This window comes from Mesoplodon mirus (assembly GCF_964341445.2).
Source record: "Mesoplodon mirus genome assembly, chromosome: 7".
In the NCBI taxonomy this organism is placed as follows: domain Eukaryota; kingdom Metazoa; phylum Chordata; class Mammalia; order Artiodactyla; family Ziphiidae; genus Mesoplodon; species Mesoplodon mirus.
The window spans coordinates 107,746,120-108,899,552 of record NC_138983.1 but is presented as its reverse complement, the minus strand read 5'-3'; the positions used below and the strand labels follow the sequence as shown (position 1 = coordinate 108,899,552).

The 1,153,433-nt window shown below is 35.7% G+C and overlaps 1 protein-coding gene across 3 annotated transcripts; it reads right to left on the bottom strand.

Annotated features, from left to right (window-relative positions):
* Window positions 1-249,289: 249,289 nt before the first annotated feature.
* Window positions 249,290-1,100,983, bottom strand: CNTN5 (contactin 5; the record flags this gene model as incomplete). 3 transcript variants are annotated; one of them, XM_082627404.1, is made up of 23 exons in its annotated part: window positions 249,290-249,393; window positions 253,605-253,773; window positions 261,859-261,971; window positions 262,444-262,630; window positions 281,751-281,860; window positions 304,237-304,471; window positions 306,551-306,621; window positions 326,909-327,058; window positions 361,564-361,722; window positions 409,245-409,365; window positions 454,031-454,206; window positions 456,443-456,570; window positions 565,305-565,455; window positions 567,533-567,662; window positions 569,809-569,945; window positions 575,269-575,450; window positions 651,819-651,921; window positions 685,679-685,882; window positions 724,449-724,544; window positions 792,283-792,458; window positions 792,587-792,710; window positions 814,200-814,421; window positions 1,100,929-1,100,983. In XM_082627404.1, the coding sequence occupies 23 exons, from the start codon at window positions 1,100,981-1,100,983 to the stop codon at window positions 249,290-249,292; spliced, it is 3,303 nt and encodes a 1,100-aa protein (XP_082483530.1). The 3 variants fall into 3 exon arrangements, with proteins under 3 accessions (XP_082483530.1, XP_082483531.1, XP_082483532.1); XM_082627405.1 differs by lacking the exon at window positions 814,200-814,421; XM_082627406.1 differs by lacking the exons at window positions 724,449-724,544; window positions 792,283-792,458; window positions 792,587-792,710; window positions 814,200-814,421.
* Window positions 1,100,984-1,153,433: the final 52,450 nt, after the last annotated feature.

The following is a 1,153,433-nucleotide window of genomic DNA, read 5'->3' as shown; positions in this document are numbered from 1 at the left end:
AAAAAGACTTTGATTTTGGATAATAGTAGATAGACATTAAGTCTTATCTCTCATTTAAATGTATTTTAGCAGTTTGATATCAAAAATACTCAAATTTTAAGTAAACTTTATTCCTAAAAGAATATTCTTTAAAACTCCACTGCCAGGGGGCTTCCCTGGTGGTGCAGTGGTTGAGAGTCCGCCTGCCGATGCAGGGGACACGGGTTCGTGACCCGGTCCGGGAAGATCCCACATGCCACGGAGCAACTAAGCCCGTGAGCCACAACTACTGAGCCTGCGCGTCTGGAGCCTGTGCTCCGCAACGGGAGAGGCCGCGACAGTGAGAGGCCCGCGCACAGCTATGAAGAGTGGCCCCCGCTCACCGCAACTGGAGAAAGCCCTCGCACAGAAACAAAGACCCAACACAGCCATAAATAAATAAAACAAAACAAAACAAAACAAAAAACCCTCCACTGCCAGGATAGCTAAATACACCTCTATCATACTGAGTCTCCTGAAGATACCAACTATAAACTCAGTGCAAAAGCAAAACAAAATAAAACAAATAAACAGACAAAATGTACCTGAAATTACTGGAGAGTGACCATAAGGAAGAGGGAAATCAGCACTTGGACAAAGGGAAAGGAATCTACCATGGTGAGTTTCCTGTTTTTATGACTTTTAACCTGAGAGTGCAGGTAGTCAGTGCCTAGTGGTGTTACTAAAAGTATTTATTAAAACCCATAGATAGTCCTTGTAGACTGAAGAACTAGAAGAAATAATTTAAGATACTACGGCAACTGGATAGTGAAGGGGGAATTCTAGAACAGACAGATAATCAGAAGACAACCCAATAGCCAAAGCAATCTTGAGAAAGATGAACAAGCTGGAAGCATCACATTTCTTGATTTCATACATATTACAAGGCTACAGTTATCAAAACAGTATAGTACTGGCATAAAAACAGACAGATCAGTGGAACAACAGAGAGCCCAGAAATAAATCAGTAGTCATGCATGACTTTGAGCGGTTCAAGAATTCAGTTAAGGAAGTATCTGCAAATGTTGTGGAAATAAGAAGAGAACTAGAATTAGAATTGTATTCTAAAAGTGTGACTGTATTCCTGCATTCTCATGTTACAATTTTAACGAATGTGGAGTTGCTTGTTATAGATGCACAAAGAAAGTGGTTTCTTGACACAGAATCTAATCCTGGTGGGATGCTGAAGATGGCTGAAATAATAACAAAACATGTAGAATATAACATAAACTTAAGTTGATAAAGCAGTGGTTGAGAAAATTTACTCAATTTTTGAAAGAAATTCTACTTTGGGAAAAATCCTATCAAGCAGCACTGTATGCTCCAGAGACATTGATCGTGAAAGGAAGAGTCAATCAATGCAGCAAACTTCACTGCTGTCTTAGTTTTAGAAACTGCCACAGCCACTCTAGCCTTCAGCAAACACCACCGTGATTAGTCAGCAGCCCTCAACGTCAAGGAAAGACCCACCACCAGCAGAAATATTACAACTTGCTGAAGGCTCAGCTGATAGCATTTTTTAGCAATAAAGTTTGTTGTTAAATTAAGGTATGTACACTGTTTAGACAATGTTATTGCACACTTAATAGACTACAGTATAGTATAAATATAACTTTTATATTCACTGGGCAAAAAATTTGTGTGACTCACTTTATTGTAATATTTACTTTGTTGCTGTGGTCTGGAAACTGAACCCATAATATCTCCAAGGTATTCCTGTATTTTGCATATAATATCCAGAGTTTTTAGCTGTACTTAATGAAAGGAATAGCAAAATGTACATTTGCTCCATTTTTGTGGAAGGTGAAGTCTAAGAATTTTCTAATCCACTTTTTCTGAATAGGTAGTTTATTAACATGACACAAACTCCAACAAAGTATAACAAATTATATCATAAAATGTCTCTTTTTTTCTTGTTCTTCTGCCATATTTCTACTCTACCTCTGCTCATAGTTTCCTTTTTATCCCTTCAGAGTTCTTTATGCTTATATGAGGAAATGATAAATACAGATTATTTTTATTCAACATTTTTTTTTTTTTTTTTTGTGGTACGTGGGCCTCTCACTGTTGTGGCCTCTCCCGTTGCAGAGCACAGGCTCCAGATGCGTGGGCTCAGCGGCCATGGCTCACGGGCCCAGCCGCTCCGTGGCATGTGGGATCTTCCCGGACCGGGGCACGAACACGTGTCCCCTGCATCAGCAGGCGGACTCTCAACCACTGCGCCATCACATAAAAGGTGGTCTAATATATACACTGTACTGATCCTTTTACTCCCCTCTCCATTTACCTATATATTTCAGAGACCATTTTATATCAAGGACATAAAGAGCTTTCTTGTTCTTTTTTTTAAAAAAAATAATTAATTAATGTATTTTTGTCTGCGTTGGGTCTTCATTGCTGCATGTGGGCTTTCTCTAGTTGCGGCGAGCAGGGGCTACTCTTCACTGTGGTGCATAGGCTTCTCATTGCAGTGGCTTCTCTTGTTGTGGAGCACGAGCTCTAGGTGCCTGGGCTTCAGTAGTTGCAACGTGCGGGCTCAGTTCTTGTGGCTCGCAGGCTCTAGAGTGCAGGATCAGTAGTTGTGGCGCACAGGCTTAGTTGCTCCACAGCTTGTGGGATCTTCCCGGACCAGGGCTACTCAAACCCATCTGGGAAGCAGATTCTTAACCACTGTGCCATCAGGGAAGTCCTCTTGTTCTTTTTTATAGTTCCAGAGATTTCTACTGTATTAGTAGAAGACAGAGTTTTAATGGTATTTTCTAAATTATGTTGGTAAATTGTGAATTTCCTCAGAAGTATTAATATCTTTTTATAATGCATTACCTACCAGTGTTTATTCTGAGTTAAACTGTCAGATGTTTGGGAAAGTTGGAGCCAGCTTGTGTGTTTTTCCTTCTAGAATTGCTTACATGTAATATGTTTATTTTGAAGATTAAAACATTTGTCATATATATATATATATATATATATATATATATATATATATATATTGTATACTGTGTTTTCCAGATGATCTCAGGGATTCCATGATTCTGACATCTTAGGAGAAAAAGAAAAACGCCAAGTCTAATTATGGGAGTTAGAGAAGCGTTTAGTGTTTCTAATTGCAAGAAAGTGCTATGCAAGATTTGGATGTTTTCTTTCTACTTTCAGAAGAATGCCAGTAGATGTAGGCTTTCCCTAGGCTCTCTTCCCTGTTCCAAAGTCATGACTCATGGATCCTACAGTTAAGTGCTGTCCATCTAAACCAATGTTGTGATTTGTATGAGGTCTTTGGCGAAAACAGTTTTACAAGATTTGCCAGCTCACATGAATTAGTCCAACCTAACCACCTGGTAAGAAATTAGAAGCTTCTGATTGAAACATAAAAAAAGCAGTTCACTTGCCACAGATAGGGAAACTGCAAAGAAGGAAATTAAAAGAGGTTTTGAGAATTTTTCTTCAGAGAAGAGTTCTCTTTTTAGGTTTCTTGCCATCATTTTCACAGGTTTTACTGTGATTGCTGCCTGTGAGACTTACTTACCCTTCCCACCCGATGGGAGAAAGGAAAGAATCAAGATTGTAACTTTCCCTCCTATTTCTACAATTACCATAAGGAGTTAATGGTATAACTGGAGGTAGCTGAATCAGAGTATAAGGATTTGTTTTATTTTAATGCAGTCATATTGGTAAGTCAAATGGTTAGTAGAGAGTATGGTACAAGGTAGCCATCAATAAACATTACTAAATAAATAATGTCAAGGAAATTAAGCAAGCTGCTTTGAAAGTATCAACTTCGATCTTAACTGGCTCAAGACACTTGTAGCTGACATACAATTTTTTTCACTTTTTGTTTTTATTAATGAAATTAAGGCTTTTGCTGAGGGAAGGTGATCCTTGGGCGTGACCCCAACTCAGGGATAAATCCTAATTAGCCCAAGCCAGTCACTTGCCCGTGTTTGTCCTAGCAATAGGCATGTGATATAATTTTGACAAGTGAAATATAAAAGGGAGTGTTATTGGTTTTATTTTGTTGTTGTTTTTTTGTTGTTGTAGTTTGTTTTTTTGAAAAAGGTTTCTTTACATAAAAAGAAATCCTTAGGAAAAAACAGGCTTTCCTATTCCTGGAAATGTGTCAGCTATTTTGTCTGATCTTGACTGAAGACAAAGCCAGTTCTCTGAGGATGGCAGAGTGGCAAATGGGAAGAATTCAAGACCTTGATAATGTTATCAAGCCTAGAAGTTACCAAATCTGGAGCCTTGTTATATTCCATTTATGTGACATAATGAATTCTCTATATTTTAAAAATTATTGTAATTTGCATTTTCTTTTATTTACAAACAAAAGCATACTAACTGATAAAATATCTTAATGTGCTACATTTGAACGAAAGAGCAGTGATAATTCATTTGTGAAAGTGCATGCACTCAAACACACATTGGTCATGCAGATTTGTGAAAATCTCAGTTGACTAAATTTCCATTTGATAATTCCATTTCTCCCCTGAAGAAACGTGGATTTTGAACTAATGTACAATTATTTGATAAATATAATGCTACAAGTTCAGAAGTTACTTACAAATTTGAAGAATGAAAGACATACTATTACATTATTTTACAATCCTCTGGATATTTCTGAATTACCAAACAGTATAACTTACTTTCAAGAAAATCTGAAAGAGTTGAAGGAGATCTCTTTTCAGACTTTTCAGACCAAGTTTATGAATGCTTGGGTTACACTGGAGTTTCTGACTATGTGATAAAATCCTGAGATTTGTTTGAACCAATTTGCTCTCTGAAAGTATATTTTCTTATGAATTTACAGAACTCAAAATTGAGTGCTACTGATGTAAATCTGAAACCAGAATTGAGTTCTGACCCATGAACATTTCTGTAGTTCCCCAGAAGAGTTCAGTTCAGTCTGTTAAATATCACCATTCTTAATGATTAACCATGGCTGATCAATGACTTTTGAGGGTGGCAACAGTCTTTTCTAAGAAGTCTTCCTTGTTGAAATTACAGCATATTACTTTTAAGTCAGTATATCTTTTCAGCAGCCTTGGAAATTTCACAGCCATTAAATCAAGGTATGATTTAATTCTATAGGGGATTATATTGAAAAGTTGAAATTGAGGAAGCAGCAATCAAGGTGGCCATGATATTAGATAGACAATAAACATTTTCATAGAGAACCAGAGATAGGAAAAATGCCTTTAGTCATATTATTCATTACAAAAAGCAAAGAAATGACAAGCATCTTATTGACATTGTAGAGGAGAAGTTTATAAAATTTCCTGGTGAGGAGGAGGGTCAAGATGGCAGAGTAGAAGGACGTGCTCTCACTCCCTCTTGCAAGAACACTGGAATCACAACTAACTGCTGAACAATCATTGACAGGAAGACACTGGAACTCACCAAAAAAAGATACCCCACATCCAAAGACAAAGGAGAAGCCACAGTGAGATGGTAGAAGGGGTGCAATCACAATAAAATCAAATCCCATAACTGCTGGGTGGGTGACTCACAAGCTGAAGAACACTTATACCACAGAAGCCCACCCACTGGAGTGAAGGTTCTGAGCCCCATGTCAGGCTTCCCAACCTGGGGGTCTGGAAATGGGAGGAGGAATTCCTAGAGAATCAGACTTAGCTAGTGGGAAGTGGGATTTGATTGCAGGACTCTGACAGAACTGGGGAAAACAGAGATTCCACTCTTGGAGGACACACACAAAGTAGTGTGAGCATTGGGACCCAGGGGAAAGAGCAGTGACCCCATAGGAGACTGAACCAGACCTACCTGCTAGTGTTGGAGGGTTTTCTGCAGAGGCAGAGGATGGCTGCATCTCACCATGTGGACAAGGACACTGGGGGTAGAGATTCTGGGAAGTACACCTTGACGTGAGCCCTCCCAGAGTCCTCCATTAGCCCCACCAAAGAACCCCAGTAGGCTCCAGTGTTGGGTTGCCTCAGGCCAAAAACCAACAGGGATGGAACCCATCCCCACCCATCAGCAGATAAGTGGATTAAAGTTTTACTGAGCTCTGCCCACCAGATCAACAGCCAGCTCTACCCACCACCAGGTCCTCCCATCAGGGAACTTGCACAAGCCTCTTAGATAGCCTCATCCACCAGAGGGCAGACAGCAGAAACAAGAAGTACTACAGTCCTGAAGCCTGTGGAACAAAAATCACATACACAGAAAGATAGACAAGATGAAAAGACAGAGGGCTATGTACCAGATGAAGGAACAAGATAAAACTCCAGAAAAACAATTAAATGAAGTGGAGATAGGCAACCTTCCAGAAAAATAATTTAGAATAATGATAGTGAAAATGATCCAGGACGATGGAAAAAGAAAGGAGGCAAAGGGGGAAGATTCAAGAAATGTTTAACAAAGATCTAGATGAATTAAAGAACAAAGAGAGATGAACAATACAATAACTGAAATGAAAACTACACTAGAAGGAATCAATAGCAGAAGAACTAAGGCAGAAGAATGGATAAGTGATCTGGAAGACAGAATGGTGGAATTCACTGCTGTGTAAAAGAATAAAGAAAAAAGAATGAAAAGAAATGAAGACAGCCTAAGAGACCTCTGGCACAACATTAAACGCAACAACGTTCACATTTTAGGGGTCCCATAAGGAGAAGAGAGAGAGAAAGGACCCGAGAAAATATTTGAAGAGATTGTAGTCGAAAACTTCCCTAACATGGGAAAGGAAATAGGAACCCAAGTCCAGGAAGCTCAGAGAGTCCCATACAGGATAAACCCAAGGAGAACCACACGGAGACGCATAGTAATCAAATTGGCAAAAATTAAAGGCAAAGAAAAATTATTGAAAGCAGCAAGAGAAGAATGACAAGTAACATAAAAGGGAACTCCCATAAGGTTAACAGCTGATTTCTCAGCAGAAACTCTACAAGCCAGAAGGGAGTGGCATGACATACTTAAAGTGATGAAAGGGAAAAACCTACAGCCAAGATTACTCTACCCAGAAAGGATCTCATTCAGATTCAATGGAAAAATCAAAAGCTTTACAGACAAGCAAAAGCTAAGAGAATTCAGCACCACCAAACTAGCTCTACAACAAATGCTAAAGGAACTTCTCTAAGTGGGAAACACAAGAGAAGAAAAAGACCTACAAAACAAACCCAAAACAATTAAGAAAATGGTAATAGGAATATACACATCGATAATTACCTTAAACGTGAATGGATTAAAAGTTCCAACCAAAAGACACAGGTTTGCTGAAAGGATACAAAAACAAGACCCGTATATATGCTGTCTACAAGAGACCCACTTCAGACCTAGGGACACATACAGACTGAAAGTGAGGGAATGGAAAAACATATTCCATGCAAATGGAAATCAAAAGAAAGCTGGAGTAGCAATACTCATATCAGACAAAATAGTCAATTCAGATGTTATCTCCTCTACAACATCTAACTTGATCCCCACTCTGCTCTGTCCCAGAGCCTCAAACAGAAGCTGCCAGTCTTATGTGATCCCATGAATCTCACCGGTTGTCTCTATCCTGGTAATCATCACCCTGAATTCTGATCACCTGTAAAGGCTGCAGTTAATGGCATGAGTATTGTAATTGGTAAGAATACTACAAATTCATTTGAAAAGAGATTTGGTGAGTGATAGTTTTGAAATAATGGTCCAAAATATTATTTAATAATAAGCCCCTTTTAACCATACCTGAATTTATGCTAATGAGGTGATAAAAGATGGAGCTTGGTTGCCAGAGGAACCAGCCTTGTGCCTGGAAGATTAGAACTTTCAGTTCCATCCCCTGAGTTAGTCACCAACAGCCAGTGATTTAATCAATCATGCCTACATAATAGAAACTCCATAAATACCCTAAACAGAGGAGTTTGGAGAGCTCCCACGTTCCAGGAGAGTGGTGCACCCCAAAGTCCATGGGGACAGAAACTCCTGTACTCAGGACCCTTCTGGACCTTACCCTATATACCTTTTCATATGACTGTTCATTTGAATCCTTTATTATAAACCAGTAATAGTAAATAAACTGAATTGACTCTTATGAAACAAGTGTGAATCCTACTCAGTTGAAAGAGATTAGAAAGAGCAATTTAGGCAGAGAGTGTAGAACCTGTAAAAGCTTGAAGATATGAGCGAGCATGACACTTTCATACAACTGTAAATTATGATATGGAGTATGGTATACAAAGTGGGGGAGGGGAGTATAAATGAGGCTGGACTGAACTGGGTGTCACAGGCCAGAGCATGATATGCCATGTTTAAGAGTTCATGAAGGCCATAGGTAATCTGTAAGTGATTTAATGAAGGGATGCGACACCATTATATCTATATCTATCTTATACATATCTATCTATATTTATATTTTCAGTAGACTTTAAAATAATGGATTGTTAGAGGCCAAGACAAGAAACAGAGAGTGCAAGAGTGCAATTAGGAGGCAGCTGCAATAATCCAAGTGAAGTAATGAGTATTAAATAACTGCAGTGTCATTGAAAATGGAGAGAATGGAGGATTCAAGAGGATGGTGGTTCAAGGAGCACAGGAAATGAGAGATTTTGGTTCCTGACTTAGGCAATGAGAAAACAGTGCTGTAACTTAGGGTATAAATAGCTGATGGAAGGGCCCTGCCCAATTTAGCATGACCAGATTTTCAGAGGGGCAGTTAAGGAAATTGATGAGGTAAGGCTCCTGGATTTGATGGCCACTAGAGAATTTCAAGAGAGCGACCTAAGTGAAGTGAGGGGAGAATGTAAGCCAAATTATAAGAGCTTCAAAGAGTGAGGAAGTGGAAAATCTCGTTTGACCAGTTTTATTTTTAGACTTTTGGCAGAGAGAGGACAGTGAAAAATGATGGCTGATAGAAGGAATAACAAGGTGAAGGGAAGTTTTGTAATTAATTAAAAAATTATAAGTGAGATCTAAGCATGTTTTTAGACTGAGAGGAAGTAGGGAGAGATTGGAGACCAAAGAAGAATTAGAACAATTAAAGAAAGAAGGATCCAGAAGAGCTAGAAAAAAAAATGGAGACAATAATAAAAATGGTGGGTTTGGTTTTGGGAACAATGACTGTGAATGAATCCTTTTCTCTAAGACAAGAGAGAAGGAAAAGTTGATGTGAGAAAGATAAAAGGAGTTTTATATGGAAAGGAGAGTGTAAGTACGGAAGAATTTAGAGGGGGAGTGACAAGAAGTCCCAGCAGCTCATGTGAACAGTGGCCAACTCCTGGGGCTGAAGTTCATGCTCATGGAAATGGTTTGGTATAGCAGTTGAGGGGATAAGACTCGGAGCCAGTGAGTGATGACTGACAGCAATGCAAGCATGAGCAAGCGCTCATTTGGTATCAGTTAACATGAATTCATAGAAAACCTCTTAGTTTGATTTCAAAAACCCTTTTCAGGGTTCAGCTGGCTGTTAGGGAAAGAAATACAAGGGGAAGACCAAGAGAGCAATTTGACAGTAGCCTCCTTCCTTCTCATTTCTCATGTCCTGCATCCACTCTACATAATGTGTTTCTCAACTCATTCATGTTTTCCAAGTTTATCAGCAGATTTGTCTCGACAGTTGGTCACAGTGCTCACCAGTAGAATGCATTTGTGATGGGCATGGAGAAGCACAGGGTGGTAGGTAAGCCAGAGAGTGCTGGACAAGGAATCTTCTACATCCCAGCCACATCAATGGGCTTACTCTTTCCTGGGTGGAAAACATTTGCTTTTTCCTGCCTGTACACCTTTGCTCTGCCTCTCTCCCAGAATTTCCTTCTTTTTACCATCTGAACATAGTTAAGATCCACCTCAAATGCTCCCTTTGGAAGTATTCTCTGGTCACTTCACTGAGAATAGATCTCTCATTTCTGAATGTACTATGCACAACTTTCATGGACTTCATCAGGTTTTATATCAATTCATTTATTGTTTGCATGTGTACCACCCTCATTCAGTTTGTGTGATCCTCAGACAGAGCAGCCATGTTTAAAATTCTTTTGTATCTTAGACCAGAGACTATCACAGAATAATTGCTCAATAATATTTATTTAAAAAAATACAAAATAAACAAAGGAGAACTACCAAATGATATCTTTGAGTTGTAATGGAATAGTGAAAAGACCATGAGTTTAAAGCTAGGCAGCCTTAAATTTAAAAACTGTTTGTAATCAGATTACTAGCTCTGTGATCTCAGACTAGCTACTTAACCTCTCTGAATTAAACTATAAAGTGGGGATAATAACTGTTTTTACCAACTTGTTAGGAAAATTAGAAAAGATGTAATCATCGGGCAAAAACTTGATAGTAAAGTAAAGCTACCTCAGTAAAGAGGTAGCTAATATTGCTATTATTTGCTTTATGCTTTGTTCTTTTATTCTTAAAACTTAAGTAACAGAGTTGCAAAGACCCACATATACTCTCTATAGCTTAAATAGTAACAAGAGGAAGCCAGAAACAAACTATTGACATGCTTTAAACTGAACTGGAAGAAACCCAGGACATTCTGTTTATACTCTGGTCTTGGATCTAGTTAGCAACTGACCACAGTTGCTGGATGGATGCACTATAAGAACACCAGGTGCTCCCAACCTCACTGCTCGGTGCAAGTGCTTATCCAGGGGTCCATACTAACAACTCAAAAATGGCTTCATGCACAGATGGTCTGGGCTTCACTTCATTTAGTTTGTATAGTTGACCACAGCCAATCTGTCACAGGGAATAATCCTACCCTAACCAGATGGAGGGATCAATTCACCAAGTATTGTCTCTTTCTCATCTCTAACAACTATAATAAGATGAAGTAATCTTTCTATTCGGCAAACATCTTTTACACTAACAATAAATATCATGGTTACTCTGGAGGAATTCTTTGCTCAGGAGCTCTGGAATTAGTACATGTGTTGTTGGATGAGCAGCAGGGAACTGAAGTCTGCCACCCAAAGTGAAAACAGGCCACAGTGCAAGAGCAACCGCTGGGGTAAATGGATGCGTGCATTCAGGGAACCACAAGGTTGCCAAGGAGAAATGCACTGTGAGGGGCTATTTAGAATAGAGCAAGTATCTTAGGAAGAGTAAAAAGTATCCAATTCTATTTTGCCAGACATCTTTTGTAAATATCTTTCCATCCAGGGATGAAAGATTATATGCAAACAAGTATGCCAATAACTCTTTTCAACAAACACTTCTCTAAACTTGGCTAAGAAACTTAACATTGTCAAGGCATTTGTTGCAAATGGTGTGCTTCTCTTTGCTAATATCAAACAGTCCTGAGCTGGCTAAACCATGCTCTTCTCAGTCACATTCTGGGAAGGTGTGTGGGTAGTGCCGTGGGTGCAGCAAGCTTTGTAACTAGACTACTGGAGCTAGTAGTAATAATCTGGGTGGCAGGTTCTGATGGTGCTTTAGGCATTTCCAAAAGGTCATCCTCTGGGCTCCCTCCTCCCAGGCTCATGTCCTGACCCTCTTTTGCATATTCTCTGCTTCAGTTATTCTCAGCTCCTTGCAGTACCTACAGTAGGCTATGCTCCTACTTGCCCCTCCAGCTCCTCTCTGTATGCTGTTTCCTGTGCCTGGACACACCTGCTGTATTTTTCCTCCTGGGTCATTCTTAGTTTTCCTTCAGGTCTCAGAAATGCACTGTCATGGGATGTCAAATCCCTCCCTTTAGAAAGTTTTCCCAGAATACATCCTAAGATACCTGTCCTCTGTTCTCCTCTACCACCTGGTATTTCCCCAAACATAGCACAAGTCACATTACATATGATGGTTATCTGCTTATTTGTCTGTCTCCCCATCAGTCTAAAACTCCTTAGAGGCAGATGCTGGATCTCATTCATAGTTAAATTCTCAGTGCCCAGCAAGTTACTTGGGACATCATGGGTGACCAGTAATTGTTTGTTTAACAAATGAATGAATAAATAAATAATTGTACTCCCCAACAGCCTAAGAATACCAAAAGTTGAAATAATGTGTCGGCATAATGGTAAAGAAATCAGCCATGAAGGAGGTGAAACAAAAATTTTGGTGGAAATATTTTACTTTTAAAAAATAGTTCACTTTAAGAGAAGCTTAATTTACAGAAATAATTCAAGAACAATACAAAGAACTTTTATGTACTGACCCATTTGAGAGTAAATTGTTGATTGGATGCCTCATCTCCAAATATTGTATTGTGTATTTTTTTTAAAAAAGGGCATTTTCCAACTCAAAACACAATACAGAGAATTAAAAAATTAACTTGATAAATAAGCTACCAGGATATATTGCCCAGCACAGGGAATGTAGCCAGTATTTTATAATAACTTTAAATGGGGTATAATCTATAAAAACTTTGAATCACTATATTGTACACCTGAAACTAATATAATACTGAAAACCAACTGTACTTCAATAAAAAAATAAAATAGAAAGCTAAGTTGGATTACCATCTAATCCTCAGGTCCCCTTCTAGTGCCACAAATTACCCAAAAGCCCAGTCTAGTCCAGAATCACAGGTTACATTTAGTCATTACATCTCCTTAGTCTCCTTCAGTCTGGAGCAGCCCTTCAGTCTTTTCTTGACTTCCATGACCTTGACATTTCCAAAGATTTGCAGGTCACTTTTTTAAATCAAATTAAATTTATTTAAAAAATAATATCTTCCATTCTGGATGTGGCAGACATTTTTCATGATTAGGTTAAGATTAGATTGGCAGGAATATCAGAGAAATGATGCTGAATTATTATCTTTGCATTTTATCAGATGGCACATGATTTTGACTTGTCCCATTATTGGTGACGCTCATTACTTGAGCAAGGTGATGTCTGCTAGGCTTCTTTACTGTAAATTTACTCCCCCCTGCCCCCGCTCCCAGCATGCCCTCCCACCCCCCCTCCTTGAAATTAATAAGAACTTCTTGGAGAGTTACTTTGAAACAATGTAATATCTTGTTTCTCAACAAACTTTCCATGTCTGCCTATCTGTCTGTCAGTATAGTTTTCTATCTTCTTTTGTAGACTAAAATTCATTGCTATAATTTATTTGGATGCAAAAAGAGACCATATTTGGCCAATGGGAGCACTTTAAAGCTGACTTTTGTGTACTTTTGACATATCCACATCACTCTTGGAGCATTTCTGTACTTTCTGGCATAGGAAGATATCCAGGCTCATCTTACAATTTCCTTGCTGCAGTCCTGGAATCAGTCATTTCTCCATGGAGCCCTGTTTCATTTTAAAGGTTTATGGTGTTTATGATATGATAGCCTTTATTCTAGGGGTATTATTTATGCTAGGTGTGCTCATTGCCATTGGGTCCTGCTGCTCCTATACTCTCTTAGTGGACAGATCTAAGGAATTTATAAAAATTCCAGTTATATTACATCTACATTTATTTACATATCTATATTATTGAAAACAATGAGTTCACAGTGATATCTCCAATTTCAATCTAACACCATAGCATTCTGTCTCATTATCTTCTTTTCCATATTTGTAACTCACTTTTACAACACTGAGAATCCTGGCTCCCATTATCCTAAATATGCTTACTTAATTGATCCTTATCCCCTGTATGTAACCAACCTCCCATCTCTAATGCCACATTCCTCTCATACAGACACCTTCTTTATACTTCTTGAGCTCTGACGGCCCTTGGGTCACTACTGTTGCTATCTCCTCCCATGTTGTAGCAGGATTGGTCAGTATAACGAATAGAATATGTGACAAGTGATGGTATGTCAACTCCAAGGCTAGATCATTAAAAAAACAATTCCTTGGCTTCTGTCTCTCTCTTTTGGATCATTTGCTCTGGGGAGAGGCCCACATAGTCAGGAACTGTGGTCTCCAGCCAACAGTCATAGTAGTGAGCCATCTTCAGAGTAAATCCTTCTGCTCCAGTTGAGCCTTCAGGTGGCTGCAGTACTGGTCCTCAACTTGACAATAATATCACGAGAAACTCGGAGCCAGAACCACCTAGGTAAGCTGCTCCTAAATTCCTAACCCTCAGAAACTGAGAGATAAATAAATATCCATTGTTTTAAGCCACTAAGTTTTGGTTAATTTGTTATGCAGCAGTTGGTAACAAATACAACATGTTAATAGGGTGACTAAATCTCCTGCTTTGCCTTTAATGTTCCTGACTTTAGCACTGAAAGTCCCGTGTCTTGGGAAATCTCTCAGTTCTGGGCAAATCAAGACAGTTGATCATTTTACAGGTTAGCCACAATACAAAGTACATTCACACTGTAATAATTCATCATGACACAGAGTCATGAGTTAATGTGCATGACAGATAGCAATAGCTTAATCACCAGTGTAGTTAATATCATCTTTAAAATGAAATAAGTAAAGCAGATGTATCCTAAATCCCTTCCCAGCCCAAAATTAATCCTGTGACTTAAGTTTTTGAGTGGTGGTTGTAAAAATGATTCCAAAAAATTGGTAAGCTGAGGGTAGTCAGTAAATTTTAATACTAAAGCTTCATCACTGAAATAAGGGGAATGTCTTGCATCAATTCATGGCCCACAGAAGAGTCTCTGAAACCATGGGACTTTTAATCTAACTCTTGCCTGACTCAAAAAGATTTAGGTCCCTTTTTTTCTCTGTAGTCTATGTGGGATTTTCCAAAAACACAAATTAACAGTCCTAATCACCTGTCACTTAAACAAAAGAAGATTTATTATTTTTATCCAAAGAACAAATTATTACCTAGCCCAGCAGAAGTTTTGTGTGAAACTGCCCTTTTGTATGTGTGTGTGTATGTGTGTGTGTGTGTGTGTGAGAGACTCCTTACACACTTTAATATTGAAAAGGACTCTTATTTTCCCCTAGAAATCCTAGGAACTTCAAAAATAGATAGTGGCTGAGGGTTCCATGGGGGAGCAGAGGGCACTTGTACAATCTGAGGAATCTGAGCACGGGCACAGTGGGCCTTCCTGGAGGAGAAATACTGGATGAGGGACAAAGAGGATGAGGAAGCTTAAAAGAAGCCCAATGGGTCATAATTAACACAGAGAGTGGGGATATAGCTATCACTTTCTCTGAGGACGGCTGTGTGGAGACCTGGGGCAATGAGATGATGCTGTTCATGGCTGAGTAGTTCCAGTCTAACATTCAACAGAGGTTCTGCAAAGCCTTGGAGAGCAGAGATAACCATCATAGTAGCCAAGGAGATGCCCGAATTCTTCCCAGTTTGCACTAGATCTTTCCTGAATTTCATGTTTATATTGTGTCCTTTTGGGGTACTATGTGGTACAGAGGACAAGGGCAAGCACAAGAGGATAAAAATGGATCTTCTGATATGGTTGTTTTAAAATATGTTAATAAATTCTCCAAGCTTATGGGCCTCTCATAAGCTTCCTCATCCTCTTTGTCCCTCATCCAATATTTCTGCTCCAGAAAGGTCCACTCCATGCAAAAGGTGGAACCCAATCCCAAGAGGATTTGCTTCTCATGAATAGACTGGTGGAAGTGAAGATGCATGACTATTGAGACTATATTGTAATAGTCATTGTGGCCTTCTCCGTGCTCTCTCTTGGATCACTAGTTCTTTGAGTCATAAGGACACTCAAGCAACCTTACAGAGAAGTCCATATGGTGAGGAATTGAGCCTACCTGCCAACAATCAGCAAGGAACTAGACTGAGCGTCCTGCTAACAGCCATGTGAATGAGCCACCTTGAAGCAGATCCTCTAGCTCCAGTCAAGCCGTTAGATGACCGCAGCTCTGACCAGCATCTCAACCACAACCTCATGAGAGGCCCTGAGGCAGAATCATACAGCTAGGCAACTCTCAGATTCCTGGTCCAGAGAAGCTGTGAAACAATACATGTTCATAATTCTTAAAAATCACTAAATTTTAGAGGAATTTGTTATGCGGCAATAGGTAACTAGTGTATCTGCCAATCTAGAGGTTGAAACTTAGGCTTGTTTTAATAAAGTTTGGTGCAATAAAGGAATATGACTCTACTTACCCTCTGAGTAGAATATCATGTGGACCCAGTACAACAGGGATTTTAAACATAATGGGAAATGGTAATATACACCCCAGCTTGTGGCCTGTGTAGGCTACCAGGGCCTTTCTAAACATTTCCTCTTCTGCCCTGCTCCCTGGTTTCTAGGAGTCTGGTCTCTGGGGACTGGTATTCTGAAGGTGGTAAACCCTGGAATCATCATGTTGTTTCAGGACCTATGACTATATTCAGTTATGACAAGCCAATATAAAAAAGCTGGTCTGTGGAGACAAGAAGAAAAAATGGAGCTGAGATTATTTGCCTCCTCAGAGAGGGGAGAAATATCTACATGAGGACCTGAGTTTTCAGGAGGACCGAGTATATTTTCTGCATTTGAGTTCTATGAGATTCTACTCTATCCTTTCAATTGCTCTATTTATAAATATTTGAGCTAGTTTGAATAGTTTCATCTTCCTAGCAACCAAATGATCTGTGTAAGAGAACATTCCAGGGCCTTGTTGTTGATCCCTTGTTTTTACTCTATAACAGCATCTGGGTAACAGAAGCAATTGCCCTTGGGGTCATATTTTCCGCAAGGCTAGTTCTTATAACACAAGATTGGACAACATATATGGAACTATTCTTATAGAAATAACTATTTTTATAGCAAGCTAACACCTAACAAGCAAGACATTCTTGGAGGGCTTCAGGGTATAAGTCCAAGGTAAAGAACAGTCATTTCATAGCTGAGTTTAAAGACAATAGAAATATGCTCCTATCTTGAGTGAAATGTGTTCTAAGCAATCAAATTCTGGTGAAAATGAATTATTTCAACCAAAAATGATTTAAAAACCATATAAGATATTTCCAAATAATCAAAATGTCTCCGGATTTTCTCATCTAAACTTCAACAAATATTTGAGACATGATAATATGAAGTACCTATAACAATTTCAGGGATTATTACAATTAAAAATAAATAAGATTCAAGAAAACAAAAAAGAATATCAACTGTTTTAGCCCCAGAATAAAAAGCCTGTGAATAGTTTCACCAGGAACTGAAAGTTCTCTGAGCTGTGCCACATTTATTCTTCGTTGTTAGGTGAGCAAATGTCATTTTGCAAAGGCAGAGTGCATTAGATAGACATTTACTGGCAATCGTCCAGAAAAAAAAATACCCCTTATGGGTGGAAATTCAACATAGCTAAGGTTGCTGTTCAAAAACAGAGTAATTTGCAGGGTGAAAGACTTGCCTTTACCACCCACATTCCAAATACAAGCTGGTGATTTCTCAAAGGTTTTGTTTACTGGTTCAATCATGACCTGATTCAGGCCCCTGGGAATTCCCCATTGGCAGCTTCAATTGCAAAATTTAATTTTAGTTCAGAGATGATTTAAATAAAAACTGAATGTTCAGGTTGTCAACATATGAACATATAGAAAGAGAAGCACACACACACACAATTTTAATAGGAAGATATTGCTATACTTCTGGTAAAATTTAGTTAAAAATAATTCTTCTGCTCAAAAATTCCCTTTGCTAAAGACAAAAAATAATTTCACAGTACACTTATTGGACAATTTTGAAAAAATCTTAGGTGGAGATTTTAGAGGTCAGAGCATGGATGGGAAGCAAAAGATCGTTCAATCAAATGATTTCTTTCTAAAAATGTTAAGGAATCTCATCGGAGGCTCTAAATGAAGCAGTCTGGTTTCTTACCAAAATGCCCGCGCCCATTTAGAATGCTGAGTAGATATATTAGCTTTACACTTTTGGAGATCTGGGTGGGATGGAAGAACACAGTGGCATTTGGGGTTTGGCAAAACCTCTGAAATTATTTTTCAAACACTTTAGGTTTGGCAAAGGCAGATTGGATTTTGCCAAATGCCTTTTTCCTTACTTTGGAACTCAAGTGTACTTCAAGGAAAATTTAATCCATATGCTTCTGATTTACTTATTCTTAAGTCATCAAATTATTGTCTTGAAACAATGGATTAATGCTCAAGAAAGTCTTTTGAACAATTTCATGAAATTGTTGTAAATCTCCCTGCACTCCATTCCAATTACTTTGCCCTGAATGTCAGTGCATGTGATGTCAGGATTAAATCAAGCAACAATTTTGGAAACTTTACATTTGTTTCCTAGTTAGAACCCTGCTAGTATGAGGTGTGTTGACCTAAAATTAAAAGATTACCTGTTATTTCTCCAGCCAAAAATGGGTTTCTTTGGGATCAGCAAAGAATTGCAATTTGGGGTCTGCAAACATGGCAAGCCATGTGCAAGCCCCCATATGGCAAGGGAAGGAGAATGCTTTTATAGAGGGGAAAAGGAAGCTGGGGAGGGCTGTAGTAAGCAGAGAGTCCATGGCTTTTCATTGGTTGAGTCCTTGTCAGCAAAGAGGAATCTTTCTTCTTCCTGTTGGGCTCTGGGAGAGCTCCCCCTTCTAGTCTCCCAACTGTTTTTAATTGAGGCTTCTGTTTATTTTTTACAGGTGGTTCTAAGATAAGCCAAAAATACAGCTTATTGTCACTGGATAATATGATTACAGAATTATACAATTTTTGAGGTCAATCTTTACCTCTGCAAGATTACTTTTTGCATTCTTCTGAGCCAACAATCACCCAACCTCCGTAGCAACGCACAGCAGGAAATGGTCCCTTCTAGCATTGGATAACTCTAAATGCAGGCTTTTTTTTTTTTTCTTAATTCATGATTAAAGTTCACAGTAGGTGAAGTGGTTATTATCCAGGGAGATTATGCCATGGTGACCTGGGAAATGTCAGCTGTCCTTGGCATCATTTCTCGAGGCTTAGGCTAGACTCTTTGCTTGTGTTCTACAGGCACTGCAAATCCCAAATGTTGGGAACTGATCTAATTTCTATATCCAAACCTACTTTTTATTCCTATCTTTTCTGGCTCAAAGAATGGTTCCAGACTCTCTCCTCTGAGCATTCTTCAGGCAAAGCCTACCCTTCACCTCGTCTAGCAAGGGAACTCAATCAACAAGCATTTATTGAGTGCTACTTTGGTTAGCAAATGAAAAGGGCTGAAGCCAAAAAGAGAAAGGTCAAATGGATATTGAATGCATACGCCAAGTTCTGTTCTGTTCTGAGTTTAAATGGCAAAGTGAGACTGGTCAGAGCTCTGAGGTAGAAGTGCTTTCTGGTAATGTCTGGCCAAACAGAGGCAGGGGACGGCCATAGTTCTAAACCATTTGATAAGATCATTATCGAGATTATGATAACGGCATGTCCTCAACAGACCCAGAGGCATTCAGAGGTTTTTTTCATTAAACATTTTTTTCAGTGAGCCTCAAATTCTGTGATAGATTTTTGGTCATGTTGTTGTCATTAAAAAGTACTGATTTTAAAAACTAATAGCTTAAAACTGTCACACACAAAACAAATGGTTCACAAAGCATTCTCCTTTCCTTCTAAAGGTTTTACATGCATTGTTATCACTAACCAGTTTTCACTATTAAACTTAAATGGCCAATTCAGACAAACTGAGACTGTTCTTCCACCACTGATCAAGACTGGGGTGGCAGGTATTGGGGCTAATATTCATTTAGTTTTCTGAGCTTTCTGGGCAGACTTGGTGACCTTGCCTGCTCCAGCTGCCTTCTTGTCCACTGACTTGATGACACCCACAGTAACTGTCTGTCTCGTCACGAATAGCATAAATTTCTTGGGCTATATGACTATTACCTTATTCATTGGAAAGTGACTTTTGTGTAGGAGAACAAAAAATTGTAGGGGGATTGACTTGGATAGGGACAATGGTCTAATTTAGGGGATGGCACAAGGTGGGGATGAATGGACTACCTGGGTTAAGAGCATCGGCCATGAGGTTGGTTCATCTCCTGGCTGTGAGGGGTCTTGTGATGAGCACACAGCATGCAGTTCTCAAATAAACCTGTCCTCATGCTTGTAGTCAAGAGAGTCCTATCATTCTCTGTAGTACACAGATGTCTGACCAAACACTATGCTATGAGTTCTTGGTGCTAAGAAGTATGTGTCAGGTATGCATAATTTTATAATTTTCTTTAGAACATTCAAGAAAGCAAATGATATAATAATAAGTATGTGACAGGACAGAGTATAATGGGTGCTTCTAGCAGAGGCAACTGTGATTAGAATGATGAGGAAAGGTTTACCAGAGGAGATGGCAGATGATTTGAGTCTGGAAAGACAGCTAGGAGTAATTCCAGTAAGAAAATGAAGGGGGACACATAGAAGGATATTCCTGGCACAGGTACTGTTCAGAAGACAGACATGCAGGTCCGGAATTGTTACCATATGGGTGGCTTTTGCAGTCAGAGAAGAAAATGTCCTCTTTCTGGAAGAATATATATGGTGGAAAGAGAGCTAAAGACAGTCCAGTGTCAGAGTTTTCTGCCTGGTGTAATATGGCACTGATTTTCCATGAGATACTGATCCCCTCACATTAGGGAAGCTGAGTGGGATTAACAGTATTCAGAGTCCCTGGGCAGGTTGCCTCTAGATGTGGCAGACATTTTTGGGGATCCTCAGTGGGATGCTTGAACATAGCATTCTTGTAACATGTTGCAGTCTTGAAGTTTTCTAGCATGATGAGCGTTTTCTGTAACTTTCATTGTTGCAAAAATCAGAATATTGTCAAGGATGTAATCTACCACCTCAATGTCTATTTTAGAGTGGAGGTACCCAACTATGGCATTTCTGGAGCAATTGATGGTCTAGGTACCCAAGAAGCCCTAAATGTAGACAACTGAGTGAGATGGAAGGTAGGAGGGTGGTAGGAAGGCTAGACAGGGTGGTAGGTGCAGCTCCAGGTGGTCGCCCCAAGTCTCTGACTTCATGTACAATGGATAGGTCTGTTAGTCTGTGGCCAGGGTGGTAACCAAAGTATCTGGAATACTGCAAGTACTTCAGATAAGGATTGTCACCATTTTGAAATCCTTGATATGAAAAAGTTCAGTCAATCAGATTAGAAATTCGTTCATATTTTCACAAGAAATTTTAACATTACATTTGTCAAGGAAAGAAATGGAAGAACTATTAGATTCTGGAAATATGATGTCAACTGCTGTAAACATTTGAATAGTTATCAAAATTAAGAAAATATTTTTATCACCTACTTGAGTGAACAAAGTTTCTTGTTGATGGTAACTTATCAAAAGTATGAAGAAATTACCACTATAAAGCCTTGACAAGAAATTGTGAGTAGCCATTTCAAGAATAAAAAATTAAAAAAAAATGGAACTTCAAAAAATTCAGTATTTAATATCTTTTCTAATTCTTTTTTTTCTTATTACAAATTATACAATATAAAGAGAAGACAATTACTTTTTTCATCAATACCATTTAGATACTTCCATATAGTGTCCAATTTATCCCAGAATATTGTAGAAATAGTTTCATTATCCATGTACATTATGAGGTAGCAAAGGTTGGAAGGTACTGACTTGGGGATACCAACATCTAAGGCATGAGTAAAAAAATAGTCCATGACGGAAGTCGAGAAAGACTGGCCAAAGAATGGGTATCAAATAAAGAGAGAGTGATATCAGGGAAGCCAAGGAAGTAAGTGAGTGTGGTTCACAGTGTCATAATGCATAGAGAAGTTAGATGAGATGAGAAAACCCCTCTCTACTTAGCAATGAAGAGATAATTGATGATCTCAATGAAAACAGTGTCAGTGTGGTTCCCGGGCCCGATGTGGTTTGTAACAGGTTAAGGAGTGAAGGGAAGTTAGGATGTAGAGGTGATAAAATATTCATCACTCTTTCAGGAAGCTCTACTTGGAAAACATGGAAGGATGGCAGCTAGAGGGAGAACCTTCAGAACCAATAAGAACCATAGAACCAATAAGAATTGTGAGGTTTTCCCTCACAGAACTGGAAAAGAGAATATAGTCATGAGTTGACATAAAAGCCAATTGAAAGAGAGTGGTTATAGCTATAGGCAAGGGGCTGGGTGGTGGGGATAAGTAATGGAACAGTCTCTGAGGAGTAAGAGATCAGAGTACAGGGAAGAGGGTTAGTCTCCAGCACAAGGGGCACACTTTTCTTGGAACTTGTAGGGGTAGAGATTAATGAGTTGTTCTCACGATGTGGCTACAAATAGTTGAGGGCATACAAAACACATAGTTTTGATTTTTCTTACTGTATTAGGAGGTTAATTTAACCTAGGAGAAGAAAACTTGAGAAGAGTGGTTAAGTTTGAAGAAACTATGGCTGGAGACTTGTTTTCATAATGGTGCTAACCTGAACAATTGGGTGATTTTCTCCAGCCATATTCAGCAGATCTAATAGTAGAGAAGACAGATGGTAGGGCTGATCCAAGATTGAGAGTTTGCAGAACTGCCACAGTGGATAAGCTAGGTGGCTGGAACGACGAATGTGCTGGGAGGATGGTTGAAAAGACAAACCACAGCGTTTGGGCAACAAAGGGAGGAAGTGAAGCAACTTGAAATGTCCAGGGTAGTAGTGGGACGAGGCATAAACCAGACTTCACAGTATTCAAAGAATGAAGGGGGAGAAGAGGTCTTTTGCACTGTTTGAGGGGGCTTAGAGGCTTTTATTTCCAATGAAATGAAGATTCTGCAGACACAGGGGAAAGCCTTGGGGATGGCTAAAGAGCAATGGAAAGAAAAACAAGAGTGAGGAAGCACAAGGCAGGCAGTAAGAGGAAAGAAGAGAGGATGCCGGAGGTTTGCTTTTGAGGTGTTGTAGGAGGTCTAGGATCGTAGGCACGGGAGGGATCAGTCTAGATGTCCAGGAGGGAAAGAAGGATAAGCTGCAGACCAAGGGGCCCCAGGAGGCTGCTGTGGCCTTCCCTCGGGTCCTAAACAGAATATGGTAAGGAAACATTTGGTCCCTCAAGAGGTGGAACTGGAGAGGGCGACAGTGATGAGAGTTCAGCCTGAGGGGCCACCTGCTCAGGGGGTCACTCATCCTTTAAACCTTATCTCAAAGCTCGACTCCTCGAGGGTGCTCTCTCTCCCCCTCAGGTAGTGAGTAAACATGTGGCCAGGAAGGACACTGGGCGAAGAAATAGGATGCAGCAATGCGCTGGAGTAGGAAGCAGTTCTACCTTTGTGTTGTCTCAGTTTCACCTTCCAGGAAGTGTTCTGGACAAAAGGATCTTGAATCACAGTCAGCAGGTCCAGCTAGAGCACCCCATGACACTGGGAACACTGCCACGTGCAAACCCAGTGAAACTCCCAGAGTCTAGCCTCTCGCCTGCAGGCCAGTCCAACTAAAACACTGCTTTGGCTCAAAAGAAAAAGGCATGTTACCATCCAACTTTGCCACTTGAAATGAAACTAGAAAAACATCCTCAGAATAGAAGTAAGTCTTGACTCACCCTTTTTTTTCCTGAAGGAGTTAAGGTTTTAATTACTATATTATTTCTGTCCTAAATCTGATCCAATAATGGAATTATATGATTTTTGATTATTTACAGGTTTGATGCTGTAGGTAGCATTCATTTTGCCATAATTGTGTGAATTGATTTGATGAAGAGGAAGTGCTCATTTTGGGGGAAATGCTATTTGGAACATCTTTTTCAGAAATAGGATAACCCATAATAGCATTACGAACCTTATTTTTAAAAGCTGTGAGACATAGTATAACACATGTTTTTAATTATAGGCCTTTAAAATATTTTTTATATAAAAATGGAATTTTGTTTTCATCAGATGCTTTACTTAATTTTGTTTAAAACAGTTGACAGCACTGAGAAAATGATGGGGAGAGGAAGGGGAAAGAAGTAGATTGACTATTTGTAGTTTGATATTATGTATTTAAATAATAACTCTGCCATACATTTCATTCCATCTCTTGACCCTGCCCAGTCTCCTGCTCATCACTATTCTGGTTCCCTTCCTTTTACTCCAGAGGGCAAGGAACATATCTGGTATGTTGTGGTAACGTTTTCCTACACACTATGAAAGATATAGGCCTCCTGCCCAGAAAAATGCTTATAGGCGCTCATGGGCGTGCACACACACACACACACACACACACACACACACAAATTTCAGGAGACGCAGGCATTCTGCATCCACTCTACCCCCTCAAAGCCCATCCTTAGGCTCCCAAATTAAGTCCCCCTACTCTATAAAGGGACATTCAGTACAGAACACCAGTCAATGCCAGGGGCTGCCTCTATTATCTCTGTATCCCTGAGGTGCCTAATGCCTTCCCTGGCATGGAGAAGGCATTCAATCATGTTTGATGAGCTACACTACAAGAAAGTCATGTTATTTCAACTAAGAGTGTGTAGGGAAGAAGGTGGGAGTCTTGAGCCTTGGGTTGTTAGGTGAGAACTGGGGTACAGGGAAGGCTGTCGGAACAAAGGTAGGATGACTATTGAAGTTTAGCACTTGTTTTCTCTTAAATCTCAGCCAGCCAATTAAGTAGACTGGTAAAGAAGCATTCTTTGGTTAAAGAAAGAAATCCTAAATTTCTGAAGCTGCACTGTGTTGATCGTAGGAAAAAGTTGGATAATCTCAGAAACCAGACTAACTTCTAAAGAATGATGGGGGTAAAAGAAATATTTAAAGGAGTGTTGAGACACAGAGTAAACCACAGAGGTGCCAGCTTGATGACTACTACTGTCAACATTTTCTAGGTGAAGCTTTCCCCCCTTGCTTTTATAGAGCAAAGCAAATCTCCCAAAGCAGTGGGTTTAGGACACAGTCGCTGCCTGTATTGTTCCCTCCTAGACAGTGGCACGAGGTCACTTATTCCACGGTACTCTCCTATATCTCCTGGAGGACCAGAAATCATGCTGCATTTGTGTGGCACTTCCACCCAGAGAGTTTCAATCACTGTCACAGTCAGAGAGAGCTCTGGACTGCTTTCTCTGCAGCCTGTTTCAGCTGGAGCTGGTGTGCTCAACTCTTGCCAGAAACGAATTCCTGATGTAGAGGACTAAAATAAAACTGCCTGTGAAAAGCTAGTTTATGCATTGAGACAGAGACATAGCTCTAGCTGCAATTATATTTACAGGGAAAAAAAATAAACAACAGAATAGATCATCAAATAACACTCTCTCCTTCTTTCTTCCCAGCCCAGCTTTCATTCTCTTTTGTGCTCAACCAGGATCTCTTTGTGGGTAGTTTATTTTGTCAAAGAAGCTGTTTGGTCAACTTGGAATATATCAGCTGAAAACAAATCTATTTGATCTGGAGAAGAGTGTCAAGAACACTTTGTCTTTAATCTGAAAAAATGGCCGCTGAGATGATAGTTACCATGGGGACAGAGGAAAGACATCATAATTTCGGTGTCTTCTATCACTTTTCACTTGGATTCCACTTAAAACAAGGTCAGCTTCTCATCCACACACCAGTTGAAGGTCAAAAATCACTCCAGATTTTTTTTTTTTTTTTTTTTACTGCTTCCCAAATATAGCCCTGATGTGTCAGTTTAGGACAAAAGAAGGTGAAACCTTCTTGTAGGTTCTTTCCCTCTAGGAGATTCTGAGGGAGGAATCTGTTTTGTGACTCTCTTGGTAGGCAGGGTACACATGATACTGATCTACTAAAGCAGACCATTTTACAGCTGAGAGGAAAATAGCTATAAACTCTCCACCTCAGTTTGCTGGATTATTTCATCCTCTGTCATGATACAAATATCGATGATGTTAGAGAGAGAAGCTTGGTCCGAGATATTATACCCTTATCAAAATATGTACTCATTATTGTTAAATCACAGATTGATAAAATATGATCTAAATCGTTGTCAGTAATCAGGATTTGGTTTTCCTTTGGCTTAGTTTTTCCCATCTGTTTTAGGTTTTGTGGTTGCCTTTCCAGTTCTGAGTAAATGTAATAAAAAAAGATTAAGAAAATAAAAACACAATATGATTTGTGAATCTCATCCAGTTCAACCCTCTAAATAAATAGATTTTTTAGGAAATCAAAACTGAGTATGATATTGTGCTTGAGACTCATGTATTAAATACCCAAACCAGTATGCAGACAAAATGAACATATTTCATTCTTTTTTTTAAACATCCTTTTTTTTTTTAAAAAAAAATTATTTCTTTATTTATTTTTGGCTGTGTTGGGTCTTCGTTTCTGTGCATGGGCTTTCTCTAGTTGCGGCGAGCAGAGGCCACTCTTCATCATGGTGCGCAGGCCTCTCACTGTTGCGGCCTCCCTTGTTGCGGAGCACAAGCTCCAGACGAGCAGGCTCAGTAGTTGTGGCTCATGGGCCTAGTTGCTCTGTGGCATATGGGATCTTCCCAGACCAGGGCTCGAACCCGTGTCCCCTGCATTGGCAGGCAGATTCTCAACCACTGCACCACCAGGGAAGCCCCATATTTTATTCTTGAATGCCATGTTCAACAGAAAAAAGTGATTATTCCACCCCACCCTGATACTCTGTAACAATGACAATAACAGAAAAAGAGAAGGAAAGAAAGAAAGAAAAGAGAAAGAAAGGAAGAAAGGAAGGGAGAGAGGGAGGGAGGGAGGGAAGAAGGAAAGAAAGAAGGAAGGAAGGAAGGAAGGAAGGAAAGGAGGAAGGAAGAAAGCAAGCAAGAAACTCAGCCATGAGGGGAAAAGAACAAAAATATATTGGTTAGGGTGGCCAAGAGCTTGGAGCCTAGTTCTTGTGTGTAACCATCAACCCTCCTCTTGATCCAGAGGATCCTAATATTCTCCTCCACCAGATTTCATTTATCATGACACAGTGAAAGCATGTGCTCTCTGTGTCATATTGGTCACCCCCAACTTGGGACTATGGAGTCTGTTCTAATGATAGTTCAGAAAAATTGTGTGCCAACTGTGGTATCAAGTACATTATAGGCATTATCTTTGGTCCTCCCAGCAGACCTCTATGGTAGGCTGTGTCAGTAATATTACTGCATTATTGAGGGAAAAATCAGAGCTTGGAGAGCTTGGGTCATAGAGTTAGTAAGAGTATGGAACAGGATTTGAAACCACACTTGCATGTCAGCCCTTATCCTTTAGCCTAGATCTCTGTAGTGTGAGCTAGGCAACAACCAGGAAAAGAAAACTACCTGGAAGGGCTGGAGCTGTCCCTCCTTGGTTTGTTTGTGCTGTATATGCCCTATCAGCACACTGATTATTATAGTCCATCTCCTCATCTGTCTACTTGTCTATCTCTTCTACTAGACAAGCTCCTTGACAGTGAATCCAGAACACTGACAATGCCTGACCCACAGGAGGTACTTAAAACATTGGGTGAACTATGCTAAAAATGATTACATGCTGGGGATTTATAATAATAATTGAGACCAGTCTTGCATAGCTAATTCTGCATTCTTTTCCAGATATTCAATAGTTTGTTTATAACTGGGTACCAACTTTTAAAATGTAGGCAGGTGTAGTTGAAAATACAATTTGATGCATTATTGCCATTATTATACTTGGTATTTGCAAATTTAATTCTAATTACAGAATTAACTTGCATTGTATTGAAAAGAAAAGGAAGTGTTTTAATTTAACATTTTAGTAAGAAGTGTATGCATATTTATAACTTTATTATAAAACTATCATCAAGCAATTTTTGAATATCTAGGCCAAGAAAAAACATTTAGTTTTTTTGATGGAAGATGTAGTCTTATTTTAATAGAGGCTTGTTTTACTCACAGCAATGTATTGTACTTAGCTTGGTTCTCAGATGCCCTCTAGTGGTGATAAATAGTAAGTAAATAATAAAGTAGTTGAAAATAAAATGAATTTATCTGGTAATGACTACTTTACAATCAGTAACCACATCTGTTTTGACATATTATATAGATCAAACATAACAAAAAAGATAGAATATTTGCTTTGTTTTACCAGGTTAATGTAACAGCTTTAAAAAATATCTCATAGTATTAAAAAATACTAGTAAAAGAATACACACACAATGAATAAATAAGGTATAGAGAATAATGAAACAAATATGTGTGTACCTAGGACCTGGCTTAAGAAATAGAAAAGAAGAACACTCAGTATTTGTTTGATTTAAAAGGCCATTGTCATTCCATGATGTCATACTACACTCAGCCCTCTGTGTCTGCAAGTTCCCCATCCATGGATTTTGAGCTGCGGTTGGTTGAACTTGCAGATATGGAGGGTCAACTGTCCTATGTCATTTTATATAAGGGACTTGATTTTGGTATCCGTGGAGGAAGGGTGTGTGTGTGTGTGTGTGTGTGTGTGTGTGTGTGTGTGTGCACGCCCTGGAATTAATCCTTCTCACCAAGGGTCGACTGTATATCCCAAGAAGCAAAACAAGAAAACCCATCCTCATGTGAATAATATCATCCCTCAGCCTCATTAACAAACATGCTGTAGCCAGCTGATCAAAGTAGTAGGTTTTAGGAGGAAAAAGAAAGCAAGCATCCATAATGCCTTGTACCTAGTTAGCACTCAAGAAATAATTATTTATTTGTTTTGTACTTAGTAGACCATCTTCTGCTAATAAGCCTTGATTTTTGGAATCTTTTAAAAGATATCCGGGGGGTGGGGACAAGGATTTTATCATGGAGAAAATTTAATACTATCTATCTGCTTTTAAATTATTTTAAATCATTCCCAGAAGAAACTTTCATTTACATTCTAAAAACAGAAACAAGATAACTGTTTTAAATGTCTACTGGTATAAAACTCATACAGTATTACTATCAGGATCACACCTCATGACTCTATCAATTTAGACTACTTATGATTCAGAAATAATTTATTATTTTTCAACATATTGGAAATGGATATGAAACTCTGTTATCTTAAATTTGTATAGCACCAAAGTATATTTCAATGGTCAACATCTCAAATGGAGTCTGATGACAATGTCTACTTCATAAAGAGAAAAAGTAGTTTTGAAACATTCCGAAACATACAGATGCAACTCAGCATGCTTTTCCCACAAGATGTCACTATGGTACCAAGAAATATAATCATAGATGTATATATCTGTCTGTTACTTTGTTTTTAAAAAACAAACAGTTAGAAAAGATCTGTCCATAAGTATTTGATACTCAAATTGAGCACACACAGGAAATAAGTGAATTCATAGATATCCAATATCTACTATATATATATATATATACACACACATATACATGTATACATGTATACACATATACATGTACACATATGTATATATATGTGTATGTGAAAGCAAACATATTTGTTTGGATACATACTGAAACATTAACTATATGCATCCAAAGAATAGTATAAAACTGATAATACAAAACAAGGGCTGTATTCAAGATTATTCATTCTTTTACAAATACTCTAAAAGTACCTAGCGTGTCACTCATAACATGACTCTTCTCACCAAGTATGCGATACACTCATGGCTACTTACAGATTGAGTTTACATCTTCATGTGCATGTGTGATGGTTAAAAGATGAGGGAGGGTGGGAGGGAGACGCAAGGGGGAGGAGATTTGGGGATATATGTATATGTATAGCTGATTCACTTTGTTATAAAGCAGAAACTAACACACCATTGTACAGCAATTATACTCCAATAAAGATGTTAAAAAAAAAAAGAATACTGAGTGATTTCTGAAGATGGACAACTGGCAAATTTACACCTGTCCTTTGTTTCTGCTTTATGTGAGCTAGAGTTTAAGAGCCAAGAAGTCAGATAGAGCAGAGTTCAAAACCTAGCTCAGTCAACCGTATATCCTCTGCCCAGTTAATTCACCTCCTGAGTCTGCTTTCTTATTTATAAAATGGGTATAGTTATATCTATCTCATTAAGGTTGCTATGACAGTAAATTGAGACAATGCATGTAATACACCTAGCACAGAAGGGGTTACTTAATAAATAATAGCAGTGATTATTTATTTCAAAAGGGAAATAATCAGAATCACATTTTATTTTTTTGATCACAGGCCATAGCATATGAAAGGCCTGAGCTTTAGTCACAGATGTGAAATGCTTATGTAATAAAATTCAAGCAGATCTATAAAAATTTAAACACTTGTAATAACTGACATTCCATAATAGCCTCTAATAACAGTTTTGTTTGCTAAACCCAACTATATGTTTGAAGAGTAAATAGAGGTCGGGCCTTGCTTTTTGGAATGACTCCCTTCTGCTGGTGACAGTAATTGAAATTTGCCTTAACTTTGGCAGCTGCACATAGTTAAACATCATTTGGCCAATTGTTAGGCAACCTGTAGGGTTTCTTATCCTCTTGTGTTAGTCCCCCTGTGTAGCATTGTATTATTCTCCTATTTTTAAGCCTTCCATAGCTCCCCAAGGCTCTGAGGACAAAGTACAAACATGACAGTCATCTGCAGCTTGCCCAGTTGGTTGAATCAGCCTCAGATGTCCTAGGCTAGATATTCTCACAAGCAGCTCATCAGCCGCACTTTATAAATGAGGAGTCTGGATGCTGGAGACTGAAATGACTTGCCCAAAGGAATACTGCTCCTAAATGGATGAGCTAAGACTAGAAACCAAATGTCTCATTGGCCCCATCTCTGGCTGAGGAGGACTCCTAATCCCAGAAGAGCAAGGATTATCTTCTTCAACTAAGTGCTGTTAAACACCTAGGCCAGGCTGGGATGGTGGAGGACAGCAGGGTACTTACTTTTCCAAAGCAGTCAACTTTTACCAAATGGTGAGAAGGTGTTTCAAGGGCCATAAGAAAGACATCTTTTTGTTTGATATCTCTTATTTATTTCTAACTTTATTTTTCTCTAAAATTTAAAATTTAACTAGGCAAAATAAATAATACTATATTGCTAATCATTTCTGCCAGGCTAACTGGCCTGTGGGCCACTCTGAGGTCCAGTCTTACCCTGCCAAGTGAGGACTCTGGGCTTCATTAGAAGTATTTATAGTAGTTATAACAGTATTGACAGTAGACCTTTGCTACTCAAAAGCATGGTCTGCTGGTCAGCCGCACCCATATCACCTGAAAGCTTGTTGGAAATGCAGAATCCCAGGCCCCACCCAGATCTTTTGAATTGAAATCTGCATTTTCACCAGGTTGCCAAACGACTGGTGTATATATCCAAGTTTGAGGAACACCATCTTTAGCACTATATGAAACAGTATTCCTCATGGAAACTATTCTCTTTAGAGTCCTTCCTGATGATCTGGCTTGGTTGCCCAAGGGAAAAACTGGTTAAGTCCTTGGCATAGTTATTGATACTTCTTTGAAATTCCACAAATGATACTTTCTTTCTCCTTTCTTAGAATTTTATTGACTCTAGTTTGTCTGACAAGAAGTTAGTTTTTAAAAAATGGACAAATAGTTTGGCTTCCTCTTTTAATTGTAAAAGAGACATTTTTTTCTTTAGAGGAAATTTGGATGACACATTTTGAAAGAAGAGAATAAACCATCGATTCAACCATCTCTGTATATTGCCTTCCATATGTATATATACATATATATATTTAATATTTTGAATAAGTAATGCAGTCATACGGTTCAAAATTATGAAAATATATATAATAAAATCTTTTGCCCATTTAGGTATTGGGTTGGCCAAAAAGTTCCTTCAGTTTTTAAGTAAAAATAAAAGACACATTTTTCATTTTCACCAAGAACTTTGTTGAAAAATATATCCATCGTTTTGTTCCACTACCTTCTGCCATTTTTCAGGCAACTTCATAATTCGACCTTCCCAAAACATTTTATCATTTTGAGCAAAGAACTGTTCCAGGTGCCTTTTATAATCTTCCAAGGAATTGAAATTTTTTTCCATTAAGAGAATTTTGTAAAGACCTAAATAAATGGAAATCCGAAGGTGCAATGTCTGGTGAATATGATGGATGAATCAGAATTTCCCAGCCAAGCTGTAAAATTTTTTGCTTAGTCATCAAAGAAACATGCAGTCTTGTGTTATCCTGATGGAAGATTTATGCGTTTTCTGTTGACTAATTCCGGATGCTTTTCATCGAGTGCTGCTTTCAGTTGGTCTAATTGGGAGCAGTACTTATTGGAATTAATCATTTGGTTTTCCGGAAGGAGCTCATAATAGAGGACTCCCTTCCAATCCCACCATATATACAACATCACCTTCTCTGGATGAAGACCGGCCTTTGGTGTGGTTGGTGGTGGTTCATTTTGCTTACACCACGATCTCTTCCATTTTGCATTATGGTACAGTATCCACTTTTCATTGCCCATCACAGTTTGTTTAAAAATCAGAATGTTGGGCTTCCCTGGTGGCGCAGTGGTTGAGAGTCCGCCTGCCGATGCAGGGGACATGGGTTCGTGCCCTGGTCCGGGAAGATCCCACATGCCGTGGAGCGGCTAGGCCCGTGAGCCATGCCCGCTGAGCCTGCGCGTCCGGAGCCTGTGCCCCACAATTGGAGAGGCCACAATAGTGAGAGGCCCGCGTACTGCAAAAAAATAATAATAATTAATTAAAGATAAATAAATAAACAGAATGTTTTTGTTACACTTAAGTAGAGAATCACATGGGGATATACGGTCAAGAAGGATTTTTTCGCTTAACTTATGTGGAACCCAAACATCAAAGTGATGAACATAACCAAGCTGGTGCAAATGATTTTCAGTGCTTGATTTGGATATTTTGAGTATGTCGGCTATGGCTATCTCTCACATGGTATAACGCTGATTGTTCTCAATGTCTCGATTTCATTGCTATCAACTTCAACTGCTCTACCCGACTGTGGAGCATTGTCCAGCGAGAAATCTCTAGCATGAAACTTTGCAAACCACTTTTGACACGTTCGATCAGTCACAGCACCTTCTCTATGCACTGCACAAATCTTTTTTTTTTTTTTACATTTCTGTTGCATTTCTACCTTTCTTGAAATAATAAAGCATAATATATGGGAAATGTTGCTTTTTTTCTTCCATCTTAAATATTAAAATGACTACACAAAAATTCACCAATTTTGATAAGTTTTTTTTAAAATGCACGCTGTTATGACAGCTGTCACAAAGTTGTTTCGAATGAAGTTAATGACAACTAAACGCCACTAGAGCCATCTTATGGGAAAACTGAACGAAGCTTTTGGCCAAACATTTACTATATTTGCTCAGTTCCACCCCTAACTCCAATAGATAACTACTCATTAATTTTTTGTGTATCCTTCAACAGATATTTTTAAATATAGTCACAAAAATATTATGTGCATACTTTCTCCATTTTATCACAAATGATAGCTTTATTACACAGTTCTGCACCTTAGGCTTATGTTTTTACATTTTGTAAATTGCATTTCACTTCATAGTTTACAATCAGCATTTCCCATGTTTTTACAGAGTTTTTATAAATGTCATTGAAAATGGTCACACAGAAGTTCGCTGTTGTGTATTTACAATAATTTACTTAAACAGTAGGGGTTACCGTTGCACAGTTTGGTCCTTTCCTCTCCCCCCTCTTCTATTGAAGATAACTTTATGATAAAAATCTCTGTGCATAGAGTTATTACCACCCAATGAGTACTGGGGGAGCTTGGGTAGATACACCCAACGACTGCTGCTGAGAGCCCAGAGCAGCCCATATTCTTTCCCTTCCTCAGTCTTGTAGTTAAATTCCTTTTCAATTTTAGGGATTACTCTGTAGCCTACTAATATAATCTCTCTTTTCTCTTAATATATAAAGAGGCATTTACAGCTTGCAGCAAATAAAGCTTAACTAATACATAAAAAAATGGGAAAGAGAGAGAAGATTATTCTTCCATCTGTCAGAGTGTTAATCCCATATTTGATAGTAAAGGAATGGGATTACCTAATGAGGCAAGTAGAAATGAAAAACAGACAAAAAGAACCCAAACTCAACTAACACTGAGGAAATGGCAAAGGAACATCCATGGGAAATGAACATCATAGAGGAGTTAGTTCTTGCTACAGGAGGGAAAACGATTGTAAACAGGGAAGTCTTTCATTGAAAAGGTTTCTTGAAAGTCTGGGGAACTCAAACAGCTGAGGAAACACAGATTGTCAGGGAGGAGTGCATGGTCTACCTTCCATCTCTGAAGCAACAGGCTAAGAAAGTATCAAACAGAAGAAAGTCCTTGTCAGAAATTTTTTGAGACTGATTCACTAACCAGAGCAAACTCCTAGTGCTGTAGTTTATCTCCAGGCAAATTCTAGAGCAGGAGGCAGCCAACCACTACAGTGTAAAGAGACAAGAAAGGTTTGGGAAATACATAGAGAAAAACACGATTCTGGGACTGTTGGGGAATGTCCGTTCTTATGGTGGGGTAGGTGAGGATAGCAAGAGCGAGTTAATTCTGTCTGGGGTGGTGGAGGGGTGAGGGGTGGAGTTATTCTCTTCCAATCCAACCCAATTCCATCCAATCCAATCCAATCCAATCCAATCCAATCCAATCCTATCCAATATTAATTTCAGCCTCAGAGAGTCAGTCGACCAGGGGTTAGAGGAAATTTGAAGCCTCAATTATTTGTGATGGATCCCAAAAGGAAAGAGGTCTTAGAAAAGACCTGAGGACTGGAGGGGTATATATATATATATATATATATATATATTAACTAGAATACTGAAATAGCAGAACTTGTATTATGCAATCTTTTTTTTTTAAACATCCTTATTGGAGTATAATTGCTTTACAATGTTGTGTTATTTTCTGCTGTATAACAAAGTGAATCAGCTATACGTATACATATATCCCCATATCCCCTCCCTCTTGCGTCCCTTGCCTCCCACCCTCCCTATCCCACCCCTCTAGGTGGTCACAAAGCACAGAACTGATCTCCCTGTGCTATGCCGCTGCTTCCCACTAGCTATCTATTTTACATTTGGTAGTGTATATATGTCCATGCCACTCTCTCACTTCATCCCAGCTTACCCTTCCCCCTCCCCGTGTCCTCAAGTCCATTCACTACATCTGTGTCTTTATTCCTGTCCTGCCTCTAGGTTCTTCAGAACCATTTTTTCTTTTTTTAAGCTATCACTGTGCTCTCTCATTCTCTTACATGGTCCATAGGAAATCTGCAACTTTGATGCTTCATAAATGGGGTTCACTTACTCTCAAAATATTTCCAGAGAATGAACTGCTATAGGTCAACCCAACTAGCATCTCACTCTTTGGATTCCTCAGTCATGAGTAGGATACCAATACCATGTTTACCAAACTCATAGCAGATATATTTAATTCCAGAAGTCTTCACTGGGCTCCAGGGAAAGGAAACTCCATTCTTTCCATGGGTAGGGAAAGTTCTCAGAAAATATTTTCTTACCTCTTATTCCAACTCTTGATAGGCTGAAGGTGTGTAGTTAGCTAAGGGTTATAAAGCTGACCACTTGTTTTGTAATTCATAGTTTGGTGGTCTTGCACCAACACTTTTATATATGGTGTGATTAAAATAGTTAACTTTTAGTCATTTTTCATAATTGATAGGCACACACATATGTAACTAGTTCATGTTCAAATTCACATCAGTTTTAGAGTTGCTTTGTAATATTGAAGATACTGAGAAACTTGTGTGATATGCTATTCTAGGAACAACACAGCCTAGAAGGGTCTTGAATTTTCTTGAATTTCATTTTTATGCCAAAGGGATTGCATAGTCTTGAAGATTTAAGCTTTCAGGTTGGAAGTATATTTTATTTTCCTAGGAAAGTTCAATACTATTTTCTAGAGGAATAAGGAAATGAAATGTCACAAGTGAGGAAACAATTTAGGTTGGGAATTGTGTATGTATGTGTAAGTTGCTGGATGTCTATGAAACAAATCTGTGTGGGAAAATGTCATTTTGGGATTATATTTTTATGTTGTGGGAAGGAGAGAGATGAATAATTGACCCTTGCCATTTTAGTTTCCACTGGTTTCTCCTGCAAGTAGAGAAAATGCATAAATACTAAATGGACACATAAAACTGCTCCTTGGCAGATGTGGATTATATTCTAAAGGGACACATTTAAAGAACATCCCCCAAGTCTCTTATTTATTCTGCAGCCCCTAAGCATGTCTCAGGGCAGGTCTACAGTATTATCAGGTACAGTTTTACACAGCTCTCTGTAATTGCTCTTTTGCTGTTTTAACCCTGAGTGAACCTCGCTTTGAGCAAACCTCCTATACAATTCAGCTTGAGCAAGTTTTTAAATTGTGGTTGGAATATTATTTTTTTAATACTAAACAACTTTTCAGTTTACAAAAGTGTCACTGTAAATTTTTTCTAATATTAAATCTTCAGTGTAGTTTTAAAAATTAAATTTATACCAGTTGGTCTAAACAACATATTTTTAGTAGCCTGGAGTTTTCTCAGAGGACACTAAGGGTATACACAGTATAGACGAGCCCCCAGCGTCTGATGGACAGTGGAAGACACTAGACAGGGAGAATGGATGCAGACATATTCCTGAATACACCTGAGGCCAGCCCTGCCTTTGAGGGCTGTAGAAGTAGCTGGGGGGATGTTAGGGATCCTGTGTCAACAGGTAGGGGATGTGAGTCAAAAATATTTGCTTATTAATGTTAATATCCTCTCACTTTTTCTCACGGACAAAGGGTGAGTGTGGAGGAGGAACTGGGGATATTTAGGACATGTGTCTTCAGGAGTTTCTTTTCCTCTGAGCCTTGTTTGTCTAACAGGATCACTTACCTTTAAAAACAGGTCCAGATTTGGCAGCTTGGTCAGGATCTAATGGCAGCACATAAATGAATAGCAAGATGAGTCTGGCACAGGGAGCCCCAGAAGAAGAAGCCATGTCTTGTTCTAGCATAAAAAGTGGGCAAAAAAGTAAATGTTCATGTGGACTTCTTGAAGGTGGGGATAACGTCCTCACGAGTGGCCATTCAATAAATGTTGCTTAATAAAAGAAGGACTGAATCAAAGGACAGGCAGCAGGGAGTCTGCTAAGATGTCAGCCCTAACTCTGATGTAGAGCATCAATTTCTCAGAACATGAGCTCTTGGAGGGCAGAGCCCACCTGTGTGGCTTTTAGCCTCTCCCTCCCCTCCCTGCCTCCCTCCTACCTGAAAGTACCGAGGAAGGATTGTATATCCACTCCCAGCCTAGTAAATGATTGTCTGGGATGATCAAATTAGAGTCATTATAAATGTCTGAGAAATATGGCTGGTACCATTTTATTTTGAATATTAAGAATTACATGATACATATATGTGCAATTTATAAAGAGTGGAAAATAAATGTTAAAAAGAAGAAAATAATTCACTATGGCACTAATCAGAAATAGCAAGATAGATAACTGTACAAAAATGGGATCACACTGTACATATTTTTTGTGTCTTGTTTTTTTCCCTATGTGACAAACTATGAAGATCTTTTTTTTGTGGTGTGATTTTAAAAGTGCTCTATTAATGTAATGCCTATCTCTTATGCTCTACTTTAACCAAGATTAATCAGCTACAGATTTTTTAAACTAAACTTGGTAGTTTCCTCCCTGCTTCTAATGAATCACTACCATTCATTAGAAGATCCAGCAAACTGTGTCAGTTCTGCATGTGATACAGTAAAGAAATGGGCTCATCTAAAGAGGGAAGTTAAGTTTAAAAATCCAGCTAACAGTACACAAAAGTGTGGCAAAAACTCAAGGAAAAGCTGAGTTTCAGCGGCAAGAGAGTGAGGCATAGTGGAGAACATGGCACAGCCACAAACCTCCCCTCCCTTCCAAGCACTGGTTCAGGTGCAGGGAGATACCAGGAGTGGGGAAGAAGCAGCTCCTTGGAACAGAGACACTCATTCATAGAGATTATTTGGGTTTCAATAAATTTGTGACAGCGGTCCTAATCCTAAACTCAAATTCAGAACCACCCTGGTGTAAAGTCTACGAGATCAGAGCGGGGTGCCTGGGAGAGAGCTGGACCCTGTCTGGCGCTATAGAGCTGGAGATGGGGACACGCCTCAGAAACTCTAAGCCATGGACTTTGCTTTCTCCCTTCAACCCCAGTGAGGATATGACCTCACTTGTTGGGCTCTAATTCAATAAACAGAGAATCTAATTTTTTTTTTATTTTTTTCCGTACGCGGGCCTCTCACTGTTGTGGCCTCTCCTGTTGTGGAGCACAGGCTCTGGACGCGCAGGCTCAGCAGCCATGTCTCACGGGCCTAGCTGCTCCACAGCATGTGGGATCTTCCTGGACCGGGGCACGAACCCATGTCCCCTGCATCGGCAGGCAGACAGAAAACCTAATTTTTTTAATGTGTACATTTCAGTGGGGTTTAATGTGTTCACAAGGTTGTGCAGGCACCTCCATGATCTAATTTCAGAACATTTTCATCACTTCAGAAAGGAGCCCTGTACCTAATAGCAGTCACAGTCCATTCCCCTCTCCCCCAAACCTGGCAACCTAATCTCCTTTCCATCTCTATGGATTTGCCTCTTCTGGATCTTTCATATAAATGGAATCATATAAAATGTGGTCTTCTGTGTCTGGTTTCTTTCACTTAGCATGATGTTTCCAACACTTATACATGTGATAGCATGTATCAAAACTTTATCCTTTTATGGCTGAATAATGTTCCATTTTATGGATATACCATCTTTTGTTCTTCCATTCATCAATTGACAGATGTTTGTGTTGTTTCTACTTTTTGGCTTTAATGAATCATGCTGTTATGCACCTTTTTATGTGAACATATAGTTTCAATTATCTTGCAGAAGCCGATGTGCTTGAATATTTCTTTAAACAAAAATTCAAGGACTGGGGAACAATTTGTTTTCAATTTTTCTGTAAACCTAAGACTGTTTTATAAACAAAGTCTGCTAATTAATTTTTAAAATGCATGGGTCATTATTTTTTAGTGTGAATGGTGATTTATGCCTGTATGTGAAAGTGGCACACCAAGAATTTAGCTGTTTTCTCCCCCCTGCCCCCAGGTTTATTGAGGTATGGTTGAGAAATAAACGTGTATATGGTTGACTCTTGAACAACAAGGGTTTGAACTGAACACAGGTCTATTGATACGTGGAGTTTTTTCAATAAATACATAGTTTGGCACACAGTTCTGCATCCTTGAATATGGAGGCCCACTGTGGGACTCGAGCATACCCAGGTTTTGGTATCACTGGCAGGTCTTGAAACCAGTTCCCCTGGGGATACTGAGGAACAATTGTATATTTAAAGTGTGCAAAGTGATGATCTGATATATGTATGCATTGTGAAATGATCATGGCAATCAAGGTAATTAAGACATCCATTGCCTCACATAGTTACCCTCTCCCCCCACTTTTTTTTTTTTTTCTGGTGAGAATGCTTACAATCTGGTCTCCTAGCATATTTCAAGTATACAGTATTATTAACTATAACCGCATGTGGTACGTTAAATCTCCAAAATTTATTCATCATATAACTGAAAGTTTATACCCTTCAATCAACATCTCCCCATTCCATCCACCTCTCCAGACCTTGGCAATCACCATTCTACTCTCTGTTTTCATGGGTTCTACAATTTTTTTTTCTTCCAGATTCCACTTATAAATGGTACTATACAGTATAAGCTTGACTTATTTCGCTTAACATAATGCTCTTCAATTTTATCCAAAATGTGTTGTCACAAATGGCAGAATTTCTTTCCTTTTTAATGGTTGAAGTCTTTATCTGTTTATATCTTTAACCATTCATGCATCAACAGACACTTAGGTTTTTTTTCATATCTTGGCTATTGTGAATAATACTGCAATGAATATGGGAGTGCTTTTGTTTTCTTTGAATATGTACCCAGAAGTGAGATTTCTGGACCATATGGTAGTTCTATTTTTAGTCTTCTGAGGACCATCCATATTGTTTTCCATAGTACCTACATCAGTTTAAACTCCTATCAACAGTGTACAAGGGTTTCCTTTTCTTCACATCCTCGCCAACATTTGTTATCTCTTCTCTTCTTGATAATAAAACTTGGCTATTTCTTAATGCTGATCAGAGTGAACAACAGTCACACAGAGAAGCCAGGCCTGAGGAAAAAGCCAGGGCAGGAATTACTGCATTTTTGCCAGCTCTGTGCAGCTGCCTGTTTTCCGTTAAATTCATTTGTTGCCTAAATAAAATGGAGCACACAGTAAGAATAGGAGAATATGTGGTCTCCTCCCCATATGGTAATCTGGAATGCTGCAGGTAATATTATTTCCTTTAATATATTAAAAATTGTAAAATAATTCAATTTGAAGAAGTTAGGAAACAAAGATGAGCATAAAGAAGAACTTAATTCACTTCCACATAAATTAGATAGTATTGTTAATACTTCCTTTTATAAAACATGAAATCACTTTTTTGATGACTATAGTTTGTGTTCTGCTTTTTTCCTCTAATCAATGAACTATGAATGAATTTCAAGGCATCTGTTTAGCATTATCTACTAATGTGGTACTCTTTTTCCTTTATGTTCTGCTGTAAACAAATTTAATCATATTAAGACTTTTTTCCTTGAAGAAAACATAGGGTGAGCAATTCTGTTTCTACTCCAAAGCAGGCACTTCCATTTATTTTATCCTAGGATCAAACAGTGCTGACCTTACATGAGGCAGACAGCACTGGATCTCAGGTAAAGGGACACACAGACATTTAAAAATTATAGTGGATCTGTCTGGAAATGGTAGAAGAAACCCAGGAGAAAATGGGAAACCAAGAAGAGAGAGTTTGGTTATGTTATAGGATGATGAGATATAGAAAAAGGAAGTCTGGGAAGATGGCGGAAGAGGAAGACGCGGAGATCACCTTCCTCCCCACAGACACGTCAGAAATTCATCTACACGTGGAACAGCTCCTACAGAACACCTACTGAACACTGACAGAAGACCTCAGACCTCCCAAAAGGCAAGAAACTCCCCACATACCTGGGTACGGCAAAAGAAAAAAGAATAAACAGAGACAAAAGGATAGGGACGGGACCTGCACCAGGGAGGTGCAGGGAGGGAGCCGTGAAGGAGGAAAGGTTTCCACGCACTAGAAGCCCCTTCGCGGGCGGAGACTGCGGGTGGCGGAGGGGGAAAGCTTCGGAGTAGCGGAGGAGAGCACAGCAACAGGGGTGTGGAGGGCAAAGCGGAGAGATTCCCGCACAGAGGATCGGTGCCCTCAGGCACACACCAGCCCGAGAGGCTTGTCTGCTCAGCCGCCGGGGCAGGCGGGGCTGGGAGCTGAGGCTCGGGTATCGGGTTTCAGTCGGAGCGCAGGGAGAGGACTGGGGCTGGCGGCAGGAAGAGAGCCTGAAGGGGTTAGTGCACCATGGCTAGCCCGGAGGGAGTCCGGGGAAAAAGTCTGGAGCTGTCGAAGAGGCAAGAGACTTTTTCTTCCCTTTTGTTTCCTGGTGCGCGAGGAGAGGGCATTAAGAGAGCTGCTTAAAGAAGCTCCAGAGACGGGCGCGAGCCGCGGCTAAAGGCGCGGACCCCGGAGACGGGCGTGGGACACTGGGGTTACTGTTGCCGCCGCCACAAGGCCTGTGTGCAAGCGCAGGTCACTGTCCACCCCCCCTTCCGGGGAGCCTGTGCAGCCCGCCACTGCTGGGGTCCCGGGACCCAGGGACGGCTTCCCCGGGAAAGCGCACGGAGCGCCTCGGGCTGGTGCAACGTCACGCTGGCCTCTGCCGCAGCAGGCCCGCCCCACACTGCGCGCCCCTCCCTCCCCTCGGCCTGAGTGAGCCAGAGCCCCCGCATCAGTGGCTCCCTTAAACCCGTCCTGTCTGAGCGAAGAACGGACGCCCTCCGGCGACCAACGCGCAGAGGCGGGGCCAGGGCCAAGGTTGAGACCTGGGAGCTGTGAAAGCAGAGAAGAGACAGGGAAAAATCTCTCTGTGCAGCCTCGGAGGCAGTGGATTAAAGCTCCACGGTCCGCTTGATGTGACCTGCGTCTGTGGAGTGCATGAATGGACAGCGAATCATCCCAAATTGAGGAGGTGGACTTTGAGGATAAGATTTAAGATTTTTTCCCCTTTTCCTCTTTTTACAACGAATTATCCCAAATTGAGGAGGTGGACTTGGAGAGCAAGATTTTCGATTTTTTCCCCTGTTCTCTTTTTGTGAATGTGTATGTGTATGCTTCTGTGTGAGATTTTCTCGGTATAGCTTTGCTTCCACCATATGTCCCAGGGTCCTATCTGTCCGTTTTTTTTCAATAATTACTTTTTTATTTTAATAACGCTACTATATTTTATACTTTATTCTATTTTACTTTATCTTCTCTCTTCTTTTTTTCCTACCTTCCCTTCCTCCCTGCCTCCCTCCGCCCCTCCTTTCTTTCTTTCTCTCTTTCTTTCCTTCCTTCCTCCCTCCCTTCTTCCTTTCACTCTTTCTTTTTCTTTCCTTCCTCCCTCCCTCCCTCCCTCCTTTCTTTCTTTCTTTCTTTCCGTCCTTCCTCCCTACCTCCCTCCCTCCTTTCTTTCTTCCTTCCTTCCTTCCTTCCTTTCTTTCCTTCTTCCTTTCTTTATCTCTCTCTTTCTTCTACTAATTCTTTCTTTCAACATTTTCTCCCTTTTATTCTGAGCCGGGTAGATGAAAGGCTCTTGATGCTGCAGCCAGGAGTCAGTGCTGTGCCTCTGAAGTGGGAGAGCCAACTTCAGGACACGGGCCCACGAGAGAACTCCCAGCTCCACATAATATCAAGTGGCGAAAATCTCCCAGAGATCTCCATGTCAACACCAGCACCCAGCTTCAGTCAACGACCAACAAGCTACAGTGCTGGTCACCCTATGCCAAGCAACTAGCAAGACAGAAACACAACCGCACCCATTAGCAGAGAGGCTGTCTAAAAACATAATAAGGCCACAGGCACCCCAAAACACACCACCAGATGTGGACCTGTCCACCAGAAAGACAAGATTGAGCCTCAACCACCAGAACACAAGCACTCGTCCCCCCCACCAGGAAGCCTACACAACCTACTGAAACAACCTTAGCCACTGGGGACAGACACCAAAAACAACGGGAACTACGAATCTGCAGCCTGCAAAAAGGACACCCCAAACACAGTAACATAAGCAAAATGAGAAGACAGAAAAACACACAGCAGGTGAAGGAGCAAGATAAAAACCTACCAGACCTAACAAATGAAGAGGTTATAGGCAGTCTACCAGAAAAATAATTCAGAATAATGATAGTAAAGATGATCCAAGATTCTATTTCCAAGATCCAAAATCTTGGAAATAGAATAGACAGAATGCAAGACACAGTTAACAAGGACCTAGAAGAACTAAAGATGAATCAAGCATCGATTAAAAACACAATAAATGAAATGAAAAATACTCTAGATGGGATCAATAGCAGAATAACTGAGGCAGAAGAACGGATAAGTGAGGTGGAAGATAAAATAGTGGAAATAACTGCTGCAGAGCAAAATAAAGAAAAAAGAATGAAAAGAACAGAGGACAGTCTCAGAGACCTCTGGGACAACATTAAACACATCAACATTCAAATTATAGGGGTTCCAGAAGAAGAAGAGAAAAAGAAAGGGACTGAGAAAATATTTGAAGAGATTATAGTTGAAAACTTCCCTAATATGGGAAAGAAAATAGTTAATCAAGTCCAGGAGGCACAGAGAGTCCCATACAGAATAAATCCAAGGAGAAATATGCCAAGACACATATTAATCAAACTGTCAAAAATTAAACACAAAGAAATCATATTAAAAGCAGCAAGGCAAAAACAACAAATAACACACAAGGGAAACCCCATCAGGTTAACAGCTGATCTCTCAACAGAAACTCTACAAGCCAGAAGGGAGTGGCAGGACATAATTAAAGTGATGAAGGAGAAAAACCTGGAACCAAGATTACTCTACCCAGCAAGGATCTCATTCAGATTTGATGGAGAAATTAAAACGTTTACAGACAAGCAAAAGCTGAGAGAGTTCAGCACCACCAAACCAGCTTTACAACAAATGCTAAAGGAACTTCTCTAGGCAAGAAACACAACAGAAGGAAAATACCTACACTAACGAACTCAAAACAATTAAGGAAATGGGAATAGGAATATACATATCAATAATTACCTTAAATGTAAATGGACTAAATGCTCCCACCAAAAGACACAGAGTGGCTGAATGGATACAAAAACAAGACCCATATATATGCTGTCTACAAGAGACGCACTTCAGACCTAGAGACACATACAGACTGAAAGTAAGGGGATGGAAAAAGATATTCCATGCAAATGGAAACCAAAAGAAAGCTGGAGTAGCAATTCTTATATCAGACAAAATAGACTTTAAAATAAAGACTATTAGAAGAGACAAAGAAGGACACTACATAATGATCAAGGGATTGATCCAAGAAGAAGATATAACAATTTTTTTTTTTTTTTTGCATTACGAGAGCCTCTCACTGTTGTGGACACTCCCGTTGCGGAGCACAGGCTGCGGACACGCAGGCTCAGCGGCCACGGCTCATGGGCCCAGCCGCTCTGTGGCATGAGAGACCCCCATGGACCGGGGCATGAACCCATGCCCCCTGCATCGGCAGGTGGACTCCCAACCACTGCGCCACCAGAGAAGCCCAAGATATAACAATTGTAAATATTTATGCACCCAACATAGGAGCACCTCAATACATAAGGCGGATACTAACAGCCATAAAAGGGGAAATTGACAGTAACACACTCATAGTAGGGGACTTTAACACCCCACTTTCACCAATGGATAGATCATCCAAAATGAAAATAAATAAGGAAACAAAAGCTTTAAATGATACATTAAACAAGATGGACTTAATTGATATTTATAGGACATTCCATCCAAAAACAACAGAATACACATTTTTTCTCAAGTGCTCATGGAACATTCTCCAGGATAGATCATATCTTGGGTCACAAATCAAGCCTTGGTAAATTTAAGAAAATTGAAATTGTATCAAGTATCTTTTCTGACCACAAAGCTATGAGACTAGACATCAATTACAGGAAAAGATCTGTAAAAAATAAAAACACATGGAGGCTAAACAATACACTACTCAATAATGAAGTGATCACTGAAGAAATCAAAGAGGAAATTAAAAAATACCTAGAAACAAATGACAATGGAGACACGACGACCCAAAACCTATGGGACGCAGCAAAAGCAGTTCGAAGGGGGAAGTTTATAGCAATATAATCCCACCTTAAGAAACAGGAAACATCTCGAGTAAACAACCTGACCCTGCACCTAAAGCAATTAGAGAAAGAAGAACAAAAAAAACCCAAAGTGAGCAGAAGGAAAGAAATCATAAAGATCAGATCAGAAATAAATGAAAAAGAAATGAAGGAAATGTTAACAAAGATCAATAAAACTAAAAGCTGGTTCTTTGAGAAGATAAACAAAATTGATAAACCATTAGCCAGACTCATCAAGAAAAAAAGGGAGAAGACTCAAATCAATAGAATTAGAAATGAAAAAGAAGAAGTAACAACTTACACTGCAGAAATACAAAAGATCATGAGAGATTACTACAAGCACCTCTATCCCAATAAAATGGACAACCTGGAAGAAATGGACAAATTCTTAGAAATGCACAACCTGCCAAGACTGACTCAGGAAGAAATAGAAAATATGAATAGACCAATCACAAGCACTGAAATTGAAACTGTGATAAAAAATCTTCCAACAAACAAAAGCCCAGGACCAGATGGCTTCACAGGCGAATTCTATCAAGCATTTAGAGAAGAGCTAACACCTATCCTTCTCAAACTCTTCCAAAATATAGCAGAGGGAGGAACACTCCCAAACTCATTCTACAAGGCCACCATCACCTTGATACCAAAACCAGGCAAGCATGTCACAAAGAAAGTAAACTACAGGCCAATATCACTGATGAACATAGATGCAAAAATCCTCAGCAAAATACTAGCAAACAGAATCCAACAGCACATTAAAAGGATCATACACCATGATCGAGTGGGGTTTATTCCAGGAATGCAAGGATTCTTCAATATACGCAAATCAATCAATGTGATACATCATATTAACAAACTGAAGAAGAAAAAACATTATCATCTCAATAGATGCAGAGAAAGCTTTTGACAAAATTCAAAACCCATTTATGATAAAAACCCTGCAGAAAGTAGGCATAGAGGGAACTTTCCTCAAAATAATAAAGGCCATATATGACAAACCCACAGCCAACATCGTCCTCAATGATGAAAAACTGAAACCATTTCCACTAAGATCAGGAACAAGACAAGGTTGCCCACTCTCACCACTCTTATTCAACCTAGTTTTGGAAGTTTTAGCCACAGCAATCAGAGAAGAAAAGGAGATAAAAGGAATCCAAATTGGAAAAGAAGAAGTAAAACTGTCACTGTTTGCAGATGACATGATACTATACATAGAGAATCCTAAAGATACTACCAGAAAACTACTAGAGCTAATCAATGAATTTGGTAAAGTAGCAGGACACAAAATTAATGCACAGAAATCTCTGGCATTCCTGTACACTAATGATGAAAAATCTGAAAATGAAATCAAGAAAACACTCCCATTTACCATTGCAACAAAAAGAATAAAATATCTAGGAATAAACCTACCTAAGGAGACAAAAGACCTGTATGCAGAAAATTATAAGACACTGATGAAAGAAATTAAAGATGATACAAATAGATGGAGAGATATACCATGATCCTGGATTGGAAGAATCAATATTGTGAAAATGACTCTACTACCCAAAGCAATCTACAGGTTCAATGCAATCCCTAGCAAACTACCACTGGCATTTTTCACAGAACTAGAACAAAAAATTTCAAAATTTGTTTGGAAAAACAAAAGACCCTGAATAGCCAAAGCAATCTTGAGAACGAAAAACGGAGCTGGAGGAATCAGGCTCCCTACTTCAGACTATACTACAAAGCTACAGTAATCAAGACAGTGTGGTACTGGCACAAAAACAGAAAGATAGATCAATGGAATAGGATAGAAAGCCCAGAGATAAACCCACGCACATATGGTCAACTTATCTTTGATAAAGGAGGCAGGAATGTACAGTGGAGAAAGGACAGCCTCTTCAATAAGTGGTGCTGGGAAAACTGGACAAGGACATGGAAAAGTATGAGATTAGATCATTCCCTAACACCATACAGAAAAATAAGCTCAAAATGGATTAAAGACCTAAATGTAAGGCCAGGAACTATCAAACTCTTAGAGGAAAACATAGGCAGAACACTCTATGACATAAATCACAGCAAGATCCTTTTGGACCCACCTCCTAGAGAAATGGAAATAAAAACAAAGATAAACAAATGGGACCTAATGAAACTTCAAAGCTTTTGCACAGCAAAGAAACCATAAACAAGACCCAAAGACAACCCTCAGAATGGGAGAAAATATTTGCAAATGAAGCAACTGACAAAGGATTAATCCCCAAAATTTATAAGCAGCTCATGCAGCTCAGTAGCAAAAAAAACAAACAACCCAATCCAAAAATGGGCAGAAGACTTAAATAGGCATTTCTCCAAAGAAGATATACAGACTGCCAACAAACACATGAAAGAATGCTCAATATCATTAATCATTAGAGAAATGCAAATCAAAACTACAATGAGATATCATCTCACACCAGTCAGAATGGCCATCATCAAGAAATCTAGAAACAATAAATGCTGGAGAGGGTGTGGAGAAAAGGGAACACTCTTGCATTGCTGGTGGGAATGTGAATTGGTACAGCCACTATGGAGAACAGTATGGAGGTTCCTTAAAAAACTACAAATAGAACTACCATATGACCCAGCAATCCCACTACCAGGCATATACCCTGAGAAAACCATAATTCCAAAAGAGACATGTACCAAAATGTTCATTGCAGCTCTATTCACAATAGCCCGGAGCTGGAAACAACCTAAGTGTCCATCAGCGGATGAATGGATAAAGAAAATGTGGCACATATATACAATGGAATATTACTCAGCCATAAAAAGAAATGAAACGGAGCTATTTGTAATGAGGTGGATAGACTAGAGTCTGTCATACAGAGTGAAGTAAGTCAGAAAGAGAAAGACAAATATCGTATGTTAACACATATATATGGAATTTAAGAAAAAAAAATGTCATGAAGAACCTAGGGGTAAAACAGGAATAAAGACACAGACCTATTTGAGAATGGACTTGAGGATATGGGGAGGGGGAAGGGTAAGCTGTGACAAAGCGAAAGAGAGGCATGGACATATATACAGTACCAAACGTAAGCTAGATAGATAGTGGGAAGCAGCCGCATAGCACAGGGAGATCGGCTCGGTGCTTTGTGACTGCCTGGAGGGGTGGGATAGGGAGGGTGGGAGCGAGGGAGATGCAAGAGGGAAAGGATGTGGGAACAGATGTATATGTATGACTGATTCACTTTGTTATAAAGCAGAAACCAATAAAAAAAAAAGAAAATATGTGTTATAAAAAAAAAAAAAAAGGAAGTCTGTAGTTTCACTGTGGTGGCAGGGTTTACTTGACCTGGAAAATTTGAAAGCCAAGGAAAGGGATGTCTAGAAGAGCTTAGGACATGGAATTCCCAGACCCCACTGCCAGACACCCAGTCCGTACCAGCAATCGGAGGTTAACAAATGCTAGCCGGTGTTGATCTATTCAACAGACAGTTTATTTGTGATTGCTATCATAAGCAGATGTGATGTGTTCTGTTTCAGAGGTAATATTTCACCATTAAAGTGTTAAAATCATCTGTAATATATGTTTATTTGAGGATAACTAGCAAATATGGGTAATAAAAATGAAATAAGTTTATTCATTATGTGTCTTCACTTAAGGAGGTATGAAAGTATCTCTTTTTCTAAATGGCATGTTACATTTTTTTTGAACAACATCTTTATTTTCTTAATACAGCAGGTTCTTATTAGTTATCTATTTCATACATATTAGTGTATATACATCAATCCCAATATCCCAATTCACCCTACCACCACAACCCATCCCCGTTTTCACCCCTTGGTGTCCATACTTTTGGCATGATACATTCTTGCTATTGGTGTCCTGGCTTTTCCCATATGAATCATCTATAAAAATATTTTCAGTGTCATAGCTTTTGGGAAATATATTGTTGATTTGGTGATTTCTCTCCTTACCTTAAATTCTAACATCAGTTAATGAAAGTAAGACATTTTCTGTATAGAGGAAGCAGGCATGCTTCCCCTTCACACTTCTGGTCAGTCACTGCCATGCGATGCGCCTTCAGAATCCAATAAGGAACATTTGTTCCGCATAGTTAGAGAAAGAATGGGACCACATAAAGGGGCATGTGGAAGCTAGAAAAAGAAAGAAAGAAAGAAAGAAAGAAAGAAAGAAAGAAAGAAAGAAAGAAAGAAAGAAAGAAAGAAAGAGAGAGAGAGAACTTCTACTGCTAGTGTCCTTGTCCCTGTGGTGAACCACAGCCACCCGCTGCCTCTGCAGGAGACCCTCCAACACTAGCAGCAAATCTACAAGGAAGCTATGATTCTCCATTTACCGATAAGATAACTGAGGCTTAGAATACTCTTCCAAGGTCACCCAGTTTGAATGTGTCGGAGCTGGTGTTTGTGTCCTAAAGATCACCCTACATGCCTTGGATGATAAGAGAACTCTGAAATGGGACCGTGAGAAGGCAGCAAATTAAAGAAAGAGTGGATTTAAAAACTCAGACAGAGAAGCCCAAGCTGTGTGGCTGATAGAGTCTTGGTGCTCCAGCCAGGTGTCACGCCTGAGCCTCTGAGGTGGAAGAGCCAAGTTCAGGACATTGGACAACCAGAGACCTCCTGGCTCCACATAATGTTAATTGGCGAGAGGTCTCCAAGAGATCTCTGTCTCAATGCTAAGACCCAGCTCCACTCATTGACCAGCAAGCTCCAGTGCTGGGCACCCCAAGCCAAACAACTAGCAAGACAGGAACACAACCCCACCCATTGGTAGAGAGGCTGACACCCCAAGTTGTCACAGACACCCCAAAACATACCACTGGACATGGTCCTGCCCAATGGAAAGACAAGATCCAACCTCATCCATCAGAACACAGGCACCAGTCTCCTCCACCAGGAAGCCTACACAACACATTGAACCAAAGTTAACCACTGAGGGCAGACACCGAAAACAACAGGAACTGCGAACCTGCAGCCTGTGAAAAGGAGACCCCAAAACACAGTAAGTTGAACAAACTGAGAAGACAGAGAAATGTACAGCATATGAAGGAGCAAGGTAAAACCTCCCCCAGAACCAAACAAATGAAGAGGAAAGAGGCAGTCTACCTGAAAAAGAATTCAGAGTAATGATAGTAAAGATGATCCAAAACCTTGGAAATAGAATGGAGAAAATACAAGAAACGTCTAAGAAGGACCTAGAAGAACTAAAGAGCAAACAAACAATGATGAACTACACAATAAATGAAATTAAAAATTCTCTAGAAGGAATCAATAGAAGAATAACCAAAGTAGAAGAACAGATAAGTGACCTGGAAGATAAAATAGTAGAAATAACTACCACAGAGCAGAATAAAGAAAAAATAATGAAAAGAATTGAGGACAGTCTCAGAGACCTCTGGGACATTAAATGCACCAAAATTCGAATTATAAGTGTTCCAGAAGAAGAAGACAAAAACAAAGGGAATGAGAAAATATTTGAAGAGATCATAGCTGAAAACTTCCCTAATATGGAAGAGGAAATAGTCAATCAAGTCCAGGAAGTGCAGAGAGTCCAATACAGGATAAATCCAAGGAGAAAAATGCCAAGACAAATAATCAAACCATCAAAAATTAAATACAAAGAAAAAATATTAAAAACAGCAAGAGAAAAGCAACAAATGTCATACAAGGGAATCTCCATAAGGTTAACAGCTGACCTATCAGCTGAAACTCTGCAATCCAGAAGGGAGTGGCAGGACATATTTAAAATGATGAAAGGGAAGAACCTAGAACCAAGATTACTCTACCTAGCATGGATCTCATTCAGATTTGATGGAGAACTGAAAACCTTTACAGACAAGCAAAAGTCAAGAGAATTCAGCACCACCAAACCAGCTTTACAACAAATGCTAAAGGAAATTCTCTAGGCAGGAAATACAAGAGAAAGAAAAGACCTACAATAACAAACCCAAAACAATTAAGAAAATGGTAATAGGAACATACATATTGATAATTACCTTAAATGTTAATGGATTAAGTGCTCCAACCAGAAGACATAGACTGGCTGAATGGAAAAAAAAATGATAACTCTATATATGCTGTCTACAAGAGACTGACTTCAGACCTAGGGACACATACAGATTGAAAGTGAGGGGATGGAAAAATATATTCCATGCAAATGGAAATCAAAAGAAAGCTAGAGTAGCATTTCTCATATCAGAAAAAATAGACTTTAAAATAAAGACTCTTACAAGAGACAGAGAAGAACACTACATAATGATCAAGGGATCAACCCAAGAAGAAGAGATAACAATTGTAAATATTTATGCACCCAACATAGGAGCACCTCCATACATAAGGCAAATGCTAACAGCCATAAAAGAGGAAATCGATAGTAACACAATCATAGTAGGGGACTTTAACACCCCACTTTCACTAATGGAGAGACCAACCAAATGAAAATAAATAAGGAAACACAAGCTTTAAATGACACATTAAACAAAATGGACTTATAATTGATATTTATAGGACATTCCATCGAAAAACAACAGAATACACTTTCTTCTCAAGTACTCATGGAACATTCTCCAAGATAGATCATATCTTGGGTCACAAATCAAGCCTTGATAAATTTAAGAAAATTGAAATTGTAACAATTATCTTTTCTGACCACAATGCTATGAGACTAGACATCAATTACAGGAAAAAAACTGCAAAATACACAAACACATGGAGGCTAAACATAACACTACTAAATAACCAGGAGATCACTGAAGAAATCAAAGAGGAAATAAAAAAATACCTAGAAACAAATGACAATGAAAACGCAACTGCCCAAAACCTATGGGATTCAGCAAAAGCAGTTCTAAAAGGCAAATTTAGAGCATTACAATCCTACCTCAAGAAACAGGAAAAATCTCAAATAAGCAACCTAACCTTACACCTAAAGCAATTAGGGAAAGTAGAACAAAAAACACCAATTAGCAGAAGGAAAGAAATCATAAATGTCAGATCAGAAATAAGTGAAAAATAAATGAAGGAAAGGATAACAAAGATCAATAAAACTAAAAGCTGGTTCTTTGAGAAGATAAACAAAATTGATAAATCATTAGACAGACTCATAAAGAAAAAAGGGAGAAGACTCAGATCAATAGAATTAGAAATGAAAAAGAAGTAACAACTGACACTGCAGAAATACAAAGGATCATGAGAGATTACTACAAGCAACTATATGGCAATAAAATGGACAACCTGGAAGAAATGGACAAATTCTTAGAAAAGTACAAACTTCCAATACTGACTCAGGAAGAAATAGAAAATATGAACAGACCAATCACAAGCACTGAAATTGAAACTATGATTAAAAATCTTCCAACAAACAAAAGCCCAGGACCAGATGGCTTCACAGGTGAATTCTAGCAAACATTTGGAGAAGAGCTAACACCTATCCTTCTCAAACTCTCTCAAAATTCAGCAGAAGGAAGAATACTCTGAAACACATTCTATGAGGCCACCATCACCCTAATACAAAAATCAGAAAAAGATGTCACACACAAAAAAAGAAAGCTACAGGCAAGTATCACTGATGAACATAGATGCAAAAATCCTCAACATAATACTAGCAAACGGAATCCAACAGTACATTAAAAGTATCATACACCATGATCAAGTGGGGTTTATCCCAGGAATGCAATAATTTTTCAATATATGCAAATCAATCAATGTGATACACCATATTTCAAACTGAAGGATAAAAATCATATGATCATCTCAATAGATGCAGAAAAAGCTTTCAACAAATTTCAATACCCATTTATGATAAAAACTCTCCAGAAAGTAGGCATAGAGGGAAGTTACCTCAACGTAGTAAAGGCCATATATGACAAACCCACAGCCAACATTGTCCTCAATGGTGAAAATCTGAAACCATTTCCACTAAGATCAGGAACAAGACAAGGTTGCCCACTCTCACCACTATTATTGAACATAGTTTGGGATGTTTTAACCACAGCAGTCAGAGAAGAAAAAGAAATAAAAAGAATTCAAATTGGAAAAGAAGAAGTAAAGCTGTCACTGTTTGCAGATGACATGATACCATACATAGAGAATCCTAAAGGTGCTACCAGAAAACTACCAGAGCTAATCAATGAATTTGGTAAAGTAGCAGGATAGAAAAGTAATACACAGAAGTCTCTTGTATTCCTATACAGTAATGATGAAAAACCTGAAAGAGAAATTAAGGAAACACTTCAATTTACCATTGTAACAAAAAGAATAAAATACCTAGGAATAAACCTACCTAAGGGGACAAAAGACCTGTATGCAGAAAACTATAAGACAGTGATGAAGAAAATTAAAGATGATACAAACAGATGGAGAGATATACTATGTTCTTGGATTGGAAGAATCAACATTGTGAAAATGACTATACTACCCAAAGCAATCTACAGAATCAATGCAATCCCTATCAAACTACCAATGACACTTTTCACAGAAGTAGAACAATATTTTTACAATTCCATACATTTGTATGGAAACATAAAAGACCCAGAATAGCCAAAACAATCTTGAGAAAGAAAAATGGAGTGGGAGGAATCAGGCTCCCTGACTTCAGACTATACTACAAAGCTACAGTAATCAAGACAGTATGGTACTGGCACAAAAACAGAAATATAGATCAATGGAACAGGATAGAAAGCCCAGAGATAAACCCATGCACATATGGTCACTTTATTTTTGATAAAGGAGGCAAGGATATACAATGGAGAAAAGACAGCCTCTTCAATAAGTGGTGCTGGGAAAACTGGACAGCTAAATGTAAAAGAATGATATTAGAACACTCCTTAACACCATACACAAAAATAAACTCAAAATGGATTAAAGACCTAAATGTAAGGCCACACACTATAAAACTCTTGGAGGAAAACATAGGCAGAACACTTCATGACATAAATCACAGCAAGATCCTTTTTGACCCACATCCCAGATAAATGGAAATAAAAACAAAAATAAACAAATGGGACCTAATGAAACTTAAAAGCTTTTGCACAGCAAAGTAAACCATACACAAAGCAAAAAGACAACCCTCGTAATAGGAGAAAATATTTGCAAATGGAGCAATTGACAAAGGGTTAATGTCCAAAATATACAAGCAGCTCATTCAGCTTAATATCGAAAGAACAAACAACCCAATCCAAAAATGGGCAGAAGACCTAAATAGACATTTCTCCAGAGAAAATATACAGATTGCCAACAAACATATGAAAGGATGCGCAACATCACTAATCATTATAGAAATGCAAATCAAAACTACAATGAGGTATCACCTCACACTGGTCAGAATGGCCATCGTCAAAAAATCTGCAAACAATAAATGCTGGAGAGGGTGTGGAGAAAAGGGAACCCTCTTGTACTCTTGGTGGGAATGTAAATTGATACAGCCACTATGGAGAATAGTATGGAGATTCCTTAAAAAAACTAAAAATAGAACTACCATAGGACCCAACAATCTTACTGCTGGACATATACCCTGAGAAAACCATAATTCATAAAGAGTCATGTACCACAGTGTGCATTGCAGCACTATTTACAATAGCCAGGACATGGAAGCTATCTAAGTGTCCCTCAACAGATGAATGGATAAAGATGTGGCATATATATGCAATGGAATATTACTCAGCCATGAAAAGAAAGGAAATTGTGTTATTTGTAGTGAGGTTGATGGACCTAGAGTCTGTCATACAGAGTGAAGTAAGTCAGGAAGAGCAAAAGAAATACCATATGCTAATGCATATATATGGAATCTAAAAAAAAAAATGTTTCTGAAGATCCTGGGGGCAGGTCAGGAATAAACATGAAGACGTAGAGAATGGACTTGAGGACATGGGAAGGGCGAAGTGTAAGCTAGGATGAAGTGAGAGAGTGGCATGTACATATATACACTACCAAATGTAAAATAGATAGCTAGTGGGAAGCAGCTGCATAGCACAGGGAGATCAGCTCGGTGCTTTGTGACCACCTAGAGTGGTGGGATAGGCAGAGTGGGAGGGAGATGCAAGAGGGAGGGTTATGGGGATATATGTATACATATAGATGATTCACTTTGTTATACAGCAGAAACTAACACAACAGTGCAAAGCAATTATACTCCAATAATGATGTTAAAAAATTATATGAAAGAAAAGCCAAAAAAAAAAAAAAAACCCAGAAAAACAGCTGTAACTGAAGGGAACTACTGAAGAATATCAGAAAGAATTGAATACTTGAAAAGGGGATAGGGTGTAGATCTTGCTGCTTTAGGAAAGAGAAATAAAAAAGAAGGAGGGGCTTTCTGTTTAGTAGTAAAGTTTACTGAAGCCATGGGAATTTTTTAAAATGAGGAAAAGCAAGATATTTTATATGAGCACATGGCAGAGTCATGGCTTCATTCTTTGCTACAGTCTCCACAGAGTCTAGTATGGATGGTGTTGTGCATTTGTTGATAGAGGGTGTACCCTCCAAATACTGTGAAGATATCCATATATTTAATAAGATTATTTAGAAATAACTAGTGTTAATTAATGATGGGGTTAATATCAAGTTCATTTTTGAAGGTATGATTTTACCTTTTAGATTTTCAAAATGGTGGAAGAAATAGGGGTTTATTTAAGGAAAAATAGAAAGCACAGATGGACAAAATGGTAATAATTATTCACTATTTTACATTAGGGGGATCATATTGTTCACTTCAAAAAATTTTCCAAAATAAGAAGTTGTAACACACTTTAGGTGGCATCATTTCTGAGGCCCACAACAACTTTCATGGTGTTTCTTTAACCACTATGGATTATTTCAGGACTTTTATTCTGTATTGGACAGGCAGACATATTTTCATCTCCTGTCCCTAGCCAATCACTACCATCCACTTATCCTCATTGTCAGCTGACTGTGCAGTAAGGCAACGACTGCTCTATCTTCCAGGGACATGCCGAAGTTTTAAAAATCCAGCTGAAGCCTCTTGAAAGTTTAGAAGAACACAGAGGGAATGAAACGCTGGAAAAAATAGTTAGATCAGGAAACATGCTAGGTAAAGGGAATCCTGGGCTTTTACTGTGGGTAGTGAAGATTACCCAGAGTTTAAAACCCCTAAAAGCTGAGGCAAGAGCAGGTTTTATGGAGGGGTGCATGGCAAAGTCACTGGCCCCCACCCTCTTTTATCTAGGACTGTACTGTGCACTTACTCTGAGGTTAATGGAACACTTAGATTGGCGGGGATAATGGCAGGTTTAAAGATATTATATATATTTATAAACGGCCACAATGAACTTAAGGGAGCTGCTGGACTCAGTTTCAGTGCTACTGGGGGAAATGGATTTCTGAACCATGTCCTAGGATCAAACTAATGATCAGAGTCACATCAAGTGTGGCGGTGGCCCAGCAAAAATTTAACTCTTTTTATTTTTTTCCCAGCTCTGTCAGGATTCTATCTGGCCAACAAATGCCTCAGGCCAGCTGCATACCCTGTAGGGAACTCAGGGGTGAGGGAAAAGCCAGGCCAAGGTCAGTTGCCTTTGTTCTTGCTCTATGCAGTTACTTCACTTCCATGATTTCTGAAATCTTGGCTGCTAAATTGGGAAAATACAGCAGAGTATTTGTGTGTTTGTGGTCTCTTCCTGTCAATAGTCAATATGTAACCCACCTGCAGTTATCTTTTTACATTTCTAATGTTTCAAATACCACAAGTTTATTTAAGGAAAAGAAAAAAAAAAAACACAAAACCCAACAAACCAGGAAACACTGAACTTCAAAAAATAAAAAAAGAATTTATAGTTACCCAAATCAAAAATAGTAATATAAATATATTTTCACAAATGGAATCATCTTGTATATACTGTCTACATCCTGCTTTTTCTCTTAGTACAGACTGAGAATGTCTTATCCCTAGCATCATATTTGAATTGCATTCAAAACCACGTGTTGTTTCTTCTTTAGGCTATTCTCTAACCATATTACCTACCTTAAAATTTTATTTTCCTGTTGAGACAGTCATAATTCCCTTTCCTGTCCCATAAAAGGGAATAACACCCCCTGTCCTCATGATCCAACAAAACACTGTTAGAGAAATAATGATGTCTTCTAGAACTGAGTTCCTGTGGGAACTGCATGGAAAGGGTAGCAGAATAATAGAGGGAAACAGAACATTAAAGGAGTCACTTCTTTCTGCAGCAGGAGAACAGAGCAGATAAAAGAGACTGGGCCTTTACTGGGCACTGAAGTTTATTCCAATTTCAGGTGATGCAAAAGCTGCTGAGTCAACACCCTGCAGAGGTGCGAGTGGAAGAAGCTTTCCTCTCTGTTCAAGGAGAACATTGGGTCATCACCAGCCACTGTTAAGAAACACAGTGGATGGTTATGATGAACAAGGAGTTCAAAGAGGTCATTTTTTTCATAATCCTATGACAGAGAGATGTTTTACTTTCAAACTTCTAAAATTATAAAAGTAATACATATTTATTTAAGAATAGATAAATGGGGGCTTCCCTGGTGGCGCAGTCATTGAGAATCTGCTTGCTAATGCAGGGGACATTGGCTTGAGCCCTGGTCTGGGAAGATCCCACATGCCGCAGAGCAACTAAGCTCGTGAGCCACAACTACTGAGCCTGCACGTCTGGAGCCTGTGCTCCGCAACAAGAGAGACCATGATAGTGAGAGGCCCACGCACCGTGATGAAGAGTGGTCCCTGCTTGACACAACTAGAGAAAGCCCTCGCACAGAAACGAAGACCCAACACAGCAAAAATAAATTTAAAAAAAGAAAAGAAAAGATAAATGTAATGAAGGAAATCATTATTCTATATACCATCCACTTATGATAACACTATACCTTATTTCTTTTTCAAAACTGGGATCATATTGTAAATTCCATGTTTTAGCCTGTTTTCTCCCAATATACTTTTCAGTTACACAGTGACTCATTTTTCTATTTGACCTGAAACATGATAATTGAAAGAAAGTTCATAAACTCCAGCTGCTGTGATACCTTCAGCTGCCCTGGTTCCTTAACTTACTGAGTCCTGAGTGTTAAATTCTTCCTTCAATTCTGTGAGATACTCCAGGGTCCTTTCAATACAATATTCCTTCTACTTGAGCTGAGGAATCACCAAAAAGTGATTACACAAGAATTATGGGAAAGATAAAGAAAAATGGAGGAAGACACTCAGAGCTAGTAAAGGTGTTGCTCTCTATGGGTTAAGTTGAAGTTAAAAATAAAACAACATGAAAAAAACCCTCATCTGAGACTGCATGAAAAAGAGAGAGAAACTTACAGAGAAATGGGACATTATTAAAAACAGAATTAGCTTTTGCTGTAGCAAGAAATGATATTAGAAATTGAGGAGTCTGAAACTTCATAAACTTAATAAATGATATCCAGAGCTTTAAAAAAAACTCAAGCAATAAAAAAGGCAAGATTTTAGGGAGGAATATGTGGTCTAGGACTCTCTAAGGATGTTGGTGTGAGAAGAACCAAACAGTAGTAATCCTAGCTTAGAGGCTCTCTGAGGATTCTCCAGGTGGAAGATCCTCCATTGTGTGACAACAGTGACTGGATGAAATGCCAGGGAAAAAGCGGGGCATTGGCCAGTATAGCAAGAAAGAAGACGAGAACAAGAATTCATTGTTTCCCCCCCCAAATTTTTTTTAATCTTTCTATATATTGCAAATATTCTAAATTAATCATGAACACGGCAGGCTCTGTTTCCTTTAAGATAAATTGCACATTTTTTTTTTTTTTTTTTTTTTTTTTTTTTTTTTTTTTTTTTTTTTGCGGTACACGGGCCTTTCACTGCTGTGGACTCTCCCGTTGCGGAGCACAGGCTCCGGACGCGCAGGCTCAGCGGCCATGGCTCACGGGCCCAGCCGTTCCGCGGCATGTAGGATCTTCCCAGACCGGGGCACAAACCCGCGTCCCCTGCATCGGAAGGCGGACTCTCAACCACTGCGCCACCAGGGAAGCCCTAATTGCACATTTTTAATTAAAATTTTTAATTAGTTTACAATTGTCCCATTCAGAAGAAAGATCATGTAAACATATCAGCTCTTCTTAAATAATTTATCATATTTCTCTGTTAATTATTTCCTCAATTTTGTTAAAGAAATAAGGAGACCAGTTTGAATTAAACTAATATATGCAGAACAAATTGGATACATTAAATCTCTAGGGTAAGTTCATCTTTTCCTAAGGGAAAAAACAAAAAATTCCAGGAGGAAAAGAGACTACATGTGGATTTTTTAAAAATTGAGTGTATGAGCTGGGAACATAACTTTGTCCCTTAAATTATTCTGCATTATACTGCTCTCAAATTCAGGTCTTGTATGACTACCTGTGGTTGGTCTGTGTCCTATTCTATCAAGTTTCAAGCTTGCTACTGTATTTACTGCCAATCAATGTTCAGAGTCTACTAGGACACTAATGGATCTTGATCAGTGAGTGATCTCAGTTCTTCAAAATCCTTAGCCATTATTTTGTATACTTTTAGAAATAGATATTCATCTTTCTTAGTTGACAGAGAGAATGGCACACTCATAGACAATAAGCAGTCATTGAGAAGCTTAAATAGATTTCTGACTCTCTGTCTGCATTTCAGAAGCAATTACTATTATTGGGCTCAATTCCACTGGTAGTATAGAGAGTTACGTTAGTTTTGGATAGCAGTTGAATAGACAGTTACATGTCTGTGGAGTTGGCACTTACTTTTGTTTTCCCTCTAAGATGCAGTATGGACAATAATGAGAGTAATAAATCTGATGACTTCCTTTGAACACACTAACTTTGAAATGGAGGGAAGAAAGGTAAATGGTCACTGAGACCCCTTTGAAACCCCATGCTAAGGGAGGAATAGGAGGTAGAAAAGGAAGTGGTGAAGGGAGAAATACTATAAGTATGGAGAAAAGGTGATTTGTTTTATTTTTCCAGACAGGGTTCCCCAGATAAACATAAGAAAAAGGACAAAGAATTTTAACTCCTATGTACAATATTATTTGTAGCTTATTTAAAGCTACATCAGAAATTGACTACACTTATAAATATTCTTTGGTATGGTTTTACTTTACAGTTTATGTTGCATTCGAAAAGTTCTAACCTTGTCTCAGCTGAAGTAAAGGAAAAATATTGCTTTTCATTCCTTCAAGCTTTATGGTTTTAAACCTTGTAAGTCAAATCTGCCAGCAAATTCAAAGGTCCCATTTAGGAATCAGAGTCAAAGTCAAAAGCTCAGAGGCTGTTAAGTATAAGAACAGATTTTGAGGCAAGAAGCAAGATGGAAACTAAAAGAGCCATTTGCCCTCAGAACAGGATTAAGATGCCCAGACCTCCTTTTTACCAGGTGCTAATGTCCAATGACTATTCCACTGTTCACAAAATTACTTTTAGAGTAGACTTATGGATGTGCATGAGGTTGGTTCTGGGGATCATCTCTGGGAAGAGGTAGCATAGTCTTCTCTAAATTTAGGTCCACATTCTTGTTTAGCTCCCAGCTTTTATGAGGAGGTCAACTCCATCCCCGATATGGTTCATTATTAGTATACTTTGCTATATACCTAAATGGCGTCAAAAAGGAACTCTCTCTCAAGTGCTGATCAAGCAGTACAACCTTAAACCCATAGTTGCCAGGTAGCTATACTCTGAGGAGTACTGGAAGGGTATGCTATATACATGTATATATGTAGAAACCTAACATTTTCCCATGGATTGTATTTCCATCAAAAAAGAGATTCCCAGGGCTTCCCTGGTGGCGCAGTGGTTGAGAGTCCGCCTGCCGATGCAGGGGACACGGGTTCGTGCCCCGGTCTGGGAAGATCCCACATGCTGCAGAGCAGCTGGGCCCTTGAGCCATGGCCTCTGAGCCTGTGCGTCCGGAGCCTGTGCTCCGCAACGGGAGAGGCCACAACAGTGAGAGGTCCGTGTACCACAAAAAAAAAAAAAAAAAAAAAAAAAAAAAAGATTCCTAGAACTATTGTCAGTTTTCTGTAGAACTGCTTTTACTGAATTATGCCTTCCAGAGGGGGCTGGCTGGGTAGTGTGTAGGTTGACATAATTGGATCAGATGGGCTGTTTCTGAGTAAAAGCTAGCAAATGGTTAGCTTGATTGGTTCAGGCTTTTGGCCTCAATTTTTTTGCCACGTGCAGAAAGGAAAACTGAACCAAGCTATTTCTTACCCAAGAACACTGAGTTGGCATACTTTGAAACTCTGATGAGCCGTTGCACTTTCTCCAAGCAGTTACACTTTTCTCTGGGTTTGCGGAATAGACTGTTCTTTCTGGTCCATAGATATTCTGTATTCCTCTCTTCAGGAATCTCTCATCTCTGGGCAAAGAAGACTGCTGTGAAAAGGTATCAAAACTTGGAAATAAGGCAAAAGGATGACAGCATGTCATTTCAATGTCATTTCAATGTCATTTTGGAGTGTTCTCTAATAGGTTTACCAAAGGATTACCTAATTCTTTAGAGAAAAAAAAAAAACAACAACTTTGATTTACTATTTAGTATTGACTAGGGCCTGAACTCTATATAGTTAGATGACTAATAAGTTATAAATGATTTTTACCAGTAGAAACTAATTGTATTCTTTAGTAAAAAAATTAAACCTAGAGATTCTGGTTTTATTGTGTTACAAACATCAACCAGTATTTAAAAATCTAATTTTATCTAATTTGTTTCATCACTACTTTCCTGACTGACTGTATAAACCCCTGTTCTGCAAATGCTCTTTGAACCAGTTTTACCATCCTGCTGGTTCCATCATTAATGAGTTAAACAACTCTTCGACACGTGGTCACCATATATTTGAATGAAATTGTATTTTTAACATTTTGAAAATTGCACTTTGACAAAGCCTTTCCCTATCTGCTCTGTGAAGGCCCATCTTATATTATTTCAGGGTTTCTTTTATCTCTTCTAAAGAGCTCTCTGTTCTTGCATCCCTGTGAGTCAGATTCTTGCTTTTGATGATTGTTATGAAAGGCAGAATAGCATCATGAGCAGACTATTAGTTTTAGAATCAGCTAGATTTGAGTAGGAATTGTAGGTTCCTGACATACAAGCTTTGAAATCTTTTTTTTAAAATTAATTTTTATTGGAGTATAGTTGCTTTACAATATTGTGTTAGTTTCTGCTGTACAGCAAAGTGAATCAGCTATAGTATACATATATCTCCTCATATTTGGATTTCCTTCCTATTTAGGTCACCTCGAAGCATTGAGTAGAGTTCCCTGTGCTACACAGTAGGTTCTCATTAGTTATATATTTTATACATAGTAGTGTATACATGTCAACCCCAATCCCCCAATTTGTCCTATCCCCCTTCCCCCCTGTTTGTTCACTACATCTGTCTCTATTTCTGCTTTGCAAATAAGTTCATCTGTATCATTTTTCTAGATTCTACATATAAGCAATATTTTATAATATTTGTTTTTCTCTTTCTGACTTACTTCACTCTGTACGACAGTCTCTAGGTCCATCCACATCTCTGCAAATGGCACAATTTCATTCCTTTTTATGGCTGAGTACTATTCCATTGCATATATGTACCACATCTTCTCTATCCATTCCTCTGTTGTTGGACATTTAGGTTGACAAGCTTTGCAACCTTGAACAGAGAACGTTAACTTCTCTGGTCATATTTTTCACTTAGAATGAATCACATGTGTTGAAATCATTAAATTTCTCAGTTTATTCATTTGTAAAGTGAGGAAGTCAAACTGGTTGATTTCCAAAGTCCTCTTCAGTTCCGTTATTCTCTGACTCCAACATTTAAGAGCTTCTTATTCCCATTTAACTTTTACGAGTCAGCGGTTTAAACGTGCAAAGTTCGTCTCCCAGTTTAATACTCAGTTATAGAACAGCAATGGTAGGTTGAGCAGGGAAAACTCAAATATCCTCCACAAAGGAGGCTCATAAATTCCCAGGATACCAGGTCACCATGTAATCTCCAGGTCACTTCCAGTTCCACTAATAAAAGTATCAGTTGCTTCATTATTGTGTAAATATAAGTATCTAACAATTCAGGGATCTGACATCTAACTTTAAAATAAAGATAGCTTATAGATGAAAAAAATTATTGCAACTTGTGCCAAAGTCCACTGGGAAAAAAATACCAGATGAAGCTAGTTTATTCCCGAGGCTATGATATTATCTTCAGGGACAGATCTTGGCAGATGGTGTTCTTTCAGGGAATTATACAAAAATGAGACTCTAACAAAAAATGATGTTTCTTTGGACTCATAAAACTAATTTTAATATTTCCTTATATAAAATCCTAAAAACAGGGGATACTTCACCATGTGTGTGAGCTTAACAGTCTGTTCCTATTTTAATTTTTTACATTAACACCAAAATACATTTTAATAATGTTCTTTTATAGATGTTGGCATGGTGTTATCCTGATAACATTTTTGACCTCAGTTAACCTGTTTTCACTTTCTAAAGTTATTGAAAAATTATTTTTCAAGGCAGAATAATAATTATAATAATAACCTAAATATTTCCAAAGACAATTATTTTACCACAGAGCTGATAATTTCCTGTGTGTGAAGCATATATGAATTTTCACATCTTCTAGTTTGCTTTAACTAGTCTGAAGTTTGAATCTTATGTAACAAAGGGATGTTTGTGAAACAAGTCCCTGGCCCCATTCACAGTTAAGGGGAGAGGATTACACAAAGGCATGAATCCCAGAGGCAGGGATTACGGGGAGCAATTTTAGAGTCAGCTCACCACAATTCACAAACAAAAAGAGTCACAAAGCTTTACCTATGATTTACTTACATAGCTGTAATATTTTCAATGAAATCATTCTGTGTCTAAAATTTAAGAGTATCTTCTCTGGTATTTCGACCTAACTGAACATGCAACTCAGCAACTGTATTAACTTAGACTCTATTCTCTTTGCCACATTAATTATTTGTTTAGCTATAAATATCTTGGGGAAATAATAAATTTTATATTCCGAAATTCTAGCTGGAGACTTAAAAATTAGCCCCCCTTTTCAAGTGGCAGTAGCTATAAATAGCTATATTAACTCTCATTTATTAGACTCAACTCATATGTCCCCAGTTTGTGCTAAAGAAATACTCCTCTCAGATTTGTTCTGCCATACATTTCTACCCTCCCAAAGATAAGAAAAATTCTATTTTACTGTTTTTACTTTTTAAAGCTGTGTTGGGGATTTTACATTTCGTGAAGTTCTCATGCATATCATTGAGTTGGCTCATTTATGATGGTATTTGAATTGACTGTTGCATGAAACATGCTTGTTTTATAACTACTGTTATCAAGAAAATGATTTCCATGGAGAGAAGTCTGGAATATTCCTACAATAGGATAATCTCCAAACTTTATCCCTCTATTTAAGCACATAACACACCTAAGTGTTTTAGGATATTAGTAGGATATACTATGGACTGGGGACTGGTAGCCATGGTAACTTGGGAGCTGGGAGTTGTGCATGCCAAAAATACAGGATCACCAATGGGGAACCATGATCTACATCATGAAAACATCACAGTAAAGACAAAATTGTGGAATCAAGAAAGCACAAAATGTCACAGCTGGAAATTTTAGGTCTTCTAGCCCAACCCTGGGTTTATTATTCAAAGTTTTATGTGAACAATTTGATGTCTTATAGCTCACTGCAGAAGATTCACTGAAATGTGTTTGATGTAATAGTGAAGGAGTCAAACTGGTTAATCTCCAATCAAGAGAAGTGTGTATTTTTCTTCTCCCTGAGGAATGGTAAGATTTCAGTCACTTTGCAGTCAGATCTTGCTTTGTTGCTAGATGACTTACACTGGGTCAAGCCAACAACATGTAACTTTTAAATAATAGCTTTATGTGTTATACTTAAGCAGAAAACATATAAACACACCTTATTTAAAACAGCTATTACAAACCATATATTTCAATTATTTCTCAATTTCCAAACATTTTCTTAAAAAAATTATTTTAATTTAATATGGTACACAAATGTAAAAACTAAAAAAAAGCTTGTAACATTTTTTCATGTTTACATCTCCTACCACACAGTATATAGTTCCTTCTCACTTCTTTCCAAGAGTTCCATCCAAAGTAGGGAGAAAACAGGCTATTATTTCAGATTCTATCATTTGGAAAGAACTGAAAGGAAGCAACCCAGAAGAAGACAAAGCATTGTGTTTTTAAAATTTAGTTTTTACTTATTTTAAAAAATTACATCAGCAAGGTAGCAGGATACAAGATTTACATACAGAAAACTGTTGTATTTTTTTACACTAACAATGAAATAGCAGAAAGAGAAAGTAAAAAAAAAAATCTCTTTTAAAATCTCGTAAAAAAAGTACCTAGGAATAAGCTGGACCAAGGAGGCAAAAGACTTATATGCTGAGAACTATAAAACATAGATAAAGGAAATTAAAGATGATTCAAAGAAATGGAAAGATATCCCATGCTCTTGGATTGAAAGAATTAATATAGTTAAAATGGCCATACTACACAAAGCAATCTATAGATTTAATGTGATACCTATCAAATTACCCATGACATTTTCCACAGAAATAGAATAATTCTAAAACTCATATAGAACCACAAAAGATGTAGAATTGCCAAAGCAATCCTGAGGAAAAAGAACTAAGCTGGAGGCATAACCCTCCCAGACTTCAGACAATACAACAAAGCTACAGTAGTCAAAACGGCATGGTGCCAGTACCATGAAGAAGAGCCCAGAAATAAACCCACACACCTATGGTAAATTAATCTTTGACAAAGGAGGCAAGAATATACAATGGTGGGCCTCCCTGGTGGCGCAGTGGTTGAGAGTCCGCCTGCCGATGCAGGGGATACGGGTTCGTGCCCCGGTCTGGGAGGATCCCATATGCCGCGGAGCGGCTGGGCCCGTGAGCCATGGCCGCTGGGCCTGCGCATCCGGAGCCTGTGCTCCGCAACGGGAGAGACCACAACATTGAGAGGTCCACATACCGCAAAAAGAAAAAAAAAAAAAAAAAGAATATACAATGGAGAAAAGACATTCTCTTCAGTAAGTGGTGCTGGAAAAACTGGACAGCTACATGTAAAAGAATGATATTAGAACATTATCTAACACCATATATAAAATAAACTCAAAATGGATTAAACACCTAAATGTAAGACCAGATAATATAATACTCCTAAAGGAAAATATAGACAAAACACTCTTTGACATAAATTGGAGCAGAATTTTTTTGATCCATCTTCCAGAGTAATGGAAATAAAAACAAAAATAAACAAATGGAACCTAATTAAACTTAAAAGCTTTTGCAAGGCAAAGGAAACCATAAACAAAATGAAAAGACAACCTACAGATTGGGATAAACTATTTGCAAATGATGCAACCAACAAAGAATTAATTTCCAAAATATACCAACACCCTCCAGGTCCATTCATGTTGTTGCAAATTTCATTCTTTTTTATGGCTGAGTAGTATTCAATTGTATATGTATATATACACCACATCTTCTTTATCAATACATCTGTTGATGAACAATTACATTGCTTCCATATCTTGGCTATTGTAAATGATAGTAAAATTAATGTTTCTGGTTTCATTAGTTATGTACCAGGAATTGAACTGCTGGATTGTATGGTAGTTCTAGTTTTAAGTTTTTGAGGAAACTCCATAATAGTTTCCATAGTGGCTGTACCAATTTGCATGTTCACCAATAGTGTACTAGGGTTCCTTTTTCACTATATACTTAGCAACACTTGTTATTTCTTGTCTTTTTGGTGATAGCCATTCTGACAGATTTGAAGTGATATTTTCTTGTGGTTTTGTTTTGCATTTTCCTGGTGATTAGTGATGTAGAGCATATTTTCATGTGCCTGTTGGCCATTTGTATGCCTTCTTTGCCTATTCAATTTTCTGCCCATTTATTAAGTGGATTGCTTGGTTTGTTTTGATATTGAGTTGTAAGGAGATCTTTATATATTTTGGATATTAACTCCTTAACATTTGCAAATATCCTCTCCTATTCAGTAGGTTGCCTTTTCATTTTGTTGATGATTTCTTTCACTGTGCAAAAGCTTCTAAGTTTGATTAGGTCCCACTTCTTTATTTCTGCTTTTGTTTCCCTTGCCTGAGGAGACATATCCAAAAAATATTGCTAAGACTGATCGCAAAGCATATACTGCCTATGTGTTTTTCTAGGAGTTTTATGGTTTCAGGTCTTCCATTTAGGTCTTTAATCTATTTTGAGTTTATTTTTGTATGTGGTGTGAGAAAATGTTCTAATTACATTTTTTTCTCACGTAGCTGACCAGTTTTCCCAACACCACTTATTGAGGAGACTGTCTTCTCATTACATATTCTTGCCTCCTTTGTTATAGATTAATTGACCATGTGTGTGGGTTCATTTCTGGGCTATCTCTTTTGTCCCATTGGTCTATGTTTCTGTTTTATTGTGCCAGTACCATGCTGTTTTGATTAGTGTAGCTTTGTAGTATAGCCTGAAGTCAGTGATGTGATACATCCAGCTTTGTTCTTTTTGTTTCCATGATTGCATTGGTTATTCTGGGTCTTTATCCAAACAAATTTTAGGATTATTTGTTCTAGTTCTGTGGAAAATGTTATGAGTATTTTGATAGGGATTGCATTAAGCCCATAGATTACTTTGGATAATATACAATTTTTAATACTATTAATTCCTCCAACCCAAGAACACGAGCTTTTCATCATTGAGTATGATATTTGCTGCGGGTTTGTCATAAATGACCTTTATTATATTGAGATATATTCCTTCTATACTTTGTTGAGAGTTTTTATCATGAATGGATGTTCAATTTTGTCAAATTATTTTTTGCATCTATTGAGATGATCATGTGATTTTTATCCTTTGCTTAGTTAATATGGTGTGTCACACTGATTGATTTGCAGATATGGAATCATTCTTGCATCCCTGGGATGCAACAATACTATTTATGTATTGTTATGTTTGCTAATATTTTGCCAAGGATTTTTACATCTATGTTCTTCAGGTACTTTGGCCTGTAATTTTCTTTTTTTGTAGTGTCTTTGTCTGGTTTTAGTATCAGTGTAATGGTAGTAACTCTTAGACTGAGTTTGGGGGTGTTCTCTCCTCTTCAATTTTTTGGAATAGTTTAAGAAGGATAGGTAATAATTCTTCTTTAAATGTTTGGTGGAATTCCCCTGTGAAGTTGTCTGGTCTTGGACCTTTTTTAGGAGCGCAGTTTTTTGAATACTGATTCAATTTCAACACTTGTAATCAATATGTTCAGATTATCTATTTCTTCCTGATTCAGCCATGGAAAACTGTATGTTTCTAGGAATTTATCCATTTCTTCTAGGTTGTCCAATTTGTTGGAGTATATCTGTTAGTAGTATTCTCTTATGATTTTATTTCTATTATATCCATTACAACTTCTCTTTCATTTCTGATTTTGTTTATTTGGATCCTCTTTCTTGTTTTAAAAAATCTTTATTTATTTTTTTAAAGAAGCAGCTCTTAGTTTCATTGATCTTTCAGGTTGTTTTTTAGTCTCTATTTTATTTATTTCTGCTCTGACCTTTATAATTTCTTTCCTTCTACTAACCTTAGGTTTTGTTTGTTCTTCTTTTTCTAGTTCCTTTAGATGTAAGGTTAGGGTGTTTATTTGATATTTTCTTTTCCCATGAGATAGGCTTTTATCATTATATACTTCCCTCTTAGTACTGCTTTTGCTGTATCCCATAGATTTTGGATTGTTGTGTTTTCATTTGTTCCTAAGTATATTTTAATTTCTTCTTTGATTTCTTCAGTGATTCATTGGTTATTTGGTAGCATATTGTTTAGCTTCTGCATGTTTATTTTTGCAGTGTTTTTTCCCCTTGTAGTTGATTTCTAGTCTCATAGTGCTGTCAGAAAAGAAGCTTGATATAATTTCAATCTTTTAAAATTTATTGGTATTTGTTTTGTAGCCTAGCATGTGATGTATCCTGGAGAAAGTTCCATGTGAACTTGAGAAGAATACATATTCTGCGGCTTTTGGATGGAATTTCCTGTAGATATTTATTAAGTCCATCTGGTGTAATGTGTCATTTAAGGCCACTGTTTCCTTATTGATTTTGTCTGGATTACGTATCCATTGATGTTAGTTGGATATTAAAGTCCTGTACTATTGGGTTGGCCAAAAAGTCCATTCGGATGTTACGGAAAAACCCAAACAAACTTTTTGGTCAACTCAATATTATTGTATTACTGTCAATTTCTCTCTTTATGTCTGTTAATATTTGCTTTATATATTTAGGTGATCCCATATTATGTGCATATATGTTTAAGAATGTTATATCCTCTTCTTGGATTATATCATTATTTCATACCCCTCTTTGTCTTTTATTATAGACTTGGTTTTAAAGTCCACTTTGTCTGATATGAGTATTGCTACCCCAGCTTTCTTTTTGTTTTTATTTGTATGAAAGATCTTTTTCTTTCCCTCACTTTTATTCTCTGTATGTCTTTAGTTCTGAGGTGAATCTTTTGTAGGCAGCATATAGATGGGCCTTGTTTTTTTTTTTAGTTGTTTGTTTGTTTAATCCAATCAGCCATCCTATGTCTTTTGATTGGAATATTTAGTCTATTGAGATTTAAAGTGATTTTTCATAGGTATGTACTTATTGCCATTTTGTTACTTGTTTTCTGGTGGATTTTGTAGCTCTTTTCTGTTCTTTTCTTCTTCTTTTAGTCTCTTCTATTGTGATTTGATGATTTTAATGTTATGTTTGTGTTCCTTTCTCTTTAATTTTTGTGTATCTATTGCAGGCTTTTGATTTTGGGTTATTATAAATTTCATATATGTCAATGTATAACTATATCTACTTGTGTTAAACTGATAGTTGTGTAAGTTCAAACACATTCTAAAACTCTGCGTTATTTTTACCCCCTCTCCTCCATGTTTTGTGTTCTTTATGTTATAGTTTACATCTTCATGCCTATCCCTTAACTGTTTATTTTGGTTACAGATGACTTTATAATTTTTGTCTTTAACCTTAGTACTATCTTATTTAAATTGTTGATCCACTGCTAACTTACTATATATTTACCTTTAACAGTGAGAATTTTTGCTTCCTTTATTTTCTTGTTTCTTGATATAGCCTTTTATTTTTCACTTAAAGAAGACCCTTTAACATTTCTTATAATGTCAGTTTAATGATGATGAACTCTTTTAGTTTTTGCCTAATGGGAAACTCTTTATCTCTTCTTCAATTTTGAATGATAACTTGCTGGGTAGAGCATCCTAGGTGGTATGCTTTTCTCTTTCATCACTTTAAATGTCTTATGCCATTCCCTTCTGGCCTGCAATGTTTCTGCTGAAAGGTAGGCTTATAGCCTTATGGGAATTCCCTTGTGTATGACTCTTTGTTTTTCTCTTACTGCCATTAAAATTATCTTTTTATTTTAAAATTTGCCATTTTAATTATAATATGTATTGGTGTGAGTCTCTTTGGGTCCATCTTGTTTGGGACTCTCTGTAATTCCTGGACCTGGGTATCTGTTTCTTTCCTCAGGTTAAGGCAGCCATAATTTTATCAAATACACTTTATGCCCCTTTCTCTCTCTCTTCTCCTTCTGGGGCCCATATAATGCAAATATTGGTATTTCTTGATGTTATCCCAGAGTTCCCTTAGACTATGTTCATTTTTTAAAATTTGTTTTCCTTTTTGCTGTTCTGACTGGGTGATTTCCACTATTCTATCTTCCACATCACTTATGCATTCTTCTGTATCACCTAATCTGCTGTTAATTCTTTGTAGTGTATTTTTCTTTTTGTTATTGTAATCTTCAGCTCTGATTGGTTCTTTTGAAAAGCACTTTCTAGATCTTTGTTGCAGTTCTCACTGTGTTCCTCTATTCTTCTCCCAAGTTCAGTTAACATTTTTATTACTGTGACTTTGAACTCTTTAGGTGGTAAGTTATCTCTGTTCAATAGTTTTTTTCTTAATTTGTTCTTTTGTTTGAAACATATTCTTCTGTCTTCTTATTTATTTGTTTATTTTTTGACTTTCTCTGTTCATTCTATGAAATTAATTGTGGTCTTGAAGGCATGTGCTTGTATAGGTGTATCTCTATGCAGTGTATGTGTGCTTGGTGGCTTTGGTGCAAGAGCTGGATCTGAATTGAGCATGGTCTTCATGTTTTCCTGGAGTGTGCTTGTGGCCACTGCCTTGGTGGGAGGTAGGTCTGAAGTCTGAGGCCTAGAGACATAGGCTGATGTGAGCCAGGGCTTCTCCTAGGCTCAATGACAGTCAATGCCTTATTGGAGGGGACAGGGCTTGAGGGGCTGGAGCAGGAGCCTGTAGGAAGTTGGGTTTCTTCCAGGCATGATGGCAGTCTTTGCCTTGGTTGGCAGCATGGCTGTGGGCCATGGGATTGGAGCTGCACCTCTGAGCTGCTCTGGGTCTCATCTTTGGCTATAGGTAGAGTTAGGTCCTGAGTTGGCTCAGCAATATCCCTGGTACTTGAGGCTCACAATGGCAATGTTGTTTCTGCACTGGCTAGAGGCAGAATCAGGCCCAAGGTGGCTCTGTTCCTTCCTTGGTGTACGCACACACATTGGCAATGGTGGTCTCCACGTTAGTGAGGGAAGTGCTGGAGCAGGAGGTGATAGATTAGAAGCCTGGTGCAGGCTGGAGTGTGCAGTGGGGTGGTCCTGGAAGGCCAGTCAGAGCTATAGGTAGTTTTCAATCTTCTGTCCCTACATTGGGACAAGGAGCAAGCAAGTCTATGCTCATGCTCTTTAAGACCTTGGTTTCTTACAACCCTCTGGTAAGCCCCATTGATTTTCAAACCTGCTAAGGGGGTGCTTATCTTCCTAGTGTCAGACACCAGGGTTGGGGTGCCTAATATAGGGCTCAAACCCCAAGCTCCTTAAGGAGGATCCCTGAGGCTGTGTATTCCTTTTCTCTCCTGGGTCACCCACTAGGGGTACAGGTCTCAATTAGATTGCTTCTCCTCCCTTCCTACCAGAGTCTGTTGGTTCTTTCTTTACGGTCTTGGTTTAGGAAGAGCCATTATGCTAGTCTTCATGTAGTTCTCAGTGAGAGTTTCTCTATATGTAGTTGTAGTTTTGATGTGTTCTTTGGAGGAAGTGAGATGAGGGTTTTCCTATTATGTCATCTCGATCCCTCCTCTAGATGTGCAATAATTTAACTAACTTTTTTTCCAGTTCATTGACAGAGATGCAAGATATCTCCAGTTTTTTGCTACTATATTAATGTGAGTTCCCTTTATTTAATGTAATCTGCTTTACAAGTAATCCAAGCATATTCAGTGGGTAACTTCACATTACTCTAGTTGAAAATAAAATGAATTTGTCAAAAAAAAATTCTTTAGTAGCTGCCATGTACTGAGAAAGCACAGTGCTAAATACTTAGGAATCAAAGTAGTATAATATAGAGGTTTACCCTTAAGGATCTTGTAATAGATTGCTTTAAAGAGTGATGTGTCAAAGGTCTTGAGCTTAATTATTCTAATCTAATGTTTTGATTTAGAATTACTATACAGTGCTGTTTTTCTGAACAAATTATTTAAGTGGATAAAAAATAATAGTCATAAATTAGTTATTTATTGTTATCTATCAAATTACCACAGATTCAGCAGCTTAAAATAACAGCACATTTAGTATTTACAGCCTGTGGGTCAGGAATCTGTACATGGCTTACCTGTCTCCTAAGGTTTAAGGTCTCTCATGAGGCCACAATCAAGATCTCAACCAGGGGTCTCATCTGAGGCTCAGGTGAGGAAGGATCTGGTACTAAACTCATGTGTTTGTTAGCAGGACCCAGTTCCTTGTGAACTGTCATACTGAGGGACTTATCTCCTTTTTGGATGTTGGTCAAAGGTTTCCCCGCTAGTCCTTGCCATGTAGACTCCTCCATATGGTGGCTGATGAAGGGAGAAGAATTGTCTCCCCAGAAATGTCACTTTGGCATAAGGATTCTTTTGAGTTGAAGGCAATTGAGAAGAAGCATATACCCACTGCCCATATGCTCACTGCCCTCTCCCTATTTGCCTAAAAGCAGGACATCAATTTGTAACAGTGTCTCCCCTCCCTTTTTTACCAGGAAGGACAGAAGTTAATCATGGGAGACAGCACAGACCCTTATCAGTCCAGAGACTGCACCAAAGGAATCTACATGATGAACTGCACTAACTAGCCCTTATCTTCCATTACTTCCTCCATATATTTACTTTCCCACACTTTTCTTCCCTAGGAACTCAAATTCTTTCTTCTTTGTCTTGTCACTTCTCTAAAAATTCATTATTCTTTTGTTAAGATGCTATATAAGCCCCAGTTCTAACCACTCCTTTGAGTTACTCATCACAGTGCTCCCATGTATATGCATGAGGCATGCACATGTTAATAAACTTCTGTTTGTCTGTCTGTTGTTAATCTGTCTTCTATCAGTCTAATTTATAGAGCCCCAGCTGGAAAACCTAGGATGGTAGAAGGAAAACATTTTTTTCCCTCCTCTACACTTGTTTCATCAAAGCTGGCATGACAGAATCAATAAAGAATGTCTGCCAGCAAGACAATTATGTAACAAAATCACAAAATGATATTCCTTTATCTTTGCTGCATTCTGTTGGCTAGAAACAAGTCACAGGTCATGATCTCACTCAATAAGAGGGGATTACACAGAGGTGTGAATACCAAAAGATGGGGGCCATGAGGTGGGGAAGCATTTTAGAGTCTGCTCACCACAATTCACAAACAAAAAGTGTCACAAAACAATAGTTGTTCAGAAACCAGAGAAGGCACTGTACCAAAACAGATGAAAAGCTATTTGTGTGACTTAGCCCAAATTGCTTTACCTCTCTGGACTTATTTTCATATCTGTAAAAATGACTAGAAGACAGATAAGGTCTTAAACCTCTATGGTTGCAAAATTACTTAACTACTGAGCCTCAGTTTTCATATCCATAACATTTTATTTGTTATTATTATCTTTCAGGGTGAATTCAAAGTCAGAGAATCTGCAAATAGAAGGAACTCATAAGTTTTGAGATAGTCTTATTCACGAAAGCCATTAAAATATTCATGATGTGGCTAAAAATATTTTTGTTTGTTTGTTTGTTTATGATATGTAGGATACTGATTTAAGGTCCTGTTTCAAAAAGTGCCTCCTGCTCTTTGTAAAACACAAATACAGATCTCCAGGCAATGGAAAGTCATCTTAATTCCAGCTGTTGGCCTGAGCCCATGAACACTGTTTGAGAGTTCTGTGTCATCTGAGAATGGAGAGAAAAAATTAAGTAATTGTTTTCTATCTGTTTTACCCACAAAGCAGAACCACTCTCTGGATACAGGTACCCAGATACTTTCAAACTAAGGGTACACAAAATGGGCCCCAGTGAAATTTAAAAGGTTATACATTAGTAGAATCATAATCAGGAGATTCACTAGAAACTAGTATAAAACCACAATATTTGAATTAGAAAGACAGCAAAGAAAAAACCATGCTTTGCATTGGCAAGTCCTGAAGAGTGAGGAACATTGGATTATATCAAAACAACAGAAGAAACTGCTCACACAACATCTGAATAAGCAAGTGGAACAAATTCTGCCTAAAAAAGGATAAAAAACAAGTTGAAATTATCCTACTAGGGCATTTCAACACATTCTTTTTGGATGAATTCTTAAACTTGGAGCTGATGAGAAAGAAAGTATAAAAATAATTTCTAGGAAACAAATTCCACTTCCAAATCATTATTCTTTTACAAATTGCCTGTTTTTCTACCTGTCACTCTCCGGAAAGTTCTGTTGACCTTCTCATCATATCAATCAAAATAATTCCATCTTGAATTTGAGATTTGATTGCATTCTCCCTGTTATGTTTCCTTAATCATACCTCTGGATAATAAATCTGCAATCTCTTTCTGTGTGTGAGTTTCTGAACTTCCTTTCTCTTTTTTCTCTTGAGTTCTGTCATCCTGATTTATTGAAAGATATTTGAAATGACATCTTGAACTTTTGCAGTTGAAGAATCATTCTACCTGAGTCTTCTCAGGGTATCAGGAGAAGCCTGTTCTCCTTGTGGGACTGCATAAGGGGTAAGGAAAGCAGAAGGGAGCTTCCTGTGTCTGGTCTCAGAGTCCTACCTGGACAGGCCAGCATATCCCTTAAGTCAGCAGCTGGTGCAGACAGTGACTCTTATGCTGTCTTCATGTCTCCAAATCTAAGGCATCTCTGTTGGATGGGAAGCTGTAAGGAAGTAGTGTTCCCATGAGAAGTTGCACAAATCTGAACAGCCCCAAACAAGCATCTCTCAAAGAGCAGGTGGCTTTTAACATGCCTAGGTACACACAGGCTCATTAAAGTCAGATTTCAGCATTTCATGGGTATGCTTTCAAATGTACAAGCTATTGGTTTTGGAAAGGTCAACAAAGATGGTTAAGGTCTTGATTTAAATTGAGACAAACACCAGAATTTTAGACTTAGAACAGAGCTTTGTAGTTCAGACTTTGTATGCATGTGAATCATCCATGGATCTTGATAATATGCAGATTCAGATACAGTGGTCCTGGGTGAGGCCTGAAGTTTGAGGTTTGACATTTCTGGCAGGATCAAGGTTGACCATACTTGGATAGGAAGGGTCTGTCTTACTCCTTCATTTTCCAAGTCGCTAAGCAAGTTTCTGAGAGTCAGTTTGATAGCAACAGAGCCAGTGAAACTGAGCAAGACCCTGTGGGGCTTCCAGGTACAAATCCTTTCTGTGTCCTCTGTTCCTTGTTTGTAGGAAATAGGCTTCATTCAGTCTCCTTGACCTTTCCTGAGTTCCAAAGGGAAGGTTCAAACAGTTGCTAATCAGGGAAAGGAGGGGATGCAGAAACAAGGGAGGAACAGTCAAGAAACAATACTGCAGCCTTGGGGCAGAGTCCTGATTGCTCCTCAAGGAATATACATAACAATATTGTAGAGCTCTTTCACAGAACCAAGACCCCCACCCAGGTGGAGGATGGTAACTTCAGGCTGAGCACAAGATTCCTGGAACACCACCCTGTCACCTCACCACCAACCAATCAGAAGAAAGTCACACACCCTTCAGCCCTTACCCCAAATTTTGCCTATAAAAACTTTTCCCCCAAAACCATGGGGGAGTTCAGAGTTTTTGAGCATTAGTCACCTGTTCTCCTTGCTTGGCCCTGCAATAAATCTTTCTCTGCTCCAAACTCCAACATTTCAGTTTATTTGGCCTCACTGTGTATAGGGCACACAGCTTTGTTTGGTAACACCAGGACTATAAGCTAGATTTACTGATTTTCAGTTAGACACACTTTGTCAAATATTTATAACACTCTCTCTTTCCTCATAACATCCCCAATATTAGCATCATTAAATTTTAATATATGTAGATTTCAAAGGTATCCAATTTACTAACCAAAGCTAGAGGGTGTGAATTTTTATCTTTGTAGAATTTTATTTCAGTCATATCTCTTTTTCTTTTTTTTCTTGGAAGGTAGAACTGGGTTTTTGTATTTTCCTTAACCAAAATGTTCTTGATTCTTTTGGAGTCCCTTAGTTAATATGAAGCATAGGAAAAAAAGTTTAAGAAAACAAACTATATACCACTTTCATGAAACAGATCTTCAGTAAACCACAAAGCTGAAAACCGATATATTTTATATCTAGGCTTTCTTCTCCTATATGACAATTAGTACATAAGCAAGAGAAAGGACAGTGAATGAGAGCAATGAGAAAGAGAGGACTGGAAAGACACAGGCAAGGTTGTAACTAGGATACTCCTCTGTCCATCTCAGGAGCAAAAGAACTCACAGAGGTGAAAAGCTTTGAAAAGTGTATATTCAAATGCCAGATCTAAAGCGGAAGTAAAACCACACAACTCAGATTGGAACTCAAACCCATGGGCTGGGACCTGAACCCAGCCAAGACTAAGATAGGACTTGAACCAAATGTCTTTTAATTGAAATCGTGCACCTGGTCTCAGGACTTAATGAAGCTCAGGTTCTTTATGTCTCAGCCCAGAAGGAATTCAGCAAGAGGTAAAGTGATAGGTAAGAAGTAGATTTATTGAGAGAGATGCACACTCCACAGATAAAGTGTGGGCCATCTCAGAAGTCAAGAGGCCCTGGGAGATATACATTCCATAGACAGAATGCATTCCATCCCAAAAGACAAAAGTGGCCCCGAAATATGGTGTCGTTAGTTTCTTTTTAATTAATTTATTTTTCTCTGTGTTGGGTGTCCGTTGCTGCGTGCGGGTTTTCTCTAGCTGCTGCAAGTGGGGGCTGCTCTTCATTGCTCTGTGCGGGCTTCTCCTTGAGGTGGCTTCTCTTGTTGTGGAGCATGGGCTGTAGAGAGCAGACTTCAGTAGTTGTGGCTTGCAGGCTCTAGAGCACAGGCTCAGTAGTTGTGGCACACGGGCTCAGCTGCTCCACAGCATGTGGGACCTTCCCAGACCAGGGCTTGAACCCATGCCCCCTGCATTGGCAGGTGGATTCTTAACCACTGTGCCACAAGGGAAGTCCTGGTGTGGTTAGTTTTTATGGGCTCAATAATTTCTTAGATTAATAAGTGGGAGGATTATTCTACTTGTTTTGGAGAAGGGGCAGGGATTTCCAGGATTTGGGCCACCATGCACGTTTTGACCTTTTATGGTTAGCCTCGGAATAGTGCCTGTGGGTGAGTCAGTCAGCATGCTAATGTATTACAATACGCGTATAATGAGGCTCAAGGTTTACTGGAAGTTGAATCTTCTGTCATCTTGGGCCTAATCGGTTCTAACCAGTTTATGTCATATCCTCAACAGCTATGTCATTCTTTTAAAGGTTGTGCCCTGCCCCCTTCCCTTCTGTCTCAGAAGCAGGGAAAGATAAATTAGAGCTCCATACCCTGGTGTGGAGTGCATAACAGCTCTCAGAAACAACAAAGTTGATTTGAACTATTTGGCTTGAGTGCACTGGTTGTCTACAAATCCAACAATTTAAACATTTGCATATTGAGCATCGCCCTGAAGCAGGGCTGGATGTTCTTTTCAGCAGGAAAAGTCTCCCCTTTTTCCAAGGGCCCCAGTATAACTCCTACAAAGGAGCATACATTGATAAAGTGTTGAAATTGATTTTCTGGGTCAAGCTCTGCATTATAACAAATATGTATTCAACCAGAAAAGTAAGCCTTAAATTGCTTACTCTTTTTTGTAAAAAAAGAGTTCCCTTTGCTGCTGCCTAGATTGTTACACAAGCATACAAATCCTTTTAATTGGCCCACCCCTGGGGCAAACAGCTCACCCCAGTAAGTAATCATGTGGAAGAGTGGAGGCTGCCGAGGTGGGGTGCCTCCTGTTGAACAATCTCTGCTTTTATTTTACCAACTGATTTTAAAAGGCAGCGTTCTAACTTGGCATTAAATATTTAAGAATGACATTAAAGTAAGATTGATTCATTTAACAGGCATAATGGAGTAGGGAAGCTGCATGGAGTGACTAAAGGGCTTCACAGTGGGAAATCTCTGCTAGCAGGCATCAATCCACACCTGATAATGGTCATGAAAAGGCTCACAGTCTTGCTATTTAAATAAATTGATGTGAAATTCATCTACTGTTTAGAGATATTGGAAATGCAAGGCACTAGCTCTGTTTCTTGGCAAGCAGCCCAATTAAGTCCTGGGACATTTATCAGAGTGCCAAGTGGAGTTCAAGTTGCTACCAAGATTTTACCATTTACCAAATGGCAATTTGTTCTAAAAGGGGATACAGGGGATGGGGGGAGCTTAAGGGTGTGGTAGAAAAAGATACTGGACTCAGACAATTGCAGTTTAGTCCTGACTTCTCTACTAATCAGCATATGTCATTGAATCTCCCTAAAGTTGTCTCTTTATAATGGGAAGAATAATATGCCTGCTTTATTTACTTGTGAGGCACAAAACAAGATAATAAAAGCAAAAACACATTTCAGTTTAAAAACTGCTAATCAGGGCTTCCCTGGTGGAGCAGTGGTTGGGGGTCCGCCTGCCGATGCAGGGGACACGGGTTCGTGCCCCTGTCCGGGAAGATCCCACATGCCCTGGAGCGTCTGGGCCCGTGAGCCATGGCCGCTGAGCCTGCGCGTCCGGAGCCTGTGCTCCGCAACGGGAGAGGCCACAAGAGCGAGAGGCCCGCTTACCGCAAAAAAAAAAAAAAAAAGTGCTAATCAAATTATGAGTTATTACTAATAACATAATTCTTGCGGGGGCACCGTAAGTGCCTGCCGTTTATTTCCCTTAGTGTTCTACACTGTTCCCTCTCCTCCCTTTTCTTGTTTTGATCAGACAATCTCAGATCTGGGAGGAGACTAAAAGTGTCAACCTTTTAAAAGGCTCACACCTTATGAGATACATAGGTTTGTATTTCTTGGTGCTAAAATGTTCAGAGTAGTCTTGTAGTTTTATTAGCCACATCTTGGTGAAATATAAATCAGTAAAAGACACTTTAAAAGCACTCAAAATGATCGTAAAGAGAAGCTGGCTAATTTGAGAATATTATTTATTTGATGGTAAGACTTTTAACAGATTTTTGTTGATTCCAGTTATTTTGAAACATGCCATTCTTTCTTTCATCTTGCCCAGGTGGACGTGTTTGGCAGATTCGTTGTGGAATATAGAAATCTGATTTATGCCTTTTAATTTTAGAGAAATATAACTCAGAACAAATTAAGTCCATGCTTTGCATTGAAATGGGAGTTCTGAAAAACAGTATGCTTACTTTTCAATGATGAATTTTCTCTCATTAAAAGTTTGAAACAGGGCTTCCCTGGTGGTGCAGTGGTTGAGAGTCCGCCTGCTGATGCAGGGGACACGGGTTCGTGCCCCGGTCCGGGAAGATCCCACATGTCGTGGAGCGGCTGGGCCCATGAGCCATGGCTGCTGAGCCTGCGCGTCCAGAGCCTGTGCTCTGCAACGGGAGAGGCCATAGCAGTGAGAGGCCCGTGTACCGCAAAAAAAAAAAAAAAAAAAAAAAAAAAGTTTGAAACAAGCAGTAAGATGGGTTATAATCACTGTGGTCCATGTTTCTCTGTTGAGTCAATTAAACAAAGTGCACAGTAGCCCACTAAATGTCCACTGATACAGTATGTATATTAGAAATTGTGTTAAGTCATTTACCATTCTGATTCCTTTGTTGTTTGCTTTTTAAATTATTTTGTATACATTATTAAATACAATACTTAATAAAATGATTGACTATAGTTTGCTGAATATTATTTAATCATTAACATCTAATATACTTCAATATCCTCCATGATTGAACCTGATAGCTTACTTAGTCAAATGAAGATATTTCCATTAAGGACAAGCAGTGCAATGATAATTCAACTATACCCAGTGTGACCCTATTCAGTGTCTCCTTTTATGTGGCAAGGTGATATTTTCCAACCCTTCTCACTATGCTCTGGCAATTGCCATTATATGGGCTATAACTCATCTGTCTTATTCAGCCTTCCTTTATTGATTTTTATCTTTCCTGGCTAACTGTCACCAGAATAATGGTTTCAACAAGCATTTAGTTGGTATTAGCTTATTTTTGTTTAGGAACAAGCATGTGCAAAGAAGCATTGGCTATATTGATAAAATTTAGTGGAAAAACAGCTGGCCACTCTCTTCCCAGATTAGCTTGGAAGAGAATGTCTAGTATTTTTCAACTGAACATTCTTCACAAGATATTAAGAAAGAAATAGTGTTAGTAGTTGATTAGGGAGGTAGTGGGACACTGCTAAAATAGACTGCTGCCTATTGGATTTTTGATCTGAATAGATGCTCAATTCTCTGATGTTTTATGTAATAAAAGTCCAATAGAACTCACAATTCTCTTCTTTTTTTCCTTCCTGTTTTATTGATATATAATTGACATACAGCACTGTATAAGTTTAGGGTGTACAGCGAAATGATTAGATTCACATATATCATGAAGTGATCACAATAAGTTTAGTGAACATCCATCATCTCATACAGATACAAAATTAAACTGGAAGTGTGTATTTTGTGATTGCCTTCATCCAATTCCCCCTTCCCCCCCTTCCCCTACATCCTATTTCTAGTAACCACAAATCTGATCTCTTTTCCTATGAGTTTGTTTGTTTTTGAAGTATAGTTGACCTACAACACTATGTTGGTTCCTGGTATACGACATAGTGATTCGATATTTCTTTGCATTTCAAACTGATCACCATGATGAGTCTAGTTATGATATGTCACAAATGGCAAAATTTCATTCTTTCTTTGGCTGAGTAGTAGTCCATATATATATGTGTGTGTGTGTGCGTGTGTGTGTGTGTGTGTGTGTGTGTGTATATATATATATATATATATATATATATATATATATATATATATGGCACATCTTCTTTATCCATTTACCTATTGATAGTCAGTTAGGTTCCTTCCATACCCTGGCTGTTGTAAGTAATGCTGCAATGAACATAGGGGTACATATATCTTTTCTGATGAGCGTTTTTTGTTTCTTAGATAAATGCCCAGGAGTGAAATTGCTGGTTCATATGATAGTTCTATATTTAAGTTTTTGAGGAATCTCCATACTGTTTTCCATAATGGCTGCACCAATTTACATTCCCCAAAACAGAGCTTAAGGGGTCCCTTTTCCCCACCTCACAATTCTCTTCTTTAACTCAACTCCTCCCCTTCTCCATACAGTATTGTGACTTTGTAGTCATATTTTTGTTAAACTATAGCTTCAAAATATACAAAATCATGCCTCTTATACAAATATAAAATAAACATTCCAAGATTTTTTTAACATATTAATTAATAAGCAAACCATTAAAATGCTATAACTCATTTAAAGCAGAATTTGAAGAACAGACTATGCAATCAGGAATGATGAAATAAATGTAACCCTTTTTTGAGCTAGAAGTCCATGGGGTGGTAGACAGTAAGGAGGGGTCAACAGCTTATAAGGGATATTGTCTCTGAGGTAAACTATAGTTTCTATAACTTGAAAACTCCCAAGGAGACATATGACATTTGGAAGTATGAGTATTTGCCCCTGAGGCTTCAATACAGCTTGGAGCCTACTGTGAAGTTCTGTCCTCAGATAGGGAACTTATGATTCCAGGTGATTAGTGAACCCACTGCCAAATATCTGTGCCTCTCCAGAAGCTCTTATAGATCCATAAATCACAGAAAACCTTTTATCTTAAATTTTATAGCCCTCTTAGAGCAATAAAGTCAATAAAAGTGAGGTTCATTTATCTTTACATAATTAAAATCTTGATTTTCAATATCTATTAGATGTCCAGGTAGTCAACTGAATCCATTTTAAAAGTGCATTAAAACCTCTATTTTCATGAAATTGAAGGGTGTTTTAGCCACTTGAAGGCAAAAATTCTGGGTCAGATGCTGCACACCAAGTCTACCCTACTATTTATGATCATTTGATCCTTGAATTAGCATTGCAACATATTTCTGTATACTTTTAAGTAGATATATACAGCAAGTTTGTCTAAATTATTATAATTTTGTAGAAGCAGTAATATACTATGAGCACCTTAACTTAAGCTCCATTCTTAGGTATATGTGTGCTGTCTCTAAAACTGGGTTTTGTGAGAGAAATACTTCCAAAGTGAGAAGTTTTCTAAGTAAACAGAGGTATAGGGAAGAGGAAGGCTTGAATTTGAGGAGTGTCTGTAAGAATCAACATTGTAATCTTATAAAATAACTGGTACCACTACAGTGGCTTTAAGAGAGCACTGCCCTGTTCAGTGCAGAAATACTTTAACGATTGCATTGCCTTGCTTTGCTTTCTAAATTTAAAAATAGATTAAAAAGGGCTTAAAATTTATCGAAATCTTTCTTAGTCCACTAAACAAAATGAGACTTAACTTTGTACTGAGTCATCTACATTAATGAAATCATCCAGTTTTTGGTGTAGGACTATTACAAAAAGTTTATAATTGGGGTAGTCTGCAACTTATTCAATATTGAGATTAAAAAAAAAACCACCTGTTTCACAATGTTCAAATAAATTCATATAATATATCAAGGAAATGATTTTTGGTGAAAATGGATTAATTTGAAATGTGCCTCCTAAAATTGTCATTAATGGAAATTAATTTATAGTCTGCTTATATAAGCTTGTTGAAATATTTTTATCTTACTTTCCCAATATGATGAATACTGATTAAAAATATAATATATAAAAATTACAAATAATTTATGCTGTCTCCATTACTCATTTCTTACAAACAGATTGACTGAGCAGACCTTGATAAGTAGTCCTTTTTATTAATAATTGCATATACAGGTTACACAGCAGTTGAAGTCAGTGATACTTTCCATAGGGTCCCAGGTACTTAAGCTCTCTGTGGGCCTTGGTTTTCTCTTTCATAATAACTGATGTTTTTCTCATTGAGCTGCTTTAAGGGTTAAATAAAGCAGTACATGGAAAGTTTAGGCTCTGGCACACACTAAATACTCAATAAATAATGTTCATTATTATCTTCATTATTTGTACTATTGCTTGCTCCGTTCAAGTTCACCTCTGCACTGACCTCATGTAGATTGTGCTTATGCTTCCACACCTTGCATCTTCCTCTCTTGTCTTTGGAACAGTATCTTCGTTTCAAGGTTCTTCCCTGAGTTCTGAAACCTTCCCTGAGCCAAGGTCCCCCTCTTATGGTTCTGCAGGTTTCACTTTGCACAATTCTAGGTGGCTCCCTTTACATTGTGTTCATCATATTTGGAGAATTACTATGACAGTATTCAAGCAAATATCACAAAGTGTCTTGAGGAAAGCTGTTTATGCCAATTTGTACAAAGTCAACATTTGGGCTAATGGAGTTACAATTTATTATTCATCATTAAGTTTTATTAGTTTCCAAATATAGTGCAGCAGCTGGAAAGTTAGACTTGGCATGTATGCTCCTTGAGAACGGGGAATGTAGGTGGCCAAGAAATGTTTGTTGAGTGGTTAAGATTAACTGAGCCTTAATATAAGATCCAAGTTGCATCAATTTTAGTATGAATTTTAGGATAGAAGACTGTAAATCTTATTGGTTGTCTTGCTCAAAGCTATGCCTGAGCACTTGGTCTGCAGTCACAGGAATTAAATGGCTCCCACAAAACATTGAAAACTATGCCACTTCTGAGTGTCAGCTTTCTTATTTTAAAATTAGGCTAAGAGCACTTGTCTCACCTGCCTAATTCTGAAAATCAAAAAATATCTTGTTTGGGAAAGTGATGCATAAACGTAAAAATATTATATTTTGTTCCACATGTCTTGGCAGAAAATTTTCCAATTTCTTTTTCTTATCATGACCTGCTTTGCCTCTGCCCTCCTTCCACTTTTCTTGAACTCCTACATGGAGCACAAGTTGGGCAGGTAACAGCTCTTGCTTGCTGTTCACAGTGATAAAGAGGCTGTTACTAAAAAGCTGCATCTTGGGAAGGGCTTGATCAAATTTTCAGTCTATTGGAAACCCCCACTGAGAGGGCGTTTGGGGTAGGTGAGGCCTCCAAACAAATAGAACAGAGAAGCCCAATGTGAAAGCAGGTTTTATCTATGAAAAGAAACAGACTAACAGACATAGAGAACAGACCTGTGGTTGACAAGGGGGAAGGGTCATGGGGGAGGGATGGATTGGGAGTTTGGGGTTAGCAGATGTAAACTATTGTATATAGAATTGGTAAACAACAAGGTCTTACTGCATAGCACAGGGAACAATATTCAATATCCTATGATGAATCATAATGGGAAAGAATATAAAAATAATGTATATATATGTATAACTGAATCACTTTGCTGTACAGCAGAAATTAACATAACATTGTAAATCAGCTATACTTCAATTTAAAAAAAGTAAAGCAGGTTTGAAGAGGTCAGTGGGAAGTGGGCCCTGGAGTTATCAGAAGAAGCCACCCTTGTTGGGGCCATTTTTCTGGTTATCTGGCCTTTCTCATGACCATAGACTTGTACTGGGAGTTCCTGGAGGCATAGCCCTGAGCAGAGACAATCCATGCAATTTAAAATCATGAACACTACAATTCAAACTGACACTTGAGGAATCTTAACACTTGGCTCTTGGATTAAAAGAGACAGCTTGTTCCTTTTCACAAACACATGGTTTCCTAGACTGAAGACTGAGCAGCTCTGGATTTGGTAGGCAAGGCCAAAGTGGAACATAAGCTGATGCTTTAATAGAATGAGAACGGATGCTCCCAGTTCCCAGAAACATTCAGTTTTTTCCAGCTCATGTGCACCTTTTCTCGGGGATGAAATCAATCTTTTTGAAATGAGGAAATGAACTGTGTTACTAGCCCTCAGAGTTATGAGTGAAAAATATGGTAGATGTTCAGCCTTTCACAGGGACAGAGAATAATTCAGCACACTGAAGATGTCATGTCTATTCCTCAGATGATTTTAGCCAACATTTACCAAAAATCTAGTAAATTTGAATTCTTTAAAAGTTTTTAGATTATCCTGCCCGTTTTTTCTTTTTAAAAATGTGGGAATAGTTAGTGATTACTATGCTTTTTCTTTTTTAAATAAAAACAAAATCATAGATCTTTATAGCCAGAAGGATCCTTAGACACCCTGTAGTTAAATCCTTTCAACTTAAAGATGAGATACTGAGGCTCAGAGTGGTGAAATGATTGCCCAAGGTCACAGAGCAGAAAGTTGTAGAGCTGGGACTCAACTCAAGCTTTCCTCCTTCTCCTTCCTCTACACTGTGAAAAGAAAAAGAATAAATAGGCATTTTCTTCTCATCAATGACAACCTAAAGGTTGGGTTAAAAACCTTTTGGTTGGAACTCAGCTACAAATAACAATAGTTAAGAGGGTGGGTTGATATCTGACTTATCTCCATTGTGGCTCTTTCATCTCTGGGACTTTGGGGAAATTAGTTAATCTTTCTAAGTTTTAGTTTCCTCCTTCCTAAAAAGTGGAAAATGACAGTACATAATCACTTAATCCCCACAATTATATGATGAAGTAATTCATGTAAAGTGTGCAACATCGAGCCAGACACAGAGTGAATGCTTAATAAATATTAGCTATTATTTTTTTGGTTACATCTGACAAAATTTTTTGAGGATGCTTTTTGTGGTTAGATCCTTCTGCAATGGAAAAATGTTACAGTCAATGTTCCTTGGACTCTAAGTAATATTGGAATCCTGATGAGCAAATTGAAGTATTTAAAAGTCCAACACTCCATTTGCATATTCAGTAGCCTTCAGAAAGATCTGCCCTCCCAGGATTTTTGACATCAGACAATCAATTTCAGTTATTTTCCAAGTGAATAGCAAGTGTAAGAGCTTTACCAAAGAGGAGAAAATAGTTAAGTCAGCTTCCTTGCCTTTGTCTGTGGTGTTCCCTCAGCTTGGATTGCTGTTCTCTTTTCCGCCTTTCCAAATTCTACTAATCCTTCATAGTCTTGCCTCATATGTAGCAGAAATCGTGCACTAGCTTCACGTGCTTGCTTCTTGAAAAGAATTTATCACTGTTATTTACAAGTTTCAAAATAGATGTTGCTTTTTCCATGTAGCTTTTGGCATGCCTTCCACCCCTCGGTTAGATCTCATCTTTGCACCACAGCACCCTGCATTTTCCCATCCCAGAACTTGGAGAGGTGATGTGACACCTTAGAGCACCAGTTCTGCTGCCAGATCACCTGGGTTCAAATTCTGGCTCTGCCATTTCCTTAAATTTGATTTTGAATAGGCTACACACCTTCTCTGTACTTGTTCTCCCCTTTCTAAGATGAGGCTTAAACAGTGCCTATCTCAGGAGTTCAGAATGAGGATTAAATGGGCTAATTCATTTAAGCACATAGTCAAAGTTAGTTAGCCATTATTATTATCTCATATTATCACCATCGTCCACTTACTTGTCAATATGTCCTTCCAGATTATAAATTCCATGAAATCTGTACTACTGTTGGTCTCATCATTATATTCTCTAAGGCCAAGGAAAAATATTCATTGATGATGGAAATGAAGCTGTGTGATCTTGAAAGGCAGGGATTATATTTTATTCACCTGTATATAGTCAGTGTCTAATACTGGCCTAATATATTGATAGTCAACAAATGTTTGATGAACGAATGAATAAATGAATGAGTGCATATTAGCCTCTCCAACATCTCTCTGCCAAGCTTGGAATTAATTGCTAATTCCTTTGTGCCCCTGGATTCTCACAGCACTTAGCTGGTTCCTTTCCTATACCACTTGTGCATGACCTCCCTGCATTATACTGTTTGTACTTCCGTTTCCCTGACTCAGTTTTGAACTCTTTCAAGATGAGGCCCTGTGTTCATATGAATTCTTTCAGCACTTATCATGGTGTAGGTGCCCAAGGCATGTTTGCTTCAAAATGAAACTAAACAACAGTGACTTTGGTCAAAGGTGATTTGAAACATGTTGAGAATCTTATTCATTGATGAGTCCCTGGTTCCATCATGATTTCCCTCCAAAAAGTTTTTTAAGATGAATTTCCTAAAAAAAAAAAAAAAAGAACTTATTTTTAAAAAGTGCCAAGTAGTCATTCGCAGAAAACATTCCAGGAGAAGTTGTTTTTTATTTACTCCTAACTCTGAATTCAATTATTCAGAACTACATATTGTATCTGTTTTTTCAAAAATTGTCTTCTTTACACTGTGTTATGCTTTGGATCTTATTTAAAAGACAACATGTACTTCATCTTAATTTAAACTACTGAAATCTCATAGTATTCTCTGGAGGCAAGAGGCCAGCTCTTTATAATATGGACATTGAGATCAAGTTGAATCAGCAACATCTCAGAAATGCATGTTGTAGCTGAACACAGCATCCGGTGTTGTCTGTGTTTTTATTTCAATAGCACTCACGTCAGGATTAGAGCACACATTCTTTCCCTGGTTTGTTAATTCTGCCAAAATGTCATTCTTGTCAAAGTGCCTACAGAGGCCCACAACAGATGTTAAAAATGTAACCTTGTGGAAAATTGCTGTTAATATGATTTAGCTTTTGAAGTCAAGATGCTTTTCTATATAAATATTTTGGTTTTTGTCGTACCTCAGCATGAATACGTCTATGTTTGTTTGACTTTCATAAAGGAACCAATTTGTTGAAGTATAGTCACATAACTGGTAATTAGGTATTAGGATTATCCCCAAATTCTGCCAGGGCACTGAGGGTCATATAGGCTTGTAGATGTCTAGCTGATGAGTTGGACCCATTTAAAAAAAAATCATTTGTCATGCTTATTAGAATTAACTTATATTCCTTTATTACCCAGTACAAATTCTTTCCATATCAAGCCCAGAGCATAAAATTAAAATTGCATGAAACATTGATCTCTTTCTTCATTAATCACACTAGTTAATTATATACAGGTGTCAGTCTCTATCTAATGGCAGATGCTTTCTGACCACCAATATAATGCTGAATATTTGCTGTGTACATTTTAAAGGGAACTGAGATGTGTATAATACAAACCATTCTCCTTTCATTATACCATGAGTTGAGAATTTTACCCGCGTTTTACTTAGGGATAACTTTAATTAGGAATATCTGACAGCTAATCCAAGGATAATGAATTTGAGGGCTTAAATGAAGAAAAGGATAAAATAGTGTAAAAGTAGGTCAAATTAATTTTTACAAAATTAAATATTCATTTCGATAGCATTTTGAGAACATTTTTTGAATTTCTTTGTTTAGCTTACTTAATATGTTACCTGAAATAAGTAACCAAATGATCACTCCATAATTCTATAATCACATGGTACTGCATCTAGAAAAACATGCAGCATGCAGTGCCCTTTGAAAAGTGTTATACAGTGACCATTAACAAAGTCTTGTGCAATTGAGGATAGTGTGATAGAATAAGTCTTCAATCTATTGACTTCCTTTCGTTATAACTTTAAATGTCTATTCTCATTTAACTTTCAATCAGCTGCCCCTCAAAGGGTAAGATTATATTAAGTTACAGAGTAACATATAAATTATATCTATACGCATTTCTTACTCTGTTTTTTTTTTTTCTAGGAACACCAAAAAATAGAACCTTGTTACTTATATCAGAGATGAATCAAGAACTCCAGGTATTAGGCTAATATGAGAGCATTTTTCTTAGGGAAAAAAAAAATCAAATGTTAACCTAGTCAGTGAGTTTAGAATTGGTCAGCAAAGCTTATTATTATTATTTTAATTTACTTGACACAGCTATCCAGTGTGCTAGATATTTAATGTTGAAATGAGCCTTATCTTATTAGCATAAATTGTATGATTACACAGTAGTTCAAGAATTGTTTTCTGAACATTAACTATCTGTACATCACTGTGCTAGGTCCTGGGGATACAGAGGTGAAAGAATTCCTGATTTCATGGAGCTCACAGACTATTGGGAAAGAGAGATTAGCAAACCAACGATTATAATAATGTGGTTTATATGGAGTGTTATAGGTACTCAGGGAAGAGGTTCCTAATCACAGAGAGGGAGGTCAAAAAACTCCCTGGGAGAGTGATCCCAGAGGACAGTCTGAAAGGAAAGTTAGTTCCACATGAGAAGACTGGAGGGAATGGAGTCCAGAAAAAGAGAACAGCATGGACAACAGCAGGAAGACTTGGAAGAGAACAGCATATTCTAGCCTGGTTATGGCTCTGGGGTTCAGTATGTACTGAAGAACAGCAAGAGATGAGGCTGGAGAAGCAAGGACCACATCATGAAGTCTCCCATGACATGCTCAGGCATTTGGATTAATTCTTGAAAGCAACCCAGAGACTCTGAACCATTTCCAAAATGCTTAGTGACATGCTAAGATTTGATGTTTATATTACCAAACCCACGCTGGTAACAGTGAGGAAGTTAGACCAGGGAGGCTGGGCTAGGTGGTTTTTACAGTATTTCAAATGAGAAATGATAATGTCCTGGGCCAACATAGTGACAAGGGAATGAAAAGGAGGGAAGAGATGAGACACAGGAAGACTCAACAGAACTTGGTTATATGTACACATATTATTAGGAAATTTGACCAAAGTCAGTTTGGGTCAATATGTGAGATGTTTTCTCCCTGTTTCTCATTATCCTTTTCCCTTGTTTCTTATCAAGCAGGTTTTGTTATGTCCTAGTTGCCTCAGGGAGGTATGAGGCAAAGAGAGTAGAAGTAGCCAACATATTTTTGGTTATTGTTTTTCAAAAGCCTAAGGTTTAGGAGAGTGAAGGGGAGTTTGCAGAGTCTATAGAAAGAAGTAGAATGCATGGGAGCAATGATTTGTTATTTGCAAAATATAAAGAAATCCTCTGGATTAAAAAGAGATTCCCTTGTCACCAGAAGGGAGAGATCAGAAGAGATCAGTGGCTCTGGCTCTGGATCCTTTGTGATGTGGCATCAGTCATATGATGGCTTGACTGAAGTGGAGGATCGGCTTCTCATGGCAGTGGCGAGACCAGAGACAGAAGTGGTTACAGGATTCATTCTGGCATGTGGAACTGAGAACAGTTTTGAGACAAGAAGTTTGTGCCTCGGGGTGGCCCAGAAGCAGCAGAGATCCATAGGCTCTGAGGGGATCACGTGACAGGAACAGCAAATGCTCTAGCAGAAACGGTTAAACAGGTGCCCCAATAATTAGAGAGTATCCACCACCATGTTGTTTAACAATGCTTAAGCCCTTAGGAACCTTGAGAGGATCTTGAGGGAAACCTCCAAAATGAATAAGGTTAAGTTTAACACTTGCTCTGAGAAGCAGGTATGGAAGCTCCAATTACAGACTGGATTGCTTTCTAGAAAATAAAGGGAAGTTTTGTTTCTTCCACATCTGAGTTTGTAAACTGGGCTTTATATTTACTACACATATTCTGGGGCTTTGAAAAATTATACCCCTCACATTCTTTTTTGGATTTCTCTGGAAAAGAAAGTAGCAAGAAACTTGAGTAAATGGAGAAAAGAGTAGACAATATTAGTAAAATATAAGAACAATGAGAAGGAAATAAGATTATTAAAAAGATTCTTTAGCAAGGACCAAGGGTATTATAAGAAAGTTTTCTCATCTGGCAATTTTTTTGGGTCTTTCTCTGAAGAATCCACCAGATCTGTAAAATGCTTTGTGTTTTATCTGCTCCAGAGGTTTTTGAAATAATAGCACTTTTTGTGTGTGTATGTCTCTGTCTGGAACTTTTTCTTTGAAAGTGAACACTTTATGATAAAAAGAAAAGCTTATTGTCTATCTGTCTTCTTTCTTAAATATGCTCTCTGCTCTGGGTGGGGCCATCTGTCACTAAGTGGGCACAGGGAAGGAGGTAGCACTCCCATTACCTAGCAGTGACTAGAGCTTCCTGGGATAGCTGAAACTGTGGGGTCACAAGCAGTGCTTTGGGGGATCCTATTACATGTTTTTTGGTGTTATCATTGCCTTCTCACAGTCTGACTTTGCTGCAAATGATAACCCCAGATTTGCATAAACCCTTTAAAACAGAACTCTTGTCTGCTTCTGTCATCTCTTTCTCCCCAGTTTTTCTTTAAAGGTAGGTTCTTTACCATCAAAATCACTTATGAAGATTTCATTTTGTCTGTGATACTCCCAAAGGCACTGTGGAAGGCACTATCACAGTTCTGGAATGCCTATAAGCTTGTGGCTTTGGTTGTATTCTTCATAGAGAAGGTCTGGGAGACAGCCAGGTTGGTTGACATCCACATATACTGAGCATCTTATTTGCAAGAACTGGGGGCATAGGGGGTGCTTCTTCAATCAATTTCCAGAAAGCTTTTCATACTGAAATGCAGTTCTTCTGTCCATTGTTGTTACATGACCCTGGTTTCTCATTACATACTTGATTATCTTTGTTTAAGAACTCTCCTTTTACCCACATAGGAGCATATGATAAACAACAATAAAACATTTTTCAGTTAGTTTGAAGTGTAAATTCACTATTGATTCAGATCTTACAGTTGATGAAAAACTTTTACAGCTTTACAGACTTTAAAAAATATATAATTTAAAACCTATTTGTGTCTTCAGCATCTTCAATGGTTATACATATTTCTCTCTAGAATCCTGAAGTTCCTTCTGGAGACCCCAAGTACCAAGTTCAAAGAAGGAGATGGTCGTTCATTCATTCATTCTGAGAATGAATATTTATTGAGCACCTTCTGTGTGCCAGGTGCTGTGGTAGGAACCTAGGATACATGTTGGTGCTGAACAGACCCTCCCTCTGAGAACTCCCCCCCTGGAACTTGTGAGGGAGTTAGATAATGTGCAGTGGGATTAAGTGATATAACATGCAAAAAGCACCTACCACAGGGCCTAGTGTGTAGTTAAGTACTACTCAATAAACATTATTACTATTTATTATTACTTCTATTATCATCTGATGGGTGCCGTTGGACTAACTCTTTAAGCTTCACTGTCTGGGGTTGGGCTTCCGATAGTTGTTGCACTAAGGTCACTAAGTTCATCAACTGCAGAAACTATCTTTGTGTCTGGCATTAGGAGAGAATCTGTTTTGAAGGAAGTGCTGGCCTGCTTGTGTGCCTTGAGTCTAAATTGAAGGAGATATAGCCAGTAACCACTTCCCATTGCCCTGAAGCTACATTTCCAACTTCTAGAATGTATGATTAAAACTTTTTCCTTCACTCTTTCCCTCCATCATTAGTGTGATATGTCAAAACAAGATGCAGCATATCAATCATTTCTTGGAGGAATTCAATAGCAGTTTTTGTGAGTAATGAAAATGATTACCAGGTTGTTAGGGAATTTACTATTGACAATCTGTTATAATAGTTGTCTCACATAGTAAAAAGTGTCAAACAAAGCGGAAAAGAAAACCAAGATACCAGTAGAAGTAACAAAGATGAGATAGAGTTTACTCAGAAAACTATAACTTATGATTAAACATTTCTCACCATGGTTAAGGATCTAGATGGGAAATTATCGACTAAGAATTTCTAGAACACAGACTAGAACCCATAGCCTAATCTCTAGTCATGGATATTCACATTAAGGTAAGATAAATTGTAGACTTTATCTGATATCTCAACTTTCATCTCTATTTTGTATTTAATTTGATTTAGTTGTTTGTTCAATGAATAAGATCTTTAAATTTAAAAACAAGTGTGGACTTCCTAACACCATATACAAAAATAAACTCAAAATGGATTAAAAACCTAAATATAAAGCCAGATACTATAAAACTCTTAGAGGAAAACATAGGCAGGATACTCTATGACATAAATCACAGCAAGATCCTTTTTGACCCACATCCTAGAGTAATGGAAATAAAAACATAAATAAACAAATGGGACCTAATGAAACTTAAAAGCTTTTGCACAGCAAAGGAAACCATAAACAAGATGGAAAGACGACCCTCAGAATGGGAGAAAATACTTGCAAATGAAGCAACTGACAAAAGATTAATGTCCAAAATATACAAGAAGCTCATGCAGCTCAATATCAAAAAGACAAAAAAACCCAGTCCAAAAATGAGTGGAAGACCTAAATAGACATTTCTCTAAAGAAGACATACAAATTGCCAATAAACACATGAAAAAATGCTCAACATCATTAATCATTAGAGAAATACACATCAAAACCACAATGAGGTATCACCTCACACCAGTCAGAATGGCCATCATCAAAAAATCTGGAAACAATAAATGCTGGAGAGGGTGTGGAGTAAAGGGAACCCTCCTGCACTCTTGGTGGGAATGTAAATTGATACAGCAACTATGGAGAACAGTATGGAGATTCCTTAAAAATAGAACTACCATATGACCCAGCAATACCACTACTGGGCATATACCCCGAGGAAAACATAATTCAAAAAGAGATATGTACCACAATGTCCATTGCAGCACTATTTACAATAGCCAGGACGTGGAAGCAACCTAAATGTCCATCAAAAGATGAATGGATAAAGAAGATGTGGCACATATATACGATGGAATATTACTCAGCATAAAAAGGAACAAAATTGAGTTATTTGTAGTGAGGTAGATGGACCTAGAGTCTGTCATACAGAGTGAAGTAAGTCAGAAAGAGAAAAACAAATACCGTATGCTAACACATATATATGGAATCTAAAAAAATGGTACAGTTGAACCAAGTGGTAGGGCAGGAATAAAGACACAGACGTACAGAACAGACTTGAGGACATGGAGAAGGGGTAGGGGAAGGTGGGATGAAATGAGAGAGTAGCAATGACATATATACACTACCAAATGTAAAATAGATGGCTAGTGAGAACCTGCTGCATAGCACAGGGAGATCATCTCCATGCTTTATGATGACCTAGAAGGGTGGGAGAGAGGTTCCAGAGGGAGGGGATATGGGGATCTATGTATACATATAGCTGATTCATTTTGTTGTACAGCAGAAACTAACACAACATTGTAAATCAATTATACTCCAATAAAGCTGTAAATAAAATAAAATAAAATGCCATGTGAAGAATGGGAAAAAATAAAAAATAAAAATAATGAAAACAAGTGTGGAGATCATTGTAAGTTTGCTACTTTTATATAGTCAAGAAGGAACATTTAAAAATATTTTTATCTATTATCACTTAATAAAAGAAAAGGTATTTTAAATACCAAAAGTGTAAGAAGGGCATAATCTCAGAATAAAGAATAGTTCTACAAATGAATAAAATTAATTTAATAAAAAAATCTGTACACTGTCTTTAATTTTCTCATTTTCTAAAGCACAGTAGGACAAGGTGTCACAGACTGATACTATTCAACTATTATTCTTTAGTGATTTTGTTTGAACCTGTTGTGCTTTCCTAGCATGTTTCATTAGGGCCAATACTACAGCAAACTCTTCTCATTCTCCCTGAGAGCACCCACCTGCACTGGACTCAGAATAAAGTCTCAGTGAGATTGTAATAGATTAGCTCACTGTAAGAATATTCTACTAATGAGGGCTATGTGAAACTGGAAAGGATTATTTGTGTGTCAATAAGTTGTATGTCATTTGAGGTCATCAAGCAGAGGCTGAAAGACTTGTCTGGGAGAGTTATAAAGGGCATTTTTTCTTAATCTGAATTTTCTAGAAAAAGATCCTGAGGCAAGATATAAAGTGCTAATGATTTATTTGGGAGATGCCAAACCTAGGGCAGAGAGTGAGTAAAAAGGCAAGTGAAGAAGGCAGGCTGTGAAACAATGAGAAATCAGGTACTATTTCACAACAGACTACGAAAAGACATAGGAGGGCGCTTAGTAAGTGACTCTTTTTTGCATAAGGACATTTTCAGGATGGGCTTTAAAGAGAAATTTTGCCTAGATTCATTTGTGGAAGCAAAAAATAGGGGAATTATAGTCAACATTTGCTTTGTGGATTAACTCCTCTGCACTTCCGAGTTTTATCATCTGACACCTTCAAAAGCTGCTCTCTGTCACATCCCATGCCTTGTATGTGTAGTGTTTTGTCTAATCTGGAAGTGATGGGAAGAGCCAGAAACTCCATGTGAGGGATTTGTCAGCCACATTGCTTTGAGGTGGCCAAAGGTGAGAAGGAGCTGGACCTAGTGCAGGTAGCTTATTGGTCTCAGGGGGAGGAACACTGTGGGCAAAGTGTTGATAGCTGAGGTGGACAGAGCAGTTGAGGGTCCAGGGAACAGCTGCCTCTAAGGAAACCTGAGAAGTATATAAAATTTGTTTCCAAGATAGTATTCATATATAGAAATTTGAACTAGACCACTGTTCCCAATGTCTATTACAAGTACCACTTGTGATACACAAGATGATTTTAGGTGGACTGTGAGTAAATAAATTTTAAATATGTGTCTGTTTTAATGTGTATCAGGATAAAATAACTAGTACTTTAACATATACTGTTATATACTATAACATATTCAAAACAACAGTATAAGTTTTCTCTTGAGCATAAATGTTTTAAAACAAAAATTAGAGTTAATTTAAAGAATAGTAAGTAAATCTGAATATAGATTATATGCATATGTGACAGAAGTTGCTGTATAATAACTGAAGTTTAGAAATACCAGACCAGATGATTCTTCCAACTCAAGTGTCCATGATGTGATGAATGAACAACTACATAAACTTTGTCCTCATGATAATAAAAGCTGCTAAGATGTTGAAAAGTCAGGGGCCCTCTTCTCCAGTGTGTGAATTGCTTTGGCTTGGATTTGATTTTAGGATCCTATACTTTTTCTCAATAAAGTTCTGCTAAGCCTCCCAGTTTGGTTTTATAGAGTCCTATTTTTTCTTTCATTAAATATTTATTTATTCCAGTGCCTTAAAGTGGGAAAAAAAGTAAACCTAATAGTCATTTGTAGGGGTACTTATTCTCTCTCATCACGCTGAAGCATTAGCACTAACCAAGATGATTCATCTTCATCCTTCATTAGAGTGTGTTATTCCCTGAAGTGGTTTATGGTCAAATAGAGTTGCTGGCCTTGCAGATTCTCTTTGGGGTGGTACTGAATCAAATGTGTTCTTCATGTATAGATAACTCATTCCTTAGTTTTTCTTGGTTGAATTTGTGTTAATTTTCAAAACTAACTGGCAAAACTGATAAAACCTTACTAAAAAGCATTCTAGTGTGTGGAAACTCTAATTCAAATGGTTTCTCATGCAATGCACCTTATCTTAAATACATACTTAAATGAATAATTAAGATATTTTGTATTTTCCAATGAAACTAAAATCTAAAATATATGAAAAGATGAGGGCACATTTTTGATGACAGCACATATAAAACTTTTTATAGGAGAGCAAAATAAAGGCAGAGCAGCACTGCCAGGATAGACCTGTTAAAAATCAACAGGAACTGGATCTGGGACCTTTTTTGTCAAGATGAACACTTCCCTACAGACTATAGCAAGTGCTTCTCTTTTTTTTTTTTTTTTTTTTTTGCGGTATGCGGGCCTCTCACTGTTGTGGCCTCTCCCGTTGCGGAGCACAGGCTCCGGACGCGCAGACCCAGCGGCCATGGCTCACGGGCCCAGCTGCTCCGCAGCATGTGGGATCCTCCCGGACCGGGGCACAAACCCGCATCCCCTGCATCGGCAGGCGGATTCTCAACCACTGCACCACCAGGGAAGCCCAGCAAGTGCTTCCTGATGGAACTTAAAAAATGATTACAGGGATCCTGTCCCTGTAACTTCTTTACAGGTGATTCTCACTTATTCCTTATTGAAATTTTGACAAAAAGTTCTTTTGATGACAATGCTGTAAGGCTATCAATAATAGCTGCTATATTAAAACACCATATAATAATCGCCAATACATTATATTCATTATTTCATTTAGTTCTCATCATGACCCCATGAAATGGAAATTAGTATTTCCATTTTACCATTAGTATTAATATTAGTACTTCCATTTTAAGTGGGAAAAAAAAGTAATTAACTTGTCCAAGATGGCACAATTGGGATTTGAATTTGGTTTGTCTGTTTGTAAAGTCTGCATTTTTAACCATTAGTCTGTTCCTACAAAGGCTACAGCCAGAGAAAAGCAAAAGCAGAATAGATCAACTTGAGATGTATCACCCCGGTTATTGCCAAATTAAGAGATTGGAATAGTGAATAATGAATAAATAAAATTATAAGAAATGGATGTCCAGGGTGAACTTCTCTTTGAAAAATGACCTGGACAAGGGTTCTGTGGTCTGAACTCTTGTAATAACCTTTCTCTTTCTGCTCATCTTGAATTGGAAAAAGTATTTAAGAAATCACTAATAATGCACCCATAGATACTTTCTATTTATAAATAGCCAAATCTGTCATGCTGGATAAAATGTTAGGAAGATACAGCCCTGAAAAAAACATGGATCTGGAAATTAATGATGAAGCTCATTTTTCTCCACCTCTTTGCTCAGGAATGTATGAATAACTTGAAGTACTAAGATTTCTTGAGAATGAATGGAGATTATTTCAATTTGATGAAAGATATAGGATGAGAGTCTTAAGGAGGAGAGATGGAAGAAACAGTTACTCTGATAATGAATCCTGAGAAAAGATAGTGACATTAATAGACTCAAATTAAGATCAGGAGACCCTGATTTTTCAGCACTTTAGTTGTAATAATGGGAAAGGTAAATGGAAGTAATTACTGCTCAGGATGAAACTGGAAAAACTGAGGTATTTTGGTAAAAGTGAATTAGAAAGATGAAATGCAGGAATATATAATCATCACTTTGTTTCTATACCTTGGGTTAGTTGGCTTATCTGAAGCTCTGAGCACACTAGCTTATGAATGGATATAGAGGAGACCAACAATAAGTAATAATGTGCAAATTTTGATGCTGGAATTCTTCCATGTGAGAAGGTGGCTCTGTTATTGGACCAGAAGAAACATGGTTATAGAAGGCAGAGGAAATATGGAATTAGTCTGATGCTCAAGCAGACCACATTCTTCTGGGAAAGTGATGGGCTGAATCAGCACCACAGCTAGGACTTCACCGCACTTTTCTCCTGGAGGTTGAATGCAAAGGTATGGAGGAAGCTCCATGGATTCTGGTGACAGAATTCCAGATACTTTCCTTTTGCAATACTAGGTTATAGCTCATCCATGTCTTGGCTTACTGAATGCACTGTTTCTCAAAGTATGGTCCTTGACTCTACTGTATCAGAATCTCCTTTGGTGTTTATTAAAATTATAGATTTCTTGGTCTCACCTTTGGAGGTTTGGCCAGAAATTTGCAGTTGTAGGAGTGTCTTAGGTCAGATTCCTCAGCAAACAGACTCTGAAGCAGAGTTTTGTATTAGAACATTTACTGGGAGATTGCTCTCAGGTACAACACTTGTAAGGGAGTGAGAGAAGCAGAATTGGCTATTGTAACAGAAACCTCAGCCAATCCTACAGGGGATTTTGTAGCTAGGGCCTTCAGATTTGTCATGAACTGAGGCAAATCGACCAGGCCTTTGTGTTTTTGCATTGAACAATTATTTATTATAGGCATGAAGGGAGTGTAACTTTGGGTGATGCAGTTGCCCTTAGCTAAGCACAGCTGTAATCATCCATATCAGTAGCCAACACTCTGGGTTTCTGGAGGAATGAGTGCCTCCATCTACAGAAGCCACTATCGTCCATTCATTCCACCACTTGGGTATATTTGTAGCATTTAGTAAGTTCATCCCGTTTGGTAAAACTTGCCCCAGGATTCCAGTTGGTCTATTTTCTGGGGAAACATAAGAAGAAAGTTAGTGAGGTGAAGTATAGCTTCAGCTACTGAAACTAATCTTGAGACTGCAATGAGCACTCATTGTCTCCATTCTCAACATCCATTCTAGATTCCTCTCACCTTGACTAACATCTCTGTTGCTCTAGGAGAATAACTTGGTGGAGTGACTTAGACTCTCATCTCAGAGAGGTCTGAGTCTCTGATCACTGTGCTCTTCTAGGGCTGTGATTGCTGCACTTGTCCATTTACCATCAACATTAAGAAGGAAAGTGCCACAAGATGCACTGATGGATCATCTGGGTATCAAATAATTCTTCCCTGCCAGCACTGTGTATGAGCAGTCCTACTTTTTCCTGAGGATCAGGGTCAATTATACCTGCAGATATGGTGACTCATTTCTATGTCACTCATTTCTATGCCCAATTCATGTATATTCTTAACTTGGTCATTTTTATTCCAACAAAGTGGTTGACTAGGTACATCCTCAGATCCTCAAAGCTTTACCCATTGAGAGGATTCCCCTTACTGCTATCTTTCAGACCACTCCTGAGTGGGGCTGTAATGAAGCATCCATCTTCATCTTGTACACACATACTGACAGACCCATGTGTAAAACAAACTCAGGCTTTCCTTCTCCATCAGCTGGTCATAAAGTCACCTCTTCCACATTCCCTCCATAGCGATGGGTGTGAGCTGATGGAGAGGTACAAATAAAATATTGATAAATGACACGGAAGTCTGGACCACCTGCCTATGCCATTTACTTTCACCCTGTGGCCTTACTCATGATCAGTATGCTCCCTAAATGTATTGTTCCCTCTTATAATATATTACTGTTTCTTCCACCTGTGACTTGGTGGAAGTGATGGGTAGTGATGGGTAGCTCTAGCTACATGTTCTCTTGAACTTTCAAGGTCAGATACTACATTTCTACTAAAGTTTAGTAACATGCCAGAGTTTTTGAAAACTGTGTAGTTCCTTGCTGAAAATGGTATGGCCTTGCACCAGATCTCTAGAGGATGTACGCTATTATTCTTCTATCTGAACTTGCCATAAGCTTTACAAAGCATCTTCTCCCACTATAGATACTTTTAGTGCCATAGGATCTGCCATGAATTGTGCACCACATCCTGAACCTGACACAGAGCTATGTGTCACTTGGAAAATAGGTCAGAACAGTATTCCCAAGTGTGAAATATGTTGTCTCTGGAACATGCAGAGACCTGCCAGATGGTTGTGTTTCCCGCCTGGTGATGGGAGTTCTGAGGTATAATGATTTTTTCTTTATTCTTGAGGCAATGTCTCAGCATCCCCCAGACTACTGGATCTCTGAAAATTTCACAGATGTATGCCCGTAGATCTTCACAGAGTTTATTTTCCATACCTTACTTTATGATTCTTACCAAGGCCTCTATCGTATTTGCTGCTTCTTGTTCATCTGGTCTGATTATCATGATATCATCAACAGAATGCACTATTTAAATATTCTATGGAATGTTCAAATGATCCAGATCCCTTTGAACTGTACTATGACAGAAGGTGGGAGAGTTACCATAGCTTAGGCACCACCATAAAGATATTTTGTTGTTCATCTCATAAGAATATGAAGTGCCTCTGATCCTTCTTCTTGATGAGAATGGAGAAAATGGCATTGGCCAAATTAAGGGCAACATACAATGTCACAGGGGCTATGCTGATCTTCCAAAGCAGAAATACCACAGTTGGCAGAGCAGCTGCAATTGAGACTAAAGTTTTTGAGTTTATATTAGTTTACTGCCATTTGCTAGCATTGAAGGATATAACCTTGGGTCAGGCAACTCCCTTTGGCTTAGGGAAATGCCTGGAGAGGAACTCGTCTGTGAGTCATCAGCAGCCAATAATCCTAGCAGCTGGAAGAGAGAGTGCATCAGTCCAGAAGGTGGGGTCTGGGCAGCACACGACAACATGCAAAACAGACTCTTTTAGTGAATCTTATACACAATGACATTTGAGTACACTCTTCAGGAAAAGCACCCTATATTCCTCAGCTATGAATTTTAAATGTTTCCTTTGGACCATTGGAAAATACCCAATTTTGATTTATATTCCCCTTTCAGTTTATTTTAGCCATTAGTTTATGTCTTTGTGTTTTTTGAAAAAGTATTAAATTGTCACTTTAGAATTACTTTCTATTTTTCAAACTTCAATCATAAAATTCACTAAAATTATCCAGGCATTAAGAGTACAATTGAAATAGACAAATTGGTATTTCCTATTTTCAGAAGAGATATAGTGATTCTCACCCTTAAAACACACACAGGCCACACTTACACACTTACCAGATACACACATACACACACATACCAGTTTTGGGTGATTATGAGTAAACTTGCTATAAACATTTGTGTATGGCATTTTGTGTGAACATAAGTTTTTATTTACTTAGGTGTATACTAAGGGATGGGCTTGTAGGATCATACGGTAAGTGAAGACTTAACTTTATAAAAAACTGCCCAACTATTTTGCAAAGTGACTATATCATTTTGCACTCTGTCCCTGGCTCCAGCAGTGTATGAGAATTATAGCTGTTTTGTGTCCTTGCCATCATTTGGTAGATTTTTTATTTTACAATTTTTTAATTCTAATAGGTGTGTAGAGGTGTCTAACTTTGGTTTTCATTTGCATTTTTTCTAACAGCTAATAATGTTTGAGAATCTGACTCAGAAACCCTGTTCTGCCACTTATCTGGTTGAGTCACCATCCATATGTTACACAAACTCTCTAAGCTTCAGTTTCCTCAGATAGGCAAAAATGCTCTTATCTCATAGGACTGAAATACAGTTAAATGTGAGAATGTATGTAAAGGACAATAAACTGTGAGGTTTATAATAGATGTTCAATAAATGCGAATACTCACGAGTCTTCTCAACTTGTTTCATTGTTCTCAAAATTCCATGCTTAAAAAAAACCCTTCAGATATTGAAAAATACACTTGGACCTAGGTAGACCCAGCCAGCCATGTGTAATCATGCCCTGATGAGTTTTCCAGGCCACTAGTTACACAGGTACATGTTGCCTAATAGACTTCCAAAATTTCAAGCTTAAAAGAAGGCACTTGTAGCCAGTATGAGTGCATTTATGTTTTACCTGAAGCATTGCGTGTTCTCTGTTCTTGCCTTGCTAGATAATGAAAGGTGCATTAATGGTCCCGATTACAAAGTATGAATTTGATTTATAGCTCTTTGCTACTTTCTCTGGCAATAAGCATGCAGTAGGAAAATCCACACACGGCAATCTAAAGACTGAAATTGTTCTTTGCAATTTAGGCATTTAATTAGGGGTTTTAAAGCTTAATTAAAAAGTTAAATCATTTGTCTTTATTTCTGAAACAATGCTATTGTGGATGGTTCAATTATGTAAGATAAAACATAACAAGATAGGTATGTCCATGTCTGAAGTTATAGCATCATTCACACATACAGCACAGTCCCATAAAATGTATTTGAGAAGATAGAACAAAATTGAAATACAGAGTCATTAAATAGGTATTAAAAGTAACTTCTGGTCTATGAAGTTGTTTTTCTCTCTTTTGTTTCATGGTCTTAGCAAAATATGACTTCTTTTTCTAAAAATGTAAATGATGAGAAAAAAGATTTTATGTGTATTACCTATAATTCCATCCAAAATGTGCACACACAGAAAAAACTAGAATGAAACTTCTCATCAATCTTCAGTTATTTAGCATTAGGAAAGAAACTGCATGGTTTGTTTCTGAGTAATCAGAAATATTCCTTAGGTGTATAAATGTACTTTCTAATTTTTAAGGAACTATACCTAGGCCTCCACTAACCTAGCTCCTGAACCTCTCCATTTTTGGAAGATTCTTGGTGCCTCCCTACATTTCCACATGTTCTAGGAATTCAGTCTCTTGTTCTTTCTTCTATAACTGCCTTGATTTTGTGGAGTGATGTCTTTTGCTTCAAGATAGGTTGTGAAGTATGTGAAAATGCACATGAGATTATATACCTGGGTTATAAGACTCTTGCTATTGTATAAAATTAGGATATATTAGATTTGTGGTAGTTAAATGTTCTTGAATTTGGTGGCTCATATGATAAGGAATGATTATATCATGTTATTCCTGGATAAGACCAAGATAGCAGATAACAGCTGACAGTCTACTGGAGAAGGGCTGGATGCAGCCAGTAGTGAGGAGAGTGTTCTGAGGTGACTTAGATTTTATATGTGTGGTCTGCACCTATGCTCCTAGGATATTCACCCTCAACCTTGTCTGTACATGTTGGGGGCTAATGGAGCAAGAATATAAAGAAAATGCTTTGTAAATCTTTCTTATTGGGTTACTTTGATATTAGGATTTCAGGAATGATATAGAAAATATCTGTGAATTGTGGAAGTCGATTTTTATGGCAATAAACAGGGATACTGCAACTTGATAAGACTAGCCCCACCTTATGGCTGTGGAAGAGGTTGGTTCCTACAGTGATGTGAATGTCCTCAGGTAAATTAAAGTGATCGCAATCTAAGATTGTGTTGACTGGCTTACAATAGATGTCACCTGGGCCTTGGTGTCTGCACTATAGAGCGGGAGTGCCTGGGGGAGGGCTAATGGTAAAGCATAGTTTCTTTACCTTACCATTTCTAAGGAACCCTGAAAACAGGCACTGTGTGTTTGTAGTGGATCCTACGGTGAGCCACGCAGAGTCCTTCAGGACCGAGCCACTCATCCTCCCAGCTTTTGAGATTGTAAGTGGCTGATGTGTCTCAGCTGACTCCAAACTGGGTCTTGCTGTCAGTGGAATAGATTCCCCTCACTCAAGGTCACAGCCCTCCCGGGGGACAATCTGCATCCAAAGACTGGTCAACACAGGGTATACAGTCCTGTTCTCCCGTCTTCATTCATGACAACCATGAAGGATCATCCCAACTTTAGAGTGCCCATGGTACCGGCTGAGGTTACACAATTTGGGGTTTGGTAAATTTTGCTAAAGAATGGAGTCTTAAGTAAGAATAAGAATATGACACTTACTAGCTCTAATAAGGCCTTGAGCTAGTGTCCACCTTTTGGACATAGAGAACTATTTCAGAATAATAATACACACCTTTTTTTTTGAGTACTTATGATTGCTTGTCATGTATTAATTCATGTAATCTCATAATATCACTATAAAATAGGTACTAGTATTTAAGTATGAAGTGATTTCTGCTCTACTGTGTTTATCTTCTTATCTTTGGTGATACCTATTATCAAAACTGTTTTAAAAAAAATCTTAGAATGTGAAAGTAGAATTATAAGAATTATATCAAAATAAGTGTTAATCTACATTTTTGGTTTGGTAATCATTCATAATTACACAGCTAGAAAGTAACAGAATCACAATAAAATATTATCTGGTTGTTTTAGGGAAAATCCCCATGACCTGGTTATTCTTAGTCATAGTCTGAAATGGATAATGCTTCTCCAAGGCTGGTCTGGCCAAATATCCCACCAGTGCTATATCCCATCAGTGCTATTATGCTAGACACCCTGCAGGTATCCTCCTTTTGGTGCAGACATTCTTAAAGTTTTTCTTGAGACATTCCTTCAAATGGAATTCATAAATTTATTGTTGTGGATGTTTGCTGAACAATGATTTCTCTCTTGCTTTTAATATTGTGCTCCTTTCTACTTTCTCTTTCCTCCTTTCCTTCTTCATCATCCTCACTTTCTGTTCTCACCTCCTTCCCGTCTTACATGCAATGGTACTATCTTCATCTTGGCCTCCTTCAGCTTACCTTTTCTGATTTTTCATGTTTTTCTACAAATTTTCTTTTTTTACTTGCTTTGATCATTTCATCATGCATTCATTTTAATTTTTAAAATTAAAAATATTTTAATTTTCAGTATCACTGTCCTCCAAGTCAACCTGGAAAGAAAACGCAGAACTGTTGCTGATCCCTTTCTTTCCTTTGTACTGAGAGATAAGACTTTGTAATCAGTTCTGGATTCAAATGTCAATTCTGATCCTTCTACTGATTCTTATAGCAAGTGCTTTATTAAGAGATCAAGTTAGAGAGACAGAGCTAATATCAATGGCCTCAAATGCCCAAACGAAGACTAAAAACTTTAGTTTGCAAGTATAATTAATTTGGTCATCAAAGCACTAATTTCCTTACCAATACAAATTCTTTGAGGATATAGTCAGTATCTATTCCCTTTGTGTAATTGTACCTCCAGTGCCCTGCACTCTGCCTAATAAATATTTGCTGAATGAAAGTAGTAGGAATCCATTGGGAATTTTTAAATAAAGGGGTGACATGATCAGATGTATACTTGGAAAGTTAATCTGTGGGTTGTATTTAGGTTGGAGTGGGGTAGGAAGAGTCTGAAGTTTAGGTTAGAGAAGCCACAAAGTGGAGAAAATGGGCACAAATTATTTTATTAGAGAACTTATTAATTCTGAATAATGGATGACAAAAATGTAATGTTGCTGTTGTTGACTTCTTGATGGTAGCAGAAATTTTATAAAATAGAAGAGACATATATATTTGAAAGCAGTGGGGAGATTGTTTAAACATGCACAACAGTGTAATTGAAGATATGAAAGAGTGTGGAAAAAGGTATCAAGTTCTTAGAGGAGGTAGGATGCAGTGGAGTCAAGGTTAGTCTTGAAAATGAATAGGCATATTTCTTCTGTGAAAGAAGAAAGTTTAAATTAGGTTAGAAAAAAATGTTAGCATATGTGTGTGTGTTTGTGTGTGTGTGTAGAGGATGGGGTGGTCCTGTTGGAAGTTGAGATTATTGGTGTCAAATGACCAGATCAGTGGTTTTTACCATTGGCTGCAGGTTAGAATCACTTGGGGAGTTTTTTAAAGAAAAATAATACTGCTGTGTAGATTTCATGCCAGTCCAATTAAATCATAGTCTCTAGGGGTGGACCCCAGACCCCAGAATTTTTAAACACTCCCTAGGTGAGTCTATTGTGCAGCCACAGTTGAAAGCTGCTGGCCTATATCTTCTTAGTAACATGGCGACAATGCTTCCTCCTGGGAGAAAATTGGAGTGAGAATAAGACAAAGTTTAGACAAGAGATAATAATAATGACTGGGGAAACTCAATGAAAAGTCAATAAACTATACTAAAAATGTTCTGAGCACTTGGGGGGGCTCAAATGATATTAAGTCATTTGAAATTTAGAGCAAACAACCAGTGTGGCATTGTGATGTTATCTAGCAATGTATGACAACAAAGGAGTGGGGAAAACAAACATTAAGGTCATTCACAGTAGAGAACTGGCATTGTTAATTGTTTCCAAATCATGCTGAGCATCAGAATAATCCAAAAACATTTAGAAAAAAAAGCAAACTCCAGGACCTCACCTCCAATGATCTTCTTTCAATAGATCACTGCATCTGGATTGGGGCTGGCAATCTGTGTGTGTGGTTTTTTTTTTTTTTTTTTTTTTTTTTTTTTTTTTTTTTTCAGTACGCAGGCCTCTCACTGTTGTGGCCTCTTCCGTTGTGGAGCACAGGCTCTGGACATGCAAGCTCAGCGGCCATGGCTCATGGGCCCAGCTGCTCTGTGGCATGTGGGATCCTCCTGGGCCAGTGCACGAACCCATGTCCCCTGCATCGGCAGGCGTACTCTCAACCACTGCGCCACCAGGAAAGCCCCACTCTGTGTTTTTAAGCAGCACCCTTAGTAAGTGGGGCAACCAGTGCAGACTGGAATGTGGTAACCACTGAAATAAAGGGTAGAAAGAATGTCAAGGAAGAGGCAGGGGTGATTCTCTGATTACAGTGAAAGCATGACTAAAATATTAGACCCTGAGATTTAGCTGGGTAGGAAGGCAAATAGAATCATAAAGTCATGGAAGAATAAAAAGCTGAGGAGGAAGTAAAATGGTAAGTTACAATGGGGCACTGCCATGGACTGAATGTTTTGTTTCCTCCCAAAATTTGTATGTTGAAACCTTAACCCCAATGTAATGGTATTAGGAGGTCGAGAATTTGCGAGGCTATTAGGTCATGAAGATGGATCTCCCATGAATGGGATTAGCGCCCATATAAAAGGGACCCCAGAGAGCTCTCTCATCCTCTCTGTCATGAGCATACCATGAGAAGTGAGCAGTCTGCAATCTGGATGATGGTCCTTATCAGAACCTGGCCATGCTGGCACCCTGTTCTCAGACTTCCAGCCTCCAGAATTGTGAGAAATACATTTCTGTGCTTTGTAAGCCACTCAGTCTATAGTATTTTGTTGTAGCAGCCAGAACTGACTGAGAAAGGCATAGAACAGGATTTCTGGCAGAGGGGAAGGGAAGATTTAGAAGTAATGAGGTATTCTGGCAAAAATAGTGTATTGAAATTATAGTCAGAGAGGAAAATCTCAAAGTGTCTCATCTTGGATTTTATCTTGTATCTCCTTATTTCAAAACTTCCCCCTCCTGCCTGAGACAGAAAAGGGAACTGAAGAAAACAGAGGAGGGCACTGTGTTAGTTTTCTAGAGCTGTTGTAACACATACCACAGACTGGATACCACAGAAATTTATTTCTGCACAATTGTGGAGGGTGGATGTCCAAGATCAAGGCGTCAGCAGGGTTGGTTTCTTATAAGGTCTCTCTCCTTGGTTTGTAGATGCCTATCTTCTCTCTATGTTTTTGCACAGTCTTCTATCTGTGTGTGTTTGTGTCCTAATTTCCTCTTCTTATAAGGACACAGTCTTATTGGATTGGAGCCCACACATATGACCTCATTCTCAATTACCTGTTCAAAGGCCTTATATCCAAATATAGTCACATTTTGAAGTACTGGCGGTTAGTACTTCAACATATGGATTTTGTGATTTATTAGTCTGCTGGGGATGCTATAACAAAATACCACATATTTGGAGGCTTAAACAATAGAAATTTTATTTCTCACAGTCCTGGAGGCTGGGAAGTTCAAGATCAAGGTGTCTAATTTTGTTTCTGGTGAGAACTCTCCTCCTGGCTTGTAGACAGCTACCTTCCTGCTGTGTCCTCACATGGTTGGTGGGAGGGGAGACAGAGAGTGCTCCTTGGTGTCTTTTCTTATAAGGACACCAATCCTATCAAATTAGGGCCCCATGCTTATGATCTCATTAACCTTAGTTACTTCCTTAGAAGCTCCAAATATGGTCATCTGGGGATTAGGACTTCAACATGTAAATTCAGTCCATGACATGGGTTGTGTGGGGGGACACAATTCAGCCCATAGTAGGCATGAAAGCTAGTCATATGGTGCTAAAATTCTGCTGAAAGAAAAGAAAAACACAAATATATTTTTCTGTTGGTTGTTTAGAAACCAAGACAACTCTTCGAAGAATAGTCTCATGGCTCAATCCTAGGTTAAAGATGTTGTGAGTGTGTACTAAATAAGATTTCCCAAATAGTTCTGTCATCATTGCTGGTTCTTGGTCTAAGGTACTAGGTCCTTCTCAAGCATGGGCTGCTGTCTGTGCACACTGCCTCTTAACTGCATTAGGAATGATGGGCCTGGCTTGATAATACAAAACAATTTCCATTTTGAACCTGTATGGGGAAATAAATTTGGGTCATTAACATCATGTTTAGAATCAAAATGGGAATTTTTATAGAGAAATTCTAACGTGTTACCTATTGATTATATATTCATATCAAAACTGCTTAACAATCAATGTAAGAGATTTCAGGGGTCTGAGCTGTTGATGGTATTTTAGTGATTTGGGTTTGGTGTTAGTTATTCTCTTGTTTCCTGAATACCACAGGAAAGGAACATTCTTATTATCACCTTGCAGAGTTTATCTCAGAAACATCCTGGAACCACAGTGTGTGGAAATTTGATGTAGGCCCAGAGGTGCCATGGTTTTATCTTAAAAGTTTTCTTTAAACAAACAAAAAAACCCCCAAAAAACTCTGTTGAGGTTTAATCTGCTTGCCATAAACTTCACTCATTTTAATTGTAAAATTTAGTGATTATTAGTAATTTTACTGAGTTGTGCAACCATCACCACGATGCAGTTTTAGAACATATCCATCAACCCAATAAGATCCCTCCTGCCCTTTTATAGTTAATCCCCATTCCGGTCCCCAGCCCTAGGCAACCACTAATCTATTTTGTGTCTCTACAGATTTACCTAAAGGCTTTTGTTGTTGTTCCTCTCCAGGTCCTTAGTTGCAGCTCTAATGACTGAAGGCTAAATTTTCCTAGAATTGCTTTTCAGCCTGAGACATTTGTCTCTTAATCTCTCTATGTGTCTTCTATTCCAAGCAAGGTGCCATGGAGGATACATGTGGTACAGAGATCCCTCTCGGTTGGAATCTAAACTGTTTTCCACTGGGATTCAGACAAATCTGATGGGTACAGGCCTGCCAGTCATCTTCTATAAGAAATGCATATTTATCCTCAGAAAAAAGAGATTCTGTGACCATCACAATGTCTGCCTCTCACATTTGTCTCTTGTCTCAGTTTTCCCATGCACCCTCCTGAAAATAGTTTACCTCAATTATTTGAATAACATAAGAGGAGTATTAAAATATAAAATTATGAACATTCTACATATTCCATCTAACCCCCCAGTCCCCTTATCTTGCCACGTGCCGTGCAATCCAAAAGTTCTTTTTCCGAGATATACTACAGTAAAATAAAAGCTATGGTGATTTTTCTTCAAATCTCATAAGTTAGGTTTCTAGGTTAATTCTAATTGTAGTAGTATTTAAAGTGACTTCAGTCATCAGGCCAATATAATAATATTGGAAGAAAGTCTAATAGTCAACTTTGTTCTGATATACTCCTCCTTTTGCTAAAGGTTGTCATGCTTTTACTTAACTTTCTGGTTTGTCCATTGTTTTATAGATAATTATTACTTTATAGATCCTCAATGCAGTCAAGACCATCAAATGTAAAGAAAGTGTGGCAAGTCTATTTGTTAAAAGTGAATTATCACTTCTTATTTCTAAGGATTGACAACCATTTATTATTTCTAACATTTACAACGGGACAAATGTGTTTTCTAAGAAAATTGATGTTATTACTTTGGAAATGGAAGCCTATTATTTTCATTTCAGTAATTTCACCAAACGGCCATCACATTTATATATTTCTTTCTAAGTGAGACTTTTCTGTCTATCCCTTTATGTTATTCACTGAAAGAGAAAGGTGTAGTTTATTGCAAATATGATATGTGAGAAGGCAGAGATAATGCTGTGGTTCAAAAGGACATGAGTTTTTCCTTACTGTATAATTAAAACATGAAATAGTAAACATGAATCATATGTTGAATTGTGTACTGTCAAAATGAGACTGAAAATGTTATTTAAAATATTCCTTCATCTATGCTCCAAGTACTTCTAAGGGACTGAGGCAAACACAGTTTATAATATGTCCTTTTTCTTTTGCTACTTTACATACAGGTTAATTACATTCATGTACCTTTTCTACATTATTTATTAGACTGTTTCTGATTATACCATCCACATAGCATTCATAGCTCACAAGGTCAAGATAAGTACAATACTTACAGGTGGGAGAAAGAAGAAACCTCATGGGACGATGAATGCGGATATTGGGGTAATGCATCTACAAGCCAAGGAATGCCAAAGATTGCCAGAAAATGATCAGAAGCTAGGAGAGAGGTGTCGAACAATCCTCCCTTGTAGCTCTCAGAAAGAGCCAGTCCTGCTGACACCTTGATCTCAAACTTTTAGCCTCCAGAACTGTGAGACACTAAAATTCTGTTAAGCCACTCAGTCGCGGTACTTTGTTATGGCAGCCCTAAAAAAATAATAATACACAATACTTTTATTTATCTCTCTGTGCCACAGTTTTCTCATATACAAAGTGATAGTGATAATAATATTTACCTTCTAGGGTTTTGTGAAGATTAAGTGAGTTAATGAATATAAAGTACTTAGAATTGTGTCTGCCACATAGAGGCATAGGGCCGACATTTCTTGGTTGAATCGACAACGATTCTTGTTTCCTTCTCTTTTGCTAAATGCTAAATGGCATCCTATTGGTAAGAGGGATTTTCTACTTACTTGAGGATCAATAATCTCCTACTGATACAAGGGAACAGAAAACAGATTTTTGTTTTGTTTCATTTTGTTTTGTTTAGCATGGTGGAAGTCACAGGTTATAAGAAAGAAGATAGAGCAAATCAAAGTGGCTAGTTTCAGAGGGTTAAAGTTTTTGTTTTTTCCCCAGGAAGTTAAGAGTTTTAAAATAAATAATAATGATTCAAATGGTGTAAGAAGCCAAATGTCAATATTTTTAGAAAAAGTGAGCAGAATTGTTAGTCTGTTAGACACATAGATGTGAGCCAAAGGATGGAATAATTTAGATACCTTCCTTCATCCGCTATGATCACGGTGCCGTTGATCAAGGCATTTGTCTTAATAAAGCTGTTTTAAAATGAAAATGTTACATTAATGTGCTTTAACTCTTTTTGAATTATCATAGAAGTTTGTCTTATTGACAGAAAGTTGAGCAAGCCTTGGGGAATAAAATGTTCATTTTTAAAAAATATTTTATTTGTTTATTTTTTATTGGGATATAGTTGTTTTACAATGCTGTGTTAGTTTCTACTGTACAGTGAAGTGGAGTTCCCTGTGCTATACAGCAGGTTCTCACTAGTTATCTGTTTTATACATATTAGTGTATATATGTCAATCCCAATCTTCCAATTTATCCCACCCCCCTTACCCCCCTTGGTGTCCATACATCTGTTCTCTACATCTGTGTCTCTATTTCTGCCTTGCAAACCAGTTTATGTGTACCATTTTTCTAGATTCCACAAATATGTATTAATATATGATATTTGTTTTTCTCTTTCTGATTTACTTCACTCTGTATGACAGTTTCTAGGTCCATCCACATCTCTACGAATGACCCAATTTCATTTCTTTTTATGGCTGAGTGATATTCCATTGTATATATGTACCACATCTTCTTTATCCACTGCAACGTCATTTGGGACTTGTTCCTCCTGTAATCTTGACTGCTAACCTCCCTCTTGTCAAAATGAACATTTTAGGTCATGGCAGCAACTAGGAGGGAGATTAGCAGTCAAGATTATGGGAGGAACAAGTCCCAAATGATGTTTCAGTTGGTAGAAATAGGGGAAGGGTTAGGCAACCTGGGGAAAAACTAGAAGGTTAGGGATTGGAGGTAGAGTGAAGGTTCCAACCATGAAGGTTGGAAGAAAACGAAAGGAGAGAAAACATTATGTAATATAGTATATGCTTCTTAGAGTTCTGTTATCTAGGCTAACTTAATATCTCTGAGCCTTGGTGTATTAGGTTCTATAGGGCTGCTGTAGCAAATTAACACACACTAGGTGGCTTAAAACAACAGAAATTTATGCTCTCACAATTCTGGAGGCCAGAAGTCCAAAATCAAGGTGTTAGCAGCGCCATGCTCTCTGTAAAGACTCTAGGGAGGATTCCTTCTTGCCTCTACCTAGCTTCTGGTGGTTGCTGGCAATCCTTGGCATTCCTTGGCTTGTAGACACATTACTCCAATCTTGACCCTCATTGTCACATGGCATTCTCCCTCTCAGTGTGTCTGAATTCAAATTTCCTTCTCTTTGTAAGCACACCAATCATTGGGTTATAGTTCCCTTTAATCCAGTAAGATGTCATCTTAACATGATTATATCTGTGAAGACCTTATTTCCAAATAAGGTCACATTCACATATTCTGGATACATATGAGTTTTGGGGGAAGACAACATTCAACAGAGTACAGTCATCTTCTTTACTATAAAAGTAAGGATTATATCATGCCTCAGTTTCCTCATCTGTAAAATGGGGAAGTTAATATTATCTACTTTGAAGGTTGTTGTGAGATGTTTGTTGTTCTTTGACTTCCCATTTTATCTTCCTTGCAATACCCTGATTTCCTTTGGAGAAATTGTTGTTTCCTCTGTGAATTGAGTTTAGTGGCCTGGTAATCATGGGTTCACTTTTCCCTAGCTGATGGGCATATATATGACCCAACAAATACCAAATGGATGGATTCTTTGGAGGTCTAATCTTGACCACTAGAATGAAAGGACTAAAAATGGATGAAATCTGTATGTTGGTTAAGGGCACAGTTTCTAGAGACAGGCCATATGTATTTGAATCCTAACCCCATCACTCACCAACTGTATGACTTTGAGGTATATTTAGCTTCCCTGTGGCTCAGTTTCCTCATGTATAAAATGAGAATAATAGTACTTATTTCATCCAGTGCCAACTACTGTCCTTGGCATTAGATATGTATCCGTGAATAAAACACACATGGTTTCTGCTTACACAAGGCTTGCAAACTTTGAGAGAGATAGGTACCAAACCAAGAAAATAAATATTTATTACAAATTTTGATATGCATATATATTAAGTAAAATGCTTAAAATAGCACCTAGCACAGAGCCAGTAACATGTAAGTGTGAGCATTTACTCAGTCATTTTAGTAGCAGTGTTCTGACCACACATTATCCATGTAGTTTCTGATTCTTAGCTCTGTGGAGATAGCTTAGATCCTGCTCATTTCTGAGCTTGGTTTTCTTCCTTTCCCAATGATGCTGAGAACTCCAAGATACTTCCACTAAATTTCCTTTCACTTAATTTAGTGGGAGTTGGTTTCCATTGCTTGCAACCTGAGAACTCTGATACAGTACTTCACAGGGTAGTTGTAAGGATTAAATAAGATTGTGTATATTAAGTGTGTACAGGCTCAATCAACATTAATTCTGGGAGGGGCAACCTAGGTATATTGAAAGTGGAAAGGACAGAGTCAGAAAAAAACATTAACAAATGAATTTAGTAGAAGGGAGACACAGAAGACTGTCATGGTGATAAAGGAGGGCTAGCTTTCATTTCTAGGGCCAAAAGTCTGAGAGTGGTTGACAGGTCAATCAGAGAAACTCACAGAATTGAGGAATTGAATGGATTACACTAAAGGTATTGTTTTACTGTTGATAATATTGTTCCAGAAGATTTCACCTAGTTTATGCTGTCCTATACGGAAACAAAACCTTTCTTCTTTTTTAGTATCATCTGAGAAAGCATTCTATAAAAACAACCTTTGAAGAAAGTGGTCTTTGTTTTTGGCATAAAGGACTACAAAAGGAAAACTAGTAAAGAATGGTAGAGTCATTTGTTTGACACCAACACATGCAGACGCATTATTCTAAGGTGCAGAGTTATACATTCTAAATCCAGGAGGAAGGGTAATATTGTGCTGATGGATGCAATATCATAAATATGCACATGCATATTCATATGATGCCAATTATTCTTTTGAAACTGTATAAGTAAAACTCTTGAAAACTCAGAACTGAAAATATGATACATATGGAAAACTCATCAGCATTCTAATATAAAAACTGAATGAAAGAGGATTACTGTAAAAGCTCTTTTCCTGTCAAGTTCCTTCTATTCCATTTGTAATCACCAAATCCTACTCAGTCTTTTTAACTACACACATAACACAATTATCCTTTAGGCATCAGGATACAGGAAGTGTTCCAACCTTTATTTGTTCCCAGTACCAAGCTCAAACTTAGCTTTTGAAGATAAGCTCCTATCTTGAATCAAAGGACCAAGCCAAAACAATGGTCAGCTCCAACCCTTTCCAGCATGTCATTAGCTAAAATATTCATTCATTCACTCCACAAGTCTTTATGAAGTCTACAGAACTTGATACTGGGTAAATATGGTAAATAAATACTGTTATTGTCCATACAGAGCTTTTAAGCTCATGAGGAAGATAGACAGTAAAAAGAGAAAAAAGGGAATATATATTTTCAAGTAGTGGTGTGTGCTATGAAGAAAATGAACAGGAGGTGAGGAGAGATGTTGAACAAAGGGTGGGATCATGCTGGAGAGGGTGGACCTGTTTAGAGGTAAGACCTTGTTTATAAAGTGAAGAATGCAACTATGAGTGAGACCTGGTCCCAGGCCTCAGGAAGATTATTCTCTGGTGTTGAAAAGGCAACTAGGGTGATGTGGCAGGGGTGCTGAGGTTGAAGTGTCTGCATGTGTGGGGGCTGCTTTTGTGGCACCTGCTGCTAGAGCTGGAGCATTTCCCAGCTTGTTGGCTCCTGTATTTTTTTTTTTTTTTTTTTTTTACAATTATCAGTCCTCCTATTTCAATGAGGAGATGACTTGAGGCTAGCAGAGTCAGGAGAGGGTTGGTGCTTAGTTTCTCTCGTCCTTGAATGACCATGTTTCTTGGGGTAGCCCCCATCCTGAGTGGAGTCCCTGTGGCCAATTTTTCAGATTCTCTAAGGGCTTTGACACCTTGCTCATCTTCCTTTTTTAGTGTCATTAGTCTTCTGGCTTCTTCTCACCCCGTCCTGGGCTCCAGAGATTAAAAAAAAAAATTCCTGTGGATTTTTCTTACCTGTGCCAGGCACCATCTTATTCCCTGTGCTCTCACATCCAATTAATCTCTTTCCCATGCCAGGGCACTGTTGGCCTTATTTTTTCCTGTTAGGAAAAAAAAAAAGGCAATTATCATTAGATAGAAAGTGCCAACTTAGTTATTAATGAAAAATTATGGCAGAGAACACAGAAAGCACCTCCAGTAATGGAGTCAAGGCTATAATGTACAATTCTTGCACCTGGGGGCAAAAGCATCAATAAGCATTCTCTTCAGTGCACTCCCACCATCTGCATCTTGAATGAGGGATCCTACTTGATAGGCCCCTTATGCTTGATCTTGTGCCTCTGATTTGATTCCACAGGCTAGCAGTGAACTTATTTAGGGTAAACAACAAGACTACAGGTGATGCTGATGGGTGGCAGGAAGAGGAGTGGGGACATGGTTATGAACTATCTTTGGTTGCATGCCATAGAAGCAGAGGTTCAGGTGTGGGACTTATTGTTGGGGAGCTCTTCAAGAAGGACCTGTTGGCTGTGGAGTGCATGAATGGACAGCGAATCATCCCAAATTGAGGAAGTGGACTTTGAGGACAAGATTTAAGACTTTCCCCCCTTTACCTCTTTTTACAACGAATTATCCCAAATTAAGGAGGTGGACTTAGAGAGCAAGATTTCAGACGTCTCGACCTTTTCCTTTTTTTACAACAAATTATCCCAAATTGAGGAGGTGGACTTGGAGAGCAAGATTTTTGATTTTTCCCCCTGCTCTCTTTTTGTGAATGTGTATGTGTAATCTTCTGTGTAAGATTCTCTCTGTATAGCTTTGCTTCCACCATATGTCCCAGGGTTCTATCGGTCCATTTTTTTTTTCAATAATTACTTTTTAATTTTAATAACGCTACTATATTTCATACTTTATTCTATTTTACTTTACCTGCTCTTTCTTTTTTTCCTACCTTCCCTCCATCCCTCCCTCCGCTCCTCCTTTCCTTCTTTCTTTTTCTTTCCTCCCTCCCTCCCTCCTACCCTTCTTCTTTCCACGTTCTTTTTCTTTCCTTCCTCCCTCCCTCCCTCCTGTCTTTCTTTCTTTCTTTCCGTCCTCCCTCCCTCCTACCCTTCTTCTTTCCACGTTCTTTTTCTTTCCTTCCTCCCTCCCTCCCTCCTGTCTTTCTTTCTTTCTTTCCTTCCTCCCTCCCTCCCTCCCTTCTTCCATTCACTCTTCCTTTTGCTTTCATTCCTCCCTCCCTCCCTCCTTTCTTTCCTTCTTTCTTTCCATCCTTCCTCCTCCCTCCCTCCTTTCTTTCTTCCTTCCTTGCTTCCTTCCTTTCTTTCTTCCCTTCTTCCTTTCTTTCCCTCTCTCTTTCTTTCTTCCACTAATTCTTTCTTTCTGCTTTTTCAAACTGTTATTCTGAGCCGGGTGGATGAAAGGCTCTTGGTGCTGCAGCCAGGAGTCAGTGCTGTGCCTCTGAAGTGGGAGAGCCAACTTCAGGACACGGGTCCACAAGAGACCTCCCAGCTCCACATAATATCAAGCAGCGAAAATCTCCCAGAGATCTCCATCTCAACACCAGCACCCAGTTTCAGTCAACGACCAGAAAGCTACAGTGCAGGTCACCCTATGCCAAGCAACTAGCAAGGCAGGAACACAACCCCACCCATTAGCAGAGAGGCTACCTAAAAACATAATAAGGCCATAGGCACCCCAAAACACACCACCAGACGTGGACATGTCCACCATAAAAACAAGATCGAGCCTCAACCACCAGAATAAACGCATTAGTCCCCCCCACCAGGAAGCCTACACAACCTACTGAAACAACATTAGCCACTGGGATCAGACACCAAAAACAACGGGAACTACAAATCTGCAGCCTGCAAAAAGGAGACCCCAATCACAGTAACATAAGCAAAATGAGAAGACAGAAAAACACACAGCAGGTGAAGGAGCAAGATAAAAACCTACCAGACCTAACAAATGAAGAGATAATAGGCAGTCTACCTGAAAAAGAATTCAGAATAATGATGGTAAAGATGATCCAAGATTCTATTTCCAAGATCCAAAATCTTGGAAATAGAATAGACAAAATGCAAGAAACAGTTAACAAGGACCTAGAAGAACTAAAGATGAATCAAGCATCGATTAAAAACACAATAAAAAATGAAAAATACTCTAGATGGGATCAATAGCAGAATAACTGAGGCAGAAGAACGGATAAGTGAGGTGGAAGATAAAATAGTGGAAATAACTGCTGCAGAGCAAAATAAAGAAAAAAGAATGAAAAGAACAGAGGACAGTCTCAGAGACTTCTGGGACAACATTAAACACACCAACATTCGAATTATAGGGGTTCCAGAAGAAGAAGAGAAAAAGAAAGGGACTGAGAAAATATTTGAAGAGATTATAGTTGAAAACTTCCCCAATATGGGAAAGGAAATAGTTAATCAAGTCCAGGAGGCACAGAGAGACCCATACAGAATAAATCCAAGGAGAAATACACCAAGACACATATTAATCAAACTGTCAAAAATTAAACACAAAGAAATCATATTAAAAGCAGCAAGGGAAAAACAACAAATAACACACAAGGGAATCCACATCAGGATAACAGCTGATCTCTCAGCAGAAACTCTACAAGCCAGAAGGGAGTGGCAGGACATTTTTAAAGTGATGAAGGAGAAAAACCTGGAACCAAGATTACTCTACCCAGCAAGGATCTCATTCAGATTTGATGGAGAAATTAAAACGTTTACAGACAAGCAAAAGCTGAGAGAGATCAGCACCACCAAACCAGCTTTACAACAAATGCTAAAGGAACTTCTCTAGGCAAGAAACACAACAGAAGGAAAAGACCGACAATAACGAACCCAAAGCAATTAAGGAAATGGGAATGGGAACATACATATCAATAATTACCTTAAATGTAAATAGACTAAATGCTCCCACCAAAAGACACAGATTGGCTGAATGGATACAAAAACAAGACCCATATATATGCTGTCTACAAGAGACCCACTTCAGACCTAGAGACACATACAGATTGAAAGTAAGGGGATGGAAAAAGATATTCCATGCAAATGGAAATCAAAAGAAAGCTGGAGTAGCAATTCTTATATCACACAAAATAGACTTTAAAATAAAGACTATTACAAGAGACAAAGAAGGACACTACATAACGATAAAGGGATCGATCCAAGAAGAAGATATAACAATTGTAAATATTTATGCACCCAACATAGGAGCACCTCAATACATAAGGCAAATACTAACAGCCATAAAAGGGGAAATCAACAGTAACACAATCATAGTAGGGGACTTTAACACCCCACTTTCACCAATGGACAGATCATCCAAAATGAAAATAAATAAGGAAACACAAGCTTTAAATGATACATTAAACAAGATGGACTTAGTTGATATTTATAGGACATTCCATCCAAAAACAACAGAATACACATTTTTCTCAAGTGCTCATGGAACATTCTCCAGGATAGATCATATCTTGGGTCACAAATCAAGCCTTGGTAAATTTAAGAAAATTGAAATTGTATCAAGTATCTTTTCTGACCACAATGCTATGAGACTAGACATCAATTACAGGAAAAGATCTGTAAAAAATACAAACACATGGAGGCTAAACAATACACTACTCAATAACGAAGTGATCACTGAAGAAATCAAAGAGGAAATTAAAAAATACCTAGAAACAAATGACAATGGAGACACGACGACCCAAAACCTATGGGACACAGCAAAAGCAGTTCGAAGGGGGAAGTTTATAGCAATACAATCCCACCTTAAGAAACAGGAAACATCTCGAGTAAACAACCTGACCCTGCACCTAAAGCAATTAGAGAAAGAAGAACAAAAAAACCCCAAAGTGAGCAGAAGGAAAGAAATCATAAAGATCAGATCAGAAATAAATGAAAAAGAAATGAAGGAAATGTTAACAAAGGTTAATAAAACTAAAAGCTGGTTCTTTGAGAAGATAAACAAAATTGGCAAACCATTAGCCAGACTCATCAAGAAAAGAAGGGAGAAGACTCAAATCAATAGAATTAGAAATGAAAAAGGAGAAGTAACAACTGACACTGCAGAAATACAAAAGATCATGAGAGATTATTATAAGCAACTCTATGCCAATAAAATGGACAACCTGGAAGAAATGGACAAATTCTTAGAAATGCACAACCTGCCAAGACTGACTCAGGAAGAAATAGAAAATATGAATAGACCAATCACAAGCACTGAAATTGAAACTGTGATTAAAAATCTTCCAACAAACAAAAGCCCAGGACCAGATGGCTTCACAGGTGAATTCTATCAAACATTTAGAGAAAGATCTAACACGCATCCTTCTCAAATTCTTCCAAACAATATCAGAGGAAGGAACATTCTCAAACTCATTCTACGAGGCCACCATCACCTTGATACCAAAACCAGGCAAGGATGTCACAAAGAAAGAAAACTACAGGCCAATATCACTGATGAACATAGATGCAAAAATCCTCAACAAAATACTACCAAACAGAATCCAACAGCACATTAAAAGGATCATACACCATGATCAAGTGGGGTTTATTCCAGGAATGCAAGGATTCTTCAATATATGCAAATCAATCAATGTGATACACCATATTAACAAGTTGAAGGAGAAAAACCATATGATCATCGCAATAGATGCAGAGAAAGCTTTCAACAAAATTCAACACCGAGTTATGATAAAAACCCTTCAGAAAGTAGGCATAGAGGGAACTTTCCTCAACATAATAAAGGCCATATATGACAAACCCACAGCCAACATTGTCCTCAATGGTGAAAAACTGAAACCATTTCCATTAAGATCAGGAACAAGACAAGGCTGCCCACTCTCACCACTCTTATTCAACTTAGTTTTGGAAGTTTTAGCCACAGCAATCAGAGAAGAAAAGGAAATAAAAGGAATCCAAAATGGAAAAGAAGAAGTAAAGCTGTCACTGTTTGCAGATGACATGATACTATACATAGAGAATCCTAAAGATGCTACCAGAAAACTACTAGAGCTAATCAATAAATTTGGTAAAGTAGCAGGATACAAAGTTAATGCACAGAAATCTCTGGCATTCCTGTACACTAATGATGAAAAATCTGAAAATGAAATCAAGAAAACACTCCCATTTACCATTGCAACAAAAAGAATAAAATATCTAGGAATAAACCTACCTAAGGAGACAAAAGACCTGTATGCAGAAAATTATAAGACACTGATGAAAGAAATTAAAGATGATACAAATAGATGGAGAGATATACCATGCTCCTGGATTGGAAGAATCAATATTGTGAAAATGACTCTACTACCCAAAGCAATCTACAGATTCAATGCAATCCCTATCAAACTACCACTGGCATTTTTCACAGAACTAGAACAAAAAATTTCAATATTTGTTTGGAAAAACAAAAGACCCCGAATAGCCAAAGCAATCTTGAGAACGAAAAACAGAGCTGGAGGAATCAGGCTCCCTGACTTCAGACTATACTAAAAAGCTACAGTAATCAAGACAGTGTGGTACTGGCATAAAAACAGAAAGATAGATCAGTGGATCAGGATAGAAAGCCCAGAGATAAACCCACGCACATATGGCCAACTTATCTTTGATAAAGGAGGCAGGAATGTACAGTGGAGAAAGGACAGCCTCTTCAATAAGTGGTGCTGGGAAAACTGGACAGGGACATGTAAAAGTTTGAGATTAGATCATTCTCTAACACCATACACAAAAATAAGCTCAAAATGGATAAAGACTTAAATGTAAGGCCAGAAACTATCAAACTCTTAGAGGAAAACATAGGTAGAACACTCTATGACATAAATCACAGCAATATCCTTTTGGACCCACCACCTAGAGAAATGGAAATAAAAACAAAGATAAACAAATGGGACCTAATGAAACTTTAAAGCTTTTGCACAGCAAAGGAAACCATAAAGAAGACTAAAAGACAACCCTCACAATGGGAGAAAATATTTGCAAATGAAGTAACTGACAAAGGATTAATCTCCAAAATTTATAAGCAGCTCATGCAGCTCAATAACAAAAAAAAAACAACCCAATCCAAAAATGGGCAGAAGACTTAAATAGGCATTTCTCCAAAGAAGATATACAGACTGCCAACAAACACATGAAAGAATACTCAACATCATTAATCATTAGAGAAATGCAAATCAAAACTACAATGAGATATCATCTCACACCAGTCAGAATGGCCATCATCAAGAAATCTAGAAACAATAAATGCTGGAGAGGGTGTGGAGAAAAGGGAACACTCTTGCACTGCTGGTGGGAATGTGAATTGGTACAGCCACTATGGAGAACAGTATGGAGGTTCCTTAAAAAGCTAAAAATAGAACTACCATATGACCCAGCAATCCCACTACTAGGCATATACCCTGAGAAAACCATAATTCCAAAAGAGACATGTACCAAAATGTTCATTGCAGCTCTATTCACAATAGCCCAGAGATGGAAACAACCTAAGTGTCCATCATCGGATGAATGGATAAAGAAGATGTGGCACATATATACAATGGAATATTACTCAGCCATAAAAAGAAACGAAACTGAGCTATTTGTAATGAGGTGGATAGACCTAGAGTCTGTCATACAGAGTGAAGTAAGTCAGAAAGAGAAAGACAAATACCGTATGCTAACACATATATACGGAATTAAAAAAAAAAATGTCATGAAGAACCTAGGGGTAAAACGGGAATAAAGACACAGACCTACTTGAGAATGGACTTGAGGATATGGGGGGTGGAAGGGTAAGCTGTGACAAAGCGAAAGAGAGGCATGGACATATATACACTACTAAATGTAAGGTAGATAGTGGGAAGAAGCCGCAGAGCACAGGGAGATTAGCTCGGTGCTTTGTGACCGCCTGGAGGGGTGGGATGGGGAGGGTGGGAAGGAGGGAGATGCATGAGGGAAGGGATGTGGGAACCGATGTATATGTATGACTGATTCACTTTGTTATAAAGCAGAAACTAATAAAAAAATAATAAATAAATAAATAAATAAATAAAGTGAGGAATTTAAAAAAAAAAAAAAAAAAAGAAGGACCTGTTGGGGGAGAGCAGAGGAGAAAATGTGAGGGTAAAGAGTGGAGTAAGGATGAGGTCTCAAGTCAAGTCTAGATTTGAACCAGGGGTTGGGGATGGGGCCTGTGGTACATAAACATCACTGAAGTACTGACCTTTTTGAGGCATAGAGCTGGCTTTTGTCCTCCCTACATAAGTCAATCATTGGCTGGTTGATAACCCCATATACTGTGGGTTAGGAATGTTAAATTCTTAGTGTGGCAGTTCCATCAGCTGGGGGTGATTACTCAATAATTATATCAGCTAGGGATGGAAATACAGGTCTGGTAAAGGGCTCTGAGGGGAATGGGTCACCCAACATTGACCTCATGGAGGTTAAAAAGTTGGTACAGGTAGAATCTTTAAAAATAATTGTAGGGCCACAACTTATTTTTCCATTCATCTGTCGATGGACACTTATGTTGCTTCCATGTCCTGGCTACTGTAAACCGAGCTGCAATGAACATTGTGGAACATGATTCTTTTTGAATTATGGTTTTCTCAGGGTATATACCCAGTAGTGGTATTGCTGGGTCATATGGTAGCTCTATTTTTAGATTTTTAAGGAACCTCCATACTGATCTCAAGAGTGGCTGTATCAATTTACATTTTGACCAACAGTGCAGGAGGGTTCCCTTTTATCCACACCCTCTCCAGCATTTATTGTTTGTAGACTTTTTGATGATGGCCATTCTGACTGGTGTGAGGTAATACCTCATTGTAGTTTGATTAGCATTTCTCTAATGATTAATGACATTGAGCTTCCTTTCATGTGTTTGTTGGCAATCTGTATATCTTCTCTGGAGAAATGTCTATTTAGGTCTTCTGCCAATTTTTGGATTGGGTTTTTTGTTTTTTTGATATTGAGCTGCATGAGCTGCTTGTAAATTTTGAAGATTAAACCTTTGTCAGTTGCTTCATTTGCAAATATTTTCTCCCAATCTGAGGGTTGTTTTTTCATCTTGTTTATGGTTTCCTTTGCTGTGCAAAAGCTTTGAAGTTTCATTAGGTCCCATTTCTTAATTTTTGTTTTTATTTCCCTTTCTCTAGGAGATGGGTCAAAAAGGATCTTGCTGTGATTTATGTCATAGAGTGTTCTGCCTATAATTTCCTCTAAGAGTTTTATAGTGTCCATTCTTACATTTAGGTCTCTAATCCATTTTGAGTTTATTTTTTGTGTATGGTGTTAGGGAGTGTTCTAATTTCATTCTTTTACATCGAGCTGTCCAGTTTTCCCAGCACCCCTTATTGAAGAGGCTGTCTTTGCTTCACTGTATATTCTTGCCTCCTTTGTCAAAGATAAGTTGACCATGTGTGCATGGGTTTACCTCTGGGCTTTTTATCCTGTTCCATTAATCTATATTTCTGTTTTTGTGCCAGTACCATACTGTCTTGATTGCTGTAGCTTTGAACTATAGTCCAAAGTCAAGGAGCCTGATTTCTGCAACTCCGTTTTTCTTTCTCCAGATTGCTTTTGCTATTCGGGGTCTTTTGTGTTTCCACAGAAATTGTGAAATTTTTTGTTCTAGTTCTGTGAAAAATGCCATTGGTACTTTGATAGGGATTGCATTGAATCTGTAGACTGCTTTTCAGTAGTACAGTCGTTTTCACAATGTTGATTCGTCCAATCCAAGAACATGGTATATCTATCCATCTGTTTGTATCATCCTTAATTTCTTTCATCAGTGTCGTTCATCAGTATAGTTTTTAATCTCTTTCATCAGTACAGTTTTCTGCATACAGGTCTTTTGTCTCCTTAGGTAGGTTTATTCCTAGGTATTTTATTCTTTTTTTGCAATGGTAAATGGCAGTGTTTCCTTAATTTCTCTTTCAGATTTTTCATCATTAGTGTATAGGAAAGCAAGAGATTTCTGTGCATTAATTTTGTATCCTGATACTTTACCAAATTCATTGATTAGCTCTAGTAGTTTTCTGATAGCATCTTAAGGATTCTCTGTGTGTAGTATAATGTCATCTGCAAGCAGTGACAGTTTTACTTCTTCTTTTTCAATTTGGATTCCTTTTATTTCCTTTTCTCCTCTGCTTGCTGTGGCTAAAAATTCCAAAACTATTTTGAAAAACAGTGGTGAGAGTGGGCAAGTTGTCTTGTTCCTGATCTTAGTGGAAATGGTTCCAGTTTTTCATCATTGAGAATGATGTTGATTGTGGCTTCAACATAGTTTTGGAATAAACTGTTAGGTTAGGTTTTTCATTTGAGATTTTTCTTGTTTCTTGAGGGAATATTGTATTGCTCTAAATTTCCCTTTTAGAACTGCTTTTGCTGCATCCTATAGGTTTTGGGTCATCATGTTTTCATTGTCATTTGTTTCTAGGTATTTTTTGATTTCTTATTTGATTTCTTCAGTGATCTTGGTTATTTAGTAGTGTATTGTTTAGCTTCCATGTGTTTGTGTATTTTGCAGTTTTTTTCCTGTAATTGATATCTAGTCTTATAGCATTGTGGTCAGAAAAGATACTTGATACAATTTCAATTTTCTTAAATTTACCAAGGCTTGATTTGTGACCCAAGATATGATCTATCCTGGAGAATGTTCCATGAGCACTTGAGAAAAAATGTGTATTCTGTTGTTTTTGGATGGAATGTCCTATAAATATCAATTAAGTCCATCTTGTTTAATGTGTCATTTAAAGCTTGTGTTTCCTTATTTATCTTCATTTTTGTTGATCTGTCCATTGGTGAAAGTAGGGTATTAAAGTCTCCTACTATTATTGTGTTACTGTCAATTTCCCCTTTTATGGCTGTTAGCATTTGTGTTATGTATGGAGGTGCTCCTATGTTAGATGCATAAATATTTACAATTGTTATATCTTCTTCTTGAATTATCCCTTGATCATTATGTAGTGTCCTTCTTTGTCTCTCATAATAGTCTTTATTTTAAAGTCTATTTTGTCTGATATGAGAATTGCTACTCCAGCTTTCTTTTGATTTCCATCTGCATCAATATCTTTTTCCATCCCCTCACTTTCAGTCTGTATGTGTCCCCAGGTCTGAAGTAGACAGGATATATATGGATCTTATTTTTGTATCCATTCAACCAGTCTATGTCTTTTGGTTTGAGCATTTAATTCATTTACATTTAAGGTAATTATCGATATGTATGCTCCTATTACCATTTTCTTAGTTGATTTTGGTTTCCCCTTGTAGGTCTTTTCCTTCTCTTATGTTTCCTGCGTAGAGAAGTTCCTTAAGCATTTGTTTTAAATCTGGTTTAGTTGTGCTGAATTCTGTTAGCTTTTGCTTGTCTGTAAAGGTTTTAATTTCTTTATCGAATCTGAATGCGATCCTTGCTGGGTAGAGTAATCTTGGCTGTAGCTGTTTCCCTTTCATCCCTTTAAACATGTCCTGGAACACCCTTCTGGCTTGCAGAGTTTCTGCTGAAAGATCGGCTCTTAACCTTATGGGGATTCCCTTGTATGTCATTTGTTGATTTTCCATTGCTGCTTTCCATAATTTTTCTTTGTATTTAATTTTTGTTAGTTTGATTAATATGTGTCTTGACATGTTTCTCCTTGGATTTATCCTGTATGGGACTCTCTGCCCTTTGGACTTGATTGACTATTTCCTTTCCCATACTAGGGAAGTTTTCATCTATAATCTCTTCAAATATTTTCTGAGACCATTTGTTTTTCTCTTCTTCTTCTGGGACCCCTATAATTCTAATGTTGGTGCATTTAATGTTGTCCCAGAGGTCTCTGAGACTGTCCTAAATTCTTTTCATTCTTTTTTCTTTATTCTGCTCTGTGGTAGTTATTTCTATTATTTTATCTTCCTGGTCACTTATCCGTTCTGCCTCTGCTATTTGTTCCTTCTAGAGAATTTTTAATTTAATTTATTGTATTGTTCGTCATTTTTTTTTTTTCTCTTTAGTTCTTCTAGGTCCTTTTTAATTGTTTTTTTTTTTTTTTTTTTGTATTTTCTCCATTCTATTTTCAAGATTTTGGATCATCTTTACTATCATTACTCTAAATTTTTTTCAGGTAGACTGCCTATTTCCTCTTCATTTGTTTTGTCTGGGCGGTTTTACTTTGCTCCTTCATCTGCTGTGTATTTCTCTGTCTTCTCATTTTACTTAAGTTACTGTGTTTGGTGTCTGCTTTTCACAGGCTGCATGTCTGTAGTTTCCATTTTTTTTGGTGTCTGCCTTCAGTGGGGAAGGTTGGTTTAGTCGTCTGTGTAGGCTTCCTGGTGGAAGGGAGTGGTGCCTATGTTCTGATCAATGAGGCTGGATCTTGCCTTTCTGGTGGGCAGGACCATGTCTGGTGGTGTGTTTTGAGGTGTCTGTGAACTTATTATGATTTTATGCAGCCTCTCTGCTAATGGGTGTGTTTGTGTTCCTGTCTTGCTAGTTGTTTGGCATGGGGTGTCCAGGACTGGTGCTTGTTGGTCATTGAGTGGAGCTGGGTCTTAGCGTTGAGATGGAGAACTCTTAGAGAGCTCTCACCAATTGATATTATGAGTGGCCATGATGTGTCTGGTGGACCAATGTCCTGAACTTGGCTCTCCCAACTCCAAGGCTCAGGCCTGACACCTGGCCGGAGCACCAAGACCCTGTCTGCCACACAGCTTCTGTTGATTCATAAGGAGTGCTTAATTTTTTTCCATTCACAAACATGCTGTGCTAGGACCTATGGAAGCCTGAGCTCTGGAATCCTGAGTTTCCACCACTGTCCACCATTACAAACTCTGAGACCTGACATGTTTCGTATCATTCTAAGCTTTGGATTCCTTTTTGACCAATGGTGAATTGCCACCCCTCCACCCATTTTTTGACTGGGTTGTTTGTTTTTATGGTATTGAGCTGCATGAGCTGTTTGTACATTTTGGAGACTAATTCTTTGTCAGTTGCATCATTTGCAAATATTTTCTCCTATTTTTGTGTTGTCTTTTCATTTTTTTATGGTTTCTTTTGCTGTGCAAAAGGTTTTGAATTTAATTAGGTCTCATTTGTTTATTTTTGTTTTTATTTCCATTACTCTGGGAGATAGATTGAAAAAGATATTGCTGTGATTTATGTCAGAGAATGTTCTTCTTATGTTTTCCTCTAAGACTTTTATAATATCTCTTCTTACATTAAGGTCTTTAACCGATTTTGAGTTTATTTTTGAAGGTGGTGTTCAAGTCGGTTCCAATTTCATTTTTTTACATGTAGATGTCCAGTTTTCCCAGCACCATTTATTGAAGAGACTGTCTTTCCTCCATTGTATAGTCTTGCCTTCTTTGTTGTAGATTAATTGACCATAGGTGCATGGGTTCATTTCTGGGCTTTCTATCCTGTTTCATTGATCTATATTTCTGTTTTTGTGTCACTGCCATACTGTTTTGGTGACTGTAGCTTTGCAGTATAGTTTGAAGTCAGGGAGCCTGATTCCTCCAGCTCTGTTTTTCTTTCTCAATGTTGCTTTAGCTATTCAGGGTCTTTTTTGTCTCCATACAAATTTTAAGACCTTTTGTTCTAGTTCTGTGAAAAATGTCATTGGTAATTTAGTAGGGATTGCATTCAATCTGTAGATATCCTTTGGTAGTATAATCATTTCGACAATATGAATTCTACATCTAAGAACATGGTATATCTTTCCATCTGTTTGTGTCATCTTTGATTTCTTTCATCAGCATCTTATAGTTTTTGGAGTACAGATATTTTGTCTACTTAGGTATGTTTATCCCTAGGTATTCTGTTATTTTTTGATGCAATGATAAATGAGATTGTTTCTTTAATTTTTCTTTCTGAAAAATCTTTTGTTGTTAGTATAGAGAATTGCAACAGTTTTCTGCGTATAAATTTTGAATCCTGCCACTTTACCAAATTCATTGATGTGATTTAGTAGTTTTCTGGTAGCATCTTTAGGATTTTCTATGTATAGTATCATGTAATTTGCAAACAGTGACAGTTTTACTCCTTTTTTTCCAATTTGGATTCCCTTTCTTTCTTTTTCTTCTCTGATTACTGTGGCTAGGACTTCTAAAATTATGTTGAATAAAAGTGGTGAGAGCGGACATCCTTGCCTGTTCCTCATCTTAGAGCAAATACTTTCAGGTTTTCACCATTGAGTATGATCTTTGCTGTAGGTTTGTCATATATAGCATTTATTATATTGAGATATGTTTCTTCTATGACCACTTTCTGTAGAGTTATTTTCATAAATGAGTGCTGAATATTGTCAGAAGTTTTTTTCTACATCTGTTGAGATCATCATATTGATTTTATTCTTCAATTTGTTGATCTGGTGTTTCACACTGATTGATTTGTGTATATTGAAAAATCCTTGCATCCCTGGGATAATTCTTACTTGATCAGGGTGTGTAATACTTTTAATGTATTGTTGGATTTGCATTGCTAGTAATCTGTTGAGGATTTTTTTGCATCTATGTTCATCAGTGATATTGGCTTGTAATTTTCTTTTTCTCTGGTATCTTTGTTTGGTTCTGGTATCAGGGTGATTGTGGCCCCATAGAATGACTTCAGGTCTATTCCTTCCTCTGCAATTTTTGGGAATATTTTCATAAGGATAGGTGTTAACTCTTTTCTAAATGTTTGATAGAATTCACCTGTGAAGCCATGTGGTCCTGTATTATTTTTTTGTTAGGAGTTTTAAAATTACTGATTCCATTTCAGTGCTTGTGATTGGTCTGTTCATATTTGATTTGAGCCATCTCCCTTTTCTTGTTGATGAGTCTGGATAAAGCTTTATCAATTTTTTTTTATCTTTTCAAAAAAACCAGTCTTAAGTTTCATTGATCTTTTCTATTGTTTTCCTTGTTTTTATTTCATTTATTTCTGCTCTCATCTTTATGATTTCTTTCCTTCTGCTAACTTTGGGTTTGTAGTTCTTTCTCTAGTTGCATTAGGTATAAGGTTAGGTTGTTTCTTTGTGATGTTTCTTGTTTCTTGAGGTAAGATTTTATTGGAATAAACTTCCCTCTTAGGACTGCTTTTGCTAAATACAATAGGTTTTGGATCATTGTGCTCTCATTTTCATTTGTCTCTAGCTATTTTTTTTTGTTGTTGCTTCCTCTTTGATTTCTTCATTACCCATTTGTTCTTTAGTAGCATATTGCTAAGCCTCCATGAGTTTGTGTTTTTTAGAATTTTTTCTTGTAGTTGATTTCTACTCTCATAGTGTTGTGGTCAGAAAAGATGCTTGGTATGATTTCAATTTTCTTAAATTTACTGAAGCTTGCTGTGTGGCCCAGCATGTGGTCAATCCTGGAGAATGTTCCAGGGGCACAAGAGAAGAATGTGTTTTCTGCTGCTTTTGGATGGGATGTTCTATAAATATCAGTTAAGTTCATCTGATCTAATGTGTAATTTAAGGCCTGTGTTTCCTTATTGATTTTCTGTCTGGATGATCTGTTCATTGACAAAAGTGGGATGTTAAAGTCCCCACTATTATTGCGTTACTGTCAGTTTCTTCCTTTATGGCTGTTAGTATTTGCCTTATATATTGAGGTGCTCCTATGTTGGGTGCATATATATTTATAATTGTTTTATCTTCTTCTTGGATTGATTCCTTGATGATTATTCAGTGTCCTTCTTTGTCTCTGTAACAGTCTTTATTTTAAAGTCTATTTTGCCTGATATGAGTATTTGTTACTACAGTTTTCTTTTGATTTCCATTTGCATGGAATTCCTTTCTCTATCCCCTCACTTTCAGTCTATATGTGTCCTTACATCTGAAATGGGTCTCTTGTAGACAGCATATGGGTCTTGTTTTTGTACCCATTCAGCCAGTCTTTGTCTTTTGGTTAGAGCATTTAATTCATTTATGTTTATGGTAATTATCAATATGTATGTTCCTATTGTCATTTTGTCAATGGTTTTGGATTTGTTTTTGTAGGTCTTTTTTCTTCCCTTCCTCTTTTTTTCTCTTCTCTTGTGATTTGATGACTAATTTTAGTGTTGTGTTTGGATTCTTTTTCTTTGTGTGTGTGTGTATCTATTGTAGAATTTCCATTTGTTGTTACCCTGAGGTTTTGATATAGCAGTCTATATATAAGTAAGATTGTTTTAAATTGCTGATCTTTTAATTTCAGATGCATTTCTGATATCCAGCATTGTGTTCTCACAGTTGATGGTTTTGATATCATATTTGTGTGTGGATGACTTCCTACCATTACTGTGTGTTTGCCTTTACCAGTGAGCTTTTTCATTCATAATTTTCTTGTTTCTAGTTGTGACCTTTTCTTTTCCACTTAGAGAAGTTCCTTTAGGATTTGTTTCAAATCTGGTTTGTGGTGCTGAATTCTCTTAGCTTTTGCTTGCCTGTAAATCTTTTGATTTCTCCATCAAATCTGAATGAGAACCTTGCTGGGTAGAGTATTCTTTTTTGTAGGTTCTTCCCTTTCATCACTTTAAATATAGTTCACCACTCCCTTCTGACCTTCAGAGTTTCTGCTGAGAAATCAGTTGATAATTTTATGGGAGTTTCCTTTTATGTTATTTGTTGCTTTTTGCTTGTTGTTTTTAATATTTTTTCTTTGTCTTTAATTTTTGTCATTTTGATGACCATGTGTCTTGGCATGTTCCTCCTTGGGTTTATCCTATCTAAGACTCTTTGTGCTTCCTGGAATTGGGTGACTGTTTCCTTTCCCATGTTAGGGAAATTTTCAGCTATTATCTCTTCAAATATTTTCTCAGGTCCTTTCTCTCTCCTATCCTTCTGGGACCCCTATAATGCAAATGTTTGTGCATTTAATGTTGTAACAGAGGTCTGTTAGACTGTCTTCATTTCTTTTCATTCTTTATTCTGTTCTGTGGCAGTGATTTCCACCATTCTATCTTCCATACACAGTTCACTTACCTGTTCTTCTGCATCAGTTATTCTGCTATTGATTCCTTCCATTGTATTTTTTATTTCAGATATTTGATTGTTCATCTCTGTTTGTTCTTTAGTTCTTCTAGGTCTTTGTTAAACACTTCTTGCATCTTCTCAATCCTTGCCTCCATTCTTTTTCCAATAACCTGGATCATCTTCACTATCATTACTCAATTCTTTTTCCATAATGTTGCCTATCTCCACTTCACTTAGTTGCTCTTCTCAGGTTTTATTTGTGTTCCTTCATCTGGGACATATTCCTGTGCTGTTTCATTTTGTCTAACTTTCTGTGATTGTGGTTCCTGTTGTGCAGGCTGCAGGACTGTAATTCTTCTTGCTTCTGGTGGCTGTCCTCTGACAGATAAGGCTATCAAAGAGGCTTGTGCAGGTTTCCTGATTTGAGAGACTGGTGGTGGGTGGAGCTGTGTCTTATCCCATTGGTGGGCACGGCCGTGCTCAGTAAGACTTTAAGTCACTTGTCTGCTGCTTGGTGGGGTTGCATTCCTGCCCTATTGGTTGTTTGGCCTGAGGCTTCCCAGCACTGGAGCCTATAGGCTGTTGGCTGGAGCTAATGACAGCCTCTAGGAGGGCTCACACCAATGAGTACACACCAGAACTGTTTCTGCCAGTGACTTTGTCCCCATAGTGAACCACAGACCTCCCTGCCTCTGCAGGAGATCCTCCAATAATAGCGGCTAGGTCTGGCCCAGTCTTTTTTTTTTTTTTTTGTGGTATGTGGCCTCTCACTGTTGTGGCCTCTCCTGTTATGGAGCACAGGCTCCGGACACATAGGCTTAGCAGCCATGGCCCACGGGCCCAGCTGCTCCATGGCACGTGGGATCTTCCCGGACTGAGGCACGAACCCATGTCCCCTGCATTGGCAGGCGGACTCTCAACCACTGTGCCACCAGGGAAGCTCTGGCCCAGTCTTTTATGGGATCACTACATTTTCCCTCTGTGTCCTGGTGCACACAAGACTTTGTGCATGCCCTCCAAGCATGGAATTTCTGTTTTCCCAAGTCCTGTGTAATTCCTGTGCTGACCTTCAAAACCAGATTCTCTGGGGGGTCCTCCTTGCATCGCTGGATCCCCAGGCTGGGAAGCCTGACATGGGGCTCAGAACTTTCACTCCAGTGGGAAAACTTCTATGGTATAATTGTTTTCCAGTTTGTGGTTCCAGGTATGGGATTTGATTTTATCGTGATTGAGCCCCTCTTGCTGTCTTGTTGTGGTTTCTTCTTTGTCTTTGGATGTAGAGTATCTTCTTTGTCTTTGGATGTAGAGTATCTTGTCTTTGGATGTAGAGTATTTTTTGGTAGGTTCCAGCATTTTTATTGTTGTTGTTGACAGTTGTTAAGCAGTTAATTTTGATTTTGGTGTTTCATAAGAAGGACTGAGCACACATCCTTCTACTCTGCCATCTTGAGGTAATCTCTAGCTTGTTATATTTTTATCAAGAAACTCATTTTAGATCTAAAGACACACACAGATTGAAACTGAATTGTTGGCAAAAGGTATTCCATGCAACTGGAAATTAAAGGAAAACCAGGATAACAATACTTATATGAGACAAAATAGACTTTAAAACAAAGACTGTAACAAGAGACAGAGAAGGACATTACATAATGATCGAGGTATCAAACCAAGAAGAAGATATAACTTTTATAAATACAGATGCATCCAACATAGAAGCACCTAAATACATAAACCAAATATTAACAGACATGAAATTAAAAAAATTGACAGCAACACAATAATAGTATGAGACTTTATCAGACCACTTAGATTAATGGGCAGATCATCCAGACAGAAAAGCAATAGAAATGCTTGCTTTAAGTGACACATTAGACCAAATGAACTTAATCAATATGTATAAAACATTCCATCAAAAAGCTACTGAATATTCTTTTCCAGTGCACATGGAGCATTCTCCAGGATAGATCATATGCTAGTATACAAAAGAAGTCTCAGTAAAGAAAATTGAAATCATATCTAGCATCTTTTTCAACCACAACACTACGAGATTAGAAAACATCTACAAGAAAAAGCTGCAAAAAAAGGCAAACACATGGAGGCTAAATGATATGCTACTCTTTAGTAGCCAGTGGATCACTGGAGAAATCAAGGAAGAAATTAAAAAAAAAACCTTCAGACAAATGAAAAAGAAAACACAACATTCCAAAATCTATGGGACACAACAAAAGCAGTTCTAAGACAGATGTTTATTGTGATAAAACCTACCTCAGGAAATAAGAAAAATATCAAAAAAAAAATAACCCAAACTTACTCCTAAAAGAAGTAGAAAAAGAAAAATAAAGAAAATCCATAGCAGAAGGAAGTAAATCATAAAAATTAGAGCAGAAATAAATGAAATAGAGACTAAAAGAAAAAATCAATGAAATTGGTTCTTTGAAAAGATAAACAAAATTGGTAAACCTTTAGCCAGACTCATCATGAAAAAGGAGAGAGGCTCAAATCAACCAAATCAGAAATGAAAAAGGAGAACTTAAAACCAACACCATAGAAATAGAAAGGATCATAAGAAATTATATGAACAATTATATGCCAATAAAATGGAAAACCTGAAAGAAATGGACATATTTCTAGAAATTTAAAATCTCCCAAGACTGAACCAGGAAGAAATGGAAAATAAAAACAGAAATATTTCCAGTCATGAAATTGAATCAGTAATTAAAAACTCCAAACAAACAAAAGTACAGGACCAGATGGCTTCATAGGTGAATTCTATGAAACATTTAGAGAAGAGTTAAAAACTCTCCTTCTCAAACTATTCCAAAAAAATTCTGAGGAAATAACACTTCTGAACTCATTTATGAGGTCCTGATACCAAAATCAGACAAAGATACCACAAAAAAGAAAATTACAGGCCTATATCAGTGATGAACATCAATGCAAAAATCCTCAAGAAAATACTAGGAAACTGTACTTAACAATACATTGGAATCATCATACATCATGATCAAGTGGTATTTATCCCAAGGATGCAAGGATGGTTCAGTATCTGCAAATCAATCAATGTAATATGCTACATTAACAAAATGAAGGATAAAAATCACATGATCATCTTAATATGGGCAGAGAAAACATGTGGCAAAATTCAAGATCCGTTTGGGATAAAAACTCTTAACAGGTGTGTATAAAAGAATAATAGCTCAACATAATAAAGGACATATATGATGAGCATACATCTATGTATGCTAAAATCTAAATCTAAAGTCATTTTCTCCGAGATCAGGAGCCAGAGAAGGATGTTCACTATTAACACTTTTATTCAACACAGTATTGGATGGCTTAGCCACAACAATCAGAAAATAAAATATAAATAAATAAATAATTAGTATCCAAATTGGAAAAGAAGAAGTATAACTCACTCTTTTCAGATGACAAGTTACTATACATTGAAAAATCCTAAAGATGCCACCAAAAAACTCTAGAGCTATCAGTGAATTTGGAAAAGTGCAGGATACAAAATAAATCTGTTGCATTTCTACATACTAATAATGAACTATCATAAAGATAAATTAATAAATCAATCTCATTTACTATCACATAAAAAAGAATAAAATACCTAAGAATAAGTCTAAGGAGGTAAAAGATCTGTACATGAAAAAATATAAGACTGATGAAAGAAATTGAAGATTACACAAACAGATGGAATAATATGTCATGTTCATGGATTTTTATAATTAATATTGTTAAAATGATCATACTACCCAAGGCAATCTATAGTTTCAATGCAGTCTCTATCAAAATACCAATAGCATTCTTCACAGAACTAGAACAAATAATTCTAAACAATGTATAAAACACAAAAGACTCCCAACTAGCCAAAACAATTATGAGAAGAACAAGTTGAAATTATCTAGCTCCCTGTTTTCAAACTATACCACGAATCTACAGTAATCACAACAGTACAGTACTGGTATAAAAGCAGACACATAGATCACCAAAAGAGGACAGAGAGCCCAGAACTAAACCCACACTTATATGGGCAACATAGTCTATGACAAAGGAGACAAGAATATACAATGGGGAAAAGACAGCTTCTTCAATAAACGGTGTTGAGAAAACTTGACAGCTTTATGTAAAAGAATCAAAGTGAACCACTCTCTCATGCCATGCACAAAAACATTAAAAATAGATGAAAGAGTTAAATATAATACCCCAAACCATAAAAATTCATAAAACATAGACAGTATACTCTTTGACATCAGTGTTAGTAATATTTGTTTGGATGTGTCTCTTCAGGTAAGGCAAATGAGCAAAAGATAAACAAATGTGACTATGTCACCCAAAAGGTTTTCCACAGTGAGAGAAACTATCAACAAAGCAAAAAATCAACCTCCTTAATGGGAGAAGATATTTGTAAACAGTATATCCAATAAGGGGTTAATACCTAAAATATACAAAGAACTCATATAACTCAATAACAAAGAAACAAGCAACCTAAGTAAAAAATGGGCAGAGGACCCAAATAGACATATTTCCAAGGAAGACATACAAATGGCCAACAGGCACATGAAAAGATGCTCAACGTTCACAATCATCAGGGAAATACAAATCAAAACTACAAGGAGATATCACCTCATACCTGTGAGAATGGCTATTATCAAAAAGACAACATATAATAAGTGTTGGTAAGGATATGGAGAAAAGGGAAGACTTGTGCACTGTTGGTGGGAGTGTGAATTGGTGCAGCCACTGTGGAAAACAGAATGAAGGTTCCTCAAAAGTCTAAAAATACAACTGCCATATAACCCAGCAATTCCAGTCTTGTGTATTTATCCAAAGAAAAGAAACACACTAAATAGAAAAGATATATGCTCCCTTATGTTCATTGCAGCATTGTTTATAATAGCCAAGGTATGGAAACAACCTAAATGCCCATAAATAGATGAATGAAAGAAGATGTGGGGTGTATACATACATACTTGAATATCAGCCATAAAAAAGAGTGAAATCTTGCCATTTGTGACAATGTGGATGGACCTAGGGAGTATTATACTTCATGAAATAAGTCAGACAGAGAAAGACTGATCCTGTATGATTTCACTTATATGTGGATTCTAAAAAACAAAACAAATGAACAAATAAAACAAAACAGAAACAGAGTTATAGATACAGAGAATCAACATGTAGTTGCCAGAGTGGAGGGATAGGAGGAGAAAAGAAATAGGTGAGGGTGATTAAGAGATATAAACTTAAAAAAAAAGAGATATAAACTTTCAGTTGCAAAATAAGTGAGCCATGGGTATGAAATATATAGTGTGGGGTACATAGTCAATAACTACACAATATCTCTGTATGGTATAACATAAATAGATTATTGTGATCATTTTAAAATGTCTAGAAATGTTGAATCACTATGATTTGTAACAGGAACTAACAGAGTGTTGTAGGGCAATTATACTTCAAAAACAAGCAATCTCATAGAAAAAGAGATCAGATTTGTGGATACCAGAGGCAGAAGGGTGGGGCTGGGGAGAAGGGGAATTGGATGGAGGCAGTGAAAATGTAGTTATAAATAGGTATTAAGGATGTAATGTACAGGACCAATCAAATTACACTATGTGTTTTGTATATGAAAGTTGTTAAGAAAGTAAATCCTAAGAGTTCTCATCAAAAGGAAAAATGTTTTTCTATTTCTTCAATTTTGTACCTATATTGGATGATGGATGTTCACTAAACTTCTTGCGATAATCACTTCATGCTGTATATAAGTCAAATCATCATGCTGTACATCCTAAGTTATACAGTGCTGTATGTCAATTATGTCTCAATAAAAATGGAAGAAAAATATAATTGTAATTTCTTAAATTGCAGTATATTGAAGGCGAGCCTTTGCAAATCTTCCATACTCTCTCTCTCCTTTTATGGCTCTGATGAGAATTAAACATTAGATAGAGATAAATTAGATAGATACAAAAGGAACTTTAAGTCTAAAACATTGTTGGAAGAGGTCATGAGGATGTGACTGCAAAGTGATCTGCAGGCTGGAGCCAGACAGAGACTCCTCACCCCCTCACCAGTCCTTGCATGTATGTTGTGTTCACAGTGCCCACAGCCAGAGTCATTTTCAAGGATGCAGCCTTGAGAGAACAATGTTTTGTTGAGATCGTCTGGACTGAACGCGTGACTGAGCCCCATTAAGACCTCTGTATAAACTTTTAAGATTACGGCAGGCCGGTGCAGATTTCTACTCATCTTGTGGTTGCTCAAGACAAACCTGGTATGTGAATTCCTTTGCTTATTAAACCTACCAACTACCAATCTTGAGTGGCTTGCCTCTTTCTTTGGTTTCTCCTTGCCCTTGTGTATGGGGGCCAATTTCACATTTCAGCCAGGAATTTCTGAAGTTTTGGACCAACACATATGAAGTCTGTCCCTCTACTGAATTTAAGTTCAAGGTCTAATATCTGAAGTGCAGTGAGGAGGAAGGTCCCATGAGAAAGTAGATAGATGGGCAACAATAGAGCATAAGCAAGCAAAAGTATTCTCTGGGGAATGTTGCCCTACACCAAGAATTTGATTTGTCTCCTGTGGTGGGTAAATTCATAAAGTGAGAAGGATCCATAAGCTCTCCTACTCTGATTCCACCCATAAATATTGGCCTCACTTAACCAACTCCATTAGCTCCAATTCCATGCTCACCAAGAAATCTTGGGTCTGTAATTTTGTTTCTCAAATAGATCTGCTTGTGGCAAAAGGATGTATTGTCATACTGACAAACACATTTCAGATGAACATAAGAGTTATCTTTCTCACTGAAAATGAACAAATTGGTTCCCTGTTTGTACTTCAGTCAATTGTGAGTTTGGTTTGCTGGAGTCATTTTCCCTGCACCTAATCAGCCCTGCAACAAGGTTGTAATAAATGTACTGCACTTTCAAAGCGGAGGATTAAAACTGGAGCCATGGTAACCTCTCTGTTTCCTTGGTTTCCTTGTAGTCAAATTTTTTTTTTTTTTTTTTTTAGCTTTAACACATAGATACTCAGAGGATGATGGTGAAGTCTTTAGATTTTGGGGTGTTTGTGACATAGAATTTTACTTTGGTCTTTATGAATGTACATGTCAGGGAAGATCTTCAACCTCACAGGGGATGGTAAGGAATGAACCTGTCACCACTCCATAAATTATGAGAGCAAGACAGCTTAAATCTCACAGCATGGGAAAGAATTATCCTGTTCCCCTGTCTCCAAGTCCCATATGGAGAGGCAATGAGCCCAGATAGATGCTATGCATGTGGTAGGTTGCATTGTCCTTGAAGTTTGGTACACTCATAAATAGTGCACATGGACTCTCAGGGCCTGTGGAGGACTGCCTTTCACAACAGTGCATACTCCAGAAGAATGGAAGGCAGGAAAGAATTCCAAGAAGGGAAATAGGTGTGCAAATCCTGTGAAGTAGAGTTAGCATCTGCCAGTGTAGTTGCAGTAGAGGGTTACTCAGTAGAGTTAGAAAGATACAGCCAGAGAAGAAATTTGGGATCAGTTTTTATAGAATTATAACCAGCTAAAGTGTTTGACTTTTCCAAAGAATGCTAAAGGATCACTCTATGGAATCTTAAAAGCAGATTCTAGAGGTCTTCTACTTCAGTCTCTTTATATATAGAGGAAACTTATGGGGAGATGCATGATATTGTTTTGATAATACAGTCAATTGATTAGTGGCAGAATAGGAAGCAAATCTAATTGCTGAAACATAACTATTGTTTAATTCATAGTAACTATGATTTTCAATCACATGACTTTTCCACAATGCATGTTCAAAGTCCACTTTGTTAAAGATTTATAATTTAGAATCTACAGAGATTCTGGGAAATGGAGATGTTTATTCCCCTTCAACTCGACTGTAATTATAATTTCTGTGACTGGCTACATGTCTCTCCTGAGGCAGGCAGAACTCAGACTTGCAGTGACCTTATGTGGTTGAAGCTTCAGGCTATGTTGAAGTCTGCGCAAAGAGAATTGGGTAGGCTTCCCAAACTCTAATCTTCTGTGGGCCGAAGACCAGGTGGAAAGCAATGATGGACCTTAAGGATGAGGACTGGGAAAGCAGAGGATGAATATGCTGGGTCTCCTGACCCCAAGAGGCAGTTGGCCTCTTTACACTCTTGGTTCACTCGATGAAAAGCCACTTTGCCAAGTCTCACCACCTATAAGATTCTAAGACCTGAGTCCTAATGAGAATAATGCTTGCCCATCTGAGTGGCATCCCAACTGGACAGGGCAGAATTAGAGTCAATGATCAGAACATGACAGAGAAAAAGGAGCTCAGAGACACAATCTTCTAGTATTTTCTTCATGTCCACTGGGATGTGAGCAATCTGATCACAAGAAATGTCTAACCAGCAGTAGAATTACTTTCTTTCCTGTCTGCCCCAATGGAATGTAATCTCCATTAGGTCAGGAACCTGTCTATATGGTGACCACTATATCCTCCAAGCAGCAAATGTAATGCCTGGCACATAATAGACAATCAATAAAAGTTGTTGAGTAAATAAACAAAGAGTCACTACTTTCCCTTTTTTTCCCCAGTTTTATAGAGATATAATTGACATATACCACTGTATAAATTTAAGGTATAAAGAATGGTTTGACTTACATATACTGTTAAATTACTGTAGTAGTAAGTTTAGTTAGCATCCATCCTCTCATACAGATAAAATAAAAAGAAAAATTAAAAGAAATTTTTCTCATGATGAGAAATCTCAGAATTTACTATCATATGGCAGTGTTAACTATAATTGTCATGTTGTTCATTACATCCCTAGTACTTATTTATCTGATAACTGGTAGTTTGTACTTTTTGACTGCCTTCCTCCAATTCCCCCACTTCTCATCTCCACCTCTGGTAACCACAAATCTGATCTCTTTTTCTATGTTTTCTTTTTAAGATTTCACATATAAGTGAGATCATACAGTATTTATCCTTCTTTGTCTGACTTACTTCACTTAGCATAATGCTCTCAAGGTCCATCCATATTGTTGTAAATGGCAGGATTTTCTCATTTTATGTGACTGAATAATATACCTTGTGTGTGTGTGTGTGTGTGTGTGTGTGAGAGAGAGAGAGAGAGAGACAGAGAGAGAGAGAAAGAGTGTATCTCAAAATTTCTGTATCTATTTATCCATCAGTGGACATTTAGGTTATTTCTATGTCTTGGCTATAAAAATGTGGATGCAGATATCTTTTTTTTTTTAAAACCCTTAAACTTTTTTTTTTTAAATTAAACTTATTTATTTATTTATGGCTTTGTTGGGTCTTCGTTTCTGTGCGAGGGCTTTCTCTAGTTGCGGCAACTGGGGGCCACTCCTCATCGCGGTGCGCGGGCCTCTCACTATCGCGGCCTCTCTTGTTGCGGAGCACAGGCTCCAGACGCGCAGGCTCAGCAATTGTGGCTCACGGGGCTAGTTGCTCCGCGGCATGTGGGATCCTCCCAGACCAGGGCTCGAACCCGTGTCCCCTGCATCGGCAGACAGACTCTCAACCACTGCACCACCAAGGAAGCCCCAGATATCTTTTTGACTTAGTGTTTTCATTCCCTTTGGATATATTCCCAGATGTGGAATTGCCAAATCATATGGTAGTTTTATTTTTAATTTTTTGAGCATCCTCCATACTATTTTCCGTCATGACTGTACTGGTTTACAATCACACAAAGAGTGCACAAGTGTTCCCCTTTCTCCACATCCTTGTCTGCATTTGTTATTGATAATTTTTGATAATGGGCATTCTAACAGGCATGAGGTATTATCTCACTGTAGATTTGATTTGCATTTCCCTAATGACTAGTGATGTTGAACACATTTTCATATACCTGTTGGCCATTTGTATATCTTCTTTGGAAAATTCCTATCCAGGTATTTTGACTATTTTTAAATTGGATTGTTTACTTTTATGTTATTGAGTTGTATGAGTTCTTTATATATTTTGGATATTAACCCCTTATCAGATATAGTTTGTAAATGTTTTCTCTCATTTCATAGATTGCCTGTTCATTTTGCTGATTGTTTCTTTTGCTGTGCAGGAGCTTTTTAGCTTGATATAATCCCTCTTGTTTATTTTTGGTTTTGTCACTTGTGCTTTAGGTGTCATATCCAGAAAATCCTTGCCAAGACTCATGTCAGGGAGGATTTTTCCTATGTTTTCTTCTAGGAGTTTCATGGTTTCAGATCTTACATTTAAGTCTCTAATCCATTTTGAGTTAATCTTCACGTATCTACCACTTTCTCTTGGCAACACTCTCTGTTGTCTTTTGTGTCTCCTTGTATTTCATTTAAAACATCCACACCCTATCCTCTGAGAGCTTGCTCTTCTCCAGAAAGTTTTCCTAGAAAAATAATTCTAACACTTTAGAATTCACTGCTACTATTCATGGTTTCTTAAATAAATTCTAAGAAACATTGAAATTCCACTCGTCAACCTGAATGCCCCAAGGTTGTCCTTTTGTGGAAGAGATTAGTAAAGTTTGTGAAATCTGTGCAAAATCTCCATTACAAATGATCCAGGTCTGGCCAAAGGGACCAAAAAAGCCCAGGAGGAACCCACAGGAATTTTTTAAAAGTTTAACTGTCATATCTGTTTTCTAAGCAGACAAGACAAATAGACATTGAGTTATTTTCACAACATGCCTTAGAAAGAGCAGAATATATCCTAGTTTGACCAAATCAATAATCACATTTGAAATTATATAGAAAGTTAACATTTTGTTTCAAGGAAAAACTTTAAGAAGGTACTAAATGTTAGCTTTTGAGAAAGAAATGAGAAACAAATAAAGCTACAGGCCTTGGCAGTCAGAGCCCTTGGATATTTAAATAAAAGCATTTATCTGTGTCAACTTTACTACCCTTCAGATATTTCTATCTTTTTACCAGGAGTTCAATCTTTTCGGGGGTCTGGTTCTCCATTATTATTTTTTGATTCGGCAACAGTCTCTATTAAAAGTCTTTATGACCTATAATTTAAAGTCAGGGTGAATTAAACTTAAATCCAGGATTTGTTTTTTGAGTAATTTCAGAACACGAGACTTAGATCCATCTAACATTTATTGAGTTTCTACTAAGTGCCAGCCATCTGCTTAGAACTGGGAATAAAAAGGTAAATAAGACAGACATGATTCTTGCCCTCCCAGAATTTATAATTTAGCATTACAATTTGTAATGAATTTTACAAACTCATAACTGTAAGCAGATAAAGTGGTGTCCCCAGAGAATGAGAACCAGGCATGGTTTTCTTGACATAAGAGAAGCCATTTTTGGCCTAAGCCATTTTGGGATCTAAGCATGGCCATAATGCTTTCTCTTGAATAAGTCTCAGTAATAATGACCTTAAGGGAACAAAAGAAGAAGAACTGTTATCAGGCAAGAGAAGTAACAATAGTAAAGATAATAAATCAGTTGTAAAGACTCCCAGTTCTGTTTCAATGGTAAAGATTAGCCTGAAGCACTTTCTTGAGCTGTTTTGCAGAATTTAAATCCATCTCTCAGCACTCAACCACCAGATCAACTGGAACCTAAGGAATGATGATGTTGACCTTTTCTGACCCTTGTGACTTCAATCAACTAAAGCTTGGACAGAATCTGTCACCCTTTGCCCCAATTCTATGCTGAATTCTCCTGCTCAGGCACCCTCATGAATATGCATGTACCCTTAGCTTAAAAATTCCCCAATTTTGCTGTTCAGGGAAACACTGCTTTGGGAATGATCCAGTGTTCTCCTTACTTGCTGCAAGTAGTAAATCTTTCCTTCTCCTGATCTTTGACTTACTTGTGTCTTCTAGCTCAACAACATCCACCAAGAGGTGAACCAAGTTTTTAGGTGACATAGTGACACAACTCTGATTCAGCTGGTAGTGGTGAAAGTGCAGGGTTCCATGAGAACATACTAAAGGGAAGGGATGACTGCCTAGAGAAAATGGATTATGAATTGAGGTGAAGAGGATTTACCTGGAGGAGGTAGGACATTAAAGAGGGGTGCTATGCACAAAAATGAAGAAGAAAAAGTGGCACATCTGGAGAATGAGTCCAGGAGATTAGGCAACTAGGCCATCACGTGCTATGGAGGCTGACTCTGTACAAAAACACCGGGTGGACATGAATTTATAAATCCAACCTACACTTCCCTCACCAAGCCTTGCACCCTGGCAAGAGGCTGCCTCTACTCTGATAAAGGAATGTCTTTTCTAATTTGTACTAATGTGTCATTCTTTGGGTTACCTATGAACCTGTGAAGTGCTAGGTTGGGGTCAGATTATGAAGGACTTTGTAAATTTTGGACCTGAGTCCTGAGAGCAGGGAAGGGGGGACAGATCCACTATTGTAAGCAGGAAAGTGACAAATCAGATATGGATCTTAGAAAAATGGCTAATTAGAACATGGAAGGCAATTTCAATAGGAGGCAGGGAGATGGGTAGGGAAACTATAGTAATAATCCTGAGGGGGCCTAAACTAGGGTGGTGTGGTATGGAGAAAAGTGACTGGTGTTTGCTTGAAATCTGGAGGACCGGGAGAGGTGAAGGGCTAAGTACTATGTCCAGGATAGAGCCTCGAGCAACTGAGTTGGCAGTGCTGTATCTAGAGGTAGGAGGCTGGTGAAGCAATATTGACTTCAATTTTGGACAACATTGAATTTTAGGTGTCCATGGTGCAGCCAAGTGGAGATGCTTACAGGTAGTCAGATAGGTGAGTCTGTAGCTCAGGAAAAGATTGAGCTGCAGATATGTACTAGGGCGTTATCAAAATATGGGAATAGATAAGATTACCCAGGGGAAGTGTGTAGAGTTAAAAAGACAAGTGGAAACAGAATGAAATTCTTGAGACTCTAATACCTAAAAGATGGAAAGAGAAAGAATTGCCTGTAGGGCTTCCCTGGTGGCACAGTGGTTGAGAGTCCGCCTGCCGATGCAGGGGACACGGGTTAGTGCCCCGGTCTGGGAGGATCCCACATGCTGCGGAGTTGCTAGGCCTGTGAGCCATGGCCGCTGAGCCTGTGCGTCTGGAGCCTGTGCTCCGCAACGGGAGAGGCCACAACAGTGAGAGGCCCGTGTACCGAAAAAAAAAAAAAAAGAATTGCCTGTAAAGGAAACTTAAAAATAGCCACCAGAGATGCCAGTAGATTTCCAGGAGAGTGTGTTGTTACTGAAGTCAAGAAACCACAAGGTTTAAGGAGGAGGAAATTTAATGAGATAAAGACCAAAGCAGGTTTATAAGAGTTATTAGTCAGTGGAATTTTGGAAACAGTGGTAAGTGGGGAGGATTGGAATGGGAAAATGTGAAGCAAGAAAAGTCAGGAGGGCATGGCAAATGCAGTGTAATGGGAAGTCAGTAGTTAGACTATTTTACTGTGGAAACTTAACTATTGGATTTTTTTTCCTTTTTCTTCTACATTAGAATGAAAGAAGGCTTCCAAAACACTAAAAGGAAGAGGACATAGCTCCTTCCAAAAAAAAAAAAAAAAAGAATGAAAATATTTTCTCTCTTCCAAGGAATTTTTGAAGATTAAGTCATCCAGGCCCTCAATGAAAAGGTAAGAGAGTTTTTGGTTTCCAGTAAGTTTTGCTTTGATTTTCATGGGTTACTAGTTGAAGAAAAAGAAAGGACTAAGGCTTTTCTTTGGGATGAGGATAGAAGAGAATGTAGGCAAGAGAAGGAGGAAGTAGAAAGGTGATGGGCAGATGAATCCAGGAAACCAGTTTTAAGGGGTCTCTTTTCCTTTGGTGAATCAGGTGAATGACCCTAGAGGATCCTGCCAGGGACATTGTTCTGGTGTCTTAGAGTCTCAGGTTGCTGACTCATCACCAGCAGTATCACCCAAGAGCCTGTGACTGCTGCTCCTCAGTTTCCTTGCAGAGGAAACACCATCCTCATAGGTTGCAGCAGCACTGCAGCCTGCCCAGGTGGGGGAAATTTTTCCCAGCCTCATACGACAATGTCCACCATTCATATCCCAAGAAACCTGTAAACCCAAAAGGGGTACCTGCTTATCTGGCACGCATGTGATGGGGATACATTCCTGAACTTATATTAGGAAAAGGTGGAGGGCAGCTGCTGTAGATAAATTGGAGACACCTGAGCTGGGACATAGTTCAGTGACACCCCCATCACCACAGTGTGAAGTAAACATGAGGTAGGGAAGGGCCACCTAGAGACGTTGTGAGAGAACTAAAAAGGTCAGGATAGATTAGAGATAAATTATGAAGGAAGGACAGGGCATGATGACTGTTAGGACATGTGGGCTGAGGGAGAGAGCTTCCTAGATTTCAATCTTATGTGATTAGAAAGATATTTTAGAAAATCCAAAGCTGAACATTTCTCTTTGTGCATCCTTCTGGGAACTAGCTTGTCAGGGCCAAAGAGGAAATGTGTGCTCCCTTGGAACCCAGCTATTTGGAGCATCTTTCTTATTATTTAGACAGAACACTCTGGGCAGCACATTGTTGTAAGCCTTTATATTTAACATTTGCCCTAGCTTCCCTCCACTTTACCAGTTGCAGCTTAAAAGAGATGAGGATGGGCTTCCTGCACCCACTTGCACACTTGTATACTTCCTTGTCAATAAAGTGACTGGGTACCTGCTTGTACAAGGAGAATCAGACTTGAAACCCCAATGGGGATGCAACAACTTACATTTACAGAGGCAGAATAAAGTAGTAATTAGTAGTGGTGAAGAGTGGAGCTTCCTTGATGGAATTAAAGTCAGACTCCACTCTGCAGCTGAACTGGCCTGAGGCATCAACAAAGCATTTAATGTCTCTGTTCCCTTCTTTGTAAATAAAGCTGTTGGGAGGATTAAATATGATAGTGTATGTAAGGTGCTTAAAACTCTGCCTGGCTAATAGCAAAGGCTTAGTAAATATTAGTTGTTATCGATTGTGGAGCTGTTTTAATATAATACTTATTAATAGTCTGGGGCCCCCATCCCGTTAAAATCTCCAAGCCCATTATACCAGTATTTGGCTTTGGATTTCCCCACCATCTTTCCTCTTTTCTGAGATTTAAGGTATTTTTTTAAATGACCTATTCAATAATATTTGTTGAGTACTTATCCTATATTATAACTAGATAATGTACTGAGGAGTATTCTAGAATGTTATATTTACTTTATCTGATTCAAACTTCAAACTACCCCCTGTAGTTGGCACTATCATGGGCATCTTACACCTGATAATCATAAACACTTAGAGAAGTTAAATGGCTTGCCCAAGGTTATGCAGATGATAACTGGCAGAGCTGGGATTCGATACAGTTTGTCTGATATCAAGTCCCCTATATGAAGCTGACTTTTCTGTTGTCACTGTAGGAGATCAGTGAGGAGAAACTTAAGTTTCTCCTTAAGTTTGACTAAATGGTGATGTGAATACTTTAAAAAATTCCAGGTTATTTTGACATTGTGTGGTGATAGTCTAAGTCACAAAGAGTGTGTTTGAAAACCAGCCTCACATTTTGACTTTGGTTCTTTAGATTCAATTACTATAGTGAGAATAGTTTCTTTGTCCACATCTCATGGATACTCAACTTTGTCCATGTGTCTATCCTGGTTCCATAAAACCATATGCTTTGAGGAAAGCTGACTCTGCCCCAACTCCACAGTTGGCTTGGTTGGTCTATAAAGAGAAACAGTGAATGCTAGTGAGTGGTTCAGGAGTCAGGGGATATGACTCCATTCATGCTGAGACGTGAGGAGAGATTTGGCTGCCCAAGAACCAGAAAATAAATTTTTTAAAAATATGTAAATAAAAAGAAAAAAATTCATTATGAAGAAATAGGGTTTAAAGAAAAACTTGGCAAAAATTATAAATGGCAATGTATGAAAATTTTACAGGTTGCTTGTAGTGGATCACAATTTTTTATTAGATAAAAATCACCACAGGTATCATCTGTAAATTAAAATACAATTGACATGTTGAACATGAATCTATTATAGACAATAATTCCAAACTTTGCCATCAGTTTGGAATTTGTTCTCTATTTTTCTCCTTTTAATGGGAATTTGTTGAAAGGTTAAAGTAAGTGCTCACCCCTCATCTCATCTGTACTGTGTTCTCCGCTTTTAGGTCAAGCATGGCTGTTGCTCGGGCTCATAATTAGAGATGACAACCCTTTTGTCAGATGTAAACTGTTTTTCTGGTCCAGGGAATCATAATTGTGAGGGCTCTGTTAATAAAACTCTCCAGTTTAGCCTGTTATTGCACAATGATTTTTTTCATGGAGTACTTATTCTCAACATTCAAGAAATCAGTAACATTGTCATTTTAATAGCTTCTTTTTATGGCAGATGCCATAAGCATTATTTCCTTCCTCTTCTAACACACTGCCAGTTATTCAGATATAACTTTAACCAAGAAAAAGTTGTAAGAGACATAAATAAATAATTTTGCATTTTCTTCATAGGACAAATGACTAAATGTTAATTTACTATCTGGCAAACTTGGCTTGCTTGTTAGAAAATTTTAGAATAATGTGCCCCTTGCTGCAATTCATGCCATATATTCTATTTTATGTGGCAAATTCCCAAATGAATAAATGAATTGTTCTTCTCCTAATGCTGTTTTCTAGAAGACAGGAAACTTATGCATGACAGAGGCAGAAATTTAGTGTTGCTTTCACTGACTGAATCCTATTTTTCATTTATATATTCCTACCATCCTAGGTTGAAATGATGTTATTTCTACAAGTTTGTCTCTATGAAGACCAAGATATCACCTGTGATGTTTCATGAACTACTTTATTCCATAAGATTTAAAGTGCCTCATTTTTAGCAAACACAGATAGACATGGGTATTGGTGGATGCTGAGAATTTTGTGTATACTAGAATACCCAAATTAAATTCATTCCTTTCCAAAGTAAGAGGAACTATGTTATTCACTGATTCATTTACAATTATTTCAAATATTGAAGGACTAATTCACATTCAGAAGCTAAATAGTACAAAGTGGAAATCTGGTAATTTCATTTCTAAAACTCCTACTTTTGGTCCAACATTATTTTTCAACAAGATTTTCTGAGCACCAATTATGTATCAGCCACAGATCTAGGCACTGGATAGCAGGGGAAAAAAACAAAGCCCATGTTCTCATGTAGATTTTATTCTAGTAAGAAGAGAAAGATAATATACCAGTAAACTCATAAATGTATTATATGTCAGGTGTGCTTTAGAAAAAGGTAAACAATTAGAGAGTGGCCATTATGGGAGGTGTTGTTAATTTATATGGACTAGTCAGAGAAGGCCTGTCTGATAAAGGGATATATAAGAGGAGTGACAAGAAGTGGATTTGGCAACTGAGAGGCCAGGTGACTGCAAGAACTGTCTATGTGCAGAACTGATAGTCAGCTAGTATACACAGGTGTTGGGCTGCCCCCCACAGGCCTGCAAGCCCTGTCCTTGCCCAGCCTCAAGACTGAAGAAACAGCCCAGATTCGGCGACAGAGACATCGATGGTTTAATGGACAGGGGGATCTTATATGTCTGAAGCAACGTCCTGGAGCAACACTCCTCAGTGTGTGGCAGATGGTGGGCAGTACATGGCAGCAGTCTTTGCTCTAGCATTGGGGCAGGGTGAGGTGTTACCAGTTATAGAGAGGATTGACAATTGATGTCAGGTTGGCTGTTGGTTACCAGGGAAACCAGCAGAGGAGCATGCAGAAGCTGAGCACACCCCTCACCACTCCCTTTGATAAACTCTCATGGTGGAGAAGTTCTGATCTAAAGTTTAGAACAATCATTAGCTGGGGCCGGGGGCAAGTAAGTAGACATTTACTGATTAAGCTCTATGATTAAGAGGGAAGATCAGTCAGGTGAGTAGGGTGTGGGTGAAGCAGGAACTGGTCAAACAGGAGATGTATCAAGAGCAAGAGAACAGCCATCTTGTGGGGGGCCTGACCATACAACAGGTGTACCAGTCTTTTACTGCTGATTGGTCCATTTCCATACTAGTTAAATATTTTGAAAATTCTCCTTGTTCATGATAATATTAAAAAAGGAGCAAAAGGTATTAAAAAGGTATTAAATACTTTTGATAAGAATATTTCTGTAGAAGGACACAGTAAGACAGGTGCTAAATCCTTCAGTGAGCAAGGAGATGAGCTGGAATTGTGGATGTGAATGCAACAAGGAAGGAAAAGTGGTGCCATAGTTTAATGGATTGAGCTTCAAATAGCTGAAGTGTGTTAGGGAGGGGCAGAGATAATGATTCTTGAGTGGCAACAGGGGATAAAGTGGACGGTCTCACCACCTCCAGACCCAGTAAGATAAGTAGTGTAGGGGAGGAAAGATGCCACTTGAATTGGCTACATGCAAAGCAGCATCCTTAGAGGATGGCAGATTTTATTTAGATGGGTGTGTAGAGGAGGGAATATTCAGAGAAATAGTTAAGGGTAAAGTATGTTTTGTCAATGACAGGTGAAGAGCCTCAGAGGATATAGTAGAAGGTCAGAGAGGTCAGCAAGTGGTGAAACCTTCTTTCAGGTTAAAGGGATATACAGACTAAGATGGGAAGAAGAGCTCAGGTGTTGGGAGACCAACTAAGGAGTGGTCAGTGATGTCAGTCAAGATGTGATGTTTCCTGAAGGCTCATCATGGTGGGTGTGGGAAGATGGAAAGTGGTATCTTTCTGGGCTAGGCATAACCCCCTGGCTTCCTGGTTCAGTCGTGGTAATGGTGAAGTGAAGGCAGTGGACACACTGTGGCATTTATAGGCTGTGTGACTCTATGGGCACTTTCTGTGAGCAGTACCTAATGCCATAAGTGGGCACTTCATAAGCAATTAATCAGGTAAGTACCATAGCTCTGCTTCAACTATATGCATACTATCAAAACATCTGAGTCAAAATGGGAAACCTCAACTAATTATCCAAATGGTTTTGAAATATTCAGTTGGTTTCATTATGTTGGACAAAACATTTGTATGGCTATCTGAAAATTTAAATTTTGATATTATATGCCTGATATTTTAAAGACATGCCTTTGCCTGTTTTGGCTAAAATTACATATGCCTGCTATTCTGTAGATGTTAGATTACTACTTTACAAAGGAGAGGAGGCAGACCCTATATGAACTTAATTCCTGGATATGAGTAAAACTCTTCAGTGTATTTAAATTGTTTTCAAATTGATCAACATAGAAATTCTAAGAGTTTATTGTCAGGAACGACCCTTTCTGGACAAGTGAAGTTGATCATTTAGCACCTTTGCTTTATACATCAGGTTCAAGAGCATTTGGGCAAAACAAGAAAGAGCATCAAATAGTAGAAGAGTCACTGGATTGGATTTTAACCCCAGTGGTGCAGGGTGATGGCTTCTCAGGCTAGCCAATCATTTCACAGATGAGGAAATGTGTGACTAAGGCCACAAGTCATACTAACAGCACGTGTGGGTCCAGATATTGGAGTCTTGGACAATTGAATTTTGCGTTTCCTTGACATTTGGAGCAGTAATCTCTTCGGAGCCTGGTAATCTCTTCAGAGCCTGGTATCTTCCATTTGCCTGTTGGTTCAAAACCTCAAGAATTTGCCTTATGAAATCTGAAACTGACCCCCTACACAGAAGGCAAGGAGAGACTGAAGAAAGAGGCAAATCACTCCAGATTGGTGAGTGGCAGGTTTAATAAGCAAGGGAACTTACATTATAAGCTTGTGTTAGGTGGCTGCAAGATGAGTAGATATCTGCACCCACCTACCAGAATCTTAAAAGTTTATATAGAGGCCTTAATGGGGTTCAGACACATATTCAGTCCAGACGGTCTCAACAACACATTGGTCTCTCAAGGCTTCATTTATGAAAAAAGGCTCCCACTGTGGGAACAGAGAGAAGAATGTATATTTCAAGGACAAGGGAGGGAGTGAGGGATTGTCTGGGTCCAGTTTGAGGGTCAACCTGTGGTCACGTCCTCTTAAAGATCTCCTACAGCATTGCCTTCAAGCTATTTCTATTACCACACAAGGGTGCAACCACAGGGGTTGAGAAGGGCAAGCCTCGGGCACTCTATGAAGAGCCTGTAAACAGATCTGAGTCCCTTGCCTCCTAACAAAACTGTGCTCTGAGCACTGAAATAAGAGTCAGCAAATTGAGGAATAAATTGGCATTTGCTTAGTAGAGATTATATTTGTTTCCTCCTTAGCTTCCTCAAGTGTCAAATGAATGGATAGTAGCAGATAATCTCCAAGGGTTCTTTTAACCCAAACTGTAGATAAACCTATAAAAATCTTGTGAGTCCAGAAAAGATCTTCACTGTTACAGATGGTGGACCAATAAGCATCTCTGAAATATTTTAGTGAAAATGGGTCTTTAGTTGCAGCCTGTGGAGAAAATAATTGTCAAACTCTTACACGCATTTATTGGAATTTTATTGATACATAAGTATCAACACAAGTTCAGATGCACTTTAAGAATAAGAAATGACACATCCCTCTAGCTTTATTCCGTGAAGGAGACAATGGCAGTTTACTTATTTAGCAGTTATCGTAGGTGGAAAGCTATCAATAAAATCCTATTCTTTCCCCAGTGGTTATGCAATCCTAATAATTAAATCTACACTCTGCTAAATAACAGCAGATTCAAAGTCTAGCAATTTACATGGAAGGGAACAGATGTCACTCTGGTATAATCTCTTCCCTTTCACCATGAGTGCTGTGAACGCTGCACACCCCACAGTGATTAATCTATCAAAATACTCTACTCCATTTACATCATTTTATTACATCCTGTGTCACAGGAGATAGAGCAGCTGTTTCTGGATAGAAAGCAAACAACTGGTACAAAATAAAGCATTATCTGAATAGGTGCAGCAGACCAATGTTCCTGAATTATTAGAAAAGGGAGATCAAGTGCCTACAATGGGGTGATTTTTCAGAAGTTCCAGTGGAACTACTGTCTCAATCAACAGCATAAGTCGTGAGTGATGTGAAACATACAATGCATAGTTCATTTTCCCTTCACAGAAAAATACTGAAGTTCAAAACTCAAGTTCATATCCTTTGTTAAACACAGCAATTTGATATAAAGAGTAGGTTCTTTCCAGATTAAGTTGCCATGAAAAAAAACCCTTACCTTAAGGGGAAAAAATACAACATGTGAGATTATCCCAAATTCTGGAAAATGTCATTGAGAGGTTTAAATAGAAAAAAAGTAGGGTTTATTATTCAAGTGAAATTTATTTAGTTATGGAAAGTTACAAAAGAGAATATTATTTAGAATATTTATTTAGTTACAAAAGAGAATATTACAAATTTGTTGGGCTGAGTTGTCAAGTGGATTTTCATCCATTGCAATGAGATATATGAAGGACAAAAGGTGGAGAAGTTTTAAGAATTATATGTATTTTAATTGCATTTTAGGAGGAAAAACCATATTTCACTAGATGAGTAACTCAGATTTTGGTGGGCATAAGAATCACCCCCACAGAGTGATTCAGTGAGTCTAGGATAAATTTCAGGAATCTGAAATTTTAAGATGCCTACTGGTTAATTCTGATGCAGGTTGTCCTAGGATTATTCTGAGAAACACCGTCTAGATAACTGTGCAGATAGATATTTATCTGTACTATGTATCATATACATAGTAGGCACTCATGTATGAATACATGGACCAAGTAAGAACTATATCCTTGGAATTAGACATCTGTGTTTAGATCTCAGTTTTTCCTTTCTAGCTTTTTCATTTGGGGCTGAATCTTTATATTCTCTCAACTTTGGTTTCCAAATCTGTAAGATGAATACACACTATTACCTTCCAGGGTTGTTTGGAGGGTTTATGATTAATAAACTCCTGGAAATATTTGTCTACACTTGCTGCCTTCAACTCCTTACTTCTCATTCTCTCTTAACTCACCCGTATCAGACTCTGTCCCCACGACGCCATCAAAACTGCTCTTGTTGGGGTCACACATGACCTCCACATTGCTGAATCCAATGGTCAGGTCACAGTCTTCATCTTACTTGACCTACTAACAGAATTTATACAATTGCTTGTGCCTTCCTCTTCAATAGAATTTCTTCACATATGTTCTAAGAATCACATTTTCATGGCATTTCTAGTACTTCACTTTTTGTTCCTTCTTAGTGAAGGGACACTTTTTGCTTTGATCTGTCCTTCTCTTGTTCCTGATCTATCAGTGTTGGAGGGCTTTAGGGCTCAGTCCTTGGTCATCTTCTTTGTCTATATTCACTCTCTGGCAGTAGATACCACATCTGATGACTACCAAATTTGTATCTGTTAAACATACCAGGATTATATCAGACTGTCGAATCTCCACTCTGATATATACTAGCCATTTTGAATTTAGCATGCATGACTAAAACTGAATAGCTGATCTCTCCTGCATTCCCCCAAACCTGCTCCACCTATGACCTCTGTCAATGAAAATAATCAATATCCAATCTATAATAACAATAGAAGAGAGTTTTATTTGAGCCAAACTGAGGATGATAGCCTGGGACACACAGATTCAAGAAGTACTTGAGTTGTGTTCTACAAGACTACAAAATGAGCAGGCTTATAAAGGCAGAAACTGCAAAATTACACAAGTTCGTTTGTCAAGAATTAAGATTGGGACTGGCAAGAAGTAAGGATGCTTGTTAAGCAAGGATTGGTTGGGGTCTGAAATGGTTGCATAGTTATAATGGGAGACCTTGAGACCATAAGGTTGCAGCTGGTAGCTGCTAGCAGATATTGTTTTGAGAATGGATGGTGGTGTATAGAGTTCAGAAAATTCAGGTTTTCAGTGATGCAGGAACATGTCTGAAACCATATCCTCAGTGGCCGTCTGGCTCCATTTTGAATGCCTGAACCATAGTTACTCCGTTTTGGTTTTTTTTCAAATGCATTTTTTCTTCAAAGGTTAAAGCAGATGTACAATGTATGTTTAATATGTCACTAAACAGGCTGTTCTAGTTAGCACAAAGTTTAAGTTAAATCATGTTTAAGCCAGAATGACTTCACCATACCTCAATATGTGAAAATTTCTTTCATCATCTTCTTAATTTCAGCTAATGACAAATTTACCTTTCAAACTGCTAAGGACAGAAAACCTGTCTTGCTTGATGCCTCTCTTTATCTCATACTCCAAATTCAATCCATCAGAAAATACTTATGGCTCTTAAATTTCTCACTACCTCCACTGTTATAATTGTGACGTGAGCTACCATGATCTTTTGCCTGAAATACTACAAAAAGCTGACTAATTTCCCTGCTTCCACCTTTGCTTCCCTACAGTCTATTCTTATAATTTATTTATTTATTTTTGGCTGTGTTGGGTCTTCGTTTCTGTGCGAGGGCCTTCTCCAGCTGCAGCGAGCGGAGGCCACTTTTCATCGCGGTGCACGGGCCTCTCACCGTCACGGCCTCTCCCGTTGTGGAGCACAGGCTCCAGATGTGCAGGCTCAGTAGTTGTGGCTCACGGGCCTAGTCGCTCCGCGGCACGTGGGATCCTCCCAAACCAGGGCCCGAACCCGTGTCCCCTGCATTGGCAGGCAGATTCTTAACCACTGTGCCACCAGGGAAGCCCCCTACAGTCTATTCTTTACAAAGCGACCAGAATCCTTTTAAAATGTGAGTCTGATTATATTATTCCTCTGCTTGAAACCATTTAGTGGCTTCCCATCTCACTTAGGGAAAAAAACAAGTTCTCACCATGATCTCCCAGGCTGTATGACATGGTCCCTTTTTCCCCCTCTAACCTTATCGCCCCTTCTCTAGCCCCCTCCATCTAAACTGGCCTCTTTGCTGTTCCTGGAACTAATATGACAGCACTGACTATTCCATCTATCTGGAACACTCTTTCTCCGGGTATTTTTATGGCTTTCTCCGTAACCTTCTTCAAGTCTTTGCTCAAAAGTGAAACCTCCCCTGACCACCCTACTTAAAACTATGACCTCTACCTTCTCCCTGACTTGCCTTATCTCCTTCCCTATTTTATTTTTATATATAGCATGTATCACTTCCTATACTATATACTTTACTCTTTATTTCTACTATTGGTTGATTGTAGAAACTGAGATGATCTTTGTAAAATAAAGACAATTTGAAAATAATTCCATCGATGTATAACCAATGTATTTCTTTCTTCAAATTGATCATAATAGTTGGCATGTAGAAAGGGCTTACAATGTGCTAAGCATTGTGCTTTATATATACTACCTTGTTTAGTACTTATAAATGATCATGAAGAAATTATTGTAATTATTATTATCTGTATTTTGTAGGTGAGGAACATAATGAATAGAGAGGTAGAGTGACTTGTTCAAGGTCACACAGCTATTAAGCTTTGACACTGGGGCTCAAGAGCAGGGAGCCTTCTCCAGCCTCTGCTTTGACAATGCCCTGGGTAAATAACCACTTGGAGTCACACAATCAATCAGTGAATGGTTGTGTTCAAAATATTGGTGGCTTGATGGCTTAAAATTACTTTTAAACAGATGCAGTCAGTCCTTTTCACTTTTCAGATAATCTTTACCACCCCTCCTATTTCCTCTGTTTCTAAGACTTATCTCTTGGACTGTTAAGTATTTATCGCTATTCCTTACATTTTTGACTGCTAGAGATAATCAAGTGCATGCCCTATATGAGAAAAATTTTATAATTGTGTGTTATAGGCCTTTGGGTGCTTCCAGCTTAGTCCATTTTCTTTTCTTCTATAGAAATAATAGCTTGGTCTCAAACAAGTTTCAAGGAGACCCAGATGGTGAATAGTAATTTTAATAGATCCCTTGTTTAATTTTTAAAAGATTTCAGTCTGGTCATTAATGAAAGCCAGGAAATTGCTTTACTATAGTGAAATACTGTCAAAAGACCATTTATAAATTGTAAGGATATTACTTTTTCAATTAAATTTAAGTATGATAATGAATGAAGAAAAAGGTGCACCAGCTCATAATTATAGGAACTTGTATAAACACAAAGATGAGAAAAAAGCATGAAGATTATCAAAGTACTTATAATTTCAGTGAGCTGGAGCCTCAAGAGCTCAATGTAAAGGGTCAGTGTAAATGATGGCCATTATATTTTAACCTAGTTTACTTGGGTTATTTATTTATTTATTTATTTAAACATCTTTATTGTAGTATAATTGCTTTACAATGATGTGTTAGTTTCGGCTTTATAACAAAGTGAATCAGTTATACATATACATATGTCCCCATATTCCCTCCCTCTTGTGTCTCCCTCCCACCCTCCCTATCCCACCCCTCTAGGTGGACACAAAGCACCGAGCTGATCTCCCTGTGCTATGCGGCTGCTTCTCACTAGCTATCTATTTTACGTTTGGTAGTATATATATATCCATGTCACTCTCTCACTTTGTCACTTGGGTTATTTTTAATCTTTTGACTTATCCTGTGAAGGTGTATTATCTACTCGAGACCAAATCTTTTATTGAGTTCAAATTCCGATTGAGGTCATCAGTGATTACAGGTGAGCTCATAAATAATATCCCCTATATTCTGGGTTGAGATTAGGATTTTGAGAGTCCATTAATAATGGTTATATTTTATATTCACTATAGTTGGATAAAAGCAAGGTTAGACTGTCCTGAGGAAGACAGAAAAAAAAAAAAAGTACATACACTGACTTTGGGATAACCTGGAGAAATTTAACTGAAAAACTATGATCAGAGGTGCCGAAAACAGCAAATAATTTACTATAAACACCATAGACTTCTTCTGATATTCAACTTAACACTTATATGTGTAACAATGTTTTAATTTCTAGAAATTATTTTGGAACTTGAAGTCACTTATGTGAACATGTAATTATATTCTGTGGTGTAACGATATTTTGATGGCTCTTTTTATTGATATATTAATATCTGTAAACTTTTTAGGCAGTTATTTTCTTTTGGCAAATTATTCAATATTGCCTGCAAAATGGAAGCCCTAGTGAACTCCAGAACATGAATTCATAGATAAGACTGGGCTCTAATAAGAGTTGCATATACTACTGTGCAGTAGATAATGTTATTGCCCACCAGGCATTTATTCACCCATTTCCCACTTCTAATAGAACCTTAGTTTGGGTATCCACCTCAGTCTTCTAGTTCAGGGAAAGCCGACTCCATTCTAGGGAAGGTGAGTTCTCATTACTCTAAGCTATTTAACATATAGACTTCCTTTGAAGACTACCAGTGACTCAAGGGTTGATACATGACTTATTTTGACCAATCAGATTGTAGGAAAGAACATTTATTCTGCAAGTGTAGGAGAGGTCCTTCCCTTTCTTGTTCAGTATGAACAAAGAAAGCATGGGGGCATCCCTGTTGGTGCAGCGGTTGAGAGTCTGCCTGCTGATGCAGGGGACACGGGTTCATGCCCCAGTCCGGGAGGATCCCGCATGCCGTGGTGTGGCTGGGCCTGTGAGCCATGGCCGCTGAGCCTGTGCGTCTGGAGCCTGTGCTCCGCAACGGGAGAGGCCACAACAGTGAGAGGGCCGCGTACCGCAAAAAAAAAAAAAAAAAAGAAAGCATGAAGTACTAATGGCCAAAGATGGCCAACTTGAACTCATGAGAGACAGCTTTTAGGATGAAGCTGATGTTGAGGATGGTTGAGTAGAGGGACAGAAAGAACCTGGATCCTTGATAACAGAATTGAGCTGATTGAACTGAACAAATATTACCCATACCTCTGGGTTTCCATTAATGGGAGATAATCAATATCCTAATTGTTTCAACCAGTTTGAGGTTATACTTCATGCTATATGCAACTTGTCTTAGCTTGGGCTACTATAACAGAACACCACAGACTGGGAGGTTTAAACAACAAATATTTATTTCTAACAGTTCTGGAGGCTGGGAAATCCAAGATTAAGATGCTGGCAGATTTGGTTCTTTAGGAGTAGGGCCCTCTTTTTGGCTTGTGGATGGCTGTCTTCTTACTGTAACCTCACATGGTGGAAGAGGAAGCTCGGCTGTCTCTTTCTCATCCCATCATAGGGGATCCACTCTTCATTATTTCATCTAAACCTAATTACCTCCCAGAGGCCACCTACTAACAGCGTCACACTGTGGGTTAAGGTTTTAGTATATGAATTTTGGAGGCACGCATTCAGTCTGTCACATTTTGACCTGACCCCCCAAAATTCATGTCCTTCTCACATACAAAGTATATTTATTCCACCTCAACAGTTCTAAAATTCTAAATTTGTTCCATCATCAACTCTAAAGTCCAAAGTCCAAAGTGTCACACAAACAGTCATCCATCCATATCCAAGTATATTGGTTCCAGGACCCCCCTCAAATAGCAAAATCCAAGTACCTTATATAAAATGGTGTAGTGTTGGTATATAACCTACACATATATACTTTAAATCATCTCTAGATTACTTATAATACCTAATACAATGTAAATGCTATGTAAAAAGTTGTAAATACTGTGTAAATGGTATGTACATAATTGCTGGCACACAGTAAATTGAAGTTTTACATTTTGAAGATTTCTGCAAAATGTTCTTTGAATATTTTTGATCTTCAGTTTGTTAAATCTGTGGACACAGAACCCATAGATGCAGAGGGCTGATTGTATATGTAAATCAGATATGAGTGAGACTCCAGGGTTAATTCATCCTGAGGGAAAATTCCTCTCCAGCCTATGAAAGCGGGTAAGTTATGCACTTCAAAAACACAATGCATCCAAAATACAATGATGGGACAGGAATAGAATAGACTTTATTATTCCAAAAAGGAGAAATCAGAAGGAGGAAAGGGGTGACAGATCCCAAGAGAGGCTAAAACCTAGCAATGCCAATACCACTAGATCTTTTTTTTATTTTTTAATTTTTTTATAATAACTTTTTAAAAACATCTTTATTGGAGTATAATTGCTTTACAAAGGTGTGTTAATTTCTGCTGTATAACAAAGTGAATCAGCTATACACATACATATATCCCCATATCTCCTCTCTCTTGCATCTCCCTCCTACCCTCCTTATCCCACCCCTCTAGGTGGCCACAAAGCACAGAGCTGATCTCCCTGTGCTATGCGGCTACTTCCCACTAGCTATCTATTTTACATTTGGTAGTGTATATATGTCCATGTCACTCTCTCACTTCGTCCCAGCTTACCCTTCCCCCTCCCCATGTCCTCAAGTCCATTCTCTACATCTGTGTCTTTATTTCTGTCCTGCCCATGGGTTCTTCTAAAAAATATATATGGAACCATTAGATCTTAAGGCTGGAGAACAATCATTTTGGGTTCAATGCTCTGCCTTAGGGACCTGCTGAAGTGGCCTGGTGGGGGTGCCTCCAGGACTCTGCTGGGTTGGGGTCAAGCCTACAAAGCTTCAGGCAGCCCAACCTCTACAGCTCCAGGGTGGCTGCTTTCTGACCTGTTGAAATTGTGGTGATGTCTCTACCCTTAGAAACACAGGAGAGAGTCCTGATAACCTTTGGGTTGCTTTTGGTGTTTCTTCTAGTGTTTTGAAGAATAGTGCATGTTTGCAGTTGAACTGCTCTCTGATCTTGTCCTTTAGGACCTAATAAGTCTGACAGCTTTCCTTTATGCTCTACACTGAATATTTGTATCTCCCCAAAATTCATATATTGAAACTTAATCCCCAATGTGATCATATATTTGGAGGTGAAGCCTTTGGGGGGTAATTAGGTCATGATGGTGGAGCCCTCATGATGAGATTAGTGTCCTTATAAAAGAGACCCCACAGAGGGCTCCCTCACCCCTTCTGCCATATGAGGTTACAGTGAAAAGACAGCTGTCTGTGAATCAGGAAGTGGGTCTTCACCAGACACTGAATGTGCCAGTGACTTGATCTTAAGCTTCCTAGCCTCTAGAACCATGAGAAATAAATTTGTGTTGTTTATAAGACATCCAGTCTATGGTATTCTGTTCTAGCAGCCCAAACTGATTAGGACACATTATTTTGTCCTATTTACATTCCCTGCAGTTCAAATTGGCAGGGTTTCCACTGGATTGGCTGATTAGGTCTGTGGTTCATACCCATACTAAACTTTATATCAAATGGTTGTTCAGCCACATTCTTTTTTTTTTTTTTTTTTTTGCAGTACGCAGGCCTCTCACTGCTGTGGCCTCTCCCATTGCGGAGCACAGGCTCCGGATGCACAGGCTCAGCAGCCATGGCTCACGGGCCCAGCCGCTCCACCGCATGTGGGATCTTCCCGGACCGGGGCATGAACCCGTGTCCCCTGCATCGGCAGGCAGACTCTTAACCACTGCGCCACCAGGGAAGCCCCCACATTCTTGATATTCTCTGCAATATGGATAGTCTGAGAATTTTCCAAATCTTTATGTACTGGTCCTTTTCACTTAACATTTCCTTATTAAATTCATTTCTCCATTCTCACGTTTTACTGTGAGCAGTCAGGAGGAAATAAACTACTCATTTAAGACTTTGCTTGAAATCTCCTCAGATAAATTATATTTTTCATCACTCAAAAGTTCTGCCTCTTCTATCTGACTTACTTCATTCAGAGTGACAATCTCTAGGTCCCCCCATGTTGCTTCAAATGGCTTATTTTATTCTTTTTTATGGCTGAGTAATATTCCATTGTGTATATGTACCACATATTCTTTTTGCTTATATGTGGAATCTAAAAAAATGGTACAAATGAACTTATTTACAAAATAGAAATAGGGTCACAGATATAAAAAACAAACTTATAGTTCCAGGGTGGGGGATGGGAGGGAAAAATTGGGAGCTTGGGATTGACATATACACAGTACTATAAATAAAATAGATAACTAATAAGAACCTACTGTATAGAACAGAGAACTCTTCCCAGTACTCTGTAATGACCTATATGGGAGAAGAATCTAAAAAAGAGTAGATATGTATATTTGTGTAACTGATTCACTTTGTTGTACAACAGAAACTAACACAACATTGTAAAGCAAGTATACTCCAATAAAAATTAATTTTAAAAAGTTCTGCCTTCAGTAAAACACTGGGACATGAATACAATTCAGCCAAGTTGTTTGCCACTTTGTAACAATGATTGCCTTCCCTTCATTGTCAAATAACATGTTCCTCATTTCCATCTGAGAGTTTACCAGAATGGCTTTTTACCATATTTCTCCCAACATTTTATTCATGATTATTTATGTATTCCCTAAGAAGATGGAAGTCTTCTCTACAGATCTGCTCTTTTCTTAGCTCTCACCAGAATCACCTTTAGCAGTCCCTTGACAGCAATCTCTACATTTTCTAGTATGTCTCTCAAAACTCTTTCAGCCTCTACCCACCACAAGTTCTAAAGCCACATCTACATTTATAGATATTTGTTACAGCACCACCCCACTTCTTAGTTCCAGTTTCTATCTTATTCTGCTTGGGCTGTGAGAACAAAATACTATAGACTGGAGACCTTAACCAACAGGCATTTTTTTCTCACAATTCTGGAGATTGGAAGCCTGAGATCAGGGTGCCAGCAAAGTTGGGTTGTGCTGAAGGCTTTCTTTTTATCTTTCAGATACCACCTTCAGCCTGTGTGCTCACATGGCCTTTCCTCTGTGTGTTCACATGGGGAGGGGAGAGAAAGAGAGAGAGAAAGAGAGAGCAATCTTTTTATAAGGGTATTAATCTTATCAGGGAAGCTCCATCCTCATGACCTCATCTAAACCTAATTACCTCCCAAAGGCCCTATCTCCCAATATCATTACTTTGGGGGGTAGGCCTTCCAACATATGAATTTTGGAAGGACACAAACATTCAATCTATAACACAGCTAAAACATACTGTTACATAATAAAACTTATTTGTGAAAGTTGTAATTAATATTCCCCTGGCCAACAGAGATACATTTATAGTTGGTTTAGATTCTTATTCTGCAGTTTATGGTAGCTCAAAGCCTTCCCTCTAGCTATCTGCAAATATCCAGAGGCCTAATATTGTTGCCTTTTTTGGCTAAAAAGACTTCTGGTTAAGTAAATGCATAATGTTTATCACACCATATTGATCCACATGTGGAAAGTTATGCCTCTTTGAGCTTTCCCCAAAAGAATTCTTTTATCCCAAGTATTCATGAGCAATATAGATTTTAATAAAGCTTTAATAACAGGGATGGAGAAGGAGGTTACATTCCAACAATGGAAACTAGTTTAATACATACTTTACAGTTTTTGACAAGTAGTATTTTTTCTTGGGAGATTTATGGTAAATAAGTGCAGGTATATGGTTTGAGTACATGTGAGTGTGTGAGTGTGTATGTGTTTGTGTGTGAGCATATGTAAATATGTAATGCTTGGTCCAGTAGTTACGCACTAGAAAAAATCTGGCAGATTAAACAAGTTCATATGCAGTTCAGTAGTAGAGAGCTTGAGAATGTGACCTGATTTGGAAGGTGTCTTAGCTTGGGCTGTCATACAAAATACCACAAACTGGGTGGCTTAAACAACAGACATTTCTTACAGTTCTGAAAGCTGAGAAGTCTAAGATCAGGGTGCAAGCTGATTCAATAGTTGACAAGAGCTCTTTTCGTGGCTTGTAGACAGCCACCTTCTCACTTTGTCTTCACATGGTGGAGAGAGAGAGCTCTGGTCTCTCTTTCTCTTCTTACAAGGACACTAATCCCATTCTGGTAGCCCCTCTGCATGACCTCAGCCAAATCCAATCACCTCCCAAAGGCCTAGCCTCCAAATACCATCACAGTGAGGATTAGGGCTTTAACATAATGAGTTTGGGGTGGACACAAATGTTCAGTCCATAACAGAGGTCTTATGATTTGCTTTGAGACTTGGAGTTCCAAAGCTACCCATCTTTCTACATGAACTGAGATGTCATGGCTATCATCAGTGATCTTGTTAGAATGCCCTTCACACCCCCACATTGGTACAGACTGCATTAAAAAGGCTTAGAGAAGTGTTCTGTACAGGTGTAAAGGAAGGGGACAGGGAATGCATCCTGGAGCAAGACAAATCCTTGTTTTCAAGGAATGAAGTTTCCTAGAAGGTGGAGGGATCTCTGCATGGGAGGGTTTAGATGAAGGAAAAACTTGGGAGAGAAGCAAAAAGCTAGGAGTAGGAAATACTTTATATCTTTATAGGATTGCCTAGTGGTTTTGTGGAGAATAAAAGGGCAGAGTGCTACACACTGACCTCTAGCCAGCACTTGCAGAGAAGAAGTTGTGTCCAAATAGGAGTCAGCATCCAAGAGTTCCAAATAAAGAGCAGCAGTAGATGAGTGGTGGTCCATAGCCAAGCCACGAGAAATTCTGCCCCAGAGGAGCTTCTGAGTGGACACTTTGGGAGACCCTTAAGAGAAGCTTCACTTTTCAGAGTATTTTAGAGGAGGTTGACCCTGGGAAGTGAGGGTGGAGATGGACATCAATGCTTGTGTTACATTTATATGTCACCTAGGTATGACAGGGTTCCCTTGTATTTTTATTCCTGAAGGAAAGAATCTTTGCTACCACATATAGGGTAATTTTTACTGGGATAAACATTCAGAGTCTTTGTACCCGTCAAAGGAGGGTGTACTTCAAGTCACTGCAACCTTTCCTTGGAAAATTTCACATGCAAATCCTTTCCTTGGAAAATTTCACATGTCTTCACAGGAGAGATTTCAAACTTGAGTGCCACCTGGGCTGTGCTGAGAAGCATACTGAAGATCTCTCCACTAGATCAGAGTTTGCAAACCTTTTTAGAAAAGGGCCAAATAGTAAATATTTTAGGCACTGCTAGCTATACAGTCTTCACTGCAACTCTACTCAACTCTGCCAATGTAGCAGGAAGCAGCCATAGATAATACCTAACTAAAAGACTATTTCTGCATTCCAACAAAACTCTATTTATGGACACTGACATCTGAATTGCATGTAATTTTCATGTCACATAACATTTTCCTTAAATTTTTTTCAACTATTTAAAAATGTAAAAACTATTTTTAGCTTGTGAGCCACACAAAAATAGATGGTGGGCTGGATTTGGCCTGCAGACCATAGTTTGCTGACTCCTGCACTAGACCTAGCAGGGAACAGAGGACATCTACCTCTCTCCTGTGAACAAAGGTGAGTGCTAGTCTCTTAATACTCGTTCAGCCTCTTCACCTTTGAGAGCAGGTTCTCTTAATTAAATCACCTGTAGGGTACATCCATCTCACAAAGAGAAGGATTAATTTTCTTCTGAGAAAATGCAGGCTGGTTTGGGTGTGAGGAAAGGACATTTTTCCTATCAGCTTGGGTTTTTGTGTTTTGTCCCTTGTCAAAAACAGACTGCCCCATTATTATGCTGAGAAGCATTTTGCTCTTCCTCGCCAGACCTGAATCTTGGCTGAATCACAAGAACAACCACGCTGGTTGTCAATGACTATTCTTTTTGGTGCCAGGAAGAATGGTGCCAACTATGATTAAATAATTTTGATTCTAGGCCTCCCAAATGATGGGGACAATAATGGGTGGTTTTTGCCAATTCATCTCACCACATATATAAAATTGTTTTTAACAAAATAGCCTTATTTTGAACATGTTGCTTTGTAGTCTAAGGAAAAAAAATTTTTGACAGCGTAACTGACATGTTCCCATATTATCAATAACATTATTTTAAATGGCCATGCACTGTTTTATCATAAGTTGCAAAGAATTTGACCAAATTCTTCATTGTTGCCTTTTAAGTAGTTGCCAGTCTTAATATTATAAAAATTTGTGTAATGAAACTCCTTTTAGATAAATTTTTGTGTAGCTTCATGATTATTTTTTTTTAGGATGAATTCCCAGGAATGGAATTACTTGAGTAAGCATTGAAGGCTTTTGATAAGAATCACAAAAATACTCTCTAAAAAAATTTATCTCTGTCAATTTGTATTCTCATCAGCAATCCATGAAAATTTCAATTTCTGTGTACACTTGCCAATAAAAATTTAATTTCTTAGGAAAGCACAAAGATTTAAATAAAACTTTCTATATATATATATATATATATATATATATATATATATATCTTTCCCAATATTGTGAATATTAATGGGACAGGAACACTGTCTTCTTTGTTGCTTATTCTCATTTCCTAGCACAGTGCCTAGCATATAGTAGATATTCAATAAATACAGGTTGAATTAAAAAACAAGAAAAAATAGACAATATTGACAATACCTAGATATATACTTTATATATTTTCCTCAATTTTTCAGAGTGGTTAATTTGTTACAAAATATGATCTGATTAATTTTATGAAATCTGCTTTTCCAAAGCTATGCTTTCTAGAGCCCTCTTTTCTAAATATGGCTTAAAAGGTAGGAGAAAAACAAAATGATTAGTGTATAATATAGTTTTGAATCTCTGATTTTGATATTTAGAGAAAACCTTTTGTTTCTATGAACTTTATACTGATGATAACCTCTCTTTCTCTTTCTCTCTCTCTGTTTAAAATCCAATTATTGTTCATTGGATCAGGGATATACATCTTTAATTTGGAGTGTGTTTATATCCAAAGACTTTAAAACAATTTCATTTTTTGGATACTTACACAGGTTGGATAGCAGCAAAAATAAATGAACTTGGACAAGCAATAATGGAAATACCCTTGTTGTTGATAGAGTGCAATTAGGATTTTGCTTTCATGATAGTAGTTGCAGCTGTGCATTCAATTGAAGAAATGCCTGCAAGGGCAAGATTCTCTCTTTAGATTGATACCCTACTGCTACTTGATTGTCTTAGTTGACTTATAGACCCTGTAGTGTTGAGTGAAATAATTGTCTATTTACACAGACAAAGCAATTTCTGACTCCAAGGTCACTTGCAGTTTACAAGAAAATTTTTGAACTTTTATAGAAACAGCATTCAGATGAGAGCCGTGGGAAAGAATTACAGATTCTCTAGGCAGAATAATTTCAGGTGGCCCTCCTCCTCCATTATGAGTTTTGTAGACTTGAAAAGTTTGCTAAGGAAGGCATTATTGTCTTATTCACTGATATATTGTCAGCATAAAAAAAAATACCTGGTCTCTTCTGGTCACAATGGTATAAAATTAGAATCAATCAAAAAAAAAAAGCTTAAAAATTCACAAACATATTGAAATTAAACCACACACTCCTGAACAACCAATGGGTCAAAGAAGAAATCAAAAGAGAAATAAAAAAATATCTTTAAACAAACAGCAATGGCAACACAACATACCAAACCTATGGTATGCTGTAGAAGCAGTTTAAAGAGGGAAGTTTATAGCTATGAAAGCTTACATTAAGGAAAAAGAAAGATCTGAAACAACCTAACTATACACCTTGAGGAAATAGAAAAAATGAACACACTAGCCCAAAGTTAGGAGAAGGAAGGAAATAACAGAGATCAGATCTGAAATAAATGAAATAGAGAGCAAAAAAAAAAAAAATGAAACTCAGAGCACTTTTTAAAAATATATAAACCAAATTGATAAATATGTAGGTAGACTAAGAAAAAAAGAGAGAAGACTCTAAATATAATCATAAATAAGTGAGGAACCATTAGAGCTGATACCACAGAAATACAAAGGATCATAAGAAACTACTATAAACAGTTATATGCCAACAAATTGGTTAACCTAGAGGAAGTGGATAAATTCTCAGAAACATCCAACCTACCAAGTCTGAATCAAGACAGAGAAAATCTAGATACCCAATAAACAATAATCAAACACTGCCAAACAAAGAAAGGTTCAGGACCAGATGGTTTCACTGGTGAATTATAACCAACATTTAAGAAGAATTAAAGTCAATTCTTCTCAAACTCTTCCCAAAAGCTGAAGAGAAGGGAAGACTTGGAAACTCATTTTATGAGGTCAGCATCACCCTGATGCCGAAGCCAAAAAAGGACATTATAAGAAAAGAAAATTGCAGGCCAATATCCCTGATGAATATAGATGCAAAAATTCTTAATACTAACAAACTGAATTCAGTAGCACATTAAAAGGATCATACACCATGATCAAATAGGATTTATCCTTGGGATGCAAGGATGGTTCAATATATGTAAATCATTAATAGAATAAAAGATAAAAATCATATAATCATCTCAATAGATGCATAAAAAGCATTTGACAAAATACAACCTTCTTTCAGGGTGAAAAATTCTCAATAAATTGGGTAAAGAAGGAATGTACTTAAACATAATAAAGACTATATAAAACAAGTCCACAGCTAACATCATATTCAACAGTAAAATGTTGAATGCTTTTCCTCTAAGAACAGGAACAAGACAAGAAAAGATGCCCATCCTCACCACTCCTATTCAACATAGTACTGGAAGTTCTAGCCAGAGCAATTTGGCAAAAAAGACATCCAGGGCTTCCCTGATGGTGCAGTGGTTGAGCGTCTGCCTGCTGACGCAGGGGACATGGGTTTGTACCCCGGTCCAGGAAGATCCCACATGCCGCGGAAAGGCTGGGCCTGTGAGCCATGGCCACTGAGCCTGCGCGTCCAGAGCCTGTGCTCCGCAATGGGAGAGGCCACAGCAGTGAGAGACCCGCATATCACACACTTACAAAAAAAGACATCCAAATTGGAAAAGAAGAAGTAAAATTGTCTGTGTTGGCAGATGCTACAATTTTATATATAGAAAACCCTAGAGTCCACCAAAAACTGTTAGAACTAATCAACAAATTCAGGAAAGTTGCAAGGTACAAAATCAACATATATAAATTAGTATCATTTCTATACACTAGCAGTGAAATATCTGAAAAAGAAATAAAACAATCCCATTCCCAATAGCACAAAAAACAATAAATTTAACCAAGAAGGTGAAAGAACTATACACTGACAACTATAGGACATTGTTGGAAGAAGACACAAATAAATGGAAAGATATCTGTGTTCATGAATTGGAAGAATGTATATTGTTAAAATATCCATATTACTCAAAGTCATCTGTAAATGTAATGCAATCCCTGTCAAAATTACAATGACATTTTCCACAGAAATAGAAAAAACAATCCTAAATTTGCATGACACCGCAAAAGACCCCAAATAGCCAGAGCAATTTTCAGAAAGAAGAGCAAAGTGAGATGCATCACACTTCCTGCTTTCAAACTGAACTACAAGACAGTAGTGTTCAAAACAGTAGGGTAGGGCTTCCCTGGTGGCACAGTGGCTAAGAATCTGCCTGCCAATGCAGGGGACATGGGTTCGATCCCTGGTCCGGGAAGATCCCACATGCCGCAGAGCAGCTAAGCCCGTGTGCCACAACTTCTGAGCTTGTGCTCTAGAGCCCACAAGCCACAACTACTGAATCCTGCACGCCTAAAGCCCATGCTCCACAACAAGAGAACCGATGACAATGAGAAGCCCGCGCACAGCAACAAAGACCGAACACAGCCATAAAATAAATAAAATAAATAAATAAATTTATACAACAAACAAACAAACAAACAAACAAAAACAGTAAGGTACTGGCATGAAAATAGATACAGATGAATAGAATAAAATTGAGAGCACAGAAATAAATCCTGGAATATATGGTCAACTAATATTTGACAGGGGTCAAGAATACTCAATGGGGAATGGATAGTATTTTTAGTAAATCATTCTGGGAAAATTTGATATCCACATAGGAAGATGTTGTTCAAAGGGTACAAGCCTCCAATTATAAGATTAGTAAGTTTTGGGGATTCTATGTATAACATGGTGATTATAGTAAAAAATACCATATTATATCCTTGAAAGTTGCTAAAAGAGTTGATATTAAATGTTCTCATCAACAAAGAAATGATAATTATGTGAAGCGATGGAGGTGTTAGCTAATAGTATGGTCGTAATCATTTTGCAATATATATCAAATCAAGGTATCATATACCTTAAACCTATACAATGTTATATCTCATTATATCTCAATAATAATAATAATAATAAAAAGAATAGGCCTGGCACATATCAAAACTCAAATATTTGTTGACTGAAGAGGAGTCCGATGTGATTTGCCTTCTTTAATCTGCCAATCAGTAAATATTTCCTGGACATTTACAAAATACTTGCTGCTATAGAGTTACACAATTTCTGTTTCAAGGAGCTTCTAGTCTAATTGGAGAGACAAAAACCTAACACACATGAAAGTTTATTATTTGAAATTATATCAGTATTTTAGAAGCCACAAATAATCATCTTTACAATCAAAACAATGGAGTGGGTTTTAACCCCCCCGGCCCCCTTTCCCCAAGAAATCACTTAAAAATACAAAGTAAAAATTCTGTGGTAATGAGTGTCTGGGATTCCTTCCTTCAATTTTCTTCCCCTTCATTTCCTATTTCATACTGCCGCAACTGATTCTAATATGTCTTTCCCTAGATTACAGTCTTTCAGTAGCTGTCAGGCACTACAGGACACAATTCAAATTCCATAGCATGGCTGTGATTGATCAATGATGGTCACAAAAGCTCTGGCATCTCTCTCTTAGAGAGGTGGGGGTCTATGTCTCTTCCCCTTGAATCTGGGCAGGATTCATAACTGCTTTGACAAATAGAGATGGCAGAAGTGATGTTTGCCAGTTTATAAGCCGAGGCCCTAAGAGATTGCCAGTTTCTGCTTCTTGTCTTTTGGAGCACCCACTCTTGGCACCTGAGCTGCAGGAGTTTAAACTATCCTGTTTTAGACAGTATGTAGAAAAACTATAAAACAACCAAGAGAGGGAAAGTGGCCCAACAGAGCCTTGATTTCCATCCTTCCCCACCAAGGCAACAGATATATAAAAGAAGCTGCCTTGGATTCTCTATTCCAGCCCAGCTACCAGCTGAATGTTACCAAGTGACCTCATTCAACACCACATGGAACAGGAGAATCAACCAGCTGAGGCTGGCCCATTTTGTAACTTACAGATTGTGAACATTATGAAATGACTTTGTTTTTAAGCCATCAAGTTTGGAGTGGCTGGTTACACAGAAATAGATGGCCATAACAATAGTTTATCAAGTTTCTTATAAATTAACACCAGTCTCTTTCTTCATCAAATTTTCCTCTACTTTAAAAAAAGTAATAGGCTTTATTAATCTTTTGAGCAGTTTTTGGTTAACAAAAAAAAAATTGAGCTAAAAATACAGGAACCTCCCATACACCCCTTACCCCCTACCAATTTCCACATTTTTAATATGTTGCATTTATGTGGTATATTTGTTACAACTGATGAGCCAATATTGTTACATTATTATTAAGTAAATTCCATAGTTTACATTAGTGTTCACTCTTTGTGTTGTACAGTCTATGGGTTTTAACTAATGTATAATAACATGTATCCACCATTACAGTGTTATACCAAATAATAGTTTCATTTCTCTAAAAACCCCTGTGAACATGCTTCCCAGAACCCTGTCAATCACTGACATTTTTATTGTCTCTATAGTTTTGCCTTTTCTAGAATGTCATACCGTTGGAATAATACAGTATGTAATATTTTTAGATTGGCTTCTTTCACTTAGAAATATGTATTTAAAGTTCTTCCATGTCTTTTGGTGGCTTATTCATTCCTTTTTATCATACATATAATATTCCAGTGTATGGTTATACAACCATTTGTTTATCCATTTCCTTATAGAAGGACTTCTTCATTGGTTCTAAGTTTTGGCAATTATGAATAAAGTTGCTATAAACATTCACACATAGGCTTTTGTGTGAATGTAAGTTTTCAACTCATTTGGATAAATACCAAGGAGAATGATTGCTGGATCATATGGTAAGATTATGTTTAGATTTGTAAGAAACTGCTCTAGTGTCTCCCAAAATGGCTGTATCGTTTTACCTTTCCACCAGCAATTAATGAGAGTTCCTTTTGCTTTTCATCCTCACCAACACTTGGTGTTGTCAGCGTTCTGGATTTTGGCTATTCTAATAGGTGTGTAGTGGTATCTCATTGTTGTTTCAATTTGAATTTTTTAATGATGTTGAGTATCTTTTTCATTAGATGAAAAAGATATTACTTTATTTGCTCTCTGTATATCTTCTTTGGTGAGGTGTCTTTTCAGATATTTTGTCCATTTTTTAATTTGGGTTGCTTGTTTACTTAATGTTGAATTTTGAGCATTCTTTGTATATTTTAAATACCAATTCTTTAGTTGAAATTTATGTGTTTTGCAAAGATTTTATCCTATTTCCCTCCATTTTTAACCTTCATATTCCTTCAAACACACATCTGGTATGCTCAAATCACACACACAAAAAATGACTTGCTTCCTCTGCATACCATGCTCTCTCTTATTTTCATATCTTTGCACAGGCTATTCTGCTATCTGCATTCAAGTCAATGGAAACTTATACTTGAAGTATAAAGAGTATTAGAGAAGTATATCATATCCTGTGTGAAACCATCATGTGTCCCAGACAGATTTAGTGTCTCCGTTCTCTGTGCTCACAAATCACTTTGTGTACACTGTAATTAAAACACTTAGCACAGAGACTTCTCTGGTGGTTCAGTGGTTAAGAATCTACCTGCCAATTCAGGGGGCACGGGTTCGATTCTGGTCTGGGAAGATCCCACATGCGGCGGAGCAACTAAGCCTGTGTGCCACAACTACTGAGCCTGCGCTCTAGAGTCCATGAGTCACAACTACCGAGCCCTCGTGCCACAACTACTGAAGCCCGTGTGCTTAGAGCCCATGCTCTGCAACAAGAGAAGCCACCCCAATGAGAAGCCCACGTGCTGCAATGAAGAGTAGCACCTGCTCACCACAATTAGAGAAAGCCTGCACGCAGCAATGAAGACCCAACGCAGCCAAAAATAAAATAAATAAAATAAATTTATTTAAAAAAGACAAAAGAAAATACTTAGCACATTATATTTTAACTCTGGTTTATGATCCTGCCAACAACACTGATCATGAGCCTCTCAAGGACAGGGACCATATCTTTTACATCTTTATACGATTCTCCAGTCCTCCATGTAAGAAAAAAATGCATAATAGATACAAATTATATGAAGGAATCCCAGAATAAATCTAGGTGTTGAGGTGTGGGAGGAGAGATCATGAGTTACTTCACTGAGCATTTCATGATAAAAGTCATAGGCTTTGGGATGGAAGAATTAATAATAACATTTGACTAGAAATGAATGATAAAGTTTTGAAAGACAGTAGAAGCAAATCTATTTGTGGCTTTTATCTCAGATACATTCTCTCTCACATTCTTGGGTCCCTAGCTCTGAGGGAAGCCATCTGCTATGTTGTGAGGCAACTGTGTGAGAGGTCCAGGTGGTGAGCGATCAAAGCCTGCCAATAACTATGTGAGTGAGCTTGGAAGTAGCTTGATGTGATCATGCTTTCCATACTGTTTACCAACATGTTATTTTCTTTTAACCTTACATTATTGTTCGAGTGAGCTCTTGGTGTCATGGTAGTAATTAAATGCTCTGACTAAAGAGAAGTGAAAAGTGATCTGGTTAGAAGTGTTAGGTGGTATAGGTCACCTCCTGAGAGAGTACATCTAACCAACTCACCAGAGGCCACTCTTTCAGGTAGCTAGTCCCATTTAGGAATTCTTATATTTTAATATTGGTCTCCTGGAGGTCCTAACTTTCCACTAGATCACTTGCTTTGGTTTAGGCTCAAGGAATAATGGAAAGAGTTCACAATTCAAATACAAAACTAAAAGTTCTAAGTGTGTGGCAAATTTGTTTTATGTTAGAACTGTTCCATTCTGATATGGAACTATTTATAGTATTTATTATTCTACTTTGCTTGAATATTTATATACTTTACTGCAAAAATATTAATGTGCTTGATTATGAAACTCCCAAACCCTGTTGGGATGTTACATAATTACAGTAAAAGCATCACATTATATTCCTAATAGCTGAGAAAATATGTAAATTCTGAAAAACATCTACTCATAAGTTCTTGGACATGGATTGTGGACCTCTATTGGCTTCCTTGGGATATCATCTCTCAGAAGACAATGCAACACTGAGAACTAGAATCATAAGAAGATAGAAGGATCCAACTTTCAGGAATAGAAAATGCTTATTTGCTCTCCCACTCCAATTTATCACTCCTATGCTCCAAATGTAGACATACTGATTGCTCATAATAATAATAGGATTTTTAGAACATATGGTGTTGATATTGGCTTCTTCTGAACTGAAGCTGTGCTTAACATCTGGGGGATCTGGGGGAAGTGAGGTTAAGATTAGGGCATCATCCAGAGCAAATTTTGTCATTGGAACAAAACACTGCATGCCTGGAGTCTGTCCCAGACTGTTTTTATGTAGTATTTTTTTTCTCTTTCTACTTCCAGAAGCAGGAATATGCTACTTGCTAGTTGATCATCCCCAAAGTTAATTCATTATAATTCAAGGAAAATTCCTCGCTTTCATGTACTCATGTGGCCCAGGCATTAGAAATGTAATATCACTGCTAATTGGCTGAATGATTAATTCAATTCTTGAAACATTACATCTGAAATAATATCTGGGCACTCTCTAATTTAATGACTCAGAATCATGGATGGGAAACATTATCAGCTTAATACCTAGTATTTCAAAGAGATACTGACAAAGAGATGATGAGAGAAATTTTTTAAAAGTTATTTCATTTTCTGAACATCAGTTTTCCCATCTATACAATGGTGCAAATATAATTACAATCTTCCTTCAAGTTATTGCAAAGATTAAATTAATTATTATATGTAAGATACTTGGAATAATGTCTTGCACATGTAAATGATGATGAATCTCCTTTCTTACACCTTCCAAACTTGTTAGATTTGTCTTTAGTCTGAATTTCCTTCTACCTTCTCCTTACACCATGGAATGACTCTCCATCATTGCTATTATGGTTACAATAAATAACTTCTTCCCTTTGTCCAACTGAATATTCTCTTGTTAATTTTTTCTTGCTTTAGTTCTGTGTTTCTTATATTTAAATACACTTACCTTGTCTTTTCCAGGGTGTCCTGGATTCAACATAATTACCCCCAAAAAAAAATCCATTTTGATTCTTAGCTCTAATGGTAGAATAAAGGCTTTTTTGTTCCTATTTTTTTAAAATAAAGGGCTTTCATAAAAAGGAATGATATTGAGTTTTTTGTAGTGAGGTGGATGGACTTAGAAACTGTCATACAGAGTGAAGTTGGTCAGAAAGAGAAAAACAAATACCATATACTAACACATATATATGGAATCTAAAAAAAAAAAAAAGGTTCTGATGACCTAGGGGCAGGACAGGAATAAAGACACAGACGTAGAGAATGGACTTGAGGACAAGGGGAGGGGGAAGGGTAAGCTGGGACGAAGGACAGAGTAACATTGACATATATACATTACCAAATGTAAAATAGATAGCTAGTGGGAAGCAACCGCATAGCACAGGGAGATCAGCTCGGTGCTTTGTGACCACCTAGAAGGGTGGGATAAGGAGGGTGGGAGGGAGACACAAGAGGGAGGGCATATGGGGATATATGTATACAAATAGCTGATTCACTTTGTTATACAGCAGAAACTAACACAACATTGTAAAGCAATTTTACTCCAATAAAGATGTTTAAAAAATAAAGGGCTTTATATCATTAGTAAGCAGAAATTTGTCAATAATATTTTTTCAGTAAAAAGACTTTTTTTTTTTTTTTTTTTTTTTTTTTTCGTACGCGGGCCTCTCACTGTTGTGGCCTCTCCCGTTGCGGAGCACAGGCTCCGGATGCGCAGGCTCAGCGGCCATGGCTCACGGGCCCAGCCGCTCCGCGGCATATGGGATCCTCCCAGACCGGGGCACGAACCCGTATCCCCTGCATCGGCAGGCGGACTCTCAACCACTGCGCCACCAGGGAGGCCCCAAAAAGACTTTTTGAGGTCCCTGAAATTATATCTTATTTTGCCTATGGGTAAGGTAATCTCTGACTAGGGAATTACACTGGGTTTTTGACCATTTACCTCAGATGACTGCTCCTGATATTTGTATACTAATGTTCTTTCTATAGGGTCGCATACATGTAATCACATGTGATCCTTATGACATGGTAAAGTGGCTGTTGTCATCATCTCTGCTTTTTGGATGAAGGAACTGAGGAGTGGACAAGCTGAGTAATTTGTTTAAACTAAGCTGCTAATACATAGAATGTGGAGCCTCCCAGCCTTACGACTCCAAGTCCAGGGTCATGCATCTCTTTCTCAATTTACTCTTTCTAATAAAGGATGAGTGTTGATAAATGCCGATTACTTAAAGCATAAGGAGGTTGTGGTGTACTATGTACCTTGGAATAGATTTCTAAATACTTTCCTAATAATCATCTTAAGCAAATTCTTATATTAGAAAGATATAGTAATTCCCACCCCATTAAAGCCATCATGGGAGGCAGGAATTTTTTTGGTTTTGAAAAATGAAACCTTCAAGACAACATAAAACAAGCTGATAAAACACATATCTGATAGCTCTATTCATCAACCTCAGTTGGTGTTTTCTGGAAAACATTTTTTTTTAATCTGAGGGGAAGAAGAATTTTATTTTTCTTAAAGAATCATTTTTGGAATTTATATTATTGACTTTTTTTCTAGTCACAAAACAAGTCTAAGAAACATATCATATAACAGAATTTATGTACGTAGATATACTATGGAGAGGCAGAGGTGGTCAGAGGCAAAGCTATCTTAAAACTGTTAACAAAAATTTACAGAACTCCTGTCCTGGGCAACGCCATCTAGTGGTCCAGCCCAACAGTGCGTCATCTGGTGAAATAAGGTAGCTGGCCAATGGAGCACTTTACACCCAGCTAGTGTTTTCCTGAGAATGGTTCAAATAAACTACTTTTCCTGTTACCATGTTATAAGATCTTTACTGAAGGACACTCAAAATTCCATTTAGGATGGAACTTTGGAAACAGGGAATGAAGGTTTTACCCAATGTAGGGAGACTTGATGTTGTGGATATAACCTCAAAATGAACTAATTGAAATGTATAAAACTCACGTGTTTTTTGGTGTCACACTGCTGCAATTTTTGCTTACTAAGCTCGCTCCCCAATTCAATTATTAATTCTTTGAGGACAGGTACTGGGTCTCATTGATCTCTGTATTCACAGGGCCTGGCACAGAGTGAATACTTAGGAAACACTTATTGAATAGATATAGCTAAAAAAAAAAAAAAAAAAAAAAAAAAAACCCAAAAAACTACAGGAGTTGATAAACCTTCTTCTTTTTATTCCTTTTATTTTATTATTAAAAGTGATTGTAGGGGCTTCCCTGGTGGTGCAGTGGTTGAGAATCCGCCTGCCGATGCAGGGGACACGGGTTCGTGCCCCAGTCTGGGAAGATCCCACATGCCGTGGAGTGGCTAGGCCCGTGAGCCATGGTCACTGAGCCTGTGTGTCCGGAGCCTGTGCTCCACAACGGGAGAGGCCACAACAGTGAGAGGCCCGCATATTGCAAAAAAAAAAAAAAAAAAAAGTGATTGTAATATTACTTCTATGTATAGCAAAGAATTCAAAATCAGGGTCAGAGGAGAGCAAGGCAAGAGACAGAAATATTGATCTGAGGTATACACAGGATTCTGTTGGGTCATAGAGAAATATTTAACCCAACTTGGGTGGAAAGGTGTGTGTGTGTGTGTGTGTGTGTGTGTGTGTATGTGTGTGTGTTTTGCCTCCTGAAGAAAGTGATTCCTGAGATGAGTTTGAAAGGATATAAAGTCATAGCCAAGTACAGAACATAAAAAAGTATTTCTCATGGCACACAAAGAAGTGTGATATAGCACAATAAATGGGAGGGGTCCTCTGTCTCATTGCATGCTTGCCTGTGGTTTATCTCCTTCCCCTCCCCTTTATATTATTTTCTAATCTATTTATATATCTTCAAGCCTTTTGTACGTACTTTATCTCAAACATTTTCCCAATCTTCATTAATCTTATAGTTTTATTATCATAATTTATGTTTCTAATCTTTAATTCCCTCTGTTACACTTTACTTTTCATTTTATGGATTTTAGCTTTTAACAATAACCTTTTATGTTCTTTACTTTTACAGCTTTTGATCTACTAATTCTGTTGACCTTTATCTTTAATTTCACTTATTTTATTTTATTATTTAAAAATTCTTAATCTCATCTTTATTTTCAATCATGTGCTCATTCTTAATTTTTAGCTTCTATTTTTCTCCTAGCCCACTCTCTCAATTTCAGTTTTACTCTTTCCTAAGTTTTTAATCTACTACTACTAATATTTTTAAAAATAGTGTTTCTCCTTATCTCTTATTATCCTCCTTTTGTTTTGTTTGCTTTCATAATGGCAGCAGGAAACATGGCCACAAAGGTGGCTGAAAGGATGGACCCATTACTGGGAAGGCTGACAGCTTTCTTGCCAGCTGTGGTGACCCCATCCCAAACCCTCCTGCACTTTCTCTCACCTCCACTTTCCTCTGTCCTGTGCATCTTCCTGTTAAATTCAGACACCTCACTTTTTTTGCAAGTTATCAGAATGAAGTCCTAAACCTGCTGATGTTCATTCACTAATAACTTCATTTGAAGTGGTTCTTTTTCCGTGAACTCAAATGTCTGTGAACACTATCAGTTTAGTATCTCTAAGTGCAAACTTCTTTTTCACCTGGCCAGCAGTAAAACTCTCATGTACTGTAGGCTGTAGACCTGTGCTAAAATGTGAAGCCGTCCTTTGAGTAGGAGAATGGAGTATATATTCTAGGGGTGTGCTCTTTGGGCTTCAGAGAAGGATATCCAGGGTAGAACACAGCTGTGTCAACTGATAGTTATAGAAGGAAGTCTTATATCCTACTGCTTCTGTGCCCTGCATTTGCTCACACTCTAATGCCTTCATGTGTTGGGGGTTGGAACAGGGAGAGAAATAAAATAAAAGAGAAAACAAATGAACTTCTTTCTACCTACAGGAATCTTAACTTCTTATGCCTCTACCAGATTTTTTTTTTAATAAAAGGCCTTTTCTTTGTAAAGTCAATTTTCTTTGAATTACTTGAGTCTTAAGATGTTCTAGGTTGAAACTAAACAAAGCCCAAACTGTTATTGGTATTGTGCATCCAAAGTTCAGTAAGTCTAGTCTAAAAAAGTGGTCTATACCTCTTTCCTCGTACAAATTCATATTAATAATATCATCTTTATACTTGTTTACATATTCATGTTAATGATAAAATGCTGTTTATACTAATGCTGACATAAATAATAAACTCATTAAACATAAATAAAGGACAGATATCCAATCACCAGTGGCTTATCTAAAATACTGTCTGTATTAATTTCCTAGGTCTATGGTAACAAATCGTCACAAACTGGGGGACTTTATTCATTGTCCCAGAGCTCATGAGGGCAGAAGTTGAAATTGAGTGGTGGCAAGGTGATTCCTTCTGGAAGCTCTAGGAGAGAATCCATTCCATGCCTCTCTTCTAGCTTCTGGTAGCCTCTGATATTCCTTGGCTCATACAACACAACTCCAGTCTGCTGTGTCCTTACGTGGCCTTCTCGTCTGTGTGCCTCTGTGTCTCAAATCTCCCTCTCCTTTCTCTTATAAGGACACCGGTCATTGTGTTTAGGGCCCCCCTAAATCCAGGATGACCTCATCTCAGGATCCTTAATTATAGTGGCAAAGACCCTTTTACCAAATAAGGCACCTTCATATTTTCTGGGGCTTAACATCTTTTTGAGGGGCCAGTGTTCAACTCACTACACTGTCAGTCATAACTTTCTTCACTTTTTCTTTTCTGATGTTCTAAGTAGGGGTGAATAAATGGTGCACAGGATACGCTCTCAAATAATATTTCTTAATATTGGTCTAGACAAGGATTTTTATTATAAGGAAGTAAAACCCAAGCAAGTTGGCTTAAATGAAAAAGATTTATTGTAGTGAAATGAGAGGCTATTTGATGGACAACTAAGGATAGAAAAGAACCACTAGCCTCAAACGTACTAGAAATAGAAAGTAAGCAACTGAGGTGCCACCTTCCTTGTCTCTGGGGCTGAATGGTCACTCACTCTTATACAGTTTCTATCTGCTTTTCTCATGTGTGTCTTAGTTGGCTCAGGCTGCCATACCGAAATACCACACACTTGGTGGCTTAAACAACAAACATCTATTTCTCACAGTTCTGAACTTTAGAAAGTGCAAGATCAAGGTACTGGAAGATTCAATTCTTCAGAAAGAGGACTTTCTTTCTGGCTTGCAGATGGTCACCTTCTCACTGTATCCTCATACATGGAGATGGGGGGTCTCTACTCTCTTTTCCATCTTAAAATAACACTAATCCCATTATGTAAGGCTGGATAGTATAAAACTCCTAGAGGAAAACATAGATGGAATAATCTTTGATGTAAATTGTAGCATTTTTTGGATGCCTCTCCTAAAGTAAAAGAAATAAAAGTGAAAAGTTTTTAAAAAAGGGACCTGATTAAAGTTAAAAGATTTTGCACAGCATAGGAAACGACTGACAAAATGAAAAGACAACATATGGAATGGGAGAAAATATTTGCAAATGGTTTGACTGATAAGGGATTAATATCCAACATATACCAACAACTCATATAACTCAACATCAAAAAACCAAACAATTCAATTAAAAACTGGCAGAAGAACTGAAGAGACATTTTTTCAAAGGGGAAATGAAGATGGCCAACATGTTAATGAAAAGTTATCAAATCAAAAGCAAATCAAAACTACAATGAGATATCACCTCACACCTGTCAGAATGGCTGTCACCAAAAAGGACACAAATAGCAAATGTTGGCAAGTCTGTTGAGAAAAGGGAACCCTCTTATGCTGTTGGTAGAAGAGTAATTGGTGCAGTCACTGTGAAAAACAGTATGGAGGTTTCTCAAAAAAATGAAAATAGAACTACCATATGACCCAGCAATTCCAGTCTTGTGTATTTATCCAAAGAAAATAAAAACACAAATTAGAAAAGATATATGTACCTCAATGTTCACAGCAGCAATATTTACAATTGTCAATATATGGAAGAAACCTAAGTGTCCTCGACAGATGAATAGATAAGGAAGATGTGGTATATATACAGAATGGAATACTACTCAGCCATAAAGAAGAATGAAGTTTTGCATTTGCAGCAACATGAATGGACATGGAGGGCAATATGCTCAGTGAAACAAGTCAGACAGAGAAAGACAAATACTGTATTATATCACTTATATGTGGAATCTAAAAAATACAGCAAATTAGTGAACATAATGAAAAAGAAACAGACTTACAGATACAGAGAAAAAACTAGTGGTTCCCAGTGGGGAGATGGGGGTGTCCGGGGAGAGGTAATATAGAAGTAGGGAAATGGGAGGTACAAACTACTGGGTGTGAGATAGGCTACAAGAATGTATTGCATACACAGGGAATATAGGCAATATTTTGTAATAACTGTAAATAGAGTATAACCTTTAAACATTGTATTAGAAAAAGATAAACAAAATTAATAAACCTTTACCCAACTCATCAAGAAACAAAAAGAGAGAGGGCCCAAATCAATAAAATTAGAGATTAGAAAGAAGTTACAATGGACACCACAGAAATACATAGCATCAGAAGAGACTACTATGAACAACTATATGCCAATAAAATGGACAACCTAGAAGAGGTGGACAAATTCCTAGAAGTGTGCTATGTCCAAGGCTGAACCAGAAAGAAATAGAAAATATGAATAGATCAATTACCAGTATTGAAATTGAATCAGTAATTTAAAAGCTCCCCAAAATTGTCCAGGACCTTCTAGTTCTTCTTACCCCCATTAGTTACAATGGTTTCTTCTGTGTCTCAATATTCTTTAAGGGAAATATGATTGTCCCTATGAATTTTTCAAAATTATACAAACTAAGGATGCTGCCCAACTTTTATATGGGCACCCTTCAGATTAGATGTTCAATTATGGCATCATAAGCAATGGCTGGGGATATAGGGAGAGAGCAGCATCATGTGTCATGTGGTCAGCTAGACAGCGCAGACAATTTGTGTAGGCTTAGCTTTCCTGAGAAAGTGACCAAAGACAGGGTATATCCAATATAGTTAGTTTCCAGTTTAAAAAGGATATCAAGCTCAGATAAGAAAACTTGGAAAATGTAACAAATGCAAAGAAAAATTAAAATTGCCACAGCTCCACCTTTTAGTGATAGCTACTACTAACAATTTAATCACGTACTTTCCATTTTTTTCTATTTGTGCATATTTATATATACTTTAAATATTTTATTGTGAAATATCATACAGAACAGTATATAAGATATGCACAATTAAAGAATAATAATTTAAAGACTACCTGCTACCTTAGTTAAAAAAATAGAATGCTTGCAATATCTTTGAAGTTTCCTATTCACTTTCTCCATCCCTCAGAAATAATCATTATCCTGAATTTCATGACAAATAGTCCCTTTTTTTGGTTTTGTTTTTAGTTTAATTGAGATATTATTGACATATGACATGTAAGTTTAAGGTGTACAATGTGATGATTTGATACACACATCTGATACATATATATATTCCCTTAATTTCTTTAGTCTCACCATATTTGTGTGATTACTCAAGGAAAATTTTATTTTGTCTGTCTTTGAACTTTCTATCATGGAATATACTATATGTAATTTTCTGTAACCTGTTTTTCTCAGTCATCAGAATAATTTTTCATTTTTTATTTTGAAATTCACCAGTACATTAAAAAAATCATTAATGTTCATAGGTATAGCTGTAGTTTATTTCTGTTTGCTACTATAGAGTATTCCATTTCCTTATTTATTTACTCAATCTCCTGTCCATGGTCATTCAAGTATTCCTACTATTTTGCTATTAAAAACAATACTGCTAGAAACATCCTAGTACATGTTTCCTGCTTCACATGTTTAAAAGTCTACCAGTATTTCTCAAACACTGTTGGCTATGATCCATAGTAGGAAATACATACTGCAGATTGACTCAGTACAAACACACACATACACACACACACACACACTTATGCACACCCATACCTAAGTACATGTATACGTAAAACAATACTTTAATGAAACAGTTATTACCCTTCTTCCTTGCAATAAAAAATCTAATATTTTCTTTTCTAATTTGTCCTCTTCTAGTGAAAACTAGTATACTTTATTTTTTTTAAAAAAGCTGGTTTTAACTCACTAGATCTGTGTTGTTTTCAATACTTTAGCACTTATCAGAATCACCTGAAGGTCTTATTAAAACACAAATTTCAGGGAGTTTCTCCAAAGTTTCTATTCCAGCAGCTGAAGAATTTGTATTTCTAACAAGGATCCAGGTGATGCTAATGCTGCTGATCTGGAGACCACAGAGAAGGAAACACTGAACGAGACTGATTTCACAGTTTATTAAGTAACCCATGATCTTCAAGGGTACATATTTTAAAGTGAAATTGCTGGGTCATAGTGTAGATACATCTTGACACTTGGTACAGTTAATTTTCAAAGTAGTTGTACCAATAAACTCTCCCATCAGTGCAATATAGGAATTTTCATTGATCCATATCCTTTCCAACATTTGATATTGTCAGATATTGTAATTTTGCTAATTTGATGAGTGTGAAATTCTATTACATTATGATTTTATTTTTGCATTTCCTTGATTATTACTGACATTGAGCGTCTTTTAAATGTTTACTGGCCATTCATGTTTCCAGTTATGTTAAATGCTTGTTCATAGTTTCACTCATTTTTCTATTGTCTTATTGATTGGTACATATATTCTAAATATTAATCCTTTTGGGGTATATATATTGCAAATACCTTAAGCCAGTTTGTAATTTGATTTTAAATTATCATATTGTGTTTTCAAGAACAAAAGATCTTAAATTTAAATTAGTTATTCCATGGTTATTTATTTGTGTCATTTTAAGAAATCTATACCTAATCATAGAGGAAATCTATATTTTCTTCTAGAAGTTGTAGATTTGTAAGATGGCAGAACTTCAGAGAAGGCTTTTTATACCAAAATCAGATAAACTTGATAAAACCTGATAGGGAAAAAGTGGGACTTGACAATTAGAATATTGGAATAGGTGCATTTGAAGATATTGAATCCCTAAATTCTCCTGAATCCTTTGACCTGCAAAAGTGGCCCACCCATCCCTGTGGAAGAAACAGCCCCCTTCCTTGCTTGAAGACTATGCAAGTGCCTCAAAGGAGGCCAATACCTTGTATGACAGTCCCGCTTCTCCTCAGGAACTGACCACTTCTCATGACCACCAGACCACCAGTAATGCCAAATCTTAGCACAAACTAATTAGATAGGTGCTGGAACTGCTAAGGGAGAGAGATTATACACCAAAAGAACTACAGTACCTGGTTAATATAAACTGGTGTGAATAGGGGTTAACCCTGAGGGTGCTGGATCATTGGGGCAGAATGTAAAGCTGGCTAAGGGGAAAATGTCAACATAGAGGCACTCTGCTGTAAAATAGGATTTAACATCCTGGCTTGGGCCTTGGGTGATTGCTTTAGCATGTTTCTGATATGGCTGTTGAATGCTTAAACACAGTAATAATTCTCATAAATGAAATAGAGATGCCATAACTGCCATGGATAACTGAGGAGGAATCAATCAAAAGGCTCAGAGCAATGGGTCTGCTCAATTGGGCTTATTAGTTGACAGTTTTCCTTGAGAGGGACCAAAGTCAACTCCATTTTCCAAGGTGACAAGGAATGTGCTAGTGAGAGGGCTAGCGCATTGTTGAAAGGCTCAGGAATGGATCATTTCATAGGAGATGCTATTACAGTAGTGGGCTCCTTAGTAAAAAGGGGGTTGATAGGACCTTAGAATAGTAGAGGACAGGTGGCAACAATTTATTTTCATAACAAAGGTGGACCTAATTACCAAAATGGGAAACAAGTTTAGAATGAGAGTTAGGGGGTCCTGACATGAGGGATATATGATGACTCAGAGAACATGGTTTTCCTAGAGGCAAGGTAGATGCACAGCCAACAAAGGTACTGCTTAATGTATATAATCATGACTCCTTGAACACTTTCCAGACATGAGCCAGTTTTCACTCTCAGAACCATAGAGTGAGTGATCACATCCCATGAAGAAAGACTGTAGGACATCACGGCAAGTGTATATGGTTGTGATTCTCCCAGTCTCTACTAAAGAGATCTAGTTATCTTCTTAGGTAACTCTACACTGGGGAAAAGGAAATTGTTTTAAGACCTGTTGTATTTAGGGTCTTAGTTGATATTAAAAGACCCAAGGATTCAAATCAGTCCCATGACACTCTTGTTAGAATAGAGGCACCGTGTTTTGTTTCTCATAGATGGATTTTAGCTAGACTTTAAACATATCTCATAATTTTGTGTTTTAACTCTTGAGTCTAGTACATTTATATTTATTATGATTCAATATATTTATATTAATTTTTACCATTTTGTTTTGTACTTTAGTTATGCTTTTTTTCTTCTGATTTTCTACTTTTTTTCTTCTTTTTCTTGACTTTTAAAAAAATCAAGTAGTTGTTCCTTCCTTATCCCATTTTCTTCCTAAACTATTTTGGAAGCTATAAATTTTGTATATTGTTCCATTGATTAGCTTAGACATTTTAGTATGCATGTATTAAAATCTCTAATATTTTTACCTTCTTCCCCAAAGGACTTAGAACATTGTAACTCATCTTTTTTTTCCAAATTGTACATTTTTTTCCATGAGGATTTTAATTCTATTGTTTTCAGGCCCACTATCAATGTTCATGTGGATATATCCACATACTTAAAATTTTACTTTCTTTACCATTGCTTTTCTAAATTAGACTTCCTTTTTAGAATTATAGAAGTATAGATTTTAAAGTTTTTAAACTCTTAAAAAAGTTTTAAAGTTTTACTCTCTTTTAGAAGTACATGTTTAAAAAGTTTCTTAGAGACGGTCTGTTGGTAGTAAATTCTCAGTTTTGCACAGAAATGTTGGTTCTTGTTCTTGAACCATATATTTTCTGGGTGTCCAATTCTGGGCATATGTGCATGCACACACATGTGCACACACAGACTTTTTTAATCCTGTATTTTCCCTTAGAATAATAATGTGATATGAATATTACATAAGCTCCCAAATAATCTCAAATATGATTTAGTGGCTGTTTAATACTTTATTTTATGGACAAACTATAATTTATTTAAATCATCTCCAAATATTTATCATGTAGGTAGTTTCCAACCTTTTACTATTGTAATTAATACTGCAGCAAACGTTCTTGAACATAAATCTTTGTCCTCATTTCTGAATATTCCTTTAGAAGATATTACTAGAAGTAGAATTTCTGGGTCAGAACATCTTAGCCTTATAAATTTAATTTAATTTTATTCACCCCCAATCACACATCTGCCACTGAGTCTCTGGAATCACTATTTAGATTAAATTTTTAACTTACATCAAAGTAAAACCTGCACATGACTAAAAAATCGAATAGTATGGAAGGATTAAAAATGAGAAGGAACAGTTCCCTATACCTATCCCTTCTATGTCCACTTGAAGTGTTTAAATTTTTTTTTAGTTACAGTTCTGCTAGTTACATCAACATTTCAAAATAGTTTGCCTGTTTTGTTTCAGCACTATTTCATTTCTTTCCACTTTGTAAGTGAAGATATTAGCACTCTCACACTTTTCTCTCTCTTCTTTTCCTGACCATTTTCTGCTTGCTATAATTCTACATTTATAATACTTTCAAGATTAATAAGCTATACATTTTATTTTGTAACCATAGCCAAAATATTCTAGAAGCTGATTCTAAATGTGGACAACAACAAGATTTACATGATCAGGAGTGTGTAAAAGTTGCTTGCTGTAGTGCTAACCAGTGTGCTATGATTACACTGCTTCCTCTTGGTTTTCTGCCTCTTTCACTGTCCCTTTCTTCTCTCTCTCTCTCTGTCTTTTTTTTTTTTTGTCATTGTTGCCTTTATCCTATGTCTAAATATGGGAGGACTCTAGAGTTCATTGCTGAGCCTTCCATCCATTCTCCTCTTCATCTGACTTTCTCTCTAGGAAATTCTATCTAGAACTATAAATTTAATCCAGTCCAAATGCTAATGAATCCCAAGTGTATCTCTTTAGCCATAATCTCATCCTGAACTGTAGACCTGGATTTTTACTAGTCATTTTCAACTTAATGTGTATAAATGCAGTTTTTTATTTTATTCTGAAACTATTCCTCACCCTTTCTTTCCCTCTTTAGTAAATGGTATCTGTCTTCACTTAATTGAGCAAGAAAAAAACCTGTGAGTAATGATATTTGATGTCTCCTTTTTCATCATCTACATATCTATTACAGCAACAAAATATACAGTTTGTCTATATCTCCTTCTTTCCACTGTGACCACTATCATTTATTGCCTGGACTATTGCAATAGCCTTCTAACTGTCAAAGGCTTTTAAAAATCCAAATTTCCATATAGCAGAGTTCTTTTTTAAAAATATAAATCAGATCATGTAACACTCTTGAATTAAAACCTTCACTGGTTTCTTAGGCTAATTCCCAAAACCCTTATGAGGGTGGACAGGATCTTCCCTCCCTGTCTGCCTCTCTGGCCACATCTTTTGCCACCTACCCTAAGCTGTATTTCCTATCTGAATATTCTTCTAAACAAATGTCAATTGAAAATTCTAAGAAAAAATATTTGAGATATTTCTTCCAGAAAGGCAAAGCGATGGTAGGAAATGGTTAACAGGAAACTGGTCAACCATTTACTTTAATATACTTACTCATTAGTACTTAATATATTGTGTTTCTCTAAAGATGAACTGGGCAGAACCTTAGGAAGTTTTCATCATCTGGTATGGAAGACAGAAAATTAAAACATTTATAGAATATTGTGAAAATTGCTAAAACTGGGCATGAACTTCTAAAAAGGTGAAGAAAATATAATATTTTTTTTTGCATATTGGTTTTAAAGATAATTAGAAAAAAGGGAAAAAGGGGGGAAATCAGCAGGTATATTTTAAGCAATTGATTGCTTATGATATCCATGGGATCCCTATGTTAGAGAGGAGGAAAATTTGAGGTAGACCTGGAAGTATAGGTAGGAGCTCACTGGCAAGACAAGGAAGGGAATCCCATTTCATGGAGGAGAACTAGCAGGTATCAATGTGAAGAAATTTGAATATTTTTAAGTACTGGAAATTGTTGGTAATGCTGAGTTAGTTTAGAAAGACTCAGAGTTCTGGTCCTTGGAGTAACTGGCTAGATAGCAAAGTCATCAAATGGGAAAAGGAAGGCAAGGGAAAGGGTAAGTTTGGTGGGAAAAATAATTTTTGATGTATAGAATTGGAAGTAGTTGAGTGCCAGATCTACATGTTTGGCGAGGGAAATATGAGTCTGGAGCTCAAGAGTTTTCAATTGAAGAAACAGATTTGTGAAACTTCAACATATTTTAATGCTTTATTGTTATTCAAAATTGGAATATAATCACCGTACATGGAATGATTTTCTAATATATAAGTATTCTGGAAAAGTTACTATTTTATTTTATTTTTTCATTTCATTTTCATTAGATTTTTGGAGAGAGAGAGAGAACTGTTGAGACACATCATAGATTTTTCTTTCTTAGGCATGGTATTTCATACCTTTGGCTAAGGGATGTTCTGTGTTATTGAAAAATAGCTTCCAATTTATGCTTAGAAGTTACCCATCTCAGAGTTTTATTCCAGTGACAGATAATTGTAGGACACTTTTCAGTTTAACTGTAAATGCTGTAGCTAACTAAAATTGCTAAATCACTATAAAAGTGATTTAAAAATGTAGTGAAACAGTTTGACTTCCATTGGACCTGGACTCCTTAAAAAAAAAATCACAGAAATTATAGAACTACAGAACACTAGAACATTCAAGTATCTTAGGAATAAATCTTACTAAAGGCTTCCAATTACACCTAGAATCAAATTCAAAATTTCTCACTACAGTTTATATGACCCTACATGATCTAAATCCTACTTAACTTTTTGATTTCATTTCCTGCCAAGGTTATCATAAGTCACAATGTTATTTTTTCCCCTTGAATATACCAAGCTTGTTCCCGACTTAGAGCTTTTGTACTTGAAGTTCCCCTTGTTTGGAATGCTTTCCCTTGACTCTTTACCATGACCTAGATCCTTAGTCTCAGATCAAATGTCACCTCCTCACAGCAGGTTTCTTTCACCTTGTATCTAAACAATATCTTCCTTATCTTGCTCTCACACAGTGCTCTAGTTTATTACACTTGTCACTCTCCAAAAAAATTATTTATTGAATTATGCACTTGTTTACTTTTGTGTTGTCTAAGCACAAAGATCTTTTCCTGGTTAATGCTTAATTAATATTTGTAAATTTATTAAATGGATAGATGAATGAGTGAATCCTGGGGATGCTGGTTCACCTGAAAAAATTCTAGGTAGATCCTGAGCCTGTCTTATGATCAGGAGAATGGGGCTAGCTAGACAGTGTTTGGAAGAACTCTTACAATGACAGGAAACTTAGAAACACAACCCTCTCTCTTCATCCATGCACAGTGGGATCACAAGAGTTGATCAAGGAACTGAATGAAAACTTATACAACCAAAGGAAAAACTGATACAACTTACAGGCAACCTCTGAGTGCTCACCACATACCTGGCTCTGTACCAAGTGCTTCACATGCAGTGTATTATCTCTTTTCAACCTCACACCATGAGGTAAGATAAGGACTTTAAGAATGCAAAACTAGCTTAGGAGGTTCAGTAATTTGCCAAACGCTACCCGTTTCTAATTGAGGTAGATCTAGGAATTCAACTCAGTTGGGTTATAATCCACAGCTTTAATTCATAACACTAGACTATTCTGCATTAAATTTACTGAGAAAGCCTAAGGCAGAAATTGGACTACTAGGCTTACAAAGATCTAATGCCCTTGAATTATACCTTTTAGAAAATAATTTTTGCATCAGTTTATTGTCTGAGTCTTTGGCTCCTAAGCTCTAAAATGAGTATGAGTTTTTTTGAAGAACAATAAAAGTTGCTTCTTAGGTAGCTAATTAGTAAAAATTTAGACCCATCCTTATATTATGGTGCACCAAATTTAATCTTAAGTTTAAATCTCTTAAATTTATTCTGAATATCCTTACAAACCAGGTTTCAGGTATTGCAGTGGGGGAGACCTGGGTTCCGGTCTCTGCTCACCCGGTAACTGCATCTGACTCCATCCTCTGGGCAGTGTTTATACGTTGCCCTTTGCTGCTGGCCTAGAAGACTCTTCAGATAGTGTTGTAGTGAGTTTCTACAGCTTTATTTCACTTTTAGACTGTAAGCTCCATGAAAGTAGGGACTTCAAGACTAGATATATCTCTGACATTTCAGATATAGAAAAGATAACAAAAAGCGATAGATGGGCTTTTGACCATGAGGCCTGCTGGAGATATCTCTATTGTAAAGGGAGAAAATAAGATTAGATTTTTAGATTAGTCTCAGAGTTCTTTCAACTTAACATTTTTATATAATTCTGCTGGGTAAGAAAATATAGATTTTAAAAATTTGGGAGTTGAATTTTTGTGATATTTAGCTTGAGTGTCATTAATTTCCCTCATTTTACATTTGACATGTGAGCCCACCATTGAGACATGCAATGTGGAAGTACTGCTGCTGTGTACTGTGGGTTAAAGAAGAAAGTCAGATTCATACACTTGGATTTAAAACCAGGCTTTACTTTTACAGCTTTATGTCTCTGGGCGAGACATTTAATGTCTTTAACCCTTAGTTTCCTTATCTATAAAGTGGGGATAATAATAATTGTTATGGTAGTTAGGTATAAGCACCCAGCATGTAAATATTGTCATATCTCACTTTATTGTGCTTCGCTTTATTGTGCTTCTCAGATATTGCATTTTTTGCAAATTGAAGGTGTGTGGCACCCTTCATCAAGTAAGTCTATTGGTGCTATTTTTCCAAAAGTATTTGCCACTTCGTGTTTCTGTGCCACTTTTTGGTAATTCTCATAATACTTCAAAACTTTTCATTATTATTATATTTTTTACGGTGATCTTAGATCTTTGATGTTACTGTTGTAATTGTTTTGGACACCATGACCTGCCAATTAATAACCCTACAATGACCTCTAAGTGTTCAAGTGAAAGGGAGAGTCATATGACTCTCACTTTGAATCAAAAGCTGGAAATGATTAAGCTTAGTGAGGAAGGCACGTTGAAAGCTAAGATGGGCTGAAAGCTATATCTCTTGCACAAAACTGCCACATTGTGAAAGCAAAGGAAAAGTTCTTGAAGGAAATTAAAAGTGTTATACTCCAGTGAACACATGAATGATAAGAAAGTGAAAGTCTTATTGATGAAATGGAGGAAGTTTTAGCAGTCTGGATAGATTAATTTTCAGCCAGAAAATTCCCTTAAGCCAAAGCCTATTCCAGAGCAAGTCCCTAACTCCCTTCAATTTTACGAAGGTTGAGAGAGGTGAGGAAGCTGTAGAAGAAAAGTTTGAAGCTAGCAGATGTTGGCTTATGTGGTTTAAGGAAAGAAGCCATCTCCATAACATCAAAGTGCAAGGTGAAGCAGCAAGTGCTGATGTAGAAGCTGCAGCAAGTTATCCAGAAGATCTAGCTGAGATAATTAGTGAAGGTGGTTTTATGAAACAGCAGATTTTCAATGTAGACAAAACAGTCTTATAGTGAAAGAAGATGCCATCTAGGACTTTCATAGCTAGAGAGGAGAAGTAAATGTCTGGCTTCAAATCTTCAACAGGCAGACTGACTGACTCTCTTGTTAGGGGCTAAGGCAGCTGGTGACTTTCAGTTGAAACCAATGCTCATTTACCATTCTGAAAATCCTAGGACCCTTAAGAATTATGCTAAATCTACACGTCTTGTGCTCCATAAATGGAACAACAACGCCTGGATGACAACACATCTGTTTACAACATGGTTCACTGAATATTTATAACCCACTGTTGAAATCTACTGCTCAGAGAAAAAGGTTCCTTTCAAAATATTACTGCTCATTGACAATGTACATGGTCAACCAAGAGCTCTCATGGAGACATACAATGAGATTCATGTTGTTTTCATGCCAGCTAACACATTCATTCTGAAGCCCATGGATCAAGTAGTAATTTTGACTTTCAAGTCATTATTTCAGGAACATATTTAAAAATTTTTTAATTGATATTGGAGTTGAGTTGATTAACAATGTTGTGTTAGTTTCAGGTGTACAACAAAGTGATTCAGTTACCCATATCCATGTATCAATTCTTTTTCAAATTCTTTTCCCATTTAGGTTATTACAGAATGCTGAGCAGAGTTTCCTGTGCTATATCGTGGATCCTTGTTGTTGGTTATCTATGTTATTCTTTTTAAAAATTTATTTATTTATTTATTTATTTATTTATTTATTTATTTTTGGCTGCATTGGGTCTTCGTTGTTGCCCACGGGCTTCCTCTAGTTGTGGAGAGCGGGGTTACTCTTCATTGCAGTGCGCAGTCTTCTCATTGTGGTGGCTTCTCTTGTTGCACAACACAGGCTCTAGGTGCACAGGCTTCAGTAGTTGTGGCTCGGTGGGCTCTAGAGCACAGGCTCACTAGTTGTGGTGCACGGGCTGTGTTGCTCTGCAGCATGTGGGATCTTCCCGGACCAGGCTCGAACATGTGTCCCCTGCATTGGCAGGCAGATTCTTAACCACTGAGCCACCAAGGAATTCCCTGGTTATCTATTTTAAATATAGCAGTGTGTATATGTCAATCCCAAACTCCCCTTGTAAGGCTATAGTTGCCAGAGATAGTGATTCCTCTGCTAGATCTGGGTAAAGTAAAGTGAAAACCTTCTGGAAAGGATGCACCATTCTAGATGCCATTAAGCACATTTGTGATTCATGGGAAAAAGTCAAAATATCAATATTAATAGGTGTTTAGAAGAAGTTGATTCAAACCCTCATGGCTGACTTTGAGGGATTCAGGAACTTACTATTACTAACTTATTAGAAGTGTAAGTTGTAGGTTTGACTGAATTCCTGCAATCTCATGATAAAACTTTAGCTAATGGGAAGTTGCTTCTTATGGATGAGCAAAAAATGTGGTTTCTTGAGATGGAATCTACTTCAGTTGAAAATACTGTGAAGATTGTTGAAATGATAACAAAAGATTGAGAATATTACATAACTTTCATTGATAAAGCAGCAAGAGGTTTTGAAAAGATTGAGTCCAATTTTGAAAGAAGTTCTATGGGTAATTTGCTATCAACCAGCAGTGCATGCTACAGAGAAATAATTCGTGAAAGGAAGAGTCAATCAGTGTGACAAACTTCACTGTCTTATTTTAAGTAATTGCCATAGCCACTCCAGGCTTCAGCAACCACCATCTCGATCAGTAGGCAGACATCAAGATTGAGGCAAGACTCTCCACCAGCGAAAAGATTATGACTCACTGAAGGCACAGAAAATTGTTAGCATTTTTCAGCAGTAAAGCATATTTTAACTAAGGTATGTACATTGTTTAGACAGAATGTTACTGCACACTTAATAGACTACAGTACAGTGTAAACATAAACATTGTATATGCACCGGGAAACTAAAAAATACCTGTGACTTGCTTATTGTGATATTTGTTTGTTGTGGTGGTCTGGAACTAAACCCACAATATCTCTGAAGTGTGCCTGTATGCTTTTAATGTATTTTGTTTCCCTTTTATTTCTTCTGAGTTTTAAATTGACTCCACTGGTACCCTCAGTTGCAGTTTTTCTAGTACCAGGGCACAATAGAAGCTATTAATTGTCCTCCACTATCCATTTTCCCTTCTTCCTTTTACTAGTAGAACCCTTGTTTCCAACATTGCTTACAACCAGGTGTTTCATGTGACTTCTCAGAGTCAGCAGTATGAGAGTGGAACTGATGTGAAAAACTTCTGGGTCATGCCCTCAAAATAAACCTCCACTTCCTCTTTCCCCTTCCCACAGGCTAGAATGCAGGCGTGGTGACAGCTTTGACCTGTGGAGATGGGAATGGCATAGAAACAAGATAGTCGGAACCTGGGTTTCTGGGTGACTGCATGAAGCAGGGCCTCTCTATCCCTTTGACTGTCTATCAGCTTAGAGTTTTGTGTGGGGAAAAGGTATATTTTGTTCTTAATTAATCAACATATTTTTTTCTTTGCTGAAGCAGTCAAACCAATATCTTAATTTGCATTAGTATTAACCATATGAAATTGCTGGTGTAATAGGTTAAAGGCATGTTAAGTAGATGACCATCCCAGGCCCCAAATACTATAGACACTGGAATTTGAGGTAAAAGTCAAACTTCTAAGAAGAAAGTTAAGTACAACTAGTAGAAGAGAAACTCTTTCACATTAATTGATAGAAGTTGCTATGGAAATTAGGATAAAGTATCATTAAGGATAGAAAATATGTGTATAATCTTTGAACTATTATAGAATCTTGAGTCCCTGTCTTCTGTTCATGTCTACAAACATTATATATATAAAATATTTAAAATAATAATAAAAATTTTTGAGATAAACACAAGATTATAAGCATCAGGCCTAGCACTATTATTAGACTATTTGAAATGAAGCCTTTCTCTTTACATAGGAATTGCTAAATCAGTAGATGTACTATAGATTAAGTGGTGCCTGAGGTCACCACTTGAAAAAAGAGGCGATTTTGCCCTGCAGGGGACATTTGGCAGTGTCTGGAGACATTTTTGTTGTCACAGTTTGGGAGCAGGTGTCACTGGTATCTAGTGGGTAGAGGTAAGGGATGCTGCTAAACATCCTGAACAAGACAACTCCCACAATAAAGAATTATCCACACCAAACTGTCAGTAGCGCTGAGGTTGAGACCTTGGAATAAAGCCATCACAGAAAATTGTAGGGAAAAGAGATGGAGGAGAGTCCTAACAGCGGCTGCTCAACTCCCCTATCTAGCTGTTCTCAATTCTGGATGTTTTAATTACACAAACCATTTAATATCATCACTCCCCTCCCATTTCCCCACATAAGTCAGTGTAAATTTGGTTTCTGTTGCTTGAAATCAGAAGAGTTCTGCCTAATTTTTTTCCCATAATCCTTTGTAAGTGTTTTTCTCATCTCTAACTTTGTTTGCTCTAAGGGCTTTCTTCTCAAGTAGAAAATTTTGCTGGTGGGATAGTCAAGTGCGTTCCTCTGGAGAATTTCTAATAAGTGGGTTTTTACTATGATTTGTGGATGAGTCTCTGTTGATTGTCTTAAACATGAGTCTATTCACTAACTATTAATTGTTACTGGTGGGTCAATCAAATATGAACCCTATGAGAGAACATAGCTTGAGAGGCTTAATTTCTGTGGAAATTGCTGGCTTTAAGGTATAAGGAGAATGTTGTGGATTGAATTGTGTAACCCCATAAAGATGTTGAAATCCTAACCCCCAGTACCTGAGAATGTGACCATATTTGGAAATAGAGCCTTTGCAGATGATCAAGTTACAGTGAGGGCATTAGGATGGATTCTAATCCAGTGGTGACTGTATTCTTGTGGAAAGGGGCAATTTAGACACAGAGATAGATACACACCCAGGGGGAATGCCATGTGAAGATGAGGGCAGGATGGAGTTATGTGTGTACCAGTCAAGAAATGTCAAAAGTTGTCAGTAAAACACCAGAAGCTAGGAGAGAGGCATGGAACAGATTGTTCCTCACAGTACTCAAAAGAAACCAACTCTACTGATACCTTGATCTTGAATTTGTAGCCTTCAGGACGGTGAGACAACAAATTTTGTTGTACAAGCCACCCAGTTTGTGGTACTTTGTTACAGCAGCGCTAGCAAACTAATACAGAGAAAGTTTAGGGAGAAATCCTATTTTCTCACTGCCATGAAGATACTAGCATTTATCTCCTCTGAGAATATGGAGTTCAGTTATGCTGAATACTAAGTGAATTAATGTTCTGGAGAACATTACATTTATAGTTCTAAGGAAGGTTTATTACAACCATACATTAGAAATAGATATTTTAATTAATTCTTTGAATATTTAGATATATTTATTAAGTTTCAACACACAAAAGTCATTACATATTTTTCATCTCTGTTATAATTCTATGCTGTACTTTATTGATTGAAAATTTTATCTACTAGATGAGAATCATTCCACAAGAAATTGTTAATTTAATTCAGATTATGTTTGTATTTGGAAATACCATAAACTATCCAGAAAGAAATTATCATGTTTATTAGATTTGTAGATTTCCTTTGCAGGTTAAAAAAAATCTGAAATGAGATTAAAAACTACAGTTATTATTGAAATAATTTTTTTATTTGGGAAGTGTTGAATCCTCCTTCACAGTGAGTGTTTAAGCTTTGGTTGGTACGCCAGTTATCAATTTTTGTCTCTCATCTCCACATTCAACTTTCTTGCTCTGAAACTTGCTCTGAGATAATGAATGGAATTCCTTAAACCAGCTCTTCTTTACAGTGAATATGATGTTAGCTTCCTCAATAGAGGGTGCTACAGGGATATTGCAGGAAGATGGGGCATCTCTCACTGGATCCAGAGGCTGCATGGCATGGATGCCCGGCCATGTGAGTGTGAAGATATCTGGTGGTACCCTGCCCCAGCCATGAAGTAGGAAGACATGGTTCCTCTGACACTGTAGACCTGATGCTGCCTGGCAATCAATCACCTTTCTGTGGCTTTCCCAACATGTTACCATGGGTTCTGGACCACCTGCTCAGAGTGGCACCTTGACTCTCTGTGTCCTGGAAAGTTACTTCCTATTTGACCAGTTACTGTGGACCAGATCTGGTTTAAGTACCACAATATACTTTTCTGCCATCCAGTGGACAACCACACCTTCTGTAACAAAGTCTGAATCCTCTCCTTGGGGAGGTAACTCCATTCAGGTTTGTCCTTTCTAGGGTGTTTTCTATCAGTCCTAGGGTGTCCTATGGGGTTTCTTTGCATCTCAGAGTATCTCTCTTAGCATTGCTTAATGATTTTTACAATAAAATTCTCTATATCATGTTATGGTTTCTATCTCCTGTGGACTAAGATTGAAACAGTTGAAAAACAAAAATTTGAGCATACTGTGGAGGATTCAAGCATTACATTCTTTGGGGAAAGAGTTGTTTTGAATAATCATTTCTAATTTCTTCTCAAACCAAGCCTGTGTGTTTTTCTGAGCCCTCCTTTTTAAACAGTGGAAACAAAATCTTGCTTTGAGAGAAGTACGGCTGGCAGTTGATAATAGCTTTATTTACTGTGACCACAGCAATCATCTATACTAATGATAATTAATTTGAAAGAATTAGAGGATTGATTTATTTAATGAACCTACAGGTAATTGTGAATTTCTTTACTAATGACATAAGGGAAATGAGGCCTGTTAACATTTAAAATAATTTGTAATGGACATGTACATCCTTTAAAAGAATAAAAGCTTATATTCTCATCAATTCCCATACATTTGAAATGAATGGTTTAGTTGATCACTTTCTTCTAATTACTAGAGCTGTATCTACACATGTGATGTGAGTACATTGGCATAGGGTTTATTTGTTCACTTCAGCCTCCTTTAAAACATAGTCATGTTCAAAGTGAGAGAGTGGCATGGACATATATACATTACCAAATGTAAAATAGATAGCTAGTGGGAAGAAGCTGCATAGCACAGGGAGATCAGCTCAGTGCTTTGTGACCACATAGAGGGGTGGGATAGGGAGGGTGGGAGGGAGGGAGATGCAAGAGGGAAGAGATATGGGAACATATGTATATGTATAACTGATTCACTTTGTTATAAAGCAGAAACCAACACATCATTGTAAAGCAATTATACTCCAATAAAGATGTTAAAAAAAAAGTCATGTAAAAGCCTAATTTAAATTAAATGAGTTGCTACTGCGTACCATGTGACTGTCTACCATATTTGATGCTTGTATCAGTTATCTATTGCTGTAATGATACTGTATAACATGTTCGCCCCAAAGCAGTAGTTTAAAACAATAATCAAATATTTAGGTCATAGGTTTATAGGTGTTTTTGGCTGGATTCAGCATGGTGTGGTATTGACTTATCTTGGTCATCCATCTGGGAGTTAACTAGTTATTGGATGATTATCTATGGTCACTCAGCTCTGTTTCATTTGTTTTTCATTCTAGAAGCTACCGAGCATGTCCTTAGGATGATGGTAAAGAATGGGAATGAGGGTAAATAGAAAGACGCGTGTTTTTTCCAGTTTCTGTTTGTGTTACATGTACTAATATCCTTTTTGTCAAAGCAAGTAACATGGCATACTTGTCATTTGCTAGGGCTTCCATCACAAAATACCATTACTGGGTACCTTAAAAAACAGAAACTAATTTTCTCACAATGCTGGAGACCAAAAGTCCAAGGTCAAGGTGTCGGCAGCTTTAGCTTCTCCTGAGGTCTCTCTCATTAACTTGCAGACAGCTGCCTTCTCGCCGTGTCCTCACATGGTCTTGCCTCTCTGCACTTGCATCTCTAAGTGTCTCTCTGTGTGTCCAAATTTCCTCTTCACACAAGGATACCAGTCCGATTGGATAAGGCCTACTCTAACAACCTCATTTAATTTAATTACCTTTAAGAGGGCCCTATCTCCAGATACAGTCACATTCTGAGTTTTGTTTAAAATATGAAGGTCTTCAGGAAGGACACAATTCCACCCATAACACATGAACCAGACCAGAATCAACAAGAGAAGTCATGGTATAATAAGGTGTATAAAGAACTGGGGCTATGATTTCCCTCTATCTACCATAATGCTAACAAAAGCCCCTCAGGGACATGGTTATTATTTTTGTCATTTTACAGATGAGGGAAAAAAAGGCTCAACTGGATGTGAGTCCTCACATGCTTATGTTTTTTCTTATAGGAAAACATTGATTAACTGAAATAAGAAGCCAAGAGAAATCTTTTTACCTTTAATTTTCCTTTATTTGAATAAGAGGCAATCTAGTAGAGTGGCTAGGAGTGTGAGCTCTTGGCAATAGCCTTCTTGAATCCAAATCTCACCTTTAACACTTACTGGCTACTGTACTTTGGGCAAGTTAGTTAACTTTTGTGTATCTTACCTTCCTGAAACGTGAGAATAATAGTAGTACCTACATAGTGTTATTAAAGGGTTAATCTCTTTATGTAAAAAACTGAGAACAATAACCACAACAACAATTATTACAACCTTTTCTTATATAAGATGTGAGATCTAACAAATAGAATTCTTCTTTGAACAAGGTGATATTACCTGACGGTCAGGGAGATGAGCAAGCTAAACTGTTCAGTTAACACCATATCACTTCCTAACTGGTACTCTGTTGCAGTATATCAAATACTCCACTAAGAAATTCTCCACTCTTGATTAATTTGTATTTTTTATAAAGTTGTAATATTTCAAATCTCAGTTTTCTGTAACTATATGTTCATGAGTGGACAGGCCTGTATTGTCAATCAAATACTTTTACTAGTTCCATAGCTTCAAACTGATTTTTCAGCTTTTAGTTTCTCTCCTTCCCAAACCAGTTAACATACTGAGGTCAGATTCAGATTCTGAAAAACATCAGTTTCATCAAGTTACTCCTCTACTCAAGCCTTCAGTGGTTCTCTAGGGCCTAAAGGGAAATATTTCCAACTCCTTATTCTGGCATGCAAGACCATCCACAGAATGATTGCCTCATTTACCACAATTCCCTCTCATGACTTGCACTTCCCACCACCATTACTTTGTCCACATTTATCTCACAATATGCATTCCTCCTTTCATTTTTTTCACTTAATAATTCTTTCCCTCATGTTAGCATATGGATCTGGTTTCTGTGGGTATTTTGATTCGTCCGTTTTCCACATTATCTACTGATTTTCTGTTAAGGAGGATGAAAATGTATTTTCCTATATAGTTTTGTTACAATTATTGGTTAAATTAGTAATCAGTTTTTAAGTCTTTATACTATGCTTATACAAATGCAACTCTCAGCTGAGTGTTATGATGCACTATGGTTATGTTTCCTTTCCCTGAAGGTAATAATAATTTTCTTCCTTATTCATTTGAAGTTTTCTTTATACCCATCACTAATTCTTCTCACACCTTTCAAGAGCTTCTTGGTATAGTTTTCCACAAAGTCAATCACTTTCAATCCTTGATTGGTTCCAGTTTCTTTTTCCCTCTGAAACAAGCCCTCAGTTTTCTAGTCTAGGTGCATTGTTTCCCTATGCCTGCTGAATAGTTTTCATCTTAGGACCTCTCTTTGTTGAATTCTTTTTTTTTTAAACTTTTTATATGAGGCTTATTGACTACAAGTAATTTCTAAATATATTTCCCTTAATTTTACAGTAATTGGTGGATGGGCCCCAAAATTTCTAGTTTTTTTTTTTTTTTTGGCTGTACGCGGGCCTCTCACTGCTGTGGCCTCCCCCGTTGCGGAGCACAGGCTCCGGACGCGCAGGCCCAGTGGCCATGGCTCACGGGCCCAGCCGCTTCGCGGCATGTGGGATCTTCCCAGACCAGGGCACGAACCCGTGTCCCCTGCATCGGTAGGTGGACTCTCAACCACTGCGCCACCAGGGAAGCCCCAAAATCTCTAGTTTTGACCAATAAATATTGACCATTTTAAGCCATCTTCTTTTTTAATTTTAAATTGAAGTATAGTTGATTTACAATGTTGTGTTTGTTTCAGGTGTACAACACAGTGATTCAGATACATATATAAGTATATATTTTTATATGTATATATATTCTCTTTCAGATTCTTTTCCCTTATAGGTTATTACAAAATTTGGGTATAGTTCCTTATGCTATACAGTAGGACCTTTTTTGCTTATCTATTTTATATATAGCAATACGTATATGTTAATACCATTCTCCTAATTTATTCCTCCTTCCTTCCCCTTTGGTAACCATAGATTTGTTTTTTTGTGTCTGTGGGTCTATTTCTGTTTGGTAAATAAGTTCAATTGTACCTTTTTTTCTTTTTCAGATTCCACATATAAATGATATCATATAACATTTGTCTTTCTCTGTCTGGCTTACTTCACTTAGTGTGATAATCTCTAGGTCCATGCATGTGGCTGCAAATGGTCACAGACATATTATAGATCAATGGAACAGAGTAGAGAGCCCAGAAATAAACCAATGCACCTATGGTCAATTAATCTATGACAAAGGAGGCAAGAATATACAATGGAGAAAAGACAGTATCTTCAATAAGCAGTGCTGGCAAAACTGGAAAACTACATATAAAATAATGAAACTGAACATTCTCTAACACCATATATAGAAATAAACTCTCTTTGGTGCATTCTTGAAATTCCCTTTGCTATTCTCCTAGGTTGAGCCCTGGTCACCAAGATTTGGAGTAACTTTTTTGTTTCTCTATGCTTTTTAGCATGAGGCTTGGAGATGAACACAATTTCCTGTAATACTGAGGATCCTCGGTTGCTAAATTCTGGTAAAAAAAAAAAGATTTTACTGCAAATTTTAGTATTTTTAGTATTTTTAAAAAGTTGTGAACATACCTGCACTTAACAAAAGGATATTAACTGAAACTGTTTTAAACGTTTCATTAAAAAATGGCAGCACACATATACAATGGAATACTACTCAGCCATAAAAAGAAATGAAATTGAGCTTTTTGTAATGAGGTTGATAGACCTAGAGTCTGTCATACAGAGTGAAGTAAGTCAGAAAGAGAAAGACAAATACCATATGCTAACACATATATATGGAATTTAAGAAAAAAAATGTCATGAAGAACCTAGGGGTAAGACAGGAATAAAGACACAGACCTACTAGAGAATGGACTTGAGGATATGGGGAGAGGGAAGAGTAAGCTGTGACAAAGCAAGACAGTGACATGGACATATATACACTACCAAATGTAAAATAGTTAGCTAGTGGGAAGCAGCGTCATAGCATAGGGAGATCAGCTCGGTGCTTTGTGACCACCTAGAGGGGTGGGATAGGGAGGGTGGGAGGGAGGGAGATGCAAGAGGAAAGAGATATGGGAACATATGTATATGTATAACTGATTCACTTTGTTATAAAGCAGAAACTAACACACCATTGTAAAGCAATTATACTCCAATAAAGATGTAAAAAAAAGGCATTTGGAACTTGAATTTTTCAGAGTTTTTAGATGAAAGTAGAATTTCTGTTTTCTATAACCCTTTGTCCTCACATTGCGTAACTTTCCTCATGGTAGAAGGTGAGGTAGGTTCTGTATTTACCTTAATGACTAGTGGCTGAAAGAAGCAATCATAAAATCCAATGAACAAAGGAAAGATTATTGTAGGACAATTTCCTTTCCAAATCATTTAAGCAGATTAATAAAAAGAATATTTACTACCTACAGTTGTATCACCTTAGTCAAGGATGGGCTGACTTTAACTTTTTATGATAGTATAAAATTCATTTTTCACCTTTAAGTCCCCTCAAGTTGTCCCCATTGTATGATGAAATAGCTGAGGGGTGAAATGTGTTCAGAATTAGTGTTGGTGTGTGTATATGAGGAAAGAGGAAATAAGTGAGGTGCTTCTAAATGGTTTACGTGCCTGACATTATTTCTCACCTTGTCAGTTCTCAGCAACTGGCCTCTGGTGGTGATGTGGGTCTGGAAAGAAAGCATGGAAAACAAATTAGTTTCTGATTCTGAATCAATCAGTGTTATTTTTTGTTTTGTGTGATGTTGCCAGAGATACTTTTATCTTATAAAGAGATCTTTAAACCAGAACTTTGAAGAAGCATTTTCTGTTTTTCCTGTCTCATAGTCTGCTGCAAATCTGTAGCATTTTGCAGATTTTTCTCTCCATTCTTGTCTCCCACCCTCCCTCCCTGCCTTCCATCCCTCCCCATTTTGCCTTTTCTTTGTACTTAACAAATATTTGTTGAGGTTCTGCTATATAGCAGGTGTTATTCTATGTGTTAGGGATATAATGGAGAAGAAAACAAAGTCATTGACTGCAGGATGTTTATATTCAGTTAGAAGTAAGGTGGAGGATTAGGGTGGTCAAGTTTGACAGAGTCCACCAGTTTCCTTTATAACAAAAATACTAATGCCATCAACTGGGCACCTCAAAAATGTATGGACCTGAAAGTATTCATCTGACAATTGAGAAATTCTTTGTAGTTTCTCTTCCCTTGTCTTAGATTACATTATAATATCCCCATTCTCTTGTGGACTCTTAAAGGAAAATGCTGGGCCTTCTGATCTCTTGCTCTGTATGATTTTGGATGGATCATCTCATACTCAATATAATTATATATGGGCTTATCATAATTCCCCTTAACTAGCATTTATTTCTAGAGTTCCCTACTTTTGCCAAGTCTTCCTATCGCAAAGATTTGAAATTCCTGGCATTCCACTGGGATCATCCTTTATTTTCTATTTGCCTTTTACTGTTCATTTCCTTTCAGTCACTAAATCCTGATTTTTTTTCTTCTTTCACTTGTCTATTCCTTATGAATCTCATCACATCTACAGTTATCTCTGTAGTAACCTTTTAGTTGGTATGTCTCTGCATCCACTTGGCCTCCTCCTACCAATGAGTGCTGGCACAAATCCTCCTGTCTAAAGAAATTATTCAAGTTGACTCATGTTTAATCTCACGATCTCATCACTGGGTTGTATTCCTTCAGTTTTGACTTCAAACAGTCCCAGAGATTTTGTCTCTTTAATATTTGTCAACTCAAATATTGGCATGTGTTACCTATATTCCCAGCAACCAAACTCAGGCCATGTGCCCAAGATCAGCCTAATCTCCCAACTTCCTGAATTTCTGGCATGCCTAAGGATTTCCCCTTGGTACCTGCTTTATTGGCTTAGCATTAAGTACATATCAACTCTAACCTTATCCTATGAAGTACAAGCTGCATGCAGGTAGCTATGCTTTTTGATCCTGTAGAGCATAGAGCATACACTCGAAGGGCTTGCCATTCTGGTAGGCTGAGGAGTAATTTTGTATGGCTCAGTCCTTGATGAATTGAAGAGCTGAAAAAATAAGTATGAGTGTTGTAGTGGTAGCTGCAACTTGAACAGTCTTCTCCTAGGTATAGTGTAGAAGGCACTGATGGTTGTGACCTGATCTTTACAATGTGCCTGCACCACAGAGAAAAACGATTTACTCACAAATTTATTTCCTTACCCAACATAGACTGTGCCAAACAGTATGGTAGAGGCTTGAGTTACAAGATAAATAAGATCTAATCCCTTATTTTAAGCAGGCTAACATCTAGGAGAAGAAAGAAGAGATATGTATATTAAATTATATACATAATTAAAATATATACTTTATAAGATTATTTTGAGGAGTAAATGAATCTATGTATTTAAAGGGCTTAAAACAGTGCCTGGCAAATAGAACACACTATATAAATGTTTGCTTTTAATTTTACAATGAGCTTCAATTATGTTCAAATGCTAGGGGACCATAGAGTTTCCTTTGCATATAAATGGTGTTTGTCCATTCACAGACTCCTACGAGACACCAACTAGGACTTTACACTACAGATTCCATGTTCATTCATTCAAAAAATACTTATTTAGCCTCTTTTACATTCTAAGACTGTGCTAGACACAAGGGGAAAAAGAGAAATAAGACAAGGTCCTCAGCTTCAGGTGCTCACGTTTCTATTTGTCTAGCATTTGAGTAATGAAAGCATTTCAATAATTTGACTCACTAAACTCCCTGAATTTTACTGCCAATGATAAATAAATGTGGGCATTTGGATTTTGTTTGAAATTTAAAAAATGTAATTAAATTATTAGGGAATATCCTGGGCCTGTACACATTTGATTAAGTATTCTGCACTGTCTACATCAACAGGATTGCAGCAGTAAAACCCAAGCATAATCCAAACATAACACTAAGCTTCAAAAGAGCCAGATCATCACAGAGGGTATATTTTCTATGATCACATGTTTCATTATTAAGTATATTTTTCTAAATCCTTGGAAAATTGGTGACCCATAAATGGCTAATTTTAATTAAGTAGAATATCCTAACTTAATTTATAAGATAAAGGGGAAAGAGTACAAGATCTGAAATCAGAAGATAAAGGGCCGATCCTTGTTTTATCACTTTCTAGCCGTGTGGTTTTGAGTAAATCATTTAACCTCTCTCTCTCTTTTTTTTTTTAATGCATGCTCTTATGTCATTTTTTTTTTTCTTTTTTTCTTTTGGCTGCAGTGGGTCTTCATTGCTGCACTTGGGCTTTCTCTAGTTGCGGCAAGCGGGGGCTACTCTTTGCTGTGGTGCACGGGCTTCTCACTACAGTGGCTTCTCTTGTTATGGAACATGGGATCTAGGCGTGTGGGCTTCAGTAGCTGTGGCTCACAGGTTTTAGAGTGCAGGCTCAGTAGTTGTGGCACACGGGCTTAGTTGCTCTGCGGCATGTGGGATCTTCCCGGACCAGGGCTCAAACCAGTGTCCCCTGCATTCGCAGGTGGATTCTTAACCACTGTGCCACCAGGGAAGCCCTCATTTAACCTCTTCATTTGTGAAATAATGTGAATAAATATCATGCAGATTACCAGAGATATTATATCCAAGAGCTCTTACTAAATTTCTGGGACATAGTAAATGTTAGTAATATTTTCAGTGCAGATAGCTATATATGTACACATGTAGGTATAGCCAGGCTGCCTGTATGTATGTATAAATGACACTTTTTTTTGTTCACATTACTTTACCTGACTCCACAGAGGACTTGAGAGAATCATTTCCTTTGATATGTCACAAACGTTTTTTTTCTTTTCTTTTCTTTTTTTTTTTTTTTTTTTGCGGTACGCAGGCCTTTCATTGTTGTGACCTCTCCCGTTGTGGTACACAGGCTCCGGACGCGCAGGCTCAGCGGCCATGGCTCACAGTCCCAGCCGCTCTGCGGCATGTGGGATCTTCCCAGACCAGGGCACGAACCCACGTCCCCTGCATCGGCAGGCGGACTCTCAACCACTGCACCACCAGAGAAGCCCTCACAAACGTTTTAACACATTTTTCTTAATGTTGGCTACCTGTGGGGCTTATGTTTACTTTGTCATTTATGACTTAAGTTACAGAGAAAGCCATGTTCGCACGTATTCTGTGGATACACAAATTCTCAATGACAGGCATTCTTGGATACAGTAAGGTGTCCAGCATACTGGGAAATTCTAGTGGTTTCTAAATAACTCATATGGGCTAAGTATTAATATGCTTCAGCTTCTTGCAGGTCAGTCAGCTATGACAACAATGGTCACCGGGTATTCCTTCATCTTTATTTTGTGCAAGCTTACTTAATACTCTTGCAATGGCAAATTGTCTTGTGACTTGCTTTAGGAGAGCAGTGTGATATCAGTTTGTCAAGCATGATTCAGGAATGATAAAATCCATTTTCCCAAGATGTGGTGGGGATGGTGAGCGATAGATGAGCTAGAGGTTCCTTCTAACTCCACTTACTTTTTGATTTACTAAACAAGGGCATTTCCTCTGTGAATTATATTGAAGGCTGGCTCTTTCCTTAGTGGCTATAGGACTCCCATCAAAATAATTTAATGATGAAAATGAAGCTGGTCTAATTGAATTCAGTATGAACTAAGAGTCATCACCTTAGGGTGGGTTTAGCCCTTAGCACTTAATATTCTGTTCTGCAGTTCAGATTTGTGGCAAAGCCAGGGCTGTTGTCATTGCAGGTTTTAAGCTCAGGAAGATTTTTTTCTCTTTAATACAGAGAATGGGAAGTGGAGCATATGCCTGGAATAGAGATAAATGTAGGCATCCATCTTGTCCACTTAGGAGCTTTTAAAGCCTGACACCTCATCAGCAAGTAAAAATCAACTCAGCAGATCTTAATAAAGCTGATTTTGAAAACTAAAAGTCAATTTTTGGCTCTCCCTTCAAAGGTTTATGTTCTTTCCTTAAAGAACACCCTATTCTTCTTAGGAAGTAGTTTTAATGAGTATCAGTAGGTTTCCCAAGTCTGTGACATGGAATTTACTTCAAATTGATATTTAAAAATTGGGTTGGAATCACTAAGGACAGAATTCCCTAACTCACCCTGCTGTGAAATACTATGTTCACCTCCCCATTGGCTGATCCTGTTTCATTTAACCAATGATGTTTTAAGGGCTAAGATTCAGCCTTGTATTTCATTTCACTGGGTCTCTGAAAGATAGTCTAATGTTAAAATTGGCCCATTATCTATACTGGTTTAATTTGTGCTCTAAAATGACTTTGGAAATAAGTTTTGATTAAAAAGTTACACCAGTGATGCATTTTCAGTATCACAAAGCAAAACCTATTTGAAGAAGTTATTTCTGCATGCCAGATTGAGCAGAAACCTTAATTCCCCTTGGTACTGTGTAGGCGAGAAGGAATTAGGAGCCTGATGAATAAACAGGAAACCATAAAACTCACAGACATCTTTCCTATCTTGTTCTTCCATGGAATGGATTGTGCAGTCAAAAATTACAACCACAATCGAATGTAAAGTATTTTAAGAATGAATAAACACATCCTATTTTTTCTCAGAAATAACTATTAACAGCCAAGAAACATATGCTTCAGTGAATACTTTTAGATGAATCATAAACTACATTTCAAACAACTGTCTTTTTGAAGCCAGTTGAGACAACTACACAAGAGTATGTTAAAGCAAATCAAGCTCTCACAGAGCCCATCTGTGACTTCCCAGTGACTCTCCAGCTACTTCTTTTCTCCAAAATTGCTGTAAGCTGTACAGTTGCGGCCTGGTTAAGGGATGCCCTGTTCCATCTTCCAAATGTGTGACTTAGTCCTCTAAGAATTAAGAAGAAAATTAAGACCCTCTTTTTAAACAAGGTATAGAGGATATAGTTCATCATGGAGAAGTTGATGAATTTTGAAAAAAACTTAATTTCTCTTATGACTAGATGTTTGCTATTTGCAATGTTTGATCTGTCATATTAGGAGGCCTAGGGAGGTGAGGCACCTCCAGCTGCCACTGACAACAGGGAAATAATAAAGCTGAAGAAGGGGATAGAGTTGTTGTTGGATGCTGGGCATGGATGGAAAGGAAATAAAAATAAGCCTCTGCAGCATGCCAAAATCTAATATCTATAGTTAGAGCTGAGTCTGGAGGTAGCTGTGCAAAGTATCAATTCAGCACAGCAGAGCCAAGGTCAAGAATTTGAGTTCCATAAAGGAGTTGCTGTGGAAATCACATTGGGGGACTCAACATTCCTAATTTGATGCTGGAGAAAGAGGTGACCTTCCCATTTTTGCATTCCTGTGCCCAACACCAAGGAACAGAGCTTGACAGAGAGAACCAGAAGCAAGCCTCTAAAAGAAACACTTCTGTAGAAGCTTCAAGAACTGTGGTTGAGGGTTTCTCATCTATTGGAGCAGAGGAGTGAAAAGGCAGCAAGGGAAAGAACACCAGCCTCAGAACCCTAAGTTTCTTCCATAGCATTGACATCTCTCAAAGTGCCCAGAGTAGACAAATGTTCATAGCAGAATTAGTCATAACAGCCAATATTGGAAACAACCCAAATGCCCATCACCTGATGAATAGATCAAATGTAGTATATCCATAAAATAGTGTAATACTTGGCCTTTAAAAGGAATGAAGTACTGATACCCAATACCACATGTATGAACCTTGATAACATTATGCTAAGTGAAAAAAAACAGTCACAAAAGGACAAATATTATATGATTCCATTTATATAAAATGCCCAGAGTAGGCACATCTATAGAGATAGAAAGTAGAATAGTGGTTGCCTAGGTCTGGGGGTCTTGGGGGGAAATAGAGTGACTGCTAATGTGTATGAGGTTTCTTTTTGGGGTGGTGAAAATGTTCTAAAATTGTTTGTGGTAATGGCTGCACAACTCTAGGGATATACTAAAAACCATTGAATTACACATATTAAGTGGGTGAATTGTGTGGTATATGAATTACATTTCAATAAAGCTGTTTTTAAGAAGAAAAAAACAATATAAAAAACAAACAAACAAAAAAACAATTTGAGTTCTAGAAGAAAGTCAAGATTGAAATCTGTCAAGGAGTAGGAAAATACTTGTTCACTATAAATTCATTCACTGTTATGATGAGGTGTCTCCTGAGGACCTAAGCTTCTGCCTTTGCAAGACGAGTGGATTTCCTGTCATAATGGATAGCTAGTGTTCTTACTTACAAAATTTTAAAAGACAGAAGGACCACTTTCTTGAAAGTACAGGTGAAGCAATTAATCTAATTCAGCATGGGAACTATTAAAAAATATTTGTAGTTCACTAAAATATTTTTAAATTCACTAGTTCACTAAAATTTAATTTTAGTGAAAATATCTATGTTAATTCATTTATAGGAATCAAGTAATCCTTATAGCTTAAAAAATTATGAGAAATGGTTAAAATTTAGGCCCTCCCTACAAGCCTGCCCCTAACATTTGCATAGGTAAAGGTACAGATAGAAGCCATGCCTGTGACTTGTGACTCTCTTACCTTCTTCCTGCTTTCTCTTTGAACCCCAGCTCTGCTTCACATTTGGATGTCTAGTCTTTACCCACAACCCTACTGTCAGCCAGCAGCAGCCCCCCGGTTCTCCCCATGCCCAGAGATGCATACACCAGTACTATGGTCTGTGCTTGGGAAGATGGAGCTGGGGAAGAAATTTGCAGGCCCTGGAAGTGGATTTGAGGGCATCTGGGCAAGTAAGACCAGGGTTAGGAAATACCTAGAGTATATTTTCGAGTGGAAGTATGGAAGGGGGCTGTAAAGATTGAGAGTGTGAGGGGGCAGGAAAAAGGCTGGGAGTTGGGGTCCAGGTGGGCATGTTCATTTGTCCCAGCAGACACCTTGTCCCATGGGGAGGGGGTCAGCTGGACAAAAGCCAAAGAGAGGGCTTTCTGAAGCCTGGAGTCTAGAGTAGGGAATGCAATTGCCTGGGTCTGGGTGTGAAGCTGCCTCATGAATTTCTCATTGTTAACAGATAACTTGGGAAAGGAAATCTTTCACCATCTGGGTTCTTCTTCCATATCACTTTCTTAATGTCCATCTCATTTCAATTGCCAATGACCTTAAAAAATTCTTGTTTTTCCACCAAAACATATGGCCTCTTATTTTCTATATTATTTCCTGTGGTGTTCCCTCTTTGGGAAAAATCTTTTTTGTGTTTCTGACAATTCCTACCCCTTTGCTTAATAGCTATGAAAGCTAAAGTGCTACGATGACAGTAGTAGATAGTAACTGAGCCACCGTTAAGATCCAGGTCAATTGATTTCCAATTAGTTACCTTCAATTATTCAGTGCTATCTAAGTTCAATGTATTTGTACCCTATCTGATTTAGCACACTGATTTGAGCATTTTTTGACCAAGCTTGAAACTACATGCACAGTTTACTCATTCATTTTATTAATCTTAATAACCATGAGGCTCATGACAGGCATTGTCCCAAGCCTTGAGGATACAAGGTAAATAAGAATTTACTTGCCCTAATGAAACTCATAGTCTAGTGGGGGAGATAATCACAGTGCTGGGAGGGATGGTGCTAACTTAGCTTGGGAGATAGACAACAAGGTAGGTTTCCATGAGAATATGACATCAGACCTGGGTCATAAAGGATGTTTACACTTTTGGTACAAAAGGAAATGGGCAAGGTGAAGTAGCTGACAGGGCAAAGATTTAAATCCCTGCTCTGAGCAATTGACTTAGGTTATCTGAGTCACAGTATCATCACCTGTTAAATGACAATAATAATACTAGACAGGGATCCTATGAGGATTAAATGGGATAAAGTGTGGGAATCCTCTTGCAGATGCCTTTCCTTTACAGAGAAAAGCATTCTCTGATCAGAAGGCACTGTGAATGAGACTGTTACACAGAGGTCGGGCCCCAGGCTATCAGTCAACCTCCTCTTCCTCCTACTTTCTGGTCCATATGAGAAATAGGAAATAGACATGGAAGTTAGGAACAAATTAAAATATCAGCTTTATTACTGGTAAACTGAATTGGAACACTCTGTTGAAGAACAGCAGGAAAACTGCAAATTTCTCTTCAGATTCAGAGCTCAGACTGAAGACTTTTCAGAAAGTAGCATATTTAAATTTTAATGGAAATCAGCTAAGATAATATGATGACATGGAAACAATCAGGCAGTGCAGCAAAACATGTGTTTGACATTTTGGAATGAATTGACCTTGGGAGTTAGGGTAGTTTGTGGTACTCTAAGCAAATATTTTGCTTCCTCTGCCTGTTGTGCCCCTCCTTGAGGTAGTTTTATACATCTCTGTTTTACTAAATTTAGGAGTGAGCACAAGACTGGTGTTGACAATAAGGTGTGGTGGAAGTGGCATGTGTTACTTGCTGGGGAAACTCTAAAAGCCTGTGTGTGGTTTTCCATGTCTTTCTTCTCTCTGCCACCAGGACAAGCAATATTCCAGACAAAGGCTGCTCCACAAGCTTGGGTCCTGGAGTGAGGATGTTGTAGAGCAAAGCAGTTGCTGATGCCTGATAGAAATGAATCCTGACCAGAAATAAAACTGTGTTATAAGCCACTAAGATTATTGGGTTATTTATTACTGCAGCAAAACCTAGCTTGGCCTGATGGATCAGTAGTTGTTAAATCACACCATGCAGGGAATTATTATTTAACCCAACAGGTCAAGTTTCTTTGTTAAATCTATACTGGCCTACATTTTGTGGGTTTGGAGGGAGTTCCATATAAATTTGTTCAATTCTTGTTTTTTTTTTTCTTTGAGATTTTGCACATCAGAGATTTCTTATGTTTAATCCCTACCCATCAAAACAAGAAACCATGATGAGAATGAACATTTAATCTGTTTTTATTTCATCTAATTTTTTGCAATATATTTTTTATATTTTTCTGTATTTGAATTTTTGAACTTAATATGAAACATATAAATTTGGGATAGTTATCCTATAGGTTAGTATCTACCTGTGACCTCTCACTGACCAAAGGCAAGGATCACATCTACTATGTGCTGTGGCCCTGCATAAGTTACAACAAAATAACTGCGGAAATGAAAAATATAGTCAAATGACCAATTTAGCATCCAGTAATTTTTAGAAAAAAGTTCTGATTTTGGAATTTTGAATATAATTGTCCTACTAATAGTACAGTAGAGTTGTTTAATATAAGTTTGTGCAATTAATAAATAATGATTATACAGAACAGCTCTTAAAACCAGATTGGATTAGAGAAAAGAATAGAGACAGGATTAGCCTTATCATTTTCAAACAGAAAAAGAAGCAAAATCTTGTATTACTTCTGTAGTTTATAATATTGCCAACCACAGAGCCTATCTGTTGTTAAATAATTCTATCCTTCAACTAGTAATGGCAGTTGCACATCAACTGTTCAAGATAATGTGAATAAATGCCAAAGAAGTAGGAAAGGCAGATGTTATTCTTTTTTTTTTTTTTTTTTTTTTTTTTCTTTTTGCGGTATGCGGGCCTCTCACTGTTGTGGCCTCTCCCGTTGCGGAGCACAGGCTCCGGACGCGCAGGCCCAGCGGCCATGGCTCACGGGCCCAGCCGCTCCGCGGCATATGGGATCCTCCCAGACCGGGGCACGAACCCGTATCCCCTGCATCGGCAGGCGGACTCTCAACCACTGCGCCACCAGGGAGGCCCAAGATGTTATTCTTGATGAAATTAAATTTGAGATATGATCACTTACATTGAAAGAATGTGATCATTTGTAAATGGCATAAGGACTGCAAAGTATATATAGGTATTTGCTGGCAGAATTTAAAATTAATGGTAGGAAGTATTAAATGGGAAAAGGATTAATATTGTATTACGAAACAAATGAAAAAAGATCAAGTTGGCCTCTGCATTGTCACTATATTCAAATTATAGCTGAAGAACTGTATTATTATAATTAGGGAAAATCCCAATGAAAATTAGCAGACAGTATAATGTAAATGATTTTTAATGACTATAGAGATCTTATAAGTGATATTCTCATTAATGACACTGTGTAGGCTAACACTTCTTGTCACACTAAACAAGATCAAAGTTCTGCAAGGATTGTTTCATTTAAATTTCAGTCTGTGAGGACTAAAAAGGCAATACAATTAAGGTCCATACACCCCGACTAGGCATAAGTGCTGTTAGCTACTATACATATAAATCACTCTCAGAGAAGAACCTTCTTTTACCTTGTGAAATTTGCATGATTTGGAGCAGTGCTCCGTGATGATGGAAACATCCTCTATCTGCACTTTCCATCAGAGTAGCTGCATGTGACTACGTGTGGCTATTGAGCAAAGTAATTGAAATGTACCTAGTGCAGTTGAGCAACTGATTTTAAAATTTTATTGAATTTTAATTGACTATAATTCATTTATAACCAGATGTGGTTCCAGTCTACTGTATTGGTCAGTGTAATCTAGAGCTATCTCATTTAAAAGTTTTAGATTAAGATAATTGCCAATACATCCCGTGTCATCTTTCCAAATTAGTTCTGCCCAAAAGAAAAATTTAAAAGAAGACCAGACCTTATTTGTCTAAGTGAAAAATACTACCAGCCATGTTTTCAAGTTCATCCCATGTCCCAAACATAGTTAAATAATTTCCATGGATTCTGACATTGAATTATCAAAGAAACCCTATTCTGGTTCTATTAGTTAGGTAGCATGATTTTCATCTATCCAGACATCCCCATCTCAAGTTTCAGGATCCTATTTCTTCCCTATAAAGGCTCTTGCTACAGCATGGAAGATTCGCCAGGGCTGAGAACTCAGCTTTCTCTGAAGCTCTGCTTCTCTTCTACTTATGTCCTGTGACTGATTTTCTATGTCTATCCTCTGGCTGCAGGAGGTGAGCATCGCTTTAAATGCTGCCCTCTGACTCTCACACTTTGCTTTAAATTGTTGATTAATAGGTTTGAACTTGTCATTTTCTCTCTTCAATGAATCAGTGGCATTTTAGAACAGCCACCAAATTTCATAGTCCTTAGAGTTGCTGTTCCTCCTGATCTTGCAAATTCAAGACATTGTACAAGCTAGTGCTTGCTTCCCTTTTGCCTGTGTCCCTTCTGGGTCCAGAAAAGATGAAGTTTTTAGCAGTTACACCTTAGAGCATGCCATGACCTATAAATAGAACACCCACCACCACTGATAGGCCCTCCTTGCCATCCAGCCAGCGAGTGAACCACTACATAATTCCAGCCACAAAGTCTGCTTCTAAGAACAACTTTCAGTACCAGCTATGTTGGGTCAAATTACCCTGAAGTATTGTAGAACCTGAGATGGAGATTCTTCTTCAAGTGATTCACTAAAGCAGGAGGGAAGTGAGCAAAACAGGATTGGAGAGGAAGAAATGAAGCAAAAATTCAGTCTCATCTGGAGATTAGCTTCAGTCTTATCCCTTAGGGAAGCTCTGGAACACATATGGTACCACAGAGCCTATCCCACCTTGAGTTCAGAGGACTAGCCCTTTGAATTCCCTTGCTTTCCCTTTGTTTCTGGCTATAAGTCAGGTCTGCAGTGTTGCAGGGGGATGTGTTCCTTCTTTGGTGAAGATAACAGCTGTGAGTTATTCTCAGCCAACATTCACAGCAAATGAGGTTGGGGTTAGTGTGTGTGTGTGTGTGTGTGTGTGTGTGTACAACACATAGTAAATAGTAAAAGTGTTCAGGGAAAGATACCAACAGTATCCACTACAGTAGGACAGCACAAGGTTATATACTTCCTTGGTGGTTATCAGCAAAATAAGTTGAAGACTTAACCAGGGGCTGTGAGCTAAATGCTGCCTGCACAGCATGATTCTTTACACCTTGTCACATGGCTATATTTATTCAGTTATTCATTCTAGAGATGATTAGAGATACCCATTATGTTGTAGGACTAACCTGTGCTCTGGGAATAGAGTAGTGATTAAGTTTATAGATTGTGAGCAATAGACTTGTAAGTGGATGATTGTAGGAAAATGTGAATAGGTGCCATCAAAGTGATGTGAATCTGTGCAAACAGAGAAGGGAGAGGCGAGTAGTGGAGAATTTTAAAAAGTTCATGGATAAGTTGAAATATGAACTAGGGATTGAGAGGTGATGAGGAGTTTGTCAGGCAAATTTCCCTAGTTATATAGCAATCATGTACCTCAATACCTATACATAAACAATAGGTTTTTGATTCTAGTAGGATTTAGGGGAATGCTGGGATTAAGATCTTACAAAGGCTATATGATATGATCCAATGTCCCATTCCAGTGATCTGTGTTTGACCCTCTGATTCTATAATGCAGTGTATTACTTTGTTGACTTGAACATAGAGAAGATTATTCAGCTTCTATTCACTCAGCATTAGTATTCAAAGGCACCTCAAACAAACCATTTCACACAAGAAATTCATGCTTATATAGGTGGGTGATGCCTCAGCTTTCCATCAAATGGAGGTAATTTGAACAACAGCCACTTATTTTCTCATGAATCTGATTCCATAGATTCAGTTGAAAGATAATAGTATTCCAGTGTGGTGGATTGTCTTCTGACAGTCTGAACTGGAAGTTTGTCATAGGACAAAGAAAACCTGGTATCAATCCACTAAAAAAATCCAGTGGTGAGATTGAATATAAAACAACTTCTATAGTGGTATGTTTTACAAGCCCCCTCTACAATTAGTTATTTATCATTCTCAAGGACACCTGTTTTCCATTTTCTCTACAGGATATCTGATTGGATTTGTTCATTAAATGGGCAAAGTCAAAGTCCATCTTATGAAAGCACTGTTAGAGTCAATTGGGGAGTATGTCAGGACTGGATCTGAACAACTTTGTCCATCAGATGCTGTCCTTTGTAGAGCAAATAGATGAATGCAGATGGTGAAGCAAAATTATATATTTTCTTCTTTCTGTTTCTGAAGTAACTGAAACTCTTTACCTCTTTTTCTTTTCATTTAATTTATTTTTTAAATGAGAATTATCCCCTAGTACTGACTCAGGGACACATTGTTAGTCTTTCAATAATAGGATAACATGGATATATACTAACTGACAAAGTAGTAAGGAATTTTCTTCTAGCTTTATAAAATGCTATATTGAACCTTTATAGTCTTAGCTAAAGCATCACTGATAAGAAAACACATTGAGAGTACCAGATGCTGTCTTGCAGGGCATGAAATATTGTGCTCTATTCTTATTTATTTATTTTTTTAACCATTTTCTTTTTAAAATTTATTTATTTTTGGCTGCATTGGGTCTTTGTTGCTGTACGTGGGCCTTCTCTAGCTGTGGTGAGAGGGGGCTACTCTTCTTTGCGGTGTGCGGGCTTCTCACTCTGGTGGCCTCTCTCGTTTCGGAGAATGAGCTCTAGGTGTACAGTCTTCAGTAGTTGGGGCAAACAGGCCCAGTTGCCCCATGGCATGTGAGATCTTCCCGGACCAGGGCTCAAACCCGTGTCCCCTGCATTGGCAGGCAGATTCCCAGCCACTGCACCACCAGGGAGGCCCTAACCATTTTCTTTTTGAAGTATAGTTAATTTACAATGTTGTGTTAGTTTCCAGTGTACAGCAAAGTGATTCAGTTTTATGTATCGATATATACATATATGTAACTGAATATATATATATATATATATATATATATATATATATATATATATATTCTTTTTCAGATTCTTTTCCATTGTAGGTTATTACAAGATATTGAATACAGTTCCCTGTGCTATACAGTAGGTCCTTGTTTTGTATCTATTTTATATATAGTAGTGTGTATATGTTGATTCCAAACTCCAAATTTATTTCTTCCCCACCCCCTTCTATTCCCTTTGGTAACCATAAGTTTGTTTTCTATTTCTGTGAGTCTATTTCTGTTTTGTAAATAAGTTCTTCGGTATATATATATATTTTTTTTTTTTAGATTTCATATATAAGTGATATCATGTGATATTTGCCTTTCTCTGTCTGACTTAACTTCACTTAGTATGGTAATCTCTAGGTCCATCCATGTTGCTGCAAATAGCATTATTTCATTCTTTTCTATGGCTGAGTAATATTCCATTGTGTATATATACCACATCCTCTTTATCCATTCCTCTGTTGATGGACATTTACGTTACTTCCATGTCTTGGCTGTACAAATAGTGTTTCAATGAACATAGGGGCGCTTGTATTATCTTTTTGAATTAGTGTTTTCTCCGGATATATGCCCAGGATTGGGATTGCAGGATCATATGGTAACTATTTTTAGTTTCTTAAGGAACTTCCATACTGTTTCCCAAAGTGGCTGCAGCAATTTACACTCCCTCCAACAGTGTAGGAATGTACTTTTTTTTCCACACCCTCTCCAGACTTTTTAGTGATGGCCATTCTGACCAGTGTGAGGTGATATCTCATTGTAATTTTGATTTGCATTTCTCTAATAATTAGCAATATTGAATATTTTTCCTGTGCCTGTTGCCCATCCGTATGTATTCTTTGGAGAAATGTCTATTTAGGTCTTCTGCTCATTTTTTGACAGAATTGTTTTTCTGATGTTAAGCTGTATGACCTGTTTATTATTTTGGAAATTAATTCCTTGTTGGCAGCATCATTTGCAAATATGTTCTCCCAGACTGTAGGTTTTCTTTTCATTTTGTTTATGATTTCCTTTACTGTGTAAAAACTTTTAGGTTTAATTAGGTTCCATCTGTTTATTTTTGCTTTTGTTTCCATTACTCTAGGAAGTGAATCTAAAAAAAATATTGCTGTGATTTATGTCATAGTGTTCTGCCTGTGCTTTCCTCTAGAATTTTTACAGTATATGATCTTATACTTTGGTCTTTATTCTATTTTGAGTTTATTTGTGTATGTGCTATTAGAGAATATTCTAATTTCATTCTCTTACATGTCCAGTTTTCATTCTCCTCTCTGTCCTGTTTTCCCATCACTACTTATTGAAGAGACTCTCTTTTCTCCATTGTATATTCTTGTCTTCTTGGTCAGAGATTGATTGACCATAAGTCTATGGATTTATTTCTGGGCTTTCTATCCTGTTCCATTGATTTATATGTCTGTTTTTGTGCCAGTACCATACTGTTTTGATTACTGTAGCTTTGTAGTGTAGTCTGAAGTGAGGGAGCATGATTCCTCCAGCTCCATTTTTTCTTTCTCAAGATTCTTTTGGCTATTCAGGGTCTTTTGTATTTCCATACAAATTTAAAATATTTTTGTTCTAGTTCTGTGAAAAATGCCATTGGTATTTTGATAAGGATTACATTGAATCTATAGATTGCCTTGGGTAGTATGATCATTTGAACAATATTTATTCTTCTAATCCAAGAACACGGTATATCTTTCCATCTGTTTGTGTCATCTTCAATTTCTTTCATCAGTGTCTTATAGTTTTCAGACTACAGGTCTTTGATCTCCTTAGGTAGGTTTATTCCTAGGTGTTTTATTCTTTTTGATGTGATGGTAAATGGGATTGTTCCCTTAATTTCTCTTTCTGATATTTTGTTGTTAGTATATAGAAATGCAACAGATTTCTATATGTTAATTTTGTATCCACAATTTTACTGAATTCATTGATGAGCTCCAGTAATTGTCTGGTAGCATCTTTAGGATTTTCTATGTATAGCATCATGTCATCTACAAACAGTGACAGTTTTACTTCTTTTCCAATTTGGATTATTTTTATTTCTTTTACTTTTCTGAACACTGTGGCTAGGACTTCCAAAACTATGTTGAATAAAAGTGGCGAGAGTGGCCATCCTTGTCTTTTTCCTGATCTTAGAGGAAATGCTTTCTGCTTTTCACTGTTGAGTATAATGGTAAATGGGTTTGTCATATATGGCCTTTATTATGTTGAGATATGCTCCCTCTATGCCCACATTCTGGAGAGTTTTTATCATAAATCATTGTTGAATTTTATCAATATCATTTTCTGCATCTATTGAGATGACAATATGGTTTTTACTCTTCGATTTGTTAATGTGGTATATCACATTGATTGATTTGTGGATATTGAAAAATTCTTGCATCCCTGGGATAAATCCCACTTGAACATGGTGCATATCCTTTTAATGTATTGTTGGAGTTTGTTTGCTAGTATTTGGTTGAGGACTTATGTGTTTATGTTCATCAGTGATATTGGCCTGTAATTATTCTTTTTTGTGACATTTTTTCCTGGTTATGGTATCAGGGTGATAGTGACCCCCTAGAACAATGTCATAAATGTTCCTTCCTCTGCAATTTTTTTGGAAAAATTTGAGAAGGATAGGTGTTATCTCTTCTCTAAATGGTAGAATTCACATTTGAATCCATCTGGTCCTGGATTTTTGTTTGCTGGGAGTTTTAAAATTAGTGATTCAATTTCAGTACTGGTAATTGATCTGTTTATATTTTCTATTTCTTCTTGGTTCAGTCTTAGGAGATTGTACCTATCTAAGAATTTGTTAATTTCTTCTAAACTGTCCATTCTATTGGCGTATAGTTGTTTGCAGTAATCTCTTATGGTCCTTTGTGTTTCTGTGGTGTTCGTTGTAACTTCTCCTTTTTCATTTCTGATTTTATTGATTTGGTCGCTCTTCTTTTTCTTGATGAGTTTGGCTAAAAATTTTGATATTTTGTTTATCTTTTCAAAGAACTAGCTTTTAGTTTCATTTATTTTTTTCTCCTTTTTTTTGAAATATTGTGCATTAAACCAACAACTATATGGGCTGCCTCCTTCAAGTTGAAATTCTTTTATTTTTAAACTTATATAAAATAAGATTTAGGCACTTCCCTGGTGATGCAGTGGTTAAGAATCCACCTGCTAATGCAGGGAACATGAGTTCGAGCACTGGTCCAGGAAGATCCCACATGCCACGGAGCAATTAAGCCTGTGTGCCACAACTACTGAAGCCTGCGTGCCTAGAGCCTATGCTCTGAAACAAGAGAAGCCACCACAATGAGAAGCCCATGCACCACAATGAAGAGTAGCCCCCACTCACCACAACTAGAGAGAGCCTGCATGCAGCAATGAAGTCCCAACACAGCCAAAGATAAATAAATTAAATTAAATTAAAAAAAAGATTTAAAATCTATATATGTAATAATTAAATACATAGTACTATCCCTATTTACAAATGACATAATTGTCTATACTGGTAAAACCCAATGCAAAGTTCTTAGGAGTAATAAGTGAATTGAGAAAGATTTCAGGATACAAGATACATGTAGTACAGAAATCAATTGTATTTTTAGATACTGCAGTGGAACATGTGGAAGTTGAAATAAAAAATGCATTACCACTCAAATAAATAAAAACTTAGGTGTTAATCCAACATGTATGTGACTTGTATACTACAAACTGCAAAACACTGATTAAATAAATCAAAGAAGATCTAAATAAATAAAAAGACATTTTGTGCTCATATATTGGGATACTCAACATTATAAATATTTGTATACTCTTCAAAAATTTATATAGGAAAACCTATAGCTCAATTCCTAAGTCAAATTTCTATCAACCCCCAGCCATATACTTTATACATGTAGACAAGATTATTCTAAAATTTACATGGAAATGTAAAGGTATTAAAATAGCTAAAATAATTTTGAAAAGAAGACTAAAGTAGGAAGAATTAATCTGATCATAAGACTGATTATAGAACTGCAACAGTCAAGACTGTGGTGTTGACATAGGGATAGACACATATATCAATAGAACACTGTGAAAAACCCCAAAAGAGATTCGCATAGGTATGCCCTACTAAAATTTTACCCATATCAAAATAAATTAATGATGGAAGGGTAGCATTTTTAACAAATGATTCTGTAGCTTTTAACAACTATAGGCCAAAAAATAAACATCAGCTAAACTCATATTTATATAAAAAATAAGTCAGTATAACTCAATGTTTAAGTTTTAAATATCTGGAAATGGGATATTATGCATTTCACCATTTCACCTAATGACCCTCCCTTAATTGCTTCCCTTTTTAGAGACCTTGGGATCTGCCTAAGTGGTCATTCCTTCTAAGTCTTATTTGCTAGTTCCTCCTCATTTTCGTTACTTGAATTTTGAAGTGCCTGAAGACTACTAAATTCTTTACTCTCTTTTCTCCTCTAGCTGCACTCAGTTCCAAGGTAATACTACTTGATCCCACAGTTTTCAATATCTCCTAAATGTTGATTATGTACAAATACATATTTTTAGCCCTGATGTCTAGACCTCTCTTGAGGACTAGACTTTTACATCCAATTAGCCCTTTGACATTCCTACCTGGATATTTAATAGTCATTTCAAACTTAACATGTCTAAAATGAACTCTTAATACTTTATCTCTCTAAACACTCTGTTTCCCCAGTCTTTAGTTAATGACATTCCCCTCACCTAATTACTCAGGATAAAAATCTAGAAGTTACCCTTCACTCCTCTCTTTTCCTCACACTTTTCGTATCATTTATGAGATGCCTGATTCTACCTTGAAAATATATCTGGCACATAACTTCTTTTTACAGCTCTAGTCTTCTCACTTGGACTACTCTAAAAGCTTTTTGTGCTTCCACATTTTCTTCTGCCACTACAATCTATTTTATAGCAGAACAACCAGAGTAATTCCTTGTCAACATAACTCTGATTATTTCACTCCTTTTCTCAAACCCTTAATAACAGGATGTTAAAAGGCATGTTTTGGCTGAGACTTTAAGGCAATAGCCATCAGATAGCAAAGGGAGTTGGAAGACAGAACACCTTTAGGTGTTTCAAAATGGATAGTCAAAAGTAGTTACATGGTTCTAAAATATGTTATCCACATCAAGAGTGTAAAAAGTTGACTGAGACAAGAGGAAGATTTCTGAAGAAAATTTGGCTTGAATGTCCCACCTCCAATTATCTAATGAGGATATTACAAGGAGACTATTCAGAGATCTTAATATACCATGCATGTAGAATGAGTGAAATGATAAAGTGTTTTTTTTAACTTCCTCCTGAGAAATTTAAAGGGTTGGAGTTGGGCAACCTAGCTGCTAATCCTAGGGTTAAGCTCATTGCATTGGGTTGGGTCTATGCAGGCAGAGTTCAATAAGACAAAGGATTTGTGTGTTTCACAAGGCCCAGATATAGATCATGTGAGAGAGAGTAGTCCCTAGTCTGCTTTAAATCCTGCCCAAAAGCACTGCTGAGTAATAAAGAGACTCAGGGGGAAATGACTAGCCAGAGGAAAATGCATCTCCCACAACACAGAAAGAGAAATCAAATATACTTAGTGTTTGTTTTTTCTTTCAATTTTGAAATCCGGTTTAGTTGTTTGAGAATATGATGTTAAAATGTCACTGGTGTTTATTGACCCTGGTTCTGAGTGAGTGTATATATAAAAAATAATTTTTGAGTGGGAAGAGAGAGAGAGGAGGAGAAGAAGAAGAAGAAGAAGAAGAAGAAGAAGAAGAAGAAGAAGAAGTAGAAGAAGAAGAAGAAGAAGAAGGAGGAGGAGGAGGAGGAGGAGGAGGAAGAGGAGGAGGAGGAGAAGGAGAAGAAGAAGAAGGCGGAGGAGGGAGAAGGGGAGGAGGAGGAGAAAGAGAAGAAGAAAGGGAAGGGAGGGGGGAAAGGAGGAAAGCGGTGGAGGGGTGGGGGTGGGGCGAGGAGGGAGAGGAACAGTATCTAAGGGTATCCAAGGAAAAGCAAGTCTCCCTCCAGCCTCCAGCTACAGGTCTCTCAGATTCAGATCTACTTTAACATCTCAATGACTATCCCACTTAATGAATTAGGAAGCTCTTTACAGAGAGGCCCCCTTTCTGAAAACATTGGAAAGTCAGTTATATTAAATCCTCAAGTCTGGCTTTTAAAGATTTCTGATGTTATGTAGGTTGGAAGCAGACTTTTATCAGATAACTTCTGTTCCGAGAGAGTCAGGACAAGAAACAGAATCACAGCCGAATGCGGTGTGCCTGATATTCTCCCTTGAGTTCTTCTTAAGCACGAGGAACTAAGTGTTTCCCTCCTATGTAGAATTCTCATGGAAATTTGCCTTCTCAAAGCCCTTATCTTGACATTCAAGGCAAGAACCCATGGAAGAATTCATTAGTGAGATAAAGAATGCTTTAAACACCTGCTTAGCTCAGAGAGCAGGAAGTCATATTACATTAGTTCTACTTAAATAAATAGTTTTCTTGATTTCCTATTTTTTCCTTCCTGATCCCACCTCTTTGAACCTGTTAGGGTTACAAGCTTAGATTATAATAAATAGGAAGTGAGGGGACTGAAACCTTAGGTCAGACTAAGGGAGAAGAAGGAATGTGATAAACTTCTTGGACTATAGATTTTTCATTTACAGTAGGCCCCGAATGAGGATGAAGAAGAATTTTAAATGCATTATTTATTATTATTATTCTAGCTTTATTGAGATTAATTGACACATAACATTGTGTAAGTTTAAGGTATACTAAGTGATGATTCTGTATAAGCATATAGTAAAAAATGATTACCACAATAGGGTTAGTTAACAACTTCATCAACTCACATAATTACCCTTTTGTGTGGTGAGAACATTTAAGATATATTCTCTCAGCAACTTTCAAGTATACAGTACACATTATTAAGTATAATCATCATGCTGTACATTAGATCCCCCAAACTTATTTATCTTATAACAGAAAGTTTGTTCCTTTTGATCAATATCTCTCCTGGTAACCACCATTCTACTCTCTGTTCCTGAGTTCAGATTTTTGTAGATTTCACATAAAAAGTGATATCATACATTTGTCTTTCTATGTCTGAATTATTTCACTTAGTATAATGCCCTTAAGTTTCACCGATGTTGTCACAAAAAAACAGGATTTCCTTCTTTCTCATGATTCATATTCTGTGTTGTGTGAGATATATATATATATATATATATATATATATATATATATATATATATATATATATATATATATCGCATATCTGTTTTATCCATTCCTCCACCAGTGGGCACTTCATATCTTGACTACTGTGAATAATACTGCAATGAACATAAGAGTGTAGATATCTCTTTGAGACACTGATTTCATTTCTTTTTGATATATACCCAGAAGTGGGGTTGCTGGATCATACAGTAATTCTATTTTTACTTTTTTGAGTACCCTCCATACTTTTTTCATAGTGGCTGTATCAATTTATATTTGTACCAACAATGTACAAGGATTCTCTTTTCTCCACATCCTCACCAACCTTGTTATCACTTGTCTTTTTAAATATAGCCATTCAACACGTTTGAGGAATATTTCTCATTGTGGTTTTGATTTACATTTACCTGATTATCATTGATGTTGAGCATCTTCTCATGTACCTGTTGGCCATTTGTATATCCTTTTTGGAAAATGTCTATTCAGGTCCTCTGACATTTTTAATTGGATTATTTGTTGTTTTGCTGTTGAATTGTATGAATTCTTTATATATTTTAATATTAACTCCTTAGCAGATAGTTGGTTTGCAAATGTTTTTTTCTTGTTCTGTAGATTACCTTTTTATTTTGTCAGTCATTTCTTTTGTTGTGAAGATTTTTAGTTTGACATAGTCCTGCTTGTTTACTTTTGCTTCTGTTGCTTGTGCTTTTGTCATATCCAAAATATTGTTGTAAAGACCAATGTCAAGGAGCTTCTTTTTTCTAGGAGTTTTATGGTTACATATCTTATGTTTAAGTCTTTAATCCTTTTCAAATTAATTTTTGTAAGTGGTATAAAATAGGAGTCCAATTTTATTCTTCTGCATGTGATTATCTGGTGTCTTATACACAATTTTTTGAAGGAACTATTTATATCCCATCGAGTATTCTTATCTCCCTTGTCAAATATTAGTTTACTGTATATGCAAGGGTTTATTTCTGGCCTCTTGGTTCTGTTCCATTTGTCATCTATGTGTCTATTTTTATGCCAGTACCCTACTGTTTTAAATATAATATAACTTTGAAGTATAGTCTGAAATCAGGAAGTGTGATGTCTCTACCTTTGTTCTTCTTTCTGAAAATTGCTTAGCTCTTCAGGGTGTTTTTTGGTTCCATACAAATTTTAGGATTAACTTTTCTATTTCTGTGAAAACTGCCATTGTAATTTTGATAGGGATTACATTGAATCTGTAGATGGCTTTGGATAGTATGCATATTTTTAAAATATTCATTACTCCAACCTATGAACACAAGATATCTTTTCATTTATTTTTGTCTTCTTCAATATCTTTCATCAAAGTCATAGTTTCCAGTGCACAGATCTTAAACCTCCTTGGTTAAATTTATTCTTAAGTTTTGTTTGTTTGTTTGTTTTGTTGCTATTGTAAATGAAGTATTTCATATATTGATTTTGTTTCAGATATGATTTTATTTCATATATTGATTTTGTATTTTGCAACTTTATTGAATTCATTGATTAGTTCTAACTGTTTTGTGTGTGTGTGTGTGCGTGTGTGGAATCTTTAGGATTTTCTATATATGAGATCATATTGTCTGTCAACAAAGTCAATTTTACTTTTTACTTTCCAATTTGGGTGCTATTTCTTTCTTTCTTTCTTTTTTTCTTCCCTGATTACTCTTGCTAAGACTTCCAGTACTATGTTAAATAAGAGTGAGGAGAATGAGCGCCCTGTGTTATTTCTCCCCTTATGATTTTCATACATGTCCTTTTATATACTGAGGTGTGGTTCTTCTATACCCAATTTGTTGAGAGTTTTTATCCTGAAAGGAGATTGTATTTTGTCAAATTATTTTTATGAATCTATTGAGATGATTATATGGTTTTTAACATTTATTATATTAATGTGGTACATCATATTTACTGATTTGCATATGTTGAAACATTCTTGCATCCCAGAGGTAAATCCCACTTGATCATTATGATGCCCTTAATGTTCTGTTGAATTTGGTTTGCCAACTGCATTTTGCCTTTGGAAAAATGTCTATTCAGTTCTTCTGCCCATTTTTTAATCAGATTTTTTTTTGATGTTGAATTGTATCAGCTACTTATATGCATTGGATATTAATGCCTCATCAGTCATATAATTTGCAAATATTTTCTTCCATTCAGTAGTTTGTCTTTTCATTTTGTCGATGGTTTCCTATGCTGTGCAAAAGCTTTTAACTTTAATTAGGTTCCATTTTTTAAATTTTGGTTTTTATTTTCTTTAGGAGATGGATCCAAAAAATCTATTGCTGTAATTTATATCAAAGTTGTTCAGCCTATGTTTCCTCTAGGAGTTTTATAGTATCTGGTCTTACATTCATGTCTTTAATCCATTTTGAGTTTACTTTTGCATATGGTGTGAGAAATATTCTAATCTCATTCTTTTACATGTAGTTGTCCAGTTTTCCCAGCACCACTTATTGAAGAGACTGTCTTTTCTCCATTGTATATTCTTGCCTTCTTTGTAGTACATTAATTGACCATAAGTGTGTGGGTTTATTTCTGGACTCTCATTTCCCATTCTATTTTGATTACTGCAGCTTTGTAGCACAGTTTTAAATCAAGGAGCATGGTACCTTCATCTTTTTCTTTCTTTCTCAATTGTTTTGGCTATTTGGGGTGTTTTGTGTTTCCATACAAATTTTAGAATTATTTTTTTCTAGTTCTGTGAAAAATTCCATCGGTATTTTAATAGAGCTTGCATTGAATCTGTAGATTGCCTTAGGTAGTATGGTCATTTTAGCGATATTAATTCTTCCAATTCATGAGCATGATATATCTTTCAATTTGTATGTGTCTGTTTTTGTGACAATACGATAGTTTTTTGATGACTGTAGCTTTGTAGTATAGTCTAAAGTCAGGGAGCATGATTCCTCCAGCTCCATTTTTCTTTCTCAAGATTGCTTTGGCTATTCAGGGTCCTTTGTGTTTCCACATAAACTTTAAAATGATTTGTTCTAGTTCTCTGAAAAATGCCATTGGTAATTTGATAGGAATTGCATTGAATCAGTAGGTGGGTAGTATTATCATTTTAACAATACTGATTCTTCCAATCCAAGAACACATTATATTTTTCATCAGGGATATTAGCCTGTAGTTTTCTTTTCTTATAGTGGCTTTGGTATCAGAATAATGTTGCCTAATAAAATGAGTTTGGGAGTGTTTCTTTCTCTTTATTTTGAAGGAAGGTTTGGTGTTAATTCTTTTTTAAATGTTTGCTAAAATTTACCAGTGAAACTATCTAGTCTTGGGCTTTTCTTTGTTGTAAGTTTTCTGATTACTATTCAGTCACCTTATTCATCATTGATCTATTCAGATTTTTTATTTCTTCATGATTCAGTCTTGATTGTTTGAATGTTTCTGAGAATTTATCCATTTTTTCTTAGTTATATAATTTATTGGTGTGTAATTATTCATAGTATTCTCCCACATAATTCTTTATATTTCTGTTGTATCAGTTATAATGTCTCTTCTTTCATTTCTGATTTTATTTATTTTGGTTCTCTCTCTTTTTTTCTTAGTATATGTAAATATTCATCAATTTTATCTTTTTTTAAAAAAACTAGCTCTTAGTTTCATTGATCTTTTCCCTTATTTTTCTGGTCTCTATTTTTTATTTATTTTAATTTTTAATTGAAGTATTTTTGATTTACTATGCTATGTTACTTTCATGTATACAGAATAGTGATTCAGTATTTTTAGATTATAATCCATTAAAAGTTATGACATAATAATGACTATAATTCCCTGTTCTATACAATATATGCTTATTGCTTCTCTATTTTACACATAATAGTTTGTATCTCTTAATCCCATACATCTATCTTGCCCCTCTGATCTTCCCTTTCCTCATTGGTAATCACTCGTTTCTTTTCTATATCTGTGAGTCTGTTTCTGTCTTATTATAGACATTTGTTTACTTTATCTTTTAGACTCCACATAAAGTGTTGTCATAAATTATTTGTATTTCTCTATCTTATTTCACTAAGCATAATCTTCTCTAGGTCTATCCACATTGATGAAAATGGCAAAATTTCATTTATTTCTTTTTTTTATGGCTGAGTAATATCTTATTTTATAAATAAGGTATATATATATATATATATATATATATATATATATATATATATATATATAATCTCACATCTTCTTTATCCAGTTGTCAGTTGATGGACACTTGGGTTGCATTCATATCTTAGCTATTGTAAATAGTGCTGCTATGAACATTGGTAGGCATGCATCTTTTTAAATTACTGCTTTCATTTTTTCCTGATGTATACCCAGGAGTAGAATTGCTGGATCATATGGTAGTTCTATTTTTAGCTTTTTGAGGAACCTCTATACTGTTTTTCATAGTGGTCGTACCAAGTTACATTCCTGTCAACATTGTACAAATGTTCCCTTTTATTTACATCCTTGTCAATGTTTGTTATTTGTAGTATTTTTGATGATAACCATTCTGACAGGTGTGAGGTGATATCTCATTGTGGTTTGATTTGCATTTCTCTAATAATTAGTAATGTTGTACATCTTTTCATCTGCCCATTGGACATCTGTATGTCTTCTCTGGAAAAATGTCTATTCAGGACTTCTGCCCATTTTTGATTGGGTTGTTTGTTCCTTTTGATATTGCATTGTATGAGATGTTTATATATTTTGTATATTAATCCGTGGTTGGTGAAATCATTTGCAAGTATTTTCTCCCATTCAGTAGGTTTCCTTTCCATTTTGTCAATGGTTTCCTTTGCTCTTCAAAAGCTTTTAAGATTAGTCAGGTTGCATTTTTTAATTTTTTCTTTTATTACTTTTGCCTTAGGAGACAGACTTAAAAATTATTGCTACAATTTATGTCAAAGTGTGTTCTGCCATGTTCTGTTCTAAGAGTTTTATGGTTTCAGGTCTTACATTTAGGCCTTTAATCCATTTTGTTTTATTTTTGTATATGGTGTGAGAAGGTGTTCTAATCTCATTATTTTACATGTAGATGTCCTGTTTTCCCAACACTGCTATTGAAATGGCTGTCTTTCCTTCATTGAATACTCTTGGCTCCTTTGTTGTATATTAATTGACTATAGCTGTGTGGGTATATTTACAGTTCTCTATTCTGTTCCATTGATTTATGTGTCTGTTTTTGTGCCAGTACCATACTCTTTTGATTACACTAGCTTTGTAGTTTAGTTTGAAGTCTGAGAGGTTGATAATTCCAGCTTTGTTCTTTTTTCTCAAGATTGGTTTAGTTTGGCAATTCTATATCTTTGTGGTTATATATGAATTTTAGTTTTATTTGTTCTAGATCTGTGAAAAATGTCATTGGTATTTTGACAGGGATTGCATTAAATCTGTAGATTGATTTGGATAGTATGGCGATTTTAACAATATTAATTCTTCCAAGCCAAGAACACAGGATATCTTTCCATTTCTTTGTATCATCTTCCATTTCCTTTATCAACGCTTTATAGTTTTCAGGCTATAGGCTTTTAACCTCCTTGATTAAGTTTATTCCTAAGTATCTTTTTTTAATATATGTTTTTAGACAAGATAGTTTTTTTTAACTTTCTCTTTTTGATAGTTCATTATTAGCATATAGAGAAGCAACAGATTTCTATATAATAATCTTTGATCCTGCAAATTTGCTGAATTCATTTATTAGTTCTAAAAGTTTTTGGGTGGAGACTTTAGGGTTCTCTATATACAGTACCATGTCATTTTCAAAAAGTGACAATTTAAATTCTTACCATCCAATTTGGATTGATTTTATTTCTTTTTCTTCTCTGATTGCTGTGGATAGAACTTCCAATACTATGTTGAATAGAAGTGGCAAGAGTGGGCATCCTTGTCTTGAGATACTAAGAATGATGTTTGCTGTGGGTTTGTCATAAAAAGCCTTTATGATTTGGAGATATGTTCCCTCTATATCCACTTTGATGAGAGTTTTTTTTATCAGGAATCGATGTTGAATTGTGTCAAATGCTTGTTCTATGTCTACTGAAATGATCAAGTAATATTTATCTCTTTTTTTGTTGTTGTTGTTAATGTGGTGTATCACATTGACTGATTTGTGAATGTTGAACCATCCTTGTGTCCCTGGAGTAAATTCAACTTGAAAATTGTGTATGATCTTTTTTATATATTGTTGGATTTCATTTACTATTTTGTTGAGGATTTTTGAACCTATATTCATTAAAGACCTTGGCCTGTAATTTTCTTTTCTTTTCTTTTTTTTTTTTTGGTAGTGTCTTTGTCTGATTTTGATATCAGGGTTATAATGGCCTTGTAGAATGAAATTGGGAGTGTTCCCTCCTCTTCAACATTTTGGAATAGTTTGAGAAGGATAGGTATTATCTTTTCTTTATATATTTGGTAGAATAACCCTGTGAAGCTGTTCAGCTCTGGACTTTTGTTTGTTGGGAATATTTTTCTTTTTTACTACAAACTCAATTTCCCTAATAGTGAGCAGTCTGTTCAAATGTCTTTTTCTTCTTGATTCAGTCTTGACAAGTTGTATGTTTCTAGTTTCAAGTTTCTATGTTTCTAGTTCAAGTTTCTATGTTTCAATTTGTATGTTCATAGTATCCTCTAATGATTTTTGCATCTGTGGTATTGGGTGTTATTTCTCCTCTTTAATTTCTTATTTTGTTTATTTGGGTTCTCTCTCTTTTCTTCTTGGTGATCCTGATTAAAGGTTTGTCATTTTTGTTTATCTGTTAGAAAAAAACAGCTCTTGGTTTCATTGTTCTTTCTATAGTTTTTTAATGTCTATTTTATTTATTTCTTCTTTAATCATTATTATTTTCTTCCCTCTGCTGACTTTGGACTTTGTTCTTCTTTTTCTAATTCTGTTAGGTGGTAGGTTAAGTTGCTTATTTGAGATATTCCTTGTTTCTTGAGGAAGGCATGTATTGCTATAAGCTTCTCTCTTAGAAGTGCTTTTGTTTCACTTCATAGATTTTACAGTATTGGGTTTCCATTTTCATTTGTCTTGAGGTATTTTCTGATTCCTCTTTGATTTCTTCATTGACCCACTTTTTTTTTTATTAACACGTTGTTTCATCTCCACATGTTTGTTCTTTTCTCATTTTTCTTTCTGCAATTAATTTATAGTTTCATATCATTGTCAGAGAAAAATGCTTGATACAATTTCTGTCCTCTAACTTTGTTGAGACTTGTTTTGTGGCCTAGCATGTGATTTAGTCTGGAGAATTTTTCATGTGCACTTGAAAATAATGTGTATTATTCTGTTTTTCAATGTAATGTCCTATAGATATGTATTAAGTTGAACTGGTCTGTTTTGTCATTAAAGATTACTATTGCTTTTCTGATTATCTGTCTGGATGATCTGTTTATTGATGTCAGTGGAGTGTTAAAGTCCCCTACTATTATTGTATTATTGTCAGTTTCTCCCTTTATGTCTTTTACTCTTTGCTTTACACATTTAAGTGTACCCGTGTTGGGTGCACATATGTTAGCAAGTATAGTATCCTCTCATGCATTGATCCCTTTATCATTAGATAATGATCTTCTTTATCTTTTGTTATAGCCTAGGTTTTAAAGTCTATTTTGTCTGATAAGAGTATTGTTACTCCTGCTTTCTTTTCATTTTCGTTTGCATGATATATTTTTCCATTGTCTTCTTTTCAGTCTTTCAGTGTATCTTTATCTCTGAAGTGACTCTCTTATATGCAGCATATAGAAAGATCCTGCTTTTTTAGTCTAATCAACCATCCTATGTCTTTTTATTGGAGCATATAATCTATTGACATTTAAAGTGATTATTAAAGTGTATGTACTTATTGCCATTTTGTTACTTGTCTTCTTGTTGTTTTTGTAGCTCTTCTATGTTCTTTTACTCTTCTTTTAGTTTCTTCCTTTGTGGTTTGATAATTTCTTTAGTGGTATGATTGCATTCCTTTCTCTCTAGTTTTTGCATGTCTATTGTATGTTTTTGATATGTGGTTACTATGGAGATCATATATATTGACCTATAAGTATATCTACTTGTTTTAAAATTATAGTCATTTAAGTTTAAACATACTCTAAAAGATATACATTTTTTACACCTCCCCCTACATTTTGTGTTTTTGATGTTACATTTTACATCTCATGCCTCTCCCTTAACTATTTATTATAATTATAGTGAATTTAACAATTTTGGTCTTTTAACCTTTGTACTAGCTTCTTTAAGTGGCTGAGTCAGTGCCTTTACTATATATTGATATTTACCCTTACCTGTGGGATTTTTCCATTTAATATAGATTCTTACTTCTTTTCCACTTAGATAAGACTTTTTAACATTTCATTTAGGGTAGGTTTGGTATTGATGAATTCTTTTAGTTTTTGCTTGTCTGAGAAGTTCTTTATTTCTCCTTCTGTTCTAAACGATAATCTTGGTGGGTAGAGTATTCTAGGTTGCAGGTTTTTCCTCTCTCATCACTTTGAATATATTATGCCACTCCCTTTGGCCTGCAAAGTTTCTGCAGAGAAACCAGCTAAAGCCTTATGGTAATTCTCTTGTGTTTGACTCCATGTTTCTCCCTTGCAGCATTAAGAATTCTCTCTTTATCTATACCTTTAGCCATTTTAATTATAATATGTCTTGGTGTGTGTCTGTTTGCGTTCATCTTGTTTGGGATTCTCTGTTCTTCCTGTACCTAGATATCTGATTCCTTATTCATGTTTGGGAAGTTTCAGTCATAATTCCATCAAATACATTTTCAATCCCTTTCTCTCTCTCTTCTCCTTCTGGGACCCATAAATTGTGAATTTTGGTATGCATAATGTTATCCCAGAAAACTCTTAACTTTTTTAAATCATATTTTTTAATTAATTAATCTTTATTGGAGTATAGTTGCTTTACAAAGTAGCTTCTACTGCACAGCAAAATGAATCAACCATACATATACATATATCCCCTCCCTTTTGGATTTCCCTCTCACTTAGGACACCACAGTGCATTAAGTAGAGTTCCCTGTGCTATATAGTATGTTCCCATCAGTTGTCTATTTTATACATAGTATCAATAGTGTATATGTATCAATTCCAATGTTTTCATATTTTTAAATCTGTTCTTTTTTCAGTTCTGATTGGATGATTTCTGTTATTCTATTTTTCTAATCACTTATGTGTTCTTCTGTATTACTTAGTTTACTACTCTTTCCTTCTAGTGTGTTTTTAATTTCAGCTATTTAATTCTTAATTTATGATTAGATTTTTTTATATTTTCAAGTTCCTTATTAAAATTTACACTGTGTACATATATTCTTTTCTCTAATTCAGTTAATTTTTATTACCAATGCTTTGTTTTTTTATATAGTAAATTGTTTATTTCCCTTTCATTATTTTTTCAAGAGTATTCTCTTGCTCTTTCAATGGAGAGAACTTCCTCTGCCCTTTCATTTTGCTTAACTTTCTCTGTCTCTTTAAATTTAGATGAAACAGTTACCTACCGGTGTCTTGAAGGGGTGTTCTTATGTGGGAACATTCCTATACAGACTGTGTGTACCCAGTGCCTTTGATGAAAGAGCTGGACTTGATGTGAAGGCAAATCACATCTTTCTTCAGTGTGAGTGGGCAACTATCACCTTGGTAGGGGTGGGGCTGGAGATGGAGGGGTTAGAACTGGAGCCAGGTGTGAAATGGGATTTCCCTTCTTCTCAGTGACCATCACTGCCCTATCTGGAGGGGGTTCTGATCCTAAGTTGCTGGAGCAGAAGCCCTTGGGGTTCTGTGAAAGCTGGCTCTGTTCCTTTTAAGTATGTGTTTTCCCCTCTTCTTGCACTGGGATACTTGCTTCAGAGGGCAGGAGTGCTGAAACAAGTGGATCCTATATGGGCTCTTGGCTCATGAGGCTTCAGACAGAAGTCTGAGCTGTCTCCAATGTGTTGCCTGTACAGGTGCCCACAGTTTTCCCCCTCAACCTGCTCAGATGCAGCTTCATGTGCAAGTCTCCTTTCTCCCTTACAGTCAGTGTCCCCAGCTTCTTCTGTCCCTGCTCTATTGTGGAGCCACACTACAGGGAAGTCGGGGGCTGCATGGACTCTCAACACGTACTGGGGAGTGAGCTATGGTGGAGAGGCCACCCTCAGAGATCTGGGCAGCTTCTGATGCACTGCTTGGGTAAGCACCAAAAATGGCCACTGCCACCCCACCCAGGCTCTGCCTCAGGACTGAGTCACCTCTGCTTCCCATGGTCAAGTCTTCTCCCTGGTTGTGGCTTCCCCAGATCCAGTGCCAAGCTGTGTTGTGGAGTGAGCAGGGCTGGATAATTTACTTGGCTTGGGCTGAGGTGTGCATCAAAGCAGTTGTAAGAAACCCTGCAACTACTTTTCAGAACTCTCCACCCTGCCTCACAGGCAAGGCCATATGCACACTCCTCACAAGTGGAGTTTGGCTTTCCACAACCCACCTGTCAGTTCCAGCACTCTTCCAGCCAGCCAAAGGGGTTTGTCTCCCTCATGTAGGCCCCTAGGACTAGGGCATCCAGTCTGTGGCTCTCACCACTCACTCCCCAAGAAGGGTGTCTGCCTGTGAATTCTAACTTTTACTCTGAGTTCCTTCCCATGAGCACAAGTCTTGAACCAGTCACTGTTCTTTCCTTCCTACCCAATTATATGCATATCTTTGTTACAACCTTGGTTGCACAGGAGTTCTTCTTCTAATTTTTAGTTAGTTTTCAGTGAGAATTGTTCCACATATAGATATGTTTTTGATGTGTTTGCTGAGGGAGAGGAGCTGCAGCTTATCAATTATTTCTTTTATGTATCATGCCTTTAGTGTTATATCAAAGTTATTATCATATCCAAGGTCATCTAGGTTTTCTCCTATGCTATCTTCTATGAGTTTTATAAGTTTGTATTTTTACATTTAGGTCTATAATTCATTTTGTGAAGAGGGTAATGTCTATGTCTAGATTTATTTATTTATTTATTTTGTATATGGATGGATATCCAATTGTACCAGCAGCATTTGTTGAAAAGACAATTTTTGCTCCATTATATTGCCGTTGTTTCTTTGTTCAATATCAGTAGACTACATTTATGTGAGTTTATTTCTGGGTTCTCAATTCTGTTTCATTGATCTATTTTTAAATAAATGCCACACTGTCTTGATTATTGTAGCTTTACAGTAAGTCTTGTAGTCAGGTAGTGTCAGTCCTCCAATTTGGTTCTTTCTCATCAATATTGTATTGGCTATTCTTGGTCTTTTGCCTCTCCATATAAACTTTATAATCATTTTGTCAATATCAACAAAATAATTTGCTGGGATTTTGATTGAGATTGTATTGAATCTATAGGTCAAGTTGGGATGAACCGACATCTTGAAAATATTGAGCCTTTCTATTCATGAACATGGAATAAGTCTCTATTTATTTAGTTCTTTTTGATTTTATTCATTAGAGTTTTGTAGTTTTCATCATATAGATCTTGTACATATTCTGTTAGATTTATGGCTAAATATTTCATTTTCAGGGGTGTTAATTTAAATGGCATTGTGTTTTTAATTTCAAATCTCACTTGCTTATTTCTGGTGTATAGGAAAACAATTGAATTTATATATTGACCTGTGTCATGAAATATTGCTATAATTGCTTATTAGTTCCAAAAGATTTTTGGTTGATTATTTTAGATTTTCTGTGTAAATGATCATGTCATGCTCGAACAAGGAAAATTTCATTTCTTCTTTCCCAATATGTATACATTTTATTTCCTTTTCTTGTCTTATTACATTAGCTAGGACTTCCAGTATGATATTGAAAAGGGGTAGTGGAAAGGGTCTTTTTGCCTGGCTCCAAATCATAAGGGAAATCTAGTTTCTCATCATTAATGATGATGTCAACTGTAGATATTTTTTGTACATATTATGCATCAAGTTGAAGAAGTTACTCTCTAATCCTATTTTACTGAGTTTTTATAATGAATGGGTATTGGATTTTTGTCAAATGTTATCTCTGCATCTATTAATATGATCATATGATTTTTATTTTTTAGCTTGTTGATGTAATGAATTACATTAACTGATTTTGAAGGTTGACTCAACCTTGTATACCAGGGATAAATCATAGTTGATGATGGAGTAAATTCTTTTTATATATTGTTGGAGTCTATTTGCTAATATTTTGTTGAAGATTTTGTATCTATGTTCATGAGACATATTGGTTTCCAGTTTTTTTTTTCTTGTAATATCTTTGTCTGGTTTTGGTATCAGGGTAATGTTGGCCTCATAGAATAAATTTAGGAATATTCCCTTGGCTTCTATTCTCTGAAAAGAAATTGTAGAGCATTGGTAAAATGTTTTCCTTAAACGTTTAGTAGAATTTACCAGTGAACCCATCTGAGCTTGATGCTTTTTTGGGGTAAGGTTATTAATTATTGATCAAATATCTTTAATAGATATTGGTCTATTTAGATAGTCTATTTCTTCCTTTATAAGTTTTGAAAAATTGTGTATTTCAAGGAGTTGATCCATTTCATCTAGGTTACCAAATTTGTAGGCATAGAGTTGTTCATAGCATTCCTTTATTATTCTTTTAATATATGCTAGAAGAAATCAATAGCAGATTAGATCATACTGAAAAATGGATCAGCAAACTGGAAGACAGAGTAGTGGGAATCACCTTAGCTGAATAGAAAAAAGAAAAAAAAATATTAAATGAGGAGAGTTTGAGAGATCTCTGAGACAATGTCAAACATACCAACATTTATATTCTAACGTTTACAGAAGGAGAAAAGAGAGGGAAAGGACTAGATAATTTACTTGAAGAGATAGTAGCTGAAAACTTCTCTAATATGGGAAAGGAAACAGACATCCAGGTCCCAGAAAGACAGAAAGTCCTAAATGAGATGAACCCAAAGTAGTTAATATCAAGACACATTATAATTAAAATATCAAAAATTAAAGATAAAGAGGGAATCTTAAAAGCTGCAGCAGAAAAGAAACTAGTTATGTGCAAAGAAATTCCTTTAAGCATATCAGCTGACTTTTCAGCACTAACATTTGCAAACCAAAAGGGAGTGGCATAATATATTTAAAGTAATGAAAGAAAAAAACCTACAACAAAGAATACTCTAACCAGCAAGGCTATCATTTGTATTTGAAGGAGAGATAATGAGATTTACAGACAAGCAGAAGAAATAGTTCAGAACCACTAAACCAGCTTTACAAGAGATGTTAAAAGGACTTCTCTAAGTGAGAAAGAACAGACCACAGCTAGAAATATCAAAATTATGAAAGGAAAAATCTCATTCATTAAGGCAAATATACAGTAAGGTATAGATCAAAGGTTTAGATCTACTTATAGATTATAAGTAGATCAACCACTTATAATTCTAGTAAGAAGGTTAAGAGACAAAAGTAGCTAAAGGATATGAACAACAAAAAGAGGTAAAATGTGATGTCAAAAATATTCAATGTTGGGGCTTCCCTGGTGGTGCAGTGGTTGAAAGTCCGCCTGCTGATGCAGGAGAAACGGGTTCGTGCCCCGGTCTGGGAAGATCCCACATGCCGTGGAGCGGCCGGGCCCATGAGCCATGGCTGCTGGACCTGTGCGTCCGGAGCCTGTGCTCCACAACGGGAGAGGCCACAACAGTGAGAGGCCCTCATACTGCAAAAAAAATAAAAAAATTAAAAAAAATTAAAAAAAAATTAAATGTTGAGGAGTTGTTAAGAATACAGGGATTTTGTTTGTTTGTTTGTTTTTTTATGTGGTACGTGGGCCTCTCACTGTTTTTGGCCTCTTCAGTTGAGGAGCACAGGCTCCAGACATGCAGGTTCAGTGGCCATGGCTCACAGGCCCAGCAACTCCACAGCATGTGGGATCTTCCTGGACCAGGACACGAACCCATGTCCCCTGCATCAGCAGGAGTACTCTCAAACACTGCACCACCAGGGAAGCCCTACAGGGTTGTTTGAAGTCAAGTGATTGTCCTCTTAATATAACCACATATAGATATAAGTTGTTATATGTGAACCTCATAGTAACCACATAACAAATACTTATGGGACCTCCCTGGTGGCACAGTTGTTAAACAACTGTTTGACAATGCGGGGGACACATGTTTGAGCCTTTACCTGGGAAGTTCCCACATGTCATGGAGCAACTAAGCCTGTGCATCATAGCTACTGAGCCTGTGCTCTAGAGCCCATGAGCCACAACTATGGAGCCCGTGTGCCACAACTACTGAAGCCAGCATGCCTAGATCCCATGCTCCACAACAAGAGAATCCACTGCAATGAGAAACTCATGCACCAAAGTGAAGAGTAGCCCCTGCTCGCCACAAATAGAGAAAAGCTGGGTGCAGCAATGAAGATCCAACACAACTAAATATAAATAAATAAATAAATTTATTAAAAAAAACTTTATGATAGATATACGCACAAAGAAGAGAAAGGAATACAAACATAACACTAAAGACAGCTATCAAATCACAAGGAAAGAGAGCAAAAGAAGAAAAAAAGAACAAAAATGAACACAAAAAGACTGAAAACACTTAACAAAATGTCAATAAATACATACCTGTGAATAATTGCTTTAAATGTAAATGGACTAAATTCTCCCATCAAAAAACAGAGAGTGGCTGAATGGATTTAAATAAAGAACTGATCTATATGCTGCTTACAAGAGACTCACTTCAGATCTAAAGACACTCACAAACTTAAAGTGAGAGGATGGAAAAAGTTGTTCCATGCAAATGGAAATGAAAGAAAACTGGGTAGTGATACTTATATCAGACAACATAGACTTTAAAACAAAGACTGTAACAAGAGACAAAGAAGGGCATTATGTAATGATAAAGGGATCAATCCAAAAAGAGGATGTAACACTTGTAAATATCTATGCATACAATATATAAACAGTTAAATACATAAAACAATATTGACAGACATAAAGGGAGATAATTGACAATAATACAATGGTAGTAAGGGCCTTTCATACCCCACTTACATCAGTGGATAGATCATATACAGAGAAAATCAACAAGGAAACACTGGCTTTTAATGGCACATTAGATCAGATGAATTTAATAGATAAATATAGAACATTTTATCCCAAAACAGCAGAATACACATTTTTCTCAGTGCCCATGGAAGATTCTCTAGGATAGATAACAGGCTAAGCCACAAAATAAGTCTCAGTAAATTTAAGACATTTGAAATCATATCAAGTATCTTTTCTGACTACAACTTTATGAGACTAGAAATCAACAACAAGAAAAATCCTGCAAAACAAGTGGAGACTGCACAATATACATGTTTACTACTACCACAAAAATCAGTGAGGAAATAAGAAAATACCTGGAGACAAATGAAAATGAAAACACGATTCAAAACCTATGGGAGTCAGCAAAAGCAGTTCTAAGAGGGAATTTTGTAGCAATTCAAGCTTACCTCAGGAAATAAGAAAAATCTCAAATAAACAACCTAACCTTACATCTAAAGGAACTAGATAAAGGAGAACAAAAACCCCAAATGTAGTAGAAGAAAAAAACTCATAAATATTAGAGCAGAAAAAATGAAATAAAGACTAAAAGAAATAGAAAAGATCATGAAAGTAGGAGCTGATTTTTTGAAAGATAAATAAAATTAAACCTTTAGCCAGACTTGTCAAGAAAAAATAGAGAGGGCCCAAATATATAACTTCAGAATAAAAGAGGATAAGTTACAATCAACAGCACAGAAATATGAAGGATCATAAAAGATTACTATCAGTAATTATATGCTTTTAAAATGGACAACATAGGGCTTCCCTGGTGGCGCAGTGGTTGAGAGTCCGCCTGCCGATGCAGGGGACACGGGTTCGTGCCCCGATCCCGGAAGATCCCACATGCCGTGGAGCGGCTGGGCCCGCGAGCCATGGCCGCGGAGCCTGTGTGTCCGGAGCCTGTGCTCCGCAACGGGAGAGGCCACAGCAGTGAGAGGCCCGCGTACAGCAAAAAAAAAAAAAAAAAAAAAAAAAAAAAAAAAAAAAAAAAAAAAAATGGACAACATAGAAGAAATGGATACATTTCTGGAAACATACACTTTCCCAAGAGTGAATCAGGAAGAAATAGAAAATATTTAAACAGATCAAGTATCAGTGATTAAATTCAATCAATAATAATAATGTAAAAATCTCTCAAAAAACAAAAGTGGAGAACCAGACATGTTCACAGTTGAATTCTACAAACATTTAAAGAAGAGTTAACACTCTTCTTTAAAGTATTCCAAAATTGAAGAAGAAAAATGCCTTTGAATTCATTCTAACAGTCCAGCATCACTCTGATGCAAAAACCAGAGAAAGACACTACAAAACAAGAAAATTACAGGCCAATATCAGTGATAAAATAGATGCAGAAATTCTCAACAAAATATTAGTGAACAGATTCAACAATACATTAAAAACATCATACACCATGATTAAGTTGGATTTATCCTAGTGATTTAAGGGTGGTTCAATGTCCACAAATCATTCAGTGTGATACGCCAAACTAACAAACTGAAGAATAAAAATCATGTGATCAACTCAATAGATGCAAAAATGTCTTGTGGCAAAATTCAACATATATTTATGATAAAAGCTCTCAACAGAGTGGGTATAAGGGAATATACTTCAACATAACAAATGCCATATATGAAAGACGTATAACCAACATCTTCATCAATGGTGAAAAGCTAAAAGTATTTCCTCTAAGGTCAGGAACAAGACAAGGATGCCCACTTTCACCTCTTTTATTCAACATAGTTTTGGAAGGCACAACAATCAGACAAGAAAAAGAAATAAAAGGAATTCAAATTGGAAAGGAAGTAAAACTATCACTGTTTGCAGATGACATGATACTATATGTAGAAAATTCTAAAGATACCACCAAAAAACTATTAGAACTAATAAATGAATTTAGTAAAATTACAAGATGCAATATTAATTTACCAAAATCTGTTGAGTTTCTATACACTAACAAAGAACTATCAGGAAAAGAAATTAAGAAAACAATCCCATTTACATTGCATCAGTGAGAATAAAATGCCTAGGAATAAATCTAACCAAGGAGGTAAAAGACTGATACTTGGAAGACTATGAGATATTGATAGAAGAAATTGAAAATGATATAAACAAATAGAAAGATATACCATGCTCATGACTGATATAATTAATAATTTTAAAAGGACTATAAAACTCAAGGCAATCTACAGATTCAATGTAATCTGTATCAAAATATCAGTGACATTTTTCACAGAAGTAGAACAAATAATTCTAAAATTTGTATGGAAACACAAAATACCCTGATAGCCAAAGCAATCTTGAGAAAGAAGAAAAAGCTAGGGGTATTATGCTCTCTGATTTCAAAGTATACTATAAATCTACAGTAACAAAAGGAGTATTTTATTGGCACAAAAATAGACAAATAGGTCAATGGAATAAAATAGGGACTGCAGAAATAAACTGATGCACATATGGGCAATTAATCTATGACAAAGGAGTCAAGAATATACAATGGGAAAAGAGAGCATCTTCAATAAATGGTGTTGTGAAAACTGGACAGCTACATGGAAAAGAATCAAACTGTACTGCTTTCCCAGGACATATACAATAATAAACTCAAAATGGATTAAAGACAAGTGTAAGAGCTGAAACCACAAATATTCTTGAAATGTCTTTGACATCAGTCTTAGCAACAGTTTTTTTGGATATGTCTTCTCTGGCAAAGAAAACAAAAGCAAAATTAACAAAGGACTGCATCAATCTAAAAAGTTTTTACACAGTGAACAAAGCTATCAACCAAACAAAAATGCCACCTACTGAATGGAAGAATGTATTTGAAAACAGTGTATCTGATAAGGTGTTAATATAAAAAAATATACAAATAACTCATACAACTCAACATCAAAAGAACAAAGAGCATGATTAAAAAAATGGAGTATCTGAATAGACATTTTTCTAAAGAAAATATACAGATGGCCAATAGACACATAAAAAGATTCTAAACATTAATCACGAGGGAAACACAAGTCAAATCCATGATGAGGTACCACCTTACACCTTTCAGAATAGACATCATCTAAAAGATGACAAGTAATAAGTATTGGTGAGGTTGTGGAGAAAAGGGAATACTTGTGTGCTGTTGGTGAGATTATAAGTTGGTGCAGCCATAATGGAAGACAGTATGGAGGTTCCTAAAATATTTAAAAATAGAACTGCCATATGATTCATTAACTTTACTTCTGGACATTTACCCAAAATAACAAAACCACTAATTTTAAAAGGTGTATGCTCTCTAATGTGGATTGCAGCATTGTTTACAATAGCCAAGGTATGGAAACTACCTAAATGTCCATCAATATACAAATGAAAAAAGAATATGTAGTATATTTACACAATGGAATATTACTCAGTCATAAAAAATGAAATGTTGCCATTTGTGACAATGTGGATAAATCTAGAGGATGTTATGCTAAGTGAAATAAGTCAGACCAAGAAAGACAAATACGACACAATCTCATATATGCAATTATAAAAACAAAACAAACCAACAAAAAAAATGAAACAAAAATAGACTCATAGATGTAGAGAACAAATTTGTGGTAGCCAGAAGGGTGAGTTTGTGGGGGGGTGAAATAGGTGAAGGGGATGAAGTGGTACAAACCTCAACTATATAATAAATAAGTCATGGGGTTGTAATATATAGCATAAGGTGTATGGTCAGCAATATTATAATAACTTTGTATGGGGACAGATGGGACAGACTTATTGTGGTGATAATTTTATAATGTACACAAATGTCATGAAACTAACATAATATATATCAACTATATCTCAATTTAAATAAGTAAATAATTTAAATCCTTGCCATCATGTTATGTCATATCTTTTTCCAAAAATTTTTCTAAAATAACTACAATACATTGTCATATCTAAAGAAATTATCAATAGTATATCATATTCTATGTAAACCACATTACATTTTTTCTACTTTTTAAACAAATATCACTTATTATGAATGATTTATTTGGATCATAATTTAAACAATGTCTTTGCATTTTATTCCATTTCTTAAGTTTTATTTAACAAGGAATGTCCATTTCTTCCCTTCTTTCCCATCATGTTATTGATCTCTCAAATAAACATGACTATTATCCTCAAGAGTGTTCAACATTCCAGATTTAACCAATTACTTTTTCATGGTCTTATGTAAGAGATTTTTTCTATTCCTTATGTGTTTTTCAACCTACTTAGATATGGAAGCTGATTGCATGCAGAAATCAGCAGTCTTTTTTTTTTAATCAAGAAAGCTTCATTGAAGCATTATATATTTCATATTACATCACATCAAATGGCCAACAATGAAAGACTGTCCCAATTTAATGATACTAAAATAAATTGGTAGGTTCATGTGTTGGTTATCCGATGTCAGATTTCTCGTCAACAGTTCTTGCAAGAGTTTGTTTTTGCATCCATTGATAAATGTTGCCTGGATCAATATTTCACTAGGGGTTGCAAAATGGTGTTTCCAAATCTTATTTGTTTAACATGTTTCACTGGAAACATTTTCAAGATGGATCCTGTGTCCATTTATCATGACCCCATTGCTTTCTGGAACTACTAGACAATGCAGGCTTATTTTGTAAAATTTTTGCCCCAAACCTCAAATCAACTATTTCTTCAAGCAACCATGGTTCCCTTTAATGGATAATAGAAACTGTCTCAGCCCAGGTTCCTTAGTAAATAGATTTTGGTGCAATCTCAGGGCAGCACGAGTAAGGGAAATAGAAAGCGAAGCAGGGAAGAGTGGGAAGCAATGTAAGATAATATTTACTCAGGTTTTTGTTTTACGCTAAGCTTTGTTGGAGACATATCCTTGCCAAACACATCTGTGTGGCCATGTGGGAGTCTGCAGAAAGGCTTTATAAAAAAATCGTGCTTTGGAGCATCCATAAGAGAGAAAAGAAGGGAGTAAGTACATCTGTCTAACTCCATCTTCTTTTATTTACCATTGGTCAATGTTCATCCCTAGGAATTAGTGTTTTGCACTTCTTTTCTTCATCATCTGAAACTTTTAGGAGCTAGTTAGGAAGCCAGATTCTATGTCCTGCACTGTGATATTTTATCTGCATACAGGAGTTGTGAGAGGGACCAGAATCTTAGAGGTGTGCTTTGTTGGCCTGGCTCTGAGAGTGGCAAACAAATAGTAGTACTTTGTGCCTTAGGTCAAGGTGTTTGTTGGGCCCAAGCAGTGGAACTGAGTGGACACGAAGGGAGTTAGTCAGTTGGGTGGCAGCTCAGGTGGAACAAGCATCCTAGGGCTGGGAGGTACGTGAGGCCAAGGGAGTCAGAAGAGATACATATTGTACGTTTGACATAGAAACTCATGATATTTTTAAAATATATTTTTAAGCAATATTTATTTTTTTACATTATGAAACTATCTATGCTTCAGCAAAATGATGTTATTCCTAGAAAGCAAAACCTAAGCTGTATGAGTTAGGATACTGCTAGAGAGCACACATAACTTCCAGTACTTTCCATTAGCTGAAACTCAGTTGTTTGACCATACTTAAGTTAAAGAGAGGTTGGGAAATAAGGTTTAGCTGTATTCCTGGGGAGAGAAGTAAATGGGTTTTGGAGACCCAGTTTCTGTCGCATAGATAATGTTTAGCATTGGAATATTTCTAAAGTATTGCAGTGATGGTCTTTTTAGCAGTTATTCGTGCTTTTTAGAGGTTAATATGTAATATGCCACAGAGATCACTGATGTAATATGCCACAGAAATCACAGATGTTTGGCCACAGGTAGAATTTTTCTGGTGACTGTCATGGCTTTAATTCAAAATTAGAAAATAGATGAAGCAATAAAAATAGGAAATTGACCATCACAGAATACTTGTGTTATGCTTCAGCTGAATCACATGCTGATAAAACTTCGATTGCTAACTTCTTTTACTATACTCTAACATTCAGGTCAAGAAGATATTGTTACTCCTCTATTATATACTGTTAAAATGGCAACATAAGGAAAAATTAATTTGCTTATTGAAACTGAAGTTCAATTTTATGGTGCGAACAGCCAGCTATTCAGTGAATTTTATTTTGATCCATTTAATGTACTTGAATATAAAAATTTATTCTTGCATATTTATGAATCACTATGTATTTTATAAAGATATAACTTAGTATTATTACTGTTACATAAATATTGGAAAACAAATTAGATCACAACAATGTGGCATGATATATATTTTTCTAAGAACAAAAGTTTCTTTTATTGAAAGAAATAAGATGTAGTGCTGTGTACATTTCATTCTATCATATCAGGATGTACTAAATATCTGTGTGTCTTCCTTTCAATGATGTAAAAATCAGTGGGTTCAGATGACGGCAGACTGATATTTCTACTGAAATGTTCTTCATCAGCACTTTACCTAATGGTTTTAACATCTACTAATAATCATTGCCTGAGTAAAGTATTTGTTATTTTTTAATTCTATGAGTACTTTTGCATTTATTAACTGTGATTATTTTTAAAGTAGAGCTATCCTTCATGAATTATTTGATTGTCCTGAAACACAGTCCCTACAGGAAAGGCAAAATAGATACTTAAATTCTTTCCCTTTTTTATTTTGTAGCAATTCCCAGAATGATGAATCTTGTATCCAGCAAGGAAAATTAATGATTTTGCATTTATTAGTGTGAAATAATAACTTTTTAGATATTATACATGTTTCAACTAATTGCTCTTATTGTTCTTTATGAGCTCAAGTTATCCTGTCTTTTCTAATGGGATGTGATTAAGTCTCCACTTAAATGATAGCCTTATAACCATGATAAGGAGTCACAATCTCATCCTGTACATTCCTACTGAGAACTTAAATCAGCTATTTCCCCAAGAACGTTTCTTTTAGTGGTGAATGGAATTTGGAAACCACAAGTTGTGCACTGTTTATTCATTATTTGTATTATTTGTCAATTACAGGTGTTCATTATTCTTATAAACCTTTACAGTGAACAAAGCTAATAAACAGGCATTTTTAAGAAAAATGTTAAATAAACCATGAATTCATACTGATATTTCTAAGTCAAAGATTACAGATTTTATTTTATATATGTATGTATCTCTGTTCTTCTATTCTGAAAGTATACCCTTTTAATAATTTTAACATTTAAATGTACATACTGGTTATTTCAAAAACAATTATACTAATTATATTACTCACAAGAAGACCAATGAATATAGATTAAGACGTGTGTGTGTGTGTGTGTGTGTGTGTGTGTGTGGTTTGTCCTTGGTATGTACGTCTCATTAGAGGCATGACATGGGACATGACAGTTCCATACTGTCAAAATACTGAATTAAAATACTTATCTTTGGGCTTCCCTGGTGGCTCAGTGGTTGAGAGTCCGCCTGCCGATGCAGGGGACATGGGTTCGTGCCCCGGTCCGGGAAGATCCCACATGCCACGGAGCAGCTAGGCCCGTGAGCCATGGCCACTGAGCCTGTGCGTCCGGAACCTGTGCTCCTCAATGGGAGAGGCCACAACAGTGAGAGGCCTGTGTACCGCAAAAACACAACAAAACAAAAAACAAACAAACAAAAACAAAAAACTTATCTTTGTGGTTATAATTCTTCTATAAAGAAAAAATTTAACTTCTCAGTCATCTAACTGATATATAGTTAATTTTTCATTTATTCTTATTTTTTGGAGGTTGCTTTTTTTCCCCTTTTTGTTTGATTTTTAAATTAATGAAAAACATTTATATAGTTCCAAACTCAAAACTATGAAACAAGTACGTTGGGAAACAGCTTGCTTGCATATTTTTTCCCACATCCAATTCTCCACTTCCTTAGTAACTAAAAATTTTTATTAGTTTTTAGTTTATTCTTCCATTATTTCTTTTAGAGAATATTAGCAAATATGTGTTTGTATTTTTCCCACTTCTTCCACAAAAGGGAGCATATACCCACTGTTCTGTACCTTATTTATTCACCTAAAATTGCATATTTTTTGTAGTCTACCTTAGGAATATATCCCTTGACATGGGATTGCTAGGTCAAAGTGTAAATCCATATAAAATTTTATTAGTTATTGCCAAGTTCCCTTCAATAGAATTGTATCATTTTGTGTTTGAGAAGATTTTGAAAATAAGAGTTCCATTGTCTCTGATCTACTGAATCAGACTCTGAGCTTTAGGTTCCCAGGTGATTTGGATGATAGCCCTAGCTTTTGGAAGCTTGTTCTGAAGGAAATTTTAAAGTCCAGCATGAAATTAAATCCAGTCAATTGCTCACTTGATATGTGCTTGGTATTATGCTCGACACTAGTGAGAGAAATTCTAAGATGAACATAATATAGTCTCCCTTGGAGGATCTCATGACCTAGATAGTGGCAAAGAAACATTTATATACAAATCATTGTAACATCATGTGATTGCTGGTATAATAGAGATGTATACATGGTACTAAGGAAACACAAAAGTGCTGGCACAAAATCTCTGTCTATGAGAATTGTACCCGGTATAGATTGGGATATACTGCTCTTAGAAAAAGCAGAAGTATGTATTTAATAAACTGTTTACAAAACTCATTTAATGGATTCTTCTTGAGAATAAATAAACATGAGTTTAACTCTGAATTTATCTCATTTGTACTTGCTTCTTTGCTGGTTTATTCTTTGACATAGCTTTCAGTTTTCAAGTTGAAACTACCATGGACTTCTACAAAGATTTTTGAACCTAACGTGATAACAACATGCAGAGTCCTAACATAGTGATATTTTCAGTGTGAAAACACTACCATAATTATGAGCATATTGTGGTCTGCATAAAATAATGTTATGCATGTAGTTGACAGGAGAGAAGATAAAAGACAATAAAAAGAGAATTATTTATTAAAAAGATCTAATGTTACAAGAACAGTACACAGAACTATTATCTGACTGTGCCTTCCACATGGTATATACCATTATATATAGTATATATACAGACTGCATACAATATATTTAACGGTTTGATATGGGGTCCACAGTACCTTCATTTGGGTATGCAAAGCATTCAATTTCATGATATTTTTAATTAGGAGGAGTCTTTTTTTCTTCAGAGTTCAACTGATGTTATATAAAAATACAGTCTGTTTAGTGATTTAAGACTCTGGTTACTATTCAATCCAAGAAGAAGCTGACTCAGTATAATGTACCTTGATAAGGAGTGCTGTTCTGCTTTCTACAAAGTAACAAGTATGTAATACATAAGTACATAAACATTTTAAAACCTGTTTTTAATAGGTTTATGATGCAAAATACATACTCTGTGCATGTTGAATAAAAACATCCCGTATCGCTGATTCCTGTAAGAATACATCAGACATTCTGTATTTAAATATTCTGCCAGATATACACCATCCATCAGCTAGTCAGAAATATTGGTTAATTTGAATTTGCCGTGTATTGACATTATATTTCATTGGACTTTGTTTTATAAGAGTTTTAGTAATAATTCAATTCTTAAAGTCTGCTAAGTCTAGTATGAAACACCATGGAAAATGAAGAAAATGATTTGATTCATCAAATATGAAGTAAAAATTATTGCCCATTCTTTAATATTCTTGCTGCAGTTTTTTTCAGATGCACAATCTGCTCCTGCAAGCTATACCATACTTGGGGGGAACTCATATTTTGCCTGCAAAACAGTTACCATCCCTCTATATGCAAAGTCCAGCCTCTCCCACTCCAAAGGAGGTACTCAAGGAAGGCCACTTGGTTGTCATTATTCACAGGCTTTGATATTCACCATCCGTGGTAATTTACTACAATAATCTATTAACCAAAATAGTCTTCTAAATCACTTCTTGTTTGTTTAGGGTTGTCTTGGGCATAATCCCCCCCAAAGAGGATGAGTAACCAAAACAAGCAGAGGTTCTGTGTCTCTGAACACAATTTCTGAGGATGTTCAGAACAGAAACTCCAATCTCTCTTCTGGTTCTACAAGGATTAACCTCTAGAGCTGGCAGTTTGAGCTCAATACTGCTTCATTTTGCTTGCTGTTAAAGATGTGAATAGAATTAACAGGTTTAGATTTTATAAAGGAAAAGAAAATAATCTACCTTTTGTTCTCATATTAACAACACCTGTAAAACGGTAGTTTCTCCAGGCTATTTTTTGGCATATGGCTTTGCAATAACTATCCCTTCAGGCATCTTCTTGGGTCTAACGTGAACTCTGGCATGTTCTCATACTGGTTAGAATATCTGTAAAATATCATCACATAGAAAACCTTCACCTCACTTTCTGACATGTATCTAGGATCACTTAGATTCAAGTTGAGTCCTCAAAGAACAAATGGGTATTACCTCCTAAGCAGTGTATGGCTAGATGGACTAGCTGAGCCCCTGTACTGAGGTCATGTTTCCACACTGCTTAATTAAAAAAAATCAATTTATCCAAGAGGTCCTCTTTATTTTAATAGTTGGTAAGATTTTATTAACGGCATGTGATACATGTAGCTCTTTAAAAAAATCAACATTTTTAATGCTTGAACCATTTTAATCCATAGACTATCTCTATGCAAAATTACTTGCAGAACAGATTTTCATTGTCCTTAAAATTATTTGCAGTTAGAAGAAAACCTTGGGCCTAATTCAACACTTTTTTGGGCAGTGGGTGGGGAAATGGGGAAGCTCTGTCCCATATTCATTTCATTTTCAAGTTAGCACCCTTGGCAGCATGTCAGTATCTGCAGCTTTTAGTGATCATATATATATTTTTGTGACTTTATATTTTGTTATTAAAAATAAACATTTACTATATTTGCAGCTAGCTAACATAGTACTTGATGAAAAACAATAGCACTTCAGTTCATTTGGACTTACTTTCTATTTACCTTGCACTAATGTAAATGGCTTATTCCCTATCCTAATAACTTGCTCTAGGGATGCATATAGAAGAGCATATTGACAAATTCTGCTATTTCATGATGCAATCATACAATATTTTTTGAGAAAATTTTTGTGTACTTATCCTATAATGGACCACGCAGTTGAAGTATTTTTTTTTTTAATATCTCCTGCTGCTTTGTCAATCGGAATAGTCAGCCAAATGAAAAATGAAAAACAGTAGACTTGGAGTCTTAAGCAAATTTTTCATTCTCAGTTTTGTATTTGTGTTTGAAACAGATCTGCTAGAGACTACTTGCTTAACAAATGGATGGCACACACTCAGGGTCATCAGATATAAAATCAAATTCCAACATACTAAAAAAGTAAATAATACATTTGACAGAAATTACCTTTGCTTACAAAATTTATTACGTACAATCTGCATATTTTTATTGGACCAATAACTGTCCTCTCCATTTACAAAAACCAAAGAGAAACCTGACGGATAAGTAATATTCCCCCTAACCTCCTGTAAGTGCAACATGTGTAGTTCCAAGTTTTTAATGCTTATCTCAAGGTCCTGGGTCTCCACTTACATTACACTCTATTCACTGTTGTTATTAAGCTAAAGCAAAGAAAAGCAAATTAAGTCTGTAGTTTTCACCAAGAGGTTGAAGGAATCATCAATGCCAAAAGCAACGTTACTGATGATGAAGACGTGGAAAGAGTGTGGAGGGTTGACTGAGCACTAGTGATTTTCCCACCTGTGGAAAAGAGAAGCATTATATGGACAAAATTATTTTGGTTTTGCCTGAGCTAGAAAAGAGTTGTTTTAGGTATGTTAAGATAAATGAATGCAACATCAGTCCTCTTTCTTATGAGAGCGTTCCTTGTGCTTATGAAACAAGATGTTGTCTGGGGTTCTCAAAAGGTATATGGAGGGCAGAAGTGTATATGGAATATTGTGTTAAAAAGGCTGTGTCATGTTGAACAAATACACCTAATCAGGAGATTCAGTATAATTGTCAACATGATGCACTGATGGAAAATATCCCAAATTCCAGGTATGAAAATAAAATAATTTCTATAGTGCACAGTTCAGGAAATGGAGTAAAAATAATTAGCAAAAGTTTGTGGCAACAAGAATTTATAATTTATTTTTTAAGTAAATTTTTAAATTTAATAATAAAATATTAATTTATTTAATTTACTTCTGGGTCCTTGATTGATTTGACTGTTTCAATTGAGCAGGCTTAAATTACAGATTATCATGCCAAACTTGTTAAAGAAGAGGCATCTTTCATTAATCTTACCTCTACCCAGGAGAAGTTCTTCCTTCTTGAGACAAAAACATTGTATGCAGTTAATGTATTAGGGTGGTTGCTTGATTAAACTCACTGATTTTAATGTATTAGTCTGAAGTAGTTTTGATAGCTCCATAAATTCACAAACTAAGTACGGCCCTTAGACCTAACTTCAGGAATGGTTCTTCAAGCCAGAGGTCTTTGGAAGTATCATCATCACGATTGATATTTAATGAATGCTTATTATATGCCAAGTACTGTACAAAGCCCTTCATACATGTTATTTAATTTGATCCTCACAACATTCCTATGCAGTAAGTGCTATTATTTATCCTGGTGTTGCTGATGGTACCAGGGCTTAAAAAGATTATAGAAACTTGTTTAAAGTCATTGAGCTAGGAATTAGTGGAAAGAGATGTTCTTATATGTTGTCTCTATTAAAACAATGATTGGCCTTGATTAAAACCATGATAGACTAATAATAAAATGTATGAACTGATTTTTGGAATTATCCTTCTGTCACGTTATCCTCTCTGACCAGACTAAGTGTAACAGGATTCTGGGTGTGATTTTTGTTACAAGATAGAGTCTAAATTTATTTTTCAGATGCTTCTTTAAGAGCTGAAGAAACTTTTGTTTGGTAAACTAAACACATACACACTCTAAAAGCAGCAAATCTTCTTTCCTTTGAAAACTGTTATAGCTAATGCACTAATAAAAGCTATTATTCAACATATTGGGGAGTGTTACATATATTTCAACTTGTACAAAATGGGGTTATTGTGAAGTGCATGGCCACATGTGAGCTATAAGAAAGGCATGATGACAAAGCCTCACTGGAGTGGTATGTGCATGCTTAATAAATGACTGTGAAAACATTCTTTCTGTTTATTTGAGAATGGCTGCAACCTTGTTAAGTCAACTAACATGACATTTTTACAAAAAAAACACTTCACTTTCATAAGCTAAGTAGGATCTATATCTCAAATTCCACATAGAATCCACAAAGCAAAAATACGCTATTTCAGCATAGCAAAACAAAACAAAACAATACACAAACAACAACAAACATTGGACTAAGTTCTAGTCCCAGATATAAAACTAACTAACTATTTCACTTGAGCAGGTCACTCAACTTCCTAGGCTTTTGGTTTTTAGAAAAAGATAAGAATGAAATCAATCTTTGCTCATGTTTTATCAGTCTAAGAAAATACCATGAGATTTCACTTCATTAAAACTCAGGAAATGGGTTGTACTGACCAAAGTGTTTTATTAACTAAAACAAAAAAGTTGATAATTTTTTTTATGGAATAGAAGTTATAAGTTAATTAAAATATAAATGGGAGAATCAAGGTGTTTGTAAGTACTTTTAATCTTGGGGCTGATATTATTTGGATGATAGTTTAGAATCTGATTGTGTTACAGTTGAAAGGAACCTTGGAGAGCCAGAGAATAATAAAGTACTTAACTCATAAGTTTGCTAGGAAAATAAAATAAAATAACATATAGAAAACACCTAGCACAATGTAAAGAACACGACCAGAGCTCAGTAAATGCTCTTTGCATTGTTGTTATTAGAAATTTAAGACTTATCAAGCAAGCAGAGAGTTGTCATCTTTTTCACTTTTCAGAAATAATATTTAGTTCTTCAATGTGCTCTTGAAAATCTGAACATTTCAATTGTGAATGAATCAGTGTACAGACATTATTACCTTTCTTGCTCTTGAAACTATAATTTTATAAATAAATCATAAAGTGTATTAAATTTTTGTGTGGCCAAAATGTATTTAAGATCTCAGGTATTTTCACCTGAATTTCTGAAAAAAAGTCAGATTTTCTGTATCATGTGATTTTTATTTTTAAATGTTCATTTTGAAATAATTTTAGATGCACAAAATGTAGTGAGAATAAAATAGAGAATTCATCCAGATTCCTTAAATGTTTATGTTTTATCTTCTTGCTCTATTATTCTCTCTATAAATACATACATTTATTTCCTGAACCATTTGAAAACAAGTTGAAGACATGATGTACTTTTACCCCTAAATACTTTAATGTGCAGATCATAAAAATAAGACATTTTCATGTATACAGTACAATTTTTAAAAACAAGAAATTAATGTTGATATAATATTATCTAAGTTACAGACATTATTCAAATTTATCAATTGTCCCAATAATGTCCTTTATCTCATATTATATTTTTATGTAAGAATTTACTTACCAAGTATTATGGCAACAGCTTTTCCTCAAAGTTTCAGTCTATCTTATTATTTTCTCCACTATGTTTTCCTTCTATCTCACTTTGTGGCATCAAAAAAAAAATCATAAGAAATGCCTCTGGTCTTAACCTAAGTTGAGCAATACATTGGATATAATAAAGCCGCATTCAGAGTTCTACAGAATATCATTGGATACTTCCCTTTAGGTTGATACTTCTGCTTGAGAATGACTGCTCAATAAATAATATTCATAATTACCTATTAATTAAATGTACATTAAACATTTTAATACAAGGCCTTAATAAAAATTGCCCAATATTTTCTCAATGAGACATTTGTCTAATGAAATCTTTCCTTTCTTTTTTGACTACCTCAATGAAATGACTACTTTCTTCTGAATTTGTTAAAATCTCCCTTCCTTTAATCAGTTTTCTCTTGCTGGTGCAATAATGATGGCAGTGGGATTGAATCCTGGTTCTTCCACTTAGAATTAGTGTGATCTTAGGCAAGTTACTTAAATTTTCTCTGTAAAACAAGAATAGTGCAACCTATCTCATAGATTGTTAAGAGGATTAAATAAGGTGATGTATGTAAAGCACTTATGACCGTGCCTGACATATAGCAAGGGCTCACTCAAAGCTAGAAATTATTAATATTGCTAATAATAACAATGATGTTCAAATAAGTTCTAGAGATCTAATATATAGCATAATGATTGTAATTAATAAAACTGTAATATATACTTGAGAGTTGTTAAGAATGTAGATTTTAAATGTTCTCACTACAAAAAAGAAATAGCAGTTATATGATGTGATGGAGGTATTAGCTATATTTTTGCAATAAATCTGTGTACATATTTGCAATATACAAGAGTATCAAATCAACAGTTGTACACCTTAAACTTATACAATGCTATATCTCAATTATATTTCAATAAAGCTGGAAAAACAAAACAAAACAAAACAAAGATATTCAATGAAATTTATAATTTATTTTGAAATCCATAAACACAATCAAATTTTAATTTAAAAAGCATTCCCTTTAAAGTTTCCTGTCCCTCACTTTACATTATCTAATGATAAAGGCAATAATGACAATAGAGAAATGGGTATAATATATTAAATTAGTGCAATACTAGTTAAAAGCAATAATGAAAAGCACAAGTGACCAGCAAGACACTACTTGAGATCAGGATAGACAGGGGAATTTCACAAATAAAGATATTTTAATGAAAATGTTGTCTCTTTTCTAGATTTGTAGAAATTCCACAGTTGTGAGTGGGCTACCATGGTTTGTATTAATTGGAGGATCATATAGCAAATCCGAGTAAAATAAGAGAAACGTCAAAGTCTCTGAACCATGCAATCCATCGTGTTAATTTTGATGAGTTTTACACCATCTTAATATTGTTAGTGGTTATCAAATTAAGCCTATTGTGTCGAAACTTACCTGAATATGAAGAGACCCTGATTTGGGAGCTAGCGGTTCCATCCCCTCCTTCACTGCATGCTCGAACTTCAATAATATAGACTCCAGCATCAGGGAGTGGGACTACTGCTTGAGGTTTCTCTGTTTCAATAATTTGACTGTTGCTGTGACCCTCTTGTCTATAAAATACCTGGGAATAATATCAGATGTTTACACATTTGATATTCAATCAAGGATTTCAAATGTTTATTGACTGCCTTCTGTATGTCACATTCTGAGCTAGGTACAAGGAGCTTACAGCTTAGAGAGATATGTAAGCAAATGCAATGTATGTGTTATATGCAGCAATAGATGTATACATAAGGGGCTATGGGAATACAAAAGAGAGAGTTTAATTCCGTCTGGTGGTTTAAGGAAGGTTTTTAGGAGAAGGTGATGCTGAGCTAAGTATTTAAAGATAAGTAGAGTTCACCAGTTGGAAAAGGCAGGAAAAAAGTCTACAAAGAGATAAGAGAAGATTAAAAATACATCTAAGCAATAAGAAAGCAATAGCATTAGAAGATGTTTGAGAATAGTGAGAAATTGAGGCTAGAGAAGTAGGTAGTGAGGAGGCAGATCATTGAAAGTCTGTTATTCCTGGTTCTTGAAATGAATAGTATTCTGAGGGAGTACTCAAAGCTGTCATCTTCAAATCATTTGAAAGGAGTAATCAGAAAATTTGTTAAATACATCAATAATAAATCCTTAACAATGTAGAAGATAGCTGAAAGCTTAAAATTTTATTGAGTATTTTTATTTTTACCTTTGTGTTTGCCTTTTGGTAAATTGGCATTTGGATACATTGGGTAGCCAAGTTAAATGTTTTTTGACATCTGTTCATGGTACTAGAATTGAACATGTATTCATGGCAAACAGAGTTTTATAACTACAGATTAGGACACAGAATTATCCTGTGTTTACAGGTCAGAAAACTAATGTCATAGAGATTATACGATTTATACAAGATCATATGGCTAGCTGTAGAAGAAATTGCATTGGAAGATTAGTATTCAGATGATCAGTTCAGAGGTGTTTCACTGTGTTATACTGTTTCTACTCATTTGCCCCCAATAAACTTTCGTGTGTGTGTGTGTGTGTGTGTGTGTGTGTGTGTGTGTATAATGGTCAAGTAGCAGCAGTTAAGATTTTAAATGCATTTGCATTGTTTCATTGTTTTTGTGCTTTTATCATAATTGTTAGTATTATGATTGCTTTGCATAATGGAGGGAACAATGGCTTTGCAGTCTCACAGATCTGGATTCAAAACAATCTCTTACAACAAAACGAAAAATAATCTCCTACACATTCCTGTCTGAGAAAATTTGAGCAAGTTACTAACCTTTCTAAATCTGAAGTGCCTGTACTGTATAGTAGAGATAATAACACCTATTTCATGGTTTTGTTAGGAAAATGCATGTAAAATGCCTAGCACAGGACCTGGTAAGCTTAATAAGAGAAAGCGACTTTTTCTGTTGCTATTATTGTTCATTGTCAATGGTCAGTATTTCATTTGCATCGTAAAAGATGAACTTCCTTGGGAGACTAGACAAAAATTAATAATACTTTGTGTTTATTGAAAATGTGTTTTGAACTTGAACTAACCTACATACAAGAAAAAATACTTTAGAAAAGTAATATTTTCATATATTGAAGTGTGCCCATACTCGATCCTCCTTTCTGCATTCTGGTAAAGTATGCTGCCTCCATTTACTTTCTCTATCTTTCATGGATTTAAATTTACTTTGGAGTCTTGGGAGAGAAGTAAATTCTCTGTAAAAGTATAAAATATGTGCAATAATTCTATCTACTGAAATTCTTATAGGGAAGGATGCCATAGGTTTAACATAGTTGGGAAGTGGCAAGAGCAACATCAAATATTTTACTGGGTATCTCATGTGAGTTATATATACTGGAGATTCATCAGAGAATAAGACTATATGGTCCCCTCATGGCACTTACGGTCTAACAGTGGAGACAGATAAACAGTGCAATCGAGTGTGCTATGTGCTGCAGTAGGAAACATATTTGATGCTATAGCCATGTACACAGTGGTACAGATTTGGGAATCAGAAACATTTCTAGGAGGATGCCTATAACACGTTCTTTTGGCTTTAAAAAATGAAAATTGTATCAGAATTTATGCTTCTCATTTTGACTGTAGCAGCATACTGAATTAGAATTCTGTTCATCCACATGAGGTAATTAGAAAGCAAATTTATGGCAACGAAAAAGTATGTAAATTGGTGAGGATTGGCAGGGGAGTGACTATTTTAGAGGATGTTGTTATTATGGTCCAATAAATTACAATTCTTATGACAAAGAAAAATGCAGTTAGTAATGCATATCTAATGTGGCTGTAAAATCCAGAGTTGAAGAAAAATTTGTGGATCAGTTGAGATTTAGGAACAAAGGTAAAGGCAGGAAAATATCAGTTAATGGTAGCTAAAGAAGTTTGAGATTAAATGTGGTTTTTAACAATACATCCAGGGATATGTAGTGCTATGAGTCAATAAGTAGGTATACTAAGTGAAAAGATACATTAAATTAATGGTTAGTCTTGCGTGATTTAGAGAATCTTTGCTCATTTTAAAGTACTGATTTAGAAGACATGACTATGAATGAGAAATATGAGAAGGTTAAGGAGTTATCAAGACATGTCAGAAATCATTACTGACAGTAAGAAGACAAGGGAGTACTTTGAGAATCTGGACATTTATAGATTGGAAGTTGCAATGATGGCTATCTCTAGGCATAAAGAAAATTGTCTATTGTCAAGACTATTCTCAAATTCTACTTAAAAAACTTAGCCAAAGAGAAGATCCTAAACAAAAAATTAGTGCAGTCCTGTTATTCTCAAAGGCATGATCTAGAAATGGCTAGTTTATATGTCTGATAGTAACAATAATGGTGTGAGTGTGCCTAAAAATATAGCAGAATAAATTTTTGCTGGTCTCACCCACAAGTGTCATTGGAAGGATGGATCCTATTAAATGGAAGGGCTATTCACTTGCTGAGCATCTTGGGTACAATTGTTCTTCACAAAAGTGGGTGAGGAATCCAAAACCCCAGTGACAATGTGTGGGTAAGGAGGAATCAGCAAGATAGTAGAATCTAGGTGCAAAGAAGGTGGCAGGCTCAAGTACCAGTGAGAAGCCACAAGCTGTAGGGTGACTTACAAGGACTTTTAAGAACAGGACTTCCTATGTCAATTTTCAGATGTTTGTTTGTATGTTGTGCCTTTCACTCTATCTCCCACTGACATTTCCATAAAGTCTTCTTTGTATATGTATATACTTGACATTACACAAGCCATTTCTGTTTTAATCTTTAAAAAATATTTTATGATGAAAAAATATAAGCATAATCAAATATAGAAATGATGGTATAAACCATTATATATGATCCCTAAATTAACTTGTAGGGATCACAGGAAAGAGGCTGAGTCCCATATTTGGAGTAAATATAAGATAAAGGAACAGCTGTAAGATACAAGAAATCAAGGAGACCAGAATGGCCACAGACCTTAGGCTCCCTGAGAAGCTGGAGAAATATAGAGATGGACTTCAAAGATCCACAGGCTGTGGAATACAATTTCAGTTCAAGTGTACCTATATCTCAGGAGTCTGGCAGGCCCTAACTGATATCTAAATGGAATAAACAAACAAAAATTTCTGTCTCTATTGATGGATCATATAATAACTAGTAAGCTTTGAGCCTGATTTTCCCCATACTCTCCCTAGCTCTATAGATATCAGAAAGTAGAGGTGAGGGAGAAGATGTATGGTGAAGAGGTCGTATATCTGGGAAAGGATATTTCTAGATATAGACAGAAAAATGAGACCCTGTTTTCTTGATATGTAGGCTGAAGCTCTTATCCTGAATTTCCTCTGAGTGCTTTTGTCTTCCAAATGGACAGAAGTCTGTCTTGGTGGGGAAGGGGATATTTGAACAAGGGAAAGCATAGCCCCTGGGTATTTAGCATTTATTCTCTCTTTCACTTAAGTTTAAGTCTGTATAAGGAGAATAAGGTGGGGATAAGATGGCTGTTTTACTTTATAATCTTGGTAAGTTTCTTTCACAGTACAAAGAAAAAATTCTCCATTCTCAAGATCATTAAGGAGAATTATGGCTAAATATACTTTAGTTTTGTTATTTGCATTTCTTTGGAAGTGGTAGTAACAGACATAACATGTGCCAAAATTAGTAAGGATTCTAGATTCAGACCCCAAGCTAGTGGAGTCATAAAAACAAAGTTTCCTTCATTTAAAAATACTTATTTAGGAAAAATAATTTAAATTAGGGAATTTCTTTGAAGTTTTTGTTCCACTTTCCTGATTTTATATATATATATATATATATATAAAGAAAATATGCAGCTAATCTGAATTGGGAAATGTAAAAAAAAAGTCAAATATTAAAATGACCTGAAGAAGTTATGAATATGCTAAATAAACTCCCCAATTTGACTCATATTTTTAGGTGGGAAGCTATTTTGTTTGAGTGGAAATAAGTTGTAGCCATGTCTACAAACGACAATTATTTTCCAGCATTTTTCTTGTTCTTCATGCTTCTATTCTTCTTGCTTGTTAATAGAAGCTGTGATATCTTTAAAAGTATTACTATTAAATCTGGACTTCTTAAACAAAATCCCAAGAAGTCCAAGTTCTCTTGGACAGTCTCAAAGAGCAGTGAGAAATTTCAGTACTAGATAATTCTATTTATCTGAATAGATACAATTCTGATGTGTTTCCTGTGACACTGTCATATATGGTTCAATTCCATCGTTCTTTCACTATAATCTTGGTCACTTTTGAAGTCCCTGATAAGATTTTGTGGTGAGGAGACCTTCTTTTTCTCTTAACAACTTTGAACCAATTTCCCTTGTTATTGCATCTTTCTCTGGTAATATCTTGTCCTTATGTATGTTGCTGACACCTCAATCTGTGGAATCAAGTAAAGGAGTAAGATTCATGCTTCCTTAGAAAATGGATTGGTCTAATTCCAAGCTCTGCTGTTTTATCTTATTATCTTATGTTTTTTATGTGTGTGTGGTTTATTTTTTTGAGAATAAATTGTATCCAGTATATGATATCTTAACTATAAAAAAGAAGAGATTAATGAATTATTTATGGATCAAGTCTATGGAACAAATCAATTTTTCTCCATATTTATCACATTTCAATCATTTTCACAATCTGGAAATTTTCTAGATGAGGATTTTTTCTTAATTCATCCATCTTAAACTGGACTTGATATAAAATATGGAATATACAATCCCTGCACTTTAAACCTCAGGCATTAACTCCTAGTTTCCACCTTCAAATTTACATACCATGTTTATTTCTAGTGATCTCTTTTGCTTTTACAAGCAAAGTAACTTGTCCAGGCCAAAAAGTAAAAATAAATTTACTTTCCTTTTGATATTGCAATTAATTGTGGAAGTTCTCTCTTGCCCTGATTAGCAGGAAATCCTCTGCTGCAAATTTTCCAAGAACCTCAAGAGGCAAACTTAGTCTTAATACAGCAAGCTTACCTCAAATTACCTCATGGAAAGAGAAAAGATTAGTGTGTTGACATGTCCCTAATTCTGTTAATTTTTTTTGTGACAGCCACACACAATTATGTTTAAGAAGATGGGGCTCACTAATACAGTGGTGCCACTCTTGGTCTGGCAGTAGTTTTTTTGAGATGTAGTAGGAATCAAAGTCTTCTCCCTCTGAGTACCATACTAGCCACTCCATATTTGTGTGAACCTCCCTCTAGATGGTACAGCTCTTTCACTGCATGCAGATCCTTGCCTAAGGCTGTAGTAGCTCTCCTCCAACTCATGCTCAGAAAAGTGGGCTCCAATCTTGTGTCCTCTGGGTTCCATCTCTTTAGCAAATATTCACAGCTACTGTTTCTAATCCTATTCCTGTTCCATTATGCCTGTGTCAATAGGAGTTTTCGTGCTTAGTCACCTGCCCTGTGAAAACAAGACCTTCCCAGGAGAATCCAGGCTCTATGTTAAGCCTCAATCATCAATCTGAAGTCCCCTTTCCCTCGCAGGGCACTTTGTGTCATTCCTGCCAGTAGGTCTCTAACTGGGGATTAGCCCATACATCAGAAGTTCTAATAAGGTTTAGTTGCAAAAGAACAGGCTTTGAGGTCTCACTTCATTTGTTATCAGCAGAGTCCTTTCTTAGGAACTAGATTTTCCTTCTCGGGACATAAGGAGGTGAGACCATTTCAAGGAAATAAAAGAAAAAAATCCTGTGTCAACATGTACCAACTTGTCATTATTTATACAACTAAAATGGACCATGTTAGTGATTACCCCCTCCACAACAATGTATTCCAGGTGACTTGTGCTGTCTTCATTGAGACAGAACTGGCAGGCAACTTTTAAAGATAAGTTTCTTCTGTTAAAATATTTAAAAATTCCACATTACTAAGTGGAATTCTTCCAATAACAATAAGAAAGACAGTAGCTATTTTTCAATGAGCACTTCCTATATGGTAAGCATTTTACACAAATTATCTTACTTAATCCTTAAAATAATCTGTATAATACGTTATCATTATTTTTGATTTTTTTGAAGTTAAAATGAAACTCAAGCAACTAGCTCAAAGTTACAAAACTTGGATTTGAACTCAAGTCTGTCTGACTCAGAAGCCAGTGCTCTTTTCCCATTCCACCACAACACATGGGAAGGTCATTATAGGAAAAACACACAGCTGATAATACACACTTGTGAGTAATTGCATAAAATACCTCAAGTTGTGTCAAAAATTAATTTATTCATCCACTCTAGAAATGTTAGGGATAAAGAGATGAGTAAGTCAGAGGCCTTGCTTTCAATCATATATAAACAGGTTGGGGAGACAGTCACATGTAAAGAGGGGAGGAATGGCAGAGGTAGAAGTGGCAAATGTGAGCAACAATGAGGGTCATCACACCTGGGAGCCTTATGCTGAGGCTCATGTATTCTCCAGGTTCTATGGTATTTCTTTTCTCACCTGAAAGATGCCTGAAGCCAAATGGCTCCTCTAGGCAGTCATATGCTTTTATCTAGCTCTTTCTTGCATCTATTTGCCTTTCCAGTTAGGGAGATTGCTTGTCAGAGTTCTAATGATATTCGATTGGTTCTTGGATGGTCCATCACCATTTCTGGCCAAACTGCTACCCTTAATCATTGAAGGATATCTTTGCCTTAGAATACAAGTTGTGAGGGTGAGGGGAAGGATGTGGAAAGAAGAGGACTAAGAGAAGGATAGAGAAGATGACACATCTGCCCTCCCCCCAAAGATCAAATTCAATACCCACGAGGATTAGGACAGAATTGAGTGTGAGTGTTTAATTGTGAGGATGTCTATGATCCATACCAGTCATAGCCTGAAAGAATTGCTACAGTTTGTGCCTTAAGATATTCTTAATGGGAATTATCTAACTTAAAAAAAATATATTCCATTTATAACTTTTTCAGTTTTTAGCTTCAGAATTTTAGCACTTTATATACATAGTGCTGTGTTACCATCTCTGATAGTTGAACAGCCACCCAAATGATGCTTGTCAGTCAAATATTATCATTGAAATTAAAAAAATCTGCTATAAATAATATTCCAATAATGAATCAGTATGAGTTTAAGACAATAAATAGAATCTGATGTTATGGAAAAAGAATTTGAAATTCAGCCAATTCAATATATTGATCACATATTTTAAAATCAGAGACAAAGCTGTTTTTCAAAAACAAACTGTCTAAACATTTTTATATTTGCAGATCTCTTGCTGGCACATAGCAGGATGACCATATGTGAAATGTTGTATCTATTTTGGAGCTTGCTGTCTCTCTCCATGGTCTCTTTCCTATTCCCCGTGCTGAAGCTAACATTTTTTCTTCTTGTGTTTCTTTGCTAATGGAAAGTCTTTCTACTCAAACTATGTGGTCCAGTCTTTTCCATCTGCCAGGACAGTTTGTCTTTGGGAAGAGAATGCCAAAACTCTTTAAGTTCTGCTTGTCCTGACACTGTTTCATGGAGCCATTTTTACCCTGTATTCAAATTGTTGTTGTCTTTCCTACCCATTCCCTTCTTGTGCCTTGTGTAGCTGAAACTGATTTTGATTGCCTCGGATTCCCCACTGCAGGAAGGCTCTTTCTAAGATACAGGTAGAAAAATGATTGAGAAAAAGATAGGTATGTTAATAGCATTTTTTTAGATGAGAGTCTATCCAAGAGAGTGAAAAAACACTGACCTTGTAGCCCATGACTTCAGACTCGTTGGCTAATGGTCTGACAGGTTCCCAGTCCAGAGAAAGCTGAGAGCCTTGCTGCTCCCACCTGAGGTTGTTAGGTGCTTGACTGGGGGCTACAAAATAAAAAGTGAAAGTGAGTGGATGAAGAGTCTTACATACATTTATTCACTTAAATCCTTGTGAGTATTTCAGTCTTTTCTTGTGTTCAGTCTTTTCTTGTGAGTATATCAGTCTTTTCTAGTTGACTGGCACCATAAGCTTCTTTCCAACTAGAGTCAGATAAGGAAGGTTTTGCTCCAGGAGTGTCATTTTAATACCTACTCTGCTGAGCTTTTGAACCTGAATCCTTTTATCTCCCTTCTGTGTCAAAATCGCTTAGCCTTGTTTCACAGGAAGATAACCCTTATCTACTATGAATACAAAATTTTCTGAGCTAGGTTTGGAATTCAGATCTAAGCATTGAAGCAAGACTATAAATCAAAGCTCCTCTTCAACTCTGCTTTTTATGTACCTCATATTGCTTTCAGAAATGTTAAAAGATGTTTCCCTTTTGTCTGAAACAAACAAAAAGTCCAGGTCACTTACGGGATTTCTTTGTGGTTGCACTCACTTCACTGCTAGGTGGCCCATATCCAGCTCCATTATAAGCTCTCACTGTGAAGTGATATAATGTATTTCCTTCTAATCCTGTCAGGATGACAGATGACTCATTCCCCCTAGTTTTGATGGTTTCTGCTGCATCTTCTTGTTCCATGTCTTTCCGATAGCCAATCTGTCAACATGAAAGATTAATTTTAAAGTTTCCCCTGTGCTTATGATTTTTTTTTTCCTTTGGATGTTTCTCAAACCCATCCCTGGGAAATCACTCCTGTATCATCCAATTAACAGGTTCTACTAATGAGGCTAAAATCACTGTCTTTGCCACTGCGTGATTTGCATATGTGTAAACCGCAGCAACTTAGCAGTACTCAGCAAAGCAACGAAAGGTGCTACCTGGTACTATGAAGAATCATTCAAAGAAATTGAAGAAATTCTTTTCTCATAGGTCATCAGAACCATTTCCCATTCAAAGCCATGGGGCTTTTAATGAATTATTTGAGGAAGAGGCATGAGAAATATTTCCTCCTGGGCCCCACACAAAGGTGAATCACACAGCTGGATGGATTTAACAGAGGAGAGGTGACAGAACACTCATGATAATTTAGAATGGTTTAAATGTAGAGAAATGGCTTTGCTAGGATATGGGAGGGTGGCAGAAGGGAACAGCTCTTTGTCAAAGCACAATTTGTGCATTGAGGTGATCTTCCCTGGTTATGAGCTCTTGGTGGCTGGTCTCATACAGATCTTGATCCCTTTATGAGATTCAATAATTATCTCTGCGTACCTAAAGCTTAACCTTATTTGGACACTGGAATTTAATCATGCATAAAGGCACAAGAGAGTAGTTTATTTTCCCCCTACTTATTTATTGCAGTAAAAATAATGGAAGAGTAATTCTTCTTTCTCCAATTAATTACTGTGGTGAAAGAAGTGGACTGTTGCAAACATTTCATCCTCCTTTAAGTGCTTTTTCTACTCTGCAGGCTAGAAAACCAAACATCACATTTTCCAGATTCTGGTTTACCTAAGGTTGATGCTACAAAATTTGGGCAGTGAGGAGTTTGTTTGGAACTTGAGATATTCTGGAGCATGCCTAGGACTACCAGTTCTTTGGGGCCATAAGAAGTCACTGTAGGCTCCTACCTCTCAGGAAAAAAAAAAAAAAACATTTGAGTCACTGTACCATATTAAAATGTGTCTACGAGCCTAGATGATGGCTAAAGACAAAGGGAGTAAGAAATGGGTAGAGGAGGAAGAAAGTTACAAATTATAACTGCAGCCTTACAAAATGAAGACTGTAAGAACCACATTTTCTTCCTTGTACTGTTTTATAACTAAATATTAAATAACCTGGGACCCTTCCTTTCTTGTGATAGAGTGTTGTGGGTAGGTAAATTTCTAATGCAGTTCATTACAGGAGATGGACAGATTGACTAATGGAAATTCCCTTGGCTCTCCCTTTTAGGGAGATAGTGGGTACATTTTCATTTGTTTAAGAGATATTTTCACAATGGAGCATTGTCATTGCCAGTTGTTGCTTTTGGGGAGTTGTTGAATGGGGAGAAGGATGTGTATGGATGTTGAGTAACCAAAGGGATATGGTACTTTAGCTTTCAGCATCCATTTCACCCTCATTCTAGTGTCTTCCTGGACTGAAGAGATGCAAAGATAAAAATCATACTTCCAAGGCTCCCTTGCAGTTAGGGCTCTGAATATGTTTTAGGCTTAATCAGTCAGTTGCCATGCCTGGTATTTGAAAGTAAAAATGAGATGGAGAGTGAATTTTTACAAATTCTGTTTCTTTTGCCTATGAGTTTAGTAATGGAGACATTATTTTTCCTTTCCCCTTCACCCTCTGACTGTAGCAGCAAAAATGAATGGCTTACTGTCTAATCATTAGCTTTATGGGAGTCAAGGAGCCAGGCACAAGTCATCCATCTTATTGGTGCAAATTATAGCAAACATGGTGGGATTCTGGAACAGGCAGTAATAGCAGAGGATTCCAGATCACAGAGGCTTCCTGAATGTGGTGCCATCTTGTTCATGGTGGCTTCCAAACCATGGCAGCGGAGTGTGGGACTAGGGATGGAGACTTCTGGTTTTTAGAAGACATCAGTGTCTTCCTGGTGGCTTAGTCTTATTGACTAGCTTTAACAGTTAGTCTTGAAAGATCACCCTGGAGTCTGGTAATTTAACTCATTAATTTTGTAAACCATTTAATACTTATAATAAAACACTTCTTACTTAAACTAGATAGAGTAATTTAGTTCTTTGTAATTAAACACTGCCTGACACACCTACACAGATCTTGAATATGAATATATATATATATAGTTAATAAGATAATCATAATCAAATTTCTATTTCTCATCCCTGTTTCTTCATAGATTTGAACTGGCATACAGTTGAGTGACTGAACTTCAGAAGTTTGTTTGATTAAGCTGAAATGCTCTAACACTGCCTTCTGTACTATGTTTACCCCATTAGTCCCAATTCCAATAACTAACTTATCTTGCTTGGTCTCGAACATACTTTTAAATGAAGAAATCTAAGTTATTTTCAAATTACAAAATTTGATGAGAGAGGTTGTTGGATGAACAAATGTGTATCTTTCTCCTTCTTACTGATATATCTGATTTCTAGGTCTCTGCTTCAATTTTCTTTAATTGGCTATATTATTTTAAGTTAGTTAAATATATATATATATTTGAGGGAGTGGAGTGTGATTAAATTCAGCAAATTACAGATTCTGATACAAACACAGATTTCAATATAAATTCTGGACTTCTAAATATTGATTTTTTTGACATCTTTATTGGAGAATAATTGCTTTACAATGGTGTGTTAGTTTCTGCTGTATAACAAAATGATCAGCTATACATATACATATATCCCTATAACCTCTCCCTTTTGTGTCTCCCTCCCACCCTCCCTATCCCACTCCTCTAGGTGGTCACAAAGCACCAAGCTGATCTTGCTGTGCTATGCAGCTTCTTCCCACTAGCTATCTATTTTACATTTGGTACTGTATATACGTCCATGCTACTCTCTCACTTTGTCCCCGCTTACCCTTCCCCTCCCCGTGTCCTCAAGTCCAGTCTCTACATCTGCGTCTTTATTCCTGTCCTGCCCCTAGGTTCTTCAGGACTTTTTTTTTTTTTTTTTTTTTTTAGATTCCATTTATATGTGTTAGCATACAGGGTGTTTTTCTCTTTCTGCCTTACTTCACTCTGTATGACAGTCTCTAGGTCCATCCACCTCACTAAAAATAACTCATTTTTGTTTCTTTTTATGGCTAACATTCCATTGTATATATGTGCCACATCTTCTTTATCCACTCATCTGTCAGTGGGCATTTAAGTTAAATATTGAATGTTTAATTTTCTGATGAATCACCACAAAATTAAACAACCCAAGTAAAAGATAAAATGCTCGGAAGTAACTGATTGTGAGAAAACACAAATACTAGCTGCACCAGGTAAAACCTGCGATAAATCTAAAAAATCCACACATTATTTCTCTTTCTGGCATACTGAAAAAAAGAGCTGGAGAAGCTATGACCTTCACAGTAAAATAATAATTTTATTTACTACATTTTTTTTTTGATGGAGGATAGGGTAAATCAGAAAAACAGAAAAATATTTGGAGTATAACATCATGCTTAGTTAGTGATTCTTAACTTGGAATTGAGGTAATATAGTATTCATAAGTCACACTGCACCTTTGAAAGTTGAAACTTCCTCTTCATTCAATTTATTTCTTCATGATTCAATTCTATCCTGATGATAGATTTTATCAACCTATAAACTTTGAACTCTGTATGAGATCACTTGAAATGAGGTTAAAAACATTTAAAAATATATAAATATCTGAAACTGGAAAAATAGATAACCTGCTATTTTATCGCCCTCACACAATTGGGGATTTTTTTTTGTGTGTTTATCCCTTCCTGTATTTTTTTATTACATATAGTTAATATAATTATGTACTTACATTTCTTCTCTAACATTACAGTCACATAGAAATATTTCCCCATTTTTTATATCAATACTAAAAGTCTGTCATATGCGTTGTGTACCAAATATCATTTAACCACTTTTCTATTGTGGAACATTTGGGTAGCTTCCAACTTTTGCTCTCTTAATTAAAATGTTGCCACGAATATGTTCATGTACATTTTTTTCCACATATTGGAATAATTCCCAAGAATAGAATTCCAGACAGGTGATTATGGGGTCTAAAATTATTGAAATTTTTATGCTTTTGATACAAAAATGCCACACTGGTTTTCAAATAGTTTTTACTAATTTTCATTTCCAAGGAAAGTGTATGAATCTGAGAGATACGCCATAATGTTACAAGCTCTAGGCACATCATGGTTTTGGAGTCAGAAGGCCTACATTTTAATCTTATTTTTGATATCTATAAGCTTCATATAATGGGACAAGTTACTTAACCACTGAATCTCTATAACCTTGTTTATAAAATCCTCAGTTTTATGAATAGTTTTAGACAGCTCCCTTATTGTCACCCAACTACTTGAACTATTTTGTTTCTTAATGGTTTAAAATTTCTGATTTTTGTAATTTGTAAGTCTGTTTCCCTTTCTGCTGTCCTTCATATTGTTTTGTTTTTTGACTTTGTTCCTCCAAATTATGTAATATTAATAGTGGCAGGAAGGAAGCAGGAAGGAAGCATGAATTCTGAGTCAGCTGATACCTTTAAGATTGTAGATTTGAACCTAAATCTAGATGGCTTTTTTAGTAGATAACCCATTTTTTTTTCCAAAGTTGATTCTCCATAATGATGATTTTAACTAAGCAGATAACATATTAAAATTATCTGATGTGATGATTCTAAGATATCCATGTTGTACACAGTCTGGTTCCCTTACATGAAATTACAGGATCTAAAATCCATGAATGCTGCTATGTGGAGTCAGTGGTTACTGGATGAGCTATGAACATTCCCCTACTTCCCAGTCTTCATTCAGTCATATATATAATCATTGAAGAATTCTTCCTAGTATTTTATATTCTCCTGTCTGATTTTTGTTACCTGTTAGATTTTAAAAACACAATTCTTAGCTGCTGTATTCACTTGTTTTTTATAATTTAAATTGCACTCAATGATCACTGCTCATTCAATAGTGTACTCCCTGAATTTAATAAAGACAGCTCTACTTCCTGCTGTTATTAAATGTTGCAAAACAAAAATCCGATTTTTGCACCATTGAAAGTAATTTATTCTCTAGACTAATAAGGCTAGTTTTTATTTTTTTAAGTTTTTTAAAAAATTTATTTATTTTGGCTGTGTTGGGTATTTGTTGCTCTGTGTGGGCTTTCTCTAGTTGTGGTGAACAGGGGCTATTCTTCATTGTGATGCATGGGTTTCTTATTGCAGTGGCTTCTCTTTGTTGTAGAACACAGGGTCTAGGTGTGTGGGCTTCAATAGTGTGGTGTGCAGGCTCAGTGATTGTGGCTCATGGGCTCTAGAGCTCAGGCTCAGTAGTTGTGGGGCACAGGCTTATTTGCTCTGTGGCACATGGGATCTTTCCAGACCAGGGCTCGAACCTATGTCCCCTGCATTGGCAGGTGGATTCTTAACCACTACACCACCAGGGAAGCCAAAGGTTAGAGTTTTAAAAAATAATCAAAATGCACATTGAAATGTAAATATTTTATCATACTTTGAGATCTTCAAAACTATTAATTTAATTACTTTTTTAAAAAAACTGTTTTGAATACATATTATTTACCAATCACTGTGCCTGCAGGCAACTGGGGTAATGGTGAGCCCAAAAAGACATTGCATAAGACTCATCAGGGAAAAAAAAGGAGAAGACTCAAATCAACAGAATTAGAAATGAAAAAGGAGAATTAACAACTGTCACTGCAGAAATACAAAGGATCATGAGAGACTACTACAAGCAACTATACACCAAAAAAATGGACAACCTGGAAGAAATGGACAAATTCTTAGAAAAGTACAACCTTCCAAGACTGAAGCAGGAAGAAGTAGAAAATATGGACAGGACAATCACAAGCACTGAAATTGAAACTGTGATTAAAAATCTTCCAACAAACAAAAGTGTAGGGGCAGATGGCTTCACGGTCGAATTCTAAAAAAACAGTTAGAGAAGAGCTAAAACCTATCCTTCTCAAACTCTTCCAAAATATATCAGAGGGAGGAACACTCCTAAATTCATTCTATGAGGCCACAATCAGCTGATACCAAAACCAGACAAAGATGTCACAAAAAAAGAAAATTACAGGCCAATGTCACTGATGAACATAGATGCAAAAATCCTCAACAAAATACTAGCAAACAGAATCCAACAGCACATGAAAAGGATCATACACCACGATCAAGTGGGGTTTATCCCAGAAATGCAAGGATTCTTCAACATACACAAATCAATCAATGTGATGCACCATATTAACAAACTGAAGGATAAAAACCACATGATAATCTCAATAGAAGCAGAGAAAGCTTTTGACAAAATTCAAGACCTACTTATGATAAAAACTCTCCAGAAAGTGGGTATAGAGAGAACGTACCTCAACATAATAAAAGCCATATATGACAAACACACAGCTAACATCATTCTAAATCAATTATCTCAAAAGATGAAAGCATTTCCTCTAAGATCAGGAACAAGACAAGGGTGCCCACTCTCATCACTATTATTCAACTTAGTTTTGGAAGATTTAGCCATGGCAATCAGAGAAGAGAAAGAAAAAAAAAAAGAAATCCAAATTGGAAAAGAAGTAAACTGTCACTCTTTGCAGATGACATGATACTATACATAGAAAGTCCTAAAGATGCCACAAGAAAACTACTAGAGCTAATCAATGAATTTGGTAAAGTAGCAGGATACAAAATTAATGCACAGAAAACTCTTGCATTCTTATACATCAATAATGAAAAATCAGAAAGATAAATTAAAGAAACACTCAAAATTTCCTTTACAACAAAATGAGTAAAATACCTAGGAATAAACCTACCTAAGGAGGCAAAAGACCTGTATGCAGAAAACTATAAGACACTGATAAAAGAAATTAAAGATGATACAAAAAGATGGAGAGGTATACCATGTTTTTGGATTGGAAGACTCAACATTGTGAAAATGACTATAGTACCCAAAGCAATCTGCAGATTCAATGTAATCCCTATCAAATTACCAAAGGCATTTTTCACAGAACTAGAAAAAGATATTGTACAATTTGTGTGGAAACACAAAAGAACCTGAATAGCCAGAGCAATCTTGAGAAAGAAAAATGGAGCTTGAGGAATCAGGCTGCTTGACTTCAGAATATACTACAAAGCTACAGTAATCAAGACAATATGGTACTGGCAAAAAAACTGAAATATTGATCAATGGAACAGGATAGAAAGTCCAGAGATAAACTCACGGACATATGCTCACCTTATCTTTGATAAAGGAGGCAAGAATATATAATGGAGAAAAGACAGCCTCTTCATTAAGTGGTGCTGGGAAAACTGGACAGCTACATGTAAAAGAAAGAAACTAGAACACTTCCTGACACCATACACAAAAATAAACTCAAAATGGATTAAAGACCTAAATGTAAGGCTAGACACTCTAAAACTTTTAGTGGAAAACATAGGTAGAACATTCTATGACATAAATCACAGCAAGATCATTTTTGACCCACCTCCTAGAATAATGGACATAAAAACAAAAAGAAACAAATGAGACTTAATGAAACTTAAAAGCTTTTGCACAGTAAAGGAAACCATAAACGACAAAAAGACAACCTTCAGAGTGGGAGAAAATATTTGCAAATGAAGCAACTGACAGAAGATTAATCTTCAAAATATACAAGCAGCTCATGCAGCTCAATATCAAAATAACAAACAACCCAATCTATAAATGGGTGGAAGACCTAAACAGACATTTCTCCAAAGAAGATATACAGGTTGCCAACAAACACATGAAAAGTTGCTGAACATCACTAATTATTAGAGAAATTCAAATCAAAACCACAGTAAGGCATAACCTCACACCAGTCAGAATGGCCATCATCAAAAAATATAGAAACAGTAAATGCTGGAGAGGGTGTGGAGAAAAAGGAACCCTCCTGTACTGTTAGTGGGAATGTAAATTGATACAGCCACTATGGAGAACAGTATGGACATTCCTTAAAAAACTAAAAATAGAACTACCATATGACTCAGCAATCCCACTACTGGGCATATACCCTGAGAAAACCATAATTCAAAAAGAGATATGTACCCCAATATTCATTGCAGCACTATTTACAATAGCCAGGGCATGGAAGTTACCTAAGTGTCCATTGACAGATGAATGGATAAAGAAGATGTGGCACATATATACAATGGAATATTACTCGGCCATAGAAAGAAATGAAATTGAGTTATTTGTAGTGAGGCAGATGGACCTAGAGCCTGTCATACAGAGTGAAGTAAGTCAGAAAGAGAAAAAAAAATACCATATGGTAACGCATATATATGGAATCAAAAAAAAAACATCGTTCTAATGAACCTAAGGGCAGGACAGGAACAAAGATGTAGACATGTAGAATGGACTTGAGGACACAACAGGGCAAGGGAAAGCTGGGACTAAGTGAGAGAGTAGCATTGACATATAAACATTACCAAATGTAAAATGGATGGCTAGTGGGAAGCTGCTGCATAGTGCAAGGAGATCAGCTTGATGCTTTGTGACAACCTAGAGGGGTGGGAGGGAGGCTCCAGAGGGAGGGGATATGGATATATATTTATACATATAGCTGATTCAGTTTGTTGTACAACAGAAACTAACACAACATTGTAAAACAGTTGTACTCCAATAAAGATTAAAAATTAAAAAAGAATAATATAAAATGTAAAAAACCCCATAAATGTTAGTTACATTAGAATAAAAATATTAAATAGGGATAAATCTAAGGAAAGATTTGCAAGGTCAGTATAGAGAAAGATCAAAGAAGGCTTAAAAAAAGAGGGATATAATAATCACTTATCATATATTCTACCAAAATTTTTCTCTATACTCAGCTCTATTCAAAACAGACCCAGACTGCAAACAGGCCTAATATCCATCAATGGAAGAATGATAAATAAATTGTGGGATACTCACATATGAAATATAGGAGAAAACCCATAACAATATGGATGAATATTACCGATATAATTTTGAGTGAAAAATACAAGACATAAAAAGCTCCATACGATTTCCAAAACTAGTAAAACCAATCAGAAGTCAGGATACTGGGTTTTTGTTTTTGTTTTTGGTGGGGGTGTGGGGCTCAGAATAAGGATAATGACTATAAGAGACACACGGTGATTCTCTAGTTCTTAGTAATGTTTTGTTTCCTGACCTGGATTGTGGTTACACAGGTATGTTCACTTCGTGATAATTCGCTGAGCTGTACATTTATGATTTGTGCATTTTTCTATATGTAGCTTAAAAAAAGTCTTGCCCTTTGAAAATAAAGTCTCAGCTATTTTGTAATTAGCAAATAGTCAATTAGTAATTGGCATTTTTATAATGCTAAGCATGTGTTTTGCAAACCTTCCTTTTTGTGCGTGTTCAAACACCTTATAATATTTCTATATTTCTTAGTATAGTAAGCAAGACCATGTCTGTATCTATCTCTTCAACACCCATTGAATTAGGACCTCTATGCCACAAGTATGTTGTCAGGTGCTTAAGATAAAAACCCAACCCTCCAAAGGAAGATTATGTTGCAATTTGGTATTTCTCATATGGGTCATTCTAAGAGAATGTCAACAAAAATATTCCAAATATTTGTAAAATTAAATGGGTTGATGTCTACATTTGTTATTTTATTTTTTGCAGGGATGCTTTCTGTGTACAAATGTGTATTATGTAACAGAGAGTGATATTGTGGATGGATATGATGAGCTCAGGATGACTGCGCTTAGGAGTAAAGAAAAAAAAACCTGTTTAGAGGTCACACAGTACATTACCATTTGTGTCAAAGAGTGAAAAAGTAGGAAATACTTCTGAATATGATAAAAGATATCATCCATACATACCCTTTTGGTTCTTCATGTGGGTAAAAAAATATATTCAGGCAAATATTTTAATCTTTTTGAAAATAAAATGGTTTATAAAAGTTTTAGTAAGAGAAAATATGAAATGTGGTTTGGGTTAGAGAATTTTCTCCATGAAGCAATGTATTTAGAAGTAAATGAAACAGAAACATTGTATACACTGAATTATTCATTACTTTCTAAAAGAATTCTACAGGGTTGCCTTTCAATAGGACAGGGGAAGGAACAAGTTAAACAACTGTTACATCATCAAGTTACTTCTATAATTTCCTTTTGATCTGCTGATTTTTTTAAATCATAAATAGTTTTAGTTAGCCTCCCAGTCTCTGAAAATAACCTAAGAAGTAAATCTAATGACAGAGACATGAAAGCTATTTGATTTTTCCAGAGTCTGCAGAATTTCAGAAAAGGGAGTGTAGAAGTATTTTCTTCTCACTGTTTAGTTTTTTATATTCTTATTTTTATATATTCATAACAAAAAGCCAAAGGAGAATCTGTACAACAGCTGCTACCCACACACCATATGGAAAATAAAACAGCATTTGTTTTAGCCTTTTGGTAACTGGTTTCATTTCAGCTTCTTTTCCCCCTTTAATTTATGTCTGAAATTCCATTTTACACACACACACACACACACACTCACCCTTGCACCCTCTGCTATACCAATTAAGTGCAATCTGCCTAGTATGAGTTATTGTCAAACAGCAGTGAGGACCATTTTTTTTTTTTTTTGGTATCCTGCTTTGACGATTAGAGTCAGCTCATAAAATAAAAACAACAATCTCATCCCTTTTCCCCTTAAGAAATCCCCACTACAACTTACTTTATAGAGCAAAACACAATTAGTGTCTTTTCAGTGCAATCAATAAGTGGAAATGGCTTTAGTGACATGTCTAAAATGAACTTCTGAGTTACATACCCTCTGGAAGTTCTAAAATAAATACATGCAAGTGTTGAATATAGCCTGGGAAAAGGAGTCGCTAGGGGTGTGTGTGTCTTTTAGTGAGAATTGTAAAATGGGACAAGTTGTTTTGTCTTTTGTTCTTCTTCATAATAAGCATGAAAAAGTTAAGAATTAGGACTACTCACTGTGTAATTTTGCCCCTGCTATAAAAATACACTGTCGCTTATTAATGAAATGAACACAGCCATTAAAAAATATACTTAATAATACTCTTCCAAAAAGGTCACAATGAATACAAACACCATTAACTTGATAATCATGAGGAATTTTGTTTCACTGGCAGAATATACAATATAATATTTTAAAATATGTCTAAAAATGTCCTTTTTATTTTATTCAGTAAAACTTTTTATCGATTGATTTATTGTTTTATTTAGGAAAATTGAGGACATTTAGGGACAGAAGCATATGCTCAAGCAAACAGAAACTTATGCTCATGGAGGACATTGGCATGGGTTTATGCTACTAGTGTTTCTTCAGAGGATCAGGATGCTAAGGAATCCCAGTGTAATTATGGACATAAGAATTGTATTGTTCCAATGTCTTCCTCTCTGCCTTTTGCTTATTTAAATTTCCCACAAACATCTCTCACTATTAAACTGTGATTTTTTTTTTAAGAGCAGGGACTAGATCTTAATAGTTTTTGCATTTCCACTGCCTAGAACAGTGACTGATAATAAATGCTTGATAAGTGAAGGAATAACAAATATTAATCATCCAACATTGCATTATAACCCAATTTCCTTTGTCATTCTTCCCAATTTGGGAAAATCAGAGAAAAGATGATGAAATTGGGTCCTATTTTTCTTTAGTCTTTTTTCTTGCTAGACTGGCATCTGCTCTGATTTTGTATGCACATAAAAATCCTGGTGTTCTAGGAAAAGCTTTAGAGGCTCTGCTCTAAGATTCAGGAATTACCATTCACAGGACACTTTATGCTGGTGGGTTCATAAATTCAAAACTGAAACTAATAATTTATTTGCATGGGCCAATGACAGGGATGGCAATCGAGATGGGACAGTCATGATAATTCAAAAATCAGTCATTCAATAAATATAGCTCACTTCTGATTTTCAATCGTGCTGCATGTCATAAGCTAGAAATTTCACATATCTCAATGTCAACGCTTTCTACATTTAGTCTCTGTAGCCATGAAATCTCAAGCTACTTCTATGTAAGTAAACAAAATTCTCAAATGGGTTGTTTTAAGAGAATGTCAACAAAATTGTTCAATTGTATTTGTGAAATACAGTTAGATGGAGTGGTGTCTATATTTGTGATTTCATATTCTTTCTTATTTCCTCAGATGGTCATTTTTGTGAGGTAGTATAAGACTTGTATAATAAAAGGCAGCCTTGCAAACTTGCTGAAAAGACCACTTTTTTTCTTTTCATAGCAGAATTCGGATCTTGCCTAATTGTGACATTTAGAAATGTCCATGGGTGGACCCACTTTGAAATTAAAGGGGATGATATTACTAAAATTTCCTGAAGCCTCTTACTATAATGTCATTTTATTTTCTGGTAGGCTAGGGGCGGTCATCATTCTGACACTATCTTTATGCATAGCTATTTCTACCATATCAATTGCTTTGACCATTCTATTAGATAGAGCAATTAGTCATTTTAATAACAAAAACAGTTTGATTTGAATTAATTGGTTAATGTATTTGAAAGTGTAAGTTAGTTGCAGATGAACATAGTTTAAGTCAAAATGCTTGATTCATTATTTGGTAAACAAATTAGAGTGTAATAGAGGCTTCCTTGTAAAGGACAAAAATGCTAAATGTAGGTAAGTAATTGACAGATGGTATCAGGGAAAGCCTCCTACTGAGATCCTTACAGCTGCCCTATAGGTCTGGCCACACCAGGGAAAAGAATGTCAAAACCAAGACATCAAACAAAAGGAGCTACAAGGCCTTACCAAAAAAACCAAAAAACAAAAATGAAAGAAAGAAACTGAAATAAAGTCTCCCTTGCTAGACTGTGAACTTCATAAGGGCAGGGACTCTGTCTATTTTACTTATTGTTTTACCCCACACACTGCACCAAGACTTAGCAAGCATTCAATAAATAGCACGTGGATAAGTAAGTGAATGAATAATAAATGATAACTGAGATTCAGACGAAATACACAGAAAGCCAGATCAGGGACAAACGAGGTCCAAATCTGACTGACAATCCAGGTCACAATTAGAATCAGGCTGTGAGTCAACTGAGGAGCTTACAGGGGAAGGAGAGCACAGTGATGGGAGCTTAGGAAGGGGATCAGGTGATGTTATAAGAGCCTTAAGGACTTTATTTCTCTTAATGATGTCCATCTTCCCTTTAAATGACGCTTGCTTGAGGGTAGCCTCCCAAGATTAGTGGAAGAGAAAATACAAATATTTCAGAATCAAATGAACAACATAGGTTCAAGTTTGATTACTTATTAAGAAGAGTTCACTGAGGGGTTATCATTAGTTAATACTGTACTATGTATTCTAGAGATAAAGCTTGTCTATATCAAAATGGCAGTTGAGTATGTGTTTGACAGGAGCCATATCCTAGAAAGAATTAAATGTGTGCACATGATTTCAGAAATGATTTTTTTTCTCATTTACCTCCACTATTATGCCTGGTGTATCAAGGGAAGTTTCCCATATAAAAGTCTCATCTTGACTTCTTTTAACTGCTTTTATCTGAGGCTAAAATAGTTGTCTGCAGTGATTAATTCGATTCTTTTATAGTCATTTACTGGTGCAAAAACATATTGAGAGGTTGAGTCTGACTCTTATCCATTTCTGATAATACTGGAGAGTTATGATTCTAATGTATATCAAGACACCTTGATATCCTGACAAGAGACTTAAATGATTCCACAACAAGCAAATGTGTTGCTGGTCTGGAGTTCTGAATTGAGGTTCTCTCCAAATTGCTTCCACTAGCCATTATTTAGAGAGAAGAATATTCTTAAGGGTATTTGATGTCTACAACCTGAAGTAACTAAACTGATAACACAAGGGATATTGATCACTTATCTAATTGTGAAAATTTCCTGAAGATCACCAGTAACTGCTAAACTCAATAGAAACTTTTCTGCTTTCAACTCGATCTCTTAGCAGGTGTAAACACAGTTGATCATTTCCTTCTTTTTGATTAGCTCTTTTAGTTTCTTTGATACCTCACACTGTTGATTTTCTCTCCATCAAAATGATCTCTCCTTGTCACTCTCCGTGCTGATTCCTTTCCTTCAGTTAAATTTCTACATGCTGATTGCACCAGGACACAGCTTATCTCCCCCTTCATTCCTCCTCTTATCCTCTCCTTTCCTCTACTCCCTTCTGGGAATTTGTCCTTAGGTGATTTAATGTAATAGAATGACTTTAAATACCACCTTTATGATTGCCCCCTTTATGTCTTCAGCCCTGATCTCTTAATTAGACTCCAAACTCACATATCCTGTTGCTTATCTGACTCTTAAATTTCCAATAAGCATCTCAAATTTAATTTAGCCAAAACAGGCTTCTTTATTTCTCATTTTCAAATCTCTTCTTTGTCCAGGTTTTCCCTTTAAATTTTTAAAACTTTATTATTATTATTTGGTAAATTGTACCACTATTCATCCATTTGACCAAGGCCATGATGTAGGAATCATCATTTTCCTTCCCTCCACATCTGATCATTCATAAAATCCTGCCAGGCCTGCCTCTCAAGTATGTCTACCTTTCTCCTGCTCCACTGTTATGACCTTAGTCTAAGTTATCGTCATTTCTTGCATGGATTATTGCAATAACCTCCTAACTTCTACTCTTGACCTTTCTCTCCTCACCCTTTCATTCTGCATGGAATAGCTGCCAGAGTAATATTTAAAAAAATGTAAATCAGACATTGTCACTCTCCTCCTAAAATTGTCCCAATGGCTTTTCATTGTATTTGGAATAAAATACAAACTCTTCTCATAATCTATATATCCCTACATAATATTATGTCTGCCCACCTAAACTCTCTGACTACTTCAAATTTCACTCACATCAATGTTCACCAAGGTGTAGTTGCTCCACTTCCTTCTGTTCCTTAAGCGAATCAGGGTCAGGTATGTTCTACCTTTGCACTTCTACATGTATTGTTATCTAAGTTTATTTTTCTCACATTTATTTATTTATTTATTTTCTCCCATTAGGATGCAGTATTCATAAGAGCAAGACCTTTTCTACCTTATTTACCCATTCAATTCAGGAAGAACAGGAGATGTGACCAAAAACACTGTCTCCACTATTTTCAGAATGGCACAGGACTGGTAGCAGTTATAGTAACTAACTACTTTAGACATTGCAGGTAAAGCTGCAATTATGGCTAGAAAAACGACTCACAGGATTGATATTATAAGTACATAAAACTTGAAACTAGTCTCATTGGCTTTTGTGACAAAAACAATACTTGTTTCATCATCATCATGCTCAGAATTCTACTATTAGTAAATACAACTAGGATTGTGGCCGGGATAGAATAGAGGAGGGAGATAGTGATGAGATAAAATATTAAGCTTTAGGGGTTACTACATTTTAGAAATATTTAGTTCAGGAGATATTTTTACTGAAAAGAAAGATGAGGAGACAATGAGAAGAGTAAATTCTAGGATGCGTAAGGTGAAGAACAGAGGTAGAGCTTTTCTTAAAGGGATAGAGAGTAGAAAAAAGAGGGGCTGGGAGTGATGCTGGTAAGTTTTACTTATATTACATTTATTTATTTTTGAATTATCAGAATTTTTAATTTTGAATTTTATTTATTTTTGAATTTTATTTTATTTTTTATACAACATGTTCTTATTAGTTATCTATTTTATACACATCAGAGTATACATGTCAATCCCAATCTCCCAGTTCATCCCACCACCACTACCACACCACCCACCCCACTTTTCCCTCTTGGTGTCCATACATTTGTTGTCTAGATCTGTGTCTCTATTTCTGCCTTGCTTGTTCACCTGTACCATTTTTCTAGGTTCCACATATATGTATTAATATATGATATATGTTTTTCTCTTTCTGACTTACTTCACTCTGTATGACAGTCTCTAGGTCTATCCACATCTCTACAAATGACCCAATTTCACATTTATTTTTTAAATCTACATACAACTATACACTTATGCAACAGTATATCTTATAAAGAGTCTTTGCTGACTATATTTTACTTAAAATAACTGTTATGTCATATTTGGTCATTGAATTATATAAAGTTTTAATTATTTTCTGATAATGAAAAGCATACATTTGATTTTCCCATTAACGAGATATTTTCTTTTTTTTTTTTTTGGTAACAAGATGCCATCTTTTAAAAAATACAACTTATAATGAACTATAAAATACTACAAATGTTATTGTGCCCATGGAAGCTGTGTTGCTTCTTTGTGTAAAAATAGTTGTCAGAATTTGTGTTGATTTACTTTAAATAAAATTCAGTCAATGTAATGATTGCCCCAGAATTTGATTAAATGCTATTAACATATCCTCAAAGATATTCCATTTTTGCTTGTGATAAGTTGTTGTTTTGAATACAATAGATTTAGAGAAAACTTTGTGCTCTGACACTCTTGAATGCCATGCTTGAGTGATCTTGATCTTTATCTCTAGTAGAACCTTGATCACCAGCATTTTGTAAAACCCTTCTTACCATGGTCAGTAAGGTCTCTGTGTGGCCATACCCATTGAACAATCTCAGGCCTCATCTTTCTGAATTTCTTAGCAGCATTTGATTCAGTAGAACACTCCATTTTAAAATTCTTCTCTTGGCTTCTGAACTTCTTCAATGTCTTCTATAATTTCTTTGGCCATATCCACTTTCTTTCTTGAGTTCCAAATGAAGAGGTGCCATAGGGCTCAATTCTCAGACATCTTTATCAACATTTGGTGATCTCAGCCAGCACATGTATAAAAACCATTTATATACTGAAGATTCCTCAGAGTTATAGCTCTGTCTCTAACCTTTCTCTTAAAATAAGACTTACTTGATAGCTCTTTTTGTAAAAAAAAAATTAAATAAAAAAAGGCTTATAAAATTTAACACATTAAACCAGAATCTTTGATCTTTTTCTCTAAAATATGCTCTTCTCCATCCGTTCCTTATGTATGTGAATGATTTGTCATTCTCCCAGCTTCTTGGGTCAAAAAGCTCTGGAATTAAATTTGGCATAGTCCACATCTAATTTAAAATCAAATCCTGCCACACTTCCACTCAAAATATATTTTACAAGGTCCACTTCTCATCAATTCCACATCTACTGTTCTAGTCGAAAGCAACTTCATTGTCTGCTAGGTTGGAAGGACCACTTCTCCACTGCTCTACCTGAGGTCCTCTCTACAGTCTGTTCTTCACCCTCTAGACCAAGAGATGCTTTTAAAATATGAGTCAGAGACTGACTGGACTCTCTGTTCATAATCGTTAATGGTTTTTCCTTATACTGAAGATAAAATCTAAACTCCTTTTCCTGGTTCACAAGACTGCATATAACCTGGTTCTTGTCCCAGCGATTTTTCCTGCTACCACTCTTCCTGTTGTTCACTGTTATCTAGCCAAAATAGCTCCTGTTCTGTTCTTTGAACAAGGCCAGCATGCTCTTAAGACAGGGCCTTTGAGTTTGCTGTTCTCTCTGCCTCACTCTCTCTCTCTTTCTTTCTCTCATTTGATCATGTCAAATGTCACAACCTCAGAAAGGTTAATTCCTCAAACCTCTATAAACAGCAGACTCTCACTCTCTACCTTCTTGTGCAGTATTATTTTTCTGCACAACATTCATCATCAACTGAAATTATATCACACATTTATTTGTTAGCTTCTTTATTGTTTGCCTTCCCTACTACAACATAAGCTTCATGAGGACAGGGACTTTAATTTGCTCATTGTTTTATCCCTAGCATCTAGCTCAGTGTCTGCTAATCAGTAGGCCTACAATAAATATTTGTTGAAAGAATGGATGAATGATGATTTATATTTGAAAGAGAACCATTGTTCACAAGCTTAAATCTTATGTGATCTCTGTAGGACCTCATAGAAAGCTGTTATTACAGGTGAATCACGGTGGGAATATGAATGTCATGCTATTAGGCCAGGCAGAAAAATAGTTGAGGGTGACTGGCTGTGTGACAGGAGCACCACTTTGAGATGTAGAAGCCTGAATCCTCACTTTTCTGAACAGCAGAATACACTTTATGGGTTGCTACAAGTATGCACAACAACACATGTTCTGATTCAGAGGTCTAGGTGGACCTATACTCATTTAATTGTTTTAGGTTTAGTTCAATAGAAGCAGAGCTTGAGACAGGGATTTGAATGATGTAATTTACTGTGAGATTGCTTGCAGGTGAATCTATAAGGAAGGGTGGAAAAGAGGATGGAAAGTAGAAGGAACTGAGCAAGAGTGTGGTCCCAGGTGATCTAACATTGGCCTGATGTACACGACAAAGGCTCTGGACCATAAACTGCACCATAAAGTTGTTTCCTCCTTGAAGCAAGGGACCAGTATCAGTCAGTATCAGCCAGTCATTGACCTTGGGTTGCTTGACTGTGGGGTTGGTACCTTTTCTGGTAAGGCATCACCCCTTAGTGGAGGGCAGTTCTCCAGAGGGGAAGCTGAAAACCATTCATAGCCAACACTCACAGCAGCTAGGGGATGGTTCTTGTTTCTGTGGAATACTCAAGTTCACAGACTGCCCACAATCCTTTAGTCCATGTGGAGGATAAAATTTTATTGAAGTCAATGAATTGTTATAAAATGTTCACCACTATAAGTCTGGCATAACTATGTTTAAAAACAGTAAAATTTGAAGGACAAAAAGTCATTTGAATTAATAGGTACAGATCTCTAATTTCCAAGCAAATCTGAGAAGTTTGTATAGGAGGTAAGATCTGCCATGAACAATATAATAGGAAAACTTGTTTTATACATTAAATTATTAGAGGTAAATACACAGAAAGTATTTTTAACCACCAATAAATTGGATACCAGTAAATATCAACCTGTAGCTCCTGTTTTTTAATCTAAAAGTCTATTTTCTTTTTTTTTAAATCTTTGCTCAGTGCTATGGAAACTACCATATTGAAAAATAAGCTAGCTAATGAGCAACATAATACATGTCAGTAGAATAGTATATTTCTCATTTCTTTTCCATAGAGCAAAATTTAAAAGGAATGTAATTCTGTTGAAGTGTCACCAAACAATTTCTTCAAGACAGTACAGTGCCAGCAAAAATAACAAGGCTTATTTTCAGTAATTCTGTTCATACCTCAAATCCCTGTGGTCTTCCTAGACTCTCTTTAATATGTTTCCATGCAACAAGAATCTCTGACACAGACACACTTGTAGCCTTAACATCTGTGGGAGCAGCAGTGGGTTCTGTATGAAAGAAAATGGAAATAATAAACCACGATAGTAACAAGTTGTGCATACCAAAGCATTGCACCTGAATCTGTCCGGTGTTACTTCCTGCTATCTGATTTTTGAAGTGAAGTGCTGTGATGATTATGAAAAGCACAACAAGAAAAAATGATGCTCTTTTTGGATTTTTACACTGTGTCCAGTCTCATCAGTACCTTACCAATGACAAATAACAAATCTAGCAAGACAAGTAAAGAAGGTCTTTATCCTTGGATTAACTAGGACATTTCTGGAGAAGTTAAATTGTCTGACTTAAATTGTCTGCCAGTCTAGCATAATGATCAAAATAATGGACTAGGAGTCAGGCTTGGATTTTTTTGTTGCTGTTGTTGATTTTTGTCTTCCAAAAAATTACTTACCTTCAGACAAGTTGCTTTACCTCTTCCTGAGCGCCAGTTCCATCTTCTGTTATTTGGGCATATTGAGAGTACTTAGCTCATAAACTTTTAAGGTTAATTTAAATTGAAATAATACATATAAATTATTTATCACAGTGCTTGGCACTTAAAACATTCATTCACAAAATATCACTTTTTATTTTATTTTTTTACCCTGTGAAGGCACAAACAGAATCTAAATTTCATTAGATTTCTTTTGTTGTTCCAACCACAAAGCTACATTTCCATGATTGTGTAAGGAACGTGTTATGAATCATGATATTTAAAAGGCATGCATTGACTTTTAAGACAGATATAGACCAAAAAGGAAAGCCCCCAAAGGTCTCAGTGCTATTGCTCAAAACTACCTTTTCATTCATTCCTATGCTCAGTGACCTTTTTCACTACTTTTTTTTTAAATACACCATGTCTGACTGTTATCTATCAAGAGGAGCACTTTATTTGAGGTTGTACTCTATGTGAGGAACAAAATATTTTCAGCTTTGACATTGCTGAAGCATAAATACTGGGTCACAAACACACGTTAAATGAAATGGTAGAATAAAGGCCATAAGTTAGTTCAACTAGTCTATACAAAGTCGATTTCAAAAACCCCTACCCCATAAAAATTGTAGAGGCTTTTTATTCCAACCACATATCACTGATAAGACTTCAGATGAAACTGTTGATGAAAAAAAAAATATATATATATATACACACACACACATTTTTTTTTGTTTTGTTTTTGTTTTTAGATTCAGGGAACCATATTGCAAAGACAGAGTTCTAAATACAATTTTTAAGTCTTAGTCATATAAAGGGAATTATTGAGTTGGCCAAAAATTTTGTTTGGGTTTCCCATAAGATGTTATGGAAAAACCCAAATGAACTTTTTGGAGAACCAAATGTAACCATTTGCTGAGATTTTTCCTTTTCTAATGGAAGGAAAGTGGCCACATATCTACCTGGAGAGCCTTTATATATTGAAAATTGAAAATTTTAAAATCTTGAAAAATATAAGTCAAAAACTTCTACCCTTGTTACTGTAAAAAAGTACACAGAAGACTTTTTCAAAGGTGCATGTTTGCACTGAGCACTGATTTTTCTTTTGGTAAAGCTTTCATTAAAATTATATACTGAGGTATTTAAAAGTTGTTTGTTTGGGAAAGGGGGAAGATGGCGGAAGAGTAAGACATGGAGATCGCCTTCCTTCCCACAGATACATCAGAAATACATCTACACGTGGAACAACTCCAACAGAACACCCACTGAATGATGGCAGAAGACCTCAGACCTCCCAAAAGGCAAGAAAGTCCCCACATACCTGGGTAGGGCAAAAGAAAAAAGAATAAAGAGAGACAAAAGAATGGGGATGGGACCTCCACCAGTGGGAGGGAGCTGTGAAGGAGGAAAGGTTTCCACACACTAGGAAGCCCCTTCGCGGGTGGAGACTACAGGTGGTGGAGGGGGGAGTTTTGAAGCCATGGAGGAAAGCACAGCAACAGGGGTGCAGAGGGCAAAGCGGAGAGATTCCCACACAGAAGAGTGGTGCCAAACAGCACTCACCAGCCCCAGAGGCTTATCTGCTCACCCGCTGGGGAAGGCGGGAGATGGGAGCTGAGGCTCGGGCATCAGTAGGATCGCAGGGAGAGGACTGGGGTTGTCTGCGTGAACACAGCCTGAAGGGGTTAGTGCACCATGGCGAGCTGGGTGGGAGTCTGGGAAAATGTCTGGACCTGCCGAAGGCAAGAGACTATTTCTTCCCTCTTTGTTTCCTGGTGTGCGAGGAGAGGGGATTAAGAGCACTGATTAAAGGAGCTCCAGAGATGGGCGTGAGATGTTAAGTCCACTGCTGCCACCACCAAGAAGCCTGTGTGTGTGCACAGGTCACTCTCCACACCTACCTTCTGGGGAGCCTCTGCAGCCTGCCACTGCCAGGGTCCCGGGACCCAGGGACAACTTCCCCAGGAGAATGCACTGAGCTCCTCAGGCTGGTGCAATGTCACACCAACCTCTGCCACAGCAGGCTTGCTGCCCACTCCATGCCCCTCCCTCCCCCCGGCCTGAGTGAGCCAGAGCCCCCAAATGAGCTGCAACTTTAACCGCCGTCCTGTCTGAGTGAAGAACAGACGCCCTCTGGTGACCTACAGGCAGAGGCGGGGCCAAATGCAAAGCTGAACCCCAGGAACTGTGCGAACAAAGAACAGAAAGGGAAATCTCTCCCAGCAGCCTCAGGAGCAGCAGATTAAATCTCCACAATCAACTGGACGTACCTTGGATCGGTGGAATACCTGAATAGACAATGAATCATCCCAAATTGAGGAGATGGACTTTGAGAGCAAGATATATTATTTTTCCCCTTTTCCTCTTTTTGTGAGTGTGTATGTGTATGCTTCTGTGTGACATGTTGTCTGTAGAGCTTTGCTTTTACCATTTGTCCTAGGGTTCTCTCTGCCTGACTTGTTTGTTTGTTTGTTTTGTTTTTTTATTAAAACATTTTTTCTTCTTAATAATTATTTTTATATTAATAACTTTATTTTATTTTACTTTATTTTATTTTATCCCTTCTTTCTTTCTTTCTATCTATCTTTCTTTCTTTCTTTCTTTTTCTTTATTACTTTCTTTCTACTTTTTCTCCCTTTTATTCTGAGCCATGTGGATGAAAGGATCTTGGTGCCACAGCCAGGAGTCAGTGCTGTGCCTCTGACATGGGAGAGCCTACTTCAGGACACTGGTCCACAGGAGAACTGCCAGATCCACATAATGTCAAATGGCGAAAATCTCCCACAGATCTCCATCTCAACACGAACACCCAGCTTTACTCAACGACCAGCAAGCTACAGTGCCAGACACCTTATGCCAAACAATTAGCAAGACAGGAACACAACCCCACCCATTAGCAGAGAGGCTGCCTCAAATAATAATAAGGCCACAGTCACACCAAAACACACCACCAGACGTGGACCTGCCCACCAGAAAGACAAGATCCAGCCTCATTCACCAGAGCACAGACACTAGTTCCCTCCATCAGTAAGCCTACACAAGCCACTGAAACAACTTTAGCCACTGGAGACAGACACCAAAAACAATGGGAACTATGAACCTGCAGCCTGCAAAAAGAAGACCACAAACACAGTAAAATAAAAGAGAAGACAGAAAAACACACAGAAGATGAAGGAGCAAGATAAAAACCCACCAGACCTAACAAGTGAAGAGGAAATAGGCCATCTACTTGAAAAAGAATTCAGAATAATGATAGTAAAGATTATCCAAAATCTTGGAAATAGAAGAGAGAAAATGAAAGAAACATTTAATAAGGACCTAGAAGGAGTAAAGAGGAAACAAGCAATGATGAACAACACAATAAATGAAATTAAAAATACTCTAGAAGAGATCAATAGCAGAATAACTGAGGCAGAAGAATGGATAAGTGACCTGGAAGATAAAATAGTGGAAATAACTACCACAGAGCAGAATAAAAAAAAAAAAAAGAATGAAAAGAACTGAGGACAGTCTCAGAGACGTCTGGGACAACATTAAACACACCAACATTCAAATTATAGGGGTCCCAGAAGAAGAAGACAAAAAGGAAGGGACTGAGAAAATATTTGAAGAGATTATAGTTGAAAACTTCCCTAATATGGGAAAGGAAATAGTTAATCAAGTCCAGGAAGCACAGAGAGTCCCATACAGGATAAATCCAAGGAGAAACATGCAAAGACACATATTAATTAACCTGACAAAAATTAAATACAAAGAAAACATATTAAAAACAGCAAGGGAAAACCAACAAATAACACACAAGGGAATCCCCATAAGGTTAACAGCTGATCTTTCAGCAGAAACTCTGCAAGCCAGAAGGGAGTGGCAAGGCATATTTAAAGTGATGAAGGAGAAAAATCTACAACCAAGATTACTCTACCCAGCAAGGATCTCATTCAGATTTGATGAAGAAATTAAAAGCTTTACAGACAACCAAAGTCTGAGAGAGTTCAGCACCACCAAACCAAGCTTACAACAAATGCTAAAGGGACTTCCCTAGGCAAGAAACACAAGAGAAGGAAAAGACCTATAATAACAAACCCAAAACAATTAAGAAAATGGAAATAGGAACATACATATCGATAATTATGTGAAATGTAAATGGATTAAATTCTCCCACCAAAAGACACAGACTGGCTGAATGGATACAAAAACAAGACCCATATATATGCTGTCTACAAGAGACCCACTTCAGACATAGGGACACATACAGACTGAAAGTGAGGGGATGGAAAAATATATTCCACCCAAATGGAAATCAAAAGAAAGCTGGAGGAGCAATTCTCATATCAGAAAAAATAGACTCTAAATTAAAGACTATTACAAGAGACAAAGAAAGACATTCAATGGTGAAAAACTAAAAACCTTTCCACTAAGATCAGGAACAAGACAAGGTTTCCCACTCTCACAACTCTTATTCAACATAGTTTTGGAAGTTTTAGCCACAACAATCAGAGAAGAAAAGGAAATAAAAGGAATCCAAATCAGAAAAGAACAAGTAAAGTTGTCACTGTTTGCAGATGACATGATACTATACATAGAGAATCCTAAGATGCTACCAGAAAACTACTAGAGCTAATCAATGAATTTGGTAAAGTAGCAGGATACAAAATTAATGCACAGAAATCTCTGGCATTCCTAATCACTAATGATGAAAACTCTAGAAGTGAAATAAGAAAACACTCCCATTTACCATTGCAACAAAAAGAATAAAATATCTAGGAATAAACCTACCTAAGGAGACAAAAGATCTGTATGCAGAAAATTATAAGACACTGATGAAAGAAGTTAAAGATGATACAAATAGATGGAGAGATATACCATGTTCTTGGATTGGAAGAATCAACATTGTGAAAATGACTCTACTACCCAAAGCAATCTACAGATTCAATTCAATCCCTAGCAAACTACCACTGGCATTTTTCACAGAACTAAAACAAAAAAATTCACAATTTCTATGGAAACACAAAAGACCCCGAATAGAAAAAGCAATCTTGAGAATGCAAAATGGAGCTGGAGCAATCAGGCTCCCTGACTTCAGACTATACTACAAAGCTACAGTAAGCAAGACCGTATGGTACTGGCACAAAAGCAGAAATATAGATCAATGGAACAGGATAGAAAGCCCAGAGATAAACCCATGCACATATGGTCATCTTATCTTCAATAAAGGAGGCAACAATGTACAGTGGAGAAAAGACAGTCTCGTCAATAAATGGTGCTGGGAAAACTGGACAGGTACATGTAAAAGTATGAGATTAGAACACTCCCTAACACCATACACAAAAATAAGCTCAAAATGGATTAAAGACCTAAATGTAAGGCCAGAATCTATCAAACTCTTAGGGGAAATCATAGAGAGAACACTCTATGACATAAATCACAACAAGATTCTTTTTGACCCACCTCCTAGAGAAATGGAAATAAAGACAAAAGTAAACAAATGGGACCCAATGAAACTTAAAAGCTTTTGCACAGCAAAGGAAACCATAAACAAGACCAAAAGACAACCCTTAGAATGGGAGAAAATATTTTCAAATGAAGCAACTGACAAAGGATTAATCTCCAAAATTTACAAGCAGCTGATGCAGCTCAATAACAAAAAAACCCAAAGAACTCAATCCAAAAATGGAAAGAAGACCTAAATAGACATTTCTTCACAGAAGATATACAGATTGCCAGCAAACACATGAAAGAATGCTCAACATCATTAATCATTAGAGAAATGCAATTCAAAATTACAATGAGATATCATCTCACACCAGCCAGAATGGCCATGATCAAAAAATCTAGAAACAATAAATGCTGGAGAGGGTGCGGAGAAAAGGGAACACTCTTGCACTGCAGGTGGGAATGTGAATTGGTACAGCCACTATGGAGAACATTATGGAGGTTCCTTAAAAAACTACAAATAGAACTACCATATGACCCAGCAATCCCACTACTGGGCATATACCCTTAGAAAACCATAATTCAAAAAGAGTCATGTACCAAAATGTTCATTGCACCTCTATTTACAATAGCCAGGAGATGGAAGCAACCTAAGTGTCCATTGACAGATGAATGGATAAAGAAGATGTGGCACATATATACAATGGAATATTACTCAGCTATATAAAGAAACAAAATTGAGTTATTTGTAGTGAAGTGGATGGACCTAGAGTGTGTCATACAGAGTGAAGTAAGTCAGAAAGAGAAAGACAAATACCGTATGCTAACACATATATATGGAATCTAAGAAAAAAATAATGTCATGAAAAACCTAGGGGTAAGACGGGAATAAAGACACAGCCCTCCTAGAGAATGGACTTGAGGATATGCGGTGGGGGAAGGGTAAGCTGTGGCAAAGTAAAAGAGTGGCATGGACATATATACACTACCAAACGTAAAATAGATAGCTAGTGGGAAGCAGCTGCATAGCACAGTGAGATCAGCTCGGTGCTTTGTGACCACCTAGAGGGGTGGGATAGGGAGGGTGGGAGTGAAGGAGACGCAAGAGGGAAGAGATGTAAGAACATATGTATATATATAACTGATTCACTCTGTTATAAAGCAGAAGCTAACACACCATTTTAAAGCATCGTATTTTATTTCATAATTCAGTGAGAAAACTGTACTGATGCTCTCTGTTCCCACCTGGAAGGATTTCAGAGTAAGTCAGATGTGGGAATGAAAGCTTGGGTGCCAGAGGGAGACATTTTACAATATATATATATATATATATATATATATATATATATTATACTATATATATATATATTAACATCTTTATTGGAGTATAATTGCTTTAAACAATTAAAAAAACATGGCAGTCTTGTTAACATATTGATATAAATGCTGAGGAGATTGTCATAGATGCACAGTATTAAAGTGACCTTTATAGCTGAATTTTAAAAATAAAGCAAAAAATACTTTGTGCTTTCTTTTTCCTCCCAATTACTTTTTAAGAGAATTGTCCAAGGTTTCAGATGTAAGAAAACTGCTTCTTCCTCCTGATTTTAGCTAAGTTTTATTGTTGTGAAAATTTTCTCAATTGTATTTAACATGTTTATAAATGTAATTGATTACTTCAGAAGGGTATATATACTATATCTGTGATACTTCAAAGTGCTTTGGTAAATTCACATTAATGTTTACACAGAAGCTGACTTTAGTTTCTGCCATGGTATAAATTGTCATTTCTCATTCTGCCCTTTGAATATCTTTTTTTTTTCTTTTGCTCAATGGTTTCCTTCATCCCACTTTCCAACTGCCTCTTATTTGTGCATCTACCAGATTAAAAAAAAATACTCTGTGAAAATCTTCTTCTTTTATTTCATTCTAGAATTCTGTTCAGCAGACCTGCCACAAAATTTTATTTTCATTGCTATTAAACAGGAGTTAAAATTCTTCATTTTACAAGTAAATGAAAGGAAATGCTCATGTTCTTAAGTGTGTATAATCTGATCTCCAGGATTTAGTATATGATTTATTTCAAAGAAAGCCACCCTTTGAATATCATTTGTTATTTGGAGGAAGTTTTGCTTATCTTTTAAGAGAATGCATTGCAGAGATTTGTGTGACAAATGCCTGCTTTCAACTTTTTTTTATTATTGAGGCAATTACATCTTTGTCAAAAGAGATTGCAGGGGGATAAATAATTTCAGAAGCACGAAATATGTTGTTGGAAGGCAGCTTTTCGATCTCTCTTTACCACTATAGAAAGAAATTTCTCTCTCAGCTTTCTGTAGCACTACACTAGTTTAAGTACTTTTTAAATAGAATGATGAAAGTTTTAAAAAAGTAAAAAATAAAGAACAATATTCAGAAATTATTTCCCAAACCTGCACCCTAATTTCTATTTAAAACCTCTAAGCTTTTTAAATCCACGTCAGACACAAGAAGACATTTCACAGTTGCACCCTCGGGGGATAAGTATTATAGTTGCATCAAATGAATGAGGGTAAATGAAACAAGAATTGAAGAGTCATTTTTTTTTTTCACCGTCTGGATATAAATAGTATCAGAAGTAGACCCATGCTGACCTGCATTGGAAATTTTAGTATGTAAAAAAGTGACCTCATTCAGTTTACTTCCAAAAGTTTCAATTTGTACGGTTCATTAGCTAGTGAATATTTTCATGTATCAAAATGTTTGTCTGCAGACAAGAGTAACTGACTAGACCATAGAATGTCTGCTTTGAATTGGAGCTAGCTGTCCTGTTTGGGCATGCCATTGTAATTGAATGATGGAAAGTCACAACTAGAAATAATTTTAGAAAGTCACTTGGATCAAAGGTCACACATGGTTGACCAGTGGGTCTTCAGCCATATTTTGTTTGCCCAAGTAATCTATTAAATTAATTAATTTCAACATTCCATATAAAAATAAGAATTTATGGCTTATTTGGGGGTAAAAAGCGGGATACCAAGTCTGAATCCTTGGGTGCTGGTAGATGAGAATTAGCAGTTGGTCCCATTAGTCAGGGCATATTCTTTTTATTTTGCCAGATTCTCTACCAGTCTTTATTGTCTCACTTCTGGGACTACTTCACTTATTCATATTTCTTACCTGATGTCTATAGGCTTTTGAGTTATATGTTTTAAATCCATGCCCTTTTTTTTTTCTTGCTTTAAAATTTTTTTTTAATCTAAAATACTGTAAAATCACATAATATGATTCAGAAGGCAAAGTGTCATCAGGAGCAAAATAATAAATCCAGTGTTCTTTCACTGTAAATATTTATTATTCTCTTACTTCTAAAGCTTAAAAATATGATTTTTTTTGTTAATTTGATGAATGCTCCCTATCATGAAATTGTTTAGATGCCACACACACAGTTCTCATTGCTCCCTCATCTTAGTGATTGTAGACTCAATGAAGATTTGTGTCTGTGTGATAAGTTTGCACAGGCTACATTAACTGCATAAAGGAAAAAGGACTTACGAATATTATTGTATATAATAGGTACAGTTTGAAAACTTAAACATGCCCTCATTTTGCAGATGAAAAAAGTGACATAGAAACAGGTTGATTTATCTGAACTCTGCTTCTGGCTCTGAAAGAGCCCCAAGTAGAACTCAGGTCTCAAATGCTCTCTCTTCTGTTGTTTTTAAATGGCACCAAGGAAGCAGCTGTCTCATTCTTTACCTCTTAGGGTCAGTTTTGGGGTGCAGAAGAGATTTTACAAGGAGAATATATAGTCAATTCTCTTGCTGCACAATTGTTTCCAAATAACTGACAGATGAATGAATGGAATAAGATTAAAAACAAATGAACAAAAATAACAAAGAAAATAGATGAGGGGGGAATAACCAAAGGTAATAATAGTAACTGCCATTTATTGAAGATTTGATATATGCCAAGTCTTATTTAAAATTCTTTATAATGTATCAATTAATCCTCCCAACAACCCTACTATCATTGTCACCATTTTTCAGATGAGGAAATCCAGGGGCAGAGAGGTTAAGCAACTTGCCCAAAGTTGCTCAGCTGCTAGAGGGTGGAGAGAAGATTTGAACAGAGCAGTCAGGCCCTGACCACCACACTGCTCTGCTTCTGTGCACACATCTGTGCTTACCCCCCTGGTGCTTCTTCCTACTGCTTTCTCTTCTCCTTGCCCCACCACACTTAACTTCTCTCAAGAATATTTATGTTGGAATCCCCAGCTGGCCTCTCTAAGCCTTGCCAGAAACCACCTAAATCCCCATCATCTCCTATTTAACCCTACCACAGGCATACTATCAACTCCTTTTATTCCTATTTCATGGAATTTTTGATAATTTTGAACCACAGCTACACTGTTCCTCATAGATCTTGTCATATTTAGGCATCTCTAAAACTCTCCTGATCTGTAAGTCACAGGATGCTTCTTGCCACACTCACTTCTATCTGTTATGCTTGGGTAATTTGATGAAAATTCAGGGATTTATTTGAGATTACACTAGCATTTTGTCTAATAGATTCAAAGATTTTTAAAGATTTCTTTTTTCTTTTCACTTATGATGATATTAATTAGGCCATGGCTGACTCCTTCATTCCAATTATGGGATATGAAGTGGACAGGCTGACTGATAGAATTCAGTTCCTGTTAGATTAAAAATTTTGTACAGCATTACCGTGTTCATGAATTTAGATGATACATTTGTATTAAGTGACTTAGCAGCTGGAGTTCTCCAAGTGATATGGGGGGATGTGCTTATAATATTGATTATACATTTGACTTCCCAGGAGGAGTGGGCAAGAGCATTAATCAAAGGACAGTTTAATAAACTCCTTGAGAGAAGGGTTATGGTTTCATTATTTAAAAATTCAGTTAAGACAGCTGTAGCTGAACTTTTACAGGCACTAATCCAAATGGATCATCTGGCAAAGATAGGAAATTATTCCTCGTATTTTACAACTAATATGCCAATTTATTAATTTTCAAGTTCACATGAATCCCACTGAGCTCAGTTTCAGCTAAGGACTTATTTGCAGAATAACACCTCATGAAAGTCAGGTTTTAATTTGAGCTGTGGTAGCTCAATTTGCAAGAGGATAATTGCATATCATTTTCTGCAAACAAGGAGAAGCTTTTTAACTTTAATAAAAAATAAAAGCCACATATTTTTACATATAAGGAAAAAGCCAAAAAAAACTAGAGAAAGTTAAATCACATCACATGTAAACAAATATTTCAACCTACAATTAATCTATACTGAATTTCCCTCTATTTTTCTATTAGATGTATTTGAATGCTCAGGTTCTTTCTCTTTCCAAATCTAAAGTGGAAAATGGATGTAAATTTAATTAATAAGTATTTCTAGAAATATGGAAATGAAGGCCAATTTGAGTTCTCATGTTGGAAATGTTGCTTTTTATCACTTATACCATGCACTTTAAAATCAATTATGTTGGAACTTTGCTATTCTTTAAAAAAATAGAATTGTTTCCAAGATGAGAGTATTGCATGGGTTATATCATACCCTGAGACCTGAAGTCAAATCAGGGTTAGAATGCACATAATTTTTGCCTGGTTCAAAGGGTATAGATAAATGTGAATGGTGCATGGAAGTCCCAGAAGGCAAATCTCTTTCCTCCCAGGTTTATTTAGAATGTTGCTTGTCACTGACAGAGCCATTCGGGATTATTTCTGTTGTGGAAACCTTGAAAGGTTTCAAAGTCTCAAGGGTGTTAGCAAAAAAACCATTTGGAGCTTTTCTGACAGTACTTTAGGGCAATAGTCAACCCCCAAGTGGCAAGAGTCAAGGTTACTTCCCAAGTGATTTACTAAGTATCTATATGTATAAATGATGAATCCTTCTATAACAGATTACATTCAAGGTTTTCCCTTCAATGATGAACTTCTCACTTGCATCCCAATAGGTTTCTTGAGAGGAAAAGGAAAACATAGAGGTATGGGGAATGCACACAAGAACTTATGGAAGTGTGTTCTGGATGTGAATGTCATCCATTGTCAATGTGCCAATGGGAAATGGGTTGAGAACTAGTACTGTCAGGTGTGCCTTGAAGTCCTTGTGCTCTGTGCTTCCCTCCAAAAAACATGGCTGTGTTTGATATGGCATCTGGTACATTTCACCGCCTTGATGTCAGTGGTGAAAGGGTGGTACCTTCTCCATGGTACTCTAGGTGCGTAGCTGTATCATGATATGAAGGGAAGGAACTATGCCCATAAACAGAGATAGAAAGCCAGTCCCTCTGCTCTTGTTCTTTGCTTTATCTAAGAATGCAGAGGACAGGTGGACTAGGTTAATGGAAGTAAAAAGAAACAGAAGTGGTCTATGGAGAAATACAGTCTCAATCAGATCAGTTGGGCTTTGGGCAAGAGTATGATGACAAAGTCTCACTGTGAATCTCTGTGAACATCCACAGACATGGAAGAGAGTCCCCTGCTCTGGCATGAGCACAATATATTATTTTGTCAGTTTATTACAGGCCTTGAGACTTTTTAAAAATGGTTCAATCTTGAAAATATTCACTCCTTTTCAAGTAAAGCAGTTTGCCAAGTGACTAAAAAAGATGTTGGTTTCCCTCTTTTTATTATAGAGCAAAAGTTGATCTGTTATTATTACCTATACTGGGACAATTAAAATTTAAAAGAATATTTCAGAATGTAGAATAAATTGACAAAATTTTAGTCTTAGATTTTTAATGGCGTCCAGCGATGTTCTACTTCTAGATTTTCATTTTTAGAGTGGAGGAAGATAAGGCTCAGAAAGGTGAAAAAAATGCCCAAGACCATACAGTTAGTCTGAGCTTGAAACTCAAGCTCCGCTTACCCTAGGCAAATGCTCTCTTTTCCTTCCATTGTCCTGCTTTTCACATTTAACACAATTTAATGGTGTTAAAACTTTATTAATATTTACACAGGAAGTTCCAAATTAGTAAATTTAATTAGTGAGCAAATGCTAATATATGTTTGAATTTTGTTCTCAGAACAAAGGCAGACTCTATTCAGATTTTTTTATTTTGACATATTTATTGGAGTACAATTGCCTTAAAATGGTGTGTTAGTTTCTGCTTTATAACAAAGTGAATCAGCTATACATATACATATGTCCCCATATATCCTCCCTCTTGCATCTCCATCGCACCCTCCCTATTCCACCCCTCTAAGTGGTCACAAAGCACCGAGCTGATCTCCCTGTGCTATGCAGTTGCTTCCCACTAGCTATCTATTTTACATTTGGTAGTGCATATTTGCCCATACCACTCTCTCACTTTGTCCCAGCTTACCCTTCCCCCTCCCAGTGTTCTCAAGTCCATTCTTTATGCCTACATCTGTATTCCTGTCCTGGCCCTAGGTTCTTCAGAACCACTTTTTAATTTTACATTCCATATATATGTGTTAGCATATGGTATTTGTTTTCTCTTTCTGACTTACTTCACTCTGTATGACAGACTCTAGGTCCATCATCCTCACTACAAATAACACAATTTCCTTTCCTTTCATGGCTGAGTAATATTCCATTGCATATATGTGCCACAACTTCTTTATCCACTTGTCTGTCTATGGACACTTAGATTGCTTCCATGTCCTGGCTATTGTAAATAGTGCTGCAGTGATATTGTGGTATATGACTCTTTTTGAATTATGGTTTTCTCAGGGTATATGGGCAGTAGTGGGAGTGTTGGGTCATATGGTAGTTCTATTTTTAGTTTTTTAAAGAACCTCCATAGTGTTCTCCATAGTGGTTGTATCAATTTACATTCCCACCAACAGTGCAAGATGGTTCCCTTTTCTCCACACCCTCTCCAGCATTTATACTTCGTCAATTTTTTAATGATGACCATTCTGAACTGGTGTGCAGGTGATACTTCATTGTAGTTTTGATTTGCATTTCTCTGCTGATTAGTGGTGTTGAGCATTCTTTCATATGTTTGTTGGCTATCTGTATATCTTCTTTGGAGAAATGTCTATTTAGGTCTTCTGCCCATTTTCGGATTGGGTTTTTTGTTTTTTTGATATTGAGCTGCATGAGCTGCTCGCAAATATTGGAGATTAGTCCTTTGTCAGTTGCTTCACTTGTAAATAATTTCTCCAATTCTGAGGGCTGTCTTTTCATCTTATTTATGGTTTCCTTTGCTGTGCAAAAGCTATTAAGTTTCATTAGGTCCCCTTTGTTTATTTTTGTTTTTATTTCCATTTCTCTAGGATGTTGGTCAAAGATGATCTTGTTGTGATTTATGTCATAGAGTGCTCTGTGTATGTTTTCCACTAAGAGTTTTATAGTGTCCAGCCTTACATTTAGGTCTTTAATCCATTTTGAGTTTATTTCTGTGTATGGTGTTAGCGAGTGTTCTAATTTCTTTCTTTTACATGTAGCTGTCCAGTTTTCCCAGCACCACTCATTGAAGAGGCTGTCTTTTTTCCACTGTATATTCTTGCCTCCTTTATCAAAAATAAGGTAACCATATGTGTGTGGGTTTACCTCTGGGTTTTCTATCCTGTTCCATTGATCTATATTTCTGTTTTTTTTGTTTTTTTTTTTGCCAGTACCATGCTGTCTTGATTTAGGTAGCTTTGTAGCATAGTCTGAAGTCATGGAGTCTGATTCCTCCAGCTTCATTTTTCTTTCTCAAGATTGCTTTGGCTATTCAGGGTATTTTTTGTTTCCATATAAATTGAAATTTCTTTTCCAGTTCTGTGAAAAAATGTCATTCATAGTTTGATAGGGATTGCATTGAATCTGTAGATTGCTTTGGGTAGTATAGTCATTTTCACAATGTTGATTCTCCCAATCCAAGATCATGGTATATCTCTCCATCTATTTGTATCATCTTTAATTTCTTTCATCAGAGTCTTATAGTTTTCTTCCTCTAGGTCTTTTGTCTCCCTAGGCAGGTTTTTTCCTAGGTATTTTATTCTTTGTGTTCCAATGGCAAATGGGAGTGTTTCCTTAATTTCTCTTTCAGATTTTTCATCGTTGGTGTATAGCAATGTAAGAGATTTCTGTACATTAATTTTGTATCCTGCTACCTTACCAAATTCCTTGATTAGCTCTAGATATTTTCTGGTAGTATCTTTAGGATTCTCTATGTATAGTATCATGTCATCTACAAACACTGACAGCTCTACTTCTTTTTTCTGATTTGTATTCCTTTGATTTCTTTTTCTTCCCAGATTGCTGTGGCTAAAATATCCTAAACTATGTTGAGTAATAGTGGTGAGTGTGGACAACCTTGTCTTGTTCCTGATCTTAGTGGAAATGTTTTCTGTTTTTCACCATTGAGAACAATGTTGGCTGTGAGTTTGTCATATATGGCCTTTATTATGTTGAGGTAAGTTCCCTCTATGTCTATTTCCTAGAGGGTTTTATCATAAGTGGGTGTTGAATTTTGTCAAAAGTTTTTCTGTATCTATTGAGATGATCATATGGTTTTTATCCTTCAATTTGTTAATATGGTGTATCACATTGATTGATTTGTGTATATTGAAGAATCCTTGCATTCCTGGGATAAATCCCACTTGATCATGGTGTGTGATTTTTAATGTGATTTTGGACTCTGTTTGCTAATATTTTGTTGTGGATTTTTGCCTCCATGTTCATCAGTGATGTTGGCCTGTAGTTTTCTTTCTTTGTGACACCTTTGTCTGATTTTGGTATCAGAGTGATGGTGGCCTCGTAGAATGAGTTTGGGAGTGTTCCTCCATCTGCTGTATTGTCAAAGAGTTTGAGAAGGATAGGTGTTAGTTCTTGTTTAAATGTTTGATAGAATTCGCCTGTGAAGCCATCTGGTCCTGGGTTTTTGTTTTTTGGAAGATATTTAAACACAGTCTCAATTTCCATGCTTTTGATTGGTCTGTTTATATTTTCTGTTTTTTCCTGGTTCAGTCTTCGAAGGTTGTGCTTTTCTAAGAATTTGTCCATTTCTTCCAGGTTGTCCATTTTATTGGCATAGAGTTGCTTGTAGTAATCTCTCATGATCCTTTGTATTTCTGCAGTGTCAGTTGTTATGTCTCGTTTTTCATTTCTAATTCTATTTATTTGTCTTCTCCCTTTTTTTCTTGATGAGTCTGGCTAATGGTTTATCAATTTTGTTTATCTTCTCAAAGAAGAAGCTTTTACTTTTATTGATCTTTGCTATTGTTTCCTTCATTTCTTTTCCATTTATTTCTGATCTGATCTTTATGATTTCTTTCCTTTGGCTAACTTTGGGGGCTTTTTATTCTTCTTTCTCTAATTGCTTTAGGTATAAGGTTAGGTTGTTTATTTCAGATATTTCTTGTTTCTTGGGGTAGGAATCTATTGCTCTAAAGTTCCCTCTTAGAAATGTTTTTGCTACATCCCATAGGTTTTTGGTCATTGTGTTTTCTTTGTCCTTTCTTTCTAGGTATTTTTTGATTTGCTCTTTGATTTCTTCAGTGATCTCTTGGTTATTTAGTAGTGTATTGATTAGCTTCTGTGTGTTTGTAGTTTTTACAGATTTTTTCCTGTAATTGACATCTAGTTTCATAGTGTTGTGGTCAGAAAAGATACTTGATACAATTTCAATTTTCTTATATTTACCAGGGCTTGATTTGTGAGCCAGGATATGATCTGACCTGGAGAATGTGCCATGAGCACTTGAGAAGAAAGTGTATTAAGTTTTTTTGGATGGAATGTCCTATAAATATCATTTAAGTCCATCTTGTTTAATGTATCATTTAAAGCATGTGTTTCCTTATTTATTTTCATTTTGGATGATCTGTCCATTAGTGAAAGTGGGGTGTTATAGTCCCCTACTATGATTGTGTTACCGTTGATTTCCTCTTTTATGGCTGTTAGCATTTGCCTTATGTATTGAGGTGCTCATATGTTGGGTGAATAAATATTTACAATTGTTATATCTAATTGGATTGATCCCTTGATCATTATGTAGTGTCCTTCTTTGTCTCTTTTAGTAGCCTTTATTTAAAATCTATTTTGTCTGACATGAGAATTGCTATTCCAGCTTTCTTTTGATTTCCATTTGCATGGAATATCTTTTTCCATCCCCTCATTTTCAGTCTGTATGTGTTCCTAGGTCTGAAGTGGGTCTATTGTAGACAGTATATGATACGGCTCTTGTTTCTGTAAACATTCAGACAGTGTATGTCTTTTGGTTGCAGCATTCAATCCATTTAGTTTTAAGGTAGTTGTCGATATGTATGTTCCTTTTCCAATTTTCTCAATTGTTTTGGGTTTGTTATCATAGGTGTTTTCCTTCTCTTCTGTTTCCTGCCTAGAGAAGTTCCTTTAGCATTTGTTGTAAACCTAGTTTGGTGATGCTGAATTATCTTAGCTTTTTCTTGTCTGTAAAATTTTTAATTTCTCCATCAAATCTGAATGAGATCCTGCTGGGTAGAGTGATCTTGGTTGTAGGTTGTTCCCTTTCATCACTTTAAATATGTCCTCCGACTCCCTTCTGGTTTGCAGAGTTTCTGCTGAAAGATCAGCTGTTAACCTTATGTGGATTCCCTTGTATGTTATTTGATTTTTTATCCCTTGCTGTTTAAAAAAAAATTGTTTTTGCATTTAATATTTGATAGTTTGATTAGTATGTGTCTTGGCATGTTTCTCCTTGGATTTATCCTGTATGGGACTCTCTGTGCTTCCTGGACTTGATTGACTGTTTCCTTTCCCATATTAAGGAAGTTTTCAACTACAATCTCTTCAAATATTTTCTCAGTCCCTTTCTTTTTCTCTTCTTCTTCTGGGACCCCTATAATTCGAATGTTGGTGCACTTAATACTGTTCCAGAGGTCTCTGAGACTGTCCTCAGTTCTTTTCATTCTTTTTTGTTTATTCTGCTCTGCAGTAGTTATTTCCACTATTTTATCTTCCAGGTCACTTATCAGTTCTTCTGCCTCCGTTATTCTGCTATTGATTCCTTCTAGAGAATTTGGATCATCTTTACTATCATTAATCTGAATTCTTTTTCCGGTAGACTGTCTATCATTGTTCTGGTGGGTTCTTACCTTGCTCTTTCATTTGCTGTGTGTTTCTCTGTTTTCTCGTTTTGCTTAACTTACTGTGTTTGGGGTCTCCTTTTTGCAGGCTGCAGGTTCGTAGTTCCCATGTTTTTGATGTCTGACCCAGTGGCTAAGGTTGGTTTAGTGAGTTGTGTAGGCTTCCTTGTTGAGGGACCTAGTGCCTGTGTTCTGGAAGATGAGGCTGGATCTTGTCTTTCTGGTGGGCAGGACTGCGTCTAGTGGTGTGTTTTGGGATGTCTGTGACCTTATTATGATTTTAGGCTGCCTCTCTGCTAATGGGTGGTGTCATGTTCCTGTCTTGCTTGTTGTTTGTCATAGGGTGTCCAGGACTGTAGTTTGCTAGTTGTTGAGTGGAGCTGGATCTTAAGGTTGAGATAGAGATCTCTGGGAGATCATTGGGCGTTTGATATTACATGGAGCCTGGAGCTCACTGGTGGACCAATGTTCTTATCTCATCTCTCCCACTTCAGAGGCACAAGCCTGATACCTGGCTGGAGCACCAAGACCTTGTCAGCCACATGGTTCAGAAAAAAAAAAAAAGAAAGAAAGAATTAAAATAAAATAAAATAAAGTTATGAAAATAAAAATAATTATTAAAATAAAAAGAAATTAAAATGTAATAAAAAAAGAAAGGAAGAAAGAAGAGAGCCACCAAACCAAGAAAACAAATCCAGCAATGATAACAAGTGCTAAAAACTATACTAAATGGAAAACAAAACAAAATGAAGAAACAGAACCCTAGGACAGATGGTAAAAGCAAAGCTATACAGACAAAATCACACCAAGAAGCATACACATACACACTCACAAAAAGAGAAAAAAGGAAAAAAAATATATATATATATCGTTGTTCCCAAAGTCTACCACCTTAATTTTGAGATAATTCATTGTTTATTCAGGTATTCCAGAGATGCAGGGTACATTAAGTTGATTGTGGAGATTTAGTCCACTGCTCCTGAGGCTTCTGGGATAGATTTCCCTTTCTCTTCATTATTCACACAGCTCCTGGGGTTCAGCTTTGGATTTTGTCCTGCCTCTGCATGTAGGTCACTTAAGGGCATCTCTTCTTCACTCAGACAGGACAGGGTTAAAGTTGCAGCTGATTAGGGTGCTCTGACTCACTCTGGCCAGGAGGAGAGAGGGGTATGGAATGTGGGGAGAGGCTGTGGCAGCAGAGGGAGGTGTGATGTTGCAACAGCGTGAGGCGCGCCATGTGTTCTCCCAGGGAAATTTTCCCTGGATCACAGGACCGTGGCAGTGGCAGACTGCACAGGCTCCCAGGATGGAAGGTGTGGATAGTGACCTGTGCTTGCACACAGACTTCTTGGTGGCCACAGCAGCAGCCTTAGTGTTTCATGCCTGTCTCTGGTGTCCGTGCTGATAGCCGTGCCTCGCACCCGTCTCTAGAGCTTGTTTAGGCAGGTGGTGCTCTGAATCCCCTCTGCTTGCACACCCCGAAACAATGGTCTTGTTGCCTCTTAGGCAGGGACAGACTTTTCCCTGGACTCCTTCCTGGCTAGCTGTGGTGCACTAGCCCCCTTCAGTCTGTGTTCACACAGCCAACCCCAGTCCTCTCCCTGGGATCTGATCTCCGAAGCCCAAGCCTCAGCGCCCAGTCCCCACCCGACCCGGTCAGCGGGTGAGCAGAGCAGTCTCTTGGGCTGGTGAGTGTCGGTCAACACTGATCCTCTATGTGGGAATCTATCTGCTTTGCCCTCTGCACTGCTATTACTGTGGTCTCCTCTGTGGCTCTGCAGATTCCCCCCACCACCCCCGCCATCTCCGCCAGTGGAGAGGCTTCCTATTGTGTGGAAACTTTTCCTCCTTCACAGCTCCCTTCCAGAGGTGCAGGTCCCATCCCTATTCTTTTGTCTTTGTTTTTTTCTTTTTTCTTTTGCCTTACCCAGGTACGTGGGAATTTCTTGCCTTTGGGAGGTCTGAGGTCCTCTGCCAGCATTCAGTAGGTGTTCGGTAGGAGTTGTTCCACTTGTAGATGTATTTCTGATTCATTTGTGGGGAGGAAGGCAATCTACACATCTCACTCCTCCACCATCTTGAAGCTCCTCCCTCTATTCGGATTTAATTTGCCTGGTATCTTTCATATTTCAGTCCACCAAAGTAAATGAAGTGTTACTATGAAATATGTTACAGTAACAACCTCGGTGCCTTTGAAAGAAAATATACATATTTCCTATCTAGCTGGAAAGAGAAATCTCTGAAGGCAAGCCATTTCAAGTTTAAGAAAACACAGTATAAACAACCCATGGTGGCTGCTATAATTTAATTTTAAAGCAAAGGTTGACAAGGAACATACAAATATGGATTTCTTAAAGGTAACACTGGTGTTACCATACGAAACATGTACACACCTCTCCAATTCATCTCACATGACATTTGGGACCATGCACTTTATAGTTAGGTTAAATAAATTAAAGCCACAAGAATATGCACTTCCTGAATAAAACATACTTCAAAACAGATATCAGAGTAACAAATGATGTAAAATATTATTATTATATACACTAATATAATACAATAATGAAATATTGTTAAAGACACTCCTGATGAGAAGGTATAGGGTCGTGATTAAAAGCATTAGCTTTGGAGTCATACAGACCTGTGTTCAAATTCCAGCCCTGTCACTTACTACAGTTATTTACAACTTTTGTTATTTACCGGGTTGATTTGAGCATGTTACTTAGCCTCTCTGGGTCTCAATTTCCTGCAAAATAGATTGCAGCTTGAGATTTCTACCTCATATTTGATTGTAAGAGTTAATATAAGTAATGTGGAGACTGGCTATACTATCTGAAAAAACATCAGAAACTTGAGACGCTAAGTGCATGAATATCTCATCAGAACACCTATGATTCCTTATTATTACTTGATTCTTCACTTTCCTGTTCATTCTTATACTAGGAAAAACTTTCTACTTCTGCTTCAAAATGTAGCTCTATGTCATAAAATACAAGGCAGCTAGTGCTGAAAAACTACATCTTATATAAATCAGAAACTACCTTTGTGCTTCAGTATTCAAACGACCTTACTTATTTCCCCCACCATGAATTCCCTGTACCAAAAAGATTGGTAATTCTCTTAAGCTATTCAAGTCACACATGTGGGCACAAAGGAAGTAAAAGGGTCAGTTTATGAGAAAACAATAATTATTTGGGAGGTCAAATGTGTGCTGCCTTTGGTGTAACATTAGCTCAGTCTTCTGTCAGGTTTAGGGACTGTAAGGCATTTTAGTTACTTTCAGGGCCAACTGAAATTGTGCACTTGAATTGAAGAAGGACTGTGTAGAAAAGCTAACTTTAGGGAGTTAACTCTATCAAGCTTTCTCTCACTCAGAAAATGCATTTTTGTATTAAAACTTGAAAGAACCAAGGATTTTGTTTGTTTGTTTGTTTGTTTTTTGTTTAGCGGTATGTGGTTCTCTCACTGTTGTGGCCTCTCCCATTGTGGAGCACAGGCTCTGGACATGCAGGCTCAATGGCCATGGCTCACAGACCCAGCCAGTCCGTGTCATGTGGGATCCTCCCGGACCGGGGCACGAACCCACGTCCCCTGCATCGGCAGGCGTACTCTCAACAACTGTGCCACCAGGGAAGCCCAGAACCAAGGATTTTGATGTAGGAAACTGAGTTCGCCCTCTAGCACTACCACCTGTTGACTGTAACCATGAATAAGTCACAGATTTACAGTTTACTGATCTGTAAAATGGGTTTCCTGGCTAGGTCCTGCCTACCTAGTAGTTTTATACTGAGAATTATATCAGGTTATACGTATGAAGGCAGCTTGCTTTAGACAAATCAAGGATTTAATGATTGAAAGGACTGGGCTTAATTCTCAATTAGAAACTATTTAACTATTTTTAACAAGTTCCTTAACTTTTCTGGACTTCAATTTCTCTTTTTCTACAATGGGGATAATAAAGCCTATTAGACAAGATTGTTGTGGGTATTTAATGATACCACGTGTGAAAAGCTTCAAACAAAAAATCCTGTCTGTTTTGTGTATGAGGTTAGTAATGAGTAGTTATTGGAGTCTTTATTTAAATTTATTTCACATAAGTTAAAATTTTCAATTAAAATAGAAGTTATCTAAATTTCTAAATTTAAATTAGAATAAGGTTAAAATAGAAAATAATCTAAATTGTGAAACAGAGAAGAATGGTTAAATGTCCTTCCATCCAGAGTACTAATATTGTTATTGTCATGGAAAGGTATTTGGCATATATCATCAGGGAGTGAAGAACATAAAGCAAAGTATATGGACTGATCAATTTTTTTCAAAAAAATTATTGGGAAAAATTTTTGGAAAAATATATCTAAGAAGTGTAGTGGGACTATGGGTAAGTTTTATTTTCACTTTTGGTGTACCTGTATTATCTAATATATTACATTAGTGTCACATTCATGTACCAAAATAAAATATTAAAATGTTAAATGAAAATAATAAGCATGAAAAAAACTGACCTCCTTCAGCTGAACATATGACCACAATTTGACTGAAAGGTCCATCTCCTTTGTTGTTATAAACGCCAACCTTCACTTCAAAGGGAGTAAGAGGAGGGACACTTTCATCTCGATAAATGAATTTTGAAGCTTCAGAAGATGTCACCATTTTTTCCTTCCAGCCACGTGTTCCATTGGGTCGGAAAGCCACAATATAGCCAAAGCCTTCCCCATTCTGAAACTCTTCTGATACTGGCTAGAGAAGAAAAATGCAATGAAATATCAGGAAAATAATTGATCAAAACCCCCACTCTTTCCAATCTTTAACTTTTTAAAAATTATAGATAACTAGAGCAATGGAGACTCTCCAATCTTTATATTACATTGGAAGCCAACATAGAACAATAGCTTGGCAGTCACTGGAAATTTAAAAGGCTTTAAAGGTATAAGATTAAAAAATTAAATGGTATCAGTTGGTATTTAAGAAAAGCATCAGGAGTATTGAAAACTCTTGAAGTGAAACAAGTTTGATCCAATTAGTCATGTATATGAAACAAAGGTCCTTGGATTCCACACTAGGATGTAATATGCTGGGGAAAACTGTCATATGGTCTGGTGGTCGGGAAAATCTTGTCACTGGTAATGCTTTGCACAGGTCTTTGCACAGAAAATCTCAGTGAAATTAATGTAAGACCTTTCTTCTAGGGTTTTTCTCAATTACTGTTGTGCTTTACTAACATATGAAAAAATTAGAATACAGAATTTTTTCAAGAGACTTGTACTCCATGGCTTACATTTAAATTTGTTAAATAAGCATAAATTGCACACCATAGAAAATAGTAATTGTGATTAACTAGTTAGTCAGTGGAGCAGTTACCAGACATTGCCTAATGCAATGTTTGACAAATAGATACACAATAAACATTTGCTACATTTTCTTATTTTGAATTTTTATTTAAGAAAAACTATGTATTGAGTGGAGGAAAAGAGACAAAGCCTATTATATCAAAGTACTATAGACTAAATGTTTATACCCCTTTCTCCCCCACAATTCATGTGATGAATTCCTAACACAATGTGATGGTATTAGGGGATGGGCTTTTGGTAGGTGACTTGGCTATGAGGGTGGAGTACTCATGAATCAGATTATTGCCCTTGTTATATAGAATCTAGAGATCTGTCTTACCCCTCTGTCATGTGAGGACATAGTGAGAAATTGTGTTCTATGAACCAGGAAGCCGGCCCTTGCCAGATCTGAATCCACCAATGCCTTCCAGAACTAGACTTCCAGCCTCCAGAACTGTGAGAATTAAATTTCTGTTGTTTATAAGCCACCCAGTCTACAGCATTTTTGTTATAGCAGCCCCAGCTGACTAAGACATAAAACTGACAGGGAAGGCAATTCCGTTTAGAGAGGTTTGATCTCAGCGAAGGCCAGGTATTAGGAAGTTAATACCTCTGCAGAAATCAAAAACAAGGCATAAAGTTTTATTGAAGAAGAGGCATATGAACAGAAGAACAGGTCAGAGGATGTGCTCATGGCAGATTTCTTAATGGGGAAAGGAGTTTTTCTGTATGTTTCTGTACATTCTATCATTGTTCTTAGAGATGGTCAGGGATTGGTTGTTTTCTCCAATAGTCATTTCCATCTCCATATTCTAACACATTGTTCTGTTAGCTACATAGCTATATTTGATAATAAAGTTAACATTAAAGAAGGAAGGTGGCTTTATGGAAAATAAATGTACCTCTCACACTTTCTTCCCTGTTCCTTTCCTTTGACAGAAGGAATTTTGGAGGTCATATAGTGAGGGACACAAAAGAATAAGGGTTTTGGATTCAAAGTCCCAATTTTACTGCTTCTCAGGAAAGTACTCAAACTGTGCATCAGTTTCATAATTTGTAAAACAAGGAAAATTATCCCCAGTAATAGCATAGTTGTATGGGATAAATGAGATAACCTAGTCACTACTCCAGAAAAACCTTAATGGTTTTAGCCTCCAAAAATATCAAGGGTGATATTCAATTGTGAAATAAATAAATATCAAACTAAGCCAAATAAACGTCTGAAGTAATTTGTGAGAGTATGTATTTTAGTCATTCAAACTATATACTGAGACAGCCTATATGACAGTATGGCACACGTTAGACTTGGTATGAAAATGAGAAAAGTTCATGTCGGAAATATTCATGTGAGTAACGCATGCTCAAAGTGTTTCTTAACCTCCTTTAAACAGAAGTTATTCAGTTACTCTATACCAAATACTGATACTCTATGTGTAACTTTCTTTTTTAAGGAACCAACAAGTTCTGACATCTGAGTAGGCTTTCTTACCTCCCAGGCGATGACTAACTCGTGCCTTCTTCCACTTCTTCCACTTACATTGGTGGGTGTTGTCTTTGGAACTGTCATTAAAAATGGGCCAAGAGTGAGGACAATACGGAGATGTACAATTTAAGTGTCCCTACACCAAGAATGCATCATAACCCTACTCTGGTTGGGTAACATCCCCAAATAAACAAATCAAAATGTGTTTGGAAGTAAAAGTGGTCTTATTCAATATTAAACAAAATGTTTGTGACAAATACCTTGCTTTCAAATCTATGTGGGGGAGTGTAATATATATTTTTCATGGCCACATACTGCATCTCCAAACTAGTTCACTTGTATAAATGCTCTGTGGTTACTAAGGTCCAAATCATAATTAACACTATAGTCAAGGACATCTGCTAATGGTTAGTTAAATTTCATCCTACATGTTTTCTTCTTCCTAAGGATGTGAACCTTCTGTGATTTCAGGGCTTACAGAGACCCTGGAAAGTGCACAGGTTGACATTAGCCTTACTGCTTTACCAGAACTCCAGTTTAAAGAAATCTTAGCAACAGTTCCATGGAGTGATAACCTACTTAAATGAATAAACATTTAAAAAAAAGTCAAGAATGAACCTCTCTGCAAACTGCAAAATATATAGATACCTGGTGAAGCTTTTTCAAATGCAAAACTATTAAAAGAATAAATGTGTCAAAGGAATAAATTTCCTCTTCACGGCACTAAACCACAAAATATGTAGTTGAAAGGGAATATTTTCAAATGAAGAGCTATTAAATGAAGAAAATTATTAAAAGAAATAAATTTCCAGGCTATGAGTCTGCATTAGCAATTTTACACTTCAGCATTGCCTTTATATCCCAGCATATAGTTTAAAAAAATATTGATATACTCATAAACAATAAATTCACTCCCATTTATTACCTACTTGGAGTGGAAGGCTGTTAATTACTGGTAGATATTCGCACAGCATTTTATATACAGGAAAAACTGATGCAGAATTTATATGCTACTAGAAAGGAAAAAACCAATTCTTCTTGGACCACGGTGGTGGGAGAGAACACTATCATTGCTTCCATTGAAATAGATGATCTTTATTCACCAGGTCCAAATTTCATTTCCTTGGCACTTTTCTCCATGAACATGAGTTCTTGTCTTGCTCATGTACATGTAGAAGGATATATACAGAAGCAGCTACCAATCTTTCTTTTTTCACAGGTACATACACATTAAGGATTATTCATATGTGGAGTTCACTCTCATGAATTCCCTCAGAATTACACGGAATTGGATACCCCTTTGTCTCTAAATCAGGAAATCAAAAGGAATTCAACTAAGAAGAATGATGGTATTAGAGCAATAACAGTGAATATGCCCTAATTTATATGAAGAGCAGGCAGATGATTTAACTTGAGTTTTTTACTAGTAGTCATAAGTTATCACTGCATGTAGGAATCTATGACATATCAGTCTGCCTTGACACCATGTCTCAAAACCACTGTTATAGAGTAGTAGTTTTAAATTCATTTTCTGTTGTATAGTATGAGTAAAGCACACAGGAGGAAAACTGGTTTAACTGTATGTGTAAAAGGGTAGGGCTACACATTTCCAAATATACCCTCAGTGGCTAATCTCAGAGTTCTGAATATTGTGACCATCAATGCATGGTCAGATAAATAGCAGAAGCAAGTTAATTTGTTGATATGGTGCCACTATGCTTTCTCTTAGTACCATTTGTTTGTAAAATATAAAAAGTTGTGCACACACACATATGCTTCACATTCATCACTGACAATAATTAACAGGTAAATAATATTACAAGTAATATCTACCACAATCACCTACTTCATCTATTACATTGGAATTGCTAGTTTATACCCCAAATGTAGGATTTTGAATATTTTTCTTTGAAGATACCCTCCCTATGATCATGGATTTTGTGGAAAAACTAGGCACTGAGCATCCTTTTCTATTTTATTCATCCCTCAAGCATCATCTAAAAGGAGGATGCCTGGAACCTCTAGTTTAGGGTTGGAGAGTAGGCTATAGGCTATCTTGTGAGCATCTCTCTCTTGAAGCTCATTAAAGAAGTATGAGTAGAATGAAATACAAGTCATGATTTGAGGTCAAATATTTCTTCTGGAGCTTTGGTAGTATTGTTTCATAGTCTATTAATGATTTTATTTTTTAAAAAGCATATTTAGAGTTTTTAAAAGTTTTAACTTTGTGAGTAAAAAAATTAAAAATAAACTAATGAAAAATGTGGTGAAAATTTCCACTTTGAGGAACCAAGAAAGAAGAGTTTAATTTGTTTCTGTGTGGGTTACTTCCATATCAAATTATCCATAAATGACCTAGATTCTGTAAAATTTCTTTTATCATTTGAAATTAGACTTTGAAGCCTTCCTACTTCTACTAATTTCTTTTAAGAAGATAAAATAAATAAATGTAAATAAAGATAAAATAAAATAATGTAAATAAAGGTCATCCAATTTTAATGTATAATAAATGACACAAAACAGGCACTATAGTTCACTGAGTTTTAATAGTATATGTGTATAAGCACCAACTGTTCTTTTTTAAGAAAGGCTTACTAGATATAATAGGAAATACTAACAGAAAACTTAAGGCTTTAAAGACATGGAAATAACCTAAATGTCCATGGATCAATGAATGGATAAAGAAAATGTGGTGTATTATACAATGGAATACTATTCAGCCATACAAAGAAGGGAACCCTGCCATTCGAGACAACATGGATGGACATCAGGGTCCTTATACTAAGTGAAATAAGCTGGGCAGGGAAAGACAAATACTTTATGATCTGACATATATGTGGAATCTAAAAATATGGAACTGGCAGGAACAGAGAACAGATTGGTGATTGCCAGAGGTGGGAATGAAGGGTGGGGGAAATGAGGAAATATGGTCAAAAGGTATGAACTTCCAGATATAAGATAAGTTCTAGGGATATAATATACAACATGGTGACTACAGATAACAATACTCTTATCATATATTTGAATGTTGCTAAGAGAGAAGATGTTAAAAGTTCTCATCACAAGGAAGAAAATGTACTTGCATGAGGTGATGGATGTTAACTAAACTTATGGTAATCATTTTGCAGTATATAAATATATCAACTAATTATGTTGTTCACCTTAGACTAATACAGTATTATATGTCAATTATATCTCAATAAAACTGGAAAAACAAACAAACAAAAAAGAAAACCTAAGGCTTTAATAGATGCAACTCAGGCATTGTGTTTTGGTGTCAGGATCACAATGTTTGAATTGGGTACTCTAATTCTAATTGGGTTAAAGTTCCTAATTACAGGCAGATGATCAGTGGAACCCATGCTCATTGGTTTCCTTTTCAAGTTGGTGGTTCACAGTTATTATCTCTGAAGTCAACACTGATTTTAATTATATCCTTTTATTTTTAAAACAACATATTCATGATATGTAGAGATTTGACTTAATCGTTCAGAGCCCTTCTATTGTAAAAGTTCTATAATTCTTGTTAGGAGCATAAAACTAATATAATCAAACATGTAATAAATGCTTTCATTGAGTTCAGAGAAATATATATTTACATAAAACCAAATTTATTTTCAATATAATTATTGAAACTCTGATTTAGAATTAAGCAGCTAGATGCTTTTCTCCCTCCGTTGGCTACTGATAAATGCCATGAGCTTATTAGCTTAGAGAATCAAATTTACATACATGGTTAATGAGTTAAACTCTTATTCTTCAGAATTTCTTTTTGAACATTAGTCTTCCATGAATGAATAACGTGATTAATACCTTTCCAACAATATATAAATGTCTTGCTGTTTTAGTGCCTTATCTGGCATGTTGAAATGTAGACTTTTGTCCCTTTTTATCTTATATATTTGGTTGTAAATGCTCAGAGTGACTAAAATATAGTGTACTACCTTAGTTTAAGCGTGCATGAATTTAAGCTTGAGTCTCAAAGAACTCTTTCTAAGTGTAATAGTCTGAACAAAGTCAATCACACTAAAAACATGCTTTAATTAGCCTTCAACTAAACAAAAGAATACAGGATGAAACCGTTTATTAGTCTCTCTTTTTTGTCCCTGAAAAATTTCCAAATCTATTACAGTAGATGTTTACATAGCTCATTAAATAATACAGGTTTACTAGAGACCTTGGAGAGGTCACATAATTTAGGAGCAAATCCAGGAATGGGTTTGGGCAGAAAAGTGCAAAAGAATGGAAAGAGGGAAAGGAAGTTGATAATATAGTGAAAATGGGAGTCAGGAGAGATATTAAAAAAAAAAAATCCTACCTGAATTGATGTAACATACAAATATTTCAGTTAACTGATTATCATCTAAGCTCACTTTATAAAAAAAAGTTAAAGAGCTTCCAAAATTAAAAAAAATTACCAGTGGTGTTTCCTAAAGAGTTCAGATAATGCTGTTATTCCTATCAATAGGGTAGATAAGGTGGTATGTGTAAGTGGTAAAATTATTCTTCTGGGACTGAGAAAGATCTGGGCTTGAATCTCAGTTCTACCATTCTAGCTGATGGGTTGAAAATATTTCTTAACCACTTTGTCCTTTAGTTGTCTCACGGAGATAATAATATTACCTACTTTTTAAAGTTTTCATAAATATGTATCACAGTGCCTGGAACTATAATTCATAACAATTACCTAATGTTATTATCTACTTCAAAAAGAAAAAGTAGTTGTCTTCTATGATAAACACTAAGTTCAGTAGGAATCTATACACATGTGATCTTGAAATAGACTGTTCTTTTGGAAATCTGGATAATATGGTTTCGATAGTACCATGGGAATTGTGCTTTCAGTTTTGGTCAGCTTGTTTTAATTTGAAAACCTAGGCAATATATCATTTTTGATTTACAACTTTCGTTGCTAGGATATTTCAGAGAATGTAAGATTTCTCTGATTTATGAACCTTCTCATAAATAGCAATAGTCAGGACCACAGGAGGTACGTATAGACAATAAAATATGTTTCCCTTCACTCATTTTCTCTGAACTTTATTCCACAAGGAAGTAGAAGCAGAGTATAGGCATAATAATCTTTGAGCAAAATTTGTTGGAACGTGTGGTAAAATGAAGAGAAAGAAAAAGGCAAGAGGAAGAAGGGAGGGGTGGGAGGAAGATAACTTGGAAGTCATCACCTTTGGTTTAAGATTAGAATTCCAGCTCTGACACTTACTTATTAGGTAACCTTGTACAAGTTTTTAACTCTCTTATTCTGCTTCTCGTCTGTAAGATGGGGATAAACCTGCTTGTTTTAGAGGGTTGATGTGAGAATTAAATGCTATAATGAAAGGCAAGGGCTTAGTATAGGGCTTGGAACATGGTTCATTGTTTATGACTGGTATACTGCATTATAGGGACTAGGAAGATGGAAAAAATCTAACTTGAGTGTCTCACATTTACTCCTGGGTTGATAACCTCTCATTACCCTTTTGTCTTTCATGCTCAAGTCTTCTACGTTCTTCCCTCATCTTGCTATTAATCAGAAAGCGGCATGCCTAACAATTAACCAAGTTTCATTTAGAAAGGCATTTGTTAAAGTTACCATCTTTGTTTGCAAAGTGTCTCTGAAACTGAAGATATATTTCTTGAATATATTTTGCCGAAAAGGCTTTCCTGGACCAAAGTGGTTTCATGATTTAAAATACTGTCTGCTGTATGAGCCATACTATTATCTTCTTTTTTCCTAATTATTGAGATTTGGTCTTAAAGGTCTGTTGCTTGCTATGATTTTCGTCTGCTCTTAATATTACTAAGAAAAATTTATTTTATTTAATATAATTAAATTACTCATTGGGTTGAAGAAATCTATAATGTTCATTTAATAGTATTTTCTTTTAGAGTTTCCCAATTATTTCAGTTGACTGCTTTACGTTTTTTATATCATATATTTTTTTAGAAGCGTAGACTAGAAAGACCTTTAAAAACCCCACAGCTTTATGCCTTTTCTCTGCACACACCAGTGCCTGACAATAGTATGTAGATTTTTTTTTTTTTTTTTTTTTTGCAGTACGCGGGCCTCTCACTGCTGTGGCCTCTCCCGTTGTGGAGCATAGGCTCTGGATGCACAGGCTCAGTGGCCATGGCTCACGGGCCCAGCCACTCCGCGGCATGTGGGATCTTCCCAGACTGGGGCACGAACCCATGTCCCCTGCATTGGCAGGCGGACTCTCAACCACTGCGCCACCAGGGAAGCCCAGTATGTAGATTTTTTAATTGCCCCCTATAAATAATTCTGCCTGAGTCTCATTTGGTCTGACCTTCAAAGCTCCATCAAATGCCATTTACAAGGCCAACCCACGTGCCCCTGGGAAAACTAATTCATCCCCATCTTATAATACTATTTTATTGTGTTCTTTCCATAACTTTTGAATCAGTGAAGTTTCCTAAGTAATTATCATGGACAAGAACTGTGAATATACAAATATGAACAAAACAAGATCCTTTCAGAAGTAGGAAGGTAATGTACAGGGAAAGAAACTGTAGTAGGAAGTTTAATGAGTCTTTTCTGGACTTGGGATGAGACACATGTAACCTCAGATGCTAAAATGTGGTTGACTAGACAAAACCACAGAACTACTAGGAAATAGAGAAAATCAATTTCATGACCCTTTCCCATTACCCGCCTCCAGCCATATATATAAGATTTTAGCTCAAGCAGTGTTTTGGAAGAAGGCTGTCAGCTTAGCAGATGGATGTGCTGTGACATATACCTCCATCCCCAGCTGTCGCTAGGAGCAAAGTGGGAGTATCATTTCCCCCTCAAGCTAAGTGACAAGAGAAGCAAAATAGCTGATGAGGAGAGTGCAGATGCTTACCTCTCACATCCCGGCTGGATGCTGTTGAGCTTCAGAATTTTGTAAGATGGCTCAGCCCTGCACTATGTTACTAGAGCAGAGACCAAAATAGTTATTGAGAACATATGGCATTTCTAGAGTCTGGCAGGTCAGAAATGTGAAATGATTATCATGAGCAAAGCAGACACTGTGGAAGGTAGGTTTGAATAAGCTTGTTGGTATCACAGCCAATAAAGCTGCCTGCTAGGAGATAGGATATTCTCTTAAGAACCCAATGTACCCCAAGAGAGGAAGAAGCAGAATGTGGACAAAAGCCATCTCCTGGAGCACTCAACATTTACATGAGAACAACAAATTACAACACGTGAAGTCATTTTTCATTTTCTTCTTTTCTGACCTGGGAAGTGACCAGAATAGCAGTTGGAAGGTCACGGAGGAAGTAGAAAGAAGAAAGAAAAGACAAATCGTAACCCTTGAGTCAAGCCTGTGCTGGGATAGAGGGACAGAAACATGGAACTGGATATGAGATGAAAGTGTTTATTAAGTTAATATAGAATTTTTGTTGCTGTTGTTGTTACTTTTTTGGTACTAGATGTTTATTTCAGACTCTTTTGTCACAGAGGTCAATAAAAAATCAAAAGGTTACACATATCTATTGTATTCCAAGACAAATCTTTTGAGGAAAAAAAAATGTACCTGTTAGAACTTACTATTTCAGCTCTACCTGGGGCATTACACATGAGATATAGATATTCAGTTTCATAACTCCCTAGTTCCAAATAGACAACTAAGTATTTTTTTTTTTTTTTTTTTTTTCTTTTTGCGGTATGCGGGCCTCTCACTGTTGTGGCCTCTCCCGCTGCGGAGCACAGGCTCCGGATGCGCAGGCCCAGCGGCCATGGCTCACGGGCCCAGCCGCTCCGCGGCATATGGGATCCTCCCAGACCGGGGCACGAACCCGTATCCCCTGCATCGGCAGGCGGACTCTCAACCACTGCGCCACCAGGGAGGCCCGACAACTAAGTATTTAAAAAGAAAAAAGAAATAAAAGAATCCCACACAGGGCTTCCCTGGTGGCGCAGTGGTTGAGGGTCCGCCTGCCGATGCGGGGGACACGGGTTCGTGCCCTGGTCCGGGAGGATCCCACGTGCCGCGGAGCGGCTGGGCCCGTGAGCCATGGCCGCTGGGCCTGCGCGTCCGGAGCCTGTGCTCTGCAATGGGAGAGGCCACAGCAGTGAGAGGCCCGCGTACCGCAAAAAAAAAAAAAAAAAAAAAAGAATCCCACACAAATCACTAGTTATACTTACATGGCTGATACACAGGGTAGCTTGAAAATACTGAGAATAACCTCTTCTTTATTTTATTTATTTATTTTTCTAAAATTTTTAACATCTTTATTGGAGTATAATTGCTTCACAATGGTGTGTTAGTTTCTGCTTTATAACAAAGTGAATCAGTTATACATATACATATGTTCCCATATCTCTTCCCTCTTGTGTCTTCCTCCCTCCCACCTTCCCTATCCCACCTCTCTACATGGTCACAAAGCACAGAGCTGATCTCCTGGTGCTATGCGGCTGTTTCCCACTAGCTATCTATTTTACGTTTGGTAGTGTATATATGTCCATGCCACTCTCTTACTTTGTCACAGCTCACTCTTCCCCCTCCCCATATCCTCAAGTCCATTCTCTAGTAGGTCTGTGTCCATTCTCTAGTAGGTCTGTGTCTTCATTCCCGTCTTTCCACTAGGTTCTTCATGACTTTTTTTTTTCTTAGATTCCATAATATGTGTTAGCATACGGTATTTGTTTTCCTCTTTCTGACTTACTTAACTGTATGACAGACTCTAGGTCCATCCACTGCATTACAAATAACTCAATTTTGTTTCATTTTATAGCTGAGTAATATTCCATTGTATATATGTGCCATACCTTCTTTATCCATTCATCTGTTGATAGACAGTTAGGTTATTTCCATGTCCTGGCTATTGTAAATAGAGGTACAATGAAAAATTTGGTGCATGACTCTTTTTGAATTATGGTTTTCTCAGGGTATATGCCCAGTAGTGAGATTGCTGGGTCGTATGGTAGTTCTATTTTTAATTTTTTAAAGAACCTCCATACTGTTCTCCATAGTGGCTGTATCAATTTACATTCTCACCAACAATGCAAGAGGGTTCCCTTTTCTCCACACCCTCTCCAGCATTTATGGATTGTAGATTTTTTGAGGATGGCCATTCTGACCGATGTGAGATGATATCTCATTGTAGTTTTGATTTGCATTTCTCTAATGATTAATGATGTTGAGCATTCTTTCATGTGTTTGTTGGCAATCTGTATATCTTCTTTGGAGAAATGTCTATTTAGGTCTTCTGCCCATTTTTGGATTGAATTGTTTGTTGTTTGGATATTGAGCTGCATTAGCTGCTTGTAAATTTTGGAGATTAATTCTTTGTCAGTTGCTTCATTTGAAAATATCTTCTCCCATTCTGAGGGCTCTCTTTTCATCTTGTTTATGGTTTCCTTTGCTGTGCAAAAGCTTTTAAGTTTCATTAGGTCCCATTTGTTTATTATTTTTTTAATTTCCATTTCTCTACCAGGTGTGTCAAAAAGGATCTTGCTGTGACTTATGTCATAGAGTCTTCTGCCTATGATTTCCTATAAGAGTTTGGTAGTGTCTGGCCTTACATTTAGGTCTTTAAACATTTTTTTTTTTTTTTTTTTTTTTTTGCAGTACGCGGACCTCTCACTGTTGTGGCTTCTCCTGTTGCAGAGCACAGGCTCTGGACGTGCAGGCTCAGTGGCCATGGCTCATGGGCCCAGCCTCTCCACGACATGTGGGATTCTCCCAAACTGAGGCACGAACCCACATCCTATGCATTGGAAGGCAGACTCTCAACCACTGTGCCACCAGGGAAGCCCCTTTAATCCATTTTGAGTTTACTTTTGTGTATGGTGTTAGAGACTGTCTTAAATTCATACTTTTACATATACCTGTCCAGTTTTCCCAGCACCACTTATTGAAGTGGCAGTCTTTTCTCCAGTGTATATTCTTGCCTCCTTTATCAAAGATAAGGTGACCACATGTGCATGGGTTTACCTCTGGGCTTTCTATCCTGTTCCATTAATCTATACTTCTGTTTTTGTGCCAGTACCATACTGTCTTGATTACTGTAGCTTTGTAGTATAGTCTGAAGTCAGGTAGCCTGATTCCTCCATCTCCATTTTTCTTTCTCAAGATTGCTTTGGCTATTTGGGGTCTTTTGCATTTCCATATAAATTGTGAAAATTTTTGTTCTAATTCTGTTAAAAATGCCAGTGGTAGTTTGATAGGGATTGCATTGAACCTGTAGTTTGCTTTGGGTAGTAGAGTAATTTTCACAAGGTTGATTCTTCCAATCCAAGAACATGGTATATCTCTCCATCTATTCATGTCATCTTTAATTTCTTTCATCAGTGTCTTATAATTTTCTGCATACAGGTCTTTTGTCTCCTTAGGTAGGTTTATTCCTAGATATTTTATTCTTTTTGTTGCAATGGTAAATGGGAGCATTTTCTTAATTTAACTTTCAGATTTTTCATCATTAGTGTATAGGAATGCTAGAGATTTCTATGCATTAATTTTGTATCCTTCTACTTTACCAAATTCATTGATTAGCTCTAGTAGTTTTCTGGTAGCATCTTTAGGATTCTCTACGTGTAGTATCATGTCATCTTCAAACAGTGACTGCTTTACTTCTTCTTTTCTGTTTTGTATTCATTTTATTTCTTTTTCTTCTCTGATTGCTGTTACTAAAACTTCTAAAGCTATGTTGAAAAAGAGTGGTAAGAGTGAACAACTTTGTCCTGTTCCTGATCTTAGTGGAAATGGTTTCAGTTTTTCACCATTGAGGACAATGTTGACTGTGGGTTTGTCATATATGGCCTTTATTATTTTGAGGAAAGTTCCCTCTATGCCTACTTTCTGCAGCATTTTTATTATAATTGGGTGTTAAATTTTGTCAAAAACTTTCTCTGCATCGATGGAGATGATCATATGAATTTTCTCCTTCAATTTTTGAATATGGTGTATCAAATTGATTGATTTGCATATATTGAATAATCCTTGCTTTTCTGGGATAAACTCCACTTGATCATGATGTATGATACTTTATTGTGCTCTTGGATTCTGTTTGCTAGTATTTTGTTGAGGATTTTTGCATTTATGTTCATCAGTGATATTGGCCTGTAGTTTTCTTTCTTAGTGACATCTTTGTCTGGTTTTGGTATCAGGGTGATGGTGGCCTCGTAGAATGAGTTTGGGAGTGTTCCTCCCTCTGCTATATTTTGGAAGAGTTTGAGAAAGATAGATGTTAGCTCTTCTCTAATTGTTCGATAGAATTCGCCTGTGAAGCCATCTGGTCCTGAGCTTTTGTTTGTTGGAAGATTTTATTCACAGTTTCAATTTCTGTGCTTTTGACTGCTATGTTCATATTTTCTATTTCTTCCATGTGGTCCATTTTATTGGCATAGAGATGCTTGTAGTCATCTCTCATGATCCTTTGTATTTCTTCAGTGACAGTTGATACTTCTCTTGTTTCATTTCTAATTCTATTGATTTGAGTCTTCTCCTTTTTTTTTTTCTTGATGAGTCTGGCTACTTGTTTATCAATTTTTTTTAATCTTCTCAAAGAACCATCTTTTAGCTTTATTGGTTTTTGCTATTGTTTCCTTCATTTCTTTTTCATTTATTTCTGATCTGATGTTTATGATTTCTTTCCTTCTGATAACTTTGGGGTTTTTTGTTCTTCTTTCTCTAATTGCTTTAGGTGTAAGTTTAGGTTGTTTATTTGAGATGTTTCTTGTTTATTAAGGTAGGATTGTATTGCTATAAACTTCCCTCTTAGAACTGCTTTTGTTGCATCCCATAGGTTTTAGGTTGTCTTGTTTTCATCGTCATTTGTTCCTAGGTATTTTTTGATTTCCTCTTTGATTTCTTCAGTGATCTCTTGATTATTTAGAAGTGTATTGATTAGGCTCTGTGTGTTTGTATTTTTTACAGATTTTTTCCTGTAATTGACATCTATTCTCATAGTGTTGTGGTCAGAAAAGATACTTGATACAGTTTTAATTTTCTTACATTTACTGAGCCTGATTTGTCACCCAGGATATGATCTGACCTGGAGATTGTGCCATGAATACTTGAGAAGAAAGTGTATTCTGTTTTTTTTTTTGGATGGAATGTCCTATAAATATAAATTAATTCCATTTTGTTTAATGTATCATTTAAAACTTGTGTTTCCTTATTTATTTTCATTTTGGACGATCTGTCCTTTGGTGAAAGTAGGGTGTTAAATTCCCTTACTATGATTGTTTTACATTTGATTTCCCCTTTTATGGCTGTTAGTATTTTCCTTATGTATTGAGGTGTTCATATGTTGTGTGCATAAATATTTACAATTGTTATATCTTGTTCTTGGATCGATCCCTTGATCATTATGTAGTGTCCTTCTTTGTCTCTTGTAATAGTTTCTATTTTAAAGTCTATTTTGTCTGATATGAGAATTGCTATTCCAGCTTTCTTTTGATTTTCATTTGCATGGAATATCTTTTTCTATCCCATCACTTTCAGTCTATATGTGTCCCTAGGTCTGAAGTGGGTTTCTTGTAGGCAGCATATATATGGGTCTTGTTTTTGTATACATTCAGCCAGTCTATGTATTTTGGTTGGAGCATTTAATCCATTTACATTTAAGGTAATTATCGATATGTATGTTCCTATTCCCATTTTCTTAATTCTTTTGGGTTTGTTATCATAGGTGTTTTCCTTCTCATGTGTTTCCTGCATAGAGAAGTTGTTTAACATTTGTTGTAAAGCTTGTTTGGTGGTGCTGAACTCTCTTAGCTTTTGCTCTTCTGTAAAGGTTTTAATTTTTCCATCAAATCTGAATGAGATTCCTTCTGGGTAGAGTAATCCTGGTTGTAGGTTTTTCTCCTTCATCACTTTAAATATGTCCTGCTACTTCCTTCTGGCTTACACAGTTTCTTCTGAAGGATCAGCTGTTAACCTTACGGGGATTCCCTTGTGTGTCATTGTTTTTTTGTTTTTTTTTGGTTTTTTTCTCTTGCTTCTTTTAATATTTTTTCTTTGTATTTAATTTTTGATAGTTTGATTAATATGTGTCTTGGCATGTTTCTCCTTGGATTTATCCTCTATGTGACTCTCTGTGCTTCCTAGACTTGATTAACTATTTCCTTTACCATATTGGGGAAGTTTTCAACTATAATCTCATCAAATATTTTCTCAGTCCCTTTCTTTTTCTCTTCTTCTTCTGGAACCCATATAATTCGAATGTTGGTGTGTTTATTGTTGTCCCGGAAGTATCTGGGACCCTCCTCTGTTCTTTTCATTCTTTTTTGTTTATTCTGTTTGCAGTAGTTATTTACACTGTTTTATCTTCCAGATCACTTATCCGTTCTTCTGCCTCAGTTATTCTGCTATTGATCCCTTCTAGGGAATTTTAAATTTCATTTATTTTGTTGTTCATCACTGTTTGTTTGCTCTTTAGTTTTTCTAGTTCCTTGTTAATGGTTTCTTGTATTTTCTCTATTCTATTTCCAAGATTTTGGATCATTTTTACTATCATTACTCTGAATTCTTTTTTAGGTAAACTGCTTATTTCCTCTTTATTTGTTAGGACTGGTGGGTTTTTACCTTGCTCCTTCATCTGCTGTGTGTTTTACTGTCTTCTCATTTTGCTTAACTTACTGTGTTTGGGGTCTCCTTTTCACAGGCTGCAGGTTCGTAGTTCCCGTTGTTTTTGGTGTCTGTCCCCAGTGGCTAAGGTTTTTTCAGTGGGTTGTGTAGGCCTCCTCATGGAGGGGTCTAGTGCCTGGTTCTGGTGGATGAGTCTGGATCTTGTCTTTCTGGTGGGCAGGTCCAGATCTGGTGGTGTGTTTTGGGCTGTCTGTTGCCTTATTATGATTATAGGCAGCCTCTCTGTTAATGGATGGGGCCTTCTTCCTGTTTTGCTAGTTGTTTGGCATAGGGTGTTCAGCACTATAGCTTGCTGGTCATTGAGTGAAGCTCGGTCTTGGCGTTCAGATGGAGATCTCTAGGAGATTTTCACCATTTTATATTCCATGGAACTGGGAAGTCTCTTGTGGACCAGTGTCCTAAAGTTGACTCTCCCACCTCAGAGGCACAGCCCTGACACCTGGCTGGAGCACCAAGAGCCTTTCATTCCACATGGCTCAGAATAAAAGGGAGAAAAAATAGAAAGAAAGAAAGAAGATAAAATATACTAAACTAAACTAAAATAAAATAAATTTATTAAAATAAAAATTAATTATTAAGAAAAAAATTTGAAAAGTTAGAAACAAAACAAAACAAACAAACAAACAAAAATGGATGGACAGAACCCTAGGACAGATGGTAAAAGCAAAGCTATACAGACAAAATCTCACACAGAAGCATACACATACACACTCACAAAAAGAGGAAAAGGGGAAAAAATAATATATCTTCCTCTCAAAGTCCACCTCCTCAATTTAGGATGATTCGTTGTCTATTCAGGTCTTCCACCGATGCCGGGTACATCAAATTGATTGTGGAGATTTAATCTGCTGCTCCTGAGGCTGTGGGAGAGATTTCCCTTTCTCTTCTTTGTTTGCATAGCTCCCAGGGTTCAGCCTTGGATTTGGTCCTGCCTCTGCATGTAGGTCGCTTGAGGGTGCCTCTGTCTGTTCTTCACTCAGACAGGATGGAGTTAAAGTTGCAGCTCATTCGGGGGCCCTGGCTCACTCAGGTCGGGGCAAGGGAGGGGTATGGATGCAGGGCAAGCCTGTGGCTGCAGAGGCCAGAGTGACATTGCACCAGTCTGAGGCGCGCCATGCGTTCTCCTGGGGAAGTTTTCCCTGGATCATGGGACCCTGGCAGTGGCGGGCTGCACAGGCTCCCAAGAGGGGAGGTGTGGATAGTGACCTGCGCTCGCACACAGGCTTCTTGGTGGTGGCAGCAGCAGCCCCAGCATCCCACACCCGTCTCTGGGGTCCGCGCTTTCAGCCACAGCTCGTGTCCATCTCTGGAGCTTCTTTAAGCAGCACTCTTAATCCCCTCTCCTCACACACCAGGAAACAAAGAGGGAAGAAAAAGTCTCTTGCCTCTTCAGCAGCTCCAGACTTTTTCCCTGACTCCTTCTCTCTTGGCTAGCCGTGGCGCACTAACCCCTTTAGGCTGTGTTCACGCTGCCAACCCCAGTCCTCTCCCTGGGATCTAAACTCCAAAGCCCGAGCCTCAGCTCCCAGCCCCCGCCTGCCCCTGAGGGTGAGCAGACAAGCCTCTCTGGCTTGTGAGTGCTGGTCGGGACCGATCCTCTGTGCGGGAATCTCTCCACTTTGCCCTCCGCACCCCTGTTGCTGCACTCTCCTCTGCAGCTCCAAAGCTTCCCCCCTCTGCCACCCGCAGTCTCTGCCCACAAAGGGGCTTCTAGTGTGTGGAAACATTTCCTCCTTCACGGCTCCCTCCCACTGGTGCAGGTCCCATCCCTATCCTTTTGTCTCTTCTCTGTTTATTCTTTTTTCTTTTGCCCTACCCATTTATGTGGGGAGTTTCTTGCCTTTTGGGAGGTCTGAGGTCTTCTGCCAGTGTTCTGTAGGTGTTCTATAGGAGTTGTTCCACATGTAGATGTATTTCTGATGCATCTGTGGGGAGGAAGGTGATCTCCGCTTTTTACTCTTCCACTATCTTGAAGCTCCTCCCCAGTATAGAATTTTTTATTAGCTGAAAATGAGACTGTCCTAGTACCTAAAAGAGCCTTGAATATAGTTGGGGCTGAAGCCAGGTATGAGATGGAACATATTGGCAAACAATGTTGGGAGAAGAATAAAACTCTTTTATGTTTAAACTCTATGTATTTCAGTCTGTTCAGTAAACCAGTTACCTAACTGTAACATAGTATAGTACAGAAAGTGCTAAGGATAGGAAAGATTTTCATCTGATTGTTTACTTGATAGTCATATTTATCTGGTTGACCATTAATCACTTAAAGGTAGAAAACTTTTTCCTTGTGTGGCCAAAAATATGTTATGTGACATTTTCCATTTCAAAGTCCAAAGAGAATGACAGGACAGACTACAATGCACTAAGAAACTAGAAAGTTATTGAATATGCAACAATGTGTTTAAGCAAAGTCTTTCATTTGACACTTCTTCTTCTCTGCTCATTTTGTCTTATCTATGCTATAAGAACCAAAGAAAATGGTTACATGTTGTGACAATATCATGATCCACTTATGGATGAGGATGGCTAGACAAGGAAAGCAGCATGGAGAGCCCAGACATGGAGGTGGAGAAGGGGGATGTAGAGGGGAACATGGTGCTCTGTACCGTGCACCACACTCTGAAAGGCTCTCTTGACTTCCCAACCATTCAGGTGGGTTGAGGGGCCAGGATGGATGACACATGGTCTGCTGTGGATACTTCTCAACAGGACAATGTCTTGGAGGCAACTGCAAGCCAAGAGACTGAATGGCTCTTACTATGTTGACAAACATATATTTAACCTGAAAATGTTTCCTCTATATGAAAATGGCAACATGCATAATTACTTTCATTTAAATTTATATTTAGTAAAGTAATAACTCATTTAAATTCATGATAATAATAATAATAAATGGCTAATGTTAAGCACTTATCATGTGCCAAACTCTTTACCTTCATTATCTTATTTAACACAGTAATCCAAGGGAGTAGGTTGCTATATGATCCCCATTTTATAAGTGAAAAAATTGAGCCTTGAACAATGCATATAGCTTACCTATGTTTATTGCTAGTTAGTGGCAGAGAAAAACATTAATCCAGATCTGCATAACTCTGAACCTCAAACTCTTAATTACAGGTATTAGGTAGCACCTTCTTTTATCTCTCTCTATCAGTTCATCATAATTTGAAATAAAAAAACTGCAGGTATTGAGATTTAAGCCAAGAGCTTTAATAATAATAGAAATTTTATAGAACAGAGAAGACCAAACCTTTCTAAACTATAGATTACATAGTTAATGGTATCTTCTCTCCTTTTCTTTTATCTTTCAACAGTTAGTGTTATAAATATGTAACACAGAATATTAAAGTTCAGTTAAATGAGAGAATTACTCAATTAAATGAGAGAATTGTTCTTGCTAAATTCATATTTACATATTTTATTATTTCTACCACAGTGTTTATTTCAAAATTCATTTCCTAAAATGTGATTTTTCTCTCTTGAGTGTCATCTTTTTTTTTTTTTTTTTGTGGTACGCGGGTCTCTCACTGTTGTGGCCTCTCCCATTGCGGAGCACAGGATCCAGACATGCAGGCCCAGCGGCCATGGCTCACAGGCCCAGTCACTCCACAGCATGTGGGATCCTCCCTGACCGGGGCACGAACCCGTGTCCCCTGCATCAGCAGGCACACTCTCAATGACTGCGTCACCAGGGAAACCCTAGTGTCATCTTTTTAGATGGTAGAGAAAGCATTCCCAGTATTCAACACAAACTTATATACTGGTTTGAAGATAGTAACACATTTCCACATTTGCAAATTTCTTTCTCTCTCTCTCTCTCTCTCTCTCTCTCTCTCTCTCTCTCTCTGTGTAGCTAACAAACTCACTAAAACTTGTAAGAAAATTGAACTATAAATAAATAAATATAAACATACATTAAAGTGCAAACATATACAGGTGTCCCTTGCTTTTCAAAAGTTTGCTTTATACCACTTTGTGTTTACGAAAGGCCTACATTAGTACCTGTTTTCACAAACTGAAAAAAAATCTGAAGAGATTTTCACTTTTATGAAAAAAGTTGAAAAATGAAAATTGGTTCTTCACTTTATGCCTTTTTGGCTTATAAAAGTTTTCTTAGGAATGCTTTCCTTTTAAATAGCCAGGGAAATCTGTATTTGTATCACGATTTTAAAATTCTAAAAATAATAAGTTGACTAAACCAATTTATCTTATATTTATTGATTATGAAGAGTATTTTGATGACCATAATATTCCAAATATACCCTACAGTATATTGCAAAGAAAAATTAACTTTTTTTGGTGTGTGGGCAAGAAATAATCTAAGGTAAAAATGCTTTACTAAAACTGCTTTGGGATTTAGAATATTGTAGTAAAGAGGAGAATTTTAAAAGGACATAAAACTTTCCATTCAATATCCCGAGTGTGAGACCTTTTCTCTTCCAGGCAGCTCCATTGGTTTTGAAAGATTACTTGGTCCATTAGAACAGCATCATCTTTTAAAATACAGGACATGTACTTAGAGTGCATCACTTGAGAGGCTGTCTCAGGATGTTAGTGTCCCTTTTAATCTGTGCTGCTTGACAAAACAGGCACAAAACTCAACCCTTAGTTCAATACCATTAGTAGCTTTAGCCTTGTGTGGTACCAAAGCACAAGAAGCATAAAGTATGCAGTACAGCCTTCCTCAACTCACTTTCAAAAAAGAGTATTTCATGTATTTTTCATGCTATTTCTCTTCTCTTCCATAAGATTTAATGGACTAGAGTATGTCATGTGTATATAACTCATGATAAAATGGAGAGACAGGCGCTATATGATTGAAGTAGCTTCAGAAATAGACAAGGGACAAGTCTTTTAAAATGCATCATCTGAATACAATTGAACTTGAAAAGTGAAAGTGTTGTTGTTAAAGTATTTTTAATAGCACAAAGAGATTTGTACTACAAAAAGTCTAAAATGATTATTCATCCCAAACGGATTATTTATTTTGAAATGAATATTTATAGAGAGCATCTGAATTAGGCAGTAATCTTTGCCTTTGTTTAAACACAATTAACAATATGCAAATTAAGGCAGTGCTTTTTAGAAAATATGTGAGCCTAAGTACTAATATTGGCAGTCATTTCGATATCTGCACAGTGAGTACATTAAATGAGGAACAACTAACCTGTTATGCTCTTAATTAATTAACACCTGTACACAATGAAAGCATAGCTGATTTCATGAATGCATGAAAATCCAACTGAGCAATTAATGTTCAATTTAAAATTCACACTATTGAAAAAGTAGCAGGAAAAAAAACAACTTGTAATAGGCAAATCACAAAAGCAGAAAAGTTGGATTTTTCTGTGAATGAATCTTTTCCAACATATTTAGACTAGTTTTTCTTTTCTTGGTTGCTTAATTTTTATATGAAAAGAATTTGAACATCTTTTTAATGATTATTCACACTTTATGCAATAAGTTGATCATTTGGGATTCTTTTCTTTTCTTTCTTTCTCTTTTTAAGAACCAAACTGAGTGTGTTTTAGAGAAAGAACCAACACTTTTGATAATTTATTTTAATTATTATAAGCTTTGTTCAATTTCTTAGAAGTCACAAGTCACATTTTTGGTCCAATCCTATAACTATGATACAAAATGTACAATACAGTGTTCATTCTTAACCTTCTATGTACATGTGTCTCTGACCTGGGTCCTGATGTGGGTAGCAGCATATAAAGGAAAGAAAAGGAATATTCCTTTTTAATCTTTCAACAAAGACATATGGAGTACCAGTGCCAGACATTGTTCTAGGTATTGAAGATAAAACAGTGAACAAATAAGACAAAATTCTCATCCTTAGTGTACTTACATTGTAATGATTATTGAGATTCATGTTATCACTGTGTGTAAAAATATTAATTTGTTTTTCTCCTCCTTGTATCCGTAATCTACCCCCTCTTCATTTCTCTGTTGTTTTAATTATTCTTATCAACATTATTGAAATTTGTGTTTGTCTAAGCTAGTGCCTTACTAAATACTTTTTATATACAATTTTATAGGGACATACAGATAAATCTCAATAAAACTTTGTCCAAAGTAATCAAAACTCTACTAACAATTTTTCTTTATTCTGCTTCTTCCAGATGATGGACAAGATATTTGTTTTTAAATAAAGCTGTTAATTTTCTTTGTGTGGTCTTTAGAAAGATTCTATCAGAGATACTTCATTCTAAAAGGATGGAAGAATACTGGGTTTTTTTTTTTTTTCTAAGTTAGGAAGAAGTTATTTTACACGTAGACATCAAGATGGCAGTAGGTCAAGTTAAGACTATGTTTATCTTTGCAAAGTGTAATTTATACCAGCTCAGACTGCGAAGGGCAACATAAAGAGTTTAAGGAAGTACCCTATAATTAGAGGTAACTGCTATCACTGGAGGAAAAGAGGGTGAGCTAATCTATTCTGAATTTTATAGGTCTGCTGTATTGAATGAGTATATAATTAGAAGAAGAAACTAACTGCTTCAGTTTCATGGTAACTTGATGCAGGCAAGTGTTGGGAGGAAATTGAAACACCTAGACCTGTACTTGTAGAAACAAGGAAAGAATGTTCTGAAAACAGAAAAAAATGAAAGAATTATTTTGAAGGAAAAGATTTTATGATGTCTAGGTAAATGAATCAGGAAAAATTATACTAAAGCAAGTATTAACGGTTAATTCAACTTGTTTAAAAGTGATTAGGGGCATACTAAATAGAATGCTGACTCTCCAATATTCTTACCTGCTTCATTTGTGCGGATCATTCGAGATGGAATGCTTGGATCTCCAGTCCCAATTGGATTGGTGGCCACCACTCTGAATTCATATTCCACCCAGGGGTTCAGGTCCACTGCCATGGCTGATTCCATGTCTCCTGTTATGATTTCTGGGACTGTGGAGAGGAAGGAGATTTCATGCCATTAAGTGAACTGGAAATGCTCATAGATTGTGATCAAAGATATCACAGGCACTGACATAATTGGCAGGCTGCTGCGTACATCCTTATAGCACATGGTCATGTGTCACCTCCCGTCTCATTAGTAAAATGAAAATCAATCTTCAGAAGTAAGCACTTGCACTTGTCAGTTTGTTATAGTTAGAATTCTTTCATCTCATGTTTACACATAGATTGACATAACATAACTTGCCATGATCATTTTGTCAACCCCTCAGCCCCAGATAAGATGCCAACTAGAGCTCTAATTTAAGCAAATAGTTCTCATATTTCTAGAGAAATTTCTTGAGCAGTTTTCTTCTCACAGTTCTGGCAAACATGCTTAGCCACTTGGCAGTTCCAAGCAACAGAGTAAGAATATATTTCTCTAATTTAAAAACTCCAGTTTGTGGTTTCAAAGTGGAAGCTCTGAACTCTCCTTGGAGTGATTTTTGCACTACATTTAGATTTCATTGCAACATAAAATTGTGTGTCAATATAATTACCACATAGTAAAGTATTTTTTACATAGCATTTATACTCTATTTGACTGCTTTTCTTGTTCACTCATCTCTGCTGTGTAGGAAATATTTCTGGAAGAACATTTGTTACAGAGGTAAAAAGGGGGAAAGTAGAAAACCTCCCTTATGAAGTGCAAACATCCTCTGGATTTATATCAGCCCTGGATTTCTGTTTAAGCATGGCAGGGCAGTGGCAGTGGGGAGCTCTTGATTTTGATGACTTGATGGACTTTTACTATGACAAAGTGGAATTAAATGCATCTTGGATTTCCCATAAAAATCTCTTTTGAAATGTAACAGTAGAGTGTTACCAAATAATTAGCTCCCTGAAAGGTGAATGATCAGCGTATAGGCAGTGTGGGCTGCCTGACAAATCTCACAGTCCTACAGAGATGACTTCTTAAAGCAGTGAAATGAAGACATGAAAAAAGTCTCTCCCCTTTTGCTGCACTGGCAAATGAGCAACATGTTTGGAGTCTAAGAGGTAGGGGATAAAGCCCATTGTTCAGTCCATAGCTTCGTAGAATACTGAGCTGTGTATGCCAAACATAAAGGTGGGAAGAAGAGATACCAAGTCACTCAGCTCTCCCTAGACCCCAACATACACTGCTTCACCAATACTTGCCTTGGGTCCTTCAGGACTTATTGTTTCATTGACTTCTGTTTATGTCAGTCATTTCAAGCAACTCCAGACAGATAGGTCGTGCCTCATCCACTTTATTCTAATCCCCATAGAACTCTGCACATTTCCCCTTTCTGTCTCAGTTGTCATCCTTCCCTACTGTTTAAAATTCTTTTATTAGGACCTTTGGAATTCATAATCCATCATTAGAAAAATTACCATATACTCATTCTTCTTTCTGAACATTCTTCCAACTTTTTACTACAGTAGAAACATGAATCCACTCTAAGGCAACTTTATGCCTCTCAAGGGGTGGCCCTCTTAAGATATTGTAAAGAAGAGGGCAATCCATCTCAGTTGTGCCTCTCTCCTCCCCACCTCCCCCTCAAATGTCTCTAATGCAAGCATGAAGGTATTTTTCCCACTTAAAAACAAATCAAAACAAAATTGTCTCAAAATTTTCTCTTCTTCCAGCCTTCACCCAGTCTCTATCTTTCTTTTATAGTAAAACTTCTCGAGAGTTATTTGTGCCTTATTTGCTCTCTCCAATTATTCTCTTTCTATTCACTCTTGAGCCCACTCCAATCAATCTCTTACCTCCAGCATTCCACCATAACTGCTCCTGTCACGATCACCAATGGTCTCTATTGCTAAAACCGTATGGTTGTGTCTCTGTTCCTTAGATTGTTTGTTCTAACATCATGCTTTGACACAGTTGATCATGCTCTGCTCTTTGAAATACTTTTCAAAACTTCTATTTTTCTCCTTTCTGATTATGCCTTATCAGTCTCTATCGCTAGTTTCTTTTCATCTTCCTGGTGCACCGCAGTTCTACTAACTCCCATTTTTTAAAACTCCATGGTGATCTTATCTAGTCTCATGGTTTTAAATACCTTCTGTATGCTGATGACGCCAATATTTTCAGCCATGAACTTCCTCCCTAGACTCCAAATTCTCATGTCCTATGACCTATTAAACATTTTTATTTAGATGGGATTCTTAACCTTAATTTCCCCCACATACTTCTGCAGTATTCCTTACTCAGTGAATGACAATTTCTGTATCCAAAACTTTGGGGTCATCCTGGATTTCTTTCTTTTTACCCTGCACTACTCCAACTCATAAGCAAATTATGACATCTCTGACTTCACAGTGTTTTGATTTCTCCAATTCCCTTGGCAGCAAATCTTAAAAGAGTTGTCTGCATTAACTTTTCTCCATTTTCTCTTAGACCAATTCTTGTGAGACTTTAGTCCATACTATTTTACTAAAACTTCTAGTGTCAAGATCATGAATGACCTCTGTGTTGCTTAAATCAATGATCAATTCTCATTCCTCATCATACTTTCCAAGTCAGTAGCATTTGACCCAGTTGATTACTTTCTCTTCCTTGATAGATTTTACTCTTTTGTCTGTCAGGATATCACATTCTTTTTTTTTTTTTTTTTTTTTTTTTTTAACAAATGGTTGTTTCCCCTCTGTATCCTTTGGATGGCTCCTCTTTTCCACAACTTCTTTGCATTGGATACTTGAGGGCTCAGTTTTCATACTCCATTCTTCTTTATTTTATGCTTATATCCTTGGAGATGGCATGCAGTCTTATGGTATTAGATGAAATTTATATGCCAATAATTTCCTAATTTATATCTTTATTCTAAACCTCACTCTTAAACTCCAGCTTCGTATATCTAATTTCTGTCTGATCTCTTTAAAGGTGTCTCCTCCAAATACAGTCATACAGTGGTTAGGATTTCAATATATTAATTTTGGGGAGACACAATTTAGTCCATAGCAGGCAGGTTGTGATTTTTTAATTTTTTTAAAATTTATTTTAATTTTTGGAAATTCGCTTGATGCACAATACTATGTTAGTTTCAGGTGCACTACATAATGATTTGACATTTGCATACATTATGAAATGATTGCCACAGTATGTCTAGTAACCATCTGTCCCCCCAAAAATATATTACAATATTACTGACCATATTCTTAGGCTGTATATTACATGCCTGTAACTTATTTATTTATAACTGGAGGCTTGTACCTCTTAATCTCCTTCACCTATTTCACATCCCCCAATGCCAACTTTCTGGCAACATCTGTCTGTTCTCTGTATCTAAGAGTCTGTTTTCATTTTGTTTTCTTTCTTTTTTTGTTTTTTGAATTCCATATATGAGATCATGTGGTATTTGTTTTCTCTGATATTTCATTAGCATAAGACCCTCTAAATCCATACACATTATGTCAAATGGCAATATTTCATTATTATTATAGCTGAGTAATATTCCATTTTTTATATATTTACCACGTATTCTTTATCCATCTATCAATGGACACTTAGGTGGCTTCCATATCCTGGCTATTATAAATAATGCTGTAATGAACATTGGAGTGCATATATCTTTTTGAACTAGAGTTTTTGTTTTATTTGGATAAATACCCTGAAGTGGGATTGCTGGATTTTATAGTAATTGTATTTTTTTAAATTATGCAATCAAATTTTTAATAACAAAGATACTATTTTTAACATGGCCAAATATACTTGGCTAAGTCCAGATTTTAAAAATCAAGAGCTTGGTCAATGACAAGAGCTTGTGGAGGGAGCATCAGTGTTCTACTGCATTCCTGCATCTGGCAATACAACAACAAGTATCAGTTTTTAGTAATCCTATTTTTAATTTTTTTGAGGAAGATATTACTGTTTTCCATAATGGATATACCAACTTACATTCCTACTAAGAGTGCACAGGAGTTTCCTTTTCTCCATATGCTCACCAACGTTTGTTATTTGTTGCTTTTTTGCTAAGAAACATTTTCACAGGTGTGAGGTAATATCTCATTGTAGTTTTGACTTGTATTTCTCGGATGCTTAGTGATGCTGAGTGCCTTTTCATGTGTCTGTTGGCCATCTCTATGTCTTCTTTGGAAAAATGTCTATTTAGGTCCTCTGCCAATTTTTTAATCAGGTTGTTTGATTTTTTAATTTGATGTTGAATTGTATGAGTTCTTTTTATATCTTGGATATTAACCCCTTATTAGATGTATGATTTGCAAATATCTTCAAATATTTCAGTAGGTTAACTTTTTGTTTTTTTGATAGTTTCCTCTGCTATGCTAATTTTTTTTAGTTTGATGTAGTCCCATTTGTTGATTTTTGCTTTTAGTGCCCTCGTCTGAGGAGACAGATCCAAAACAAATATTAAGACTGATGTCGAACAGTGTACTATGTTTTCTTCTAGGAATTTTATGGTTTCAGGTATTACATTTAAGTCTTTAATCCATTTTGAGTTTATTTTTGTATATGGTGTGAGAAGGTAGTCCCATTTGATTCTTTTGCATGTAGCTATTCAGTTTTCCCAGCATTATTTACTGAAAAGTCTGTCTTCTCCCCATTTTATATTCTTGCATCCTTTGCCATAGATTAATTGACCATATGTGTGTGGGTTTATTTCTGGGCTCTCATTTCCCATACCATTTTGATTACTGTAGCTTTGTAGGACAGTTTGAAATGAAGGAGCATGATACCTCCAGCTTTTTGTTTCTTTCTTGATTGTTTTGGCTATTTGGGGTGTTTTGTGTTTCCATACAAATTTTAGAATTATTTGTTCTAGTTCTGTGAAAATTGCCATTGGTATTTTGATAGAGAGTGCATTGAATCTTTAGATTGCCTTAGGTGGTTTGGTCATTTTAACTATATTAATTCTTTCATTATATCATTTTCTACGTATAGTATTATGTCATCTGAAAACAGTGAGTTTTACTTCTCCTTTCCAATTTGGATTCCTTCTATTTATTTTTTCTTGTCTGATTTTTATGTCTAGGACTTCCATAAAGGTAGTAAAAGTGGGAATACTTGTTTTGTTCCTGATCTTAGAGGAAATACTTTCAGCTTTTCACCATTCAATATGATGTTAGTTATGGGCTTGTCATTTATGGCTTTTACTATGTTGAGGCATATTTCCTCTATACCCACTTTGCTGAGAATTTTTATCATAAATGGATGTTGAATTTTTTCAAAAGCTTTTCTGTATCTATTTTGATAAGTATATGATTTTTATTCTTCAATTTTTTAATGTGGTATATCACACTGATTGATTTGGGAATATTGAAACATCTCTGCATCCCTGGTATAAATCCCACTTGACCTTGCTGTATGATCTTTTTTATGCATTGTTGAATTCAGTTTGTTAACATTTTGTTGAGGATTTTTGAATCCATGTTGATCAGTGATATTGGCATATATTTTTCTTTTTTTGTGTTGTCTTTATCTAGTTTTGTTATCAGGGTGATGCTGACCTCATAGAAAGAGTTTAGAAATGTTCCTTCCTCTTCAATTTTTTTGGATAGTTTGAGAAGAATAGGTACTAACTCTTCTTTAAATGGTTAGTAGAAATACCCTTTGAAGTCATCTGGTCCTGTACTTCTTTTTGTTGGCTTTTATTTTTTTTTACTGATTCATTTTCAGTACTAGTAACTGATCTGTTTTATTTTCCATTTGTTTCTGATTCAGTCTTGGGAGATTATAAGTTTCTAGAAATTTATCTATTTCTTCTAGGCTGTCAATTTATTGGCAAATAATTTTTCATAGTAATCTCAGGATCCTTTATAAGAGATTATTATTACTATTATTTATGTAACAGTTGTAACTTCTCTATCATTCTTGATTTTATTGATATAGGCTCTCTCTTTTTCTTGATGAGTCTGACTAAAGGTTTATCAATTTTGTTTAAACTTTCAAAGAAACAGCTCCTAGTTTTATTGGTTTTTGTTTCCTATTGTTTTATTTAGTCTCTATTTCACTTATTTCTGTTCTGAAATTTATTATTTCATATCTTCCACCAACTGTGCATTTTATTTGTTCCTTTACTAGTTCCTTTATGGGTAGGGTTAGGTTGTTTACTTGAGATTTTTCTGGTTTCCTGAGGTAGACTTGTATTTCTAAAACTTTAGAACTGCTTTTGCAGCATCCCATAGATTTTAGGATGTTGTTTTAATTTTCGTATGTCACCAGGAATTTTTTTATTTCCTCTTTGATTTCTTCAGTGACCCAATTTTTTAAAGGAGTCTTTCATTTCTTAATGTTAGTTGTTATTCTTTTTTTCAAATAATATACCTTAGCAGAACAATGTTTTCTTTATTTTTTAAAATTTTATTTATTTATTTATTTATTTTGGCTGCACAGCCTGTGGGATCTTAGTTCCCCAACCAGGGATTGAACCCACAGCCCCTGCATTGGAAGCACAGAGTCTTAACCAGTGGACCACCAGAGAAATCCCCCACCATTGGTTGTTTAGTAGTATATTGTTTAGCCTCCATGTGTTTGTGTTTTTTGTAGTTTTTTTCCTTGTAGTTGATTTCTAGTCTTAAATCATTGTATTTGGAAAAGTGCTCAGTATGATTTCATTCTTCATAAATTTACTGAGACTTGTTTTGTGGTCTAGCATGCAGTCTATCCTGGAGAATATTTCATGTGCACTTGAGAAGAATGTGTATTCTGCTGTTTTTGGATGGAATGTTCTGTAGATATCTGTTAATATATCTGGTTTAATGTGTCATTTAAGGGCAATGTTTCCTTACTGATTTTTCTGCCTGGATGATCTGTTCATTGAGGCAAGCAAGATCTTAAATTCTCCACTATTATTGTGTTACTGACATATTTTTCTTTATGTTTGTTAATATATGCTTTATGTATATAAGTGTTCCTATGTTGGATGCATATATATTTACAATGTTATATTTTATTTTTGGATTGATCTCTTTAGCATTATGTAATATCTTTCTTTGTGTCTTGTTACAGTTTTTGTTTTAAAGTCTATATTGTCTAATATAAGTATTGCTACTACAGCTTTTTCTTTGTTTCAATTTGCATGGAATAACTTTTTCCAATCCGTCACTTCCAATTTGTTTCCTTAGAGCTGATGTGAGTCTCTTGTCATTGCATCTATGGCTCTTGTTTTATCATCCATTCAGCCACTGTATTTCTTTTGATTGGAGCATCTAGCCTATTTAAATTTAAAGTAATTATTGATAAGTATGTACTTATTTTTATTTTGTTAACTGCTATCTGGTAGTTTCCACAGTTCATTCTTGTTCCCTTCTCCTTTTGCTCTCTTCCCTTGTGGTTTGATGACTGTCTTTAGTTTTATGTTTGAATTCCTGTCTCTTTTTTATGCGTATCTCATATCTCTTGTAAATTTTGGGTTTGTGGTTACCATGAGGTTCATATATAACTATATAACTGTATATCTATCTATCTATCTATCTATCTATCTATCTATCTATAATTATTTAAGTTGATGATCTCTTAAATTTGAATGCATTCTAATAACCCTGCATTTTTACTCCCTCCAAAGTTTAATGTCTTTGACATCATTTTACACCTTTTGCTTTGTGTATCCCTTAACAACTTGTTGTGGATATAGATGATTTTACTACTTTTGTCTTTAACCTTCCTACTAGCTTTATAAATGGTTGATCTATCACTTTTATTGTATGTTTTATTTTATTTTATGTTTGCCTTTGCTTGTCTGTAAATCTCTTCACATCTGAATGATAGCCTTTCTGGGTAGAGTATTCTTGTTTGTAGGTTTTTTCCTTTCATCACTTTGAATATATCATGCCACTTCCTTCTGGCCTGCAATGTTTATGCTAAAAATTCAGCGATTTTTCCTATGGAAGTTCTCTTGTAACTTGTTTTTCTCTTGCTAATTTTAAAAATATCTTTTTATCTTTGATGTTGACATTTAATTATGGTATGTCTTGGTGTGGGCTTCTATGAGTTGATCTTGTTTGGGACACTGTGTGCTTCCAGGAACCTGATGTTTGTTTCCATTACAAGGTTAGGGAAGTTTTCAGCTATTATTTCTTCAAATGATTTCTCTGACCCTTCTTCTTCTGGGACCTCTATAACATGAATTCTAGTACATTACATGTTGGCCCAGAGGTCTCTTAAACTGTCCTATTTAAAATTTTTTTTCTTTTTTTTATTCTTTTCTTTTTTCAACTTGGGTGATTTTCACTACTGTGTCTTCAGTTTGATCTGTTCCTCTGTATTATGTAATATAGTATTGACTTCTTCTAGTGTATTTATTGCAGTTATTGTATTGTATTGTATTTTTTATTGTATTTTATATTTTGTAACTCTTTGTTAAAATTATCACCACGTTATTCTATGTTCTCCTGAGTGTAGTGAGCAACTTTATGAACATTATCTTGAATTTCTTACCAGGTAGATTGCTTATCTCCATTTTGTTAAGTTCTTTTTCTGAGGTTTTATGAGATTTTTTTATTTTTCCTTTGTATCATATTCCTCTGTCTCCTCATCATGCCTAATTCTTTGTTTATTTCTTTTTTTAAATTAAATTTATTTATTTATTTATTAGCTGTGTTAGGTTTTTGTTGAGGTGTGTGGGCTTCTCATTGTGGTAACTTCTCTTGTTGTGGAGCATGGGCTCCAGTCATGCGGACTTCAGTAGTTGTGGCACATGGGCTCAGTTGCTTTGTGGCATGTGGGATCCTCCCCAACCAGGGATCGAACCTATGTCCCCTGCATTGGCAGGTGGATTCTTAAACACTGCACCACCAGGGAAGTCCCATCTTTGTTTATTTCTATGTGTTGGATAAGTCAGTTATACTTCCCCATCATTGAGAAGTGGCCTCATGTAGGAGACATCTAATAGGGCCCAACAGCACACTCCCTTCTAGTCACTGGAGCTATATGCTCTAGGGGTCTCCCCTATTTGGGTTGCATGGACCCACCTATTGTAATGAGGCTGACTACTGTGGGTGCTCTGGTAGGCTAGACTGGCCTCCAGTTTGTTTGACTCTCAGGTAATGCCTCATGGCTGCTGGCCTGCTAAGGGCAGGCCAAGTTTTGAAATGGTTAGTTGCTCAGCCTGGGGGGGCCCTGAGCTGGTGTCAGCCTGCTGGTGGGCAGGTAGGCCCTCAGCAATAATGGTTAGACAGAGGACTCCAAAATGGCACTTGCCAACATCAGTGTGCTTGTGGTAGAATGAGCTCCCCTAAATGGCTGTCACCAGTGTCTCTATCCCCAAGGGGAGCTCCATTGCCTCCTGCTTTTCTAGGAGGCTCTCCAAGATCAGCAAGTGGGCTGACCCAGATGCCTTTAAAATTATGGCCTCTACACTGGGACTTGAAGTGTGTGAGATTATGTGCATGCCTTTTACGAATAGAGTCCCTATTTCCTACAGCCCTCCAACTCCCCTGAATGCAAGCCCCACTAACCTTCAAAGACAGAAGTTCTAGAGACTCTTCTTCCTGGTGCAGGATGCCCAGGGTGAGAAGCCTGATGTAGGGCTTGGAATCTTTGCTCCTTGTGGAGAACCTCTGAGATTGTGATTATCCTCCCATTTATGGGTCACATACCTGGTGGTGTGGGTCTCAAGTACACAGTGTCTCTGTCCCTCCTCCCCATCTCTTTTATGGTTTCTTCTTTATATCTTCAGTTGCAGAAAAATCTTTTCTCCTAGTCTTAGGGTCATTCTCAAAGATAGTCACTCTGTAAATAGCTGTAGTTTTGGTGTGCCCAGGGGAAGTGGTGTGTTAAGGATCTTTCTACTCAGCCATCTTCACCACACATCTCTTGAAATTTTAAACTGAGTGGTCAGTATGAGCCTCATTAGGAAGTTGCATTTGAGTGAACTTTTGAATCAAGTTTGTATTTAGCTATGCCAATATTTGGAGGAAAACATCCCATGTAAAAGGAGTAACTAGTACAAAGGTATCAGATGCATTATAGACAGGACATTAGAAGACCAGTGAGTCAGGAGCAGAGTGAGAATGGTAGAAGATGAGTTTGTAGAGGGATTGGAGGAACCAAGTCATATAGGATTTGGGCTTTCATCCTGAGAGAAATGAAGAGACATTGGGGAATTGATACTGTGTTATCTTTTAGTATATTAAGCTATGTTGGAAATAGGAAGTAATTAAGGTTAAATGAAATCATAAGGGTGGGACAATAATTTGATAAATATAGTGTCTTTATAAGAAGAGACACTGGAAAACTTGCTTCCTGGTTGTCTGCCATGTGAGTATACAGTGAGAGGGCTACTATCTGCAAGCCAGGGGGAGCATCCTCACCAGAAATCAAAATGACCTGGCTCACACCTACATGCTCAGTCTCCAGAACTGTTAGAAAATAATTTATTTTGTTGTTTTAGCCACCTAGGTGATGGTATTTGGTTATGACAGCCCAAGCAGGCTAATATACTACCTCTACCACAGTACTTCTGATCTTTCTTACAATATAATATTTCTTTATTTTTTTCATTCATTAACTTCCAAGATACTATTTAACTTACATGTTTATTATGTTCTCTGTTTATTGTTTGTCCTCACCCATGTGAATACCATCTCCACAAGGGAATGAATGTTTTGTTTTGTTTTTGTTCCCTCGTACATCCTAAGTGCCTAGATCACTGTCTGAAGGTTGCTTGCTACATTATTGTTGAATGAATGAAAGGGGAGTTCAAATTGCCAGGTGTGATCAACAGTGAATTTCTGTTTTAATCTTGATGTAATTATTTATGATGCAATGTTAAACAAAATTAATATAAAATTTATAACTATCCTTCTTCCCAAAGCTACATATATTTATATTCTCCTAGCCATAATTATAGGTTGTAAAGACTCCTAACCAGGGGGAGACATTCAAGATGGAAGAGGAGTAAGATGTGGAGATCACCTTCCTTCCCACAAATACATCAGAAATACATCTACATGTGGAACAACTCCTAGAGAACACCTACTGAATGCTGGCAGAAGACCTCAGATTTCCCAAAAGCCTCAGGAGCAGCGGATTAAGTCTCCACAATCAGCTTGATGTACCCTGCATCTCTGGAATACCTGAATAGACAACAAATCATCCCAAAATTGAGGCGGTGAAATTTGGGAGCAACTGCAGACTTGAGATATATTTTTTTCTCTTTTTGTGAGTGTGTATGTGTATGTTTCTTTGTGTGATTGTGTCTGTATAGTTATGTTTTACAATGTTTCGTAGTGTTCTCTCAGTCCTTTTTTTTTAAGTATAGTTTTTAGCACTTGTTATCACTGGTGGATTAGTTTTTTGGTTTGGTTGCTCTCTTCTTTCTTTTTCAATTACTTTTTAATTTTTAATAATTAAAAATTATTTTAATAACTTTATTTTATTTTATTTATTTCTTTTTTATTTTAATCTACCTTTTCTTTGAAGCCATGTGGCTGACAGTCTTGGTGCTCCAGCCGGGTGTCAGGCCTGTACTTCTGAGGAGGGACAGCCGAGTTCAGAAAATTGGCCCACCAGAGACCTCCTGGCTCCCTGTGATATCAAATGGCGAAAGCTCTCCCAGAGATCTCCATCACAACACTAAGACACAGCTCCACTCAATGACCAGCAACTTACACTGTTGGACGGTTTATGCCAAACAATTAGCAAGACAGGAACACAACCCAACCCATTAGCAGAGAGGCTGCCCAAAATCATAATAAGGTCACAGACACCCCAAAACACACCACTGGAAGTGGTCCTGCACACCAGAAAGACAAGATCCAGCCTCACCCACTGGAAAACAGGCACCAGTAACCTCCACCAGGAGGCCTACACAACCCACTAAAGCAACCTTAGTCACTGGGGGCAGGTACCAAAAACAATGGGAACTATGAAGCTGCAGCCTGTGAAAAGTAGACCCCAAACACAGTAAGTTAAAAAAATGAGAAACACACAGCAGATGAAGGAGTAAGGTAAAAACCCATCTGACCAAACAAATGAAGAGGAAATAGGCAATCTACCTGAAAAAGAATTCACAATAATGACAGTAAAGATGATCCAAATCTTAGGTATAGAATGCAGAAAACACAAAAATGTTTAACAAGGACCTAGAAGAACTAAAGAGCAAACAAACTATGATGAACAAAAAAAAAAAAAAAAAAGAGAGAGAGAGAGAGAAATTAAAAATTCTCTAGAAGGAATCAATAGCAGAATAACTGAGGCAGAAGAACAGATAAGTGACCTGGAAGATAAACGACTGGAAATTACTACCACAGAGTAGAATAAAGAAAAAAGAATGAAAAGAATTGAGGACATTCTCAGAGACCTCTGGGACAATATTAAAAGAAATAACATTCGAATTATAGGGGTCCCAGAAGAAGAAGAGAAAAAAGAAAGGGACTGAGAAAATATTTGAAGAGATAACAGTTGAAAACTTCCCTAATAGGGGAAAGGAAATAGTCAGTCAAGTCCAGGGAGTGCAGAGAGTCCCATACAGGATAAATGCAAAGATAAAAATGCCAAGACACATATTAAACAAACTATCAAAAATTAAATTCAAAGAAAAAATATTAAAAGTAACAAGGGAAAAACAACAAATAATATACAACAAGATCCACATAAGGTTAACAGCTGATCTTTCAGCAGAAACTATGTAAGCCAGACGTGAGGGGCAGTGCATATTTAAAGTGATGAAAGGGAAAAAACCTACAAACAAGATTACTCTACCCAGCAAGGATCTCATTTAGATTTGAGGGAGAAATTAAAATCTTTGCAGACAAGCAAAAGCTAAGAGAATTCATCACCACCAAACCAGTTTTACAACAAATGCTAGAGGAACTTCTCTAGACAGGAAACACAAGAGAAAGAAAAGACCTACAATAACAAACCCAAATCAATTAAGAAAATGGTAATAGGAACAAACATATTGATAACTACCTTAAATGTAAATGAATTAAATGCTCCAAGGAAAACATACAGACTGCCTGAATGGATAAAAACACAAGACCAGTATACATTCTCTATACAAAAGAACCACTTCAGACCTAGGGACACATACAGACTGAAAATGAGGGTATGGCAAAAGACATTCCATGTAAAAGGAAATCAAAAAAAGCTGGAGTAGCAATTCTCATATAAGACAAAATAGACTTAAAAATAAAGACTATTAAAAAGGACAAAGAAGGACACACATAAGGATCAAGGGATCAATCCAAGAAGATATAACAAATGTAAATATTTATGCACCCAACATAGCAGCACCTCAATACATAAGGCAAATGCCAACAGCCATAAAAGGGGAAATCATAGTAGGGGACACAAAGTAGGGGACTTTAACACCCCACTTTCACCAGGGGAAATGTCATCCAGAAAGAAAATAAATAAGGAAACACAAGCTTTAAATGATACATTAAACAAGATGGACTTAATTGATTTTTATAGGACATTCCATCCAAAAACAACAGAATACACTTTCTTCTCAAGTGCTCATGGAATATTCTCCAGGATAGATCATATCCCAGGTCACAAATCAAGTCTTGGCAAGTATAAGAAAACTGAAATCATATCAAGTATTTTTTTCTGACCATACGCTATGAGACTAGATTTCAATTACAGGAAAAAAAACTGTAAAAACTACAAACAAAAGAAGGCTAAACAATACACTACTAAATAACCAAGAGATCACTGAGGAAATACAAGAGGAAATCAAAAAATACCTAGAAACAAATGACAATGAAAACACAATGACCCAAAAAATATGGGATGCAGCAAAAGCAATTCTAAAAGGAAAGTGTAGTGCAATACAATATTACCTCAAGAAACAAGAAACATCTCAAGTAAGCGACCTAAACTTACACCTAAAGCAATTAGAGAAAGGAACAAAAAAACCCAAAGTTAGCAAAAGGAAAGAAATCATAAAGATCAGATCAGAAATAAATGAAAAAGAAATGAATGAAACAATAGCAAAGAACAATAAAACTGAAAGCTGGTTCTTTGAGAAGATAAAAAAAAAAAATTGACAAACCATTATCCAGACTCATCAAGAAAAAACGGGAGAAGACAAATCAATAGAATTAGAAATGAAAAAGGAGAAGTAACAACTGACACTGCAGAAATACAAAGGATCATGCGAGATTACTACAGGCAACTCTATGCCAATAAAATGGACCAAATGGAAGAAATGGACAAATTTTTAGAAAAGCATAACCTTCCAAGTCTGAACCAGGAAGAAATTGAAAATATAAACAGACCAATCAAAAGCACTGAAATTGAGATTGTGATTAAAAATCTTCCAACAAACAAAAGCCCAGGACCAGATGGCTTCACAGGAAAATTCTATCAAACATTGAGAGAAGAGCTAACACCTATCCGTCTCAAACTCTTCCAAAATATAGCAGAGGGAGGATGACTCCCAAACTCATTCTATGTGGCCACCATCACCCTGATACCAAAACCAGACAAAGATGTCATAAAGAAAGAAAACTACAGGCCAATATCACTGATGAACATAGATGAAAAACTCCTCAACAAAATACTAGCAAACAGAATCCAAGAGTACATTAAAAGGATTATACACCATGATCAAATAGAGTTTATCCCAGGCATGCAAGGATTCTTCGATATATGCAAATCAATCAATGTGATACACCATATTATCAAATTGAAGGAGAAAAACCATATGATCATCTCAATAGATGCAGAAGAAGCTTTGGACAAAATTCAACACTGATTTATGATATAAACCCTCCAGAAAGTAGGCATAGAGGGAACTTACCTCAACATAATAAAGGCCATATATGACAAACCCACAGCCAGCATCATTCTCAATGGTGAAAAACTGAAACCATTTCCTCTAAGATCAGGAACAAGAAAAGGTGGTCCACTCTCACCATTATTATTCAACAGAGATTTTGAAGCTTTAGCTACAGCAATCAGAGAAGAAAAAGAAATTAAAGGAATCCAAATCCGAAAAGAAGAAGTAAAACTGTCACTGTTTGCAGAAGACATCATACTATACATAGGGAACCCTGAAGATGCTACCAGGAAAATACTAGAGCTAATCAATGAATTTGATAAAGTAGCAGGATACAAAATTAATGCACTGAAATCTCTTGCATTCCTATACACTAATGAAAAATCTCACAGAGAAAGTAAGCAACATTCCTATTTACCATTGCAACAAAAAAGAATAAAATGCCTAGGAATAAACCTACCTAAGAAGGCAAAAGACCTGTATGCAGAAAACTATAAGACACTGATGGAAGAAATTGAAGAGGATACATACAGATGGAGCGATATACCATGTCTTTGGAGTGGAAGAATCAACATTGTGAAAAAGACTATACTACCCAAAGCAATATACACATTCAATGCAATCCCTGTACAACTACCAATGGCATTTTTCACAGAACTAGAACAAAAAATTGTACAATGTGTATGGAATCACAAAAGACTCCATATAGCCAAATTTATCTTGAGAAAGGAAAACAGAGCTGGAGGAATCAGGCCACCTGACTTCAGACTATACTACAAAACTACAGTAAAAAAGGCAGTATGGTACTTGCACAAAAACAGAAACATAGATCAATGGAACAGGATAGAAAGCCCAGAGATAAACCCACGCACCTATGGTCAACTAATCTATGACAAAGGAGACAAAGATATACAGTGGAGAAAGGAGAGCATCTTCAATAATTGGTGCTGGGATAACTGGACAGCTACATGTAAAAGAATGAAATTAAAACATTCCCTAACCCCATACACAAAAATAAATTCAAAATGGATTAAAGACCTAAATGTAAGGACAGACACTATAAAACTCTTAGAGGAAAACATAGGCAGAACACTCTATGACATAAACCACAGCAAAATCCTCTTTGACCCACCTCCTAGACAAATGGAAATAAAAACAAAAATAAACAAATAGGACCTAATGAAACTTGAAAGCTTTTCTGCAGCAAAGGAGTCCATAAACAAGATGAAAAGACAATCCTCAGAATGGGAGAAATATTTGCAAATGGAGCAACTGACAAAGGATTAATCTCCAAAATTTACAAGTAGCTCAATATCAAAAATCAAACAAACCAATCCAAAAATGGGCAGAAGACCTAAATAGACATTTCTCCAAAGAAGATATACAGATTGCCAACAAACACATGAAAAGATGCTCAATATCAGTATTCATTAGAGAAATGCAAATCAAAACAACCATGAGGTGTCACCTCACACCAGTCAGAATGGTCATCATCAAAAAATCTACAAACAATAAATGCTGGAGAGGGTGTGAAGAAAAGGGAACCCTCTTGCACTGTTGGTGGGTATGTAAATTGATACAGCCACTATGGAGAACAGTATAGAGATTACTTAAAAATCTAAAAATAGAACTACCATATGGCCCAGCAATCTCACTACTGGGCATATACCCCGAGAAAACCAAAATTCAAAAAACGTCATGTACCACTATGTTCATTGCAGCTCTATTTACAATAAACAGGACATAGAAACAAACTAAGTGTCGATCAACAGATGAATGGATAAAGAGGATGTGGCACATATATAAAATGGAATATTACTTAGCCATACAAAGTAACAAAACTGAGTTTCTGTAGTGAGGTGGATGGACCTAGAGACTGTCATACAGAGTGAAGTAATTCAGAAAGTAAAAAACAAGTACTGTATGGTAACACATATATATGGAATCTAAAAAGAAAAAAAAAGTTTCTGAAGAGACTAAGGGCAGGAGAGGAGTGAAAATGCAGACATTGAGAATGAACTTGAGGACACAGGGAGTGGGAAGGATAAGCTGGGACAAAGTGAGAATGTAGCATTGACATATATATAGTACCAAATGTAAAATACATAGGTAGTGGGGAGCATCCGCATATCACAGGGAGATCAGCTCAGTGCTTTGTGAACACCTAGAGGGGTGGGATAGGGAGGGTGGGAGGGAGATGCAAGATGGAGGATATATGGTGATATATGTATATGTATAGCTGATTCACTTTGTTATGAAGTGGAATCTAACACACCACTGTAAAGCAATTATATTCCAATAAAGATGTTAACCAGAAATAAAGACTCCCACCCCTATTCCATATCCTCCCCATCATCCTTAATTCTAATTGCTCTTTGAAAATGATAAAAAAAGTTTAGAATTCTAAATTCATTGCTACTTTTAAGAACTATTAAAAAATTGCAAAAAAAAGAGTTGAAGGTATTAATACTTGTGATGAAATAACATACAAAATGAACTAGAAGAGAAACATTTTTATAAAATTAGGATTTTGGTGGCTTCCCTGGTGGTGCAGCCGTTGAGAGTCTGCCTGCCGATGCAGGGGACACGGGTTCATGCCCCAGTCCAGGAAGATTCCACATGCTGTGGAGTGGCTGGGCCTGTGAGCCATGGCCACAGAGCCTGTGTGTCCGGAGCCTGTGCTCTGCAATGGGAGAGGTCACAACAGTGAGAGGCCCACATACCGCAAAAAAAAAAAAAAAAAAAAAAAAAGGGATAAAATTACGATTTTTATTTCAAATGCAATATTGTGGGGATTAAAGATAATGGAGAATATATATCAAAGGATACATTTTTAAAACCTTTCATGTATCTTTCTGTAAAATTAGTCTTTCTGGAACTCTGGAGACAAGTTGGTTTCAAAGAAAACATTCTGCTTCAGAGAGAACACACAGCAACTTTAAGGGAGGACTGCATGTTGATTCCAGGAGAAAAATTTGTTGAAATGCTTTTCCTGTTAAAAAATTGTATCCATAAATTAAATTAAAATAAATTAAATTAAATTCTATTAAAATTATAAACCTGTTTAGTTGATAAATTTAACCACCAATAGTCAGTGGAAACTATCCACCAAGAGGAGACATATCTACTGATTGAAGAATAGTTAAGAAACATATTTGAATTAAGTAAATAAAGGTCAATCAATTCTTTGATTATAGGTGATTTGGTATTCTTAATCAGACATAGTCAAAAAAACTAAGTCAGCTAATACTGCTCAAGAATACAAAGAGGAGGCTTCCAGGTAAGATGGCGGAAGAGTAAGACGCGGAGATCACCTTCCTCCCCACAGATACACCAGAAATACAGCTACACGTGGAACAACTCCTACAGAACAACTACTGAACGCTGGCAGAAGACCCCAGACCTCCCAAAAGGCAAGAAACTCCCCACATACCTGGGTAGGGCAAAGCGGAGAGATTCCCGCACAGAGGATCGGTGCCGAGCGGCACTCACCAGCCCGAGAGGCTTGTCTGCTCGCCCGCCATGGCGGGCGGCACTGGAAGCTGAGGCTCGGGCTTCGGTCAGAGCGCAGGGAGAGGACTGGGGCTGGTGGCGAGAACTCAGCCTGAAGGAGGCTAATGTGCCACAGCTAGCTGGGAGGGAGTCCGGGAAAACTCTGGAGCTGCCGAAGAGGCAAGAGACTTTTTCTACCCTCTTGGTTTCCTGGTGTGCAAGGAGAGGGGATTAAGAGCGCTGCTTAAAGGAGCTCCACAGATGGGCGCGAGTCGCGGCAGAAAGCGCGGAGCCCAGTGACGGGCGTGGGACGCTGGGGCTGCTGCTGCCGCCGCCAAGAGACCTGCGTGCGAGCGCAGGTCACTGTCCACGCCGCCCTTCTGGGAGCCTGTACAGCCCGTCACTGCCGGGGTCCCGGGATCCAGGGGCGGCTTCCCTGGGAGAATGCACAGTGTGCCTCGGGCTGGTGCAATGTCACGCCGACCTCTGCCACTGCAGGCTTGCCCCGCACTCCGTGCCCCTCCCTCCCACCCGGCCTGAGTGAGCCAGAGTCCCCGAAGAGGCTGCTCCTTTAACCCTGTCCTGTCTGAGCGAAGAATAGATGCCCTCCGGCGACCTACACGCAGAGGCGGGGCCAAATCCAAAGCTGAGACCCAGGAGCTGTGAGAACAAAGAAGAAAAAGGGAAACCTCTCCCAGCAGCCTCAGAAGCAGCAGATTAGAGCTCCACAGTCAACTTGATGTACCCTGCATCTGTGGAATACATGAATAGACAACAAATCATCCCAAATTGAGGAGCCAGGAGTCAGTGCTGTGCCTCTGAGGTGGGAGAGCCAACTTCAGGACACTGGTCCACAAGAGACCTCCCAGCTCCACATAATATCAAACGGTGAAAACCTTCCAGAGATCTCCATCTCAACACCAGCACCCAGCTTCACTCAACGACCAGCAAGCTACAGTGCTGGACATACTATGCCAAACAACTAGCAAGACAGGAACACAACGCCACCCATTAGCAGAGAGGTGGCTTAAAATCATAAAAAGTCTGCAGACACACCAAAACACACCACCAGATGTGGACCTGCCCACCAGAAAGACAAGATCCAGCCTCATCCACCAGAACACAGGCACTAGTACCCTCCACCAGGAAGCCTACACAACCCACTAAACCAACCTTAGCCACTAGGGACAGACACCAAAAAAAAAAACGGGAACTACGAACCTGCAGCCTGCAAAAAGGAGACCCCAAACACAGTAACATAAGCAAAATGAGAAGACAGAAAAACACACAGCAGGAGAAGGAGCAAGATAAAAACCCACCAGACCTAACAAATGAAGAGGTAATAGGCAGTCTACCTGAAAAAGAATTCAGAATAATGATGGTAAAGATGATCCAAGATTCTACTTCCAAGATCCAAAATCTTGGAAATAGAAGAGAAAAAATGCAAGAAACAGTTAACAAGGACCTAGAAGAACTAAAGATGAATCAAGCATCAATTAAAAACACAATAAATGAAATAAAAAATACTCTAGATGGGGTCAATAGCAGAATAACTGAGGCAGAAGAACGGATAAGTGAGGTGGAAAATAAAATAGTGGAAATTAGGTATGCAGAGCAAAATAAAGAAAAAAGAATTAAAAGAACAGAGGACAGTCTCAGAGACCTCGGGGACAACATTAAACGCAACAACATTCGAATTATAGGGGTTCCAGAAGAAGAAGAGAAAAAGAAAGAGACTGAGAAAATATTTGAAGACATTATAGTTGAAAACTTCCCTAATATGGGAAAGGAAATAGCTCATCAAGTCCAGGAGGCACAGAGAGTCCCACACAGAATAAATCCAAGGAGAAATACGCCAAGACACATATTAATCAAACTGTCAAAAATTAAACACAAAGAAATCATATTAAAAGCAGCAAAGGAAAAACAACAAATAACACACAAGGGAAACCCTATCAGGATAACAGCTAATCTCTCAGCAGAGACTCTACAAGCCAGAAAGGAGTGGCAGGACATAATTAAAGTGATGAAGGAGAAAAAGCTGCAACCAAGATTACCCTACCCAGCAAGGATCTCATTCAGATTTGATGGAGAAAGTAAAATGTTTACAGACAAGCAAAAGCTGAGAGAGTTCAGCACCACCAAACCAGCTTTACAACAAATGCTAAAGGAACTTCTCCAGGCAAGAAACACAACAGAAGGAAAAGACCTACAATAACGAACCCAAAACAATTAAGAAAATGGGAATAGGAACATACATATCGATAATTACCTTAAATGTAAATGGACTAAATGCTCCCACCAATAGACACAGATTGGCTGAATGGATACAAAAACGAGACCCATATATATGCTGTCTACAAGAGACCCACTTCAGACCTAGAGACACATACAGACTGAAAGTAAGGGGATGGAAAAAGATATTCCATGCAAATGGAAACCAAAAGAAAGCTGGAGTAGCAATTCTCATATCAGACAAAATAGACTTTAAAATAAAGACTATTAGAAGAGACAAAGAAGGACACTACATAATGATAAAGGGATCGATCCAAGAAGAAGATATAACAATTGTAAATATTTATGCACCCAACATAGGAGCACCTCAATACATAAGGCAAATACTAATAGCCATAAAAGGGGAAATTGACAGTAACACAATCATAGTAGGGGACTTTAACACCCCACTTTCACCAATGGACAGATCATCCAAAATGAAAATAAATAAGGAAACACAAGCTTTAAATGATACATTAAACAAGATGGACTTAATTGATATTTATAGGACATTCCATCCAAAAACAACAGAATACACATTTTTCTCAAGTGCTCATGGAATATTCTCCAGGATAGATCATATCTTGGGTCACAAATGAAGCCTTGGTAAATTTAAGAAAATTGAAATTGTATCAAGTATCTTTTCCGACCACAATGCTATGAGACTAGATATCAATTATAGGAAAAGATCTGTAAAAAATACAAACACATGGAGGCTAAACAATACACTACTTAATAACGAAGTGATCACTGAAGAAATCAAAGAGGAAATTAAAAAATACCTAGAAACAAATGACAATGGAGACACGACGACCCAAAACCTATGGGATGCAGCAAAAGCAGTTCTAAGAGGGAAGTTTATAGCAATACAATCCCACCTTAAGAAACAGGAAACATCTCGAATAAACAACCTAACCTTGCACCTAAAGCAATTAGAGAAAGAAGAACAAAAACATCCCAAAATTAGCAGAAGGAAAGAAATCATAAAAATCAGATCCGAAATAAATGAAAAGAAATGAAGGAAATGATAGCAAAGATAAATAAAACTAAAAGCTGGTTCTTTGAGAAGATAAACAATATTAATAAACCATTAGCCAGACTCATGAAGAAAAAAAGGGAGAAGATTCAAATCGATAGAATTAGAAATGAAAAAGGAGAAGTAACAACTGACACTGCAGAAATACAAAAGATCATGAGAGATTACTATAAGCAACTCTATGCCAATAAAATGGACAACGTGGAAGAAATGGACAAATTCATAGAAATGCACAACCTGCCAAGACTGAATGAGGAAGAAATAGAAAATATGAACAGACCAATCACAAGCACTGAAATTGAAACTGTGATAAAAAATCTTCCAACAAACAAAAGCCCAGGACCAGATGGCTTCACAGGCGAATTCTATCAAGCATTTAGAGAAGAGCTAACACCTATCCTTCTCAAACTCTTCCAAAATATAGCAGAGGGAGGAACACTCCCAAACTCATTCTACGAGGCCACCATCACCTTGATACCAAAACCAGACAAGGATGTCACAAAGAAAGAAAACTACAGGCCAATATCACTGATGAACATAGATGCAAAAATCCTCAACAAAATACTAGCAAACAGAATCCAACAGCACATTAAAAGGATCATACACCATGATCAAGTGGGGTTTATTCCAGGAATGCAAGGATTCTTCATTATACACAAATCAATCAACGTGATACACCATATTAACAAATTGAAGGAGAAAAACCATATGATCATCTCAATAGATGCAGAGAAAGCTTTCGACAAAATTCAACACCCATTTATGATAAAAACCCTGCAGAAAGTAGGCATAGAGGGAACTTTCCTCAACATAATAAAGGTCATATATGACAAACCCACAGCCAGCATCGTCCTCAATGGTGAAAAACTGAAACCATTTCCACTAAGATCAGGAACAAGACAAGGCTGCCCACTCTCACCACTCTTATTCAACATAGGTCTGGAAGTTTTAGCCACAGCAATCAGAGAAGAAAAGGAAATAAATGAATCCAAATCGGAAAAGTAGAAGTAAAGCTGTCACTGTTTGCAGATGACATGATACTATACATAGAGAATCCTAAAGATGCTACCAGAAAACTACTAGAGCTAATCAATGAATTTGGTCAAGTTGCAGGATACAAAATTAATGCACAGAAATCTCTGGCATTCCTATATACTAATGATGAAAAATCTGAAAGTGAAATCAAGGAAACACTACCATTTACCACTGCAACAAAAATAATAAAAATCTAGGTATAAACCTACCTAAGGAGACAAAAGACCTGTATGCAGAAAATTATAAGACACTGATGAACGAAATTAAAGATGATACAAATAGATGGAGAGATGTACCATGTTCTTGGATTGGAAGAATCAACATTGTGAAAATGACTCTACTACCCAAAGCAATCTACAGATTCAATGCAATCCCTATCAAACTACCACTGGCATTTTTCACAGAACTAGAACAAAAAATTTCACAATTTGTATGGAAACACAAAAGACCCCGAATAGCCAAAGCAATCTTGAGAACGAAAAATGGAGCTGGAGGAATCAGGCTCCCTGACTTCAGACTATACTACAAAGCTACAGTAATCAAGACAGTATGGTACTGGCACAAAAACAGAAAGATAGATCAATGGAACAGGATACAACGCCCAGAGATAAATCCACGGACATATGGTCACCTTATCTTCGATAAAGGAGGCAGGAATATACAGTGGAGAAAGGACAGTCTCTTCAATAAGTGGTGCTGGGAAAACAGGATAGGGACATGTAAAAGTATGAGATTCGATCACTCCCTATCACCATACACAAAAATAAGCTCAAAATGGATTAAAGACCTAAATGTAAGGCCAGACACTATCAAACTCTTAGAGGAAAACATAGGCAGAACACTCTATGACATAAATCACAGCAAGATCCTTTTGGACCCACCTCCTAGAGAAATGGAAATAAAGACAAAAATAAACACATGGGACCTAATGAAACTTAAAAGCTTTTGCACAGCAAAGGAAACCATAAACAAGACCAAAAGACAACCCTCAGAATGGGAGAAAATATTTGCAAATGAAGCAACTGACAAAGGATTAATCTCCAAAATTTATAAGCAGCTCATGCAGCTCAATAACAAAAAAACAAAAAACCCAATCCAAAAATGGGCAGAAGACCTAAATAGACATTTCTCCACAGAAGATATACTGACTGCCAACAAACACATGAAAGGATGCTCAACATCTTTACTCATTAGAGAAATGCAAATCAAAACTACAATGAGATATCATCTCACACCAGTCAGAATGGCCATCATCAAAAAATCTAGAAACAATAAATGCTGGAGAGGGTGTGTAAAAAAGGGAACACTCTTGCACTGCTGGTGGGAGTGTGAATTGGTACAGCCACTATGGAGAACAGTATGGAGGTTCCTTAAAAAACTACAAATAGAACTACCATATGACCCAGCAATCCCACTACTGTGCATATACCCTGAGAAAACCATAATTCAAAAAGAGACATGTACCAAAATGTTCATTTCAGCTATATTCACAATAGCCCAGAGCTGGAAACAACCTAAGTGTCCATCATCGGATGAATGGATAAAGAAGATGTGGCACATATATACAATGGAATATTACTCAGCCATAAAAAGAAACGAAACTGAGCTATTTGTAATGAGGTGGATAGACCTAGAGTCTGTCATACAGAGTGAAGTAAGTCAGAAAGAGAAAGACTAATACTGTATGCTGACACATATATATGGAATTTAAGGAAAAAAAATGTCATGAAGAACATAGGTGTAAGACAGGAATAAAGACACAGACCTACTAGAGAATGGACTTGAGGATATGGGGAGGTGGAAGGGTAAGCTGTGACAAAGTGAAAGAGCGGCATTGACATATATACACTACCAAACGTAAGGTAGATAGGTAGTGGGAAGCAGCCGCATAGCACAGGGAGATTAGCTCGGTGCTTTGTGACCGCCTGGAGGGGTGGGATAGGGAGGGTGGGAGGGAGACACAAAAGGGAGGTGGTATGGGAACATATGTATATGTATAACTGATTAAATTTGTTATAAAGCAAAAATAAAAAAATAAAAAGTAAAGATGACCAAAAAAAAGAATACAAAGAGGAAAGTCAGGTGTTCAAATCACAAACAATTAGTTTGAATAAAAAAGGGGTTTGCAAGTGAAATAATCTATTTCTTATGATTGTTTTCATACCTTCAAAATGAATAAACAGTCCCATTCACAGTCACCTGTTTTAAGTCTTATTTTGGGGTGGGCGGCATTGATAAGTTAACTCCAGATGTCCTCGGCTAGAAGGCCCATGTGCAATTCATTATTTCATTTGTCAAAAATGAGGAACTCATTATTTTTTTTATTCATGTTGGCATATAATGGAATTTTAAGAGCTTTTTAAGTGCTTGCTTATGTGTTGCATTAACTTCATCAGAGAGTTCAAACCGCAGAACTCATTTTTTTTCTAACATATGTTTCTGAATTAGAGCATATCTCTACTGAAATTGAGTTAGGTGAGATAGTAACTATGAAAACAAAAGACCTGCTGCCCAGTGGAGATGATTTGCATCCAGAAGGACTTCTTTCCCTATCACAGGCATGAAAAAAGTTATGGTCAGTTTGAGCTAGGGGCAAAACCCAGGAAACATTTGAAACATCTCCTTTAGAGCATACAAAACGTGAGGACTGCGTTTTGGCTTGCCTGGAGAATGGCAATGCCTCTACCAGTACCTTCAAGGGATGCTGAGTTTTAGAGAAAGGTGTGATTACCTTAGGTAAGGAGACTCCTTGCTAGAGAACTATTACTCAAGGGCAAATAAAATTGATCATTTATAGAAATATATTTCTGAAAAACATATATTTACTTATAAATACAGTGCAACCATAGATTTTTTATAAGTACTTGCTGAACTGAATTTAAAAAGAACTATCTACTCAAAAATATTTACAACATTTAAATTATATTAGAAAAATAAGAATGCAACCTTATATCATGGACTTCTAAATAAATAAACAAACACCTAAAATAACATTTAATCCAAACAATTAAGCCCTCTATACATACAACACACACACACACACACACACACACACACACACACAAACACCTCACTTTTGTTTTTCCCTAGCTTATGCCAAAATATTTTACTTTATATATATACATATATATGTACAAGATATATATATATATATATATATATATATACACACATATCTATATATCTATCTATCATTATCTCTTAATCTATCAAACAACAAAAAGTAGAAACAGGTGAATCAAGGTATGTAAGAAATCAAGAAATAAGAGTAACTAGGAAACTATGGAAGATTATATGTCCTGTATTGCCATACCATGTATTAAGGTAAGAAACAGAAGATCATGGGTATGGATGAGCAAGGAAACATATATATGTATTGCAATGTACTTACAAGTGAAACTTCCCAAGAAGTAAGTATTATAGGCAATGTGGCAAGAGTGGGTAGGGAGCATAGCTACAAGAAGGAGAATGAGTTTCCTGAGTGCACAACATGAGATCTGAAGGTGAATCCATTTCCTGGCAGCATAGCAAAAGTTTTGGGCTGACACACTAAGGATGATGTGGAAGCACCTTATAAATGGAGGTTATAAGAATTCTTGTATAAACATGTTCATGTGCTCTGAATTTGTGTCTTTTCCAGAATTATCTACTGAACATAGACATTCTCCCAATTTCTTGACTCTGCATATTATCACAGGGTTAAAATGGAACCAGGAATGTGTCTAATGCCCACAATTACATATATTACAAGATAAATATATACACATGTATAGTACACTATAAAGATAATCATACTAAATTCTATGAATTAATATAGGAACCTAATATCAAGAAAAACCTGAATTGTGGGACTTCCCTGGTGGCACAGTGGTTAAGAATACACCTGCCAGAAGACCTCAGACTTCCCAAAAGAGTGTGCAAGGAGAGGGCATATGGAACACCACCTAAATGAGCTCCAGAGGCAGGCATGAGGCACTGCTATCAGTGAGGACACCAGAAATGGGCATGAAATGCTAAAGCTTCTGCTACAGCCATCAAGAAGCCTGTGTGCAAGAACAGGTCACTATCGAACCTCTCCTCTCAGAAGCCTGTGCAGCCTGCCACTGCCAGGGTCCCATGATCCAGGGACAACTTCCCCAGGAGAACACATGGCGTGCCTCAGGCTGGCAACGTCATGCCAGCCTCTGCTGCCACAGACTCACCCTCCATTCTGTACCACACCCTCCCCCTGGCCTGAGTGAGCTAGAGCCCCCTAATTAACTGCTAATTTAACCCCATCCTTTCTGAGTGAAGAAGAGATGCCCTCAGGTGACCTACATGCAGAAGTGGGCCCAAATCCAAAGCTGAACCCCAAAAGCTGTGCGAACAAAGAAGAGAAAGGGAAATTTCTCCCAACAACCTCAAGAGCAGCAGATTAAATCTCCACAATCAACTTGATGTACCCTGAATCTCTGGAATACATGAATAGACAATGAATCATCCCAAAATTGAGGCGGTGGACTTTGGCAGCAACTTAGACTTGGGGTTTGCTTTCTTAATCCAATTTGTTTCTGGTTTTATGTTTATCTTCATTTCATATTTAGAGTTTATTATCATTGGTAGATTTTTTTATTGATTAGGTTGCTCTCTTCCTTTTTTTTATAATATAGATATACATCTTTTTCCCATTTTCTCTTTCTGTGAGTGTGTATGTGTATGCTTCTTTGTGTGAGTTTATCTGTATAGCATTGTTTTTATCATTTGTCCTAGGGTTCTTTCTGTCCATTTATTTACTCTTTTTGTATCTTTTTGGTATAGTTTTTATCACTTGTTTTCATTGATGGATTTGTTTATTGGTTTGGTTGCTATATTCTTTCTTTCTTACTTTCTTTTTTATGACTTTTTAATTTATTTTACTTTTAATGATATATTTTTTAATTTTAATAACTTTATTTTATTTTATTATTATTTTTTCTTTTTTATTCTTGCTTTTCTTCTGAGCCATGTGGCTGACAGGGTCTTGGTGCTCTGGCTGGATGTCAGGCCTGTGCCTCTGAGGTGGGAAAGCTGAGTTCAGGACATTGCTCCACCAGAGACCTCAGGGATCCATGTAATACCAAAAGGCAAAAGCTCTCCCACATATCTCCATCTCAATGCTAAGACCCAACTCCACTCAACGACCAGCAAGCTACAGTGCTGGACACCCTACATCAGAAAACAAGGAAGACAGGAACACAACATCACCCAGTAGCAGAGAGAATGCCTAAAATCATAATAAGGTCACAGACACCCCAAAACATACCACCGAACACAGTTCTGCCCACCAGAAAGACTAGATCCAGGCCTATCTACCAGAACACAGGCACTAGTCCCATACACCAGGAAGATTACCCAACCCAATGAACCACCATTAGCCACTAGGGGCAGACCCCAAAAACAATGGGAACTGCGAACCTGGAGCCTGCAAAAAGAAGACACCAAACACAGTAAGTTAAGCAAAATGAGAAGAAAGAGAAATACACAGCAGAAGAATGAGCAAGGTAAAAACCCACCAGACCAAACAAATGTATCAGAAATAAGCAACCTACCTGAAAAAGAATTCAGTGTAACGATAGTAAAGATGTTCCAAAATCTTGGAAACAGAATGGATGAAACACAAGAAATATATAAAAAGGATCTAGAAAAACTAAAGAGAAAAGAGGCAAGGATGAAAAACACAGTAGATGAAATTAAATAATCTCTAGAAGGAATCAATAGCAGAATAAATGAGAAAGAAGAACTGATAAGTGACCTGGAAGATAAAATAGTGGAAATAACTACCACAGAGCAGAATAAAGAAAAAAGAATGAAAAGAATTGATGACAGTCTCAGAGACTTTGGGACCATATTAAACACACCAACATTCAAAGTATAGGGGTCCCAGAAGAAGAATAGATAAAGAAAGGGACTGAGAAAATATTTGAAGAGATTATAGTTGAAAACTTCCTTAATATGGGAAAGGAAACAGTCAATCAAGTTCAGGAAGTGCAGAGAGTCCCATACAGGATAAATCCAAGGAGAAACACGCCAAGACACATACTAATCAAACTATCAAAAATTAAATACAAACAAAATATATTAAAAGCAGCAAGAGAAAAACAACAAATAACATAAAAGGAAATCCCCACAAGGTTAACAGCTGATCTTTCAGCAGAAACTCTGCAAGGCAGAACAGAGTGACAGGACATATTTACAGTGATGAAAGGAAAAAACCTACAACAAAGATTACTCTAGTAGCAAGGATCTCATTCAGATTTCACAGAGAAATTAAAACCTTTACAGACAAGCAAAAGCTAAGAGGATTCAGCACCACCAAACCAGCTTTACAACAAATGCTAAAGGAACTTCTCTAGGCAGGAAACACAAGAGAAAGAAAAGACCTACAATAACAAACCCAAATCAATTAAGAAAATGGTAATAGGAACTACGTATCAATAACTACCTTAAAGGTAAATGGATTAAATGATCCAACTAAAAGATATAGAGTGCCTGAATTATTACAAACACAAGACCCATATATATGCTGTCTACAAGAGACCTACTTCAGACCTAGGGACACATACAGACTGAAATTGAGGGGATGGCAAAAGACATTCCATGCAAATGGAAATCAAATGAAAGCTGGAGTAGCAATTCTCTTATCAGACAAAATATATTTTAAAATAAAGACTATTACAAGGGACAAAGAAGGACACTAAATAATGATCAAGGGATCAATCCAAGAAGAATATATGAGAATTGTAAATATTTATGCACCCAACACAGGAGCACCTCAATACATATGGCAAATGCTAACAGCCATAAAAGGGGAAATCGATAGTAACACAATAATACTAGGGGACATTAATACCCCACTTCCATCAATGGACAGATCATCCAAAATGAAAATAAATAAGGAAACACAAACTTTAAATGATACATTAAACAAGATGGACTTAATTAATATTTATGGGATATTGCATACAAAAAGAGCAGATTATACTTTCATCTCAAGCACTCATGGAATATTCTCCAGGATAGATCATATCTTGGGTCACAAATCAAGCCTTTGGTAAATTTAAGAATATTGAAATCAAATCATTTAATGTTTCCAACAACATCACTTTGAGACTAGATATCAAATAAAGGAAACAATCTGTAAAAAATACAAACACTTGGAGGGTAAACAATACACTACTAAATAACCAAGAGATCACTGAAGAAAACAAGGAGAAAATAAAAAACATATACCTAGAAAAAAAGGACAAAGAAAACACAATGACCCAAAACCTATGGGATACAGCAAAAGCAGTTCTAAGAGGGAAGTTTATAGCAATACTATCCTAACTCAAGAAAAAACTCAAATAAACAACCTAATTTTACACCTAAAGCAACTAGAGGAAGAAAAACAAAAAAACCCCAAAGTTAGCAGAAAGAAAGAAATCATAAAGATCAGATCAGAAATAAATAAGAAAGAAATGAAGAAAACAATAGTAAACATCAATAAAAGTAAAAGCTGGTTCCTTGAGAAGATAAAAAAATGATAAACCATTAGACCGACTCATTAAGAAAAAAAGGGACAAGATTCAAATCAAAAGAATTAGACACGAAAAAGGAGAAGTAACAACTGACACTGCAGAAATACAAAAGATCATAAGAGATAATTACAAGCAACTATATGCCAAGAAAATGGGCAATCTGGAATAAATGGACAAATTCTTAGAAAAGCACAACCTTCCAAGACTGAACCAGGAAGAAATAGAAAATATAAACATACCAATCACAAGCACTGAAATTGAGACTGTGATTAAAAAAACCTTCCAAAAAACAAAAGCCCAGGACCAGATGGCTTCACAGGCAAATTCTATCAAATTCTTTTAGAGAATAGATAACACCTATACTTCTCAAATTCTTCCAAAATATAGCAGAGGGAGGAACATTCTCAAACTCTTTCTACAGGGTCAACATCACCCTGATACCAAAACCTGACAAAGATGTCACAAAGAAAGAAAACTACAGGACAATATTACTGATGAACATAGATGAAAAAATCCTCAAAAAAATATTGGAAACAGAATCCAAGAGCACATTAAAAGGATCTTAGGCCATGATGAAATGTGATTTATCTCAGGAATGAAAGGATTCTTCAATATACACAAATTGATCAATGTGATAAACCATATTAACAAATTAAAGGAAAAAACACATGATCATCTCAATAGATGCAGAAAAAGCTTTGGACAAAATTCAACACTGATTTATGATATAAACCCTCCAGAAAGTAGGCATAGAGGGAACTTTACTCAACATAAATAAGGCCATATATGAGAAACCCGCAGCCAACATCGTTCGCAATGGTGAAAAATTGAAACCATTTCTTCTAAGATCAAGAACAAGACAAGGTTGTCCACTCTCACTACTCTTATTCAACATAGTTTTGGAAGTTTTAGCCACAACAATCAGAGAAGAAAAATAAAGTTAAGGAATCCAAATCAGATAAAAGAAGTAAAGCTGTCACTCTTTGCAGATGACATGATACTATACATAGAGAATCCTAAAGATGCTACCAGAAAACTACTAGAGCTAATCAATGAATTTGGTAAAGTAGCAGGATAGAAAATTAATGCACAGAAATCTCTCACATTCCTTTACACTAATGATGAGAAATCTGAAAGTGAATTTAAGGAAACACTCACATTTACCATTGCAATGACAACAATAAAATACCTAGGAATAAACCTACCTAAGGAGAAAAAAGACCTGTACGCAGAAAACTATAAGACACTGATGAAAGAAATTAAAGATGACACAAAAAGATGGAGAGATATACCATGTTCTTGGATTGGAAGATTCAATATGGTGAAAATGACTTTACTACCCAAAGCAAATTACAGATTCAATGCAATCCCTATCAAACTACCACTGACATTTTTCACAGAACTAGAACAAAAAATATCACAATTTGTATGGAAACACAAAAGACCCCATATAGCCAAAACAATCTTGAGAAAGAAAAATGGAGCTGGAGGAATCAGATTCTCTGACTTTAGACTATACTACAAAGCTACAGAAATCAAGACAGTATGGTACTGGCATAAAAACAGAAATATAGATAAATGGAACAGGATAGAAAGCCTAGAGATAAACCCACGTACATATGGTCACCTTATCTTCGATAAAGAAGGCAAGAGTATATAATGGAGAAAAGACAGCCTCTTCATTAAGTGGTGCTGGGAAACCAGGAGAGCTACATGTAAAAGAAAGAAATTAGAACACTCCTTAAAACCATACACAAAAATAAGCTCAAAGGATTAAAGACCTAAATATAAGGTCAGACACTATCAAACTCTTAGAGGAAAACATAGGCAGAACACTCTATGACATAAATCATAGCAAGATCCTTTTTGACCCACCACCTAGAGAAATGGAAATAAAAACAAAAATAAACAAATGGGACCTAATGAAACTTCAAAGCTTTTCCACAGCAAAGGAAACCATTAACAAGCCAAAAAGACAACCCTCAGAATGGGAGAAAATATTTGCAAATGAAGCCACTGACAGAGGATTAATCTTTAAAATTTACAAGCAGCTCAATATCAAAAATCAAACAACCCAATCCAAAAATGGGCAGAAGACCTAAATAGACATTTCTCCAAAGAAGATATACAGATTGCCAAGAAACAGATGAAAGGATGCTCAATATCACTATTCATTAGAGAAATGCAAATCAAAACTATAATAAGGTATCACCTCACACCAATCAGAATGGCCATCCTCTAAAAATCTACAAACAGTAAATGCTGGAGAGGGTGTGGAGAAAAGGGAACCCTCTTGCACTGTTGGTGGGAATGTAAATTGATACAGCCACTGTGGAGAACAGTATGGAGATTCCTTAAAAAACTAAAAATAGAACTACCGTATGACCCAGCAATCCCACTACTGTGCATATACCCTGAGAAAGCCATAATTCAACTAGAGTCATGTACCACAATGTTCATTGCAGCTCCATTTACAACAGCCAAGACATAGAAACAACCTAATTGTCCATCAACAGATGAATGGATAAATAAGATGTGGCATATATATAACATGAAATATTACTCAGCCATAAGAAGAAACAAAATTTAGTTATTTGTAGTTAGGTGGATGGACCTAGAGACTGTCATACAGAGTGAAGTAATTCAGAAAGAGATAAACAAATACTATATGCTAAGACATATATATGCAATGAAAAAAAAAGTAATGTTTCTGAAGAGCCTAGGGGCAGGACAGGAATAAGGATGCAGACATGGAGAATGGACTTGAGGACACAGGGATTGGGAAGGGTAAGCTGGGACGAAGTGAGATAGTGGTATGGACATGTATACACTACCAAATGTAAAATGAATAGCTAGTGGGAAGCTGTCGCCTAGCACAGGGAGATCAGCTCAGTGCTTTGTGACCACCTAGATGGGCGGGGTAGGAGGCGTGGGAAGGAGATGCAAGAGGGGGGAAATATGGTGATATATGTATGTGTATAGCTGATTCACTTTGTTATAAAGCAGAAACTAAGACACCATTGTAAAGCAAATATACTCCAATAAAGATGTTTAAAAAAAGAAAGAAAAAAAGAATCCATCTGCCAGTGCAGGGGTCACAGGTTCAAGCCCTGGTCCAGGAAGGTTCCCCATGCTGTGAAGCAACTAACCCCGTGTGCCACAACTACTGAGCCCATGTGCCTAGAATCCATGCTCTGCAAAAAGAGAAGCCACCGTAATGAGAAGCCCATGCACCCGAACAAAGAAGAGCCCCCGCTCGCCACAAGTAGAGAAAGCCTGTGAAGCAACAAAGACCGAACCCAGCCAAAGTAAAGTAAATATATAAATAAAGTTAAGGGGAAAAAAAAGAGAAAAACCTGAATTGTATTTCGCATTTGGATGAATACAATTTCTTTGCCCTAAATTTCAAAATTTTAACCCAAAATAATTTTATGTTCAAAATTAATTTATTTAAGCAATGAGATGGACCACTTTACTCCTATAACATTCAGATTAATTTAGTTTTATGGTTACTGCACTCAGATATTTTACTGACTTTATATTTCACCTCTATGCAGGTAAATCAATTTTATATTTAGATAGAAAATAAAATCACAAATCCTTGCTCAGTATGGACAAATACTTCTGAAGATTATATTTTATAGATACTGTACACTTTTTCACCAATATGCTAAATTGGTGATGACTATCAACTGAGTGTAATTTCACATATCCCTGCAGACAGCCACATTTGGAGAGGGAAGGGAAGTTTAATTATAATGTGATGAGAAAACCTTCAGGGAAGAAAATTATTTTTAAACTAATGCAACTGGAAGGCAAACATCTTAGAAGTAAGCATTAAAATGCTGTATTGTTTTAAATAATGTGATTTTATGTAAGATTTTCTTTTTATAAATAAAACAGATGTGTGACTCTAAAGGGGTAGCACAAGGAACTGGAGTAATGGAGCAGTTCTGTATCTGTCTTGATAGCGATTTGAATAGATATAATAAAATTTCATAGAATTTTATGGAACTATACCCTAAAAATATTGCATGTAAAAAAGGGTGAAATTTGAATATGACCTGTGTTTTATAGCATTGTATCAATGTCAGTTTCCTGATTTGATCATTGTGCCATTGTTATGTAGAATATTTTCATTGGGGCAAGGTGAGGGATGGACCTACCGGGAATATTTGTATTATTTTTGGAACTTTTATGTGAGTCTAAAGTTATTTCAATAAACAAAGATAAATGATGTGGTCCTTCTTGGGAAATGAGAAAAGAAGAAAGCAAAGTGACTTTATAAAAAAAAGGCAACAATGATTAATATTGTCATAAATAATAACATTTCCAGAATCAAAAATAATCCTACTAAGATTGTTAGGAAATATATCTCATGACATAGGAAGCTGCTCTGTTGGTGTCTGACATTGCCTTAGAGCCTCTTACCTGTTTTTACTGTTTGCCAGCCCAGGGAGAAGGGGCTGCGAGCCTGCAAGTTGTATGAGGAGATTGGGCTGTGGTTGTCAGTGGCTGGACTCCAGGAAAGTGTGGCTGTGCTCTCAGTGATTTCCTCAACGATCACTATCCCTGGTGGGCCTGGGGGACCTATAAGCAAAAGGGAATGGATAAAGTTACGGTCAAGCCATGAGAAATTTCCAGTAAGGACCCAACCAAACTAGTAAGTATCTTAATGAAATACATATTTAGTAATGAACGTTGACAGTAAAAAAGAAATGAGATGCAAGTTGGTTTCCATGATTTCTGGGGATAACTTAATTATAGTTCAGATTTTTTTTTTCTAATACTTTGTGCTTGCCGGCAGCTACAGGTTAGCATTGCATTTTATAGAAGAGGAAAATATAATTAAAAACAAATGCACGGATTTGAATGTCAGGAGCAACTATGACTCTTGAAATCAAACACAGCTTACAGAAGTGACAACAGAGTGATAGACAATGCTATCAGGAACATAAACAATCCCATCATTACCACAAACCTACAGGTGTATGGGCCTAATTTTCATGTTCAGGAAGAGTACAGTGTACAAATAGTGTGATGTATCTATCAAGTAGCTTAAATTCAAACAGGGAGGTCTTCCCTGGTGGTGCAGTGGTTGAGAATCTGCCTGCCAATGCAGGGGACACGGTTTCGAACTCTGGTCTGGGAAGATCCCACATGCTGCGGAGCAACTAGGCCCGTGAGCCACAACTACTGAGCCTGCGTGTCTGGAGCTTGTGCTCCTCAGCAAGAGAGGCTGCGACAGTGAGAGGCCCACACACTGCGATGAAGAGTCACTCGTGACCCCCGCTCGCCGCAACTAGAGAAACCCCACACACAGAAACGAAGACCCAACACAGCCAAAAATAAATAAATAAAATTTAAAAAAATCAAACAGGGAACAATGAAAGGCTCTGAAATGAGATTTCAGATCAAGAAAGAGTATATACTAGAAGTGAGACATGGAAAAATGATTAGATGAAGATAATGATGATGACTTTTTGGTGAGGGTGAGAGGATGGTGAATTAGGGAAGATTATTCCCCTTTTGATTACAAAAATATTGGTATAGAATAGTGATTATCAAGCGATGTGCACGTAGACTCCAGCTTCAAAAAACACCCAAGATCTGATATGAGGAGAAATATACCTCTGTATTACTACTTCTAAAACAGGGATTTCTAATAACATTCAAAAATATGTAGAGTGTTCATATTTTAGTGGCTAAAAACAATGTCAGTTTCCTATTAACATTTTTCTATTCCCTAATATGGACAATTCAAGCTGCAAGGATGTTTTTATTTTCAATGAAAAACATAATCCACCTTTAAATATTTTATTTTCCAAATTAGTCCTTATGTAGCAAGTTGCTCTCTGGATTTGGGGATTATGAAGTCTGAGCAGTAAGGGCTGACCTAGACTGTAAGGAGCTAAGAAATGGTGGAATTCTAAAGAGGTGGAGACAGTAAAGTCCTCTGAATACAAAATAAGGAAGGGACAATGAGATGGACAAAGTGTTTTTTAAACATCACCAAGTGAATGACAATTTTAGGAAATGAGAAATGAGTGTTTTATCAAGAGTAAGAAGAAACAGCAGTGGCTAGCAGATACTCCAGACTTAGAAGACAAGGACTGTTCCATCAGGACGGTGACAAAAGACTAGGATTGTGAGCAAATGTGTAGAGGATAACCATGAGAAGTGGTATTTTTTTTTCCTCTGAGAGAAATTAAGGAAGAAACAATGAATAAGAGAGAAAGCTTTTGAAATGTTAAGAAGGGAAGTTGGGAGAGCTCATTGGGAAGGTTCTCCTTTTTCCACTAAAGAAGGAAAAATTATCCACAGAAAGTGAAGGTTGTTGGGTGAGATTGGGACTGGGAGCTAGAGTAGAATGGAAAATGTCTGAATAAACCTATGATAAAAGAGGAAAGACATGAAGAAGAGTGAAATATAAGTATTTTGGAATAGTCCTGGAGTTCAAGTTTGGTTCAATAACATAATTTTGAAGTGGAACTGACCAAGTCAACAAAGTTAGGTTAGAAAGTCAGGACCAGGGTCAGAAAAAGTGGTTAACTGGGTCAATTTAGACTTAGTTTATAAATTTGATATGACATCATCAAAGTTGTCAATGGTATAAACGACCATAGTCTCAAGGAGGACTAGAGAGTCAAGTGAAGCCAGAATGGTGCTGGTAGACTAGAATAAAAGAGCAGAGTCCAGAAAACCAGGTTTTTTATGAGAGGAAGAGGTAAGAATAAGAAATTGTGAGAAGAAAATAGTAGAATTTGTGATTTAAGTGTAGGGAACTTTTGATGAGAATTTGTGTTTATCTGGAATTAAGTGGGAAATATAATTATTAGGTCAAGGACTTATGGAAGAATCTGTTTGATGTGTCACCAATATAAATTAAAGTTCAGAGTATTAAAATGGTAGCTAAGGATGAGATGTGGAACATAAATGAGATCCAGGTACTGAAGTCTAACATCTTATTGTTATACTGCAGTGACATGGATATGGAGGAGTGAGTCTAACAATAAAAAAGATAAGAATATTAACTGTAATAATAATACCAATAGCTACCATATCCTCACTGTACTGTATTAAGTCACTGCATTAAGTATTTTGCAAACATTAACTTGTTTACCTATTTCTATGTCACTGTGAGGTGGGCATTATAATCCCTATTTCATAGAGGACATAAGGGAATCTCAAAGAGCTAGTTTGGTTGATTAATAATAAAGAAGTTACATAATCAATAACCTTACTATATGTTAGGTGGTACACTAGGCAGTGGGTATCAGAGAATCCCTTCTAGTGAGGAGAAATTATTCCCTCAAGTAGCTCTGCTAGTGAATGGCACAGCAGAGATCTGAATTCAGATCTGATTGTAAAGCATGATTTGTTCAAGAAAGCAAGGATTACAGAGATCCTTCTTCCTTTCCCTGTTAATCTGTGGAGTACTTTCAGTTGAAGGAGTGAAAGAAAGAGAAAAAATGTGTGTTGGGGAATGGCACATTTAAATTATGTAGTAGAGATAGACATAACATTGAAGAAACTGTTTAGGACTTTGTGGCAGACTGTGTATGAGATAGCCACCAACATTTTATTTCCTCCTTGTATGTGCAGGTCATTCCCTTTTTGAAAGCTGAAGCCTATTCTTTCAATCCCATTGAATTTGGGTTGGCCTGTGACTACAGGCATACTTCAGTGATACTGTGGATTTTTTTCTAGACGACCATAATAAAGCTAATATTGCAATAAAGCAAGTCACACAATTTTTTTGATTTCCAAGTGCATATAAAATTATGATTACATCACACTATAGTCTATCAAGTGTGCAATAACATTATTTCTTAAAAAAAACAATGTACATACCTTAATTAAAAATACTTTATTGCTAAAAACTGCTAACCATTATCTGAGCCTTCAGTAGGTCATAATCTTTTAGCTAGTGGAGGGTCCTGCCTCAAAGTTGACAGCTGCTGACTGATTGAGGTGGTGGTTGCTAAAGGGTGGGGTGGCTGTGGCAGTTTCTTAAATTAAGTCAACAATGAAGTTTGTCACATAGATTGAATCTTCCTTTCATGAATGAGTTCTCTGCAACATACTATAATGCCAGATGGCATTTTACCCACAGTAGAATTTCTTTCAAAATTGGAGTCAGTCCTCCCAAACGATTTTCACAATTGTTTCAACAATTTCCATAGAACCTTTGCCAAGGTAGTTTCCATCTCAAGAAACCATTTTCTTAACACATCTGTAAGAAGCAACTCTTCATTTGTTAAAGTTGTATCATGAGAATGCAGGAATTCAGTCACAGCTACAATCTACACTTCTAACTTTAGTACTCTTGCTATTTCCACTACACCTTCCTCTACTGAAGTCTTGAATCCCTCAGTCATCTATAAAAGTTGGAATCAACTCCCTCCGAATTTCTGTTAATGTTGATATTTTGACTTCTTCCAATGAATAACAAATGTGCTTAATGGCATTAGGATGGTGAATCCTTTCCTGAAGGTTTTCAGATTATTTTACTCAGATCCATCAGAAGAATCACTGTCTATAGCAGTTGTAGCCTTATGAAATGTATTTCTGAAATAAAAACCTTGAAAGTCAAAATTACTCCTTGATCCATGGGCTTCAGAATGGATATTGTGTTAGCAGGCATGAAAACGACATAAATCTTGTTGTACATCTCCATCAGAGCTCTTGGGTCGCCAGATGCATTATCATTGAGCTGTAATATTTTGAAAGAAATCTTTTTTTTTTTTTTCTGAGCAGTAAGTCTCAACAGTGGGCTTCAAATATTGAGTAAACCACGTTGTAAACATATATACTGTCATCCATGCTTTGTTGTTCCACTTATAAAGCACAAGCAGAGTATATTTAGGCCCTAGGATTTTCAGAATGGTAAATGAGCATTGGTTTCCACTGAGAGTCACCAGCTGCATTAGCCACTAACAAGAGAGTCAACCTGTCTGTTGAAGCTTTGAAGTCATGCATTGACGTCTCCTCTCTAGCTGTGAAAGTCCTAGATGACATCTTCTTCCAATAGAAGGATGTTTCATGTACATTGAAAATAAGTTATCCAGTGGACCCATTTTTATTAATTATCCTAGCTAGATCTTCTGGATAACTGGCTGCAGCTTCTACATCAGCACTTGCTACTTCACCTTGTACTTTTATATTATGGAGATGGCTTCTTCCCTTAAACCTCAGGAACCAACTTCTGCTAGTTTCAAACTTTTCTTTTGAAGCTCTCTCACCTCAGTCTTCATAAAATTGAAGAGAGTTAGGGCTTTGCTCTGGATTAGGCTTTGGCTTCAGGGAATGTTGTGGCTGGTTTGACCTTCTGTCCAGACCTAAAACTTCCTTCATATCAGCAATAAGCCTGTTTTGCTTTCTTATCATCTGTGTATTCACTGGAGTAGCACTTTTAATTTCCTTCAAAAACTTTTCCTTTGCATTCAAAACTTGGCTAAGTGATACAAGAGGCATAGCTTTCAGCTTATCTCAACTTTAAACATGCTTTCCTCTCTAAACTTAATCATTTCTAGCTTTTGATTTAAAGTGAGAGACCTGCGACCCATTCTTTAACTTGAACACTTAGAGGCCATTGTAGGGTTATTAACTGGTCCAATATCAATATTGTTGTGTCTCAGAGAATAGGAAGGCCCAAGGAGAGGGAGAGATATAGGGGGACAGATGGTCAGTGGATAAATAAGAACACATACAGGGGCTTCCCTGGTGGTGCAGTGGTTAAGAATCCGCTTGCCAATGCAAGGGAAACATGTTCAAGCTCTGGTCTGGGAAGATCCCACATGCCACGGAGCAACTAAGCCTGTATGCCACAACTACTGAGCCTGCGCTCCAGAGCCCATGAGCCACAACTCCTGAAGCCCGCACACCTACAGCCCGTGCTCTGCAACAAGAGAAGCCACTGCAATGAGAAGCCCATGCACTGCAATGAAGAGTAGCCCCCACTCGCCACAACTAGAGAAAGCCTGCATGCAGCAACAAAGACCCAACTCAGACAAAAAAAAAAAAAAAAAAAAAGAATACATACAACATTTATCAATTAAATTTGCTTTCTTATATGGGTGTAGTTCATGGTGCCCCCCAAAATTGCAATTGTACTATCAAAAATCACTGATTGCAGAGTACCATAACAAATACAACGATAATAAAAAAAGTTTGAAATATTGCAAAAATTACCAAAATGTGACACAGAGACACAAAGTGAGAAAATACTTTTGGAAAAATGGTGCTGATAGACTTCTTTGATGCAGGGTTGCCACAAACCTTCAATTTGTAAAAAAATACAATATCTGCAAAGTGCAATAAAGTACAATAACATGAAGTATGCCTATATTTGACCCAGATAACAATGGTAGAAGTGACACAGCATAACTTATGAGGGGAAGTCATAAGAAGCTTTGCAGCTTCATCCCATGTCTCCTGGAATGCTTATGGGAAAATCCAGCTGCCTAGTTAGAAGTCCTATTAAACTGAGGCTACCATTCTGTCAGGAAGTCCAAGCTAGCCATTTGGAGAATCCCATGGAGAGAGGGATATCCGACTTGCCCTCAGCTATTCCAGTCGTCTCAAGCCCAGGCACCAGACATGTGAAGAAGCCTTCAAATGATTCCAGCTTCAGCCACCTTTAGACACATGTGAATGAGAAATCCCTGCTAAGAACCAAGCTATGCCTGTCAGCTGGCAAAACCATGAGAGCAAATAATGTATGGATATTTTAAGCCACTAATTTTGGGGAAACAATGGATAATTGGAACAGACTTCAAAATAGTTTGATTTGAGAGTTTACTCATAGGTAGGGAATTTGTCAGGAGAATCTTTAACGTGCTTTGAAAAAAGACTTGAAATTTAGCTATTGTATTCAAATAGGAATAATTACCAAAATAATTCTTTTATTAAGTTCTTCCATATTGCTCCATGTATTCTGTCCCATTTTATCCATTCTATTCATTTATGTCTTCAAAGAGCATTAACAATCATCTACGTGTGAGGTATGATAGGAGATATTGTGGAAAGTAATTATCTGTTAACTTAAATAAAATAATTTGCCTTTCTGAGTATTAAATCTCTACTAAAATATTTAAATTAATTCTCTTAAAAACATATTTATTTTAATAATAGGCAATAATTACTCTAAATACTTTTTAAAAAACTTCAGCTGGAACAAAAATAGGAACTTACAAAATAATTAATAAATCCCCAAGTATTTTTCTTTATATTTGGCTATTTTCCCAAATATAGTCCTTAGCAAAATAATCAGTGACAGTGAACAAGATTTATGTACCCAGGATGCTGATTGTGGCTGTGCAAGTATATATAATTACAAGCCACTGTAAATAATTAATTGTCCAATAATCATGTAATGTTTAAATCATAAAACCTTATAATAAAATAGTAAGCAGCCATTAAACTGCCTAATATTTAGGATGCTTTAATGATATGGGAAATGTTCACAAAAAATAGAATGCAAAATTATATGTTAATATAAATATATAAATAGTAATTTGCCTAATGTGTATAGGAGAAGACTGGAAAGAAATGTATTAAAGTGTACATGGTGGTTATTGGTTGGACCTGAAGTTATAATGATTTAAATTTTGTTCTTTATACTTGTTTGGATTTTCCAATTCTGTACAATAGTATGTATTACTTTTAAAATTATTTTAAAAGTCATTATTTTAAACAATGCCTCCATATTGTGATATGTATGTACTATTCTAAGTATATTCTATTTAACTAAATATTTGCTTATTCCTAGTATGTGTGTGGAAAGCACTGTGCTGAGTGGTGGGAGAAAGGTGGGGGAAATGGTTTATAGGAGGACAAAATAGTGTTCCAACCCCAGGTGTGTTTAAAATCCAGTGGCAGAGACAGATCTTTTACAAAAAACAAATGCCAGGCAACAATAACGTTGCACATTAGTACATTTGACATCTCATTATAGCACTTGTTACATTGGCTATAATTGTTTTTACGTAAGTTCCATCTGTCTGAATATTCAGCATGGTAATTTGTATATATTAGTCCCTCAGTAAATATCTGTAGAAGAACAGATGAAAGGGAGAAGGGAGAAGAAGGAAGAAGAGATGTGGAAAGACCAAGGGAGTTTTGTTTTGAATTTGAAATGCTGTGTAACAATTAACAAGTTTTAAAATAAAGTAATTATCATGTAAGACAAATATCCAATATGACAGCCTCTTTTTTTGTTAAATCAAAATATTTGAGTTAACAGGGTTTTTTTGTTTGTTTGTTTTTTTCAGTTAAGAGTAGAGTAGGTTGGTAATATAAATGACAGACTAGGTCCATGAATGAAGAAAACAATTTCATATGATTTAATACTAAGGCTCATCATTATTGGAAACTTAGAGTATTAAGGTCTATGGACAGACAACATTTTTACATCTTTGTAAATCTGAAAGATTGTTATGAATATATTATTATAAAAGTATTCTAAAAAATTACTGATGAACCAAGATGGCAGAGAAGAAGGACGTGCTCTCACTCCCTCTTGTGAAAGCACCAGAATCACAACTAGCTGCTGGACAATCACTGACAGGAAGACACTGGAACTCACCAAAAAAGATACCCCACACCCAAAGACAAAGGAGAAGCCACAATGAGATGGTAGAAGGGGCACAATCACAGTAAAATCAAATTCCATAACTGGTGGGTGGGTAACTCACAGACTGGCAAACACTAATACCACAGAAGTCCACCCACTGGAGTGAAGGTTCTGAGCCCCACGTCAGGCTTCCCAACCAGGGGGTCTGGCAATGAGAGGAAGAATTCCTAGAGAATCAGACTTTGAAGCCTAGTGGGAATTGATTGCAGGACTTCGACAGGACTGGGGGAAACATAGAATCCACTCTTGGAGGACACACACAAAGTAGTGTGTGCATTGGGAACCAGGGGAAGGAGCAGTGACCCCAGGAGACACTGAACCAGACGTACCTGCTAGTGTTGGAAGGTCTCCTGCAGAGGCAGGGGGTGGCTTGGTTTCATCGTGTGGACAAGGACACTGGCAGCAGAAGTTCTGGGAAGTACTCCTTGGCATAAGCCTTCCTAGAGTTTCTCATTAGCCCCACCAAAGAGCCCAGGTAGGCTCCAGTGTTGGGTTAACTCAGGCAAAACAACCAACAGGGATGGAGCACAGCCCCACATATCAACAGTCAAGTGGATTAGAGTTTTACTGAGCTCTGCCCACTAGAGCAACAGTCAGCTCTACCCACCATCAGTCCCTCCCATCAAGCAACTTAGATAACCTCATCCACCAGAGGGCAAAAAGCAGAAGCAAGAAGAACTACAATCCTGTAGCCTATGGAACATAAACCACATTCACAGATAGACAAGATGAAAATGCAAAGGGCTATATCCCAGGTGAAGGAACAAGATAACACCCCAGAAAAACAATTAAATGAAGTGGGGATAGGCAAACTTCTAGAAAAAGAATTCAGAATAATGATAGTGAAGATGATCCAGGACCTTGGAAAAAGAACGGAGGCAAAATTTGAGAAGATGTAAGAAATGTTTAACAAAGATCTAGAAGAATTAAAGAACAAACAAACAGAGATGAACAATACAATAACTGAAATGAAAACTACACTAGAAGGAATCAATAGCAGAATAACTGAGGCAGAAGAATGGATAAATGACCTGGAAGACAGAATGGGGGCATTCACTGCTGCAGAACAGAATAAAGAGAAAAGAATGAAAAGAAATGAAGACAGCCTAAGAGACTTCTGGGACAATATTAAATGCAACAACATTCGCATTATAGGGGTCCCAGAAGGAGAAGAGAGAGAGGAAGAACCAGAGAAAATATTTGAAGAGATTGTAGTCAAAAACTTCCCTAACATGGGAAAGGAAATAGGCACCCAAGTCCAGGAAGCACAGAGAGTCCCATACAGGAAAAAGTTAAGGAGAAACACGCTGAGACACATAGTAATCAAATTGGCAAAAAATAAAGAAAAAGAAAAATTATTGAAAGCAGCAAGGGAAAAATGACAAATAACATACAAGGGAACTCCCAAAAGGTTAACAGTTGATTTCTCAGCAGAAATTCTACAAGCCAGAAGGTAGTGGCATGATATACTTAAAGTGATGAAAGGGAAGAACCTACAACAAAGATTACTCTACCTGGCACGGATCTCATTCAGATTCAATGGAGAAATCAAAAGCTTTACAGACAAGCAAAAGTTACGAGAATTCAGCACCACCAAACCGGCTCTACAACAAATGCTAAAGGAACTTCCCTAAGTGGGAAACACAGAGAAGAAAAAGACCTACAAAAACAAACTGAAAACAATTAAGCAAATGGTCATAGTAACATACATATTGATAATTACCTTAAATGTCAATGGATTAAATGCTCCAACCAAAAGACACAAGCTTGCTGAATGGATAAAAACAAGACCCATATATATGCTGCACAAAAGAGACCCACTTCAGACCTATGGACACATGCAGAATGAAAGTTAGGGGATGGAAAAAGATATTCCATACAAATGGAAATCAAAAGAAAGCTGGATTCACACTTGTCTTTTTTTTTTTTCTATCAGATAAAATAGACTTTAAAATAAAGAATATTACAAGAGACAAGGAAGGACACTACATAATGATCAAGGGGTCAATCCAAGAAGAAGATATAAAAATTATAAATATATATGCACCCAAGATAGGAGCACCTCAATATATAAGGCAACTGCTAACAGCTCTAAAAGAGGAAATTGACAGTAACACAATAATAGTGGGGGACTTTAACACCTCACTTACACCAATGGACACATTATCCAAAATGAAAATAAATAAGGAAACAGAAGATTTAAATGACACACCAGACCAGATAGATTTAATTGATATTTATAGTACATTCCATCCAAAAACAGCAGATTACACTTTCTTCTCAAGTGTGCATGGAACATTCTCCAGGATAGATCACATCTTGGGTCACAAATCAAGCCTCAGTAAACAAAAGAAAATTAAAATCATATGAAGCATCTTTTCTGACCATAGTGCTATGAGAATAGAAATGAATTACAGGGGGAAAAAACCATAAAAAACACAAACACATGGAGGCTAAACAATACGTTACTAAAAAACCAAGAGATCACTGAAGAAATCAAGGAGGAAATAAAAAAAATACTTAGAAACAAATGACAATGAAAACACAACGATCCAAAACCTATGGGATGCAGCAAAAGCAGTTCTAAGAGGAAAGTTTATAGCTATACAAGCCTATCTCAAGAAACAAGAAAAATCTCAAGTAAACAGTCTAACATTACACCTAAAGGAATTAGAGAAAGAAGAACAAACAAAACCCAAAGTTAGCAGAAGGAAAGAAAACATAAATATCAGAGCAGAAATAAATGAAATAGTAACAAAGAAAACAATAGCAAAGACTAAAAGCTGGTTCTTTGAGAAGATAAACAAAATTGATAAACCTAGCCAGACTCAGAAGAAAAAGAGGGAGAGGACTCAAATCAATAAAATTAGAAATGAAAAAGGAGAAATTACAACAGACACCACAGAAATACAAAGCATATTAAGAGACTACTACAAGCAACTCTATGCCAATAAAATGGACAACCTGGAAGAAATGGACACATTCTTAGAAAGGTATAACCTTCCAAGACTGAACCAGGAGGAAACAGAAAATATAAACTGACCAATCACAAGTAATGAAATTGAAACCGTGATTAAAAATCTTCCAACAAACAAAAGTCTAGGAACAGATGGCTTCACAGGTGAATTCTATCAAACATTTTGTGAAGAGATAACAGCCAACCATCTCAAAGTCTTCCAAAATATAGCAGAGGGAGGAACACTCCCAAACACATTCTATGAGGACACCATCACGCTGATACCAAAATCAGACAAAGATACCACAAAAAAAGAAAATTACAGACCAATATCACTGATGAATATGGATGCAAAAATCCTCAACAAAATACTAGCAAACAGAATCCAACAACACATTAAAAGGATCATACAAAACAATAAAGTGGGATTTATCCCAGGGATGCAAGGATTCTTCAATATACACAAATCAATGAATGTGATACACCATATTAACAAATTGAAGGAGAAAAACCATATAATCATCTCAATAGATGCAGAAAAAGGTTTAGACAAAATTCAACACCCATTTATGATAAAAACTATCCAGAAAGTGGGCATAGAGGGAACCTACCTCAACATAATAAATGCCATATATGAAAAACCCACAGCAAACATCATTCTCAATGGTGAAAAACTGAAAGCATTTCCTCTAAGATCAGGAATGAGACAAGGATGTCCACTCTCACCACTATTACTCAAGATAATTTTGGAAGTCCTAGCACAGGCAATCAGAGAAGAAAAAGAAATAAAAAGAGTACTAATTGGAAAATAAGAAGTAAAACTGTCACTGTTTGCAGATGACATGATACTATACATAGAGAATCCTAAAAATGCCACCAGAAAAGTACTAGAGCTAATTATGAATTTGGTAAAGTTGCAGGATACAAAATTAATGCACAGAAATCTCTTGCATTCCTATACACTAATGATGAAAAATCTGAAACAGAAATTATAGAAACACTCCCATTTACCATTGCAACATAAAGAATAAAATACCTAGGAATAAACCTACCTAGGGAGACAAAAGACCTGTATGCAGGAAACTATAAGACACTGATGAAAGAAATTAAAGATGATATCAACAGATGGAGAGATATACCATGTTCTTGGATTGGAAGAATCAATATTGTGAAAATGACTATACTATCCAAAGCAATCTACAGATTCAATGCAATCCTTATCAAACTACCACTGGCATTTTTTACAGAACTAGAAAGAAAATCTTAAAATTTGTATGGAGACACAAAAGACCCCGAATAGCCAAAGCAGTATTGAGGGAAAAAAATGGAGCTGGAAGAATAAGACACCCTGACTCCATACTATACTACAAAGTTACAGTAATCAAGACAATATAGTACTGGCACAAAAACAGAAATATAGATCAATGGAACAAGATAGAAAGCCAAGAGGTAAACCCATGCTCCTATGGTCAACTAATCTATGACAAAGGAGGCATGGATATACAATGGAGAAAAGACAGTCCCTTCAATAAGTGGTGCTGGGAAAACTGGACAGCTACATGTAAAAGAATGAAATTAGAACACTCCCTAACACCATACACAAAAATAAACTCAAAATGGATTCGAGACCTAAATGTAAGACCGGACACTATAAAACTCTTAGAGGAAAACATAGGAAGAACATTCTTTGACACGAATCACAGCAAGATCTGTTTTGATCCACCTCCTAGATTAATGGAAATAAAACCAAAAATAAACAAATGGTACCTAATGAAACTTCAAAGCTTTTTCACAGCAAAGGAAACCATAAACAAGATGAAAAGACAACCCTCAGAATGGGAGGGTTTTGCAAATGAATCAATGGACAAAGGATTAATCTCCAAAATACATAAACAGCTCATGCAGCTCAATATTAAGGAAACAAACAACCCAATCCAAAAATAGGCAGAAGACCTAAATAGACATTTCTCCACAGAAGACATACAGATGGCCAAGAAGCACATGAAAAGCTGCTTAATATCACTAATTATTAGAGAAATGCAAATCAAAACTACAATGAGGTATCACCTCACACTGGTTAGAATGGGCATCATCAGAAAATCTACAAACAATAAATGCTGGAGAGGGTGTGGAGGAAAGGGAACCCTCTTGCACGGTTGGTGGGAATGTAAATTGATACAGCCACTATGGAGAACAGTATGGAGGTTCCTTATAAAACTAAAAACAGAATAATCATGTGATCCAGCAATCGTACTACTGGGCATATACCCAGAGAAAATCATAATTCAAAAAGACACATGCACCCCAATGTTCATTGCAGCACTATTTACAATAGCCAGGTCATGGAAGCAACCTAAATGCCCATCAACAGACAAATGGATAAAGAAGTTATGGTACATATATACAATGGAATATTACTCAGCTATAAAAAGGAACAAAATTGAGTCATTTGTTTAGACGTGGATGGATCTAGAGACTGTCATACAGAGTGAAGCCGGAAAGAGAGAAACAAATATTGTATATTAACGCATGTATGTGGAACCTAGAAAAATTGTACAGATGAACCCATTTGCAGGGCAGAAGTTGAGACACAGATGTAGAGAACAGATGTAGGACACCAAGGGGGAAAAACCGCGGTTGGGCTGGGATGGTGGTGTGCTGAATTGGGTGATTGGGATTGAGATGTATACACTGATGTGTATAAAATTAATGACTAATAACCTGCAGTATAAACAAACAAACAAAAAAAACCCAACAACTAATTCTAATCTTATTTTGGGTTATTTGTATGGAAATATGTTAATATAAAACCTTCAGACATTACATGTAATTTCTAAAAAAAAATAAGTTAGTGATGTCATTTACCTATTAAAACACATTAAATGAAATTTTCAACCATAATGAAAGTGAAAATGAGTTTATGGTTATTATATTAGTATTGGTTTACAATGCTCTATTTACAGAGAAAAATGTACTTTTAGACATTATATACTGAATTCTGGCTGCAATTAGCTTCCTGTATATATTTAGGAGTGAATTACATTAATATTATATTAATACAATCAATAATTTTGTTTTTAAAGCCTGTTAATTATGGTCATATTTTCAACATCTTTTGACTTTTTTTGAAGTCAGGGAGTAAATTTTCTCTTCAAAGAATTTTATAGCTAATTTACACAAGATATATTTGAAAATAGATTAGTAAGAGATAAGATGACAAATGTGTGACTGTAGCTAGTGTCTGAATGTTTTATAGATGCCAGTTATTTAGAAGAAATCCTATTAATTTTATACTGAGGTGTAATGATTCAGTGTCAGATGATCAGGAATCGGGAAAGTCCCCCTCTCTCCCACACCCATGATAGTGCTCTTATATAGAGTCACTAAAATAAATATTTTATTTGAAAGTAGACCATTCAGAAAAATGGACACATTTTATGTTTATTTCTTCATGGTAAGGACTCTGGGCAAATGACAAAGCACAAAGGCCCTTGTCAGAAGCCATGTTCTCATGAATTCAATCTGTGTCAATCAAGGGCTCCCCAGGATTGCTGTTAGATTGCTATCAGATCAACTCACTCTGCTGACCTAATGTTCAGTTAGAAATTTGTCTTCTCTTGAGAAGCCATTGACTTTTATAGTTGAAAAACAAATAAACTATATATCTCTTTGTAACATTTAAAGTAGTTATCTTTACCCTGGTGACATGAAACAAGGACTTAAAGACTTTATGTAATAGTTAAACATGTTACAGAGTCTTGGAATGTTTAAATTAACCAGAGCCATCTAGTTCAACCCTATTATTTTTCAGATGAGGAAGGAGAGAGAGAAACTCCTCCTCAGAAAAACGAGAACAAAAAGGTCCTTATCCTTTAGAAGGAAAATGAGTGGAAGCAGGTGTTAGCTTTAGTCTGGACAGCCAGTGGAGGGGTGTTTCCTGTTTAAAGCAAATTATGACAAATTAATGTTAACAAACAGGAAGCTGCATACTGACCTCCTGTGAACTTATTGTTCATTCTCCTTTTAGACATCAATTGGTGGTGCTGGGCTTTAGAATTTTTGTGGTGTGACTGTCCAATCCTTTTTGAGGAATAATTATTTAAAACATCTTCCTAATGCTAAGAATGACTTCCTGTGGCAAGCAACTTCTTTTTCTCACCTAGCATCACATTCTCCGTCTGATTCTGACACCTGCTTATTCAACAAATATTTCTACTGGTACGTGTTATTTTTTAAAAAAATCTATTTTGTAAAAAATAAATCTACTGTTTTTATTTGATTTGGGAGACTTTCTATTTTTCTTATATAGAAGTTTTAAGTGAAAAATTAAACTTGAGATTCAAAACATTAAAAATTATTTGCTTTAAATTGATTAAAGTAAAATGAAAAATTCAATACAAAATATGCCATGATATCTTAAATTGGTTCTGTCTTTAAGCCCATAAATATTGCTTGGGGACAGACACTTCTTACTTCTAGACACATGTAGGCATATGGGTCAGAAGAAAGGAAAGCAATCACATAAGTAAAGTCATGAACATGCCCTTCTAATACTAAGGGAAGAGATTTACCTACTGTCTGAAAGATTATATTAATGCAGAAAAATAAACTCAATAACTCAGACCATGAAGAGTATATTTTTTAAATTAATTAATTATTTTTTTAATTTTTATTTTTGGCTATGTTGGGTCTTCGTTTCTGTGCGAGGGCTTTCTCTAGTTGCGGCGAGCAGGGGCCACTCTTCATCGCAGTGTGCGGGCCTCTCACTATCGTGGCCTCTTTTTGTGGAGAACAAACTCCAGAGGTTCAGGCTCAGTAGTTGTGGCTCATGGGCCTAGTTGCTCCGCGGCATGTGGGATCTTCCCAGACGAGGGCTTGAACCCATGTCCCCTGCATTGGCAGGCAGATTCTAAACGACTGCACCACCAGGGAAGCCCTGAAGAGTATTTTTTATTTTTATGATGTATAGTTTAAATACATGCAATGAACTATCCAGTACAAAGGACCATTTTGTGTAGATCAAATTTAAAAGACCATATATAAATAACAGCAAAACATTTCATTAAAAAGTAACAGTCAACAATGTGAGTAGATTTCCTGTATCATCACATCACATATTAATACCTAGTAGTAACTGGTTGCTGAGGTTTTCATCTTTATAGTAGAATTATGAAGACTTATGGTATACCCTTATTTAAGATGTTATTGATAGCATATTTATTTTTATGCAGGAAAATGTCTCCTGACATACTTTGGCATATTGTAAAGTTCAACTTCACATAACATTGCATCTTTCTTTGCCTTTTTCTCAGATACTTCCTTACCATCATTATGTTCCTCATGAAGTTGAGAGGGTGTTCCTAAATTTCTTTACTTTTTACCTACCTAATTTATGTGACCCTTTCATACTGTTCTCGATCCTATGAGACTAATTTTTTTTTAAACCAGGGGTAGTTAAGGATGGAAATGAGAGCTAAACAGTTTTAATTATTTTTTTCAAAAGCAATTTTGTTTCTAATTAATTTGGTAAACGTCACCATTTATTATATCTATCCATGTATCATTATTATCATCATTATATATATTATTATTATTTTGTATCTACTATCTATCATTTCCATTATATTTATTATTGTTATTTTGTATCTTTCTGTCTATCTATTTATCTGTCTATCATCATTATCATCATCATCATCATTATCTATGTAACCTGGTCCCTCAGCATGAAATCCTTGTCTCTCCTCACTTTGCCTATTTAACACCTGTTTAGGCTTCAAATTTCAAATCTCTGCTCAAGTATCACTGCTTTGGAGGAAATTCTCTTGCTGCCCTGTCTAGGTAAAATCACAAGATTATATACATTCATATAGTACCATGTACCTCTCATTCATAGTTGAAATCTATGAAGGCTTCTACTTAATTGTGTGAATCTCCTATTAAGGGTAGATTTCCTATTTGAATTTTAGGTACAGGAGGGCTGAAGTTGTGCTTGTAATTTGCTCACTATTGTATTCCCACTTCCTAGTACAGTTCTTGGCACCTAGTGTTTTATCACTGTAGATATGTAATAAATGAATGACTGAATAATTTTTATTAACCTAGTGGGCTAGCATAGCTGTTGGGATACCTTTTTACACATCTTTCCTTTTGACCCAATCAAAATATGAAAAAGAGTAATATATCTTTACAAAATCATTTATTCTGAAAAAATACTCAATATATATTAAAAAATAGATTCTATTTATGTTATGTTCTCATCTTTGGTAAATTCGTTTAATTAGATACCCATCAGATCATGGTGTTTCTAAGCAACAGCAACAACAAACAAGCTATTAGTGTCTTTCAGACTTTGATGAGCAACAAAATCTCTGGCATGTTTGTAAAAAATTATATAGATTCCTGAGCTGTACTCAATAGCTACTGAATTTTAATTTCTGTGACTAGAGCTTCAGCGTTGTATTATCATATAGGTTGTCTAGAAATTTTTGTGCACCCTATATTTTAAGAAAAACTGATCTAAAGAAAAGAGATTTTGATAAAGAGTCATAAGAATATTATTCCAGTTCTGACTCTTTTATGTAAGAGCTTTATTCAAGTTTCTGAACCTCATTAATTCTGTTTCCTTACATTTTATAAAGGAGATGATAATATCAATCTTATGTCATTATTGTAAGGCTGTGTAGGGTAATATATGTAACAGTACTTTGTAAAGAGCTATACTAACATTGACTAGGCCTTTAACTAACTCAAGAACTTTGACAATGTCATATGATCTCACAATGCTTCATTTTTTATCAATAAAAATGAGAACCTATGCACCACATTGATTTATCAAAACAAATAAGGATAGATGTGGAAATGCTTTGAAAAAGAAAAAAAATGTACTATTATTGGCGGATTCAATAAACAAACTCTATCTTCAGGGGAGTTTATAATGGAAGGGGGAAAAAGTGGTGCTGAAATGATAATGATTTAATGAGCACCTATCAGGTAGAAGGTAATGTACTAAATGTTATGTACTTTCTCTTTAATCTTTACAGAAAATCTGGTATTGACACCTGAAGACTGAGTCTCAGAAAGTACAAGTGACTCACTCAAGACAACACAATATTCCAATACTGGACTTGGGATTCAATTCTGATTCTTAATTGCGTATATATCTGAGTTTTAACTCTGTGCTACTCATTAATATGCAACACTTCTTCACATAATTCAACATAGACAGAAAATGTAGATTTCAGAAGTTTAAGAATAATATTTTTATTGATTGAAAATGGATTTAGAGATAGAAAATGTATGATAGAGATGAAGTGAGCCTTGTGGTTGGCTCCCTAATATTCACTTCACCTGTCCCAATGTGGTATAGGGAATTAACCCCCCCATTATATGCAGTAGCTCTGATTAGTCTATGCCCATCTTGGCAATCTCACCTGCCCCTGCTAGTGACTGGTTCAGGAAGTTATGTCTAAGCCAATCAGATCATGACAATCGCATTATGATAGGTACTGGTTCAGGAGTAAGCACATGGTCTAAATTAGCAAAGCCAGATAAAGGCATAGACATTTGTAGATATATGCTAGTTTTTTCTCCTGTTGTATGTGAACATGAAAGAATTTAGGCCCTATTATTCTTGGCAGTCAGCCTATGATTACAATGAGCTTTAGGGTAAGGCCAGCACTGAAGATGACAGAATGGAGATGGGACCAACCTGTGTCCTTGAAAAAAACTTGAGACATTGGATCAACCAATGAAAATAATCTGCTTTAGTTTCCTATCAAGATAGCTAATAAATTTCTTATCGTTTAAGCCAATTTGAGTTAGGCTTTATATTACTTGCAACTGGAAGCATCCTAAGATACAAAGGATAACAGAAGTCCCTTGGTTTACAAAGATTAAAACTAGAATAAGTCATTATCTGTGCTAAGACTGGTTATATTAGCATAAATAATCAGAAAAGGGGATCTCCAACAATATCTAATTACTCCAAATAAATCTTTTGGAATTGAAAAATGACTAAAAGTCAATCAGGAAAACTGAAAGAACAGCCAGCCAACTAGCAGCAAGCAGCCAGAGAGGCAAACACAGAATACAATGAAATTACTAAAATGACTTAAAAATTTACCTATAGGATATATTAATCACTTTTGGATAGAGACTTGGGACTTATTAAACATGTAGTATTATAACCAATGAATTCCTATGACAATAAAGTTCAACAAAGTATTGAAAATTAAAGAAGGAATTGTAGAACAAGATTGAAAAATCCTATTTTACAAGCCCACAGTTAAATAATCTGTGTCATTCTCATTACTACATTCATTAAAATAAAAGGCCTGAAAGGGCTGGAGAAATTGCCATGTGAGGACAAAAATGAAAAGCTAAACTTGACAGCTTTGACTGATGGAGGCTGACTAGATACCTTGACACATGGGAACTCATGCAGGCCTTGCCATTTTCCAGCCAGGTGAGTTAGAAATTCACTTTTGTATCTCTAGGACACAGAAAATTCTTTAGACAGTGAAGCTGGAAGGATGGGTTTTGCAGTGAATATCCCAAGAAAACTGTTCCTCTGGGCTAGTACTTAAAGATAGAACAGGTGACTTATTTTTTCTTTTGGTGGCAAAAAGGGATAAGTAAAAAATATGCCCAAAGACTGGAAAATTCAAGGCATCTCTGAAAAGCAGGAAGGCAGATGGTTTAAGTTTGATCAGAGTAGCAGGATTTTATGTGGAAAAAAGGAGGTTGAGGGAAGACCTTGAACAGCAGGACAATGAGTTTGAGCATTTTTATGTAGGTAGTGGAGGCCAGTAAATACTTTAAAATGGGAGGTGGACTAACACATTAAATATTAAAAAGGAAGAGTCAAGAGTGGGAATGAAACATTATTCCAGAATTTCATGCTAAATAAATTGGAAGAATAATGGTATAATAAAGGTGAAATCTGGAGGAGGATCTCAAAAGTTTTCTTTTCAACTTAATGCAATAAATTTTAATTGAAATAATTCTAATGATAACACTGAACTGCAGACACAGGAAGATGCTAATTTGGAGCCTGAAGAGAGTTGAAAAGGTCAGGAATAGTCATTGGGAGCTATGTGATGGGAAATAAATAAGAGTTGAACAGTAACATTGCTGAAAAATGAGAGCTTATATGAAATGAAAAACATGATTTTATAGGAGTTGAGTCAACATTGTGCCATTAGATTCTTTATGCCCTACATTTGCTCATAAGCAGAAAAAAAAGGTGATCAAGTTTAAAAGCCGGTATGATAGGCATCAAGAAAGTCATGGATTTAAGGTAGGAATTGAATTAGGTAAAGCTGGTGACCTTACAAGTAAAGTGGAGTCTATCTGAAACTCAGAGGAAGGCAATGACACATAAGCCTTTTCTTTAACGTTCTTATTGAATTTCCTGTCCATTTACAGTTTAAACTTCTTTTATTGCACTTCACAGATATTATTATTATTATTATTATTATTTTTTTATATAAATTGAAGGTTCATGGCAATCCTGAGTCTAGCAAGTCTATCAACACCATTTTTCCAACAGCATTTGCTCACTTCACGTTTCTGGGTCACATTTTGGTAGTTGTTGCAGTATTTCAAACTTTTTCCCTATTGTTATATTTGTTATGGTAATCTATGATTTTTGATTTTGCTGTTGCGACTCACTGAAGGTTCAGATGATCGTTAGCATTTTTTAGCAATAAAGTATTTTTTAATTAAGGTATGTACATTGTTTTTGAGGCTTAATACACACTTAAGAGACTACAATATGTTGTAAGCACAAATCTTTTTTTTTTTTTTGAGTATTAATTTTTTTTTAATTTCTTTTTTTTATTAGTTTCTGCTTTATAACAAAGTGAATCAGTCATACATATACATCTCTTCCCACATCCCTTCCCTCATGCATCTCCCTCCCTACCACCCTCCCCATCCCACCCCTCCAGGCGGTCACAAAGCACCGAGCTAAACTCCCTGTGCTCTACGGCTGCTTCCCACTATCTATCTACCTTACGTTTGGTAGTGTATATATGTCCATGCCTCTCTTTCGCTTTGTCACAGCTTACCCTTCCCCCTCCCCATATCCTCAAGTCCATTCTCAAGTAGGTCTGTGTCTTTATTCCCGTTTTACCCCTAGGTTCTTCATGACATTTTTTTTTTTAATTCCGTATATATGTGTTAGCATACGGTATTTGTCTTTCTCTTTCTGACTTACTTCACTCTGTATGACAGACTCTAGGTCTATCCACCTCATTACAAATAGCTCAGTTTCGTTTCTTTTTATGGCTGAGTAATATTCCATTGTATATATGTGCCACATCTTCTTTATCCATTCATCCAATGATGGACACTTAGGTTGTTTCCAGCTCCGGGCTATTGTGAATATAGCTGCAATGAACATTTTGGTACATGTCTCTTTTTGAATTATGGTTTTCTCAGGGTATATGCCTAGTAGTGGGATTGCTGGGTCATATGGTAGTTCTATTTTTAGTTTTTTAAGGAATCTCCATACTGTTCTCCATAGTGGCTGTACCAATTCACATTCCCACCAGCAGTGCAAGAGTGTTCCCTTTTTTCCACACCCTCTCCAGCATTTATTGTTTCTAGATTTTTTGATGATGGCCATTCTGACTGGTGTGAGATGATATCTCATTGTAGTTTTGATTTGCATTTCTCTAATGAGTAAAGATGTTGAGCATCCTTTCATGTGTTTGTTGGCAGTCAGTATATCTTCTGTGGAGAAATGTCTATTTAGGTCTTCTGCCCATTATTGGATTGGGTTGTTTGTTTTTTTGTTATTGAGCTGCATCAGCTGCTTATAAATTTTGGAGATTAATCCTTTGTCAGTTGCTTCATTTGCAAATATTTTCTCCCATTCTGAGGGTTGTCCTTTGGTCTTGTTTATGGTTTCCTTTGCTGTGCAAAAGCTTTTAAGTTTCATTAGGTCCCATTTGTTTATCTTTGTTTTTATTTCCATTTCTCTATGAGGTGGGTCCAAAAGGATCTTGCTGTGATTTATGTCATAGAGTGTTCTACCTATGTTTTCCTCTAAGAGTTTGATAGTTTCTGGCCTTACATTTAAGTCTTTAATCCATTTTGAGCTTATTTTTGTGTATGGTGTTAGGGAATGATCTAATCTCAAACTTTTACATGTCCCTGTCCAGTTTTCCCAGCACCACTTATTGAAGACGCTGTCCTTTCTCCACTGTACATTCCTGCCTCCTTTATCAAAGATAAGGTGACCATATGTGTGTGGGTTTATCTCTGGGCTTTCTATCCTGATCCACTGATCTATCTTTCTGTTTTTATGCCAGAACCACACTGTCTTCATTACTGTAGCTTTGTAGTATAGTCCGAAGTCAGGGAGCCTGATTCTTCCAGCTCTGTTTTTCGTTCTCAAGATTGCTTTGGCTATTCGGGGTCTTTTGTTTTTCCAAACAAATTTTGAAATTTTTTGTTCTAGTTCTGTGAAAAATGCCAGTGGTAGTTTGATAGGGATTGCATTGAATCTGTAGATTGCTTTGGGTAGTAGAGTCATTTTCACAATATTGATTCTTCCAATCCAGGAGCATGGTATATCTCTAAATCTATTTGTATCATCTTTAATTTCTTTCATCAGTGTCTTATAATTTTCTGCATACAGGTCTTTTGTCTCCTTAGGTAGGTTTATTCCTAGATATTTTATTCTTTTTGTTGCAATGGTAAATGGGAGTGTTTTCTTGATTTCATTTTCAGATTTTTCATCATTAGTGTACAGGAATGCCAGAGATTTCTGTACATTAATTTTGTATCCTGCTACTTTACCAAATTCATTGATTAGTTCTAGTAGTTTTCTGGTAGCATCTTTAGGATTCTCTATGTATAGTAAGTATCATGTCATCTGCAAACAGTGACAGCTTTGCTTCTTCTTTTCCAATTTGGATTCCTTTTATTTCCTTTTCTTCTCTGATTGCTGTGGCTAAAACTTCCAAAACTAAGTTGAATAAGAGTGGTGAGAGTGGGCAGCCTTGTCTTGTTCCTGATCTTAGTGGAAATGGTTTCAGTTTTTCACCATTGAGGACAATGTTGGCTGTGGGTTTGTCATATATGGCCTTTATTATGTTGAGGAAAGATCCCTCTATGCCTACTTTCTGCAGGGTTTTTATCATAAATGGGTGTTGAATTTTGTCGAAAGCTTTCTCTGCATCTATTGAGATGATCATATGGTTTTTCTCCTTCAACTTGTTAATGTGGTGTATCACATTGATTGATTTGCGTATATTGAAGAATCCTTGCATTCCTGGAATAAACCCCACTTGATCATGGTGTATGATCCTTTTAATGTGCTGTTGGATTCTGTTTGCTAGTATTTTGTTGAGGATTTTTACATCTATGGTCATCATTGATATTGGCCTGTAGTTTTCTTTCTTTGTGACATCCTTGCCTGGTTTTGGTATCAAAGTGATGGTGGCCTCGTAGAATGAGTTTGGGAGTGTTCCTTCCTCTGATATTGTTTGGAAGAGTTTGAGAAGGATGGGTGTTAGCTCTTCTCTAAATGTTTGATAGAATTCGCCTGTGAAGCCATCTGGTCCTGGGCTTTTGTTTGTTGGAAGATTTTTAATCACAGTTTCAATTTCAGTGCTTGTGATTGGTCTATTCATATTTTCTATTTCTTCCTGAGTCAGTCTTGGCAGGTTGTGCATTTCTAAGAATTTGTCCATTTCTTCCACGTTGTCCATTTTATTGGCATAGAGTTGCTTATAGTAATCTCTCATGATCTTTTGTATTTCTGCAGTGTCAGTTGTTACTTCTCCTTTTTCATTTCTAATTCTATTGATTTGAGTCTTCTCCCTTCTTTTCTTGATGAGTCTGGCTAATGGTTAGTCAATTTTGTTTATCTTCTCAAAGAACCAGCTTTTAGTTTGGTTGATCTTTGTTAACATTTCCTTCAGTTCTTTTTCATTTATTTCTGATCTGATCTTTATGATTTCTTTCCTTCTGCTAACTTTGGGGATTTTTTGTTCTTCTTTCTCTAATTGCTTTAGGTGCAGGGTCAGGTTGTTTACTCGAAATGTTTCCTGTTTCTTAAGGTGGGATTGTATTGCTATAAACTTCCCCCTTCGAACTGCTTTTGCTGCGTCCCATAGGTTTTGGGTCGTCGTGTCTCCATTGCCATTTGTTTCTAGGTATTTTTTAATTTCCTCTTTGATTTCTTCAGTGATCACTTCGTTATTAAGTAGTGTATTGTGTAGCCTCCATGTGTTTGTATTTTTTACAGATCTTTTCATGTAATTGATGTCTAGTCTCATAGCATTGTGGTCGGAAAAGATACTTGATACAATTTCAATTTTCTTAAATTTACCAAGGCTTGATTTGTGACCCAAGATATGATCTATCCTGGAGAATGTTCCATGAGCACTTGAGAAAAATGTGTATTCTGTTGTTTTTGGATGGAATGTCCTATAAATATCAATTACGTCCATCTTGTTTAATGTATCATTTAAAGCTTGTGTTTCCTTATTTATTTTCATTTTGGATGATCTGTCCATTGGTGAAAGTGGGGTGTTAAAGTCCCCTACTATGATTGTGTTACTGTCGATTTCCCCTTTTATGGCTGTTAGTATTTGTCTTATGTATTGAGGTGCTCCTATGTTGGGTGCATAAATATTTACAATTGTTATATCTTCTTCTTGGATCAATCCCTTGATCATTATGTAGTGTCCTTCTTTGTCTCTTCTAATAGTTTTTATTTTAAAGTCTATTTTGTCTGATATAAGAATTGCTGCTCCAGCTTTCTTCTGATTTCCGTTTGCATGGAATATCTTTTTCCATCCCCTTACTTTCAATATGTATGTGTCTCTAGGTCTGAAGTGGGTCTCTTGTAGACAGCATATATATGGGTCTTGTTTTTGTATCCATTCAGCCACTCTGTGTCTTTTAGTGGGAGCATTTAGTCCATTTACATTTAAGGTAATTATTGATATGTATGTTTCTATTCCCATTTTCTTAATTGCTTTGGGTTCGTTATTGTAGGTATATTCCTTCTGTTGTGTTTCTTGCCTAGAGAAGTTCCTTTAGCATTTGTTGTAAAGCTGGTTTGGTGGTGCTGAACTCTCTGAGCTTTTGCTTGTCTGTAAACGTTTTAATTTCTCCATCAAATCTGAATGAGATCCTTGCTGGGTAGAGTAATCTTGGTTGCAGCTTTCTCTCCTTCATCACTTTAATTATGTCCTGCCACTCCCTTCTGGCTTGTAGAGTTTCTGCTGAGAGATTAGCTGTTATCCTGATAGGGTTTCCCTTGTGTGTTATTTGTTGTTTTTCCCTTGCTGCTTTTAATATGATTTCTTTGTGTTTAATTTTTGACAGTTTGATTAATATGTGTCTTGGCATATTTCTCCTTGGATTTATTCTGTATGGGACTCTCTGTGCCTCCTGGACTTGATGAACTATTTCCTTTCCCATATTAGGGAAGTTTTCAACTATAATCTCTTCAAATATTTTCTCAGTCCCTTTCTTTTTCTCTTCTTCTTCTGGAACCCCTATAATTCGAATGTTGGTGCGTTTAATGTTGTCCCAGAGGTCTCTGAGACTGTCCTCTGTTCTTTTCATTCTCTTTTCTTTATTTTGCTCTGCATCTGTTATTTCCACTATTTTATCTTCCACCTCACTTATCCGTTCTTCTGCCTCAGTTATTCTGCTATTGATCCCATCTAGAGTATTTTCCATTTCATTTATTGTGTTTTTAATTGATGCTTGATTCATCTTTAGTTTTTCTAGGTCCTTGTTAACTGTTTCTTGCATTTTGTCTATTCTATTTCCAAGATTATGGATCTTGGATATAGAATCTTGGATCAGCTTTACTATCATTATTCTGAATTCTTTTTCAGCTAGACTGCCTATTACCTCTTCATTTGTTAGGTCTGGTAGGTTTTTATCTTGCTCCTTCACCTGCTGTGTGCTTTTCTGTCTTCTCATTTTGCTTATGTTACTGTGTTTGGGGTCTCCTTTTTGCAGGCTGCAGGTTCGTAGTTCCCGTTGTTTTTGGTGTCTGTCCCCAGTGGCTAAGGTTGTTTCAGTAGGTTGTGTAGGCTTCCTGGTGGGGGGGGACTAATGCCTTTGTTCTGGTGGTTGAGGCTTGATCTTGTCTTTCTGGTGGACAGGTCCACGTCTGGTGGTGTGTTTTGGGGTGCCTATGGCCTTATTATGTGTTTAGGTAGCCTCTCTGCTAATGGGTGGGGTTGTGTTCCTGCCTTGCTAGTTGCTTGGCATAGGGTGACCAGCACTGTAGCTTTCTGGTCGTTGAGTGAAGCTGGGTGCTGGTGTTGAGATGGAGATCTCTGGGAGATTTTCGCTGCTTGATATTATGTGGAGCTGGGAGGTCTCTTGTGAACCCATGTCCTGAAGTTGGCTCTCCCACTTCAGAGGCACAGCACTGACTCCTGGCTGCAGCACCAATAGCCTTTCATCCACTCGGCTCAGAATAACAGGGAGAAAAAGTAGAAAGAAAGAATTAGTAGAAGAAAGAAAGAGAGAGGGAAAGAAAGGGAGAAGGGAAGAAAGGAAGGAAGGAAGTAAGAAAGAAAGAAAGGAGGGAGGGAGGGAGGAAGGATAGAAAGAAAGAAGGAAAGAAAGGAGGGAGGGAGGGAGGAACGAAAGCAAAAGGAAGAGTGAATGGAAGAAGGGAGGGAGGGTGGGAGGAAGGAAAGAAAGATAGAAAGACCGGAGGGAGGGAGGGAGGAAGGAAAGAAAAAGAAAGTGGAAAGAAGAAGGGTGGGAGGGAGGGAGGGAGGAAAGAAAAAGAAAGAAGGAAAGGAGGAGCGGAGGGAGGGAGGAAGGGAAGGTTGGAAAAAAAGAAAGAGCAGGTAAAGTAAAATAGAATAAAGTATGAAATAGAGTAGCGTTATTAAAATTAAAAAGTAATTATTGAAAAAAAAACGGACCGATAGAACCCTGGGACATATGGTGGAAGCAAAGCTATACAGAGAGAATCTTACACAGAAGATTACACATACACATTCACAAAAAGAGAGCAGGGGGAAAAGTCAAAAATCTTTCTCTCCAAGTCCACCTCCTCAATTTGGGATAATTCGTTGTAAAAAAAGGAAAAGGGCGAGAAGTCTGAAATCTTGCTCTCTAAGTCCACCTCCTTAATTTGGGAAAATTCGTTGTAAAAAGAAGAAAAGGGGGGAAAGTGTTAAATCTTGTCCTCAAAGTCCACTTCCTCAATTTGGGATGATTCGCTGTCCATTCATGCACTCCACAGACGCAGGGCACATCAAATGGACCGTAGAGCTTTAATCCGCTGCCTCCGAGGCTGCACAGAGAGATTTCCCTGTGTCTGCTCTCACAGCTCCCAGGTCTCAGCCTTGGACCTGGCCCCGCCTCTGCGCGTAGGTCGCCGGAGGGCATCCGTTCTTTGCTCAGACAGGACGGGTTTAAAGGAGCCGCTGATTTGGGGGCTCTGGCTCACTCAGGCAGAGGGGAGGGAGGGGCGCGCAGTGTGGGGCGGGCCTGCGGCAGCAGAGGCCGGCATGACGTTGCAGCAGCCCGTGGCCCTCCGTGCGCTTTCCCGGAAAAGCCGTCCCCGGGTCCCGGGACCCCGACAGTGGCGGGGTGCACAGGCCCCCCGGAAGGCGGGGCGGACAGTGACCCATGCTCGCACACAGGCCCCGCGGTGGCGGCGGCGGCGACGGCGGCGGTGGCGGCGGTGGCGGCAGCGGCGGCAGCGGCAGCCCCAGTGTCCCACGCCCATCTCCGAGGTCCACGCCTTACCCGCGGCTCGCGCCTGTCTCCGGCGCTTCCCCAAGCAGCCCTCTTAATGCCCTCTCCTCGCGCACCAGGAAACAAAAGGGAAAAAAGTCTCTTTCCTCTTCGGCAGCTCCAGACCCTTTCCCCGGACTCCCTCCGGGCTAGCCGTGGTGCACTCTTCCCTTCAGGCTCTCTTCCTCCCGCCAGCCCCAGTCCTCTCCCTGCGCTCCGACTGAAAGCCGATACCCGAGCCTCAGCTCCCAGCCCCGCCCACCCCGGCGGCCGAGCAGACAAGCCTCTCGGGCTGGTGTGTGCCTGAGGGCACCGGTCCTCTGTGCCAGAATCTCTCCGCTTTGCCCTCCACACCCCTGTTTCTGTGCTCTCCTCCGCTACTCCGAAGCTTTCCCCCTCCGCCACCTGCAGTCTCCTCCCGCGAAGGGGCTTGTAGTGTGTGGAAACCTTTCCTCCTTCACGGCTCCCTCCCACTGGTGCAGGTCCCGTCCCTATCCTATTGTCTGTGTTTATTCTTTTTTTCTTTTGCCCTACCCAGGTATGTGGGGAGTTTCTTGTCTTTTGGGGGGTCTGAGGTCTTCTGTCAGCGTTCAGTAGGTGTTCTGTAGGAGTTGTTCCACGTGTAGATGAATTTCTGATGTATCTGTGGGGAGGAAGGTGATCTCCACGTCTTACTCTTCCGCCATCTTCTTCCGGGCCCCCAGCACAAATCTTTTTAAAATTAAAATGTACGTGATTTACAATGTTGTGTTAGTTTCAGGTATACAGCAAAGTGATTCAATTATACATATATATATATATATATATAATATATTATATATAATATATATATAATATATATATTCATTTTTATATTATTTTCCATTATAGGTTATTATAAGATATTGAGTATATTTCCCTATGCTATACAGTAGGTCCTTGTTGGTTATTTATTTTATATATAGTACTGTGTATATTTTAATCTAAAACTCCAAATTTGTCCCTCCCCCTCCCTTTCCCCTTTGGTAACCATAAGTTTGTTTTCTATGTCTGTGAGTTTACCTCTGTTTTGTAAATAAATTCATTTCTATCAATTTTAGATTCCATATATAAATATAACATATGATATTTGTATTTCTGTGTCTGGCTTACTTCACTTAGTGTGATAATCCCTAGGTCCATCCATGTTTCTTCAAATGGCATTATCTCATTCTTTGTTATGGCTGAGCAATACTCCATTGTGTATATATACCATATCTTCTTTATTGATACATTTGTTCATGACCACTTAGGTTGCTTCCATGTTTTGGCTCTTGTAAATAGTGCTGCTATGAATATTAGGGTGCATATATCTTTTCAAATTATGATTTTCTCTAAATATATGCCCTGGAGTGTGATTGCTAGATCATATGGTAGCTCTATTTTTTAGTTTTTTGAGGCACTTCCATACTGTTCTCCAAAGTGGCTATTCCAATTTACATTCCCACCAACAGTGTAGGAGGGTTCCCTTTTCTCCACTCACTCTCTAGCATTTATTATTTGTAGACTTTTTGACGATGATCATTCTCATTGGTGTGAGGTGATACCTCATTGTAGTTTTGATTTGCATTTCTCTAATAATTAGTGATGTTGAGCATCTTTTCATGTACTTTTTGGCCATCTGTGTGTCTTCTTTGGAGAAATGTCTATTTAGATCTTATGGCTATTTTTTGATTCGTTTCTTTTTTTTTTATAATGAGCTGTATGAGCTGTTTTTATATTTTGGAAATGAATCCCTTGTCATTTGCAAATATTTCTCCCATTCTGAGGGCTTTTTCATTTTGCTTATGGTTTACTTTGCTGTGCAAAAGCTTTTAAGTTTCATTAGGTCCCATTTGTTTACTTTTGTTTTTATTTCCATTACTTTAGAAGATGGATCCAAAAAGATATTACTGCTCTTTACGTCAAAGGGTGTTCTGCCTATGTTTTCCTCTAGAAGTTTTATAGTATTCGGTCTTATATTTAGGTCTTTAATCCATTTTGAGTTTATTTTTGTGTATGGTGTTAGAGAATGTTCTAATTTCATTCTTTTACATGTAGCTGTCCTGTTTTCCCAGCACCACTTATTGAAGAGATGGTCTTTTCTCCATTGTATATTCTTGCCTCCTTTGTCATAGATTAGATGACCATGGGTGGATGGGTTTATCTGTGGACTTTCTATCCTGTTCCATTGATCTATATGACTTTTTTTTTGCACCAATGCCAAACTGTTTTGATTACTGTCACTTTGTAGTATACTCTGAGGTCAAGGAGTCTGACTCCTCCAGCTCCGTTTATCTTTCTCAAGATTTTTTCGCTATTCAGGGTCTTTTGTGTTTTCATACAAATTTAAATTTTTTTTTTGGTTCTGTGAAAAATACCATTGGTAATTCGATGGGGATTGCATTGAATCTGTAGATTGCCTTGGGTTGTATAGTCATTTTGATAATATTTATTCTTCCAATCCAAGAACATCATATTCTTTCTATCTGTTTGTGTCATTTTTTATTTCTTTCATCAGTGTCTTAAAATTTTCTCAGTATAGGACTTTTGCCTCCTTAAGTCAGTTTATTCCTAGGTATTTTATTCTTTTTGATGCAGTGGTAAATGCCATTGTTTCCTTAATTTCTCTTTCTGATCTTTTGTTGTTAGTGTATAGAAATGCAACAAATTTCTGTGTATTAATTTTGTATCCTGCAAATTCACCAAATTCATTGATGAGCTCTAGTAGTTTTCTGGTAACATCTTTAGGATTTTCTATGTATAGTATCATGTCATCTGCAAACAGTGACAGTTTAACTTCTTCTTTTCCAATTTGGATACTTTGTATTTTTTTTCCTTCTCTGATTGCCATGGCTAGGACTTCCAAAACTATGTTGAATAAAAGTGGTGAGAGTGGACATCCTTGTCTTGTTCCTGATCTTAGAGGAAATGCTTTCAACTTTTCATGGTTGAGTATGACATTAGCTGTAGGTTTGTTGTATATGCCCTTTCTTATGTTGAAGTAGGTTCTCTCTATGCCCACTTTCTGAAGAGGTTTTTTTTTTTTTTTTTTTTTTTTTTTGTTATGTGGGCCTCTCACTGTTGTGGCCTCTACTGTTGCAGAGCACAGGCTCTGGACACACAGGCTCAGTGGCCATGGCTCATGGACCCAGCTGCTCCAAGGCACGTGGGATCTTCCCAGACTGGGGCACGAACCCATGTCCCCTGCATCAGCGGGTGGACTCTCAACCACTACGCCACCAGGGAAGCCCCTGAAGAGTTTTTAAATCATAAATGGATGTTGTATTTTATTAAAAGCTTTTTCTGTGTAAGCATACTTTTATATATACTGGGAAACCAAAAAAAAAAAAAAAAGTGTGATTTTTCTTATCATGATATCTACTTTATTTTGGTGGTTTGGAACAAAACCCACAGTATCTCCAAGGTATGCCTGTCCTCCATGTTTCCAAAATCTAGCATAAGTCATTTTTTGCTATTTGCAATTAGCTTTACGTATTTAGATTAACATTTCCTGTGAGAATGAGTGTGTGTGTGTATGTTGCAAGGAATAGGGTGGAGGGAAAGGTGAGTCATTAAAAAAATGCTGAGGTATTTAAAGAGATGGGAACATCATACTTTATATAATAGTTTTGTGATTGAAGCCATAGGAAACTTCTGAAAATCTTTTCCCACCACAGCATTCCAAATTATTTTTCCTCCCATTTCACTGGATTTGTTTTTCTGCTTGTTGACACGTTATATGACATGGTAATATTTTTAATATTAAATGCCTATAATTATTATTTACTCATTTACTACTCCATATATTGAACATTCTTCCTTATTTATGTGATTTTTTTAAATGTAATTACTCTCTTTGGGGAAAAGGATTGCATATTCATTCATTCATACATTTAATAATTTGCTCAACAATATTGAGGAAATATATACTGTGTGCTAGACTCTGGGCATTAGGCAGTAAACAAGATAAAAAAGATACTTGCCCTTATACGTTTTACTTTGTAGGGAGGAGAAGCAGCCAATGAACAAATGAATGAGATAATTTTAGATAGTAATAAATGTAATGAAGAAAATAAAGTGGGGTAAAAATTGGGTTGAGGAGATACAGGATACATTAGACAGGGAGTTGAGAAATAAATGATGAGAAGGAGCTAGTTAGCCACATAAATATTATGGGCAAGAGTTTTCGAGTCAGAGATGTCAATTAAAAAAAAATCCTAAGTGTTATGAGTTTGGCATATTTGTGGATCAAATAATTTTTGTGTGGTTTAAGCAAAGTGAAGGAAGACGTTAGAGCAGGGTGATAATGTTGGAAAGGTCAGTAGGTGCCAGATAATAAAGGAATTTGAAGATAATGGTAATGAATTTAGATTTTATTCTGAGTGTGATGTAAAGTCATTGGATAACATATGAGAAAAGTCAAAATAAAGAAGCCATTGAAAACGGTGGAGCAAAAGTGAAATGGAAGACTTCAGAAGATGTAGAAAGATTTGGAGGGAAAATCTATTTAAATTATTAAAAATGTATGAATATTTTTCTTTGCAATAAAGTTTTGATAACAAATGTAAATTGTGATGACTCAGTAAATCACTTTTCCAATGTTGTTTTATTATACTGTTGCTGCTTAATAGAAGTTGTCAATGTAGTTTCAATGATAGTGGTCATCGGATGATCTGAGGATGCTTTCCATATATGCCTTTTGCAATCTTACTGAGAGTATAATGATTTTTCTACTTCCATTGTAAGCAAAACCAAAAATTATACCACCTCTTCCTCATATCAGTTTAATAAAATTAGAATTTCATGACATTTATCCTGTTTAGTATAATTTGTGAACATGTGGTTGTCATTGGAATTTTGACGCCTTGTGAGTTTTAAGCTAAAATGACTCATGCCATTTTTGGTTGAAGAACTTAATTACTAATGTGAGACTCTACACATCACTACGTTTAAAATGTTTATTTAAATAATTCTTGTGTTCATTTTTAGAAAAATACAAACACTCCTTGGTCAGTTATTACAAACTTCAAGTTAAAAGTAAATTAACCAACAATTTCAGGTAGTAAGGCAGGCATAAATATTTAATGTAGTTTTACATGAGTTGAAGTTGTACACACTGTATATATTCCAATATATAAGTATTACTCTCCATCCATTGAAGGTGATCTTTCTGAAATGGAAAATAGACATTTGAGGATCTATTGTGCAAACTGGCAAGAATAATTAAAAATAATCAACTTGTTTATTTAAAACCTCAATCTACCCAGACACTATCTTGAAATTAATTTAGTAAGCTAGTATTACATAAATTCTAAAAACAGATGAGTTGAAGAAATCCTGTAGGAAAATAGCATATGGAGTGCTAAAATATGCAAGGTACCACGCTTCTGCAAAGCTTTCTATAAATCCAATATTGGTTTATTGTGTATGACTCATTACAACTCTGCAATGCAAATTGAGACCAAGAAAATTATGTATGCCTATATGGACTTTTAAATTCGTTCAGTCTCACTATTCTTTTATGAATAATTTATAGATATCCCTGTGACATATTTTCTCAAATATACCATGAAGTAAACTTGGAATTATTATTTCCAAAGACACATTAGGCCATACATTTATAAAGCCATTCTTTTTAAGACAGGAGCACCCTTGGCAATAATGTGGACTAAACTGTAAGTAGTAGACTTTCTTTAATATGTTTTTTTCTGAAGTATAAGTTTTCACTTGCTCTCATTCACCAGGGATTGGTGTCTGGATCCCTTCAGATACTAAAATTTGGGAATGCTTAAGTCTCCTGTATAAAAAGGCATAGTATTTGCATATAATCTACACAATCCTCCTGTATACTTTAAATCATCTCTGTATTAATTATAACACCTAATAAATGTAAATGCTATGTAAATAATTGCAAATATAATATAAATGTTATATAAATAATTGCCTGCACAATAAATTCAAGTTTTGCTTTTTAGGAACTTTCTAAATTTTTTTTTCTCCTGAATATTTTTGATCCACTATTGGTTGAATCTGTAGATGCAGACTCCACAGATATGGAGAGTTGACTGTATTTAGATTTTCTTTCATGATTTTCCTTGATACCAACATGTTCTGCAAGATATCTATTTGAGACTAGGGACATGTTTCACAGTCATGGAAGTGAGCAAAAGTTGACAAACATGTATCTGGGGTCATTAATTTCATATTTTAACTAACTGAGCAAATCAATAGTCCCCTTAGGGCTTAGAAAAGAGTAAGTATTACTTCCTAAGTGCTTGACTTATTGGGCAATGGCTGAGATATAATGGAGAAAGAACTGTCTTAGTGGTTTCTTGATGGATACTTGCTTATACTCTGAGGATTTTTGCTCTACAACTGTAAGAAGACATTTATTATTATACAATGTACCATTAGAACTAGGCACAGATTGAAAAAGACTGCTGTCATATGATGACAGTGAACTTGGTACAATCCTTATGCCACCAACTAACTCATTTGGATAAATGGAGACACTGGGCTTTTGCAGAAAAACTTAAATAGAGCAGTCCTGGAGGCTGGATAATTTGTAACAGATGTTCCATATAATGGATGGTTTACAGGGAGAGTGTTTATAATGCAGACAATCTCATTCAGGGCATGATCGATGCTTCTTATTAGCTTAACTTAACATTCTGTGAGCTGAGATTATGAGACAAATATGTGAGGTCTGATTTACTGATACATACAGATCAGGTGATAAAATGTCTTTGAAAGAGTGATTAAGTATTTCAAATAAAGTTTACTATAACAGTTCTACTTCTTGAGTTGACACAAAAGAAATAATTATATGAACCAATAACCACCTGAACTTGTTTTATGCCATACTTTTCTGTGATCAATATACACTAAAATTAAACAAATCAGAATGCTGACAAATGAGAAAGTTGACAGTTTGGTATAGATGATTAACTTATATGATTTAGGAAAAAATCCCTTTGTTTGAAATTTTGTACTTTTGACCTAGAATGTTTTAAAATGTTTAAAATGTTTAAAATCTAAGACGTAATTCCAGAGGAACTTGAAAGCCACTCATACCATTTGTATCCAATTTTTTTTAACAAATCTATGTATTTATTTCACAAGTACTTCCAAGTTTTTTAGTGTCCTTTGTGGTGTTTCTACTCTTTATTTTAAGTTTTGCATTACTTCATTGTCAACTAAACTAAAGGCATGGTAAAGTCTCATGTAAGCATTCATAGAATGCATATTTATGTTTTAAAATATTTAAAAATATTGAACACAGTGATTTAAATCAATTTTATAACATATATTTGGGGCTCATTTCATGTGTTATCAAGCTGGTGACATTTAGATAGGCAGATAATGATGATTGTCACTGATAGGAAAGCAGTACTCTTAGGATTATGATGTCTCTATTGTAGCCTCATCTACACACCTTTTCTAGAATGAAATATAATTTGTGTATTTAACTTCTTTTTTACTCAGTCTTATCCTATTGGTGACTTTGTGTAACCGTACTTCAAGCCCTTCAATATTTATTTCACATATGGGAAATTCTCTTGTACACTAAGATACCTATTGCAAGTTGTTCAAGGATGGAGGCCCTCAAAACAGAATCTTCAATGCAAATAAGTACACAATATAAGCAACACACTTCTGGAAAGTGAGGCAAGATTTCATTGACTCAGTTAACTGAATATACTGAAATGGTCTTAGTCGTATTTCACAGTTTATACTAATGACAGTAAACCTGCAGGGAAAACAATTATGCCAAGCTTATCAACATGCTGATTTGACCCTGAGGAAGGAGAGGCAGCCAAAATGCTCCCACTCCCCGTTTGAATGTATTATCAAATTATAATTGAAAAAGATGTACATTTCAGTCAATAATGAATAATAATTCATTATCTATAATAATGGATAATCAGATAGGATTGCCTGTTGGATAAATGTGGACCATTCTCTTGCTTATAGGTACCACGAAGAACAATAATTCATTTTCTTAATCTTAATGATTAGGGAAGCAGAAATTCTTCTAGTTAAGAATATCAACAACAATAACTAGAATTTACTGAGAAGCATTCTACCATTTGAAATCTCATTTCATTTTCCTATTAAATCTGCAAATTAGGTATTATATCCCCATTTCACAATTGAAGAATCCAAAAGAGGTAAAAATGACTTGCTATGGTCATCCAGCTAGTGTCAGAGTGAGATTCAGATCCTGGCCTGGGTCATTTTTATGATGCTACGTTGTATGGGCTGGGTAACCTGGCTTCTATCACAGCCATTGTAAACAACTTGAGTCATTTTTAAATTGGACTATTGAGATTCAGCTAACATTTACTGAGCACCAGCTATAAAGTAGTCCAGTGCTAAGTGTACCAGTTGCCCAAAGATCTTGCTTTTCCAAATGCAGCACATGTAGAGCAGATCTTTCCACACTACTTTTTGCACATTTTGAATGTATGTAGTTTTATTTTCTCACAGCAATAATTAACTTTGCAGCTGTCACTTTTATATCTCAGCTTTTCAATACTTGCCCATGTTGACTCTTGCAGAAGTAATTCTCTATTTTAATGTTTTAATTCTCCATTTTAACTGTTTTTTTAAATAAAACTAGGAACTGTTTTCTTTTCCTTTCCTTCTCAGTTTTTATATACCACAGCAATGATTTGCAAATTTCCGAAGGTGAAATTTACTGATATACTCAGTCAATAACTTAGAGACCCATGTGCTCATGACTGCCAACCTTTACACATAATGTATCAAATTAGATTTTCTCCATACATATTAAACAACATGTTTTACACACCTTAGTTTTAAAAAATACAAAAGGGAGACATGTATTTGAAAGATGTTTACCAGAACGAGTGACTTTTTTTTTTCTTGGCATTAACAGACATCATCTGGTGTTCAGTTTTTTTCCCTACTCTTTCACCTCACTTGCTCTAACTCATTACAGAGCTAACTGCCTTTGTAATTCCAAATTAAGGAGTAGTGAAATGGAGACATTACCTTGCCAGGTGTTTGGGAGGACAAAATCCAATATGCAGTAAAAGTTTCTTCCAATCGAAGTTAGCCCTCTGTTCAATCTGCATGGATTTTGTGTTGATTAATGAAGAATCATTCAGAGTCCAGGCTACATGTTGTATTGTGTTACATAAAATCAAGAAAATAATTAAGAATTGAGTATTGATATAGGTGGAAATAAAACAAGATTTTGGGATAGAAACTAAAGTGAACTTACCAATTTTCTATTGTCTTCCTTGGAGATGTGATCAGTCATTGGGTTGATATTTGGCAGAACTTTTGCTTGGAACTTGGGTTCCACATTTGGGTTATCAAAAAAGGGCCATGCAGGACAGAAATAAAGACGCAGACATAGAGAACTGACTTGAGGACATGGGGAGGGGGAAGGGTAATCTGGGACGAAGTGAGAGAGTGACATGGTCATATATATACTACCAATACCAAATGTAAAGTAGATAGCTAGTGGGAAGCAGCTGCATAGCACAGGGAGATCAGCTTGATGCTTTGTGACTACCTAGAGGGAAGAGATAGGGAGGGAGGGAGGGAGACGCAAGAGGGAGGAGATATGGGGATATATGTATATGTATAGCTGATTTACTTTGTTAAAAAGCAAAAACTAACACACCATTGTAAAGCAATTATACTCAAATAAAAATGTAAAAAAATAGGGCCCCGTAGTATATATATACCCTACAGAACTATGTATTCATGGTTTCACATGAAAGCAAATTACTACCTAATACTCTAAAGACATGCTAAAACAATATGGGTAACAGTCATAGAAAACAATATATTCAGGAAAATAAAAAAGTCAGGTTTTAGAAAGGACTGGTGGTGGGTTTAGGCTGTGTCTATATGAAGTATAAAAAGTATGTAAGATGATATTTCCAAACAATTCAAACAAACAAATGAACAGACAGATAAAATGTACTTCCAATATTTTACCTAAGTAATATTGGTGACTTTAAGGTCACTTTTTTGAACATCAAAGACAATTTTTTTGTTTTGTTTTGTGTTGTTTAGTTTTCATGACTCTTGGCACAGTTCACCCATAAGTAGATGAGAAACAATGAACATCAAAGCTTTGAAAGAATAGCAGCAGCGATTGTATGGAAGGCTAGGCACTTTTTAAAGCAACTGGCAGTTTTTTCCTTCCCTCATAATTGGAGCAATTGGAAGAAAGTTTAAAATAAGAGAATGAGGACAGATCATGCAGAAAGAGGTCTATTATTTATTTATGCTTAATATTCTTGAGGGTATTTTTTCCAGAAGTGATTTTCTTTCTATCAAAACCTAGAGTGTTTGAATAAGAAGCCCCACAAGATGTCCTGAGATAATAGTTATTAGAGTTTGATATTTTATATAATTGGCAAGACGTAGGGGTCAGAAGAAGTTCAGACTTGTCAGTAGGGTTAGAGGTCATTTAGGCCAAGGTATAAGATAGAGAGGGGTGATCAATGATGTTGAATCTTCTGGTCATGTGGTCTAAGATTAGGTACTTTAGAGGATTAGAGAATGTGAGGCCTATCCTTAGAGGCAGATGAGAGTGAAAACGTGTTGTATTCCCAACTGATATAGAGTAACTTCTGTTCTCTTTTTGGCTTAGCAAATAACTACATGTCCTTTAATCCTGTCCATATATCATATCCTTGATAAAAATTCTGTGACTTCTAGGCAGAGCTTCTTACTCCATTCCCTTATTTCTCACAGGACTCTTTTCTTTTTGTCTTTTTCTCTTTCTTTCTTTTCTTATTTCTTTCTCTTTCTTTCCTCCCCTTTCCTTCCTTCCTTCCTTTCTTCCTTCCCTCCTTCCTCCTTTCCAACCTTCTTTCTTCATTTCCTCCCTTCTTTCCTCTCGTCCCTGCCTTTCCCTTCCCCTTATTTCTTCCTAACTTCCTTCCACAAATATTTATTAATACTTCTCAAGACCTATAATGTGTCAGAAACTAAGTATGATCAAGGGATATAGTGATGAATAACACTGAAATAATTGGCAATTTTTGGTGGAAGGCCCTGTAGTAATTTAAAATGCTTGCTTTGAAGTCAGTCTCCCTGGACTCTGCTCACTATTCTTCCACTTATTAAGATGACATTTGACAAGTCCTAAACCTCTCTGATCCTTAGTTTTCTTATCTGAATATTGGAACTAAAAATAGTATCCCTCTCATTTTGTTTTATAGGACATTCTAAATGTATTGAGGGAAATAATTCATAGAGAGCCTTTAGCACAGTGCCTGTATATAGGAAAAACTTAACAAATGTTAGCTGTTTTTATTATTATTAATGGAGCTTATGATCAGAAAGCAAAATGTGCTGTTTATATATCTGTAATAGTACTCCTTGTATTATATTGTAAAGTGTTCCTTCATGTTGGAGACATCAGTTGCTCATGGTTAGCTTGTTCTTAACACAGTGCCTGCCACATAATATGTGCTCTATAAACGTTTGATGAATAAGTATTGAATGAATGAGTGAAGGGTGAGCAGGGTTAAACTTAAGCAACCTGCCCAAAGTCACACAACTAGTAAGACCTTGTGGGGATGTGAAACCATCTGCCTGACTTCAAAGCCCATGCTTTCCTTAAGATGCTGCACTGCCTTTCATATATTATCACTTGCCTCTCTCCACCTACTGTGATTTGGTTATTAAACTCATCATTCCATTGAATTTGCCCTGGCCAAGTCATCAATGTATTTTAAATTGCTCAAACCAATGGTATCTATTTGTTCTCTATTTACTTGCATTTGACACTGTTGCCTATTTTCTCCTTCCTGAAATTCCCTTTTCTTGTCCCTAAGACTTGGTTTCTTTGACTTTCCTCTTGGTTGCTCTGTGTCTGTCAGCTACTTCCCAATCTTCTTCGTAGCTTTCTCCTTGTCTTCAACATAAGTGTTTCTGAAGCTTCTATCCTGAGCTTCTTCCTCTTCTCAGTCTTCACATGCTGTCTCTGCAATTTCATTTTCATATGATCATGCTCAAATCTACATCTCAACTCACGCATTTTCTCTCCTGAGATCCATAGCCACAAATCTATTTGCTTACTGGGTATTTCTCTCTGGAGAGCCTTATTTTAAATGCTCTTGCTTTACCCCCAATTCACTTATCTACTTATCTTCCAGATTACATGAAAAGCATGATCATTCTTCAATAGGATGGCCACATAATATATCAACTAAACCAGGACAATTTTGAGAGAAGGGACTTCACTAATAATTACACTGGCACTCCAAGTATAACTTGGAACTGTCTTGGTCTAACCAGAATGTGTCTTCCCTCCCACTGACCATTCAGTTAGGCATAACCACTGGCATTCGTTCTTGCCTCCTGTTTCTCATTTTCCATAGCCAGTGAGCCACAAAGATCTGTAGCTTCTGTCTCCCTCCTATCTTTTGAACATGTGCTTTCCTTTCCATCTCAATTACCATTGCCTTTTTTCATACGCTTCTTATTTCTTGTCAGGATTTTTGCTGTGGTCTCCCATTTGGTGTCACGCTCCTCTAAAACATCTTCTATGTTTGTCAGAATGATACTTTTAAAGTGCATATCAAATCATGTGCCTTTCCTGCTTTGGCCCTTTGATGGATATCCATAACCTGTGGCATAAAAGTTATGTTCTTTCCCAGGGCATCAGAAAGCATGTATACCCAATCCCATCTCACCATTTCTCCCTCTTGCACACTAGAACTGTCCTGACATATAGTAGGTACTAAATAAACAATGAATGAAATCAACGTTTAAGACATAACCCCACACACCAAGAACTTATTTCAACAAGTTTACATAAATGTGAAGTAATACTGAATGTCATATTTATATTAGGACTGATATGTAAGAAAAACAGGTTATGTCTGTGGAACAAAATACATAGTGAAATGTACATACAATTTGTGATGCAAAAATATATATGATGTAAAATCCAGTTGATTAGATTTTTCTTAAAATGGAAAAGTGAAATCAGTGTACTTGTTTCAAAATAGCAAAATGCTCCCTAGAAAGTCTAAGTCAATTGATGGAAATATCAGTGTCTAAAAGAGAACTTGACTTCCAGTAGGCACTCAATATTCACTGAGTGGTTAAATACAAGAAATTTAGTCTCCATCAATTGGTTGTCTGTATGCAATGACAATTCATTTGTGCATTTTATCTATAACTGTTTCAATCATTTAGTCATTTGAGTCAAGTCACTTAACTCAACTACAACTTCAGTGAACCAAACTAAATGTGGTGCAGAAAATCCAAATGATTGACAAAAATGTTACTTTTTAGTCAGTTATTAAATAGTTCCACAGATTAGAAAACAACCATATGAAAAATACAAGAGAAAAGAAACTAAACTGCTATTCAGTGCCTAAAAGAAATGTTACACGTGTCAATCAAACTAGCTAATGTAGAAAATGTCTAAGCTAGAAAAGCAAGAGATTGATATAAGTTATTTAAAAAGTCTTACCCAATACTAGTGATAGTAGTGAACTAAAATTTCCACAGTGATACAGGATATTCCAATAAGACATTGCATGAATGAGATTAGATTTTCTTCTAGGCAAGGACATTTTATAACTCCATTTTAAAGATTTTTTACATATTGGAAAAGGAAATATATTAACTGAATAATTTCAATTCTACTGTAAAACATAAATGATTTGCAGTTTTGTTTACTATTAATATTAATTACATTAAAATTACACTGAAGACATTTGTTATTGTCCTTTTGAGCCTCAAATACCAGCATATCGTCAAACCCAGCTTTGCTTTTTGTGAATTATGGCTCTTTTTCTTTTTCACTGGAGACTCTTTTGAGTCCAAGACATTACTCTACCAAAGGCTTGTGCAATCTCCAAGCCTGTCATTTCTTATTAGATCAATGGTGGAAAAGAAAAACTGTGCAAACTCTATCTTCTAAAAGATAATTGTGTTAAACACATGCATTTTAAAGCTTGAAATTTTCAGAAGTGATCAGATGCTAAAGATAGACATTTATATCAATGGTTCATAAGGGTAGTGATTTGAGAGATATAAAGATAGAGCACATTAATACTGCTCAATTCTCAAATCTAAATGTATTAGGAATATGTTCAAGATTTTCACTGAACTTGAGTTTCCCTTTGTATGTGGAAAAGTGATAGTATGTACTTGCATCTTTCCAAGGGTAAAAGGCAGAACATTCTCAAATTTTCCTCTTTCACTGGTGAGAATCACTGAAAATTATAGCTTGGAGAAAATTTGAAGAGTATTTAATCAAAGGTTCCAAATTGGTTTCCATTCAATGGTAACTGGTATCTTTAGTTTTTTTTTTTTTTAATTATTTGAAAAATAAAAAAAAAAAGAAAACAGATAACAGTTCACAACTAGCTAAAATGTAAAGTCTCTTTTGCTCTTGGCTGGAGTTAAATCACCTACTTTGTTAACAGTGGCTACCTCACAATAAAAGATTTTGGTGAAAATTAAAATAGAAATATGAATTAATGATTACTTCAACATGATAAAATCTTTCAAAACGTGACTCTCGAGGCAGAATAATAAAAAATGATCTTTTGTGTAAAAAGCTGGTGAAACTTCTGAGGAGTGTTTAATATGTTAATCTTATAGATGAGAAAACAGAGTGAGACAACTTTGTTATAACTGATCTCCCTCTTTGCTAAAATCCTTTTTTTTTTTTCTGTAGATTTATACATAATTTAATAGCTCTGCCAGGCTGGCTTCATGGTTGTGTTACTTGTGCAGTCACACAAGGTCCTTTCCTTAGAAGGTCCCTATACTTGGATTAATGTTCTGCTGTCACTGTCTTGAAATTCTTATCAAGCTTTGAACAGGGGGCTCTGCATTTTCATTTGGCACTGGGCCCAAAAATTTATGAAGCCAGTGCTATAGCTATGCCTATGTCTTTATTTCATTATTTCCCCTAAAGGATGTAGGTTATCCAGGGAGATTTCTTCTTTGTTGTTTCTCAACCCATTCCCAAAGATGCCTCTCATACTACTGGACAAGTGGACATAGAGCCACACAGAGGGCTGAGACCTTGGCATCTTCATCTTTCTATTCCAAGTGCCCAGCTCAGGGCTTGATACAGAGCAGGTGCTGGATGAATGGGTGAGTGAATAAATGAATAGCAAAGTATCAGCAAATACCTGTTGACTTATTTAATTGACAGAACAGTCAAACTTTTAATAGTTTCAGGTTTGTGGGGCTTCCCTGGTGGCAGAGTGGTTAAGAATCTGCCTGCCAATGCAGGGGATGCAGGTTCAAGCCCAGGTCCAGGAAGATCCCACATGCCGAGGAGCAACTAAGCCCCTGTGTCACAACTACCGAGCCTGCTCTCTAGATCCCATGCTCTGCAACAAAAGAAGCCACCGTGATAAGAAGCCAGCACATGCAAAGAAGAGTAGCCCATGCTCTCTGCAACTAGACAAAGCCCGCGAGCAGCAACAAAGACCCAGTTCAGCCAAAAATAAAATAAATAAAAAGTAAATAAATTTATTAAAAAAATAATTTCAGGTTTGCAATAAAAATTGACTAGGTGGATTAGGAGAGACTAAAGGTAAAATATTCAAAGAAAAAATTTATTGGAAAGAATAAATAGAATTGAACTGATAAAAAGTTTAAAGCAAGTAAGACTAAAATACAGTTTGAACTCCAGGTTAAATCAGAAGTGATGGGTGGAAAGAGGTATGAATAGTTAAAAGCAGTTAGATCTTTCTCAGCAAGTTGTGTTCTAATGTGAATTCTTTCTTCTCAAATTCGGTTTAATACACATCAGATTCATCTTGTAAATTGTAATTCAGGAAATAAAATTTGTTGCCCAAGTTTGGGGAAAGGAGGGTATATAGGTTGTGTGTTCAGAAGGAACCAAGAGATTATTGATTCTTCTTTGGCTATCCTAAGAGTTTCTTGATCTACAGTTTTGCATTAATAAACAGAGTAGTATGAATAAAAATTTGCATGAACAAGTGGATTTTTTATTGTTTCCTCTGCCTCTAGGCAGAATTGACAGAGTTCAGGCTCTGGTTCCCAATTAGATTAGCTAAACACATTTTATTCTTTAAATGATGATAGTTTCTTACCCTTATATTCTCTTTGGGAAACATACTTCTTACATTCAGTTTTGTAAAATAAAATAAAATAACAAAAATCCGACACTCCTTTCTCTGGAGTGTTTTATGTTGTGTTTGATCACTTATCTCTCATATTGCTTGGGAGTATCGGTTCTTTACAAATTATGTATCCCCCTCAGTGAGGTTATCTCTTAATGGTCTATCTCCTTTACCTTGGATAATATAATACAGGTTTATCCATCTTTAAAGAGGTTCCCTATAACATTGTCTAGACTTTCTTTCTTGTTGCTATATCACACTTGAATAAGTGACTTAAGTTGTGCACAGATGTCCAGGTGTGGCTTTAATTTCTTTTTATATTACAGAAAAATAACTTACTTTAACATATTCATTACTTCTATTATGGTTCTACAAATTATGCATGGTGATGTTATGAGGCTGGTTCACTGAATATTAAATATGTGAGAGCAAGCAATTTTATGCTTCAGATGATTATTTATGGAAAAATTCAATTTTTGGAGGATGATAATAATGGTAGGATAGATGTGAATAATAGCACTGACATTCACAAACAAAATAAAGCAAAAGTGGAAACAAGCATTTGGGGTAAGGATAGCTTTAAAGCAGTGAGTGGGAAGAGTAGCAGGGAACGTCACCAGTCAGGGACTCTCAGATTCTAAACAGGCAATGATGAGGTCTTAGGACCACACACCTGAGCTCCAATTTAGTGTGCTTATGGGGCCAGGTGAAGAATTGTAGGATTTTGTGAGATGCCCAAAAGGATTTCATAGACTCTGTCTAATGGGAAAGGAGATGATCTCCTAAACTGATCTAGGAGAATATAGATTTGTAGTCCCCTAAATCTCCACTGAAATAGAATTACAGAGTTACAAAAACATATTCCTTGCCACCTAAGAATGTTCCTCATTCTCAAGATTGAGCAAAGTGAACTGCTGAGGCAATCCAATGAAGGTATCCTATAAGAAGTATGGTGAAATTGTCTTTACTCTACCCATTTTTATGACACACTTGAATAAGTGTGCTTTAAGGATTCTGCTGCTGGAATTGTAGAAAAAATTAGAAAAACTTCATCTAGAACTCTCAGCTTTGGTCCTGTGGCCTGTACTATTAGAATGTCCCAAGTTTACAAACCAATGAATGGAGGAGTGGGAGAAAGAAGAATGCAGGGTAAAACTATTTTGAGCTTCATTTCACAAGCCAACCTTAAAAACAGCAATATTCATGAATCCCAGTTCCTTCAATTACCAGGAACCATTAACTTACAAAACATAATTGTAAAAATAAAAAGAAGAACCAGAACTTTAGTTCAGTTTTTGTTGTTGTTGTTGTTGTTGTTGTTGTTGTTTTGCAGTACTTGGGCCTCTCACTGTTGTGGCCTCTCCCGTTGCGGAGCACAGGCTCCAGACGCGCAGGCTCACCAGCCACGGCTCACGGGCCCAGCCTCTCCGTGGCATGTGGGATCCTCCCGGACCGGAACACGAATTCGTGTCCCCTGCATCGACAGGCGGACTCTCAACTACTGCGCCACCAGGGAAGCCCTAGTTCAGTTTTTAAATCTGCCTAAAACCAACCAGGCAGAAGAGGCAAGCTATTTTTATTAATTTTAGAAAAATGATACAAATATATAATAGAAAATTGGTGATGAAGCAACTCACTTCAAAGGAAAGATTGAGCTGCATGTTACATGAATATTCAGACAATAGTAACCTGTTTGAAATTGCCATTGAGTATAATTCCAAATTTCTGCATTTTATCATCTCCTAGGCATAAATCCAAAGGCTAAAAGAGCAGAACACAAAAAAGCCAAGCCTGAATTATGTTCTAAAGCCTGTTGAATTTAATTTTACTTACAAAGCAGAATGTTATTTTGCCACTTAAATATGCCCCTCACGGCCCTGTAAAAATACCTGGTTTCTTGTTATCAACCTCTAAATTGTGTTATTCATTTAGAAAGCTCCAGTTTTAGGAGCATCATTCTAAATTACTAGGCAAGTGCTACACAATAAATACACACAATCTAAAACAAACTGTAACGAGAGAAGAAAGCAATTTTCTGTAAATTTGACTGCAGTGTGGTGTTTGCTGTTCCACAAGCCTTGTAACTTTTAAAGGCATAAAGGAAAATTTTTAACTAAATGAAATATCATGAAAGGATGAGCACTTTAAAAACTTGATGTTTTATAAGAGAGTAATACAGATACACATTCTTGTTATAAATTTGGAGAAGAGTTCAAATAACCTTCTGAACAGAACCATCATGTACAAAATTGAACAAGCTGACACTCACCCAGATACACACTTGCTTCAAAACAACATTTTACTTGAACCAGTGGTGGATGTACTACCCAAAATCAATAAACCTTGGATGACACATACAACTAAAACAAAGAGATGATGAAGCTTACATAGACTTTATATTTCCTGCTCAAGATTTTTATAATATTAATGAATTCTTAAAAAATTATGATTGGAAAACACTCCAAGTGGATAAGACAAGTTAATCTAAGATATAAGTTTTTGCTATAGATTGTGAAAGTTTTCTTTGCAGAGATCATGCAAGGGGTCTTAGCATGCAGTATTCACACCAGTCAAAATGTGATTGTTTAAGATTAAAAAGGGAGAGGTGAGATTCTGGTAATGTTCTAGTTCTCTTAAATGGTAATTTCATGGTGTAATAGTGTAAAGTAATTTCATCACTTTGTGATTTTTTTCTTTGAGTTGTATACCTGTACATCTATGATTTTAAATTTTTCTGCAGGTACATTGTTGCATCCATAAAAAAGCTAAAAGGAAAGAAAGAAAGAAGGAAAAAAGAAAAGGGAAAGAGAGCAGAAAGTAAGGAAGGAAGAAGAGAAAGAAAGAGAGAGAGAAAGGAAGGAAGGAAGGAAAGAAGGAAGGGAGAAGGAAAGAAAGAAAGAAAGAGAAAGAGAAATAGAAAAGAAAGAAAGAAAGAAAGAAAGAAAGAAAGAAAGAAAGAAAGAAAGAAAGAAAAAGAAAAAAAAAGAAAATATTACATGCTAAGAGCTGCATTTCCCATACTGGGGAATAATGTGCTAAAAGAATTAGTGCTGTAGTCATTTACTTAATTCAAATAAGATGTAGCTTTATAGGGTCACAGAATCTGGTGGCCTGGTTCATGGTTGGAAACCACTTAACTGTCATTTCTGCACAGAAAGACTGTTGACATTTCCAGACTTAAAAAATCCATGTCAACAGTCGCAAATGCCATCATATTAGGCATACAGTTTTCCTGTTTCAGGAAGTAGAATTTAGAAGTTCGTGGAGGATAAAAAGTGCCTGGGGGTTCCACTAGCTTTGCATTTGAAAAACACATACATAGAAGAAAAAAACGTTGTCTCTGTAGTGTCAAAGTGTCTTTGTGACTCAACTGTTGAAAATTTCTGTTTGGCATTAAGTTGGGTAAACACCTAGTAACCACTTAGTACTAAAGGTGTTTTGGACCTGAAGTTGGTTCTGTAGGTTTTGTCTGTTTCTAAGGAGCAAGTTTCCATGTAATCTTTTCAAAGGCAAAAGGTTAAGCAAAAATGACATATATTGTAAAATCGGAAGTAAAAGGCACAGTACTGATGTGTTCAAAGTCCATGCATTTAAATTCCTTTGTATGATAATTTATGGTGATCATGTCTTCAGACTGCACTATTAGCATACTCACCCCTAACAAGAAGTTCTGCCTCATCTGACACACTGTCTGCTGTGGTCTGTACCCTGCAGCCATATCTCCCAGCATGCATCAGAAGGATGTTCCTGATCATTAAATCTGCAGAGGATGCTTGCTGAAAGAGGGATGAAGTGCCAGTTTAAAATGTTGAAAATCTGCCTAGTTCAAGGTGGTTTAAGGGGAACTTTGCATATTCAGTCAAAGGGCCCATTTTTGGCCTTACAATTTATATGACAACAATTCAGAAATCAAACATGCCCTACTTTAAGGAACACATGGAAGCTATGCTTTCAACATTTGCTAATAACGAGTTTGAACATTTAATATTGCATATAATAAGTTAGCAGCTACAATATTTAAAAATATTTAAATATGCACAAACAAATTCATATCTTTAAAAGTACAGGAAAAATAATCAGTGAGCAAAAATTGTTGCTTTGCTATTCAGAGACAGGATTATTTTTGTGGCAAGAAAGCAGTATTGAAAGGAATAACAACACATGGAAATTAATTATGAGGCAACAGTAGTCAAAAGATTATCTTGTGTGGCTTTATTGAATGGTTCCTTTCGTAAGTACACTGTGGGCAACAGAATTAAGTAGTGTTTAGATGCAAGAGTGCTGGTCCCAAAGCCATGTGTTCTCACTTCACAGAGATGTATTCCTTCCATAACCACCAACATCAGGAGTAGGGTCAGCCTGAATCTCTGTTAATCAATTCAATTACAGAGCACAAAGGCGCCTCAAAACACCTGATCCTTGTTGGAAGCACGATGATTAGAACACAGTTGAAGAACAACTGCAGTTAAGGAGATCAATAAGTATCAGGGAGATTATCTTTTAGATGTATCAGTTCATGGGATCTGTGCTGATCCTACACTTTAGTATGACTGGTACAGCCTTTCATTACTTAATCTTGTTTTTCATTTACTTTAACAGGAAAAATAGATTTCCATTTTCATGACTGTGTAAAGAGCTGGTATTTACAACAACGCATGAGGTATTCTTTTCAGAGAATGACATAGTGAAACTCCAATATGCTCTTCAGTTTCCATGTTGCAATCAAAAACAATTCACTGGAATGAGAGTACATGCATGCAGCATGAAATGACATCTTCAAAGAACTCAACACTCCTCTCCAGTGGTAGTTGGGCACGTGAAAGAATGTTTAATGCAAGTTATGGAGAAGCACCCCAGATTAGAGATCTTTAACTAGTTGATGGAATGGGTGAATTATCTTAAAAAATGATGCATTTGTCCTTATAGGGCAGTGGTCTGATGAGTATTTAAGACTTTAGTTGTTCACCTTTATCTTGAAATAAACTAATGGACTATATAAAAATCATGAAAGTGAGAGGAATTTCTGGAAATCTGTTGGATTCTTTTTTTTTTTCTTAGCATTCATAAAAGGGTGAGAAGTCATTGGAAATTTTTACCTCTCAAATGATGTGTGTTTCTTTAAATAAATCAATTAACTGTATACTATGTTTTAGCCATTTCTTTCTGGTATTTCATTTCTGGTTTGTTTGTTATTTTTCCTTCCCATTAGTCTTATGATAGGAACTTCTAAGGGTATTGACGTTTTCTCTCATGAAATAATTGTTAAGACATGGTCTAGTTCAGTCATTTACAAGGGAATGCTTCTTGGTAAGAATGCATTAAAATGTTATAACAATAATTTCAAGGAATGTGATATTTGTCCAATGAATATCCTCCACTGCTAATTTCCTTAGATAAAATTGTTACTCAAATTTCATTTTCTCATCTGTACTAGACTAAGTGTTCACTTCTTTCAAACCTGAAAAGGAAATTACGCTTAAAAAAACCTTTGATTTCACTTTGGGAAACAAAAGCAAACTGTAAACATGATGGCATGGCTCAGTTTCAAATCTACATAATAATATAATACTGTCTAAATGAGATTAAATATATTTACCAATTTATATAGTATGGATCCATCTTAGATGTGAAGGTCTCCTTTTACCCGTGGATTTCTAAGATTCTCTCCTAGTAGGGTACTCTGTTAAATTATTCAAGAATCAATGTGCACACCATGGGCCTAGAATAGGGCCTATGTTTAATGGAAAAGCCAAGGAGGTGCCCAGAAAATCAGAGAGGACTTTATTATTTCCAGAAGTAACACTTCTGAAAGACTGTAGTCTTAGTTACTGGAGTTTTTTGTTTGTTTTGTTGTTTTTTTACTTGCTTGTTTTCCAGTTTCACAAACTGAGTGGTGGTAGTTTAACAACAGAAAAAGTAATGATTGTAAGTCATTCTTCAGGCCCATGTTTTTGACAAAATTATCTCATAAAATCACATTCTCATGATTAAATAATTGATTGCCTTGTTTTCCAGATCTTTTTCTTCCCAAATAATTGACTTCTTTTTGTCCTGGACAAAAGTCTTAAAACTTTTGTCCTTTTTGTTGAATTGTAGTGAAAGAAAACTTAATGGGATTAAGAAGAGACTTCCTTGAAAATCACATAAAAGTCCAAGGAATTCAGAAGGGTAAAACATAGGTTATCTTTTCTATGCTGTCCTTTCCTTGGTTCCTGCAATTAACAGCATGCAATGCTCTAGCAACTGGCTGAAGCTCCATCACCATCATCAGGAATAAAAGCCTACAGCCTATTGTATATCTGTTAATGACAAGACTATTGGAGGAGTTGAGATTGTCTCATTTGGGGCCCATTCCTCCTCTTTTGGATTATATCTGCATTATATTTTTACAATTCTAAACAGGGAAGATTAAAAGTAAAATGAATGAATTGTGAACACTAAATCTAAATTACCCTTTCAGGAGATTTACTGATCTTTCTAGAGAAGTAATGAGAAGAATTCATGTGGGAGCCCATTACGCTTAATCTCAGCCCACAGTGTGCAGTTCCCGAGAGAGGACTTCCACAATTTAGTGCAGTTTTAATGAAATGGTTACTTACAGCAGATGTTTGCTTTCTTAAGCTTAAACCTCATTTTCACTTTTTCTCTCTTAGGAGTTACTCTCTCTTTTCTTGTTTTCTTTGACACTTGTTTGATACTGCCTTTTCTTTGCTGCTTTCTTTGGCTTTATGAACAAATTGCATTATGTGTTGCTTCAAAAGAACTTTCCCACAACCAGTGCTTAACACAACACTCCAAGCGTTGTGCATCTAGCATACTGCATGCCACATAGAGGGAGCTCAATAACTATCTGTTGAATGGATGAATAAATGAGGGCTCTTTAAGAAAGAGGCTGTCTGTTCACTCTCTGTGGGAGTGGAAACACTGCTAAGTCATTTATATTTCTTGGTCACATACGCTCATTAGAGCGGTTGCTAGATTACTGTAACTTTTATTTATGACTTGGAAATAATAGAGGAAATGTCATCCTTCCACTCAAGTCCAGTTCTTTATTGGCTTTCACTTGGACTAAGAGTCCTGCTCATCCAACATAAGACTGCCAGTTAAGACTTCCTAAAAATGGAAGCATATTTAACTTTGCTGTTCAAAGTGCCTGTTAACTCTTGCTGCCTTGAGGATAAAGTCCAATTTCCTTGTTTCAGCAGAGGTCTCCTCAGAGCATGATTCCACGACCTATGCTGAATTCTGTGCTTCTGTGACATTAACCTCACATTTCTTCCTACACCGAATACTTCCCATAATTCTGCCTGTTCTGTTACTGATGCTCATTCTCCCTTCTTTGCCTGGAAAGATACTTTTAGACACAGCTCAAATGCCTCCTCTTTGGTTAAGCCTTTCTTCATTAGTTCTGCCACTGTTTAGTTTTGCTTCATTAGCACTCTGCTCATGTCTCTGAACTAGCACTTGACATTCTTGGAAGTCACGCCTAAGGTCCTCTGGGCATTCCCAGAGCTGAGCTGGGCACTAGGGCAGCCGATTGCTGTTGGGTGAGCTAATGAATGCATGGATGGCTTGCTTCCTTCCTTCTTCATGACTGACAGTACCTCCTCCCCTCCCTCTTTTTTCTCTTAAAGAACTAAGGAAGGGAAATAAGAAAGACTATGGAGGAAGACAGCAGAAAAGAGTGCTGAAAGAGTACATACAGGTTTTGGAATGACACAGAATTGTGTGAACCCCTGCTCTGCCACTTATTAAATTTTGAACTTGGGAAAATTACTCTATTGGTCAGAGATTCTCTCACAGCTTCAATGTGATAATGCAAGTAAAGCCCATAGCAGTGTGTCTGGCACACAGTAAGTGTTTGATAAATGTTATCTGTCAAAGGGCACTATACTTGCATTCTTAGCCAAGAGGAATATTTCCTTAATTGATATTCACTCCTTCAACAAACTGGATATCAGTGTTTTCCATAGCTATAGTAAGTTTTCTGGTAAGTGCCTAGTTTTATTTTAGATGTGTGTTATCCCCCTCTCATGGAATACTACTGCACTCAAATTAAGAAGACCTGAATTCTAGACTTAGTTCAGTGCCTTCCTAGCCCTGAGACTCTGGGCAAGGCATTTTACTGGTATAATAATAGCTACTCTGTATCTCTCTTGAGTACTGAGGGAAACTGAATGAAACAATGTTCATACATGAACTCTTAGGAAATGCTTCAGAAAGGTAATGTACTTGTAAAGCATTTTTTTCAGCAGGATTAGCAGAATGCTGTACACATAGTAAGCACTCTGAGAAGGTTTGGGGAATGAATTGTCTAAACAACAAGATAACTTGACTGTTCTCATAAAAAGTGAATTCATGCCGAATGGCTTACTCAGAAACCTGCTAGGTATAGCAGTTTTTGTGTCCTTATTTAGGGTTTACATAACTTTCTCAATGGGCTCATATAGGGCACTTCCAGCATCCCCAGTCCCCACCAAAGAGACACATAAACCATTCCTCTCTATAAAGCAACATAGTACAGCATGCAAATTCTATGAGATGCAATTTAAAAAAATCTTCTAACATAAAAAGCTGGGTATTAGCTATGAGACATGGATTAGTAGATATGATTAATGTTACTGACATAAAATCTTGAATAGTTAAAATACTTTCCTGCTAACAATATTTCTTTTTCCCAGAGAATAATTTGCTTAAAATAGTCTACCATGATAAGAAAATGATACACATATACATTATTCTTCCTTTTACAATTGTTTTTTTCTTAGACATTTATATAATGAGATTTACATTCATGATGACCTGGGTTTTAATATATTTTTTAAGAAAGTCACTGTTATTAACTCAAATACCTAAATAATTGGATATATTATCTGAAATAGAAATTTAAGTTTCTTCCAGTGATGAAAATACTAGACAAAATGCTATTTGACAGACATTTATGTCTATCATGATGAAATATTAAATGCATCCAACAATGAATTGAAGATTAAAAGTAGGTAAAAATGGCTCTATCATGCCATTACTGGGACCTTGGTATTTACTTCAAGCACATATTCTAAGAATGTATTGTTAAGTATTAAGACAAATGCAGAAAGAGTTTTTCTTAGGGACATAGATTAAAGAGGAAAAACTAGTTGATGACTCATTGATGAACTCAGGATGGCTAGGTATCCAAACTGGATCGTTTAGTATTATAAACACAAAATCACAAATTTATGGGATCAGTCCACTACCTTGGTTAAAATGAAGATTAGGACTTATGAAGCAACTCAAAGCAAGAAATCACAATTAAATTTTAGTATAATGAATTAAATTTTATAGATGATGATATTGAATATATGAATATATGAAGAATACTGAGTGGATGAAAAAATGCTGTGTTTATCACATTAGTGTTCCTCTTTTCCCAAGTTGGCATACAGGATTAGGGGGTGTGATATTTAACTTGTCAGTGGATGCCAGACTTAGGTGGCATGTTTGTGCCCTGATTCTTGAAAGATGTCTCTTATCTGGTCATATGTACATTGACTCTCCTTTCCCTAGTGGCAAGGTAAATGGGTATTCCTTTATCTAAGATTAACATAAACGGCCAAGGCAAAAGGACTCCATTATAGATGGAATATTTGTGTCTCCTCAGATTCATATACAGTAAGTCCCCTATGTACAAATGAGTTCCATTTTGAGAGTACATTCGTTAGTCTGATTTGCTCGTAAGTTCAACAAAGTTAGCCTAAGTATCCAACTAACACAACTGGCTATATAGTATTGTACTGTAATAGGTTTATAATACTTTTCACACAAATAATACATAAAAAACAAACACAAAAAATAAAGAAAACATTTTTAATATTACAGTACTGTAGTACCTTGAAAAGTACAGTAGTACAGTGCAATAGTGGGCATATAGTGGCTGGCATAGAGTGAACAGGCAAGAAATAAAGATACTGTACTACTGCACTCTATACAGTACTGTACAGTAAAGTACACAAAAGCACAGTCACTTGTAGAGGATGCACACACATGACAATGTATGCCAGACACAGAACTGACTTATGTGATTGTACATGTGAACACATGTCCACATCTTTAAAAGTTTGCAACTTGAAGGTTATATGTAGGGGACTTACTCTATTGAAACCTAAACCCCGATGTGATGGTATACGAAGGTGGATGTTTTGGAAGTAATTAGAGTATGAGCATGGGTGAAGCTCTCATGAATGGTATTAGTGCCTTTATAAAAGAGACCTCAGAGAGCTCTCTCACCCCTTCGGCTGTGTGAGGACACAGTGAAAAGATGACCATCTGTCAGTCAGGAGGCTGGCTCTCACCAAACACCAAACCTGCCAGTGCCTTGAACTTGGACCTCTCAGCCTCCAAAGCTCTGAGAAATAAATTTCTGCTGTGTATAAGCCACCCAGACTATGGTGTTCTGTTACTGTAGCCTCTATGGAATAATATAGGCCCTAAGTACGTATACTGTCATTTCTATATTAATCTAGTGCTTCTAAACTAAAAGAGGCATGAAATAGATAAGGTCACACAATTTATCAGTCTTATGCTTCTTGAATTTACTCTTAACTACATCCTACCTGTTGCCAAAGTTTGTCTTAAATGATTACTGAGAATATTTGACTCATAGTTCTTTTATTGTTTATGCAATTATCACTAATCTTTCAGTAGATATTTATTTCTATGTGCTATGCTAAGCTTTGGATATACAGATATAGATTCTGCACTTAAGGAATGCTTAGTCTAATCCAGGTTTGATGGGAAAAAATACAGGATGAGAATACAGAGTAGCTTCCCTTACATCTGTATCTAGGCTTGGAAGAGATGTAAAGGAGACAGATGGATGTGTTATCTGATGGCACAATACTCAGACCAGGTCCAGAGAGAAATGTTTTCTCCTCCATGTGCTTCATATAGTTTTAGCAATCATTCTGTGAGAATTGACTCTTAACTTTAGATTTTTAATAGTAGCTTTCAAACCAGCTCTTTATATCCTCTATGTTATGCCCTCTCTTTGTCTCACCTTTACCCATATGACATGGCATTGCTAGGTTAATACTTTTTTAAAACTGATTTTATTTACAATCTCAAACATCTTCATTGGCTATCTTCACTATTGCCTACAGGATGGTCTAACTTCTGACTCAGCATTTGAGGCTGGGCACAACCTATCATCTTGTCTCTCACTTCTAGTGGAAAACATACTCTGCAACTTTATTCAAGTTGTTCCCCAATGAACTGCCAATGTCTCCGAATTCCGTGTCACACATCAAAGCCTTGTTCAAGTCTTATGTCTTTCAGAAAGGCTTAACTGACCATGAGGACTGGCTACATCATTTCTGGGTCTCAGTTCAAATTGAAAATATGAATCCCTGTGTCCAAAAATTATTCAGAATTTCAAAAAACTGACAGCCAAGCTTTACACCAAGTACAAGATCCTTCTAAGTGTTGGGTGCTGGGTGACCAGCAGACCCATGAAGTTGGTCCCACTGAACCCTCCAGTCCACACTGATCTCCTAGAACATGTATGCACATTCTAGGCAATGGTGCTCTTTGGAATAAATATTAAAGGAAAAATGCATCTCTTTATAAATTATAAAACACCTGTCCTTTCCTACCTTAATGTCTTTACCTTCTCTTTTATTCTTCATTGACTTGTGATCTTTGTTCTCAATGCATTTTAGCATGAAAGAATAAGAATAGTTAGATTATATCTTCTTAAGCCTTGTGTTAAAAAACAGTGATTAACTTTATATTTTATACTGAATATTTGTTGTGAGCCTATCCAGACATTAGCATATTTATGCATTATTCCATCCAAATATTCTTTTTACTTTTTTCTTACATCTCCAGTACAAGCACAAAGCTCACTGATACACCTCTGTCGGTTTCAATCTGTTTGGTATGTTGGTGACAAACAAGGAGACAGCATCTTATGCTTCGAAGAATGGAGATGGGGACTCCATCTAAACTTTACAGTCCTAGAGCTGGAAGGGCCCATGGAGAGACTCTCATCCTCACTTTGAAGTTGGCAGTGTTTTAAGTGCCATGGCAGATCAGTTTTCTTTAAGAGAATTCTAGGCAAGAGTGGTACTTAAATTCACATCATTAATATTATGAGAAAATCATTCTTAGTGTTTCTATGACAGATCAAAATTTTCATGGAATCTCTTGAGTAATAATATTTTATAATCTGAATAACACCTGGTCCATAGGTTGGCTCAATGAGGCAACACTGGTAGAGGTAAAAAGGTGTTAACAATCATGGCAGTAATCAATGTTTTTCCCTAAGAGTGAATTATACCATTGTCTAGGAATAGAATAATCTCACTGTCTTTCACTGTTTATGCTTTTTAAATTATCTCCATTGATGTTACATAAAGATGATACAACTAGTTAGAAAAACATTTTGTTCCTCCATGTATTAGCTTGTGCTTTGTAAACAGCTAGTTATGGCCTGACCACCAGGAAAGCTCTAGAATAATAACATTTTACAATAGCTATACATTTATTTTATGAGAGCTCATAGCATATGCACAGTTAAAGTTGTCCATTCATTCATGTAACAATCATTTGTTAGAGTGTCTCAATTGTCTAAACAGGAAACTGAAAACACTTGGCACTTTTGAAGTTATGCCCTTGTCCTTTGCTCATAGAACATATGGCTGAGATTTGACCCAACCTATGGATTCTTCTCAACACAGTGTTTCAGTTGACTGGAGTTGGTACAAGAGGTGAAATCTGTCATATCTGATCTGCACATGTTACAAGATAAGAGATAAATTGTGCCTTTGAGAAACTCACAATGCAATGTGGGAGGTAGACAGTTAGCTCTAATGCAATGTGACGTGTTAAAGTAAATAATAGGACAAAAATATCATTGCAGAAAAAATTAATTTTAGTGTGCAAAGAAAAATAATAAATCATCTGGTTCAACCAATTCCTATAGCAGTTGAGAAGACCGGGGGCTAAAGAGTGTAGGTGACTTGTTCAAGGGCAAGTTAAGCATGGAGGTTGAAGTAGAGCCTTGGGCACTTGACTCTTAGTCAAGTTTTCTTTCCACTCTACTATTGTGCTTATGAAACCAATCCTTGTTCTACTTAAACTTGCAGGTAATTTGATTAACTTGTACAAGTTGAAGCACAGTTTGGCAAGCGTACCAAAATAAAATGGTTTCAGTATATGGTAACAACCACAAAAATATTATTAGAAATTAACTCTCCAAATAAACCATAGAATGATCTGAGAGCTCATGTTTTTAAGACTGCTCTTTATCAGCCATATCCAAACATGAAATGTTGCATCTTCCCTTGAAATGCCAGAATCACTTTTCTGATAATACACATGACCCATTAGCTTCATTTACCCATGCCGTCATTCAACTTTTCTGTGACTTTTAATCCAGCATTGAGAGAATTTTTTGTGTGTGACTCACAACTGATATGTGTTCTCTTAGCCATGTGTAGTTTGTAGTGACACAGCTTTAGCTCTCATCTCACCCATCAGTTAGGGCCAGTATTGATCTGATATTGTTATAAAATCTCAAAGTCTTAGGAATGTAGTAGACCACTCTGTGTTTCATTGATTTTGCATAGAACTATACGAATGGGTCTGGAATGAGGCCAGTTTGTTTGTGTGCCTCTATTTTACTTAGGACTCTTAGATGCCAGCAATTTATCACCCTGGGTCCCTGGAATCATGAGGGAAGAACAGAGACTAATGCTGAGTCTAGAAGACTCATTTGGTTACCCTGGCTGAAGGCTCAGCCACTGTGGAACAGATTCAAGCTGTTCTCAGTGTTACCTACCTGATTTCATGAGCCACAAAATTGTAAGCAGAGCCAAATGGTTGTCATTTTCCAACACTAAGTTTTGGAGTGGCTTGTGGTACAGCAGTAAAAAATCATAAAATAATTAGGTACCTGGAAGTGGGGTGCTGACATAACTAAAGTCCAAACATGTGGCACTGGCTTTGGGGTTCTAGTACAGGGACTTGGAAGGATCTCAATGAAACTATTGGTAAGGGCTTGAGGAACAGTGAGGAAACTTCCTGGAGAGTGGAGAAAAGGAGATGAGCTGAAAGAGAGAAATGCTCATTTCTCAAGCAGAATATAGAAGAAATCTAAAGGAACTGAGGCTCCAGATGGAAAACAGAAAGAGGCTTCAGCTTTAGTCGTGCCAAGTGGTAACAGACTAGTAAAGTAAGAAATGGCCTTGGAAAACATCAAATCCAGGATGCTACCAAATAAAACATATTCCCAGGGGAAAGGTCCCAAGTTGTGGCTAAGAGATACTTTATTTGCACTGGAATATTACAGGCATTTTTCCAGAGGAACCAAACCCTCTGTCCAAGATAAGGAAGAATTCAAAGAAACTGTTAATGGGGGCTGAGAAAGCATTGAGAAGATCATAATTGGAGGATGGAGGAAAAGGTAACTGAGTTATGAATTGGCAGAAAAATTAGCAAAACCCTTGGCAGGCAAAGGTTATGTGGAAGATGAGCTCAGCATATGTCTCATAGAGGTCTCTTTATAATATGAAAGAATATGGTTTGTTATGGAACAAGTGTTTTGACAGATGTTTTAAAAGAAATAAAAATGACCATGAATGGTGGAGAAACTTTTATACCTAATTTTTTGGCAAAAATGTAATGTTCCATATGGAATAATTAATTTTATATAAGAATTTCTAAAGATGTATTTTCCAGTTAAATATCGGGCTGTTTCAAGTTTATCCTAAAACTTCAAGTTTTTTCTCATTTTATTTGCAATATTAGTAAATATTTTAACAAGTGTAATCTTCACGAAGTAGATGTATTATTTCAGCTATGGGCTTTATGACCAAATACTAAGTATTCTTTTGCCAAGCCTAACTTGATAGTTGCTAATGCTTAGGAACAAGTTTCTGAGTCAAAAAGTATCCCACTGCAAAAGAAGGAAATTTGGGTCACAGCATCCATTTAAGCACTGTCATTCACAGTCATGAAGATTCTCATCAACATCAAAAATACCTAGAATTTAGGGAATTCAAACACATCAATGTCAGACAAGACTAACTATTGAAACGACTGCTTAGATTGTGAGCTACAACAGCAATCTTCCATTGAAGATTCAATCAGAAGAAGAATAGTTCAGTTAAAAGGAAAGGTCAAACTGAATAAATGTGTCAATCAGAAGCCAACTATGAAAAGTTCAAGGTCAAGGACTCTCACAGTCAAATTCAACTGACATTTTGAAAGTGATTGAGTCATTTTGATACAGAAAACTAATAAGTCTTTGTAATTTTATGAAAGAGAATTCACCAATTACTTAATGTATAAAAATCAGTTTACTCAGAGATTGAAAAATTGTCAGAGGCCATAGTCTATTACTTCCCCTCATTTTTCTGTAAATATATAATACTGCTTCTGATATTTCAAGGAAGAGTTACAAGACTCTTTCAAAACTGCACATCTTTGAATTGACTGTAACACCAATGATTATATATGTACATATATTTTGTCCTAAGCTTTCATATTGCTAGGGCTTGAATGGTTCATTATATGTGAAATATTTTGTGTGTGCTGTTTATACAAATTAAGGGATGCTGTGTCTTACCCAGAAAAAGGACATTGTTCCATTCTATAAGATTATTATTGCTTTTAGAGAAAGTCTTTATTTAGTTTTAGAGAAACCTTTTATCATTTATTGAGATATTATATATACAAATATATTCTTAGCCATAGGAAGAATTCTGATTTGAGATTATTTTTCCAGTTTAGAACCCCTTCTGAATTAAGAATTTTCAAATTCTAAGGATATCATGAGACTGAAATTTCTTCCATAAATCAAGCAAGTATGCAATATTTAACAGAATAAAATGTGATTTGGGGACTATCAAAGCCCCCTCCTGAAAAAATGTTTAGTGTTCACTAAAACTCTTAAAGATGATTTCACTGTTATCAACTAGCATATCTGAAGAGTTTTTTTGGGTTTTAATCTTTGAATATAACCTTTAAAAATAATAAAACTTTAGAATTAGATAGGAACATTAGGAGTCATCTACTCTAACCTCTTCACTTTGATGATAAGGGCTCAGAAAGGTGACATGAATCATCCAAGGTATTACAGCTAAGTAGGGACAAAGCTGGGTCCACACCAAAAACTCTTGACACCACCTCCACACCAGATCTAGTAATCTTTTACCATATAATGATGTCACTCAGTAGTGTATTTTGACATTATATCATTTATGAGAAAAACATCTGGCAGCATCTATTTAAATTAAAAATAGTTTTATTCTTTTACCCTGCTATCTATTCCTGAGAATCTATCCCAAAGAAAGGAACTAGTTAACACTCAAGAATGCAGATATTCAGAGATGTTTTCTGTAGTATTGTTCATTAATTTCTCAAAACAGGAAACAGAGTATTTACTAACAGGGCAATGGCTAAATTGAGGAATAGTCATATACTTATTATGTACCCATTGAAAAGAATGAATTAGAGATATATCATGTGACATAGAAGAATTAAGATAATAATGAGATGCAAAAAAATATGTTTCAATATTTAAAAAAAATCACAAAAATATCCCTCCACATATGTAAGTCTAACTAGGTTTATAGTAGGACTGAGGATAAGATAGAAGGACATATATAGAACATTAAAAACCTTAACTAAGTGTGATAAATGCTTTCATGGGAGGATAAAAGAAGGGGAAAGTCATCCTAATAAAAGCATGCATGATACAATCTCACTTGTGTAACATGTGTAACTCTGTATGCTTGAAGAGATGCATGGAAACATGATTACAAAATTTAATTGTGATTACCTTAAGGTAGTATGATTCCAAAGGATTTTTATTCTCTTCTTTCTAGTTCTACTATGTTTAAATTATCTATAATAAGCTTCTATTATTTATATAAGTAGAAAAAAAAACTCTACCTTCATTGTGGTGAAAAAATGAAAAACTGACTTTGATTTAGAGCTGAAAGATATTGTTACCATGGAGAAACACCAAGCCAAGTGTTTATCATCAACTGCAGATATTATAAACAAATCAGCTTGTGTGGCTTAAACAATCCATGCCAGATAAGCAGATCTTCCCACACAAGTGAAGATTGCATTTCTGTTTCTAACTACAGATAGTCATTTAGAACTCAGTCTCTTTATGATTATGCACCACTGACTTATGGTCCTCTCGAGACATCTGTTAACAAAGAGTCTTAATATTTCCTTATGCTGAATGTCAGACTGATTTAGCACTGCAGTTGTATGTTAGCAATCAATAGCTGAATTCTGTTTGTCATCACGTGATATGTTGTTCTTCATATATTCTTTTTTTTTCAAACATCTTTATTGCAGTATAATTGCTTTAAAATAGTGTGTTATTTTCTGCTTCATAACAAAGTGAATCAGCTATACATATACATATATCCCCATATCTCCTCCCTCTTGCATCTCCCTCCCACCCTCCCTATCCCACCCCTCTAGGGGATAGCACCGACCTGATCTCCCTGTGTTACGTGGCTGCTTCCCACTAGCTATCTATTTTACATTTGGTAGTGTATACATGTCCATGCCACTCTCTCACTTTGTCCCAGCTTACCCTTCCATCTCCCCTTGTCCTCAAGTACATTCTCTATGTCTGCCTCTATATTCCTGTCCTGAACCTAGGCTCTTCAGAACATTTTTTTGTTTCTTTTTAAGATTCTATATATATGCGTTAGCATACGGTATTTGTTTTACTTTTTCTGACTTACTTCACTCTGTGTGACAGATGCTAGGTCCATCCACCTCACTACAAATAACTCCATTTCATTTCTTTATATGGCTGAGTAATATTCCATTGTGTATATGTGCCACATCTTCTTTATCCATTCATGTGTCAATGGACACTCGGGTTGCTTCCATATCCTGGCTATTGTAAATAGAGCTGCAATGAATATTGTGGAACATGACTTTTTGAAATATGGTTTTCTCAGGGTATATGCCCAGTAGTGGGAGTACTGGGTCGTATGGTAGTTCTATTTTTAGTTTTTTAAGGAACCTACATACTGCTCTCCATAGTGGCTGTATCAATTTACATTCCCACCAACAGTGCAAGAGGGTCCTCTTTTCTCCACACCCTCTTCAGCATTTATTGTTTGTAGATTTTTTGATGATTCCCATTCTGACCAGCGTGAGGTGATACCTCACTGTACTTTTTTTTTTCTTTTTATTAGTTTCTGCTTTATAACAAAGTGAATCAGTCATACATATACATCTGTTCCCACATCCCTTCCCTCATGCATCTCCCTCCCTACCAGCCTCCCCATCCCACCCCTCCAGGCGGTCACAAAGCACCGAGCTGATCTCCATTTGCTCTGCGGCTGCTTCCCACTATCTATCTACCTTACGTTTGGTAGTGTATATATGTCCATACCTCTCTTTCGCTTTGTCACAGCTTACCCTTCTCCCTCCCCATATCCACAAGTCCATTCTAAAGTAGGTCTGTGTCTTTATTCCCGTTTTACCCCTAGGTCCTTCATGACATTTTTTTTTTTTTAATTCCGTATATATGTGTTAGCATACGGTATTTGTCTTTCTCTTTCTGACTTACTTCACTCTGTATGACAGACTCTAGGTCTATCCACCTCATTACAAATAGCTCAGTTTCGTTTCTTTTTATGGCTGAGTAATATTCCATTTTATATATATGTGCCACATCTTCTTTATCCATTCATCCGATGATGGACACTTAGGTTGTTTCCAGCTCCGGGCTATTGTGAATAGAGCTGCAATGAACATTTTGGTACATGTCTCTTTTGGAATTATGGTTTTCTCAGGGTATATGCCCAGTAGTGGGAGTACTGGGTCATATGGTAGTTCTATTTTTAGTTTTTTAAGGAACCTCCATACTGTTCTCCATAGTGGCTGTACCAATTCACATTCCCACCAGCAGTGCAAGAGTGTTCCCTTTTCTCCACACCCTCTCCAGCATTTATTGTTTCTAGATTTCTTGATGATGGCCATTCTGACTGGTGTGAGATGATATCTCATTGTAGTTTTTTTTTTTTTTTTTTTTTTTTTTTTTTTTTGCTGTACGCGGGCCTCTCACTGCTGTGGCCTCTCCCGTTGCGGAGCACAGGCTCTGGACACACAGGCTCCGCGGCCATGGCTCGCGGGCCCAGCCGCTCCGCGGCATGTGGGATCTTCCGGGATCGGGGCACGAACCCGTGTCCCCTGCATCGGCAGGCGGACTCTCAACCACTGCGCCACCAGGGAAGCCCTCATTGTAGTTTTGATTTGCATTTCTCTAATGATTAATGATGTTGAGCATTCTTTCATGTGTTTGTTGGCAGTCTGTATATCTTCTTTGGAGAAATGCCTATTTAAGTCTTCTGCCCATTTTTGGATTGGGTTGTTTGTTTTTTTGCTATTGAGCTGCATGAGCTGTTTATAAATTTTGGAGATTAATCCTCTGTCAGTTGCTTCATTTGCAAATATTTTCTCCCATTCTGAGGGTTGTCTTTTGGTCTTGTTTATGGTTTCCTTTGCTGTGAAAAAGCTTTGAAGTTTCATTAGGTCCCATTTGTTTATCTTTGTTTTTATTTCCATTTCTCTAGGAGGTGGGTCCAAAAGGATCTTGCTGTGATTTATGTCATAGAGTGTTCTTCCTATGTTTTCCTCTAAGAGTTTGATAGTTTCTGGCCTTACATTTAAGTCTTTAATCCATTTTGAGCTTATTTTTGTGTATGGTGTTAGAGAATGATCTAATCTCAAACTTTTACATGTCCCTGTCCAGTTTTCCCAGCACCACTTATTAAAGAGGCTGTCCTTTCTCCACTGTACATTCCTGCCTCCTTTATCAAAGATAAGTTGGCCATATGTGCGTGGGTTTATCTCTGGGCTTTCTATCCTGATCCACTGATCTATCTTTCTGTTTTTATGCCAGTACCACACTGTCTTGATTACTGTAGCTTTTTAGTATAGTCTGAAGTCAGGGAGCCTGATTCCTCCAGCTCCGTTTTTCGTTCTCAAGATTGCTTTGGCTATTCGGGGTCTTTTGTTTTTCCAAACAAATTTTGAAATTTTTTGATCTAGTTCTGTGAAAAATGCCAGTGGTAGTTTGATAGGGATTGCATTGAATCTGTAGATTGCTTTGGGTAGTAGAGTCATTTTCACAATATTGATTCTTCCAATCCAGGAGCATGGTATATCTCTCCATCTATTTGTATCATCTTTAATTTCTTTCATCAGTGTCTTATAATTTTCTGCAAACAGGTCTTTTGTCTCCTTAGGTAGGTTTATTCCTAGATATTTTATTCTTTTTGTTGCAATGGTAAATGGGAGTGTTTTCTTGATTTCATTTTCAGATTTTTCATCATTAGTGTACAGGAATGCCAGAGATTTCTGTACATTAATTTTGTATCCTGCTACTTTACCAAATTCATTGATTAGCTCTAGTAGTTTTTTGGTAGCATCTTTAGGATTCTCTATGTATAGTATCATGTCATCTGCAAACAGTGACAGCTTTACTTCTTCTTTTCCAATTTGGATTCTTTTATTTCCTTTTCTTCTCTGATTGCTGTGGCTAAAACTTCCAAAACTATGTTGAATAAGAGTGGTGAGAGTGGGCAGCCTTGTCTTGTTCCTGATCTTAGTGGAAATGGTTTCAGTTTTTCACCATTGAGGACAATGTTGGCTGTGGGTTTGTCATATATGGCCTTTATTATGTTGAGGAAAGTTCCCTCTATGCCTACTTTCTGCAGGGCTTTTATCATAAATGGGTGTTGAATTTTGTCGAAAGCTTTCTCTGCATCTATTGAGATGATCATATGGTTTTTCTCCTTCAACTTGTTAATATGGTGTATCACATTGATTAATTTGCGTATATTGAAGAATCCTTGCATTCCTGGAATAAACCCCACTTGATCATGGTGTATGATCCTTTTAATGTGCTGTTGGATTCTGTTTGCTAGTATTTTGTTGAGGATTTTTGCATCTATGTTCATCAGTGATATTGGCCTGTAGTTTTCTTTCTTTGTTACATCCTTGCCTGGTTTTGGTATCAAGGTGATGGTGGCCTCATAGAATGAGTTTGGGAGTGTTCCTTCCTCTGATATTGTTTGGAAGAGTTTGAGAAGGATGGGTGTTAGCTCTTCTCTAAATGTTTGATAGAATTCGCCTGTGAAGCCATCTGGTCCTGGGCTTTTGTTTGATGGAAGATTTTTAATCACAGTTTCAATTTCAGTGCTTGTGATTGGTCTATTCATATTTTCTATTTTTTCCTGAGTCAGTCTTGGCAGGTTGTGCATTTCTAAGACTTTGTCCATCTCTTCCATGTTGTCCATTTTATGGGCATAGAGTTGCTTATAGTAATCTCTCATGATCTTTTGTATTTCTGCAGTGTCAGTTGTTACTTCTCCTCTTTCATTTCTAATTCTATTGATTTGAGTCTTCTCCCTTCTTTTCTTGATGAGTCTGGCTAATGGTTTATCAATTTTGTTTATCTTCTCAAAGAACCAGCTTTTAGTTTTATTGATCTTTGCTATTGTTTCCTTCATTTCTTTTTCATTTATTTCTGATCTGATTTTTATGATTTCTTTCCTTCTGCTAACTTTGGGATGTTTTTGTTCTTCTTTCTCTAATTGCTTTAGGTGCAAGGTTAGGTTGTTTATTCGAGATGTTTCCTGTTTCTTAAGGTGGGATTGTATTGCTATAAACTTCCCTCTTAGAACTGCTTTTGCGGCAACCCATAGGTTTTGGGTCGTCGTGTCTCCATTGTCATTTGTTTCTAGGTATTTTTTAATTTCCTCTTTGATTTCTTCAGTTATCACTTCGTTATTAAGTAGTGTATTGTTTAGCCTCCATGTGATTGTATTTTTTACAGCTCTTTTCCTGTAATTGATATCTAGTCTCATAGCATTGTGGTCGGAAAAGATACTTGATACAATTTCAATTTTCTTAAATTTACCAAGGCTTGATTTGTGACCCAAGATATGATCTATCCTGGAGAATGTTCCATGAGCACTTGAGAAAAATGTGTTTTCTGTTGTTTTTGGATGGAATGTCCTATAAATATCAATTAAGTCCATCTTGTTTAATGTATCATTTAAAGATTGTGTTTCCTTATTTATTTTCATTTTGGAAGATCTGTCCATTGGTGAAAGTGGGGTGTTAAAGTCCCCTACTATGATTGTGTTACTGTCAATTTCCCCTTTTATGGCTATTAGTATTTGCCTTATGTATTGAGGTGCTCCTATGCTGGGTGCATAAATATTTACAATTGTTATATCTTCTTCTTGGATCGATCCCTTGATCATTATGTAGTGTCCTTCTTTGTCTCTTCTAGTAGTCTTTATTTTAAAGTCTATTTTGTCTGATATGAGAATTGCTACTCCAGCTTTCTTTTGGTTTCCATTTGCATGGAATATCTTTTTCCATCCCCTTACTTTCAGTCTGTATGTGTCTCTAGCTCTGAAGTGGGTCTCTTGTAGACAGCATATATCTGGGTCTTGTTTTTGAATCCATTCAGCCAATCTGTGTCTTTTGGTGGGAGCATTTAGTCCATTTACATTTAAGGTAATTATCGATATGTATGTTCCTATTCCCATTTCCTTAATTGTTTTGGGTTCGTTATTGTAGGTCTTTTCCTTCTGTTGTGTTTCTTGCCTAGAGAAGTTCCTTTAGCATTTGTTGTAAAGCTGTTTTGGTGGTGCTGAACTCTCTCAGCTTTTGTTGTCTGTAAAAGTTTTAATTTCTCCATCAAATCTGAATGAGATCCTTGCTGGGTAGAGTAATCTTGGTTGCAGGTTTTTCTCTTTCATCACTTAATTATGTCCTGCCACTCCCTTCTGGCTTGTAGAGTTTCTGCTGAGAGATCAGCTGTTATCCTGATGGGGATTCCCTTGTGTGTTATTTGTTGTTTTTGCCTTGCTGCTTTTAATATGATTTCTTTGTGTTTAATTTTTGACAGTTTGATTAATATGTGTCTTGGCATATTTCTCCTTGGATTTATTCTGTATGGGACTCTCTGTGCCTCCTGGACTTGATTAACTATTTCCTTTCCCATATTAGGGAAGTTTTCAACTATAATCTCTTCAAATATTTTCCCAGTCCCTTTCTTTTTCTCTTCTTCTTCTGGAACCCCTATAATTCGAATGTTGGTGCGTTTAATGTTGTCCCAGAGGTGTCTGAGACTGTCCTCTGTTCTTTTCATTCTTTTTTCTTTATTTTGCTCTGCAGCAGTTATTTCCACTATTTTATCTTCCACCTCACTTATCCGTTCTTCTGCCTCAGTTATTCTGCTATTGATCCCATCTAGAGTATTTTTCATTTCATTTATTGTGTTTTTAATCGATGCTTGATTCATCTTTAGTTCTTCTAGGTCCTTGTTAACTGTTTCTTGCATTTTGTCTATTCTATTTCCAAGATTTTGGATCTGGGAAATAGAATCTTGGATCATCTTTACCATCATTATTCTGAATTCTTTTTCAGGTAGACTGCCTATTACCTCTTCATTTGTTAGGTCTGGTGGGTTTTTATCTTGCTCCTTCTCCTGCTGTGTGTTTTTCTGTCTTCTCATTTTGCTTATGTTACTGTGTTTGGGGTCTCCTTTTTGCAGGCTGCAGGTTCGTAGTTCCCGTTGTTTTTGGTGTCTGTCCCCAGTGGCTAAGGTTGGTTTAGTGGGTTGTGTAGGCTTCCTGGTGGAGGGTACTAGTGCCTGTGTTCTGGTGGATGAGGCTGGATCTTGTCTTTCTGGTGGGCAGGTCCACGTCTGGTGGTGTGTTTTGGGGTGTCTGCGGACTTTTTATGGTTTTAGCCCACCTTTCTACTAATGGGTGACGTTGTGTTCCTGTCTTGCTAGTTGTTTGGCATAGGGTGTCCAGCACTGTAGCTTGCTGGTCGTTGAGTGAAGCTGGGTGCTGGTGTTGAGATGGAGATCTCTCGAAGATTTTCGCCGTTTGATATTATGTGGAGCTGGGAGGTCTCTTGTGGACCAGTGTCCTGAAGTTGGCTCTCCCACCTCAGAGGCACAGCACTGACTCCTGGCTCCTCAATTTGGGATGATGTGTTGTCTATTCATGTATTCCACAGATGCAGGGTACATCAAGTTGATTGTGGAGCTTTAATCCGCTGCTTCTGAGGCTGCTGGGAGAGGTTTCCCTTTCTCTTCTTTGTTCTCACAGCTCCTGGGTCTCAGCTTTGGATTTGGCCCCGCCTCTGCGTGTAGGTCGCCGGAGGGCGTCTGTTCTTTGCTCAGACAGGACAGGGTTAAAGGAGCAGCCTCTTCGGGGACTCTGGCTCACTCAGGCCGGGCAGGAGGGAGGGGCACGGAGTGCGGGGCGAGCCTGCAGTGGCAGAGGTCGGCGTGACGTTGCACCAGCCCGAGGCGCGCCGTGCGTTCTCCTAGGGAAGCCGCCCCTGGATCCCGGGACCCCGGCAGTGGCGGGCTGCACAGGCTCCCGGAAGGGCGGTGTGGACAGTGACCTGCGCTCGCACACAGGCTTCTTGGCTGCGGTAGCAGCAGCCCCAGCGTCCCGCGCCCGTCACTGGGCTCCGCACTTTCAGTCGTGACTCGCGCCCGTCTGTGGAGCCCCTTTAAGCAGCGCTCTTAATACCCTCTCCTCGCGCACCAGGAAACCAAGAGGGAAGACAAAGTCTCTTGCCTCTTCGGCAGCTCCAGAGTTTTCCCGGACTCCCTGCCGGCTAGCTGTGGCACATTAGCCCCCTTCAGGCTGAGTTCTCGCCGCCATCCCCAGTCCTCTCCCTGCTCTCTGACCGAAGCCCGAGCCTCAGCTTCCAGCGCCACCCCCCCTGGCTGGCGAGCAGACAAAGCCTCTCGGGCTGGTGAGTGCCGCTCGGCACCGATCCTCTGTGCGGGAATCTCTCCACTTTGCCCTACCCAGGTATGTGGGGAGTTTCTTGCCTTTTGGGAGGTCTGGGGCTTCTGCCAGCATTCAGTAGGTGTTCTGTAGGAGTTGTTCCACGTGTAGCTGTATTTCTGGTGTATCCGTGGGGAGGAAGGTGATCTCCGCGTCTTACTCTTCCGCCATCTTACCCGGAAGTCCTCACTGTACTTTTGATTTGCATTTCTCTAATGCTTAGTGATATTGAGCATCCTTTCATGTGTTTGTTGGCAATCTGTATATCTTCTTTGGAGAAATGTCTATTTAGGTCTTCTGCCCATTTTTGGATTGGGTTATTTATTTTTATTGATATTGAGCTTCATGAGCTGTTTGTAAATTTTGGAGATTAATCCTTTGTCATTTGCTTCATTTGAAAATATTTTCTCCCATTCTGAGGGTTGTCTTTTGGTCTTGTTTATGGTTTTATTTGCTGTGCAAAAGCTTTTAAGTTTCATTAGGTCCCATTTGTTTATTTTTGTTTTTATTTCCATTACTCTAGGAGGTGGGTCAAAAAATATCTTGCTGTGATTTATGTCATAGAATGTTCTGCCTATATTTTCCTCTAAGAGTTTTATATTATCTGACCTTACATTTAGATATTTAAGCCATTTTGTGTTTATTTTTGTATATGGTGTTAGGTAGTGTTCTAATTTCATTCTTTTACATGTAGCTGTCCAGTTTGCCCAGAACCACTTATTGAAGAGGGCATCTTTTCTCCATTGTATATTCTGGCCTCCTTATCAAACATAAGGTGACAATATGTGCATGGGTTTATCTCTGGGCTTTCTATTCTGTTCTATTGATCTATATTTCTGTTTTTGTGCCAGTACTATACTGTCTCGATTACTGTAGCTTTGTAGTATAGTCTGAAGTCAAGAAGCCTGATTCCTCCAGCTCCGTTTTTCTTTCTCAAGAGTGTTTTGGCTATTTGGGGTCTTTTGTGTTTCCATACCAATTGTGAATTTTTTTGTTCTAGTTCTGTGAAAAGTGCCAGTGGTAGTTTTATAGGTTTAGCATTGAATCTGTAGATTGCTTCGGGTAATATGTCATTTACACAATGTTGATTCTTCCAATGCAAGAACATGTTATATCTCTTCGTCTATTTGTATCATCTTTAATTTCTTTCATCAGTGTCTTATAGTTTTCTGTATACAGGTATTTTGTCTCCTTAGGTAGGTTTATTTCTACGTATTTTATTCTTTTTTTTTTTTTTGCAATGGTAAATGGGAGTGTTTTCTTAATTTCACTTTCAGATTATTCACCATTAGTTTATAGGAATGCAAGAGATTTCTATGCATTAATTTTGTATTCTGCTACTTTACCAAATTCATTGATTAGCTCCAGTAGTTTTCTGTTGGCATTTTTAATATTCTCTATGTATAGTATCATGTCATCTGCAAACACTGACAGCTTTACTTCTTCTTTTCCAATTTAGATTCCTTTTATTTCTTTTTCTTCTCTGATTGCTGTGACTAAATCTTCCAAAACTATGTTGAATAATGCTGGTGAGAGTGGACAACTTTTTGTTGTTCCTGATTTTGGAGGAAATGGTTTCAGTTTTTCACCATTGAGAATGATGTTGGCTGTGGGTTTGTCATATATGGCCTGTATTATGTTGAGGTAAATTCCCTCTATGCCTACTTTCTGGAGGGTTTTTATCATAAATGGGTGTTGAATTTTGTCAAAAGCTTTTTCTGCATCTACTGAGATGATCATATGTTTTTCTCCTTCAATTTGTTAATATGGTGTATCACATTGATTGAGTTGCATATATTGAAGAATCTTTCCATTCCTGGGATAAACTCCACTTGATCATGGTATATGATCCTTTTAATGTGCTGTTGTATTTGGTTTGCTAGTATTATGTTGAGGATTTTTGCATCTGTGTTCATCAGTGATATTGGCCTGTAGTTTTCTTTCTTTGTGACACCATTGTCTGGTTTTGGTATCAGGCTGATTGTGGCTTCATAGAATGAGTTTGGGAGTGTTCCTCCCTCTGCTGTATGTTGGAAGTGTTTGAGAAGGTTAGGTGTTAGCTCTTCTCTAAATGTTTGATAGAATTTGCCAGTGAAGCCATCTGGTCCTGGGCTTTTGTTTGTTGGAAGATTTTTAATCACACTCTCAATTTCAGTGCTTCTGATTGGTCTGTTTATATCTTCTATTTCTTCCTGGTTCAGTCTCGGAAAGTTGTGCTTTTCTAAAAATTTGTCCATATCTTCCATTTTATTTGCATATAATTGCTTGCAGTAATCTCTCATGATCCTTTGTATTTCTTCAGTGTCATTTGTTTCTTCTCCTTTTTCATTACCAGTCATGTTGATTTGAGTCTTCTCCTTTTATTTATTTATTTATTTTTGATGAGTCTGGCTAATGGTTTATCATTTTTTTTAATCTACTCAAAGAATCAGCTTTTAGTTTTATTGGTCTTGGCTATTGTTTCCTTCATTTCTTTTTCATTTATTTCTGACCTGAGCTTCATGATTTATTTCCTTTTGCTAAGTTTAGGGTTTTTTTGTTTTTCTTTCTTTAATTGCTTTAGGTGTAAGTTTAGCTTGTTTACTTGAGATGTTTTTTATTTCTTGAGGTAGGATTGTATTGTTATAAACTTCCCTCTTAGTACAGTTTTTGCTGCATCCCATAGGATTTGGGTCATTATGTTTTCTTTGTCATTTGTTTCTAAATATTTTTTAATTTCCTCTTTGATTTCTTCAGTGATCTCTTGGCTATTTAGTAGTGTATTGTGTAGCCTAGATGTGTTTGTATTTTTTTTACAGATTTTTTCCTGTAACTGATATATAGTCTCATAGTGTTGTGGCCAGAACAGATACTTGATATGATTTCAATTTTCTTACATTTACCAAGGCTTAATTTGTGAACCAAGATATGATCTATCTTGGAGAATATTCCATGAGCACTTGAAAAGAAAGTGTATTCTGTTGATTTAGGATGGAATGTCCTATAAATATCAATTAAGTCCATCTTGTTTAATGTGTCATTTAAAGCTTGTGTTTCCTTACTTATTTTCATTTTAGATGATTTGTCCATTGGTGAGTGTAGGGTGTTAATGTCCCCTACTATGTTTGTGTTGTGTTGATTCCCCCTTTCATGCGTTAGCATTTTCCTTATGTATTGAGGTGCTCCTATGTTTGGTGCATAAATATTTACAATTGTTATATCTTCTTCTTGGATCTATCCCTTGATCATTATGTAGTATCTTTCTTTGTGTCTTGTAATAATCTTTATTTTAAAGTCTTTTTTGCCTGATATGAGAATTGCTACTGCAGCTTTCTTTTGATTTCCATTTGCATGGAATATCCTTTTCCATCCCCTCACTTTCAGCCTGTATATGTCCCTAGGTCTGAAGTGTGTGTCTTGTAGACAGAATATATAAGGGTCTTGTTTTTGTAACCATTCAGACAGTTTACGTCTTTTGGTTGGAGCATTCAATCCATTTACTTTAAAGGTAGTTATCAATATGTATGTTCCTATTTTCATTTTCTTAATTGTTTTGGGTTTGTTATTGTAGGTCTTTTCCTTCTCTTGTGTTTCCTGTCTAAAGAAGTTCCTTTAGCATTTGTTGTAAAGCTGGTTTGGTGATGCTGGATTCTCTTAGCTTTTCCTTTTCTGTAAAGGTTTTCATTTCTCCATCGAATCTGAATGAGATCTTTGCTGGGTAGAGTATTCTTGGTTGTAAGTTTTTCCCTATCAAGACTATAAATATGTCTTGCCACTCACTTCTGGCTTGCCGAATTTCTGCTGAAAGTTCAGCTGTTAACCATATGGGGGTTCCCTTTTATGTTATTTGTTGTTTTTCCCTTTGTATTTAATTTTTGGTAGTTTGATTAATATGTGTCTTCGCCTGTTTCTCCTTGGATTTAGCCTGTATGGGACTCTCTTCCATTACTGGACTTGATTGACTATTTCCTTTCCCATGTTAGGGAAGTTTTTAACTCTAATCTCTTCAAATATTTTTTCAGACCGTTTCTATTTCTTTTCTTTTCTGGGACCCGTATAATTCGAAAGTTGGTGCATGTAATGTTGTCCGAGAAGTCTTTGAGACTGTCCTCAATTCTTTCTATTCTTTTTTCTTTATTCTGCTCTGTGGTAGTTATTTCCTTATCCTCAGGTCACTTATCCATTCTTCTGCCTCAGTTATTCTGCTATTGATTCCTTCTAGGGTATTTTTAATTTCATTTTCTGTGTTTTTCATTATTGTTTATTTGCTCTTTAGTTCTTCTAGGTTCTTGGTAAACGTTTCTTTTATTTTCTCCATTCTATTTCCAAGATTTTGGATCATCTTTACTATCTTTCTTCTGAATTCTTTCTCAGGTAGACTGCCTATTTCCTTTTTATTTGTTTGGTCTGGTGGGTTTTAAGCTTGCTCCTTCATCTGCAGTATGCTTCTCTGTCTTCACATTTTGCTTAACTTACTGTGCTTTTCACAGTCTGCAGGTTCATAGTTCCCATAGTTTTTGATGTCTGCCTGCAGTGGCTAAAGTTGGTTCAGTGTGTTGTGTAGGCCTCCTGGTGGAGCAGACTGGTGCCTGTGTTCTGGTGTTTGAGGCTGGATCTTGTTTTTCTGTTGAGCAAGACTGCATCTGGTGTTCTGTTTTGGGGTGTTTGTGACCTTATTATGATTTTAAGCAGCCTCTCTGTTAATGGGTAGTGTTATGTTCCTGTCTTGCTAGTTGTTTGGCATAAGGTGTCCAGCACTATAACTTGCTAGTCATTGAGTGGAGCTGGGTCTTTTAGCATTGAGATGGAGATCTCTTGGCAAGCTTTCACCATTTGATATTATGTGGAGCCAGGAGGTCTCTGGTGGAACAGTGTCCTGCCTTCAGGTCTCCCAACTCAGAGGCACAGGCCTGATACCCAGCCGGAGGACCAAGACCCTGTCAGCCACACAGCTCAGAAGAAAAGGGAGAAAAAAGAGAAAGAAAAAAATAATAAATAAAATAAAGTTATTAAAATAAAAAATAAAAAACAATAAAGAAGGAAGGGAGCAACCAAACCAAAAAAATCCAGCAATGATAACAAGCTCTAACAACTATACTGAAAAAAATAAAAAAGACAGAGAGAACACTAGGACACATGGTAAAAGTAAAGCTATACAGAAAAAAATGACTCAAAGAAGCATACACATTCACAAAAAGATAAAAAGGAAATATATATATATATTTCTTATTTAAAAAAAAGGAAAAGAGCAACCAAATCAATAAACAAGTCTACCAATGATAATAAACTCTAAATACTAAACTAAGGTAAACATAAAACCAGAAACGAATTAGATGCAGAAAGCAAACCCCAAGTCTACAGTTGTTCCCAAATTCTAGTGCCTCAATTTTGGGATGATTCGTTGTGTATTCAGGTATTCCAGAGATGCAGGTTATATCAAGTTGTTTGTGGAGATTTAATCCGCTGCTCCTAAGGCTTCTGGGAGAAATTTCACTTTCTCTTCTTTGTTAGCATATCTCCTGGGGTTCAGCTTTGGATTTGTTCCCTCCTTTACGAGTAGGTCACCTGAGGGTGTCTGTTCTTCGCTCAGACAGGACAGGGTTAAAGTAGCAGTTGATTAGGGAACTCTGACTCACTCAGGCTGGGGGTAGAAGGGGTACAGAATTAGGGACGAGCCTGCAGCAGCAGAGGCCAGCATGACATTGCAACAGCCTGAGCCACATTGTGTGTTCTTCCGGGGAAATTGTCCCTGGATCATGGGACCCTGGCAGAGGCAGGTTGCACTGGCTCCCGGGAGGGGAGGTGTGGATAGTGACCTGTGCTTGCACACAGGCTTCTTGGTGGCTGCAGCAGCGGCCTTAGCATTTCATGCCCATCTCTGGTGTCCATGCTGATAGCCACAGCTTGTGCCTCTCTCTGGAGCTCATTTAGGCAGTGGTCTGAATTCCCTCTCCTCACACATGAAACAATGGTCTCTTGCCACTTAGGCGGTTCTGTATTTTTTCCTGGACTCCCTCTGGGCCAGCTGTGGCACACTAGCCCCCTTCAGGCTGTGTTCATGCATCCACCTTTAGTCCTCTCCCTGGGACCTGAACTCCGAAGCCTAAGCCTCAGCTCTCAGCCCCCACATGCCCTGGCAGGTGAGGAGTAGACAAGCCTCTCAGGCTGGTGAGTGCTGGTCAGCACCAATCCTCTGTGCAGAAATCTCTCCACTTTGCCCTCTTCATCTTTATTGCTGCACTCTCCTCCATGGCTCTGAAGCTTCCCCTCCACACACACACCTACCCCCTGTCTGCACCAGTGAAGGGGCTTCCTAGTGTGTGGAAAATTTTCCCCCTTCACAGCTCCCTCCCAGAGGGGTGGGTCCTTTCCCTATTCTTTTGTCTCTGTTTTTTCTTTTTTCTTTTGCCTTACCCAGGTACGTGGGTGGTTTCTTGCCTTTTGGGAAGTCTGAGGTCTTCTGCCAGCATTCAGTAGGTGTTCTGTAGGAGTTGTTCTACATGTAGATGTATTTCTGATGTATTTGTGGAGAGGAAGGTGATCTCCACGTCTTACTCCTCCGCCATCTTGAATGTCTCTCCATATATTCTTTTAAAGTCTCTTTGCAAAGGTCATATTTTAGTTAATCTTGGGGCAAGTTGCTTCAGTGTTTTCTTGCTGTTATATGTTCTCCATGCCTGCTCAATCCAGCATAACTGAGCAAAGGGACAGAACAGCATTCCAAAGCTCAAAAACTTATTCCTTGTTTTAACATTAAGAATTATTGGTGGCTTACATTGATGACACAGTAAATGTAAAGCTTATGATGCTAGATGAGACCTCGATGACTGATTAAGAACTTCTAGATAGGTAGAAGATGACATTTTATAACAGCTTACTAAGGTCTTCAGATTTAACTAGAGCTTGATGTCATTAGGATTCTACAAGCTGATAGTCTTTATTTTCAGCTTAGTCAAGCACATTTTATTATGTATCAATGATATAGAAATATTTCATTATATTTCTTTAAGTTTATCTTGGCTGCACATGGGATTTCTATACAGACCCATATAAAATCTATATTTGAATTATCTTTCAGTATATTAAGCCAAGAAGTTGAGTTGATTTTTTAGGTCTTTTTGATTTCATACATTCAGTTTATAATCATGACAGATAAGAATTTCTTGGAGGATTTCCTGAAAGACTTTGACAGTATCCTTTGATGTTACCAGCTAAAAATCGACCTCATGGAAAATTAATTTTCTACCACTGGGTTCACAGGTGGAGTCTTCACCTTTGAGTTCAAGGACTTCAACAAATATGCCTAATGTTTATTAAAGAACTATATTGTTTGCATGTCTCAATCAATATAGCTTAGTCATCTTCATTTTTATCTTCAAATATATTTTGGAAACTCCTAAAATCTTTTGAATTCTCAAGTCTAATATTTACTTGAAGAAAACACTCACATCCTACAATCTGTATTCCTTTATTACACCTTAAAGCCACAGTTATAAACACAGTAATAAATATAAATATGTTTCACAGGAAGTAGCATTACTGAATGTAGAAGTTGCAAATATGAATTTGGACTAATTTTTCACTTCTACTATTGTCCTTAGGTTAGTTTATTTATTATTATCACAGATTTGTATGATAAACTCTAAATTTAATTTTAGATTGTGAACAGCTTGATAAGTACATCCATTCTCTCCAACAGTTTAACCTGCAGCAAAATCAATGGTAATACAAATAATGATGCCACCATTCATTAATGAAAAACAGCTGGCATATGCTAGCTAAAAGAACCTATGAATTCATTTGGGTATGGAATATTCAGTGTATTTCATGTTAGCTTTAGATATATCCACAATCTCTTTTCAGCAGTTCATAAATAAATATATCTGCTTTTGTTCCTATCAAATATAACTAAAGCACAGAAATCAGTAGAACCAATATTTTGAAGAGACATTTAACATGGATTATGTTAGCACAGATGAAGTAGCAAATATTATAATTGTCCTCAGAATATGCTACTTTTTCCTGAAATACTATTTAATTCATTTATTCTTTAATTAAAAATTAATGTTTCTCTGTTAATTTTTTTCTTTATAACTGCTGCCAATTTTCTACTAACAAGTGAAGTGATTAATATTTCCTAACATTCAAAAAAAGAGAACACTAACCACATAAAATGGAAAAATAACCAGATCAAGTGCTTTAACTGACTTAATTTTTAAAAAAGGGGTTATTTCAAATAGTGACTGGTTAATTTAGTCAGCAGTTGACCTAGTTTGTGTTGCTAGTGACAGCACATATTGAGTTTTAGTGTTGTGCAAATTACTATTTTTACAAATGTTCTTTTTTTCCCCCTACTTAACTCCACATGTATAATCTAGCTTCTGGTTTAGTCTTAAAAATACCATAACTGAAGTTAAGGATCATTTTGCACTGTTTAGACTGTGTGGTAGATTGTTGCAATAATGGTCCCAAAGTTTTTCATGCCTTTCTGGATTCCTACACTTGGGGAGCCCCCTCCCACATTCATTGTGACTCACGAAGTGAATTGCATTGGTCAATGATACCTTAGCAAACATGGAACAAACAGGTGACTGCAATGTGTGTGTGCATTGGAGATTGCTAATTTGGAGCCCTGTTACAACCACACAACATGGCCTAGGCAAGGCTGCTGAAGGATGAGAGACCCCTTAGAGCAGAGACAACCATCCTAGCTGCCACCTCCCAAAACAACTTCTAGTTGACTTGATAGCTGACTGCAAACTCATTAAGAAGCCCAGCTGAGACCAGCAGAAAAAACAACCACGTCCAGCTCAAATTATTGATCCATAGAATTGGATCGTGCATTTTGTAGAATTGGTTTTGCAGCAAAAGCTAACTAAAACAAAATTAGAATCATAATTGAATGAGATTTTTTGGGACCTGGGATGAAGGCTGCAAGTTAGAGAAATGTAAAAAAAAAACATTGTGGCCAGAGGACAGATGGAGGTAAATTGCAAAAATGGACTCAGTACTTTGTGGATCCCCCCCCGCCACAGGGAATTTCCCCCCCGCTTTGAATCTGGTATGGCCGTATGACTTGTTTTCACCAATAGAATGTGACAGAAGTGATATTGAGCAAGGTCTGAGCCTAAGCCTAAGGGATCATGATGCTTCTGCTCTTGGATCTTGAAACCCTGAAGTTTCCATATGAACAAGCCTGGGCTAGCCTGGTGGATGAGGAGAAACACATGGTCCATTTGACCCTGTAACCCCAGCCAACAGCCAGCTGATCCCCCACATTAGTGCCTCGAAGTTGGCTGGCAGCTGACTACAGATGCATGTGTAAGTCTTTCCAAGACCAGCAGATGAACTCCAGCTGAGTCCAGCCCGAATTGCCAACCCATAGAGTCATGAGCTAAATAAATGATGATTTGAAACCACTAAGTTTTGGGGTGGTTTGTTTTGCAGCAAAAACTAACTTATACAGATTTTTTGTTTAGTGGTCACCTCTATACTTTCAGAATAAATACTCTTTAATTCTTTTTTCTTTTATTAACTTTTATTGGAATATAGTTGCTTTACAATGTTGTGTTAGTCTACTCCTTAACTCTTTACCTATAGTTATTCACAGGAATAGAAGGAGATGTGCAAAAATTATTCATTGATATTTAAACTGTGAAATTTTCTTCTAAGATATTTATATCTCAACATTTAAAACAAACAAAAAACAGACCAATGGATTATTACAATCAGAATTTTGATATAAGATTAAACATGGTTAGAAACAGCAATGTGGACAAAACCCAAAAAACTTAGCTAAGAAAAATGATCCTTAATTTACTCTGCCTTATTATTCTTAAAGGCACATGGAAACATTCTTATTGAAATGCTTGCATCTCTCACACTAGTTAGTTATTTTAAACACCAGACATATTGCAGTAGCCTGTTCAGAGTCATTACGGATGTGATAGGAACAGTGAGCAAAGCATGTCACTTCTAGTATTCCTTACTACTTAAGTGATGGATAATGGCAATTAGAGTGCAGGTTTCAGAAATGCTTTTAGGAAATACTACCACTATATTTAATAAGTACTGTAAAATAAATTTTGTCAATATGCTATATTTTTTGTGGGACTCTCAGCAATTAAAAAAGAATAAAATGTAGTATTTTATAGTTTTGGTTAGGCTTCTTGATATGAAATCCTTGAACTGTTTAGTACAGTGTTGTATCTTCACAATTAATGTATTCTAAATTATTTTAGCTAAATTTGCTTCAAAATGGTTAATTCTTTTGGTTGTATAGATGGGTAAGGTATATAATGAAAAATGGTTTGATTTTAGGGTGATTTAAAAATAATCAGAAAGGTTATTACCTTACCTTGTACTAGTTGATTGAATATCCTTCAGTAGTAAACTTAGTTGAATTCAATTGAACATTAATTCTTAAGAACTAGTTTTTCTGCCAATGACATACTTGGTTAACAATTCACATTTCTCCTCTAGAGTTTTTTTCTCTCAACAGCATAATGTCTAAGTACTATAAGATTTATCACATTCAAGGGTTGTTTGCCACTGTCTAGATTAAGATTTCTAGAAGGGAGAGATCATGCTTTGCTCAGCCATACATTCCCTGCCCTGATATTGTACTGTATATATGACAAGTAACCATTAAGCTTTTGTAAAGTGAATAAATGTATTAAAACTTTTCCTGATACTGGTATATTTCTTTTTTATGTGGTAATTTAGCAGATAAGCAAAGAAATGAGAAAGTAACTCTGTGTAAGAGTATAAAATTATATTTGTTTATATAAAAATTAATTTAGCAAATACTTTATTTAGCAACTAATCTACCTGACATGATGCCAGACACTGGCAATGGTTAGCAAAATAGGAATGATTCTTTTTTCAAAAATATATAATGTATTTGAGGAAAAAATATGGAAGAAAGCAGAAATTCTGATTTTAGCCCCTGTTTTTTTAAACTACATTTTATTCTTACAGCTGCTCATAGAATAACAAGCAGTCTCCTGAAAAAAATCACATAGTGCTTCTTGGAGATTTAACTAAATGACACTGAATATTGAAACTTAACACTATAATAGTTAATTTCTTTTTTATATACCACACAGAAAGATTCAAGCAACATGTAAATTTATGTAAAACACATATACTTATGCTAAGCAACAATTTATCCCTGGATTTAATTTGAAGACATATAGCAGCTTTACTTTTGCTAAGAATATGTAACATGATATAATTGGAACCAAGAATAATCATGACCATTTATGTCACTTTCATAGGTGATATGGGAAGCTTTCTTTAAAATAGAATCACTACAGTACTATATTAGATGAGGTTTGCTATAACTGTAAGATCACCAGTGTTGTTGGAATTTGGTAGACTTTTGTCTTTCATATTTTCCTCATCCTTAGTCTCTACCTGGAATGTCTTTCCCCCTTCTATGTTCTCTCCCTGCTTTGCCTGCAATTCTCTTTTTCTCCTTAAAGAATAAGCTTAGGTGTTATTTGGTTTAGGAAGTCTTCTCTTCTTCCACAGTTTGGATGGTGTGTAACTTGGACCGAGTTCCCCGAACATATTTCTTTCAGTGCTCTTGCCCCATATTTGTTTATATGCCTGTTCCTCTGTAAGACTCCAAGCTCCCCAAAGACGGTGCTCTATCTCAGTTGTAGTCATATACCTCCCACAGAATGTTTGCTATTGATTGCTACAGAATCCTCAATTCCTGGACAGGTGCCTAGCATATAGCCATTCAGTAAATCTTTATGGAACTGAGATAAACTCAGATTTCATCTATTGTACACTGATAAATACTCTATAAAGCCATCAATTATTCCTTAAAGATAATGATGTCATGCTTTCCAAATTCTCTAAGTTGATCTTTTCTACTTCCCTGATATGAGGGATATCAAATGAAGAAAGGAGTGAATGATAATAGCCCAATAGTTGTTTCTAAAATTTCCTCCTTCTCCTTTTTTAAGAGAGGAAATATCTTTGAGAGGCAACCTATTGATTATTAACTCTAGACTCCTAAATTTCACATTTATGTTGTAATATGATAAAAATACTCCATGAGAGAAACTGCAGGATTTTGAAAAGCTACAAGCTAAACATATCATAACACTTAGGCACCCTGTAGAACTTAATACAAAACAGATGCAGAAAGAGAAATTGTTAAATAAAGGTAGAATTTCAAAGATGTCTTGAAAATAATGGCCTCTCAAAAACCCAGCTCTTTGAAAATTACTTTGAGAAATAATAACAGGAGTCGGTCTAAAACACAATACTTATATATCAATAGTATTTCAAAATGTAACACTGAACTATGTTTGCTTATAGAAATCCTAAACCTTATGTGGTATTACGGAATAAGGACAGCCTTTTATTTACCGAGCCTTTCAGAAACTAAAAAGAATAATCTTTTATTATATATTATTCCAACAAGGTAAAAATTCTAGTATTGAGGGCCTTATTATACTATGCATTTCATCACTCTGCAGGTTAAATTTTATCCCCTGGATACATAGATCTATGTAGGACATTCTTTTTAAAATCACAAAAAAAATCTATAAAAAGCATTACTTCAACAAGATAACTAGAACCACTGTATATTTCTCTTTTATTAAGAACTCCTGGGATTATTATTTCCAAAGAAAACAATTACTTTCAGCACAATATCAAAAATATTGAAATGTTCATGTGAAGCAAAATGAATAAAAATATTGATTACTGTCATTTTCTATATTTATAATGGAAGTTAGAAACTTTTCTTAGTTAAAAAAAGTAAAAATTGCTTTTTAGATATTATAGTCAACAATTTGTTTCTAAGCGGCCTACTCTAAATGACTCATTTTTAGTTCATATACTCCTACATTCACTGATTCCTTTAGCAAATTCACAAATATTTATTTAGTCTTTAATGCACACAGTTACTGTGTAAGTTCAAAAAATAAATATGTTCCTAACTTCCAGAAATGTAAAGGCTAGAATGAAAGAATCAAGTGACATTTACAGTAGATTTTGATACTTGCACTGGTGGAGGGATGGAATAGTTATAATAGAAGGACTGAGAGCACTGGAGGTGAGGAAGAGGGAAGAATCTGAACTCCTACTGGATATCTGACTTGAAAACTGGATTTTGGTGGCCCAAAACTCACATGAAACCAGCCATTCTGTAAGTAACATACTTAGTAAAGACAGATATGATTTAAAGTGTCTCAAATGTGGAATTTATGCTCTACTCTCTTTGCCTGATCAGCAGTAAAAGAAATGTAACATATTGCATCTCATTTTCATTTTGAGAGAATTTTCAAAAGACTAAAAAGGGAAGGTGATAAAAAAAGGGGTTCACACACTATAAAATGAAACAATTACAGCAGCCAGAAGAGTGAGCATTAATTAATCAGAAAACACACCCACAGAACATCTGAAGAAGCAAGTGTAATAGGATATTTTAAGATGTTTTTCAATTCATTCTCAGTAAATTTTATGGCAGGATTTTTTAAAACAATGTGTGACTTGATCTTACAGAACATACAATTTTAATGTTTTACTAGTGATCAAGTAACTAAGGTAAAAATAAGCTGAGTTGTCCAGCTAAAGAGGTGAGATTGCAGAGAAGAAACACAATCTCTTTCTGTCTTCAATTTTCAAGATGCCACTGTGAAGAATTACAGCTAGTTTTAGTTCTTCATATCTTTACTCATCAAATCAGATTTGGAATATCATCCATGGCAATGATGTTTTCAGCTCAAAGAAGCTTAAATGGTAATAGTGGCTGTGTTATAAATGTGCCTGTGCTGCTCAGAACTTTCACACTGAGGCCTTTCACCCCTCTTCCTTCCTGGGCCTCATTTTCTTCATTTATATATAATTTGCCTGACTTGCAATGTTGTGGGAATCAAATGAAATAAAACATATGAGAGAGGAAGGGCAAAAGTTCTCTTCATTATGTAAAATTCTATTTATATATTTTAGCATAGGTCTTAATCAGATAATAAAACTGTTTCAAGTTTATTCTGAAACGATTAACTAAACATTGAAGAGCCTGATTGGTAGGGTTGCCTTTAAATATATATATATAACAGAAACGTATTTTTGGCAAAGGGACAGCATATTGCTCATAATAGTAAAGTTTACAAATGTTAGAAAAAAGAACTTGTATAGTGTAAATGTAACCACATAATCATAAACTTTATAGGAGTAACTTTAGATGAATATATGAAAATCTTATCAGCAATGAGAATAATTGACCCAAAAATTCTAAAACAGATGAAGGATATTTATCTATGTTATTCACAAGATGATATAATTTAACATTAAACTGATTGAGAAAGAAGGGAATTTACAATGTTATCTCCCCAAATAGTTGTAGGTATGCTCTAGGTTTGTTCCTATATGTTGGGGGATAGTTTGGTATTGGAGTTCAGAATTCATTTGAATAATAACTCTTCCATACAACAATTGTTTAAATTTTAAAAAGTTGTTTATCTTTCTGAATTTGTGTCTTTTTTTGTCAAAAACAAAACCCCAAATGAAAACAAAACCAATTCCTACATCATAGGATATTTGTGGGAAGTAAAAGAAATGATGCTTGAAAACTTTAGCATGTTTCCAGCTACTTAGTAGGCATTCAGTGGATGAGAACTATTATCATTGTTTTTTATTATTACTCATACCTGCTTCAAGTGCTTTCTCGGTGATGACATTTGCCATCATGGCTGCCTTAGGTCAGGGTTTCAGAGAAACAGACTCTGAGATGGAGACTCCACTGGGGAATACCATTGGGATCAGCATTTATGGGGAACATGAAGAAAGCAGAATTGAGCAGAGGGGGAGTTAACTGCGATGCAGTCATGACAAAAAGCCTCAGTTTATCCCACAGGGAGCTCTGTAGCTGAGAGACCCTTCAGAGCTGTCCTGCTTTAAGGCAAGAGACTCGGCCGTTTTAACCATCCCTATGCATCCATCAACCTTACACTTGGTTATGGGCTGGAGGGTGGGGCATAACTTGGGCCAGATAACACTCTTTGGCTGAGAGTCATTCCCAGACAGTGACTCAGCTTAGAGCCATCAGCTGCCAATACTTTCTATGGCTTAGGGAAAGAGTGCCTCGGTCTTGAAAGGGAAACCTGAGCAACATTCCATAGCATCTACTACAATGGCCTCTGGTATCCTTAGGTAAATTGACACGATTAGTTATCCTTCCTAAGACAACTCATTGTAACAGGCCCATGAATCAATGTGAATGATGAATGGGAGAGGAGTATAAAAAAACAAGAAGGAGAGAGGTATTTTTAACAATTACCAAGATTTGAATAGTGGCCTCTTAAGAAAGAAATAAAAGCAAACAAGGATTATGTACAAAATTAGAATATTGAGAAAAGATGAGTATTAGGCTCTGAAGATAATTTAGAACTCATTTCAGTAACTTGAACATTTGATACTTTATTTACTAATTCATTTATTTATTCTGAACTGTTTAGTACATATATAATTTACAAAGATTTTGCTGTCTCATAAAAATAATTCTCTGTCAGATTGGGATGGGGAAGGAGGTATGGAGTCAAACTCCATTGATTATTCTTCAATGTACAATTCCAGGATAATTAATAGAAATTTAGAGTAATAATGAATAAATATAATGGAAATTCTGAACTGAAACTCAAAATATTTGCAGGGTTATTTTGCATGAAAATTTATATTAGAAGTTTGTTACACATATTAGAAAGACTAATAAGTTTAAGCAAGTAATTCACTGTTGAAAATGACTTAGAATTAGGTAAGAACTTGGTTTAATAAACATCACTGGAAAAAATCAGGCTTCATGGTCAAGGTTAAAAACAATAACAATGGTTGAAAAACTTACTGAGGCCTACCAGTGGTCACATTACCAAAGACAGAAGCACTTCATTCAGGATTAAATATTTCTTTGATTGGATTTGAGTTAATATAGTCATGAAATGGGAAAATAATTTTGAAGAAAAACAAAACTTCCAAAAGGGAAACAATATGGAGTCCTAGACATGTAAGCACTTAATTTCTGGAGTTAGTGAGCTAAAAGCATATTTAATATCTGGAGTTTACAATCTAGGAAAGCAAATTCTGTTAAGAGATAAAGGAGTGTTTTCTATTTCTTACTGCCCACTTTTCCCCATCCAATAACCTGAAACATCTCACCTGGCTTTGATGACAACCTCTGGGAAGTATGGTACTTTTATCCTCTCAGAGGTCACAGAACACAGGCTATTGATCTGATTTTTCTCAGCATGGCCAATACTAAAATTACCTTTCTCTTCAAGAAGCTCTATTTTCCCTGTCTCTCTTTCAAGAGAAAAAAACCCAAACCAAAAACAAAGAAACAAAAAGTAAACCTGCAGTTCTGCACTAAAGCACATTGAAGAGAAACTAGTAACTTTTATATTACCCATAATGCTATGTAAATGTATCATAAAGATAAAAACAGTTGTCAAAAGTGGAGCCTCTAAATGAACAAAAAAGCTCTATATGGTCACCATAATACCATACCCAGAAGGTTTGTTATGGTGGACTACCTTTGAAAGAACAAAGTGAAGCTTGTGACTTAGATGGCTAAAACTGTCTTTTAATATGTGCAACTTTGGAAGAATTACCTGATTGGACTACATCTGACGAACTACAAAAAGTCATGAGGTGCACTTGAAATTTTGCTTTGTGGGGCCAGATGCCAATTCGAATAAAAATGGAGGTGGATAATCAATATTGCTTTACCACCAGCTGTGATCATGATGGGGTACTGTGGTCAACAGATTACTCAGGTGAAAAGCCCAAGAGTTAAGGAAGAGTCTCTCAATAATAGGCTGGCTTCGATGTCATCTAAGGCAGTCATCTTCTATTCAGTTCCAAACTAGGCTAAAGTGAATGTACAATTTTGCATTAAAAAAACAATGAAATAAACTATTCTGCAATATAATTTAGCAGAATTTTATGCAGTAGTTAATTAATTATGTTAAAACATGAAATAATGCAGTAGTGGGCTAAGCTGAGAAAATGCTTTTACAGTTTTTTATTTTTATTGTTTATTTTTTTCTTCAGCAAATATTGACAGAGCGGCTGTTGTATGGACATACAAAGTGATCAAAAATAAAACAGAATATTAGCCTTTGCTTTGGGAGACCCCATAGTTTAGCTTATGTCATTAATACATAAAATGTCATTGAATCACAAGTGTTAGTGGCATATTTTGGTCATGTTCATGTGACTGCATGAAACATACACATACTAAGAAGATGTGTATTCTTTTCTGCCATGGGAACTGTTACTACTCTGAGAAGAGAGTAGATGGAGGCACATTCTCTAACACAGACAAGCAGGGAGCATAGATGTGGTACACTTTCTGGAATGATCTGAAAATTCTTGGACCTTTGAGTGTAACCTCCCTTTAGCTCCCAAGCTTTGGTTTGTTATTACTCTATTCTGTCCTATTAAAGTGACAATGTAATTTCTTTTTTCTTTTTTTTTTTTTTTTTTTTTTTTTTGCGGTACGTGGACCTCTCACTGTTGTGGCCTCTCCCATTGCGGAGCACAGGCTCCGGACGCGCAGGCTCAGCTGCCATGGCTCACGGGCCCAGCCGCTCCACGGCATGTGGGATCCTCCCGGACCCAGGCACGAACCCGTGTCCCCTGCATTGGCAGGCGGACTTTCAACCACTGTGCCACCAGGGAAGCCCGACAATGTAATTTCTTTTGTTAAACTAGGTGAAAGACTAGGAGAAAACTGTTATAAAGCTAATATATACAGTCAAAAGATTACAGCAGAGTTCTGTACAGAAACTTGGTGAATTACCAGGATTCAGAGCAAGACAAAGATCCAGGAGGCAAGAAATTGAGGATGGACAAGCCCTTTGCCAGACAGGGAGGGGTAGGGCTCAGAGTCCAGGAGGCCATACTACTTGGAAGTATGACTATTACTAGTGAGCAGAATGAGCCAAAGAGAACTTGTGACTTTGGTAGAACTGTTGATTCTCTGCCTTTCATACATTTTCTGATTAGTTATGAAGTGCCTACAAGACTTACACCTGCTAACATGATAAAGAAGATGGTGCAGCAGATGGTTTTGAAGTCCTAAGAGCTTTGTGCCTCAGTAAACCCTGGCAGTATGTCCAGTGATTTCATTTATTTTTACAATATTAACTTTTATCCATCAGGAAAGAGAAAAGTACCAGTTGAGCGCTTGCTGTCTTCTACTCTGACACTTTTACTCCTTAAGAAATAGTGGTTAATTCCTAAGAAGACAAACTAGGAACAGAAGTAACCATGATAAGAAGACTGGCATAGGCTACGACTTGCAGCTAATAAAAAATCTTACGGTATTAAGGAGTTTATATTCTGGCCCCTTCACCCACCTAATACTCCACACAAATCAGGGCTATGAATCAGGCATGTTCCCTTATGATTCCTATGCTTAGTATACAGATTATCATAATTACTCCAACTTTCTAATTTTATGATATTCAGATCTGGTTAGTGAAAGAATGGACTAGGTCAGAGAAGTGAGTTCCTCATCACTAAAAGGATTACAGTGGACACTGATGATACTGATGGAGAATCCATGTACCAATCTAGGACTAATTCAATAATCACCAGGATCCCTCGTAACCCTGAGATACAATATCTTTTCTGATCTAAGGTTGACTTTCTCTTTTTTCTTTTCTTATCCTACTGCTACTCATCCTCTAAGGTCTAGGTCAGGTGGCACCTTCTTCCCAAATAATATTACTTTATATGATTGTTATGAGGAATTGATGAGCTATTGTATGTGTGTATATATACTTATATATATAAATATATATATATATATATAAATATATATATATATATATATATATATATATATATATATATATAAAAGCTGAGTGCTTTGCATATAGCAGGTGCTAAATTAATTCCTTTCCTCACTTTTCTCCACAATGATAAAAAGAAATTCACATTAATTTCTTTCTTTTCTGGTCTCCAACAGTATTTGGCTCTAATAAAAAATTAGTAATTTTTTATGGTCATATTTTTCTTGAATTACTTTATGTTCCATGCCATCTTTACATTTACTGAAGACCAGAACCAAATCTCCCTTTTATTTTTATTTCCCACAGTTTATAGACAAGGGCTGAACACACAATGGTCAATGAATGTGGAGAGGGTAAGCTTTATAAAGGAGAATCAACATAACGTAGTTTAAAAATCACAGTGTATTCAATATTGTTACCCCAATTTAGAATTCATGTGGTCTGGAAAAGTCTTATGCTTCTGTTTCCTCATTTAAAAATGGAGTCAAACATTCCTACTCTGCTTTCCTGAGTGTATTGTTATAACCAGAGGATTGAGTAAGTATGAAGGACCATCAAATAGTGCACTTTGATTTGGTTGCCCATTTAGTTGCAATTTATCACATTTGGAGAGCTCACAATGGAAAGGGCAATTCTTCTTTTGCCAACCTTCCTGATTGCAAATGTTTGGCTTTTTTCTCTGCTCCAAAAGGAACAAATTACAGGCTTCCATAATATTCAGTGTAACTGATCTTTATGCGTTGTAGGGATTAAAACTAGCTTACAACTTGAATGAATAATTAGGGATTTCAAGTCTCTGGAGAACAATGGATCACCATAGTCCTCCATTAACACTGTGGCTTTGGAGTCACATGGCCATGTTCAGGTGCTGTTCAGACATCCTGAGAGTATTAAGAGGTTCTCAAAGACCTCTGACCAACACAAAAAACTGTGTCAAAACACAATTGTGTCAAAGCACGATTGCAAATGATTATTTGACAACAGGGTGGTTATTTAAGGCTGAATCTTATAATGGTCAATTCCTCATTGTAACCTCTGCTTAACCTGCCTGGAATGAATGTAAAGTCTGCCTGATGTTCAACCCCTGCTCCACACAGCTGTCAGAATTATCTTCTTAAAGAACAAATCTGAGTCACATGGCTCCCTGTTGCATTCCAAATAAAACCCAAATTCCATGGCTCAGAAATCAGTGCCTTTAACAATGAGGCCTCTGCTGCTCTCCTTTAAATGTATTCAACAAATAGTGATGTGTTCTCTACTCTGTGTCTCCACTATGCCATCAGGGCTACAGGTTCCTCACTGTTCCTGAGACATGCTCTAAACTCTCTGCCTCACCTGTGCTTCACCTGCTCGCTCTGTCTGAAATGCAGCTTCTCCTCCTAACCACCTGGCAAAATCCTACCAGTCCAGGTCCAGTTCAAATACCAAATTCTTCTGCCCACTGTATGTAGAGTTCTCTGGTGATAGCACTGTGATAGCAGATTGCTAGCCCACACTGCTATCTGTCTCCTTAATCTGTGCTCTCTTAGGGATGAAAGGCCATGCATTTTAACTTGGATCCTGCACAGCCCTTTTCTTGTACAATTGAATCTAAATTAAATTTTAAGAATAGCCTCACTAATTTGCCACCTTCAGTTAACTCATATCATTGTCAAAAAAGGGATTTGGATGAATTGAACCAAATGTTTACAGACTAATTGATTGTTTGGACCCTTTGAACAGTGGCTTCAATAATGGATTCACTCCAAAAATCAGTCAAATTGCTGGGTTTATAAAACATGGCCTAAGTCAAGAGGCAAGAGAAATAGAAGCATTTTCATTATAGATTTCAAAGCAATAGCTATTATTCTTTTAACCTGATGTGATTATATGTTTATTTATTCACTCTTTTGCAGTCCAAAAGCACTGTTTTATTTAAAACGTAAAGATACCTTGTCTATAGGTATTATAAAAGTTACACATAAATTTTTTCCTAGAGCTTCATCTGTAAACCAATGGCTGTGTCTAAAAGATATCATTATAACTAGTTGAAAAGTAGAGAACTTCATTAAGCTATATTTTGGCACTACAAGATGGAAAGTATCAACACAATTGGTATCTTTTTTTTTTTTTCCAGAGATTTGGTTGATTCATTTGACACTATACAGTGTTAATATGCTTGAAATATATACTCCCCTTTCTCTTCTGATTCACCCCCATTCAATCACACACTGGTGGGTTAGGGACAGGTCAGTTAACCTAAAGAGTACTTCAGTCAAATGCACACTCTATTCCTGCTTAAGTCCCGAATCCTGCTGGGCTTTCTTACTCTGTTGGACCAGACTAGACCCCTAAGGTCTCTTCAATGGCTCTCCTTTGAAACTCAAAGCAAACCATAGATCACCCAACTAGGCTCTCTTCTGAGCCCTGGCCTGCCCTCTTATTCCCAGAGTCTTCAATTGGCCTCTCAAACAGAAAGTATCCACATGACCACAGGCTTTCCCAAATCTCGCTTCTTTATAACACTTTCATCCCTCCTTCTAAAACATGTTATTTCTCAGACATATTATATTTCACAAAGTGAAAGGCAGGATGGGGATAGAAAGTTTTTCTTTTTTTTCTCTGACTTTTTCAAGTCACAGAATGGCATTCTCTCCCATGTATGTCCTTGAAGCCAGCGAGGACCCAATCAGTGTTTGAGGTAATTGGTGTAGAGGGAATAGACAATTTCTTCTAACTTTGCAGTTTTGAATCTTCCAAATATCTTAAGTACAAACATATTTCTATTAATTTTTTAAAATAAGCTAAAGTGATATATTCTACATAACCTTAAGCTAAATATTTTTCTCACTTCTCAATATATTAATTTGCTTTATTTTTCTATTCTGGAGTTTATTATCACTGTCTACAAACTGAGTTTAATTTATTATGGCTTGTAGCAATATAGGTTTGCATGGAGTAAGGAGTCAATTTTGTAATTCTCAAGGGCAGGAACAGCATATGTGTAAAGAGAGATACAGCAGGTATTATTAACTGCCAACCTTATGAAAAGGATTAAAGGTATTTATTGATACAAATGAATAGACCTGAAACTAAAGTGGTAACGTATAAGAGACAAAAACAAGAATTCATATAATTTATCAGACAATTAATTTCTCTACTGATATTTTAAAATAAAGAGGGAGGCTGCTTCTATGAAGAAAATACAAAATTTAGTTTAGACATTTTTTCTTTATATTTCTGATCAATCAAGATGAATGTTTACAGTTAATCCTAAGACAAAATATTTTTGATGGTATAATTTTTTTGTTTTCAAATGTAATATTTTTGTGTCATATTTTTCTGGCTTTGTTTTATGACACTCATAGCATACAATTTGTTTTAAATTTGAAGCTATGATCGACCCAAGGTAAATAAAAAAGAAAAATTGCAAATTCAAGGAAAATGAGTTTAACATGATATAAATATTTTATATATAACATAACCATTGACAATTAAAATCGATTTATTTAATGAGATGTGAATAATGCAGTTGGGTAATGTTTTCTTATTTATACAGTCTCTCATTAACTGCAAAGTAAATCAGGATGAAAGGAATAATTTAGAAGAAAGTGTTTAAGTTACATTGGCAAATGCAACAAAGAAAATTCATTCTTACTATTCTGCTAATACAAATTTATCAAATTCTCGAGTAAGAAGGGGTCTTAGAAATTATCTGGTCCAACTCCCTCACTTTAGTGCTCTATGAGATTAATGCCAAGGCAAATCAAGTGACTGGCTTTTTGTTACACAGCTGATTAAGGACTGAGCTGGGTCTTGACCCAGAAAATTCCTTACTTTGGGTCTAGGGCTTTTCCCACTGTATCACATTATCTTTAAAATAAAATTCAATCCAAGCCAAGTTTTTTATGTTTGGGCTCATTACAGCTGTGGTCTCACAGTGCTTCCCAAAATGTTTACAGAAGAATAAACTGATGTTAATAAGTATGTGGCAGCATTTTAAATTGTATTTGTAGACATAGTTTCTATCTGGATCCACCTCTTTAACCAATATAGAAGAGATATTTCAGCCAAAATCTCTCTCTGCCACCTGAGTTCCATTGCCCTTGTCTCTCTCCATCATTATGTTACTCTTTTATGTTTTAAAAAAGCCAGTCGGGGAAAAGATCATTTTTCTACTTCTCTGTTAAGACACTATGATCATACTATAGAATTTGGTTCAAAAGATTTCTTACTCCATTTAGTTGATTGTCACATAGATATATAAAAGAAGATATTACAAGGAAAGATTTGGCAGATGAGAAATGAGCATGTCTGTGAATGTTTGTCTAAGGCTAATGTGCATTTCTGACTTTGGGTTGCATGTTTAAGCTCTATAGCCTGTGAGACATTAAAGAATCTCCAAGAATTACTATTTCTTCAGGAGTAGGACAGTCAGGCTTATTTCATTTATTTATTGTATCATAATTGCTAAGAATGCTTTAAATAACACTTTTATGTTTATGTAGCCACATAACTTTTGAGAAGTAAGGTGTAAATATTGACAATACTAATCAAATAGAAAAAAATGGCAAAGAAACCAGATCTGCATAATCAAATATTCTCAATTTCTTACTGGGGGAGTTTTAAATAAGTATTATTTTCAGTTTGACATAACATAAAATAATGAAATAAAATAATTGTTTGAATCAATTTGAATTTTGTCCTAATTTTTCCTTAACATTTCACAGAGAAGAAAGTTTTTACATTTGAGTCTAAATTTCTAAAAGTATCATTACTCAAAGAATAAAATTTTATTAACTTACGGCCCTGATGCTTTCAAAATGTCCACCTTCTTTCTCGAAATCGATAGGCTGTCCTTTTAGTGTCCAGTAGAAAGTGACATCCAAACTAGCATCATGAATTGCTTTGCAGTTAAGGACGACGCTTTCTCCCACTGTTAACTCTGTTCTTTTAGGAGTAAGTTCTATTCTTGTAGGTTCTATAGAAATAAAAATATGTTAATTAGCATAACATATAGTTTTCATCTTCATTCTGTATTTTAAATAATAGAGAAAAAATTAAATAAGGAATCTATGTAATATAGTTGCTCCAGATACATATCTTTTAATAAACTATTATTAATTGAAATATTACCATTTTGTACGTTAGGGCATTTTACTAGGCATTTGTAGGGAACAGATGATTTAAAAGTTCCTATTCCTGTTAAGAAGTCAGCTTGGATGAAAAAGAGGAACGACTACATAACTAGAAAGAGCATTTTGTGCTCTGGAAGGAGGAACATTAGAAAAAAGAAGCTGTACTCTCCCTGTCCACCTTCAAGGATCATCAAGTATAAATAAAAGAATTTTTACAATAAAAAATGCTTCACATCTAAGGAGGAATAATTCAAGTGAGTTCACTTTAAAGGTTATATGGAGCCCCTCCCTTCAAATTACTATCTTAAAGGAGATAAAAACTATACTACTACTATACCAGCTTGTATTCACTTTATAGTTTACAAAACCTTGTAAGTAGAGGAGTAGAAGAGGCACCTCTGGCTGATTATAAAATATCCCCTTTGATAGACTGTGGATGCTTTAATTGAGATCTAAAAAAAAGCAAAATATTGAATAGAAATGTTTTTTGAGAAAAAATGTTTACATTAACTAATGATTCAATTAAATTTTTAAAAAAAATAGATACATTTTTACTGGGTTTAGAACAACTTTAAACCAATAAAGGCTAATATCAGCTGTACATCTAAGGGTTAGTTAAGCTAATGATCAAACAACTGCAATATGATATATTTTTTAATAAAGTAGGGAGGTGATGGAGACAGGATTTTGATACTTTTTTTTTCCTAATTAGGTTCCTGATTGTAGATACCTCAAGAAGCCTGACACAGATGAAAAATTATCCTAATTTTCCTATTTCAGCTCTACTGTTTGCAATAGCATAGCCTGATGAAGGACCATTGTTAACCACTGATAAGATCCTTTAATATGCAGCATCCTTCAAATCAGTCTCAGAAAGAGTGATACCAGGAAAGGAATGCCACTGTAAATATTAACATTCTGGAAGTCAAATATTCTGTGTGGCATTCTAAATTCTGTCTTCATCAGAGAAGACAGGTCATCACAGCATACTGCAGTTTAAACTTTGTGAGAATTAGAATGTTCTGAGTAACTAAATATTCCACTTGTGATTAACAGAGAACATTTTTGTTATTATTAAATTTAAAAAGTCTGTGGATCCAGCACTGCCTCACTATGAAAAACGTTGTTTAGCACACACGAGGAATGAGACGTGGACTGGAAGACTGACTTGGATTCTAGTAATGTATGCTATAAGTGAAGACATTTTTAAAATTATGTTCCTTCCTTCCCTGGATGTTTGCTCTTTTCTAAGATATCAGAGTGCTGGGTATTTTAATTACATTTCTCTTTCTAAAGAAAGGGGAAAATGAACATTACTATATTTTTTGTGGCCAAAGTATGATTCATTATATACTACATGCACAAATGGAAAAACTTAGTGATATACTTCATAGTGAAAAGTATTCCTTTACCAAATGAAGAGAATGTCTAAGATAGGAGATTTTCTTAGTACTAAACAATGACAGGTAGTCACAAAAGAAGGTTCTAGGCTTGGAATCTAGTTCACTTTAGAACTAGAAAACTAACAGAAACATTTAAGCAGTAATATTTATAATACTAAAAAGTTACAGTGTATAAAAATTCCATTGATGCAGAAATCAAAGAATAGCTCTGGTGTCAGTTCATCTGATGTATATTTCAACACCACATGTTCACGTCCTCCTTCTGCTACTCTTTTTTTTTTTTTTTGCCCCAAACCCCCAGTTGAAGGGGTAACAAAGGAAAATTACTGATTGATGCTAAAATTAATCTTGATTCAGGAAAATATTTTCATACTGTTGGCATACTTTTAAATTTTGAGACATCGACTAAAACTTCAGAAAACTTTCTTTATCCTCCCACATAGTTTGTTCAGAGGATAATATTTAAATTTCTACCAACAAGGTGTTCCTTTCTTCATAGTCCCCTAAATAATGGAAAGGGACAATTCGATTGTGTTAGCTCTTTGTGTACAATATATTTCTTGAACAGGAACATGCACTCACATACGTGCAAATACACATACACACGTTATATTTATTCACTTTCTGATATGGCCATGAAACTATGCTTATAAAACATTTAGCCACATTTTCTTACCTTTCACAGAAACGGAAGCTATGATTTCAGCAGAACCAAAGACATTTTCCCCTTGGCAAACGTACTCTCCCTCATCTGATTTAGAAGCATTTAGGATCCGTAGACTTCCGTCTGGAAGAATAGCTATTCTGAAAATTATTAAAAAGTTTTTTTTTTTTTCCTGTTTTACTGCAAATCAACTAAGTGGTAAGAAACTCTCATGAAGTCTGAAACAACTTCCAAGTAATAATAAATAAGATAAAAGATCATTGTGAAAATATGCAGTGATAGGAGAAATGTTTTGCCCTTCAAGAAATTATGCAATAAACCCACATAATACCTTCTTATATTTAAAAGGGTTAGGGAGTTACAGGTTATTTTTCTTTTGACAACTTTATGACAGTTCCTTTTAAAACTTGTGGAAAAAAGGTGACCCTGAATTTGGTTATTAAAACTTATACTATAATATCACCAGCATTATTTTAATATGAAGCTTGAGGTATTTCACCTCAAACCAAGAATGACCTCAAAAATCAAATATAAAAAGAAACAGCATAAAAACATAGAGGAGGACAAGTACAAACATAAAATTATGTTTTGATTTATGGTGGTTTCTCTGCAGTGCAGCCCGTGTAACAAGGCCGTGATAGACCTGATACCTGAAACCTGGGCTGCTCGCACTGCACTTTTCAAACATAAAAACATGACATCTGAGTTTGCATTTGGGCTCTTTCAAGACCTTTATCAAAACTGTATCTTGAGTCTTACTTGAAGGTGAGAAATTAAAGCATTATTAAAAATTTTTAGAAGTTCTGTGAAAATGAGCTTGACATTCAGGATTACCATATCCTCCTGTGTATTCATCATTCCAGAAATATAAGGATATCAAACTTAATTAGAATTTTTGTCCTTTTCTCCCTCTTATGCTCCTGAAGTATAACCTATTATTTCACCAGTGCATCGACCTACTGAAGCAACCTGAGAAATAACAGAAATGGCTGTTGTGATTTTATTTGATATGCCACTAGAATTTAGACCGACTTCTTTTAGGAAAGAGGAAGTAACAGTCTGTGCTACTTTTGGTAGAAACCTAAAGGTCTCACTGAACTTAAAATCCTAAAGTTGGATCCTCCTAGTTCTGAAAAGAATAGTTATTGCAGGGCAACATGATAACATTACACTATTTAAGATACAAGAGTCATGGCTAAATCAGTTTATCAACATCATTTATGTTATTTTAAAATATGTATTCAGTTTTGCCAATCAGTCCAGAACTGATGGTTATGGACAGCATTGAACTTTTAACAATTGGATTAGATTCCAGGCTGCTGAATATTGCTTATTAATTTATACTTACATATTATTATCCATAAAGAGACCAGTTTAAAAACATCATACTCTTTTCAATATGGATCAAATTTGATTTACAATGTATGAGGGAGCCAAATTTAGAAGCAAGCCAAATAAGGAATAGAGGATTTGACTGTAATTTATGTCTAGCAGGGATATTAATGAGACATTTGGAAAACACAGTGGTCTCTAAAGTTATATAATCCATTTAAGATGGTCAATGAAAAATTCTGTTTGTTATTTAGATAGCGCTATTTCTATAAAAATTGAGTATATGTACTTATTCATTTCAATCACGAAGATACACATGCTACAAAAAGATTTATTTGAAAGCAAAGATTATACTTTTTATGAACAAATAAGCCTCCCCTTGTGAGAATGACACACTATTGAAATATAGTTAAGTTACTACAGTTTGTGCAGATTGTTAATATTGTGAAAATGTCTACTTTTTACTGACTGGTGTAAATTATAATGTAGCAGGTGAGAGGTTTGGTTAAAAAGTCACCCCCTTTAAATAAATAAATTTATCTTAGATATTGGTAGTATTTTAGCTCTTAATTTAAGTCCTTTTTCACTGACAGGTGGCAATATATTACAAAGATAGTTTATGAACACTCCTGTACTTTAGGCCACTGACCCACTTGGAGGATGAAGAATTTTGAATACCATGATGTTTTTACCTGTCAAGTGACAGTGTCATTTAACCAAAACCTGTCTACTGATTCAAGTTTCAAACCCTTATCAAATAAGCGCTTTTTTTTAAATTTAGAAAAGAAGAAAATAGAATAGACAATGAATGCAATTTATATTATAACATCTGGCTATTGTAAACAAATACTGAGATAATTGAATATTGAATTAATATTTATTTGCAATTTCCAGCTTCTTTGTCTTCTGCCCTATGCTATTACCATGTGACTCCTACATTTGGAATCTTCAGATTTGTAGACTAATTCTTCTGAGACATCCTTGAACTTGGAATGGGATAATAAGGGAGTGGTAAGGTGAAGGTCTGTTGTGGACAGGGAGAAATTTTAGAAACGCAAACCAGCATTCTAGCACTCAGTATCAAGGCACATTTACTCTCTTCTGGTCTCTAAATTTCTCCACAAGTTTCTGCTTAGACCTGGAGATGTCTTGGTTCTCATCTTGCACTTAATTACTGGATCTTTGCCTTGGTAACTTGCCCAGTCCCACAGTCTACCTAGTATACCATTGTGTTTACCCTATCTTGCAAGGATTCATTGCTAACTTCCTGATGCCTATCTTGATCTCCAAATTTCAGGATCATTTTCTGGACTCTCCATTTCCATGTTTGGCTTACATGTCAGATAGTACAACCTATTTTAGACCCTTCCAAGTGCTTGTCTGGGAGTAACACCTATACACCCGCTGCCATATTATTTAGAGATCATGCTTTGACTTCCAGATTAGATTTTTTTCTGGTACCCTATCATAATGGATATTATATCATGGAATCATTAATCACTAATTGAGACTGCATGCTTTAAAGTCAGAGAGGGTTGCGTTCAAATCACTGCCATTGACGAGTACTTGTGTGATCTTAAAATTACTCAGTCTCTTTCCTTATATGTAAAACTGTCATAATTATATATAACTAGTTCTTTAACAGTATTAACTTGATAATATATGTAAATTATTCTATTTTTGTAGTGTGTGTAGACATAAATTGAAAATTTACTCAAAATTTTAAATAAAATTTGTGATAAATTATAAAAAAGAAAAAGTAGAGAATGCCAGGGAAAGTTCTTACTATAAAAGCCTTAACTATTTAGGGTGTTTGATGAATCTTTTCTGAGGGAAGTATTGCAGTGAGAACTGAAGGATGAAAGAGAGCTAACTAGGCAAAGTGTGGGAAAACAGAGGGAATGACATTTGCAAGGCCTCCAGATGGGAAAGACCGCACGACCTTGAAGAATGAAATGGCCAAATATGATGGCATATAAAAAGTGGGAGCAGAGGGTGTCTCAAGGTGAGACTAGAGAGGTAGACAGGGAGTAAGATCATGCAGGACCTCACATACTATGAAAAATATCTGATCTTTATTTTAGGTCAATGAGAAGCTGCCTTTTTTTTTTAACAGCTTTACTGATGTATAATAGTTATATAAAAAGCTCACATGTTTAAAGTGTATAACTTTGAAAAGTTCTCATGTATAGATATACAGTCATGAAACCATTAATTAGCATCGTGGAGATGATCAGCATATATGTCATCTTCAAATCTTCCCTGTGTTCCTTTGTATTCTCTCCCCCCAGCCCCTTCTCATACCACAATTATCACTGGATTACTACTGATCCGCTTTCTATCACTAGAGTAAGTTTTCACTTTTACAAAACTTTATGTAAATAGACACAACATTATGTACTCCTTTTGTTTAGTTAATTTCACTCAGCATAATTAAGTTAAAATTAAATTGAGTGTCATCCTTGTTACAATGATCAAGAATCCATTCCTCTTCATTACTGAGCAGTATTCTACTGTGTGTAGATGGCACAACTTGCATATCCTCCACCTTTTGGTGGATGCTTGTGTTATTTTCAGCTTGTGGCTATTACAAATAAAGCTGCTATGAAGATATTTATGTATGTATTTTATGAATATTTGCTTTATTTCTTTTGGATAAATACTTAGAACTGTAATGACTAGATCATCTGGTTAGTTTTATTTTTAACTTTTAAGAAGCTGCCATACTGTTTCCACATGGTTGTGCCACTTTACATTCCTATCATCCCAGTGTGAGAGTCCTTGCAACACGTGATATGGTCAGTCTTTTTCATTTTAGTGATTATGATAAGCAGGTACTAGAATCTTGTTGTTATAAGTTCAATTTCCCTAATGAGTGCTGATGTTGAGCATCTTTATATTTGCTTACTTTCCATCTGTATATCTTCTTGGGTGAAGAGAGTGTGAGAATATTTTACCATTTTTATGGGGCTGTTATTGAGGTTTGAGAGTTCTTTTTATATTCTACATAGAACTCCTTTTGCAGGTATCAGACTGGCAAATATTTTTTTACCAGTTTCCGGCATGTCTTAGCATTTTTCCAACAGCAGAAGTTCTTGGTTGATGAAATCCAATCTATTTTATGCTTTGTGCTTTTGTTGTTGTACTAAGCAATAAGTTAGGTTTGTTACCTAACCTAAGGTCACAAAGTTTTTCTACGTTTTCTTTTTGATGTTCTATAGTTTTAATTTTTATGTTTATGTCTATGATTCATTTTGAGTTACATTTTGTTCATGCTATGAGGTAGGAATCTAACTATTTATTTATTTATTTATTTATTTATTTATTTAGTATATGGTTATCCAGTTGTTCTGTGCCACCATTTGGAAAAGACTACCTTCTCTCCACTGTCAAAAATTAATTGGCATTCATGTCCTGGCTATTGTAAATAGTGCTGCAAAAAACACTGGAGTGCATGTATCTTTTTGAATTATGTTTTTCTCTGGGTATATGACCAGTAGTGGGATTTCTGGGTCATATGGTAGTTCTATTTTTAGGTTTTTAAGGAACCTCCATACTGTTTTCCATAGTGGCTGTATCAATGTACATTCCTACCAGCAGTGTTAAGACGGCTCCCTTTTCTCCACACCCTGTCCAGCAATTATTGCATGTAGATATTTTAATGATGGCCATTCTGACCAGTGTGAGGTGATACCTCATTGTAGTTTTGATTTTCATTTCTCTAATAATTAGTGATGTTGAGCATCTAAACGCCCACCAACAGAGGAATGGATAAAGAAGATGTGGTACATATATACAATATATACTCAGCCATAAAAAGGAATGAAATTGGGTCATTTGTAGAGACGTGGATGGAACTACAGACTGCCATACAGATTGAAGTAAGTCAGAAAGAGAAAAACAAATACCGTATATTAACACATATATGTGCAACCTAGAAAAATGGTACAGATGATTTTATTTGCAAAGCAGAAACAGAGACACAGACATAAAGAACAAACGTATGGCTACCAAGGGGGAATGGGGGTGAGATGAACTGGGAGACTGGGATTGACATATATACATTACTATGCATGAAATAGATAACTAATGAGAACCTATTAGTTCCCTGTGTATAGCACAGGGAACTCTACTGGATGCTCTGTTGTGACCTAAATGGGAAGGAAGTCCAAAAAAGAGGGGATATATGTATATGTATGGCTGATTCACTTTGCTCTACAGCAGAAACTGAGAAAACAGTGTGAAGCAACTATATTCCAATAAAAAAAAAAGTCAATTAGCTGTACATTGCAGAGAAAAATGATGCATTAGGTAAACCTCTTTCCATTATGAGTTATGGTGTTGCTGACCGTGAGTTCAATGTTAATAAATCAACATTATATATTATATCAGATGTCTTTAAACAGACATGCATAAGGCAAGGCTATGTATTGACCAGTTGTCCACAGGTGATCAGAGGCTTGCAGGAACCTAACCCTGTTTTTCCCCCATAAGCAATGGTTCAGTATTTGCTAATTCAGAGTTTGTGATGAATTTATAGAACATAGATACACAGAAAAATGAGAATTGACTGTATTTACCGACGAAGTGATGGAGCGGTCTGAGGTTTGCTTAAAAATAATTCACGGAGGCACAGGGAATTAGGTTGGGGCATAGATGAAACACATTGATGAGTCGAAAATTGGTGAAGCTGCAAATAGCTGCTCATTAAACTATTTTCTCTATTTTTGTAAATGTTTGGCATTTCCTTAATAAAAAGTTGCTTGCAAAATCCCTGCCCAAAAGATAAGTCAATTAGCATTATATGTGTAGGTCAACAACTACTTAACTCTCTCTGCTATCTCATTTATTACTGTCTTGATTACTGTAGCAATATGATCTGTCTTGAAATCATGTAAGTTAATTCTTTTTACTTTGCTCTTCTTTTTCAGAGCTATTTTGGCTATATTCTTTGCATTTCCATTTGAATTTTGCAATTAGCTTGTAAATTTTGAAAAACACTACTGAGATTTTGATTGGAATTTCAGTGCATCTTTAGCTCAATTTTCACAAAAAAATTAACATGTTAACAATATGGCTTTACAGTACATGGACATATCTCCATTTATTTAAGTCATTTAAAATTTCTCTAAGAAATATTTTGTAGTTATCAGTGTACAGGTCTTAGATATCTTTTGTCAGATTTATTCTTTTTTTGATGCTATAGTAAAGTACTTTTAAAAATTAATTAATACATTTATTTATATGAAATATTTTGAGGTAATTATAGAGAAACATGTAGTTTTAAGAAGTAATGCATAGAGGAATAGAGGACATGGTTAAAAATCTTGGGGCTCACATCTTGGGGCCCAACCTGGATGTATTGACTCAAGCCTGGGAGTGGATCTCAGGAATCTGCATTTCAGCAAGCTCTTCAGCACACCAGAGACCTTCAAGATGGCAGAAGAGTAAGACATGATGATCGCCTTTCTCCCCACAAATACATCAAAAATACATCTACATGTGGGGCACCTTCTACAGAATACCTACTGAATGCTGGCAGAAGACCTCAGAATTCCAAAAAATCAAGAAACTACTCATGTACCTGGCCGTGTGGCTGGCAGGGTCTTGGTGCTCCAACAAAGTGTCAGGCCTGAGTCTCTGAGGTGGGAGAGCCGAGTTCAGGACATTGGTCCACAAGACACCTCCCGGCCCCATGTAATATCAGACTGTGAATGTTCTCCCAGAGATCCCTGTATCAATGTTAAGGTCCAGCTCCACTCAACGACCAGCAAGACCCAGTGCTGGACACCTTATGCTAAAGAACTAGCAAGACAGGAACACAAACCCACCCTTAGCAGAGAGGCTGCCTAAAATCATAAGAAGTTCACAGACACCACAAAACACACCACCAGACGTAGTCCTGCCCATCAGAAGGACAAGATACAGCCTCATCCACCAGAACACAAGCACCAGACCCCTTCAACAGGAAACCTACACAACCCACTGAAACAACTTTAGCCACTGCAGGAAGACACCAAAAACAATGGAAACTGTGAACTTGCAGCCTGCAAAAAGGAGACCCCAAACACAGTAAGTTAAGCAAAAATGAGAAGACAGAGAAATAAACAGCAGATGAAGGAGGAAGGTAAAAACCCTCCAGACCAAACAAATGAGGAGGAAATAGGCAGTCTACCTAAAAAAGAATTCAGAGTAATGATAGTAAAGACGATCCAAAATCTTGGAAATAGAATGGAAAAAATACAAGAAACATTTAACAAGGAACTAGAAGAACTAAAGAGCAAATAAACAATGAAGAACAACACAATAAATGAAATTAAAAATTCTCTAGAAGGAATCAATAGCAGAATAACTGAGGCAGAAGAATAGATAAGTGACCTGGAAGATAAAATAGTGGAAATAACTACTGCAGAGTAGAAAAAATAAAAAAGAATGAAAAGTATTGAGGACAGTCTCAGAGACTTCTGGGACAACATTAAAAGCACCAACATTCAAATTATAGGGATCCCAGAAGAAGAAGATATAAAGGAGGACTGAGAACATATTTGAAGAGATTGTAGTTGAAAATTTCCATAATATGCGAAAGGAAATAGTCAGTCAAGTCTAGGAAGCACAGAGAGTCCCATACAGGATAAATCCAAGGAGAAACATGCCAAGACACATATTAATCAAACTATCAAAAATTAAATACAAAGAAAAAATATTAAAAGCAGCAAGGGAAAAGCAACAAATAACACAAGGGAATCCCCATAGGTTTAATAGCTGATCTTTCAACAGAAACTCTGCAAGCCAGAAGGGAGTGACAGGACATATTTAAAGTGATGAAAGGGAAAAACCTACAACCCAGATTACTCTACCCAGCAAGGATCTCTTTCAGATTCAATGGGGAAATTAAAACCTTAACAGACAAGTAAAAGCTAAGAGAATTCAGCACCACCAAACCAGCTTTACAACAAATGCTAAAGGAATTTCTCTAGGCAGAAAACAAAAGAGAAGGAAAAGACTTACAATAACAAACCCAAAATAATTAAGAAAATGGTAATAGGAATATACATATCGATAACTACCTTAAATGTAAATGGATTAAATGCTCCAACCAAAGACATAGATTGGCTGAATGGATACAAAAAACAAGACCTGTATATATGCTGTCTACAAGAGACCCACTTCAGACGTAGGGACACATAAAGACTGAAAGTGAAGGGATGGAAAAAGATATTCCATGCAAATGGAAATCAAAAGAAAGCTGGAGTAGCAATTCTCATATCAGACAGAATAGACTTTAAAACAAAGACAAGAGACAAAGAAGGCCACTACATAATGATCAAGGAATCAATCCAAGAAGAAGATACAACAATTGTAAATATTTATACACCCAAAATAGGAGCACCTCAATTCATAAGGCAAATGCTAACAGTCATAAAAGGGAAATTGACAGTAACACAATCATAGTTGGGGATGTTAACACCCCACTTTCACCAATGTACAGATCTTCCAAAATGAAAATAAATAAGGAAACACAGCTTAAATGATACATTAAACAACATGGACATAATTGATATTTATAGGACATTCCATCAAAAAAAAACAAACAGAATACACTTTCTTCTCAAAATAAAGAAAAGGAAGAGAGCAACCAAATCAGTAAACAAATCATCTACCAAAGATAATAAGCTGTAAATACTAAACTAAGATTAACATAAAACCATAAATAAATTAGATGCAGAAAGCAAACCCCAAGTCTACACTTTATCCCAAAGTCCACTGCCTCAATTTTGGGATGATTCGTTGTCTATTCAGATATTCCACAAATGCAGGGCACATCAAGTTGATTGTGGAGATTTAATCTGCTGCTTCTGAGGCTGCTGGGAGAAATTTCCTTTTCTCTTCTTTGTTCACACAGCTCCTGGGGTTCAGCTTTGGATTTGGCCCCGCCTCTGTGTGTAGGTCGCCTGAGGGTATCTTTTGGGAAGTCTGAGGTTTCTGCCACCGTTCAGTAGGTGTTCTGTAGGAGTTATTCCACATGTAGATGTAGTTTTGATGTATTTGTGGGGAGGAAAGTGATCTCCACATCTTACTCCTCCACCATCTTGAAGGCATCCCTCCTGTCATCTTCTTAATAGGAAAAACAATTATACGTGTAATTATAATTAAATGAGATTGTGCTAATGGAGATGCACGTTTCTGGAGAAAGTGATATCTAAGATGATATCTGCAAGAAGTAGGAATTACACCACTGAATGGCTGGAAGCAGGAGATGGAGTGAAGCGTCTCAGTTAGATTCATCAACTTCTTATTGAATAGCTTCTGTAGTCCAGACACTACAGAAGATATCTGGCATACAACTATGAATAAGTTCCAGTTCCTACCCTCAGGAATTACAACTAAAGAGGAATCATCAGACAAGCAAGCAAGAAATTAACATTTAGCATATTAAATTCTGGAAAGGAATAAGCACAGGTAACTTTGGATTATATAGAGGAACAGCTCACCAGCCTGGGGGATGTGAGTGTGGTTAGAGGAGAAATCTCAGGGGAGGTGACAACTCATTTGAGGGCTGAACATTAGGTAAGTCTTATTCTTATCCAGGTTTTCTGGGGGGGATAGGTAAAATTATTTATTGATAAGCCTGTTTTCTAATTGCTTTTCTGAACTCTAGTCTTTCACTCCTTGCATTCAAATTGCACATTTCCTCTGGATTGAACTTCCTAAATTAGAGCTCACTCTTTTGCCTAAAATTTTCATGGCTCTCTCTAGCCTGCAAAATAACATACTTCTCCTTTGTAGAACAGTTAAAAGTCTTCACCAAATGGTCATAACTTCTATCATCCCTGATCTCCTGTGCTCTGCAGGTCTCCAAACTCTTTGTAATGCATTTTCAACGTGTGTTTTATTTCATTTGTAAATTACCTATGTGTCTCACACACATACACACATAGAGTGCTATACTAATAATGCTAAGTACACTGTAAACATATACTAATTAGATATTATAAGTAAAACAAACATGTTATTCCATTTTCTCCTTTCCCCCCTCCCATCCCCTAATGAATATCTTGCACAACTGAACTGTTCAGACCTGTATTTGGAGACCATTTCTCTAGTCATAAGACCATGTACCTTTCAGTGGTTAGATTCTTATCTATTTATCACAGCTAAGATGTGCTATCTTCCTGAACTCCTCCTTAATGCTCTTTAGTCAGCATTATTCCTGCCTTCATTTTCTACTTCCTCAGAAGCAAAATAGCACTGTCCCATTTTTTTCTTAGTACATGATAGTTTGTGTGTCTTATCCACTGAGCACTACAGTTACAGCATTTTCAAGTGCTTACATTAAGACTTGAGAACTGAAAAAAGTGATTGGTTCAAATAATTAAAAACTACTTCAGTGTTGAAAATAATACAGTGGAATGTTGTAACAATTAGTCAACCCCAATTTATCTCTTCCATTGATGTATAAGAAAGAGTTACCACCATAAAAATATAATAAAATTTTACTATTATATTAGTACTTTCAATGATAGAGTTATAAAAATTATTTCAAAATATTCTATAACACAAGTATATTTTATATGAGATATAGGTACATTTACGATTTTTGATAAAATCTGAGATGAAAACTTTAAAAAGTAAGAGACCTTAGGACCTATAAATGTCTTAATATGGTTCTGCTAATGCTAATCATTTACTGACCACTTTTTATGTGTCAGGCATCTTACTAACCTTCCACACCTTATTTCACATAAGGCTTCTAACTATGTGAGTTGAGTATTGCTAGTCTCATTTACTAATGAGAAAACTATGGTTCCTCATCATTTATTGCTTTATTCAAGGCTATTCAGCAAGTGGCAGTGCCTTGATTTCAGCCAAGGTCTTTGATTTGTTATTTGTTTGCCTGCCAGTATCTACCTGACTCACTTGTAACCTCCTGCACTTATTGTCTTCGTAAACTCCACAATAGCTGGTACTTAATAAATGGGGATGGAAATAAACTGGATATATCTTAAGTGATCTATCTTATAGATGAAGAAATTGATGTTCAGAGCACTTCAAATCACTTTAAAAAAATAAAATGGCATATAGTTTGTTTGATAATATTTATTATGCTCCTACTCTCTGCCAAGCCCTGTAAAAAAAACCTATTTTAATACATTTTAATTCTTACAAAGGCCCCAGGTATAATTTTACACTCATTTGATAAAGGAAAAGGAAGAAAATTAGGCACAGAGGCAGAAATAACTATCAAGATTTTAGAGCATGCCTGCTGGATTCCAAAATTCATACTGCACTTTCAGCTACTATATGTTGACCCAAAGTAAACATCAGAAGAAAGCTTTGCATTAGATCACAAGCTTAGTGGCAGCTCTGACCTGTGATAGAAGCTGACAGAAGTGGAAACTCAAGGGTAACAACAGAAGACACATGTTTCCTATAGACGATGAAATAGAGAAATTCACACTCCTTAACTTGATCAGTAAGATTTTACAAAGCTAAGGGCAATATGCACTCAAGGAGGGCTGTGCCGTCACCAGGCTCTTCCCTTTAGATGCAGTTTAGCTAGAAGGAAGAAGGGAGATGACCCAGAAAGACATGCATGACCGCCTTTAGAAAGTGAGAGGGAAAGCTTAAGTGCAGAAGTTACTTTAATTAATGGATCTCAGCCCTGGCTCTGAGCATCACTGCAAGGAACTTGAAGAAATTGCAGAGCCTTTTGTGCTGAGCCACCGAATCATTTCAGAACCTCCATGCTCTGCAGAAAAGGTGAGATGGAACAGAGGCAGCTTCTTTGTCAGAGCTAGATATTGGAAGGTATTTGCCATTAACAAAACAAAATGAAATAAAATAAAAACCACAAACACATACTTTTATTGTCCTCTGAGGATATAGCTACAAGGATTTGTCACAGACACAGCAAACAACATAGACTGAACTACACTCATTTTTTTCCCTCAGATTGGCTTCTTACACCAATGTTTCTTATTTTACATAAATTTGTATGAAAAAATTCTGAGTGTGCATGTACCTATTTTTGTGGAGACACTATGTAACTTTCCTCAGATTCTCAAGGGAATCTGTGATGAAAACAAGATTAAGAACCACCATAAAATCTTTTATTTTGTAGATGACATAACTGTACTCAAAGATGGGAAGCCTAAAGTATTACCTTTTAAAAGTTCAGGGTAAAATTCAGACTATTAACTCAGAAGTCACCATTTACTTGTCTTTTTTCCATCATAACAAATTGGTCAAGCCAGATTTATTGCACATTTTAAATATCTCTTACATCCAACCCCTTGATTTTGGCTTACTGGAGAGTCTAAACACAGTGAGTGAAAAACATGAAGTGGTTTGACCTTTTCTAATTATTGTCTTTAATCATGTTCTGTCTAATCCCTTTTTCTACTTCCTTAGAACATCCAGAAGGTCCCTCAGCTTTGAGATAACTTTTAATTGTCACAAAGGGCACATTTATCCCTGATGTTCTGCTCTTACCCTCCACTCACTCAGCCCTTAGCAAGTGACTCGAACCCAGGAATCTGCAGCTATAAGGAGAATGGAGAATGGTCTCTCTTTACACCTTTTCCCTTTCTTCTCCCCAATTCTCTTTCTCCTCTGTGTGTCATAGTAGGGAGGAGAGAACTGGTAAGGGAACAGTGTCTGTTCCTCCTCTGACTTCTTTTCGGTCCTTACTGGGATGCAGCTGCCACTCTGGGTGAAGTGCTGTCCACTGAACCACTGCTGATGGAGGCCTCCAAAGACTGGTGCTTGTGAGCATGTCAGTTAGTCTGTGGGCCCTTCTTCCTGAGTGTTCCCTGATGTAGCCTCCTTTTCAGGCACTGCCTCTTCCCCTCCCTGTCAGCTCTCACTTCTGTCAATTTGCTCATGGAGCCTAGAACTCTCATGATTGCCTCCCTTCTCTAAATTCCATCCAAACCATGGGAACCCCACATACTCTTGCTCTTCTAAATTGTAGGAGTGTAGGTCTCTTTCCTGCCACCCCCCTTGCTGCTGTGTCATCTCTTTCCAGTTATCTCCCCCCCCCATTAAAACAGGGCCAGAAGACAATAGACAATTCCGTTGCCTAAGCAAATGTTCCATAAGGAATAAGATACCAGTTTTATAATGTCTGTGACTGTCCTTGGAATTTTCTCACTTACTTGAATTTCAAGTTGGGAAGGGTAAGGAAAAAATCTCACAATCCACATTAAGCCAAACCCTACAAAGAATGTCTCCCCATCTCTCTAATATTGTCTTATACTGAGGAGTGAAGAAGGATGATGAGGTGGAAGATAACGCTATGCTGAGATGACATTTAGACAACCAGAACTGGTGTAGCTACCTGTGTCCTGAATGAGCTACCTGGTTCCTAAATTTTTAGGTGTCTCTGCAGGATATTGGGTGCTTAGTGCAGCTTTGTTCTCACTTTTGAGTTTCAAGTTTAACATATAATTACCACTTTCTCTTACCACCACAACCTTATTTGAAGCTCTCATCAACATTCATCTTTATTTTTGAAATTCTGTTATCTCTGCTTTCAGTACCAGGCCACTCCCTATTTCAACACGTTGGTTACAGTGTGGTGTATGATGCTCTTACCACCGACTTACTGCCTATCCAAGTCTCCATGCGGCATTCAGGATAAAATCTGAAACGCTTCAGTATGATGTATGATTCCTTCATAATCTTAATCTCTCTCTGCCTTTCTAATCACATCTCAAACTCCTAGCTGCCTCCTCACATCTACACCCATCATGCTTTCTCTTTATAATGAACCACTTGTCATCCTGTGAAGAGTCTATGTCTTTCCATGACCTCGAGTCTTTGCGAATAGTTTTCCTCTATCTAGCTTTTCCTGCTTCCCAGCTTCAGATCTCTCTGGTAGATTCCTTATCATTCTCAAACTACTTTTTGTTGTTGCTCAAATCACGTCTGGGTGAAGTTCTGTGATCCTCATTTATTATCTCCTTACCCATACATCATTATTCTTCTGTACTCTTATACTTCTAATACATTCCTCAGTATCCCAGATCTCAGAATATTGTTATAAATTTTTTCTAGACTGAAAACTATTTGAGGAAGGAAATGAGTGTCATAATGACACAGTAAGTAGTCAAAAAATTAGTGCGTAAATTCCTTATCTTAGTATCTGATTAATTACCACATTTAGTATAAATTAATTTATCAGACACTGTTTTTTCCATGAGGGTCCACACTGAGACCTATGGCTATCTAACTATGGTAAGGAGGCAAAGAGTAAAATTGTAGAAGGGGACAGTAGAAGATATTTTGAGTTAATTCATTTGATAGGGTCGAAATTCTTGTATTTATTTTCACTTTTAAAATATGTTTTCATTCATACGTATGACAGATTCACTTTGTTATAAAGCAGAAACTAATAAAAAAATAAATAATAAAAAAATATGTTTTCATTCAAATTGTGAAATTTTTTGCTCTAGTTCTGTCAAAAATACCATTGGTAGTTTCATAGGGACTGCATTGAATCTGTAGATTGCTTAGGGTAGTATAGTCGTTTTCACAATGTTGATTCTTCCAATCCAAGAACGTGGTATACTAAGTGAGAGAGTGGCATGGACATATATACACTACCAAATGTAAAATAGATAGCTAGTGGGAAGCAGTTGCATAGCACAGGGAGATCCGCTCGGTGCTCTGTGACCCCCTAGAGGGGTGGGATAGGGAGGGTGGGGGGGAGATACAAGAGAGAAGAGATACGGGGCTACATGTATATGTATAGCTGATTCACTTTGTTATAAAGCAGAAACTAACACACCATTGTAAAGAAATTATACTCCAATAAAGATGTTAAAAAATATTTTTTCATTATTTTCACAGGTTTAGGTACATTTCATAGTACTATAGTGTGTCTGTTATCATGAATATGCCAGTTTTTCCTTATCGACAATGCAAAACGATTCAAATCTTAATGGATATTCTTTCTTTGAACGATACTTTGAAAAATGCTATTTATTAGCTAGATATAAACCTTTGTATTTATAATATGTTCTTCTATTCTATATTAAAGTTATTTGTTCCTTATAGGCTGGTAAAAACCTGTTTCAACTAAGTGCATTTTTTTCATTTTCCCCTGGAAGCATTTGCCTTAACACTAATGAGAAATTGATCTTACAAAGAAAGGGAAATTAAAACCAAACACAATAGAGCTAGGTAAATGTAGAGTGATGGCACTGGATTCTAAACTTTTCCACTGAGATGTTTCTAAAGCTGAAAGATGCTTTGGAATTGTATATAGCCCCAACTGAGAACTCTTTTAGTAAAAAAAAAAAAAAAAAAAAAACATAGTTGAGATGGCATTGAATCATTTACCCTGTAGCTTTTCACAGTGTTCTGAATACTCTGTCATTTCATGTTAACTTGGACATGAAACTTGTCAATATATCTTAATGCAGACTAAAAAGGAAAAGGACACGTATTTATAAAGACTTGAAATCTTTATTACTCGTGGAGTTTGTGTGAGTTTTTGCATTTTCTTTTTAGTCTGCTGCCTGCATAAATATCTAAATCTCTTAGGAAGCAGAAATAAATTATTGCTCTTTTGAAACCTCTAAGGTCACCGAGATAGCATCCAAGGCAAAATTATGAATTTTTGATATCCCCACCTTGGGATGGTTTTTAGTCCATGTTAAATTATACTGACCTAATTAGAAAGCTTGACTGTGGCTAAGCTTTTAATACTAAAAGAATGGACTTTATTTATTTTTTATTAGTTCTCTCTTGGAGAGCAGGTCAAGTTACTTTCTGTACAAAATACATCAATATCAGCTAATTGATTTATTTGTAATTTTTATTTTTATTTTTTATCAGTTAATTGATTTTGATGTACAGCAGTGTAGGGTAAATTAAAGTATATTAGACAGTCAGTACAAAACCCCACTTCTGCTTTCACTTGTTATCTGAGCTTTATTTTAATTCTATGCCTCATCTCCTTCATCTATAAAATGAAGTGTGGACTAAATTTCTAAGTTATTTTTCACTTATTTATCCATAACTTCAAATCTTTTTCTGTCTCAGGCTACATTCCATGATTTCTTTTCTATCTTACAGTAAGCTCCAAGCCCCAGAGTATATGTCTGCTGCTTTTTTTGCTTTTCTTTCTTTCTTTTATTTTTTTGAAGCTGCGTTGAAGTTTTCTTCCTATCAAGATCTTTCACAGAACAAGACAGGTTCCCAGTTCCCTGAGTTCCAATTTGCATAGACACGCAGGGCACTGTCTTCTTTTGGGGAAGACAGAAGAATATAAAACCTTGCTTAGCACTCTGAGATACTCACTGATCCCTTTTTCACTTATGTGAAACTACCTGGCTACTAACAAGACTCATTTGGGTGGTAAGGAATAACTATCAGCATTTGAGAAATTTTAAGGCAGTATTAACTGAAACATAAGGAAATTAAGTGTCAGTTAAAATTTCAGTTGAGTTTAGGGCTTAGTCAGTTTCACAAATAGAAAGGTTTGGAGAATGAGAAGCTGTTGTCCAATCAGAAATCATATTAGTCCAACCACCTTAATTATTTTGATGTGAGTCCATTAACTGCATCATTTATATTTTGATTTATTTTAATCAAAATTTATGTGGTACAAAAAATCACACACAGGGTTTTTTTTTTTTAATTTTAGACAGACAGACTCTGCCACTTATGGGCTGAGTGACTTTGGGCAAGCAATTTAATCTCTCTGAATAAGTCATTTGTAAAATCAGGGATGCTTATATTTATGTGGTAGTAGTAAGCATTAAAAATGAATAAAGTGGCTACCACCACGCCAAGGATAATAGAAGGCATTCAGCTGGCATTTGCTATTTAACATTAAAAATAATAATAGCTATTATTTGTGGAGTGCTTGCTATGGGCCAGACACTGTGCCATATTCGCATACCTGAGTCATATTCTCTTGGGCAGGTCTTTTAATATAATAATATTAAGCTGAGCTCTAAATGATAAGAAGGAGGCAGCCATGGCATTCAGAATCTGGGAGAATATTTTTGTTAGATGGAATAACAAGTACAAAGACCCTGAGACTATAGTGAGTCTGAGCCTAGGGACAGTGAGAAGGCCAGGACGAATGAAGTGTACCAAGTAAAGATAAGAGAGGTAAATGTTTGTATTGATGGAAACATTTAAGTAGATTAGCTAGAAATTTTACATCTAACCTACCATGGAAGAAAAAGAAAAAGTATATTTTGCTTTCAGTGAGAATAATCTGAGATGTGAATACAGATCTAATTACTTAAATGGTATTCACTTTAGCTGTAAGACAAAATAGGGGTCATTCATGTATTTAAAAGAAATACTGTTTATATAATATTATAAAATTGACTGAAATAATATGAATCATTTTTTTAACATTTCATAGTTCTGGTCAGGTGTTTCGGTTGGAGGACGGCCATTCAAAAGCACATCTTACTTTTGGCATCTTTAAACAAGGCAGTTCAGTTTTTCTTGCTATTTTTAGAGCAATCTTGGTACCTCTGGACTCAGAGAAAGCTCAGCTACCAATTGAATTTCATAGTCTTATACTAACAAGTGCTCTTCATTCTTTCATTCACTTAAATATTTGTTGAGCATCTAGCATGTGTCAGGCATTGTTTCATGCTCCACGGATGAGCAGAAATAATTTCTTCGGATAAAGTTCTCAATAGATATCTTTCTGTTCCTTGAATGGAAAAATGCAGCACACTAGTGTCAGCAACAAACCTTGGGGTCTAGAATGTTCCATAACTCCACTATCACTATCTTCCTTTTGGCTAGTTAACTGATACCTATCATTCAGTTCTCTGTTTAAGTGTCACTTCCTTTGAGAAGCCCTCTCTGACTACCCCTGGCCTTGTCCGTTTCTTTTGTTATACACATGCATCGGATCAGATTTCTATCCTTCAGAAAGAAAAGTAAATTCCCTAACCCAATTTGTTATTATTGATTAATTAGTGTGATATTTATTTGAGGCCTGCTACCCTACTATAAGTTCCATGAACACAGTTCCAAGTCTATTTGTGTTATTCATTGTATCCCTCATGTCTGACATGGAGATTGGCTCAGATTAAGTTGCAAAAGAGTATTTGTTGAGTGAATAAATAATTGCATGAATGAATATTCTTAAGAAAATATCTTCTATTTTGCTTTGCTTTAAATGCATTGTATCGGTCATTTCAACTTTTTTCCTGCTGCTATTAAAATGAGGCTTAAGAAATACTGAAAACTTAAAGGCTTGTTTTTAAACAAAGTCTACTATCTCTTACACATGAGATATGTCTTAATCACACTCTAAGAGCACAATAAAAGAAGATTACATACATTATTAATTTAATATTATTTTCTCTTGATTCATTTTGATGAATATCTACCTCGGTGTACTATTTTAATTGCAGTTTAGAGGCAAGGGTTGGAATTTGGGGCAGGCAATTCTACTTTATAAAGATGAAAATGTCATGAATTTACATTGCAGCATAATTAGGAACTCCTCTATGAAACATGAATAGGAAGAAAGGTAGAATTGAGACACTTGGGGCCTAACTCTTCTACTCCATTGATTGTTTGCCATTAAATAAGTCATTTCACCTGTAAAATGAGGGAGTTAGTCTAGGTGGTTTCTAATGACTCTTTCAGTTCTGAACATTATATTATTCTATAACTAAGGGAACCCATTCAGAAAACCCAGGGGGGAAGATCATTGTTTATAATTTAGATATCTGACCAAATATGGAATCCATCAGGCAAGCTGTTTTTTCAAGATACCATTAGACAAGCGTACAAAAATGTAGGTCATTGGCACAGAGCTAGTAGCTACTCTTCTTTATTGCCTGTTCTGGGTTAGATGATAGACTCAACTCGAAGGAGGACAAAACTATTTTTCACTAAATTCTAAAATATTCTTATAATTTTTTGCTTAAATGAGTCTTTGGGTGAGCATGGGTTAATTAAAAAAAAAGTGTTCTTGGCATAATTACCAAGGTTCAGCGAGAAACAGCCTAAGTTAGAATCAGCTTCATTATATGGAGGCCAAATACAGTTAGGATGGACAGAACTTACCGTACCTTGAGCAATGAAGCATGAAATGAACAGCAGAATTATTTCCATATTATCCTGAAGCACAAAGTGCCTTTTGGTGGAATATGCTTCTTTAAAATTTAGGATTGGTAATTAAATGTTTATCTGAAATATTTTCCTCTTCTTTTTTTTTTACATGAAACATATCCATATGCCTAGGGTAGCAATCATCTACATAAATATTATTATTGTAAGGTTTATAATAATGTCTGGTCAGATGAAGCCTGATTCTCTAATTGATTTCATAGTCTTCAGCAGTACTGCTAGAATATCAAGAGTTAGCGACACCTTAAAAAAAAAAGTATTCATTTTTTAACTCCAAATATCATACTATATATATACACTACCAAACGTAAAATAGATAGCTAGTGGGAAGCAGCTGCATAGCACAGGGAGATAAGCCCGGTGCTTTGTGACCACCTACTGGGGTGGGATAAGGAGGGTGGGAGGGAGGGAGATGCAAGAGGGAAGGGAGATGGGAACATATGTATATGTATAACTGAGTCACTTTGTTATAAAGCAGAAACTAGCACTCAATTGTAAAGCAATTATACTCCAATAAAGATGTAAAAAAGAAATCATACTATAATTTTTTGCTTCTTTTCCTGCATCATATACCATTTTTTAGCTAGAGAAATTAATGAAATCAGAAATGCTACTTTTGATTTGGTAGGACTGATGAAATAGACTTGAATCACCAAACAGCTACTGACAGTCACTTAGAAAGAAAATTGGAGCAAAGATTTCAGCAACGTGTCAAGGAGACATGGATAATTTTATGAGACAGTGTAATGTAACGATAAAGACTTTCACGTGAAGACTCAGGAGTTAGATAAATCTGGGTTCAAATCCTTCCCTAATTACTTCCTAATTTGTAATGTAGACAAGTTATTTTGAGCCTTTGTTTTGTGGATATAGCATTATCTATCTCTAAGGATTACCTTAAGGATTCAGAAGGAATGAAAATTGATTAGCATTTGGTCTAACACCCAATAAACATTCAATAAATAAATGTCGGCTATTATTCATGAAGGAATTGTAGAATCTTAAAATTATGTGGGACTTCATGCATTCACCCTTGTACTCACAGTAAGAGTTACTTTTAGTGTTTGTATGATAAAGAGTCATTCAATGTCACTGTTTAAATGTTTTAAGGGATAAGGAACTCAGTAGTTTGAAAATAACCCACTTAATTGTTGGAAAGCTTTGTTGACACTCTTTAATAATAAGCCTAAAAATGGACTTCCTGTTTGTTAATAGCATTTTCATATATCTATTTCTTTATGTTTCACAAAGTACGTTTGATACATTATCTCATTTGATACAACAACCCAATGAGGGAAGTATGTTTCATTCATTTACTCATTTATTCATTCATTCAAAAATATTTATTAAGTATATCCTATGTGCCACATACTGATCTAGGTTCTGGGGAGTTACACCTTCATAACAGATGAAAAGGCGGAGATCTTTAGGCTCTTATTTTGGTGTACTTTTTTTTTTTTTTTACCATATTGTTTGTAACACTAATTATTTGTTTCTGTGAGATGAGAATCTGAGTCTCAGATTCTTTCACAATGTCTCCCACATTGTTTTTTATTTACTTTTTTTTTTTTAATTTTTTTTTTTTTTTTTTTTGCCGTACGCGGGCCTCTCACTGTTGTGGCCTCTCCCATTGTGGAGCACAGGCTCTGGACACGCAGGCTCAGTGGCCATGGCTCACGGGCCCAGCCACTCTGTGGCATGTGGGATCTTCCCGAACCAGGGTACGAACCCATGTCCCCTGCATCGGCAGGCGGACTCTCAACCACTGCGCCACCAGGGAAGCCCCACATTGCTTTTTTAAAAAAAAATTAATAAGCTTTATTTTTAGAGCAGTTTTAGGTTCACAGCAAAAGTGAGTGGAAAGTACAAAAAGTCCCCTATAGCCCCTGTCCCCACACATACCACCTCCCCTACTATCAACATCCCACACCAGAGTGGTAAATTTGTTACAATTAATGAACCTACATTGACACATCATTATCACCCATAATTAACATTAGGGTTCACTCTGGGTGTTGTACATTCTATTAATTTTGAGAAATGTGTAATCACATGTACCCAAAACTGTAACATTGTACAGAGTAGTTTTATTGCCCTGAAAATCCTCCGTATTCTGCCTATTCATCCGTACTTCTCCCCTAACCTCTAGCAGCCACTAATCTTTATACCATCTCCATTGTTTTGTCTTTTCATCAGGCAGTTGGAATCCTATAGTATGTAGAATTTTCATTTGGCTTACATTGCCTCTTTAAATTTCTTCTAATCTTGCTGCCAACCTTACTGACCCTCATGACTTCATCATTTACCCCATTCCTCTTCCTACAGATCTGCTTTATTAGGCTACTCTTTGGCTGAAACCAGCTAGATGCTGAGATTGATTGTGGATTGCTTAAACAATTATAAAATAAAAATGCATATTTATACATTTTGTGGTTTTATAACTTAATTTCATGTACAATATCTCACTTGATTCTTGAACTTGTGGTATATTAGAGATTACCAGATTCCTTTACAGATTAGTTGGAAAAATTAAGTGACTTGTGCAGGCAAGTAACTAGATAATCCAAAACACCCCAGAATTTTCTGGTTAAATACTATGCTCTTGCCACTGCTACCTATTGGTTTTCTGACACATTTCTACAAAAATCATATTATCCAGTTAATTTTATTTTTATCAAAAGTATTATCATTTTCCATGTCTTTTCCATAATTTATAATTTATAGTATCATAAACTATAGAAAATAAGAATAGGGAAATGGATATTCTTGACATTTATTTGGGGACCTCACTTAGATTTCTTATTTATACTATGCTCTCCATGTTTTTCAAATTTATCTAGGTATAAGTAAAATACGGATTTTTTTCCCCATTCATTCATTGGTCCAGTGTGATATGAGGAATGGTATATAGAATAAAGAAGATATAGTTACCACTTTAAATAAGATTGTATTTTAATTTAGAGCAAAGATATAGCAAATAATAATCTAAAGACAAATAGTCAAAGAATTGAAAAATACAGAATAACATTAAAATTATTAATTGATACTTTGTCCTATCCTTATATTCATTATATTCAGAAGCGGATTTTTAGCTTTGATTGTGTTTGTCATCAATGCTAAGTGTTGGACATACAGAACCACACAAACTTAATCTCTCAAGCTCATGATTTAAAATCGAATAGGGAATATTACTCAGCCAGAAAAATGAATGAAATATTGCCATTTGCAGCAATGTGGATGGGCCTAGAGAATATTACACTTAGTGAGGTAAATCAGAGAAAGACAAATATTACATGATATCACTTATATGTGAAATCTAAAAAGTAGTACAAGTGAAGATATTTACAAAATAGAAATAGACTCAGACATAGAAAACAAATTTATGGTTACCAATGGAGAAAAGGAGAGGGGAGAGGATAATTTAGGAGTACAGTATGGGATTAACAGATACAAACTACTACACATAAAATAGGTGAGCAACAAGGATTTACTGCATAGCACAGGGAAATATATTCAATGTCGTTTAATAACCTGTAATAGAAAATAACTGAAAAAAAGTATATCTATATATATAATTGAAATAAGGATCTACAAAGAGTCACAGCAATGAGCACAGCAATCTGTTAGATTAGGATAACAGAAGTAGGCTAGTTCTAGCCCTAGAGGATCTTCCAAACTTAGCCTTTTGGTTATGAGTGTGGATTTGAGTTAGATAGCATTTTGATCTTGGGTAACTTATGCAATTTCTCTAAGCCTCAGTTGTTTCATCAGTGAAAAAGAATGATAATAACAACTCTCACTTTATTTTGAGGAATAAATGACATAAAGTATATGAAATGCTTTTTGCAGTATCTGATTCATAAAAATAAATTGTAATTATCATGACTATTTTCACTTGAAAATATTCTTCAGAATAATGGATGGTCCTAGGGAGACAAACTATTTCAACCAGAGAAAACTAAATGAGAGAAAGTGAAATAATCAATGAGTTGGGAAAGAGGTTCTTTGGTTGGAGGGTAAGTAAATTAACTTGGATAAGGAAACAAGACCTGGAGAAATAAGAAATGTGGGGTGGGCAACAGGCCAGGAGATTGATTTCAAGACCTCTGGTATTGACAGTAAATTTTAAGGCAATAATGCAGGAAGTTGCATTTTGTATTTGTTGATGTTAGGATGATTGTTGCCTGATAAGTATTAGCAGTAATAATGTCCAGGGGAATTCTTTCTCCAAGAAATATTTTCATACTTATCTGTATCTTTTTCTATCCAGAATATCTGTATCTTCAAACATATTGCTTTACTGTATAAAACATTCAGTTAAACCACTAACATTTCAATGAGAGTGCTCTGTACTGACACAATATAAAAATATAAACAATTTTAATGTAAATAATATAAACAATTATAAATGTAATAAATAGATAATCTTTATGAGACAGCTTATATCTCAATTCCTTATTTTTATTAGCTATTGTGTCTCAATCTTAATTCAAAATTCTTCAAATTAATTTTAACAAAGGATGTGTCTAGTTAAATTCTAAGCTAGATATCTGTTCTGTGTTTTGTTTTCAACTTGTCAAAATAACAAAGCTTAGTACAGAACTTTTAGAAGACAATTTCTGTCAAATGCTCTACAAATAATATTGTTTTTAAATTTAATACACTAGCACATTATTAAAGTGGTAGGGGGCATGAAGACAATAATGAACTTGTGTCTTATTTACACTCCCTTGGCTGCTTTGAGTGAGAATAAAAACTCATTTAGCATTCTGTGAGGGAACTGAGTTATTGGGTACTCTGACTTGCAAAGCAGGTTAAGTATCTATCTTTTCTGATGAAAGGTGAATTCTTACTTAGACACTGGAGACAAAAAGGCCATTATGAAGAAGCATGCATTATATTCAAAGATCTTATTACTATTGATATTAAGGATAAAAAACATGTGTTCCTTTAGCAAACAATAAATGGAATAGCATGTTTGACCACTTCACTTCTCTCATTTGTTTCTGTCACATTTCTGATGTTCATATTTGTGATTGTGATTGTCCTTCTTTTTTTTTTTTTTTTTTCCGGTACGCGGGCCTCTCACTGTTGTGGCCTCTCCCGTTGCGGAGCACAGGCTCCGGACGCACAGGCTCAGCAGCCATGGCTCACGGGCCCAGCCGCTCCGCGGCATGTGGGATCTTCCAGGACTGGGGCACGAACCCGTGTCCCCTGCATCGGCAGGCGGACTCTCAACCACTGTGCCACCAGGGAAGCCCTGATTGTCCTTCTTAAAGGGTGATGATAAGCCTAAATTTCTTTCCCCACCCTCTTCTCCCCTCCCCCATGCTCAATGAAACTTCATTTCTATTGGAGGCCTTAAATTATCCTCTTTCTTTATCTCTTAGAAATATGCATGTTGTGATAAAGTGAGTGCATTCAGAATACTTAAAAAATCCTGCCTGAAGTAATAGCGCCCCATAGATCTGCCCATCACTCCAAATTATGTTTATCTAAGAGGTCTTTTGAACCCAAGAAATACTACAAATGTTCAGAAAGTTCACTGGAATAAGCAATAACTTCTATGTGCTATACTGTCAACCCATTATCTTTAGAAAGGAAACCTAATGACCTTTGTCACAAGGTTTCTTCTGCAATAAGAAAAAAGTTAAAGAAAAAAAAAAAGCTAAATGGCAGTAGAAGTGTAAAAAGCCATACTCACATGGGCAGTCTACAACCTAGGTGATTTATCAGTAGTAGAGCGCTTTTTGGTGAAAGGTAGACATTTTAAATAATAATAAAAAAAATTAGTTATATTATGTCAAAGAGAACGGTGCATAAACCATTTTGTACACCTTAAAGAAAAATTACGAAGTGAATGCTTATGTTAACGATTATTCAGGTCAGCAGCTAGAGTATTGCCAATACTTCCAAAACTACACTGCATGGCCCACCATGATCACAGCCCTACCCAGCATTCTGACTTTGGCAATGATCATTCTCTGGCTTTTCTTTTAGTTATAACATCTATATATGCCTTTTTTAACAATATGGTTTAGTTTTGCTCATTTTTTAATTTTATAAAATCACACTATATACTTTTTTGTTTCTTGCTCTTTTCATTTAATATTATGCTTAAGTGATTCATCTATATTGTAGGATGTAACTGTAGTCCACTACTTTGCATTGTTGAGGGGCATTTCACTATCTGGATATACTGTAGTTTATTTATTATTTTATTGTTTATGGACATTTAGGTCATTTTTAGTTTTCTCTATTACAAACAGTGTTTCTATGAATAATGTATTTATCTCCTGATGCACATGTGTAAGAGATTAGCTAGGTATTTACACAGAAATAGAATGGCAAAATTCTTGGGTATAGACATCCTTGCTATATAATGACATTATTTCAAGAGTACTGAAAATATACAATCTCTTCAACAGGTTTAAGATTTCCCTTTGCTCCATTGTAACTTGGTAATGTTGGATTATTAAAATTTTTCCTAACTTGGAGGATATATAAGGATATCATACTACATTTTTTTAGATCTGCATTTTCCTGATACTAATCATATTGAACACTTTTTCCCCTTGGAGTCCCTCTTTTGTCAAAAGCCTGTTCAGGACTTTTCCAGTTTTTCTACTTTGTTTGTTTTTATATTGTTTTGTTTTTTGTTTATATGTTTGATCTTAAGTCTGGATAAAAGATCTTTCTTTAGCTTTGTGTTTGAAATATCTAAATATCTTGTTCCACTCTAAGGTTTGTCTTGACACTCTTTATGGTATATTTTGAAGAACAAATTGCATAATTTTAAAACAGATTTTTTAAAAAATCAATATTCCTCAATGGTTTCTCCCCACTCCCTTTCAATCTTTTTTTTTTTTAAGAAATTCCTATCTACTCTAAAGTCATGAAGATATTCTTCTATATTGTCTTCTAAAATATTATGTATTTAGGGCTTTAATTCACCTGAATATATGTTTTAATATGATGTGAGGTAGGGGTAAATTTTCTTTTTTTTCTACATGTTTTTCAATTTTCAACTGATGTGCAATGTCTCCTCTGCCTTAAGTACCCATAGATATATGGCTCTGTTTTAGTCTCTCTCTATTCTGTTTCTTTTGTCTGTAAGCTAATTTGTGTCAGGATTTGATTATCTAAATTCTATAACCTTGTAAGAATAAGACTGTATTATAGTGGTCATTATATTTTATGAGGCATGTTCTTCACCTTTTTCTTTTTGTTAATGTGAATCTTTACAGTTCTTGACTTTTTGTACTTTCATATAATTTTTGGAATTTTCTTGTCAAGTTCCACAAAAGCAAAAATCCACGACCAATATTAAAAGATGATTGAGATATTTACTGGAATTGTTATCTTCACAAAATTGAGTTTTTTTGATTCACGAACACAGTATATCACATTTATTTGGAACGTCTTCATTGCCTTTGGAAAAAATATTATTTTCCTACAATAAAGTCTTGCCCATTTTAATTAGATTTAATCATGAGTTCAAGATTTTTTATATAGTGAATATATAAAATATATAAATATATTTTATATATTTCATTTTTTTGTATTAAATGGAATCCATTTAAAACATTTTTATTTTGCAACTATTTGTTTTTACTATTATATAGAAGTACTATCATGCTAAACTCTCTTATTTCTAAAAATGTATCTATATATTCTTTTGGTTTTCAGCATAGGCAAATATATAACACAAAAATAATGAGAGTTGGGCTTCCCTGGTGGCGCAGTGGTTGAGAGTCTGGCTGCCAAAGCAGGGGACATGGGTTCGTGTCCCAGTTCAGGAAGATCCCACATGCCGCAGAGCAGCTAGGCCCGTGAGACATGGCTGCTGAGCCTGCGTGTCCAGAGCCTGTGCTCCGCAATGGGAGAGGCCACAATAGTGAGAGGCCCACGTACCACACAAAAAAACCAAAAAACAAATATAATAATAATAATAATAATAATAATAATAAATGAGAGTTTTGTTCTTTCACTCATGCATTCTTTATACTATATTATATACTAGCAATATGTCATTATGAAGACAATATTTTTTTAATCCTGCTTCAACTAATATGCATATTAGGAAACTCATGGTAATGTTCATTTAACAAATATAGTAAAATTGTTATTTTAAAATATAATCAGATTGCTAAATAGTGCTTAGTTCAGTGGCAGATAAACATTTCAATTTTAACTAGACATGTACCTGACAGATTTTAAATCTACATGCACTAGAAGTAATACTTATTGCTTGCTACCATTTTTCCATATTTGACCAAAAGTTAGCATAAACTAATCTAATTTATATGTCATTATCAAATTATTGATTAGGATCTTTAAAATATTTAAATATTTTGATACTAGAAAATACAGTGACTGTTGATATCAGGTAAAATATTTTGGCATAGTTTTTCTTCAGCAAACACTTTTTACACCATTAAAATTTTGTGCCCATTTTTCAGGTGTAAAACTGATGTATCTATTGGGCAAGGAAGAAAGGTTAGTATTTATACCATTTGATTAACAGTAAAGCCACTTTGCTTTTATAATTGTCTATAGAGTTTGGAAATCTTTATCATTTCTTTTAAACAATGAATATAAGGTGGATCAAAGCAATTAAATCTGATTTATATATTTTGACCAATTTGGGGGAAAGATAATAAAGAGCAACATTTCCTTATATTTGATTAAATAAATGGAATTTTGAAAAATTTAAACGAATATTACCAAAGATGTTACATAACTTTTTGTTTAAAAATGAATATTTTAAAAGTACTTATAATCCAGGAAAATAACATTATTATTATTATCCAGGAAGTCACAAGTAATATTTAATTTAGTATGCAATTCTGAGAAAATGATTGTTTTTAACTGATTGTGCAGATTTACTATCTAATAATGTTAAGCCTGAAATCCTGTGATAAAATAAAACAAATATGTAAACAATTTTGCTGATTAGAGTTTGATTACTGGAAATTCTAGTTGGATTCTAATTTTAGGATGTTTGCTCAGTTGCCCTGGCCCCTTATTGTTTCTCATAAATCAGATGGAATGGAAAATTACATTTTTATGACTTCTTTTTGTGCTCATTTTTGAGAATATTTTTTGCGGTAAGACATTAAAAATTAATACCTTATGTATAAAAACAATCCACAATATCTTCTTCATGACAGCAATCTCGTTCTTTGGGAAAAGCATGCACATGCAGGAGGCTGTAATAAATCCTTAGTTTCTGTCTGACCTTTGGCAGATTACTTAACTTTCTGAACCTCAGTTTCCTCATCGGTAAAACAGGAATGTTGTAACCTACTTTGAAGGGTTTTGGATTATAGATGGCGTTATGCATACAGAGTAGTCATTTTAAAATAGTCATTAATAAAAATAACAGTAATAATAATGGGTGAACATTAGTTAAAGCAGTGCAAAAACTTCTGACACGTATTTATAAGTATTGAAGACATTCAGATGCATTTAAGCGAAGGGACTAAAAATGCAGTTTTCTGCATCTCAGGGAATGATGAGTCAGTTCTTTTCAATCAATAGATACATATCGATCGTACACTGGACACTTTCATTAGAGCTCTGTCAGCCTTCTTCAGGAACACACTGACGTTAGGACCACTCCTCTGTGCCCATGTGTAAGTACTTTTTATTTAGCTGGTTTGTGTGTGTGTGTTTGTGTGGGTGTTGTTGTTTGTTTTGTTTTTTGGCAGTAAATACATTCAAAACTGCTTTGAACAGGGAGTCAGAGACTCGAATTCCAGATCCGGCTCTGCCAGTAATTAACCTTCCAGCTTTAAATAGCTTACATTAAGGCATCTGTATCTCTACTTCTGACAATGCTACCTTGTAATTTCACACAGTACACTGAGCCCTGTTGCATGAGCTTCACCTGAAAAACAGCACCAAGTGAAAAGAAACCTTCGGGGTTAAGGAGGAGAAAGATATAAATGAGTAGCTGTAGAAGTCGCAACCATTCAGGCTGGCGGCCCTGTCACAGCCAGGGCAGAGAGCAGTAGAAGCTTAAAGGGTCAAGGCTAAAGATTGCTCGTTTCCTCCAGGAATAAAATTGTGGCTAAAGGGTATGTGGTTAAAGTCATATTGTGAAGGGTTAAGAGTTTCAGAAAAAGAAAACAGAACACAGGCTCAGGAGAGAATTCTGACTTAAAGATATTATTAAACAGAGCCAGGCCAGAGGGCTGGATTTAACCACCTGCCAAGCACTTTTCATATAGGAATAAAGACATATTATACCCAGGAAGTTAAGAGATACCCAAACCTATTATAATGAGGTTGAAGGTATTTCAAAATACTTTAGGCATCCAAAACTAAGTTGGTAACATCTGCTTAAATTAATAGGGGGAAACAATTTAGAATTGTACAATTATTTGTACCAGGTAGCTTGCCCAGTGAGGAATAAATCCAGTTTAAGCAATGTTCTTAAAATCGGTACTCATTAGATGGCTTGCACTCTGGGCTCAAAAATCTTCATTACCATAATCCTCTAGGGGCTATTGGTCCCCATAATTCCAATTTCAGGCAAAAACCCTCTGAGCACCATTTCTTATCCTTCCAGCTCAATCACTCTAAAATTCCTACACTTTTTTGAAATGTGTAGATATCTATGATACACTGATCCCACCACCTTCTCACACTCCCTGCCACATTTATTTCCTCACATTCCTCCTCTCTCAACTTTAATTTTATGGTCATCCATTACAATCACTTTTTTTGTAAATACACCCTTGTCTATCTCTCATTTAATTATACCTCATATACAAATCCTATTGCTTTTGCTTTTTGGTGTACCGGCCTCTTCCATTTAGCAGAATGTATTTAGAGCTTAAAATGCCAAGGGATGTTTTGAGGGTACCAAACACATACCTCCTTCCCTCCAGGTTTTAAACAATTAGGAAGTATGGACTAGGAGTCCCAGCAGTCCTGTCTTACTCCAGAACTAATTTTGAGATGGGCTGACAAAAGATGCAGATGAAAAAATGGGGCTGATCAGAGAGGATCTTGTTTATCATGCTAAAGAGGTTAGACTTTACTCCGTAGGGAGGGAGAGATTATAAGACTTTTAAAGACATACTCATGTTTAGGTTTCAAATACTATAGCAATATTCTACTAGGGAGATTATTTAAAGAGTTACTGAAATAGCCCAGCAAAACATGAGGAAGACCTAGATTATAGGCAATGGTGAGGATGGAGACCATATCTTACATCTTATTTTGCACATTGTATAGTGTAGAATGTACTATAGAGCTACCTTTATATCCCTTCATGTTAGCCTAAAGGTAAAAATGTATTAGGAAAAATGAATTTATCTTGTACATAAAATGATCAAACAGTCTTTCTAAGTATATCATGGTATTTTCCACACTGAATATGATCTACTAAGTAGTAATTCCATATTCTGTGACATGTTTATTTTGAACAGCAAAATTTGTAACAAACTGACATAAACCTTATTTTGTCATTACAAAGCTGAGATACAAGAGTAGAGATCAAAACGTCAAATAATGAGAGAATGTTTCCCAGGAGAATCTGTATATCCATAATTACAGTTTCTGTCCTTCTGATAATAAAAATAATAGATAAAACATAAAGAATATTTAAAGGTTGTGTGTATGTATTCCTGCTTACAAAATTTAGAAGTGATGTATATTCAGTATAATATATATGGAAATTAAAATGTGCATAGAAGAAAATAGAGGTCTTATACAATTCTCCATCTAGATATAATCACTGTCTACACTTGGGGCTATTTTCTTCCAGTATTTAATGAAATGCATTTATGTGAGAAAAAAATTGTAATAGTCACTCTTAAGCAAGTTACAAATTCCGAACCTTTAAACATTATTATTAGCTCTTTCTCTTATAAGGAACCAAAAAACCCCTTTATGGGCTACAAAATGTCTATGTTTCTATCTGCACCACTGTATTTACTATGTTTGCAGAGGAGATAAAGGACGTTTCTTCCTTTTTACTTAAAGATTAGGTCTTATGATGCTTGTGCTGGAATAACTCATGTATTAAAACCCTTCTACTCCAGGGTGTCTGATTCTGATACTGGCCAATAATTTAATGAGCAAATCATGATTGTTAGAGAAAGACTATGAATAGAGTGATCTGGGGACAATCACAGAACTGTTTTACAGATCAAAAGCCCTTACGGCCTCTCTTGGCTTGTGATCAGACTACCTACAGTTTCCTTGTCTCTTGAGTACTTATCTACTGAGAGAGCCTAACTGTTTTCTTAGAATGGCAGGATTCTTGAGATCCAAATCCCAAGAGCGCATCAAATTACAGACCGTATAGCCAAAAGCAAGTCAATAAGCCTTCCTGTATCTCTGTTTCATCAGTAAGGTGATAGTAATGGCTCAGAGAATTGAAAGAAAAACAGTGATGGCAAAGCACTTTGCAAACACAAGTTCTTAACTGACTGGTCATTAAGAAAACCTATTAGGCAGTGATGACTCCTAAGAGGCTCCTGTCAAGTCACACTTTCCATCTAAATACAAACACATGCTGCCCATGTGTCACACAGATACCTACTAGGATAAGAGTTACTCTTCAGAAGTTTAAACCCATCATCAGCAAATGGGTCAGAGGTCTGAAAATGTCATCCCAGTGCATACTCTTTTCAATAGGCACATGTGTGATTCAATAAGGACACGTGTGTTTGGTTATTGGAACACAAATAGCCTTGTTGTCCTGAATGATAACAATGACAATAGCTAATATTTATTTGGTATTAAGTGCCAGTTTTATTGCTATGCCCTTTACATGCATAATTACATTTATTCTTCACAGGAACTCTATGAAGTAGGTACTATTACCTACTTCAACATGATTAGTGAGCCACCACATACTCAAGATTATTGCTTCAATAATTCTCTCCTTTTCCTGTGCAACCATCAGTTTCTTTCCCTTCCTGTTTAAAACTCCTTCAAAAAAACTCTGTTACAGATGTTCCCCAACTTAACGATTTTTCTTTTTTTAATTATTATTATTATTATTGAAGTAGAAGTTGATTTACAATGTTATGTTAGTTTCAGGTGTACAGCAAAGTGATTCAGTTATACATCCATATATATCTATTTTTTTCAAATTCTTTTTCCTTATAGGTTATTACAAAATATTGGGTATTATACCCATGTTTTTTTCAACTTATGATTTTTCAACTTATGATTTTTCAACTTTACAATGGTGCAAAAGTGATATGCATTCAGTAGAAACCGTACTTCACATCTTGCAGTTTGATCTTCTCCCGGCTAGTGGTATGCAGGACAGCACTCTCTGACTCTGGGCAACAGCAGCCGCTGTTCAACCACATCATCACGTGGGTAAACAACCTATACACTTAAAAGCATTCTGTACCCCTAGTACAGCAAGCAATAAATTACACGAGATTTTCAACATTTTATTATAAAATAGGCTTTGTGTTAGATGATTTTGCCCACCTGTAGACTAATGCAAGTGTTCTGAGAACATTTATGGCAGGCCAGGCTAAACTATGATGTTTGGTAGGTTAAGTGTATTACATGCATTTTCGACTTGGGATATTTTCAACTCACTATGGGTCTATCAGGATATAACTCCATCATAAATCAAGAAAGATCTGTACTTACTTTCCCTAATAATTCTCCTCTCATTCTTTCTTGAAACTACACCAATCATATTTTTGTCTCTGACACTATAACTGCTTCTGTCAAGTTACCATTGAATTACATGTTACTAAAATTTTAGAGTCAAGTCTCTGTCCTCATTTTAATGTACCAGCATCATTTACACGAGGTATCACTTTCTTTTCTTGACCTCTGCTATCTTTTTCTCCAACTTAAATGGTTGTGCCTAGTTTCTTTTTCTGATTCTTTCTTTATTTGAAGACCTCCAAATTTTGAAGTGCTCTACTTCTAAAAACTCTGTTGCACCAACACTTACACCATGATGAGCTAATCAAGTCTCATGGATTTAATTACAATTTATATGTTGATGACTCCAAATCTCTAGCCCTAGTTCATTCCTGTTACCATCTCAGATATCCAACTGCATTTACTTTTATTTGCATAGGGTTCTCATTTAAATTCCCCAGCCTCCCAAACTTACTTTTTCTGCAACCTTTCCCTTTCAGTAAGGACCAATCCATTCTCCTAGTTTTTCCAGTTTTTCAAGTTAACATCTTAGAGCCACATCCTTTCTCTGATGCTTCAATTTCAATCAGTTAGAAAATCCTGTCCTTTCTATCTTCAAAACACACCACTTCTCACTAGCTCTACTACCAAACACTCTGGTCCAAGCCAGACTTTTTTTTTTTGCCTAAATGTATACAGTAGCATCCTAATCTGTCTCCCCGCTTCTACCATTACACACTACGGCTGCTCATTTTTTACACAGAAGTCAAAACAATCCTTTAGAAAATAAGTCAAATCATGCTTCTTTCCTCAACCTCTCCAAAGGTTTCTAATATCACTTATATATAGTGACAACCAAAGTACTTCAATGCGTGGTAAGAGTCTATGTATTCTGGCCTCTTACTATGTCTATAACCACATCTTCCATCACACTTCCTTTCACTCATTCAGCATTCGTCACACTAATCTCTTTGCTGTTCATCAAACGAGCAGGGCTTTTTAAATCACATTATACAAATTAGAAATGTTTACCCTTATTTTCTGGCACTCTTTATTCCATTTACCCTGCTTTATTTTCTCTTCATTATATTTAACACCATCTGACAAATTGCACACTTTTAAACATTTTGGTATGGGTTCTTCCAATAAAATATAAATTATTTGATACAGAGACTTTGTTTACTGCTGAGTTCCCACCATTGAGAAAAATACCTGTCTGATAGTGAACACTCCATAAATATTTATTGAATGAATAACAACTCAGAAATGTTTATCATCAGCACCATTCTTTTTCCTTAGTGCCAGACCTAGGTATAACCAATTGACTACAGGATTTTTACAGAGGGGTATTTCAAATTCACCCATAAATCAAATCCCTCCCTAGCCTGCTCTCTTTCATATCTCTCATATTTTATTTGTTTTCCTATTTCTTCCTTAGGTAATGGCACCCCAATCCAATCTGAACCTGCATAACTATCTCTCCCTCAATCTCACTTTCCATAATCCAGTTTATCAACCAAGTTCTGTTAATTCTACCTCTTTTTTTCTTTTCTTTTTTTTTTTTTTTTTTTTTTTTTACAAATCAAGTATTCACTCTTTTAAAAAATTAATTAATTATTTATTCTTTGGCTGTGTTGGGTCTTCATTGCTGTGCCTGGGCTTTCTCTACTTGCAAAGAGCAGGGGCTACTCTTCACTGCAGTATGCGGGTTTCTCATTGCAGTGGCTTCTCTTGTTGCAGAGCATTGGCTGTAGCTGCACGAGCTTCAGTAATTGTGGCTCGAGGGCTTTAGAGTGCAGGCTCAGTAGTTGTGGTGCATGGGCTTAGTCGATCCGTGGCATCTTCCTGAACCAGGAATTGAACCCGTTTCTCCTGCATTGGCAGGCGGATTCTTAACCACTGCGCCACCAGGGAAGTCCCAATTCTACCTCTTCAATATTCCTCAAGTCACTCTTTTATTCTTCAAGTTCACTGCTAGTGTCAATGTTTAGAGACCCATTATTTCTCACCTAGATATTTATAATACCCTTTTAACTGGTATTTGGCTCTCTTCCCAGCTCTTAAATTCATCCTTCATATTATTTGCAGAATAATTACTACAAACACAGGCACTGCTTTGCTCTCTTTACATTCATACTATCTTTTGCATACTTTTGTTAAAATGCTTTTCACAGTATATTTCAATTAATTGTTTCCATTTATCAGTGGAACTGAAGCTCATAGAGATAAAGTGATTTGCCCAAGTTCCCAGTAAGTGACTAGATTCCAGGTTTGCAATTTCTACTCCAGGACACTTCATTCATATAAATATATTGTTTCAATGAGGAAGATTTTATTTAAGAAACACTAGATGGATAAACTGAGATAGTTATTGAACCAGAAAAAGATTCTCATCTTTTGATTTAATCATCTGGATATTTCAGATGAGAATGTATTTATTATGTAATTTTTTGCTTTATTCCCCAGGAGAGTTTCAGTATTTAGAATAGTACTTGGGTGTTCAAAAGATATACTTTTTAAACAAATGAATAAGTGAGTGAAAAGTTTCTAATATGTTTCTTTTTTTTATAAATTTATTGATTTATTTAGGCTGTGTTGGGTCTTCATTTCTGTGCGAGGGTTTTCTCTAGTTGCGGCGAGCAGGGGCCACTCTTCATCGTGGTGCGCGGGCCTCTCATTGTCGTGGCCTCTCATGTTGCGGAGCACAAGCTCCAGACGCGCAGGCTCAGTAGCTGTGGCTCACAGGCCCAGTTGCTCCGCAGCATGTGGGATCCTCCCAGACCAGGGCTCGAACCTGTGTCCCCTGCATTGGCAGGCAGATTCTCAACCACTGTGCCACCAGGGAAGCCCTGTTTCTTGCTTGAAATAAAATTTATACTTGAAAATCTGTGAGTTTACTAGTTCACATGAGGAATTTCACAATCTAAGCTTCCCATACAGGTATGGCAGCCTGAATATTTAAATGGAAATTTAATTTTTATTTTATATAACTTCTCTGGTATACATATGTGTTGAGATAGTGCTTTATACAGGCAAGCCAAGAGCTATTGTGGGTTCTGTTCCAGACCACCACAATAAGGAGAATATCCCAATTAAGTGAGTCACATGAATGTTTTTTTTCCCAGTGCATATAAAAGTTATGTTTACACTATATTGTAGACTATTAAGTGTGTAATAGCACTATATCTAAAAAAACAATGTACATACCTTAATTTAACAATACTTTATTGCTAAAAAATGTTAACCATCATCTGAGTCTTTAGCAGATGGAGTATCTTTTGGCTGGTGGAGTATCTTGCCTTGAAGTTGATGGCTGCTGACTGATCATGGTGGTGGTTGCTGAAGGTTGGCTGTGGCAATTTATTTTCTTTAAATATTTTTTTTTATTGAGTGAAAAATTCTTTAAATTCTAGAGTGCTTTACAATCCTCAAAAGTTTCACATACGTGATTTTATATAATTCCATAATAACACTTTTTTTTTTGCAATTTCTTAAAATAAGACAGCAACGAAGTTTGCCACATTAATTTACTTTTTCCTTCATGAATGATTTCTTGGTAGCATGCAGTGTTGTTTGATTACCCACAGTAGAAGATCTTTCAAAATTGGAGTCAAACCTCTCAAACCCAGTTGTTGCTTTATTAACTAAGTTTATGTGATATTCTAAATCCTTTGCTATCCTTTCAACAATCTTCACAGCATCTTAATCTGGAGTACATTCCATCTCAAGAAAACAATTTCTGGGCTTCTCTGGTGGTGCAGTGGTTGAGAGTCTGTCTGCTGATGCAGGGGACACGGGTTTGTGCCCCGGTCCGGGAAGATCCCACATGCCACGGAGTGGCTGGGCCCATTAGCCATGGCCGCTGAGCCTGCACATCCGGAGCCTGTGCTCTGCAACGGGAGAGGCCGCGACAGTGAGAGGCCTGTGTACCACAAAAAAAAAAAAAAAAAAAGAAAAAGAAAAAGAAAGAAAGAAAAGAAAACAATTTCTTTGCTTAGCCATAAGAATCAGTTCATTAAATTTTTATCATGAAATTGCAGCAATTCAGACAAATCTTAGGGCTCCACTTCTAAATTAGCTCTCTTGCCATTTCTAAGACCTCTGTAGTTACTTATGTCACTAAAGTCTTGAACCCCTCAAAGTCATCCATGAGGGCTGAAATCCACTGCTTCCAAACTCCTGTTAATGCTGATATTTTGAGCTCATCCCACTAATCACAAATGTTCTTAATGGAATCTAGAATGGTAAATCTTTCCAGAAGGTTTTCAATTTACATTACTTGCTCAGATCCTTCTTCTATGACATAGCTTTATGAAATGCAGTTTTTAAAGAATAAGGCTTGAAGTTGAAATTATCATTTGGTCCATGTGCTGCAGAATAAATGTTGTATTAGCAGGCATGAAAATAACAAGAATTTCATTGTACATTTTAATCAGAGCTCTTGGGTGACCAAGTACCTTGTCAATGAACAGTGATAATATGAAAGGAATCTTTTCTGAGCAGCTGTTCTCAACAGTGGGCTTTACACTATTCAGTAAAATATGTTGTAAACAGATATGCTTTTATCCAGTCTTTGTTATTCCACTTATAGAGCACAGGAAGAGTAGATTTATCCTAATTCTTAAGGGTCCCAGGATATTCAGAATGGTAAATGAGCACTGGTTTCAACTGAATCACTAGTTTCAATAGACCCTAACAAGGGAGTCAGCCTGTCCTTTGAAGCTTTGTAGCCAGGCATTGACTTCTCCTCTCTAGCTATGAAGGTCCTAGATGGCATTTTCTTTCAATAGAAGGCTGTTTCATCTACACGGAAAATCATTCATCTAGTGGAGCCATTTTTATTATTTATCTTAGTTAGATGTCCAGGAAAACTTGCTGCAGCTTCTGTATCAGTACTTACTGCTTCACCTTTCACATTTATGTTATGGACATGGCTTCCTTCCTCAAACCTCATGAACTAATCTCTGCTGGCTTCAAACTTTTCTTCTGCAGCTTCTTCACCTGTCTCAGCTTTCATAGAATGGAAGACAGTTAGGGCCATACTCTGGATTAGACTTTGGCTTAAGGAAATGTTCAGGTTGGTTTGATCTTCTGTTTTCCATATCAGTAATAAGGCTGTTTCACTTTCTTATTATTCATGTGTTCACTTTCAATTTCCTTGAAGAACTTTCCCTTTGCATTTACAACTTGGTCAACTGTTTGGCACAATATGCCTAGATTTCAGACTATCTTGTCTTTTGATGTGTCTTCCTCACTAAGCTTAATCATTTCTAGCTTTTGATTTAAAGTGAGAAACATGCAATTCTTTCTTTCACTTGAACACTTAGAAACCATTTCATTATTGTTGTGTCTCAGGGCATAGAGAGGCTCAAGGAAAGGGAGAGAGACAGGGGAATGGCAGGTCAGTGAAGCAGTCAGAACACACATAACATTTATCAATTAAGTTTGCAGTCTTATTTGGATGAGGTTCATGGTGCTCCAAAACAATTACAATAGTAACAGCAAAGATCACTGACCTCAGAGCACCATAACAAATATAATAATAATGAAAATGTTTGATATATTGAGAGAATACCTAAAATATGACACAGAGTCAGAAGTGAGAAAGCGAGAAAATGCTGTTGAAAAAATAACACTGATAGACTTGCTCAATGCAAGGTTGCCACAGAACTTCAATTTGTAAAAAATACAATCTCTGCAAAGCATAAATATAGCAAAGAGCAATAAAACGAGGTATGCCTGTATATAAAAGCAAAATGGAAAATAGGGAAATCTTTAGTAAAACATAAAGTTTCTCCACTCAAAATTTTTTGTGTGCCATATATATTTTATGTCATTTTTACTGGAATATATATTTTAATTATATATTATATATATTTATATGTGTAAGGAAATATAATATTAGTAAAAATGTTAACTTGATCAAAATATCTATATTCATTTTTAATTTCTTCACTTTTTCTTGCAGGTTTAGACATGGAGTCACATCACCATAGGCTCTTCTTGGTATACAACCTAAATAAGGATGGAAAGATGAAAAAAAAATTCTCTTGTTCTCCCAATTGTTTGTTTCTGTGTATTGCTCAATATTTTTTAAGTTTAGCAAACCAGGAACATGTTAATTTCATGCCTTTTATAACTGAAAGATGTCAGTCAACATAAATCTCTCCTGGTTTAAAAGATACATATTTTGTTTGTTTGAACAAGTGATCATCCTCTTATCTTTCTTTAGAAGGAGTTTTAAAAGAGCTGAAAACATACCTGTGACTGTCCAGGCAGTAAAAAGTATTAACTTATATGTTATTTTTGATATAATTTATCATTAGATTAATGATAATCATAAAAATAACAGAAAAGAATAAAAGAAGACTGCACATGTAAATTAGTTTTCTCCAGAATTATATAAGCCTTGATAGAAGTAGAACAAAGTTCATTTCACTTTTTCAAAGTAAATTGAGAGAAAAGCAAAAGAACTGGCATAAATCAGACTTTTGACAGGCTCTAAGTACAAATACAGATGAATATGTGATCTTTAAAAAGGATGGGGAAATACCACTGTCATAAGGAGTAATATATGAAGAAATTTTATTTCCATTTATATTGAATAGAAGAATTGAAATGGCAGATTTTGAATACCATATTCAAAGGTAAGGTATCTCAAATTCCTAAAGATGGTTGTTATTTTGTATCTTTACTTTGACAATCCTGGGTTTAATCTGATCTTTATTGAGCTATGGATGATTTAGCCACATCTATTTTCCTAATTCAGCAAAAGACTATTCTAAAGTTAAGACAATACTGAATAATCTATAGGTTAAGAGCATCATTTTTATATGCCTTGAACATATACTGAAATTCCAGATAAAGGTGACAAATAATGCCACATACCAGTATTCAATAAATTACAAGCAGAGATGAGGCTAGAGCTAACTCAGGGAGCAGCAGAGATATATCTAACAAAGTGGATGAGGGACCATTATTTAGAATCAGCCTGTAAGTTATGATTGGAACCAACTGGAAACAAGAGATTGCTGGTATTATTTGAGTTTATGAACTTAAATGAGAGAAGAAAAATTATGAAATAGCACCAGCAATTGCAAGTGTGATATTAACCATATTAGTAAGAAAAGAGCCCAGTGAAACTGTAACCAATGTTAAAAAGCAGTAGTAAGGGTAATATTCATGGGCAAGTTTACTCATTTTTTAAGATAACGAGCCATATTTGCCTGTGCTGAGTAAGTAGTAGGTGCTTAATAAATATGTTGCTTGTTTAATAGAGAAGATTAGCAATGGAAGGGAATTAGGAAAATGATCAAGCTTAGTCCTCACAACATTATGGTAAGAAGCACATGTTTTATCTGGGAGATTTAAATAATTTTTTCTCTCTTCTATCCAACATAACATAAGAACTTATATTCAACATGGAAACACATATTCCTCATTACAACTTGAACTTGTCTGTTTATGTCTTTAGTACCCCTAGAGAAAATATAGTAATTAATTTTTACAATAAAAGTAAAAAATGAATCAATTAATCAATGAACAATTAATTAAACCAGTATGTATTGAGAATTCTCTCTGTGTCAGACACTGTATTAAGTACTAACTACAAAGAGATGAGTAGGTTGGAGGGGCAACATAAACAAATAATTGCAATATCCTCATATTTGGAATAGTGTAGAAAATAAAATACTATTGAAATAGAGTGGGAGAGGCAACTCACTTTGCTTGTATTGGGTAGGTGGACATGAGGCCATGGGAAAGCTTTTCTGGGGAAAAGTCATTTAAACTGGATCTTGAAAATTAAGTCAAAGTTAGGCAAATCGCAGGTGTTGGTAAGGGCATTTCAGGCTGATGGATTATCAGAAATAAATGTTTGTGCAGTTTTGTTGCACAAACATTTTATGAGTAGCTTCAATGTACTAGTACAGGTTAAGGAGACAAAGATGAATAACAGATGGCCCTTGACTTACAGGAATTTCTATTCCAGTGAAGTCAATTGACTGATAAACAGGTACTGTTTAATAAAATAAAATTACAATGTATCATTTATTAGACATGTAGCCATATGCCAGGGACTGGCATAGACACTTTATGTTCATTACCTCATGAAATCTCCACCACCTACTTCATAATTTGTAAAACTGAGGCTTGGAAAAGTTAATTTGCTCAAGGACAAATAGCCAATAAGATACAGAGGATGAATTTTTATGAGGGAATACCACCCTTTAAGGGGAACAAAGAAGAAAAAGGGATTCTCTAAACAGATTATGGAGGGTTGATAACTTGCCCTTCCAAGTTCATATTTCATTTATTTTGGTAAAAACTGAGTTTTAAAGGAAAAGTCATGCTCAATAAATTCAGTTTTGTATGTAACTGAATTATTGGAAGCAGCTATGAGCTCTTCTTTTTTATCATCTCTGAAAAGACATATTTCCTTTATCTTTTTTGTTGATACATTTAGGGAGATAAAAATATCTATCATTTGTGTCTTTAGCTGTTTTTATCTCACTTTTCTATTTAGCTTTCTGATTTCTATCCTGGCAATACTTTGTTATTTTCTGACATTTCACCCTCTGGACCAACTTTTGCTTTGGTGGTACTGTTATCTATGAATCCATCTTTGGGGTCATTAAAAAATAATCAAAATCAAATGAAATTATAAATTGAATTTGAGGGAGAGCCACCTTTGAAATTAGATACAAAATTGTATTGTTCAATTTTTAACTCCAGTTACCAGCAGATAGCTGATTACATGCCCTTGGTAACTTCCCAATGGAACTACTATCACTAACAGAGGGCCAAATTATTTCTCCCATCCCAGATTACAATGTAAAGGGAGCAAGCTCATTGCTGCTGAGAACAAAGAGTAGCTGAATAAATATGTACTGAAGAAATGAAGGAAGGAGGGGATTTGTGAACACATTTATAATTTTAAATGATTCTTGGTGAACTGTATCATGGTCAAATTATCCATCCTGGGTGCCATAAGCTCTTATAAATATATTCTCTATGCAAAAGTATGATAATATTTTCTTTGTAGCTGTCTGCATTGTTAGAGATAAACAGGGAGTGTGGATTTTTCAACTTTTTACTGTACTATTTTCATTGGCATTATGTGTGCAGAATCTCTATGAAAAACAATATTTTCAAGGGAAGAAAAATTAAATATGTTAGGCTGAATTGGACAACAAACTAAAGTGAATCCCATTAGCCAGCTGGACCTCCTAAATGAAACAGTTAATCCTCTGATGTTGGCAATTCCTTCCATATCTGTTGGAGACAGTACATTTTGTGTAGGGAATATCTAAAAGCAGACAGTCTGTGTGAAGGGTTACAGGGGTTGAACTGGCCATTAACTTCATACATAGGTTGCTATTTATCATTAAGATTATTGCCAATAACTGCACATAAACCTCAGTGTATATAATTTCTTTTAATCTATGTGGCCATAATTGAGAAATTACTGAAGAGTTTCCAAACATCTTTCATTTCTGTTGTCCATTTTATAATACAATTAAAATTAATAATAAAATACACTTCTATTATTTTATAAAGGTGATTAATTTATAGTACATAAAGTCTATAATAACCCTATAGAAAATTAATAGTAAAAATAAAAATATATGGGTTGCTTCTGTATTTGCAAAGGAAGGATAAATCAAAAACACTAGTTTTGCTCCATATTTAAAGTAAAAATTGGGGTATTCATAAATATTAGGTTTATCAAGTCAAGTAGGTTGTTTTCAAGCAAAATGCTTTCTTTGAAAAATGGTCCTCTTTCTTCAGTATTAGACTCTTTGGTGCATTAACAACAGAACATCACTTGGTTTCAGTTGTAAAAACTAAATATGAAACATTTGGGGATTTTATTGCTTAGTTACTCAAAATTTAAGCATAATGTTACATGGTTTTCTCAAAGGATATATGATTCGTGCAAATTGCTAAAAATGTCTTCACTTTCAATTTCATTATAAGAATGTGCATAATGGATCAATCCATGAAATCTCTATGTAAAAATAAACTATGAATGTCAAAAACTATATTTTAAAAACTCCAAAATTCAGAGAAAACATTAAATAGCCAAGAGCAGCTGATTCTATTTCTTCAACTTGTAGTACATTTACCACTCTACTGCCCCACTATTAGCACTCCCCTATCACTACCAGCACCTACCACATATTGTACTTTTAATATGTGCCAGGCAGGCTCCATAGAGATGTGCTACATCAATTATCACTTTTTATTTAATTCTCACAATAATTTTATTAAGTGGGTGCCTTGGTCCATTTGGGCTGCTAAAACAAAATACTACAGACTGAGGGGCTTATAAACAGCAGAGATTTATTGCTCACAATTCTGAAGGTTAGAATTCCAAGATCAGGATGCCAGCATGGTCAGGGTCAGATTCTAGTGAAGGCCATCTTCCAGATTGCAGACCTCTGACTTCTTGTATCCTCACATGGCAGAAGGGGTGAGCTAGCCTTTTACAAGGGTACTAATCCCATTCATAACACCTCCATCATCATGACTTAATCACTATCAAATGGTCCTTGAGCATTAGATTTTCAAAATGTGAATTTTGGGGGGAAACAAACATTCAGACCATAGTAATGAGTACTGTTTTTAAAGATTAGGAAACAGGTCCAGGAGGGAGGTAAATAACTCATGATTACAGAGTTATTAGAAAGCTGAGTAAGCATTGATCTTGACTCTCAAAGCACTCTCTGTGTGTCGTCCAGCACAGTTCTGAAAGAACCTTAGTTCACCCAGCCACACCTGTCCTGCAAAGCCCTGCATGATAAGACCTTGGTTGTTTCTTCTTTTGCCACTAGATACTTTGACCCTGGCTCCCCATGCCAAACTCCTTCCTATCTCACTGCATTTACTCATACTGTTCCCTTTGCCTGAAATGTTCTTGTCCTTAGGTTCAGCACTATTCACATATTAAATTCTATTCTGTTCTGCTATAGTTTTATTTAAAGATACATGAGGGCAGGAATTTTGTTGTGTTTGCTGCTGTATCTCTAATACCTAACATAATGTCTAGCGTACGGTTGTCATTCAAAAAATGTATTGAATAGATAAGTGAATGAATAAAGGAATAAAATGGATAAAACATACAATACAATCTTTTGAATGACTATGACTTAAAGGTGTTTGTATTTTAAGCTTTATTTTTATTTTTTAATTGAGGTAACAGTTTTAAACATTATATATTTTCATGGGTACAACATTATATTTGCACTTCTGTATACACTAAATCATGCTCACCAGCAAAAGTTTAACTTCAATCCATCATAATACAGTTGACTCCTTTACCCATTCACTCCCCCTACCCTTCCTCCCCTCTGGAAACCACTAATCTGTTCTCTGTATCTATTTGTTTGGTCTTGTTTTGTTTGTTCCTTTCTTTTTTTTTTATATTCCACATATGAGTAAAATCATACAGTATTTGTCATTCTGCATCTGATTTATTTCACTTTGAGTAATGCCCTCAAAGCCCATCCATGTTGTTACAAATGGCAAGATTTGGCTGAGAAGTATTCCATCATGAGTATATATATATTGCACAAAGCTTTATTGTTCATTGTTTTCTTTAAGGAAAATGCAAATGTCAATAAGAAAGTGTGGGTTTGGATGTGTGTTATGTATTGTATGTGTGGTACTTCCTCTTCCCCCCTCCCCGCACCCCTGACCAAGAAGAAATTCTTTTTTTTTTTTTTTTTTTTTTTTTTTTGTGATACGTGGGCCTCTCACTGTTGTGGCCTCTCCCGTTGCGGAGCACAGGCTCTGGATGTGCAGGCTCAGCGGTCATGGCTCACGGGCCCAGCTGCTCCGTGGCATGTGGGATCTTCCCAGACCGGGGCACGAACCCGTGTCCCCTGCATCGGCAGGTGGACTCTTAACCACTGCGCCATCAGGGAAGCCCAAGAAGAAATTCTTTATCCTTGACCTTGTTCTGAACCAATGGGACAACATCTGTGAAAATCATATTTTCAATTCATGGGTTACTTTCAGGATTTTTGTTTTGGAAAATACCAATCTCACACACACACACACACACACACACACATATATATATATAATACACATATATAAATTTCAGAGGTGGAATATAGGATTCTTTTTTTGATACATCCTAATTGTAGGTGTGGTATGTGATTATGAGAAAAGGATGAGGATCTGAACTGTGGGATTTTCTTCAGCAATCTGATAACATACCATGATTTGCAACTTCATGGTCTTTAACTGTTTGGGCTTTTTCCACTGGTAAATTTAAATGCCTATATAAGGGCCAAAGAACTTCTGTAGCTCCCAAGAAATTCAGAAAATATTCATGCTTGGAGAGCTATATATTTATGTCACTCTTTGGAAGTCCTGATGAAAATGGGCTTTGGTAACACTTCTAAGCAACTGCAGTTTTTTTTTTTTTGTGATTGCAACCGCTTTTCTGTCTTCAAGGGAATTTTGATCTGATGAGTGCCTTATGCACACATAAGTATAAAAATGGAATCATAGAAAAATGGTTGTAGAATGGAAAATGACTCATGGATTGGGAATTTTACTGGTCCATTGGTCAGGATTAAGACAAATCCACATTGAAAATACATCTTGTAAGTTTCTAGCAAATTTCCAGCTGTGAATAGAAAAGAGGCCAACCAACAGGGGTACAGCCACGTTATAATAGAATGACTCTCCATCAGCATATTTTGCAATTCCACCCATCCACCCCCAAATCCTACATAGATACATTTATTTAGTTTTTTGCTCATTCACAAATATTTTCTGAGAACCTACTTTATCCCAGGTACTCTGAAAGTTACTAAGATATAATAACAAACAAGAAAGATATATTCACTGGCCTCAGATTTCCTAGTACTTGTAGTCTATTTGGGAAGACATATGTCTTGAACAAATTGTTACATAAATATTAATTCAAATTGTAGCAAGTGCTATAATGGATAACCAGAGAATAGTACTAGAGTGCCCATGGGGAGGGGGGCTCCAACCTAGTCTGATGCAAATTTAGAGAATTTTTTCCCTGGGCAAGTAATATTTTATATGAGAGCTGGCAGCCAAATAGGAGTTATCTAGGTGGGAGGAGGAGTAGTTTAGAAAGAGAGGACAGCTTATTAAGCATCCTAGGCAGGAAGGAACATGATGCCATTACAGTTGCCCTTTCAAGATTCTAGAGGCTCTAGGCTCCCCCCATTTTTTTTTTTTTTTTTTTTTTTTTTGCAGTACATGGGCTTCTCACTGTTGTGGCCTCTCCCATTGCGGAGCACAGGCTCTGGACACGCAGGCTCAGCGGCCATGGCTCACGGGCCCAGCCACTCCGCGACATGTGGGATCTTCCCAGACCGGGGCACGAAGCAGTGTCCTCTGCATCGGCAGGCGGACTCTCAACCACTGCGTCACCAGGGAAGACCTCTTCCTCTATTTCTAAAGTGAGCAAAGTTATATCTCTCTGTGCCATTCTTCTATAGTCACATCATCCCCTAACTCTCCTATTATGCCTCTCTCTTCTACTTTTTTTTTTCTTTTTGGAGTGCAGTTGATTTACAATATTGTGTTAGCTTCATTTGTACAACAAAGTGATTCAGTAACATGTATATTTTTTCAGATTATTTTCCATTATATGTTACTACAAGATATTGAATATCATTCTCTGATTCACAGTAAATCTTTGTTATCTATTTTATTTTATTATTTCGTTAGTTAATTTATTTATTTTTAACATCTTTATTGGAGTATAATTGCTTTACAATGGTGTGTTAGTTTCTGCTTTATAACAAAATGAATCAGTCATAAATATACATATGTTCCCATATCTCTTCCCTCTTGCATCTCCCTCCCTCCCACCCTCCCTATCCCACCCCTCTATGTGGTCACAAAGCACCGAGCTGATCTGTATGTGCTATGTGGCTGCTTCCCACTAGCTATCTACTTTCCTTTGGTAGTGTATGTATGTCCATGCCACTCTCTCACTTTGTCACAGCTTATCCTTCCCCCTACCCATGTCTTCAACTCCATTCTCTAGTACGTCTGTGTCTTTATTCCCATCTTGCCCCTAGGTTCTTCATGACCTTTTTTTTTTTTCTCTTAGATTCCATATATATGTATTAGCATACTGTATTTGTTTTTCTCTTTCTGACTTACTTGACTCTGTATGACATTCTCTAAGTACATCCCCCTCACTACAAACAAATCAATTTTGTTTCTTTTTATGGCTGAGTAATATTCTGTTGTATATATGTTGCACATCTTCTTTATCCATTCATCTGTTCATGGACACTTAGGTTGCTTCCATCTCCTGGCTATTGTAAATAGAGCTGCAATAAATATTTTTGTACATGACTCTTTTTGAATTATGGTTTTCTCAGGGCATATGCCCAGTAATGGGATTGCTGGGTCATATGGTAGTTCTATTTTTAGTTCTTTAAGGAACCTCAATACACTTCTCCACAGTGACTCTATCAATTTATACTCTCACCAACAGTGCAAGAGGGTTCCCTTTTCTCCACACCCTCTCCAGCATTCATTGTTTGTAGAATTTTTGATGATGGTCATTCTGACTGGTGTCAGGTGATAACTCCTTGTAGTTTTGATTTGCAGTTGTCTAATGATTAATGATGTTGATCATTCTTTCATGTGTTTGTAGGCAATCTGTATATCTTCTTTGGAGAAATGTCTATTTAGGTCTTCTGTCCATTTTTGGATTGGGTTGTTTGTTTCTTTGATATTGAGCTGCATGACCTGCTTGTAAATTTTGGAGATTAATCCTTTGTCAGTTGCTTCATTTGCAAATATTTTCTCTCATTTTGAGGGTTGTCTTTTGGTCTTGTTTATGGTTTCCTTTGCTGTGCAAAAGCTTTTAAGTTTCATTACAGCCCATTTGTTTATTTTTGTTTTTATTTCCATTTCTCTAGGAGGTGGGTCCAAAAGGATCTTGCTGTGATTTATGTCATAGACAGTTCTGCTTATGTTTTCCTGTAACAGTTTGATAGTGTATGGCTTTACATTTTGATTAAAATGGGCTTTAATCCATTTTGAGTTTATTTTTGTGTATGGTGTTAGGTAGTGTTCTAATTTCATACTTTTACATGTAGCTGTCTAGTTTTCCCAGCATCACTTATTGAAGATGTTGTCTTTTCTCCACTGTATATTCTTGCCTCCTTTATCAAAGATAAGGTGACCATATGTGTGTGGGTTTTTCTATGGGATTTCTATCCTGTTCCATTGATCTATATTTCTGTTTTTGTGCCAGGACCATACTGTCTTGATTACTGTAGCTTTGTAGTATAGTCTGAAGTCAGGGAGCCTGATTCTTCCAGCTGTGTTTTTCTTTCCCAAGATTGCTTTGGCTATTCGGGGTCTTTTGTGTTTCCATACAAATGGTGAAATTTTTTGTTCTAGTTCTGTGAGAAATGCCAGTGATAGTTTGATAGGGATTGTATTGAATCTGTAGATTGCTTTGGGTAGTAGAGTCATTTTCACAATGTTGATTCTTCCAATCCAAGAACATGGTATATCTCTCCATCTATTTGTATCATCTTTAATTTCTTTCATCAGTGTCTTATGATTTTCTGTATACAGGTCTTTTGTCTCCTTAGGTAGGTTTATTCCTAGATATTTTATTATTTTTGTTGTAATGGTAAATGGGAGTGTTTTCTTAATTTAATTTTCAGATTTTTCATCATTAGTGTATGGGAATGCTAGAGATTTCTGTGCATTAATTTTGTATCCTTCTACTTTACCAAATTCATTGATTAGCTCTAGTAGTTTTCTGGTAGCATCTTTAGGATCCTCTATGTATAGTATCATGTCATCTGCAAACAGTGACAGCTTTACTTATTCTTTTCCGATTTGGATTCTTTCTATTTCTTTTTCTTCTCTGATTGCTGTGGCTAAAACTTCCAAAACTCTGTTGAATAATAGTGGTGAGAGTGGGCAACATTTTCTTGTTCCTGATCTTAGTGGAAATGATTTCAGTTTTTCACCATTGAGGAAAATGTTGACTGTGGGTTTGTCATATATGGCCTTTATTATGTTGATGTAAGTTCCTCTATGCCTACTTTCTGGAGGAATTTTATCATAAATGGGTGTTGAATTTTGTCAAAAGCTTTCTCTGCATCTGTTGAGATGATCATATGGTTTTTCTTCTTCTATTTGTTAATATGGTGTATCACATTGATTGATTTGCATATATTGAAAAATCCTTGCATTCCTGGGATAAACCCCACTTGATCATGGTATATGATCCTTTTAATGTGCTGTTGGTTTCTGTTTGCTAGTATTTTGTCGAGGATTTTTGTGTCTATATTCATCAGTGATATTGGCCTGTAGTTTTCTTTCTTTGTGACATCTTTGTCTGGTTTTGGTATCAGGGTGATGGTGGCTTCATAGGAGTTTGGGAGTGTTCTTCCCTCTGATATATTTTGGAAGAATTTGAGAAGGATAGGTGTTAACTCTTTTCTAAATGTGTTATCTATTTTATATATTGTGGTGTATATCTGTTAACCCCATACTCCAAATTTATCCTTTTTCATCTCCCTTTCTCCTTTGTACCATAAATTTCTTTTCTATGTCTGTTAGTCTGTTTCTGTTTTGTATATAGATTCATTTGTTTTTTTTTTTTTTAGATTTCACATATAAGTGATATATAATATTTGTCTTTGTCTGACCTAAGTATAATATTCTCTGGGTCCATCAACTGTTGTTGAAAATGGCAATATTTCATTCTTTTTATGGTTGAGTAATATTCCACTGTGTATATATATGCCATATCTTCTTTATTCATTCATCTGTTGATGGACACTTAGGTTGCTCCCATGTCTTGGTTACTATGTTTTCTATTTTTAAGGACACTTGTGATTGTATTGGGCCTTCAGGGATAATCCAAGGATATGTTCCCTAATTTAAGATCCACTGACTAATAATCCTATTTCTATCTGCAACTCTTTGCCATGTAAGGTAATGTACCTACGGATTCAAGGGATTAGAACCTGTTTATCTTTGGGGATCTATTTTCTCCTTACTACAATCATGAAAGAGCTATAGGAAGGAGAATAAACTGGAGTTACTGATTGATTAGATGTGGTGGAAAATAAGAATGGAAGTATAAAGGAAGTCTTTTAAGTTTCTGCCTTAATCATATGAAAATATGGTGCTTTCTTTATGAATATAGTAAGAACAGAAGAAGAGTCAGTTTAGGAACGAAGCTGAGATTATCAGTTCAGGTTTAGGTTTTTTAAAGTGAGATAACCAGCCAAGTGGAGACAGACAATTGGGTCTGGAACTCAGAGTGGATGTTTAGATTGGAGATACATATTTTGACTGGCTGATGCACAGATGATAATTGATGGAACAGAGATCACTTGAAGAGAGAATATAAGAGAAGAGTGCCTAGGTCTGAGTGTGGCCATTATTTCTACCTTAATAAAGTCTATTTAAGGACCATTAAGATTCATCCAGCTTTCCCCTTCCATAACTCAGGTAGAATTTCAGGTAATATATTTTAGAAAAATTGTTATTTATCTTGATCTCAGTAACTTCCAGGGAGTGAAACTTCTGCCACAACTAACACAAATCTGTCTGGCTATTCAATTACATGACTAACCCTTCATGTAAGTTAGGTTACTTTATGTTCCAAGGAAAATAACGTAGAAAACTACGATGATAACCACAGGATTATCAAGCAGGAAATTATGACTGCTTTCAAGGAAGCACTGTTATTACCACTTCTAACATCTGGAAGGGAGGTCTGCATAAATGAGGGAGTGGGGAACAACATTTCCCACTGTATTCTCTAGCATTTCTTGTCTTCCATCCTCAGCAATAGCAACACTTAACCAGCTGTTTAGAGCAGTGGTTTCCCAGGCAAGCAGCATTTGTAATCATCTAGGAACCTGTTAGACATGCAAATTCGTGGGCCCCAGTTCAGACCTACAGACTCAGAAATGCTGAGAATGGGGCCCAGAGTCTTGTATTTTAACAAGTTGTCCAAGTGACTTCTATGCATGCTAAAGTTTGAGAACCACTGGTTTACAGTGTAAGAGTTACTTTATTAGCACATGAAGAACCTCGGGTTATGAACCCAAGTGAGTAACTTATTGGTACACAGTGTCATTTCTTAACCCTGATATATCTCTAGTCTGTGTCCTATGGTCATGGGTTTCTTTCCATGATCTCACCCTGTTTAATCACATTCTCAGATTTATTACTGTTTTTTTCAGGACCCTTGGAAAATGAGGTCTACAGTTCCTCTTTGGTTAATATTACAAGTACTATTGTTGCATTCAGTCTAAATCACAATATAATATACTGTACAGATGATTAATGTACCCAAATTAGCTGCTTTTCTTCCCAGGGTTCAGAGCCAGGAGTCTCTCTGACTTGGATCTTATCAGATATCTATAAAGATTTCCCCAGTGGCTTCCTCTTCCCTCTCATCTTTATTTCTTTTTAACGTTTTCATTTCATGCTATTTATCTTTCTCTGTTCTCTGACTTCTCTGCCAGGGTCTATAATAATTTTCTTGACACATATTTAAAAGCCTTTGTCCTTTTATTTAATTTATGTAAAATGACTCTTATCTATAGAAAAAAATGTATATTTTGAATACGACAGGAAAGGGGATGTGAATTCTACATTTACCAAATGTTCCAAGGTCCAATTTTCAAGAGTATGGGCTTTAGAGCCAGAAAATTTTGACTCATAATTCTACATCTATCGCTTGTTTCATGTGTGACCTTAAGCTGTTTTACAATTCTGAGTATCGGTTTTTCTATCTTCAATATGAGGACAATAATAGCATTGACCTCAGAAAGTTCCTGAGGGAATTAAACAAGATATTGCACATAAAGTACTTAGCATAGTACCTGGTGCATGATAAATATTCAATAAATATTGTCTTTATTATAAAAAGGGCAATGGATTTTGAATTATATCTTAGTCCATTTGGGCTGCTATAACAAAATACTTGGGTGGCTTATAAACAACAGAAATATATTTCTTACAGTTCTGGATGTTGAGAGTCCAAGGTGAGAGTGCCAGAGTGGCCGGGTGAAGTCCCTGGGTTACAGAATTCTCACTGTGTCCTCACATAACAGAAAGAGGGCTCAAGAGCTCTCTGAGGCCTCTTTTATAAGGGCACTAATTCCATTCAGGAGGACTCTACCTTCATGATATAATAATCTCTCAAAAGCCCCCACCTCCTAATAACATCACCTTGAGCATTATGCTTTCAACATACACATTTTTTGGGGGGACACAGACATTCAGACGATAGCAGTTTATAAGCACACTTTAATATGTCCTGGAGAAACTCTCCTTTATTACTTAATAGCTCTTCACTGTTGATTCAAATTAAGCTGATGATGACATAGTCATTTCCAGACTTTAATATTTTTCTTATAGCAAATAATTTTAAAACTACTTTTACCCTAGTGGGTACTTATAAATAGTGATTAACTCACTTTTATTTAGAGACGCTTTTCTAATCAGATTACAGTCCAATGAACCATTTTAATTACATTTCAATCACTCATTGTTATTAACTTTGAATATTAATACTCTTAGAGATGGACACCTTTCTGTGCCTAATATCTTTTCTGTCCCTCAAAGCATCTCCAGTTGCAAAATTTCTTTCAATTACCCATTCTAGATTAGAGTACAGAAACGATTACCATGTGCCTTAGGAATTTGGCTGACTAATTGTAAAATTAAAAATTTAGGGAAAATTTTTTAAATTAGTGATGATTAATTTCAATATTTAAAAGGATTATTGGCACTTTAATCAGTTAAATAGCATCAAAGAGCATCTGACATGAAAATGTATTACATTACATTTGTGATTAGCATGACAAGTCACTATATTCATATTATTCCACCTAAGAGGTTGAGATGTATTATTTATGAATTTGATTCCTCTCTCTGCATGAAATATTAAGGCTTGATATATAGAGATGTAAAGGGAAGTGCTGATTTTCATCTAATAGTAATAGAAAAATCTCGTGGCAAAAACATTTCATGTTTAAAGGGTAGAAATTGTGATGAACTGATTTACTTAATACTATTTCACAAACTTTGAAGTGGGATAGTTAGTTCTGTCAAACGTCTGAAATATGAGACAAAGGTGAATACATTTCTCAGGAGAAAACAACCCAGGGCAAGAGCTGGGGATTCTACTTTTAGTCTCCAACTATGCTAGAAGCTAAATTAAGGAATGGGCCTCATAAAATTTATTCAGGAAGGCCACAGTGAACCGAATCCTTGGCTATCCTGGAGTGTATTCACTGGATTGTGGATTAAGTAAAGTAACAAATAAGAGCACATTAGCTTTAAAAAGTGACTGAGAGAAAAATATGTACTTTTTAAGAAGTGTCTCTTGATGGTATCTACATAAAAAATCCATAGATTCCACATTGTATATACTGCACAGTGGGGTATCTCCCATCTTTGGACTATCAGATTCACTTAGTGAAATATGCAACAATCCTTCAACACAGATCTAGGAAGACAGAAAAATGGGTGAAGAAGAGAAGGTAAAGCAAAAAACCCCAAGTTGTGACTGTATCTCTGCCTAGCTTATTCCTCATCTAACACTGGGCCTGGGTGTGTTGGGAAAAGAGCTTATTGAAGCAATAGTGATCAGTTTTAAGCAAATATATTCTCTCACAGGGGGTGGAGGGTGGGATGGGTAGGAGGAGATATTCCATTTTACAAATGTTAAAATGCAAAAAAAAATGTGCATGTAAGAATAAAAATAATGTAGGAATATACCTCTATAAAGTTATTTATATAATATTTGGGTCCTTAAACTATTACCTTGGAATCAAGTTTATATTTTTGAATAGTGCACTTTATTTCTCTGCCACTCTACATCCAAACCAATAACAAATCAGTCAAATCTACAAACTCTATAAAGAGTACTTGAGAATAAGCCTTGTTTTCACAGTATTTCGAGTGTTCTTAAATTTTGATTTTCTCTCCCCCTAGATCTATGGTTTATAATCATTGATATACCAGTATTGAAAAGCCAGACTGATCCCTGAATTAAATGGGTTATGATTTTTCTATGGAATCATGTATCTTCCATTTCTCTCTTTTTCTTGACTGTACTAATCCAGCTTGAACTCCTTTGTGTTGATTACATTTTTCTGAAACATGAAATTGGAGGAAGAAAAAGTCATTCTTTAGCTAGACTACTGATACTTTGATCAGTTTCAATGGAACCAATTGGACTGATACTCTCTTACACTCATCATGGTGGTATAAATTTGATCAACTTCCCTGTAGAGCAACTTGTCAATATGTATAAAAACCCTCAATCACATACATATTGTTTAATGCAGAAGTTCCAATTCTAAGAGAGTAACTGGACAAGTAAGGCAAAGGTAAATGCTTAAGTATTTTCATCTAAAAATGGCCTAAATAGGGGCTTCCCTGGTGGTGCAGTGGTTGAGAGTCCGCCTGCCGATGCAGGGGACACGGGTTTGTGCCCGGTCCGGGAAGATCCCACGTGCTGTGGAGCAGCTAGGCCCGTGAGCCATGGCTGCTGAGACTGCGTGTCCGGAGCCTGTGCTCTGCAACGGGAGAGGCCACAACAGTGAGAGACCCACGTACCGAAAAAAAAAAAAAAAAGGCCTAAATAGTGAAAAATGAAAATAATGTACATTTTAAATAGAGGACTGGTTAAGTAAGTAATAGTACAGGCATAAAAGGAGATAGTATAAAGACATTAGTATTTTGCAGTGGTTATACAAGTTAATATGGAAAATGAGCCTTGATATTATATTAGGTGAAAAACTTACATAACTGAATATAAAGTTTGTTCCACTTGTGAATATATCAATATTCGTATCTTCAAATTAAAGGACTCTTATTTTGTCAAAAAAGTATCAAAGTGTTAATTGACATAACATGCAGAACTTTAAAAAATTTGCTTAATTCATTTCAGTTTACTTTCGGGACAATCTTCAGACATGAACACATTAAAGGTGTAGAGGAATTTCATCTAGCCTAACCCAGAGATAAAATTTGGAGATAAATCAACTTTATCTTTGATATATTCTCATCTGTCTTTAAGCATCTTCTCTAGCTTCATGGTTTTCTTTTCCTTTCCTTTCTGAAAAAATCAGTCTTCACAGCAAGAAATTTACTCTTACGTATTCTTCTGCATATTCTTCTAAAATTGTGTATTATATAGACACTGCCTCAGAATCAGGGTGAGGTTGTTCCTTTTTATTTCATTCATTCCAAAATTTCTATTCTTAGAAAATGCAGAAGTGAAAAGTGCCCTAAGGAATGATTCCCTTAGGAAGTATTCTTGAGAAATCAGTCTTGGACAGATTAGTAAGAACTGTTCGGTTGTCTGGTTACTAGTGAAGAGAAGAAGTTGTACTTTTCCAAGTAGTAATTTACATGTAACTAGCAATCAACAAATAGCAACAAGAGCATAACAACAATCTTGTAGCTGTTTGCATATCATTTGCTTCTTAGGGACCCCCAAGGAGAAATGTAAATGAATAACCATGGAGAAATCAAACTTTTTTCTCTTTTGTAGTAATATGTGTTTCTAACTTAACGTGTTTGCCCCTGAGAATAGAGCAATACCGTGTTCTTGCTATTGGCCAGTTCCAAACCAAGCCAAATAACAGTTTAATCTCTTTAGAGACTGTTCTTGTGCCACTTTTTTTTTTCCACAATAGATCATTCTGTTGTGGTATAAATGTTGTGGTACATATGTGGTATAACACATATGTGGGCATATGTGTTACTTGGTGAGTGAAATTCAGAGAAAGTCTAGAAATTTTTTTTGAATCATTTTTTTTTAAAGAGACTAAAAGCTCACACTCTGATATGGTTAGTGTAGAAAATTTCTGTGAAATAGAGATTTAAAATGCTAGCCACAGCTTTTCAAATTTTTTTCTGGGTAAATGATGTAATTTGAAAAATGAAAATAGTCATATATGAATAATACTTTTTAGTTACTAAAAGCTATTTCCATGTCCATTTTATAATTTTGAAATAGAAGTTCTTAACGACTATACATAAGAAACATTTAAAAACAAGATAAATATTCTTGGAAAGGCAAAACCCATTCTACCTATTAAAATGGCTATTGTATTCCAAAGCCTTTGATTACTGTCAATTCTGTCAACCTTTATGTGGTTATGTCATAGTGCAAACCATAAAATATGACACTGAAATAAAATAAGCTTCCAAATGAAAAATATGTATTAGTTAAAATTCAAAGCAATTACAAATCCTCATTAATTTAGCATAGCTGGAAACAATAGAGAAGTTGAAAATGCTTCCTGGTTTCAAATCAATTCCCTATTATTGAATAGTTTGTGCCCAGCAAATTATTATTGACTCATATAGTCATTTGCATTTTATATCAATAACATTTCCTTTTGTCTATCACAAAATAATAACAGGCATGGTTAAAAGATACTAGAGTCTAATAAGCAGTAATGTCTTTACACCAGCTTTTATGGCCCTTCTCATCTTTGTTTTCTGTTCATCACAAGAAATTCAGAATCAGAATGGAGGTCAGCAGCTTTCATTCTGCTATAGTGAGTAACAGTTCAGTCTAACCGTAGTGAGGGAATCTCCTGCAATCTCTCAAAAGCCTACAATCAGAAATATAGTTACACAAATAAATTGAAGTAGTTTTTTTGAAAGCCACACGATATTCTCAAAGTAATACAAATGTTAAAGATAATTACCACATTAGTTCATATCATAGCTTTGCCATGTGAGATATTATCTTCAATTTTGACAAACCTCTGTAACTTAGGTATTATTATGCCCATTACGTGGATGGGGACAAAAGTCTCTGAGTTTGAACAAGTTAGATTAATTCCCCCAGTTCATATTGACTCCACAATAAGATTCTGTTACACAGTCCAAATCAATATCACAGAGAGTCTTGTTCTCATATGTAGTCTAATGAAACACACAGCCTGAGATATATTATATATTAATGCTAGAGTGGAGAGGCACTCTATTCAAATGATTCATTCGTTCATTTATCCAAGTGAATAATATTCACTTACTGAATAACTAATAGATGTTGTGTTAAGTATAAATGCAACATAACGGTGTGTTGAAATAGAATGCCTTTCTTTTAAAAAAATGTCCTGCAAAAGTTAGTGAACTGATTTTTCCAATAATAATTTTAGACTCTGGTACTCATAAATCCTTTTATTTCAATCCTAGTAATCATAGTGGCAGCTGTTATACCTGGCACAAAGAGATTTTCAGATGGTAGAGAAGATTTTACTGGAGTGAGATACTGAGACTGACCCTGGGGCAAAGAGATTAATGTTCGTGGAACACATGCTAGGGGCCAGAGAGTTTAGACATTCCATTTCATGTTATACTCTCAGGAACACTTTTATAATAGATAGTATCAGGTCAGGACACTTCATAAGTTTTGTGGGTTGGCATTTTTCTTCTCATAGCAGAATTCTATGATATACATAAGACAGTATTATCATAACACATGTCAGTTGGGAAGAGCATTATTTATCTCATTCATTTTGTAGGACAAAGAATGGAAGTTCGGGGAAGTGACTTACTCAAGGTCACAAAGCAAGTAGGTGCTTATGCCAGATCAAGACCTACTAGAGCCCAGGTCCTGGAAGTTCACTCCCCAAATGCTTAAGACAATGGTGTGTAGTGATTCTAACAGGCACACTGTGTTCTTGCCTAAAATCTCTTCAGAAGACAGCAGTTCCTCGGCCAGGAGAAAACAAGCATGTGCTTATCACAGAATCCTCTTACTTTTTATTTTTTCCTGAATACAAGCTGAGACAAGCAAGTGGTGCTGACCATGTGTCTTTGATGGACACATTTACTGGAAAAAATTCAAGGAAGCTGAGAATTTCTTCACCTGCCACCTGTGATGTGCTTTCAAGGCAGCCAAATCAATTTACTTTATTATCCCAAAAGAGCTTCTTGAAAGCTGTTATTCAGTATTTCATTCTCTCTGCTGTATGCCAACACTTTCTCTTTAAAGTTACCTTAAATCTTATATTTTTCTTTCTATCAGCCATTCAAACTTGCGAGAAGAAATGTGCAAAATCCACATATAAAATAAGACTTGCTTTCCAAAGATGAGATTTGTCAAGAATAATAGAATAAGAATAATAAAATATAGATATAATTTTACTATTATATAGAAGAAAGTAAACTTGTAATAGGCAATTATACTTTCTACTTGGTTCTCAGAAGCTGTTTTTATTCATTCCCAGGAAAAAAAATGGGTTTACTCTCTTTTTCCTCCTCTCAGGTAAGCAAGTTCATAACAAATTCTTTTTTTTTTTTCTAATTCACTCTGGTATACAAGCTAGTAGTTAGTGATATCTGAATATATTATGTATGTTTGCACTCTTCCAAATCCAAGTTATAACCATCAAACTTAATTTTTTATTTGATAAGAAATCTCTCATGCTTCATGGGATATTTAAAATTTGCAATTATATCATAAATACAGGGGTGACTTCTTTTTATTTAAGTGGTTCATTAATAACCTTAGTTTCTCTCCCAGCAAGGTAAAATGTAGAATGTGCTTTCTCTTTTATATAAAACTGCTGTTTGTTGAATGAATTATGGATGACTTCTATTAACCCAACAATTAGGGGGTTAGGAGGACCAATGTTCTTACATTGTTTCCTCTGCTTGCTGGTTCTGATGGATCCCATATATGACTTTTGGATATAAGAATTATCCATGAAGAAAAAAAAAAAAACTGTCCATGCCTGGAGTCCAAGTTTGTGTCTGATGCCAGGAGGGTTTATTGTTATACTGTCTGAGGGGCTATCTTAGGGCACTAGAAGAATAGAAGATAAGGAGAGGTCGTTCTCTTTCAAGAGTGGTAATCAGTTCCAACAGATCCTTCCAACACATTCTGTCATCTCTCTGGTAGCCATTGGCCTGAATTTTTCATATGAATTACTTGAGGTAAAATGTGAAAGCTACAGTAATCAAGACAGTATGGTACTGGCACAAAAACAGAAAGATAGATCAATGGAACAGGATAGAAAGCCCAGAGTTAAACCCACGGACATATGGTCACCTTATCTTTGATAAAGGAGGCAGGAATGTACAGTGGAGAAAGGACAGTCTCTTCAATAAGTGGTGCTGGGAAAACTGGATAGGGACATGTAAAAGTATGAGATTAGATCACTCCCTAACACCATACACAAAAATAAGCTCAAAATGGATTAAAGACCTAAATGTAAGGCCAGACACTATCAAACTCTTAGAGGAAAACATAGGCAGAACACTCTATGACATAAATCACAGCAAGATCCTTTTTGACCCACCTCCTAGAGAAATGGAAATAAAGACAAAAATAAACACATGGGACCTAATGAAACTTAAAAGCTTTTGCACAGCAAAGGAAATCATAAACAAGACCAAAAGACAACCCTCAGAATGGGAGAAAATATTTGCCAATGAAGCAACTGACAAAGGATTAATCTCCAAAATTTATAAGCAGCTCATGCAGCTCAATAACAAAAAAACAAACAACCCAATCCAAAAATGGGCAGAAGACCTAAATAGACATTTCTCCACAGAAGATATACAGACTGCCAACAAACACATGAAAGGATGCTCAACATCTTTACTCATTAGAGAAATGCAAATCAAAACTACAATGAGATATCATCTCACACCAGTCAGAATGGCCATCATCAAAAAATCTAGAAACAATAAATGCTGGAGAGGGTGTGGAAAAAAGGGAACACTCTTGCACTGCTGGTGGGAATGTGAATTGGTACAGCCACTATGGAGAACGGTATGGAGGTTCCTTAAAAAACTACAAATAGAACTACCATATGACCCAGCAATCCCACTACCGGGCATATACCCTGAGAAAACCATAATTCAAAAAGAGACATGTACCAAAATGTTCATAGCAGCCCTATTTACAATAGCCCGGAGATGGAAACAACCTAAGTCTCCATCATCGGATGAATGGATAAAGAAGATGTGGCACATATATACAATGGAATATTACTCAGCCATAAAAAGAAATGAAATTGAGCTATTTGTAATGAGGTGGATAGACCTAGAGTCTGTCATACAGAGTGAAGTAAGTCAGAAAGAGAAAGACAAATACTGTATGCTAACACATATATATGGAATTTAAGAAAAAAAAATGTCATGAAGAACATAGGGGTAAGACAGGAATAAAGACACAGACCTACTAGAGAATGGACTTGAGGATATGGGGAGGGGGAAGGGTAAGCTGTGACAAAGTGAAAGAGCGGCATGGACATATATACACTACCAAACGTGAGGTAAATAGCTAGTGGGAAGCAGCCGCATAGCACAGGGAGATCAGCTTGGTACTTTGTGACCGCCTGGAGGGGTGGGATAGGGAGGGTGGGAGGGAGACGCAAAAGGGAGGGGATATGGAAACATATGTATATGTATAACTGATTAAATTTGTTATAAAGCAAAAAAATAAAATTAAATTAAAAAAAAAATGTGAATGTAGAACCAGGTTTTTCTCCATGAAAACCTCATTGAATGATCTATCTATGGATAGATTTCTTGGCTTCTGAGTTTCAAAAACAAAAAAATACTTTATAATATTATCTTAATACAATGTCCAGTTTTCCATTTAAATAATAGTTTTAAATCATGTATAAAGAAAGAACACTTTCTCAAGTTCTACTAAAATTATATGATTTAAAAATTATGTTATATTTTAAAAGCATTAATCTTTTACCAAAACATTACTGGTTATAACAGTAAATTTTTTATAGTTTCCTGGCATTTTTGAGAAAAAAACAAAAACTAGATAGAGCATGCTATGTCTCTGGCTCCCATCCTTCTGTTACGTTTATATTTGCTGGACATCACCATTTGTTAGATCTGCTGTATCAGTCCAGAAATAACATGTCTCAAATCATACTTCTCAATTTCCTCTCAAAACAGTACTCTTTCAAGACTTCTGATTTCTTTTTTGTTAATCAAGTTTTATATGTATATATATATATATATATATATATATATATATATATATATATATATAATTGCTGATGCCTTTGTACATATAGTAGTCTCTTAATAAATGTTTTCTGCCACTAACTGTGATGTGAGCAAAATACAAATAATATCTTATTCTTTACGTAACTCTAATAGTTGATTGGAATGAAAAGACCAGCTTGTAATTACTGCATAGAAAAGGCACAGCAGTAACCATAGCCATTTTGCTAATAAACTGACCTAAACTTCAACTGGGATTTTCAGGATGAAAACAAATTTGTGTCATGTTAATCAGAGCTTTCTTTCTTACTATAAATCTATTTCAGTCTATGAGGTTCACTTGTTTCTACTTTGAGACTTGACCACTGGAGAAGAGAGGTCCTAGAGGAACTGACTGATAATGGAAGCGGATGATGTGAGTGCTGTCCAATAATGGAGACACAATATCTTGAGAGCTTGCCCAGCTGGTCAGAATGGTGGATGGACTGGGTTGGCTCTTTGGAAGGTGGAACTAAAGGATGAGGAGTCCTCATCTGTCTTTGTGAAATCACAAGATCATTAATATGTTTTATAGAGCAATTGTGAGGATTAAGTGAATTAATTTATATAGCACCAAGCATAGTGCCTGGCTCATAGCAAATATTTATTATCTAATTGTTGAATGAATGAGTGAATGACTTATAAACTTAGTCTTGAAAGATGAGAGGAAATTTGATATTTGGGGAAATAGATGTATTCCTTTTAACTGTTGGAGCAGAAATATTTTCAGGACTGACAAGTAAATTCTGGGCAAAAGGATGGAACTTGCTGTAAGACGGGGTTGAAAAGTAAGGTTGGTCCCAGGTTTAAAGAACTTTACACATTATATTAAATATTTTAAACAATGGGCATTGAGGGAGCCACTGACAGTTTCTAGTTAATGTGACATTCTATCAAATCAAAATTCTATAAAAAAGAGATAAAATAAAAATTTAACACGTGACAGGATTTTTAAAGCATCAAGTTATTTCAGGTGGAGATCAAGAAAAAATATTTTAAAACACTACCTGCCACAAACTGCTTTGGCTATCTCATAAAACTGACACTTTGGAATAGGATCCAAATACACATAAGTAAGATTGGACTGATATCGGCAAATGTGTATCAGTGCCAGATCAATTACAGCCTGCTGGTCATGAATAAATTATTATGAATTGCCAAAATCTTTCCTTGTGCTTACCCACAACAATAATTAATCAAGAAAAAAAGTTTTATCTGGATGTTGGGTTTTCAATAAAATTTTGGTATTGCCTCACAAGTATAACGATGTCTAATTTTGATGTGATACCATGCATCACAAACTAGAAATTTGCTTTAAATTCTAAAACATAAACCCTTGGATGTATACCCAAAGATCAAACACTTTTTCCTATCCTTCAATATTTTAATGGAAGAATATGGTAGATACTCACCTTGCTGGCGATCCCAAACAGATCAGGAATAGCAAACAAATTTATGGTTACCAAAGGGGAAAGGGAAGGGTGGAGAGGGATAAATTAGGAGTATAGGCTTAACAGACATAAACTACTATACATAAAATAGATAAGCAACAAGGATTTACTGTATAACATGGGAAATTATATTCAGTATCTTATAATACCTATAATGGAAAATAATCAGAAAAATATGTATATAACTGAATTACTTTGCTGTACACCTGAAAGTAACACAATATTATAAATCAACTATATATATATGTGTGTGTGTGTGTGTGTGTGTATGTATATATAGGTATAGATTTAGATCCAAGATCAACTGGAGGGTAGATGGGTAGATGTACCTCAACTGGCTCTACTTGAAAATTTGGGAGGTATGGAAATGGTAAGTTTCAGAAATATATGATGTTCATTTGGTGATGACACAATGCTACACAAATGCTAAAAATTAAAAAAAAATTAAACCCCCCAACTGTACATAAATGGAAACCTTTGATCTTGCATAGAAGCAAAACCTGGGGAACTGATATAATTTTTATTTGAAGTAAAAGTAATTTGAAACATTTATAGTGATGTCAGATGTGCAAAAAATTGTAATACGACTATTGGAATTTGTTTTCTGACAGGGACATGGCCTGTTTGGATTAAAAAGAAGTAGGGGAAATTTATGTTCACAGTTTAAATTCTAGACCCAAAACAATTTCAGGAGGCAAGAGATAATTATTATTGTTATTTGCAATATAACACTTCTCTAGTAGCAAAGTCTCCTTTCATTGTGCTGCCTCATCCCCTTTAGTAATCTTTATGGAAGGTGCTGAGGTTCTGAATGTTAAGAGTTTGGTGTTGGTCCCTTCCAAAATTTATCTGTGACCTTGAAGACTCAACCTTACTTTCAGGTTACATGGAGGTACAGGCTGCACTGTTGATATGGTAGCCATTAGCTACACAGGCTATTTCAATTTAAATAAAACTACAAATTCAGGTTCTCAGTGGCACTTAGCCACATTCCAAGTGCTACTGTATTGAGCAGAGCAAATATAGAACATTTTCTCTGATCACAAAGATTGATTGGATAGCACTGGAGAGAGGACGAGATCTGACTTCAATAATAAATGATTCAAATCAGGTTAAATGAAGAATTTAGTCATCCATGTTTTTCTCTAATGACTAACATCGAGGTGATCAAAAAGTTCTGTTAGGGCCTCCCTGGTGGCGCAGTGGTTGAGAGTCCGCCTGCCGATGCAGGGGACGCGGGTTCGTGCCCCTGTCCGGGAGGATCCCACATGCCGCGGAGCGGCTGGGCCCGTGAGCCATGGCCGCTGGGCCTGCGCGTCCAGAGCCTGTGCTCCGCAACGGGAGAGGCCACAACAGTGAGAGGCCCGCGTAATGCAAAAAAAAAAAAAAAAAAAAAAAGTTCTGTTACATGGCTGTTTTGATTTTGCTGTCTTTTTGAGGTAGATATATCACTTGAGCATTGTGGTGCTCTTAATTTTGCAGTCAGAGTATCGTTAAGGGAAGGTGTTAGTGAATTATCTGTGTCATAAAGGAACTCTTTTCTTCTTTAATTATATTCTTTTGCATTCAGCTTGAAATTATATCATAACCATAGGTTTGAAACTTTCACTTGTGCTTTATCTTTAGACTTAATTGTGCCATTTGATGAATCTCAAAATGAGTCAAATGATTTCAAGTAAAGAAAGATGCACTCTGTCTATATTCTATCCTCTCATGTTTATATTACCCTAGTTATGAGGAATGAAAATGTGATTGCCAGAGTTCCATAATGCCATACAAAGGAGTTAATTGTAACAGTAGCCTAACACTTCTCTGTACAGGTATCGAAAAATTTCAGTTCTAACACTGGAATAATTTAGAAGGAACTAAGACTATTCAGAGATGCTTGTTGCGTTTGTGGTGTCTAGTAATATGTATCATAACTTCATGTCTTAAAATAGAATTTCTCTACTGCTCATGCATATATTATTCTACTCTTCATTACATCAGTGTGTTTACCACCAATGATATGCACCAGGCTGCATTAACAAACTCTAAATCTCAGTATATATAAAGCATACCAGGCCTTTCCCCCATCATTCCTGAGCATGTGCATTGAAGGTCAGCTGGTGGCTCTATTTTTCATGGTTTTAACCTCATGACCTTGGCTGTTGGATTGGCTCCTGTCTATTTTGGTAACAGAGGGGATGAGAACATGGCAAAACAGTCTTTAAAGCTATTAAGTCTATTACAGAACTACTTGAGAATGGACTTGAGGATATGGGGAGGGGGAAGAGTAAGCTGTGACACAGTGAGAGAGAGGCATGGACATATATACACTACCAAACGTAAGGTAGGTAGATAGTGGGAAGCAGCCGCATAGCACAGGGAGATCAGCTCGGTGCTTTGTGACCGCCTGGAGGGGTGGGATAAGGAGGGTGGGAGGGAGGGAGATGCAAGAGGGAAGGGATATGGGAACAGATGTATATGTATGACTGATTCACTTTGTTATAAAGCAGAAATCAAAAAAACAAAAAAACAAACAAAAAAAACTATTAAGTCTATTAAAGCTCCTCTCCAGAAGTGACACAGTAGCTTCCACCCACATTTCATTGGTCAAAGCAAGCCACATGGCCGAACCTAATTCCGAGTCAGCAGGGAGGTACAGTCCCAACATGAGCTGAGGACAGAGTCTGAATATTTATGAACATCCAGAATGACTATCACAGGGGGGAAATGCAGCATTTTAGGCAATATTTCTCTCTACAACTTTGTATAAAAATAAGAGAAAGAGATAAGGTAGGAAACTACTTAATTTATAAATAAAAGACAATGCAAGAAAGAAAAAGATAAAATGACATTGCAGGAGATAAACAGAAAAACTATTATTGTCTCTTCTTTTAGGGAGATAATGAATACTAGAAGGAGGTTGGGGATATTAAACTCTCTTTATTAACATATCTTTTCATTCTGAAGGCTGCTTCAAGGACAAATCTATCTCTTTGCCATGCCTCTGGATCACAAAGATAACTTGGTTGGCTGACATATGCCTTTCATCCTTTCTGTCTTTTTGAGATATTGCCTCATCAGTATGTTTTATTCAGTCTTTCTGTCCTTGTAATTTTACCATTCTCTAAAGTGAATTATTAATTGAATAATTTAACTGAAAATGGTACCAGTTTTTAAACAGTAACCACTTGGTCCAACAAAAAACACTTAAGTGGAAAAAGACTAGTCTAAACTTCCCCCTTTGCACCCTTCAAATAATTAACCTCAGGTGCCATTTATAACCAGTGTTTCTATTGACAGGTCTTACACATAAATATAATGTATTTTTCTTTCTCTCTCCCTTGGTACATCTATGTAACCAAGTTCTGTTATGCAGAAATTTAGGGTTACAAACTTACTTTGACTTTACATTTTTCACATTGACACTTTGGGAACAGCTATATTCTAGTCAAGGATATGGCTTGAATTCCCCTCTTTAATTCAATACTCAGTGGGCTGCTGCACCTTCAGGAACATTTGCACACATGCTGAAAGATAATAAAATGTCATTGTTGATGCTCCCAGAAACTAAGCATCTTCAAATAAAACATTCCAGATTGAAGTGACATCAATCCCACATTTCACTATCACCGTTGTAAATGGTTCCCCTGACCCTGTGCCTTCTATCAATCTCTGATTCTGAAGATGCAAGCAGGGCAATCAGATTTGTCATTGGACACTTACTTAAATACAGAGCCCTTCAACATTCTCTTTATGAACAAATATAAGTCATTTTTATCCTACTGTATAAAATTATAGTCTCTGGCATGGATCACAAATTAGATTAAGAGTACTTTGTTGTACATTATATGGTTTATAAATAGATTGTTCTGTGTTTTTCTGTCTGTAATGTACTTTATAATATCTAGTGGGAAAACCCATATCTAAGCTCACGTTCTCATGATGAACCAGGATACATTTTGCTTTTTAAACATTCAGAAAATAGTTTAAGCCTGTATCATGAAAAATAGTCACCTTATATTATTGAAAAAATATCAATTTGGGTAGAACTCCTTATAGCTGCACTTATAATGCTACATTTATCTTCAGGGATGTTTACGTTCAAGTAATAACCCTTTGTAAACTGATCACCTTAATATAATTTACTTAAATGATAAAATTTCAGCATTATTTCTTAGATGTCTAGGATTTACAGAGAAAATTCTGTTCAGCTTATGCTCTATCTTTCTATATAGACAGCTAGAACATGGAAACGAATGAGCTGACTCTAAAGCTGAAAACAAACATAAGATGAATTCCTTAGATCGTATCATAAAGGTGAAGAAAGCAGACCTTACCAAATTTTTTTCTTATACGCTGCATCGGTAAACTGTGCTCTTGCTACTTTTTGCCTTTCATTCTGAATGCTCATTCAAAGAGTAAAATCTATTTGAAATATAAGTTGAAATACAGACCATCTTTTATGCTTTCTTATTTACAAAGAATTACTGAGGTAAGGTTAGTTGGTAATTTTTATTTTATTATCAGGAAGAAAAAACGGTAGGAGAGAAAATAGCCAGGAATATGGTTCTGCTGCATAAGTGGAACAATAGTCGCTTGGGTGGGTTGCAAGAGTGGATGCCTGAGGCATGTCCCTGCTACCGTCATCTAGTCATCTATTGTCTTATTTGGGGATCTTTAAAAGGCAAACAATCCTAGTAGTATGTGTGATTTAATTCTATAGGCTTTTCTTTAGTGAGGAGAGAAGACCTTAGTGGCATGAAAGTGCTGGAAGCTGGGGATAAGAATTTGGTCAAGGGTGTTGGAATATCATTACAAAAGGGGAAGAAGTCTTTCTTCACAATGATTTTGCATTTTTTTCCCTAGAGCCAGTTCTGCCTATGATAAATTTGTGCAAGAAACGTAGAGCTGATATGCTGCCAAGTGACTCTGGTCCTCTAAATCGCAATAGATCACCGATCAAAAACTATTAAACTTTAAAGTGTTAGATACAATGGTGAGAATATGTACACTGTCTGTACTTTTATGGAGTTTGTAGACTAGTTGTGGGGTCAACCACTTTTCATTCAAGGTAATGTAAACATTAATTAATCAAAATGGTAATAAGTGCTACAAAAGAAAAATATAAAGTGTTATGAGAATATGTAATAGTGGAGTCAAGGAGAGCACATATGAGACCATATGATAGGGACTCAGGAGAACTGTCTCTAAGTTTAACTTTCGTACTCAGGCTGTTTGTTTTTTTACAGGTCTTGATATAACTAACAAACATTGCATATATAAAGAGTTGAAATCATATATGGATTTATTAATTCATTGGAGCTTTGTGATATAAATATGTATCTCTCTCATTTGACCTTTACTTCTGATTCTTCCTGCCAACTACATTGCCCACCAAACATCTGAATTATTGCATCAGCTTTCTACCTCCAATCTCTCTCCACTCTGTCTATCCCACACGTAGCTGTTTGGTGATGTCTTCATAAAACCGGTTGTCTATTGCATTTTATGTATTCTTTTTGCTATATAGCACTAATCCCATTGACTTCTATTCAAGCTCAATAATATTTATTAGACATTGCTGAAAATCCTATAGTATCTCCCTGTTCTCTGTAAGATGAAATGCAGTCCTCAGTCTGAACTACAGCATTCCCCCTAGTGTGACCTCAACCTATTTTTCTAATCTTTTCACTCCTTTATTCCTACACAAATCTTCCACCACAGTCAAGCCAATCTGCTCAGAATGTTCTTTAACAACTTAACTTAGGCTTTTTCTTAACAAGTAGAGGTCTCCCCACTATTCTCTGTTTAGGTAATCTTACTCAGCTTTCCAGGTTTCACTCAAAACAAACTTTGCTTCCTATAAAGTATGTGTTAATAATATTACCATTTTGGAATAATTTGACATTAAAAGCACATGCACACATATATGTATACATATATATGTACTTAGCTTACAAGTTGAAATATATATATATATATATATATATATATATATATGTAGATAGATGGATAGATACTTAAGTCTTTGAAAATGAAGACTTCACTTTTATAAACTCTATTGTTTTATACATAAGTTTTCCTTAAGAATTTGTTAAATGATGAATACATGGTAATGGAGAAGAAAAGAAGTGCAATTATCAGCTATCCGATTACTATAGAGTCCCATTTCAACCTACCTATATAATAAAGTGACTTTCTTGCTTGTTTGTTTTAATTAGCCTACAGTTCAGTTCTCAAACGGTTGTCAATGTGGTTCTCAGACATTTAATTCTATTGTACTTTGGCCTGATTTTAAGAATCACCAAAATGTTTAGGTAAAAATGGGTAAAACTATAGTTGCACCATCTGGAAATAAACCTTTTTATTCTATAATTCATCGCACTATGGGGTTTGCTGGAATTGTCATAATTAGCATATTTTAATATTGTTTATAACAAATTTTTTTCATTAAGTCTATTGACCTCATGCTAAGAAAGAAATTATTTTTAATAAATAAGAATTTATCTACTGTCAGAAACTCTTGTATTTTACACTAGGGACCTTTATTTTCCTCAAAATCTATAGGATACCTGGCATGAAGGAAATAAAACATAATTTACTGGCAAGTGTATCAGCAAGGAGTGAGAGAAAAGTGGTCTTGGGGATACTTTTATTAGTCTAAGCTTATTATTAGTCTACTTTATTAATGTTTAAGCTATGTGCTGAAAATAGTAAAACCAAATCCACTAAATCCACTTTCCAAATCTACTAAATCTGGGTGAATTTATTTATTTTTTGAACTTTTAGCCTCAGGCATAAATAGATATGATGGTAGTTAGTATGTCTTTCAACTGCCAAAATATTAAATTGCTTTCAGAGTTGACTGATTTCCAATGGTGCTCAGAGAACTCCCATGAAAGTAAGATGTGATGCAGAATATTTCAGGTGCCTCTGACTACAGTTGATTTCCTGTTGTCCAAGTGGGGACACCATTTTATATAAATACCGTATCACCTTATGATGTTCTCTGTTAGAGTGATGGAAGCCATTATCATTTCCTCGTCTTGTCCCAAGAAACAGACAATTTAGGGTGATTTCACAGGCAAATATACAAATGCTTGTTGTCGATTCTGGATAGTCTTTTCATCATCCAAACAAATACATTTCATTTTTACATTTTCAAGGCAGTGATGGACTCCATCTTTACCATGCTATATGATGGTTTTACCAATATAATGTACAATTTAAACTGCAAATTTACTTTATAAAGGGATTCTAGTGTATATGCCATTGTTTAAATATTGATGAGTGTTCCGATCTCTTTTTTTCCCCCTCTCCTCTCTATTCCCCTCCAGACTCTCCCTCCCTCCCCCACCCTTGTAAAATGCCTCAAATCTGAGGAAAGAGAGTCTTGATAAGGCTTTTGAAAGAAACAAAATTTTGTGTTGCAAAGTCAGGCTAGCTCTTTAGCAAACGTCTCTCCTTTTTTTCCTGGACACCCAGTTAGATGGTATATTCTGACTAAGAATATATTTTATACAATGTCGTGACACTTGGTGGCCCTTATTGTCTGATTTCCTGGCAGTTAGGTGTGGCCAGTGCCAGTGAGTAGATGTGAAAGCTCCCATTCCAGGTGTGGCTTATTCAAACTTCCCATGCCACTTTCTTTTTTGTAGCTGGATGCAAGGAGGGCTGTGGCACAACTTGCAAGGGGCTTGAGCCTGTGAATTACCATTTGTGGAAGAGCTGCCTTCTGATCCGCAACACTGGTTTTAACTTTATATGAGCTGAAATCATATTCATTGATGTAAGCCTTGTGACTTGAGGGCTAAAATTTTATGTAGCTAGTGTTTCATTAAATAATACAATTTGTTAGCACACTTAACATCAAAATCTATAAAAGGTGGGCAATATTGTGAGGGAAAGGATTGTTTGACATAGAGATGTTTCCCTTTGAAGAATCTGAATGTCTCACAGATTTGCCTTTAAGAACAAGAATTGGTTATTGTGTGGATCCTTGGGCACTGCTTGGAAACATAAAGACCTGGCTGTGGGGATTTTTGTCTTGAATTGGAAGCAGCCAAGGCGCTGAGATGTCTGAAGGAATGGGACCTGGTGGATGAGTACAATTGGGAGGAGGATAAAGAAGAAGAAATCTTGAAAAGTGAAGGCAACAAAGCAAAAATAAACAAGTGGGACTACATGAAACTAAAAAGCTTCTGTACAGTAAAGGAAATCATTAACAAGGTGAAAAGGCAGCCTACTGAATAGGATAATATATTTGCAGATTGTATATCTGATAAGGGGTTAATATCTAAAGTGTATTTAAAAACTCATACAACTCATAGCAAAAAACCAAGCAATCCAATAAAAAAAAAATGAGCAAAGGACAAAATAGACATTTTTCCAAAGAAGACATACAGATGGCCTACAGGAACATGAAAGAATGCTATATTCCTTCCTTCTTTTCAGGGAAATACAAATTAAAATCATGATGAGCTATCACCCCACAATTGTTATAATGGCTACTATCAAAAAGACAAGAAACAACAAATATTGGTGAGAATGTGGAGAAAAAGGAGCCCTCGTACACTGTTGGTGGGAATGTAAACTGGTGCAGCCACTATGGAAAACAGTATGGAGTTTCCTCAAAAAAATTAAAATTAGAATTACCATATGATCTAGCAGTTCCACTTCTGGGTATTAATCTGAAGAAAATGAAAACACTAATCCAAAAAGATATATGCAATCTCATTTGTTGCAGCATTATTTATAATAGCCAAGATATGGAAATAACCTAAGTGTCCTAAATGGATGAATGGATAAAGAAGATGTGATACACACACACACACACACAGACACACAGACACACACACACACAATGGAATACTATTCAACCATAAAAATAATTAAATCTTGCCATTAGTAACAACATGAATGGGCCCTTAGAATTACATTATGCTAAGTGAAATAAGTCAGACAGCGAAAGACAAATACAGTATGATGTCACTTATAATTGGAATCTAAACAAAAACAAAAGAAAAACAAGCTTATAAATACAGAGAACAGATTTGTGGTTGCCAGAGGCAGGAAGTGGGGAGTGGGTGAAATGGGTGAAGGGGGCCAAAGGTACAAGCTTCCAGTTATAAAATAAATAAGTCTTGGAAAGTAATGTATAGCATGGTGACTATAGTGAATAATATTGTAGTGCATATTTAAACACTGCTAAGGGAGTGGATCTTAAAAGTCCTCATCATAAGAAAAAAATCTGTAGCTATATATGGTGATGGATGTTAACCAGATTTATCGTGGTGATCAGTTTGCAATGTATACGAATATGTAACCATTATGTTGTGCACCTGAAGCTAATATAACATACCTAATTTAAATAAAAGAAAAAAATTTTAAAAAAAAAAGGAGAAGAGGGAAGGAGGCCAGGTAAAGAATAAACTCCTGGATATTCATGGAATGCAGACTCAGAACAACAGATGATTCAGTAGGTAAAGTGTTCTGTTTGTGGTTATTTTATGGTACATTTCTTTTCTTTCTGGTAGAGGTTTGTACCTGTAAACGCTTCTGACTTTGCAGGCATACTTGAGGAGATGCATATGCCAAGATGACATTTTGAGGTCTGTTTCTATGAGGTATACAAGGTGTTCCAGAAGACAACCATCTAAAGGATTCTTTGATTTGCTATTAATCTCAGAGAGGTCAGCATTTGCCTCTTGCTTGTAAATGAAGCACTATGTCTCTGGCCACACACATGCAACATATTCTCTGCTCACGGTCTCAGCTTGTGCATCTCTTCTAGGAGCACCAGCTAAAGCTAGGTATTCTGCTGCTTGGAATCTTCTTAATGACAGGGATGTGATGGAAGTAGCAGGAGTTTGAAGTCAAATAACCCCTGAGTTCCAATCCTATCTCAACCCTTTAGCAGCAAGCTTATGAAAACCCTGGGCAAGCTTATAAAACCCTTTTGGCTTAAGTAACCCCTTTGGATAAGTTAACCCCAGAGTGTTAGTTTCCTTAATGCAAAACAGGTATTATAAAACCTGCCTTTCTAGCTGTGATGGGATTGATATCCACCTATATCAAGGCTAACTCTTCACTGCCCTGCTGTTATCACTAGGGTACAGCAGCATGCATCCTTCTCTTCTTCTTATTGCCTACGTTAAGTAGCACCTCTACTTCTAGTTTATATAAGATATATCATGGGGCTTCACTGGTGGTGCAGTGGTTGAGAGTCTGCCTGCCGATGCAGGGGACACGGGTTCGTGCCCTGGTCGGGATGATCCCACATGCCGTGGAGCGGCTGGGCCCATGAGCCATGGCCGCTGAGCCTGCGCATCTGGAGCCTGTGCTCCGCAACGGGAGAAGCCACAACAGTGAGAGGCCCGTGTACCACACACACACACACAAAAAAAATAAAAAGTTATATATATATATATATATATATATATATATATATATATATATATATATATATATATATATATATATATATAATGAAGATTATAGGATGCAAGTATAGTGAAGAAGAATTGCATATGACAAAAAGGCTGGGGGAAAATATATGTTTGTAGAACGATACCATAGATCTCTTAATTACAAAGCGAGTAATACTACCAGATTCATATATGAAACTAGTAGAGGTAAGATGTAATAATTTAGGGATCAAACTATCCTGATAGATACTATCACCTACCCATTCTTCTCAAAGGAAGACACCTAAGGTCTGTTATCTATCATCTATCTATCTATCTATCTATCTATCTATCTATCATCTATCTATCCATCCACCTAATCTGTCTAAAGTCAACTGTATCTTCATCTAAGGATTATTCCTGTTAATATTTTGCTATTGTTTCCCTCATATATATCTGAAATTATACACATTTCAAATACAGTTTTTAAATTCTGTTTCTTTCATATAAACTTATATTATGAAGAAGTTCCTATGAGGCCAGGTGAATAAAGTTAAAAAAAATGTAAAACTACCAGGCATAACTGTGTTTGAAACAACAGGGAGTCAAAAAGTTTTCAGTGAACTGGGAGATCATGACCTATTGAAAGAAAAAAGCCACTGTCACTACTCAGATCTGCCAATTGTGGCCATGTTGAGTCTTTTAACTGTTCAAAAAAAAAAAGAAAAGAGAGAAAGGGGGAGGAATCTAAATTTTATGAAAATTTTCCTGATTTTTAAATGCTATTTAATTTTTTTCTAAAAACAGTGTGAAAACTAAAAAAAAATATGTGCAAGAACCAATTAGAGCTTTATAATTCCAGTTAACTGTCTCTGTTTTAAATGTATTTCAAAAAACGTGAGTTTAATGGCTGAACAATCACATAATTTTATTCAATCATCTCCCTATTCTGGGCATGTTGTTTCACTTTTTCCTATAATGAATAATACTTCAATAAACATTGAAATAAAACCTGGTTTGTGCTCTCAGGGATGAAGTCCTAGAAGTAAAATTGTTGGGACACATATAGATACATATTGCTAATTCAAGCAATGTTTTATTTTTTTTTGGTTTTTGAATATACCAGATTTATTTTGATACACATATGTTCATTTATTCATTTTTTTTAATTTTTAAATTCTATTTATTTTTTATACAGCAGATTCTTATTAGTTATCCATTTTATACATATTAGTGTATATATGTCAATCCCAGTCTCCCAATTCATCCCATACCTGCCACCCTATTTTCCCACCTTGGTGTCCATACGTTTGTTCTCTACATCTGGGTCTCAATTTTGGCTCTGCAAACCAGTTCATTTGTACCATTTTTCTAGGTTCCACATATACACATTAATATACAATATTTGTTTTTCTCTTTCTGACTTACTTCACTCTGTATGAGAGTCTCTAGATTCATCCATGTCTCTACAAATGACCCAATTTTGTTCCTTTATATGGCTGAGTAATATTCCATTATATATACATACCACATCTTCTTTATCGATTTGTCAGTTGATGGACATTTAGGTTGCTTCCATGACCTGGGTATTGTAAATAGTGCTGCAGTGAACATTGGGGTGTATGTGTCTTTTTGCATTATGGTTTTCTCTGGGTATACGCCCAGTAGTGGGATTGCAGAGTCATATGGTAGTTCTATTTTTAATTTTTTAAGGAACCTCCATACTGCTCTCCATAGTGGCTGTATCAATTTACATTCCCACCAACAGTGCAAGAGGGTTCCCTTTTCTCCACACCCCTCCAGCATTTGTTTTTTGTAGATTTTCTGATGATGCCCATTCTAACTGGTGTGAGGTGATACCTCATTGTAGTTTTGACTTGCATTTCTCTAATAATTAGTGATGTAGAGCAGCTTTTCCTGTGTTTCTTGGCCATCTGTCTGTCTTCTTTGGAGAAATGTCTATTTAGGTCTTCTGCCCATTTTTGGATTGGGTTGTTTGTTTTTTAATATTGAGTTGCATGAGCTGTTTATATATTTTGGAGATTAATCCTTTGTCCATTGATTCATTTGCAAATATTTTCTCCCATTTTAAGGGTTGTCTTTTTGTCTTGTTTGCAGTTTCCTTTGCTGTGCAAAAGCTTTGAAGTTTCATTAGGTCCCATTTGTTTATTTTTGTTTTTATTTCCATTAATCTAGGAGGTGGATCAAAAAAGATCTTGCTGTGATTTATGTCAAAGAGTGTTATTTCTATGTTTTCCTCTAAGAGTTTTATAGTGTCCAGTCTTACATTTAGGTCTCTAATCCATTTTGAGTTTATTTTTGTGTATGGTGTTAGGGAGTGTTCTAATTTCATTCTTTTACATGTAGTTGTCCAGTTTTCCCAGCAAAGACTGTCTTTTTTTCCACTGTATATCCTTGCCTCCTTTTTCATAGATTAGTTGACCATAGGTGCATGGGTTTACCTCTGGGCTTTGTATCCTGTTCCATTGATCTATATTTCTGTTTTTGTGCCAGTACCATATTGTCTTGATCACTGTAGCTTTGTAGTATTGTCTGAAGTCAGGAAGTCTAATTCCTCCAACTCCATTTTTTTTCCCCTCAAGACTGCTTTGGCTCCTTGGGGTGTTTTGTGTCTGCATATAAATTTTAAGATTTTTTTGTTCGTGTTCTGTAAAACATGCCTTTGGTAATTTGATAGGGATTGCATTGAATTTGTAGATTGCTTTGGGTAATATAGTCATTTTCACAATATTGATTCTTCCAGTCCAAGAACATGGTATATCTCTCCATCTGTTTGTGTCATCTTTAATTTATTTCATGAGTGTCTTATAGTTTTCTGCATACAACTCTTTTTTCTCTCTAGGTAGGTTTATTCTTAGGTATTTTATTCTTTTTGTTGCAATGGTAAATGGGAGTGTTTCCTTAATTTCTCTTTCAGATGTTTCATCATTAGTGTATAGGAATGCAAGATATTTCAATGCATTAATTTTGTATCCTGCAACTTTACCAAATTCATTGATTAGCTCTAGTAGTTTTCTGGTAACATCTTTAGGATTCTCTATGTATACTATTACAACATCTGCAAACAGTGAGAGTTTTACTTCTTCTTTTCCAATTTGTATTCCTTTTATTTATTTTTCTTCTCTGATTGCCATGGCTAGGACTTCTGAAACTATGTTGAATAATAGTGGTGAAACGACATCCTTGCCTTGTTCCTGATATTAGAGGAAATTCTTTCAGTTTTTCACCATTGCGAACAATGTTTGCTGTGGGTTTGTCATATATGGCCTTTGTTATGTTGAGGTAGGTTCCCTCTATCCCCACTTTCTGGATAGTTTTTCTCATAAATGGGTGTTTAATTTTGTCTAAAGCTTTTTCTGCATCTATTGAGATGATCATATGGTTTTTCCTCTTCAATTTGTTAATATGGCGTATCACATTGATTGATTTGAATATATTGAAGAATCCTTGCATCCCTTGAATAAATCACACTTGATCATTGTGTATGATCCTTTTAATGTGTTGTTGGATTCCATTTGCTAGTATTTTGTTGAGGATTTTTGCATCTATATTCATTAGTTATATTGGTCTGTAATTTTCTTTTTTTGTAGTATCTTTTTCTGGTTTTGGTATCAGGGTGATGGTGGCCTCATAGAATGAGTTTGCAAGTGTTCCTTCCTCTTCAATTTTTTGGAAGAGTTTGAGAAGGATGGGTGTTAGCTCTTCTCTAAATGTTTGATAGAATTCACCTGTGAAGCCATCTGGTCATGGACTTTTGTTTGTTGGAACATTTTTGTCACAGTTTCAATTTCATTACTTGTGATTGGTCTGTTCATATTTTCTATTTCTTCCTGGTTCAGGCTTGGAAAGTTATACCTTTCTAAGGATTTATCCACTTCTTCCAGGTGTCCATTTTATTGGCATAGAGTTGCTTGTAGTAGTCTTTTGGATGCTTTGTATTTCTGCAGTGTCTGTTGTAACTTCTCTTTTTTCATTTCTAATTTTATTGATTTGAGTCCTCTCTCTCTTTTTCTTGGTGAGTCTGCCTAATGGTTTATTAATTTTGTTTATCTTCTCAAAAGAACCAGCTTATAATTTTATTGATCTTTGCTATTGCTTTCTTTGTTTCTATTTCATTTATTTCTGCTCTGATCTTTATGATTTCTTTCCTTCTGCTAATTTTGGGTTTTGTTTGTTCTTCTTTCTCTAGTAGGTGTTCCTTTAGATTGTTTATTTGAGATGTTTCTTCTTTCTTGAAGTAGGCTTGTATTGCTATAAACTTCCCTCTTAGAACTGCTTTTGCTGAATCCCATAGGTTTTGGATGGTCGTGTTTTCATTGTCATTCTTCTCTACATAATTTTTGATTTCCTCTTTGATTTCTTCAGTGATCTCTTGTTTATTCAGTAACGTATTGTTTAGCCTCCATGTGTTTGTGTTTTTTACCTTTTTTTCCCTGTAATTCATTTCTGATCTCATAACGTTGTGATCAGAAAAAAAATGCTTGATATGATTTCAGTTTACTGAGGCTTGATTTGTGACCCAAGATGTGATCCGTTCTGGAGAATGTTCCGTGCGCACTTGAGAAGAAAGTGTAATCTGCTGTTTTTGGATGGAATGTCCTATAAATATCAATTAAATCTATCTGGTCCATTGTGTCATTTAAAGCTTCTGTTTCACTTATTAATTTTCTGTTTGGATGATCTGTCCTTGGTGTAAGTGAGGTGTTAAAGTCTCCCACTATTATTGTGTTACTGTTGATTTCCTCTTTTATAGCTGTTAGCAGTTGCCTTGTGTATTGTGGTGCTCCTACCTTGGGTTCATATATATTTATAATTGTTATATATTCTTCTTGGATTCATCTCTTGATAATTATGTAGTGTCCTTCCTTGTATCTTGTAACATTCTTTATTATAAATTCTATTTTATCTGATATGAGTATTGCTACTCCAGCTTTCTTTTGATTTCCATTTGCATGGAATCTCTTTCCATCCCCTCACTTTCAGTCTGTATGTGTCCCTAGGTCTGAAGTGGGTCTCTTGTAGGCAGCATATATATGGGTCCTGTTTTTGTATCCATTCAGCAAGCCTGTGTCTTTTGGTTGGTACATTTAATCCATTCACATTTAAGGTAATTATCAATATGTATGTTCCTATTACCATTTTCTTAATTATTTTGGGTTTGTTTTTGTAGGTCCTTTTCTTCTGTTGTGTTTCCCACTTAAATAAGTTCGTTTAGCATTTGTTGTAGAGCTGGTTTGGGGGCTGAATTCTTTTAGCTTTTGCTTGTCTGTAAAGCTTTTGATTTCTCCATCAAATCTCAATGAGCTCCTTGCTGGATAGAGTAATCTTGGTTGTAGGTTGTTCCCTTTCATCTCTTTAAATATGTCATGCCACTCACTTCTGGCTTGTGAATTGTCTGCTGAGAAATCAGTGGCTAACCTTACGGGAGTTCTTTTGTATGTTATTTGTCATTTTTCCCTTGATGCTTTCAATAATTTTTCTTTGTCTCTAATTTTTGCCAATTTGATTACTATGTGTCTTGGTGTGTTTCTCCTTGTGTTTATCCTGTATGGGACTCTCTGTGGTTCCTGGACTTGGGTGGCTATTTCCTTTCTCATGTTAGGGAAGTTTTCAACTATAACCTCTTCAAATATTTTATCTGGTCCTTTCTCTCTCTCTTCTCCTTCTGGGTCCCATATAATGTGAATGTTGTTGCATTTAATGTTGTCCCAGAGGTCGCTTAGACTGTCGTCATTTCTTTTCATTCTTTTTTCTTTATTCTGTTCCACAGCAGTGAATTCCACCATTCTGTCTTCCAGTTCACTTATCCGTTCTTCTGCCTCAGTTGTTTTGCTATTGATTCATTCTAGTGTATTTTTCATTTCAGTTATTGTATTGTTCATCTCTGTTTGTTTGTTTTTAATTCTTCTAGGTCTTTGTTAAACATTTCTTGGATCCTCTCGATTTTTGCCTCCATTGTTTTTCTGAGGTCTTGGATCATCTTCACTATCATTATTCTGAAATCTTTTTCTGGAAGGTTGCCTATCTCCACTTAATTTAGTAGTTTTTCTGGGGTTTTATCTTGTTCCTTCATCTAGTACATAGCCCTCTGCCTTTTCATGTTGTCTGTCTTTCTGTGAATGTGTTTTTTGTTCCATAGGCTACAGGATTGTAGTTATAGCTTCTGCTGTCTGCCCTCTGGTGGATGAGGCTAACTCAGAGGCTTGTGCAAGTTTCCTGATGGGAGGGACTGGTGTTGTGTAGAGCTGGCTGTTGCTCTGTTGGACCAAACTCAGTAAAACTTTAATCCACTTTGCTGATGAGTAGGTCTGTGTTCCCTCTCTGTTGGTTGTTTGGCCTGAGGTGACCCAACACTGGAGCCTACCAGGGCTGTTTGGTGGGGCTAATTGCGGACTCTGGGAGGGCTCATGCCAAAGAGTACTTCTCAGAACGTCTGCTGCCAGCGTCCTTGTCCTCATGGTGTGACAGAGCCACGACACCCTGCCTCTGCAGGAGACCTTCCAACACTAGCAGGTAGGTCTGGTTCAGTCTCCTTTGGGGTCCCGACCCCTTACCTTGGGTCCCCATGCACACATTACTTTGTGTGTGCCCTCCAAGAGTGGAGTCTATTTCCCCCAGTCCTGTCAAAGTCCTGCAATCAAATCCTGCTATCCTTCAAAATCTGATTCTCTAGGTATTCCTCCTCCCGTTGCCAGATCCCCAGGTTGGGAAGCCTGACATGGGACTCAGAACCTTCACTCCAGTGGGTGGACTTCTGTTGTACAAGTGTTCTCCAGTTTGTGCGTCACCCACTCAGCAGTTATGGGATTTAATTTTATTGTGATTGAGCCCCTCTTACAATCTCTTTGTGTCTGCTCCTTTGTCTTTGGATGTGGGGTATCTTTTTTAGTGAGTTTCAGTGTCTTTCTGTTGATGATTGTTCAGCAGTTATTTGTGATTCCCATGATCTCGCAAGAGCACATCCTTCTACTCCATTATCTTGCTGCATTTGCAGCAATGTGTTAACAATGTAATTTCTCACTAACAAGATAAAAGGGCCTATCTCAATGCCATTCTCTCCAGCAACTAAGCACTAAGGTTTAATTTTTTTTTTCTAATTTGGTAAATGTAACTGGTATCTAATTTTTCCTGAATAATAATGAACATGAGACTTGTTTTTAGGTATATTCATGATTGTTTTAATTTCTTCTCTTTTAAATTGGCTATTCATATGCTTTATTTGCTTTTCTTCCAAAGTATTACTGTTTTCCTTTTCAATGTGTATAAACTTCCTGTATATTTAGGGTAAATATTTTCCATGGTTTTACCTTAGCCATCAAGATAATGTCCAAAGTCCTTAGCATGATATCTAAGTACTCTCAGATTAGGTTCTTGCCAATCTTTCAACCTTCAGATCTCCTCACCCTAAACTTGCTCCTTCATATCCTGTTCTCCAGCTTCCCTCAAGCTTCTATGCTTTGGCAATTTATGTTTCAGTTTTTGAATTAATTGTATTCTCTCCCTTGTCTGTCTGGTGAATTCCTACTCAGACAAAACTATATGATGTTCTGAAAAGTGTACAGGGGTTTCAGGCAACCTAGCACTTAATTTGAGTTTTGCCATTAACAAGTTTTACCACTTAACTTCCAGTTATGCAACTTCATCTCCATTTCCATATCTGTAAAATTTATGTAACCATTCCTAACTTTCCTCAATGAGGTCAGGATTAATTTAGATGATATATGCAAAATGTTTAGTACAACACTTGGTTTCCAGCAAGTACTTAAAAAAAGCTATTATATGTGACTATTTGTTCTGGAACTTCCTGCTCCTATATCTGACTATACTCTAATGCTTGAAAACTACTCCTTTTAAACATGACATTTTGTACCTTGTGTCTGAGAGTTTTGTGTTTGTTTTGTTTTAAAGTTATGTGTGAGAAGTGGATAATTTAATGATTTCCAGTTGTTTGACAAAATAGAATAAAATATAAAATAAATTCTGGAACTTTAAAAGAGTTACACAAGTTCCATTTACTTCATAATTTCACACTTTTTGTTTATCTTAGTCAAAGATCTCTGTAACCCCTTGCAGATATGTTAGAGAATATCATAATTAGTCTATGGAAGTTGCTAAGTGTGATTAAGGGCTCCTGAAGGGACAAACACCTTTTTAGTTTTTGGTAGAAATTTCCCCAAAACTTAAGAGTATAATAATTACTTCCAGGTCCCTTCTAGCATATCCAGGCACTGATAGGCAGAATATAATAATTAAAATAGACTCTATTTTTCAACCCCTCACTGACTGGGGCAAAATAGGATTTTTATAGGATTATGGCTACTCCTTCCAAAGGTGAATGAGTTCACAGATTAAACATGCAGTACCAAGTGTGGATATTGTTATTAAAAATAAGATTTCAAAGAAAAAGGAAATAGCGACATCAAATTTCACCTCAGTAAGGCAAGGTTTGAGAGCTGTAAACACTTGGAATACTTTTCTTTTTTCTAGTTTAACAAGAAAAATGTAATAAGTGTTCAAATTCTCATTACAAGGCTGTCAGAGGAAAATTAGAGCATGATGTGCTCCAAGACACGGCTTGTTCAGAATTTACTGAAGTGTGAAATCAGAATTAGGCAAAATGCTAGAATCAGGAGGAAAGCTGACAAGGACTCATTTGCAACTCATTTGAAGTGTCAATACAAATATTAATACTTTTTAACAGAACTTTCTCTTAAGTTTAAGTAAAGTCTAGAGGGCAATAAGAAGGTATCCATCCTGATTACTCTTTACTTATTGATTTTAAACATTTACTAACATTTAAAAAATATGTTCACTTTAAACACAATATGTGGATTAGAATATTGTACAGCATTTATGCTGAATATGAGTTGAAGGTATCTGACTCAATGACTTTATTTTCTAGTTCATTTAATCAGAATTAAGAACCGTATGTCCAAGTGTATTATTTTATAGACAATGGGGCTGTCATCTAGAAAAGTGAAACAACTTAATTGCCAAGGAGGCTGTAGGGGAATTCTTCTATTGGATGAGAATAAAATGACCTTAGAACTTAAAGATTTGATTGCTCTATGTTTTGTCCAAAATCACACAACTAGTTAGAGATAGAATTCATGTCTCTTAATTAATCACATGTCTGGTGCTAATGTTAAGATTGCTGGTAATATAGAAGGGAGGAAAGTTATATACTATGACCAAAGATCACTGACAGTAGTTAAAATTTTCTCCTTTCCTGAGTAAACATTTTGTCATCTCAGGTAAATCAAATATATAATAAAAGCATACATTTTAACAATAGTTTTTCCTAAAACTGTTCCTTCAAATATCACCTATCAATGTCAGATTTTTGATGAATACTAACTTATTATTTTCTTCAGGTTTTGAACTCTTCACTACATTTTGCACAACCTTAGCCATTTTCTTCTTGAAATTCTTTTATTTTGACCTCTGGGAAACTACATTTTAAGGACTTTCCCCCACCTCTCTTTTTCTACAGTCTCTATTTCTTCATTTTCCATTCCTTCCAAAAATGCAGACATTTCTTCCAACTCTGCTCTATGCTTTGTAATCTATTTGCATCTCAGTGTATCTGTGTCAATTACGTTCAAGTCTCTCAGCCTTTAACCAGAGATTCTATTTTGAATCCTTAGTTGGTGACCAGATATTTCAAGATTTATTTCTTGCTCCCACCTGTCCACAGCAAATCCCAAATAACTCATCATATGCCCCATCAAAATAGCAACTCCTTCCAATTATTTTGTCTCTGTAAAAAGTGGAAAGCATCTACTTAACTCACTTCTTCATGATCATCATCATTTTATTTTTTTATTTATTATCAGGAAGTAGGTGAATAGCAGTCATTTTATTTGGTCCTAGTTATAAAAAAAAATGAATGAGAGGTAATTCCCTGGCACTTCTAGTAGTTAGAACTCCATGTTTCCACTGCAGGGGGCACAGCTTATATCCCTGGTTGGGGAACTAGGATCCCACAAGCTGAGCAGCACAGCCAAAACAAAACAAAAACATGAGTGAGATACAGTGACAGCATTTTTAGCAATTTGGAGAAGGCCAGGAGAAAGGGTCATGAAGATTAAGTAGGAACTTCTTGAAAGAGTAGGATCAAACAGACGAAGACACAAAAACAAAGACAAAGGGACCCAAAATGATACAATAAATTCAGTGAACATGAAAAATTCTGTATCATTAAAGCATAAAAGATATATGGCTCAGTGATGAGAGACAAGTCTAGGAAAGTAGACTGTTCTTTGCTTCATAAATACAAATTCACATTAATTGCATCCTTCTATTGAGCATATGCCTCCATCCCCCATTCTCACTGCTAGAATACTGTGTTTGTTTAACAGTGAAAGAACCCAGGATATTTCTCTGTCTCTGGTGTTTTCCACTAATAATTCATAAATGCTACTTTGCATTCTCCCTTTCTACTTATACACACCAATATGTCAGTGTACATATTCCACCTTAGTCTTAATCATCACCAGGGCTATTCAGACTTACCTGTCCTTATCTTATACACTATTCATGTGAAATTCTATCTATCCTCACAGTTACAGGAAGACTATGGATTATTTCCATTTCATGCATTAGATTATTTTATTTCCTCTGTCTGAAATGTCTTCTTTTCTCCTGCCAAACTAAGTCCTACCTCTTACTCCAGGACTGGTTAAAGTCCCACAACTTCCATGATATCTTTTTGATGACTTGTATATTTCTTATCAGCATTGGTATGAGCATAATAGGGGATCCATCCTACTCATAATTTAGACTCATCTCCTCTAGGAAGATATCTAAATTGAAGTTGCAAATTGAGGTAAAGCAAATTAAAGGGATTAACAAGATGGTAGCTGGACTTTACCTCTTCTCACCTGCCAAGTCTTGTAATTACACAATCCCACCAAGTTCTTAGGAAGACACAGGCTGTTCTGAAGCATGAAAAAGTTATTACACAAGCAACACAAGGCAAGAGAATGTCTGAATTATTCTTTTCCTTTGTATACTATTTTTCCATGGAACTGTATTTTGGTTCTTGCCTTATTAACTTGACTAACTAATTCACAAAATAAACAAAGTTTGGTTGGGTATCTACCATGAGTCACATACAACAAAAGCAAATAGTCTACAGATGTTAACCTCAAAGAGTTTACAGAACAGTTGAGAAAAAGATAAATAAGTAAGCATTTGATGATAATATAAAACATAGGTGTTATGGTAGAACTGTGCAGGGCACAAACAGTAAAGGAGGGGCTTGGCCAGGGAAATCCTTCCAGAGGGATGAGGCCTTAGAAGAGTCCTACTGTGTGCTCAGTAGTTTTTGGGACACTGTGGGGTGTGGGGACTTTACGCCAGAATAGGTATTGCAAAGTACAAACACAAAAGCACAGGACTTTAACCAAAGGCACTTCAGATCCCAATGTAGAATTTATATTGTAATGGGTTAGAAACAATATTACTGGAGCTAGTTTCCTAGCTTTAGAACCTACAGTCAATTAAAAATCAACAAATTAGAAAGGGAAAGCCACGTTGCTTAGGGCAGGATTTGCACTGAGATAAAAGATTAAAATGTATAGAATGCATAACTGGAGCTAAAAACAAGCCAAAAGTGATCAAAGGCATTTTAGTGACAAAAGAGAAAATCCTCACATTGCAGTAAGCCCCAAGAAAATAGTTTGTTCATTTATTTATTCAACAAAAACAACAACAAAAGAAATTACTGAGTGCCTACTGGATGTGGTAGATTATTTTAAATAAAGGAGATAAAAGGTGAAAAACCCAATCAAGTGAGGTAATCAGATAACTTGGTAGGAATAATGTGATAAGTGCTGTGAACAAAATATGGGACAAATATCCTGGGTGCACAGAGGAGGTAGTTATTAATTCTTCAGGTGGAGGGAGACATCACAGAGAAAGTAACGGGGAACTGTAGATTGAATGATTTTAGCAAAGAACAAAAAGTGAAGGCCATTCTAGACAGAGAGGGGGACAGAGTAAGCACAAACCAGAAAGAACAAACATTCAGAAACATTAAAGTACATGGCATATTTGAAGAATGGTGATAGAGGTTTGTATAGTTATCACATTGTGATATACCGTGCTTTGTAAGATGGCTTAAACGCTCTTGGAACAAAGCAGGGTATAACCAATGAACCAACTAATTAAACATAAGCAAGTATGTGAGTGGAGGATGCAAGTGATAGGGCAGGTGCTTTTATGCTAGTAGCTACTTGGTCACGTAGGTCAAGTGTCTAGGCCAATTTCAGTGTGTTGAAGAAGAGATGGGACTAGGAATCAGAAAATGCTAGTCCTTGTCTAAGGTGTCCACTCATCCCAGTTTGTCTGGGATGTGAGATTTTCAGTTCTATAACTGACATAGTTCTGGGCAAGCTAGGGTGGTTAGTCACTTTAACTCTGCCATCAACTTGTCACAGTCATCTGACCTTAGAAAGGCTTCACTGGTTTCTTGTTTGTTTGTTTTTTTAACCCTAATCAAATGAATTAAAATAAATTTTCTGTGGAAACTCTTCTAGGTCTGTGATACATTATTTACAAAACTGACTGCAAACATTCCCCTCTCTCTATCCATTCCCTTTTGCAATGAGACTTTGTAGTCCATTCCACTTATCTATTTCCCACTCTGAGTCTGGGCTGGTTCTATGACTTGCTTTGACCAATAGAATGCAGCGAGGTGATGCTGAATCCATTCTAAGGCTGGCTTTAAGAAACCTTTGAAGATTTCCATTCAGTCTCTTGGAACCCTGCCCACCACTGGACAAACAAGCCTAGCTAATCTGATAGAAAATGGCAGAATACATAGGTCAGAGTTAAGTCAGCCCAGTTGTGCCAGACAGATGTGACAGATATTATAAGAAATGTGTAAGAAGCCAACTAAGGTCAGCAAAACTTCTGACCCAAGCTGCAACTAAGTGCAGACAAATGAGGAAGCCCAGTAGAATAACCACCCAACTTGACCCAAAAAACTGCTGAACAATAATAAATGGCTATCATTTGAAGCCACTGTATTTAAGTGTGTTTATTATACAGCAACAGATAGGTCTAAAAGATAACTTATAAATTCAAGCTAAAGGAGGTGCCAAGGGACACTAATCTGATTTGAAATTGATTATATTCCAGCACAGAGAACTGTAAGGACCAGGGTTGGGAATAATGTTTCTTACTTAAAATAGTAACTCTAAAATACAAAGAAACATACCAACACAACACAACACAACAAAAAAAGCTGTTGGGAATATGGGAATCTTAGTCAGAGGAGGACTCCCTTATCTGAAAAGATCATATCCCTGGGATCCTTATATTATTCACATTTTACAGTATACTGCAAGTTAGGGGTAATGATAGATATTTGTAACTACATAATATAAGTAATCACTTCTCCTGATGTCATCTTGAATATAATTAAAGATAAATACTATTGTATTCATTTTATAGTCTGATGACACAAAATCTCTTTGCTTATAATAGCTATAATTCATGCTGTGATGTCTCTGGGTAATTGGACTCAAGCTTTAAAATGCTGCAGTAGTCTCTCTATACTTAAATAAACACTAATGCAAATGGACCAGAAAGAGCATACACAGTCCATTTATAGAAGATGACTTTTAGCTCAGCGAGTTCTTACACAATGTTGGTAATTCCAACAATGGGACAAATGGAATATTTTTTTTAAATGCTTCCCAATTAAATTTCCTTTACAGTGTTCAACTCTGTCCTTTGATATTCACTCATAATTTCAATTGACCTGCTATTGAAGAAAAATACATGGGAATGACTGAAAGTGTAATTTTGCCCCCAATATGGAATGTATATTCTGTCTCATTACATGAAAAAAGAATAGCTGTTTTTAATTACATCTTTTGACAATGCATAAATCTCTCAGTCCATAAAAATTTAAGTAACACTACATTTATTATTTCTAGAGAACTTTTCATCTCAAGATTTCTAAATGATTTTTGGGTGAATGTTAAATCTAGGCATCATCTTTCATTCCCTATACTTTATTCCTCCTTTTGACCTCAATAGTACCAAAATTTTATTTATCTCATCATATTATTCATCTGGCTATCATTTAAGCTTTTTTGATTTCTTCTCCTTTCAGTCAATTGCCAAGAATAACTTCTTTTATTCTGTGAGGGTTTTTATTTTTTTCATTTTTACTAACATTCCTCCATATAGGCATAATGACACTGCATCCAATCAACCTCTTCGTTTTAACACTACTCTCTTTTATTCTCATGGAAAATAAACCTGATTCTCATAATATAAGGGCAATATGGTATTTTGGGAAGGACAATTGGCTGAAATTTAGGAGAGGCAGGTTAGTGAATTTGGGCAAATTATTTTACTTCTCTTATCCTTAGTTTTATTGTCTGTAAAATGAGGAAGTTGGACTGAATAATATCGAAGATTCTTTCCACCTTTAAGAACATCTGCTTTCTCAGTATTATGGAAGGCACTGAGGTTATTATGATATTGTCAATTTATACAGGTATTTCCCACCACAGAGTGACTTAGGAAAAAGTAAATTTCTATAATATCTAATAGTTAAAGTAAAATAATCTACTTTTTTTGTTTGTTTTGTTTTGTTTTTCTTTCAGTTAAAATTTGTTAACTCTTATTTCCTTAGAGAATTAGCCTGGTGTTGAAAACGAATAAAGTGAAGAGCTGAGCCTTGGGGAAAGCTGGATTTCTGGGCTGGGGAGACAGCATCTTGGACACTCTGCTTTTCCCTGGCTACTGCATTTACTTTAGCAGCTTGAAGAAGCTGTTCCCATCAACTGTGAAGATTTTTAATTTGCTTTAAAATAAGCATTTTTTTGGTAAATTATATTTACATTCTCCCTTCCCTCTCCATGTAGTTGCATAGTGAGAAAGAGTTACATGGAAAATGATAGGGGATTATTGCTCTGGGAGACCAGTAAAAGTTTTAGAGCAGACTAATATACTGACAGACAATGACTTTCTAGGTATATTAATTTTTCATTGTAGGATATGTAGCCTACATTTTAGTATAGGTGAAATCGGAAACTGGCTTTAAGTCAATAGGCTGAGATAGTCCAAGAGTGATATGGTAGTTGGGATTTAGAGATTTTGGTGATTAATATGGCTTAGGAGAGCAGTCGATCAAAGAGGACTATTATTTAAAACCTGTGGTTGGTAGAAGAATGATGGGAATAGTGACAGAACTCCAGGTAGGAGAGAGATCAGGTTTCAAGGGATGATGTGTAGGTGATGTCTACACATTAGGCAATGTCAAGAGCTCCAAGTGAAAGGACCACCCCAGAATGGAAGTATACATCAGTCAATGCGTGCATAAGGGTTATTGAATGTGAACCATGTGCTGCAGTAAACATTCTGAGAGCATCATATCTTTTAATTCTTGCCAAGACTGTGAAATAGATATGATTAGCCTCTCCTTCTTATAAATGCAGAAAATGAGGCTTACAAAGATTAAACAACTTGCTTGGGACCACACAGCAAGTAAATAGTCTAGTGACTGGACTGGTTACCTAGTGCAAAATAAAAATACAGGACCCATTGTTGAAAAAACCATTAAGAATTTCAATCTGGTGACAGCAAAACACCAAACCAAGAATGGAACACTTCTAAGTATGGTTCTTTGTGCAACTGCACACATGAAGCCAGCCCTGTCTACCAATAATTAATCCCAGGCCTATCATAGTTGATATTTGTGACCTCTACCTCATATCCTGGCTCTTGTTGAATGGGGGTCAGAACCATTCTGATGAAAGTTTAAGAGAGCTATTATAACTGGACATAAAGATATTGACAATAGCTCTCTGCCAGAAGATTATTGAGACATATTATCTGATGAAATGTTTAAATATATCATCAAAGGTACACATGTGGACAAAAACCAACTGAAGTATTTTCTGTAATTTTTTTCTCTTACAAGCTTGAGAAACCATCAGAAATACAGCCTGGTAGTTTAAAGCACAAAGGCTTACATATAAACCTGGTCTGATCCTAAATTTGAGACTAAAGTATTGATTGGGAAGAATGTGTGCTGAAAAAGTAATACCACATTTGTCAAACCACTACAAACATCATCTTACCCCGTAAAGTTCAAGTAAAGTCTCTTACTTAAGATGAGTTTTTTAAAAAGAGAGACAAATTTGAAATTACCTATGCAGATGTATTTGCATATGTAGTATGAACATCAACTGTGATGTGTATGATATTGTCTTTATTCAAACGCTTCTAGATACCAGGAAAGTAAATAAGGGTGTGCACTAGATGGTTTCAAACAAATTATGAATATTTAATAAATAAAGAACAATTGTAGAAACATTTCTAGATGCTTTTATCCCAAAACACATTCTGGGTTCCTTTGGAAGCTCAGTGTAAATTCAGACACTTTGTAATTTCAGAAAGAAAATTTTGATAGTATATATCTATTCTAAAAATTGGAATCTTGCTTTATACTTTATATCCTTTAAGTTTATTAGTTCTTTATGGAATATTTTCATCTAGTAAGAAAATTGGAGAAATCATGCTACAATATGGATGTTTTGCTAAAATATTGATATTCGAGTCACTGAAATGAAAGTGTTTTATATATGCTTTACTTCACTAATTTTTAAATATATCTGCCAAGAGGGATTTAAACAAAAATTGGTTTCCAGATATAAGTCTTGACGTACACTAGTGTTTCTATTTATACAAGGTGAGCAATAAATTTCCATAAAAAATATGTTGTCAAACAAACATGAAGCCAAATAATGAAGAGTTTTTTCTTGTCTCTCTCCCCTATCCACCTCTCTCACTCTCTCTCTCTCTTTCTCTCTCTTTGATGAGCATGGTGGGGAAGCTGGAGGTGAGGGACACCCCTTAGCAGAGAGATGCATCAGAACCTAGAACATCGTATCACCTCACCTTCCTCCTAGCACACCATGGAGTCTTTATTCCAGTGATTAGGAGAATAACTATGCTTTAAACATTTCATAAAACTAAATCTAAGTTTTAAAGTGCTTAAAAATGGATTGACTCTCTACAAATCAAGGATCATGAGAAATATAACAGAGATTTGAAAATACCACTTCAGGCTAAATGATTATTTATGCAGCAGGTGTGGGAGAGGAAGATAGGTTAGAGTTGTCATGTTCTCAGTATATGATTCAGAGGGGAGAGTGAATAGTGATCTAGTCTGGTCAGGAGGAGAAGCAAGAAGACACATAATGAGATACAGAGGTGGAGAAAGGAGAAAGATTCTAGTCCAAATAGGAGCACACTAAGTCCATGGACCAGGGCTGATAATGTTTCTGATTCTGCCTGATCCAGGATAACTGTTCAGTTCAGTCTCTTGGAGGTCTGGCTTCCCTGCTTGTTTTTGTTCCTTTTTATCTGAGTGGTGTCTGCTTCTCTTTCATTGCCAGATGTTACCATACAAATAATCCCCATTATTGAGAAAGCCTAATTGCATCTGATATCATGTAAACAAAAGAACCTGACATAAGTTATGAATAAATTGCATAATTGGAGCTATTTGATACAAACCAGGAGAGTAGAACTCTGTCCAGTTCACCCTGTTTGAGTAAAAAGGATAATCCTGAACTGCTGTGGTTTCTAAACCTGCCTGCTCATGAAAATCACCCATGCCCTAATAAAAACTCTAAATCATGTAGACCCACCCCATTTCTGCTACATCAGAATTACCAGGGGAAGTGGTCTATTCTTCTGTATTCCTGATAAAATTTATGTATAATCCTTATGACTAAACCACTATGAAAAAAAATTATTGAGCAATGATCATGAGATCATCATTGTGCTCCCAAACTCAAGTTATGGTTGTAAAAACTGCAGAAAGAAATAGAAAAATCAGACTTCTTTTATTATCTCTACTTTCATGAAAGGCATAATTTAAAGAGAGGTGTGCACTTAAAAGCCTGCAGTTTTCAGAAGTCGTCAACAAACACATGCTATAATTTGGAAAAAACCTGAGGGAACACAGGGCTGCCAGCAACTAGGACGGTTCTGTGAGGCCTGAACCAAGGGAAGGAAAGAGTCATTCCTCTTTTCCTATGAATCACCATGGGCTTTAGGTAAACAAACCCTTCAGTGCTGCAAAACATGTGGACTCAACTCAGAGATGGTCCCTGAGTGAGAAGGAGGGACCTTCTGTATGTCACTGCCGAAGAGGCTCATATACATATAAATGACACATAAAATGAGGCAGAAGGATGGGACTGAGTCTCTTCCTTCAAACATAACTGTGTACCCCAAGAACTCTGCTTGATGGAAGAAGCTTAATGACTAAGGATCTAAATGCCATTTACATCCTATACAGTTAAGGAACACATCTTGTTTCAGTTCCATATTAAGCATCAGAGCCCCTAACCAACTTCCAGAGAATGGAAGTTGGAAATCACTGCACTAAAAATTGATGCACACGTGGGTGCATGCATGCGTACTGGCCCCCGTCCCCTCCCCCCAGCACATACATACACAGAGGACAATGACATAAAATTTTAAGCATTGATCTCAGTATGGGAGAAAAACACAGTCTTATTCCACACACATGATTTATATAGATATAACAGCTCTAATATCGTATGCCAACCTCTAAATTTTTAAAACAATTTCATAATAGTATTTAAAACCAGATAGGGACAGTTTGGAGAGCAAAGCTATATCAAAGTATTTAGTTAAAATGATTTACCTGTGGGGTTTAAACAGCATTAAGTGGTTTGTGAAAAGTGTTCTGATTTGTGCTTAATATGGATGGTGCTTAAAAGTCTGGGCACCAGAAAGTTACACCCCTAGAGACACATTCACCAGGAAAACGCAGGCCTTAAATACAGCTGGTGTTTGCTTCCAAGACTGCTTTTCTGAATATTAGCATTTAAACCACCCACAGAAGTTTTGCTGATGCTTCACTGGGTAAATGAGGTAGAGATGGGAAAGCTCACACCTTACGGCTGCCACTTTTAATCCAGTGATAGTCATGTAAACTGGGTTGACTAGAGAATCAGACTTTAATCTAGCATAAAAGAAGCTATCTTGGAAATGCAACTCCATTTAGTTAATTTTCTTAAATTAAAAACACAAAGGGAACTGACTGTTCTTCTTATAAATTCCTAATATAATTCCATGCTATTTTAATTTTACCATTTAAGAGAGAAGCCTCAGATCTTTATGTGAATAAAATAGTCATATACTATCACTTCCTTTATTATAATGTCTTTCTTCAAAGAAATTTAGAGTATTATATGATGCTGTCTCCTCTAATCCTCATAATATCCTTAATAATTTAGCTTGAAATATTACCATCTTCACTCACATTTGAGAGGCTGGGTCATGGAGACAAAAGGTAAGACTGCAGAGGATTTGGGCTCCTGTGTTTTTCCAACAGATTTATTTAAAGGTATTGATTAGTTTCCATACTGTGCAGAGCACCATTCTAGACCCTGAGGTTACTGAATAAAAAACCACCACAGTCGCTGCCTCCCAGAGATTCTATTCCAGGGAGGGAGACAGATAACTATAGAGTACATAAAATAAACAAACAAGATTATTTCAGATTGTGATAAGTGATTTGAAGAGCACAAGATGAGGTGAAATGAGAGGGATAATTGAGATGGAGGTTCTATTAAAGATAGAGGGTGAAGAATGCTTCTGAGAAGGTAACATTCAACCCAAGACTTAGATATACATAAGGACACAACAGTGCTAACACCCTGGGGCAATAGTGTTTCAAACTGAGGAAATAGGAAGTGCCTTACCCTGAGACAGGAATAACTAGTATGTGCACAGACCAGGAAGAAGGACTGTGGAACTGGAATTTTTTGAGTAAGAGGAAGGGGAGTAATGAGATGTGGAGAAAGAAGAAGGCAGCAGTCAGTTCATATAGGGTCTCACATGACATGGTATGAAGTTTTAATTTTATTCTAAATAGAGGAGGGAGCATTGGAAAGTTTTAAAAAGTAAACTGACGTGATTCAAGTTATATTTTAAATGATAACTCTAGTTGCTGGGTAGAGAATGCTAGGACAAATGTAGATAAAGAGAAGCCAGTTCAGAGGCTATTGAGAGGGTAGGCTAGACAACATAGTGTGGATTTTGTGCATTGCTGGGGAGATAAAACTACTTTGAGCAGTTCAGAAGATTTTATTTCTGTAGCATGAAATGATTAATGATTGAGCACAGAAGTAAATAAAAAATAGGTGTTATATTAAAGACAAAATAAATGAATCCAGTTTCATTCATATGTTTAAAGATAATATTCAAATGTAAAATGTGAAGATTCACTCCTTCCCAGCAGCTAATGATAATGCCTGCCCTCCCTGACATGACCATTATTGCTGTCGTTAATGATATTGATAGTAAGGCAAATGGTTGCTATTTACTGAGAATCTTCCAGTGTTAGACACAGCTTAAGAAGAAAAACAAATAAAAGGAATCCAAACTGGAAAAGAAGAAGTAGGACTGTCACTGTTTGCAGATGACATGGTACTATACATAGAAAATCCTAAAAATGCTACCAGAAAATTACTAGAGCTTATCAATAAATTCAGTAATATTGCAGGATACAAGATTAATATACAGAAATTTGTTGCATTTCTATACACTAACAATGAACTCTCAGAAAGAGAAATTAAGGAAACAATCCCATTTAGCATCACATCAAAAAGAATAAAATACCTAGGAATAAATCTACCTAAGGAGACAAAAGACCTGTACTCTGAAAACTAGAAGATACTGATAAAAGAAATTGAAGATGAAACAGATGGAAAGATATACCATGTTCTTGCACTGAAAGAATCAATATTGTTAAAATGACCATACTAACCAAGGCAATCTATAGATTCAATGCAACCCCTATCAAATTACCAATAGTATTTTTCACAGAACTAGAACCAAAAATTTTAAAATTAGTATGGCAACACAAAAGACCCTGAATATCCAAAATAATCGTGAGAAAGAAGAATGGACTTGAAGGAATCATGCTCCCTGAATTCAGACTATACTATAAAGCTACTGTAACAAAACAGTATGGCACTAACACCAAATATATATATATATATATATATATATATATATATATATATATATATATATAGAGAGAGAGAGAGAGAGAGAGAGAGAGAGAGAGAGAAAGATCAATGGAACAGGATAGAAAGCCCAGAAATAAACCCATGCACCTATGGTCAATTAATCTACCACAAAGGAGATAAGAATATACAATGGAGAAAAGACAGTCTCTTCAATAAGTGGTGCTGGGAAAACTGAACAGATTCATGTAAAAGAATAAATTAGAACATTCTCTAATACCATATACAAAAATAAACTCAAAAAAGAATTAAAGACCCAAATGTAAGACTGAATACTATAAAACTCCTAGTGGAAATCATAGGCAGAACACTCTTTGACATAAACTGCAGCAGTATTTTTTTGGATCTGTCTCCTAGAGTAATGAAAACAAGAACAAAAATAAACAAATGGGACCTAATTAAACTTAAAAGCTTTTGCACAGCAAAGGAAACCATAAGCAAAACAGAAGACCCTCAGAATGGGTGAAAATATTTACAAAAAATGTAACTGACAAGGGATTAATTTCCAAAATATTCAAACAGCTCATACAGCTCAATATCAAAAAACCAAACAACCCAATCAAAAAATGGGCAGAAGAACTAAATAGATAATTCTCCAAAGAAGACATATAGATGGCCAACAGGCACATGAAAAAAATGTTCATCATTGCTAATTACTAGAGAAATGAAAGTCAAAACTGCAATGAAATATCACCTCACACCAGCCGGAATGGCCATCATTAAAAAGTCTACAAATAATTAATGCTGGGGAGGGTGTGGAGAAAGGGAGCCCTCCTACATGGTTGGTGGGAATGTAAATTGGTGCAGCCATTATGGAAAACAGTATGGAGTTTCCCTAAAAAACTAAAAATAGAATTGCTATATGATCCACCAATCCCACTCCTGGGCATATATCTGGAAAAGATGAAAAGTCTAAGTCGAAAATATACATGCACTCCAATATTCATAGCAGCACTATTTACAATAGCCAAGACATGGAAGTAACTTAAATGCTCATTGACAGATGAATGGATAAAGAAGAGAGGTGATATGTATGTATGGGTATACACACACACACACACACACACACACACACAAATGGAATATTGCTCAGCCATAAAAAGGAATGAAATGCCATTTGCAGCAACATGGATGGACCTAGATATTATCATACTAAGTGAAGTCAGTGAGACAAAAAAAGACAAAAATATTATATGATATCACTTATATGTGGAACCTTAAAAAGTGATACAAATGAACTTTACAAAACAGAAATAGAATCACAGACATAGAAAACAAACTTATGCTTACCAAGGGGGAAAGGAGGTAGGGATAAACTGGGAGTTTGAGATTACCAGATATACACTACTATATATAAAATATACAAAAAACAAGGACCTACTATATAGCATAGAGAACTATATTCAATTTCTTGTAATAACCTAAAATGAAAAAGAATCAGAAAAGAAAGCATATATGTATGGAAAATTGAATCAATTTGTTGTACACCTGAAACTAACACAACATTGTAAATTAACTATACTTTAATAATAAAAAAGTCAATATGCAAAATCTTAGAGTCTCACAAAAATCTGAGTTAATTATCATTGGCTTCACTTTACAAATGAGAAAACTGAGACTTAGAAAGATAGTTAGGCAAGCTCAGTATATGTGAGATGGTATTTCTTTATTAAGTGCTTAAGAGCATAAGTGGGGCTGGGGTTTCTAGATGTGAAGCCTGTCACCACTGACCCCATACTAACTGTGTGACTTGTCAAATTATTTCATGCTTGTAGAGCTCAATTTCTGTGTCTGTAAAATGGGAAGGATTCAAAAGCCAACCTTGTGGGAGTGAATGAGCTAATATAGGTAATGCTTTCACATATTCCTGTCCTGCTCTAAGCCCATAATAAATGTTATCAATTATTATTATTGCTCAAGTCACACAGCTAGCAAGTGGTGATGTTCACTTCTCTTTTGTTTTTTTCCCAATAATGATTAAATCATCAAAAAATGAGTATATGAAAAAATTGGGGTACAACCAAACATCTAACAAGTAAATAAGTAATTTTTTTCATGTTTAATTTACTTACCAAGAACTATCATGAAATGTGAGATCGAGGATTTCCTAAATACTATTTCAATACTTTAAATTTTTTTAATTGAATTTTATAATGTACAGGTCAACCAGTATCTTATAATAGATGTTAAAAGAAAAGCTTAAGAATATGCATATACAGCCAGCCCTCTCTATCTTCTGGCACATAGCTAGAAGATTGATCAACAGAAGGTTGAGTCCATAGATGTGGAACACAGAGATATGCAGGGCAGACTGTACAAGCCATTTTATATAAGGGTCTTGAGCATCCATGCAGAGGGTTCTGAAAGCAATGACCTTCCGATACCCTGGGAAAACTGTGTACAAAATGATCCATTCCAGCAGAGAAACCAGTTGTACCAAAAAAAAATTATAGGTAAACCATAAATATTTTATATATTTTTCTCAAAAAACACAAACAATATAGTCAGATCTATACTCAGGCATTCTCACATTGTCTGCTCTTATTCCATTTCTACTTGTTCATACGCACATCCCACAACACATAGAAAACATCTTTGAAAGAAACAGCATCTATAAAGTATTAAGCAACATAGCTTGGTACACAATGGGTGTTTAGTAAATCACTGTTATTAGTAATTTCAGTCCAATGACACTGCTGGTGCACACAGTGATGAAGAGTACAAAAATATCTAAATTGCTATGGGAAAATCCCAAACTCAAGCCACTTGTCTCTGTAACTGCTTTGCATGGAATCTTAAAAAGGAGTTGCTTTCAAAAAAGCCTTTGAGAATATGACACTTAAAATGCTCCTCTGGCATCAGAAAAGAGGGAATAAGCAATAAGCTTCTAGAATACTGGGTCCTGGGTGTACTATATTTTTGGAAAAGTTATCAGCTATAGATAAATTAAATCATATATTTTAACTAAATATAAATTTTAAACTTAGAACATTACTAATCCCAGAAGCATGCTGTTTGTCCCTCCCTGAACAATTCCAAGGCCTCCCATTCAAAACTAACTTCTTTGATGCCATTGTAAATTTCTCACTCTTTGTTTTGTTGTATAGAAATGCAAATTTATTTATGTTTTGTATTGAGAAACCTAGTTAACTCTCTAAGCAATTAAAATAATTTTCCTATATATTATTTTGAACTTTCTTTGTGTACAATTAAGTATTTTGCCAATAATGAAAGCTTTACTTTCATTACTTTCTATTTCCTTTTTACTTTCCATTTCTCATACTTTTTCTTCTCTTCCCTTGCTGGCTGGGACCTCTAATAAAATGCTGAATTTGGCTATAGCAGAAACTCTTGTCTATTTCCCAGTCTCAAAGGGGATGCTTCTAATATTTTGCTATTCTTAGTTTATTGATTGAATGATTGATACCTTCAGAGGTTTAGAATGTCCCCGCACCTCCCCTCCAGGTGCTAGAGACTTTTTAAAATCATAAACAGGTATATTTCATCAAATGCTTTCTCTGCTCTATTGAGATGACATTAAGATTTTTCTTGTTTAATGCTTAATGTGGTAAATTGTATAAATTGATTTTCTCATGCTAAATTAACTTGGTTTCCTATGTGAAACCCAAATTGGTCGTGTAGTATCATTTTTAGATTCTATTGTTTTATATTTGCAAATATTTTGTTTAGAATTTTTACATCTGTGCTCATGAGAGGGCTTGGTTTGTATTTTTACTTCTCATACTCTCTTTGTCAGCTTCAGTTAGGTTGTTTTCCTTCTTTTCTATACTGTAAAACAACTGTGTAAGATTGGAATCATTTATTCTTTGTTTGGTAGAACTTTTAAGTAAAAGTATCTGGGCCTGGAGTTTGAGTGTGGTGGGAGGGGTGAAGGTTTTTAACAATTAATATAATAATTAGTTGACTATTTGGATTTTCCAATTTTTCTTGAGTCAGTTTGGGAAATTATGTTTTATCTCTCCTTTTCATTTAAGCATACAACTTTGTTGACATTCAATTATTCCTCATATTCTTACTATGTTTTCAATTTGTCTGCAAAATTTGTGCTTATGTTTTCATTTTTTCTCTTAAATTTTTTTATGTCTTCTCTCATGTTCTTGATCACTAGGGATGTGCCAATTTTCTTAGACTGTTGAAAGGACCAATATTTGGTCAACCCTTAAATTATGTTTGATATTTGTTTGCAGTTTAATTAATTTTTTGCTTTTATTAATTCCTTGTTACTTTCTGTAAGTTTAGTTTCATGTTCTTTTCCTAAATTCTTAAGATAGTCACTTAACTCTTTCATTTTCAGCTTTCTCCTTTTCTAATATAAGACTTTAAGATATAAATTTTCCTCTAAGTTCTGAAATACAAGGAATATATGTTAAATTCACCTACTGCGATTCACCTATTTTTTCTTATAAATTGGTTAATTTTTATTTTGCATATTTTGAAGCAGTTATAAGAGATGTACAGGCTTTAAATTGTTTGCTTGATCAATTTAAGCTTTTTTTATATAATGACCATCTTTATTTTTCTTCTTTTATAGTCTATTTTTATGATATGGATGGAGTTAAGTTTTTGGAGGGGTTAGTATTTAATTGATAAATTTTTTCCTACTCTTTAACTTCCAGCTTTCCTATTTCCTTATGCTTTAAGCATATCTCTTGTAAACATATGATTAACAGATTTTTATTTTAGTTCAATATTTCTAGTCATTCCTGATGTTTGAGTGTATTTTACTAATTTATTTCATACTTCCTATTTGTCCCTCATTTGCCATATGTGTGTGTGTGTGTGTGTGTGTGTATATATATATATTCATTCTCCTCTGTTCATCGATTAGTTAATATTTTCATTATATTTATTTCCTCAACTAGTTTGGAAACAGCACACTTAATTTCAATCCTCTTATTCATTGTACTAAAAATTTAGACACACTTAAACTTAGCAAATTCTAAAATTAATAAATATATTTACCTGTTTCCAAATAATTCAAGCATCTTGGAACACTTTAACTCCAAATACCCTCTCATGTTATGTTTTTTGAGTTTTTGATTTTTTTCTTATTTTTTAACATTAAAAAATATTATTTTTTTATGGCAATATAAAACAAAAATTGCCTACATATGGGTACTTTCATTACCTTTAATTCTTTGTTGTACCTTAAGCGTCCGGGTTCACTTCATGTTGCGGTCGACCTTAACTACATTCTTACACTGAATTCTTCAGGCTGCCCAGGTCTTATATCTTAGGGTTTCTTACTGGTAATTACAAAATCTCAGTGAAAGACCACCTCCCTCCATTCAGAACTCAGACACAAGACATGATTTTCCTTGTGATTTTTCCGAGTGGGTTGATTAATATTAAAGTCAGTTTTACTCTGCATGGGTAGCCACTTGTGAGCCAGTCTTATAGGGGGCATGCTGTGGGCTTTGTCTTCCCCCTTGTCCCAGCAACACATAAAAACTAAGGTCAGTAAATGCCCTTGAGATAAAAGCCAGTTTTGGCACATGAGTCCAGGGTAAGCTCAGGTCCTGGCCTTCGCATTTCCTCCTGACAGTCTTGTCAGCTCAGTGATAAAATCAAGATATTTAAATAATATTTATTTACATATTTTATATTTGTCATCATTTTATCTTTTTTCTTTTGGGAAGATTAGTGTAATATTTCGGACATATTTTTTTCTGTTATAGAAAACTTAAATTTAGTTTAAAAAACTGTATAATAAAAGTAAGTATTCCCAAATAGATGTGAGCTTAGTCTTTTAAAAACTACCCTTTGGCTACTAAATTAAGCATAGACTCAATTTGTCTTTCCAAGTTCTCATCAATTTGTCCTTAGCTATTCAATCTTTCCTGCTTATTTACATTTTTACACATAATCTATTCCTTGGCCAAATAATAGTATTTACTTTTCACAAAAGTGTGCTGGATTCATGATTTTTTTTTTTTTGCAAATTCTAAACTCTTTGTAAAATACATTCTACCTCTATGTGTCAAATCCTATTTCAGGACTATTTCAAATGGCAGTTCATCCAAGTTTTCCCTCGTCTTCCATACAGATTTAATTTTCTCCTTTTCTTAAATCACAAAAGTTTTTTTTACACCAAGAAATGGTTTGGCTCCAATGAGAATTGGACTTTCTTTCTGACTCTGTAACTTGCTATGTGTGTGGCCTTAGGCAATCTCTCTCTGTGACTCAATCACCTTATTTAAAATGAGGTTGATTTATGTCCCTTACAATGGCACCTTATTTTGAGGATTGATATTAAGTACTGTCTAGATAAAAGAACTAATTCTCAATAAAAGGTATTTATTTTTATTGTTGTCTTAATTATCCTGTTAATATTACCTAAATAGTATCTATTAAGGATCCTGTGTTAATAATCCTACGTTATTATTACCTTAAATATCCTGTTTTATAATTATCTATGAGTTAGTTTTATTGCCCTTTAAACAGGTGCCACCTTGAGGGTTGAGATTCTGTCTTACTTGTTTTGGTATGAACCGGCATAGTGTCTTACATTCAGTATATGTTGAATAAAGTTTTGTTTTCACTGAAATAAATTGAATTAAACAGAACAGTGTCTCGGCAATTTGGCATTAGGGAAAGAAGTGGAGCTCCTATTTACAACTGAAAAGAGAGAAAAACAAAAATAAATTGGTACCCTGAAACCTCTAGATACAACTAAAAACATAGTGCTCATCTTATATTTTTCTACCTATCATCTATTTATCTATCTATCAATCTATTTATCTATCTATCTAACCTTATCTGATAAATAACTCTTGTTATTTGAACAAAGAGAAGCAAACATGCTAATGATTACATGTGTGTATGTTATCTTTTACAGAAATGATCTGCAGGTTGTTTTTCATTGTTGTCAAGGTTATTGTGTCTATGCCCTAATTAGTAAGCAGCCCACTAATTCCCATTATGAGTCAACCATAGTTAAATTAGTTGCTGATTTATGCAAAAACTGAACAGAAGTGACTCTGTAACTCTCAGAGGAAGCTAAAAATGTCCGTGATAAAATACTTTTTTTCTAAACATCCCCAGAATCGTTTCTTTTCACTATTTTATATTCACTGAAGAGTCACTTGGTGAGATAGTAGGATCAGTCAGTAGTATGTACTTAGATGCTTGAATTCCCAAGTATTTTAGATGTTGTTTGTATTAAGGACAAATTAAGCTGAACGCTGTAGTCTGGGGGGCTTTTGGAAAAGAAAAGCCTTTAAGCAATTAATGATTTGTTCAAGTTGTGCCTATGTGGAGAGCATAACTAAGCAACTTGTACAGCAATTTATAGTAACTGGGGTAAATGAACCATACTTAGAAGTAGAATTTATGAACTATTTGTTAAACTAGTAATTAGCTAGAGATGTAAAGCCACAAACTGGAGGTGTTCATAGCACAACAGAGCCAGAATTATTTTGTTGTCATTTGCAGCATAAATTAACTGACTTCTTCAGTGTTACCTCCTCTTGGGAACTGAGGCATGTTTTGTTATATTTAACACATTTTTAAAAAGTGGAAATGAAACAAACTGATGGTGAGATCATGAAAAAATGCGTGAAGACCTTTGAAGAGGAACATTTAGATTTTCCATGACCTTAAATTTGGGAAATGTTAGGAACAAATAATTTGAAGCTTTCTTACATGCATGTTTTGTCTTTAAATGAATGTCATTAATTTGAATATTCATGTCATTATTATATTATCTAAACATACTTTTGAAAATGGAATCATCTGAAAATGTGAGAATTCTTTTGATCTTCCATTCCCATTCAACTATTTGACGTAGTGTGAGCACGTTGTTACTCAATAAGTTTGAATAATTTGGGGTGATTCATTGTCTGAGGAAGACCAAGTTTAGAAACATTGGGTATCCCTCAAAATAAGGGAGATCTATAATGGGAAAAATATTCGAGCACAGCCCAGAAGCATCACAATAATGGTATCTTTAGAATTATTTTTTCTATACCACTTGATCAATTGATCAATGTGCCACTGAAACTAAAGAACAAATAATATTTCTTATAACTGGATTGTCAATCAATACCTATGTGGTCTAGTTTATCATAAGGTAAGATGGAGAAAGAAAAAATAAAAGCAAGGTGAAATTTTGACCACTGTGTCTCTTGGTTTTTAGTTTGGCTCCATGGCTTTTGTTGGAAGGAAAATTAGATTAAAAGTTAGTTATTTATTTGGAGGATTTTCTGAATATTTGTCAGTGTGTGTGTGTGTGTGTGTGTGAAAACTGCCTATGACGTTGTTCATGCAGCTTTTGAGTATAGACAGGGAAGGTGAATCAGAATTATCAGAAACATCATGGACACTAAGAAGGTATTCAATCACTATTCTCCATGTAGATTGTCACTGCTAGACAATCTGACTATTAAAGATTGTCAGAGAATCATTGACTAGCATCAGACTGATTTTTAAAGCTCAGCTTTATGATGGATGACCTTGAACAAGTCATTTAATCTCTTTAAGTTTCAAAATTGATATATTAGAGATGACAATATCTAAATCAGAGGGTTGTGAATTGGCACATGTTGGGAACTAAATTAAAAGTTAGAAGTTGAGTTACATCATTTATCTAACTTCCTACTAAATACAGCTTCTTGATTATTGTATCTGCTTGAGCATTTCCAATGGTAAGAAAGCATAAGAAGAGAGTTCTGTCTTTTGAGTTAGGGTTTCAAGTGTTATTGAGGTTGACCAGCATGCTACAAGGAAGGGGAGGAGAGAGAAGGGAAAAGTTTGTGTAAAGTTTACAAGGAGAGAAAATGAATAACCTGCTTTGGGGAATTATGAGAGTTCAGAGTAATTAAATATAAAATACTTTGGAGGGTGGAAGGCGGTTAGTGGAATACTCCCTTTTGATTTCTTATACTGATTTATTTGTAGTTTCAGGGACCTAGGTTTTAATATTTAATAGCCCTTGAGCATTTCTTAATTGAGCCCATTTTTACTTAAAGGCATGATTCTTCCTAGAGGCCAAAAATTTGTTCATATACATTGGTTAATTTCCAATGCTCCTATGGTTTTGCATTTTTTCCTCTTTAGTGTTTTGCTAACATTTTAAAGAGAAGTTTAATTAGGCAGAACCTTCTGCAGTTAGCTTTTGAAACCAGGAAGTCAGCATCCTAACCCCTCCATAATGAATGTAAGGCCATTTCCTCCTCATCCCCTTAAGCTTGGTGGGCCTCTGGAACAGCAATTCACAGTCCCTGATAAACATAGTAGATAAAACATTGTAGATTGCAAGCAGTTCACACATATTAAAACTTATGAAATCAACTATCAACCTTCTCTTCCCTTAGATAAATGTTATTTTATTTTATTTCCTTTGAAAGCATAGATTTTAATTAATAAAGGAAGTCAACTGATATATTCTTGATATATGAATGCTCATTTCCTCTCATACATTCCTTAGACCCTGAAAAAAGCAAGATACCTAGGGTCTATATTGTTTTATGTTCTTAATATGTAAAAGACATTGTCGCAGAGGAAACAACGAAACAGCTTGTTCATTAGCAGACACAGCATGTAGATGGAAATAAAGGGACAGAAACAAGACCTTAATTATACCCATGAATTCCTCTTTTTCCTTAGGAAATGAAAGAAGACCCTGTTTTCCCCTCAGTAACAGTGTCCTTCAGGACTTGTGCTAAGAATATATTTTTCCATATGTCTGTGAGTCAGTATGTGAGCCTGATCATTGTTGCCTAATAAACACAACATGAATTCCCACTAGAAGTCAACTAATGGGCACTCCAAGTGCGATTTTCTCTGCGTGTTAAATGAGTAAGTTGGAAACTTCGCCGTTCTGAAGCTCCTTTGGTGAAGAGGGGGTTATTACAAGGGATTTTGGACAAGTCTTTCCTTAGATTATAGACCCATAAAAGAAAAATTACGCTATAATACTGCCCCTCCATAGGATATTTTTGTATATTTTGGGATGCAGGGTTTCTTCAGCACCCATCTGAATTTATAGTCTATTATCTCTGTAAGTGGTACCCACCACTGCTGTCTAGAAATAAAAATTGGTACTTATTCCAATAATTGTCAATAATTTTTAAAACATGTATGGCATATTCTATGCATTGCAATAACAGTTTATATATGTGCAGATGAAAAGGAAACAAAACAAATCGTGCCTTTACCAAAAGCTATGTATTCTTCATTTCAGCCAAAATTGTCTTTGTCCACAAAAAGTACAGGAAATGAACAAGGAATAATGCAAGCTTAATATTTGTGCACTGCTGGAGTGCCTCTGGGTGATTATATTTTAACAAAAGTTAATGGCCAAGTAACGGAAATAATGAGCTGAAGTGAAAATCTAATATGAGGTTGATGAGCAGAACATTCTGAATGAAAGTATGCTAGAGGAGAAAATCCCCATGGACTGTTTCATGTCTTAGTACTCCTGGAGCAAATTCCTTTTAGTATGAAAATGGACATGATTGATAAAGGAACTTAAGTGGATATGTGCTGGTGATCTTTAAAAGAAATGGGGCAAAACCAAGAGATTTCTTAAAAGAAAAAAATAAATATAGTTTTAAAATCTTTTTCTCTATTTCCGTTAACTCCCCATGTATATTTATCTATATGTATATTCACATGGCCTAAAATACTGATCATGGAACAAGCAACTATTCCACCTGCTAGTTTAGAAATTATCTCAATGATACTGAACTAGGAGTAGGTAAGATTGGTGAGAATGGCCACACCAGGAATAGATGCCAAGAAGTGGAGGTTTGGGGTGTGATGGACAAAGAATGTCAATTTAGGGACTCAGATTAACAAATTTGTCACATGGAAGGTCCAAAAGACTCCTTTAATGCCAGATAATAACTTAGTTCAGGTATGTTTCCCTTAATTGGTAGAGAAAGGATAGGAAAGTGTTAAAGTTTTTCAGAACTATTGATAACAAAAAATTGAGACCTCTATGCAAAGATTCAAAGGCTCAAATGATACCATCATCATCACCGACACCACCACTGTCAACTTCAGCAGCAACAACTTCATCACCATGGTAACATTCATTGAGCACTTACTAAATGCCATACGCCAGCCAATGTATTTTACACACAAAATTTCATTTATTTTTCAGAACCCAACAAGGTTACTCTTTTAGATTCCAATTTTATAAGTAAGAAAACTAAGTAACTTGTTGAAAACTCATAGTCTTCCTGTTTTACACACTGGGTTCTGTTACCCACAATGTTAAAGTGCTCTGTAAATCATAAATGTTACAGACTTATGAGTAATCATCATCATTATTAATAATAATATGATTTAATGTTTGAACAGCAGTTCATACTGATCATTTTCTGATATAAACAACTCATTCTGTAATATAAACAAAAAAATGACTAAAAGCAAATCTCAAACTCTAATATAATCAATTTTCTTACATACTTTAGATGTATCATTTAGGGCCAAATGAATGAAATATTTTGTAACGTATAATCAGACAACTTATTTGTTAATCATATTTCTTCTAAAATTCATGTTGTGTTCTAGTTATTCCTTACTAAATTTTAAACTTTAGAATAATGGTTTCTGTATTTCTTTAGTGAAACAGATAAATTCAAAAAAGTCTGCACTTTGAAGTATCCCTCCCAAAACAAACAAAATGAAACTGAATTTGGGAACATTCCATGAAAATGTGGCAGAAAAGGTAAGCTAATAAATTGTTTGACACTGTATTGATAAAACAAATGACTGACTATTAACCTCCAGTTGTTATAACATTGCATTTACAGTTTAGAGTTAAATTGAAATTAATGCTAGATTTAAATTCACCTTTTTGAGTTTCTGACATGTTTTCAGATGATTAGGTAACATTTTTTTCTGCAATTAGAAAGCTTTTATTACATTTTTATGCTATTGCTCTGGACACAATTTTATGCTTTGGGATATGTTTCTCACACTTAAATGTTCTTCTTATGATATATTATTACTTTAAAACCTTTTACCCAATGTAATACTAGTCTTTATTTGCCCATGTAGGAAAATGCCATTTGCTGTTTCAATCTTTAATTTGGAAAGACTCCAAATAACTGTGAAGATTATGAATGAAGGGCAAAGCTATTCATTTAACATTTTTTTCCCAGTTGTATGTTGCATGAGTGGGGGACATACTTGATGAAGATAACATGAATGGTGAATATACTTATATTACAACAAAATAAACTATGATTTGAATCTGTAGCCCCATGTGAAATACATATGACCCAAAGTTTTCAAAGCCTTAACAGTTTTCTAACATCTCCCTTTACACTTAAGCTTATATTTACAATTCTTACAAATGGTTGAGGTGCTTTGTAACAGAGACAAACGATCTAAAATATATGTAAGAAAATAAGCTGTCATGTGTAACTGAGATGCTATTTTAAATAATGTATAATACATATAATTAAAATCTTAAGTTTCAAGTTTCCATTCATATTTTTAGAATGTACAGTTGTCCAAATATCTATGCATGTCTTCTTATACTACTTTGTGGAATTCTTTCTATTGTTAATTAAATCTTAGCCTCTTATTTTAATATTTGAACATTTTTTTATACCCAACTAGATTGTATTTTTTATGAAACCTGAAGTCTCAGTGTGGTAGTAAATTGTACACAACTAAAAATTATATTTTGCAAGTTGTCCTGTCAATTTTTAAGAATAAAAATGCCCTTTTGGGACTTCCCTGGTGGCCCAGTTGTTAAGACTCTGTGCTTCCACTGCATGGGGCATGGGTTGAATCCTTGGTCAGGGAACTAAGATCTTGCATGTCGTGCAGATGTGGCCAAAAAATATATAAAAATGCACTCTTACCTTTGATCTTTGTTATTAAATTAAACCAGTTTACCAACCTATTATGATATAAACATATCAGGGTAACACAATGCTAAGTAATTGTGTCCAAATCTTCCTTTTACTTAAATAAAAACACCTTCCAGCCTTTTTCCTAAATAGCACTTTGACCAGAAATATTTAGATCTGGAAAAATTGATTGATCTGAGTTTGAAGCCATTGTATTTGTCTCACTAACCCAAGGGGTTAGCAGTGAATAGAAAAGTGAGCAAGAAAAATGGAAAATTCACAAACTATACTTTTTAATTTCTGGCAAATAAAAAGGTTATTATGCTCATATCTGTTGTAATAGAAAATCCATAATCCCGTTCCTCTCTCAGTACTTTTGCTTTGACAAAAGAGATGCTACATTTTTAAACTCAATGTGATGTCTATGAATAGTTGATGAGGAACATTATATGGTGAACTGAAATAAATAAGACAAGGCTCACATGCCATCCACAAACATAAAACAAAGTAATGCATTTCAAATGGAATGGCTTGTACTAATATGGCATATATATTTTGATGATATGAAAAATTTTAATACATTCAGAAAAAATGATAACCAAGCAATGTAAATATGTTCTTACTGGTATTTGATGAATTAATTTTCTTCTGCTTTAATGAATGATTTGTGTCAGTTTTTTTTCATATTTCTGAGCAATAATCCAAAAAACTTCAATTCGACCATATATAATTCAACAAAATGCAATTCAACGAAATGCAACGCTGATCTCACAGTGTGTGATTTGCTGCCCAACACTACCCCCACTAAGAAAGAGAAAATATTTTCAAAACAAAATGTCCATTATGACCCATGTCAATTCTAGGTTATCACCTTTTCCAGGCAGTGTAGGTTCTTGGGCCTTGATGGAATCCAATCATTCATAAATTATTTCATCAGAGACAAGCAATTTAAAACAATGTTTCTCAGAATTGAATGGGAAAAATATATATGTTTTCTAAAGAAATTTTTCAAGTATTTCAAAATATTCCAAAATTACTTAAAGAATAGCTTAAAGGGACCCCTAATGCTGGCTTAAATTATTTTAGCTATATGTTTACAGACAGCCAAACATAAAACAAAACATAAACTCCTTATCTTTATAGATCAAATGAAAAACAAAACTGTAAAACAACATACACAATATTATTTTAACAGAATGGAGGATAATATTATGCCAAAGTTAAAACACCACATGATAATGATTGGTAAAGCATGGGACTTTCAAATTTCCCATATATAGACTGTCATGCAACTATTTGATTCTCTCATCACTTTTCCCCATTTGTATTCCTGTGGTATCCTTTGGCTTTACATACCAAAGACAAACCTTTATACGTTAAATAGTTTTCTGAACATTTCTCATTTGCCTGTGGCAATTGAAATAATTCTATAGTATTTTGCATCAGTGTGATTGAAAACAAAAATGCAAACTTCGGCACAAATTTCACTTGGAAGTATTCTGTCATAAAGTGATGATCCAGAAGATCCATGGTATATTTATATTATTTTAAATATTAACATGGAAATGAAAACCCGATCTCTAAAAATTATCATAGATAACTTGTGGATCCTCAAATCTGCAGATGCAAATGAAAGCCAAAAATTACTAACTTAATGAAAGTGCTTGCTTTCTTCATAACCTGGTGGAATTCCCAACGGGTGCTGAAACACCACTGAAGCAAAGAAGTCTGGCTATATTGAGGTATAACATTTTTCTTTATAACTTTATAACTTGATTTTTTTAATCATTATGTAGACAAAACCATAGTTCAGTCATTTCATGACATATATCTTACAATTATGGCAAGACATATACTTTGTTTGTATCATCTGCATTCAAAAAGTCTGATATTAAGTTTGAATTATGAAATAGACTTCTAACCTTTTATTCTCTCTAACTGCTTTTTCTCCCTTCTTCCAAGTGATGGTTGGTTTTGGAGAGCCTTGGGGTTTGCACTCTATGATGACTTCTTGGCCTTTAGTAATAGTTATTGTTTTCTTCAGTTGATTCAGTGTAAAAGAGGGAGCTGAAGCTGTGAAAAAGTAAAAGGTTAGTTCTACCACAAGCAATGACAATAACCTCTAATGGATGATTCACCAAGATTTGGCAACTTTATCTTTGGAATGCATTTCTAATAAAATCATAGGATATCTACACATGTAAAAGGCACTAACTTGAAATTTAATTTATTATTATTTAGTAGCTATCTTATTGGCTTTTCTTTCCATCAGCAGGTGATAGTTCCATACAATTGTGGGGCCCAGAGACAAAGGCTGTTTCAAAGAATGAGATGCTTTAATTATGATTATCAACTTTAATTGTGAAAGACTAATGAGCACTTTGGACAAAAGGTGAAGGGGCTGGACACAGAAGTCTATATTTTGTCTTCCTTTGGAAAAATGGAGGTTATCTGCATAGAAGGCAATCCTGTGTAGCCCATTTCCTATCTATGAGTCTCAATGCATATTTTATTTTAATAGTATACAAAATTAAATGTAGTTTTGAAAGAAATATATTTTTAAGAAATTGAATTATTTAAATTTCAATTAAAATTTTATTTCATTGTTTGCAATTATTCATCTAGGCCTGATCATTTTAAGACAGTTTTGATTAAACTTCCCAGGAAATTCCAGTAGGTAGCTGTGGTTGAGAATGCTGGACTAAAACAACACATGACAGGGAGACAAAAACAAACAAACAAAAAAGTCACCTTTGAATCTAAAAGAGAAACTGGAAATATGTATACAAGTTTACTGTATCTGAGACATTTATTTATGCCAATATGACAATTTTATGAATATTTCATAAGTTTTTTATGTCCATCACATATCAGTATAATGCATGGCACACAACAGTAAAAGATGCAACACACACAAAAAAGGTACAAATTGAGATGGATAAAGAAGTTGAAAGAAAAGTTAAGGAATTTATAGGAAGATTGCAGGTGATATTTTTGGTTGCCTACTGGGAATATACCTTATTAAACATAATTTTGAAAATATGTCTAGTGAATGAGAAAGGGACACATTTGAGAGTGTTTCTGGATAAAATATTAACTAGGTGAAAGCTGAATCAGCTTTTTAATTCAGAAATGTTGGAGTATGAGCTGACAGGAAAGTACATTAATATTTGATTGGTTAGTATGTACGACATTGAAACGTGGACTCCTATATCTATTTTGGATGGATTTGTGATAATGTGAAGAAATTTCAAATGTAAACCTTCATTATTCAATTTGATTTATGGTTTTGATTTATCACACAGCTGATATGTGAATGGTGCATTTTCAGATTCCAGAGATCTTGGGTGTTTCTGTTAATGTTGTGCTTTGGGTCAGTGGAAAGTACAAAGCACACTTAGGTTCCTGTTCACGTTTGGGAGATGGTGCATTAAGATCATCTATGTCTCTCTCTTTGTATTATAATCATCCCAGAACAAAAGCTTAGAAAATCATGAGAGTGGGAAAAAGTAAAATCCATTCCAGAAACTGAACCATGCTCAATCTGGGTAGCTTATTCCCCTGGACTGAATTTTTCTTGTAGTAAAGAGTGAAGTAGTGTTAATGTTGTGGTTATATTCTCAAGAGTGTAACACTAGGAGCTTGCTGTCCTGGCTTCAGAAGGGCTTTCATCAACCTGGAAGGGTGACAATGGTTGATGACCCTTCAAGAGAGGGCGATTTACTTAGGAGTCCCACCTTGCAGGAGCCACATACCTACTGGTAGGTAGGAGCTGCTTGGGAGAATATTAAGCACTGCTGTGTTGAAAACATACATTCTGATTCCCTACCCTTAAAGCATTCTTCCTTGAAAGTTAACATACTTTTCTTATATGATTTTTTTAATGCTGTAGAAAAGACATATTGCATAAACCTCTTAGGATTAAAACTAAAATTAGAGAAAATCTTATAGAAAGTTATGGGACAAACTGTACACCATGTATACTTGTCTCCTCAAGCTTAAAAAAAATACATATAAGCAAGACATAGTATTTCTTTTCAAACCATAAAATAGGTTTTTACGATCACATCATAAACCTTCAGTACAGTAAGAATTAGAGCATGAAAAGCAGCAACATTTTTTCCTCTTTATTTACTTAGAAATTGCATACCTAGAATCTTCAGCTCAGCACTCCCATAAATGGCTCCATATTTATTTTCAGCCAAACACTGATACATTCCAGCATCTGATTGATTCACATTGTGGATCATCAATACTCCATTAAACATCTCAATCCTACTCTGTAATGGAATAAAAAAATAGATACAGAAAGTGAACAAATCATAGAGATTTTACAGTTATGCTCTCCTAGATCAAGACAAAAAGCCTCTGATTAATGCAATTGAACATTATTTGACAACTTAAGAACACAAATCTTCTGTTCATTATTCTAATATAATATTTTTATGTAAAATACAACTATTTCTCAGTCAGAAATGAAATTATAACTATATTTTCCTGTAGTTATACTTATGAGTTTTACTTTTGGTTATGTTTTTAAAATAAGCTGCTTTTGTTTGGTATGCTAGTTAAGCTTATGAAATAAAATCAGCTGATACTGCTTTTATTTGAATTCATTTTACAGAGGAGAAACAGGAGTTCAAATGGTAGAAGGATCGAGACTGTATATACATGGGATCAAGGTTAAATATAGACCAGGTCATCACAAGATTTCTTTACTATATTAATCCGGTCAGAAATTTGCCTTTTCTCTCACTTCCCAACACAGTAACACACACACACACACACAAAAACTGCCCTGCAACTGGATTCTGTACAGAATTGTTGGTCAGAAAATGTAAACTGATCAGATGAAACAATACAGGAGACAGAGGATTGAGCATGAGCAAACTGAGGTAAACTGAGTCCAAGAACACATTTGAAAAGCAAAATTTAAATTTAAAATGCCGTTAAACAACCAGGTGTCTTATCTACTTAATGTCAAACAAATCATTATTTTAATTTTAGTGAGCAGTGCTTTGATTATCTATCAACGAAGATGCCAAGAAATTTGACATCATTTTAAAAATTAACCCATTCACTTAACAGACTATTATCTGCCAGTGGAATTCACTTTACTTGGGTGTGGGAGTTGAAAATACAACTAGCACAGATCCCATCTCAACGTTTACCTGATATCCCAGAGAATTAGAGAGAGACAGGCAATGAACAAGTATCTCAGGATTCCCACTCTCTCCCCCTCAGTTTTCCTTAACAGCTCTATTGTTCTTTGTATTTGTGTCTGTCTTTCTGCGTAACTGTGTTCTGTTTTGGACTAACTGGTTTTAGAATAAGGGAATATTGGAGGTGGATGGGACTGTGGGGATGATCTGATTCAATCTCTTCATTTTACAAAAGAGCAAATCAAAGTCCAAACAGGCAAATGTCCGATGAGATCCTTTGGTAATGGCAGGACCTGGGCAGAAGCTGTGTTTGGAATTTCAAACTTTCTCTCTCTTTTGTCTATAAATAGTGAACTATTCCCCTTTTGCCCTCCTTCCTGGAAAGGGCACAACAAGGGAAAGAGTTGAAATTATAACAATTATTCTTATTTTAAATAGTAATAGATTTATTATCAAATTCACTAGGTATTAAGTTGTTTTGAGGACACGGGGAGGAGGAAGTTTAAGCTGCAACGAAGTGAAAGAGTGGCATGGACATATATACACTACCAAATGTAAAACAGATAGCTAGTGGGAAGCAGCCGCATAGCACAGGGAGATCAGCTCCGTGCTTTTTGACCACCTAGAGGGGTGGGATAGGGAGGGTGGGAGGTAGACACAAGAAGGAGGAGATATGGGGATATATGTAAATGTATAGCTGATTCACTTTGTTATACAGCAGAAACTAACACACCATTGTAAAGCAATTATACTCCAATAAAGATGTTAAAAAATAAAAAGTAAAATAAAAGCATGTAATAGATTTACTAAAAATAAAATTGTCAGTATGTAGTAGGATGTTGTGAAGAACGTGCCCAGGACACAGAAGACTAGGATTCTCTTCCAATCTCATCTCTTACTAGATATATGATCTTGGGCAAGTCACTTTACTTCTTGGAGATAACTCCATTATCTGCAAAGTGACAGCAATAAACTAGATGAGGTCTAAAAGTCTGCTGGAAATGGCAATACATCTATGATCATCATTGATATATTTGAATGAATTTATAGGATAGAATAAAATTTAAAGAAGTGATATATTACTCAAAAAAGGAATGAGGCAATTAAAATAAAAAGAAAATATTGTTTATATATGTTATTTTTCTTATTCCAAATATAAGGGATACTTAAGAAATGGCTTTCAATAAGACTAAAGGAAGATAGCTTGTCCTTTGTGAAATCCTTCTAAAATTACACTGGAACAGGCTAAGATTACCAACAGTACCTGAAGCAAGAGGGGTACTCCATTCTTCAGCCAACGGTATGTGGGTCTGGGCTTTCCAGTAGCCTTACATTCCCATCGGAGAGGGCTCCCACTGTCTAACTGAGTATCATTCAGTTTTGCTACCCAGTGTGGGTATGCTGTAAGAGTTTAAGCATTAAATAAGGGTGATATCATTTCTCAAATACTTCACCAAGCTCAAGATTCATATGGAATATTCACAAATTCTTATGCATTAACTATTGGTGTTTGGAAGAAACACAGCATTACATTACACACAGCACTCTATTTCCTGTGTAAAAAAATATAGCAGTTATAATGTTCTGATAATCTAAGTGAAGCAAATCTTGTTGTTTTACCCACTTTGTAGTAAGTGGCTAGACTCTCCCCATGGAGAGCACTGGAACTTGTTTAGTAAGAAGGCTTAGAGGTATCATTTCTTCCAAATACTAAAGCAGCTTTAGCATGGATTGAAGTAATAAAACATGTGAGTTTATTGAATAACTGCTCTGCTTTTTTTCTTTTCTGATAGAACCTGAATAGCTTTGGAAAAAATAATTTGAAAATTAAAATTTAATTTGCTATAAAATTGTTCTATATTTATTAGCATTCTAGTGCATTATAAATATATACATTAAAATATAAGCTTTCAAAATTACAACAGAGAAAAATTTCTTTATCAGAAAGATAACATTGCAATTGTATGAAATCTGTAAGATATGGTTAAAGTGTCTTTCCTCCATTGTCAAATATTTTTTTAAGTTTGTACCTCTTAATCTCCCTCATCTAGTTCTTTCATTCCTCCACCCCTCTCCCCTCTGGCAACCACCTGTTTGTTCTCTGTACCTATGACTCTGTTTCTGTTTTATGTCTGTTCATTTATTTTGTTTTTGGATTACACATATAAGTGAAATCATATGCTACTTGTCTTTCTATGATGTATTTCCCTTAGCATAATACCCTCTAGGTCTACCCTTGTTGTTGCAGATGGCAAGATTTCATTCTTTTTTTTTAGGCTGAGTATTAGTCCATTATATATATATATATATATATATATATATATATATATATATATATAATCTCACATCATTTTTATCCATTAATCTATAAATGAGTGCTTAGATTGCTTCCATATCTTGGCTATTGTAAATAATGCTGCAATAAACATAGGGGTGCATATTTATTTTCCAATTATTGTTTTCATTTCTTTGAATAAATACCCAGGAGTAGAATTGTTGAATCATGCGGTAGTTTTATTTTTAAATTTTTTGAGGAACCTCCATACCGTTTTCCACAGTGGATACACCAATTTATATTCCCACCAACAGTGCATGAGGGTTCCCTTTTCTCCACATCTTTACCAACAATTATTTGTTGTTTTTTGATAATAGCCACTCTGACAGGTCTGAGGTGATGCTCACTGTTGGTTTGATTTGCATTTCCCCGATGACTAGAGATGTTGAACATCTTTTCATGTGCCTGTTGGCTATATGCACATCTTCTTTGAAAAAATGTCTATTCAGGTCCTCTGCCCATTTTTTATCTGGGTTGTTTGTTTTTTTGATGTTGAGTTGTATGAGTTTTTTGCATATTTTGGTTTATAACTCCTTATCAGCTGTATCATTTGCAAATATCCTACTCAGTTGGCAGCCTTTTTGATAGTTTCCTTTACTGTGCAAAGGCATTTTAGTTTGATATAGTTTTTTTTTTTTTTTGGTACACAGGCCTCTCACTGTTGTGGCCTCTCCTGTTGCGGAGCACAGGTTCCGGAAACGCAGGCTCAGCGGCCATGGCTCACGGGCCTAGCCACTCGGCGGCATGTGGGATCTTCCCGGAACAGGGCACAAACCCCTGTCCCCTGCATTGGCAGGCAGACTCTCAACCACTGCACCACCAGGGAAGCCCGATTTAGTTCCATTTTTAAAATTGCTTTTGTTTCCCTTGCCTGAAGAGACTGATCCAAAAAAATATTGCTAAGACTTATGTCAAATATCATACTGTCTCTGTTTTCTTCTAGGAGTTTTATGGTTTCAGGTCTTACATTTACGTCTTTAATTAATTTTGATTTTATTTTTGTGTAAGGGGTGAGAAAATAGTCCAGTTGGACTCTTTCTCATGTGGCTGTCCAATTTTTCCAACACCCTTTATTGAAGAGGATTTTTTTTCCTCATTTTATATTCTTGATTCCTTTGTCATAGATTAATTGACCATGTACATGTGGGTTCACTTCTGGGATCTCTATTCTTTTCCATTGATCTAGGTGTGTGTTTCTGTGCCAGTACTGTACTGTTTTGATTACTGGAGCTTTGTAGTATAGTTTGAAATCAAGGATTGTGATACTGCCAGCTTGGTTCTTCTTTCTCAAGATTGATTTTGCTGTTTGGGGTCTTTTGTGTTTTCATACAAATTTTAGAATTATTTGTTCTAGTTCTGTAAAAAAATGCCTTTGATATTTTGATAGGAGTTTCATTGAATCTGTAGATTGCCTTGGGTAATATGTTCATTTTAACAATATTAATTCTTTCAAACTTTGAGCATGTTATACTTTTCCATTTGTTTGTGTTGTGTTCAATTTCTTTCATCAGTGTCTTATAATGTTCCAAGTATAGGTTTTTACATCCTTAGTTAGATTTATTCCTAGGTATTTGGCTCTTTTTGATGTGATGATAAATGGGATTATTTTCATAATTTTTCTTTCTGAGAGTTTGCAGTTAGTTTTTATTTAGAAATGCAACAGATTTCCGTATATTAATTTTGTATCTTGCAATTTTATTGAATTCATTGATAAGTTGTAACAGTTTTGGAGTGGTGTCTTTAGGATTTTATCTATAAAGTATCCTGTCTTTTGCAAAGTTTTACTTCTTTTCCAATTTGGATTTCTTTTACTTCTTTTTATTTTCTGATTGCTGTGGCTAGGACTTCCAACACTATTTTGAATAAAAATGCCAAGAGTAGGCATCGTTGTCCTGTTCCCGATCTGACAGAAAATACTTTTAGCTTTCCACAATGAGTATGGTGTTAGTTGTGGGATTGTCATATGTAACCTTTATCATGTTGAGGTATGTTCCCTCTATACCCACTTTGTTGAGTTTTCATCATAAATTTATGCTGAGTTTTCTCAAAAGCTTTTTCTATTGAGATGATCATTTGAGTTGTATTGTTCAATTTGTTAAGGTGGTATATCATATTGATTGATTTGTGGATGTTGAACCATCCTTGCATCCCTGGGGTAAGTCCCAGTGGATCATAGTGTATGATCCTTTTAATGTATTGTTGAGTTCAATTTGTTAATTTTTTGTTGACAATATGTAAACCTATGTTCATCAATGATATTAGCCTAAAATTGTGTGTGTGTTTGTGATATCTTTGTCTGGTTTTGGTATCAGGGTGATATTGGCCTTGAAGAATGAATGCAGAAGCATTTCTTTCTCTGCAAATTTTTGGAATAGTTTGAGAAGTATAGATGTTAACTCTTCTTTAAATTTTTGATAGACTTCACATGTGAGGCCATCTGGTACTGGACTTTTGTTTTCTGGAAGCTTTCTTTCTTTTTTTTTTTAATTGTTGATTCAGTTCATTACTGGAAATTTGTCTGTTCATATTTTCTATTTCTTCCTGATTCATTCTTGGGAGATTGTACATTTCCAGAAATTTATCTGTTTCTTCTACATTGTCCATTTTACTGGAATATAATTGTTTGTAGTAATCTCTTATGATACTTTGTATTACTGTGGTGTTGGCTGTAACTTCTCTTTCATTTCTGATTTAATTTATATGGGCTCCCTTTTTTCTTGATGAGTCTAGCTAAAGGTTTATCAACTTTGCTTATCTTTTCAAAATACCAGCTCTTAGTTTCATTGATTTTTTAAAATTGTTTTATAGCCTCTATTTAATTTATTTCTGCCTCATTTGCTATCTGGCCCTACCTTATACAGTGGCTGCTGGCCTGCTGGAGTGAGTGCCTGGGTTCCAGCATGGCTGGCTTCATGGCCTGGTGACACAGGGCTGACACTGACCCACTGGTTGGTAGCTGGTTATGTGGCCCTGGGGTGTCCTGGGACTGGGGCCAGCCTACTGATGGTAGGTGCTGGGTCCTGACCCAGCTGGCTGCCAGACCACTGGTGGGTGGTATAGCCCTTAAGGTACAAATTCTCTGGAATGCTTTCCTGAATCATCCCAGTAGAATGAAGTGGACCCTGTGCTTCCATAGTCCTTTGCACATGCTTTCATCACAACAGATAACATGCTCTGCCTTATGTGGGGTTTGCTTTTCATCTGGTCTAGTGGACCAAGAGCTCCTTCAAATCTCTATTACTAGCATGTAGTGCAGTAATAGCCACTAAATAAACATTAGTTGAATTAATGAGTGAATTAACAAAATGTGCATGGCATAGTCAAGTTGGTTGGAGTGCTGAATTTCTAAAGGAGTTGTTACAAATAAGAAAAGGAAAACTAGTTGAATTCAGATATTAATATTTCAAAATACTTTTTAAAGTCCCTATGAAGAACATTAAGTTTTTTAGAAGAACTGATCTTGAGATACAGTGACAGTTATAGCTGCTGACAGATTCAGTTGAATATGAAATTTGTTTAATTTCATATTGGAAACATCTGTATTTGCTTGTATCAGTGCTCTGCATTATAGTTTTCTTCTGTTTTTTAGTGTCTTCATCTGAGAAATAAGGATATTATCACTTACCCTTTATGTATAATGTATATTATAAAAGCAAATATGAAAAGCAGTAAATATGAAAAGTACAATTTGTGATTCATAGAAGTAAAAATGATATTGTACATATTTTTGAAGTAGATTTTCCCAATTTTACACATAACTTGTTATCTCTGAAATTTTTGGACAATATAAACACTTGTAGGCTGTGAAGTTTATTTATTATACAGATGCATGCATTTAGAGTAGGGGCAGCAAATTTTGTCTGTAAGGATGAGATAGCAAATATTTGAGGCTTTGCAAGTCAGCTGATCTCAGTCTCAATTACTTAATTCTGCCTTATGAGTGCAAAAGCTGACCTAGGCAATATGTAAACAAAGGGGTGAGGCTGTGTTCCAATAAATTTTTACTTACAAGGAAAAATGACAAGTAGGATTTGGTTCATGGGCATTAATTGTGACTTCTGATTCAGGCCACAGGAAAGAATAAGTTAATAAATGTTACAAGATTTGTAACTTAGAGGATGGCTTTGGTACTGGGAATGTATCTAATTATTAAGGTTATCAATTCTTTATGTTGTACAAAGAACCTTATAATTCCCCATTCATTTTTAATTTAAAGCATTTCTGTGTGCAGGTAATTTTATCTGATGCTTTGCCATGTAAAAGAAACATGATTATAAATTATTACTCATTTTTTTAATGTAGCTAACAAGCAATATTTAGTTCAAATTAGTTTGTATTTTCAGTTTGACTCTTGGGACTAGAACATCCATTTTTGCTGAAAACACTTACTGTATACTTGTAATTGTCCACGAAAGGAATTTTTTCCACGTGAGTTTTCAGCTCGGCACTCATATATGCCTGCATCGTCCAGCTGCACATTGGGTATTTCCAGTACTGCCTGAGATTTACGCAGACGTGCTTTACCAGGAATATAACCATTAACCTTCATCCATGTGATAGTTGGAACTGGGCTACAATAGGGAAGGAAAATACTATTAACACACTTTCCACTATTAATAACATAGATTCTGTTATCTGGTAATTTAAGCACTTAATAGGCTGAGTGTGATAAAGTGTCATCACAATTAAGGACCATGTGCTGGTTGATATACTTCACTTTCCATGTGGATCGTCTGGTAAGTAGTTAGATTACAAGGAGGATAGTTTCCTTTTCTTTCATATTTCAGGAAAGCAATTCAGAGACTCTATGATATATATATATATATATATATATATATATATATATATATATATATATTCATATATATATTATACTTTATTTTTTAACTTTGTAAATTTGTTTAAATGGCAAAAGTAACTTGGATAAATTACAAAATAATATATGCTTATTATAAAAGTTGAACAAAAGTGTCAGGAAAAGTGAATTAAGAACTTTTTTGCTCCCACCCCTTCAAGTGTCTTCTTTCTGCAAAAAGAAATACAGTTAGCAAGTAATTTCCCACCTTGTCATGGTGATGCATATATAAACACATATGATGAGATATTTTATTAATAAAATATCAAATCCAAGACCAACTCCTGACTTATTCCAGCTAATAGCTGCATATTATTTCCTTGTATAGATGTATCAGAATTTAATCAACCATCCCCTCTTGTTAGACATTCAGCATAGTCCCAATCTTTTTCCTTTTTTTTTTTGCTACTAAGAAATAATATTTCTATAAGCAACCTTGTACATATATCATATACCATTGCTTTTCATTTTCTACAGCATTCACAAAAGTGGAATTGATAGATCAAAGGGCATGCACATTTTTCATTTTAATAAGTACTGCCAGATAGTTTTCCATAAATATAGTAGGAGTTTCCACACCTATAATTAATATATGAGACTGTTTTCCCATATCTTTGCCACCACATTATGTGATCAGTCTGTTTAATTTTTGTCAACATTGAAAGGTTAAAAGTGGCATTCTGTTAAAATTTCTCTGGACTCTAAGAAAGTTGAACATCTTTGATAATTATATTGACTATTTGAATCTGCTTTTTTGTAAATTGTTTGCTTATGTTATTTTTCAATTATTTCTTTCACTTTTCTATTTGCCTGTTTGCATTGTTTAATTTCTTAGAGTTCTTTGTGTATTAGGACTATTATGACTTTGTTTCTCAGAAAAATTTTTTCTCAGTGTATTGATAGTTTATGATGGTATCTATGATAAAATTTTATAAATATTTTTTGGGAGAAACAAACATTTTGGAGTTTCCTTCATGACTTCTGAATTTTTGTTTGCTTGTAAAATTATCTGTAAACCCAAGTTTATGTCCATATTTCCTTCAGGGTTTCTGGTAGCATTTTTTAAAAATTATTTTTAAGCAGTTGGATCTTTAATCCATCTGGATTATATTCATGTTTTTGATGTGAAATAGGAAGTGTAACTAATTATTTTAGCACCCTTAAAACTCCTTTTCCGACAATTTTTGGAATGTTGCCTTTGTTATATAATTGGGTCTCACATGCTTAAGTCTGTTTTGGGCTTCACAGTTCTGTTCCACTGGTTTATTTATTACTATCTACATTTAATGTACTTTATGCTCTGGACCCAGTCTGCTTTTTCAGTTCGATTTCTCACTACTTCCTTCCATATCTCCTGACCCAGAAACACAACTTTGTGTGTTCCCAGTAGTATCTGTTAAAATGCTACTAATTATTTGAGACCCATTCTAAATGCCTCCCCTTCAGTAAAGTCTTTCCTTATTTGTGCAGTCGGCTGGGTTTTTTTTTTTTCTTTTAAACATCAAAGTGCTTTGTGTATACTGCTTGGATGTTTTGTAACATTTTACGATGGATTATAATTGCTAAATGTAGGATATTTTCCACTAATTTTCCTGACTGGAGCAATAGCAATATTCACTATTATAAACAATGCTATGATAAACACCCTGTTTATTTTTTAAAACTTTTCTTATTTGTTTCTTAGGAATAAAACATAGAATTGAAACTGCTGTGCTAGAGTTGACAATTTTTGCTTCAATATCCAGGAAAACTGAACCTTGCATTTTCAAATAACACTTACATTGGCCTGATATATCATTCTTTTAATGTGTACAAGAATGGATTTGATACATTTTTAAATTTAAGATTTTTGCATCTATATTCAAAGGTGAGATTGTTTGTACTCATTTGGTTTGTTGGTTTGCATGTGTGCATATTTGTTAGTGAGTTAATGGTTGCTTTGTTTACAAGCTAGCATTGACAGATTTGGTATCATAGTGATGGGTGAAAGCTTGGTAAACATGCCAGAACATTCCTATCTCCTGTTCTGATAGCTTAAGTAGTAGAGAAATTATATGTTCCTTAGAACACTGATAGGACTCACAAAAACTCACCTCACCTGCCACCATCAGTAGAGTTAGTTTTTTTAAAGTGTTTTCAATTTCTTCCATGTTTTCTTTAATTATTTGTATATAAATTTTTGCTTGTGTCAACTTTGGCAATTCATGCTTCCCTAGAAAATCAAGTATTTCATCCATAATTTCAATGTTTTAGTAGTGAGTTATATAAATACCACTTGTTTAAAGGTTTAAAAAATTCTTCCATCATAAGTGGTCACATGTTTTAGTAGTAGATAAGCCTGTATTCTATATCCAGACTTCCCAGGATAAAAACAGCCCTGCAACTACAAGATTTTTTTTTTTAAATAGATCTTTACTCGAGTATAATTGCTTCACAATACTGTGTCAGTTTCTTTTGCACAACAAAGTGAATCAGCCATATGCATACACATGTCCCCATATCCCTTCCTTCTTGAGCCTCCCTCCCATCCTCCTCACTCCACCCCCTACATCATGGCAAAGCACCAAGTCAATCTCCCTGTGCTATGATGCTGCTTCCCGGTAGCTAACTATTTTACACTCAGTAGTGTTTATATGTTGATGCTACTCTCACTTCATCCCAACTTCACCCTCCCACCCCATGTCATCAAGCCCATTCTCTATGTCTACCTCTTTATTCCTGGCCTGCAACTAGGTTCATCAGTACCACTTTTTTTTTTTTTTTAGATTCCATATATATGTGTTAGCACACAGTATTTGTTTTTCTCTTTCTGACTTACTTCACTCTGTATGACAGACTCTAAGTCCATCCACCTCACTACAAATTACTCAATTTCATTTCTTTTTACAGCTGAGTAATATTCCATTGTATATATGTGCCACATCTTATTTATCCATTCATCTGTCGATGGACATTTAGGTTGGTTCCATGTCCTGGCTATTGTAAATAGTGCTGCAATGAACATTGTGGTGCATACCTCTTTTTGAATTATGGTTTTCTCAGGGTATATGCCAAGTAGTGGGATTTCTGGGTTATATGGTAGTTCTATTTTTAGTTTTTTAAGGAACTTCCATACTGTTTTCCATCATGGTTGTATCAATTTACATTCCCACCAACAGTAGAGGAGGGTTCCCTTTTCACCATTCCCTTTCCAGCATTTATTGTTTCTAGCTTTTTTGATAATGGCCATTCTGACCAGCGTGAGGTGATACCTCATTGTAGTTTTGATTCACATGCAACTACAAGTTTTTTAATATCTCATTTCATTTCTTCAGTTACCCCAAATGTAAAATATGGTAGAAATAATAATATGTAGTTCAGAGGGTAATTATAAACATTTAATGATTTAAACTACTACCTGGCACAGAGCAAGTAGGTAAAAAATTGTTTGCAATAATATGGTGATAATATTTGTATCTTCTTTACAATTTTAATGGTTTGAGTATGTGCTTTCTCAATATCACCCCCTCCCCTTTTAAGCATTCTGTGTTGGTTAAGGGCACGATATACCAGGAAATACAATAAAATTCAAACACAAAGATGCTATGTAACCTTAAGAAAGTTATCTAAGTTCTATGATCTGGCTTCCCCAACTGTAAAATTAGGGTGTTTATTTGTTCTTTCACAATGAAAATATCTTGAAGGCAGAGGCATCATTTCTCTTGTTCAGCAGTATGTCCACAGTGTCTCATAATGTGCTGGGCACATAGTTGGTAGTTAATAAATGTTTATGAAATAAATGAATGAATAATTCTCATAACATCACTTTGAGTGTTAAGTGAGCTAAGTTCTTATAAACTGCTTAGCAAAATACATTGCAAGTAGTGAGTACCCAATAAATGTTAGTGACAATGATTAGTTTTGTCAAAGGCTTGTCTCTTTTACTGGTCTTTAAAAAAACATTTTTTAATTTTTAATTTTTAGTGTGTGTTTTAGAGTTTCTATTTTTTATTTCCTTATTCCTGTTTCTTGATTAGCACATTTATTATTGTACTCTAATTTTTTTAGCTGGAGGTGTGATATAGTTATTTTTTATGGTTAATAATAAAAGTATGACTGCTTTTACTTCTGATATCAGAAGTAACCACATGCCATATATTTTGACATGCAGAGATAGTGACTTGTAGTTTCTGCTTTTTGGAACTTGTTAAATTAATCTTAAATATAGAATGAATTATTGTGAAAGTCATATGTCCTTTGAAAAAAGAAGGTATATTTTATTTTTGATAAATGTTTTAAAATTAGCTTTTAGATAGCTTTTGTTAATTGTTTAATTCAAATATTATTATTGAATAATTTTCAGTGAAGTTATTAGTACATGGAATTGAGTGGAAGCAAACAAGTCAGAAGCCAATTAGATATTGAGATGACTACATTGCCAAAGAAACCAAGTGTCTCAGTTTAAAACAGCAACAAATCTTTGAGCATTTGAGCCTTAAAACAAATTTTAAGCTTCCAAATGTAGATCCACAGGAATTTGAGTTACAAAATCTGTACAGCCCCCCAAGGAGGGAACTCTCCTCAATACACATTTCAACTGTGGCCATGAAATAGAACAACAACAACAAAAATGTCAGAGAGGGAAGTCAAGATACCCTGGAGGATAGACAAGGTAATTTCTTACAAAGAGTAATATCAGTGTCTAATTAAGAACTCTCTCATTCTTCCCACACACAAAAGAGAGAAAAGCTTTACAATGAATGATCTTACAGGAGAATTTCTTATTTGTGATGGACCAGTGAGTAGTTTGGGGCTCCTGTTCTTCTCTTTTCTGAGTGGAATATTTTTTCTGTGGATAATAAACTTCTCTTTTAAGTGCATATGTTACAGAATCAATATGATCCATATCTAGACCTGATGGAGACCTGGAAATCTTGGACTTGAGTGGATGCAGAGGCCAGATGAGATTTGGTTTGCTTCCCTTGGGAAAAGGAACGAGAGCATTCAATGTGTTGGAAGAACTAAAATATTCTTCAGAAGAATAGATTAATTAAGTGTTCAAAAACCACATTTTCCTTTTTCCCTAGACACATAATTATGCCTCATTTTTCCAGCGTCTCTTAGGTAGGGGCATGGGATTGAGTTCTGGTCAATAGAATACGGAAAGAACAATGTACCAAACGTGATCCAGGAACGAATTTTCCACATGATCCTCCATTTTCAATTTTCCTGGGTCTGCTGGATAGATGTTAATGTCAATGGTAACTCTTGCAGAAATAGGTATATATAAAATGCTTTTATGTCTTTGTTGTAGGGAGGAATTAACTTTTAAAGCAACATATAAAACATTGCTACCCATAAAAATATTTATACATTTGACTGCATTAATACTAACAATTTCTTTTTATTAAAAGAACACAACTGGGGAGGAGTTACTTGCCACACAAATAACTGACAAAGCCTACAGATTAAATAAAGAACTCTTACAAATGTATAAGAAAACAACTCATAAAAATGAGAAAAAGACAAAAGAAAAAAACATAAATTATCAAGAAACATATGACAGCACATTGAATCTCATTAATAATCAGGGAAATGCAAATTTAGATTACAATGAAATTTTATTTCATGCCTAACAGATTTGCAAAATGTAGTACTTTGAAAAACCTGGTAATTGTAGACATGGATGTCAATCAATAAGAAGTCTTATACACATGGTAGGGTTTTATATTTGTACAACAACTTTGGAAAACTATTAGAATCATCTTACAAGTGAGAATAATTACATATTCTATGATCTGGAAGATCACTAATGAGATGGAATGGAATTACTAATTACAATCCCCAGAGAAACTCTTGCACATGTCCACAAAGTATAATGTACACTATTTTTATAGTGGTATTTAAAAATAAACCTTTCTTAAGATATAATTTACCAAAAATAAAATAAATCTATTTAAGTGTACAGTTTGAAGAGTCTTGACAAATGTACATGTCTATTCAACCATCACCTTAATTAAGTTAACAGGATATAGAATATTTCTTTCACCCCCAGAAGTTTCCTCATGTCCCTTCCCTATCACCCTCACCCTTGTCCCAGGTGATCAATTATCTGATTTCCATAATTTAAGATTACTTTGTCTTTTTCTGTCTGTAATGTAAATTGAATCATACAGTCTGTACCCTTTTTAGTCTGGCTTTTTCTCTCAACATAAGATTTGTGAGATTATGTTGTTGTGTGGATCAACGGGTCATTTCTTTTAATGGTTGAGTAGTATTTTAATACATGGATAAGCCACAATTTGTTTACCCAGTCTTGACTATTGGACATTTGGGTTGTGTTCAGTTTTAAGCGATTATGAATAAAAACGCTTTGTACATTTATGTACAAGTTTTTAGTGGACACATTTTTATGTCTCTTGGGTAAGTAACTAGGAGTAGAATTTCTAGGTTATATGATAAGGTAAATGTTTAATTGTATAAAAAACTGCCAGACTATTTGCCATAATAACTATATAATTTTATACTCCCACCAGAAATGAATAAGATTTCCAGCTGTTTTACATCCTTGAAAAATACTTGGTATTGTCAATCTTTTAAGTATTATTCAATATGAATAGCCACATGTTGTAGTACTATTTGCTCAAAATAGTACTCTTTCCCCATTGAATTACTTGGCATTTTTGTGACAAACTTATCTTTTATGTGTGGGTCTATTTATGGACTCTCTTCTGTTCCGTTAATCTGTAAACCTGTCTTATGCCAGTTCCTCACTTTCCTGATTACTACTGCTTTTAGAGAAAATCTTGAAATCAAGTGTGTTGTCTTTTATGTTCATTCTTTTTTTACCAAATTGTTGTGGCTATTCTATATTCTTTGAATTTTAATGTAAATTTTAAAAGTAGCTTGCTAATTTAAGTTTCCTGGGATTTTGACTGAATTATGAATTCATATGTAAATTTGGGGAGATTGACATCTGAACACTACTGAGTGTTGTAATCCATAAACAAGGTATATCTCCTCAGTTATTTAGATATTCTTTCATTTCTCTCAGCAATATTATGTGATTTCTCAGTGTACAAGTCGTGTGTATATTTTTTATAGTTTATCCCTAAATATTAACTTTAGTAATTTTTGGTAGATTCTCAACATGGTACACGTACATATCTACAGCGTCTGCAGAGACTGTTTTACTTCTTCATTTCCTGTCTCTAAGACATTTTATTTCTTTTTATGGCTTATTTTACTATCTACAATCCATTCCCATTAAATGTTGAATATAAGTAGTTAGAGAAAAAAAGAAAGAGAAAAAAAGAAAAGAGGATATTTTAGTTTTCACCATTTAGTATGATGTTGAATATATATAGAGAGAGATAGATAGATAGATAGATAGATAGATAGATAGATAGATACCCTTTTTCTGGCTGAGGAAGCTTCCCTTTAATTCTACATTGTTAAGCATTTCATTAAGTATGTTGAGTTTTGTCATATGCTTTTTCCACACTAACAAACATGAGTGTAAGATTATTCTCTTTTGTTTTATTCATGTGACAAGTTACATTAATTGATTTTTAAACTTATTTATCTATTTATTTATTTATTTATGGCTGCATTGGGTCTTTGTTGCTGCGTGCAGGCTTTCTCTAGTTGTGGCAAACAGGGGCTACTCATCATTGTGGTGCTTGGGCTTCTCATTGTGGTGGCTCCTCTTGTTGCGGAGCATGGGCTCTAGGTACACGGGCTGTTAGCTGTGGCACACAGGATTAGTTGCTCCACGGCATGTGGGATCTTCCCAGACCAGGGCTTGAACCCTTGTCCCCTACATTGGCAGGCGGATTCTTTACCACTGCACCACCAAAAAAGCTCACATTAATTGCTTCTTAAAAGTTAAACCATTTCTGTATTCCCGAGGTAAACCTCACTTGGCCATGTGGTATCATTTCTTCCTTATGTGCCTGACAAAATACAACAGTGAAGCTATCCTATTTTAAAGTTTTTGCAGTTGGGAGGTTTTTAATTACAAATTTAATTTCATTAATAGATATAGGATAATTCAGTTTTTTCTATTTCTTCTTTTGCTAATTATGCAAATTATGTCCTTTAAGGAGTTTATTTAGTTTAATTGTAAAATTAAATGTTAAACATTCCCTTCCTGTCATTTAATGCTTTAGAGATATGTGAAGTTTCCTCTTTCTTACTTGATATTGATATTTGAATTTTATCTCTTCTTTTTAATGTTTATCAATTATATTGACATTTTCTATAAGAACAGCTTAGTATTTCATTTTTTCCCATTGTCTGTCCATATTCAATTTCATTGATATCTGCTATTTAATCTTTCTTTCCTTGTATTAACCTTTTTTTTTTTTTTTTTTTTTCTTTTTTGCGGTACCTGGGACTCTCACTGTTGTGGCCTCCCCCATTGAGGAGCACAGGCTCCGGACGTGCAGTCCCAGCGTCCATGGCTCATAGGTCCAGCCGCTCTGTGGCATGTGGGATCTTCCCAGACCAGGGCACGGACCCGTGTCACCTGCATTGGCAGGTGGACTCTCAACCCCTGCGCCACTAGGGAAGCCCCCTTGTATTAACTTTAATTTTAAATTGATTGACGTTTCTAATTGTTTAAGATGGAAGTTTAGAGCATTGATTTTCAAATTTTCCCTTTTTTAAATATATAAATTTACACTTAAGCATTACATTAACTATACCACACATTGTGTTTTCATTATTATTCAGTTCAAAATATTTTCTAATTTCCCCCATGATTTCTTCTTTGACAATTTGGTTATTTAGTTGTGTTTTCTTGAATGTCCAAATATTTTAGTGACTTTTCAAGTATCCTTTTGTTATTGATGTACAGTTTAATTTTGTTTCAGTTAAAGATTCCACACATACATGATATATGATATTTGTCTTTCTGTGTCTTATTTACTACACTCAGTGTGACATGGTATCACTTATATGTGGAATCTAAAAAAAAAAGGGTGCAAATGAACTTATTTACAAAACAGAAATAGAGTCACAGATGTAGAAAACAAACTTATGGTTACCACAGGATAAGCAGGGGAAGGATAAATTGGGAGACTGGGGCTGACATAAACACAGTACTATATATAAAGTAGATAACTAATAAGAACCTACTGTAAAGCACAGGGAACTCTACTCAATACTCTGTAATGGCCTATAGGGGAAAAGAATCTAAATAAAAAGTGTATATATGTAAACGTATAACTGATTCACTTTGTGGTACACTTGAAACTAACACAAAACTGTAAATCAATCATATTCCAATAAAAAATTTTTAAAAAAGAATATACTCTAAATTTTCAGTCCTGTAATAAGGAGTGATACTTCTTTTATGGCCTACCATATAGTTAATCTTTGTGAATGTTCTATGAGTAGATTTTTTAAGTGTGTTCTGAGTTAGTGGCTGTAGTGTTCTTTAAATATAAATTATGTCAAGTTGGTAAATAATTGTATTCAAGTCTTCTGTGCTTTACTGATTTTCTGTCTTTTTGTTCTAGTAATTGATAAATTACTGGAGAAGAATGTTACTTTATTGATTTTCCATCCTGCTATTCTTGTAATTTATAAGTTACTAGAGAAGAGTGTTAAAATTTCCAATATAATTGGGGATTTTTCAATTTCTTCTTTAATATCAAATTTTCCTTCATATATTTTAAAGCTTTGTTATTAGGTGCATATACATTTTAGATTTCTAATATCATCTTGAGAAATTAATATTTTTATTATTATGAAGAGCCTATCTTCATATTAGGTAACTTTCCTTTTGCTAAAGTATACTACCTGATAGTAAGATAGTAACTTTAACTTTCTTATGAGTAATGTTTATATCTTTTTTATCCTCTTGTTTTCAACATATATACTCTAGATAGATAGATAGATAGATAGATATACACACATATTTAAAATGGGATTCTTGCAGATAGTATATTATAGTATTATAGGGTCTTGCTATTTCATACAGTTCAACAATGTCCACCTTTGGTGTGTTTTAGTGAATTTACATTTAATACAGTTATCTATGGTTGGATTTGAAGTCTAGTTTTTTTTCTACTCCATCAGTTTTTTGTTCCTTGTTTGATCTCTTTCCTTTCCTTATTTTCCTTTAATTACTATTATTTTTTTTTAGTATTTCATTAAGGCCCTCTATTGATTCATTAACTATAGCCCTTTATTATTTTTATGTATGTATTGTTGTTCTAAAGCTTGGAATATGAATCTGACAATATTATGCTCACTTGTCTCCCTTCCCATATTTTGTGCTATTTTTATCATATACATTATTTTGACATACTTTATAAACCCTCCACCACATTGCTATTATTTTTACTTTAGAGAAAAAAGTAGAAATTAGAAATTTTAGAAATTAAAAAGAGCAAATATATTTTCTATTTACACAAATTAAAAAAAAGGGATTTCTAGCTTTTCATTCATTTGTGGGGATTGGAGTTTCCAAATAATATTAGTTTTCTTTCAGCTTAAAAAACATTCTTTATCATTTCTTATAATGCTGTCTACTACAACATATTATTCAGGATTTGTGTTTTCATTTGTTTTGTTTTGTTTTTGCTTGACCATGGTTTTATTTTGCTTTCATGTTTGAAGAATAGTTTCACTGGAAAAATAATTCTGGGTAGACTATCTTTAAATTTTTTCTTTTAATCATTTTTTTTTAAGCAATTAGATTATGGTGTGCCTTACACTGCTTGTATTTCATTGAGTTTTGGAGATCTGTGGAGTTATGTTTTTCAATAATGTGATAACTTTTGACCATATCTTCAAATATTTTTATGCCTATCCCTCTCTTCTGGAACTAAACTTCCATATATATTAGATAACTTAATGATTGTTCCATTGATTTCTTAGGCATAATTCAATATTTGTTCTCTATATATTTTATATAGTTTCTATTGCTCTATCTTCAAGTTCACTCATCTATTCTTCTGCAGTGTCTAACCTGATATTAAGCCAAACAAATAAATTTTTAAATTTAGTCATTAATATATTTGTAAGAGCTGTTTAAAAATGTTCTTTGTAAATGTATAATACCTGATATTTCTGTGTGTGTGGTTTTTTTTTACTAATTTTCTCCTGTTTATAGTTCATTTATTTTGCTTCATATTTCTAGCAATATTTGTTATACCCTATACATTGTCAGGTACCTGATTTTTTTAATTTGTCCCTTAACAATTGGTAGATTTTGTTCTGACATGCAAATTTACTTGTAGCTCAGCTTAATCCTTCTGGGGATTGTTTGTAATCTTTGTTAGGATGTGTTCAGAGTAGTCTTTATTTTAGGACTAGGTTAACCCTTGTCCTAAGGTCTGGTCTTATTAAGGTTCTCTGGTGAATTAACCATTTGTTCATAAAATTTTATCACTTTGATTGGTTGGGGTTTTCATTTCTTTTGACTCTGTGCAATATCCAGTATTTTTTCAGCTTCCTGGTAGTTTTTCTTCTCCAGTAGTTTTTCTTAGGGTGTGAAGTCTCACTCTATACATACACTGCTTATTATTTGGTCAAGTACTCAATGATATCACAATGTAGATTTGAACAAATCATCCTCTGTGTTGCTTTCCCTTTCTGTTATTGTGCCTTATAAATTTCAGTCAACTCAGCCTCTCTGCTACCTTTTCTCTCTCTTTTCAGCTCACTGAGACTGTTGTGCTCTTCTTGGGTTCTTCCTCCCTAGGTCAGTTTGTGGTAAATGTTTCCTGGCAGAAAGCTGGAATGACACACATTCGTTTTCTATTTATTAGACAAAGTAAATAAACTACAAATATCCTCAACAAAGGTTGTGGAAACAAAAGGAAGTCATGAGTGATTACATATATTATAATATGAATTTAGCAATTTTTTAAAATTAAGAAAAAATAAAGGATATTTTTATATATATCCACATGTTATAAGATAATTTTGTTAAAGCAAATCACAAGGATGATAAACAAATACTTCAGGCTGTTGGTTCCTCATAGGGAAAGACAGGTGGGACTGGTGAAGACCACACAATGACTTCAAGATTATTGTTACTCTTGGTACTGTTTTGATTCTTAAGTTTGTTGCAGGGTTCTTAAAAATTCTTTTATATTAAAGATATGTTATATTAAAATGTATAGATCAAAAGTGTCTGATATTTTTATTTCTCACTCATGTATTCTCAGACATAATTGTCATCCTTTTCCAAATAAAAATTTGTTGGATAAATAAACCTACTTTAACATCTAATTTTCTTTTTATATTCATTTTATTATCATCAGGTTCTATAATCACTATTTGCTTATGTGATGGCATTTCTAGTACAGCTCTGTTTTTGGGTTTTTTTTTAAATAATAGATGTATATCTAAAAGAATTTCCATGAAGTCATTCATATTTTCCTATGAACCTATATGGTAATATAGGTTTTCAATTCAATCTTGGAGGTCAATTGATTTCTGACACTTTACATTAAGTTTCTTCATCTCTACATTTACTACCAGTTATTTAATGTACACATAAATAGTTTAATGCAGTAGAGAAGTACCACTGAAAAGAAAGCTTGGTTCTTTAATATGAGAATATTCCCTTCTTGATATTATTTTCTTACATGAGGATTTCTATATTTTCTCCTCAGTAAAATACAAAATTACTGAACTAAACACTTATTTTACATGACATATTTTTTCTGTCTCTAATCTTTACACCATTTCTAGCTTAGTTTGTGTTTTGGCCTTAATAAATGGAATTATAGCTGACCCTTAATTATTTATCTAAGAACATACTACCTCAAATAGTAATGGTCAAAGTTAAAATTGCCATTCTCTACTTTCTTAAGTTTTTAATGTCTTAATTTTCAGTAGTATATTCATAGACTTTCTGACTCCTGTTTGAATCATTCTAGCTACTTTATTTTGTAATAAAATCTTAATTCCTAAGCAGCACCTCTTTCAATCTCCCAGGGAAAGAACTCAGCATTAATAGACAAAAAATGTGAGATGGAAGGCAAGGCTGTGGGATAGTGATGAGTAGTTTCAGGTTATGAGATTGCAAGGGACATGAGAATACACTCCTGGAAGTAGGAAGAAAAAATTGTACTTTGATGGCATAAGAAGGAAGAAGATCTAGGAAGGAAAAAATAAAGAGAACTTCAGTATTAACAATGATTATGGTCAAAGCTTCAAGAGTTTCAACTGTGTTCATTAACTCCTTCAATAAAAATTTGCCTAGTCCTTACTGCATACCAGAACTGTATTAGAAGTGAAGATCAATAAAATAACTGATAGAATGCATTAGGGAATTTCTAACAATTATAAAGGCCAAAAAATGAACTAAAGGATTGAAACACAAAAGGAGATGGCATTAAGAGAACATAGTCAAGAAGACTGTTTATATTAGACTGGAAGGTGAGGGAATGCAGTCCAGAAGAGATGAAACATGAGGTGAGCTTTGAGGGTTAGGAAAATTTATCTAGGCAGCAAAAGTATGTTCCTTGCAGTGAAATCCATGTTCATAAACACAGAAAAGCAGGAGATAGCATGTCAGATTAATGGAACATCACATAATGTAATGTATGTTACACTGCATGATGTGTGCTGGTAAGTTTATGAAAAGTGGATGTTTTCCCTTCAAAAACAAAGATATATTCAATAAATTTTCAATGCTGTTTACTTCCTTTTTTACTTTCTTATATTCTCAAGATTAATATTCTAAAATTTTTGCCTCCAAGTTGTTAGAAGCTTTGGAAAGTAAAAATTTCAAAAAGCATGGGTGGAGTGGCTGAAGACTTAATTGGAAAGATTTCTGTATGCAATGATATGCATAAGCTATTATTAAATGAAATAGTGATCCTGAACCTAGTAGCAGTTATAACTTTTTACAGGCATTCTGGACAGCTCATATTTATTTATGTTGTTCATGACACCTTAAGGGAAACAATTTTTGCTGTTTTCAAATGACTTCTTTATAATCAAATATGATTCATTCATTTTTCTTTGTAGGTACATAGGATTTTTTAAATATCTGGGAATATGGTAAAATTTGAATCTACTTAATATTATAATATTATTCAAAGAGAATTTCTTTTCAATAATAACCTGAAATGGGGTTTTTGTTTTAAAAAATGACTGATTTTAGCTACACTAAGAAAATGAGTAGAAATGTCAGCTTTGATGGTAAGGCAGAAACTGTTATATTTTTCCTTATTTTAGACTGTTGAACTTATATCTGTTCAACTATACATTTTATTTTCATGTAGAATAAGCAATGAAACTTAAAGAAGGTAAAGGAGCTTTTTCTTCCTAATATTGTACTGAGGATGGCACTATTCATTTGGCTCAAAAATATCCCTGCTGATAACAGTAAAAGATTGTGAAGCTACGTTGAAATTCTGACACATGCTTTTTGTTATGTGCTGTCAAAGTGACAAGTTAAAAAGTGCTTCCAAATGTAGCTCTAGAAAGTAAGGAAAGTGTTGGATGAACTTTAGCCATTGTTGAATTCATTAAAGGTATTTTATTTAAAGATCATTTTTATACATATGATAAGGTAGTGTGTGGAATCTGTCAAGGAAGAAGGACTACTTAGCTGTAAAGATTTAATGATTTCAAAGGAAAGTACTCCCCAACTGCAAATCACCATACATAGACAAACTGTAGGTATATCTAATGGAGCTTCCTATTTTCCTTGCATAAGTCACAAGTGAGATATGAAGTTTACATCTGATGTGAAAATATACACAATTATGGCTCCTTTGTGACTTGCACAGAGAAGAAGGAAACATTGTATAGCTTCGATAGAAACTGAAAAAAACTAAGTTTTATAACTTTTCTCTAAGAAAGCCCATAAAAAGCCATCATTAAAAAAAAAAGGTATTGAGCTAAAGTACTTTTTTTCTTTTATGATCCTGTAACTCAAAAAAAAAAAAAAAGAATAAAACTCAACTGCTAGTGTAGGTGATCACTACTAGCTACATAATATGCAAAATCTTTGAAGGCAGAAGTTTTCAATGTAAAAGTTTGGAAACTTTCAGCAACAGTGAGCATGATGCCCAGATCTTTCTTTTTTTTTTTTTTTTTTTTTTTCTTTTTTTTTTATTTTTTATTTTTTATTTTTATTTTTATTTTTTTTGTTGCTTTATAACAAATTTAATCAGTTATACATATACATATGTTTCCATATCCCCTCCCTTTTGCGTCTCCCTCCCACCCTCCCTATACCACCCCTCCAGGCGGTCACAAAGTACCGAGCTGATCTCCCTGTGCTATGCGGCTGCTTCCCACTAGCTATCTACCTCACGTTTGGTAGTGTATATATGTCCATGCCGCTCTTTCACTTTGTCACAGCTTACCCTTCCCCCTCCCCATATCCTCAAGTCCATTCTCTAGTAGGTCTGTGTCTTTATTCCTGTCTTACCCCTATGTTCTTCATGACATTTTTTTTTCTTAAATTCCATATATATGTGTTAGCATACAGTATTTGTCTTTCTCTTTCTGACTTACTTCACTCTGTATGAGAGACTCTAGGTCTATCCACCTCATTACAAATAGCTCAATTTCATTTCTTTTTATGGCTGAGTAATATTCCATTGTATATATGTGCCACATCTTCTTTATCCATTCATCCGATGATGGACACTTAGGTTGTTTCCATCTCCGGGCTATTGTAAATAGGGCTGCTATGAACATTTTGGTACATGTCTCTTCTTGAATTATGGTTTTCTCAGGGTATATGCCCAGTAGTGGGATTGTTGGGTCATATGGTAGTTCTATTTGTAGTTTTTTAAGGAACCTCCATACCGTTCTCCATAACGGCTGTACCAATTCACATTCCCACCAGCAGTGCAAGAGTGTTCCCTTTTTTCCACACCCTCTCCAGCATTTATTGTTTCTAGATTTTTTGATGATGGCCATTCTGACTGGTGTGAGATGATATCTCATTGTAGTTTTGATTTGCATTTCTCTAATGAGTAAAGATGTTGAGCATCCTTTCATGTGTTTGTTGGCAGTCTGTATATCTTCTGTGGAGAAATGTCTATTTAGGTCTTCTGCCCATTTTTGGATTGGGTTGTTTGTTTTTTTGTTATTGAGCTGCATGAGCTGCTTATAAATTTTGGAGATTAATCCTTTGTCAGTTGCTTCATTTGCAAATATTTTCTCCCATTCTGAGGGTTGTCTTTTGGTCTTGTTTATGGTTTCCTTTGCTGTGCAAAAGCTTTGAAGTTTCATTAGGTCCCATGTGTTTATTTTTGTCTTTATTTCCATTTCTCTAGGAGGTGGGTCAAAAAGGATCTTGCTGTGATTTATGTCATAGAGTGTTCTGCCTATGTTTTCCTCTAAGAGTTTGATAGTGTCTGGCCTTACATTTAGGTCTTTAATCCATTTTGAGCTTATTTTTGTGTATGGTGTTAGGGAATGATCTAATCTCATACTTTTACATGTCCCTATCCAGTTTTCCCAGCACCACTTATTGAAGAGACTGTCCTTTCTCCACTGTACATTCCTGCCTCCTTTATCAAAGATAAGGTGACCATATGTCCGTGGGTTTAACTCTGGGCTTTCTATCCTGTTCCATTGATCTATCTTTCTGTTTTTGTGCCAGTACCATACTGTCTTGATTACTGTAGCTTTGTAGTATAGTCTGAAGTCAGGGAGCCTGATTCCTCCAGCTCCATTTTTCGTTCTCAAGATTGCTTTGGCTATTCGGGGTCTTTTGTGTTTCCATACAAATTGTGAAATTTTTTGTTCTAGTTCTGTGAAAAATGCCAGTGGTAGTTTGATAGGGATTGCATTGAACCTGTAGATTGCTTTGGGTAGTAGAGTCATTTTCACAATGTTGATTCTTCCAATCCAAGAACATGGTACATCTCTCCATCTATTTGTATCATCTTTAATTTCTTTCATCAGTGTCTTATAATTTTCTGCATACAGGTCTTTTGTCTCCTTAGGTAGGTTTATTCCTAGATATTTTATTCTTTTTGTTGCAATGGTAAATGGGAGTGTTTCCTTGATTTCACTTTCAGATTTTTCATCATCAGTATATAGGAATGCCAGAGATTTCTGTGCATTAATTTTGTGTCCTGCAACTTTACCAAAGTCATTGATTAACTCTAGTAGTTTTCTGGTAGCATCTTTAGGATTCTCTATGTATAGTATCATGTCATCTGCAAACAGTGACAGCTTTACTTCTTCTTTTCCAATTCGGATTCCTTTTATTTCCTTTTCTTCTCTGATTGCTGTGGCTAAAACTTCCAAAACTAGGTTGAATAAGAGTGGTGAAAGTGGGCAACCTTGTCTAGTTCCTGATCTTAGTGGAAATGGTTTCAGTTTTTCACCATTGAGGACGATGCTGGCTGTGGGTTTGTCATATATGGCCTTTATTATGTTGAGGAAAGTTCCCTCTATGCCTACTTTCTGCAGGGTTTTTATCATAAATGGGTGTTGAATTTTGTCGAAAGCTTTCTCTGCATCTATTGAGATGATCATATGGTTTTTCTCCTTCAATTTGTTAATATGGTGTATCACGTTGATTGATTTGCGTATATTGAAGAATCCTTGCATTCCTGGAATAAACCCCACTTGATCATGGTGTATGATCCTTTTAATGTGCTGTTGGATTCTGTTTGCTAGTATTTTGTTGAGGATTTTTGCATCTATGTTCATCAGTGATATTGGCCTGTAGTTTTCTTTCTTTGTGACATCCTTGCCTGGTTTTGGTATCAAGGTGATGGTGGCCTCGTAGAATGAGTTTGGGAGTGTTCCTCCCTCTGCTATATTTTGGAAGAGTTTCAGAAGGATAGGTGTTAGCTCTTCTCTAAATGCTTGATAGAATTCGCCTGTGAAGCCATCTGGTCCTGGGCTTTTGTTTGTTGGAAGATTTTTTATCACAGTTTCAATTTCAGTGCTTGTGATTGGTCTGTTCATATTTTCTATTTCTTCCTGATTCAGTCTTGGCAGGTTGTGCATTTCTAAGAATTTGTCCATTTCTTCCAGGTTGTCCATTTTATTGGCATAGAGTTGCTTATAGTAATCTCTCATGATCTTTTGTATTTCTGTAGTGTCAGTTGTTACTTCTCCTTTTTCATTTCTAATTCTATTGAGTTGAGTCTTCTCCCTTTTTTTCTTGATGAGTCTGGCTAATGGTTTATCAATTTTGTTTATCTTCTCAAAGAACCAGCTTTTAGTTTTATTGATCTTTGCTATCGTTTCCTTCATTTCTTTTTCATTTATTTCTGATCTGATTTTTATGATTTCTTTCCTTCTGCTAACTTTGGGATGTTTTTGTTCTTCTTTCTCTAATTGCTTTAGGTGCAAGGTTAGGTTGTTTATTCGAGATGTTTCCTGTTTCTTAAGGTGGGATTGTATTGCTATAAACTTCCCTCTTAGAACTGCTTTTGCTGCGTCCCATAGGTTTTGGGTTGTCGTGTCTCCATTGTCATTTGTTTCTAGGTATTTTTTAATTTCCTCTTTGATTTCTTCAGTGATCACTTCGTTATTAAGTAGTGTATTGTTTAGCCTCCATGTGTTTGTATTTTTTACAGCTCTTTTCCTGTAATTGATATCTAGTCTCATAGCATTGTGGTCAGAAAAGATACTTGATACAATTTCAATTTTCTTAAATTTACCAAGGCTTGATTTGTGACCCAAGATATGATCTATCCTGGAGAATGTTCCATGAGCACTTGAGAAAAATGTGTATTCTGTTGTTTTTGGATGGAATGTCCTATAAATATCAATTAAGTCCATCTTGTTTAATGTATCATTTAAAGCTTGTGTTTCCTTATTTATTTTCATTTTGGATGATCTGTCCATTGGTGAAAGTGGGGTGTTAAAGTCCCCTACTATGAGTGTGTTACTGTCGATTTCTCCTTTTATGGCTGTTAGTATTTGCCTTATGTATTGAGGTGCTCCTATGTTGGGTGCATAAATATTTACAATTGTTATATCTTCTTCTTGGATCGATCCCTTGATCATTATGTAGTGTCCTTCTTTGTCTCTTCTAGTAGTCCTTATTTTAAAGTCTATTTTGTCTGATATGAGAATTGCTACTCCAGCTTTCTTTTGGTTTCCATTTGCATGGAATATCTTTTTCCATCCCCTTACTTTCAGTCTGTAGGTGTCTCTAGGTCTGAAGTGGGTCTCTTGTAGACAGCATATAGATGGGTCTTGTTTTTGTATCCATTCAGCCACTCTGTGTCTTTTGGTGGGAGCATTTAGTCCATTTACATTTAAGGTAATTATCGATATGTATGTTCCTATTCCCATTTTCTTAATTGTTTTGGGTTCATTATTGTAGGTCTTTTACTTCTGTTGTGTTTCTTGCCTAGAGAAGTTCCTTTAGCATTTGTTGTAAAGCTGGTTTGGTGGTGCTGAACTCTCTCAGCTTTTGCTTGTCTGTAAACGTTTTAATTTCTCCATCAAATCTGAATGAGATCCTTGCTGGGTAGAGTAATCTTGGTTGCAGGTTTTTCTCCTTCATCACTTTAAGTATGTCCTGCCACTCCCTTCTGGCTTGTAGAGTTTCTGCTGAGAGATCAGCTGTTATCCTGATGGGGATTCCCTTGTGTGTTATTTGTTGTTTTTGCCTTGCTGCTTTTAATATGATTTCTTTGTGTTTAATTTTTGACAGTTTGATTAATATGTGTCTTGGCGTATTTCTCCTTGGATTTATTCTGTATGGGACTCTCTGTGCCTCCTGGACTTGATTAACTATTTCCTTTCCCATATTAGGGAAGTTTTCAACTATAATCTCTTCAAATATTTTCTCAGTCCCTTTCTTTTTCTCTTCTTCTTCTGGAACCCCTATAATTCGAATGTTGGTGCGTTTAATGTTGTCCCAGAGGTCTCTGAGACTGTCCTCTGTTCTTTTCATTCTTTTTTCTTTATTTTGCTCTGCAGCAGTTATTTCCACTATTTTATCTTCCACCTCACTTATCCGTTCTTCTGCCTCAGTTATTCTGCTATTGATCCCATCTAGAGTATTTTTTATTTCATGTATTGTGTTTTTAATCGATGCTTGATTCATCTTTAGTTCTTCTAGGTCCTTGTTAACTGTTTCTTGCATTTTGTCTATTCTATTTCCAAGATTTTGGATCTGGGCAATAGAATCTTGGATCATCTTTACCATCATTATTCTGAATTCTTTTTCAGGTAGACTGCCTATTACCTCTTCATTTGTTAGGTCTGGTGGGTTTTTATCTTGCTCCTTCTCCTGCTGTGTGTTTTTCTGTCGTCTCATTTTGCTTATGTTACTGTGTTTGGGGTCTCCTTTTTGCAGGCTGCAGGTTCGTACTTCCTGTTGTTTTTGGTGTCTGTCCCCAGTGGCTAAGGTTGGTTTAGTGGGTTGTGTAGGCTTCCTGGTGGAGGGGACTAGTGCCTGTGTTCTGGTGGATGAGGCTGGATCTTGTCTTTCTGGTGGGCAGGTCCACGTCTGGTGGTGTGTTTTGGGGTGTCTGTGGACTTTTTATGATTTTAGGCCACCTCTCTGCTAATGGGTGGTGTTGTGTTCCTGTCTTGCTAGTTGTTTGGCTTAGGGTGTCCAGCACTGTAGCTTGCTGGTCGTTGAGTGAAGCTGGGTGCTGGTGTTGAGATGGAGATCTCTGGAAGATTTTCGCCGTTTGATATTATGTGGAGCTGGGAGGTCTCTTGTGGACCAGTGTCCTGAAGTTGGCTCTCCCACCTCAGAGGCACAGCACTGACTCCGGGCTCCTCAATTTGGGATGATGTGTTGTCTATTCATGTATTCCGCAGATGCAGGGTACATCAAGTTGATTGTGGAGCTTTAATCCGCTGCTTCTGAGGCTGCTGGGAGAGGTTTCCCTTTCTCTTCTTTGTTCTCACAGCTCCTAGGTCTCAGCTTTGGATTTGGCCCCGCCTCTGCGTGTAGGTCGCCGGAGGGCGTCTGTTCTTCGCTCAGATAGGACAGGGTTAAAGGAGCAGCCTCTTCGGGGACTCTGGCTCACTCAGGCCGGGAGGGAGGGAGGGGCACGGAGTGCGGGGCGAGCCTGCAGCGGCAGAGGTCGGCGTGACGTTGCACCAGCCCGAGGCGCGCCGTGCGTTCTCCCAGGGAAGCCGCCCCTGGATCCTGGGACCCCGGCAGTGGCGGGCTGCTCAGGCTCCCGGAAGGGCGGTGTGGGCAGTGACCTGCGCTCGCACACAGGCTTCTTGGCGGCGGCAGCAGCAGCCCCAGCGTCCCACGCCTGTCACTGGGCTCCGCGCTTTCAGTCGCGACTCGCGCCCGTCCGTGGAGCCCCTTTAAGCAGCGCTCTTAATCCCCTCTCCTCGCGCACCAGGAAACCAAGAGGGAAGAAAAAGTCTCTTGCCTCTTCGGCAGCTCCAGAGTTTTCCCGGACTCCCTCCCGGCTAGCTGTGGCACATTAGCCCCCTTCAGGCTGAGTTCTCACCACCAGCCCCAGTCCTCTCCCTGCGCTCTGACCGAAGCCCGAGCCTCAGCTTCCAGCGCTGCGTGCCCCGGCGGGCGAGCAGACAAGCCTCTCGGGCTGGTGAGTGCCGCTCGGCACCGATCCTCTGTGTGCGGATCTCTCCGCTTTGCCCTACCCAGGTATGTGGGGAGTTTCTTGCCTTTTGGGAGGTCTGGGGTCTTCTGCCAGCGTTCAGTAGGTGTTCTGTAGGAGTTGTTCCACGTGTAGCTGTATTTCTGGTGTATCCGTGGGGAGGAAGGTGATCTCCGCGTCTTACTCTTCCGCCATCTTACCCGGAAGTCCCCCAGATCTTTCTTGAGAGGGTTTCACCTTTGAGGCAAGAAACTAATGTCACAGTCACCAACAATTGGACTAGTTAGCATTTAAGGAGGAGAAATTAATTGCATCTAACTTACGTATAAGTTCTGTCTGCTTAGATCTGTCTGCTTTTGGATTCTTGACTAATGTATTGACTCATAGCCTTCTTCTGCTTAGGAACAAAGAGTCACAGTTCAGAATATGTCTATCTTAGGCAAGTAATCAAGTGTGGGTAAAGAATCTTGGTAGTCTCTGTGAGGTTATGGACCGGCATGGTCTTTATATTGGGTTGGCCAAAAAGTTCTTTTGGGTTTTTCCATAAGATGTAATGGAAAAACCCGAATGAACTATTTGGCCAGCCCAACATTTTTATCATTGTTTTATAAAACTTACTACTTTTCTTCCCTTTAAGGAAGGTAACGTAACAGTGAAAGCAGTTAATTCTGAAGTCAGTCCATGTCTCATATATTGGCAATTGGATGTCAGTATATGAGACGTAGTTCTTTTCCACATGTAGTTCTTCCCAGGTGCTTCTTAGCCCCAAATCAGAGGAGACTCTTAAATTCAGCCAAATGAGGACTTGGAGGAATCACATGCTAAACTGTTTTTGCCAAGGAACAACAAGACTAGGTTTGCAGATAGCTGAAGGAAGTGTCTGGAATAATGATATATTTATTCATTCATGCATTAAAAATTATATATGATGTATCTACTATGTGATGTGTTGTAACAGATTTTATAATAGGTATGGGGGTTTTAATGATAAACATGATAGACATGGAACTTTCATACAATTAGTTAGGTAATAACTTTAAAGAATAATAGGCATGATTTTGATGAAGTACAGAGGTAGGAGCACCCAAGGCAGTGTGGTGGGAGAAGAGAATGTTTCCTTAAGCAAGTAACATTAAGTTCATTCTTGAAGGTGAGCAACAGTTGTCCAGTTAGAGGCAAAAATCTTCAAGGAAGAGTTAATAGCATGTGCTGCCTTGTAAGAGAAAATGATGTATTTAAGGAAATGAAAAATTCAATATGTTTGGTGGTGACAAGCCTGAAGAGGTAGGCAGGAGTGAGCATGAAGTGCCATAAAAGTAATTTTAAAGAGCTTGGATTTTCTTAATGGTTAATGAAAAGCTTTGAGGCATTTTAAGCAGATGTGTGATGTTCATATTTGAGTTTAGGACAGGGCTCTACAAACATTTTTTACAGCAAGATATAGTAAACATTTTAAGCTTGCAGACTAGATGGTCTCTGTTTTAAATACTCAAGTCTGCCATTGTAGTGAGAAAGCAGACATGGCAATACATAAATGAATGGGTATGGCTGTGCTCCAATGAAACTTTCTTTATGAAGAAAGGTGATCAGTCATAGTGCATAGTTTACCAACTCTCTATTTAGGATATTATATTTGCAGCAAATGGAATGCATTGAGAATAAGTAAAAGTAGAGGTAGAGAGAAAAATTAGGGGGCTGATGAAGATATCTATATGAAAGATGACTCTGGTCTAGACAAAGGTAATGGAGTAGAAATAAGAAATGGATATTTAAAATATTTAAGAGGTAGAAATAACAGAACTTGATGCTAGGTGGAGTACAATGAGAAAAAAGGTTGCAATGTTAGTCACTGGATTTTTGGCTTATATAACTGGAGAACAAGAGACGATGTTAATTGGGCTCTTAATATGGGCCAGACACTGTTCCAAGTACTTTGTCTTTGTACATATCAACTCACTGAATTCCTTCCTCCCTTCCCTCACATTAACATGAGATCAATTTCCCTAACAAATTTTTAAGTGTCCAATAAGGTATCATATTGGATTATCAGTGCAATGTTGTGTACAGCAGATCTAGAAATTAATTATTCTCCATAGATGAAACTTTATCATAGTGAATAACAACTCCCTATTTTCCCTCCCCATTATCCCTGGCAACCATCATTCTACTCTCTACTTCTATGTGTTTGATTATTTTATATACCTCATCTAATTGGTTATCATGCAGTACTTTTCATTTTGTGACTGGATTTTTAAATTAGCATAATGTTCTCTAAGCTCATTCATATAACAGGATTTCCTTGCTTTTTTAAGGCTCAATAAAATTCCATTTTATTTATATATAACGTTTTCCTTATGCATTAATTTATCAATGAACATTTAGATTGTTTACAAATCTTGGCTCTCGTAAATAATGCAGCTATGAATATGAAGTGCAAAAATCTCAAGGCCCTAATTTCATTTCTTTTGAGTAAATGCTGAGAAGTGGGGTTGCTGGATTATATGGTAGTCATATTTTAAATTCTTTGAGGAACCTCCATAATATTTGCCATAGTGGCAGCATCATTTTACATTTCCACCATCAATGTCTAAAGGTTCCAATTTTTCCATATTTTTACCAATACTTGCTGTTTTTTGATTTTTTTGATAATAGCAATCATAATAGGTATAAGGTGATATCTCATCGTAGCTTTGATTTGTATTTCCCTGATGATTAGTGATATTGAACACCTTTTCATATACCTTTTAGCCATTTGTAAGTCCTCCTTGGAGAAGAGTCTATCCAAGTTCTTTGCCCATATTTTAATCAGATTATCATTATTATTTTTTATTTTTGCTATTGAGTTGGAGTCCCTTATATATTTTGATATTAACCTCTAATCAGATATATGGTTTGTAAACATTTTCTCCCACTCTGTAGATTGCATTTCATTCTGTTAATTGTTTCCTTTGCTGTGGAGAAGATTTGCAGGTTGATGTAGTCTCATTTGTTGATTTTTTGCTGTTATTATTTGTGTTTTTGGTGTCATATCCAAGAAATCATTGCCAGATCAATGCCATAAATTCTTCTCCAATGTATTCTAGGAGTCTCATAGTCTCAAGTTTTATGTTTAAGTTGTTGATCCATTTTGAGTTGATTTTTTTGTATGGTGTAAAATAGGGGTAAAATTTTATTCATTTGCATGTATATATCCAGTTTACCCAACAACATTTGTTGAAGAGACTATCCTTTCTTCATTGTATGGCCTTGACACTATTGTCTGAGATCAATTGATCATATTTGTGTGGGTTCATTTCTGGGCTTCCCATTCAGTTACATTAGTCTACATGTCTTTCTTTATGTCAATACCACACTGTTTGAATTACTGTAGCTTTGTTATATAGTTTGATATCAGGATGTGTGATGTCTCCAGCTTTGTTCTTCTTTCCCAAAATAATTTTGTCTCTTTGAGGTCCTTTGTGGTTCCATAAGAATTTTAAGATTGCTTTATTTTTTTTCCAAATGCCATTGGAATTTTGTCACAGATTGCATTGAATCTGTAGAATGCTTTGAGAAGTATGGACATTTTAACAATATTATGTTATTCAGTCTATAACATAAGATGCTTTTTCTGATTATTTGTGTCTTCTTTATTACCTCACCAGTGTTTTGTAATTTTCAGTGTATAAGTCTTTCACTTCCTCAATTAAGTTTATTCCCAAGTATTTTATTCTGTTTTATGCTGTTGCAAATGGGATTATTTTCTTAATTTCTCCTTCAGATTGATGTTAGTGTACAGAAATGCAACTGATTTTTGTATGTTGCCTTGTATCTTGCAATTTTACTAAATTAATTTATTAGTTCTAACAGTTTGTGTGTGTGTGTGTGTATGAATGTGTGTAGTTTTAAAAGTTTTCTACGTTAAGATCATGTTATCTGCAAACAGATAATTTTACTTTTTCCCATGTTATTTTGATGCCTTTTATTACTTTTTCTTGCCTAACTGCTTTGGAACTCCCAGTACTATGTTGAATAGACATGTCAAGAGTGGGTATCCTTGCTTTGTTCCTGAGTTTAGAGGAAAAATCTCTCAGGTTTTCATCACTGAGTATAATGTTACCTGTGGGATTTTTATTATATGACCTTTATTATGTTAAGCTAATTTTCTCCTATTTTCAGTTTGTTGAAAGTATTTATTATGAAATGATGTAGAGTTTTGCCAAATATTTTCTTTCTGCATCTAATGAGATGATCATGTGGCTGTTGTCCTTCTCTCTGTTGATGTAATGTGTCATAGTGCTTGATTTTCATATATTGAACCATTGTTGCATCCCAAGAATAAATCTCACATGGTTGAGGTGTGTAGTCCTTTTAATTTGATTTGCTAATATTTTATTGATGACTTTTGCATCTATCTTCATCAGGGCTATTGACCTGTAAGTTTTCTTTTCTTGCAGTGTCTTTGCCTTACTTTGGAATTAGGGTAGTGCTGGCCTCATAGAGTGAATTTGGAAGAGTTCCCTCCTGTTTAATTTTTGGAAAAGTTTGAGAAGGATTGGCATTAATTATTCATTAAGTGTAAAATTCACCACTGAAGCCATCTGGACATGGGCTCTTCTTTGTTTGTAAGCTATTGATTACTGACTTAAACTCTTAACTAACTGTAGATATGTTTAGATATTCTATGCTTTCATGATTAGGTCTTGGTAGGTTGTATGTTTCTAGACATTTATCCATTTATTCTATGCTATCTAATTTTTACCATATAATTGTTCATATTTGTCTCTAATGATTCTTTTAATTTTAGTGGCATCAGTTGTAATGTCTCCTCATTCATTTTCTGTTATTTATGTGAATCTATTCTCTTCTCTTCTTAATGAGTCTAGCTATTGTTTCATCAATTTTGTTTATCCTAAAAAAAACAAAAAAAAACCCTTTAGCTTTGTTGATTTTTTCTATTTTTTTGTTCACTATTTCATTTATATCTGCTCTAATTTTATTTCCTTCCTTCTGTTAATCTTTTCACTTAGTTTGCTCTCTTTTTCTAGTTCTTTGAGTATAAAATTAGGTTGATTATTTAGATGTTTATCACTATAAATTTTCCTTTTAGTGCTACATTTGCTGTATCTTATACATTTTCATATGTTGTATTTTTGTTTTCATTTGTCTCAATATATTTTGTAATTTCTTTCTTGATTTTTTTCTTTCACTGTTTGGAGTATGTTGGTTAATTCCCATATATCTGTGAATTTTCCAACTTTTCTTCTATTATTGATTTCTATTTTCATTCCATTATGATAAGAAATAATACTCGGTAGGATTTTAATCTTTGTAAATTTGTTAAGACGTGTTTTCTGGTCTTACATGTTATCCCTCCTGGAGAATGTTCCATGTGTGCTTGATAAAAATGTATATTCAGGAGGAGTAAAGTCAGAAGCATGGGAGAGTGAAACACGCCCTTTGTCTCTCTCTTTCTATCTACAACAAGTAAAACATCCCCAAATCAACAAAGTTGCCTTTACCCAATGCACAAGGACACTGGAGAAATCCACACACCTATACATCTAAAGATGAGTGGACTGGCACACATAGATGAGGTGGAACTGGGATAATCATGAAGGCAGTGCCTGCCATCCTGGTCCTCTGGCCACAGCAGCTGAGCCTGCATCCCAGAGAACTTGTTAGCATCAGGGGAAGAGGCACATGTTACTATGGCTTCCTGGTTGCAACAGTACCTACAGCCACAGGTAACTTGGAAGCAGCAGCAGTGGGGCCTGGGACCCCAACTCTCCAGCTACTGAGTTGACCACAACTCTGACCTACTGACCTCCCACCCACAGCAGAAGAACCTGTGGACACTGGACATGACATAGGTGCCTGAATAACCCTGGCTCTTCCCCACCCCCACAGAGGCAGAGCTGGTGACAGGTGATCCTAGACATGGTAGAAGAGCCTACCATTTTGGTGCCACAGGCAGTAATGCCAGTGATATTGATGGCAGCAAGGTACCAATGACCCCAGAGGCACAAGAAGTAATAACACGGGCACAGGGCAAAGCCTCTCAGAGAGGTGGTGGAGGGTGGAAAGTATGGACACTCAAATATAACTGGAGGCAGTTCAGAATCGAATACAAAAATGTTTACTGTTTCAAATGCATTGGCAGAGGAACAATTCATCAAGAGCCATGAAGAACCACAGTAAAAATGTGCCATAAAAAGAACATTACAATTCTCCAGAAACCAAACTTCAAGTCATGAATATGGTGATCTAACTGATAGAAAATTCAAAATAGAATGAAGAAACTCAATGATCTACAATAAAACTCAGAAAAGCAGTTCAATGACATCAGGAATAAACATAACGAACAGAAGGAATATTTTACCAAAGAGACTGAAACTCTAAAAATGAACCAAACAAAAATTCTGGAGCTGAAGAACTCTGTACATGCAGTAAGGAAAGCATTAGAAAGTATTGTAAATAGAGCAGACCATATGAAGAGAGAATTAGTGAGCTTGAAAATTGAAACATAGAAAAGATACAAAGGATAGAACAGGAAAGAGAAATAAGACATTAAAAAATGAAAAAAAAATTCTATGAGAACTATTTGACAGTTGTAGGAAGAACAGCAGTAGGGTAATGAGCATCTCAAAAGAAGAAGAGAGGGAGAATGGAGCAGAAAATTTACTTAAGGAAATAATAGCTTAGAACTTTCCAACCTTGGAAGAAGAACTGGATAGTAAAGTCCATGAAGCTAAGAGAACACTTAATTAACTCAACACAGAAAGACCTTGTCCAAGACTCCTATATTAAAATTTTCAAAAGTCAATGACAAAGAAAACAATTTTTAAAGGCAATCAGGGAAAAATGGATGGTAACCTACAAAGGAATCCTCTTTACACTATCACCAGATGTCTCAGAAGAAACTCTAAAGTCCAGGTGGGAGTGGATTGACAGTCTCAAAATACTGAAAAATTAAAAATCTCACCAAGAATACTCCATCTGGCAAAGTTATCATTCAGATATGAAGAAGAACTAAGACTTGCCCAGACAAACAATGGGAGTTCATTAACACTAAACCTGTCTTAAAATAAATGTTGAAAAGAGCTCTTTCACCAGAAACAAAAAAGCAAAACTACACTAAACTCTGAGTAAGGTGATAAATAGACAGAATCAGATAATTGTCGCTCTTTATCAGAATAGGTTTTAAACACTTTATTATAGCATAAAGGTTAAAGGGGGGAAAGTTAAAAAAAACAGCTATATCTACTAAGATTTGGTAACAAGTTCACAACATACAAGGGAGAGTGTGAGCCAAAAAAAAAAAAAAAGAAAGAAAACACATAAAAGGGGAAGAGGAAAAGGATGGAACCCATATATGTGAATGAAGATTAGAAGCTATCATCAGGGAAAAGGACTATTTTATCTATGAGAGGTTTTATAAAAACCTAATGGTAACCATAAAACATAAATCTAGAGCAGAAACACAAAACAGAAAAAAAGAGACAACTAAAAAAAAGGCATAGAAACCACCAAACTAAAATGGCAGACAGACACACACAAAAAAGAAAGAGTGGAGATATACAGCAACCAGAAAACAAATGGCAGTACTAAATCCTCATCTATCAATAATCATCCTAAATGTAAATGATTGAATTCATCAATTAACAAACAGGGTGGATGGCTGGATTAAAAAGCAAGACCCAATTATATGCTGCCTCAAGGAAACTCACCTCAGCTCTAAAGACAAACAGAGGCTCAAAGTGAAGGGATAGGAGATGATATTTCAAGCAAATGGCAGCAAAAAGAAAGCAGATGTAGTCATACTCATATTACACAAAATAGACATCAAGCCAAAAAAGCTAAAAAGATGGACACTACATAGTGATAACAAAAAATATTATAAATAATAACTTAATAGAGTAAATTTGCAGGGTACAAAATCAACATATAAGAATCTGCTCTGTTTCTATACACTAACAATGTGCTGGCAGAAACAGAAATTAAGACAACAATCCCATTTATAATCACAACATAAAGAATAAAATACCTAGGAATAATTTTAACGAAGGAGGCAAAAGACCTGTAGACCGAACTATAAAACACTGTTAAAGGAAATTGAAGAAGACAAAAATAAATGGAAAGACATTCCATGTTCATGAATTGGAAGAATTTAAATGTTCATATTACCTAAAATAATTTGCAGATTCAATTTAATTCCTATCAAAATCCCAAGGACATTTTTCACAGAAATAGAATGGAATTCATATGGAAACACAAAGGACACTGAATAGCAAAATCAATCCTGAGAAAAAAGTATGAAGCTGGAGGTATCTCACTCCCTGACTGCAAGCTACATAACAAAGCTATAGTAATTGAAACAGCATGGTATTGACTTAAAAACAGATACTTAGATCAATGAAACATATTTAGGAATCCAGGAATAAACTGATACATATAGGGACAATTAATTTATAACAAAGAAGTAAAGAACATAAATGGAGAGATGATAGTCTTTTCAATAAATGGTATTGGGCTCAGGTGAGCAGGTAACACAAAGGAGTTCATACCAGGAGGTGTGGACCATTGGAAACAATGTCAGAAGCTGTCTAACACAGGTCCCAATACATACTCTATTTTGGGTTTGGTGCTGAGCAAAACTTTTGAGCAATTTAAGAAAAGACAAGGTGTAAAGGAGATAAACAAAATTGATAAGCTTTTAGCCAGACTCATCAAGAAAAACAAGGAGAGGACTCAAATCAATAAAATTAGAAATGAAAAAGGAGAAGTTATAATGGACACCACAGAAATACAAAGCATAATAAGGACTACTATAAGCAACTACATGCCAATAAAAGGGACAACCTGGAAGTAATGGACAAATTCTTAGAAAGGTACAACCTACCAAGAATGAACCAGGAAGGAATCGAAAATATGAATAGATGAATCACAGGTAATGAAATTGAAACTGTGATTAAAAATCTCCCAAAAAACAAAAGTCCAGGACCAGATGGCTTCACAGGTGAATTCTATCAAACATTTAGAGAAGAGCTAATACTCATCCTTCTCAAACTCTTCCAAAAAATTGCAGAGGAAGGAACATTCCCAAACTCATCCTAAGAGGCCACCATCACCAATACCAAAACCTGACAAAGATACTATGAAAAAAGAAAATTACAGACCAATATCACTGATGAACATAGATGCAAAAATTCTCAACAAAATACTAGCAAACAGAATCCAACAACACAATAAAAGGATCATTTACGATGATCAAGCAGGATTTATCCCAGGATTCTTCAATATATGCAAATCAATGTCATACACCATATTAACAAACTGAAGAATGAAAACCATATGATCATCTCAATATATGCAGAAAAAAGGTTTTGACAAAATTCAACACTGATTTATGATAAAAACTCTCGAGAATGTGGGCATAGAGAAACCTATCTCAACATAATAAAGGACATATATGACAAAACCACAGCCAACATCATTCTCAATGGTGAAAAACTGAAAGCATTTCCTCTAAGATCAGGAAGAAGACAAGGTCGTCCACTCTCACCACTATTATTCAACATAGTCTTGGAAGCCCTAGACATGGCAATCAGAGAAGAAAAAGAAATAAAATGAATAAAAATTGGAAAACAAGAAGTAAAACTGTCATTGTTTGCAGATGACATGATACTATACATAGAGAATCCTAAAGATGCCCACAGAAAACTACTAGAGCTAATCAATGAATTTGGTAAAGTTGCAGGAAACAAAATTAATGCACAATCTCTTGCATTCCTATACACTAACAATGAAAGGTCAGAAAGAGAATTTAAAGAAACAATCTCACTCACCACTGCAACAAAAAGAATAAAATACCTAGGAAAAAACCTACCTAAGGAGGTAAAAGACCTGTACTCAGAAAACTATAACACACTGATGAAATAAATCAAAGAAGACAGAGATGGAGAGATATATCATGTTCTTGGATTGGAAGAATCAATATTGTGAAAATGACCATACTACTCAAAGCAATCTACAGTTTCAATGCAATCCCTATCAAATTACCAATGACATTTTTTTACAGAACAAGAACAAAAAATCTTAAAAGTTGTATGGAAACACAAAAGACCCCGAATAACCAAAGCAATCTTGAGGGAAAAATTGGAGCTGTAGGAATTAGACTCCCTGACTTCAGACTATAGTACAAAGCTACAGTAATCAAGACAATATGGCACTTGCACAAAAACAGAAACATAGATCAATGGAACAGGATAGAAAGCCCAGAGATAAACCCATGCACCTATGGTCACCTAATCTATGACAAAGGAGGCAAGGATATACAATGGAGAAAAGACGGCCTCTTCAATAAGTGGTGCTGGGAAAACTGGACAGCTACATGTAAAAGAATGAAATTAGAACACTCCTTACCACCATACACAAAAATAAACTCAAAATGTATTAAAGACCTAAATGTAAGACCGGACACTATAAAACTCTTAGACAAAAATATAGGAAGAACACTCTTTGACATAAATCACAGCAAATTCTTTTTTGATCCACCTCCTATCGTAATGGAAATAAAAACAAAAATAAACAAATGGGACCTAATGAAATTTAAAGCTTTTGCACAAGAAAGGAAACTAAGCAAGATGAAAAGACAACCCCCCCAGAATGGGAGAAAATATTTGCAAATGAAGCAAATGACAAAGGATTAAACTCCAAAATATACAGACAGCTCAAGCAGCTCAATATTAAAAAAAAAAAAAAAAAAAAAAACAACCAAATTCAAAAATGGACAGAAGACCTAAATAGACATTTCTCCAAGTAAGACATATAGATGGCCAAGGGGCACATGAAAAGCTACTCAACATCACAAATTATTAGAGAAATGAAAATCAAAACTACACTGAAGCATCACCTCACACCAGTTAGAATGGACATCATCAGAAAATCTACAAATAACAAATGCTGGAAAGGGTGTGGAGAAAAGGAAACCCTCTTGCACTGTTGGTGGGAATGTAAATTGATACAGCTACTATGGAGAATAGTATGGAGTTTCCTTAAAAATCTAAAAACAGAATTGCCACATGACACAGCAATCTCACTACTGGGCATTTACCCAGATAAAACCATAATTCAAAAAGACACATAAACTACAGTATTCATTGCAGCACTCACTATTTACAATAACCAGGTCATGGAAGCAACCTAAATGCCCATCAACAGATGAATGAATAAAGAAGATATGGTACGTATATACAATGGAATATTACTCAGCCATAAAAAGGAATGAAATTGGGTCATTTGTAGAGATGTGGATGGACACAGAGACTGTCATACAGAGTGAAGTAAGTCAGAAAGAGAAAAACAAATATCGTATAATAACACATATATGTGTTATTATAGAAAAATGCTAGAAAAATGCTACAGAAGAACCATTTTCAAGGCAGAAATAGAGACACAGATGTAGAGAACAAACATATGGACACAAAGGGGGGAAAGCAGAGGAGGCATGCTGTTGGTGGGATGAATTGGGAAATTGGGATTGACATATATACACTAATATGTATAAAATACATAACTAATAAGAACCAGCTGTATTAAAAAAATAACATAAAATTCCAAAAATAAAAAAAGAAAAATCCAGGTGTAATTCATAGGTGGTTTTCTCAGGATGCAAGTTGTTTTACTGCCAGTGGTATGTGATGTGTATGTTCAGCCATGAAGGGAGAAGCTGATGGTAGGCTGAATGTTTCACTTTCTCAATTCATTCTTCTTTTTTAGAGAAATTTTCTTATCCACTGTTCTCCATGAGTCCTGGCTTTGCCTCTGGTGGTGGTGGTGGGGGGTCTTCCTTGTCCATCATTCTCCAAAAATACATATTAAGTGCATATAAGAGATTGAAACTTGAAGAGGGAAGGTTCAGATTTCAAAGGTCATTTCCTCCTAGTATAGATGTAGCTCCAGAGATGTTTTGGGGTTTGAAGAATTATAGGCTTTTTGCAAAAACCATGCTTGTAATTTCTTCAATAATAAAATTCTCTCAAAAAATGGTGTTGGGAAAACTGGACAGCCACATGTAAAAAAAAATAAATGTAGACCAGTATCTCACATCATACACAAAAATAATTAAAAATAGATTAAGGACTTGAATGTGACCTGAAAGTATAAACTCCTAGAAGAAAACATAGGCAGTATGTTCTTTGTCTTTGGTCCTAACCTTATCTTTCTATATAGGTCTCCTAGGAAATTGGACTACATGACACTAAAAGCCTCTGCACAGCAAAGAAAACTGTCAACAGAATGAAAAGACAACCTATTAAATGGGAGAAATTTTGCAAATCATATATCTAATAAGGCGTTAATATCCAAAATATGTAAAAACTCATACAACTCAACAACAGCAAAGCAAACAATCCAAGTTATACATGAGCAGAGGAGCTGAAAAGACATTTTTCCAAAGAAGCCATACAGATGGCTATCAGGCACATAAAAAGATGTTCACCATCACTAATTATTAGGAAAATGCAAATGGAAACCACAGGAGATATCACCTCATACCTGTTTGAATAGCCATTATCAAAAATGCAAGAAATAATAAGCATTGGCAAGAATGTGGAGAAAAGGGAATCCTCATACACTACTGATGGGAATGTAAGTTGGTGTAGCCACTGTGGAAAACAGTATGGTGACTCCTCAAAAAATTTAAGACTAGAACTACCATATGATCCAGCTGTCTTACTTCTGGTTATTTATCCAAAATACAAAAACACTAATTCAAAAAATATATATGCACCCCTATGTTCATTGCAGCATTATTTACAATAGCCATAAAATGAAAAAAAAAATTGCCCATCAATGGATGAATGGATAAAGATGTGGCTTATACACATACACACACACAATGGAATACTTCTAAGACAGAGAAAAGATAAAATCTTACCATTTACAGCAACATGGATGGCCTTGAGGGGATTATGCTAAGTGAAATAAGACAAAGAAAGACACACACCATATTATTTCATTTACACGTGGAATATTAAAAAAAAACCCAAATAAATGAACAAACCAAACCAAACAAACAAACAAAAATACATAGATACAGAGAATAAAGTAGTGGTTACCTGAGGAGAAGGGGGAGTGGAGAGGGTGAAGTGGATAAAGACGATCTAGCGTATGGTGATGAATAAAAACTAAATTTTTGGTGGCGAGCACACTGTAGTGTATATAGAAGTAGAACATTGTATACATGAAACTTATATATGGTTAAAAACCAATGTTACCTCAATAAAAAATAGACTAAAATATTTTTTAATGCTCTCAGTAGGAGTAAAAGAATGTATTCTGCTGCTGTTGGGCAGAGTGTTCCATATATGTCTTGTAGTTCCATTTGGAATAGCATTGTTCAAGTCTGCTGTTTCCTTGTTTATTTACATATGTTTACATTGTGTTTATATTTTTTAGTCATAATTGTTTAAATCTTTTGTCTTTTAACTTTTATACTATGGTTAAAGAGATTTATCCACCACCACCTTTACAGTATTAAAGTATGCTGTACATGTCAATATATTTCCCTTTACCAACAAGTTTTATACTTTTATGTCCTTTTGTATTGCTGTTTAGAATCCTTTAATTTGAATTTGTAGAACTTTCTTTAACATCTCTTCAGCGTTTAGCAGTTTATCTGGATATAGTATACTTGCTTGGGTGTTTTTTTCTTCCAGCACGTTGAATTTCATCCCACTGCATTTTGGCCTGTGATATTTCTGCTGAGAAATCTGCTTATAATCTATGGGGGTTCCTTTGCATATGACAAATCACTTTTCTCTTGCTGTTTTCTCTCCTTGTCATTGACTTATGACAATTTCATTATGATGTCTCTTGGCTTGGATTATTTGGGGCTCATCTAATTTGCAGTCCACTGGGTTTCCTATATCTGGATGTCCATTTCTTTCTCAGATATAGCAAGTTTTTAGTCATTATTCATTTGAATAAACTTTCTGACCCCTTTTCTCTCTCCTCCTTCTGGGACTCCCATAATGTGTGTATTGGTTGGCTTCACATTTCCCATATGTCACCTAAGCTTTCTTCACTCCTTTTTATTCCTTTTCCTATTTGCTTCTTTGGATAATTTCCAGTGACTTGTCTTAGAGTTCACTGATACTTCTTTTCTGTTTTATCTATTCTGATGTTGAAAGTCTTTAGTAAATTTTTCAGTTCAATTATTATATTCTTCAGCTCCATGATTTTTGTTACTCTCTTGGTTGAAATTCTCACTTAGTTCATGCATTGTTCTCCTAACCTCACTAAGGATCTTTATGATTGTTATTTTCAATTCTTGGTCAGTATATAGTATATCTTATTTTCATTAGAGTTATTTTCTAGAGATTTATCTTATTTCTTTGTTTGAAACATATTTTCTTGTTCCTTCATTTTTCTTGACTTTTTTTATTAGTATCTGCACAGTAGACAAATTGGTCACCTCTCACAGTCTTCAAAGCCTAGACTTGTACAGGGGCAAATCTCATGAATCAACCCAGCCAGAGATTTTAGAGACCTCTCAAACCTTAGTGATAGTTCAAAATTCTTTCTTTGGTTTCAGTCACCCACATGTTATCTAGAGTTTTCTGGGTCTTGTCAATGCTCTGAGACAGGTGTTACAGAAGCCTGTATCTTGGAAGCCCGCATAAAAATTAGGATCTTGCATGTATGTTGCAATCCTTCCCTTCCTTCCCATGGGAGAAGCTAAGAAATAGGATTTTCCTCCCAATTGCATGGTGCTACATCAGGAGTAGGGTTTATGAAAAGAGAATATCATAAATATCCTTATTGTTTCAATGTTGGACATTTTGTTCTTGCATGGGATGCAGAGGTCTCAATTAGTTTTTGGATTCTTCACAAATTGAATCATTCTATGTACTGTTGTTGAATCAATGTCTGGGGTGGGGTGATGGAGGTCCAGTGATTTTTATTCTGCCATATGCCTGCCATCACTATCCTGAATTTATTTTTATAACAACTATATGAAATAAAAAATATCATTCTGTCTAGTTTACATCTGAGATACCAAGAAATTAAGGAACTTGAGAACAGAATGAATTATTTTAAGAGGGGAGAAATAAAATCATGTGTAAATCACTTGAAAAAAAAGCCAGTATACAAAAAGATATTGAAAATATTGGAAAGGTTAACAATCATGAGAATATACTAAGAGAGGAGACAGATAAATACAGTGGAGTAAGAGGACACAGATCTTACCTCCCCACACAAATACAACAAAAATAAATCTACATGTAGTGCAATTCTCACTGAAAGCTAACTGAAGACTGGCAGAAAGACTCTTGTACAACCAAGGCTCTAAGAAAGATCCCCATGGAATAGGGTAGAAAGGGAAGAGAAGTGATCAAGTCTGGACCTGTGCCCCTAAGAAGGGACACAGAAGTGGAGGGGGACTACATGGGCAGAGATCTTTCCTGGAGTTTGAGCCACATATTGGGTACCCCAGCACTGGGGTCTGACATTGGGAAGATGAGACCCCACAGCTGGTTAGAAAACCAGTGGGTTAACAAGAAGGCTCTAAAAAAGGTAGACTCTGATAATGAAGGTCATGCACACACTTGCTTACTCCTGGAACATGATGGAGAAAGCATATTGAAACTGCCAGGGACTCTGGTCTGTTTCCTGTGAAAGCTCTGGCACACACCACAGCCTGAGTGGAGCTCTGACTCTGGACACATTTGCTTTGTGAAGCAGCTCCAAACTAGGGCGAAGTCTTCAGCATCTGAGGGGACTGCTCAGTTGTGAAGGACGGAACATGACTGAACCCAGAATAACATCTGAAAGGGGCAGGGACAGCCATTATTGCCACTTACAGAGGCAGTGCCTCAGAAGTGGTCCAGGACTCTGACTGGGGCCAGGACCACTACAGCCCATATGCAGACCAATGCCAAGCACTGGCTCCAGCCCCTCTTGCTTTAGCACCACTTCCCTCTCCAGTGAAGGTGCCAGTGCTGGGAGTGGGAAGAACAGACACTTAGGGCAAATGGAGTAAGCTTGGATCTAACCCTCAGGAGTTCTGCCCCAGCAAGTTGGGGCCTGCCTCTGTCTTCAATAAGGTGGTGTTGGCCATTGAACAGAGGAGAAGCCCTTGCTCACACCTGGCTCTGACTTTAGCCCATCCATCTCCAGACCCACGTCCTACCAAGTTGATAGCTGCCAGCACACCCTGGAATGATGTGATTCATGCTCACACCATATCTAGCTTTCCACTGGGCACACACAGACAGTACAGGGATGCTCCCATACAAGGACACCACTTCAAGACAAGAACTGATAACTGTTTCACCTAATTTCCCAGAGACAGAGAAAGTTAAGCAAAATGAGAAGACAAAGGAATTTGTTTCAACTGAAACAACAAGAGAAAACCCCTGGAAAAACAACTAATGATACAGAAATAAATACTTTACCACATGAAGTGTTCAAAGCAGTTGTAATGACACTGTTAACTGAGTTAGAGAAAATAATAGATTTTATTCTTTGAACACAGTGAGATTTTTAACAAGTAACTAGAAAATGTAAAAAAGAACTGGTCAGGGCCAAAGAATGCAGTAACTGAAATGAAAAACATGCTAGAAGGAATCAACAGAAAACTAGGTGATACAGATTAATGCATAAGTGATCTGGAAGATAGAATGATGGAAATCACCCAATCAGAACAGCAAAAAGAAAAACAAGTTTAGAAAGTGACAGCAGATTAAGGGATGTCTTAGACAGTATCAAGCATACCAGTGCTTGCATTATGAGATTTCAGAAGAAGAGAGAGAGAAAACTGTCAAAAATATATCTGATGAGACTCTGGCTGAAAACTTCCCAAACTTAAAAAAGGAAACAGATATCTAGGTAAAAGAAACACAGAAAGTCCCAAGCAAGATGAATCCAAACAGACCCACACTGAAGCATATCATAATAAAAATGGCAAAAGTTAAAGATAAAGAGAGAATTCCAAAGGCAGCAATAGAAAAAAAAAAATAAACCCACACAGTTATGGTCAACTAATCTATGATAAAAGGGGCAAGAATATACAACAGAGAAAAGATAGTGTCTTCAATAAGTGGTGCTGAGAAAACTGTACAGCTACATGCAAAGGAATGATATTAGAACATTTTTTCACAACATATAAAAAAAATGAACTCCAAATGGATTACAGACCTAAACGTAAGACCTAGAACAGTAAAACTCCTTGAAGAGAACATAGGCAGGACACTCTTTGACATGAGCTGTAGCAATATTTTTTTTGGATATGTCTCCTAAGGCAAAAGAAATAAAAGCCAAAATAAACAAATGGGACCTAATTAAATGTAAGAGATTTTGCACAGCAAAGGAAACCATTGACAAAATGAAATGACTGTCTACAAAATGGGAGAAAACATTAGCAAATAATATGACTGATGAGGGGTTAATATCTAAAATATATAAACAGCTCAAACTACTCAATATTAAAAAATCTAACAACTCTATTAAAGAGTGGGCAGAAGTCGTGAATACAGAGTTTTCCAAAGAATATATATAAATGGACAACAAGCACATGGAACAATGCTCAAAATCACTAATCATCAGAAGAATGCAAATCAAAACCACAATGAGATACCATCTCACACCTGTCAGAATGACTATCATCAAAATACCTACAAAAACCAAATGTTGGCAAGAATGTGGAGACAAGGGAACTCTAGTACACTGTTGGTAGAAATGTAAATTGGTGCAGCCACTATAGAAAACAGTATAAATGTTCCTCAAAAATAGAACTACCATATGATCCAGCATTTTTGCTCCTGAGTATATATCTGAGAAAATGAAAATGCTAATTTGAAAAGACACATGCAACCCAATGTTCATAGTAGCATTATTTACAATATCCAAGATATGGAAACAAGGTTAAGTGTCCATCAACAGTTAAAGAAGATGTGATATACATATATATATATATATATATATATATATATATATATATATATGTGTGTGTGTGTGTGTGTGTGTGTGTGTGTGTGTGTATTGTTCACATACACAGTGGAATATTAGTCATACAAATGAATGAAATTCTGCCATTTGCAAAAATATGAATGGACCTAGATTATATTATGCTAAGTGAAATAACTCAGGCAAAGACAAATACTGTATGTTATCGCTTACATGTGGGATCCAAAAAAATAAAACAAATAAATGAATACAACAAAACAGAAACAAATTCACAGAACAACAAACTAGTGGTTACCAGTGGGGAGAAAGAAGTGGGGAGGAACAAGATAGGGGTAAGAGATTAAGAGATACAAATTACTATGTTTAAAATAGATAAGCAACAATGATATGTTGTACAGGACAGGGAAATACAGCCATTATTTTATAATAATTTTAAATTATAATCTATAAAAATATTAAATTACTCTCTTATATATCTGAAACTAATACAATATTGCAAACCAACCCTACTTTAATTAAAAAAGAAGAGGGAATATGCTAAGAAAACAAAAGGGGATAAAATGAAGAATGAAGGTAGATTTGTATTAGTGATAAAGATGCCTTTTCGTGTTCTAAAATGATGTTAGGAAAAAGGACATGTAGGGTGGTTGGAGGTTTGTAGGTTGGTAGTCAGGAATGAAGTCATTTTGCTTGTCCAATAGTTATGATTATTTCTGTAAAGTAACATCTGACACGGCCTGCTGAAGCAGGAGATGAAGGTTTGAAGAGAGTGGTGTTAGAATTAGCCATTATGAAGACATAAGCAGGCTAGTGACAGCATCAAGAGCCTAAGTAAGATTAAGGATGATACGTTTATAGTGGGACCATTTCATAGAATTCTCTTCTTTCCTCAGTAGTGCTAAGCAGCTTGAGAAGAGGCACACAGACACTGGAGGATTAAATTCAGTAAGAATTTGAAGAGTTGGTATAATGAAAGAACACTGTGGCAAGAAACTTAAGGATATGAGACAGAGTGACTAAAGCAGGAGACCATATACTCTAGTTCATAAAACGTAAGAGATGAAGACAGAGGTCTTAATAAAAAGGAATAAATTAGAGATCACGGATAAGGTAATTTTGATGTGGTTGAAGACTGAATGGGCTTGCAAATAGTGTAGTAAGATATTTGTAACAATGGGCAGTACAGTCAAAAAGTGTTATAATTGATTTTACTCTTTCAAGTGCAACATAATTCCACATATGGATATATTATATATATATATAATATATATATATGTATAATATATATATATTATATATATTATATATATATATGTATGTGCATATATAAACAATAAACTTTGTCTCCTATTTTATACTCTACCTAGCACTCACCTTCATTTACTTATTTATTATTTTTTAAAATATTTTGGCTATGCCACGTGGGATCTATGTTCCTCGACCAGAATCAAACTTGTGCCCCCTGCAGTGGAAGCATGGAGTCTTAACCACTGGACCACCAGGGAAGTCCTGAACTCTCACCTTCTACTGCAATTTTCTAGCTTCTGCCAGAAAACCTGATTTGTTTCCTAGAACCCCTCCCAAGTTCGATGTTTATAGTTTGGAACATTGCAAAGCCTGCTTCTCTGGATTTATATTACAATGTACTGCCTTAAAAACTTTGTATGTGCTTTGTAGAAAGTGGATATGTTGGATTAAAATTTACATGGGAGGGCTTCCCTGGTGGTACAGTGGTTGAGGGTCTGCCTGCCAATGCAGGGGACACGAGTTCATGCCCCAGTCTGGGAAGATCCAACATGCCGCGGAGCAGCTGGGCCCGTGAGCCATGGCCGCTGGGCCTGCGTGTCCGGAGCCTGTGCCCCTCAACGGGAGAGGCCACACAGTGAGAGGCCTGCATACCACACACACACACACAAAATTACGTGGGAAAAGGGTCTGCTGTACAGAAAGACCACAGTTTGTGATCATCTGCTCTACGTATTAATTTCCTACCTAAAAGTTTTATCCTATTTTCATCTGCACAGAATTTTATAAAAGTATATAACTTTTTAAAATATTGCAAAGCAATATGCATTTTATTAAAGCAAAAGTTTGGATAAAATTTTAAGAACTGTATTCTGTTATCAAAATAATGAAACTGCAGCTGAAACTCGACCAAAAATTTCATTCATTAAAAATTCATATTTGTAGATTAAAGTGAGAAATAAATGTCATTCTTTTATATTGACTATACCTATTCCTATACTCAGGGACTTAAAAACAAACATTCAGAGACAAATTAATATTATCCTAAGTTTTCATGACAAATTTATGCAAGAATTCTATTTTGGTTCAATAGTGCTGGTATACATTGGCAGATAGTCCTTTCTTAATACTCTATAAACTTTTGTTTTTGATAAACATATAATCATAATAAATGCATAGGATTAGACTTATCCTTGTGAAAGATTCCAAGTAATGGTTGTTCCAAGTAGTACATTGCTTACAAAGAGGAAGCCTGAAGCTACTTAATATATTTTCCTTGCTAATTAAATTTACAATGCTATAAGAAACATTAATGCCTTTTTTCTCTAGAACATTTCAAGTTGTTTTTATTTATAAACCTGCCATTTTTGAGTCATTTCCTGTTTTGTCTAGTGTTAAGGTTAAAATTGAAGTTGATAATAATACTGAAAATAATCCATAGTAAAATAAAATATAACTCCTTAATACATTAAAACTAAATACACATTAATACAACTAAATACCATAGCTGAAAGGTAGCATTTAGAACATTCAAATAGATAACCTGATTTGCTGTATCTGATGATATCACTACAGTAACATTTTCAGAATGACTGCCCGTGCAGAATCTTCTTGGGGCAAATATACAAAAATAAAGGTTTATTCTCACTCTCCTCCATCCCCAAGGTTCCCAAAATATTTTTCAAGTTGAACTGAGTATATAGTTAGGTGCATCAGAACTTATATGACATTGAAGTATAGTTCATATGTTCATGGTTGATGCTATAAATCCTGTCAGTAAAGGAGAAAAATAAAATCTCTTCTCTCTTGTGTATCTTTACATCAATAAGTTACAGACACATTAAAGTTTCTGCTAGGAGCCACAAGAGCTTTATGTAAAGCTAGTGTCTATAACTATGCAGTGGAAAGTATTGTAGCTAATTTGTACTGAGATGGGGATTCTAGACCCAGCTTTGTGATTTCAAGGGAGACTCTTGCAGGTATTTAATTTCTATCTAAGCCTTAATTTGTGAAAAGACTGTGTTTGGGAAGCATGGTTTTCCTGACTCTTGGTTCACCTATGATTCTTGGACTATAAAACTATATAGCTATTATTAAATGACCTTTTACTTTGTTCTCAGATTTTTATTTGGTATATAATTTAATTTCACAGAAGCCTAAGAAGTATGCTTTATTTTCTCTGTTTTACAGGTAAGTAAACTGAAAAATACATTAAATACTCCTCTAGCTATGAAAAAAAAGAAAGTTAACTCTGAAGCCATTATTCTATTCATGTTCAATAAACATATTCATGAGCATGACCCCTTTGGCTCTTTAAGGTATATAGTGAAAAGAAATGGAGAGAAATGGACAGAATATGTGGCATACTTGAGTATTTGTACACAGTAGATTATACAAATCTATGGTATAGATTAATCTCTCAGGTGGTTAAGATGCTATGCTAGTGATATTCCATGCTAATGAGAAAAATATGACTTTCATCTACATTTAAGATAGTAAATTCTGTTCACTACTACAGTTGAATATTTTTACCATTAGGTGCTTAGTGAAAAAGTATATCAAACATGACAATTTGACTGTACTGGTAAAAATTAATTCTATCTATTTCTCCCTATCCTCACATATACCATGAATCCAAAACGTAGCACACTATAGTTCCAAGTACAACCCAGAGCAGTTTATGAAGGTTAACATGTATTCAGTTTACATGTTAATTAGTGTTCAGTTTATTTATTGAGCACAATGTTCTGAATGAATTTCCATTCAACTACAGTACAGAACAAGCCTTAAGATTCTAATTTTTCAAATATAAGACATAAGCAGATATTGAGCAATTTATTAACAGACAATATTATTTTGCTATAAAGTGCTGTGAAGATTTATTCCCAATTTTTACGTGATTAAGATTTACATTCTTTATTAAAGACATTTTTTAAACTGAATAAAGCCCACAAAAGCCAAGGGGGCACAAAAAGCTTATAAACCATTTCATATAAGGAATAGATTACACTATAGTCTGTATCAGCTATGGAGGAACAGAGGTTCAAATTTGCCCTTCAGTGTCATTTTTCTTGAGTTATACTTCTATCTGCGTTGCACTTGCACTTTTTATAATTGAATTACCCTACAGATTCTTAAGTCACTGAGGACCTTTTTAAGCAGAGAAGATTCTAGCCCATATTGTAATTAAGACTAGAATATAACTCAAGCTATTTTACTTAACCACTTTTTTCTATATCCTTATCATATAGATTTTATAGCAATAGTTATTAAGCCATTAAAATTAATGCTGGAGCAGTATTTATCATATATATATATTTTTCCTAACTACTTGACACTTGATATTTATATTTTGCAAATTTTGTGGCCTCTTGGAATTCTTTAAGATCAGTATGTCAAATTTGATGTTCAAATAACCATATAAAATATTCTAAATATTAACAGCAGCCAGTAAAATATCACCCTTGCTTAACATGTAAAATCAGCTCTAAAGAAATAGTCTTTAAACTCATGGGGAAAATAGAAGGGTTTTGACCTGAAAGACTATTTGGGAAAGACAAAACTGACAAAAAATTCCCAGTATTTTGTACGTATAGAAATGTTTTTATAGGTTCAGAATATCTTTAGATTACTAAGTCACATGTCAATGTATATTATAAGCAGAAAGACAGAGAGTGGATTTTCTATGGTCTGTTTTCATTTGAAACCATGAAAACCTGAATGGTAGTACAGAGTGTGAGGTTTATAGAACATTGGCATTCCTAGTTTAAGAAAAGCTTGAGAAATGGACTGTGTGTTAGATGGTATTTCAGAAAGAAGCAAAACATTAAACTATAGGCAAATGTGTCATAAAATGAACAATGTTTCACAAATATTCCAGAGAACTAGGGTGAAAGAGGGAATTAATGTGCAATTTAAAAGCCTTTATTGTTGAGTCTCTCAGTGAAATCTAATAGCAGTTTTATGAGGTTGATATTGTTATTCCTACTCTACAGATTTTGAATATGAGATTTGATCTAGAAGGTAACTCATCTGATGTCATATAGCTGGTAAATGATTGGGTCAATCGATATTTGAAATTAGGTATCTCAAACTACCAAGCCTTTGTTCTTGTCTTATCACTTGGCACTAAAAATACACCTTATTAAACTATAGAATAGTTGCAGGTTCCCACGAATTTAATCTGGCAGATTTCTTTTTGAGGATTATAGGGTTACATTATAACATTATTTTTGCTTTGTGATTCTCCTATTTCAAATTGTTTCTGAGGAGGGTTCAGTCAAATAACCATTTTATTATCTTTCTACTTCCAGAATTTATTCAATATTTTTTTCTAATAAAGTAGGGTAAAATTGCTATATCCCACATGCTTTATTCCTGCCTTTCTGGTTAGATAAAGATGGTTAGGGTGACTTTACTTTTGACCTTCCAGTTACTTCTTGCCAAAAAACTAAAAATGACTGAAGAGAAAATAACTGAAAACTAGAAAAAAATATAAGAAAACACCAATCTCAAAATTTTGGACATCAGGCTGTGAAGGACAATGATCCTGGAAATAAGTTAAATATGCATGTTGAGCCACACAACTGATTCAGTTTGCTCCCTGAACAAAGTTTCCAGGTAGCAGAGACTCAGGAAAAGACCAGCTGTCTTCCTGAGTTGAAGAGACGGATTTGGGAATCTAGGGAACTAAGGCAGCTAGAGTTCACAGTACTCAAAGGAGGAGAGTTGCATAGAGAGAGAACGTTAGAGATCTACAGATGATTCCCTTTGATTATTCAGTTTAGAATGAATCAGCATATGCATTTGAGAAAAATACTTAAAGATGGCAAAGGACATCCTGAATGGACTGGAAGAAACAGTACTCAGAATTTGCCCAGGCCAGAAATAGTTCCTACCCTAATAGCCTGAGTGGAGAATCTCAAAATTCAGGAGTCATTGTATAGAGTACTAAGAAAAGTTTTGCCTCAGTGGTAGGGAAAAATTAAACCTCAACTAAATGGTGCTCAGGTTTTGTCTAAAAATGTGTAAAAGAAAAACTTGATCAATTCTTTTTTCCAAGTAACTTAACCACATCTCAGAACAAACATTAAGAATACAAAAATACCCAACATCCAACAATGTTAAGTTCAAATATCTGACATCAAATGAAAAAGTGCCAGGTGTGCAAAGAATCAGGAAAATATAACTCATAATGAGGAGGAAAAATAAATCAATCAACTGAAACTGACACACAAAAATGACACATATGATAGAACTAAGAGACAAGAACATTAAAACAGCTATTGCAACTACATTACATATGTTCAAAAAACTAGAGGAAATATTGAACGTGTTATTTACAGAAAAATAAAGTTTTATGTACATAAAAAGACTTGTAAACAAATGTTTATAGAAATTTTATTGGCAACAGTTAAAACTTGGAAGCAACCCAAATGTCCATCAATGGGTGAATATATGAACACATAATGGTAATGGCATTAAATGGGATACTACTTAGCAATATAAATGAATGAATTATTTACACATCTAACAACTTATATAAATCTCAAGATAATTACAGCCATGCCTCAGAGATAGTGTGGGTTCAATTCCAGATTACCACAGTAAAATAAATATTGCAATAAAGTCAGTCAGGGAAATGTTTGGTTCCCCAGTGCATATAAAAGTTATGTTTGCCATATACTGTAGTTCATTAAGTGTGCAGTAACATTGTATCCAAAAAACAATGTACATACTTTAATTTAAAAACACTTTATTAGTGAGCGGAAGCAAGAAGAACTACAGTCCTGCAGCCTGTGCAACAAAAACCACATTCACAGAAAGATAGACAAGATGAAAAGTCAGAGGGCTATGTATCAGATGAAGGAACAAGATAAAACCCCAGAAAAAAAAAAAACTAAATGAAGTGGAAATAGGCAACCATCCAGAAAAAGATTTCAGAATAATGATAGTGAAGATGATCCAGGACCTTGGAAAAAGAATGAAGGCAAAGATTGAGAACATGCAAGAAATGTTTAACAAAGACCTAGAAAAATTAAAGAATAAACAAGCAGAGATGAACAATACAATAACTGAAATGAAAAAAAAAAAAACACTAGAAGGAATCAATAGCAGAATAACTGAGGCAGAAGGAAAGATAACTGACCTGGAAGACAGAATGGTGGAATTCACTACTGTGGAACACAATAAAGAAAAAGAATGAAAAGAAATGAAGACAGCCTAAGAGACCTCTGAGACAACATTAAATGGAACAACATTCACATTATAGGGGTCTCAGAAGGAGAAGAGAGAAGGAAAGGTCCAGAGAAAATATTTGAAGACATTATAGTTGAAAATTTCCCTAACATGGGAAAGGAAATAGCCACCCAAGTCCAGGAAGCACAGAGAGTCCCATACAGGATAAACCCAAGGAGTACCACACTGAGGCACACAGTAATCAAATTGGAAAAATTAAAGGCAAGAAAAATTATTAAAAGCAGCAAGGGAAAAACAACAAATAATATACAAGGGAACTCCCATAAGGTTAACAACTGATTTCTCAGCAGAAAATGTACAAGCCAGAAGGGAATGGCATGATATACGTAAAGTGATGAAAAGGAAGAAACTATAACCAAGATTACTTTATCCAGCAAGGACCTCATTCAGATTCGATGGAGAAATAAAAAGCTTTACAGACAAGCAAAAGCTAAGAGAATTCAGCACCACCAAACCAGCTCTACAACAAATGCTAAAGGAACTTCTCTAAGTGGGATACACAAGAGAAGAAAATGACCTACAAAAACAACCCAAAACAATTAAGAAAATGGAAATAGGAGCATACATAAAGATAATTACCTTAAATGTGAATGGATTAAATGCTCCAACCAAAAGACACAAGCTTGCTGAATGGATACATAAACAAGACCCATATATATGCTGTCTACAAGAGACCCATTTCAGACCTAGGAACACATTCAGACTGAAAGTGAGGGGATGAAAAAAGATATTCCATGCAAATGGAAATCAAAAGAAAGCTGGAGTAGCAATATTCATATCAGAAAAAAAATAGACTTTAAAATAAAGAATGTTACAAGAGACAAGGAAGGACACTACATAATGATCAAGGGATCAATCCAAGAAGAAGATATAACAATTATAAATATATATGCACCCAAGATAGGAGCACCTCAATACACAAGGCAACTGCTAACAGCTATAAAAGAGGAAATTAACGGTAACACGAAAATAGTAGGGGACGTGAACACCTTGCTTACACCAATGGACAGATTATACCAAATAAAAATGAATAAGGAAACAGAAGCTTTAAATGACACAAAAGACCAGATAGATTCAATTGATATTTATAGGACATTCCATCCAAAAGCAGCAGATTACGCATTCTTCTTAAGTGCACATGTAACATTCTCGAGGATAGACCATATCTTGGGTCACAAAACGAGCCTCAGAAAATTTAAGAAAATTGAAATCATATCACGCATCTTTTCTGACCACAATGCTATGAGATTAGAAATGAACACAAACAAATGGAGGCTAAACAATACGTTGCTAAATAACCAAGAGATCACTGAAGAAATCAAAGAGGAAATCAAAAAATACCTAGAGACAAATGACAATGAAAACACGAAGATCCAAAACCTATGGGATGCAGCAAAAGCAGTTCTAAGAGGGAACTTTATAGCTATACAACCCTACCTCAAGAAACAAGAAACATCTCAAATAAACAATCTAACCTTACACCTAAAGGAACTAGAGAAAGTGGAACAAACAAAACCCAAAGTTAGCAGAAAGAAAGAAATCATAGAGATCAGAACAGAAATAAATGAAATAAAACAAAGAAAACAATTACAAAGATCAATAAAACTAAAAGCTGATTATTTCAAAAGATAAACAAAATTAACAAACCATTAGCCAGACTCATCAAGAAAAAGAGGGAGAGCACTGAAATCAATAAAATTAGAAATGAGAAAAGGGAAGTTACAACAGACACTGCAGAAATACAAATCATCCTAAGAGACTACTACAAACAACTCTATGCCAGTAAAATTGACAACTGGAAGAAAAGGAAACATTCTTAGAAAGCTACAACCTTCCAATACTGAACCAGGAAGAAATTGAAAATATGAACAGAACAATCACAGGTAGTGAAATTGAAACTGTGACAAAAATGTTCCAACAAACAAAAGTTCAGGACCAGATGGCTTCACAGGTGAATTCTATCAAACATTTAGAAAAGAGCTAACACCCATCCTTCTCAAACTCTTCCAAAAAATTGCAGAGGAAGGAACACTCCCAAACTCATTCTATGAAGCCACCATCACCCTGATACCAAAACCAGACAAAGATACTCCAAAAAAAGAAAATTACAGACCAATAACACTGATAAATATAGATGCAAAATCCTCAACAAAATACCAGCAAACAGAATCCAACAACACGTTAAAAGGATCGTACATCATGATCAAGTGGGATTTATCCCAGGGAGCAAGGATTCTTCAATATATGCAAATCAATCAATGTGATACACCATATTAACAAATTGAAGAATAAAAACCATATAATCATCTCAATAATTCAAAAAACACATGCACCCCAATGTTCATTGCAGCACTATTTACAATAGCCAGGTCATGGAAGCAACCTAAATGCCCATTGACATGCAAATAGATAAAGAAGATGTGGTTCATATATGCAATGGAATATTACTCAGCCATAAAAAGGAACGAAATTGGGTCATTTGTTGTGACGTGGATGGATCTAGGGACTGTCATACAGAGTGAAGTAAGTCAGAAAGAGAAAAACAAATATCGTTTATTAATGCATATCTTTGGAACCTAGAAAAATGGTACAGATGAAGTGGTTTGCTGGGCAGAAATTGAGACACAGATATAGAGAACAAATGCATGGACACCGAGTGGGGAAAGCGGCTGATTTGTGGTGGTAGAGTGGTGTGATGAATTGGGCGATTGGGATTGACTTGTATACACTGATATGTATAAAATTGATGACTAATAGTACCTGCTGTATAAAAAAATAAATTAAATTAAATTAAAAAATTTAAAAAAAACAGACAAAAAAAAGTAATTGGTAAAAAATGTTATCATCTGATCTTCAGTGAGTTGTGATCTTTTTGTAATAATAACATCAAAGATCACAGATCACCATGACAAATATAAGAACCATAATAATAATATAAGTTTGAAATATTGTGAAAATAACCAAAATGTGACAAATAGACATGAAGTGAGCAAATGTTGTTGGAAAAATGGTGCCAATAGACTTGTTCAATGCACGGTTGCCACTAACCTTCAGTGACAGAACAGAGATGAGATCATTGATTTTCTGGGGTTGAGAATGCATGGATGGGAAGAAGGGAAAAATTACACATTTACATGTAGATATGTTTATGGGTACTGAATATGTTCATCATGTGGCTATGTGATAGTTTCATGGATGTATACATATGTTACACATTTAAGTCATTGAAAATTATGAATATTTATCCTTTCCATTTTACTCCTTTAATCCCCAAATGAAAACAAAACAAGAACCTAATGGGGTAATCATCTTATGAATAATCTGTCTAGATATCATTCTTTATGTTTCTTCTATTTTCTGTTATTGTGACACAGACTCTGTAACAACCAGAGAGTTAAGAAATGATGAAGCAATGGGAGGAGGGATTCTCATGGACTAGCTTCCTTTATGTTAAATCCCCTCTTTAAAAATCTGTTTGTATGTGGAATCTCATAGATGACATGATTGGAAGTAACTGATATTGTTGATGCTAGCATAACTATTGTTGACTTAATAAGATAAAAATATACAGTCAACAACCATTTTTCTAATAGCTTTGCAATGTTATGGGGGAGATATTCTGTTTATTAACTAAGATTTTTAAAACTAAATTGTATATAAGTGAAGGAAGAATATGCTATCATTCAGGTTCTGATTGACTTGATCACTAAGTTAACACTTAACATATACCACTTTAGCTTTAGTTACCCTGATTCGGGGGTCCCCAACCCCCAGGCTATGGACCAGTACCAGTCTGTGGCCTGTTAGGAACCTGGCCACACAGCAGGAGGTGAGCTGCTGGTGAGAGAACGAAGCTTCATCTGTATTTACAGCCACTCCCCGTCACTCACATTACTGCCTGTGCTCCACCTCCTGTCAGCATTATGGTGAGTTGTATAATTATTTCATTATATATTACAATGTAATAATGATAGAAATAAAGTGCACAATAAATGTAATGTGTTTGAATCATCCTGAAACCACCCCCCCACCCCATCCATGAAAAATTTGTCTTCAAAGAAACTGGTCCCTGGTGCCAAAAAGGTTGGGGACTGCTGCTCTAATTCATCACATCCAAGATACCTCTGATTGTAAGACACACCATTATTTTAAGAATAACTAAGAAAGAAAACATTGCCAATTAAACACAACACACCATCAATTGTAATATATATCTGGATTTCATAGTTGTAATTTTTTTTTTAAATGTGTACTTTGGAGTGTATATATCTATGCTCTCTTTCAATGCAATGTGGCTAAATGTAATGGGATTATACAAAGGTGGAGACAGAAAGATGTTCTTCCCTTTTGTTTCTGTGTAGGAAACCCTGTTGTGTGTTCTTTCAGAAATGTTGAGAAGGCTACATTTCTCTCTAGGGATGTATAAAACAAGTGACCTGATTTCATAACGTACCTTCCTTTGAAAAAATGGCCATAAATAAGACATTCTAAAAGTTGTAACCAGATTGATTCGATTCCCAAAAGAAATGTAGGGAATAGAAGTGGTCAAATGTACTTTTCATTTGCTTTTCTACTATGAAACAGCAGCTGACACATGTCCCCTTTGAGTACCATTTTTACGTCTATTGGCTATCAGTTAAAATTATTCTTCAGGGCTTCCCTGGCGGCGCAGTGGTTGAGAGTCCGCTTGCCGATACAGGGGACACGGGTTCATTCCCCGGTCTGGGAGGATCCCACATGCCACGGAGCGTCTGGGCCTGTGAGCCATGGCTGCTGGGCCTGCACGTCCGGAGCCTGTGCTCCGCAGCAGAGAGGCCACAACAGTGAGAGGCCCGCATACCACAAAAAAACAAAACAAAACAAAAATTATTCTTCAGTCTACAAAATATTATTATAAAGATTTGACATGAAAACTATTCTGTACCACACAGCTACCAACAAAAACAGTGACAGGAACAGAAGGTAGGTGCTGCTATATTATATTATAAAAAAAAGAAAAAAGAAAAATCATGATGACAGATATTTAGTTTTCTTAACATTTTCTATCTTGAGATATTCTTTCTGTGGATTTAACCATTTATACACATACAGATACATACATACCCACATTTACATATTTCACTTGAACAGGCAATGCAAATTGCTTAATTGCAGCAAATGCTACCATGTGCATGTGACTCTACCATTGAAGATCAAGCCCACAGCCAGGACAATGAATGCAAAAAGTACCAAATCAAAAGAGAATGAGGCCCTCTAATGTCATCTGAAATAGAAAATGCTTAGATATAATGGAGAATCAAAAATTATCTAAGGCAACAGAGCATGAGCTATAAGACAGTTCAGAACCACTTTGATTATACATTATGCATGTAGATATATTTCATTTAATTGCATATTTTTAAGAATACTATTATATTTGCAGCATAGAAGTAAAGAATATGAAGTTGTAATGTTTTAACTTCACAGTAAATTTTTTTCCAGTAAATATTACTGCAAGGATAAATACAAGCTTAGCTAATGTTACCTGTACAGTAAAGGCATAGGAGATGGTTTTGAAAAATACAGTTCAAGTAAGAGCCTTTTCCCCGTGATTCACCCTCCCCACCTCATCTCAGTGACACCTGTTTCCAAGTTTTATGATGCACTGAAACAGATGTTCCAAAGACAGAGATGGAATTATGTCCCTGATTACCCATTTGGTAAGAATATGCGAGTGAACAAATGAACTTTATATGTGGTCTTATGTGGCCTGGGTGTCACTGACATCAGAGAGATAAGGGAAAGTTTTCTACTGTATCAAATATCTGGCAAAAGGATTAAAGACATAAGGATATGACGCATCATCTGAATCTCAGGATAAATTCTGAGTTGAGAAGAAGAAGACGTACATTAGAATTGGTGGGATTAGGCATTCATTGAAATATTTCTGTCCAGACGCTGGAATATGATTTCTAAATATGTGATTACTTAAGGCACAAATGTTTCCCTATGAACTCCAAGCAAAGCACCAACTTAAAATGTAATGAATAAAAGGAAAACTATGCTTTTGAGGATTGTTATACATAGTCACGTGGTTATGTAATACTAAAAACCTTAGTATTGTAAAAACTTAGTATTAATTATTTTTGTAAATTGATAAATCATATTGGAAAAGTAGAAAATAACAATAATGATGATTATTATAGTAATAAATAAATAAAATAAGTTTTTCTTTAACACCACCCAGAGAAGAGATGTTTTTAATCTTGACAGGTGGTATATATACAGAAATATTTTGAGAAGAGAAAGGCAATACAACAACTTGCAATGACTTGATAGTTACAGCCCATAGGAAAGTCCACTCTCTTTGTTCTAGCTCTGTGATCAGAAGCTACCTACTTTCTAATTACTCATGTTTTCTACTGAGGGCATTATTTATTTATATAGACAACCAGCTCTGGTTACTAGCAAATTATCACAGATTTTTCTGATTTATCAGAGTGACTTTGGTAGGACAACTCAATCATGCTAGAACTCATATATCACTTGTAAAAAATATGTTTCTGAAATTTATACATACAGGAACAGACACTACCATGGTGAAGCCACCTTATGAGGTGCAGACTAATAGAGCCACTTTTAATTTTACAGTCTGAATACCTATGCATATGTAGTCTCAGGTTTAGAATTCTCTGATATATTAGTTTATTCTTGATTTCTCTTGATCATATATAAATACCTGTTGTATTAATGAATTATTTAATTCAATCCATGAAGGTTCACTTTGCACCTACTAAGTGGGAATGAATTTAAGAGACATTTATGGTGATTAAACAGGTGAAGATAAAATGGAAGGAAGAGTGAAAGATATGACTTTATACTCTGAGTGGCTGTCTCACCTCCAGTGGCAGTAAAATCTCCTCTTGTAGGTAAATGAGGGGGCGGGGTGTGGGAGCTGTATTTGAGTTGGAGTTCTAGGAATCCAGCCTGGACCCACCATGATCTTGTTTGTGGAATGAGACTCTTAAAAGTGGTATGTTTCTTATTGATTCATTGCACTATGAATAAAGCCTACTTGTCATTGTTTATTTTTGTCATATCAATATTGTTTGAGCAAGGGGATTATCAAAACTTGTCCACTAGATAAAGGAATTTGGAATGTTAGGGGATGTTTTCATATATAATTTTTAGAATGATTTGATACTAAATTGGTAATATAGGTACCAAGCATTGGTAAAATGCATGCCATTAGTATTTTGTACATTTTAAAATTTTATATTTTTCATTACAGCAACTCTGAAAATTTGAATGTGTCATGATCAAGTATGACTTACTAATACAATACAGCTTCCTTTACACATTCCTCTCCCTAACTTTAATAGCCAAGTAACCTACCTCAAACCCTGGACATCATCATTGACCTCCCTCAAACCTAAAAATCTCTCAAGTAGGACCGGAGGAAGATGGTGGAAGAGTAAGACGTGGAGATCACCTTCCTCCCCACAGATACATCAGAAATTCATCTACACATGGAACAACTCCTACAGAACACCTACTGAACGCTGACAGAAGACCTCAGACTCCCCAAAAGGCAAGAAACTCCCCACATACCTGGGTAGGACAAAAGAAAAAAGAATAAACAGAGACAAAAGGATAGGGATGGGACCTGTGCCAGTGGGAGGGAGCCATGAAGGAGGAAAGGTTTCCACACACTAGAAGCCCCTTCGTGGGTGGAGACTGTGGGTGGCGGAGGGGGAAAGCTTCGGAGTAGCCGAGGAGATCACAGCAAGAGGGGTGTGGAGGGGAAAGCGGAGAGAATCCCGCACATAGGATCGGTGCCCTCAGGTACACACCAGCCTGAGAGGCTTGTCTGCGCGGCCGCCGGGGCAGGCGGGGCTGGGAGCTGAGGCTCGGGTATCGGGTTTCTGTTGGAGTGCAGGGAGAGGACTGGGGCTGGCAGCAGGAAGAGAGCCTGCTGCGGCTAGCCCGGAGGGAGTCAGAGGAAAAAGTCTGGAGCTGCCGAAGAGGAAAGAGACTTTTTCTTCCCTTTTGTTTCCTGGTTCGCGAGGAGAGGACATTAAGAGCGCTGCTTAAAGAAGCTCCAGAGATGGGTGCGAGCCGCGGCTGAAGGCGTGGACCCCGGAGACGGGCATGGGACGCTGGGGCTGCTGCTGCCACCGCCAGCGCAGGTCACTGTCCACACCTGCTTCTGGGAAGCCTGTGCAGCCCGCCACTACTGGGGTCCTGGGACTCAGGGACGGCTTCCCCGGGAAAGCGCACGGAGCGCCTCGGGCTGGTGCAACGTCACGCCGGCCTCTGCCGCAGCAGGCCCCCCCCTGCACTGCGTGCCCCTCCCTCCCCTTGGCCTGTGTGAGCCACAGCCCCCGAATCAGCAGCTCCTTTAAACCCATCCTGTCTGAGCGAAGAACGGACGCCCTCCGGCGACCTACGTGCAGAGGCGGGGCTGGGTCCAAGGATGAGACCCGGGAGCTGTGAGAGCGAGGAGAGACAGGGAAATCTCTCTGTGCAGCCTCGGAGGCAGCGGATTAAAGCTGCACGTTCCGCTTGATGTGCCCTGCGTCTGTGGAGTGCATGAATGGACAGCAAATCATCCCAAATTGAGGAGGTGGACTTTGAGGACAAGATTTAAGACTTTTTCCCCTTTTCCTATTTTTACAACGAATTATCCCAAATTAAGGAGGTGGACTTTGAGAGCAAGATTTCAGACTTTTTCCCCTTTTCCTCTTTTTACAAAGAAAAATCCCAAACTGAGGAGGGGGACTTTGAGAGCAAGATTTTCGATTTTTTTCCCCCTGTTCTCTTTTTGTGAATGTGTATGTGTATGCTTCTGTGTGAGATTTTCTCTGTATAGCTTTGCTTCCACCATAGGTCGCAGGGTTCTATCCATCCGTTTTTTTTTTTCTTCTTTTTCACTAATTACTTTTTTATTTTTAATAAGGCTACTATATTTTACACTTTATTCGATCTTACTTTATCTTCTCTCTTTCTTTTTTTCCTACCTTCCCTTCCACCCTCCCTCCCTCCGCCCCTTTCTTTCTTTCTTTCGTTCTTTCCTTCCTCGCTCCCTCCAGTCTTTCTTTCTTTCTTTCTTTCCTTCCTCCCTACATCCCTCCCTTCTTCTTTTCACTCTTTCTTTTTATTTCCTTCCTCCCTCCTTTCTTTCTTTCCATCCTTCCTGCCTCCCTCCTTTCTTTCTTTCTTTCTTCCTTCCTCCCTTTCTTTTTCCTTTCATTCTCTCCTCTTTCTTCTACTAATTCTTTCTTTCTAATTTTTCTCCCTTTTATTCTGAGGCGGGTAGATGAAAGGCTCATGGTGCTGCAGCTAGGAGGCAGTGCTGTGCCTCTGAGGTGGGAGAGCCAACTTCAGGACACTGGTCCACAAGAGACCTCCCAGCTCCACATAATACCAAGCAGTGAAAGTCTTCCAGAGATCTCCATCTCAACACCAGCACCCAGCTTCACTCAACGACCAGCAAGCTACAGTGCTGGACACTCTAAGCCAAACAACTAGCAAGACAGGAACACAATGCCACCCATTAGCAGAGAGGTGGCCTAAAATCATAAAAAGTCCGCAGACACCCCAAAACACACCACCAGACGTGGACCTGCCCACCAGAAAGACAAGATCCAGCCTCATCCACCAGAACACAGGCACTAGTCCCCTCCACCAGGAAGCCTACACAACCCACTAAACCAACCTTAGCCACTGGGGACAGACACCAAAAACAACAGGAACTACGAACCGGCAGCCTGCAAAAAGGAGACCCCAAACACAGTAACAGAAGCAAAATGAGAAGACAGAAAAACACACAGCAGGAGAAGGAGCAAGATAAAAACCCACCAGACCTAACAAAAGAAGAGGTAATAGGCACTCTACCTGAAAAAGAATTCAGAATAATGATGGTAAAGATGATCCAAGATTCTATTTCCCAGATCCAAAATCTTAGAAATAGAGTAGACAAAATGCAAGAAACAGTTAACAAGGACCTAGAAGAACTAAAGATGAATCAAGCATCGATTAAAAACACAATACATGAAATAAAAAATACTCTAGATGGGATCAATAGCAGAATAACTGAGGCAGAAGAACGGATAAGTGAGGTGGAAGATAAAATAGTGGAAATAACTGCTGCAGAGCAAAATAAAGAAAAAAGAATGAAAAGAACAGAGGACAGTCTCAGAGACCTCTGGGACAACATTAAACACACCAACATTCGAATTATAGGGGTTCCAGAAGAAGAAGAGAAAAAGAAAGGGACTGAGAAAATATTTGAAGAGATTATAGTTGAAAACTTCCCTAATATGGGAAAGGAAATAGTTCATCAAGCCCAGGAGGCACAGAGAGTCCCATACAGAATAAATCCAAGGAGAAATATGCCAAGACACATATTAATCAAACTGTCAAAAATTAAACACAAAGAAATCATATTAAAAGCAGCAAGGCAAAAACAACAAATAACACACAAGGGAATCCCCATCAGGATAACAGCTGATCTCTCAGCAGAAACTCTACAAGCCAGAAGGGAGTGGCAGGACATACTTAAAGTGATGAAGGAGAAAAATGTGCAACCAAGATTACTCTACCCAGCAAGGATCTCATTCAGATTTGATGGAGAAATTAAAACGTTTACAGACAAGCAAAAGCTGAGAGAGTTCAGCACCACCAAACCAGCTTTACAACAAATGCTAAAGGAACTTCTCTAGGCAAGAAACACAACAGAAGTAAAAGACCTACAATAATGAACCCAAAACAATTAAGAAAATGGGAATAGGAACATACATATCGATAATTACCTTAAATGTAAATGGACTAAATGCTCCCACCAAAAGACACAGAGTGGCTGAATGGATACAAAAACAAGACCCATCTATATGCTGTCTACAAGAGACCCACTTCAGACCTAGAGACACATACAGATTGAAAGTAAGGGGATGGAAAAAGATATTCCATGCAAATGGAAACCAAAAGAAAGCTGGAGTAGCAATTCTTATATCAGACAAAATAGACTTTAAAATAAAGATATTAGAAGAGACAAAGAAGGACACTACATAATGATCAAGGGATCGATCCAAGAAGAAGATATAACAATTGTAAATATTTATGCACCAAACATAGGGGCACTTCAATACATAAGGCAAATACTAACAGCCATAAAAGGAGAAATCGACAGTAACACACTCATAGTAGGGGACTTTAACACCCCACTTTCACCAATGGACAGATCATCCAAAATGAAAATAAATAAGGAAACACAAGCTTTAAATGATACATTAAACAAGATGGACGTAATTGATATTTATAGGACATTCCATTCAAAAACAACAGAATACACATTTTTCTCAAGTGCTCATGGAACATTCTCCAGGATAGATCATATCTTGGGTCACAAATCAAGCCTTGGTAAATTTAAGAAAATTGAAATTGTATCAAGTATCTTTTCCGACCACAATGCTATGAGACTAGATATCAATTACAGGAAAAGAGCTGTAAAAAATACAAACACATGGAGGCTAAACAATACACTACTTAATAACGAAGTGATCACTGAAGAAATCAAAGAGGAAATTAAAAAATACCTAGAAACAAATGACAGTGGAAACACGATGACCCAAAACCTATGGGATGCAGCAAAAGCAGTTCTAAGAGGGAAGTTTATAGCAATACAATCCCACCTTAAGAAACAGGAAACATCTCGAATAAACAACCTAACCTTGCACCTAAAGCAATTAGAGAAAGAAGAACAAAAACATCCCAAAGTTAGCAGAAGGAAAGAAATCATAAAAATCAGATCAGAAATAAATGAAAAAGAAATGAAGGAAACAATAGCAAAGATCAATAAAACTAAAAGCTGGTTCTTTGAGAAGATAAACAAAATTGATAAACCATTAGCCAGACTCATCAAGAAAAAAAGGGAGAAGACTCAACTCAATAGAATTAGAAATGAAAAAGGAGAAGTAACAACTGACACTACAGAAATACAAAAGATCATGAGAGATTACTATAAGCAACTCTATGCCAATAAAATGGACAACCTGGAAGAAATGGACAAATTCTTAGAAATGCACAACCTGCCAAGACTGAATCAGGAAGAAATAGAAAATATGAATAGACCAATCACAAGCACTGAAATTGAAACTGTGATAAAAAATCTTCCATCAAACAAAAGCCCAGGACCAGATGGCTTCACAGGCGAATTCTATCAAGCATTTAGAGAAGAGCTAACACCTATCCTTCTCAAACTCTTCTAAAATATAGCAGAGGGAGGAACACTCCCAAACTCATTCTACGAGGCCACCATCACCTTGATACCAAAACCAGGCAAGGATGTCACAAAGAAAGAAAACTACAGGCCAATATCACTGATGAACATAGATGCAAAAATCCTCAACAAAATACTAGCAAACAGAATCCAACAGCACATTAAAAGGATCATACACCATGATCAAGTGGGGTTTATTCCAGGAATGCAAGGATTCTTCAATATACGCAAATCAATCAACGTGATACACCATATTAACAAATTGAAGGAGAAAAACCATATGATCATCTCAATAGATGCAGAGAAAGCTTTTGACAAAATTCAACACCCATTTATGATAAAAACTCTGCAGAAAGTAGGCATAGAGGGAACTTTCCTCAACATAATAAAGGCCATATATGACAAACCCACAGCCAGCATCGTCCTCAATGGTGAAAAACTGAAACCATTTCCACTAAGATCAGGAACTAGACAAGGTTGCCCACTTTCACCACTCTTATTCAACCTAGTTTTGGAAGTTTTAGCCACAGCAATCAGAGAAGAAAAGGAAATAAAAGCAATCCAAATTGGAAAAGAAGAAGTAAAGCTGTCACTGTTTGCAGATGACATGATACTATACATAGAGAATCCTAAAGATGCTACCAGAAACCTACTGGAGTTAATCAATGAATTCGGTAAAGTTGCAGGATACAAAATTAATGCACAGAAATCTCTGGCATTTCTATATACTGATGATGAAAAATCTGAAAGTGAAATCAAGGAAACACTCCCATTTACCATTGCAACAAAAAGAATAAAATATCTAGGAATAAACCTACCTAAGGAGACAAAAGACCTGTATGCAGAAAATTATAAGACACTGATGAAAGAAATTAAAGATGATACAAATAGATGGAGAGATGTACCATGTTCTTGGATTGGAAGAATCAACATTGTGAAAATGACTCTACTACCCAAAGCAATCTACAGGTTCAATGCAATCCCTATCAAACTACCACTGGCATTTTTCACAGAACTAGAACAAAAAATTTCACAATTTGTATGGAAACACAAAAGACCCCGAATAGCCAAAGCAATCTTGAGAACGAAAAATGGAGCTGGAGGAATCAGGCTCCCTGACTTCAGACTATACTACAAAGCTACAGTAAACAAGACAGTATGGTACTGGCACAAAACAGAAAGATAGATCAATGGAACAGGATAGAAAGCCCAGAGTTAAACCCACGGATATATGGTCACCTTATCTTTGATAAAGGAGGCAGGAATGTACAGTGGAGAAAGGACAGTCTCTTCAATAAGTGGTGCTGGGAAAACTGGACAGGGACATGTAAAAGTATGAGATTAGATCACTCCCTAACACCATACACAAAAATAAGCTCAAAATGGATTAAAGACCTAAATGTAAGGCCAGACACTATCAAACTCTTAGAGGAAAACATAGGCAGAACACTCTATGACATAAATCACAGCAAGATCCTTTTTGACCCACCTCCTAGAGAAATGGAAATAAAGACAAAAATAAACACATGGGACCTAATGAAACTTCAAAGCTTTTGCACAGCAAAGGAAACCATAAACAAGACCAAAAGACAACCCTCAGAATGGGAGAAAATATTTGCAAATGAAGCAACTGACAAAGGATTAATCTCCAAAATTTATAAGCAGCTCATGCAGCTCAATAACAAAAAAACAAACAACCCAATCCAAAAATGGGCAGAAGACCTAAATAGACATTTCTCCACAGAAGATATACAGACTGCCAACAAACACATGAAAGGATGCTCAACATCTTTACTCATTAGAGAAATGCAAATCAAAACTACAATGAGATATCATCTCACACCAGTCAGAATGACCATCATCAAAAAATCTAGAAACAATAAATGCTGGAGAGGGTGTGGACAAAAGGGAACACTCTTGCACTGCTGGTGGGAATGTGAATTGGTACAGCCGCTATGGAGAACGGTATGGAGGTTCCTTAAAAAACTACAAATAGAACTACCATATGACACAGCAATCCCACTACTGGGCATATACCCCGAGAAAACCATAATTCAAAAAGAGACATGTACCAAAATGTTCATAGCAGCCCTATTTACAATAGCCCGGAGATGGAAACAACCTAAGTGTCCATCATCGGATGAATGGATAAAGAAGATGTGGCACATATATACAATGGAATATCACTCAGCCATAAAAAGAAATGAAATTGAGCTATTTGTAATGAGGTGGATAGACCTAGAGTCTCTCATACAGAGTGAAGTAAGTCAGAAAGAGAAAGACAAATACTGTATGCTAACACATATATATGGAATTTAAGAAAAAAAAATGTCATGAAGAACATAGGGGTAAGACAGGAATAAAGACACAGACCTACTAGAGAATGGACTTGAGGATATGGGGAGGGGGAAGGGTAAGCTCTGACAAAGTGAAAGAGCGGCATGGACATATATACACTACCAAACGTGAGGTAGATAGCTAGTGGGAAGCAGCCGCAGAGCACAGGGAGATCAGCTCGGTGCTTTGTGACCGCCTGGAGGGGTGGGATAGGGAGGGTGGGAGGGAGACGCAAAAGGGAGGAGGTATGGAAACATATGTATATATATAACTGATTAAATTTGTTATAAAGCAAAAAAATAAAATTAAATTAAATTAAAAAAAATAATAAAATAAATAATAAAAAAATAAAATAGACAATAAAAAAATTGAATCACCTCTTTCTCAAAAAAAAAAAAAGCAGCAAGGCACAAACAACAAATAACACACAAGGGAATCCCCATCAGGTTAACAGCTGATCTCTCAGCAGAAACTCTACAAGCCAGAAGGGAGTGGCAGGACATAATTAAAGTGATGAAGGAGAGAAACCTGCAACCAAGATTACTCTACCCAGCAAGGATCTCATTCAGATTTGATGGAGAAATTAAAACGTTCACAGACAAGCAAAAGCTGAGAGAGTTCAGCACCACCAAACCAGCTTTACAACAAATGCTAAAGGAACTTCTCTAGGCAAGAAACACAAGAGAACGAAAATACCTACAATAACAAACCCAAAACAATTAAGGAAATGGGAATAGGAACATACATATCGATAATTACCTTAAATGTAAATGGACTAAATGCTCCCACCAAAAGACACAGAGTGGCTGAATGGATACAAAAACAAGACCCATCTATATGCTGTCTACAAGAGACCCACTTCAGACCTAGAGACACATACAGACTGAAAGTAAGGGGATGGAAAAAGATATTCCATGCAAATGGAAATCAAAAGAAAGCTGGAGTAGCAATTCTTATATCAGACAAAATAGACTTTAAAATAAAGATATTAGAAGAGACAAAGAAGGACACTACATAATGATCAAGGGATCGATCCAAGAAGAGGACAAAACAATTGTAAATATTTATGCACCCAACATAGGAGCACCTCAATACATAAGGCAAATACTAACAGCCATAAAAGGGGAAATCGACAGTAACACACTCATAGTAGGGGACTTTAACACCCCACTTTCACCAATGGACAGATCATCCAAAATGAAAATAAATAAGGAAACACAAGCTTTAAATGATACATTAAACAAGATGGACGTAATTGATATTTATAGGACATTCCATTCAAAAACAACAGAATACACATTTTTCTCAAGTGCTCATGGAACATTCTCCAGGATAGATCATATCTTGGGTCACAAATCAAGCCTTGGTAAATTTAAGAAAATTGAAATTGTATCAAGTATCTTTTCCGACCACAGTGCTATGAGACTAGTTATCAATTACAGGAAACGATCTTTAAACAACAAACACATGGAGGCTAAACAATACACTACTCAATATCGAAGTGATCACTGAAGAAATCAAAGAGGAAATCAAAAAATACCTAGAAACAAATGACAATGGAGACACGATGATCCAAAACCTATGCGATGCAGCAAAAGCAGTTCTAAGGGGGAAGTTTATAGCAATACAATCCCACCTTAAGAAACAGGAAACATCTTGAGTAAACAACCTGACCCTGCACCTAAAGCAATTAGAGAAAGAAGAACAAAAAAAACCCCAAAGTTGGCAGAAGGAAAGAAATCATAAAGATCAGATCAGAAATAAATGAAAAAGAAATGAAAGAAATGATAACAAAGATCAATAAAACTAAAAGCTGGTTCTTTGAGAAGATAAACAAAATTGATAAACCATTAGCCAGACTCATCAAGAAAAAAAGGGAGAAGACTCAAATCAATAGAATCAGAAATGAAAAAGGAGAGGTAACAACTGACACTGCAGAAATATGAAAGATCATGAGAGATTACTACAAGAAACTCTATGCCAATAAAATGGACAACCTGGAAGAAATGGACAAATTCTTAGAAAAGCACAACCTGCCAAGACTGCATCAGGAAGAAATAGAAAATATGAATAGACCAATCATAAGCACTGAAATTGAAACTGTGATTAAAAATCTTCCAACAAACAAAAGCCCAGGACCAGATGACTTCACAGGCCAATTCTATGAAACATTTAGAGAAGAGCTAACACCTATCCTTCTCAAACTCTTCTAAAATATAGCAGAGGGAGGAGCACTCCCAAACTCATTCTACGAGGCCACTATCACCTTGATACCAAAACCAGACAAGGATGTCACAAAGAAAAAAAACTACAGGCCAATATCACTGATGAACATAGATGCAAAAATCCTCAACAAAATACTAGCAAACAGAATCCAACAGCACATTAAAATGATCATACACCATGATCAAGTGGGGTTTATTCCAGGAATGCAAGGATTCTTCAATATATGCAAATCAATCAACGTGATACACCATATTAACAAATTGAAGGAGAAAAACCATATGATCATCTCAATAGATGCAGAGAAAGCTTTCGACAAAATTCAACACCTATTTATGATAAAAACCCTGCAGAATGTAGCATAGAGGGAACTTTCCTCAAAATAATAAAGGCCATATATGACAAACCCACAGCCAACATCGTCCTCAATGGTGAAAAACTGAAATCATTTCCACTAAGATCAGGAACAAGACAAGGCTGCCCACTCTCACCACTCTTATTCAACTTAGTTTTGGAAGTTTTAGCCACAGCAATCAGAGAAGGAAAGGAAATAAAAGGAATCCAAATTGGAAAAAAGAAAACTGTCACTGTTTGCAGATGACATGATACTATACATAGAGAATCCTAAAGATGCTACCAGAAAACTACTAGAGCTAATCAATGAATTTGATAAAGTAGCAGGATACAAAATTAATGCACAGAAATCTCTGGCATTCCTATATGCTAATGATGAAAAATCTGAAAGTGAAATCAAGAAAACAGTCCCATTTACAATTGCAGCAAAAAGGAATAAAATATCTAGGAATAAACCTACCTCAGGAGACAGAAGACCTGTATGCAGAAAATTATAAGACACTGATGAAAGAAATTAAAATGATACAAATAGATGGAGAGATATACCATGCTCCTGGATTGGAAGAATCAATATTGTGGAAATGACTCTACTACCCAAAGCAATCTACAGATTCAATGCAATCCCTATCAAACTACCACTGGAATTTTTCACGGAACTAGAACAAAAAATATTAAAATTCGTATGGAGACACCAAAGACCCAGAATAGCCAAAGCAGTCTTCAGGGAAAAAAAATGGAACTGGAGGAATCAGGCACCCTGACTTCAGACTATACTACAAAGCTACAGTAATCAAGGCAATATGGTCCTGGCACAAAAACAGAAAGATAGATCAATGGAACAGGATAGAAAGCCCAGAGATAAACCCATGCACATATGGTTACCTTATCTTTGATAAAGGAGGCAGGAATGTACAGTGGAGAAAGGACAGCCTCTTCAATAAGTGGTGCTGGGAAAACTGGACAGGGACATGTAAAAGTATGAGATTAGATCATTCCCTAACACCATACACAAAAATAAACTCAAAATGGATTAAAGACCTAAATGTAAGGCCAGAAACTATCAAACTCTTAGAGCAAAACATAGGCAGAACCCTCTATGACATAAATCACAGCAAGATCCTTTTGGACCCACCTCCTAGAGAAATGGAAACAAAAACAAAGATAAACAAATGGGACCTAATGAAACTCCAAAGCTTTTGCAGAGCAAAGGAAACCATAAACAAGACCAAAAGACAACCCTCAGAATGGGAGAAAATATTTGCAAATGAAGCAACTGACAAAGGATTAATCTCCAAAATTTATAAACAGCTCAAGCAGCTCAATATTAAACAAACAAACCCAAAAATGAGCAAAAGACTGAAATAGACATTTCTCCAAAGAAGACATACAGATGGCCAAGTAACATGTTAAAAGCTGCTCAATATCACTAATTATTAGAGAAATGTAAAACAAAACTACAGTGAGATATCATCTCACACCAGTCAGAATGACCATCATCAAGAATCTAGAAACAATAAATGCTGGAGAGGGTGTGGAGAAAAGGGAACACTCTTGCACTTCTGGTGGGAATGTGAATTGGTACAGCTGCTATGGAGAACAGTATGTAGGTTCCTTAAAAAACTAAAAATAGAACTACCATATGACCCAGCAATCCCACTACTAGGCATATACCCTGAGAAAACCATAATTCAAAAAGAGACATGTACCAAAATGTTCATTGCAGTTCTATTCACAATAGCCCAGAGATGGAAACAACCTAAGTGTCCATTACCAGATGAATGGATAAAGAAGATGTGGCACATATATACAATGGAATATTACACAGCCATAAAAAGAAACGAAACTGAGCTATTTGTAATGAGGTGGATAGACCTAGGGTCTGTCATACAGAGTGAAGTAAGTCAGAAAGGGAAAGACAAATACCGTATGCTAACACATATATATGGAATTTAAGAAAAAAAAATGTCATGAAGAACCTTGGGGTAAAACGGGAATAAAGACACAGACCTACTGAGAATGGACTTGAGGATATGGGGAGGAGGAAGGGTAAGCTGTGACAAAGCGAAAGAGAGGCATGGACATATATACAGTACCAAATGTAAGGTAGATAGATAGTGGGAAGCAGCCGCATAGCACAGGGAGATCAGCTCAGTGCTTTGTGACTGCCTGGAGGGCTGGAATAGGGTGGGTGGGAGGGAGGAGATGCAAGAGGGAAGGGATGTGGGATCAGATGTATATGTATGACTGATTCACTTTGTTATAAAGCAGAAACTAATAAAAAACATCTCTCAAGTACAATTCTTTTTTTTTTAAGTTATTTAGTTTTGGCTGTGTTGGGTCTTCGTTGCTGCACACAGTCTTTCTCTAGTTGCAGCACATGGGCTTCTCATTGCAGTGGCTTCTCTTGTTGTGGAGCATGGGCTCTAGGCACATGGGCTTCAGTAGTTGTATCATGCAGGCTCAGTAGTTGTGGCTCATGGGCTCTAGAGTGCAGGCCCAGTAGTTGTGGCGCACGCACATTGTTGCTCCCCGGAATGTGGGATCTTCCCAGACCAGGGATCGAACTGGTGTCCCCTGCATTGGCAGATGGATTCTTAACCACTGCATCACCAGGGAAGCCCCTACAATTCTTTTTCTCTATTTTATCTTCCTGAGGGAGATACTGATTCCTTATATCCTCTTTATGAATGTTAATGGCCAGCCAATTTCTGATCCCTCAATCAACTTCCAGTGGAAGATGTTATTCTATGAAACTCCAGGGAGATTCATCCAAAATAAAGCTGTTGGATGAGTCTAAAATAATCCAAGTAAAAAGCTCAGTCATTTTGGAATTATCTCTTGTGTTATGCTCTTCATGACTTGTACTCTATACTAATATTCCTAATCACTGAGATACTTGAATGCATCCAGAAAAAGAGTTGCTATGATAAAAATGGAAATTACTCTTAGCAACTGAAAAGTGGTATGGTAAGTTGAGAGGATCATTAGTTTTAGAATCAGAAGACCTAGTTGTGCCTCTATAGCATGTTAGCTGTGAGGCCTGGTGCAGGTATGTGGTTTTTCTGGTGAGACAGATTAAGTGGTCCTAAGACAGCTCTAGAAAAGTTAGAAATATGATGCCTGTTAACTGTGAATCCAAATGTGAATAATAAATTGGTCTGGTGTCCCTAGAAATAGATAACAATTCTGAGTGCAAAAGTAAATAATTAAATAAAACACTCCTTTCCATACTTGGCACTATGGAAGAATGCTGAAAATATAAAGAGCATCAAATGATGAAGCATCAGATAATTAGCCTGGCCAGCATGCCTACATGTCTTGGTCTAACCTGTCCCTGCAGAGTCTCATTTTCCCATCTATAAATTGATAACAGTCTACGTGATCTTTAAGGTTCTTTCAGCACCCATTTCCTTTGGGTACCATCGGAAATGAGGATGCATCCTTGGTTTCAACAATACTGAAGCAACCAGTAGCTCACAAGGGTAATTTTCTTGAATCCATAACATACCACTTTCCTATGATATCTAAACATTTATTGATTCCTAGACCCAGTGACTAACTCCTTTCCCCAGATCTTCCATCAATCTAATAATTAAGTAATTTGAGTTTGATTTGATAGGCAAATACCCCACAACTCCAATTTATTTTTAATTCCTACAGCCCTTAGTGACTGGCAGTTCCAAATAAACAGTATTAATAAATCATCAGTCTGTAACTAAAGAGCTGTTTTTTTGAGGAACCTTTGCCAGTTGCAGACTGTGGGAAGTCTCAGGGGAATATTTATCACTCTCACGGTTACAATGGGCCATAAGAGCAGCCATATGAGACAGCTTGGCTACGACCAAGGAAAATGAAACATAAACTACAGCAAAAATGACTTTATGAATTGGTAGCTGGTGCTTTGTTATTTGAAATAAACATACAAAAAGAGAAAAAAAAATACTTAATGTCCTGGTTCCCTAATAGGCATTTGATGGAGTGTAACAAAAGATGATTTGTAAATGTTATCTGAAAGAGAGATAAGCAGGAACTAAAAAGGGCAGGAAATTGAATGTGTTCTTCCCTCCCACCTCACCACCAGGTTTCAGATGAGTCTGGAAAGGTCATTCATATAATTATTACAGTAACTGGTTCAAGGCCTTTTGAGCACAGCTGATCTGATTGTGTGTTAATGGCTGCAAAATCAAGATAAGGAACAGGTAAAGTAAAGGAAAAAAATCTGCTTGTAAGATTGTCATAGTAGATAAACTGATGTTGTTTTATAGCATATGGCTTTTTTATTACAGAACAACCCCAAGTTTGCCCTTGTGTAAGGTGTCATTTAAGCATCAGTGACCAAATTTTACTTCTTTGTTGTTGGTGGCCCTGTGACATATCTAGTGATCTTTCTGGGGTCTGGAAAAGGTCATATGGTGAAATGAAACCTGACAGAAAACTGTAGCTAATATAAAGTGGTCTGAATTTTCAGGGCCAAGCCATGTGAAAGGCATCTGGAGACTTCTGTCTGACCAAACCAAGGCAATAATATACATCCTTTTACAAATAATTGACCACATTTCTCATATCTGAATTCATTTCAATAAACATATTCAACACTTGCTGCATATAAGAATACTCTAGGGATCCAAAAATTTAGCACAGTAGACAGATACACACAGCTGGCCCAATGGGGCAGGTGAACTAGTGAAATATGGGTGCTCATTGGTTCCAAAGAAAAGATATTGAATCTCGAGTAAAACAGGTGGGAATTAATAGAGAAGTGGCATTTGACCTAAACCTAAACCCTGAAGACTGAACAAGTTGTGAGGGCAGCGTATTTTAGACTGAAGTATCCGAGTTACAGGACCACATAGGCAGGAAAGCATGTGGGCATAAGATGCAGGAAAGCATGTGGGCATAAGATACAAGAAGGGGTGTCTGTGATTGATTAAAAGATGCATTTGAGGGGCTTCCTTGGTGGCACAGTGGTTGAGAGTCCACCTGCCGATGCAGGTGACACGGGTTTGTGCCCCGGTCCAGGAAGATCCCACATGCAGTACAGTGGCTAGGCCCGTGAGCCATGGCTGCTGAGCCTGCACATCCGGAGCCTGTGCTCCGCAATGGGAGAGACCACAACAGTGAGAGGGAGTACTGCAAAAAAAAAAAAAAAAAGATGAGTTTGAAAATGTAAAGTGGAATTTGTGCTGGTTATTAAATTACCATCTCTCAGCTTCACTCTTCTTACTCTGCTTTGTGATACAAGGGCTAGGATTCTGGAAACCACATTTATGCACTGCCAAGAGGGGTGCACTGGAGAGAGGCTGCAAGAATAGAGGAGGGAGTAGGGATGTACTCATTGTTGCTCACTGTCTGCTTGAGATTCCTGTGAATGGCATCTCAGTGGGGCATTCTTCCCAAAGCAGCAAAGGAACCAATTTTAGTTTTTCCAACACTTGTAGTTCGAGCTGTATCACACCGCCACCTCGGAAAACTTAGCACCAGCCAGCTTGCTGGTGCTCACTCCTCAGAGGGCTGAGTTCCAGAGGAGTGCCTCCAAACTTCTAAGTTTTAATGATTCCAACTCTTCCTTTTTTTTTCCTTCTGCCCAAGAGATGGTAGCTACTTCTTGCACTTACTAACTCTCCATATTTTAAAGTTCTTGTTTTGCTCTGTGTGACCTTGCTAACAACTTATATAGACTATTCTTAAACACTGAGTACCATCAGTTGAAAATATCACCAACTTTCTGGGTTTTCTTTTTTACTGCATTTTTGTTTTTAAAAAAGTTTTATTTTATATTGGAGTTTAGTTAATTTACAATGTTGTGTTAGTTTCAGGTGTACAGCAAAGTGATTCAGTTATACATATACATATATCTATTCTTTATCAGATTATTTTCCCATATAGGTTATTACAGAATATTGATTATAGTTCCCTGTGCTGTACAGTAGGTTCTTGTTGATTATCTATTTTCTATATAGTAGTGTGTACATGTTAATCCCAAACTCCTAATTTATCCCTCCTCCCAACTTTCCTCTTTAGTAACTATAAGTTTATTTTCTAAGTCTGTGGATCTGTTTCTGTTTTGTAAATAAGTTCATTTGTATCACTTTTTTAGATTCCACATATAAGTGATATCATAGGGTATTTGTCTTTCTCTGTCTGACTTACTTCACTTAGTATGATAATCTCTAGGCAGACCACATTCAGAGAGAACCACTGAAATGAAATATTTGTTAGGGTCCTAAGAGATTCCTTACTTGCATTGTCCTTTGACCTCTTATCTCTCATTTCCTTTCAAGAATTTTGTGTCCGGTGTTTAAAAGCCAACTTGGGAAATATCAAAGACACCCTTTCTTCCCAAACTAAAATCACTGAGCTGAATGCTGAGTAAAAACAGACAACACTCTTACTTTCTATTTCCTGCACATACCACCAACCACTTTAAAACGTTTCATAATAATATAGTTGCAAAAAGGCAGCTAATTAAGTCTGCCTGACTCTAGCCTTCTACTCTTAATATTCAGCCCCAATGGGTGGATGAGTGGCCACCAAAAGAGAATGTTTAAAAATGTTCATTTCCAACCTGACCCAGACCATTTCTCTCCTTTCAGAAAACATTACCTCTAAATTATTAGAAGACAAATGGATCTTACTATATTATTCTAACAGTATGGGGAGAAAAGCTTCTACTGCCTCTGCAGACAACCCATTTTTCCTCTAACAACTTTTTTTGAGAACTTCTACATTATACCCAATCTAATTCCGCTAGTTTATTCCCATAATGTTGGAATTTCACCCTCTTCCCACTTTGTTGAAACTGGAGAACAGCTTGTAGGTGATCCCTTGATAATAACGTTTTATATGTCTAAAACAGCCTTTTCTTCCAAAGTAATTAATCCACCTCCCCTTTTTTACACTTTGCTGTATTTCCCAAGCCTTTACACACCTTTGTTTCCTGATGGATCCTTGTTAAGCATTTCCCATTTTTCTGGGGAATTTATATTCGGTTGGCCAAAGAGTTCATTCAGTTTTTTCTGTAAGATGGCACCAGTAGCACTTAGTTATCTTTAACTTCATTTGAAACAATTTCGTAGATTGTATTGACAGCTGTTATATCAGCATGGATTTAAAAAAAAAACATCAAAATTGGTGAATTTTTGTGTAGCCATTTTAATTTTGAAGATTGAAGAAAAAGGCAACATTTTAAGCATATTATGCTTCATTATTCCAAGAAAGGTAAAAACGCAATTGAAATGCAAAAAAAAAAAAAAATTATGCAGTGTATGGAGAAAGTGCTGTGACTGATCGAACATGTCAAAAGTGGTTTGTAAAGTTTTGTGTTGAAGATTTCTCACTGGAGGATGTTCCACGGTCGGGTAGACAAGTTGAAGTTGATAGTGATCAAATCGAGTCATTAATTGAGAACAATCAACATTATACCAATCAAACATTGAAAATCATTTGCATCAGCCTGGTTACTTTAATTGCTTTGATGCTTGTGTTCCATATAAGTCAAGCAAAAAAAATTTTCTTGACGGCATCTCCACATGTGATTTTCTACTTAAATGTAATGAAAACGCTCCGTTTTTAAAACAAATTGTGACGGGTGATGAAAAGTGGATACTGTACAATAATTCAGAACGGAAGAGATCATGGTGCAAGTGAAATGCAACACCACCAACCACACCAAACTCTGATCTTCATCCAAAGAAGGTGATGTTGTGTATGTGGTGGAATTGGAAGGAAGTCCTCTGTTATGAGCTCCGCCTGGAAAACCAAATTTAATTCCAACAAGTACTGCTCCCAATTAGACCAACTGAAAGCAGCCCTTGATGAAAAGTGTCCGGAATTAGTCCACAGAAAACCCATAATGTTCCATCTGGATAATCCGAGACCGCATGTTTATGTGATGACCAGGCAAAAACTGTTAAAGCTTGGCTAGGAAGTTCTGATCACCCACCGTATTCACCAGACATTGCACCTTTGGATTTCCATTTATTTTGGTCTTTACAAAATTCTCTTCCAGGGAAATTTCAATTCCCTGGAAGACTGTAAAAGGCACCTGGAAGAGTTCTTTGCTCAAAAAGGTAAAAAGTTTTGGGAAGGTGGTATTATGAAATTGCCTGAAAAATGGCAGAAGGTAGTGGAATAAAAGGGTGAATATTTTGTTCAACAAAGTTCTTAGTAAAAATGAAAAATGTGTCTTTTATTTTTACTTAAAAACCGAAGACATTTTTTGGCCAACCCTATACCATTGCAGAATTGACTGATACTAAACATAGCATGTGACAGTCACTTTATGCATTCTTTCTGTACTCAGTGTTGTGTAAGTCTATTTCCAGAGAGATTTCTTAGGGTGTAACCAGAACATTCCTTTTGTATTCTGCTGCAGTAGCTTAAAGAGAAACCATTTGATTTTTTCTAAATTCAGATTTAATTTAGAGAGATTTCTTTAGAATAAAACTTTCAGCTTACAACTTTCCTGTTGACTTTTTATTAACTTCAAATTTGGCAGGTTGCTGAACTTGTGTGATATTAAGACATAGTAAAATTTGATAATCTAAAACCACTTGCCTTCTGCTATTCTCCTTTAAGAATACAGAAAAAATATCCATTCATATATTTTTAAATTATCTGTGCAACTATGACTGCATTAATTTACATCCTTTAAGTTACAAGAACTGAATGCCTTTAGGGACAGATTATATATAGAGGTAAATGTACTTTTCAAAAGGAGTAAAAAAAAAAAAACAAACATTTTGTGAGCAATGGAAGTATATTTTGACATGTGAAAATAAAGGCTATTATTTATTATTTATTATCTGTTAATAAAGAAATGATTGGATTAAGTAGACACAGTATTCTCTGAGTTCACTTATTCCTTCAACAAATATTTCCTAAGTGCTCTGTGCCAAGCACTCTGGTAGGCACTAGGAACATACAAGTGAAGAATGCAGTCATGACTTCTGCCCTCATGGAGCTTAAAACTTAACGATGGCCACTTGCTTGTTATTCTGTTTGCCTCCCTTGCCTGTCACCCTCCTCTTCCCCCAGACTCTCTGTCTTCTTTTCTGTACTATCAACTGCATCCTCTGGGCTTGCAAGCTGGCTTCTGGTTGCCTTTAGCCATGAGAGCCACCAGAGGCGATCAGAAGACATGGGGAAAAAGTCAGGAAATGAATTTCAATTTATGCCTTTACTAAACTCTTTTGAGCCATCGGAGTCTTTCTGGCTGGATTCCTGACTGATACGGTGAATATATATATATATATATATATATATATATATATATATATATATATATATATTTAATTTTATGTAGAGAAACACATATGTAAATATTTTCGGACTGTATTAAAAATTATGAAGAAACAAATACAAGTATTGAGATATGGTGTAATGGGTGTGAATTAAACAAAGTATTACAGATGAACTCTTAGAGGGTGATATTTAAGTTGAGGTCAGAGGATAAGTGGGAGCCAGCATAGAAAGAATGGGAAAGATGGTCTTGATGGAGGAAACAGCAAGTGCAAGGCCCATAAGATAGAAAAGAGCTTGACGTGCTCTGTGCCAGAATTTGGTTATAATATTCTATGAGGAACATTCAGTTAAACCAATCCATGTGGACACACTGAGGGGACAAATCAGCTTGAGTGGCAAGGTGTGGATCAATATCTAGTGACAGATACTGAAGATTTTGGACAGACAAATGTCTGCCAGAGAACCATGTTCTTGTTAAAGTGGGAAGCAGCTCAGGTGAGCTGTGGGAATGAAGCAGATGCTCAGGTATTAATTTGAAATTACTGTGATCATGTTGGGATGCAATGACGATATACTCCACATGATAAGGTGCTGTAAAGAAATTAACACATGTAAAGATGTTATTTCTTTGATCTTATTTACTTTCATCAGAGTGGTAAGTTAGTCTTTAGGTACAGATAAATCCCTTCGTAACATGATTTTTTATTTCATAATTGTGACACTTCACATAAAGAATATCAAATGGGCAGCAGAGACCTTCTTGACAGGCTGTGTGTTTTGTTCATCTTCCTATTTATTTATTTATCTTCATGAGGGGAGAGGGAGTAGCAAAGAAGGAGTGGAGAAGTTGAAGAAAATAAAGTATTAAAAGAACTTAATTTGACAGTTGGATCCTACCTAGAATGAAAGGGACATTAAGGATCAATTTACTAAGCATATTTCAAGACTTCCAAAAGCAAACACATCAAACTTATTAAATAAGCCTGCTTGGGGAAATTTCCCATATTGCTTTTTCTCCATGAATCTAGTTCTCTAATTTGTTTTACAGTACGTCCTCCTTTTGTTTGCGGCTTTAGTGCAAATTCTGGCATTTAAGAATTATTTAACTGTAGGATATACTAAAACCTTTGACATCAAGCAAAATAATTATTTTTGTATTTTTCAGAATTGATCAGTTCACTTGGGACATTTTCAGGCATACATGGTACCACAAGATGGGCAAATGGTGAAAAACATTACTTTTAAGGTATTATTTAATCTCGTGCATTTAACTAATATATATGAGTTTGGAAATCTTCCTCAGATATCTGCCAAGAAACTCCTGGATGAATTTTAAATTATTGAAATATGTTTCTACTTACAGGCATCTTTTTCTGGACCACTCAACACTTTTAATAGACCACACAACAATTTATTTTGTTTTTAGTTTATTATGATCTTGCTCCTACTCAGATTTAAACAGAATTGCACATATATTATTTCAATCAGTCCTAATATTAGAAAACATGGTGATTACTATTGTCATGCCCTAAACCTCCTCTTACTAGCTGAATTTTTCATATTTACTAATATTTTTCTCACCCATAGACTACACCTACTTCAAACACATTTATAGAGCATGTTTTATCTCCAAGTAGTTTATAGTTATGCTGTGGGAGTTAGCTCACCACAACTGAGGTTGAATGATTAGTAACTCTGATAGTGATGCATTTATGCAAATTATAATTATAGAGTATAGAAAGGACTCTGAGGTCTTATCACACTAAAAAAAACAAAACTATAATACTCTATTTAAAATAAATCATAATAGTCTAATCAAATATAATCAAAATCTCACTCCTGTTCCTATACCCAATATTTATACTTTAAATATCATTGACAAGTGATTATATATTGTGAGATTTAAAACCTCAGAAATAGAATCATTAATCATAGAAGGCATTAGAGTGTGATGTAAATCATCTTTCTGATTTGGGGAATGATTGCATATTATACATATTGACAGCTGGTGCTATCATGTTATCATTATTTCAGGAGAGACTGAAGTAATCAATTGCATCAGTGTAATTATTTATGATTTTTATACTCTTGTCTTATTATATCTTATCAGAATCTATATCCTTTACATAAGGAGGGGATAGCACCATATCCCCTTTTTATTTCACTTCATTTTATTTCATCATTGCTGAAGGAAATTTAAGAATGACACTGAAATTTTAAGACAAGTAAGCAAAGAGATATAAAGCTCTTATTTTATTTAAAGACTTTTCCTTTATGTTAAAATAGCAAAACTATATACATTATTGTTCATAGAAATAACCAGAAAGATGAAAATTGGTTACTTTGTCAATTCCCATTTGCCCCTTTTTTTTTTTTTTTTTTTGGTATGCTGACCTCTCACTGTGTGGCCTCTCCCGTTGTGGAGCACAGGCTCTGGATGCGCAGGCTCAGGGGCCATGGCTCACAGGCCTAGGCGCTCCGCAGCATGTGGGATCTTCCCGGACTGGGAAGATCCTGGTCCCCTGCATCGGCAGGTGGACTCTCAACCACTGCACCACCAGAGAAGCCCCCATTTGCCCTTCTTTTATAAAATGAATAACCACCAAGGGGCTTCAAGGTTTCACTCAAGGAAAATAAAACCTAGCAAAATAAGTGATCAAAAAATAAGATATGTCACATCTTAATAAAAAAAATTGTGTCTAATTATAGAAGGATATGTACTTACTTGCCAAGTGCAAAGCATTCCATCTTAACAGTTGTTCCCTTAGCAGCTGTAACTGTGAAAGCGAAATGGACCTCAATTTTCGGCTCATATTCTCCCATCACACCTGGTAAATAAAGAATATTCTTTAAACATAAAATGAATGTCACAATTTCTCTCCAGTCCTGTAGATGTTACATTGGAAAACACTGTGATGTCCATATCTGTTTGAAAACTGCTAAACTTTTGATGTACTGAAATAAGAAGTACTCATAGACTGGATCATTATGATGAAATCTTAATCTTCCCTTAAGGATTGGATTGCATGTATATTCAATACCATTTAAAATAATAATTATTGGGGCTTCCCTGGTGGCGCAGTGGTCGAGAGTCCGCCTGCCGATGCAGGGGATGTGGGTTTGTGCCCCGGTTCGGGAGGATCCCACATGCTGCTGAGCGGCTGGGCCCGTGAGCCATAGCCACTGAAACTGTGCGTCCCGAGCCTGTGCTCCGCAACGGGAGAGGCCACAACAGTGAGAGGCCCGCATACCGCAAAAAATAAATAAATAAATAAATAAATTAAATAAAATAGTAATTATTGAAAGTGTTATTCAACACTGGTAGTTTAGCTACTGATTATATTTCAGATGAAATAAATAACTATTAACAAATCCTATGGTAAATAATGGTGTTGATTTTTTTTTTTCTTAATAAGTAAAGGTCTCGGAACTTTCTTTGTCATTTTCAGATAAATGAATGCTTATTTGTTAAGTCAACATATATTTATTGAATATCTATAATATGCATGCATTTTGCTAGGCATTGTGGGAGTTACAAAGATAAGTTAGCGATGGATTGTGCTCTCAAGCACTCAACAAGTGTATTCTTAAAGAAACAGCGTATACTCAAGGATGGGAGAAGAGCTATATATCAAAATCACTGTAATGTAAGATAGAAAGTGATGAGTTCCCTGCCCTGAATGAGGTATCCTTAAAGTATTATGTGCATTTGAGAGAATTATAAGAATAGTTAGAATTTGTATAAGTGAGAGAAAGAAGAAAGTAAATGGAACTGCAGGAACAAAGACAAAGAGATAGGAAACCACCAGAAATAGGAATATTATTTTTTTCTGGCTTCTTGGTATGTGAAGGGAAATCATACTAGGCAAATTTGGAAATATAAATGGACTCCAAAAAATAGAGGGCCTTGATTATCAGAGCAAGACATTCAAATTTTAATCTGTAAGTAATTTGGAGCATTTGGAATTTCGAATAGGAGACTGGCATTTTGTTGAGATGTATATACTGGAATTGGAGCAGAGACCAGTAAATCAATTATATTATTTCAATAATGGAAGTTAGAAATAATGAAAACCTAGACTTAAATTATACATCAAAAAAAGAGAAGAGGGGGGCTTCCCTGGTGGCACAGTGGTTGAGAGTCTGCCTGCCGATGCAGGGGACACGGGTTCGTGCCCTGGTCCAGGAAGATCCCACATGCCACGGAGCGGCTGGGCCCATGAGCCATGGCCGCTGAGCCTGCGCGTCCGGAGCCTGTGCTCCGCAATGGGAGAGGCCACAACAGTGAAAGGCCCACGTAAAAAAAAAAAAAAAAAAAAAAAAGAGAAGAGGCATTAGAATGAGAAAAAACAAGAAAGACTTGAACTTTGCACATAATAGGGGTACTGGAGATAAGGTTGTGGGCCTCATCAATAACAACAGTAAGATTTCTAGCTTGAGAGAGTGGTGCAGTGATGTAAGTGAAAGAAAAGCATGCAGCTATGGTGGGAAACTTGATGATTTCTATTTTGGGAGTGTTGTCTTTGATCCTATAAGATATTTAGAATGCAGTGAGAGGATGAAACGGGAGATGAGTTCTGAACAGGTGACATATACTTAATATCATCACTCACAGGTGGCATTTAAAGCCATAAGATTGCAGATGGCTTTCACCTATCAAAAAAAACAATACACTATAACTGAGTCATTTTGCTGTATGGCAGAAATTAGCACAACATTGTAAATCAACTATACTTCAATTTTAAAAAAATCATACACTAGTGATGCCTGGTGAATTCCAGTGCTTGTGTCCTCAGGCAGCCCTGGAGCTAATTTCCCCCAGAAAATAATTTTTAGCAGATCCCTATGTGTAAAGTACCACAGAGGACACAATTGTGATTGAGCACAGATGCTTCTCTGAGGACCTTGTGTGTGTGTGTTTGGGGGTGTCTCTGTATAGGGGCACATGTGCACATAGAGATCTGTGTATGTGTATAGCTCTATGTGTAATTCCTTGGTGTGTGTGTGTGGGATCAGGAGGGAGACAGGAGGAAGAAACCCAGACAGAGGAAGAAGTAAATGTCATAAGAGATGAAGGCAAGATGCACTGGGCATGCAAAGGGAGAAATGGTTAACTTTGGCAAAGAAAACCCTTATGTGTTCATTTATTATTAATACTATTATTTTAAATTTTGATTTGAGATGGTCCTTGAAGGAATAAAGAATATAGACAACTTTAGATGGAAAATGTTTAAGTTCACTGAGGACTAGAATATTATCTTTGCTTTGTTGTTGTTTTTTCCCTAGTTTTTTTTTTTTTTTTTCCTTGCGGTATGCGGGCCCCCCACTGCCGCAGCCCCTCCCGCCGTGGTGCACAGGCTCCAGATGCGCAGGCCCAGCGGCCATAGCCCACGGGCCCAGCCGCTCCGCGGCACATGGGATCCTCCCGGACCGGGGCACGAACCCGTATCCCCCGCACCGGCAGGCGGACCCCCAACCACTGCGCCACCAGGGAGGCCCTTTCCCTAGTTTTTTGCAAAGCAATCATAAATATTATTGATGTTTTCATCAGAGATTGGGCTTGTGGACACTAGCTCTGCTCATGACTAGCCTACAGAACCTCTGACAGGTCAGTGATCTCTGTGTCTCATTTTCTAATCTGAAAACTGAGGAAATAGATGAAAACTACCATTAATGTAATATCCTGCTCTGTCAGGCAAACTAACTCCCTTGATTCCTTCCAAGTCTAATGTTCACCAAGCACCAAGTTCCTGATACACAGCAAGTGAATTGAGTGGTTAGTACTACAGTATTACTTAAAACAGTTATTTAAGCACTTCTCTATCTCTTTCTCAATATTGTTTTACTCTTCTACTTTTTTTCCTATATCCTTCTGCCCCGCCCATATATTTTCCAACTTCCTGTTTTTTGTTTTTTTTGTGTGTGTGGTACGCGGGCCTCTCACTGTTGTGGCCTCTCCCATTGTGGAGCACAGGCTCCGGACGTTCAGGCTCAGCGGCCATGGCCCAAGGGCCCAGCGGCTCCGCGGCATGTGGGATCCTCCCAGACCAGGGCACGAACCCGTGTCCCCTGCTTCGGCAGGCGGACTCTCAACCACTGCGCCACCAGGGAAGCCCCAACTTCCTTTTTTTTTTAAAATATATTTTTATCCTGTATATCTCCTGAATGACAGTATTTGGCCTGCTAGTGTTGCCAGGCTGAGTGTATCCAATGATAAGGAATTTATCTTTAATGCTCTCTTACTTGAAAGCCCCCATATAAGGACTTCTAGGCATCTTGTTCAGTGGCTACCTTGACTGCCCACCTGAAGCAGTACCTGAAGTCAGCTTCTGATCTCCTCATCCACTCTTAACATTGATTCTGTAGTATTCTTGTTCCTGTCTGCCTGTTAACCTGATGATTTAATAATACATGGTTTATCATGATGCTTATTAAGCTTAAGCTTATTAAACATAATGCCTTACTTGCATAGGTCCCTGTGAGTGTTGGCAGTTGTTGAGTTCTGTAGAATGTTGTAGAAAGGCAGTGAAAGTCAGGCTGAATTTAGAAAATGTTTCTATATAATCATTTCTAGTAAATTGTTTAAAGACATCTCAGAAGAGAAGAACCTGAATCTCCAAACTCCAGTAATTTGTTTTGATTATTTTTTTTTCCTAACCTAACTAAAAATTCCCATTAGAATCCACTTTTATATTAATACTTTTGTATTCTTTATATTAAAGAAGGTCCAATAATTGTATAACATTTAAAGCCCTTCAAAACCTGGATCTGCCTCAAAACAATACCAAGATATTACTGATATTAGGGGCTAATAGGAGCCAGACCAATATCTTCTCTCAAATTCCCTTCCAGATAATGTTTGTGAATTGCAAAAAAGACATTCTATTATAGCTTTAATTCTTAAGGATGATTCAAAGGAAAGGCATTCCTGGTAGGGTTTAGGAAGTAATTTTTGACCAAAACTTACTGGTGCTACTTAAATGTTTCCTGTATATCTGAAGATACTGTTAAGCCTCACTCCAGGGCCAAAGAGGTTTGCTAATATCTGAACTGGATACTAAAAATAAAATTAAAAGGTTTAAGTACAAGTCTTCAAATTATATTACTACACTGTAAGAAATAACTAGTTCTTTTAAATTCTACTCTCATAGTGGTGATATAAGGACAGATTAGAAAGCTCCTTAGGTATGTCTTGTTCTTTAAACACATGATTACATTCAGGGATTAAGTTTTGCTTTGTCTTTCATGGGATAATTATGTTACAGCTAAAGTTCAGTTTAGCTTAGAGAGGGCAGACAGCATGCAGAAGAACTACAATCCTGCAGCCTGTGGAATGAAAACCACATTCATAGAAAGATAGACAAAATGAAAAGGAAGAGGACTGTGTATCAGATGAAGGAACAAGATAAAACCCCAGAAAAACAACTAAATGAAGTGGAGAGAGGCAACCATCCAGAAAAAGAATTCAGAATAATGACAGTGAATATGATCCAAGACCTCAGAAAAAGAATGGAGGCAAAGATTGAGAAGATGCAATAAATGTTTAACAAACACCTAGAAGAATTAAAGAACAAACATCTAGAAGAATTAAAGAGGAAACAAACAGAGAAGAACAATACAATGATTGAAATGAAAAATACACTAGAAGGAATCTGTAGCAGAATAACTGAGGCAGAAAAACGGATAAGTGACCTGGAAGACAGAATGGTGGAATTCACTGTTGTGGAACACAATAAAGAAAAAAGAAGAAAAAAAAAAATGAAGACAGACTAAGAGACCTCTGGGACAACATTAAATGCACCAACATTCACATTATAGGTGTCCCAGAAGGAGAAGAGAAGATAAAGGACCTGATAAAATATTTGAAGAGATTATAGACAAAAACTTCCCTAACATGTGAGGGGAAGTAGCCACTCAAGTCCAGGAAGCACAGAGAGTCCAAGGCAGGATGAAACCAAAGAGAAATATGCTGAGACACATAGTAATCAAATTGACAAAAATTAAAGACAAAGAAAAATTATTAAAAGCAACAAGGGAAAAATGACACATAACATACAATGGAACTCTCATAAGGTTAACAGCTGATTTCTCAGCAGAAACTCTACAAGCCAAAAGGGAGTGGCACAATATATTTAAAGTGATGAAAGGGAAGAACCTACAACCAAGATTACTCTACCCAGCAAGGATCTCATTCAGATTTGATGGAGAAAACAAAAGCTTTACAGACAAGCGAAAGCTAAGAGAATTCAACACCACCAAACAAGCTCTACAACAAATGCTAAAGGAACTTCTCTAAGTGGGAAACATAAGGGAAGAAAAGGACCTACAGAAACAAACGTAAAACAATTAAAAAAATGGTAATAGGAACATAGATATCGATAATTACTTAAACGTGAATGGATTAAATGCTCCAACCAAAAGACACAGGCTTGCTGAATGGATACAAAAACAAGACCCATATATATGCTGTCTACAAGAGACCCACTTCAGACCTAGGGAAACATACATACTGAAACTGAGGGGATGGGAAAAGATATTCCATGCAAATAGAAATCAAAAGAAAGCTGGAGTAGCAATACTCATATCAGATAAAATAGACTTTAAAATAAAGAATGTTACAAGAGACAAGGAACGGCACTACATAATGATCAAGGGATCAATCCAAGAAGAAGATAGAACAATTATAAATATATATGCACCCAACATAGGAGCACCTCAATACATAAGGCAAATGCTAACAGCTATAAAAGAGGAAATACACAGTAACACTATAATAGTGCGGGACTTTAGCACATCATTTACACCAATGGGCAGATCATCCAGACAGAAAATTAATAAGGTAACACAAGCTTTAAATGACACAATAGACCAGATAGATTTAATTGTTATTTATAAGACATTCCATACAAAAACAGCAGATTACACTTACTTCTCAAGTGCACATGGAACATTCTCCAGGATAAATCACACCTTGGGTCAAAAATCAAGCCTCAATAATTTAAGAAAATTGAAATCATATCATACATTTTTTCCAACCACAATGCTAAGTAGTTAGAAATTAATTACAGGGAAAAAAATGTAAAAAACATAAAAACATGGAGGATAAAATATACGTTACTAAATAACAAAAAGATAACTGAAGAAATCAAAGAGGAATTAAAAAAATACCTAGAGACAAATGACAATGAAAACACGAAGATCCAAAACATATGGAATGCAACAAAAGCAGTTCTAAGAGGGAAGTTTATAGCAATAAAATCCTACCTCAAGAAACAAGAAAAATCTCAAATAAACAATCTAACCTTACACCTGAAGGAACTAGAGAAAGAAGAACAACAAAAAAAGACCCCAGAGTTAGCAGAAGGAAAAAAAAAATCATAAAGATCACAGCAGAAATAAATGAAATAGAAACAAAGAAAACAGTAGCAAAGATCAATAAAACTAATATCTCCTTCTTTGAGAAGATAAACAAAATTGATAAACCTTTAGCCAGACTCATCAAGAAAAAGAGGAATAAGACTCAAATCAATAAAATTAGAAATGAAAATGGAGAAGTTGCAGTGGAAACAGTAGAAATACAAAGCATCATAAGAGACTAATACAAGCAACTCTATGCCAATAAAATTGGCAACCTGGAAGAAATGGACAAATTCTTAGATAGGTATAACCTTCCAAGACTGAAACAGGAAGAAATAGAAAATGTGAACAGACTGATCACAAGTAATGAAATTGAAGCTGTGATTAAAAATGTTCCAACAAACAAAAGTCTAGGAACAGATGGCTTCACAGGTGAATTCTATCAAACATTTAGAAAAGAGCTAACACCTATCCTTCTCAAATTCTTCCAAAAAATTGCAGAGTAAGGAACACTCCCAAACTCATTCTACAAGGCCACCATTATCCTGATATCAAAACCAGGCAAAGATATTACAAAAAAAGAAAATTGCCAACCACTATCACTGATGAACATAGATGCAAACATTCTGAACAAAATACTAGCAAACAGAATCCAACAATATATTAAAAGGATCAGGGCTTCCCTGGTGGCGCAGTGGTTGGGAGTCTGCCTGCCGATGCAGGGGACACGGGTTTGTGCCCTGGTCTGGGAAGATCCCACATGCCGTGGAGTGGCTGGGCCAGTGAGCCATGGCCGCTGAGCCTGCATGTCCAGAGCCTGTGCTCCACAATGGGAGAGGCCACAATAGTGAGAGGCCCACGTACCGCAAAAAAAAAAAAAAAAAAAAAAGGATCATACACCATGATCAAGTGGGATTTATCTCAGAAAAGCAAGGATACTTCAATATATGAAAATCAATCAATGTCATACACCATATTAACAAATTGAAGAATGAAAACCATATGATTATCTCAATAGAAGCAGAAAAAGCTTTGATAAAATTCAAATCCCATTTATGATAAAAACTCTCTAGAAAATCAGCATAGAGAAACCTACCTCAACATAATAAAGACCATATACGACAAACCCACATTCAACATCATTCTCAATGGTGAAAAACTGAAAGCATTTCCTCTAAGATCAGGAAGAAGACAAGGATATTCACTCTCACCACTATTACTTGACATAGTCTTGTGAGTCATAGCCATGGCAATCAGAGAAGAAAAAGAAATAAAAGGAATCCAAACTGCAAAAGAAGTAAAACTGTCACCGTTTGCAGATGATATGGTACTCTACATAGAAAATCCTAAATATGCCACCAGAAAACTACTAGAGCTAATAAATGAATTTGGTAAATTAGCAGGATACACAATTAATGCACAGAAATCATTTGCATTCCTATACACTAACAACAAATGATCAGAAAGAGAAATTAAGGAAACAATCCTACTCACCACTGCAGAAAAAAGAATAAAATACCAAGGATTAAACCTACCTAAGGAGGTGAAAGACCTGTACTCAGAAAACTATAACACACTGATGAAAGAAATCAAAGAAGACACAAAAAGATGGAGAGATATAGCATGTTCCTGGATTGGAAGAATCAATATTGTGAAAATGACTGTACTACCCAATGCAATCTACAGATTCATTGCAATCCTTATCTAATTACCAATGGCATTTTTTACAGAACAAGAACAAAAAAATCTTAAAATCTGTATGGAGACATCAAAGACCCCAAATAGCCAAAGCAATCTTGAGGGGGAAAAAACGGAGCTGAAGAAATCAGATTCCCTGACTTCAGACTATACTACAAAGCTACAGTAATCAAGACAATATGGTACTGGCACAAAAACGGAAATATTGATCAATGGAACAGGATAGAAAGCTCAGAGATAAACCTGTGCACATATGGTCATCTAATCTATGACAGAGGAAGCAAGAATATACAATGGAGAAAAGACAGTCTCTTCAGTAATTGGTGCTGGGAAAACCGGACAGCTACATGTAAAAGAATGAAATTAGAACACTTTCTAACATCATGCATAAAAATAAACTCAAAATGGATTAAAGACCTAAATTTCGGACCAGACACTCTAAAACTCTTAGAGGAAAACATAAGAAGAACACTCTTTGACATAAATCACAGGAAGATCTGTTTTGACCCACCTCCTAGAGTAATGGAAATAAAAACAAAAATAAACAAATGGGACCTAATGAAACTTCAAAGCTTTTACACAGCAAAGGAAATTATAAACAATATGAAAAGGCATCCCACAGAATAGGGGAAAATATTTGCAAATGAAGCAACGGACAAAGGATTAATCTCCAAAATATATAAACAGCTCAAGCAGCTCAATATTAAATAAACAAACAACTCAATCCAAAAATGGGCAGAAGACCTAAATAGTCATTTCTCCAAAGAAGATATATAGATGGCCAAGAGGCACAGGAAAAGCTGCTCAACATCACCAATTATTATAGTAATGCAAATCAAAACTACATTGAGGTATCACCTCACACCAGTTAAAATGGGCATCATCAGAAAATCTACAAATAACAAATGCTGGAGAGGGTGTGGAGAAAAGGGAACCCTCTTGCACTGTTGGTGGGAATGTAAATTGATACAGCCACTATGGAGAGCAGTATGGAGGTTCCTTAAAAAACTAAAAGTAGAATTACCATATGACCCAGCAATCCCACTACTGGGCATATCTCCAGAGAAAGCCATAATTCAGAAAGTCATATGCATCCCAATATTCATTGCAGCACTATTTACAATAGCCAGGTCATGGAAGCAACCTAAATGCCCATCAACAGACGAATGGATAAAGAAGAAGTGGTACATATATACAATGGAATATTACTCCACCATAAAAAGGAATGAAATTGGGTCATTTGTAGAGATGTGGAAGGATCTAGAGACTGTCATACAGAGTGAAGTAAGTCAGAAAGAGAAAAAGAAATATCGTATATTAACACATACAATGGAATCTAGAAAAATGGTACAAATGAACAGATTTGCAAGGCCGAAATATAGACACAGATGTAGAGAGCAAACGTATGGACACCAAGCAGGGAAAGTGGAGGTGGGGGTGGTGGGGTTGGGATGAATTGGGAAATTGGCATTGATATTTATACACTAATATGTATAAAATAGATAAGTAAAAAAAAAAAAAAAAAAAAAAAAGAGGCCCCACAGAGTCTGTTTGCCCCTTCTGCCATGTCTGCTATGCAGAAGAGGGCCTTCCCCAGACATGCTGGTACCTTTATCCTGGACTTCCATCCCCCACAACTATGAAAAATAAATTTCTGTTTATTAGCAAAAATTAATAAATAAATAAAACCAATCATTTTGATCTGTGATAAGATAAAAGAAAATTAAATAAAATGTGGTATGTATAAAAAATAATAAAGTTCACTTTAGTTTATATAATTTACCTCTTTCAAAGATGAAAGGGCTGAGTCAAAGAGGTCAAGTAACTTGTTCAAAGCCCTATTGAAAGCTGTTGGTGGAAATGGGGCAAAATAGGAGTTTTCTCACCTTAAGTTTCCAGCTTTTTTCTTGACATCACTCAGTTGAGGAATTTCAATCACAGAATATAAGAGTACAGGCAATCACATGTACTCTATCAATCATTAACTGTCTGCCATGGATATTTGGTTTATTTCAGCTGTAATTTTTAATATATCAAGTCATATGCAGCTTAGCTCATAATTTATTTTCCTCCAGTATTATTTGATGGTGAAAGGAAAGGGAAATAGTCTTATAAGACACATAGTTAAAGATCAAAATATTAGGCTTATCTCTTCAATCGAGGTAGCTCTTTTATTTTTTGATCGCTCCAGTGTTAAGCTAAATATGCTCAACAGACACTATACTGAGTCTTCATCTCCTTCCCTACACCTGTTTCTTCTGGCTTAGTTGGCTGCCCTACTTTGGAATTACATGCCAGTAGAAGATGACCTCAAATTACTCAAATTCCTAATAAAGAGAAACCTTCCAGCTGAGAGCACATTACTCTCCCATGTCTTCATGGTTGTTGATTTTCTTATTTATTCCAATTACTTACAAAGAGCTAGGGTGATTTTCCCTAAGTGAATGCAATTTAGAGCAGTGTTTCTCCAAGTGCATTGGAAGAACAAAGAGCCAATGACTTCAGAATAATCTGGAAAATTTACTAAAATTTCAAGCTATAGCTTTCAATTCCAAGCCTAGTGATACATAACCTTTGTATATACACAAAGATATTTCTCTTGATGATTTTATGTACATTAAAGAAATTCAAAGTTGTACCTACCTTGATTCTGATTTTTATCATGTTGCTTGTCATGTGGGGATTAGAGTGTAGTAGACTAAAATGGCTAAAACAATGACATATGGAGGGTCTACAATCATATTGTATTCATTGATGGCTTGCCCTAACAGTAATACAAATTATATTTAACTTGAACTGGCACTCACACTACAGCTGTTTTTTTTTCCCTGATTGTCTAGACATCAGCTCTGACTGGTCAGTGTCCAGGAGATAGCACTTGCTAAATAAATATGTCAAATGACATTTCCATCTGACACAGTAATGTCATGTCTAGGGTCAAGAATTCATGCTCAGTATGTCTTAAAATTTTGACTTAGCTAATTAGCTAAAAAGGTTTGGCTGGTAATCTGCTTATGTTCAAATAATGAGTATTTACATTTTTGTCTTCATTGTCTTTGCCAATTGTACTCAACAACTGTTTCTTGTCTTCCAAGAATAGCAGCTATTTTATCAATGTTTTTTTTGGGGGGAAGTGCTTCCATCTTCTCTAACCATGAAAGTTAAATGGGAACCACTATCTTCCTATAAGTTCTGCTGTAGTTATTAACTTGTTATGGACACCTGACCAGTTAGATTACCTCTTTGTCCTGGACAAAATCTTTGATTCATGGACGGGCGGCTGAGGTTGGCATTTTTAAGCCAAGGACCAGGAGCCCAAGTCTCACTTTCTCCTTCATGGCAAAAAAGAGCCTGCATGTCTGAGAGCCACTGGAACTTCCACAAGTAGAAGGAGGTAATCTGTCATTGAAGAGAATTAAGCCAATTTAGATAGGATTAAGCCAATGCAGATAGAGGAGAGATGAAAAAAAGAGTACTAGTAGCATTTCAGTTCTACTTGGGACTTAGCTTCTTGCTCTTCTCTCAGTTAAATAAAATGAATTCCCTATTTTGTTTAAGTTATTTCAAGTTGGGTTTCTCAGTTACAGCCCAAAAGAGTTCTGGCTGATACCTCATTGAGCTCAGCATAACCAGTTGTGACCCTTTGTCAGGTTCTATCTCATAATTCATTTTGATTCTGAGTTTGTCATACTCTAGATTAGGCAAAGGCAAAATGGAGTGGTGGAGGGATAGGGGCCAAGACAAATTAATATATACAATGTGTCCTATTTTAAAACATTGTACCATTTAATCATGAATGTAAATTCTAATAGAGGATACAAATATTCTATATCTATATCTGTATATCTACCTATCTCCTAGTAAAAGAGGATAAATGAAATTAGAAAAGCACAAGATAAAGCACTATGGAAGTTGAGAGGAAGGAGAGATTATTGAGAAAAATGGGGAACTGCTTTAAGTGGATTGTGACAGTGGGATTGGAGTTGAAAATGTGACTGTGGAGGTTTAGTGACTTTCAAGTGGAAGGGACTATTAACAAAGACATGGAAGTGAGATTCTGTCTAGAATTTTATCAGAAATTTAATTTTATTGGATTGAGTACGAAGGAGTAAAAGAGTAAGAAGTGAGAAGGAGTAAGAGTGAGAGAGAAATTTCAAACATAAGTAGGAGCTAGTTGATAAATAATATCAAGGAATGTTGTATTTTATCATTTGTCTATTAGAATGACTCAGCGGAGTCTTGATAAATTTGCACGGGCACTTGTTTGGAAAAATAGTTGCAACAATTGATAGCCATCTGATTTTATTTAGAGATAGCACCTAGAGTTACTATTTTCCATACTCATTGTTATCAGTGATTACATGTTGGTAAATTGAACACAATAAGTGTAATGAAGGTGTACCTAGGATAAGTATCAAAAAGAAGGCCTTATGAACTAAAATATAGTTTTCACATTATATGGTTTGAACATTTAAATGCATTGAAATTACTTAATGAAATGTCTTGGGGATTTCCCTTTATTTCATCAGAAATATATGTGATGAGATAGGGGAGAAAGGAAATGACTAAATTGTTCACAATATGCCTACAGATATTGTGTCACAATACTGTACTCATCCTTTCAGGAAATATTAAATATCAACCTGTGACTGTAGATAAATGATGAAAATCCCAACTCCATCCCTGACTCTATTTAAACATGGAGGCAATGACAGAGCCTCTGTGGGTCCATTTTCTCACATATAATGAGAATCCTACCTGGTATTGTGGGTTTAGAAATCTAGTAGTGGCATGTTAGTGAATATATGTTACACATTAACAGATCCCTTTTTACTTACTGTACTCAAATAAGTTAAAAATTATAATCTGTGGAAATTTTAGTCACTTAAACACGTGTCCAGAAGCCTTCGTTTCAATTCCCTGATGAGCCCCTAAGTAACAATTTCACAAGCCTAGATAGATAGACAACATATTGCTTTCTCACTTCAAAAATTTTATATTACCCTGAATCATAGTTTCTCGAGGTGAGTCATTGTTAGGAAAATAAAGAGACTGAAGGATCTCTTGGCAAAAGGAAATAAATAACTTATGCTGTCTTCAAATACATGCATAATTATGGCATTATTTATCTGGGCACATTAAGAAGAATCAGAGAGGTTTATGATTAGAAGATGTTTTTCATCACAATTATGTATATTCTGAAAATCAGAGAACAGATCAGTGAAAAAAAATCAGGAATAGATTTTTTTCCCCTACCCAACCATCAAGAATATATCAATCAAGGTGTTGCCTCCTATTGTAATTGCTTTCCTCTGATTACTGAATTTTAAGACATATTTTCTTCTGCTGCTTATGCCACAGTGATTTAGGGACATATACCCATCTCTCACCATCGCCATTTGAGGGCTCTTTCCCTGTGCATCAATAACTTGGAAAAAGAACTTATGGAAATAAAGTCTAAATAAATAACTATATATATATATATATATATATATATATATATATATATATATATATATATATATGAACAAACATATCAGCTCCCTAACATTAAAATAATAGGATAGAAAGAGCAAACTTAAAAAAAATTTGATAACTAAAGGTTGAATATTCACTTTGAATCAGAAGTATGTTGAAAAGTTGTCCTTCTTTAAAAAAAAATATTTTGGTTATTTTTATAAATTTGTATTCACAAATAAAATTGCAGAAATTTCTCTGTAAATATATCTACATAACATATATATATATATAGCTTTATAATAAGTCCTTTATTTAAAACTCATTTTTTTTTCTTTGACTTTGTGAAGCGTGTGTTACTTTCTTACTGCCAAGTAAGTAAAATATAATAGATAGATTCGGGAGAAACGGATTTAAGAGCATACAGGGAAAATGTTTATAATGGGTGAATCTGTAATCTAAGCTAGAGAGGGAAGGCACCTGAGGCCACGAAGGTGTGGCAGATAGTGAAATAGTGGATTAATCAAAGGACTGGGGAGCCTGAGGGGTTGAAAAATTGTTTATGTGGAAAGTGATAAACAGAATTATTTGGACAGAAAGGAGGCTGTGGGCAAAGAGCTGTTTGCTTACAATTGAAATTTTGATGAACACAGGATAATTGGTAATGGAAAAATTCTGGCTATTACCTTTGTAATGAGTGGCTAAGGTGGGAAGGAGTACAAGTTCGTGGGAAGCAAGGAGGTCAAGACACTGAGAGGTCAGGACGCTGAAAGGATCATTGACGTGAATACAGATGACACCAAGACAGAATATAAAATCTTCTGTAAATGAGGAAGACTGAACTAAAAAGATGAGAGATTAATGCATTAGAGTTGATTGCAACTCCTGAAAAGCATGCTGTGGAAACTTTTTCTTTATTTATTGTCAATATTTTGTAGTTTTCCACTCATAGACTTCAACGTTCTAGTCCTAAGTTTTCTTTTCAAATTTACTCTCACTCTTCCCCTTCATGCATCCAATATTTTATATATAAGAGAAATGCTTTGTATTTTCAAAACATAATTCATCCTTAACTGATGTTGAACCTTCACACATGCTGTTGGTCCTTATCTAAATTTTAGTTTATCGATAAAGTTCACTTCAAATTCTATCTCATCAAAAGAAGAAGAAGAAGAAGAAGAAGAAGAAGAAGAAGAAGAAGAAGAAGAAGAAGAAGAAGATGATGATGATGATGATGATGAAGTGGAAGAGGGCATGGGAGAGAAGGAAGGGAGAGGGGGAGTGCAGAAAACTTTATTTTAGTGTAGAAAGCTTCTGTAATTCCTCCAGCAAGAAATTTTGTCCCGTACTTCTGGATTACCATCGCATTTTATTTCTTATGATACTAATCGTGTTCTACCTTGTATTAAAGTTATTTGGGTACAGGTATTCCAATTATTTTATTGGTCAAAACCATCATCATTAAATCTGAATAAACATTACTATCTAAGCCAGTCCTACCCCTAATTATCCTTTAGTCTGTCTTTCTTTCTGATGTCTTTTTAACTTATCCTTTGAAATGCCAGATAATTAAAAGCAAACATATTTTTGTACAGCTGTTTTAACTCCTCACTCTATCTGTTTGTCAAAAAGAAACCTGCATTTTCCCCCTACTGCATTCATTTGACTTTCATTAGTCAATGGAAGAATAGAGCTGGGGCATACTGTCAATACTTTCCTTTCTCCAAAAAGCTATTCAAGACCCCGATCAACATTTGAATGTGTTAGTCTGTCTTTTCTACTACTACTAGAGTTATGGCTACATTTCACTCTTTGGGTCAGCCTGGATTTCATGGTCCATAAATTTCTCCTATTGAAAGCTAGGTTTCATTTTCCTATGAAAATTTTGATCTACTATCTTGGATTGGTTCTAATAAACAATTTCTTTACTTCTCATTTGAAGTATGAGAGTGTTTCAGGAGCAAAGGAAGGAATTTTATAATATTCTTTCTAGTATCTCTTGTATCTCTCTAGTATCTCTTCCTGTTTTTTTCCACAGACATAGTCTTAATTTTAATTCAAAGCTTCACTACCTTGATCTTGATCATTGGTATCCTGGGCCCCTGATTCTTCAGTCTTTTCCATCTAATCTATTCTGTACAATGACTCCAGCTTGATCTATGTAAAACACCATTATCATCATATTTTCCTTTCTTTAAAAAATCCCCCATTACCTTACTGGTAAAATTCAAACTCCTTTACATTTTGGCATGTAAAGCCCTAAAAATCTGCTCCAAATCTAACTATTCAAACTTAGTTACCTCTTGACCATTATAAGTCCACTGCTTTGGTTAAACTGTTTCTGAAATGGGACATTAATTCATTTGTTATATTGAAGTTATCAACCCATATGTACACTCAAAGACTCTTCATTAACAAGGCTATATTGAATTTCTTTTCCTCAAGAATATCTTCTATTCTCACAGTAGACCACAATGATGGATCCATCCTATAAATTCTTAAAACATTCAAGATTATATAAATATACTATTTACACTTCCCATCTCTACTTAGTCATGTTTTATTTAAAGTTTTGTGTTTACATGTCTTATTTCTCTATAATGAGATAGATAATTTATTGGTGGCTAGAGCCATGCCCTACACTTAGTTTTGGGTCATACAGGTTTGGATCATGGGAGGTTCATGAACATGAATAGTCCTAGTCTACCACAAGCCAAGTGATAGGGGCTAGTTTTTGAGCACGAACTATATATGCAGGCATAGAATGACAACTAATCTTCAAATTCTTTCTAGAATTTATCATTTATCAGGACTGAAAAAATATCATAAAGCTTCCAGAATTTCCTCCAAATCCTCATAGGTAGTTTCAGATTTCAATGTCATTTGGGAAGAAAAATTTAATTTATCAGTTTTTGATTCTATATAGATGTATACATGTGTATATGACAAAAAAGATATAATATTTCAAAATGGATTAACCCATTAATATATTGTAGCACTGTTTATTCCTTGTTCACTAAAGAGATTTATCTTAGGCCTTTAACACTGATGAAAAGAGATCCTGTCTTAATGATGACCTGTTAATGGTGATGAATAAATCACAATGTATTTGAGTTTTCATGTTTTCTTTTCACACAATAACCTATTTGACTAGAAAATATACAACAGTAGAAAAATATTAATACATTTCCTTATTATCCTTTTTTGTTTAACATATTAGCCAGTATTAAGCCAAAATAGAGGACAAAAATATTTTGACCACAAGGTAACTATAATTATTGAATATAACTGTTAACATTAAAAAGCAACAGAAACTGGTATTCAATAGACTGTAAAAGATACACTTTCCTCCCTTTGAAAAAGAAGGGAGTGAGTCAGAAGAGGATTCATAATACAAATGGGGCCCTCTTCTGCAAATTGTCCTAGTTCTGTTTGGGTGTGAGTGAATGCTTTTAAAAGAGAACCAGAAGTAGGACTGTACCTATAGCTAAGTGTTCACTGCAAATACGCTGGCTACAAAAATGTTGCATTTCTAACACTGAAAAGTCTTTGGAAATCTGCTTTTATTTAAAGTTACATATCACCTTATCCCAGTTCGACAAATCTGCTTGTTCCACAGGCTAAATACGTTTGGTAAGTCAAGGTTTGTGGAAGTAACCAATTTAATGATAGATGCAATTATGATTTGTAAGGTTTTTTTTTTTTTTTTTTTACTTCTAGTTGTATTATTTTTTCTTATTGCCAATAACTGAACTTGTGAAAGATTTTTTGTCACATTTTTAGAAGATTTCCAAAGTTGTAGAGATAAATTAAAACCTAAAACTACAATGAGAGGCTTAGTATGGCATTCAGGTCATGCACTAATCACTGTTGAAAGTATACTGATAATATAACAATGAAAATAATACCTAATCCATATATGGGATTTATTACATACGAGGTACCTTTCTAAGTCCTTTAGATGTATCAACTCTGATCCCTACAACCCCTTGAACTGGTCTAATAATTAGCTTCTTTTTACTTCTGAGAAGACTGAATTAGAAAGGTTGTAAAATTGTCCAAAGTCATGGCTATTAAATGTTACATCCAGGATTTGAATTCATGACATCTGGCTGCAGAGTCTATGCTATTCTCCATAATGCTAAGTAATTAATGAATTGTATTCCATGTGTTTTGCCATAAATCATCACTTTGGAGGCAAAGATATTTTTCCATAGAAAATTGTTAAGTAATGGTTTAGTTGCTATTTAACTCACAAGATACTACCTAGTTCATAAAATGTGATCTAAATAAATTTAGATCATGATTGACATAACACAAGAAGATAAATTACTTCTCCTCCCTACACATGCTTTTTCATAGTTTCAGAGCCAGCCTCAGACAAAAAAATTGAAAGATGTACTGTTTTTATATTCTACTTCTTTTTATTTACCTTTCTTCTCTTGTTCCTTTGGGTATGCTTTTCCCTCTGTCCATAATGCCAGCCGAGAATTGAGGCAATTGACAAACTCCTATTCTCTTTCATCACTGCACTCGAATGTCAACTCCACACTGAAAATGCTCTGGATGGCCCTGTGGAGTTAGTGCCTGTCCTCTTGGTGCCTTTGACATATGATGCCTCTTGATTTTACTTTTTGCACTTTGTGATATCAGAAACATCGCCTTGTCTATCTTCCCTATTAGGCCAAGTGTTCTTTGAGGATCAGAGGGTGTGTTATTCTTGAATCCTCAGCACCAAAAATACTGTGAACTGTACCAGAGACTTTAGGTGCATGATTATTTTAATCTTTACAACAATCTCAAGGCTGTTGTATGAATAAAGAAACTAAGGTTTAGAAAGGGTAGGTGGCATATTTAAAAATGAGGCAGAATTGGGATTACAAAATAATTAAATCTATCAGAATAGCTCTCTGTCTGACCCCAGTTTTTTAAGTGATGTCAAATTCCTTCCTATTATCCTTCACATCCTATCCAACTCTTTTCCCAAATAATCCTTATTCCTTTCTTCCTGGGAAATTATCACAGGTAGATGTTCAAAAGCAAAATGATACGATTTAACTGATATATACTAAAGTAAAAAGTACTGATCTCTGATTTTCTCTGTGGCATCTTATTTTTTAAAGCATGATGCTTATTCACTTAAATGACTGTTTAATTAGTGGAATTTATCTCACGTGGTATATGTTTTATGCCACAGGGGAGGAAGGCATTGTAGACAGTGGGTCTGCTGTGTTTGGCCAGATCTGTCTGAGAATCCATTTCTGAGGTTAGAGCCTCAAAATTGTTCCCACTGTTTTTTTTTTTTTTTTTTTTTAACTTGTTTTCTGCTTTCACTCACTTCTGAATTTCAAATTCTCTAAAAACTTCTTGAGGACATGTCTTTTGCTTAAACAAAGGCAAAAATCAGAAGGGCCTGTGGCAGTGACCAACTTATGGTAGGACAGCTATTTATACATATGAATCATTTTCAAGTTGGTCATCTGTAAGGTTTGTACTACATGTATTTGATCATCAAGTTGTCAGGGTGACAGAAAAATATTTCTCTATGTTGGCTTTAATTTATTTATTAAACCAGTGAGTAACACAAATATTCTTTAGGATCCGTGATTTGGTGCAGTCTTCATTTTCTTTTCCTTTATAGTTAAATGTTTAACATTCTGACTTTAAAAAAAAAACTACCTTTAATGAAAAAAGTGTGCTATAATATTAAATAGAACCAACTAATTATTAAGAAAATTAGGCTATGTATTCTCTTGACAGATATTTTGATAGATAATTAACATACAATATAGCAGGCAACCTTACATTCTCTATAGATGAATTCTGTCATTCCCAAAGATGAGTATAACCCCAATTTTACTTAAACGGGTTACTCTTTTCTTGCTATCTAATTTCATAAATTTGATGGATTCTCTCTTTCTTGATAAATTGAGAAAAAAATCCTCACATCATCTAAAGGGATGAAATTGGAAGGAAGCAAAGATTGCTTCTATGATAGGTGGGCTATTCATACAGAGGATCATCTCTAACCATACCCTTTAAATTTTATTTTAGGTAATATTGATAAAATAATCCAAGACCCCAATTTGGCATTGATATCATAAGGGAGGCATAAAGATACAGTGGGAAAAAAAACACTGTGACCTTGGGAGAGTCCCTTAACCAGTTGGTAACTGAGCAATAAAGTATAATATTTAGCAGGTTACTATTTAGAGTCATAGACACATAGGTTAAGAGGACTTGCTACCTGTTTGTATGACAGATCATTTAACTGTAAAAGAAAGATAAACTCAAATGCTGTATTGTTGTGAAGATTAAATGAGCAGATTATAAAATGCTTTCATCACTGTTGCATAGAAAGAAAGTTAATCATTTTCAAGCCTTCCACTTATGCAACTGCTATCTGCCTGCCACAGCACTGCGATACAAGGGTTATACAATAGTAAGATGAATCATTCAGTTTTAAAATATTTTAAATAATGGCAAGATTATATTGGTGTAAATAAATTGCCTCCCACTATGTCTACTCTGAAGAACATAACACTCATTTGAATATATGAGTTTCATACATTTGTTTAAAAAAAAGTATTGTTATTTTATGATAAATTTGCAAAATATCTCATTGGAGTGAACTGTGGAAGAAACACTTCTAAATATTACAAATGACTTTCCAGAAGCAGTAGTTTTAGAGCCCACAATATCCTGGATGTGATTTTTAGCACTGGATGATAAAAGTGATCACAAAATTAGAATATAATTCAATAAAGAAAGATATAAATAAGGATATAAATTCAATAACCTCGAAGGATAAGGGGAACCTTAAAATATCCACCATAGAGTTACTCAGTTTTAGGCAAATTAACTGAGACAAAATGTGAGAATTAGTTCAGGAGAAAATAAAATGGAAGGAAATCATTTAAAATGATTCATAGACTTAAGGTTATTTTTAAATACCTTATTAGATGCTCAGAGAAAAATCAGGTAGATCATATTAAGAATAGCAGTGTAAAGTAAGATAAGGAGAAATGGTAACTGTAGGATAATAGGCATCTTATTAATAATAGGAAGATTGTCTAAGTAAGGTGAAAAGACCTATGTCACCTATGACAGCTCAATTATGAGGACACTCCTACAAAAACAGCATATTAATCTAAATTTCAATAATTACCTTAAAGGTGGTCTAAAACTATGAATGAAATACATTTCAAATTATTCCAGAAACAATCGACCAACTGCAAAAATACCATGACTGACAATAACTATAAAGTCACAGTTGCTTATGGAGATAAAAGAAAATGCCAGATGTTTCCTCACCTGTCTGGACATAAAATTTCCTACACAGTCAAAAATAAATACCTCCAATCTCCACTGCAGGCCTACTAAATCAGAGTATCTAAGGGAAAGACCCAAGAACCTGAATTTTTACCAAGATTCTTCTTAACATAATTCTGTATAATCTTTCATCCACCTTTTGTCTGGAAATCCTGTCTGGTACAAAGAAGATCTTACAATACATGAAGAGATATGTAACATTAAAAAATGTATACTTAGAAAGTAATGATTAGTGCATCAATACATGAAATATCTGGGATATGTCATGAAAATGCAGATTCCTAGGATTTATAGGCTGAGGACAACTTGCATGTAGATCTTAAATTACATCTTTCATCTAATCCTGTCTCTGAAGGAATAGCAGGAATAGAACAACCCCAATAATGGAGTCCAGGTTGAACATGTGAAGACCCAATTTCTCCTGAGATCTCCCAAGGATGCAGCCTTCATTCTTAAAGACACTGCACAGTCCACACCTTACAACATTTAGTATAACATTAAAAATGCTGGTTTTTAGGACCACTCCAGAAATTCTGATTGGATAGATCTTGAGTATGGCCCAATATTTCCATTTTTTACAAGAACCCTAGATTATTCTCATTCAAGTGTTTGAGAATCACAGTATTAATTGCTGGCCTATTAGATGTAACTTTATAGATTTCCAAAAGCTTTTGATAATTTTATTAATAAATATTATTTAAAATTAGACAGTGAATAGAAATAATATGAAGGAATATGTTTTGTCATAGCTGGTGAAATACCTTAGGTATGGGAAGCAACATGTTGGCAAAATGGAATAGTCCTCTGGGGTTGAATTGGAGCTGGGATTTGCTGACTATTTTGTAAATTAACATGGGAATAATAAAATCTCCAAAGTTTTAGATCTCACTGAACTCTATTGGGTATTGAAATATCAAGCTGGCAAATATAATTTGCATGACAATATCATAAAGTTGTGGAGGGGTATTATGAAAGTTGCAGATGGATTTCAATATGGACAAACATAAGAAAATTATTTTAGAATAAAATCCAAACTATACTTATTATAAGGTAGATTTTATTCCTGTTTATTGTAACTAAAAAGTTGTGTGATTTTAGGCAAGTCAGTCAAACATATGCAGTCAGAGCTAGGAATTAAAAGGTATCTCAAAAAAGAGAACAAAAAGAAAAAGAATTGAGTCAGAAAATTCTGGAGTAGTTTTTGACTGGAGATATGATTGAAGACAAGTGATGGAATATAAAACTTCTCCCAGTGTTATTACCCCTCACCCCAACCTCTATTAAAACCTCCGTTCTAGAATTGAGTTTGAATTACACAGTAAGCAACAGCAGCAACCAAAAACAATATAGTAATCGAAACAGTCTAGGAAAGTAGTTCCTTACTGCAACTACCCACACACTAGTGAAATGCAGTGGCCCTTGTGTCATAAATAGTGTGTGAATTGCTAATTTTTACTAAAACTTACTATGTATCAGGCATTGTTCTAATCGCTTTGCATTTATTAATGCATTTAATCCTCACAATAACCCTATGAGAAAAATATCCAGGCTATTCCCTGTCCAGATGAATAAACTGAAGCACAGGCAGGTTAAGTCTCTTGTCCAGGGATAAAGTAGGTGATAAATCAAACCCAACTTTGTGACTGATTTACTTTAAACAAAATTAATAAAAATACATTCTAGTTTAAATCTCTGTAATGATGCCACTCTCATGAACTTGCTTTCTGATACCTTCCTTGATTGATGGTAAAGGAGATGGTGTTCCAGCTAGTTCACTGGCATTGCACCTAAAGCCTCTCTTGTGCTCTATAGCCTAGAATGTAGAAAAGCTCTTGAAAGTGAATTTTGGATAGGAACCCTATTCACCTTCTGTGAATTGTAGGAAAAGTCATTTGAAAGCCACTGATCTAAGCAAGAGGCAAAGAGTGTTGTAATTAGAAGTATAAAGAAGGGGATAGATGAGAATGAAAGTGCAGATGTAGAATTCACAGGGCTTGCCAAACCTATGGAATATGTATGTAGTCACGAGATTAGGAGGATTCTAATTGATCCAGAAATATTTGTATTAGATGTTTAGAAGAAAAGTGATCTCACTAACAACAGATAGCTGCTGAAGAAGTTAGTTTGTAGGAAATTCTAAATTGGGAACAGAAATAGAGGTGCCCACTAAAGACAAATATTTAGAAATATAGATGGGGCATAGGAGTAGAATCCTGCAGGAACACCTATATTTGGAAGGATAAGCTTTCTTAAGTCCTTTAGGGAAAAATGCCAAGTGTAAACAAACCAGACAATTGGGTGAATGGACACATCTAGACCAATAGCTAAATGGAGTGATTGATATAGGGGGTAGGTTTTTTTTTTTTTTTTCCTTTAACATCTTTATTAGAGTATAATTGCTTTACAATGTTGTGTTAGTTTCTGCTGTATAACAAAGTGAATCAGCTATATGTATACATATATCCCCATGTCCCCTTCCTCTTGCATCTCCCTCCCACCCTCCTTATCCCACCCCTCTTATCTCACCCCTCTAGGTGGTCGCAAAGCACCAAGTTGATCTCCCTGTGCTATGTGGCTGCTTCCCACTAGCTATCTATTTTACATTTGGTAGTGTATATAAGTCAATGTTACTCCCTCACTTTGTCCCAGCTTGCCCTTCCCCCTCCCCATGTCCTCAAGTCCATTCTCTACGTCTGCATCTTTATTCCTGTCCTGTCCCTAGGTTCACCAGAACCTTTTTTTTTTTTTAGATTCCATACACATGTGTTAGCATACGGTATTTGTTTTTCTCTTTCTGACTTATTTCACTCTGTATGACTAACTCTAGGTCCATCCACCTCACTACAAACAACTCAGTTTTGTTTCTTTTTATGGTTGATAATATCGATTGTATAAATGTGCAACATCTTCTTTATCCATTCATCTGTCGATGGACACTTAGGTTGCTTCCATGTCCTGCCTATTGTAAAGAGTGCTGCCATGAACGTTGGAGTACATGTGTCTTTTTGAATTATGTTTTTCTCAGGCTATATGCCCAGTAGTGGGATTACTGGGTCATATGGTAGTTCTATTTTCAGTTCTTTAAGGAACCTCCATACTGTTCTCCATAGTGTCTGTATCAATTTACATTCCCACCAACAGTGCAAGATGGTTCCCTTTTCTTTACACCCTCTCCAGTATTTATTGTTTGTAGATTTTTTGATGAAGGTCATTCTGATTGGTGTGAGGTGATACCTCATTGTAGTTTTGATTTGCATTTCTCTAATGAGTAGTGATGTTGAGCATCTTTTCATGTATTTGTTGGCAATCTGTATATCTTCTTTGGAGAAATATCTATTTAGGTCTTCTGCCCATTTTTGGATTGGGTTGTTTGTTTTTATGATATTGAGCTGCATAAGCTGCTTGTATATTTTGGAGATTAATCCTTTGTCATTTGCTTCATTTGCAAATATTTTCTCCCATTCTGAGGGTTGTCTTTTCATCTTGTTTATGGTTTCCTTTGCTGTGCAAATGCTTTTAAATTTCATTAGGTCCCATTTGTTTATTTTTGTTTTTATTTCTATTTCTCTAGGAGGCAGGTCAAAAAGGATCTTGCTGTGATTTATGTCATAGAGTTCTGCCTATGTTTTCCTCTAAGGGTTTTATAATGTCTGGCCTTACATATAGGTCTTTAATCCATTTTGAGTTTATTCTTTTGTATGGTATCAGGAAGTGTTCTAATTTCATTCTTTTAGTTGTAGCTGTCCAGTTTTCCCAGCACCACTTTTGCTTCCTTTATCAAAGATAAATTGACCATATGTGCGTGGGTTTACCTCTGAGCTTTCTACCCTGTTCCATTGATCTATATTTCTGTTTTTGTGTCAGTACCATACTGTCTTGATTACAATAGCTTTGTAGTATAGTAGATTGAGGAGAGACAGTGAAAGGTACAGAGGAACCTATTCAGGGGAGTCTTCACCCAGGTAAATCAAAAAAAAGAAAATATTTTCAGGTTTAAACAGATTTTCAAAAGATGTCAAGAATGATGAAGACTGAGGAAAAGCTGGTGAGTTTGATGAACAGATACTTGAAGAATTTTGAGAAAACACCTTGAGTGGTGTGCTGAGGTTAAATGCCAGATTGCAGACCATGAAATGAAGAGAGGAAGTATAGCAATGGAGACAGTGTGTGTAGACTAGTCTGACAATAGGAAAGGAAGTCAGATTAAAATTACTAAACATACATTTTCCACTCTTAAAAAGTAATTCAAAGTTCATGGTTCCTTTCTTATGTTAAGAATGATATATTCACCATTACAATGTCAGTTATCAAAACTTTATACCTTTTGGGATTTTGTTTCCTGAATGACAATAACAAGTTTTCATGTGGGAAACCAGAAAAAGCCTAAATTAGATTCATTTTAAAGAAATTTATCTTATTATTTGTAAGCACTTATTAACTAATTCTTCAAAGTTTCTAAGACATATTAAGGGAGTTACTAAAATGATGCACATTGTTTTTCTTGATAAAAATTCTTATTTCCATAGATAGAAGTTCAAATTGTTTTCATAAGTCTGCTTGAGGAGAAATTGATTTGTGTGAAATGACTGATTGTCAAGGACATCTGAGCAAATTATTCATTTTATTCAGAAATCTTCCAATGATTTTTTGAAGTTTTTACTTAATTTGTAGAATATCAAGTTTATAAGATTTCCAGAGAGACACATAGCAAAATAAATAAAAGATTAATAAATGCCAAGTAAGTTTCTTATATTCCTGTAGAACTTGACATAAAACCTTAAAGCTATTCAGCTTCTTTCACATAGATAAATATACACTAGTAGGAATTTTCTTTCACAAGCTTTACCAGTTCCTTTGGAACTATCTATAAATTGAAAATTCTGAACAAAGATTAAAAGAAGAAAAAGTCTCCTGGGTCTAGGGTAGAACATTTAATACCCACTACAAAATTTAGAGGAGAAAAGGGAAATCTAAGAATACTCAAGGCCATTCCAATTGCCATATTTCCTGTGATAAACTGATCAGGAAATAAGAATGACTTTGCTGCATCTCACTGTTTGCTTGGCAAAACCAATTCAGGTACCAGATAGAGAAAGTAGCACAGGATCCATTCTGTCTGTACTTTATCTGGAGCAAAGCAAACAGAGAGGATTGGAGCAGAACAGGGATACATTTTAATTGATGTTTATTCCATCAAACGTTGTTATTTTTGATTCAGTGACTGTGATCTTACGTGCTGAATTACCAGCAGAATGCTGTTTAACAGCCAGTTCTCTGGGGTTGGAGGACAGTGAGAATTCTGATATGTAGCCATTGCTACTTTTCACATTGTAGATACTCCCATCATGGTTGATCTCAAGCTACCAAGATGTGAAGAGATGCACAACCAACTCCTGCAAACAGGAACAAGCCAGTTCCAATACACTGCTAGAATAGCCATGAATATTCCAAAAGATAAGTAAGAAAAATGAATTGCTTCAGATTTCTCTTTGATGTTTGTATTCGTTTTCTGTGCCCTTGTATTAAGATCCTTAACCTCATCTGCAAAAATCCGTTTACTGTATAAGGTAACATTCAAAGTGTCCAGGAATTAAGATATAGACAACTTGGGGTCATTATTCAACCCATCACAATCTTCAAGGGTATACCATCTTTTATATTCTCCCATTGCTCTTAGGACCTGTCTTATTCAGTAGTGAATTAATGAGGTTGATTCATAAATTATGTAAGTATGTGATTATGTGCATAATTCCCTCGACACAATTCTTGGTTTAAAAATAAACCTGTTGCCTACATATACATTCTTAGCTGGTGACTTTGTCTGTAGTTCATTTAAAATAAATGCCACCACCAAACATTAGGTTATCTGCATCTATAGTCTTTTTTACTTTTCTCCCCACAGTGACAACTGATGAATTCTCTAACAAAGTCAATCTTTCTGCATGCATTCTGAATCTATTCCCATTCATTATCCAAGTTACTTCCTCAATTCTTTTTCTTGCTCCTACACTGTACAACTCCAGGGATGGTAAAGGGACCCAAGGAGTGTTTTTATTTTTCTTTCTTTTCCTTTTTTATTTTTCTTTCTTTTCTTTTTTTATTATCCTCTCTGTGTCACTTTGGAGCCAATATAGCCCTAGAGAAGGGTCTGAAAAAATGTTGCCTTAGGAAGGAGTGAGATCTTACAGGAGAAGGTTCCATCTGGACCAGAAGAGGAGTGAGGAGCCTGGTGCTGTAGACAGTGGATTGTGGGAAAATGCTTTGCTCTATCTCCTTTAAGACGTGAACCTATTATCAGAATGTAATGTTATTTTCTGTCCCTAGAGATGCATTTAATATCTTGTATTATATTCATAGACCAATTTAAACTTCTTTTGTTTTTTAGTTCATATTTGTTTCTATGTTTTCCATCCTTTCACTTTAATACTTGTAAAGTTTTTAGAACAATGCCTCACATGTACCAATTCATTACAAATGTTGATTGAATAAAAATAAAATAAAATAAAATAAAAAGTCTTCAGAATTGGGCTGAGAATTCTAATGAGAGCAGAAATGAAAGTATGAACTTGCCATGCATCAGACCAAGATAGTGAGACCTTGAAGGGAGACCAAGACAGTAGTGTTGAAGGAGAGGCAGAGGTGTGTCGAGGGAGAGATATAGAGTTGTAGGAATAAAAACTTGGCAAAAGAGAGAAGTTGTTAAAGTGGGGTGTTTAATAAATTTTGCTGTTTTGCAGAATGCTGCCTCCATGTTCATTACTCTCCAAACTATTAGTAAAATTCTGTATTACCTATAATAATTTTGGAGCTAGATTTGTTTGTTTTGTTTACAACACAATGACCTGTGAGATTGGCTCCATGGGGCACTGGACAGGCAGACCCTAGGATGCTTGGTTACACTCAGTTTTTAGGGTAATATCTTCCCTTGTATTATATTGCAAGGTACCTAAGGACAATTATTGCATTTGTTTTGCCCTCCATTATATCCTCACTACTTAATGAATTATCTGACACATAGCAGGTATGCAATATACATTTGTAAATGTGTGAAGATAGTTTTTCACAGTGCCAGCAGAGGAAAATCTGATCACGTCACTCATGTACTTCCAATCTTCTAAAGCTCCCCGCTCTTTATTTTGGACAACTTTTGTGTGTTTGAATGATCTTGGCCAGAATTTTTACTCCTGCAATGACTGCTGCAACCAGGCCTGTGTAGGTGCAACCAGTTTCATTCAGCTGCAACTTGAGGGCATCCTGTAAATGCACGGGGGTTAACTGCCTGTGGAGTCACCCTCAGGGATGGAAGCCCATTGATATGTCTGCCAAGGAGATTATTCTGAATGCATTTCATAAGGCTCTGGTCCTGTGCGACCAAGCTCCACCTGCTTGTAGAGGTGGTCATCTCCATAATGCAACCTCCCTTTTCACTAGTTCATTCCTCAAACCCACCCCATTCTACACTCCTGCTCTCTGTGATAAACTTCAAATAAACTACCTACAAGCGAATTTTGTTTCAAGCTTTGCTTTAAGAGGATCCAAGCCAAGACATTTTCCAATAGTTTATAAAGTAAAATTTTATTTGTCCTTGAAGGGAAATAATTTGCCTATGTATATAGCCTCTGTTATTTTGAGAAAGGCCTACTTTTTTTCAAAGAAGTGTAAAAACACAATATTCTGAAATGATTTTTATAGCTAACTCTATGGTCACAGCAGATTAAACGTAACTTTTATATTCAAACCCCTGCAGAGGTGTTTGTCAAGTTTGCAGAAATATCCATTATATTGCCTGTCTCTGCAATGAGAGGTTTGTAAAACCCAGCAGGAACTGTTGCTGACTGTGATGCAAATAATGGAATCATCCACAATCATATTCTATTTTTATTTTCAGACTAAGTGTTTAATATAAGCCACCTACTTGGGAAAGGATTCAAGAATATGTCCTTCCTATAAACATAGTCTTCAATTTTTTTTTTTTTGAAGAGAGATCAAATAGTAATATAGAAGTTTTTTGAATTAAGAACAATTCTAGTCTAATTGATGTCTTTCTAGAATAATTTAAATTTTCCTGCTTTTTGCATATTATCTTGATATAAATTCTATAACCATTCAGTAAGCTCAGTAATTTTTAATAGAAACTGTTAATTTAGCATTGCATATAAACATTAAGTCTGAGAGGCTTGGACATTGCTCTGTGTTTCCCAATTCTGTAGAATTGGTTCCCTTCTGAGGTGAGCGTGCGGGTGGCTGGGAGAGGTGGGTGGACAGTCAGCTTTGCTTTGATGTGCGGGCAAGGAACTGGCTGTCAGGCTGCGGAAACTCATGTGCCAGAACGAGAAGGTTTTGCATTCTGTGCCACTATTCACATTAAAAACTTTAGCTTTCCAGAGGAAGTTCACTCATGTTGTTAAGAGAGTTGTTAAGAACCCTTTGGTCTTTTTGCATGTAAGGACAGGGAAGAGAATGGATTACAATATTTCACTGAAACAGACGTTCAACGTATATACTTTCAGTCCCCCTTTGGCCCCATTTCTTATGCCCACACTTAGCTAACTGTGATTTCAGAGCTTTTACAGGCTTCCACTGGGCACATGGTTTTTAGCCCTTTCTTTAGATCCCTTAAACGTTATTCCAGGTTTTAGTTAATCTGCCTGTTTAATCCTTAAACTCACATCCTTCCTTATTGTTCCAGAAATATATCAAAGTGTCTCATTTGTTAATGAAATGCTTCCTCTACTCATTGATGATACGAATTTCTTCTTACAGGGTCTCAGAAGGGAGACAGGAGACAAATACAGGCACCCAGTCCACCATCTTGAGCTGCATGCCCACTTCTCCTTGTTGAAATACTCATTTTTCTTGGCTGCCTTGATACTACACTATTGTTTTTCCTATTATCTCTCTGACTTCTCCTTCTCATTATCCTTTGTAGGGTTGTCATTTTTAACCTTTCCAAAGCAATTTGGACTACTCAAGGCTTGGCTCTAAGCTCACTTCTCTTTCACACGCATTTTGTGGGCTTTCTTAACCACAATAATGGTTTCATTTATCATTTGCATTGTGATGACTCATGTTCATATTTCAACACTATTATTGAAATTATGAATTGTATTTATAGAGCAAAATTTTAAGAGAAATTACATCCAAACTGTATCACAATATTATTTTCTTGTTATATTCAAAATTTCACTTATGAAAAGCACGTCTAGTAGAGCACACATATCTACAAATAGCTTAAAAATCTGTAACAGTATGTATTGAATGACAATTATATATCTATTTATTTATTAACATCTATTTATTTTAAGCTTTTACAGTTAGTCTATGGGAAAGTTTAGAACACTTGGTTGCATTTGCAGGAGAGAATGTCAGAGTAAAAGTGGAAGACAAAAGGACATAAAAGTAGTGTAGGAAAGGTAAAGGAAAAAGTAGGAATAAATCTATCACTTTATATAATAGAAAGTCAAGAATTATTTTCAAGAGTTAAAAGGATAATAGAGATTTAAGCACATTGTCAAGGTTAAAAAGGAAACAACAGAAAAATATTATTTAACTATAAAAGAGGGGAGGATAGAAGAAGCAGATGTACATTATATGAGTTATTGTCTAAACTTGATTAAACAAGAAGCACAGATATTTCCTAGCATTATATGAGAACTTCATGAAGAAAAATAGGAGAAATTAAAAAGTTAGCTTTAGGAAGTAGGATTGGATGGAAGGGAGGTGTGTGGGTTTGCTTTTTCTTTCCCCTTCTTACCAGCACTTATAAACCACTACATTCCTTTGATAAGGGTGTATTACTATGATAAAAAGTAAAAATTAGTAGACAGTCACCAAGAAAACAATAATCTCAGATAATTTACAGAAAGAAGAAATATGAATTTTCTAACTTCTCTCACAAAATCTTAAATAAGACTGTCATTGAATGATGTAATTGAAATTTATCAGGTGTTTTCCACCTGTTTCTTTTTAACTTAAATGTTAACTTTAAAATAACTGTTTTATTTTACTTGTGTGCATTGCTTTATTGGACCTTTCATATAGTACTGCACAGATAATGATTTTTTGAAAATATAGATGTTTGTAAAATAAAAATAAGTTAACAGTTTCAACTGCTTCAGTAAATTCAATTAACATGACTAAAAATATTTATTAGTTTAGTGACACAGTATTGGTTACCTAAGAAACAATGACTAACAGTGTGATGTTCTGAAAAGGCCAGTGGGGGTGAAAATCAGCAGTCAAGGATGGAGGGATTGGTTTTAATAGTAGGAGGGACAGTAGAGTATCTCTACTGAAATTACATACGGGAAGAACTGTATGGATGAAAATGTATCAATAGTTAGATTTGAGATTCCATTAGTAGGAAAGTAAATTTGATACTTAAATAGTTTTTGTAAAGCAGTGGGGAAGGAGGGAGGCTGTCTAGTTTGAGAAAAGCAGAGAAGATTCCAAAAACCTTTGGGGCAGTTACAAATTAACCATCCACAGAAACTTACTAGGATTGAGTGGCAATATTGAAGTTGTTGATCATGAATCCCTGGCAGGTGTAACTCTCTAGCAGCTTTCAGATTCCAAGGCAGTCACAAATTAAGGGTATAGTGAGTTCATTGGGAGTGGGGTTTTGCCCAGGAAGAGCAATAGAATCAAAAGGGCAAAGGAGTTTAAATAGCTTCAAACAAATTACTCTAATTATTCCTGAAATGTTTGACTATGGAAGGTATAAGTTAAAGTTAAGTGATACATTTGGGCCATGAAATTAAAGAAGTGCAAGAGACTGTTGAACATGGGTCCTGAGCTTTTAAATCACCAGTGAAGGTAGTGTCAATTTTTGGATTCTTACTTTACATGTGTTCCTCTCCCTTGTGAAGGTCAATGTAATGTTTAGGTTTGGTGCATGAAAAGAAGGCAGAATAGCCTACTCAACCTCAGGCACTATCTGAATGTATGGTATTATTACATAAATGGATGTTGTAAATGGAACTAGTCAGCAAAATGTTGCAATTTTCAAACAAAGATGCTTCAAATTCTTGTGGAATTAACGAGAAAATACTCAGAAACTTTATGAAAATGGCTTATAGAAAATCACCTCAATTCTAAATTATTAACTAGGTAAGTTTTCTAAATGCATATCTATTTTCCTTTATTCTTTTCACCCTATAGATATTCTTATATAATCTTGAAGTTGGCATAATATACCCACAATCATAGCTTTAACTGTATTGATGGAATACACAATGATAACACTTAAATCTCTTTCTCTAGCCCAGTCCTCTCTTGTGCATATTAGGAATATGTATCAGTTGCCTACTGCATATTTCCACATAGATTTCCCATGGATATCTTATCTCAACATAGCCAAAACTGAATTTGTCACATTCACCAATTTCTCAGTCTATTTTTTCATCTGTCTTATCTCTTTTCATGAAAAAAATCATCACCCTTTCGTTGAACTATGAGAAAGCTTTCTCCTACTCCAGAGCCTCATGTTTAATCATCACATTCTGATAATTCTACCTTCTTAATATCCCAGGCATGTTTTCTACACTTCAGTGCTATTACCACTGCTTTCATTCTGTCCCTCCTCACCTCTTGGATGGTTAGTTTCAGTAGCCTCTAAATTGGTTTCCCATTTTTCATCCTTGTCTCCCATTTATTCCTCCATGCCATTACCTAGCAGTGTGACCTTTGGAGGTCCCTTCATCTCTTTCAAATTGACTTCCTCATCTCTGAAATATATATTGCATTTTTACTCTCTACCTGATAGGATTATATGATTATTACAAACGTTATATATATATATATATATATATATATATATATATATATATATATATATATATATAAACTCTGGCTATACACTCTGCAGCATATATTCTAAAACTAAGCATATAAAAGACTAGTGTTGAAATAGATTATTTTTTAAGCTTCACAATCCATCAGGATTCTCGAGCTCACTTCTCAATAATACCTTCATAGCTTTTTTATTGCATGACAGAGCAAGCCATATATCATATATCAACTGTAATATAGCACTTGACTTCTTTAATGTAATGCTTAACTGTAAATGCCTATAACTACAAATCAGGTTTCTAAATTTGAAGATACTTTGGATAGATGGCAATACCTATACTTATAGAATCATCATTTCTGCCTGAACTGCACTTAAAAGTTAAAGTTCCAGCTGCTCCTATTATTGGAAAAGTAATAATAACAATTATAACTATGCCATGAAGTATTAAAAGCTGAACATTCAATTTGAAGGTAGCTAAAATTAAAAAGTGATGAAAAATGAACCTGTAAAATACTTGCAATTCATACACATATGTTATATAGAGACCCTAAAGAGCAAAAAAAGAACTGTGGAGTCTTTATTACAGTTCACCCTTTTGGAATCCCTCTCCCTTTTTGGCATTAGTGTAGTGTTAAGGTTAATATTTCTTAGCTATAGATCATCACTTTCCTATGTCAAAAATTTTATTCTAAGGTATGCATGATCTTAGACTAAAAGTGTAGAGTTTCTAAATATGTCAAATGCCTTTTTATTTTATTTGTGCTAGGTTTAAGTGCTTAGAAGATCACTAATACATCTTTTTTTAGGTCTTTTTGTATTGAAGTACAGTTGATTTACAATATTGTATTAGTTTCAGATGTACAGCATAGTGATTCAGTATTTTTGCAGATTATACTCAATTTTTCACATTTGAGGTGGCTGACCATTTCAATCCAGTCCATGCAACTTACCATCATTACGGAGAGTGAGTGGTGTTGGAGGACTAAGTACTCGAGCGTTCGTCACTGTGTTTTTCACCAGACAAATATAGCTGCCAACATCTGATGTTTGGACTTTAGAAATATAAAGGTTGCCTGTCTCCTGGGAAATGAACCGCCTGCTGTCTTCCGCCACAAAGGAAGGGAACTCGTTAAATACCCAGCTATAGACGATCTCTGAAAATACACAAAATTCAATTGTTGAAAGACAGATTATTTTACTGAAAAACTCAAACAACAAAGCTTTTACTAAGTATTAGATAGGATGCAAGCTCATCTGTATTTGATCCAGATGTCTATATCATTTTGTATTTTATGTTCAAAGAACTATTGCTCTTAATGGCTACCTGAAGATCTGAAATATTTTTTAAGGATGCTCAGCCTTTATCTATTCATCCATGCACTCATTCATTCAGTTCTAATGTTTGTTGAATGTGTTTTAGATGGCTGACCCTATGATAGCACTGAAATTAAAAAGATGAGAGAGACAGTTTTGCATTCTCAAAGATCAGTCTAATGGGAAAGATTTACCCAAACCTATGAAACAATGTGGAATAAAGAAATGGAGATGTATACTCTACTGTAAAGAAGATAATGGAGAAGGGCACTTAAGCCATCATATTGATCAGCAAAAACTTCTTAAGTTAAGAAATGCCTGAGCTACATTCATTTATTCAACAAATACTATTCGTGGGTCTTGATGGGCCAGGAATGTTCTAAGTGGAAAAAAAGTCTGTGTTCTCATAGAGCTTACATTATAGTGGAAAGTACAAGAATACACAAACAAGTATTTGTCAAGTGGTAATAAGTGCTGTGAAGAAAACTAAAGCATGTAAGAGAGCTAGAGAGTGGCAGGGGTGAGAAAGATGTCTGAATTTATATTTTAAAAACTCTCTCTGACTACTGGTTAGAGACGAGACAGTGTGAGGACAAAGCAGGGACCAGGAGAAGTGGAAGCAGGAAGAATAATGTCCCCTAGTCTAAGCGGCTATTTTCAAAATAGCCATGAAATATACAAATGATCTGCACTAGAATGATAGTTAGTGGCAGTGACAGTAGTGGTGAAGTGATGAGAAGTGACTGGTTCTAGTAAAACTGTGATAGTGGAGTTGCCCAGAATTGCTGATGGCTTGATTATGAAATGTGAAAAGGAAAAAAAAAAAATGAGTCAAGGAGTGAGGTTTTGGGCCACCACAGTTTTGTGTTATTAGAGTGAAAAATCCAAGAAAGGGAGTAGTAGGAGAAGAGGTTAGAGAAAGTGGAAATTAACCCAAAGTACTAAACACAAATTAACATGGTCTGTATGTTGTATTAAGGAGCTTGTGCTCTATCCTGGATGTTTTCTAGCAAAGGATTGACATAAAGATGTACATTAGTAGGGTATTCTGGTGATTCTGCAAAGGTTGGATTTAAGTAAGTGCGAGTTGCAAGAGGGAAAAATAGGACGATATTGCATACTGAAGGTAAGAGCTGGAGAAATCTGAATCAGAATTTAATCATAGCAATGAGAAGAAGGATATTGGCCCAAGAAATATATAGGGAGTAAGATAAATGAAGAGACAAATAGTCCAGGAACACTTTCATTATCTCCCTTGAATGACTGGGAAGAGGATGACACGTGAAGTTCAGGATGAAAATAAATGAAGTCAAACTGGTTTAAGGAGACAGATCATTGGTTCACTTTCAGGACATTTTTAGTTTGAGGCAAATCTACATAAGTAGTTCCAGCAGTTGGTAAATATGTGTTTGAAATCCTGAGAGGAAATCTGTGGTTGGGAGTTGTTGGTATGTTGGTGTAACTGAATCATGTAAGTAGATGAGAATAAATACAGTGAGAAGATAGTTCTCTGGAAAGCACAAACATCTAAGTAAAGGAAGGAAAATGTTCAAAAGGTAAGAGAGAAGGAACCATTGGAAATATTCAAGGGGAATAAAGAAAATGCAATGTCACAGAGACCAATGGCTTAATAATTTCAAGAGGGTTAAATAATGCCAAATAAGGCAAAAATGACTTAATGGGAATACTTATAAATATAATAAAGGAAAATGTTTCTTAGGATTGACATGTGGTATATCACTGAATAGCAGTTTCAGTAGATGAGTGAAAATCAAAACCAGCTTGCAATTGAAATAATAGAATATGAGAAATTGAAGGAATTTTGTGTAGTCCAATAGCATTAAAATCTCAATAGGCATTAGAATTACCTATGTAATGGCTAAAAGAGCAGATTCTAAGGTCCCCTTTCCACAGAGTCATTTGTTTAGTAACACTTATTACTTGAATTTTTATAAAGCTCAAATGTGATTCTAATCTACAGTGAAGCTTGGGAAGCCTTGTTTTATGCCTTTCTTTTCTTCCTCTCTTTCTTTCTCTCTCTCTCCTCCTCCCTCTCTCCCTCCCTCCCTTCCTTCTTTTCTTCCCTTAAATATATGAGTTCTTCTAACTGTTATAATGAGAGTGACAATTGTTGCTCAAACATCACTCAGGCATTTTTATATTTTTGCAATTTACTTTAGGTTAGGTTTTACTGAAGTTACCTCAATTTTTGTATTGTATTATTAGAAATTTGGAGTAAAAGAAAGCAACAAACAATCACATTAAAGACTATCATTAATTGAAATACCAGTTTTGTTATACTGATAATGTTTGTTGAGTCAATGTTTTGTATAATATTTTAGAATAAGAAGAAAGTATTTACACAAAATTGGCATTTTCTCAAATTTTACAGGTAAGTGTGTATTTGGGGGTTCAAAAATGCTTATTTAGCTTTTAAAATAAGTTTACATAGCAAACCATTTCATAATTCTAAGAAGAATGAAAAACTAGAAATAGTACAAAATAGAAAAGCTGACAGTCTGAACTTGAATTGGATTTTCTACCTCTGCCAAAAATGTACATATTGAATAAGGCTAAATCTCTTTTAAAATCACTGTTTACTTTCTCCTATATGGTTTTTCATTCTCTATCAGCATTTATTTAAAATTATTTTCAAACTTTACTCTAATAAAAAACAAGCATTCATTATATTTTTAGTATGTCAGAGTGTGAGGATTATAAAATGATTCAGGAAAGTAGTAAAACACAATTGGCTTTGGAGTCTAGTCTTTAGTCTCATATAACACTTTGTTTCATACCAATTGTGCTTGGCCTTAAAAATATTTTAAGGTAAGCTGATATATTAAGTACTAAAATCTTAATATTATTATTCATTATCAGAAACATACTGAGACTGTTTGGTCAATTGTGATTTTCCCATTCTTCTAAGGTTCTTTTTTAATAGTATGTTTAGCTAGGCAATTAAAAATGTTTTAGAAGTTCTTGATATGATTCTTCAGTGAGTACTCCCCAAAGTTTCTATGTTAAATTTCTCTAGTACATTTTTATATTGTGTTGTAACATACATTTGGCCTACAAACGCATGTGCTGTATTGACTTGAGGTTTTGGTTTCTTTTCTTTTTTTTTTTTTTAATTTTTTAGCTGCATGCACGGCATGTGAGATCCTAGTTCCCCCACCAGGGACCAAACCCGCCTTCCCTGCATTGGAAGCGCGGAGTCTTAACCGCTGGACGGCCAGGGAAGTCCCCAAGGTTTTGGTTTCTTATGGGAGATTTTTTTTATCTTTCTCCCTGAGTCACTGAGAGACATTCAAGTTCTCTGAAAGAATAGCCCATTAAGGCCCTGGCTGTTGCAGACATGCTATTCTAACTTCCCCTCTCAAGCAGACCCAAAGACTTGTCCTCTATACTAGCATAAATAGCCATCCTTAAGCTCCTAGACTCTAGGGTCTGTTACCATGACATGTAAACAAATCTACCTTGCTTCCAAGATTTCCTTGGGATTAACAGTATTCCTAGATTTCAGTTAGGATTTTAGTCCTGGATTTTAGTTCTTTTTTGTTTCTGATACCTGGGATTTTTTTTTTTCTTTCTTGTGAGCTTGGCTGTATATTGAACTTTATTTTATTTATTATTTCTAAATTTTGGGAAAGTCTCTGAGTTGGCTCTATTGTCCTAATTGAATGTCTAGATTTCATGGCTTTATGCAGTGCAGACTTTCATCACAATTGCTGTAATTGATTCGGTGTCATAAAGAAGACTACCCTGCTTTTGCTCCCTTGACACATAAGATGATTACTTAAATGACATATTTCTACATCTATAGGTTATAAAAACAGTATTACCCATATGGGCAATGATGTTCATTTCTTATAACTGTAGTGCCATTAATTTAAAAAAAAAGTTGAGAAAGGGGAACGAAACTGGATACTGCAGTCTCTGAAGTCTTTGTAAAAAATTTCAATGAGTAATCATATGCAATTCATTTCAACATTCTTTAATATAACTACAAGTTAGAAAGTAAACATTCTTCTTCCTAAAAATGTGTGTTATTAGGCACACACATTATTCTGCTTCTGTTACAGAAGAAGCTTTGGGTCAAAAGATTTGGAGAGAACACGATGGATGTAACAATTGATTTGTTCACCACCCAATTAATAATTCAACTCTCCCAGGGAACATAGTTTCTTTATCCTTGTCAGGTATAAAAAGGAAAACCTAAAAATCAGAACCTTCCCTATTTTTAATATATGCTCAATTTCATGGTTTATAGTAAAATTTTCACCTAATGGGCTGTACTTACCAGAATCCCTGGTCCTGTCCCTTTTTGGCTATTCCTGTAATGTGAGATTTAATGTTGTATCTGTCAAATAGCTATAATTATAATTTGTTCTTTATTATACAAGTATAACTTTTTAGTTTGTTTTTTAAATAATTTAAGTTTTGTACTGTAGTTTGATATATTTTTTTGTTAATTTTTACTGGATGCTGCTTAATAGAGTGTATGTCATAAACATTTTAATATTTACTAATTGCTTTGTAATCATTTTTGTTTTTACAATCCCATTAACCGTTATGACTCCTTTGCCTCTTGTTTTGATGAATTAATTGATATGAAGATACTTGAATAGTGGAATTCAGTAAGTTAATGCCTGAAATAGTATTGTTTTAAAAATTGGTACTATGATTATTTTGTTTATATAAAAATTTTAGCTGATGGCTAGATACCATTTTGAGTTTGGGAATTAAGGACATCATGAAGGAAATTTTAGAGAATTGTACCATTAATTATCCATTACTACTGAGCATAAGGGGATACAACCTGAAATTAGAAGGCAGTATTTTTTTTACATTGCTGTTTTATACCTGCATTGTGATAGAAAATGTCACTATTAGCCACATTAAGTACTCTTGGCAGGGTAGAGATTAAATCTACTGTCTTCACCACCATATCCTTAGACCACATCTGGATGCCCGGTGTGTGGTTGCTTAATACATATTTGATGAAAAAATAAATAGAATAAAATATCTATATATGTATTTTTATAAATCTTTCTAAATTTAAGAATAAGAGTAGATATTTTTCACTTTAATGTTCTCATTGCGAATTTTCTCAGCTCTACATGAACTTATTTTGGCCTTTAGAATATGAATCTAAGATTATGTTTGTAGTTGAGCTAAAAACAGGCATTAAGAAGTAATGCAGGCAGTTTTAAGAATCTGGAATGTACTGTCAATGGACAAGAGAGAAAACGTCATGCTTACAAAGTTACTATGAAGTATTTTTGTGATTTATTCTACTAGGTAAATTGGACAGAGATTGAGGGGGGCATTAAATTAAATGTGATCCAAACTCCCTCTCAGGTTAATAGCTTCCATGGTGGTCAGTCATTTAGCCTCTTCTTGAACATGTCACTGACACTGTTGAGGAATCTGATTTGGCAGCTCAGGTTACTAAACAGATCATATATAAATATTATTTTGGCTGCTGGCTTTAGGATGGAGACTGAGCTCAAGACAACTGGTAGTATCAACAAGTAGGTAGTGATACATTTTTATATGCAAAGCACTGTTTAAGATATTATGGATATGTAAGGTGGGACTGGGAAAGGAGCTAACTTGAGAGCTTACTATGAGTCACACACTTTGCACATTTTCCCACTTCTCCCAGCCACACACATACCCAGAGATTAGAAGGCAACATTGTGAGTGAATAAGACCATAAACTTCGGAATCACAAAGACCAGAGTTCCAGAGATGGCTGCATGATCCACTGACCTAGGTACCTTTGGGCAAACTATTTAACTTAGTCTACTCATCTGTAAAATGCAATTTAATGGAGGAAATTTTAGGTTAAATGGGATATTATGAGTAAGGTTAGTATTACAGAACTTGATGTAGTTATTACCATCATTACAATCATCTTCAACATTAAAGGTCCGAGGCACAAACAGGTGAACCAGTGGAAAATTATAGCTAATAACTTTCAGAGGAAAAATTCCAACTTGTCTGACTCACTCTAAGCCTCTATTTTATCATTGTATTATTCTGCTTTGATTATTATATTTTAATCTTGCTGAACCTCAATTTCAATATCCTTAAAATGGAAGAGTAATATCTATATGATATGATTATGCTGAGGATTGTATATGCCACTCAAATAAGAGTGTTCAACATACAGAAACTGCTCAGTAAGGATAGCTATTGGCTTAAGATAAATTACCTGATATATTGCAGTAGTATTTGGCACAATTCAGACTCATCTTGAACCTTGTACAGTTGGGTTTAATTTCTACATGTGTCAAAAATTTCACCTCTAAAACATAGCCAGAAGTAAGGATCCTGAGAGTAACAACAGAGTAAGTCTGTCTAACTGACACTTGGTTAGCACCGGGAGAATAAAGATATTTTAAAAGATGTTGTGAAGAATGCAAGAGAGGACATTTATATGTTTTAAAAATCAAATTACCTTAATACAAAGGCAGGTTATATTATTACATTAAATTTCAGTTATCTTGGTTGAACAAAACAAATTACTAATTCTTTTTATAAGTTTTTGAGACATGTATTTTCATATGTTTATTACCTAGAGTCAGAAACAACAGAGTTCTGCTTAAAAATTATAATATGTCACTGAGACAAAATAAAATTTTATGTGCCTATAGCTCAAAACACCTTTAGTAAAACAAAAGAAAAGAATATTTATAATAGAATCAGTAGTAAACTGGCATTCTCTCATGATCCACAACTCAAATGACTCCAAGTAAGTGAATTCTAAGTTCTAGAGTTCAAGTGATTATACCAACTGAGTGACAATATCTATTTTTATTTTCCTTGTGGAATGTTTCACACTACAGATAACTCTTTTTTTAAATCCCAGGAGCCCTGTGTCTAGATGTAAAGGTCATTGATAACTCTTCTCAAAATGCAACCTAAATTTCTTGCTCTGCTAACGGGTTTTAAAATTATTTTTATTGAACTGCAAACTTCATCAAGTCAGAGACCAGCATTTTCTCAGCAGGGTGTAATGGTCCATGGCACAAGTTCATCTTAGGCTTCGAACTTTGCATTAAAAAGCATTCATGTTACACTTCTGACAATTCCTTGTTAAAATACACAGATCTCAGTGCTTAATGAACAACAGAATATCTGTTTCCCAGAATCTTGCCAAGAAATATGACATGGCATTTTGTGCCTATCAAAATTATGAAGAGCTTAGCTGAAAGGAAAGATGCATGGAGAATTACTGGAAGACTGTGTAGTTAATCAATTAGATATGACCAAGGTAATCTAAAAGTTCATCCTCATTAAATCAAAACATTAGACAGCTTAATGATAACAACAACAACAACAACAGTAACAGTGAACATTTTATGGTCTTAGGTCAGTTTCCTAGAAACAGAGTCTGAGAAGGGGATTCTTTTGAATGTGATTTATTGACAGTGTTCCCAGGAGAAGGAATAAGGGAAGAAGGATTGGGTAAGGAAAAAAAAAAAAAAACTAAACAAAGGTGTGGTCCCCTCCAGAGATTGGTTTAAAACTAATCCCACTTAGGGCTCTGGATTACAAATCTCACTGTAGACTTTGTAAATCAACAGAAGGTAAAGAGAACCAGTCTTTTATACTCACCTCCCCTGCATCAGTTGCTTATTGTCTACCAGGTGGGGGAAGTGAGGTGCAATTAGGGCAGGGAGCATAATTTCCTAGGTAAGGAAAACTCTGGAGAAGCTGCAGCTGCCAGATGGGTGCATTAACCAGATGAGAGAGAACTGGGTGTAGCACCAATAGGATCTAGTAAACCTCTATAGCACTTAATGGGTTCCAGACAGTGTGTTCTATGTATATTAACTTATTTAATCTCTACAGGGATAAGTAACCCCATTTTATGAATGAGAGAACTAAGATACAAAGATCAAAAACTTGACCAAGAAGCCTTGCTGAGCACAGATCTTTATTTGAAAAAAGGAAAATCTGATTAATAGTTATTTCAAGTATTTATTAGATTGAGTTATGTATATTATGGGGTCTAATTTTGCCAATTAAAACTTTGATGCTTCAAATAGCAACTAATTAGAGTAGTGTCTAAATCCCACTCACCAGACAAAAGCAGGTTTCTAGATATTCCTATTAACTACCGAGTCTCAATTTAATTAAACTGTGGTCACAGAGCCTTAAGTATGTAAAAAGGTAAGAATGTGTCCTGCTAGCATAGAAACCTACTGTAAAAGGCAAGGACAGTGTGCCTTACATGCAGATGTTCATAGGGATAAAAGCAATATTATTGTACAATTGCCAGCAAGGATATTTATTCCTGCTCCCCTCTTACATTAAGACTTAGAGTTTTCCAAATATTTAACAACAACAACAAAAAATCCCATACATAAATAATCCAATATTTTCTGGAATTAACAGGAGTCCACAAGATGGCAGTGCTTGATGAGTAGAAAGCATTAATCTTGGGCAATATTCCAAAGGGAAGAAAATGGAAATCTTGATTAGTAATAAAAAGTTTACTAATTTTTCTGTGTTTTATTTAGTAAAATGTCTTTTATCCAAAGGTATTTGTCATTTGTACATAAAATAAAATAAATAAAATTTAATTTAGCTATAGACTTTGAAAGCAAAAGAAAATTCATAAAGTACATATTCAAAGCACTCAACATTTTTCATTGACAGTGAATTTTTAAGAGATATCGTTACTTCTTTTAATTGCATGATATGCAAATTTTATAGTTAAATTTGAAGATTTATTGCAGGATAAATAATAACAGGAAACACATATGAGTTTAATAAATTATCCCTCCTTTAGGTAGATGAGTTCACAGAAGACAAAATCCTCTAGAGTTGTGATTAGCCTAAGCTTCGCATGTTAAATGTGGAACTTTGGTTGCTTTTGGGTTACATTTATCATATAGGTGCAGTAGAGAATCTTTAGATAAGATAAATTATTATAATGAGATTCTCTGCTGCTCAACTTCTTCTTACATTCAATGTAATTTTTCATAAACAGTTTTGTGCTTTAACTGCTTAACTAATGCTCATTAATCCTTCATGCAAATCTGTAATGAAGGTAATTTATTTGTCACATTGCTATGCATCATATAGAAATAGTCAATATTATCTATTTATCAAGAGGCACTGAAATGGTATATTTTGTGCTCTGGGGGTTTGTCCCTCTGGTTCATCTGCTTCAGAAAAAAAAAATCCTAATCATAAAATACATATTTATACCTGTTGATATGTAATCACTGTAATAAATCTTCAAATTCCTACTCATATGAACTCACATAGCATAGAACTCTGGTTAGAACTTTTTTAGTTGATTTCTTTGAAAACAATAGAAAAGCTGGTATGAGCTATACTAATAATACAAATGGTATAAGAAACTATTTAGAATTTATTCTTTTTCTAATTCTACAGGAGATTTTTCTGCAAAAATCAGATGGTTTTTGATTTTTATAATTATGTTTATATCTTTCCTGTCTTATAATTATTATCAAAATAAACAAATGAACTGGAAATAATGATAAAGTCCAGTAATGATTAATAGAGGTTTTTGAGCAATGAAATTACACATTAAGAAAGAAGAACTATGCCTTTAAAATTGATATATTTACAGTAATTAAGAGTGGCCATTATTTTGAGCCTAATATTCACGTTAAATATGGATGTTAGACATTCAGAGATATGTAGTATGTATCAACTATGAAAATAAAATATTTCAGTGGAAAACAATATGTTGGTTCTCCCTGAGTCAATTATTTTTTCATGTTTGCCTTGTTCTTTTTTTTTTTAATTTGCCCAGAAGTTTTCCAGACTTCAGTTTCCTAAAATGGTTATTCTTTGGTCAGTTCCTATATTGCCTGAATCTTTAACAATTTTTATAATTTCTGGATACAGAGGAGTTTACTTCTTAAAAACCAAACTTAGTCAGACTTCCTTATTGAATATCAATTACTTAGATGTATTCTGAGTATTCTCCACAAGCGTGGGCTCTGTGATGTGTCTTTACCCATAAGCCTCTGTTCCTAGTTTGTTGGTCAATTAATGTTTCTGATGATTGATTCAAGATATTTTCTAAAATCACAAAACTACTAGGAACTATAATAGCTAAAATAAAAACACTATAATAATTTTCTTGGAACCCGGGAGGATTAATCAATATTATAGTTTTAGAAATAGGAAAATCGTATGTTTGTAGGGATTACTGAAAATCTCAAGAATGTAACCCAGTTGTTAGATGGATAAATTTACTCAGAAACCACTGATTAAGGAGCTGATTGTTAAAGGTGAAAAATGAGGGATTCTGATTTATAGGGATAGCCTAAAGAAACTGGATGCACACAAATTGCTTAAATGAAAATCAGGAAATATCAGGATATACCACATCAGAGACTGGGTAGAGCAGGAAATTAGATTTTTTAAAAAATAAATGCTAAGTACTTATCCCTTATTCTTAGTTGAAGGAAGTGCTTAAGACACCAGTGATACTAGTATGAATCCAAATATAGTAGAGTGACATGAGATGTGTACTAAGTACCCAGCTTCCTATTCCAGTTGGGACCTCTTTGAAAGAACTGAGCCACATGGGGTTGAACTCAGTTAGTGCATGCATAGGTGTAAGGTAATGTGGCACCATGAACAAAATCATGGACTTCATACCAATGCAAAAATGCATTTGAACTTTTGCATCTAGCAGCTATGCAGTCTTCAGCTAATTACCTGACTTCTTCAGTTCTGTTTATTCATCTGTAAAATAATCAAAATAACACCAAGCTCTTAGGACTTGGGGGAAACATTTACAAAAATGTTAACATAATTTCAGGACTATATTAAGTGTTCATAAATCATCATTATTATCTAAAATGCTAACATATGTATATATATATATACACACACACACACATATATACACACATGTATATAATTTTTGCTATGTTTACCATCTTTGTCAAATCAATCTAGCAGTCACTAAAATCCTCATAATGTGTCTCTTACAAACATGCATAAAAGAGTGGTTTAACTTTACATGTCAGTAACATACCCATATGCTATTCGTGTTCCAATTTATCATACAACAATATAGAGATTATGCAGAATTAAAATATCTGTACATTTTATAATATACGTGGCTCCATAATATTCTCATCTGACATCAAATTGGAATTTAGGAGTACTTTTACTCTATGCATGACACATGCTTACCAATAGACCTTAAGTGATTCTTTTGTATGAGACTCTTTTTCATGGAACTTAAAATATATTATAGTCTGCTCTGCTTTTACACCTCAACACATCTCTTTCTTAAACCATCCAATATTATCTCACACTCTTTATAATCGTTAATGCTTCATCTTAGATAGAATGATTCTCATATCGGTATGCCTCATAATGTCATTTCCCTGTACTAGAATGCATTCCCACCTTCTTTCTGCCCAGTCACATGCCTACATACAAGCCAAGTGCAGGTGCTATTTTCTTGAAGAAGGTGTCAGGAGTCACTTTTAACTCTTCTTTTCTGAAATTCTATGGACGTATCATTAACTTGTGTCCCGATTTGCTTGAAACTGTGACAAATTACACTATTTTTTCCCAGCATGATTATTAATAGTCTCCCTTTTCACTTTCAAAATGTTCCAGTTTGCATATTAAATATATTATATGGTCTCCCACCTCCCCACACATCATCCACAAAAGAAACTCCTCTTGTATTGGTACTGATTATGCTCTCTCATTGTTCTTTGTTCTATGTGGGTTATATATTCATCATAGAGAAGGGGCTGTGTCATATGCTTACTGAACAAATGTGGCATCAATTAAATTAACTTAAAAATTTAAATTAAAAATAAAATTATTAAATTAATTTATATTTAGAGACTTTTAAAAGAATGTCATGTTGCCACTAAAGATAGTTGGGGATATCTTAAGTGGCACCAGAGTATCCTTGCATGTCATTTTCCAGTTGTCTAAAATAGTGTCCAACTCACTATAGTGTCCAGTGAGTAGTTTATAAATCCTTTTCTGATGATGAATGTAGTGTTATGTCATTTCATCATTAGTAAAATAAGATGCTTTCTTATATTATTTCTTTAACCCTTGGTAATAGAGTTTTATAAATCCTATAAGACCCTACATGATTTTGCCCCTGGATATCGCTTTAACCTTAACACTGTCTTTCCTTTCTTCACTTCACCCAAGCCACACTGGCCTTCTTGCCGTTAATTTTTAACCTAAGACATGCACATTAATTTTTACCTTAGCCTGAAACATTCTTCCTCCAGATGCTTGTGTGGCTCACTACTAAACTTCTTTCAGGTCTCTGCTAAAATAGCTTTCTCTGGCCAGTCCTCCCTAACCAACTCACCTAAATGAGCCCTAACAATCTTCTCTCTCTCTTTCCTTCCTCATATATATATTACTTATTGCTTGTCCTCTGCACCAAAATATGAGTTTTCTTACAGTGGGAACTTTACCTATTTTGTTCACCACCATGCTCCTCAGTATTGTAAAAAGTGTGAGGTACACAATAAATAATGACTGAATTAATAGAGAATGAACACAATAGTGAAAATGTTTCTTACTAAGTATCGTAACATAAATCTCTTGGAAATTAAGCTATTGGGTACAATTTTCCCTTTTATAAGGTAATAAACAAAATATTAAAATGATTTATGAGAAAATTTTTTAAGAACCCCTGGGAATGTATGTATTTTATTATACATGTAGACATGTTATGATAAGGACATGAGACTTGAATAAATACCAACATTCTAACCATTTGGCTGGATTTTTTTTCATTTATTTTATTATGTATTTATTTATATTAAAATATAGTTGCTTAACAATGTTGTGTTGCCTGGATTTTATAGGAGCAATTCTGTTGATACCAAGTAAATAAAATTTATAGAAGTAACAATACGATTATTAGTTGTTTTCACAAATGTTAGAAGTGGAAGAGAAAATGAAACTAGAATTTTAAATGATGAATTAGGAGAACCTGTAAACACAACTCTGTTATATTTCTTTTGTCTTGTTTATTTCATTTGAGGCTACTGATTCAAAATTTGTGGTGAAGACTTGTTAATAAAAACCATGTCATCCTTTTTTTTTTTTAATTAGTTCTTTTGCTATCAGACCAACATTTTGGGATTTTTGCCACTTTGTACAGTTTTTGCATTATTACTTTTAACTCAGCCTGAGCTTTTACTTTAATCATAAAGAAATGCCATCAGAATGAATGTTTTAATCTATCTAGGGAAAAAGCACATGCTTTCCAGTGGTGGGTCTTTGCTATAGAATGACAGCAGCACAGCACTGATTTTATTAACTCTCTAATGAAGTCCTCAGATAGAATTGCCAAAATTTTAAAGCTCAGCCCGATAGTTATGTTTTACAAGTGATCAAGCACTATCCTATACCAATATTTCCATCAATGATTGCTCAGGGGAAAAAATGAAAATGCATATGTGGAAGGTGACCAAGGAAATCCTAATAATGTTGACATTGTTGAAATACTATACCTAATAAATATTTATAATTAGATAATGTCATAGTATCTTTATGAGAACACTAGGGTGCTGACCTATATGGGACCATTCCAATTTTAATAACTTTGAAATACCATACTCTTTTTTTTTTACTTATCCCCTTTGGCTTTCTTTTCCAATTTTACTTATGTCAAAGAGTGGTTCATTAGTTTATTCAATATCTTTATTTCTGAGAGTGAGTCCTCTTCAGTAATACTGATATTTTGAGGATCTTAAAAACTAAAGAGTATAAACTGTATAAACATATTACCGATGTAAAATATTATCTTGATGCAGTAAGTGTCCTGTTATCTGGATCTAGGCTTCTACATCTCAGCACTATTGGTATTTGAGGCCAGATAATTTTTGTGAGAGACAGTCCTGTGCATTGTAGGATGCTCATTAGCATCCCTGGCCTCCACCTTGTACCCACTAGTTGCCAATAGCACCTTGTCCCTCTCCACTGCCTGTCCCCACTCCAGTTTTGATGATGAAAAATGTTTCTAGACATTACCAAATGTTCCTTGTGTGGGAAAGCATTCCTGTTTGTGAATCACTGCTCTAGATTAACCTAGAAGTGATGTATTCTGATTAACCAACCATTTGAATTATTTGGTAATTACTGTATTTAGTTCTATTTCATTTTATAAATTATTAGGTAGATAGAGAGATAGAAAGATGAAAGCTAGCTCCTTTAATTTCAGTTTTCTTTTTATTTTTAAGGGCAGAGTACTATGCCTCCTTCATGATTTTAGTTCATATATATATATATATATATATATATATATATATATAGACTAGGTAATCAGCACACAGTTTGCTGAATTGAATTAGAATTAGGAAACAATCATATCCATAGCACAGAACGATGAGAAACTATTGTTTACTTTTGATTGAATATATCAAAATACACCAAAAATTTTGATACTGTTCCAGGCTATTTTTCCCAATTAACTGTCAAAATAATTGAAAAAAAAAATGTCAAAGACTGGGTTGACTATATATTGACTCAATGACACAATATAGACACTATCAGATTGTCATTTTTCTATTCCTTATATAAAATGTAGAAGGGTCTAGAAGGAAGTTCAGTTTCATAAGTGGTCCAGTTGTTTGATTCTGCATAAATAATTCACCTTGCAAGCATACAGACTTGTAAGTTGTGTGTGAAATCTGAAACAATGCATTTAATTTACTTCTTTTTACTCAGTCATTTGAGATTACTTTTTCCCCACATTCAAAAAATAATGAAATATGTATTTCCAGAACTTACTTGATTGTATTAAAAATGAAGCCCATATTAAAAAAAAATGAAGCCCATATAAATTAATTCAAGATAATGGAAACAAAATGCAAATTTATAGTAGAAATAATATAAAAGGAGGAAAGAATTTGCATGAATATTTAAGGTACATGGGGTCTGAACTAATCAGAGAAGAAAGGAATAGGTTTCTTATATTGTTAGAGAAATTTCCAGATTATTAAATCTCTGTTTTAAGGCTTTTTATTGGCATGACTCATAAGATTCCATATTTTTTACATTTTTTTAAATATAGAAATTACTGTAGAAAATCTGGATGGCTGGTAAATCAGTTCAGTTGAAAGCAGTCTACTCAAGGCAAAGCTACACAAATGTCTGTGTTTACCAGAGGTAATAAATCCTAAGAACTCACAAACTAGAGTGAGTCAAATCAAGTACACACTAATTCAGAGACAAGACAGATCTCTTCTTTCACCTAGATTTCTAGTTTTTGATTGTTTAAGCCTTGCCTTCACCATTTAGTCTCTGTGTAACCTTGGGCAAGTTACCAAATATTCCTCAGTCTTTATTTTCCTCTTTTGAAAATGGAGGTATACATCACTTCATATTATTTTGTAAAGATTAAATAGAAGTAACTTTAGCAAAGTACATAGCTTCATGCTTGGTGCCTAGAAAACATTTACTAAATGAAATTATGTTTTTAATTCAGAATGTCTTTTAGCTAAAGAAGATTTTTGAGACAGGAAAAATCTATATACAAGGACAAAAATTCCAAGTTTACCCTAACTCCATTGGTATTGAATTAATAATCTATTTTTTCCCATTTGGCTTGGCTTAAAATAATTCAGGGATTATTCCCCAAGGAGACACAAGGTCCTATTGTTGCAAAGAATGAAATTTTCTCTTAAATGTCACATAATAAGTGTTTTAGTATGTATAAATATATTAAGCACTTACTATGTGCCAGGCATTTTGCAAACAATTCTCTATTATTTGTAATAATATTATTGGTTATCTCACTTTTATAGAATTGAAACTAAGAATTGATAAAATTAGTTTGTTTGTTTGTTTGTTTGTTTTGTACAAGACAGTCAGAAAGGAATATAGTTCCAACTAGAATCTTAGGAAGTAACTGAAACTGTGAAGAGTTCTCTAATTTAGGGAGCCCCTCGGCCTACATGAGAGCAATTTTGCAAGCTCTAATTATTAGCACAGAAACTATATTAGCACAAATCACACCCCCTCCTCCATAAAATCATTCAAAATCAGAGTTCTTTGTTGATTTCTTTTCAATACCATCCTCCTCCATAAAATCATTCAAAATCTGAGTTCTTTGTTGATTTCTTTTCAATACCATTCTTAGAAAAAGGTGACAATATTTATTTTAAAAGCTTTAGAGACCAATTGCATGATACCAGCTTACCCAAAACAGAAAGCAAAATTCTATATCTTTAACAATAGGTTTTTGGAAATTTTCATTTTCCTTTATTAAACACAAGGAAAGATATAAAATGAATGGTGTGTATTTTCAGTGCAGCCTAAGCCTTCTGCAGTTTGCTGCCTGGTTCAATTTCTAGATTAAAGACATTCGATTAGTTAAACTTCAGACTGAAGCACTGTAACATTTAGGAGTATCAGTTTCCATTGAAAAAGCTGTGCTGCTATTATAGCATTTTCCTATCTTCCTGACCTGTTTGTCAAGCTCCAGACTGCAGCTGCACACAGGCTTAGAAAGAGCTCATTTCCTAAGGGAAAAGCAAAGTTCTCAAGTACATTAAAAAAAAAAAGCCCATAGTTTTCCTTTGTCTTTTCCCCTTCTGTCTTTCTCTTGTGTCCAATAGAGAGCCGCTGAAATGGCACCCAGAATGATGTTGACATAACCTGGATCACAGCCCAGGAACATATATCCCTGAAGCACAGCCCTGTCACTGCCGGCCTGTTCTGCCTGCATTGGTACTGTGTTAATTGGGCGAGGTCAGCCAGTTCTCTCTCTCTCCAGACTTTCATTCTCCCCAAGGGGAAGAACGGTTCCAATGAATGATCTGCCATGTCTAAGGGCATGCATTTTCGAGGCTTGTTAGCTTAATGCCTCTTTGCAATATGTAAGAACAGTGTAAGAGAAACCATTTATATCAGTAACCTCCAGACCAGCTTTACAGAACAATTCTGGGACTGCAGCTCTTAGCAGCTGACTTGTCCTCTCCGCAACATACATGGGCATATTCTAATTAGAGTCACAATGTTTATTATATTTTTATAGGTCTAAGGGATTTCTCCTTAATAAGATACTAAAAAAAAAAACATTGAAAAGTTTATCTTAAATACACAAATAAATTTAGAAAAATCATAGAACTAGCTAAAGAATTATTTTACCCTTTTCTCCTCATCTACAAAATAAAATAATAATATAAAGACTTATTTTATAGGTATTGTTTATTTTTATTTTTTTATTTTTTTCTGTACGCGGGCCTCTCACTGCTGTGGCCTCTTCCGTTGCGGAGCACAGGCTCCAGACACGCAGGCTCAGCGGCCATGGCTCACAGGCCTAGCCGCTCCACGGTATGTAGGATCCTCCCGGACCGGGGCACGAACACGTGTCCCCTGCATCGGCAGGCGGACTCTCAACCACTGCACCACCAGGGAAGCCCAAGGTATTGTTTTAATTTGATTAATCAATGCACGAGCTTAGACTCGTGCCTCTTATGCAGTAAGAATTCTATAAATATTGTTTTCTTTTGCTTGTTTTTAATGAAGGAATAGTTTTCTACATTTCCCTGCTTAACATATGCTTAATGTTTAAGGAGAACCCTGCACTTAAGACATTGGACTTCTATCCCAGCCTAGGCTGTTTTGGTTATTTACATGGTGAGACAACAATGACAGCAGTGCTTGAGATTTTACTTTCTTCATCTCCTTAGTCATATCTGGCTGCTGATCCACAGAGACTATCATCCTCCATATTCCCTGACCCTGGTTGGGATGCCAGCCTACCACTGGGCTAGAGAGAGATAAGGCTGTGAGATCTGATATTGTTTGGACTTTTTAACAAGGTTCACATATAACCCTTTCACTGTTACAGGAGAGTCTGGATTTCTTCTCATCTAGTCCAAAAATGTTATTTGCAGCTAAACACCTTGCAGCAGGCAGTGTCCTTTTGAAGAAAGGAAAAAGAAAAGTTGAAGGCATTCAAAGGACTAATTAGATAATGCTTGCCTAACTCCTATTACTCTCTGAAGAAAAAAAAAGAAAACTAGATATAGTCTTAGAACTTTACTAAATGGAAACCGACAATATGTTTGCTTAGGCAACGTGCTAACTGTATTTTAAGTGAATCAGCCAATGGGCAGGAGAATGTTTATTTCCTCACCCCCTGCTATTTCTCATCCTTGGTAAAGATTTTTTTTTTTTAACCTCTGCAAATGTGTTCAGCAGGAGGTAAAAATAATGACGGTGCCTCTGAACAGTGAAGAGAGACTGGAGCTGTGAAGTTGGAGCCCTTCTACTTTGTAAAGTATCTTTCTTAAAATGGGTTTGATGGAGGAATAGGAATCTTTATTCCTGATAGAAGGACAAAATGAAACTAGAGAAAGGCAGTCAGAACACATGTGAGGGAAAGGCAATGAATACCCTTTACAAAACTAGGAGAGAACTGAGTTCCAGCCAGGCAGGATGAAAGAGGGGCCAGGGAATATAGCTGTTCCTTCTGCTCCACACAGGACCTACTCTACAGAGGTCTAACAAAGACCAACAATTTGAAGTTCAGAGGTTTTGCAAAGAGTAATACTAAATAGAACTCAAGTAGACTAAGGAGAGAGCTTTACAACTAGTGCAGGGGTGACTAGATTAACCTAATTTACATTGTTGCAGTATTTTGGGAGAGCATTTCGACAATATTTGTCAACCACCTTACTGCTGATTCTCTCACAAGGAAATTCCATCTCTTGGAATTTAGTATAAAGAAATAATTTAGAATATATACAGATATCTATAACGGTTAATGGCAAGGCTATTTACAGCAAAAATAAATATTTTTAAAAAGCTCAAATGTCAAACATCAGGGTAGAGGTTAAATGAATTATTTTTTGAAATACTGTGCAGCTATTAAAATAAAACTGGAGATTAGACATGTCATGATGTTTCGAATATATTGCTCATTAAAAAATCTAATCTCGGGCTTCCCTGGTGGAGCAGTGGTTGAGAGTCCGCCTGCCGATGCAGGGGACACGGGTTCGTGCCCCGATCCCGGAAGATCCCACATGCCGCGGAGCGGCTGGGCCCGCGAGCCATGGCCGCGGAGCCTGTGTGTCCGGAGCCTGTGCTCCGCAACGGGAGAGGCCACAGCAGTGAGAGGCCCGCGTACAGCAAAAAAAAAAAAAAATAATAATAATAAAATAAAATAAAAAAAATCTAATCTCTAATGCCTTAAGTCATGTACTGTATATAATGAATTAACTTCTATCCTATTCATTAGAATGATACTAGCTATGCACTATCCTTGAAAGAACTGAGAAAACAGCCATTCAAATCATCTTCTGCAGAGTTTAATTTCCTTGTGGAACCCTAATTGAAAAAGGCTAGCTTTGATATACTACTTCCAGGTCACATTTTTTTATAAACTCTAAAGAATATCAGGAAGTTGTTGATCTGTTAATCTCCTTATATTTTAAATAAATTATAAATATACTGACATAGATATAAATATAGATATATATGAAGATAAATATGGGTTGGAGATGTAGTTTATCCTTCTTGATATTATGACTTTTGCAACATAAACATTTGTATGTTTTCAGGGTTTACAACCTTTACATTATTTATCCTTAGTTTATTTTTCAATTTCATCATAGGTTATGTCAGTTTTGTTTGAACCATTATTTCGTCTACTTCTTTGAAAGGAATGGAGGTAGGGAGGAAAGTGCTAATAATATTTTAGATAATGTTTACATGGGACAAATATAAATTCTGATGTTTTATGTCATGTATGCATGGTGCTCTAATATAAATTGGGATTTTTACTAATTATCAGTTGGTATTCAAACTGAAAGATATGCACATATCAGAAATATGTGCAGCTGGTTAAAATTTCAAATGATTCTGTCTGGAGACTGCATAGATATAGCTAAAACACTCTGGGTTCTTCAGATTCTTCAAAAGTACTTCAAATAAAAGAAAGAAAAAGAAATACAACCACAGTTATTTTTATAATCATTTCAGTGGCATCAGCATTAGTGATCTTCTATTTTATTTGCAAACATGGAAAGGAATCTTAACTCTGAAAGGAAGCAAATATATGTGTTATAAACACTCCATATTTACAGAAAAGACAAATTTATTTATCATTCCAAAAGGAAAGAAACAATAGACACTAGCATTAAAATTGTGTACAAATTTTCATAGAATGATAACAATATAACAAGAGTAGGAACAAGATTTTCATACAGCTACATATATATACATGTTAAAAGCAAGTTACATTCCTGGAGAAAATGAAGATTATGTATGTACCTGTCATATAAAAATTTTAAAAATCACACGAGGACATATATTCTTCACTCAAAGATTTATACTCCAATGCTCACAGCAGATTCATTCATAATAGCCTAAATTTGAGAACAGCCACCATCATCAACTAGTGAATGGATAAACAAACTGTGATACATCGAAACAATGCAATACTATTCAGCAATCAAAAGGAACTAGCTACTAACTCAGTAACATGTATGGACCTCAGATACACTATGCTAAGTGAAAGGAGCCAGGCTTATGGGCAACACACTGCATGATTTACTTTAAAAGAATTTCTGGAGAAGACGACATTTAAATATATAAGGTAGACATTAGTGGATGTTAGCGATGGGCATTGGGGGAGGAAAGTGATTGGAAAGAGGCATTAGGGAACTTCCTGTGATAATAGAAATGTTCTCTGGAATGATTATGACTGTGTTTATATGACTCTATTATTTTGTCACAAAGCTCATTGAAATGTACACTTAAAAATGTTAATGCTCATTATATGTGAAGCTAATTTTAGATCATCCATATTTAATAAGTGATATAAAATAAAACGTATTGATGATTAAAATGTTAATTTTCCAATTTAGAACATTATTTAAATACCTAGATGAAGATAACATTTTCTATTTATTTCTATTCCTCTACAGTAAGATTTATATTGTGTGATTAAATAACTATATCACTACATTTAGTTCCTTGAAAATAAAATTATAAAGAATGATATTTTATCTTCTGAAAAATATAGAAATGAGCTATTTAAGATGGGTTTGTTGGACAACCTTATAAGTTGTTTTAATAAGATTAATTAGCAGTATTTATTGAGCAGCTGATACATTCAGGACTGTGTTAGCAGATTATAAAAGATACAAAGATGCAAGGACTACCTCCATCAAGTAGAAAAGTTAAAATGTCAGAAATGACTGTCACGCAGTGGAATATGTGATAAGAATTAGACTAGAGAAGGAAACTTGTTTGTAGGCACTTAGGAAAGCTGATAAGGGAGTGGGAGTAGAGAAGGATGAATCGTTTCTTAGCTGATCAGAAGAAGATAAAGTGAGGGAGATATCATCATCAGAATCATTATTATGGAATATTTACTATTTATCAGTTACCAGGTTAAGTACTTTACTTGCATTATCTCATTACATCTTTTCACCTACCATATACATGTAGAATTTTGAAAATAGGAATTAGAATAAGAGCAAGTTGTATTACTTTGCCAAAGTCACACCACTGGTAAATGACAGAGTTGAGCCTTTCTGACCCCAGAGTGCAAAAGTTAAAAAAAAAAAAAAAGGCCTAGGAAGAGAATTTTGGTTTAGATCAGGGATTGGCATACTCCAGCCCACAGGCCATATCTGATTTGTCACCTGATTCTTTTTTGACTGTGAGCTAGAAATGGATTTTATGTATTTAAATAGTTGAAAAAAATAAGATCAATGAAAAGCATATAGAAATCAAATGCTAGTGTCCATAAATAAATCTATATTACAACAGAGCTACCCTCATTCGTTTCTTGCATGGTCAATGGATACTTTTATGCTATGGGGCAGAATTTAGTGGCTGTGACATAGGCTATATGACCCACAAAGACAAAAAAATATCTATTATTTGGCTATTTACAGAAAAAGTTTGCTGAACTTAGATTGAGAGGAATTTAAGTTTGGTGAGATAATGCTTAGGTAAGTAAGTTAAATTCAATGCAAGTAGGAAGATTTCTCAGAGTAGGAAGCAAAGAACTGGACTATGGCATTGTTGACTCTATTATTTTCTGTAATGATTAATTTTCATTTTAAAGCCAGAACCTGCTATTTACTTTCCTTGGCTTTTCTGTTTTGAATTACTGTGATTGCTGTCTGTTTCTCTCAAAGATCTATGGTACTATTTAATTACTTGAGAAGAAGTTTGGGAAAAGTAATACCAAAATATTACCTTAAAGTATTATATTAGATCAGAGCTCTTTGTATTCCTATTTTTAAGGGTTGAAACTGAAGCTAAGATAGTTGTATTTCTTGCCTTGTAAACCAACATTCTAGTTATGGTATAGTTAGGATCCACACTCAACTACATGAGTCCATTATGTGTGTTTTTCTTTTTATCATCTTTATTGAGTCAGAGTCAATGAGAAAATATTTTTTCTTTGGTATATCAAAACATATGAGAGGAAAGAAGTATTAAATTTTTCAAAAAAATATGAAGATTTTTAATTTGTAAGCTCATCAATTCAGTCTACCCTGGCTGCATTTTATCGCATTAAGTTGACTAGTTCAACTGCCTTGCCCAAATCAAAGTGGGGATTTATATCAGCACAACATAAAAACACGAGTTATTTCCAGTAAAGTAATAACCAAAGGAGTGAGCAGCTTGATTTCCTGGCCCACTATTTCCCACACTCTTCCATGTAGAGTAACTTATAAAAAGGGGGAAAAATAGACTATTTTAAAGGAGCTGGAAATACATGGTGAAATATAATTAAACAAAGAAAAACAATTAAATAAATGTAAGCTGTTATATGTAGAACCAAAATCAATATAAGAGAAAAAGAAGGTCATGTTCTACATTTTTTTCTCTTCTACTGTGTCTAAATATTCTAAAACAAACTCCAGGTTGAGGTGTTTGCTTTGTGATATTTAGCTTTCTATGTATAAATTTTGTCAGATGGATTTAAAAAAAATATATTGGAAAACACGTTGAGCTTTCCTTTCTAGTGACATCTAGAGAACACAGTATAACAGAGTGCATGATAAAAACATATATTTTAAAACTGATTTGTAAAGATTTTAAAAGAATGTCAAAATGTATCTGTTGATAAGAGCCAAGTTCAGAAACTATTAAGCAACCAGGTAAAGCTCTTATTATAAATGTTTTGCTGGCTAGCAGAGTTTGGGTGGAAACAGTCTTTTTCTGTATAAATTTAAGGGGTATAAAGTGTGTATTGTTATTTATTTGACTCACATAGGAAAGCATGCATAGTAAAAAATACATGATTTCTTTATTTCTCTATCATATCATTCAATATGCTTCTATTATCATGTATCCTGTCTGGCTTCTAAATAATTGTTGAGATACAAACTTGAGCATTGTATTATTCTGTTTGGTAAAAATATTAAAATTTCTATATTTATACTATTTACTTTCATATATTGTTTATACATTTGATTTTGGCAGTGCTGAATGTTCAATTCAGTTAACAGTCTGGTCAAGTCAGTAAAAATAATTGATGAAAATACTTATTCATTTAAATTGGTGTAACAAACAGGTTGACCAGTGACCAATGTATACACGAAATAGAATTTTTCAATAAAATTTCTGAATGAAGCTGTGGAAAGCCCATATTATGTAATCAAAAGGACACTGGGCTTGGGATTACACAGGGCTGAATCTCTGTCATGTTGTTTATTAGACATGGACTTTAGAGAAATTTCTATCTGAGTTTCAGCATCCCCATTTATAAAAAGGAGGTAACAATAATAAACATACAATGCAGTGATAAAGAAGAAATAAGAAACTACATAGAAAGTGTAAAATATTCATTTCCTTTCCTTCTCTTTATTCTAAAGAAGTGGTTGATCCTCATCAGAACTTGACAATATAGTTCTCTTTGTCCAAATAATGTAAGTCAGGCCCCCTTGATTACAAGAGTTTTTAGGGAAGAAAAATCATAATCACATGATAATAATGACAAATTAATTCATCACTTTAAAAATTAGTCCCAACAACACTCTTTCCTTCTTAGTACTAAAATCTACCTTTTTCCATCTTGCCAAGCTCTTTTTTTGTCAGTTATTTATAACAAATGAGGATATAGTGTTCATATATTGCAAAGTGAAACTGCAAATCTTGAAAAAGTTGTGGACTTCAAGGCAAATTTTGAAAATGGCTTCAATCATTAGAGCATAGTTACTAACAAATGAAGATGTGATGAAGTGCCCAGAAACTCTGCAAGAATGTGGATGTTACATGATTGAACATACAGTGATTTGAAATCGAATATTGATAGAGGCCTTGGGAAGATTGCTGAATTCCTCAAGTATTTGGCAAAAAATTATTTTTTGTGATCTTTGTAGGTACAAAAGTAAAATATGGAGCATGGGGTGTCATGCTATCTTATAATTTTGTAGGAAAAAGATGCTAAAAAACCCTTCTGAGTAATTTTTTTTCTCAGAGTTATAGTTATTGCAGAATTGTTAAGTTATGAGATTCAGATTTTAAAATGTAAAATTTCATTTTTTAAAGAATAAATATCAACCAAAATATTTTGTTTTCAACTCTGTGAAATTTTGTTCCTGTCTTATATAGAGTTGCTTTAAGTGAGCAATTTCTGGTACCAACTAAAGATAAAGAGGCCCCCTAAATGGGGTTCAAAATCAATATACATAATGATGTTACATTTCTATACACTAATAATGAACTATAAGAAAAATAAATTAATCAAACTATCTCATTTATAATTTCATTAAAATAAAATACCTAGTAAAAAAAAATTAACCAAGGAGGTAAAAGATCTATACAATGAAAGCTATAAGATACTGATGGAAAAAAAAAAAAAAAAAAGAAGAAACAAAGAAGTGAAAAGATATTCTTTGTTCATAGATTGGAAAACTAATATTTTTAAAATGTCCATAATATGCAAAAAACCTACAGATTAAAATAAATCCCTGTCAAAACTCCTATGGCATTTTTCACAGAAATGGGACAAACAATCCTAAATTTGTATGAAACCACAAAACATCCTGAATAGCCAAAGCAATTTTGAGAAAGAAGAACAAAGCTGAAGGCATCACAGTCCCTGAGATCAAACTATAATACAAAACTATAGTAATCAAAACAATATGATAAAAACATAAAAGCCAATTCATAGAACGATGGAATAGAAAAGAGAGCCCAGAAATAAACCCAGGTATATATAATCAATTCATTTATGACACAGGAGCCAAAAATATACAATGGGGAAAGGCAGCCTTTTCAATAAGTGATGTAGGGAAAATTGGACAGCTATATATACACAAAAGAATGAAACTGAACCACTATCTTACACCACACACAAAAGGTAACCAAAAATGGATTAAAGACTTGAGTATAGTATAGTATAAAAATCCTAGAAGAAAACATAGGAGGGTAAGCCCCCTGACATAGGTCTTGGAGACGATTTTTTTTTTTTTTGATCTGACTCCAAAAGCAAAGGGAACAAAAGCAAAAATAAACATATGGGATGACATAAAACTAAAAAAATACTTCTGCATAGCAAAATAAACCATCAACAAACTTAAATGCAACCTACTGAATGGGAAAAAATATTTGTAAATCATATATCTGATAAGGGGTTAATACCTAAAATATATAAAGAGCTCATAAAACTCAATAGCAAAAAAAAAATCTGATTAAAAAATGGGCAGAGGATCTGAATATTTTATTTCCAAGAAGCCATACAGATGGACAAAAGGTACATGAAAAGCTGTTCAAAACCACTAATCATCAGGGAAATATAAATCAAAACTGCAGTGAGATGTCTCTTCACACCTGTTAGAGTGGCTATTATCAAAAGACAAGAAATAACATTGGCAAGATGTAGAGAAAAGAGGGGCTTCCCTGGTGGCGCAGTGGTTGAGAGTCCACCTGCCAATGCAGGGGACATGGGTTCGTATCCCGGTCTGGGAAGATCCCACATGCCACGGAGCGGCTGGGCCTGTGAGCCATGGCTGCTGAGCCTGCACGTCTGGAGTCTGTGCTCCACAATGGGAGAGGCCACAACAGTGAGAGGCTCACGTACCACCACCAAAAAAAAAAAAAAAAAAAAGATGTAGAGAAAAGGAAACCCTTGTGAATTTTTGAAAAGAATGTAAATTGATGCAGCCACTATAAAAAAAAAACAGTACAGAGGTGCCTCAATAAATTTAAAAATAGATCTACCATATGATCTAGCAATTCCACTCCTGGGTATTTATCTGATCAAAATGAAAACACTGATTCAAAAAGATATATGCACCTCCATGTTCATTGCAGCATTATTTACAATAGGTAAGACATAGAAACAGCCTAAGTGTCCATTGATGGATAAATGGATAAAGAAAGTATGGTACATATACACAAAGAAATATTACTCAGCCATAAAAAGAATGCATCTTGCCATTTGCAACAACATGGTAGGACTTTGAGGGCATTATACTAAGTGAAATAAGTCAGACAGAAAGAAAATAAATACCATATGATCTCACTTACATGTGGAATCTATAAACAAACAAACAAACAAAAGAAAGCTCATGGATATAGAGAACAGATTAGTGGTAGGATGAGGCGGGGGGTGGATGGTGAAATGGGTGATGGTGGTCAAAAAGTACAAATTTCTAGTAATAAAATGAAGTCATGGGGGTGTAATGTACAACCTGAGAACTATAGTTATTAACACTGTATTGCATATTTGAAAGTAGCTAGGAGAGTGGATCTTGAAAGTTCTCATCACAAGAAAAAAAATTGTAACTATATATGGTGACATATGTTAATTGGACTATTGTGATGATCATTTTGCAATATATACAAATATCAAATCATTATATTGTACACTTGAAGCTAATATAGTGTTATTTGTCAATTATACCTCAATAAAAAAAAAAGAGACAGAGGTCCTTTAAAGATAGCAATGATACCTGGTGACCTTTTGCTTCATTGACATAATTCATTTTTCCATTTATTGATTCCTCTCCCATTTCAAACCCTCAGATTCACATTTCCAAGTGCCACTCATCTTCCAGTTACCTTGTTGTCAGTTTGATGTCAATAAATCCCTGCAAACTGGTACTTAATGTTAACACACAATGATTTGAGGTGTTATCTCTCTCACAGGCATTTTCATTCTAAAGAGGATTCTTGAGGACAGGTCCACAAGACAAAATTGAATTTCATGCTTACTATCACCCAAGCATTGGGCTAATTGCTTTACATAAGCTATCTCTTAATTCTCACAATGATCCTGTGACGTAGTTTTTATTACCCCTCTTTACAGGTAAGATAATGCTTATTTTAACAAAGTCAACAGTGTCAGAGCCAGGCTGGGAATCCCTGGCTGTCTGAGTTTAAATCCTAGGTGAAATACTCTGCTATAGTATAGTTATTTGGAAGCAGAGACTACCTAGTAATTCCTTTATCATACTAGATTGCCACCTAGTTGCATTCTCTGGATTTGTTAACTTATGCATCGTCCGGTTCCACAGTGGATTTGAGGCTGGTGACCTTGTCTACTCGTCTTAAATTAAGCTGAGATCAAAATATTTTCTATCTAAAGAAAATAAAAAACAAAAATTCTTTTTTTTTCTTTAATACTAAATGTCTCTGCTGGAGTTTTACAGCTCAGACGTAAGTACTAAAGGCCTCCTTTGCTCTATCCTAATTAAAACTTCACAGAGGAGTCACAGGGCTAGAGGAAATGCAGGGTTGCTTTAGCAACTTAGTTGCTAACTTGATTTAGCATCTGGAATAGAACCAGGGCCCTTAGTCATTCAGCGTCCATTGCTGTTTGAGTACTTTACTGAAATGAATAAATTATTTATTAGAGAGTGTACAAAGAGAGTGTTTAAAGTACAGTGAAGTATCTTACTCTCTTGTGTTTGCTGTGTGCCAGGTCATAAGCTTTGCTATAGTTCATTAATTATAAATTCACCTATATTCTATGATGATTCAAAACACACATGCAGACATAAAATATTAGTCTGTAAATCTTCATGTAATGCCTCTAATCCAGTTTTCTTGACACTTCTTATATAACCAATTATTATATTTTATTCTCCTTCACTTTAAGACTCAGGATACATTCAGCACTAGTATTCCCCATGAGTGTCATGGAGTCACCACAATTCTGTGATTGAATGAGGGACAGTAGAGGGATGGGTAGGTTTGGAGAGCATGTTTGGGGGAACAGGACCTGTGTTTATGGTTTTGAATTTGTAGGGAGCCAGATATATCACACTGGGCATTTATTTTGCCTGGGACTCAATCACACATAATTTTACAAGATTACCAAGGCAAAATGATACTAGGTTAGTAGAATTGAGAATAAGCTAAGGGTCTAGGCAATAGAATAAGGAAAATGATAAAATGTTTTTGGCAAATAAATTTCTTAATTATTATGCTTTTTATCTAGATGCAGGTGGCTTTATATACTGTGGTGTTTCTCTTATTTTAAGTCAAGTTTGTTGGGACTGAGCTTGCATCTTTTAAGCTCTTCTTACACCTGTCCCAGGACTTATTAGAGATCTTTGCAAGTAATAGAGATGCCAAATAATGATTCTGGTTCTCTTCTCTTGAGGATATAAGTTCTTCTCTTTTTCCACCATTGAGCCTCTGCTGTTCCTGGGCATATAGAAGGTGCATTAAACTTTGAGTATTCTAGATCTTATATGTTTGAAAACTACAGCAATGCAGTCTTTAAATAGTCAATGAATCTTTTGCATCTAGGCAGTTAACTTAATCCTTACAAACATTTGGAGGTAAAAAGTGTGCACTGTAGATATTTTTAATTTCAAGTTGATCTGTTGAAATTGTGCCACATAAAAGCACAAATTCTGTCAGTAATTCACAGCTATTTAAACTGGTTGGTATCATAGAAACAGAACAACTATTTTTTTGTTTGTTTTATTAGTTTTTTCCCCATATTGTTTACTATAGCAAAAGAAATCATGCTGTTCACACTGTAAACAATCTCCCTGAGAGGTCCCAACCAATCTCATAATCAATCCTGAGACAACTATGCTGATTATACCTAAAATTATAATCTCCTGCCCAGACCTCTTTCCTAGATTTCAGACTTATATATGAAGTTTTGTGTAATATCTATACATACCTAACGCTTCATATATCCACGACTCAGTTAAATGTATTCTATTCTAAAACAATTTTATATCTTAGCCATACACTTGCATTCAGATTCTGTTTGACAAGTGAACGAATGAGTGAATCAATTAATCAGCAAAAGCAATCATATATAAAGTGATCAAAATAATTTTAAATAGGCATATTAACATTTTACACATAATTTCTGAAATAACAAAAATAAAATTGTAATTTTGAAATGAGTAGAAGGAAATATGCATTTAAAAAACTTCCATTAATTAAAAAAAAAAGCTCATGAAAGTGAAATGAGGGCAAATAAATCATAGAAAAAGCAGGGTAATTAGTATAAAATAAGATAGTAGAAATAAATATAAATAGGCTAAATTTATTAGTTAAAAGATAGTGATGCATCTCCTAGAGTAAAGAAAATAAAAACAAAAGTAAACAAATGGGACTGAATTAAACTTAAAAGCTTTTGCACAGCAAAGAAAACCATAAACAAGACAAAAAGACAACCCTCAGAATGGGAGAAAATATTTGCAAATGAAGCAACTGACAAGGGATTAACCTCCAAAACATAAGGATAGCTCATGCAGCTCAATATAAAAAAAAATCAAATAAACAACCCAATCTAAAAAGGGTTGGAAGACCTAAATAGACATTTCTCCAAAGAAGACATACAGATGGCCAAAAAGCACATGAAAAGATGCTCAACATCACTAATTATTAGAGAAATGCAAATAAAAACTACAATGAAGTATCACCTCACACCAGCTAGAATGGCCAACATCAAAAAATTTACAAACAATAAATGCTAGAGAGGGTGTGGAGAAAAGGGAACCCTCCTACACTGTTGGTGGGAATGTAAATTGGTAGAGCCACTACAGAGAACAGTATGGAGTTTCCCTAAAAAAATTAAAAATAGAGCTACCATTTGATTTGATTCAGCAATCCCACTCCTGAGCATATATCTGGAGAAAACCATAATTCAAAAAGACATATGTACCCCAATATTCATTGTAGCACTATTTACAATAGCCAGGTCTTGGAAACAACCTAAATGTCCATCAACAGATGAATGGATAAAGAAGATGTAGTACATATACACAATGGAATATTACTCAGCCATAAAAAAGAATGAAATTGTGTCATTTGTAGAGATATGGATGGACCTAGAGTCTGACATACAGAGTGAAGTAAGTCAGAAAGAGAAAAACAAGTATTGTATATTAATGCTTATATGTGAAATCTAGAAAAATGGTACAAAGGAACCTATTTGCAGGGCAGGAATTGAGACACAAACGTAGAGAACGGATGTGTGGACATGGTGGGGTGGGGGGGTGGGATGAGTTGGGAAATTGGGATTGACATATATACATTACCATGTGTAAAACAGATAGCTAGTGGGAACCTGCTGTATAGCACAAGGAGCTCAGCTCAGTGCCCTGTGGTGGGACAGGGGAAGCAGGAGGAGGGAAGTCTAAGAGGGAGGGGATATATGTATACCTATAGCTGATTCACTTCATTGTACAGCAGAAACTAACACACCATTGTAAAGCAACTATATCCCAATTAAAAAAAAAAAAACAAAGATAGTAGGCACTCAGTAAGCATTCACTGAATGAAAAGCTAAGTACAATATTTGATATAATAAAATAAGCATTTTTTGAAAGGCTGATAATTCCATTGTTTAAAAAAAAAAACCTCTTGTTTGTGTTCATGGTATAAAAGTTTTAGTATAGCTTTATCCAAAATATACATTATATGGTATAATATATACCAAAGACTGAAATTCTGGTTCTATGATTTATTAAAGATGAGAGCTTAAGGGTTTCACTTAATCTTTCTAAAAGTTAGATTCCTCATCAATACAACAGGGATGATAAATAATTGCTAACTCTCAGATATTTTGCAAAGATTACATGGTATAGTAAATGTGAAAATGTGATTCTTATATTGTAAAATGCTATATTCATATATATTTTTAACTACAACCTAACACATTGTACAAGAATTTTAAGTTCCACTTTGATGTAAACTTCTGAGATAATGTTTATGGACAAAATAGGATAAAAAATATTTAAAGTAAAATAGTAATTATTGATTTTTTATTTAAAAGTATCTATGGTGATAACCTCTAAACCTTAAAGTATTTCTGTATTTGGTTACAGGTTTTATGAGGCTTATTTTTACATTTTCAAAGAGCTTTTTTTAATAGTATAACCCTGAATTTCAAAATTTCTAAACTGACAGAAGTGAGTTTTTGGCAACCAGAATCATTTTCAGCAGATGTGCTTAACAGTCTAGAAATATATATATATATCCTGGTAGATAAATAACTACTTCAGTATCCAATCAAGATGTTTTTATTCACAGATGTTACTGACAGGAATTAATATTGCTCTCTTGGGAAGTAAACAGGGGAATTTAGAATATGAGTCAATCCTAGCTCTTGCTTTTATTCACAGAAAAACAAATGTGCATTGTACGTCCATTTGAGATCATGAGTAAATGGATTTTGGGACTATTTCTGAATATTATTTAATCTTCTCTGATGTAGAAACTGTTTACAATTTCATATAGTCGCCACTAAATCTTAGTAGCTGTAATATTTTGTAATAATATTTGAATATGATATTATGTGACCCAAATATCTGTCATCAATGTGAGTTGGTTCTGATAAACTAATCACAGGAGGCTAATAGAAACTGTCTAAAGCCTTATAAAACTCTTGTTAGAATCAGCACATTTATTCAGTTATTGAACATGCATTTACTGAATACTTACTAAATGTCAGGTAGTGCACAAAGTATTAGAGATATAAATATGAGGTAGAAAGTTTCATACTCTTAAGGAACATATAATCTACTAGAAGAGATAAAAATATTAGTAAACTTTTACTTCCAACACTTTACTTCACTTAATAAAGCTCTGATAAAATAAAATAATAAACCAATTATGATTTGAAAGAAGGAAGTAAAATAAGAGTGGGGAACAAAGCAGAATCAAGCATCAGTTAACCAGGTATGCTGTGATGATCTACATGGCTATTTGGACTTGACAGAAATTTGGGTCTCAGATTCTAGTACATCTCAAGTTATTTACTCATTTCACAGTGCACAGTCTCATCCCACCAAAACAAAGGCAGCTGTTGAGGCTGTTGCTAACTGGTGCCAGACCAGGGATGCAATCACAAGGCCTCTCTCACTGAGTAGCCCTGGATTATTCTTTCTACACTCACCCTGCCTCTTCAGCAAGAATTTTTGACTTGACTTCCCCAAGACATTTTCAAAGTTCTCCTTTTAATTGATCAAGCAAAGCATTAAAATTAATTCACTACTTCACAGTGTGATTGTGATCTCAACTAATAAATCCAATCATTCAGGTTACTGTTTGTTCTTTTGACAAAAATATAAAATATTCCATTTTATTCTTCCATACTGATTATGTAAATCGTGTTTCATTTATCTATTCTACAATTCACAGCATCATTAGAGAAAAAGGTGAATGGTAAGAAAAGTTTTCTTACTATTGAATACATGGCTGATCTATATTTACTTCTTCTTGTTTATGATTTCTTTCTCAAAGTTTCTGAGAGTTGTGTATGGGTTAAAATCCTTGGCTAACTTATTTATGAATGCTATGCATATATTTACTCAACAAATAATTTTTGAGCTCCTACTCTGTGCCAGGCACTGTTCTAGGCATGGAGTTCAACACTGAACAAAAACTACAAAAAATCTGTCCTCATGGAATTTACATTCTAAATCAAGGAGACAGTGAATAAATGAGTAAGTAAAATTGTGCAGTATATGGAAAGTGATGAGCATTATGGAGAGAAAGAAAGCAGAGAAAGAGGAAAGGAATTGTGGAGGTGCAATATCAAAAGAGGAAAATCAGGAAAATGTTTTACCAAGAATGTAAAATTTGAAGGAAGATATGAATGTGAGGGAGACATTCATATGCCAAGCATAAGAGGGATCAGGCACAGGGAATAGCAACTGAAAAGGCTTTGAGGCAGGACCATGTGTAGTTACATGTGGAGCATCAGGGAGACCATGACTACATGTGAAAAAATAGGAGGGAGAATAGTAGATAAGGTCAGAGAGATTACATGGAGTCAAATGGTAAGGACTCTCTAACCCACTGTAAAGACTTTGGCTTTGACTCTGAATAAAATGGTATATTAGACAGTTTGGGGTGCCATAACAAAATACCACAGACTGGGTGGCTTAAACAACAGAAATTTGTTTTCTCATGATGCTGGAGGCTAGAAGTCTGAGATCAGGGTGTCAGCATAGTTGGTTTCTGGTGAGAGCTTGCTTCCTGACTTGCACATGGCCATCGTCTCACTGTGTTGTCACAATGGGGAGAGAAAGAGTGAGCTCTCTAATATCTCTTCTTATAAGGGCAATAATCCCATTATAAGGATCCTACCCTCGGGGCCTTCTATACACCTAGTTACTTCCCAAAGGACCCATCTCCAAATACCATCACATTGAAAGTTGGGCTTCATATAAATTTTGGGGTAACTCACTTCATTCTTTAGCAGAAGTTTTTAGAGAGTTTTGGGCAGAGGGGTGACATGATACAAATTAGTTTTAAGGAATCACTCTTAGCTAGTATGTTGAGAATAGATTGAAAAAACGTAAAGGCAAAATGAGGGAGCTTAGTTAAGAGGCTACTGCAAAAACCCAGGTAAGAAATGATGGTAGTTTATACTAGAGAACTATCAGTGGAGGGCATGAAAAATGGTAAGGTTTTGGATAAAATTTCAAGTAGGGCCAATAAAACTGATGGTTTCTATGTGAGGTGTGAGAGAAAGTGAGAAGTTAAGAATGACTCTAAGGCTGATGAATTGTAAGAAATGAAATTGCTATTAATTGAGATGGAAAAGACCTCAGATTTGGGGAAGATATAACCAGGAGTTCAATTTTAGTCATGGTTAAGCTTGAGGTGCCTATTAGCCATCCAAATGGAAATTTTGAATAGACAGTTGAATATACAACCCAGATTCCTGGTTGGAAACATATGTTTGGGAGACATCAGTACTTAAGGATCATTGTGAGGTGAAACCTAAGGGAGTGAGTGTTCATTAAGGAAAGAAGTTCAAAGACAAACACTTACTTGGGGGACTGCAAGATTAAGAGTTTGAGAAAATGGGGCAAAGTCAGCATAGGGGATTACTAAGTAAGGTAAGGGGAAAGCAAGAGTGTGTGGAGTCTTGCAAGAAAGTATTTTATAAAGGAAAGAGTGACCAACATGAAGACTGAAAATAATCCAAATGCCATCAACTGAGGAATGGGTAAACAGAATGGGGCATATCTGCACAATGGAATACTGTTCAGCAATATAAAATAACAAACTACTGAAAAATGCCACAATACGGATGAAATGTAAAGACATATTAAGCCAAATAAAAGAAGACAAACACACACACACACGGCTGCACATTGTATGATTCCAGTAAAATAAAATTTTTAGAAAAAATAAAATTATAGAGACAGAAAATAGATCAGTTATTGGGGACATGGGCAGACATGCCTTTTTGAAATAATGGAAGTTCTAAGACTGGGTTGTGGCGATAGTGACACAACTGTATTAAATATATGAAAACTCATTGACCTGTACACTTAAAATAGGTGAATTTCCTGGGATATAAATTGGATCTCAATAAATCTGTTAAAAAGATAAAGAAAAAGACAGAGAAATAGGGCAGAGAAACAGAAAGAGACAGAGAGACCGCACTGGAGTTGAATTGGATAGTGCATGTACAGACAGAGCTTTTGAAGAGTTTGTTATGGAGAGGAGCAGGGAAGTGAGGTAGTAGCTGAAAGAGGACAAGAGTTAGGAGACGTTTGCTTTGCTTTGTTTTGTCTTTAGATGAAGTAGGGGACAATATGGTTGCACCCTGTTGGGAATAACACAGAAGAAAGTAAACAATCTCTGGTAAAAATGTAGAAGAGAGGAAAGAGAATTACTGAAGTGATTCTTTAAGTAGATAAAAAAGGATGAACTACAGTGCACAAGTTGAGGGATTGGCCTTAGAAGTACAGCAATGCATCTATACTCAAAAAGAGAAGTTAGAGTGTGAATACACATGTTAGTGAGTGTGTGATTTGGTGATGAAGGCTTGTGGAAGTTATCTTCTAATTGCTTACCTTTTACAATGAAATGGTTATCAGCTGAAAGTGAGGATGGGAGAAAAATTGAATGATGGGAGACATTGAAAGTTTGATAAAATTACAGTGAAAGGACTAGGTTTGTTTTTTTTTCTCCCCCTTAATTTCTGGTCAGCATAAGTGCACTTGAAATTCATAGTTTATATTTTAAATTTAGACTAGTCTGCATAACTCTTTATTTTTTTCTACAGTCATATTAAGCTGAGTAGTTTCAGGCATGCAGTAGGCTGAAAAATGGATTTACATAGGGATCAGGGTTTTGCTGACTGTCGAGTCAGTGTGATGAAGCAAAGAGAGATGAAGAAAGCAAGGCTCTATGCAAGAAAATGATAATGATTGAAGGAGAAAAGTAAGGATCAAAGGAGGGGAAGAAGGGTGAAAAGGAGGCAGGATCAATGATTTGTAGATTTCAATGAGGTTAAAGGATTCCTGGAATCAGGGTACTATAAGCAGTGTGCAGAAGATAGTTCATGCTAGTTAGAGAATAGATGCTTGCAAATGTGGTAATTATGAGATTGTAGCTGTTGGTGATAACGGATAAGTGGCTGAGATTGGTTGTAAAACAAGACCATGGGAATGAAAAAAGAAGGTAAAATCTTCAGGAAATGAAGAAGAATAACAACAACAAGAAAGTGTAGAGTTTGATAACTTGAAATTTTAAAAATGTAGGGGTCTTTTTTTGTAAGGAGGAAGAAAGAAGAATGGGCAATGAGGAGAAGGGAGGATATATGTTCCAATCTCACACTGCATGGCATGTACAATTTGGTAGAATAAACAGTCATAACTTTAAAGAGCTGCAGTGGAAACCATGTCTTCAGGGATTTCAATTGGAGACAGAATGTAAATGCCATGTTCAACAAAAAAGCTAAAGATATGCTATAGGATTTGGCTGATCAGAGGATAACTACCCATCTGGTAAGTGTTAAACATTGGTCTAGACGCTGAGCTACTCCTGTTATTCTGTTTCATGCATGTGTCCCCCAAAACTTTGCTGTGCTAACACTGATGTTTGAGTAGATCATTCGGCATAACACTTCAACATGAGTACCTAGTAGAATATAACCTCTCCTACAATTTTAAATTATATAATCAGTCTAATATTTCTTATGACAAGTATACAAAAGCAATCAGCTGGCTTTGCTCTTGCTGACTTTATTCTTGTTGATCTCAATCAGATATCACATTTTTATTTATTTAATCAATTATTAATACATATTCTTAGCTTATTGTGTATGCAATTCTCTATACTATTTTTTCCCATTAGAAAGCTTCTGTATATAGTTTTCTCTGCCAATTGGATAATTTGTCTACCTGTAATCTTGCAGCTTTGTTTCTTATATTATCCTCTCTCATTTCATTTTTAACACATGTTCCAACAGCTTTGCAATATAGATTGTACCTCAGAAAAATCTGACTTTTTCTCCACAGGGGTCACTGCATATTGTTAACCCCTGTGAGCCTGGTGATGAACAGCTTCACCCTCTGTAGAGCCTGTTGCTTTCTCATCCTCCTTCTTCTCCTCTTCCTTTCTCTCCTCCCCCTCCTCCATCTTCCCCTCCTTTTTTTTTATCTCTAACACTTATTTATCGAATACTTCTCTTCATAAAAATCTAATGACCCAACATTAGACATAACGTATTAATTCTATAGGAGTCTCCTAAACCTACTAAAATCCTTTTTTTATAAAAGGTAAAACAGGGCTTCCCTGGTGGTGCAGTGGTTGAGAGTCCGCCTGCCGATGCAGGGGACACGGGTTCGAGCCCTGGTCCGGGAAGATCCTGCATGCTGTGGAGTGGCTGTGCCCGTGAGCCATGGCCACTGAACCTGTGCATTCAGAGCCTGTGCTCTGCAATGGGAGAGGCCACAACAGTGAGAGGCCCACGTACCGCAAAAAGAAAAAAAAAAAGTAAGACTAGATATGTTTTCTGTAAAGTTCACTAACTGCTCACAAAAGGATTGGAGTGACTGAATTGACATATAAGAATTAGGTTGGTACAACTCAGAAATTATTCCTCATAGTGATTCCTCTGAGTTTCAAAGCAGAATGTTTTCAAAAAATATTTTCCTGTTGAAACATAGTTTACTTTTCTTTCAATTAAAAAGAAAGTTAAGAGGGTAAGATAAAGATGAGAAATTTTAAGAAAACTGATTGAGGTCTAATCATAATTTATGATAAGAATTATCTATGGTAGAGCAAAACTGAGCCCAAACACTACACTAATAATACAACCTAGAAAAAAATATGGCTTTCACTCTAAACAAAGAAGAAAAATTGGTTGAGGTACCAGGATCCTGAATTCTGTTTACAGTTGTTAACTCTAAAATCTTCATAATTTCTCAGGTAGAAATAGATGTTTGATTCTCTCTCTCTCTCTCTCTCTCTCTCTCTCTCTCTAATTGATGCTGCCCTTTCTTAAATTGTATTATAGGAAAACTATACTGAGATACAAAGAGGCACTCATCTCAAATTATAGGACTCAAACATAATGGGTATATTTTTCTGTGAGTTGGCAAAAGGTAAGATAATTAACCTGAGCACAGTTTACTATTCTGTTACTCCAAACCCCAAGAAGTACTTACCTATTACCATGACTTTTACAAACAAAAGCTCAAGTAGCAAGAAAAGAAAAGTAAATTATAGTTTTGTATGAACAAAAAAATTTCTTAGTAGTTTTTGTTCCAGTGTGAAAAACTACGCCATAAACAACCCAGTTTCCAGCTTATCTTCTGAAACAAGATGCACAGTGGTATTTAGTTAACTCAACTCTGACATTCCAAATAATTTTGAATAGTTTTTACTCTTTCAGCTTATCACTTTCCTTGTGCTTCAAGCAGTATATTCCTCACTGGTGGCAGGCAGAGACATAACCAGGACAGTCAACACGTAGAAAGACAATGAAACGATCTTATCAGAGAAGCTAAGTCTCCTACCCTATGGCATTTAGACTATATGATCTTTAATTACTCATCTGGTACTCTGATACATGTCACGAAAACCATGCACATTTCACCTGAATATTCCCCAGTCAATATCCTGTCTAAAAGAACGAACATATAGTAAAAGAGAGCAGCAGCAATATAGAATGGGATCCGACTGTACCTGGTGAATGAGGCGGAGGAGAGCACATCAGAACAACCCCCTGGCCTTCCCTCACAGAGACTGCACTTCTTGTCCGGCCACTAAAATTTCCCAGATCTGTCAACATAACACAGCATTTAGATGCAAGGCAAAAAGGGGTTTAAAGAATTACTATTTTGTAACTTGTACATACTTTTCTATCATTATCCAGTGAAGGTTTCATTTTGTTTGTCAAGCAGTGATAGGAAGGCTTTGACAATAAATCTCTACCATACAATTTTAAATACCACGATTTTCAGATTATATGTACACTCCTACTTTCTGTGTATAGTGCATACAAGTTGCCAGTGTAGGAATAAATTAAACAATACCTTTATAACACATTAACTAGTTATTTTACATCTTTATAATACCTTCTGTATATTAATTTTTCTACCACCAATTGAACCCCTTGATACACAGTAAGAACAGAAATAGAAGTGGTTGGAGTGCCTGGTGTCCAACCTGCTGCTTCATTATCTGTCGTGCTAGGAACGGTGTGTAAAGCCAAACATGAATTTGCCATATTAGAAAGACTTGTGCACTCAAGCAAAATATAATGAAGATATAAGGTGTTCTTTTCTATAAATGTGAGTTTAAAAAATCATGTTACTTTTATTTTATGGAAGCCTGGAATAGTGTGTACAAATTAATTATACTCATCCATTTTGATTACTCTAGAAGTATTATAGTTATCGAAACACTCACTTGTATGTATGAAGGATTGGGGTTCAACTGTCTTCTCTTAAATTATGTTGCATTTGCACAATTTAAAATATTTTCCTAAAAATAAAGTGGCCTTAAAAAAAGAATGATAGGCATTATTTGTATTTCTTTTATCATTTATTAATCTATTCATAACTCAATACATATGTACCTTTCCTTTTTTCTTGGGCTAGGCTGATCAAAGAAATGATTTTTAGTTTCTGGGAAATGGTAGGGGCTCAATATTTTTATAAATAAGCATTGTCCTAGAATTCCCAGTTTGTAAAACCATGTTCTCCTGGTGAGAAATGTTTCTTGAAAATGTTCTGCCTTTCCTATCATTATTTACCAATCATAAAAGAGATTTTTTCAAACTTTTCATCATTTCATGCTAAAATAGTATATTTCATAGTAATACAATGTAGATCTTAAAATTTAATGTCTGTTAAACTGACGAATGATGAAAATAAGCAGTTAATAAAATATACTGAATGGATATGAAAGAGATAAATCATTAACTTTAATATTATAAGAGGGATCGTATAACTTACTTTTTTTGAGATATGGGTTACGATTTACTTATTTGCTGAATTTACAATCAAACCCCTTAAAATACATTCAAAATCATTAAGGACTAATAAACAGTAAGGGCATAATGAATAAAAAGAGAGGAATTCATTATTAAAGAAAGTGTTTAGGATTTTACACACAATTCTGCATTTCACTGTAGTTAAGTGTATAATAGTTAATATAAATAAAAGATGAACAAAGTGTCAATACAAAAGAGAAAGAATAATTCTACTTTTACTTTTTTTGGTAGCTTGAAAAACAAACACACTAACTTCTAATAAAAGTCAAGTTCATTCGTTTTCAAATTTATATGATTCATGGCTTTAAACTAGTGTGCATTGACATTTAGAGATAGAGGCTGCCTTTTTTTCCAACAAATGACCTCAGTCTGATAACAAAGCATGGCAAGGTTTCCCATTTGACTTCCTTTGACTACTCTTAGAAACACAGCATAGTGAGGGTGTGGTTGCGGTGGGGCTGTTATATCTCTTTAGAGATTATATGGTTTTATTGTCCTCTTTTCATCTTCATTGAATTTACAAATTCTGAAAGGTTATTTGGATATCAATTTATTTTAACTGAGTTTCTTAAATGTTTTCTGAAAAGTATATATGTAGCTTCCAATACATTTACTACAAGTTTATACTGTGCTTATTATGATATTTCAAATCAACCTATCATAGTTAAAATATTTTAATAGCAAATGGTCCTAAATGAAGGCCTATTTCTGATAAATTGAAGTACAGGCATGGTCTAGAAATTAGACACACAAAAAAGAAAAGAAGATTGTACAATAATTTTGACCTGAATTGTGTTTTGAGATCACAATGACCCAAAAGATAACACTCAGCTCTAATTGCTTTATTTTGTATCATCAGTTAATACAGGTACGATTAACATTTTCTCATGGAATTTTCTCCATGTCATTATTTCCTAGGAGCTATAGCACCATCAGTACAAAGGTAAATGGATTTTTTTCAACTGTGAATAGATTTTTTTTTTTCATAAAGACATATAGAGAAATACTAAAAAGAAGCCTGCACTTTGAAGGAGAGTGTGTTTTCCTCATTTAAATCCTTCCTCTTAGGAAAAAGAAAAAGGGTAAAACACTATTATTTATAATGTAAAAGTGGTCCTCGTATCAGGCAAAATTCTGGTTGATCTGAGACCAGATTGATGTGAAAAAATTCTTGGTTGGAGTGGGGATGGAAACTAGAGAGAATAGTCTGAGTAAAAATACAGCCAGTTATTTTGATCTCACTGTGAACAGAAAGCAGTTGGTTTCTTTGGAGGTACTCATCATAGAACTTAGTTTGAGTGCTTATCACATATTTTAGTAAACATTCTATTATATCTAGGAGAGAAATGAAAATAAAAAGAACAAGAGATTTTATGGATGTGACTTTGATTATTTTTTGTCACCTACAGAAGGGAAAAAATACCTGTTCTTATGTTCTATTTTTGATCTTTAAGAGAAAAAAATGAGTAAAAATAAAAATCTTAATACAAGGACTCTAAAACTCAGTTTCAAAGTATATACTGAAGTAAATTTCTTTCTGGACTTAATATAAAACACATGGAAAAATGGACAAGTAATAATCTGGAGGAGAAAGTTTATGATCAAGAATCCCAGGGCCTCAGGCCTTATCTTTTCTCTGACCCTTTTTCAAAGTTCAGAAACTCATGCAGAGTTTGAGAGTGGAGCTTTAACTAGAACTGTGGCTTACAGAATTATTACACCTATTCATCCTAGGTAAACCATATAAAGAAAAAGAGGTATACGATTAATGATGTGACTGAGAGCCTCACATAACAATATAGAGTTGGAATGTGTGATTGGAAGCATATTGACCATACATAAGACAAATCATTTCCTTTATTCATTTAACAAATATTTTTTTTTCAATACAAACTATACACCAAATACTATGTTAGGTACTTATGATGCAGAAAAACTGTAAAGGAAGGATATGTATAAATGAACTAATCATACTTACTTGGGCCAACTGTCCATAGACCCAGCTCAGATGAGTCTATGCTACCAAATAGATGCATGAGCCTAAACTATCACTGCTTCAGCTTGTCACAGCCATACTTATGGGTAACTAGTAAATACCATGTGCATGTACCATATAACACTTCATGCCATTCCCCTAAATGTATGTTGCAAACATACGCACACCAGCACATACACATACATACACTGCACATACACTTTGGGACCCTTCCTTCCTTCCTTCCTCAAACCTTGCCTACCTGACTCCTTTTCTGATTTCCATCTTTTCTTTTCTTTCCTTCATTATTCCACAAAGGGTTTGAGGTAGCTTCGAAATATATGTATATAATACAAAATGTAAAATTGGTAGTTGACAAATTCCAGGTGAAGGCAAAATGGGTATGGCAAAAATCCTGTAGCATAACATGAGGACTTAAGAAAATATGTCATAGACTTCTTTTGTAAATTATTGGAAGTTGGCCATAAAATTTGACTCATAAACTTAAGAGGGTCAAAACAAACATGGATATGTCCCCAGTCTTAGAATTCATGATTATTTTAAGATCAAAACTTTCTAGTAACTCAGGAGAAGTACAGTGCCGCTGGATATTAAGGTCCAAGAGGGATTTCTTCTGCAAGACTTCATAAAGATCACAGTGGGTGGTATAGTAGGCCGAGCAAGTTTTCAAGTCAATTAGAAATGTTTCATCACCCAGTGAAACACTTTAAGTAGGTGTAGTGTTAGCTACACACACACACACACACACACACACATAAAATATTTCAGAAATTATTCCCTAGAATGGTGAATTATTTTAAAGTGTTGGAGAGTGACAGGGGTTTTGGATACTAATTTTATGATTATGTATGCTAAATATAAGAGATTGGTTAGTTATTGTGGAGAAGTGAGGGAAAATGGTCAAGGCAAGAAGATAATCTTATAATTAGGAATTAAGTGCTGAGGTTCACCTTTCTTCTGGTTTTTAATTTCCTAGTCTTAGATCTGTTCTGAATAAATGGCAATCCTTGGCTTATGGGAGTCATGCATTTGGAAGAAGGAATGGAAATGGGGTGATCATTTTGAATTGCACTTGGTTATACATTCACCCTATAGATGGGGCCATAACTTTTAGACTGTCAATGCTCCAGACATTCTCAATTAATTCTCTAATGTTAAAAGTGCTATGACTATAGAGATAATTCATTATACTTCAAAAATTCTTAAAGTTGAGTTTGAATTTTTACAAAAAGTGAAACCATTGAAAAAGACAAAACACTTTAGACCAGGTGTCAGACACTAGCTTTATCAAATATTACTAACTTTGGGGTATCAGATTCATATATAATATTGTTAAGACTGAGGAACTAAGATGAGTGATATATTTGAGGGGACTCATGGATTTGACTTCTATGATTTCCACAAAAATGACTGATAGTTTGCATATTGAAGTCTTTCATCAGTTTTGTTCTTGTTCCTATTATTGTTCCTATTATTGTTCCTATTATTTTTCCTATTATCTTGTTCCAATAATCTGATAATTCAGATTATTGTCAGATTTTTGTGTATTCAATGTAAATATCCTGTAATAAAAATCGGTCAGACCTCATTCAGAAACTATCTTTGACATTGTAAAATGTTAAAAATATAAGGGCAAATAAAAGAATGGATGGATAATAACACTAGCTACTAGCATACTACTGTATGCCAAGTTTCCTGGAAATGAAATAGTAATTTCTCTGTTTTAAAGATTACTAAATGTATGTGAAAAGCAAATAAACACTTGACTTTGGTCATACAGTTAATAAGTAGATTTGAGTTGGCAAATCAAACTCAATTTTGTTGTTTTTAAAAAATATATTAAGAAAAAAGCAATTCAATATTTGGAAGTTAAAACCAACCAATAGTTGGTTTTAGGAATTTAAAAATAATCTTCATAAGCAACTCTTATTAAAAATCATTTTCTGACAGATAAAGATATAGAGATGAGAAAATTAGTGAAAATGGATAAAATAATTCATACATTTATTTTGAGAGATAACTAAATTAGCATTTTAATACATAGCTATTTGTTTGTATGAAAAGTCTTTCATAAGATACTCTACAACAAGCAAGATTCTTAATAATAGTTTAAAATTAAACTAAAAAAAATCAAAATTTAAAACAAAAATTTGATTATTGAATGGTACCTTGACCAAAAGCCATAGAAACATGAAGCTTTGTGGGTTTTTATTGGCAAGTGTGAGTTCATGAGCTTGTGATCAATTTGTAAGCAGATTGGGCAGGGCTTATTATCCCCAGTTATTGATGAGGACACTGTCATTCACTAAGGTTAAGTAATAAGAATAAAAACTCACAGCCAATAAGGACTTGGGCATCCAAGATGACAAATTAATTTTGGGGACTAGCATGATTTTAATCTAGAGGTGTTCTGATACTCTTAATTTAGAATATTTTGATCAATGTGATTTTTAAAAACATTTTCCTATTATATCACATGAAGTAATTCTTTAATATATTTGTTATAAGTCATCTCTAAATGGGACAGCTTATCACCTTTTGAAAATGTTTATTATTTAATAGAATTAGTCTTTTGAGAATATCAATGGAGCTAATTAGAGGTATCTCCCAAAATACAGCCCCATCTATTACATGGAGATAAGAATTGAATTAAGATACAGCTGGAGACATGGTGAGGTAACTCTACAAGAGACCTGTACATTTTATAATAATGAAATTTTCCTCATTCCCATTCTTTCTTTGGTTATATATAACAGGTCAGTAATCTCTTGCTATGAATTACAATTTTCACTTTACATATTATCACACCCAAATCATCCAGCCAAAGTGTTCACTGATTAAGAGGAAACCAAAGCACACCTGTGTATGTGTGCTTTGAAAGAGATGATTTTAACTACATTATAAGTGAAATAGTAAATTGAAAATGCTTTTGTAAAGAGATAAATTATCCAAAGAATGTGATAAAAATGTTTTTGATTTTAGGTCCTTTCTTTGGTATCTTGATGTATGTTATAAAAAGCCACTTCAACTGTGAATAATATATATGGTGAAATAATCTCAAATGTTAAAGTTGTATATAAATTTGTTTAACTAATGTGATGATAGTCTATGAACCCTGGCAGACGATTTTGTACATTTGACTTAATTTTCTCCACTCTGGGTAAACAATTACATAAATAATCCTTATTTGCTTGCTTCTAAGTTTACAATTTTTCCAAACTCAAATTAGTCTTAATTCATTCTCAGGAAATTATAAGGCTAAGCATTAGAAACTTATGTATACAACGGAAGTAATAGAGCATGTGTAGGGATTTTCAGTATTATAGACCAATAGAGATGGGGCCTGTGTGTCACTTAGTAAAAACAGCAAGTCATTTAGTACATACATTAATTACTAAAACTATTAGATCTTTTTATTGTCTCTCAAAAATTTCAGCCCAACTATCCTCTTCAGCTATTTTGCATTTTATAATATTTAAATAGATAATCACTTCCTCATCTACAACCATGACTCCTTACACCTTTCTCCTTCCATTTTATTCAAGTACAACTTCAACTTTGGTTAAATTGAACTGTCTTCCTATTCTGCTCTGGGCAAGGGAATGTGAGTGGAAAAAACATCAACAATGATGACTAGTCTTGCTCTAAATTTATGACCATTAATCTCAGACAAGCCCTTTGTTCTGCCTGGTAATTCCAGTACATTTATGGAGTCCATTTTCTCTTAATCCTCTAGACAATAGGTTTACAATTACTCTCTTTCAAAACAACTTCCTGCCCCTTCCCCCACTTCCCCCCTTATAACTCCTGAAGAAAATAGAAGTAATCTAAAAACTGCATACATGTATTCCATCCATGGGGACACTGCAGTGTGTGCCACATATTTCCCTTCAATGAAGGACTTGTCTGAACTGTTGGGAGTTACATTGACAGACATCTTCCAGCTCTCAGCTCCCTCACGAACTGCTTTTGCCAGAGAATCAGCTCATCTGAGGTTATATCCCTTCCTTGGGTAGCACAACAGCCAACAGCCAACAGTTGCTTGATGAGTGCACTGACCACCTCAGCCCAACTCCAGACAATACTGACAAGCCATTCTAGATTTTGACATCCTCCTTAGTGTTAGCTGGGGCTGTTGCTGGGCCTGTATCACAGCTTAAATTATTCTCTTCCCACATCTGCTCCTTCCTCCTTCCTTCCGGTGGGTGATTCCAAAGGCACTTCTTAAAATTATCATCTACACTTAACTCCATCTCACCAAGTCTGATTCCCAGGGAAGCCAATCTGTAACACTACCACAATAGCTATTGATTTATCTGTATCTATATTGTGTCCCATCTTCTTATCGTAACTATCTGTGATCTAATCAAAGACCCATCTCCCCTTCGGACATCATGAGTAGCATTCATACGGGTATTGCTCCAAAGTTGACCAAAAAAAAAAGGTGGAAGGAAAAATTGTATCTCTTTGACCCCATTTTTCCCTCTAGGTACAACACATTTTGTTCACCCCTTCCGCAAAAGAAAAAAAAAAACACAAACAAAGAAAAACTCCCATTTTTTTTAAGCTTCTCAAATCAACCTGTCTCTCTACCACTGTCCAAATGTTACTGTAAAAGTAATGACCTCGACACTGTTTCATTTAATGATCAATTGCTCAGTTCTCACTTATTTGACCTATATTCAGTAGTATTGATAGAGTTGATCACACTTTTCTTCTGAAAACAATTTCTTCACTTGCATTTCTCCTCCTTCACTGTGCCCTCCCCTTCACTTTCATTAGCTTGGTCTTCCTCATCTTCCCAATATCTAGACATTTCATGGCCCATCCTTGGATCTTTTCATTTCTCAGTCCATACCATTCCCAAGTTTATCTTACCTAGCCCTTGTATTTAAAAATCATGTATAAACCAAAAAATTACTAAACTTATTCCTGCCTGGACACCTCCCTTGAATGGCAGCACACACACACGCACACACACACACACACACACACACACAATTTGACATTCCATCTAAATGTTTAATAAGCATTGCAAACATAACACATCTTATTGGGACTCCCATTTTCACCTGCCAACCTATCATTGCCATAATATTTCCCATCAGAGTAAATAATCATTCCATTCTTCCAGTTATTAAAAGAAAATACAAAAATAATCTGTAATTCAATATGTCTCTCACACCCTACATACAATTCATGAGCAAATCCTATTGATATTATTTCATAATATATCCAGAATCCAACAACATCTAACTTCTTCTACAGCTTTCATCTAGGCCTCTCTCACCTTGATTGTTGTGATATCACCTTACTGGTGTCACTGCTCCTTCCTTTGCTCTCTTTCTATTTATTAGCACTGTAGCCAGAGCTGGTTATTTTTAAATAAAGTTATATATACCAAATGCTTTAAATGGCTTTTTATCTCACTAAGAGGAAAAGTCAAACTTTTGAGACTTACACTGCCCTACAGGCCCTAGACTATCTAGACTTTGTTTCCTCTTTGATGTCATCTCTTACAACTACATACATCTTCCCTCCCTCTATTCTAGCACAGTAGCTTCCTTGCCTTTTATCAAATATATCAAGTATTATCCTGCCTCAGAGCCTTTGTACTTGTTTCTTCCTCCATCTAGAACACTTTCCCCCCAGATACAATAATGACTGTCATCTTTCCCTCTTTAGGTTTTTATTTTAATGTCACCTTCATGGAGAGATCTTTCCTAGATAACTTATCAAAAAGTATGACCTCCATGAGCCTCTACATATCCTTTATTCCATTTCCCTAAAAAATTTTTTTTAGCACTTATCTACTAACAAACTATTTATTTGTTTTGTCTATTGTGTCCCCCACACAGAGAATTTATGGTCTATGAGAGCAGGGATTTTTGTTTGCTATGTTCATTGTAATATTATTAGGCCCTTGCCCTAGCTGTTCTCTCTGCCTGAACTACTCTCCCTCTAGAGTAGAATCCTAAAAATATATTTTAAAATATTGCTATAAAAAATGAGATTTTTGAAAGCAAAAGACCAAGGTTCAAATTCTAGTATCCCTATTTATTAATGGCCTCCTTGGGCAAGTTATTTTACTTCACTATGCTTTACTTCCCAGGCAAGATGAGATAATTAATTATATATGTGTTATAAGATTACTGTGAAAAATTCCCTGACATATAAAAGTATGTTACATAATTGACCAATTAAAAAGCACTTAATCAAGAGTATTTCCCTCTTTAGATTTCAGAGATATATCTTATCAACTTCTAACTATAAACCTAAATATTTCTTTTCTAAATACTTTGAGCTATAGTGTAAAAGGTTCTCAAATTCTAATATTTGAGGACAACCTACAAAGTTATATAAATTAAAAGAGGAAATAACACTCACTAAGTAAAAGTGGCAGCTGAGTGGAGCCAAATTTAAATAAGCTACTTCTCTGTTCATATCTCAGCTTCTTAATCTGTGAAATGAAGGCTAAAAAAACTATCTCATAAAAATTTTTAAGACTTAAATATAATAATGTATATACAGCAATTAATATAACACATGGCACAACACAATAAATTAAAGCAATTATAACTGTTATTATTCTTATTATAAAAAAACACTGTTGTGAGAATCATGAGATTAATGCTAAACTTAACCCTTCTACTATTTAGCTATGACATTTGAAACAATAGTTTAACCTTCCTGTGTTTTCTTCTTCATCTATAAATCAGGGATTTTGGTCACTCAAGAGAAATAAGCTTAAATGCCTGTGCAGTTGAAAGTATAAGATATTTAAAGAACAACTATTGATGATAAAGAACATAAGACTTGCAGAAAATATCTTCTACAAATAAAAAATTAAAGAAGTAAACAAGACAGGTAGGAGAGGTGAGACATTGTGTAGTCAAGACTTATACCACAACCTACCCCAGCACTACCCACCAGCAGCTGGCAGCCTCTGCACAAATCAGGGCTTGGCAACCAATGGGACCAAGGGCCAGCCATGCCTACCTACCAGGCTACCCACATAGTTATCCTGCCACAACAGCAGGGCAACCCTAGAGCATATAGTTCTGGTGACCAGAATGAGTTCAGTGCCAGGAAGCATAAGACATCTCCTATAAAAGGCTACTTTTCCAAGTCTGGTAATATAGACAACCTACCAAATACAAAGAAATAAAAACAGCAAATTAGGCAAAATGAGGTGACAGAAGAATATGTTCCTAATAAAGAAGAAGATAAACCTCAGAAGAAGAAATAAGTGAAACAGAGATAAGCAATCTATCTGATAAAAAGTGTAAGGTAATGATCATAAAGATGTTCAAAGAACTCAGGAGAAGTTTGGATGAACAGAGTGAGAAGTTAGAAATTTTTAACAAAGAGTAAGAAAACATAAAGAAAAAACCAAACATAGTTTGGTTTTACCTTTGCTTGGTACTATTTACCAAACGTAGGTAAATAATACAATAAATGAAAGCAAAAATACACTGGAAGGTATCAACAGTAGATTAGATGATAAAGAGAAACAGATCAGTGGGCTAGAAGACAGAGCAGTGGAAATCACTGTGGTGAACAGAGAAAGGCAAAATAATAAAATGAAATAAAGACAGTTTAAGAGACACTGCAATAACATCAAGCATGTTAATGTCCACATTATAGGGTTCCCAGGAGGAGAAGAGAGAAAGAAATGGTCAGAGAACACATTTGAAGACATCGTAGCTGAAACTTCCTTAATCTGGGAAAGGAAATAAATATCCAGGTCCAGGAAACAGAGTTTCAAAAAGATTAAACAAAGAGGACCAGACCAAGACTCATTGTGATTAAAGTGGCAAAAATTAAAGATAAAGAGAAAATATTCTAAAGAGCAACAAGTTATGAACAAGGGAACACCCATGAAGCTATCAGCTGACTTTTCAGCAGAAACTCTGCAGGCAATATGGGAGTGTGTTACTATCAATTTCTCCTTTATGTCTGTTAATATTTGTTTTATGTATTTAGGTTCTCCTATATTGGGTTCATATATATTTACAATTGTTATATCTTCTATAGTAACACAACAGTAAAAGGGGATTTTAACACACCACTTACATCATTGGACAGAAAATCCAGACTGAAAATCCATAAGGAAACACTGGCCTTAAAAGACATATTAGACCAGATGGTCTTTATATATCTAGATATAGATATAGATATAGATATCTTTAATTTTTTTGTGTTTCCTGGACCCTACAAAAAACCCAAACATGTGAATGCTAAACAATATGCTACTAAACAACCAAAGGTTCTCTGAAGAAATCAAAGAAGAAATTAAAAACTACCTGTAGATAAATGCAAACTACAACAAATCAATCCAAAAGCAGTTCTTAAAGAGAAGTTTATAGCAATACACACCTACTTCAGGAAATAAGAAAAATGTTAAGTAAACAACTTAAATTTACAACAAAAGGAACCAGAAAAAGAAGAACAAAGAAAATCCAAAGTTAGTGGAAGTAAAGAAATCATAAAGATCAGGGTAAAATTAAATAAAATAGAGACTAAAAAAACAATGAAAAAGATCAATGAAACTAAGAGCTAGTCTTTTGTAAAGATAAATAAAATTGGTAAACATTTAGCCAGACTCATCAAGAAAAAAAAAAAAGAGAGCATGCCCAAATCAATAAAATCAGAAATAATAAAGAAGTTGCAACAAAAACCACACAAATAAGAAGGGATTATAAGAGGATAATTCTATGACAATAAGCTGGAAAACCTAGAAGAAATGGATGAATTCCTAGAAAAGAACAAGAAAGAAATAGAAAATATGAAGAGGCAAATTACTAGTACTGAAATTGAATCAGTAATAAAAAAATCCCACAGCAAACAAAATTCCAGAACCAGATTGCTTCACAGTTGAATTCTACAAAATATTTAAAGAAGACTAAATGCCTTTTCTTCACAAACAATTTCAAAGAATTTCAGAGAAAGGAATGTTTCCTGTTTCCTAACTCATTTTGTGAGGTCAGGATCACCTTGATATGAAAACCAGACAAGGATATCACAAGAATATAAAATTGCAGGCCAATATTCCTGATGAGCATAGGTGCAAAAATCCTCAACAAAATACTTGCACACAAAATTCAACAATACATAAAAAAGATCATACACCATCTTCAAGTGGGTTTTATCTCAGGACTACAACGATGATTCAATATCCACAAATCAATCAATGTTATACTCTACATTAATAAATTGAAGAATAAAAGTCATCTGATCATCTCAATAGATGGAGAAAAATCTTTTGACAAAATTCAACATTCATTTATGATAAAAACTCTTCACAAAATGAGTATAGAGGGAACATACCTCAACATAATAAAGGTCATATATGACAAACTCATAGCTAACATCATAGTTATGAAAAGCTACAATCACTAACAAGAGAAGGATGCACACTCTTACTACTTTTATTCAACATAGTATTGGAGTTCCTAACTATAAGAATCAGATAAGAAAAAAAAAAAAAAGGAATTGAATTTGGAAAGAAGTAAAACTGTTACCCTTTGCAGATGACATGATATTATACATAGAAAATCCTAAAGACACCACAAAAAATTACTGGAACTCATCAATGAATTTGGTAAAGTTTCATGATACAAAATTAATATACAGAAATCTGTTGTATTTCTTTACACTATCAATGAACTATCATAAGGAAAAAATAAGGAAAAAAAACCATCTACAATCACATCAAAAAGAATAAGGTACCTAAGAATAAATCTAACTAAGGAGGTAAAAGATCTGTACTCAGACAACTGTAAGACACTGTTGAAAGAAACTGAAGATGACACAAACAGATGGAAAGATATACTGTGCTCATGAATTAGAAGAATTAATATTGGTAAAATGACCATACTACCCAAAGAAATCTATAGATTCAGTGCAATCCCCCTGTCAAATTACCAATGGCATTTTTCACAGAGCCACAACAAATAATTCTATAATTTGTATGGAAACTCAAAAGACACCAAAAGCCATAACAATCTTCAGGAAGAAGAACAACACTGGAGGTACCACACTCCCTAATTTTGAGCCATACCACGAAGCTACCATAACCAAAACAGTATGGTACAAATTCAGATACATGTATCCATGGAACAGAATAGAAAGCTGAGAAAAAAGCCCACACTTACATAGGCAATTAATCTATGATAAAGGAGGCAAGAATATACAATGGAGAAAAAACAGTCTTGTCGACAGCCTCTGCAATAAATGATGTTGAGTAAACTGGACAGCTACCTGCAAAAGAATCAAATGATCTACTCTCCCACACTATGCAGAAAAATAAATTCAAAATGGTTTAAGACAATGTAAGAACAGTGATCATAAAATTTCTAGAAGAAACAAAGGCAGTACTTGCTTAACATTGCTTACCATTGGTCTCAGTGATTTTTGGGGATATGTTTTCTCAGGTAAGGAAACCAAAAGCAAAAATAAACAAATGGAACTATGTCAAACTAAAAAGATTTTGCACAGTGAAGGAAACTATCAACCAAATGAAAATGCCACCTACTTAATGTGAGAAGATATTTTCAAACAATTTGAAAATTGCTAGGGGGTTAATATCCAAAATATACAAAGAACTTATAAAACTCAACATCAAAAAAGAGCAACCAGGTTAAAAAACAGGCAGAAGATTTGAATGGATATTTTTCCAAAGAAGACATACAGATGGTCAAATGGCACATTAAAAGATGCTCAACATAACTAATCTTCTGAGAAATACTAATTAAAGTCACAGTGAGATATCAACTCTCACCTGTCTGAATGGCTATTATCAATAACAAATAAAAAGTGTTGGAGAGGATTTAGAGAAGGCACTGTTGGTGGGAATGTAAATTGGTGAAGCCACTGTGGAAAACAGTATGGAGACTCCTGAAAAAAATTAAAAATAGAACTGCCAGCAATTCCACTCCTGGGTATTTACCCAAAGAAAATAAAAACACTAATTAGGAAAAATATGTGCACCATAGTTCACTGCAACTTTATTTACAATAGCTAAAATATGGAAGCAACCTAAGTGCCCATCAATAGATGAACTGGTAATGAAAATGTCATATATATATATATATATATATATATATATATATATATATATATATATATATATATATACATATACATATATATATACAATGGAATATTACTCAGCCATAAAAAAGAATGGAATCTTGCCATTTGTGACAACATGGATGGACCTAGAGGGTATTATGCTAAGTGTAATGTCAGACATAGAAAACAAATACTGTATGATTTCCACTTATATGTGAATCTAAAACAAAACAAAACAAATTGACAAGCATAACTGAACAGAAAGAGACATAAAAGCAGTGAACAAAAAGGTGGTTTTCAGTGAGGAGGGGCTCAGGAGAGGGAAGGAATAGGTAAGGGAAATTTACAGGTACAAACTTTCAGTTACAAAGTAAGTGAGTCAGAGGTAGGAAATGTACAGTGTGGGTAAAAGTTGATAATTATGTGATAACTTTGTATGGTGACAGATAAGTAGACTAATCATCATGATCACTTTTAAATGTATAGAAATATCAAATTACTATGTTGTGTCCCAGGAGGCTAACATAATGCTATACTTCAATTATACTTCAAAAACAAATGAACAAACTCATAAAAAAAAAGATATCAGGTTTGTGTTTACCAAAAGCAGGAGTGTGGGGCAGGGGAAATTGGATGAAGGCAGTCAAAAGGTACAAATTCCCAGTTATAAGATAAATAAATATTAGGGATGTAATGTACAACACGATAAATATAATTAACACTGCTGTCTCTGTGCTATAGATGAAAGTTTTTAAGATGGTAAATCATGAGTTCTTATCACATGGTAAAATTTTTGTTTCTATTTCTTTAATTTTATATCTATATGAGATGATGGTTGTTCACTAAACTTGTGATAATAATTTCATGATGTATGTAAGTCAAATCATTATGCTATATAGCTTAAACTTATACAGTGTTGTATGTCATTTATATCAATAAAGCTGTGTAAAAAACGATAATCATGGTGGGAACTAGGTAAAATGGAGAGAGTATGCACACAAAGTCATTTACATGTGTTTAATAAACACTGTGTAAACTAAAGGAAACACTTGTGTGTAAGATTTTTCCTGGAGAACAGCTTTTCAAGCTTGGTCCTGATGATCTCTAAGATGCTAAACACTCCATGAATTTAACTTACCGCCTATGATTCTAACTTCAAGCTATCATTCAGAACCTAATTATTATGTGTAGTTATATATTACCTATCATCCAGAACTTATTTCAATCTGCAAACATATTTATGAAATAAATACATATATAAAAAATAAAATATATATGAATGAATAATCCTAACTAGTCTCCATTACTACATTGAATACCAAATGAAACACTTTTTATATTTTGTATTTGTATTTTGATGATTGACTTGATAATCAACTGAAATAAGAAAATATTGTTATCAGTGTAAAATTGTACACCATTTACTTACAAGGCTACAGTTTTCTGTAGTTTTATCATGATTAATCTAAGAAAAATAAACATAGAAAAAAGTTGCTGAAATGAACATTCTGCCATTATAATTGCTATAATGTGTCATACTTATCTTTTAAATTATATGTTAGGAGACTTTATATTCAAGTCACAATGAATTATATTTTAAAGCCTTTTATATAGTGTCTGACACATAACAGACAATATGTGTTTTAAAATAGTAAAGGACTTCCCTGGTGGTGCAGCGGTTAAGAATTCACCTGTCAATGCAGGAGACATGGGTTCAATCCCTGGTCCAGGAACATCCCACATCCCACAGAGCAACTAAGCCCATGAGCCACAGCTACTGAGCCTGTGCTCTAGGGCCTGCGAGCCACAACTACTGAAGCCCACGTGCATAAAGCTCATGCTCCACAACAAGAGAAGCCACTGAAATGAGAAGACTGCACACTGCAACAAAGAGTAGCCCCTGCTCACTGCAGCTAGAGAAAGCCTGTGCACAACAAGAAAGACCCAACGCAGCCATAAATAAATAATAAATAAATAAAATTTTAAAAATAAAGTAAAATGTATTTTAATGTGTACATATGAAGCTCCAGTCTTTGTAGTGTAGAAAATATTAATTAGAGGAATTATTCTAAAGTTATATTTTTGGTAAATGATAGGCCAGTAGACATCATGATTTCCTTCCTCATTTGTAGAATATGAAAACTAGACTGTAATAATACCTCCAAGCCACCAGATGTCTTTATGAAGTTTGAAGAATGGTAGCAGAAGTTAAGTTTTACAGAAATGTCTGCTCTTTTACTTTGGGCAAACTCAGGATGACTCTTACTTTAAAAATCTAATTTATTTCTATTAATATCAAGAATTTCTGAAGCCTTATCATATTTTTATAGAAAAACTCCCCTCTGTTGTATATCTCTCCACTCCTACAAGGCAGTTTTTAGCTCTACTAGCTCCTACTTAGAATAGCTCCAATGGACAACACAATTATTTCTTTTCCATATATCTACTGAAAATATATAATTAACTGGTGAGTAGATTTTTTAAACAATTTTTTGACTTTATAAAATTATACTTTTGAATCTGAGCACTAAACATTTCAGCAAGGCAATAGATTTTTCCCTCCTAAATCCAACCCAGTCCCAAACTGCATGAGAAAGTTTGCTTTGGTCTCTTTTGAATTTTGCTTTGGTTATACCAGTTCTTTCCATAATTGACTAATGTGTCTGTTTGATTGTTTTGCTCTGCCAAATTTGTTTTCAACTGCTGTGCGTATTGCAGAGCACTTAGAACAGTGCTGGCCCCCTGAGCAAATGCTTCAAGATGTAAATTGCTGGCTTTTCTTGATTCCCTTAGCTCATTTGCTGCTGTAGAGTTAAATCAGGTATCATGGATTTGCATATTTTTACAAGCTATAACCTCACTAGTTCTATTTAAATAACTTACACCCTATTTAATTAAAAAATCTTAGGGAGCTACTTTATTTCATAACTCAGCTGACTAGTGATCAATTTTCAACCTATCTTAGATATTTGCGAAAAACCTCATGCCTTGCCTTAGACTAAATCTCCTCTGACCTTGTAGCAGTTTTTTTTTTTTTTCCTTTTTCAGCATTCAGTTATCTTAGGAAATTTTAATTTGGGATCTTCACTTAGGCTGAACTAATATGGCAAGTGATTTTGGGTAATGCTCAAATTTTAGAGAGGGTTGATTTTACTATGTGCAGCAATTCATATTATACAGCAAGTCAATAGTGAGAAATAAATAAATAACAAGTTATTTCAGGTCAAAACTCAGGTCATTTGCAGTATATCACCTATGCTTAGTAAGTCCAGTGCCTGGCATTCAAAAATTATTGGCTGAATGAATAAATGATGCACATTTAAAAGGGCAGTTATTACAAATTGACCTCTGTAAATGTCAAACACTACTCTCTTCCTATTTGATTTATTTCCATGAAACTAGAGAAGATATTTTTTTTTCTTAAGACAGAATACACATTTAAATAATTTATTGAAAACACTACTTTTGTGTAGAAATTTCCATCAATTATATGAAGAAATTCTTGACGAATGAAATCACTTTTCACTTTAAGCATCAGTTCAATATACTAGTATTCTTGTGATTTTGTTTCTGTTTTGTAGTTGTTCTAACTCTTTTGAATTAAAGTATAAGAAAATACTTCCCAGAAATTTGGTAGGCCTAATATGACTATTTACTCATGGTACATTTTTCTGTAAATCTGCTATGGCATATGCATTGCTTACATTGCTGAAAAGCATCCCACATAATCTAGTGCAAGGCTCGCAGACATTTTCTGTAAAGGGTCAGATAGTAAATATTTGAGGCTTCATAGGCCAAAAGGCAAAACTGAACATATTATATGATACTGTCATATAATTTTCATGTCACAAAGAATTATTGTTTTAAATTTTTCAACAATTTAAAAATGTAAAAATAAATCCTTAGCTTGTGGGCTCTGTAAAAACAAAGATTTAGCCTGTGGCTGTAGTTTGTTGACCCCTGGTCTAGTCTGCTGAAATTAGTAGGAATAGGAAGACAATAAATTTCTACTGCTAGAGAGTCAACGACTTTTCTACATAGCCTGTTCAAGTCATTTTACAGAAGTAAGATATTTGCATGGTAGAAGAGCTTGGCCTCTAGAATCAGAAAGGAATGGATTTGAATTCTCTTCCACTTATTGCCCATGTAATGCTGGACAAGCTCCTTTAAGCTTCAGTTTCCCTACCTATGCAATAGGAATAATAATACTACATAATTAGTATCAGGGGGACAATGCTTGCAATTCATCCAGCAGCATGCCTTAACTTATAGTTAATCCTCAGTAAATGTTAGCTATTACTATTTTATATGAAGAGTTAGCACATTCATCCTATATCCAGCATCTAGCACTATGTTTACTAAATAGCAGTTCAGTTTTTTATTCATTCATTAATTCATTTTCCTTCATTAAACAAATATTAATTGCATGTCTACTATGTGTCAGGCACCATGTTATGTACTTAATAATTATTGTTGAATGAATAAACCTTGACTGGTGAGCTGATTATAGGTATAGGAAAAAGTAAGTCATTCTATGTTCTTGAACAGAGAAGACATACCAATAATAGCTCTCAGAAATGTTGTGATTATCTTAGCAGCTTATAGTTCAAATAGCATCTCAAATTGAATCTTTAAAAAATACGTAAAATGGAAGTATGATAATGATGATGGCGATGATGATGATGACAGCTAACATTTATTGAATATTCACTACCTGTTAATCACTGTACTAAGGGCTCTATATATTTTTTCTTTTTTTGTTTGTTTGTTTTTCCACATTATATTTTATTTTCTTATGTCTTTTTTTATTGAAGTATAGTTGATTTACAATGTATTGCCAATCTCTGCTGTACAGCAAAGTGACTCAGTTATACACATACATTCTTTTTTTATATTCTTTTCCATTATGGTTTATCCCAAGATATTGAAAATAGTTCCTTGTGTTATACATTAGGACCTTATTGTTTATCCATTCTAAATGTAATAGTTTGCATCTACTAATTCCAAAATCCCAGTCCATCCCTCTCTCTCCCACGCTGCCCCTTGGCAACCACAAGTCTTTTCTCTATGTCTATTAGTCTGTACCTATTTTGTAGATAGGTTCATTTGTGCCATATTTTAGGTGTCACATATAAGTGATATCATATGGTATTTGTCTTTTTCTTTCTGACTTACTTCACTTAGTATGATGATCTCTAGTTGCATCCATGTTGCTGCAAATGGCATTATTTTGTTCTTTTTTATGCCTGAGTAGTATTGCATTGTATATATATGTATCACATCTTCTTTATCCATTCATCTGTTGATGGACATTTAGGTTGTTTCCATGTTTTGGCTATTGTGAACAGTGCTGTTATGAACATAAGGGTGCATATATCTTTTTGAATTATAGTTTGGTTTGGTTATATTCCCAAGAGTGGGATTGCTGGATTATATAGTAATTCTGTTTTTAGTTTTCTGAGGAACCTCCATACTATTTTCCATAGTGACTATACCAACTTACATTCCCAACAACAGTGTATGAGGGTTCCCTTTTCACCCTACCCTCTCCAGAATTTGTTATTTGTAGACTTTTTAATGATGGCCATTCTGACTGGTGTGAGTTGGTACCTCGTTGTAGTTTTAATTTGCATTTCTCTAATAATTGGTGATGTTGAGCATCATTTCATGTGCCTACTGGCCATCTGTATGTCCTCTTTAGAGAAATGTTTATTAAGGTCTTCTGCCCATTTTTCGATTGGGTTGTTTGGTTTTCTGTTGTTGAGTTGTATGGGCTGTTTGTATATTTTGGAGATTAAGTCCTTGTCTGTTGCATCATTTGCAAATATTTTCTCCCATTCCATAGGTTGTCTTTTTGTGTTTTCTTTTGTTTGTTTGGTTGGACTTTTTAATGTATTTTTGAATTTTATTTATTTATTTTTTATACAGCAGGTTCTTATTAGTCATCAATTTTATACACATCAGTGTATACATGTCAATCCCAATCGCCCAATTCATCACACCACCACCAACCCCGCTTTCCACCCTTGGTGTCCATACGTTTGTTCTCTACATCTGTGTCTAAATTTCTGCCCTGCAAACTTGTTCATCTGTACCATTTTTCTATAGGTTCCACGTATATGCATTAATATACAATATTTGTTTTTCTCTTTATGACTTACTTCACTCTGTATGACAGTCTCTACATCCATCCACATCTCTACAAATTACCCAATTTCATTCCTTTTTATGGCTGAGTAATATTCCATTGTATATATGTACCACATCTTTATCCATTCATCTGTCAATGAGCATTTAGGTTGCTTCCATGACCTGGCTATTGTAAATAGTGCTGCAATGAACATTGGGGTGCATGTGTCTTTTTGAATTATGGATTTCTCTGGGTATAGGCCCAGTAGTGGGATTGCTGGATCATATAGTAATTCTATTTTTAGTTTTTAAGGAACCTCCATACTGTTCTCCATAGTGGCTGTATCAGTTTACATTCTCACAAACAGTGCAAGAGGGTTCCCTTTTCTCCACACCCCCTCCAGCATTTGTTGTTTGTAGCTTTTCTGCTGATGCCCATTCTAACTGGTGTGAGGTGATACCTCATTGTAGTTTTGGTTTGCATTTCTCTAATAATTAGTGATGTCGAGCAGTGTTTCATGTCCTTCCTGGCCATCTGTATGTCTTCTTTGGAGAAATGTCTCTTTAGGTCTTCTGCCCATTTTTGGATATTTCTTTTTAAATACTGTGCTGAATGAGCTGTTTATATATTTTGGAGATTAATCCTTTGTCCATTGATTCATTTGCAAATATTTTCTCCCATTCTGAGAGATGTCTTTTCATCTTGTTTATGGTTTCCTTTGCTGTGCAAAAGCTTTGAAGTTTCATTAGGTCCCATTTGTTTATTTTTGTATTTATTTCCATTACTCTAGGAGGTGGATCAAAAAAGATCTTTCTGTGATTTATGTCAATGAGTGTTCTTCCTATGTTTTTCTCTAGGAGTTTTAAAGTGTCTGGTCTTACATTTAGGTCTCTAATCTAATCTCAATTAATTCTCTCGAAAATATCCTTTTAGTTAAATACTCTTATTACTCGAAATTTTGTTTATTTATTTTGTAATGAGGACTAGAGGCTCAGAGAAATTATATACAGTTGCCCAACATCACACAGCTAGTAAGCAAAAGAAAAGCTCTATAGATTATATTGTATATTAATATTATGAACTTTTAATTAATTTAATTAATTTGATAAGCTTTAATTGAATACCTAGAATGTAGGATCAATAACACGGTCCTTGCTTCAAGAAGCTCATTTATTCATTCACTCACTCACTCTTTCTTTCAAGTTAAAATTAAATGTCTACTATCTTCCAGTCACTTAAAGGCACTGAGGTTATAGCAATGAGTATTGAATTTGCCTTTCAAATCATATTCATTGTTTTTATTTTGTCTTATTTTATTTTTAGAGAATATTCTGAAGAATTATGTATTTTCCCTGTGTAGTGACAATCATTTCCTTTTCTTTTAAAATTCTTTCTTAGCTACCATATTAAATCTTATAATTTTTTATCTTTATTCTGATTGTTCTGAAATTTCTAGACATAGAAACATAACATTTCAAAATACTGTTTACTTTTGTCACTTTTTAACAATACCATATCTTAAATTTTTCTTATTTCATTTGTTTTAGTGACTCAATTAGAATTTTAAGAACACTATTATGTTACATGATGGCAAAATAAGAAATCTTATCATTTTTGCTTCTTTAATGGAAATGTCTCAGAAGTTTCTCTATTAAATAATATGGTAATATTTGCTTCAAAATTGATAGAATAAATGAAACTAAGAGTTTCACTAAAAATTTATATTTCACTCAACTGTTTTTAAAATTAAATATAGACTTTTCAGTATTTGATAAGAAAATCAAATTTAAATGTATCTATTTCCATGCTACATTATGTTAAATAGATTTCCTATAATACATATACATATAAGTATATAATGTATTTCCTAGAAATACAAAAGACTAGAAGATATATGATACAGTTGTTTACTTCTGCTCTTTTACCAGTTTCTCCTTCAGATTCCAATAGTGCTTGCTTTTTAAATTTAATATTAATGAATAAATATTTACAAGTTTTATATTTCCATTATTGACTATACCTTTTATAAATATATAATCACTAGCTCCTTTCTTGCTTGGAGCCATCACTCTTATTTCCTTTACCTACAGTGATGTTATTTCTCACCAATCTATCCCCCAATACTCACACATGTGTGCACAATTGATCAAGCACAACACACATAGACTAGTATATGTATACAGAATTTTTAATCTTTTAGCTATTAGCTTAAATATCACTTCTTCAGCCATATCTCCACACAAATCCAATCTCCCAAAATTATAGGATCACACACTGAGTATTACTCTGTTTCCCTTTATCTTAAGTGTAAATAACTTTCTGCAGTTACTTTTTAAATGCTTGGCTCCCTTCAATAAGCTTCACAAGGGCAAGTACCAAGCTTGTGTTACTTAGTGTTGTGGTCCAGTATCTAAAAGAACACTTTGGGTAGCGCAGTGGTTGAGAGTCCTCCTGCCGATTCAGGAGACACAGGTACGTGTCCCGGTCTGGGAGGATCCCACATGCCGCGGAGCGGCTGGGCCCGTGAGCCATGGCCGCTGAGCCTGAGCGTCCAGAGCCTGTGCTCTGCAGCACGAGATGCCACAACAGTGAGAGGCCCGCGTACCACAAAAAACAAAAAACACTTTGCACATAATGAGAACTCAATGAAGGAATGTTTGTCCTTTTGTTTGTACTTTATCTAACATTACTATTAATCAACTCTGCTGTATTTTTGTTGTTGTTGGAACATATTTTGTCTGTTCTTTCACATATAATCTGTTTGTATTTATATGTGTATGTGTAACTGGACATAAAAATTTCATATACATAGAAAAAATTTAATAATCTGATATTGTTTGAATTTTAATATAGTAATTTAATGCATTTACATTTGTCATAGCTGATATGTCTGATCTTATTTGTCATTTTATGTGTGATTTCTGTTTTTAAGCTTTCATAGTGATTCCTTTTTTTCTGTTCCCTTTAATATAGCAACATTTTCTTTGTCTTAACTTTGTTATAATACAATATATTTGTATTCTATATAGTTATATCTATCTGGCTAGCTTTCTTATCTATCATCTATATTCTTTTAAAAACCTACTTATGTTTTTCAAGAGAAAACATAATTGCATTCTTACTAATAAAGAGTGGTGTGAGAAATTTTTAATCTCCTCTCTATTCAAAATGAGAAACTTAGTAGGTGTTTTAATCATTACTACTCATTTCCTTTTTGGAATATTATTGATATAATCTGGTTTAGAGCCCAAACTGTTTTTATTAAGTTGTTATGGTTTATAGTATTAGATATCTTTACTTTCAACATTTTTGACATTTTTCTTCTCAAGTAACTTTTATGACTAACTAGCTTTAAAAATAAATATTTAACTCTTCACAGCAAAACTTCAACACTTATGTGATTCTTCTCTTGAACTTCGAGTCCATGTATGTGATAAATCTCAGAACTTTGTCACATCCAGATATGAACATTAACTCTTCTGGTTTATATTTCTTTGGTTACAATTTTCTTGAAAACTGGAACATTGGTCATGTGAAGATTATGTTTCTTTCTTATGTTAGTTACCATAGGGAAAGTCAATGTTTACAGGACTTTTTCCAATTCCCAGGTCTATGAGACATTCATTTGGGGTATTTCTGTTGGACTAAGGCGACATCTCTTATATTGGCTGGCTAGTTCTGACACTGAAATGATTGGGAGCAGAAAATTGACAATTCTTAATATCCAATATTATCAAGGTTCATAATATTTTTATGTCCCATCATAATCACTTTATCCTTAAGACTGTATAATTCAGATACAATGTACCTCCTCTAGGTCTACTTCTACCCTAGATATTTACAGAAGATGCTGTCTACGAATTATTGTAAACTCTTGGGGTAGAAAAATATCCTGATCATTTTGGACAGCAGTACCAACATAGTAACATTATGCCATGGGAAAGGGGCAGCATGTCTTCCTGTCTTATTCTCAGTGAGAAGGACCACTTTACTTTATGAAATAAAATTTAGGTTTTCCTAAATCCAACACCATGATGCTTATATTTCTTATAAGTTTCTCTATACTTTGACATTAGGTTTTCAGATTATTATGGCATTAGAGTTATAGCTGGCATTTGTGTTTTTCTACATAATAATGAGTTTTTTATTAGTAATGTGAGAAAGACTTTTCAAGAAATAGCTAGCAAACAGTTGTTTTCAACATTTGTGTCTGTTTATAAATGTTCAGTTTTCAAGTTATTGATCCAACTGCTATGAATTCAAGCTTTTTCTTGCTGCCAGTACCTGTCATAATACACTGGGAATTCTCTTCTTTTTCGGTTTTAGTTACATTTTTGCAGGTGGTGAACACAAAGAAAGCCTGGGAAAAAAACAACCTGTAAAATTTGAAACTCCCTAGTTGTTTCATTAGGTTTTGGATAGCCAAAGCTTTTCATATCACATTCATGACTCTGGAGCATTTACAGGTCTCTAGATTAAATGGAGATAAACAACATTGAAATTAAACTCTGATACTTCGATGATCAATGTTGCTGAGTCTAAAACCTTGTTTCTTTGAAAGTAAGGATGAAAAAGATCACCTTGCTTGTAAATATTGAAAAGTTAACTGGTGAATGAAGCATCTATTTTAAATGTGAAATATGCCACCATGAAGAGTGTATCTGGACTATTTCAACTCCAGGAAAACCTTCATACCACCTAATAGGTGGTGGGTGGAAATAGTAAGTACAGCAGTCACTATAGCAACAGCAGTAGGAAGAGGTAATTTTGCTTTCATCTCACTTAATAATAGAATGCCACTGGCTGGCATCAAAGACACCAGCAGTTCCCTCCTAGAAAAATCCCTGGCAAGGCAATGGCAACAGCTGCAAAAATACCAGAAAACAAAGAGAAGTGTTCTCTCTCTTGATCTCCAGCCCCAAATGTTTAAACTGTGTAAAGCCATACATATTTTTAATGGATTATATGCTTTAGCAAAGTAAATTAAATAATTCTTTATATATACATATGTTTATATACACCAACATATATATTGAGATATATAAAAACAATGTGATGTTGGCTAGCTTGATGTGAAGGAATGGCAAGAATGTTCCTAATTTCATTATCAGTTATGAACCATAAAGAATTTGATGTACATGTCCATGTCTTCCTGTGTCCTTACTACAACAATTTGCCTACAAAACTGTTGCACTAGTTTGTGGGAGATTCTCATTCCTTATTTGTCATTGTAGTCTCTGTGCCTATGAACTTTCCTGCAGTATAGTAGGTGTTCAATAAATGCTTGTTGAATAAAGGAATATATTAATGTGATGTTATCAAAAAGCAAGGAAAGTATTATTATTGATAATTTTTATTAAGATTCACTAAGAGGAGAGGTATCAAAATTCAGCATCTTTCTTGATGTAGCCCAAATTGTACAGCTTTTATTTGCACATTCACTTAAGCTTTAGTTTGCAATATTAACAGTAATCTTATAGTAATGCCAAATAAGTATGATTGCTGTTTTCATAAGGGTGTCTTGATATGTAGTTAGGGCAGAAAGTGGCACCTTTGTATTTCTTGCTCATATTGGAGACACCAACATGAAAAAATGGGATTTAAAGGTCTTCTGATGTTCAAGAGTTCACCTGTTAAAATGCAAATCCCAGTGAAGTGGCCCAATCTTCAATAGCTCCAGTAACTTTTGCCAAGACTGGGAGCTGAAAAGACTTCGTTCTTCCTCTGAATACAGCACTTAATGCTCATACCATGTATTTAGTACTTGTATTGTTTTTGTAAATAAAGTATATTCACAAAAGCAATACAAGTTTGAGATATATAGAAAACAGTTGGATATATATAGAAAAGTTGAGAAGCTATTAAAGAAAATTCCTGTATATTCCACACCCAGTTTCCTCTATTTTTAATATCTTACATAGGTATGGTGTGCTTCTCACCATTAATAAACCAATATTTACATATTATTATTAACTAAAGTCCATAATTTTTTTCAGATTTCTGTTGTTGTTGTTGTTGTTATTGTTTTTCCGGTACGCGGGCCTCTCACTGTTGTGGTCTCTCCCATTGCAGAGCACAAGCTCCGGATGCCCAGGCTCAGCAGCCATGGCTCACGGGCCCAGCCACTCTGTGGCATGTGGGATCTTCCCGGACCGGGGCACGAACCTGTGTCCCCTGCATCAACAGGCAGACTCTCAAATACTTCGCCATGAGGGAAGCCCCAGACTTCCTTAGTTTTTACCTAATGTACTTCTTCTGTTCCAAAATTCCATCTAGGACACCATGTTTCATAGTTGTCATGTCTCTGTATATTCCTCTTGACTGTGAAATTTTCTCAAATTTTTCCCTGTTTTTGATGACCCTGAGTTTTAAGGGGCACTGGTCGGGTATTTTTAGAAAATCCCTCAACTGAGATTTGCCTGTCATTTTTCTCATTATTGGACTGGAGTTATGGATTCTGAGGAGGAAGACAGCAGAGCTAAAGTGTCATTTTGCACACAGCATATTAATTATACATATTACCATGATTTATCACTGCTCATGTTGACTTTAATCTCCTGATTGAGGTGGTGTTTGCTAGGTTTCTCCTCTGCGAAGTTACTCCTTTAGCTTCCCTTTCCATACTGTATTCTTTGGAAGTAAGTCACTAAGGACAGCCCACAATTAGGCACTGAGTAGTTATGCTCCACCTCTGTGAGAGTGGATATCATCATAAAATACTTGGAATTCTACATGGGAGATATGTCTTTTCTCTACCATTTATTAATTTATGAAATGAATGAATATATATTTATTCATAAATTATGAATATGTATTATATATAATATGGATGTATATTTATTTTATACTTTATAACCCAGTACTCTCTTATTTTATTGCTCAACATATTCTGATTTTTGCAATTATAGCTCTTTCAGTTGAATTCTGTACCTTGCTGAGAAACTCCATTACTGTGGATTTTTTCTTTTATTTTTAATCACTTTCTTGCACCTACATTGCCTTTTTATTTCTATATTCAATTTTTCATGTTAAATATATTGTACACTGAGATAAGAATGAGGCTATATTTTTCTGATTCCCTGCACATAATAGGTGAGCATTAATTATTTGTTCAATTATGATGATCTACACTAAGTGAAAGTCTGTTTATGAGAAAACTTAAATGTGACCATTTAATTGTGGTCTTTAATTGTAGTCATTGTATATGGCAATGGAAAAGATTTATAAAGGTGAAGATCAATGAATTAGTATATAGAATGTGACTTAAAATATATATATATATATATATATATATATATATATATATATATATATATAATTTTTTTTTTTCCTGCACGTGGGCCTCTCACTGTTGTGGCCTCTCCCGTTGTGGAGCACAGGCTCCAGACGCACAGCCTCAGCGGCCATGGCTCACGGGCCTAGCCGCTCCGCGGCATGCAGGATCTTCCCAGACCAGGGCATGAACCCGTGTCCCCTGCATCGGCAGGCAGACTCTCAACAACTGCGCCACCAGGGAAGCCCGAAAAAAATATTTTTAAATGAGGTATCTTGTTGTTGTTATTGCTGAAAAAGACGAACTTCAGTACTATGTTGAAAGTATAAAACGTCTAGTGAAATTTGCCAATATATCAAACATTGTTTTGAGCTTGATGGACTTCTTTTATGGTAGAAAGGAAAATAAAATATGTTTTCAAGTTCAGAGTTTCAAATTTTCTGTGTCAATATTTTACTGCTTGCTGTATATTTTTTTTTATGCTTTTTCAAATATCTATCTCTCTATCTTTGGGAAAATAATCAGATTATGACAGGAACCCATGCTGACATCATCCAAACTTTCTTCTTTTAGAGAATATAATGTATGCAGGTTGTATCAATGCCCATAGCTTTATATTAAGATGACAGTTCAAATAATATCCACTTATTCTCTCAAGTTGCTACATAAGAAGAGATTCTGCTGGACAAAAAGCTTTATATTCTTCTGTTTTTTATTCTTGTAAAATTCTACATAAATCTGTTAAAAATACTGACTGAAGACCATGATAATAACAAGGATGACTATAATGATATATAAATATATTCAATGCTTGTTTTTGCCAGTGATAGTGTTAAGCTTTTTACATAAGTTGTCCTCTCAACAATCCCAAAATGTAGCACCTTCCCCAATTAAATAAATGATACAGTGGAAACGTAGAGACATTAAAAGTCTTGCTTTGGGTCACGCAGCTAAATGTGTGATTCAGGCAGAATTCAAACCCAGGTCCCTCTGATTTCAGATCACACAGACTCACACCATAACTCCTCATCTCTGCACATTTAGAGATCATGTCCTTTTTAGGTATTTCTTTCCTTTATCTCTGTTCTCTCCACAGGTTTTCTTTCTTACGTGGTGTCTGTTGTTGACAGCTCACAACTACGAATGAATCAAAGCCTAACAAATGTGATTCAGCTTCAGGGTCTTTGAACTTAGAAATAAAAATAAGCCTATTCTAGCTCTCTTTCATGGTGCCCCAGATGTTTCCTTTACTGTGCCCTGCCATGTTGTCACCAGTGACATGGGCTGATTAGGCAGCCTGCTGGTGTCAGTTGACTGTCAATCTTTTTTAACATCTGAGTCTCTGGGCTCTTTTGAAGCATCTAAGTTAACATATTGTTACAGAAACATCAAAATTTCAATCTTGTCAAGTAGTGTTAGTTGAAAAGAAAAATGAAAACTTTGCAGCTGTGCATTCCTTCCCCTTAGCAATTGAGGAAAAGAGAAGAGTAAGCATCTCTCTTTTATCATATGATAGATTAATGCATGAAATGATGATAATGATACCTGACATCTACTGAGTATGATTATGTGCCAGGCACTGTGCTTGATGCTTTATATGCATTATTTCCTTTAGTCCTAAGAACAGCCCTGTGAGGTAGGAGCTACTGTGAACCTTATTTTAAAGAGGAGAAAACAGACGTAAGAAAGTAAATGATATTTCTTAGGATGCTCTGCTGGTAAGTTACAGAGCTGGAATTCCAGTCAAATGTATTTGATTCTTGTCCATTCTCTTAATCATTATATAACACTCACTTAATCATTATGTACCATTATCTCTGCCGGAACAACCGTTTTAAAGCATTTATAAATCTCAATCCACATTTTGAGAACTTCCACCTCTGCCAGTCTTCAAAAGTGACCTCTCTGGTCCCATTATCATAGACTACAGCATTGGTCAAAACCATGGTGAGAACCTCAAAAGGTATGTTATCGACTGCCCTGGTGAAAACAGGATGGATGAGAGAATGTGGAGATGAATGTCTAATTCATAGAATGTCAAAAGAAATTTTAAAAATTGATGCTTTAATCACACATTAATTTGTTATATTTGGTATAATCAAATTTATACATAAATACATTATATATATAACATAACTTTGAGTTTAAAAACATCAAATGAACACCCATATACCAACCACTAAATTAACGAAACAGAACTTTAGATTGTGATTGTGGTCTTCTATTCCTTTCCCTTCCTATCCCTTTGCACCATTACTGCCCCCATCATAATACATATTTAAAATTTTGTGCTTGTCATTCCTTCCTTTAACAATCTTCCTCACATATGCTTATCATGAGATATATTATTTAATTTTGAATTTTATCGAAATGATTTAAAGTCAGCTGCCCTAAAAATTCTTTGTGTTCTGTTATTCATGTTCCTCTTTTCCCAGGAACCATTCCTTAGTTTTGTCTTTTTCCAGACGTCATATTGTTGGAATCATACAGTATGTAGCCTTTCCAGATTCGTTTCTTTCACTTTGTAATATGCATTTAAGGTTCCTCCATGTTGTCTTATGGCTTTAGAGTTCATTACTTTTTAGTGGTCAATGATATTCCATTTTTTGGATGTACCACAGTTTATTCATCCATTTACTTACTGAAGGACATCTTGGTTGCTTTCAAGATTTGGAAATTATAAACAAAGATGTTATAAACATCTGTGTGCAGGTTTTTATGTAGACGTTAGTTTTCAACTCTATTGGGTAATCACTAAGAAGAACAATTGATGAATCATTTGGTAAGAATATGTTTAGCTTTGTAAGAAACTGCCAAAATGTCTTTCAAAGAGGCTCTAATATTTTGCATTCCTATTAGCCATGTATGAGAGTTTATTGCTGCTGCACATCCACCCCAGCAATTGGTATCGTCAGTATTCCAGATTTTGTCCTTTCTACTAAGTTTGTAGTGGTATCTTATTGCTTTATATGTTCTGTTTTTCATTAATAAGATCATATATTTTATCTTATCTCTTGTTTTGTTCATTAATTCGCTAGGGGCTTATATATTTTATAATTCAAATAATTATATGTTACCATTGTTATTTTGTATGGTAATGTACATTTAATTGATTATCAGTTTACCAACATCTCACTCACCATTTTTTCCTGCATCTTAGATCTTCCTTTTGAGTATATTTTCTTTTTTCCTGAAATATATTGTTAATCCTTCTGTTAGTGTAAAACTATTGGTGGTAAATTCTCTGAGTTTTTGTTTAGTTGCAAAGTCCTTTTTTTTTTTTTTTTTTCTAATCTCCTATTCTTGATGGATAATTTTTCTGAGCACACAATTCTAGGTTGACAGCTATTTTTTGCTTAGTACTTGGAGGATTTTATCTTCTGGCTTCTTTTGTTGCTGTTGAAGAATTTGGTTGTCATTCTTCTGTAAGTGTTTTGCCTTTCCTTTCTGTTCTTAAGATCTCTGTAATACATGCTCTGTAGTTTCACTGCATTGTGTCCAGGTGTGGAGTTCTCTCTTATTCATGCTGCTCTGTATATATCCCATCTTTGGTATTCTGGTGTTTGTGAAATCATAATTTTCATGAATTTTGGAAAATTCTCAGCGACTGTATTTTCAAATATTTGTTCTTTCATTACCATTTCTATTCTCTTCTATACTTCAGTAATGGCAATTCTATACTTTAATCAATTCACTGAATATATTTCATTTAAAAAAGCCATATTTAATTCTTTTTCAAATCTCTTTGGTCAATCTGGATAGTGTATGGATTCTCATTTACTATATTATCATTTTCTTTAAAAATTTAAATTCATAGTTATTTTATATTCTGTATCTGAAGTAATCTGTATTATTTTAAGTTTTAAGGGTAAAAATCTGATATTTTTCCTATTTGGCCTTTTACTTGTAACATTTTCCTCTGTGGTTGGTGATGTTTGATTGTTTGTTCATGTATAGTTCATGTTAAATTTTGGGAATCTGGAGACCTATATTCAGGATGGTTTCCTCCAGAGAGATTTCCATTTGCTTCTGTTCTAAGCCAAGAGGTAATCCGGCCTTGGGGTCATTCAATCCGGCTTCCAAGTTGTTTTAGTGTTAAAACAACTTGGAAGTGGGGTTAAAATGTAGCAGGACCATTTGAATTGCAGATATTACCTGATACCAACCTTTGCCAACAATTCAAACAATATAATTAATATCCTGCCACGAAGTAGCATTTCCTTCTGGAAAAGCATGAGTATGTCATACACAGTTTCCTATTAATATTACCTCATTTTTTCTTCAATAAGACATGTATGATTTCTTATTAACAGACTGTGAGTCTGAAAAGTGTGTGGAAACATTGTTCTTAAAGGAACCTGATTCATTTTGGGGGTTCCCCAGTCTTACGTTCAATGGCACAGTTGGAAAATATTGACTTTTATCATTCTCCAGCCACCCATGCTTCAAAAACACATAAATTCCAGGTTCATTTATAATAAATAACTTAGAAAGACCAGGTATATCCAACTGATTAGACAGCTTTTGGTTTTGGTTTTGGTTTTTGACAGGCACTATGCATAATCTTTCTGTTAGTAAACACCATAAGCATGTTTACAAGGAAGATACATCCAGGTAGGTCATTAATTTTAGCATTTCTTTATACAGGAATGAGTAAGTTACATGTTGTTCTTTCTCAAAGTATTTTTTTTTCTTCTTCTCAGATTTCTTCAGGAGGTCTTGTTGCTAGGCCGTAGTTATGAACATATTATAGATTTGAATGTATTACTGACTGCAGCATTTGCCTTCAAGACAAATCTCTGTTATTAGTTGCTTAATGCTCACAGCCCAGCTCTTGTTTTTAGCAAAGTCTTTCTTCCTCATTTTTTTATAGGGGGGTGAGTGGCTTAGAAGGAATGCATTCTTAGAGATTTATCCCACTTTATGCAAGTCCAGCATGAATTATATTTTAGGAAGAGTACTTTGTCTTTTAATGTGAGAGTTTCTTGGTAGTGTCTGGAGCACATATTGACGAAAACTCTTATCTAAACTATAAACTATGATGATTAAGGGTGTGATCTATGTATGAAGTCACTTTACAGTTAAAATTATCTTCAGCACTGGACATTGTTCACATTTTGTTCAGGGACTTCACAGTACCTAAATCACCTTTGCTAAAGTAAGCTAAGTCATTTCTGATGGCTTTGTGTCAGGTTGTATGCCCATCTACAATTTCAGTGTTAAACTGTACTATCTAAGCCTATATGTCATGGTTCTGTTTTCCTCATTCAGGCTCAGCCGAGTGGTGACAAACTCAGTGCTGTATTTGATCACCAGTAATAACTGGGACTTTGATCTCTGTGATGAACAAGATGAGGTAGGAGGAACTTAAGTGAGAAGCTATAGAACGTTATGAGACAATGTTGTGCATCTCTCAGATAGGAGTCTGTGAAATAAACTGCAAAATCTACAATACATGGCTGGAGGGGGATCTGCCTTTGCTACAAATCACAGTAATGACCGAAAACCTAACACCAGCAGCTTCTTTAACACTAAAAAGTCACTGCCTCAGAGCAGATTTAGTTTATACACAGCACTTACCAAGCAAGTTTTTCCTTTATTTTCTTTTAAAAATAATGACATAGTATACCCTACCCGAAGAGTCAAGATTTTTTTTAGCATCACTTAAATCCTTTTTGACATAATGTACACTATTGATTGGAGAACAATGATGCTGTAATTCATAATAATGGATTTAAATGAATTTTTAAAAAAGCATAACTAATGTAGAATCAAAGTGAATTTCCCTGGGAAATGCACCATGAGCTTTCCCATGAAAAACCGTAAATAACAGTTATATAAATCATTTCATAAGGACCTAAAAATATTCTCCTTTCTGACTATAATTTTTAAAAGTTTGGGGCAGGAATTTTGTTTTGAGTAATCATTGTAATTCAACTGTTGAAATTAAAAAAAAAACGGTTTCATTTATTGTGTTTCCTATTTTACAGTGTCTGGAGCGTGTAGATCAAATCCATGTCTTCCAGCATCTTTGTTTCTAGACAGCTTTCAGTGCAAAGGGCTCTCACTAGTCACACCTACAATTCCAAGAACTTAGCCATATTCCTGCTGCCGCACAGTCTGTCACAATGTCTGATAAGTCACAGATGTGTGCTAAATAATTACTGCCGTTTGTAACTAAAACTAGCTTGCAACTCTTAAACTCAATTAATACCTTTATAGATGGTCTTAATTTCTCACTGGACAGCTTCTAATGAAGCATGACAATTTTTAGGTGTAAATTTTGTTTCAAAGAGTGAGACTTTTCTCTTTCAACATTAAGAAAAATTCATAAAGTTTCCTTCCTCTCTCTCACAAAAAGATGGTTGAAATAATTTGTTTCTATATCTGAAATAACATTTTCCATACTTAAACAGAGAGGGCAATTCTTTTATTACTAATATTGTATAATAATGTCCTTGGAATTCTTGACTGAGAAGGTGATTTAAGCAAATGATTACATGTCACACCAGAGAACATTTGGCAAAAGTCAAAATCAATTCATAATATTATACAAGATGCTGCTGTCTAATTTTTTATAAGCCTCAATTTCAAGTATTTTTGTAAAGTTGAGCAAACAGCTCAAATATTATTCTCTTCAGACATGCTTCTGGCATGAAGTAAGGATGTCATCAACTCTGAAAAAAACTTTGAAGCTTATTTTAACTGATGTTATATCACTTATGGTGCCAGTCTTTTGGGTCCTTGTTGTTTCTGTTTTATTGGTCATGAGTGAAAAGAATACAAACGCAGTAAAAGAGAATGATTCTTCTTAGTGTTTACATTGAATTTTCTCATTCCATGAGTATTATTGCAGAAAAAAATGTTACCTGTGTACATTTCCATATTTTTTAAAATTATTCTTAGAAGAAAAGAGAGCCAATAGAGCAATGTCAATATCAATGCTTTATCTCATCTATTTATATTTTAAGTTAATAGTTTTTCATGATTGAATATATATTCAATTACTTCATTGATCTTATTTGAGATATTAATAGACACATGAAATGCATATGTGGGGAAATGTAATATATAACCAAGTATAATGAACCTGAATTTAAGAACAGTGAAAAGAAGAAGGGGAAAACTGGCTGACCAGTAAGGAACCTACATTATATTAAGAGAAGTTCTCATGTATGCAATTATTTTTGGATTTTACTTTTTATACTTAAGAAGGTTAGGAAGTTAAGCAAATAAATATTGTATCTGCTGAAGGCAAGTGTAGTTACCAGTGGTTGCTGCCATCATCTGCAGCTCTGTGGTGTCAATAAGAGCATAAACTTCTGCTAAATGCACTGAGCGTCAAATCCCAGCTCCCACACTTACTAGATCTTGATCTGGTTTCTTAAACTCTCTCATCTATGTAATTCACTGTAATATATAATTTTTACCAGCTCACTTAAAGTTGTCATGAGCATTACATGGAATACATTGTTCATAGTATTAAAGTACGGCTAGCACATAAATAAATTTTAAAAAAATGGTAGCTAGTTGTATTTTTAAAATATAGGACACAGAGCCATGAGTTAAAAAAGTAAAAAACAATTCTTGCCAAGTCTGTGTGTGGAAATAACACAGAAGTCTCTTAAATCTGCAGCATCTATAAGTCTCTGGATGGTGTCAGATTTCATCTATGTTTATCTGTCCTGTCCAGTTTCAAAATTCCCAACATCTCCTAAAAGCTACCATGTGTACCATCTGGTCTGGTGACATATTTCATCAGTACCAAGAAAAATTGAATTTTATAATGACAGGGCAGAAGAACTTTCACAAAATGTTTTTAAACTTTCTTTTAGCAAGATTTCTTACTGTTCCATTTAGCTAGGTCCCTGCTTTTCCCCACTGCTTAATCAGCAATCATCATCACCAGCATTTCTGGAAGTATTATCTCAAATAATCACAACCAAAATATTGGATTGGGGCAGAAATGTGTTTCTTTGTGTGTTGGTTTTTTTTTTATTTTTCTTTTTTTTCATCATGTTTACCTTGCTCTTTTAAAATGCATAGTCACTTATTGTATGTAATTCAACACTAGCTTGCACTGTTGTTTAGAATGTGAAAACATTCTAAGTTGTGTGACAATAATTCATCCCCGCTTTTGGTTCTTTTCCACCAGGTCATTAATAGCTTTCTCTTAATCAGAGTAAAATCAACTCATTTATCTTTTTCAACAAAACACAGAGGAGTGGCAGCGTAAAAGAAAAAGCAGAAAGCAGACAAAAATAGGAGCCAGGAGATTTTACTCTAATATCAAAGCTCTGACCAGTCAGTTCTGTCATCTTAGAAAAGCATTTCTTGGATATAAGTTTGTTTACCTCTAAAATAAGGGGTTGGAAGAAGAAATCTCAAAGTTCCTTTCCGTTCTATGATTCTAAATGCCATCATATTTTGGTGTAATGTATAATGTACGATACTTACTTAACAGAAAATAACTGGTGTGGAACTTGTGGAACTCCTTGATAAGTAATTATTAAAGTAGACTGCATTGAAGTAGACTGCTCAATATGAAGTTCATTACCATGCAATATCACAGAATCCTACCCTTCAAAGTAATAAAATGGAAGATGAGAATTTTGTGCATATTCTCAAGACTCTTGATGGCAAATGGTGAAACAAATTCATATTTTACTGACATGGAAAAGGTGCACATTATTTATAAAGTCAATAGGCAATTTGAACAGATTCAATAGTTCTGAGATGAGTTTAATAAATAGATAGAGTAAAAGTCTGAAATACCAATGCAGATACTGTACTGTATAATGTTGCATGTGTAATGGTATTGTACACTCCTACTGCATGCAATTTTAAGCAATTAAGTGAGACTCAGCTATGTGAAAAACTGCTTTCTTGGGCTTTGTTGGTGGCACAGTGGTTGAGAGTCCACCTGCCGATGCAGGGGACACGGGATCGTGCCCCGGTCCGAGAAGATCCCACATGCCACGGAGCGGCTGGGCCCGTGAGCCATGGCCACTGAGCCTGTGCGTCCGGAGCCTGTGCTCTGCAGTGGGAGAGGCCACAACAGTGAGAGACCCACGTACAGAAAAAAAAAAAAAAACCTGCCTTCTCTCTATGGTAAAATAACACTGTCCACATTTTTTAAATAAGTAAGGCTATTAAAAGATAAACATACAAAATAACTCATTTTAAACTGTTAATTAGAAATGCAAATATAAAATTGCCTTGATGTTAGACTTTTTTAATGCTGCCAAATCCACAGAAAGGAATTTGTCTGTCCTTTAAGAGCAGAGATCTTGGTTTCAGTAAGTTTAAAAGGCAGACTGAATGAGCAGAGCTAGTTTCCACTTGGTCACATGACTATTGAGCCAGTGGACCTGAATTCAGAAACAAAATTTCCAATGGCTTTGAAAGACTAGATTTTTATTTCTAATGACGTCCATCTGAGTAGTTCAATTGTCCACTGACCAAACGATCTATTTAAACTATTGTCTACCCTTTTAGATTTCATGAAACTTGAGCATTTTCTATTATAAAGAATTTCAGAGTCAATGAGAAAAAAGTTCCTTTTTTAGATATAAAAGAAGGAAAACACTTTTCAGGTTAACTTCCAAAGGGTATTAAAAATCCATATTAATGAAAATATGGGAAAAAATTTTATTCCATGAACCTTTCAACTCCATTTAGAAACATCTATAATACCATGGCATCTAATTATCACTCCTACAGCTCTTTTTTCCCTTGGGAGCTCAAAGCAGTTTATATAGTTAAGTCACTTTAACAGAGAAAATCACTTAACAGGATAAAAGAAACTGAGGCACATAAAAGTTAAGAAATTTGGTCACTATTATATAATTGGTGATGAAGATATGAAATTTATTGTTTGATGTAGGAATAAGGTGATGAGTTTCAATCATATTCTTCCACTTATATTCTGTGCGATCATGGAAAATAACTTAATGTCTTTGAGTCTCATTAATTCAGTGTAAAACCGAATAATCTTCCTTATTTGGGGTTACTACAAGTTTCAGAGGCATTGAAATAATTTATATTGGAAAGTTTGTTAAGTTATCAAATACTGCATTTATAAAATATTGTATTCTTAACTCTTCTACTGCAGTCTGTCAAGAAGGATAAATTATTTATCTGATACCTGGACCAAAAGGTTTGAATGTTTCATGCTTATTTGTACAGTACAATTTAAATATATATGTATTCAGACCATCTCCCCATTACATTCCTTATGCAACTGGGACCCCAGGCTTAAGAATAGTGTGGAGGATAAAGCTGAATAGGTCTCATGTGTTGCCTAGAGCAGAGAAGAGAACCACATAGTCTGTGTTCTAAGCACAATCATTGAGGGGAACCAAATGTCAGGATTAGAATAAAATCAATCATAAGATATCAGGGGAGAGAATAAAGGCATAGTTAGGAGATAGAGCAATAGGTCAGGACCTGAGGGTACTAAATAATAATAGTGAGAAAGAGTGCAAAATATGGTGAAGAAATAGGGTTCCAGATGCAGGTCCTGAATAAGAGGCCAGGAGAATTTCTACGGAAGTTGGTTGCATGGTATAGGGATCCTGCGCTCAGTTAGAGGTACAGGATAGGCTAGACGAAAGCAACTATGCATATTAAATCAGAGAGGGGTGTCAAAACTTATTAGCTTTATTTCAGTGAGGGATCATATGGAGTCCTTCACTATTCATAATTTTGTCAGGATATTATTGATACCTTATCAATGTCCAGCCTGGAGGGGTGAAAGGGAGTAGTATTAATGGGCATCAAATAAGAATATGTTAAAGTTTTATTTTTTTATTTTTCTTAGGTGAAAAATCACTTAGCAAATATTATATGTTTGTATATAGGAGTGTCTTTTTGTAATAGTGCTTGTTAAATACAGAACTAAGCTAATATTTTAACATTTATTTAAAACATGAGGAAGCTGCTTCATTTATTCATTCAATCATTCATTCAGTAGATATACAGTAAGTATCTACTCTGTTCCAGGTATGTATTCAAGGAAGATAATCTGAGTTTACAGCCTTTTAGAGAGACTACTTGGAATGAATGATTAGAAATGCATTGAGTACTACATGCAGCACATTTTTGGAATGTATAAAATAATGCAAGAGGTCAGAGAAGTACATATACTTGAGAAAGCTGAAGCTTGGCAGGAAAGATATTATAAAAATATAATGCAGTTAAAACTAGGAATACACATGGGGAATCACCTGACAGTACCGTGGTTAGGACTCAGCCTTTCACTGCCATGGTTGGGATTCAATCCGCGTTTGGGGAACTAAAAGTCCACAAGCCACATGGCGTGGCAAAAAAACAAACAAAAAAACAACTTGGAATACTCAGCCACATTTATAGTTTTTAATCCCTTATTGCTATAGGAAAATGTATGACCTTTTTATTGTTCAGTAGTAATAAAAGAAGCACATGAAAATAATCAAATAGAAGAAAATGAATAGTTTACTACTTTGCTCCCCTTCAAATGCAGAAAGTTCTCTAATAATCAGCTTTCAATATATGAATAAATCTAGATTCAAAGTAAACTAAATTATGAACTAAATCAAAATTGAACCAACATATGAAAAGAAAAATTATTCACAGTAATTATTTTTGAAGGTCAATAGCATTGTTATTCTGAGACTCTTGTGTATGATATGGGATGAAGTAAATGAATAATTAGGAGTTATTCTAATTCTATCATCCCCAGTAGCAGTTAGAACTGGGATTCTCAACATGGAAGAAGAGATAAGATGTTGTTCAGAAAAGGCTAAGTAAAAAGCACTACAATCCTGGATTTGGATTGTAAGTATCAGTATGATCTACTCATGAGATATTTTATGCTTACTAATACTGTAGTAATGAGTGCTTCTAGTAACCTATTTTTTTTTTTAGGTTATAAATCACATTTATCAGTTCATTCAGTCCCATGTACTTTTAATTCCCATTGATTTGGATGAAGTCATCAGGTTTTCCCATTTCAGTGGTATGATCTAAAAAAAAAATTAGTTGAAGTATAGTTGATTTACAATGTTGTATTAGTTTTAGATGTACAGCACAGTGATTCATACATACGTATATAGATAGATAGATAGATAGATATTCTTTTCCAGATTCTTTTCTCTTATAAGTTATTACAAAATATTGAGTATCGTTCTCTGTGCTATACAGTAGGTCCTTGTTGTTTATCTATTTTATATATAGTAGTATGAATATGTTAATCCCAAACTCCAAATTTATCCCTCCCCCACCTGGTGTTCCTGATATATCATTTCCAGTAAAAGAAATCAGAGCACCTTAGGGGAAATGATCAGCTCCAGATCTGGGGCATGTCATACCATATGGTCACAGTTAGGATCATATTGAAAGACGCCAGGAGCCAACTTGAGGGGACTTCCACTAGCCAAAACAGGGAAATTTAAGGTTCAAAAATGATAATAATTGCAATTGGTTGAACTATATCAATATGTTTAAATTCATTAATTCCTTTGTTATCAAAAAACTAATTGTTTATCTTCAAAGAATGATAGAGAACCAACTTCTTAACTTGGAATTTGGCAATTAAATAAAGGCAAAGAATCAAATATTTATCCTGCTTTGTCAGTATGAATTTTACCATTAGGTAAACCAATACCAAAGAAGAAGGGAGTGTCTTTTTATTAAAGCATTCTGACTAACAAATAACATATAAATGATAGATTTAGAATATTATCATTTTGCAAATTCAGTGTATTAATGGATATAGAAACCTTCATCAAGAACTACTAACAGCACAAAAGGCTACCAAACATGGCTTACTTTCTGTGGAAAGAATGCACCACCACCATCAGAGGAATCAAACCTCAGTCTGATCAAGCCTCTGGATCCAGCTGCCAATTTGTGGGAAAAACAAAAGTTCCAGCAACATGTTGAACTGCATTGTGAGTGTGCAATCAGAAAATTCCAGACTGTAGGAAACTCTCCAGGTCAAATGACCTAGATTTTTCAGCAGCTGACTTGTAAGTAAAGGAAAAGGATGAAAAGAGAGCTAAAAAGGCATATTTTCTTTAAAGATATGCAAAACCAAGCTATCGGGATAAATACATGGGTGATAAAACTAAAGTAACTCAAGGAAGTAAACATTTAATAATGTTTTTTTTAATGTGTAGAGAGAGAGGTTTGAAACTGGGATGAGGCACAGCTTCTGGAATCACCTACAAAGTTCTAGTTCTTGTTCTGGGTGATAGTTACAAAGGAATTCACTTTATAATAACTCATTAAGTTATAATGTTCTTTGTTGTTTTTGTGTCTGTATTTTATTTTATAGGTTTAAAAATAAAGTAGAATATCAGATTTACATTACATACTACCAAAATATGCTATTAAGCCAGACTATACTGTTCCTTAGTATATGGTTTGTTATTTTTGATTACTCTCCTTTTTTAGGTGTTTTATGAAAATCTTTAATCTCAAATATGCAATAATTTTAAAAAGGGCACAGTATTAAGATTGTTTGTAAGAGTCATATGACAGATATAAAAGCAGAAATAAGACTTTAAGTTGAATCTTTTGAGAAACTGGTACATGTTACTTGTATACTGAATGTTACATGGGGTATATACTTGTTCAAGACACAACTTGTTTATTAGTAGAAGACTATATGCAACCAAAAATCATGATTCCACCAGAAAGCCCACAGACCCTATGAATCACCTATGCTCTTTCACGAAATGAAATCTACTGATAACAGTTTAGAGATCTCATCTTCAGAGAGGTGAAGGGCAGGACTTATTTTTAATTCTATAAGGTATCTTCAGTTGTGATATATTTTACTTACACTTGTTTAGCAAACTCAGCTGTCCTTAGAGCATGAGGCAAGAAACTTCCTTTCAAATAGGTGTTTAATATTTTAATATTACAGGTCATGGCTCTATTTGATTTATATATTTTCATTACATGTTGTGCCTTTGAAATCAGAATAGAAATTTATAAATCAAACGCATACTATAATAGTTTTATTGCAAATGAAAAATAACTCAGATAGATGAAACCAGTCAGCAAACATATTTACATTAAAGCAGAGAAATAAAAGCGAAGTTTCAAGTTATTTTTTCATTCCTCAGTGTATTTGTCTATCAGTTTTGGTTTCTTTTTTTTTTTTGATAAATAATAAAATCTCCTACTATATAGATGAGTGGAGACTTTTGTGACTATGCAGATGACAGGCTAATGAGAATTTTAAAAAGACAGTACTCACAAGTATGTCCTTTAAAATGTTGCCCTATCTTACTGTGTGTAACCACTGTTTCAAGTTTGTCTCTAAGTACTATGTATCTTTCATTAGTTAATTAAATTACACATTAAGTAATTTATTTAATGATATCATTATGCCATCTTTCATAGTAAAATATTTATATTAAATATATAAAGAATGGTATTTACACATCAAGGCAAGATCAGAAATATAACTATTATTTTAATGTGTAAGCCAACAAAACTAATAATCTCAATCACTAGGTTTATTCAGAAGTAAACATCAAGTATGTAGACATAGATCTCTTTTATTTATTTATTTGTGGTATGCCGGCCTCTCACTGTTGTGGCCTCTCCCGTTGTGGAACACAGGCTCCGGACGCGCAGGCCCAGAGGCCATGGCTCACGGGCCCAGCCGCTCCGCAGCATGTGGGATCCTCCCGGACCAGGACACGAACCTGTGTCCCCTGCATCAGCAGGCGGACTCTCAACCACTGCACCACCAGGGAAGCCCTAGACATAGATCTCTTAATGAGAAAATCAACGCTAAATTTCAACGGCAATTTTTTCCGGCTGTTTTTTTTTCCATTGGTGGAAATAACGAAAGCTGTCCCAGACGAAAAAAAAGGTAATAAATCCACAAAAGTTTTACTGTATTTCCTCTCCCTTCAACTTTGTGTATATGTCTTTTTTTTTCTAGACCATAAATGTGTATGAAACATGTTTCCCAGTGCTTGACATTAAGCTCATGATGGATAGTTGTGGCTATGATAGAAACACCTCTGTGTTTGTTGCACCAAGATCAAAATTCCAGCTCTTAACACCAGGCTGATGATCAATTTTGAAAGAAGAAAATATTTTTCTAAGTTAATAGCAATTTAAACCAGCAATTATTTGTAATTTAAGCAATCCAGATCCAGGCTGGCTAATGTTAAGATCATCTGAATAATGATTTTATTAACCAGGGTCTGTATTTTAATCAATCTACAATGCTCATTAAGGAATTGAAGATGTGTGATTTTTTAAATTGTCTACTAGTTACAAATTCAGTAGGTTAACAGCATTCTACAAAGTGAAAACTATTCTCCTTTGTACTTATATTTTCTTTAAGAATTTGAACTTATTAGTTAACGTTTAGAGAGTATATCCTCTTTTTTTCTGTTCTCAAGGGGTTAATATTAATGGCATATAATTTTAAAATTCTTTGGTAGCTTCTTATACTCAGTAGTTTTAAGGTTGCTTTGTTCCTGTTGTTAGTAAATTACTACTTACAAAGAAATTAGGCTTTATAACCTGTGTTCCCATGTTTTAAAGACAATCTAGGCTAGTTCTAACTAGTTAGGTCAGTCCCTAAAGAAAGAATGCAGTTGACCATTAAGAACCTAAATAATCATTTCAAATACATTCACTTCAAATTTATATGTTATTGCTATGACACTGACAAGTTTGAGAAACCAGGTAAGCCTTGTCGAATATAATAAAGTAATTGAATCTCTTCTAAAAGTATAGGAGGTTAACAGGTAAGTCACTCCTGTTTCTATACTTATAGGGGATCAGTATGAAAGATTTGGTGGAATCATGTTTTTTTTTTTTTTTTTTTTTTTTTGTCCTGAAAGGAGTTTCCCATTTGTTTAATTACCGAAAAAAGGCTGGGAGAAAAATTGCCACTTGAAATTTAAATTCAATTTTCTGACCCAGAGATCTATGTCTAAACACTTGATGGTAGCATGTGCACTTCTGACTAAACCTGGTGATTAACAGTACTAGTCTGATTGCTTACAAAGTAACAATAAATATATCTCTGATTTTGCCATGAAAAAATTCTGTTCTTTTATCAGTTTAGCAATATTTTGTCATATCTAGTTAACATTAAAACATTCAAATTACATTAATAATATCCCAAGGTGACTTCCTCTAAAAGAATAGTGTCCTTTCTATTATTCAGATTTCATCATTGTTGTCAAACACATATTGAAGGTCTTTGGCTGGAGGTAAGCAGTAAGGATTGGAAGAGTAAGGTTACCTCTCACAGATGAATTATGAACTTGGAGGTTGAATGATTATACTTTTCACTCTCTGTTGGGAACAAAAAAATGCCACCTGTCCCCTTCCTGCTACAAAGCCATTTACTATGCCATTCCCAGTTCCACTGGCAAAATCACTTATTAACGTATCTACCACTGAGAGTGCTGTCTTCCAATTAGGTAGCATGGCAGGGGGCGAAGGTAAATCAGCATTTCCATTTCCAGATAGCATCCTGAAGCTAACAGCACTGCTCAATATTTTGCATCAACCTGGAGGCTAAAATTACTTGAAACTTTCTGGAAAATTTTAATTGTGACATTTAAAAATAGATCCCTAAAGGAGTAGTTACACTTTTCTAATCATCTTTGTCACATAGATCTGAATGTAATAGCTTAAATGCAGAAGAAAACTGAATAGAGATAAATTCTATGAAAATCAAGGAGACATAGTCTAAGCTCCGCTCTGCTCCATCCAGATTAATTGATTATTAATTCCTCACATTTTGCCCTGTCAGGAAGTTGCAGCTGCTGATCTTGTTTTCTGGTGTGTAGTTTGAAGAAATGAGTAGATTTCAGCTGTGTATTTATAATGAATGTTGCTGTTCTGAGGAAGAGAATAAGATAGCAATTTTGGCAGATGGAAAAGAGATTTAAGGAGTAGATGGTTGAAGAGGTAATTTTTAGGCTTACTAAAGTTCTTATGTGGGGCCTCCCTGGTGGCGCAGTGGTTGAGAGTCCGCCTGCCGATGCAGGGGATACGGGTTCGTGCCCCGGTCTGGGAGGATCCCATATGCCGCGGAGCGGCTGGGCCCGTGAGCCATGGCCGCTGGGCCTGCGCATCCGGAGCCTGTGCTCCGCAACGGGAGAGGCCACAACAGTGAGAGGCCCGCATACCACAAAAAGAAAAAAAAAAAAAAAAAAAGTTCTTATGTGAAGAATCAAAGTTTAAGATTATGCCCATTTCATAAGAAAGGAAGAAAATTCAGGATCTTTCTCACGTAAGATATACTAACATTTAAATTTTTAAAATTTGTATTTATCTACTATCCAACATCTGTAGAAGAAAGAGCAAGGTCTTTGCAGTAAGTCAGGATTGAAATCATCACTGGATTTTGACAAACCAATTTCTCTGTTTCAATTATCACTCTATAACCTCTATGACACTCTGTGCTTCATTGAATTCACGGCCCAGATATGAAAATGTATGTTGAAATACTTTGTAAACATTTAAAGGCCTAAACCTAGAGAAAATTATGGAGAAAAATAACCTTTTAAATTTCCTTGAAACGATGTTTTATCAGGTAAAATAAGAGTTTTCAAAATAAGTTTCCAAAATATTAAGTTTGAGATGTTGTGTAGATAAATTAAGTCATGCTCAATAAAGAGGCTGTTGTAGGGTGATTATTGGTCATCGGACCCTTGCTCTGAAAGTCCCATGTCATTTAGTGTTGAAATCACTGCAACTGCTTTTTGGCATTTTTAACTCTATTTTTACTCTGCTTTTCTTTCCTGATCATCCTTTATACTGTTCAAACTAATGTCCCTAAAACATGATCTCATCATGTTTCTCACTTATTTAAGAGCTAAAGGTATCCCCTCTTGTTTATCAGTTCAAATATGTGCTCAAGAGATTTCAGAACAGCCAAAATCCCCCTTGTTTGTCCTATGAATATGTATCTCCCTGGCTCCCCAGTGTAAACAATCACATGCCCCAGGACAATTGATCTCCTTCTCCACCTCATATTGTGCCACTTACCACTTCCTGTGATGCTACTTTCTCTTCATCCGTTTTAGCTGGCCTTCACTGTTTTTCTGCAAACTACATATTAAGTGCATTTTTCAGCACTGTGCATTGACTTGGAATCATCTTGCTATAAATCCTGCTGCATGATATGAATATTCTATAAATTGGAGCACAGATTTTGAAATTAGAAACCTAAATTTAAATCCCCTTTTGATACTTATTATCTGGGAGAACCTGGGCAAGCTAAGTCTGTTTATCTTTATCAAAATAGGATCAGTATTTCTTGCCTTTAAAAGTTGCTTTGTAAGGTTAAACAATCATTGTATGAAAAGCACTGAGAAGAGTGCCTGGTATATAATAAATTTTCACTAACTGTTGACTTTAGCTATGACTTCTTACACGATGCTTTGTTCTCTGTTTCATGTACACTTCTTGAGTGTTATCTTGTATACCATGTCTGGTGTATCTTGGGTGCTTTCCTCTTTCTCCATGTGGTAGACAGAATAATATTCCCCCAAATTTATCTTTATGCGAACCCTGGAATTTGTGAATATGTTAGGTTACATGGAAAAGGGAATTAAAGTTGTACATGTAATTAGGTTGCTCATCAGCTGACCCTAAAATAAGGAGAGTCTCCTGGGTTATCCAGGTGGGCGCAATGTAATCAAAAGTGATCTGATAAGTAGAGAAGGGAGGCAGAAGCAGAGATTCAGAGGTGATGCCCCAAGGAGTCAGCGAGATGCTGTGCAGCTGGGTTTGAAGGGGGAGGGAAGGGGTCACAAGATAAGAAATTTAGGTAGCCTCTAGAAACTGGAACAAACAAGGTAACTGATTGTTCCTTAGGTCTCCCAGAAAGGAATGCAGCCCTGCCAGCGCTTGATTTTAGCTCACTGAGACCCATGTTGGACTATCCTACAGAACTGAAAGATAATGAATGTGTGCTATCTAAGCCACTAAATTTGTGGTCATTTGTCACAGAAGAAAAAGAAAACCAATACACCAGTTCTCCATAACAGCAACCAATATGACGTTGGCACATAGGTGGTGTTCAATAAATGCATGTTTATTTAAAACCCCATCCTTATGCTGCTTGTCACCATGCTAAAAGCAAAAGTGTATTAAGGGTGGGAAAGACAAGAGGGCAGTCTCTTTTTATAGCTCTTGGATTTAGAAAACGGTGATCCTGACTGCAAGATGGAAGACGCGTATTGAATTTTTTTAGAAGAGAGAATTAGTTGAAAGGACACAAGCTTTGGAGTCACCCAAATCAGGGGTGGAATCCCAGGTTTACTTCTAAATATCTGTATGACCTTTGGGATTGGAGCCCTCTTCAATATGTTCTATGTGGCAATTACATTGCCTTATGTGGTTTCTACCCACGTAAAATTGTAAAAGCCCCCAAATATCTGCACAATTCCCAGTGATCTGTGAATTTCTGTCCTGCCAAGCAACCACATTCCTTTACACAGATGCTACAGGGAGCTGTGGTGGGGGCTGATAAATGCTGCACTACCATGTGCCACTGGGGGAAGAGACATGTCCACAGCAGAGGGGAGACCAAGCAGGTGAAATACAACCTGGCCTTAGTACCCATGGGCTGAATCCAGCTGGTAAGACCCCCTACAAATGACCATGGCAGCAAATTAAAAGTCCTGATTCTGATTCACAGAAAAATAGAAAATTGGCTCATTTTAGCACTAGCTCCTGAACTTCAGCTCTGATGGTGGTATTGAGTGGTTAGGAGGCACAAGATGTATGTATCAGGGACAAGTGTCCAAGAAACTTAAATCCACCAGGATGACAGGTACCCTGAGTTTGGAGAAGACTTTAAACACCATGGAAAACAACCTAGGCTTCTTTGAGCCTCAATTTTCTCAGTAGCAAATTATTTATATAATAAAAATAGCTTTCTTGCAGAGTCACACTGAGAATTAAAATTATATATGTTAAGCACCTAATAACGTGCCAGGCACAATGTAGGTAATTAATAAATGATAAGATTTTACTTTAAATGGAACAAATACTAATTACCCAGGAGAAGGAACCACTACCCTTACAAAATGTGCAAAGGAAGTTGTTGAGCTGTGCAAGTCCCTAAATTCTTTGAGTTCCTGAAAAAAGAACAGTTTATTGGTTTTCTATCCTCAGAAGTGCACTTCAGAGCAAGACCACTAATAACAAGCCACTTGGAAACCACCCAAATAGTCTGTGAGATCACGTTGCTTTTTAATAAAAATTATATTGTCAGAACATTCCCGAAGCTAGAATATCCACCCTCACATATTCTTAGATGCTGCTAATGTGTGAAACTACTGAGCTATGACACTGTAATGTGAAAACCAGTAGCAAATTCTCAAGAAAAACTATTGCATTTTAATAAATATATAAATAAGAACAATAATAGTTCCACTATGGTATGGTGCAGGAAAAAAACATCAAACCTTGAATCCATATGGTTATTGTCTTAAATCATCAAAAAATAATTAAAGCAAGTGAAACCAAAGAGAGCTACAACTACATATAAGCCCAGATCTAATGAGTTGTGGAAAATGCAATAAACTAATCACACATTGCTGTTAATTAATGGGCTGTAAAAGACTGCCAGGTGGCTTAGGCAAATAACAATTATTATTTTGTATTTTAGAAGGAAAGATTTTGGTAATTATATGATAAATGTAATTTATCTTAGCTACTTTTACCTAAAGATTCTGATATTCCTGCTTCATTGTAAATGATTATTCAGATTACTTAAAATACATATTTTCTCAATCCCTTATATGAAATTATATTTACACATCATTTCTCAAATATTTTATATCAGATTATATTCATTTTGATATATAAATATGGTTATAATTATAAACATCTAAGTCAAAAATTTTCTCCTGGTAAAATGAAATAATTTGTTTAGAGACTATATTACTATAATTTTCACTTCTTCAATATATAGAGAGGTTATTGAATTCTTCTTCTAGTACTTTGCATTTTTTTGTTAATCCAGTATATGTTTATTATGTCCTAGTGACAGTTTTTATTCTTAAGGATTCAAAGATTTTGTTGCAACCTTTTAGGTATTTGTATTCTTATAGTGAAAATATATAATAGTCCATATGAAAATTGCAACATTACAGCAAGGTATAATATACTACTGAAGGACAGTGGTGAGAAGAGTACAGAGAGGGTATAAAAGTAAAAGGGACATCTGAAGACCAATAAAGAGATGGAAGGACGCCTACTGCAATAACTGGCACAAAATTGATTTTACTAAGATTTGTTATATAAACCAAGGTAGAGGAAGCTGATTCCACTTTTTGTAACTGGTATTCTCCTATTAACTTAATGCATGTTTATTTTATGCCCAAGATTGTGCTTATTCTTAAGGATTCACATATATTCTCACAATATTTGAAGCATTTATGTCTCAGTGGAGACAAACAATAATTGTGGTGTATGAAACTGCTTCAAGAGAAGAGTGTACACTTTCCAATGTGAATCATTGTATAATAAACACAGATGAGATTCTTTTGTCTTTTTTCATTAGTTTGCTAACGTATTGATGTTATATGCAAGTCCAGAAACTTCGAGGCAAATGACACACTAATGTCATAATGGACAATAAGTACATTTGTAAAATTAATCAGTTACAGAGTTCAGAGTAAGCTTCATTGAGGAAAATATCATTAGAGTTGAGAAAGAGGGAGATTTGGGAAGATCCGGAGAATGAGCATTCTAAGCAAAAAAGATAACAAGACCCTAATGAGGCTTTGTGACATCAAAACCATAGTCTGTGTTTTTTTTTTTTTCCTATTTTACACATGAGAAAACAATCTGTAACTTGCCCCAAGTTTTTCTGCTAGGAGTTTGTATTTGAACCCAGATTTTTGGACTTCAAGTCACATAAACAGAGCACAAAGAATCTGTCATTGTAGAGAGGTCACTGCACTCTGGGAAGAATCAGGAAAAACTTTATGGAAAACATAACATGTAGTTTATAACTTGAAGGAGAGTTGAGAAGTCAATAATCAAGAAATAAGAAGGCACTCCAGGTCAGCATAACTGTATGAAGCAAAGAGAAGAAGGGATATTACAGATTCCCTGCAGTAAAATAACAAATATGTACAAAAATAGGAGAGTAGGTGTCTGAAAAAATTGCTTGAGTCCAGATGTGGTGGGTTTTAATTTTTATTTTAGGACTCAGTGGAACATTGATGGTAGCAGCAGAGGGGAGTCTTGATAAGAATTGAGGTAGGAGCAAAAGGGGTGATTTGAGAGGATGGAGATGACAAAACGAATCAGGAAGCTACCACAATGGTCCAGGTAAAAAGTATATTAAAGACTTCAACTAGGGTGGTTGCACTTTGGTAAGAAAATGATCAATGTGTGACAGTTACTTGGAAATTGATTGGATATGGTGATAAAGGATAACAAGGAGGGGCAATCAGAGATGGTCTCAAGTTTTCTAATTTGGCACCATCGTTACGATTTTCAATAGAGAAATTCATAGCCTAGAAGATTTTTATATAAAAGAAGGTGAATTAGAATTATGATGCTGAATGAGATATTCATTCAGTGATGTAGTACTAGATATTAGAAATAAAGACATGGATTTAGGAGATATGAATTTATCCTGCATAAGGAAAATAGTTGAAAAAGAGACAGTGTCTGAGGTAGTTTATGGAGATGGAAGAGAGAGAGAGAGATTGAAAGAGATAGAGATGAAGTTGCCCAAAACCTGGGAATACCTACACATAGTGAAAAACAGGATAGGGACAGAATAGGGACAAAATAGGGACAGAACAAAGAAAACAGATACTGAATAAGAAATGAGGTAGGCAGCAGTGACTTTAAAGAATGTGTTATGTAAAAGTAAATTCTCTGCAACTAATGAGGCACATATAGGTGAAATGCTGATCTAGGGATTAAGTGCTGTTAAGCTATCTGAGCATCAAATCAAAAGAAATGTGAGGGTAGGGCTGTAAGTGACATTGTCAGGCAGTTGGTAAATCAAATCACAGCCAACATTTCTACTGTGGCTCTCTCTGCAAAGATAAAATTTTGAGCTCTCAGGGATATTTTAGTAAACCTCAAATGGGATGAAGATGAAATGTTTGTAAATTTTGGCATTGGCATATGAGTATAATTCAAAGAAGAACCTATCCTCTGTACAGTACTGACACTGAAAGACTATTTCAGGAATAAATGCTCAATTTAGATATAGTCAGGAGACTCTGATGTTAAAATTAATTGGATGTAAAAGGAAGAGAAAGATGAAGCTAGAACACCCGTGCATTTCACTGTTGAGGAATAAAAGCCATTTCAAATTATTTTTTTCAGTAGAATATAGGATTTACTATGTGTGCCCTCTGACCCTCTTATCATTATAAATTCCACTATCCATCCACTGCCTAATTTTTAAAGAAGCAAATGTTTGTGTCCAATTTCTTACCATATGCTCACTCTTGACATCCCATATACTAACTTCTACCTCACTCCTCTAATGGAAGTACTGTCCTTATATTCAACAGTGTTCTCTTAATTGACAGATGCAGTTACTTTGCCCATTTTACCTGCAAATAACTCAATGGAATTTGATGTGGTTAACAAACCCTTGAAAATCTCTCCTCCTTGTTTTCCATAACTCTACTACTCAGTTTCTCCACTTCCAACCCTGTAACTGTGCTCACTGACTTAGTCCTTCTAAGCAGAGCAAAGAAGCTGCTTTATCCCATCTCTCATTATATAAGGCTCCACTCTGATGAAAGAAAAAAACAACTAACATACTTTCTACCTTATCCTTTTCTAGGAGAGCATTTGTAAAATGATAGATATATCTCAAACACAACAAAGGGCCCCCAGCTAACCTAACCCTCAATTGTCTTTCTTATGCTAATATTAATTGCTAATTTTTATTATGATAAGTACTTTATAAAGTAGTACAATTTTATGGCCTTGATGAGTATTCAGTCTTTTTAGTGTAAGCAAAACCACTTCTTAACCAAACACACATATCTGCACATCAACATTTAGCATTCATCGTCATTAAGGTAAATTGAATCACCAGGTTACATGCCTTTATTATGCTATTGAGAAAAACCAGCTCATTTGCTAAATGAGGTCTTAGAGGGTGAAAATTTCTCTAACGAGCTATTATATTTGTGTAAGAGTAGAATGTCCATTGAGCTGCTTTTCTCTAAAATCGTTTTAAAGGATTTGAATCATCTGTCTGCCCTGTATTTTTTCTGTCACTGCCATTTACTAGTGAATCATTTACTAGTTATATATGATTAATAATCAATAATTATTTTCTAAACTAAATAATGAAATATATTTTAAATTTCATTTTAAAAGAAAGATAATTAGGAAAGTTAAAATTTAGTACAGGGTTGTGTTAAAATGTACATGAGCTTTTTTGTTCTTTTTTTTCTCCTTGTGCAAGGTTGTAAACTTTGAGAATGAGATATGCCTACAAAGTTTGCATAATCTATGAATAAGAAAAAGCAATTCCGTTTTGTAGTTTTATAGAGAGATGATAATTTGTCTCCATGGCAGAGGCCGGGGGAAAAAATAACATCTGTTATAAGCAAAGATGAAGGATATCATTTTGTGGCAGTGGAGTTTCAGTGGACCCTGGACAAGGACAAGTATTTCTAGTTCAACAAGACCATGTAAAAAATGTATGTATTGAAATATTTTATTTGTCCTGAGCTATTTATGCTGAAATATATTTGGCAACATCAAAGAAAATCTCATTATTCAAAATGATGAAGAAGTGTCAGGGTTGTAAAGGTAAACAAGATTAGGTTGACAGTTAATTTTTATGCTTTATATTTAAATACTCATTTAGCCTCATCCATATTTACAGTGCCATCCAGGTTATGTTAGGGAAAATGTATTGTATGTAACTAAATTATGTTATAGATTTTATATTACTAGTACTTCTAAAATATGAAAACTCAAATCATAAAATTTCGACTGCAGTTAAAGCTTGCATCTAAAACTAATTTTGAAAGTAGAAAAATACATCTTGGTATTGTTAGTTATTCAACTGATTTTACTTTAGGCCTAGTAGCAGTAGCTATAAACTTCAGGTTCTAGAAAACAGATTGAACTAAAGTAGAATATCTGTATATCCCAAATTTCTAAGGCTGGGCCTTCTAAGGTGATAAAATTGCAGTAAGCTGAATTAGGTTTATTTTAGAAGATAAGCCCTAGACCACATTACTGAAATCTCCATGATCTCCATGTAACTTCTGATCAAATGTGACCTGATGATATCGATAGTAGAACTGAGTGAATACAATTTTTTTACCTCTCTTATAATTAGGGCTATATTTTTTTTCTTTTTGTGGTACACGGGCCTCTCACTGTTGTGGCCTCTCCCGTTGTGGAGCACAGGCTCCGGACGCACAGGCTCAGCGGCCATGGCTCACGGGCCCAGCCGCTCCGTGGCATGTGGGATCTTCCCAGACCGGGGCATGAACCCGTGTCCCCTGCATCGGCAGATGGACTCTCAACCACTGTGCCACCAGGGAAGCCCCACGATTAGGGCTATTTTGAGTTTCACCTGGACATTAATAAAAACCAACATGAAGTCCTCAATATAATATGAAATTATACATCACTTGATTTATTGAAACAATAACATTAGAGTAAAATCAGTTGATGTTCATGTTCTCTGTGTGGCATTGTTTTGGAATAATCAGTTTGAATAAATAAGCTCCTAGGATAGAATAAACCAAGGAGTGGTCTTCTGTGACAACACTGCAGTATAAACTAAAAGCAAAGATGATATGAATGTGCCTAAGTACATGGCTGTATCACATGTATGAAGTTCATTTTTAAACTGGGCTGTATGATCACAAGTAGTATATATATGACCTTTATAATTTCAATTTTCTGATCTCAAAATTAGAGGTCATGAGACCACCCAAAATAACCTCAGTATTGTTCAGGTGATATCACATGCAAATGTGATATCACATGCAAAACTCTACAAACATTAGGGGATTATTATTCCTTTTATTTTATTAAAGGATCCGGCTCTATAGTCAGATAAACAAGACTTCAATTTCAGTTTCATCTCTTATTAACTATGTCAAGTGAATTACCTCCTTCAGTTTCCTAATGTTCAATATGTTTAAATGTGGATAATGCCTAACTCATGGGATTTTTGTTTATGATTGAATAATCAATAAATCTTAGCTATTATTATTAACATTGTAATTAAATGCTATTAATGTTTATATAATTAAATATCAATGTAAATACTATACAAATATCTAACATTTAAAGTAAATGTTCAAATTTGTAAATACAGTTATTTTCATTATATTGTTTATTTTATGAGCAAATGTCAGCCTTGATTTTTTTAATCTCTGAAAGTGGGTGAATCCATTAAGATCAAAAATATTTAGAGAATATTTTAAGAAGTAACTTAGCAATAAATCTCTTAAATACAATATACACAAAATTAAATGAAAAAAATACTGTCACAGAGTATTCTATACAAGAAATGATGTAATGTGACAGATGTGATTCTTTTAAAATGCTATTTAATTTCCTGTGAACTATTTAAGGAAGATAATTCTTTAAACTCACTTATGTATTAAGAGTTGGTAGGTAAGCACTTTTTTCTTATGGTGGGCTGAAAAACAAGATTTTTCAAAACTGACTGAAAAAGTAAACTACTATTTCTAGATCTTTTGACATGAGTAATAGCTGTGGCATTGGGTAGATACCATATGTGTTGACAACTGAAATAGAGGAACATTTGCACATACATTCTCAAAGAACTTAAGAGCAAGGTTTGTTGCTTAGGTTGACAAATTCTATCACTATATTCTTGACTATGTTTGCAACCCAATGAGGCTATGAAATAATTAGAAAACTTTCTTTGCTACCAGGATCAGTAGAGAAATGTTGTTAGAATTCTAGAATCATGTTTAGAAAAGAAAGTCAGAATTTTCTTCTGTCTGCAGTCAGGGACATATGTAAAGTTACATTAAAAAGGGCAACTTTTCAATATTTCTCTGCGATACTTTAGTTTGTCTTAGATATCTATTAAAATATGACATATAATACCAATAGTAAGCAAAATAGTATATAAAGATATTACTAATTTTAAAATGAGTATCAGTACCTGTTTTGATATTAATATCAATTATATCCCTTAATAACCTTATAGGTATTAATATACATTTTAAATATAGTAATAATCTCACTAACTACAATCTATGTAGACCTTTATAATTTATAAAATGTTTCTGCATAAACTGTCTTATTTGTTTTGATTCTCTATTGCAATGTTAGGGAAAATGTGTATGTATCTCCTAATAAATAATTCTTCTTATAGTCTCAGAAGGGGATTCTTTTTTTTTTTTTAACAAATTTATTTATTTATTTATTTTTGGCTGTGTTGGGTTTTCGTTTTTCTGCAAGGGCTTTTTCTCTAGTTGCAGCGAGTGGGGTCTACTCTTCATTGCGGTGTGCAGGCTTCTCATTGTCGTGGCTTCTCTTATTGCAGAGCACAGGCTCTAGACACACAGGCTCAGTAGTTGTACCTCACAGGCTTAGTTGCTCTGCGGCATGTGGGATCTTCCCAGACCAGGGCTCGAACCCATGTCCCTTGCATTGGCAGGCAGATTCTTAACCACTGTGCCAGCAGGGAAGCCCAGAAGGGGATTCTTTTTGAGGGTAGTGGCCACTGTGGTGCTGGAGGGTGTTCATTAATTCCCTTACTCATTTGACAAACATTCTCTGAGTGTTGACTATGAAATTGCATGTTAGCAGTTAGGTATTAATCTAAAAAAATGAATGAGGCATGAAATCTGCCCTCAGTGAATTTGCAGTCCTGTAGAATCAATGGTGTGCTCAAGTTTGGAATGGATTTTGGGAATCAAAGATGATTGTCAGAAATAGTTGCCATGCAATATATCAAGAAACAAATACAAGAAGGAACATATGTAAGAGAGAGAGAGAGAAAGAGAGTGAGAGAGAGAGAGAGAGAGAGAGAGAGAGAGAGGATTGAACAATAGCCTAGAAGTCAGGGTGAATATCACAAGTAAAAATATGATATCATGAACAAGAATAAAATGTTTTGAACACTGTATATAGTTTAGTATAGCCTGAGAATTAGAAAGAAAGCTGGAAAAGCCAGCAGAATCTAAATAATAAATGACCTTGTAGTCATTTGTAGGAGTTTGCACTTTATTCTAGAATGGATTGGAAGACTTTAAATGTTTTAAAAAGAAGGGCAGGTTTATCATATCAGTGTTAGGAGGGTAGGAGGAAAAGTGAAGAAAATAAAGAATAGTAACTTTTTGTCTAAACATGAAAATGTCAGCATAAATAGAGACACATAGATCAATGGAACACAAGAGAGAGCCCAGAAATGAACCCAGACATATATGGTCAATTCATTTATGACAAAGGAGTCAAGAATATACAATGGGGAAAGGACAGTATCTTCAATAAATGGTGGTGGGAAAACTGGACAGCTACTTGCAAAAGAATGAAACTGGACCACTATCATATACCATTCACAACAACTAACACCAAATGTATTAAAGACTTGAATATAAGACCTGACACTATGAAAAATCCTAGAAGAAAACATAGACACTATGCTCCTTGACATCAGTTTTGGCCATGATTTTTTGAATCTGATACCAGAAGCAAATGCCACAAAAGCAAAAATGAAGAGTGACACTACATCAAACTAAAAAACATCTGCACAGCAAAGGAAACAATCAACAAAATGAAAAGGCAACCTACTGAATAAGGGAAAATATTTGCAAATCATATATCTGATAAGGGGTTAATGTTCAAAATATACACAAACCCATACAACTCAATAACAAATTAATCCCAAACAATCCAATTGAAAAATGGACAGATCTGAATAGACATTTTCTCAAAGACATACAGATGGCCAACAGAGACATAAAAGGATGCTCAGCATCACTAATCATCAGGGAAATGCAAATCAAAACCACAATGAGATATCACCTCCCAACTGTTAGAATGGTTATTATCAAAAGGGTAAGAACTAACAAGTATTGGCATGGATGTGGAGAAAAGGAAACACTAATGCCATGCCAGTGGGAATGTAAATTGGTATAGTCACTATGGAAAATAGTATGACGTGCCCTCAATAAAACCGAAATAGAACTATCATATGATCCAGCAATTCCACTTCTAGTATTTATCTGAAGAAAATAAAAAACACTAACCGGAAAAGGTATCTGCACTCCTATGTTCATTGTAGCATTATTTACAGTAGCCAAGACATGGAAACAACCTAACTGTCCACTGATGGAAGGATGAATAAAGAAAAGGTGATGTACATATATAATGGAATATTATTCAGCCATAAAAATTAATGAAGTCTTGCCATTTGTGACAACATGGGTGGACTTTGAGGGCATTGTGCTAAATGAAATAAGTCAGACAGGGAAAGACAAATAACTTATTATACCACTTATATATGGAATTTTAAACAAAAACTGAGCTCACAGATACAGAGAACAGATTGGTGGTTGCCAAAGGCAGAAAGTGAGGGGTGGGTGCAATCGGTGAAGGGAGTCAAAAGGTACAAACTTCCAGTTATAAAATAAATAAGTCATGGGCATGTAATGTACAGCATGGTGACTATAGTTAATAATAGTTTATTGAATATTTGAAAGTTGCTAAGGATGTAGGCCTTAAAGATTCTCATCACACAAAAAAAGGCTTTTTGCAAGTGTAAGGTGACAGATGTTAACTAGACTTATTGGGGTGACCAATAAGTATACAACATATACAAATTTTGAATCATGTTGTACACTTGAAACTAATATAATATTATACGTCAATTGTACCTTAAATTCAAAAATAAATGAAATTTTAAAAATTATTTAAAAGAAAGGCAAATAGGGCTTCCCTGGTGGCACAGTGGTTGAGAGTCCGCCTGCCCATGCAGGGGACACGTGTTCGTGCCTTGGTCCCGGAAGATCCCACATGCCACGAAGTTGCTAGGCCCGTGAGCCATGTCCACTGAGCCCGCACATCCGGAGCCTGTGCTCCGCAACGGGAGAGGCCACAACAGTGAGAGGCCCGTGTACCACAAAAAAAAAAAAAAAAGAAAGGCAAAGAAATACATACATACATATATGTCCATAGAGATAGGCTTAATGGTTTATGAAGTGACTCCCATGACCCAACAAACTCCATGCTTAGCCCTTAAGTCCCACAGAATGGACAGAACATAACCTTGGCATAGAAAAATCATCCTCATCCCACTTTACTCTAAACTTAGACAGTAAGCCCAATAAACATACCTCAGAGGTACAATTTTATCAAACTTACAGACTAGCTTAAATGCCCAATGTTTAAGGATATTCTAAACAATAATATGAAATCCAACACAGATCATACCACATCATTTACAGTTGAACAAGACTTTATTGAAATAAGTTGAAGAGGCTTTTAGTTTAAAAAACTCTTGTTTCAGATACACAAGTAGACCTGTTAGGATTTATAAAGAGAAACCCATGTGCGCTTCCATAACTTTACAAAAATACTAAATTCTGACTAAAAATAAAAACGAAAAAAGACATAGAAACACTGTAGAAAGCTCATATAGAAACCAGGACCATGAACTCACAGGTGCAGAAGCCCTTCTGAGCAGCACACAGCTAATTATTTGGTCTTGCTTAGGGGTTACCCTCTTACTTCCCCTTCTTTACATTCTTTGGGAATGGGAAAAATACCAGTTAAACCTGACTGCCATGTGATTCTTCACTGAGTGTTACAAAGTTATGGCGGTAGTAAAGTTGTTTCTACTTCTCTTGAGATAATAGTTGTGTTTTACTGAAAAAAAAATAAGTTTTTTTTTTCTAGTCCCACATACTATTTACAACATTGAGTATCTTCTGTGTGGCATAATATTTCCCTAGAAGCAAATTAAAATCTAGAGGAAACCTATACCTTACTTGGAAAGCAGAAATTCTTTTCACTAATTAGACACTCTATTTTGTATTTTCTGCTTCTTCCTCTACACTGACTCCCTTCTTTCTACTACCAAATAACACTATGTTTCACTATCATGTCATGTCAACAAAACTCTGTTAAACATCCTCATTACTGTTACGGTCAAAATCATAATCCACTATAATATCTTATACTTAAATGCCTTAAATTCTGATTTCTGTTTTGATCTTTACTAAAATTGATTTTTAAAAGTCTCAAAATCCTAAGGTCTTTTCTGAGTGTTACAACATTTGACGTGAATGACAGTTCCTACCTTAAAATTCTGAATATCAGTTCTATTTTACTCTATTTTATTGGTTTCTGCTGCACCTCTCAGATCATTCTTTTCTTATCTTCTTCACTAACTCCTTTCTTTCTATCTTTCTATCAGAGAAATGTGTATAATCCTAAAGGTTAATCCTTAGTCCTGTTTTCTTCCTCATATAATTTCTCTTGATGAACCATCCCTATGGTTTCATTGAGCCTCTCAATATGTTCTGTTCCTGCCTGCCTTTCCTGAGGGTCAACTACTATTTTTAAATGTTGGGTATTTTCTTCTGAAAATCAGAATAAAACTAGCTCATCTGAAATCACTTTATTCTCCCAGAAACTTGTTCCTCTTCTCTGTGTGACTTTATTATGTAACAGCATTATGTATTGTTCAATTGAATTGATCAAAGCTCTGAATTTTGATATTTTAACTCCTCCATACTTTTTACATTTCCACCCCTTTCTATTCAGCCATTTGCAAATTTTCATTTATCTTGGAGCCTCCTACAGATATCTATCATATCCAATACACCAGGGCCTTCAAATCTTTTTTACCGAGGTTATCAAAATGACCTCTTAATTTGGCTTTTCCTACAGAGTTGTCTGCATACATATTTCCAGAGCAACCCCATGATTCTCTTTGCCCTTTATGCACTTAAAGGGTAAGTTACAAACTTCTGTTTAATTATGGTAAAACATCAGGGATTTATGCAGGGGCAATATGGTCATAATTGTGTTTTATGTCATTTCAGAAAACAATACATAGGGATTTTAGTGGGGTTCGGGTAGGGTGGAGAAGGGAGATGTTACGGAGTAGAAGAAGTGGGCAGGAGTTCCAAGTAGGCAATTTTTCTGGTAGGTCAAGGGAAGATACTCATTATGTGCTCCTTGACTTCTAGAACAATGCCCAAGAGAGTAGAGATTGAGTAAATGTTCTATGAATAAAACAACGACAGATATGCTGAACAAAAACTGCATGGTAAGTACAGTGTAGGATAGAACAAGGTAGTTTATAAGTATGATGTTTGAAGTTAGATATGAATTGGAGCTGCTGTTCTATTATTTACTAGCTGTGTGACTTTGGGAGAATAACGACATTCTTGAGCTTCACATTTTTTCATTTATATATTAGGTCAAAAATAGGGGCTTCCCTGGCGGCGCAGTGGTTGAGGGTCCGCCTGCTGATGCAGGGGACACAGGTTCGTGCCCAGGTCCGGGAGGATACCGCACGCCGTGGAGCGGCTGGGCCCGTGAGCCATGGCCGCTGAGCCTGCACGTCCAGAGCCTGTGCTCCACAACAGGAGAGGCCACAACAGTGAGAGGTCTGAATACTGAAGAAAAAAAAAAAAAGTAGAACTTCCCTCATAAGGTTGATAGGAAGATTAAAGAGGGTGATGATGCATTAACTGCATTTAACAGTTTGCCTGGCTTTTAAGTGTTCAATAACTATTGCTGCTTATCCCTGTGTTAGTGTTATTACATTTATGTACATACATACAGACAGACATATACATATATACATCTATACATCCACACTTCTATTTGTCTATGTATCCATCCATCTATTGTTATACATGAAGAGTAGCAATGTGTGGAAATGGCAGTCAGGTTATGAGAACTCTAGACTGTGTAATACATATTCACTTGGACTTGTCCCTCAAGAAAAGATTTTTTGGAAGAAAATAAATTTGGAAAAGACTCATATCTGCCCCTTTGTTTATGCTTCCTGTTGTATATTAGTATCTTTCTATTCATCAGGACTATAGAATGTCCTGAGATGGAACTTCTATTTTATCAAGTAAAAGGGGCACTAGTAGTGAGATTTAAATTCCATTGTACTTTTATACCATGGATTTTTTGTGCTGGGAAAAGATCTCTAAAGACACTCTGCTAAGGATTAGGGAACAATGAATTAGGTAAATGGGCTTAAGCATTAAGGGTCAGAGGATTTATATGCTCCCTGATCCTGGTCTTTCTGGGTTACGTCACACAATGTGAGTGAAGAACTGCCTTTCTGAATTTCTAAAAACTAGAAGCAGAGCACTGAGATCACTGAGAGGAGCTCTTGTACCCGAGGTAAATCCATTTCACTGTATCTCTCACATGTGGCCAGAGTTATTCATGATTTCCATAAATAATGAAAATATGTGTTTGGATGAATTTTAATAAACACAACTCTTGCAAATTTTTAAATAAAATTAAGAATTAATTACTTGAGGACAATTGGCCACAGATTTCCACTTTGATTCACTCATAACTTTCCTTTAAAGCATAACATTAAATATTTTTAGATTTTTTTTTGATGTGGACCATTTTTAAAGTCTTTATCAAATTTGTTACAATAGTGCTTCTGTTTTATGTTTTGGATTTTTGACCACAAGGCATGTGGGATCTTAGCTCCCTGACTAGGGTTTGAACCTGCACCCCCTGCATTGGAAGACAAAGGCTCAACCACTGGTCCCCCAGGGAAGTGCCTATGGATCACCATAAGGGGAGTGTGGTGTAGTCGGCAGGATGTGAAACTATTTTTAATTAATTTTTTTTCTGTGATCTCAGTCAAAGAATTCATACTATAGTTTGTCAAGGGGTCATATGATACCATACCCAAGGGGTATATGGTACAGGTACCATATTTATTATGATCAGGATAATTGTCATTTTAAAGGAAAGCTTAAACCGTATTCTTTGAATAATGGTTTTATAAAAGTAAAACAGTGTTTCTTTGTTTATAGAAGACAAAATTACAAACTAATAACTTCTCGTGTAATAAAATCAGATAATTTTATAATTAGTAAAATCATCCATGCCAGAGTGACTCATACAGGTTAATATTCAAATAATTTAATAAATTTATTATGAACTAAACCTCATAGACTAATGGGATAAAGCTTCGAATATACTGTAGAGTTAGCAATTGTTCAAATAATTTCATTAGATGTTAAATGCTAGTAAAATGTGATTTTAAAGTCTAGGGTCAATTTTACTTTGGGGAAAAAGTTAAGAAAAAACTAGAGAAGTAATTTTTGAGTTTTATTTGAAAATGAAAGGTTAAATTAAACTGCTTAAATACAAAGTCTACAAAAATCATATAATCTCTCAAAGAGTTAAGGGGGTTATTTTAATCAACTGCTTCAAGGAAAACTAATGGAATATTCTGGATCTACATCATCTTAAATGCCCTGAAAAGCAATATGTTTGAATTTAGATATGAATTATCAATTTACTGGATGACATATAAAGATCCTTTTGAAGCAAGAGACAGCATGAGGAGATTTTATTCTTGATTCATTTTATGTTTGATTTGCTGGTATGAATTATTTCTAAAAATCCAAACTTTGGAGAAACTGTTATGAGCCTTAGATTTCCGAAGGATGTTTGAGAAGTGTGTAGTGTCACATTATCAATTCAAAATTCTCATCAGCATGGTAATAAGCTAATAGAGTGACAAAGTTTTTTATGGTGTATTCTTGCTTGTCACTGAAGAAAAATCACTATAGTAGGTGAGGAAATTATGCTCATGATGAACATAAGCTACAGGAGTAAAATAGACTCTGTCAAAAATAATCTTATTGATAACCAGTAACAATCATTACTAGCAATAATACTCCAACTTTGTGTTTATTTATGTCTTTCTTTCTGAGCTTAAAAATCAGTTCACAGATATGACTTCTCCACCTCATTAATTTTTACTACACCCTTATGAGATATATATTTATTAAGGCTAATGTATATTATTAACATTAACTAAGCTGAGCCATGTTTATAAATATTCATTTAGGGAAAGCTTAAATTGAAAGATCCTCATGGGTAGACATTTAGGCATGTGAGAGGTGGGTTAAAAGGAGCAGCAGATGCTCAAATCCATTAGCTGCTCAAATCAAAATTAAAAAAAAAAGATTTATAAATGAACAAAGTGAATAGTTTCATGATTAAATTCTAGTTACATTTTAAAAATTGGTTTGGTTTTAAGTCAGGCTAATTAAACGTGCTATTGAGTTGATGTAGAGATGTTAAAATCTCTATATAAAGCCTCAGATGAGAAATTTCTATGAGAATTAAATATCAAGAAAAAATATTCTTGTCAAACAAAAATCCTTTAAATGTTTGTATTTCTCCTTTTTCTCTGACTATTGGGAGTCCCAAGGAAATATTTATGTCTTGACCATAATAATTATGAGACATATGGCTTATACTATCTTGACCTATTATGATGAAATGTACTTTTTTCCTGATGTTGTATTTACTAATTTACATATTTATCCTTTATGGTATATGATTTTACATGGCAAGTCAAATAAACCACTTTGGAATGAGGTTAAGATCAAATATATTAGTAAATCAAAATAATTGTTATATAAATATACACTTGTTAATATGTTGAGTGACAAGTGAATAGGAACAAAACTTTAAAGAAACTAAATTTGTCTTACACTTAGTATACATTAGATATATCTTTTATTATTGCTGCATCAACAGATAAAAGTGCCAACACTCATTTCCTAATCACCATTCTCTTCAAAAACCAGGATCTATGATGATAGTTTCAGCTTTTAATAACAGCCACAGTCATCCATGTCCTGTCTCAAGATTATTTAGAAAATGTAGCTTTCCAGGTCCTAACTATAGATTGTCTAATAATTTTTTTAATTAAAGGAAAAAGGTATAATAAAAGAGAAAATATGATAAGAAAAAAAATAATTGCATACCAAAAGTACTATAAATCCCCAAATTCTAGATCTAGAAGGAGACCTAATGTTCCTTAAGCTCTTAAATTTCCATAAGGAAAATTAAGCAAGTGATTTATTAACTAATTTAAACAAAGAGAATAAATGCAGAATGATTATATACTTATTTTTATCCCAGTATTTATTTTTGTTTTACACATAGGTATTAATATATTGAGTATAAAATGATGGTTGGTGAAGCAAACATAAAAATATTTTTTGAAAGATTACAATATAATTATTGTTTGAGAAAGGAATTAAAATCAAAATGTGTATGCCATAAAATGAATATAATACATATTTATATAAGGAAAAGACTGAGTACTATTAGAGTTAAATAAGAGGTGTCATCTGTAAAATGTGTCTACATTTAACAGCATAATACTTCATAGGTTGGTTATGAGGATGAAGTGAGTTAACATATTTTAAAACACTTAGAACGTTGTCTGCCATAGAAGTAAGCATTAAATAAATATAAACTACATATATGAACTTGAGACCTTAAAAAAGTTTTTGTTTTTAAAAATATTTTTTTTTTTTTACTAAACTGGTTTGGCAATAATGTCATCCTCCTCAGCACCGGAACTTATTTGGATGAATCTTATATGCACCTCTAACACCTAGATTTTAGTCTCTATAAATAACATTATGCATTACAGTCAACAAAATGTAGCTGAATCTATACTTGGGGGGTGGGCACAAGATCAAGATGTTATTGGAGGAAAGCTAGAATATTTTAAAATATATTTCTGGTTAATAAGGACAAAGAAGTTAACATTCAGGGATTCCCAATAGTCAAATTGTGACAATTTATATATGTATATGAATAAGGTAAATCTGCAAAATCTCATGCAACTTTAATGATACTCAAAATTGGAACATTTAATATGATGCATGTGTGTATATAATATATATAATTTCATACAAAAGGAAGATAATTCTAGTAGGATATGTTTAAATTTTATTACTTTTAATAAGTATGTAATTGTTAATATATGAATATCTTGATTCTTCATTTAAATATGTACCTATTTATAAAATATAGATCGGTACTTTTTTCTATGAATATAATTAGGGAAGACACATTTAATGTTTATTTAACATTGTCCAATTAAGTCTTAAAGTCACATTATTTTAGGTAAATATGTCATATTTCAAAAGGTGAAAACCTATGCAAAAGCTATAGATTTAAAGTATTAGTATTATTATTTAAAGTATTATTGATATAACAAAAATAATAATGTTCAAATTATAAAAGAGGCCAAGTCTGTTAACAGTCTCACTTTGAAAGGAGCAATCCGAATTAAATTGGTTGATAACTCAGAAACTACTCTGGATTAGGTAATATGATCCTCCTTTCTATTTTATTTTAGAAGATCACAATTGCACTACACAATGTGGAAAACCATAGCTGATAAAATTATTGTGTAATACATGATAAAATTAAGATATAAAGGTAAAAATATTTATATAATAAAATAATTGTAAACCGAGTTCATAAGTTTGTAATCATTTTGATAATTTGTAATTTTGCCTATTATGGCATTTAAAACATTTAACAGACTTGTATTAGATTTAAATATTTAATTTAATCTAATATGTTTTAATAATTATCTAAACTTGTTTTGAAATATTAGTTATGTAATACATATTTAAATTTTTACATAAATAGTGACTGATGGATATAAATAATTACTGATTTCAGCTTCAGAATGTATAAAAAGTAATCAGAGTTCCTGTAGCCACAAAAACCCTTTGGACATTAAGCATTCTATGAACAACAAGTAGTGAGTTCATTATCTGTCTCGGAGGCTGGTCATAGAAAATCATGATGTAAAGGAAAGTTGCCACCAAGTATGTAATCTTGCTTTATATTTGTATGCTCTCACTTCCTTTCAAAAGCCACTTCTTTTCTTTCTCCCCAGCATCCTACCTCATTTTCTCTCCCTAATCATAAAACTATCCTGATTCCTAGAGCATGGGTGACTCCTAGCACCCATGCTCACACCCAGGTATACTAGAAAGCAAATTGATTGTCTTCATCCTATCTTCTCTATCACCTGTATTTGCATTTTTTCCCCAAATATCACCTGGCAAAAAATAAAACTAAGCCTAACAGACTTAATTTTTATATCATCAACACAGACATAACGGAATCTAGGGGAGCAATTTTGAGGCAGAAGTGGCCTTCCCTATGTAAGTTACTGACTGCTTCAACCAGGCATCTTACAGGCTCTTATGCATATGTATGGCCTCCAGAACACAGCAGTGAGTCGGGTAGGGTGGGGTTGGGGAGAGGCAGAGTAATAAGACCCTACCAATGATTGCATATGTCTGTCTACCCATACATTTAAGTTAAAAATAAAGCAAATATTGCTCTAAATTAAGTTCAGGACAGCTTGATGTGGAATAGATAAGATAAGTAAATAGGTAGGTAGGTTGATTGAGAGATAAAGTTTCCCTTGCCTAGTCATTGAACTGTAAATGCTGGTGCCAACTTGCTCACTATAGGTGGAATTGACTCTTTGATAGCTGTGACAGGTCTTTGCAAAAATCTAGAAAGGCACAATCATATAGACATCTAGTATCTTTCAGTAAATAGATTTCTGGTCCGAATAATGCAGAAAACTTTGCATATTTTGCCACCACTGCTGATTTGGGAGAAAAACAACTGATATACAGGCTATTGAGAATTAGTGTACTTGTGTTAGAGAGTATAGATGAAAGAGAAAGGTATAAACCACTAATACTAGTACATCGTGTTTTCTGGATTTGCTGTATCTATCTTGAAAAGATTGCTCTATTGAACAGAGGAGCAATTAGGAGTGTTGTTTATTTTGTTTATTAGGATTCTTTCAATGTACATACTGAAAAGTATTAGGTTCTGTGATACACCACATAATATTTTCAAAAACAAAAAGAGTACACTTAGGCTCCTATCTTGGTATATTTAGTGTATGTAAAATACCAATCTAAACTCCTTAGCCAATTATACTTTAAAAGATAATAATTTGATTTTTCTAGTACCTAGCTCGATGTTCTCGAAACTGAATCAATTATCATTCCTTTATTCTTTCCTTTTCTCCTTCACACTCCTTTAATAGGGTGTCTGGGTTCTGGGTTAATTAGACATAATACATGAAGATTATACAGACAAAAATCAATTATTCCATTCTTCAGGGTGTAATTTTAACTTAAAAATCTTTTTGTGACAAATTACATAGCCATTATAGTTACATATGAATTATTAGCACAAAGATCCCTGGCCCTTCCATTTCTTAGAGATTATAATCCTCAAGGATTTAATTCAAGTAGGATTACCTACTAAGAAATTATCTCACCCAGTGGCCTATCCTTAATTTGGTGTAAGACCCCATCATAAATGAAATGATTTCAAGAGTTATAAGAAATCTCTACATATAGTTAATTAGATATATGATCTATTTTAGAAAATGTATATATTCTAGTATGCATGAATGATTACATGTAGTGTATTTTTTCTAATAAAAAAAACTGGGACACTTTGGAGGGAAGTTATAATCAGAATCTGAGATATTAGCATTTCAGAGGCATTTCTTTGGTTACCTGACTACAAGCAGAATTTTTAGTGTGTGCTGTCTTATGTCCAGAAGAATCTATAGCAAATAGTGACTATAATAGACAGTAGAAGAATAAAAACAGTTAAGTGTATATTTTAAAGGCAGACAGAAAAAAATAAAAATCTATTTCTTACTATATTTCAAAGAATATTTCAATTCGAAAACTTTATCTGCTTTTATGAACAGAATTTTTAACCTCCTCAGACTACTATTTATGTGAAGAGGGCAAACATTTCAGGGAATTTGAAAATATCTCAGGAAGAAACACATTGTTTTCATACTTCTAATCATTACCAGTTTATACCATGATTTTAAAAGTTGAAGTCATAAGCTATTGCCTCACTAAACTTTAAAGTTTTATATATATGTATATGTATAATATACACAAACACACTATATATATGTATATGTGGAAAGAACAATACTTTACTCACAGGCAAACTGAAGTACAGCTTCTCTACTAAGAATACTTCCAAACGTGTTGGCTGCCAAACACTGATAATGGCCAGAATCCTTTGCTTCACTTGGATTGCTTATAATGAAGTCCCCATCTATCAAACTGTAGCGATAATCACTTTCCAAATCTATTTCTGTTCCATTTCGAAGCCATCTTAGGAAAAATCAGAAGACAAATACATAAAAATTACTTGAGACATTATAATACTCCCTGGGAGTGTCAGAATCTCATTGAAAGGAATTTTTAAGCCTTAAGAAAAATGATTAACAGTGAATTTCTACCTGTAATTGGGAACTGGGTTGCCACGAGCTTCACAATTCAGTGCTAGTTTCTTTTCATCAGAATCAGTCGGGAAAATTATATCATCTGGTTCTTGCACAAACACTGGCCCGTAGTCCACACTTTCTGTAAGGACCAAAAGGAAACACTTAAAATTTCTCGAGGGCTTCCCTGGTGGCGCAGTGGTTGAGAGTCCGCCTGTTGATGCAGGGAACACGGGTTCATGCCCCGGTCCGGGAAGATCCCACATGCCGCGGAGCGGCTAGGCCCGTGAGCCATGGCCACTGAGCCTGCGCGTCTGGAGCCTGTGCTCTGCAACTGGAGAGGCCACAACAGTGAGAGGCCCGTGTACCTCAAAAAAAAAAAAAAAATTTCTCGAAATATCAAGACATTTTTTCTCCACTATGTTCCTACTCAAAATTCTTGTGCTTTCCTCATAATAAAGAGGCATATTACCAAAGAAAGATATAGTTAGCAAATTACATTGTTTTAGAAAATTGCAGACCTAAATGGATTTTTTCTGTCATTGACCAAGACTGCTTTTAAAAATATGATATATGAAATGAAAAAAACACATCTCAAACATAGATGTTGTACATTTTAAAATGTATATCTTTGAATTCACCAAAAGTGGAGCTAAGGAGAATAATATTAAACAAAAACATTATTTAAAAAAAAAACAAATTTTGTAAAAGTCTTAGAATGTTAAAAATAATACATGATAAAGGAAAATCATGAACTAATATAGTGTTACTACTTGGGTACTACAGACATGAAACTGTTGGTCTTCATGCATTTTTCACATTTTTCTTTCTTCACTCATTCAATCAAGGACTTTTAGTACTTAATGATGCTGGATTGTAAGGGGAAAATGATGTAATGCAAGTACACACATTCTCATGGAGTAAATGAGGCATGTCCTCAAAATAAGTCAAATAATTGAATAAAGATGACAAAAATGTATACAATTAAATGTTTACCAGCTGGTAGATAAAGTAAATAAGGAAATCAGAAGAGAAGAGGCATAAAAAGGAAGATAGCTTTTTCCTTAGCTACAACCAAAAAAAGTTACATGAAAATAACTAAAATGTATTACTCTATACCAAATTATATTGCTGTTACTTAAAGTTTTATTTTAAAAGAGGAAAATAAGTGATTTGATAAATAAATAACTTGAGGAAATTATTGTCAAAATATTATACTGCATGTTGTTGCATCAAAATGAATTTTTAAAATTCAGAAAAGCACATGAAACCTTGTTAAAATCTCAGTTAGAATTAAACTACACAATCAAGTCATGAAAAAAGAATTCCTTCTGGTCTTTACTCATTAAAATATAATTATTTAAATTAATATTATAAATATCTAAGATGCATAAGATTAACTTTTAATAAATATATCTTATATTTTAATATATATTTTTACATTCTTGAGCTTTAAGAGTCAGACACTTGGGTTTAAATTCTAGTACCATCATTTTCTAGCCTTGAGACAACTACTTTTATCCTTTGCTGCTTCATTAATTAATTGTAGATAATAATGTCTCCTTACAATATTATTATGAGTATCAATCAACATTTGTAAATACTTAGTATGTCACAAGTACTCATTAAATTATAATTAATAAGAATAATAACTAAAGTTTGCTTGTGTTATAATTACTATATGTCAGACATTATACTGAATAATTTATATGAAATATATTATGTAATACTCATAACAACAATGTGACTAGAATTAATTTCCTCTTTTTATTTTTATTTCTTTTATAAAGCAGTGATTTTTAATTTTTCTTTTTAGCAGTAGTGCCCTTCATTTTTAAATTAATTTTTTATTGCAGTATTATTGATTTACAATGTTATGTTAGTTTCAGGTGTACAGCAGAGTGAATCAGTTAAACATATACATATATCCACTCTTTTTTAGAATTTTTTTTTCCCATATAAGCCATTACAGAGTATGGAGTAGAATTCCCTGTGCTATATGGTAGGTTTTTCTTAGTTATCTATTTAATTTCCCCATTTTGTAGAAGACAAAACTGAGGCTGAAATAAATTAAGTAAATTTGTAGAGTAAATAAATGATAACTTTGGGACACAAATCCAGGGCTTTGGAATATAGAACCTGATTACCACTACCACTATTGCTACTACTACTATTACTATTAGTAATAATAATAATTATTATTATCATACATTTAAACAACATTTACAAACACTTTCATATATTATTATTTAATTATCTGAGCTGAGTTTTATAATTATTTGTAATTCAAAGATGAAAATGCTGAGGTTCTGAAAGGAGACTTCCACAAAATTAGCCACATAGTAAATAGTTGATTTTAACTAAGTTTCTATGGTTCCAAATTTTATATTCAGAAAATTGTCAAAACAGGACAAGAGAAATAAAGGTTTCCCAGACTGGGGAAAAACAGAGAGTTAAGATCTGCTAAATCACAGACTGGAAAATAAGGGACTAGTCTGAAAAACATGTATTCTGACTGCCTGTACTCTGTTAGATATATTTGTTCATTGTCACTTTGAAAGCATCTTAGTGACTCAGTGAGCCCTCTTCCTCTCTCTCTCTCTCTCTCTCTCTCCCTATTCTTCCTCTTTCTCTTGGTTTTCTCTTAGAAATAAAGTTCATTGTAAGGGGTGGAAGACCCTGGGTCTATGTAGAGCTTTCCAGTCCCCAGCAAAGAATAATCAAAGACAATTCTATCTCTGAAGGGATTCGTTTTTAAAATTCCATACCAACAAGGTATTATTATAGACAAACTCAGACAGACTATCTGATACATACACCTATAGTAGTAGACTTCATTTATTGATAAAAATGATGCATTGCAGGAGACATTAAGATGGCAGAGGAGTAAGACGTGATCACCTTCCTACCTACAAATACATCAAAAATACATCTACATGTGGAACAACTACTACAGAACACCTACTGAATTCTGGCAAAAGACCTCAGACTTCCTAAAAGGCAAGAAAATCCCCACGTACCTGGGTAGGGTAAAAGAAAAAAGAAAAAACAGAGACAAAAGAAAAGGGATGGATCCTGCACCTCTAGGAGGGAGCTGTGAAGCAGGAAAAGTTTCCACACACTAGGAAGCTCCTTCACTGGCAGAGACAAGGGGTGGGTGCGGGGGAAGCTTCGGAGCCACAGAGGAGAGTGTGCAGCAACAGGGGTGCATGGGGAAAAACAGAGAGATTCTCGCATAGAGGATAGGTGCCGACCAGCACTCACCAGCCTGAGAGGCTTGTCTGCTCACTCGCCAGTGTGAGTGGGGGCTGGGAGCTGAGGCTCGGGCTTCGGAGGTCAGACCCCAGAGATAGGACTAGGGTTGGCTGTGTGAACACAGCCTGAAGGGGGCTAGTGCTCCACAGCTAGCCAGGAGGGAGTCCAGGAAAAACTCTGGACCTGCCTAAGAAGAAAGAGACCATTGTTTCAGGGTGAGCAAGGAGAGGGGATTCCTTCCCTGTCTTCCCACAGAAGGCAGGGGACCACCTAAATGAGCGCCAGAGACAGGAGTGAGCCACAGCTATCAACTCAGACAACAGAGAAGGGCATGAAAATCTAATGCTGCTGAAGCCACCAAGAATCCTGGGTGCAAGCACAGGTCACAATCTACAACTCCCCAGGAGCCCGTGCACCCCGCCATTGCCAGGGTCCTGTGATCCAGGGACAACTTCCCTGGGAGAACACATGGTATGCTTCAGGCTGTTGCAATGTCACGCCAGCCTCTGCTGCTGCAGTCTTGTCCCACATTCCAATTTTAACTACCGTGCGCCTCCCTCCCCCTGGCCTGAATTAGCAACAGCACCCTAATCAGCCTCTGCTTTAACTGTGTCCTGTCTGAGCAGGAACAGAAGCCTGGGTGCAAGCTACACACAGAGGTGGGACAAAAACCAAATTTGAACCCCAGTGGCTGTGTAAACAAGGAAGAGAAAGGGAAATTTCTCCGTGCAGCCTTAAAAGCAGCAGATTAAATCCCCACAATCAATTTGGTGTACCCTGCATCTGTGGAATACCTGAATAGACAACAAATCAACCCAAAATTGAAGCGGTGGATGTTGGGAGCAACTGTAGACTTGGGGTTTGCTCTCTGTGACTGACTTGTTTCTGATTTTTATGTTTTTCTTAGTATAGATTTTAGTGCTTGTTATCATTGGTGGATTTGTGCTTTGGTTTGGTTGTTCTGTTCTTTTTTATTATTACTTTTCTATTTTTTAATTTTAGTTATTTATTTTATTTTTTATTTTAAATATTTTATTTTATTTTTCTTTCATTTTTTCGCAGTTTCTGAGCCATGTATCTGATAGGGTCTTGGTACTTTGGCATGGTGTCAAGCCTGAGCTTCTGAGGTGGGAGAGCTGACTTCAGAACGTTGGACCACCAGAGACCTCCCAGCCCAAAATAATATAAATTGGTTAGAGCTCTCCCAGAGATCTCTGTCTCAACACTAAGACCCAGTTCCACCCAAAGGCCAGCAAGCTCCAGTGCTGGATGCCCCATGCCAAACAACTAGCAAGACAGGAACACAACCCCACCCATTAGAATAAAGGCTGCCTAAAGTCTTACTGAGTTCACAGACACCCCAAAACACCCCCCTGAATGCAGTCCTGCCCACGAGAAAGAAAAGATCCAGCTCCACCTACCAGAACACAGGCACCAGTCCCCTCCATGAGGAAGCCTACACAAAACACTGAACAAACTTTACCCACCGGGGCAGACACCAAAAACAATGGGAAATAAGAACCTGAAGCCTGTGAAAAGGATGCCACAAGCAGTAAGTTAAGCAAAATGAGAAGACACAGAAATATACAGCAGATCAAGGAGCAAGGTAAAAACCCACTAGACCAAACAAATGAAGAGGAAATAGGGAGTCTACCTGAGAAAGAATTCAGAGTAATGATAGGAAAGATGATCCAAAATCTTGGAAATAGAATGGAGAAAATAAAAGAAACGTTTAACAAGGACATAGAGGAACTAAAGAGCAAAGAAACAATGATGAACAACACAATGAATGAAATTAAAAATTCTCTAGAAGGAATCAATAGTAGAATAACTGAGGCAGAAGAATGGATAAGTGATCTGAGGATAAGGAAATAACTACCACAGAGCAGAATAAAGAAAAAAGGATGAAAAGAATTGAAGACAGACTCAAAAGCTTCTGGGACAACATTACACGAACCAACATTCTAATTATAGGGGTCTCAGAAAAGAAGAGAAAAAGAAACGGTCTGAAAAAAATATTTGAAGAGATTATAGTTAAAAACTTCCCTAACATGGGAAGGGAACTAGTCAGTCAAGTGCAGGAAGCACAGAGAGTCCCACACAGGGTAAATCCAAGGAGAAACACGCCAAGACACATATTAATCAAATTATCAAAAATTAAATACAAAGAAAAATTATTAAAACAGCAAGGGACAAACAACAAAAAACAAGGGAATCTTCATATGGTTAACAGCTGATCTGTCAGCAGAAACTCCGTAAGCCAGAAGATAGTGGCAGGACATATTTAAAGTGATGAAAGAGAAAAACCTACAAGCAAGATCACTCTACCCAGCAAGGAACTCATTCAGATTCAATGCAGAATTTAAAACCTTTACAGACAAGCCAAAGTTAAGAGAATTCAGCAGCACCAAACGAGCTTTACAACAAATGATAAAAGAACTTATCTAGGCAAGAAACACAAGAGAAGGGAAAGGCCTACAAAAACAAACCCAAAACAATTAAGAAAATGGTAATAGGAGCATACATATTGATAATTACCTTATTTGACTTTTTTTTTTTTTTTTTTTTTTTTTTTTGCGGTACGCGGGCCTCTCACTGTTGTGGCCTCTCACGTTGCAGAGCACAGGCTCCGGACATGCAGGCTCAGCGGCCATGGCTCATGGGCCCAGCCGCTCCGCGGCATGTGGGATCTTCCCGGACCGGGGCACGAACCCGTGTCCCCTGCATCGGCAGGCGGACTCTCAACCACTGCGCCACCAGGGAAGCCCTGATAATTACCTTAAATGTAAATGTATTAAATGCTCCAACCAAAAGACACAGACTGGCTGAATAAATACAGAAACAAGACCCATATATATACTGTCTACAAGAGACCAATTTCAGACCTAGGGACACATACAGACAGAAAGTGAGAGGATGGAAAAAGATATTCCCTGAAAATGGAAATCAAAAGAAAGCTGGAATAGCAATTCTCATAACAGAGAAAATAGACTTTAAAACAAAGACTATTACAAGAGACAAAGAAGACACTACATAATGATCAAGGGATCAATCCAAGAAGAAGATATAACAATTATAAATATTTATGCACCCAACATAGGAGCACCTCAATACATAAGGCAAATGTTAACAGCCATAAAAGGGGAAATCAACAGTAACACACTCATAGTAGGGGACTTAAACACCCCACTTTCACTAATGGACTGATCATGCAAAATGAAAATAAATAAGGAAACACAAGCTTTAAATGACACATTAAACAAGATGGACTTAATTGATATTTATAGGACATTCCATCCAAAAACAACAGAATACAATTTCTTCTCAAGTGCTCATGGAACATTCTCCAGGATAGATCATATCTTGGGTCACAAATCAAGCTTTGGTAAATTTAAGAAAATTGAAATCATATCAAGTATCTTTTCCAACCACAATGCTATGAGACTAGATATCAATTACAGAAAAAAACTGTAAAAAATACAAACACATGGAGGCTAAAAAATACACTACTAAATAACCAAGAGATCACTGAAGAAATCAAAGAGGGAATCAAAAAATACCTAGAAACAAATAACAATGAAAACATGATGACCCATAACCTATGGGATGTAGCAAAAGCAGTTCTAAGAGGGAAATTTATAGCAATACAATCCTACCTCAAGAAACAAGAAAAATCTCAAATAAACAACCTAACCTTACATCTAAAGCAATTAGAGAAAGAAGAACAAAACAAAACAAAAAATACAGAGTTAGCAGAAAGAAAGAAATCATAAAGACCAGATTAGAAATAAATGAAAAAGAAATGAAGGAAACAAGAGCAAATTTCAATAAAACTAAAAGCTGGTTATTTCAGAAAATAAATGAAATTGATAAACCACTAGCCAGACTCAACAAGAAAAAACGGGTGAAGACTCAAATCAACAGAATTAGAAATGAAAAAGGAGAAGTAACAACTGACACTGCAGAAATGCAAAGAATCATGACAGACTACTACATGCAACTATATGCCAATAAAATGGACAACCTGGAAGAAATGGACAAATTCTTATAAAAGCACAATCTTCCAAGACTGAACGAGGAAAAAAGGGAAAATATGAACAGACCAATCACAAGCACTGAAATTGAAACTGTGATTAAAAATCTTCCAACAAACAAAAGCCCAGGACCAGATGGCTTCACAGGTGAATTCTAACAAATATTTAGAGAAGAGCGAACACCTATCCTTCTTAAACTCTTCCAAAATATAGCAGAGGGAGGAACACTCCCAAACTCATTCTACAAGGCCATCATTACCCTGGTACCAAAACCAGCCAAAGATGTCATAAAAAAAAGAAAATTACAGACCAATATCACTGATGAACATAGATACAAAAATTCTCAACAAAATACTAACAAGCAGAATCCAACAGCACATTAAAAGGATCACACACCATGATCAAGTGGGGTTTATCCCAGGAACTCAAGGGTTCTTCAATATATGCAGATCAATCAGCATGATACACCATATTAAGAAATTGAAGTATAAAAACCATATGATCATCTCAATAGATGCAGAAAAAGCTTTTGACAAAATTCAACACCCATTTATGATAGAAACTCTCCAGAAGTAGGCATAAAGGGAACTTACCTCAACATAATAAAGGCCATATATGACAAACCCACAGCCAACATTGTTCTCAATGGTGTAAAACTGAAAGCATTTCCTCTGAAATCAGGAACAAGACAAGGATGCTCACTCTCACTACTGTTATTTAACATAGTTTTGGAAGTTTTAAACACAGCAATCAGAATAGAAAAAGTTGATTTGCAAATGTTGAACAATCCTTGTGTTCCTGGAATAAATCTGACTTGATCATGGTGTATGATCCTTTTTAGATATCATATTCAGGTTGCTAATATTTTCTTCAGTATATTTGTATGTATACTCATCAAACATATTGGCCTATAATTTTCTTTTTTTGTAGTGTTATTATCTGGTCTTTGTATCAGCATTGTTGTAACCTCATATGATGAATTTTGGAGTGGTCCATCCTCTTCAGCTTTGGGAATAGTTTGAGAAGGATAGGTATTAGTTGCACTTTATGTGTCTTGTAGAATTCCCCTGTGAAACCATCCAGTACTTGATGGGCTTTGTTTGCAGGGAGTTTTTTAATTACAACTTCAATTTCAATATTAGTGATCAGTCTGTTCAAATAGTCTGATTTTCTTGATTCCGTCTGGGTAGTTTGTATCTTTCTAAAAATTTGTTCATTTCTTCTAGGTTGTCCGATTTGTGGGCATATAACTGTTCATAGCATTCTCTTATATATATATATTTTTTGTATCTCTGTGATATCATTTGTCATTTGTCATCTTTCATTTCTATTTTGTTTATTTGGGTCAGAGATCTCTTTAATTGCTTTCATTCTATAAAATTTATTTTTATTTTTCCTGTTCTGTTTGGGTGACTTTCATTATTCTATCTTCCAGATAACTTATTTGTTATTCTATATCACTTAGTCTGCTATTCATTCCTTCTAAGGTGTTTTGTATTTCATATACTGACTTATTTATTTTTGATTGGGTCTTTTTTATATTTTCTAGTTCCTTGTTAAAATGTTCATTGGTTAGATCAATTATTTTTCCTAATTCAGCTAACATTTTTATTACCAATACTTTGAATTCTTTAACTGGTAAGTTATTTCTGTTTATTTGTTTTTCAAGGGTATTTTCTTGTTCTTTCAATTGAGAATAGTTCCTCTACCTTTTCATTTTACTTAATTTTCTCTGTCTCTATGAATTTAGTTGAAATAATTACCTACTACAGTCTTGAAGTGGTGTTCTTATGTGGGAACCTCCCTATGCAGACTGTGTATGCCTAATGCTTTTTGTAGGATGGCTGGATCTGAAGTGGACGCCAGTCACATCTTTGCTCAAGGTGTGCTGGTAGCTGTCACCTTCGTAGGGGCTGGGGCTAGAGATTCAGGAGCTAAAGGTGGCACTGAGTATGAGGCAGGACTTCCTCTCTGATCAGTGGCTATCACCACACTGTCAGGGGTAGGGTCTGATCCCAAGTTACTGGAGCAGAAGCCCTTAGGATCGGGCTCAAAGTGGCTCTGTTCCCTTAGTGTGTATTTTTCTCTCTCCCCATAACAGGACCTTTGCCCCAGAAGAGGGGAGTGCTGAAGCAAGTAGGGCCCATGTGCAAACAGAGGTCCATGTGCTGTCTGTGTAGGCGAATGTGGCTCTGCTCAGATGCAACCTTGTGTGCAAGTTCCCTTTGTCTCTCACAGCTAATCATTGCCCCCTGCCTCTGTTTCTCCCATCACCCTCTCACTGTTGTGGAGTCACTTCACAGGGCTGGTAGAACCCACATGGACTCTCAGCACATGTTGGGAGGTTAGCTGTGGTGGAGCTGTCACTGTCAGAGATCTAGGCAGCTTTTGGGACACTGCCTGAGGAAATGCCTACTATGGCTGCTGCCACCCTCCCTGGGCTCTGCCCTGGGACCAGATAGCTTCTGCATCCCATGGTAGAGTCCTTTCCCCAGTCAAGCTGCTCCAGATCCAGCATTGCACTGTGCCATGGAGGGAGTGGGACCAGAGCCCTTGCTTGACTTGGACTGTGGTATGCACCACAAGGTGGTCGGTCATGGGAAACCTGCAGCCACTAGAGCAGGACCCTCTCTGCTCTGCCTTGGGGGCTAGTTAGAGTGTGCACACTCCTCACAAGTGGAGTGCAGGCTTTTCCAGACATTCTATCTGATCCAAAGGCCTCCCAACCAGCCAAGAGGGCTTGTCTCCTCTGCATGGGACTTCAGCACAGGGACACCCAGTCTGTGGCTTGAGCTGCTCACTCCCCAGGGTGGGTGTATACCCGTGTAATCTCCCTTGTCCTCTGAGTCCCTTCCAGTGGCACAGGTCTTGACCCAATTGCTTTTCTTCCCTTCCTACCCAACTGCATCTGCATCTTTCTTATATCCTTGGTTGTATCAGAGTCTTGCTAGTTTCCAGTTCATTTTCAGTGAGTTCCACACGAGATGTACTTATTTGTGTATTTGTTGGAGGAGGTAAGCTCCACATATTCTTACTCCAACATCTTTATTTCCCTCCTCAAAACTTTCTTTTTTGGGAATATTTCTTCTTCATTTGTTTTATTCTCCTCATACCACTTAAACATATGTTGGCTTTTTAAATAACTGCTCTATCATCTCTCTAACAAGTTTTACATTTTTATTATTTTCCTATTTGTTTGACTTCTAATTTGTTTGCTACACTCCTATCTTTTCAGTTGCTTCTATATTACCAATAATGATTGTTTCAACTCTTTAATGGTTTTGTCTCTCCTACTTGTTTCCTGAGCTCTAGTTGCCTTTATATAACCAATAATTAGGGTTTCAACTCTTTAATGGTTTTCTTTGTCTCTTCCATTTGTTTCCTGAGCTCTAAGGATTACTTCTTATCATTTTCTGTTATCTTGTCATATGTACTTTGATTTCATGTATGGGTTCTTTAAACTGTTCTTCCAATATTATTGTCAGTCACTTCCTCAGAGGAAGACAGTTGTTATATCCTGAGTACAATTTTTCAGGTTATGGAGGGATCCTCACAAGACAAACTGAAATCTCTGGCCTGGGCAACAACCAACAAGGGACTGTGGTCTACTAACAACCAGGAGTGTGTTTTCAAGTGGAACTTCCTTCAGTCAGTCCTTCAAAGGTGAATGCAGCTACAATCAACAGCTTGACTGACATTTCATCTCATGAGAGAACTTAAGCCAGAACCACCCACCTAAACCACCCACAGATTCCAGACCCACAGTCTCTGTGAGAAAATGAAAGATTATTGTTTTAATTTGTTAAGTTCTGAGGTAATTTTTACACAGGAATAGATAATTAAGAAACTATTTTTTATCTCCTTATATTACTTATATGAAAATGTGTTTAAGACTAAACATAACTATGAAATCTATGAACTCCCCAGGAAAAGTAAAGAATAAAAATATCATTTACAAATAATAATACTTGGGAGAATGAAAATGCTTTATTTAAATTTTATTGAGCCTTAAACATTTAGAATTAGAAGGATAATCTTTCCATTCTAATAATCTCTAGGATATTTATCCAGTTTTAGCTTCATCACTTCTAGTAATGTATGAAGTCTTAACAAATTACTGTTTTATTGTTAGGATTCTCAAAAATAAAATATGTCAAATAAGTAACATAAGTTTATGTCCTAGATGAAGACATCTTCTGATTCAATTTTGTTCTAAAATAAATACATTTTACTCAAAATTTTATCATAATTGAGTTGATTAGCACATCAATAATACCTTGCTTAATTTATGGAAATTGCCATTAAGATTAGAATATGAAGGCTGTACCATGAATATCTTATGTTCCTCAGATAGAATGTTATGTAGAATAAGAAATTAACCAAAATGATATTTTTAACTTTAAACTTTAATTTATTGAAAAACAAATTTGTTTTAATATAACCAATAGACTGACCTTGAACAATTTGAATCATAATCAATTAATAAATGAAGAAGAGTATTTTAAGCATATACTTATACTCAATGTCAAAATGATCATCTACAGTGAACTTTTATGTCATCATTAGCACACAATTATATTTGATAGGTTTTGTCTATTCATGTGTGACTGGAACTGGTTAGATGCTCAATAATCCCATTTATTCTTCCTAAGAACACTGGAATACTTTTTTAACCTTTCTTATGATTGGACTGGGACTCCAATGTGACTTGCTTCTGGACCAAAATAATATGTTTGAAATCCAGGACTCATCACAAAAATCATGCATAGCCCTCCACCCTCTCTCTTCTTTCACCTGTAAATTAGCTGAAGGTAAAAAAGCAGTAAGTGGGGCCTCCCTGGTGGCGCAGTGGTTGAGAGTCCGCCTGCCGATGCAGGGGATATGGGTTCGTGCCCCGGTCTGGGAGGATCCCATATGCCGCGGAGCGGCTGGGCCCGTGAGCCATGGCCGCTGGGCCTGCGCGTCCGGAGCCTGTGCTCCGCAGCGGGAGAGGCCACAACAGTGAGAGGCCCGCATACCGCAAAAAGAAAAAAAAAAAAAAAAAAAAAAAAAAAAAAAAAAAAAGCAGTAAGTGCCAGTGAGATCCTAATAGATATCAAAATATTAGATGGTTCTCAAACTCTCCACATGGAGAACCATTCTTTGAAGAATGAAGTGGAATGGGATATGAATAGAAATAAATATTTATTGTGTCAAATTGTTTATTATAGCATACAGAATTACCTTGCCTTGATTAATATTACATTTAAAAGCAAAATAATTTTAAAGTTTTATTGAAGATATAATTTGATTAGGAAGCAATGGTCACTGAAGTATATATCATTCGATTTTAGAGTCCTGCTTATATTCTCCTTTCCGAGTTCAGGCCTTTGGATTACTACTTAGTTAAGTATAGTCTCAGGCTGTGGGCCTATGACAGGAGATATTCAACCATTCCACCTCATATCTATCTATATCAGTTATAGTGCTCCAGTTTTTATAACTAGTTTTCTACTTAATCCTTTAGTCCCAGTCCTTCTTCACATGCCCAAATTCTGAAAACGGGTTTTCATCCTGTGTCTCTATTTCTAAATCCTATTTTGTTAACCTTTCTAGAAGGTCCAGTATTATTATTTAGACATTTATATTATATGGATGTTATGCTTCTTGTTTTGCATTTTTACATGGTTGACTTGCACTGTACAGTCATGTAATCAAGTCTGACTTCATTTTTGATCTTTGACTGTAGATGGCTTTCAAGCCCCACCAGTCATTTTTTTTTTCCTTTTGCTTCACCTCAGGGAAAGATGATATGTATCGCTCCCTTGACTCTAGTAGGAAAGTTCATAACACGAAAACCCAAGCCCACATAAGAACTCTCACCCCAGTCCCACTTCCCAACCACAACAAAAACTAATGCAACCCATTCCTTGTTCAAGTCATTTTCCTACCAGCGTATCCTGCTCTCATCAGAAAGCTTCATGATGTGAATAATAAACACTTTTTGGTATATGTATAGCATTATTAGTCTCTGCATTTGAACCAATTTTGTGTTATGGGATATTGATCTTGCCCTCTGTAAGAAAATCACATGGCAATTTAAGGCTCAGTCACCTGGGTAGGTGACAGTCTTCTCTAAGGGAAGCATATATTCTTCCCAAGGGTTTTGCATCCATGGAAGCAATATATCTTCAGACAGTTAGGAAAAAGTGCTGCACATCCATCTTTAGGTTCGTGGTTATCAAATTCTTTTAATAACAAGTATTTTATAATTTTCCTCTATGATTCTTAAATTAATGGATATTCTAACCTACCTATATGCATTTTTTAATCTAATGAAGGGATAAAATAAAAAATAAGTAACATTATAAAATAGTATTTAATTCAATATGTAAATTTTCAAGAACAATTGTAATAGGAGATATAAAGAAGTAATCAAAGTTTGTTTTTGTTGATAAAACCCCCATGAATGTAGCAGCTACAAAGGCAAACTGATCTAAGTGTAGTATAGATTAATCAAATTTTATGAGTGTTATTGTTGTTAGGTGATGTGATTTTCTAAATGGTCAACAAATTCTGTTAAAGTTCTTAACAAAACTAAATATAATCTTGCTGTAATTTACACGTTTTTCATTGACATTTCCATTATGTACCAAAAATACCTTGCATATAATAAAGTACAGAGTTAGATTCTTGCCTCAGAAAGTTTTAAAGAGAATTTTCACTAATGTGAAAGTTTAGAAGGACACTTAAGCGTACTGTAATTATAGGTCATTTAGCACTCCTATTCTCCACTTTCTAAATTAAAGTAGCATCCTTGAATCAAAATTAAGACAATCAAAACTACTCCACAAATTTTAAAAACACCTCTAAAGTGGAGGTACAACCTCTTCTTAGAATCAGACCAGAGCAATAAACCAGAGCCTAAAGTTAGCACTGTATTGACAGTAGTCTTTCATCAGAGATGCCTAAATAGGAGGATGAAGTTCTACTGTGAAATGATGACCCTGGAGTCCATCTACCCTAATTCCAGTGGAGCTTTTGAAGCACTGGTATGTCGTTTTGCTTATGGAGACATTGGTTTCACTTGTACAGTCCTGTCTTAGGATCAAGTTGATATCTCATTTCTTCTAACACTTTTTGAAATTTGTCACTTATTGATAGGCTACCCAGATACTAACTTTCTTCCTGCAGGAGGGTTTTAAGTATCACCTTATCTGAGACTTCTACAATCAGGTTCCCTAGGGAAGCCTTGCTTCTTTGTGTTGAAACATTATGTTTTCAATTGTTTCCTGAATCATGACCAGATATTACCATGTCTACCTAGATTCTAAACTTGCCTTTCTGACTTAAATCCTCTTTTAAACAATTATTTCTGTGTCCATTTTTCTCAAAGATTAGGCCTAGTGCCAGACCCAATGCTCTCCACCTACTGGTTACCTCTAATTAATGGCCTCATCTAGCTTATTCATGTAATGTGAACTAAGCATATCAGTATTATGGTCTAGAGGAAATAACAACCTGTCATGTCCAATACAATTAAACCAAATTCATTTTTAATGATCATTGATATATTTTATGTGATAATTTCCAGAAATTTTGAAATGTTTAATTAGAAATTGCATTTTATGATGACATCCACAGTTACAATGTGAGTAAAACTTTTCAGAGTTTGTGAGAATATAAGATGAATTCTTAAAGAAAATATCCAAACCTTTCTTTAAGTTGCCTTTTAACACTGAAATTAAGTTTCTTTATGAAAGGTATACAAGTGTAAACTGTCATTATAAATCTTTCAAGGATTCCTAAGAATTGAAGAGCATGATTTATTAAAAAGCTTTGTGATGAATGTTTCATGGGTAGTAGTATTATGTTGTGCACATACTATATATTGAGAGTCTAATAGATGTTTTCATCATTTTTAATGTGGCTATAAAAGAAAGGTCAGCTGATTCAGAGACACTATCACTTATTAGAATAATCAAAATGTACTGACCCCATAAAACATTCAGAAGATGTAAAACCACAAAGCCACCTTGTCAACAGATGGAAGACATTGTTTTTCCCTCCTTTTCATTTGTAATAAAAATAAACACAGTTTAGCTTAAAAATCTTCAGGCAAATATTCTGTCATGGTGTAGAAATTTAGCCTAAATTCAGATTTCAAATTCCTCAAGTACATGCTTCTTTAATTAAACAATATTCGTTAAGCTCCTACTAAGCTTGCACTGCTCTAAGTGCTGAAAGAGAAAAAAAGAGGAATATACAAGATGGTCTTTCTTCAAATGGAATATAGTTAAATTGGAGAGAAAAGCACACTAACAAAAACTAATAACAATAACTCTAAAAATTAAGAATACCATAAAACAATAAAATCAAAGTTTCAATGAATAGTCATGAAATGGTAAGTCTTTTATTAAAAGATGGTTTTTAAACTGAGAGAAACTGGAGTCATCTGATTTATATAGGAGTATATCATCCAACTGAAATGCCTTTTTCCCTGCCCATAGGGAACAGTTATTCTCATAAAAGATCATTTAATTTTTTTATTCCTCCAAGACAATTTATCAGCAAAGGGTACTTTGAGGAAACAACAGAAAATTGTCAACACAGAGACCACTATGAGTCATGATGCCATTGTTCATGTTCCAACTCTAATCTGGAAATAAGCCACATCAACAATGAAATTCAGCCAAAGGTATTGAGAATGTGAGGCAACAGATCTCGTAGGTTGCAGGACTCTTCCAGACGTCAGAAGCCAGTGGTAGAAACTCCAAAGGCTGGTTAGACTCAGAGTGCTAGATAAATTTAAGGTGGTACTTATCATTGATGGAATTAAATATATCCAAAATTATGTACTTAAACTTAGTGAAAAATAACTTGCTTCAGCTACTTTTAAGAACCACATTGTTTTTCCACCTGAGGTAACATTTGTAGTCTCTGAATCCCAAGAATGGGCTTCACCAGTAAAAGCCTAAACTTTCTAGTAAGAATCACTCTTAATCTTGACTGTCTCTCTGCAAGGAAGATAAAATATCTTACCTAACCATCTCATCACATATGGAAGAATAAAATGCACCCTACACTTAGTTTATTCCCACTAAAACCACAATAACAAGAAGAGATTAAGTCAAAGACCAAGTTATTGGATGTTCATTTATAATGGGAGGAACAGGTATAGTGTCAGCAGTGGTTAATAGTCCTTGTCTACATTGCAAAATCCAAAACTAGGACATGTTTTGCAGGTGTTTGAGGTGCTGACTCATAAGGGCTTCAATTAACCTATATTACCATGAGAATTTCCAATTTAAACTTTAGTCAATTTTTAAAATCAATTAAATGACATTGCTTGCATTCAAATAACTACTTTAGAGTAACTATTAACAACTAAATTTTTTAAAACTACATAATACATCTTGGTATAGGGAACATTTCACTGGTATAATTTGAAGTGATCATAGTCATTATCCAAAACAATATCAGGTTGAAAGAAAAATGACAATCAGATGACTTCTCTGATTGCTCAGCTCCAATGAACAGCATTCTCTCTTTCAGGTACTCTCCATTTCTCTTCTCCCTTTCTTGAGTCCAGCTCAAAAATTTTTATTTATTTCCCTGGCTCTACTTCCTCACCTCAACCAAATTTCTGTGACTCACTGTTGTACTTTTCTGGTAGCCACCTTGTTTGCCTTCTCTTGCTCTGACTTGCTCCTGCTGTCGGAAATAAGCTACCATGTTTTGTGCTACCCTATAGAGAGGTCCCCTGAGAATGACCTCTGGCCAAAGCCAATGAGTAGTTGAGACACTCAGTCCAACCGCCCTCAGCAACTGAGTCCTGTGAACAATTATGTGAGGTAAGTGAGCTTACAAGTGGATCTGTACCTATGTGAGCCTTGAGATAAAACAGGAGTCCCACCTTGTGAAAGACAAAGAACCAGAGGACAGTTAAACCACATCTGTCTTCCTGACCCACAAAGGTTGTGAGATAATAAACATATAACTTTTGTTCATTTTGTTGATGTCCTCACCATACTTCTATATTTGCTACAGAGCATTCTTCTCACTATATTGTGATTTTAAGGTTTTCTTTATAAGTTTCATCTATTTTATTTTTCTGTGTTATCTTGTGATTATCTCAACAGGTTGGTACTCTTTTTAGGCACCTAGTCCCTATAATCAGTCAAGATTTGTTTACTCAGGCCCAAATTAAGCATTTTCCTTTGGAGCAAAAGTCAGATGAAAGCCAGAGTCTTTTGTAACCTAATGTTGGAAGTCATATAGTTATATTCCATTACTTTTGTCATAATCTATTCTCCAGAAACAGGTTACTAGCTTCAGCCCACAGTGGAAGAAAAGGGATTACACTGTAAATATCAGCAGGTGGAAATCACTGTGACCTGTTTTATAGTCTACCTACTACAGGTGTCACCATATTATTTTCATATTTTATATTTTAAGAAATAAAATATTACACTGTTGAGGTCATCTGTCTTCCCTATCCTGGTGCCATTTACCTGCACTCCTTTTCCCTTTGTCCTCAGAGGTAAACGCTATAGTCACTTGTTGTCTCAAGTTCATATATTAAAAATTGTATATATATAGTTATCCATGAATATTATATTTTTATTTTTTACATAAGTGACATCATATGCAATATTCTGTAAATTTCCTTGTTCACTAACTATTATATTTTGAGGTATATCTGTTTTGTTTCATAAAGATATGGTCTATTCATTTTAGCAGTCTTAATTTTTAAATGAACGAAAAACACAGTTTATGTATCCATTCTCCTTCTGATGGACATGTGAGTTGTTTTCAATTTTTTGTTATTAAGCTTACATTGCAGTGAAGTACTTTTATATTTCCTTGTGCATGTGTGGGAGAGTTTCTCCAGGTTTTACATACAGAAGTAGAATTGCTTTCCCAAATTGATCTGCAAACAACATTTTTATGCTTCTCAGAAAAATCTTAACTCTATCTGGGGTACTTTTGGGCTTCACTCTGAGCAGAAGTGGGATAACTTTCTATTCAGGCTCTGTTAGTTTTCTCATTTTTCACAAGAGCACGTCAACTCCAGCTTTACTTTCTATTAAGGCTAAAGGGAATTACCTGACAAAAGCCGTATGTCACGCTTTTGTCAGAGAGAACAAACTCAAAGTCACATCTAGCCAAGATCTATCAAATGCTCAGATGGAAAAAAAATGCTTATGGAAGATTACTTGGAAAATACTCAGACTATCCATTCTGTCTGATGCTCTAAATATGGATTAATCTAGAGCATCAAAGGAATTAAATTATATCAAATCTTCCCTAGCCTAGAGCCTCACCACTCAAAGTATGGTTCACGGACCAGCAGCGTAAGCATCACCTGGAAGCTTTTTATAAATGCAGATTATATGGCCCTCCTCTCCTGATCTGTTGAAAGGGGGCGTATTTTAACAAGACTCTCAAGTGATTGTATGTATATTAAAGATTAAAGGAAGAGCACAGTTTTAGATAATTACTTCTAATTTTGTTGTTGATGATTGGGTTTCATCTGTCTTTACTGAAGTAGATGAAACTCATTGTTATGTACACAATAACAATGTTCAGATCATTGGCCATTACATCAAATATTAAACTGTTAATGAGGACCCTCCAGAAAAATTTGTCTAATCTAGCGTCAGAAATAGCTGCATTTCTACTGAGTAACTGATTCATTTTAATCCTTAAAAGAGTGGGAAATGTGTAACTGATCATAGTTTCTTTTTCTTTAACTAATTACCACAAATGGGACTAACCTATGACAGGCATACAGACACTTTGAATTAGTCTCAAACTTGGCTCCATTTTATGTCTCAATATTTGCTGTTTTCATAATTTTCATATGTTTTAATTCACATTTTCTAGCTGTATTCTATGTATCATTGTGAACCACATTAACTTATATTTGGAACAAGAGAACAAAGGAGTAGAACATGAGGTGATGACAAATTATACCAAATACAATAGTATCCCATAGTTCTGATCACTCAATCAATACATTCTCTCTTGGTGTCATCCTATAAAATAATGAATGAGACCTAAAGAAGACAAATCGCAACACATCTCTGCCTGATGAGTATGAAATTAGAGTTAATGTAATGGATTTTTTAAAAAGAATTTATTTTTTAGAGCAATTTACAACAAAATGAGAAAGCAGAGATTTCTCATCTACCTCCCATCCCCCCACATGTATACCCTCTCCCATTATCAACATCACTCACCAGAATGATTCATCACTCACAGAATGAAGATCACTCACATTTTTACCAAAGATGAACCTACATTAACACATCATAATCACCAATAGTCATAGTTTATGTTAGTGTTCACTCTTGGTGTTGTACATTCTATAGATTTGGACAAATGTATAAGGACATATATTCATCATTATGATATCATTCAGAGTATTTTCACTGCCCTAAAAATCATTTGTACTCTGTTTATCCATCTCTCCCATATGATAAGAGTATGTTTAGTTTTATAAGAAACTGCCAAACTGTCTTCCAAAGAGACTGTATTATTTTGTATTCCCATCAGCAAGATATGAGAGTTCCTATTGCTTCACATCCTCAACAGAATTTGGTGTTTTCAGTGTTCTGGATTTGGACCCTTCTAATAAGTGTGTAGTGGTATCTCATTTTTGTTTTAATTTTCATTTCTGTGATGACATAAGATGTGGTGTATCTTTTCATATAATTATTTGCCATCTGCATATCTTCTTTGATGACATGTCTGTTAAGGTTTTGGGGCCATTTTAAACTCATGTTGTTGAAGTTCTTATGTTGATTTTTAAAAGTACTTTGTATATTTTAAATAACTTTCATTTATCAGATGTGCCTTTTTGCAAACATTTTCATTGAGGCTGTGGCTTGTCTCCTAATTCTCTTGACTTTTTTTCACAGAATATATTATGGAAATTTAAAAACTTATAAGTACTTTGAAAAATAAAACATTTTAAGGAATGAACACCATACTTAAATAAAATTTAAATGCCAGCACTATGAGATGATGCTCCACATGGCAACAATTGGCATAATCATGAGGCACGAGTTTGCCTGGGTTTGGTACCACATCCTAATTTGAAATTTCTAGGATTTTTCCAAGTAGTTTAGTTCTTACAAAATGTTTCTCTAAATGTTTAGTCTTTTATCAATCATAATTGAAATATAGCCCAAAGTGTATTGTACTTAAAATCAGTAGATATATAAATTAAATTGGTTACTTATTAGAAGTGTGACCTTGTCAAAGATACTTATCTGCCCCCTGAGTTTCCATTTCCAAAGAAGACAGTAATAATATCCACTTCAAATGTTTGTTGACAGTATTATTGATATAAGCTATGCAAAAGAGACTGGCACAGAGCCTGGTAATAATCAAGCACTAGTGCTTCTCTCTGTTAATTAACCTTGTACTGTTTTGTTGATATATCCAAAAATGACAAAGTTAGAGAACATTTAGAAAATGTTGTTCAAACCACAATGTTAATAGCTGCATAGTCATCCTTAATTTAACTGATTTCTTAGTGTTGGACATTTGAATTATTTCTTATTTTCTACTCATAAATGCTGTTAAGTATATACTTATATCTCTGTGTACATTGTTTATTATTTACTTATGCAAAACACATTTCTAGAAATAAAATATGAGATTGAAGGATATGACTATTTTGAGACTCTTGATTTTCACTGTCAAATTGTCCTTCAGAAATTTAATATTTTTGTTTTCAGTATATGAATTTAGTCTTAATCCTAAATCAGAATTGGAAGCAATTATAATTAAATACATTGAAAATTTTTTGAAATAGGTGTGGAACATAACTTATGACCAAGATGACCTTAACATTTTCCTCAGCTTCACTTAACATTTGACAGGTTTCCTCCTGACTGTGGTCCCCTAACCTCCATTTTCTTAGAGCATTTACTTTATAAGGACTGCAGTTATAAATTCCTTCTTTGCTTCATGAAATGTAAATCTTTACCCAGTCTCTTACCTGTTTTAAAACCCAAGAATGTCTTTCTCAAGGACCTGGGAGCCATTTTTATTTTTTGAAATGTAATCATCAAAAAAGAGAGGGTCCCTATTTCCCAGACTCTATAAGATGGTAAGAGGCTAACTTCAATAAGCACCAGTTAGTAAACATAGATGGCCTTATCACACTGGCCAAACTCCTCCTTAATGTCCTCTACCTTTCCAGATCTTAAGAACTCACTTTCTGTTTCACAGTTGAGTTTAAGCTCTCTCCTCTATTGCAATAAGTTTAACTCCTACTACAATAGTCTTGAATAAAGTCTTTTTTCCCTGCTTAACTCCAACAGGTGCAATTTTCTTTTGACACTTACCATCTTGTTTGAAGGCATCTGAGGAATGATAAAGATTGATGGGGGAATAATAATGTTGAGCTGCCCCTCGCCAGCTCGGTGAAGAAACACTCAGTGTTCCTAATGGAGGACTGCTGTATCGTGGTCTAGCCTTTGAACCATAGAGGGATGAAAATGAACTCTTCTTAATTCTTAGCAAAGTAGCATATGAAGTAGGGAGACCAGGGAGAGTTCCAGAATATTCTGTAAAACAAATAATAATAATAATGAAAAGTGAATTCTGAGGAAACTGGGTTTTTTTTTTTAATGAAAATTTTTCTTCTGAAGACATTGTTGAAAATCTCCCTTGGAGATGCAACAAAATGCAAACTACAGTGGGAATGGAAAAAATAAAATATTAAAAAATATTTTTTAACATTTTCTGAAAACTCTACTAGTTATAAAGTTGGTTTTGCAAGAAAGAAAGAAAGAGAGAAAAAAAGACATAAAGGAGGAATGAAAAGAAAGGAAAGGAGGGACTTCCCTGGTGGCACAATGGTTAGGATCCGCCTGCCAATGCAGGGTACACGGGTTTGAGCCCTGGTCTGGGAAGACCCCACATGCCTTGGAGCAACTAAGCCCATGTGCCACAACTACTGAGCCTGCACTCTAGAGCCTATGAGCCACAACTACTGAGCCCACGTGCCACAACTATTGGATCCTGCACACCTAGAGCCCGTGCTCACAACAAAAGAAGCCACCACAATGAGAAGCTCGTGCACCACAACAAAGAGTAGCCCCTGCTTGCCGCAAACAGAGAAAGCCCATGCACAGGAATGAAGACTCAATGCAACCAAAAATAAATAAATTAATTAATTAAAAAAAAAGAAAAGGAAAGGAGGAAGGAAAAGAGAAAAAGGAAGGAAGGAAAGAAGGAAGAAAGGAAGGGAGGGAAGAAGGTCGCAATCCATCCAAATTTCATTTCTTTTATTTTCTTTGTCAGGAATATTTGGTCTTAATATTAAAATATCCATTCACACACATTTAATCAGTTCTTTATTATTTAAACATGAGAAAAAGAGGAAAACAGCATTGTCAATTACATTCTACAAATATAGATTGGATCTTCATCATCTAAAATTTATCATTTAGTAAGAAATGTGTCTAATGAAGCATATATATTTGCACTAGACTGTAAGTTATGTCTCATGTTCTTGAAAAGCAGTCAAATTCATTATGGAATGTAAACAAAAAATAGATGGAATTTGTCTTGTAGAGTTTGTTATATATAATCTATATAACAATATTATTAAGTAGGAATACTATTATGAAATTCCTACCTTTAATGATTATTGAGAAACGTATCGCCCATATTTTACTTTAATTTCCAAGATTTTTCATTAGAAAAGATATGCATAGTGCCTGAAGTAGATTGTACTGACTCTTCTTTATGACCACAGGGAAGTCAGTTTGGTGTATAGATCAAACTTTTAAAAACATAAAATAATTATGATGAATTCTAAAAAACAATTAAGAATTGGATTTTTTCTATGTCTAATATCAGCTGTATTTGACAATTCGTTGATTTTGGAAATACTTTTAGGAGTCAGACATTTTTAGTCAGGGTATTTGACATTTCAACTTAATGGATGCTAATTTAATTTTGGATAAAAAATAATTTATATTTGTGAGTAAGCTTTCTTACAATTAAGATTATTTAGAATCATTATCCTGTCTCATAGAGATATTTTGGAATACATGAAACATTTCTGTGATTTGAAAATAACCCTTTAGGAGTTAAGCATCAAATCAAATTTAACATTTTCTGTTCTGTGAAACTGTAAATATGATTTCTCTGAAACTCAAAAAGGTATATTTTTAGATGCACTACACCTTTAAAATGAGCATGATATGTGTAGTCCAATCCCATCAGGAGCTGTTAAGAGATTCATGTCCTTTAGTCTTTGTGTTCAACCACAAGTCTGGTAAAAGTGGATCAATTTTAACTGAAAATAGCTAGACTCTCCTGGGCAAACTATATGAGAGCAGATTATGGGTAGACATAAAATCTCCTTTAAAACCTGAAATTAAATGCAAGTTTTGGCACCTAGAAGTGTAAGGTAATGAAAAGAGAATGAGTTTCCTTTAAGGCAGTTTGTAGTTTTAGTCTCTGAACCTACTCATTTCTCTATGCAGTCTGTTGCTGTTTTTTTAGCTGCCTACCTTGCTCATATAAAAAAGAAAAAAAGAACTGTCCCATGCTAGTGTTTAAAATGGAGTATGAGAACATGACTTATAGTTCTTAAAGCTAGATAAGGATAATCAATGGAAAACTAGAAAGGCCATAATGAGGTTCGAAAAAGACAGGATCATGCTTGTAAAACATACACACACACACAGACACACAGACACACAGACACACAGACACACACACACACACACACACACATATATATATATACAAAATGCATACTGTCCAAGTGGTATGATAATTGACTTATGACACTCCATGTAATTAGAGATGAACCAAATTAGGATTTGCTTGTTGTGTTTCACAATAGGATTTCATTTGTTATGTAATCAGTTGCACTGTTGCTGTAGAAATTACTTTTTCATCAATTAAAGTGACTCCAAAGCTGCTACTAGAAATCGAACAATTTATTCATTCATTCATGTATTCAAAAAGCGTGTAATGAGAACTCAGTAAGGGATAAGTGTGAGGGATACAAGGATGAACAATTATAGTTGTCCCTTCATATCTGCAGATTCTGCATCCACAGATTCAACCAAACACAAATTAAAAATATTCAGGGAAAAAAATTTCCAGGAAGTTCCAAAAAGCAAAACTTGAATTTGCTGCACACCAACAACTATTTATATAATATTTACATTGTACTAGGTATTATAGATAATCTAGAGATGATTTAAAGTATTCAGGAGGACGAATTATATGTAAATACTAAGCCATTTTATACAAGGGCCTTGAGCATCCTTGGATCTTGGTATCCAAAGGAGTCTTGGAACCATTGTCCCATGGATTCTGGGAGAAAATTGTATTGCATCAGCCTTCAAGGACCTTATGATCTATTGATGAAGAAAGGTGAATATGTGTTCAACTTTAGTGTGAGAGAAAAGTAAATTCAGGAACCTATGAACTCTCATCCACAGCTGAAGAATCCTCACATTCAGCCTAAGGACATCAGAAAATGACTTTCAGATGAAATACTATCCAAACTGAGCCCTGAAAGCCTGTTAGTGATTAGCTCAGCAAAACTCTGTGTAGGAAAAGAAAGATATTCTATACAAAAGGGAGAAAGTATATGAAGACCGGGAAAGGAAAGGCAGCATGTCATACTTGGTAGATTAAAATAGTCTGGAACTCAGGGTTAGAGACATACAGGTTAGAGAAGAGGTAAGGCTGGATAATTAAGCAAGGGACCAGTGATGAAATGCCTGGTATATCATGTGAAAATGGAAGGAAAACAATATGCATTTTAGAAAGACCACTCTGGCTGAAGTGCCATTTGGACTAAGACAAAAGGAAAAAAGACTACCCAAGAGACTAAAACTGTAATAAAAGCAAAGTTTAGTCAAAACTGAGAAGGTGATCATCTGTATGGGAAGGAAATAAATAAAATTACAGACAGATTGAATTGCAGGCAAGGAAGGGAAAGTAAGAAACTGAGGATGGTCTGTGCTACAAGAAGATGGATAAAAATGCAGGAAAAGTCACGTGCTTGAGATGAAAGCTCAATAATTCACTTTTGGGCAGGTAGAGAGCTAGAGGTGCTTCTAGCGCATTTATGTTGATTATAAAATTCTGCAAACATAAAGGCTCATGAGAGATTATTAAATGGTAAACAAATAGGTGGTTATAAAAACTATGAGAATTGATAAATTTGCCAATGAAATAGGTAAAATTAAAACTTGAGTGTTTAAAATGGTAACCTGAGGAGCACCAGCATTTCAAATAAAAGCAGAGGTAGTGGAACCTGGAAAGAAAAGAGGAAAATCAGAAAAGTGGGATGTCATTGAAGGGAAGGGAAGGGAAGAGAGTCTTTCAAAGCAAATGGGACAGCAGTAGACAGTGTTAAAGATCAGTGTGGAGAGGCTGCCCTGCAAAGAGGGGATGCCCAGGAGTATCAAAGCTGCCCTACTGTTCCACATACAATGCACAGTTGTACGTGAAAGTGGGGTCAGAGTCAGGAGCTGAAGAGTACTTTCCAGGCTCTGGAGAGAGTCTCAAACCCCTAAGCTGCCATTTCCATTGCATTAGAAGTAAAGACCCTGGACTTAGCTGGTAGCCTCCATTAGTCTCCTGGTCTGAACGCAACTGATTATTAATTCAGTGAGGTATCCCTCTCTCAAGGGCATTTTTAATTCTTCTACCTGATGCCGTTCTAGCTGCCCAGGCTTTTTTTTCTGACATCTCTGATTTTTCCACTCTGCAATCCCAGTTCTGGGGATCCTCAGCTCTGGAAAATAGATATATTAGCATAAATAAATGGGAAGTGGTGTTTCAATTACAGGACTTTTATATTTCCATCTTATCTTCTGTCCTCAAGCTCCATACTTCGTTAGATCTCTTGATGATGGTGCTTCCTATTTCATTGAGAAATTAGAAGAAATCAGAAGAAAGTGTCCTTCACATGCTCCCACCACCTGTTTGTACACTCATATACCCTGCCTTGCATTCACTGATATGCTATAGATAAATAGTCTGTGTACCTATTAAAGGCCAGTTGTGTGCACTGAATCTCATTCCATCCTATCTTGACTCCTGAAGGACATCGTTCTAGAAATTCCCCTCTGTCTCTCCTTCAACATCAATCATCGTCTCCCTGTTAGATCGTTCCCATAACTGTACAGAAATTCCTCTAACCTTAAAAAGGCCACCTTGACCTACCATTTCTTCCACTTATTTTCCTTTACATCAAGACTTCCTGAGAAGAGCTATGAATGGTCATTGTGTTCAATTCCTCTCCTCCCCTTCTCCCTTGAGCCTATTCCAAGCAGCCTTGCCTGTACCACTCCACAATAAAGACTCTCTTCCAAGTTAACAGTGACCAGGTCACTGCTAAATATAAGGATCAATTATCACTGTACTAGTCCTATCAGCCATGTGCAACATGGCTAACCATTCCTTTCTTCTTTAAATATTTTCTTCATGTGATTCTGGGATACTGCAATCTCATGTTTTTATTCCTATTTCATTGGATACTTCTTATTTCCTTGCCTAGTTCTTCTTTGTCTCTTCAACTTCTAAATGTTGATGTACTATAAAAAAAAATCTTCTCCATTTACACTAGCTCTTAAATGTTCATGAACATCAACTCCTTCCCAGATGAATTCCACATTTACTCTAGTCTCAGTTACTTGGACCCCGCTCCAAGTCTTTGATATTCTGATATTTCCTACTCTTAACTCCTTGTCCTAAGTAATGTCTCTTTGCTCACTCTCCTTTAGTGGTTCTGCCTTAGCTCCTAAAAATTTCCTGACCTCTGTCCTAAAAGACATCTTTCAAAATAGATCATTTGGTAAATATTACACAGGGTTCAGAATCTGTTTTTAGTCATCACTTCAAGAACGGTTATTTAAGAAATAAGAGAGTAGGTTGGGTCTAAATTCTGAGCCCAGGATTTCAAAGAGCTTAGTGAAATATAAATACTAAGTGACAACCTAGTGGCCTCTGGACTGAATTCCTTCCACACGTAACTCCTTGCTTGTTTTCAGCAAGCTCAAACATCATTTTCTCCCAAATTCACTCTTTTCTCACTCAGCATTCATTGACTTTTTCAACATTTCTTCATTGAATTTCTACTAAGTGTTGGGAATTGGGGATACAGTTGCAAGTAAATCACATGCGGTTCCTGACTTCATGGAATTTACAATCTGGGAGTATTGATAGAAGATTACACTTGAGTAAAGTATTAATAGAGGAACATTAAATAAACAAACAAAATTATTCTTAAAATATATAAAACCAAGCACTATGATACATATGATGAAGAAAAAGGAAAACAAAGAAAGCAGAGTGCCCTGGGAGGAAGCTTGCCAACATTTAGTTTTCTTTGCAGACATCATGACTGAGTTACTGGGAACAAAATCTCTTCTCTTGGCTGTGGTGTGTACATCTTCCTCCTACACCTTGGCCACTCGTTTTATTGAATGAGAATTTTGGATCTGTCAGTAAACCTATCTGCAGTATAGGCTCCAAAGTTAGATGGCCTTATTTAATCTGGACTCTACCTCACAGCAGCTCTGTGGCTTTGGGCAAGACATGAATAGTTCTGTGCCCCAATTTCCTTGTCTTTAGAATGGGAGGTAACAATAGTACTTCCCTCATAGGTTGCTGTAGAGATTAAATAAATCAATACACATAAAGCACTTAGAACTTTAGAGCTTTACCTGGTTCACAGTAAGAACTCAATATATGATAAATATATTATCTGCATTTTTTAACATATGATATCTATATCTATATCTATATATCTATATATCTATATATAGATATATTATCTGCACTTTAGTTAACACCCTGTACTACTTTCTGGTGGACATAATTTTTTTCCAGTTTTATTGAGATATAATTAACATGCAGCACTGTATAAGTTTAAGGTGTACAACATAATGTTTTGACTTACATACATTATGAGTTGATCCCCACAATGGGTTTAGTGAGCACCCATCATCTCATATAGATACAACATCATATAATTAGAAAAAAAAACTTTTTTCCTTGTGATGAGAATGCAGGATTTACTCTCTTAACAACTTTCATTTATAACATACAGCAGTGTTTATTATCTTTATAATGTACATTCTATCCCTAGTACTTATTTATCTTATAACCAGAAGTTTGTACTTTTTGATCACCTTCATCCATCCAATTTCCCCTTCCCCAACCCAAAATCTCTGGTAACCACAAATCTGATCTCCTTTTTTATGGGTTTGTTTGTTTGTTTGGTTGGTTGGTTTTGAAGTATAACTGACATGCAATATTGTTAGTTCTTGGTAGACAAGATAGTGACTCAATATTTCTATATATTTCAAAATGATCACCATGATAAGTCTAGCTGTCATCTGTCACCATACAAAAATATTACATAACTGTTGGCTATATTCCTCACACAGTTCATTTCATACCTGTGACTCATTTATTTTTTAATTGAAAGTTTTTACTGCTTAATCTTCCTTATCTATTTCTCTCCTCCCCCTATCTCCCTCCCCTCTGGCAACCACCTGTTTTTCCTCTGTACCTATGACCCTGTTTCTTTTTGGTTATGCTTGATCATTTTTCATTTATTTTTTAGATTCTGCATATAAGTGAAATCACACAGTGTTTGTCTTTCTCTTTCTGCCATATTTCACTTAGCATAATATCCTCTAGGTCCATCCATGTTGTCACAAATGGCAAAATTTCATTCTCTTTTAGGGCTAAGTAATATTCACACACACACACATATATATATATATATATATATATAAAATATCTTATTTGCTCTATCCATTCATCTCTTGATGGGCACTTAAGTTGTTTCCATATCCTGGCTATTGTAAATAATGCTTCAGTAAGCAGAAGGGTGCATATATCTTTTCAATTTAGTGTTCATAGTGGCTGCACCAATCTACATTCCCATCTGGTGGACGTAATTGAATATTGGGCTTACTCCTTCCAGGTTTGATTGGGTTACAAAGTGAAAGTATAAATACCATATTTTAATACTCACTTTACTCTGAGGAATTAATAGCATGAAAAATGAAAAAGGCGAATAGTTAGACTTCTATTACCTTGACAGATGTATTCCCATGAGTGAGATCCTAAGAAAAAAGTGTGGCCACTGATGGAAACCAAAGCCTATAAATTCTTGTGTTTATATTGGCTAAATCAATATTTATCTATCTTTTCCCTATTCCTGTCCAGGGTTTGGAAGGAAAAGTGACTCATAATTTCTTTCCAGAGAAATCTTCATCAGTTGCTCAAACTTTTAATGAACATCTATGTTGAAAGTGTCAGCAGAAGCTAGTTATACATTAATCATTTTTTCTTCTATTTTCCCACTTCTTACAGATCAGACTTTAGGGAATGTGCATTACAGTTATTAAGTGGTCTAGAGATTTTGTGATAAAACTCAATTAACCTGGTACTCTCACACCATGGAATTCCAGCTGGAGGTTGCGTACGAGTAAATATTAATTCCTTCATTAAATATTTCCTAATAAAATGACCCTGAATATTATCTGACCCAGGACAACTGCACTTATATTATTTAATAAAATTGTAGACTATTAAGTCAGAATGACATTGCCACCACTTCAGTCTTGGAACTAGTAACACTGTTTTTTCACTAATTAAAAGATGAGTTTATAGATGTAACATTGTTATTGAATGTAAATAATATTCAAGAAATAATGGATTAGAGTTAGCAGGACTATAATTTTATGGCAATATTTATGAGTAAATAAAAATGAACATGCCAATATGATAAAGGATATATTTTAAAATATTTAATCTCTTACCATATTTGAAACTTCCTGAATTTTCTGGTACCAACTATACTCCAGGATTCTATCTCTATTACTAAGTGTGAAAAACATATGTACCAGGAACTTAAAGCACTTAAAATCTTAATGAAAAAAACTGGACCATCACTACTGGACTCTGTATTTGAATGTTTTCTGTCCATTATCCATACAGTGCTGTTAATTTTTATAGCCAAACAAGGATAAGCAACAGCAAAAATTTATGAAATGACAGGTCTTTATATAAATTCATTTATTTCCTATATTTCTAGTTTGATTTTAAATAGTTATTTAAACTCATAAATATAAGTAAACTATAGCAGCAAGTGATATGTGATGTTCTGAAGAATATTAATGCTTAGTCACTGGCTCATAAATCAGAGGAGCAAAGAGTGCCACCATCTACTGATGACACTGTACACAGAAAGAGCAGAAGTCATACAATATCTGTGCCCACAGTGTGACTCAATTTGGCATCAAAGTCAGCATAAAGAAATTTAATATCTGATCTTTTTCAAGGTAATTGCTAAGGCTGTCCTCTCTTTGATATGAATTAATGTTAATTGTGCAACTTTAGCCTGCTACTATTTTATGAAGCTTGCAAGGATGGATGTAGCAACTCAGCGAAGCCAGTCATGTGAAGCATATTTAGAACTGGTTAATAATTTATAAATAATGCACATCATTTCAATTTGGTTGTCTTCATCTATGGCAGAGGACAGTCTGATAGAGCCTAGGTCACATGGGTTCTATGTCTCAACTAATCACTTTCTTCAAGAAGTGTGTTATGTGTAAACTTTACAATGTTTTAGCTGCAGGAGTAAGAAAGGAGTTCAGAGGATGATATTCACCATTTTTAAAGCACCAAAGTATGGCATCTAAACTGTAGTACTTTTCTTACTGAGGTAAGAAAAAAAAATTAACAGCATTGCATTTCTAGTGTTCTCTACATAAGAATGAAAAATAGACATACTTACAGGGTAAAAAAGAAACATAACTCTAAATTATTTCTATCACTTCTTTTTAGGTATACTGTGTTTGGATTTGAGGTCATAATGATTTCAAATTTGGAGAAATTTATCTTCTTTTCTGAATATTAATGCTCAGGTATATGCACAGATAGACCATGAAAGTTGTTACACCTTAATCTGGGAAGTATATATGCTTTTACTGCAAAAAATAAAAATAAAAAAGAGAGCTTCTTACAGTTCTTGTGTACATTTTTTTTCACTATTGTCAAACGTTTTTCAAAATCTATAGTATTTAGAGGGCAGACAGCAGAAGCAAGAAGAACTACAATCCTGCAGCCTGTGGAACAAAACCCATATTCATAGAAAGATAGAGAAGATGAAAAGGCAGAAGGTTATGTACCAGATGAAGGAACAAGGTAAAACCCCAGAAAAACAACTAAATGAAGTGGGGATAGGGAACCTTCCAGAAAAAGAATTCAGAATAATGATGGTGAAGATGATCCAGGACCTCAGAAAAGGAATGGAGGCAAAGATCAAAAAGATACAAGAAATGTATAACAGGGCCTCCCTGGTGGCGCAGTGGTTGGGAGTCCGCCTGCCGATGCAGGGGATACGGGTTCGTGCCCCGGTCTGGGAGGATCCCATATGCCGCGGAGCGGCTGGGCCTGTGGGCCATGGCCGCTGGGCCTGCGCATCCGGAGCCTGTGCTCCACAACGGGAGAGGCCACAGCAGTGAGAGGCCCGCATACCGCAAAAAAAAAAAAAAAAAAAAGAAAAAAAAAAAAGAAATGTATAACAAAGACATAGAAGAATTTAAGAAAAAACAGAGATGAACGATACAATAATAGAAATGAAAAATACAGTAGAAGGAATCAATAGCAGAATAGCTGAGGAAGAAAAACAGATTAGTGACCTGGAACACAGATTGGTGGAATTCACTGCTGCAGAAGAGAATAAAGAAGAAAGAATGGAAAGAAATAAAGACAGCCTAAGAGACTTCTCAGACAACATTAAACACAACAACATTCGAATCATAGGAGTCCCAGAAGGAGAAGAGAGAGAGGAAGAAACCAAGAAAATATTTGAAGAGATTAGAGTTGCAAAATTCCCTAACATGGGAAAGGAAATATTCACCCAAGTCCAGGAAGCACAGAGTCTGATACAGGATAAACCCAAGGAGAATCACGCTGAGACACCTAGTAATCAAATTGGCAAAAATTAAAGACAAAGAAAAATTATTGAAAGCAGCAAGGGAAAAATGACAAATAATATACAAGGGAAGTCCCATAAGATTAACAGCTGATTTCTCAGCAGAAATTCTAAAAGTCAGAAGGGAGTGGCATGATATACTTAAAGTTATGAAAGACAAGAATCTACAACAAAGACTACTCTACACAGCAAGGATGTCATTCAGATTCAATGGAGAAACCAAAAGCTTTAGAGACAAGCAAAATCTAAGAGAATTCAGCACCACCGAACCAGCTCTACAACAAATGCTAAAGGAACTTCTCTAAATGGGAAACACAAGAGAAGAAAAGGACCTACAAAAACAAACCCAAAACAATTAAGAAAATGGAAATAGAACCATACATATCAATAATTACCTTAAACATGAATGGACTAAATGCTCCAAACAAAAGACGCAGGCTTGCTGAATGGAGACAAAAACAAGACCCATATATATGCTGTCTACAAGACACCAACTTCAGACTTAGGGACACATACAGACTGAAAGTGCGGGGATGGAAAAAAATATTCCATGAAAATGGAAATCAAAAGAAAGCTGGAGTAGCAATACTCATATGAGATAAAATAGACTTTAAAATAAAGAATGTTACAAGAGACAAGGAAGGACACTAATGATCAAGGGATCAATCCAAGAAGAAGATATAACAATTATAAATATACATGCACCCCAGATAGGAGCACTTCAATACATAAGGCAACTGTTAACAGCTATGAAAGAGGAAATCAACAATGACACAATAATAGTGAGGGACTTTAACACTTCACTTACACCAATGGACAGATCATCCAAACAGAAAATTAATAAGGAAAAACAAGCTTTAAATGACACAATAGACCAAATAGATTTAACTGATACTTATAGGACATTCCACCCAAAAACAGCAGATTACACTTTCTACTCAAGTGCACAGGGAACACTTTCCAGGATAGATCACATCTTGGGTCACAAATCAAGCCTCAGTAAATTTAAGAAAATTGAAATCATATTGAACATCTTTTCTGATGACAACACTATGAGATTAGAAACCAATTACAGGGAAAACAAGTAAAAAAACACAAACACATGGAGGCTAAACAATATGTTACTAAATAACTAGGTGATCACTGAAAAAATCAAAGATGAAATAAAAAAATAACTTCAGACAAATGACAAAGAAAACACGATGATCCAAATACTACAGGATTCAGGAAAAGCAGTTCTAAGAGGGAAGTTTATAGCTATACAAGCCTATCTCAAGAAACAAGAAAAATCTCAAATAAACAATCTAACCTTACACCTAAAGGAATTAGAGAAAGAATAACAAACAAAACCCAAAGTTAGCAGAAGGAAACAAATCATAAAGATCAGAGCAGAAATAAATGAAATAGAAACAAAGAAAACAATAGCAATTAATAAAATTAACAGCTGGTTCTTTGAGAAGATAAACAAAATTGATAAACCATTAGCCAGACTCATGAAGAAAAACAGGGAGAGGACTAAAATCAATATAATTAGAAATGAAAAAGAAGAAGTTACAACAGACACTGCAGAAATACAAAGCATCCTAAGAGACTACTACAAGCAACTCTGTGACAATAAAGTGGACAACCTGGAAGAAATGGACAAATTCTTAGAAAGGTATAACCTTACATGACTGAACCATGAAGAAGTAGAAAATATGAACAGACAAATCACAAGTAATGAAATTAAAACTGTGAATAAAAGTCTTCCAACAAACAGAAGTCCAGGACCAGATGGCTTCACAGGTGAATTCTATCAAACATTTAGAGAAGAGCTAACACCCATCCTTCTCAAACTCTTCCAAAATACTGTAGAGGAAGGAACACTCCCAAATTCATTCTATGAGGCCACCATCACCCTGATACCAAAAGTAGAAAAAGATACTACCAAAAAAGAAAATTACAGACCAATATCACTGATGAATATAGATACAAAAATCCTCAACAAAATACTAGCAAACAGGATCCAACAACAGATTAAAAGGATCATACACCATGAACAAGTGGGATTTATCTGAGGGATGCAAGAATTCTTCAATATACACAAATCAAAAAATGTGATACATCATATTAACAAACTGAAGAAGAAAAACCATATGATCATCTCAATAGATGCAGAAAAAACTTTTGAAAAAATTCAACAGCCACTTATGATAAAAACCTTCCAGAAAGTGTGCATAGAGAGAACCTACCTCAACATAATAAAGGTCATATATGACAAACCCACAGCAAACATCATTCTCAACAATGAAAAACTGAAAGCATTTCCTCTAAAATCAGGAACAAGACAAGGATGTCCACTCTCACCATTATTATTCAACATTGTTTTGGAAGTTTTAGCCATGGCAATCAGAAAAGAAAAAGAAATAAAAGGAATCCAAATTGGAAAAGAGGAAGTGAAACTGTCACTATTTGCAGATGAAATGATACTATACATAGAGAATCCTAAAGATGCCACCAAAAAACTACTAGAGCTAATCAATGAATTTGGTATAGTTGCAGGAGACAAAATTAATGCACAGAAATCTCTTGCATTCCTATACACTAATGATGAAAAATCTGAAAGAGTAATTAAGGAAACACTCCCATTTAACATTGCAACAAAAAGAATAAAAGACCTAGGAATAAACCTACCTAAGGAGATAAAAGACCTGTATGTAGAAAACTATAAGACACTGCTGAAAGAAATTACAGATGATACCAACAGATAGAGAGATATACCATGTTTTTGGATTGGAAGAATCAATACTGTGAAAATGACTATACTATCCAAAGCAATCTACAGATTCAATTCAATCCCTATCAAATTACCAATGGCATTTTTTGAATGAACTAGAACAAAATATCTTAAAATTTGTATGGTGATAAAAAAGACCCTGAATAGCCAAAGCAGTCCTGAGGGAAAAAAATAAATAAAAAACAGAGCTGGAGGAATCAGTCTCCCTGACTTCAGACTATACTACAAAGCTACAGTAATCAAGACAATATGGTACTGACACAAAAACAGAAACATAGATCAATGGAACAAGATAGAAAGCATAGAGATAAACCCACACAACTATGGTCATCTAATCTATGACATAGGAGGCAAGGATATACAATGGAGAAAAGACAGTCTGTTCAGTAAGTGGTGTTGGGAAAACTGGACAGCTACATGTAAAAGAAAGAAATTAGAACACTCCTTAACACCATAGACAAAAATAAACTCAAAATGGATTAGAGACCTAAATGTAAGACCAGACACTATAAAACTCTTAGTTGGAAACATAGGAAGAACACTCTTTGACATAAATCACAGCAAGTTATTTTTTGACCCACCTCCTAGAGTAATGGAAATAAAAACAAAAATCAACAAATGGGACTTAATGACACTTCAAAGCTTTTACACAGCAAAGGAAACCATAAACAAGACGAAAGGACAACCCTAAAAATGGAAGAAAATATTTGCAAACGAATCAATGGACAAAGGATTAATTCCCAAAATATATAAACAGCTCATGCAGCTCACTATGAAAGAAAAAGAAACCCAATCCAAAAATGGGCAGAAAACCTAAATAGACATCTCTCCAAATAAGACATACAGATTGCCAAGAAGCACATGAAAAGCTGCTCAACATCACTAATTATTTGAGAAATGCAAATCCAAACTACAATGAGGTATCACCTCACACCAGTTAGAATGGGCATCATGATAAAATCTACAAGCAACAAATGTTGGAGAGGGTGTGGAGAAAAGGGAACCCTCTTGCACTGTTTGTGGGAATGTAAATTGATACAGCCACTATGGAGAACTGTATGGAGGTTTCTTAAAAATACTAAAAATAGAATTACCATATGACCCAGCAATCGCACTACTGGGCATGTACCCAGAGAAAACCATAATTCAAAAAGACACATGCACCCCAATGTTCACTGCAGCACTATATACAATAGCTAGGTCATGGAAGAAACCTATATGCCCATCAACAGATGAATAGATAAAGAAGTTTGGGTACATATATACAATGGAATATTACTCAGCCATAAAAAGGAATGAAATTGGTTCCTTTGTAGAGATGTGGATGGATCTAGATACTGTCATACAGAGTGAAGTAAGTCAGAAAGAGAAAAAGAAATTTCGTATATTAATGCATATATGTGGAACCTAGAAAAATGGTACAGATAAACTGGTTTGCAGAGCTGAAATTGAGACACTGATGTGGAGAACAAACGTATGGACACCAAGGGGGGAAAGCAGCGTGGTGTGGGAGTGTTGCTGTGATGAACTGGGAGATTGGGATTGACATGTATACACTGATGTGTATAAAATGGTTGACTAATTAGAATCTGCTATATAAAAATTAAAGAAAATTAAATTCTAAAATATAGAAGTCTATAGTGTTTAGATGATGTCTCTAAATTACCAAAAGCATAATGTGTGATTGAATTAAATTGATATTTCTTTCATAATCTGAATACTGTTTTCTAATCACAGGAAGTTAGTAAAGGCAAGAGCTAGTTATGTAATATAACCAAATTTATTTAGTGATTAAAGAATTCCCTCTTGTTTGGGGTAAAATTTCTGTGAAGTTTTAACTTTGTAATGATTATATTAGCTTTCTCTTCCTATTCTCTGTGTGCTTAAGATAGATCAGATAGTACTTAATAATAAATCAAATAAAGCTGAAATTAGTTAGCAATAAATACTACAATTAAAAAAATTATAACATTAAATGCCTTTCTCTTCTGTTTCTGAAAATATTCTATGGGAAATTTATGTTTTCATTATATGTAGTGATATGAAAAAGTAAACATATATGTCGAGTGTTTCTATGATGCACTATAGACCCTAGAGTCTCTAAAATATGGATGCACTCAGTCCATTGTGGATTTAGTGATGGAATTCAAGGTGGCCAATTACATCAGTGGAATTTTAGATAGCTAAGAATAATCTTGAATTGTGAGGGCTACATAGGCACACATAATGCATTTGTGTGATTTAGCATTTTTTCAGTATATACAAAATGATCAACAATTATGTATCCCAAATTGAAAAGTAACTATGGAAATACATAAAGCAATACAACGTGTAATCTTTGCCTTCAAAGAGTTCTTACAATCTGAGAGCAGAGTAATATAAATTTCAGGGAAACCAGTTTATAATCATGGAATTCGAACAAAATTCAGTCTGACACTGATAGACACTCAGATAAAAACATAATCATGTTTTTTGAGTAAATGTCTTCACAAGGTTTAGTTTTATTGTTTTTTTTTTTAAATAGAGGATGCTTGGGACGTGATTTTTACACTTGCATAGGCTAGAAGCCATACAGTAGTAAGAGGGTACAATGACACCCTCCCTAATTAAGAAAATAAAGGTTTCTCTCAGGCCAGTTGGAATCCTCACTCCACATGGACACTGTTTTGGGTAGACATATGTCTCTGTAAGGAAGCCAGTAGGGTCCAAGGAAACTTCACCTTCCCACTTGGGTGGGCGTGCCAGCTCCTGCTTTGTGCAGCTGCTCTGAGCAAGTCAATTTCCTTATATTTTACAGTTAAAGACATCCCCATGTTTATCTTCTTTAGCTCTTGGTTATTGCCTTTCCAGTGATCACAGTCTCATTGTGATGCCCAAACCACAAACCACAATATTAAAAAAGAGACTGAAATGGGTGCATGATAGGATTACTGTTCAATCTAGCTTGTTTGGGAACACCTAGGAAGATGCAGTTGATACCAATCAAAAAGGGTTTGGCACTAGATGTGAAATTTGAATTGAGCTATAGTCATATCTTACAAATGGAAAATCAGCATTTTGGAAATTTGTTCATGATAGTTATTTTGCTACTTAGCACAGGAAAAAATTGCTGGGAATCCCCTCAAGGGGAATTTGTTATTAAGTCCCCAAAAGACCTCATTATAAGGCAATTTTTCTTCAAAGGCAGTACCACAGCTTTGACCCTAGTAACCATAAACTAGTGAGGCACATACTGGAATATGTGGAAACTGTACAACAAACAGCAATTTCTTCAAAGAAGAGCTCAAAAGATAATTTCTCAATGACAATTTAGCAAAGTAATGCGAATTCTCCTTTAACAGAAGAATTACCTACAAATCACTTAAATTCACTTATCTGCAGTGGTTGTAGTATTCTAGCCTTAACTGACAGCTCATTTGTTCTATTTACTGAGTTAAATAATGATAAAGACATCGGATAGGCTAAAATCCTGCAGCCTGATTCAGAATGTCACTCTCACCTTCAATGTCTCCACATCTGCTTCATCTGTGGCACTTATTCAATATCTAGAAAACTCTATTTCCAGAAAGCAACGCCCAAGTGTGGAACTGCTATCTCTCAGGTACTTACAGATCACAAACTCTACTACTTTCCAACTCAAAAATTTTACTTACATATGAATGAAGTTTCAAAGGAATAGGCACCTGGTACCTCTCTAAATCTTTGAGTGTTCATTCCTTTTGGTATGGCAATACCATTTATTCTTTTGGTATTGCCTTCAGGATCAGAAGGGTCCTTCTCTTATTAATCATTTTCCTTACAGAATAAGTTATAGTGTTCAGATTCAAAGGAATAATGGTATTTAAGTTTCCCATGAAATCTAATTTTAAGCCTTCTGATTATAAAAGAAATCTGTGCTCACTGTAGAATCAGAATTATCTCTTATCTTGCTACCCATAAGTATATCTTTTGCAAAAACCAGAGACACTGATGTTTTCTCATTTGAGGTACGGACAGATATACCAACAAAAACATATGCTTATTTTTTATTTTGCTTGAAGGAAACTAAGATCAGTTTATAGATGTTCTTCTATTGTTTTTTAATATTATGATTTTTTATCCTGTCACAAATGTACTTCAAAATCATTTTGTTGCCTACAAAACATTCCCAATAATGTGTTTTACTTTATTTAACTGTGTTCTTGTGATTAGATTAATTTATCTGTCACATATAGGTTTTCTTTGTTATTGGAAAGTAGATCATTCCTCTGAGGTCTTTCATAAGCCAAAATGGTGTAAAGTGAAGAAGCAATTACCTTAGGACATATCTTGCTAACGGATATACAAAGCAAATCGAGATAAAGCACAGACACTCACAGACACAATTCAAAGCTGTGGCGACCTGATGCAAGATGCTGAGTATAGTTCCCAGGCAAGGAGCTTGGGGGTGCCACTCTCAACGCTCTGGATGCGCTGCCTCTATAACTGCTAGTCTCGATGCAAGACAAATGCTGACTGCCATTTTCGCTTTTTGACTTTTTTCACAAAGTGAAAATATTCAGATATATTTTCTGCTAGTGAAAACAACTAGTAATGTAAGTCTTTTGTAAAAGCAAAGTGGCATAAAGTGAACTTTCTCAAAGCAGGGGATATCTGTATAGTAATGCAGGAATATCTTTGTACATAAATCTTTGTGTGACTAATAATTTCCTTAGAAGAACATTGTAGAGGTGGAATTTCTGAATATGAAAATAGTTCTGGCTAGGATTTTTTTCTCAGAGATTTGACTTAATTATACTCCTGCTAGCATCATAAGACAGCAGTAATTTTTAACATTGCATTATAGTATTTTTATTCCATTTTATCACATGATTGCAATGTTAATTATCCTTTTAAATATGACAGTGGAAAATCCTATTTCAACAATTGCTTAGACATGCATTTTGGTTATGAGTTATACGCTTCATTTCTTCATATGTACATATTTCCTTATTGAATATTTTATAAAATAGTTATCCTTTTCTCCCTATTGAGTTGTGATTTCTTTTTCATGATTCTTAAAAGCATTTTGTGTATTATGATAATTAATTATTGCATTTGCTGTAGTGTTCATTTTAACTTGATGATAATGTGCTATAGAAATAAAATTGACATTTTTATGTAGGCAAGTTTATTGATTATTTTCTTTATGGTTCGCCTTCCTTACTTTTTCTTTCTTTTCCCTTTCTTTCTTTCCTTCTTTCTTTCATTCTCCTTTTTAATTTCTTTTTTAATTTACTTGTGACAATTTTAAGAATCCAGATGTAGAAATATTAGTCAGATTGGCCCTAAAAACAACACATATATTTAGTTTTCTTTGTGCTTTTTCAAATGCTAATTTAAAAGAAATTTCATATTTGCCTAAGATGATGCAAATTTTATTTATTATTTTTTCAGATGAAGGGGACAACAAATTTTTAACTACTATTGTAAAGTTCAAAAATTTTTAGAATATCTAACAGGTGATATCAATTTCTTATATTCTTATGTCAGGTAAAAAAATTTGCCTGGGATAAAGAGGACTGGTTCACCATGGAATGGAGAAATTCAGTGAATATTTAATCCAAATTAATAAAAAATGAATTTAAACCAAACCCACAGGCCAAAAAATACATTTCAACTGCACTATCTAAGAAGAACCTTTTGAGACCAGTGTGGCCCCATGTGGTTTTACAGTAAAGGCAAACCTGCTTTACAATACAATGCTTAAAAATCTGTATTATTGGGCTTCCCTGGTGGCGCAGTGGTTGAGAGTCCGCCTGCCGATGCAGGGGACACGGGTTCATGCCCTGGTCTGCGAAGATCCCACATGCTGCGGAGCGGCTGGGTGCGTGAGCCATGGCCGCTGAGCCTGCGCTTCTGTAGCTTGTGCTCCATAACGAGAGAGGCCACAACAGTGAGAGGCCGCATAGCACAAAAAAAAAAAAAAAATCTGTATTATTAGTGACATCTTACATGCTGTCAAAATATTTCTTATTTAAATTTTATTTGAGATTGTCACTAAGCCCACTTAACACCTTAGTTCTGAACAACTTAGTTGTGGCTACAAGTTTTAATTTCATGACAATGCAAAAAATTCTGACTTTTTGGATGACATTTTTCTTTCTTTTTTCTTAATGATACTTGGTCAGTAGCTAAGGCTCAGTGACATTTATCAGCTACCTAATTAAAATGTAGACTCTTTTATAATAATTGCAAATGTGACCTTCATTTGTGTATTTTTGCTAGCTAGCATATTTAGCCAAATGTCACAAAGAACCCTAATCCATTCTTTCCCATAATGTTTAATTATATCATATTGAAAGTGTTCATTCTTCAGTTACCATAGTTTATGAAATCACACTGCTTCCCTAGGGAGTGGGGAGCTATATTTCCAATGCCGTAATGTTCAGTGATTGCAAGGCTGTGCCTACAAGCTGCCAAAACAACAAGCTGAAAAGTGAAAATTCATTAAATTAACAGGTAGGTTTGCCTTCATGATACCAAACAATAGCTCTGACTTGTTTTTCTCTATACAGATAAGGGATTCACAGACATAGGTTCAATTGTTTTGGTTTTCCATAGAAACAGCCCAGATCTCTCCTCTCACTTTTCAGATCTTTATATCTAATTGCCAGATGAATTATCTTCCTGAATGTTCCACAGATATTTGCCACGTTACCCAATCTCCATACTTTCCAAGTCCTACCTTCTCCATACACATTAGCACTGCTCTAGTTAACTCTTTTCTCCTAAATTCTCCCTGGGTCCTTTGAGTCCATGCTCCACAATTTCATGAAGGTCATGTTTCTAATGCAGAAATATGATCGTGGTACACGCCTGCAAAGGCAAAGCAAACCTTTAAACCTTCAAGACAAAGCAAACTTTTCTTCTGAGAGAGAAGGCCCTTCTTATCTATTTGTCCAAATTCATATATTCTCTTTCCTGTCTTCCTTCTCTGAAATTTTAATCAATCAATAATGAATTATCTACAGTTTCTCAAAGGAATCAGACCATATTTCCTTTTCAGCCTTTGTACTTGCTCTTTCCTTACTGTTGTGTTAGTTATGAAGCAATGAATAGTTTATAAAAACATAATTTTGGGCATGTTCCATTTATACATAACTCATCACTGTTATTCATAGAACTAAAGGTTAATGAAACATTTTATCTTAGTTTATAAAATATAATTTGAATTCAAAGATAGAATCAAACACATTTAATATATCAATTTACTTTTTATTATATGCTTTTAAAAATATTTTAATACTCCCATATTAAGAGATTTTATCTGTATTAAGCAAATATTGTAGGATTGATGTAAAGAATTTTGTTCTATTGAAACTATACTTTGCATGTAGTTATGAGATTATAAATATACAATTAAATCTATCACAACGTCAAAGTATATACTTTACTAAGACATTTTTACCTTACAAAACACATGTCCATGTAATAATGTTTGGGTGAACACATAGAATTGGGATAATAGATATGTTAGGTATAATTTTAGAGCTTAAAATGTATTTTTGAAGAGCAGCAACAATCTAACTTTTTTAGTAAGTTACACTGTTCCCAAATGTCACAGTATTGCTTTGTAAAACAGCTGAGACAAGTTTAGATTTTCACTAGAAGCAGATATATTTTGCAAACTAGGGCATACATTTAGTCAATTCATTTTTCTTTGGTCAATTTATCAAAATATTTTCCCCAAAGGATGTTTTTACCATATTGTAAACAATATTAAATTATTAGCCACATTTAAGTTTGTTAATTATTCTTCTGATTCAATAAAATGTAACTATATAGAGGAGAGACTACCAACTTTGGGTAAAAGTAGAAGTCTGAGGGCATTTTTTACTCAGATGTTTTCTAATGGATGCTGCCATTATATTTTCATGGCATGGGTGAGGGTAAAAGGTTTCAAAATTCGAGCTAACAGCTTGCCCAGTTTCTCATCTCAAGAGAGGAAACATGTTACATTGTGGTTGAGAAACTACCATGGTGTGACCTGATGAATGGAAGACAATATACTTAAGAGAGAAAATGTTTTAAACTATGAAATAGTTCAACACTGAAAAAATGTTTTACAAAATACAACATAAAATTATAAGAATTTCATCAAATCTAAAAGAAATATTATACAGTTTTTTTGGAAACAAAGTAAGTGATGATTATTCAATTGCCCATTAATTCTACAGCAAAGTGTACAAGGTTTTGTTGACAATTTCCTTACTCAGTGTGCTGTATTCTATAATTTACATTACTGTTTGTAACAATATTTCTGAAGACAATTTCTGACTCTTCAAACCTATTTTTCTCAAGCTCAAATCCCAACTTTGTTGTTCATTACCTGCCTGATATTAGATAAATAACTGAATCTCTAATTATCTGTGAAATCAGGATAATATCAGTTACTTCACGATGGCTGTTCTGAAGATTGAGATAATATGTATGAATTGTCAAGTACCTTGTCTGATACAAAATAGGAAGTTTACAAATTGCATCGTGGTCATTCTTTTTATTATTGTTACTAAATCTAATAGTATTGTACTACAAAAACTGGAAATTAAAATCAGTATGATATATATGTACTGATTCTTCAAAGTAATGTGGAACTATTTCTTATAATTATTTTTTTCATTCTTAGGAAAGTAGAGATTCTCAGGTCAGTTAGCACTATTTGAGGGAGGTGTTAGATTTTATATCATAATATTAAAGAAAAGGTTTTAAAAATAAAATATTAAACCACTAAATTTTGGGAGTCTTTAATTGAAAATTTTAGTCAGAAATTGATCTAAAATATACTATTCAAAGATCTCTGCTGATGAAATCTGAAATTGAGCTCCCTTATTAAAAGTATTCCCTACATCTAAAATAGGTTTTTCAGAACTAAAAGATTAATATATATATATATATATATATATATATATATATATATACATGATATAAATGAATTCTTTTCTACCTCTATTGAGGAGAAATTTAATCTGGCCAAGAGGTGGTTGAATAAAAATTTGAATAACTACAGTTCCTAGTAATAGTGATTTTATGTGTTTTCTCACAGGAGTCCTTATCAGAATCTGCATAAGCAGTAAGGCTCTTGTCTGCTGCAATAATATAAAAAGTTGAATTAACCCCCCCCCCACAGGGCCTACCACAGTGCTTTGTATATGGTCTGTTGAGGATAAGTATTGTTGAGTAGAAGAGAAACCTAAAAGCCAAAAGAATGATTGATCTTTCTATAATTTCTCATTAAAAAAGAATAATATAAGAAAGATAATTTGCTAATGAGACCTATAATGAATTAAAGAGACAGTCCTATAGCTGTATAAAATTTTTTATATCCAAATAAGTCTTATCTTTTAAAGTACTTGCTTCTATTAGTGATACTGGCTTTTACTGACAAAGACAGTTTTTGAATTCCTATTTTGAAATGGCCTCCATAGACTTATGAGTTTATAGTTATCCATTGTTGAAAAAAAACAGCTTTATTTACAATAATAAAAAGCAGTGAAATTTAATGAGTGGATGGTGTTCATTAAAGGAGAAATTTGGAGTGAAAAATATTGAGATTAGGAGAACTGAAAATAAGTTATATCGGGGAAACCATACAAACTTTCCAAATCACGGAGACATAGCCATGTTAAGATTTCAGTAAAAGCTGTTTAATTTAGACACCATCCCTAGTTGCTCCAACATTATAATGAAAAAAACACATTAAAATGGAATCATATCTGCCTATGGTCTGTTAGTTCCATATTTTTGCAAAGGTTGGGGATAAGTTCTCTGGGGATAAGTTCTTTAGGGATAAGTCATATAGAATGAGATCATGAGTGAAAATTTGAGTTATGTATTAAAGTCTTAATTATAGGTATAATGCATATGTGATTTATTTTTCTACTGGCTCTGGGCAAAGTTAGTGGACACAAATCATGTATATCTGCATTATTTTGATTCTTACATCTGGTAATGTATTTTTCTTCTCAAAAAGAAAACAGAATTGCAATTGTTGTAAAACATGTCTATTCTTTTTTTTTTTTCTTCAGCTTACTAGCAATTACAATTCCTTAATTAGAAAGGTCAACTCTGTGACACAATGCAATATTGAATCATTCTTTGGTCATCTTTTTTTTTTTTTTTCTGGTAAAAACTACTTTCTGTTGGGAATTAAAGCCTGAGGTCATAACCTCAAATATAATCTCATTGCTAACAGTACAAGTTTAACATTATACCTTCTAAGTGATATTTTTAGAAAGAAGCATCTCACATGATAAAGAGATTTTTAACATGGAAAATAAATACAATAACATAATTTATGGAATCTTGAACTGATCTTAATTTCATGGTCACTGTCTCTTTAAAGGAATAAACAAACGGATTGGTTTTTATTCAATGAAACACATTCTCCCCTTTTTAAAAATGCATTTATGCACACTTTTTACTCTATGCCTCACTCCTCTTACCTTTAGTTCTTCCCTGATTACAATGATCATCTTCTTAAAATCAATATTCACATTGATTTCTTAGAAACAAATGAAAAACTACTACCATTCCATAATATTTAAATATATATAAACATATTTGACAATCACCACCAAATCAGCTGTTTCATATGCTTATATCTATATGTTTTCTGATAAGTAAGATACTTAAACGTTTATCAATTAGTAAACCGATCGTTTCTAAATTTTCCAGCTTTCAGAAATAAACTGTATGAAAGTTTTTTTCTTTTTCTTTTATTTTTCTTTCTTTTTTTTTTTTTGTGGTATGCAGGCATCTCACTGTTGTGGCCTCTCCCGTTGCTGAGCACAGGCTCCGGATGAGCATGCTCAGTGGCCATGGCTCATGGGCCCAGCAGCTCCGTGGCATGTGGGATCTTCCTGGACTGGGGCACGAACCAGCGTCCCCTGCATCAGCAGGCGGACTCTCAACCACTGTGCCACCAGGGAAGCCCTGTATGAAAGTTTTTAAACTTGATCATTTAACAACTTTCAGGGATTTTGAACCCCCTGAAATCATCTGTAAAATATTATGCATACAAGCATTTGAGGAGAGACGAGGTTGAGTCCATAGCTTTTATCAGAATTTTATGGGATCCTGGGCCACACGAAAACAGTTAAGTACTTAATATTTTCAAACACTTGCTTATAGATATGTAATGTTCTTGGATGTTGAAAGTATGTTGATTCAGTTGAAACATAAATGTTTTTTTTGAGTATTTCCTGGGTGCCAGGAACTCTGTTAAGTGCTCCAGCACAATGCAGTTATTAAAGAGCAGGCAGATGGGGACAGAAGAGGATAAACACGTACATATATTCACTATAATACAAGGCCGTGCAAAATTAATATAATAAAGGACCTGCAAAATGAGAAGGGGTTAAAGAAAATACTCATAATGAGTGATGTTAACTTCAATACGTCACTTGGCATGGAAGGATGGTTTATCATTTATCAATCTTAAAAAACTTTTATTAAGGTACAGATATTACAATTGCACCTTAAAACAAATGATGCCATTGAGTCAAATATGTGTGAAATAATAGTCATTTTACAAAAACCAAGCACCATGTAATCTTTTACTCCACTGTATAAACACATCTCAATGTAAATATTCATGGAAAAGATATACCTATCAGCACTAAACGTATGTGAAACTTTTTGGGGGGACAATGAAAAGACATGACCCATGTCCTCAGGCAGTTTACAATCTATTTTACCCCTGAATACTGTTTGAGAGTTAAAAAAATATTATTTAAACTAAAATGTCCTCTCAAGATGACACACTTATGCTAGACTAAGACAAAATTTTGAAATTGGAGGAGTAAATGCAAAGATATTTAATGTGGTTTATTAGCATCTATTAATATTTTTGACATAAGACTTGATGGACACCTGAAATACTATATATTCAGATTTCCTAAGATGCTACATGTGTTTCTAATGGCTCCCCTTCCTAATCCTGACATTCAAGGTCTTCTATATATTAAATTCATCTTACCTACCAAAGATTATCTCTCATGTTTTAATACCATGCCCTTAGGATATTTTCCTTGAAGTTATAATTTTTAAAACCAGTTATTAACAACATAGCACAGTGTGTACCTCTATTTCATAAAAACAAACAATGAATTAAACCCACATTCAGAGGGCATCAATTTTATTCAAAGATTTTAGCACAGATGTTCACAAAGTTAAAGTATTATTTTTCTATTATAATAAAATCAGATGTACAATGAAATAGAAAGGCAAACTTTTCTTAAAATTTTAAGATTGATCATATTTCAGAGCTAGTCCTCATAGTGAGCTCTTTTAGGCTACATTCAAAGATATTCCATTGATGTGGATTCAATCTTATTGCTCTTTTGAATATTTTGTTAAATAAGTTGAGAGTTCCAGTCTTAAGATCCAATGCACCAACTCATGCTCATCCCATCCTTTATTCACACATTTCTAATTTAAAATATCTTTTAAATGCCTTTCCTTCCCACCCAGCTAAATTCAACATCTCATCTAAGCCCAATTCTACTTATCCTCACTTGCTGAAATCTTTTATTATTATTAGCCATATTCTTCTCTTACCGCAAACATCCTCAGCATTGGTAAATAATATATGTTATCATAGCTTTGTTCACATGTTCATATGTAAAGTACTAATAACACATATCTGTCAAGAGAAAAGAGGATTGCATACTTAAGGCATAATTAATCTGCCCAAAAGAAACCAAAATTATAAGAAAGAGAACTTTAAGACAATAGTTACGGAAAGTACCAGTAGTTTATCCACAACATAAGAGAAAAGGCAATGCTGACAAAACATTTTTAAGGATCATGGAAATTCCTGTAATATCTATATCCAGATTCCTTCTGGCTTAAGCAACCACCTTCTCCCTCCCCACACATATACTTCAAGGAACTGGGAATTTGAATGTGGGGAGGGAAGGATCAATGTACTATGAAAGTATGTTCTAGAATATAGATTAAGGTCCTGCATAAACAGGTGGCAGCTGAGCTGTCTGCTGCATCAACGAGGATGCAGGTAAAGATAAAGGGGTTGTGGTCCATTGCATGGCCTCAGCAAGGTTATAGTTCTGTATAGTTGGCTTTTTTTTTTTTTTTTTTGCCATGTGCAGGGATTTTTTTCTTGGCCACATATTGATGTAGTAAGAACTTCCTTTGAGCAGTAAACTATTTACACGTAGCTGTCAGATGTTTTGATTAAGTAACTTATCTTTTATGCCTTGGTTTCATCATCTGTATGGTAGGAATTATAACCCTGTTCTTTATAAGGTTGCTTTGAGAATTTGAAGGAAAAAAAATACATGTAAAGCACTTGAACCAGAAATAATGCTTGGCATACAGAAAGCAGGCAAAAAATCTCAGCTATCACTATTATTATTCTAAAGCAAGCTGGGAATTTACCAGTCTACTGCAAAGTTAACTTTGAATCAGGTTGTGAATCACACATTCTAAGTAAACGTGACCAAAGAATGATTGCCAGTTTATTTGACTCCATACAAAGGGGAATTTGGAAGTCCTAGTGTTGTATTCATAAGACGGTTTAGTTTACAACTACTCTAAATGAAATAGATCCAAAATTCTTTTTCTCACATCTAAATTCGGCTTGAATTATAGAGAAAATGAATGAATATCTTGCTCAAGGGTGATGCGCTCAATTATTTTATTTTTCTGTTGGCCTAAAGTCTGCAGATTAAAAAAATGCAGAAATAATTTACAAAAACAAACTTTTTTCTGCATGTGTATATGTTTATATATGTAAAGTATTCACAATGTAATATTAAACTGACTAAGATTAAAACATGCTTTAAGAAGTTAGATTTAGTGATTATAAGGTAATAGGTATTTTTATTTTCTCATGAGACCTAAAATGGTAGTTTTATTTTGTTTTGTTTTATAGTCTCTCTTCTTCATCTGCATATTGAGAGCAATGACATATCTACCTATCCAGAATTATTTGAGACTAAGCCAAGAAAACTTATAAAATTAATTTATATATCTCTTTATACATTTATCAAATAAAGACTTAAAATCATTGAGATTAATTTCAAAAAAACATAAAATAGTAAAACATTAATTTAGTTGCTTTTGAACTCTCCATTCTTCAACTCCATACAAAAATAATAATTTTAATTATAATAATATATTTAATTATTTTTTCATTTATTACCTGCCCTTGGAGAAGTTCTCAGGTAGCATAACAAAAGATTTTCTCAATTAGGGCCTTAACCTATAGTGAACTTTAGTTTGGCTGCCTCTTTGTGACACATAATCACAATAACTATGGATAAGAAGAGGAGATTAATTTATTTTTATAGCATTCAAGAGAGTAGTTATTTGTCTCCACAATTTAATATGGCTTAATAAGATCAAGCCACCACTCCTAGAGCAGAGGCATACAAGCTTTTATTCATCTACTCCAATGTATATTAGGTTTTGTTTGTTTCTTTCTTTCTTTGTTTTTTTGTGGTACGCGGGCCTCTCACTGTTGTGGCCTGTCCCGTTGCGGAGCACAGGCCCCAGATGCGCAGGCTCAGCAAGCATGGCTCACGGGCCCAGCCGCTCCGCAACATGTGGGATCTTCCCGGACCGGGGCATGAACCCTCATCCCCTGCATCAGCAGGCGGACTCTCAACCACTGCGCCACCAGGGAAGCCCAGTATTTTTTAAAGAATACAATAGATAGAAAGATTCTGTAGATGCACATAAATATGAATTTACTTAAGCATATAGAATAGTAAAAACAATAGTTTAATTAACTGGTTTTAGAATAAAACAGTCATAGACATATAGCTAATCATTGCTCACTGCTCAAGATAATAATATTTCTCATTATTTAATAGACTCAGCTAAACATATCTGAAAACCTGTATGGTGTATTTATCAGGACCTATCCAAAAACTGTTCCCAGAAATCCATCACTGATAAAGAGTCTCATATTTGATTTCAATAGTTTTGTGAAGGAGATTATTCTAATAGAAGGCCAGGTTGATACAACTATTGCCCAAGATTTGAACACTGCTTTTGGCAAGATGCTTTGGTTTGCAAGGAAGCAAATTTTCAACTCAAGCTGAATTAACCAATAAAGCCATATATGGTTATACAATTTAAGATACTAGGGATCCAGCAGGTATGAGGGTATTTTATTAGGGCTGCTTAACAATGTCACAGAAAACCCAGTTACTATTTCTTCTCTGGATCTGATGGTGCTGTCAGTTAACAAATTGCTTTCACATATATTATTATATATAATCTGTATAACAACTGAGTATGGAGTGATTATGTATACATGTATATACATAAGTGAAAGAGATCCGTGAACTATAAAATGTCATATAAATGCAAGATGATATAATTAGCACTGTTATTGTTACTCAAGTTTGAAATGTTTTGGCAGTAAAAATCAACTGTTCTACACCTGAGCTTTCCTTAGCATTCAAAGAAGGGACATTTGAAGTTCTCAATTTAGAAACATATCTTCGGTAACCACACATTTAATATTCTAGTAGAGCAAAATTGTCAAGAACATTTTTTTTTTGTATTTTCTCTGGAGAATTAACACTTTTTGATTGAACTTGCAAAAAAATTGCCATATATCTCTAAGAAGCAGTTTTTTTAGTAATGGAAAAGTTCAGTGGCAAACTATAAATTTCAAACACGTCCCTTTTGAAATTGAGACCATCTTGTGGCATCATTTATTTCTTCACTTTTGCATTTGTACTTTCATAATTTATTTGTCAGACAAGTTCATTTGGTACTAAATTTCATCGTTAAAGGTAAAAAAGAAGTGTGAGAACAGGGCTTTCATTTCTGTGAAAAAGAGATGCAAAACTTTTCTATCTATGTGCAAAAATGCAAATATCCATGGGCAATATGTAAATGTGTTATTTAAAGGACATGATGAACTTCAAAATACATTCTTGCCTTATTGTAAACCTTACACTTCTTGAATATAAAATTGTCAAAAGTATAAATATTGCAGTGATTGTAATATTCACTGTGATAAATAGCTGCTCAACTTGACACCTTTAAAGTTATAATTAATATCATCAAAATCTGGCTACCTAGAAAGTTGAATGGTAGTTGTTCCACTGAAGGAGAACATTCTAAAAGCAAATAAAATTTTAAAAAACTGAACATAATATTTTAGTTACAAATGGATACTTTCCTGAAAGAATACAATTTCCTCAAGAAAGCAGGAAGTTTGCTCATACCTTATCTTCATATTGGATACAAAGCTGTGCTCAGTACTTGAGCTTAAATAGGCACTGAAAGCAGGTCAAAGTAGTAAAGTTATAATATACTACTTTTAGCAGTCTCTTATGAACTTTTTTAATTGGTTATTGAGTTTCCTGTAATAAAATATACACCCCATCTCTTCCCCTGTGAAGAAAAAAAAATTTTTTCTATGTGAAGTGATGGGCTTCTGTCCAGTAGAGGGCACTGCTGTATATTTATCGAAGCCCTACTTGGCCATAAAAACTTGAAAATAAAATTTTATAGGACAAATGTTTTTTTGTGGATTATCATAATGAAGAAATTGGGATCAGAGGAAAGTAAGGAGAGAGAAAGGGAAAAGACATTGATAATAACATTTTACCTTTAAATAACAATATTAATATATATTCTAATCTCAGTATGAATTGTTTAAAAATTACTAGCCACTTTCTTTTCCCCAAAGAAGACCTGGGAGAATTAAAACACATTTTACAACAATAGAGAAAACAATGATTTTAGAGAGAATTTTTTTCTATAAATGGCTTGAAAAAATTTGACATTAATTTTGAAATTGAATTATTATAGTTAACACTTAAATACACCTACCTACTGAAAAATGTTCCCTGACATTTCTACCTCTCATGAGAATATTAGTTTCATATTCTGTGCCGACAATGTGGCTCTTTTAGTTTGTATAGTTATGTACATGCTCTAGGGCTCTGCTAAATTGTAGCTTTTATGAGGTGAGACTCCTCTTATTATTCTACCAATGCTTGGAACAGAGTGTTCTCTCAACAAATATGAATTGAAAAAATAACTAAGGGGTTAATTAACAAAAATGAAAATCATTTCAAGAGCAGACAAGGTTTTTACTTAGAATGCCAAATGAGCAATTAAAATATAAATTCTGTAGGGCTTCCCTGGTGGCGCAGTGGTTGAGAGTCCGCCTGCCGATGCAGGGGACACGGGTTCGTGCCCCTATCCCGGAGGATCCCACATGCCGCGCAGCGGCTGGGCCCGCGAGCCATGGCCGCGGAGCCTGTGTGTCTGGAGCCTGTGCTCCGCAACGGGAGAGGCCACAGCAGTGAGAGGCCCACGTACAGCAAAAAAAAAAAAAAAAAAAAAAAAAAAAAAAAATAAAATATAAATTCTGTGAAAAGGTACAACTAAGGGGACTATTGAATTTTCTCCAAATAACCCTGAATATAGACAGATGCAAATGATTCATTATCAATACATATTCTGATGTTTTATTTATTGCATTTTTATTTAGGATTTTAAGGACGTTTTTCCTTTCCATTTTCTTGACTTTTTTTTAATGGAATGCCAAACAGGGAAAAAAGATAATGAAGAAATAATCCCTCCTATGAAAACTTCATTTAAAATGTACTAATACTTAGCACTATAAATTACCATAATGCGAAGCAGCAACTCAAGATTCTACTTGTAAAATACACACAAATATGATATATATGCATATATAGATTGAAATCTATCTATCTATTATGCATATGTCCAAAGGAAACTACTTTTAAAACCTATGATTGCATCCAGTATGATTTTTTTTTATTAGTTTCTGCTTTACAACAAAGTGAATCAGTCATACATATACATCCGTTCCCACACCCCTTCCCTCATGCATCTCCCTCCCTCCCACACTCTCCATCCCACCACTCCAGGCGGTCCCAAAGCACCGAGCTGACCTCCCCGTGCTCTGCGGCTGCTTCCCACTATCTATCTACCTCACGTTTGGTAGTGTATACATGTCCATGCCTCTCTTTTGCTTTGTCACAGCTTACACTTCCCCCTTCCCATATCCTCAAGTCCATTCCCAAGTAGGTCGGTGTCTTTATTCTCGTTTTACCCCTAGGTTCTTCATGACATTTTTTTTTTTCTTAAACTCCATATATATGTGTTAGCATACGGTATTTGTCTTTCTCTTTCTGACTTACTTCACTCTGTATGACAGACTCTAGGTCTATCCACCTCATTACAAATAGCTCAGTTTCATTTCTTTTTATGGCTGAGTAATATTCCATTGTATATATGTGCCACAACTTCTTTATCCATTCATCCAATGATGGACATTTAGGTTGTTTCCAGCTCCGGGCTATTGTGAATAGAGCTGCAATGAACATTTTGGTACATGTCTCTTTTTGAATTATGGTTTTCTCAGGGTATATGCCTAGTAGTGGGATTGCTGGGTCATATGGTAGTTCTATTTTTAGTTTTTTAAGGAACCTCCATACTGTTCTCCATAGTGGCTGTACCAATTCACATTCCCACCAGCAGTGCAAGAGTGTTCCCTTTTCTCCACACCCTCTCCAGCATTTATTGTTTCTAGATTTCTTTGTTTTTTTTTTTTTTTTTGCTGTATGCGGGCCTCTCACTGTTGTGGCCTCTCCCGTTGCGGAGCACAGGCTCCGGATGCGCAGGCCCAGCGGCCACGGCTCACGGGCCCAGCCGCTCCGCGGCATATGGGATCCTCCCAGACCGGGGCACGAACCCGTATCCCCTGCATCGGCAGGCGGACTCTCAACCACTGCGCCACCAGGGAGGCCCGTTTCTAGATTTCTTGATGATGGCCATTCTGACTGGTGTGAGATGATATCTCATTGTAGTTTTGATTTGCATTTCTCTAATGATTAATGATGTTGAGCATTCTTTCATGTGTTTGTTGGCAGTCTGCATATCTTCTTTGGAGAAATGCCTATTTAAGTCTTCTGCCCATTTTTGGATTGGGTTGTTTGATTTTTTGCTATTGAGCTGCATGAGCTGCTTATAAATTTTGGAGATTAATCCTTTGTCAGTTGCTTCATTTGCAAATATTTTCTCCCATTCTGAGGGTTGACTTTTGGACTTCTTTATGGTTTCCTTTGCTGTACAAAAGCTTGGAAGTTTCATTAGGTCCAATTTGTTTATTTTTGTTTTTATTTCCATTTCTCTAGGAGGTGGGTCCAAAAGGATCTTGCTGTGATTTATGTCATAGAGTGTTCTGCCTATGTTTTCCTCTAAGAGTTTGATAGTTTCTGGTCTTACATTTAGGTCTTTAATCCATTTTGAGCTTATTTTTGTGTATGGTGTTAGGGAATGATCTAATCCCATACTTTTACATGTCCCTGTCCAGTTTTCCCAGCACCACTTACTTAAGAGGCTGTCCTTCCTCCACTGTACATTCCTGCTTCTTTTATCAAAGATAAGGTGACCATATGTGCATGGGTTTATCTCTGGGCTTTCTATCCTGTTCCATTGATCTATCTTTCTGTTTTTATGCCAGTACCAAACTGTGTTGATTACTGTAGCTTTGTAGTATAGTCTGAAGTCAGGGAGCCTGATTCCTCCAGCTCCATTTTTCGTTCTCAAGATTGCTTTGGCTATTCAAGGTCTTTTGTTTTTCCAAACAAATTCTGAAATTTTTTGTTCTAGTTCTGTGAAAAATACCAGTGGTAGTTTGATAGGGATTGCATTGAATCTGTAGATTGCTTTGGGTAGTAGAGTCATTTTCACAATGTTGATTCTTGCCATCCAAGGACATGGTATATCTCTCCATCTATTTGTATCATCTTTCATTTCTTTCATCAGTGTCTTATAATTTTCTGCATACAGGTCTTTTGTCTCCTTAGGTAGGTTTATTCCTAGATATTTTATTCTTTTTGTTGCAATGGTAAATGGGAGTGTTTTCTTGATTCATTTTCAGATTTTTCATCATTAGTGTACAGGAATGCCAGAGATTTCTGTGCATTAATTTTGTATCCTGCTACTTTACCACATTCATTAATTAGCTCTAGTAGTTTTCTGGTAGCATCTTTAGGATTCTCTATGTATAGTATCATGTCATCTGCAAACAGTGACAGCTTTACTTCTTCTTTTCCAATTTGGATTCCTTTTATTTCCTTTTCTTCTCTGATTGCTATGGCTAAAACTTCCAAAACTAGGTTGAATAAGAGTGGTGAGAGTGGGCAGCCTTGTCTTGTTCCTGATCTTAGTGGAAATGGTTTCAGTTTTTCACCGTTGAAGACAATGTTGGCTGTGGGTTTGTCATATATGGCCTTTATTATGTTGAGGGAAGTTCCCTCTATGCCTACTTTCTGCAGGGTTTTTATCATAAATGGGTGTTGAATTTTGTCGAAAGCTTTGTCTGCATCTATTGAGATGATGATATGGTTTTTCTCCTTCAACTTGTTAATATGGTGTATCACATTGATTGATTTGCATATATTGAAGAATCCTTGCATTCCTGGAATAAACCCCATTTGATCATGGTGTATGATCCTTTTAATGTGCTGTTGGATTCTGTTTGCTAGTATTTTGTTGAGGATTTTTGCATCTATGTTCATCAGTGATATTGGCCTGTAGTTTTCTTTATTTGTGACATGCTTGCCTGGTTTTGGTATCAAGGTGATGGTGGCCTCGTAGAATGAGTTTGGGAGTGGTCCTTCCTCTGATATGGTTTGGAAGATTTTGAGAAGGAGGGGTGTTATCTCTTCTCTAAATGTTTGATAGAATTCACCTGTGAAGCCATCTGGTCCTGGGCTTTTGTTTGTTGGAAGATTTTTTATCACAGTTTCAATTTCAGTGCTTGTGATTGGTCTGTTCATATTTTCTATTTCTTCCTGATTCAGTCTTGGTAGGTTGTGCATTTCTAAGAATTTGTCCATTTCTTCCAGTTTGTCCATTTTATTGGCATAGAGTTGCTTGTAGTAATCTCTCATGATCTTTTGTATTTCTGCAGTTTCAGTTGTTACTTCTCCTTTTTCATTTCTAATTCTATTGATTTGAGTCTTCTCCCTTCTCTTCTTGATGAGTCTGGCTAATGGTTTGTCAATTTTGTTTATCTTCTCAAAGAACCAGCTTTTAGTTTGGTTGATCTTGGTTAGCATTTCCTTCATTTCTTTTTCATTTATTTCTGATCTGATCTTTATGATTTCTTTCCTTCTGCTAACTTTGGGTTTTTTTTGTTCTTCTTTCTCTAATTGCTTTAGGTGCAGGGTCAGGTTGTTTACTCAAGATGTTTCCTGTTTCTTAAGGTGGGATTGTATTGCTATAAACTTCCCCCTTAGAACTGCTTTTGCTGCGTCCCATAGGTTTTGGGTCGTCATGTCTCCATTGTCATTTGTTTCTAGATATTTTTTAATTTCCTCTTTGATTTCTTCAGTTATCACTTCGTTATTGAGTAGTGTATTGTTTAGCCTCCATGTGTTTGTATTTTTTACAGATCTTTTCCTGTAATTGATGTCTAGTCTCATAGCATTGTGGTCAGAAAAGATACTTGATACAATTTCAATTTTCTTAAATTTACCAAGGCTTGATTTGTGACCCAAGATATGATCTATCCTGGAGAATGTTCCATGAACACTTGAGAAGAATGTGTATTCTGTTGTTTTTGGATAGAATGTCCTATAAATATCAACTAAGTCCATCTTGTTTAATGTATCATTTAAAGCTTGTGTTCCCTTATTTATTTTCATTTTGGATGATCTGTCCATTGGTGAAAGTTGGGGGTTAAAGTTTCCTACTATGATTGTGTTACTGTCGATTTCTCCTTTTATGGCTGTTAGTATTTGCCTTATGTATTGAGGTGCTCCTATGTTGGGTGCATAAATATTTACAATTGTTATATCTTCTTCTTGGATCGATCCCTTTATCGTTATGTAGTGTCCTTCTTTGTCTCTTCTAATAGTCTTTATTTTAAAGTCTATTTTGTCTGATATAAGAATTGCTACTCCAGCTTTCTTTTGATTTCCATTTGCATGGAATATCTTTTTCCATACCCTTACTTTCAATCTGTATGTGTCTCTAGGTCTGAAGTGGGTCTCTTGTAGACAGCATATATATGGGTCTTGTTTTTGTATCCATTCAGACACTCTGTGTCTTTTGGTGGGAGCATTTAGTCCATTTACATTTAAGGTCATTATAGATGTGTATGTTCCTATTCCCATTTTCTTAATTGCTTTGGGTTCGTTATTGTAGGTATATTCCTTCTGCTATGTTTCTTGTCTAGAGAAGTTCCTTTAGCATTTGTTGTAAAGCTGGTTTGGTGGTGCTGAACTCTCTCAGCTTTTGCTTGTCTGTAAAGGTTTTAATTTCTCCATCAAATCTGAATGAGATCCTTGTTGGGTAGAGTAATCTTGGTTGCAGGTTTCTCTCCTTCATCACTTTAATTATGTCCTGCCACTCCCTTCTGGCTTGTAGAGTTTCTGCTGAGAGATCAGCTGTTAACCTGATGGGGATTCCCTTGTGTGTTATTTGTTGTTTTTGCCTTGCTGCTTTTAATATGATTTCTTTGTGTTTAATTTTTGACAGTTTGTTTAATATGTGTCTTGGTGTATTTCTCCTTGGATTTATTCTGTATGGGACTCTCTGTGCCTCCTGGACTTGATTAACTATTTCCGTTCCCATATTAGGGAAGTTTTCAAGTATAATCTCTTCAAATATTTTCTCAGTCCCTTTCTTTTTCTCTTCTTCTTCTGGAACCCCTATAATTCGAATGTTGGTGCATTTATTGTTGTCCCAGAGGTCTCTGAGACTGTCCTCTGTTCTTTTCTTTCTTTTTTCTTTATTTTGCTCTGCAGCAGTTATTTCCACTATTTTATCTTCCACCTCACTTATCCGTTCTTCTGCCTCAGTTATTCTGCTATTGATCCCATCTAGAGTATTTTTCATGTCATTTATTGTGTTTTTAATCGATGCTTGATTCATCTTTATTTCTTCTAGGTCCTTGTTAACTGTTTCTTGCATTTTGTCTATTCTATTTCCAAGATTTTGGATCTTGGAAATAGAATCTTGGATCATCTTTACTATTATTATTCTGAATTCTTTTTCAGGTAGACTGCCTATTACCTCTTCATTTGTTAGGTCTGGTAGTTTTTTTTTTTTTTTTTTTTTTTTGCGGTATGCGGGCCTCTCACTGTTGTGGCCTCTCCCGTTGTGGAGCACAGGCTCCGGATGCGCAGGCCCAGCGGCCATGGCTCACGGGCCCAGCCGCTCCGCGGCATATGGGATCCTCCCAGACCGGGGCACGAACCCGTATCCCCTGCATCGGCAGGCGGACTCTCAACCACTGCGCCACCAGGGAGGCCCAAGGTCTGGTAGGTTTTTATCTTGCTCCTTCACCTGCTGTGTGTTTTTCTGCCTTCTCATTTTGCTTATGTTACTGTGTTTGGGGTCTCCTTTTTGCAGGCTGCAGATTCGTAGTTCCCATTGTTTTTGGTGTCTGTCCCCCGTGGCTAAGGTTGTTTCAGTAGGTTGTGTAGGCTTCCTGGTGGGGGGGACTAATGCCTGTGTTCTGGTGGTTGAGGCTCTATCTTTTCTTTCCGGTGGACAAGTCCATGTCTGGTGGTGTGTTTTCGAGTGCCTGTGTCCTTATTATGTTTTTAGGTAGCCTCTCTGTTAATGGGTGGGGTTGTGTTCCTGCCTTGCTAGTTGCTTGGCATAGGGTGACCAACACTGTAGCTTGCTGGTCGTTGACTGAAGCTGGGTGCTCGTGTTGAGATGGAGATCTCTGGGAGATTTTTGCTGCTTGATATTATGTGGAGCTGGGAGGTCTCTTGTGAACCCGTGTCCTGAAGTTGGCTCTCCCACTTCAGAGGCACAGCACTGACTCCTGGTTGCAACACCAAGAGCCTTTCATCCACCCAGCTCAGAATAACAGGGAGAAAATGTAGAAAGAAAGAATTAGTAGAAGAAAGAAAGAGAGAGGGAAGGAAAGGAAGAAGGGAAGAAAGGAAGGAAGGACAGAAGAAAGAAAGAAAGGAGCGAGGGAGGAAGGATGGAAAGAAAGAAGGAAAGAAAGGAGGGAGCAAGGGAGGGAGGAAAGCAAAAGGAAGAGTGAATGGAAGAAGGGAGGGACCGAGGGAGGAAGGAAAGAAAGAAAGAAAGACAGGACGGAGGGAGGGAGGAAGGAAAGAAAAAGAAAATGGAAAGAAGAAGGGTGGGAGGGAGGGAGGGAGGAAAGAAAAAGAAAGAAGGAAAGGAGGAGCGGAGGGAAGGAGGGAGGAAGGGAAGGTAGGAAAAAAAGAAAGAGCAGGTAAAGTAAAATAGAATAAAGTATGAGATATAGTAGCATTATTAAAATTAAAAAGTAATTATTGAATAAAACAAGAACAGACAGATAGAACCCTGGGACATATGGTGGAATTAAAGCTATACAGAGAGAATCTTACACAGAAGATTACACATACACATTCACAGAAAGAGAGCAGGGGGAAAAATCAAAAATCTTGCTCTCCAAGTCCACCTCCTCAATTTGAGATAATTCTTTGTAAAAAGAGGAAAAGGGCAAGAAGTCTGAAATCTTGCTCTCTAAGTCCACCTCCTTAATTTGGGATAATTCGTTGTAAAAACAGGAAAAGGGGGGAAAGTCTTAAATCTTGTCCTCAAAGTCCACTTCCTCAATTTGGGATGATTCGCTGTCCATTTATGCACTCCATAGATGCAGGGCACATCAAATGGGCCCTGGAGCTTTAATCCACTGCCTCCGAGGCTGCACAGAGAGATTTCCCTGTCTCTGCTCTCATAGTTCCCGGGTCTCAGCCTTGGACCTGGCCCCGCCTCTGCGCGTAGGTCGCTGTAGGGCGTCAGTTCTTCGCTCAGACGGGACGGGTTTAAAGGAGCCGCTGATTTGGGGGCTCTGGCTCACTCAGGCAGAGGGGAGGGAGGGGCGCGCAGTGTGGGGCGGGCCTGGGGTGGCAGATGCTGGCGTGACGTTGCAGCAGCCCGAGGCGCTCCGTTCGCTTTCCCTGGAAAGCCGTCCCCGGATCCCGGCACCCCAGCAGTGGCGGGGTGCACAGGCCCCCCGGAAGGTGGGGCGGACAGTGACCCGCGCTCGCACACAGGCCCCACGGCGGCGGCGGCAGCAGCAGCCCCAGCATCCCACGCCTGTCTCCGAGGTCCGCGCCTGTCTCCAGCGCTTCCCCAAGCAGCCCTCTTAATGCCCTCTCCTCGCGCACCAGGAAACAAAAGGGAAAAATTTCTCTTGCCTCTTCGGCAGCTCCGGACCCTTTCCCTGGACTCCCTCCGGGCTAGCCGTGGTGCACTAACCCCTTCAGGCTCTCTTCCTGCCGCCAGCCCCAGTCCTCTCCCTGCGCTCCGACTGAAAGCTGATACCCGAGCCTCAGCTCCCAGCCCCGCCCGCACTGGCGGCCAAGCAGACAAGCCTCTCAGGCTGGTGTGTGCCTGAGGGCACCGATCCTCTGTGCCGGAATCTCTCTGCTTTGCCCTCCACACCCCTGTTGCTGTGCTCTCCTCCGCTACTCCGAAGCTTTCCCCCTCCGCCACCTGCAGTCTCCTCCCGCGAAGGGGCTTCTAGTGTGTGGAAACCTTTCCTCCTTCACGGCTCCCTCCCACTGGTGCAGGTCCCGTCCCTATCCTATTGTCTCTGTTTATTCTTTTTTTCTTTTGCCCTACCCAGGTATGTGGGGAGTTTCTTGTCTTTTGGGGGGTCTGAGGTCTTCTGTCAGCGTTCAGTAGGTGTTCTGTAGGAGTTGTTCCACGTGTAGATGAATTTCTGATGTATCTGTGGGGAGGAAGGTGATCTCTGCGTCTTACTCTTCCGCCATCTTCCTCTGGGGTCCAGTATGATAATTTTTAAAATAATTCTTAAAATTATTTTTTAAGTAATTATTTTCCTGTTTCTTTCTCTTATATGATTTAGCTATGCTTTTAAAATCGTTGGGTTTTTCTTAGATAAAAACACTTTGATAGATGAAACACAGAGCACTATATGCATTCATGTTCCTTTAGCTAGATTAAATATTAACCTACTTTCATTTACAAAATGACATGAAGAGTCATTCTGAATAGTCTGACCAACAGATATTTAATCAACCCAACAATTTATTTCCAGGATATCTGCATCTCAGAGGTTTTATATCATTCTGCCTGGCTTTTTATTTTTAAAGGACAATAAAAAATCATAAATGAAAATGGACATATTAAAAAAGCAAGACGTTTTACTTCCCAATGTCATTGGAAATGGGAGACTATGCTAGCAGAAAATACAGAAATGTTACCACTCAAGGGCAAATATTTTTACAGCCAAGCACCACAAAAATGGCACAGTAAAACCACTCAGTGTGGCCACAACAATCAGTTTGGATAGACTTAGCTACAGAGCATCTAAAGAGACTTAGAGGATTGGCCACAATTCCTTTCTAATGGCTCTGCCAAAGCATGGTTAATTTATTTCAGCTCTATAGGCATGATTCAAGCTAAAGCAACACTCAAGCAATTTAAAAATACATCCCCAAATAAATGTCTTAAAAAAGCAGGCAAATCACCAGGAAATAGATAGTTGGGTTATTGATATTTTAAAAAATAATCTTCCTTATTTTATATTTGAATATAATGGCTTAAATGAAGTATCTAGAAAGTAGATTTATTATGGACAGCAATAACGGACTCATGTTCCTTATAGAACTGAAATCATGCTTATTTACAGAGAGGAATGGCATTACACAACATAAGAAGTTACAGGGAAGAGTAAAGCAAAGAAGTAAATGCAGGGAACAAAAGGACAAAAAAGATGGCCACCAAAGATTGCCTACCCCAGGCTCCCTTTGGGACAGTTAGGGAGACAATTAAAGCTTCATAGCTCTCTTCCAGTCCCTCCCTTCAGGAAGTTTCCACAAGCCTCTTAGATAGCCTCATCCACCAGAAGGAAGACAGCAGAAGCAAGAAGGACTACACTTCTGCAGCCTGTGGAAAGAAAACTACATCCACAGAGACACAGACTAAATGAAAAGGAAGAAGACTATAAACCAGTTGAAGGAACAAGATAAAGCCCTAGAAAAACAACTAAATGAAGTGGAGATAGGCAACAAAACAAAGAAAACAGTAGCAAAGATCAATAAAACTAAAAGCTGGATCTTTGAGAAGATAAACAAAACTGATAAACCTTTAGCCAGACTCATCAAGGAAAAGAGGGAGAAGACTCAAATCAATAAAATTAGAAACGGAAAAGGAGAAGTTACAAGGGACAACACATAAATACAAAGCATCATAAAAGACTACTACAAGCAAAACTATGCCAATGAAATGGAAAACCAGGAAGAAATGAACAAATTCTTAGAAAGATATAACCTTCCAAGAAACCAGGAAGAAATAGAAAATATGAACAGACCAATCACAAGTAATGAAATTGAAACTGTGATTTAAAATCTTCCAGCAAACAAAAGTCAGGGGGCAGATGGCTTCATAGGTGAATTCTATCAAACATTTAGAGAAGAGCTAACACCCATCCTTCTCAAACTCTTCCAAAAAATTGCAGAGGAAGGAACACTCCCAAACTCATTCTATGAGGCCACCATCACCCTGATACCAAAACCAGACAAAGATATTGCAAAAAGAGAAAATTGCTGACCAATATCACTGGTGAATATAGATGCAAAAATCCTCAACAAAATACCAGCAAACAGAATCTAACACATTAAAAGGATCATACACGATGTTCAAGTGGGATTTATCCCAGGAATGCAAGGACTCTTCAATATATGCAAATCAATCCATGTGACACACCATATTAACAAACTGAAGAATAAAATCAATATGATGATCTCAATAGATGCAGAAAAAGATTTTGACAAAATTCAACACCCATTTATGATAAAAACTCTCCAGAAAGTGGGCATAGAGGGAAGCTACCTCAACATAATAAAAGCCATATACAATGAATACACAGCAAACATCATTCTCAATGGTGAAAAACTGAAAGTATTTCCTCTAAGATCAAGAAAAAGACAAGGATGTCCACTCTCTCCACTATTATTCAACATAGTTTTTGAAATCTTAGCCATGGCAATCAGAGAAGAAAAATAAATAAAAGGAATCCAAATTGGAAAATAAGTAAAACTGTCACTGTTTGCAGAAGACATGATACTCTACATAGAGAATCCTAGATGCCACCATAAAACTATGAGAGCTAATCAATGAATTTGGTAAATTTGCAGGATACAAAATTAATGTACAGAAATCACTTGCATTTCTATATATTAACAATGAAAGATCAGAAAGAGAAATTAAGGAAACAATCCCATTCACCATTGCAGCAAAAAGAATAAAAACCTAGGAATAAACCTACCTAAGGAGACAAAAGACCTATACTCAGAAAACTATAAGACACTGATGAAAGAAATCAAAGATGACACAAACGGATGGAGAGAAATACCACGTTCTTGGATTGGAAGAATCTATATTGTGAAAATGACTATACTACCAAAAGCAACCTACATATTCAATGCAATCCCTATCAAATTACCAATGACATTTATTACAGAACTAGAACAAAAAAACATAAAATTTGTATGGAAACACAAGAGATCCCAAGTAGCCAAAGTAATCTTTTTAAATATATTTATTTATTTATATTTTGGCTGTGTTGGGTTTTCATTGTGGGGCATGGGCTTTCTCTAGTTACAGTGAGGAGGGGTTACTCTTTGCAGCAGTGCATGGGTTTCTCATTGCAGTGGCTTCTCTTGATGTGGAGCATGGGCTTTAGGCATTTGGGTTTCAGTAATTGTGGCACAAGCACTCAGGAGTTGTGACACACGGGCTTAGTTGCTCCAGAGCACGTGGGATCTTCCTGGACCAGGGCTCGAACCCATCTCCACTGCATTGGCAGGCGGATTCTTAACCACTGCACCACCAGGGAAGTCCCAGCCAAAGCAATCTTTAGGGGAAATAATGGAGCTGGAGGAATCAGACTCCCTGACATCAGAACATACTACAAAGCTACAGTAGTCAAGGCAATATGGTACTGACACAAAAACAGAAATATAGATAAATGGAACAGGATAGAAAGCCCAGAGATAAACTCATGTACCTATGGTCAACTAATCTATGACAAAGGAGGCAAGGATATACAATGGAGAAAAGATCGTTTCTTCAATAAGTGGTGCTAGGAAAACTGGACAGCTACATGTAAAAGAATGAAATTGGAACACTCCTTAACACCATACACAAAAATAAACTCAAAATGGATTAAAGAGCTAAATGTAAGATGAGACACTATAAAACCCTTAGAGGAAAACATAGGAAGAACACTCTTTGACATAAATCACAGCAAGATATTTTTTGACCCACCTCATAGAGTAATAGAAATAAAAACAAAAATAAACAAATGGGACCCAATGAAACTTAAAAGAGTTTGCACAACAAAGGAAACTATAAACAAGATGAAAAGACAACCCTTAGAATGGGAGAAAATATTTGCTAGTGAATCAAAAGACAATGGATTAATCTACAAAATATACAAGCAGCTCATGCAGCTCAATATTAGAAAAACAAACAACCAATCAAAAAATGGGCAGTTGGGCTTCCCTGGTGGTGCAGTGGTTGAGAGTCCACCTGCCGATGCAGAGAACGGGGGTTCGTGCCCCGGTCCAGGAAGATCTTACATGCTGCGGAGCGGCTGGGCCCATGAGCCATGGCTGCTGAGCCTGCGTGTCTGGAGCCTGTGCTCTGCAACGGGAGAGGTCACAACAGTGAGAGGCCCACGTAGTGCAAAAAAAAAAAAGGGCAGAAGACCTAAATAGACATTTCTTCAAAGAAGACATGCAAATGGCCAAGAGGCACATGAAAAGCTGCTCAACATCAGTAATCATTTGAGAAATGCAAATCAAAACTACAATGATGTATCACCTTACACCAGTTAGAGTGGGAATCATCAGAAAATCTAAAGACAACAAATGCTGGAGAGGGTATGGAGAAAAGGGAACCTTCTTCCACTGTTGGTGGCAATGTAACTTGATAGAGCCACTATGGAGAACAGTATGGAGGTTCCTTAAAAAACAAAAAAAAAAAATAGGATTAGCATATGACCCAGCAATCCCACTACTGGACATATACCCAGAGAGAAAACCATACTTCAAAAAGACGCATGCACCCCAATATTCATTGCAGCACTATTTACAATAGCCAGGCCAGGGAAGCAGCCTAAATGCCAATTGACAGACAAATGGATAAAGAAGATGTGGTACATATATTCAATGGAATATTACTCAGACATAAAAAAGAAAAAAACTGGGAGCTTCCCTGGTGGCGCAGTGGTTGAGAGTCCACCTGCCGATGCAGAGGACATGGGTTCGTGCCCTGGACCAGGAAGATCCCACATGCCGCAGAGTGGCTGGGCCCATGAGCCATGGCGGCTGAGCCTGTGCGTCTGGAGCCTGTGCTCTGCAATGGCCACAACAGTGAGAGGCCCGCGTACAACAAAAAAAAAAAAAAGGAAAAAAACTGGGTCATTTGTAGAGACGTGGATGAGCCTGTGGAGTGTCATACAGAGTGAAGTAAGTCAGAAAGAGAAAAAATGAATATTGTATACTAGTGCATGTATGTGGAATCTGGAAAAATGGTACAAATGAACAGGGATGAAAGGCAGAAATAGAGTCACAGATGTAGAGAACAGACGTATGGACACCAAGGGGGGAAACCAGGGGGACAGTGGTGGTAGTGGGATGAATTGGGAGATTGGGATTTACATATATACACTAATATATATATAATTGATAACTAATAAGTACCTGTATAAAAAAAAATTAAGACTTCATAGCTCTCATGGAGGCACACATGGTGTTCTGTTTTTAAATAGCTTCTAAAACAGAACCAATTTCCTTACTTCTCTTATCAATTTGCTGAAGATTTTGGCCTGGGTCACTAAGGTTTTTCTTTTTCTTTTCTTTTTTTTTTTTTTTTTTAGCTCTAAGAGTTCATGAAACATGGTAACCTTTAGAAACAAAAGAGGAGAAATCAGATTCATTATATTTTGGGGACAAACTAAATTTAGTTTTAACACCAGAAAACAGCCTAGAGTTCTTCAAAACTATTTTAAATCCCTAAATGCATTGCTATTTTTCCATCACTGTGACGAGTAAATCAAGATTTATTTATACATAAATATTTGATAAGTGCATGCAGTGTACCAGGTAGAGGTAATTAAGAAATACTCCCTGCTCCCTAGAAGCTCAAATACTATAGGAGTGACTCAGAAATTCAAGTCATTAAAACTTGGTGGGAAACAAATTCTGAAAAAAAAGTAAGAGGTAACAAACTTGAAAAAGAGATTAAAACTGGTTGCCATAGGCCATCATGTCTTAGTGAAGGAACAAGACTGGAGCTGGGGTTTGAAAGATAAGTAGAACTTTACATCATACAAAGAGTGGAAACGTGATTCTATTCAACAGAATAAGCACTTATATTGTCATGAAAAACTACACTATTTACTAGAAAACTACCAGTAGTTTGCAATTTTTTGTAATATAAGGAAGTGTGTTGATTTAAGATCCAGAGGAAGACAGGGTCTAAGTCGTAAAGGACATTTTACATCATGTTAAGGAGCCTGAATTCTACCCCGTCGATGGATTCACACTACAGAATGGAGGGGTCTTACAAGGAAAATCATAATCAGATATCAACTTTAAATGTTGGTTTATACTTAGAATTTGTAGTAGTAAGAAAATTTCTAAAACAATAAATATCAACTTTTAAGAAATTGTGTTTTTTCATTATATAAAGTCAATAAAATGAAAATGAAAATGGCTATATTTTTATGTGAAAGGTTGAGTGATCTTGGATATCATTTTAATAATAATGCTTCAAAAATTAATTTCTATTCTAAAATACCCTAGAGTAGATTTAAAATACACAGAGGTATACAGCACAAATGAACTTAAAAACCAGAGACTTTCATGATACCCAGGAAGGGATTTCTAACAACTTTTAAAAGTCCATAAGTGAAAAACTGTTCAGAGAATATTTTATTTTCAAAATCGTAAAGCTTATAATATTCTAGTTCTGCAACTAAACTCTAAGTGGAAATGTTCTAATCAATAATTTTAAGACGTCTATAAAAAGAGAGATAATTTCTTTGGAGATTTGAACTTGTGTTCAATTATGGATGCCTAGGATTTTCCTTTACAACTGGGGTCTTTTAGACTTCAAACCTCCTGTCATCTTTGATAAATAACTATGCTCTCCTTGAATTTAAATTATAATTCAGATACTGTATATTGACTAGAGTGGCTCCCCTTAGTTAGTGGAATCAATGTCTGGAAGGGGCACAAAAGTGTCTTTTTGGATGCTAATAATGATCCATTTCCTGTCTGCTCATTGGTTCCACAGTTACGATCACTTGTAAAAATTCACCAAGCTGTACATGATATATATACTTTTTTTTTTTTTTTTGGCTGCACTGCACCGCTTATAGGATCTTAGTTCCCTAACCAGGGACTGAACCTGCACCATGGCAGTGAAAGTGCTGAGTCCTAACCACTGGACGGCCAGCAAATTCCCAATATATACACATTTTTAATGTATGCTTTATCTCTATGTAACTTTATTTATAAATATGGAGCAAATTTTAAAATCCTAAGACAACACATCAATGAAACAAAGGCTGAGTTATTTTCAAACTATAGACTTGGCACTTCCATCTAGCTTCCTGCCTCTCTGGGTCTTGTATTTGTATCACAGGTGGGGATGGAAATCATTGCCTTTTTCTTCCTTACTTCCTTTTATTAAACCGTTGTTAAACTTTTACAGGTTTAGAGATTGGAGAATTGAACTTCCTGTTCATCTTCAGTAGTAATCTATTATTTAAAATGTATTAGGACATGTTAAAATGGGGAAAAAAAGCCATTTCTTTAGCAAAACAAGTTGACCTTCAAAAGTACCTTTAGGATATGTTAGGAGGATAGTTGTCCTTTTTAATCAAATTTGTCTTTTTTGACAAAGTGTAGCTTCCAGATCAGTGAAATAGGAAGGGTACATGTTGCATATCAGCCTGATAAGCTGAGTCAACCCTGGATATCAATGGGGTTTCTTAGAGGAATACGTCAGGAGCAAAGGCAAGAGAGCTTGTTTTAGCATAAGTAACAAATATTTAAAGAACTCTTTCCTGACAGTTAATTATCATTTCCTCTGGTAAATAAAACAAAAAAGCACACACACACACAAAAAATCAAAAACAGACTTACCTAAACCCTAGGCTTACCTGTATCACACTACACTACAATAGTTGATGTGAGGGAAATTCCTAGTGGTCCAGTGGTTAGGATTCTGGGTTTTCACTACCAGGGGCCTGGGTTTGATCCCTGGTCAGGGAACTAAAATCCCACAAGCCATGTGGCAAGACCAAAAAGAAAAATAAAATAATAATAGTAAAATGATTTTTTTTTTTTTTTTGGCAGTACACGGGCCTCTCCTGTTGTGGCCTCTTCCATTGAGGAGCACAGGCTCCGGATGCACAGGCTCAGTGGCCATGGCTCACTAGCTGCTCCGCTGCATGTGGGATCTTCCCAGACTGGGGCACGAACCCGTGTCCCCTGCCTCAGCAGGCAGACTCGCAACCACTGCGCCACCAGGGAAGTCCTATAGTAAAATGATTTTAAAAAATGTTTAGTTGATATGGTTGATTGACTACACTTTATTAACCTTGAGCTGATTAAGACCAATAATCTTAGAATCACCTCTCTTTGTATCCCCAATGACTAAACCAATGTTTATGTTAAAAGAAAAAATGAAGTAAATAATGCAGCAGAACAATGTTTTTCAAAGTGTCCAAGGGTTACTCTTCACAGAAATCACTCTAGTTGTTGATAAAATCATATTTGAGAAATTTCTAAGGCTCGGTTATCACAAATCATTTTTCCTTTATTTAACAGGTTCCCTGAGTGCCTAAAATTTTTAGTAGAGACTATCTTCAGGGTGTTTTAGCCAGACACTCCCAGGTAAAATACAAATGTGTAAAATTTGAGGATATAATAGATACTAGTTGAAGCTCAAGTATTTCCCTTTCTTTGGGATCTTTTTTAACATACAGGACATGCTCCCTAGTTACCATGTCTGTGTACAATAATTGCAACGGCCTGGATAAAAGAGATTGATCCAAGGGTGTGACCTATACCAAGCTGGACCAGTCAGATTCTTTTCCTTGATAATTTGAAACTTAAACAAATAAATACAGAGATTAAAAATTGTTGGGGTGGTTTTGTCCTATGACCAACACTGTAAGGACTAAGACTGGATATTTTTCTAGGGCTTGGCTATATAAGTTTTCCTTTACTTCTGTGAATTACCCCATATCCTTCTAAGAAAGCCCCTTTTAAGCTCATCTTGAGCAAAGTTTACCTCTTGTAATATTTATTATCAACCAAGGCTTCATGAGAGTAAGAGAATAAAGAAGCAAGCTCAAAACTGATACAAGACATAACTGAATATCTCAAATTTTTTCAATGAGCCAGAGACTCATCAAGTTCTCAAGCAAAATATCAGCAGGTTCATACCTGAGGAACAGAGATGAACTAAAGGTAAACTGAGTTTTACTAAAACTACATCTCTTTTCAAACACTGCTATATCCTGGATTAGATGCAGATAATTACCCCTTTACCCTATGTGCCTAACAGAGGAAAGAAAGAACCATTCCTGGGGAAAATTAAATCAATCCCAGCATCTTCTGTTGCATACAATAAAAATTATGAGGCATGTGAATAAAAAGGAAAATGTGATCCTTGACCAAGAGATAAAATAGACAATAAAAGCAAACCCAACATAGATCTAGTTATTGGAGTTAGCACACAAGGACTGTAAAATAAATATAATAAATATTTATATAAAACAGAGGTAAAGAGGGTAAAAATGGGTGAAAGATTGAAGAGGTTCTACAGAAAATTTGAATCTCAATAATCAAATGGATGTTCTAATTTTAAAGCACCCAAAATATCTGAAATTAGAAAAACTTTGGAGAATCTAAAAGCAGATTGGACAATGGAAGATATGTTATTAAACTTAAAGACAGAACAACAAAGATAAGCATGGAGGGAAAAGGAAATAAAACATAATAAACACATGAGTCATAGTCAAGGAATCTAGATAGTTATATTTGGAGTCCTAGAAAGAGTGAATGTGAGAGAAGATATATTGAAAATTGATGCCTGAGAAATTTCTAAAACTAAAGATATCTCACAGATTTTAAAAGCTCAATAAACCCAAAGCAGCACAAATACAAATAAAAGCATACATGAACTCATCACAATCAATTATTATAAACCAAAGACAAAGAAAATAATGGAACAGAAGCCAGGTACAAAAAGAAACCTTACTTCAAGGAAGCAACAGTAAAACTTATGGCTGACTTTTCAAAGGGCATAGCAAAAGACAAAAACAACATCTATAAACTTCTAAAAGATAAACAGTTAAGACAAATTCTATATTCCCCCCAAAATCTTTTAATAATGAAGGCAAAATAAAACTGTTTTTAGAAAGACTAAAGCTGTATCTCAAGCAGACTCACACTATAAAAAATAAAGGAAGTTCCTCACACTGAAGAAAAATTATCCTAGATGAAAATGTGGGATCGCAGAAAGGAATAAAAGCACTAGAAACAGAAAATATGTATACAAATAAAATAATATTGGTCACAGTAATAGTAATGTAATAATAATGTAATGTTTTGTGAAGTTTATGACACACATTTAAGTATACGTATGACAACCATAGCACAGAGGATAAAGAGGATAAATGGAGTTAACCTACTGTACGTTTCTTTCATTATTTAGGAAGTAATAAAAAACTAATTTAAGGTTGCTGTAATGAAACAAATATGTATATTGTAGTCTATAAATTAACCTCTAAAAGAAAAATTCAAAAGAGTATATAAACTATATGATACTAGACTATATAAATTAGAATAATCACATAAAAACTCAGCTGATCAAAAATAATGCAAGAGAGTAGGAATAAAGGAAAACAAATCTTGTTTCTATCACTTAATAACAAGATGTTTCTATCACTTAACAAGATGTTACTTTTCTTGTTTATTTTTAAAGAAACACAGACTAGTAAAGCATAAACTAATAAAAATGTTCACTTATGAGAATGTGTGGATGAAATGGAAGGAATGTATATGAGAAGGAGACTTCTTGGAATGTATATCTTTATAGTTTTGACTTTTGAACTGTGTAAATGTTTTACATTTTTAAAAAAGTAAAATTAAACTTTAAAAAACAATAAAGCAAACTCTAATATTGTGCACTAACAGAAACAAATTAATATCAAATTTATAATATAATCACACAGAAAGTAAAGAATGAATTCAAATAACCTTTGAAAAGAGTCCTCTGACTGTAAAGACTCAGTGAAACGTTCTAGGAACAAAAGCAGCTGCACAATAAATCTCAAACTTTATTGAATAAATTTGCTTTTTGTAATGGTATTGATATCATGATTCTTAATCTACTTTGTCTACCTTGTAAGGTAAACTAAATAAGTAAATATACTGAAGTTTTGAGAATCAAAATTCTCAAAGTAAGAAAAGGGAGATCAAATTATAGAATGAAGAAAGGTGAGGAAGAACTAGTTATCAATTGCTTTGAATTAGATGTGACAACCTATAATTAAGAAAATGTAACTAGGATTATGAATTTTCTAGTTTTTGTTTAAATCCTCAATAGCAATGAACACACCTAACACTAGATCTTGGTGTCCAAATACCTTTGTCACTAAAACTAGGAATCTTTGGAGGAATGGAAGACACCAAGTTTGGGAGGAGGAAATTAAAATTGATCCTAGAATATTTTGTTGTCTCAGAATTCAAAGAAATAATGAATGCATAGAGAAGACAAATGAACAAAGCTGCTGGTTTGAAGAGGTTTCCAATAACCACTCTGGCAAAATTTAAGTTTAAAAAGAAAAACAAAACAAAACAAAACAGTGTGGTATTGAAATAAAAACAGATACAAAAATAAATGGAACAGAATAGAGAGCCCAGTAATAAACCCACACATACATGGCCAACTAATTTATGACAAGGGTGCTGGGAATACTCAATGAGGAAAGGACAGTCTCTTCAATAAATGGTGATAGGAAAACTGGACAGCCATATGCAAAATAATGAAAGTGGATGGTTATCTTATACCATACACAAAAATCAAGCCAAGATGGGTCAAAGACTTGAACAGAAAACCTGAAACCATTGAACTCTTGGAAGAAAACATGCATAGTAAGATCCTTGACATCAGTCTTGGTGATGATTCTTTGGATTTGACCCCCAAAACAAAGGCAAGCAAAGCAAAAACAAACAAGTAGAACTACATTAAACTAAAATGCTTCTGCACAGCAAAGGAAACCACTGACAAAAATGAAAAGGCAACCTACTGAATGGGGGAAAATACTTACAAATCATATATCTCATAAGGGGTTAATACCCAAAATATATAAATAACTCATTCAACTCAATAGCACAAAACAAACAATTTGACTAAAAAATGGACAGAAGTTCTGGATAGATATTTTTTCCAAAGAAGGTATACCGATGGCCATCAGGTCTATGAAAGATGCTCAACATCACTAATCCTCAGCGAAATGCAAATCAAAACCATGAGATATCACCTCACACCTATCAGAATGGCTATTATCAAAAAGATAGGAAATAACAAGAGATGGTAAGAGTATGGTGATGAAGGAGCCCTTGTGCACAACTGGTGGGGATGTTAATTTGTACAGCTCTATGTAAAATAGTATGAGGTTCCTGAAAAAGTTAAAAATAGAGCTACCATATGATCCAGTAATTCCACTTCTGGGTATTTATTTGAAGAAAACTAAAATACTAATTTGAAAAGATACATGCACACAATAGCAAATATATGGAAACAACATCATTGAAGGATGAATGAATAAAGGAGATGTTTATACACAAACACACCACAGCAGAATGCTAGTCTGCCTTAGAAAGAATGAAATCATGCCATTTATGACAACATGGGTGGACTTTCAGGGCATTATGCTAAGTGAAATAAATAAGATGAAGAAAGACAAATACTGTATGATGCCACTTATATGTGGCATCGTACAGTATTTGTATAACAACAACAAAATCCACGCTCATGGGTACAGAGAAAAAATTAGTTGTTGCCAGAGGCAGGAGTGGATGAAATGGGTAAAGTGCATCAAAAGGTACAAACCTCCAGCTATAAAATAAAGTCATCGGGCTGTAATGTACAGTATGATGACTACAGTTAATAATATTATATTGTATATTTGAAAGTTGCTAGGAGAATATATCTTAAAAGTCCTCATCACAAGAAAATATTTTGTAACTATTAAAAAAATATAACAAGTAATGTACAATTTCACATTGAATAAATAAAAATCCATGAATCTATAATGGTATTTTAAAACATAAACTCTTCTATTTTTACAAAAAGAAATGCAAGGCAATAATTGTAGAAGGAACTATTGAATTAGAGAATTTTTATGTTTCCAAATGTAATAATTCATTCAGGCAAAGATCATCATGTATGCTAAAACTATGACATAAAATTGTGATGAAGAGGTATATTCACATAGTTTCAAGATGTCATTCTACACATTATTTATCAATAACAAAGAAATAAATATGCCTTTAGAATTGATGTCTGGCAAATCCCATCTTACCCAAGTAAATCAAACTCACCAATAATAGGACAAATCGACATCATAAGCCCTTTTGTATGATGAAATGGGAAATGTGCATCATTTCCTGTGTAATGATTTTACCAATATATTTAATGTATTCAAGAGGAAGCTATCATACAAAACAAAATCATGAGACATAGGACAATTGTTTTGGACTTGTAAAAATGTGAATGTCATGAAAGATAAATCAAAAGGCATTATAGAATAAAGGTGTCTCAAGAACTATGATACCAAATGTACTACATGCTCCTTGTTTAAATGCTGGATTGGGACAACTGGAGATATTTGAATATGGATTGAATATTACATACTTTATTGTACCTCTGTCAAATATCTTGAGTATTATAATGTGACCATGTAGGAGATTGTCCTAGTTCTTAGGAGCCACATGTTGAAGTGTCATAACATCAGCCACTTATATTCAAATGGCTCAGAAAAAAATATATATACATATATATGTGTGTGTGTGTGTGTGTGTGTATGCATGTATGTATGCATCTATCTATTTCTATGTAGAGAGACGAAGCAAATACAGCAAAATGTTAATAACCAGTGAATCTAAATCAAGGGTTGACAAACTTTTTCTCTAAAAGGCCAGATAGTAAATAAGTTAGGCTCTGTGGTCCATGTGGTCTCTGTTACAACTGCTACACTGCCATTACAGTGCAAAAACAGCCAGTAAAAAAATACATAAATGAATGGGCATAGCTTTGTTCTTAAAACTTTACTTACAAAAACAGGTAACAAGGTGGAATTTTCCATGCAACAGTATGTAGTTTGCAGACCCCTGATCTAAGTGAGTATTTATAAAGGTGTTCATTTTACTTTCTTGTAGGATTGAAAATAGTCAAAACCCCACAAAAAAGTGGAGGGAGGCAGGATTCTGTTAGAACAAAAATTATTTACTTGATGTTATATGTTATAAAAGTGGGAACAGTCTTTAATAATAAGTCATTTAGACTTTAACTGCTGTGATGCCATTGCCCTTCTCAGCAATATAAAGAGAAGAAGGTTAGAGACGATTCAGATCCAGGTCATTAGATACAAACAAAAAGGATCATTAGCTAGAGAGAACAAAGATTTCTAAATATTAAACTGCTCATTCCCTGATCCTGGTTTTTTACTCATAAACTTAAAATTTCTAGTAATAAATGGTAATAGAAAAAAAAAAAACCTTCCCAGGGAAATATAACTATTAGAATCTCAAACTTAGACATTTTAACCACTAAATCTTAAAAAATATGTTAGCGATAGGAAAATAAAGTTGATTACTTAGATTATATGTGAACTCACAAACCTTGTGGTACTTAACACAACACACTACATACTCTATGAACATTAGCTTTTTCCTTGAAGACTTTTTAAAAATTAAGCTGCCTCAGCAGATGTGATTCTTATACAAAAAAGCAAATGCTTGTTCCATCACTGTTCTATTCTCTTTCTTTCTCTTTATAATTTAATGATGATCATTTTGTTTTAGTTTTGCAAGTAATTTTTACTTCATTTTCTTTGCTTACTAGTTTTGTAAAATGTAATTTTATATACTTAATGTGTATTATCCACTCACATGTATATGTGTAACTAGACAGATAGATACAGATATAGACAGGTGAGAGATAGAGGTAGAGATAAAGGTAAAGGTATACTTTGTCACCTAGCACTAGATCCTTGAGAAATTTCCCAGAGAATAGCTACATTTGACTAAAGAGTAGGAGAAGGTAAGGAAGGCTTCAGAGGATGACAAGCATTGAAATATCCAGGGCTACATGAAGACATTAAGAGATAAGCAAGTATCTAAAGAAAGAGAAGGATGCTCACAGCACAATTTCTCTTTTAAAACAGAAAATTTGTTATCTGAGATAGATCAGAGGGGCTCATAGTGGGTTTTTTTTTTTTTTTAGGAAACTGAAATGCTCTCGAGTACTGTTGAGTTGTCTTCTATATAAAGAAAGAATTAACTAGTGTGGGTTTTAGAAACACATCAGTTACTGCAGGCATAACTTCTACATCAAGAAAATCTGCATGTAAACCCAATTCAACAGATACATCTGACAGGGAAACAATGAAGAAAGAAATTAGACAACAGTGATGGGGATATTCTCAAAAGACAAGGCAACATGGAGTAATGTTTGTTAGGTAGTGTAGTCTCACACTCTTGAAATAACTCAAACTGCATCCTATTTGGCAACAGGGTAGTCTTTTAAAACTGTATATTATTGGGGCTTCCCTGGTGGCACAGTGGTTGAGAGTCCGCCTGCCGATGCAGGGGACACGGGTTCATGCCCCGGTCCGGGAGGATCCCACATGCCGCAGAGCACCTTGGCCTGTGAGCCATGGCCACTGAGCCTGCACGTCCAGAGCCCATGCTCCACAATGGGAGAGGCCACAATGGTGAGAGGCCTGCGTACCGCAAAAAAACAAAAAAACAAAAAACTGTATATTATTTTAAAATATAAAATAATATGATTTAATTGCAAGAGAATGGAAAATAGTTATCTACAATCCGCCCAGATGCACAGTACTATTGCTATCATCTAATACAATTCATTTCTGCATTTGGTTTACTTCAGAAATTATACAACACATAAAATTTTATATCTTTTTTTTTTCCTATTACACGTATTTTATTTTAAAGGCTTACCAATGCGAATGGACTTTTTCATTCATTCAAAATGTCAAAATGTTTTTTTGTTTTGTTTTGTTTTTTTTTTTGCAGTACGCAGGCCTCTCACTGCTGTGGCCTCTCCTGTTGCGGAGCAGAGGCTCTGGACGTGCAGGCTCAGCGGCCATGGCTCACGGGCCCAGCTGCTCCACGGCATGTGGGCTCTTCCCGGACTGGGGCACGAACCCGTGTCCCCTGTATCAGCAGGAGGACTCTCAACCACTGTGCCACCAGGGAAGCCCCAAAATGTATTTATGAATATCTTCTCTGTGCTAGGTACATTGGAGACATATTCTAGAGATAAATATTATCTTCATTCTGTAGAAGCCAATTTCCTGAAGGATCTTATGGAGCTGCCTCTAATTTTAATAAAATAATTATCATCTTTCATAAAACTATGAAGTTTTAAATTTTTATATATATATATTTATCTAACAGGTAAATCATAATAAAATAATATGTTGTCAGTGAGAAGTACTGTATTATTTGCAACTGCATTTGATTACCAGGGGAAATATTCATGTTCCCTAATCACAGGTGACATTCAAGATGCTAGTAAAATTATTCAGAGTAATAAAAACCTAGGCGCCTAGAGGTTGTTTTTTGACAGATATAAATGTACTTGAACTATTTCATCTTAATATTATGTGGTACTTGGCTCTGGGCTACTGTCATTTAATGTAAACAGAAAAAGCACAAGTCTTTGCCCTTGACATCTGCTCACCTACAGGTAAGTAGAGATGAATAATTTTCAAACATTTTCAAAGCCTCTTATTCCATATCCTTCTTGAGCCTTCTCTATGACTTATATGTCAGAAGGAAATAAGAAAGAAATAGAAAGAAAGAAAGAAAGAAAGAAAAGAAAGAAGGGGCACATTCTCTTCTATAGGTACCATTTATATTAAAAATTTCAGAATCCTTAGCTCCTCTCTTTGTCACAGTATCTCAGATAATTGGAGAGGCTGAAGAGTCACATAAGCTTGGTAGCCCAATAAAATATGATAAAGTTCACTAACACAATGTTAATGCAAGTTTGTGTGCCAGACACACAGTGAGGACAAACAAACTGAAGCATCCGAGTTTGGAGCTGGAGCAGAGAAAGGTTTATTGCAACCCCATGCAAGGAGATGCGGCTCATGCCCTAAAAAGCCTCAAGCTCCCCTAACAGTTTCAGCAAAACATTTTTAAAAGCCAGGTGAGGGAGGAGGTCATCAGATCTTGAACAATTCTCTGACTGGCTGATGATGAGGGAGCAGGGTGGTGTCACAGGGGTTAACTTTATCAGCCCTTAGGCTCCAGGAGGCCTGGGGCTATGTGCTCATGGTCATCAAGTAGTTAACATCTTCCATTTGGTGGGAGGTTTTCACATCTGTAAAACAACTCAGGAAATTTGCATCAAATACTATTATCTAGGTAGTTCAGAGAGGAGCTAAACCAGAGGATATGGAGAAGGCCCCATAGGGTCCTCCTCAGTTATAACAAAGAAATGCCGAAAAAATCACAGAATTAAAAGTGTTCTGAGATCTTAATCCTTTCTGTAAAATCAAATTAGAGTACTTAAACTATAGAATAGCCTAAGTAAGTTATAAAATATAGTTTGATCCTATAGTCCCTACTGGAGAATTGGCAAATGTTCCCAGTGGTTAAATCTCAGGGTGGGACCTGATGCTGATGGCATCATGATGATTTCAGGTGGTGTGGGGACATTGGAGTAGACTGGAGTGAGAAGTTTGTTCTTTTTCTCTTTAATCCTGATTATTTTAAAGTTTTCATGTATTTTATGTTTTTTAAACAGCTGTTCCTCAGTTTTTCCACCAGAAAAGCTGGCCTCAGTCTCAGTTTGTTAGGCAAAAATATCTATCTGAAATGTAGATTTTTTTATTAAAGTGTATTTGATTTACAATGTTATATTAGTTTCAACATAATGTACAACATTCATGTACAACATAATGATTCAATATTTTTATAGATTATAATCCATTTAAATTTATTGTAATATATTGGTTATATTTCCTGTGCTGTACATTACATCCTTGTATCTTATTTATTCTTTTTTATTTTATTTTATTTTATTTTATTTATTTTATTTTTGTTTGCGGTACGCAGGCCTCTCACTGTTGTGGCCCCTCCCGCTGCAGAGCACAGGCTCTGAGCACAGACTCAGCAGCCATGGCTCATGGGCCCAGCCACTCCATGGCATGTGGGATCTTCCCGGACTGGGGCACGAACCCGTGTCCCCTGCATCAGCAGGTGGACTCTCAACCACTGCACCACCAGTGAAGCCCCCTTATTTATTTTATGCCTAGTAATCTGTACTTCTTAATCCCCTTCACCTATCATGCCCCTCCCTCTACCCTTCTCCCCACTGGTAACACTAGTTTGTTTTCTGTATCTACGCTTCTGTTTCTGTTTTGTCATATTCATTTGTTTGTTTTATGTTTTAGATTCCACATATAAGTAAAATAAAAGGTAATGATATTTTAAATTGTATTTGCTTTATGGTTATCATCTATATGTAACAAATGAAAAAAAGATACACTTTTAAAAATTAATATAAGTAAATTTACTAAAAATGATAAATCAGAGAAAAATACTGTCAATATATTAAATGTAGTATGTGAAAATGACAAAAATCAGAAAATGTATTGTAATACAGAGATATGGAAAATTATAGCAGTGACATGTGTATGAGTAAACTTTAGGAAACACTGGCTTAAACCTGAGCTGTCTTATAAGGTAGCCACTACCCACATATGCCTATTGCACATCTGAAATATGGCTGGTCCAAATTGAGATGGTCTATAAATGTAAAATACACACTGATTTCAAAGACATTTTTATATTGATTACATGTTATAATAAGATATTTTGAATATTTTATATGAAGTGGATATTTTATTAAAACTGATTTCATCTGTTTCTTCTTCAATTTTTTTAAAATATCATTGGCTACAAGAAAATGTGAAATTACACAAGTGATTCATGTTGTACCTCTATTGGATAGCACTAGCCTAGACAATGACTCCTCAGCATTCTAGGAGCTACATAATCTTTTGTTCATTTAGTTCTGTCATGCTTAAAAATCTTTTATGACTATCCTATAATATTTCTCTGTAAAAAATGTCTGTTATAAAACAAAATCTTAGAAATTCCCAGATCTTAAGACTTGGAGCGTAAAAATCTTTTTCTTCTGGATTGAATTATCGTGATACTTATTTGTACATAGCCATTAAAATAAATACATAAGAAATATGTTTAAATAAACAATAAAATGTTATTGGAAATATGTCTCTTAATGAGATGGGTGTGGCTATTTCACTTCCACTTTTTAAATATATACATAAAAACTTGTTCCCACATAAAGCATATAAGAAGAGAAGTGTTTTGACAATGGTGCTTAATACTTTGAACCCTTTCTAAGTTACACTAGAAGAAGCACAGTTATCTATAATCAAAATAATGTTTATTAATTTGTCAGCAAAAGACTCGATTTGATTGTCCTTAAGTTTATTTAAAAAGAAGTATTGAAAAAACAGTGAGTTATGAAACAGAGCAGGACCCTGTTTCAGGCACTAAATCCAGACTCTACAGATAAAAGTTAAAACAACACTGAGATAAACATAATATAGTCCATAGATTACAGTTGACCCTTGAACAACATGGGGGTACTGGTACTGCCCAGACCCTCCACATGAAACCAAGCAGGATGTTATGAGGCTCCTGCACATGAAAGTCTTTCTATGTTCCCTGTTTCTTGTTTGTAGGGAATAAGCTTCAGCCTCCATGGCCTTCTCTGAGTTCCAAAGGCCAGGTTCAAACAGTTGCTAATCAGAGGAGGGGGGTGGAGAAAAAGGAGGAGTAGCCAAGGAACAATAGTGCAGCCTTGGGGCAGGGTGCTGGTTCCATCTCAAGGGATACACATAACAATATCTTTGAGCTCTTTATAGAACTAATACCCACAATAAATGAAGATGTTAGCATTCTTCATTCCAGATTAAAGGAACCAGAGAAACTCTTCAAGAGACCACCTGAGGGCAGATTAAAAGAACCATAGAAACTGATCACACCACCTGAAGCCATATTAAAGGAGTGTAGGCCCTGCACACACCCTGATCCTTATCAACAACCCTGCCCTTGAACCATTGTTATAAAGCTCCTCACCAAATTTCCCCAGGTGGGGACACACAGTTTTTGAGGCAGAAGCCCACTATATCCCCCTTTGCCTGCAAAGTAATAAAGCTTTTTTTTTTTTTTTCTTATTCACCCATAACTGTGTCTCAGCACTGGTGCACAGAGGCCGAGTTTTCGGCATCAGTTACAAATGTAGGTGCATTAGAGTCTTGTCCTTTTGTTTAGTGTTTCAGGTATTTTTTTCACCCTTGGCCTTTGTACCCTTTTTGTAAGGTTAAGGATGGTCTAAGGAGGTTCTTTACCTTCAATGAAGGGCCACATAGTAGACTGTGACAGGGAGACTATGCAGGAGGCTTCCATATCAGAAGTGATCCCAAGAAGATCAATTTTAGGAAAAAGTTCATAAGGAATACAAAGATCTGGAAAAATTTTAACTTTAAAAGTTTCATCGGCCTGCCACTTGGAAAGTGTTTGCATACAGACATTCCAGTTTGGAAACATCATCTCTAAAATGGTTTCCTTCCCAAATCACTGAAAAAATGAATGAATGAGGAAATGAGGAAAGAAATTCATTGTTGCCTTCGTTGACTAATCTATATGAAATTTTTACCGTAAACTTTACTTGAGTCATATACTTAAAAGTATGTTCAGGGCTTCCCTGGTGGTGCAGTGGTTGAGAGTCTGCCTGCCAATGAAGGGGACAAGGGTTCACACCCCGGTCCAGGAAGATACCACATGCCATGGAGCGGCTGGGCCTGTGAGCCATGGCTGCTGAGCCTGCGCATCCGGAACCTGTGCTCCGCAATGGGAGATGCCACAACAGTGAGAGGCCCCCATACCGAAAAAAAAAAAAAAAAAGTATGTTCATCTCTGAATACTCTTAATACTTTCTCTTTATAATTCTTATTGTATTTATCACTTTTTACCCAGATTATAATTATTTTCATACATGTATTATCCTTGTACTACAAGAAAGTTAGCTGTGGGTTTGAACCATTTGTAACTCATCTATCTTTAAATTTAGAGTCCGCCTTATTCATGTATTTATGAATTAATTGAGACAATGGGTAAACATTTTGCAAAAAACAAAAAGAGATTGTTTAGGAACTTTTAAATTTTTTTCTCTTTTGAAACTAAATTTGAAATAAAGGAAGACTCATATATGCAGTAATATATACTAGATTCCTTTTATCAAGTTGTGGTTAAAATGATACATTAAAAATAATATTATTACTTACCTTAACATCTTATGCCAGAGTGGTACATTTGTCACAGTTGAGGTACCTATACTGACACATTACTATTACCCAAAGTCTGTAGTTTACAGTAGGATTCAATCTTGGTGTTGTACATCCCAAGGGTTTTGACAAATGTATAATGACACATATGCACTATAATAGTATCATACAGAACAGTTTCACTGCCCTAAAAATCCTGTGCTCTGCTTATTCATCCCTGCTTCTTCCCTGACTCCTGGAAACCACTGATCCATTTACCATACCTTTTCCAGAAAGTTAAATTGTTGGAATCCTATGTTATGTAGCCTTTTAAGATTACTTCTTCCACTCGGTAATGTGTATGTATGTATCTTCTATGTTTTTCCATGACTTGATAGCTCATTTATTTTTATCAGTGAATAACATTCCATTTTCTGAATGTACACAGTTTATTTCTCCATTCACTTACTGAAGAGCATCTTGGTTGCTTCCAAAATGTATCACTTATGAATAAAGCTTCTGTAAACATCCCTAAACAGATTTTTGTGTTTTGTGCCTATAAAAGTTTTCAAATTGTTTGGGTAAATATCAAGGGTTACAATTGCTATATAATATGGTATGAGTATGTTTAGTTTTGTACAAAACTGCAAAACTGTTTTCCATAGGGGCTGTACCATTTTTTATTCCCACTAGCAGTGAATGAGAGTTCCTGTTGCCCCACATCCTAGTCAGCATTTGGCATTGTCAGTGGTTTGGGTTTTTACCATTCTAATAGATGCATAAAAAGTATGTCATTGCTGTTTTAATTTGTAATTCACTAGTAACATATAATATTGACCTTGTTTTCATATACTTATTTACCATTTTTTATCTTCTTTGGTGATATATCTATTTGCCCAGTTTTCAGTTGGATTGTTTGTTTTCTTATTTTGGGGTTTTAAGAGTTATTTGTGTACTGTGGATAACAATCATTTATCATTTGCAAATATTTTCTCCCAGTCTGTAGCTTGTCTTATCATTCTACTGCTAACATTTAAAATTTTTTTTTCCACACTATTGCAGTTGCATTGTAGTAGCTGGTACAGGAATTAGAGATCCTGAGAGAATGTTCCTAGATTATATCTAAACTGTCTTCCAACTCTTAACACGTTAAGAAGTGTATTTTTCAAATGAAATTTTGACATCAACAACTTATCACAAAGTGTATCAATATGAATAAAAACTAACAACTCATGGACATGTAAAAGCATTTAATAGCCTGTTGGGTTTTTCAAGATTTGGTTTTATGTTAAGAAAACAAAATTAAAACAAACATCCTTCCCCCATGTATTAGTACATTATTAGATCCTAGCATGCAATTAACCATAAGGTATACAACTTGACTAACAAGGACAGTCTGGGCTAAAGAAAGTCTATGGTTTGACAGATGATTGTAAATTTTTCAGGTTGTCGTTATTAAACTGTGAAAAATAAGAATACTATGAATAAAATCAGAATGTCCTATTTAGTTTTCTGAATGTTCTTCTCAGTGATGAAGTGTTGGTTCTACAACAAACATAGAATGGGACTTATAAAAGTATTTTGTGAAATAAAGGTTAGTAGAATAATTATATTTGATTGTTGGTTTTTTTCTAAGTAAGATCTCTATCTATACTTTTTTATAGGTCCCTTCTGAGCATATGATTGAAGGCCACACAGATAGGCACATCAGCTTTGTATTATTTGCATAGATTAGCATAGCCTTTTCACAGGCCATTTTTTATTATTTTCCTGACAATATAAATACCAAAGGCTATTAACATAAGAAGAAACTTAAGGAAAGGCAGATTGCATCTTGTCACAAATCGAAGTACAACGACTGAACTGAAGACATTTCTCTCTGCTGAGATCAGATTTGTCCCATTAAATAAACACATAAAGAATGGTCTGTTCACCAGACTTGATGTGGTTAAGACTTTTGAACATTTACACAACAGCTTAGGTAAATTTCAGCATTGTCACCCATTCTCAAGGTATTTAAACTTTACAGTTTTGCAGATCTTATAGAAGTACTTTCATTAACTCCTTCAAGCATATTTTTTTACATAAGAAAGAAACGATGCTCAAATCACTTATTATAGAATTATAATTTTTCCTTACTAAAGAGATGTTTGAAATTATTTAAGCTATGTATTATGTAAAAAGAAGAAATAACAACTCTAGCAATTCTAAAATTTAATATAGCCAGAAGTAAAATGGAAAGAAATAGTTTTTTGTTTTTTGTTTGTTTGTTTGTTTTTATCTGTGCTGTATGTGACTGAAATAACATCTGCTAATACCAAAGTTTCTGGGAGCAACTCTTTTTTATATTACTTATCACATTGTATATTAGCTTTGTAGGGCTATGTAACAAATTACTACAAACTGTACAGTTTAAAATGTCCCAAATCAGGATGTCATTGGGACCATGTTCTCTCTGAAAGCTCTAGGACAGAATCTGTTCCTTGCCTTTCTCTTAGCTTCTGGTGTTAAAGACAACAGTTGATATTCTGTGGTTTGTAGACACATCACTCAAATCTCCTCCACCTTTTTTACATGGAGTTCTTGCTTTATCTCACTTTGTTTTCTCTTCGTATAAGAACACCAGTTGTATTGGATTAGGGTCCTCTCTAATTAAGTATGATCTTATCTCACCTGACAACATGAGCAAAGATCTTATTTTCAAATAAGAGATCTCAAGAATGTCATGAATTTTGGGTCTATCTTATTCAGTTCAGTAAAAAACATAATACATGATCTTTGGATACAGATCAATATAAATCTGAGTTCTGACTCTATTTAGCTATATAATCTAAGACAAGTTATTTAATCTTTCTAATTATATATCAGTCTCTTTATATATAAGATGATTATAATAAACACTTGCCAGGTTGTTTTAAAGTTTAGAAATGATAATTGTAAATTGTCAAATAACTCTCTGACACATAGAGGACTCTAAAATATCAACTGTTACTATTTTTATAATTATTATTTAAAGGATCACAGAAGCTGCTTTCTATCATGAATACTTAATTGTTAGAGTAGAATTCTAGAAAAGAAATACAAATCTTTACCAAAACATATGTAGAATTTTGTAAAATTGTCACACTATTGCCTTGATGTTAAAATATAATCACTTATCCTTCGGCCTGCTAACAGTTTACTTCTCAGATTCAGGTGACTTGGTGGGAGGTAGGTAGAAATACAGTGTCCTCAGGGTTGATCTTGATGACAATACACTTTATAGTGCTTTACACCACTTCAAAAGAACTCTTCTATCCTCCTCTTTTTCTCTTTATAAATATCTTTTTTTTAAGGATGTTATAATGCCATTTGTAACAACATGGATAGATCTAGAGATCATCATACTAAGTCAAATAAGTCAGAAAGAGAAAGGCAAATATATGATATCTCTTGTCTGTGGAATCTGAAATATGAATCAAATGAACTTATTTACAAAACAGAAACAGACTCACAGACATAGAAAACAAACTTATGGTTATGAAAAGGGAAAGGGGGTGGGGGAGGGATAAATTAGGAATTTGGAATTAACAGATACAAACTACTAAATACAAAATAGATAAACAACAAGGTCCCACTGTATAGCACAGGGAACTATATTCAATATCCTGTAATCAACCATAATGGAAAAGAATATGTGAAAGAATATATATATATATATATATATATATATATATATATATATATATATATATATATATATATATTATATGTTAAATATTATGTTAGGTAATATAAATAACACAAAAATTTTATATGATCATACTCACAAGGAGCATATAGTTTATTTAAAAGAGCAAACTGACATAAAATAGCAAGCTTCCTTAGACAAATTAATTGTAATTTTAATAAGAAATCTACTTCTTTAAGAAATATTTTTCAAATCTTTATATTGGGTCAGGCAGCATATTGGGTATTAGGTACACAAAGGTGATGGAAATGATTCCTTCTTCAAGATCCTCTCAGACCAGTGAGAGACACAAATGAGTGAATAGATCATTTCTGTAGAATATTGTAAGTTTAATGATAAACTTTTGAGAGTGCTGTACACAGAGATGAATACTAGATCAAATCAGGAGTGTGCCAAGGCTCTGGGAGAATGTGACATTGAATTGATTATTGAATGACTAGCAGTAGATAGTCCCTTAGAGAAATAACAGAAGACAGGACAAGAATTTTGAGAAAGAGGAAACAGTGTTTGTGAGGCAAAAGATTTGTGAGCATTTTGAAGTTATTCATAGCTCAGATCAGTAGGATTAAAAGGCACTGTTGGGAGAGGCCATGCAATGAGTCTTGAGAAAATAAAGGACAAGATCTTAAAGAGTTTTCAGTTTATTTGGATTTGATTTCATAGTATCTGTATGGACAAACACAATTGCAATACAGTTCCAAAAGAATTTCTGGAGGGTTGGAAAACTGAGGAAATTAACATTTATTGGATCCATTTATGTAGAGGTGATTTTATATAAATTATTTCATGTAATCTATATAGAAAATCTGCAAGATAAATCTTAAGTTCATTCTGCAGAGAAGAAAACTGGGTCAAAGATATTAAGACATTTTCCCACAGGTATGGGTTAGCCAATAAGTTTGGTTTTTTTTCTGTAAGCTGGCTCTAGTAGCTATTAGTTGCCTTTAACTTCATTTGAAAGACTTTTGTTAGGTTGTATTGTGACAGCTGTCACATCAGCATGTGTTAAAAAAATCAAAATTGGTGAATTTTTGTGTAGCCATTTTAATATTGAAGATGGAAGAAAAAAAGCAACATTTTCAGCATATTATGCTTTATTATTTCAAGAAAGGTTAAAACGCAAAACACAAAAGAAAGATTTGTGCAGTGTATGGAGAAGGTGCCGTCACTGTTCGAACGTGTCAAAAGTGGTTTATGAAGTTTCGTGTTAGAGATTTCTCACTGGATGATGCTCCACGGTCGGGTAGACCAGTTGAAGTTGACAGCAATCAAGTTGAGACGTTAATTGAGAACAATCAATGTTATACCATGTGCAAAATAGCTGACATAATCAAAATATCCAAATCAAGTGTTGAAGATCATTTGCATCAGCTTGGTTATGTTTGTCGCTTTGATGTTTGGGTTCCACGTAAGTTAAGAGAAATAAACCTTTGACCATATTTCTGCATGTGATTCTCTACTGAAAACGTAATGAAAACATTCTGTTTTTAAAACAAATTGTGATGGGCCATGAAAAGTGGATACTGTACAATAATGTTGAATGGAAGAGATCATGGGGCAAGCAAAATGAACCACCATCAACCACACCAAAGGCCAGTCTTTATCCAAAGAATGTGATGTTGTGTATATGGTGGGATTGGAAGGAAGTCCTCTATTATGAGCTCCTTCCAGAAAACCAAATGATTAATTCCAACAAGTACTGTTCCCAATTATACCAACTGAAAGCAGCACTTGACAACAGAGTCCAGAATTAGTTAACAGAAAATGCATAATCTTCCATCAGGATAACGTGAGACTGCATGTTTCCTTAATGACCAAGCAAAAATTGTTACAGCTTGGCTGGGAAGTTCTGATTCATCTGCCATATTCACCAGACATTGCACCTTCGGATTTCCATTTATTTCAGTCTTTACAAAATTATCTTAATGGAAAAAGTTTCAGTTCCCTCGAAGACTGTAAAAGACACCTGGAACAGTTCTTTGCTCAGAAAGATAAAAAAAAAAAAAAAGTTTTGGGAAGATGGAGTTATTAAATTACCGGAAAAATGGCAGAATGTAGTGGAACAAAATGATGAATAGGTTGTTCAATAAAGTTCTTAGTGAAGATGAAAAATGTGTCTTATATTTTTACTTAAAAACCGAAGGGACTTTATGACCCACCCAATAAATGGCAATGCCAACATCATGAGGAGTAGATGTGTGCCAGAGCTGAACGTAAGTACTATGAGAAAAGACTTAGAAGGGATTTGTAGAATGGAATATATATGGCATAGTTACAGGATCAGTGAAATAACTGGCCAAACTACCGAAATAAATCTGGATATAGAGACTGCAGTCAGATTATGTAGGCATATAAGTGTAAGCTCTAGGATAGATTTGAAGAGAATGAAAATTGAGAATGGTGAAGATTTCCTAGGAAGATAGTGAAATTATTAAAATAGATGTTAGGCCAGTTCTGTTTGCCTGAGATAACTGAACAGGAAACTTTAGCAGGGAGCAACTATGACACCAATTATGGTACAAAGTGATGACCCCAGATCTGGGATCAGATTAGGAGTGGTACAGGAAGGAAGGTTTTTTTGGCACTGGGACTAAAACAGATAGCATTTTTTTTTTTTAAAGAAAGAAAGAAACCTTAAAAGTGAGGAAAGTTTCTAATTTTAAAATTGGTTGGATATTAGAACATGAAGAAAGATTAAAATATTTCACACCATGTAGGACTAAGAATAGGGATATAAGTGACAGAGACAGGAACTTTACTAAAGGAATCTGAGTTAGTGAGGTTTACAGGGAGTACAGTGAGATGATGCATTCAGTTTTCGATACACTGAGTTTGAGATAACAGTGAAGTATCCAAATGGCATATCCAGTATCTCTAGGCATTGCATATGAATCAAATACATCATTAATACAAATGTGCAGAGAAATAACACACTTGTAACTGTGTCTTCTTTTCTTCTCAGAATATTTTTCCAAGAGTTGCAAATCCTAACACATAGGATCTGTTCTAAATTAATGGGTGGTTTGAAGCGTGAGAAGTCTGATTTCTTTTTCTTTTTTTAAAAAATAAATCTATTTATTTATTTTTAGCTGTGTTGTGTCTTCATTGCTATGCACAGGCTTTCTCTAGTTGCAGCAAGCGGGGGATACTCGTCAGTGCGGTGTGAGGGCTTCTCACTGCCGTGGCTTCTCTCATTGCAGAGCATGGGCTCTAGGCACGAGTGCTTCAGGAGATGTGGTACACCAGCTTCAGTAGTTGTGGCTCACAGGCTCTAGAATGTAGCCTCCATAATTGTGGCCCACGGGCTTAGTTGCTCTGCAACATGTGGGATCTTCCCCAACCAGTGCTCGAACCCATGTCCCCTGAACTGGCAGTCTGATTCTTAACCACTGTGCAACCAGGGAAGTCCCTGATTTATTTTTCTCAAGGAGTGGTTAAAATAAAAAATGTTTTAAAATAAACAGATTTTTCCCTGTGTCCTGTGTTGCAGAAATGTCACAATTATGCTAATTCTGAAGTCCTTGTTTGGAGGTACATGTGAGAGTAGTTGGGGGCCAGGGACTAATAGCAGTTTACCTATTTGGTGACTTCAGAGAATGATTTCAGAATAACAATAAATATATATACATATACACACACATGCACACACATATATATATATATGAATACTGACTCTCTTAAAGTAACTAAATAATAATAGCCATGATTACTTTATATTATACTGTTTTTCTTGTTACCATAGTCCTAATTATGATTTTTTTATATCAAAAACCAGATTATATGTTGATAGTGGGGGTGGCTCTGTATGGAGAAGGGGAGGTGCAGGAAGTAGATGGAAACTCTCTGTATCTTTAGCTCAATTTTACTGCGAACTTAGACTGCTCTTAAAAAAATTTATTTAAACATCAAATTATGATCCTTATAGCTGACATAGCAAATACTCTTAAGGAGACAATTGTATCTAATTAAGAAAATAAATTAATAAACTATTTGGGAGTAGAAGTTGTGACCTTGAGACATGGGTTAAGGAAAATCAGGAAATGAGAGAAAGAAATGGATAAGTTGCTCAACATTATAAATGAACAGAATTTAGGAGTGAGGGAGAGGAGAGTCAAAAAAAAGTGTGAGCAAGAAGGGATTGGGGTGGGTGTGCTAAATAGTTAAGTGCCTAAAGAGCACTTAGACTAGACTTGTATGTTCTTTGAAGTCATTTGTATTCTTGAAGTGTTCAAGATCTCCATCTTACTTCCCAACCTACCACATCCAGGGATGACATTTAAAATATTTAACAACTCAGTATGGCATGGGCTCACTACTCATCAATCAGATTGGGCAAACAACTATCAAAACAGTTTGAACTTACCAGTGCCTATCACCAGAATAAAAACCCTGAACTTATCTCCAAAAATGCCTGTATCAGGAGGGTTTTTCCCCTTGGCTTTGTTTGTTTGTTTGTTTTTAAGGGAAAAATTGGGCTGAGATTCATATATGCTTGAAACCTGGTGATGCTGAGGTGGCACATGTGGGACCATGAACTGATAAATTAACTGAAGTAGTACAAGAAGAAGCCAAAGGAAATTCTGAGAATGTTGAGTTCTTATGAATCTGCTGAATCTTGGAGAGGGCACAGGAGTCTACAGGGCATGGAAACTGGAGGTTCCAGTCTATCTTTCTGACATCTCAAGAGACAAGAAGTAGCTGACATCTGGATTGCATGCTATGCCCATATGCAAGATACTTCAGCACTTTCTTTCTCAGTGTTTGAAAAAAGTATTTTTACAAAAAGAAAACACCAAGAGAAATACTGCTTAGAATGTTTTAAATCTACCACAGGATCTCAGAATCTGTACATCCATTGGTTGATATCTTTTGTTGGGTCTCTACAATAGAAAAAAAGGAATATATAGAACATTTTACATAGTTCTGGGTTTACTCCATATTAGAGTCAAAATAAGTAAATTTAAAGATAACTTTCTGTAGGCCAGACAAGTACAGACCCACTTCCATCACTTCCTAGATGACCATTTTCTATATATTCTCCTGTCCTTCGTGTTGCCCCACACTTCACTATTTACATTTTTTTCTCTTGAAAGCTGGAACTGTGTGACTATGGCATGGCTAATACTTGATTCCAAGACTCTTAATTTAGTTCAAATATTATATTTCATTTTTTAACAGAATGATGCTTTTTAAAATTCTGAAGTGTCAATTGGTTTACAATACCATGGGACCTGTGTGTATAAGGATAGTTACTTACAAGTTCAGAAGTTTAATGAAGTCTTTTATTCTTCTATGAGAATATAAAGAGCAAACCCAAAACTTAATCTTGGATTTTAAATAATAATATTTTTAAGAATATTGAAAATATTTAGTCTGTTGAGTCAAGAGCAGAATATTTAAAAATCATATTGTGATGTTTATGATTTCATTTATGATTTATTTGTTAGATCTTTAAGTTCAGCCTTGGAGGGTTATATTCCAAGAACCTAATACTCCGAGAATGTCTGACATTTTGTGTATAATTTAATCCATACTTGGTTAGCTTTTGATCTATTGATCAATTTATTTGTTAATTCATTCAGTTATTTATACAGATATTCAGAAAGGTTGCTAATGATTAACTTACAATTTAAATCTCTCTAGAGGATAAGAAGAGAAAAAAGCTCAGTTCAATGGGGTCCTGGGTGGGTCTTAAATAACTGCACAGAGGAGTAAGTAAGATATTTGAAATGGATCAGCCTTATACAACTCCCTGACAAACAACTTAAAGCAATTCCTCAATAAAGTTTGTCATCAGGATCACCTTCAAATACATGGAAGACAAAATCTTAACTTATTTCTGTGGCATGGAAGGGGCAATTATATATATAGGGCAACTGCACTTTACTTGTGGGAAAAATGTAAAAATATTTATGCCAGTATATTTAGCTTTTTTATTACTAGTATAATAAAAATACAAAAAAAAAAACTACATAAAAATGTTTATGCCAGTAATTGAAATGCAGCCTATATTATTATACAGGTCAGAAAGTGTTTAGACAGTAATATCTTAACATGCTGCTGTAAGGATGTGGGAGTGCAGAAACTCTAAATAATGTTGTACAAGAAAGGTTTTACCACCTAATTTACAAAGGGAGAGATTGGTAAATTCCCCTTAGGGTAAAACTGAAAAGGGCACCTAATCATTGCTTTATTGGCCGAGCTTCTCCCCAAGGAGGGCCTAACTTCTTTGAAAAGTCCAAGAGAATTTACTATATTACATATGGCCTTTGGCCATATTAGATTTGATACATTCTATATTTCCAATTTAAATGCACATTTCTTTTGTGGGGGAAAGGCATTAAGTTGATGTGGAAAACTATGATCTTGTTCCATGCACATATGGAACTTAAAGTTGTAATTGTGAGAAACAAACATCTCACTTACACTGTAAGAAGTGAGGTTAATAGATAAGTTGGTTAATTAATTGAAAGGCCAAAGTGAGTTTTGTCTAGGCCAGCTTCAATGCAAACTTTGATAGCACAAATAGTCCAAGTCAGCTTGCTAACCACATTTCTAGAAGCAGAAACAGATGCTCCAGGCTAAAGACTGCTCACAAAAGATTTTAATGAGATGAAAATGTATGAATATAAATCGCACCTTATCTCTGATGCTTTAAGAGTGAATTTTCTCAGAGATTATCTTTAGAAAGATATTGTTCCTGTATGAGCATAAATGCTCACACTCAATTTCACCTATTGCAAGTGATATTTCTATTTCTTCTGTCTCCTAAGGAATAGCTTATATGGTATAATTAGTTAGATTTTGGCAATAAGCAGTCTTTTTAGGGAAACATAATCATATATATATATATATATATATATATATATATTTTTTTTTTTTTTTTTTTTTTTTCACTAATGGAAGAGGTAAGAGTGGCTCTTAGGTACCAGGTAGAATAGAATACCCTCAAGTCTGTAAAACTTCAGTCACACAATTCCGGGAGCCCATATATCAATCTGATGGAGTTATGATATTGCTACAATGACTGCTTACAGGTTTGTGCTCTACAGTTAACTGAAATCGTAGTTAAAGTATAAAAACCATAAGGACTGAAATTCTTTTCTCTCACTTTCAAGGAAACATTTCTTATTTAGATGTAGGATCAATATTTAACATTATGTTAAAAGCTCCAAATATTTTGTAGTGAAGAGACTCAGAATATTAGTGTAGAGAGGAAAATATCTCAAAATAAATAAGTTCAACATAGATTTACAGTTACTAGGGTAATTAAATTATTTCTATGCAAATTTAAAAAGATTTGCATTTTTCTCTGGGTACAGACTAAACCACTGTAACTGAGATGTGAGAATTAAAGTTTTTTTTTTTTTTCTCAAGTATCCATCCAAAGGCGGGCAGAGTTTTTGAGGCTACTTGGGTGTACTGTCCTTGACTTTTGACTTTCACTTGTGTATCCGTGGCAGGTGGTTCAGTTTCTACCACCTCCCAGCTAGAAGGAAGGAGAAAGGGAGCAAGGAAGTCAACATCCTACAGTTTTAAGATTAAGAACCATATCCATATCCCATTGGCCAGAATATAGTTATATGGCTACACTTAGCTATGAGGGAGTCTGGGTGTGGTGGCAGCCTCTAAGCCAGACCCTGATGACTTTTACTGGGAACCAACATTAAATTATATCTATATCTATATCTATATATATATATATATATATAGATAGATAGATAGATAGATATAGATAGATAGATAGATATAACTAAAATATACTTGCTTTAGATAAAAGAAAAAATATTCATGTTAGATAAAAAGACAGCTGGGAAAATAAACTTAATATCTTTTTGACCCACACTTGAGAAAGTTCTTCTAGATTTAAGAGTGCTACCTGGTCCACACAGCCTTTTACCTTCTTTCAAAATGCTTGCTAAATTTTAAAGGATCTAGTGTCAATCTGGGAGTATCCTAGGAAGAGACACAGAAAATTTGTCTGAAAAGAAAAGATTGGACCACTGGGGTCTTAGGTGCTCTTCTTGAATATTTTAATACCAGCTAACATTTATTGAGTATCTACAATGTATCTTGCTCTGTTCTAAGTACTTACCACACAGTAACTAACTTTATCCTCACAAAGACCCTTTGAAGGGTTACTGCCATATTAGGGATGAAGAGATTAACACTTAGTGGGGTGAAATAGTTTCATATGAAATATTTAATAACTGAAGTTGATGAAGCATACAGGAATAAAATCTGTTAATTCTGAGACAGAATCAAAGCAAGAAAAAAGTGAGAATGAGGCAATAAGATAACAAATTCTAGTTTAGTATAGGAGCCTTTTGGAAAACATCTACAGAATGTAGTAAATAGCAGAGTTGGCTGTCAAGCTGAGCAGAGAAAAATGTGATTCATAAACCATGAAAAGAGGTAACAAGGCAAAGAGCAGGACTGGGTCAGAGTTACTCTTTTCGAAGAGAGAAAAGTTTCCAAGATGAAGCCACAGTTGTTCTTTTAAATTAAAATTAAAGATTTCTAGGGAAACTTGACCAAGCAGTGGTCACTTTTGAGTTTTTAAAAAAAACAAGATCTCTTAACCTTTCAAAATTCATTCTGGGTTGCCTTTCTGACAATGCCCTTGATAATGTCTCTCACCTCCACCATGGAAGACTTCATCATTGCTTCCCCTCTCCCACCTCCAACTTTGGTGTGGTCCCATCCTTTCACTTATCACACTTGAGTATATGTGTTTACATGACTGTCTTCCTTAATAGTTTATAAGTTCCTTGAAAGCCTTGCTCATGCCTTTTTAATTTGTGCTCCCTGCGCCTAACAAAATACTGAACATGCTCAGTAAATGTTTATTGAATTGTATTAAATGTCTTTATGGCATATAGGAAGCAGTAGACATAAAACAGAAAAATCATTATTTTTTTTGAGCAAAGCTGAGAATCCTCTTTAACACAGATAGGTGCTGTCTATCATTAGAACCTGACCAAAAAATGAAAGCTATTTCACAAGGCAGCCACAGTAGGTCAGCACTGCAGAAACTGCTTGGCTGAGCACGGCAGTATGGTTTTCGATCCTTAGCCAAAACGTCTCAATTCACACTAAGATCACTGATGTACCCGTATAAGAAGGTCCATAGAAAACAGAATATTAAGCCTTTAGAAGAAAAAAAAAAAAAAAAAAAAGATTAGAAATTTGGGATAAAAATATTTGCTGATACTTCTGGGAGGATTATAGAAGTTTAGAGTCATTTTACATCGATCCTAGTGAAGTTTTATTTTTCTTTTTCCTCTAGCCTTTAGAAAGTTATACCTTCTTTTCTTCAATTCTGTTTCACCACTGTCCTAATTAAGAAATTTATAAGAGTGAGTAGTGGGATGGCCAGCAATCTATGCCCATCAGGGAACCATTTCCAAACCAAGAGCATACATTTCAGGCTTGCCAATATAAACACTTAATGAAGGAAATTTGCTGCAATGCTAAGAAAGACTTATGTGTGTTTTCTCCTACCTTCAGTGTACAAGATCAATGATGGCAATCAATCAGCTACTTGGAAGGATTGATTTTTGTAATTGTGAAATTGAATAGTAAGGGAAATAAAGGCATAGAAGGCTAAAAGTAAGGCCTCCCTTAAACTTTTGGAATTTAGGTCTAAAAACAAACTTTTGCATTGGCAGATATGTCAACTTTTCTTCACTTTCTCCACACTGAGGGACAGTATTTGGCGTACTTATCTTGTGCTTAAAAAGTCTCAGGCTTTCTGAATGCAGGGTTAACATCTCCATTTCAATATTATAACTGTTATGAACCTCTCCAATGCTGTTTAAAGGAAACACTACCCACTGTGTGTCCTACCTCCATAAGAAATGTGTTGCTCTCTTAATCTGTTGGTTTTGTTTGTTATAGCGTTATAATCTTTGTAAATCAGAGCAACTTTGTTTTGAAGAGTGATTAATGCTTATTTCTCCTCTGTGAAAAAGAGGTCAATTGGATAGAAGCATTAGAACTGACAGTTGGTCACTTTGGTTTCAAATGGTAATTAAAGGAGCCCTAATGTTCTGGTCTGTTAGGTATTATCCTGGTGATTAGGTTTTGCTTTTATCAACTCAGAAGTCTTTGGAAGTGTTGTGCTTTTTAACCCCTGTGTTGTAACATGTGAATTTTTTTTTCTCTTTTAGAGGTGGAAGCTTTCATATTACATGCTAGGTTTGACCAAGGTATAAAAATCAGGATTAAAAAAGGTTTTCATTTGTCTGTTTCAGTTTAAGTTATATTCATCATTCACCATTTCTTTATCACTACGCTGTATCTGTTTGAGAAATAGAGTGAGAATAATTTTATGTATTATAAGAAAATATCTGCTGACATATCAGCTGTTAACCTTATGGGGATTCCCTTGTGTGTTATTTGTTGTTTTTCCCTTCCTGCTTTTAATATATTTTCTTTGTATTTAATTTTTGATAGTTTGATTAATATGTGTCTTGTCGTGTTTCTCTTTGGCTTTATCCTGTATGGGACTCTATGTGTTTCCTGGACTTGATTAACTATTTCCTTTCCCATATTAGGGAAGTTTTCAACTATAATCTCTTCAAATATTTTCTCAGTCCCTTTCTTTTTCTCTTCTTCTTCTGGGACCCCTATAATTCGAATGTTGGTGCATTTAATGTTGTCCCAGAGGCCTCTGAGACTGTCCTTAGTTCTTTTCATTCTTTTTTCTTTATCCTGCTCTGCAATAGTTATTTCCACTATTTTATCTTCCAGGTCACTTATCTGTTCTTTTGCCTCAGTTATTCTGCTATTGATCCCTTCTAGAGTATTTTTAATTTCATTTATTGTGTTGTTCATCATTGTTTGTTTCCTCTTTAGTTCTTCTAGGTCCTTGTTAAATGTTCCTTTTGCACAGCAAAGGAAACCATAAACAAGGCCAAAAGACAACCCTCAGAATGGGAGAAAATATTTGCAAATTAAGCAACTGACAAAGGATTAATCTCCAAAATTTACAAGCAGCTCATGCAGCTCAATAACAAATAAAACAAACAACCCAATCTAAAAATGAGCAGAAGACCTAAATAGACATTTCACCAAAGAAGATATACAGATTGCCAACAAACACATGAAAGAATGTGCAACATCATTAATCATTAGAGAAATGCAAATCAAAACTACAATGAGATATCATCTCACACCAGTCAGAATGGCCATCATCAAAAAAACTAGAAACAATAAATGCTGGAGAGGGTGTGGAGAAAAGGGAACACTCTTGCACTGCTGGTGGGAATGTAAATTGATATAGCCACTATGGAGAACAGTATGTAGGTTCTTTAAAAAACTAAAAATAAAACTACCATATGACCCAGCAATCTCACTACTGGGCATATACCCTGAGAGAACCATAATTCAAAAAGAGTCATGTACCAAAATATTCATTGCAGCTCTATTTACAATAGCCAGGACATGAAAGCAACCTAAGTGTCCATCAACAGATGAATGGATAAAGAAGATGTGGCACATATATACAATGGAATATTACTCAGCCATAAAAGGAAACAAAATTGAGTTATTTGTAGTGAGGTGGATGGACCTAGAGTCTGTCATACAGAGTGAAGTAAGTCAGAAAGAGAAAAAGAAAAACAAATACCATATGCTAACACACATATATGGACTCTATGAAAAAAGAAAAAAGGTCATGAAGTACTTAGGGGTAAGACAGGAATAAAGACACAGACCTACTAGAGCATGGCCTTGAGGATATGGGGAGGGGGAAGGGTAAGCTGTGACAAAGTGAAAGAATGGCATGGACATATATACACTACTAAACGTAAAATAGATAGATAGTGGGAAGCAGCTGCATAGCACAGGGAGATCAGCTAGGTGGTTTGTGACCACATAGAGGGGTGGGATAAGGAGGGTGGGAGAGAGGGAGGGAGATGCAAGAGGGAAGATATGGGAACATAGGTATATGTATAACTGATTCACTTCGTTATAAAGCAGAAACTAACACACCACTGTAAAGCAATTATACTCCAATAAAGATGTTAAAAAAGAAAAGGGGCTTCCCTGGTGGCACAGTGGTTGAGATTCCGCCTGCCAATGCAGGGGACATGGGTTTGTGCCCCGGTCTGGGAGGATCCCATGTGCCGCGGAGCAGCTGGGCCCGTGAGCCATGGCCACTGAGCCTGCACGTCCGGAGCCTGTGCTCCACAATGGCAGAGGCCACAACAGTGAGAGTCCCGTGTACCACCCCCCCCCAAAAAAAAAGAAAATAAAATATCCATTGAAGTGGAAGGCTTTAATATTATCCTGGATTTAGGAAAGAATCTCTTAAGCTTTTTATAACTGAAGTGGTGTCGATTTACAATGTTTCAGGTGTACAGCAAAGTGATTCACACACACACACACACACACACACACACACACATATATATATATATGTTCTTTTTCACATTCTTTTCCATTATAGATTATTACAAGATATGGAATATAGTGGCCTGTGCTATACAGTAGGTCCTTGTTGTTTATCTACTTGATATATAGTAGTGTGTATCTGTTAATCCTAAGCTTTCGTTGAATTATTAAAATAACTTACCCCATCATCTGCAAGTTATCTGCACCTTAATTTATGATTTTACAAATAAGAAATAAATGGGTTTGACTCTTTTAGAGTTTCCAAGTAGCCAGTTGTATTACAGCTCCCATGCAGAACACTACTGAATGGCATCAATCCCTTACAATTACAAAGAGCCTATTCATGGGCCATCTACCATACAGAATGGTGTCCTACATGTAGGAAACAACCATTGTGTAACTAATGTGTAGCAGACCCCACTAAGACTTTATAGGCTATTTACATAATTCTGTATTATAGGTAAGGACACCAAGATTAGAGAGGTTAAGTAACTTGCTCAGGTGCCCACAGCTTTCATGGGGCAAAAAATTCAAGAGAAACAAGTTGTTTTCACTATTCTCTCCCAAGAACTTACAATTTAAGGAGGAAGACAAATAGCAAAATTATACAGTTATACTTCTTAATATCCAAACATTATATTCATCATTTGTAATACTAGGATAAATCTATCCCACAGGTTTGTCATAAAGATTAAATAAAAAATGTGTATGAAGGGAATGATTTATATTTGTTATATACACATACATAATCAGGCACAGGATTTTAAATGCCACGCCTAATGTACAAATTCCTGATGTAATTGGATTCTTCAGCATTCTTTCAAAATGATGTATCACTTTCCTCACCATACTGTTAACGAGAAAAGCAATGAAATTCTCCTATCCTTCCCTTTGAGGTGCTTCACAGTGAATGTTGAAGGTAGCTGTCTAATTCTTACTACCCAAGGCACTTTGTACTGAGTTTAGCCACACAGCCTCATATAAAAGTGACTGTATGTAAGGTCCTCTGTGACACTGTGAGTTTCCTGAAGGCAGAAGCTATCCTTCTGGTTGTTACAGTCCATTAACACAGAGTCTGAAACATTGAACAGGAGTGTGCCCAATATGTCAATATTTCCCATAATAATTTACACGCACATAATCAATCAAATTATAGTAACTAGAAGTATTATCAAGGCAGAGAATTTCAGAAGAAGGAACACTAGCCAGATTCTATGCTCTAGTCTAAATTTTTATCTCAACACAGCTGCTGACTTGCTACGAGATCTTGCACAAGTCACTAACAATTTCTTTAATTTATAGTTTGTTGATCTATCAAATAAATATAAAAATATCTGCCTACCTGTTTAAAATAAAGTTATAAATAATAATATTAAAATCTTTTAGAGTTAGAAAATAACCAAGAGATTTCTTCCTTCTTACCACAACCCGATTTAAAGCTGCCATCCAAAAATACTGAGTTGACAAAATAGAGAAAATTATTAGTTATTGAACCAAGATTTCTTGTTTCTCATTCCAGTCCTATATTTACTGTATTATCCTACCAGGAAAAAAAATTACATGTTAAATAAGTACAATCTTATTTAATATAAGATTATTTAGAATTTAATATAAATTCTAGAGTATGTTCCAAATATGAGGTATATGTTTGGAACATCTCTAGAATTTACAAAACAATTGCATAACTGCTAATCGCCCTATAGTTTACCCATCCTCATTCTGACATTTTACAGGAGAAAACGTGGGCTCAGTAAATTTAGTATGAATTAGCCAAAGTCACACAGCTCACATGGGGCTGAACTAGGACTTGGTCTCACTATCCTGTCTTACACTTTGTTCAGCTTTGAATAGATGTTGAAGTACCTGCTGAATACCATGGTTGTGTTATATTCTAATTAAATGAGCTAATCTTGGTATTGTTTCCCATAACATTTAGGAGTAAAATTTTCCTTTTTTTTTTTCTTTCATAGATCCTAATTTTTGCTATTGAAAGTATTATTTTCATCACTTGTAAACCATGCAATTAAGCTATTTTTCTCCTACTTAGTAAAATGCTGTACCCTTAGTGGAGGAGAGCATGGAGGATTCATAAACAGAGGAAATGTCTCAGTCTTACCAGGCATATTTTTGCAAAATTAATTCAATGGAATATATAACAGTTTATAATACCAGACATTCACATAGCAGCAGGATACAATATTATAAGTGTAATAGAAAGAAAATACTTAACTTGCCTTAAGGTAGAAAAATTTGTGGAATTCTCTTTCAGTAAAACTTTCCAAATTCTAAATTTCCAATTTGACAAAAAGTCAGAATGTTTTTTAAGAACTTATTTCTAAGCTATGAATTAGGTCTAAGAGGTGAAATCTCCTGATAGGTTAGGTTTAGGGCAAATTTATCTCTTAGTGACCAAGTTCACTGCATAAAGTAAGTGGCTATTCAGATACATGGTAAAAGTGTAAGAATATTTGTTTACACATGTCAATGAGGAGACATCCTAAATAGCTAGGAAACTACAGGTGAACTTGTTTTTTCTAAAATAAACTCTGGTAAAGCAGAAATATGTCCTGTAAGTTTCAGGCATACTTATGTAGCCTGTATCGCCTTAAGACACACTAGGTGAATAAGGAAACAGAAGAGATTTTCATAATATAGAGAATACCAGAATTTAGTAATATAAAAAGGAAAAAAAAAGTCAGCAATTGACTTGGACAAAATATAATACTATAGTTACACTGCAAAAGAAACAGGTTATTCTGACCATTTAATGCTAACTTCCAACATACTGAAATTAGTGATTTACATAAGTTTCTCTGATAGATACAAAACTATTATAATTGTTGTTGGCCTAATTAGAATTTCAAAGTTAAACTATTTCACATGATATTATTTCTTGATTATTTTATCTCAGGGACTATTACCCTACACAATATAGGTGGGCCTCATTCAATCAGTGGAAGACCTTAGAGAAAAGATTGATGTTTCCCAAAGAAGGAGAAATTCTCTTCAAGGCTGCAACATAGTAACTCTGCCAAAGTTTCCAGTCTGCTACCCTATGCATCGGACTCCAGACTGCAACATAACTCTTGCTTGTTTTTGCAGCCTGCTGACCTGATTTACAAATTTTGGATTTGGCAGTCCTCACAATCACATGACACCATGAGACAATTCTTTAAAATAAATCCTCTCTCTCTCTCTCTCTCTCTCTCTCTCTCTCTCTATATATATATATATATATATATATATATATATATATACTATAACACATACACATATATAAAACCTATTCTGTCTCTCTGGAGTGCCCTGACTAATATACTCTTCTACCCATATTCCCCCAAACCTGTGAACCTAGGAATTTTTACCTGTTAAACTGTAAACCATTCTAAATCCTTATGAAAGAGGCTGAGTGATACATTAATAAGCAAAATAAATAATAATGTAACACACATGAATATTCCAAGCATAATACTCTCACAGAATTCCAAAAACAAAGATAATACCCTGGGCTAAAATGCTTTTAGCAAATGTGGAATTCAAGTTGGAAACAATAAAATGGATAGAGTTCAAATAGATAAAAAATAAAATAATATGAAATATAGAGTGCTGCTGGTGAGCATAAAACAACCTAGAACTGGGTTTGCCAGCTTACTTCCCATATTCAGCAAGGCAAGAGCAGGCCACTCCGTACGGGTTGATGGTTTCTTTGGAGGGGGAGTCAGGGGAGATTAAGTATTATTAATACTAGACATTCGTGTATCTTCAGTTAAGAACACTTCAAATTCACTCCGCATTTGGTACATATCCAGCAAACATTTGCTGCCACTTCAGTGATACACGTTATGCACTACACATGATGTCTGCTGAGGGTACAGTCAGGGGCTGAAATCCAGCCTGTGTCAGCTCTTCAAGCTGGGACTGCAAGCCCTAGGATGGAAGGGAGCCCCTTCTAATTGCCCCCAAGTTCCCGAGGTGCCAGAGGCAGCCGTGAATACAAACATGCTCTTCAGCTTCTTTCTTCTCTTTTACCTCAAAAATGGATATCTCTTGTTCCTATTCTCTTCATCTGACTTTCTCAGAATATGAAATAAATCTTATTTATGAGCTACATTGGCAATGCTGTTACAATGCTTAAACCTTAACAAGTAAGGTCATCTTCTATTGAACATGCACACATAGTGATTAATAAGATGAGTGTCTTAGTCTGTTCAGGCTGCTACAACAAAATACCACAGACTGGGTGGTTTACAAACAACAGAAATTTATCTCTCACAGTTCTAGAGGCTGGAAGCCAGAGATCAGGGCCATCTTCTTGGCTGCAAATTTCTCCTTGTGTCCTCACTTAGCAGAAGGGGCGAGCTAGCTCTCTGGAGTCTCTTTTATAAAGGCACCTCCACAAGGCCCCACCTCTTAACACTATCACACTGGATATCAGGATTTTAACATATGAATTTTGGTGGGACACAACATTCAGACCTTAGCAATGGGCAAATTATTTCCATGTAACTACTCTGGGGTTTAGATTACTAACTTTTCTTACTTTTTTAGTATCCTTTATCTCTTATTCCTATACTCCTTTAAAGAATGAAAAACTTCAATTCTTGTATTTCATGTTTATAAGGCTATGGAAGAACAGAAAACTAAACAAAACTCTTTCCTTTCCTGTTCCTTGAAAAACACTTTTACTTTATAATTGGAATTATTCTCTCAAGGTCATTTAAGATGACCAAATTATATTATCCTCCAACTTTTGAAATAGTCTTATAGTATTTCATAATATTTGAAAATTGAGAGTGTATTTATCACCAAGTAAGGTTAAATTGCTAAGGGAAATAGCATTTGCCAAATGCCTAAAATATAAAGATCAATATATTTTAACCTACAGAAAACACACCAAGGTTATGGTCACATTTAATACACACCGTCACTTATGCCAGCTGAAGTTTTAAAAAGCTTCCTGCCTAGACTTAATACTTCAATTCAATTTATCTATATATTTTGGGTGATTACTGTGTACGAGACTCTACAATAAAACTGAGGCATCCCTACAAAAACCTCTTTGAACAGAAGCAACAAAGAAGAAAAATTCATGCAATCCTGACTTGGTAAACAGATGTAGGCTGGACTTCGGTTGACATTGTCTTTGTCAGGGGCACTTTTGAACAGCCCCCCACCTTTCCATTCTTCTTAGGAATAAGATGTACACGTAGGTCAAATGGGAATCCCAGCATCTTTCAGAGAGTTGTGTTTGTTTATGCATTCAACATGAATGAATACTTATATCTTCCAAACTATATTTGCCTGATCTTTAGGATGACATAAATGTAAATCTGAGGTGTAAAAGGTTCCCCCAAAATGCAATCTGTTTTGAAGTAAAACTTTATGTTACTATCCACACTTTCCCTATTATATATTTCTTCAAAGTAAAAACTAAATTTTATCTAATATATATATATATATATATATATATGTAAATGCATATGTATATGTATGTGTGTGTACATGGTGTTTGATAACTGCATCATCACCATTTTACTACTTAGTGATAAAAAATGTTGATCAAGGTCCTACTAGTGATTTCCAAAAGGGGTAGCTTTTAAACTTTAGGTCAATTATGTGAACTTCCAAATTTATATTTTTATAAATGAACTTTTAAAGTTAATGGAGGAATAACAATTATGTAATGTGGGAAGAGTGGTAAGAAAAATGTATGGGGAATAACTATAATGACCTTAAAATCTAAATGAGAGTGAGCAACACAGAAAAAGGTGGTAAAACTAAAAGAGAAATTTTAGTCTCTAGGAGACTAAAAATGTTTGAGCTCTTAAGCTATCACCTATTTTTATTATATCTGAACCCTGTAAAGCAGCCAGTTCCTTACACACATGCACACACACATTTTTTATTCTCATGCATGTGCCAAATGTTGTAGGCTACAGAAGATTCTAATAATTTGCCTCCTAGCAAAGGAAGAAGGCCACTTTTGACATATGTTTTGAACAAAGCCACACATATCTTTTTTTTTTTTTTTTTTTTTTTTTTTTTTTGCTGTACGCGGGCCTCTCACTGCTGTGGCCTCTCCCGTTGCGGAGCACAGGCTCCGGACACACAGGCTCCGCGGCCATGGCTCGCGGGCCCAGCCGCTCCGCGGCATGTGGGATCTTCCGGGATCGGGGCACGAACCCGTGTCCCCTGCATCGGCAGGCGGACTCTCAACCACTGCGCCACCAGGGAAGCCCGCCACACATATCTTGTTACTTAAATTAAATTAAAATATTTGGTAGATATCAATGGCAATCTATCCTTGTAGTACTGTTTTTACATTCCAAGAAATATGATCATGATCTCATGTGCATGGTTAGCTGGTGTGGTTCGTTGAACTCGAAACAAGTAATAAAGTCACCCTGATAGATCTCGAGTGAAAGAAAATGGTATCTTACATAAACCTTATCTAAATCAAACACATTAGATACAGTCATATAATATATGTGTGTGTGTATATATATACACATAAACACACATATATATATACACATATATACATATGTATAATGTTATCTTGACCCAGTTTCTAGTCCCTACCTAGACACCAGTCAGTTCCCCTTCTTGAATACCTGATTAAGTTCACTTCCCAATCCCTTCCCTTAACAAACTTTTATGCTCTGGGCTACAATGTGCCAGCCCTAATTGCCCCAGGGGCAGGTATCACACAACTAGAACTTCTATAATCCTGCCAAAAATATTGGAATTAGCTAATTCTCAGGAAGTCTGAGAAACCTAGCTTACACCACCCCATCTGAAAAACGTAAAGTTGCCCGCTACAGTTCCAGCTTATTTTTACATGACCTCTGGGTATAAACCCCTGTGTGCTTCTGCCTAGCAGCCTTCTCTCTTTCAAATCTGTAAGTAATAAAGAGTCTGCCTTTCATCTGCCCAGTGTCAATGTGTTGTGTCCCAACATCAAATAAAATCCTTAAATCTTATAAAATAAACCCATCTAGTATTTTCAGTAGCTAAAAAAGAAGAAATTAATAAAGAAATAATTGATAAAGAAGAAAGAAAAAAGGAAAGAAAATAAGAGAGACAGAAAAAAAGAAAGAAGGAAAGAGAAGGGACAAGGAAAGAAAAAAGGACATTTAAAGAAAGAAGAGAGAGGAAAAGGAAAGATAAAAAAATAATTAAAACAGGCTTTCCATTTATATAAGAATATGGTGCATTTTACTTTAAAAATACTTAATTATGTTTACTGAGTATCAATGATGACCTTGGCCCACAAGTTCTAACACAAACTAGGCATCAAACAATTTTGTGAGTTAATGAATTCAGTCTCCATTGTTCAGTCTTCTTAATCAAAACTGTGAAATAGTGTAGTCTATGAGCAGTTGTACAGAATAAGCATATAGTTTCTGCTTTGTGAAAAGGATTTACTTAGTATCTCAATTTTCACTATCGAGAAAATATGTAAGGTGGTATCTAAATAAAGGAAAAGCAACCAAAGACAGCCTGAGGAATCATGCCACTGTTTACTCTTTATGTTGTACAAGAAAGAGAATTCTGATACGTTTTATTGGAATAGATTTTTCAGGGGACAATGTGTTAACCTGATATATCTCAGACTGTAAGCTCTTTTATAAAGTAAGTTCCATAACTTCAACATCTTTGAACAACGTCTGATGCATAGTGGGTGAGAGTGAATATATGTTGAATGAATGAATGAATCCCGATGTTGACAGCTTCATTTTCATTATATCACAACATAAAGGATTAGAAAACTTTTAAAGAGAATATAGAATAGATGGTGTTTTTCTAACTGGTTGTAGAATTAAAGATTATTGATTCCCAGTAGGAATCAGGCAAGAAATCAATGTAATAATAAACAATGTAAATAGGGACACATCCTGCCTCCAAGGCTGGGAACCATCGGAAGCCACTAGGTACAGAAAACAAAATCAATGCCTTTCAGAAGTCTCTTTCTAAAGCAAATTAGGAATCTGGTGATGTGAATTGTGAAATCAGTACTACTGAAGCAACTTGCATTTTTGTAAAAGGTGTTCTGGAGACAACTCTATTTTTTCTCCAGTTAACAAAGAGATTCCTGAGACAACACAGTTGAAATGGGCCCATTTACTGCTACAGCAACCTTCTTTACTCTGTTTCTATAGACTCTTGAACTTATATTTTGATTTTTCCTCAACTGGCTTTCAAACCATGTAGAAGACAGCATTCTAGGTCTTTGTGGGGGAAATATCAGGATCTAAAGGACACAGTCAAACTGCTACGAATGTCCACAGAAAATAACCCTATTGAGGCCTTTCACTGTTACAGGACCATCTGCTGACCACGTGCTTTTCATTATACATTTAATAAGTTCTTGAGAGTTCTCACCTCTCCTTTTTTATGCCCAATCAGATATATTAATAGTATGGCAAAACTTTTAATTCTACAAAACTAATAAACACCTGCTAATGCTTCATCGCAATGGCTTATTACACTAGACTCTTAACTGGTCCCTTTTCTCTCAGTCCTACTGAAGTCAATCTTGCATAGTATTCATCTTGTCAGATTAATCTTCCTAAATTATTACCTTCATCATATCCTTTTCTTACTAAATTATGTTTTCAGGGACTCCCACTTTCCAAAGATCAAATTCTAAACTCCTTTCCTGACAGTGTGAAAGTTTCATACACCCTTAATTCCTTAAGCACTTCATGTGAATAGTGCTACCAAGTCTTTGCAGTGTCTTGTCTTGCACCCCTCTTTAGCTGATTCTTGCCTGTCTCCTAGATTCAGTTCAGTTCTCATCTCCTGCATGGAACCTTTCTATTCTAGCTCAGCTCCCATGACAACTCTCTTTGTTCTGAAATTAAGGCTTATTTCAAAAATTGTACTATGTATTTGGTCATTGTACTGTTTTTGTTTCTGGTTTAATTTATTTCTGGTTCTATGTTCTGTTTCCTTATCATAGCAATTAACTCTACACTTCTTTATACCTGCCCTCTGATTGGAACTGAGTAGAACCCTGCTCACCCCCACCCCCAAGTACAAAGGCCCCTCCATGTCCCCTGCGTCTTAGTTTTAGAAAAGCTGAAATCTACCAGGCCTCCCTGGGTCACAAAAGAGCAGTTCAAGCAGTTAATGAATAGGGCAATAGAGTCACAGACTCAGTGTCTGATGCACATTCCTGAGTTGTTTTGTAGATACTATAACTGCCACCAGAGGTAAAAGACTAACTGCATGATGACAAGACTACAGCCATGACATAAGCTGCTCCATCCTGAACAGTACTGAAAACTATGGGTAGCACAATTCCAAGAACTGGCATTAAGAGAATGGGATTAACACTATAGCTCATAATAATCTATGTCATTGTAGCTTGCTCTATCTGTGTATGTAAGTGGGCAACTAAAACTGTCAGCAAAGAAATGCTTCAAACCCATGTCAAACCCATATCTTGCACTCTAAGACCTTAACACCCTTTCTCAGCATGAAGAAGAAGATGGACGTTTGTCCCTAATCTCACAGAAATGGAATGATATCTGACAGGGTGGGGGGAGAGTGGATTTGTGAGCAGCTCTTTGCAGGAAACTGCCCTCTGCAGGAAACCTCTTTTCTTGTCAAAACTATATTGTAACTAACCTTAAACCAGGTACCCCCATGCTCTGCTCACCTCCAGCCCAAGCACACTTTTCAAATCTTTTGATCACACAATACTTTGCCTAACCTGTTAGCTCTTTCCATTGATCAAAGAAGTGGAAATGAAGAATAAGTAATTAACAGATGACCAGATTTCTTCCCTATCTTCCCCTTCAGTAATCTCATGAACAAACTGTGTGAACAAACTGTGAACAAGGCAGCATCTAAAGAAATATCACAAGAAGTAAACAAGCCTGCACACAGTGGGGGATGGTGAAAACTCTGATCCCCCCATCTCAGTGATTTACTGTGATTACTTTCCTCTTTTCCTTTAAAAACTTTCATGGCCAAGCAGAACCTTCAGAGGTGGTTTTGGCGGACACTGAGTCCACCATCTCCCCAGATTTCTGGCATTCTGATTAAAGGAAACTTTCCTTTCTACCAACATTTGCCTCTTTCCTGGGTATTGATTTTCGAGTGGTGAGCAGCCAGACCTGAGTTTGGTAATAGGATCACCCTAAATAACCATCCACTTCAGTTACGCTATTACTTCTATCCCAGTAATTTACCTAAAAATGCCCTCATATGCAGTTATTCATTATCCACTCTCCCCCACATTTCTTTTCTTGGCTCTTTATTTGCTATAAAAGCTTCTTTGTGTATACCTTTAAATCCTTTCCTGCCACATCTTTTTTTCCTTGCCTGATAAAACTCAAATGATAGGTAAGTCAACTATTTGCTTGCCCCATGTTTATATTCAAATAAATAAAATTTTAGAAAATAAAATTACAAAAACTATGCTGACTTAATTGTGATCTCAAATTTCAAGTGGGAATTCATACAGACTGTACCTAACAATGGGCACCAACCATTTCTCCTATTGCTCTACCACATATTCTAGTCTTTTCCTTGAGAGGTATTTATTTCTCCTCATGTTAAATCTGGCCTTATGCTGGATGTATGGTTTTATGCTAGACTTAACCAGTAATGTGGTGGAAGTGATTTGGTGACAATGTGTATTCCAGCCTCTAAAAGGCTCTAAGGATGCTAAGGAAACACAGTGGGGTTTGGAGTATCCATCCTAGCCTGTGGGATTAGGGAAGGTTTCCTGGAAAGGAGGATTTCATCTAAGGTTGAAATTAACTTGTGAATTAAATTAGGGTTAGGTAATGAGGATGGTAGTATTAGTAGGAATGAATATGTCCATTTTTAATGAAATAACTTCAATCAACTCTTTATATTAAAAAAAAAAAATTCTTTCACAAATAACACTACTACCTTCCTGCCCCCATGGAATTTTGAGTTCCTAGATGAGGGTTTAAAGACCAACATGAAGTATCTGAATTTTGATAACTATACCATTGATTTGAGCCATCCTAAAAATAAAAAATAGGAACCTGACTTCTAACTGTCTAAAATAGAGAGTCAACTAATATGACTTTTCCTCAGTATAAAGTAAGAGTTGTAACAGAAAATACAATCCCACTTCTATTTTAGGAACCTCAGATTTAGTTCTATATAGTTGTTTTTCCCTCTCCAGTTTGCTGAGATGCTTATAAGTTTTGAAGACATGACTCAATATTCATTTGACAATGAAGAACAAATTATGATTAACCAATAATAATTAATACGGCCATTTATTTACCATTAAAAATAAGCAGGTGATATATTGGAGATATATTGGAGAGCTTGATACCCTGACATAAGCATAAATTTGGTTCTATATTATAAATACTTGTGTGAATGCTTTTGTAAATGCCTCTCTAGTTAAATAGCAGATATGTCCTAAGAAGCATGAAACAGTGATCAGCTTCCAGGAGCTGTTTTGTATTACTAAACTAAAAGGGGAAACCAGAGAGTGGTGAGCTGAAGTTATAGGCCAGGGACAGATCATTGATCTAGGTGGTTTGGCTCAAAAACCCATGCTCCTTAGATGAAAATTTATGTTGCTCTTTAAGGCACAACACCTGTATTCCACTTAGCTGTATCCTCCAGTTACAAGTTTACTTTTGCCTCCCATGTATTCTGACCATGTTTCCTTCTGTCCTTTCCTGCCTGAGGTAGGCCTTGATTACTGACTCCTTTCCAACTCCTCAGACATCAAACACTTTTTCTTCCCTCAGTCAAGGCTTATATCCAAGCCCAATTGTATCCACTCTGATTCAGTGACTCATGGTCACGAATCACCCTCTTGCAATGTCAACTGTCTCCTCTATCCCTCCTAGGGTCATGATTTGAAGAATTCAAGCCATCTATACAACTCCTTGTTCTGACACATTTGCTGTGCATCACTATGAGGCTGCTCTTGAAGGAAAAACAAGGCCTGTGAGAGCAGGTTATAATCTATTAAAAAAAAAAAAAAGAAAAGAACAAAAAAAGCTGATTTCTGTAAGATAGACCCTGACAAATTAAGGAAAATCAATTAGATTTCTATATTATAATCGATAATGACTAAAACAAAAAAGGTGATCTGTCTTTGCTAGTGGTTTAATGACCTTCTTGAAACCAAGCAGAACCTTCCCAAGTACAAATTCCCCTCCAGGTTCCCCTGCCTCTTGTTTGTAGAAAAGCTGAAGTCTCTGAGGCTTCCCCTCAGTCATAAAAGAGCAGGCTCAAACAGTTAATAATTAGGACAATAGAGTCACAGAATCTTTCAGTGTGTGATGTACATTCTTGTGTTGTTTTGCAGATACTATAACTGCTATCAGATGGAAAAAGCTAACTGTGTGATGACCAGGCTGTAGCCATGACATAAGATGCTACATCTTGCACAGTACTAAATCTATGACTAGCACAATTCCAACAACTGGCCTCAAAATAATGGGATATCACTATTGTGCATAATAATTTATATCTTTGTGGGCATCAAAGTTATTGTGGCTTGTTCTGCCCATATATGTAAGTGTGCAACTAAAATTGTCAGCAAAGAGATAACCACAGACCCATGTCGATATCCTCCACTTTAAGAATACGGTGCCCTATGTCAGCATGAAGTTACAGAAGATGTACCTTCATTCATAATCCCATAGATGGAATGATGTCTGACAGTGGGGATTTGTAAGCAACTCTTTGTAGGCAGGTCTTTGCAGGAAACCACTCTTGGCAGGAAGCAGCTCTCTGCAGGAGGCCTTTTTGTCTTGTCACTCTAGCAAAGCTATATTTTAACTTAACCTTTATACCAGGTGTCTCCATGCTTAATTAGCCTCTAGCCCAGGCACAACTTTCAAATCTTTTGATCACGTCTTGCCTAACCTGTCGATTACTTTCTTAGGTTAAAGAAGTACAAATTTTTAAAAAAGTAATTATCAGATGACTGGATCCTTTCCCCAGCTTCCCCTTCAGTTATCTTTCCAGCAAACTGTCTGAATGAGATATCATCTAAAGAAAGATCACAAGGAGCCAACAAGCCTGGATGCTGTGGGAGATAGTGAAGAATCTGATGCCCTACCTCAATGATTAACTGAGATTACTTCCCCTTTTACCCTTTAAAAATCTTTATGGCCAAGCAGAATCTTCAGAGTTGGTTCTGGGACATGAGTCTGCCTTCTCCCCAGGATGGAAGCCTCCTGAATAAAGCAAGCTTTCTGTTCCTACCAGCACTTGTCTTTCAAGTATTGGCTTTTGAGTGGCAAGCAGCCAAACCTGAGTTCAGTAACACTATCAGAATATAGTAATTTGGTTAATTAACCTGAGTTTTACAAGGGTTGCAGTATTTGCAGGATTTGAGTTCTAATCTAAAAATCTTAGTTAGAATTTATGCTTCAAAAGCCCCCAAATCATGGGCTTCCCTGGTGGCACAGTGGTTGAGAGTCCGCCTGCCGATGCAGGGGACACGGGTTCGTGCCCCGGTCCGGGAAGATCCCACATGCTGCGGAGCAGCTGGGCTTGTGAGCCATGGCTGCTGAGCCTGCGCGTCCGGAGCCTGTGCTCCGTAATGGGAGAGGCCACAACAGTGAGAGGCCCGCATACTGGAAAAAAAAAAAGCCCCCAAATCATTCAGAAATATTGTATATATGATTTGTATTGTTAAAAAACAAAAGGTCCCAAATGGAGTTGCATATGCTAAGCTTCGTGTCACCAAATTTTGATTTAACCTAATTACAGTTTTGCTTTCTCAGAAATATCAATAGAATCTTAAAACATTCAATCAGGAATCGCCTGATCAGCATTAGTGAGGTAATCTGCCTGACAGACCCTTGCCATCCCTAAAGGAAAGTAACCTTGCAATAACCAACCCACTTTGTTACCTAGTATAAATTTCGTTTTCCTGCTCCCTTCTGCTTATAAAAGTCTTTCATTTTGTACAGTTTCTTGGAGCTCCTTTCTATCTGCTAGATTGGATGCTGCCCAATTCAAATTTATTTTTGCTCAAATAAACTCTTAAAAATTGTAGTATGCCTTAGTTTATCTGTTAACAGTTCATAATGCCTTTGGTAGTAAAATGTATTCATAAATATATTATAATATTATATTTGTGTTCAGAAATTAAATCCATTAAGGATTTTATCTTTGGAACCATTGAAAAAATGTTTCAAAATACCAACTTGCTGACTCTTCCTGTTTAGAGCCATCATTTTTGTTTATAGATAACTTTAACAATTCTCCTAAAATTAACTTAATTAATGTTTCTGTATAGTCTTTAATTTATTATTCAGTTTTGGAGATCCATGAACACCATCTGGCCAAAGGCTCTAATTCCTTTGCTTATGATAGGAAAAATTTTAAATTTCCCTTTCTCTCTCTCTCTCTCTCTGTCTCTCCGTCTGTGTGTGTGTGTCTTTGTATCTTGTCTCTGTCTCATAAAGGATCAGACTCAGCTGTGTGTTTCTTAACATGTATTGAAAACTACATATTAATCCATGTATTTGAAAATATACTCCTTTTAAAAGAAAACTCTCTTTTCCTCACTGGTTCTAACCTATAGGAGGCAGAGTTCTTAAATGTCTTCACTTTTAATTCTATCGAGCCTGAATGAATGAAATGATCAATTTAGTTAATTGTCAGAGGTAGGTTACCATAGCAGTTAAATAATCAAACTGGGTGAGTTTTGAAACCTTGGGCAAAAGACTCAGTTTTTTCATACATAAAATATAGGTAATGACAGGTGATTGTGGAAATTAAATAAGTTAATAAACATAATACACACTTAGAACTGCTTGACAAGTAGTAAGTACTATACAGGCATCAGCTAATATATATATATATATATATATATATATATATATATATATATATATATATATTACCATTTAAACATAATACATAAACATAAATTCAGCTTTATTTTAAACTTTTGTTTCTGAAAATTGGTACTGCTTATTATTCAGATCAATTTTCTCATATCTTTATTTTTTCAGTGCTATCTCAAAACTTTTTTCCTTTCTTTCCTTTTTTTTTTGAAGTATAGTTGATTTACAATACTGTATTAGTTTCAGCTGTACAGCATAGTGATTCAGTATTTTTAGAGATTTTACTTCATTAAAAGTTATTACTAGATAATAGAATTCCTTGTGCTATACAATATATATTTTTTGCTTATCCATTTTATATATAATAGTTTGTATCTCTTAATTCCATACCCTTAACATGCTCTTCCCCCCTACATTCTCCCCACTGGTAACCACTACTTTGTTCTCTGTATTTTTGGACTAAAATGTCACCTGCCATACCAGTAAATGAAGGATGTTGTGGCCATCAAGCCATCAGCCACTACAGCTGTCCCCAGTGGTGCATCCTGAGGGGAATCAGGATGGAAAAGTACAGGACTCTGGCCCTATATAGTTAAGGTGCATATCAAAGGAATGATTTCCATGAGACCAGACTCTTGCATCTTCCCATAAAGAGAAAAGTGCTAAATTCATTAACCTGAGATGTCTGGTTTTCTTTAATTAATAGTAAACTTTTGATGTTCTGGCTACCTGGTTTTTGTTGCAAAACTCCTATATATCTTGGCTTCTCCCTTACGTCTTTGGAGTAGTATCTCAGAGCTATCTGAGAGGCTTCCTCCTGGGCTTGAAGTCCTCAGAAAGTCTGCTAAATAAACATAATTCTCGACTTTTAGGTTGTGCATTTTTCTTTCAGTAGACATAACTGTGAGTCTGCTTCTGTTTTGCTATGTACATTTGTTAGCATTATTTTTTAGATTTCACATAAGTGATATCATACTGTATGATAAACAAAATGTGGTATATATGTATATATACATACATATAATGGGATATTACACTGCCATTTGCAGCAAAATGGATGGACCTAGAGAATATTATGGCTAGTGAAATAAGTCAGACAGAAAAAGACAAATTAATATTTTATTTTAAATGTACAAAACCACAAATGGTCTAAATTTGGTATCATTTTAAAATAACTTTATGGTGTTGTCAAGGAAGAAGAATTTTTCCTCTACCTTTCTAGGTTCTACTGCCTAGTGTAAGAATTAAGCTGAGCCAGAGTAACAGGAGAAAATCAAACCAAAATGTAATTTCATATATATGTATGGAAGAGACCCAGGAAAACTGAGTAACTCACCAAATGGCCAAATACCTCACCTTAGATACCATCTTCAGCTAAAGACAAAAGAAGACTTTGTGCAAAGTGTTTTGGGACTTCAAAGTGAAAGAGGCAATTCACATGGAGATGGAAAAGCAAATTTGTAGCAACAAATGTTTGCAGGGCCATGCAGAGACAATGAGACACATAGAGGAATTTTAACAAACAGAGTTTGCTGAGTTCCTCCCTGTTTACCACAACTAGTTCATACTCTAGTTATCTATGGTAATAGTTTCCTTCCTGGAACAGGTTCTCTGTCTACATTTTTTTGGCAGTGGGGAAAAGGTCAAAGTTTCTTCTTGAGTCTTTTGGACCTTGTTTGTTTTCAGTTTGAAATAATCTGTATGCCTGCCAGAGACACATTTTGGGGTGGGAAATTTTGATCCCCTACAGGGTTGTATTTAATATTAACTCACTTATGTGGCTGGCATCACTAAGCATTCTTAGTCACTATCAATGAACTCAAACATTTTAATTTTTTCCAATTTTTTTTTTTTTTTGGTGGGAGATTTGGAAAATGTGTAATGTGCCTTAATTGATTTCTTTTTTCAAGGACAGAATAAATTTTAATTCAACCTGAAAATGAGAAAATTTAGTTTGGGGGAACTTTTTTTTTTTTTTTTTTTTGTGGTATGCTGGCCTCTCACTGTTGTGGCTTCTCCCTTTGCGGAGCACAGGCTCTGGACGCACAGGCTCAGCGGCCATGGCTCACAGGCCCAGCTGCTCCATGGCATGTGGGATCTTCCCGGACCGGGGCACGAACTTGCGTCCCCTGCACCAGCAGGTGGACTCTCAACCACTGTGCCACCAGGGAAGCCATGGGGGAACATTTGATGCACACAGCACTAAAACATTTTTCAAAAGAAACCAACTATATCACTTACATTCAATGACAGAGTTTGGGTTTTTGCCATGCTCTATCTTGCCATAAGAGTGAAAGAGCTTTTAGAAGTTTGAATCAGAGTCACTATTGTTTATTTACGTGACAATATTCTAACAACACACAGTAGCAGCAAATGTTGATCTTGTAACAGATCAAGATATTGAAACCAAGAAGGACCCTATGGTGCACGGAAGCTTTTCTGTCCCCCATTTCTTGTTTGTAGGGAACAGACTCCAGCCTCCATGACATTCCCTGAATTCCAAAGGGCAGATTTGAACAGTTGCTAATCAAGGGAGGAGCAGCCAGGGAACAATCTGAGGCAAGATGAAAGGAACCAGAGAAGCTCATCAAGAAGATTACCTGAGACCAGGTTAGAGAAGTGTAGGCCTGGCACATACCCTAATCTTGTAAGGAACCCCATGCTTTAACTATTGCTATAAAACTCCTCATCAAATTCTCCCAGGTTGAGACACATAGTTTTTCAGGGCAGGAGCCTGATGTGTCCTCCTTTGCCTGGCAAAGCAATAAAGTTAATTTTTTCTATGTCACCCAAAACTCTGTCTCTGAGATTCAATTTGGCACCAATGCACAGAGGCCAAGCTTTCTGTGTAAATAATGCCTATTTTTTTAATGTAAAATCTTCTTAAAGTTGTTTCTAATACAAAATTTTCTTTTTCTTGCCAGCTTTAATCATTATAATTCACAGAAGTTTGTCACAAATACATTTTTTCATAAAGTGGAAATGTTACCAAAACAACTGGGTACACCTCTTGGTGGGTGTCCAGCTAAAAGACAGAACCAAGCCAAAGGTCAAATCAGGAGAAGGAAAGATTTATTAATTGCACCAAGTAAGGAGAACACTGGGGATCTTTCCCAAAGTATTGTTGCCCAAGCAGCAAAATTGGAGAAGTTTTAAGCTAAGGGTACACGCATATTCATGCAGGGGCTTGAGAGGCTGACAGAGTCCAAGCTTTAGTTGATTGAAGTCATGGAGGTCAGAAGAGGTTAATATCATCATCTGATTGGTTCCAGTTGGTCTGGTGGTTGACTGCCTGGTGAGTTTGATTTGGACAGAACAGCTCAAGAAAGTGCTTTAGGATAGTCTTTACCATTGGAAAACATGGGTGTTTTTTCAACTGATTTGTTTTCTTTGTTGCTGTTACTTCTCTAGCTTGATGACAGTTTGTTCTTTTGTTCCCTTAAGATCTTTATTGTACAAGGGCAACTATTCTGGGCAGGCTTAGATCACAAAATGGCTTAGGCCAAAAATGGTGTCCCTTCTGTCAAGAAACCCATGACTGGTTCTCTTTCTCTGGGGACCCCCTACCCTACCTGCTTACAGGAAAACTATAAACTTAGAGTGAGGAGAGGGGTGGTATTGCATCATGGTTACATGTGTTGTCCATAATGTTTAACAACCTTCTAAAATATTTAAAATAATAACCTGTGTGAAAATCTTGGCTTCTCCATTCACTAATTGTATGATCTTAAACAATTAACTAATTTTGTCTGTGTCTTAGTATTGCCATCTGTAAAATGGAGACAGTAATTTTTTCCTATGTTTTAGAAACTGTGAGGATTAAATAAGATGATATATTAAAATGCTTAGAATACTGCATGAAATAAAGTAAGCCGTGTTAGTGAATAATATCACATAAAAATTTAACTTCAAGTAAATATTCCAGAATGATTCTCAAAGGAATAGCTCTATTTCTTGCTGAAGAAAATTTGTGGTACTTTGTGTGTTATCAAACTCTTGTTTCAGGCATTAAATACAGACCCTACAAATAAACAATAAAACAACACTGAGGTAAACATAACTTTGTCCATAGATTACAGTTGATCCTTGAACACCATGGGGATAGGGGCAGTGACCAGACTTTCCACACAGTGAAAATTCACTTATAACTTAGATTTTGCCCTCCTTACACACTGTTCTTTGGTATCTGTGGTTCCTCTACAACCATGGATTCAACAGTGAATTGTGTAGTACTATGATATTTACTATTAAAAAAAATTGCGTGTAAGTGGACACATGCAGTTCAAACACATGTTGCTCAAGAGGCAACTGTTTAAGAAGTTTTAATACAGTAAGCACTCCACTTCCTCGAGCTCCATATCTGTGGGTTTAACCAATCATGGATGGTGTTTGTTAGTTGAATCTGAGGATGTAAAACTCATATATACAACTGACTATGGGATGTGAGCATCCATGGATTTTGGTATCCATGGCAGGTCCAGAACCCATCTCCTGCAGGTACTGAGGGATGTCTTTATATAAAATATTCTGCTCTAGTTGTCTGTTAACACTGGCATACACCAAAAGTATAGACCATAAATCTGAGGGCCAAGACATGTAACTTCCTGTTTTGCTTCTATTTCCTAGATGAGGAAATAGGGATTCTTTTCAATTTACCCCAGAATATATTCATAAGTGATTAAATAAGACTTGACAGCATTGGCCCCAGAAATGAAGGGAGAGGCTAGAAGTGCCACTGACATCATGTTCAAAAGGGAATAATGTTAAAAAGAGCTTCACATTTATTTGAAACTCAGAGTATGCCCTAGATTTATATATTTGACTACTCTGGAATAGTCTTGTGTCTTTAAAAAGACTAATGGGAAAGATTTAGAGATTGCTTCCCAGCCATCAGGTTTGAAGGGCCACATCATTACAGAAGTCCTAGTCATCAAAATCTACAGACTGTGTGGTTTGTGTTTAATAAGGATTGTACAAATTTAATCTTAGACTCTTCAAAGTGGCCAAAAAACTAGGTACAACTAATGACCTGAGACGGAATTGTTAATAGGGGAATTAATTTTACATAATGCATGTTTTTGAAATATATGAAATATGTATCATTTTAAAACCTTAATGAATTAAGATTGAACATAGTCAGTCTTTGATAAATATATTCCTTTCCTCTTTGTTTTTCCAATAAATTAAGGGAAGAGAAAGTTATCGAGGATTAGGTTAAATGGTGAATACTTATTTCATTGTGATTTCAATAGAACACTTTAGTTTTGGATCGAAGGACCACCAACAGTGCATGAATATCACCCAAATTATTTTTTAAGAACCAAGTTTTAATATAATTAAAAAAGGATAATCTGAGACTTCCGGGGAAGATGGCAGAAGAGTAAGAGGCAGAGATCACCTTCCTCCCCACAGATACACCAGAAACACAGGTACAAGTGGAACAACTCCTACAGAATACCTACTGTACGCTGGCAGAAGACTTCAGACCTCCCAAAAGGCAAAAACTCCCCACGTACCTGGGTAGGAAAAAGTGGAGAGATTCCCGCACAGAGGATAGGTGCCAACCGGCACTCACCAGCGTGAGAGGCTTGTCTGCTCACCCGCTGGGGCGGGCAGCGCTGGGAGCTGAGGCTTGGGCTTCAGTCGGAGCATAGGGAGAGGACTGGGGTTGGTGGCGTGAACACAGCCTGAAGGGGCTAATGCGCCACAGCTAGCCGGGAGGGAGTCCAGGCAAAAGTTTGGACCTGCTGAAGAGACAAGAGACTTTTTCTTCCCTCTTTGTTTCCTGGTGCGCGTGGATAGGGGATTAAGAGCACTGCTTGGAGGAGCTCCAGAGACAGGCACGAGCCGCGGCTGAAAGCGCGGACCTCAGAGATGGGCGTGGGACACTGGGGCTGCTGCTGCTGCCGCAAGGCCTGTGTGCGAGCGCAGGTCACTGTCCACGCCCCCCTTCTGGGGAGCCTGTGCAGCCCGTCACTGCCAGGGTCCCGGGATCCAGGGACGGCTTCCCTGGGAGAATGCATGGGGTACCTCGGGCTGGTGCAATGTCACACTGGCCTCGGCCACTGCAGGCTCCACCCGCACTCTGTGTCCCTCCCTGCCCCCCGGCCTGAGTGAGCCAGAGTCCCCGAAGCAGCGTTCCTTTAACCCTGTCCTCTCTGAGCGAAGAACAGATGCCCTCTGGTGACCTACATGGAGAGGTGGGGCCAAATCCAAATCTGAGACCCGGGAGCTGTGAGAACAAAAAAGAGAAACGGAAATCTCTCCCAGCAGCCTCAGAAGCAGCAGATTAAAGCTCCACAATCAACTTGATGTACCCTGCATCTGTGGAATACATGAATAGACAACGAATCATCCCAAATTGAGGAGCCAGGAGTCAGTGTTGTGCCTCTGAGGTGGGAGAGCCAACTTCAGGACACTGGTCCACAAGAGACCTCCCAGCTCCACATAATATCAAATGGCGAAAATCTTCCAGAGATCTCCATCCCAACACCAGCACCTAGCTTAACTCAACGACCAGCAAGCTAGAGTGCTGGACACCCTATGACAAACAACTAGCAAGACAGGAACACAATGCAACCCATTAGAAGATAGGCTGCCTAAAATCATAAAAAGTCCACAGACACCCCAAACTACACCACCAGACATGGACCTGTCCACCAGAAAGACAAGATCCAGCCTCATTCACCAGGGCACAGGCACTAGTCCCCTCCACCAGGAAGCCTACACAACCCACTGAACCAACCTTAGCCACTGGGGACAGACACCAAAAACAACGGGAACTATGAACCTGCAGCCTGCAAAAAAGAGACCCCAAACACAGTAAGATAAGCAAAATGAGAAGACAGAAAAAGACACAGCAGGAGGAGCAAGATAAAAACCTACCAGACCTAACAAATGAAGAGGAAATAAGCAGTCTACCTGAAAAAGAATTCAGAATAATGATAGTAAAGATGATCCAAGATTATATTTCCAAAATCCAAATTCTTGGAAATAGAATAGACAAAATGCAAGAAACAGTTAACAAGGACCTAGAAGAACTAAAGATGAATCAAGCATCGATTAAAAACACAATACATGAAATAAAAAATACTCTAGATGGGATCAATAGCAGAATAACTGAGGCAGAAGAACGGATAAGTGAGGTGGAAGATAAAATAGTGGAAATAACTGATGCAGAGCAAAATAAAGAAAAAAGAATGAAAAGAACAGAGGACAGTCTCAGAGACCTCTGGGACAACATTAAATGCACCAACATTCGAATTATAGGGGTTCCAGAAGAAGAAGAGAAAAAGAAAGGGACTGAGAAAATATTTGAAGAGATTATAGTTGAAAACTTCCCTAATATGGGAAAGGAAATAGTTAATCAAGTCCAGGAGGCACAGAGAGTCCCATACAGAATAAATCCAAGGAGAAATATGCCAAGACACATATTAATCAAACTGTCAAAAATTAAACACAAAGAAATCATATTAAAAGCAGCAAGGCAAAAACAACAAATAGCACACAAGGGAATCCCCATCAGGTTAACAACTGATCTCTCAGCAGAAACTCTGCAAGGCAGAAGGGAGTGGCAGGACATAATTAAAGTGATGAAGGAGAAAAACCTGCAACCAAGATTACTCTACCCAGCAAGGATCTCATTCAGATTTGATGGAGAAATTAAAATCTTTACAGACAAGTAAAAGCTGAGAGAGTTCAGCACCACCAAACCAGCTTTACAACAAATGCTAAAGGAACTTCTCTAGGCAAGAAACACAACAGAAGGAAAAGACCTACAATAACGAAACCAAAACAATTAAGAAAATGGGAATAGGAACATACATATTGATAATTACCTTAAATGTAAATGGACTAAATGCTCCCACCAAAAGACACAGATTGTCTGAATGGATACAAAAACAAGACCCAGATATATGCTGTCTACAAGAGACCCACTTCAGACCTAGAGACACATACAGACTGAAAGTAAGGGGATGGAAAAAGATATTCCATGCAAATGGAAATCAAAAGAAAGCTGGAGTAGCAATTCTCATATCAGACAAAATAGACTTTAAAATAAAGACTACTAGAAGAGACAAAGAAGGACACTACATAATGATCAAGGGATCGATCCAAGAAGAAGATATAACAATTGTCATATATGACATAATGACATAATACAGGCCATATATGACCCACAGCCAACATCGTCCTCAATGGTGAAAACCAGAAACCATTTCCACTAAGATCAGGAACAAGACAAGGCTGCCCACTCTCACCACTCTTATTCAACTTAGTTTTGGAAGTTTTAGCCACAGCAATCAGAGAAGAAAAGGAAATAAAAGGAATCCAAATTGGAAAAGAAGAAGTAAAGCTGTCACTGTTTGCAGATGACATGATACTATACATAGAGAATCCTAAAGATGCTACCAGAAAACTACTAGAGCTAATCAATGAATTTGGTAAAGTAGCAGGATACAAAATTAATGCACAGAAATCTCTGGCATTCCTGTATGCTAATGATGAAAAATCTGAAAATGAAATCAAGAAAACACTCCCATTTACCATTGCAACAAAAAGAATAAAATATCTAGGAATAAACCTACCTAAGGAGACAAAAGACCTGTATGCAGAAAATTATGACACTGATGAAAGAAATTAAATATGATAGAAATAGATAGAGAGATATACCATGCTCCTGGATTGGAAGAATCAATATTGTGAAAATGACTCTACTACCCAAAGCAATCTACAGATTCAATGCAATCCCTATCAAACTACCACTGGCATTTTTCACAGAACTAGAACAAAAAATTTCAAAATTTGTTTGGAAAAACAAAAGACCCCGAATATCCAAAGTAATCTTGAGAACGAAAAACGGAGCTGGAGGAATTAGGCTCCCTAACTTCAGACTATACTACAAAGCTACAGTAATCAAGACAGTGTGGTACTGGCACAAAGACAGAAAGATAGATCAATGGAACAGGATAGAAAGTCCAGAGATAAACCCACAGACATATGGTCACCTTATCTTTGATAAAGGAGGCAGGAATGTACAGTGGAGGAAGGACAGCCTCTTAAGTAAGTGGTGCTGGGAAAACTGGACAGGGACATGTAAAAGTATGAGATTAGACCATTCCCTAACAGCATACACAAAAATAAGCTCAAAATGGATTAAAGACCTAAATGTAAGGCCAAAAACTATCAAACTCTTAGAAAAAAAACATAGACAGAACACTCTATGACATAAATCACAGCAAGATCGTTTTGGACCCACCTCCTAGAGAAATGGAAATAAAAACAAAGATAAACAAATGGGACCTAATGAAACTTCAAAGCTTTTGCACAGCAAAGGAAACCATAAACAAGACCAAAAGACAACCCTCAGAATGGGAGAAAATATTTGCAAATGAAGCAACTGACAAAGGATTAATCTCCAAAATTTATAAGCAGCTCATGCAGCTCAATAGCAAAAAAAACAAACAACTCAATTCAAAATTTGGCAGAAGACTTAAATAGGCATTTCTCCAAAGAAGATATACAGACTGCCAACAAACACATGAAAGAATGCTCAACATCATTAATCATTAGAGAAATGCAAATCAAAACTACAATGAGATATCATCTCACACCAGTCAGAATGGCCATCATCAAGAAATCTAGAAACAATAAATGCTGGAGAGGGTGTGGAGAAAAGGGAACACTCTTGCACTGCTGGTGGGAATGTGAATTGGTACAGCCACTATGGAGAAGAGTATGGAGGTTCCTTAAAAAACTAAAAATAGAACTACCATATGACCCAGCAATCTCACTACTAGGCATATACCCTGAGAAAACCATAATTCAAAAAGAGACATGTACCAAAATGTTCATTGCAGCTCTATTCACAATAGCCTGGAGCTGGAAACAACCTAAGTGTCCATCATCAGATGAATGGATAAAGAAGATGTGGCACATATATACAATGGAATATTACTCAGCCATAAAAAGAAACGAAACTGAGCTATTTGTAATGAGGTGGATAGACCTAGAGTCTGTCATACAGGGTGAAGTAAGTCAGAAAGAGAAAGACAAATACCATATGCTAACACATATATATGGAGTTTAAGAAAAAAAAATGTCATGAAGGACCTAGGGGTAAAAGAGGAATAAAGACACAGACCTACTTGAGAATGGACTTGAGGATATGGGGAGGGGGAAGGGTAAGCTGTGGCAAAGCGAAAGAGAGGCATGGACATATATACACTACCAAACGTAAGGTAGATAGATAGTGGGAAGCAGCCGCATAGCACAGGAGATCAGCTCAGTTCTTTGTGACCGCCTGGCGGGGTAGGATAGGGAGGGTGGGAGGGTGGGAGACGCAAAAGGGAAGGGATGGTGGAACAGAAGTATATGTATGATTGCTTCACTTTGTTATAAAGCAGAAACTAATAAAAAAAAAAGGAAAATCCTTCTCATTGACACACTAATAATATATTCTTTATGGGAATATTTTGAAAAAGGCTCTTTAGCATATATTTTTTGAAAATGGCTATCTAGCATAATTTTCAAATGATATCTCTCTTCTTTTTAAACAGTTCAGTTTCTACACACAATTTCACTTCATCTTATTTTTGCTTTTCATTCTCTGCATTTTAAACAGTACGTCTCATACAAATCTCTGTGTTTCTGTGCCAAATGTGAAGGGAGTATGATGTAGGGGAGCAAAACTTGCTACCCAAACTTTTTCTTTGGCATGTGGATTATTTCAAGCTGAAAACAATCGAGGCCCAAAAGACTCAGGAAGAAACTTTGACCTTCTCCTTAACTGCCTAAAATAATTTATATATCAACTAATCTATGACAAAGGAAGCAAGGGTATACAGTGGAGAAAAGACAGTCTCCTCAATAAGTGGTCTTGGGAAAACTGGACAGCTACATGTAAAATAATGAAAGTAGAACACTCCCTAACACCATACACACACACAAAAGCCCTCCAAATGGATTAAAGTCATAAATGTAAGACTGGACACTATAAATCTCTTAGAAAAAAAAAATAGGAAGAACACTCTTTGACATAAATCACAGTAAGATCTTTTTTTGTCCCACTTCCTAGAGTAATGGAAATAAAAACAAAAATAAATAATTGGGACCTAATGAAACTTAAAAGCTTTTGCTCAGCAAAGGAAACTAAAAACAAGACAAAAAGACAACCCTCAGAATGGGAGAAAATATTTTCAAACGAATCAATGGACAAAGGGTTAATCCACAAAATATATAAACAGCTCATGCAGCTCAATATTAAAAGAACAAACAACCCAATTAAAAAATGGGCAGGGCTTCCCTAGTGGCGCAGTGGTTGAGAGTCTGTCTGCCAATGCAGGGCACACGGGTTCATGCCCTGGTCTGGGAAGATCCCACATGCCACTGAGCGGCTGAGCCCATGAACCATGGCTGCTGAGCCTGTACATCCGGAGCCTGTGCTCCACAATGGGAGAGGCCACAACAGTGAGAGGCCTGCGTACCGGAAAAAAAGAAAAAAAGAAAAAAAAGGGGCAGAAGACCTAAACAGACATTTCTTCAAAGAAGAGATACAGATGGCCAAGAGGCACATGAAAAGCTGTTCAACATCACTAAATATTAGAGAAATGCAAATCAAAACTACAATGAGTTATCACCTCACACCAGTTAGAATGGGCATCATCAGAAAATCTACAAACAACAAGCGCTGGAGAGGGTGTGTAGAAAAGGGAACCTTCTTGCACTGTTGGTGGTAATGTAAATTGATACAGTCAATTTGGAGAAGAGTATGAATGTTCCTTAAAATCTAAAAATAGAATTAGCATATGACCCAGCAATCCCACTACTGGGGATATACCCTGAGAAAACCATACTTCAAAAAGACACATGCACTCCAATGTTCACTGCAGCACTATTTACAATAACCAGGTCATGGAAGCAACCTAAATGCCCATGGAAAGACAAATGGATAAATAAGAGGTGGTACATATATACAATGGAATATTACTCAGCCATATAAAGGAATGAAATTGGGTAATTTGTAGTAACGTGGATGGACCTAGATACTGTCATACGGAGTTAAGTAAGTCAGAAAAAGAAAAGCAAATATCGTATATTAATGCATATATGTGGAATCTAGAGAAATAGTAGAGATGAACCATTTTGCAAGGCAGAAATAGAGACACAGATGTAGAGAACAAATGTATGGACACCAAGGGGGGAAATCTGCAGGTGGTGGTGGTGGTGGGATGAATTGGGAGTTTGGAATTGACACAAATACACTAATATGTATAAGAAGATTAACTAATGAGAACCTGCTATATTAAAAAAAATCAAAAAATAAATCAGCTTAAAACTAAAAAAAAAAAAAAAACAACTAAAAATAATAAAAGAATTTACATAGGGGGCCTATTCCTGGAATAGAGTTAACAAAGAACGTGAGCTAGGGGTGGTGGGGAAACTCTAGGCAGAGCCTAAAGATCAGAGTCTGCTCTTTGTCCCCTTGTCTCTGCAAGGCCCAGCAAACACTTGTTTACCAAACACTTGCTTTTCCATCTCCATGTGAGCTGCCTTCCTCCCTTTGAAGTCCCAAACCACTACTCCCAACATCTTTTTTGTCTTTAGCTAAAGACAGTATTTAAGATGAGGTCTTCTGTCATTTTGGCAAGTTAGTTTTCCTGGTTCTCTCCAATGTACACATGTTATTAAACTTCTGTTTGATTTTCTCCTGTCATTTGTCTCATATGAATTTAACCCTTAGACCACCCAGTAGAACCTAGAAATGTAGAGGAAAATTCCCTCCCCAACAATGGCAACACTGTTTGCTGAGGAGAGCCAGAATGAGGAAAAACTGTGAAAGGCAGATTTCACATCAATTTACAGAGGTAATTATGCAACTAAAATTTCGGATGTTTTCTTCCCTTTGCTGGACCAATTTGAGACTCTACAATAGACTTCAGTTGATTTCTACATGATCAAGTCTTCTACTTAATCTTGGAAGCATGCTTTAAAAAACTGGTGCATGCAAATTTTTATCATTTGATGTATAATGCAAATTCCATCTTAATTCAATATAATTAGCCTTAATGAGCCCTTTATGATTGCTCCTAATAGGAACATATATAAACCTTGTAATTACAATGACCTGCTTTTGTCATCTAAAGCCAGATAAGATAGCACAAGATGACACCCATCCCTTTAGTATCCCTGTGTTTTTATAATATTTTTAAGATGCTGTTATTCAGCCTATTGGAGTCAGCCAATATTTATGGTGAATTTACGAACCACTAGCTGAAAGATTATATCTTTTCATGGCTAAAAAATACAAGTCCTGTGGAACCAGATTGCCTCGGTTCAAATTCCAGCTCAAAAAATCACTAGCTATGAGATTTTGACCTCATACTCCCAGATTAGTAACTTCCTGTCAAAGTTCTCTGTACCTCATTTTCCAATTTGAAAATTTTGGATAATGATGGTAACAATTGTCACAGGATTGTGAGGAGTGAATTAATTAACAAATGTAATGGCTGGGAACAATGTTTGGCAGTAAGTATTCAAAGAGCCTTATAATTATCAGGTGAAAAACATCCAGTGGTGTTGCTGTATAGAAAATGTAAAAATGAATAAGCACTGCAAGGAGCTGGTTATCTGCTAGGGTGTCTGGATGAAGTTGGAACACAGATAAGATGGATATCTTTCTCTGCTTTGTACTGCAAATATGTGCTCTAAGGTAGATTGTGACATTGTTGAGAGTTAAGGGAAGGGAAGAGAAAATCCAGTTGAGAGGAATTTTAAAGAGAGAAAGAGAGACAGAGAGAGATAAAGAGAGGAAGTATTTTGTATCTGTCCTGACGAATAAATACAATTTCAACAGGCAGAAGACAGAGCAGATGCTGGGACAGGACACCTATCACATGAATTGCTGGGCTGGCCCAGCTTAGGGCATGTTGAAGGACAAGAAGTTTTCCAGGTTGATTAATGAGTTTAAGGTGTGTATAAAAAGGTAGAGTGAGATAAATCTGGAAAGATATTCTGGGGCACAGACATCAAGTATTCAGACTATTATAACTAATATTTTGGATTTAAGTTGGCACATACTTAGCTTTGGGTTTAGAATGACACGGGCTGGAACTCTGGCTCCACCACTTGATGGATCATTGGTCCTTAGAAAGTCAAAAACTCTCTGAACCTCAGTGTCATCATTTCTAAAATGATCTACCTCATAAAATCTAAGATCTACCTCATAAAATTATTTAAATAAAATATGTGTGTATATAATCTGAAAGGGAGCAGAATTTGTCACCCCAAAATATGCCCCTTTCATTTTAGGGTGATTATTTTTAAGAAATAGCAGACACAGGAGAAGCTCTGAAAGCTGAGTAGAAATTACATTTTTGTAAGAGAAATTTACATTGATAAAGACAATCTCCATTTGTAAGGGTGTCCTCCTCTTTGTACCAGGAAGAAAGGAATAACCAAATCTCTAGAAATTCTTAACAATGGAGAGGCACAGACTTATATCTGCAGAACAACTATACCCTTGTTTACTGTGTTTTCCCTGGTATCTCCCATAACTGGTCTCTCCCTACCCCTCAACCACAACATCTCTTTTTGGTCTAGCTGAAGGTAGTATTTAAGATGGTGGCTTGGAATATTTTGGAGAGTTACTCAGTTTCCCTGGACGTCACCATGTATATAGGAATTATACATGTTATTAAAATTCTACTTACTGTTCTCTTATTAATATTTCCTTTTTTTATTTATGGGGGAGGGGTAAGTCTCAGCCAAGAACCTAGAATGGTAGAGGAAAAATTATTTTTCCATGAATACATACACATATACACACACACACAATATTTATTGCGCCTTTCCCTTGCCAAACATTATTGTAGATATTATAGGCACCGTGATAAATAGCAAAGACAAAAACCTTGCCCACTTGAAATTTGTAATGCCAGCAGAGGGGCAAAAATATACAATAAAAAAAATACATAAGGAAAACATATAGCATATTAGATGGTGGTGAGTGCTATGGAATAAAACAAACAGGGCTCAAATGCGCAATCCAGGTATGATGGTGGAAGCTTGGAGACACGTTCTTTGTTGTTTTTATTTTATCCAGGAAATAGGAAGCTGAGTCATCAGCTGTGAGTGATGATGGGGACAGAGGAGTTGGAGGTTGGATTAAAGAAAAGAAGATATGGAATGATTACCCTGAACAGCAAAAAGGTGATAGAAACAATGGATTGTAGATTCCAGTGGAGTCAAAAGACTTGGAATGGAAAGGATAGAGTGTATTATTTGGGAAACAATAGGAAAGTGTGTGTGCTTAGAAAGTGATCAAGGTTATTGGTAAGGACAACATCTAGGATATGACAAAGGGAATGGGTATCTGAGGAAATGTAGAAGATGAGACCATTAAAAGAGAGAATGAGGAACTAATAGTGTTAGATATCAGTATGTGGATATTGAAATCACTAAGATTATGACAAGAGTGATGCCAAAAGCTCAGCCTCCGTGTACACCATTGCCAAATCAAATCTCAGAGACAGAGTTTGGGTGAAGTAGAGGACAGTCTTAGTGCTTTGCCAGGCAAAGGGGAACACAACAGGCTCCTGCCCTGAAAAATTATGTGTCCCAAACTGGGAGGATTTGATGAGGAGTTTTATAGCCATAGTTCAAGGGTGGGGTTGCTGACAAGATTAGGGTGTGTGCAGGGTCTCAGGTGGCCAGTCTCCTAATCTTGATGAGCTTCTCTGGTTCCTTTAATCTAACCTCTTCCTTTGATTAGAAACTGTTCATATCTGCACTTTGGAACTCAGGGAAGGTCATGAAGGCTAGAGTCTTGCCTACTGGAAACAGGGGACAAAAAAAGCCTCTGTGCCCAGGAGCCCCACAGGGCCCCACTTGGTTTCAAGTGTATTGTTGGAAATAAAACAACAGTGAGCCAGTAGCTTAAATCTTTAAGGTATCAAAAAGAGTAAATGAGGAGTTGAAAGTTGATTGCAATGAGTAATGGATAATATCAATATATTGTCTGATGTCATGACATTCAAAGCTTATGTTTTTCTGTTTGTTTTGTTTGTTTGTTTATGTTTCCTAGAGAGAGGTAGAGAGAATAATCTGAAAGCAGCAAAGAGAAGTAAGGAGGACACTTCTTTCATGTCCATGACAGAATGTTTTAGGAGAGGAGCAGCTTTCTGCTACAGCACAAAGTTTGATTGAATAGTATTGAGAAAATAAGTGCAGGATTTGTGGGTTTTGCTGCTGACTCTGAGTCCCAGAGGTTAAATGGTTTCAGGAGTGTAGGTAGGTGGGAAATGGGATCAAATAAAATGGTGCAGAAGTCCCTATGGGAATCAGAATGCAAGGATGATGGATGATTGGGAATCCTGATAGACTCCAAACACATAATACATGTGTGAGGGTAGGACTGGAGGTCTGCGGTTTGTGGGTACAATGAAGGATAGGGTCTTACCAAGAATACCTGTAATTCTCTGGCCAAAACCTGTTTCTTACCTCTCAGCACGTTTACTCTTCCTCATACTTTAAAAAGACTAGGACTGACTTGAATTTTCTTAAATTTCCAATCCCTTGCCTCAAAATCTTGCTTCATCTTCATACTTTCTCTCTCTTCTACTTTTGTTACATTATAAGCAGCATATTTTACATTTGTATACATTTTACCCCTACAAATACATTTTTTAATAAACATTTCAATATATCTTCACACAAGCCCCTGAGTTTAAGTGACCTTATTTAAGTGACACATTTAAGTGACACATTTAAGTGACCTTCTTAAATAAGACACTCTATGGTGATCTTAATCTTACTTTGTACTCTCTTCTTTGGAACTTCATTCTATCAATCTTTTTTTCTTTCTTTTGAGTTTAAGAGCCATTTTTTTCTATTATAGGTGAAAATCCTTGAGGAGGATGATGTTCAAAAACCAGTTTATGGGTAGTGTAGGTGAAAGAGGGTTGAATCCTGGCCTTACTACTATAGGACCTTGAGCAATTTACTTAATACATATGAAGAGTATTTTTCTATATAGCTATTGCAGAATTAAACATGACAAAGTCTGTGACAGCATATTTGGTACATAGAAAGATCTCAGTGAATGGCAACTAAGATTACTTTTTTTCACCTTGCTAGCTCTCTAGAGCATTTGATGCTACAGATTATCATTCTCATGTTTTTTTCATCTCAAGATCTTGACCAGTCCAGAGATGCATGCCAAGCTTCCATCTTAGTCTTTTTTCCCTTTGTGCTTTCTCTTTCTCTCAGCTTTACACATTCATACAGCTACAAGCATCCCCAAGCTGAAGATTCCCAAATTTCTCTTCCAAGATTAAAATACATTTTACTCATTTATATTTGGTTCTGAAACTGGCTATATATCAGAATTACTAAGGAAATCTAAACATCCTGGATCCTCTCCCAGATCAGAATCTCTGAGAACAGCATCTGTTTATACTGATATTAAGACAGATTTAGAAACTAACAATATATATTTTTTGTCAAAAAGTGCATTTCTGTTTTTTCCCCATTGCTCCTAAGAGTGCAGTTGTGATTAATAAATATTTATTGATTGAATAAATGAATAATTAATACAATATAGAAGACAATGGAAAAAGCTTAAAAGAATAATCATGAAGAATGAGGTTATTAGCAAATAAATGAAATAACTCCTGAAGATGCTTGATGACTTCTGAACATGATTTGTTGCCATGATCAAATGGAAGTCCACTAAAAGTTAAATAATACTCTTCATAAAAAGTTTGGCACTTCACAGTGAGAAAACCAATAAAATGAAGAAAAAAATCCATGGAGGTGGGAATTAGCAATGAAGGATAGCAGAACAAGGTAGGAATAGTTCTAGGGTAGTCCTGAATGTTGACTTGTCATGGCTGTATTGGATCCATGCAACTCAAACTACTTTCTCCAACTATAATCTTCTTTGAATAATAGGTGTTCAAATTTCAGGATCATTTTGAATATTCCCCAGAAACATTTCATTCAGTATATTTAAAGTACTTATGACCGATGTGAATTATGACAATTGTTTTTCTGTATATGCATTTGAAGAACACCTGGATTTTCACATTTTTCTATCATCTTACTATCATTCATTTTTAGAACCAGATTTTGGATATATCCACATCTTACCTCTGATTTATCTGCACTTAACTGAAGAAATGCTGATTAAAAGTGTTGAATTTAAAAAGTTTAATTCATAACACTTGTTTAATTAAAAAATAAAAACATAAAAAAACACATACCTCTCTTCCTCATCCAAAAGACACAATAGAAAACTATATTCTTAATTTTTTTCTATATTATGCTTTATACTTCTAAGAGCATTGTATTGGTAATGCACATGCATACTCTCTAGCAATAATTCCCCTACATTGTATTTATAAGCAGGCACAGCAATTCTGAAAACTTATCATGACATTTTAAATAGTTAGAAATAAACAATATACTGGCAATTATTATTAATCTATACTATATCCCAGTCCTTTCCTTGGTCTTCTATATTCAGAAGAATAGTGACAACCTTGGATTTACTCTCCTTTTAGAAAGTTCAACAAACATAACAAAGTTAAAAAATAAAACTACAAATAGTACAGGCTTGCAAGTGTTATTACAAAAGGGCAGAAAAATAATTGGCAAGCTATCCAAAAACAACAAATATAGATGTACACTGTGTGGATTCCAATTCTACAGGGTAATAAGCAAAGGGGAAAAGCAATTGGAAGAAGGAATGCTCCATTTTAATTTTGCAAATGCTACTAAATTTTTAAAAATAGTACAGAAATGAAAGCATAGTTGATTCATTTAGCTACTCCCCTGGTATGCTTCTTGAATGTGAAATTACATCTTAAACATGTTTTTTTTTTTTTTAATTTTCTCCAATAGCACAGTGCATTTAGAACAATACTTAAAAATAAAACAGTTTCATTTAAAAAAATTATTGAATGAATGAATATCCAAAACACAACTTTATTCATTCTACTAACATGTTCTTGGGATATATTCTTCCTTTAGAGTTAAACTATTTAAATATAGCCCCTAAAAATTTTGAGTTCTAGCCTTACCCCATACAAGAGTTGATTTGCAGTATTAATTCTGTGAACACTGAGGGAGGGAGGTTTATTACAAACTATAGGGGCTGCATGTCGTTTGAAATAGAGTATATATAAAGAGGAACTGGGAAGTGGTTGAAGCTGATGAGTCCAGCTGGATGTGTTGAGGGTAAGTGGTCCGTAGGACTTACATAGGAGCAGTTGGGAAGGCAAATGATAAATGCCAGCATCCAGACAAAAGTCTGGCTGGAGATAGAAGATGAGCTCACTCTGGATACTGAAGAGGATTGGCAGAGGAATAGAAAACAAAGATAACCTGAAATATCATGGAAGCCACAGGAGGAATTTGGAGAGGAGAGAATTTGTGGAAGGAACATTCATTAGTTTAAAATGTCCCTGTAAAGTCTAGTAAGAAGAGGACAGAAAATTGAATAGTATCTCAATTTGTTAAAAATTTTTAAAAATTATTTTCCATGGGCATATTCCTCCACTAGGAATTGTTATAGGCTCACAAGGGATAAACAAAATAGTTCTTGACCCAAGAGAGCTTATAGTTGAAAGACAAAAACTACATGAAATTTGAGTGATTGCAATATCATGTTAAGTTCTAAGATACAGAATATAACTACTAACATACCTTCTCAGGGCCATTTTGCTAATGAAAATCTTCAAATCAATAAGTTTCTTTGAAGTTAGATGACTAAAGTCACATGTGGAAACCAATAATGTTACGATTATTTGGGAAGTGTATTTCTATATTCATGCTAATGATTTTTTTCTCTTTATTTCTGACAACAAAAATAATTTGTGAGTCAATGATTCTGTAATGTAAATATATCTTTGCTTGACAAAATTCCACTTCCCTGACACATTAAACATAAATTTTATTTTGGGGGTGGGGCCAATTCATGTATGTATATAATATAAATATTAAAATCTATCAAATAGTTTAAAATCTTCTCAACCTGAACATACAGTGTTATACCAAGTTAGAATTGATAATCTAAAACACCTGTTCTTGCCTTCTGTACATGTCCTCTTTCTGTCAAGGTCACCTCAGGCATTTTGGGGAGTAATCAATGAGGCTTTTGAAACTAGACAGACATAAACCAGATTTTAGGGTCTACCCTATACTTCCATTCTTGTTCTGACTCCATTGGACAACATTCATAGCCTTCTGAAGGAGCCTCACCAGTATCATTATTTTAAAAAAGTCACTGACTATTCTAGTTCTTGGTGCCTTCAAGCTGCCAACCTGTATAGCATTAGAAGGTTCTAGACTCATGTAGGGGTGGGAAGGATGGCCTTATCCTTACCTTTGTCAGCTGGATATAGAAAGATTCTCCTGCTGATTTTATGGACAGTCTCTCAAAACAAAACAAAAAACAGAGATTTTCCAACTGCTGGCCTTCACCATGTAAGCACTAGATCCCAGGGACTAATCTATTCTGTTCTGTTCTATTCTATTCTATTCTATTCAGCCTTCTCTCTTCTAAGTTCTTTCCTTTTTTCTGCTTTTACAAAATAAAATTTTGTATGCAAATCAATTAGCTAATATTTACTGAACATTTACTATATGCTAGGAGTCATTCTAAAAACCTTATATTATCTCATTCATTCCTAAACAAAGTTAGGTATGATTATCATCTCCATTTTGCAGGTGAGAAAACCAAGACTTTAAAAAGATTAACTAATGGTAGAGCCTGGATTCAAATTCAATCTTTCAAATTCTACAACCCTTGCTCTTGCCTCTCATTAAAAAAAAAAATATTCTTGAGGAGAAAGACAGCTTGAAGGCAGCTCCCTACATGAGATGTAGCTCAACCAGATGAAATGGTTAGATACATTAATAATGTGTATATTTTCATCAAACAAATGATAATCACTTATCAATCAGGCAGAATATAGTGAACATAAGGGATTTATGAATTAAATGGTACTTGGCTGTTGATTTCAATGTCATTTTTCTTTTGGTATGACTCTGGGTTATTTACTGTAATTCTCTGAGACCCATGTCTGTCTGTAAAAGAGGATGATAATGCCTATCTTTAAATTAGGAATATTCTGTTGCGAATAAATGAGATAATGTGTGTAAGCAGCAGGCATGATACACAGAGTGTTTGGAAGCAGCCACTTAGTATTAATTTCTTTCTTTATTCCCTATCTAGAATATAAGAAATGTAAACCATCAGATAACTTGCTTCACTAGGTAGACTCCTTTTGTAAAGTAGAGCACAAGGTGGTGAAATGGTCCTGCTCAATATTCTAAATGTTGTACATAATAAAACAATTTTCTGCTATAAGCTACCAGGAAAAATTAAAACTCAAATCTATGCTATGCTAGTTGAAAAGTTGAAATGCCGATTGTTTTTTTTCTTCTGGAGTGAGTATGCAGGTGATCTGTAGAATGCAAAAAGAATCTGCAATGAAGACATGTAACATTTCCCTTTGGTAAAATACTACAGAGTTACTGCAACCAAAGGCTCTATAATTTTTGTAGTCATTTTTGTATAACTATATTAAAATAGATTTTATTTACTTAATAATAGTATCATGTATATTTGAAGTTAAGAAGTACAAATATAATTTTTACATGGCTGATATAATTCTTAACTCTTAAACTCTAAGACTGAAAAAAAAAAAAAGTCTTCCCAAAGAGCTCTGGGTTAGCTGTAATACAAGTTATTCCATGTCCAGGGGAAATTTAATGTCATGCATGGCCCTAATTCTGCTCACAAAATGTAAGTATTCTATTAAAAATATTTGACTCATATCAAACACAGAATAGCAATTTTTTGCTCAGCTATGCAGATAATTCAATTTTTCAGCTTTTGTTCCTTTGTAATGTATATAGACAGCAAGAATCCTTTTTTTTTTTTTTTCAGTAATGCGTTCTCTAAATGAAGGGAGAAAATGGATTGTTTATATTTTACAATAAAATGTCCCAGCTGTAGTTTATGCCCTTGAATGAAAGAGATGAAATCTTAATATTAACAGTACATTGGATTCCATATTTCTATCTGTGGACATATATACACATTTATGATACAGAAAGAAATGTTCACTCCAAAAGTTTTTCTGTAGGTTGCTCCTAGTGTTTACATGGAGGATGGGTTCAAAAAAATATCTCTTGAAAAGATGACTAACAGAATAGAATATATTTATTCTGTGAGGAATATCTTGCATAAACTAAAATTATTATACATCTACTGAATTCCAAGAAAAAGTAAATATGTTAGGAATTATACCTGGGATTGAACCATGGAATAACAATACAGCTACCAAAATCATATTCACCCCATGAATTTTTTTTAAGAGTATACTATAGGAATTAAAAATGCTGAACAAAAGGTTTATCATTATCACCCATCTCCATAGAATTGCATTTTGGGAGGCATGAGACACCTGTTCTCCTTGCATGGCCTGCAGTAACACTACCTTTTATTTTACACAAAATTCTATTTAAAGATTAAAAAAAAAATCAAGGCTCATTTATAAAATGGAAAAACAATTCAAAAATAGTTTTCTAAGACCCTTTTGGAAATTTTATAAGTTATATGGGATATGTCCAAGTAGGATTGCCAGATTTCATAAATAAAGGACTCCTTCATTTAAATATGTCACATACACTATATGGGATATATTAACAACAACAACTATATATATATATATATATATCATTCATCTGAAATTCAAATTTAACTGGGCATCCTGTATTTTATATAACAAATCTAAATTCCCACTTATCTTTTAGTTGTGTTCCAAATGTTTTATAACAAATCAATTTATAAACAAAGTGCATTTTTAAAGAATGTTTTACGTATTCAAAATTATGAGTCCCTGTTTTTCCCCTCTTGTCCTTCGTTAAACATACCAATTCCTCCTTTAAAAATCCAGAGTACTTTGCTAATTTGGGGATATATTCTTAATTCTCTAATAGTGAACTTGTTTTTAGCATTATTTCATTCTCCAGAGTGTGAGACTGCTTCTCTAGGAAAAAGTGTTACACTTGGGATGTAGGCAATTGTCATCCATCCACACACGTCGTCTAGAACAAGGGGTCTGGGGCAGGTATGCCTCCTTACATAGATGCACTTTTGCACTATTCAGTCTCAGCATCCTCCCATCCTTTAAAACACAGATTCACAAACAACAGCTGTAACCGAGCAGGATCCTATGTTGTCTTCCGAGGACAGACCCCTCTCCCATATCCTCTGCTTTAGGTCCTCTCTGAAGTACCTAGATAATAGTATCTGATGTACATTTCCTGAGTTTTTCAGATGCTAAAAGACACCACCAAATGGAAGAAATTAACTGTTTGATGATCTTGAGCACACCTACCGGCGCCTGAGGATTAATGACGTAAACTGTCCTCTTACTTCACAATCAACCGATTAGAAAATTGTGCAGGAGCTGATCACATACACTGTGACTCCCCTCCCTCACCTGACCTTTAAAAATGCTTCACTGAAACCTTTTGGAGAGTTCATTTTGGGGGGCATGAGACACCTGTTCTCCTTGCATGGTCTGCAGTAAACCTTTCTCTGCTGCAGACTTTGATATTTAGGTTTGTTTGGCTTCACTATGAGTCAGGCACACCTCAAATTCGGTAACACACAACTTTCTCTCTGTTAGAGAACTGTGGTTGTGGTGGTTTTATGAAAGTGAATAAAGACAAGTGTGTAGAAAGTTTTGTTTGCTTGCATCCTTGACTATTAGAGTACGGACTGTTAGTGAATGACTGGAAGGTGGTTTTGTGAAGGGGTACGCAGGGGATTCTTGCCAGAGTAGGGATGCTGGGCAGTGATGGTGACAAAAACAGCAACATTGGTGGCCCTAGGATGGAGCTACAGAAGGTCCCCTGACTATACATGAAAAAGTGTCAGCCAGGGAAGCACGTGGGACATTTATGAGTGAGCCAGACATAAAAATCATCAAATGACTAGAATGTACATTCTCTATTTTTAGAACACCACCAAAATACTGGTACTGCAATAAAAGTAAAACATGAAAGGAAACATTTCTGGAAGAGAAAGGAAAACAAGAGTGCTTTGTGTAAAGATTTGGCAAATGTAGAAATCCCAACTGTACTTCTGTCACTGATGTAAATGTAAAATAAACACCATGAAAACTTCTCAACAATAAACTTTTGTTAGATCTTTTTATAATATATAACTCCACACCTAAGGATGCTCCTCTAATTCCTTTCCTCAGCAAAAAAATCCTCAAAGGGCATGAATTCACTTCAGTATCCTTTCCTTAATAAAAATCCAACTAATCCAAATTCAATAATGTATTGTACAGTTTAATAAGTTTATTTTCAAATTTCCATTAAGATTTACCCCAAACATAAAAAGCTTTATTTGCTTATTAAAAACCTGTTAATTTGTAATAGTCATGTTTTAATTGAAATATTGCCCAATTTAGGCAATAACTCTGTGAGGATATATTATCATTAATTTGCAGATGGAAAAACTAACTGAATCTTAGAGAAATAAAGAGAATTACGGGGGGTAACAACAGCTAAAAAAATTAAACCTGAATTCAAACCCAGTCCCGCTGACTTTAATTTCAATACTCTTTCCGTAATGCAAGGGGACCTGTAGCATTACTGGCAAGGCTTAGATTTGCTCTGCCAGAGGCTCATGAAAAGTTATTACACTTAAATCATTGCAACTATGAAGAGCACAACGTGAGTTCTATTTATTCTTTCACCTAAGTTGTAATAGCTATCATTTTAAAGGACCTACTATTGTACAAGATGCTTCATATAAATTGTCAAATTCCACATCTCAAAGTAGATATCATTTACATTCACAGAGGAACATATTTGGCTAAGATTAAGTAATTTACCCACGTATATCCTGATAATATATTGTCTGGTAAGATGGGAATCAAACCCAGGTGCTTGGAGCTCATTCTAGGAAAACTTACCACCTTTTATTTAAATGTCTCTAGGTAAATGAGCCTGATTTATTAACCGAAAATCTTAGTTGACAAGTTCTCTATGATATAACAAATCATTCCTACATTTTCTCCCATAAAAGTTTAAAAATCATCAATACTTGTACTGAATGTCTGTGTTTTTTCCAAAATTTAAAGGTATAGGATAACAAAAAACTATTGACAAAACTAATTTTGAAACCAGTAATTCTATTTTCAGAATTAGATTTTGAAAATAGAGGGGAGTCAAAGGAAAATGAAACAGACAATTAAGAGGAGGAGTAATATGGAGCAATAAGAAATTTCTAAAAAGTAAATCTTTTTAGAGTAAGTTGCAAAAGTTGGGAGGTCAGAGAGAAGATGGAAATTCTAGATCATCTAGGGGGCTGTTCTTCTATTACCACTTGGCCCAAACACTAATTTGGGGTTGAAACCCAATTTCTGGGCACAGGTAGATAATGTGTAGTCACAAAAAGGTTATGGATTATGAAGTCAGGTTGACAAGAGTTTCAGTTTTAAATTTGCCAATCTTTAATTATAGAAGCACTTTGCTGATCCACTCGGAAATACTATGGGATCAGAAAGGAATCCCTGGAAGAAGAGTGATTGTTCTGTTTGGAAGAATAGATATGGCTTTTGAAAAGGCAAAAGATGATCCACACCTGTGATTCCTGAATGCCATAGCAACTACATCAGAATTTCTTCAGACAGTTGTTAAAACCAGATTCCCAGACAACACCTTGACATTCTGTATGTTTAACGAGCATCTAAAGGAGTCTGATGAATAGCCAATTTAGGTGTAAGAGCATAGGCAAATTGAGCATCGTAGATAGAAAAAAAAAAGTACAAGTACGTAAAAGAACTCCTTGTACACAAAATGCTAGTAATGACACCAAGTTTATGTTAGAAAAAAAGAGGATGATGTGGCTATTAAGATTAGCTTAAAAGTCATTTGCATGTTATTTTCGGAAACACTTAGAAAACACTGAAAGTTTTTAAGTGGGAGGGGATGACAAAAATAGTTTTGTGTGTGAAAAACATTACCAATAGAGGTGTCCGGGAGTGTGGATTTGAATAAGGGAGGAATGGAGACAGAAAGATTAGTAGGAGGCTTTTATATAATTTACTTGAGATTACATTTTAAACAGTGTGGAATGGACAGGGACAGTATAAAGAAAAAGGGGAAATTGAAAATTTAGGAAATAACCTAGATTTGACAGCACTTGTGACTCTTTGAATCAAAGAAAAGAGAGGGATTAGTCAATATGACCCCAGAGTTTTTCAGCCCCACTGACTGCAAGAATGGTGACACTGGTAGCAGGGAGGCTGTGACACCTGTTTCTTTACCTTCAATTACAGATGCATTCACCAGAGTGAGAAAGAAAAGAAAAGCAAGTTTAGAAGATAAATGAAGGATAATGTAATGTTTAGTTATGTTTGATTGCTTGGCAATGCTTAAGCCATAACAAATCAGAGATTTGTTGTTGCTGCTGTTTTCTAATATATAATTAGAATTTTGAACAATGTGAATTATGATCAATGTGTACAGAAAGAAAAATTAATGCATCTGTCAACTTTTATATTTCTATTGATTTTGGTATTTTAATCTTCTAGGTTAATGTTGATTGACTGACTGTGGCATTACAAAGTGGTATGAGTATATTTGTGTGCATCATGCAAATATCAAATGTATGCATTTAAAACATTTAAATTATTAAAGTAGTAAATTTGTTTAAGGCGTCTCTGTATGTGTATGTTAAAACTATAATAACTCAATAACAAGGATTAGCATCTATTTTCTTAAAAGATCTAAAAATTTAGGTTATACAGCAGTATCCATTTTTCATAACTGCAATATTTTCTCTGTATTTCACATAGTAGGAAAAAATGTGAATTTTATACCAACCCAGGGAATATCTCTCTATAGTTATTCATCAAGGACAGTGGTCTAGGTCATAGTTTATTCTCTAGCTTTTCAAATTTGCCCTCTGAAGGTTGCTCACTTACATATTTAAAGCTCTTTTAGAAAAGGGTACAGAAAGATTTGGTGCCAAACCAAGTATATTAATAATAGCTCCAGACCTATGTAGGACACACATTTCAAAGATTCTCTTACAAAGGGCTAGCAAAAGGGCTTTATATCTTTTAGAGTACTTATATATGCCATTATTTTATTAGTAATGACAAAAATAATGTTTCCCATTTTGGCCCAAATGGGGATATTTCTAAAACTTTCTTTTATGTTCACCAAATAATACAGAATATTTTAGATAAGATTGCTGAGAGATCGTGGGGTTACTATAAGTTTTAAGGAGAATAAATTTTTCCTGACATCTCTCACATAATCATATTTCAAACTCAGATTAATAAAGAATGGGAATTCCTGGGTGATCCAGTGGTTAGGACTCCTCTCTGCCGGGGCCTGGGTTTGATCCCTGGTAAGGGAAATAAGATTGCACAAGCTGCACAATGCGGCCACAAAATTTTTAAAAAGTAAATATAAGACTGAAGTTGATTCTTCATTTTCTTCCAAGTGATTAGCTTTCAGATTGAAGAAAACAAATCCAAAAGTAAATATTACACCAGTCCTATGAAAAAGAGAGACACTGTGTGACTAGCTCTAAATTATCCATTTAATAACAGAACCAAGGCTAAGACTTGGGATTTTTGATTTTTAGCTCATTATTATCTTCACTCTAGTGTATTTCATTTCATTTGAAATTCATGCACAAATAAATATGTAGGTTATTCAGGAGTCTTTAAGTTTTAATAATCTTGGAAGGAAAATTAATTAAGGTTCTCAAATGAGCCATAAATTTTTAAAGGTGTAATCCTTAATTATTTTTAAGTTAATTTAGGACAATGTTAAAGTGAAAATACTTATGCTTTATTTAAAGAAAAAAACAACTTGATCACTTTGACCTTTACCACATTTTGCATAGGAGGCTTAAATACCTTTGTATTCTATAGTGAATTTAAAATAGTGAGGGATGAAGATAAATTTTACTTGACCAATACAAAAAAACAAAAAAACCAAAACAAACAAAAAAACACCTGTAAACCGGCTCTGAATACACATCATGTAGTTTTCATCTTCTGACAGAGCAGTATTTCAGAAGATAACAGTAGGGAGGAATTTATGGCAGGTGCATTACTACTTAGGAACTAATCTCATCCACGTGGCTATTAATGTGAAATATGGATTTTAATAATCTTGGCTCTGTGAGTTGTGTGATCCTGCCTGGTGGGAATGTGATTAGCCAGAGCCTGCAAGATTAATTGAGATATATAGCACATGATTACATCTAGTGGCTTACAAGCAACTTTGATTATGTTACAGTTTGCATAGTTAATTCTGTATCCTTATAGTTAAATGAACAAACAAATAAATCAATACCCTATTTTGACAAGAACTCTTCTTTCCTTAGGTCATTAAACAGGTCACTTATATAGAATTTAAAAGTCTTCCAGAGAGAAGAATTTTTTTTTAAAATGTAGATAATGCAATGGACAGATAAATCGCATTTTGAAATTTTTGAAACTCACTCCATCATTATGCATGCTACTGAACAGAATTTTACTCAGGAAAGAAAATTTCCGACATCAGCACATACAAATGTAGGAAGTAAGAATTTTAAATCAAGAGGTTTAATTAATAATGAGAGGATTTTTTGTTGTTATTTTGCAAAAATTGATAGAGACAGTGGTTTACTCCTTTAAATAATGGATAATTTCCATGGTATTCCCAAACACTAATATGATTGACAAAAGAGCAAGAAAGCTACTTAATCACTCCATTCGTTTTTAATTCTTACTCAATGATAATAATTAAATATTTATTTTGAATGAATTAAAATAAGTGCACAAGTGAAGACTACTGCAAGTGTCTTGTAGTAAGGAAAATATTTTAATAAAAGTAATTGTTTACATGTGAGATCAAGTTCCAACAACACACTTTTCATAAAGTTCTACATAACACATGCAAAGGAAAACTGTATTGTTATTATTATTATTACTATTAACATTATTTTAACTTATATCCTAAATATTGCTATTGTCCTTTTCTCTCTTGATCTCCTTATTTTTTTCATTATACATAGTCCCAGATGATCACATATGCTTTTATGCTTTTTATGCCTTTTAATTTCAAGCATATCTAACTCTCCTTATCTAGTGCTTCATTATTAGCATTCCCAATGTGCAGGATGAATTTCCACCTATGTGCATTTGTGAAACCCAACCCATTGCCTCTTACCAAATTTGTTCCTCCTTCTATATCTATTCCCTTTTTAAATTTGTGGCAGTTCTAACCACACAGTAATAAAAGAAACTGCCATTTTCTTGAACTTTCATTTTAATATCTACATCCAAAAGACCTCAATTACTACTTATTTCATGAACGATTAATATGTTTCTCTCGAAAGTCTTCTCTTTGGAAAAGCTTTGATTACATCCCTCTCCACCCTTGGTATGGCATAATTTGTCTGAGCTTTCAAAGCAATTTGCTTTAGTTTGGCAATTCTATTATTCTAATTAAAAAGCTAGCTTTTCAAACTCATCTCCCTCTGCTCCTCTTTCCTCATTCTGTTTTCCAGCCAAACTACACTCTTTCCCAGGCCTTATATAGGTCCTCCTTTTTCCAACCTCTAAGCATACTAATTTATGACCTCATGAATAACTGCATTCCTTTTTGTCTAGGTGTCTATTTATCAAGGAAAATCAAATGCTCTAGAACAAGCAAATTTTCCTAAAGTCAAAAAATGGGGTCACGTGCTTGTTTAAGTTAATTAAGATTCTTATAACCTACCAAGTATAGCATGAATACATTCACAGTGATAGGAATTTAAATACACACATTGAGCAACCACCTCTGAAGTTGTATCATTAAATTGATCAGAAGCATGGAATTACTTCTGAAGGAAGAAAGAACAAAAATTTTGAGGAGTCTTCACTTGGTAATGATGAAAGCAAAGACTGAATATGATTAGAATTCAAAAAAATTCAACAACTCTTCTTAGAGCACATCTGGATCACAGACCCCATTCTAGGACACCAGAACTGGAAGGTATCCCTAGAATTCTGAAGAACACATAAAGGAACTACTACTTTATATAATTGATAATGAAGCATAAAATTCTAGGAAGGATAGAAAAAATAATATAAATGTGTTCAAGACAGATTTGTGCACATTGCTAAGTGATAGCTCTGAAGTGGATAGTTAATGGAACCCAGATTGTTTGAGGCTACAGCTCACTTTTGTTATTGATTCATTGCCTTTTCGCCTAATAAACCACAAATACTGTCAAAAGCAGAATCATCTCCTAAATTGAATTAAATCTTATTAAAATGAACTATGATATTTGGAAGTCATTACTGGAATAACTAGAAACTCTCTAAGTTCAAGAATTTCTGAGCAATATGTATACATTTTAAAAGAAAGAATTAGGTTATCTTCTAAGAAAGACTGAGTTACTACTGAAAAAAAGAGGAGTTTTCTCATAGGGATAACTTTTGCATTTTTAATTTTTTACTCCTCCTTTTTGTATTTTTGAAACCAGAATTATTTCATATTCAGAAGTAGCATGAATTCCAGAGAGTAGCATATCCTTCCAGGAATATATAGATAAGGTACACAGATAAAACGTAGTGGTAGTATTTAATATTTTAAGTATGATAAGTACACTGCAAACATTTCTTTACTAATGGCAATTTGAGATAAAATCTGGTTCTCCTTTTGTTTTATACCATTTTATGTATATTGAAAATCTGTATTGATCAACATTTGAGAGTAAAAAACATGACAAAATATTTTCTTGTTCTTATTATATATTTTTATCTTGATAGATAACAATAACACTCAATTTGTTCCATTTGCCACCTTTATCCAGAAACTATGCTATTCTGAATTGTACAGGATGTGACTTAGGTCTACTGATCAAAGTCACTTTTTAATATTCTAGGAAGGAACAAAAGTCACCTAATTTTCACCTCCTAACTTCTAGTTTTGTATCTTGTTTCACTTATAAGAGTGTTTCAGCAGCTAACCACAGCTCCTTCTGTGTCCATGACAACTTGTTCAGGATTAATTATTTCCATTCTCACTGTATTTACAATCCTGTATATGGATAATATCATACATGATATTATCTGGTAATAAAATCTCAAAGTTGCTTTAATCTAATTACAGTGAAAGAGTTCCAGTAGAGTTACTCAAATGACTGATACCTTTGTTAAATAAATGGTAAAATTAAATAATGAACAATACCCCTATATGTTGAAGTTCTATCAATGTAAGCATTACACAGAATGATGAAATGTGTGTTTAAAAGTGGATGTGGCTTTTGGAATCAAATAAATCTGAATTTTAATTATGACTTGACCATTATGTAGCTGTGTCAATCTTTGTATGTTTCTTAAACTCTCTGAGCCTCAGATTTCCTCATTTTCAAAGTAGAAATAATCATGCCTATCTCATATGATTATTGTAAAAATTAAATGTAAAAAAATGAACATTTTTAAAGAGTTTTAAAATATGAGTTATAAGCCTGCTGCTTGAGGTAGACATTTTCATTTAGTGTATAGAAGCAAAGCTCTTCCTGCATCCTTTTAAAGGATCCTCTGTCTCTTTAAATTATATTTACAAATTGCTACATTGTACTGAAGTTTCTTTGTTTTAAAAGGAAAAGAAAGTTACAGCACACTTCATACTTACGTACTTCACGTATTCGACCTCATTTTCAGAGGTCATCACAGAAACCAAAGTGAACAAGGGTATTTTTTCTTTCGTATACAGATGCTGCCTACTTTTAACCTTAGCAAACAGCTTTTCAAACCAGTCTTTCAACACTTGAATAGGAAAGACATCTGGATCTTCTGGAGAACCCATGAATTAACTCAAACGTTAACAGATCAAACAACTTGGATATAAAGACACAGGATGGATATTGAATACTTAAGTATCCTGAATAATATTGATAAATAGTGCCTATGTGCTGCTTGTTTGAATATAATCCAGGCAATTTTGTAACATTTATTGCTGACAATAGCAAATGTCAGGAGAATTAGTCTGTATGTCCGTAGTTTTCAATTAGAGAAAGACAATCTAAGATAATATAATAAAAATCATTGTAATGATAATTATATCACAGTTTCATAATTTATAGGGATATTAATAAGCATGCCATTTTTAAATGTATAGGATATTTTCCACTGAAGTACTTTATGACATCTTATTCATTTAACATTTGATATTGCATTGCAGGTAAGTTGAAAATGGGAAACTGAGACACAAGGTTGTGTGTTTCATTGGTGGCAAGGCTAATAATAGAAAATTATACTCCATATTCCTGAATTTTTCATTATTGTTAGTTTTTGCTGCCCATCTGAAATATATACCTTAAAACACGTGGTTGGGTAGTTATAGTAGATTTTATAATGAATTGCTGCTGCAAATAACATTTGCATGATAAAAATGGATATTTAGACTTCTTCAACCTGAATTCTCATAACACTTGTCCTTGAAAATATCACAATTTTGTGAACTTTCACAAAATGAGAAGTTAATAGGAACATACTATTTATTATTAATAGCTGTACCTCTACTACCAAAGAACCAAAACTTACAAAAAATACAGTAAATAAGCAAGCAAAGTGACTTTGTTCATATTGTAAATTATTTTGTACCAAGCAACTCTGGAATGCTTTTAAACAGTAGAATCAGAGAAAGTAGTGTGAAGAAATTAGGAGTGAAATAGTGCAATATCAACAAAGTGATTTCAAAAGCCAAGTCAAAGATAAGAGACAAAGACAACAGAATCTATTAATTATCTTAATACTTACTATATGTGTGGTAAACTCTGTTTATAATATTCAGAGAACAGTTATAGATAATGAAGTAAATTTTTAGAGAATGATTTTTTCTTATTTAAAAGTAATACATATTCATTGTAAAAAAGTTAGAAACAGAAGTGAAAATTAAACATATTCTATTTCTTTCCTTTGTAGGTAACCATGTTGTATTTTAAATATGTCAAAGATCTATAAATGCATATTTAAATCAGAATATATCACATTTTACATACAGATTTATAATATGAATTCAAGTTTCCAATTTATTCTTCATAATAAAATTATTTTTGCTTTTTTTCATTAAAAACTTCTAGTATGTGTATCACATTGAAAATTGTTGGATATTAAGAATAAGTCAATGTCCAAAATTAATTAATTCTGCTTGCTTATTCTAGCAGAGCTGCTTGTTTTCTAACATCTTCTGAAAAATAAGTTGTTACATCAATGAACTCTAACTATAGTATATAAAAATAACCATAAATTTTTTTTTTTTGAAAACTCAGCTCTGAGAGATGACTTCTCAGGTTACACTCACTGTACTTTATTCACTTCTGAAGTTCATTGGCATTATTTGTGCCTATGTTTGATTGGTTTTTATGTGTGTGTTCTGTTTACCTACTGGAGTAGACCAGGACTTTCCTTTTGCTTTCTATATGCTCATCACTGACTCAGTGTAGAGGTATGGCATTTATAATTGTTTCTGGAATAAACAAAGTAAATGTATGAATGAACACATATGTTTCAAAATGATAAATTAAAATAATCCTTTAATAGGCATTTCACAGCTTACTCAGTTTTCAATTTGGTGTCATGAACGTTGCTATTAGTTGCTTCCCCAGTAACCACTCTTTCTGTGCCTACCTCCTGTCACCCTCGTGTGGAACCTGAAAAATGCCACATATTCAATTCTTTAGGTGTAGCCAGAGGGGAGGATTAGAGGGAGGAGGAAGGAGAGCAAGGTGGTGGAGTGGGAGGCTGCTGAGTTCACACCTCCCCCACCCTATGAACATGTAAACAATACTTCTACATATGAAGCAGTTCTCACCGAAAACAAACTAGAGACTGGCAGAAAGACTCTTATACAACCAAGGTTGTAGGAAATATCCACACAGAGTTGGGTAGAAAGGGAAGAGAAGTGATCAGGTCAGGACCTGTACCCCTAGGAGGGGAAACAAAAGAGGGGGTGTTACTTGAGCTCAGATCATCCCTGGGGAGTAAGCAGCTCAAACCACATATTGGGCACCCAGCCTTGGGGTCTGACACCAGGAAGATGAGTCCCCTTGTCTAGTTTGAAGACCAGTGGGACTGTCAGGGGAGGCTTGTGAGAAACTTGGACTCCACTTGTGTAGAGTAAACACAGGCTTGCTTGCTCCTGAAACAAGGTAGAGGAAGCAGGCTGAGACTGCCCAGACTCTGACTGGTTTTCTGCTCTAGCCCCAGTGCCTGCTCCAGCCCCTCTTGCTCCATAGTGCAGCCCCACACTACAGCAAAGACTGTCGCTGCTGAGGAGAGTGCACAGTTGCAGTAGGATTTAGTAGTGCTGCATTGTTTTTCATGGCTATACCTCTGGAAGCATGGAGACCAATAAGATAATCAAGTTGGTAGTAAGTAGAATAATCATTTACTCAAGTAGTTATATACTTCATTCATTCATTCATTTACCCAATATGTGGCAGCCTACGGTGTTAAGGATTGAGAATGTGTTCACTTTGAAGGAAGTGTAATTCCTAAGTGTCATAAAGTAACTGTGGAATGCTGTGACACATGAGCCAAAGGGAACTATTATGCAGAAGAACTAGAAATGGAGGAGGTGGATTTGTGGAAATTAGATCTAAAGGCCACAGGGATAAGAAGAGAAGACAATTATTGGCTCTTTACAGGGTGGGGGTGTAACTCTACAGGGAGCGGTTAGTAAAATGTTTAAAGTTCTTCAACTGGATCCCACAAATCTATCCACAGTAAATGTACTTAAACTGTCTACTTAAATGAAGTGGACACACTCTTAATAGGAGAGATTTTAATAGTAGACCATTTATTTGTGTCTGATATTGTGCTGAATATATTAACTGCATTATTTCCAGCTTTTATAATAACTCTAGTTTACAATAGGAAAAATAAGAATATTATCATTCACTGACTTTTGCAACTACACACATGTCTTATTTTTATCCATAAAGAAATCCAGAAATCTTAAAAGAAAGCTCAATGTATAAAATTTCAGAACAAATTTGAAACATACATGCTATTAAATATTTTTTCACCCTAGACATAAAACATAATAATAGAATCTTTCCAACTATTAATATATGCTTTTAGATTTTTTAAAAAGTTCCCTGAACTTTAATCTTTAAAACAAAAGCACAAACATTAAATATAATTAATAAATGATACTTTTAGATAATAAATTTTACCTCAAATTTTAGTTCACTCAATCAATTTGAAAATGACTTTTTTTAAAAGAACATACTAAATTTAAAAGGTTTTGGTGGGGCGGAGCCAAGATGATGGAGTAGGAGGATACACAGTTCACATCTCCTCACAACTAGGGCACCTACCAGATGCTGGTGGGGGATCTCAACACCCAAGAGGAGAGGAGGAATCCCTGAGAGACCAGGTAGGATGTCGGGGGGGGAAGGGGGGAGGAGAGGTGGAGGCCAGATGGGACCGGTGTCCCTGAGGGGTGGCTGGGGGAGGAGAGGGATTACCACACCTGGAGAGGTCCACTCACTGCAAGGGAATAAATGGAAAAGAGGGAGACCCTCGGGGGTTTGGAGGATTGGAGAGGAACACAGTTAGCATTTCCCCTGCCTACTCAGCCCCAGGGAGCCTTCTGGAGTCCTGGGCCTGGCCCTCCACCCTCCAAGGCTGGAGGTACTCTGGGGCCCCCTCTGGCCATGCTGAGCCTAAGCTTCACCCCCCCTTCCCCAGGGCCTTTTCTGGCCTTGTGGGTCCTGACATAGGCCCTGCCCCAGCCTAAACACTGCCACCCCACAGCCAAAGGCCTTATGGTTTTTTTCTTTTTTTTGCTACTGCGGTTCTGTTTCATTTTCCAGTTGTTGTTTGATTTATATTTTTATTTTTTCTAATATATCTGTTAGTTTTCTAGTTTTAATTTATGTTTTTATTCTTTGTTATTGTTCTTCTCCTTTTTTTCTTTTTTTTTTGCCATGCCATGCACCTTGCAGGATCTTGGTCCATGGGGTGGGGGTTGGGCTTGAGCACCTGTGGCAGGAACACTGAGTCCGAACCGCTGCATTAACAGAGAACCTCAGATCCCAGGGAAAATTAATCAGAGTGAGGTCTTCCAGAGGTCCTCACCTCAGCACCAACACCAGGCTCTAACCAACTGCCTACAAACTCCAGTGCTGGAAGCCTCAGGCCAAACAACAAGTAAGAAAGGAACACAGTCCCACCCATCAAAAATAATGACATGACAAAAAATAAGTTACAGATGAAGGAGTAAGGTAAAAATCTACAAGACCAAAGAAATGAAGAGGAAATAGGCAACCTACCTGTAAAAGAATTCAGAGGAATGATAGTAAAGATGATCTAAAATCTCAGAAATAGAATGGCAACATGGATCGAGAAAATACAAGAAACATTTAACAAGGACCTAGAAGAATGGAAGAACAAATGGAGATGAAGAACACAATAAATGAAATGAAAAAATATACTAGAAGGAATCAATAGCAGAATAACTGAGGCAGAAGAATAAATAAGTGAGCTGGAAGATAGAATGGTGGGAATAACTGTTGAAGACCAGAATAAAGAAAAAAGAATGAAAAGAATTGAAGACAGTCTCAGAAACCTCTGGGACAACACGAAACAAACCAACATTTAAATAATAGGGGTCCCAGAAGAAAAAGAGACAGAGAAATGATCTGAGAAAATATTCAAAGAGATTATAGTAGAAAACTTTCCTAACATGGGAAAAGGAGTAGCCACCAAACCAGGAAGTGCAGAGCATCCCATACAGCATAAACCCTAGAAGAAAAACATCAAGACATATTTTAATCAAACTAAGAAAAATTAAATTCCAAGAAAATATATTAAAAGCAGCAAGGAAGGGCTTCCCTGGTGGCACAGTGTTTGAGAGTCCACCTGCTGATGTAGGGTACATGTGTTCGTGGCCCGGTCCGGGAAGATCCCACATGCTGCAGAGTGGCTGAGCCCATAAGCCATGGCCACTTAGCTTGTGCGTCTGGAGCCCATGCTCTGCAATTAGAGAGGCCACAACAGTGAAAGGCCTGCATACATCAAAAAAAAAAAAAAAAAAAAAAAGCAGCAAGGAAAAAGCAACAAGTAATATACAAGGGAATCCCCATAAGGTTATCAGCTGATATTTCAGCAGAAAGTCTGAAGGCCAAAAGGGAATGGAGAGATATATTTCAAGTGATGAAAAGGAAACACCAAGATTACTCTACCCATCAAGGACCTCATTCAGATTCAATGGAGAAACCAAAAGCTTTAAAGACAAGCAAAAGCTAAGCGATTTCATCACCACTGAACCACCCTTAAAACAAATGTTATTGAACTTCTCTAGGCAGGTAACACAAGAAAACAAAAAAGACTGACAAGAACAAACACAAAACAATTAAGAAAATGGTAATAGGAACATACATATATATAATTTCCTTAAATGTGAATGGATTGAATGCTCCAACCAAAAGACACAGATTTGCTGAATGGATACAAAAAAAAGACCATATATATGCTGTCTACAGGGACCCACTTCAGACCTAGGGAAGCATATGGACTGAAAGTGAGGGGATAGAAAAAGATATTCCATGCAAATGGAAATCAAAAGAATGCTGGAGTAACATTACTCATATCAGATAAAATAGACTTTAAAATAAAGACTGCTACAAGAGATAAGGAAGGATACTACATAATGATCAAGAGATCAATCCAAGAAGAAGGTATAAAAATTATAAATATATATGCACCCAACATAGGAACAACTCAATGCATAAAGTAAATTCTAACAGCCATAAAAGGGGAAATCAACAGTAATACAATAATAGAGGGGGACTTTAACACTCCACTTACACCAATGCACGGATCATCCAGACAGAAAACAAATAAGGAATGACAAGCTTTAAGTGACACAAGAGACCAGATAGATTTAATTGATATTTATAGGATATTCCACCTGAAAGTTACAGAATACACTTTCTTCTCATGTGCCCATGGAATATTCTCCAGGATAGATCACATCTTGGGTCACAAATCAAGCCTCGGAAAATTTAAGAAAATTGAAACCATATCAAACATCTTTTCCAACCACAGTACAATGAGATTAGCGATCAATTACAGGAAAAACAATATAAAAAAACATAAACACTGGGAGGCTAAACAACCTTGGTTGTGCTACTAAATAACCAAGAGATCACTGAAGAAATCAAAGTGGAGATCAAAAACTACCTAGAAGCAAATTACAACAGAAACACAAAGACACAAAACCTATGGGATGCAGCAAAAGCAGTTCTAAGAGGGAAGTCTATAGAAATAAAATTTCACCTCAAGAAATAAAAAAAAAGTCAAATAAACAATCTAACCTTACACCTAAAGCAACTAGAGAAAGAAGAACAAAGAAAAACCAAAGTTAGCAGAAGGAAAGAAATCGTAAAGATCAGAGCAGAAATAAATGAAATAGAAAAGAAGAAAAAAGTAGCAAAGATCCATAAAACTAAAATTTGGTTCTTTGAGAAGATAAACAAAATTGATAAACCATTAGCCAGACTCATCAAGAAAAGGAGGGAGAGGACTCATCAATTAAATTTGAAGTGAAAAAAGAGAAGTTACAACTGACACTGCAGAAATACGAAGGATCATAAGATACTACTACAAGCAACTACATGCCAATAAAATGGACAACCTGGAAGAAATGGACAAATTCTTAGAAAGGTACAACCTTCCAAGATGAACCAGGAAGAAATAGAAAATATAAACAGACCAATCACATCAATGAAATTGAGACTTTGGTTAAAAATCTTCCAACAAATAAAAGCCCCAGGCCAGATGGCTTCACAGGTGAATTCTATCAAACATTTAGAGAAGAGCTAACACCTATCCTTCTCAAACTCTTCCAAAAAATTGCAGAGGAAGGAGCACTCCCAACTCATTCTACAAGACCGCCATCACTCTGATACTAAAACCAGACAAGGATATGACAAAAAAAGCAAATTACAGGCCAATATCACTGATGAACATAGATGTAAAAATCCTCAACAAAATACTAGCAAACAGAACCCAACAACCCATTGAAAAGATCATACACCATGAGCAAGTGTGATTTTTCCCAGGAATTCAAGTATTCTTCAGTATACACAAATCAATCAATGTGATACACCATATTAACAAATTAAAGAATAAAAACCATATGATCACCTCAATAGATGCAGAAAAAGCTTTTGACAAAATTCAACACCCATTTATGATAAAAACTCTCCAGAAAATTGGCATAGAGGGAACCTATCTCAACATAATAAAGCCATATATGACAAACCCACAGCCAACATCATTCTCAATGGTGAAATACTGAAAGCATTTCCTCTAAAATCAGGAACACGACAAGGTTGCCCACTCTCACCACTATTATTCAACATTGTTATGGAAGTTTTAGCCACAGGAATCAGAGAAGAACAAGAAACAAAAGGACTTCAAATCAGAAATGAAGTAAAGCTGTCACTGTCACTTGTAACTTGTAAAGGAGATGACATGATACTATACACAAAGAATCATAAAGATGCCACCAGGAAACTATTAGAGCTAATCGATGAATTTTGTAAAGTTTCAGGATACAAAATTAATGCACAGAAATCTCTTGCATTCCTATACACTAACAATGAAAGATCAGAAAGAGAAATTAAGAAAACAATCCCATTTACCATAGCAATGAAAAGAATAAAATACCTAGGAATAAACCTACCTAAGGAGGAAAAGTACCTATACTCAGAAAACAATAAAACACTGATGAAAGAAATAAAAGATGACACAAACAGATGGAGAAATATACCATGCTCTTGGATTGGAATAATTAATATTGTGAAAATAACTGTACTACACAAAGCAATCTACAGATTGAATGCAATCCCTCTCAATTTACCAATAACATTCTTCACAGAATTAGAACAAAAATTTTACAATTTATATGGAAACACAAAAGACCCTGAATAGCCAAAGCAATCTTGAGAAAGAAAAATGGAGCTAGATAAATCAAGCTCCCTGACTTCAAACTATACTACAAAACTACAGTAATCAAGACAGCATGGTACTGGTACAAAAACAGAAATATGGGTCAATGGTACTGGATAGAAAGCCCAGAGATAAACTTAAACACCTATGATCACCTATTCTATGAAAAAGGGGGCAAGAATATACATAGGAGAAAAGGCAACCTCTTCAATAAGTGGTACTGGGAAAACTGGACAGCTACATGTAAAAGGATGAAATTAGATCATTCCCTAGCACCATGCACAAAAATAAGCTCAAAATGGATTAAAGACGGGCTTCCCTGGTAGAGCAGTGGTTAAGAATCTGCCTGCCAATGCAGGGGACACAGGCTCGAGCCCTGATCTGGGAAGATCCCACAGGCCACGGAGCAACTAAACCTCTGTGCCACAAATACTGAGCTTGCACTCTAAAGCCCACAAGTCACAACTACTGAGCCCATGTGCTACAACCACTGAAGCCCGTGTGCCTAGAGCCCATGCTCCACAACAAGAGAAGCCACCACAATGATAAGCTTGGGCACCGCAATAAAGAGTAGCCCTCTCTTGTCACAACTAGAGAAAGCTTGCACAGCAAAAAAGACCCAACACAACCAAAAATAAAGATAAATAAAATAAATAAATTTATTTAAAAACGTGGATAAAGACATAAAGGTAAGCCCAGACACTATCAAACTCTTAGGAGAAACATAGGAAAAACACTCTTTGACATAAACCACAGCAAGATCTTTTTTGACCCACCTCCTGGCGTAGTGAAAATAAAAACAAAAACAACAAATGAGACCTAATTAAACTTAAAAGCTTTTGCACTGAAAAGGGAACCATAAACAAGACGAAAAGACAACTCTCAGAATGGGAGAAAATATTTGCAAATGATGCAGCTGACAAAGGATTAATCTCTAAAATATACAAACAGCTCATGCAGGTCAATATCAAAAAACAAACAACCCAATAAAAAAATGGGCAGGAGATCTAAATAGACATTTCTCCAAATAAGACATATAGATGGCCAAGAGGCACATGAAAAGCTGCTCAACATCACTAATTATTAGAGAAATGCAAATCAAAACTACAATGAGGTATCACTTCACATTGGTCAGAATGGTCATCATCAAAAAATCTACAAACAATAAATGCTGGCGAGGGTGTGGAGAAAAGGGTACTCTCTTGCACTTCGGTGGGAATATCAATTGATACAGCCACTGTGGAGAATGATATGGAGGTTCCTTAAAAAACTAAAAACCGAACTACCATATGACACAGCAATCCCACTACTGGGCATATGCCCTGAGAAAACCATAATTCAAAAGGATACATGTAGTTCAATGTTCATTGCAGCACTATTTATAATAGCCAGGATGTGGAAACAACCTAAATGTCCACAATAGATAAATGGATAAAGAAGATGTGGTACATATATACAATGGAATATTACTCAGCCATAAAAGGAGTGAAATTGGGTCATTTGTAGAGATGTGGATGGACCTAGAGGCAGCCATACAAAGTGAAGTAAGTCAGAAACACAAATATTATATATTAATTCATACACATATTAATGTATATTAACAGAATCTAGAAAAATGTTATAGATGAATCTACTTCCCAGGAAGGAATAGAGACACAGACATAGAGAATGGACATGTGGACACAGTGGGGGAAGGGAAGCATTGGATAAATTGGAACATTAGGATTTACATAAACACACTACCATGTGTAAAATAGACAGCTAGTGGGAACCTGCTGTAAAGTACAGGAAGCTCAGCTTGGTGCTCTGTGATGACCTAGATGGGTGGGACTGCAGTGCAGATAGGAGGGAGGTCCAAGAGGGAGGCAATATATGTATACATACAGCTGATACACTTCGTTGTATGGCCAAAACTAACGCAACCTTATAAAGCAATTATACTCCAATAAAAAATAAATAAATAAAAGGTCTTTCTAGAGTGATTTTGTAAGAGATTTTATAGGGGAATTTTCAGGAAGCACACAAAAAATATTTTATTATGTATTTCCAAAACTTGGTGAGAAGAAAATTAAAGAGTAATCTAACTTTTTCAACAGTTTTATGTCTCTGTTAACTTCTCTTTGAATTTGACTCAGAAGAAAAACTATTGTTTAAACTTGTTTTTGTGCTCACAACATTAGTCCCCACTTTAGACTTTCTCTTCAACACTGTTTCAAGTATTTCGTATATATTTTTTTGTGTTTCTATCCTTTGCACATTGTTTATACAACTTAATTTTAATGAACATCCAACTGAGATTAAAAGATTCACTGCTTTGCCATACAGAATAATTTCATCATTATCTTGATTGTAGTATCACAAGAATTAGTAATTTCACTTTTCCACTAATTTTATAACATATGGAAGAATGTAATAAACTAGTTAATTGTAAAGACACTTTTGTATAAATAAAATAAAACTGTTGTTTTAGGAAACATCATCATGCAAGTACTAAAACAATGTGTTCAAATAGAATAATTGGTATAGGAAAGGCATTTTAGAGGTGCTGACATATAGTGTGTAAATATGCATGTGATGTTAAAGTGGAAAATGTCCTTTCACCTCATGTATGTAAAACTACAGTCAGTAAATGCATTTGCCCAAAGGAGATCAGTAAGCGGCTACATTGTGAACATTCATGATAATACATTTATGTACTCAAAGTAAATATAATTTATTAAAAAGTGATTCCAGAGATTTAAATCTCTGAAAATTTTTTTAGAAAACTATTTAGTGAGTACTTGCCCTTTATAGATTTCCCCTTACCTGATCATTTTAAAGAATCAAATTACAAAAATTACCCTTGAGTTCTCCTCTCCTTTATTTTATCTGTTTAACTGCTGAAAAAGTAACACATTTCAGAAACCTCCTGGATTTAAGTGGCTACTGCAACAGTAATTTAAGAATATACAATTATGTAGTAAAAACCCAATACAGTAATTTATCCCAGAAGTTTTAAAAGTATGAAAATAATGTCCTGCACATAAAGTGAAAAAAGTTCAGTGAAACAAAGGTGATGATAGTTAATATTGAATTGTCAGTTTTGATTTTTAAGAAAAACAAATGAATTGCATAGCTGAAGAGATTGCCATAAGAGTACTTGGCCAAAAGAAGGAGAATGTTAGATTATAATGAAGGGTCTCATGATTTCTATTTTACATAATGTAACTGATTATTTTCCCTTATAAACTGTTTGTTTCAGAATAGTTTTAGATTTCCAGAAGAATTATAAAGATAAGACAGGGACTTCCATATACCCCATATCCAGTTTCTCCTATTATTGATTCTTACAATGAGTAAGGTACATTTGTCACAGTTAATGAATCCATATATATATATATATATATATATATATATATATATATATATATATATATATATATTTTTTTTTTTTTTTTTTTTTTTTTTTTTTTTTTGCAGTAAGCGGGCCTCTCACTGTTGTGGCCTCTCCCATTGTGGAGCACAGGCTCCGGACATGCAGGCTCAGCAGCCATGGCTCATGGGCCCAGCCGCTCTGCAGCATGAGGGATCTTCCCGGACCAGGGATTCTGCCTGCATCGGCAGGCAGAATCTCAACCACTGCGCCGCCAGGGAAACCCCATATTGATATATTATTAATTAAAGTTCACATTTTATTCAGATTTACCTAGTTTTTACCAATGCCCTTTTTCTGTTCCAGGATCCTATATGGGATAACATATAATATTATACATCATATCTCCTTAGGTTCCTCTTGGCTGTGGTAGTTTCTCAGCTAATCCCTATTTCTTATGATTTTGACAGTTTTCAACAGTACTGAACACGTATTTTGCAGAATGACTTGGATTTGTCTGATATTTTTATGATTAGCCTGGGTTTATGTTTCTGGGGAGGAAGGCTGTGGAGAAAAGGTACCTTTCTGATCACACCAAATCAAGGGTATATAGTATCAATATAACTTTCTGTTGTTGTTGACCTTGATCAATTGACCCAGGTAGTATTTTCAAGTTCGCCAACACAAATTACTATTTTTTTCCCCTCTCTTTCCATATCCTTTGGAAGAAAGTCACTAGAACAGCCCACAGTCAAACTGGAGAGTTTTGCTCCATGGCTTTAAGTGCAGATAGCTACAAAAATTATTTGTAATTCTTCTGTGTAGATTTGTCTCTTCTCCTCCATTTACTTATTTATTCAATAATTTATTTATATTAATATAGACTCAAGGATATTTACTTTATACTTTGGGTATTAATTCAATACTACTTTATTTTATTGCTCAAATTATTCCAGTTTTGGCCACTGGGATCTCTCTCTGTTGGCTTCTGCATCCTTCTGACATATCCCAATCATTATGGGTTTGTTTTTGTTTTCATTTTGCTCACTCTCTTCACTCTGACATTACACAATGCTCTAGGGCCATGGCTGATTTTTTTGAATGTATTGTTTTTTTAAAAAAGAGATGTGAAAACAGATGAAAAATACACTTGTATATATACAGGTTTGTAGAAAATGCTGGATTCAGGTCAGCCTTTTTTTCTAGCCTCATATTCATCTTTTTGCATTTTAGAATAAACATCAATGTATGGAGTAGTCAAAAATTATGTAGAAAAATCCTATTTGAATGCTAAATGTTAAGGATTTTAAAAAATAAACAATATAATTATGCTAACACCTGTATGGTTCTTATCATTTACAAGCATTATTTAAAAATCTTCTCATGTATCAACTCATTTAAACTTCCCAGCATTCTTATAAGTGTTGTTACTAATTGCCATTTGAGGGATGATGAAACAGAAGCATAGGGAAATCAAATAAATTGTATAAGGTTACAGGAATAGGTAGCGGCAAGATGTGAGCTCAGGTAATCTGCTTCTACTGTGTTCTTAAGCATTATATTACAGTGCTCTTTTCTAAATCTAATGGACTTTTACAAATTATATAAAATATAGATTTCATAAAAGTTCATAAAATTATATAAAGGACAACTTCTGCTATTTATGTACTCATTACTGAAGTCAAATGCATGTCTAGCATGTGTCTCTTACCAGTTTTAGCCTTTTAGTCAAGAGCCTGATGTCCTTCCCTTAGATCTATTTCAGGCACTTGAAAATATATACCCTGTACAAAACATCACTTATCATTCCTGCCTCATCCATGTATCTGCTTTCTGTCCTGAACTACCCATCTCTATAAATGAATCCATCATCCTTCTAAGTACCCAAACCAGAAGCCAGAAGTTATTTCTTACTCCTCCTTTCCCCTTAGGCATTCCACCTAATCTATCAATAATTCAGTCTAGAACTTCTGCTTATTTTTCATACTAAACTATTGAATTTATCTTTGTCATCCTTCCACCTAATTCCTACCCAGATAATGGCTTGGGGAGATTTGTACAACAAATTCCTCACACCAGACTTCATGTAATTCTTGACTTCATTTTTCCGATCTGCTGCCAGACTGTGGAAAAATACGTTTTTGAGCAAGACAGAACAAGTTTAATTCCGATTCCAAAATATCAAAATTATTGGGCCTTAGCAAGTTACTTAACCTTCCTAAATCTCAATATTCACATCAATAAAATGGGAGATTTTACTGTCTACCTAGGAAATTAATTTGGGGATTTGATGAATACATGTAAATCATATAGTCTTGTGCCTAACGCATAGTAGAGACTCAAAAAGTGGTATATATATATACACATAGCACATATATATATATATATACATATATATTTCAGTTAAAATAAAATTTAAGGTGAAATGGTCTTGCTTGAATACTGTATATGACTCATTATTTATAGAAGGTCAGCCAACTTTTGTAAAAAGCTAGATAATAATTTTTGCCTTTGTGGGCCATACAGTCTCTAGCAAACTACAAACTCTGCTGTTGGAAGTATGAAAACAGCCATAGACAACCATAACCAAATGGATTTGTTTGTGTTCTAATAAAACTTTAATATCAAACAATGGCAGTAAGCAAAAATTAGGCCTCGGGTCATAGTTTTCAATGCCTGATCTAAAAAATCCACGTCCCTCAGAATGGTTTTTGTAGAGACTTACTGTAATATAACACTTTCTTTTGTAGAGACTTACTGTAATATAACACTTTCTTTTTTTGTTTTTTTTTCCTGAGTTCCTCTCCCTTTTCTTCCCTTCTCACATTTTATATTCTAGTTAACATTAAACTACACAGCATTCTCAGCAACATTATTTTCTCAAGCCTCACATACCTGCTTATGCAGCTCTATCTTGATCACCCTTCTTATTCCAGATTTAAGTCCTGTCTGTTTATTCATCATGTGTCAGCTCAGGCTTCACTTTACTCAGAAAGCCTTTGAGGGATCTTAGGTACCAACAGATATTTATGTGGCTGTCTCCTTCAACAACAGGGGTTGTATCATATTCATTTTCTTACCTTTAGGACCTGACTCAAGAAATATTTGTTCAGCTAAACTGAACTTTCATGTTGTCAAATATTATTCATTCCAAAAATCATTGGTGTCATAGTTGTTTAAATCAAAGGAACAATCTAATCTATCAAAATCCTGTTAACATATTGGTATTTATATTTAAGAAATGAAATCATTTTCTTGTCAACTACTAATTGGGCATTATGTGTACAGAGATTCCATGTTTGCCACACCACTCTGTTGTTCCAGCCCCACTGGTCTTTTCTCCATCCTTGAAGGCACCGTGTTTCACCCTCCACTAGGTCTTTGTGTCCTCTGCTGACATGCCTCATATCATAACCTTCACCTTGTCAACTCCCGCTCATCTTCAACCTCAACTCAAACATTTCTTCCTTTTAAACACAATTATCAGAGGTTGTACATTTAAATCATGTACTGTAATTTTAAATTTATTTCTATAATTATCTGATTATAAGATAAACTAAAGTCTCAACTCCATGCAGGGGGGAATTTTTTTATTTTGGCTCACTTAGGTATCTCTAACCCTCAGAATTTACCTGATGTATCTAAACTAAACAAATGTGTTACATACATAAATGAATGATCTGATTTAGCCTTGTAATGTTTTGTTTATCATAATTTTATTAAAATTGAAATAATTGAGCTATTTTCCATGAAGCAACATTATTTAGAGGCTATTATTTCCTCTTTCATGTCAAAATAGTCTATTCCTATGTATGTTTTCAGTACTGTGTACACACAAACACATACAAACATGTCAATAATTTTTTTCATCTGATAACTATATTACTTTTCAAAAATAGCTGGAAGTACATATTTATCCCTTATATCGGAAATGTTACTTCAAGTGTTTGCTTATGTGGTTATTAAAGCTTGAAACATTTATTTTCTCCATATTTTTATATGCAGTTCCTATTTATAGGTTCACCTTTGAAATATCCTTCTAATTCTTTCATGCCCCAGACCACTGACTCTGATATTTTCATAGTTCCCACAATCAGGATTCATTACATTTAATTACTTCTGCTAGATATAATAAGTACCCAACTAACTGTTCCACAAAAGGGTTTTCCAAAGGACATTAGTAGGTGTTTTGGAAAAGAATAAGGTGTGATTAGGGTTCAATGATAAATGAAATTCAATGTTAAATAAGTAACAGATTTTTCCTCAGTATAAGAGCCTTTAGTGTACTAATGTGTTTTTTGAGTTGCCAAAAAAAAAAATCATGTTTCCCAAACTAATTGAGGACAATTTATTAACTACATATCTATTTAGAACTTTTGTCTTTCTACCTACTACATATAGTAATTTTCCTGATTGACCCCTTATTTCATATTAAACTACTTGAAAGTAGGATTACATTATGTTATTTATCCCTATCTCACCTGTTACAAGACTTTGTAAATAATTCATGTTCAAATACATTTTTATTCTTTACTTGATTTCAAATACTCTAAGAATTTTTTTTCAAAATAAATTTCTAGTAGATTTTTCTGTTATTTTGATTTATTATACATTACAGCTTTTCTGTTCCATTTTACATATCCATATAAATTAGAGATTTTTCAAGTAAGAAAAGAATAATCATGGTGAATATATTACAGCCTGAATCCACTGCTGATTTACAAAACAAATAAGCAGTTTAATAACCAATCAAGATACCACTAGAAATTTACCTTATAGATGATGGAAATCCTGAAAATAACCCAAGTAGCCAGAGGATTATACAAAGCTATATTTCAGAATGCTGCTGACCAAAGATATACTTCTGAATTTTAAACACAGACATAAGGATTTATACAAATAATACTAGGAGTATAAATAGGAGTATAACTGTGTCACAGGACAGACCAGCACCTGATTCTACTTTTACTTTTGTTGAAATACAATATGTTACACCAAGACATATCATGAAGGCTTTTGCAAGTAACTAAATCTATTTTATGAGAAATGTACATGTACATAAAGGCAGCAGGATCTTATGTTCTCTATAATCTGTGTCTCTGGTGTTATCAATTATCACTGAGCTACATAAATGTAGTATTCACTTTCATAAAGCCCAAGGAAGAATACTGTGAACTAACTGCTATGTAACTTGAGCAATTAGAATGAACTACAGACTGAAAATTACGGCTAAGGGAACATTTTGAAAATTCAACGTGCGCATTCTGATCTTGACATTTAAGATGTACCATAAGTTGAGAGCTATGAATACCAATTTGGATAGGTAACAACCTAACTAGCTAGAAAATTACTTCACAACTTTGTTTTTATTATTTTTACAAAGAATAGTGTACTGTCAGTCATCTAGTAAATTACAGTTCCAATACACTGAATGGTATCTTATTGACCTTGTTATTATAATATTTAGTATCTATGAGTTGAGGAGTTCTTGGGTGCAATTCCCCATCTGGGAAGGTCGTTATAACAATGTGCAAAAAAAAAAAAAAAGTGCAAAATTTGAATTGCAGATGTAAGTACATTAATCTTTAAGCTCTTCTTATGTAAATAACTGTGGAGATGTTTAGGAATTTGATGGCCTTAACACAGCTTTTCATATAGACTAAAAAATACCACTCTCTTTACTTCTCCTCAGTAAAGTGGTTTCTGAGGTCTTGCTTGAGTTCTGTGGGAACCTGGGCAGAAATACTTGGTGTGAGGATAACTCACCTCTGGGTTGAGTGAGGCAGGCCACTATTTGAGCTGTGGAGTCAAGATACTGGATAGAGTTTGCTGGTTGAGATGAGGGTTAATATTTGTCCCAGGCTACCAAGAAGGGTCTGAACCACTGAGTTGAGCCCTCCACGTTTCTGGGAGGGTGTAAGATTTTTAGATAGAAAAGCAGCAGCCCTCACACTCTCCATTATTGGCCATAGGAATAGAGGCTCCATGTTCCCTTGACCAGTGGGTCTGCTGACACCTGGAGCTCCCAAGAACATACATCAGAGCCCCAGCAAGCCAACAAAACAGTAACAGCCCTTCTAAACTGGGAAGAAGGAAATTAGTTATATTATATATTCCAGTGAGTGCACATGAGAGCTAAAATGTAGCTTGACTAATATTTTTAAAACAGAATTTCCACAGGATTTGGGGGCTAGAAAAACATAATTTTCTAACTGAAAAATACTGTAGTTGCTTTAAAAGGAGACTATGTTAGTTTGTTATTGACTTAGAAGAACTAGGTGAAGACATACACCAAAGCAGCAAGATAGAAAACAAAGGAAACAATAAGAAACTCAGAGAAATCCTCTCTCAAGAAAAAAATTATATATATATATATATATATATATATATATATATATATATATATATATATACTCACACATATATACATTTCAAAAATCAATCAAGATAAAGGTATTTTAGACAAACAGAAACTAAGATAATTCATCCTAGCAGGTCCATAAAAGAAATATTAAAGAAATTTCCTCAGACAGAATGAAAAATATCATAAAAGAAATCAGAGGTGCAGGGAGAAATAAGAGTTATGGATAAATAGATGGGCAAATCTATGTAAATCTATGTAAAGAATGACTACATAAAACAATAACAACAACATAATTAGATTAAAAGATATATACAGAATGAAATATATGGAAACAATGCTATACACACACACACACACAAAGTGAAGTAAATGAAGAGAAAATGTTCTAGAGTTTTCACATTGCTTGGGATGGGGTAACAGTACTAATATTTATTGGGCTTTAACAAGTCAAGGACATGTTTTAAGCTCTAGATTATCCCTAAAAGAATAGTAAAACAGAGCTTCCCTGGTGACGCAGTGGTTGAGAGTCCGCCTGCTGATGCAGCGGACACGGGTTCGTGCCCCGGTCTGAGAAGATCCCACATGCCATGGAGTGGCTGGGCCCATGAGCCATGGCCACTGAGTCTGCACGTCCAGAGCCTGTGCTCCACAATGGGAGAGGCCACAAGAGTGAGAGGCGCACATACCACCAAAAAAAAAAAAAAAAAAAAAAAAGAAAAAGAAAAAGAATAGTAAAACAATGCATAATAAACTATGAAGTGGAAAAAATATGGAATAATAAAAAATACTTCAAAAGTATTTAAATAAGGAGCTTCCCTGGTGGGGCAGTGGTTGAGAGTCTGCCTGCTGATGCAGGGGACACGGGTTCATGCCCCAGTCTGGGAGGATCCCACATGCTGTGGAGTGGCTGGGCCCGTGAGCCATGGCCGCTGAGCCTGCATGTCCGGAGCCTGTGCTCTGCAACAGGAGAGGCCGCAACAGTGAGAGGCCCATGTACCGCAAAAAAAAAAAAAAATAAATAAAAGTATTTATATAAACAGAAAGAAACAAAATATACAGCAGGGGGGACAAATAGTAAAACAGTAAAATAGTTGATTTAAATCTAAGTATTTTAGGACTTAAATTGAGTAATAACTATAAAACAAAGATTGTCATCTTGGAAAAACAAAACAAAATGCAACTATATACAGCTTACAAGATAGACACCTAACTATAATAATAAAGATAGCTTGAAAGTAAAAGAATTAAATGATCAAAGAATGGAATGAAATGTACACCATATCAACACTAAACAAAGTGACTAAAATCATAAAGTAGACTTCAAATTGTAGACATTCTCAGTGTTAAATAGGGAACTTTCATGAAATGATCATTCAATTAAAACATGAAATAACTCTAAATTAGTGTTTGATAATTTATTCTCAATTTATAAAGCAAAAACAAGAAAGGAGATAACACAATTTTAAAACTGTCAATTGCTAAAGGCTGGGGAGCGTGTTGAGAAAAGGGAACCCTCTTTCAGTGTTGGTGAGAATGTAAATTGATACAGCCACTATGGAGAACACTATGGAGGTTCCTTAAAAAACTAAAAATAGAATTACCATATGACCCAGCAATACCACTACTGGGCATATACTCAGAGAAAATCATACTTGAAAAAGACACATGTACCTTAATGTTCGCTGATGCACTATTTACAATAACCAGGATATGGAAACAACCTAGGTGCCCATAGACAGAAGAATGGCTAAAGAAGATATGGTACATATATACAATGGAATATTACTCAGCCACAAAAAGGAATGAAATTGGGTCACTATTAGAGACATGGATGGACCTAGAGACTGTCATACAGAGTGAAGTAAGTCAGAAAGAGAAAAACAAATATCATATATTAATGTATATATGTGGAATCTAGAAAAATGGTACAGATGAACTGGTTTGAAGGGCAGAAAATGAGATACAGATGTAGAGAACAAACGTATGAACACCAAGGGGGGAAAGTGGTGGGGGGTGGGGGTGGGATGTGATGAAATGGGAGATTGGGATTGACATGTATACACTGATGTGTATAAAATGAATGACTAATAAGAACCTTCTGTATAAAAAATAGATAAAATAAATTTCAAAAACAAAGACACATGCACCCCAATGTTTGCTGATGCACTATTTACAATAGTCAGGACATGGAAACAACCTAAGTGCCTATAGACAGAAGAATAGATAAAGAAGTTATGGTACATATATACAATGGAATATTACTCAGCCATAAAAAGGAATGAAACTGGGTCATTATTAGAGACGTGGATGGACCTAGAGACTGTCATACAGAATGAAGTAAGTCAGAAAGAGAAAAACAAATATTGTATATTAATGCATATATGTGGAATCTAGAAAAATGGTACAGATGAACCAGTTTGCAAGGCAGAAATAGAGACACAGACATACAGAACAAATATATGGATACCAAGAGGGAGAAAGGGGAGTGACATGAATTGAGAGATTGGGATTGACATATATACACTAATATGTATAAAATAGATAATAATGAGAATCCACTGTGTAGCATAGGGAACTCCACTGTATCTCAAAAAACTAACACAACATTGTAAAACAACTATATCCCAATAAAAAATATTTAAAAAATTAAAAAATATAAAACTGTCAATTGTTTTCCAAATTGATGTATTGACTCAATGTTCTACCAATCAAAATCTCATCTCGTGTCTTTGGTAAGCATTGACAAAATTCTAAAGTTTATATGGAAATGCAAATTGCTCATATTAGCCAAGGTAACCTTGGAAAAGAATATAGCTTGAGAGAGTGGGCTACCCGATACCACAACTTACCATAAAGTTACAGTAACTAAGACAGTATGATACTGACACAAGGATACACAAATAAACCAATGGAATAAAATAAAGAAGCCATACATGAATTTCTCACATATATGTGCCCCTGATGTATAAAAAAATATGTAATACAAAGTGGTGGTACAGTCTTTTTAAGAAGTAGTAAATTAGTTGCATACCCATATGGGAAAAAAAATATATAACTTGACTCCTATTTCACATCATACATAATGTAAGGTGGAAAGTAGAACAAAAAGTGAAAGGTTTTTAAAACAAAAAAATTTCCAAAATATATCACAGAAAAATATCTTCTTGAAATGTGGTAAGGAAAGATTTCTAAAACATGATACAAAAGCACTAAAAATAAATAAAATAAAATAAAATAAAATGGGCTACAATAAAATTAGGAAACTTTGTCATCAAAAGACAATTATCACAGTGAAAATACAAGTCATATAGTCAAATATACATATGACTAGTCCTATGAGTGATATTTGTAATGCATGACACTGACAGAAGAGTTATATACTATTTATATATAAAAGACTTTCAAATCAGTAAGAAAAGACAGACAATTCAACAGGAAAGTAGACAACATTATTGTTATTGTTTTTCTATTTATATCTCCTTGTGTCACCTGAAGTTTCTATTCTATGTGTGTGGTTGTTCTATTGGTGCATAGATACTCACTATGTTTTTACATAACTTATGAACTGTAGCTATTAGGAATATAAAATGGCATTTTTTTGTCTCCTTTAATGCTTTTTGCCCTGCATTCTACTTTGTCCATATTAAGATTTCTTTCCTATTGTTTCCATTTGCCAGATACATTTTTGCCATTCATTTATTTTTTGTAATGACTGTGCTTTAAATGTGTTTCTTGTATACAGTATAGATTTGGATTTTCTTTATAAGCCAACTTAAAAATATTTTTATTTTAAAAGATGAGTTAAACCTATTCCCATTTATTGATATGACTGATATGTTTGGGTTTAACTGCCATTTTTAGTATAATTACAGTGTGTTCAGTATTTATTTACTGTGTTTCTCAATTTATCGTGCCTTCTTTGCTCCTTAAAATTTCTTTTGGCATTTAGGAAGTTTAGGATGTTTGTTCCACTTTTTATCTTTGTATTTATACCTCATAATCCCTAAATTCCTGCCCCTGCTTTTTCCCCCCCTTATTTAGCACTTTACTATCTGATTTTCATCGTTAGGTGGTGTCCTTTAACTCACATCTATTAGATATACAACATTTAATTATCTCATTCTATTTTTACTTTTCTCCCTCCCTTCTGCTTTCATTTTATAGTTGAATATTCTCTGCTTTGCCAGAGCATATAAAATTTTCATACTGTTCATCCACTCATATCCTTGCCCTTATTTTAAAATTATTTCTAGAATTAAATATATAAATGCACATCAGCAGTTCTCTTGCTGAAATTTTTTGAGTTGTATTTTAGTGGATGAATCTACCCATATAATAGATTCTGCAGAAATAGCCAGTATGTATAGTGTTCCCTGGGTTCTTGCATGTTTATTATTCTATACTCTTGATCCTTGAGGAAGAAAAGTTTTGCTGGGCATAAAGTCTTTGACTCAAACTTTGTTTCCTTAGGTTTCTTGAAATTGTTGTTCCATTGTTTCCTTTCTTTGTGTATTGTTCTTCAGAAGTCTACAGCAGTCTATAATTATTTACTATTGTAAGTAATTATAAGTAATTTTACCTTTTTTCCTATAGACACTAAGTATTTTTATTATCTTTCAAGATTAATAATTTTAGTAAGATATATCTTGGAGTTACTTGTTTTAGCTCAGGCACAGAATATATAGATCTAAGGTACATTTTTTCTTATTTCTGCCAAGTTTCACTAAATTATAAAGTAAATATAATTAGCTCTGTTTCATTGTCATCCCTTGGGGAGAATACATGTAATTTCTACCAAGGATAACAATGAGAGAGAGAGAGAGAGAGAGAGAGAGAGAGAGAGAGAGAGAGAAAGTGAGACAAAAAGAAAGTGATCAGAGAGATAGTGGTTGATAAGGAATACAGACAAAAAAAAGGTTATATATCTCAATTTCATTCTCTTGGTTGTTTACATGCTTTTCTTCAATTCCCCATGTTTAAATTTTCATTTTTCTTCTCCTTTGGGCACCTAGTAATTTATTTTTTATTTCTTTCTTGCAGTTGATGCTATGAGCCATTATTTCTGAACCATGCTTCAGAAATCTGTTTAGTAACTTAGCTCTTCCTATTGGACTTTATCTCTCTAGGGATACTTTTTTCTGTACTCAAAGTCCTTTACTCCCTTATTCTCCTTTTCATGGAGTCTCTTAAACTCTCCTTCCCACTCTCCATGCCCACAGGCTTGGAGTGGCCACTAGATTTCTGGTCAAAGTACTGCTGGAATTTCATGTTTATTTCTCTGTTTATGGATAATTTGAAGTTCATGTTTTTTTCCGTCTCTTAGAAATGCTGTTATGGTTGATCTTATGTGGTTTTCTTTACATGCATTGCTAAATTTTTGGTTTGGGGGAAAAGATGTGTTGAGAGAGTGGATTTAGATGGCTACAATTAAGGAATAGGCATTTTTGAATATGTGTTGCAATGATTCTTTTGTTCAGCCAGATATAAGAATCATCCACTCTAGATTCCATAATCCTTCTTTGTCACAATGTTTACCTAATGATTTTTAGCATATGTTTTAACTTCACCATTTATGAAAAGCTCATTTGCTGGATAACTATGGTAGTTAAGTTCTTTCTTAGAAAGGATATATTCAAAAGTCAATTGAATAATAAGAAAATCAACCAGACAAATATTTTTATAACATGTATGTCCAATGATATAATTTATCCAATAATTATTTATGTATTGTGTACCTCTTCTGTGGGAAGTATGTGAATATATACACATAACAATAACACAATTAAGAAAGCATAAGTACCAAAAAAACATATAAAAACAAAGCACTCATCCCATTTCTAAGGAACAGATCAACATAATTTTGAAAAGTAAGGAAACCTACTTTTAAAAAATGTAATCTAGATTTCAATGTAGTCTTTGAGGTCTCTTTTGGTTTTGGTGAATTTTTGAATAATAGATTCAGAACAAGAAAGAAATAGAATTAAGGTATCCTTACTGCATAAGTAGCTAGAGCAGTATGGCATTACATGTTGGAAATCCCACCCCCAAAAATATATATATACAGTTGTGGAATAAATAAAAATAAATGCTGTCAACTTGACTGATTGTTTTGGAAGTCAATGTCGTCACTGCTCATATGGTAGAAGGTGTCCCACTGTTAGTCATGTACTTGCCCTTTGTATCAGAAGGACATGCATTGGACTGATGTTTGCAGCAGCAACTATGATCTCAGATGCCTGCTGTAAAAGCTGTTCCCATAAACATAAAGAAACTTGTTTCACTACACTTAACACTGTGGCTTTATTTCTCTGAGCTAAGCTTGAACAGAGGAGATAATTAAAGAGAAGAAGACCATTTTTTTTTTCTCTCTGAGCAACGGTCAATAAAACATAAATGATTTTGGAACTCAATAAGCACATCTTTGCCTAACAAGCTAGGAGGCTTAGTATCAATTTATTGTTGTGCAACATAATAAAACATACTTTTATTTCATAAAAACTTGTTCTGCTGAAGTTTTTATATTTTAATTTATTTAAAAAAAATGAAAAACATTGGCCAGGAAACAGAAATTTAAACAAATTTTCAGCTTGATAATGAGTTTGAGTTTCTAAATGTGTAGTCAAACGTGTCATATGCATATTTTAAAGATCTAGCACCACTCTTGCACGTGAGTGAAGAGCTTTAAGCAGTGTGATTAGCATACAACAAGATTCCATGGCCATAAGATTTTATATATTGCAGAATCCCTTAATTTATAGCACTTTTATTTAAGTAATAAATTTTTCCTTTGTAATGATTTGTGTTTAAGACTTTGGTCTATAGATTCATTTTTCACAGTGACAAGTTTAAGAACTTACTAATTTTTTCTTAAGTTCTTTTTTCTTAACAACCACCAAGTTAAAAAAAAATCGATTGCTTCTGCAAAGTAATGCAGATTCAAAGTCTGCAGTATATAAAATTTTATAGGTAGAAGCCCTTGTAATTTTATTGTGGCAGGCTCTTTACACGTGCCAGCACCACATATACCAACTGCAGCAGTCTGCGAAAGGGCCTATGAGACAGAAATATATTTCTTGGAAAAATCCTGTAACTTGACAAAAAGCGTATAATAGATTTATTTCTCCATCAGTTTTAGCTGTTCAACGCCAGGCAGCTTCTGAACTTTTACCTTCTCTATTGTTCCATTGTGATACTTGATATTTTGTTTTTATGTTGTTTTTTGTATTAATATAGTTAATAATAATAATAAATTAATTTAATGACTATTAAGTCTTTACAATATTCTGGGCACTAGTGCTGCAACACTAACTAAAATAGAGTAGCTGTTGTGTAGGAATTCATGGTCTAGCATGGAAATCAGACAATTAAATAGTAATTACAAATTACCAGAATACTAAGTCATCAGTTATTGTTTATTATATGCTGGACACTTTGTTATGATATTTGTTCAGAAATATTCAAATAAGATATTTATTTTTTCATTAAAAAACCACAACATCCCTGGGAGGCAGAAATGCGACAAGTGTAACGTCTTCAAACTCTGTCAGAGCTCTGAGATGATGTGCTGAAAATTATTATTAATTATATCTACAGAGAACTTTACATTTTCAGAATATTTCCTCGTATGTCATTTAATCTTATGCAGCCCTGTGTGGTAAGAAATCAAATACAGTTATTTCCATTTTGCAAGGAGCTGAGATGATATCCTTAAAATTCCACAACTAGTATTTGGCAGTTACAATTTAGTACTCAGGGGTTATGCTCCATCTTTAGTTTTCCTTCTATTGTTTTATATAACTTTAACTTTAAAGAATTCTTCCATTTGGAATAATGTATTTCTATTTTTATTGGCAGTTGTTTGTTTTTTTACTCTTCTACCAAAATATATTCATGATGTTAGGATGACATGGGGCTAGTTTTGTTCCCCTCTTACAGATGATTTCTCTAGTCTAGGATTTCAAAATCCTGAGAAATCTACAAAGAGATTAACCTGGTACTGTGGGTGAAAATTCTAACTTGGGTTTAAGAGCTTGCTCTTTGTTAAAATGAGTATCCTAAAAGATTGCATCTATTACATTTTTTTTTTTGAGGTACACGGGCCTCTCACTGTTGTGGCCACTCCCATTGCGTAGCACAGGCTCCGGACACGCAGGCTCAGCGGCCATGGCTCACGGGCCTAGCCTCTCCACAGCATGTGGGATCTTCCAGGACCAGGGCACGGACCCGTGTCCCGTGCATCGGCAGGCGGACTCTCAACCACTGTGCCACCAGGGAAGCCCAATTGCATCTATTAAATAAGCACTTGTTAGTAACCTCTCAGAGTATTTCAGGGCATGAAGCAATTTTGGTTCCAACAATTACTTGATAGAATAAACAATGGAGCTATCCACCTAGAGCCAAGGATGCTGCAGAGGCATCTATGGCACCCAGAGGTTGGTTTGAAGGGGCTGTGTATCTTGGGAAAAGAGCAAAACATATGACTGACAAGTAACGAGTCGAACAATATTAACAAACAGAAGAAACATTCATATAGTATCAGACACTGTTCTTAGTGCTTTGCACAAATTGTTAGCACAACTCAAGGCAATCATTATTATTATTACCTTTCTATTATAAAGGATTATAGAATTGGTGGTACATGCCGAAACCATCTGGCTCTAGAGTCTGTGTGTCCAATCACTATGCTATGCTGTGCATTAGATAAGACTCTAATATTTTTCAATTTTTGATAGGACTGTCCCTGGAAAGCATAGGAGTACATTGGGTGGGATCTTTCCTGTTATCCTAGAACTACAGCTAAAGCTCTAAGCTAAGGAAAAAGGGCCTTAAGTGTCTCACATTCTATGCTAAGGGAGTCACTCCCAGCTGGGATCAAGCACCCCTCTGAAGGGCTTCCTAAGCATCCTAACCTCAGAGAATGAGCCCCACAATAATCACCAGCCCTCTGAGCCTGCTCCTACCACCATCTAGTAGACTGATATAAAAGAAGGATAAGAAGAGGGAAACTAAAATTTTGTAAAGTGAAGCATTTGTAAAAAGAAGTTACTCCTTCCCTTTCTTTTTTAGGATTGTTTCTCCTCCGCATAGCAAAGTGACTGGGCTGAAAGAGAATAGTAAAAATGTACAAACCTCCAAGAAGAAGCTACAATTTCATGAATTTTGCTTAGTCAAAGAACTTGATGACTCTGCTTTGTGATACTACCAGAAAAGGAAGGAAAGAACTGGGGAGTGATGGCATGGCAGGGTCAGTCAGGTTGCAAGGGTCCAGCAATATTCTGCTAGAATTCTCAGTTCCTAATGTTAGATGCATCTTAGGTATACTCTGTCTTGTGCTGTGTAGGTGAGATTGTGTGTGGGTCTTTGCTTGGACTGCTCATGCCTGAGGTGCATATCAGAGGAATGAATGTTAAAGCTTCCCTCTGGGGGACAAACTTCTCAGGGCATTGCTAAAGCCCACACAAGACGTCTGGGAGGGCCCTGTCATCACATTGAAGCCAGCATTCACTTATGATGAGCCCACAGACAAAACAATGAACTAGATGAGCAAGTCAAGCCTGACAAGGAAAGAATGGACCCTAAGGATGGAGACACTTGTGTTTTTCTTTTCCCTCCTTTCTGCCCTAAGACCAGCAGTAGCACAACTAAAACGGGCAGAGAGAAATAAGTTTGAATGAAGAACAGACCACAGCCAGGTGTAACAGGTGCTTGAGAGTGGGCAGAAAAGAGCTTTGAAACAGATATGACATTAAAGTCTTAAAATAAACAACACTCGATAATTAGAATCAGAAAAGGAATGTTAGAATAAGAACAAGTGACAACAGTTATGGAATCTGATTACATTGTTATTTAGATTATTGCTGTCCAGAATCAAAGGGAATTATGACAGCATATTTGGAAAACGGTTTCAAGGAAATCAATATTTTACATGTGTACACCTTCAAAGATTGAGAGTTCTCAGTAAACCAGGTGTTGTGTATATATGAGTGTATAGATTATTACACACACACACATAATGTTTAACTTGAAGAGGCAATATTATGCTTCTAAACTTAAAGTTTCTTTTTCCACAGTAATATATTATTATTACCAATAAGCATCTGAAATTCTCAGAAGTAATTTTAATTTTTATTCCAAAAGTATTTAATAGATTGGTCCTATAGAGTTCTTTGGAACACCTCAGAGAAGGGACATAAGCTAAGTAATACAAAAATAATATTTTCAGCAAGGTACTTTCCTGACAGCATTTTTTATGTTTTCAGTAAAATGAGAATTCAGGAGTGTGTATAAGTCTTTCACACAGTAAGCTTCTTCACTTCCGTTTGGACTTTAAAAAATCTTTCCTAATTCCTATTTGCACATATGAGGTGACCTCGGATATTTTTTTATAATAACACTATATGCATCTGTTCCACTAGCAGATACACACACACACACACACACACACACACACCAATGCTTCATTGATGGTGCAATTACACATGAGTGCCTCTAAGGATGCTCACACTGTTTTTTAAAGTTCAATAGCTATTAATAAAATAATTATTATTTGATATTTATAACAAATTATTATTTGTTATAAATAATTATTATTTATAAATAATTATTACTGTTTAGCCACCGATATTTATTAGCTATCATGCATTTCAGGCACTGTGCTGGGTATTGGAATGACCAATATGAGCAAGATAAACACAGTCTCTGTGTTCACAAGTTTACAGCTTGTTGGGCTAGGCAAGTAAGTAAAAATATGCCCTGACATATAGCATAAGTAGAGGTAAATATGGGTAAAAAATAAAAAGAAACTCTTAATCTAGATGGAGAGCTGCCCCTCTCCACCAAAAAAAAAAAAAAAAAAAAAGCAAAAGGACATTTAAAATAACAGCTAAAGGAAGCATCATAAGGTTAAAGCTAGCCAATGGGGAGTGGAAGAGTGTTCCAGAATAAGGGAAATAGGAGTAACAACAATTATATAGTGGCCACTGTATGTCAGACAGTATTCTAAGCACTTTACATGCATGAACTATCAGATAAATACTATCTAATTACCACTCTTCAGAAAAGGAAATAGAGAGATCAAAACTTGACCAAGTGGCATAGTTAGAAAGTGGCACAGCCAGGATTCAAATACAGTGGAGATCCAGCGACTGTGCTCTTAGACACTTTGCAGTACCACCTTGCACCCCAGGGCTTCAGAAACCTGAGAGTATGTGGTGTGTTTGTGGGAATCTTCCTGACTCAGTCTGGCTGTGGTAGAGGGAAAGGAGGTGAGAGTCACTAGGGCACAGGGATTGGCAGAACCTAGATGATGAAGGACTGTTAGATTCTAGTGAGTTGGTCTTTATCCTACAGCTATTCAAGCCTTTTGTACAGAGTAAGCTCAATGTTTGCAGTCGAATCACCTGGCTGCAGTGCAGATGTCAGATGAGGTGAGTGATCAGGCTGGTGTTGAGACATCAGTTAAGAGGTCTTTGCAGTAATCAAGGTGTGAAATGTTGGTGGCCTGATCTAGGAGTGGAGATAAATGGATGGCTCCTAGTTTTTCTGGGAGAGTAAAGGGTCATAATTTTTCTATAGATACTTTTCTTAAAGAGCATAATAGAAATTAAAAACTTGCACTCTGTCATGGCTCTCTTGTAGCAGCCATGATTATGTTACCTACCTTACTCTGATGGGTTACACTTGAATTTGCAATAGGGAGACTCCACAACCTTAGAATAATTCTAATTAACTTAATACATAAGTAGCGGGCAGTGGGATCAAGAAAATATCTAATGAAACCTCCTCAGAGAATTTTTTTAAACTGGCAACTATAATACCAAAATAAGGGTTGGAGACATTTATTAAATACTATTTAAGAAGTTTAATTTTCATAAACATGGAACATAAAACAATACATACATCCTCACAAGGCTGAACTTAAAGAATTTAGAAGAATGAGGTTTAAAATCTTCTTAAATTTTCAAAGCAGCATGTAGATTTTACTTGTGGAATTCCCAAAACTTCCATGGAAATAAGCAACTAAATATTTCATTATTGCTTATAACATATTCATTAAATACATGGGGAACAGGGTGCTGAGGAAGGATGTGGCATTTCCTATGCTACCAATTCTTAGGAGTACTTTAAACATATGGTGTAGGCACAAAATATTTTGTAAGGAGGTAGGGATCAGATATTCCAGTGGAGCTAAATCATAAAAGTGTGGTAGAATTAGTTGTAGGTCTTTATTAACAATAAGTTATCATTAAGTTTGTCAATTATTTGCACTTTAAAAATATAAATCAAATAGGGTTATTCTTCCATCATCTTTGCTCTCACTCACCTTTCTACATGCATAAAATTTCCTTGTCTCATGGAAGTCTATCATGCTTATGAATATCATCTGACACGTATAAATTATAGCCACGGGAAAAAAAAAGAACTGCTAACTTAGCCAAACCACTTTTCATTTAGAAATAAGAAATAGCAAGGTTGTGAAAAGTGAAGTTGACTATGATCGTTTAAGTAGCCATAATAGGACTAGAATTAATTTTCCAATCTTCATTCCAGGACTCAATCTCTTCGAACTTTTCTCACCTAAGGTTCACTCTAGTCTTATTTTCCTAATGTCTCTTTTCACAAAGAAAGTATTTTCAAACCATGTCATATGACAGAAACAAAATTATAAATGTAGAAGTTGGCAGAACTGAAGATTTTCTGTAAAACTAGACAAAATAAGAGTATAAATGATTTTAAATATATACTCTTTAAATATATATTAATATAAATATATAAATATTAATATATGCATCAAATTCCACAAAAATAAGAAAGTACATTCTAAAATTGTAATCTGTATGGTGATAGAAAGTTAACTTTTACCCTCAGTTGGAGCATCTTCAAATTGATAATGAGTCACGCAACATGAAATTAGGTGAGAGAATTTACTTTGATCTCATGTTTTTATCCTAAATAATGCCACCCTGTAAGATAGTACATAGTTATATTGTAGGCGTCTGAGAATATAATAAATGTGGTAATGAAAACTAATACAATATATAGTGTTTTGCTAGTTCATACTCCACCTGCAGCATGGCAAGAAACCAGCTTCTTCCAGAATCTCCTGATTTTAGCACCACCTTTAAGTGGCTTAAGATTGGGCCCTGCCACAGTCCACGAGCTGTCCACTCTTCCCCACAGGTGTTGGTCAGAATCTCTTTCCTTCTGGTAGACATGAAGGATACAGGAACTCCTGGCCCCAGATGTCATACCAGACTATCATACTTCACTCCACAACATACTTTGCTGCTCAGTGAGACACAGTAGAGAAGAATACAAGTTATGGTTTCCCCTTTCCTCTTCAGTCACCCCTTTACTCTGGATCTTGACACTGTCTCTAGTTTTGTCCTACTAGCTGTCTCTTTACTTCCTCTTTCCTTTGGATCAAGGATGGTAAACTGGCTTATCTAAAATGGCAATGTCATTCAACTAGAAATGGCTGGAATGCTGTGTGGATTCTAGGTGAAACAATGCTCAGGTCAGGGGTAATAATATAGTGAGATCTGCCAAGGGGTATCATGTCAGGCATTTGACAATTCTACTATAAAAATAGAGAAATTATAATTGCAAAACTCAAGAGCAAATATTTTAATAACTTTCAGTTTTACTCATTTTGTCACATTTCTTGGGTACTCACTATGGGTCAGGCATCATGCCTAGCACCAGGATACAATAAACAGAGCTAAAATTTGACTTGACTTGTATATAAAACTGCCCTAAACTTGACATTAGTTATTGACATGTGTAAAAACAAATGAGCAATTTTTATTAAAAAATAATTTTCACAAGACTGTATTTTATAAACACAGTTTGGAAACATAGCCAGGAAAGCTGATTACTTACTAAAATTCATTAATTATATTTAAAATAAAAAAGAGCAACAAAACAAGAAAAGTTGCAGGCAATTACAAAGAAAACAGTCCATATAATAATATATTGAAAATAAAGTTCACACAATTAAAAATTTATCCAGCTGACCACGTGTTTTTAAAAAATAAGAGTAAAGTATATTAAACAAACAGAAGAATACAATTTACGATTTTTGGAGAAATAGGCCTTCCCTGCCCCCACCCCCACCATTTCTTCAAGTGTTTCAAATTCTAGTAGCACCAAAAAAACAAAAATATTAGAGTGATAGTTGTATTATTTTTCTATTTTTTTGGGGGGGGTACGTGGGCCTCTCACTATTGTGGCCTCTCCTGTTGCAGAGCACAGGCTCCGGATGTGTAGGCTCAGCGGCCATGGCTCACGGGGCCAGCCGCACCACGGCATGTGGGATCTTGCCGGACCGAGGCAGGAACCCGTGTCCCCTGCATCAGCAGGCAGACTCTCAACCACTGTGCCACAAGGAAATCCCCTAATTATTATTAAATAATAATAATTCTATTATTAGAAAAGATTGGTAGTCCTTCCAAGAGATATTAATATAAAAAATCAAATTAAAAACATACCTTTCAGGACTTCTGGGGAAGATGGCAGAAGAGTAAGACACAGAGATCACCTTCCTCCCTACAGATACACCAGAAATACAGCTACATGTGGAACAACTCCTACAGAACACCTACTGTATGCTGGCAGAAGCCCTCAGACCTCCCAAAAGGCAAGAAACTCCCCACGTACCTGGGTAGGGCAAAGCAGAGAGATTCCCGCACAGAGGATCGGTGCCAACCGGCACTCACCAGCCTGAGAGGCTTGTCTGCTCGCCTGCCAGGGCAGGCGACAATGGGAGCTGAGGCTCGGGCTTCAGTCAGAGCACAGGGAGAGGACCGGGATTGGCGGCGTGAACACAGCCTGAAGGGGCTAATGCACCACAGCTAGCCGGGAGGGAGTCCAGGAGAAAGTTTGGACCTGCCGAAGAGGCAAGAGACTTTTTCTTCCCTCTTTGTTTCCTGGTGCGTGACGAAGGGGATTAAGAGGGCTGCTTGGTGGAGCTCCAGAGATGGGCGCTAGCCGCGGCTGAAAGCGTGGACCCCATAGACGGGCGTGAGATGCTGGGGCTGCTGCCGCCACTGCGAGGCCTGTGTGCAAGCACAGGTCACTGTCCAAACAACTCTTCCATGGAGCCTGTGCAGCCCGTCACTGCTGGAGTCCCGGGACCCAGGCACGGATTCCATGGGAGAACGCATGGTGCAACTCGGGCTGGTGCAACGTCACGCCGGCCTCTGGCACTGCAGGATCCACCCGCACTCTGTGCCCCTCCCTGCCCCCTGGCCTGAGTGAGCCAGAGTCACTGAAGCGGCTGATCCTTTAACCCTGTCCTGTCTGAGCAAAGAACAGACGCCCTCCGGCGACCTACACAGAGAGGTGGGACCAAATCCAAAGCTGAGACCCAGGAGCTGTGAGAAAACAGAAGAGAAAGGGAAATCTCTCCCAGCAGCCTCAGAAGCAGTGGATTAAAGCTCCACAATCAACTTGATGTACCCTGCATCTGTGGAATACATGAATAGACAACAAATCATCCCAAATTGAGGAGCCAAGAGTCAGTGCTGTGCCTCTGAAGTGGGAGAGCCAACTTCAGGACACTGGTCCACAAGAGACCTCCCAGCCCCACATAATATCAAACGGTGAAAATCTTCCAGAGATCTCCATCTCAACACCAGCACCCAGCTTCACTCAACGACCAGCAAGCTACAGTGCTGGAAACCCTATGCCAAACAACTAGCAAGAGAGGAACACAATGCCACCCATTAGCAGAGAGGCAGCCTAAAATCATAAAAAGTCCACAGACACCTCAAAACACACGACCAGACGTGGACCTGTCCAACAGAAAAACAAGATCCAGCCTCATCCACCAGAGCACAGGCACTAGTCCCCTCCACCAGGAAGCCTACACAACCCACTGAAACAACCTTAGCCAATGGGGACAGACACCAAAAACAACGGGAACTACGAACCTGCAGCCTGCAAAAAAGGAGACCACAAACACAGTAAGATAAGCAAAATGAGAAGACAGAAAAACACACAGCAGGAGAAGGAGCAAGATAAAAACACACCAGATGTAACAAATGAAGAGGAAATAGGCAGTCTACCTGAAAAAGAATTCAGAATAATGATAGTAAAGATGATCCAAGATTCTATTTCCAAAATCCAAAATCTTGGAAATAGAATAGACAAAATGCAAGAAACAGTTAACAAGGACAAAGAAGAACTAAAGATGAATCAAGCATCGATTAAAAACACAATAAATGAAATGAAAAATACTCTAGATGGGATCAATAGCAGAATAACTGAGGCAGAAGAATGGATAAGTTAGGTGGAAGATAAAATAGTGGAAATAACTGCTGCAGAGCAAAATAAAGAAAAAAGAATGAAAAGAACAGAGGACAGTCTCAGAGACCTCTGGGACAACATTAAACACACCAACATTCAAATTATAGGGGTTCCAGAAGAAGAAGAGAAAAAGAAAGGGACTGAGAAAATATTTGAAGAGATTATAGTTGAAAACTTCCCCAATATGGGAAAGGAAATAGTTCATCAAGTCCAGGAGGAACAGAGAGTCCCATACAGAATAAATCCAAGGAGAAATACACCAAGACACATATTAATCAAACTGTCAAAAATTAAACACAAAGAAATCATATTAAAAGCAGCAAGGGAAAAAACAACAAATAGCACACAAGGGAATCCCCATCAGGTTAACAGCTGATCTCTCAGCAGAAACTCTACAAGCAAGAAGGGAGTGGCAGGACATAATTAAAGTGATGAAGGAGAGAAACCTGCAACCAAGATTACTCTACCCAGCAAGGATCTCATTCAGATTTGATGGAGAAATTAAAACCTTTACAGACAAGCAAAAGCTGAGAGAGTTCAGCACCACCAAACCAGCTTTACAACAAATGCTAAAGGAACTTCTGTAGGCAAGAAACACAACAGAAGGAATATACCTACAATAACAAACGCAAAGCAATTAAGGAAATGGGAATAGGAACATACATATCGATAATTACCTTAAATGTAAATAGAATAAATGCTCCCCCCAAAAGACACAGATTGGCTGAATGGATACAAAAACAAGACCCATATATATGCTGTCTACAAGAGACCCACTTCAGACCTAGAGACACATACAGACTGAAAGTAAGGGGATGGAAAAAGATATTCCATGCAAATGGAAATCAAAAGAAAGCTGGACTAGCAATTCTCATATCAGACAAAATAGACTGTAAAATAAAGACTAGTAGAAGAGACAAAGGACACTACATAATGATCAAGGTATCCATCCAAGAAGAAGATATAACAATTGTAAATATTTATGCACCAAGCATAGGAGCACCTCAATACATAAGGCAAATACTAACAGCCATAAAAGGAGAAATCGACAGTAACACACTCATAGTAGGGGACTTTAACACCCCACTTTCACCAATGGACAGATCATCCAAAATGAAAATAAATAAGGAAACACAAGCTTTAAATGATACATTAAACAAGATGGACTTAATTGATATTTATAGGACATTCCATCCAAAAACAACAGAATACACATTTTTCTCAAGTGCTCATGGAACATTCTCCAGGATAGATCATATCTTGGGTCACAAATCAAGCCTTGGTAAATTTAAGAAAATTGAAATTGTATCAAGTATCTTTTCCGACCACAATGCTATGAGACTAGATATCAATTACAGGAAAAGAGCTGTAAAAAATACAAACACATGGAGGCTAAACAATACACCACTCAATAACGAAGTGATCACTGAAGAAATCAAAGAGGAAATCAAAAAATACCTAGAAACAAATGACAATGGAGACACGACGACCCAAAACCTATGGGACACAGCAAAAGCAGTTCTAAGAGGGAAGTTTATAGCAATAAAATCCCACCTTAAGAAACAGGAAACATCTCGAGTAAACAACCTGACCCCGCACCTAAAGCAATTAGAGGAAGAAGAACAAAAAACCACCAAAGTTAGCAGAAGGAAAGAAATCATAAAGATCAGATCAGAAATAAACGAAAAAGAAATGAAGGAAACAAGAGCAAAGATCAATAAAACTAAAAGCTGGTTCTTTGAGAAGATAAACAAAATTGACAAACCATTAACCAGACTCATCAAGAAAAAAAGGGAGAAGACTCAAATCAATAGAATTAGAAATGAAAAAGGAGAAGTAACAACTGACACTGCAGAAATACAAAAGATCAGGAGAGATTACTAAAAGCAACCCTATGCCAATAAAATGGACAACCTGGAAGAAATGGACAAATCCTTAGAAATGCACAACCTGCCAAGACTGAATCAGGAAGAAATAGAAAATATGAATAGACCAATCACAAGCACTGAAATTGAAACTGTGATTAAAAATCTTCCAAAAAACTAAAGCCAGGACCACATGGTTTCACATGCGATTTCTATCAAACATGTAGAGAAGAGCTTACACCTATCCTTCTCAAACTCTTCCAAAATATAGCAGAGGGAGAACTCCCAAACTCATTCTATGAGGCCACCATCACCTTGATACCAAAACCAGACAAGGATGTCACAAAGAAAGAAAACTACAGGCCAATATCACTGATGAACAAAGATGCGAAAATCCTCAACAAAATACCAGCAAACAGAATCCAACAGCACATTAAAAAGATCATACACCATGATCAAGTGGGGTTTATTCCAGGAATGCAAGGATTCTTCAATATATGCAAATCAATCAATGTGATACGCCATATTAACAAATTGAAGGAGAAAAACCATATGATCATCTCAATAGATGCAGAGAAAGCTTTTGACAAAATTCAACACCCATTTATGATAAAAACCCTGCAGAAAGTAGGCATAGAGGGAACTTTCCTCAACATAATAAAGGCCATATATGACAAACCCACAGCCAACATTGTCCTCAATGGTGAAAAACTGAAACCATTTCCACTAAGATCAGGAACAAGACAAGGCTGCCCACTCTCACCACTCCTATTCAACATAGTTTTGGAAGTTTTAGCCACAGCAATCAGAGAAGAAAAGGAAATAAGGGGAATCCAAATTGGAAAAGAAGAAGTAAAGCTGTCACTGTTTGCAGATGACATGATACTATACATAGAGAATCCTAAAAATGCTACCAGAACACTACTAGAGCTAATCAATGAATTTGGTAAAGTAGCAGGATACAAAATTAATGCACAGTAATCTCTAGCATTCCTGTACATTAATGATAAAAAATCTGAAAATGAATCAAGAAAACACTCCCATTTACATTGCTGCCAATAGAATAAAATATCTAGGAATAAACCTACCTAAGGAGACAAAAGACCTGTATGCAGAAAATTATAAGACACTGATGAAAGAAATTAAAGATGATACAAATAGATGGAGAGATATACCATGCTCCTGGATTGGAAGAATCAATATTGTGAAAATGACTCTACTACCCAAAGCAATCTACAGATTCAATGCAATCCCTATCAAACTACCACTGGCATTTTTCACAGAACTAGAACAAAAAATTTCAAAATTTGTTTGGAAAAACAAGAGACCCCGAATATCCAAAGTAATCTTGAGAATGAAAAACGGAGCTGGAGGAATCAGGCTCCCTGACTTCAGACTATACTACAAAGCTACAGTAATCAAGACAGTGTGGTACTGGCACAAAAACAGAAAGATAGATCAATGGAACAGGATAGAAAGCCCAGAGATAAACCCACGCACATATGGTCAATTTATCTTTGATAAAGGAGGCAGGAATGTACAGTGGAGAAAGGACAGCCTCTTCAATAAGTGGTGCTGGGAAAACTGGATAGGGACATGTAAAAGTATGAGATTAGATCATTCCCTAACAGCATACACAAAAATAAGTTCAAAATGGATTAAAAACCTAAATGTAAGGCCAGACACTATCAAACTCTTAGAGGAAAACATAGGCAGAACACTCTATGACATAAATCACAGCAAGATCCTTTTGGACTCACCTCCTAGAGAAATGGAAATAAAAACAAAAATAAACAAATGGGACCTAATGAAACCTCAAAGCTTTTGCACAGCAAAGGAAACCATAAACAAGACCAAAAGACAACCCTCAGAATGGGAGAAAATATTTGCAAATGAAGCAACTGACAAAGGATTAATCTCCAAAATTTATAAGCAGCTCATACAGCTCAATAGCAAAAAAACAAACAACCCAATCCAAAAATGGGCAGAAGACTTAAATAGGCATTTCTCCAAAGAAGATATACAGACTGCCAACAAACACATGATAGAATGCTCAACATCATTAATCATTAGCGAAATGCAAATCAAAACTACAATGAGATATCATCTCACACCAGTCAGAATGGCCATCATCAAGAAATCTAGAAACAATAAATGCTGGAGAGGGTGTGGAAAAAAGGGAACACTCTTGCACTGCTGGTGGGAATGTGAATTGGTACAGCCACTATGGAGGTTCCTTAAAAAACTAAAAATAGAACTGCCATATGACCCAGCAATCCCACTACTAGGCATATACCCTGAGAAAACCATAATTCAAAAAGAGACATGTACCAAAATGTTCATTGCAGCTCTATTCACAATAGCCCAGAGATGGAAACAACCTAAGTGTCCATCATCGGATGAATGGATAAAGAAGATGTGGCGGGCTTCCCTGGTGGCGCAGTGGCTGAGAGTCCGCCTGTCAATGCATGGGACACGGGTTCATGCCCCAGTCTGGGAAGATCCCATATGCCGTGGAGCGGCTCAGCCTGTGAGCCATGGCCGTTGAGCCTGCACGTCCGGAGCCTGTGCTCCGCAACGGGAGAGGGCACAACAGTGAGCGTCCCACATACCACAAAAAAAAAAAAAAAAAGAAGATGTGACACATATATACAATGGAATGTTACTCAGCCATAAAAATTAACGAAACTGAGCTATTTGTAATGAGGTGGATAGACATAGAGTCTGTCATACAGAGTGAAGTAAGTCAGAAAGAGAAAGACAAATACCGTATGCTAACACATATATATGGAATTTAAGGAAAAAAATGTCATGAGGAACCTAGGGGTAAAACAGGAATAAAGACACAGACCTACTTGAGAATGGACTTGAGGATATGGGGAGGGGGAAGGGTAAGCTGTGATAAAGCGAAAAAGAGGCATGGACATATATACAGTACCAAATATAAGGTAGATAGATAGTGGGAAGCAGCCGCATAGCACAGGGAAATCAGCTCCGTGCTTTGTGACCGCCTGGAGGAGTGGGATAGGGAGGGTGGGAGGGCAGGAGACGCAAGAGGGAAGGGATGGGGGAACAGATGTATATGTATGACTGATTCACTTTGTTATAAAGCAGAAACTAATTTAAAAAAATAAAAAATAAATAATTAAAAATAAAAACATACCTTTCAAATAGAAAAAACTAATTTTAAACAATTAAAATGCCTATAATATCATAGTGAAATTGAGTCTTAATAGCCCTAGAACCTTATGCTCAGTCAAATTTAGGAATTTTGTTTTTCCTGCTCTCTCTTCTTCCTGGAGCCAATGCTAAGCTAAGATGGGGAGAGAAAGTCCACTTCTCAGTCATACTCTTGCTTCCACTAAGTTTTTCAGTACCTTTCTACACCGTCTCTTTAGTTTAATGCTACAATCCAAGACCTGGATGTCCTCTGATGGTGTATCCATGCCACTAATGCTTCTCTCCAACCCCCACCGAGGTTCATGGAGTAGTTGTAAGGCTCTGTCAGAAACCTTTTTTCCGTGCTACTGGGACAGCATGAACCTATGGAGAAGCTTGATGCTTTTTAATCTACTCTTTCCCCACACATGAGAAGGATTCACTATGCTTCCTTTTTCCAGAAGCAATAGGAAAGCAAAGGACGCAGGGTCCAGCTCAGGATCCAAACATACTTGTGAGGAAATGTATGTCTCTTGCTCATTTCTAAGTGTCTCTGCCTTACTCTCCAGCAAAAAAAAGTCAACAAAAGTAGACTAAATGCACTGGCTGTGCCCCTTTGTATCTCCAAACAACATCCTATTTTGGACCTGGACAATACCTTTTGAAGTTAAAAGTCAAGAATTTGAGGGTTTTTCTCCCTCTTATAAGAGGAAGCCTTCATTCCCAACTACCAAATGGAATGATCAGAAAGCAAAAGGATTGTATAAAAAGCAATAACATAATCCACTATCTAGCTAGTGTTTTTTTTTAACATGGTGTTATATTAAAAGATAATTTATATCTCAAACCAAAATTAATCAAACCAAAATTTGTTTTCGAGGATCCTGTTATTTCTCTACTTTTATTAATAAAAAAATTGCCTATATAGTTCACATTGTGTCTTTCTATTGAATAACACTGGTCTATATGAATAATAAACATACTTTACATTGCTAAAAGATAACTCAAAATGCAATTCCCCCTATGCAAACAGACATGTGAATCAACAACTTTTTCTTATATAATACTATCTAGTTAGAATTTGTTTTGTATAATACTTTGTTAAATGCTGCATCGTCTCCTTCATACTCTTTTAGTCAAAATCAGGAAACAATATTTCTAGATAAGGAAGGTTTTGTCCTCTGGAATAGTGATTCTTAAACTGTAATATGTAAACATCTAGGTAGCTTTTTAAAATGCAGAATCTGACTCAGTAACTGTGGATGGAGCCTGAGATTCTTCATTTCTAACAAGTGCCCAGATGATGCTGATGCTGCTGCTCTGGAGACTACACACTGAGATACAAATTTCTAGATGACACAGGTGTTCCAATGTACCTGAGTTCCCCAAATTAGAAAATAATAATGCTAAATACACATGCTGAAATATCTGCACTTATAAACTAATACTTTATTACTATTATTACTATATTTAGCTTCAAATACTTATTTCTTTAAAAATATTTTCTGAATGTAAATGAATGTTTACTATAACAGTGTAGGAAAATAAGAAAAAGCAAACAAGAAAATAGGCATCACCAACCATCATTCCACCAAGTGATAACCATCATTGAATTTTTACATATTTGTGTCTAGTAGTATTTCTATTTAGTTTGTTTTAATAAAATTTGATAACATTATAAACACTGTATTGAAACAGTTTCTTTTATCATCCTATGCTGTAAATATTTCATAATTTCCTAATATTGTCTACTCAGTCTTTAATGGCTGCTTATTATTCTATCATATGGATATACCAAATATTCTTAGTTAATTTCACTTAATAGACACTAGAATTGCTTCCAGTTTTATGTTAACAATGTTGTGATGAACAACTTTGTCTGCTATATCTTTGAAATATTTTCAGTACCTAATGAAACAAACATTTTAGTGCTTATAAGTATACAGTTCAGAATAGCAAAACCCATTAACAGAAAATTATGAAATATAATATTAATATATATAAATCCAATTCCCTCCATTAAAATTTGAACTACTTAGATAATGCCCGTAAACTTAAAAGTATTATGTGTTTTGAAAATAAGAAAAAAACTGAACTAATAATCAATTTGTCCTATTATTCTCATGATAGTCTGTCTACATCTGTGATACTTTATTACTTAACTTTATATCTTGTTTCTTTTTTTTTTAATTGGAGTATAATTGTTTTCCAGTGTTGTGTTAGTTTCTGTTGTACAATGAAGTGAATCAGCTATATGTATACATATAACCCTTTCCTCTAGGACCTCCTTCCCACCCCTCCATCCTACCCACCTAGGTCATTACAGAGCACCAAGCTGAGCTCCCAGTGCTATACCGCAGATTCCCACTACCTATCTATTTTACACATGGTAGTGTATTTATTTCAAACCTAGATATGTGCTCATAATAGACCTTCTAATTTAAAGTCTTAGATCCTGGAGTACATACACTAGTTTTCTGAAGAATTTTCTAGGTACCTTTGAAACCTGTATGCCCCCAAACAAATGCACACATTCATATACATATACAATAACCCTAAAGGAAATAGTACACTCTAATCTTACCTATAATGCAAGTATTAAAAATATTAAAAACGATCTCAGTTATTAAATTATCATTTACTCCTGACAAGTAGTTACTAGTGAATAGTAAAACTGTACACATGTACTTTCCATTAATTACTAATAACTTCAAGGAAGTTTGAAATTAACATGATCCCTCTGTAAGACACTTTACTAAATTCTTGTTTAATTCCATTACTGATTTGCAGCAAAATACATATTAGAAAATATAGTTTAAACTTTTCTGTGATTGGAGAAAATCTTGGGGGATTTTCTCTGCTGGCAGTACAGGGAAAAACATAAACTTAATTATTAGACTTAGCTTAAATATCATCTCAACTATCTGTGTGCTTTGGACCTTGGGGGAGTTATTTAACCTATCTGATCCTGTTCCTTTATAAATTGGGGTTGATACTATCCATGTTACAGGATTATAAGAGTAAACTGTAATGCACTTAAATGGCTGAAAATAGACTCTGACAAATAATGGACATCAGTCTGCCCATTATTAAAATATTATACCAACATTTTCATATTTTTATTCTCATTTTTCCAAGGAAGAATGGAAGAATAATCAATATATTTTCTCAGATGCTAGTGAAATGATTTTCAGGTTCCTTGTTCAGCAGGGAAATTAATTTTCCAAATAAAACCTTATGTGGCAAACTAATAGAGAAAACATGACCAAAAACGAGATATACTCATTGTAGGGCAGACAAGAATATAGCAATGACTAGGTGAGGCTCTATTCACTGAGCTTGTATTTATTTCCATTGTAATTACTATTGAGGCATCTCTATAGAATTTGGAATTCCAAAGAATACAATAAATATTTTAGAAGTGGAAAAACTATTTTCCTAGCTTCTCAAGGCTTAAACCTAGGAGTCATCCTTTATCCCACTATTTCCTTCACTTCTAACAACTCATGCTGGCTCTACCATAAAAATAAATCCTTAGTCCCTTAATTTCTTTCCATGACCCCTGTCACCACACTAATTCGTCTACCATTTAGACTATGATAAATTGGCTTTCTCTGTTTTGTAACAAATTTATTGCGGTATAATGGACATAAAAAATCCTGCACATATTTAAAATGTGTAATTTGATATGTTTTGATATATTTATATACCTGTGAAACCATCACCATAATGAAGATAGCGAACATATCCATCACCCCCCAAAGGTTCCTTGTCTTATTTGTAGTCCTCCTTGGCCTCACCTCTCAATATCTCCTGCAACCCATGTTCTACTTCCTGTCACTATAGATTAGTTTGCACTTTCTCAAATTTACATAAATAGTATCAAAGAATGTATATTTTTTTAGTTTGGATTCTTTTACTTAGTATGATTATTTTGAGATTCTTCAATGTTGTGGTGTGTAGCAATAGTTCTTTCCTTTTCATTGTAGAGTAGTATTCCATTATATGAAGATACCACAATTTGTTCATCCAGTCTCCTGCTGATGAACATTTGGGTACTTTCCAAGTTGGTAGTATTACAAATAAATTTGCTATGAACATTTACATTATAAGTCTTAACATGAATATATGCTTTCTTTCTCTTAGGTAAATATTAGGAGTAGAACCCCTGGATCCTGTGGTAGGTTTATGTTTAACATTTTAAGAAACTGCCAAACTCTTTTCCAAAGTATCAATAGTTGTACTATTTTACTTTCCTACAAGCACAGCATGAGAGTTAAATTTCCTCTACTTCCCCACCAACATTTGATATGATCAGTCATCTAAGCTTTAAACTTTCTAGTAGGTTTGTATTGGGACCTCTTTATGGTTTTAATTTTGCATTTTCCTAATGACAAATGATATTAAACATCTTTTTTGTGTTTGTCTGCTGTATATTTTCTTTGATAAAGTATGTATCAAATCTTTTGTCTCCTTATTTAAAAAAATGGGTTTGTTTGTTTTATTCTCTTTGATTTTTGAGAGTTCTTTATTCATTCTAGATACAAGTCTTTTATCAGATACATATTTTGTAAATGTTTTCTCTCAGTCTGTTGTTTGAATTTTTACTCTTTAGCAGCATCTTTGATAGCTGAGACTCAATTTCAAAATTCCAATTTATTATTTTTCTACTTTTTTTTTTTTTTTTTTTTTTTTTGCTGTACGCGGGCCTCTCACTGTTGTGGCCTCTCCCATTGTGGAGCACAGGCTCCAGACGTGCAGGCTCAGCAGCCATGGCTCACAGGCCCAGCTGCTCCGTGACATGTGGGATCTTCCCGGACCGGGGCATGAACCAGTGTCCCCTGTATTGGCAGGTGGACTCTCAACCACTGGGCCACCAGGGAAGCCCTATTATTTTTCTTCTTAAAGCATGTCTTTGGTATTGTATCCAAGAACTCTTTGTCTAACCCAAATTCACAAATATTCTTTCTTATTTTTTCTTCTAAAAGTTTTTCAGTTTTAGGTTTTACATATAAGTCAATATCTATAGATATATCTTAAGTGAATCTTTGTATACTGAATGAAGTATGGATCAAGTTCATAGTTTTACATATGAATATCTAGTTTTTTCAGCACAATTTGTTGAAAAGATAGTTCTCCCTCCACTGAATTGCCTTTGCACCTTTGTAAAAAATCAGTTGTCCATTTTCTTATTCATTCAAATTACAGCAAATTCTCATAATTACTGGATTTGGTGATTGTGATGGCTAATTTTATGTATTGACTTGGCTAAGACATGGTATCAAGATAATTAATCAAACACATGTCTGGATGTTGTTGAGAGGGTCTTTTTAGATGAAATTAACTGTAAATCAGTAGACTTTGAACTAAAACTGATTACTTTCCATAATGTTTGTGGGCTTCAGCCAATCAGTCAAAGGCGTTAAGAGAAAACAGAATAAGGTTCTAATAGGAAGAGGGAATTCTGCCTCTTGATTACCTTGATACTCCAGATATAGTAACAACTCTTTGGGTCTCCATCCTGCAGGCCTACCATGAAGATTTTAGAAGTGCCAGCCTACATAATCATGTAAGTCAATTCCTTAAAATAAATAAATAAATGGAGGGAGGTATATATTGATATTTATCACAAAAAGAAAGAAATGTGTATACACATTCTATTGGCTCTGTTTCTCTGAAGAACCTTGATTAATATAGTGATATGATCTCTTTATGTGAGTTAGAATACTGCTTGCAGATACCAAAACTAATCAAAGTAGCTTAAGAAAAAAAAATAGTATCTCATGGTGTCCAAAAATAAGAAATGCAGCTGGCATCAGGCACAGTTGGAGTCAGGGTTTCAAATACCATTAGAGTACTCTTTACACTCCTTATGACTCTCTTCCTTTCCTTAGTTTTCTCTCTCTCATTTCTTCTCTCACTTGGAGAGACTGACTCTCACTTTTCAGAAATATCCTAATTGCAAAAAACGGCTGCTGACTAATCAAATGTATTCCATTCCCAATTCTGAGAAGCCATGAATGAGTCTCATTGGCCAGCTTGGGTAAGGTGCCCATCCCTGGGTTATGGCTATGAGTGGGAACAAAATGTAACAAGGATGTTCATGCTGGAACCATGTGGATAATATGCAGGATGAAACTGGCCCTAAAGAAGAGGATTCTTGACAGGCAAATGGCATTCAATATTTATTTTCAGAAGCAGTAACAAATCTAAATTTCTAAAGTAAGGTAAGAGTAAATAATGTATTATAAACTCTCTAGTTTCTAGTAGAAACCCTGTCTGCCTGAGACATTAAGAGCAAATCAGAATACAAAATTTAAGTTCAATCTGATCATCCAGAGAGCCTATACAAAATGTTCCTCCCTCCAAATCAGACTTTTGGATCCAACTCCATTCAATTGTTCTGTATAAGAGTGGACCTGATTTCATTTTGCATTATCAATCTTTTAAAAGTTTTGCAGGAGCTAATGTAGAGCTCTGACTCCCCTATATAAATTGGTACTTTCTTTCCTTCCTCCTCCTCTCCTTATCTGGCTTTGTTCTTCTTCAGATTACTTGTCACAACTTGGAGTATTTGTTATTTTCTGTGTGTTTTTTAGTGTTTGTTTTGTGTTTGCATATTCATATTTAAGAATGTAAACTCCACAAGAGCTGGGGCTATATCAACACCAAAAATGTGTTTGGTGCAAATTTTTGATGCAGTAGTAAAATATATGTTATGATCAGTTATATGTTGGCATTGTTTTTAAAGAATATAATGCAGTTACAAAGATAGGGTCCATTAATGGAAGGGTCTGAGCGCTGAAACAAGGCCAATTGAGGATCTGGCACTTTTATAATACATTCTGAAAGGGTCTGGTCATTTTAACTCATCTCATCCTTCAAAATCAGTGATCTAGCACTCACATTTACAAATTTTTCTTGAATTTTTCATGTACTCCTGCTCAATGTGTCAAATGTGACAGAACAGATGTAGTCAGTGAGTGACCAAACATATGTTTCATTTGTATTACTATTCATTATACTATGTCATAATTGACAGCACATCCATGCAACTTTTCAAGTACCTAGAAACTATTCTAGGTTCTTTTTAGGGAACTCACAGTTTAAAAAAAATTCCTATGGAATACACAGGAAAATTAAAAATATTTTTCTAAGAGAAACTGTCATTACTGGGTAAGTAGTGGAGTGAAGCTCATTTTCAGGTTCTAATGATAGAGAAGGCATTTTTGTCACCCTAGAGAGCAATCATGAATACCACCAAGACTGATTCAATGGATCTCATGAAGCCCCTGCCCAATGCTTACTTCCAGTTCCTAGGTTATCTATGAATTGGATATTTAAAAAATCCAAAACCTCCAGATGCCCCAATTAGATGAAGGCATATATATTTACAAGTATGTTGTACTACTTATTAAATCAGTTATGTGATTGTGGTGATTTTAGTGATTTTTTTTAACATTTCTGGAAAGATTCTCCATTTACATTGTCTCCTACCCCCAGTAACTCTCATAGAGAGTGTTAAGGATATCTATATATGAGAGTTACTGGGGGTAGGAGACAATGTAAATGGAGAATCTTTCCAGAAATGTTAAAAAAAATCACTAACATCACCACAATCACATAACTGATTTAATAAGTAGTACAACATACTTGTAAAAATATATGCCTTCATTGCCAAAAAAAAATTATATATATATATATATATATATATATATATATATATATATATATATATATATATATATATATATAATTTTTTTGGCAATTTACATTAAAGATTTGATGGGGCTTTCTGTTTTTGTTGGGGGTTTGTGTTTTTTCATCAAGCTTTCTATATTTATTGTATACTTATTTGAGGGTGTTTCTTTATTTGATCTTTGACTTTTCTGAGAGAGTATATTTTTCAGTCCACAAATGTAATTGTGCAATAAACATTGTCTTTGAAAACTTGTTCTTAAATAAAATTAAGTTAAATTAGATGCTGAAACCCTATCTTCCTGAGAGGGCAGAAAATTGTTCTACTGGCTATTTTAGAGACCCACTATAGAACCGGAGAGGCCAGAAATCCTAAGGAAGAGCCTTTGCTTTCCAAAGCACGGTGGTCATTGCTGAACTCCTGTTTTCATGGTCTTTTGAGGCCATGTTTCTTTTGGCTTCCAGTTTTCCATGTCTCTTATGGAGCTCAGGTATCTCTGCTGAGGTTGAGAATCTCTAAGCAGAGGCTCTTGCTTACCTGGCATCCTGTACAACTTGCACCCTCTGAGATTTTACCAGCTCATTTTTGCCACCCATATACCAAGGCACAGTTTTAGTAACTTCCTAAATTTCCACTCTTCCCAACATCCAGGAATCCCTCTTTCCTTAAGCATTGCTTTAAAGGAAGTCATCCAATTTCCAACCTACATCTGACACTTTACATCATCTTTTCAATGCACTTAAATTTATAGACAGGTGGAACTTTTTTCTTCAGAATGTTCTATTTTGTGTTGTGTAAAATTTCCTGAAGGAAGGAAATATAAAAGGTCTAGTTAACTGTTTGGAATTGAAAGGGGGAAGATAGTAGGAAAAATTCAAACTAACATCCCAAAGCTTAACCAGACACACTTGTTTTTATCTATCTATTATGTAATTCATATTTCACTTTTAAATTATGAAGAGATCATAGCAGGATAGAAACATAGGATGGAAGAAAGGGATAAGTTTATTCATGATTCCAAATAAATTTGTGTTTTGTTTTTTTTTTTTTCATTTGGCTATGCAGTTGTATGCAACTCTTTTCAGGAAACCATCTTCAGCAAGAAACCCCTTTTGTCTTGTCACTTTAGCAAAGCTATAATTTGACCAACTTTTAAATCAGGTGCCTCCATGCTCTACTCATCTCTGGCCCAAGCACACCTTTCAAATCTTTTGATCACACAATACCTTGCCTAACATGTTGGTTCTTTCTGTAGATCAAAGAAGTAGAAATGAAGAACAAGTAATTAGCAGATGACCAGATCTCTTCCCTAGCTTCTCCTTGGGTAAACTCATCAAAAAACTGTGTGAACAAACTGTGTGCACAAGACAGCATCTAAAGAAAGATCACAAGAAGTCGACAAGCCTGCACATAGTGGTGGATAGTGATGAGTCTGATCCCCTATCTCAACAATTAACTGAGATTACTTCACCTTTCCTTTTAAAAACTTTCATGGCCAAGCAGACTCTTCAGAGTTGGTTTTGGGTACACGAGTCCTCCTTCTCTCCAGATTGCCATCTTTCTGATTAAGGCATTTCTGAAAAAAACAATGTTTTCTTTTTTCTACCAACCCTTGCGTCTCAAGTATTGATTTTCAAGCAGTGAGCAGCCAGACCTGGATGAAGCAAGACTGATAATTCAGTAGACTCTTAGGCCAATTTAAACTTACAGTGACCAATATCACTTTAAGGGGGTGACTGATTGACATTGCAATTGCCAGCTTCCAAAAGGACACAGACCTTTATAACTAGACTGTGAACCTGGGGCCTTGAGGGTGTGGGCAACTAGTCTTGAAGGAGGCATGCAAGAGATTTTTCCCAGGGAGAAAGGTCCTGCTTGTAAGTTTATATATTTAGTTTTCAAGCTACAAAAACTCTATTTAAGGCCTACATATAAGAGCTTGAGATTTTTTTTTAATGCAATCCAGCTTCTAAGATTTATTTGATACAATTAATTTCCTTCTAATCCAAAAAAAGCATTGCAGAAAATGAAGTTAATGGGCACTTTTTCAATCATTTTTAGGCATCATTTTAGGTAGAGAATTTCCTTACAGAACAAGCCATTTAATTATAAAACTCAGGTTTCCATTTTTACCCAGCCAACACAGTAACCCTCTATGAGAAAATTTGATCCAATTGAAACCTGAAACACTTTAATACCATGCCTCTAGCACCATTTCATTACCAATTGCCTCTTCCACTGTCTCTTACATTATCAGAACTCCTAAATGGATCTCCACCTTTATACAGTTCCACCCATGCTAGTCCTCTGTAAAATGTCAATAGCCTATATAAAAATCTGATGGATTTCTTACCAAGCTGCTTTTTTAAGAAAGGGAGACTAACAACCCCAAAATTCTATCATTATTCAGATTTTGTCTACCATATGTTTTACCTCCATAAACTAAACAATGCTAATACATTAGTATCTGTGGATACATACTATTTTCAAATGAAAAAAAAAAAAGAAGCTATATTTTCCATCAGACAGTGCTTTCTAAAAAATACCTAGTAAAGACCTAGAATTCACTCTTTAGATGAGTTAGGGTGGTTGTTTGGAAAGCAAAGTCCCAGCTCTGATAACTTTCCTTTTGAGCTTTCACCTGATTTGTTTACATGACAGTGAAGCATTTATATGACTATTGAAGAGTGAAAAAAAATCCATTAACAGCCTTTTGTTTTGTACTTAATCTGATGGATATATTAGTTTTTTAATGGAAATAACAGTAGTTTGATTTAACTGACTTGATTGACTGACTGCTTTAGCACTATTTAGACAAAGAGGAATATATCATTTTAACTAGCAGTTTAGAAGCTGCATAACAATCCATTGCAGAAATGACATTTAAAAAAAGCTTCTGTAAGATCACTCAGCTCATTATGAGGAATCAAATATCCTGAATTAAATTCTCGAAGTCCAACCTGACTACAGCAAAGAACTAATGAGATCTGTGCTCTCCTAGGAGCTCATTTAATTAACTCAAGCATTGCTTTCAAGTATGCATTATGGTGTTGCTTGTAAATTCATGTATATTAAGTGTAAATTGTAAGATATTTTAGAGGAGAGTTTGGTGGCAGTCCAATTTACATTTCTTTCTTGGTTATAAGGATTTTTTTTTTTCCTTCTCACATTATACATTTAACATTGATGCATTTTGAGGGTTTTTGTTTTCCTAGCTATTGTCAACAACAAGATATACATTTGCTCCTTTAAAATATAGTAATTATTTTAGTAAATATAATTGATTACTGATTTAAGATTAAAATCTGGGGCAAAGGGGAAGCTATAAACATATAAAATTTTTATTAGTTGACCCAAAATCTGGATGGATAAATTAGACTCTTAGTGTAACAAGTTTTGCCCTGAGAGCCAGATATTCTGCCTAAGGGTGAAGAATAAGATAAATATACCTATTCTTTAAAATGTCTTACTTTTAATATAGTATAGATTTTTTTAAAAATAAAGAGACAATTCTCCTCTGTTCTACAGTTTAGTAGTACAAATCTAATCTTTCCCCTTATGAGGTCATTTGTTGAATAACTTGAACAAATAAGTAAAAGAAATCTTTTCCCTCACCTTTTACGTAATATACATCCCTATCTGTTGTTACTGCCCTGCTTTTCAAAGGTGTCATCAGTGAAATGAACCAGTGAATTTAGAGTTGAAATAAAAACAAACAGTGGTTTCTTCTCTGACTTTTCTCACCCTTATCTTGATGAAGGTCAATTTAATCAACAAATGTTGAGTTTACCCAAAGGTTTATATCTTTGAAATAATCCCTTTCTCAATGAGCTCCTTGTCAGAGAGATTTGGTCCAAATCTAAAGCTTTCTTATCTGAAACACTTGAGGGCAGATGTGTTTCAGGATTTGGGATTTGGGGGATTTTAGAAAAGTAATGCTGAACATAGTTGGTATTTTAATAAACACCCCCAGCAGAGAGTTCCATAATACACATAATAACACATATTTATATAACAGTGTATACCTAATACATTTTATACAAGGCATATTAATATTTTGGCAACATGCATGCGTATTTGTACTAAATGGATTAAATACATTCTGTAAGTTACTTGTCAGTTCTGGTCAGATTTTGTCAGCAAATGAGTTAGGACATGTCACTTTTTAGAGCGTTTAAACTGTATAATTGAGAATAAGTGACTGTAGACTTGTAATAAATCACTATGGTGGGCAAAATTCTCAGATGGACTCAGAGAATCCCACTCCCTGGTGTATATGCCCTCCTCTTGAATGTGGGCAGGACCTGTTAATATGATGAGATGGCACATTTTTTATTAGATTATGTTTAATGAAAAAAATGATGGTATAGTTAGTCACTCCTATGATTATTCTACATTGTATAAGACTCTGTCATAGCCTCTAGAAGAGCAACTGTGCAGCTGGCTTTGAAGAAGTAAGCTGTCATGTTGTAAGAGGGCCTTGTGGTTAGCACCTGAGGGCAGCCTCAAGGAGGTGAAAGCCACCATGTTGGACAGCCAACAAGAAAATGGAGACCTCAAGGAACTGAATTCTGACAAAAGTCTAAATGATCTTGGAAGAGGACCCCAAGTTTCAGATGAGAAATGGGATTGCTGCCTCTGCCAACATATTAGCTGACGAGACTCTGAGCAGAGGAAACAATTAACCTGTGGCTGGACTTTGTATCAACAGAAACTGTGAGAAAATACATTTGTGTTGTTTTAAGCTGCAATGACTGTAGTAGTTTGTTATGCAGCATCAGAAAAGTAATACAATAAGTGAATTGTATTACTTTCCAATTCAAAGCTTTTTTCAGATTCTTAACCACAATCTAACCCATTTTCTACAATTCTTACTAAGTCTTTGTTTCAGTTTTATGAAGAAGTAGAATAAAAAGATACTTTGAGATGAGGATTTTTACGTTAACTTTAGAGTTGATTGTCATCTTAAAGAAAGTTTATATATAATACAGACAGTGGATAAGGTTAAAAAATGTTCTGATAAGAGCATAATAAAAAAGTGACAGTTTTAATTTACATAACACTTCAGATGAGATATGTTATATGTTCATTTACATAACACTTCATTTTATTTTAGCTAGAAGGGTTTTGGGAATGAGTCTGTTCTCAAAGATGAAACACAAATCTGGTCAAAACAAAACACACAATATTTTACAATTTGGAATACCATTCATGAAAGTCTAATAGCTAAAACACTTTATATTTGTCACTTCAATTCTTACTAGGGGTGTGAAAAGATCTTGTTCTACGATATTAAATTTAAATGTGTTTGGATCAAATTGCCTACAGCTTTGAATTTCTATCAGAGTTTCCAGGGTGAACTGGTTTTAGCAGAGATATTGTTCTTTTTAAAGTCACTTCACCTTTTTCACTCTCCATATTTTAACTCCTCAACTTCTTTCTTCTTTCTGAACTATCCAATTACTATCAGAAATCAGTATTTCATAGAATGATCTAAGAAGGTACCTTATAAAAATTACTGAATTTGTGATCATTGTTTATGGCATCTCTGTTTCACATTCAAGTTTCAAACCTCATCAGCTAAGATATATGAGCTCAATTTATTCACCTATACAACCTTAGTATTTTATATGAAGTAACTTTTCCTTTTTAAGGAAGTCTGATCCCAATTTGATTATACATGCTAAATAATAAGTAACTTCTTTAAAGTTTACTTCCAGAGTTGAAGCTTATTTTGAAAATTAAATCAAGAAAGATAAGAAGATTCCTCTTATTCTCTCCATTTAGTGTCTTTTCTGAAGGTAGAAACTTGGTTCCTTCAAAGCTTTAAGTAGGGAGGAGTAGAGAAGGATGTTAGCTGAGCTGTGCTTTTCTTTTTTTTTTTTTTTGTGCGGTACACGGGCCTCTCACTGCTGTGCCCTCTCCCATTGCGGAGCACAGGCTCCGGACGTACAGGCTCAGCAGCCATGGCTCACGGGTCCAGCCGCTCCACGGCATGTGGGATCCTCCCGGACCGGGGCACAAACCCGTGTCCCCTGCATCAGCAGGCGGACTCTCAACAACTGCGCCACCAGGGAAGCCCTGAGCTGTGCTTTTGTCCTTTGCTTGCTATAGGCACAACTCCCCAAAATGCTAAGCAGGACTGACAACTCTCCCGAACACAACGTCTTCCCATTTGCTGTGCTCTAAGGGCCCAGCCTCAGGATGTGACACACTGATTTCTACCAAGGCAGTGTCAGAACCAGCTCTCTAAACAAACTATAGTAATAGTTCTCCAAAGAGTACCAAGAAATGGATGAGATAAGGTCATGCTTCAAGGAGCCTGTGAGGCAAGCAAATCGATGAATACTTTATCTCCTTGTACCAAATACATTTTTAGAAAAACATTTATTCTTCTACCCATTCACATTTTTTTGAGAACCAACCTTTAGAGTGAGACTATTATGAAAATATTATTTAAAGATGAATCATTTTTATTGAAGTAAAGTTGATACAATATTATATGTTACAGGTATATAGTATAATGATTCACAATTTTTAAAGGTTATACTCCATTTATAGTTATTATAATGTATTGGCTATATTCTCTGTTGTACAATATATCCTTGTAGCTTATTTTATACATAATAGTTTGTTCCGCTTAATCCCCTACCCCTATATTGCCCCTCCCCTCTTCCCTCTGCCTACTGGCAACCAGTAGTTTGTTGTTTATATCCGTGAGTCTCTTTCTTTGTTATTTTCACTAACTTGTTGCATTTTTTTTGACTCTACATAGAAGTGATATACAGTATTTGTCTTTCTCTGTCTGAATTATTTCACTTAGCATAATACCCTCCAAGTCCATCCATGTTGTCGCATGTGGCAAAATTTCATTCTTTATTATGGCTGAGTAGTATTCCATTGTATATATATACCACATCTTCTTTATCCATTTCTGTTGGTGGACACTTAGGTTGCTCCCATATCTTGGCAATTGTAAATGATGCTGCTATGAACATTGGGGTGCATGTATCTTTTTGAATTTGTTTTTTTTTTTTTTCTTTCAGATATATACTCAGGAATTGCTAGGTCATTTGGTAATTCTATTTTTACTTTTCTGAGAAAACTTCATACAATTTTCCACAGTGGCTGCACCAATTTATATTCCCACCAACAGTGTACAAGGGTTCCCTTTTCTCCACACGCTCACCAACATTTGTTATTTGTGTTCTTTTTGATGATAGCCATTCTGACATGTGTGAGGTGATATCTCATCATGGTTTTGATTTGCATTTCCTTGATGATAGTGACATTTAGCATCTTTTCATGTCCCTGTTGGCCATCTACATGTCCTCTTTGGAGAAATATCTATTCAGGTCTTCTGCTCATTTTTAATTGGGTTGTTTGTTTTTTTGCTGTTGAATTGTATGAGCTGTTTATATATTTAGGAATTAACCCCTTATTGGTTATATCATTTGCAAATATTTTCTCCCATTTAGTAAGTTGTCTTTTTGTTTTGTTGATTGTTTCCTTGGCTGTGCAAAAGCTTTTAAGTTTAATTAGGTCCCACTTGTTTATTTTTGCTTTTATTTCTTTTACTTTAGGAGACAGATCCAAAAATCATTATTATAAGGGTTTCTAAATAATTGAAGATATCCTGAGCTGAATTGGGAAAAAAAGAAAAATAATAAGGCAGAGTTTCCAGAGAAGGGAGAAGCTGCATGAGAAGGACTGGAATACCACTTTGGGTTGAAATGCCATTACCTGGGACCCACGGGTGTCAATTCCTCAGGAACTCCCAATTGAATATGTTAATGTTTCAAGCAGTCACTCTAAGGTGGAGAACAGTGACTTTTGCTCAGTGAAGTGGTATTATGAAGATTATCCCTGATGTCCATAGAGCTATTAAAGATGCAGAGCTGTCTCCCTCCTCCACTGTTATTTTCCCTGCTCTGGCTTATAAAGATAGAGGGAGGAAAAACGTAAAAATAAATCTGCTTCTTTTCTATTTTTATAGTCTTGGGATAAACTATCTGCCAATAAGGAAATGTAGGAATCCCTCTGAAATATTTTTCAAATCTCATTGTTTTTGCCTATCATTCTATTCCTTAAATGGCACATGGAGGCTTCCAAATGTATACTGGCTAAATGCATTAAATATCTATTTGATTCCAAAATCCATGATCTCTCACTATTCACAACTGTGAAAAAAAAAGTACATAGCACGTTTGAGCACTTTTTATGTCCTGGTCATACTCTCCTTAAATAGACTGTTTAATTATCCCTATTTTGTCTAAGATCCCCCAGCTTTAAACTCAGATAATTTGATTTCAGAGCTAGGATTTTTAAACACTACCAGGTATTGTCTCATTTGGAGTGGAAGGATCACCAAAGAGCTTGCCATCCAAAATCCATGTAAGTAAAGATGGTATAAACTCAGAGTAACTAAATACTTAAAACTAAGAAAAATATTCCAGAAAATTGCCTTGTTTTTTACCTAAGGAAAGAGAGACTTAAAGGAAAGTGAGTAGTCTACATGAAATCTATAATCAGGACAAAAATATTGGTGGTCTTCTTACACTGCTATTTGGGGAGCGTAACCTGGCCCACTAAAGCCTGGGTCTTATTCTTGCAGCACGGATGTTATTATAATAGACATGGATGTATTGTGTTACCTTATTTTGATGTAATCAACTATTCAGATGAATGAATTAGGTTTATTGCTCAGAGTTCAAGCTTACTAAACATCCTTCTGAATAATATTTGAATTCCCACTAGATTTGCTGAAAGGGAAAGAAAACATTGACCCTGAACATGAGCAGCTTTTTTGATAGTTATATTTCACAGTGTAAATTAATTCATTGAAATCATGGTATTTATACTTGTCTTTTGACTCTGTAATAATGTTTCAACTTGAATAAAAATGTTCCATACCAAAAAACTTCATTATAGAAATAGCTTTCATTTTTCAGATTTATTCACCAGTTAATAAAAAATATGTTTTGTATTTTTGGCATGTTCCAAATGAAAGGAAAATATGTATTTCAGGTAGATTACAACTCTTTCTGATACAGAAAAGGATTCTGATCTACACATATGTGTTCCAGAAATCACACTTATGGGAATGAAAAATAGTATATGTTTGCTATAAGCAATATTCATTTGTAAAATTATTGAAAATACAATCTTGTGATCAAGTAATGATAATCAACATAAAATATTGACAGTACTTCAGATAACTTGGAGTAAACAGAATCAAATGAATCAAATCTCCAGACTGTTCTGCAAAATCTCTTTCTTCTCACTATAGAAAAAAAGAACTTCATTTTCCATTAAAAATTGCCTGAATGAGCTCCCTTTTCAAAGATACTAAATTCCTTTCCTAATGGAGGTAAAATATTTGACCCATAGCTTTGATGTTTTCATTTTTCTATTTTAAGCAATAAATATCTTGTAACATTGTAGCTATTCATATGATATCAAAGTAAATCTACAACACATACTGCAATTTTGGTAGTTCTACAGTCCAGAAATAAATATTTTTATTTCAATATTTGTTTATTATTCATATAATTATGTGTCCAGTTCTGTTTGTAAAACACTTGAAGTTGATTCTAGGGAAAATAAAGTTGCCATATTGATATTTATATATAATGCCCAGTTAATATATTCATATATTCTGAATTTTCTACCAATAACAATTCTACCATATTCATGTTTCTTTTGTTTCAGAATTCCAGAGGAATGCTTATTAATTTTGCCCAGGAAAAAACTAAATGATTGAATGAATATATATCAAGAATATTTTAATAGGTTTAAATTAATAGAGGTAATTTGGAAAATAATTTTATGAAAAGATGGGAAACTATTTGTATGAGAGAGTTTTCTCTTTTTTTTTTGGTAAGATAATTGAAATTGATAAAAAGGCTTCAAGCCTTTTGTAAAAAAATACATTATTTTATTCTTTGTCAAATATTCTCAATTATTTATTAGTTCAATGAAAAGTGTTAATGTTTTTCATTGGTTCATTCATTTATTCTACAAATGTGTTTTGATTATCTTTTATGTGATAGAAAATATACCTGATGGAGAATTACAGAGATAAATAAGATACAATATTTTTCTTCAAAGAGCTCCCAGTATATTGGAGAAGACATATATAAGTAAACAAGTTCATGACAAATTTATGTCTTAAATAGCAATCATATTGAACAGTCAACTAGGCATGTCTGTGAGCAGATCCATTGTATTTTCTGCACAGATGTGGAAAATATTGCCTTGATTTTTTGCATGCTACCTTTTGGTTGATCCTTGCTTCTTATAGAGTATAGCAAGACCATTCCTATAAAGACATCTATTTCTCTTGCTGAAGACACATGAAAAGTGTCAATACAAATAGAATGAGTTTTCCACATCCAACTGATAGGAAAAATGGGGTATCAAGTTCATTTCATATGCATATTAAGGTAGATGTAATCCCTCCAGATAGAAAATAGGTATTAATCCACTTGCTATCAAGCACCTATACTTTTGACATGCTTTTCCAATTTTTCTTTCAAGCAGTGACTGTACATAGACATGAGCTACCCAACAGAATAATTTACATAGACATGAGCTGCCCAACGAAATAAACAAAATGGAGTAAATCCTTTCAACTGCAAATAGCTTCAGCTCCTGGCAATGTATTGCCCAGATCAAAAATCAATACTGAGAAATGGACTCTGCAAAAACAAATTAACTGCACTACTGACTTGGACTTGTTCTGTCAACTTTTGTTCTGACGTTGTTTAACACTTATTAACCCTTATTTAACCCTTCTTGTGAGAGCAATCCGATCAAGGAATAGATTATAGATTTAACTGATTCTTTCATTAGCAAACTTCAAAGCACATAAAACCTCAGTGTAGTATAAATTTCAAAAACCCATACAATTTTATCTCCAAATTGTTCTTGTTGTTTTTGTCATTTTGTTTGTTTGTAATGTCAAAGTATCTGGGACAAACTTTCTGGAATGTATTTAAACTGCAAGGCAGAATATTACTTTTAAGAATCTGAGAATGTATGATTATCCATTTATTATTAGATGAAAGAAAATAAGCATTTTAAAAGGAATCTTCTTTGGTAATTCCCTTTAGTTTCTATCTTCTAGTATCACAAAAAAAAAATGAAAAAAAAGAGTTATAATCTTACTAAAGTAGGGAAATGTTCTAATATATCTATAACTTATAGTGTTTTGCTCAGTTGTTAAATTAGTGAATGTTTAATAAAGATTTGCTGAAATAACTTTAGTTCAATTGATCAACAAGCAAAAAAACTGTTATAAGTGGCTAATTTTAACTGCTTTCTTGTCCTAATATTTGTAACATATTATTGAAAAAATTTCACAATATTGATAGGAGTGTGACTGAAAAAAATTAAAAAGTCCAAATTCTAGTGTTAATAATGTCGTTTTGTCTATTTGAAATACCATAGATAAAATAAATTATTTATAGCACATTAATTATTAGACTTTAGATTATTTTCTAAATTTTGAGATATATGGTGGTACAGGGCAGAATCTGGCCCTATCCTTTTCCTACCCTATCTTCTTCAGCTCTTCCCAGATCTCAATGACAGTGCAGTCTAAATGAAATACAAGACAGAAACAAATACCTTGACAATTGTTAGGCATCTATACAAGAGAAAGAGAAAGATAAAAAGAGAAAGAAATGAGTTCAGTGTTCTTCCTCCCAAGTGAGCTCAGAAGTTCTCAGCTGGAACTCATAGCAAAATGAGCAGTAAGTTGTGTTTCAGAACAATATATAATATCAACTTCTATGTTTTCTATTTGATTTTTATTTTATATTGGAGTATAGTTGATTTACAATATTGCATTAGTAGTATTAGGTGTACAGCAAAGTGATTCACTTATACATATACACATGTCCATTCTTTTTCAGATTCTTTGCCCATATAGGTTATTACAGAATATTGAGTAGAGTTCCCTATCCTACACAGTAGGTCCCTGTTGCATATCAACTTCTAGTCTCTTTTTTTTTTTTTTTCTGAGAAAGTTTCTGGAAATGGTGTTCAGAGATTCAGTAGAGACATGGGCACATGTTTGGGGCAAAAATACATGAATTTGTATATAGTTTTATATGTGAAGATATATATATATATATATTTTTTATGTAGAGAAACATTTATACCTCTCATTCAAAAACATTTTTAAGAATAAATCACTTATATATAGAATATAAGCTTTGAATGAGATCCAGATCTCTGAAATATTTATAAATTATTTGTTTCTAAAATTAGTGAATTGTATTAAGATCACATATATTAACTTTTAAAAAGTTAATATTGTTCTTTTTGATGTTATTTTAATTAAATTTGTTTTAAACTATTTGAATTTAAGTACTTAGAATATTATTGAAAAATAATGTTCTGTCACTGGAGAAACTCAGTTCCTTTCACAGGGCCATAGAGCTGGCATCTGTATATGATCTGTGTGGATTACAATCACAAATTAAACCAGCTGTGCTTAACGCACACCTGGCACATAGTGAGAACTCAGGCAGTGGTAGCTATCATTGTGATTATAAGTATTATTAACATTAACAGTCTGTACAATCTATATCTATCACTTGTGTCTCATGCATCGTAATTACATATATATTGAAATATATATTCTTTTAAAGTAAGATATATAGAAAACGTTTATACTGAATACTTATGTATCACTCATTGTTCTAAATGATATAAGTGCATTTAATACTCAGTAACTCTATGGAGTGAGTACACTTATTATCCTTATTTATGTGTGAAAACTAAAACCCAAAGTAGTCCAGAAGAATACACTGCTGGAATTACAAGTGCTGGAAACAGACTTCTATCCCATGTGATACAACTACAAATCCGTGCTGTTAACCACCATAAGGTATTGTCTCTTTACATAGTTATATTCCTATCTGTTTATCTGTCTATCTATCTATCATCTATCTATCTCTCTATGTACCTATGTATCTACCTATCTACCTATCTAATATCTGTATGTACATACATTGTATATAGTCATATGAACACACAATACACATACATATATACATATATATACATATATACATATTCATTCCAGTTCCTTATTATTAATATTTCCCACATCCTTGCTTCAGTTTCCTAAAATGAATGGCTAAGGATAATAATAAATTAATTTTTGCTCCCATAGGATTATTTGAGTTTTACCTGAGATATAATGCATTTTAAAAGCTTAATCCATCATTTGGAGCATATGAAGTGCTTATAATAAGAACATTTCTATTGAAAATGACAGCAGTCCAACTTGGACCAGCTTAAGAATAGAAAAAATATCAGGAATTTATTGGCTCATGTAACAAAAGTACAGAATACTAGCGTAGAATCTGTCACTTGGGGACAATGGAGACAAGAAAGTTGGATACTCTCTGGACTCTCATTATCATTCTAAGTCTTGTCTCTCTGTGTCAGCACCATCCTTTACAGTTACATAAAGCACATCAAATGAGATTTTTTCCAGCACAGCAAGGAACAAACATGACCAGAGGCTACTCAAGAGTGGTGTTCTTCCATTCTTTTGAATAGAATGAAATCTTTCCCATCAGTTTCACTTTAAAAAAGAAAAATCCCAGGGTAGGATTCTGAATAACCTAATTTGAGTTTCTTGCCCATCATTGCCCCAACTATTATGCCCAAACAAATGAAGTCACCTGCTCATTCCTGTGATTAGGAGAGTTGGTACAGTGACTGGCAACCTTCAACTGAACCAAAGAGTTGGGATGAGGGAGGAGTAATTCTCTCAAAGATAGTAAATAATGACAAACAAAATAACAAATGTTAGTTGTTGTTGTTATTGTGCATTTAATAAAGGCTTGAGTAGTGGGAGGGGTAATTGAGGGATAAGGGGAATGAGGAAAATCCTGTCCCAGTAGCTGACCTCCAGATCAAATCTGCCCTGGTTTCAGTTGAGGTTTGCTGCTCCTTAGGAGCAATTACCTCCCTAGCTTAAGTATTGATGGAAACATTATGGGCCCTATGACTGGCTAGGATTTTGGAGACAGTAACACTGACTCCAGAAATCTCCCTGTCAGTAGACATCTCTTTCATAAGCCAGATCCCAGGTAATAGATTTAAGTTACAGGTTCATTGTCTGCATTTCTACTTCCCAAGATAGGTTGCTTGCAATTTCTTTTCCATGAACTCCAGGACACACCATCCCCTATCCTCTCCTTTAAAAGCCCCTTCACTGTTCCCCATACAGAGGTAAGACCTTTAGCCTATTCTCTTTGAGAATCTGGCCCAGGAAGACTGGAACCAATTCACAATTTAGTAATTAGAATTAAGTTGTTATGGACTGCCACAGCTTGCTTTTTTTTTTTTTTTGTAGCTATATTTTTATTAATGGATTTGACTCTTGTCTGTTCAAGTAATCCTTAGCTCTCATGTTCTACTCAGTACTTTGGTCCAAGTTCTCAGTATATTGTCTTTTTCTCTGCATCTCTTAAGAAATCTTAATAGCTGGATTATTAAAACTTTAATGGCTACATCCTGATAATTTGTACACTCCACTTATTGGCAAAAGATTTCAAGTTTTCTGAAATCAAGTTCTTACTTTTCCCCCCAGCTTTCAGGACTGAGGCACTCCTTTCCTCTCTCTGTGTTCTTGTCTGGGAATTGTGATCGGCTGAATAGATGGATGTAGGCTAGCCCAGTTCCAATGACTGCTATGTGCAAGAGTTCCAATATTCAGCCCCTTCCCTCAATTGAAGACAAATCTAAGTAGCCATCCCAGCTCAAAGGCTCTCTGTAGGATCAGCTGAGGTCTCTGTTGCAACCGTGACAGCATTTCAAAATCCCCTCTCTGCCCAGTTCTGCCTCCCTCACTCCTTTCAGGAATTGCTTTCAAGAGCACTTCTCAAACCCCAACAAGCAAATTGCCATCTTACTGAGTCTGTCCAGTGTGTGGGTAGGCTAAGATAACATTTATGTATAGAAATATTTAAAATTAAACTCTTAAAGTCATTAAAATATTTTGTGTTTAAATGTTTAAATATTCCTTTATTTAAACATGAATATAATGAATACATTTTTCAATATTTATTTAATCATCATCATATGTTAAACACAGTACTAGATCCTTGGGACACACTGCAGTGCTCTTTTTCTTTAAAAAAACAATTTTTGGCATCATATTATATTCAAATGAGATTATGAACTGTAAAAGAAAAATGTGACTCATTCTAGACCTCTTGCTTAAAAATCAACATCACTGTCAATTACCTTTCTGTCAGAGTTCATGAGATGAGAGAGGTAAGACAGAGGAACAAAAGACTAAAACAAGTCTTTAATTTATACGTGAGTGCCTCTCACTCCATCACTTGTAAGAATCAGTGTGATTCTGATATTATTAGGCAAACACAGTTACAGGAACATCAAGGCAGGCAAATAAAAGAGACCAAATCTTTGAGAACATAGTTTTTCTTATAGACATATCCAACACCAAATACTAAAAATGAATTAAAAATAAAAACAATCTAAAAGAAAACTCTTACATAAAAGGCCAAGAAGAGGAAATGCACAGAGGCTAGTCCAAGGACATAAGAGGATAAAAACTAGGGCTATAAATGGTAAATGATGTCCTTTGAATAATAAGCATATAAGGAATAATATAAGTGTATAATACAAGTATGTAAGTAATAATGAGTAGAGCGAAGAAGTTAGGAAGTGTACAGAAGATTGATATAATAGTTCATTTTAAAGTAACAATATAATAATAATTACAGAATTATTGAGCATCTTTTATAGTCTTGCCACTATGATGTGAGCATATCTGAACCAGGTTAGTTTTGAGAAATTTTAAAACAGAAAAGTATGAACAATAATATAAAGAAACAGTCGTTTTCTCACCAACAGAAAAAATGTTGCTATTTGCTTTTATTATGTTTCAGTTTTCCCTGTATATAACTTTTTTTATATAAAAGACACATATTCTCCTTTACTAACCATCTGTTATTCCCCTTCCAAAATATCTACTATCACAAATTGATGTGTGTTCTTCCAATTCACACTTTAAGTATACATGTAGATAAATGCCATGTGGTATCAGTTTGTGTTTATTCGATTTATATAAATATTATCATGCTCTGTACCACACTGTAATTTACTGTTTTTTCCGTCACACTGTGATTCATCCACAATGATCTACATAATCTTCTTTATTCATTTTAATGCTATAGAGTATTCTGTATGGCTATATATTATTCACATGAGAGTACCATATTTTATCTATTCATATCTAATTGATAAGTGGTTTAAGTGATTTCCAAAATTTTGCTATTATAAACTGTATCACTTAAAGTTTGGATAGGATCAGAAAAGACCCTTAACAGTTAGATTTGAATGGATTGTTATTATTTTTAAATAATTGGACAGTTTACCAAAGAGTTACCAGAGTTTCAGAATCCATCAAAGCAATAGTGTAATATTCTGAAGAAAGCGGCAGTGGGGAGTCATTTACCACTTAACCTACCAGGTTACTGTGCTGGGAAAGGCAGCTGCATGAGAGCTGCCTGATAGAGTCGTGGCCTTTGGTACAAGAATACAGATGATCGCCAGAGACCTAGCTGGGAGGAAACCAGGGAACTGATACTCTAATGTCACTTTTCCTTTTCTCTCCTATCATTTACATGTGTCTCTAATAGTCTCAATCCATACAGAATCTGGAGAAAAAGAAAGGCCATTGGTGCAACCCAAGGACTCAACCTCCCAGAGCACAGAGCTGGGACAGGACAGACAATAGTGGGGAGGTGATCTGAAAGAGCAAATAGAGAAAACAAACAAACAAAAAATACCAAAAACAAACAAAAAAAAAACCCTTCTCTAATTAGCAATCTTCTTGTGTGCTTGCGTCACAATAGTTCTAAATATTTTGGTAGAGGGTAGGGAAGTTAGTTTAGACAGGCCATCCCTCTCCCCAAAATAGCTACAGAACTAAAAATATAAAAATAGTTAACAATAAAAATAGAATTCCCATATTTTTTGTTCTTAGGTGATTTATGAAATGTTTAATTGGTATAAGCACATGTGCATCCGTTTTCCTAACTCGGGAATTTATGGAACATAAAAAAGTCTTTCCTATTTATATAGCTTTCTAGTTTAGTCTTCTAAAGAAGGAACATATTTAAGAGAGTAAAAATAAATTTTAATTGAATTTTATCCATTTTAAAGGGCTTCTAAATTTTAAGTTTATTTTCAATTGAAAAGCAGTCAAAGAAAGCAGACAAAAGTTTTTTCTTGTTTCAAAACACTGTTTTGTGTTTGAAACAGCACACCACTTGGGACATTGCTTTTTCCTGGGTTTTATACTTTTATATATAAAGTGACTATAATAAAATGAAAGCTGTGAACCCCCAAGTGCCAGCCTGAAAATAGTAACAAAACTGACATGGACATATAGATATATAAAAATAATTTATTTACCAACCTTGAGCTTGTCATTTTCCCTAGGTATGCTGTCATTTAAAGGACAGTTTCCTCTCTCCTCTTTGTTTTTACAGCTACACAAACAACTGATAAATAAATTTGTAAAAGTAAAAATGCTAACACATCTCTGGGATTCCCTGCAGAGGTTACATCTCAGAAAACAAAAATGTTCCTAGACTCAGAACTTGGCAGGTGGAAAGGTGGGGAGTATAGTAATAACAAGTATTGGACTAAATTTTTACATGGCTTTTATTATGATGATTTCTAGTTTTATCATCGACTAGCACTGAGATCCTACTCTATGCTTCTCAGTCTGTATACCTAATCTCTACTCTTAAAATAATGGTGAAATTTTGGTAGTATTATACTCATCTTAAAGAAGAAACTGGGTCTCAAAGAATTTGATATGCACAAGGCAAAACCAGCTAAATCTAATATCTAATGAGGATGTGCTAATCTCTGTGATAGCTGAGTTTATTGCTTTGGAGTATCATAAAACTCTATGACTTTCACATTATATAGTGGCATACATAAGCAATATTTTAAATATTCCTTCATTAGAAACATACTGAAAATTAAAAAGAGAAGAAAGTTCCTTGAAACACTACATTGAAATTACACCAAGTGAGAAGTAAAAGTATCCTTCTTTTCATGGCCAACTCATTCCCCCTCTCTATTTTCATCTGAGAATTATTATTAATTGTATGGTTAAACATACCTTCTTATTTTTTCCCCAAATAAGGGGAAATGTCTTCTATCCATCTATTTCTTAATTACATTGTGATGAACAAATCCTTCATTACAGTGGTAAGGGATGAAGATTTCAAGTTGCATAGCTTCCACCTGCTTGACAGTAGGGTGGGGCAAGCAGTTGTTTAAGGGGAGTGGTAATGACAAAGGCCACTTCCCCCTGGGAGAGATTTTATCTTGCCTAATTCTCTTCCCAGTCCATCACTGTTCTTGGCCACTACTGACTGTGGGGAAACTTAAGGTTGAGTGACAGGGAAGTGATTTGCCAGAGTTCCTCATCCCTAGGAATATATTAAAAAATGGAAGGTATTTGACAGTGGGAGGGTGTTTTAAGATAATTATCTGAGAAGCAGTGTATAGATTAGACTGCATAAGAAAAACTAGAGACAGAGAAAAAGGATAGGAAACTGTGTAATAATCCAAGTCAGAAGTATCAACAGCTGCCGTGAGCTGAGTGGATATCATTCTGAAGATAAAGTGAAGACAACGAGAAATAGTATGGCAGCAGAATCAAGACACTGCAATTAATCAGATGTAAATGTGCAAGACAGAGAAACACCAAAGATCATCAAAGTATTCCAAAATTTAGGAAATGGATTTTGATGAACACTGTTATCAACTGAGGAGAAGACATGGGAAGGGTCTATTAAATTTGATCTGTTAATTGTATATCCAGTGTTATGGGCTCAGTTGTGTCTCCCCAAATTCATATGTTGAAGTCCTAACCCCTAGTACCTCAGAACATGACTGTATTCCCAAGTATCAAGAGATAATTAAGTTGAAATCCTTAGGATGGGCCTTAATCCAAAAGACTGGTGTCCTTATAAGTAAGGAGATAAGTACACTGACAAGTACAGAGGGAAGGCTATTTGACGACACAAGAGAAGACAGCCATATGTAAATCAAAATGAGAGGCCTCAGAAGAAACCAACCCTGTTGACACCTTGATCTCATACTGCGAGCCTCCAGAATTATTAGAAATTAAATTTCTGTTGTTTAAGCCACCTAGTCCCAGTCTGTGATACTCTGTTATGGCAATCTTAAAAAAAAAAAAAAAAAAACTAATATATCTGGCCAAAACTGCCCAGAAGATAGTTAGGGTTGGGAATTAATGTTTGAAAGCATTCAGAACAGGAGTTTAATCTGGGAATTCTATGAATGTTGATAAAAACTGTTGCTAAGAAATCCCTAGTGGAAACACTGTAAGCTGAAAAGACAGCATTTGTAAATGCAAGGACTTTAATTGAGAATTCTATAATAATCACTACTACCACCAATTTTTGTTTTTAAACTTCACACCAATCCTTTAGTTAAATAATGTTATATCTTTATCACTTCTGAAATCTCAAGGAGAGATTATATTGCTTGTCCAAAGTAATATATATCACTGTGTCAGAAACTGAATATAAATCCAGGCAATATGGCCCCTGATCCCACACTCTCAAGCATACTAGAGTACTTCTGTAATAGTTACATAGAAAATACTTACCTATTTACTGCTTTTTGGGTAAATTCTGCAGCTGTCACAATAACAGATATTAATAATACCTCTTTCTGCCTAACAAGAATGTTAAAAAACACTAATCTGTTCACACTTCTAATTAGAAAGAATCAAGTACTAAATATAAGACCAACATTAGAATGTAAACAAAATATTTTAGTGTATCTTCTTCAAGTGTACAAAATAAATTTATAACACTATCATGCCCACTGCATGTAGTAATCCTTCTATACCTGTCCACTGAAATTTCACTAAAAATAATCAGTGCTGGAGGAACTTCAACATGGCTGAAGAGTAACAGCCAAGATCACCTTCCTCCCCACAGATACATCAGAAATATACCTACACGTGGAACAACTCCTACAGACACTTACTGGACATTGGCAGAAGACCTCAGACCTCCCAAAAGGCAAGAAACTCCCCCCGTACCTGGGTAGGGCAAAAGAAAAAATAATAAACAGAGACAAAATAATAGGGACGGGACCTGCACCAGTGGGAGGGAGCCGTGAAGGAGGAAAGGTTTCCACACACTAGGAAGGCCCTTTGTGGGCGAATACTGCTGGTGGCAGAAGGAGGGAGCTTCAGAGCCACGGAGGAGAGCACAGCAACAGGGGTGCAGAGGGCAAAGTGGAGAGATTCCCGCACAGAGGATCGGTGCCGACCAGCACTCACGAGCCCAAGAGGCTTGTTTGCTCACCTGCCGGGACGGACGGGGCTGGGAGCTGAGGCTCGGGCTTTGGTCGTATCCCAGGGAGAGGACTGGGGTTGGCTGCTTGAACAGAGCCTGAAGGGGCTAGTGCTTCACAGCTAGCCGGGAGGGAGTCCGGAAAAAGTCTGGACCTGCCGAAGAGACAAGAGACTTTTTCTTCCCTCTTTGTTTCCTGGTGCGCCAGGAGAGGGGATTAAGAGCACCGCTTAAAGGACCTACAGAGACGGGCTCGAGCCACGGCTACCAGTGTGGACCCCAGGGACGGGCAAGGGACGCTAAGGCTGCTGCTGCCACCTCCAAGAAGCCTGTGTGCGAGCACTATCCACAACTCCCCTCCCGGGAGCCTGTGCAGCCCGCCACTGCTGGGGTCCCGGGATACAGGGATGGCTTCCCCGGGAGAACGCATGGTGTGCCTCAGGCCAGTGCAACGTCACGCCAGCCTCTGCCACCACAGGCTCGCCCCGCAACCCGTACCCCTCCCTCCCCCACCCCCTGGCCTGAGTGAGCCAGAAACCCCAAAGCAGCTTCTCCTTTAACCCCGTCCTTTCTGAGCGAAGAACAGATGCCCTCAGGTGACCTACACACAGAGGCGGGGCCAAATCCAAAGCTGAACCCTGGGAGCCGTGTGAACAAAGAAGAGAAAGGGAAATTTATCCCAGCAGCCTCAGGATCAGAGGATTAAATTTCCACAATGAATTTCATGTACCCTGCATCTGTGGAATACATGAATAGACAATGAATCATCCCAAACTGAGGAGGTGGACTTTGGAAGCAGCAAAATATATATTTTTTTCCCTTTTTCTCTATTTGTGACTGTGTATGTGTATGCTTGTGTGTGTGATTTTGTCTGTATAGTTTTCCTTTTACCACTTGTCCTAGGGTTCTGTCTGTCCATTTTTTTTTAATATTTTTTTATTTTAATTTTAATTATTTTATTTTATTTTACTTTATTTTATTGTATCTTCTTTCTTTCTTTCTTTTTTCTCCCTTTTACTCTGAGCTGTGTGGATGAAAGGCTCTTGGTGCTCCAGCCAGGTGTCAGGGTTGTGCCACTGAGGTGGGAGAGCCAAGATCAAGACACTGGTCCACAAAAGACCTCCCAGCTCCATGTAATATCAAACAGCAGAAATCTCCCAGAGATCTCAGTCTCAAAGCCAAGACCCAGCTCCACTCAACGACCAGCAAGCTACAGTTCAGAACACCCTATGCCAAACAACTAGCAAGACAGGAACACAACCCCATCCATTAGCACAGAGGCTGCCTAAAATCATAATAAGGCCACAGACACCCCAAAGCACACAACCAGATGGGGACATGCCCATGACAATGACAATATCGAGCCTCATACACCAGAACACAGGCACTAGTACCCTCCACCAGGAAACCTACACAGCCCACTCAACCAACCATAGCCACTGGGGACAGACACCAAAAACAATGGAAAGTATGCACCTGCAGCCTGTGAAAAGGAGACCCCAAACACAGTAAGTTAAGCAAAATGAGAAGACAGAGAAGCAGGCAACAGATGAAAGAGCAAGGCAAAAACCCACCAGACCTAAAAAATGAAGAGGAAATAGGCAGTCTGACTGAAAAAGAATTCAGAATAATGATAGTAAAGATGATCCAAAATCTTGGAAAAAGAATGGAGAATATACAAGAAATGTTTAACAAGGACCTAGAAGAAATAAAGAGCAAACAAACAGTGATGAGCAACAGAATGAATGAAATTACAAATTTTCTAGAAGGGATCAGTAGCAGAATAACTGAGGCAGAAGAATGGATAAGTGACCTGGAAGATAAAATAGTGGAAATAACTACTGCAGAACAGAATAAAGCAAAAAAAAATGAAAAGAATAGAGGACAGTCTCAGAGACCATTGGGACAACATTAAACTCATCAACATTCAAATTATAAGGGCCCAGAAGAAGAAGAGAAAAAGAAAGGGACTGAGAAAATATTTAAAGAGATTATAGTTGAAAACTTCCCTAATATGGGAAAGGAAATAGTTAATCAAGTTCAGGAAGCACACAGAGTCCAATACAGGATAAATCCAAGGAGAAACATAATAAGACACATATTAATCAAACTATCCAAAATTAACTACAAACAACAAATATTAAAAGCAGCAAGGGAAAAACAACAAATAACACATAAGGGAATCCCCATAAGATTAAGAGCTGAAATTTCAGCAGAGAATCTGCAAGCCAGAAGGGAGTGGCAGGACATATTTAAAGTGATGAAAGGGAAAAACCTACAAACAAGATTACTCTCCCCAGCAAGGATCTCATTCAGATTCGATGGAGAAATTAAAACCTTTACAGACAAGCAAAAGGTAAGAAAATTCAGCACCACGAAACCAGCTTTACAACAAATGCTAAAGGAACTTCTCTTGGCAGGAAACACAAGAGAAGGGAAAGACCTACAATGATAAACCCAAAGCAATTAAGAAAATGGTAATAGGAACACAAATATTGATAATTACCTTAAATGTAAATGGATTAAATGCTTCAGCCAAAAGACATTGACTGGCTGCATGGATACAAAAGCAAGACCTGTATATATGCTGTCTACAAGAGACCCACTTCAGACCTAGAGACACATACAGATTGAAAGTAAGGGGATGAAAAAGATATCCCATGCAAATGGAAATCAAAAGAAAGCTGGAATAGCAATTCTCATATCAGACAAAAAAGACTGTAAAATAAAGACTATTACAAGGACAAAGAAGGACACCACATAATAATCAAGGGATCGATCCAAGAAGAAGATATAACAATTGTAAATATTTATGCACCCAACATAGGAGCACCTCAATACATAAGGCAAATACCAACAGCCATAAAAGGGGAAATCAACAGTAACACAATTATAGTAGGGAACTTTAACACCTCACTTTCACCAAAGAACAGATCATCCAAAATGAAAGTAAATAAGGAAACACAAGCTTTAAATGATACATTAAACAAGATGGACTTAATTGATATTTATAGGACATTCCATCCAAAAACAACAGAATACACATTCTTCTCAAGTGCTCATGGAACATTCTCCAGGATAGATCATATCTTTTGTCACAAATCAAGCCTTGGTAAATTTAAGAAAATTGATATCATATCAAGTATCTTTTGCAACAACAACATTATGAGACTAGATATCAATTACAGGAAAAAATCTGTAAGAAATACAAACACATGGAGGCTAAGCAACACATTACTTAATAACCAAGAGAACACTGAAGAAATCAAAGAGGAAATCAAAAAATACCTAGAAACAAATGACAATGAAGACACAACAATCCAAAACCTCTGGAATGAAGAAAAAGCAGTTCTAAGAGGGAAGTTTATAGCTATACAAGCCTAACTGAAGAAACAAGAAACATGTCAAATAAACAACCTAACATTACACCTAAAGCAATTAGAGAAAGAAGAACACACAAAACCCCAAAGTTAGCCAAAGGAAAGTAATCATAGAGATCAGATCAGAAATAAATGAAAAATAAATGAAGGAAACGATAGCAAAGATCAATAAAACTAAAAGCTGGTTCTTTGAGAAGATAAACAAAATTGATAAACCATTAGCCAGACTCATCAAGAAAAAAAGGGAGAAGACTCAAATCAATAGAATTAGAAATGAAAAAGGAGAAGTAACAACTGACACTGTAGAAATATGAAGGATCATGAAAGATTACTACAAGCAAATATATGCCAATATAATGGACAACCTGGAAGAAATGGACAAATTCTTAGAAATGCACAACCGTCTGAGACTGAACCAGGAAGAAATAGAAAATATGAACAGACCAATCACAAGTACTGAAATTGAAACTGTGATTTAAAATCTTCCAACAAACCAAAGCCCAGGACCAGATGGCTTCACAGGCGAATTCTATCAAGCATTTAGAGAAGAGCTAACACCTATCCTTCTCAAACTCTTCCAAGATATAGCAGAGGGCGGAATACTCCCAAACTCATTCTACGAGGCCACCATCACTCTGATACCAAAACCAGGCAAAGATGTCACAAAGAAAGAAAACTACAGTCCAATAACACTGATGAACATAGATGCAAAAATCCTCAACAAAATACTAGCAAACAGAATCCAACAGCACATTAAAAGGATCATACACCATGACCAAGTGGGGTTTATCCCAGGAATACAAGGATTCTTCAATATATGCCAATCAATCAACTTGCTACACCATATTAACAAACTGAAGAAGAAAAACCATATGATCATCTTAATAGATTCAGAGAAAGCTTTTGACAAAATTCAACACCAATTTATGATAAAAACCCTCCATAATGTAGGCATAGAGGGAACTTTCCTCAACACAATAAAAGCCATATATGACAAACCCACAGCCAACATTGTCCTCAATGGTGAAAAACAGAAACAATTTCCGCTAAGGTCAGGAACAATACAAGGTTGCCCACTCTCACCACTGTTATTCAACATTGTTTTGGAAGTTTTAGCCACAGCAATCAGAGAAGAAAAAGAAATAAAAGTGGGCTTCCATGGTGGCACAGTGGTTGAGAGTCCACCTGCCGATGCAGGGGACAAGGGTTCATGCCCTGGTCCGGGAAGATCCCACATGCCATGGAGAGTCTGGGCCCATGAGCCATGGCCACTGAGCCTGCGCATCCGGAGCCTATCTGTGCTCCGCAAGGGGAAAGGCCACAATACTGAAAGGCCCGCATACAGCAAAAAAAAATAAATAAATAAATAAAAAGAAAGAAAAGGAATCCAAATTGGAAAAGAAGAAGTAAAGCTGTCACTGTTTGCAGATGATATGATACTATACATAGAAAATCCTAAAGATGCTACCAGAAAACTACTAGAGCTAATCAATGAATTTGGTAAAGTATAAGGATACGGAATTAAGGCGCAGAAATCTCTTGCATTCCTATAGACTAATAATGAAATATCTGAAAGTGAAATTCAGAAAACATTTCCATTTACCATTGCTACAAAAAGAATAAAATATCTAGGAATAAACATACTGAAGGAGACAAAAGACCTGTATGCAGAAAATTATAAGACACTGATGAAAGAAATTAAAGATGATACAAACAGATGGAGAGATAATACCTTGTTCTTGGATTGGAAGAATCAAAACTGGAAAATGACTCTGCTACCCAAAGCAATCTACAGATTCAGTGCAATCCCTATCAAACTACCACTTGCATTTTTCTCAGAACTAGAACAAAATATTTCACAATCTGTATGGAAACACAAAAGACCCCAAATAGCCAAAGCAATCTTGAGAAAGAAAAAAGGAGCTAAAGGAATCAGGCTCCAGGACTTCAGACTATACTACAAAGCTACTGTAATCAAGAAAGTATGGTACTGGCACAGAAACAAAAATATAGATCAATGGAACAGAATAGAAAGCACAGAGATAAACACACACACATATGGTCACCTTATCTTTGATAAAGGAAGCAAGAACATACAGTGGAGAAAAGACAGCCTCTTCAATATGTGGTGCTGGGAAAACAAGACAGCTACATGTAAAAGAATGAAATTAGAACACATCCTAACAACATACACAAAAATAAACTCAAAATGGATTAAAGACCTAAATGTAAGGCCGGACACCATCAAACTCTTAGAGGAAAACAGGCAGAGCACTGTATGACATAAAACACAGCAAGATCTTTTTTGACCCACCTCCTAGAGAAATGGAAATAAAAACAAAAGTAAACAAATGGGACCTAATCAAACTTAAAAGCTTTTGGACAGCAAAGGAAACTGTAAACAAGATGAAAAGACAACCCTCATAATGGGAGAAAATATTTGTAAATGAACTAACTGACAAAGGATTAATATCCAAAACATGCAAGCAACTCATGCAGCTCAATATCAAAAAAACAAAAAACCCAATCCAAAAATGGGCAGAAGACCTAAATAGACATTTCTCCAAAGAAGATATACAGATTGCCAACAAACACATGATAGAATGCTTAACATCATTAATCATTAGAGAAATGCAAATCAAAACTACAATGAGATATCATCTCACACCAGTCAGAATGGCCATCATCAAAAAATCTAAAAACAGTAAATGCTGGAGGTGGTGTGGAGAAAATGGAACCCTCTTGCACTGCTGGTGGGAATGTAAATTGATACAGCCACTATGGAGAACAGTATGGAGGTTCATTAAAAAACTAAAAATAGAACTACCATACTACCCAGCAATTTCACTACTGTGCATATACCCTGAGTAAATCATAATTCAAAAAGAGTCATGTACCAAAATGTTCATTGCAACTCTATTTACAATAGCCAGGACATGGAAGCAACTGAAGTGTCCATCAACAGATGAATGGATAAAGAAGATATGGCACGGGGCTTCCCTGGTGGTGCAGTGGTAGAGAGTCCGCCTGCTGATGCAGGGGACACGGGTTTGTGCCCCAGTCCGGGAAAATCCCACATGCTGCAAAGCACTGGGCCTGTGAGCCATGGCCACTGCGCCTGCATGTCCAGAGCCTGTGCTCTGCAACGGGAGAGGCCACAACAGTGAGAGGCCAGTGTACCGCAAAAAAAAAAAGAAAAAAAGGTGTGGCACATATATACAACTGAATATTACTCGGCCATAAAAAGGAACGAAACTGAGTTTTTTGTAGTGAGGTGGATGGGCCTAGAGACTGTCATACAGAGTGAATTAAGTCAGAAAGAGAAAAACAAATACCATCTGCTAACACATATATATGGAATCTAAAAAAAAAAGAAAAAAAGAAAGAAAGAAAATGGTCAGAAGAACCTAAGGGCAAGACGGGAATAAAGATGCAGACCTACTAGAAAATGCCCTTGAGGATATGGAGAGGGGGAAGGGTAAGCTGGGACAAAGTGAGAGAGTGGCATGTACATATATACACTACCAAATGTAGAATAGATAGTTAGTGGGAAACAGCCGCATAGCACAGGGAGATCAGCTCGGTGCTTTGTGATCACCTAGAGGGGTGGGATAGGGAAGGTGGGAGGGAGGGAGATGCAAGACGGAAGAGATATGGGGACATATGTATATGTATAACTGATTCATTTTGTTATAAAGCAGAAACTGACACACCATTGTAAAGCAATTATACTCTAATAAAGATGTTAAAAAAAACACAGTGCTCTCAGAATTATCAAATCAAATGATGCCTTCCTAATTTTATTTAATTTGACTTCTTAGTAGTATTTGCACTGGTGCATACAATATCTTCTTACATTATTTTATCCCTTGACTTTCATCATTTTTCTTTCTTGTCTCTGAGTCATTTCTTCTCGCTTGTATTTGGGGTCATTCATCTTCCATCTTAAATACAGATGTTAATCAGGTTTTGCCTTTAACCCTTGAAACTCTTTCTTTAAACATTGCATATTACTTTCTAAGAGCATTTCCTTGCCTTTAAACTCCCTATAGTCCAACTTCCAATGTATCTTGTGTATTATTACCTGATGAACAATCTAAATTACAAATATTTGCTTGAAGCTCTTTGTCATTTGGATTGAGACATTTATGCCAATATCTTGAGCAACATCAAAAGTTTTTCCTTGATCTGGGTCTCACCTTCCTCTTCTGCCTGACCTGTAGCTTCCCCAGCCTCATACTGAAATACATGTCTCCCAATGGGTCATGCTCTCCCTTGCCTGTATGCATTTTAGATGCTTTATGACTAGCTTGTTTTGCCTATTCATCCTCACAATATTTCAAACGATCTAAACTTCCTATTCTAAATGAAATATTTTCTAAAATATCCTCCTATTATTGCTCTCTTCCCATTTAAGAGAAAGCTGTGGGCTTTTCCTCTGCAGTTTACATCACTGAGGGCATATCTCTATTAAAGGGTTTACTTTTCTGAATGATACTGGTTTTGTTATTATCGTGGTCTTATCTTCTACACCAGACTCAAATTCTTGAGGAGAGAGAGTCTGTCTTCGCGTTTCAGGAACAAGTATCTAGAAGATGCTCTGACCTATAGAAGTTGCTTGATAAATACGTATTGCAAGACCAAACTATGGTATGAATAAATTTCAATTTCTGACTAAATATGTAGTACAATTCTGCTCTTCATTTTCTATCAAGAAAAGCCTTTTTTTTTTTCTTTTTTTTTTGCCACACTGCACCATATGTGGGATCTTAGTTCCCTGACCAGGGAGCAAACCTGAGCACACTGCAGTGGAAGCATGGAATCCTAACCACTGAACCACCAGGGAGTTCCCAAATAGCCTTTATTTAGACCTGAAAATTAGTGAAATATTTCTACTTTACAATATTTCTAGGTATGCTATTACTATAGAATACAGACATAAGCAGGGGCAAAGTCTATATGTGCTGGTTTTAAACAGAACACTTTGTTTTCATAAAATGTGCCACATTGGCAATTCTAGGAATAGGAGTCTATTCTTGTCAGATTCATTATACACTGAAAAATTGTTGCTGAGAAACTGAAGAACTTTTTCCCCTCTTTTTTCTTTAAGAATCTATAGCCATTTACTTGGGTAGAGTAATTTCTGGAGGTTTCAAATTGGAGCTGGTTGCCCATTCCACCAAGATTTGACCCATGCTTCTTTTATAGTCCTAAGTACAAACTCTGAACTACCTGAGGAGGGATACATCTTCTTAGTATGCAATCAGTTACATTTCCATTCACATTCAGATAAAGAATATAATAATTACTTTTGCAATATACTCTTTGTCTCAGAACTAAAAGAAGGTGGTAATTTTTGTGGTCCCTAGAAGATACCTGAAGGAGTATACACATTAGTGATGGTTTGCACAAAATTCTTCTGAACAGAGAAAGTTAAGAACTTAAAGAGCCTATATATATATATATATATATATATATATATATATATATATATATATATATATTTTTTTTTTTTTTTTTTTTTTTTTTTTTTTGTGGTACACGGGCCTCTCACTGTTGTGGCCTCTCCCGTTGCGGAGCACAGGCTCTGGACGCGCAGGCTCAGCGGCCATGGCTCATGGGCCCAGCCACTCTGCGGCATGTGGGATCTTCCCGGACCAGAGCATGAACCCGTGTCCCCTGCATCGGCAGGTGGACTCTCAACCATTGTGCCACCACGGAAGCCCTGAAGAGCCAATAACTTTTGAACCTGAAAATGTAGTGCTGAGCAAGGCAGAGCAGGATCCCTGAGACTCTCCTTAAATTTATTGGGAACATTAAGAATTATTAAATTTTGTGTCCTTTAAACTCATATAGACTCCTAATTTAGCTGTTAATAATAATATTGTTAAACATCTATATAAGATTATTTTTTTTTTTAAATTCTTTACTTTCAGTTTTGTGAAGCTCAAAGTGACAAGCCTAGATGTCTTGGGGACTAGAGTAATAATCAGTTTTGAAATCAAGAATAAGAGGGATGCCAAGAGTAGAAGAACCCCATGCAGATCTATTCCATAGATGTCTGTGTAATTTAGGGCCTTTGGAATCATTCTAAATCCTCTCTCCACCTGGGCAGAGTGTTCCAACCCCTGGACTTCAGCTGTGACATAGGAAAGATTACATGTTCACCCTAAAAGTAATCACAGAGCTCTAGTTGCAGTTCAGTTGGAGTAAAGGTAAAATGTTACTTGCCTTATTGCAAACGTAATGATTACAATAACTACGATTATTTAATCTAAATATATATTTAGCTATATTAGATTATATGTACATATTTATATCCCATTACATTCAGTGCTAAATTGTAAAATTAAATACTCATATGAAGTTCATAATAGGATGATTTATGCAGTCAGACAAACTTTAGTTTGTATTACAGATAGACCAATTACTTATTACTGCTTAGCAATGTCAGATTACTAATTATAAAAATATAAGTATAACTGAATTAAAGAAAATAAATATGAATAGAACATTATAGCTTTTCTAGTCTGTAGTAAAAAACAGATAGATTTGACTCCCCTTACAGCATTATAATTATATAATTATTGAAAGTGCTTTTACTGAAAAATATTTATTACACTTATTTAGTTTTTCTTTATTAACTTAAGCAGTTTCAGTATCCTGAAAACTTATAAAATCCATTCTATACTTTTTTAATGCTATCACTATACACTAATATTACCCTACACTTAAGTAAATTGCTCACCTATGTGGTTCTAAAACATATCAAAGTTATTTAAGGTAAGAAGAATATTCTTTCATTGATTCCTGTCTTCTTTTCTTATTGAAATCAAGTAAAATGAATTCCACGTGCCTCTTTCTCTGTGGACATTTAGTAGTGTAGTATTAAATTTCAAGCTCTTATTTTCCATATACATTACAAAAAAGCCAAATTTTTTTTCACCTTTTTTTTTTAATTTTTTTTTTCACCTTTCTGAAAAGCACTCAGTGTTTCCTCCCCTGCTCGTTTTGTATGATTAATTTTACTGAAATAAAATTCAGTGATTCTGGGGCTTCCCTGGTGGCACAGTGGTTGAGAGTCCGCCTGCCGATGCAGGGGACACGGGTTTGTAACCCAGTCCGGGAAGATCCCACATGCTGCGGAGTGGCTGGGCCCGTGAGCCTTGGCCGCTGGGCTTGCTCATCTGGAGCCTGTGCTCTGCAATGGGAGAGGTCACAACGGTGAGAGGTCCACGAACCGAAAAAAAAAAAATCAGCGATTCTGCAGGATAAATTAGCAAAAATATTTTGTGCATATAATCAGGAGAAAAAAACCCAAAGTCTACCTTTCTATGATATGAAAAATAAAGTATTTTAATTTTAATAGGTTCATTGATGCCGAGGGTAGGAGATGGAGTAGGGAAATTTACAGTCCACAGTGCTTTTCAATGTACATGAACAGGAAATAATAAAGCTAATTTATCTCCAAAATAGCAAATTGCTTTTTAGCAAATGGTCTGCAAGGGTACAAAAAAACCCAACAACATTAAAGAATTTTTGACATGGTAAATAATTGACAGATTGGTCAAGGACCTGATATAAAGTTTCTATAGTCTAATCTATAAATTACTAAGACCCAGGAATATACTTCTGGATATGGGAATTTGCTACTGTGTTATATCACTGAAGCAAAATGCCAACTCTAACACACAGTATTAATAGCTAAGTGTTAACAGCAGATCTAACTTGTAACTAAGAAATAAGAAGATTTCATCTTGTGAAAAATTCATGTTCTCTACCATGTGTGACCATATACGTTAATTGTGTGAAAGGATGAGTGATGCGTGGTGGTGTTGATTGTGTGTGTTCATGTGTATGTAAAGGCAGCTAGAGGAATTATTTGAGTCACTGATGAAACCATAACAAGAAAATTAATCCAAACCATGTTCACATGGTTAAAACAAATCAAACAATAAAGGGAAGGTATACAGTGCAAAGTCTTCCCCACACTTCTGCCACCTTGGTGTCCTGTTACTCCTTCCCCAGGAGTAATCTCTGTTAACAGTTTTCTTAAGTTTCTCCCCAGCAATATTCTAGACATATATACATGCATCCAAAAACAAACAAACAGACAAACAATGTTTTGAAACTTGTCCAATACAGCCAAATATTTTGGTGATTAGTATTTTTACCAGTATAAAACCATCTAATTTATTTTTAATTATTTGAGTGTAATATAATTTAATAATTAATATATTGATGGACATTTAAATTGCTTGTTTTTTCAGTTTTAAATGGAAAGTATGAATTATAATCACATCTTCCCAATCTCCCATAGTGTAGAGGTGTATATATCATCAACCATTTCAACTAAGTCCCATTTGAAAATGTCTATTGAAATTTTATTATCTAATAATAATAATCTAAATATTCAAGATAGAGATTTTATATCAAATATTACCATATTCAAATTTAATCAAAATCAGTCACCCCTTTAACCTTTATGTGTCTGGAACAATATATACAAATTGCCAAGAAACGGATTGGGAAATTCATTCTATATTTTCATAGTACCTAATTGAATAACTGTGTCAACAAAATATTTACATAAATTTAATGTTATTGTGATGATTTCTTAAAAATTATAAGTAAATAAAAGATTATTAATGGATTTTTTTATAATTTGAGAGAGTAATTTTTAGTAATTAAATACTTTCAGTTTTTAATGACACGGGGAATCCACAGTATAAGACCTGGATGATATTATGAGAGACCCTCAAAACTCCTCATTTTAAATGTGAATACGTACAGGACACAACATGAGTAATGAAAGAGTTGATGTTAGAAATAAGATTTCTTGACTCTCAGGTGATGATTCAGTCCATTGAGTTGTCTGGCAAAAGTAATACTGATGAATAAAATACTGTGTTTGAAATACATGTTCTCCAATAAGATGAAAGACCTACTTTGTACTTGTTAATCTCTCTATAACAATTCACTTCATAAAATTACATATTTTAAAATTTTTATGTAAGGTAGATGTCACATTTAATTCAAAAATAAGCTTATTCTTTAAGCTAAGATTAAATAAAGTATATATCAACTTTTTTAAGAAGTAGGCATTAAAAATGTTTTTTAATTCTCTACTTCTTGACTTCATTTCATGGGCAAAAACCTGAGGTTCAGACAGGTAAAATGCTTGGCTAAAGACATATGTTAATAAGGAAAGAGAGTAAATATTCTGAATTCTTTTTTTTTTAATTTTTATAATGCATGCATTATTTAATTTAACCATACCAGAAAAATAGGTGTGTTTCTTACTCATATTTCACAGATGAGAAAACAGGGCACTAAAGAGCTTAAGTATCTTATTATCAAAAACAATATTTAATTGATAAAATAAGGATTTATCCCCAAGATCATGTGACACAAGAGCTTCCACTCCTAACAACTACTCTTATTTAAATTTTTTTTATTATTTATTTTTTTGCTTTATAACAAATTTAATCAGTTATACATATACATATGTTCCAATATCCCCTCCCTTTTGCGTCTCCCTCCCACCCTCCCTATCCCACCCCTCCAAGCGGTCATAAAGCACAGAGCTGATCTCCCTGTGCTATGCAGCTGCTTCCCACTAGCTATCAACCTTACGTTTGATAGTGTATATATGTCCATGCCGCTCTTTCACTTTGTCACAGCTTACCCTTCCCCCTCCCCATATCCTCAAGTCCATTCTCTAGTAGGTCTGTGTCTTTATTCCTGTCTTACCCCTATGTTCTTCATGATATTTTTTTCTTAAATTCCATATATATGTGTCAGCATACAGTATTTGTCTTTCTCTTTCTGACTTACTTCACTCTGTATGACACACTCTAGGTCCATCCACCTCATTACAAATAGCTCAATTTCATTTCTTTTTATGGCTGAGTAATATTCCATTGTATATATGTGCCACATCTTCTTTACCCATTCATCCGATGATGGACACTTAGGTTGTTTCCATCACCGGGCTATTGTAAATAGGGCTGCTATGAACATTTTGGTACATGTCTCTTTTTGAATTATGGTTTTCTCAGGGTATATGCACAGTAGTGGGATTGCTGGGTCATATGGTAGTTCTATTTGTGTTTTTTTAAGGAACCTCCATACCGTTCTCCATAGTGGCTGTACCAATTCATATTCCCACCAGCAGTGCAAGAGTGTTCCCTTTTTTCCACACCCTCTCCAGCATTTATTGTTTCTAGATTTTTTGATGATGGCCATTCTGACTGGTGTGAGATGATATCTCATTGTAGTTTTGATTTGCATTTCTCTAATGAGTAAAGATGTTGAGCATCCTTTCATGTGTGTGTTGGCAGTCTGTATATCTTCTGTGGAGAAATGTCTATTTAGGTCTTCTGCCCATTTTTGGATTGGGTTGTTTGTTTTTTTGTTATTGAGCTGCATGAGCTGCTTATAAATTTTGGAGATTAATCCTTTGTCAGTTGCTTCATTTGCAAATATTTTCTCCCATTCTGAGGATTGTCTTTTGGTCTTGTTTATGGTTTCCTTTGCTGTACAAAAGCTTGGAAGTTTCATTAGGTCCCATGTGTTTATTTTTGTCTTTATTTCCATGTCTCTAGGAGGTGGGTCCAAAAGGTTCTTGCTGTGATTTATGTCATAGAGTGTTCTGCCTATGTTTTCCTCTAAGACTTTGATAGTGTCTGGCCTTACATTTAGGTCTTTAATCCATTTTGAGCTTATTTTTGTGTATGGTGTTAGGGAGTGATCTAATCTCATATTTTTACATGTTCCTGCCCAGTTTTCCCAGCACCACTTATTGAAGAGGCTGTCCTTTCTCCACTGTACATTCCCGCCTCCTTTATCAAAGATAAGGTGACCATATGTCCGTGGGTTTATCTCTGGGCTTTCTATCCTGTTCCATTGATCTATCTTTCTGTTTTTGTGCCAGTACCATCCTGTCTTGATTACTGTAGCTTTGTAGTATAGTCTGAAGTCAGGGAGCCTGATTCCTCCAGCTCCGTTTTTCTTTCTCAAGATTGCTTTGGCTATTTGGGGTCTTTTGTGTTTCCATACAAATTGTGAAATTTTTTGTTCTAGTTCTGTGAAAAATGCCAGTGGTAGTTTGATAGGGATTGCATTGAATCTGTAGATTGCTTTGGGTAGTAGAGTCATTTTCACAATGTTGATTCTTCCAATCCAAGAACATGGTACATCTCTCCATCTATTTGTATCACCTTTAATTTCTTTCATCAGTGTCTTATAATTTTCTGCATACAGGTCTTTTGTCTCCTTAGGTAGGTTTATTCCTAGATATTTTATTCTTTTTGTTGCAATGGTAAATGGGAGTGTTTCCTTGATTTCACTTTCAGATTTTTCATGATTAGTATATAGGAATGCCAGAGATTTCTGTGCATTAATTTTATATCCTGCTACTTTACCAAATTCATTGATTAGCTCTAGTAGTTTTCTAGTAGCATCTTTAGGATTCTCTATGTATAGTATCATGTCATCTGCAAACAGTGACAGCTTTACTTCTTCTTTTCCAATTTGGATTCCTTTTATTTCCTTTTCTTCTCTGATTGCTGTGGCTAAAACTTCCAAAACTATGTTGAATAGGAGTGGTGAGAGTGGGCAACCTTGTCTTGTTCCTGATCTTCGTGGAAATGGTTTCTGTTTTTCACCATTGAGGACGATGCTGGGTGTGTGTTTGTCATATATGGCCTTTATTATGTTGAGGAAAGTTCCCTCTATGCCTACTTTATGCAGGGATTTTATCATAAATGGGTGTTGAATTTTGTCAAAAGCTTTCTCTGCATCTATTGAGATGATCATATGGTTTTTCTCCTTCCATTTGTTAATATGGTGTATCACGTTGATTGATTTGCATATATTGAAGAATCCTTGCATTCCTGGCATAAACCCCACTTGATCATGGTGTATGATCCTTTTAATGTGCTGTTGGATTCTGTTTGCTAGTATTTTGTTGAGGATTTTTGCATCTATGTTCATCAGTGATATTGGCCTGTAGTTTTCTTTCTTTGTGACATCCTTGTCTGGTTTTGGTATCAAGGTGATGGTGGCCTCGTAGAAAGAGTTTGGGAGTGTTCCTCCCTCTGCTATATTTTGGAAGAGTTTGAGAAGGATAGGTGTTAGCTCTTCTCTAAATGCTTCATAGAATTCGCCTGTGAAGCCTTCTGGTCCTGGGCTTTTGTTTGTTGGAAGATTTTTTATCACAGTTTCAATTTCAGTGCGTGTGATTGGTCCATTCATATTTTCTATTTCTTCCTGATTCAGTCTTGGCAGGTAGTGCATTTCTAAGAATTTGTCCATTTCTTCCAGGTTGTCCATTTTATTGGCATAGAGTTGCTTATAGTAATCTCTCCTGATCTTTTGTATTTCTGCAGTGTCAGTTGTTACTTCTCCTTTTTCATTTTTCATTCTATTGATTTGAGTCTTCTCCCTTTTTTTCTTGATGAGTCTGGCTAATGGTTTATCAATTTTGTTTATCTTCTCAAAGAACCAGCTTTTAGTTTTATTGATCTTTGCTATCGTTTCCTTCATTTCTTTTTCACTTATTTCTGATCTGATCTTTATGATTTCTTTCCTTCTGCTAACTTTGAGATATTTTTGTTCTTCTTTCTCTAATTGCTTTAGGTGCAAGTTTAGGTTGTTTATTCGATATGTTTCCTGTTTCTTCAGGTGGAATTGTATTGCTATAAACTTCCCTCTTAGAACTGCTTTTGCTGCATCCCATAGGTTTTGGGTTGTCGTGTCTCCATTGTCATTTGTTTCTAGGTATTTTTTAATTTCCTCTTTGATTTCTTCAGTGATCACTTCGTTATTGAGTAGTGTATTGTTTAGCCTCCATGTGTTTGTATTTTTTACAGCTCTTTTCCTGTAATTGATATCTAGTCTCATAGCATTGTGGTCGGAAAAGATACTTGATACAATTTCAATTTTCTTAAATTTACCAAGGCTTGATTTGTGACCCAAGATAGGATCTATCCTGGAGAATGTTCCATGAGCACTTGAGAAAAATGTGTATTCTGTTGTTTTTGGATGGAATGTCCTATAAATATCAATTAAGTCCATCTTGTTTAATGTATCATTTAAAGCTTGTGTTTCCTTATTTATTTTCATTTTGGATGATCTGTCCATTGTTGAAAGTGGGGTGTTAAAGTCCCCTACTATGATTGTGTTACTGTCGATTTCTCCTTTTATGGCTGTTAGTATTTGCCTTATGTATTGAGGTGCTCCTATGCTTGGTGCATAAATATTTACAATTGTTATGTCTTCTTCTTGGATCAATCCCTTGATCATTATGTAGTGTCCTTCTTTGTCTCTTCTAGTAGTCTTTATTTTAAAGTCTATTTTGTCTGATATGAGAACTGCTACTCCAGGTTTCTTTTGGTTTCCATTTGCATGGAATATCTTTTTCCATCCCCTTACTTTCAGTCTGTATGTGTCTCTAGGTCTGAAGTGGGTCTCTTGTAGACAGCATATATATGGGTCTTGTTTTTGTATCCATTCAGCCAATCTGTGTCTTTTGGGGGAAGCAGTTAGTGCATTTTCATTCAAGGTAATTATTGATATGTATGTTCCTATTCCCATTTTCTTAATTGTTTTGGGTTCGTTATTGTAGGTCTTTTCCTTCTGTTGTGTTTCTTGCCTTGAGAAGTTCCTTTAGCATTTGTTGTAAAGCTGGTTTGGTGGTGCTGAACTCTCTCAGCTTTTGCTTGTCTGTAAAGGTTTTAATTTCTCCATCAAATCTGAATGAGATCCTTGCTGGGTAGAGTAATCTTGGTTGCAGGTTTCTCTCCTTCATCACTTTAATTATGTCCTGCCACTCCCTTCTGGCTTGTAGAGTTTCTACTGAGAGATCAGCTGTTATCCTGATGGGGATTCCCTTGTGTGTTATTTGTTGTTTTTCCCTTGCTGCTTTTAATATGATTTCTTTGTGTTTAATTTTTGACAGTTTGATTAATATGTGTCTTGGTGTATTTCTCCTTGGATTTATTCTGTATGGGACTCTCTGTGCCTCCTGGACTTGATTAACTATTTCCTTTCCCATATTAGGGAAATTTTCAACTATAATCTCTTCAAATATTTTCTCAGTCCCTTTCTTTTCTCTTCTTCTTCTGGAACCCCTATAATTCGAATGTTGGTGCATTTAATGTTGTCCCAGAAGTCTCTGAGACTGTCCTCTGTTCTTTTCATTCTTTTTTCTTTATTTTGCTCTGCAGCAGTTATTTCCACTATTTTATCTTCCACCTCACTTATCCTTCTTCTGCCTCAGTTATTCTGCTATTGATCCCATCTAGAGTATTTTTTATTTCTTTTATTGTGTTTTTAATCGATGTTTGATTCATCTTTAGTTCTTCTAGGTCCTTGTTAACTGTTTCTTGCATTTTGTCTATTCTATTTCCAAGATTTTGGATCTTGGAAATAGAATCTTGGATCATCTTTACCATCATTATTCTGAATTCTTTTTCAGGTAGACTGCCTATTTCCTCTTTATTTGTTAGGTCTGGTGGGTTTTTATCTTGCTCCTTCTCCTGCTGTGTGTTTTTCTGTCTTCTCATTTTGCTTATGTTACTGTGTTTGGGGTCTCCTTTTTTCAGGCTGCAGGTTCGTAGTTCCCGTTGTTTTTGGTGTCTGTCCCCAGTGGCTAAGGTTGGTTTAGTGGGTTGTGTAGGCTTCCTGGTGGAGGGGACTAGTGCCTTTGTTCTGGTGGATGAGGCTGGATCTTGTCTTTCTGGTTGGCAGGTCCACATCTGGTGGTGTGTTTTCGGGTGTCTGCAGACTTTTTATGATTTTAGGCCACCTCTCTGTTAATGGGTGGCATTGTGTTCCTGTCTTGCTAGTTGTTTGGCTTAGGGTGTCCAGCACTGTAGCTTGCTGTTCGTTGAGTGAAGCTGGGTGCTGGTGTTGAGATGGAGATCTCTGGAAGGTTTTCGCCGTTTGATATTATGTGGAGCTGGGAGGTCTCTTGTGGACCAGTGTCCTGAAGTTGGCTCTCCCACCTCAGAGGCACAGCACTGACTCCTGGCTCCTCAATTTGGGATGATTTGTTTTCTATTCATGTATTCCACAGATGCAGGGTACATCAAGTTGATTGTGGAGCTTTAATCCACTGCTTCTGAGGCTGCTGGGAGAGGTTTCCCTTTCTCTTCTTTGTTCTCACAGCTCCTGTGTCTCAGCTTTGGATTTGGGCCCGCCTCTGCGTGTAGGTCACCGGAAGGCATCTGTTCTTCACTCAGACAGGACAGGGTTAAAGGAGCAGCCTCTTCGGGGACTCTGGCTCACTCAGGCCGGGCGGGAAGGAGGGGCACGGAGTGCGGGGCAAGCCTGCAGTGGCAGAGGTCGGCGTGACGTTTCACCAGCCTGAGGCGCGCCGTGCGTTCTTCCAGGGAAGCCGCCCCTGGATCCCGGGACCCCGGCAGTGGTGGGCTGCACAGGCTCCCGGAAGGGCGGTGTGGACAGTGACCTGCGCTCGCACACAGGCTTCTTGGCGGTGGCAGCAGCAGCCCCAGTGTCCCACGCCCGTCTCTGGGCTCCGCGCTTTCAACCGCGACTCGCGCCCATCTGTGGAGCCCCTTTAAGCAGCACTCTTAATCCCCTCTCCTCGCGCACCAGGAAACCAAGACGGAAGAAAACGTCTCTTGCCTCTTCAGCAGCTCCAGAGTTTTCCCCCACTCCCTCCCGTCTAGCTGTGGCACATTAGCCCCCTTCAGGCTGAGTTCTCGCCGCCATCCCCAGTCCTCTCCCTGCGCTCTGACCGAAGCCTGAGAGCCTCAGCTTCCAGTGCCGCCTGCCCCAGCGGGCGAGCAGACAAGTCTCTCGGGCTGGTTAGTGCCGCTCAGCACTGCTCCTCTCTGTGGGAATCTCTCTGCTTTGCCCTACCCAGGTATGTGGGGCGTTTCTTGCCTTTTGGGAGGTCTGGGGTCTTCTGCCAGCATTCAGTAGGTGTTCTGTAGGAGTTGTTCCACATGTAGCTGTATTTCTGGTGTATCCGTGGGGAGGAAGGTGATCTCCGCGTCTTACTCTTCTGCCATCTTACCCGGAAGTCTATTGTGAACTCTTGAATGCCTTTCTCAATATAATCTACAGTCATCTTATATTTTTCTATTTTTCCTCTGATAATAAATTTACCATTTTATTTTGTTATTTTGTGAGGTTTATCTGGTTTTAGTTTTTAATTTTTAATGAGTACCCATCTTATGGATTTATATCAATATAAAATGAGAAAAACATTTATTCTATACATTATATTTGTGTTTTTCTGTAAAGTACTATGTACCCCATAATCAGAATCATAATATGTACTTTTGGAATATATATATTTATATATGTATGTGTGTATGTGTGTTTATGTGTCATAAAAACATAGATGAATAACTTGAAAGATTGTCTCAACAATCTGGACAAAATATTGTTTGACTCATCAGATTTAATGTTTATTTATAGCTACTCTGGAAGACTTATTTGTTTATAACATAATCTGGGCATGCTCATTTGACATTCTGTCATCTTAAAAATAAATGTATTATAAATCCTTCATACCTCTAACATTTTAAAAAATTTTATCACAGTCTCTATTAATATAATATGTAATTAATATAATATAAACTATTAATATATAGAAATACCTATATATTATTAAATCTGTATTTTATTAATTTTATTTGAATTTTATTTTATTTATATTTTTATACAGCAGGTTCTTATTAGTTATCCATTTTATACATATTAGTGTATATATGTCAATCCCAATCTCCCAATTCATCACGCCACCACCCCCCTCACCACTTTCCCCCCTTGGTGTCCATACATTTGTTCTCTACATCTGTGTCTCAATTTCTGCCCTGCAAACCAGTTCATCTGTACCATTTTTCTAGGTTCCACATATATGCGTTAATATATGATATTTGTTTTTCTCTTTCTGACTTACTTCACTCTGTATGACACTCTCTAGATCCATCCATATCTCTACAAATGACTCAATTTCATTCCTTTTTATGGCTGAGTAATATTCCATTGTATATATGTACCACATCTTCTTTATCCATTCATCTGTCGATGGGCATTTAGATTGCTTCCATGTACTGGCTATTGTAAATAGTGCTGTATTGAACATTGGGGTGCATGTGTCTTTTTGAATTATGGTTTTCTCTGGGTATATGCCCGGTAGTGGGATTGCTGGGTCATGTGGTAATTCTATTTTAAAATGATCATAGCTGCCATAACTTTAGCCAACTTTAATGTAATTTTATGTGTGGACAGTGGTTAAAGAGAAAAGTCTGAGCCAACACTGATAGTGACAGAGTTCAGATAACCCTTTTAAAGTTATTTCAGATAATTATGAAATGACTAAAAACTTTTCAATTATTTCTATTTCTTTTTTATGAACTTACAATTTTAATTTTTGTAATTTTATGTATTAACAATAAGAAATGCCTATTTCTGAACAGGATGTGTGATCAAACATGTTGTTCAGGGAAATCACAAATCTTCATATTCTCATTGACTTAACTCAGGAATCAATAAAATTAAAACTGTTTAGGGGCCAGGATGTTGCAGATGTTACAGAGCATAAGGATGCTAAATTGACTTCACCCTCATTTTATCTGCAATTATTGATCAACTTACTGAGTTAAAGACTCCTAACTTGTATCATTTTTCTCTCTTAGACATTTTTTTAACTTCTCCAACAACAATATTAAGGATTTTTTTAAATAAAAATATCCTAGCCGAAAAAAAATCACTTTTTTTTTTAAATGAAAGCTTCTTTCTTTCTTTCTTTCTTTCTTTCTTTCTTTCTTTTTTTCTTTCTTTCTTTTTGCTGTGTTGGGTCTTCATTTCTGTGCAAGGGCTTTCTCTAGTTGTGGTGAGCTGGGGTCACTTTTCATCACGGTGTGCAGACCTCTCACTGTCATGGCCTCTCTTGTTGCAGAGCAGAAGCTCCAGACACGTAGGCTCAGTAGTTGTGGCTCATTGGCCTAGTTGCTCCGTGGCATGTGAGGTCTTCTCAGACCAGGGCTTGAACCCATGTCCCCTGCACCGGCAGGCAGACTCTCAACCACTATGTTGCCAGGGAAGCCCAAAATCACCTATTTTTTTTTCTTTTTTTGCGGTATGTGGGCCTTTCACTGTTGTGGCCTCTCCCATTGTGGAGCACAGGCTCTGGATGTGCAGGCTCAACAGCCATGGCTCACAGGCTTAGCCGCTCTGCGGCATGTGGGATCTTCCCGGACCAGGGCACGAACCTGTGTCCCCTGCATCGGCAGGTGGACTCTCAACTACTGCACCACCAGGGAAGCCCAAAATCACATATATTTACTTTCTCGTTTTCTTGCCTAGTTCTTATACAGCTCGTTAGTGACTTGATGCACACCTACTCCCTTTCTCTGTACCCTTGTGTGTGCAAACAAAATAAAATTAAAAATAAATTTAGGCTTTTTTTCCCTTTATCTTAATATGTAAACCTAGGTACTGGCAAGAAATGAAAATCTGCCTTTTAAAACCTTGTCCTGTTAAGATTCAGACATCCAAAATGCTCAGTATTTAATCTGCCAAGCACAATTTTAAGGAGAAATAAATATAAGCTGGCTACACTAGTTTGAAACACTGCAAACGTCTACTTCTTCCAATCTTTTTCAATAATAATTGTCTGATATCCACCACTTACTCCTCATATGTTACATAAACATAGAGCTAAAACCACTGTTTAGAGAGGCTGTTACAGTCTAGTCAATCAACAGCAATGTGATAAGAAATTTAAGGATCAAAACTAAAAAGCACATATTAACTATCAGTGTAATTTGAATAAAACCAGCCCTATATGGTCTAGTCTCATCACAATATCACATTCAAATAAATGTCATGCAGGTAGAAAAGAAGGAATTGGAATTCATTTGACTCTTAAATAGAGCACTCAAGGAAACCACCTAAGGGTGAGTATTTGCATACTGCCCAACCTAAAGGTCTTAAAAAAAAATTTGTTCTTCATCTCTCTAACATCCTTCTAAATGATTCTCACACACCCTGCCACAGCTCCTCCACAAACTCTCCCCTCTTCCAACGACTTAAAAAGCTTTTGCAAAACAGTCCAGGAGGCTTTCCTATCTTCTCCCCAAAGGAACTCAACTGTCCAGGGAACTATTTGCTTAAAGAGCCAAAGAATTTTACATATAAGTGACAGTTGAAGATGAGACTCTGTAAAGTCCACAAATTATATTGAATTATGAAAAGAGAGTTTGTCCAAAATAGATAGATATATGGTGCCCATGCTTGGTCTGCAGACCAATCAGTGCTGTTCAGAGCAAAAAGCAGGTTTAAGTGCAGCATGGTAAGACTAACATATGTTTTGGCTTAGCCCCAAGGAGACAATAACTGGGTCTTTACTGGAGGTCTGCCTGGGTTTAAGTTCTACTTCTGCTGTTTAGTAGCTATGTAACCTACAGGAAGTTGTTTATCCTCTCTGTCTCACTTTTTCTCAAAGAAAGGGAATAATAAACACGTATCACTAAGGGTTGTTGTGAGGATGAAATAAACAAATTTCACAAGTGCAGCTAGTGTAGGTGATACACTCAGGACAAGACATAGTATTGGTAAGAACCTATTATCAACTTGTAGAGCGGAATTGAAAAAAATAGTCAAATAAAAATGCTTTATTACTAGAGGCATCATAAGGATCTAATCATTGACAGAGCTGTGCCTTGGGGACCATAATGAAGGAAACACAGGAAGAGGAAACTCTTTCTCACCACTTCAGGGTAGTGACTCATGGGGTCACAATAGAAAGAGACCATTATTACAGACAGCAAAAGCTGCTTGATGATTTCAGAACTGGTACAAGAGGCACATGCCGCAGTTTAGAAGAAGAGGGATTCATGGCCATTGAACAGAGTTTGAGTGATACCTCAGTGGGGCACTTTTGGGATCTGGAGAGGTTTTTTTTTTTTTTTTAGATATTTTATTTTATTGTTCTGAAAACTGTTATAGGTGAGATATTTTTAAATAGTTGCCTAATATATTGAAGTTTGATTATTGACTACAATCAGCTCCTTGGATATTCTGAACTTATTGGGGTACAAAATGGAAATTTTCATTTAGTCATTCATTTATTTATCCTAATTACATGTTCTATGACATATTGGGATTCCTGAATATTTTTAAGTATAAAAAGTCTGGTCAACTTGTAAAGTTCAATTTCATTTCCAATGTAATGGTCATCTTATTCTAATCTCCAAGGCCAGCTAAGCCTTGGCCTGAGACCATAGGACTGGGAGAGAGTCTTCTCTCTTACCCTCCTCTGCCATTCCCTTAAATGTTCAGATTCTCTGGGAGGATGTAGGAAAGAGGTAGAAGAAAAAATGATAACTGCTTTTCCACTGATGGGTGCTAATATAGCCCTCTTTAGCTGTTGATGCCTTCCAAGAGGCAAGCACAGGATTCCTGGATGTCTTATGGGATCCACATGAGCTTTCTTCAGATGGGATTATGGGAGCTTCTTCAATGACTGGTTCCCTGATGTGGGAAGTCAGCTTTGCTTTGACTACTTCTAACTTTTCTCTTTTCACATCCAACCCTTGGAAGTTCATTCCATAGAGTCTTGCTGGTGGATTACTCATCCAAATACAGTCTTTGTGGATAGTGGCCTGCACAGTGGTGCAAATGTAGCTCCCTTCTACATGTCGCCTAATGGTGGAAGCATAGGCTGCCTCGTTATAGACCCTTCTCTCTGCTCAGTCACTTCTTTCTATTTCTCTAAAAATTCTAATTAAATACATTTACAGATATAATAAGTAATTTGGTTGCAAAATTAGAGATTCAACAAGGAGAATGAGATGCTATCTTCCCTTCTTGCAGGCATGACTAAAAATTATAAATGATTATTTTAGTGAGACCATCCTTACTTTATTTGAATATTCTTTTCCCATAATCCTGCATCTCTGATGACTCCTCTCCCAGCTAATTCCATTGATATATTAATGTTTTATTATATAAACTGGGGAGAAGGATATTAAGATGATAGAGCAGTAATAGAGACATTTAAGCCACTTCTTAATAGATCCTAGGGAAATATCTGCCCTCAAAGAGCAAATTCTTTGAACAATGGTTGCTTTTTCAGAATTTAGAGGAATGTTATTAAAATTTTCAAACTTGGGACTCTAGCCCAAATAGAGACAATAGGAAAAATCTCATTCAGCATGCTAATAAGATATCATTTTTTAAAATTATTTACTTCTTAAGTTCCCAAAACTAAGCAACAATCCAAATGTCTTCATAATTTCAATCTCTTGTGTTATGTTTTTTAACTACTGTTTTCTATGATTCTGTGGTCAAAAAATAAAGGGTGATTACCTCTTGGGCCATTTACATTCCTAATAGTAATAGACTGTGTTCTTTTCATTACTAGGCATGTACTTTTCCTGCATAGTCCTAATATATTTATATTTATAATTTAATCTAATAGTATTTAGTAAGGTAAATTTCAGGAGAAGTTAATAGTTTTAAGAAGTTGAATTTTTGTTTGTTTTAGTGTTCAATTTGTACGTGCGAATATGTGCTGAGTTTATCAGATTTTTCCAATAATGTTGTCACAAGCAAGAGGTACTATCTCAATTATCTTAACAGTAAACTGTCCACAAATTAAATGGTCACAGCTTTTACTTGTTTGAACTTTTGTAAACAGCTCTGATTCTAAAGTTTAAGGGTCACACATTATTCAGATGCAATTTCATTTCATTGACAAAGCAGAAAAAAGAAACAAAAGTAATTGATACCTATGTATTTTAACTTTTCTCTGTGCCCTTTTTAGCTCTCTAAATATTTCCTTACCTATAAGAATTACTTAATGTCTTTCTCTCTCTTGCCCTCTCTCTGTTTCCACATATTTGTATGTATTTATACACACACATACACACACATACACACACACACACACACACACATATATATATATATATGAAATATTTAGATCTTCCATTTCTGGGCCCATGGCAATGTGTGTAGGTAGATATAATTCAAATTCTTATGCAGATTTCCATTTCCATTTTGGTTAAATTAGTAACATTTATTAATATATTTGATACATGGTTCATTGTGGAAAATATGGAGACCAGCTTATCATATCACAAACCATTGATGCTGATTGAATCATTCACCAGTATCTTAAGAATAACAGTTGTTTTACTTTAAAATAGTGGCATAATTTTCCAAGTACCTGAAATAGTGATATTATGTTTTCATTAAATATAACCTTAATCACTAGCAGGAGTGGGTATGTACCCACCTCCTTCTTGCCCCTCCAGTTAATTCTGCGGAATGTGTTCTTTCCAAAATTCCCCAGTAAGATTATGCTCAGGTACACACAGTGGTAACTCACTTAATAACATGTTCTTCCCCCATATTTATTGACCACCTTCCCTTACTGTGCTACATCTACTTTCTCCTAATGGAAACATGTAATCACCTCCCAAATAAACTATATAAACCACTTGAACTGAAATTTTCTCTAAGTCTTCTTTTGGAAGAAGCCAAACTAAGATATTGTTACTAAAGAGTTAACATATAAGAACAGGAATATAAGCCCTAATTTTTTTTTAGAAATCAGTAAAACCAATAATTTAATATATTTAAAATACAAAAATGCATAAGGGCATTATAAAATACTAAGAAAAATAAACAGTTGTGAAAACATAAAAGTTAAACACACATTATTATTCTAATATGTTAGCAAAATTAATAAAAACAATCTTCAAAAAAGCTAAACTGTGAAATTTAAAAATAATCATTAAAATTAAAAATCAAATAATAATAGTTAATATTTTAAAAATTTAAAAAAAGCACTCTCGGGCTTCCCTGGTGGCACAGTGGTTGAGAGTCCGCCTGCTGATGCAGGGGACGTGGGTTCGTGCCCTGGTCTGAGAAGATCCCACATGCCGCGGAGTGGCTGGGCCCATGAGCCATGGCCGCTGAGCCTGCACATCTGGAGCCTGTCCTCAGCAATGGGAGAGGCCACAACAGTGAGAGGGCCGCGTGCCACAAAAAAAAAAAAAAAAAAAAAAAAAAAAGAAGCACTCTCAAGAAAATAAACTCGAGTTTTCAAGATGGCATAGGAGTAGGAGGACGAAGAGCTCATCTCTCTCCACAGATGCATCAAGAATACATCTACAGATGGAACAGTTCTCACAGAACACCGGCTGAACACTAGCAGAAGACCTTGGACACCAGAAAGCACAATAAAGGTACCCACATAACTGGGTAGGATGAAATAAAACAGTGAGAAAGATGAAGAGAGGAAGCGCAATGGGACCTGCACCCCTGGGGGGTAGCTGAAGCAGAGGAGAGGTTCCCGTATCCAGGGAAACCTCTTCACCAATGGGGAAATCAGTTGGGATAGAGGAGAAGCATCTGAGGCTGTCAGAGGAGAGTGAAACAGCTGGTTTGTGGCCCAGAGGACAGAGTGAGTACTACAAAGAAGGTCCATGCAGTGGCCCTCATGAACCAGACTGGGATGTGTGTCCTCTGGTGCACATGGGGCCGAGAGCTGGAATATGGGAATTGGAGAGAAAAGCATGCTGCTGGCTGTGAGGAGACAGCCTGAGGGGACAGGAGGGAAGAAATCAACAAATGGGAATGCCTGTGGAGGAAACCCAGACTGCCATGGAAGCAAGGCACCACTGTCAAGTGATGCACACAGGGTGGAGCCACCACTGCAGCCTCTCTCTCCCCATGCACCAGCCCCTGCTCCCTAGGCACTAGAAAAAGCCCCTGGCAGGGCTGGCCCTCGCAGGTCTGCCACTGGGCACTAGAAAAGGCTACCACTAGGGCCGGATCTCTCATTCCCATGGTCATTGGATTCACCACACACCTGTCACCACCGGGCCTCAAGCAATCCAGGCAGCCATGCCACCTCAATGCCCTGTCCTCACCGGGGCAGACCTGAATGCTCCATGGCAGCCTTGGAGGCAGACACCTGTGAATGGCTCACATGCAGAGGTGGGGCTAAAACCACAGCTGAGTCCCAGGGTCAGGGCGACTATGGAAGAGGAACAAAAATCTTTCCATGCAGCTGCACACGCCACAGATTAAATCCCAGCAATTGGCTTGGTAGACCCTGTGTCTATGGAATATATGAATGAACAAAGAGTGTTCCCACAAAAGAAACCAGTCTACGTCTAGCAGCTATGGACTTTGTGAGCAAGCACACATGGGACTTGGGTCAGATCAGAGTCTGAGCTGTCCCACAGTGCCCACAGTGGGTATAGAGACCAACCTAGAGGTTTTGGAGGGCCTCCTGGGGAGGTGGAGGTGCACTGTGTCTCATGGTGGGGGCAAGGACACTGACATCTGAGACCTCAGGAAAATATTATTATTACTATTATTTTGACTGTGTTTTGATTCGTTCTGTTGTTGGTTATGTTTGTTTTTAATTTTTTTAATTTTTATTTAGTTTTTGGGGAGTTTTTTTGTTTTTTTTTTCTTTCTTCTTTTTCCCTTTAAAATTTTTTAATATTATAAAATTTTTTATATCCTATTTTTACTTTGCTTTCACATTGTTCTGAGTTTTTTTCCTTTTGTTTGTTTTATTTGGATTTTACTTTTTTTCTCTTTGTTCTGTTTTGTGTTTATCTTTTTTAAAATAATTTTTGTGTGTTTGTTTTGCTTTCTTTCCTTTATTCTTCAGTTTTCATTCTGCTTTGGATTTGTTTTTTGTTCTGTGTTTTTCTTAGTTTTGTTTTTAATTGTTTGATTTCATTTTTAGGTTCATTTGTTTACCTGGTTCTTCTCTTGTTTTTTGTTTTCTTTGGTTTTGTTTTTGTTTCTTTTGTGTATGTGTGTGTGTGTGTTTGCGTTTGTTTGTTTTGTTTTGCTTTTACCATTTGTCTGGAGTTTTGTTTGTCTTTTTGTTGTTGGTGGTGGTGGTGCTCGTTTGATTCTGTGTTTACTATTTGTCTTGAGTTTTGCCTCTCTGTTTATTTTCATTTGTTTTCTTCTCCCTCCTTTTCTCCCCCTTTATTGCTGTGACATGTGGCTTGCAAGGCCTTGGTCTCTGGCAGTGGGTCAGGCCTGAGACTCAGGTGGGAACGCTGAGTCCAGGATGATGGGCCACTAGAGAATTCCTGGCTCCAGGGAATATTAATTGGCCAGAGCTCTCCAGGAGGTCTCCATCTTGAATCTAAGGCCTGGCTCCATGCAACTGTCTGCAGCTTCCAGTGCTGGATGCTGCAGGACAAGCAACAAGCAAAACAAGAATACAAACCCACCCATCAGCAGACAGGCTGCCTAAATTTGGAAAAAGCTCAAAGACACCCCAAAACGCACCACCTGACATAGCACTACCCATCAGAGGGACAAGATCCAGCTCCACTCACCAGAACACAGGCACCAGTCTCTCCCACCAGGAAGCCTACACAAGCCACTGAACCAACCTCAAGCACTGGGGGAAGACACCAGAAGCAAGAAGAACTATGACACTGCAGCCTGCGGAAAGGAGACCTCAAAAACAGTACATTAGACAAAATAAGAAGACAGAGAAAGATGCATCAGATGAAGGAGCAGGGTAAAAACCCACAAGACCAAATAAATGAAGAGGAAATAGTCAATCTACTTGAAAAAGAATTCAGAGTAATTATAGTAAAGATGATCCAAAATCTTGGAAATAGAAAAGAGGCATGGATTGAAAAAATACAAGAAATGTTTAACAAGGACCTAGAATAAGTAAAGAACAAACAAATAGTGATGAAAAACACAATAACTGAATTTAAAAGTACAGTAGAAGGAATCAATAGCAGAAAACCTGAGGCAGAAGAAAGGATAAGTGTCTTAGAAGAATGGTAGAAATAACTGCTGCAGAGCAGAATAAAGAAAAAAGAATGAAAAGAAATGAGGACAGTCTCAGAGACTTCTGAGACTGTTCTAGGACAACATTAAATGCATGTACATTTGAATTATAGGGGGCCCAGAAGAAGAAGAGAAAGAGAAAGGGTTGAGAACATATTTGAAGAGATTATAGTTGAACATTTCCCTAACATGAGAAAGGAAGTAGTCAATCAAGTTCATGAAGTGCAGAGTCCCATACAGGATAAATCCAAGGAGAAACACACCAAGACACATATTAATCAAACTAACAAAAATTAAACACAAAGAAAATATATTAAAGGCAGCAAGGGAAAAGCAACAAATAACATACAAGGGAATCCCCATAAGGTTATCACCTGATTTTTCAGCAGAAACTCAACAGGCCAGAAGGGACTGGCAGGATGTATTTAAAGTTATGAAAGGAAAAAACCTACAACCAAGATTACTCTACCCAGCAAGGATCTCATTCAGGTTTGATGGAGAAATCAGAAACTTTACAGACAAGCAAAAGCTAAGAGAATTCAGCACCACCAAACCAGCTATACAACAAATGCTAAAGGTATTTCTCTAGGCACAAAACAAAAGAGAAGAAAAAGACCTAAAAAAACAAACCCAAAACAATTAAGAAAATGGTAATAAGAAAGTAAAGATGATACAAACAGATGAAGAGATATACCATGTTCTTTGTTTGGAAGAATCAACTTTGTGAAAATGACTATACTACCCAAAGCAATCTACAGATTCAATGCAATCCCTATCAAATTACTAATGGAAATTTTCACAGAACTAGAACAAAAAACTTCACAGTTTGTATGGAAAGACAGAAGACCCCGAACAGCCAAAGCAATCATGAGAAAGAAAAACAGAGCTGGAGAAATCAGGTTCCTTGACTTTGGAATATACTACAAAGCTATAGTAATCAAGACAGTATGGTACTGGCACAAAAACAGAAATATAGATCAATGGAACAGAGATAAACAGTCAGGGAATCCTTACTTCACAATATACTACAAAGCTACAGTAATCAAGGCAGTATGGTACTGGCACAAAACAGAAATATACAACAATGGAACAAAGCCCAGAGATAAACCCATGCACTATGTTCACCTAATCTATAACAAGAGGCAAGAAGATACAATGGAGAAAAGAAAGCCTCTTCAATAAGTGGTGCTGGAAAGACTGAACAGCTGCATGTAAAAGAATGAAGTTAGAACCCTCCCTAGCAGCATACACAAAAATAAACCCAAAATGGATTAAATACCTAAATGTAAGGCCAGACACTATAAAACTCTCAGAGGAAAACATAGGCAGAACACTCGTTGACATAAATCACAGCAAGATCTTTTTTGACCCACCTCCTAGAGTAATGAAAATAAAAACAAAAATAAACATATGGGACCTAGTGAAATTTAAAAGCTTTTGAACAGCAAAGGAAACCATAAACAAGACCAGGAGACAACCATAGAATGGGAGAAAATATTTGCAAATGAACCAACTGACAAGGGATTAACCTCCAAAATATTCAAGCAGCCCATGCAGCTCAATATCAAAAAAACAAACAACCCAATCAAAAGAATGGGTGGAATATCTAAATAGACATTTCTCCTAAGAAGATAAACAGATGGCCAGGTTGCACATGAAAAGATGCTCAACATCACTAATTATTAGAGAAATTCAAATCAAAACTAAATGAGGAATCACTTCACACTGGTCAGAATAGCCATTGTCAAAACATGTACAAATAGTAAATGCTGGAGAGGGTGTGGAGAAAAGGGAACCCTCTTGCACTGTTGGCAGAAACATAAGTTGATAAAACCACTATGGAGAACAGTATGGAGGTTCCTTAGAAACTAAAAATAGAATTACCATTTGATTCAGCAATCCCACTCCTGGGTATATATCCAGAGAAAACCATAATTCAAAAAGACACATGCACCCGAATGCTTACTGCGGTGATATTTACAATAGCCAGGACATGAAAGCAATCTAAATGTCCATCAACAGAGGAATGGATAAAGAAGATGTGGTACATATATACAATGGAATATTACTCAGCCATAAAAAGGAATGAAACTGGGTCATTTGTAGAGATGTGGATGGAACTAGAGTCTGTCATACAGAGTGGAGTAATTCAGAAGGAGAGCAACAAATATTGTATATTAATGCATATATGTGGAATCTAGAAAAATGGTATAGATGATATTATCTGCAAAGCAGAAAAAGAGACACAGACATAGAGTAGAAATGTATAGACATCAGGGGGTAACGTGGGGTTGTGGGATGAATTGGGAGATGCAGATTGATGTATATACACTATTGATACTATGTATAAAATAGATAACTAATGAGAACCTACTGTATAGCACAGGGAACTCTATTCAATGCTATGTGGTGACCTAAATGGGAAGGAAGTTCAAAAAAGAGGTGATATATGTATACGTATAGCTGATTCACTTTGTTTTACAGTAGAAACTAACACAACATTGTAAAGCAACTATACTCCAATAAAAAAATTAAAATAAAATAAAATAAAATAAAATAAACTCTATCAGTGGTGTCATCTTCCAGTTATGAGTATTTTGGGGCAGTAGAGTTACCATTTGGTCTAAGCCCTCTGATCATATTTTTTTATGAATCTATTTTCAATCAATAACAGCTCTTCATTGGTAACTTTGAGGTGTTCTTTTTTAATAATTTTCATTTTTAGTAGGAACTGTGATTTTATGTTGTTGTGATTCTTTTTTTAATGTAGTGTTTTTTTCTCAATTTAAAAAAAACATATTTTCCATTTTATAATCTTAATTAAATTTGGTACCACCAAGGTTGTATTCTACTTTTTAAGTAAATCTTTATCTAGACTAGGAATTATTCTTGCAATGGAAGCTGCATCAGTCAAGTTTTCGTCAGGAAAACAAAAGCTACGTGCAAATTGGTAATGTTCAAAATAGGGAAATGAAAACATTCTTAAATGTTGGAAGGGCTGGGCAAGTAAGGCCAGGGAAATAGCTGCTAGATTCTGGTGATTCAAGGGAGTTGTGTTGAATCTCAGCAATCTCAAGAAGAGTGAGCACCACTAATTTTTGCTGCTTGCAACATGGAGGTGGAGGCTTTATGGAGATGGTCTTCTATTAATAACTCTGCCTACAACTGACTGACCTCTTTTGCCTTTAAAATTTTGCACAAGTGCATTTCTTTGGCAGATTCTGCTCTGGAACTACATGGGGAAAAGGGATTCTAATAAATCTCCTTCCATTGTTATTCTTTGCAATGTTAAGGAGGCTGTGAAATGATGTATAATGATGCTGAGTTGACCACAGATAATGTAGGACAGAAACAGTGCTTCATTGATCATCATTTTATTCAACCTCTTGAGCTTGTGGAATTATTGAACTTTCTAAATAAATGTACATTTTCTCAACTTGAAATTTTAAGACAGTGTGGTACTTCCTAGGTGTCTCTTAAGAGGTAAATGTTTCATGTTTTAGATTATATATGTTTTACCCTAACACAAAAATGGTTTCTTGTATTAGAACATACCATGACATACTGAAAATTTTAAAGACTAAACCCAGAAAACCAGCAGTGTGATTGCTAGGAGTGATTACTTTAGTCTGGAAGTGTGAGGGAAGATTTTTTGCAAGAGGTGACATTTGCACTAAACTTCAAAGATAGACAGGATTTGCAGACAGAGATGGAAAGAAGAGGTATTTCAGCTGAATCAACTGAATGAACAAGGCAAAGTCCTATAAATATTCTTAATACTGCTGCTAAAATAGTCTCCCAAAAGTGTCATTCTAATCATATCATTCTGTGATGTTAAAAGCATTCAATAGTTTCTCATGTCTTAAAAACTTCCTTATAAACTCCTCACCAGGTCTGAGGCACTGCACAATGCAGACCCAACCAACATTTCCATTGCCAGTTCTCATTAATCTCCTACACAAAAATTATGTTCTTGCCAGGCCAAATCAATCCCAATATACAGAATAAGCCTCAGTCTTGCTCTACGCCCTGGCTTTTCTTATGGGACTCTAACTGCAACTGCTACACCTCTTCCCGCTACTCTACATTATGCATAACATACCCTTGTGTTTCCTTCTCAGTCTACTTCAAAGTTCTATGAATTCTGCCTCTCCCTGTCCCTGCTCTATATTCTTCTCTGCTTCAAACTCCCCTTTTGTGTTTTGAGAATGCTTATTCATTCTAAATTTGATTAGGTTTATTTGTAACTATATCTTACTCCTGCCATGAGCTCATTTGATACTTGATGAAAAGATCATATATTATCCATCTTTGCTTCCCTACCTCACCATGCAACATCTAAGAATGGGTCTTTTATGGAACAGCTTCTCAGAAAATATATTTTGAACTGAAATATGTTACCATAAAGGGGGTCATTGTTTCATTACCTCCCTGAAGGAGAGTAGTGGGATGTCAGTAGGGTGGGAGGTCTTTATAAGATTTAATGATGTATCTCTATGATAATTTATTATTATAATAGCTGCTAAGTATCTGGGGAATATGAAAATGTTTCTCAGCATATAGATAAAATATGAATGTACTTTTGAAGTGCTTGGGCCATGAATTAAGAAATAGTTTAGTGCAATCTTTACATTAGTGTAAATTGACACTTCCTTTCTCTATTTTGAAACTCATAGTATAAGTATAAATTAAAAGGTAATTCAAACATGGTAGGAAAGATTTAGTATTTCTACAGCCTCTCCTGGGGAAAGATGAATTATGATACTGGTGATGTTTCTGTCCTATTTAGTCTCATGACTCTCCAAATGTTCATTCCATGAAACACCATTGCTTTGAGCCTTAGTTGCTGTTCTACTTAATTCACTCATGGCATATAAGAGTAATAAAAATACTGTTCTACTTAATTCACTCATGGCATATACCTGCTCTCTTCTGTTAATTTAATTCCTATCATTTGGTAAAGAAGTCAAATAAGAAGTAGATTTTGAATAAATATCAGATCATTGGGAAATTTAATAGTAGGTGAGTGTAAAACAACAACAACAACAAAACACTCAGGAGTCCATTTCCCTTCCCTCATAATGGTTTAATAATTAAGTATCCATTCATTAATTCTGTAACAATTATTTACCTCTCCTGCCATGCATCCTACCATGTATCAGACCCTGGACTAGATGTAAGGGGGAATAAAATGGCAATTATTACAGAGACAAAACAAAACTCTCAGGTAACTGAAACAGCATGGTGATCTTGTCAAATGAAAATAACACTTAGTACCAGCAGGCATGGGTTTGAACTATTTTTAAACATTTCTCCTTTAGTGGTGATGAATTTCTAAACCATCTTCATGTTCTCACCCTGTAACTGATGGACAGTATTTGCAGAAATAATGGTCTATATTTGCATAAGGATGAAGTTTGTGTACATGGAACAAAGTATCATTGTCAGTATTACATTAGCCCAGTAGTCTAGTAATTATCGCGTATAGCAAGATGCTTGTCAGAAATGGATTTCACCATCTTATGCTTTCTCATATATAAAGAACGTTAGAGGAATTTGTTGAAAATTAGAAAAGATAACTAATTATTTTTGACTTATAACTCCACATAACCATTTAATGTCTTTTAGACTGCATTGACTAAAGTAAAACTCTGACCTGGCAATGTGTGGTTAAGGCTATTTGGTTTTATTCTTTAAATCCCTTCGTTCTCACCTTCACAACTTACTAGCTCATCTACCAACTTTTCTTGAGAGAATTTTGTAAATGATGGTACACTATATTTTAAAAAATGATTTTGCAAAAAGGGTACATGAAGGTCAAAATATATAAATAGATGTAAAACACCAATTGTTTTTTTTTAATGGGGTTTAGTTGTTTTACAATGTTGTGCTAGTTTCTACTGTACAGCAAAGTGAAGTAGATTTCCCTGTGCTATATAGCAGGTTCCCATTAGTTATTTATTTTATACATATTATATACATATCTCAATCCCAATCTCCCAATTCATCCCATCCCACTTTTCCCCCCTTGGTGTCCATACGTTTGTCCTCTGCATGTGTCTCTATTTCTGCCTTGCAAACGAGTTCATCTGTGCCATTTTTCTAGAGTCCACATATATGTTAGTATACGACATTTATTTTTCTCTTTCTGACTTACTTCACTCTGTATGACAGTCTCTAGGTCCATCCACATCTCTACAAATATCCAAATTTGTTACTTTTTATGGCTAATATTCTAATGTATACATGTACCACATTTTCTTTATCCATTCATCTGTCGATGGACACCTAGGTTCCTTCCATGACCTGGTTATTGTAAATAGTGCTGCAATGGACATTGGAGTGCATGAGTCTTTGAATTATGGTTTTCTCTGTGTATATGCCCAGTAGTGGGATTCCTGAATCAAATGTAGTTTTATTTTTAGTTTTTTGAGGAACCTCCATACTGTTCTCCATAGTGGCTGTATCAATTTACATTTCTACCAACAATGCAAGAGGGTTCCCTTTTCTCCACACTCTCTCCAGCATTTATTGTTTGTAGATTTTCTGAAGTTGCCCATTCTAACTGGTATTCTCTTTGGAGAAATGTCTGTTTAGGTCTTCTGCCCAGTTTTTGATTGGGTTGTTTGTAAAACATCAATTCTTATTGAACACTACCAGGTAAAAACAATAATTTATTCTCTGACAAGGAGGATTAATGTTCACCTAGAAACACATATAGATTGTTCAAAGTGAGATCAAAAAGCAAATTCAACTTGCAAATGTCAGTAGACATGAAATAACTATTTAGTCAATCAGGAGGAAAGCTTGTAAAGAAAGTATTGCTCAAGTGTTAGCAGTGAGACTATTTAAGGTCAAAGTAAGTAGAAAATTATTTTAAAAAGATAGTATTTTTTAGTTTTATAATAATCAAAACATTTTAAAGCAACTGTTATATGTAAGGCACTGAGCTAGATAATGAATACACAAAGGGGCTCAAGGAAACAGGTTCCGTCATCAAGAAGCCCCTGGTCTTGTCAAGTATACAGGACATAATATGCTCATTACACTATTTTCAGGAGAAAAAGCCAATTGAAAGACATTGTTAATAAATGTCTTTCATTTATTATGAAATGAGAGTTCAGAAGATTGTCATGAAATTTCCCCTTTGACTTTTCTTTAGTTCTTAATGTAATATATTGAGATACACTTTTGTCTTTTGATCACTAGATTTAACAGTTGAAGACAGAATATCAACCTCTCGCCCTCTCACTCTTAATTTATAAGTTTGAGTGAATAAGGTGTCATTCATCCTTTGTTTAATTAACCTTTATTTAATGTTATTTTTAAAATGAGAACTCCAGTTATTTAAATGGACGTTTAATAGAAACTAAGCTTTTGATGGCTATACAGGTTAATAAAATATGCATCACAAATTCAGTTTATAAATCAGATACTACATATATGCAAATTACCACAAATATAGATATAGTGCACAGCTTTTATCTTTTTTCTTTCTCAGCTAAATGTCCCATCTCTCCATCTCCACCACTCTCTCTTTTTGTTTTGTTTTGTTTTGTTTTTTGGTAAAAGTAGCCCCGACTTCTTTTATGTAACTATCTCTCCCCTTTTACAATCTATATGATGTTTTTGAGGTTGCTCTCAGCACTTGAGCTTATGGGTAAGGACAGGGTTTCTCCATTCTCTTATTCATAGTGATTTATCTGACTCAAAATAAGCCAATGTGAAAATAAATTTTGTTGGAACCATTGTTGAAACAGTTAAAAAAAAAGAGTGCTATCTTCTAAATAATTTAAGTTTGGAGGGACTGGTAAGTATCAATTCCCTCCCACTGGAGTTAGAGAGACTGAGAGTCAAGCCCATTCAAAGAAAAGGAAAACTAAATCAAAGAAAGAATGCCTTGGCTGTATAATCTGAGGACTTGGATCCCGTTGAGCCTAAAATCTTTGCCACTATTTGAACTCCAACTTGCTGGGACCAACGACCTGCCTTTTCTTTGTTGTATAAACTATTCTGACTGGGATTTTTGTCACCTGCAGCTGAAAGAACTCTAACATAATTTTAATCAGCAAATAGGTACCAAGAACACTTCTAACTCAGAAAACTGATCACTTTGGTAGAGAAAGGTTATTCGGTAAGGCTTGATCAAGTGGAGTCGAGGTAACATTTGGATTGGATCTTAAAGAATGAATACAATTTACTGAGATTATATATATATATATATATATATATATATATATAAGATTATATATATATATATATATATATATATATAAGATTATATATATATATATATATATATATATATATATATATATACTATATATATGACAAAGGGCAATTCCAACCAGAAGGAAGGAGTCAGGGAAGTAGGGGGAGTGTTTAAGAGAATGGTAAGTAATTCTGATTGAACAATGCAGAGATAATTTAAAGAATAATGGGAATTGAAACTGGAGGACTAGGTTGGACCTCAATCGTAGTGCAGGCTTATAATTGGAGAACTGTTAAAAATTTTTAAAAAGAGCATTAGGGTGTATACATGTGTGTTCATTTAGTATTTGTTTTTCTTAGTCTTTCAATAAAAAGGTGAAACAGAACACCATGAAGGGAAAATCAATTAACAAGTTAGCAAAAGTCATGTGTATAACCTTTCCAGGGAACTGGCCTTTTCATTGAATAATCAATACTATAACACCTGTTCCCAAATCTAAAAACACAATCAAATTTAGATTGCTATTTCTGGTAATTAGCATTCTACTAAAAACAAAGCTTAGAGAAGTTGGGTCAGCATCTATTCTTGAAGCATCTTTTCATTGAAAGAGTGACTGATATTTTTCCACAGCCCAATTAAATGTACAGGAGGCATAAAAAGTGCCTCAAAATGCATCAGTTGAAAATGCAATCTCTAAGTCTTCCTCAGATAAGATAATTAGAATTTTCTACTTTGTTGATTAATACAGAATAAATCTTTTTTTAGTGTTTTGAAACAACCATGTTTCTCATGATCTATTTAGTCCACAAGCTTTTTCCATTATGTATTCAGCAGAGGACCAAAGGCTTTCTTCTCTCTAGTCATAGAATATGGCTTTAATTTCATTAAACCAAATTGATTGCAAGCTCATTTACATTTAAGACAACAGAATGTTGTAAATTTTATTTCAACTGGTTGGAATATATGATCCAACAAAATTAAGGGGAAAAAGTCTCCTGCTGTTGCAAATATACAGTTATTAACCTAACTTACTGAATCCCACATGCCAATGAAAACTTTTGTAAATGAAGCAGGATTTTCACATTTTTCAGGAACTAAGCAACAGAAATAAGATTTGTTCAATTAGTGCCTTGATAAGGGAGAAAAGTACAACAGAACACTCTTAAAAAGATTCATTGTGTAAGTGCCTATACCGAATTAGGTGTAAGCCATCCAATTGTGTATACTTCTGAAGCACTCTAGATAAAATGAGTCAGGTTTTATCCATCATGTTAGAGAAATCAGTCAGCTATTTAAGAAATAGCAGAAGATAATAATGTTCAAATGCTGAGTGAATAGCAGTGCCTAGAGAGAAAATGCTGTCAATATTTCCAGTAACTTAAAGAAAATTATGCCATAGAACCATGCCATTCAATTCCATATTTACTGATAAATATTCTATAATATTTTCCTCTAGACATATGTGGGCAATGATATGCATATTGGGAAGATGATTTTGCATGTCTAATTATCTTTTATAGTTTTCAGGATAGCTTGCTTATTGTGAGAAGGATAACGAAGAAATAATACATTTTAATCATAAATATTTTGATGTTCTTTTATATAAGCAATGTAAAAAACAAGAAAGGATTGATTAGTATTTACCTGCCTGAATGAAGCCCTCTAAATAGAATATACAGCAGTATAAAAAGCACTATTCCCCAAATTATAAAAAAATTAAACAGTAAATATGTATTGACCATACAATACCTGTTTTCATGTTATCAATATATATTATTCATTATTCTTGAAATGAAAAAAAAGTCCTTATTACTTGAGCCTTTTTAGATGATTTTGGCATTTTTTTCTAAACTTACAGACAGTCACCCCTTTGTTATGCCTTTCGTTTTTCGTAGATAACTTACAATTTTTAATCAAATTCTCAATCTGTCAAGGACACGGGTTTTGCTCCTTTGTTTGTTTGGTTCTAATATTTAAGCCATCTCTTGATTCCAGGCTTACTGCACATCATGCTGCCTCTGACTGGCCTGCTCTTTTTTTGCTCTCTCTGGTTAACTTAAACCTTAAGACCTCAATTTAAATGCAGTTTTTGGTGTCCTTCAATACTGGTCATGATTGAACAATGGTTCCAGTTCTGTGTATACGTCACAGTAGGCTGTACCTACTCTTATCATAGCCCTTACACTATGATAAATATCTTAAGTTGTAATTGACATATAACACTGTGTAAGTTTAAGGTATACAATGTGTTGGTTTGATACATTTATATATTTCAGTAAATGTCTTTTACATTATCTGATCTCTACCTACAGACTCTGCTCCTTGAAGATAGAGAATATACCTAGTCTGGCATTTGTATCTCTTTCCGTTAGCACGGTGTGCCTTGAACAAATAGGCATTCAAATGCTTATTGAATTTACTAGAAGAAAATTTAAAGGAAGAATTTAGGGAAAAACATTTCTAAGTGTAGTTAGATGCTTACATTTCTCTAATCTTAATCAAGTTTTTATTATTTCTCTATCTGATCAGTGTACACTTAGTATTTTCTTCAATGGAGTCACAAGTTTATAAGTAGATAAACTCATAGGCTCAGTAATGGGCTTTCTGATCCGTGAGTGTTCCCTATGTCTGTCTATGGAATGAAAAGCACTGTATGCTGCTGAGAGGCTAGCTTTCCATTGTTTGTCTTTTCCATGCTCACAATTTGATATGCTACATATAGCTTTCCTGGGGTTTCTGCTGGTACTAACTGCTGGGCCATCAGTCTTTAAAAATAGGCATGTAGTTAGCTATTTTAAGTATAGCTTTATTTATTCACTTCATGGTTTTCTGTGGCAAAAGCTCAAAGGAAATAAGGGAGCTTTAAAATCCTGCTAAGTCAATAACTTCACTCAGAGCACAAAATAATTCTGAAATTTCAAAAGAAGGGTATAAGATTTTGGCAGTATTATAATAAAATGTATACTGGCAAATGATGTATATGTTTACTCTTCATTTAATTATGGACCATTAATTTATTTTAAAATGCATATTTTGAGATAAAGACAATTATAAAATATTATAAAAGAGATTGTAGAGCTCATTATGGATAAGATAAACAATGAGCACAAGGGGTTTGGAAGATTATGCTCGGCCTTAAGGACAGACCTAATGTTTAAAGGTGGTGTGGCTCTAAAGCTAAATAATTCTTCTCAGCCTTTAATCAAGGTTATCCTGAAGATTCTCTTTCAGCATTTGCAAAGAGATTATGAACATTTATGTGCAAATGCAAAATAATTATATATTAAAATTTCTCATACCCCTGAGCTAATCTAACTGTGCTTCATTTCTTAGTTTTTTACTTATCAGGCTTTTAAAACCTGAAAGAATATATATATATATATATATATATATATATATATATATATATATATATATATATATTTTATAATCTATAAAACTCATTCTAATGAAAGACAAAATCATTTCTTGAGCATTTTAGGCCAACTTCTCAGAGTTTAGAAATTAAAACATTTTATTTCTTGAGTTATTTATTTAAATTTCATTTTGATGCAAAGAAGTGTAGTAATAAAGAAAAATATTTTATTATTAAAAGTAAAAGCTTCAGTTTGGGAAAATGAAAAAGTTCTGGAAATGGTTGGTTGTAATGGTTGCATGGCATTGTGAGTGTGCTCAATGTCACTGAATTTTACACTTAAAAAAAGTGAAATGGGGAATTTCATGTCGTTTATTTAACCACAATTTTTTTAAAAAAATTAAGAAAGCAACAAACAAAAATTTACATTAATTATCATGATACTTAATTTGTTACTTATTCAGATGTAAAGTATTTTTTTACAAATAAACCAAAATTTTATATTTCTGTGACAAATTTAGAATTTTGCTTTTTTAAAATTAATTAACTTATTATTTATTTTTGGCTGCATTGTGTCTTTGTTGCTGCATGTGGCTTTCTCTAGTTGTGGCAAGAGGGGGCTACTCTTCATTGCGGTGCTCAGGCTTGTCATTGCAGTGGCTTCTCTTGTTGCAGAACTCAGGCTGTAGGCGTGCAGGCTTCAGTAGTTGTGGCTCACAGGCTCTAGAGTGCAGACTCAGTAGTTGTGGCACACGGGCTTAGTTGCTCCGTGGCATGTGAGATCTTCCCGGACCAGGGCTCAAACCCATATCCCCTGCATTGGCAGGCGGATTCTTAACCACTGAGCCACCAGGGAAGCCCTAGAATTTGATATAGACTATACTGATTTCCTACTAGTACTGTTTTAGGGTCTATAAAACTATTGTTAAAATCTAAATAGTCTTGTGTTTTTTTGCTTTGATCAAGAAAAAGACTCTGCTTTTAAGAATTTTGATAGGATCAGTTTTATCACTTTAAATGGGACAAATGGGGCGATATCTCTGAAAGCATTCTATCTACAGTTCTTCACATTTTTGTCTTTCCTTTTTTATGATATTAATACAGACTATTAAATGAGTTCATAAGCTTTAACTAAAATATCTATCTTTTTTTTTTTCTTAATTGGATAATCTAGGCACCATAAATACCCATCTGAAATGCAAAGTTAGACTCATTGATTATTTCAGACTCGGACATCATGCACTATGGTAGGATTAACCAAATAATTTATTATCCAAACCCAGATATTTTGAGAGTGAAAGGAAAACCTGTTAATAACTACCCTGTATAAGAGACACAAACAGGAGTGGTCTCAGGTAAACCAGATTATATGGTCACCTTATTTATGGGACATGTTTTAGAACTGATGACATGCTTAGTTACTTTAGTTTTCCTTAGTAAATCACTCTGATTAAAAAATAAGAACAACATGTTTTGAGTGAAACTGTGTGCTAAAGATAGAGTTTTTAAAGATATTATCCAATTCCCTTTCTGATAGGTGTCAGAGAACTGTTAAAAATAGTCTCTGCCTTCATGGAGATTACAGAGCAGATGAAGATTAGACATATGAAAAAGTGAGTGAAGAATCAAAAAGGCCAATATATTTGTAAAATGATTGGCACAGGAAATCATTGCTCCAAGTTCAAAGAAAGGAAACCAATTCCACCCATCATGCCCTTACATTCAATTAGTTTACAATATAACAATTTCATGGAGACTATTCAATTATTGACTCTTGTTCTTGTTATTCTAAATTGGCCTTTTCCAAGTTTAGGTTATTGTGTGAGACACTATATTAAATGCTATAATTACAGATAAATATGATGCAGACTCTGACATTGAGTAACTTGTTCTCTAGTAAAGAACACAGAAACGTTAGCCAATAATGGACAAAGCAAGTGATACATTTCTGTAATTAAACTATGCATAGGGCACTATGGAAGAACTGTTAGATCTACTTTCTCTTTTGTCTCAACATTCATTTCACCAGACTGACTAGTCCCAGGGGCTTCATTTTACAAATTAATTTATTCATATTTTATTTGGTTTGCCTTCATGAGTTAATGGCTAATGCACAAGATTAGAATGATGATACGTTGGTATTAGTATTGCTCAGCATATCAGGAAACAGTCTTCTAGAGCTTTAGGGATCCTAGGTCCATTTCCTAGCTTTTCAATGATGAAAATAACAGTTAGTATTTTTTTTCAAAGGATAATTTGACAATCTTTACTGAAATTTATCTTCCAATTTTCTGTCTATTCATAGAGCTCAGCTTTATAGAAACTTCTTGAGAGTCTTCACAAAGACAATGGATAAAGTATGCATGTTTTGTAAGTCTAAAATCATATAAAGAACATCGGTACCAAATATTCGTTGAAGATGTATTATTATCATCCTCAGAATTATACTTTATATTGTCTGTTCCACTGTTATGGATGGATTCCAAAAACTGAGAGATGATCATATTACACAGAAAAATAAATAATGGATGAAAATACTTGGTGTAGATATTTAGAATTTATATAAAAAACAAGGACATGAAGATCATAATGCTTATATGATCTACCTGGAATGATCTTATATGATCTACCTGGAATGATCTTATATGATCTACCTGGATCTACCTGGAATGTTCCATAGCTAATCACTAGACCTACAACCAATGTGTGTCTTACCCAATCCCATTATAAGATTTCTGCCCTTATATCACATTGTCAGACCAAATCTGTAGCAAGATGCTACCTAGACTTGATTACCTCCATTTGGATATTTACTGATTACTTGATTCCCTTCTATTATCCTGGTACATGAAAAACATCAGCTTTGAAGTTAGGCAGAACTTGATTTAAACAGCTCTGGATAAGTCATATAATGATGTTCCTAAGATTGTGAGGGTTATAATATGTAAGAGGTGAATTATCCAATAGGCAGATCATAGAAAACTTCCTTAGTGTAAGTTTAATGACTATACACTAAAAAGGGTGTTCAATATACTAAGAAGAAAATTCACCAGAGTATTTACATTGTACAGATGATGTAATGTGATTGCTAACATTTCACAATATATTAAATTTTTACCTAGTCCATCCAAAGCACCTAAATGTTGATGCTGTTTTAGGCATCTTGTACTTATTATCTATAAACCTCATAGCAACTATGTAAGGGATATATTGCTATTTTCACTCTATGATATCAGACGAATTAAGTTACTGACCTTGCAACCACAACTGGTAAGTGGAAGAATCTTTCCAACACAGGTTCACCTGATCCCAAACTCCCAAGACCCATGCTCTTTCTACCACATCTTGCTTCAAGTAGAGAGGACACTGGTCTTGAGATTAGGAGACTTGGGTATGAATCTCAGTTGAGCAATTTAGTAGTGTTATGACTTTGACCACTCAACTTGACAATTATGAGCTTCAGTTTTCTTCATATGGGAAATCTAAATAATATGATCTACTTCATAAGGTCTGAGAAAATATTAATGCAAGTGGCTGTTACATATTAGTGGCTGAATGATGTTATTAACTTCTTGGAAGGTTGTGGCTCTGGTAAGTCCTTAAAAATGCAGAATGCAATAGTGGGTATGGATGATAACCCCTGTCAACTTCTGTCCCTTACTCTCTCACACAGAATAAATTCCACAAAGCACCCTTTATATTGTATAGTAATAGAGGTCTATATCCATATTTGTAAAACGTTTGATGTCTTTTTTCTCAATGTTTGCTTAAAGTTATAGCATCATAAGGTACAAAACTGCCATCCTGGATAGTTGCCTATAAACATGACTTTCTTGTCTATAGTGCTGTTTCCTGGTCAAACGAAGATGTTAGAATAATGCTGAATAAAGGAAGCAGCTTATCTCCTTGGAGTGAAGACTCTGTATATTTCCTTCCACATTGTTTTCTCCTGCTTGAGTTGATTATACTATACATTATTCATGAAAGAGTTGAAATTGGCAGATTCATAGCTATTGAATAGGACTACTGTTTAAATATAGTTTTACTTTAAATAAATTGAATGAAAGTCCATTCTCCACTATATATTTACTCTCAACCACAGACCCTATTAACAGCATGCTTAGAGAATCTGAACCAAATTTTATGTTATATTTAACTTTTCTGAACTGCCAGATAAATATAAGAAGTGCTGTGATTATCTCCATGTCTTTAATATGATTTTCCTCCCTTGAGTCAACTTGATAAATTACAGCTGTATATATTTTACTTCGATAAGTATGTCTCTATTTGGGATGTCTAAATACTGGTGGGTTTAAACAGCATTTAGAATGTATCTGTTACTGAACCGACTACACTACTGAAATGCAATACAGTATAGTTTGGTATTAATTTGGTATATTTATTATGGGTTAGAGAATTCCTGTGATAAGAAATATTGTGTATATGAAGAGATGGATGTTTTATTTCACAATGTTCATGAGGGTTAAATATTCAAATATAATTTCTGATGTATAAATGTACAGAAGCATCTATAGGAAAATGATCATCTGCATTGTGTTTGCTGGCACCTTGAGAAATAAAGATACAAAATAGTTCATGTTATCCTAAAAAATGCATGAAAGAGCCTTATTTTTGATCATTCATCAAATAACCAGGGAGGTTCGGATTGTTGGGCTAAGATGATGGAATAGGAAGATGATAAGCTCACCTCCTCCCACAGCCACACCAAAATTACCACTATTTACAGAGCAACTATTGATGAGAAAGACCTGAAGACCAGCAGAATAGATCATCTACAACTAAAGATATGAAGAAGGAACCACAGCAAGACAGGTAGGAAAGGGCAGAGACATGGTACAGTCAAGATCCATATCCCAGGTGGGAGACCTACAAATGGAGGAATGATTACAATTGCAGACGTTCTCCCCAGTGAGTGAGGGGTCCAAGCCCCACATCATGCTCCCTAGTCCATGGGGCCTACACTGAAAAGACAAGCCTCCAGAATATCTGGCTTTAAAGGCCAGAGGAGGAAGCAGATTGAAACTGCCTGGGGCTCTGGCTAGTCACCTCAACTGCCCCAGCCCACCCCATCTCCTTTAGCTAGTAAACAGTGAAGCCAGAATATTAATATTATTTTTTTCTGTTTTCAAAGCCCTTGTTCTTTCCACTATAATCTTGTATCCAATATGGACACCATTTCTACAAAAGCTCTGAGAGCTGATGACACATACCCTGTCTCAACAATCCAAAGTTCTTAAGTGGACAGTCTTGAAAATCTGTCCCTAAATTTTACATGCTGCATAGGCTTGAGCCAGGATAGAAGTATCAACAATTCAATTTCCTCCCTGTTTCTTTAACAATCAATTCCTAATTTTCTACTTGGGTTGTCTTTAACTTCCATATGCTCCACAGTACCCTGAATACAATGATGATTATATTAAGTACCAGCTATAACCTTATGAAAGAAAAAAAAATAACCTGGACAGGTGAGGTCTTTCTGATCTGTACAGATGTTTCTATAATCTCTGGTATCATAAGAAGCTCTTAGTCAGATGTGCAGCCTAATTGCTTACCACTCATCTATTTGAGTCTATGTACTCCTCTTTATCTGTATTGTGTTTGTGTTCTTTTCTCAAATACAAAAGATTCTTCATCTTTTATCATTTCAGGTAAACCAGTGACAAGAATATCTACCTGGAATGTTCCATAGCTAATCATTGGACCTACAACCAATTTATATAAAAAACAAGGACATGAAGATCATAATGCTTATATGACTTACCTGGAATGATCTTATATGATCTACCTGGATCTACCTGGAATGCTCCATAGCTAATCACTGGACCTACAAACAATGTGTGCCTTACCCAATCCCGTTATAAGATTTCTGCCCTTATATCACATTGTCAGACCAAATCTGTAGCAAGATGCTTGCCTAGACTTGATTACCACCATTTGGATGTTTACTGATTACTTGATTCCCTTCTATTATCCTGGTACATGAAAAATACCAGCTTTGAAGTTAGGCAGAACTTGATTTAAACAGCTCTGGATAAGTAACCTAATGATGCTCCTAAGATTGTGAGGGTTATAATATGTAAGAGGTGAATTATCTAATATGTGTCTATCACACAGTACATCTTTAATGATAACTTACATTATTGAAGTTAAGCAATAAACAATTGTATTTTCTTCATATACCTTTCTTTTGGGGGTGCTTCATTTGGTGTGGATATTTTAATAGTGATATTTGTATTTTACTTTAATCGAATCTTGAAGTTTTAGAATCTTTCAAGACAAGATTTCTGCTAATTCCTGATTTCTCCTTTCTCTGGCTTAGCCTTAACACAACACTACCTGAGCCAGTGCAAAAATGCAATTTGATGATCTCCAATCTTGGATTATATACTCTGGAATATGATTTGTTGCTAACAATAAACAGATCATCAATACTCTTTGAGTAAAATCCCACATCTAGATGCAAAATGTCTAAGGAATAAACATGGGAAATCCTGGGATTGTAGAGACATTACAGGCACACATATACAGAGGTGATGGACAGCCCACCAGAAATTAGTATTTCTGGAACATGTAATGTCTTCTAATACCCATTTCTATACAGACTTGTACATCCAAGACATTTCCTTTCACAAAAGTATTCCAAAATTCTTACTAAAACATTTTAATGGCATTGACTAAAATTTCTGCACTAGATTCTCATACAGAAATCACGTTCTAAACATTTCCAAGCAGACACATTTTTTAAAACTTCTAGTCTAAAACAATATATGTTCCTACAGAAACAAAAATAGCTGTTACATACTCCTCTTAAATGTTGCTTTGTGCTTCAATGCTCTTTGTTTTTCAACAAATCTTCCACATTTATTTAGAGACAGCTGAGCATTTTAGGGAAGGAAAAAGTCTAAGACTTCAAAGTCACAAAGAATAAATGCCTTAAAGATAGATATCAGTATTGTAACACAAGGCCAGTTTACATAACTATAAGTATGAATAAACAAAGAGCAAGAGGACAAAAATTTAAATTCTACCTGGATTTTCATACATTTATTGATCTAAAAGAATCCATTCTAAACTATTTTCATCATCTGTCACACCAATGTCAAGTCTGGGAAGAAAGGTGGACATTTGGGAATAATCATGTGAAACTGGCATAGAAAGGTGAAGGACAGGCTTAAGAAATGGAGCTGTATATTTATCAGTGAGGAAGGAGAATAGCATTGAAACTAATTTTAACAGGTCATAATACAATGTTTATACCCATTTCAAGATTGTAATATCCCTACAGTTCTATGATCTCCACTTAATGAATATTCATAGTTATTGTCTTGAGACAAAACTCACACAGAAGCACAATGTTCCTGTCATAATAATCTGCATACATATATGCATAAGGAAATGGAAAGCTTAGTTTGCTAGGGCTACTGTGACAAAGAACAAACTGGGTGGCTTACACAACATAAATATAGTCTTTTACTGTTCTGGAAGCTAGAAGTCCAGAATCCAAGTGTGAACTATGTTGTTCTTTCTAAGGGCTGTGAGAGAAATGTCTGTTACTGGCTTCTCTCCTTGGTTTGTAGATGGTTTTTCTTCACTGTAATAACATTAACATATGGATAGGGCTTTCAACTGTGGTAACCAGAAATTGTTCCTGATAAGTATAATCTCCACTGGCCCTTCTGCTCCTTTTGTTGGAACTTCAGCTGTGTTCTTGGCTCATCTCACCTTGAGATCAAGAAGTATACATGCTTCACTTTCCCCTTAAATATTTCCCTTGAATTCAGTAAGTTAACACATTTTAGTTCTATCAACTAAATCTATTTTCAAACAAAAATATATTTCTCTTCTGATTAATATTATTAGATAAAGTAAATAATCAAATAGAAACTAGAGGTGAATATACAAAATCAGACTTTCAAATTTTTTATACATAATATAATATATATTCCTATGAGAATTTGTCTCTATCTCATGATAATTCTCTGGTCTACATCTCTTCATTTATCTATATGATTTATAACTATTACTAGATTCTTGAGAGCTTGTACTTCATCTGCTAAATTTGAAATCTCTGTAACATAATGATTATATATCATATACATATCTTTATATTTGTGATATTTAAAACATTTATTAGTATATACATTAAACAGCATTACATTTCATAGATATAAGCTAGTCTGTAATGTGGTATGATTATAAAGGTATAGGACATGATCCCTATCCTTGAGCAAATTAACTTTAAGGATAAAAGTTAAATGTTATATGCTTATAAACATAAATGTCATATGCAACCTTACCAAATGGCTGGCCAACAGAGAAAGTAGCACAGTAGTGCAGTGAGGAAGCCAGAACTGTTCTGGGACATCAAGAAGAATTCCAGGAAGAAGATGGGACTGATTACTTTCACGGTAGGATGAGACTTAAGAAAATAATTCTTAGTGTGTGGTGTGAGCAAAGAAGGAGAAATACAGATTAGCTGTTTAGCAAAGTTTGCCTTGGTGAAGAGTATATGTATAGTATATTTGGGAAGGTTGTAGTAAAAATTCCTATGAAGTACCTTGAATATCATGTGAATTTAGATTCTTTTCTTTTCTTTTTTTTTTCTTTTTTTTTTTTTTTTTTTTTTTTTGCGATATGCGGGCCTCTCACTGTTGTGGCCTCTCCCGTTGCAGAGCACAGGCTCCAGATGCGCAGGCTCTGTGGCATGTGGGATCTTCCCAGAGTGGGGCATGGAATCTTCATGGACTGGGGCACGAACCCGTGTCCTCTGCATCAGCAGGCGGACTCCCAACCACTGCGCCACCAGGGAAGCCCTAGATTATTTTCTTATTACAAAGGAACATTTCCGAGCAAAGCTTAGAAGAAGGCATTTTGCAAAACTTTTCTGTTATTGATCCATAGAAGGTACTTGAGGGGCAAGAAACTATTGGCAGGAGGTTTTAAGAGCCAGGTAGAAAGAAAAGGAGGTATACACAAGAAAGCTAGAAAAAAAAGAAAACATAAAACTTGATGATTGACTATGTTGAATTAATCAACTTAGGGAGGAAGGAAAAGTAAGAAATGACTACATTTCGAGGTTATAAAACAGAAAATATAAGAATTGATAAGTTCCACTTTCAACATATTGGATAAAGATAAAAACTAGAATGTAGAACTGAGAATAAATCATAGGCAGTTGACGGATGAAATCAGAAGTTTATTTAATAAATATTTATTAAATACCTATCAAGTGACTAAACATTGAAGATAAAATAGGAAGTAAGATACAGTTTCCGCTGTTCAGTTTACTGGGGAGACAAACACCCAAAAAAGTAAATAAATATTTGAGAGAATATATAGAGTGAAGGGCACTGGGACAATTATCCTGTTAGTAAACACAAATGTTGTCAAGATATAGTACAAGTTCAGCATCAAGGAAAACTAAGTGAAGAGTTTCTTGGTGATCAACAATGATCAACTAGACTTTAAAAAAACCCTTTGAGCTTCTTGAAAACATATCATCCTCGGTTGTTTTTTGTTGTTGTTGTTGTTGTTTGCTTTTGTATTTCATTTCTGTGCTAAACAGTAGAAGTTTTCTGGTAGAAGTGGGCAAAGAGAGAAAATGGGAAAATTCCACATTAGAGAGCATAATGCAACAAAATCTTTCTCATTAATCTCGTTTTAATGGTCTCTGTTTACCCCACATTTTACGAGGCAGCAAAATGGAATGAGACAGGGCATACAAACTCCCTCTTGAGTTTCTACAACTTAAGTGATATATATTTTTCACCCATCTTTCTGATGAGATGGAGAACCTTACTTCAAATCATCTAGATGTTTCAAAGCTAGGAAAACTCTGTTTATGAGATTGTTTGAAAATGTTGGCTTCTGTTCATTTCCCTTTTGAGCTGGTCTTAAAGTTGTAGAAGGCTGGCTGAGGATTCCAGAGTAAACTATCCTAATCCTCCTGAATTAACCATTCATCCTGGGGTTGAGGAAGGACAGTTTGCCCTGGGAAGCTGGGGTAGACTCAGAGTGACTGGATTCTTAGCGCACCTATGCTCAGGCAAAATTTGAAGGGGGCAGAGTTAGACATTGGCTCTTCTGTTATCCATTACAATTCATAATTAATTAACATGAAGTATAATAATGATTATGCAAACCTTTAAATGTGCTATATTAATTTTGTGGTAAGTTGCATTAGCTCACAACATTTTATTTCAGGAGGGGACATGAACCTTCTATGCTGGTCTTAATTTGCCCACATAAGAAGCAATTTGTTAATACCTTTAAAATTTAGAGAAATTATTTTTTATTTATCAGTTCTTAAAAGTCAATCTTAAATCCTGCTATCATCAGGAATATATTATTTTCTCCCTAATTTTAAAGTAGTAAAATCATTACTGAGTTTTGTTATTATTTATTTTTATTGATTTCTAAATATTTTCTGTCTACCGTTTGCCATATAGATTTTAAGCTTTTGACACAATGTCTGCTTAATAAATTAAGTAACACACCATTAATGTATTGTAACCATGCAATAAATTCTTGTTGTCTGACTGAGGTATTGAAGATGTTCACCTAAGGATTATGAGAAACACTTGTGCATAGGACTTGGTCTGGATGTTAGTATATTTTGTTTGGTATTTGATGGGGGAGGAAGGGGGAAATTCAATATGAGATTTAAAATATTCTATATATACTTAGATTCCACATATAAATGATATCATATGATATTTGTCTTTCTCTGCCTGATTTACTTCACTCAGTATAACAATCTCTAGGTCCATCCATGTTGCTGTAAATGGTATTATTTCATTCTATTTTATGGCTGAGTAATATTCCACTATATATATGTACCACATCTTCTTTATCCATTTCTCTATTGGACATTTAGGTTGCTTCCATGTCCTAGCTATTGTAAATAGTGCTGCAATGAACATTGGAGTGCATGTATCTTTTTGAAGTATGGTTTTCTCCAGATATATGTCCAGGAGTGAGATTGCTAGATCATATGGTAGCTCTATTTTTAGTTTTTTAAGGAACTTCCATAATGTTCTCCATAATGGTTTTACCAGTTTACATTCCCACCAACAGTGCAAGAGGGTTACCTTTTCTCCACACTCCTCGAGCCTTGATTGTTTGTAGATTTTTTGATGGTGGCCATTCTGACTGGTGTGGGCTGATACCTCACTGTAGTTTTGATTTGCATTTATCTAATAATTATGATGTTGAGCATCTTTTCATGTGCTTTTTGGCTATCTGAATGTCTTCTTTGGAGAAATGTCTATTTAGACCTTCCTCCCATTTTTGATTGGGTTGTTTGTTTCTTTTGATATTGAGCTACATGAGCTGTTTGTATATTTTGGAGATTAATCCCTTGGTGGTCACATCATTTGAAAATATTTTCTCCCATTCTGTGGCTGTCTTTTTGTTTTGTTTATGGTTTCCTTTGATTTGTAAAAGCTTTTAAATTTAATTAGGTCCTATTTGTTTATTTTTGTTTTTATTTTCATTACTTTAGGATGTGTATCATAAAAGACATTGCTGCTATTTATGTCAGAGAGTGTTCTGCCTATGTTTTCCTCTAAAGGTTTTATAGTATCCAACCTTACATTTAGGTCTTTAATCCATGTTGAGTTTATTTTTGTGTATGGTATTAGGGAGTATTCTAATTTCATTCTTTTACATGTCACTGTCCAGGTTTCCCAGCACCATTTATTGAAGATACTGTTTCTCCATTATATGTTTTTGCCTCCTTTGTCATAGATTAGTTGACCACAGGTACATGAGTTTATTTCTGGACTTTCTACCCTGTTCCATTGATCTATGTTTTTGGTTTTTTTTGTGCCAGTACCAAACTGTTTTGATTACTGTAGCTTTGTAATATAGGCAGGGATTCCTCCAGCTCCCTTTTTCTTTCTCAAGATTGCTTTGGCTATTCAGGGTCTTTGTGTTTCCATACAAATTGTAAATTTTTTTGTTCTAATTCTGTGAAAAATGCTATTGGTAATTTGGTAGATATCACATTGAATCTGTATAACATTTTTCTTTTCCTCAAAATAAGGTCTGTGCTCTTTAGGACAAAACAACATATTTGGAAATAACTCATCTCAAATTGAGATTTACTTAATAGACATATTTGGTTTTGTTATAAGATGTAAAATAATAGACAAATCAATAACAGATTAAAATGCATTTCTTACATGGGTGAGTCAGTGTTAAAAATCTGTCAGTAAACAGTTCTGTTCTAAAGTTACATGTTGATATGTAGCATATGAAAAGTGGATGCATTTTAGAAAAATCAACTCAGTAAAATGATGGAAGAGGGTTAATATGGTTATCTGAAAAAAAAATGCAATTTTCTCAATGCCTCCAGAATGTAGGTAACTTTTTATACATTAAAAATCTCAAAAAGGCCAATGATATTTAAAGATGCTTATTTTAGACACAGTCTATATTATGAGGATACAGTGTTCTGCTGCTTTGAAAGCCACTAACCATCTACCTGGAACATTTTAGAAATAGATTCAAAGAAGAACAACTATGACTCATAATTTTAACTTTCTTAAATGTTACCTCTTGTAACTTAATTGTATCCAATTTCTCTCATCTTGTTTGATTAATAAAGGATATTATTAAAGACATATATATCACAGACATAATTTCAAGTTTTATAGCATTTTAAAAATTGACTTTAACATTTATCATGGATGAAAATGAAATATATCATTGCTTGTCAGTAAAAATGATGTTTTTCATGTATATTAAAAAATGAATTTCCCCTACTGTGAACATCCTAAGGTTCTACAGTAATATTAACAATATTTTATGATCTCATATAATGTGATGATGTGAAGCATCACCTAGAAATGTCCTTTCCTGCTCCCCTAAGTTATCAACTGTCCCTTCCCATCTGAGTGCTAAATGGGAAGTGCTGGATTTTTAACTCACACCTGAGAAAAAATAAGCTGCATTTTGGATTCTAGTCTTTATTTTTTAAAGCACCTTTCCAAAGGGCATATTCCTTAGTCTTCCACTAAGTTATTAAAGAGGCAAAAAGACTTCATATATATATACACACACACACGATATGAAAAAGGCCTGAAAAATAGGAATGCCATGGATAGAATTTTAGAGAGGAATAACTGGAGAGTCTAAAATTGTGATTCTTGACATACCTCCCACAATATTCAGGAATATCTGGAAGTAAGGGAGACTGACATCATATTCTCTACACAAACTCTTTCAACCAGTAGACTCTCCATATACATCCCAATGACTCAGAACTATGGGTGAATACCAGAAAGAGATGGCAGGTTGCAATAGCAAGGAGAAAGACATCAAGGAGAGTTCCCTATTCCTGAAACACTAGATGGCCTAGGAAGGAATCACTGGGCCAAGACCCAGAGAGCTAAGGAAATATGCTAGGATATTTTCTGGGTGGCCTCTCCCTTAACCTTACCTCAAGAAGCCATCCAGAAATGAAAAATATCCAACAAATCTGCAGGGCAGACCACCCATTGAGGATCTGGGGAAAAAGTGGTCATTACTCCAGAAAATTCCTGGTACAGGAGTCTACGGAGGGGGTGGCCAGCTGGGCACTTAAGGAAAACTTAAATATGCCACATCGAGGAGCCAGGATAAGTTGTTGTCTTAGCTGAGAAGCCAAACGCCTGAAAATTAGCATCTGGATACAGCTAGTGCCAGAAAACAGACTGGTAAGGCCCCTAGCAGTTGGTAATTGATTGCCTGTAGGTAACTGAGGACAAACTAATCAAACAATCTCTGGTTTTCCTCAGAGAGTCTTAAACAGAGACTCTACTTCCCACAAGCTGCCATCAGTGCCCTCCTTTTGTGAGCTTGAAGTGCTTTAGAGTCTTCTTCCTATTGGAAGAAGATAGATTAGAAACAGTTGAATTTTCCAATCTCTATTCTATATTCAAATTTCAGATTTATTCAAATCCAAAGGATTGAAAATATTACTGGAGTAGATCAAATTTAACTGATTTGATTAGAATCAATCACTTGCTACATGAGAAGACTAAGGCTAAGAACAGTTCATGAAACTCAAGTTTTATATTTGCTTATATCTGATGGCAAATGTTCAATTATACTTGTTACTTGAACATGAATCATAATTTTTGTGATTCATACTTTATGAACTTTTTAATATATCCTTTTATAACAACAGAAGAGTCTTCTAGATCAGAAACCATTTCTTAACTTTAATGCATCATGCAGTTGAGGTCTGAAAGAACTTTGTAATTTTCTGAAAATTTAGATGAACAAAGAAAACGTCTCTCAGGACAAAGTGCTATTTATTTTTCCTGCTTATTATTGGTTGAGGAAAATGTCTCATGTATAACAGAATTAGTAATAGACCAGAGCATATCATCATTTTTCAATTATATTAGTTTTATACATGACTATTTCAACCCAATATAATTAGCTGTGATTATTATGATCTGTCCATTTATAAAATTTTGAATCTTTTTGTCTGATGGACATCTTTGATTTTGCAGTTTGGCAAAGAGAAGTCCTTTTATATTGTTGAAATGGTGCTTCCCCAATGTAGAAAAGCAATGCATATTTTGTAAATTCATGGAAATAATCTGTCAACTTCTAGCATTCTGAAAAGGAAATTCTGAATAGAAAATTGACTATACACTAACACTAAAAATATAATTGAATTGAGTCTTTTCTTCCACCTGCATGCTTGTTTAATGTCAATCTCCATGGTTTCTAAGTATACTAATGAGCATGATATGCTCATTTTAATTCTGAACAAAGATATATAAGAAAATATTTCTTTGCTTTAATTTGTTTCAAACATCTTTAGGATATTTTGTTCACAATGCATCTATGAGAGCAGAATCTCCAGGAGTTTCCAGGAGAACTTCCTTGATTTTCTAACTGTAGGACAGTCTGTGATTGAATTCAGTTCTGAGTAGGATTCCAGATTACTCACTTGAACTAATGATATCCTAATCTTATCTTTCGGTACAAGGCAGCATTTTTCAGCCAGGAAGTGGGTGGTCTCTGGAAATTTTAGAAAAGTCCTGAAGTGGCTGCATAAAGTGAAACTAAGAACTCCTTGACCTATTTTGTAAAAGCTCTAATTTTGATTGTAATGCTTGGGCTCTGGAATCTAAAAATTATCTAGGTCATTTAGATCAGTGCTTCTCAAACTTTAAATGTATGTGACTCAGTGGGATCCTGTAAAAATGCAGATTCTGGGTCAGTAGATGGTGGAGGTAAGATTGCATTTCTAAGCTCCCAGGTGACACTGATGGGCATTGGCCAGGACCCACGCTTTGAGCAGCAAGGTTTTAAAAGTCTTAAGACTCTTTTCAGGGGTGAAGTATACCACATTAAAGTTCAGTATTTATTAACTTTACTGATAAAAACTATAATGTCGTTTGTAATTAACAATATATATACAGTGTAGTGTATATTTGGAAGAAAAGGAAGGAATTCAGTGAAGCTTTAGAAATTGACTATTATGCACACAGCCTCTGTGTTATTAGTTATTCTGTATTTAGAAGAAGATTTTGGAGAAAAGATGAGTAATTCATGCATTTCCCATCTACTCTATAGCTTATCATAAAGTCCTGAGTCTTGTTGTATATTCAGTTTTGCTCTCCTGTAGACTGCTTTTTAAAATTGCACTCTACTATTTTTACTAATATTTTAAGTTAATACTTGTTTAAAAGAGACATGTTTGAGAAGTTTAGATTATTTTCATATTGAATTTACTTATTTTAAAACAAAGAATGAGTCATATATGTGAGGAAACCATTGATACTGAATAAATTTCTACAAATATTTTCACTTAATATTAAATTAATGCCCTGTGACTTGATGAGAATGGTAATGGAAATAGTCTACATTATCACCTATGGGTCTTATCAAAAATCAACTGGAAAGTGAAGATAACCCTCCAGAGTCTTTTTGAATGAAATGAAAGTACCACTTTTTACATTGTTGTGCAGAGTTTAAATGTTGCCACTTACAGGGTTGTACGGATCTAAAGTGGTACCACTAACAGCAGTGTGAGAAGCCATTGTTAACCATCTACAGATTTTGCTGTGCAAAATTGACACTACCTATTGATTTGTAACTAAAGCACTTCTTTTCACAGCTGCATTCCAAGTCAAGAGCTCAAACTGATAGAACAGGCCAAGGCAAACATAATAACTCACTAAATCCTATTATATGGTGGGTGGATTCCAATAGTTAACCTTTACCTTCTCTTAAAGTGCAGTGCCCTTCTTAACAGTACACAGGTGAAGAACAACTGCATGATATGAATGGACCTTACATAAGGATCTGAACACAATGAAACAGATCAAGGCTACCTTCTAAGTTCAAGCTTTGTTCAGACATCAGCAACATCCCCTAGACAGGCAGAGTGTTGAAGCCTCACTTGACTGAATTAGCTGGAGCTTTTCATACTAGTGCACTTAATGAAAAAAGCTACCAACCAAAGCACTCCACTCAGGAAAGCTGTTCCCAGTAAAAAGCTGGCAGCAAATAAAATAAATACTACCTTCCACAGTGCTAGAAAAGTGAACAAGGCTGGGTTATGTAAGTTTGAAACTAAAATGCTTCTTCATGATAAAGTAAAATTGTCTGCTGAAACCAATAAAAAAATAAGCTGGATTCACTGTGCATAAAAAAATGAGACTATGCTAGGTAGATCAACAATTATAATCATCTGATACTTCTATAGAAAATTCTGGTTAAAATGTACCAGTACTGGAGAGAGACATATTCTTAATCACCCCACAATCTTTGTACATAAAAGAGAGGATCCACTTCATCCCATGTACCCCTGGAAAAGGCATATATTAAATTAATTGCACACTCCAGTGATTGACTTCGCCTTGGCATTATGCTGGAAATAAGACAGAGATTCTGGAAATCATTCAAAAGTAGGGATGGACATAATCCAAATCATGAGGGTCTGGAGGAAGCTGCATATTCTGTTCCAGATCTTTGTGAACATAGATAAGGGAGAAGAACAAATTAGGTTAAAAACAATAATACATGAAATTGTTTTATATGGTGGGATATTGCTGATAGGAAGGTAAAAGTAACCTAAATATATGTTGAAACATTAACTTTGTTTTGTCCATATCTAAAAAGTCTTCTCTACTTTAAAATCTGCTTCAGATAGAATTAATTAGCTCCTACAACCATAGAAATACAACTTTTACTATGATGCAGCTAGTGAAAATAAAAGAAATGGTATTCTGATATATGATTCTTTTGTGACCACACGATAATATGCACTTTTAATAAAGACAGTTAAAGGTTGAAATTGTACTGACGGAGGTCCCCAGTGTGTGATAGGATCACGTAAAAATCAGTAAACAACTGACAGTCCCTTTCTTACAAGTGAGAAGTGTTTACTTTCAATTTTATGTCCTATGTGTCTTATGCTGGAAATAACAGAGAGATTCTGGAAATCTGAGAGATTCTGTTGGCCTGTAGCGTAAAGCTGTTTCTTTAATTATGTATCCTTCAGGCATTCTAGCAATCAATGGGATATTACAAGAGAAGATCAAAAATCTTTTTTGCTCCTAATCCATAAATACTGAAAATATGCATTTGGGTTTCAGGATTGTACTGGAGGAGAAAGCACTCCTCACTAATATAAGAAAATCTAAGGCCAGAAGTCAGAGAGATATCAAAGTCAGTTGTAAAAACCAGTCTTGGTAGGAAAAAAATAAATTATTTACTTCCTTTTTTTGAACTGATTTGTTAAACGCCTATGTTGTCATATTCTAGATGTTGTCATCTCTATCACTTTTGATTCCCCTTTTATCTCTCACGCTGTACATGAAAACCACTGGGACATGTTGGTTGTAACTTTCAAATAAAACAAGAAACTGTCACCACCTCAGCTGTTAACCATTTTGGTCCAATCATTGCTTACCTGGAACTACTATTGGGCTCTTTACTGCTCCCCACTTAACTCCTAGAGTTCCTTTTAAAACAAAAGTTTAGTTGTGTACTTTCTTTGGCAACATCTTGCAGTGGCACTATTTTTCAATCAAAGTAAAACCTGAAGTCTTTACAGTAACTCCAATGCCCTACACAATCAGGTTCGGACACAATCCTCCTTACTTTCTTGTGCTGTGTTTTAGCTGGCTGGGTCAGATGACCAAGATTCTCTGGAGCATTCCCAGGCCCTAAGAGACGACAAAGCTAGGAGCCACTAGGTGAAAGGAGCCTAGGCCCCTGAATGCCTCCCTCCCCCCAGCAACAGCAGTGATGGGATAGTAAACTGAGTGAAAAATAAACATAATATGGTTAAACCATTGGGATATTTTGTGGGGTTTTTTTTCAGTATTTATCCTACCCTGAGTAAAGAACCATGATATATAAAGGTAACACAAGCTATTTTGAAAGATAGTATATTATTTGTGCCAAACAAATTCTGTATGCTATACATTCAGTGTCCTTGAAAGAGGGTAATATTGCTCTGGGTTGGATGGATTAGGGGAAGATTCACCTGAATGATAGTCAAGGTTCTTGAAGAATGAATAAGGACTGAATAGGTGGAACAAAATAAGAGAAGAGCATGTGAGGGGGGAGCACTGGAAAATTCCAAGTGGTAGTTGTGGGAATGTGGATGACATATTTGCTACAGTCAAAAAAACAGGAAAGAGTCAGGGATAAGGACAAAAACCTAATAGGAATGCTTGCAACCAGGAAAAATATTGAGGAAATAAGTGTTGTCTATTCTTCCATACTAAATCTGCAATATGATTTCACAGTCATACCTCAGAACTTGTTATGACTAGTAACTATGTTCCCACCAAAATATCAATTTCCAGCAACATCCTTTTAACAGCACCTCCAATCCTTCCAACTGATTTGTTCTGAAACCCTTGGCTCAAGAATTTATGGCCTCTACTTTTATCAAATCCACCTATTTTTCACTATGCATGCCCTCATTCTCCCTTACTGTTCTCTTTTCCAGGCATAAATTCCATAGTATCAGGAATCACCATTCCATTGTCGCCCTCAGTCTCCTCCTGTTGTATTTGCCCATCAGATTTCCAGCCCCAGTTAATTCCAATAACTACTATTGTTATATTTGCATACAGATGCAACAACTAGGTGGAAAACCCTAGAGAAAACTACACAACTGGACTGATTGATTTACTTTTAAATTCCAGAACTTAAACTTCAAATTTACACTCACACACATTTACATAGTATGGTTTTCCCACTCTTTAAAATGGCTATTGTGAATGTTTTTTCGGTCTCCTCAAATTGCCATGTGCTCTTTCTCCACAGTGAGTTTCTACTTTATTTACAACTCCTACTCACAGTTAATTGGAAGCAATTATATCTACCACCATATCTGCACCCGTGCAATTTTACTAGAATTTTATTTTTAGTCCTTTTACAATTTAAGAGAAGTATTTTTTCTTACTTTATGTCAACTCTTCTACTTTTGTGTTGAATCCTATCCTGCTATCTTTATCAAGGATTTTATTCCCATACTTTTTCACTGTCTTCTGTACTTTATCAATTTCCCGCTTTCTACTGGAGAATACCCATTAACACAAAAATATGATCCAGTTCTACTTCCATTTAAAAAAATAAGCAAAACAAAACAAAACAAAAAATTATTTGTATATACATACCACATCTTCTTTATCCATTCATCTGTCAATGAACATTTAGGTTGCTTCCATGCCCTGGCTATTGTAAATAGTGCTGCAATTACTCAGCCATAAAAAAGGAATGAAATTGGGTCATTTTTAGAGACATGGATGGACCTAGAGTCTGTCATACAGACTGAAGTAAGTCAGAAAGAGGAAAGCAAATATGGTATATTAATTCATATATGTGGAAAAATGTTACAGATGAAACTATTAGCAGAACAGGAATAGAGATGCAGACATCAAGAATGAACATGTAGACACAGGGGATGGGATGAATTGGCAGATTGGGAATGACATATATACACTACCAAGTATAAAACAGATAGCTAGTGGGAACCTACTGTACTGTATAACACAGAGAGCTCAGCTCAGTGCTCTGTGGTGACCTGGATGGGTGGGATGGGGAGTAGGTCCACGAGGCAGGGGATATATGTATATGTATAGCTTATTCACTTTGTTGTACAGCAGAAACTAACACAACATTATAAAGCAACTATACCCCAATAAACAAACATTTAAAAAATTAAAAAACAAAACGAAACCAAAAATCTTTCATTTCACATTCTCTAATTACCCTCATGTCCTTGCACTTTTTCTTTTTCTAAATTTTTATTGCCCTTCAACACAAAATTTCTAAGGAGAATGGCCTCTGTCCATCAGCTCCAGTTCTTTACGTCTATTTCACTTTCCTCACAACGGCAGCCTGGCTTCTTTCCAAGATATCAAGCCCAAGTGGGCACATCTCTGTCTCCATCATGTTTGTCATCATAGCAGTGTTTGATACATGAACCTCCTCCAAATTTAGGGGTCATTTTCTTCTCTTCATGTCTCTGACTTATGCTCTCCTGGTTTTATTTCTAATTCACTGACTACTTCTTCCTAAGTTTCCATCTTTGCCTGTTTCCCCCACATTTTTAAAGCTCACTTCAGGTTTTACTTGAACTGTATACTTCTAGCCCTGACTTCCTGAGAGTCCAGATTTCTATATTCAACCACCTAATCAACCTCTGATTAAAGGCATCACAAACTTAAGATCTTCCAAACAGAGTTCTCAATTTTTCCCTAGGTTTCATACTCTCAAAGCCTTCACAATTTCAGTAAATGAACTTAGTGAAAAAAAAAATAGTATGCTCAAATACTCAAGGCAAAAACTTGAGTCATCCATATTTTCTCCTTTTTTCTTTATTCTCATATCCATCTACAAAATTTAAACCAAATCTACCCTCCTTTCTTCATCTCTATAGGTGAGTTTAACATTGATTTTATTATTCCATTATATTAGGCAATTTTTAAATGTTAAAATACTGATATCTCTCTTTATGTAATGGCTGATTTCAGGCATTTATCAGCAAGTTTTGGCACTCTGTAGAATTTCCTTATTCTTCCCTTCTGCTGCTTTCTTTTACCATTACCCCTGACATCTTCATCTCAAGCCTCTCAGACTTTCTTTACCCCATAACTCTTATAATTTTCACATCATTGCTCATCTTCTTATCTTTCTTCCTCTTCCTAAATAAAAAGACTGTGCTTAGTAACGTGGAAAGAACATTTTGAAATTAACAGATGTCTGATGGGGAGGGAAAGGGATTGATTGAGTAGGGCTCCCTTCCTGCTAGAAGGTTAAATCAATTTGGTGGTCAGTGAGAAGTTCCTTAGTAGAGGAGATATACTAACTTCCTCTTAAGGGCCTCAAACAGGGCAGGAAGGCCTGAGCCACCCTTAAGAAGTTACATTAGAGGCAGCAGTTTGGAGTGGTCCTTAGGCTTAGTGGATGGAAGTCAAAGGAAACACAGAGCCATTAGTGGCTTATAATTTATGTTAGAATGATAATATATTGTTTGCATTTATAGTTATATTAGTTTCTGTTTTACTTGATGCTTTGAAATGTGCTTATATTTTTATTTGAAATATAGTGAATTTTAATTTTATAGGCATTTTGAAAAATACATTTTGAACAGTTTTTTTCTTAATAGACACAATACATTGCATATACCATAACATTGGTATTCCTAATGTTATGGTATTTCACAAAATAAATACTATGGTATTTTAAAGGATAAATGATCAATAAGATGATTGACACTAGCCTGCTTCTATAATCATCTAGAACCACTGTCCTCTTAGCTCAATATATTCTTTCCATGTTCATCTCCATTTTGTTTCTGACTCTAAACACTTTCCTGTCTCAGGCTTTATATTTCCTGTTCCCTCTGTCTGGAATGTATTTGCCATGATATTTTGCATAATGGCTACATTGCACCCTTTAGGTTTCATTTAACTGTCGTCTCCCTAGCTAAGCAGTACTCCCCGGACACCCTCTCCACTATCACCTCACCACCCTATCGCATTTTGAAATATGTTTGTTTATGTTTGTTTTGTACTTATTCATGATCTCACTTCTAGGACTAGAATAATAACCTGATGAATATTGGGATCTGGTCTTTCCCATTCACCATCATATCCCCTCATTGTAGAGAGATATCTCTACACATAATATTATCACAATAAATATTTTTAAATAAAATAATGAAAACATATAAGCATTCATTCAACGTTTTACATTGTGACCTCGACCTCCACATTCCAAGCAATTTTCTTGATGTGGGGCACATAGCAGTGAACGATATGAATAAAATCTAAGATCCTGTGGATTTTATAGGTTAGTAGGGTGGGGGAGATAAGATTCAGAGCAAGTAAATGTGTCATTGGAAATATATGGTATGGAGACAGTTAAGCAGTAACAATAGAGAGTGATGGGGGATGCGGTATTACTTAGATAGGATTATGGATCAAGAATGTCACCTACTATATCAGCAAACAAAGGATGTTTTGGCCATCAAGCCAGCAGCCACTGCAGCCACCTCCAGCTGTACACTCTGAAGGGATTCAGGATGGAGAAAAGCAGAATACTGGCCCTAGATAGTTAAGGTGCATATCAAAGGAATGATTGCTGTGAGCCCAAACTCTCTTATCTTCCAGTAGATAGAAAAGTGCTAAATTCGGTAACTTTAGATGTCTAGTTTTTTTTTAATTAACAGTGATGTTTTGATGTTCCGACTACCTGCTTTTTGTTGCAGAAACTCCTATATATCCTGGTTCCTCCCATACCTCTTCGGAAGCAGTCCCTCAGAGAGATCTAAGAGGCTGTCTTCTGGGTTAAAGTCCTCAGAACATCCACTGAGTGAAACACAACTCTCAACTTTTAGGCTGTGCGTTTTTTGTTCAGTCAACAGAATGGTCAAGAAAAGCCTTGTAGATGAGGTGATACTCAGTTCCATATCAATATTGCTCATTTAGATTATAGAACAGGAATTAAACAACCTAAACTTTGTGTGACAATTTGACACATATCTCAATTGTATGTTTGCCATTGCTCAATGGTCCTGTCAATCACCTGTTAATGATGGCAAGCAAACTGGTCAGTAGCAATTTTGGATACCCCCATTTCACCTCCATTATTTTGACTCTGAATAAGTAACTTAATGACATTAAGATTGAAGGCATTTGAATCAAAAACCTGAATTAACATTATCTGTATTTTATCCCATATCCTTATGTTTTTCCTTCCCATTTCAAAGGAAATTATATTCCTTCCTACCCATGTGCCTTCACTCCCATTACTTTCCAATTTCTGAAGAACTGTTCTTCTTTATTATAATGTGTGTGTCTCTCTCTTTCCTTTCTTTTATCCCTTGCTCTTACTCTAACTCTGTCTCTTTCTTGAAGGGGTCCTTTGCTGATTTCACACATGCTTGGTCATTCTAGTTTGGGAAACAAATGAACCAAATCATCAAATATATTTTACCACATGAGCGTCTTAATATTACTTCTTTCTTTTTCTACTCTAACACATGTCTACAACACACAACTTGTACCTCAGTCCCAAAGTTCCTGCCCAGAATCACATTCAACATTTATTTGACACGTATTTCAATTATGTCAGACACTATGTTAATAATCTGAGAAATATTGTTCTATCTTAACATCTCTACATGTAAATTAATTATTGTTGTACCTGAGCAGGACCCTAGGGGGCCTGCCTGGGAGAGACTCTTCCCCCATATCCTTTGCTATAGCTCCTCTCTGAAGTACCCAGGTAATAGTAACTCATGCATATTTCCTGAGTTTTTCAGATGCTAAAAACCACTACCAAATGGAAGAAATTAACTACTTGATGATCATGAGCCCATAGTCCCCTGACAAACTGGCACCTAAGGACTGATGATGTCAACTGCCCTGTTACCTCAACATCAACCAATCAGAGAATTGTGCATGAGCTTATCACATACCCTGGGATGCCCCTCCCTCACCTGGCCTTTAAAAATGCTTTGCTGACACCCTTTGGGAGTCCGGGGTTTTGGGGGGCATGAGCCACCTGTTCTTTTTGCAAGGCCCTGCTCCAAACTCGAATGTTTTTGTTCGTTTGGCCTCACTGTGCATCGGGCATACAAACTTGTGTTCACTAACATTATTTCCATTTTAGAGCTGAGGAAATTCAAGGTGGTTTAGTTTCTTGTGCAAATAATAGGGTTAATAAATAGCAATGCCAAGGTTTAAACCCAGGGTTTCTAATTCTAAATCTTCTTTTCACCAACCTCTGAGATTATTCATGATTTTCTCATTTCTGTATCCAACAATCTTTTCTATTTTATTTTTGTTTTTATTATTAATGCCAGCTTTTGAAATCCTACTTTATGTAACTGCCTTTATTATGCTTTTCTTGACATATATAATCATATTAATTAATATGTGAGAAATTCACTGTAGACAACATATTCCCATAATCACCCCTGATTCAATTTCCATTACAACATTTCAAGTCAATATTCTACAAACACATGTGCTTAATTTCAGGTCCTTTTTCCAAAGAAGTTTTATATATTTTTTCTCGTTTTGGTAGTTTAGCATGTTGAATACATGAATACTGAATGATCATGGTGGAACTTATTGAATTCTAGGTTTAAATTAATAAAAATACTTAAATATGCACATTTAACACACTTCCAAATTATTGCACTTCTGCACCTTATTCACCGTGATTTCTCCTGAAATTACAATATCACAGGTGGTATGATTATGTTTGGTTTATTCCAATTATTTTCTTCAGGCATACAGGGTTTTATAAAGCATTTCCCTCTACTAAAAAGGACATTCATTTTAAGCTACCTCTTCAAAGTCATTCCCTAAGATTAAGATACTGTTTATGTTAATATTCCACTCTATCACTGTTTTAGTTTCACCGACATGCTTTCACATTCTGTCAGTGATATGTTGTACTCTGAAATTCTGTCCCCAAATAGCATACTACCTATCAAGATATAAACAATATTGCTTTTTTAATTTCCAGGGAAAAAAGTCAAACCTAAGTATACTTGAGAGAAAACTATAATTACTTCACATAATTAATTACTTTTATACAACAGCAACTGAGGCAATTACTCATTCTAAGAAAGTCTAATCACATTACAGAAATTTGATCCAATTATTTAGCTCCTAACACAGGCAGAAATACTTCTACCATGTTGGTCTGTACTGAGACCTGTTTCATTGTGTCATATTCATGTGGTCTTTACCATCCTAGATCTTCCTAAATTTTGAAGCTAAACAGTCATGAGCCCAGATGTCAACTGCTGCTTGCTTATAGGTCCTCCAGCTTTAGAAATTTTTTTCTTCTTCTTCTTCTTTTTTTTTTTTTTTAGTATGTTAAATAAATTGGCTTGTAGATGGACTGCACAAACTGTGGAAAGTTCAAATTCTTCTACCTCCACCACCTGCTCTCTGCAATGTCTCTGAGAGGTCACTGGGAGTTTATTGTCTCTTATTACATGTTGTTCCCAAAGTTCTATTTCCCCCCAATTCCTAATTTCGTCCATGAACAATTTGTTTTTCTTGTCTTCATCCTAAAATGACACAAACATAGAACAGAGAGATTTTTCCTTGACTTCTGCAAAATACCATTTACATAAAGTGATTGTGTATGGTATATAGTCTTAAGTCATAGATTTGGGGCTGACAGTGGAAAAGGGATAGTAGTCTTAGGACTATCTCACTGGGCAAATATTTTCTTCCAGTTCTTATCCTCTTGCTCTCTTGCTCCTCTCTGCCTTTTTCTTCTCTAAGTTGGTTACATGAAAAATTTTAAAAATGCCTCCCATTTTATAAAGCAGAATCATTCAGCTCTTTCTGTCTCTTAGGTTGGCTGATTTTAGCCAAGCTTTAAACACACTCTTTTGAAAACCAAAATTGTCCATCAATGCATTTTGTGAACACATGACATTTCTTTTGTTAAGAGAGAATTTTGTTACCAGTTTTTAAACTGATTGTTATTTTGTTTTATTCCCTCTATAGTTTTCCTTTAGTAAAATCTTTATATTACCTGAAAATGACTTCTAACTTGAGACCATACACCCTCTCTCACTCACAGATTTTAAATTCTCTGAGTGACATTTGAATAGATATGAAGCATACCATCTAATAGAACTACACATATTATTACATAGACTGATTACAGAAAGATTGGCTCTTACTCTAGGAAGTGGATCAAAAAAGATCTTGCTATGATTTATGTCAAAGAGTGTTCTTTCTATGTTTTCCTCTAAGAGTTTTATAGTGTCCAATCTTACATTTAGTTCTCAAATCCATTTTCAGTTTATTTTTGTGTATGGTGTTAGGGAGTGTTCTAATTTCATTCTTTTATATGTAGTTGTCCAGTTTTCCCAGCACCAATTATTGAAGACTGTCTTTTCTCCATTGTATATCTTTGCCTCTTTTGTCATAGACTAGTTGACCATAGGTGTGGGGGTTTATCTCTGGGCTTTCTATCTTGATCCATTGATCTATGTTTCTGTTTTTGTGCCAGTACCATACTGTCTTGATTACTGCAGCTTTGTAGTATAGTCCAAAGTCAGGGAGTCTCCAGCTCTGTGTTTTTCCCTCAAGACTGCTTTGGCTATTCGGGGTCTTTTGTGTCTCCATATAAATTTTAAGATTTTTTGTTCTAGTTCTGTAAAAAATGTCATTGGTAATTTGATAGGGATTGCATTGAATCTGTAGGTTGCTTTGGGTGGTATAGTCATTTTCACAATGTTGATTCTTCCAATCCAAGAACATGGTATATCTCTCCATCTGTTGGTATCATCTTTAATTTCTTTCATCAGTGTCTTATAGTTTTCTGCATACAGGTTTTTTGTCTCCCTAGGTAAGTTTATTCCTAGATATTTTATTCTTTTTGTTGCAGTGGTAAACTGGAGTGTTCCCTTAATTTCTCTTTCAGATTTTTCATCATTAGTGTATAGGAATGCAAGAGATTTCTGAGCATTAATTTTGTATCCTGCTACTTTACCAAATTCACTGATTAGCTCTAGTAGTTTTCTGGTGACATTTTTAGGATTCTCTATGTATAGTATTATGTCATCTGCAAACAGTGACAGTTTTACTTCTTCTTTTCCAATTTGGATTCCTTTTATTTCTTTTTCTTCTCTGATTGCCATGGCTAGGACTTCCAAAACTATGTTGAATAATAGTGGTGAGAGTGGACATCCTTGTCTTGTTCCTGATCTTAGAGGAAATGCTTTCAGTTTTTCACAATTGAGAACGATGTTTGCTGTGTGTTTGTCATATATAGCCTTTATTATGTTGAGGTAGGTTCCCTGTATGCCCCCTATCTGGAGAGTTTTTATCATAAATGGGTGTTGAATTTTGTCAAAAGCTTTTTCTGCATCTATTGAGATGATCATATGGTTTTTCTTCTTCAATTTGTTACTATGGTGTATCACATTGATTGATTTGCGTATACTGAGGAAACCTTTCATCCCTGGAATAAATCCCACTTGATCGTGGTGCATGATCCTTTTAATGTGTTGTTGGATTGTGTTTACTAGTATTTTTCTGAGTATTTTTGCACCTATGTTCATCAGTGATATTGGTCTGTAATTTTCCTTTTTTTGTAGTATGTTTGTCTAGTTTTGGTACCAGGGTGATGGTGGCCTCATAGAATGAGTTTGGGAATGTTCCTTCCTCTGCAATTTTTTGGAGGACTTTGAGAAGGATGGGTGTTAGCTCTTCTCTAAAGGTTTGATAGAATTCAACTGTGAAGCCATCTGGTCCTGGACTTTTATTTTTTGGAAAATTTTTAATCACAGTTTCAATTCATTTCTTGTAATTGGAATGCTCATATTTTCTATTTCTCCCTGGTTCAGGCTTGGAAGGTTATACCTTTCTAAGAATTTGTCCATTTCTTCCAGGTTGTCCATTTTATTGGCATAGAGTTGCTTATAGTACTCTCTTAGGATGCTTTGTATTTCTGTGGTGTCTGTTGTAACTTCTCCTTTTTCATTTCTAATTTTATTGATTTGAGTCCTCTCCCTCTTTTTCTTAATGAGTCTGGCTAATGCTTTATCAATTTTGTTTATCTTCTCAAAGAACCAGCTTTTAGTTTTATTGATCTTTGCTATTGTTTTCTTTGTTTCTATTTCATTTATTTCTGCTCTGATCTTTATGATTTCTTTCCTTCTGCTAACTTTGGGTTTTGTTTTTTCTTCTTTCTCTAGTTCTTTAGGTGTAAGGTTAGCTTGTGTACTTGAGATTTTTCTTGTTTCTTGAGGTAGGCTTGTATAGCTATAAACTTCTCTCTTAGAACTGCTTTTGCTGCATCCCATAGGTTTTGGATCACCATGTCTTCATTGTCATTTGTCTCTAAGTATTTTTTTTTATTTCCTCCTTGATTTCTTCAGTGATCTTTTAGTTTTTTAGTAATGTATTGTTTAGCTTCCATGTGTTTGTGGTTTTTTTTAAGGTTTTATTCCCTGTAATTCATTTCTAATCTCATAGAGTTGTGGTCAGAAAAGATGCTTGATATGATTTCACTTTTCTTAAATTTACTGAGGCTTGATTTGTGACCCAAGATGTGATCTATCCTGAAGAATGTTCTGTGTGCACTTGAGAAGAAAGTGTAATCTGCTCTTTTTTGATGGAATGGCTGATAAATATCAATTAAATCTATCTTGTCTATTGTGGCATTTAAAGCTTCTGTTTACTTATTTATTTTCATTTTGGATGATCTGTCTATTGGTGTAAGTGAGGTGTTAAAGTCTCCCACTATTATTGTGTCACTGTCGATTTCCTCTTATATAGCTGTTAGCAGTTGCCTTATGTATTGAGGTGCTCTTATGTTGGGTGCATATATATTTATAATTGTTATATCTTCTTCTTGGATTGATCCCTTGATCATTATGTAGTGTACTTCCTTGTCTCTTGTAACATTCTTTATTTTAAAGTCTATTTTATCTGATATGTGTATAGCTACTCCAGCTCTCTTTTGATTTTCACTTGCGTGGAATATCTTTTTCCATCCCTTCACTTTCAGTCTGTATGTGTCCCTAGGTCTGAAGTGGATCTCTTTTAGACAGCATATATATGGGTCTTGTTTTTGTATCCATTCAACAAGCCTGTGTCTTTTGGTTGGAGCATTTAATCCATTCACATTTAAGGTAATTATCGATATATATGTTCCTATGACCATTTTCTTAATTGTTTTCTGTTTGTTTTTGTAAGTCCTTTTCTTCTCTTGTGTTTCCCACTTAGAGAAGTTCCTTTAGCATTTGTTATAAAGCTGAATTCTCTTAGCTTTTGCTTGACTGTAAAGCTTTTGATTTCTCCATGAAATCTAAATGAGATCCTTGCTGTGTAGAGTAATCTTGGTTGTAGGTTCTTCCCTTTCATCAGTTTAAGTATATCATGCCACTCTCTGCTGGCTTGTAGAGTTTCTTCTGAGAAATCAGCTGTTAACCTTATGGGAGTTCCCTTGTATGTTATTTGTCATTTTTCCCTTGCTGCTTTCAATAATTTTTCTTTGTCTTTAATTTTTGCCAATTTGATTACTATGTGTCTTGGCGTGTTTCTACTTGGGTTTATCCTGTATGGGACTCTTTGGACTTCCTGGACTTAGGTGGCTATTTCCTTTCCCATGTTAGGGAAGTTTTTGACTATAATCTCTTCAAATATTTTCTCTGGTCCTTTCTCTCTCTCTTTTTTTATTTAAAGAAAGAATAAAATATATACTCAGATGTTCTTAGGGCCCTTGGCCATTATATTGAGAAACTTAAGATTAATCATCTCACTGATGTTTATTTTACATCTGATCGAGTTTAAAGGTTGATGATGATGTAGCCAAGACTCAGTCAGCAGATTTTAGGGTGGGTTGAAAGAACAAACTACTGATGTCACAGAAACCAGATAGAAATGAGCAGATTTGATCTGAAGTGATTTGGGCCTGGACTTAATTAAATGAATGCAAATAGAAAGGATGAGATAGGTGATGTGAGATATTATAACAGAAGAAATAATCTAACTTGATAACTGACTGAATTCAGAAGGAAGAAATGATGAACAACTAATTTTTCAATCACATCTTGTGTTTCCATTGTCATTCACCTGCTTCATCTTGGAAATCTTAAATTCCAATAACTCACTTAATATATCAGTAGTTTATATGGGAAACAGGGCAAGTTCCTTATCATGGATTACAAGGTTCTTCAGACATGGTCTTCATCATCTTGCACATGATTACTTCCCCAGACTTTATTACTCCCATTTTAATGAACAGATATATCTGAATGTCTACAATGATTTCAACTTTGTAGTAGGGTAGTTGTTTTCAAGTCTTTTGCTTTTAAAGTTAACTTGCAATTTGAAAAATTATTGAGGTTCTCAAAGAATGTTCCTTCAGGTGAGATATATTATCTATACTTTTACTATATTAGAAATCAAAATTGAGAAATTTTAAAAATATGTATTAATATATTTAAAAATAACTACAATAAACCTACAATGAATTTTTCTGTTGACAACAATTACTGACAGTTATTCTCCCTTGAAGTGGCAGACCTACTTAGTTCATTTTTTTTTAACATCTTTATTGGAGTATAATTGCTTTACCCTGGTGTGTTAACTTCTGCTTTATAACAAAGTGAATCAGCTATACATATACATATATCCCCATTACGCTTGCATCTCCATCCTTCCCACTCTCCCTATCTGACCCTTATACGTGGTCACAAAGCACTGAGCTGATCTCCCTGTGCTATGTGGCTGCTTCTCACTAGCTGTTGGTTTTATGCTTGGTAGTGTATATATGTCCATGCCACTCTCTCACTTTGTCCCAGCTTACTCTTCCCTCTCCCTGTGTCCTCAAGTCCATTCTCTAGTAGGTCTGTGTCATTATTTCCGTCTTGCCCCTAGGTTCTTGATGACCATTTTTTTTTAATTCCATATATATGTGTTAGCATACTGTATTTACTTTTCTCTTTCTGACTTACTTCACTCTCCATGACAGACTCTAGGTCCATCATCCTCACTACAAATAGCTCAATTTTGTTTCCTTATATGGCTGAGTAATATTCCATTGTATATGTGTGCCACATCTTCTTTATCCATTTTTCTGTCAATGGACACTTAGATTGCTTCCATGACCTGGCTATTGTAAATAGAACTGCAATGAACATTGTGGTACATAACTCTTTTTGAATTATGGTTTTCTCAGGGTATATGTCCAGTACTGGGATTTCTGGGTCGTATGGTAGTTCTATTTTTAGATTTTTAAGGAACTTCCTGACTGTTCTTCATAGTGGCTGTATCAATTTACATTCCCACCAACAGTGCAAGAGGGTTCCTTTTTCTCCACACCCTCTCCAGCATTTACTGTTTTTAGATTTTTTTAATGATGGCCATTCTGACTGGTGTGAGGTGATACCTCATTATAGTTTTGATTTGCATTTCTCTAATGATTAATGATGTTGAGCATTCTTTCATGTGTTTGTTGGCAATCTGTATATCTTCTTTGGAGAAATGTCTATTTAAGTCTTCTTCCCATTTTTGAATTGGATTTTTTTTTTTTTGACACTGAGCTGCATGAGCTGCTTGTAAATTTTGGAGATTAATCATTTGTTAGTTGCTTCATTTGCAAATAGTTTTTCCCATTCTGAGGATTGTCTTTCCATCTTGTTTATGGTTTCCTTTGCTGTGCAAAAGGGTTTGAGTTTCATTAGTTCCCATTTGTTTACATTTGTTTGTATTTCCATTTCTCTAGAAGGTGGGTCAAAAAGGATCTTGCTGTGATTTATATCATAGAGTGTTCTGCCTATGTTTTCCTTTAAGAGTTCTATAGTGTCTGGACTTACATTTAGGTCTTTAATCCATTTTGAGTTTACTTTGGTGCATGGTGTTAGGAAGCATTCTAATTACATTCTTTTAGATGTAGCTGTCCAGTTTTCCCAGCACCAGTTACTGAAGTGGTTGTCTTTTCTTCATTGTATATTCTTTCCTCCTTTATCAAAAATATGTGACCATATGTGCATGGGTTTATCTCTGGGTTTTCTATCCTGTTCCATTGATCTATATTTCTGTTTTTGTTCCAGTACCATCCTGTCTTGATTACTGTAGCTGTGTAGTATATTCTGAAGGCCAGGAGCCTGATTCCTCCACCTCTGTTTTTCTTTCTCAAGATTGCTTTGGCTATTCGTGTTTTTTTCTGTTTCCATACAAATTGTGAAATTTTTAGTTCTAGTTCTGTGAAAAATGCCATTAGTAGCTCAATAGGGATTGTATTGAATCTATAGATTGCTTTGGGTTGTATAGTCATTTTCACAATGTTGATTCTTCTAATCTAAGAACATGGTATATCTCTCCATCAGTTTGTATCATCTTTAATTTCTTTCATCAGTGCTTTATAATTTTCTGTATACAGGTCTTCTGTCTCCTTAGGTAAGTTTTTTCCCAGGTAGTTTATTCTTTTTTTTTGCAGTGGTAAATGGGAGTGTTTCCTTAATTTCTCTTTCAGATTTTTCATCATTATTGTATAGGAATGCAAGAGTTTCTGTGCATTAATTTTGTATCCTGCAACTTTACCAAATTCATTGATTAGCTCTAGTAGTTTTCTGGTGGAATCTTTAGGATTCTCTATGTATAGGACATGTCATCTGCAAACAATGACAGCTTTACTTCTTTTACGATTTGGATTCATTTTATTTCTTTGTCTTCTCTGATTGCTGTGGCTAAAAATTCCAAGACGATGTTGAATAAGAGTGGTGAGAGTGGGCAACCTTGTCTTGTTCCTGATCTTAGTGAAAATTGTTTCAGTTTTTCACCATTGAGGACAATGTTGGCTCTGGGTTTGTCATATATGGCCTTTATTTTGTTGAGGTAATTTCCCTCTATGCCTACTTTCTGGAAGGATTTTATCATACATGGGTGTTGAATATTGTCAAAAGCTTTTTCTGTATCTATTGAGATGATCATAGGGTTTTTATTCTTCAATTTGTTAATATGGTGTATCACATGGATTGATTTGCATATATTGAAGAATACTTGCATTCCTGAGATAAATCCCTCTTGATCCTTTTAATGTGTTGTTGGACTCTGCTTGCTAGTATATTCCTGAGAATTTTTGCATCTATGTTCTTCAGGAGTATTGGTCAGTGATTTTCTTTCTTTGTGACTTCTTTGTCTGGTTTTGGTATCAGGGTGATGGTGGCCTCATAGAATGAGTTTGGGAGTGTTCCTCCTTCCACTATATTTTGGAAGAGTTTGAGAACGATAGGTGTTAGCTCTCCAAATGTTTGATAGAATTCTCCTGTGAAGCCATCTGGTCCTGGGCTTCTGTTTGTTGGAAGATTGTTAATCACAGTTTCAATTTCAGTGCTTGTGACTGGTCTGTTTATATTTTCTATTTCTTCCTGGTTCAGTCTCAGAAGGCTGTGGTTTTCTAAGAATGTGTCCATTTCTGCCAGGTTGTCCATTTTATTGGCATATAGTTGCTGGTAGTAATCACACATGATCCTTTTTATTTCTATACTGTCAGTTGTGACTTCTTTTTCTTTTCTAATTCTATTGATTTGAGTCTTCTCCCTTTTTTTTCTTGAAGAGTCTGGCTAAATGGTTTATCAATTTTGTTTGTTTTCTCAAAGAATCGCTTTCAGTTTTATCGATCTTTGCTATTGTTTCCTTCATTTCTTTTTCATTTTTTTCTGATCTGATCTTTATGATTCCTTTCCTTCTGTTAACTTTGGCGTTATTTATTTATTTATTTATTTATTTTTGTTCTTCATTCTCTTATTGCTTTAGGTGTAAGGTTAGGTTATTATTTGAGATGTTTCTTGTTTCTTATGGTAGGATTGTATTGCTATAAACTTCCCTCTTAAAACTGCTTTTGCTGCATCCCATAGGTTTTGGGTCTTTGTGTTTTCATTGTCATTTTTTTCTAGGTATTTTTTGATTTCCTCTTTGATTTCTTCAGCGATCTCTTTGTTATTAAGTAGTGTATTGTTTATCCTCCATGTGATTGTATTTTTTACAGATTTTTTCCTGTAATTGATATCAGTCTCATAGCGTTGTGGTCAGAAAAGGTACGTGATATGATTTCAGTTTCCTTAAATTTCCCAAGGCTTGCTTTGTGACCCAAGATATGATCTATCCTGAAGAATATTCCATAAGCACTTGAGAAGAAAGTGTATTCTGTTGTTTGTGGATAGAATGTCCTATATATATCAAGTAAGTCCATCGTGTTTAATGTATCATTTAAATCTTGTGTTTCCTTATTTATTTATTTCTAGAAACCCTGTTTATTGATTTTTCTCTCCATGTATGTTTTAGTCAGTTGTGTTGCTCTCGATCAACAAACCCTTTATTTACATAATTTTCAAAGGAAGATGTGAAAGATACTTATCACCTTCTGTGGAATCTATAAACTTAAGACCAAAATGAATAGCAATATAGGAAATTTTGGATGATCAATCCACTGGTGAAAGTGGAGTAAAATAGTCCCCTACTATGATTGTGTTACTGTCAATTTCCCCTTTTATGGCTGTTAGCATTTGCCTTATGTATTGAGGTGCTCCTATGTTGAGTGCATAAATATTTACAATTGTTATGTATTCTCTTGGATTGACCCCTTGATTATTATTTAGTGTTCTTCTTTGTCTCTTGTAATAGTCTATATTTTAAAGTCTATTTTGCCTAATATGAGAACTGCTACTCCAGCTTTCTTTTGGTTTCCATTTGCATGGAATATCTTTTTCCATCCCCTCACTTTCAGTCTGTATGTGTCCCTAGGTCTGAAGTGGGTCTCTTGTAGACAACATATATGTCTATCTTGTTTTTGTATCCATTCAACCAGTTCTATGTATTTTGGTTGGAGCATTTAATCTATTTACATTTAAGGTAATTATCAATATGTATGTTCCAATTACCATCTTCTTAATTGTTTTGGGTTTATTATTGTAGGTCTTTTCCTTCTCTTGTGTTTCCTGCCTAGAGAAGTTCCTTCAGCATTTGTTGTAAAGCTGGTTTGGTGGTGCTGAATTTTCCTAGCTTTTGCTAGTCTATAAAGGTTTTAATTTCTCCATCAAATCTGAATGAGATCTTTGCTGGGGAGAGTAATCTTTGTTGTAGATTTTTCCCTTTCATCTCTTTAAACATGTCCTGCCACTCCCTTCTGGCTTGCAGAGTTTCTGCTGATAGATCAGCTGTTAACCTTCTGGGGATTCCCTTTTATGTCATTTGTTCATTTTTCCTTGCGACTTTTAATACTTTTTCTTTATATTTAATTTTTGATAGTCTTCTTGGTGTGTTTCACCTTGGATTTATCCTGTATGGGAGTCTCTGTGCTTCCTGGAATTGATTAACTATTTCCTTTTCCATATTAGAGAAGTTTTCAACTAATCTCTTCAAATATTTTTTTCAGTCCCTTTCTTTATTTCTTCTTTTTCTGGGACCCCTATAATTCAAATGTTGGTGCATTTAATATTGTACCAGAGGTCTCTGAGACTGTCCTCTATTCTTTTCTTTTTTTTTTAAATTTTCTTTTCTTTACTCTGCTCTGCAGTAGTTATTTCCACTATTTTATCTTCCAGGTCACTTATCCATTCTTCTGCCTCAGTTATTCTGCGATTGATTCCTTCTAGAGAATTTTTAATTTCATGTTTTGTGTTGTTCATCATTGTTTGTTGGCTCTTTTGTTCTTCTAGGCCCTTGTTAAATGTTTCTTTTATATTCTCCATTCTATTTCCAAGATATTGGATCATCTTTTCTATCATTATTCTGAATTCTTTTTTAGGTAGACTGCCTATTTCCTCTTCATTTGTTTTGTTTGGTGGGTTTTTACCTTGCTCTTTCATCTGTTGTGTGTTTCTCTGTCTTCTCATTTTGCTTAACTTACTGTGTTTAGGGTCTCCTTTTCACAGGCTGCAAGTTCGTAGTTCCCATTGTTTTTGGTGTCTGCCCCCAGTGAGGAAGGTTGGTTCAGTGGGTTTTGTAGGTTTCCTGCTGGAGGGGACTAGTGCCTGTGTTCTGGTGGGTGAGACTAGATCTTGTCTTTCTGGTGGGCAGGTCTGTGTCCAGTGGTGTATTTTGGGGAGTCTGTGACCTTATTATGATTTTAGGCAGCCTTTCTCCTAGTGGGTGGGGTTGTGTTCCTGTCTTGCTAGTTATTTGGCATAGGGTGTTCTGCACCTTAGCTTGCTAGTCATTGAGTGGAGCTGGGTCTTGGCATTGAGATGGAGATCTTTGGGAGATTTTTGCCATTTGATATTACGTGGATCTGGGAGGTCTCTTGTGGGCCAATGTCCTGTACTTGGCTCTCCCACCTCAGAGGCATAGGCCTGTCACCCAGCTGGAGCACCAAGAGCCTGTCATCCACACGGCTAAGAATAAAATGGAGAAAATAAGAAAGAAAGAAAAAAAGAAACAAATAAAGAAAGATAGAAAGAAAAATAGAATAAACTTATTAAAAGAAAAATACAAAATAATTAGTAAAAATAAAAAAATTAAAAAATAATTTAAAAAAAAGAAAGAAAGAGCAATGAAACCAAAAACAAATCCACCAATGATAACAAGCACTAAGAACTATACAAAAATAATAAAAAAAAAGGACAGACAGAACTCTAGAACAAATGGTAAAAGGAAAGCTATACAGTAAAAATCATACGCGGAAGCATACATATACACACTCACAAAAAGAGAAAAGAAAAATATATATATATATTGTTGCTCTCAATGTCAAGTGCCTCTGTTTGGGATGACTCGTTCTCTCTTCAGGTATTACTGAGATGCAGCGTACATAAAATTGATTGTGGAGATTTAATCGCTGCTCCTGAGGCTACTGGGAGTGGTTTTCCTTTCTCTCCTTTGTTTGCACAGCTCCTGGGGTTCAGCTTTGGATTTGGCACCACCTCTGCATGTAGGTCACGTGAGGGTGTCTGTTCTGTGTTCAGACAGGACAGGGTTAAAGGAGTAGCTGATTAGGGGTCTCTGACTCACTCAGGATGGGGGGAGGGAGGGGTACAGATGCAGTGCGAGCCTGTGGTGGCAGTGGCCGGGCTGATGTTGCAACAGCCTGAGCTGCACTGTGTGTTCTCCCGGGTAAGTTGTCCCTGGATCACGGGACCCTGGCAGTGGTGGGCTGCACAGGCTCCCAGGAAGGGAGGTGTGAATAGTGACCTGTGCTCGCACGCAGGCTGCTTGGTGGCTGCAGCAGCAGACTTAGTGTCTCATGCCCTTCTCTGGGGTCCGCGCTTATAGCCACGGCTCACACCCGTGTTTGGAACTCATTTAGGCCACACTCTTAATCCCCTCTCCTTGCACACCACCAAACAAAGAGGCAAGAAAAAGTCTCTTGCATGTTTGGCAGTTTCAGACATTTTCCTGGACATATTCCCGGCTTGCTGTGGCATACTAACCCCCTTCAGGCTGTGTTCACACAGGCAACCCCAGTCCTCTCCCTCGGATCTGACCTCCGAAGCTAAAGCCTCAGCTCCCAGCCCCCACCCGCTCCAGTGGTTTAGTAGACAAGCCTCTGGGGCTGGTGAGTGTTGGTCAGCTCTGATCCTCTGTGCTGGAATCTCTCTGCTTTGCCCTCTGCACCCCTGTTGCTGTGCTCTCCTCCATGGCTCTGAAGCTTCCCCCCTCCACCACCCACAGTCTCTGCCTGCAAAGGGGCTTCCTAATGTTTGGAAACCTTTCCTCCTTCACAGCTCCCTCCCACTGGTGCAGGTCCGTCCCTATTATTTTGCCTCTCTTTTTTCGTTTTTCTTTTGTCCTACCCAGGTATGTGGGGAGTTTCTTGCCTTTTGGGAGGTCTGAGTTCTTCTGCCAGCATTCAGTATGTGTCTGCAGGAGTTGCTCCATGTGTAGATGTATTTCTGATGCTTTTGTGGGGAGGAATTTGATCTCCAAGTCTTACTCTTCTGCCATCTTGAAGGTCTCCCTACTTACTTCATTTTAAAGAAAATATCTGCCAAGCATACAAGCTTGAATAACAGTTCATAATTTATGCACATTAATCTAGTAAGAACATCTATTTGTTCTTAATCCCATGCTTTCTCTAAACATTAAGATTAATCACTTGTAGATACTCAAGTCATACATTCAACTTATTTTCCTTACTGTGAAGAGTCCACTTAGAGCATATGACTGTGGAATATGAGTGTTTGGGGGAAGTGAAGGCGATTGTGTACTGAAGGATAAAAGCAGGGAGAGCTAGGGCTCTCTGTGCGAAATGCTAGTACATTTCTCTCTGCTTTAATATACTTTTCCTTCTACTCATTCAAATACACTCAACACCTCACCATCCACTTAGGCCCTGTGTTTTCCTGAAGTTTTTTGTGTGAATTAATAAATGTGCCAGGAGAGGGTCTCCAGAAGATCTCTAATGCAACTATGATTAATATTAGGAATGCTTTATACCATAGAGACTCCTGGACATTTTTTCTCCCTCAGTGTAGTTCCTGATTTGTTCATCAGTCCAAATGGATGTCACCTTAGTGAAAAAAGAATGTGTAGGATATTTTTTCCTCTGGTTTATTCACAGCATCCAGGACATTGCCTGACTCAGAGTAGCATTTAATGCTTTTTTACTGGAAGAATAATACCAATGAAAGGCTACAATTAGGTTTATATGGCAATAAGGAGGGAATATCCAGTGATACAGAATGAGTTCATGATTGAAACTGAAAAGTTTTATTTTTCTCCAATCACTGACAGATTTTCCTTCTGCCACCTTAGATGACATTCTCAATGAGTCATCAGCTTTCCATATATTTTAAGGTATTAAAATAAGGTATGCTTTGGTAATTGTGACTAATTTTTTGTATACTAATATACCCAGCCCTGCCAAGCCCAAACTTCAATCTGTCATCCCTCTTCTCCCCAGATTAGGTTTGCCCTGTGAAAAGGAGACCTGAGGTAGGTCCAAAGTGGAGGTTTTTTTTTCCTGTCATCCTTTCTCCTGATGAATCTTTCAGATGTTGTTGGAAAGATCAAGGCCAAAAATGTTAGTTGACTGGCACTGTTGTGATACTGTCACCAAGGCTATCTGTCAGATGACAAAATGCTGATTCTCTGGTGGCTTACACATGATGGTTCTTTAAAGGTTTCTTATAACCCATCATGCTGCCCAGTTCCTGGATATGACAATCTACCCTCTGACTGATGTCTTGTGCTGATGCCTCCCTCCCAGTTCTGGCCTCTAGGAGGTGACCTCTTTTTCTTTTTCTTAGTTCATCTCCTGTCACATGACATTGACTAGAATCCATTGAGGTGGGTCAAATTCAACCAACTCATCAAGATCAACTTCTGTACCCCAGGAAGTTCACGAACTTTTGCCTTTCCAAATGCTAGTAGTTAGTGCATCCTCTGTGACCTTTACGTCTCATTCAGCATTCAAGGGTAACTCTTATCAGTTTCACGACTTTAAGCAATAGGAGTTAGTTTCTATACTCTGACTACCATATCACCCACCTTCAAAGTCTAGGGAAAGCACCTCAGGCTTTCCGAAGATTTTTCTATCATGTTCTGCTCCATCTCTCTCTTTGTAAGGGATATCTGAGTTTCTGTAGCTTAGCAAGTATTTAGTGGTGGAGTGAGAGACAGGTCTCTTCTATTGCAGACACTCCCATTGCCACAAAGAGTTCGCCTGGAGCTCTCTCTCTTGGCTTGAGGAAAATATCTTCTTTCTTTCCCCTTAGTGATGGGAAGAGAAAACTCACTCCACTTCTGTCAGCCTTATATAGTCTGATGATTTTTTAACTTCTTTTAACTTTCCTTAAATTTCTTATTGTCTGATTATTTAGGCAGAACTGTATTTGGCATCTTCTAGTAAATAACACACTCATGTGTCTAGCAACATTTCTTTCAAATATTGGGACACAATGTCTATTCTCAACTTTGAGGCTGTAGTAAAAGTTCTGAGATGATTGGGAAAAAAAATATTAGAATATAGAAGGAGATTTAAAATAATATAGCCTAAGACACTGTGTCACAAAGAAAGAAAAGAGGAAATTCACAATTTGTGGCAAAATTTAAATTAGTACACAGTTCTCCTAATTCTAGTCTCTTTCCCCCCAAATGCACTATTTTGCATTCTGGGGGGGAATCATTCTGAAAACTTATAGGAAACTTTATTTAAAACAAGGTTCTGACCAAACAGAATAGCTTCATAGAATGGAATCATTTGAGTTCATGAAAAGACCATTTTTATAAGCAAACCAATTTTGTTGCTCTAAAAAAATAAATCTCCTGGGATGGAATCTGAAACAAGTTAGGTTCTTGCCAATTTATGCTACATAATGAGATTCTAGTGCATTATTTTTCCCCAATTCATTGCATTTATTTGACAATAACAACTGTTTGTTTCTTAAATTCAATATTTCATCATAGTTTGCCATCTTTAATTTCAAACTAATCTCTTTTTTGGTCTTTATTTCTATTGTTGGCTCCGCTCTTCTCCCACATGCTGGCTCAAAATAGCAGACTGGAGGATCTTTTATTTTCTCCTCTTTTATCTCCTATGTCCAGTAAGTGTCAACTCCACTGGATGTCTCCATATATTGTTTCTAAACTCCAATCTATTCTTTCCATTCCCAGTTCTTCTACCTATAACTATTCACCATTCTCTTGTTTGGTATTCCTCTATTATTAAACATCCTCTGTTATTAAAAACATGATAAAATAAAATTAAAAACTTGTAACTATTCCTTAAAGTCCAACTTTCAGAATCATAGATTTAAGGATTAGAGGAAAAATTTGATATCATCTGATCGAGCAAGTCCTTTGATGTTAAAATTATCTTTATATAATAATCATTCAGCTCATGCCTGAGAACTGACAAACTCACTTGAGATACAGTCGATTCTACCACAGACAGACACTGGTTGCTTAGAGTGATCTTCTTTTTAGACAAATTAATTGTACCTCTCATTTTACTGTACTTTGACTGGTTTGTCCCTTTGGATTTCTTTAGAATAAGTGTAAGCTGCTTATATATAACAAATTTTAGCTACTTCAAGATAACAGTTGTTAGTTAGACCTTTAAAAAAATCTGTCTTTTGAGCTGAGATTCTGGCTTATTTGCCATGTGACAATTCTTTCTTGCTATGGGAAATAATAAGCTGATGCATCTCACCAAGATATCAGAATACTGAAAATGATATTTATATATAATACATTATGAGGAAAAAAGGTTTTTTTTTCAGTCTTTCCATCTTGTTTTATGCCATGAACAATTATACTTGTTTACTAGACAATATACAAAGGCCAACTCTCAACATCCCAAATACAGAAGATAATCTGCAATTGAAAGTCATTACTGTTAATCAGGATGTAATAGAGGAAGATCAAATCATTCTGTAAATCATGACCAGATTCTGTAAATCATCCTGTAATATAGACCAGGGTCTATACCCAGAGTTCAACTACAAGAAAATTTTGTCTGCCTCTCCTAAGACATTTGTACATTGGAGTTCTGAATATTTTACTCATTAGCTTACAAAAGTATCCATTAATTAATTCAGGGAAGACCTTGCAAAAAGAAGGAAGTTTCCCTGAATCTGGTCAAAAATTTCCTTAAACATTAGCTGAATCTTTAATTTAGTTATCATTCCTTAAATTTCTTTTATATTTTCTATTATAATATGGTTTCAAATTTTTCCTCATCACTTGTTTTCCCTCCACTGAACATATTCTTATTTATCCATGTTTCCATAATATGATCTAGCCTAGAACTGAACATAATACTACAGTCATTGTTAGCAAACAGATGCAAAGTAGATCTAACCTCTCCCTTATTCTAGATATTGTTAATACAGCTGAAGATCATGCTAACTCCTTTTTGGTAAGCACATACCACTGCTGACTTCTAATGAAATCAATAAATATCCATTGAATACTTGCAGTTCTAAATCCTCATTGCTGTCTTCTTTCTTCCAGACTTTTGCAGTAGTAACTTACCTATTCTCCTGGCCTACATTCTTTCCCAAGCTCTAAAATCTATTTTTTTGTAAAGAACCTAGCACAATCTTTTAACATGTTATCAAGTTACATCTCTCCTCTGCTTAAAATATGATCTGGTCATTGCCTCTCTATTTTCCCTTATCACTTTTCTTGTCATATACTCTCTTCATCCATATTAGTTTCCTCTCTTTTTCTGTATTGGTTCCTTTTCAAACACAGTAAGTCTGTTTCCTCTTGATGACTTGAAACTGTGGCTGAAACACTTTCTCCCAGATATTCATCTGGTTTCCTTTTCCACTTTTATTAGGTCTTTCCTTGGAGACCTACTCAGAGTGACCTTTCTTGATCATCCTGCATAAAGTAACATCTTGCTATCCCATCTCCATACACATCACTTATTATCCCTTTACTCCACTTAATTTCTTTATAAGAATTATATTTTTTAGGTCTTGTGTTATTTCATTTCTTGCTAAGTTGTCTCTCTTCTCTCCTGGAAAGTGAGTTCCTTAAGGACACAAATTTTGTCTGTCTCGTTCACTGCTATATCCTTGATGAACAGAGCAATATATAGTAGACACAGAATTAGTATTTGTTAAATTAACAAACAAATAAATTGGACTGAAAGATATCTGGAATTTATTAGGTCACTGGACGTGAGAATGAGATTTTTAAAAATTACTTTTATCTCTGTAATCTCTATCCCCAATACACAACATCTTTGACACATTATATATGCCATGCCCACTTGGAGCTTTTTATCCACAGCTATGATATTTTTTATAAGACAGACCAAACCATAAATAAAACAATGCTGCACCAAAAGTTCTACTGAATCCTATTTTAAAAAAGCAGTTACTATCTTCAGAGTTATAGTGAAACAAATATGGATCCAGGGCCCAATTTGAAATAGCTCTTCCTCAATTTAGGCATTAAACAAAGACAGCTCTATGTCAGCAAAGATATTATCAGCTAGTACATCTCTCTGAATCACTATAAAAGAGCAAGTAAAGAGTGTATAAGCCAAATGTCCTCTTGGGGAACTTTAGAACCTCTTGAAGCAAAATCTGCCAGAATATGTGCTGAGCAGAAATGGGTGACATGAGACCAGAGAAGCCGATCAAATGCACTGATAATTTAAATTTTTTACCTAATTTATTTTTCTTTGCTTTATTTTTTCATTTCTTTTTTTTTTATTTTTCTCTTTATTTCTTTCAAACTTTTACTGGCTATTTTCACAGTCCCCTAAACTAACCTAAGATAATTGTTACTTCTTTAACTCAAGACTTCAGAATGTCCAAACGAGGCTCAGCATTGTTCTTGGTGTTGAAAACATATCAGAACTTTTGTTTGTAGGGAGGTTATTTGTTTTGTTTTAATTACAAATTCAATTTCACTATTAATGATTAGACTGTTAAGAATGTCTATTTCTTCCTGATTCAGTCTTGGCAGGTTGCATGTTTCTAGAACTTTGTCCATTTTTTCTAGGTTTTCCAATTTGTTGGTGTATAACTGTTCATAGTGTTCTCTTCTGATTTTTTTGTATCTCTGCAGTATCAGTTGTTATTTCTCCTCTTTCATTTCTTATTTTGTTTACTTGGGTCCTTTGTCTTTTATTCTTGACGAACCTGGCTAAACATTTATCAATTATGTTTATCTTTTCAAAAAAACAGTACTTGGTTTCATTAATCTTTTCTGTTGTTTTTTGGTCTCTATTTATTTCCTTTCTTCCCTTTATTATTTGCTTCCTTCTGCTGACTTTGGGCTTTGAGCTCCTTTTTCTAATTCCTTTAGATGATGTGTTAGGCTGTTTATTTGAGATATTTCCTGTTTCTTGATGTAGGCCTATACTGCTATAAACTTCCTTATTAGAAGTTCCCATATGTTTTTGTTGCATCCCAAAGACTTTGGAAAGCTGTGTTTCCATTTTCATTGTCTCCAGGTATTTTCTGATTTCTTCTTTGATTTCTTCATTGACCCATTCATTTTTTAATAGCATGTTGCTTAGTCCCTACATGTACTACAAAGCTACAATAATCAAAACAGCATGGTACTGTCTCAAATATAGACACATAGATCAATAGAATAGTATAGAGAACCCTGAAATAAACCCACACACTTATGGTCAAATAATCAATGACAAAGGAGGCAAGAATATGCAATGGAGAAAAGATAGACTCTTAAATACCTGATGCTGGGAAAACTGGACAGCTTCATGTTAAATAATGAGATTAAAACATTTCCTCGCATTGTATACAAAAATAAACTCAAAATGGGTTAAAGACCTAACTGTAAGACCTGAAACCATAGAACTCTTAGAAGAGAAAATAGGCAGAACATCCTTTGACATAAATCATAGTGATATTTTTTTGGATCTGTCTCCCAAGGCAAAAGAAATAAAATCAAAAATAAACAAGTGAGACCTAATCAAACTTAAAAGATTTTGCACAGCAAAGGAAACCATCAAAAAAAAAAAAAAGAAAAGAAAAAGACAACCTATTGAATGAGAGAAAATATTTGCAAATGATAAGACAAATAAGGAGTTAATATTCAAAATATATAAACAGCTTATACAACTCAATATTGGAAAAAATAAACAACCTGATTAAACATGGGCAGAAAATTTGAATAGATATTTTTTCCAATGAAGACATACAGACGGCTAACAGGCATATGAAAACATGCTCAACCGTGCTAATCATCAGAGAAATACAAATCAAAACTACAGTGAGACATCACCTCACACTTACCAGAATGGCAAACATCAATAGCAAATGTTGGTGAAGTTGTGGAAAAAAGGGACACTCCTGGTTGGAATGTAAATTGCTGCAGCCACTGTGGAAAACACTATGGGAAGTTCCTCAGAGTACTAAAAGTAAAACTACCATATGTCCAGAAGTTCCACTCCTGGGTATATATCTGAAGAAAACAAAAACACTAATTCAAAAAGATATATGCAAAAAATAAAAATATATGTACCTCAATGTTCATAGAAACATTATTTATAGTAACCAAGACATTGAAACAACCTAAGTGCCAATTAATAGATGAATGGATAAAGAAGATGTGACATATATATACAATGGAATATTACTCAGCCATAAAAAGAAACGTAATTGAGCTATTTGTAATGAGGTGGATAGACCTAGAGTCTGTCATACAGAGTGAAGTAAGTCAGAAAGAGAAAGAAATACCGTATGCTAACACATATATATGGAATTTAAGAAAAAAAATGTCATGAAGAACCTAAAGGTAAAACAGGAATAAAGACACAGACCTACTTGAGAATGGAATTGAGGATATGGGGAGGGGGAAGGGTAAGCTGTGACAAAGCGAGAGAGAGGTATGGACATATATACACTACCAAACGTAAGGTAGATAGCTACTGGGAAGCATCCGCATAGCACAGGAGATCAACTCAGTGCTTTGTGACCGACTGGAGGGGTGGGATAGGGAGTGTAGGAGGGAGGGAGATGCAAGAGGGAAGGGATATAGGAACAGATGTATATGTATAACTGATTCACTTTGTTATAAAGCAGAAACTAATACACCATTGTGAAGCAATTATACTCCAATAAAGTTGTAAAAAAAAAGATGTGGTATATACATAAAATGGATTATTACTCAGACATAAAAACTGAATGGCATTCTGCCATTTGCAGTAACATGGATGGACCTAGAGAGTATTATGCTTACTGAAATAAGTCAGACAGAGAAGGACCTAGAGAGTATTATGCTTAGTGAAATAGGTCAGACAGAGAAAGACAAATAATGTATGTTATAACTTATATGTGGAATCTAAAAAAAAAAAAATGAGCATATATAAAAAAACAGAAACAGATGCACAGATATAGAAAATGAACTAATAGTTACCAGTAGGGAGAGGGAAAGGAGGATGGGTGAGATAGGGGTATGAGACTAAGAGACACAGACTACTGTGTATAAAACTGATAAGCAACAAGGATATATTATACAGCACAGTAGAATATAGCCATTATTTTGTAATAACTGTAAATGGAGTATAATCTATAAAAATATGGATTCACTGTATTGTACAACTGAAACTAATATAATGTTTTAAATCAACTATAGTTCAATTAAAAAACACACTCATCAGAATGATCAGGTTAGAGAATTCAAAATCATTCATCCCTTTTGGATGTTTTCTAACCAGAAAGTGCTATAACCAGAAGCATAGCTTATGCCCCTCTTAATAGAAGAAACAAATCAAACAATTAATTGTTTCCTTTAATTCACTTAAAAATAGGTACCTGTACTTACAGAAAATATTATGTTAGAACTTGTGTATGAAACATCAAATAAAATAGGTATCACCTCTGTTTTTATAGAGCAGATGGCCTTATAATTTTTTAATTTAAACATGTAAAAATAATAATTGCAAAATATGCAAGTACTAAAAAGGAAAAATCATCAATTAAAACCAAATTTATCCATGATTGTCACCATTTGGATGGTTCCACTATACTCTATATCCACAGTCAGTTAAGGTCATGCTGCAATCATAGCCAACATCATAAACAGATCATTAGGAATAATTAAGTTATCTGACATATTTCAGTGTTAAAGCAACACTGAGAATTAGAGTGGAAAGCATTTTTTTCAAATGCTAGAAAGAAAAATTTATTGTGTTGAAATCTATATCGAATAAATATTACCAAATACAGAAGTTGATGGCTAAATTTCAAGAAATCTGTAGTTAACTTGATTAATGGTTAGAAAAATAAGATGTTCCCCAAAGCTAAAATAAACATAAAATTATACAGCACTTAACCCTTTTCCATTCTCACAACTAATTATATAGGGTTTATTTTACACATGGTATATTTACAGAATTTGTGTCCTGATAAACCTATACAATTATTTAAAGTCAAGGAGAGGAGAAATTTTTCCTTGCATTTGTTTTGCATCTCAACTGTGTCCAGCTTTCCTTGGTGCTCAGTGTATGTAACTGTCTCTCCATTTTACAGACAGAATTGACTTGTATTTGAACCAATGAGTTACAAAAAAAGTAGCTGTTTTCTTGCTGACAATGGCTCAAGATAATGCATGGGGGAAGCTCCCCAGAAGCTCATACTAAGCAGTAAGACAATCCCTGCCATAAATAAACATATTTCACAGTAGTATTACTGTGGTAGAAATTTATCTCTGTTTAAAGAATGATACTGTGAACATTCATTTACATTTTCTTGTGGGCATTTGATACAATACAAATTCTTTGAGCATTATTTTAAAATAACAAAGAGACCCAATGTAGTACATGATTAATTTTTTATCAACAAATATTTGTCATCTTTAAAAATAATAATGCCAGTCCAGTGTAAAAAACATGGGATAACTTTCATGGCACTTTCTGGATTACAACATACTTTGATGTACAGTGCTTATTCCTTAACCAAACTCAAGGGGAAATATATTTTTAATATTTTTTTATGTAAGATAAATAACATTTAGATGACTTAATAAATTAGTTAATTCTCTCTTTAATCTTCAAAACACTGAGAACACATATTTATCCTCAATTCTCTAGGATGCTTTCTTTAGTTGATGGTTTAATTTTATATCACTCCAGGAAGTGCTGACGATTTCAGATACTTTTTAACATTTCCTTTGCCTTTAAGATAAAAATAACAAATAAAACTCTCTAAATTCACATGACGCACCCCCTCCCCCTGCTGCCCTCCACCTTGCTCACAAGGAGAAATTAAATTGTATTCTGATTAATTACATGTCTAATACCACCACTGCACAGCTGATAAGAGTCAACTTGGTTTCCTGCACTGAGGTAGGCTCCATTATCATCATGACTTCCTGGGGGACCAATACATTGTGCACAAACATAATTTCAAAATGATCACAGAGGAGCCATAATCCATTTCTCTTTATCATCTGCAGTAGCCCAGTCAGACTTAATATTATCAGGCACCTGTTTTCAGTAACACTTTTGTTTTCATTTCCTTTTAAAGTTATTAGGCAGCACTAGCTGACAGTGACAAAGTTCTGTGCTATTTACCACACTGCCAGTAAGAAGAATGATAGTATTTGTATAAGCTTATCAATGACAGACATTCTCTGTTTAATAGTATATCATCCTCTTGGCAGAAGGAACAGGCTGTCACCTTTCCAATAAAATGGATTTAACCCAGTGGAGGAGAATGGGGTCAATGTAGAGAAAAAATGTCTTATTTGCGGGCTTGTTTTTGAAGCAATACAGCTTATATTGAAAGCATCTGAAAGGAAGACAAGGAAAGAAACTAGATGTACTTATGTAGTAAGGAGGTCAGTGTAGCTCTGAGCAACTGGACTTACTCTTTTGCCGACCCTTCATGTCACCTGCTATGTTGAAAGAATTGCTGTAGGAGGCAGCTTTCTCATTATTCTTCCACTAGTTAACATCTATATGATGTTGGGCATATGACAGAACCTCCCTGAGTCTCATCCCTATTGAGAACAAACAGTATTTTACTTGCCCAAGTACAAGGAACTGGACCTCACAATCTCCAAATTATTTTTAATTCTAAGATTTATAAATGCAGTTAGAGAAATATATTTTTTCATTTTAGAAGAGATATAAATACATCTAGTTTTAATAAATCGAATTAAATATTATTTTAAGTATTAACTTTGATGGAAATATATAAATAGAATTGTGATGTTGACAAATATAGGCTGGTACTGGGGAGTGCAAAAAGAACACTTCCAAAAATCTTCAAACAAAAGGGTGTGTGTTAATGAGTCTAATAATAGCTGTTTTCTAGCTATTCTAACAATACATATTAAAATTAATATTTGTATATGACAGTGTCTTATAAGGCTATTCTATTACATTTCACCGAAAGAAATCTATTTGTAATAAATATCATTGTAATAAATTTCACCCATTGTTAAACATTTCAAAAGAAACTAGCCATATTTCAAAAGGAGTATAATGAGTAAGAAATCAACTGAATAGGGTATTCTTTATAACAGAGCAGAAAAATTTAAACCCTTTAGCTTTTGTTGTTATTATTATTTCAACATGGAGACTGAATGAAAAGCAATTCACAAAGAACCTTGAAATGCCAGTCAAGTTGTTTATAAATTCTGAACCTTATTGTCTCTTCCCAATCATTCTCTCTTCACATATTTGGAGGATAATATATCCTTGAAGAATCACTTTTAAAAAATATAATAACATGGATTTTGGCACAGTAGAGGTTGAAATGTTGATGCTTCTTGTCACATATACGTTCATAACTAGGCTTTAGTAATTAGGATTCCTTCCCCAAATGACTTCACACATTCTATCATGAAAAGATTAAATTTTATTGAACTTAATTAATTTCATATGGATAAAAATAGTTTGACTGATTTTTAAAGCTTTTTTTAAGCTCAGCTAATGAGGTTATTAGATCACAGTGCTGTCTCTGTCACAGTTTCTGAAATAAAGATACAAAGAAATTCTATTTTCTTTATTGTTAACTAAAAGAGGATTGTTATTATTTGCATGTAAAACATTTATAGATATCAATAAACATGTGGTAGAACTCAAAACTGAGCATGGCTATTTTTATTGCTTTATGCACACCTTTAAACCACTTTACTGAGGTATGATTATAATAAGCTGTACATATTTAGTGTATACAACTTGATGAGTTTGCAGTAAGTATATACCCATGAAACCATCACCACAATCTATGCCATAAACATATCCAGCACCCCTGAAAGTTATCATCTGCCTTCTTGACATTATATTATTATTATTATTGTTATTAGTATTATTATTTAGTGGTAAGAGTGTTTAAAATAAATAAGATTTACCCTCAGCAAATTTCTAAGGGATACCACTTATATGAGGAAGCTAAAATAATCAAACTCATAGAAGCAGAGTAGAATGGTGGTTGCCAGGAGCTGGAGAGAGGGGGGAAGGAAGGAGTATTAGTCAAAGGTACATAGTTTCAATTATGCAAGATGCATACTTCCTACAGATCTACTATAGAGCATAGTGCTTATAGTTTGTAATACTGCATTGCATATTCTTTACAATATGCTTCTCCAGCTACTCTCTTTATGAGGTCAAATATACTTTTCCAATCCTTGAATCCGGTCTTGGCCTATGTGATTTGCTTTTGTCAATCAGACATCAGTAAACATGACAGAGCGGCTTGAACCATGCTTGCAAATTGGCACCTACCCTTTCTATTGCTGTACCTAGGAACCGCAACCACAGCCAAGAGCCTGGGCTAGATTACTGGATGATCAGAGACAAGACCAGGTCATTCCCACCGCCTTTACTAGTAGGAAACAGTAACCAGCAGCATGGGTGAGACCGCATGACACCATCCAATCCTAATCTTTCAACCCTCATGGGAAGTTTTAGAGATCAGCTGAACCTTCCCAAATCAGAAGAACCACCAAACTCACTTTCAGAATTGTGAGAAATAATATTTTTGAATTTTTTGTTTAAGCTAAAAAACTTGAGGATGATTTGCTATGGAGTTAAAGCTAATTAGCACAATATACAATTGACATGTATTTAATCTATTATGTGGATTATATTTCTATAAACAGTAGTTTCTCTAACCTTAAAACACACGCCCAGAAATGTACAGATGAAATTCACTCCTTCCTGAATTTCTGTTTTCCAAGTTGTTATTTTTTTCTCTTTCTCTTCCTCAGCTCAACATTTCAGAAAACAAAATTTATAGTAATTGTATTATTTTCCTGCTCTGCTAATCATTTCACAGCTCATTATCATAAGACAGATGTTCCCACTACTTCGTTAAAGGCAATTATTATTAGCATTAAAAGGAAATGTTTTTAGCACTAATCTCACGTAACCTTCCTACAGCATTGCCACTGCTGACAACTCCTTCTCAGAACCTGTTCCGTTGTCACTCTTCCCTAGAATTTCTCCCAACTCACCATCCATGCTTTTCAACCTATACTTTCTCTTGCCCCTTATTCATGCTTCTCAGAATTTCTTCCTTGCCTTATGACTCATCATTACCTACATAATCCTTGGGTGATTATTTTCCTTCCCAGACCTTCAAATTCATCTATACAATAATGAACCCCATAATGAACCCCAAATTTACTTTTAACTCAGTCATCTTTCTTATACTTTAAACATCTCCATCTGAGTGTGTCATAGATATCTGAAGCTCAACATGTGCATTATTGAGTTCAGTATTTCCCCACTCTGAATTGCACCCCCTACTTTATTCAGTATTCAAGCAAATGACAATATCATGTACTCCATAAGCAAATTGAGACCCTTGCTATTTCCTCTAAAACAAAATATTTAATCATTTACCAACTTCTATATATTTTATTGCCAAAAAAACATTTGAATCTATCAGCTCCTGATGCCCTTCACTACTGTTATGCTTAATCCATTTTGTTCCCATAAACCCAAACCAGTTTCCACTTTTATTAATATCTTATACTAATATGGAACATTTGTCACAAATAATGGACAAATATTGACATTTTATTTTTAACTGAAGTACATACTTTATTCAGATTTCTTTAGTTTTTCATTTTTTTTTTTCTGTTGCAGGATCCTATCCAGGGTAATGCATTATATTTATTTATTATGTCTCCCTAGTCTCCTCTTTCTGTGACAGTTTCTCCAATATTCCTGGTTTTTGATGACCTTGAAAATGTTGAGGATTACTGGCCAGGTGTTTCACAGAATGCTCCTCAGTTGGGATTTTTCTGATATAGAGACATAGGCTTTAGGAAGGAAAACTACAGAGGTGAGGTGCCATTCTCGTCACATTATATCTTGGGTAAATGCTATTACTGTTGGTGTTGACCTTGTTCATCACTAGGTTGATGTAGTCCTTATCACTTTCCTCCACTGTAAAGCTACTTTCTTTATTCTGCTTTTCTATTCTGTACTTTTTGGAGACACGTCACTATGTGCAGTCCACACTTAAGGAAGGGGGAGTTACACTCTACTTCCTTGAAAACAAAGCATCTAAATAAATTATTTGAAATTCATCTTCATGGGAAATTTGTCTATTATTTTCATTGTTCAATCACTTAGTTATATCAATATGGACTTTAAAATTTTATTTTTGGGGTTGTAACTCAATACTTCTTTATTTCCTTGCTCAAATTTTTCCAGTTTGGGCCATTGGGAATTCTTTTTTTTTTTTTTTTAACATCTTTATTGCAGTATAATTGCTTTACAATGGTGTGTTAGTTTCTTGCTTTATAACAAAGTGAATCAGTTATATATATACATACCTCCCCATATCCCCTCCCTCTTCCGTCTCCTTCCCACCTTCCCTATCCCACTCCTGTAGGTGGTCACAAAGCACCGAGCTGATCTCCCTGTGCTATGCGGCTGCTTCACACTAGCTATCTATTTTACGTTTGGTAGTGTATATATGTCCATGTCACTCTCTCACTTTGTCACAGCTTACCCTTCCCTCTCCCCATATCCTCAAGTCTATTCTCTAGTAGGTCTGTGTCTTTGTTCCTGTCTTGCCCCTAGGTTCTTCATGACTTTTTTTTTCTTAGATTCCATATATATGTGTTAGCATACAGTATTTGTTTTTCTCTTTCAGTTGGTTCCTGTGTCCCTTTGACATTGGTTCCTTATATGTTTGTTTTTTGTTTACTGGTTTGTTTGTTTTAGCACCTCCTCACTTTCTGGTGCAAGATATTCTAGGCTGATCAAGTGTATTTCCTGCCCCAGTCCTAGAATCAGCCATTTCTCCAAATAGCCCTGATTCTTTAATTGGAGAATGGTATTAGAAGCCAAGATCATGGCACTTTGTGTGTTGGTTTCTACTGCAGGACATTGCTTCTAGGCCTTCTCAGATGACAGAGAAAAATAAATATGTGTGTACACCTAGCCATGTATATATACATATCTATGAATACTTTTCATATGTAACTATATGTATCTATGTTAAGCTAAATATGATTTCATATTGAAGTCTCCAACTCTAATCCATTATCACATGGATCATTCTAGCCTTCTTCTCTTGCTTATCTGTAACCTCCCACTCCATCAGTGAGACAATTTGCTCCCACCATCCACCATGCATTAACTTAACTGTTCAATCCCATTCATAGGGGTTTTAGAGTTGCTAACACAGAGAAATAAAGTTCTTAACTACAGTACACTGTCAAAGTACAGTTTTTGTTTGTTTGTTTGTTTTTGCCTTTAGTTTTACAGATTCATTTCCAAAGTTACTTAAGTCGATACCATTTTTCCCACACTCCCTTAAAGTGGAGGTTGTTTCATACATTTGTAATACTGTTAGATTCTTTGTCACATTCTGCGTTTCATCCAGGGAGCCTCTAACTTTCTAGATTATTATTATTTTTTTTTATTTGTGTACATTAAGGTTTACTCTGTGCTGTAAAGTTCTATTGGTTTTGATAAATGCATAATGTTATTCTTCCACCACTACAGTATCATACAGAATAGTTTCACCAAGGTGAAAAATGCCTATGCTTCCTTCACTCATTTAGTCATCCCCTGACCCCAACTCCTAGCAATCACTGGTCTGTGCACTTTCTATAGATTTTCGCTTTCCAAAAGGTCATATATATAAAATCATACAGTATGTAACCAATTCAGACTAGTTTCTTTCACTTAGCAATATGCATATAGTATTCATCCTGTGTTTGCATGACTTGATAGTTCATTTATTTTTATCACTGAGTAGTATTGCATTATATGGAATTTCTATGGTTTATTAACTTATTGAAGGGTATCTTGGTTACTTCTAGTTTTTGGTGATTATTATTAAAACTCTTATAAACTTTTTTGTGTAGGTATTTTGTGTGCCATAAATTTTAAAATCAGTTAGGTAAATACCTAGGAGCCAAATGTTTGATTAGATGGTAAGACCAGTTAGCTTTGTAAACACTGTCAAACCATCTTCCAAGGTGGCTGTACCATTTTGCCTCCTTACTAGCAAATAATGAACTTCCTTGTTTTCCACATCCTCAAGACTAACTTGTATTGCTTTTACTTCCTCTTTTTTTTCTGGATCTTAGCCATTCTGATATGTCTAATGGTATCTCATCGTTGTTTTAATTTTGAGTGCATTTTTAATATAAGGCTGTATATTCCTGTGAATGGTGTCAAAGTTTCATTGCTCTGAATAGCCAGTTTTTAAACATAATTTTGTGTAAGAGTTCTATATTTTCTAGTTAAGCACACCCAAGATAAGCCACCCATTACAAAATGAACAAATAAAACAGAAGAAATACAGTCTGGTCTTCTCTTATTTCTTCAATCGGTGTTGGTTCAAATAGCATCAAAAATATTAAATGTGCTTATGACCTATGGTTTAATTACCCATATTTTCTGTAATAGTAATCAAGTTAATGTACAAAATAGGTCCTGTTATGTAATACTCATAGATAAATAACCAGGAACAAAATTAATTATAAAATAAAATAGTAAATATTGAATGTAAGTATTACCAAGTAACAAGAGCATAATAAAAGCAGTACTTCTAGAATAATTCATTAAATAAGGAGGTAAAAGTGGAGAAAGGTTTTGAAAATAATTATCCTTGATAAGTGGCCCTTTCAGTATCTAATCTGTTTTATTTAAACAGTTATCTACAGCAAATAAATTCATGTTTTAAAAATCACTAATATGTGTATATATGCTTCATGTTAAATGCAGATGATTAAAAATCAGATCCCATGTAAAAATTAGAAACGTCCTTTGTTTTTGACTTTTTTTGTCTTTGTCTATAGTACTTTAATAACAACTTACCTCCAGGCTCAGCATCGTGTTTCATTGGAAAGAGCAGCACTTAGATTCCCTTATGAGCTGCAAATCTAGGCATCACAGATACCAACTCAAGCTGAGTATTTTTGTCTTCCCACACCATTATATAATACCTCCTTTGAAGTCACTGTTTATTTTGAGGAGATAAGTTGGGCCAGCACATGAAAATAAAACTTTGGAGCGATATTACAATCTATCACTCTTCCTCCACATAGCATTGTCAGATTAATATATAAAAACACTGGACACTAGTTAAATTTAAATTTTAGATAAAATAGAATAACATATTGCATGGAACATACTAGAAATAAAGTAAATATATGTTGTTTATTTGAAATTCAACCTTAACTGAGCATCTTTCATTTCATCTTGCAAACCTACCTCCATTCCCCTTAGTTAGTTTATGAGTTCAAGAGGAGAATGACATTGAGAAGAAAAAAGAGAGACCAGATCATCATGGAAGATGGTAATACTGCACAGAAGGAATGTAAGGTAGGATAAAATATTTGACTCTTTATTTATTTTATAAGTAACCATAATCATGATAAACCAGGATGTTCATTTAACTTTCACTGTCTCTGAAACTATTCACTTATTTTTCATGTTTTCACAAATGTCTCTACCCATATTTTATAGAGGTATATATATATATATAAAACGATGGTTTAGATTGTAAATGAAAGTCAATGAGATGGGATGGACACTTATTTTGTTAACATTTACATGGTATTTTTATAAGCACCTTATTATACGTGACTTTTTGTGGTGCTAACAGAGGTTTAAAGGTTGTTTTCTCTTTTTTGTTGTTGTTGAAAGGATGAATCCTGATATAAATTTAAATGAACACCTGAGGATATAGTTAATGAAGACCTTTATATATTTTTGTTATTTGATACGTAAGGTGGGTTTTTTTTTACCTGAAAGACACCCAGTGACTGACAGAAACAGAATAAGTTTCCAAGAGGAGGCCATCCTTGGTGACTAGGATCACCTGAGTCCCAGTGTATTTAGCAGCTCTGACGTTTCTTCATGAAAGAATGCCCTGTTGAGACAGATAACAATTTTCAAAAACAGAGGAAAGAAAATAAACAAACAAAAAGGCAAACAAACAAAAACCAAATCAAAAATCTCATAATAAAATGATAAATAACTTTCATTGCAAATGTCAGTTTATATATACTTGGACATTGACAACCATAATAAAATTTCCATTAGAATTAATTTAATGCACAACACAAAAACTTTGGAAAAGTGATAAAGTTTCTCTATCACATTTACTTATATTGAATACTCCCTTACAGATAATAAAAACATCAGGTTCTAATGGGGATGATTTTTCCTCACAGAGAATGTATAATAGTTATATTTATTATGTTAGACAAATTATTGGACTAGAAAAATAGGGTAGAAGAACCAGTTACATCAATATATACTCCTCTGGTCCAGAACATAACTAATTATCAGTTAAGCTAGTGATTTTAGACTAGTGATGTCTGTAGCTCATCTAAACCTCCACAGGGAATTTTTCTCATTTAATTATTCATGTCAACTGCCTTTGTTTAAAACTCCTGTGATTATCTGTACTGTGTTATAGTTTCCTACTTCTGTGAATGATTTTCTCAGCATCTTTTGCTAACCAAAACCTAAGGGAAATAAGGATTTTCATGAATATTTAACAATTTTTGTCTAATGCCATTTTTATAACAATAACCAGTATAGCACATTAATGTTCTTTGATTCCTTTATCTGTCCGGAACGATGCAATAAGCATAAAAATACAAAATTCTAACATGAAACTTAACATGGAATAACTTGACAAATGTGTACTAGAAATTCCTATAATAGACAAGTAACTTCTGAGTTTTCAGCTGTCAGTTACTGGCGTCCTTCTTGGCCAAAAGCAGCTAAATTGAGAAATAATTGTACAGTGCGTTGATGATTTAAAATAACAGTTGCTTCTTTGCAACTTGTTCCTCCCAATAGACTTAGAGGTTCAGGTTATTTCTATCTTTTAGGAAATATCTTAAAAATATAGACAAGCATTTTTCCCCTAGTTAGGTCATAATTCAATATAGACGTACCCAAAGAGGAAACGCTTTTCTTAGTGAGTATTCCACCTGAATGTTAGTTCCATTTTATTTATATTTTAAAATCTAAGCCTTGAAAACCTACTTTAATTACAAGGTTAGGGATTACTAATGGAAAATAAAGTTAATGAGTTAATAATGGTTGATTCACAGACACCCCTTTCAAAAAAGATATTTTTAATCATCTTTTTTCTTGCAAGTAAATATCAGAAATAAATGCAATCTGAAGCACAAAAAAAGGCCTTATCACTACTTTTTACAGTTTAAAACATTATTATTTACACACTGCCTTTTACCAGAAAGGAAAAGAAGAAAATCAGCACTTCACACATAACAATTAGAGACTTAAAGTTGCTAGAAAAACAATTATGATTCATGAAAACTGCATATTTAAATTAGTGAATTCTCAATCAATTGATGAAATTGGCCTTTCACAGACTGTGAGTTCTAAGACATTAATGCCGTTTTGTTTAACTTTTTTTGATGAGCTTCTGCTCAGTCCACATCCTGAAAACTGGTACTTTCCCTCTCTATTTACAATGTCTTCTGTTCTTTTAAATATTCTTCATCAACAAATGCAAATATTTTCAAAGCACTTAAATGTTATACACTGGAAATGTCAAAGAGAAAACACACACGTGTGGGCACACGCTCATACACACACACACATACACAGAAGTTAACCATAGGCCACAAGCCAAATAAGCAGGACAATGTAAGTGTAGCATAGGTACAGAGCTATCAAAAGGGGAATATATTCGTAAGGATGACAAGAGTTGGGAATAGTACAGAAGCATCTTTAGCAAAAATTCAAGAAGATATTGAGCTTAGACAGATTTCTTACTTTTGGATGGAACGGCCGTGAGCACATGGATAAATAAGTCGTTATCAGAGAGTGATCCACACCGAATAAATCAACACAGAGTAAAGGGACAGCCAGCGGCCAGAAGACAGACAGGGCTATTTTCGTAAGGGTTCATGGAAGGCATTTCTGATAAGGTGATATTTGGGCTCAGTATTCATGTTTTCAACATGCCATTGTAGAATAAGCCTTATATTCCAGGCACATTTTTTTCAGTTCTCAAATAAAAAGAGTACAGTGAATTTTATAAATAAAATAATCCACTTTACATTAAAACTTTTTCAAAGAGAAAAAAGCCTGCATGTGTGTGATTGTGTGTGTGTGATTGTGTGTGTGTGTGTGTGTGTGTGTGTTCATTTTCAAACATCAGTTCTTGGTCCTTGGGGCCTAAATGCAAAACGTAATAGTTCTTCAAAAGCCATTCTTTTTAAGATGCCTAACTGAGATTCTTTCTTTTTACTGGTTTACTTTCTTCTCATTCTCTCTCTCTCTCTCTCGATCACTCTCTCAAGTAAAGAAAAAAGTAAATAAAATAATCTTTATGTTCTGAAATATGTACATTTGTATATGCTTCTCTTGAAAAGACAATTATTCCATGACTTTAATAAAATCCTTTTATCAAAGTAATAAAATAATGTAATTAATCAGACATACATTAAGATCCTACTGCATGCCAAGTTAAATTATAATCAGTTAATAAATGTTACTAAGCATATTAAAATGTATATTTTAGAAATACCTTAATGGAAACTGACAGTTGTACATTAAACTGCTATTTATCAAGAGATTGAAAAGTCAGAACTACTAAGTTGCATACTACTAATTGGATATATTATTTTTTAAAAAACAATTTTAAAAAAAGCTTATTTCAATGTTTAGAATATATACCTATCATCATCTGTGATAATCAAATTAGATGTATGAAATGACATATTACTTTGCTTTTTTTTCCTGAACTATTGCAAATATTTGCAAGTAAAGTAAAATAAGTAGAGCATCGTATTAGTACTGTCATAAATTATAAACAATACATGTATTGTGCTGTTGAATGCATAGGCAAGTACTTAAAGACATCACTCCTTAATTGGAGTCTAAAATAGGATTGCTAAACATATGTAAAAATAAATCAAGTGATAGTATGCTGCCACCTGAATGCAAGTTAGCTTTTCTTCTTAAAGATACATATAGGAAACCGCCTTGTTTATGACATGTGTATGTGAGTGTGCATAAAGAGAGGGAAATGTCGAGAGAGAGAGATTTCTATTAATGCCTACCAATCTCTTTCTCCTGTTTTATAGCAACGGTTTCCTTCAGTTTGGCCTCTTACGGGCTATTCACACAACAGTCAGAATTACATTTTAAAACATAAGTCAAGCTATATCATTTCCCTGTTTCAGTGGTTTATTCTTAAAATAAAATCCAAATTCCTTATATAGTATTCAAGATCATATCTAATCTGGCCCCTGCCTAACTTTCTGATTTCATCTTCTGGCATTCTAGACTCCATTCCTACCACATTGACTTTCTTGCTGCTCTTCAAATATACTTTGTACTCATTGTTTCCTTTGCCTGGACCCCTCCACCATCAGTTCTTTCCAGACTGTATCACTTTAAGTCATTGAAGACACTCGTCCTCAGGCCTTTCTTGATCATTCTCTTTAAAATAACCACTCCTTGCTTCGTGTCAACACTGTCACTGTTTTTCCTTACACTGTCCCTACTGTATTTTTCTTCTTAGCAATTATCAGTGCTTGAAGTTATGCTATTTATTTGTTTACTTTATAACTATCTTTTTCTCCTACTAGAATGTGATATCCATGAAAGCAAGAACTTTTGTCTTCATCTTTGTATACCCAGCATCAAGAAGAGAATCTGCTTGGTTTTAGTAGGTATTCAATAATTATTTTGAATAATAATTATTGAATAAACTGGAGCCTGTAGTAAGTAGATTATTTGGCACAAGATAATATAAGAAGAAAAATTATTATCCCTTAAATTTCCATGATACTAACAACAGCTACCATTTATGAAATTCTATGTGCCAGGCATTGTGTCATGCACTTTACTTACACAACCTTTATTAAATAACTTGACATCTCTTATTGATGAAGATAACTTTCCCAAGAACACAAAACTAGTAAAAGAACTGGAGTAAGCACAAGGTTGACTTTTAAATTACATCATCTATTACAGAACTCCACAGCTATTTCTACAAAAGTCTCCAGAAACCCTCTTATCTGACACAATTGGAACTGGTACTGAGTTAGTAAAAAAAAATTCTTTAAAAAAATCTTACACATATACCGGAAAGGTTGTCATTTAACTAATATGATTTAACTCTACATTATTTGGCCTATCTTATTATACAGGAATGAGATTTATTTATTTTTTATTTTTTTTTTTTCTTTTTGCGGTATGCGGGCCTCTCACTGTTGTGGCCTCTCCCGTTGCGGAGCACAGGCTCCGGATGCGCAGGCCCAGCGGCCATGGCTCACGGGCCCAGCCGCTCCGCGGCATATGGGATCCTCCCAGACCGGGGCACGAACCCGTATCCCCTGCATCGGCAGGCGGACTCTCAACCACTGCGCCACCAGGGAGGCCCAAGATTTATTTTTTGATCATCAGTATTCTGGTGAAAAATTATTTTGTCTCAACATCATGAGTGTTTTCAATGAAAGTCTTGTCTAATGCATAATATACAATTTTTAATTTCTTTAGAGTGGTATAAGAACATGTGAAGGTGTCTAATGACAGCATCCTTGAGGATTTTTATTATTTTTATACAGTTGTCTCACACACATTTAATTTTATAGCATATTCTAAGTCACTCATTTTATTGTTTGTCTAAGATTATTACCTTTTGTTTTATTTTGTGTTTTATCCTTTCTTTTTCCTTAGAACAAAATGCTCTCACTCTTGGTACACTCATATGCATTGATCTGCATAATGTTTATTTGAATTACCTAATTACATCAACATGTACAACCTCCACAGACGGATGACACTACACAGCTGAATCTTGGTAAGTATACAACTTATGCAGTGACAGTGAATAAACTAGAGGGGAGCCTACTTAACCATCAACATCTAAATAGTTCTGCATTATTTTCATTTATGGAGACAATAAAGGTTGCTAGTTACTTGGCAAATTAGAACAATAGAGGTTGAGTAAAAGTGTTCTGCTCCAGTTAGCATGTGACAGAGTTGCAATATGAAGGACATAGATGTAAATTTTAGTGAAAGGAGTAAGATGATCAAATATCTCTTTTTCTGTGTACCTTATTCTCCACCTCAACGATGACTCTTGCTAAGACTGAAGCTAGTGACACTTTTGTTTGGAAGATACCCTTTAAAGGTTGAGCAAGACCAGGATGGGACTCACAGAAAAGAATCATTAAAAAAAAAAACCCAAAACTTTATAGGAAGTTGTACTCTAGATGCTCTTGAAGTTTTCTAGCTCAATGCACCTGAACAAAACAATAGATAATAAAATGTTGCTGAAGATCTAGCAAGAACAAATAAAAATAATGTGTGTTGGTCTTGTTATGTTTGCTATCATATATCTTTTGAGGATCCAGCAGCAGTGTCAGGAGGTGGATACACAGAATTCTCGTTTTCAAACATAACCAGAGTAAATCATGATATTGTGAATCAGAAGAAAATAAATTATATTTTATGTCCTGGACAAAGTGGTATGGGTTGTAGATGGAAGACTGAGCTCATAGTGTTTAAATATCATGAAAATATTCTTTAACACAGGTTTCTACAGTGTGTTCTATTTCTTTCATCTTTTTTTAATCTAAGAACTCATGATCTCAACAGACCCTCCCTGTGGAAAAGGGTACAGTAAAGTTTTAAAAAGGGTCAGCACTAGTCTTCTAACACTTCAAGGCAACTTTTTGATTTTATTTAAAACACAAAGGTAGAGAAAAGATATGATTCAAGAGTATTTAATAGTACATAGTGTACTTAATCGAGACAGGGACTAAAAAAAAAAAAAAAGAAAAAAAGACAGTAACTCTAGGAATCTGGTGTCAGAAATATTCCATGATTCCTGTTTCTGGTGATAGACATAAGGAAAGGGTGAAGACAGAACTGTGGCTCATTCGGCCTGACACCAGCCTCCATGTAAATTCTGACAAGACTTGTGTTAGGATTCTGAGTATGATTCCCTTTCTGGTAATTGGGACCTAGACACAATGACAAATAATACAGGACCTTCTTAAAATAATACAAAATATAAAATATTTCTAATTGCCTCAATGAACTAGTTTAGAAGGAAAAACTTATTAAAAATCAAAACTAGATAGAAATAGCAAGTTGAGCAATGAAGCTAACTTTCACCGTGAGGCTATTCATCAAATCCCAGTGAACTTCAGGTTGATGTTCATCCTAGATAAATCATAGTGAAAACTGTGAACACCAAAGACAAAAAAAAGAGCAAGAGATAAAAAGAAGCATTAATTATAAAAGGGAAAATCAGACTCTCAATTGATTTAATGATAGTAGTAATGGAATCCAAAAAAAATTGGAATAACGTGTCAGTAAGAAGGAACAGTCAATCTGTATGTCTTCTTTGGAAAAATGTATATTTGGGTCATCTGCCCATTTTTTTTCATTGTTTTTTTTTCATTTTTATGGTGTTAAGTTGATGAGTTATTGGTATATTTTCTATATTAACTCTTTATTATCTATATTGTTTGCAAATATCTTCCCCCTTTCAGTAGGTGACTTTTTCATTTTGTTGATAGTTTCCCTCACTGTGCAAAAGCTTTCTAGTTTGATGCAGTTCTATTTGTTTACTTTTGCATTGTTGTCCTTGCCTTAGGAGACAGATCAAGAAATATTGCTGAAATCAATGTCAAAGATCATACTTCTTATGTTTTCAGGTGATACATTTAAGTCTTTAAACCATTTTGAGTTAGATATTTTTTCCAAAGAAGACATACAGATGGCCAACAGGCACATGAAAGGTACTCAACATTGCTAATCATCAGGAAACTTTAAATCAAAACCAAAATTAGATATCACTTCACACCTGTCAGAATGGAGATCATCAAAAAGACAACAAATAAAAAATGGTGAGGATATGAAAAAAAGGGAACGCTTGTGCACTGTTCATGGGATTGTAAATTGGTGTAGCCAGTATGGAAAACATTATGGAGATTTCTCAAAAAATTGAAAACAGAACTACCATAATACCCAGAAATTCCACTTCTGGGTATTTATCTGAAGAAAACAAAAGCACTAATTTGAAAAGGTATATGTACTTCAATGTTTATTGAAGCATTATTAACAGCAGTAAAGATATGAAAGCAAACTAAGAGCCTACAAGTAGATGAATAGATAAAGAAGACGTGGTATATATATATATATATATATATATATATATATATATATATAGGCCATTAAAAATGAAATCTTATCATTTGCAACAACACGGATGGATTTAGAGGGTATCATGCTAAGTGAAACAAGTCAGACAGAAAAAAATACCATATAATCTCACTTATATGTGGAATCTAAAAAAACAAACAAATAAAACAAAACAGACACATAGGCACAGAAAACAAAAGAGTGGTTGCCAGAGGTGGGGTGGGTGAGTGAAATAAGTGAAGGGGATTGAGAGGTACAAACTTCCAGTTATAAGATAAATAAACCATTAGGATACAATATACAGCACAAGAGATACTGCCAGTATTACATAACTTTGTATGGGGACATTGTTGCAAGACATTGTAGCATCATTTTGTAATGTATGTAAATGTCAGATCACTTTGCAGTATACCTGAAACTAACATAATATTGTATGTTGACTGTATTTCACTAAAAAAGAAATAATTGTCAATGTATAATTCTGCACAGTGAAAATGTCTTAAAGGACATAAGTTAAATAAAGTTCTTTCTACTCAATCAATAACCAAGAGGTCAATTATATCTTAATAAAACTGGGGAAACACTGAATTTTTCAAAAATAAACCTTTATTGAGAAAAATAATAAATGATATTCATCAAATAGAAGGACAAAAAGTAATTGCAGAGGGAATCTCTGAAATGTATAAAAGGAACATAACAGAAGCTAACTCATATAATATAATATTTACAATATGCCAGGTATTGTTCTAAGTACCTTACCTTGGGAATTCATTTAATACATAGAGCTCTATGAGATAAATCTAATATTCTCATTTTAAAGATGAGATATGTGAGGTAAAAAGACGTTAAGTAAATTTTCTAAAATTATACAGCTATAGAGTACACTTGAGGTTTATATCTAGATAGTCTGGGTACAGAGACTATGACTTTAAACAACACACTATACTGCCTGAAAAAATAGTCAGGAAAAAAATATGGTATGAGAGAAAATTTAAGAAAAGATTGGCTTACATGTGCCTTGGTAATGATTTTTTGGATATGACACCTAAAACACAAGCAACAAAATAAAAAAATAAACAAGTGGGGCTACATTAAAGTAAAGAGCTCTGTACAGCAAAAGAAACTTTCAATAAAGTGAAAATATTTTCTGATTCTACCTTATAGAATGGGAAAAATATTTACAAACCATATATTTGATGAGGGCTTAATATCCAAAATATATTTAAAAACTCATGCAACTCAATAGCAAAAAAAGAAGCAATTAAAAAATGGGCCAAGGGTCTGAATAGATATTTTTCCAGAGTGGATATATGAAAGGCTAACATGTACATGAGAAGTAGCTCAACATTATTAGTCATTAGAGAAATGCAAATTAAAACCACAGTGAGATATCACTCCATACCTGTAAGAAGGGCCATCATGAAAGACAAATAACAAATGCTGGCGTGGGTGTGGAGAAAAGGAAATCCTTGTGCACTGCTGGTAGAATTGTAAATTGACACAGCCATTATGGAAAATAGTATGGAGGATCCTAAAAATTAAAAATAGAACTACCAAATGATTCAGTAATTCCACTTCTGAGATATAGCCATAAGGAACAAAAGCACTAACTCGAAAAGGTTTCTGCACCCCCATGCTCACTGCAGCATTATTTACAATAGCCAAGACATAGAAACTACCTAAATGTCCAATGATAGGTGAATGGATAAAGAAGTTGTCATATTATCTTATGTTTATATATATATTGCTATATATATTACATATATATAAATATATATGTTATATATTTATATATGATAGATATATGTTATATATTTATATGTGATATATATATATATAAAGATATATGTTATATATAAATATAGGATATATATCACAACATACATATAATCACAACTTATATCTGATATATATGAATATTATTTAGCCATAAAGAATGATGAAATCCTGTTATTTGTGACAACACAGATGGACCTTGAAGGCATTATGCTAAGTGAAATAAGTCTGACAGAAAAAAAACAAGTACTGTATGATCTCACTTATATGTGAACTCTAAAACAAACAAAAACAAACTCACAGAAAAAGAGATCAGATGTGTGATTACCAGAGGCAGAGGGTGGAGATGGGGGAATTAGAGGAAGATGGTCAAAAGGTCAAAGCTTCTGGTTTAAGATAAGTAAGTACTACTAGGACTGTAATGTACAACATGATGACTATGGTTAACCCTGTTGTAGGATATATAGGAAAGTTGTTAGGAGAGTTAATCCTAAAAGTACTCATCACAGGGAGAATTTTCTTTTGTTTCTTCTTTCTTTTCTTTTTATTGTATCTAGATGAGATGGTGGATATTAGCTGAACCTGTTGTGGTAATCACTTCACAATATATGTAAATCAAACCATCATATTGTTATGCCTTAAAGTTATGCAGTGATATATGTCAATTATATTTCAATAAAATTGGAAGGAAAAAAGAATAAATGGAAAACAAAGTTTGTTTTAATCAAGCAACAATAATCACATCTTCTGGGTTAAAATGTAAGGCAAATAAAATTAAAATACATGAAGTAGCATAAAAATCTGGAGAGAAGTGACTAAAGTTAAATAGTTCAACAGTTTATGTATATTCAGAAGGAAAGTAAGATATTCATTTAATTTTTTTATAAAATGTCTACGTTAAATTTTCTAGTTTAACTGTTAACAAAATATAAATTTGTCAGAAAATGAATCTATTTATATTCAGTATAAATATTTACCATCTCCTACTGTTTAGTAATGAAGAAAACTTTTATATTTAAAACTCTTACACAGAATTTAGCACATACACAACTTTCTGCATGCCCTATAAAACAGAAACCTTAATTGTTTAGTCTAACATTAGAAGCTCTCCACAGTTTCACTCAAAGTACACATCTTGTCATATCTTGTACTACTCCACCTCAAACATTTTAGAGCCCAGCTAATGGAAATAATTTTTCCTTTGCAAATCCAATTCGTGTTGTATATCTTCCAGGAAAACTTGCCCACACATTCCTCAGCATAAAATTCCTTATTTCAAAATATCTAGGAAGGCATAAAATAAATTATTAAGTTGATTAATTAAGGGCCTGAAAAAGTCATAATTTGAGTGTATTTGGGGTATCAGGCTGCAGTGATAAGACCAGAATGGCTACACACTAATGCCCAGGAAGGAGAAACAGGGAATCAAATCTGTGAGTTACATAAGACCAGATCTCAAAGTATCCATAGTTTTGAGAAAGGAGTTTGAATTTTATTATAAACATCATCTTGATAAATATAAACTATTCCTATCACATAATTCAATTTCTAAAGTTCTCAGATACTTTCCAATAATATCTAATTTTGTCATACAGAGTACACAGGAACACATGACACTCTGTTTTTACAGATTGGATGACAGGTGTGAAAAAGTGATGGCACTTGCCTAACCTTTCCATAATTCAATGCCAGCATCAGGACTAGCACTCCTGTCTTCTGATTCCTGGTCTAGAGAGCTACATATTATCTGCAAGTTCCCTTTTCCATTTTCTACTGATGAGAAAATGTATTTTAAATCACAGTTGTTGTAGAATTTAAGAGAATACATTTTCATATATTTTAGGAGAGGTTCTTCTTGAAAAAATGAGTGGAATGACTTGTGGCTTGAAACCTGGTTTCTTGCAATGACAGGGTCTCAGTGAAGGGCAAAATGTGTGAATGATGGAAAAGGGGACCAGAGTTATTGCATGCTGTCCTGGAAAACAAACCATGAAAGCAGCTCATGTTCAGGGTTCCACATGGACAGGTAAGTCAACTAAATTCTGTGTAAAAGAGTTATAATTTCAGGTGTATGTATTCTTTACCACCAAACCGTGAGAGGTGGCAAAGATTTAAGATGAGTACAAATCTGTTTTCTGATTAATTAAAGTTAGCCTCTGAGAGGGAGCTCGAAAAGTTGGACAGGTAGGACAGTGTAAGACGACACTGAGGAAACCCAGAGGATCTTGAGTACTGAAGGTTTTCTTTATATAACAACATGGTATGAATACGATTTTAGCGTTATTGTCTCTAGCAAGATAGACGGAACCATTATTCATCCTGGTATTTAATTTTCTTTTAATTTATTCAAGTATGAAACCAAGGATCTTTTGAAGACATTTAAAATGTCATTGTGCTCACTTGGTCTTGGCTAAATTAAGTTTTTAATGATTTACTTAAAATTTAACCTGTATCTCCTCAGAAAACTGGCACTTTGAGTCATTATTGTCAGCTGACAGTTGATACCACCAGGCTAAACTGCATTTAAAGAATGTCTTGTTATAGGCACATGGTTAAAAGGGAATAGTAGATAGTTCCAAGGCAATGTTTGAAACAGCTAATAGCAATCTCCTCAGGAATCATGTATATCTTTTTCATTTCCATATTAAGCTCTTTTGCCTGAAATATTCATATTCTCTAAAGACAAGGGAAAAATGGCTCATAAAAGACCGAAATAACAAAACAAAACAAACAAACAAACAAATCTAAACCAAAGAAAGAAACAAACAAAAACTTGGAAATATGTCCCATATAAATGTATAGTGTTGTTATAAAACATTAGGTAGCCCTGGTGGAATTTTACTTGCCATATGACAAGAATGCGTAAGTGTGGTTTTCTATGTTGTTGACTGACCGGGGACTTATAAAGAAACAAAGAATGAAAAAGAGACTACAGGGAAGAGCAGGGGATGTTTTTATATCTCAAAACTTTAATCTCAATGACTATTACTGACTTTTATTCCTCACAGTAACCACTGAGAAACAATGTGATCAAGTCAATAGGGACTATTAAGGAAAGTAAAGAAACCTAAATTCTGGGCAAAGCCAAGTCCCTGCCTCCCTCTGCCTTAGCTTCTTCAGTCATGGCAGCACCAGCTTTTCTGGACTCTCGGCATCTAGTTACCTGATTTTGTTAAGGCCTTTGAAGACTCACAGATAAAAAGTCTAAAAACCCAAAATGGACATCAATGTTTCCCCATATTGTTACCCTCAATCAGTGAAATGGCTTTGAAAATTCTTAATTTTCAGTTTATTTCAGCATCAAGCATTTATTACAGTTCACAGAGTTGCAAATATAAGTAAGTTATCAAAGACAAGCTGCACTTCAATTAATTTTACTCCTCATTAACTGATAACTTGGGGAGAATTTATACAAGTGCCCAGAACTTGCCAGGACTAAGAGATTCAGAGTCCATGTAACACCGTACCAGCTGATAGGGGTCCCAAGGGACCTGCTTCAGTTTCAGTCAAATGAGTAAAACTGGATTATCATAGTCTAGTAACTGAAAGAATTGGAAAGTGTAAGATCAGGTCATGTAATGGAAACTTTTTTGTAGAGTTAAGTTGCTAGGCTTAGTTTGTATTTAAGATATTTATAGCTATTCTAGGCTATTCCAAATAGCCTTGAATGTATTAAATCAAGACACTTTTCACATTCAAGTATAATAAGAATTTGCATCTTTTGACATTTTACCAAGCCAACAAGATAGTACTTTATTTTGGGGAGAAGACATCCTTAAATTGAGTTTTCACATAAGTGAAGTGAAGAAATTAGGGAAAGTTAAGCAGATTGATTAATTTAATAATCTAAAATAAGTAGCATATCATATATTACAATTGATTTTTTTTTTTTGGTCACACCACGCACCTTGCAGGATTTTAATTCCCTGACCAGGGATTGAATCCAGGCCAATGTAGTGAAGGTGCTGAGTCCTAACCACTGGACTGCCAGGGAATTCCCTACAATTGATTTTTATACACTACTTGTTTTGAAATAATTATAGGTTCATGGGTAGTTGAAAAAAAAAAAACGTACAGGAAGGTCCTGAGTTCTGTGCAACATTTACCTCTCTTCCCCCAGTGTTAGTTAGAATCTTACATAGTTATAGAACAGTATAAAAACCATGAACTTGGTTTTGGTACAATCTACAGAGTTTATTCAAATCTCACCATATTACATGCTCTCATTTGTGTGTGTGTGTGTGTGTGTGCATGTGTGTGTTTGTGTATTTCTATGTGATTTTATCACATAAGTAGCATAACGTAACTACCACCCCAATCAAGATGCAGGACTGTTCCATCACCACAAGGCTTCCTTATGCTTTATCGCCTCCTCCACTATCTCCGTGTCTTTGAAGCCTAATCCCCAGAAACCGTTAATCTGTTTTCCATCTCTATAATTACATTATTTCAGAGTGTTATACAAATAGAATCATGCAGCAGGAAACCATTTGAGATTGGCTTATCACTCAGCATACTTCCCTTGAGATTCATCTAAATTGTTACATGTATTCTTCGGCATTGCTGAGTTGTATTTATGGTGTGGATTTATCATAATTTCTTTATCCAACCACTGAAAAACATTTGGATCATTCCCAGTTTTGGATATTGTAAATAAAACTACTATTGATATTTTTGTAAAGCTTTTTAAGTGAGCATAGCTTTTTAATTTCTGTGGGATAAATGAGAAAGGTTGAAACTGCTGGGTTATCTGTTAAATCCATTTTCAGTTTTTTTGTTTAAATATCAAACTAATTATTCAGAATGGTCATACATTTTAAATTCTCACCAGAAATGCTGAGTGATCCATTTCTTTGCATTCTTACCATGCTTTGGTGTTATTATTATTTTTTTTATTTTAACCATTCCAATTAATGTATAGTAATAACTCATAGTATCTTTAATTTGCATTTATTTAATGGGTAATGATATTGAACAACTTTTTTTATATTCTTACTTTCCATCTATATATCCTCTTCAGTGAAATGTCTATCTCTTACTCATTTTCTAACTAGGTTGTTTATATTTTTACTATTGAACTCTAAAAGTTCTTTATACATGTTATGTATGGGTCTTTTGTCAGATATGTGGTTTACAAATATTTCTTCCAGCCTGTAGCTTGTCTTTCCATTCTGTAAACAGCATCTTTTATTGACCAAAACCATGTTGATGAGGTTCAATTTATCGATTGTTCCTTTTATGGATTGTGATTTTGGTGTCAAGTCTAAAGACCCTTCACCTAGTCCTAATTCCCAAAGGATATCTAACTGCTCTGGCACCATTTGTTGAAAAGGTTACCCTTCCCCATTAATTTCTTTTACATTATTTTAAAAATTCAGTTTGGCATATTTTTGTGGGTCTATTTTTATATTCTGTTTCTGTTCCACTGACCCATGTATCTAACCCTTTGTCACACTCCCTAGATTGGTGTTTCTTTATGTTAAGTCTTAACGTAAGGAAGAGTGATTATTCTCACCTTATTCTTTTTCAGAGTTGTTTTGCTGTTTTACCTCCTGTGACTTTCCACATAAATTTTGAGGTAAATTTTCTATGTCTACAAGAAAATTATTCACGGCTTGTGATGGGAATTATGTTATACTCATAGATAGATTTGGGGACATTTGACATTTTTACTATGTTGATTCTTCCTGTCAATGAACAAGTTATACCTCTCCTGTTATTATACCCTCTTTGATGTCTTTCACCACATTTTGTAATTTTCAACATACAAATCATAACATGTTTTGTTAGATTTATAACTATCTCATTTTCTTTAGCTACTAATGATTAGCTTCCATAGTCATGTGAGTCAGTTCCTTATAATGTCTCTCTCTCTCCATACAGTTAATGGTTTCCTTATATTCTTAGCACAATACCTACATAATCTGCTGTAAGAATTCTACATTGTATAAATAGCATATTTAATTAATATATGTTTAAATATATGTCTTTTAATAACTGATGATTTCAGAATATGCTGATTCAGAATATCTTGGAAAACTTAAAAAATCTGAATTGTATCAATTTCATTTATTTTATATTGTACCTAGTAAAGCAACATTGAATTAATATATATGTTTATATAGACTATTGTGCACTGACATTTTTAGACTGCTGTGATTGGCTCATGCAATTTTTGAAATGCTCCCACTCTCTGAGAAATGCTTACATTTCCAGATGAAGATTGTAAATACAGCAAAGTTAGAGTACAATTGAATTTGATATTAGAAGTGCAAATAGATGTAATGGTCAACACGACCACCCATCAGGAAGACCCACTTGACAGATATCTTGAATATTTCCCAGAAACATATTTTCAGAGTAGAAGGTACAAGAAATATGTGACCACTGTAAATTAGGCAGTGACCTAAATATAAGATACACTGTATAAAACTAATGCAGGAAACATTTTTACTGTTCCTTTGGTTTTGCTCAATTGTAGGATTTACTTTATTTCCAAAATCTAAGAACTATATACTTCAACTTTTGAATGCCGAGAAACATGATTCTGTAGAGTCAAGATGAGGTTATAATTGCACAGGAAAGACAACTAGTTAAAGTTGCAGGGGAAATCCCGTATAGAAAGAATTCTATTCCTGGAATTTATAACAGAACAGAGATTTCAAGTCCTGGAAAAGTTTAAATAGAAGTGACCAAATAAGGCATATCAGACATGTCAAACATGAGGCCATCAATTGCAAAGGCGGATCTAGTGTCTTTTATGTGGCAACCATGGATATGCTGCTCTGAACTCCATTCAAGGAATAATTTTCTGTTCAACTTCAAGGAGAACAGTTAGCTGACAGCCTCTAGATATTAACACTTTCAGAATCTTCCTCAGTGTTTGAGCTCCTTCCCAGAACTAAACTTCCTTTAGATCTCCTTAGTCTGATGACTTTTTCTTTATACTTCAAGTCTTGTATCTTTCAAAAAAATGTTTCCTTGACATGCACATTAATCTAGCACTTTCATTGTGTTTTGTTGCCCTTTGTTTGTATCCCAGTTCTCACCTATGTTATAATAGTCTAGTAACTGTGAGTTTGTATTCTGACCTAAACTTGTGGACACCTTGAGGGTATAAGACATATCTTGTCTGTACTAGTTTCCCAGGCACCCAGCAAAGGGCTTGGCATAGTTAAGCACTCAATAAATGATCACATTTGATATATTTATCATCAAATTGTCAACAAACAAAACAATAACAAAAATCCTAATGGAAAACATGCATTATGTAAACTTTTTTCTTTCTTTCTTTGGGGTCTTGGCAACTCAACACATATTTAAGCATCATTAGTTCTAGGGCATTTCTCTGTACTATGCTTACTCCATTTGCTCAATACAGAAGCTTCTTACTCACAGATGTCTTGTCTATGTAATTTGTTTTTCCTAATATCCATCAAGGCAGGTATTTCAGTCAAGGACAAAGCACGCTGAGGAGAAGAGTACTTATGTGATGGGCTCACTTTTCCTCAGATAAATTGGGAGAATGAAGAATCTGTAACCAAGGCAAATTCTCCAGCTCTGAATATACTGTGTGTAATTACTTCAACACTTTTACAAAAGGAAGAGCATCTAAGATTTAAGATATATTACAAAAATTGAAATCCTGGATCAAACTAGAGTCATCCCTCAGTATCGAGAACCCCTGTAGATATCAAATCCATGAATGCTCAAGTCCCATAGTCTGCCATCCATATCAATGGTTCTGCCTCTGTGGATTCAACCAGCTCCAGATTGTGTAGTACTGTAGCATTTATTGAAAAATAATCTACATATAAGTGAACAGCTCAAACCCGTGTGGTTCACACATCAACAGTACTAAATTTATAAGCCTATTTAATGATTAGAACGGCGAGGCTATAGGTCACAAAAAAGTGATAGAAATGTATGGTGCAAAAAAACTCTTTTATGTTGAACAAATTTCCTACAATATTTTAGAAACTTCTAATACATTCCCTGAAGTGACTATAACGTGGGAGGCATTTGTAATATTATGGAAAAAACAAGAGATTTTGAGAGAACAGATATGAATTTTATTTTATTTATTTATTTTTTTCTGGTACGCGGGCCTCTCACTATTGTGTCCTCTCCCGCCATGGAGCACAGGCTCCACGGCCATGGCTCACGGGCCCAGCCATTCCACGGCATGTGGGATCTTCCCAGAGCAGGGCACAAACCCATGTTCCCTGTATCGGCAGGCGTACTGTCAACCACTGTGCCACCAGGGAAGCCCCAAGATATGAATTTTAAATCTCAGATAGATGCCTAGTTAGTTGTGTGACATTTTCAAAACTTTTAATCACTCTGAAATTTAGCTGCTATAAACTAAAGATAACTGGTAATAGACATTGCAAATATACTAAGGATATATAAATGAAATAAATGAAAGAAGCTAGCAAGATAATAAGCATTTAATAAGTGTTGATTGATAATAATCTAGCTCTTTTGAAACTTAAGGTTTAGGTGTAAACAGTAGTATTTAAAGAAGATTTAGGCTAACAGGTCAAAAACAATATCAGATACAACCATAATTTTAGCAAAAAGGGAGTAAATAAAAAGCCTTGGTGTGTATTTCAAATGTAATGTTTCAGTTAAATACAAACTTATAGCCTTAGAATATTGTCCTTTTAATTTTACCAAATGGTGTTTAACTGAAAATTATACCATAAACAGTCTCATAACACTTACATCTTAGCCAGCAACGTAAAATTGTTTCACTTTACAATGAACTATAACATTGTGATAAAACTTAATTTCAAACTTATGAATTCAAAATTTATGATCATTTAGACTAGACCAGGCACAAAGTTCAAGTTATCTATGAATAAATCTAGCATGTATCTTAATCCTCTTTCATTGTAGGTACTGTGATTCTGGAAAAGTCATGAGACATTGTCACCTCTAAAACAGCATTATAATACCCTAATATAAGGTTGTTGACATGATTCAATAAAACTACATATGTGACAATGCTTTGGAAGTAAAGTACATTTGAAAGTTTGTCTTTATTATATTCAGAAAGTTAGGATTAAAGGGAAGAGAGGAGAACAATTCCTGACTGAGGTTCAAGGTTCAAGAGGTGAGTGATTGCTGGTTGAGGTTTAAGGGAAAGAGGAAAATGATTCCAGGCTGTACATCTCATCCTGACATACCTAGCATGCCAGTTAGGTTTCCTGCCTGGTGCCTGTGCCTTAGTGTATGTGCCCTTTCCCGTGGCCCACAGGACATCCCAAAAGGATTCATTTGGCTTAACCTGGGTTTACCTGCTCCAGGAAAAGACTTTTCAAACAGTATATTTCTGAAAGTAAAACAAATAACTCCCTTGGCAACAGGAAAATTTAGACACATTAATATTTCCTTTACAAATTACGTTTGCAACTATAAACTTCTGAAGTTACATTAATTTTATTCTGAAGCTGTATACTTCTAGAACAAGATTAATTGTTCTTAGGGAAAAGGGGTGCAATGAGATAGGCAAACAGTTAACTTTACAATGTGACTGAGAAGCAAAACAGCTATCGCTGCAAACCTGAAAGCATCACTTACTTTCTAAAACAGTAATGGTGGTTTAAATGGTGATAATTTTGTTCATAGCCATTTTCCACTTGAATTACTCCAATACATTTAAAAAACTGCCACACTGAATGATATTAATGGTGCAACAAATTGACTAGTATTATAGGAATGTATCTATTATTTTTATGGGCATATTAAATTGTACATGTTTCTTTAGGTTTCTAATTAAAACCAGCAATAAAAATGATGTATTTGTGTTTAAGCTTGCATTTTTAGACTTAAACTACCTTATAATTAGCACTAATATACAGATAGTTCAGAAAGATATAATGCTAACACATTAAAGTGGATTGGAAATCGTATTATTAGTCCTATTATTAACACAGACGCTTGTTAACAGGGGGCAAAAAAAACCCTACTATATGTGGAATATGTGCTGTTCCAGTTTCTTTCACAAATTTCCTGATGTTATCTGCTAAATGTCAGAAAGATCAGGACATAAATGGTGGCATGGTCCCAAAGGGAAGAGTTTACTAGTTCCACTGTATTTAATACTACATTGAACACTGCACATTTTAAATACTGCCTCAAGAATTTACTAAGTTTCAAAGTAAAAATGCACACATTTCTGCAGACCGGTGTGACGATTCACTAAATAATGATCTCTAACTATTTTTACTTAGTATTAGGCAGACACCAATTAGAAGACAGAGTGCTAAGAGTCTCTACGGACAGGTCCACACTTCACATTTTCAGTGGCAAATTGTATTTGACATTTAATTTAAAACCCAAGACACCATAACATGAAATCTTGTAGGCCATTAATGACAAAGCATGAAGGTATTCTCTCACTTCCTTGTTGCCTGGGGCTACGTCTGCTATTTCCCAGAAGGCTGTGTCATTACTGCAACATTATGTCCATGGGGTAGTGTATTCCTAACACACATGTATAATCTGAATACTGGGCATGGTTCTTAGATGCTTAGTTACACACGTCTTATAGCTGCTTGTCAGCAAAAACCCTAGGACAACATGAGCCCTGTAGGCAATAAGCTATTAATTGAATTTTCTGTTGCTGTGCTGGTGGTAGTGATTATGCTTTATGTTTAAAGAGAATGAAAAGGCATAGACAGCTAAAAAAAATAAGAGCAGAGTGCTTGATCATAAAAACTCCCTGCTTTGTTTGTGATTATCTTCTATTATATCTATTGGGAGCCTGGTTTTTCTTTGAATTCTTTCTCAGTGAATCTAGTTACTTATGGTTGTGAAATAGTTGAAATATGGAATTTGAAACTAGATAGATGTAAATTAATACCTGTAGTATTGTGTACTAATTGTGAATCCTTCAGGAGTTCTTTTAACCTCTTTAAGACCATTTCTTTTCTTAGGTGAATGAGGATATATATAATTATTTGGATGTTTTTGAAAATCCTGTACTAATAAGAACATCTCAAGTTAAATGTATGAATCTAGGATCATAACTTCCTATGTAGCACAGTATAGTATTTAAGAGTCCACACTGTGGAGTTAGAATACACAGACTTGAATTTCAGCTCTGTTCTTTTCTAGTAACTAAACCTTGGACAACTTATTTAAAATGTCTGAGCTAGGCTAGCCACTAGCCAATTTGATTATTGAGCACTTGAAATGTGGTTAGTAAATACTGAGATATTCTATAAGTGTAAAATACACATGGATTTCAAAGATAGTATGAAAAAAATGTAAAATATTGCAGTAATGTATTTTTACATTTATTGCATGCTGAAATAATTATATTTTAAATTTCAGATATTGGATTTCACTGTATGTTTTATTGTAATGAATTTAACTTCTTTCTTTTTACTTTTCAAAAATGTGACTGCTAGAAAATTTAAAATTACATATATGGCTTGCTTTTGTGGCTCGTTTTGTATTTCTATTGGGCAGTGCTTCTCTAAGCCTTATTTTTTTCATCTGTAAAACATAATGTATAATAATAATTTTTCTAAAGAGTTTCTATTGGTACTAACAATATCATGTATGAAAAAAATAATTATCCCAATGCTTACAACAAGTAGCTATTAGTACTTGTTATTAGAAGGACATATCCTATAGTTCTTCTTTTCCTCCTCCATGTGGGAGGGAGAGCAAGTTTCCCTAAACTGAGGTCATGTTTACTGCATTCTTCTGGTTCATATCCTTAGAATAGGAAGCACAAGGCTGTACTGGTTATCTGCAAGATTTCCACGTTACATGCCACTCTATACATTTAATATTTTATTGAGTTTGTTTATTTACCAGTCTGTCTTTTTTTAATTGAAGAATAGTTCATTTACAACATTATATTAGTTTCAGGTGTACAGCATAGTTATTCAGTATTTTTACAGATTATACTCTATTAAAAGTTATTACAAGGGCTTCCCTGGTGGTGCAGTGGTTGGGAGTCTGCCTGCCAATGCAGGGGACACGGGTTCGTGCCCCGGTTGGGAGGATCCCACGTGCCGTGGAGCGGCTGGGCCCATGAGCCATGGCCGCTGAGCCTGTGCATCCGGAGCCTGTGCTCTGAAATGGGAGAGGCCACAATGGTGAAAGGCCCGCTTACCGCAAAAAAAAAAAAAAAGTTATTACAAGATAATTCCCTGTATTATACAATATATCCTTGCTGCTTATCTATTTTACACATAGTAGTTTGTGTCTCTTAATCCCTTACACCCAACTTGCCTCTCCCTCTTCCTTCCTCCCTCTGATAACCACAATTTTTTTCCCTGTGTCTGTAATTCTGTTTCTATTTTTCTGTGTACATTTGTTTGTATTATTTTTTGGATTTCACATATAAGTGATATACGATTTTACTTCCTGACTTACTTCACTACGTATAATATTCTCTAGGTCCATCCATGTTGCTGTAATTTTCATTCTTTTTATGGCTGAGTAATACATATACATATATATATATATATATATATATATATATATATATATATATATATATAATCACATCTTCTTTATCCAGTTGTCTGTTGATGGGCACTTGGGTTGTTTCCATATCTTGGTCATTGTAAATAGTGATTCTACTAAACATATAAAGAAGAACTAATACCTATCTTTTGCAAACTATTCCAAAAGAGTGAAGAGCATGGAACACTCCCAAATTTATTCTACACTGTCACCATTACCATTACCCTGATACCAAAACCAGACAAAGACACTACAGGAAAAGAAAATTACAGAAAAGCCATTATCTTTGATGAATATAAATGCAAAAGTCCTCAACAAAATACTAACAAACTGAATCCAATAATATTTAAAAAGGATCATACACCATGATCAATTTGGATTTATTCAGGGGCACAAGGATGGTTCATTATTTGTGAATCAATCAATGTGATTCACCACATTAACAAAAGGAAGGATAAAAATCACACTATCATCTCAATAGATGCCGAAAAACTGTTTGACAAAATTCAACATTCATTCATGATAAAAACTATCATCAAAGTGGGTATAGAGGGAATGTACATCAGCATAATAAAGGTCATTTATGACAAACTCACAGCTAAAATCATAGTCACAGTGAAAATCTGAAATTCTTTAAATTCAGGAAGAAGACAAGGATGTCCATTCTCACGACTTCTAGTTAACATAGTATTAGAAGTCCTAGCCACAACAATCAGACAAGAAAAAGAAATAAAAGGCATCCAAATTGGAAGAGAAGAAGAAGTAAAACTGTCATTATTTGCAGATGACATGACTCTTATACAGCCTGTTTTTATTTTTAAGATTCCCTGAGAGCTAAGAATGTGACTTATGCATCTTAACATCTTCAGGACAGGACTTTGTATTTTTAGTTGTTTTGGAATAACTAACATTTACATGTTTACTGTTACAGATTTTAGAATTACTAAGTATTTGCTGAAAGAAACATTGGTATTTAAAACTAACCATAACTGGTTACCAATTCCAATATAAAGAGTTGATTTAAAGGCTGAGAGTCTACTTTGTCTATTCAGATAATGCCCCCAAAATACAGACAATAAATTGATAAATGCAATCATTACCTGAATAATGCCACTTTTGAATAATTAGCTTCTGAAGTTAAAAGAAAGGCATTACAGAGTCATCATCATTAAATTCTTACCTATAAAATTATTCACCTAGATTCTGTCAATCTCTCTCTCTCTGTCCCCCCCCCACACACACATTCTTTCTCTCTCTCTCTCTCTCTTTCTCTCTCACTCTGCTGCTCCTCACATACCAGCTGATCTATAACTTATCTTAGAATGTGACTGATAATACTATTTTTTAAAGGTTCAGTAATTGACAAACTACCATCCAATAAACTGGCTTAATTAGTATTCATCTAATTGACTTTTTTTCTCTTTTACACCCTAAAGAAAAAAAAAAGGAGGAATGAAATAAGATGCACAATTTTAGTGAATTAAAAGCAATTCTAAAATGCTTGCTATGCTCAGTGGGTTTAATTCAGTCTATCATATCTGGAAGGGTTTTTATTCCAAAGGAAACTAAATATCATCTAGAGAGGTGAGCTCTAATCTGAGAGGGAAAGAGAGAGATAGTATTTTTTACAAAGATGCTATAATATTTTTAGCACCCTGAAAGATAACTAATTTGCTGCCTATTCAATTTCTATTACAACTTCCTAGTTCAGTTCAACCATACTTCTCACTATATCAGTGGTTCTTAATCTAGCTGTACATTAGAATCCTATGGGGAACTTTTAAGACATTCCCATGTCCAAGCCCTACAACACACCAACGGAATAAGAATCTCTTAGAGAGGAGCTTTCTAGGTGATTCTAATAGGATTTGGAGTAGTTTAGGCAACAATATTTTGAGGGTCCCATTTTTTTTCTTCTATAGCATGCACAGAGGAGGGAATAGAATGAACATGTGACTCAGTATTAGTAGCTCAAATTCAAAAAAAGTAAGACTGAATTTAAATTTTCCTAGCCTATCCTCTTCTCTCTCACCCTCCACATCCAACATATTCACAAATTCTACAAAGTTTTCCTCATGTTAGTTCATCATTCCATTGCTACCTAATAGCTTACTCTTAGTTTCATCCTCTTTTGGCTGAACCACTGCAAATTTCTAATACCTGGTCTTCCAACATTGCCAATTGTCTCCCTCGAGTTTTTTGTTCACATCATAGTCAGAGTAATATCTGCAAAATTTGAATATGTTCACATGATGAAACTCATAAAACCCCTTTATTAGTTTTTGCAATAATGTAGAGACCATGTTCACCATGATGGCCTATGACGTTCTACCTGGTATGGCCACCCACTACTTCCCAAGCCTCAACACATACCACTCTTCCTTTTATTCACTTCACTCCAGCAATCTAGACTTTTTCAGTTTTCTTGAACACAATTAACTTCCTTTCAGTATACTACCTTTTTCATTCCTTGCTTAAACCTGGAATGCTCATATTTCTACTTGTCCCTATATTGCAGTTGACTTATCACTACTCAAGAAAGCCTTCACAGACAACTCCAGTATGGGAAAGATTACTTTATCACATGCTCATAAAAATTTACTCTCCCCCTCCTATAAAATGGTAATCTCAAACTGGTATTATACATTTGTTAGTGTGATACTCCAGTTATGTAACAACTGGAACAGTAATATAAAATAATATGTAATTAACTTGTAAATAGAAAATTAAATATATTCCTTGTTCTCTAAATAAACTCATACACATATATGGGTATATGTGTGTGTTTATTTGTAAACTGTCATTTACTAAGTGATCATGTGTAGCACAAATTTTTCATCAAAGTGTTCTAACAAAACCCAGATTATTTGCTGATTTTTAGAAAACGTTTGTGATCTTTTGTTTAAACTAGCTGTTATGAGCTAAGTAAAGCTTCTTTCTAAGCCATGACTTGAACATAAGGAATCATATAAAGCTTTTTGAACAATTCCATTAAAATGATAGTCATTAGGTGACAATATCAATAAGCAGAGAATTTCTTTCTCTTTATATCAACAATAGTATGCATTGCACTAAATCCTCTCAGCTACTGCCAAATTAACAGCAATTACATTTAATTTATTTTTAGCCCTTATAATAGTATATGACATTAAAAAATATATGCAATATCTATATTATTGACTAAGTTATAAAAGTCATTTATTGGAACATCTTATTTAATTAAGTTCAACCTAATCCTTCAGGCCAGGTATGTAAGGTAGAGCTGTGTAGCAGTTAGTTGTAAATTATATTTGCAAACTTATTTTGTTATTGGTCAAGAAGGCAGGAATTTGGTGGGTTTTAACAAACTTATTGAATTAAAAGGTGGAAATTAACAGAGATGGTGAAAAGAGGGACTTCTCAGCATCCCAGTTGTAATTTCCTCTAAGACAAACCCTAGGGAACTCTCTCAGTGTGCACAGAGCCTGAAGCACTTCCCTTCTCAGCTACTCCCATTGATCTAGACACCCTGTTCTCTTGGTCTCTCTCAGGTCCTCTCAAAGCTAATATTCTAAGGAAGCTATAGTTTCCCTGCAATAAAGGGAGTGGTGAGCATGCTGGCTGGCATAGGCTACCCACAGACAGTTAGGGCTACATGAGCTCTGACTTTTGGCCATTGGGGTTCTAGTGTCCTCCACAGTCATCATGGGTGAGTCTCTTGCTGTGTCCACCCTGCCTTCCCGCCAGCCACACCTTGGCTTTGGTATAAGTGTATGAGTGGACCAATGTTAGCTTTAGGCTGACAGGCATCAACCTGCTCCTGTGGTGATCCATCACCTTTCCTTGGAACAAAGCAGGAGATCAGGAGTGGGATGTCTGTCTTCTTTTGCCTCCCTTGGATCTAAAAATAGAACCAAGGAGGTAGGATTTTGGGGGATAAAGCTGTGTGGCATGTGCACTCACCAATCAACACAGAGGTGGAAGAACTGGATCTGGGTACTGGAGACCTGATTCTGTGCCTGGTGTTAATGCTATAGCTGCTGGATAGTGAAGGGGGAGGGGAGGAGGAGGCAATACCGCTAGGACAGCAGCTAGTTATCCACTTTACCAGCAGGTATGTAATAATCAATTTGTTTATTCTGATCAGTGTGTACCACAGTGAAATATCAGACCTGTGTAATTATTACTTTGATTCTATCCTCCTACAAGGGTGTGCATTCCATGAGGTTCAGAAACATAGCTAGTTTGGTTCCTTTTTTCTTGCACATTACCTATTTTAAAGCTGCATCAGGCAGCAGGCCTTCAATAAATATTTGTTATTACATGAATCAACGAGAGCAAACCATGATCATTCACAAAACATTTGGCCTTTCCTTCATGGTTTCACACTAAAGTGACAAAGCCATTTTACCTCGGAAAATTAGCCTGTCACTAGCCTAGTTTTTCATTACAGACTGATCTCAAAAGGATGATTAGAAGTGATGAAAAATATGCCTCTAGTATTTATACTCTTTTAAGAGAGGGCAGTAAAACTTTAAAGGGGCAGATCAAGGAGTTTGTGGAAATGAAGCTTCTATAATTTCAAGACCTTCTTTAGAAAAATAATATATCAATACAATTATGACTACATAGGTAGAAAGTAAATGTTTATATGGTCAGATAAAAATACCACAACATATTGCAAGTATATAAAGAATGAGGTAAGATGGCGGAAGAGTAAGACGCAGAGATCACCTTCCTCCCCACGGATACACCAGAAATACAGCTACACGTGGAACAACTCCTACAGAACACCTACTGAACGCTGGCAGAAGACCCCAGACCTCCCAAAAGGCAAGAAACCCCCCACATACCTGGGTAGGGCAAAGCGGAGAGATCCCCACACAGAGGATCAGTGCCGAGCGGCACTCACCAGCCCAAGAGGCTTGTCTGCTCGCCCGCTGGGGCACGCAGCGCTGGAAGCTGAGGCTCGGGCTTTGGTCAGAGCGCAGGGAGAGGACTGGGGCTGGCGGCGAGAACTCAGCCTGAAGGGGGCTAATGTGCCACAGCTAGCCGGGAGGGAGTCCGGGAAGACTCTGGAGCTGCCGAAGAGGCAAGAGACTTTTTCTTCCCTCTTGGTTTCCTGGTGCGCGAGGAGAGGGGATTAAGAGCGCTGCTTAAAGGGGCTCCACAGACGGGCGCGAGTCGCGACTGAAAGCGCGGAGCCCAGTGACGGGCGTGGGACGCTGGGGCTGCTGCTGCCACCGCCAAGAATCCTGTGTGCGAGCGCAGGTCACTGCCCACACCGCCCTTCCGGGAGCCTGTGCAGCCCGCCACTGCCGGGGTCCCGGGATCCAGGGGCGGCTTCCCTAGGAGAACGCACGGCACGCCTCGGGCTGGTGCAACGTCACGCCGAACTTTGCCGCTGCAAGCTCACCCCACACTCCGTGCCCCTCCCTCCCGCCCGGCCTGAGTGAGCCAGAGTCCCCGAAGAGGCTGCTCCTTTAACCCTGTCCTGCCTGAGCGAAGAACAGATGCCCTCCGGCGACCTACATGCAGAGGCGGGGCCAAATCCAAAGCTGAGACACAGGAGCTGTGAGAACAAAGAAGAGAAAGGGAAACCTCTCCCAGCAGCCTCAAAAGCAGTGGATTAAAGCTCCACAATCAACTTGATGTACTCTGCATCTGTGGAATACATGAATAGACAACACATCATCCCAAATTGAGGAGCCCGGAGTCAGTGCTGTGCCTCTGAGGTGGGAGAGCCAACTTCAGGACACTGGTCCACAAGAGACCTCCCAGCTCCACATAATATCAAACGGCAAAAATCTTCCAGAGATCTCCATCTCAACACCAGCACCCAGCTTCACTCAACGACCAGCAAGCTACAGTGCTGGACACCCTAAGCCAAACAACTAGCAAGACAGGAACACAACGCCACCCATTAGCAGAGAGGTGGCCTAAACTCATAAAAAGTCTGCAGAAACCCCAAAACACACCACCAGACGTGCACCTGCCCACCAGAAAGACAAGATCCAGCCTCATCCACCAGAACACAGGCACTAGTCCCCTCCACCAGGAAGCCTACACAACCCACTAAACCAACCTTAGCCACTGGGGACAGACACCAAAAACAACGGGAACTACGAACCTGCAGCCTGCAAAAAGGAGACCCCAAACACAGTAACATAAGCAAAATGAGAAGACAGAAAAACACACAGCAGGAGAAGGAGCAAGATAAAAACCCACCAGATCTAACAAATGAAGAGGTAATAGGCAGTCTACCTGAAAAAGAATTCAGAATAATGATGGTAAAGATGATCCAAGATTCTATTTCCCAGATCCAAAATCTTGTAAATAGAATAGACAAAATGCAAGAAACAGTTAACAAGGACCTAGAAGAACTAAAGATGAATCAAGCATCAATTAAAAACACAATACATGAAATAAAAAATACTCTAGATGGGATCAATAGCAGAATAACTGAGGCAGAAGAACGGATAAGTGAGGTGGAAGATAAAATAGTGGAAATAACTGCTGCAGAGCAAAATAAAGAAAAAAGAATGAAAAGAACAGAGGACAGTCTCAGAGACCTCTGGGACAACATTAAACGCACCAACATTCGATTTATAGGGGTTCCAGAAGAAGAAGAGAAAAAGAAAGGGACTGAGAAAATATTTGAAGAGATTATAGTTGAAAACTTCCCTAATATGGGAAAGGAAATAGTTAATCAAGTCCAGGAGGCACAGAGAGTCCCATACAGAATAAATCCAAGGAGAAATACGCCAAGACACATATTAATCAAACTGTCAAAAATTAAACACAAAGAAATCATATTAAAAGCAGCAAGGCAAAAACAACAAATAACACACAAGGGAATCCCCATCAGGATAACAGCTGATCTCTCAGCAGAAACTCTACAAGCCAGAAGGGAGTGGCAGGACATAATTAAAGTGATGAAGGAGAAAAACCTGCAACCAAGATTACTCTACCCAGCAAGGATCTCATTCAGATTTGATGGAGAAATTAAAACGTTTACAGACAAGCAAAAGCTGAGAGAGTTCAGCACCACCAAACCAGCTTTACAACAAATGCTAAAGGAACTTCTCTAGGCAAGAAACACAACAGAAGTAAAAGACCTACAATAACTAACCCAAAACAATTAAGAAAATGGGAATAGGAACATACATATCAATAATTACCTTAAATGTAAATGGACTAAATGCTCCCACCAAAAGACACAGAGTGGCTGAATGGATACAAAAACAAGACCCATATATATGCTGTCTACAAGAGACCCACTTCAGACCTAGAGACACATACAGACTGAAAGTAAGGGGATGGAAAAAGATATTCCATGCAAATGGAAACCAAAAGAAAGCTGGACTAGCAATTCTCATATCAGACAAAATAGACTTTAAAATAAAGACTACTAGAAGAGACAAAGAAGGACACTACATAATGATCAAGGGATCGATCCAAGAAGAAGATATAACAATTGTAAATATTTATGCACCCAACATAGGAGCACCTCAATACATAAGGCAAATACAAACAGCCATAAAAGGAGAAATCGACAGTAACACACTCATAGTAGGGGACTTTAACACCCCACTTTCACCAATGGACAGATCATCCAAAATGAAAATAAATAAGGAAACACAAGCTTTAAATGATACATTAAACAAGATGGACTTAATTGATATTTATAGGACATTCCATCCAAAAACAACAGAATACACATTTTTCTCAAGTGCTCATGCAACATTCTCCAGGATAGATCATATCTTGGGTCACAAATCAAGCCTTGGTAAATTTAAGAAAATTGAAATTGTATCAAGTATCTTTTCCGACCACAATTCTATGAGACTAGATATCAATTACAGGAAAAGATCTGTAAAAAATACAAACACATGGAGGCCAAACAATACACTACTTAACAACGAAGTGATCACTGAAGAAATCAAAGGGGAGATTAAAAAATACCTAGAAACAAATGACAATGGAGACACGACGACCCAAAACCTATGGGATGCAGCAAAAGCAGTTCTAAGAGGGAAGTTTATAGCAATACAATCCCACCTTAAGAAACAGGAAACATCTCGAATAAACAACCTAACCTTGCACGTTAAGCAATTAGAGCAAGAAGAACAAAAACATCCAAAAGTTAGCAGAAGGAAAGAAATCATAAAACTCAGATCAGAAATAAATGAAAAAGAAATGAAGGAAATGATAGCAAAGATCAATAAAACTAAAAGCTGGTTCTTTGAGAAGATAAACAAAATTGATAAACCATTAGCCAGACTCATCAAGAAAAAAAGGGAGAAGACTCAAATCAATAGAATTAGAAATGAAAAAGGAGAAGTAACAACTGACACTGCAGAAATACAAAAGATCATGAGAGATTACTATAAGCAACTCTATGCCAATAAAATGGACAACCTGGAAGAAATGGACAAATTCTTAGAAATGCACAACCTGCCAAGATTGAATCAGGAAGAAATAGAACATATGAACAGACCAATCACAAACACTGAAATTGAAACTGTGATAAAAAATCTTCCAACAAACAAAAGCCCAGGACCAGATGGCTTCACAGGCGAATTCTATCAAGCATTTAAAGAAGAGCTAACACCTATCCTTCTGAAACTCTTCCAAAATATAGCAGAGGGAGGAACACTCCCAAACTCATTCTACGAGGCCACCATCACCTTGATACCAAAACCAGACAAGGATGTCACAAAGAAAGAAAACTACAGGCCAATATCACTGATGAACATAGATGCAAAAATCCTCAACAAAATACTAGCAAACAGAATCCAACAGCACATTAAAAGGATCATACACCATGATCAAGTGGGGTTTATTCCAGGAATGCAAGGATTCTTCAATATACGCAAATCAATCAACGTGATACACCTTATTAACAAATTGAAGGAGAAAAACCATATGATCATCTCAATAGATGCAGAGAAAGCTTTCGACAAAATTCAACACCCATTTATGATAAAAACCCTGCAGAAAGTAGGCATAGAGGGAACTTTCCTCAACATAATAAAGGCCATATATGACAAACCCACAGCCAGCATCGTCCTCAATGGTGAAAAACTGAAACCATTTCCACTAAGATCAGGAACAAGACAGGGTTGCCCACTCTCACCACTCTTATTCAACCTAGTTTTGGAAGTTTTAGCCACAGCAATCAGAGAAGAAAAGGAAATAAAAGGAATCCAAATCGGAAAAGAAGAAGTAAAGCTGTCACTGTTTGCAGATGACATGATACTATACATAGAGAATCCTAAAGATGCTACCAGAAAACTACTAGAGTTAATCAATGAATTTGGTCAAGTTACAGGATACAAAATTAATGCACAGAAATCTCTGGCATTCCTATATACTAATGATGAAAAATCTGAAAGTGAAATCAAGGAAACACTCCCATTTACCATTGCCACAAAAAGAATAAAATATCTAGGAATAAACCTACCTAAGGAGACAAAAGACCTGTATGCAGAAAATTATAAGACACTGATGAAAGAAATAAAGATGATACAAATAGATGGAGAGATGTACCATGTTCTTGGATTGGAAGAATCAACATTGTGAAAATGACTCTACTAACCAAAGCAATCTACAGATTCAATGCAATCCCTATCAAACTACCACTGGCATTTTTCAGAGAACTAGAACAAAAAATTTCACAATTTGTATGGAAACACAAAAGACCCCGAATAGCCAAAGCAATCTTGAGAACGAAAAATGGAGCTGGAGGAATCAGGCTCCCTGACTTCAGACTATACTACAAAGCTACAGTAATCAAGACAGTATGGTACTGGCACAAAAACAGAAAGATAGATCAATGGAACAGGATAGAAAGCCCAGAGTTAAACCCACGGGCATATGGTCACCTTATCTTTGATAAAGGAGGCAGGAATGTACAGTGGAGAAAGGACAGTCTCTTCAATAAGTGGTGCTGGGAAAACTGGATAGGGACATGTAGAAGTATGAGACTAGATCACTCCCTAACACCATACACAAAAATAAGCTCAAAATGGATTAAAGACCTAAATGTAAGGCCAGACACTATCAAACTCTTAGAGGAAAACATAGGCAGAACACTCTATGACATAAATCACAGCAAGATCCTTTTTGACCCACCTCCTAGAGAAATGGAAATAAAGACAAAAATAAACACATGGGGCCTAATGAAACTTAAAAGCTTTTGCACAGCAAAGGAAACCATAAACAAGACCAAAAGACAACCCTCAGAATGGGAGAAAATATTTGCAAATGAAGCAACTGACAAAGGATTAATCTCCAAAATTTATAAGCAGCTCATGCAGCTCAATAGCAAAAAAACAAACAACCCAATCCAAAAATGGGCAGAAGACCTAAATAGACCTTTCTCCACAGAAGATATACAGACTGCCAACAAACACATGAAAGGATGCTCAACATCTTTACTCATTAGAGAAATGCAAATCAAAACTACAATGAGATATCATCTCACACCAGTCAGAATGGCCATCATCAAAAAATCTAGAAACAATAAATGCTGGAGAGGGTGTGGAAAAAAGGGAACACTCTTGCACTGCTGGTGGGAATGTGAATTGGTACAGCCGCTATGGAGAATGGTATGGAGGTTCCTTAAAAATCTACAAATAGAACTACCATATGACCCAGCAATCCCACTACTGGGCATATACCCTGAGAAAACCATAATTCAAAAAGAGACATGTACCAAAATGTTCATAGCAGCCCTATTTACAATAGCCCGGAGATGGAAACAACCTAAGTGTCCATCATCGGATGAATGGATAAAGAAGATGTGGCACATATATACAATGGAATATTACTCAGCCATAAAAAGAAATGAAATTGAGCTATTTGTAATGAGGTGGATAGACCTAGAGTCTGTCATACAGAGTGAAGTAAGTCAGAAAGAGAAAGACAAATACTGTATGCTAACACATATATATGGAATTTAAGAAAAAGAAATGTCATGAAGAACATAGGGGTAAGACAGGAATAAAGACACAGACCTACTAGAGAATGGACTTGAGGACATGGGGAGGGGGAAGGGTAAGCTGTGACAAAGTGAAAGAGCGGCATGGACATATATACACTACCAAACGTAAGGTAGATAGCTAGTGGGAAGCAGCCGCATAGCACAGGGAGATCAGCTCGGTGCTTTGTGACCGCCTGGAGGGGTGGGATAGGGAGGGTGGGAGGGAGACGCAAAAGGGAGGGGATATGGAAACATATGTATATGTATAACTGATTAAATTTGTTATAAGGCAAAAAATTAAAAAAATAAAAAAATAAATTAAAAAAAAAAGGAATGACAAATACCAAATATACAAAATCCAGAAAAATAACATAATGCTTTTATTAAATGTCTATACTCCTCTAATAATTTGTAAATTATTTTGTTTTTGTTCTTATAGGAAACTCCTATTATGTAATATTGAATCTCTTTGCTTATTGTTTATGTGTATAACATTTTCTAATCCTATTTCACTTTTTTCATTTTTATTTTCCTATTTCTGTGCTCCATGGTAATTATGGTATTTTCCACATTGTCTATTCTACCTTGTTCTTTTTTACTGTTTTTACTTTTTTCTTCCATACTAACTCCTACAAGTTCATTTTTAAAAACTACCATTTTTTTCCTGAGTTCTTGAATTTCAAAATTTTTGGTATTCTTTCATGGAAACGACCATTTAGTTATATTTTCTAGGCTGTGGTAAAATGTTTTGAATTCTCCGTTTCGTGACATCATTATTTTAACAAAGGTTTCTTTTAGTATTTTTGTATTGATTCTTTTTCAACTTCTCCTACATTGCTCATCAAAGAATGAGTTGGATTTCCTGACAGTTATTTGTAGGAGTTTCCTCTGAGGAGTGCATATTTTGTTGCCTTTTCTGCAAACTGCACCTCTGGGCTGTTTGGTCATTTTCTGTGGGTCTTTCTTGTACCCTCTTCCTATGCAGGCTCTGCTTGATCTCTACCTACTTCCTTTAGATCCTGCAGATCTTTTCTGATGCAAATTATGGGATATTCTACTTCTGGGTGTGCATTATGCCTTCCTGGAAGTGTGTTTTTACTGGCATTTTAATTACAAATTCACAGCCTGCCTGTTTAATCTGACCCAATTGTGGAAATGCTGTAAGGGTTTCTCTCTGCGACTAAAACATCAGAGCAGTTTTGTGATCTTAGAAACAGAAATTGCAGCAACAGTGTGTTTCTCTGTATGCTGGCCTGAACTTTACAGGCTGTGGATTCATACGGCATCAAGTTCACTTTGGAACGGGAATAATGCAACCATGATGAATATGTAGCTATCCATTGTGAAGAAAGAGTAACACAGATTTACACATAACATGCCGTGCTTTGTATATAGTAGATTCTAAATAAATGTTCATTGATTTACCTTAATGAAACATTATTATATCTCAGAGAATCATTGACTGTGACTTCGGACAATTTACTGAAGTTTCTCACTTGTTTATCAGCTCTTATATAGGGAGATATAAACCCAAACTATCCATGTACTACTGTCTCTGAAGCCACAAGCAATCCAAAAACCTCTGCATTCCTTTTGAGCTATTCTTGCATAAGCCATTTCATCTCTTTGTAAAGCCAGTTCCGGATTTCTTTGCTTTCAGATTTCAGTAAAAACCATGAGTTCTGAAATGAAGTCATCTAATGAAATGAATAAGGTATTTTGGGCAGGTCTAAGTATCAAAGGAGACCACACAGTGGCTGGCAGGGTTTGGTCCCCACAGTCTGATATATGTCAGTAGGAAGAGCTCTATTTTGAAGCATTTGAAGGCAACCACATTATCTATTTCTTTTCTTCCTTTACCACATTTCTCTTTTTTCTATATATTTTTGTTTCTTACTATTAAATCAAGTTATTGGCATAGCACAAACAGAAACGCTGAGTATTAACAGACCAACAAACTCTAATGTAGCCTTACAATTAAGGGCTTAAAGAGAATCTAACTTTAACTTTTTTTTAAACTTTAAAAGCCAATGAGATGAACTCAAAGGAGAGATGTTACTTACATAAAAAATTAAAAATACAAGGCTTTTAAAAGTAGTCTTGTTTTAATGTAATTAAGGAAGATGAATTGTTTTTCTCATCCCAGTGTTTTATGTGTATGTGTGTGTCCTTTACAGTAATCAGATTAGTAATCACCCTCTTTCTATCCTAGTTAAGGGATGTGTTTTTGGGGGGAAAAAAAGGAAAAGGAGAAGAGAACTGTCACTGTGTTTCTATTCAGAAATTATACCCAAGTCTCCATTGACTTCATTTGTCTTTTCCTGGCTACTAAAACACCATTCTTCCTTTTGCTCTCTCAAATTGGACCCACTACTCCACACTAGCAGGGTTTTACATTCCCTCAAATATTTTTATCTTGTAGCTCCTACCTTAATTTGCCTTACGCCAGTTCAGGAGTACCCTCTGGCACCTCATTTATGTCACCTCACACAAATCTGTTCATCCTTTGAACAGTCCCAGATCATCCTAGTTCAAAGTGAATTTTACTTTTCAAATTTCCTATACTACATATCTGGACCATGCATTTGGCACATCAATTGCAGCCTTGTATATTTAATTATCTTTTCATGTGTGCATTAAAAGATCGTTGGAAATAGTTACTATTGTACTTAGTAGATACTTCAACAATAATCAACAATTCTAAAGATATAGCAGCATTTGGCAATCTCCCTAAACAAACTGCAGATTATGTGTGTGTATGTGTGTGCGTGTGTGTGTAACTTTCTATTTTTTTAATTGAAGTATAGTTGATTTACTATATTTTGTTTGTTTCAGGTGTACAGCAAAGTCAAAGTGGTTCACTTATTTTTTTTTCAGACTATAGGTTATTACAAGATATTTAATATAATTCCCAGTGCTATACAGTAAATCCTTGTTGCTTATCTATTTTATGTATAGTGGTTTGTATTTATTAATCCCACACTCCTAATTTGTCCCTCCCTCCCTCCCACTGCCTGGATTTTCTTTTTGTAATTACAAGTTGATCCACTAAGTCACATTTGGCCTTCATTTATTGATTCATCAATCAAGGTTCTCTCATTTTCGCCTTGCTATAATTTTAATGTTTTGCTAATAGATATACAAGGTCTTTCTGATGCAGAAAAGCATAAGCCTCCTTTATAAATCAACTTTTTATGATAAATGATGACAATAACATAAGAGAATATGACACAATGCACTGAATCTGTTATATGTAATTTCTATAAGGACTGAGATATATCAGATAATATTCATTCATGTTTGCTCTATTCTCAAACACACTAATTTAGACTCAAATGAGACTATTTCTTTGGAAGTTTTCACTTGTCTTTAAGGAGGCCTGATTAATATGTTCTGAAAGCTATCTGACTGTAGAAATTTTAATTTATCCTAAAATTAGGATAAGAAGATAGAGATATTTTAGTATTTTTACAGTTTAGTGTATATATATATATATATATATATATATATATATATATATATATATATATATATAATTTTTTTTTGAATGAGAAACACATTTATTGACCAGATTAGAGCATTTGTGTAGTTCTTTTTCCCTCTGGCCTTATATTATCCAGTGAGGACAGTGTTCTCCATTTATTTATTTATTTATATTTTATATTAACAATGTTGTGATAGTTTCAGGTGTACAGCAAAGTAATTCAGTTATACATATACGTGTATCTATTCTTTTTCAAATTCTTTTCTCATTTAGATTGTTACATAATATTGAGCAGGGTTCCCTGTGCTATACAGTAGGTCCCTGTTGGTTATCCATTTTAAATATAGCAGTGTGGACATGTCAATCCCCAAATCCCTAACTATCATTTCCTCCCACACTTCCTCCCTGGTAACCATAAGTTGGTTCTCTAAGTCTGTGAGTATGTTTCTGTTTTGTAAATAAGTTCATTTGCATCATTTCTTTTTAGATTCCACATATAAGGGATATCATATGATATTTCCCTTCCTCTGTCTGAGTTACTTCACTTAGTATGGCAATCTCTAGGTCTGTCCATGTTGCTGCAAAGGGCATTATTTCATTCTTTTTAATGGCTGAGTAATATTCTATTGTACATATGTACCACATCTTCTTTATCCATTCCTCCGTTGATGGACACATTTTAGTATTTTTATCAGAAGTCTCTATCAGTGTAAATATAGTTAATTTTTGCAGATTTTGTCTCATGATTTATTTGCACAAATACACAAAAGGCTTTGGTGGTCTCTCAGTAATCAGTAGTTTTTGAGATTTAATTTTAATTTGACAAACCAGATGAAAGCAAGGATGAAAAATACATCTACACAAAGATATAAAACTGAACTTGAATAAGAAATAAGGACATCATTATACCTTTAATTTAAAATGGTCACCTTACTGATATAAAACACAGTTGCATAATCAGAAGTATTAAAAGCCTAGTCAAGGAAACTTCCCCAAAGAGCCACCTGACACACCAGATCAAAGCACAGCCAAGAGTGATACAGACCAAAGAATATGGCTCACCATTTTCTACCCATTGCTATGGCATGTAGGATCATAAACTGTTTGTTATCAAAGGAGATTTTGGATAATTATTTTAATTCAATATTTTTAACATTGAAATTATTGAGAAAGGACACTAATTGTTTTATTTTCTTTAATTTTTTTCCTAAATTTCTTGTCATCTTTTTCATTTCTAACAAAACAAACCCTTCATCTTTGTCATAGCAGGGCTCTGGAGAAAAGAGTTTATGGTAAAGGAAGTCTGGGCTATTCAGAGAATATTGGCCTTTTGCAAATTAATGACTGTCTCTACGTCTAACTTCCAAACTAAACTCTGGCAAACAACAGCATACATCCAACAAAACACATACAACATTTCCTCAGTCTATCTTACTCTACATCTATTCTGCTTTTCCTAAACTATACTTCCTAGGTATATGCTAAGAAGCATGTTACACTGGTATTAGGGGTGCAAAAATAAACAAGTGCTTTGTTTTCAAATACTCATAATGTAGACAGTAATTTACCAATATGTTTCAATATTATATAAGAAAAATAATTTGAGTAAGCCCAATGTACATGAGTAGTAATGCAGAAAGGAGGAGTGTCAAATGACCTAATGTTGGAGGTTGTGAAAGATGAAAAATACCTTACAAAACATGGAGGGAAAATCATTTCAGGCATTGAAAAGAGAAATAAAATGAAAGAATAAAAGAATGTAGGTAATTGCTTATGGTTTGGTATTTCCGAAACATAATGTAAAAGAAAAAAGGAGAGAAGTTTTGATTATGGCCAGATCATGAATAAGTGTCTTAGACTTCATTAGAATTTATTGTGTAAGCAGGGAGAGGTCATTGAATGGTCTTAAACTGGATCGCGACTTAATCAGATTCGGGTAGAAGAAGGGCGATTCTTATAGCACGTAAATGATGATGTGGAAGGGGCAGAGATTAGCAACGAGGAGAGGAGTTAAAAGGCTATTACACTAGTACTCAAGTATTTTAAAGAATATCAATAAAGAAACATACATGCTAGTCTTTAAAATATGAATGTCCTTAAAAAAAACTAGCAGGTGGAAATTATAACTTAAAAATCTTCTTTTCATTGTTACTACATTAATCATATTATCCTTTGATTTTAATAAAAGCAAAAAACACAAATAATTTGAAAAGATGGGTGATAGCATTATAAAATGTTAAATAATTCACTTACGTTTTTCAAATTATGTAGCTTTTTTAGTGAATTTCTCTAGAGAATTCTCTTTCTTACAAGAAGTGTCACTTTTTTTACTTCTTCGAACCTTCATGTAAATGGGAATAAAACTTTCCTAGAATATCATTAGTTGCCCCAATGGTATACTAGAATAGCCCTTAGCATATTTGAAAACAATGTTAATATTTTATTCTCCAGTCTTGTTATTAAAATAACCACTTAGTTTCTGATATTCCAAATCAGACTGGTAGCCTCAATTAATGGAGAAAATTCAGTAATTCGGTAAAATTTATCCACTTCTCTGCTAATTTCATGATTATAATAGTTATAATTTAGCAGGAGATGATGCTTTGAGTATACCTTTGCTCTACTCAAAAAGTTCCTATTAGATTTAATTCAAAAATTCTTTGTATAATTTCATGAAAGTTTATATGATTTAGGCTGAACACCCTAACCAGTGACTAAAGTCTTATTATAACAGAGTTGCTCTATTTAAGATAAGACAATGACCACCTACATCGTTGTTTTCTGTGTACATATGTCTATAGACACACATGTCTACTGCAATGAACAAGTTATTCTTTGTTTAAGCAAGTAAAATTATTTCTCTACGCAGTGTTCATAACCTCTCCCTCTGCTGCCTCCAATTCTTAAGATAAAACAAGAAACAAACTCCTCCATTATGTGTTTCCCCAAGGGTAATTTATCATGATGTGACCTGGGCCTCTAAGGCCCCATACTTGACAGTCTCATTAAAGACTATTTTCTATCCTTTCTCTTCATTATACAAGTTCTAATTCTCATAGGCTAAGTATCACGAGGCTACTCACAGCAGAAATATACTGCAAAGGTGAAGAGAGAGCAAATGTTTCTACATGTCAAGCACATTGCTTATTCTTCTTCCTAGTGACAGAAACTCTTCCCAAGCTAATTAATAGGGAAATATATTTGAATACATTTTGTTCTAAAATAACTGCTAAGTCCCAGGAAGGAAAAGGAAAATGCGAGGAGAAAATTATTACAAACTGTCACTGGAGCTCTTCTTGCATAATGTAGGAAAGATTGTTGACACCCATAGCCATCTATAGCAACAAGAGCAACAGATACACTCTGGCTGGACTCAGTGCTTAAAGAGCAAGAAGGAGGACTACAGTGATAGTGGTAAATAGCAAACCAAGTTAAAGCAAACTTTATTCATGAAAGTTGCTCTTTTTTTTTTCTTTGTTAGCTTGACTACTTCTCTAAAGAAACAATGACTCACCTTTTTATTCATCATCTGAAATTTTTACATATTGCATGGAATTAGCATTACACTGATTTTCTTTGAAAATAATAAATAAAATTTGAATAAATGACTTGAAATTTGTGTAATTTGAGGGGGGCTTACATAGTGGGTTCACATAAAGTATTTTGTATCAAAATTAAAATGAAGCTTGTGTGAAGGTGTGAGAACATTTAGAAAGTTAATCTCATAAAAGTTAGAGACACAGATTAGCAGGTTAAGTGGAAAGCCCAATGTCTCGAAGCTGAGTGGGCAGTGAAGAAATCATGTAATCCACCCTCAACCACATCCTTTCCACAGCTTCATTCATGCTATCATATCTAAATATAAATGATGTGGTTCTCAGAAGGAGGAGGAGGGGGAAAGATTCAGCTTTCCACAACAGAAAGCTTATTGAACTTAGATTTAAAGACTTAAGTTCTATTTCTGGCTCTTCTAAATTTTAGTCATATAATCTTGGGTTGTGATAAGATTTAAAAGATATAACGAATTTGAAAGAGCTATATAAATTGTATGTAACAATGCAATTGAAAGTTATTATTCTGATCATGTCATCAGTCATTTAACTCCTTAATGCATCCTGCCTTAGTTGATATTTATTTGATTATGATTTAGAGGTGTACAAGCAATGTCCTCAGTTGGCGTGTTTGAACTACTCAAGCTATCTCCACATCTATATGTTGTTGCCCTACATTCTTTATTTTGGCTAAGGTGAGTATTTTTCTTCTCTCTTTGGATTTCAAAATATGTACTGAAAAACGGAAAAAGCAGGTGGGTGTATGTATCCATACCTCTGTCTTCCTTCATATCCCTTCCCCATGCCCTCTTTTCATCAGTGAGATCCCCCATTCTTTTCTTTTTTTCACCAAGTAATAAGACCTGCTGCTGTAGAGCTATTGGTTTCTCAGCAGCAGATACTGTGAATGACCCAGAAGGAGCTGGGAAACTTCAAATCCTGCTTCAATACTCCTTTGATGGCTGGGGAGAAGCTAAAGGTAGACTCAGAGAATTTAGTTGCCTTAAAAAAAAATTAACCAACATCTTCCCCACATTAGTTTTCTCCATCACTCTAGTAAGGAGCTGCCTACCTCTTTTGTGTAAGCATTTCAGTTGTACATAGAGCATGTGAGTTCAACTTAGCATCACTGATGGGCATTGAGGGGGTAGGAAAGGGAATGAAGACGAGATATAGCAGTTTATTAAAATCAGTTTTGTAGAAGAGATCAAATACATTTAGTTTTATTAATTTATTCTGCTGTATTTATATCTTCTAAGTTACTTGAAAGTTTAGCATTCTCTCTTTACTTTTATGTTATTTTAATGCCTGTATATAAATCCAAAGGTAAATATCCTGCAAGAGAATCTAACACAAATGCTTTAATTTTCAATTTTCAGCATTTTCAATTTCAAATGCTGAAATTTTCAATTTCAAAATACTTCTCTGGTTGTACTGAATTCTCATACACTGTAAAAGCCAGGGCAAGCATAAAAAAGAATGCTATATGGAAACATTTAAATATTCTGGTTCAGTGAACTGGCACAAAAGGTTGCTGCAGAAATGGCAGATAAGTAATCTAAAGCATCCAAGGGAGCATGAATGTGGAAAGAAAACTAGAGTAAATTATTTATTGACTACCTAGTTAGAGTCTGGAATTCTTCTGGTTCTTTGGGGGGGGGTAAAACATGTTAAATGCATGGTCTCTGACAGAAAAAACTTGCAGTCTAGTTAGGGTGAGAATTAGGGCACATCAACACTATTGACAGTAAAAAGTGACATTTTTTCATGTAAACTATAGGACTGTGTTCCTATACTAGTTTGAATAACCATTGAATGGGACATCTTTATTTGTATTTGGTTAAACCAGCAGAAGTTTATCTACTCATGAATAAAGTTTACATTAAACCTTAGCATTATCAATCAATAACTGTCTTTAATAGATATAAAAGTAGGAGTATTACTGTGAACATATATTACAAACAAGAACATAAGAAAAAAGGAAAATGATACATTCAAATCATCTTCCAAAACAGCTTTTTATTTGTTTTTGTTTATTTTAAAATTTTGGATAATAAAATATATAAAATATACACAGACCATAAAAAATAATGTAAAATCCTCTTATTCAGAGCTCTGTAACATTTTAGTGAATAGTCAATCATTTATGAATGCATTCCACAAATACTTGTTGCCACGTGGTAAACAACCTTAGAAACAAAAACACACACATACATCTCTGCCTTCATAGACTCTAAGTACCTGTAGTACTTTACCTGTAGTAAAGAGATATTAATCCAATCAATCATTAAATTAAAAAAGTAAAACTGGTTCTGTGACAATTCATGGGAAAGCAGTATAATGCTAAGGATGAGATTAGTGAGTAAGAATAAGTATAGTATCAGGATATGACCTAGCAGGAAGATCAAGAAAGTATTCTCTAAGGAAATTAGCTTGAGCTGAGAACATAAGGATGAGTAGAAATTCATTAAGTAAAACAGTAATGAAAGAGAATCCCAGGTGCAGAGGACAAGCTCTACAGTAAGGAGAGACTCCAGGTACAAAGGCAAGATACTAGTCCAGTTTGATCTGGCAGAGCCAGACGTTAAGTGATGTTGGAGATAGGGTACTGGTGGACAGAGTTATGGGATTCTATTTTTTATTATAGGAGACATGTGACCCCACCGAAAGGTTTCAGATGGGATAGTGATATGCTTAGATTGGTGTTTTCAAAAGCTCCCTCTAGATGAAGTATGAAGAACAAATTGAAAAGAAGAATGGCAGAGTGGATGATTTAAACAAGTTAGTTATAAGTTAAGAGGCTAGCTTGCTACTGTAGATGAGAAGTAATGGTAATTTGAAGTAGTGTTGCAGTGGAGGTTGGCAAAGCTGAAATTTTTAGAGATTTTTTAGCAATAATTATTATAATTGGGTGAGAAATTAAACCATGCAGTGGAGGAAGAGAGAACAAGATACCAAGAATGACTTCATATTTTCTCAATTATAAGCAAAGTGGAAGGCAATGCCATTCACTCTAATAAAAAAAAAGTGGAAACAGACCATAAGCCTATGGCATGTTTTGCTAAATACTTAGTGTATCCATTATTGTCACATTGCCCTGGAGAAAGATTATAATTTCAATGAAAAAATATTTACCTATTGTTACTACTTTACTTTGGAATCAAACATTTTTCATAACCGTAGTCACTGCAGTTATATGCATAATTTAGGGTCAAGGAGTTTTGAAGAGCCGGTTGATGGTTTGTCTCATTGTTTTGGCTCTTAAAGTCTCAGATACTTTAAGCGGTTTTATACTTCTAGACTTACTATTTTCCTGCTGGTAAACAGTTTGTATATAGGTCTGCTCTTCCTGTTAACCACTACCTAGTTGGCTAAAATACATTGAATCCTCGAGTAGACAGCTCATAAGGTAGTGGTCTGGCTTTTGATAACCTTCCTTCCCTGTGAATGGCACCTTTGGATCACATTAATAACATGAACCCAAGTGATTGTTATTAATTCAGTTGTACATGCTTGACTTAATTTAAGCAAACCAGATTTAGTGTGCTGGAAATTTGAAACCTATAACATAGCACACATACACAGAGATATGGAATAATTAGACCTGAGTCACATTAATTACAAAACTCTAAAAAACGGTTCATAATTGATAACTGTTGGGATACCATGAATTGACTCCAAATTCATTCCCTTCTAGGTTGTTGGTGACTATTCAACCCTTCCTTTGATCTAATGTGCTACTCTCCCTTTCCTCCAAAAATATTCCTTTACAACAAAAATATTATTGTCTGCTATATCACAAGAACTGTGCTGTTTATCACAGTTGCACACAAAATCTAACATGGTCCCTGCCCGCAAGGAAATCACAGTTTAATAATCAGAGAAAATCATGTAAGTTGAAACTTACACAAAATTAGCTGGCCTCGACAATACGTGTGTGGTAGGAGTTGTCAATTGACGGGTAAGAGAGATCAGAGACTGGGGATAACAAGTGACAAAACACTTCATGTAGAAAGTGATGTTATCACTAGCTTACAGAAGACAAGTAGGTGGAAATTGGGACTCAGGAGGTGGAGAGCTTAAGTCAGAGGGAGACAGGTGAGAAAATACTTAGACGTAAAACAGCAGAAAATAGATTCGAAACTGCAATTATCTTGGGACAGCTGAGAACTCTGGGAGAGAACTAAAATGAGAGTGCTGTGAAAATAAACCTTGAGCGATGAGCAGGGACCAGATTGCAGAGAATCTTGTAGAGCTTGCCAAGAGTTTCAGACTACATCCTATGAAAAATGGAGACACACTAAAGGGTATTAAGTAAAAGATTCACACGATTAGTTTTACTTTGCAGGAAAAGAGAGGCAGTAGAAGATCTACTGCAATTTCTGTGGACTATTGCAGGGATGCAGCCAGAGGTGATGAAGGTCAAAGGCAATAATAGAGGAGATATAGAAAGAGGAAAAATGCTAAGAAGAAACATTTGATAGAGCTCGGTGACTGATTATATTTGCAGTAAAAAGAAGAGTGTGGGACACCTCTCATATTTCTGACTTTATACTTAACCTCCTTGCATTTGATTACTTTATCTTTAAAATGGAGATTAAAAACTGCCTCTAAGATGTTGTAAGGAAAAAATTTAGATAGCATTTGTAGAGAATCTATCACTGTGTACAGCATGTAGGATAATTTCAAACATATTTAGCTTCCTCCCTTCTTTCCTTCTACTTATCAGATTATTTAAAATAATCAAAGAAATACTCTTAATGTTGATCACAATTACTGCCAATTTATTTTTCATTGTATAAACTGCTAATTATTTCACTTGTTGGGATTAAAACAAATCCCTTACAAAATGTCATCTCACATAAGTATCTCACAAACTAATACTTAGTGCATCCCAAATGAAATGGAAAAAAAATGGTTCTTACATCTTTTAATGTCACAATTTTTGAACATGGGTTTTAATTTTATTAAAAAGTAAAATCACCTGCGGGAAATTTTTTTAAAATCCAGGATTGAGTTAAAACTTGAACTGTTTAAAGTAACCCTATTTTAAAAACAAACATATTTAAAAACTTCTGCTATCAACTACCTCAACAGCAAAGAAAGAAATTAGCACTTTCAAGTCACTCTCATTGGTGTCATTGAGCTGATGTTATCAGTTTGGATGAAGGTGTGTGTGTGTGTGCCATTCTTTATTTTTAATTTAATTTAATTTATTTTTTATACAGCAGGTTCTTATTAGTTATCCATTTTATACATATTAGTGTGTACATGTCAATCCCAATCTCCCAATCCATCACACCACCCCCACCACCATCACTTTCCCCCCTTGGTGTTCATATGTTTGTTCTCTGCATCTGTGTCTCAATTTCTGTCCTGCAAACCAGTTCATCTGTACCATTTTTCTAGGTCCCACATGTATGCATTAATATACGATATTTGTTTTTCTCTTTCTGACTTACTTCCTCTGTATGACAGTCTCTAGATTCATCCACGTCTCTACAAATGACCCAATTTCATTCCTTTTTATGGCTGAGTAATATTCCATTGTATATATGTACAACATCTTCTTTATCCATTCATCTGTCGATGGGCATTTAGGTTGCTTCCATGTTATTATGTTTTTGCCCATTCCACTTTTCAAAAAGAGACAAAACTGAAAATACTAGAATATATTACTTACCACAGAGATTAGAGTATTTATATGGAGTTGGCCTTCTCTTACTGTAAAATTTGAGTCAAATATTGATTCTAATTGCCCAAGGTTATAAGGAAAATTTTCACTGATATAAAACAGGCTCTATTAATTAAAAAAAAATTTCAGTAGCTTAGAGTATTGATAAGAACTTAGACCATTAGAATGGTAAAAATAATTGTTCATTTTATGTCTTACTGTTTATACCTCACTTTAACTTAAGAATACAAGTTGGACTTATAATTTATGCATTGCTAAATTAACCATTTTCTTAACAATTAATACTTTATTTTATTCTGTCACTTATGATACCATATATTGCATAACAATTGCTCAGTTCACACTACAATCAATAAAATGTGAGCCACTTTCTTTTATAGAGAAAGTGACCAGAAAAACCTAGCTGACCAGAAAATGTTCAGTTTGGTAAGGGATATAGATATGATTTTGTTTTTCTGTTTTATAAAAACATATATAGATACAACTCTTGTAGCCTTAAGTATATGACTCTCTACAAGGTATTAATAGTTTAAAAATATATACTTTTTAAACTAGCTAGCAATTATCCATCTTAAATATGGATAATAGCAATTAATATGAAAAATATTTACTATATAACTAGCTACTTTTAAGATTCCATATTTTGTTTATAGACCTTTTAATAAAGCATCATTAGATATAGAAAATACATGCACTTATGGCTAAATACCTATCCCCAATATGCAAATCACAATTTTAATATAGTGATTACAGGAGGGAAAGATTAAGGGTAAGCTTTCATAGTTTTGAAAATGTTCCCAATTTGACTTTTATAAAATGCATCAGTTTTCTCTAAGTAATTATCTGACCTGTTAATGATTTCCTGTTATAAATAAAATGTGAATGTCAGCATAGGCAAGAAATAAAATAGTGAGAAAAACAGACAACATCTTGGCCAGTTAAGTGAGCCTTTACCTAATATATACTACAAAAATGCATTTTTCCTCTGAATCCCAGAGCTCAAAAGATTTCAGCAAAACAAGGTTTTTTTTTCCCCTAAGAATTTAACTAAATCTATTCGGCCTGTGAATATCAATTTTAATTTTGCATATATTTTGTCAAAAATTATTGTAAACCACAAGATTTTTACTGCTGTTAATTTTTTCATTTCAGTTAGGCTCATATTTAGCATGTTATCCTCTCCTGATTGCTTCTTTTATGAAAAAAATATAAAATAATTTGCTCCACAAATATGTATAAACATAAGAATTGAACCAAAAGTTCTTTTAAGATAAGTAGAGCCTTCTAAGTGTCTTTGTGTTCAGTTACTTGATTTCTATTCTGCTTAGTCTGTGTGATGATAGTTGTGTTTGAAATGTTGCATTTTTCAAAATGTAAACATTTTACTATAAAAAATCTCACACGTTCATGTTTTTTAAAAAGGTACAAAATGGAAATGTAGCCTTCCTTCCTATCACCACAGCTGGTTCCACCCTCCACAGCCTCACTTATTACAAGGAATCGTTATCAAAAGTTTTTAGCTTATCTTTCCAGTAGGTTTCATCACATATATAAACATTTATTCATACACATATATTATGCATGAATATGTATATGCACTTTTTTGAAACACATACAATTCATACTATAACTACTATATTACATCCATTAGTTTTTCCATGAGCAATATTGTAGACATATTTTAAATATCAGTAATCTTGGATGTGAAATGTCTAAGTCAAAAGACACGTGCATTTTAGTTTAATGGTTGTCTCTAAATTGCCCTCAAAAGATTATACCAATTTACATACTCACCAAGATTATGAGAGTCCCTTTTTTACCCCTGCTTATACTAATAGAGAAATCTTTAAATCCAATAAGTCAAAAATGTATTTTATTGTTGCAATTATTTGTTTATAAGCATGGTTGTCTAGACTTCACGTATTTGTTGTCTATATATTCCTTTTTGTGAATACTCTTTGCTCATATCTTTTGACTGTTTTTCCACAATAATTATAAAAGCTAAAATGTATTGAGTACTTATTATGAGTCAAGCACTATCCTATGTAGTATGCAGGTGTTAACTCATTTAAGTCTCATAACAGAAACAGGTATTATTTTAATCTCCATTTTAAAAAATATTGAGGCAACGAGAGGGTAAGCAACATTGCATATAGGGTCATAGAACTAGTAACAGATGGAGTAAGGATTCGAAGCTAAACCCAGGGTTTCTGTGTTTACCTGCTGGGGAGTGTTACCTCTCAGTATTAAGTTGTTTGAATTTTTCATATTACCTTAGGAATGCTTTTTCTAAAATTAATTCATTAAAAATTAATTCATTAAATTAGTATACAAGAAAAAATATACTAAGGAAATTAGCCCTATATTAAATGATATATAATATTTTTTCTATTTTTTTCCATTGATCTTTTGATTTTTTGTTATATTTAGTTGTTTGCATGAGGGGTACTATTCAAATGTAAATCAATATTTCTGGCACATTTTATTAATTTATGAGGTTTCAGAAATTTCAACCAAATATTTTGTATTGGAGTGTCAAAATTGTTTTGATCAGTTCTGCTTTAAAATGAATTAAACAGCACTTTCTTTTCTTTTTCTTTTTTTGATAATTTAACCAATATCCTTAACTCTTCTCAGTGAACAAGAGGCAAAATTTGTCATTCCTCTTTTAGATGTGCATAGAGATCGTATTTAATTAATCTTAATTTATTATTCTATTAAATTTATCATTTAACATTTATCTGAAAAATTTATTTTGGACCTTTTTCATGTATTCTGGTGAAACAACTTCAGTTTCTTAGCAAACTCTGAAAAGGAACAAATGAACAAACAAAAAACAATAATAACAAAAACCCTACTTCTTCATTGAGGATTGTAGGGAATGTAGGGCTGAGCTCACAGGACACTCTCTATTCTTGTGACTCCAAACTTCAGAAATATATATGAGCATTCACTTTTCATAAGAGTAATTCTGTCTGATGATTTACATTCAACCTACTGCTTTTGATTCTGAAATACTTTTTGCCCCATATCATATAACTGTAAATGTTTTCTACATGTTGTTCTAGTATATTGTGTTTTTTGTGGGGTTTTGGCCATTTTATTATTACACTATAATATGTATTTATATTTAAAACTTCACCCTGTGTATTGCTGAATCTAAGTCATGGGTTAATATAAAAACCTATATTTTAAAAACTTATGGTTTTATATATTTTTTAAATCGAATGTCAGGTATTATATTTAAAAATATTATCCAAGTAGCTGGGGAAGAGGAAAAGATAGAACTTAATATATATAGAAGACATGAACCTAGTCGGTATTTTGTATGTATTAATTTCAATAATTATTCAAAAAGTTTTGAGACAAATATTGTTCTCAGTTTACAACATAGGAAGCAAAAGCTCAATGAGATCAATAAACTCTCCAGTGACATACTGAGGCTGTCACAGAGCCAGAATTCACACTATCTTGCTTTGGCTCCAACATCTATGTTCTTTCTGCAATAGGATGGCATTCTCTACATTAGCTCAAAAACATAACTCTGTCTAAACAGCACATATTTGGGGCAGGAGTTTGTGCTGAACATAAAAATGTCATCATATTTGGCTACACTAGCTCCCATTTCAGTAGACTGTATGTTGCTCTGTATTAAAGTGAATAAAAGAAGAAAAACTAAATTTTACCTCATAAAAGTACATTTGGGTTAAGTTCTACAAGCCATTCATTCATACATTTATCCACCATTCATTTATGAAATAGTTACTTACCTTGAATTTACTATGTCCAAGAAAATACTATGGGATTTAAACCTAGCCCCCACCCTACTGAAAACAAGAAGGAAGTTGGAAGGAAACACTTGATATGTAAAACACATTTACATTTGATGAAAAAATATGGCAAGTGAAAAATGAGTCATGGTTGTAGTGTCAAAATATTTTATTGTCAATATTTTTTAAAAATTCAGAACAAAATAAGGAAAAAACAAAATATCCCAAATCCAAATGCTCAGATATAAAACTATTAATATGGTGTTGCATTTCCTTCTAGACTAGTCTCAAAATATATTATTTACAGTTTAGATCAATGTTTGGTTAACTACATGTCACAACTCATTTGTTGCCCAAGAAATCACTTTAATGAGTCACAACTTAAATTCTTTAAAACATTAAACTAGAAAATGTCAGTATGTATTATATGTAATAGGATGACATTGCTTTGAAACATTTTTTAAATTTGTATACTTATTTACTGTATATATTCACAATATATTTCTTACTTAAGGAGGATATCAAAACATTTGAATAACACTTATTTAGATTGTTTCATAAATTGAATGTTATATTCTGCTCTTCCATATAAATAACATTTTTCTTTTCTTCAGATATTTTTAATAAACACCATTTCTTATGACCATGGAATATTTCCTCAGATTGTTCAACCATGTTGTTATCAATTACTCCAGGCTTGGGCTTTTTTTTCTTGTCATTTTTACTGTAATGAATAATCCAATGATTTTGCTAGATTTTTTGTTTATTTTCTTCAAATAGATTCCTAGAATTATTATTATGAAGTGAACAGATAGTAACTTTAAAATGTCATTTATAATTATTGTTTATTTAATTATATTTATGCGTTTTCACTACATGAAAATTCATATTTTTACAAATAAAATATATTACAGAAAATGTAGATGAGAAAATACTTTTAATCTTCCAACACAAACACTATTACTGGTTTAATCATTTATGTATTTACTTAAATTTTCATTGACTATTATAAAACACAAATTATTTATCTAAAACATATAGCAACACAGAATACCAAGAATAAATTGGGGGCAGTGGTACCCAGAAAGGGGGTTGCAATAGAGGTGAATAAGCCAGGCTTCATTTCAAAAAGATAAAAGTTTTACGTCTAAAAACCTGCATAACATACACATTTTAAAGGGAGACAATATGATTACAAGATCTGAGAATAACTGCCTTGTGCCACTATATCTAAAGAAGTATTTTTCCTTTTTAAGCACAATCAGAAACATTGAAATATTTATTTTGTGGAAACTTTGATTTTCTGCCCAGATCCTGAACAAGACTCCCAGACTGCTTTGCTGACCAAGGAATGATGAGCATGAGGACAAGCCACCCACTCAGATTCATGGATCAAAAAGTCCAAGATCAATCACCAGTAACAAATGTTAAAACTGTCAAAAATACTGAGAGCAACAAGCTGGAATGCATAATGCAGTACCCTAAGGTGAGGGATTACCTCCTGTTTAGTCAAGCAGCTCAAATATGAAAGCAGAAGCCACTGTACCTGATCCGTTGTGACTTTGAAAAGTTAAAAGAACACACACTAGTAAACACACAGAATTTGGACTTGGCTATTAACTAGCCCTTGGCCTGGAGAGTGTTATTTATTTATGGGCGAAAAACCAGGCTCCTTGCTGATTAGGTTCAGAAAATTCTAAGTGGGGAAAAAAGGAAGATCCTTCAGCAGTACAATGAGTCTTGTATTCTCACTTACTTGGAGAAATACAAAGGTTTTATATATTTTTTAAAAATGGGAAGTCTGTATAATTTAGGAAGGAAAAGAGCATATAATTGTGTTATCTTCTAGCCTCCAAGCCTTGCATTTATAAAGAAATGGATAGGCAGCTAGGAGGACCACAGACTCTCCCAAAGGCTGGATTTATCCTGTGTAGCAAACTGTCTGCCAGCTTTCTAACATCACTGTTTGGGTTTACTGACTAAATGACCAGAGTGAATTATTCAAAAGTTAAGTTGAAAAAATCCCTTAAGCTGTCAAAAACTCTATCCTCTCTACATTATGCTAGCTTCTAAAATTAGTCAGTATACCCTTTCTCCCTTCTGAAAATATCAATCAGAGCAGGATAGTGAGAAGTATTGTTAAGCAAAGCCCTTATATCACCAAATTGCCCAGCTAGTTTCTACAATCAGAGATTAGTATGCTCTGAACATTTGTGTCCCCCCCAAATTCATATGTTGAAATCCTAACTCTGATGTGGTACAAGGAGAAGCTGGCAATCTGCAAGCCAGAAGAGGGTTCTCACCAGAATGGGCCAGGCTGGCACTCTGATCTTGGACTTCCAGCCTCCAGAACAGTGAGCAATAAGTTTCTGCTGTTTATAAGCCACCCAGTCTACGATATTTTGTTACAGTAGTCTGTATGAACTAAGACAGAGATTCATGCTTTGTGTTAGTATGTCGTGTTTTTTTTTAAAAAAATACTAAGGCCTTAATGGATACCATTATAAAAACAGCTAATAGTTAGTTACCCAATCCTTAATATGAATTAATTAAATGAAATGCTTCTTTACAACAGCTAGATCACAGAGCTGTTTAAAGGAAATTGTTGATACAATGGAAGAAAAGAAAGGAAAAATATTGGAACACAAATTAATCTGGATAGGGTCCTTGTAGACACAGAGCCAATCAGAAGTCAATAAAGGGAGAAACAGGATCTGAGATAACATTGTATTGAGTGGTTACAAAATATTCAGAGACTATTTTATTCACCTCCTTCCCTTACTCCCTACCTTCTCTCCTCCTTTCCTTTATTACTTATAATTTTGAGAGCAATAAAATATGCTCTCTGCACTCAAGGAGTTCATGTTTAATTAAGGAAAACAGCATCAAAGGCAAATAACTGTAATCCAATCTCAATGTCAAGGAAGCCCTTAGCAACAAGTGGTTAAGTTTATGGAATAAGCAAAGAAAGGCATCACAAAGCAGAGACTAATTCATTTGGAGCTTGAAGAATACCTTCCTAACTCTTTGCTCTCATAGTAACTTCCTGCTTAAAATTCAAAATTTAATTCAAAATATAGACTCCCATACAAAACAAAAAGAGTAGAAATATTGAAGCAGGCTACTGAATTGTTAATGGGTCCCAAACTGCATAACCATCTTAGTTTCTTTAGGACCCCATGAGAGAAAAAGCACTTGTCTAAACCCATGATTACTAGGATTATCATCAAAATATTGTTATGGCAATACTCTACTTTTTTGATAAAAAAATATTATTTTAAAGCTTTTCAGCCTCCGTTCATTACAGAGTTATCATTCAAACTCGTTGACCTGAATGTGGGTGAAGAAAAACTTGTAAGCCAA